Source organism: Pipistrellus hanaki (assembly GCF_964339955.1).
Source record: "Pipistrellus hanaki genome assembly, chromosome: 7".
NCBI classification, from domain to species: domain Eukaryota; kingdom Metazoa; phylum Chordata; class Mammalia; order Chiroptera; family Vespertilionidae; genus Pipistrellus; species Pipistrellus hanaki.
In genome coordinates this window covers 74,459,389-75,606,105 of record NC_140509.1, presented here as the reverse complement: position 1 = coordinate 75,606,105, position 1,146,717 = coordinate 74,459,389, and the positions used below count along the sequence as shown (strand labels likewise).

The 1,146,717-nt window shown below is 37.2% G+C and overlaps 2 protein-coding genes, 1 long non-coding RNA gene and 1 pseudogene across 22 annotated transcripts; 2 read left to right on the top strand and 2 right to left on the bottom strand.

Moving 5' to 3' along the window:
• Window positions 1–35,443: 35,443 nt before the first annotated feature.
• TRDN (triadin) lies at window positions 35,444–276,542 on the bottom strand. Of its 14 annotated transcripts, XM_084889625.1 has the most exons (37): window positions 275,962–276,542; window positions 240,130–240,339; window positions 227,275–227,439; window positions 226,219–226,251; window positions 215,856–215,915; window positions 204,599–204,652; window positions 202,473–202,532; window positions 197,804–197,986; window positions 191,248–191,307; window positions 169,546–169,623; window positions 154,837–154,896; window positions 153,955–154,014; window positions 123,536–123,589; window positions 121,326–121,355; window positions 114,802–114,831; window positions 114,063–114,080; window positions 111,715–111,747; window positions 111,560–111,586; window positions 109,289–109,315; window positions 106,287–106,334; window positions 100,115–100,162; window positions 87,340–87,390; window positions 81,459–81,509; window positions 72,781–72,819; window positions 64,057–64,083; window positions 63,212–63,241; window positions 60,078–60,107; window positions 58,380–58,427; window positions 56,581–56,628; window positions 55,375–55,392; window positions 53,331–53,375; window positions 51,393–51,413; window positions 48,385–48,411; window positions 46,006–46,029; window positions 42,826–42,864; window positions 40,703–40,741; window positions 35,444–37,838 (listed from the first exon to the last, which is right to left on the bottom strand). In XM_084889625.1, exons 1-37 carry the CDS (start codon window positions 275,981–275,983, stop codon window positions 37,699–37,701), a joined length of 2,037 nt encoding a protein of 678 aa, XP_084745751.1. In that variant the 5' UTR covers window positions 275,984–276,542; the 3' UTR covers window positions 35,444–37,698. The 14 variants fall into 14 exon arrangements, 12 of the variants coding, with proteins under 12 accessions (XP_084745751.1, XP_084745755.1, XP_084745757.1 ...); XM_084889629.1 differs by lacking the exon at window positions 114,063–114,080; XM_084889631.1 differs by lacking the exon at window positions 114,063–114,080 and having other exon boundaries at window positions 58,389–58,427.
• Window positions 155,383–191,213, top strand: LOC311625434. 2 transcript variants are annotated; one of them, XR_014795502.1, is made up of 9 exons: window positions 155,383–155,588; window positions 166,404–166,529; window positions 170,471–170,599; window positions 173,901–173,971; window positions 174,134–174,251; window positions 177,707–177,806; window positions 182,172–182,392; window positions 183,783–183,960; window positions 185,210–191,213. It is a non-coding gene; the product is annotated as an uncharacterized lncRNA (long non-coding RNA). The 2 variants fall into 2 exon arrangements; XR_014795501.1 differs by lacking the exon at window positions 182,172–182,392.
• An 87,002-nt stretch (window positions 276,543–363,544) lies between the features above and the next one.
• Window positions 363,545–1,097,674, top strand: NKAIN2 (sodium/potassium transporting ATPase interacting 2; the record flags this gene model as incomplete). Of its 5 annotated transcripts, XM_084889670.1 has the most annotated exons (8): window positions 363,545–363,938; window positions 712,755–712,892; window positions 769,451–769,531; window positions 973,045–973,245; window positions 1,074,288–1,074,348; window positions 1,090,872–1,090,953; window positions 1,091,608–1,091,696; window positions 1,095,124–1,097,674. In XM_084889670.1, exons 1-7 carry the CDS (start codon window positions 363,885–363,887, stop codon window positions 1,091,630–1,091,632), a joined length of 642 nt encoding a protein of 213 aa, XP_084745796.1. In that variant the 5' UTR covers window positions 363,545–363,884. The 5 variants fall into 5 exon arrangements, with proteins under 5 accessions (XP_084745796.1, XP_084745797.1, XP_084745795.1 ...); XM_084889671.1 differs by lacking the exon at window positions 1,091,608–1,091,696; XM_084889669.1 differs by lacking the exons at window positions 1,091,608–1,091,696; window positions 1,095,124–1,097,674 and adding an exon at window positions 1,092,125–1,092,201.
• On the bottom strand, window positions 982,945–986,858 carry LOC311625716 (NADH dehydrogenase [ubiquinone] 1 beta subcomplex subunit 9-like; annotated as a pseudogene). The gene is made up of 2 exons: window positions 986,835–986,858; window positions 982,945–983,509 (listed from the first exon to the last, which is right to left on the bottom strand). The product of its transcript is annotated as an NADH dehydrogenase [ubiquinone] 1 beta subcomplex subunit 9-like (transcript).
• Window positions 1,097,675–1,146,717: the final 49,043 nt, after the last annotated feature.

Genomic DNA, 1,146,717 nt, shown 5'->3' with positions numbered 1-1,146,717 from the left:
ATATTAGCCATATGGCATCTACCCATTGCCCGACAGCAAATAAAAAGAGGAGTTTTGAAATGAAAAAGAAGCAAAAAATAGAAATATGTAAAATGAATTTTGGTTGATTTTTAATTTTTTCCTGAATGTTCTCTCTGGAATGAAATAAAATTACATAGGCATTATATATACTAAATCATTTAATTCTGTCTATAGATAGATAGATGGTATTAGGAGTAGATCAGCTGGGAAACTGCCAAGTGAGATGATATGCATGTGACACCAAAACATTATTGGCATAAAGTGGAAAATTTCAAATTATCCCGATCCTCTTCCAAGTAGTGGAGAGATCGGGGACATTGTCTTTCCTTCCTTCCTTCCTATCTTCCTTCCCTCCTGTCTTCCTTCCCTCCTGTCTTCCTCCTTTTCTCCCTCCCTCCTTCCCTCCTTCCCTTCTTCCCTCCCTCCCTCCCCCTCCCCTCTTTCTTTCTTCCTTTCTTCCTCCCTTCCTTCCTCCCTTCCTTCCTCCCTTCCCCCCTTCCCTTTCCCCCCTCCCCTTCCCCTTCCCCTTTCCCTTCCCCTTCCCCTTCCCCTCCCTTTCCTTCTTTCTTTCTTTCTTTCTTTCTTTCTTTCTTTCTTTCTTTCTTTCTTTCTTTCTTTCTTTCTTTATTGCTATTTATATGACAGAAGAAATTTGGCAGCCAGTCACAGTCAGCTGAAATTCTGAAAATAAAAAATTCACGATGTAGTGCTGTTTATGGAAAATTGATCTGAATTTTATACCATTTACTATATCACGTGATATCTGGATAGAAAAAAAATGCTGAATAGGAAATAGAAACTATAGCACAGTTATTTATTAATATACTTTAGAGTATTAATCCAGCTTTGCTCAATTAAAGTGAATCGGTAAGCGATTTTATTTGATATATAATATTTATAAACAGAAAAGCAAGGCATTCATTTATAACATATTTATAAGCAGAAAAATAACTGGAATGTTCACAATATTTTAAATCATTTTTAATGCATAGCTGAGCAAGCAAGAAAATACGGGAAATATTTAAGATAACAGAGTAAAAGTTTTGAAGCACTTATATTGCTCAGGGAGGTGGGATGGTGAAATGGAGTGGTGAGAGGTTGATAGAGGAGGTTGCTATTCTACTTTTTTTTTTTTTTTTTTTAAAAGTTTCATGAGGATTTGGGTCCAGGAAAGCAATGTGAATTGGAAATAAGATCTTAGACTAAGCTGGGCACCCCCCACGGGCTATTCCATCATAAAAAGAGTAAAATGACAACACCATCAGGAAAACCCACCCTCCTCAGGACCCTGATAGGCATTCGTCTGGACCTTGGTAGAAAAAAATAAGTCTTGAGAATTCATAAGTAGGTGTACTCAGGATGATGAGGTCTGAAAACCACACTCAGAAATGACAATCTAAAAGAAGTCTTAGATAGCAGTATGTGCCCGATGGAACCCAAGCATAGCCATTCTGGAGAAACGTGCCAAATCCACATTTCTTAGGACTTCCACTCACACAGCAATCTTGAGTTTAAGTTTGTAATACAAAATTTTAAATCCATAAGGAACAAATTAAGTTTTAAAGTTATGAGATAAAGTTATCAGATAAAACAAATGGTAGAAAGAATAGCATCTTTCTTAAAATTTCAGATATCAAAACTATCATATAAAGATTATAAAATAAGCATGCCTACCAATCTATTTATTCAGTATTGATAGAGTTACACCATTTTTTTTTTTGCATTAAGTGAATTAGAAAGTTAAGTGTGAAAATACAACTTTAAAATTTCAGAAGAAAATAGAGATGAAGATCATGATGCCAGGATAGGGAAGGCTTTCTTAAATATCTCCCTGAAAATTTTTAAAGAAGAGAGAGAGACATTTGATTATATTCAAATTCTCTGTATAGCAAAAGATAAACTTATTTAACCATAAAGAATAAGCCGATTTATGATGAACCAGCAAAACCTATTTGCAAGTATATATTCATCAAATTACTTGAATATAGAATATATGAATAACTTCTGAACATCAGTAAAAAAAAAAAAAAGCAGATAATATCATAGAAAATTCAACAATGGATTTAAGAGAAAAGGAAGAAAACTGAATTGCTATTAAAAACATAAAAGATACTCTCCAGAGATCAGAGAAATGTGACTTAAAAGTAGCATGATGCTAAATAACCCACAATTTGAGAGAACGAAAAATATTTTATAATACCAGGTTTACCTATAATATAATGCCACTTATGTGAAATTTAACAATTAAAAAGAACAATAATCTATTCATATGAAGCAAAGTATAAAAACATCATACCTGGGTGTGAAAATACAAAGATTATGATTACCCGTAAGGAAGGAAGGAAAGCAATATGACCAAGCAGGGATTCTCAGGGGTTTTGCATATATCTGATATACTTCCATTATATTTCTTTAAAAAGAACTATGCTTCTTTAAAAACAATTATTTTAAAAGAATTTTAAGTTTGATAAAGTTGGGAAAATATGCATTTATTTTATTACGTATAAATTTCTGTATGTTTGAAACAGTTCACCGTAAAAAATAAAAGTATTTTCCATTCCACTCACTAAATAAATATTAGTCTTATCATTAAATAATTTCAGTGAAAAATCTGTATTTCGTTAACCTGCCCAAAGTGCCATTGGGTCTCAGTGTCTTCCAGGCCCTACGCAATCTGATTACATTTGGCCCACGCCCCACCTCAGGGTGAACAGCATACTCCTTGGACACTGCCTGTAGACTGAAGTGTAGCTGTCCCAGTGTTCTCCTAAACAGGATCAGAGAGCTTGACCCTCATCGTATGATTAGTTTGCAAGGCTGTAATGGACTGAACTGCATTCCCCAAATGTCAATATGGTGGAGCCCTAACTTCCACTATAACTGTATTTGGGTATAGGGCTTTTAAAGAATTAATCGAGGTTAATAAGTGGTTATAAGCCTGGGGCCCTGATCCAGTAAGACTGTTGTCCTTGTAAGAAGAGGAAAGAGTGCCAGAGGAAAGGCGACGTGAGGACACAGTGACAAGGAAGCTGTTTGCAAGCCAAGGAGAGAGACCTTATGAGAAACCAGATCTAACAACATCTGTTTTTTCTCTTGATCAATTTTCACCCAAGGATATTTTCCCATTGACTTTTAGAGACAGTGAAAGGGAGGGGGAGAGAGGAGAGAGAGAGAGAGAGAGAGAGAGAGAGAGAGAGAGAGAGAGAGAGAGAGAGAGAGAGAGAGAGAGAGACATCAATATGAGAGAGACATCAATATGAGAGAAACATCAATGTGAGAGAGACACATGGATTGGTTGCCTACTCAAGCAGCCAACCAGGCTGGGGATCGAGTCTGCAACCCAAGTAAATGCCCTTGACGGGAATCAAACCCTTGGCCCTTCAGTCCCTGGGCTGATACTCTCTCTACTGAGCCAAACTAGCTAGGGCCAAACCTACCAACACCTTGATCTTAGACTTCTAGCCTCCAGAACTCTGGGAAAATAAAATTCTGTTAAGTCATCCAACCTGTGGTATTTTGTTATGGTATCCCTAATAAATTAATACAACTATAAAGAAAGCCCAGAAATCATTGAAAGACCAGATGTAGTAAAGGTGTTTAATCAATAAGACTGAGTGGCCCAAAGAACAGCAAATAGAGGCTCTAGCAAACTCATTGCATTGATTAAGACAGAGATCTCTCAGAGGCATCACAGTGAGCCATGGCCTCATTCAAGTAGCAGGAGGTTGACAATATGGCTGAAAACCCACGTGTAAATCCCATCTCCTGGTAGAAATAGACTTTGTTTCAGCTATTGTATGAATAAGGGCTTTCTTTGCTTTGAGTTTTACACTGTATTTGTATTATTTTTAACACCCTGTGAATTCTGCAGATAGATACTCTTATGACTCAGTGCCCAACTAGCCAGTTTCAAGTCCATTCAGATTTTTTAGAAATCACAAAGAATCGAAAATACAAATGAATAAACTAGAATAAGCAAATACCACAACCAGATTTTAGGTAGGTTTTTGGGTTCATTTAATTTTAAATAAGTTAGTGTTCAAGTTTCAAAGTAATATTTGTGTTGTCCAGTACTGCCTTTTCTCGGACATGATAAATTATTTGTCTTTATTCCTTTTTTATGAATATATATATATATATATATATATATATATATATATATATATTTAGCTGAAAGGAAATATATGATGTAAAGGGTGATGTTAAAGAGATTTAAGCCAAGGGAATAACTAAATCAAGAAAAATGATTAAAGGTAGTAACAGCTATAAGAACATCAGATTATTACGGAAAAAGACTATGAATATAATACCCTTAAATAATATTTACTAATTTTTGAACCCCTTTCCTGCACCTGGTTCTATGTTCTGCCTTTTATATATTATATTTACTTTAATCCTTAAAACCACCCTATAGGGTAAATACTTACATTAGTCAAAGTCCTGAGATGAGGAAAGTTTGACTGACATCAAATCATTTGCTCAAGGACACATACTAGTATGTTCAGGCTAATTCATAAACCTAGGTCTTTAGAAACTGCAACATGCTGTGTTACAAAGGACGAACTTTTAAGGCATTACAAAGGTCAATGTGAAGCTTTATATTCTAAATCTCTTCTACATTATCAGTTGTCAGAGAGAACAAAGCTGGAGACCGATTCTGTTTTGTCCCATGTCCTTTCAGGACACTTTGTACTCTGAGTCCAATTTACGGATGATCAGAGTTTGCCCATGATCAGTGGCTGAGCTCTCCATAGCACACCATAGCTGGCCTTCCAGGAAGTGCACACCAATCAGACCCACCCTCAGAGGACTCCATCATCAGGTTTGGAAGGTCTGGGAGGAGGCCAGGCTTGCTCTCCAACAGGAGCGGCTGAGGTTCGGATGTAAATAGAAGAGAAAGCCAGCTGTGGCAGTGGAAAATAACTGTGTAGCCTCGGATTGCCGATTGAGCATAAATGCTGCAATGATTCATCTCCGAGTTGATAAACGGGTTTTTCAAAGTGGGAGGCAGCCAGGATGCAGTTCCCAGCTAGAAGGGCTTCATTATTGAAAGGTTCCTGGAGAGAAACCACTCAACCCACACCCCACCATGCCTGAAAGGAACTGGCGTTAGGGGCACAGTTTTCCCTTTTGATGAAACACAGACAGGGGGAGATTCTAGCAGTTTATTTCCTATAGAAGGATTTGAGGTGAGCCTTTAGCCTTACTTTTCTTGGAGTTCCTGTAACGATCATGTCATATTCAGAGCTCGCACTGATAGTAGGCATGTAGAAAATGCTCACTGACTCATGGACATGGTCACCAATGTATTCCCAACCTTCAGAGAGAAAAATATTTTAGGACCATAGATTCAGAATTCAAAAATAAGGCTGGCATTGCTTACCTAGGCACATAGGCACCTGATAGGTGCATGGAAACTCCCAGACCTCAGTTATAAACATATCAAGTTTATTTCATATGTTATTTTTCACATGTTACTGCAACCCAAGTTCACCACCACTACCACACCCAGGCTTTCAAGAACTGCTTTATATTCACAGGGGCTAAAGAATCTTGTGCTCACTAGTAAACAAATGTCCAAGGTAGAGGAATTATGTTCTGAATTTTATAATTCTACTTTTTCCAGAAATAGTTATTTAGTATCCTATATAATAAAAGGCTAATATGCAAATAGACCAAAAAGCAGAACAATCCGTCATTATGACATGCACTGACCACCAGGGGGCAGATGTTCAATTCAGGAGCTCTCCCCTGGTGGTCAGTGTGCCAGAATCTGGGCTTACAGCTGGCAAGTGCAACAACGGTGGTAGGAGCCTCTCCTGCCTCCAAGGCAGCGCTAAGGATGTCTGACTGCCGGCTTAGGCCCACTCCCCCGAGGGCTCCCAGCTTTAGGCCCTTGGGAAACCCCCAACGGCTCCCGGACTGTGAGAGGGCACAGGCTTGGCTGAGGAACCCCTCTCCCCTCCTTCCCCTTCCCTCCCCTGAGTGCATGAATTTTGTGCACGGAGCCTCTATTTTTTTTTAATTTTTTATAAATAGATAATTATAGATAACTTATAACTCATTAAACGATGATAAAATGGAAAAACCTATGTCCTCTTTTAAAAAATATCTTTGTTGATTTCAGAGAGGGAGAATGAAGGAGAGAGAGATTGAAACATCATTGATGAGAGAGAAACATTGACTGGCTACCTCCTGCATGGCCCGCTCTGGATAGAGACCACAATTCAGACAGAAATGGAACCATGACCTCCTGGCTCCTGGGTCAATGCTCAACCACTGAGCCACACTGGCTGGGACTATGCCCTCCTTTGATATAACAAATACTTAGTTTAAATAACCAGATAAAGTAATATTAACAAAGTGGGGAAAAAAAGCTACAAGAAGTCCTGCGGAAAGATGATTCCAGTATTTTATAAATATCCAGTATTATTTTCGCCTCATTTTAGAGTTTCTATTGCGTTTAGAATGAAAGCTATTTTGTCAGATATCAGAAGGAGATGAGAATGTGCTTGAAGGAATTTGATCCAATTAGCATTACATTGGTGACCTTTAAAAGTAAAGAATACACCAGAAGAATTCAAGAGTAGGATTGCAATAGATTATACATTGCATGTATTCTAAAGGTTCAAAAGTGTGAAAATTTTTACTTTGTGATTACAAGCAAGTGCATTTTAAGATGTTATAATCTGAATTTTCATAGCTGGAGGGCATCATTTCAAACAAACGATTCTTAGGGGAGAAATACAGTCAAATGAAGCTGAACCGTATAACCAAGCTAACAATGTGCACTTGGTAAATTGCTTCCTTCTGAACGTATTAATATCACCAAGGCTGATCTCATCTGCGGAAGCCGTTAAAACCTGGAAGAGTAAATTATTGCCGCAGTTGTCTAATTTGTGTTATTACAAAACTTGTGAAATTATTTTACAGATCACCTCATAAGACATTATCTTTATAGTCATTAAAACTGTTACGTTGCTCTCTGGTGTACTGTCATAAATGGAATTTTAAGTGTAGAAGTAAGCAAAAAAAAAAAAAATTATATCTAGCTGCAAAATAGAACCAAATAAATTGCTGCTTTTTATTTTTCTCTGGATCATGACCATTCAATTGTCACCCCTCGGGAGTCCTGCGCTAGAACTAGGCCAGGAAGAATATTAGTGAGTACATTAAGTAGGACAGATTTGGAATTAAGAGATGCAGACTTTAACACTGGTAGACATTATGTTACATGGTAAATGGGTTTCCAAAATGATATACTCATGCGAACCAAGTAGGGACTGATTTATGCATGCAGTCTAAGTGGTAGCTAAACTTTTATAAGTGAATGATATCGCTTGGGGGATAGTCTTATTCATCCCAGCTCTAAGCGAGCAGCTACAGCGGCCCTGCTTCACTCACAATGGAGATTAGAAAACATATTTGTCCTGGGGAGGAGGAGGGAGCAAGGTGGAGGAGGTACATGGGGGAGGGGGGGGGATATCTGTAATACTTTCAACAATAAAGATAATTTAAAAATAATAAAATAGATTAAAAATATGTTTGGCTGCTATAAACTCACTATTAGGGCCTCAAACTCAGCCGGATAGTTTCTGAAGTAATTTCTGTGGGATGTCATATCTAACCCTCACTGCTGTTTCAGTGGCTTGAAAATCTGACATTTACTAATTCCCCAGGGTCTTTGGATCAGGTTTTTAGAATAAAAAAATAATTATCCCAAATTAGCATATCTTAAAACAAATTCTTAATAATTCCCTTTTAAATGCATTCCTTCTTTATTCTGAAACAGTGGCTTGCAACTGAGGATAATTTCGTCCCTAAGGGGATATTTGACAATGTCTGGAGATATTTTTGCTTGTCACCACTAGGGGATGTATGCGACTGGCATCTATGATCCTGAGGACCGTCTTCCACAACAGAGTCATCGGCTTAAAGTATCAACCTTCATCCTTTTCTTCCACTTGTCCTCTATCCAACACCTCAGTACACCCAGTCAATTCTGCTTGCAAAATATATCTGGAATTTCTCATCAGTTTCAGTGCAGCTTCTCCAGCTTGTGCCACCTTTGCCTCTCACCCGGAATAACTGACCTGTCTCAGCTCATCTCTTTTTTCTACTATTGCATTAGCCATAGGGATGCAAAGACTTCCTATCTAACTCAGAATAAAATCCAAAGCTTTTACTTTCATCCATAGCCTATTTTATATTTGTTTCTTATTTGTCTAATTTTGCTAAAACATCAACTCCAAAGCAGCAGTGACACTGTTTAATGCAGCATTCCGGAGCTTAGGAGACTGTAATGTACATAGTAGATACACAATACCAACTTATGGGTTGAATGAATGACTTCAAGGTTCATTTATCCAAATGCCTGTAAGGATCTTTTAAATACCACATGTGGACAATATTAACTGCAGATCAGGTCATGAAGTTATATCTTAATATACTTTTAAAATATATATTTTCATTGATTTCACAGAGGGAGAGATGAAAACATCAATAATGAAAGAGAATCATTTGGCAGTCTGAGGCTCTAACCACTGAGACACTGATGCAACACACCACTCTTAGGATCTCTGGTTCTGACTTGCTCTCCTTTTCCTTTCATGGCCACAATTTTAAATATTCCAGTGTCACTTCCCCAGTATCCCTCAAACCAAGGCATTCTGACTTTGAACTCTGTGACTGTTAGTATTGTGTGTAAATTTGGCAAGGCCATAGTTTCCAGAAGGATGATAAAACATTATTCTAGTTATTTTCTGTGAAGATATATTTTTTTTAGATGAGAATAACATTTAAATCAATAAACTTTGAATATAGCAAATTATCCTTCATAGTATGGGTGGGCCTTATCCAACCAGTTAAAGGTCTCAATAGTAAACAGATCGACCTTCCAGAGAAAAAAGGGAATTCTGACAGCTCACTGTCTTCACACACAACTACAGCTGTTTCCTGGCTCTCTAACTTGCCAGTTTACCCTGCAGATTCTGAACTTGCTAGCTTCCACAACTACATGAGCCAATTCCTTAAATCAGTCAAAATTCTCTCTCTCTCCTTCCCCCCCATCTTTCTCCCCGTCTCCACATGCATGTGTATATATAAGCATGCACGCATGCACACACACATATCCTATTGTTTCTTTGGAGAACCCTACTACAGTCCACACCTTGCTCCACTATAGCCATCAGTTCCATTAACTCTATCTACTCTTTTCAGATTTTGAACTTCTCTCACCCTTTAAATAAGTCATGTTCTTCTTTGACTTTACATGTTTTCTATCAAGTCTCATGACTTCAACTGCCACATGCATATGGACAGTTTCAAGATCTATTTATCTCTCTCCTCAAACATCTATGTACATTTCCCCCTCTTTTTGTCCTTTCTACTTTAAGAAATGCTGTCACCATCCACTCCAAAATTGAAGTGGGAAACCTGCTAAATACTACAACTCTTCATCAATTTCCATCTCTAAACAGATGTAAAATTCACTCAATTTTTTTTTTTTAGTTTGTGTGTTTATTAGTAGAATTCCAGATTTGCAGATATTGTCTCTTCTCGTCCACTATTTTCCTGGTTCTCATTATCTTGAGAGGGCAATTGGGATTTCATATTATTTCTTTTTTTTCAAATATTTGATAATTCTTGGCTACTTTGAAGGTATTTTTTTTCTTTGCCTTTGGTTTTTAAGCATTTACACTCTAATTCTTTCAAGTATAGGTCCTTTGATTTAAAAAAAAATACTGTACATTTTGGAAAATATGACTTTTTTAAGTGATTTATCTACCCCATTCTCTCTCTCCAACACATTAATGTGTATCCTTGATAGTTTCATGAAGTCCCCTATACCTGTTAGGCTCTTTTGTACAGATTTTCATTGTTTCCTTTGCATGCTTCAGTTCGAATATTTTACATTTTCCTATTTTCCAATTTGTTATTCCATGACTAACAATCTATACAATTTACTCACTTCTTAATTTTTATGTACTGTATATTTTTAGAATTTTATTGCATCTTTTTATAGATTTTAGGTTTCTGATAAAATTTTCCATTTTATCTCCTAGCTACCTGAATATGTTAGCCATATTTATTTCAAAGTTTGTGTCTGATAACTCTAAATATTTATCATTTGTGGTCCTTGTTCTGTTGTCTAGTCTTTTCTCTGTTTTTCTTGACTTGGTTTTCCTGATAAATTTTAATGTTAGTAATTATATATAAAAATTAGGGTTTATGAATGATTTCCAGGTGATTTTATTTTAATTCTGGCACTCAGTGAGGATAGATCACATTAACCCAATCTTAGATTAAATTAATCAAGTTTTAGTCTTTTTTATTTTTAGATAGATCTATTTCTAGTTTGCTCTTGCTCCTATAGTGTATCTTTCTAGGTGATACTACTGATAGTATAAGTTTCATAGTTTACCCCCCAGGAAAATCTCTTATAATTTTTTTTAAAAATAACTCCTTAGAAGAGTGGTAGTAGAAGAAGGCTTTCAGAATAAGTTGAAATTGGCAGTAATGGCTATGAACGCCTTCTCTGAAGAAGACAACAGTGAATGCAAAAAGTAATGTTAGCTAAAAAATTAGAGTTATTAAATCCAAATACTTTTTTAAATTTTCTCCTGAAGGTAAGAAAAGTTATGTGGCATCATGAGCAAAAGAAGACAGACTCAGGGGAAAAGCTTTGATAAAAAATTTAAGTATAGGTTAAAGATAAACTGGACAATCACCGTGTCTTCTCAAGACATCAAGAAGGGAAGAAAACCTCCGAGGAGTTTCCTCTTCCTTTGACACTAGGCATTCCCAGAAAAACAAATCTGCTACATTGCACTATTTCAGAAGCAAAACAGACATATCTCTGGGTCTATAGAGCAAGTGACAGCTTGCGTATAAGGTATTTCTTTGTCTCAAAATGGGCCTCTTACTCTTTGTTTCATAAAAATTGTGTGTGTGTGTGTTATCTGTTTAGGGTGAAAAGTAAGCTAAATATATGAAAAATGATACTGTTAGATTTGGCTTTATCAGTTTAGTGATACTAAAAGTTTCTCTGCTCAAAAATATGTATGTAAGCACTCATGATAATGCTAACTTGCACTTCTAGAAATGTTTTTCTTTGGGAACTGAAGATTCTTTTGGTCAGCAAGAATCCATATAATACTCCTGGGAGATGTTACCATTGAACAGTTGACATTTTGAGGGGAACTATCTTCTTTCTCAATTAGTTGCAAGTTCTCTACTGGGACTGGAAAGAGATATGCCCTCGGTAGGGAGCTAAATTATGAGCAAGGAGGGGAAAATGGCAAAGATAGCTTGATCTATTTCCCAATTTTGCTTAGGGTTGGCTCTGAAAATAGCCTGTCATTGACACACTGTAATTCTTCAACTTCAAACTACAGTTTTGGAGAGAAGACCATCATAGGTGGAGGACAGGTTCTGTCCTTTCTTCCATAATGGGTTATAGCTCCTATCCTTCAATTCCTTGACTCTCTATTACACTTCTCACAACAGGAAATGATTCCATGGCTCAGTGGTTGAGCATCAACCTATGAACCAGGAGGTCACGGTTCAATTCCTGGTCAGGGTCCATGCTCAGGTTGTGGGCTCAATCCCCAGTGTGGGAGATGCAGGAGAAAGTTTATCTCAGATTAAAATGATCTTTTCTGGTAAGATCACATTTTCATATGATCATCTGAAAATAGAAAGCATCAGTGTAACGGGGCACAGGTTAATCACACTTGATCAATGATGGGCACTGAAATTTGTATGATGACTCAGACATCATGAAAATGACTCTAAGGCTAGAAAATTGTTAGTTCCAGAAAAATGCACTATTGAGGAATAGATGTAATATGAAGAGGGTCAAATCTTTGTAGCACTGTGTAAATAAGTCTACTAAATTGAATAAGACCAAAGCACTTCTTCCTACCATCATGAGCTGAAAATTTAATTTAACCCTTTCTGCATTCAGCCAACTTCTTAATATCAACATACTTTGAAATTCTGTAGTCCTTTTTAAACAGAGGATGTTTATATTGATTTGCTTGGATGAATTTTAGAGTTTTACACATATTTATTTTACAGGTCAGTGTCAACTCCAGGGATTTTGCTCTGTTGTGGGATTCAAAATTTGAATTTAGGACCACTGAAAATGGCTAATTATTACCAAGACTGGACTGAATTCCACAAATAATAGGGTTGAATTTGGCCTGTGGCATGACAGATTATTGATTTGTGTAAGGATGAATAGGCTCAGATTCAGAAAAATATCCATATATGACTTTGTAAGTAAGTACCTGCTCTTAAAATTATTGTTGGAATTCAAAGCAGAAAGGTAGGCATCATTGCTGGCTTTAGAATTAACATGTGGCAGGTTAGTCAGTGACTGTGACTGAGGTGTTAAGTCCCTAACCATGGTTAGTGTCCAAGGGATCATGCTGTGTTTCAAGGAGCCATCTGCTGAAGGTCAGAAAAAGACTTAGAGATTCATAAGCAGTTAAGTCAAAGTCTGGACACTTTTTGGCCAGCAAGTTAGAAGTACTAACTACCTCAGTAGCACCAGGAGTCCTTAAACTCTTGTTGTTAATGAAAGTTATTAGTCTTATAACTGAGAGACAGTGATATTATCAGCCATTGGCTAATAAAATCCCATCAAAAAGTTTCAGTGTCTAAGATTTGGTCTTTGATCACTCTGCTTCTTCCTCTTTCCTCCTTTCCCATCAGTGAATATGATAATGTTCACTACTTTAGCTAGATTCTTTTTTTCTTTTTCAATGCTGCAAAATTGAAACAGAAATGGGATAAGGATTCATAACTCTAGAGTAAAGAAAACTAAGAATGACTTAGGCTTAGCAGTTAAAATGGTTTACACAGTACACTGCTGAGAAAAAGAAATTAGAAGAAAAAGGGAAAGTCATGCCTACTGGGTGAGCCCAGGAGACTCTTACACGAGGAATATGGTAGCGGAGCAACTAAAGGACCTGTGAGAAATAGTTGGGACAAGAAAGAGAATATATAATCGTGACAAATCGCATTTTCCAAATATGGCTACAAATTCGCACACCTCACATGCTTTTGTGAAACGTGAACTTGACATTTCCCTTTCAGTAGGGGAGGGCATTTCTCCTGCTCTGGAATATGGACAGGCTCTGGCTGCTGTCGGACCAGCAGAGTACAAGGGAAGAGGTGCTCTGTGACTTCTGAGTCAAGGTCAGAAAAGACAAGGCAGATTCCACCCGTTTCTCTTGGAACATTTGGTTAGAACTCAGGGGCTCTCCTTCAGAACCTGGCTCCCATGTTATGAGAAACCCAAGCACATGGAAAGGGAACAGCTTGGAGCCTCAGTCACCAACCCGAGTGAGGCCCAGACTTTAAGTCGTTTCAGCCCAGGTATAAGATGTAGCATGAAGACGCTACTAGCTCTAAGCCGCTGAAGATCAAGGCCTTGTGGAGCACAGGGAGACAGCCATCTGTACTCTCCCCTGTCTGAAACACTGACCCACAGGTCTGACCGTAATAAAATAATGCTTTTCATGTCATTGATCTTGAGGTGATTTGTTTTGCAACAATGGATAACAGGAACATTAATGCTGTACATGATGATGATGTAGCTTATTTGGCTGTCGATGAAGTTTATTTGGCTGGGAAGTTAACACTTCTAGTTGAGAAAAATGTAAAACCAGCATATTTAAATATTCTAATTCAAATTATGTGTGAATGTTTCGAAGAATTGAAATAAGTATGATCCATTTCTCTCAAGAAAGATTCTATGGAGAAGGTAATACTGGTTAATAAATTGTATATCTAATTATTATTAAAAATGAGCATTTATTAGTTAGAATTAGAATGTAAATTCCATTAAGGCTGTTTTTTTCTCTCTCTTTGTTTTATTTATTACTGTTTCCCAACATCTAAAAGAGTGCCTTGCATAGGTGGTCAATGAGCAAAGGTTTGATAAAGAAATTAAGTTACATAAAACTATGTAAAAATAATGAAACTGTAAAGTAAGGAAGTTTCTAGATGTAAAATTGAATAAAATGACAATAGAAAGTAGGAAAAATAGATAGCCCTGTTAATCTTATTATATTTTAGGCAGACAAAGATAAAAAATACCAGCTGAATAATAAAAGTATAATGATTTGTTTTATTCTTCATAAAATATGCTCCTAAAATAATTTAAAATGACAGAGAATATTATCATTTTAAAAACAAAGTCAGCTCAAAGCAATTCTTAAGGAAGCCATAGCGCACCAGCTATGCCTATGCATTAAAATAATGTTTATCCCTGCACATTCTAAATTAAATTACCTGCTTGCTCTTTTTACAAATAGCATCTGTCTAAGCTGTTAGTTTGCCGAATGAAACATTTCATAATATTGACTATATCCAAAATCAAACCTTCCTGGGAACTTTAAGTCCGTTTTTGTGTCATTAAAAGGAAGTGGTTGAGATTTATTTTCTATATTATTTAATGTTTGGATCAATGATGTTGTGTTGTCTTATGATACAATGAAAAGAAAACAATCAAATTCTAATCTTGAAGGGCTTAGAGATTGTGTACTCCCATCCATTTTTATTTATCTTATAAGTATGAAAGCTAAGGCCTAGAAAAAAAAATGATTAACCGAGACTTTAAAATCCGAAGGACTTGTACTAAAATGAATAAATTTGAAACATTAAGCTTTGGACCCTGAGGAAGTATAAAACCTTGTTAGGCCTCAGTTTTCTCATCTATAAAATGGGTATGATAATAGCTTTCTTTCAGAGTTTTGGATACAATGAGATAATACATGCAGCATAGTTAGCACTATGCTCTAGACATTTACTTCCTCAATAACTACTATACTTAGTGGTAATGTTAATTATTATTGTTAGTAGCACCCATGCTCAGTGACAGACCTTACATAGAGTGACTAGTACAATTTGAGGCTGAGCCCGAGTAGACTCAGCAGACTTAATTCACTCATTGTTTTCATTGATTAATGGCCATAGCAAAGTGTTTATAAGTGGCATAATACATGATAGCATATATTAAGCCAACAAAACATCTAAGTTACTATATAGCACCTACTTACAGAAAAACTAAATAAAATTTTGCTATTGGCTCCCTAAATTTGTGAGCCATACATGTAAGTCTCATTAGTGGACAACAGTTTCTCTCTCTTTTTTTTCATTTTAAAGAAAATTTCTGGCTTATTTTTATTGTCCCAGCAAATTATTAATAATGTCTCCTATTACTCTTAAAAGGTTCCAGATTAAATATTAAGTTATATAGTCATCCTAGGCTTAAAGCAAATATGGGCACTCCAACTGACACACAAAACATTTTTATTGTTTGCTTTTTTAATTCTAACCAGAGACATGTTCCAAAGAAGAAGGTGCATTAATATGGCCTTAGGACGAGAGACCAAACTTTAGCTATTATGTTAGCCCACTTTAGAGGCCAAAGCTCCATGGAATGAATAAAGTCTAAGAAAGAGAATGTAACAAGTCATCTATAATAAATGGGAGATTTATAAATTACAGAACACCCTGAACCATCAAAACGTATGTGATAAATATCCTGTATAAAGAGAAATCTTCAAAATCAAATAGCTCATTGGTACGCAGGCATCATGTCCCTGAATGTCAGCTGAAGAAGGATTTTTATTTCCATTTAAAGTGAGAATTTACTGCCTATGTGTTAATATCTTTTGAAAGCTATACAAGTTGCCTACACATACTTTAGGAATAAAAATTATTAAGTGAAGTGCTGTCAAACCGAGATGACATACCTGTCCTCATCAAGTTGTCTTTCTTAAATATTTTGTTGCTTCTAATAAGTTAATGGTCAGGGAGATAGAGCCATTGCTCTGACAGTTTAGAAGCCTGTGTGCTAGCGCCACGTACATTTTTAGCCAAGGACTTGTTTACAATTTTGCACAACTTTTTCCTTTTCTTTTGTATGTGGGAAAGTGAATATATATTTGTTGAAACGCTTTGGGGGAACTTTGTGCTAATAATTATTTTTGTTAGATTTCTAAATGTCTTAAATTATCTGAAAAAAACATTCACCATTAACTTTCAAATAATTCTTTTCTAAAACAACTTTGTCATCATGGATTTTTCTTCTTCATTATCAAGTTCACACTCATATTCAGAGTAATAAATAACAATATTAAAAATAAGTCAAAGAGAAATGAAGACAAGCAGAGGCTCTCAATTTCCCACAGGTTTGATACATGTGAAGTTAGGTGATAGTAGAATAAGCAGTAGAAATACATTTTACATCAGGGAAAAAAAAATAGTCCAGAAAATGGGTGATCTCCCATATCTCTTCTCTTCTCTTCTCTCTCTCTCCATGTGAAGCTCTTTTCTTATCCTCACCTAGACTAAACCTATTTTGTTGCACATAAAAATTCAGCAGCTAAATTTTCAATATCTTTTGCAAAATGTCAAAGCTTTCTATATCTGTAAGTTTTCTATCCACTTCATTTACTTAGGTTTCTATGCCTTCTAGCAGAGCTGTCTGAAGAAGTTAGTTTTTTAAAAGATTACACAGAACAGGGAAAGCAAGAAGCTGGAACAGTCAAATTGCTATCATATTTTATTCAATCACATAAGGGAGTGATATTGTTAAGGATCTTTGAATATGTTGACTAGAAAAAGAGAAAAGCATTAGATTCTGTGGAATAGCTATAAAAATGAGGCTTTCCCCTGTCTCCCAGTTATAAACAATCTTTATAACTGAAGATTGTTTTACAATGACAGGTTTTTTTTTTTTTTTTTAAATAGAAGTATGTAATTAAGTGATGCACATTGTAAAACTAGTGACTGAAATAAGTATGTTTTCCTAATTGGGGAATTCTCTTACTAAACGCTATGTAATATGTGATAACAGTGATCATTGTAGTTGCCTATTTTGTTTTTGTGTTTCTCTCTTAATTTTCTCTCCCCTCTTTGGCATCTCTGTTCATTTTCACAAGTCTTCTCATTTCACTCTGGTTGGAATCATTCCATATTTAGAAAAAGGTCAGCCAGCCCTAGCTGGTTTGGTTCAGTGGATAGAACTGTGGACTGAACGGTCCCAGGTTCAATTCTGGTCAAGGGTACATTCTCCAGGTTGTGGGCTCCATCCCCAGTTGGGGGCTTGATCCCCAGTTGGGAGCATGCAGGAGACAGCTGATCAATGATTCTCTCTCATTATTGATGTTTCTATTTCTCTCTCCCTCTCCCTTCCTCTCTGAAATCAATAAAATATATTTTTAAAAAATAAAAAATAAAAGGTCAGCCAGTCTCAATTCATATTTAAGGGATGTCCTTAAAGTGTCAACTTTCCTAATAAAAAAAGGTTGATAAAGAAGGTTGATGTGAGCATTTTAGCCAAATTTCTCAAGAACAAGTGGCACACAAGCCTCTCCTGTGTGAAGCCTCCCTGTCTCTGAAGGATGACCTAGTAGCCTTTAGGTGACTATTTCTCACGGCTCTCAGGACATATTCTGTCACAGCACTTTCTGCATAATATTGTGATAGTTTGGTTACCCCCCCCCCCCTTCCTATTAGACTTATACTCCATGATATAAGGACCATGTATTTTCTTTATTAGAATATTTAAAATCCTACCACCTATCTGTGCAAACATGTAATAGACCTCTATAAATCCCTGTTGAATGAAGAAATGAAGGTATTGGTTAATTGGCTAATTAATGAATTACTGAAAATGGCATCTCTGGTACCTCTTTCTCTTTTGGAGTATAATTAGGAACCTGCTGAAACTGTTATTAGATGACTTTATTTGTTCACATTGACATTTCAAGGTATGATATTCTATTGCACATTCATAAGAAAAGCTATTTAATGAGTACCTATGTCAGGAACTATTTTAGGTACCAGGGAAAGAATGATTAATAAAGAGACAAAAATCTGTCAAAAAAAAAAGGAGAGATGTACAAAAGAAAATCAGGATAGTGATGTAGAGAATGACAGCATATGTTATTTTGGATTGTGCGTTAAGAGGCAGTATCTCAGAGAAGATAATCACTTGAGCAGAGCCTGAAGTAAAGAGGCAGACTATGTGGACATCTGGAGGGGAGAGGGTTGAGAGCTTTTATTCAGAGAAAGATTGGGAATTGTAGAATTTTGAACTAGACACTACCTTGACATGACTTCCACTTAAAAGGATTTTATGAATGCTGTGGAGGACATGTGATAATGGAGAAAGAATGAGGTCAAGGAGACTATAGAGGGCTAACTAAGAAGCGATGTGATAGTGGCTTAGAGCAAGGTGGTCGTGGTGAGCGTAGCAAAATGTCCATCAGAATTAAAATATGTTTTGAGGACAGAATGAACAGAATGGACTTGATGTGCAGTATGAAAGAAAGGGAAGAGTCAATGATTTCTCTAATTTGTCCCCTCCTCTATCTTGAGCAATTGAGTTAATGGAGGTGGCATTTATTGTGACGGGAAGTGCTGATAAAATAGGAATTTGGTTACATGCTGATTAAGTTTGAAATGTCTATTCAGTATCCTAGTAGAGGTATTGAGTAGGAAGTTGACTATGCAGCTGGAGAGAAAAGTTTAAAAATTCATCCTGTAGATATATTGTAATTCCTGATATCATCAGTATACCCATGCTATTGAACCAGAAAGATCGCCACCTGCAATATTAATATGTGGAAGGAAAAAGTCAAAACACTGATGACTGAAGTATAATTTCTGACATCTTCTTAAACGCTGTTTTGTCTGAAAAAAAAAAAAAAAGTTGTTGGCACTACCCCCCATTCTATATTCTACTTAATTTTGATCACAGCTTAAAGGGCTTTCCCTGACTTTATGGGAAAATCAAACATCATTTCTACAAACTCTAGTATCACTCTTTTATTACTTAGCCCTGTGTAACACTCATCACATATCTATAATTTCATAAATGCTTTTATGTTGTGTGGCCTCTAAGGTCAGGTGTTGTATTTGTCTTATTTTTAGTGTACCCAGGTCCTAATTTACTGCAAGAATATAATGGGTTCTCAATATCTTATTTGTTAAACTCAACTGAATTCTTAACCAGGAGCCAATCTCTTCAGACTTTTAAGTGGTCCATTATGACACTAGATTATCATCAAATAGTAGAATTGCAGAACTAATGTGTGAGTGTTTAACAAGAACTTCAGTTGTCTGTATTCACATTTCCTTTCCATTGCCATTTCATTCCATTGTCCTGATTGAACAGTGCAATTACATAGAGTGTTAATTGTCTGCTAATAGGAGGAATAATGGTAAAATTACATAGTACATTCCTCTAATAACACTCAAATTACTGTTTTAGATTCATTCACAATCTATAACCAAGTTCAGTGATATTGATCCAATTTTTCACAAACACATTAGCAAATAGTGTTAATGCAAAATATTGGATTCAAATTCTGAATTTAAAATATCTCTTGGAATTCAGCACAGTAGCAGAATATAAAGTCAACACACAAAAATCAGTTGCAATACTCAATACTAATAACAAATAATCTGAAAAGGGAAAAAGACCAATTTCACTTACAATAGCATCAAAAAGAATAAAGTACTTTTGAATTAACCAAGGAGGTTAAAGACTTATACAATGAAAACTAAAAGTCATTTCTGAAAGAAATGAAAGAAAATGAATTAATAGGATGCTTTTCATTTCTGAAAGAAATGAAAGAAAATGAATTAATAGGATGCTTTTCATAAAATATGCTTTTCATATATTATTTCTTGAGAGATTACTCAAATTGATGGCTATTATCCTTAAACTTTTTAGATAGTTTCACATACCATTGAAAATAATGGCTTATGTTCAGTTCTTCAATTTTCAGTGATTTTATCAGTTTATGAATAATTTATTTTGGAAACTTTAAACAATAGGCTGTCTAGGATCTTCAGGAAGAAAGGGCCCAGGGAATCTGAGATATTCCTTTTTAGATAGATGGAAAATGAAAGTACACATAGTATTGCATACTGAATGGCAATTAGTTCTTACAAACCTTGGGAGTTATTTTATCAGGTCCTGAGATAAGCCATGGCACTACTCTGTCCAGTTCCATGAGGGTGTGGTAGATAAGGTCATTCCCCTTTCATGGGCCTTGGGGTGAACCACATCTGAGGTCAAGATGTTATCTTTAGTTTGACCTAAAAACACTGTTCTCTTGATCAATAGACCTGAGGCTTTCTTTATTCTTAAGACAGTTTGACCACTGACCAGAACCCAATGTACTAAGGGCTTAATGATTAAGGGAGTGGACATGTAGTGCATCATGGCTATATATAAGATTGGAAAAAGCTAGCTTGAAGGAAAAAATCATAGTAAAGAAATGCAGTTCCTGTAGCTTTAAAATTTCCCCCTTACTTTTTATCACTCCTCATTCTAGAAGAATATAGGGCAACTGGGGTAGAACCATATAAATTTATTATTGAGGCTTTAGTGTTTGTTTTAGGATTTGGTAGGGCTGGTGCCCTTTTATTGGTCTTTGTCTCCCTCCCATCTCCTTCCAGGGCTTCCCTGAGTATTCTAGCACATCCCCCCACCGCACCCCCCAGCTGGAATACAGACTATTTAGCTCCCGGGGAAAATATGATTTTTTGGCACCATATTAAATGTGTATATATTCACGAGGAAAATGAACATCTTTTTTATATGTCTTTTCTAAAACAAGAGATGTCCTTCCATTTACTCAAACCAGTTTTTGTGTCTTCAGGATATTTTAGATTTCCTCACTGAGGATTTTCACATTGACTTCTAGATATTTAGTCTTTGTGGTTAGTTTTGTAAATGGAATTTATTTGCTTTATCTATGAAGACTATTGACACTGGTATGTTATTATTTTCTGCATCTTTTTGCATTATTATATTCTTTGCATTTGAGAGGGCAGGGCGGGGCAAGGATGAGCTCCCGACTCCACCCCGCAGGGCGGAGTTATCCCTGGCCCTCAAAACCCCTGGACTGGGAGAAATTCGCTCTCTTCCGCCATGCTGCTGGCGTTGGTGGGAAGGGCCCATGCTAGCATGGTGCAGGCTCTTTTGTTTATTGCATCGGACTTGGCTCCCTGGTGGTCCTTGGGGGATCACGAAGTCTGGGCATAACATATGGGGGAACTCGTCCGGAATCCCCACCCAGGACCATGAGGGACCCCAATCCGGAGAGTCTGACTGGCCGCGGTAGGTGTGTGAGCGCTCTGGAGGGACGTAAAACCCCTCATGGAATTGGTGCCCGAAAACGCCTGGTGGACGCACCATGAAGGCCACGGGCAGGAGGATCAGAAGACGTTCTGACCTCCCTGGAGGGCCCTAGAGGGACCCTCATGGGGAGAGGAATGAATCCTCTCCAGGACGAGGTGAGCGGCGTGAGCCGTTGCCTCACCTGTGGAAAGTGAGCCTTTCCCAGGTCTGAGTTTGGTATCTGCGGGCGACATGGCGCCCAGGATGGAGCCGGTGAAGTGTGGCCGGCGTGGCGGTGCGGGGCCCCCTGGCGGCGTTGGGTCAGAGGGGGTGCTCCCGCGGGGCTCAGTCTGCGCGGTGGAGCGCAGCTGGGCAGTGGTGGCCTGGCTCGGGGAGCAGGCACCTGGTTAATCTGCTGGCTGCCCGGAGAAGGGGAAGTGGAGCCGGGAAGCCGCTGGGGCGACCCGCGCTTTCTCTCTGGGGGCCGCCTGAGTAGTGTGGCTGGGGCTGCAGTGGCAGCAGCCTCGCTCCGGGGGCCTGGGCTCTGGTGGCCTGGGCCGGCATGGAGGCATCTGGTCCCTGGCGACATCGGGTACTGGAGAAGAGCTCAAGGGCGAATCTCTGTGCTCAGTAAAGTGAAAAGGCCAGTTCAAAACGAGTGCGCATAGTTTTGGGCTGTGCTTAAAACTTTTCTGTGTACAGAGTGAGCTTTAAAAATGGTGAAGATAACCAGGAGATAAATTAAAACTAGTTTCCCAAGTCATTGTAAGCAGCTTTTGAAATTCCCAGCCTTGAGGCAGAAACTATTATAGGTAGTAATGGCTGAGAGTCTTCAGGTAAAGAATGTGTTCATTTGCATTTGAACGCTGCTCCAGCAGCAGGTGATTGGTGGTGAAGCAGCCCACAATGGTTCCTCTTCCTTGTCATTGGTATCAACTAAGCAGAGTCAAATAGCTACTTAAGTATGAATTGTGATTGACCTATGATTTCCTGACATTGTCTTAAATCCTAGTAAACTGCCTCTGGTGTGAAGAGGTCTAGGGGAGGCCGGAGAGCGCAAGACTATTAGCTCTCCTACAAAGAGATTATTCAGTGCTTTGTTTGAACTTCAGAAAAAAAAATTTTGAGATCTGAAAAAACTGTATGATTAGATTTGTTGCTGAAACTTTACCCTAAATAAGCAGGATGTATTAGAAATGTAATGTTATTAATCTAAAAAAATGCCAAATATATTTGACTTGCCAGCTTTAAAAGCTCAAAGTATAAATTGAATTAGGAAAAGTTAATTGCAGTAACTAGATGCCTAGTATATGGCAGACTAAACTGTATTATATGTGTTAAGAATAAGCAGTAATGATCAAAAATCTCAAGGGTTGATTTATTCTCATTTGTCAGATGAAAAAGTATGTAATGCTTACACTTAAAAAATTATTTTAAGTCAGTTTTTCTGAAGTAATGTTTAATGTAACATGAAACTTTTATATTTGATTTGTTTTGTTTTGCTTTTCTCATATGCCATTACTGTTGAATTTGGGCTTGTACCTGCATCTTGTATTTTGTTTAAACTTTGGGAATCGTTTTTAATTTCAATCATGTGTATCTACTTTATAGGTTTGAGTAGACTTCATCACAAAGGTTTATAATTTATTTAGAATTGTGTTAAAACAATTATTTGTATGATTTAACCCCCTGCGACTGCTTGGACAATTTTCACCGATGTTCTGCGGAGGGGGGAAGTAGAGGGGGCTTAGAAATGCAGATAGATCTGTATCTGTAGGAAAAATGTGGCATTTTGAGTTTCAAGAGGCTGGGGGCCTGGGAACAGGTACTGGACCTGCTCCCTCCTCCCTTGCCTTTTCTTTAAAATTTGAGGCATGGTTATGTATTTTTGGAAGATAAGATTTTTATAAAAATTATAAAGATTATGTCCTGGCAGGTTAGCTAGGCGAGGCAAGCCTGTTAGTTTCCTGATGGGCATTGGGGCACCCTATTTAGTCTTGAGAGAGCCAATAGGACCCGTACATCAGCCCAGGAAGCCACCGGACAAATTGCCTGTTTTCCTTGGACATCAAGAAGGACTGTGGTCCTCGGAAGGAACACGTACTGGGGGAATGCAGCTGTTGAACTGGTCCAAAGTGGAACAACGGGTCTTTGAGGAGCTACAGAAGGCTCTCATCTCAGCAGCTACCCTAGCCTTGCTGGACGACGCAGAGCCCTTCCACCTCTACGTGAGTGAGGTAAGAGGCATTGCCAAAGGGGTTCTCATTCAGACTCTAGGTCCCTGGAAGAGACCTGTTGCCTATCTGTCTAAGAGATTGGACCCTGTGGCAGCAGGGTGGCCAGCATGCTCCCAGGCAGTGGCCACCACAGCATTGCTGGTGAAGGAAGGAGGCAGATAAGCGGACTCTGGACCAGGAGCTAACCTGGATGGGTCAGGCTTTTCTCCTGGACCAGCCCTATGTCTGGATTCATAAGACTCTGACCATCAACCCTGCCGGCCTGCTTCCAGATGATGATGAGAGAACCCATTCATGACTGCACAGAGGTAACAGATGACAAGGTACTGTTCATGGATGGGAGCAGTTACGTTCAGGATGGGACCTGATATGCAGGGGCAGTGGTAGTCACCTTGGACCACACCATTTGGGCACAGTTCCAGAACTTTTGGCCTTAATCCAGGCCCTTTGATGGAGACACTGTGCCATCCACAGAGGAAAGAGGGTTACCAACTGCAGCCAGAAGGAATTGGCTGAACAGAAGCAAGCCACTGAAGGACCAGATGGTTGATGGACCCTTCAGATGACAAGACTGTTGGTCCCAGAGGCTCTAGGTCAGAGTTGCCCGGTGACACCAGGTTAAGTGTCACCAACTTCTGAACTTCTGTGAGGCAGAGTTGCTAAAAGTACTGTCTGTGCACAGGTAAATGCTAAGCAAGGTAAGGGGATCCCCCCTGGGAATTCAGGTCCCAGGGAACCTCCCCAGGAGAGCATTGGTAGGTGGATTTCAGAGATTAAACCACCAGCATTAAGGTCTAGTTTTTATAGACACTTCAGATTAGGTTGAGGTGTACCCCACTATCAGATAACAGCCCCACCTTGTTAGCTAAGGTATCTCAGAGTATAGCCCTAGCCTTAGGACAGGTAGGTGCGACTCGGGAGGAAGGGGGTTTAACTAAATGTGTCTTAGAATCGGTGAAAATTGGACCAACCCCCTGTCCTTTGCCCTCTTGAGGGCCAGGTGTACCCCTTACTGGGACAAGGTTCCCCTTTTTGGGAGGGGATCATGTATGGTAACCATTTCCTTGCTCAAGTCCTTACAGGCTCTGCAGTTTGCTTGTTCCAGATGCACTGCCAGTGCCCACCGCAGACCCTGTAGCCCCGGAACTCAATGTGGGTAAAGAAATTTGCTGCCCAAGGACTCAAAGGGATGCTGCACTGTTATCCTGAGCACGCCCACTGCTGTTGAAGTAGATGGCACCCAGACCTGACTACATGACTCCCAGCTGCATGGCCTGGATCCTGGCAACTACAGGCCAGGAAGAGAACTGGTGCCTGCAGGAGGGGAACTGGACTTCAGTGAGGACAATACTGATGGGAACTGTGGTACTAAGGGTCTTGATAACTGTATTTGTTGTTTATGCTGAAAGGAAGTAGGCTGAGTCAATGATTTGACTAGGCACATTAGACAAGGGGGGAATGAGAGGGCAGGGCGGGGCAAGGATGAGCTCCCGACTCCACCCCGCAGGGCGGAGTTATCCCTGGCCCTCAAAACCCCTGGACTGGGAGAAATTCGCTCTCTTCCGCCATGCTGCTGGCGTTGGTGGGAAGGGCCCATGCTAGCATGGTGCAGGCTCTTTTGTTTATTGCATCGGACTTGGCTCCCTGGTGGTCCTTGGGGGATCACGAAGTCTGGGCATAACACATTAATGTTCAAATAGATTACTTCTAGTTTGCCAGTTATATACTAGTAATCTGCAAATATTGATAGTAGTGGTGGTAATAAGTATCCTTGCCTTGTGAGAATTATTCTAGTGTTTCCACACTTAGCAGAATGCTAGCTATAGTATTATACATATAAAACCATGTTAAATATAGACTGATTCCTATTTTAAAGTGTTATTAGAAATGTGTGCTAAATTTTTAAAAATATATTTTTCAAAACCTTTTGAGCATCTGCAGAAGTAATGATATTGTTTTTCTTATTGAATCCATTAATGTAAATAATACAGGGTTGGGTAAAACTCAGAACTGTAAACCTATTTTTGCCCCATGCTGTATTAATAAATATTCCAATATTTAATCATCAAGAATTTCTTGGTAACATCTTATGATATTTTTAATAGATTCTGTTTCAATGTTATGCTTTAATAATTAAAAATGTTAGCAATTCCATTTTTTCTATGATCTGAAACATTATAAACAATTTCTGCAGCATTGTGATTTTCTGATCTTTAATGATATGCTTGAATTCTTCCATAATACCATTTGACCTTTATGTTTTCACATGGAATAATCAAAGATATACTTCTGTTTCTTTTTTGGGCATTGCTCTGGTTAAGGTTTTTTTTAATTCTATGTATGCATATAGAACTTTAATATATTTTATTTTATGTTATTTCCCCTTGGGTATCTTATAATTTGGTCTTTTTTTTCCCCAAAATAATTTTTCTTTGTCCTTCAATTTATTTTATGAGTTTAGTGCGGTTATTATGCTTTACTTTAAAAAATGTATTCTGATACTTGAATTTTTACTTTGAATTTTACATCCCTCCCCTTTATTTTTCAATGCCTACTTAATGGTATTTAATTCAAATTGGAGTGTGCTAATATAGTTTGCATCTACTTTATGATTGTTTTGGGGAAGGAAATTTTCCCCAACAGGAAAATGTTTTGACTTTTAGATAATTTTCTTATAGAAACTTATGAGTGGACTTTCTATGCCATTTCCTGGTCAATTTGAAATTTCTTATATTTTCTTAACAGACGGTGTGCCTAGGAGAGAAGTGTTTGGTTGGCTTACTTGTGCCCTAGTTCATGAGTACATTGAATGTGTATACAGAAGAACATTTCTTTAAATGACAGGCTTGTTTGTTTTGTTCTGTTCGGTTTTTGCAGAGCGAAGGCTTGGCATGCTTTCTAATATTGTGATTCTGGTGTTGTGCCTTAAACCCCACTCTTTGTTTCCTTTCACTGGCAAGCTGCTGAGCCTTCGCCTTCTAACTCACACCTCTTTCCCCCAAGGTGGTGATTTCTTAAGCAGTGCCTTGTCTTGTCCCATAGACTTTTACTCATTTCCTTTCAATTCTCCAGGAGGCTGATATTCTGGTCCACCACCTACCAGGAATGTTCTCAATAGATAAGCTGTGAAGGTAGGAGTGTCTTTTTCTGGCTGATTGATCTGTGTTCATCACCTCTATGGCCCTTTCCTCTGTTTTGTTTTCTCCACAATATTATCCTTACTCCCAACTCTGATGTGATTATGAAACCGCCTCTGCTACTTTCTGATATTTACTGCTAAACATCCACATGATTTGACTTTGTGCCATTTTCTGTCTCCTGGTTATAGCAGGGTGTAAATTAAGCTTGGTTTTATTTCATCTCCTTGTTTATAGTTTCTTTTTTTGGAGGATGTGTTGAGAACCCACTTAGGCTGTTGCCCTTATATTTATAAGGTGCTATTTATGAAATGAGATTTCTAACATTTTAAGACTCATGATAACTTTCCCTCACCTAAAAGAGTCTGAAAACTATAAATCTGGAGAAAGAAAAGAAAGCATACAGATGAGATATTTGCATTTCACTCACTTCTTCATTTCTTTAAGTTTCTTGGGGAAAATAATTTTCATTGGAGATATTAAATTTTTGTGATATGAGAATATCACTGCTGTGCTGAGGCCATGACCTTTCCTCCTGAGATATCAAAAGCTCCCTGTGTCTTCTTTATTAAGCCTCAAATCCTTTTGATACCCTTAGAGTTAAAGGGATTGCAATACAGATGACGAATGGGGGAAGAGGACAGTGTTAATAAGAAACAATTTCTCTAAAGCTAATGAAAAGAAGAGGAACAAACAGCAATACTTATTTAGAACTATTGTGGATAGAATTCCATAATTAACCAGTAAGAGGCAAAATGAAATATCTGTCCCGCATTTTGGAACTTTGCCCACAATTTCATTCATTTTTACTGTATTTGTGAGTATAGGCACTAAGTATCTGCATACAGCTTGCTGGATGGTGCAAAAACAACATATTTCCATAACTTCTAAATTAACTTAAGAAGGTAGTTGATAGTTGAGATAAAAAATGCAAGACAAAAATAACTCTAGATTATAGAGCAAAAATGATTATAAGCAAGAGGTGTAGGCTGGACCAAAGCAATAAAATCTAAGGTTAAATTTCACATGTTAGCTTAAAGAAGCTAAATTACAATTTAAATGGGTAATAGTGTGATAGAACAGGAGAAAAGTTTGGTTGCTAAAATATTATATTAACACCCTCAGTATGCCCAATGAAAGCAGAATAAAGTGCTAATGCTGTCAAATTATCTTAAATAATGTCCTACGTGGCAATTTCTCTCAGAAATTCAAAGATAAATTTTATAAACAAAGATATTATCTATAAACAAGTATGTTGTAGGCGGTGGGAACACCACCAGATGCTAGAGCAGTGAGGTTGGACCAGACCTAGATTCAGCAACCTCAGTACTTGAGTTCTGGCTAAGAAAGAATTCAGAGCCAAGACCCAAACTATAAGAGAACATTCTATATATATAAAAATCTAATACACAAATTGTCCCCTTGGGAGTTTGACAGGAAGACAGGGAGTTTGATCTCTTACTATGACATGCACTGAACACCAGGGGGTGGTGCAGAACAAAGGAAAGCCCCGGCCAGCAGCCAGCAGCTTGGGGGCCCCAGTTGCAGTGGAAGGCCCCAATCAGCCCTGATTGCCAGCCAGGTTAGGGACCCTTCTTGTGCACGAATGGATGTGCCTACAGCCAAGGTACATGCCCCTGACCGGAATTGAACCTGGGACCTTTTTTTTTTTTTTTTCTTTTTTCTTCTCCTCCTTCTTCTTCTTCTTCTTCTTCTTCTTCTTCTTCTTCTTCTTCTTCTTCTTCTTCTTCTTCTTCTTCTTCTTCTTCTTCTTCTAAATATATATTTTATTGATTTTTTTACAGAGAGAGAGGGAGAGGGATATAGAGCTAAAAACATCGATGATGAGAGAAACATCAACCAGCTGCCTCCTGCACAACCCCCACTGGGGATGTGCCTGCAACCAAAGTATATGCCCTTGACCGGAATCGAACCCGGGACCTTTCAGTCCGCAGACCGATGCTCTATCCACTGAGCCAAACCGGTTTCGGCAACCTCTAGATTTTTTTTTTTTTTTTAATAAAACCACAGAGGTACAAGTAATTCCTAGTAATTTCTAGAAGAAATGAGCTAAGGAAATGAGTTACAGAGGTAAAGGAAGGACCGTTGGAGTTTGAGAGTGAGGAGGGTAATGGTAACTTTCCTGGGAAGATGGGAAGAGGGAAGGCAAAGGCTCCAGGTGCTCTCAGAAATTTTCTTTCCCAAGGATTAAAGCTAATAAGATTTTAGGGGAGGTCAGGGGAAGTCTCAATAATCTATTCAGAGGCTTTCCAGGTGTGTTCTTTCAGGCCATGGCCTCCACTGATTGGTCATCAACAGAGCAGCAGGTCATTATTCCATGCAGCTGGTCCTGAGATCAACCTTGGAGTTATCTGTTTTTACTGCTTTTCTAGGCCTGAAGCTGAAATACAACTGAGGCCTAGATGTTAACTCTAGGGAGGGAAGGTCAGAGGGTCATGCTAGGAGAGGTCATCTTGGGGGTGAGGTCCCACCCTACAATAGTCCAGGGCTTTTCTCCCTCTTGACCTTCTGTAGCTGGCCCATCTACCTTGCTCTGTTCCTGCATATCTAACTGCCTACCACCAGTCATCTCCAAAGACTATTTTCTTTGAGACGGGTGAAAAGTAGAGCCTCATTATGTATCAAACTTAGCTCTCTTTGGCTAAAGTAAAAACTAGTTCCTGACTTCAAGTTTCTGTCCTAAGCTTTTTTTTTTGGAAATTTTTGCATCAGGAGCTCCTCAAAACCAACATTTCTTCACTGGTCCAGAAAAGCAGCATTACCACTTCAAAACAAAGTTACCCTATTTCAGTGGTCGGCAAACTGCAGCTCGCGAGCCACGTGCAGCCCTTTGGCTCCTTGAGTGTTCTTACGCCAATTCTTCAAAATAGACTGGCCCAGGCCGAAAACCGACTTCTGTGCATGGACCATGAAGTTTTAATCGCACTGTATGTGCTAGCCCGCATGTGATATTTTGTGGAAGAGCCACACTCAAGGGGCCAAAGAGCCGCATGTGACTCTCGAGCTGCGGTTTGCCGACCAATGCCCTATGACACACGTGTTCTGTAATATTTACCACATAGTGTAGTGGTTATCACGTTCGCCTCACGTATTCTATGATATTGACAGAGAGATATTCAGTTATCGAGATTAATCTACTTGACATGGTTAAAGAAGCAAAGAGGAAACTGCATACAATATCACTAACTGTCCTAAATCTGTATTGGCTTTTTAATGGTGGTTTCCTGGGAGTTGGGGTGGAAAGAGGCAGAAGGAATTTTGTGAGGTGCAGGTTATTGACTATATCACCCTCAGTAAGGATGGACAGTGAGGATGATTTCACAGATATATATGTATGTCAACATTTATCAAATTATGTATTTTATATACGTGTAATTTATTATCTGTCAATGATGTCACAATGAAGCTGTTAAAATGGTTTTATTTCATTAAAAAAAAAAAAAACTTCCGTGATAGGTTTTTTTAAAAAAAAATGCAAATCTAAATGGCTAAGGTAGCACTTTTACCTTTTATCAGTCACTCATTTCTTCAAATAAACGATTAAGAGTTTAACAGCGAATATCAGGTTCCTGGGAATGATACTAAGAAGTCTTTTTCTGAAATTTAGATGGCAACCAATATTTTCCCTGCAGGGGATTTCATACTCAGTCTCCCAAGCAGACACCTTGGCAGCATCTCTGATTGACTGCTTCATGCTTTCCATTTTCTCCCTCCCCACCTCGACTTCCACCCTGTGCTCCTTACTGTTCCTTACAAACATTATTGGGGAGAACTGAGGTGGCGGCCTAGGGAAAGCCCTGTGCTTGCCGCCTCCAACAACCACATCAAAATTACAACTACAATACAGAACCGCCATCATTGCCATCATTCAGAACTGCATGAAAGAAGTCCTGCAACTGGAGAAGCAGGGAAGAAAGAACCTTGAGACAGGAGAGGCAGAGGCGAGGAACGAGCTGGGCCAACACCCATGTGCGGCCTTTTTTTTTTTAGTCCAGAGGAAGATCGTCTCTGCAGAGGTCGCCATGAGGAACAAAGGGTCTCAGCCCCACACCAGACCCCCCAGCCCAGGCTTCCAGAGCTGGGAAGTGAAGTCCCTGAAACTTCAGGCTGTAAAAGCTAGCAGAGATTTTGGCTGAGTGACACAAAAGCTGCTGGAACCCTAGATGTTCCTCTCAAAGGGCTGGCGCACAAACTTACCTGGTCCTGTTTCTTCGGAGCTCCAAGGCCAGGGGACTCAGACACGTACAGGGAGGAACTGGATTGTCTGGCATCACAGCAGAGACTCGGGGGCAGCTTTCTCTCAGACAGCGGTGCTTGCAGGGGGTCATTGTTCCTGTGCTGGGACCTCCTCTATTGTAGGGCTGACTGGCAGCCATATTAGCATGGCCTACACTGTTTTCTCTGCCCTGGGGATTCCCTGAGACCTCACCTCACCCAAGCTGTTTGCAGCAGATTTTCCAAATGAATGGCTTGTTTTGGCTCAGGCTTCAGACTTTCCTAAAAATCTCTCAAACAAGCTTCAGCTGGTGACAGCATGCCCCAAACCTATCAATAAAAGGCCCAAGACCCGGCTCTAGCACCAGGTTTTGCTTCACAGCTGGGCCTCATCTCCTCCACAGCAGCTCTCCCACTGTAGCTGCAGCTCGTCCTTTCAGCCAATTGGCCTGGAGGTCAACTCTTCCCAGAGACACCAACAGCAATCAAGGCTTAACTACAAGACTGTGCACACAGCTTACATTGTGGAGGAAACCTAGAGTGCCCAGCTCGGGAGACTGGGGAGGCTGGGCCCTACAGGACACCTACTACACAAGGCTACTCTACCAATTCCAGGAGACATAGTAGCTCTAATTAATACGTAGGAATAAACAGAGGGAAGCAGCCCAGAGCAGAGACAAATAAACCTGTCACAAATGAAAGAAATAGAAGCAATCAAACTACTGGATACAGAGTTCAAAACCATGGTTATAAGGTTACTCAAGGATTTTCATGAGACTTTCAAGGATCTTAGTAAGAATATCAAAGACATGCAAAAGGACCAATAAGAAATTAAGCATACAATAACTGAAATAAAGAACAATTTACAGGGATTCAACAGTAGAGGATTCTGAGAATCAAATCAATGATTTGAAATATGAGGAAGCAAAAATCATCCAATCAGAAAAGCAAAAAGCAAAAAGAATCCAAAATATGAAGAAAGTGTAAGGATCCTGTTGAACAAGTGTACCAATATTGGCATTATGGGGGTGCCAGGAGGGGAAGAGAGAGACTAAGACATTAAAAACCCATTTGAAGAAATAATAGCAAAAAACTTCCCCTATCTGGTGAAAGAAATAGACTTACAAGTCCAGAAAGCGCAGAGAGTCCCAAAGAATAAGAACCCAAAGAGACCCACACCAAGACACATCATAACTGAAATGACAAGGATTAAATACAAAGAGAGAATCTTAAAAGCAACAAGAGAAAAAACGGTTAATTACCTACAAGGGAGTGCCTGTATGACTGTCAGCTGATTTCTCAACAGAAACTTTGCAGGCCAGAAGGGAATGGCAAGAAATATTCAAAGTGATTGATGGTAAGGACTTACAACCAAGATTATTCTACACAGCAAAGCTCTTATTTAGAATTGAGGGTCAGATAAAGAACTTCACAAACAAGAAAAAGCTAAGGGAGTTCATCATCACCAAACCAGTATTATACAATATGAAATGTTGAAGGGTATTATTGAAGAAGAAGGAGGAAGAAAAGGATGAGGAGGAGGAGGAGGAGGAGGAGGAAGAGGAGAAGAGACAAAAATATGAATAATAAAATGGCAACAAATACATATCTATCAACAATCAAATCTAAAAATCAAAATAAATGAACAAGAAATCTAATGAACAAAATAACCTGGTGAATAAAACAGAACCAGAGGCATGGGATCATGGAACAGACTGATGAATCTCAGAGGGGAGGGGCAGGGCAGGGCAGGAAGAGATTAACCAAATATCTTACCTATGGACACAGACAGTAGGGTGGTGAAAACCTGGAGGAGGATGGGAACTGGGTGGAGGGGGACAATGGTGCAAAAAAAGGGGGAGCACCTGAAATATTCTCAACAATAAAGATTTTTTTAAAAAAAATGTCATTGGACAAGGCCTTCACTGAAACTTTTTCCTTTCTCTAGAATTGCCTTCAAATGCCTTGCCTTCTAGCTTACCATCATGATGTCATTCTTTAAATCTTTACAATCTTTCCTATTATACACATAGGTTAAAATTTAGCACACTTCCCTAGGCTGCCACAACAGAGTGTGTGTGACCATTTTATAGGCTGTATATCATTGTTTTACATGTGTTTACCATCTCTCTTTTCTTGACTTCAGGTGCTTGATAGAAAAAATTTCAGCTTACTCACTGGGGTATCTTCAGCCCCTAGCAACCATGATTTATGTCTAACATACAACTTATGTTCATCAAATGTTTGTAAAATTAATTGATGTACAATTGTTGCCTAAGATTCTTATTGGAAGAACAACATTATAATGTACTAGAGGCCTGGTGCACAAAATTTGTGCATTTAGGGGTAGTCCCTCAGCTTGATTGGGAGAGGGTACAGGCTAGGCTGAGGCATCCTACTGATGCACACAGGAAATTGGCCAGCCAGGAAGGGACTATAGGAGGGGTTCAGGGTATGTCCGGCCCATCTCATTCAGTCCCAATTGGCTGGACCCCAGCAGCAAGCTAACCTCCTAGACAGAGCCAGAGCATCTGCTCATTGGTGGTCAGTGCATATCACAGCAACTGGTCAACCAGTCATCTGTCTGCCCCCTGGTGGTCAGTGCAGTCATAATGAGCGGTTGAGAGGCCTTAGCATATCATTAGCATATTACACTTTGATTGGTTGAACGGACAACCAGACAACCGGAGACTTAGCATATTAGGTTTTTATTATATAGATGCTCTCTGAATTATATTCCATGGACAATGTAAAAAATATAGGAAATATGTAATGATATCTTGATAAAGAGAGCCAATGCTTGGCTTTTATAGGTAAGTGCAATAAGGCATCAATTTTGAGACATAATTCTCATAATTAAAGCCAACAGCCAGGGCTATAACTTTGGAGCACACTCACTGAGAACAGGCTGAATCACAAACTCTTTTATTATGCTAGCATTCAATTTAGGAAGGTTGCCATTAACCAGTCAACCATTAATGCCTTTGGCAAAGAAAGGTTAAAAAAACTCCCACCAACAATAACAAACAAAACAAAACAAAAAATAAAACCAAAACAACCTGGACTTATCTTATCTGTGCTGGTAATGATTTTTCTGGTTAAGTTCAGAATGCTTGCCAGTAATTGGATGTGTTTGCTAATTTAATTTACGTAAACCACTTATCTGTCTCATCACTAGCATAATGGAGTTTCCTCATAGCTCTGTAGAAATCGAACTAAATGGTGGGGAGGTGTTTTTAGGAGGCAGCAGAGGCAATAAATTGCAGGGGAGCCGAAAATTACACATGCTGATTAAATCACATTTTCTTTAAAGAAACATCAGTAAGAAAATGCTTCTTCTTGGCACCTGTTTCTTAGAAAGGGCAGCAGAGACAAAAGAATGTAGCATCTGAAAAAGTTAAAAGAAAAAGCAAGTTAAGGTGCAAAACAGAGATGAATGGGCATGGATTGATTTTTTCAGAGAATTCTTGAGCTGACTGGGATTACTGTCTCTAGCCTAAACCTAAGACAGGTTACTCTACAGTGGTATAAAAGTTAAAGTCTAAGTAAAAAGTAATTAAAGGAATATATTTTGAACTACTTAATCTTTTGAGAAACAATTTTTAAGGCCCAATAAGAATGTGTTTTTGATGCTCTGTCTCCACCCTCCTTTGGTTTTTCATATCAGGCTGTTCTACCTGGCTGCCAAAACAGTGCTCAAGAGAAGGTGGATTCAACAATCACACCCTCAGTGTGAATAAATGATACATCAGGTCATCAGAGCAAATGCTGACAGGGGATAGAAAAGCAGGAAGACGTTGATCAAGTGAGATGGAAGAGACATGAAACACACACACACACACACACACACACACACACACAGGGAGAGCTATGCATTATATACTTAATAAAATAAGTTAAGGACACTTTTTGAATAAAAATGTGTTCTGTGATTTCCGGAAGAACTTTGTTCAGTGTTGATCAATAGACAATTGAAGCCAAAACAGTGATAGGCCCTGGGAAAGTCCAGTTGGAGGGACTCTCAGTTGCCCTCTCATTGGCTAAGAACCACCACTCTATGTTGATGCCCAGGAAGCCCAGGCTTATGTTGCATCATAAGTCAGTGTGATGTTAGCTGTTTTCTTCACTACGTGTATCCAGGAAGGGTCTATATACTTGTACTCACAGCCTTCTGCAGCCTGGAGATGCTGGCCTATGGTCATGTTTGGATTCTGATCCAACAAACACTTGTGGATAGTTGATCAAATCGCCCCTGTCTTTACTCCCAGCACCTTCTGTCTTGATAACTGAATATAACTAACACAATTATTAAATGCTTACATGTTCCTGAGCAACATGACATGACTTATGATGTTTTGACCAACCATTTATCTTTTTCTTTTAAAAAATGTAAACCATAGCCGAAACTGGTTTGGCTCAATGGATAAAACATCGGCTTGGGGACTGAGGGGTCCCAGGTTCGATTCTGGTCAAGGGCATGTACCTTGGTTGCGGGCATATCCCCAGTAGGGGGTTTGCAAGAGGCAGCTGATCGATGACTCTCTCTCATCAATGTTTCTAACTCTCTATCTCTCTCCCTTCCTTTCTGTAAAAAATCAATAAAATATATTTAAAAAATAAATAAATAAAAAATAAAAAATGTAAACCACAAACTTGAAAGAACCAATGATAGTTTATTGGGTGGAACCATACAAACAGATGAGAATTTAGTGAATATTTTTCAAGTGCTATCATCATTGTAACTCTAAGCAGATAAGCCTTAACAATTATTAACAATTAATCATAATGGGTTTGTCTAAATTCTAGTTATAATAAGTTATAATATTTTACTTTTATCAAATAGTTCTCATAATGAAAGTGAAAGAAACAATACTATAATGTAGAAAAGCTCATTTCACTCAAAGGGAAAAACATCCAAAATATTATTTTAAGAATAAATTTTGATGTCATATTCATTATAGGATATTTTATCAGTGTCCACAGTACATCTGTGTATCAGGTTGGTTGTCCTGAAATCCTTACTTTACACATTGGAAGACAAGAATAGTGTTTCATAAATATTCCAAGTCCACACATTGTGTCAGGATAACACAGGTAACAGAATTTATATCTGATATTTTTCTTATATAGCCCAGTGCTCGAGAGACTAAGTACTCAATAAAAAAATAGTCATTGAATATAAGAACTAATGAACAAATCATTATGTTCTATAAAATGAAATAAACTATCATATTTGCTATTTCTTTTACTCACTAAATCAGAGAAGCTGGAGGAGCAGTTGAGCAATAAACTCTATGCATTGTCCTACCACAAGTGTTTATTGCTACATGTAGGGGCTTTGTAAGCTGGTACCATCTGGTCAGTCCTGACAGTACACCTTTCCAGGCCCCCGTAAGGAGTGTCATTAATCTTGGTTCATTGTAATTCGCTTTTGTGGTGTGAGTTAGGTCCACCAGCATGTGGCCAAGACCAACTTCTTTCACAAAAGTCACTGAAAATCCATTATTAATAGTGAAGGTGTTATTGATGTCCTAGCCTAATGATATTTAGGTAAGATGGTATTCTAAATCTTGGAATTAAAGAATTTAGTTGCAGTCCTTGAAAAGAAATCATTTGGCTAGTATCGGCTCTGGCTCCCTCACCATAAGGTAAGTAGAATGCTAGAAAAAAATAACTCAATTTATTTCCTGAGTTAATTTGCCATAAGTTGAGTTGCAACTGTAAACATGAGAAGATCACAGTAGCATGACTTCTATAATTATTAGAAAGATGTGAAAAAGAACACAACTGTGTATATCACTGGGAGACAAAAGATGGCAAAGCCACAACAGTCATGCCCAATGATGTGTCGTCAAGTAAGTTAAAGACTGTCATTCATTTCATGGGTACTGATAACCAATTCCCGAAAAAGCAAGTAAGACATCTCATGAGGCACTTACGTTTAAAATGCATTCCTTCAACTTTGATGACATTCATAGTTTTCCTTTTGGAGAAAGGAAAGCTATTTAACTCCACAGAAGGATCCTATTAAAGTGCCATGAAAAGACTTTTGCATCTGTCATCCAAATGCAGCGATTGATGTAAAATTTCACCCAGGTGCTACTTTCATTAGAGCACATTCTGGAGAAATCTGAAAATTCTACATCTCATTTGCTTGTATTTTACACAAATCATTTACCAGACCTGCCTGCATTTCCACTAGAGTGAATGTCCTAAATACAATTCAAGATAAAGAATGTCCTAATTATAATCTTAGAGATAAAGATTTATCAAACATTTCTATTTCTTCTTGTCATGTCTAAATTTCAGAGACATTCTGAGCTCAAAAAGAGCGTCATAAGAAACTGATAGTATTCTTTGGTGTAACTGTAACCTGGGCTTAGAGCATAGTTACAACTAAAATAGAAACGGACATAAATACAGTGAAACTATTACACATCAACTTCTTGGTAAATTGAGTTTCGATACCCATGATGCAAAGGAGTAGCTTTTATATAAGTTCCTGTACTCCTTAAACTTAAAGCATAGTCTGTGTTTTCACTTAAAAATACCTGCCTAACTGAAGTCAGGAATTTCATTTTTTAACGGTGTCAATTACATTTCAAAGACCATTATTAAGTAAACCTTAAATTAATTTGTGAACAACCCTGGGTGATGGAAGTAGAAAGTAGAAACATATAAGCACCTAGGCCAACAAGAAACACGAATGTCAGATTCTTGAGTGCCAGATTTCACCCCGTGTGCTGATTATTCAATCTTCTCACCCATTTATTTTTCTACACCAGGCAGAAAAGTAAAATAGTTTCAAAGAAATTCCCCGGATTCCTTTATTGCAGTCGCCTGTGCCAGTGTGGACAAATGGAAGATGCTATTCTCAGTCTTAAAGCGCTTGTACTGGCCGCGCACGAGCCTACTGTCCTTGTGGCTTCTGTGCGGGAGAACCCGGAGGCGCAGCGCTCTCTGCAGGGCGCTGGGCAGGAGTGACCGGAAACTGAAATCCATAGCCATTGTAGCCATTCAGGTACACGCACTGGAAGAAGCTGATGGGGCCTGAGGAACAGAGCAGGATAATTAGTTCAAACAAGCAGAACGAAGGTGAGCACAACACGGCACTGTACCATAGTGAGTGTGGACATGGGCCGTGGAGCCAGGCAGCCTTGACCATGACTGGCAAGTTACCAAAACTTGGTGTCTTGGATTCCTCAGGTGTCCAGTTGAGACAGCAGTAAAAACCTCCCAGAAATATGTGGAAATGAATAAGTAATATACATGAAGCACTTGAAATACTTCCTGGCACATAATAAGCCCTTACTGAATGGATAATAAAAATGGTCTAGCATAAACATCCAAGTGCTTACTTCATAGACTGATGTGTACAGCATTCATAAAGATTGTTATGTAGGTTTCAAAACAGGAGCTCATCAATATGCAAAGTAACTGGCTTTTAAAAAGTGTTTTAATAACACCACAGAGAGCCTTGAGGTTCCCAATGTTAGATATTCCACTTGCCTGTACTCATTAGGCAATGCCTCCAGGTAGCAGCTCTGTTGTCAGAGCAGAAAGCAGCCGAGTGAGGTGGTGCAGATAGTACAAGCCTGAGCTCGGGCCCAGGAGGCTGGGGCCCCCAGGCAGCAGCTTGTTCAGAGATGGCGAGGTTCGCCTCTCTTCACAGTCATGCACACCTGCAGAGTCTCCAGTGTTTTCCATCCTGTCCATTTGCAGGCTGACACCCAAGGACAGACTTTTTTGCAGATGGCCAGGGAAGAGAATGACAATGCAAGCTAGTAGTATGGGGAATACCAGGAAGCTGGCCAAATAAAGCAAGTAAAGAATAAATAAAAGCCTGGGTTGAAAAAAAAAAAAAGTGGAGGGAAGCAACAAGAGATTATTCAAGAGATTATTATTCAGGGATTGGTGTCAACTGGCTTCAATCCTGGGTTTTCAATAATGCAAAGAGTTTGGAGAAATCTTGGAAGGGAAAAAAAAAGCCTGCTTCTTTTTTGTTCTAGTACCAAACAGGTGCAGTATCATACCTTGTCCCCTCCCCCAAGGTTGTTGCAGCTTGGGAGAGAGACAGGCTTCTGAGAGGGATGGCATGACAGTTAGGCCTGTGTTACGGAGCAATGCGAGTACTATTGCTAAAAGTAGAAGAGTCCATCAAAGACAGTCCACCTTACAGATGAACCTTATCAGAGGTAAGGTTCTATTCTAACATGATTATTTAATCAGAGTTGAATAGGCTATTAATGAAAACATCACTATAACCTGGCCAGTGTGGCTCAGTGGTTCAGCATCAATCTATGTATGACCAGGAGGCCATGGTTAGATTCTTGGTCAGGGCACATGCCCAGGTTGCAGGCTTGATTCCCAGTGTGGGACTTGCAAGAGGCAGCCAATCGATGATTCTCTCTCATTGTTGAAGTTTCTAGCTCTCTCTCCCTCTCCCTTTCTCTCTGAAATCAATAAAAATACATTAAAAAAACCCCCAATAGGTCACTATAGCTGCAAATTTTAGAGCTTATATAAGTTGTATGAGTATCAGACTATAGGACTACTTCATAGTAAGTTAAAAATAGAAAATACTATTTTGCTATGGTAAGTCTGCCAATTGAATTAAAATATGTAATATCATTTTACTAAAATATTGAATTATTTATATACTTATTTTTCATTAAACTTTTTATTTTGAAATAAAAATTAAAAATAATGCAGAGGGAGCCCATGTACCCTTTACCCAGATTCCCCCAATGGTAACATCTTTGAAAAATTACAGTGCAATATCCCAACCAGGAAATTAACATTGATACCATCCACCTACTTTATTGAATTATGTTTTGAAATTTATTTATGAAATAAGAGATTTTAAGTGTTTATGTGATGTAGCCACAAATTGTTACCAGTAGATAAATAATTAGGAAAGTGTTGCTGTATAAATCAGAAACATGCCCAGATTGAATTTATGGATTTTGCAAAAATATCTAAACATATTAGAGTTGCTTGTTTTCTTGTATTTCTCATGTCCTCATCATTTGAGGGGTTATAATGAGCATCTCTAATAGCTAAACAGAGTTTGGAACACAGTAGGCATTTAAGATTTGTTCGATGAATTACATACTAACAGAGAGTAGGAGGCATTTGCTAATGCAGAGGGCATTTTTATAATTTCCTGCAGAAATACATTTAAGAAGTATTTTAGACCCAGAGCACATTGACATCATTTCTTAGGTAAATGTCTATTCTTTACTTTAAAAACATTATGTAGAACAAATTCCAGTTATACCTATTTTAAAAATTGCTTCTTTTATTCTGCTCAGCAACAATTTTAATGCCTATATGAATCCAAATTGCTATTCAGATGGTATTGCTTTACTAACTGAAGAAAAAATGTCTAATTTGGAAGTAGAGGAATAATGAGGATCATGGGCATTGAATTTTGTAACTGCACATGAATATTGATTGCATTCTAAAATCAACAATCTCCAAAATTGAATATTAAGAGCCTACCATCTACCTAGAAAAATAAAAAAAACCTTTCCATTAATGACTTATAACTACATTTTTTTATATATAAAAATGTTCAGCTTATTACTTCAGCTGCCTTTTTGATAAAGCAGACAGTAACATATCCAAGCACAGACTCAGCCTAAGGGCTCAGGATCAGAGCTGTAGAGAATGGTTGGTGACAAATGCCATGTTGGTCATTATTTTGTAATTCTTCCAAATATGTGCATTTTGCCTAACACAAAAAGTAATGAGCTACTATTTGAAGTATAAATGATCCACACTAATGTTATTCTTCATGTACTAAAAACCTTTTTGTTCTCACATCTGTCTTCAAAGAATTTAGTTTTAATTTATATGTCCCATCTTTACCACAGACCCACATAACAGTTTTAATTTAATTATAAACTTACTTTTTTGCTTCTTTGTGGAAGACACATCTTCAGCTTCTTCTAGAGGATACAAAAATTAAGAACATAAATCACTTTTACGTTCACAGCTGTTATACAACAAATAAGTAGGGTTCTAAAAATGTCTAAACAGGTACATGGTATGAAAGGAACTGGAATTACTTGTCCTCCTCACAATACACTCTAGGTTCTTATTCAGATTCTCTTCAATCTTTCACTATAAAATTTAATAGGTAAGAGCCAGAATAGAAGAGGAGCTGATGAAGGAAAAGAATGTAGCATGCCACAGGCAATTGTTCAGGTAGGAAACTTCCTGCCCTAGCCAGTTTGTCTCAGTGGATAGAGCATTGGCCTGCAGACCACAGGGTCACAGGTTCTGTTCTAGTCAAGGGCACATACCTCCTTTGCAGGCTCATTCCCCTGCCCCTGGTCCGTCAGAGACAACCAATTGATGTGTCTCTCTCACATCGATGTTTCTCTCTCTCTGTGTCTTTCCCCCTCCCTTCCCTCTCTATAAAAATCAATGGAAAAAAATGTCCTTGGGGAAAAATTAATAACCACAACATCCAAAACACAAATAGTAAACCTCCTGATGTGTTGGATTTTGGTGGGTGAGGGTTAGCAGACACACATTACATTCTTAAAAGAAAACATTGATGCTCAGTGTTAAAATAACATTGCCAGGGTAGAATGTGGTTATAAGATGACAATTTCCTGTAAAACCCTTACAATGTTAAGGTGTGAGTATATGTGTGAATGTGTATGTTTCATCAAAAGTTAGGTTTTAGGTTTTATCAAATTCTAAATGAGCTCAAGAACCTTCCTTTTCAAAGTGTGATCTGTGTACCAGTACTTGCCCCATTATTTGGGAAATGGATATAAAGGTAGTTCTTAGGTACCAACCCAGATCTACTTCATTTTGACAAGATTGTCAAGTGATTCATATAGAAAATAGTTTGAGAAGTAATGGTTTAGAAGTCAAAAACATATTGGGTTGTTCTTAATAATTGATTTGTTTAAAAAAATCTAAAAATTCAGTACTCAAAAATGTATCTTAAGACAAGTAAAAATCAGTTTTCAAAAGACTCAGGATATCTAATTCTCTGTGATTTTTCTCAAGGCATTATTTTCTACACTGTTAATTCTGCACACTGCCACAGAACTTACATTTTCATGGTAAGAACAACTCTTAGGCAAACTCTTATTGTCCAGAGGCAAGTTTAAAGAAGTAGAAGAGAAAATATCTGTTCTATAACAAGCCAAATCAAGAAGCCATGAAACTTTAATAAAGTTTAATAAAATAAATAAATAAATAAATAAATAAAATAAAATAAAAAAGAAAAGGGAGGGAGGACATGTTGGGGGAGGGCAATGGTATATATACACAGATAATAATTTAATAAAAATAAATAAATAAAAAGAAGCCAGGAAACCCTTCAGGGGGAAAAAATGCAGCAAATTATTTGAAACCCTTGCAATAAAGATAAACTTTAGTCCTGAGAAGACTTGCTCAGGATCATGCATCTCGTTGAACCAGATTTTTCTAAGGTTTGAGACCTTCTTTTCCCTTCTCTTCCCTTCCCTTCCCTTCCCTTCCCTTCCCTTCCCTTCCCTTCCCTTCCCTTCCCTTCCCTTCCCTTCCCTTCCCTTCCCTTCCCTTTCCTTCCCTTCCTTTCCCTTTCCTTTTTCCTTTCCTTTCCTTTCTTTTTTTCTTTATGCTATTGCTGCTAGTATAGGCAAGTTATCTTAATAAAAATATGTTAAGCTAAGATTTCAACATTTATGTGCTTTTCCTTGCTAAGATCCCCTTAATTCTTGGTTAGATGATAATTTTAAAATATTGCTCTTGCATCTAATAATTATCAATACTTGTAAATAAGTCAGTGTCCAACTAGAAAGATTCTCTCTCTCTCTCTCTCTCTCTCTCTCTCTCTCTCTCTCTCTCTCTCTCTCTCTCTCATATAAAAATAATAGGAAAATATGTTTTTTTAAAAAACACATCTACCATATAAACATTGCTTAGAAAAAGTTAAGGGCGAGGGCAAAAATAGTTAAATAAAATAGGCAGTTGAAATATTATGGTCTTGAGAAAAAGTTCATAAGTGAACTTAAGATAATAAACTCACCTTCAGCTTTCTTTGGAGCTGGGACATCTTTAGAATCTTCTAGGGAGTAAACAAACAAAAAATAGTTTATTTTCTGGATTTCCCAAAGAGAAAGTATTGTATTTAATGGGTTTTAAGAGTCACAGGATCTCTTAACTTATAAACTCAGCATCTAGTTATCTCTACAAACAAGAGCTTCTAGAGAAATAAGGCAACTTCTCCGACTCGGAGAACTGGGGAGAAATGAATGCCATGATGCCAGGATATGGGCAGCAGCAGCCAAGGCTAGCCAAAGCAAGGAGGGCCTGCAGTGACCCTCCCAAATGGGCCCCTCCTCCTCTGGCTCCTAAATTGTCTTTCAAAATCACAATCTCCTTTGGAATCTAGAAAATTTGAGGTAAATGAATCCTCATACACAATGTAGATCAAGAGGAAAATATCCATTCATATATTTTACTAACAAACTGATGTTTGATAATTGTAAAGGCAATTAAAAGACATTAGATGTTGAACTAAAGCCTAAATATATAGAGAATGAATCTTAAGATGCATTATTTTTATTGCTTGGTTTTTGTGTATTCTACTTAAAAGCACATAATAGAATAATGTGGAAATAATTTTGGCACAGATAATTCTAACGCCATATAATTAAATGATCTTTAAATTTTCATATCAACTTTTAGCAGTTGTAATGAGCTGAAAGAAGGTCAATTTTGTATTATTTACTCATGTTTTGCATACCAGCAGTTCACAAATAAAGAGAAAAGAGGTAAAATAGGTCATTAAGCAAATTGTCTCAAACGGGAAAGAAAGGTGACCTTTTCTAAGAAATTTTATTATGTAAAAGGAAAAAATAGGAAGTAGAAACATAATTACTAGCCTTTTTATTTATAGCAAATTAGTGGAGTTTTAACCTGATTAGTTTTCTAAAAGGTTTAAATGCAGGCTTAACTCACCTAAACACTGGATTAAATGCCCATGGTCTTAAACTGTCCAATCGACAGATATAAGTAAAAGTACAGTATAAATGGTTATAGGGTATTTTGAAAGAACTGATACCTATATTTAAAGAATAATGTTAGATAAGTCCAATGATATTTTAACTGTGAAATAAAAATCTGGTAATGTTTATGGAAGATATTTACAAAATTAAAATGACACAAGGTCTTTGTACACAATGAATGTAGACTATTTTATAGATTATAGCACACTTAAAACTAAGACACCTACCCTCTGGATCTATTTGTTACCCCTGGGGAAATAAATGTGGAGAATAAAAACCTTAGCTTCTTCTGTATCCCAAATTCTAGTTGTACAGTCAAAGTGAAAATTCCCCTGGAGTTTTCCTGTAATTTGCTCATATAAGAAACAGTTACTTTTCAGCTATAATAGTTACAATGTGCTCTCTTTCCGGGCCATGTACTCTTTTTTTTTTTTTAATATATGTTATTGATTTTTTTTTACAGAGAGGAAGGGAGAGGGATAGAGAGTTAGAAACATCCATGAGAAACATCGATCAGTTGACTCCTGCACACCCCCTACTGGGGATATGCCCTCAACCAAGGTACATGCCCTTGACCGGAATCGAACTTAGGACCTTTCAGTCTGCAGGCCGAAGCTCTATCCATTGAGCCAAAAACGGTTAGAGCGTCATGTACTCTTTTTGGGTATTTTACATATGTTTCCACTTACGTCTCACAATAGACTTGTAAAGCAGGTAAAATAATCTCCTTTTTTTTTTTTTTTTTTTTTTTAGAAAACAATGAGGTTAAAATAATTTTATTTCAAGCAACACATTTTAAAAAGTGCTAGGAGATAGGAAGCAAATTTTCCTCAATTTTTAGACTTTTGTGATTTTAACTAAACTATTCTAACTCTATATGCAAAGCACTTTGCTATGTGCCCTGAAAGAACCAAAAAGAACCGGAATAGTACCTGAAAGCAATTGGCAGTCAAGTAGAGAAAATGGGCACATATTCAAACAAATATAAGATTCTATAGACTTCAAGGTAGTACGTGACAATTGACAAAATACTAATAAATGAGAAATATTTTCAAGAGTGGAATGGTCACTTCCTCCTATGGAGATCAAGTAAGTGTTTCTGGAATCTATACCATTGGAGATGGACTTTGAAAGTTCATTTAATTAGAGGTGGGAAGAATATTCCAGTAAAACAGAATAACAGGACCAAAGTTTTGGATGCAGGAATGCTGAGAACATGGAAATTTAAATTGGGTTTAAAGTTGTGATAGTATAGAAAATGATTATAGAAAAAAAATATTTAAAATTTGGTTTAAGTCCGGATCATAGAGGCTGTATAGACCCTCAGGTAAAAAATGTAAAATGTATTCTAAATTCACCAAGAATAAATATTGAGCATTTATTATATAATAATTTGAAATATTGGAATAGTTTGAAATATTGGAAAACCTTATCAATAGAAATGAAAAGGAAGAATGAGAGATATTATTGAGAAGGTAGGCTTCAGAACAATTTGAGGTCTTATCCACAAAGGGGTAGATTGCAAGTTTGGATGAGCCCACTGAGGAAGTGCAAAAGGGTAGGATGAGGACAATTATGTGATACCATAATCAATAAAAAAAACGGGAAAAAATGATTATTTCCTAAAGTTTTGGGAACTTATAGAAAAATGTTGAGTTGTATCCTAAACATTAAGACCCCCATCTGTATCTTAATATTTTAGAGAGTGTTTTTGAAGCTATGTATGTTTGTGCTATACAAGATTAGATCCATTCCTGTGCTATTCTCAGGTATGCAATTATTCTTCAGTTCATGAAGACTAGGAAACAACAAAACTAAACCATAATTACTTGACCTCCCATGCTGTATAGCAAATTTTTAATGATGAAAGGTTTAAAATAGAAACAAGATTATTTTCTTTCATTCTACTGCAACCAATGAAAACATTTATTTATTTGAATACAGGTCATTAATCTTCAGACTCAGGAACATGATAAAGTATTTCTGTTACAAGCTGTCATTTCAAATGATGTAGTTTTATGTGTGTTTTTAAGTTTTGGCATAAGTAAGATTAAAAGTTAACAAATTCTTGTCAGAAAATTCAATATAAAAGGATTCAAATTTGAAATACATTAAGAATATAAATATGTTATGAATCTCAGTTTGAAATCCATGCTGTGTACCAAAGAGAATTTTTCATCAACAGAAGCAGTACTTACTTGATACTCTTGCAGGCTTTTCTGCTAAAAAACAAAACAAAAAGAAAACAAGTGAATGCAAATAAATTATATATCAATGAACTATATGAAAGTTTCTAATATCTTTTCACTTTCTCCTTATTGTTAATGAACAAATATAACTCTATTGCCTGAGAACAAGGATCTATGAATCTCTTAATTGCTTTTATGTGAGAAATTAAAAAAGCTATTAATCATTGTAGGTGTCACAACATATTTATGCTTTTTAAACACTCCTCTAAAATCAGCAGAATCTTTTTTAAATTAAGTGTTTTGGCTCAACTATAATTATGCCTGATTTGAGAAAATTACTTTGGATGATATAATTAATCTAAATATTTGATTTAAGTTTCCAAATTTTATAAAAATATATCATTGAAAATTATTTTCCTTTCAAAAGTGAATAAAGACAAATAACTACCAACTGGATTGTAAAATTAAATCTTAAAACCAATATGCAAAGTCAATTTAATTTTTCATAACTATCTACTTATTAGTTTCAATGAGATATAATAATTCTTCAAAATAATAGGGTTTTCCATTAAACTGTATGTAAGTAGGACAAAAATATAAAGTGAGATGAGAGTCTCAAATATTATAGCAGACATTCTAAATTCTTGAAAAAGAAGAGGATTGGTAATACCTGTATTCTACCAACATTTGTCTAATTTAAAATACGAGGCTTATAAATATTCATTTTTAAAGGAATCGGCATTATGTAATTTACTTTGAGACTTGTAGAGTTTATTTAAAAATATATATTTTTATTGATTTCAGAGAGGAAGGGAGAGGGCTTGAGAGACAGAAACATCGATGATGAGAGATAATTATTGATTGGCTGCCTCCTGCATACCCCCAACTGAGGATCCAGCTGCAATCTGGGCATGTGCCCTGACCAGGAATTAAATATTGACCTCCTGGTTCATAGGTCGACGCTCACCCACTGAGCCACCCTGGCTAGGCAAGCCTTGTAGAGTTTCTAATATAGATTTAATTCTGAAGTTTCTAAAAATTACAAATTTATAAAAATTAAGTTAATGCCAAGAGAAAGTGTTTTTAAAAACACTTCACTTGGATCCTATGTTTTCAGTGCTATTATAGCAATACACCTCATTATAAATAGAAAAATAAATAAAATAATACAGGAAAATACTTTTGTAAGGCTAACATGTTATTATTTTTTTTCCCTTAAAAATACTGGGTTTGGCTAAAAAGAAGGGAACTTAGAAAGGAATCAATCATTATTGAGATATAAAAACTCTCTGTTGAATGAAGGAATGAATAGAAAAATGATTTATACTCTCAACTAATTGGGCTTGTTCTAATGTAACAATTCTTTTCTACCATGTGTATTCATAATATAAGGATCATAGAAATGATGCACTCAGAACGAAGTCAGAAAGGAGTATCCCTCCAATGTCTGAGTCCTTTGCTCAGCCCTTGAATCATAGCTTTAATGGACCACCTCATTGGGAATAATGTGAGATCCATTTTATCTTTAGGCTGCTCTAATTGATACAAAGCTCCCCCTTTTATTGTCACAGTGTAATAGGAGAGTAAAATATGGTTGGGGAGGCTTAACTGTTAAGTCTCTGGCATCTTACTGACTTAGAACCAATTCCTGAATCTACCATGTAAACAATCTGAGACATTAGACTTCCTTTCATCACACTTCATCACCTTTCAACGGGGCATGATAATTGGTCCTGTACTAAGGTTTAAATGAACTTATAATAGGAAAGGATATGGCTATGTTTTTGTTTTTTTAAGTAATTCGTTTCTTCTCATTCTTCTTGCCGATTATCTTAAAAGATATTCACATTTTGGGAAAAGTTCCAATATGCAAATTGTGCTCCTATATCTTTCTACAAATTTGTTTTGCTCTCTTATGCTAATTTTACCCCTTCATATTACTGATAATTATGTCTATATTATTAATAATTTTATGTCTGAGTTATATGTCTAGAAACATGCTGCCATTTCAGGTACACATTCTACAACACCAGCAACAGAGAACCAGTAAAAAATAAGACCCCACCTACCACTCTATCCCAACACACACTAGATAGAGATCTATGTTTTACTATGAATGAGAAGACTTGTTCAATCAGACAGGAGTGAGATGGAAACCAATACTTAATGAGTGCCAACCAAGTATGTAATGGAAATGTTACACATGTTATTTCATTTAATACTTACAACAAGCTTTTGGGGAAGCCGTTATGCCTATTCTATAGATGAGGAAACTGGGAATCTGAACAGTTAAGGAATTTTTTCTAATGTTACACAGTTAGCTAGAGATTCAAATTTACATACTATTTCTACAGATCTGTTATCTCCCATGGAAAAGTAAATATTTACCTGCTTCTCTGACTTCTGATGTTTCCTCTTCAGAAAAGAATACAATAGGATAAAAGGGAAGAAAAAGAAAAAATAGTTTTTTTTAAAATTTAAGTACCAATTGAGCATCAACTGCAGATATTGCTGATTAATTTCTAATAGTAATGGCAATAGAGGCATATACTCAAAATGGCAAAGAAACACACTGATAACTAATATTTCTAGGAACTGTAACTAGAAATCTATTTTGGAAATAGAACCACTTTTTGAACAATCTTAAAGAGTCTTTCACATGTGGTAGAATTAATCTATAACAATAAAAGTATAATATGCAAATCGACCAAATGACCGAACAACAGGATGGACATCTGGATAACCTTCTGGATGACCATGCTATGATATGCACTGGTGCCAGGCCAGCCAAGGTGGGTGTGATGCAATTGGTCAGGGGGCCCTGCCATCACTGCATGATTGCCCCACAGAGGGAGGCCAAGGCCACTGGCTGGTGGTGCTGTGATGGGTGTGCAGGGCCTCCTTCTGTGGGGCTGGCCAGTGATCGCCCCTCAGAGGGAGGCTCAGGCCAGCCAAGTGATCATACCCCATGCTTGTCGCTTGCAGAGGGAGGCAACCAGTGGTGGGGAATGGAGGGGTGGGCAGCATTGCATAGATGGCAAACAGTGGCAGCAGAGGGGAAGGAAAGCCCTGATAATACCTATCACCAGCCAGGCCTAGGGACTCCCCCCGAGGGGTCCTGCATTGCGAGAGGGCGCAGGCCAGGCTGAGGGACACCTCACCCTATGCATGAATTTTGTGCATCATGGTCTCTAGTTTATTATAAGTCCTTTGGTTTAAATGACTTAATTATAAACAATTACAAATTATAAATCTCCATTACATAAACTTTTAACTTGATTTTCATATATCAATGTAAGCATACATTCATTGAATATATTTATAAAGCAACTTCATGTATAATATTTACAAAGTGCAATGGGTGGGATTGTGGGATGAGGTTGGAAAATATCACAGAAATAAAATCAACTTATGTGACTACAATTGAAGTAATGAGATAATATAAAATGTTAGTTTTCCTTAGCCTGTTATAATACAGATCAGTCTTTCATTTTGTTTCTTATGCAAATTTATAGCCTAATACTTGAAAAATATTATGTCAGGTTTTTCAAAATATCTTTCCCTACAAATCAGCTGAAGTGATAACACTTTTTGTAAACTTGATAATTTATTATCAATTTTGAATCTATTTTAAAATTCAAGAAGAAATTATTAAATATTTTATAATAATGAGGATAGAAAATAGTTTCATAAATAAAACAGTATTTACAAATGATTATATTTCATATTAGCATTCTAGTTTTGACTTTCAAACTTCAATTATTATTATACTCTTCACATTAGTAGCAATAACACAAACTAGACTAGAGGTTTTCTCCAACTCAAAAGCAACATTCAGTGTTTTGCATAGAGTCAATTCAGAAGAAAATTGTAGCTGTATTTGTAAGAATATTTCATAACATTCAAGTTATTGTTAGTCCTAGTCACTTAAAAACTTTAGATATAACTTCTAGATACACTCTTGATTGAAATGCACATATTTTTACCCCAGGCTAAAGTCTGGGTCACAATTTCACAGTATTAAATAAACATTTCATTTTTATAAGATTGCATGACATTCATACATTTTAAATGGTTGTGTTTTTATTATTGTTTGAAACCAAAATAAAACAGTAATTCTGAAATATTAAAAACAACTTACCTTTCAAATCTGAAAAAAATAAAAATAAAATAAAAGCTAATGTGTTAAAATTAAATAATTGAAGACAGATAATGAGTTCAGCATTTTTCTTAACCCAGTGGTAATCAGCAGAGAGAACTCCACACTGTTCCCTCCATACATCCTAACAAACAACTGAAAGTATATAAAAAAGAGATGTAACCACTTTTTCCTACACACGTATTAGTCATCATGGTAAATGTCTTAATTTCACAGATATTATCATAGGCACCTCTCAACAACACCGGAGAGATGTCACTGGACAGGACAGCCCCCTGAGCCGATGGGAGAGGGCTGTTCCCAGCCTCAATTCTTGTCTTCTCATATAAATGAATTTATGCGAGAGACTTTGACTGTACTGTGCAAAGCCAAGTTATTAAAAACAATTGAAGCATATATCTTTATTGAAAAAAAAAAAAAGCAAAAGCAAAGCAAGCAAACCTATACATCTGGCTTGTGAAGCACAGAAAAGCTCTCAGCTAATCTGAAGAGCAGGTTGGGAGGGAGGTCTGAGGCATTATACACCCTCCTGTTTAGAGGCTTCAAAATTCCTCTGCTGGTTATTTGGGTGCAGATTCATTCTCAAGGTCCTTTTTTTTTTTTTTTTTTTTTACTTTGTTGTGTCCTTCCCAGAATTCATGAGAGGCACCTGCCAACCTAATCTTGCTTAGTGGGCATCTCGATTTAAGGAGTAAAATGGCCCTATTTCCTTTCCCCATTCCCCCTGCCCTTCCTGATTCTCTCATTAGGGAGGTTTTTAACTTATTTGCCTGGGTGTTCGTGCCTGGGGAAGATAATGGTTTGTCAGTTACAAGCTGGCTGCAGATTGCCCACACTGTTTGGCCTTGTTTTAACTTTCCTGTCTGTTTCCCTCTTTGTCTGGCCTGGAATCTTGTAACAGTGTTAGCTGGCTCCAACTGTCACGTCCATATTTCCTCCTCCTTTCACCCCATACTCTATATGCCTACCCCTATTTCTAACTCCTCTCAGTATGAAAACAAAAAAAATCTTTTTAGGCACTCTTTATGGTATCCTGGTATGGTATAATACATCTAATAAGTGCTCAATAAATAGATGTTCAAGGGTTAATAAATACAATACATACAATATTATTTCTCAATCAAAATAACTTATACTGTTAATGCCATAATATACTTTTTGACTGCATGTACAACTCAGATAAGTTACATATTCAAAGTAATAGCAAGTTCTTAAAATTCTAAAATGGTACACTTACTTAGAGTTGGTTTTGGTTTGTCTAAAAAGTAAAAAATAAAAGAAAATTAGTGATAATTTTCTATCTGTAGAAAAAATATCAGCCAGTTTTGTTTCCTATTTCCATTTGTTCAAGTTAAAATAGGCAAAGGCTAAACTTACAATTAAAATGAGCAATAAATGATGCATTTAAAATAATTTGTAATTAATATTTCCAGTGAATTCCCCAAACAAGAAGTTGTAAAGCTGCAAAATATAGATTCTTCATGGTCTCTTATTTTTTTTTAAGTATATTTTTATTGATTTGAGAGAAAAGAGAGAGAAAGATGGAGAAATAGAAACATCAATGATGAGAAAGAATCATTGATTGGCTGCCTCCTGCATGACCCTCAGTGGACTTCAAGCTTGCAACCTGGAAGGTGCCCTTGACTTGAATCAAACCCAGGAACCTTCAGTCTGCAGGCCAATGCTCTAACCATTGAGCAAAACCAGCAAGAGCCATGGACTCTTTTTTATTTTTGTAAAACCTCATCTTTGGTTTGATACAAGATGAATGCTCATGGTAATCTGAATTCCTATTTCCGAATGGCATAAAGTATTTCTTTTATCACTGCCTTTACAAAATACATATTAATTAATATAAACTATTTAAACTCTTCCAATATAGTTTTTAAATAAAGATGCTGACTTTATAAAATTGTAGGAAGAATAAATAAGAGGTAGATGAAAAATGCAAAGCTTCACCTCTTTCTCCAATATAGCTTGTCTTTTGAAGTTATTAATCAAAAGCTTTAATTATTCAGTCTTATATATCAAGATCTATTTATTCATTAAAAAGGAGCCAACATTTGTTCATGATTGTGAAGAACTTGAAGGTTTTAAAATTAGGCCAACTAATTCATTAACACTAGGCAATACGATTGATATAACTTTTTTAGAGAACAATGAAAAAATCTATATAAATTACATTGAATATACCACTTTACTAAAAATAAGTTACTTTAAGAAATTTTACACCAAAGATAAACTCACAGAACTAGACAAGTAGATGTATTTATTACTATAAATCATTAAAGAAAGCTTGTTAGACTACTCAATTATATGTCAGTCAGAGACTAGTTAAGTAAAGTGTGTGTGTACAACTATATAAGGTAATATTATTAATGAGATGGATTTTTATCTACTGATATAAAAATATCTTCAAAATACACTCATGATTAGAAAAATCTCAGAAGATAATTTATACAATTTATACTATGCTGTGATTTGTATAAAAAGTGGGAATATGTATTATTTGTGTATATGATGTGTATGTATATATTGCTAGAAGAATACATTAAGAAAAAACAGTGATCACCTATTTTATATTACTAGAAGATATTTTGGGAATGGGAACTGGTATAATAGGGGGGAAAAAGAAGAGAGAGATATTTTCTCAATCTCCTATTTGCCTTGGTGTTTGAAACATGCCAAATATTATATATTTAAAAAATTATTCTTAAAATAATCAAGCTATGATAGAATGGTATAATTTATATTTAAAGAAAATATATCTTGTTGAAATTCATGATTTGTTTTCAGTGAAGTATGTGCAATTTTATAGGATATTTTATAATACTTTAGATAGTGAATCAATGTCATCAATATGATAAATGACATTAATATTGACAACAGTAAAGTAATATTGAAGGATCTTGTGAATATGAAAGAAAATACTATTGTATTAGTAGTGCTGCATTATAATAGCATGTTTGCCAATTCATATATATTAGTTATAAATTTAGTAAAATGTTTGTCAACAATACCACAGCCCCATGTCAGATAAACTAGATTTTACCACAAAACTAGAAGGTTAAGCACTCCCAGAAAATAAAATAAAAAGCATTTTATACTTTGCTTTAATTTTCAAATTTAATAAAAGCAATGAATTAAAACAATGTAAACCAAAAGACAAAAACACCTGTTTTTATATGTGGAGATTCTTTTTCTTGATGTTCAGCTTTTTCTAGAGAGAAAGAAATAAAAATTAACTGATAATCAGTGGATTGTTTGTGCAGCAAGCTTTTCTTATTTGTATATTTGCAGGCTATCACTGACATGGGAAGCATGCCCCCAAAGTCATTTGCATGTAACTTGGAACACAGAAAGCATATTGCCATGGAAACACATTAAAAACAAGGTCAGGTTCATTCTCAGGGCATCCTGAAAGACAGTTGCAAAGATACTAGCCTCTTGGGGCCAGATGGTTTAAAAAGAAGATAGACTATGACAAAGAGGGGAACAAGAGGATTTTTCTTTCTTTGCTGAAGGTTGAGGCATTCCTTGGGGACACTTTAAAGTAAATGGCATTTGCTCTTGGCAAATTACAAACTCCCTTTTTACCTCTCTGACTCCTTCTAGCTCCCTTCTCGCGGGGTCAGAAGCAATTTGGCACTGGACATATGTTTCTTGTAGAAAAGTTGACCTAGACCTGCCCTGTTTCAGAAAGTACCACGTTTGTATTTGTATTTTCCTGGACCACACACACTCTCTTTACAGGTCCAGTTAGAATTCTCACAGATTAATGTAAGCTACATCTAGGACATGACAAACTGAATCAAAATGTGTAACTAATATCCCTCTTCGTCCTCTGAAAAATATTCAAATAAAAGAAAAAAGAGGTCTCTCTCTCTCTTACATCAAAAGTAGAATTCCAAACAAAGCCATGTAGGGTAGGGTATTTTGAATAAAACAGAATATTCAGAAATAGAGACCATTGCCAAACGTTAGTTCTTTTTAATTCTTTTTTTCTAATCACCTCCAGGGCTGGTCTTCATCAGATATTATCGATATTTACCCATTCTTTGCTTATCTCACTCCTGAGTTTGGAGACTCTCTAAATGTATTGCTATTTATCCCCGACATGGATTCACCAACAGTGAAAGAAGTGGGGAGATGTGGAACCCACACTGTCATAAGATTAAACTGGGTATATGTAAATTAGGGATTGGCAGAATTCAAGAATGAGCTTCAATGAACTTAGTTTGCATAAATATTAATAGTAAATAAGCATGCAAAATAAAAGAAAATTAAGAAGTTAATATTCAAGACTCCTATACTAATAACAACACAATAGCATAAGAAATTATAGTAATAATACTATAAAATGTTCTTTCAAAATGTAAGAGGTTCCAGGATGGGAATATTTAGGCTCCATATGTTTGTAGCATATCTCCTGAACAATTTATACAACCTCCTAATGGGCTTCACCAAATTCATCTTTGGACCTTGTTGATCCATTTTCACACAGGAGCTAGAGAATATTTGACTAATTTATGCCTTCACCCAAGCTTCTGTTTCACAAACATATATAATTCAAGAACCCTCATCACAATTTGATACAATCTTGGACTTATTTATGATTTTTGTAACAATAGGCAAATGTTTATGCCTTCCTGAGTCCAATAGTCAGCTTTTAAACTCCTACAACTGTATTAATCTCTTTATCACTTCTGAGCAATAAAATTACTGATCATTGAAGTCCACACTTATCAGAAAATTCCATGATTTTAATAAATCACAAAATGTTTATAATCTTATGAATTTCTAAATACCAATGAATACCTACGATATAATGAACGCTTCTTAAAACAAACAAATTAAAACTGTATGTGGTTCATAATACTGACAATTATATAGCATTTCCTATTTTTTTTGTTATTTATTTTGTATATTTGAAAGGTGCTCATCTATCTTAACTTCTTAGTGTTATTTTATAGCTGATATGGAATTACTATTTTATCTTAATAATATCAATAAAATTTCCAGATATTTCTTCTGCATAATAAACTATTAATTAGTAGTGAAAGGGAAGGATGTTAAATCAAAGCCATAGCAAGTACATTAATTTGTCACCTATACAGGTGTTTTAGTCGGAGGCAACGTTAAAAATATTTTTTTAAAAAGCACATGGTTAAACTTGAAATAAGCAAGACTTTTCAGGCTTTATTCTTTTCATCTCTTACTTGCTGATTTAGGCTTGACTGTGGAGAATAGAGAAAAATAAATGCCATATTGATGAGTATAAACCATGGGAAAATAATTCTTTAGCATTATATTTTCTTAGTTCTTAGATTTTCTTCTTAAATTTAATCTATTCTCCCTGATAATAAAAAAACTAAGACACACAAAATGTGTGTAAAATTTAAAACAATCCATGCATTGGGCTACTTTCTTTTTAACCCCCAAATACCATATACCAGTAACTAAATAAGATACTCAGGAGGCATATTAACACCTTTCAGTGAAAACTAGGGGCACATTAACTGAAATTATGAGCTTAGGCAATGATCTGAATAGAGTTAAATTGTCATAAGAGGAATATAAAGTGGCCTTATGCATTTATTTCATGAGATAATAGCCTGTAATTTCTCTTAGTATTTCTTTCCTCAGTTCCATTATATTTTCTCTGAGAGGCTGTATTTAAATCTTTATTATCATAATTATCTCAGTTGAAAAGAAATTACTTCACAGACTTTTTCCTTTGGAATTGTTTTTAATAAGAGATGGGACTCTATTGATGTGGAGGATTTCTGTTTTGGAATCAAATGGAGGAGATTCCATGTTTCAAGTTGTCAATAGGACTGAAGACACAGTTTTGTTCATCCTTACAGAAAAGACTTCTAGAACTGCAAAATTGTGTGCTCTTTATTTTTCTCGCATGAAATATAAAAGGATGGACAGTCTTTCCTTTAATATTATATATTCTGCTTATCATTGTTTAGGGCAGATTTTAAAAGTTATACAACCATCTAGCTTTCTGTGGAGTTCTCATGAGAGGAAATTATTCTATACAGTGCATAAATAACAGACAATTATTTTTGTCTTTATATTTTGAGAAAATGTGGTTTGAAGATAATATTAAACACTCACTAATACACAACAATCAATGCATTGCATGGATTTCTTCAAGAATTATTTGTAAACTTAGGTCAATAACATTAAAAAAAAATAAGATTATGTTATTCCAGTTTTCCAGAGTTAATTTTTATTGAGTATAACTTTAGTTATTTACAAGAATTTAGAATCTTAGAATTTATGGCACTGAAAGCGTACAAACTTCAGTAAAGATGTGTGTGTATGTGTGTGTGTGTGTGTGTGTGTGTGTGTGTGTGTGTATACTCATATAACAAAAAACTGGTAAAGAAGAAAAATATAAAATATATATTTACCTGTTTTTTCTACTGTCGTGGCCTTTACCTGCTTGACACCTTTTTCTTCTGTGATGGGAAAAATTTAAAATGTGTCAGTACAAATAATGACATACTTCAACCTTGACATTTTGTATTCTCTTTGAAATAACACCTATACTGAGAAAAACATAGCTGTCTCTGTAACAAATCAGAAAGTGGTGTCTTTATTTACGTTGGATGAAAGCACAAAGAAAACTTGTCCACCTGCAGATGTCCTTTGCCTCTATCTCGCCACGAATTTTCCTACTCAAATCATCCCTCCACCTGCCCACACTCTCCTTATTCCTTGTCTTTACTGTACTTCACTGTATTTGTCTACAAAATGTATTGTTTTATAAATTATGTATCCCCTTTTCATTGAACTGGAATAGAAAGAAGCAATTTTTATCTTTGTCAGGCAAGAGGCCTCCCTGGGAATCGAGGATTAGCTTGGGAACTCAAGGTTTTTTTATTTTTGTTTGTTTTGTTTTTTTGTTTTTGTTTTTTTTTAATGGTGTAGAGCTGGGACCAGACAAAAGAGGTATATTTATAGGAAGTCTTCTGTTCTCTCTGTTTTTATCAACATAGTTAAATATTTGGGTCAAAGTAGAGTGATTATTACAATGATTTTATATAAAATTAAACTTTTCAAGTATTTGACATGGGGGCCAATCAGCTGGTCAAATATCCACAGGGGAAAGCGCTATTGGGAAACAGAACTTAAAGGGTATCATTGTTGTTACTGAAATAAAAGGGGTGAGTTAGAGGATAATGCACTTGCTCACTCAAAGCCTAAAATCTCCCATTCTCTCTGTAATAACACAAAATGACTGACCTCAGAAACAGCGAAGAAAATAACAGATTTTCATTATTGTTTAAAAATTGTTTCTAAGGTTTTGCTTACATTGTTATATAAAGCTATTCTCTCCTTCCCGCACTCCAGTCCTGCTTTCTTTATTCCTATGGGTTCTGTTGTTGATGTCTCATATTTTCATAAACATAAGCAAATAAAAGCATTCTAATTCAAACCCATTGTAAATAATGCTTTAAAGTAAAATCTGAAAAATGTAAGCAAAAGGTTTCCTAGGATATGTTTGGAGAAAGTATGTTTTTGACTTTTAAAAGTTTCTGGACACACAATATTCATAACACTTGGTAAATATTTTAGCATGGAAAGAAGCAAAAAATTCTACAGAATAGCAGCTTAGGGCTGCCTCAAGATGAAATTATTTAATTATCTTAAATTAAAACAAAGTTTCTATTCTTAAGCAAGAACTAATTAATAAACTTATCTTGGTAACTGCTATATTTATCTTTCTGAGCAGAACAGTTTGGATCTACTTTGTCCAAAATGTGAAACCAGAAATAAAAAGAAAGGAAGGGAGATGAAGGTGGAGTAAGGAAGGAAGGAGGAAAGGAATAGGGAGAAATGTCAATTTCCTTTTCTGACTTTGGAGTCTGAGATGATCACATTTGAAAAAGCCAATCTGAATTGCAAACATTTCCTAAGGATGCCTTGCCCCAGACGGAAGTAGTAATATAATGTCTAAAGCCCATTCACCTGAGCGCTGGCTATGGTGTGTTTGTGCTTAGCTAATTCTTTGATGATAAGGAAGATTAGCAGGGATTGGTCAAGTCTTCATTACAAAACACATTGTGATGATGACTAAAATGGAATGTTCCAGAATCTGGATGGCCTGAAACATGGATCTTATCTAATCACTTTAGAATTGACTCTCAGCTCTTCATTCTGCTAGAGGGAAAACAATTCGATACTGCAAATACCACCTGCAAAATACCTGGTTTACCATGAGAAACAGTCTTTTCTGGTTTCACGATGGCTTGTTCTAAAAATAATTAAAAGAAAATATTTTCAGGTGGTTAGCTTTATAAACCAACATACAGTGAATTTTTCTCTGTGACTTAAACAACTGCACCCATGGAAAAAAAAAACTCTTCCTACATTTTCATTCTAGTTTACATGAAAACCTTAAAGATTTTAGCTTTAAAAAAGCCATATACCAAGAATTACTATTTACACTTAAGCACCCGTAATACCCAAAGATCAGGCCGTAATAAAGCATCAATATTAAAACAGAGAGCTTAGACAATGGTTGGAATAGAATACAATGGTAAAGTGAAGTAATGTGAAAATATATATTATTAAACATGTTTTAAAAATGTCTTATAAAAGATTCTATAAGAGTATTATAGATAAAACTCATATATATATGCTGTTTATTTAAGCTTTTTCAGATAAAGCTAAAAAACTTTTATTTATATAAATAAATAATATTAAATGCAAAACTACATTAGTTAACAATAATAAATAAAAATTTTAAATGGTATTAGGCCTAACTAGAAGTTTTAAATGGCTTTAGGCTTCTGGTTTTAAAAAAGAGAGGGAAAGGGAATATGCAAAATATTTCTATCTGGTAATACATATTAATCTGCATAATAAATGTAGTAAGAAAAATAAAATTAGAATACAATAGCTCGGCATCTATAAGCCTTGTTACATTAAATATATGTTGTTTATAAGAGCAACTAGATTCAAGCTTATAATGAGTTGCTAGGTAAGAGCTGGTAAGAATTAAATGGGTAATAATAGTATTGTGTATGGGAGAGAGAGAGAGAGAGAGAGAGACTTGGATTCTTGAATTTGTTGATATTAAAAAATCCTGCTGCGTATTTTTTTTATAATGAAGAAATCACTTCCATAGAGCCTGAGGGTTTTTGTAATGTGCCTCAGGTAAATGGCTAGTTGGTACCAGAGCTAGGACATAACACTAAATATCAATGTAAACTTGGAAAGGTCACCCTGATTTTATATCAATGTTACTTCTAATAAAATGATTGTCAGTCTGAGACAATCTCTTTCTGTGATTTTGAGTAAACCAGACATGGGCAGAATCCTAAATCCAACATTTATTAACTTGAAAATCTGGAAAGAATAACAATTTCTGAACTTGGTCTAATTAACTGTTTTCATAGATAATAAATATGAGCAGTGATTCTCATGTTTCATGTCTCTCACAGTTATACGATGAATATAAAAATTATATGCTATTCCTTGACTCATAGGAAATATTTAATAATGATAATAACATATGTAATAATATTTATATAATAATAACTCATGCTATTTCCCTTTAAATCTCAGTAGTCTTCAACTTCGTAATCTTATGAGTCTGGTGTGTTATCAGAAAAAGCCCACAAATTAAACATTATCATACTTGGTTTTGAAGAACCCCTTAAAAAATACCTTCTAAAAACTGGAGTCTCTGCTGAAACACATTTAAAGCCATATTTTTTATATTTATTTTCAATGGGATATCCCCATTCTCAACTAATCTAGTATTATAAAACCATATTGATCAATGGAGCAGAAAAAAAAGAGGATCAGAGAGACTGTATAAATCTCCACTGGTGGGTGATAAGCCTCTTGTAGTTCTAAAATGAAGCGACTCTATCAATTAAACAATAAAAAATGTTACCTGGTTTTGTCTCCTTTTTCACTTGTGGCTCTGAAGGAAAAACAAAATGCAGAAATTAAAAAAAAAATTTGAAAAAACAAACTAGAGAACAAATTCATTTTTGGAAAATTATTTTACCATAATTGAAAAAGCAAAATCGCTCTAAAAATTATTCCAGTTTCCTGATAGGTTCTCAATGCTAGACTATTAAACACCCAGAAATTAGAATCATGCCATATACTAAGTTGTTGCTACTGCTAATTGATTTTAAGGTGAATTTTGTTTTCTCAAGATGACTGTAGTGAAGACTAGTTCCAATGGCAGCATAAGACAAATGATTAGAGAGTTGGAAGAGTCTTTTTGAAATAGATATAATTGGGTACTTATGTGATTAAGAAGTTTACACAAATAATATTATGGCTTGAATTGTGTCCTGTCAAAAGATATGTTGAGGTTCTAACCCTAGTACCTCAGTACAGGATCTTATCTGGAAATAGGATTATTGCAGATGTGATTAGTTTAGGTAAAACAAAGTCATACTGGAGAAGCATGGACAGTTAACCCAATCTGACTGATGTCCTTAAAAAGAAAAAAAGAAAAGAGAAACAGGGATAGAAACACACAGAAAGGAGATGTCTAAGTGCTGATGGAGGCAGAGATTGGAGTAATGCTTCTACAAGCCAGGGAACAGTGAGGATTTCTGGCAAAGATTCTCCTCGGTAAGCCTTAAAAAAAGGTAATTCTGTTGACATTTTGATTTTGGACTTGTGGCCTCTAGAACTATGTGAGAATAAATTTTCATTGTTTTAACCTATACAGTTTGTGGTACTTTATTCCAGCCTTCCAAAGAAACATGATTTTAGTACTGAGAAGTGGGGTCACAAGTCCCTATAAATACAGAAGTAGCTTTGAAGTTGGGTAATGGGTTGAGGCTTGACAATTTTTGAGGCACTTGATAGAAAAAGCCAGATATATTGAGGTTAAAGTCTATTCTGCTGGGAACTCAGAAAGAGTTGGGGGTGGGGGGGGGGGGGCGGCAGCGGAGCTATAAAGCAAGCCTCTGTTGCTTTGAGAAGACATACGTCATCATGAACAGAATATTATTAGAAATAAGAATGTGAAATTTACTTCTGCTGAGATCTCAGAAGGAAATGAGGAACATGTTAGTGAATACTGGAGGGAGGGTGATGTTGGTGGCAAAAAACTTGCCTGAATTGTGTTCTTCTGTTGGCTGGAAGGTAGAATTTGTAAATGAAGAACATGGATATTTAGTTGAGGAAGGTTCCAAGCAAAGTGTGAAACAGTAAGCCTGATTTCTCCTTGCTGCTCAGAATAAAATGTGAAAGGAAGATAGGTTGAGGAAGGAACTGTTAAGCAAAAAGAACTAGCATTTGAAGATCTGGACAATTTTCAACCTATCTAAATAGCGTGCATGGGGGACAGGGCCACGGGTGTGGATGGACAACATTTTGCTAAAATGGGTAAAGAATAAATGTGTGACTCATGGATCCAACCCGCCATCTCAGCAGAAGGCAGCGATAGCGAAGTGGTGATCCAGGAAAGATCTGTGGAGGGCCTTCCTGTCCAATGGAATGGATCCTCCCCCCCACCCCCCACCCCCCATTAACTAAAAGCAAGACTGGTCATGTTTGTGAGAATATTACATGAAGAGGCAACACAGCATGAATATAAAGGGACAGAGATAGGGTGAAAGAAAGGGATAACAGCTTGAAGGGCAGAACATTGGATTCAAGCCTGGGCTGATGGAACCCCCTCATGCAGCAAGGGCAGCCTGCCACTTAGGTGGCACAAGAGGGCAGAGCCACTCCCCACCCGGCCCAGGGGATAGAGTAGTGAGCCGAAGAGGATTTCTTAGGCTTTGAAATCCGATGGAATTTTTCCTGCTATGTTTTGAATTTACTTGGAACCCATGACTCCCTTTTTTTCTTTCCAATTTCTCCCTTTAGAAATGGAAATGTCTATCCTATTCCTGTCCCACTGTTTTATTTTGGAGGCAGTAATTTGTTTTCTGGTTTTATAGGTTCACATACGGAGAGGAATTGTCTGCAGGAGGAATCATACCCCGAGTTTCACGCATAACTGGTTTACATAATGAGACTTGGGACTTTGAATTGATGAAATTTTGGACTTAGAGTTGATGCTAAAATGGATGAGACTTAAGAACTGTGGAATGGGATGCTTGTATTTTGCATGTGAAGGGCATACATTTGGGGAGGGCAGTGAGCAAACTTCTATGCATTGAATTGTGTCTCTCAAAAAATATGCTGGAATCCTAACATCCATTACTTCAGAATGTGACCTTATTTGTAAGTAGGGTCATTGTAAATATAATGAATTAAGAGTTTCTCATAATAGGAGTGGGGTGTGACTGGTGTCATCAGAAGAGAAGAAAAGGGACAAAGATAGAAACACAAAGAGAGACGATGTCCAAGTGGTGACAGAAGCTGAGATGGGAGTGATGCTTCTTCTATTATACAAGCCAAGGAACACCAAGGATTGCTGACAAACACCAGAAGCCAGAAGATGCAAGGTCTGATTCTTTCCTACAGGTTTCAATTAAAATATGGCCCTGTTGACACCTTGATTTCAGACTTCTAGCTTCTAGAACTATGAGAAAACAAGCTTCTGTTGTTCTGAGTCACCTAGTCTGTATATTTTATTATAGCAGCCATATAACCCTAATCCAGTTATAAACTTGAACCAAAATTTTAACTGTTATGAGGATCAGAATTCCCTTTGTTCATTTAAAATGGTTTCTGCCTGTCCGCTACAGCCCTCAGAAATGTTTATTTCACTCAGGAGCCCCCAGGAGGAGGAGAGTGAGAGCAGCTGTGTTTCTGGTGAAATATTTATGATGCCTATGTCAGCACATAAAATCAGCAAAAATAGTGGTTGTGTAGGATTGAACCCAATTAGTTAATTGTGATTTTTTTTTCCTGAACCATATACATTTTTCAGGAGTTTTCTTTTTCCCTCTAGAAACAAGTATTATGTTTGTTTCATTTTAAAATGTTGGTCAAAGATAAAATGTTGGTATAATATTTACCATAGGACACAACATTTGCAAAAACATGCTATGCTATTCATTATAAACATAGAATGCAAGTATGGATTTATACATAAAATATACATACCTGGCTTCCCTTCTTTTTTTACTTGTGGTTCTGAAAATATAAATGTATAGTAATAACGATGGTTATATAAAATATTTCCTGTGCTCATGCATACAGGGGTGGGCAAAAGTAGGTTTAGAGTTGTTTGCATGGGAAATAATACAATAATAAATTAAAGCTGAAACCGGTTTGGCTCAGTGGATAGAGCGTTGGCCTGCGGACTGAAAGGTCCCAGGTTTGATTCCGGTCAAGGGTATATACCTTGGTTGCAGGCACATCCCCAGTAGGGGGTGTACAAGAGGCAGCTGATCGATGATTCTCTCTCATCGATGTTTCTAGCTCTCTATCCCTCTCTCTTCCTCTCTGTAAAAAATCAATAAAATATATTTAAAAAAGAATAATAATAAATTAAAAATAATGAATAAATTGTTGTGTTCTCACAACTGTAAGCCTACTTTTGTCCACCCTATTTCATTTACATATTATTCAGTTTTTTAGTAGGCCACATTAATTTCATTTTTCTTATAATAATAGCAAATTAACACAAACACAAATAAAGGTTTTTCATTATCAATCACAAGAGTTTTTTTTTTGAGAAAAAATAAAATGTAAACTAAAACTTTTAATGAGGTCAATTAGGGTACTGGTTTTACCGCCAGTGAATAAATGATGAAGGAGAATTTTAGAATAGCATATTCTCAGAAGAACACTCAGGATAATAGGCACATTTTCTTCACAAAATAATTACGTTTTGGATTTAAGCAAAATAGTCAACAATGGAATCGGAAGATGATTAAAAGCATGCAGTTAAGATTTAGTTAGTTAGTTAGTTAGTTAGTTACTATTTAGTCATGCACATAACATACGTGGAGGCCTAGGCTTGACTTCTTTGCCTGGACAAAGTTAAAACAAACATTAAAGACTGAGTCACTCAATTCTTACTGAATAGTCACTGAATATGATGGAACACCACTATACATTTGAAAATTAAACAAAAATCAAAATTTTATTGTTATTCAAGACCCCAGCTATTCTTCTTTACTGAAAATTTATAGGCTATGTAATTTAATGTTCATGCCAAGTTACTATTTTTAAAAAATCATTAAAAAAATAAAACTCTTAGCTTAATTTCATTTCACAATTAAAAATAATTTGTTACATGTTCAATGTAAAACTTTAATTTTATATTAAGGTAAGACAATTTTTGAGACGTTATTTTTAACCCTTAATTATTCAAGATAAAAAAATACCTAAGGCAATTTTTAAAAAATTCTATTAATATCATCTATGTTATCTATCCTAGTATAATACGTTGAAAAATAATTGCTACTGAATTTGGGATTCTTATGACTAGAAATATCGTTTGCTTTTATGGCATGAGGAGCCCTAGGGCAGGGATTGGTAAATTTATTGTGAAAAGTCCGACAGTATATATTTTTGGATTTGGGGCCTTATGATCTCAGTTGCAACTATTCATCTCTGCTGTTGTAGCATGGAAGCAGTCATAAGCAATATGTTACTGAATAGATATGGCTGTGTTACAATAAAATTTTATTTACAGAAACTGGTGGCCAGTGCATAGGCCATTGTTTGCCAACCATTGCACTATCCATAATCAGTTTTAATTTTTTTAAATGTCAACAAAGTTGTGACAATAAAACATACACACACACACAATCTTCCTTTGATTTTGTATTGTTTTATATTTGCCATCCCATCACTGCTCAACTCAGCATGTTAAAATTGCTTTTTGTTCATCTCTTTACCCCCATTTAATTATTAATCCACTATATTCTAGCTTCTATTCCCACCATCTATTTATCAGTTCTTTCTCATCACCAATTCTCCCCAACTTACCAACACCATATGTAAGTAGAGAGATTAAGGTATACCATTGTCAGTTATAAAAACAGCCTTGGGAATGTATAATCAATAATACTGTAATAATCATGTATGGTGCCAAGTGGGTACTAGACTTATTGGGGTGATCACTTTATAAGACACACACACACACACACACACACACACTCACACACATATGTGATGAAAGAAAAGAAATGGAGGAAGTTAGATTAAATGATTTCTAAAATCTCATCCAGGTCTAAAATTATGTATTTATATTAAATATTAATTTAAGACTAAGTAGTAAATAATTTATTAGGGAAACAATATTTAAATAGGAATCAACCTGAAATGTTGCAGGATTCTTTTTGGCTTTATTGCTCTTTAGTAATTTGCTTTACCAAACTCTAGATAAATATTCTGCTGTGGGGGCATGTTTAAGTCCAAAGACAGATTAAAAAACCTTGTTTTTATGGCCAGTATGTTCCAAATATAATATATCTATTTAGTACAGAGCAGATGTTGGCTGTGCTGTAGCTATACACCTTAGCCAGAAAAAACCTAACAGGCACTTTACCTTTTAAATTGACTTGAAGATTAATGTCTAAACTTTGTATTATGTAGTACTAAGCAACCATTTGGAGGAGGCAAAAAATATGATAAGGATTTTTATAGGATGCTTGAATCAGTTCCAAATTCTTATTGCATTTTACTAGATGCCATCATTATTCAGCTACATATTTTATGAGTTTTTCTAATATTTTAATTAAAATGGAAGAAATAGAAATATATAGAATGTGTTATAATACTTCAAAAGAAATGCTTTTTGATCTGTATATGAATTTATGTAAACAAATGTTTCTTTTTCTTCTTTTTTTCTACAGAGGTATTCTCATTTAGGGACAGTCTCATTTATCAAACGAATAGTGTAATGTCACTTGTTTAAAAACAATAATGTAGTGTTATCTAATATTCAGAAATATAATTTTAGAGATTTAATAAAAATTATGTGAAGTTTAGCATTATCTATGTAGTGCTGAAAATAAGGGGAAAGAAATTAAATTAATGCTTACAAATTACCCCTTACTATTCTGAAAGCCATTTAGTAAGCAAAATGTACCTTTGACAATTAGAATTACATTTCTGGAAAACTTTTTATTTTGTTAAGATAGAAATGCTGTCTAGTAGATAAGAAATAAAAGCATTGTTCATGTTTTTCTTTAATTTTAAAAGCAATTGTACTCGACAGAATGATCAGATCATTTTGGGGACGCTCTTTAAGGTCTATTTGTAATGAGGTCTGAGGCTAATGTGGCCTCCTACAAACATAAACCCAGTGAAACTTCTATACAGAAAGGATTCTTTTTCATCCTCATTAGCTTTGTATTGTGGTAAGTTTTCTAGTCACCAAATATTTTGTTAAATTTATTGAAGCTGAACCTGAATGCTAATAAATTCATTGGAATTGTTTTAGTTGTTATTCAAGCATCCTTTGACCGTTCTGTTCTAACAATTCCTCTGATGCAATTATTTTACCTTTTGTCTCAAATGGTAAGTAAACCATTTGGAAGAGGCAAAAAATATAAGAAGGACTTTATAGGATGCTTGAATTGGTGAGGGATCTTTTGGGTCCTACCCTTTGATGTTCAAATGGATTACAAATGATGTACATGAAACTGTTAGAACAGTAAATGTTTGTTTTTATCATAGTCAGCTATGAGATACTGAAAGATTTCGTGTAGATACTAGAGGCCAGAAGCATGAAATTCATGCAAGGGGGCTTTGCCTGCGTGGGCCTGTCTTTGTCCAGAAGGTCATGCTGAAGGACGTCCATAAGGTTGTTCGGCTGTCTGGACTAATTAGCATATTATGCTTTTATTATTATAGAAATAGATTTAAGAGAGGAAGGGAAAGGGAGGGAGAGAGAGAAACATCATGATGAGAGGGAATCATTGACCAGCTGCCTCCTGCACACCCCACACTGGGGATCGAGCCCGTAACCCGGGCATGTGCCCTGACCAGGTATCAAACTGTGACCTCCTGGTTCATAGATTGATGCTCAACCACTGAGCCACACCAGCTGGGCAAGACTGAAAGATTTTAATAGTGAACCAACAGAAAAATAGAGGAGGTTAATCTGAACCATTGCTTTAAAGCCCTTTTTTATATATCGATAGAACTTGATATAGCATTGTGATTATTAAACTATTCAATTATTTATTCAACAAGCATTTACTCAGCACTTAGTTATGCTAAGCACTTCAGTCCCTCAAGAGTAGTTAGCCTATAAGGTTGACCTACTAATTGAAACAATTGCTATGGACGAGTTTATCGATAATTCTGGTAACAGTCATAGTAATTAGATTTGGTTGAAATGCTGTGCTAGGTGCATCTCCTTCATAAAGCATAGGACAGGACGTGAGTTCCAGATATCACAAATATCCTTTGAAAAGTTGGGGAAAAATGGAATATAAAGAGATATATAGGTTTATCTCACTATTTTTAAATATATATATATATATATATATATATATATATATATATATATATATATTATTGATTTTTTACAGAGAGGAAGAGAGAGGGATAGAGAGTTAGAAACATCAATGAGAGAGAAACATCAATCAGCTGCCTCTTGCACACCCTCTACTGGGGATGTGCCCGCAAACAAGGTACATGCCCTTGATCAGAATTGAAACTGGGACCCGTCAGTCCACAGGCCAATGCTCTATCCACTGAGCCAAACCAATTTTGGCTTATCTCACTATTTACCTATATATTTAACTTCCTTTAGAAAAATAAATATACCACAGAAAATTTAAACTTCATAAATTCCAAATTTAACCCATGACCTACTACTATTCTTTTCTCCAAACACATTCCCTGTGCTAAATGTTATCTCAGTCCACCTACGGTTCCAACAAAGAGGCTGGTCATCATCCCACAGTATTCTCCATGCTCTGCCATCTACCAGAGTCCTGCTGATTACATGTCCTTAATGAATCTGGAGTACCTGCACTTTTCCACTTGTACTTTATTTCCTCCTCAGTGTCTAGTTCCATTATTCAGTAAACATTAGTCTGTGATACACATGGTTATTGACCTGTGTCTTATATGTATACATGGTTGTCTATAGGGATACTTATGAAGTCTTTATCACCATTGCTACTTGCTAGCAATTGATCAATTTTCCATGTCAGCATAATTTTAATACTTTCTTTAATCCTGAAAAAGAATGAACACCTTCTCCCCTAAGAATTTATGGTAGAATTTTCTAGGGATTTTTTTTTATTTGTTTCTATGGGGGGAAAAAAAAATAAAATGAAATTTTGAGAAAGCAATGCCTGAGTATAAATTTATTTTATATGTTAGCATAACTTCTTTGTTCTAATTGCAACACAATTGAACATTATTTTCTGTTATTCTCATTTAGATTTTTTAAATATATGTCACTAGTTCTTTAAAAACTCTATTATCTTTGCTCTACTGCTTCCCAAGATCTTTTAAGTAAATGTAAGACAATTTCTCTGTGTGTTCAGCTGAACACTGCTATTATATTACAAAAGAAAGAATATATCATGGTTGAATAACCTTAAGAAATATCGAGTAAAAAATGTTTAGCTGGTTTTTTTTTTTTAACTCTCAAACTTCCCAAATGTGTGTACATATGTGATGAACTCCAAGAGCTTTTCCCAAACTTATGTAACCTTAAAATCTTTCATGTAGCAATTATATAACTAGTCTTCTGTGCAAAACAATTTGCAAATTACAAGTGTAAGAAATAGCTTACTTATACATAGGACCTTCCTCCCTTTTACTGTAAGAAATAAAAACTATATGAATAATACTGCTATTGATTTATATTCATAGTTGAACTATATAAGATTATGTGGTTCTTAAAGGAAGTGCTTAGTTCAAGATTAAGTAGTATATGAACCACTGGAGAAATATTACTCGAGTCAACTGAAATAACAAACAAGGAGATCTTTTTTAACAAAGGAAATGTTTTGCTCTCTGTGACAAACAGACTGAAATAATTTTAGGTGCTAAAAACATAAATCCCTTATCTATCATGTCTTTAAAATGGAATTAGTGTATGCCTATGTTTTTAGCACTTTCCCATGCATTGTTGCCTGTTAGAGATACTGTAACTCTGTAAACTGGTAAAGACAATTGCTGGTATGTCTCCGTTTGACAGACTAGAAATCATTCCACCTACAGTTTCAGGAGGAGGCCGAGAACTGGGGAATGACGCTTCTCCCTCTCTCTTTACTCTGCCAAGCTTTTTTCCCAACTAATGCGTTTTCATTTCTTTTTCAGAAAAGATTTAAAATAGTCTCCAGTTTTATGAAGTATATAAGGTTTCTTTTCTGGCCCCAATTCCTGAGGTCCAATCAAATACCTCAAACTATAGCAAGCATAAAACAAGATGGGTCTTCCAACCACTAGGCTTCATTAAACTACTCATAAGACCATCAATGACTCCGCATTATACATCCCAATGAATACTTTTTAGTCTTATCCTTTCTGTAAATTTGTGCTAAATTTCACACTTCAACCAGCTTCTTCTTCCTTGGTAAGCTTGGGAGTTATTTTATAGGAGAGAAAATAAAAGGAGAGAACAAATTTGGGAGACACATACTTGGCACCTACTTGGCCCCTGGGTTGTGAAAGAGAAGGAAAAACTGTGAATGACTCAGAAGTTTAAGTCAATGTAACTGAATGTTGAGTCATGAATTCTATTTTTTGAGATAAGGAGCAAAAGGAAAAAAAAAAAAAAAACAATGGAAGAGATGTTGAGTTCAATTTTAAACAAAGTGAGGTGTTGGCATTTAACCTTGTGAAGATGTTGACTAGGCAGTTAGAAAGGCAAGTATAGAACTCTGAAAAGTTTATAATTATTAATTTTTTATAAATAAAAAACAAATTATTGCTTGTTACTTACTGTGTCTATTTTTGTTTTAAATTATAGTACTGCTTATAATTAAAGTCATTTGCTTCCCAAAAAGAACACTTAGCTATTCTCCAATTACATAATGAAATGCATATCCTACTTATCATTTTCTTTGGGGGTTGGGGTGTAAAAAAACACACACACAAATGAATTTAGTGGCTAATATGCTATGTCAAAAATAAATAATTATTGTAATGTTGCTCCAGTATTTAAAAACAGTCATCTTTAGTTGTTTTATTTTTAAAAGTATGGATTTCCATGATTTAGTTTTTGCCAAAAACAAAAGAAGAATTTTAATTTTGAGAAATTCTAGATGGTGAATGTATCAAATATTGCCTAAGGGTCAGAATCATATGAGGGAAAAAAAAAAGCATCCTCGAAATTGGGCAACAAACATGTTAGTCATCACCTTTGCAGAAAAGAATTTAGGAGAAAAGACCACTCTTAATTTAACTTACCCTCTCATTATGCCATCAAAGCTCCGGGGAAATTTTCTCTTCATCATAATTAAGCTAATTCCCTCCATCTATAATGTGTATCCCAACACTCTCTCCTAATTAATATCTCTCTCTGGACTCCTTGCTCCTCCTCTCCCCGGACAGCTCCGCCCTGTCACAGCCATGAAAGCAGCAAACATCTCTCATTGGTTACTCTTGCTGGGATAGGATATGTTGCCTTCCTTTAACAACAAACTCCTGAACAAGTTAGTTTCTGCTGCTGATGAGTAAACGCTCTTGTTAATTTCTACAAACTGGTTTCTACTTCCACTACTCTTCTGGAAATGCTCCCCAAACAACACGTTTTTGTCAAGTATAATGGCTTTATCTCAATCACCATGTCTCTTGCCCTTTCTGCACCATTGTTACTGCTGGCTTTTCCGCTTTTTCTCCCAAGGTTCAGCATTGGGATGCTGATACACTGCACTTCCTGATCTTCCAGGCGACACCCTTCCCTTCTCCTCACCGCTTCTTTATTTTTTCCAAGAAGCTGACTTGAACCAAATGGCAGGTATCAACTCTATTTCTTGTAACAACCCTACCTGATGAATATGATGATCTTCATTCAATAAATGAAAAACCTGAAGTTCAGAAATGTTAAGTAATGTAAGGAAAGTCCCATTCCTTTCAAAGGGAGGCAAATGAATGTCTTTCTAGTCTAGAGCATCACTCTTCGTAATGATCTCCCTGATTGAGTTGCTCTTACTCCTTAAATCCTTCTTCTCCTTGCAGTTCTCACTGATTGCCACAGACATATCAATAGAATGGCTCCTTTCTAGAATTCCAATATAATGAATTAGTTTGCAGACATCTTTTAGTAGTTCATGTCTATGTCCTTGATTATACTCTCTTGAATGGAAACCATCTCTTATAACTTGTTTGTAAATTTTGTAATACTAAGCACAATTCTAGACATATAGCAGTGATTTTAGCATAATATATGTTTTCAATAAATTGTTGATTGATTATATCTTGTAATAAAATGTTTTATTAATGCTGACTTTTCTCTAGGAGGCTAAAGATCATTATAATCTCAAAATATACATAAATATTTAATGTAAACTAATAGTAAGAAATTTATAGCACATGTGTCACTTTTTTCATTGTATACCAGAGGTAAAATAAAGCATACACAAGGATATGCTTACTGTAAGGAGCAACATAACTCATCTCTTATCTGACCAGCAAACTTTTACTGAGCCCAGTAAGCGTGCCAAGAACGGAGCAAGCTTTTCTATGTAGTTTTCCCATTTCTGCAGATGTATCTAAAGCTCAATTATAACTTTGATGTATAGCCTCGATATGTCATTTTATCTCTATCATGCATTATTTTTACAGTTTAAAATTGCTGATTTTTTCCATTTATTTTTCATAAAATGTATGCTTTCAAATGATGTAAAGTCACTTAAAATGATTGTTTATTCACTCAAAATAAGGAAATACAATTCCCTTTGCTATGTTGGCAGTACATTGAAGAGCAGTGACAGTAATGATCCAGGTTAACATTTAATAATATATACATGGAAAGACGAAATAAGAGTCACTTAAATATAGGTTAAAATGTGTGGAAATGAGTATATGCAAATACTTTAAGACCGATATTAGGAATGTCTACATGTATGTAATATCACTTTACTATATAGAAAGATAGAGATATAGCTTTCCCTTACATGTATAGATATAGACATAAGTATCTTTATAAAGATATAAAACATTTAGAATAGTGTTAACCCTAGAAAGATTTCAATTAATTGAACATTTTCATAATATTTTTAGTCTCCTTTTTCTGCATTTTCCTATTTTATGATGTTTTTTCTTCTGACTATAACACTTGTCTTAAGAGTACCCAGCTAATCTCTTGACTTCTTCACAGAGCCAGTTTTAGAAAATCTTTAAAAAAAAAAAAGTATTCCAATTTTCAAAGGAATGATCAATAGGCAAAGAATTACCTTTTCAAAAATCTGCATACTTAATTGATGGAAAATAAATGGCTGAATCTTTTAGGTTAAACAATTTGAAACTACTGTTTTTGTGGTAAAAATAATTGAATATAAGGGATTTTTATAAGGCTTGATCAATCCTAAGTTTTAGGCATTTGCCATGATCTGGCTAGAGCCTCTGAAATTTATATTATCCCCAGTAGATAAATAAGGAACACCATATGCTAACAGTTCCAGAACATTGATAAACTTATCCAAAATCCACCAGCAGAAAACATAGCATATATTTTAATTTAACCTACATAGCAGCTTATTGCTTATTGCTGACACCTTGTAAAGCTTACAAAGTGTCCTTACCTGCTTTTGATGGCTTTTCATCTTTTTTAGTTTCAGGATCTGGGATAAAATATAACATACACACACACACATACAAATAAACAAATAAGGAAAAGAAATAATTATTCTATAAAAATAGTACTAAGCAGTTTAATAAGTAGATTTTATAGATTTTTTTTCATCTGTTCTCAATTTCAATTACATTTACATAGTTCCATCAATATAGAATTATTGTGTATTTTTAGTAAATTATAAAGTAACTTAAACAAAAGGACTTTGATTTTAAAGTCATTTCCCAAAAGTTTTATACTAATCAAGTAATTTGATATCTTGTCTTTAATAAGAGTCTGTTCCTTATTCTTCATAAGCTATCTATGTATTTCAATTAAGAAAACTAATAAAAACTACGCAGGAAAAAAATATAACTTTTCTTAATTTAATCAATTTTTTATTTTCAAATTCATGGAGCTCCACCTGGTGGTTTATTTTATTATTTCAAACTGGTATAATTACTATTGTTCCTATTAATATTTGTTATTATTAATTTCATAAAATAAATTGGCTTACATTGAGTATAATGATATAAAATTAATAAAATAAAGTACTTTTTAAGTACTAAGAATGATTTTTTAAATCTAGAAATTCTGTTCTAAGAATGATTTTTTATCTAAAAATTCTGCATTTTAATTTAATATCAATATAGATTAAGTGCATAATTTTATAATCTATACAGATAATGCTCATGACACCATGCCAACCAATGTGATAGATGACTATATTTCTATGTTTTCTAATCATTCCTCTTATTTCATAACTTGCCTGGGCCTTATAATTCTATTTTGACCCAAAAAAATGTTTTGATTAATGGAAGGGTTCTGGTACATTATAAAATTTCTTCCCATCAAATAGCAGAAAAACTGATTTCATAGTTGGGATATTTACTGAGTATAGACTGTGATTCAGGGATTTGGGTTTTAGCCTCGTAGAGTCTCATTTTCTGGAGTTACAAAAATAAAACACTGTAATTAGTTTAACTTCAGAATTTCATGTAATAGAGAATTACATAGCCATTCACACCTACTCCTTTCAATGTGCACCCTGCAGAAAGTGGCATTAGTGCTATTATTGCACTTCAATACTCTCTGGCATATGTACCTCTTGTGTTTTTATTGTATTATTTTCTTTATTTTTTAAAATATATTTTTATTGATTTCAGAGAGGGGGAGAGAGATGGAAACATCACTGATGAGAGAGAATCATTGATTGGCTGCCTCCTGCATGCCCCACCTTGGGGATAGAGCCCACAACCCGGGCATGTGCCCTGACCTTTCGCATGCCGCACTGACTTTTCTGAGCTGTTGATTTTATCTGAAAAGTATATTGCTGATGAGTCTCAGGAGGGTGCTTCATTAATGACAGTTCAATGTCATCAACACTCTGTTATCAAGTACAACAGGCTGACCCAAACTTCAGCATGCTTGTGCTTGAGTAAGAGAGGACTATTTAATATTCCTTCCCTTTTAAAACCATGTTCATGTGTTTTTGAATCATTATGCATTCCTATGTTTCACTTCTTCCTACTTGGGTTTCTAAATCAGTATCATCTTTATGTATAAACTGAGGGATCCTTCTATGCATACTAAAGGAGCAGGGTGATGCTATTGTTATGTGATTAAGTAACCTTATCCAAATTAAGGAGGTGTGTTGTTGTTTGCTTTTGCACTGCAGTTGGAGAAAAACAGACACAAACCAACCCAACAAAATATCCCTCAGTCCAAAATGTGTTTCCTTTATTTATTAGCTAAATGTTCTAATGTGAGGGATTTGAAAGTCTAAATTTCAAATTTTCACCTTATGACATGGGAACAATGATGACTATCTAGCGTATCTGTGGCTAATATTAGATTAAATAATTTCACAAGTAATTTATGAACATTCATGTACTGATTTATATGTATGAAAGCCTAAATGACTTTTACAACCAGTCAACGGGTTGCTATCTGATGCACTGCCCACCAGGCGGCAGACACTCAATGCAGGAGTTGACCTCTTGGGGTCAGTGTGCTCCCACAGCTAGCCAACCTTCCATGGTTCCTCCCCCCCTGCGGGCTGACCTGATTGACCCCAATTGCTGGTCAGGCTGAGGGAGCCCATCCATGCACAAATTTGTGCACTGGGCCACTAGTATATAAATAATAGATATCCACTTATTGGATAAAAAATCCGGTATGCTTGGTCTAAACTTCGCTGTTCCTCTTTCCCAGCTCTTTTTCCAAGTCCTGAGAGATTAGGGAAAATAGGATTTTTGTCTTGTTTATCTTTGTAGTCTTAGTAACTAAAATATCCACAGAATATTCTACCAATACTTAAACTTTTTATTGATGCAAAAACAATTTAAATTGTGGTTTCAAATGCCAGGAAAATCAAATTCAAAAGCTTCACATTTAGGTGGTTTAGACCAAAATGTCAGGTGAAGTTCCTGTTGCATTGAGAGTAAAACCTTACACAAGTGGAAAAGTGCATTAGAACTTACCCACCAGACATTCAACATTGCTGTACATTATCTTCAGGTTTTTATAGTTATTGTTGGGACTATCAATATAAGTTCAGATACAAATACCCAGAGTAGCTAGGTGAATTAACTGGTTTGTAGCTGGTTATTATAAAGCAGAAGCTAGAGCTCAGTGCTTTTTCCATAACACATATGCATGTGAGCCAACACTCCCCACACGTGTGTTCTGGGTCTGTCTCTGTCTCTTCATCTCTGATTCTCATTAGATCAACAAGGAAAAATAATTATGCTGTATAAGCTTCTATAGCTGTGGTTCTAAAATGCCTTTGGACTGTAATGCAAGAGCTTCGTTTGTGACTCAGTCTTTATGCCCAAGTCCTGATTCTGCAGTCCTTCCTTGGTAAGATTCCCGTAGGAGTGTGAGACTCCCAAGGAAAGTCTGCTGAGTGGACAATAAAAACACCAAATGAGCCAGAGGGCATGCTCTCTTTGAGCACAGAATAAATGCATACATTCACTTTCCCTGCCCCGTTCTGCCATCGTTTCATTTCCGTGATCCTTTGTTTTTTTGCATATGCTAAATACAAGGTACCATGGATCTGAGAGTGTCACTCGCCTTTATCTACTCTTTCTTTTATGAATCGCTACATGTGCCTCATTATTCTCTCTCCTTCCCTGAAGCATCCAACATGAAGAGCACCCATGGAAATAAGTAAGAAATAATTGGAGGAGGTTGAACATATTGTAGGTTGCACAAAGAATCGTCAGTCAGCACAAGCTCCTGTGATGTTGTTTGAAGAAGGTAGATAGCTGGTTGGGCATATTTCAGGTAATGAGCCAGTTGACTTTAACCCATTCAATGGGTTCAGGATGCTGTGCAAAAATCATTTGCCAAGGTTATTAGTAAGCACACTTTCTTTGTATTTGTCCTTAACGAGGGAGAGGTACTCTTTAACACGGAGTAGATTCTTACTCCTTGCCCTGCACATCAACACTCATTTTTTTTTTTTTTAGCTTGAAGTGAAAATAATCTATTAAATTAATAAAAGGTCATAGGTTTAAGTAATGATAACCCTATATCTGGTCCAAAGATATAAAAATAATAGGTGACTTTACATGACAAGTAATACATTTACATTTTTTAAGTGAATAGGAACAATAGAAATGCTTTTTACAACATTAAAAAAAAAAATCCTTGCAAGAAGAGAAGCATATGAGAACAGCTCCACAAGATAGCTTGGGATGACAAGGAAAGTGGACATCCAGGTGCCAGTAGCTCATTTTCCCACTCAACTCTCTCTTTTTTAAATGAGAGCTTATCTGGAAAGGATACCAAGGAAGGGAAATTGGGACTTTGTACTTATCACTGTCCATATATTTCAAATACATATAGTTGTGCATATATTATCATTTTCCTTTTTTTTTGAGAACAGAAATAAAAATCCTCAGTGCGCGGGTACATTAATTTTGTAAAGCTAATAACTGTAGAGAAAACTCTGGCAGGCTGAACTACTCTTCTTACCAACACACAAACCCTTTTTATACTGTCAACTTTGCATTTTGGCATGAAGGACACAAAAAAAAGTTTTAGGCTGTAAATTGCTGCTTAGAAGGAAAGGGCTGCTATTACTGATACAATTTTCACTTAAACAGTTCTTTCAGGAAATAGGTAACTATGGATTTGTAAAGGCACATACGAACATTGTATGCTTTTGAATGCTAATCTTTTTCATCAGCAAATTATCTGTAACTTTCCTTCATTTCTATCAAATATAATAAAATTATTATGAAAAAATCATTTGATGTTAGGGTAAGTTTTGCTAATATATTATAGTACTAAAGAAAAAAGGAAAATAATATTATTTTTGGTACTTTTAAATCTGATACTAAGTATGTAATCAAGCATAGGAACTTGGATAATCATTTCATATTTGTGCATCAATTTCTCCATTGTTAACATGACAGTCATAATATTTCCTCCTTAAAATACCTCAAAGCAGAATTAGATCATGTCAAATAACTAGGAACCGGGAGTATACAAAAAAAAAAAAAAAAAAAAACTCCAGAAAAGTTATACAAAACTTAAAAAAAACGATGTCGATTCTTAAATCAAGTATTCTAGATAAAGTATTAGAATTTAAAAACAATGTGGCAAATCTGACTATTTCTTAGAGGATGCGAATGTCATCAGCAAAGATGATAAATGTGTTTTTCAATGTTTTTAGGAAAATGTAAAATATTCAGAATGGTAAATAAATACATATAAATTAACTGCATTTGCTTATAGGAATTCTCAGTTGCGAAAGACAAACTAAATCTCTGTAATATTAGTTTAGAAAATCAGAACACTACATAACATTAAAACTGAAATGCTTTAGAAACCAAAACCTTGATTGCTCTCATGTCAATCATTGGACACCAGAATATTTGTGATTACTCAATATAGCAGCATAGGAACATTGGTTAAGTTCAGACATTAATTTTTCTCATACGATTTAGAATTTGGGGTTATATTTTACCTGTGGGTTGTATTACCCTGGTTGTTGCTTTTTCTTGTTGTTCTCTCTTTCCACTGAATTATGATTGTGCTGTTCCTTTACCTCACCCCATCCTCCCTCTTGATTTCTGGACCAGTTTTTACTTTGGTCACTCAAGCTATCTCCTCAGTGTAAGTGGGGATATTCCTGAACAGTCGCCCACCCAGCAGGGACTTCTCTCAGGGCCCAGATGAGCAGTTGAGCCTATTTCCTCCAATTCTCCTTGTGTATGCAGTTTCCCGGGTCACTGTAGCCCCAAGAATTGTTGGCAGTAACTTGTTTAGTGCCTTTTCTTGAATGGGAGCTCCACTTCAGTGCGTGGTTAATTGCACTGAGACTTGCTTAAAATCTCTGCTTATTGGAATGTGCAGTATTGTTTTAACTAAACTCACAAGCTCGCTGCTTAAACACTTACAGCCCAGCATCCATGCAGCTTCATTCTGGCTAATTGCTTTGTCTTTCTTTTCTGTTTTTCATATATACACACATATACTGTATATGTTCCCTTTGTTTGCACTACCTATGTCATTTTAACATATCCATCTATATTTTATCTTTCATTCTAAGGATTCAGAGAAAAGATGAGGCATCAAAGCATGAATACATAGTTCTATTTTCCCTGCAGAATGAGACTTTGAAAAGCCATTTCTTTCCCTACCACATAATTACTGACTGAGATTTTTTGGTCCTGGGACCTGACTAAAATTTCTTATTTTAACTCAATATGAGACTTTAGTGTATAACCAGATTTAAAAACATAAATTTGAATATTTGTCTACTTTTATTCAATGCACTATAGATATTTGAACTCACAATTTCATACAAAAATGTAAAAATTTAAGGTTTATTTTTATTTTTATTTAAAAGACTGTTTAATTAACCAGATCATTTTTTAATGTGGTGAAAAAATACATGAGATCCACTCTCATAAAAATGTTTAGATGTACATTATTTGTATCTTTAAGCACAATAATGTACAACAAATTCTAGAACTTTATCTTAAATAATAGAAACTTTCTATTAATTGAACAGCTCTCCATTTACCCCTCTCATAGCACTTGGCAAGTATCACTACTTTCTTTTTTAATTTAATTTTATTTATCTTTGCCCAACTGGTGTAGCTCAGTGGTTGAACATCGACCTATGAACCAGGAAGCCACAGTTGGATTCCCAATCAGGACATATGCCTGGGTGCATTTCTGCTGGGGAATTTTTTAAACTAAACTTCCTAATGAAAAATGTGGATGTTTATCATATTCATATCGTTTCCATATATATATGTGTGTGTATTTATATTTATATTTATATTTATATTTATACTTATATTTATATAATTTTTTTAGCATATTAGGTTTTTATTATATAGGATATGCATAACCCATGGACACAGGCAATGGGGGGATGAAGACATGGGGGTAAGATCTGGGAGAATGGGCTGTTCCTTATATTTTATACTTCTGTCTTAGAATGGCAAAGGGATAATAACCTCATAGTTTGATTAAATTAGTTAATGGTATCAAATGATTTCAATTTAGATTGCTGTGTAAACATCCATTCCAATCAACAATTAGATCCTATTAAAGTAATTTAGAGTTTCTTCAAAATAAATTCATGTATCGTCTTCACCATTAATTAATTCTTTGAATACTATAGCAACATTTCTCTACCTATTGGACATTTAACACAACATGTAATAATCCCTTTGTAAGGCAAAACATCCTAATTCACATAACAGGATAACATAAAATTGCCCATAGCATCAAAAAACTGACTATCATTGGTATATGTAAAAGTAAAGTTTTAAATATGACAAAAAATTAATGTTTGAGTGCATTAAAAATAAATGACATATTACTGTGTTGTAAGTAACTGAAAATAAAATATAGATGTAAATGGGAGACATCTGTAATACTATCAACAAAAATAAAAAATAAAAATGTCTTAGTATGTTTGGAGTGCAAGTTGCTTTTTAAAAATTCAAGCACATATGTGGGCTGAGAAAAAAATTTCATGTTGTACATCATTAAGTGGCACTTTTGTGTAACTCAAAATTAACTGCAAAGTTAGGAAAATAGGACTTCAGGGTATGGCTTTCACACATTGCTACCTGAACTAATGGGGACTCTCCATACATCCTTCATTTCTCTGGTTGGTTCCCTGTCAGCTTTCTCATTTCCCTCATATCTCTTGAAACTCCAACATGTTTATGCAGGTTTACCAGAAGTCTAATAAAACAATGCCAATAAGTTGCAATTTTTATCACTAAGTCCCTGTGCGTTAGTGTAGGGAAAAGTCATCAAGATGTTACCACTGGTTTGACCCTGGAGCTCCCCCAGGACAACCGGAAACTCCTCATTCTCTCTCCTGTGCTTAGGAATGTGCTCCTGACTTGCCTTCCCCCAGCTAGGAGCTGTCCAAGGACACAGTCTTAGAATAACAATGTACTGATGAGACATTCTGAACTGGGTTTATGATTAAAGCTTACGAAGGTCTGCTGTACATGTGACTGAACCCTGTTAAGGCTTCTTGTATACATGACTGAGCCTAGTTCTGGCCTCTGTATAGACTTTTAATATTCTGGCAGGCTGGTGGGGAAATCTACTCGTTCTGTGGTCAGCCAAGACAAGCCTTTTAAGTGAGTTCTCTTATTTACTAAACCTGCCACCTACTGATCAGGAGCGGTCTGCCTTTCTTCAGTCTCCCGGGCGCTCCAGTTACAGAGGGCCAATTTCATTTCTGGTACAGGAAGCTCCCAGCCAGGCTTGTGAAGCAACAGAAACTCACACAGACTTCTTTTTAGAGTAAATGTGGAAACAGGTTCTATTTTTGACATTCAATATGGAGCATTTTATGGTTTCATCGGTTCACAAACATGTTCACTCTGACAACCAGGAAGATTAGGCAGTTCTGAGGATGATACTATGCCCATAGAAGGCACTGGGATTAATCTGAAACCAATTGTATGACATTGAACTTAGCATATTTACTTAAGTTTTAGGGGACATAACTTGATGGATGGCATATCAGATCCACATTACTCAGAGACTAGTATAATGGGGAGACAAGGGATGCAATAAGATTCAAGAGAGCAGTGCTTGATTTAGAAGATCAGAATTCTAATGTTGCCTCTGCTGGAAATTACAATAACTTTAAAAGCTTCTTTACTATTCATTTTATGTATTTATAAGATGAGAATATTGGAATACAGTTTATCTCTAAGTTTTTTCGAGCCGTAAGATGTATGATTTTACTCTATTTGAATTTAAAGAATGGCAAAATATCACTGAGAAATTTTAAATATTACTTTTTATATTAAACCCTTGGTTTCCATGGCTATTTCTAATAAGAGTCACCTTGGGATTATAAAAGGTTGATATCCCACCAGAGACATAAAATCAGAAGAGCATATGCATTTTTAAAAGCTTTTCAATATTTCTGACATAGTTGCTCTTCCCTTTGTTATTTCATAGTATAGTTTAGAATTTTATGATAGAAAATAAGTCTTTTGTTCTTCACTCAAAAACATACACAGGCATATGAAAGCTATAGTTTGAGAGCTTTAAAAATAAATGATATATTACTGTGTTGTAAGTAACTGAATATTCAGTGGGCAAGTCAATATGTTTTCATATTTCATTATACAATATTACCTTTTTCCTTTAGGGAAGCTGCCAACTTCACTTCTTTCCCCTTAATAGGCTCTGGAAAGAAACATTGAGCATTTATTTTCAGCCAAGATAAAAAATAATTGAGAACACATAGATGATGAATTCAGTGAGCTATCATTAAAGTGAACTGTATGGCAATAACATAATGTTTTCTTTAAAAATTATTTTAATCATACAGACACAGAGATACAACAGTATAGAGTACAACAAGCCACTCCTTGATTATTTTTGTTTAAAGTAAGTGTAAAATTTTGAATGAGTTATAATCTATTTGTTCATTAAGAGAGTAGGCATTTGGATGGATTAGAAATTATTTCATTTATAATTTTTAAAAACACATAGCTTCAGCATCCAAAATCTCCTCTGTTATAATCAGCACTTTAATAGTGTATTTTTATCAGGCTATGTTTGTTTGTGTTTTTGTTAAAATAAACAAGCAATCAAATAAAAAACTCTGCATATATCATGTAAGTGTGATGGTTTAGTCATTAGATTCAAGTCAAATAAATTTCAAGAATAAGACTAAAATAAAATATGAGAGATTATTCTATAAACTTCCAACATCTTAAAAACCTGGTCCTTGATTAAAGTAAATAAAATATAATTTTATTTATTCTACCATGTTCAAAAACAAAGTAATTCTGATCATACAATGGGTTCCAGACATATATGTGGGCAATATCTTAAAGAACATTATCCATCCTCAACAACCTATAGAAAAAACATAAGCCTATTTTTTTGGCCTTTCAGTATCCATTTTATTGACAAAAGTAGTTTCTAATACAGCGGGAAAGAAAGGAAGAAAAAATATATACCTTCAGCCCTTTTTTCCATTCTCATCTTACGATTTTGGGTGGGAATTCTGGAATAGGGTGGTTGCACCTGTATGGATGTGCCACTCAGTCACTTTGAATTAATTGAATCCAGGTGATCTTGGATGGTGTCAAGAATGAATTCAGGGGTTCTATTGAAAGGGCTGTGTCCCTCAAAGCAAGATTTTCTTGGTAGATAAGCTACAGCTTTAAGTATCCATGTTTGTACAATGTTTAAAAATGGCTTTGATGGAAAAAATGTTTATGTTGCTATTTATTGTGTAAAGTATAAATAAGGCTGTTTCTCCCTATAGTCTAGCATACAAAGATGAAATCAAGAGCTATGGATTGGTTAAACACAAAAAGAAGCTTTATTAACTTTTTTTGTCCAAGTCACTGGGGGTCATTTACTGCTTTTAAATTTCCCAGCTAAACCAAAAGAATTAATAATGTATTGTGAAATGAGATTCCCAGTGGGGTGGGGGAGGGCAATCTCTGAAAGTTCAGGATTCAATATTAAGCATCTATATATATAAAAGCCTAGGTGAGCATTCTACCATTTGATTGGTAGCTAGGATGTACACTGACCACTAGCAGGCAAACGCTCAATGCATAGGCATGGAAACATGGAACAGACTGATGACTCTCAGAGGGAAGTGGGAGAGGAAGGGAAGGAAGAGATTAACCAAAAATCTTATATGCATACTAGAGGCCCAGTGCATAGATTCGTGCACCAGTGGGGTCCCTCAGCCTGGCCTGTGGGAATCGGGCTGAAAGTGGCAGTCCAACATTCCCTGGGGGGTCCTAGATTGTGAGAGAGCATAGGCAAGGACAAGGGACCCCACCAGTGCACAAAACCATGCACCGGGCCTCTAGTGTTTATATAAATGAATGAGTGTTGTGTTGTGAGATGAACACAGTTATAAAATTCAAGACTTGTATGTTATTGTGAGATGAACATCATTATGAAATGCAAGACTTATGAAGATTTGATTTTCTGGAGAAAGAAAGAAGAGGTAAAATAACAGCTGTACTTTTACAGGGTATTTGAAGGTCATAAACCCATCGCCTTAAACTTGGCAAAAATTCTCAGAAAATAGAAGTGACTTTTATTTCCATGTTTGCTAGTAGCAAGATGGCATCTGCTTCCAGGCTGGGCCATCTCCTGCATTGACTCTCTGTCTCCTTTTTGACTTCAAGGCATTTTGACCTGATTTAGCATGTCCACAGGCAGATCTGAGCAGTCTCTAATTAGCCGAGCAGGTGGGGGGAAGGGAGATACCCTGTTTCCCCGAAAATAAGACAGTGTCTTATATTAATTTTTTCTCCTAAAGTTGCGCTAGGTCTTATTTTCAGGGGATGTCTTATCTTTCCATGCGCTAGGTCTTATTTTCGGAGGATGTCTTATTTTCGGGGAAACACGGTAGAAACATTGATGAGAGAGACACATGGATTGGCTGCCTCCTGCATGCCCCCAACAAGGGATCCAGTCTCAAACATAGTTATGTGCCCTGATGGGAAGTCAAACCTGTGACCTTTTGAGTTCATGAGGTGACACTCAATCCACTGAGACACACTGGAACATATTTAAATGTGCTGTGGTATAAAGTGCAACTCTCAAATAATCTGGGCAAGGAGGTTGTGACGGAGAAATGTTCACAAAGGAATAAAAAGATGGTTTCAGGTTTTTCAATTCCATATACTGCCCCCCCTCCCCCGAGAGTCAGGGGGTAATGAACTAGGGTGAAGTACAGATTGTTGGGGATCAGTGTCAAAGTCCTCAGACAGCTTTGCCTATCCTTTTTGATTGATTAGTGGGAATGGCCAGGGAAAGGAACATTGCTGACAAATAAAAGTTGGGGGATCATCAGGTGCATGGCCTTGAACATCAGAATGTTACAAAGATAAGCATTGCTGAGCATCCACTGGTATTAGATCCAAACATACACAGGCCTGTGTCACAAGACTAGACAATAGTTCCAGGGTCTATCATAGTAATCCAATGCCAAAGGAACCTAAGTGTTGCTACTATTGTATTATTAATAAAGGAGGAATTTGATTCATCTCTTTGATGCCTTTTCTGGGTTTGTGTTGCAGTTCCTGGGACCATCGATGATTCTAGGATCCTCTGATAAATCAGACCAGCTGCAAGAAGCAAGTGGTGATATAATATAGGGGTAGATTCCAGAAGGAACATAACCAATATCAGGGGTGACTAGCAGGATTGTCTGGTTTCTGAATGGTCACAGCCACCTAAACAGGACTCTGTCCTTGTAAATGTGTTGCAAGAGCTTATCTGAGTCCCCCATCCAGTAAAGTCAGTAGCTGAACCAGCAGCAAAAGCCAACAAGACATCTTTCTCTTGTTTTTTTTTTTTTTCCTCTCTCTCAAACAATCATCCCTAGACCTTCTCTGCATCACTTTTAATAAAGACACAAACCTAATGATGTTTCTTTAAATGACTAATTTTCTCATGGTTATCACATCTTTGGTCCCAAATGATTTTTGTGTAATAATCCTGGTTTTAGCATTGGAACATTGCTTCAATGCGGGTTCTAATGTTGCACAATGTGGAATCTCTGAGAGACTGGCAAAATTAGGCAACCACTTAGCTGCAGAATATAAATAACTCCCAATATATGATGACTCCAATGCAGTAAGTGGCTTTTTAGTGAACGGAATTGCTGCATTCTTATTCTGCTACAGCTCAGCAGCAGACTTCAAAGACTGCTTCAGAAACAAGAACACTGCAGAGGTTTTTAAAGTTCCTAAAATCTGACAGGTAATCCTACAATAAAAAAATTGTAATAATAAATAATATTCAGAAAATATAAGAAACAGGAAATAAATTTATTCTAAAATAACATCCACCTTAAATATCTGAGGGTATTAATGCAGTTTGAATAAAACAGGTATATTTTAAATAGCTCTAAATCAATAATCATATGCAGTAAAACTTTATATACATGATTTCTGGTGGTTGTGGAAAGAATTTGTAAATAGTAGAGGATTTAATACTGAGAGGGAAAATAGTGTTCACTAAGAAATTACCTATATTACCTATGTTCATTAATAACATCACAACAATTATAGAAATTACAGAAGCCTACTTAGTAAAGTTGTCAGTTTGGATTTAAATTCCTCAAATAATGTTTACCAGGATAGAGTTTAACAACTGCCATTTCCAACTAGTTTAGGCTTTGGCACAAGTGGAATCTTTAAGTAGCAATTTAGATTTTTGATAATTATAGTTGCCTGAAAGTTAGTTTTTAAATTTATGCCCCAACTTTTTTTTAGATGCTTTTATATTGAATAGCAATTATACTATAGTGGAAAGAGGGGAGGTTTATATTTGAATAAATATATATATATTTCTTTTTTTTTTTCTGGTAGTATGTTTCAATGACACCTTTAGTTCTCACACACAATCAAGGACAATGTTCTTGTTAATTGTCAGAAAAAACGAGAGAGAAGGAGGAAGAGTCCCTTACAAAGTGCAAATAACCACTGAAGAAAAATAAACTCCTCTGTGGTGATTAAGAGGGGTCACCCCAATAGCAAAAGTTCTAAGGCTATTTTTTTATACTGCATAGTCAATGTGACTATATCAAATGTGTCTATATCAAATAGATTTTCAAAGTTATGTAGTGAGCTCTACATTCAAAGCAAAGGTTCTTTGAAGAATAAAAGTATAAGAACACTTGCTCCTTTTAAGGAGCAAGCAGTATTTGTGTAAAAATTAAAAGATGGTCTTTAAAATCCAATACACTTGACTTTCATTCTTGCCTTTGCTCTCACTTCACAGTGTACCTGAGTAACTTACTTGATCTATGGCTCAGCTTCCACATTTAAAACATTTGAGATATCCAGCACAACTTGCTGAAACAAAATGTGTAAAGTAGATTTTACCGTGCCTGGCAAAGAGCAGAGGCCCGGCTTCCGTACTTCTCCCAAACAATTCCCTTTTTTTTCCTTTTTGCCTGGCTAACTCCTCATCCTCCTCACTTGACTTTAATATAACTCCTCCAGGAAAGCCTTTTCCGAGTCCCCAGACTTAATTAGAATCTTTATTACACTCTTTTAAAGAACATTGCATATTTACTCTATGATTCTTAAAATTTTAATGAATTATGTCAATACTATAAATATCAAAAGGACACAGACTATGTTTTTCTTATAATCCCAGTATCTAGGGAGTATATGTTCTGATTTCTGTGTACTAGATTTACAAAAAATAATTATTGAATATGGTATTGATTAGTTCACACAAAAATAAGATGACTAACATAGGTCTTGATGCTTAAGTAAGTGGCATTTCAATTAACTAATTAGATAAATAAGATTTTACATAAGTGTATGAATTCAGGAGAGAGGTTTCAGTGAACATTGAGAAAAATTGATGGTTTATATGGACATTATTCTTAGAAAGAGGCCTGCTATTTAGATGGACAGAGAGGAATGTCAGTCCATTCGGAAGAGAAAATCTTAAAATTTAAATGAGAACGTCATGCCTTTTTGTAGCAATAAGGAGCCTGACAAGCCTAAAGCAGACAGAACATGACAAAGAGAGACTTTGAAAGTAGCAGAACTTACAATTCCAATTCTCCATTTTTTCTCCCTATTTCTAGCTTTGTAAACTTTGTTTATCCAGTGGTTAGCGAGTGCGTGGAAGGATTGTGCACCACATATATATTTTATGAGTGGACAGAAAGAAGAGAACCAGAGCACATAAAGCTAAGTCCTTTCTGAATTCTTTACTTCCCTTCTAATTTAAAAAAAACAAAACACCTTTTTATTTTTTAAGAAAAATCCCGTCTCTCTCCTTTTTCCTTAATTTTTGAAATTGTAATTCAGAGCACTTTTTAGGTCATGGTGAACTATAGGAGAGTATTTGAGGGATAGCTAAATAAATACAAAAATTTTAAATATATAGGGGTGACCTATGTAATTTTGTCTCCCACATCTGCAAAGATGATGACTAATGTATTATGGGCCCTTTCAAATATTTTTGCTAATAAATTTCTAGTGTTATGTTACATTGAATCTATTACCTTTATCTTTCAGAACTGAAGAAGTCTTCTCAGATTTTTCTTTTCTAATTTCTGCAAGAAGAATCATGAAAAGAAAATGTTACAAGGAATAGTAGAGATAAAATGGTAAGTTTCTTGATGTGTTTTGCTTATTGAGGCCTAAAAAATCAAAGGGGCTCTGAGATGATATTCAAAATAAAGATATATACTGGAATAGGTTGCTCATAGAAAATAAGTCCATGAATTATTATCACAAGGGGCAAATTATGATAGACACAAAAGAGGTATAAATAAAATGCTATGGGCTTTGGGGAAAGAAGGTATTATAGATAACAATATTAACTAATATTGTCTATTTCCTATGTGTTATAGAAAATGTTTTCTATTGTTTTGTCATTCAATATATACAATAACCCTGTAAAGTAGGCAGATCCCGAGATTATTCTTGATTTTCACATGAAGGAATTAATAACTTTCCCAGATTGTGTAGCTCTTAAATAGGAGACCTGGGATTTAGACTGATGTCTCTCTCAAGTCAACCACAAAGCTACTGGCTCTGATAGCTGACTGATTGGGATCAGAAAGGCTTTGGCTGGTGGTACTGAGGCAGACCTTGAAATATAGAAAGGAATTAGACCAACAGAGATGGAGTGGAAAGGATGACACATTTTAGAAGGACAGAAGAGAGAATAAGGAGGCCTGGGCTGGGCAGTCTGTCCATTTGGCTTTGTGAGTCACTTGTAGGCAACAGACTGCAGGGGAAGTGATGCTGTGTGACTTCCAAGGCTAAAAAGGCAGGGAAGACCATGCAGCTCCCACCTGCTCCTCTGGGAACCTAGTTCCTGGGAAGCTGGTGGTGTATAAGTACTCTAACTGACACCACCATGCAGCAGAGGATACAGATAGGCAGACCAGTCAACAGCCTACCGTAAGCTGAACTTCCAGCTAAGAGCTAGCATCAACTGCCAGCCATCTAAGTGAGCCAACCTGGACATCCAGAAGTTGGTTGCTTTGATGACTATAGCTCAAGCCAACATTTGACGGCAATCATGTGAAATTGTGCCTTTGGTGTTGTATCCAAAAAGTCATTGCCAAACCCAAGACCACCTAGATTTTCTGTTATGTTATCTTCTGGAAGTTTAAGAGCTTTAGGATTAAATTATGTCTATGACCCACTTTGAGTTAATTTTTTGAGAAGAATGCATGGTCTGAGTCTAGATTCTTTTATTATTATTATTATTATTATTATTATTTTTGCTTGTTGATATCAACTTGATTTAGTACCATTTGTTGATAAGACTATTCTTTCTCCATTCAATTGCTTTTGCTCTTCTGTCAAAGATAAATTGACTATATTTTATGGGTCTATTTATGAGCTATTTGTTCTGTCCCATCGATCTATTTATTTGTCTACTAGAGGCCCAGCACCCACAATTGCCGCCCTGCCCACAGCCTCTAGTAGCTTGTGCCCACTGTGAGAGCAGCTGCTTATTTGGTCATGATGGCGTTACGGCGTGATGGCCATGGGCCTTTTATATAAGAGATTCTTTTACCAATATACACTGTTTTGATTGTGTTGATTGCCATAGCTTTGTAGTCTTGAAGTCCAGCAGTATCAGTTCTCTGACTTCATTTTTCTCCTTTAATATTGTCTTGGCTGTTTTGAGTCTTATTTTTTTTTCCATAAAAACTTAAACTCAGTTTGTTGATATGTTTGTTGATATTCACAATATCAGTTTTCCAATAATATTTGGAATTTTTATTGTGATTGCATTGAATCTACACTTTGGGAAGAAATGACATCTTAACAATTGAAAAAGGAGATATATGCACTACTATATGTAATACTTTAAACAATAAAATAAAATGAAATAAAATAAAATAAAATAAAAAACAAGTTGAGTCTACCTACCCAAGAACATGGAATATTTCTCAATTATTCAATTTTTTTATTTTTTCACCAGAGTTTTATAGTTTTCTTCATGTAGATTGTATAGATATTTTGTTAGGTTTATATATAAATATTTCCTTCTCTTGGTTAATGTAAATTGTATTATAATTTTAATTTTGTTCATTCCAATTTTTCATTGCTGGTATACTACAAAACAATTCGCTTTTGCATATTAACCTTGTATCTTACAACCTTGCTATAAACATCGATTAGTTCTAGGCGTTTCTTGATTCCTTAAGATTTTTTTAGATAGAGAATCACATCATTTGTGAACAGTTTTATTTCTTCCTTCACAATTGATATAACTTTTATTTTCTTGTGTTAACCTGTTCTTCTAGTACAATGATGATTAAATGGGATTAGAGGAGATACTCTTGCCTTGTTCTTTATCTTAGTAGAGAAGCTTCCAGTTTCTCTTGATTAAGTATGATGCTCATTGTAGATTTTACTTTAGATGTTCTTTGTCAAGTTGAGAAAGGTCCTTTCATTCCTAGTTTGCTAAAATATTTTATCATGAATGGATATTGGATTTTGTCAAATAATATTCTATATCTACTGACATAGCTTTCATAGTTTTTCTGTGTTTCTTCCTTAGGTTGTTGATGTGATAGATTACATTCAATTTTTTTTCAAATGTTGAGTCAACCTTGCATAATTAAAATTAACCCCACTTGGTCAGGATGTATAATTTTTTATACATTGTTTGAGTTGCTAATATTTTAGGTTTCTGAGAACATTTTTAGCAGTCTCTCTAACAGTACCTTCAACTTTCTGATGGAAAAGTAGATGTAAAAGAAATTTGAAATCTGAGACTCTCAGAAAGATTTTGACTGGAGTAAAACAAAAGCTAATACTCTTTCAAAACAGAGTAATTACTGATGCCAAGAAAGCATCAGCTGCACACAGGGCCCGCTATTTCCGGGCGAACCTCCTCAGTAGGAACAGGCCGTGGGTATCCACTGTGAACGATAAGCTGGAGCCTCAGGAGTGTCTGTGGCATGGCAGAGTAGCCATAATCAGCAAAGTGAGCACCATTACCACGAGGTCGAACTCCACAAAGCAGGGCAAAGACCACCATTTCCCCATCTTCATGAATAAGAAAGAAAACATCTGACATTGCACTGAAACAGAAAGGGTGTCCGGCTTCCCTGTCCACTATACCAATGTCTCCAAAATGAGCCACTTGGGGAGGCAGAGACTCTGGGCCGGTGGTGGAGCAGACAGGTCATCTACCACCTCTTGGCTCCGCTGAAGGAATATGCTTGTATGTAAGGGACATTAGGGCAAAGTGCCGTGGTGACACAAAGTTAAACAAACAAACAAACAAACAAAAAAACACAATAAAACACAAAGAGCAGGAGGATGGAGAGAAGTATTCAGAAGAGAAACAGGAATTTAAAACAAAAACTAGAGGCGGAAATACCGGAGGGCTTTGCCTTATGAAAAGGGTGGACATCATCTCCTCATTTTTCAATGTTCATCTTTAGTCCTTTTTAAAAACAGTATCAGGTTTCCTCTCCCCCTACACTTTTGTTTCCTACTTCTTTGCAGAGGGACTTTCTCTCTGGGGTTTTGTCTCTTGCTGTGACTGAAACAAGAGGATCTATTGCAGCAAAAATCAATTCAGAAAACATAGTAACAATACCTTGCAGAGAAAAGATAAGAGAGAAGGGAAATTCTATAGAAATGTACATATTGGTATTGGATTTTTTTTTTAAAAGAAAAACTATGTATCTTTTTGTTGTTGTCTCCAGCCTGATCAGATAGGAGCACAAGCAGGGGATGGAAAGTACAGAGACACTCAGGAGTCCAAACCCCTCCCAGCCACTGAGCTGTCCTGCCAGCACCATTCCCAGTCACACAAAACAGAACCCAGCTACCAGCAGGGAGACCAAGACTCTTTTATACAGTATTTCAGGTGCCTACCACACAGGAAACCAGTTTCTAGAAGCTGCTGTTACCTCTTGTTTAATATATATATATATATATATATATATATATATATATATATATACACACATACATATATATATATATATATATATACACACACTATATGTATGATAAATATGAGCTATATTTATAAAAGGTACTGTTAATTATTCTAAAACAAAACAAAGAAAACACCCTAAAGAGTGTTCTTCCCATCTTTTAAAAAGACAAACTCAATCTATTCAATAAATATTCAGTGTCTCATTTGTGCTTGGAGCTGGAAGACCAAGATGGTTGCATGAAGTTCAGTCTTTGATGAAATGCATCTGCATCGACAGATTAAGAACAGAGATCGAGACAGAAGCCCAGGGCTCTGGGGCAACAGCAGAAGGATCGACAAATGCTCCCTGTTGGGGTGAGAAAAGACCTCACAGAAGCACTGGCACTTGTGTTGTATTCTGAAACTGGATATAAAATTTTCCATCAAAGAAGAATTGAAAAGGCATCTCCAATATTAGAAACTATAAAAGCAAACCACAAAGTGTGGAATTCATGTGGCTGGGTTGCTGAGTACACAAAATGGGAGAGCAGGGAGCCAAGGCTGTCATGTCACAGTGAGATCAGTGGTGAGGGAACCTGAAGAGAGCGCCATCAATGTAAGGGAGAAACACACATGGGTTGCCTCTTCTAGGCACCCTGATGGGAAATAGACCTCTAACCTTTGGTGTAGAGGAGGACACCCCCTACTGAGCCACACAAGCTAGGGCCTACGTTTTCAAATTTATATTCTTCCAGTGACAAGTAGTCTTTAGAGTCTAAAGGTAATTTTTTTTTCCTGTCATTGTGTTAAGAAAAGTTGGCTCATAAGGGAATATGATGCATACTGAATTGGCTGACAATATATAGAAAGTCATTGTCCTTTTGTTTGGACATAGTCCAAAATTGAAACCACCAGCCCCTCACAGAGGTGTTGTCACATTCTCCTGCTTCCAAAGATAATATCTTATTTCTGTGTGGGTGTCATGGGTATAAGTTCTATATATTGTGTGTCATTATTACTGATTTTTATAATTGAATTACTATTAAGAGTATTTTCATGTCATGTAAATGGACATCCAATAGTATGCTTCATTCCAGAAATGTGCTTTTTGAAATTTAAGAAAATGCTTTAAATATTATAATTAAGTAGATTTAAATAATATTTTAAAATATTTTTATTTTAGAATCTGAATCTTACTTTTCTGCTTATATTTTTGTACAGATTGTACTTGCAATCAGAAAAATAAGTATATTCTTCAGGTTTTGGGGCAAAGTTGAAATGTTGCAGGCATGGAGACACTTATTACAAATGAGAATTGGACAATATTAAGATTCGAAAGTCCTTTAGAGATTCCTTAGTAAAATAAATTTGGTTTATAAAAGAGGCTTTATTGGGCAAGAAATGAGCCTAATTTCACAGAATAATTTTCTGAAAGGACTATATCACACCCTAAGTTTTATTTGAAAAAAACTTTATACTCTATGGTTCAAGCAGGTTTATATTTCTAATCATCATTGGCTTTCATTAGTTATTTCTTGTTCAAGGACCAACAACACAAATGCTATCTGCAAGTTAAAAAGTGTTCACCAGAATTTTCATTGCTAAGACTCTTGATAAGAATATAGATGCTTTGTATAGGTTGTCTGACCTACTATTTCTTTTCTTCACATATAAATCAACTGAAATTAAATCTAGACTTTGCAAATTATAATGAACAATAGATTTTTAAATTTACTTTGCCATTTCATAATTCTAAGAAAATATATTAATTGAATTTTCATTTTTTTAAAGAATTGCTTTTTAATTAGCATATACATCATTCTATGAAAAAAATTGGGGAAATAATAGTCAATAAGGCATAATCAAATTTTATGTATGTTGATAAAATTTTCATGTTTATTTGTGAAATTATCTCACCTACAAATTGTGTGTGTGTGTTTTACAACAGTAAGAATGCAATCATGCTTTTTAAAATGTAGGGCTGGTGATTTCAATGATTTCTGCAAAAAATGGAGGTTAAACTCCAGTAATTTGCTCCAGAATATGACATCAATATTGATTTTAATTAATTTTATTCAATATAATGTAGGCCAAATCTTTTTTTTTCCTAAACAGGCCTTTAGTAGAAAATCAATTTAAAGAAAAATCAATTTAAAGAAAATCAAGTGAAAGGGAAATATCAATAAAAATTTTTCATGAAAAACAATCTCTGTTCTGGCTACTCAGTTTTCTAACCTAGCAGCTTATAATGCAGTTTCTATTGAACATTTTAAATATGGCTTCAGGATAATAACAGGGATGAAAGTAAATAATATAGAAAAAAGCATAATTATGTTTTCTTGGTGAGTTAGATGATAAACACTAAAATGCGTTTCCACAGTCTTTTATATAATGTAGTGTAAAGTTGATTTCTTCTCTAAAGAAAAACATTTTAATCTTCAAATATCTATATCACATAATTGAAAATTATATTCACATTTCAAATTCTGGTAATAGTGGATCAAAATTTACAGGAAGAAAAGTAAGAATTGTAAGTGAATTTTCATTATGTAGAGAATGTAAATGCCCTATTACAGATTTAAGTATGTGTTAAAGAGCCATCACCTAATATTAAGATGTAGATAATAACCAAGAATATACAATTTTCATTGTTTGAAAATTATTAAATTATTTAAGGTATTGCCAAAGAAGTTTGAAGATCACATGACAACTTTCTTCATATTGACAATTAGAAGTGGTTTATAATTGCATTCTACTAGCTTTACATGAAGAATTTTAGAAATTAAATCAAGACAGCTTCAGAATTACAAGACAGGTGAAGCAACAAAGCACATCTGATGTAAAGAAAGTTTGTGGCTTTTAAGAACCTTAAAGATGAGTAAACTTTCCATTAAGAAACTACTTTGATGAATCACAGAAGTGATAGAAGGCAAGCAGAGTATGAGTGGCACATTGCCCCGAGGCCTGCTGTCTGTTCCAGAAATATAAGAACGCTTGAGTTAGCCCATGTGCCAATTGGTTCCTCTGCCCTGAGAGTTAGTAAGGTAAATTTAATGGTAAGAAAAGTGATCCCAGTATGAAGTGCAGGGTGAGGTTCCTGGGGTAATCTTACAGGTTTAGTGTGCCTTTTTTTTTTTTCTCCTATAAAATGCCCAGAATCTCTAAGAAAGAAAGAAAAAAAAAAAAAAGGAAAAATAGATCACATTAAACAGAGTAGTTATTCATTTTCTTGATAATTAAACGACAGAATAATTTTATGGAAACAAGGTTTTGGGTATTACAATGATCTCTGTGTGTGACCTGTATTTGCCTATATTTTGCATAAAATGAGAGTGATCAAGTTACATATTAGCTTATTAGAGAAAATGGATCATTAGTAACAATGAACTTTTTAAACTTTTGAATAATGGTACAGTATGATTGTAGATCTCATTGCATTGTTTCCAAATCTTATCAACATCATTGGCATACATTGCTCCTTTACTGGGCTGAAATTCTCTTTAGCACTGAATGACATTCCTACCTATAAATGTTTGAATCACATGAACCAAATGTTGCATAGTGGGAGGCAGCACACTGCACGTCAATCTAACAACACAAACTTTTTTTTTTTTTTTTTTTTTTTTTAACTATGCTGCTCTGCTGTGATAGATTGCATTTAGACCTGTTTCTGTTGGGATGAGGGGGAGGAGAGAAAGATAGTGAGGAAGAGGGGACTAGGAAGACATTTCCCATGCATGAGATAAATAACTGTGAGAACATTCTAAAAGTATTACATAAAATAAGAGGAAGAAGTGAAATGTGTTACGTGATCAAGTGAGACAGTGGAGTCTGCAAAGGTTCTCTTGAAGACAGAGGTCAACCAAAGGACTTATATGCATGCATATAAGCCTAACCAATGGACACAGACAACAGGGGGGTGAGGGCATGAGTGGAGGATGGAGGTGTGTGGGTAATGGGGCGATAAGGACATATATGTAATACCTTAAAAGAAAAAAAAGTAAAAAACAACATATAAATAAGCAGAGTACACTCGTGTGTACAGGTGTTGCATGGGCTCCTTATGTAGATCATTTCTCTGAAGCTCACTCCGTGCTCTTCACACCCATTCCCCAGCGCCTAGTCTGTTGTGAGCGCTCAATAAATATTAAATAACTAATAAGTATTAAATAACTAATGTGCAAACGATTGTTAAGAAGGCTGGAATTCACAGGAATCAATAGTAAATTGTAATCATTTAACATTTATTGAGAGTCAACAGCATGACTTAGTCCACATGTGCAAATAGGTTATTTTATAATCACATATCAAGCAAATAATTTAATACAACTTGTGTTAACTAGATGTTTCAGTTTTACTCCATTGATAATAATTATAATTTAAAAAAAATAATGTTGACACATCATGAAATAAGGACATTCAGCATTTAAATAAGTAAGTTTCTCTCAGGGAAATCATTACTCTTAGATATTAACACTCACTTGAAAGTATGAGCTAAAATTGCAATAGGTACACATCACAGATTCTACATAGACCCGTACAGATACAAAGAATAAAAGAATCTGGAAAGGTGGATGAGAACAAATTTACAAATCATAGAATAGCATTTGAGTTTCACCTGCTGCTGTGACAATTTAAAACACTAATACAATTATTGAAGGTACTGTTGCTTACAAAATAGCATCAGAGGCAAAGAAAGACAGAAACTCTTTAGATGGACACAAATTAGCAAATTAATGCATTTTGAGACATTTCTTAATTTAAAGCAAAACTGACGTTTTTATTACAGGAAATCACTGGATTTGATACATTTATGATCCACATTCTCCAATTTTACCCCTTACAAAATGATTACTAATTTGTTTAAATTTATTTTTAGGGGGTATTAACAGACACTCAATTCTATTAATGTTTTTCTTTTTTCATAAACATTTTTGTCATGCTTCCACTTAATTGAATTTGAAGTGATTTTTAATTAAGAGGATGGAAACTATACTTAATATTTCTGTAATAAAAGTTTCAGTTTAGTTTTGGGATAATGAAGTATCGATAAGAATTCAAGTTTATAAACTGTGTTTTTCCCTAACATCTTAGAAATGAAAGTCTTTCTAGACCAGTCTTTCCTTAAAGAAGCAAAAAGCTTCTATATTCTGCTATAAGAAACATACTACTTAAAACCTCAGCTGACTAGATAATTTTGAGTTTTGGAAGGAATAAGAGATAATCTAGGCTCAGCTTCATAATGTTTCTATATTTAGGCTCATATATTGCCTTCATTGGGCAATTGTTTTATTTTCTCTTCCACTTTCAGCTTCACAAAATAGTTTATAATAATTTCAATTACTAAAATTTAATATTTTCTATATCTTTAACCAGATTATAACTGCACATGCAGTTTTATTTATGTAAGAGAACTATCTACAAAAATTATCAAATCAATAATGTAGTTAACAATGCATATATATTAATTTTTCTCTACTATTTCCACTTTCAAATGGGAGTAGTTGAAGGATCCCATCATTTGTCTTCTGGTTTCTAAAATATTGGAAATCACATTTTGATTTATTAACACATCCTAAGTGCACAGTATTTATAGAGGCACAGTTCACTAAAGTCTGGATTACCTAATATTTCTTCCTTCAACAATTCCACTCTCATTCATCCCACAACTATTAAACACTTACTACATGCCAGCCCTGTTATAGGCTCTTAGAACAGATTCTCATAGAAGACCTAAAGTGATGCCATACGCAGGCATGAATAAAAGAAAAGGAAAGATGATTTGAGAGTGATTTAATTCATTACTATTTACTTCACCTTTTCACTGTTGAACATAAGTCAATTGGAAGGAAAACATTAAAAGCAAAGAGACTCTGGGACTCCAATCTTTTAAAGTTAATTATCTTGACGGGTCTCCTTCCTTGCCCCATTAAATAGCAAGCCACTTCTTTAGAGTGATTATTTTGCTACTCTGGCTAGGAACTAGCAAATATTATTAAAGATTTTTTTTTCCTCAGAAAAAGTGAGATTGAAAAAGAGAGATTTAGGAGGGTAGGTTGATTTTGAAAAGAAATATCAAATGTACATTAAGTATAAGAAATTAAATAATATACTAAGCTTAATAAATGTGATGTACTCTTTGTAGATATACAAGTATATAATGTTGAATCCTCATACAGTAACATGTGTTGAAATGCTTTATCTTTGGCAGTCCTTAGTTCTTACTAAAAGGATAGTAGCATTTATTGTGGAAAACATTTGCTTCTCCTGATGCTTCTAGGTAACTGCTTTCCAAACAAGGAGAAACAAGAAGAAATAAGGTGGATGTGTGTGACTATTTGGGTGTTCCCCTTTAAGGTGAAGGAACTTAGAGTTTCTTAATACTCAAAATTCTATTCTCATCAATGTCTGATCTTTATGAGAAAAGTAACTAAAAATGATTCATCATGAGTTAAAGATAAAAGTTTTTTTTTTACTTTTGCAGAAATTATACTAATCAAATTTCTACCTCTTATATGACATAATGTCTAATTTGCTAAGTTACATTAACATTAAAGTGTGTTTCCTCTTTCACTATCTGAATTTCCTATCAAGTTTCATTTAATCAACATTTTCACAAGTTTTTCCAATTATAATGCAGACTAAGTCCAGAAGTTCAATATGCACAATTTTACATAGATCAAAAAATGCAGTTGACATCCATAAAGAATTATGAAAACCATATAGTTTTTCCCTTGCACAAATCCATAAGTTCACACTTAAATGAAGTAAAGTAACTCTTTAGTGAATCAATAGCACTTCACTGCATTGAGAACTAGTTTGAGATTATGCATACGTAGGAAGATAGCTGAAAACTACACAAGGATAAAAAGTACACAACAGTTTGAAAGCACCATCTTATGAATAAATATCAGAATATTTATGAAATCTATAGAATGTCATTGATTTATTCTCATATAAACTCCCTGCTTTATTAAAATCACAAATATATATATTTTATACTTATTGCTAGTCATAGATATCCTATAAAAAGTATGCAAGTTATTCAAATACTCTACTTATGATTTTTATAGTTGAATAACATGAAGCCATTGCTTGACAATATTTAAAAAACTGAAATGATTTACTTAATTAATATAAAAAGCCATTGAAATAACCTCTTAGACTTTTTACAGAGTCAAGAACTTAAGGTCTTCATAAGATAAAAGGTATTGTTATTTAAAATATGAATTATGAAATCATATGAATGAGTAAGTTCATTAAATCTCTAAAAGCCATTTTCAGTCTCCTATCAACTTGAGAAAACATGATAGAATCAATGAAAATGACACTAACTTAATTAGAAGAAATAAACAGCCTGTGCTTAAATCAGTTAGCTATCAGGTACTATTATAGTATAGCCATTTTATATTTTAGTCAACCTTCTCTTAATATGCCTTGGCTATCAAAGAAATCTTTAAAAGTCATAAAAGACAAGTAATCAAAGCCTTTACACTATATAGGCAAAATGAATGCAGTTTAATGAAGGCAATTTGATAGCTGATCTCACCCACATTAAAGCTGATATTATAAAAAATATATACTTAAGCAAATACTGAATGTTTATCTAGGAATTTATAACTTTTCAAATCCTTTAATGGACGTTTTCTTATTTGGGCTCTGCATCTTGTCAGGTAAGCAGGTCAGATATAATGAACATCATTTTTAAAGAGAAAGTTTATGCTTCAGAACCTTGTCTAAGTGAACAAGTTGAAATTAGTACTCATACTCCTCCACTTTATATTTCAGAGACTAAAATACTCACTTCAAAAAGAAGTTGACAGAAACATTCTCTCACATTCCTGGTAGTTTTCAGAAGCCAAAATTAACTTGAAAACATTTCCCTAATGTGATTTTTATTTAAAAAAGACCAAAGACATAAATCCCTGAATAATTGTCTTAACTGAATCCTTAACCTTAGTTTATTTGCCTAAAATGTGAGGAACTGAAGAATATTAGAATATGTTTGCATATAAAATATTAAATTTCTGATATTAGAAATTTAACTGCATCTCAAATTTAAGAGGATAAATTATTTTACTTTACTCTTAACAAAATTATTGCTAGTTATGATTTGATTTGTTAATTATAGTAAGTAACAAATAATATGATATTATAACATATAAAATTTGAGTCGGGGCAACTATTAAAATTAGTAGAACTCTGATTTCTAACAAAAAGACCTAACATCATTTTAAATGTTTTAACTCTACTCTGCTATAGCATTTTTCTCAAGCATATTCTGGAGTGACATATGTATTATTTAGCTGCATAAACAAAACTTAAAATGCATTATTTATAATATTATGACAGGTAAAATTAAAAATTCAAACCTCTTGGGGAAATCAGTAGCTGAAGTCATAATAGAAACTCAACTTATTTCTATTGCTGCTTTTTTATCTTTGTTTTAACTGTTACATGTTCTTTAAGCAGTAGAAATTGTTTTTGCATAAATGGAATTGTTTCATATTTATTCTTTGAACTGGTTTTGGTCAGGTGTTGTTAAAACCGCAAATCAAACTGGAAAATGTCTCCCCGTTGCCCCAGAGGATCATTTCCTTATTCCCAACAATCGTCAGTGTTTTTCCTGATGTAATTAAGCAGTCTGCAGAGTTCCCCTGTTCTGAACTTATATTCCAAGTTTAATTATACAAAAGAGCAAAACCCAGATCGCAGCCTCATAGTCTCCCTGGCACAGAAAAACACGGAGGACAGTGAGAGGGAGCAATAGATTTAAAGCTTATTGTCTTCCGCCTGTCTGCATCCAGGGCTTTCCTCCTCATGTTGGTGTCTCTCTAAAGAAGATAATGTCAACCTCCTTCATTTTTTTTTACCTTGCTCCACCGCCTTCGTTGTTTTCTCTTCTTTCTTTCCAGGGACACCTGCAAAGCAGAGATAATGTTTAAGTAAAAGTTCCTGATAGAAATGCTGCTTCTGAACAACAAAAAAACATTTTTACCTCTTCAGTGCCAACTATTTCTCCCAAACATGCTAGTTTTCAAAGCTTTTTCAACATTTCTTATTTCCCAACAATCCAATTGAAACCTATATTAAATCTAATGTTGTAGAATTAGAGGAGAAAAATCACTTGACTTTTTCTGACTATTCTTTCATACTCAGCTTTGATAAACACTAAACATGCTCTACAAAGAATTCCACTTGACAGGACAATGAGCTATTAACTTACATTCAAGGTTATTGCTGGAGTTATTTAGCATCTTAAAAATGTCAATTAGATATGGCTTTAAATTCAAGCATAATAGAGCTGCATCAACTGACAAGACAGTGTGTAGTCATCCTTGAGATTTATTTAAACCTTAACTGAAGTTGCAAGGAACCAAAAGAGAAATAAGATTGCCATGTAGGTGCTGTTTCCTCTGAACTATGCTTTCTCTGAGACTTGTTGGTCTCAGTAGAGTATTCACTACTTACTTATTTATAAGTAAAAATAGTAAAAATGATTCACACAAAATCAGTGTACCACACTGAAATAATTGATTCAAGTAAAAATCTTCAGAAGATAGTACCGACTTTTAGATGAAAATGAGTGAGGAACTGAATATTGTCATTATAGCCAAGTATTACCACACGGAGTGGCAAAGGGGAAATATGCAATTTTGAAATAAAGAAATGTGCTTGTCACCAGTATAATTCATTGATGATACTTGGAACCATCCTATATAATAAAAAGCCGATATGCAAATCAACCAAATGGAGGGATGACCGGTCGCTATGATGCACACTGACCACCAGGGGGCAGGTGCTCAATGCAGGAACTGCCCCCTAGTGGTCAGTGCACTCTCACAGGGGGAGCATCACAGCTAGAAGCCCTGAGCCAGGCTCACAGCTGGCGAGCGCAGTGGCAGTAGCAGAAGCCCCTCTGACCTCTGCAGCAGCACTAAGGATGTCTGACTGATGGCTTAGGACATCCCCTGAGGGGTCCTGGACTGCGAGAGGGTACAGGCTGGGCTAAGGGATTCTCCCTCCCCCACCCACCCCCCCAGTGCACAAATTTTGTGCACTGGGCCTCGTCTATAATAATAAAAGTGTAATATGCCAATTAGACCAGATAGCAGAACAATTTTCTGGACAAAGCCGAAGTATCCAGGGACGAGGCAGAGGTGGTTAGGGGTGATCAGGCAGGCAGGCAAGTGGTTAGGGGCAATCATGCATGCAGGAAGGCAAGTGGGTAGAAGCCTGCGGTCCCAGATTGTGAAAAGGATGTCGAACTGCCAGTTTTGGCCATATCCTGAATACCCGGATAGGGACTAAACCGACCACTGGACATCCTCTGAGGGGTCCCAGGTTGCAAGAGGGTGCAGGCCAGGCTGAGGGACACCCCGCCCCCATGCATGAATTTCATGCACTGGGCCTCTAGTTTATTCATGATAGGACATATTATTTGCTTCCTAATGAAATGAACTGTGATATATATATATATATATATATATATATATATATATATATATATATATAGTATAACATATGGAATATTCTTGACAAAACAACTGGAATCCAGGTAAGCTAAAGATTTAACTTTCTTAATCAAATACAGGATATCGAGAACATTTTAAACAGCATTCTGAAGAAACAATCAGAACAATGAAGATGTATACAATGTAAGTGGCCATGATCTTTTCAAAAATTTAATATGAAGAACCAGATAGATAGAGAATTGCTTTTTACAGAAAACTTGTTAAAACCACTCATTATTTATAATAGTTCATCTGCTCATTCTTTTGAATTTTTCAAGTAGATAATTTCATCTGTGAGTAATGAGTTTTATTCTTACTTTTCTATTCTTGTACCTATTATTCCTTTTTCTCATCTATTGCACTGCTGCAATAGCCAGTACAATTTGTAATAGTGGTGATAGCATACACCTTTGTCTTGTTCTAATTCTTAGGAGAAAACCTTTCCACTTTTCTCCAGTGGGTATATTTGTTTTTTTAAAAAATATATCTTAACAGATTAAGGAAGCTTCTTTCTACTCTAGTGATGAATTGTATCAAATGCATCTACTATGATTTTATTATTCTGGTTAATTACATTGATTTTTTTTTTTAAGTTGCATTCCTGAAGCCTGCCCAGCATGGCCCTGTGGTTGAGCTTCAACCTATGAACCAGCAGATCATGGTTCAATTCCCAGTCAGGGCACATGCCTGGGTTAGAGGCTCAATCCTCAGTGTGGGGCATGCAGGAGGCAACAAATCAATGATTCTCATCATTGATATTTCTTTCTCCTTCTATCTTCCTCTCAGAAATCAATAAAAATATATTTTAAAAATAATAAATAAATTCCATTCCTAAAATAAACCAGTTTGCTTGCATTTTATCTTGCACATATATTTTCAGACTTGATCTGCTCAAGTCTATGCCTTCATATTCACAAAATAAGTTAGTCTTTATATTTTGTTTGTTTTTTTCCAGCTTCTATTAGGTGTTAATATTAAGGTTTGAATGAGTAAATGTTTCTTATTTTCTATATCTGGAAAATTTGGTATAGATTGTTAATATTTCCTTAAACGTTTGAAAGAATTCACCACTGAAGCCATTGGGCTAAATTTTTCTTTGTAGAATTATAATTATGGATTCAAAATATCGGTTTAATTAAAAATTTTCAAATTTATTTTAAAAAGTTTTCCAAAAAAGAAATGGAGAGAACCAAGATGGTGACATAGGCAAATGCCCATACTCCTGCCTCCCACAACTACATCAAAATTACAACCAAAATACAGAACAACCATCAACGAGAACCACCAGAAATCTGGCTGAATGGAAGTCCTACAGCTAGAGAAGTAAAGAAGAAAGCACACTAAGACTAGTAGGAGGTGTGGAGGCACAGAATGGGCTGGCCCGGCATCCATATGGCCGTTTTTTTTTAATCAGGAGGAAGATGGTCTCTGCAGAGGCCACCTGGGAGGAGCAAGGGGTCCCAGACCCACACCAGGGGTCCCAGAGCTGGGAAAAGAAGACCCTGTGGCAGTCAGAACTACAGCTATAAAAACCAGTGCAGATTAGGACTCAGTGACACACAGGCTGCTGGAGACCCAGCTGCTCCTCTTAAAAAGCCAGTACCATGAACTGAATTTACAAGCTCCTGCTTCCTCTGAGCTCCAGCACCAGGGTGAGTCTCTGGGGAATCCGAGGAGAAATTGGACTGTCTGCAATCTGGGCAGAAACTTGGGGATGGCTTTCTTACAGACAGAGGTGTTAGCAGCGGTCATTATTCCCATGCTGGGGACCTCCCCATCACAGGGCTGACTGGCAGACATTTCTGTTTTTTCCAACCTGGTAATTCCTTGAGACCCCACTCCACCTAATTTACAACCCCATCCAAGCTGTGTACAATGGCTTTTGCATATGAATGGCCTGTCCTTGCTCAAGCTAAAATCCTGTCAAACAAGCTTCACCTGGGTCAGGGAGCCCCAAACCTATCAATAAAAGGTCCAAGACCTACATCAGCAGCAGCCTGCCTTGCTTCACAACTGGACCTAGTCTGGGCACCTCCAAACTGATACAAAGAGGAGGAATCTGAAGATCTCTCTGTCGCTCCTGCTGGGTGGCCCCAGGCAGTGGCTGACTTTACACCTCCCTGGAGAACCAAGAGCCAGTGTACCCAGTGGTTAGTGTCAGACCTTACCAGATTACAACTCTTCACATCCAAAGTGACACACTCAAGGAGCAAACTCAGCGAGCACCAAAGCCCCACTGAAGCAAGTCCTGCTCCATAAGAGGAAGTTTAAAAGTGATCTAAGCAACAGATCTTGAGAGACTCTTACATCATTTTAACAAGCTTGGACTTTATTTTATGGGCAACTGTGGAAAAGAGAGTTTTTGTTGTTTAGACATTTTTTCTCTCTCTTTAAAAATATTTTTATTGATGTAGGAGAGAAAGGGAGAAGGAGAGAGAGAGAGTAGCATCAATGAAGAGAGAATCACTGATTGGCTGCCTCTTGCACATTCCTTACTGGGGATTGAGCCAGCAAGCGGCCTGGGTATGTGCCATTGACTGGAATTGAACCTGGAACCCTTCAGTCTGTACACCAATGCTCTATCTAATGAGCCAAACCAGCTAGGGAGAGTGTTTTAAATTAAGAGTGATTTATTCTGTTTTAAGACTTTGATAATTTACTTTTATAGTACTGGGAGTTCTGGTAAGATGAATATTACTGAAATAAAAATAAGGAGATGAGGAATGTGGTGAAATTGTTGTAATGGTTAAACATAAGACAATGAATATTTAAATGCAGATTAAAGGCATGGTTGTGAATAGAAGGAAATATATTCAAGGAATATTTCGGGAATAAAATCAGCAGAATTTGAAGATTCTTTGAATATTAAGTGAAGGAAAGAAAAAGAAAAATGAGTCCCCCGCAGATTTCCAGAAAGGTGGAGAGTGGATTGTGGTTTCACCAGTGATAATGAATTCCAAATTGAGAAGAGAAAATTAGTTTATCCACTCATTTATGGGAGAGCATTATGCTTAGTGAAATCAGCCAGTCAAAGAAAGACAAGTACCATATGTTTTCACTCATATGTGGAATTGAATGAAGTAACTGAACTACCAAGCAAAATAGAGATAGGTTCATAGATAGTGAGAAGGCAAATACTGAATGGATTGAAAAAAAAAAGAAAGAAAGAAAGAAAGAAAAGAAAGGAAAGAGAATAAAAGAGAGAGAGCTCATGGACAAGGACAGCAGATTAAGGGAGGGGGTGGGGATTGGGTGGAAGTGGAACAGGGCATAATGGGGATTAATGATGATGGAAAAATAATATAAAATGAGGCATTTGGTTAAGAAAGGTTGTATTTGCCTGGTTGATGTGGCTCAGTGGTTGAGCATCGACCTATGAACCAGGAGGTCATGGTTCAATTCCTGATCAGGGCACATGCCCTGGTTGGGGGCTCAGTCCAGTGGTATGGGGAAAAGGGCATGAGGGAAGTGGCTGATCAGTGATTCTCTCTCATCATTGATAATTTTATCTGTCTCTCCGTCTCTAAAATCAATAAAATATATTTTAAAAGGTTGAATTTAAAGCTATTTATTGGGCATTTGGACATACAAGGCTGAAATTTTCTTGGAAAAGCATTTTCATGAAGTCATGAAATGACAATGTAGAATTGGTAACAGAGTTTCCTTCAGCCTTGAGAGGGGGCATATTTAACAAAGAGAGGTTGTAGAATGAGAAATCCAGAGGATTAATAATGGAATCTGGAAGCATCAATGATTAAGGTGTAGAAAAGGGCAAAACAGAAGTCAGACAAAAATATCAGGGAATATTAGGAGAACTCAGACTATGTTGGTATGATAACCCAAAAGGGAGAGAAAAAACAAAATGGTAGGTGTAACTGAAAAATCTAGTCATGTGAGCGCTAGAATGGTTTCACTGGTTTGGTAATGATAACCACCAGCATCAGTAAGAGCATTAATGACACAGTAGGAACAGAAGCCACGACCTAATGGGAAATGAGAAGGGACACTGACAAGAAAAATCCATTTGAAAACTTAAATTGCAAACTTTCCAATATGTTTCTTAAATCAAAGTGTTTCCAAGTGAGCATTCCAAGGAACACATTTTAAAATCTGATATTATTCTTCCCCAAAATGTCTGTTGTTCATGTAAGTCAAACTTTCATTTGTTGGGGCTCTAACCACCTCAGGCAGTATTTTGTAGTCCAATGCTCTCTCCAGGTGATTGGGATTCCACTGAACTTGAACGGCTACATTTCTTCAATTTTTCAGAAACTAACTTGAAATTGAGCTGCAATTACTAGTTTTAGTTGATGGCCCCAAGGAATGAAACTATCGGCTTCAGAACACGGAAGACAAAACCTTGTTAATATAGACACTATAAATCTTGTACAAAGTGAGTTTGTTTCCACATCAAGAAATAGTGAAATCAATATAGAGAGCTCTTTAATAAGCGCTAAATGAAACATTAAGTTAGAAACCTGTGCAGAAATAAGTTTTAGTCATGACACCTTTTTCTTTAAGTTGCAGTCACCTTTTTTAGTGGAGGTAGCACCAGCCTCTTCCTTGGCTCGATCAGTTTCTGCAAAATTCAGATATTAAAGAATGAGAAATGCACCTCAGAGATGCCAGGTGGATAGTTACAGTATTGTAAATCAGACAAGGCTAAACTGTCCAAAAGATAAAATGTATGTGGCACCTGAGAGCAAAGAGGCAGCAGAGGAAGTCAGACTATGAAGCACGTGTATTTTTATAAACTTGTGAACTTCTTTAAGTAGCAATACAGACCCTCTCTTCCAGAATTTCACAATGCTATATCAAAATTTTAGCTTATATAAGCAGTGACCATAAAAGCAGGTAGCTTATTCCACAAAATACACTGGAACACTAATTTATTAGTTTATAATTATATCTAAAACGATATGAGTTATAGGAAAAAGGACTTGTGGCCTTTAATTATGATATATCAAGAAGTATTTTACATCAATCAATTAGCTTTGCATTATAAGAGATTAGCCATACTATAACATAACATTTATTTGAATATTGATTCAAATCAATATTTGAGAGAGAGAAAAAATAAGATAAAAAAGGCCAAAATACTTTCTTGGAGCTTCTCTGAATATCTAGTGTGGAAGATAAGAAAGTTGCCTTTTAGACATAATCTAAAATGCTGGCGCCAGTACAAAATGTTGGACCTCAAATCAAGGCTAATTAAAGTTGAAGTTTTCTGTCACCCAAAGGAAAATAATAGATCTCAAGCTTGACTGTGTTCTTCAGTATTTTCCCTACATTGATTTTGGCTTCCTCAGGGCCTAAACAATTTCACACCACAAACTCAATCACCATTCTAGTTATTCCATTGAAGTGAGTGCTAATAATATATGACCTCATACTCTTTCCATGCACTTGCTCTAACCCAGTCAATCTTACCTATCTTTTAAAATTCAATACCATGGAAATGCATCACATACACACTTTATGTTCACTAAACTATGTATCGCACTTAATTATTTTCTTTCAAAATTTAAGATGATGACATTAATATCTTGAATGTTAAAGTTGTATACACAAAACTATGTACACCATAATACATAGGTGATTTAAGAAATTTTAAAAGTATTTGTAATGATATGCAATTTTTACCTTAGTCATTAACTTTACACACAACCTATTGTATATAGTAGCATGTAAAAATAAAAATTCCATAATAAGGTTTTAAGGCCAAACGTTTTTTTCCCAGAGAGGAAATGGGTGGTTACATTGTTAGTAGATAATGAAAAAATTATAAATTATCCCTAATTAATTTTTATCTTGAGAGATAATACCCATGTAAAGACCAAATCTCTCAACAATATAAGGAGTTAAGTATGAATTATTTTGCAACTTTTATATTGGGTTGAAGATGATTTGGTAATTTAATTTTGTGGAAATGATGCTGATATCTTCAAAACTTGATCTGATAGTGTGCTTCATAGATAGCAGAACCTATAATGTTTTTTTTTTATTGCAAATGAATATTTTTATCTACATGTTATGATTTTTATGAAGAAAATGTTCATTTCAGAGTAATCAATCTAAAGTTTTCTACTAAAATTGCAAAGTTATCAGTTCTATTTTATATATATTTCTGGTAATGCATTTCTATAGACCAAATATTAGCATCCTAAAGACTTCATAATATAAAGTTCCAATCAGATTTAATATTAACTAAAATTTTTCATGAAATATAAATGGAACTTAAAGTTCATATAAACCTCTTTTAAAGTTTACTATGACTATATGAACACTTCCATGTGTAATTTTTAAAAGAAATTTTCAATAAGTTACTCAACATTACAATTTCAAATTTTCTCTGATAGATTCATAAATCATATACTATCTCAAAAACCCAGCACTAAATTAAAAAATGAATTTGTTTTATGTATCAGTACTATTTTTAATACTCATGGAGCTACTGAAAACAAAAATATATAAACACATTATGCATACAATTCAGGTTTAACTATAAATTCTTATACAAAAAGCTTAGAGAATCTAAAAGTATATTTTTTCTAAAATTATTATATTCCAATTTTTTTATTGATTAAGGCATTACATTATGTGTCCATATCTCCCCATTGCCCCCACCCCACTCCCATACATGCCCTCCCCCCACATCAGTGTCTTGCTTCCATTGGTTATGCTAATATGCAATTATGCCAAAATTATTTTTATTAGTAACAGTCTGTGAGTTACGGTATGGAATTAAGAAATACTGACAAAATAATTAGCATTTCTCCCTAAGAGTATTTGCTACTATTGAAGCAGATGCCATAGTATGTTATAGTTTTCAGTCAATATTTACAATGCGAGGATACAGACATTAAAAGGAAAACTATGATATTACAACAGTAGTAATTAATAAAATTTGGAGGGCTTCATTTTATTAAAGACAAAATGACTTCACTGGTAGACAAATTACATTGCCTACTGGTTTGATCAAGTAATTAATCGTTAGAAATATAAGTCTGATGTGTTTAAGAGGCTGAAGAGATCAATTAACATTCTGCAGAAAGGGGAAACAAAAATACAAAAAGGGATTATGATCTGGACCAGTGTTTCCCAAAGTGTGGTACGCATACCCCAGGGGTACGGGAAGAGTTTGGTGGGGGTACACGTTGCACCGGAGTTTGGTGGGGATATGCACTGCACCGTGCTGAGTTGTGCCTAATCCTACGTTCTCATGAGTATGAGGGGCACTCAGCGTTACGAAAATTATAGAAGGGGTACACATATGTCAAAAGTTTGGGAAACACTGATCTGGACAAATTAACATTTACAAATGAAAATCTAAGAGACATTTTAATAAGAATGAATTTACAGAAAATATAAAGTTAACTGTTTATGCATGTTATTTCAACAAATTAAATGGACATAGCAAGAAATATTTGGTAAGCCAGCTTTAAAAATCAGCATTAGCATTATCTGTAACAGAAAACTTAAATGAGTAAGCTGCTAAAATAAGCTTATTTTTTAATGTTTTATTCAACATACTTGCTTTTACTTCTTTTTCAGTTGGAGCTGATAAAGATAAGAAATAATGTCTACATTAATTACACATTTATCTGTCTTTAACATATTTTTAAGGTTATTTTCATTTTTTAAATTGAAGCTAATGAAAATAGGTTTGAGGAGGAGAAAATGCAACATTGTGTCATTTCTTTGATGTATTTTATTTAAATATATGCCACAGAGCATAATTCTTTTTTCAAATTTAATTCCTTCTCCCAACATAGAATGCTCATTCATAACTTATTCATTCTGTTTTCCATTCTAAAATATCTAAGAATCTTATTGTTTTCATATACAAGCCAGTTCATTTTTCTTGAAGTCTATAAAATGGTATAAAAAATGAATTGAATTGATAAATTATCCAATGGTTTAAAATTTTAAAATAAAACTATTGTCATTATCATGAACGCCTAGACTGAGCAGGTAATGATTTTAAAGAATTTAAATAATTGTATTTTGTCAAGTTCAGTATGAGACAATAATGTTTAGCTATTAAAATTCTTAAAACTGATTATACTCATAGACATTCTATTGCTTCTCTATGCTTCTGTGTTGGTGCTTTGTTTTAGCTTTATGCGTATGGGTGAATAAGTGAGAATATGTGTTATGGCCCACTTGTGGAAATGTTACCCTTAAACAAACAGTCTGTTTTCTGTGAGATAAACAAAAATATTCCCTTTTAAAGGATAAGTAATACCAATGTTTATATGAAGTGGTTAAATGTGTAATTATTTCATATGGTAAATTAGTTGAAAGTCACTCATATTTAAATGCTTTAAATAAATGTACTTATCCTACTTGATATTTCTCTTTCCATTCAATCAACCATTATCAAGTGTCCACTATATGCTGACTTCAGAATGAGTACTCTGGGAATTGAGGTATAAAAAGGCAATCCTTAACCTCTAAATTATAGTTAAAGTGAAAAAAAAATAAAAGGTAACATGATTATATAAGTGTATTAAGTGTTTTTACAAAAGAAAGAAAACGATACTATGAGAATTAGTTGGAGAGACACATAAATGGATTTGGGTTGTCTGAGGAATATTATGAAGTTCATGAAGATTAAGAATTATGATTTCAAACCTGTGGCAGCTTGTAGTCTCTGGAACAGGTAAGAATATAGCCAAACTATATTTGCATGGTTATTTACATAATATTAAGTGAATGCTATTTTAATTGAAATGCAATAAAATAGCAGGAGCGACTAGTAGGCTCAAGAAAAATCAGTGAAGTTCCTTGAGTAGAAATTTGCCAGGCAAAATCAACAGGTTATGTTTTAAAATGAGGTCAATAAAATTTTTCAGAAATTTGCATATATTTTCATTGAAACCACTAGTAGGGCAAATTCAATGCTAAAACTTTTTAGAAAACCATTTGATATCTATACTAATTGCATTTTTAGTTTTTGTTTGTTTTTATGTTTATTTTTCTGGTTGTCTGATTCCCAATTCAATTTTCTACTATTAGACTATAAATACATTCAGGGAAAAATCTACTCTCCTCTCATTGAAATGCCAGAGTACTTAAGCAATGCCATTAAGTAACATTTGGAATAGGGAGAGAATATTTGCTTAAATGAAATATTTCATATATTTAAAAAATATTTTTATTTATTTCATAAAGTAAGGGAGAAGATAAGAGAGAGATGAAAACATCAATGACGAGAGAGAGTCATTGATTGGCTACTTCCTGCACGCCCTACACTGGGGATGGAGCCTGCAACCCGGGCATGTGCCCTGACTGAGAACTGAACTGAGACCTCCTGGTTGATAGGTTGATGCTCAACCACTGAGCTACACCAGTTGCATTGAATATTTCATATTTTAAAAGCAAAGCATTACCAGACACAATTACAAACAGCATTTGATCTTATTTTATTTTCAATTTTTAAAAAAATATTATACTGTAAACAGTGCTTCTCAGACACTGGGGATCTTAGGAGGTCGCAGATTCTAATTGAGTAGCCTGGAGGGGGACCAGGATTCTGCTTTGCTTGTAAGGTTTCAGGTGGTTCTGATGCTGCTGGTTCACAGCATACATTGAGTAGCAAGAGTGTCATGCAATATTTGCCTTTCATTGTCTAAACCTTTGGTAGTGTTAACTCGATGTGAAGAAGTCGGGGTGGTGGGGAGTGAGATAGAAGAATTTCCTGCCCTCTCCTGTCATGGCCCTCACTGCCCGCCTGAGCTGCAGCATTAATAAACACTGGGCATCTGGTAGAAAGAACCCAGAAACTCTGGCCTGACTCACCTGAATGTTCCTTCTTTGGTGGCTTTGCTATATCAAACAAGACAAGAAAAAAAGTTAACATTTCATGTTATTAGATCACAAATCAGTATTTAACTGCAAATGAAATAATATCTTGAAATTATAATAGAAAGATAGAGGCAATTGAAAACAGTTACCTGGTTCGGTATGTTTTTCTTTCTTTTCCTGTTCTGAAACATATTATTATTATTATTGTTATTATTATTACAATTTTGTGTGTCCAAACTTAATTGTTTTAGCACAAAGAAACGTGTATGTGCTATGCAGGACTGTGGCAAGCAATAACTTCTGTAAAAAAACTAATATTATATATTCAGATCAAGTATTTCCTTCTATTTCCCTTAACAGAGTTCGGTCACAGAACAGCATGAAAATATTTTTGAGTTCTTTTCTTTCTTCTTTTGTTTTTTTTGAAAAAATTGTAAGTCACAGGAATTTACAAAAATATGTACAGGAGGTTCTCATGTGTTCTTCACTTTGTGTCCCCTACCATGACACGATTTATTTTTAAACTAAGACAAAATACAGCCTCTTAAACTGTGTTAACTGGAAAAGTAGGAACAAAATAAGAATATAGGATTGGAGATGTATAATTGATTAATCTTAAAGACAAACAACACCCTAAATCAAATTTAAAAATGTAACAATAACAATAATAAAGATATGTTTTGATGATAAACCAGAACAAATATGTTAATTTGAAAAGAATTAATAGTTGTTTAGAGGAAAGATCTTTTTCTTTTCCTTATTACTGTCCAATTCAAAATCCATAGATCTTTCCAAAGAGGAAAACAGTTGAGATGTAAATGAACTTCTAAGAAGGCTTCTCTATTTATTTACATCAGTGCCCTGAATGGAGATGGCCAAGGATCTTCAGCAAATCTGCAGGAAGTTTTAAATCATATAGACTGCAAAGAAGTGAGGACTTTAAGAATATATATATTATATATAACCCTATATATAAAAATATATAAATATGCATAATTTTAATACCATTTTTTAAATCCCCAGTTATGTCTCATTTCCTGTTGGTGCAATGGTTTATAGAGGGGTTTCTGTATTCCTGTGCCAGCGCTCCTCAGCCGCTTTGCACACACATAAATCACAACCTTCTTTACAGAGAGATTGCTCCCCCTGGCTGAGCCATAGTATAATTTCATGGTTTTCTCCACAGGATATTTGCGAGCATTTTTATGACAGAGATTTTCTCAGCGTCCTGACCTTTTGCAGAACCAAGTCATGCATATATATTAAAAAAAAATGGTGTACATTTTAAAACATGCCTTTCATATTATTGGGGTCTTTAAAATCTTTATAAACCTAGAAATGTGATTTTTAATGCTAATTTAATATGGTCAAGGCTAGGTTATTTCTATTTCTTAATTATGTCCTGTTAGAGGAGAGTGTATGTTTGCAAAGGACATGGCCTCAAGGCTTTACTGAATTGTTAGCAAATAGCTTTAGTACTGTGTGTTAAGGCAACTGCAAGTGCTGCCTAAGATATGGATCCCAAGCAGTGGTATTCCACAGAGCCCAGAATGCACTTGGAGGAAAATTCATGTTATGGACAAAGTGTTATAAATCATGGAAACATGCCAAGGTATTTTGGATTACGAGAAGGAATAAATAGAAGAGAAGTTGTAAAACTAGTCTGTAAAAGAATTTTCTATTCAGTCTTTGCTAAGGACAGAACTAACCAGATTATAGGGACTAAATTACACCCACAGTTATGGTTAATGGATGCAGTTGTAGTGTAGGTTAGAGGCTATGGATAATATTATTAGATGATTTCATGAGTTTAAAAAGGGACTCTAAGAATATAGCATGCCTTGCCATTCACACTGTCCCTCCCCAATCCCAGGTTGTGTATTTTTTCATCTTGATAAAAAACAACAAATAGCCAGGACCGGTTTGGCTCAGTGGATAGAGCGTCGGCATGCGGACTGAAAGGTCCCGGGTTCGATTCTGGTCAAGGGCATGTACGTTGGTTGCGGGCACATCCCCAGTGGGGGCTGTGCAGGAGGCAACTGATCGATGATTCTCTCTCATCGATGTTTCTAACTCTCTGTCCCTCTCAATTCCTCTCTGTGTAAAATCAATAAAAAAAAAATTAAAAAATTAAAAAAAAACAAAACAACAACAAATAGCCGAAACCGGTTTGGCTCAGTGGATAGAGTGTCGGTCTGTGGACTGAAAGGTCCCATGTTCGATTCTGGTCCAGGGCATGTGCATTGGTTGCGGGTGCATCCCCGGCAGGGGGTGTGCAGGAGGCAGCTGGTCAATGTTTCTCTCTCATTGACATTTCTAGCTCTCTATCCCTCTTCCTTCCTCTCTGTGGAAAGTCAATAAAAATGTATTAAAAAAATAATTCACATGCATAAAATGTAGAAAGGGGAAACTGAAAATGGCAACTCTACATGTGTCGGCAGGTAGTTATAGTAGTTCAGAGGAAAACAAACAAATGTATTTTCATGCATTTCCTTACTTTTTCCCTTGGGCTGTTCTGTTGAAAGAAAACCATTGCTCTTAAAACTTTAAAGATAAAGTTCACTTCTCAGACACAATGACTAGACTATAATGTTATCATCTCCTCCCTCACCCTCTTCCCTTAAATTTCACAATGAGTGCTGCTCTGAGGTATTGCTGCTTATTATAGGTTTTTACTTAATTTGATTGTAATATACTCTTCGACAATGAATTAAGCAAGGACCAAATATCTAACCACTTTAAATAATTTATACCTTGCAGTATTCATAAATACATGTGAACACAAAAACACATATGAATAAATACAGAAGAAACTGGTATACTTGCTATGAGTTATGATTCTGTTCAACATAAAACAACTATTTAGTTTCCTATTTAATGCTGGTGTATCAAAGATTAATTGAATTTGTACTTTCCAGTGAAATAAAAGCTTGGTACTAAGCATTGTTCAATTTTTTTTTGTCAAGCAAATATATCTTTGAAAACAATTACTGTGAAAGGTAAACATATACAGTTTTATTTTTTTATTACTGCCAAATATTTCTCAGAGCAGTATTATCAGAAAAGACTCGACTCTTTTTTTTTTTTCTTCTTTCTCTTTTTCCAACTCAATATTTTTCCTCTCTCCTCTTTCCCTTATGTATAGGTTACATAAAATTCTACATTAATCTTTCAAAGAATAAGGCTATTTGGGGGTTCATCAAATATAAGACAGAATCAGAAAATATTTCCAATACCTTGTGCAGATGTTTTTGTTTTCTTGGAATCTGAAAAGACAAAGATAAATTATTGATAAAGCAGATAAGTTCAATCAACAACTGATTAGCTCACAACAAAATGTTCATTCACCTTGAAATCATTTTCAACAAAAGAGATTGGTTAGGTGATATATTTTTAGAACTTAGGGCTTAAAGAGAAATGTTTTAAGAGGTTGAGTCTGAGAATGAGATAGGAAGAGAGAAACTTTTTTAAGTATAAAATATAAAAAAATAAAGTTTGCTGACCACAGGATTAGGCTAAATGTGCTGTCTAAAACACAAGTGCTTTGCAAGCACTTTCCCATTCTTTTCCTTCATGAATAATTATTCTGATCAAGTGGGTACTTTAAACATATAGAAAAATATCATATTAGATAATTTTATATAAGAACATGATATCATCTTTGTCATAAACCTAACTATATATTAACAGTATATAGTGCCTACTTCTGTTTAAAGACATGGATTTCTATAGCACAGCAGCTGCAAGTCTGAAGTGGATGATAGTTCAATGGCCATCATGACTTTTCAATGTGTTTGTCCCCTGTATAATGGAGCAGGTTTTCTGCCTGCCCAAGAGGTCATGTGATCCTCACTGAGTATCTTTTGAGCCCAGAATGCTGCCAACATGGAAAACACAAGCGGATCATGAGGAACCCATCGTTATTTAGGAACACAATAGAAATAAAGCTTGGGAGTAATGTTGAAACAGAGGATAAATATGGCAGATTAGGACAGGTTATTTCCAAAAGCCCCATTCTCCAACTAGATGCTGGCATGAAACAGGTGTGGAAAGCTAACTACAATATGCACATCTGGAAATGTTTGTTGTTTTAAATTTGTTTACTTCCGACTAATAAGAATTGATAATATATTGTACTAAATAGCAATTGTACTAAAATGAAAGAAAAAAATATGCAGTTCAGGGTCAGGTAGAGTATAACACTTATTGAGATAAAAAATATTTCATAAAGTTGAAATGTAAAAAATAACAAGCCATGATCTATCGAACTAGACCTTTAAAAAGTTTGCTATATTTGCATGTAAGAACAGGAAATTATAGTTAAATTAACTTAAAGTGATGCCATTAAAAAATCATCTTTTGGAGACAACAGAGCAGCAGACTTACACAAGTAAAGTACTCAAGCAACCAAAAAAATATAATGCTTGCAATTGAAAGATCACATTCTGACTTTGAAGAGCTATAAGTACTAGCCTTTAATACTCATGCTATTAAACTTCATTATGCCCTCTCAGCACTCTGCCAAAACAGCTAAAAAATATCATAAAGGCTTACTTGGTGACTACACTTCCTTAAAAACCATCTGCCCAACAATCTGAATAAGCCTTTTATTAAGAACATCGAGGCCTGCAGCAGCTTTTATTCAAAAGTAATGATGTGTTTGCAATCTGTCCAATTCATCACTTACTCAACTTTAGTAATGTACCAGGTATGGTCTATTATGTTCGATAAGTGATGCCAGAAGGAAGTGAAATACCAATTGACATTGAAGGGAAAAGTTAACTCTCTGGTAGTCTAATAATGTTGGTAATGAAGTACCCGTCTACTCTGTGAAACTTACCCAACTGACATATGTGTCCAATTCCAAAACCAGATATTTTGCATTGTTTTTTCAGCATGATTCCTCCAGTTCTGAAATGCTGGAGCTTGAGACTAATTCTCACATGAATTTTTGCATTTTACTCTACTTCCTCTTGTTTCGGTTATGGGAAACAATAAATCTAATCTGGCTAGTTCTCAGTGGAGCTGTATCTTTTAAGAAGATAACCTGTTTGGGAATTCATCAAGAAGCCGAAGTTCACTAGATGAGATCTACTGAGATCTGCTAGTGCAACCCAAATAAAAGCTAGTGATCAAATACATCAGAGATGAAATTGCCAACAATTGGCTATACTTTTCCAGCCCTGAAATGCTCACTGGACAATAACTCTCAATAATAAAAGGGAATTTTCTTTGCCTGGATATGAAAATTAAGTGCCTGCTCATAATTCTTTTGGCTATTATATTTATCTTGAGTCCTACATTATTGCTTCACTCACAGAATGAATCTTTGCTGAGTGACGTGTGAAGTGAGGAAATGTTTTAGTCTCTGTGGGGGATAAAAGTGAATTAAACATGGTCCCTTCACTCAAAAGCCTTGAAGTCAATCAGAACTGAAGGAGGATGCCGTGAAGAGCTGCTGTGAGGCCATCTCCCACATGTCTCCCTCTCTCTCCTGGGAGACTGGCATGAGAGTTTTCTTCTCATCACCTCATGGGTTCTCCTTCCTAGATCCGCTTGTAAACAGAGCAGCAGACCTTAAAACCATTTGGCTGTAATATGGAATTTGCCTCCTCTGCAGTGAAGGGTTCCTGGTTTGTGTTGCATTATCTAGCCTAGGGGTGTTGAACTCAATCAGAGAAGGGGCCAAAATCTAAAATCCAGCCTAAATCGCGGGCCGAATGGTTTACTGAACAGTCATAAACTGACAATGTCATAAACTGACAGCGGAGTGCAGTGATGACAGCGCGGTGCGGGCCACATTGCAAGGCCTGGCGGGCTGGATTTGGCCCGCGGGCCTTGTGTTTGACACATGTGATCTAGCCTCTTTTCTTTAGGTATCATCCCGTTTGGTGTGTGGAACAAGGACCATCTGGCACTTTGGCTACTCTTGCTTTGGCTGACCATGATTTTCTCAATCTCAGAAGGGATCACTGTATCTTCACAGGTAGAACTCTTCAGGTCTTGGCTTTGCCTTTGCCTAGATGTGTGCATGACAGGAGGTCAAGAGGCAGACTGTGGGGAGTTTAATTGTAGGTTAAAGCCTTTAGACTATCGTCTGTAAAAAAATAATGAGATGAGTGACTTTGCTTCATAATTTTGCAACTCTCATTAATATGTGGCTTGCTGAGAAGTCAGTTGGACTTACATAACTGCTCTTATATTGAATCTCTTGCAATATCACACATTATGTAATCTCTGGCACACTCCAGTGCACACTCATGGGAGGATGAAATGTAAAAGGGAAATGATGACTTCATGATTTTCATAAAAATAGTTTTAACTTTGCAGATCCACTGAGAGGGTCTCAGTGACCCTCCGAAGTCCTTGACCACACATTGCGAACCTCTAATTTCAGGCATCATTTCCTTGGTTCATATGAGAAGTCCAATATCAGTGAGAGGTCACCGTTAGAGGGCTGGAGGTTGCGAGTGAAGATTAGCTTTCCTAATTATTTTAGGAAGGATTAAACATAGGAGAGTTCAGGCCATTTAAAAATTCCAAGGACTAATTGTCAGAGGCAAAGGTAAAACAGAGGTTAACTCTTATGCCAGAATTTGAGTCTCGGTGTCTATAAAGGCAGCAGGACCATTACATAAGAGGTGATAGAGAATAAGCACATTTTAGAGAGAAAAACACAATTTTATTGGGGCCGATGTCGAGAGCCTAACAGAGAGTAAGGCAGAAGGTTTGCTAATTGATGATGAGGAAAGTGTCTGAATGGGGAGAAGGAGTGGTATCCAGGGGAAACCTCGGTAGAGACAGGCTTGTCAAAGCAGGACCTCAGTTGAACATTTATTCAATAATGCCATTCCACTCAGGCTAAGATATGGTTGTTCTGAGGCCCAAATTCCCCAAAACAGGAACATGGATGGGCAAAGCTCATGCAGCCAAGGTTTCTGCAACGAGCCAGGCTTGGGGTAAAATCTGCACATGAAACTCAAATTTTTCAGAGTTCACTAATGCAAGAAACCCTTCGCGGCCCAAGGAACAGATCACCTTTGATATTAAGAAAGTTGTTATGCACGTTTGTTTCTGTATTTTAAAATTCACCAGCAAAAGAATTTCTCAAGAGCATTCTAAATCAATTCCTAAAATCCTTCTCGTTTTCTCTTTCTCCAGGAAAGTTGTCAGTAATTAGTATCTTTGAAGAATGTCCAAAAAGTCTGAATGTGAATAGAAATAAACTTTGTGTAAAATAAGCTTTGTGTAATGTTGAAAATCCAAATTGTATCTGGTATTTGTTATAAATGTGCCTCATTTGAACAGACATATGTTCCCTGTCCCTGTGGGAAATATATCTGTGATCTTTACTGGGATGATAGAAAGAAACAGGAACTGAGAAGCTGATGTCTATATAGCTTTCCTCTCTATACACGAAACAAAATCTAATGACTGCCTAGAGTAGCTGAACATTAAGCCTATTCTCCTATTATATATTGGGAACAATAAAAATTATTATAGATAGATATTTTTTCTCAAATATAATCATTTCTTGAATGATAATATTAATACATATTCAGGGATATATGTTTTATATGTTTTACTGGATTACATGAATCTCTATAGGTAAATATTCCCAAACTCTTCCAAATATTGCATATTGCACATGGACAATTTCTAAAAAATAAAAAATGTATATAATCCAGAAAAAATATAACAAGAAACATTGAGCATAGCATTGAGAAATATATATAAAAAGATTAAAACGATGCAATTGTACTTTGACTATGGTTTCATATGCCCAAAAGTTTTTAAATACATGTTATTTGCTATGTGTTTATGGGGAAATTAATACCGATTTCAATCTCTGGATAACAAACACCTTAATGTGTCTTAGTTAACCTTATTATGATAATACTAGAGGCCCATTACACAAAATTTGTGCAAGAGTAGGCTTTTGGTCCCCCAGCTGCTGGCACCGGCTTCCCTCTGGCACGCAGGACCCGGGGTTCTCTCACAGGCCCCGCTTCATCTAGAAGGTCATCTGGAAGAATGTCCAGTCTAATTAGCATATTAGGCTTTTACTATTATAAACTAGCGGCCCAATGCATGAAATTCGTGCATGGGGGTTGTGTCCCTCAGCACAGTCTGCACCCTCTCCGATCGGGGACCCTTGGGGGATCGGGCCTAAACTGTCAGTGAACATCCCTCTCGCAATCCAGGACTGCTAGCTCCTAACCACTCACCTGCCTGCCTGCTTGATCTCCCCTAACCACTCTGCCTGATAGCCTGACCACCCCCAACTGTGACTCCCTTGTGGCCTGATCACCCATAAACACCCCACCTGCCAGCCTGCTCACCCCCAACTGTCCTTCCCCACTGCCTGATCAATCCCAACATCCCCGCCCCCCCCCTCCCCTCCGCCACTGCTGGGCCTGATCACTCCCAACTGCCCTCCCCTCTTGGCCTGAATGTCCCTAACCGCCTCTGCCTTGGCCCTGCCACCATGGCTTTGTCCAGAAAGACATCCGGAAGGTCTCCTGGAAGGTCTCCCAGTCTAATTAGCATATTACCCTTTTATTGTGTAGATGGTTTTGTTCTCTTTAAACAAATGATGATCAACTAAAATATTTTCTCCCTCCCATCACTATTGACTCTTAGATCCATGTTTAACAGAAATAGAATGTGACTCCTAAGCCATTATGATTTTATAAAACTATAATGTCACTAAATATAAATATAACACTTGCTTTCTTATTTTTCTCAGATTATCTAAACACTAATCCTGTATAATAAAAGGGTAATATGCAAATTTACCCTAAGGGTGGAACAACTGGTTGCTATGATATGCACTGACCACCAGGGGGCAGATGCTCAAGGAAGGAGCTGCCCCCTGGTGGTCAGTGCGCTCCCATAGGGGTAGCATCGTTTAGCCACAAGCTGGGCTGATGGCTAAGGATGTCTAACTGATGGGGAGTGGGCCTAAGTCACAGTTAGATATCCCCCGAGGCCTCCTGGGCTGCCAAAGGGATGTCTGACTGCCAACTTGGGCCCGATCCCCTGGGGAGCAGGCTTAAGTGGGCAGGTAGACATTCCCCCAGGGTTCTCAGACTACAAGAGGATGTAGGCTGAGGGACACTCCCCTCCCCCAAGTGCACAAATTTTTGTGCCCTGGGCCTCTAGCTAGAATATAGTTGTCATTTTCAAAGTTAAAAATGATTGCTTATATCTACAGGTTATTTTTACTGAGAAAATAAGCTTAGATTTATAAACAGTGGTGATAACCAGAGACCTTATCTAAGTGCTGTCGGGGTGCATTAGAAACATCTCTCTAAATAGAATCCCAGTGGCTGAGATGACCTTAACATTCCCATTAGCTTGACTAAACTAAAATGGGCTTCTTCTTGACTCTAGGCCCCAGACCTTCCTTTTGTTAGCGCATTTACTTTAGAAAGCTTGCATTATAAATTCTTTCTCCGTCCCTTTGAAATATAAATCTTCTACAACCAGAAATGTCTTGCTCAAGACCTATGACACATCCCCTTGAAATGTAATCATCAAAGGAGTTAGTGCCCCTCTATCCCCATCTTTGTGGGAGGGTAAGAAACTTAACTTCAATAAGCAACCATCAGCAGACACAGGCTGTCGAATCACATTGGCCACCCACCCCCTACCTCGCCAACATCCTCCTTATAATACTTTATACTAGCTCACCCCAGAGCCTAAACTGTTAAACTGTTCACACAAAAGGCAGAGTGGAACTTTTCATAAAACATACCTTCCTTCTTTTCATCTTTTTTAGCTGCTGCTGAAATAATAGAAAGAAAATAATGTTAAACATATTAAATGACCATTCCTCAGAATATTCCTGGGAACAAGAGAATCTATTCCACATATTCATAAATTCAATGGATTTAACCCATACAAATCTGAAATAAGAAAATAACCTTAACATTTTATGTTATAAGATGGTGGTTTTTTTAAATTGAGATAAAAACATAATGCAAAAATTAATATAAAATATATTGTCACATAGATAAGAAGTCAAATTAATAAATAGGTGTTTAGCCCTACCTCTTGCCTCTACACTGTACTTAATCAACACTTTCATCTAATTTTCTTAAAAAGGACTAATGTAATAAGCTTTTGAAACTCTAGGTTACTATTCATTCGATAATAAATTATTTATTCTGAAAAAAATAAGTTGATCCTTCCTTGTCCGATGTAGTTGAAATATAAAAGTGAAGAGCCTAGGGTCCAAACTCAAATCTGAAATCAGTTTCCAGATTATCTCTTCAATTTCTTCCCCTTGAGCTCCTCTATGATGAGGCTGAAATAATACTAACTTCCTGCCTCAAGCTATAGTTCCATTTCCACTGTGACCCTCGGAAGCCTCAGTGCAGACAGGTGGTTGTGCTTTTTATAAGAACTATACACCTTAACTGCAATGCTCCCTTGAACTAGTGGTCACTTACTTGAGGAATGCACTCTGAGCTGCATTTTCATGAATATAAAACACAACAGTGATAATATTTGCCCTGCCTTTCTACCTTTCATAACATTTGCTACACTCTCTATCAGAACTCCTGTAAAGAAGAATCAGTTTTCTTGAACAACCTGTTCATCAAAAGGACACTAAAATCCTACATCTCTGCTCTTAACCATTTTATCAAATACAAGAGGCCCAATGCACAAATTCGTGCAGGAGTAAGCCTTCCTTCTCATGCCTGCCAGCATCGGCTTCGCTTTGGCACCCAGGACCAGGGCTTTCCTCTCAGCCCTAGCTTCATCCAGAATGATGTCTGGTATAATTAGCATATCATGCTTTTATTATTATAGACTGCTTATAAAAACATGTTGTATCAAGTGGCAATTAGCCAGCCCATTTTGCCAATATTTACTAGGGTGGTTTTGTATATAGTTGGGCCCAGGATTAAACATAACAGTAAAATTTTGGCCAGATGCAATCACGTCATCTGGTCAGCAGTCTGTTATGAGGGTCTTCTGCCCAGAAACAAATGTGCCATCACCTAAATGTATTTCCTTAAAGGTTCGACATTGTGTAATGCAGCATTTTCCCTCTTTTCCCTAGGTGTGTTCTGTAAAGTTTTCAAAGATGACAAAGGCAGACATTTGTACCCATCCTTGTACTTGCATAATATTACTATTCTTGGTTTGAGCGTCAAGGTCGCAATTCATTGTATTCCATTCTCTTGAGTTGGGACCCTGGAGTTAGAATAGCTTTTTCAAAGAATGTGACTGTAGATGATAGCTAAAAAAATATAACAAAATTATTTTAAAGAAGTACTTTTCCCAAACTGCTGAATTGAAGAATCGATATTTTCCTGAAGGTCTCTTTAAAAACACCAGTCTTATACCCCAAATATATTTGTAAATGGATTTCTCAGGTGGCTCATAAAAACTAGGGTGATTTTTTTGTAATCATATCTAGAATCTGATTTTGCAGTCTTGGTATACAGATGAAGTAATATTAATTTTTAAAAAAATCCTGACAGATTTTCCTAATATGACACAAATTAGAAAGTATATTTGAAAACACTGGACGCTGTATATCATTTATAAATCTCTATATATCATCTATCTATCTATCTATCTATCTATCTATCTATCTATCTACCTATCTACCTACCTACCTACCTACCTACCTACCTACCTACCTACCTATGGTTCATTTTTGAAAATATAAGTAAAAGCTCAATGACTGAAACTTGGAGTCAAGATTTCAACTCCTAGGCCCTTCAGTGGTTCCTCTGCAAATTTGGCGTTTGTCTTAGTCATGCTTTCTCGGGTTACTAAATAAATACTTGAAGAGTGTGCCTTCATGCAACAATGCAATGTTTTCTATAAGAACCCAGCAGATGGTGCTGTTTGGCAATAAACAGCTTTTGCTTCTGTCAATAAAATGGTATGTGAGTGGGGAAAAAAAAAAAAAAAAGCACTTTTAAACTAAAGTGCTTTATTGCTTACCTTGTGCTGCAACTTTTATAGTCCCTTGTTTGGTTTCAGGGGCTTTCCCAGGGTCTTAGAAAGAGAAGGGGTAGATAAGTTAACAGGAAGTACTGTCAGAAATAAATATAACAAAATTTTATAGAGGGAAAATTACAAAATAAAAAATTGAAAATATCTCCCTTAGCACTCAGAATTGTTAAGAACTGAACACAATTATTAGTAGGATCACTGATTCTTAAGCTTACTGAGGCAAAAATAAAATTACTGAACCAAAGAAAAGTATAAAATAAAGCTTCCTCAAAGTTTTTCACCTCCCTGTTAACTGACCATGGAACACCTTGCATTTGTTTAGCATCTAAATTAAAAAATCTTAGATGTCTTTGTAAATTATTTTTGTATTATAAACCCTTTAAAATACATGAAACATTTAGGCATCAAGTGGCTTTCTGAAGGTTCCTGAGAGACTAATAAGAAAATAAAGCACTTAAACCAATTTCCAGCTTGAGTCTTTGACTTAAGATGCCATCCCCTCTACTACTATGTGGCCAGGGCCAACAAAATGTATTGTAAGAGAATGGGCAAGTTCATTTTTAATCTTTCTTCCCTCTTGTCTTAGCTTTTTCATTTCTCCATCTTTTGTTCAAAATTTTCTCTTTAAAGAAACAGAATACAAAAAACAGTTGACAAGCACTTAAATATGTTACTTAATTTTCATAAATAAGAAAATGGGAAATAAAGACTTCAAAAAGTAATGGCTTATTTCACACTTCATTAAGTAGTGATTCCTGATTGTCTTTCTTATGCTTTCAATAATCGAATTAATATTTAATATGGGAAGGAACATTTGGTCATTTGTCTTAGATATTGACCTTGACTTATTCATTCATCACATACTTATTGAGGAGCTATTATGTGTATGTTCTGGGTAGGTATAAATGTAGCAGTTGATACACATATATTCAATCTTATTTGTCATCAAATATTGATTTCATTTAGTTTAATACAAGGTGGAGCAAAATAGGTTTATAGTTGTTTGTATGAAAAAAACAAAACAATAATCTCTATATATAAAAGGCTAATATGCAAAGTGTCCCTTCAGGAGTTTGACTAGGAGATCAGGAGTTCGATTGCTCATTATAACATGCACTGACCACCAGGGGGTGGTGTGGAATGGAGGAAGGTCCTGACTGGCAGCTGGCAACTGGCAGCTGGCAGCTGGGGAAGGAAGGCGCTGGCTGGCCCTGATTGCTGGCTAGGCCTAGGGACCCACATTTTGTGCATTGGGCCTCTAGTAAATAACAATACAAGAATAAAGTCTGTGTTTCACATACTCACACTGTAAACATGCTATTGCCAAACCCTGTATTACAATCTAATTAAAGTTATAAAATAACAAGATCTCATCAAAATAATTTTGCAAAAAAATCATAAGAAAAGATTCTATGTTCTTTTTGGCCTAAGAGTTTCAATTTGGAACTCATTCTTTAGTGTTGTTGGTGAGAGAATTCTTCATTTGTGTCAACTATGATTATGAAAATGCTAATTTTTATTTAGTTTTTATATAAAAATATTATTAGATTCACATATATGATTTCTACTATAACTATGTTTATTTCCCAGAAAAAATGTATTTTGCCAAAATTGTTTTTAGATTCCATTTTATCTATGATCTCTTTATTATTAATTTTTTTTTTTTGAGGAAAATTCCATGTCAACTATCATTCTAGTGTTTCATTTGTCACACCTAATAGATGGTCTCAATAATTAGTCAATATTTACCTATAGATATTAATTTCATAATTAATCTATTTCTAAGCATTGCTTTAACTTTACAAGTACATGGCTAGCACTTAGTAGGCACTTAATAAATAATTGGTGAATAAAAAAGTGGAGTAAAGTATAGATCTAAAATATCATCAAAACTGCCCTAAACTATTCAGGTGTTTTACTCTTTAATATCTCAATATATCAGAAAAATGTAGGGTACTTCTTTATTTAAAAAAATATTTTACAATTAAAATCAATAAAATGCCATTGAATTTTTACACTTGGTTTTCCTCCTATCTTTTCTTTTTCTTTAATGTCTTTTTAGATCACTCATCCTAACTGATTCCTCCACACCTAAGATTCTATTGGACCTCCCAGTACACATAATTGTGAATTATAGAAAGCTTTTCTTAAGGTCATCTTACATTAATCATTTGTTTTCTCTGTCAGTTGCTTTCTCCCTCAGTGATCAGGATTCAGATCATGCCTTTGACTGATCAGCATTCCCTATTTTAGTATCTGGACAGATGACAGATGAGTCATCTCTCAGCAGTCAAAACTTCACTTCTCTCATCTGTATCCCTTTAGCTGTGTGCACTTGAGTGAGCATGTGGACTATTCTATTATTCTATCTGCTATGGCTTAGATTCAAGTTTTCCAAACAAAAACAAACTGACAAAAACAAAAACAAAACAAAACAAACGAACAAACAAAAACCACCCCACCAATCCACTAATGCACACTGTTCCAGGTAAATGGTGCTATTTTAAAGGGTTGATTCTGTAGATAATGTCCATACAAAGGAATGAATTTAATGGAGATAAATCTCAGGATCATAGCAGTAAGATGTTATTTGTCCCTCAAAATTTCATTTATCCTTTCTCTGATCTGAAGCTTTTAAGTCAATTTATATTAATTCACAATGGCATTTTACATGGCCTATTACATTTCTTAATAGAAATGAACAATTTAAAACCAAATGATTTTAAAAAAATGATTCTTTATTGTTTAAAGTATTACATATAGTATTACATATGTCTTCTCCTTCCCCCCGCCCCCATTGACCTCTCCCTGACCACCCCTACCCCCACTCCCCAGAACATGCCCTCATTCCCCTAGTGTCTGTGTCCAGTGGTTATGCTTATATGCATGCATACAAGTCCTTTGGTTGATCTCCCACACCCCACTCCCCCAATCCCCACCACCCTCTCCTGCCTTCCCTTTGAAGTTTGAAGGATTTTTCAATGCTTCTCTGTCTCTGGATCTATTTTTGTTCAGTTTACGTTGTTCATTATATTCCACAAATGAGTGAGATCATGAGATGTTTATCTTTCTCTGACTAGCTTATTTCATTTAGCATAATGCTCTCCAATTCCATCCATGCTGTTGTGAATGGTAAGAGTTCTTTTTACAACAGCATAATATTCCATTGTGTAGATGTAACTCAGTTTTTTAATCCATTCATCTGCTGATGGGCACTTAGTTTGTTTCCAAATCTTAGCTAGTGTAAATTGTGCTGCTATGGACATAGGGTTGCATATATCCTTTCTGATTGGTGTTTCTAATTTCTTGGGATATATTCCTAGAAGTGGGATCACTGGGTCAAATGGGAGTTCCATCTTTAGTTTTTTGAGGAAACTCTATCTGTTCTCCACAGTGGCTGCACCAGTCTGCATTCCCACCAGCAGTGTATGAGGGTTCCTTTTTGTCCACATCCTCGCCAGCACTTGTCCTTTGTCAATTTGTTGATGATAGCCATTCTGACAGGTGTGAGATGGTATCTCATTGTCATTTTGATTTGCATCTCTTGATTAGTGACTTTGAGCATGTTTTCATATGTCTCTTGGCCTTTTGTATGTCCACTTTCAAAAAGTGTCTGTTTAAATCCTTTGCCCATTTTTTGATTGGATTGTTTATCTTCCTTTTGTTAAGATGTATGAGTTCCCTGTAAATTTTGGAGATTAGGCCCTTATCGGACATAACATTGGCAAATATGTTCTCCCATGCCTTGAAATTTCTTGTTTTGTTGATGGTTTCTTTTGCTGTGCAGAAAATTTTTATTTTGATGTAGCACCATTTGCTTATTTTCTCCTTAGTTTCCATTGCCCTAGAAGCTATATTTGTAGATATTGCTACAACTTATGTATGATATTTTGTTGCCTATGTATTCATCTAAAAATTTCATGGTTTCCCATCTTACATGTAAGTCCTTTATCCATCTTGAGTTTATTTTTGTGTAAGGTATAAGTTTGTGGTCTAGTTTCATTTTTTTGCATATATATGTCCAATTTTCCCAACACCATTTATTGAAGAGACTGTCTTGATTCCATTGTATGCTCCTGTCTGTTGGTCAGATATTAATTGAGCATAAGGGCTTGGGTCAATTTCTGGGTTCTCTGTTTTGTTCCATTGGTCTACATGTCTGTTCTTGTGCCAGTACCAGGCAGTTTTGAGAAGAGTGTCTTTGTAATATAGCTTGATATCTGGTATTGTGATCCCTCCAACTTTGTTCTTCTTTCTCAAGATTGCTGTAGCTATTTGGGATATTTTTTTGATTCCATATGAATTTTTTGGAGAGTTTGTTCTAGGTCTGTGAAATATGCCATTGGTATTTTAATGGTAATTGCATTAAATCTATATGTTGTCCTGGGTACAATAGACATTTAAATGAAGTTGATTCTACCAATCCATGAACAAGATATATTCTTCCATTTGTTTATGTCTTCCTCTATCTCTTTTTTCAATGTTCTATAGTTTTTTGAGTACAAGTCTTTTACCTCCTTAATTAAGTTTACTCTTAAGTATCTTAAGTTTTGTTTTGTTGCAATGATAAAAGAGATGGTGGAGCAGGTGGGGTGCCAGTCACTGTCATCAGAATGAGCCTCTGGGTAGTTTCTGAAAATTCTTTGCTCCTACATGCCACAGTCCCTCTAGGTGCTTGCACTTGCTGTCACACCCACCCTGCTTGTACCCACTGCCAGTACCGGCCCAGATCACTTTGCGCCACCAGTGGTGCAAGTGGTGGCTGCCAGCCTCAATCACCCCTCAGGGTTTCTCCACCTCCTCTGCTCCTGAGCGGCAATTGGGGCCAGCAGCTGCCTCTCACACCCACTGCCAGTGATGGCCCTGCTTGCACCCCCAGCTGGCACTGGACCCATCACTCATACCATCTGATCGCACCAGCCCTGCTTGCAACTGCTGCTGGCACCGGCCCCAACTGCTCCATGCCATCAGTAGGTGCAAGAGGGGCTGATGCCATTAGTATGTGGGAGCAGTGGAAGTGGGAGCAGGGCTACCAGCAGAGAGGGGACCAGGGCGTGGCAGGAGAAGCTGGGCAGGAACACAGAGGATGGGCTGAGACCTGCCCCTGTGCCTACCGCAGTCTCCCAGCCCACAGTTCTGTTCAAAGTGCACGAATTTGTGCACAGAGCCCCTAATATATAAATAAAGAAAAAAGTAATAATAAGCTACATGCTATCAATACCCATTCAACATGTCAAGCGATGATTAGTCTTACTTACTCTGCATTACTCACAACCTGCACTGCATGTATCCCAAATGAAAATGTTATTATATCAAATGATTTTTATCTTTTTTCCAAGTTTTCATTTGCTAATTTTTATAGTTATATTTTAAATAAAATGCAGTGATTTAAATAAAAACATAGGGTAACAAAAAATTCAACAAAACTATAATAATTCTGAAGTTGATATATAATATTTTCACCTGCAAAATTAGAAACAGGTTGGACCTAGATTAAAATGACAGCATAATTCATGTAGTCATGTTTAAGCAGGAAATTATCAGAGAAGTTAGTATTTCTAGTTTCTTGAACTATGTTGTATTTATATAAACAAACTGTGGTGAATCATATAAACCAAATGGTTCTGTCTCCTGATTTCATAGGCATGGAACAGTTTCATTTACAAAATCGAGCTTGCAAATATTGTATTTTGTTCAGGAGTCAATTTTTCTGCATAGAGCTTTAAATATTCATTTGCTATCTTAACTTTTCATTTATTAGACTCTGTTTATACTTTTCACGTGAAGTCTAAATTGTTTGAGTTTTCAAATGTAGATTTCACATAACTTCAACAGCAAATGGACTGCTACACTGGGAGCACAGTATTGGTTTTGAGCAAATGGATAGCAGATGAATAATAGTATTGTACAGAATCATACTTACATTTTCAATATTTTCTAAGTAATCCCCTACTTCTCCCAAAAGTAAATTACTGCACTTATTTATTTTTATTTTTTTAGTAAGTTTGGAGAGATCATTTGCAAAAGTAACAATGAACAATCCTTGAATAACATTTGTATCTTTCCTTCAGCAAATAACAGAAAAATAAATAAGAATGATGCCCCGCAGCTAAAGGAGTCCATTAGAGAGAAAAATCTGACAGAGGTAGGTGAATGAAAACTAGCAGGTGGTCAAGTAGGTGATGGCTTCTAATGAAACAATATCCATTATCATTTCACAATACCCAGCCCACTGGACCCGGCAGTACTGATTTCTATTTCAATGTAAAATCATATTTTAATTATTTACTTATGCTACTATAACTTCTACTAATTCATAAACTCCCTGGGATCATTACTGTTATTTATTCAACTTTACAACACTAACATCTAGCAAAATGATGGGGAAATTCTCTTTGATAAACATGTAAGAAACTTATGCCATAAAAACCTAATTATAAAGTGATCATAAATTCAAATGGCCAGTTTGAAATGAGACATTAAATTTAGAAATTTTTTCTTTCATTTTTAAGATAATACAAAACTAATTCAAACTCTCCTTTTCTCTTTGATCACTGATCATGTATTATGCAGAGTTTTAATCTTGAATTTCAGAACTTGATTTTCACTAGAATGCCATGGAACCCTAATTGCATTTGAGAATTTTTGAAGAATTTTGTATTTCAAACACTTTTCCAACTAATTTGCATTGATTAGGAAATATAGAAGTTCTATTTAAGGGTGGGATGTGGACTAATCTAGTTTATAATCATTTTCCAATTAAAAAAATAGAAACATTTTTTAAAAGCCATCTCTTACTAATTCTGCAACAGTACAAGGCAGTTAGACTGTTCTTAGGTCAGAAATCCAAACATAGAAAAGATGAATGCATTTTTAAAATCTAGAAGAGAAATTAATATTTATTGGTTCAGCAGCTAAACTTTGAGCCAGCAATACAAAACCTCCTTGATCCCTCAAAATGTATACAACCTTGCCATCCAAAGAGCTGCTAAATCAAGCTCTAAATTATTGTTTTCTAGTTTTACAAAATCCAATATTATTTTTAGATGTAGATACTCCAAAAATAGAGAGAGGTTAGCATTTAAGCTAAGAGTTACTATATGCTTAAGCGCTCTTAAGCTAAGCCTCTTGTACTTGTAGTTCCAGGAAAGCATATCTCAGGGGCATTGCTTCATTTCAGTATGATAATTACCCTATTGAGATGAAATTAATCATGAAGTAGCCTTGGGCCATCCTGTCTGACCAAGGGGACTGAGCTTGAAAGGAGGGCTTATTTGCTGCCAGATATGCAAATTGCCTAAGGTGCACAATGCAGAAATATGAATAATTTATCAAAATAATCTGTTATTGCTAGAGGTTAAAAAATCTAAATAAACCAGAAGCATCATTTACAATAGGTAGCATAATATTCCCACCGCCCACCCTCTCACACAAAATCTTCATCCCTTAAAAAATGTATTTGTTTTGAAATCTAAGTAGCCTTTAACTTAATTAATATTTTATCATCCTAGAGTTTAATTCAGGAAAAAATTATTCTTTAATGTTTGTTAAAATAGTCTCTTGATTTTTTCTTAATCTTTAATAACATAGATTTTTCTTTCCATTCAAACAATTCCAAGCATTTTTTAAATTTGAAAAAAATTGATATTTTAATTAAATCTAAAAAACTATTACAGCTTCTACATGAAATCGGCTTTTTAAATATTATTCAGAGAGAATTAAGCATAAGAAAAAAATCTGACTGGGAAAACTCAGTGAGAATATTCAAATTATAGTGAAGTACATTTCCCCTTTATGGCCTCATCTAGCTGTCTGGATAGAACGTGAAACAATGCCATGAAGCCATTTAGCAATTTAAAATTTAGATGAAAACCAAAGATTATTGTATTTCAGTTATTTAAACTTGAAAGTTTGAATGATTAAAAGAAGAAAACTTTAAGAAAAAGGAAAGTAATGAATGAGACACAAATAATTTGGCCTTTTACTCTAAATTTCTTTCTTATAATTTTGGTAGCTTACCTTGATAGTATTCCCCTAGCATAAAACAACCACTCCCTTTTATTTGGTAATATTTTTAAAGCAAGCATTCTGACCACCAAATTAGACTGATTCTCATAGAAGAATATATTTCCTTAGATCAACTAGGACTTAAGTAGAAAAATGACACTTTCAATGAAATAAATGTTATAATTTGGAAAAAGTTACTGACTTCCCAATATGGGTGATTTATCAGTTAGAAGTGATTTGGACTCTTAAAGCAAAATTTAAAGAAGTTTTTTAAAGAAAAAAGAGATTATTTGAGAAAATAAGCTATTTCTTCTTCTTCTTTTTTTTTTTAATAAGAAAACAGAATCTGACTAATTAGTCTTATTTCCCAGTTAAAATTTTAGTCTTAAAAATTGAGGTATTGTTGGTAGGCCCCTTAACTCACACCTTACACATGGAGTGGTTTCCTCATTAAAGTTGGAACATCATCACCTAAAACTAGACCTCAAAAACACCAGCCCAAACCTTCTAACAATTATGTTGTTGTTGTTGTTAATTCTCACCTGAGGATATTTTTCCCTGGGAGAGGGAGAGAGAGAGAGCAACATCAATTGAGAAAGACACATCGATTGGTTGCCTTCTATATGCTCCCTGACCAGGGCCCAAGAACCTGAAACCAAAGCACATGCCCTTGACCTAAATCAAACCTGGGACTCTTCAACTCACAGCCCAGCACTCTATCCACTGAGCCAAATCAGCTAGGACTCTTCTAGCAATTAGAACACTGTCTGTGAATATTACCATTCTGTTTTTCACTTTTCTAGACAATAAGAAAGACACATCCCCTTTGTATCTCATTACCCAATTTGGACATGTTATAAGCAAAGCGTAAGTGTAAGTAGAAAATAATAAGAATAATGGAAGGAAAAATTGAGAGCATAGACTAGTTCATTCATATGTATATCCTCAGTCTCTGATACAGTTCTTGGCTCTGAGGTGTCCAGTGAATGTTTTTTGCATGAATAATGAATAATAATTAGGAGAAATGGTGATTGAAATATCACTGCTATATTCCTGAAACCAAGTAGGTAGTAAGTCTCATGAAATTGTTCAGACTCACTAATACCTTTTTTGCTGCATTATACTGCAGATGTTAAAACTGAAAGTTGTTATAGTCAACCTCAAAGAGAATACAAATTTCTTATAAAAATAGCAATGTTTATTAAATGCAGATTTATCACAATAATCAGTGAAAACAATTTCAAAAAAGACTGGAGTAGAAGAATCTCACTGATGCTAATGAGAAATATGAATAACATTTAAAAACTTTTTTAGAGTAATTAAAGGTCAAAATAATTAACCTTGAAATCTGAGCAAATGAAATGTGCTTTTTTTTTTTTTCCATAGAACATTGAAAGCTACTGCATTTTTTCGCAGGAGGATACACAGCAATGTTTTGAAGAGATAAAATTGTCCATGATTGTTAGGAGAAAGCGTTTATCTTGGTATCATAGAAGCCAGGCAAGTTATCACTGAAATACTGTAGTTTTAGATTTGTGTGACATGTACAAAAGAGGGAAGAAAAGGTGTTTATTCAACTAGGACAGGCTAAAGACCTAATAAGCAAAATTTGTTTTAATATAACTTAACTAAAGTTTATAATGTACATTGAGTTTGAGACAATGGTGGAAACTCAAATAAAATATTGAATAGATATTGGGGAAAATATATGCAGATGCTCAAGTCATCCACATGGAGGGGTAAATTAAAATTTGAGCATGTGAGAGGTAACATATTTCCCCCAAAAGACCAACAGAAGGCCTCAGGTTGCCATCCTATAAAAGGATGGAAAATATTAATAGGTATAAGAACAATCCCATTTAAAGCCTCTGTTTAAACTTTTGAGATTTGGTGAGGGTGGTTATGCAAAACGAATCATCCCGCAAGTTGCCCCAGAGAAGACTCATATGTAAAGTCCTTTGCTTATTAAACCTGCCCTCTACCAATCTTCACAATCTTTAGGCTCCTGCCTTTTTCCTTGGTCTCTCTGTGCCTTCCTCCTATGGAGGTCTGTTTCAGATTACATCTGGAAGCTCCCTGGGAAACTGTGACCCAACATATGCAAGTCACTAATTATCTAAGAATATCGGGGATTTTATTTGCTATTTATTTCCCCTAGGATGTGTGGGGAATTATGCACTAGACATTTAAGATAAAATGTCACTGAATGACTGAGTTATAGGTGATGGTCCATATTTATTCCTAATTTCAGAAATTGATGAGCTATTCTTTAACACATATTTGAGTCTTAGCTCTTAAATGATTCAAAATGATTTAATGATCAGTTCACACACTAATGATCTGAATAAATAAATTTGCTTCACAATGTTGACTTCCCAATAACCGTATTTCACTTCTTCATTTTCTCCTTTCCAACAATATTAAAGGAACTTATGTACACAGTTTAGGAAAAGTCTCCAATGTCAGGCATGCAGATTTAAACAAATTTGCATTTAACAGGAAGCTTAGATGTTCTCTTAATAGCAAAATTACAAAGTGAGGTTGTTGAGAGTTGACACTGCTTTTGGAGCCCACATTTTCACATATTGCAGCAAATGTACCCCTTTCCTTAGAGGACCATCCAATGAAGCATAATGGGTTACTTTAGCAGACGGCCCCTCACTGTGAATATTCAAAATCGACACTGATGTGCGCAAACAATAGAGTTAATATCCAATTACTGGAGTAATGTGCATGAAGCATTACTGAATGAGTGAGTAAATGCTAATACATGAAAACAATTTCCCAAATACTTTGGTAAAAGGCAAGGTGCTAGTCTTCTAACAAATGGACTAATTGAAACGTGCCCTCAGAACTATTAAGTTTCCAACTATTGCACGATGGGGAGGGGTTTTGCTCCTCAGCCCAGCCTGCACCCTCTCCAATATGGGACATCCCTCTCATAATCCAGGACTGCTGGCTCCCAACTGCTCATCTGCCTGCCTTCCTTATTGCTTCTAACTGCTTCTGCCTGCCATACTGGTCACCCCCTAACCATTCCCCTGCCTGTCTGATTGATGCCTAACTGCTCCCCTGCCAACCCAATTGCCCCTAACTGCCCTCCCCTGCTGGCCTGGTCCCTCCAACTGCCCTCCCCTGCTGGCCATCTTGTGGGGACCAGTTATCTTTGACCACACGGGGGCAGCCATCTTGTGTGTTGGAGTGATGGTCGATTTGTATATTACTCTTTTATTATATAGGATAATGCAAAAATCTATGTCTTAGAGGAGTAACATAATATTAATAAGTTATTTTGTAACCCATTATATAAATTAATTTCCATACTTTATAATCTCAGAAGTAGCCAACCACACTTTTTATTTGAATTTACATGGTAGAATGCATTTTTAAGAGTAATATACTCTGATGAGAAAAATAATTTTTCAAGTGATTTATCACAGTTTAAAATGGGATCCATAGTATATTAGCCTTGAAATATGCTCTTCTCCACAAAAAGAGTTTTAGGTTCAAAGAATTCTGAGAAACAGTACATACAAAATATTATTTTTCTAGGATTTTACAATGACTTAACATGTTCCAGACTAAAATTCAATATTAAGAAAACTGATCTAAGCTAACTCATTTTTTCTAAACATATTTGATGATAGAATTCTTATTTAATATAACATCCATTAATGAGGAACATATATTGGGTAATACTATTATTCTTGGGAATGGAAAGAATAAATATTTTTTGCTTTTTTTCTAACACTGATTACAATAACAATACTACATAGTCATGCGTTATTCATTCAATAGATATGTATTGAATACCTATAGCTCACTGTAGCTTTATAGAATATTTATAGTTCACAAGTCTCTCTACTATATATTCTTTAATTCAACCAGTAAGATGGAGAGTAGTCAGCAATTCAGTTTTCACAGAGCCTCAAAAGCAATGTGTATTGGTAAAAAAACCATAAATATTGCACTCAAAAAGGTTAAGCTCTCAATCCCAGTTTTGTCATTTACTGTTTTATATCCTTGAGCATGCTCAGGTTTACAAAGGCTCACATTGCTGTGAGGATTAAATGAGGTGACATATGTAAAGTACCGAGTACAATTCTTTGAACATAATAGGCACTTGCAAATGTACGCTTTCTTCCTAGTCACTTTTGAATGCTAGCAGAGAAACAAATTATTCTAGCTATAGTCAGCATTTATTAATTCACCTTAATTTGAACAGAGGCATAATATTCTGTTTGCATTGTACCTAGTGCTGTCAATTAAAACAGAAAAAAATAATTAAACAAACAAAAGAAAACAAAACTGAGATCTGGTGAGAGACAACGAAATACCCAGTATTGTGTGTTATATTCCATTACAGGGGATGAAAGCTTTATTACTGTAACTCATGGAACAGAACACCTATCTATCCAGAGGGGCAGGGATGGGTGAGGTTTTTATGGAAATGATAACTTGATACTTTATATGAATGAAAACCTGGGTTCAGTATTAGCCTGAACTAGAACAGAGGTGGTGCAGACCAAGAGCAATGGACAGGGGTGAGGTATAGACTTGGTAAGACAAGTCTCTATGCCCACATTACGCAGTAAAGGAGAACACTACACATTCCCTCCTCATCAAGCACCTAGTACCTGGGCAATCTTTCTAAATTTCAGAATCCCCCACTTATTGTGGGGTTGTTGCCTGGTTTGGTTGTTAATACCTTTCTTCATCTCTTAATATTTATATCTGCTTATTATCAACTATATCCCTTACCAACAAATTGAACAGTTTTTAGAAGGGTGTAGCCATTGTCTTACAAAATTCTGGCATGTAGCTTTTAATAGCTTTCATGAATGGATATTTTGTAGTAAGAATTTTAGAATTTTAAGTTGAATAATATCAGTAACTTTTTTAAAAAAATAAATAATAAAAAGAAAAAATAAGAAAACTATTTTTATAATGTAGAAAAACCATAAGAAAAAATAAAGAAACAATATAATTGGGATATTAGTGACTAGCTCATTTAAAATTTGACAGATTCCAGTGGGTTGGAATGCAAAAAAATCTAAAATGTTCAGTCACTGAGTTTGAACATAGCACAATATCAATTCACTTGATATATAAGTAATATATAAAAATATGAGGGGAGTTGGGGGATGAAAAATCACATTACATAGTAAATAGCATAGGAAAAAAGGGTCTATAAAAGCAATATAAAAATCAAGAGATAATAAATAGTATTTCATGGTAGAATTTGATTTAAAGAATGAAACTTTTTAGAAAGTTTAGAACCCAAGTAATGAGAGTCTGTCTGACAGTGCTCAGCACATCTTCAGTGCTGAGGACAATGGTGGAGGTAATGGCAATTGGATAAGCATCCCAGGCTGCTGTGGCAGAGGTCATAGAGTCAGACCGGCTGAGGCAGGAAGCAGCGTCTGAGTTGAAGCTTAGACACAGCATCCTATATTTGTTCACAAAAGGGTTTTAAAAAATGTTTCAAGTGCAGAGACCTGTCTGTACCTGTACTTTCTGACATCATATTATGTCTGGAGTAATAACTTGTTGAAGAACCAGACAATATTGATTATAAAATCATCAGGAGAACTTACTTTTTGAGTATAGTACCTGATCCAAAATGACTTAGGTGTAACGATAGTTCTTTTTGGTGGGATTAAATTGATGACTTCACAGCCTAAAGAATAAAGTAAAATCTGCGAGAATAAAGAGGTCATTGAAAGGAAAGCACTCAACCCCAGAGTGGTGCTTGATATGGCCAGCTGGCGAGGAAACAGAGATCCCGGCAAGCATTCTTAAATGTGTTTCTATGTAAAATAGCTATAAATATTACTGACTTTGAAGATGCACTGGTTTATTATGATAGTAAATGTGTCACAAACCGTTGATAAATCATGAAGGGGCTTTCTAAAGATAAAGAAATAGTCAACAGTCCCACAATTCAATCATTTTCTTCAAGGAGGACTTAATCTAGAGATTCTCAGGAAATGGCTCAGCTCTCTTCATGTCATTAGACATCTCTGCCCAGTTGAGAGTTGCCCATTACTAAGTGTTCGTAAATATAGGTGCAAGGGATGAACTACTTGTCCTCAGTCTTCAGCCATTCCCTCCCCTTGAATCACGTATCACAGCACAGCTTTAAAAATGCTTTATTACACACGCACTAAATTCACTAGTCTCCCCATTTACTATCTGATGAAGAATTCAGGTTAATGTCACATACCTGATTTAATTTGGGTGAACTCACGCTGGGTCTTTGTGATTGGCACTTCCCTCAGACCCATAAATAATCCTTCACTAATACTTTCTGAAATATTGACTAAGTTAGTATTAAGATTTCTAGGTCCTTTGTATTCAGAATGTTAAAAACATTTTAGAAACCTATTAAACATAATTAAAACTCGGAATAAGTATGTAAGAAATTATCATATAGGATTACTAGGACTACTTGGAAAAAATACGTGATTGGACAGTAAGAATTTTTATATTGCCATGGTTTTCCTGAGCATCATTGAATCATTGAGGGAGGACTTCCAGGGGGCATATATTGAATATTAGCAAGCAGTCTTATTTGTTAGCTGAGCACTATGTGCTGGCCAAACAACCACATTCCCACAATAACTGTTACAATAAATAGAATAAATAGAATGTGGTCCTTTTCTGGATTTAAGGAGACTGAAGTCAGGCACTTAAGAAAGGTAGATGGTACCTCACTGATAAGTCTACATTAGATTTACTTCAATTGAGCAATAATTTATCTAATACCCACTATATAAATGGAATTATGTACTTGGATAAAATAACTATTTATTGGACTAAAACAAAAAGATTGTACAGAACGCAGAAGAGAACCAGTCAGTATTTTAGCAAATTTTCTCAATATATTCTAGGTTGTATATGTACTCAATAGATACATTTACCCCGGACGATGAGTGTTACTGAAAGGTCCATTACCTTTAAGCCTACATGCTTTCAGTTTTGGAAATAATGCTCAGATATAAAATGGTGTTCATAAGTGTGGCCAGCAGATGGTGGTAGTCTTTTCCTTTTCTGAAGAGAAGAATTTTATATGCAAAATTCAATGACTACTGTGCCACTAAAGGCAAAGGGACAGAGCAAGAGGCAAATCAAACAACTTTTCTAGCCAATAGGGGGCATGGACATATTTTTATCACTTCACTTAGCAATGTCTTAAACTGATCTTCCTCAGACCTCTTGAAAGCTTCCCACCTAACTGGGGACAAAACCCTTTACCACATGGACCTCACTTCTTACCGCTCCCTCCTCCATCACACCATTCCAGCCACACTGCTTCTTTTACTGTCCCTGGACCTTTGGGGTATTCTCATTTCCTCTTTCCTGTGAATGGAACTCTTTCCACTGGGGTGTGCATAGCTCACTCCCTCACTTCATTCAAATCTCTGCTCAGATAGAAACTCTGCAGAGGCCTTCCCAGGCCCCCATACATAAAATAGTAACTCCCTCATCCTCATAATTCGTCATAGCAGCACTTTTAACTCCCAGATAGCATATTACATACTCTTTGTTGTCTGTTTTCACTAGACTGTGAAGTTCCTTAAAGGCCAGGACTTGGTGTTTTTGCAATTATGCCTTAGCACCTAGAAGAGTTAGTCTTACAGTAGGCCTCAATAAGTGAACTAAAAATAAATGAATGAATATATGAACAGGCATCGAGAACTAGAGGAGCACCAATGTCATTTTATTTCTGTTTTGCATTTCCTTTTGGACCTGTTTCATAAATTTATTACATTATAATTTGTAATAAAATTTGAAATTCCCTAAATTAACTGGAGGTAAGCATGTTAAGCATATCTTTCAGATTCAAGTGTTATTGGATTAAACTTCTGTATGTGAAATTATCATTTTATTTTTACACATTTCACTGATATTAATTCTTCTGACACCTATCATCAAACTCACAGAATGCAATTTGATTTTACTTTCAGCTGAGATAGGAATGACTTTTGAAGTTCAGGCCCAGGGATGCAAATTATTCTTTGTATTTTAATGCATGCAGGCTAGGAGCAGTGTATATAAATAACATTGTATGAGAAGTTATTTTTGTGATTGTTTTGAAGATCAGGAATATGGTCATAGGGGCTCCTTTAATGTCTATATAAAGCAGAAGCAGAAAGGTCAACCAATGAGAAGAAAGGAGGTTTTTTTCTCTCGTTCCCCCATGTATCTTTGCCCTTTTATACTGTAAATTGCATGGGATGGCATTTAAATGCACAATGTCAAAGGCAATGAAAGCACTTGGCATTCAACCTATGCTAAAAGACAGCTGGCAAGGGGCACAGAGAAAAAATACTGCCCTCCTGCTTTCCATGCCAAGCTGCCTCTTGCACCTCTCCAGTTTCTCACATTACAGCTTTTGCCCTCTGCACAAAGGAGCACTAACCAGAGAGTCACTTTCCTTCCTTCAGAGCAATAGCTCTGGTTCACCTCGGAGACCCATAACCCGCCTCGCTGCCTTTGTTAAGCAAAGACACCGGGCATGGTGATCTGAACCACTTCAGCCCTGAAAGCACGTTTCTGAGAGCGGCTATTTCTGTCCAGGGCTAATTCAACACTTTGCTTATTTAGCTCTCACAAGTAAAATTACTCATCCAGGACTGGGTAGGTGCAGCACACAGCAGCAGGGGGATTCAGACACTAATAAGGACATGCTGTAATAATTCCTACCAGACGCAGCTCGTCACAATGGGGAGGGGGTGTGTGACAGCCCTTTCCCTGGCTTAGGAATACCTGCCAGCTGGCAGGGAAGGGTGGAGGCTCACACTATTGTTCCCCAGCAACTCAGTAGGAAGGAGACCAAAAAACATCAGTTTGTGCTCCCATCATCGAATGTGCCTTCAGCTGTTGTTTTACATACTGAGTGTGTTTGTGTGGGGAGGGGTGGGGGGAGTGAGGGAGATAGTTAAACTAAGCAGCTGACAGACACATTATTTAATCAAGAAGTTGCTAAATGCAGCTATGAAGTTTATTTATTTATTTATTTATTTATTTATTTTGAGATTTAGAGAGAGAAATGAAGGATCATCTACCAAGTTTTCACCCTCTCTTTTCCCCTGCTCCACCCTAAGGGATGGTGCCGACATTCTCCCGTCACCGACACTGTGGGTCTAACAGCAGAGCTCAACAAGGAGAACCCCTCTTCATCTGTGTCCATTTCCACGGAGATGTTAATGGACTCGCATGTAGTCTGACACAGTCTCCTCTCCCCAGGCCCGAACCGGCTTCAACAGAGACCACTGAGGCTATTGAACTCCCCGGTTTGTAAAGGGAAAGCAGGAGCCTGGAGCATGAGGGACTCGCTCAGTCATGTCGCCAGTGGCAGGATTAGACCTCACTCTCAGGCTTCTGACTCCCCACAGCGGAATCCTTTCACTGGTCAAGGCCACTTCCCTTATAAGCCTTTTGGAGTGCTTTCCATGCACTGAAAGTGTGTGTCTTGCCCCCCCCCCCCCCCCCCCCCTAGCCCAGTTCATAGTTTGAAGGCCCAACACACAATGTGCTGGTCCTTGGAGATGGGCCTTTGGGAGGTAATGAGGGTTTGATGAGGCATGGAGGTGGAAGCCTGGTTTTGTAAGATGAAGTACAGAGAGCGTTCTCTCTCCATGTGCACACACTAAGGACAGGCCATGTGTGCACATGGTGAAATGATGGCCACCGACAAGCCAGGAGGCAAGGCCTCAGAGGGAGTGACACCTCTGTGCTGGGTGCCTGGGTATTGCATCCCATAGCCGACAGAACTGGGAGAAATAACTTTCTGTTGTTAAACCACCCATGCTTCGGTATTTTGTGAAGGCAGTACAGTTTGAGTAATATACCTGGCAGCGCAGAACCACCCAAGGACCATTAAATTTGCAGAAACCGGTTTGGCTCAGTGGATAGAGCGTCGGCCTGCAGACTGAAGGGTCCCGAGTTCGATTCTGGTCAAGGGCGGCTGGTCGATGTCTCTCTCTCATCGATGTTCCTAGCTCTCTATTTCTCTCCCTTCCTCTCTTTAAAAAATCAATAAAATATATTTAAAAAAAGAATAGCATTATGGTTACAATAAAACAAATGATTTCATAAAGCATGGAGGTGACTCTCCTGTCGTGTAATCATGGTAAAGGATGACAGCTCAGAACAAGCATCCACTCAAGTCCTTTTCCTGGTTTTACTGTTTTTGGAAGAGATGCCAGGAATTTTCTAATAGCAAAACTGTCTATTATTTTCTCAAAACAATTAACACAGAAACTTCCGAATTCAGCGAAGGTCAGAGGATTAATAGGTTTTATCTGCAATGTGTTTGAAAAGCTAATTAAGACTCCACATACAGCAGAGTGGACTGGGAATACAATATTTCGTTTTTCTCAGCGTGACCACAGTGAGCGAAAGTGGAGAGAGAAAGGCATCCTGATGGTGGAGAACTCACTGACGGGAGGCAAGCCCTTTTTAAAGGAAACAAAACTGAAAACACTTCTCTTTTGACTGAAAATACTTCCTCTATTAAATGAATATAATCAGCATCTGCTTTATGCTGGCATTATTTCAGGTGCTAGATAACCTCTCACCAGAACTATTTTAATAGACTTAAACTCTATAATATTTATTAAAATAGCTTGCTAATCAGTATTTCTCTTTGTGTTTCTCTGCTGACAAAAATATGGACAGGTTAATATTTTTAAGCATATAATTTATAATAATAAAAGCATAATATGCTAATTAGACTGAATGATCTTTCAGACAACCTTCCGGATGATCTTCAGATGACCATGCCACAACACCCACTGGCGCCAGGCCAGCCAAGGTGGATGTGATGTGATTGGTCGGGGCCTGGCCATCGCCCCATGATAGCCCCACAGAGGGAGGCCCAGGCCAATGACCAGCAGGCTGCAGCAGGTGGGCGGGGACTCCCTCTGTGAGGGAAGCCCACGACCTGGGTGCCAGAGGGAAGCCCATGCCTGTGCCAGGGGAAGTCCTACTCTTGCATGAATTTCATGCATTGGGCCTCTAGTAAATTCATAATCATGTCAACCCATTGCTTTTATACCTTCCATGGTTGTCCACTATGGAATTAAGTGTAAATTACCTAGTTGTGCCCTCAAGGCCAATCATGACCAGCTACCTTTCTAATCAAGACCTAGCTTCCCCATTACTATTCCTCACGCCCCTGATCAGGTTTTTCTTTTCTCCTAAAATATGTTGTTCTTCTAGTTTCAGGAACTAAGCCACTGGAGTGAACAACTTACTCAGTTCGACCTATGATGACCAATCAGAATATTTCCTAGGAATTTTGAGTTACATATTATTTCTTAGGACTCAGTATGCAAAGATAATGTACGATTGAGGCTTATAAAAGTTATCTTGCTACAAGGTATAGAGATTACACAAGATTAAAAACAAGCAGTGAGCTGATGAGAGATAGAAAAAGAGAAATTAAGAAAGCCATGATAACATCTTTTATTTCACCCCTTGAACTCCCAGGGAAAGTAATCCAGTATTAAACCTACATTTTTTTTTTTTTACTAGTTTTAATGAATTCATTATGATAAATCAAAGGCCTAAAATGTTCCTCACACATTACTGGGCTCTCCGAATATTTACAAAATAATCCATGAAATCCTTACATGAGGATTGTATGGGCAAATCCCTATTGCTCATAATATATACAAGTAGTGATTTAAAGTAACATACTTGAACAAAATTGTGCAAGTTTATGTAATAAGACTTAAACCTAAAAAAAGAAGCATTTGATGTCTTAAGTACTTACTACCTAAGGCTAAATTCTAGATTACAAACCCGTCTAATTTATCCTCTGTTTATCTTAATAATGACCATTATTATAGGTTTTAAATCTCTAACAGATACTGCAGATTATAATAGAGAAGATATATGATTGCAAGGGGCTGTTAAGAAAAATAAAGCAAAAAGGTATAACTGGAATAAATTATAGATTAGCATGTAACAAAGGATCCTGGGCTTTTTCTTTTCCTAACTACAATTACTGGAGAAGCTAATAAATGCAACAGCATTATAGGAAGTTGTGTTATCTCTAATTTGTCTTGGGCTGACTCACTGTGTTTATTAATAGTTTGGAGAGATAAGCATGTTGTTAATTTTATACTCCAGCTATAAAATGCCATCTTTTCAAGTTGAAAATTTAACAAAAAGGAGTTTCAACTTTGAATAAAATTAAAAGGGTGATTTTGGTTTTGTTTTTTATTTTACTTATAAAATAAAACAAATGACATTCAACCGTGCATTTAGTCATAACTTTAAAAATTACATAAACATAATGGTTTTTCTTTCTTTCTGGCAAGTAAGCGCTGAATTGACAGAGATACTTTCCTTTCTGAGTATGAATATGTGCATGCGTGTGCATGTGTGGGTTGTGCGCCCACGTGTGTGCGCGTGTGTGTGTTTGTTTGTAAGTGTGTATATATTTCTCTCTCAAAAGTAGGCTACCATATAACAAGCATCTATGAACAAATATGAGATAAAAATTATCTTCTTAGAAGAATTCATGCAGCTAGATGAGATCCATCAAACACAAAATTCTTGATGATTTATCTACCTCCACGATTTAATTGTTTTTAAATTGCTATAACTATTCTAAACCTGTGTGGCGGTTTCATTTGGTGATGAACATTTAGGTTGCAAATGACATAATCTAAGAAAGTATGAACTAATTTTGTCAAACAGAGGAATTAACTAAATGATGCACCTAATGGCAAGAGGTTGGAGGAATGGTGGTTCCAAGGGTATCTGGATCCTCGGCTTGAAATACTCTACCTTCAACCTTTTACCTGCCTCCATGTGTCAAGTATTGAAAGATTGGTGGTCACAGGAAGAGTGTAAATATAACCAATAGCATTCCTGCACTCACAATATCTAATTTACCACCTAAGAAGAAAAAGAGATAATTTTCCTTTTTAAAAAGTCTATGGGGTGACATTGGTTAATAGGATCATATAGGTTTTAGGTGTAGATGTCTATGATATAAAATCTGTATTTTGCATTGTGTGTTCACCACACAAAGGCAAATCATCATATATTTGGTCAATGTCACCCCAAGAAATTTAATTAAAAACATTTAATGATGAAAAGAATTATTTCTAATATCTATATATTTTTTATAAATTAAGATCTCAATATGCTTTGCAACACTATCACTCTTTTTCTCTCTTTTATTCCAAAATACATGTAATTTACCAGATATAGATGGTAATAGGGAAGGAAAACTATCAAATATGCACAGGGAATAAGTACAGCCTTCAAGAAATGAGAAAGTATAACAGAAAATTGATAATGACTACATGTGAGATGTAACTCAAGATATGTATTTTGGGATAATTTTTTTTGTCAACTGATTTTTATAGCATTCCTATTGGTCATAAAAGATGATCAAGAATTAAAATGATCCTTATGAAAAAAAAAAAAAAAGCCCAAGGCTTCAGCCCAACTCTGATCATGTGACCATACTCATGAGTGAAGTGGTGGGTGCAAAAGTGATGATGATTTGAAGCTTCATTTGACCATGTGATTAGAATTAAAGGGGAAAGCCGTTCACCAAATGAGCAGGATGGGAAGAAAAGAGAAGTACCAGAGGAAAAGATTTGAACTGCCTATGGCCATTACAATTGTGCATCAGGCAAAAATATCCAAGTTTTTAATTCATCACATTTATATAATCTACTTAACTTGATTAAAAAGAACACAAGGATACTATATTCTTAGTACTACCCAAATATCAAACTGAATGAAACTTGTTTTTCAAGTTAGTCTTTAACTCTTTCCTGCCTTATTTCCCCTTTCCATTCCTAAATAGTTATTGTGGCCTGTTTTTTTCCTGCTGATGTCCACACAGTCATGCCTTCTTACCAAGGCTAGATCCTTTCATAGGAACCATTTTATAACAAATCTGAAGTATGTCTTTTTAAATACATGCATTATATTTTTTACAGGCTCTCTACACACAAGAAAGAATAACTCATACATTAATTAGCTTTCTGTCTGTGATTTTATTGAAACTACTTGCTACCTAAAGACCTCACACACAGATTATAGTTGTCATTTCAATAAAACTTGAGTGAAGCTCAAATTCAGTTGAAACACAAATTAAAAATTGCATTTACTTGCAAAACGCAAATGCTGAAACTATAGGTCCTATTGGAAATGGAAATTAGAAGTGTCAAGGACATGTGGTAAGAACCTCAGTTAAAGACCTTGCCACACAAGAAATGCTGTCGCAGGGTTATCTTCCCCTATTCGTTCTTGAAGAGCCTCACTTAACTGTGGAGACCTTAGATTTTACTCTGAGTGATATGGAAGCCCCTGGAAAGGTGGAACCAGATGGTGGTTGGTAGGGTCTCTATTGGCCTGAGTACCTGAGAAGCTGTGATGAGTAGAGCCCCTTTCCCAGTGTGTAGCATGAACAAGAATTAAGCTTTGTCAAAGTTTCTGGGATTTTAGGGTTTTGGCTATTGTCATTATCACAGTTATATTATGACCTTACTTGTGGACACAAGAGGTAATGGAGCCCAACCTGGGGTGGTTCTTGAAGATAGTAAGAAAGCATCAACTACTAAACATACTTCAAAGGTGAAGGTGATGTGAGGAAATAAAGAAGCAAAGGGTGACTATGAAGATTTGTCTCTAATTTAAAAAAAAGTGTGATAATTTAATGATAGGAAGAAAAAGGTGAATATGGAAAATATATTCTGGTGTGTGTGTGTGTGTGTGTGTGTGTGTGTGTGTGTGAACATTTGGGGTTTTTTTTTTGTAAACAATATTAATTTGGTAATGCCTAAAATATATTTAAATGAAGACGTAGAATAAGCAAGTGGGTATATGAATGTGAAGTTTAACAAGACATCAGAGCTGTGACAGACATTTGGGACTCGTTATCATAACAAGAGTATTAAAACCATGGGACTGTACTAAGTCACATAAAAATGAGTAAAGAGAAAGAGACATAGACTCAAGCCCTGGGTGTTTACTCTGTTAAATACCAGGATGAAATGGAGGAAACCAGCAAAAATGTCCAATAGAGAGTGAATAGAGAGGTAAAAAAGAAAATGTTGTCCAAGAGTCTGAGTGAAAAAAAAAAAAGGGATTGGCTGTCAAATGCTCTTAAGAATTAAGAATTCACGTTTGGATTTGCTAATGTGGCAGTCAGTAGTGACCTTGACATGGGTTGTGTGGGGTGAAGGCCTGAGTAGAGCAGACATATGAAAGGCTGGAAGAAGAGATTACACAGCTAATGAAGAGCTGAGCTTTAAAAGGCATCTGAGAAATGAATCAGTCACCTGTGAGGGATGCACTCTTGCAGCAGGACTTTGTTTTTAAATATAGAAAATTTATTATAGCACACTGTTTGCTGCTGGGAATACTACCAGAAGTCAAATAAATTTGCAGAGGACAGTATTGCTGGAGAAACAGTCCTGGGTAGAAGACAGGAATAGCATATTTGCACAAGTGTACTAAGTAAGTATAAACAGTGTATTGTATTGTATTGTTGTATTGTATTGTATTGTATTTTGTATTGTATTATATATCCATGAAGGCAGAGGATATAGAAACAAATGAAGAATGTTAGTGGAGTCGGTGGTCAGAGCTCCTGAGAGCTGTCTTCTAACTTTTTATTTTCTAAGGGAACTAAGAAGCAAGGTATTCAGCTGATGAGAAAAAGGGCGGAAAGGTGAATGAAGGAGGATTGAAAAGGGGGAACAGTTTGAGGCAGTAGTCTCAGAAAGGGGAAAATAAACGATTAGGATTCTATTCCTAAAAGGTCATGGTATCACGAGGCAGCGCCATTTCAAAAGCCTCAGCATTTTACGGACAAATGTCCACTGAGCCCATGCTGCATGGAGGCATAGAGCAACAACAATAAGAAACAGTATACATTCATAGAACTTTAGTGAATATACGTATTTTTAGGGAGGGCCAGCCCCAAATTTCATCAGATTCTATTGAGAGACCTGTTTCACATGCTGAGGACCAAGGTGTTATTTTTTCATTGTCATCTGATGTGTTATAACTTGAGTATGCAGCTACCTCTACATCAGCACAATGCCTTTCAGGACAATTGTTTTATCTGCCTCTGCTTCTGCTGTATTTTAGCATAAGCCTTTACATGTGTTCATCTTTTTGACCTTACATTTTGAGGTAAACATAGCTAACAAGATGGAGGCAGTGACTGACCTAATTACTACATTTTTTTTTCCTGAGTGAAATTATTTTTTTTGGGGGGGAAAAAAGTTTATTTTAATTATGTAAGTATTATGTATGATCCTCCATACCTTCTTCAAATACTTTTAACAGACAAACTTTTTAAAACACAATCATAATTCTTTTCCAGCCTGGGCACTTGAGTTGCCTGAAAGTTTTTTTTACCCTATCTTTTGCATCATAACTAATTATTATATTGTCTTTCTTACCTTAAGCTTATTATCATTGGAGTATTTCTAATGAGATATCTCAAAATATTTCTTTATCCTGAGGGCAATTAGTCATTATTCTACACACAGTATGTTATATATCTCATTTCCTCTTTATATAGGGTTCTGGATTTATGCAGACATTAATAAAACACACTCTGATTAGAGTCAGAACAATGTTTTATGCTATAGTAGTCAGACAGGAGAGACATGTTATATACACTGAATATAAACTATGACCTCACTTCGTGGAATCAACTCTTGACCGGATTGTTTTGTTTTCTTTTTAATAACTAATCAGCCAGGTTAATTTGGTGAATGGACAAATTTGAAATCATGATAATAAAATGTTTAATTTAAAAACCTAAAAAAATCCAGACATTTGTTTAATTTAGCCTGATATTTAGTTTTGTAAAAATATAGTCTTGTAAGTCTCCTTAACTTGAATATACTCATTCTTCTTATAGGATTTACTTCTACAAATCCCGGAGAGATACTAACCCTTTTTCTGCTTGAATGCTGCAATGGCAGTCTTCCCTCTCCAATTCTGTATCTCCAATCCAATCTGGCTTTAACCTGCCACCTCAGAGTAACTGCTCTTGTCTTTTTTGCCCTCATGTCATAACTTCTAGATAACATTCACAAAGTTGATAGCTTTTTGATTCTTGAAACATCCATTTCTGAAATGTCTCTAATACCAAACCCTTTTGCTTTTCCTTTAACTTCTCTGGCAATTGCTTTCAGCTTGTCTTGCTTTATTTCCAAATATCTAATCTCTAGATGTTGAAATCCTTCAGGCCTTGACTCAATTCTACTCTCTTTCTCTTTTGACACAATCTCGCTGGGTAATCGCATCCATCCTCAGGGCATTAACCGTGATCTATATGGATTACTGTATTTATAGGTATACTTCAGAATCTCCTATGAGTTCCAGACCCATATATCTAGCTGTTCAGAGTGCATGGGCTGTGGAGCCACACTGTCTTGGTTAAAAGTCTGGCCCTGACTAACAGCTACTAACTGTGTGACCTTAGGCAAGTTACTTAAACTCCTTGTGTTTTAGGCCCCTCAACTTTATGTGAGGATTATAATAGTTCATTTCTTGACCTATTATAAAGACTAGATCTATTTATTATATAGAATAAATGTGTATTTGCAAAGCACCTAAAATAGTACCTGATACAAAATTTAGATGAAACACCACATATACCTGAAACTTAACATACTCAAAAGTAAACTCTCAATTGTTTCCACCAAAACTCTTCCCCATCTCAATAAATTACCTTAGTTATAATTGGCTTGCCTCTTCTCTTCTGCCCTAACCCATAACCCAAATGAGAATATACTTGTATTGAACAAATACCTGAATATTTTTATCCACTGCTAACATCCTTCAAGAATGTCCCATTATACTTCTAATAAATCTAAACACCTGCACATGTCCCTGCATATTCTATATCCTGATCCTTTGTACTTGCTGTCATACAAATTGCACTTATACACATTACAAACCCACACACCGTATTCACACATCACACAAAGAGGCAGACATATATGGCTGCATCCCTCTGACACATCACATTCTAATTTAAATGCCTAGGAGAGGGAGAGATGCCTGCTCCAAAAGCTTATCTACCTATATAGTTCCCTACACTCGCTCACTGTTTGCTACGGTTGCCCCAAATTTGTTTCCTCTATGGCCATTACCCTAAGTTGTATCTACAGACATTATGCCCACTTCCTCACTGAGTGCCTCCCTTAGTAACCGTAAAGTCCATTAAGAAAAGACTTTTGCCCATTTATCCACCTCTGTGGACTCAGCAGCTTGGTGGACAGTAGGCAGTGAATATTTTCCACAAGAATGTATGCAAGACTAAATGAATGAGTGAACTTGTCCTTTTCTAACAGTTTATCTCAGAAAAGTTAGTCTGCTTTGTCAGGATCCTTTTTGAAATTTATGCTTCCATTCAAATAGTTATTTTTACAACTCATGTTATAAAGTGTGATAATGAAATTATCATTTTACACCGTTATCTATCAGTTACTATGTTAAAGTTATCTTTACAATGAATAGGCTTGTAAACATATAGGTTGGCAATAAATTTTAGTGCAAAACACTTTTTAGACTTATTACTCAAATAGGCTAATCTAAGAATAATAAATCATCTTAGTTTTGGCCTTATTTCTATGCTGGCCTATATGGCCTTATTTCCACAGGTAATAACTATTTATTATAAGAAAACACAACTTATTAATCTTTAACCATTATAATCTCATCAAGCACTAAGAAAAATATTTATTCATCAATATCATCTTGTGGAATAACAAGAGGAAGAATATCTATGCTTCCTCTATCTACAGTTCAGCTAAAGGACAACATAAATTACATCAAAGTGTGACTTGAAAGTGCTATCGATTGATACATAAGTAATTGATACATTAAATAAGCATCTGGCATATGGTATGCCTTATAAATTTGCTACTATTTGGGGCTAGAGTAGTAACATCATAAGCTCTGCCATATTTCTCTGTTTTAGAAAGAAATGATATATGGTTCCCCAGCTCTACAAGATTTCAGGTCATCATCATTTCAAGAAATTTTTACTAATTTCATAACAAATTTTGAACTGGCTTCTTTTAAACCATATTGCTCTCACTAAAAATATATAGGTAGAATTATTAAACCCTAAAAATAGATCAAGTTAAAAATTCGCACTAATTAAATGTCTATCACACTCACAATTTTAAGTATTTAGGGGCTAAGATTTTGTAAACAAATGATTAATGCATATTTCCATTAGGAAGCTGAACTGATTTGTAAGAGCTGGTGTTTTGTGTATTCAAAAGTAAAAATGTTAAGGAAACAAAACCAGTTATAAAAAGGACAAGACTACCTGAGCAGCCCTTCCCCATGTGTGCTGAGCAATCACTCAGTTAGGGCTCTGTGTACTAGTCTTGTAGGAAGTGATACTGATATACTCAGTTCTCTGGAGAGTGGCAATTTCACTTTATCCTAACTGCTAGGCTAATAACACAGGGGTATAGAAATATCATATTTACCCATCACTCACTGCATATGAACATGTTTTCCCTTTCCCCTCAAAAGCTAAAACCAAAACAACAGCCCCCTCCACACACACACCATTGAGTTTTGCCAAAAGTTTTGTTGTTTTTTTTTCAGATTGTGCATACATATGACAAATACTTGAAATATTACACACAATTCAAAACTTTCTTGTGAAAATATTTTAGTAAAAATGATGGTCTCAGAAAAATATTGTGTTTCTCCTTAGCACTCAATCATGTAACTGTCAAAGAATCACTAACTCAAGCAACAATGAGTCTCTCAGTGTCATTGGTGCTGTTATAATTAGCTAGTCCTATATAATAAAAGGGTAATATGCATATTGACTGAAAGGCAGAATGACCAGTCCCTATTACACACTCTGACCATGGGGAATGGGCCTAAGTGGCAGCTAGACATCCCCTGAGGGTTCCCAGACTGTGAAAGGGTGCAGGTCAGGCTGAGGGAACCCCCTGAGTGCATGAATCTCATGCAACAGGCCTCTAGTTATTATTAATAGGAAAGGAGCAAAAGGGAGGCCAGACATTATAAGCATGGTCTTTTGGGCAGCTTCACTAAGAAGCTGCAACTTTACACTCCCCAGGGAACCACCAATCCATTCCCTGCTCACCACTGGGAGAAGGGGAAGATGAGTGCATGCACAGTGAGTTAGGACGAGGTAGGAAAGGTGCCTGTCAGTCAAATATGGAACAGAGATCATTGGCCAGAGAGGGTGGGACCACTACCAGCCCATAAAAGTTTGGGAATACACAATCCCAAGACAAAGGGGTTACTCTTTGGCTCTTATCACTCTTGGCTCTTTGTGCTCTTGTGGCTCTTTAGCATTCACTTGTGTTCTCTCCATAGCCATGTGGCCGTGTGGACCACACAGGCAATGGACTGATGAACTGCAGCAGGGGACACAAACCAAGCTAGCTTAATGCTGGACTGGACACTGCTCCAAGATGGAAAGGCAACTCTGGGCAACAGGCTTCATTCCAGCCCTAGTGAAGGCCCAGCTGGACTTCTTCCCCAACAGGATGAAGGGAAATGGGACCTGGGAAACTCAGGTGTAATTCCACAGAAACAAAACTTTCTACAATATTTCACCCTCCCATGCGAGTCTCAGAAAATTCATTTTCTCGTGACATCACAAGAAACACACTTCCACCAGCCACCAGTGGGAGTGAGGAGAGCTCCCCACTATAACATCATCCTATAATCAGAACTGTGTTTTCCTTTCATCAGGGAAATTAAGTTTTTGATAAAACAAAATGAGTAAATGTTCAAGAATGCAATAGATTCTACAATAACATCTTTGATAATAAAAATTCAAATGCAAAGCAAATGTGAATCAATTCCCAGATCTGCAAAACACCTGCCTGTCTCTCACTGGGCTTTTCATGCAGCACACAATCATGCAGCTCATTGTTTTATGGGTTTTTTTTGTTTTGTTTTGTTTTGTTTTTTAATCCCACTGGTAGCATGATGTCAGAGATTTTTTGAAATTCCTATTTGGTACTAATAGACTGACCATTGTCCAGTTTGGCATCTTATAAATCTCCTCCTTCAGGGTCCTTTCCCCCTAGCTTTTTCCTCCACCTATGCCACTGCAATCTAAGAAGTGAAGGGTTTTCACTAGTGCCAGCAGCCTGGCTGCTCTCCCCAGACAATGCCTTCTCTTGAAATTTTCCTTCATAGCTCCCTCATAAAAACTTACCTACTGACTCATTTTCTAGGGCATTGTTTTCCGCTTATTAATATACAGGGAAGATCTGGAAATCTCATTCACTTTAAGTGTTAATAGCAGGGAGAGGAATTAGTCTGTTGTCCCTCTAAGATATTTGCATTTTAATAGAGGACAATTTCTTCATTACTCAAAGGAATGGAAGATCTCCAATGGTGGAATTTCAAGCATCACTGACACTAGTGGAAGAAATATTTGGGGTAAGAACACTTATCATCAAACCATAATACTTGAGATAACTACATTTTTTATTTATTTTTTTTACTATCTAGACTTAAGTTGAACCTGGATAGAAAAAATATTCATGTTTTAACAATAATAAAAGTAGAACTAAATTTAAAGCAAAAATCTGAAGCTGTTGAATGGCCCTATTTTTTAATGGGATGCATTATTATCGTTCAGCTTATTATTTTTTTCTAAGTGGCATCATTATTCTATGCAGCTCTTCTCAATTTCATTATGTCTTCACCAAGGTGGCCTACAGTTCCCCTCAGCTTGAACCTGAAGACAGGCTTGGTCCTGACCTTAGACCGCTGACCTCCCTTGTGTTGGAGCACTTAATGAAGGGAAGTTATACTTTTAAATTCTTTATTTGTTCCTTTGAGATATAAATCTTTTTTAAAAATCACCTTTCCAGTTTTACAACCCAGGAATGATTTTCTCAGGGACCTGAAGTCATTCCCTTGAAATGTAATCATCAAGAAAGATAGCACCTCTATTTCCCAGTTTTGCGGGAGGGTAAGAACCTAACTCTTTTGGGTGCTTTGCTCCTAGTTGTAACACTACATTCCTGTCATGAAGATAAGGGGAAGTTTACTTTTACTTTGAGCAAAGATAATTAGCAAACTCAGATGGCCTTCAGTGACCTCATCCCATTTCAGCTCTCAAAATCTCGCCTGTTTTTTGTTTCAGTGAAATTGAGTTCAGCATAAGATTTGGTCTCTTGCCCCTATTGCCAATAGTTTTGAATAAAGTCTTCCTTGCCTGTATAACTTTGTATAGTGTAATTTTTATCTGTACATGGATAGATTTAAGAATCTATATCCAATTTGCTTACTTTGCCCAAAGATTCAAATATCATGAAGCAAACATCCCTGAACATAATATGAGGAAGGAAACAGAGCAAGTACAATACCTTTTTTTTTCATGTCAATGGCAGTTTCCTTCTCAGTTTTCTTTTTGCCATCTTCTTTGTCTAATAGTAAAATGAGAAAATTAAAAGCCACTTCTTGTATAATTTTTATGTATGGGGGCACACATGACTACCGATAAGGTACATCTCATTCATCTTGTAAGTCAGAGCCATAAGTCATGTCAAATATGAATGAACTGGCATTCTCATAACAGAATAGTGACTTTGGTGTGCTTTCTCTTCAGGAAGGGAGCACATTTTTGCTAAGGTCAACAGAATCTGTCATGACAGTAGAAATATTAAAAAGCATTACTAATTAAAAATATAGTATGCTTCAATAGTTTCCCCAAAGAATTTAAAAAGGGATATACTGAATGTTCCCCGGGCTACCAGGCCCCTGGAAACAGGCCAGAAAGTCAGAAATGGCTGAGGCTCACTTGGGACCTCAGACGCACTATATGAAAACAACCGAAGCAATCTAAAAAGAACAAAACATAGCAAACTAATCAACCAGCATCCTCTTACATGGTCAATAACGTGCTCTTTTGAAAGTCAGTTTCTATTAAACAGAATGGATTAAATAGTAGTCATATTTACATAAAGTATCAGGTAAAAAACTGAATTAGAATTGAATTGTTATTCCTAAGGCAGAGGGTGGGGGAGATCAGTAAGAGTTTTAAAAATGTGTTTAAGTTTAAATTTTCTTTTAAAAAGGTTTATCAATTTCAACTATATTTGGAATATTTAGAAGTCTCAAGTGTGTTTGTTGATAACAAAAATGAAATAATTAAGGAATTTATTTCCTAAAAAAAACACAATAGCTTTGTCAGCGTTATAAATGGATACTAATTGATTTATGTGTTGGACGGTTTTTAAATTTCTTACCTTTCTTTTTTGTTTCAGAAGTCACTTTCTTCTCAGCTTTCTTCTTTTCCCCTTCTTTTTCTAGAGAAGAAATTAAAAATAGTTTCTTTACAACCATTTAGTGCGAGAGAAAAGCTGAGATTGGAATGAAGGATTACTGTTCCGTCAATTCTGCCTCCAGATAGCTTTGTGACTTAGAGCAAGTGATTTAATCTCACTGAGCCTTGTTTTCCTCATTTGTAAGATAACAACACCTTGCTCAAAGTTAGGTAATGTTTACAAAGCACTAGGCGCGGGGCCTGGTTCATAGCAAATGCATAAATCTGCAGGCCGCTAATACTGCTTACAGCTAGCTAATAACAAGATAGCTTGAGCTTCCCGAGGAATCACTTTTGCTGCCTTTTCCTATGCTCAGTTTCATTAGGAAGAATAAACCAAGCCATTAGCGATGCCTCGTTTGGGTTAACTATTTTCCAGATCTGCCTCTTGTCAGTGGCATTTGGAGATGGTGACACTTGTCTGGCAGTGTGCTGGGGACATAACTTCCTCTGCCCTCTCTGGGTAGTTGCATCAGCAAGTGTGCTCAGGCCCTGTTTTGCACCCAGAGGTTGCAGTGAGTGTAGACACTGCATAGAGCAGTATGTGATCCCTGCGGACTTCAAGAAAGATTTCCGTTTCAGAGATCTGAGGTAGCCTTGTTCTGGGGGGCCGATGAAACTTCAAATGCCCAGCCACAGCCACGGGACAACTGGACATCCCTGGACGTTTTCCTGGTAAGTGCACTCATTTCAAATAACAAAGCTCTGCCGCAGTGTCAGAGTTTCGAAAACGGAATACTCCGCTCTCTTAGGTTGGAGGTGGTGCATGTCGGCAAGAAATTGATTTTTATCTTCAATTAGTAGCATGATTCACCTTACGGTTGAAATATTTTTCTCTTTGGCATTTGCCTCTCAAGTACAGATGCTAAGCATCCCAAGGTTTCCAGAACTGGTGTGAGATTATTGCTATGCTGAAGAAATTCCAGGAGCAGTTCTGGCGCGAATGCTTAAGCTGCCTACTAATGAATGCATCTTATTAAACACTGGAATTTTAATTCATTCCCTTTGGTGTCTCTCCCCCACCACCACCCCCCCTTTTTTTTTTTTTTTTACTGAAAAGATCAAAGACACACTTTCTTTCAGTGGAGAAGTATAATTTATAAAGAACATTTCTTGACTCCTACAGACACATGTTCACACTCTGTCCAAGTTGTCAGGGCATCCGATCAGAAGGCGAAAGCCAAGAAGTCAAATTCGGGTAGTTCCAGAGTTAGAAATAAACCAATTAAAATGTACTGCCATTCCTTAGAGCTTCATACATATGAAATATGGAAATGGTGTTTAAAATCCTGAATAAAGATTCTCTTGATTTAAGCAGTATTGCTTTCAGCTTCCCTGGGAAAAAGGTTATGTTGTCAACCCATTTTCCATCTTACTAAAATAAACACAAGTGCCAGATCATCGGACTAGCATTTGCTAAGCACCACCCTCTGATGGCAGGTACCAGAAAAGGGTTAATTAACATACAGAACACTTATCCATATGCTTAGCCTGTATGAAAAACCCGTGCCCTGGTCACCATAACATCACAACTCAGGACCCACATCTCTATGTTTCATCATGTAGATGAATGAATATTCCACCTAAAAGTTTGTGACAATTAGTCATTCTTATAGTGACTTCGGAATAAAAGTAGATGTTTGAGGCCATAAGACGGAAGACATTTTCATTTTTTTTTTTTTTTAAAGAGAATGCTCTTGGGCAATAAACTCTACCTTTAAGTGAATATATCTGGGGTTTTATTGGGGAGACACCGTATTCCTGCCTCAGTTCCTATTGAATTAATGCTTCCATTATGCATTCTGCCTGTGATTATGACCATACACTGTGCGCATCATGAATAAGAGCAGGAGTCCACAAAAAGCAGGTATAAATAATATACTTTAATAACATTTTTATGAAGTAGACCTTTAAGCTGTCATTATGGGATATACTTGATTTACAGCGGATTCATTTAAAACATCAACTTCTGAAGATTCTGCATTTCATCAAGCGCTATTGTCTCTATTCCCTAGGTGGTTTGGCAGCAGTGGAATTTGGTTTTCCATTTATAAGAGACACAGTAATTTAATTATACCCTGCTTGGATATAAAAATAAACCATGTGTCTTTTATGGAACCTCTCTGTCCCCTGACAGTTTTTTTCCCTCGGCAGTGAACTCTTCCCTTTCCATCCACCCATGCACCCGCTCATCAATTTTCTCTCTCCCCTTCCTCCAATTTTTGCTGTTTTGTTTCTAACAAGCTAGAAAAGAGTCAAAACAGTTAACATCATAGGTTTTCAGAGGATGTGCAATTAAGAGTGCCGATAGAATGTGAACTTCTCAGCCTGCTGCCTTTCTTTGGCAAAAAAGTGTCAGAAACCCTGAGATGATGGTTCTAAGGGGCAGGGATGACAGGAAAGCCTGGTCGAGAGAGAAATCTTCTCCAAAATGGGCAGCTCAGAGCCACAAATATGTTATTAGATTCTGCATAAATTAACATCTGATGAAAGAAAAATTAAAAGACTCACTTTTTGCTTTCTAAGCCCTTACAATGGGCTTTTCTCTTGCTTTTAAATGTTTTCTTTTTATGCCATCTTATAGCCAGAGAATGCACAATAGCTAATTATAATTGTAAAGCTTCCTAAGATGCTTGTTCCTAACAAACGGAGAAAAACAAATGCAAATGTCTCATTTTCATATTGTGTTTTGTTCCTCCCTCTTTGCATTTCTGGTGTAGAGATTATCCAAATTTTACATGTCAGATGGGTGCTTTTCTTTTCATCCTCTGTGGCCAGGCTTGATCTATTTTTGGTCCTAATTAAGTGAACAGAGACATATTTCTTTCCTAACAATGCATTCCAACAGACATTGTCACTGTCACCTTGTTTCTCCAGAGTGGCAGAGATTGATTTGGAATCCCACTCACAACCATGGTCATGGAAAATTTCCCATAAACAGATAAGCTGCACTACAGCAGTGGTTGTAGAGTTCCTTCTTGTTATCTACAGAGGGCCATGGCCCTTGTTAGGTTGGGTGTGACCCTGGTCATGTGCTGTGGCACACTGATTTCATTTTCCTCACTTGAACAATGGGCCTACTAAAACCTACCCTGCTAGCTTGTGAAGAATAGAGAAACTGAGCTAAAGTTTCTCCTGGCCCCAAGTGCATGTTCAAACAAAGCAACAATGATAGCTATTACTATATTTTAGAAACAATAAAGATATGACTTCACATATGTAGTTATTTCTTAGGTGTGATACTTACTAAAATGTTGAAATAAATGCATATTAATTTGTATGATATTGTCGGAGGGAAGCTGTGTCTGGAATATTTTGTGTCAAGAAACTTTAGGACAAACAAAAGTACCTATGTAAGAATCAACATATTGAGCTGAAATGAGGAAGTGGATTCCAGACTCAGTTTTACTATAATTAGTAGCCACTGCCTTATACAATTGTTTGTAAATCTTCTGATTTTCCTCATAAAAGGCAGGGGAATGAGTAGAGTGTATGTAAAGCTCTCTTTACCTGTTCATTTATTCACTCTCCAAATGAAACATGTGCTGTTTTACATTTCCTTCCTAATTTTGCTGGGAACAGTTAACTTAAAAATCTTTAGAGTTGTAAATAGTTATTGTATGTTCTCTGCCTGTTATGACTTAAAAACTTTAAAGATAGAGACAAGTCCATTTTTAAGCCTAAAAATGAATATATGTATATGCTCATGTATATTTGAATACATATGCATGTATATATAATGTTAGGTGTGAATAAGGATCAGAAAAAAACTTAAAGCTTGGTTTATAGAATTGGGGCATGAGAAGGTGGGAGGTGATATTGCTTTTTTTTTTTCCATAGAGTTATTTTTAAAATATATTTTTATTGATTTCAAAGAGGAAGGGAGAGATAGAAACATCAATGATGAGAGAGATGGAGTCTACACTGGGGATGGAATCTACACTGGGGATGGAGTCTACAACCCCGGCATATACTCTGTTAAGGAATTGAATCCTGCCCTCTTGGTTCATAGGTCTATGCTCAACCACTGAGCCACACTGATATATTTTTTTTAAGGTGGAACATGGGTAAATATTTCTGAATTTAAAAAGATTTTTGAAAATAAAAAGTAGAAGAACCTATCCTTTGGGGAGAAGAATTTTCTGGCAGAGAAAACAAATATCTGCCAACACCTTGAAATCAGAACATTCTAGATATGTTCAAAGAGGAGCCTGGGGATCATGTGGTTGGAACGAAGGTGCAGAAGGAGAGTGGTAAGAGATGTGGTCAGAGATGGACCAAGGCCAATCCCAGAGAATCATGTTATTCATTTTGTGAATTTTTCATTTTACTGTAAGATAGAAGACCACTGAGAAAGTTCAAGCAAAGAAATTACGTGATGATGAGTTCTATTTTAAGAGGAAATTTAGCTGTTGCTGGGTGGTGGGAAGTGCCCCATTGGATTTTGAGATCGTATTATAAGGAAGGAGACTAAGAAAGCAAAATAATTCAGTACAAACATTCTTTCCCCTTTCCTCTTTCATTCTCTATATTTTATTTGGGACGCCTGAACTATGGAGCGATGGAAGGAGTACTTTCCTTAACTTGCAAGCAGGTTACTATGACAGCAAAGCACTCTAACTTAAGGACTTCACTTGAGTTATCTAGCATAACTAAGCTGGCCTTTCAGAACCCTTTCATTGTCTTTGCCTTGACTTTTCCTTTAGTGATAACTGAATTATTCTAGGAAGCCAGCTCTTTTCACTATTCACTATTTAACAACAAATGTCCTACGACCAGCAATTCTATAACACCTTGAGTGATTACCCAGAGACTTTTACATAAATAGTTTATTTCCTGCATCAATAAATGCTTATTTAGTTTCATGTCCAAACCCTTCCCAGGGTCTCTAGAGTTTAAAAATTTCTTTTAGGAACTCCAGGTAAGAGAATAGGAAGTGAAAAAGTTTACAATTATAATAAGGACTTTGTGTTTAAGGAACCCAATAGAAAGTCCCAAACCAAAGAAGGCCAAGTGAAAGTATGAAAGCTACTCCTAGAGGAAGGACCACAGACAGAGAATGATATAGGCTGAGCCTGGGTATGAAAGCCATGGATTTTTATTATAATTACACTAGGAATTCAAATAATGTCATTTCGTTACATGAAATTTTGTTTTAATATTGATGGGATGTCATAGGACATTAACTCTTGGTTATATCAATAAGCCAATGGTAAAATTGGTTTTGTTATACATTGTTTCACGCAAAGTGACAGAACCTATCAACAATGTTAAGTCAGGATTTATTATATTCCACTGGTAGAGCTGTGTTATCTTAGGCAATTTACTTGGTTCTCTGATCATCTCTGTAAAATGATATAAACCATACTAGCCATCTGGAATTATTCTGAGGGTTAAATGTGATTGTTTAAAAGAAAAGTAGCATACATTTTCCCCATGATCAGAAGCCTCATATGTCTACTTATTTGTCTTATTTTCAAATCCCCAAGTTCCATTTTTCCCCATCCTCCAGCCAACATAATGAGCTTACTGCTCCTCTATTCAATTGTTTTAGCTGCTCTGTGCAATATGTGAGAAGTTATAAGAGATTTAGTTGTATGTATAAGACCCTGCATATGACAATCCTGTATTAAAAATTATATAGAGTTTCACATATACTGACTAATATCATTAATGCAATTACCTTATTACCTTTTATAGGTACAAAGTAAAAACAAACAAAAAATCATAAAAATTAATGGTTTATTATACATAGAGGGGAAATTTTGTGGTAAAAGATGATAATGATAATAACAGTGACTAATGATTGAATGTCTAACTGTGATAGAAAATGTGCCTCCCCTCCCCTCCCCCTATATCCTATATAATAAAAGCTTAACATGCTAAGTATCTGGACATCTGGTTGTCCGTTCAACCAATAAAAGTGTAATATGCTAATGATATGCTAAGGCCACTTAACTGCTTGCCATGACGTGGTCGACCAGTTTCTATGACATGCACTGACCACCAGGAGGCAGACGCTCCAACCGGTAGGTTAGCTTGCTGCTGGGATCTGGCTAATTGAAACTGTAATCCCCCCCTGGCTGGCCAGTTTCTGTCCCCCTCCCCGGCTCCTCATGCACTGGTGGGGTCCCTTGGCCTGGCCTGTGCCCTCTTGCAATCCAGGACCCCTCAGGGGTTATTGGAGAGCCAATTTTGGCCCAATCCTGTAGGAAGGTCAATTTCATTAAAAAATCTCTGACAGATATGAGTTTATTTTACCACAAAACAAAGAAAAATATTATATTGGCTGAAAGTTCAATAAAATTTATTGTGTCATAGAGTTAATGGAATAAGGACTGGGCCAAATTTCTATTTTATTGTTTTATGCCTTTTGCTTCCCAGGATATATCTCACTGAAGAGCTAAGGTGATAAAGTTTGGGGTTTAATAGAATTGTAAATAAAGCATTACTAGCTCCAGCAAAGCATTGTCCTTAGATGCATGCTATGGTAAGAAATTATCTTATAATAAGTTTCTTATAATGCTCCTTTATCCTCTGAACAAATCTTGCCAACATACTCTTTATGGCCCCATGCAGGGCTTATGATTTTATTGCACAGCCTTGCCTTGCTCATATTTCATCTGTCTCTAACTTTGCAGCCTTTATGATCTTACAACTCACTTTTGTACTCCAGTAAATAATGCTTCCTAGTAATACCTACCACAGGGAACATGCTCATTTGCCCCAGGTTTGACATCTCTGGCCATGACGATACACTACACATCTATAGAAGCTATTTAACCACAATGCAAGGCTATGGAGTCTTCATTCTGCTCTTAAGGTAGCTTTTTATCAACCCAGCACCTTGAAAAAGTAAGCTTGAAATCTCTGGGTGTGAAAGCAGATTGAGACTTAACAACCATTTAAGTTCCGTCCTCTATGATTTACAGCTGAATAAATGAAGGTTCAAGGATTCAATTAATTTTTTTCAGGATTATACAACCAGTTAGTGTCACTGCTGGGATTCTAAGCTGGGTTCTTAGTCTTTTCTCTAGGGTTCTTTGCCTACACTTGTGTGATGGCATTTACAGTATTATTTATAATTGCAGTACTAAGTTAATGCCAGTTATACATTTATTAAAGATGATAGGAAACACAGTATTTATTTACCTTACTATATTTGAATTTATTCAGGCATATAGTACATTTGTAATGAAATATTAAATAGTTACTAAATAGGTACTAAATTAAATAAATGTAATTTAAGTATACAATATATACTTAATAAGGGATCACTTAATTTATTTCTTTCACATATTTGCCATAATAGACAAGCTGTGGCAATCTATATTAAATGTGAATGGCAGTCTTCAATTCTTCAGAGATCAGTGGCAATACAAATATGATGTTGGGGGTGGAAAGGCTTTTTTTTTGTTTGTTTGTTTTTTTTTGTTTTTTGAGTAGGGGAAAGACAAAAATCTTGTGGCATTGTTAATTAAATATATGTAATAGGACCATATCTGGTAATTATGCTTATGCAAAGATTTTATAAACCAGTGCTTATTTTTTCTTGGTGTGATTAGGAAAGAGATGGAAAATATTGCTCAAAGCCATCCCATTCAACCACTGAGGATTTTGAGGACAGTAAAAATACAGTTCTGAAAAACATTCGATGATAAAATAGTTCTCATGCTAAGAGTTAAACCCATCCATAATCTATCTATCTATCTATCTATCTATCTATCTATCTATCTATGTGTCTAATATGTTAACTTTCTAACCTTTCAGTTGACCATTTGGTCAACCACTCGACCAGTTGTTATGACACACACTGACCACCAGGAGGCAGACAATCTAACCAGTAGGTTAGCTTGCTGCTGAGGTCCAGCTGATCTGGACTAGGTGAGATGGGCCAGGCATGCCCTGAAGCCAACTTTCCACGGTCCCTCCCCAGCCTCTAAAATATTTCTTCTAATTAATTTTCTTTCAATGTGCACAAATTTGTGCACAGGGCCTCTAGTATTAATATAATTAGGTACCATTTAGTGTGGTGGGGGAGGGTAACTCACATGGATCTGCTCTAATTGTGGAATGAATGAATAACTACTTAGCTTTTTGAACCTGCAGGCCTTTCAGCCCCAATACGAGGTCCCAATAGACGTGGGGATTAATTCTGTCACAAAATTCAATACTTTTTTTTAGCATGAGAATTAATATTATATTGAAGGTCCATATGTTCAAGTTAAGTTAAGCCCACAATGAAATGCAAATAGACAAAAATGACCAAAATGATTGCATGAGGTAGTCATTATATAAAGATCTTTTTAATGTGATGGTAGTATTCTTTCTTTGGCTAAGTATTCTAAAATATTATAGTAGAAGTCAAAGGAAACAACTTATTTAATACACAGTTTGTCCAACGATTCGAAGCAATAATGCTTCATTATGATGTGCAAAGCATGTGATGTGGGAGAGGAGTGAAATCCAAGGAAGGGAGAAACACAACTTCGAGGCGTTGGATAAATGTCCTGACATAAGAAAGGCCCTGATATTTCACAAAATGAAGTGAGTGCTATTGAAAATGTATTTTATTCAGTTCCATGAAAGCATAAAATGATCTTTTAAAACACTACAGATGTGTAAAGTGTTTTCATCCATAACAAGGTCCGTGACATTTTTAGATTTCTACTGATAAATACCTAAATTGTTTCCAATTTCCTGTGAGCAAATTTAATATATAAGCGCTACTTTTAAAACATTAACATGCAAAATATCTTCACACTTCTACATTTTGCCCTGTTAGAACTGTGCTTCTCAAATCAAATAGCGTATTTTAGTGCCACATGGAAGTTCCTTCTCGTGTAATGCATTTTCTTGCAACTTGGTCCTAAGGAAGTTCCAGACAAAAATAGTGCATCAAGACTGTGCATAATTAGCCTCACTAAAAACAGCTTGATTAATACTAAATATGTCCTAGTTCCTAATCAATTATGTAAATGGAGTCGCAGGCAGAACATCTGCAGGCCCCGACAAAGCCTATGATCTCAGCATTGCCTGATAACATGGACTCCTTGGAAAGATGCTCAGGGCCAGCATCCTCAGCACAAAGACTCTACCTCTCTACTAAGTAAAAGTGAATTCTAACAAAAGCCTTGTGATCCTGCAGCATTGCTATTTTGCTAACTTACATGTGGTATTGTGTTCCAGGATAAAATATCAAATCAAATTACTCTTTAAATATAACAGTAGGATCTCAATGTCCTACTTAACAACTGACACACCCCCTTTCCAAGTGACAGACTGAGAGGAAAAACGTGTGCTGCTTTGTCTTTTATGAACTTCTGCTAGGAGATAAACTGGAGTCAAACACTTGAATAATCTGACTTCTAAAATCTGCTTTGGAGAATTGGAGTCCCTTGATTTAATGGCCACCTCAAAACAACAGAATTAGAATCCAATGAAACTTAAGGTGACATTATTATTTATAGGCTATCTGTTGTCATGTGAACATTTGGCAGTGAGATAGTCACTTGTCAGTTTTGTGTCACATTTTCCTGAGTAACATAAGCTATTATAGTCTAAACCAGAGGCTCAGTGCATGAAAATTCATGCACTCAGGGGGTCCCTCAGACCAACCTGCACCCTTTCGCAGTCTGGGACCCCTTGAGGGATTTCCACCTGCTAGCTTAAGTCTGTTCCCTGGAGATCAGGCCTAAGCTGGCAGTCAGACATCCCTCTGGCAGCCCACAAGCCCACAGGGAATGGGCCTAAACTGCAGTCAGAAGTCCTTAGTGCTGTGGAGGAGGTGAAAGAGGCTCCCGCCACCAGTTCTGTGCTTGCAGCCATCAGCCCGGCCTGTGGGAGTGCACTGATCACCAGGGGGAAGCTCTTGCATTGAGCATCTGCCCATGGTGGTCAGTGTGAGTCAAAGTGACCTATTTTTCTCGGTTGTTCGCCATTAGGGTCAATTTGCATATTACTGTTTTATTATATAGGATGTCTAGAAAATATAACTCTTCTCTCTCTTTTTCTCCCTCCTCCCCCCCTCTCTCTGTCTCTCTCTTCTCTCTCTCTCTCTCTCTGACTGTTTAACTTTTTAAATAAATAATTTGCTTACTAGCTAGATAAATGATATACAATAGTAGCCAGAGATAAGCTTACTCAAAGGTTTGTTGTTTTATTACCTTCAGTATAAACTGAGTTATATTTGATTCTAGTTAAAAATATTTTTTAAATAGTTAAGTTCTATCAATTGTAAGCATGTACAGAAGTTTATGCAAGTTCAGAAATTATGCTGTCAGAAAGAAAAAGGCACAATCACTGATTACTCAAAAAATATTTAAACAACTCTAATTGTATGAGGTAAACATTTCAGCAGCTTTACTTATATATTAATTAAGCTTAAAGTTTATCAAGTGCTATTGACTGAATTGGGTTGTCCTCCAAATTCATATCTTGAAGGCCTAACCTCCATGTGACTGTGTGAGAGACAGAACCTTTTGGAGCTGATTAAGATCAAATGAGATCCTAAGGGTGGAGCCCTAATCCTATAGAATCAGTGTCCTCTAGCAAGAGAAGACATCAGAGCTCTTTCTCTCTCTAAAACGTGAGAACACAGCAAGAAGGGCATCTGCCATCCGGGAAGTAGGTTCACTCTAGAGCCCACCATGATGGCTCCCTGACTGCACTCCAGTCCTCTATAACTTCATGAAAACAAATCTCTGTTGTTTAAGCCACCCAGCCCATGGTATTTTGTTATGGTGCCCATGCTTACTAAGACACCAAGGTTGACCAGAAATTTTTAGAAATTATTATATCAAGAGAAAATTGTCTTTACACACACAAAATCTGGAGCCATGTGAGTGAATGGATGAAGGAGGTGTGGAAGCTGATGGAGACAGGGGGAAAAACAATAAGTACGAGACCTGAGGGGACCAAATGAGTTGTGCCTGTAGCCAAATTGAATGGGAGAGAAAAGTTTTGAACCCTGGACTAGATCTGGACGGTTTTCTAAATATTCAAGAAGCATTGCTGATTTGGGGTCTTGGAATGAACCATTACATGAACTGTACATTACATTAAGCTCTTTAATTATCAAGTTATTTTTTTCATATTGGAATTTATATAGTACTGATTTACAAATTGTATGGGGCTTTTATTTAAAATTTATAAATGCTAATTTATTCAATTCATGTAGATGGCCAAATCAAAATATTTTACATACTATTTAATAGGTTGCTATAATTTACAAGTATAATGTAACCTTTCCCCCACTCCCAATGGTATTTCTCTTGCTATCTAGTGAGCCTTTCTAGAATGGCTAGATACTTGGCCTGAAAACTTTGTTTTTCCCTAGACAACTAAGCAGTTAAAATTCATTCACGTATGGCATTCCAGTAAGTCTAAAAAATATTTGGCCAACCATAGGCTATTCAAATAACTAATACTAAGTTAAAAGCATTTTTAGAAATATTAAATTGCTCTCCACCTCTCTCTTAAATACTCTAGGAGTTTGCTACTCAGATGTGGTCCAGAGCCAGTAGCACCAGCAATACTTGGGAGGTTGTTATGAAGAGTCTCAGTCCCCACCCCAGACCTTCCAAAGCAGAATCTGCATTCTTACAAGACCCCCAAGTATTTATGTGCACATGAAATTTTGTGTATTACTAGGGTACTCTTGATTAGCATCAGAACATGATCTTTCTATCACAAAACCATATGAAGTTAAAAGCACAAAACTTTGTCTCCATTTTCCAAACTTGTTGATAACTCAGAAGACATGAACATCTAATCCTCAAGCTTCAATGTCTGCATAGTAATATAATAGAAAGTTCTCTGGGCATAAGGCTTGAATCTTATTCCTGTTATTTATTTATTAATATCGCATAGATAAATAAACAAATCCCATGGCTACATTTGTTCATTTTTGATAATAATGTTTATTTCATAGCATTTCAGAATATCAAATGTAAAATGCATATGGGTATAGCAAACATAATATTCTGAATAAATGTGAGCTGAAGAGAACATGCCCATGAGTTAGGCAAGTCTTCATCAGGATCTGGCCAAATGCATAGAACATGCTGGCATCAGAACATAACCTAGGAAAACTTTACCTGCTCAAATCCTTCCCTGGCTATTGAATATATGAAATGTAAATGTGCAACCAAAAGAAATTCTATTTCAATGGAACCCATCACCTTCCTGCTCCTTATCACTGACTATTTTATTTCAACAGCTTTCCATCTTAGTTAATGGCACTATTGTCCACCCGTATACATAATTTAGAAAGCCTGGAGACATTCTAATTCTTTCTTCTGCCTCAGCACCTGTTTCCAATCTGATACTTAGATCAATCGATATTATTTCCAGATCTCTTGCTGATCCATCTCATTTCTCCACCCCACTACACCACTGTTTAGTTTAGGATTTACAATTTATTTGGACTACTCTTTCCCCAGGCACCTACAATCAATCTTATACCACCAATCTACCTTGTAAGGTGATGGTGGAATTGATCTTTCAAAACAAACATGTCTATTACATTCATGAGAAATTTCCAATTGTTTAGAGACAAAAATAAAAATCTCTTAGCTGAGGAGACAATATATGTGTTTATATATGCACAAACTGTCTCGGGAAGGAACTAACATTGGTTGGCTGATGAATAGGGTCAGGAAGAAAACTTTTCACCCTACATTGTTTTTGCAACTTTTACATTTGGTACCATATAAATGTATCACAATTTTAAAAGAAAAAAAAATTCTTCATCTGGGTAAAACAGCATGATGTTCAAGGATTTGCCAAATACAGTACAATCAGAGTTTTAAAAACAAAAGAATTTAAAAAAAAAGAAAAGAGTCAGAATAAAAAATGTTGGTAAATTTACCTGCAGAATGAGTATATTTGAGATTTGTTTTACTATTTATGTTTTTATAATAAAAAATAAATTCCAATCTTGCCTATACAAGGTAGTTCATGATCTGTCCTCTGCATATCTTTCTAGAAGCTTTCCCAAACTCTCTACATGGCTTCTTTTTTTTCTCTCCATGATGAACTACTTCTATTTCTCAGGACCAAACTCTGCTCTTACTCATCTCCATGCCTTTATTTATACCAGTATTTTTAATGTTAATGCTCTTACCTTCCTTACCTACTGATGAACACCACTTCTTGGGACTTCGATTTCTCAGTCATCTCTACAGAGAAACCTTTCCTGGGGCCCTCCTCCCTGCTTCTGCACAGAGCTATGTCCTCCCTTCTCTAATCCTCCACAGTACTTTTTACTCTCTTACTTTTTGGTTCCTATCACATTGTGGAAATCAGCACCCCTCTTAGAACCAACAAGCAGGCCCCTCTTGGAGTCTCTGTGCTTTAAAGGGCTCTCCGGCCCCTCCAGCGATTCTCTGCCCTGGTCTAAGAATCTGGGGGGACAACAGGCTGTAGCCACCTGGAGTCTCTTCTCTCTTACACTCCAGATCCTGGGACCCTGAATTTTCCCCTCAAAAGCTCATACTCTGATGCCAGTGGCTTTATGGGCTTCTTCCTGAATGAATCCTTATAAGTTTGGTCACCCTAGTTTCAAGGGGTGATCAAAGCCAAAAGGAATCTGTTGGGCAGAGTGGACAGAATTTGGACAAGCAGGTTAGTATCCAGGTGTGTACATGAGTCCCTTTCAATACATGACAGAGCTCGGGCAGAAAGAACACTTTGGTGATCTGGGGGAAACCTCCATTTTTCTCTTGCAAAAAGTTAGTGGTGCACTTGGTTTTAATTACTTGTGATTTATATTGACTCCTCTTTAACTACTTTTAATTTTATATTTGTAAACTAAGTCTTGGTAGGACAGGGACTATTTTCTATTAATGCCTGAATCCTTAGTACTTTGGACAATATCTGACATTATCCCATTGATTGGAATTTATTAAAGAATAGTCAAATAAGTAAATGAAGACTTAAATAAATTATATTAAATTTCTAGCATGTTTGTTTCTGATGTAATATTCCCATACTCTAATTTTGCTTGATTTCATCACATTTCAAAGAATAAATTATTAGTGGTAGTTTGCTAATTTCATAAAGCTCATTCAAACACACACACACACACACACACACACACACACACACACACCACACACAATTTCATCCTCATAATAACTCTATTAGATTAGGGTTATTCTTGTTCCATTTTAGGAATGACAAATCTCATGAACAGTGAATTTAATTAACTTTCCAAATTTGCATGTCTAGTAAGGGGTAGAATTCAGATTCATACCCAGAAACTCTGGCACCAACGTTGTAAGATACTGAACTAATTGAGTTGTGATAAAACTGCAAACAATGAAAGGCATATACCTATTCATTTGTCCCTATACTTTCTGGTTGATTTTTAGGGTAAAAGTTGGTCACCCTTCTAGAAGTTGGGGTTGCAGGATAGAATCTTAAGAGGAAAATTTAGGTTCTCTAGAAAGGAAGAAACGGCAATTTAAGGAAAAATAAACTGTAGCTATGTAGTATATAAACAAAAGAAAAATTACTTGAGAAAACATGAATTTAGTTATTGCTGGTATTATTTTTTTGTTTTGTTTCTCTACATTCTACTTTATCTACAATATAGAAGATGTTTGGAAAAACTAAATAGAATACTTGCCTTCAGGAGCAGGCGAAGCTGGAGTGGTTCTGGAAGCTTGTTCTGTGGGTAGCAGAGGTGGTATGGCTGGGCTTTGTCCTGTGCACACAATCAGAAGTGGGTATTGAAAAAAAAAGTATTAACAGATTTAATATCCACAACTAAAATAGCCTGATCTTCCCCCAGCATGCATAATTCATAAACGGAAATATAAATCCATATTATTATGCAATAGGCAAATTGTTATTAGCTGAGATCTTTAAGTAGATACAGACACAGATGCAGTTATCTTCAGAGCCATTTCTGAATATATTACTTTTCATAAAAGTATACACAATGTTAAATATATTTACTGGACTTCATTAATGAAAATCCTGTATGAAATAAAATAAAGTAATTTATTTTCAATATGCACTTAAATTATAAAATCTAAAATCACAGAAGCTGAGAGGAATCACCATGTTTTCATTTAAGTAAATTTTTTCAAATGATATAAAAGAAGCTTAAAATTCATAGGCCTTTTGATGTTAAACAGGTACATTTTCTCCTGCTAAAATAAATGACCTGAAATAAAGTAAATAATGGGCCAGAGGAAAAATATATTCAGTTTTGTGGAGGCTTGAAATGCTCCCTCAAGTCTCTCGGCTTATTATGAACTGTATAAAAATCTACAATCATTCCTGAATGCTTCCTTATCCCATGCGATTTCTTTAATTAACCAAAACCACCCGGCCCATGAACTGTAAACATTAACTAACATATGACTCCATATGAAATGCTTGCAAGATGTTTTATCATTAATTTTCATTTTATGAACTCCTGCTGTGTGTTACGTTTTCATCCGTGAATCGATGTGGGCATACGCACCTTCTAAAATCTCACTGACAACTAGATATTATCAAATGTCAGCAGACCTGCCTGCTTACTGGAAGTTTTCCTTTTTTAGAATTCATCAAAATGACTTCGCTCTGGTGAATTGTAGATGAGCAAGCGGAGCAATCCGAGTTGCACACACCACACTCTGTTGTGACGAGAAGGGCAGAATTCCAGGCCTAGACCCTCAAGCCAAGGAGAGGTTAGTCTGCTTTCATTACAGGGGCTTCTCCTAGTTATTAGAGCGAATTGGTAGATTCTTGAGCATGTGCAAGCATGTATAAAATCAAAACATATTGTTTCATAACATGTAGGCTGTATACCTAAAAAATATTAACCCATATTATTATTAAATTTACTAGTGCTCCAGTGCACAAAATTCATGCATGGGGGGTGGGGGTGGGGGTGGGGGGGAGAAACCCAGCCTGCATCCTCTCCAATCTGGGACCCCTTGGGATGTCCAATTGCTCCTTGCAATCTGGGACCGCAGGCTCCTAACTGCTCACTTTCCTGATTGCCTGTTTGGCCCTAACCACCTGCCTGCCAGCCTGATTGCCTCCAACTACCCCACCCTGCTGGCCTTCTCCCTGCACTGGCCTGCTTGCCCCAACTATTCCCCGCCACCCGCTGGGCTGCTCACTTTCAACTGCTCCCCCACCTGCCTGCTCGCCCCCCCCTTGCCCGCCCCCTCTGCTGGCCTGTTCACCCCTAACTGCCTTTGCCTTGGCCCCACCACCATGGCTTTGTCTGGAAGAATGTCTGGAAGGTCTTCCAGAAGGTCTCCCGGTCTAATTAGCATATTACCCTTTTATTAGTATAGATTCACTCACCAGCACAAAGATTTGATAGAAACATAATGCAACTAGGAAGTTCTTTTGTTATCAAGCAAAGAAAAGGTAAGGCAGAGCACTGTAAAAAAAAGTTTGCTCCACCTTTCCCTCCCCAGCTAACATTTACAGTGCTTGTTGTGTGCCTGGGACAGTCTCAAAGAGTGGTGGCTTGTCAATCTTCACAAAATTCTTAGGGCATAATTTTCATTTTACAGTTTGAAAATTGAGGCAAACAGGGGTTTAGGACATTCAACTCTTAAGAAGTGGGCCTAGATTTTCATATGCTCTGGATCTGAGGTGTTTAAAGTTGCTTTCTGACTAAGGTGAGCAAAGCATCATCCCATGTTAGGAATCCATGACTGCCCTGGGAAAGGACAGAAGAGTGAGGCTTCTTCCCTTCTGCTCCCACCTTTTTTGTAAGTCACAGGAACGATTTGGTTTTAAATCTTGCTTAAGAGCTGTTTTTGAAAAAACATTACCAAGGTAGAATATCTTTTGAAATTGTTAAAATCTAGGGGAGTCTCGATTTGGGAAAGAGTCAATACATAACTAAAGCTTAAAATACAAGTGGCCATGAGTATAATTCCATTGTTTCTAAATACTAAGGCTTTCAAAAATACTTCCATAAAGTGGTGCTTATTCAACCTAAGTTGTTTTACCTCTATCAGAAGCTTCCATCAGTAGCAGTGAGTATATAATCATAATCTTTTATACTCGCTACAGTCTTTAGAAATTAATTCAAAATATATAAAATTCTTTCTCTGGAAAAGTATTCATATGTATTATAAAATATCCTTGGATTTTCCTGGGGGAAATCTACGTCATTATTTTTGCTTTTTAATTAGCACTTATCACGCATCATCACTGAAGAATCATTAAACACCAATCCTGCCTTAAAGAAGTTCCCATTCTACTGGCCAAAACACTCACAGACACATCCTTATAATGTAGTGTGGGGGAGGGGGCAGGGGAGTGCAGGAGAGGAATGGGCTCCAGACAGTGAGAATCTGGTGATAAAAAAGCCAAAATATGTAGAATTATTAAAACAAACAAAATGGCGATTGCTTTTTTCTGTACATAAAGTACAATATCCCGTTTCCAGTTTCTATCAGAACTTCTCTCCAACGGAAACAAACTATATTACGCTCTCCATATTATTGTGAGGCAGTGGATGCAGTGGGAAGAGGGGTCGCCACGGAAAGAGAAAGGAAAAGGTGGATGACAGTGACAGGCAGCTCTTTAGGGGAATGATTAGCTCCGGACAAGTTCTTGTTGTGCTGCGAGGCACCAAAACAAATCGGGCATGCCCCCTACTTGAGCAAGATGCATGACTTTAATACAGACTTATAGAAAAGTATTTATCTACATTCAAATAATGTCAGAAAATACTATTGGAATTAGAGATCATTTTGCTCTATTAATGAATATGTTACATATAATATACAATAATGTGTAAAATTATATAAATAGAACATTATATGGTTAGAATTTTATAATAAAACAATATTTAGTATAAAATCTTTATGCTTGGAACCAAATGGCTATAAGTGAGCATTTCAGCTCCATCACTTGTAATGTGTGTGAGCTTGAAAATCTCCTAAAGATTCCAAACATCAATTTATGAAATGAGGATCTTTCAGGGCCATTACGGGGATTAAGTGATAAAACAGCCAACACATAATAAATACTCAAAGTACTGTGTTTCCCCGAAAATAAGACATCCTCTAAAAATAAGACCTATTTACAGGTTTCCTTCTGAGTGAAATATAAGGCATCCCCCCCAAAATAAGGCCCCCCCCTAGGCTAAACATGAGAGATTTGGTCCACTGATTCTGAAAGAAATGGAGTCACAAGAAATTCACCAGGAAATTCAGGAATTGGATTGTTATGATGATGTTCCAGAAGATGATGACATGATTGTCATTGAATAAATGAGTAAATTCTTGATACTGTAGGATTCACGGTTTGTCTGGTTTGTGTTGACAACTACCGTACTACCGTACCGTATACAGGTAATAAATTTCCTTTATTTTCATTTAAAAATAAATGTGTACCGTATTCTTCTTCATGGAAAAATAAGACATCCTCTGAAAATAAGACCTAGCGCATCTTTGGGAGCAAAAATTAATATAAGACACTGTCTTATTTTCGGGGAAACAGGGTATTAGTTCTTTTCCCAATGATGTATTTACGGTTTATAGCCCATCTATTTTCACAAGAGGACTTGAAATAAACTGCTGAAGAAAACAAAGACATAACAGAAAAAATTAAAAATGACAAAACAGCACAACTCATTTACAGGAAAGATGATTATAATTTTATCAGGGGTGTGTTCCTTTGGAAATCCTGAGGATTGTTACTCTCTGAAGGAAATATTTACATTGGGACTCTAAAGGAGTCCTTCATTTTACAAGCTATTACCTGGCAATCCCTCTGACATTCAAGCACAGTGATTTGGCTTTATTTTTTGTCCCTTGAATGATTTTTTTGCTGGATTATTTCCATAAACTTGAATGACATGTTTATAAGTAGCCAATATTTTATTGTTCTGAATTCTTTCTGATAGAAGTGAATTTGATTGCTTTGGGGTTTAGTCAAATTTCATGGCGGATAGTTTACAGTATGCATTCCTTCTAATGATCTAAACTACTTGCTATTTCTTTATTTTGCCAGAAATAATGAATGGGATTACTCAGCATCTCAATTCATGTGGGCAGCTGTGAGCTGAATTCAGATTGCATGAGGTAAAAAGAAATGCTATACTAAAGTTTAATTTCTCTAGTTTCTTCAGTAAAGGAGATTCCCAGATTAAATATCATTTCTAGATAACTGAATCAACCCCTTAAATCTTGAAACAAATGTTGAGGATACTTTTTTCCTCTATTGCTCCATATTTCATCCCATAGGTCATCATTGCATTTTTAGAGGTACTGAGTATGTCAGAAGATATAAACTCTTTGAAAGGCCTTCGAACTGCAAGCAATGAATGGAGATGGATCCTGTGATGGACAAGGTGTCTCTCTAGTAAGTGATCATAGAGTTAAAATCCATTTAAATTAAAAAATATATGCAAAGTGTGAAATCACTATAAATTCTTATCTCAATTTTTTCTTTCAGTTTCATAGAAGGCATTTGTAAATCTGTGATTAAAGGTAAAATGGGAAGATGTGAATTTAGTAAGAAGATGATATTGCATTACTTTTATGCATTGGGACAGAATGACTATTTTTATAACATATGGAAAATATTTTTAATATTTAAAATCTAATAAATACCAAAATTAAATGAAAATATGGCTTTATATATTAGGCTGAGACAGGTGATTGTGTTACAATAAGGACACCTTGACTTTTAAGTTTCCTTACCAAGAGTCTTTTTCTCTTGCTTTGTATATTTGGACCAAGTAGAAAATGGAGGGAGGGAATTGAGGTATCAACCACTCCTCCCTATCTTATCCCATTTATCCCAGGTTTGCAAATTTCCATATAAAAGATAATCTTATCTATAAGGAAATATCTGAGGAAGTTCAGGCATTTGTATTAGGTGGGTGTATCAAGGAGGTTTTCTCTGTAAGCATCTTCATCTCTCCCCTTTGTGTGTTGCTAAATTCTACACATGCACTTTGCATTCCTTACACTCAGACAGTAAACAGGAAATTATTACTAAAGTCTCAGCTGTTTCAAGGCAAACTAAGAATAACAGTGTCTGATCCAGCCTCGTGATGGTAAGTGCTATGAACATAGCATTACAAATAAAACCACTGAAGGACCACAGTGAAGATAGAGAAATGCATTGTTACAGAGCTTACAATAGAGATGGAGGAGACAGGTGATGAGCAAGACGGATCATTTTAGACCTCATGCAGGTAGAAACATGAAAGCAGAGTGAAGAAGCAGAGGAGGCTGGGAAGGAAGATCATGCTCTGGATAGAGAAGAGCAGGGCTTCCACAAAGCAGGATGGGACTAAATGCAGGGTGTCCCCAAAGTGTATACACACACTGAATAATTATAAAGGCAGTATTTATTCAAACAGACTTCATTTTCAAAATTGAGCTGCCAGCTGTTAAAGTGGGTATACATTTTTTGGGGGACACCCTGTATACAGAGCTTTGTGAGAATTAGGAAAACACGTCCTCTCTGGGTGTGTGCAGTTCACAGCGGCAATTTTTGACCAGGAGGACTTGCTTGGTGCAAAGCTAAGAGGCAACTCTTTGCCTGGGCAGCTGCTGCCCCAGTCTGAGCAAGCAGACTCCAGGAAAGGAATGGAGTGTGCACCTTTTGTGTAAGCAAGCAAACTGCACAAGAGTGCATAATGTATTAAGGGCCCAGAGCAAACCACAGGACAATCTCTAATAAAAGGATTGCTGACAGGGAAAAGCAAGTCAAAAAGCCTAAACTAGGAACCAGCCCAGCTTGCTTGAAGGTCAGAGGGGCTAGAGACCAGAGATAAGGTCCTATCACAGCATTCCAGGTAGTTCCACTATGTCTGAAACGGCCTTTGGAACAGTGTTCCAAGGCCAACGGTAAGCTTGTAAAGGGTTTAGTATGATCCATGGGCTTTTTAGAAAGATGACTGGCTATTGTGTGAACAAAAATAATGCTTGTAAAAAAAAGGGCATGAGAGCCGAAACCGGTTTGGCTCAATGGATAGAGCATCGGCTTGGGGACTGAAAGGTCCCGGGTTCGAGTCCGGTCAAGGTCATGTACCTCGGTTGCGGGCATATCCCCAGTAGGGGGTGTGCAAGAGGCAGCTGATCGATGACTCTCTCTCATTGATGTTTCTAACTCTCTCTCCCTTCCTCTCTGTACAAAATCAATAAAATATATTTTTTAAAAAAGGGTATGAGAGACAGTAGGATATCAGTTGGAGATTATGGAAATAAACCAGATGAGAAATGATGTGGGCTTTGACTGGATGGGTTTCAGTGGAGATTTAGTCATTCGTGCAATAAATATTTGTAGAGTGCCTGCTAGCACTCGACACTTCCCTAGGACATGGCGTTATTGCTGTGAACGGTACGGACAAAATCATCTTGTTCATAGAGCTGAGATCCTATTAAAAGGGAGAAAACATATCAACTAAATAAGTAAAATGAGAATAAGTATCCTATTTTAAAATGTACCAAGAAAGAGTAATAAGAAATGCTATTCAGAATAATAGGTGGCAATTTTAAATATATGGTCCATGAAAAACATAGAAATCTTAGATAGTTGGATTAATTCAAAGTACATTTTTTACTTAAACCCATTAGGACTTTTAAATGAATTTGATGTGGGAAGAGAGAGAAAGAAATCAAAGATGCACAATTTAACTTGAACATCTGGAAGCAAATGAGAAGTCTATACCCAGATAAGGGCAGAACATTTTTCATTTACCCATCTAGCTACTGGGTATGGACTAATGGCTTTTTGTCACTTGAATTATGAGTTTTCAGGTTTGCCAGAAGATGTATATAGAACATACTGAAGAAGAGGACATAATTACTTCATTGCATTATTCTAATCATATATTTTAATAGTAATTCATTCTCATATTTTTGATGATTTTAGAAAGTTTTAATCAAATGGATTATTTAGTATAAATTGGTTATGTGACCCTACTAAAACACCAAAACTTCAACTTCTTAGATCAAAGACCATCCTCCAGGCCAAAGTGTTTCTACTAGAAAGGTTTCTTTGCTTCCTGTAAAAAGCTTCCCTGATATTTCCATGTGTTATTATATATTTGCATATTCACTTTGATGGAAAGCAAGGACAAGTAGCCAAATACATATTTCATACCTCCTTTTGATTAAAAATGATAAAGGTAACATTTCTGTTTTTTCCCCTTCATCTTCAATTTATAAACTAGAAAAAATTTCATGGAATAGTCAACTCAAAAAAGAAAATATGATTCATTCAAGATCATACCATTGTCCCATTTATTCTTGCACCTCGATTATGACAGAATATCTGATGTTTGGAATTTAACAAAAAATAAATGCATCAAATCCTAATTATAGAGTTTGGGGATGTAGAAGAAACCTTTGAAATCAGTTATTTCAAAGTCCTAATGTTTTAGATGAAAAAGAAAAAAGGTCTCTAGAAAGATAAGTGGCTAACCAATGTTCTGCTTGGAGAACAGAACCAGTTTTGGACTTCATTTGTTTTTCTATCTATTGAATACCTATTTAGAAAGTTAATGTAAATGACAATTATGTTACCTATTATGACAAATGACTCATAATCATTGGAAGATCTGCAAATATTCATTTCCTAATGTACAAAGTTATATAGCTTTCTTCAGTAGTCATGTTTTATTTAACATTAATTAGATGCTGAATTAACTTCAAGCAACCCATCAAAGAGGCTCAGTACACTAAGAAAAATTTCCTTATTAACTGACCTCGTTGTCACAATTCTAAATACACTGTCAACTGGTATTTTTTCAAAACTTTCAGAATTACTAAGTCTTCTTTCCTCAAATATATTTTTTCTAGTTTATCTGAACAATATCTCTTTCAACTCCACACCAAATCATATTTGTACACAGGGTGAGGCCTGGAGGAGACAGTGAAGATGGAATATGCAGACAAATAGGTAATATTAATTCTATATTTTTCTTTTAGTACAAAGGTCAAAGTTGGTAGAAAAAAAAGATTTATAAGACAAATTAGATGGATGAACTTTTCCATTTAAAAAAGAGAAAACTAAAAACTATCTCACGTACTTAAAATGCAGATGTCCTACTTGCCATGGAATCAACCAGGGAAAGGTTAAATATCTGCAGGATTTCACATTCTCATCCTTTGAAAAACAGTGTTGCTTCTTTTTTATATGAGGATCTCATTCATATAAAATAAAATCAATTAGACACTTTTCAGCCACCCATTCAGCTATTTCCACACACCACTCCGGATTGGGCAAAGGAAGGGATTTTGCAACTGCCCTACCCTTTGTTTCCACTGTGGGAAAATTTATTTCCTTTTCCTTTTCTTTTTTTAAAGTTGTCTCTGGTACATGAAAATATTCTCTGTTCATTAGCTACTCAAAAAGACACAAAAAGCCTAAGGAAGAAGCATAGAGCCAATTAATAGGGGACCTTCTGTTTTTTGAAATATACAATACCTCAGGAAGAAAAGAAAAACATGACTTGATGTTTTGTTTTAGAGGGACTTTTATTCTACTGGGTTCTTTAATAAACATGACAAAACTCCTCACCTTTTAAATTACAGGCATAGGACATAAATTTAATATTTCAATGCTTGCACTTAATAGATAAAGGATAAAATGGGAACATGATAATAATTACTATTTAATAGGCTTAAAGCCACAATTAAATTTACAAATATATTCTCACTTGAATGACACATTTGAAAGTCATCCAACTCCGCTTCCTGTCTTAAATTGTATGTAATTAATATTAGTTTGGCATTTAAAACAATACACACTGCTTATCCAGTGCCTGCCAGGAGGCTATTTATAATTATACAAAAAATAATCCTCTGGGAGGAATCATTACTAATATAATTATTGTCACGCGTCACAGAAAATAGAAAAGATTTACATCTTATAAAACTGGCATATAGAGAAAATATTAAATAATCAGTTTTTTTTTCATAGGATGTTTTAATATGACAATTTTGTCCTTTTCCTATTTTCCCTCACTTTCTATGTGAGATTACAATTGTGACAATGACTCATGTCACTAAACACATGCTTATTGCCTAAACACTGTGGACAGTTTCAATAGAAAGTGGTTTGTAAGTGATAATTTTTCCTTCAGGAAAGCAGCATATCAATCATGAAGCAGAGATATTGACGAGTGAGGATGTGAGAGATATAGAAATAATTAAGCATAAATGACAAAGAACAGACATGCAGTATAATGAGGTCCAATTTGAAAGGACACACAGTGGGCTAGATGACATCTATGTTGTGAGATGTTAGTTTATTCAGTTTTTACCATATATTGATTTCTCACTCGGTATTATCATTTAAAATATATTTTTATTGATTTCTGAGAGGAAAAGAGAGGGAGAGAAAGAGAGAAACATCAATGATGAGAGACAATTATTGATTGGCTGCCTCCTGCACATCCCCCACTGGGGATTGAGCCCATAACCTGGGCATGTGCCCTGACTGGGAATCAAATCATGACCTCCTGGTTCATAGGTTGATGCTCAACCACTGAGCAACACTGGCCGGGCTCACTGGTATTATTCATTTTTAAAAAGTGCATCAAATTATATCACTATATACTTTTCTCTGTTGGGGTGAAAAATGGACCACCTAAATAGGAAAAAATGCTGAACTCATTGTAAACGGTGAATAATAACAATCATAAGAAGCTGACGATAAGCATTGAGAAAATACTAGCACTACACCTTTAATGAAGCCTGCCTTGACCTCTGTTCCCCTCTCCTCTCTAGACATATGTCTAGAGTAAAAGTAAAATCTGCATCATATGATTTAGTACTTAATTAGTAACTTCTCCCATTTTCTCCCCTAGTTTCTTTATAATGTTCATTGTTTTATTGTAATCATCTTTGCCTAGATTGTTACCTCATTCTGCTCTGAAATTCATGTTATAACCACTAGCATTGAGTACATACTGGGGATTCAGTGACTGTTAGGAATTAATTAAATGACCTTGAGTATATCAACCTGATGATGATGAAGATATAAATAACAAAAATGTATTGTCTTCGAATGTGATAGAGTTATTATATTATTGCTGCAACATAAAAAGTTTTGGAAAACCAAAATGTGAAATAGATTGGGCTAGAACAGCAGTCATAAAACTGATCAAATTACTGAGCAACTTGTTGAACAGTTTGCAGACGGTAACATTAATGTTAATGTAAAAATTTATTATTGCCATCTTGCGCAAATATCATATACAGGAAAAAAGCTATGGATAAGAAATATTTGTTTATCAAAGAGGTGTCTTTAAAAGCAGTTATACCACACTATTTAGTTTACAATTGGTTATATAAAATAGGCATGAACAGTATTTATTTCCATGTTTATAATAAGGCATTTATTTGAATGGTTAGAAAGTCCTAGAATCTCTGTCCTTTATCTACGAGTTTCAGCCAAATGAACCTTAGAATAGCACTCAGGGAATACATTCACATAATTACTAGAATGCTTTTTAAATCTGCACTCTTGCATACAAAGTGACAGATAAGATTATTATAAGACATAACACATTAATAAATAACACCTAATTAGTTTGATAATTCTTTGATTAAGACAATTTTCCTTGCTTCTCATAAGTAATGCAAATTACCCTGTATTATTTGTTCCTTTTCAGACTATTTCAGAATGTGCTTTGAATAGTCCCAGTAGGTTACCTGAGAAGAAATTTATTCTTGTCGGACAGCAGGCCCATGCCATTGATAGTGACAAGGCTAGACCAAAACAACGCGTTAATGAAAGCCCCATTCCAGCAAAGATGTCCCGTTAGAATCTGACACCTCTTTCAAAAGGGTAGGGGACAAAATCCTGAGAATGCAAGTAAGCAAATGAAACATTGGGTCTTCATTTTGTTTCCTTTAATGGGCACAGAGAAAGTAAAATCATATCAACCTTCTATTACGGGAAGAGAAGTCTTATTTACTAGTTTTCTCCCCAGGCCCCAAACCCTTTATCACATGAAGCATACACAGGGTGGTATCAACACGGGAGGAATCACAGCCACTCAGAAGTGCTTGGATCTATTTCTGTGTATGTTCCAGCTATTTATAGTAACTAGAATGTTTAATGGATTGATTGAGACAAATATGAAAATCAGCTACATTTATCTTGAGCAGCTTTCACAGACTTCCAATAATCAGAAGGCAACTTTCATGGGGGCATGCCAAACCCAGGAACTAGGCTCGCCTGTAACTAAGGGTAGGGTCTCTCTCCTTTTCGCTGTCACTCTGTCTAATTCTGTATGCTGCCTGCAGTGTGTGATGCACACAGCAACCCCAGCTCTGTTAATTCTGAGCCTCTGTCTCTAGAGATAGTGCCAATAACTCCTTTAAGAATCATTATAAAGGGCCTATTTACAATACTTAGAAACATGTCAGCTTTTTAAATAACAAGATTATTTCTAGGAATGAATAAAGAGGGATGCTCTGGGATGATCATCAATACATTGTTTTCTGTGAGATAAATATTATACATCATGAGTTCGATTTAATAAACACGTCATGTATCTGGCAAAGTATGAGTCAGCAGGGATTTAAAAGCAAGTGCTTCTGGAGGGTATGTATAAGGCAGAAAGGCAAAACTTGTTAGGGAGAGAACGATAATGATACACAGTAATTAAGTCAGAAAGATATAGGGCTATGGGTAGGAAAATGACAATTTTGCTATATCTGGGCACCCCACTACCCCATCACCACTATAAACTTAAATAGGACTTAATATGTTTGCCCTAGTCAGGTAGTGTTTTGTGTGTGTGTGTGTGTGTGTGTGTGTGTGTGTGTGTGTCTGTGTCTGTGTGCACATGCACATAAATTAACCCATACATTAACCCTATAAATTAATATCGATTTTCCCATTTTAGAGAAGTCAGTATCATCCCTATTTGCTAATTGCTGTAGCTGTAGAATCTAGCATAGTTCTTAGAACTCACCCAGAATACACATAAACCAAAGTGATTACATGTATGTAATGCAGGATGTTTTTATAAGATCTTCAACATAACATTATAAATAATTTAATTATTATCCAATACTAATAGATGCTAGAAACAAGGCTAAAGGACATCAGGTGGCTAGAATGGGCAAAATTGGCCTGATATATTATTTTTTTTGAGGTGGTTCTAAAAAAATGTTTTCCTCTCCCTAGCAAAGTTCTACTTGCAACAACTCTTGGGTGCTCAATTAGTGCTCAGAGAGCTGTGGATGCTTAAGAGCACTCTGACCACTGGTTTATGGATACTGCAACCTTATTACCCTCATTCCACAGAGGAGGACATGGCCGCCTAAAGAGACTGATTATCTTGACTAAGTCCTGTTCAATCAAGGGCCGGGAGCTCCATCTGAAGCCATGTAGTCCGGATCTGAAGTCTGTGTGCCTCAGCACCTCCTCTCATGGCCTGAAATGTCCATGCATTAGGTGGAAATAAAACAACAGAAACCAGCCAGAGATGGAAAGGCAGCTGTTGCTCTAATTTAGGTTACAAACAGGTCCGATTCTGGCACTTTCCATGTTACACTGTGGTTTTACCAAATTGTCACACATATTTCACTCTTTTCATTTATGTCTAGACCTCTTTTAAACTTCTATTATGTGTGTGAACTTAAAGTGTCGAGGCAGTTTGTAGCATTTTGAGTTGCAACACTAATTTCTTGAGTCATTATAGACCGGTCCCATCACCACCTATGTGAACAATGGCTTTGGAAGCCTGCCTTTCCTTCCCCCACCATGTCTCAGGCTCCTCCGCGTTAGCGATATTTCACAAGCTGTATCCCTTTTCCAATCACCTAAGCAGAGTGTTGCCTGATCACGCTCTCAAATGTTGGTGTCGTGTCTTTGTTCTATTTAAAATCCTTCAGAGACTCTTCCACGCCAAATGCCAGCTTTGCCTGATTGAGCAAGTGTCTGTAATCTGTCACCACTAACTTATCATGTCTCATTTCCCAATGTTTTCTAATCGTAATGCATCCTCTTGCCAGTCTGACATCTTCCCTGTCATGTAAACACATCAGTTTTATATGCACTGCCGTGTCATGTCCCATTCATTTTCTCTTTCACTCATATACAATGCGAGCCCTATACAGTATATTCTTTACCACACAGGCAAATGCTATCCTTCTTTCAAGTTCTAGATGCATGTTATCTCCCCTAATGTCTCTCCTCTGAAACTTGTAACAGTTAGTGTGTGTATTATGCATTCTAACTCAAGTTTAAATGTTTTCTATTATTTACTATTGATAGTTTCTTTTTTCTGTTCAAAAAATCATCCACTCAATTTGTTAAAGTTAAGCGTCATCTTTCAGCATTTTTTTTTTTTTTTTTTTTTTTTACTATACTGAGCCGAGCCTGCGGCCTGTGGCTGCTGAGTGTGAAGATATTCAGTATTTGTACACTGACTTATTTCACTCACTCCTCTGGTCAGCCCATCTTCACCACAAACCTCTCCCTTAAACTCGATTATCTAATCACCTGCTTCAGAGCTTTCTGTGAGAATTAAATGAGTAAGGTGCATGAAAATACCTGGTATCAACCGTGGTATTTAGTTGGTGCTTAAGAAATAATGTTTACATGGGAATCTTCAAAAGTTCCCCTTTGTGAGAAAAAGCCACTATCTGTGGCTTTAAGAATAGGTGATGAGTTCAAAGTCTCCTACTTCTCCAGCCCCACCTAGACCATTGAGTTTGGCCCACTCCTTTCTTCACTCCCTATTTAGGCCAAAAATTTCATTTTACGGGCCAACAATCTCTGAATAATCTTTTACTTTCCTCTCCTTTGGTATCTGTAATAATAAATTTTATGATTCTACCTCTGTGACATATTTGAACGAATCATAATCCTCTCCATCCCACCTCACAAGATCAATTCTGTTTCTCTTTCCAGGTCCTCCGAATGCCAACCAGAGTGAACCACTTGTGGTTTCCCATCGATGGCTGGGAAGCAGGGAGATTTGATCGTATTCCTGAAGACTCTAGAACTGAGCAGGCCTGGGTTTGAATCTCCAGGGTGTGAGGAAACAAACTCTCTATATCTCAATTATCTCTTCTATAAGACAGGCATGGTAATATACCCCTCCCAACATTTTATAAGAATAAAATAAAATTATTTAAGAACCTAGCAGAGTAAACACTCAAAAACCGCTAGTTGCAAAATAACACTTTAAGAGACTGTGATTCTTTGCCTTCATTAATATCTCTTCAGCCCTATATGTTTCTATTTTTAATTTCACATAAGCATATCTTACCAATGTCGCAAGACTCATTTTAATTTTTACGTTTCCCATAACATCTCCTCTGATACTTCACACTAGAAAAACTATAGTTTTGATACCATTGTAATTAGCTGATTATTAATAATAGAAGAGGAACAAAGAGAAGGCCAGATATTATAGGCATGTCATTTGGGCAGCTTCACCAGGAAGCCACAACTTTATTTCTAGAAGGATCCAAGAAAGGGACGATAGACACATAAGGTTGGAGGGGACTAGGAAGGTGCTTGCTGTCAATCACACCTGAGACAGAGATGGTTGCCTAGAATGGGCATGGTCACTGTATGGGTGCGAAGATTTGAGATGTATAACCCTGAACAAAGAAGTGGGCTCTCTTGTGCTCTTGGCTCTCTTGGGACTTGTGGGGCTTTTTTTGTTCCTGCTTCCCTGCATTTGCCCACATGGTCCACAGCCATGGGGACCCCAGATGCAATGGAATAATGGACTGCAACTAGTCTAATGCTGTACTTGACCTTGCTCCAACATGGAATGGAAACTCTGGCCACTGGCTTTGCCCTTAGCTTTACTGAAATCCAAGCTATACTTCTTCTATTACTGAACTAAGGGAAATGGGACTTTGGATGTAATTCCACAGAAATAAAGCTTTCTACCATATCTCATCATCTCTTGGGGGCTCTGGAAATTTTTATTCCAGCGGTACCCCAAGAACCCCAATTTCACTAGCAATGGGGAGAAGATGGGATATGCTTTCTCTGATAACAGTTTTGTAGCAAACTTCCATAGTAAAAGAGAAAGCAAAGAATTGTGGAAGGAGGAATTGTACATATATTATTTTATTTTATAATTTTAAAAACTTTAAGAATTAAACTCTATAAGGAAACGCAGACTCAATGGTTAAAACTAAAAATACACAGACAGAGAATTTAAATCCTGGCCTGTATGACCCCACAGTATGTTCTCCTGGTTTTCAGTATGCTATCAGGGTCCATAGGAACCAATTAGTTTTTTAGTTTCTTTTTTCAAGTAATTGTAATTATTTGTAGAGACTGACATGTCTTATCTTTTTTTTTCTTTCTTATAGGTCTTCCTAGGAACAAAGAAAAACATTACCTATTTTTTAAACATAATAAAATGCATTCTCTCTTGTAATCACCATGCGGCACCATTAAGCAATTTAAAAATCCAGGACCCATTATGAAATTTTCATGATCTATTTTACCTATACCTTGAAATTTTTCTATTTTATAAACTTGGGAATTATTTTATTATTGCATTATTACTCATCAATTCTTCCCAACAATGCCAAAAAAGACTAAAATAATAAAAAAAGAAATAATGATGAATTGTTAAGAAGGATGTTGCAATTGTAAAATAGTTATATAAATCAGTATTATCTCATTTGTTGTCTCACATGTTAAGTATTGCATCATCATTGAAAAAGGCATAACAGAAGTTTGAAGGCATTTATACTTTTAGTTTCATTGAACACAGTTTAGAATTTAAAATTTTTTCCCCATCCATAACCGCAAAGAAAATTGACAGAGGAAGATGTTTCAGTTATTAGATGAATCAGAAAATGAATGCAAAAAAGACTAATAACAGGATGCTAAACTTTAATGATTAGGGAAATTGAAAATGCTCACTCAAGTGAAATCTCATTTCATGAATCTTCAAATGACGATGTATTTTCTCAAATTCAAGAATCAAGTGAGCAATACATTTCAAAGAACAAAACATGAAATATGGCATCTTCATTTGATTAGTCTTTTAATTGGACTTTATCATGCAATATTTTGTGACAAGGATATGAACAATCTAATTTTGTTAAAAGGGTATGTCCAGTGCTCTTTCATCTCTTATAAATTCAGTGTGCCAAAATTTACGATTTTTAAATATACAAATGCTGTAGAAATGTGAAGACAGGTAATAGAAGGCACTTGCTAATGTATAAATAAAAAATCATTGGATTTATCATTCTAATTAATGTTTACAAATTGAAATATGAAAAGTTTGCACATATGAAATAAAAATGACATATTTTTCCAACAAAATAATGAGCCATCAAAGATTTTAAAAATCAACTGTTGCATTTTGATGATGTAATTAATAATATACTAGAACCTAGTAAATATGAGTTTGAAATCTGGAAGTAGTATCTATAAATAAATACAGTGAAATTTTATTCATGATAGCTGATGAGCAGTCAGTTTTTTTTGAAAATGTTTCTAGTTTGGAGTTTATGAACCTTCAATATTAGGAAATTAATGAAATAAACATTTAGCTTTGCTATGCTTAAGTTCTTATGAAAATTTTGCTATTCTTTTATTATTACTTCTGTAACAATTTTCAAATGCTTTAAAATATTTGAAAAACAACAACATTAAGAAGTCCAAGTAGTATTTGAAGATCATTATTTATTCCTAGTATACTGAGATTAATATGTAAATTTTCTGAGCCTCTATTGCATACTTATCAAGTTACCTATAGTTATAAAATTATTTATGACATCATATCTTATTTCTAGACTATCAACTTGCTGAAGAAATTCAACAAATACCAGTGAGTATACTACATAAAAACTCCCAACTCTTTTGTTTTGTGAAAATAAATGGATGTTTGGAACTAAATTGAGTATACATTTATGAGGCAGTCTTTTTTTTTGGAGGAGAGGAAAGTATGGCTGAATTGTACTTAATCTTCTCCACTACAGCCAATTAAGTTTTGAAATTCATTGAATTACACCATTAAATAACAGTTAATATAATGCAATTACATTTGTCCTCTTATCAACAGGATCAAGCCAGAAATTCAGTTATATACCACTGAATTTTAAGAAAAGGATCTTAATAAAATGAGAGCACTAGCATTCCTTGAGGCTCTTTCTAGCTATGGAATTGGAATACAGGCTGCCAACGAATACCTTACTATAGTCAGAGAAAATTTTGAAAAGTGAATACCTTCAACTTTAAGAGGCATAGAAAATGGAATAAATTATCTTGACGTGAATTCTTGGCTCAAGTCAAACTGAGATAGTAGTTAGAATTCCAATGGTGGGGTAACTTCTAAGGAATAAACATTAACTTGTATTGAACTTTAATAATGGTGGTTACAGAGATGAAAAGCTGAATAAAGTGTTAAAAATCACTAAGCCAAAGCACACTAACCCTGGATCTTGTACTCGCCATTTAAATTGATTTATTTATCTAGAGTTAATATAAAGAGTTCTGTGAGCCATGTGATTTCTTACTTATAGAAATTTGTGACTTGGTTGACTCTGTCCAGTGATGCATGCAATTCATTTGAGCCATGTGGAAGTTGATGAATAGGAAATATGAAAATGCCTAGCAACATCGTGATTTTAAAAAAAATAACCTACCTAAATAAAAATGAATTAAAATTAAACAAAAACAAAGAAAAAAAACAAAAAACAAAAACTGTTGATATGGTTGCAACTGTTGTTATAGCTTTCACTTAAGGAAAAAATGTACATAGTGTCAAAAAGAAAATTAGAGTTAGTGGAATGTTATAAAGAAAAATCAACTTTGAAAATCTAAAATAATTTATCTTGACCATCTGTACTATCAATTTCTAAAAACTAAAAAGAAATAAACACACACACACAAAAAAAAACACACACAAACAAACAAACAAAAAAAACACTTATGAACTGAGTCTCAGTATTGTAACTAATGTTTGTCTTGACCAATTTTAATACTTATCTTATAAGATAATGACAACTAGAGTACATTAGGCCTAAGGTAAAAAGTAGGAGTTACCAGCTTCAAAACAGCCACCATATGATGACTGGATCTCTCTCTCTTTCTTGCTCTCTCTTGCTCTTTCTCTCTGGCTCTTGTTCTCTCTCACTCTTGTTCTCTCTAGCTTTCCTTTCCTCTCTCCTCCCTAAGATAGAATATGGACAATTAAAAATAACTCATCATATAACATTGACCAATAGAGGGATTGTTAGGTCATTAAAAGACAGCAAAAAGAGAGTATTTCTGGAGTGGGGATTTCTTCAAGTGTCCACAATATCCCTAAAGTATACATTTAATATATATCTACTCCAATTGCCATATGATCCCACATGAGTAGCATATGCTCACTTTCAAGATTTAAGGCTTCTTTTTCTTTTCTTTTTTCAACTTAATATAGAGTGAGTCAGTACAGGATAATTTTAGAGACAATAAAATGATATGATCCTTATACATTATGTTAGTTTATTAAAATAATCCCTGTAATTGAGATGGGGATTGTTATGATAGAGAATCAGAAAGAACAATTCAGTTCATCTTCAGGTATATAGACAAAAATCTTCGCTAAAAAATAAAATTAACTCTATCATAGAAATATTTTATTTAATAGGATAAAAAGGGTGAAACTTGGGACTTAACATCATGGTGTCAACATACTTCATTAATAAGATTTTGGGTTTTTTTTTAATCCTCACCTAGGGCTATATTTTTTGAGAGAGAGAGAGAGAGAGAGAGAGAGAGAGAGAGAGAGAGAGAGGGAGAGGGAGAGAGAGATATGAAAGATTAACATTGATTGGTTGCCTCCTGACAGAGGAATCAAATCCGTAAGGGAAGATGTTCCAACCAACTGAACCAGCTGGTCAGAGCTTAATAAGGTTTTTCAAATTTGAGCTGTAACTTGGACTGTTTTTGAGGGTGTGACAATATTATGCAAAGGAAATACTGTATCCCGGAGGGAAAAATCAAATTATAGTTTTAAAAACTCATTACCAGTCATTAATAACGAACTCTAGCTAAACAATAACAGGTGTTCCATTAATCCCCAGCAGAAGCAGATGGGAGCACAAATGTTTTCTAAAGAGTGGATACGTGCAGAGCAATAAACTTGGCCGGAATTGTTTTCTTCTCCAATTGTCAGTCAAAGTCAAAGTCTTATCACTTGCATTTTCTCAAATTAATAAGCCCAGATTAAATCTTACTTCTCACTTCTTACTTTTCAAAATACAAGCCATATTTTGTGCTTGCTAACTCTATCTTGTGAATTATATCACCAACAAAGACAATATTATTCATCTTCCTCCTGTACATTTATGAAGATCTATATTATTTGTTACATGAAACAATGGGCGTGCTATACCATACAGGTTTTCCTTCTCCAGATTCTTCCATTCCATGCCTCGCCTCACAAGAAATACTGATTTACATATTCTTTAATTCTGTATACATTACAGCAACAAACCTTCAAAAGTATCAATGTACGTGGATGAAATAAATTAAGAAGGCAATTGGAAAGTCAATGAATGGTTTTTGGAAATCTATAACAATTCAGAATTATTTTCAGGAGTTAGGATATTACATAGTAGTACTATAGATCTGAACTCATGGCTGTTCAGAGAATGTTCACATGTGACTATCCCTATATTGTCCATAACTAAATCCTCCTTAATTTTTGCAGAGATGGTTTTACTGTTCCTTCTAACCCTAATCTGTTGTTAAATTTTCAGAAAGAAATGATTGGCAGCAGGACTATTAAGCTATTAGTATCTCTCACTGAAGTGGGCAGCAAACCTGTCATCTAAAAGTGAATTAATGGTGTTTATAGACCTATACTTGTCAATGTTGAGAAACCCTCTTATTAGGACCCTCACCCCAATAGGCAGAGATAAAATGAATGAATTAAAAGGATACGGTCATAGTAGCATTTTGTTGTACATCTACTAGATGCTTTGTCAACCATTCTGCAAGGTTGTTATTGTGATCACAATTTAAAATGTATGAACACTAAAGATCAGGTGGAATTCAATGATTTGTTCAAGGTCCAATGTTAGAAAAGGAGGGTGTCAAGAATTATGTCTATATTTGTGTCTAAAAGCCTCTGTTTTCACTACATTAAACTATCTTCCTAAATGTTTCCATTTACATTTATTGCAATACAATACACAAATGTTAACATTAATCTTTCTACTGAAAGAGTCAACATATTTTTCAGTATTTTCCCTCTCATTTCAGTTTCTAATTCATTAAGAAAGTAAAGAAAAATAAGAAGATGAAGAGGGAGAGGAGGAGGAAGAGGAAATCTACTTGAATATGTTATTAGAATTAACTAACTTTTCCTGAGAGCCAAAGTATATTTGTTTTAGATATGATGCATCTTTTTGCCAATATATGCATAAATTATGATACATTTTTAGAAAGTTTTCCACAAAAATACTTGAGAAACCAAGATATAGTTTTTTTCTTAAATAGTCTGCTTCCATTACGTTAAGGTATATTAGCGCCTTCCTTAATAATACCAACTTCAGAGAAATGTTTCCCCAAACATTAACATGGTACCCTGGTACCATCAATTTCTAAATCTGCAGAAGGCATAGTACAAGGCAACTCTCCTTTGACTTGGGGTGGTGAAAACACAATACAATGTACAGATGATGTATTATAGAATTGCACACCTGAAACATACACATTTTTAAACCAATGTCACACCAATATATTGAATAAATAAGTTTTAAAAAGACATAGCACAAGCAATCAAGTTATTCCTTCTTAATTAAGATGTTAATAAAGAACCCCTTGTTACATTCTGGGTAACAAGGATAGAAGAGATGATAGGTAAATTTTCTTAAGTAAAATATGTACTTCCTCATCGCATTGACTAATAACTCCAAGGTTGACTTTCTCCTTCAGTAGTTCTCTGGAGCAACTAAGCCAAGTTCACATGTGAGTGAGAAAATCAGTTTTGAAAACAAAGATTAAATATTTAAAATGTGATTGATTTTAATATAACTTTTGTGCGCTACTAAATAAAAATAAATAGTTTCATTGTTGGAGGTCCTTTATTCTAAATTTACCACAAATAAAACAAGATGATTCACCTCTTCCCTCCAAGATATTATTAAAGATATTAGCATTTTTATATGAAGATATTAGTAAATTTTTAGTTTTCAGCTAACTTCATTTATGATAGGCCATGCAGTAATACAAAGTAAAATTAAAGGTCCTAATGCAAGTTATTATTTCTTTTTATACTTTTAGTCTAGATCTACACACGCATTATGCAATATAAAAAATACACTTTAGTACATAAAAAAGCAGACTAGAAACAAAGACTATTAAAACAGACAAGTATAAGATTTGTTTGGAATACCTGGTTTTAAATCCCCATGGACAAACATGTCAATCATATATCGACAGAATGCATACTGATCTGACAAGAGTAGAAAGAAAAAAGAACAATGAAAAAATGTCATCAACACCTTTCTTTTTTCTAGGGAGACATGGTTTAACAAAACAAACAAAATAGCTCAATTCTATTTTAGTTACTACAATTCTGTGAAGGAATAATTTGCACTTATATGAACACACTGGGGGATAAAAAGACATAATAAACATACTGTTCCATTTATTCTATACAAAAAGAATAACTTGAAAAAAAAATTGAAACAGACTAGTTTAGGGTATCATTATAGTGTTGTTTTTAAAAATCAAAACCTCTTTGATCAATTTTATTACAGAAACCATCATATTAAAGCAATTTTTCTCATTGTCCATGTTCTCAAAAATGAAACAGAAGTTTTACAAGAGGAAATTGTTTTCAACTTGGAATGTTTTACCAAATATTCACTCCCAGACAATTCACTTCTGCTAATTGTCTAAATGGAGCAGCAGAGAATTGTCTGGAAAAGGCAAGCAGGAGAACTAACCCCTTTGCAATCTGTGAGGGGTCCTCTGCGTTGAAATGCTCTTAATTTAGGAGCAAATCAGTAAGGGCAGACTTATAGAACCAAATAATATCACTGTTAAGCTAATTAATTCAGTAATTTTTATTACAAGGGCATTTTATAATCTTGAATGGCCTAATAGCCATTCAAGATTATAAATGGAAGAAGTAATAAAGAGAAAAGCATAGGATTTGAGAATTTGGAGCAGGCTTTGTTTAAATGATTTTAGAAGTTTGTTTTCTATTCCTTCTAAATCAAATACATTGCACTGAACTTTAAATTCTCAGGAAAGTTTATTGTAGATTCTGATGAGGTCATTTCCACCCAAATCTCAGTTGATGAATCATTCTACAAGTTTTACCATATCTTCTTTCAAGTTTGCATATTGTGAAATGAATCTTGTTCAAGATGATTTACATTTCATGTTTCTAAACAGGCATCTTATCCAACAAATCCAAAGGCAGCTTTAGGACCAAGAGAGTTTATTGAATATATACAACATGATACATCCTTAAGTGCTCCAAATTATGTATAGTAAGCATGAAATAATAAAACTTGTTACTACAAAAATACACATAGAAGAACTTCTGTAAACCTCATTCTTTTTAAAGTATTATCAGTATTGAGTACTTCATTTTATTATGAATCTAACAAATCTTTGAAAAAATAATAAATGTAATTATTGCAGCTATAGAAATACAAATTTTTGTTAATATCTAAATATGAATAGGCCAAAATTATTAGTTTTCAAAAATTTGCACGTATTTTGACTGTTGTATTGGAGCACACTTTCACACAGGTGAGGTGTGGAGGGGGAGGGAGGCTAGTTGTCAGATCAGCTCAGGAATCTGTTTGCTCCTGGACTCACTGAGAGTAATGGCCAAGCTTTCAGAGCCCGAGACCTGGAAACCCTCTGGTACAGGAGGGAAGTAAGATTAAGGTAGAGAGCATTTCTCTTTTCTGGACATAACTTCTTCCTGAGAAAAATTCCAACATGGGCAATTTGGCTCTAAGATACAGCTAAAGCTTATTTCCTTTAAAGAGTAAATCTGAGGTTGGGCAAGTGTGGGCTTCCTGAAATGATTGCTTTGCCCTTTGTTGCAGTAGCGGAAGTGTCTGGAATCTTTTTAGATGTGTCCTTCCTGCAACTCAGAAGTAGTTCTCTAAGGGCAATATCTATATTGAAAAGATGGAAAATTTGTTCCAATCAGGTTTCTGGGTCCCATCACCCCAAACATTATAATTTCATGGGTCTGGACGCAAGGAACATACATTTTTATTTTAGCAAACCACTCAGAAGAGTTTTATTAGACCACATTTTGAGAATCGCTGATCTAAAATCTCTCTTTTCCACAATGATTTCTAGTGACATTACAGCTTTTGCAACACAATGGAGAGTGCATGTCCTACATTTAGAGTGGAGGAGCTACTTGGGATGTGAAGGATTCAACAGCCCTCATAAATGAAATACTGCTCTCTGCTCCGAGCTGTGGTGGGATATAGAAGAGTGTACTGAAATAAGTCTTTATGCTTCAAAGTTTTCCTTTTGGTGACAGTGTAATGTGAAAAGCCAATGTTAAATTATTACCCAAGTAAAGTGCTTATATAGTATTTATTACACCACATATTTTATGGATCCAAAAGTCATTCATTTAATTAATGCACCAATAGTCCTAGGAGCTTCAAATTTGAAAAAGAAAATCACTTATACATTCTAAGAATTTTTATTTTTTAATAAAGAAAATTATTTGAGTTACAAAACTTAGGCAATTTCTGATATATTTAAAATTTGTTATGATCCTGCCTTCTAATGGCACCAACGTATCAATAGGGGCATGAGAAATATATTTTTAGGATACTTTAAATTAGACATTTTCAATATTTTAAATTCGGATGCCTATTTCCGCCGGTCCTCGGCTTTGAACTTTTTAACAATGAGAATTCTAGGCAATTATATTTGGGGCAGTCCCCTGTGTATCTCTTTCACCTGTCTCAGGATAGAGCAAAACCAGGATCTTTCAACTCTGAAAGATTTATTTTATACAAATGTTTTTAAATACAACTCAAATTTTAAATAGAAAAAAATTTTCCTATAGAAAACCTGAACTGTCTATCATTCATTCAAAGTTAGTCATTAATAATTCACATAAGTTAATTTCCATTTGGTCATTACTTTTTTTTTTTTTCCCCCTCAAATGAATATCCTTCTAGGGATAACACACACTGCCCATTTGTTTCTCTCCTTGATTCTCAGGGTGCAGTGATGGGTGTCACTCAGCTGGTGCCTTGTCAAGTTCCCTGCAGAGTGGCAACTGAGAGAAAATGCATTCTGGGTGCAGAATGTCAGCAGAAAGGAAATTTTTAAAAACTCTAATGAGGATGGGCACCTGTGCTTTGTGCTCTATAGCAGATTCACATTAGCTATACTTTGTCTTCCTGTCACAAATATTTAGATAGTCATTAAAAAAGGAAAGAAGGAAGAAAGGAAGGAAGGGAGAGAGGAAGGGTGAGAGGAGGGAGGGAGGTAGGGAGGGAAGGAGGGAAAGAATGAGCAAACTGTGGGGAGGTTTGATCTTTCCTTCCCAGCGGATTTGCCACAGACTATCAGAAAATCAGGGAGCAATGCCTGCTCATCTCAACCCTTCTTACCCTACTTTAAATAGGTTAAGATTGTACATACAGAGTAGATTATACCACAGTAGTTTGTGGTAGGTATGTACATACTTATGAATCTTATTCCCAATGCTTTAAGTAGGAATATATTGCTTATATATTTAACAATAAGAATAACTACAAATGAATATGCAGGTATATGCATGTATATTATACAGGGGTAGGCAAAGTTAGGTTTATAGTCATGAGTACGCAAAACACAGAGTTTATTCTTGTATTATTTATTATTGTTTTGTTTATTTGTATTGCAACTATAAATCTACTTTTGCCCACCCTGTATAATTAAATAATTGTCAGTAAGTATGTGTACTCCATGTAAAAATATCTTTCCATGAGTAAAAGACCTGTGGGACTTATTTATTAAGAAAGAATTATTTAGAAGTTTGTATGAAAAGAATAACTCAAATTAATTAGGCCTAATTTAAGCTAAGGAAATAAATATCCCCTTGCCCAAAAGAGAACTATCTCAATAATTTCACTAAATCAGCAGGTCCAGAGTCTCAAAATCAAAGCCACCTCACAGATTATTTAAAAAACACTGTCTTTGTTATGTTTACCTGAAATGATTATGTGATTAGTTTTTATAAATAAATACTCGTAAAATTTTGCTTATTTAAAAAACACACATTTATGTGTCTGACCAGGTATTAGAAGTTAAAGTTTTGATGACTTACCTAATGAAACATTTATTTAATTGATGGAAGCAGGTCTCAGTAAGGGGCTTTACTTTAGCAAATGCACTTGTTTAGCTTATAAAATAATATTTGTGGTTTTGCTTCTAACATTAAGTAAAATTTGAATGTCCTTTTAATATTATAGATAAGTAGCTCTTCAATAAAAACAGTAGAATGAGCCCTAATCGGTTTGGCTCAGTGGATAGAGTGTCAGCCTGCAGATTCAAGGGTCCCAGGTTTGATTCCAGTCAAGGGCATGTGTGTTGGTTGCAGGTGAATCCCCTGTGGGGGGTGTGCAGGAGGCACCTAATTGATGTTTCTTCTCATTGATGTTTCTAACTCTAATGTTATATTTAATAATCCTTTTTATTGATGGAAATAAAATACAGGTGACCAGAAAAATATATATTATTTAAAATGTTCTAGGGATATGTCTCCATCAGTAATATAAGCCCCTGCCCTGTTGGCATGGCTCAATGGTTGAGCATTGAACAGGAGGTCACAGTTCAATTCCTGGTCAGGACACATGCCTGGGTTGCGGGCTTGATCCCCAGTAGTGGGGCATGCAGGAGGTAGCCAATCAGTGATTCTCTCTCATCATTGATGTTCCTTTATCTTTTCCCCTCTCCCTTCCTCTCTGAAATCAATAATAATAAATAATAATTCTATATAATAAAAGAATAATATGCAATCAGAGACCCAATCAGAGCAGGCTGGCTGGACCTCACCAATGCATGAATTTGTACACCTGGCCTCTAGTAATAATATATGTTTCATCCAAAACCCAAATATGCTAAACATGAACATTAAAAGTGTATTCATGTTTCTAGTTAAGTTCTCAGCTTGATACTTGGTATGTTTCAGCAGATTATTTTCTTTTTTTAAAGGAAAATTTAAAATTTAAAGTATTTTAGGGGATTGATAATCATTGTAAATAAACATATAATAAATCAGAAGATTAATTTTCCTGTTTTCTATCACAATAAAATAATCTATTCAAAATATTTTATCTCTATTTACTACAAATTTGATTCTGGTCAAGGGCACATGCCCAGGTTGGGAGGTTGGTCCCCAGTAGGGAGAGTGCAGGAGGCAGCCAATCAATGATTTGCTCTCATCCTTGATGTTTCTATCTACCTCCTTCTCTCCTTTACTCTCTGAAGTCAATAAAAATATATATATTTTAAAAATTATGTGGCTAACTAAAAAAATTATTTTTTTAACTTTTACCTTTTATTACTTTCCTTCTTTTTCCCTTTAATTTTTTAATATAAATCAAAGTTTATAAATATTGCTTATAAATTCAGGGGAAATGTGGTTTAAAAGTAAATGTAAAAATAGATTGCAAAAACAAATATCATATATCTCACTTACACGTGGAATCTACAAAAAAAAAGCGTGGAATGCAAATTTTATATCTTACACCTTATAATGGGAAAACAATTTTCAATTTCACCATTCAAATTACAGCGGGGAAAGTAGGGAAGTATGGGGGAGATAAGAGATCAACCTAAGGACTTATATGCATGCATATAAGCATAACCAATGGACGTAAAACTCTAGGGAGGGAGGGCATGAATGGTAGTGGTAAGATATGTACACATATAATACCTTAATAAAAAAATGGGGGAAAAAGTTGTAAAATATTTTAATGAAAATATTCCAGAAGCCACTTCTTAATTTTAGTCCTCAAATAAAATTATTCAAAACTACAGGAGCAGAGAGAAATGTTATTTTGCAATAATCCTGAGAAACCTGTGCAGGAATAGTCCCTACAGAGCAGATCCCACATGCTGGATGGGGAATCTCCGTTGTGTAGCAGATGGAGCCAGAAATGGATTTAGGGAAGGACAGATTCAATAAGGGACAGAAATGTGAGTCAATGGGCCTTCAGCTGCCCTCTTAAAACTCCATTATTTTACCTTTACGTAGCACCTTTCCATAAAGAATTTCAGGTGTATATTTCACCTCCATTTAAATGCTTCACTAGCATTTCTACCAGTAGGGATGTAAGTTTAACTTCAATCTCGCTGAAGAACCATACAATATGCCAGATAAAGAGCTTTTCAAAGTCATACACTTAGTCATAGAAGTTGGCAAAGAACCCTGAGAGTTCTCCCAAACCTTTCTGCCTATAAAATTAAATGATTTTAATAACTTAATGTATATTCTAAATTATATGCTGTTATAGAGGCAAAAGAAATGTATGAATAGTTTTTCTATATAATTGAACATAGACCCCTTAAATTACTCCTTAAGAATTATTATTTTTCTTGGGCTGTTTTTCTTCAAAGAGTAGAGCATCTACAATGTTTGCTCCACATCTTAATAGGACTCTCTTATCTTGAGAATTCAACATGTATCACCAACCTTTAAAGCACTTCACATACTAACTCAAATTCTCTTTTAAAAACACTTCAAAGTGCATCTTTAGATATGTAGACACATTTGGGTATTTCTAGAAATAAATTTTAATCTCCACTTTATTATATTTCTATCCAGGTGTATTTACTTATACAAATCTTTTTCCCCATTTGGTATCTGATCTCAGTCTTTTTCAGATTTTAGTTTCACTGTATCTGCTTCTTGCCCAATACTCTCTTACAACCTCCAGCTGCCATGTCTGAATGTTTACCTTTCTGTTCATGCTTGGGCACAGCTACAGCCTCTTTCTCATCCTTCCCTTTGGGCTTAGGTGATGTTTTCTGTGCTTCTTTTCCTTTCGCAGCTGATTGCTTCACTTTCTCTTGCTTCCCACCTTTCGGTTCCTTTTTAGTCTTTACTTCAGTCTTTTCTTTAGTCTTAGTTTTCTTCTCTTCTGTATAGGTTTTTAAAAAGTTGGTTTATTTTTGTTCACTTACCAACACAGCATTTCATATTTCACTGGTTGTTAAGAACAATTTAAAAAGAAAAAGAAAAGAAAAAACAATAGAAAAATAGTATCTCTGAGATAAATACTTGACACAAATGCCATTATCTGACTTTTACAGCACTTTGGGAGTGCCATGTTAGAGTAATAAGACAAAGGACTCTTTCTTAATTTGCACATGAACACATCTTTTCTAGGTAGTTAGGAACTTAGTATATCAAGGAGGTATTGCAAATATGCAGGGGATGTGTATACAGGTATGTTCCATGAAAGGCAATGTTCAAACCAAAAAGCCCAATAAAAGAGATCATACACAAAAATAACCTCAAAATGGATAAAGGACTTAAATGTAAGACAGGAAATCATAAAAATACTAGAGGAATCCACAAGCAGCAAAATCTCAAATATATGCCGAAGCAATATCTTCACTGATACAGCTCCTAGGGCAACGCAAACTAAAGAGAAAATAAGCAAATAGGACTACATCAAAATAAAAAGCTTCTCTATAGCAAAAGAAACCATGAACAAAACAACAAGAAAGCCAACTGCATGGGAGAACATATTTGCCAATGTTATAATCAATAAGGGTTTAATCTCCAACATTTACAGGGAACTCATACAACTTGACAAAAGAAAGATAAACAACCCAATCAAAAAATGGGCAAAGGACCTAAATAGACACTTTTCAAAATAAGAAGGAAGGAAGGCCAAGAGGCATATGAAAACATGCTGAAAGACACTAATCATCTAAGAGATGCAAATCATCTCATAACCCTCAAAATGGCTATCATCAACAAATGACAAGTGCTAGGGAGGATGAGAATAAAAAGGAACCCTTGTGCACTGCTGGTGGGAAAGCAGCCTGTTGCAGCCACTGTGGAGAACAGTATGGAGTTTCCTCAAAAAACTAAAGATGGAACTCCCATTTAACCCAGTGATCCCACTTCTAGGAATATATCCCAAGAAACTAGAAACTACCAATCAGAAAGGATACATGCACCCCTATGTTCATAGCAGCACAGTTTACAAGAGCTAGGATTTGGAACCAGCCTAAGTGCCCATTGGCAGATGAGTAGATTAAAAAACTTCGGTACATGTACACAATGGAATACTATGCTGCTGTAAAAAGGAAGGAACTCCTACCATTTGCAACAGCATGAATGGAGCTGGAGAGCATTATGGTAAGTGAAATAAGTCAGTTAGAGAAAGGTAAATATCACATGATCTCACTCATTTGTAGATTATAATGAACAACATAAACTGATGAACAAAAACAGATCCAGAGACAGAGAAGCATATGTCAGATGCTCAAACCTCAGAGGGAAGGTAGGGGAGGGTGGGGGTAAGAAGGAGAGATCAACCAAAGGACTTCTATGCATGCATATAAGCATAACCAATGGACACAGACAACAGGGGTTGAGGGTGAGGGCAGGATTGAGGGAGCAATGGGGGGATAAGGACACATTTGTAATACCTTAACCAATAAAGGGAAAAAAAGAGAGATAAGATAATTTTGTTTCACAACTGATTATCTTAACAGTGTTCAAGAGACTGAACTATCCACATAGCATTTTTTAAACGTAAAATTAGTTGCAATGATGATGGCTAAAAGGGATAAAACAATAAAATTCATTAAAGGATGACTCAGATATTCAGTTTTTAGTACCTTGACTTTAAAGAGACATAAAGAGAGCAGAAATTAATATATTGGCTCCTGTAAATCTTAAGTCAGAAATAATAATTATATTGACTTTTAAGCACTTAAATGTATCTCAATAGACAGAAAAGGCTACAAATTAGAATATGTATGAATATGCATTAATTATAATATATACACATATTTTATATACAAACATATTTTTAATGTGCTATTATGAGGAAGAAAACTGGGAATGTGAAATAATCATTCTGTGAATCTTTCAATTATTTTTTAAAGAGCAGTAATAATATAGCACACATTTGTAAAAGATTGTTTATAATAGATACAGCATATTGGACATCATTTATTGTAAGAGATCATACATAATCACTAGACATCAAAATAAGTCTACTGCAATGTAATTTATCAATGTAATGGCTAGCTTTTATTGTCACTCACGTTGAAGAATTTGATGAAAATATTATAATCAAGTTTCTTGACTTTAGTACACTAAACAATGATTTGAAATTAAGACAAAATAATATTGTAAAGTCCAGTGAAGAATAAAGAGAAGAATGAAAATGATAATGCCTGATATTTACAAAACCAGAATGGTTTTGGGTATTTCATTTTCTTAAATGGACCAGCATCTCTCAGAGCTCCATTCCTCAGAAACTTTACAGGAAGATGCTGATACTGTGTTAGGGACAGGGGATATTCCTATGATCAAATAAATTTGCAATCACAAAGTTAAGCCGGTTTCTTTAAAACTTCTCAATGCTGAAGTGTCTTAAGCATCTTCAAGGAAGGGAGTTATACCAAGCTCTCTTTTCCAAGCTACCTGACCTTTAAAAATCTCATTGAAAATCATTCAACTGCCCCACAAACTTCTAATGTCTTTGTGGCTCCTGTGACTATTCAATTGTAGATTTTCTTTTATTCCTTTAAACCATTTCTAAATCTCCTTTGTTAGTTTCTGCTCTTTCCTACCACAGACTCATTTCAGTGACTGAAAGCATCAGCTCTCTGCAAATCACTTTAAATCAAAATCATTCCAGAAGCCCACAACAAGCATTCAGTAGTTTCTGCCTGGGGAGAAAGTTACACTCAGATGGCCAACAGCACGCAAGACATACAACTCATATATATTCACCTAACAAATCCCGCCAGAGAGCTCATTGTGACCTAGGCTCAGAGCTAGTTTCTGGAGCTCTGATGATCAGCAGGATAATCTTATCTGAAACATGTTTAGAAGAGCATTTAAAACCATGCCATATTGAGCCCGATCCTATCTCTCTTTGCATAGCATTTTCCCAACAGTTTCTTCTTCCACTGGACTGCTTTCTTTTTCTTGAATATCTCATGTATTTTCCATGTGTCAAACATTGCTACAAAGCATTCTCTATATTTCCCATGTTTCCCCCATATATGAATTCCTTTGTGTTAAATTCATATACAAGTGGCGTTGCCACTATTTATTAATCATTAGTTCACTTGAGCTTCAACCAAAATGGCATATGCAATAGAGAACCAAAATGAGAATCAGACTTTCTTTCATCCATCTTAACTTCAATAAAATGATGTTTGGTTATCTCATTGAAAAAATTTAGTAAAATATATATCTGTCTCAAATACCTAATTATTGATATTATATAAATAAACACATTAAATTTTGAAAACAGATTACAATTTTCATCTAAATGATTCATTCATCCATTGAAAATGATGCATTGAGATTTCTAAACTATGATGATCACATAAAACCTATATTTTAATAGTTCATATTGAACTATCAATTAAATTTTATATTTTCCTAATATCAAACCACTGGTAGACAAATTTAGCATAGTAAAGTTAATACATACATTCCTCCAAAATAGTTTACATTAATCATGTATTTGCTTTTGGGGAGTTTAGTATTAAGAACTTGGGGCTTCAATGCTTAAAATATTAATAAAAATTTATGATTTACTTTTTCTTCATAAAAAAAATCCTGAATTAAAATCTTCTAAAAAATCAAACTCAATGTGTGTAATACTGGCCAAAAGCTATAAACCTTATTGTCATAGTAACAAATTACCTAAAACATCTAATTGAAACAACATTCATTTAATATCTCCTGGTTTTCATGGTTCAAAAGTATTGGCACCATGTGGCTCAATTACATTCTCTTTTTAGTGTCCACGAGGCCAAAATCAAGTTATTAACAGAGTAGCATCTCTTACAGAGGCTCTGGGAGGAATGGGCTTTCACACTCATTCATTGTGCTGTAGAATTTTTTTCACACTTTCCATGAGGCCTCCTCAATTTTTTTTTTTTTTTATCTAAAGGATGTTTAGGAGAGCAATAAAGGTTAAGTTCTTCTGACACTTCAAATCTTTCTCTTTTGGCCCTTCTCTAATGTTTTTAAAAGTTCATGAAATTACATTGAGGTCAATGGATAATATAGGAAAATTTCTGTATTTTATATGAATTTTAACTACTTCTGCAAACTCCTTTCTGCTATATATTGTAACATAGCCAATGGGATGACATAAGAGATGAAAGGCATGGGGTCCCAAACTCTGCCTACCACATATGGGAAAGTTCTTTATTCTCCTCTCAAAGTTTGAGGTGCTCAATTGTTTTATGTATTCAGTTTTATTACTCTTTAAATATTAAATTTAAAGTGTAAGGCCAAATTAACGTTTTATGTAAAGAAAACTCTGAATGTTTTCAATCATCCAGATGTTACCCAAAATGTAAACTTTAACAGAAAAAGAATTTAGTCATGAAAATAATCAAGAGAAAAGTTACCTTTTGCCATTGTCTTTGTTTCTGGTTTTTCTTTTTTCTCAGCTTTTTCCTTGTGAGTTGCTTAAACAGAAAATTTTATATTAGTACACACTTTTAATATTATAGATTTTAAAACTAAGTTTTCTCTTTATCTCAGACTTATAACCAACAAAATAATGAACTATTTCAAAGATTTATGACTTTAATGAGCTAACTCAGAAATAAAGAGCTACCAATGTAATATTTGAATAGACTCCAATTTTAAAGACTTGGAGTTAAGACTGAGATAGCATTTTGAATGCTAGTCTCAATCTCCTTTTTACTACTCCCAACAGGTAAAGTTTTTAAGACAAACCGACTTTATAAGAATTTGTTGAAAGATGTATAATTTTTCCATGGAGTACTTTTGGAGTAACAAAAAGAAATATTTAAATCAGGACTAGAGCTTTGATTAAGCACAGTATTTCTGGACAAGGCCACCACTGAATAATAGGTTTCACTGCATGCGGCTGTCTTATGCTTTGGCAAGATGTTTAGCTGCTCTGGTCGCTGCTTCCCAAATGCTCTCCACTCCAATGACACTTTGATGACCAAAACTTTTACCAAAAACTATCAAGGGACAGCAACTTTGGTAGATTACTATCCATAAAAATTAATCACATAAAACTACTAAGTACAACTTTTTAATTGAATAGTATTAAACATGATACCTGAAACAGTCCTTCACATTGTCTATGTAATAAATTAAGACAATATGAATTTATATTATTAACATAAATTATACTTGTACAGACAGGTAAAATCTTGTTTCTCACAAAATTTAAGTAAAGGAGTTTTGAGAAGTCCAACAGAATGTGCAAATTATTTTTGTAGTTCAGATACATTAAACTGTATGGTTTGGTAGTTTCCCAAATCACCATAGATTCCTCAATATATACTATATATTGAAGAAAATAATGTGAATTAAGTCTATCATAGAAAATTAAATGATAACATAGATTCCTAAATATCATAAAGGATTCTAGCAAAGGGAATTATCAGATAACAAGATAATTCGGCAATCTATGCATGCTGTGGATCTATAAATCAACTGAAATCTAACCCAAATATTCTAGGCATAATTCACTTTGAAACAATAGCAAAAAAACCCCTATAATTTTCTTTCACATCATACATTAAAATGGATTTTTGATGAATTAAAGTGAAATGTGCAAGTTTTTAAAACTTAGGTAAAATATTATTAACTATTGATTTAATCTGTGGAAAAAGATTTAAAAGCAGAAATACCAAAAGTAATATTAACCTATCCAGCTGCATGCAAATTTAGAAATATAAACACACATATTCACATATCATATCTAGTCCCACAGACAGACACCCTTACATTAACTACAAAACTGGAAAAAAATATTGAAAAGTGACAGACCAAGGATATATACCCAAATGACATGCACACATATTATCAGGAGAAATAGGTAATGAGTACTTGTAGTTACACCAGAAATATAAATTGCTAAAGTTCATACTTAACCCCCTGAATCTATAGATAACAAGCAGTTAACGTGAAAAAAATCTCTATTTAAATGCAGTTTTTTTTTAAGAGAATGAGGAAAGTATCCATTTACTGATATTGAAAGTTCTCTAGATAATATAGATAAATTATAAAAGTCAGAAACGAGGACATGGTAAATTTTGTGTGGAAAATATGGAGAAACAATAAATTATATTGTTTTATAAGTTCATGATGAAGCTCTGGAAGACACACATAAAACTTATGAAAGTATTTTTACTATGTATATGTATAGATAGGACGGAATAGGAACCTGGAGGGTGGGAATAAGGCAGGAAGCTTTTAACAATGTTTCTTTATACATTAAATAATGAATCTACATTGCATATTCTAAACAAATAAGACAAAAAATAAAAATTTAAAAAGTCTGGTCTAATAGGTAATAGAAGTAGCAATAGAGTTCAAGGATCTTAAGCATTTCATTTTCTTCAACCCAGAAATTATTCTTTTTTTGATTCAATTATAATAAAATTATCATAATATAAATAAATTTATGATAATATAAAATCTGATGTAAAGAAGAGGCCAAACAGGAAGGAACCAATGTCTAAAAATAGCAATAAGAAAAACACTATACCTTTCTTTTCAGGTTTTTCTTTTTCTTTTACTTTGTCTTTTTCTCTATGGGTAACTGGAAAGAAACAGACAATACTTTTTATTTAAGTAAACAGAATAAATGATGAGATGATTACATGGCAGTCTTTGATGTCAAAAACTTACTTTCTGCCTTTAGAAATCTTTTTTTAATTGGCATGAAGTTTTATAGAGAGGTTAAACCATTAAGATAATTATAGATTTATTTACTTCTATTTTTACTTTATAACAAAACTAGGTCTAGTTGCAAAGATAAGAATACCACTCAGCTTTCCCAAAATTTCAAGTTTAATTTAATTAAATGAAAAAGTTTTAACATTTCTTATACCATATATCAAAGGAGCCCAGCTCTATACTGGAGAAATGCCAAAAAATATGAGCATAAAAATTCAGGAGATAATATTTTGCAACTGAAGCAAAATATAACCAGCCTAAAGAGTACATGTTAATCTTCTCCAGAAACAATTCACAATGAAAGTTTTTGAAAATATAGTGAAATAAGACTAGGATTACACCGAATCCCTCCAAAGTAAACAAAATGTAATTTAATATGAACTGTGATCCAACTAATTAATATAGTCAGGCTCCAATTTAAGACATAATCTTACCCCACAATGCAATCATACATCTTATTACTGGCACCTCCAATTATTTAAGATAGAAACATGGAACTCACCTAGGATTTGGCTTTTATTTTCCATTTTGTACATTTACCAAACTCTTTCATACCTGTTTAATATTCCTCTTACCCATCTTCTTTTATCCAATATTACATTTTCTTCCAATCATTTATTTACACAGAAATATAGAAAGAGCATCTGCCAAGTACTAAAGACCCTGCTAGACAAGACAGACTCCATGATTTCAACAAGCTAGTGGATGATAGATGCTAAACAAATAATTATACAGCTAGTTAATTGAAGCTAGTATAGCTGCTATGAAGAATATATATTTTCCTGTTGGCATGTCAATGTGCACAATGTGACCCAATCTAGTCTGTGTATTTGGAGAAGGCCCCTTGGTAGGATTGACATCTACAGATACAAAAGATGAGAAAAAATTAAGCTAGTAAGGGAGTAGAAGGAAGAAGAAGAGACAATTTCAAAAGTTGAAGTAGGATATCTTTATATTAGGCTATATAATAAAAGCCTAATATGCTAAGTGTCCAGTCGTCCATTCAACCAATTAAAGCATAATATGCTAATTATATGCTAAGACTGCTTAACCACTTGCTATGACATGCACTGATCACCAGGGAACAGATGCTTTGACCAGTAGGTTAGCTTGTGGCTGGGATCCAGCTGATCCAGACTGAGCAAGATGGGCCAGATATACTCTGGAGCCCTCCTGTGGTCACACTCTTGCCCTGATCATGCACTGGTGGGGTCCCTTGACCTGGCATGCACCCTCTCACAATCTGGGACCCCTCAGGGGATGTCAGAGACTCAGTTTTGGTTCAGTCTTGAAGGCCAGGCTGAGGGACCTCACAGGTGCACAAATTCGTGCACTGGGCCTCTAGTTATTATAATCTCCTGACTAGTTCCTTGAACATTTAGGTTTAGTTTTTTATGTTCTCAGAGTAACCTTGATAACAGGAATATCTGATTATACCATTGACCAGTTAAAATATTGCATCCCTCATTGCTTAGCATGGTATCTGTCACATAGTAGATGCTATATCCCCTTGAACTTTACATCCCATTATAACAAAACAGAGTTCCACAAGCTCACTGCCCGCCCTCTTAATGCCTTTGCATCTCTCAACTGCTCATCTTTTACCTGGAATTTCCACATCCCCATGCCTTCACCTCTACAAAAAGTTTTTTGACCCCTACTTATTTTATGCACCAACTATACCATGTGCATAATTCTATTTTAGCAAGTAAACAATAATACTGCAATTGTTCCTAAATCTGACAACCCAGTAGGTGAAGTCTCTTTAGGGACTACTGTGTATTATTTTATTTTTGCATCTGTGCCTCATCATATGGTGTCTGTCAAATAGTGAACTCCTAATAGATATTTTTGAATAAGTGAAATTCCAAACTATTACAAGAAGAGTTATTTTCATCTTTTACTACAATTCTATTAATAGATGATGTGGTATAGATATAATCAGTACGGTCTGCTTCCATCCGAAACCATTTTTACAACGTGTTAAAATTTTCTGAACTAATTAAAAGCCGGTGAGAAACAAAAGAAAAATACATCCTAGAACATTATTTTTTTTTTTCTTTTCACATTCAATGATTCTTTGAGGTGTTTATGAGTTACTAAATGCAGTATAACTAGCTGACAAAATAAGGAGAGGACATCAGTATTCACACATGACCACAGATAGCTTAGTTCAGTTTCTTTGGATTACTATTAATTAAGCTGAAAAACCAAAATAAAACCTTGGCAAAAACAAAGCCTCTTTTAAAGTTTCTCTAGGGGAAACCTAGTTGGTGTGAGATAAGCTGTGCTTTCGGAACCCTGATTGGCACGGCCCCCAGGAGAACACCTAATCTGCCTCTCTGCCTCTGCAAAGGACCAGACCTCTCCCACCCCGGACAGCTGGCTGTCCACAGCACTAAAGGATTTTCTGGTTGACGTGTGCCCCAGTGCAAATGGGAGCATTCACACCAAATCAGAAGAGCGAGAGAGCTGCATTCAGACTCCAAGCAGCATCTGAATGTCTCTTTTCTCTCGCCCTGTGGGAGAATCTGGTTCCTCGCGGTCTAAGTTTTGATTTGCAGACACATTCCTGCATGCTGGCATTTCGTGAGCCCCTCAGAAATGGCACCGGAAGAGTGTTCTGAAGCAGCTGGATCCTGTGCTCTAGGGGAGCTGTGCAAAATGGCAGACAGCCACTAAATCTTCTTGGACAGAAACTTCACGCTTTGGCAAGACTGAGCTCAAATACCAAGTTTTAAAATGTCTTTCATCGGAACAATGCAATCATCAATGAAACTGCCTTCATGGTGGCTCCAAAATAAACATCATTTGCTCTGGTGATTGCATTTTCTTGTGCATCTCTTTACTTGCAACCCCCAACTAGAAGTTTGCATGGGGAAGGAGAAAAAGGTACTCTCTTTTTCTGTCACCAGATCCGTTTGGCAGGTGACATCTTAGTGAGGCCAGTTTTAGCTCAGGGTAAAATAAGCTGGTTGCACCTGCTGGAGCTTAATTTGTTTGTCATCCTTATTTACAAGAAACAAAAGTCCCTTCAGTAGGCTGATAATTAAAAACAAATGGAGTCCACCAGTTGGAATGGCCCTGATGTTTGGCACCCGAGTTGGCATGGACCTGCTGCTCCTGCGCTTGCCCAGATTCTGACCTTTCCCTGACCAGAACATTCGGCTCAACTCAACTCTGAAGTGTGTCTCTCAAACTTCCCCATATGGTCCCTCTCCAGCACTCTGCAAGCTGTGCTCTGTGCTCTCACAGAGCTTGGCTCGGGCAACCTGCCAGGCAGCCTCCGTGTCCTTTTCTGAAGTGTATCCGAGCTCACAGTGCCCCTGACCTTGAGGCTTTTATCCAGCAAAGCCTTCTTAAGGGGCCCAGCCGTAGGCACTTAGGGCCAGATCGTCAGAGCCCTCTGCTGATCTCTCTGCTCTTTTCAAAAATCAAAAGTTTTGTGTCAAATTTTTTTTAAGTTTTATTTTGTATAGACTACTATATTCTTCAGTGGACAGTTAAAAAATAAATTTAATGAACCAAAATTGGAATTCATACTTTACTTCAGAGCTACTGTATGGGATGAGTTTTGAGTGCTCAAATCAAAACAAATCAGATGGAAAAGCAAGTGATCATTACATCTTCATGTTATAAAAGACTTCGGGGAACGCGGTTAGCTGTAACAGATTTTGCTGATTTTTCTTTTAATTAATTTCACTGCTTCTCAGCTTTCTGGTGTTTATCTTGTGGAAGCTATTAGCACTGAAGTGGTCTACAAATTTTAAGTATGTCAAATTTTCAAACAGCTTCATAACTTTCATATATATCCATGCTTGCATTCATCTTTATTTTAATGAAAGAAGAGCAGGATACAAATTCACTTTAAACCCCTTTAAAAATTCTGCTTTAGCCACCATTAAACAAAAATGCCAGATATACCTTTGGTTAGTGTATATGTCTCTGCATGTGTTTCACATTTTTTTGTAACTAATTAGTACAATTTCCATTCTGTGCTCAGGCAAAATGATCTACACACTTTAAGCAATATGTAATGATGTCTTCCTGAGTATGGAAACTTTTCAAAGATTGCATTATTCATTCCTGCTACGGGAAGGATTTATCATTTTAAATTTAATATAAGCACCCCGCTTTAGAGCTGGTTGGAATGAGGAAGGTCAATTAGCCTGGATCTCTTTGTCCCTGGAGAAGAAAACACAGGCTCCTAAAAGTCCCTTGAAGAATAGACTAGAAATATAGATATCAGAGAGCTAAACCAGATTCTCCCAAAACTTGGCTGCCTTGTATATTCCAGAGTTATAAACTATGTACCAAGTGTGGTGACTGGATTCTCTAAGCATGTAATCTACAGTGTAGCCTATAATACCATACACTACACACATCTTTTCCATAATAAAATAGCATTCATTTACGTATTATTAAAGTGAAGATTAGGCAAATTACCCCAAATTAAAAAGCTCATCTGATACACGTACATTAAATCACAAAACATAACTTTAAATTCCAAAATATGAGATTTACTCTGAAATCTGGTTTAATCGTATGGGTAACTTCCCCTTCACCAAGGGCTACGGAGCCAGTGAGCACCTAATCACTTCCTCCTAAGGGGAACAGTCACCATGGAGGTGACACACAGCTTTGTGTAGTCTTCTGTTCTCATTCCCCAGGCTTATTTTGCACCATTGCCAGAGAGGAAAAGAAAATATATTTTGTACTTTAATGAGCCAATTATATACAGCTGAGAGAAGGCAAAAGGCAAAGTTTATACAAGCTGACTAAACTAATCTGTGGGCTTTGAAAGCATTTTTATAAAGGGCTATATGATGTTTAGGTATATTTTAATGTCCTGTCTTTTTTGGCTTTTGAACCACAATCTTCAGCAAAATCCTATGCCAGCTTATGATTCCTGCCCTGTAATTGATTCCCAGAAACCATCCTAATCCAAGCAGCATTATTTTTACATAAACAACCATTTTTAAAAATGGAACCAGCCTAGCTGATGTGTCTTGGTGGTTGAGTGTCCACCTGTGAATCAGGAGGTGACAGTTCAATTCCTGGTCCACGCACATGCCCAGGTTGTTGGCTTGATCCCTGTGCAGGAGGCAGCTGATCAATGATTCTCTCTCAATAATTCCTCTCTCTCTCTCTCTCTCTCTCTCTCTCTCTCTCTCTCTCTCTCTCTCTCTCCATGTTGCCTCTCTAAAATCAATAAAAATATATACTTTTAAAAAATGGAACCATTCTGTAAAGTACATGATTTTCTAATCACCATGCTATACATCTGAAACTAACACAGAATGTTATTGATTACAAACTACAATTGAAAAATAAATATGTATATGTAAATAAAAATATATAAAATGTTCCTTTGACTTTGTGCATATGGTACTTGCTATGGGTTGAATGTGTCACCTCAAACAGATGTGACCTTAGTCTGTCTTCACAGAGGTAATTAGCTTGAGATGCAGTCACTAGGGTGGGACCTAAGGCATGACTGATGTTCTTATGAAAATGGGAAATGTGGACAGAAACAGATATGTGCAGGGAAGGAGAGACAGATACATGGGGAGACCAGCATTTGGAGATAAAAGCAGAGATCAGAGTGACCCATCTACAAGCCAAAGATTGCCAGCCAACCACCAGAAATCTGGGAGGAGAGTGAAGAGATTCTCCCTTACAGTACCCTGAGAAAATCAGTCCTGCTGAGTCCTCGACTTTGGCTATCGATTGATGGTTTGCAAATTAATTTCATTAAACTCTGTCACTGACAATAAAGTTATATTATTTTAAGCCACTCAGTTTTTTAAAAATATATTTTTTATTTATTTCAGGAAGGGAGAGAGAGAAAGAGAGAAACATCAATGATGAGAGGGAATCATTGATTGGCCTCCTGCATGCCCGATACTGGGGACTGAGCCTGCAACTCCAGCATGTGCCCTTGACTTGAATCAAAACTGGGACCCTATAGTCTGCAGGCTGATGCTCTATCCATTGAGCCATACCAGCGGGGGCTAGCCACTCAGCTTTTGATGCTTTGTTACAACAGCCCTACAAAAGGCCTAAATCTCAACCTACCCATGCCTCTAAGGCCCTACCAGAAAACTACAATCAAACCTATTCTGCAACCAAGGTAGCCAGTTACCTCCTCAACCACAATCTCTCCTCCAGGACATCTCTTTGTGGAATTATACCACCTGCTGGTGTAACTCTGTATTTGCTTTTCTGGATTTCTTATTGAACCGAGTCTGATTACTCTGACTTTTTAGTGCTTGGTGTAATGTCTGGCACAAAGTAAGTGCTGTAAGTAAATTAATGTGTATTATCATGTGATGGCTAAAGCCAGTTTTTCCATGTACAATATGCGCCTTCCAGGGTACCCCTCTTTCCCTTGACTGGCTCACTCTGATGCTGACCACATGTCATCGGTCAGCACACACTTCTGCCATGTGAACTTTCTCACCATTTCTAAGGTCAGTGTGGCACCTGAACATGGGACAATCCAGGTGGTAGAGCAGACACATACTGTTCTGAGTCCTAAAAGGCCCGCCTTTCGTCTAGGAGACATCATGGACAAGGTTCTCTTATCTTGGAATGTGTTTTCCACCAGGTTCTAGTCTTTTTTGGTTTGTTGTGTTCTATGAGTAAGCTGAAATGCCTAATAGTTAAATAGAAGCCTAAATGCTATCTGAAAACAACAAGAAAATTTGCAATTGCAAAGAAACAAAACAATATGCAATTAAAAACACACACAACTAAATGGAGAAAAATAATGTTAGTATTTATCTCTGGATAATTACATTGTGGTTCCTTTTCTTCGTTTTTTTGTTTTGTTTTCAAAATTGTCCAAATTAATCTGTATTACTTTAATCTATATCATTATATTATAACTTTTATTGTGGGTGTTTCCTAATTATATCTTATAGACTGTTTTGTTCTAATACGAAACTCACTATCAAATACTTCAATTGCTGTTGACCACATAAATTTGACATTAGAGTGGTCCAATTAAAGCTGAATAAAAACAGAAATCTCAAAGGAAAATTTGCTCATAGGAATTAAATACAGCTTAACAAAATAGAGAAAATGAATACTTAATTAATTCATTATTTCAACACTAGAGGCCCAGTGCATGACATTTGTGTGGGGGGTGGGGGGGTCCAATTTGCATAGTACTCTTTATTAGATAGGATTACTGAGTGTGTTTCATGTTTTGAGTAGATTGCCATGTGTTAAAAAATTAATTTGATATTAATACACATTCAGAGCTGGTAGGAATCTGAGAGACCACTGAGTCTGAAGTTCTTTGTTCATAGACAAGTAAACAGAATAATAGGAGTAAATGCCAGGGTTGACCTTGAACATATATGAAGACAAACATAGTTTTGCCTTCAGTCAGTTAGGTCAATATGCCCACAATTAAAATTTATGTCAAGCCCTAGCTGGTTTGGCTCAGTGGATAAAGCATTGGCCTGGAGACTAAAGAGTCCTGGGATTTGATTCTCGTTAAGGGCACATTCCCCTTGTTGCAGGATTTATCCCCAGTACAGGGCATGCAGGAGGCAGTTGATCAATGATTTTTCTCTCATCATTGTTGTTTCTATCTCTTTCTCCCTCTCCCTTCTCTCTGAAATCAATTTAAAAAAACATTTAAAATTTTGTGTCAAAATGCTTAAAGGATAAAGGCAGGGGTGTAACAGTAGAAAGGCTCTCTGCCCAATATGAAGGAACAGTAAAGAAGCCTATTAAAGAAACTTACATTCTATCTGAGAACCAAAGAAATGAGCAGAAGCCTGCCAAGTGACTACACAGGAATGGCCAGATGGCCAGAGAGAACTGTGTACAAAAGCCCAGAGTTATGAGACAGCTTAGAGACTGCCCAGCAATTCTTCCTTTCTAAGGCAGAGAGGAAGCCTGTGGTCTGGAGTGGTATGGGGAAGCAAGAGGAGATCTGAGCGTGAAGGGGAGTTGATGAGTAGGTTGCAGAGGAGGGAGGGTATGTGTTTAAGTGCACAAAGCTGGGAATGTGTGGGGCTACCAGTGATCATATGAGAAGGGCTTTATATGTGCCAACAGAATATGTGGCTTTATCTCTAAGTCTCTGTGATGGCAACAGATAGAGTAAGTCTGTGAGTAGCATGAATTGCCTGGATTTTAGGGGTTAATGCAGGGAAATCAGTGAAGAAGTGACTGTAATAATCTGATTGAGAGATTGATTGTTGAGGAGATAGCAGTGGAAGATGAGAAGTAAAAACAGACCATGTTATTAGTTCAACACAAGGTCAAAAGTATATACACTATTCTGATCATAAAGTAAGTTACCACCTTCTTTATGTGGGCAAAAAAAGCCAGGATATGAAAATTAATTAACATCTTAGAGCTTATACCTTAAAGCCCAAAGAGGTACTCATTGCCAGGTTAAAAATTAAAAGGCTTATTCTTGAGCTTCATAAAACTGTTCCTTTTGTTCCCGAACAAAACAAAACAAAAAATATATCAAACAAAATAAATAGATGGACAAAATAGGAATAAAAGTTACCTTGGCCTTATGAATTAAAATCATTTACATAATGTAAATGACTATAAAAATTACCTAATTTTACATGAAAAAGGGTAAGAATTTAAGCATTAATTTTTTGATATTTTAAAAATAAATGAATTAACATATAACATGAAATTTTTTTGGAAATGTACGTTCTCTGGGATTAATATTCTTTTGTTTTTCTGCTTTCCAGTATATGAGTAAATCTCCTAAGTGTAGGATTCATGGTTTTCCCAATAACTTCACACTCTTAAAACCTTTACAATTCTATATAAGTCCCTTGAAGGAGGAAAAAATAGAGACAATAGTCATGTAGCTTCTATCACCAACATTTTTATCTCCCTCCAAAATATACCAGCTTCAGCATAATGGATCTTTATAGACCCAGATATTTGCTGGTTTGTCTATAATCATTGCAGGCTACTAACTACTTGAACATACTGTATCTTTTCTTTCAATCGTTCAAAATGCCTTGATAACAATTAAATTTCTAATGATCTATCACATCTAGCCGTAACTGATATGGAATGTGGCATATATAAAAACATATATTTATCTACTTATGGGAATAGTTATAAAACCACATTTACTTTCTTGCTGACAGCTTGGGAATAATAATAATATAAAAAATCAGGCATTATTCTACGTGGATGAGGAAACTAAGCAGTAAAACAAACTATTGTGTTACTACGCACAAAGAAAATCTGTGGAGGAAAAGAAACTACCTGTGAAGCCCATTTCAGTGTTGAACAGCTGAAGTTTCAGGATATATATTCAGGTATTAATCTCTAGCCAAGCCTTTGAGAAAGTCATTTTAAACCTCAGCCAAATCCACTATTTTAATTATGCAAAACTCTCTCGTTTAATAAACCCACTCTCCAGCCCACTGCTCAAAGTCTTTAACAGCAGGATTCTAATAAAGCCAGGTCCAAAATGGAAATGGTGCCATCTGCATCCCCCCATCCGCTCCAGCAGCACTGCTACTAAATTAATCGTACAGTCTGCAGGATACAACAGCGGAGACCCCACTGGTGTGGAACCAGTGGAGTTTCTGTTTAACCCCCAGCAGATAGAAACGCAGAGCCAGTTCAGTCACGGCTAGTCAATCTGTACCTAAGAGCTGTGTCCAATTTCCCTGACCAATGGAATTAAGAAACAAAAAAGGAAAGGGAAAAGTAAGAAGACATTAGTTCCCTGCCTACAAATATAAATAGGTTTCAACTGAGTAAGCTTCAATGTCCCCGATTGTATAAGAATTGGCTGGCCAATATGAAATGAATTCAAACAATAGGATTACAGATAGACTGTCTGGCAGAATGATTCCAGATCTTCACAAAAGGACGTACATGAAGCATATCTTTTTAAAATGACATTTTAAGTATAGATTCACATATTGGTATAATTTTTGGGTTAGATATTACTTCTATTATTTGAAACTATACTCTTTTGCAACTTTGATATTTTTCTACAGGTAATTTTGCATTATCTAGTTTGGACATAATATATGTTAGACAACATTCCATTTTTATCCCTCCAAACTTCTTTTACTTTCTGTCTGTATCACACCATAATAGTAATTAGGTTTTCTTTTTGCCCTGGCAAAAATTAAAATGGTCAGTTTCACCCAAAACTCATGTGAAACTGACTGTTGAGGAGACCTGGACATATTAAAAACTATGTTTTTAGCTTTCCATGTTTCTTTAAAGTTATATGACTTCATGGGCCACCTCCCCCAAACACACACACACACACACACACACACACACACACAACACACACACACACACACACACACACACAAATTAGGCTTGTAAAATGAGTAAGACAATACTGGTCATGCAACACTGTAGTTACTGGGTTCAGTTCTCTAGAAAGGAATATTAATCATCATGCCTCACCTTCCATCTAGCACTTAAAGCTTTGTAAGAAAGTTGTAAGGCCTTGCAGTACACATTGAGGTAATGTAATGACTGCATTTCTACACCAACTATTTTAAAGGTATTTTATGGAATAAAAAATTCAAGGTTAAGATAAATTGAACCCTCACTTATAGTATACTAGAGGTCCAGTGCATGAATTCATGCACTGGTAAGGTCCAGATGGCCTACACCGATGGCCTACACATATGGCCTACAATAGCAGGCCAACTGGGAGCAAGGCCAGCTGGGGAGAGGGGCTGCAGGCTTTCTGGTCATTCCACCATTCAATTTGCATATTATCCTTTTATTATATAGGATTATTAAAAATGTTGCTAATAAGTCAAAAATATGATATGGTACTATCTTAGTAAATATCAGATGTAAATAATTTAAATATTATTATACCTTTTGAAGTTACTTCTATTTCAGTCATTAAATATTATTTCTATATGTGTGCCTGAAGTTAAATGAGAAGCAAATGTACTTATTTAAACACTATCAAAAATTAGGACAAAGAACACTAAATATGAAAACTTCCCTTTCTCATATAAATGTGTATTATAGGCCAAATAAAAATTAGAATAAACACAAAATTAAACATTTACCTTTAGTTTGAAGTTTCCTTTCAGGTTTCTCCTCTTTTTCAGTTTTTTCTTTGCGTATTTCTAGGGGGAAATAGGATTTATAATTTAAAATGTCTTTTTTGAAAATGTGCAAAATATGTACCATAGTTATGACTACATAGCTATTCACCATTGATGCCTAAATCATTATATCTAATTATAACAAGTTATAGATGCCTAAAAGGATTTTATAACATATTGCTACAAAAAATTACTCATTTATTGAAATAAAGAAAAAAATGCGAATTACCTCAAATTAGAGTTATTTGAAAAAGCTTAAAAACTTACATCAATGGAAATATATTGTCACTGTTTTCAGTGTGAAAATTGATTCCAAAGTATAATTATGTTTCATATCAGTTATTCTTTTTTAAAAATATGTTTTTATTGATTTTAGAAAGGACTGGAGAGGGACCAAGAGATAGAAACATCAATGAGAGAGAATCACTGATTGGCTGTCCCATGGAACACTCACACTAGGATCAAACCTGCAACCCGGGCATGTGCCCTGACTGGGAATTAAACCATGACCTTCTGGTTCATAGGTCGATGTTCAACCACTGTGCTACGCCAGACGGGCTGTTTTATATCAGTTACTCTCCAAACAAATTAAGAATACTTAGTAAGAATGTCATTTAGATTTAGGAAAATTTAGTTTTTACATATTAAATTAAGAATTTGTGAAATGAACTATAACAACTATCTCATAAAATATGTATATATCAGAAGCAGTGACTCTAAGCTATATTTATAATCAGAATTTGGTATTTAATTTAACCAATAATCACTGTAAGCAGATATGACCCATTTCATAAAATGAGTTAGTTGTTACATTTTCTAAACATCAGGTTTTAAGAAATATATATAATTTGCTGCTAACTTCAGTATCTATGCATTGCAAGGTTTAGAAAATGAAGTTAATTCTGAATTTGCAATTAATTTGGATAGATATAATTTAAGATTAGCGTTTGCAAATATGATTACTACCTCTGAAAAGTGACTTAATCTTAAATTCCATGGTTTTTCTTAGGAGAATGTTAATGAGTTTTACTTATTTAATTATCACAACTTTATCCCATAGATGCTCTGACATGGTGTTAATTACTGTATATATTTTAAACTCTCCATTTGTAAATTAGATTTTAAATTTTAGTAAATTTTCTTTAAGTTTAAAATCAAGACTAACCATAAGGAAATCCTGCATATTTTCAGAAAAGACAGTTACTGACTCCTGCACTGTGAAAATTTCCTTTCCTCATTAATTCATCATCAGACTCTACAGGGCCACTGCTCTACCCTCATTCCATCCCTGACTTTGAATATGGCAATAGAGATACAAAAGAGTTAAGATACTCACATCTCTTTAAAAACACAATTCACTAAGGTGCCAGGAAAGATCTCCACAGGGCACAGGAAATGTTCATCTTCTTTGATTTCTCATGGGTTGTTTTTTTTGTTTGTTTGTTTGTTTTTTGTTTTTTTTTGTTTTTTAAATTTCTTCCTTATATGTCTACAGAACCTACTTCAAAGCAGGGTTTGTCATCTTAGCATCATTGACTTCTTGGGTTGAGTGAATCATTATTGGAGTGCAGTGGGTCTATTCTGTGTACTCATGGCATTTAGCAGCATCTCTGGCCTCTATGAATTACATAGCTATAGTTTCATCCCTAGTCATAACCATGAAAAATGTCTTCAGACATTATCAAGTGCCTCTGTAGGGCAAAATGATCCCCAAGAATATGTTGAGATATATATTTTTTTTTTGCTTATCCTTTTGCGTTTGGGTTCTATAGTATTTTCATAATTATGTAACAAAAATAGTGTTGCCCTGTAATATGTCATATAGTGCTACATGTGTGGAAACTTTTGATCATTGTTTTAAGAAATGTATTGTGTTTACAAAGGCATAATAAAATTTCATCTTCCAGATGATAGGCAAAAAAAGCTAACAGTAAACACACACACACACACACACACACACACACACACACACACACACACAACTTGTATCTTCAAACAGTTCTAAGGACACAAGATAACCTGCCTCATTACTATTTATCACCATCCAGACTTACCTTGTCAATGCAGTAACCACTAGACACATGTGCATATTAAGGACATGATACATGGTTAGTCAAAATTGAGATATAATATAAGGATAAGTACACACTGGATTATGAAGACTTACTGCAAAGAAGAATGTAAAATATCTCATTAGTAAGTTTAGATTGTAATGTTATAATTAAGTTAGTAAGTTACAGATTGTAATGATATAATGTTGGGTATAATGAGGCGATGATTTTAAATTAATGTGTCATCTTGGCTAAACTACTATGCCATGTAATTTAAATTAACATTACTTTAAGAGTTGCTGCGAAGGTGTTTTGCCGATGTAATCAAAATCCCTAATCCATTGATGTTAACTAAGAAAATTTTTCTAGATTATCTGGGTGGGCTTGCCTGAAACAGACCCCAAGGTCTCTGAGGGAGAGGGAAGAAATTATTTCTGTGGCTATGGTTTTGGTCCCTGCACGTGGGCTCAAGTTTACCTTCCTAACTTACGTGGCCAGTCCCCACAATCACATAGGACAACTCCTTGTAATGAATGTCTCATTATAAAATATATTAGCAACATTTCCTACTGGTTCTGCTTCTCTGAGAAAGCCCTGATATCCTGATTGGAGTAAATATGTTATTAAAATTAATTTTTATAATTATTTTTACTTTTTCAATGTGGCTCCTTAAAATTTTTAAATTACATATGTGCTCACAATTTATTACTATTGGATGGCATTGGTCTAGTCCTATGAGTAAGCAAATGATCTTTTTAAAAATCTAAAGTCACCTACAGGGTTAAATATCTTACAAGTGAATTGAAAAACTAAACTTGAATGCCCCCTGCCAATACTACCCTGCTTCCATCCTCCTATTCTAACCAACAAGGGCTGTGGAGAAGACTGGCCCCTTAGAGGCAAAAAAAATAAAGCAATATATTGTCAAAGACAAGAGCCAGTGGTCTTTGGACATGCTAAGGGAGTCACCTTAAGAGTTGATTCCTTACTTCCTGTACTGATTAATTTGAATACAGAAAAGGGATGAAATATTGTAAATTAAAATGTTACATGAAACGTTACATTCATTGTAAAATGAGAGGCCTTGAAGCTTGAGTTGCATGAGGAAAACCTATAGTTAATAGAGTAAACACAACCCAGACCAATTTCAAAGATAAAGCCCCATTATTTTTCTGATGATGCACTTTAGCCTAATCCAAATCAGGGCAACCAAATCTGAGCATATCCATTCAGAGTTTTTGCAAGTAGGGGTTATAGATTAACACACACACACACACACACACACACACACACACACATCTCTACAACTGAGAAGGAGCAGAAATATGATGACTTATATTAGCATTTTTTTTTTATTTTGCAAGACCTGATTTTTTAACTGATGATTCTTTGAAAACCCTTAGTACTTCTATGGAGGTAAGTCTAGACAAGCACAGCTAACCTTGTAAAGGCATACACACACCTACATTCTTTCCTCATAAAATAGGAAATAAATTCATTTCTGATGATTCAAACTTAAGGATAAATTAAATGTCTCTGCATCTTGTATTGCCACACTGCATTTTCTTTGCAGGTTGGATTCCATCACTACTGTCACTGTCTGTGGCTCTCAGATGTCTGAGGAATCCAGTAAAGCCGCTACGCAGTGTGCCAGTTCTCTCTCCACACACTTCAGCCAGGAAGTGATGACCATCCAGGCACCTGTCCAAATGAGTACAACATGCTACCAATTTAGACTTCACAGGGTATTTTCCTCACAAAGCAGCTGATGCCTGCTTTTTTACTCTCAATTGATCTTGTCAACTAAGAGCCATTTGTATAAGAGCACAAAATTAAATATCAAAGACTTAAACTGGTAAGATAGACATTATGGCTCTATGGTTTTCAGCAAACTTCAAAGAAAAATAAAATTCCTTATGTTATATTAATACTAGCGTTTAGTTACTGAATAGTATCCATAGACAGATGACTGCTTCCTCTGTGTATAAAATGACAGCAATGTATGACAGCAAAAAACATGCATTTAACATCATGACAGTCTTTAAGAACAGGTCACTTGGACATGAACCAATCCTGGACACAGGGACAAAGAAGAAAGTCAAAGCAGTCTCTACTGATCTCCAGATATGTGCGCTTTGCAATTAGGTTAGAGACCTGTAAGTCTCAGCATCCGGTCCTGGTTAGAATCATAAGCCATTTTGGTACCAGTAAAGCTTCAAGATTGGCCAAAACCGGTTTGGCTCAATGGATAGAGCATCGGCTTGAGGACTGAAAGGTCCCGGGTTTGATTCCGGTCAAGGGCATGTGCCTTCGTTGCGGGCACATCCCCATTAGGGGGTGTGCAAGAGGCAGCTGATCAATGAATCTCTCTCATCGATGTTTCTAGCTCTCTATCCCTCTCCTTTCCTCTCTGTAGAAATCAATAAAATATATTTTTAAAAAAATTTTTAAAAAAGCTTCAAGATTGTTTTGTGGTTTATAAGGTCCAAGATTCCCTTGGTGGCCCAAATGAGTATGCTTAGGTACAATGCAGAATTTTCTGGTCTCCTAGTGAATGCTGCACATTCCACGGGGAACACACAATTACTCCATAGACGGCAAGAATTTTTAAAACATGCAATACTTAACTATTGAATCAGGGGCACTGACCTCTTTTACCTTAGATTGTCAAATAAAAAAAGTGACAACAGCCAACAGAACAATGATGGTCTGGTATGATGTATCAAAATTATACCTTTTTTTGTCAGATCGGCAAAAAATATAATATATTTTTCAGTGTGCAGCAGAATTTTCGTAATTAGTTTATGGGTGCCATGAGATGAGAAAGATTGAAAATCGCTGCAATAGACAAAATCTTTAAAATGTCTCCAAATTAGAAGTGACAATTTGTTTTAGTAGCTTGGTTCTCCTTCATCTTCTTCAGGCATTTAATTCTATTAAAATGTGTTCATCTAAGCTCCCTGTCTCCCCCGATGCCAATAGCAATCAGGGACCAACAGATTTTCCCAAGACTCTCTGAGATCAACTTTTTCACGTGTAACTTGGGAAAACAGGCCATGGGTACTAAAAACAAAAAGAATGCCAGCGATAGCAAACAATGGGACCAAAATTAGTGAAACTAGGTTGCTCTAATGATTCTGAAGAATAATTTTATTTTGTAGTGAAGTCTTTCTGAGTTCTTTTGATATACTACATGCATTTTGCTTGTGATAAGTAGTTTCTACCTACTTATAATCATAACAAAGCTTATTGTTGAGTAGGTAGTTTATAATTTTGTTTAAGATTTACGTGGCCAATTTAAAGCAATTTCCCCCTATCTGGATGATACATTGTTAATAAATAAAAAAAAAATATTAGGAATCAAGAGTTTTAAATGACAGACTCAAGAAGTTGAAGGGGTATTCTCTGTCACCAAGGCAACCATCCTGATTCTTTTAGATGACAACCAAGTTTATTAAATTATTATGAGGGTTGTGAATTTCAAAGAAAGCCTTTTATCATAATGGTTTCTATATATATCTTGCAAGCACCAGACAATATAAAATGCTCAATTACATTTTTCCTAATTTTAATATTAAAAATTCAAATTATTTCTTCATTTAAACATATCTCTATTTGCAAGATTCTGCCAAGTGTGATTAGCATACGAAAGTTAATTACGACAAAGAATCAACCAAACCTTTTCATCTTCTTAGTAACTAATTAGAAAATATTATGGGGATCTTTTTTTGTTAAATTCTCACTATTTTAGATAAATATAACAAAGGATGTATAAGTCTTTGTATTTTTCCATGATTTTCTAATGATTTTTTGTTGGTAAACAAAAATTCTGAGGAAAGTACAACTATTATTGAAGGAAATAAAGAGAAATATTTCTCCCCCTCAAAGCACCTTGTGCTTATAATTCAGTGGACATACATGTCAGATACAGTGATAGAGAAATATTGAGGACAGTTTTCTTCAGTAATGTTGAATGCCATAAACATAAAAATACTTTGGATCTTTATTCTGTTAGGTTTGATTCTTTGGAAAAATGTCATAAAATAAAATAAAAATTTAAGATGAAGATAACACCTATTCCATTTCATTTTTACCATTAATTTAGTCATCTCACACTAATCCATCTTTTCCTTTGAATTTTGTTTTCTCGATTATAAAACGAGGTGTTATTTCCCACATGACCATAAACCAGACAGAGGTGAAAATGATTACATATGATACCGTTTAGGAGATAATCACTAGTGGACTTTACAGATTTGGAAAAGGTTTTGAGAGCTTCATACTGGATGATATACTAGACAGGATTAATGTGGCTGCACATCAGAATCATCTGGGGAGATTTTAAAATCTATTCCTGAGCTGCAGTCCAAACTTAATCAATTATTGTAGTCTCTCATGGTGAGGAACCCTTTAGAGCTCTCCAATTTCAGTCAGCTCTCAGGTGGTTTTAGAACCACAGTCAGAATACTGTCTAGACTGACGTTTCTCAAATTTTAATGTGCATATGAGTCGCCTGGGGAGTCTTCTTAACATGCAGATTCTGATTCGGTTGGTCTAGAAGAAGCCTGGTTCTGCATTTCTAACTCACTCTCAGAAGATGCCAATGCGGCTATTCCATGGAGCACGTTTGACTTGTGATACGAATCAGGGAGAGTCAAATACACTGGTTTTGCTGAAATACTTGGGGAAAAGCATACTCTTCTCTCCTGAGTTGCTAAAGAAAATAAAAGAAAAAAAAAATATATATGTATATATATATATATATATATATATATATATATATATATACACACACACATATATATATATATATATTCTTTTTTTTCTTTTCTTTTCTTTTCTTTTTTTTATATATATATGCCTCAGACTTCTGTTAATTATAATTGCCATGGAGAGGATATCCTGACCGAGAATTAAACAAATAAAACACATGAACAAAGCAAGGTCAGGAGCAAAGAGGGGGGGTACCAATGATGTTAAAAAGCCTATATTTAGATATCTTCTAGCCAGTTTTTTCTTGTATTTTTCACTTATTTGAAGTAATCCTATATAATAATAAAGAGATAATATGCAAATTGACCATCACACCCTCACAAGATGGCTGCCTATGACCAGGCCAGTAGGGCAGTAAGTGAGGGACAACCAAACAACTAAACAAGCAGGCTGTGTGGGGCGACCAGACTAGCAGGGAGGTTAGTGAGGGATGACCAAACAACTGAACAAGCAGGCTGCATGGAATAACCAGGCTGGCGTGGGGGGTGGAGGGGGAGAGACAGTAAGAGGGGACCAGGCCTGTAGGGGAGTTGTGCAGTTGGGAATGACCAGGCTGGCAAGGGAGGCGGTTGGGGGCAACAGGATGGCATGGGAGGAGTTGGGAACGATTAGGCTGGCAGGGGGGGCCAGTGACGGGTGACTAGGCTGGTCGGGGAGGGGAGTTAGGAGAGACAAGGTTAGCAAGAAGGGGGTAGTTGGGAGCAACCTGGCCAGCAGTGGGTTTGGGGGAGGGCAGTTAGGGGTTACCAGGCAGACAGGCAGGTGAGTGATTAGGAGTCAGTGGTCCAGGATTGTGAGAGGGATGTCCAAATGCTGGTTTAGGCCTGATCAGACCTAAACCAGCAGTTAAACACCCCCAAGGGTTCCTGGATTGGAGAGAGTGCAGGCTGGGCGGAGGGGACTCACCCCCCATGCACAAATTTCATGTACCAGGCCTCTAATAAAGTATATTTACCACCAAGCCAGTTTGAAATGCATTTTGTTTTTTTGTGGACAAAATAATTCTAATTAAGACATCACTTGAATTTGATACAGAAGTTGAGAACCACTGATAACTTTTCTGTTTTGATTTTTAAAAATATATTTTTATTGATTTCAGAGAGAGGAAAGGAAAGGGAGAGAGAAATAGAAACAATGCTGAGAGAGAACCATTGATTGGCTGTCTCCTGCATACCCCGTACTGGGGATAGAGGCCAAAACCCAAGCATGTGTCCTGACTGAAAATCAAACCATGACCTCTGGTTCATAGGCCTAAGCTCAACCACTGAGCCACATGGACTGGGCTCTGTTTTGATTTTTTTTTTAAACTTATTTTTCAGCCAGTTTTTCTAAATTAAAATACATAATCTGGAACAGGAATCACATTAAGCCATCTGGATTTAACCTGCACCTTAGTTTATCATGATTTGGGGAAAAAGAAACATACAGAGCTAGAGGGAAAAAGAGTCTGGAATACAGTAAACTTAACAGCTTTCCATTCATACACACCTCAATTACGTGTCCAGTTTTACTTACAGGTAATCTTAGCAGCACTGAGATTATTCTTGTTCTAACAAGAACGACTTAGAATGGTTGGGCCTGTGTGGAGTTGTCTCAGACAGCCTTTTCATTCCCCATGAGGCTGGTGCCAAAATCTGATCTCTTGCTTTCTTTGGCCTGTTCCTTTGGGCTATGGTCTTATCCACTGTTCTTTTCCTCATCCTGGTTCTAGTTTCCTTGCCTTGATGGAGACAAGTAGCAAATGGTACTCAAATTGCCTGCCACGGTGGGTCCAGAACTCACAACACCTGCAACTACTTGAGAAGTGGATTTCTGGGTCATTCACCATATTTCCATTGACTTCTGCTTCCTCAGCCTTTTTCATCCTAATGCACACCTCCAAGCCCACTGTCTGTTCTCCCTGGGCTTGGTTACCCGGTCACCACCGATCTGATTAATACTGAGAAAGACAGAATTTAAAGCACAGAGTTCCGCCTGAGCTGGAGGGCAGTATACAACCGTGCAGCTATGCAATGAGCTCTGATCGAGACTTATTTAAAGAGGACCAAAAATAAATGTACCTTCTTAACAATGTTACTGTGACCTACCTAGTAACCAATATTCTGAGGCTATGAATTTTAACAAGTTTAGTTACCTTTCCATTCTCCCTCCTTTTCTCCCCATATTTTCTCGGGCACTTAATGTCCAGCCTGGTCTAAGTCGCTGAAGCTGCCAGCAAAGATGGATGCAATGAAATCTGTGGCACGGGAACTTGTCCATCTATCTTACTCATGGTGACTCGATGCAATCTTCTCAATGGCCTAATCCTAAAGTCTTGAATATTTATGATGCTCAAATTTCCTGGCTCTTCCTTATTCAACCTGACTGCAAAGAGCTATTGTGGATTTCAATAAAGTGAGAAAAATACACAGTGAAGGAACTGAGTTTAAATTTACTGGGATCTTTTTGACCTGAGAAGCTTTAGGGCAATTTAAAAACACAACTATAAGGAGGATGTAATTTGTTTTGCTCTAAGCAGAGAAGAGACCCTTCCTGTGCCGTTGACATGCATCAGGTACAATCTTACAGAAATATCAGTCATCATATGTGGCCCTGTTCAAACTTAATGGCAGCCCCTTATTTCAAAGAGCAATTACAAATTTAACACTTTAAGTGCATTTAAATAAAAATGCTTCATATAGACACCAGCAATTGAATGAACAACAAAAGCCTGGTCATTTAGTTAATATAACTTAGCTAAATATTATAATATTTAGCTAAGTTATATTAACTAAATATATATAATATAATATTTAGCTAAATATATATAATATAACTTAGCTAAATATATCTGAAAGGGAAAGAATATTAATGAAGATGTTAATAGATAATAATTTAGATGAATAAAGATTAAATGTTTCTGAGACTATCATTCAGATTATAAAATAAAACTGTTAAAGCACAACATTTAAAGCAAGTGTTTCAATCTGTCATTGTTGAGCATGAATTTGGTTGACACTTCTATTATAGAGAAAGGGTGAATAACGATATTAAAATATTTCTTCTAATTAATTTCCTTTCACTGTGCACCAATCCATGCACCAGGACACTAGTAATGAAATAAGAATACAAATTTAGAATCAATAAATCTGGCCATGTGGAGAATAAAGAACATGGAAATCTTATTGGGGCATTTCCAAGACTACAGAATGCAGCCCTCATTCCCACAGTCCCAATGCACATCGGTCTGTGAGTTAGATGGATTCACACATCTATCGAAGAAGGCATCAATTAAATAATCAGCTGAAAAAGAATGGGTTCAGTTTCACCGGAAAGAACTGAGTATTTCTTTATCTAACTATAAATCTTGATCTAATCATTAAATACTCTATATTAAAAATAAATTAAGCCTAAAACTCAAGTAAAATATAGTTAGGTATTGCTGAAGATCAATATTACCACAGAGAAAGATTTTTGCTTCAAAAGAGAAACAAACAAACAAACAAACAAAAAACACCAACCTTTTTTTTTCAAGGGAGGCTCTTCTGTTTCTCCTAAACCAAGACAAAAAGCAAAAAATTAGAAAATCTTTTAACATAGCACAATATTGCTTCTCTATTTTCCCATTTTATTTTTTTGTTTTTTAGAAAAACATCTATCTGTTTTGACAACAAAAATCCTTATATTGTTTTGTTTTCAAAATTCCAGTTTTTAAACATGAACTTTGTTTAGGTACATTTATTAGACATGGTTCTACTTTTATGAGTTCAATAAAATTGTGGCAGTGATCCATATTATACATCATAGTTTGTATATCATGTTAATTTCAGTTCTCTATTGTTCTTCTCCACCTCTCACTGGGGCCAAATACAAATTCAGACAAAGTCATATAAAGGGCTAAAATAATAGGAGCTTTCCTGGTAATCAAGGCTGAATACATGATGACTAAGGTTGTCCTTAAAATTTTACTAAAATGCAGAATCAAAATACTTTGTCTTTTCACATCTATTCAATAGTAACTTATGTGTAATTTGAGTTTATTTATTTTTATTTAATAGTATATGAGTACATATATTAGTTGCATAATTGTCGTAAAATTTAGAATGTGTCCCTCTATTCTATGCCTTCATTTAATTCAATAAATTTACTTTTGATTATGATTTTAATAGGATTTGACTAAGATCATGATTTATGTGCATAAAACATCTATATGTATATTTAGTTTTATAGTTATTTCAGCTTTTCTAAGAATACACTTGTGAAACAGCTATTACTTTCTTCCGAGAAACATGTAAATGTTACTATTGTGGGTTTAAAGTAGCACAAAATAAGAACTTCTTACTATTGACATATTTGCCATAATTGCATATAAACTATAAGGTAAAAATCAAATGAGACACATTTACTGCATTCGGCCTTCTATTGATTCTCTATAAGCACTCAGAAGTACTAGTATATTCATTTTGGTTTAGATAGATTGACCCAAGTTCTCATTTTTGCTTAAATGTAAGCAAACCCCTAGGATGGGTATCTAAAATTGGTCCCAGCAGTTAAATATGTCTCTTTGCTCTTTGTACCTGTATCAGTATCCTCGTCCCCCTCATCTTCTTCTTCTTCATCACCCTCAGACGAGATGATGTCAGACAACAAAGAAAAGAAGCCATAGACCCAGTCAGTAGTCTCCTCCACTGCATGATGCACGAATTTTAGAGGATCTGAGCCAATCTTGGAAATAGAGCTTGCTAAAAGTAATTTTAAAAGAAGAAAATTTTACAGTAATTAAAAAAAATAAATAAGGAAAATTTCCAGATTTGTTCTTTTAACTAAATGAATACATCAATTTTATGAATTTAAACAATATCTTGGCTACATTTTTTTTCTCAGAAATATAAATCACTTTTTTTTTTTTAGTAAGCACATGTATTCAATTAAAAAGAAACATTATTGGGTAACTGTGGTTCAAATACTATGGGGTAGCCAAGAATGCAGCTGCCCTTGAGAAATTTTAATCTAAATAAAAGTTTAACGTGGGAAAAAATTAGAAATATATTAAAATAATGTATAGTTATGTTGTCCAAATTGCAATATATATATTCTAAGATATGGATGGTCAGGAACAGATGAAATCATGGTTGGCCCATATTGTACTGGAAACATCATGGTAAAGGAGACTTTAAATTTTCAGATAAGCTCTAAGTTTCAAGTTGACTTAAGTAGCTGTGACTAAAACTGATAGGTCCATTTATTATCATTTGTGATACAGTAAGAAAAATATGAAATTGTCAAGGTAGTGATCATATTGAGCTCTGGTTAGATTCAATTTGTTTACCCTCGTTAGATATCCCAATACCAAAAAATAAAAAGTCTTTAAACTTCTTATAACTTTAGTGGATAAAATTAGAAAACAAACAAAGTACACAAATGTCTCCTTTTCTTTTATCCCAGGAGATATAAAGCATTTTCAGAATGAGAGGTTACATAATAAAAATGTAAGCCATTAGCCATTTTAGGGATTTTCAAAATATTGTTCTTCTCATTCAAATTATAAGAAAATTTCTCTGAAGGGGTAAGAACAGTGCTTAAGATCTAATTGAAGAGGTGGTCTACCCAGAAACACAGTATACATTATACCTGATTTTTCATCAACCTGTAGTTAAATTTTAGACTTATATTTTCCTTAATTTAAAAATGTGCTTTAGTTTTTCAGACATTATTTTTTTCTCTTTGATATTTTAAGAGACCAGAATTATACCAACATATTATATTATCTGTAGGTTAAATACTTCAACCTTAGTGTTTAACTCTGATTGTGATAGGAAGTCACGGAAAGAGGAATGAAGTGATTTTACTCATGCAATGTCTTTTGCTGTGTTGAGTATTGGAAGAATTCCAGATGGGAAACAGGAAGATCAGAAAGGAGCCAAATGAAGTAATCTAGCAGAAAAATTACCATAATTTCTATCAGGGTCTTAACAGTATGTGGGATGAGATGTGATCAGATTCTGAATGAATTTGAAAGATAGAATTAATCGTATAGACTGACAGTTTGCCTGTAGGGTGTGAAAGAGAAGGGTACAGGATAACTCATTTACTAAAATGGGAAGAACTTGAGAGAAGCAGCAGGGATTTTAGGGGGAATGTATAAATAGTTGAGTTTCAGACTTGTCACACTTAAGTTGCCTTTTACACATCTATATGTCATATTGTATACCTCACTATGATCTACAAAAGGGAAGTCCTCACTGAAGGTAGAAACTTGGGAGTTTGACAGAGAACAGAAGACATGGAAAGACATGACATTGAATGTGATCAACAAGAGAGTATATCCAGGAACACTCCAATGTTTAGAATATAGGAATAAGTCAGAGAAGGAGAGATGAACAGGGAAGGAGGGAGGGAGTAAGAAAGAGGGGGGGGGAGAGAGAGAGAGAGAGAGAGAGAGAGAGAGAGAGAGAGAGAGAGAGAGAGAGAGAGAGAGAATGGGGAATTGAAACATAGACAAAAAAAAGAGCATAATGTACTAGCTGTACTAGATAGATATGAAGTGAAGAATTGTTTTGAGGATGAATGATCACTGACAAATGTAGCTGATAGGTCAAGTGAGAATGACTTTTAGCTTTACTGATGATGTCACTGGCAATCCCAAAAGACAGTTTCAGTGGGATGCATTCAAGACCAAATGGGAAGTGTCTAGAGGCAGTAAGTACATTTTACTGTAAAGTAAATGGCAGAAATTTAAAAATGATTGAAGAAGGACTGGAATCATAATGGGTTTTCTGTTGTTGGTACTGTTAAAGAAGTAAGAAATCTTCTATTTTTTATGCTGATGGGTAAGATTCCAAGAGAAGGGGGAAATGATAGGAGAGAGATTTCTGGGGAAATTTTAAATTTTATGTTCTATTTGAGAAGATTCACAACCCATTCAAGGATGACAAGTTATAAAACACTGGCCACAGAGAAACCTATCTCCAGGATTCAATGTCACTGTAGCTTTACTCTCTGGTCTTTATTTTGCTACATTCTGGACAGTTTTGTGTGAGCAAGGTATAGTAATCTGAATGGATAGATTAAATCTCAGAGAAAGGGAATGAATGGATTTTATCATTGCAATTGAGAATTTTAAAAGAATTATATATATGGAACTGGATTGTACTGACATCATTAAAGACATTTTAGCCCTGGCATATTTTATATCTAATGGAAGAATACTGCAAATGGGGTTTTTATGATCTGAATAGATTGAGACCATTTATCCATTGCTGTTCTTTCTAAGTGTTCACTGAGGATCATAACAATAAAATCCAACAAAATACACATCTGTTTAATTATCCCTATGCTTAAATGTATTATACAAACTCTGCACACACACACACACACACACACACAAAACATATATATATATATGGCATGGGTTTAAAATAGTCAAATCAAGCTACTTTTATGAAGTCAATGTTGCTGGCTTGAGATCAGCTTCTGATTTTTAGCCACTGAGACAACAACTTTAAAAAATGATAGATATGGCCAAAACTGGTTTGGCTCAGTGGATAGAGCCTGTGGACTGAAAGGTGCCAGGTTCAATTCTGGTCAAGGGCATGTACCTTGGTTGCGGGCACATTCCCAGTGGGGTGTGTGCAGGGGACAGCTGATTGATGTTTCTCTCTCATCAATGTTTCTAATTTTCTATCCCTCTCCCTTCTTCTCTGTAAAAAATCAATAAAATATATTTTAAAAATGATAGATATGGACTAGAAATAGATATAGACATAGATATAGATATTGAATAAGATAGCAGTCCTCAAGTAAATCTTTATTCCCTCCATCAGACACCCAAATCATTTCAAAGGGAATAATATACAATGCAACTAAACCTTTTATTAATGTCTTCCTTTTTAAGAGTACTCAGATAACTTTACTTTCTTACCTCTCCTGTTCCCATGAGTTAAATTACATATATCACAGTGAGGATCCTCAGATAACAACAATGGGTAACACTTATAAAGTGCATATTACCTGCAAGATATTATTCTGAAAACTTTACAAATATTAACTCACTTTTTCCTTTCAGTAATCCAATTTGGTAGCTATATTATTTTGTCTCTATATTAAATATAGAAACACTGGGACACAAAGTATTTAAATAATATGGCTAAGGTTTTACAGCTAGTAAATGATGGAGTCCAATTTTGTACCATCCAGAGCATGATTTTTTGCTATTATACTGCTGTCAATTAAGCAATAACATGAATTCACAATTGTTTCTGGAATAAGATGTTGGATGGGAGATTCCTGGAGTGGTTTTCTTGCTGTTAAAAGCAGGAAAATTGTGGCATGGAGTCAGAGAACCTGGAGCTGCTGTAGCCACCTTATACCCACACGAGCTGTGGCTGGGTCACTAAGAAAGGCAAAGGTTAAAAATGAAAGAACTTGAGTGCATGACATTGCTGAGGCATTGAATTGTCCAATGTTGGAATAATCACCTGCTTCCAGCACTCCTATTATATGCGATAAGAAATGTTCCTCAGTGTTCAAGTACTCTTAATATTGTAGTATCTTCTTCTATTTCTTACAGAAATGTATACCACCAGATGCAGGAGAAACTGCTTTAGGCTCCTTAAGATCAGTAATTGGATTCTTGACACTCATAAAAGAGTGCCAAGAGAAGCAAGAAAAAGTTTAAAGTTAAATAAGGTTTTTATTTGTTCTCTGTCCTTGAAGACACACTTTATAGATTCTTAAGTTTCTAAATATACTAGGGAAATTAAATTAGTCATTTTTTCTACTTTCCTCCTAAGGAACCAATTCCATGGTTTCACCATTATCTTTGACCATCAGTCTTATGTTCTTTAAGCTATATTTGACTCTTCTTTATCTCTCGTATCTGGAGAAGCATCAGCAAATGATGGTTACAAGAATGGGCTCTAAACTCAAATTGATAGCATTCAAGCTCAAGGCCCCCTCCTTGGGCCGTGCCAAACCATATTGGAACCAGAAACAAAATGAAAAATTGGTAAAAATGATCCTGTCTTCATTTAAAATTTTTGATATTTTATAATCATAGTTGCTTGAATTAATTTTGAATTGTTAAATATGGCATTAAAATATCATTTATTTTAATTGATAAATTTTCTAGAACTCTTAAATTTTACATGGAAGGTAAGTCCTTTACCCACCTCAGTCTAGTCCTGGTGCTTCTCCAACTAATAGCTGTGTGATGATCAGAAAATCAGCTTTTGCCATGTTTATGCAATTCATGGAGACATCTGCTTTTTCCAAAGTCACTAAGCTAAATCAAGACCACAATGCCTCATGCCAATTATTTCTATATTCTGCCTGCTCATAATCCAATTTATAATATGCTGAATTCTGACAAGCAGTGTTATATAGTGGGGAGGAGGAGGAATCTCAAAGCATGCTGTGCTTCAATAAGAGTAATAATATCTCACAAGGCATTATGAGTATTATATGAAATAATACATATAAATCACATACCATAGTGCCTGGGAATTAATCAATGTCAATGTGAAGAAATAAGCAAGATTGTCTTTGAATCTAGAATAATCCAGAGGCTCTTCAAACTTTGCTAGTCAGGGCTGACAGCTTCCCCTCCCCTCAGCATCAGGCTCCATGTATGATCTCACCTTCTCTCAGTTTCCAAATACTATAGGACTGTATCCTCTTGGGTGTTTGGCACTTTAATTCTGACTGTATGGTATCCATTCTCAAATAAGTTATTCTCCCCCACTCTCCCGCAGCTATAAGGCTGCCCTCCTGCTTTCCTTATCAAACTAAAGAGCAACTAAGAGAAGCATCTCTAGATTTGCCCATCTGCATCTGTCTAAGCCACTACATGGAATGGCAGGAGAACAGGGGTCTCAGTCATCTTGTGATTCTGCTCAGGAGTCTCTGCCTGCACCGGAAGATACTGAGCACAGAGAAGTAAATTCCCACAAGACAATACAGCTACTAAATGGTGGATCCAGTATTCTAACCCACTGTTCTAGCCCCCAGAGCCTGTATTCAACTACAATACTTTGGTTCTTGTCTTGAAAGTCATGTATTTGGTTTTTTTTATTTGTTTGTTTTGTGTTTTGCTCACTTGTTTATTTGTTTTTGATTGCTATATATGCTTAGCAACTACTTTTTGTTTAGATCATACAAATTCTATTGAATGATATGTGTCAGGCAGTGAGCAGGGAGATAGATATATTGAAATGAATAAGACTATTTTACCTTTGTGATACTTGTGGCCTAATCAGGGAGACAGAAGTTTAAAAGGTATCATAAATGTAAAGCCTATCACTATCAATGTCATCATAAACTGATATTTTATGAAGAAATGCTTTGCACATTACTCAACATTCAGAGTGTAAAATGATTCTACCACCCTTTCCTTTATTTAATTGTTTATGCATCATTATTTCATGTTAATATTGATTCAAATGTTTATTGAGCTCTTATGTATAAGCAGTAGAAAAAAATCAAGTGAATGAAATATATAAAGCTATTCACTATATATATATATATATATATTTTACAAACCTAGCAGGTCAGTTAAGAAAGATACTAAATAAATAATCTGACCCAATTAAATATATACAATTTAGAATAAATGCTTAGAGTAAAGAGTAAAAAATATGAGGAATTATTATAGAGTGACGTGATTTTTATTGAAAGTTCAGGAATGATTCTTTTTAAGGAAATGAATTTAAGCATAGCACTGAAAGATGTATAATAGCTGGTCTATCAAGAAGTGAGTATTCACATATGCTATGATTTATAATTGTGGATATAGATGGATATAATTATAAATCCCAATGTAAGCTCTCATTTGCTAAGGTTTATGCAAGTGATCTAGAGCATTGGTATCATACCTTTAGACTTTTTGACCTCAAATTGACAACCAGTAAAAACCTGGGGTCCAACACAGAATTATTGGCTTTTGATTTTATAAACGAACAAACAAATAAATAATATTAAAAAACAGTGACAGAAACAATATTTTTAATTTTATCATAATTTCAAAAGAGACTTTTAAGACCAGAATGCATGGGCAATAGAATTAATAACGTTCCTTTAAGATGAAAAAATTCTTTTCTTTTCCTCCTCTCTTGTTTCATGAAGAATCAACCAATTTTGATTAAGGTCTGGGAATCATTGGACTACAGAGCCTCCTGCTTCCCTGAGATATTTATAAACAGATTGGAATTGTGTATGAAGTGCATTTCTTTAAGTTTAGTGACCAAAAGGACCAAACAGTCCTGGAACAGTGAACAGAAAATGTGGAATATGAGATAAGACTTAAATCAGAATGAGTAGTACACTAAACGTTAAATATTCTTGAAAACTCAGTATACATGAGAACTGATAAAGTCTAAAATAGTGCATGTGGTGTCTCAGTATTCCAAGTCTCCTGAAATGTAACAATGTATTCATACATATACAGTCACACAGACATCTCTATAAACACAAAGACACACAGATACCTATAAAAAATACATATATGCATACCTGTTAAATGTTCAATTTACACATTGTGATTGACTTTGGGTCTTACCTGAATTATTTTGCCCCTCTAAACTTAGTCTGACAAGCAGTGCACCTGCTTAACTGGGCTAAGTGCCAGGGGGAAAGAATCAGGAAAATTAATTTCCAAGAGCAGTAGATAAATGGCACACCTCATTAGAAAATCTATTTAAAAGGCACATCAGGAGCTGTCTGCTAGAGTTTCATAAGAAATTGATGCTTCCTACCATCATGTCCTTGCTGGCTCTCTTCTCAAATTACTGATCTTACTTCCTGGTAATAAGATTCAAATTCCAGTTACATTTAATGAGTGCCTCCTATGTGCCAGGCACATATGTTTTACATAGATTAGCTTATCTAATTCCTACGGAATTGTTTGAAATAAGTATGTTTTGTGCAATGCATGCAAAAATTATCAAATGTTGTTTGAGACCACCTGGTATTGCCATATAATTATTTTTCCCCTTCTTATGAATGAGGATGCTAATAAATTATGACCCTCATTCTTAGGCAAAAAGAGCCAAGAGTTACTACTTATTTTTCTTGCACATTCTGACCTAGAGGGAAATCAGAACATCCACTAATGCCTACATTTATGATCATCTCTTTTGAAATCCTATTTGTTTGTATGTGTTGCTTAGAGAAAAAGTTGTCTCTGTATATATGAAGCAAAGAAGTTGTAAGGAATTTCAACCAAATCCCACAAATTTTGGTCCTCAAAGAGTTATTGAATTATTGGGGCACCCCTGTGATTTCCGGAAGGGCTTCCTGGCTAGTTTGCAGAATTTGGGGCCAACACCTCTGGCAACCTTTGTGACCCCCTAGCCTCAATTACTAAAAAGTAAGGTTGTCCTTCCTCTTCCCTCCACACCTCCTATCACCCTTAACTTGGAGTTTCTGAAGACATTCATCTTCCAGGAGAGAACAAAAATGCAGGGTGGATAATATCTGGGCAATCAGGCATCTTGCTTTGTGCCTGTGGTCCTATAATAAATATTAATAGCTATTCATTTCACTTTCATGGGCATCCCTGTCTTAGATGATAAATTATAGTCATCCTAAATGGTAGCTTTGCATGCTGTCAAATCACTAAGCTGGAACTACATGTCCCAGAATTCCTTTACAAGTACTTTCCAGGTAAGTAGGGCACAAGAAAAAATTGTATGAGTTTTGGGAGGTAAAAAGGAAGTGCTAAGCCATTGTTTATTCTCTGAAGGTTGATGTAGGGCAGGTGCTGTTGCAGCTCAAGCACATTATCTCCCATATGCTGGCTGACCCTGACATGTGGCAATAGACCTCAGTGTGTCTGCCAGTTGTTACTGGACCGCCTCCTTTGGCATTTCCAAATCCTGGCCAGGTGTTTGTGCAGATTCCTTGGTGAAGGCACCAATTTATCCTGCAGCTCACCCACATCATCATGATTTGAGGTGACGTGAGTCAAACAAGGGTTCCATTTTGTCCTTGTCAGTTCCAGTTTGTTCATAGCTGTCCCTATTCTATTTCTACTTTTGCCCTTCCCAATGACGGGGTTCAGCACACCATATCCTAAAATTTGGCATCTTGGCATACTGAATTTATTCAACTGAAGGAATTTGAGGAATGGCAGATATTATAAGGACTTTCTGATCTTCTCCTAAAACAAATCATAAACCTGCTTTATGGAAAGGAGCATCCTTACTTCCCAAAACTAGAGGAATCAAATGAACAGGCCTTGGTATTTGCCCCAATTCATAACACGTAGCTCGTAACTCTTTTGCCCTATCACATTTTTCCACCACTTTTCACTCTTCATCAAACTTAGGATATAAATGTTTAGGTTCAACTGCTTCTTAAGTCCTTTCTTTCCTTATGAAGGCCCCAGCATCACATAAAACATATGTCAAATAAATTGGAATGCATTTTCTCTTTTGTTATCGGGACCCCAGCCCAAAATTTAGAAGGATAGAAGAAAAAAATATTCTTCCTTCCTACACCAATTTGCTCCTTGCTGACTTCTGACCCAGCCCGGACACATTACAAAGGCCTTCAAAAGTCATATAACAAGTCCCTTACTCTGTATTACACATAGTGATTCTATTTAGAGCAAACTCTGACAATTATACCACATATTTGTGGCCTCATGAGTCATCTTACCACATCACCTGTCTGTTTGAACCTATCATAATTACATTCCCAAATTACTGACCCACAGAATCATTCATTCTGGATGAAGCAGCTGCTATATTGTGAGGACACACGAGCATTAATGGGCAGCCATGGGGTGCATCTTGCCAATGGCTGTAAAACCCCAGAAATCATTCAGCCCCAGCAAATATCTTCACTGAAACCTCAAGGCATACCCTAAGCTAGAACCACCTTGCTAAGCCATTCCCAAATCCATAACACACAGAAAGAATGTAAAATAAATAGCAGTTATTGTTTTATTCCATTTACTTTTGAGGTAATTTATCATGTCACTATAGATAACATTACAAAACATAACCAACAGCATTTCATCTAATAAGCATTTTATTATTTTTACAATTTAATTTCGTTAAACTTACCAATTTTTAAAGTTGTTCAAAACTGTCTGGCTGAAATGAAGTTTTTATGGCATATTGTTTCTTATAATATAAAAAGTTGTTTCAAAATCCAAATGTCAATATCATTCTTTCCTTTAAGCAACTGTAGCAGACCACCTACTACAATATGTGACAGGCGCTCATATACAGAGATATATAAGACCATCTCTTCCTTGGGTAGGTTTACGCTTCTGTGAGACAGGTAAGAGAATAGATCCCTATAATACAATGTGTTAACTGATTTAAAACAAGTGCCCATAAGGTATGAAGAAATGAAAACATGGTACGGAGGATTCTTCTTAGGATGTCTGAGAATTTTTTACACAAAAAAGGTTGAATAGAATTTTTCTAGATAGAAGATTGAGGAATGAGTCTTTACTAGTGATATTCATATTTATACAGTGTTTGTGATAAACTAAGTTTTGTTCTAAGTACTTTAAGTATATTCACTTATATGCTTTTCTTAATCTTTTTACACAGGTACCATTATAATCCCTGCTTTATAGGTGATGAAACTGAGACAGAGTGAGGCTGAGAGACTTTTCCAGTATCCCACAGCTAGAAAAGTGGTAAGGTCTGGATTTAATACCAGGGAAATCCAACACCAGGGTTCACATTCTTAACTATTTTAACACACTTTCAGCTGTCTCAGCGGGCCTGGGAGAGAGGAACAGTATAAACAGAGACACTGAGCAGTGAGAGAACATTTTTCTAGAAAAAGTAGTGATATGATTGGAAAATAAGATGCATGAGCTGAAGCACAGAAAGAAAATGAAGAACTAAGCCAAGGACTTAGTCAATATCATGGCAAGGAACTTGCACGTAGGCAATAGGAAATAGTTGATGAAACTTGTGTTATGCAGATACCTTTGGAGCAATGTTAAAGGGGAGAGACTGGATGAAGGAGACAAGAAGAAACTGCATAAACACCCCGAAAAGAGAACCGAGGTCTGAAGTGTGGAAAAGGAGAAGGGAGAAAATGAGCATGGAGGAGCTGCCATGGAGCATGCTGACTAATCGGATGCCATGCAGATTTAAGAGATGACGTCCAGGTTTCTTTTTACAGGGAATGGATAGTGGGTTAGGTCATTAATAAATATAGAAAGCTGGAGGGGGGATCTCAGATAGGAGATGTGCTTAACAAACACTTCTTAAAAGAAGAAATGAAGTCGCAGTAATACAGAGGCTGTTTTTTCTCTATCACATGAAATGCCAATCACATAGGCATTATCCATAGCACCTAATTGCAGTGGTCCAAGGGACTTCTACTGTGGATTACAGTGTGTTTTTTCAGTTAAGTAATGTAACCTGGAAGACTAATAAGTAGCTGCTCATTCTATGTAATTAAGAACAAATTGCATTCAACAGAAATTTCTGTAATAACACTTTTAAATTATTAACTTTACAAATATTAGATTCACACGCAGTTCTTAACGTGTATTGTAAGCATTAAAGAACTATATTTTATGATCATATTTGGTTCTAAAATTTAAATGAATGAAAGCTTAAGAAAGGAAAGAAAAGATGAAATGTTGCAGTCAATATAGGCTCAAGGGACGTAAAATCTTCTAGAGTAATGTAATTAATTGTTTTTCATTTAAAATTCTAGGCCAGAATTTTATATTATGGGCAGTTTCAGTGTGTATTCTTTCAAGAGTTTACATTCCACAATATAACAAAATTACAGCCCACTTAGAGCAGGGGTTCATGGCTCTGGGTGAATAGCCTTTTTGCTCAGGTTGACCGCAGGGACATATCTCTAGCTGTTAGCTGATGCTCACTTTAGTCCAGCTACCAATATTGCAGGTGGGCAGGGTCATCTCAGTCACACCTCCACACCAATAAACCCAAATGACAGGATTTTACAACTTTGCAAATGTATATTTGTATTTCTTTTACAGCCATTTTCTGGCACATATAGTAAATTCTTAATAAGTAATTGTTTAATGCATAAAAGACTATAACGAAAAATAGAGGGTCTTTGAAGATATAGAATGCAACTTACAGAGATTATGGCTTCTGAGTCCTACTGATTCATCTACTACTAAGGAAGGGAAAATGGGGATGAGGATGGACAGTACAAATATGAAGAAGTACTCTAATAGATTAATGAAATGTTTTTCCTTGTGGTAAAAAGTGATAAGCAAAAACTCATTCACTTATTTATTGATTATTTATCGAATGCCTGAGTCATTCCTTCATCAAGGAATGCACTGTCAATATAGTGTATCAATGAGAAAATAATAAAATTTAAAAAATATAAAAGACTTTTAACAAAGAGATGAATGATATACTCAGAGATTGAATTGTCATAATGAAAATTTATCTTTACTTGTATTTTTTCTATCTTACTGCAAAACACATGGACATTCAAGATATAATATCTCATTATAAGCCATTCTGGGAAAACCCTTTTAACACTTTATTTTTAAGAACTCAAAATAGGATGGCAGGAGCAAAGAGTATGTCTGAAAAGGAAGCTTGAAGCCCCATGGTGGAAGGGGAGGCTTAAAAATACTTTACACTCTTTTCCATTTCTCCAAAAGCTTTTCATTTTTGCCCAGCTGTTGTTCAGTGGTCAACCCATGAGCTAAGAGGTTTGTGGTTTGATTCCTGGTCAGTGTATATGCCCAGATTGTGGGCTCTATCCCCAGTGAGGGGGGTAGTGCAGGAGGCAACAATTGATATTTCTCTCCCATACGTGTTACTATCTCTCTATACCTCTCCCTTCTTCTCTCTCTAAAATCAACAAAAGCTCTTCATTTTGTTTTATATTACCTACTGTAAAATCCACTAGCTATCTTTTATTAATGGTTGATAAAGTTCTAGTTCCAAAACTAAGCACACCCAACCTTTTTTTAAAAATATATTTTATTGATTTTTTACAGAGAGGAAGGGAGAGATATAGAGAGCTAGAAATGTCGATGAGAGAGAAACATCGACCAGTTGCCTCTTGTACACCCCTACTGGGGATGTGCCCACAACTCGGGTACATGCCCTTGACCGGAATCGAACCTGGTACCTTTCAGTCCACAGACCGACGCTCTACCACTGAGCCAAACCAGTGTCGGCACACCCAACCTTTTAAATCATTATATTCATGAGATTGTAATATTCAGCCTTTGTTCAGCTCTACAAATAAGAAAAATTATTTAATTTGTAATCAATGAGTACACCAGTCAAAGGAAAATAGAAGGAAAAAATAAATAAATTATACTTTGGTGACCTAAAAGCACATTTTTGTGGGGTGCTTTATTTATCACATTAAGATGGGGTGAAGAGAAACAAAGCCAGAACTGGTGAGGACATTGTTTCCATTCGTTAAAAAGCAAAATTTCATGATCTTACCTGAAAAGTTTTTGTAATCCACTAAATCAAACATCACAACGGCCACAGCTGACCAGGTGACGATCAGAGCAATGACCAGCAGCCAGGCTGCCGGGGAGCTGAAGGTGGTCACTATGTCTTCCGTGACTGTCCTCTTCAGTACTTTTCCAGGGGACTTGGGCACGGATCCATTCTTGTTGTCGATGACAGTTGTAGTGGTGGATGCATTTCCTAAGCAAGCATTCAGAAAGGAGAATTACAATTTAAAAATTCTCATCAAATGTTAGTAACCAAAAACAACAACATAGGCTACTCAATTACAGTATATGTAAGTGGTTTATACCATTTTCTCTAGCAGAACACACCTCTTTAGTGGCAGGACCATACCTCGCTGCCCACTGTCACATCACCTCTTCCTTGGCATTCACCTTCCTGCCTGAAACCCATATGCCCTTAGAATCGGCATGCCTTGTCTCCCAAGTTCCATAAATCCTGCCACCAAGGTCACAGACCTTACCATCACCTTGAATTCATTTTTGCTTTTTCCTTATCACCTCCAACACCACTACATTGTGAGCAATGGGCTTTTTTTAGTCAAGCTGCTTTTTAAAACCCTTTTTCTTTATTTAGGCTCCTATGCCATTTCTGAATCCAAGCAAAAGCATCTCCTCCGGGAGAGAAACAAAATCTGTAATAAAATAGCTTAAATGGATGAAATTCCTTCTAGATACCCTGGTTTAACTGCCTACCTGACCCTTTTATTGAGGCCATTCATTTTTATTTGCAAAGGGGCACCGGAAATCTAAGAGAACATTGTGGGAAAATCTTAAATATAGTAACCTTTTTATTCCTGCTTTCAAGAGTCCATATGTTTGTGAGAAAAATTTTTAAAAATATAAAAAATAGATAAGTAGGTAAATAAGTAGCCAATCCTTTATAATCTCCCCACCCAGGAACAAGCAATACAACTATCCTATCTAATAAAAAAGCAATATGCAAATTAACCATCAGTCCATAGCCATAAGTTGATGGCGCCCAGTCTTCTCAGCCCCACCAGAGTCCCCTAGTCCTGGGGGTTGCGGGGGAGTGGCCACTGAGAGCAGGCAGCATTCTACCTCTGGCTGTGGATGGGCCTCTGGGCAGCAGGTGCAGAGTCGCCAGGCCCCCAGAGAGCTATTGGCACACGGATTCATGTACAGGACTACTAGTTTTTAGATAAAATGATAAATCTAAGTCCATGTTTTTAAAATATTAAAAGGCTGATGTGGAACATCAGTATTAAAATTATTTAAGATTTTATAATGACTTTAGGTGAAAATTTGCAATCGCGACAATGAAACTCCTTTCTTTCCTGAAAAACTATGTGAACATATATCCCAAGTTCATGAACTCAATTTGGTTGAAGTGACAGCAGGATGGAAAAATACCTTTGAAAACAGATTTCACAGACCATACTGGAGATGGGGCTCCAAGAAGGAAAAATTAGAAAGCACTCATATCATATCCTCTCATTGATTTTTGTGCCAAATTCCCATCACTTCTAATGGCAGCTCTGAAAATGGATGAATGATAGGAGTGCTTTGAAATGTGATTTAAGACCCAAGTGGGGCTGCAAGTGAATCAAACCTTTGCGATAGTGATTTGCAAGAGAATAAGTGAATTATAAGTGTTTAAGAGAGGCCCACCTGAAAGTTGATATGTTGCTAACTAATCTCCAGTTTTTTAACTTCTGGAAGGCCTCCTACTACCTCTGTATGGAGAACACTGGGAGAACTGATTTTGCACTTCAGATTCACTTCAGTGCACTATGCATTTGAGAGTCTTTCTGCACACAATATGATACCTGCTTGGTATCTTCAAACTGAAAGAATAAATTTTACAGAGATTTGATAGAAATGAGCTGAATCCTTGTCACATTTTCAAAAATCAGAAAAAATTTACATAGTATATATTTATACATATGTATATGAATTTCAAATTTTAATTTACCTTATAATCCTGCCAAAACAACTGTTACAATATTTTGAATAAATTAAAATAATATGGTAAATTATTTTTTTATTTTTTATATCTTCTTTGTCTTCACATCCTCATAATTTCTACTTAGGAATGAATGAATGCTCAAAGGTTACAAAAGTATATTTTGAGTATCAAATGCAACACCACAAGCACTGTGAAAGTTGTCTTGCTTAAAGAAAATATGTGTTGCCTTTGTTATGAAAACACACGAAGTTGTGCTTTTCATGTTCCATTCAAATTTACTACAGAAGCCACAGAGCCAAGAGGAATAAAATCGAGGAGACATACACTGTCTTCTCTGACAGCTGGTCAAGATAAATGCAAAGAACAGTGTGCAATCTGAGATTACTTAATGTTTGAGAAGCCCTTTGAAGATGACAAGAGCTAGTTATAGATTTGGCGGGAAATACACAGGAGGTAAATACTACTACTGAGCAATTTGACATGGACCTCGCTTCTTGAAAGTTGGTGTCTCCGAACAGGAGTAGAGCAGCTAGGCTATGTAACGGTACTTTCCATCCTTGCTTTTTAATCCCATTGCTTTGCATTTTATACAAATAATTTTGATTGCCAGGAAGCCAGAATCAGCTTCAAAAGAAGTGGGGATCTGCCTGCAAGGCCTCATGACTCCATCCATAAAGGACAGTGGAGGGCTCGCGCAGTGGTTCCAAAGACCAGCTTCACAGTCCCCTTATGCCTGGAAGAATAAATCATATGCCTCCTGGAAGAAGCCACTTAACCTCATCATGCCTTGTTAATCAGAGGAGGAAACACCAAGTGCATTTGCCCATTATCATTCCTATGGGATACTGGCAACACAATGTCTTCCAGGATGTTCAAGGAGAACACTTATGTTCTGGAATGGTATAAATAAAGTACTCTATCCTCACTGCACAAAAGCATTAATTCTGAAGTGTGTGTTTCACTAGGTGATGTGGTTTCTGGAACACTTAACCAGTATATTTTTTCTCTCCAACAATTAGAGAACAAAGGAGAGATTATAAAATTATATTGTACTTTAAAACTGTGTTAAGAATCTAATTCCCAATTATAAGTGAGAATAATATTTGATATCTTTTTAAAGTATGCCAAAAATGTGTGTGTAAAATAAAAATGTTGGAGAAACTATTTCAAAGATCTTTTGGCAAATGTAGTTGAAAAGTAAAAAAAAAAAAATCTATCTTTTAACTTATGTATTTGATCATCCTAGTTCTTGCAGAATGTGTACATATCATGTACATATATTTGTTACAATTAAATTGTTTTTTCTACAAGTGTATATAAACTGAATAAAAACAGATTTCGAGGAGCAAGGAATACCATAGTAATTTATAAAAATAAATAATCCTACATATTCTATAGATAGATGAGAGATAGATAGATAGATAGATAGAATGTGAAAATAACCTAGAGTAATTTTTAGAAAAATACTGATTCGAGGCACATAAAAGCAAAACAGAACAACCAAAACACTACTCACTTTCAAGGTAAAAAGTGCTTTGTCTCAAAGCAGAAACTGGTCTCTTGCCAATTTTAATAAAAGCTCTAAATTGTCATCTTTTCTTCCCGATTCTGTGGGATGTGATCATTGTAATATTTCATAGAATGATTTGGACACCTACCCCACCTGCTGAGGGGAAGAGTTATAGAGTGATTTTGTGCACTAAAGGCCCAGTGCATAAATTCATAAATGGGTGGGGTCCGGCCGGCCTGCCCCAATTGGGCCCATCAAGCTGGGCCAGCAGCAGGGGAAGAGGAACTGTGGTCAGTTGGCCATTTGGCCCTGCCCCCAATCAGGGTGTTGGGGCCAATCAGGAGCTTGGCTAGCTAGGGGGTGGGGTGGGGAAGTAGGAGGGAGTGGGGGAAATGATCAGGGCTCAGATCAGGCCAGTTGGCTGCTACAGTGCATGTCATAGCCACCAGTCATTCTGGTCATTCTGGTCATTCCACCATTCTGGTCACTGGGCTTTTAAATATATAGATTATTTAGCACTCCTTTCTCTGTCCACCCACTCCCTGCACTCTTCCAGTATGTGTTTTATTTTGTTATCTAGTGATGAGACTAGAAAATGAAAATACTGCCCTAACCCCCAGCCACAGGAATGAGTGTTTATACCAAATCACTCACATCACTCCCTCTTGTCTATGACAATGAAGTCCAGGAAAATCCGAGACCACCACGTTTTTTGCGGAAGTATTGGAGGACACTCTCTTTCTACAAGGGTCGCTAAGCTGGTGGGGTCCTCCAGGGCCCCTCTAGCCCACCAGCTGGATAGTGTGCTGCAGCACAGAAAGCAGCAGGGTCCAGATATCGCTGGATAGGTCCATGGAACCAGCTGTGTTTAGTCAAGTTTATTTCTGGACTTTCCAATTATATGAGAGTACATCAACTGCTTTGATTTGGCTGTACTTGCATTACCAGCCATCAAAAGTTCTGAGTGACCCTCTTGCTCCTGCACAGAAGGAAAATAATTATTTTACTTCATCTGTTGTATCATAAGGAGTAATCGGCCAGAATGATTAAAATATACAGCTTCTTTTGAAAATTATTTTCATTTTAGAAAGAAAATATCAAATCTCACTTTTTTAAAAAAAATATATTTTATTGATTTTTCACAGAGAGGAAGAGAGAGGGATAGAGAGCTAGAAACTCGATGAGAGAGAATCATCGATCAGCTGCCTCTTGCACACCCCCTACTGGAGATGTGCCCGCAACCAAGGTACATGCCCTTGCCTGGAATCGAACCTGGGACCTTTTAGTCCACAGGCCAACGCTCTATCCACTGAGCCAACTGGTCCTGGCTCAAATCTCACTCTTGTTTCTTTAGTGGCTGCATTGACATGGTTCTACATGAAAGCTGTTTGGGGTAGGCATGGTGAGTTGCCAACATTGAGGTGCTGTTACGAGGAAGAACTTGCTCTTGCTGGGGTGAATGAGAGGCAGGTCTCCCTCTCTGGGCAGTGGTCCCTCTGACTGCTAGCTCACTCTCCAATAGTCCTCACTGCAAAGCAGTGGATGTCCTTTCTTGTATTTGTGCCTGTAAGCCCAGTTTCCCAGACATTTTGAACTCATTCTCCACTAAGTAGCTATTCCCCATTTAGATACCAGTTTTCCAACAAATAGCAAATGCATTTAAGGCTCAAAAGCAATCATGAGTGCATAATCGAGGACAGTAGAATTAATTTTTGAAAGAAAATGTATTGAATTTCTAACGTATTACAAGTAAGATGTATTGCTTTACCAATCTAAACTGGGCACGTATTTCTGATGATTTTTTTTCTCTATTATAAAGATAGTTTTATTAAAACTCCATTGTTACAAGCCAACTCCTCTTTCAAAAATCACCTCAAATGTCAACTTCATAATGCTATTTACTTGATATTTTAATTTTTAATTTTGATTTTGATAATTCTTTATTGTTTAAAGTATTACATATGTCCTCTTTTGCCCTCCTATTGACTCCCTCCCTCCTCACTCCAGGCCTTCAGCACCCTATTGTCTGTGTCCATGGGCTATACATATATGAATACAATGTCTTTGGTTATTATCTCCCAACCCACCCTCCCCCCACCTTCCCTGCGATTCTTTTTTAAATGAACACTATTGTTCTTACCCGTAACATTTTTTGATAATACAATGGTACTGATAAAATGATTCTGACTTTCATGCAGCCCTTTGTTTGGTTTTCAATAATGTTCCATGTTGGAAGCAAGTCATCTATTCTTTGATAGCATTTAGCAAAATAAACACTTATTTTACACGCTGAAGCCAAAGAAACACTTATTGTATATTATAATGTGAAAAACTCCTAAGTTTTATTAAAAGAAATCAATTTTTTTTCACAAAGTGTTGTGTTGAATGACCTAAATATTTCTGCATATAGAAGGGTCTACCTAGTAACATTTATCCAGAGAGAAAAATGAAATGTAAGAAAAAGTATATTTTTCTGACATGAGAAAATGTTGAGATGAGAGCTATGTTACTGATGTAAAAGCATATCTGTTCAAGTACAACTATAAGTAGTGGGAAGTTTAACTGGTCAAAATAAGGCCACAACAGAGTAGGGAAGAGAAAAAGATATGCAATCTCTTGACTGAAAAAAAAAGCATATATTTGCTAAATAATGTCAATAATTTAGCTGAGACATTTATTTCTAATGAAACAGTTAGAACTAGCATCTCAGATGTTATTTAGGTTGTTTAATCTCTAAACGTTTAAAAAAATCTCTGACTAGGAGAGGTTTCTACAACCAGATTAGACTGAGTAAATGTATAGATGGATAAGAGTGCTGACAATAAACTTACAAATGCGTGATGGTGCATTGTCTTAGTCTACTGGACCTGCCATAATAATATACCACCGGCTAGGGGTCTCCGATGACAGACATTTATTTCTTCATAATTCTGGAGGCTGGAAGTCTCACGTCAGAGTGCCAGCATGCTGGATTCTGGTAAGGACTCTCTCAATTGCAGATGGTTACCTTCTCATTGTGTCCACACATGGCAAAGAGACAGAAAACTAGCAAGCTTCCTGCATCTCAGTTTACCTTCATGACCTCATTTAAACTTAATTATCTCCCAAAGTTCCTATTTCACAAATACTATCACAATTGGAATTAGGGTTTTAACATATGAAATTGGGAGGACATAGTTCTATTCATAGAATGCATATTTATATTGGATTATTTTAAAAGGGTTCAAAACAATATGAATGTATTAAACTGAAAAATCACAACTGTTAATACAGTTATATCTTTCATGTTAAAAAAAATTCATGTAAACCATGACCATGGTCCCTTTTTAGTACATATAGTTTATGGAAGGACATTAATCAACAAGACCCATGAGATGACTCTTCTGTGACACTGATTTTGACAGATTCAATTTTTTTTTTTTAAGGAAAATTATCCATGCTCACGGCATGAACCCAGGAAGACTCATGCAAGAAAATAAGCCACTTTAGGGTCTGTCTGATTTTTGTTACATTGAAGTTTGGAGATGGAATCTACAGAAAACCTCTCAACGTCTATGAAGATTCAGATTCAGGCAAATAGAAGTTAGATTCTGCTTCCTAGCAAATATAATACATATAGGACAGACATAGGATTCATGAACTATTTTTAGTATCTTTGAAAATTAGTTTTCTAGTATTTTTGTATGGGTTGATACATTTTTGTCTGGACCAAATATGCCGGCATGAAATCTTTCACCTAGCCCCAGTGGTCCTCCTACTAAATTTCCCATTGACACTGATTCACAAACCACTGAAATAGAAAAGACTTGAGTAATGACATGTTATTTCTTTTGGGGAAATAATACTACACTGATTACTTCAATATCATTAGATTTCCATGATTTGTTGATTCTAATGGGTTTTTTTTTCACTTTCTTCCTTAAGAATTAATCATCTCCTGCTTCTTTACCCCACAAGGAGTCATAATCCTATTATTGTGGTATCAATATAGTTTCTACTTTATTTTCATTAAGAAAGCATGAGAGTCCACCCCCCAAAAACACACACAACATATACCTACATTTTCATGTAAATGGATTCAGCAATAATAAGGACTTCATGTAAAGCATCTGATTAAATTTCTACTTATAAAATGATGGGTTTCTCACATTGCCATTGGCAACTTCCAGGAAATTTAAGAAAATGCAGGAACTAAAACCTAATTTTTTTTTTATTTTAATTTGCTCTCTGGATAACTTTTTGGGTAAATGTTCTACAAATCAACCTAGTTTTAAAATATGTTTTAGTATAGAGAAAACTAGCTCTGCATTTTCTTTTTATAAGGAAATTTCCACTCATTTGTTGGGAAAACTGTGGTGATTCAAATATTTAATATTTTTCAAATGTACATGGACATGAACAAGGAAGTTTGAGAGTGCCTAACTGTAAAGAAGTAACAGAGGACTAATTTTATTGAATATTCCAGGGACGTTTGAAATAAAATTACAATGAAATATTCTATTTTTGTGCTCCTTTAATTATTAGTGATATGAATTGACACTTTATATAGTTACTCCAGAATTAATGTTATTGTCATCACTGGATTGAAACAGATCCATTAATGTTTTATATCTAATAAAGTAAAATATTTAAGCATTTTAGTAAGGAAAAAATAAGTATTCAGAATTGGAAACCATTGTAATAGGACATTGTTATATTTTGTTTAACTTGAACCAACCAAAATCTTCATTAAGCTATTTGTTTGAAACAGATCAAAATAGTATAGAACAAAGCTTCATCTTTCTAAATTGAGTTCACATATCCCAGGAAGAGAATACATACATTGCATGAAGAAAATGCAGCCAGAAATGCAGGGAGAGAGAGAAGATTTCCTGTGGGGTTTATAAAAATCATTTATCCTATACAGAAAAGGACAGCTTCCTGTACCTTTTAAAGGACTTTTAAATGAGCATGAAGCTCTTTTAGCATTTCAGAAAAGAACTTTAAGGAATCCATGCCCACATTTTAAAAATGCAAGCAATTAGGTAAACACAAATAATACTTTATACAAATCTTTCTTTCGAAGGAGCTCAGAGAGTTTTAGAAACAGCTGAGAAAGCAGCACACATCAACAGCGCCAGGGAGTATTCTATTCCTCTTTGATATCAAATGAGGAGTTGAAGAGAACAGTTTTCTGTAGTCTACTCATTATGAGAGTTTTCAAAGTATTGTGTATTGCTTAGTTGCTAACATTTTCATTCTCTGAATTGTTTATCTAACTAGACCTACAGGTGGCCTTACATTTTATGTGAGAAAGATGCCACTCATTGGCAACTAATAAAAGGAACTGATTTTCCACTTATTCCTCACTCCTTGAGGTGTTGAGTATATTCTTTCATCTCCAGAATACTCAATAAAATGACTGCTCTTCTGCCCAGTAAAAATTGCCTAGTGAAGGGGCTAGATGAGAAAAGCTTGCTCATCATATCTTTTTTGTTTATATCTTTGCTTTTTTTTTTTTTTTTTTAAATGTTCAGTATCAGAACTGTAATTGTCCAGAGAAAAAGACTTTTACTACTTGGCATTTATTGGGAGGTGAACTCAACTTTGATGTTCCTGCTACAGACAGGGAGATAGGAGCCAAGTCCCTCAGAGGCGGCACAGGGTCGTCTCTAGGAGTTGGGATGGTCAGTATTACAGGGAACAGTGAAATCCCCTATCATTTCAAAGAGCGTCTATGAATAGGATCTTACCATTGATGGGCCCACGTTTCTGACATTTAGATTGCTCAGAACAGCTATTTCTATGGAGTGAGCATTTTCATAAGCTTTATTTGATTAAGCTTATTCAAGCATTACAACTGCATTAGCATCACCAAGCCACAGCAGATTCTGTAAAATAAGCTTTATAAAATCGCGGTTGTCCTAAAGCATGTGTTTTTAGAGACTACTAAGCAGCCTTCCCTTGAGTAACATAGCTCTATGGTTACACTCTGTAAGATGTTCGCCACCCAATATCTATTCCTGTCTTAGAAGAAAAATGAGAAACGTTTTAGGAATCATTTTTCTTGCATTAAAAATCACTTTCCTTTTTCATTTGAAACAAAAGGGGAATACATTAAATATTCAAATTTGTATGTTAAACTCTTTGGTTCGATATTAGAGGAGGTTCTTTAAAGATATCATCAATTCTTTTCCACGTCTGAGTTCTGATTAAATATGTCTCTTGTAAAAGATTCCACATATCAGAAGAAGAATCAGATCATTAAAAAAAAGTTGAAGGCAGTTTTCAAAAGAAAATTGTAATTGTTACTATCCTAGACTCCAAAATGATCATGATTATATTGCTTTAGGCTTACATGGTATCTCTGCTCCAGGGTAACTAAAAATTATCACATGAGCCATAAATATGCTTATAAAGGAATATGTCTTGTAGCAAAAGTCTAGGTGTAAATTTTATATTAATATATCTATATCTATATCTATATCTATATCTATATCTATATATATGGATGTGTGTGCATTTTAAAGTACATATGTGCACATAAGCACACAAACAGTAGGTTAGTGAGGCACATGTCACAACCTATTTTCATGAAATAATAGAATACCAACATTTAAAGTAACTGCAATTAGGTCAGATATTTAACACAGCTACTGGTCCAAATTATTCATTCTTTCACTAAATTGGATTATCATATTCTTTTAACCAGGAATTCAACATTTAAATAATCCTATTTTGTGGCCTTATTAATTTATAAACTATAATGTAAAGACCACATTTTTTTTTTTTTGCCAAAGGTATCAACATTTATGAATGTTTTGTTTTCAGAGAAAATTTTATTACAGGTTGTAGCTTTTGTATGATTTAATTACATGTCATAAAAAACTGAAGATTGCTAAATTTAAATATTTACAATAATCACCAGTTTCTAAAAGAAATCTGCTTCCTTCACTTATCCCAGAAACATAAAATTTTCCTGTGAAAGTTAAGAAATGCCTAAAATATGAATGTAATTAAGCAGAATGAAATCCTGGCTGTAGTATTTGTTGACTGACCCTAATAAAACATATACAACAAAATCTTCTATCCTCAGCACTTATAATGCAGGGATCATTTTACAGCTAATGTGAAATATCAAGATTTGAATATATATTTTAATATTTAGATAATATATATTTAGTATTAAAATAATCAAGCATTTGACTTTTTTAATCAAACCTAGAGAATTCTCAGTTGCCAAGTGATCAAATCTTATTCTCTAGCAAGAAGGCCTGATAGATGAAATAAAAATAAACAAACAAAATGAAGCCCAGAAGATGGATCAAGCCAAAAATATGCCTCTGTGATATAGAAACATTAGGCTAGACCAGTGGTGAGCAAACTCGTTAGTCAACAGAGCCAAATATCAACGTACAACGATTGACATTTCTTTTGAGAGCCAAATTTTTTAAACTTAAACTTCTTCTAAAGCCACTTCTTCAAAATAGATTCGCCCAGACTGTGGTATTTTGTGGAAGAGCCACACTCAAGGGGCCAAAGAGCCGCATGTTTGCCAACCATGGGGTTAGACTACCTGTATCAACTGCAATTTCTTATCCATAAAATAATAACCATGTTTGAATTTGTGGACTCCATAGTACCAATGTATGGTATAGCAACACAGCAACTTTTCTTGGTGTCCTACAAATTGTTTCACGTGAAACTGAGAGTAATTTATGAAATCTAAGTCTTAATTATGAACATTTTTAAAATATATATTTTATTGATATTTTACAGAGAGGAAGAGAGAGGGATAGAGAGTTAGAAACATCGATGAGGGAGAATCATTGATCAGCTGCCTCTTGCACACCCCCTACCGGGGATGTGCCCACAACCAAGTACATGCCCTTGACTGAAATCAAACCTGGGACCTTTCAGTCCGAAGGCCAACACTCTATCCACTGAGCCAAACTGGTTTCAGCAACTATAACATTTTTAAAAATCACATTAATTTATCCCATTGTTTATTTGTACTTTCCATAGATCTTCTGAATAAAAGCTTCTTTAAAAAACTCATTATTCTTGTAGTGTCCCCTACTAAGACGTATTTTATTATTTTTCATATGGTACTTTCTAGACTCACATCCTCCTCAGATTCTGTGACCTAGAGCAAGCTATTAGTGAATGCGACAAAACTAATTTACCCTGCAATGGATCTTGATGAAAGCCTGAATAACTTCTAACTGAACTTTCCATAAATAGATTTGCAAACCTAAATGAGAAATTAAAAAGTAGTCAAGTATTTTTTATCTTCTCTTAAAGGTGGCTTTGGTTCTTCTGAAGGAAAGAGTAATCAGAAAAGGTCTTGCCAGATCATTTTAAAGACATTAAGAATATGTCACAGGTTAATAGCAAAAATTGGGGAGTAGAGAGGCACACTGGAAACTGGAGGAGGGCTGGTTGACAGACTTCATGGGTGTCACTTGATCTGTTTTTAAGCCAATCCAACTCTGGAAATGTAAATCAGGATTGCCCCACCCTCCTACAAAGACCAAGAGCAAGTGAATGTGAAAGCATGTGATATTCTTCATGGAAAACTATTGTGCTCACTAAGCACCAGTAAGGGACTCAATCCACCTGCCAGCACAGACCTGAGTGCGGAATGCAGGTGACACAAAACCAACTAGTCTTTTAACTGTTACCTCCACCTTTAAGGCTCTGTTATCTACCAAGACTCAACTGTAGCCGTGACAACCACCACCAGCATAAAGTTTGCCAAGTCTTAGGCAACTCCGACTTTCCTCACTCATCCCTCCAAATGAGATAATCCAGTAAACCCCAACTCTCTGTTAGACCGGGGACCCATTGTGTCCTCTTACTCCTCTGTGAGTTGTACGCAGCCTAATTCTGAAACAATTTGAACACACTGTCCATCTAGCTCCTTACTCCCTCTTAAGGATTTAGTTTTACGGAAACATAACCAGATCCTTGCGTTTATGTATTGCCTTTTGTCTGCTGTCTATGTTTTCCTGCCACAGTAGCAGAGTTGAGCAGTTGCAACCTAGACCATGGGCCCCACTACATCAAAAGTATTTATTCTCTCTGGTCCTTTACAGAAAATGTTTGCCAATGCTGCTCTTTGAGTCTAGGAGAGTAACCAACAAAGCAGAAATTTATTTATTTATTTATATATTATTTATTAAATTATGTTTAATGTTTATTAAAATGCATGTCATTTTCAAAATTGAGCTATCAGCTATTAAAAAGTATACACATTTATTTTAGACACTATATATATATATGATATGAAAGTAGCATAAGCTAGCATTTTATGAATATTAATTAGGCATAGGGGTGCCATATGGCATGGTGACATAAAACCTTCCATGCTTTCATAATCAATTGGTCTAGATGGGTTTAGAAGGGATAGTCCTGGGAATTAATCCTGGCTTTGTTTCTCATTAGCAACTGTACCTCAATATTCATCTATAAAATCAAAATCATTAAAACTATATTTAGGGTTATTTTGAGGATTGAAGTATTTAGCACAGTTTCAGGCATAACTAATGCCTTTCTCTCTATTGCCAACCTTCCCAGTTTATTGTTAACAGTGATAATATTTTTCTATATGAACATTGCTTATTAAAATGCCTCTCTTAGGGGTGTGTGTGTGTGTGGGGGGTACTTCAGCTCCATTCATTCAATTCTTTTTGTTCTGAACATGGAATTCTGAAGTGAGATTACATCACTTTTTCATGTATATGATAATTGTCTTCATTTCTTTGAAGATGTTTTACATGGCAAAGTACACAGCTGGTATTCAACATAACCACCATTACAAAAAAAAAACAGAGATGTAAACAATTCAGAAATTTTTTTTTCAACCAGTGTTCAGAATTCCTAGTGGGAAAATCATGCATTTTCATTCATATGAAGAACTCATGGTGTTTTTAATGCATTCACCACTAATTACAAAAAGTGTAGTAATGCTATTTTGTTCATCTCTTGTACAATTTAATGCTATTCTTTATTTTAAGCAGGTATTAGGCCCAAAATATTTCTTTTCATAAGGTGGCTATTTGGAGTACAGATGTATTTCTCCATTTTAATTTAAAAATGTTAAGAAGGTTGGTTATGGTCTCAGTATGCCCATCAAAACTTTTTCATATCATGCAGCTGAATTGTTACACAGATAAAACTGTAGAGTTCCCATACTTTATGTGTTTTTATATTATCTCTGCAAGGGACAGGAGCAAGTCCTAGTCAGCTCAAGCCTCAGCCAGCTCTTTCAGGAATCCTTCGATATAAACCACCAGGGTGTTTTAATGTCCCTGCTGGACACTTCCAGATCACCCTCTTTGCATATTTTATCTTGGACCTACCATAGTGTATTACAATTGTTTGTTTATTTCTCTGGGTTTTCCACTAGAATGTAAGCTCTTTGAAGCTTCTCATCCTTATTTGTATGTTTCTAGTGCCCAGCACAATGACTCATCCTAAATAAATGTTATAGAATTGGTGTGCTGACCAGAATTGGTGCTTTTGATGAAGCAGTTATCCCAAATATGTGTGCTGTGCTACACAAAGCACAGAATGAACCTTCCACGCTCTGTGTAGTCTCGGGGAGTTGTTACAAGGACACATTTTTTAAAATAACTTTAATTTTTTTTTTTTCGGAGAGGGAGAGAGTGAAAAAAAACCCTACAAACATCAATGATGAAAGAGAATCATTGATAGGCTGCCTCCTGCACACCCCCTAATAGAGATCAAGCCCAAAATCAAACTGTGACCTCCTGGTTCATAGATCGATGCTCAACCAATGGGCCACACTGGCCCGGCAAAAGGACACATTTTACATCTTCCATTTTATCAGCAGATTATCACAGCATGAGGAGCCTTGCTAGCATGTGAAGCAATAGTGCTCTCCCTCCCTCTCACTCCCCGAAGGTCTGCATGTGGGACACCACTGAATCTCAGCCACTGCCTTCAGCTCCCCTGGAGGAGGGAAGTGGGAATGCTGGTGTGTTCTTCCGGGAATGGCACCTGGACTGAGTATGCAAAGGGAAGGGATTTAGGATGGACAAAACCTAAGTGAGTCAACAATACCATGAATGGCTGAAAGATCCTGGCAGCAGGGGCTACAGAAAGGGGTAGAAGGCTTTACTATGGGAAAATGGGAGAGAGATGGAGACAAAGTTTGGGGTAGCAGGAGTTATGGGAGCTGATTTCAGTTTTTCTCGGTCCTAAGTCTTATTCCAGTAGACATATAGAGGGATGGGGGGGTGGAAATGAGAGCTCTATGTTAAAAATATTATGCAGCCCTAGCCGTTTTGGCTCAGTGGATAGAGCGTTGATCTACAGACTGAAGGGTCCCAGGTTCAACTCCAGTCAAGGGCACGTGACTCAGTTGTAGGCTGGATCCTTGGCCCTGGTTGAGGCTCTTGTGGGAAGCAACCAGTCACTTGGTCTCTCTCACATCAATAGTTCTCTTTCTCTGTCTCTACCACTCCCTTCCACTCTCTCTAAAAATCAATGGGAAAATATCTTTGGTTAGGAATAACTATATATCTATATACCTATATATCTACATATCTATATCTATATCTATATCTATATCTATATCTATATCTATATATTACAATATATATTGCTCTGTTATAGGTGATGGAAGAAGAGAGCTAAGGAAGGAGACAACCACCATCATATTTACAGATAACTATAAGTATTGTTGGGAGGTGTTCCTGGGTACAGGACTAACTTTATTGTCTCTCTTTGCTTTCTAATTTCAACTCTGGAGAGCAGGATTCACAGTTCAGCACACTTGTATCCATTGCATACTACTGTATGTATTTATGGCTCTTTATAAAATTTTTAAAGACTAAAATACTTTATTATTCATCATGTACTTACCAGTTGAATAACTGAACACAAGTGAAAATATTTTTAAATTTAAAAAAGTGCTGTATCAACCTGATTTCTTCACCTTTCCTCACTCCCTCTGCCAACCATATTTGACCATATTTGAATTAGTATACAAAGCTGGCTGAAAAGGATTATGTGAAGTATAGCATGATCAAATTTGAGATGATGAACATTAAATATTTGTAAAGACTGAATATTAAATTGATCAACTCTCATGAAAAACACAATGCTTTACCTTAAAACCGGTTACTGCAACCCATAGTGATATGCCATCATCAACCCTTTTGCTCATCCTGGCTGCTTGTCCATAAACTCAAGAATAAAGTTGCAACCTTTATTGTCACTTGAAAAGCAGGTTTCATGTTTCATGGCAGGAACTATATTTCTTCAACACTGAATCAAGTGTAACCAAGAATCAAAGCATGGGTGGTTTTGGCTAAAGCCCCACCTACACCAAATGCCTGATCTGTGCTCATCAGTAGAAGGGGTCTCTTCTAAGCAATCACAGCAACACCAGAGATCAGGCCTCTTTAACTAAAAACACCCCAGGTTCTGTCTCACCTCCTTGACCAGGCCTCTCTCTTCAGGGCACAATATCTGCAGCCAACCCCATCTTGATCTATGTGGACTGGAAAATGTTAGGTTTGCAGGAAACAATTCAAACATTTTTGTTTTTTCACTAAGCTAACGAACAAATAAAATCACACATTTGTGTAATATTTCAGTGTTTGTAAAACTGAAACTGAAGTTCACATATATTGAATCAAATGACCTTCTGAGGTAGGAGAGGCAGCTAATCCCATTTTCACGTTAGAGAAAACTGATGTTTAAAGAGATTATGGGATAAGTGCTGGGAAATAATCCTGCCAAGACTAAAACCCACAGTGGTAGACTTATCAATTCAATCAGCTGGAACTAGAGCATCAAGAAAAAGGCAAATACCTACTGAGCTATTTACCCTATCTCTATCCAAATACAGGAGAAGGAATAAAGGCTCTGCTGACAACATAGAGAAACTGAGCTCCATACAAATCACAATGTTTACCATAAATCCACTCTTCCCTGCATTTACAAAGTTAAATTTTGGAAAAGCAGTTTTCAAAACAAGACTCTCTGTTCCATATGCCCTATGGATTAGCTACCACAGCCCAGGACAAAATTTCAATAGAGCAACAGAGGCAAAATATAATCATTACTTTATTACTCCATAACAATGACTTCATTTTATTACGTTAGCTAAGGGACAGTGGCTATATTTAAAATAAATATGCAATTTAGATTTATAAAATTATACAGCATTATGAAATTTAAATTTTGACTTTAGGGTATATTATTGAATTTACCATCAGTTCTTATTTAAATTTCAGATATTTAGATCTCAGATCTTTGTTATTCCAAAGGATAATGTATAACAATGGATAGATCATGGGTCTATTGAAATCCAATCATGATTATAATGCTATTCTTTTTGACTTTTTCTTTTTCTTTATGGTGGTTTTTGAACAGACTCAGCACAAAAGAAATATGAACGGCATTATTATAAAGAAGCATGCTTGTGTTTCTGGCCAAGTTTGGTTTTTCATGAATTGTAAACATATTCTAAACTAAGATCACCGACACACAATTGAAATTGGAAATGAGCAGCCTGATTTAGTCTTGTCTGAGATGCCATTAGGACAAATGTAAGCACTTGCTTTTGTCCTTTCAATCAAATTCAATCCGCATCTTATTTTTTTTAAATATTTTTATTGATTTCAGAGAGAAAAGGAGAAATAGAAACATCAATGATGAGAGAAAATCATTGATCGGCTGCCTCCTACATTCCCATACTGGGGATCGAACCCTTAACCTAGGCATGTGTCCTGCTCAGGAATGGAACCATGGCCTCCTGGTTTATATGGTGATGCACCACAACTGAGCCATGCCACATCTTTTTTTTTTTTTTTAAACTTGGACTTCAGTATAATAACATTTTAGAGTTATTTTCATTCCTTTCAGGATTTATTTATCTCTTTATGACTGCTTTCTTTCTGTATTGAGGTTTGCCATAATTTATCAAGCTATCTTACTTTGATATTATATTGGGCTTATTTTACTCCACAGCTGAACATTGTAATATGAGCTCTATTTACTCACTCATATATTCAATTATTTTCCCAATATTTATGAAGTTACTCATTCATCAAATATTTACTGACTATTTATCTTGTTCCAGGCATTGTTCTATGTTATGAGAATGAAAATGATGGAACTAGATTTTGCTCCTCCTAATTTTTAAAGATTTGAGATTCTTTATACTTTTCCTATTACTATTGTCCATTTTCTACAGATCCTGAACCTTTTGTGAGATGGTAACTGGAAATTCTCTTGTATATTTACTTTGTAACATTTTTTTTAAAAAAAATGGATATTTTCAGAAATCTCTACCATAAAGCATGCATTTTTCAAAGTACCATTTTGTTGAACTGAAGTTATCGGCTCAAGTGCACTACTTGTCTCAAGTGCATCAACTGCAATAATGTACATACTCCTACTGACATTCTTCTATATATTGTTAGAAAAATAAGTCTAGAATTGATATTGTTATCAAAAGAAGTAACCCTGCATCTATCTGAAATAAATTGCTGAGTTCTCAGAAGATTGATAAAGCAAAATTCACCACTGAGTGGTTATCAGAATTTTGTCTTTTTTTTATTCATTTCATAAATGTATATTGAACATTTACTGTGACAGTCAAGTGTTAGAGATAAAATCAGATAAGATATGTTTCTAACTTCCAGAAGCTTAGAGACTCTTGAGGAAGACAGACATGGAAACCATAATCGCAGCATAATAGTGTGAAGATGTCCTGCACCTGCCACTGTGAGAACTCAGTGGGAGCAGGACCCCTAAGCCAGGCAGAAGGACAGTAGGTGTAAAAGCTTAGAGCATGAAAGGGGACTATATTCCTTTGCACCGCAGGCAAAGGCACCTGCAGCAAAATGATAGAGATAGCTAGGCAGGAAACACATCTATAATGTCCTTGGCAGCTGAAATGAGAAGTTGGGAATTATAACAAACAACATGGCAAGGCAGAGCTCAATTTTACACAGAAGGAGCTTGATCGTATTTGCATGTTTTAAAGTGTATTTAAATAGAATGGCACAGGAGATGAGAAACTAAATTTAAGAATTCTGTAGGAATCCAAGTTTTTGATAACAAGCTGAACCCTGGGAATGGCATGAAAAATGAAGAAAGGGATAACATGAAGAAATAGTATCTGCAGGTTCTCAATGATCCTATATAATAAAAGGTACTATGCAAATTGACCCTAACAACAAAACAACCAGAACGACTGCTTGACCAGTCACTATGAGGTGCACGGACCAGCTCTTGGTCCCTTTCCCCAGCCAGCAGGCTCCAATTGCCAGATGGTGAATGGGGAACTGGGAGTAGGTGGTGGGTGGTGGGAACAGTGGGACTGGCTGCCAGGCAGCTGGGGAAGATGGCCCTGATTGAATGCCAGACATAGGGACTGTACCTATGCATGAGTTTCATGTGCCAGGCCTCTAGTTTGATGATACTATGGGTGAAATCATGATTAGCTGGTGGGGAAGGTCCTTGATTTGATAGAGTTTTAGCTACAAAAAGTAAATAGATGGTACCATTTACCAAGATAGAACATTAAGAAAAAGAAGCGGGTTTGCTGGGGGAAATAATGCATTTATAGTCACTAAAATGGTTGGGTATTTATTTGGTTTGTTAATTTTTAACATTTACACACACACTTAACCGCAGACATATATTTTCACTGCATGGATAAGGAATGTGACTTGGGTATCATAGTTGACTAGATACATTAAGATGAAGATTTATTAGCCTACCAAATAAATATTTAATCTGAGCAATTAGATGTCATCACAGTGACTCTCATAACAAAGTAACTAGATAGTAAGTAGCTTTCTATTCCAGTTTCATTGGAAATCTGTATTTATCAAAATATAGATTTTAATAATGAAATATATTAAAGCTACATATATACTTGGATAAAACTCAGAATATATTACAGAAGAATAAGGTTATATTTTAGAAAATGGCATAAAGTAATTGATATAATACATTAGACATATAAGACTGTTAATACAATTCAAGACCATTTCACCATTGTTTGAGACTTCATCTTGGTTAATACCTTTTTTGCATATTTGAAAGACCCTAAAGTACAAGGTCCAACTGAGTCATATCCAGACTCCAGATTCACAGAAACTGAGATAATAAATATGTGTTATTTTAAGTGACTTAGTTTGTGGTCATAATGTTGCCTAGCAATAGAAAAATGATACCAGGGTTCCGCTAAGATGAATTAACCCTGGAAAGACCCTATTTACCTTTGCTATTTATATAAGTTCTCTGAGCTGGAAAGAATAATTAAATTGTTTAAGAATTTTAGAATTCTTAATAAATATACAAATGAGATTAGTATGTGAAAAAAAATTGAAAAATAAAAACTCAATGAGTAATAAGGTTTTACTGTAAATTCTAAATCTGAAAAATGCAAATACCAGTAATTTTAAAATAGCCAAGAGAATCAGACTGGATAGAACAAAAGTTACACTCTAGTCACAAAATATAAAAGAGGGGGGGAAAAACAATTGTCCCCACTTACTCTGTGAAAGATAGGAGGACATTGCAATCTTTACTCTCTGAGTAAATAAAAATAAATATTTTATGTATTATTGATTGTATGAATGCATGATTCATACAGGCACCCACAGCAATGGATGATTTTTCAGAGCTCCCATAATGTCATTTGATCAACATAAGAGAAAATAAATAAATGAATATTTATGTTGTCCTAGTATTTGTCAGGCAATTTGGGGCACTTTCAGACATACATACTATGAATTGTGATTATAACCTTTCTATTATAAATAAGGAAACAAGGTTTAAGAAAGTTAATGTGAAAAAGTCACATTTTGATTTTAGGGGAGGGCAGGAGTTCAAATATCTGACTATCTGACCATATATAGTTTTTTCATCAAATGTTCTCAATACACAGAGCTGGTGGTTAGCTAGTAATCACAGGCACAAATGTTCTCAATACACAGAGCTGGTGGTTAGCTAGTAATCACAAAGCTGATATTTTTTCTGATTGGTTTGGGTGGGTTTTTTTGTTTGTTTCTTTTCTGATCAGTCAGTGCCTTCACTTTACTTGTTAATAAATGTTCTAAATATCACATCTACTTCTCAAAATGCATTATTATTTAAAATATCCAGGTTAGAAATTAATACAGTTAAAAGTTTGGAAAAAATAATGTACAGCGTAGGGAAAAACATTTTTTTTCTATGGGTTTTTCAACCTGTTAAGTAAAAAGAAAGGAAGGAGTTAAGATTAGCATTCTAGAAGACAAGTGGTAAAGAGAATGGTGAGTCCTATTTCAAGTTTGAAAATAAAAGTAGAAATTGTGTTAAATATTGATAGGAAAGATTTAAGTAATGACAGATTGACATAAGTATTGTTAAACACATAGTTTTCTAAGAAAAACATTGAGTATATTTGCATGAAAATATTTAACCAAGCATTGTGAATCTTTCACTTTAAAAAGGCTCATATATACTCTTTCAAATATGTCAACTACAAATAATGAAAATTTCTTTCTCCTGATCCTCTCTCAGATATCTTTGTTGGTGAATATTAAAGGGAAATTCTTTTAGAAAGAAAAGCATACAACAGCAGAGCAAAATTATGTGGTGAGAAACCATAAATCTATAACATTTATACAGTATAAATTCATATAAAGTGCACATAACATAAAATATGAATGTAAAGTTTTTTATCTTAATAAATATTGAGTTCATAAAACATCTTTATAAAGCAAAAAAATATTATTAGGTACCTGTATCATAAAAAGTTGCAATTTTATTAGATAGAGATATTTTTTGATAAATGCAGTTAAAATTATTTTTAAGTATTTTAAATATAACCATAGCTTAAGGTCAACAATTAGTAATGGTATTTTATTCTAGAACAATTTTGCAAGTTGTCTTATTTTTTCTAAATTTATACTTCAGATATCTTTGAATTAATATTACAAAGGTCAATATATGTTATCTAAAACATAGCTAACTGTGGTTTCATTGTAACATTCCAATGTTCTTTGAATGGTGGGAAGCTTCAAGCAAGAAGTGACTCATACATACTTAGACCAATGCCTCCCACACTTTGATGTGCATATGAATCACTTGGGAATTTTGTTAAAAGACAGATTCTGATTCAGTGGGTTTGGGGTGATGCCTGAGAATGTGCAGTTGTAACAAGTTCCCAGATGATGAGGATGCTGCTAGTACATGGACCATACTTTGAGCGTAAAGGTCCTAGAGCATTTCAAGGGGTGCTTAGAGGAAAAATTTGCTTTTGCTTTTAGTTTCTAATTTTTAGCAACTCTTGAAATGAATAAACCTCAAACAGATCATGTTTAGCTGACACGACTGTGGCTTTCATGAAATTAATCTCTGACCTGATTTTTTTTTTTTTAACTGCAGTGGTGTCAACTTTTTATTAATAGGCTCTTATCCAGCAGAAAATGTCCATAGCTTCCTGGTGTGTACAAACCTAGGAAGGTGACGGACACCCATTTTAATAAGGGGCAGGTGTCCTGGTAAAAGAATCCTTTTAAGGATGTACATTTTGCTCTAGCCGGTTTAGCTCAGTGGACTGAAGGGTCTCAGGTTCCAGTCTGATCAAGGGCACATACCTAGGTTGCACGCTCCTCCCCAGCCTCACCCTGGTTGGAGCACATGCAGGAAGCAACCAATCGATGTGTTTCTCTCACATTGATATTTCTCTCTGTCTTTCCCTTTCTCTTCCACTGTCTCTAAAAATCAATAGAAAAATATCTTCTGGTGAAGATTTAAAAAAATAAAATAAAATAAAGACATACACTTTATAATCATCTAGACAGTGTGGACAATATGTATTTGATATTATGTGTAGATAACTAAGTATATAATGCAACTGTTATTGATTATAGAACAATTCACAATTTGTGTTTCAGAAATGCTCATAGAAAATAGATTAATCATACTGATAGATATATTAAGAAGGATTAAGTACTGCACAAACTACAGCCTCCTTTTTTAAGATTTGAAATTATCTTTCGGTGGAAATACAAACCAAAATGAAGTGTCTCTCTAAATTTTTCAGTTATCAGGGGTACATGTTACTAGAAAACTCCCTTTATTGGAGGGAAATTCAGCATATAGTTTTACATAGAGAATAACCTTGTCATTAATCCATTACTAATTGTCCCAATAATCAGCTCTATGACCTTGAAAAAGGAACTCCTTTTTAGCCTCAGTTTTCTTATATAGAAGGGAGGCGTACTCATTTTATTTAAAGAGTGATTTATGTAAAAATATTTTGTGGAAAATAAATTTGCAATTCTATGTCAATTTTATATGAGCCTTCTGAAAATTTGTCTCTGGGTTCATAAGAGAGATTTATAGTAACCAGACAGGCCCTGGTATATTAGTTTTCTAATGCTGCCATGACAAATTACCACAAACACAGTGGTTTACAATATCACAAATTTATTTACTATCTTACAGCTCTGTGATTCAGAAATCCAGTATGGGTTTCAAGGAGCTCTAGGGAAGAACTGGTCTCCTTGCTCTTTCCAGCTTCCAGAGGCTACTGTATTATTTAATTCAGGGCCTTTTCTCTGTCATATATATTATTGATTTCAGAAAGGAAGGGAGAAGGAAAGTTAGAAACATCCGTGATGAGAGAGAATAATCAATTGGCTGCCTATTACACGCCCCCTGGGGCTGGGGATGGAGCCAGCAACCTGGGGCATGTCCCAACTGGGAATGGAACCTTGACCTCCTGGTTCATAAGCTGATGATCAACCACTGAGCAATATCGGACAGCCCTTTTCTCCATCTTTAAAGCCAGTAATGGCTGATCAAGTGATATCACATCTTCCTCTAACCACAGTGAGGAAGGTTCTCCACTTTTAAGGACTTCTTTGATTAGAACAGGCCCACTCATATAATACAGGGTAATCTCTCTATCTCCAGGTCCTTAATTTAATCACATCCAAAAATTCCCTTTTGCATTATAAAATATCATATTTATAGGTTCTGGGGATTGATATATGGATATCTTTGGGGGGCCATTATTATGCAAACCAAAACAAATATTTTCATGTCTCTAGGCAAAATATTGTCTAGGCCTATTCAGCAGAACAAAGTACTGTGTGGATACTTACGTATTGAAAGTTGCTTCAATTCGCTGGCCCACAGCCAGGGCATCTTTTAAGAATAGTAATCAAATATAATGTCCACTCACTCTTGGAAAATGTCCAAATGGGGTAGTAATTGAGAATCTCTAATGCCAGGTGTAAACATTAATTTTTGAGCTACTGCCTATAAAGTCTCAGATAAGGGTCACTATATTTTGGGGATTACTTCTTTATCTCTAAGTAGTCCTTATTAGTCATCTCGTCCTGTTCCCTATAATACCCAGTTTATGTACCTCATGGGGCTAGGTGGATTTTTTCTGAAAAAGAAGCTGGGGTATTTCAGTAGATAGCCACTTTTGTCCATGTACAGTTTTGTCCATGCTATCCAATTTGATTGATGCATGTTCTCCATGCTGAATGTACCTTTTTAGCACAGAGCATAGTATCAAAATACACATTGATGATAGAACCATAGAATATTAAATTAAAAGAGGAGGAATGATCATTGCCAATTTTAAAAAACGCAATGATAAATGAATTTTGACGTTCTTACAATGACATACTGTACAAAAAGAAAAATAACAAACTACTGCTACATAAAATGAAATAGGTGAGCCTTATAGAGTATTGAATCAATGCATCAAGGTATAAAATAATTCATACTCTGTGATTTCAGAGAGAGAGAAAGAGAGAGAACAAAATTGGAATAACTAAGCTATATGGTTTATAGATGTGGAAGTCATGAAACTCTAATGCAAAGAAAGAAGACTGTTATCCAAAAAGTCAGAATAATTAGTATTCCCTGTGGGAAAGGTTTTGAGAAGGGGAGTCTGATTAGGAAGCAAAACTGAAGTGAGAGTCAGTTGGTGGATGGGCAGATGGAAATAGGCTCAAAGGTGATGGAAATATTGTTTCCTGATTTGGGTGTGGGTTATGTTTAGTAAATTATATATAAATGTGTGTGATGTATGCAACTTTCATTGCTTTTATTTTATGAAAATAACTTATAGAAAAATTTAAAACATTTCAAAAACTATGATGACTTGCTCTGGCTGGGTAGCTCAGTTGGTTGGAGTGTCATCCTAACACACCAAGGTTGTAGGTTCAATTCCCAGTCAGGGCACATATAAGACTCAGCCAGTGAATGCATAAATAAGTGGAATAACAAATCTCTCTCTCTCTTTCTCTCTCTCTCTTTCTCTCTCTCGTCTTTCCCCTTCTTTCTCTCTCTCTCAAAACTAATAAAACAAAAAACTGTGATGACCCACTATACATTTCTTTTAACACTGAACTGACAAGATGGCTGGTCTCCTGAAAATCAAAAATTGCCATGGTTATCTAATTCATTTTTCATGTGTAAATAGAGACTTGTGGATTTTGGCCTCATAGGTAGGTCGGTGTTATCTAACAACTTAATTTTAAGTGAGCCCCTACATGATTAGCAAACACACTTGTCATTTTGGTGGTGACTCAGAGGATTAAAAAAAAACAAACATTGGAGATGCTCTAAGTGGACATGTAGAGTTCAACATGTCCCAATAAAGGGGGAGTATCAAGTAAAGACATGTAATCCACACTCGAGTTTGTTACTGAGCTTCTATAAAACGAGGTGAGGCAATTTTGCAAAGTCCTGCCTTTCAGTTTACCCATCAGAGCTGCTTCCACCTGTGCCTCTCCTCAAATTATGCTGTCGCGTCAACTTATTAGCACAAGTACACAAAAATAAGCCATCACCTTTAGCTGGTTTTCCTCAAGGGGGAATCACGTCATTTCATTTACTTGTAAATCGCTTTGCCCCAAATTTCCTTAAGATTATTGTCTTTTTTTTTCTTTCAACTATAGAATTATAAATAGAAAATCAAAGTAGCCAAACATAATCACATTTCAGTAAAGATTATATTCGATTCCAGAAAACTCTAATCACTGGACTAGATGGCTATCATTAATATACTGATTCTTAGTTGGTAACTGACAGGAGGGTTTTAAAAACACATTCTCACTTATAGAAATCCCTTATTTTTACTTAAAAAGAATCTTCTGTGTAAGATTAGAAGATAACTAAACCAGGAGTTTCTCAGAGTTGAGCATAGTTGGTCACTAACTGGGATGTAGATTAGCATTCCTTTAGGAAAATGTGTGGGATTGAGGAGTCAGCATTGAGGTGATAGGTGTGCTGCATGTGAATTATACTGCAATGTCTAGAAAGACCTTTCTGACAAATTCTCCTGCCCCAAATGCCAATAAAATGTGTCCCCTCTGCCTCTGATTCCTCAACATAGAGCAAGAGGCCAAAATATAAATTTAGTGAAAACATATCAAATAACTATTTGTTAAATAAATTAACCTAGAACTTCCAGGGTCTCGGGGTGTTGATGAAATTGAATTATCTGCATTTCCTTTCTGTTCCTGTCCTTTTACTTAGAAATATCCTTCAAGTTCTAACTTAAGTTTTTCTTCTTTATGAGAATCACTCATCAACCAAGTTCATCTATTTTAATATTCCTATATTTCTCTGATAATACCTCATAACAGTTTATTTATTTGTTACATATCAGCCCATTCTTTAGTTGTTTCATGTGTGTACATGTCTACTATGCTTGAGTGGTGAGAAACCAAGGATTCTATCTCACAATTTTTAGATATAACTAGAGGCCCAATGCATGAAAATTCATGCAACAACAGGCCTTCCTTCCCCTGGCTGCCAGCACCCAGCACCGGCTTCCTTCCTCAGGCCCTCCCAGCAGGCACCCAGGACCAGGGTCTGCTTCCCTCCAGCCCAGGCTTCATCCAGAATGACTTCTGGAAGGAAGTCCAGAACAATGTATGGTCTAATTAGCATATTACCCTTTTATTATTATAGATTTTAACTGTTACTGCTTTTAAAAAACTTGGAACTTCTTAGGAAACAACCTTGTATCATATAGTTATTCATGCAATTATTTCATCTCTCCTGAAGATTACATTTGTATGTATTTCACATTTCAAGGACATCTTGACAAGACCACTAGTCTGTTACACTGGTTCTCATAGTAAGAACTTAGAACAACACTGACCATAGAGTTAGTTTTTATTTAAAAAACAATTTCTCATTATTAATGTGAATAAGCTTATTTAATGAGTATCTATCTGACTATTATTTTATCATTTCTTATTTTTTGATATTTTTAGTGATTTCAGAGAAGGAGGGAGAGGAAAAAGAGACAGAAATATCAATGATGAGAAAGAATCATTGATTGGCTGCCTCCTGCATGCCCCGCACAGGGGATCAGCCCGCAACCAAGGCATATGCCCTGATCTGGAATGGCACTGTGACCTCCTGCTTCATAGATTGACACTCAACCACTGAGCCATGCCAGCTGGGCTCATTTCTTTATGCATTAGAAGTGGTGCTCCATAAATACAAATTAAGCTTAAAATAGAGTATTTGGGAATAAAAAGCAACAATGGAAATACAGATAATGGGAAAACTATATAGGTGGGGGAAGGAAAAAGCTAAAGATCACAATAAACAACCAATTCAAAATAAATGAAGACTGTTAGACATCCAACCTTTTCGATATTATAGCAATAGGATGCCTTAAAAAGAGTATTTAAACCAGGATTTTTACCCAATTTCATAGCCAGGGAACTCTGTACATTGGTCATTTGAGGGCTTCATCTAGCAGACCTATCCCCTACAACCTCTCTTTTTTCTTCATTTCTACATCGATCCAACCTACCCTTAATCTCCTCATTCTTTGTCCAGCCATTTACCTCCCCAATAATGGCATGTGCAATGCAGATGAACAGAGACAATGATAGGGCATTCTTTATCATCCTAAAACTAGTTCCAGTGAGTTTCAATGTGCTCACTAATTATAAAATTTATGAACGATAGCATGACTTTACTCAACTAAATTAAAGACCCATCATTAATAAATCCAACTGTAGTCATGTTTTAAAATCTGTGCAGTCTTAATTTTCCTGGTCTTTTTTCCCCTTGTTTTTCAACCTACTACATTAGAGTCAGAGACCTTGTGTTATTCATCTTCATGTCCCCATTGTCTGGCACTCAGCCGAGTACATAATAGGTGCTAAAATATTGATTACAACTGAAACTCTGACGTGACCTCCTGCTTTATAAGTCTGTTTATAGGTTGGCAAGTAATACCTTAGAATCTAAAATTGTGTTATATTTCAAATTGACTTATTTTGTTTATTTGCTTTTCCCTGAACGGCAGCATCTAATACTTCTGCAGACTTATATTCACAAACGTGTCTTTCTTTACCATACTAAGATAACTGGAAGATTCTATAGTACACTCTTTTTTCTCCCAGGCCATTGTACGCAAGTCAAACAGGAATAACCAGGGACAAAAATAATAGCTCCAGCACTGAAGGTCAAAGACGCAACACTTGGTATTTACCATTTCTGCCTTGACATTGTATCAAATGTCTACCACAGAAATTCTTTTGATCACATGATGATTTTATTTTAAAAGGTCACAATAATTTTTTTTCCAAGGAAACCTTGCTAAAAATGTATTTTCAAAGTTTAAATAAGTGGGAGCTGATTTTCTCACATTCAATGTGCTAAAAGACCTTTTTTAAAAGTATGTTCTAAATATTAAGTGCTTTTCCTTTCTTCCGTGTGTCTCAACATTTCAGTAAACTGTGGTGGAGAGAACAATGCAGCAAAGGAGTTTCGAAGGTAAAAACCAGTGCATTGCAATGAGCTATAGCCTCCTGCCTTCTGAATAAAACCAGATTCCCCTTATCAAAAGCAGGCTGCTGAATAGAAATGAAGTTTGTTCTTGTAGGTTACAACATTGTATCTTTAACTTTTAAGTGAAGACCACATGCCCCAGCCTCTGTCATAGCTACCAAATTAGAAAATACTTAAGCCATATATATTTAAATGTGGTGTTTAAGTACATTGTGAGGTGGGCTCTGTGGTTTATCAGGAAACAGCTCATTTACATTCCAAAGGATCTCTCAAAATCCTAAATTCTGGGTCCCTTTGACAGCTAGTTTCAGCAAAGAGGTGGGGAAGGTTTGATGTTTAGAGAGCATGATTTGTACAGCGAGAAGGAGAACTTGACTCATTACACATATGCCAACAATATTCTTTTTAACTTCCTTTGAAGATGAAAAAATACTAGATTTTTGTGTTTGAAAGTTCAGCTATCTCTGAATAACCCTCGCTTGGGGCAATACATGTTTATGTGGCACTCAAGCAAACATTTCCTAACAGAAATTGTGCACTTCACTCAGATTATGCACAGAAAATCTGAATTGAGGATAGCAAAGAACTTAACTTTCACAAATCTCCCTAGAATTCAAAGATGAACACAACCTAAACTCTATAAACTTATGGTCATTGTAAGATATTAATGCATAGTTTCCAAATAAAGGTTTTCGCCTCACTTACAGGTTTTAAATTGCGTTTCTAAATATATTCTTTTTTATTTGAAGAAAGAAAAGAAAATACTGTTTAAACTCCATGACTATAAAACCAAAAGCTTAACAGAAAAATCTTAGCCATCTATGCATTCTCTTTTCAAATTGATATATTCAACCCAAAGGTCAATGTAGACGATTTAAAACTTGCTTAGTTGCACCATTTTATGTTTCTCTCATATTAAATATTGTTAACCGATTAAAAATTAATGCAAACAGTATTGGAGGCTTTAAATCTCTAAGTATTCCTATGCCCTTGGAATAACTGAATAGGCTCAATTCATTTTGCATTGTAAAAGTAGCATGATTTTTAAATTATAGTCACTACGATGACCAAAAATAAATAAGACAAAACAAAAAGCACTTAAGGTGGCAAACAGAACATTTTCTTTAGGTACGTGGGGGGGGAGGGAGCTGCGAGGGGGGAAGGCTGCAAGGGGGGGAGGGGGGCAGGGGAGTGGAGAGTCACTATTACAAATAAAAAAAAAAGCTACAACAAAAAGATTCTTAATGGAACCCAGCTAGGAATAACACTAGAAATATATATTTTCTGTTCACTTTCACTGCAGATTTTGCACCACAGACGCTTTGCACAATTAAAACAATGTAAACTTAATTTTACCAACTAGCAAGATCTTATAAAAAGTTGAAAAAAAAAATTATCTGGCCATGTGACACACAATTAACCACGATTCACCCACTAGATTCCAGCCTGGCCCCATGAGGCTCCCCTATCCTCCCCAGACCACATATGGTTAAGTATTGTAGTAGGCTAAATGCTTGAACCCAGATTTTTTACTTGAAACCCCTCTGTCACTCTCCCTTTAATTATTTTAATGCTGCCTTCTTTCAGCTCTGCATTACTTTTTCTCTCTGGTTTCCAATGAACTCTATCGCCCACTGATTTTCACAATCTGCTTTCTTCACTTTTTCTAAATTCAACTTGAACAGTACGGAAGGTCAAGTAGTTTTAAGTCAGACAGATCAGGTTTATGTGATGTCTGCCTTGTAGATTTTCAGAGTTTCTGTGATATTTAAAAGAGACATTGATGTAAGACCTTGGCCCTTAATGCCCTGTCAATAAAGAGATGTTTCGGACCGTAGGGTTTCTGAGAATTGTTTTACTTGCATCATAGTGGCTCCTTAGGTTTTTAAGTCCTTAGATTTTCACATGGACCCTCTCAAAATAACCTGTTACTAATTAATGCCTCTAATTAATGTCACTGATAATTTGGAAAAAAATTATATTAAACTAACCTCCACATTCCCATATTATAATGACTATACTTAAAAGTCAGCATTTCCTTGTCTGCCATTATAAATGTAATGTACATTTCTGGACTCCTCTAATATTAGTATATTTGGTTTTTATTTCAATAACAACAGACTGTTCACTTTAGAGAGTAATTTGTACTTATTAATAAACTAGAGGCCTGGTGCAGGAATTTGTGCACGAGGGCCCTCAGCCTGGCCTGCAGGATTGGGCCGACACCAGCTCTCTGACATCCCTTAGGGGGTCCCAGAATTTGAGAGGGCGCAGGCCAGGCCAAGGACCCCACCTGTGCATGATCACAGCCAGGGAGAGATGCGGGAGGTTGGCCAGCCAGGGAGGGACCACAGGAGGTTTCTAGGGCATGTTCAGCCCATCTCACTCAGTCCCTACTGGCCAGACTCCAAAAGCAAGCTAACCTACCAGTCAGAGCGTCATCCCCCTGGTGGTCAGTGCATGTCATAGTGAGTGGTTGAGCTGCCTTAGCATATCATTAGCATATTATGCTTTGATTGGTTGAATGGATGACCGGATGACTGGACACTTAGCATATTAGGCTTTTATTATATAGGATTTGGTGGTCAGTGAATTCATTTACCAATGTGTGTGTGGTGTGTGTGTGTGTGTGTGTGTGTGTGTGTGTGTTACAAAAATGTATTCCTATTAATTTATTTACTTTACTAAAAGCATTATCTCTGTTTTTCTTTCTAATTCTTTATTAATGGGAGGCTTAAATATTCACAAAAGTAGACAGAATATTGTAATGAAACCCCAAATACCCATCACCAGTCAAAATATAATCAACTCCTGGCTAATTCTATACTCACAATTCTACCTATATTCCTCTCTTGCATATTATATAGAAGTACATTTCAAACATTATATCAGCTTATCAGTATATATTTTAATATGATCTTCAAATATGTATTAAAGCACAACCGGGATATGTTTATTACATTAAAATATAATATATTTACTAATATCTATCTAATATCCAAAGTGTGTCAAATTTACAATTATTTCATTATAATTTTTAAGGTTTTTGAATCCTGACCCAATAAGCATACACATTGTGATCGGTTGCTCTATTTTTAAATCTTTTATGCTATAAGCTTCATTGGCATCTCTTTTTTGTTCCTAATAACTTATTTGAAGGAACTGGGTTGTTTGTACTGTAGAGGTTCCCATACTCTAGATTTTTTTGACTTTATGTTATGGTATGGTTTATAGCATATTCTGCATCTCTCTGTTTCTTGAACATTGAAGGCTATATTTTTTATTGTTCTTTTCTTTTTCTCTCCTTTTTTGATTTTGTTAGTCCGCACTATCATTTTAATGGTTGGTTAGGTTTTGCCCTATATTTTGTTAACAGCTTGCCTTATTGTAGTTTCCAGACTTTTATCCAAAGGCATTTTTCTCTAGTGGTACACAATAGTAAAAGAATTCTAACCTTGCATTTAAATGGCCTATACACACATCTTTTCCTTTAACTGTGCTTCTTACCATCATGATTCTCCTCCAACTATACTGACTTATTAATTTTGACTTTAAAACGTGTTCCTGCATCTAAAAATAATATCCTGTGGTCTATTGCTTTTCATGGAAAGGAGAACATACCGGGAAATAATTAAACTTGAACCTAGTGCTTGATTCTCTTTCTCCTCCTCCCACCCACAAGTCATCTCCACTTAGGCCAGAGTAGCTGCTCTTGGTGTTCGTCAGATAAATACAGATATGTAAGTTGGATCTCTTTCTTCTTTTAATTTTACTATCTGTTGCTGTAAATGATATAACTTCTGTACATAGTTGTTAAGTAGTTTAGCTATGAATTATTTATCTTTTCCTTGAGAGCAACAATGGGTCCTCCTGTGCTACAGGTTCTGTCAAAGCAGTGCATTGTGCAACATAAAAACCCTCTCATAGGTTTGTGCAGTGAAATATGCAGTGAAATACACTTGAACTAATAGTAAGAAAAGAATTGTATACATAGTACAATAGCCTTTCTCCTGAATCCTGAAATTATATAGTAGTTTAGAAGTTGAATGATATAACTTATAACTTTATAAAAAAGAATTTTTCTCAACCAAGTGTTCTAGTAATGTTAAGTTAATTATATATATAGGATTTCTACCAACAGAAATCCATTCTCTAAATATTTTATTTCTTGCTATTTTGGAGGTCTTTAGACCAAACGAACACAATTAGATAAATATTACTGTAAATAATAATTTGTTTATGTATTACTTAACTGGCAATTTGAAAACATTACATATTTTTTCAACTTTTTTTTAAAAATCTCCATCTTTTTAATTTATTAATAATTAAATGTCATTTTATTAACAAAACACTCAAAATATATTTTGCATAGTGATGCATACTGTCAAATAGATGCTGACATTGGTAGATGAAAATTCATATGGACCTCAGAAGGGAAACTAACTTTGGCACTTGTCTAGGAATAAGTGAGCCTCTGCAAACAAGACAGGTTATTTATAGTGTTAAAACTTAGTGTTGTTTGACTCTGATCCAGTCTGTGGCTGGCTCTAACCTACCCAAAGTAGCATTGGCCAAACCAGAACAGGGACCTAGTGTAGGCCCCTATCAACCTCCAAATTAATACCAGGCTAATTATTAGTATTACACAGCAAGAGGAAGCATTCAACATGACTTTGGGATCAGAGATGTGGTTGTGAATTCTAGCTTCATCATATCTCGCTGTATGAATTCAGGCAAATTTCTAACCTCTATAAAACTCAGGTTCCTATTCTATAAATAGCAATAATTAAGTCTCTGTCTCATTTGGTTGTCCTGAGGATTAATTGATCATAAAGTAAGCTTAACACTGTGCTTGACATATCCCTTCTGAATAAATGTGAAGTGTTATCATTGTAATTATAATTATCTTTATTAATTTATCAAGGCCAGAATCAAAAGATGTTGTTTGCCTAAAGTCCTTTGGTGTTCAACTTGGTCCTAGCTCTGGTCACTCTATTGCTCTGTTCCTGAAAGACAATTCCATACCTTGCATTACTTCCTTTCGTTTGTCAGATGAAGTCATCCAGCTTGGAACATGCAGTGGAAATCTACGGGAAGAACTGGGTAAGGTTTAGAGACATGCCCTGCATTATGGTTGAATAAGCTCTGGGCTATGCCAAAGGAGAGAAGTATATCCTCAGACCATGGAGAGTCATATAGCTGTAGGAACCTCAGTTTTTCAAAATTTGAGGTGAGGACAGTGAACTAAAACTCTGTAAGGGGCTACTGAGCTCTGAACTTCTTAAGTACTATGATGTGCTTGCTTTCTCTGTGATAAACAGATCAGAAGAGTAATCAGTAGATGTCATAGGCTACTAATGCGTGTTTACATTTTAGTAATGTGTCCAAAAGTGGTGCAAAAGAAATATAGCAGGTGAGAGGAGAGAATATCTCAGGTTGTACCAAGGCCCTGTAGAAAAGCACACCTCCAAAGAAAGGCTAGATGAGACGCAAAAGGTGAGAATCATGAAGACAAGAAGAAAAGTGTCTGGTAGAAACAGTGTGCAAGAAACTTTAGATCACCACTGAGAACGACCGAAGTGCTAACCTTAAAAGTGAAGCCCTGATTTGGCAGTCTAATTATTATTTGAGAAATATGACTAATAAATCATTCCAGAAAACGATAAGAGCACATAATGGATGTTCAGATGACATAGGTCCTATGAACTGCTAAAGCCGGGGAGTAGGCAATGACCTATCACCCAGGAACTAGGTGACATTTTTGCATTTTTAATTTATTTCTAATTCAATGATTTTTTAATGGGTGACTCCAGGAGGTCTTCCAAGAACACTTTAAACTCTCCCACAGGGAGAACATAGAAAAGTTCTATTTCATCTTGAAGAATTCTCCTGTAAAATGTCTTATCAATTAAGTGCAAAGGTCTACAGAGCATAATCTGCAGACAAGCCAAAAATGTTTTGGCCAAGTGACCTCCTGATTTAGCTGGCAGTCCTGTGCAGAGGTAGAGAAATATATTCATAGGTATCTTAGCAACATGTGCAGGGCTAAGCAAGAAGTTTTTATAGACAGCACTCTTTAAGACAAACCAAAGGCTGTGTGACTCAGAATATGTAAGGAAGAGGAAAAAATGCTGTTTATATATAGTTAGAAAATTCTCAACTAAAATGGGTGAAGTGTAAACCTGATATTCTTTCACAGAAAAGAGAAAACACAAAATAGATTTCAGGGTACAAGCTTCTAATCTTGGCAATACTGTGGTCTAGAAGTCACCAAACATCTGAGCTACCGTTTCTATTTCTGCCAAATGGAGATAATAATGCTGACTTCATTGAGTTGTGTGAGGTTTAAATAAGTTTAAAGCCCTGAGCAATTGTTTTTGTTAATCTGGGGTATCAGACTAAATGTCTCAATGGAAAGTACAGGTAAGATATTTCTCCTTATCAATACAGAAAAATCTCCAACTCTGAAGTCACTATGTGTCCATCGAACTGTCTATCCACAGAGCCAAAACCTCAAGTTTTATTTTTTAGTTGTCTGATTAAAAACAAACCAACACAGCATTAAACTTGGAAGCTTTGAGAGCACCACCTGTCTGATTTTCTTACAGCTGTCAGAAGCAAATTTTAGATCCACCTCCCAAATTTTTACACCAACTAGAACCGGATTGTGTCTGTGTGTTCAACATGCTTTAGTTGTTTTAAAGGGACTTTTTATCTTAAGATATAAAAACACATTTGTATATTTACATCTAAACATACATTTTACATATAATACATATGTAAAACAATTATTAGCATGATAAAATAATTAAACATTATATGCCTTACTTGTAGTATGCACTTTTTCAGAATAAGTATTGAAATGAAATATTTGTTTTAATATAAAGATAGAATTAATCATTCAAGGGGGAAGAAACATAAGTGACTAAAAAGAATCAGAATACAGCCAATTTTTAAATTGCTTTATTTTGGAAATCACATTGATCTATAGTGATTTTCTGTAATTCCAAACCTTGTCTTTAGTAAAATATAAAAAAATTTTGAAGGAAAACGTATGTCTTAAGTAGTATACAAATCTGTATGTATGTGCATTTATATACTGCAGTTAGAAAGGAAAAATAAATTAAGATCTCTATTTTAAAATAGCTGTAAGCAAAATGCTCAAATTCATTTTTCTAAGTTGAAACACAAAATACAATGTTTTAAGTTCATTGTGGTCTCCATGCTTGCAAGCCTTGTATTTTTGCTAGGTGACATATCAGCTATGTTACATGGCCATGGCTATTTATAGAGGTGTGGGTGACACTAGTAACTAGTGGGGCCTTTGGCACAGCAGAAAAGTTTCCACACGCAAAATTCCCGAGAAACCTCTTCCCAGTCCCCCAACACACAGATCTGCCTGCCTCTCAGCTCCCAAATCCACTTCTCCGATCCCGTATTGTGTCACCTGATCAAAACAATAAACTAAAAACAACATTTTAAGTCGGCACATTGACTGTCAATTTCTATTTGGTATTCTAGTTGATACTATTGGAAAATGGTAGCGGTACCTTCGGCAGTGATCTCAGTCATGGTGGTTCCAGAGAGGAGAAGGCAGGCCAAAAGTCCTGGGCTAGTGGCACTTTGCAGAATACTTTCGGATTCAAGAACTCTGCTGGGGGCGTTCTGGGTGAAGAGTGAGGGCTCTTGGTTTTCCTGGCTGTTCCTGCTGCTCCTTTGTTGTCTTCTTGAACTTGTCTCTTCTCTGCAGAGTTCTCCCCCTGGAAACAACCTGAGCCCTTTCCAAGCAGCACTTGTGGCTCAGGCAGGAGTATCAGCTTCGAATAAAAATAGCCTCATCTTCCTAGGACTAGTCAGTACTTTTTTTTTTTTTTTTTTTTTGGCATTGGGAAACACACACAGACACACACACACACACACACACACACACACACACACACACCAGCTCCCAGCCCCAAATAGAGATAGGCAATAAAAAAAAATAATAATAAAGAAATAAGGGAAGAAGGAAAAGGGGACTAAAAGGTATTGCGTAATCCCTCACAGTTTTCCTAAGATAATTACAGTTCTTGGGGTCTACATCTGAAAACATGAAATAAAGAGTTGAACGTAATCTTATCCATGATAACTCAGATTTATTCTTAGTGCCCTTAATGCTCAGAACATTCCTCTTCCCCTTATTTGGTGTGGGGAGGGTCCTGCAATGTCTAGCAGAGGCAAAGGGGAGGGTAGTCTTAAGTCATTTTCTCCACCTGGATTCCCTATTAGTTTAAATCCACTGAGCAAGTGCAGTTATTTATATAGCGCTACACTTAAAGTTGCAACTATTAAATCCTGAAGCTTCCTCGTAGGAGACTAAGACTATCCAAACACTAGTCAATAAGAAATACGTAATATGAACTTATATTAACATCTGAGAACAGATGAATTACTCAATTTTTTTGTTCACTTTAATATTTATTAAAACAAAGTATCTGAACTTATGTATGTAATAAAAGAAAGGGAAGATGACACAAAATTTAGAAATCTATTTAGTAAAATATTTCTGCTTTTCCCTACCTCAACTTCAAGAAAAATAAAATAAATTAATGATCATAGTTGCTAACAATTAGCCAGACTGGCTGATTAATATTTCATCTTTCTACTCCTAGTCCATTGTTAATGAGCAGAGAAATATTAAATGGTTGGTGGTTGGTAGGAGGAGAATCAAAAGGCATTGATAATCACAAATTCTAGGCAAATTTGTGAATAATCAAGGCCTGACTATCCTTATCTTTTATTTTAGTCTTTCAACCTAAGAAATGTTTGTAGTTTAAACTTTTAGCCTTAACTTTCTGCCTTAGGTTGTCAGAATCTCTTGAATTTATATGGTATCTTAAGAGATCATAAGGAAAAGTCACGGGTGTTGTTTTAATATTTGAGATTCCGAAAAGCGCTGCACAAGGTATTTCCATAGACCATGACCTCCTCCATCTATGTCAGCAGATCTATATTTGCTGCCCACTTCCTTGCACACTGGGGAGTGTTCCTATACCGGCCCAAGAAAAACATAACTAAGTACACATTCTCAACTCACAAAAGAGGAAGTCATTCCAGTTACACTCATGATTTTATGTAAGATCCTCCACTCACAACCGGGCTTGGAGGCTTTTGACGCTAAGTCTGACACGTTGCCACGAGGAAAGACTTTATTGCGGACACTGCCATTTGCAGGGGAAAGGGATCCTTACTAATTAGGCCCACCAGGAGCTGAGAAGACACAAGCTCCTTCCAGCACCCTCAGGGAAACATGGGTTGGTGTCCACTTTCTATGGCGGGGAGGATGTAGCCTAAAAGCACAACTCGACTCAGTTGGCCCCCAAGGCCATCTCTATTCATCTCCACAGTGCTTCCATTTTAAGAAAGATAGTGCTTCCATATTCATTTGTCAGAAACTTTCATAGTCTTTCACTGCATTCACTGAAGAGCTAATAAATTCTATGTAACTCATTATGAATTTACATGGGTCAGAGTCTAAATAGAATTAGCTAACTCAGAGGGGGAAACACACACACACACACACACACACACACACACAATCTCAAACTCTTATTTAATCAAAGTTGAAATAAGACTACAGAGCAAGATAACTAAATCCCCAGTATTTGATGGTACTCTTAAATTCCCAATCACTAATTTTATGTTATACATACTAGGGGAAAAAAGAAGAGTAAAAAAGTGTTCTAACCAATTAACATGTTTGCAGGAAAATCAGTTTTATAAAACACACCTGTTGGATGGGTTGAAAATCTTATTAGATGTTAAAAAATCGGTATGTTTCTCATCTTGGAAAGTTATTGGAACTCTTTCAAGTTCTTTTAAACTCAATTCATAAGACATACCTTTGAGTTTCAAATGGAACTCTGTGAAGTTTTTCAAAACCAAGCAATTGACATTCTTCTAAGGATATACACCGCGCTCTTCCACACTCAAAGAATAACACATTAGGAAAAAATACATTTGCCTTTCTTCATTTTTTGTCTATATTTTTAAGAGGTAGTCATTTTGAAGAGACTTTTCCAGTTCATTGCACTCTTTCAACATGACCTGAAAGTAATGCTTATCTCTTTTCAGCTATGATGTACTCTCTTATGTTCCATTTCTGTAAGATTGGCACTGGTAGATTTATATTGGTTTTGCATACAGGAATAACTGTTTGTGAAATTGAGGGTCCTTATGACTAGGATTAAATTTACCATTGAATCCTAGCTCTAGATATCACTATAGATAGATAGATAGATAGATAGATAGATAGATAGATAGATAGACAGATAGATAAATATAGATAGATATTCCTAAGAGATCTAGCCTTTCCCCTAGATAACCAGCAAACTCAGAGGCAGCAGACAATAGCCCGGACCTGACTAATAATCACAAGGACTGAACCTCTGGCAGGCTAAAGATAGCATCTTGACCTAAGTTCTGTTTCAGGTCCTCAGATCTAAGGTGAAGCAACCCCGGGCTACCTCGTCCTGAGACCAGACAAAGGGTTGTAGGACAAGACCTCAGAGCTATCTTCAAGATCTGAAGAAATGAATTACCTTACCTCCCCAATCAGCTTGCAGCAGCACCCTGAAACCCTAAGCCATGGTGTTCTGCAATTCTGCCCTATATAATCTGTTACCTTCTCACCAGCCATCAGGATCTTCCAGCATTGCACATTAGCTTACCATTCATAAGAAGATAGCCAATATCTCTCCACTGCGATTCTCATTGTCTAGTGCTTGGCTCTGCTAGCGCTCGGTGGACGAACTCTCTCTGCTTGGTAACATATGCATACAAACACAACTGTTCCTGCCATTATTAACTGACCGAGTCTGTATAAGCCAATGGTAAATCTTGATTGTTTGTTCTCCTACTAAATGTTTTAAGTCCAGCTCCTTCTCCAACCTGTTTATACTGATCATTACTCCTTGTGAGTTTTACCAGGTGTTCTAAATATTCAAGTTAGTAGACAAAAATATTCATCCTTAGAGCAATTTTATTTTATTTTTTTTATTGATTTTAGAGGGAGAGAGACATTAATGAGAGAGAAAACATTGATTAGTTGCCTTCCTGCTGTACCCCAATGGGAATCTGCCACCATTTGGTGCTCAGGAAAATGCCCCAACCAACTGGGCCACCCGACCAGGAAACGTAAAGCAATTTTTAGTCCTCCGCTCTACCAGCTGAGCTATCAAAGGGAGCACCGTAAAGCAATTTTTAAAAAGCTGGCTACTCTATCAGTTATTACCAGAAACTAACCATTAGAAAAAGGTCTACTGCACTTGGCTATGAGCAGGATACTTCACCCACATTGAATTCAAGAATATAAAAGGTTCAGGAGGCAAGCAGAGAAGTTTTGATGGTTTTTGGTTTTCACTAGAAAATCATAAAATAAAATAATAATTTTTAAAACAATTTTAAGATGGAGTAATGAAAAGGACATACTTCGGAGTAAATAGCTACCTACCATGAGTCTCTGTTTCTCAAGGACTGGAGGTAGCTGAGAGAAAATAAAATTTTAAGATTACTTCTCAAGGTCTTTTGTTTCTCAATGTACAGACACAAACAGCTTACATCTGATTAACTTATACATAAATTGGTGGTAAATAAAGAAATTGAAAAAAACATTTGTATAATATTATACAGTTAGGTTGCAAGTAAATATGTGGATTATCTAATTGGGATAGAAAGTGCTCCTGCCTTGGTCTGTGTGGCTCAGTTGGTTAAGAATTGTCCCATGCACCATAAAGTCATGGGTTCAATTCCCAGTCAGGCAACCAGTGGGTCTCTCTCTCTCTCTCTCTCTCTCTCTCTCTCTCTCTCTCTCTCTCTCTCTCTCTCTCCCTCTTCCTCTAGATTAAAAAAAATCAATAAAAACATTTATCAAAAGTGCTCTTTACTTGGACCTTAAAATAATAATCATCAACTCTTTTGTGAACTTAAGTTTTCAGGTTTATTTTAATGAACACAAAGATAAATAATTAATGGGAATAAACTGGAGAAAAGGTTGGGGACAGAATATTAAAAATATAAGAAAATTTTATATTTGAGCTAACTAAGTATAAGCTACCGTTCCACTGCCTTGGCTGACATAACCTACCAGGAAAGATATAGAAAACAAAAATGCTTTGCTTTTATCCCTGGAGGTGAAGAAAAACTTGGCAAAAACAAATGGATAGAGAAAAAATAATATTGGCTTTTTAAACTCTAGAATGAAGATATTTAGAAGGAAATAGAAACATTGAAAGTGAACCTGGAGGCCATTTGATTGTATTTGCTTTCATCTGACCTGGAAATCTCAACACATGACCTAGAAATTCCTCTGAAGTTTACTTGATAAACTTAGTCTTCAGAATGGCAAGAAAAGCCTCAACTGACCTAATAGTTCATTAATCTCATTTCATCTTGAGTTCATTTTCAATTGTTTTGTGTTCTACTTGTATCCTGGAAAATCTCATTCTGTCCTCATTACTTTAAGTGGCCAGTGCTCATTTCTTTAGCCAAAGGGTGACAGGCCTTCCATAGGTTTGGCTTACCATCTGATTATTTAGAAATTGTGTAATCCAGCTTGTTTCAAATGACAGAGGCATTCCAGTGCAATTAAAAACTTTCCTCTCTTTAACTCTGACTCATGAATACCTGAGTCTCCAATATCAGGCTTCTTTGCTCACACACATTTGGCATTGTCAAACGTTCTCTTAGAAATCTGTCTACGTCAATCCAGTCTTCAGTAACAAAGGCAATGACGCCCCTTCCATTTTAGAGATTCCATTCTCTAAGGAGCTGGCTTCTGTCCACTCCCTCTGTCCTCTTTACGAGGATCTGCAAATCCTGCAGTAGGGGGACCCTGTGGAGTCCACAATTTATATCATTGCTTTCTGCTCTGAAGTCTATCAGATACGAACAGCTGTAGTCCTAGTTGCTATTCCAAAGAAACCTATCATTTATACTTTTTAAAATGTTCTTACAAAAGCATGAAGACTTTTCTTATAAAAATACCTGTCGATAAGTTTTTAGATACAAATTTCTTCTCAAAAAAATAATTTAAATGGGCATTTCTAATGTCCTCGTTTTGCTCTAACATTTTGATATTTAAACTATCAACCATGTAATCTGCTGTATCTCCTGTATCATTTAATGAATACCACCTAGAGTCACTAACTTTGTGAGCTTACTTAAAAATAAGAAAAGAACTTACAATCATTAATTCCAGTGCTCAATAAACATATTAGCTTTTTACTCTGTCCTCACCACCAGGCTACTTTCTAGTGATACCAAAATGAATAAAGATTTTGCCTCCATAGCCTGGTAGGGGAGTAAATACCATATACCAAACACTATAATGCAATAAGATCTGGGGCAGGGTAAACAACATGCACTGGGTGACAGAAAAGGAGATGCAATGCAACAAGAAAAGCTTTAAGAGGAAGAAAATACTGGAGCTTGGTCTTCAAGCATAAGAAGTTATTTAAATAAATACCCCATTGATGGCATACTTCCCAAGTAGAGAAAACAACTCAGAAAAAAAATTTATAGATTTAAACATAATTAACTTGAACTAGTTCAGTGTATTTGGAAGGAAGCCATAGAATAAACAAGAGAATAAATAAGAGCTAGAGATTGAATGAAGCATTATATAAGGCATGCTAAGGTGTTTGGGCTTAACTCTCATAGATAGTAACATCGAAGTGTTTTAACAAAGAACATAAAATGATCAAATTCACCTTTTAGAAATACTGGACTTAGCAAAGTGATCCTCACACTTTCCTTAAGACAATTCAAGGGAGCCTCAGCAATAGAAGCCAGGTTATAGAATGCAGGGTAAATGAGAGATCACAAAATGAAAAGAGTAGTGAAATACACTTTAAGGGAACTTATATGAAAAGCAAAGGAGAATGGATGGAGGATCAGAGGGGGGATGCAGAGTAAAGTAGGAGAATTTTTTAAAGATCAAAGAGTCTTGATCATATTTATACTATAAGGGAAGAAATAAGAACTATAGAGAAAGTTTTAAGCAGATTAAAGGGTGAAATTAAAAATCATGTGAAGTGTACTTTTAAAGACAAAATTCTTAATAAAGTGAAAATAATTTAGATTGAACCCTAGTTGGTTTGGCTCAGTAGATAGAGTGTCAGCCTGCAGACTGTAAGGTCCTGGGTTCAGTTCTGGTCAAGGGCACATGCCCAGGTTGTGGACTCGATCCTTAGTAGGGGGTGTGCTGGAGGCAGCCAATCAATGATATATCTCTCTCCTTCTTCCTCTCTGAAATCAATAAAAGTATACATTTTTTTAAAATGATTTGAACATAGGAATACTTTTTGAGTTGGAAAAGGGTAAAATTAAAGGAATTCATGCCTGATGGCATCATTTTCTCTCTGAGTCAATGTTATCTGCTGAGAAAGGCAGGATTGGAGTCTAGAATGACATCTTGAAAGTTCTGAAGATTTCAAAAAGCTGCAGAGGCAGAGAATGGCAGCTTCTTATGAATTGCAGAATTCCACTGAGGGCCCAGATGGGTTTGGAAACCATATGTTTATAGCCACAAATCTAGACTTACATTAGCTAGGCTAATAAAATTTAAAAAAAGCAAAAACAAAAAGACCTCCAGCAAAATAAAACTTACATCCTTCTCAAGTTTACAATCCACGGAGGTTTCCAGGTTAGTGGGCAGCTAAGCTCCACAGGGTCATTTTGAGTATTTTGTGTGACTTGCAACCTTGTTCTTTTACTGCCACTGCAGCCAGCCAAGGGGGAAAAGGCTTGCAGGCTGTGTGGCTCAGGCCTGGAACTGACATGGAGCACTGCTGCTTCTATTCCATGATGCAATTTTGGCCATGTTCTACTTAACTGCACGGCTATAGAATTGGGGGTACAGTGACATCGTACTAAAACACTATCACTAGGGATGAAATCGCCACAGTTCTCCATAGCCATGTTAATAGATTGAGTATTGGAGCAGAGAAGTAGCTAGCTGAGCCGAAATCTCTGGGCATGTGCAAACTTGAAGAAAAGTTTTAGTTAAAGTTTTAGCAAGGCAAGGGTATAGGGAAAGCAGATCAGAGATGGCAGTTTTGGAGAAAATAGATAATCTAAACACTTTTATTTAAAATACTGTCTTTGCCGAAACCGGTTTGGCTCAGTGGATACAGCCTCAGCCTGCGGACTCAAGGGTCCCTGGTTCGATTCTGGTCAAGGGCATGTACCTTGGTTGCGGGCACATCCCTGGTAAGGGGTGTGCAGGAGGCAGCTGATCGATGACTTTCTCTCATCGATGTTTCTAGCTCTCTATCTCTCTCCCTTCCTCTCTGTAAAAAATCAATAAAACATATTTTAAAAATAAAATACTGTCTATGCATTATAGTTTATATTTATAAACCAATCTTTTTGCATTCAGAATATGGATTACCCTTAACCTCTAAGCACACGATGAGTTATGACATACTCTGAGTATTCATGTGAATGAATAACAAAAATATACCTACCAAGAATTAACTTCAAATGATTGGATATCAGAGCATTTGACTTACATTTGTATAAGCACTTTTAAAGCATTTGTTTACCCAAATCTTCTCTCTCTTTTGCTCTCGGATTATTTAGGGAGGGAAGTGTACTACCTCCTGAATGTAAACCTGCAGAGTATTTCATCAATTCAAATTAAAGATGTATTTTACAGTTGTCACTGATATATGGCTTTGAGAATATGAACTGCTGTATAAATGTTAAATGTTCCCATCCTCATGAAAATCACATTTCACCTCAGAGCCGTATCTGGTTTTGTTATTCATTATTCATTTGAAGTCAGGTTTCTCCATTTTCAATATTATAATTAATTTGAATACTATCAAATGTTGTCACAACTGGCAGATTATCGGCTTTTCCTTAACCTCCTAAGGTATACCCACTCTCATTTTAGATACCTGATTTTTATTCTTAATCTCCTTCAAAACAAAACAGAACCATTTGGTCTATGTCTCTAAAAATGACATTTAACAAAATAGATATGTTCCTCTTTCCTCACTCCTTACCCTTTTGTTTAATAGGAGTTGTTTTCTGCCTTACACACCCCCAAAAGTGCCAGCCTAGCTACCTGAAAGCCAATGCATGTAGGATTTGCATTAGGAAAAAAAAAGTGTTGTGTCAACTTTACATCCTACACAGAAATCATCATCTCTAAGTTTAGAATAGAATTTTAAACCCTTATAAGTGGTATTTTATGCTGGGAACAAATTGAACTTGTGAAAGGCACCAAAGATATGAATTTATGCTGTCTTTGCATGGTCAATAAGTAGAATAGATGGTTGGATTTAAAGAGTAAGTTCCCTCATCCCAAAATGCATCACCCAGTAGAGAAGGATGCTATATACAAATCAAAGGCTCAGTCCTATCATTTAGGAATTGAATGTGAAATTTTTCTATAAAAGGCAAACATCTGGAAGACAAAATCAAGTTCACAATTGACTGGCATATGCCCACTTTTTCAAGGATTGTGTCCTTTGCAGCCACCACTTATTTATCACAGCATCCTCTCCCATGAGCTGGGATACGGTCTAGAAACCCTCTCCAACTCAGCGTTCTGCTCTTTGGGCAATTGCTTCTTGCTCCTCTCATTGTAAAGGCTCCTGTTTGTCCTTTCAGTGGGGTCTCTGCTCTCTCAATCCATCCTCTGACAGCCTTCCCAAGATCATGCAAGTAAATTCATCATCAGGGCCAACTGGAATAGACTTCAGTCTATTCCAGTTGGCCCTGATGATGAATTTACTTGCATGAGAGACCCCACTGATGATGAATTTACTTGCATGAGAGACCCCACTGAAAGGACAAACAGGAGCCTTTACAATGCCAAACTTTGTGGAACTCTAAGTTTGGTGCAGGGGCTGCTGTTTCTCTCTGTACATGAGTGCTCAGCGTTATAATCTGCAGAGACAATCAATTCCGACAATTCACTATTTCATTGAAACTATAAAAATCAGCAGTTACTTCAGCTGGTTCAAATTAGGATATATAATTTGTTTTTCCTTTAGAGATGTTGTGGATTACAGACACTTTTGATTTAGTCTCTGATTACATTTACATTCTACTGGATTACTCTAACAACATCACACTTCTTTTAACTAAAATCTTAAAGCAAAAAGGGGGAAATGTTATTATAAGAGAACAATTATTAAGCACTTATTTAAAGGTGGAGCATTTATTTCAAAGTGAAATTAGTTTAGAAGTGCCTGGAGCATGCATGTGTATAGTTTAAAGATCTGAGAATTAGTTAAAAGATATCATAGAGGAGAGAGCTAAGAATTGAAAAGGCTAACTTGTCCACATTTACATGAATTAATATTGAAGATCTTGAACTAGAAGCCACTTGTCCTGATTCTCAGCCCACTATCCTTGACATTACTCTTTGTTGGGTTATGGTTTTTATCCAATTTATCCAATCCTTAGGGATTTGAAAAAGAACCCTATTTATCACAAACCCCAATTCTCTTCTGTCTATTCTGAATCTTAAACAGAGATGGATAGTTTTACATGTCTTTGAATTCAGGGACACAAACAATACTACCAGTACTTTCTCCATTTTTCAGCTCTTTCTTATCTATATATTGACTTCATTCCCTCCTATTTTATAAAGACATTTTCTATATTGAGGGGCAAGTTATGGGCATGGCTGTAGATAGCCCCAGGTTCATTCTGCTTAATCAAGATTATGACCCCCAGATGAAAGAGAGAATTGTCCTTTCCCAATGACTATATATAAAAATTATAGGGATGGATCCTTATTGGTCTGGCTTAAATCACAAACACATCAATCAATCCTTGTGACTAGGAGAATGAGGCACTTTGGCCCAAGCCAATCTCTTGTGGCCTGAGTGGCTCAGTACAATGACTGGCAGCCTTTCCAGAAGTTTCCACAATAAGGGGCGTTGAGGGGGAACAGAAGAGGAGCAAGAAGCAATTGCCCAAAGAGCAGGATGCTATTTTCACAAAATGACAAAAGGTGTACAAAGCTAACCAAGATATGCTTCCTCTTAACTCTGCATATGAGTGCAAACACTCACACACACACACACACACACACACACACTTTGTATATATAATGTCCTGTCCTACCAGTACACAGTTATCCCACATACACTTAGAAACACACTCATCTCCTCCTTAAAGAAAAAATTATGTCAGTTGATTCATCTCTGAGTGATGAGCAATATTTTTGATCTGGTATATATATATTTTGCATATATATGTTTACATATATATTTTTTTTCTAATTTGAACCTAGAGTTAAATGATAAATTTAAATAATCTATATTCAATATGTAATAATGGGGAGAGACTAATCCCTTTCAAATCAAGAAAAAGAGGTAATATACAGTTTTCCCCAGTCCAGAATATTACACACAGTTGGGAAAGGAACAAGGACTAATTTGTTGTTTCCTTTTTCCTTGAAAACTACACGTGAACAAGGCCTCAGTATCATCTGAAAATTGTAGTCTGTCCTTCGCAAAAAGCTCGAATTCTACTCTATGCTCCTGTCTCTGTTGCACTTTCCTGAGGATTGGCCTTCCCTTGAGGACCCGTTTTCTTACGCAGCCTGTCAGGGAGGGGCGTGGAGGAATCCTTTATGTCCTTCTTACTACTAATTATCTTTTCTAAAGGGACAAATCTTCCTTCTCCATATAGCATGTATTAACTATGTCCTTTCATGAACAAATGATAAAAAGAATCAATAACAAATAGCAAGTATGAAGACATGATCAGTGTGCACCAGGCACTGTTGCATGTGCTATTATGTGTATTAACTGATTTAAACTACATAACATCCTATAGGCGGTATAAGTATCCCTCATTTCACTAATCAGGAACCTGTGGGACAGAAGAATATAGTTGTTGGTAACTGCGAAATGCAACAACGAAATAGATCACAAACGAAAGAAATGGAGGACAAAAAGCAACTGGATATAGAGTTTAAATCTACGCTTATAAGGTTTTTCAAGAATTTCCTAGAAAAGATGGATAAGACCTATGAGGATATGAAAAGAGATCAACTAGAATTAATAAGGAGTCAACAAGAAATGATAAGGGATCAACAAGAAATGATAAGGGATCAACAAGAAATAAAGAATACGATGTCTGAAATAAAAAATACTATACAGAGTCCTAAAAACAGAATGGAAGATCGCAATAATCAAGTCAAAGATTTGGAACATAAAGAACCAGAAGACACTCCTCCACAGAAGCTAGAAAGCAAGAGAATCCAGAAAATTGAAGATAATGTAAGAAACCTCTGGGACAACTTCAAGTGAACCAACATCAGAATTATGGTGGTCCCAGAAGATGAGAGAGAGCAAGATATCGAAAACATACTGAAAGAAATAGTGACAGAAAACTTCCCCCACCTGGTGAAAGAATTAGACTTACAAGTCCAGGAAGCACATAGAACTTCAAACAAAAGGAATCCAAAGAGGACCACACCAAGACACATCATAATTAAAATTCCAAGAGCAAAAGACAAAGAGAGAATATTAAAAGCAGCAAGAGCAAAGAAGGTAGTTACCTATAAAGGAGCACCTATACGATTGTCAGCTGACTTCTCAACAGAAACCATGCAGGCCAGAAGGGAATGGCAAGAAATATTCAAGGTGATGAATAGTAAGAACCTACAGCCAAAGATAATCTATCCAGCAAAGCTATCACTCAGAATCGAAGGTCAGATAAAGAGCTTCACTAATAAAAAAAAGCTAAAGGAGTTCATCAACATCAAACCAGAATTATCAATATATGAATTGCTGAAGGGGGTTCTTTCAGAAGAGAAAGTAAATAAAGATAAAAATTATGAACAACAAATACATAACTATCAACAAGTGAATCTAAAAACCAAGGAAATTAAAAAAATCTGATGAACAATATTAACTGTTGAATATAATAGAATCAGAGGTATGGAAGGGGAGTGAACTGACGATTCTTGGGGAAAAGGGGAGAGGGGGATGTGGGAAGAGACTGAACATAAACTGTGCACCTATGGATGAGGACAATGGGGAGTGGGGAAAGGGCAGAGGGTGGGGTGGGAACCTGGTGGAGGAGAGCAATGGGGGGGGGGGGGAAGAACATTTGTAATAATATGAACAATAAAAACTTATTAAAAAAACAACAAAAGAATGTAGTTGTTTTCCCAAGGTCAGCCAACTGGCCCATGGCATAGTCTGGAGTTCAAACCCAGTTCCCACTGTAAGCCATTCTCCTAGGGGTGGAATGATGCTTCATCTGTCCATTTGGAATAGTAGCAAATGCAGTCAGGTTGTGACAGCCAACCATCTCCCTTGATATTACTCTGATTCCTTCCAGTGTACATCATGTGTTTGTAGTGATTATTGTGTTCAGAGGGGAGATAAAATCAAAAGCATAATAGGGAAACCAATATAATTTGAGATCTCATCAGAGCTTCAAGAAGCCTCTTTTTGGTTAAGTGTGAGTCCCATGGAATATGCTATGTAGCCAAGAAAATCTGCTATTCTCCTGGTCAAATTATTCTGTCTCAGTACCATAATTCATATTACTCTGGCACTTCTCGGAAGGTTAGGCCCCGTAAGTTAATATTTGATATAATTGAGTAAAAAAAAAAATACAGATGTTTTTATTAATTCAAAAATTATATCACAGTATGTTGCTGGATTCTGGATTCTAAAAGCAGCCTAAAAAACTATGAAAAATCTGATGCCCTTTTGTAAGGATGAGGGCTTAGGAAGTGATTATATGGCCTCAATTTTTATTTGCCTTCTGAAATACCAACTCATTCACCAAATGTCATCAATTAGGCTGTTGTCTTCCAATAAAGCAAGTTCAGTCTAAGCCAGAAACACAAGTTAGAGAATCAGTTTGGTAAGAGTGCACAAAGCAGCTTAAATCTCAAAGTTTGGGTCAAAAATTAATGACTCTTAGTTCCCCTAAGGTACAAAGTTTGCTTGGAGAGTAGGAAAAAAACAACACAAAACACAGAAAAAAATTAGAGGAAACTTAATAAGTCCAATGAATATTAATGAGAGATGGGCCCTTTTCAGGCAGAGTTTTGTAGATAGAAATGAAACATTTTGTGAGGAGATGCATTTCAATAAACAGTTATTTATAGACATGGGAAAATGAGTTCTGTTGAATGTCAATCCTTCTTAAACTGTGACAATGTCCATGTTGTGGTTTTTTTGCTTTTTTTTCAGACAAGTCAAACTTTTTGAGAAATAAGACTTGTTATATAGGCTTCCAACAAATCTCACTAGAAGATGAAAATTTTCATTAAACAACCACTTTTGAATATCTTTCCTCAATAGCCAGTTTAATGGCTTCACAGAACTAGTTCCTGAATCTTCAAAATTGCCTTGAAGTACTTAGCCATCCTATTTTCTATTTATATCAAACCATGGCATAAAGTATCACCGGGAAAAATGTATTTTGCAGGAACGCTCTGTAGGTGACAATGACGGGAGTCAAGCTGAGAAAGTAGAACTGAAAAGCTGAGTTGGAACCCTCAGCAATGATCTAGGAGGGTGACAATAGAGTTCAGGTAAGGCTCAGCGTATCAACCACAGTAGGGAAAATTAGACTTCAATGTTTCAAAGAGCCTTTGTGGAAATGCCCCATTTTTTTATTCTAAAGTCACAGTATTTTATTCTAAACTCAAATTAGCAACCTGCGAAGCAAATTTCTCTGAGGCTCATCTTGAAATTTTTAGAATGAAAAGGAATAGACAAATGTCAGGTCCAAATTTTAGAATATTTTTGTGATACTCACTTGGGTCCTTTCAATTCACCTCCTCCTCATTATTAATATTATTTATTTATTTATTTGTAACAAAAGGAGTTATTTTTGACTGTTAGTGTTTCCATGCAACCATCTTTGACGGTTAGAGCCAGAGATGGGTCTGTCAGAGCTGTCAATAGCTCTCTGTGCTTGGGATTTCAGCCGTTCATCTGAACACATAAACGTACAGCTTTTGTGCTTGGCACTCTTGTTTCTTCGTGAGCATAAATGCGAAAGAAACTGAGCTAAGAACGGCAGCTACAACTCTTCTGACAAAATTTTTTTAAAAAAAGTAATGCAGAAAAAGGCCAATGTTTAAAAGAGGGGAAATGTTTGGGGCATTAGAGGTTTTGTGACTCTAGCAATATATTTCTCCCTTCCGAATTGTTACTCATTATTGTCAATCACCTTCCCATCCTTAAAACTCTGGATCCTGTCTTTTGCATTTTCAAATGCAAATGAAAAACAAAAACAAAAACCACATATCCCTTTTCAATCCAGTCTTCAGGTTCATTTTAAATATATATATATATATATATTTTTTTTTTATTGATTTTTTTTTACAGAGAGGAAGGGAGAGAGATAGAGAGCTAGAAACGACGATGAGGGAGAAACATCGATCAGCTGCCTCCTGCACACCCCCTACCGGGGATGTGCCCGCAACCAATGTACATGCCCTTGACCGGAATTGAACCTGGGACCTTTCAGTCTGCAGACTGACGCTCTATCACTGAGCCAAACCTGCTTCATTTTTAATTAATTATTTTCTGCATTGGAATCTAAGTAAATGCAAGCAAGCAATAGGGGGTACTCACCTAGTTGTAGTTCAATGAATGAAAGCTCAAATCTTTCAAGGAGACATGGCAATTTGGCCTGAATGTCAGGAGATTGCAGCGAGCTATAGAGCACTCTTTAAAGGAAATGGGTATGGCCACTGGGGCATACAAGCAGATTCCATCAAGAACCAACCATCCTATGGAGAGAACGATGAAATTCTCCATTCCCTCCATAGATTCTTCTTCCTTCAACCCACGGTAATCGAGTTCTATTCTGGTACTGTACTAGGTCTGGGGATCTACTCATGTGCTGTCCCAGCTTCAAAGAGATTCTGGCCTGTGAAAGAGCACTAGCCTTGTTCATGCCTGGAAGGCAGGGAATCCATTAATATAATCATACAGCAGAATCTGTTTTTGAGAAGCAATTAAAAAAAAAAAAACTGCAAGAAGCTTTGTCTTTTAGCTGCTTTCTTTTGAAGGCTCTCCACTTCCTGGCACTTCACATGCTAATGAAATGAGAGAGGTTAACTTGTGAAAACACATGAGCCCTCTCACCTCCCATAAACTAATGAACCAATGATCAAACCAGATCACTGTCTGGTTCAAACCCCGCAATGAGATTTCACAATTGGAATAAAGTCCAAACGTCTTCCATGCCTACAAGACCCTGTATGACACGGCCCTGAATTCCTCTCCAAACTCCTCTTTTCATCCCGCTGATCAGTGCCGCTGTCAGGAGAGGCTCAGGTCTGCCTTCTAATAGGCCTGGCTTGTTCTCCTGCCAAGATACCGGCATGTTCTTCTGGCTTGGAAATCCCTTTCTCCAGGCCATTGTGCCGCTGCCTTCTCCTGGCCATTCAAGCCTCACTTTGCAATTCTCTAGGAAAGCGATTCCTTCTCCTCCCCTTGCCCTGGATTCGTTAGCCTGTTTTCTTGTTTGACTGCTGCTAGCATTTACCTGGGCCTGAAATTAGGTCCTGTTTGTATGTTTATTTAATATCTCCTGATCCTGTAGGCACTCTGTCTCCTTCTCTTGTTTGTTCATGGATAACAACCGTTCTTTCAGGCTGTGAGAGGTTCTGGTTGCTTTCATCTAAAGGATCCCAGATGGAAACAATTCAACTTTGGAGAAGAAATATTTATTTTAAAGAAATATATTTTTTAAAAAATAAACATAATTTCATTTTGTTAGCAATTTCAAAAATTCTATTTTAAACTCTGTTAACGAAAAATTAAAATAATATACCTGAAGCTAACTTGGGGGCTTGTCTGTTAGCAAGTTCTCATCAAGGGAAGTCCCAGGTACATGTTTTGTGTTTTGTAGCCTTTAATACTCAGCGGCCATCTCCCTTGGTTTAGAAGCAGCAACCCCATTTCATTTAGGAGCCTTTCCCCCAAAGCCATCTGTGCCTGTTCTCTTCTGGCATGGTGGACAGCTAACCAAAGCCGGGACAACTGGCACCTCAGTTCTGGGACTTCAACTCTTGATTGGAGAGACACGGGCATATATATATTCCCAGAAATAGAATTACAATATATATATAAAAGGTTAGAGCAAATTCATTCTAACCACAGTCAGAGTTCATGAGTTTATGCATTGGCATAAAAATGTTAGGGAATTACTGTCAGAATTAATAGACTTTGTGCCACTCTAATGCTGAGCATGTACTCAATGCCTGACCATTAATTAGATAGCCTTCAGGAAAATGAACTGCTCCAAAAAGAAAAATAGTAACAAGACAGAAAAGTGGAGAAATAATTAACAAATCCCAAGTTTCAGGACATTTTAAAGTGTTAAATGTTACCTGCCAATTGACATTTTATTTCAAGAACACTGGAAAAGCCATTATGCAAACAGATGTTCTGATATGGCAAATATATAAAAAGTTATTAGGTAACAAGAGGAAGCTTTTCTCAAACTCGAATACTTGTTAACATTAATGGACAAATTAAAATAATTTATGTGCTACTTTTACAGTTTTTCTTTCTGACATTATTATATTGTTCCTCTTATGCTCATATCCATAGCTTTTTACCTGAGCTATTCTTCTGGTTCTACCCAATGCAAACACAACTATCTCCCGGTTTTGCAACACATAAAGTTATTTCCAAAATTCATAATGCTGTAATGAATATCTTTGAGCAAAATGCATCTGCATTTTAAATTATTCTCCTAGGGGAGATTCCCAGAAATAGAATTACAAGGTCAAATAATGTAAATATTTTATTATTCTTGAAAACTATTGCCAAAAAGTTTTCTGAATGTGTTGTCTTAAATGATGTTCTGATAAGTAGGAGAGGGCTCTATCTCATGATAAATTTGCTGTCATTGAGTTTTCACAATAAAATAAAATAATCATAAGTAACTTGCTTGGAAAAAAATAAAGATAAAAATGTGCTTTAGTTTATATCTTTAAAGAATAATTTGTGATTATTTCTTTCATTATGTAACTGGTTTTCCCCCCCCTCAGATTATCTATTTATGTTTTTTAAGTATGGTTTATTTCTTAATATATTTCTCATTTGGAATAAAATTATCTGAACTCCTAGGAAAATATTTTGTTTGTGTATAATTATTCTTATAATAAGCTAATTAATTTTATTTTCTAGTATTTTATTTAAAAGTTTCTGTATTTGTGGATGCAGTAAATACTCTAGTATGGCACTGAATTTCCTTTTCATATCCCAGCAGCCCATATCAACTAATTCTTCAATATATTAAAACATGATCTGTTCAAAAGCAAAGATTTATAATCAAACTTCTTAGCCTACTTAGTTTGATAAAAGCTAACCATTTATTCTAGTGATTTCTATTCACTTTCACAATTTTACTTACATTTTTTACTTCAAATATTTCAATACTTACTATCAACCTAGCTCATAATTATTATTTTGAGTGGAAAATCTTTCAAAAAGTGAAGTAAACTTTATAAATGCTTGTTTTGTAAATTATTTTGTACATTTATAAGTAAACATTGTATTATTTTTCTGCCAAATTCTGTTTTAGAGAAACTACAGTTATATTTTAAAAAGGTGTTTATGAAGTTTATTTATTTAGGTTTATTTTAAAAGAATATATATTGAAAGATATGCATATTATTTTCTATTGTTTTAAAAAGAATTGTGTCTAAAATTATAACCTTGAATATATTCTATTAAAAAAAACGTTTTTTATGTAAGCTAAGAATCTCTGATGCATGATGAAAATTAAATTGGTCTGGATAGTATATATTAATATATAATTTTATAGTAGATACTAATAGTAGCATGACTTTATTTATTTTGAGGTGGCTATTCTTATGCTGCTAATGAAACAGAATCACATTTAAGTGCATTTTAATCATGTCAGATTCTAGTTTTTTGCTCTTTATCTAATTGGCAAAGAAGTTTTCAAAAAGAAAATTCTGAATCATAGTAAATTGCCTTTAGAAATTTGATTAGTAAAAATATGAGATAATTATATACCATTGTTGACAGATGACAGATTAATAGTTTCCTGGGGTTGTAGTAACAGGTTATTTAAGACAACAGAAATTGATTCTCTCACCATTTTGGGGGAAAAGAGCAAGACATCAGTTTTACTGGACCGAAACAAGTGTCTGGAGGCCGAGGAAGCTTAAAAAAAAACAAAAACAACACTTTCCTTCCCACATTCTAAGTTCTCTAGGTGGGCAAATAATCAAATAAATAGAAGATTCAATTTTCATACATATGAAGGGAAAATTCACATAAGCATGAAAATTTCAAAAACAGTGAGGCAAGAATAGGTATACAAGACATTTTAGACAAAGGAGCAAAGTGGGATTTGGGTCTTAGATTTCAGAAGTGAGAATGGGCAATTTACAGGCAGTTGAGAAAGAGCCAAACAAACATGGCAGGTAAATTTTTATTTCAATGAGACAAAGAGGTGATCTAGCTACCAGGTCCCTGCCTGGAGTCTTCTTTTCTACCATACATAATTCAAATTAGGCTCAAGTGAACATGCTGAAATTTCCCTCCCAGGTCAGGTCTTCCCATCTGAATCTCTTAGGCAGGAAAGGGGGAGGGCCAAATATTTTGAATATTTGGTTTCTTTCTTTCTTTTTCTTTCTTTCTTTTTTTTTTTTAATATTTTATATATTGTTTTACAGAGAGGAAGAGAGGGGTAGAGAGTTAGAAACATCGATGAGAGAGAAACATCGATCAGCTGCCTCCTGCACACCTCCCACTGGGGATGTGCCCGCAACCAAGGCACATGCCCTTGACCGGAATCGAACCTGGGACCTCTCAGTCTGCAGGCCGACACTCTATTCACTGAGCCAATATTTGGTTTCTTAACACCAGTATCTGAAAAGGCAGTTTTGGCTGATCTCTACGCCAAGTGCATTTTGCGAAGCGCCACTTGCACAAGGACATGCTCCAATTTCATTTTATTTTCTCATCTTCCTAGGTATATCTATTCCAGAATTCAAATACACGGACTATATCTGCCTCTTATTGACCTCGACAGAAGCTCTATCTCAAACACAACGGTGATATTTGTGGTTTCAGTGAATATTTGCAAGAAGTGGTAGCAGGGAGAATTGCTTACAAAGTGTGTGAACTCCTTCCTCTAGTTAACTCCAATGTCGCTGCCTCTATCTGTTGTAGCAGGTATCCTCCTCTTAATGCGCACAGTTTTATAACCATCGGAAAACCCCACTGCTGATGTGGAACCCTTCTTGCTACACATAATGCTAGAATTTGTAGTCAAGCTTGTGCCCTGCAATTCATTTACCCTAGAGACATCCTTGCAGCTAGAGGATTTTTCAAATGTCCACATTTTCTCTCGCCTCTGGGGAAGTCTAGTAAATAAACTTTTCTCAACCTCCTTACAAAATAAATAACCATCAGACATGTTGTTTTAGAAAGGTCAGAAAGTTCTTAAATATTTTCAGGAGACCTTATAGATTGTAGACATCCAAAAAATAAAAGAAAATGAGCTAGAGACGGATAATGTGGTGTGAATTAAAATGTTAGTAGATTTTTTTTAATTTATGTAAAAAAAAAAAAAGTGAATGTTAAAAGACCACGAATTTCTGGATTCTGTTACTTTTATCCTGATGGGGGGGAAAAATGCCATTAAATGTGTCACTGTAAATTAAGTAATGAAGTGATTTGGCATGTGCAAGAAAATTTTAAAACAGTAGTTTTTCTTTTAGCTGTCACAACTCATTTAGTTAGCAAGTGTCTATAATTGCAAATCTCTCAATCGAAATGTCAGCAAATGCCTGCCTGTGGGGGGCAAAATATCTCTAAGGTGAATATGAATATTAATTGCCAGAACTGTAACTAGAAAGAAACCCATGATTAGTTTATCCTTTTTATTAGGGTTAAAATTATGCACAGGCATAGGGGAATTTGGCAGAAATAAAGACTGAAATCTAATGCATCCTGCAAAACATTTTAAGTGTAACACTACTGTGAAAAATTTTTCCCTGGTCCGACTATTGCATTTCATATGCCCTATCAATTTTCCCAACACGCTTAGAGTCACTCCCAAAGAGTTGGGAGAAGTGGAGAAAGAGAGGAAGGAATACCCACTTTTTCAAGTTGCCCTGCCTTTGCCAGTGTATCCGTCTTATTATAGCAGACACAGGGTATGAGGTGTTTGAAAATCCCATTTTTTTCCTTTTGACATAGTTTTTGTAGAAGAAAACTTCTGAAGTGTTTGAGAGTATTTCTGAGAAATCTTAAGAAGCTCTTTTGTAACTATGAGTTACAGAGACACCCGAAGGATAGACTGTTTATACAGAGGTACTTAAATTTCTTAATAATAAGAAAAACCACTATAGCTCTTTGAGTTAAATAAATATTTTGGATCCCAGTCACATAAGCACATTCAGTTGCAAGGGAGACTGGGAAGTCTGACCTAATTGTGAGCCTGGTGATTCAGGGAATGGTCAGGGGCTCAAACCGCAGTCTCTGTCTTTATGCTAAACTCTCTTGGGCCTAAAGATCCATCTTGGAATAAACCTCTTTTCTGAGGTGATCTCTTATCTTTGTTCTAAAATTAAGGTCAGGCCATATGGCAGAGGCCATAATTATAAGTTTTCTAAACTCTAAAGATGCTAGGTGGGCTCAACCCTAGGAGTTTTAGTGGAAGTGGAGAAACTCAGAAACTCTATTTACTAAGGTTTTTAGGATTAAAAACACACACACACACCCTCAAACCATATCAAATACTCCAGTCAGAATGAAGCCAGTGCAAGAGGAAAGCAGAGGCCAGTGATGGAGAGACTTGAGTCTTGACGACAATGATTGTGACCCTGGATCCACCCATGCCTGATGTCAGTATATCCTCTGGACTTTTCAATCATGTGAACCAATACTAGTAAATACCCTTTTATGTTTAAGCTTTAAAAAAATGCTGGGTGAGCACAGCATCACATTAACTTAGCAAAAGGCCGATAAGACATCCATCTGATTTTGTTTCTTCAAACACAGGGGCTGGGGTTTTCCGTCAAGTGATGACAGAAGTGTGGCCAGGACATGAGAATCCAGCCTGTTATCTACATCCCTTTTAAGATGTACTGATGAGTGTGACAGAACAAGGGCACATTCTCCAGTCTCCTTGAATTCTCCGTGAGTTTTATTGGCAGAGGAACCACTCTTTGACCAGCCAAGAGTGGAGAACACCATAGGCTGGGCATGTTTTTTCCCAAAACATAAGCTACTAGGAGGTATTTTCACCCAGACAGTGAGTTCAGAGAAAAATCCTTGCCCAGCCACTCAGGAGGAGCACAAGTCAAAAAAAATGTCAAATAAATGCCATGCTTGTTCTATGCCTTCAATAAATATCTGTGCAGCAAAACTTAGTAGGGAAAGTGTACGTTTATTTTTCACTCAGAAAGAGGTTGAAAAGAAAATGTCCCCCAAATTCTTGAGTGTCTGAAGAAGGCAGAATACCTGAACACCACAGAAGTTTATAAGACAGGAGTATTAGAATTTGGAGGACCCCTAAGACTATGGGATTCTAGGTTGATCAATCATTCTGGTTTGTTCCCCAGATCTGAAATTTTAAATTTTATTCTTTTTTTTTTTTGTATACATTTTTTTTTTTTTTTTATTGATTTCAGAGAGGAAGAAAAGGGGAGAGAGATAAAAACATCAATGTGAGAGAGAATCATTGATTGGCTGCCTCTTGCATGCCCCACAATGGGGATCAAACCGGCAACCCAAGCATGTGCCCTGACCTGAACGCACCATGACTTCCTGGTTCACAGGTCAATGTTCAACAACTGTGCCACACTGGCTGGGTGGGGATTTTCAGTTTTAAAACTGGGGTAGTTCCAGGAAAATCAGCATGAGTTGGTCACCTTGGAAACATTTATGGAAACTAAAAGCGAGGTTGAGGTTACTTAATACTTTACATTGTGACCTTCCTTAGTATAATTAGATTCCTGGAAGCAAAAGACAAGGCTGAGTTTTGCATCTTAGATGGTGGAAAGAATGAATCTAGGTGTCTTGTGCAGGCATAGGAAGAAGTCAGGAGGTTTGGTAATGAACATAGTTGTGAAACTGACAAACCTCAACCTCTGAGGACCAGAAAAGTCTCCATAAATACCGTACTTTCACTGCAACTTATACTTTGATAGGTTCCTTTTGCTTCTATTTTATTGCTAAAAGAAAACTATTGTTAAATATTTAAGCAGTTTTAAAGCTGTAATAAGCTATCTTACTTTTAACAATCATAGCCTATCAGTTTCTCATATTCCATTTCCTTTCATAATAAACTGTCAACAAAACAAGAAAATCTATACATAATAAATGAAAGTGAGATGACTATGATAAATGAAAAGTGAAGTAAGATTTCAAACATTCTATGTCTTGCCTCTTTATTTTAGTATACTTTTTTGTTTAGCCATCTGAAAAAAAATGTTTAAACGATTGGTAAAGCTTTAGGATTACAAATAAAAATCAGTATAGCTTTGGGAAAATATAATACCCACCTCTCTATTCATTGGAATTTTTCTACTATGTAAAAAATTAATAAATTTTATTTGCTAGGTTACTAACTACACTTCTTACCATCAAACTTTAATCAATGAAGCTTTATTAATCATCTCAATATGGACTTGTGTAATGTACACACTTTTTGAACTAAAAGCATATCTAGATGTTTTAAAATATGTCATTTTGTGGTTCATTTTATAATATCAAGTATTCACTGGAACTGAATTCTCCTCTCTAAAGGTTTTTAACAGATTACCATGCAAAAGAGTGCCAACATTTTAAGGAAGGTTGTGTCAGTATTTGAAGCTATAAAGTACTAGAAAATGCATGTTGTGTCTCTTGTTTCCAAAATCTCAATATTTTTATTAGTTAACTAACTTTAATTCTATTTTACCTGGTATAACTTTATGAAACAGGAACCTAAATGCACTTTTTTTTTTAAAACACTTGTGATTGCAAGGAATAAGAAATTCTGGAATATTATATGCTAATAAATTATTTCAAAGATTCATGTAAGATTTTATTTAAAAAGAAAATGTATTTGTAGTCATTCCTACAGCAGTTAAAGTTTGACAGCTAAAAATGTTTCCTCTTTAACCACTCTGGGGGAAAAAGGATTCCAAATATTGTATGTTGTTATGTTCTAGATATAAAAGTTAATTTGTAGGTCCATCATCATAATTCACTCTGATCCAGGAAAAAGCATACACTATGTACATCCAATACAAAAGTGCCCAGTGGAGAAATCAAACCATATCTTATTAACATTCAGCCTTTCAAACCATAAAAGCTGCTAAATTTAAGAATTATAGAATGTAAGAACCAATAAAAACAAAGATTTACATGTAAAATATTCTTATACAAAAAGAAATAATGCAGCATTTGGAAACAGAAACAATCATAGACATTCCAAAACATATCAGATGCCTAAGAGCAATAAATTTTAGGAATTTTCATGTTAAAAATAGTTTGTGATAGCCATGTTAAACAAAAGCTTTCACAGTGGAAAGCTTTTCTGAAAGAAAGGATTTACTGAGCAGTATACTAGCCAGAAGAGGTCCAGGCTCTGGGATATGAAGTGGCTTTAATCCTAGCCCTGCTGAAGGCAAGATTGGACTTTTTCCATGGTGGGACAGAGGGAAATGGGACATTCAAAACCCAGGAGTTTAATTCCATGGAAACAGAGATCACTCATCCTCCCACGTGAGTCTCAGGAAATTCCCTTCCTTGCAACTTTGCAAGAATTCAGAGACAGAGAAACATCGATCAGACCATCAAACTTTGGAGAGAAGGTAGGGGAGGGTGGGGGTAAAGGGGAGAGACCAACCAAAGGACTTATATGCATGCATATGGATATATGGACACAGACAGCAGGGGGCACCCTGCTGATTACACTTAGTCCATAAGGAAGAAATATTTACTGATTTGATTGGTGGTGGGCAATAGTCCTGAATATTTATGTATATACAGAATACAAGGTGGTTTTATAGAAGTTGATTCAAAGCTCCAACATTAAGGAATGTAAGCAGTCTACAGTTAGTTGGCCCATGTCTATTAGCTGGCAAAATACTGATAGCTCTTTCTCTCACCCTATACCCACCATAATTAAATTTAGGACATCTCATTCTTCCTGTAAACCAAATCTTTCAGATGTTTCTATCTCCATTAAGCAAAATGCAGATTGATAATACATCTTAGCCCTGGCTGGGTGAAGCATCATCCTTACACCAAAAAGATGCGCTTTGATTCCCAGCCAGGGCACATACCTAGATACCTAAGTTGCAAGTTCCATCCTCAGTCAGGGTATGTATGCATGTTATACTAGTATTTCTGCGATTCTATTATTTTTGCAAAATAATAAGGGTCAATAATATATTAGAATGAGCTGCATTACCAGAGGACCTTTAGAAGCTTTACTTATTACCACTCAATTAGGGTCTTTTGAAAACAAATGCAGAGTTACTAGGTTACTGTTTGCTTATAAAGAAAGAGGGTTGCCATTTCATTTGCTCTATTTGCATTTTTCTTAACATGCATTTGAAATACCCAGAGATGAAAATGCGTTGCTTTTGAATTCAAATAAACAGTTGAGCCATATCTTCCTCATCCAGTATTCATTATATTCCTTTATTGACTCTCCTTTCTAAATAGCAGGTTGAGTTAGTATTTTCTCTTAAACAAAAGAAAGGCATTCCAATGTTAGCAATTTATTGCTGATCCATAACTCCAGAGTCAGAAAACAGAGTCCTGGTGACTCTTAGGAGTTTTACACCTGTCTCTAATTTAATCACCCACTGTGACTGTTGTTCAACACCAAAATAACTCAAGTAGTCTTCATCTGCCAGGAAAAAAAAATAGGATTTTTAAAAAGGAAGCTTACTAAGAGAATTTCAACTACTCTGACACATCTCTAAGAAAAAAAAGTAACTTAAAAGCTGCGTTTCAAGTGATTAACATTGATTAATTCACAACTAAAAGGATTATTTGCATAATTTTTGAATATATAATTAACTCATGATTTATCTGAACACTTCTGACATACAAAGTTTAGTTTTTCGAGGTTTTCTACCCCCGAATCAATTTACTATTTATACCCATACTTAATGTAGCTGAATCAAGGGATGAGCAATGTTGAGTAGAGGGAGCCCAGAAAGTGTGGAGGTTAGATCAGTGTTTTGGGGTTACAATTGTAAGATAAAATGTTGACTCTACCTCCTACTCAAAGACTTTTAACAAGGTATTTATTCTCTCCCAAACTACTTCCTAATCTATAAATAAGGAATAAAATCCCAACCTCACAAGATTTTATAATTATCAGATGACATAATATAGGTAATATATTTAGCCTATAACTTCATCGATAATCAGTTTCTGGTAAAATTATTGTCATGATGTTGCCGGTAGAAATGGGGTTCTTCAACAGAATTGCAAGAAAAGCATTTCAGGGACTCTGCTTGGGAGGATAAGGTGTAGTAGTAAGTTTAATCCGAGTGGAAATAAAGGACTGTCCCCAGGTGTTCGGTGTCTCATCCACAACCAGGTGGCTCAGCTCAGTCCCACTGTGGAAGAAGCCCAGCCTTGTCTTCACAAAGCTCAGAAGAAGGGTTAGGGTCCAGGGATTCTGTGCCACTGGCCTGGCATCCACAGGGTTCCAAAGCTGCCAGAGTTCGGTTTACTCTATGCCAAAGGTTAGTCCAACTCAGTCTCTGTCCTTCTCTGGCTAGCTTCATCTCTGCTCCCAGTTCGCTCTGCAACCAGGCCTGAGCTTGGACCCACACTCTAAAACACAGGGACAACCAGTTTTACAGGCTGCCTGTCACATGGGCGGAACCATCACCACTAAGTTCCAGAATTCCACTCAGCTATCCTGCAAGTGGATTACCTCCTAATTGATTCTCAGAGTCTCAGGTGTCAAATCGTTGATATGCCTTCAGATATCACCTTCCAATCACATTTCAGGCTACCTACTTATATATGCTTTAGGAATCAGTGGACACGCATCAGGATGGTGACAGAGAAAGTCTGAAATCTGTATATTAGGACCAAACTGTGACAAGCTAAAGCATTTAAAACTTGGAACAGAGGAGTCATATTTAGAATTAATTAAAACAAAACAAATTATATACAAACTATATGTGTTTTCCAATCTATAGTGTTACTTTGGCTATTTCTAATTGCCAGTTTTTTTGTTTTGTTTTTTATATTACTTTGTAAAATACTGATTTGGGTAGATGTCTGGATCAGATGGACTTATTCAATTGACCTAGTGAAATCCAGAGTGTAGTAGTCCAAGTGGTAAGACCATCTTGCAGATTTCTGTCTGAAGTAGACTTACCTCCTGTCTAGTTCTAGTCCACCTTCACATTTCACCACTGAAGAATTGTTTTCCCTCTTCAGCTATAGGACACTCATTCTTTTGGGTTAAATTGATTGTCTATATCTTTGGAAGCTTCCATTTTAAGCGGGATTAAATTAACTTATTGGTTTACTATTACTGCAGGGTTTTACTTTTTGCAAAGAAAACACATATACGTATGTGTGCACAAAACAAAAGCCACCAATCAAAGAAAATGCCATAGAACAAAATGATGGGATGAAAGAGCAAAATCAGTCCATGGAAGGAAAAAATGCCCATGAAAGTGGATGAAAAAATAGAAACAAAAAAATAGAACTTCTGGTTAATAAATCTTAAAAGAAAAGTAGAACTTGTATTATTTCTTTAGTTTTCTCTCTTCAAAACAATGATTTCATACTTTCATATTATTTTGTGCTTCGTGGTTTTGTTTTAAATGTATCTTCAAGTTTTCTTATAGTACAAATTAATATAAATGAGAAAAATAAAGAAATAATACTATGCTAACAGGTTTTTAAATATCAAAGTCCTATTGGATTCAAAGCATTACTAAAGTATTATTTTATATCAGTTCAATACATTATCATTTAAGTATGAGATCTGAAACTGGGAAAAAGTGCTTTTGGCTCTTATAATTTACCAATGCATTAAAAATTACATGGGGATTTTATTTTATTTTTTTTTGACCAAACACTATTTTTATTATAGAAATAATGAGCCATAACTATAACCTGCATATGTGATTTAAAAATTTCTAGTAGTTACTTGAAAAAGGAAAAAGAAGCAGAAGAAATTAACTTTAACAATGGTATATTTGACCCAATATATTCAAAATATTATCCTTTATATGTATAATCAATATAAAATTATTAATGAGGTACTTTACATCATTTTTGTTCTAAGTTTTAGAAATCTGAGGTATATGTTATATTCCCAGCACATACCAATTTGGATGAGCCACATTTCAAGTGCTCAAGAGCCATATAGGGCTATGGCTACCATATAGGACAGCACAATTATACTAAGAAAAATGTGCAGGTTTTCTGTATGTCTGTGTGGAGATATGACACGGAAGGGGGAGGTATGGGTGTGTGACATTATTGAGAGTATGAAGCGATGATAGTTGTGGCAAGCAAAGACAGAAGAGTGTGTATGAATTCAATGTCTAGTGGAACTTAGGAGGCAGGGTGGTGTAATAGAAAGAGTATGTCAAAAATTACATGGGGATTTTAACCTGGAATACACTGTCTGTATGACTTGGGCAAGGTCATCATTTCTTAATTCCTATTCATAATACCAGCTTAATAATACTTATGAGTTTTATTATGGATTTTCAAGGTGATAACATACAAAAAGTATACCAGTGTTTCCTTCCATACCAACCTATGTTTTTCAAATATTTGCTGGGGTATTTTCATGCCAGAGAATAATTAATTCATTTTTAAAACATTAGGAAGGTGAGCATGTATGGTTGCCTCGGTTATCCATGATTAGAGGTCAATGAGCATTTGGGCTACTTTCTCTTGCCTCCGAGATTGCGGCTATGTTGCTTCTTTCTTTACCACGAGAGAGGATGCTAAAAATAGTAGCCATTCTTCCATTCTTTCTAAAACTGCACCAAGATGAGAAGGAATACCAACATGCTGGGAAAGTGCACAGCCAAAACTTAATACCAGCTCTTTCATGCATTAATTCTAAGACCTTGATTAAGTTGGTCCACCTCAGTGCTTAGTTTCTCACCTTTAAAATACATCATAGGATTGTTTGGAGTTAAATTAGTTAACATGCATAAAGCATGAGGAACCATGCCAGGCACAGAGCAAGCACTCACAATATAATTGCCATTATTATTTCTCTTGTACTTAGCCTCCAGCCAACAATTAGCTTTCACTTGAAAAAGGAATGTAATATCCTATTTCCATTCTTGTTATTAGACATACACAGGAGATGCTAAGTGTGCAACTGCTTTGTCCTTGAGCTTCATAATTCATTCATTGTGGAAGAAGAGAGGCAAAAAAGGCTTTCACAAAGAAAACATATTGATGAGCACAGATGATTTTCTCTGTCTTGATGGTAGAAAAATATTTTTATTTGTTGTGGGGTTTTTGTTTGTTCTGAATTCTATACTATGATGTCTAAATATAAAAATGTTTTTTAAATAAAGTCCATAGAACGAGTTAGAGAGAAATTAGAAGAAAAAAAATGAGGAGAGAAGGAAGAGTTGCTCCTCTATATTTATAACAAAACAGTATATATATATATATATATATATATATATATATATATATATATATATATAATTGTTTTTTTACAGAGAGGAAGAGAGGGGTAGAGAGTTAGAAACATCGATGAGAGAGAAACATCCATCAGCTGCCTCCTACATACCTCCTACTGGGGATGTGCCCTCAACCAAGGTACATGCCCTTGACTGAAATAGAACCTGGAACCTTTCAGTCCACAGGCCGACGCTCTATCGACTGAGCCAAACCGGTTTTGGCAAACAATATTTTCATAGCAAAGTGGCGTGAATAGTTGGTTATTTTCTCATATAAACTATTTGCTACCCATCAGTATGTCCTGTCAGCTCTTCCTCTAAATATATTCCAAATAAGCAGCTCCTCACTACCTCAGTTAATCTTTTTGTGTTCCAAACCCTCATTATTTCTCCCTGGATTTTCAGTAGCTCCACTTACTTGCTCTTCCTGTCTACATTCCCAGTGCATATCTACCACACAACCACCGGAATGATCTTTCTAAAGTGTAAGTCATATAATGTCACTACCTTTTTAAAACTTCAGCGGCTACCAGTTACCACTAAATACAAACCTGACGTCTGTGTCCTGCCCCACCAGGTCCCCTGTGATCTTCCTGGGGTTGCTTTCCTTGCCTCATGGCCTTGCACCCTCTCCCTTAGCCACTTCTCTCCAGCCACCGGCCTTTCTCCTTGCCTTTGGAACACATTATACTGTTTCCTGGGTCAGGGCTTTTGCACTTGCTGTTCTTCCTACTCAGAAATCCCTGCCCTCCAAGTCTTTACATAACTGCCCCTTTCTCATCATTCAGATCTTAGTGGAATGTACTCAGTCCAAGAGTTCTTTCCAGAACATCATAGGTAGAGGGCCATTCTCTACTATTATTTGTCTTCTTTTGTAACACTTTTTGGTTTCTGAAATCATCTTGTGCATAGTCAGATTCACTTTCCATCCCTCTCAGGTAGTTAAACCATGTGTTTTATTTCTGTATCCCCCAACACCTTGAAATAGCGCATATTTGTAGCCTGACTGACTCATTCCCAGGTCCAGGAGCCCAGACAGCAGCTCTCAAATGCTGACATTACATCACTGGAGGCCAGGCTCCTCCCAGCTTTTCCCAACTCTTCTGCTGTTACCTAAAATTTTTCTTTAAGCAAATAATTAGTTTAAAATGCAAGCTGTATCAATTGTGATGAAAGCGTTATATGTCCTCTTAAAGTTACACAAAAGTCTATAACATAAACCAGGTGGACCTCAATGATTCCATGTTCCTGACCTAACTAGTTACCTCTATTTTTGACTAAAGGTTTATGTATGAAACAACCCTTAGGAAAAAAAAATATATAGGTTAAGCTGATTTTTAGAGATTACAGAAGAGGATATTCATATGGTGTTTCAATTTTCCTAAAACATTTTTATTGCCTCTTTATTAATAAACACCATAAATGTTTTGTCTACCCAGCAAAGCTAGCAAAAAACCGGAAATATTTGTCTAGTTAATATAGATAGATGAAAGATAGATAGATAGCTACAGATAATATTTCTCAGAAAAATCACATAAAATCACCAAGCAGAAAATATATACTGTATATATTTGGAAATGTTAAGAGAAAGACCTATCTATATATTCAAATTGATTAAATTTCCTCTTAAAATTACATCACACAGTGATAATTATCTAGTGATTATAAGACTGGGCCACTCTTGTTAAGCAAATTCTATTTAAAGGCAAAATGGTGTCAGTCCTGTTTCATAAAAACCTATATTAGTACTTGATTTTTCAAAGTAGTCTTTTCAACCATTAAGGTGTACAGTTATTTGTATCTCTTATTCAGAATTTATGAATCTGAATCTCTGACAAGTAAAACTATTAATTGTATCAATTCTGAATATAATTCAGACTTCATTACTATGAAATCACTCCACCATACAGCCAGCCAGGAAATCCTAGACTCACTGCTTTGAGATTAAAGAATGCAATTGCTTCACAATTTTCAGCAAAAAGTAAGGCAGTGCTCTGGGCCATTCCGATCTGTCTCCTGCTTCCACAATGTTTGCATGGAACAGACCCAGGGACGCCCCTCCTCCCAGCCTCTGGCCACCCTCCTGCGTCTTATCCAGAACCACCTCAGGGACCAGCCAACATCCTGGGTTTTGTTTTTGTTTTTCTACCATAACTTTGTTATTGCCGAACAATCATGAGCTCCCAAATTCATCAATTATTCCACATAGGGGGAGGCTGCGCTCAAGCACCTGGCCAGCCTGCCTCTGCAGCCTCCCACACCTACCTCTCTCTGGGCTTCTGTTTCCACCTCCATGATGTGGCTCTGGAGGCCATGGGCTGCTTCTACTGCGAGTTGGCGGAGAAGAAGCCAAGGGCATTGAGCATCTTAAAGAGGCAAAACCAGCGCAGCAGCCGCATTCTCTTCAGGACGAGCTGAAGCCTCCCCAGGAGGAGTGGGCAAAACTCAGGGCACCAGGGGAGCCGCCCTGGCCTTGGAGAGGACCCTGAACCAGGCCCTGGTGGAGCTGCAGCCCCGGGTTCTGCCCGCGCTGGCGCTCAGCTCTGCGACTTCCTGCAGAACCACTTCCGGGGTGAGGAGGTGAAACTCACTTCCGCAGGCTGCTGGCCCAGGCTGGGCAGGCAAGTATCTGTTTGAAAAGCTCACCCTCAAGCCTGACTAGGAGCCTGTGGAGCCCAGAGGCCTTTGAGGGGCCCCTCTGATGCCCCCTGGGGTCTGGCTTTTTCCTGAACCTCTTCCCAAAACTACTAGCCATTCTTTTAGCCACCCTGAAGCCCTCTTTCGTGCATGTGCATTAGACCAAATGAAACAATAAAGTTTTTTGCAGAAAAAAGAAGGAAGGAAGGAAGGAAGGAAGGAAGGAAGGAAGGAAGGAAGGAAGGAAGGAAGGAAGGAAGGAAGGAAGGAAGGGGGAGGGGAGGGAGGGAGGGAGGAAGAAATGCAAGTTTGAATGTCATCTTAAAATGTTAAAAATGGAACTCAAGCATTGACTGTATGAAAATAATTTAGATTGTGTGGGAAAATACACTGTTAGGAAAGAAGAACTTTGATGGGAGGCAGCTGATTTGCAGGAAAGCAGCTGCATTTTCCACCTGCAGCTCCCAAGAGAAAAGGCTCAGTGCACCATAGCAGATTTTTTTTTTACCTCTCCATTGTGAGCACAAGAAAAGCCAATCCTGCGACTGCAGTTGGTTTGCAAGAACCCTTCTTCCTGAGTTTAATGAGAGGGTTTTAGGAAGGATCAGACATTTCACATAATTTGGCACATGGGAGCAAGGATCCCAGGGGGTGGAGAGGTCTTCTGCGCATTCACATTGATGTCAGCCCAGGACAGCAGAGGGGCCTCCCATGGCAGGAATGATTCCAGAATTTTACACACAATTCTTAGAACGAAGCGATGTATGGATATTTCAAGGGCTATATGAATGACACAAATAAAATGGCATAAAATCTGATTCAAGAGAGAGATAAATATAGTATTTGTTTTGCAAATATTATCTAATAGGCTTGTGAAGTAACTGTAGAATTTCTTGGAATTAAAAGTAAACAAAGTAGCTTGGATTATTTAAAACTTTCTTCTTATCTCAAGGATTGTATCATATCTGGGGTAGTGAAACAGTACGTGAAACAAGGTTTCCAGTTTGTGGTCATTAATACCAAATTGATAGGACAGAGTATTATGTTCTGGGTCAAAGTTAAGTGGAAGGAAAGATGTTTAAAAATGTGATGATATAAATGTGACGGGAATGAAACAACAAGGTGATGAAAGACATAAGAATCTCTCTTAATTAACCAGAATTGCCTTACTCTGAAAGAAGAGAAGTTCTAGTAGAAAAATGACATAGCTTATTAAAGATATCTTTCATTTGATGTGTCAGTAGAGATTTCAAACTGTCCAGATAGAATTGGAAATTTGGAAATGAACATACACAGAAAAGATATTGGAAAATAAATATCTACATATATAAAAGGCTAAGTGACCAACCATATGTCTGTCCAACCATCCAACCAACCGGCTGGCTATCACATATAATGTGCACTTGCAATTTAAAAATAAACATTGATTTGAGCATGTGTGGTACATGTAAAGCTCTTGCTGGGACCAAATGCACACGTGTATTTCTGTCATTGTCAATTGTGAATTTTGTTGTTTTTGTTGACATTCTGAAGCTGAAAGAAAGCATCATTAACAGAATATGTCTGAAGACCAACTATTGGCACAACTGTCCCTGTCTGACACTGGCCTCCCATTTAAATTAATTTGAAAACAGTTTCCTGTAATGCAAGCATTTGTGATGACTATTAATAAATACGTAACAAGGACAAACTCTAGACAGAGTAAGAATAATCTTACCTGAACCTGTTTTCATATATGGTCAGTTATATGTGGCTTTCTCTGGAGTATGAAGATCATTTGACATTAAAATTTAAGTTGTAGCAGAAGCCGGTTTGGCTGAATGGATAGAACATTGGCCTGTGGACTGAAAGGTCCCAGGTCCGATTCCGGTCAAAGGCATGTACCTTGGTTGAGGGTACATCCCCAGTGGGGGGTGTGCAGGAGGCAGCTGATCTATGTTACTCTCTCATCAATGTTTCTAACTCTATATCCCTCTCCCTTCCCCTCTGTAAAAAATCAATAAAATATATTTTAAAAAATTTGAAATTGTAAATACTTCATCATAAGTGTAATTAGTCAAGCACTCTGAAAGTGTTTTACTCTTAATGTGGTATACAGGGAGATATTAGAATAAGTTTAATCAATTTATCAGTCATTGTTTTTAATCAATGTTTTTATATCATGTTTTTATATCATGTGTTGTTGTTATATCATGTTATTGTTTAATAATAAAATTCTATATTATTTTAATATACATTTTACTAATTTTCTTTCATCTCTGACACTTCTCTTATAGAGAAAGTGTGAATAGCAAAATTAAAATATTTCTTCTAATTATTTTCCTATGATGTGCATGAATCTGTGCACCAGGCCACAAGTGTTTAATAAAGGTTTTTGGATTGCTTTACCTCTGAAGCATCACATAGCTAACCTATGTGGATATAGTGTAGATTGGAAGCTAATTTCACAGGTATATCTCTTTTATTCATCACAAGCATCCTACCGGTATAATTTATGTATTTACTCATGTCACAGGCAAAACTGAGACAGAGTGAAATGAAGAGTCCTTCCCTAAATCATACAACCAACAAGTAATAGACCTAGAGTTAAAATCAGGTTTTCTCATGCCCATTTTCTACTTCTTTATTTATGCTACAGTTGATCATGGACAAAAAAAAAAGGAAGGGAAAGAAGAAAGGTCAAGGAAAAACAGGCAAAATCATGACTCAGAATTTAGTTAGCATGAATTTTCAGTCAGCATAATTTTGAGAATTTATCCAGCAAAGTCCGTCAACCTGGGAATAAAATCTGAAAAACAGATGGCGGAGTGATTCACTTTTGAAGATTGGCAAGTTGACACGGTGCAAGGTTAAATATGCACAGATATTTTAAGGTGGTAATGAGCACATCACTGGAAAGTTGAGCAGTGTTTGCAGAAAGTGAAGCCAGAAGGTGACTGATAGACTAAGGTAGAAAAAGACCTACCTGCCTCCTTTCTGTCAGAAAATCTCACTTCACGTGTTCATTTCCTCAGCCTCTCTTGATTCTAGAGCACAGGTGCGTTGGATTTAGGGCAATTCTGCAAGCTTCCTAATATCCTCTCAAAAGTTTTCACTTCAGCTCAAATTAATCAGAGGTCTGTGGTTTTTGTTCCTTTTTTTCTAATTGACTAATACAATATTTGATCCATTTTGGTTTCATTTTTCCCTCCTCTTATCCTAATTCTTTAAAATTACAGAAAGCATTTAAAACCAATAAAGGATGTGATCAACATCAAAGCAGTTGAGAGAAACACTTAGAAGAGAAAATAGATGGCACTGGATTGACAAGAGTAGAAAAACACATAAACTCAAAACGAGCTCAAGAGGAAACCATTAGAAAAATTCATAGTAAGATCAGATCCGAAGATGTTCATAGTAAAATGTATCATTGAAAAAGAGAACAGGTGTTCAAGTAGAATCATCTGAGCAATTAATGAACTGCATTACCCATTGCAAAACTGGCAGCCCAGGTAGGATTCTCTCTCCTTCCTCATACATGGAACACTAGTTGGTAGAAGTTGCATTCTTCCTGAGGCTAAACAATCAGACACACTTCCTAAAAAAAGTGAAGCCCCCTCGGGGGAAGGTTTCTCAGGCAATGTGGGGGGCTGGAAGAGGGGCAGAGCAGAGCTCAGCAGAATTTGGGGACTTGGAGGGAGGAATGGATATTAAAGAGTAAAGCTGAAGATAAAGAGGGAATAGTTTTCCCACTTTCTCCACACAGTTCCTTGGAAGAGAAGCTGGACTGTCAACATTCCCCTTTTGAAGATGCAGAGCCCATAGTTCTTCACCTCACCCACAACATCAATCTGGTTACTTGCACTAGTCCATTTTACAAAAAGCATGTTCAGAGATAGCAAAATATGTTTCTATTGTTTGTATGTCCTTACTCTATTATTTGCTTCAAATAAATCATAAAAAATAATCTGGTACCAGTTATCTATACCTCATTATCTACCAAATGAGTGACCCTTTATAAACACATTTCTGGCATTAGAAAACAGACTATTTTAAATGTTCAGAAGTGTCATCTCAATTCTCTGAAATTGCCTTTGGGCTGCCAAAAAGATGGCAGCACCCACAGCCAATAAGGAGGGGATATGCTAATTGACTGCCACACCCTCAAAGATGGCAGAGCCCAGTTCCCTCAACTCCACTGGGGTGGCAGGGGTGTGGCACAGCCAGGCTGCCCCCACGTGGGTCCTGCCACTCCACACACCTGCCTCCGGTGTCCCTCAGCCCTCTCAGCCCCCTAGTCACCCAGGGCTGGCCTGAGGTACAGGCAAGCCTCAGATGGCCACTGCACAGCCACCCATAGCTGGCCCAAGGCTCTGGTAACCAGGGCCAGCCGAGGCTTGTGCTGCCAGCAGTGGCAACAGCAGAGATGTGATGGGGGTGTTGCCTTCCCCTGATCACTGAGTGGCCTCCTGCCCCTGAGGGCTCCCAGATTGTAAGAAGGGGCAGCCCGGGCTGAGGGACTGCCCCCCTCCAGTTCATGAATTTTCATACACCGGGCCTCTAGTATCTAATAATTCATTATCTAGTGATCACCTATGGAACTTGTGGGCACACACACTTCTGAAGACCACTCCAACCTGATGAGAATCAAAATATTTGTTTTGTCCCCATTGAGGGGCTCAGCAATGTAAACATTAAACAAGTGAGCCAGATAATCTTGTGATCTTAAAATTTGGGGGAATATTGCAAAATGTGGTATTATGTACAACCACAAGTACCACTTATCTGCCCCCTACATCCTTACACACATGGCATTTCTGCCTTATTTGAGACCACCCTACAATGAATTTCTTTATGTCCACAGTTTATTACCTGGTAAGTGTTGAAAAAAAGAGTGGTAACTTCTAGTGAGATTTGTTAATTATTTGTTAGGCATTATTAGTGTTCTCAAACTTCAATAGGCATAGGATCATCTAAAAAATGATTAAAGTAGAGAGCCTCGTAGAGTGCCTTTGATACAGTCATTAGGAATGGACAGGAATCTGCATATGTCACAAGCATCCCTAAGTGATGTTAACACTTTCAGAAACACTTGCATCCTCTCTCCTTACTTTCTGTCTCTATGTCTCTCAGCCTCCCAACTTATATTTTTTCCTTATTTTCTTCCCTATTTTTCCTGCCTTACCTAGCTCTCATCCAGTGATAGTGAATATGATGTAATTCATAAGTGTCATATCTGTTTGGGTAGAGATTATCAGTACTGTTTGCAAATGCTATGTGATTTTTGCTACCAGCTAAATAAAAAAAACACTGCAAGGATATACCCATGAGTTTTCTACTTGAAACAGTGAGGTAAGTGAAAACAAATCAGCTAAGAATAAGTAGATCAATGGTCTCATTCCTGACTGCACACTGAAATCACCTGACAAGCTTTTAAATCCACCCCCAGAGGGTCAGATTTATTTTGTGGGCCCTGGCGCCAGAAATTGGTTTGTTCTTTTAAGTCCTGGGGTAATTTCAACGTGCCGGAAGAGTTGACAACTCCCAAAGTAGATTCAGTGGAAGCCGTTACAAAGGTCATGACAAGGAAAGACACACCACTGAGGCGTAAAGACAATGGAGGGACAAAGATACTTTAACAAAAAGAAGGAAGAAAGATAGATAATTACATATAACCGATGGAGGGGAAAATGGAAAGAAAGAATCATTGTTGGGGCAAAGAGAGAAAGAAATCAATGAAAATGAACAGTCCTTCCTCAATACCTGCCAAAAAATAGGAAGCCTTTAAGTGGAATTGAGGGAAAAGTATTTTAGATGGGTTACAAACAGATGCTGTAAAAGGAACAGTCGATGCTTCCCACTCCAAAGATAATGAAAGGATTAGAGTCCATTTCTCTTTCCAGACTAAGCCCCAGGGAGAGAAAGATCAGAAGTCAGAGCATAACAAGAGAGAGTTTTTTGAATGCCCACGGAAAGAGTGAGGGAAAAGTGACTGACAGACGGATGAATACTTTGAAATGATAAACCTTGAGGCTCAGAGCAGGAAAGGACAAACTAAACCAAAGTCAAGAGCACAATTAAAGGTAAGAAAAATCACTGCCAACACTATTAAAGTGAAAGGGTCTCTAGACAAGTCATAAAAGGTTTATAGGAAACACAATCAGAAACAAAAGGAGAAAATGAATAAAATGGTTTGCAATAGCAGAGCTCAGCTTTCCCCCCATTGGAAATAGAATATTCCTATAAAATCGTTCATAAGCTAAAATGGCATAAAACAAAGAAGCAATTATCGTTAATGTATAAGGAAAAATTTTGAGTGTTCCCAGACCCCCTATCAAACCATACCAAATAACACGCTAGGCCTAAAATAACATAAACATATAATAAAACCATAACTAATCTCATTAATACACTGTGTAAAGTAGAATTAATGTATGTGCAATATAGTTCCTTTGATTAAGAAGACTGAGTTCTGCTTGATTATAAGATAACGAAACACCACATCTGTATACCCATCAGCCCACTCAAATAATAGACTTTCCATTGAATCCATTACTGAATATTGATGAAAAAAGCCACTTTGCTACTACTAGAACCAAAAGCAATTTTAGCAGCTTTCACAATTTATTTCTCTCTCATGTAAATAGTATGAATGGTTCACAAAAGCAAATTCAATACACACACATCGTTATGTTTTGTTCATCAGGATTGAAATGCTTAATTATGTCCAGAATTACACTAAGCATACTGCCCTTATGAGCTCTCTGATACTTCAGGACACATCTCGCTAACAAATGCACAACACAAATCAAGATAAAGCACAAATGCTCACAGACACAGTTCAGAGCAATGAGGCTTGATGCTGAGTGTGGTTCCAGGGGAAGCTCTCACTGCTGGTGCCACTGCTTCCAGCACAGCTCGAAGCAAGACTAATGCTGAATGGTAGTGTGTGTGTGTGTGTGTGTGTGTGTGTGTGTGTGTGTGTGTGTTAAGTGAAAAGCCTCTTCAATTTTATTTCAGTTAGCAAAATGGTAACTAATATAGGTCTTTCATAAAAGTGAAGGAGTGTAACACATGTCTTAAAATATGGAAGATACCTTTAATGTGATATTAGAAATTATTGTTTTGAAAGAACATGCAGAAAGGCGATTTCAAAAGACTTTTTTTGTTTTAACTATAGATATGTCTTAATTGGTCAAAGTTATAAAATGGTTGAGAAAGAGAAAATGCTATTTAAAATTTGCAAAAATAAAAAATCCTAAAGCAAAGAAAGCCTCCCTCTTGGAAAAAAAAAAATGCCAAGAAAAAAAGCCATAAATCCAGATAAATTACTTTGTCTTATGTAGGAAGACAAAATGACTAATTTTAAAATTACTCATAAAAATGGACACAGAGGCCAAACATTGACTCCTCAATATTAAAAATTCAATCTTCTAAATAGAATAATTTGAAATGACTCTCCCAGGATAGAATTTTTTAAAATATATTTTTATTTATTTCAGAAGAGAAGGAAGAGGGAGAGTGAGATAGAAACATCAATGATGAGAGAGGATCATGGATTAGCTGCCCTGCATGCCCCCGACTGGGGATAGAGCCCACAACCCAGGCATGTGCCCTTGACCAGAATTGATCCTGAGACCCTTCAGTATAAAGGCTGACGCTCTATCCACTGAGCCAAACTGATTAGAACTAGATTAGAATTTTTAATTATCAATTAATCACACTCTTTAATGCAATGAAATAGTAGTATATGTGTGCCCGTGCGCGCACACTCACACACACACACACACACACACACACACACTCTTTTGGTCTTGGTTAAAATCTTTTTTCCAGTCTTCAAAAACCCCTTCCCATATATTGCGCAGTCTGACATTCTGGAGAGAGAGTGTTTGTAACAGTAAGAAATATAATAAATCATAAATTTGATAAAACATCAAATCAGCTGAATAAATTGTGGTATATAACTTATAGTTCTATTCATTGTGACTTTGTAAAATTTTTCATCAAGTTACAAATATGAGAAAAAATGAGTACCATCTTCTGAAGAAACATACCATTACTACATTCAATTTTATTCTTCCAAATATAATGTTTTTGTTTGAGACATAATATGAGATAAGAAGTATAAATATGTGTGGGAGAGAGCTTGTTTGATTTCACAATCTGTATAATATGCATTCTGTGGCTTTGGTCTGTTTCCTCTGTTGTCTGGGTTAAAAAAAAAATCCATTGGTTTAATTTAAGTTTACCCTTTCTCCACTCAATGACTATTTGACACTATTAACCATTCCATGCTTAAACTCTACTTTCTTGTCTTTCAAGGCAATTCTCTACATTGACACTCATTCTTTTCTCATCATTAGCTTCTGTAAACAATCTCATTTATATCAATAAATCCCAGTACTACTAATGATCATCAAATCTATATCTCCACCCTAAGACTATTCTGATCTTCAGACCCAAATATCCAGCTCATTGTTGAAGAGTACCTGATGGGAAATGCAGTAATATTTCTTTTTAAAAAAATATATTTTATTGATTTTTAACAGAGAGGAAGGGAGAGAGATAGAGAGCTAGAAACGTCGATGAGAGAGAAACATAGACCAGCTGCCTCTTTCACACCCCCTACTGGGGATGTGCCCACAACCAATGTACATGCCCTTGACCGGAATCGAACCTGGGACCTTTCAGTCCCCAGACCGACGCTCTATCCATTGAGCCAAACCGGTTTCAGCCAGTAATATTTCTTAGAGCCTATTATCTTTCCTTCAATATTGACTCCCTTTAAAGCTTATCTCAACCATGTTAATGACTATGCCCTTGTTTCCCAAATTGAAAACCTTGCAGACATTCTCTGCTGAAATTGACAATATAGTTTAATTTTTCATTCAAATGAGACTATGTTTGATAATGAAATGGACACTTAGTATACTGGTCAAATAGAAAATACAGTTACTCTATAATTATCTTTTAAATTTCAACTAATTGTGTGGAAAACGTGTTGACATTTCTCAGTCCTATTTTTAGTTATTTAAATGCTCCTGGTCTTATTCCTAGGATATTTCAGGCCCAACTCATCTTCCTGCTTCTAACGTGTGCCTTTAATACTACTTTTGAAGTTATTTTTTCTAAATCCCAAATCTGATTATGTTATTCCCTTGTTTAAAATCTTATTGTATCTATCTGCCTTTCAGGATAAAATTGAATATCATATACATGTAAGCCCTAAATTATCTAATCCGCAGCTACTTTGGAAGAATACATTCATGAGATGATTAAAAGCAGTCTGGTTTCTGTCTAAGATGTGGAAAGCTGAAATGAGCATTGCTTCTTCTCAATAATAAGAGAAATCTGGATTAACTACAAAGTTAAAGCTTTTATTGAGTTCATCAGTTGGTATTGCAAGGCAATGAAGTAGGCTGAATCCCCAGAAGAAGCAGACCTTTTTAAGGAGGGATGGAGCACAGGGATTTTCTCACAAGGGGAATATCATAGGAAGAAAAAGCACTACCCATCACACGTGGATAAGAATAAATCAAGTAAAATAAAAAAAATGAATTCTTGCCTGGCCAGTGTGGCTTAGTGGTTGTGTGTGACCTATGAGCAGGGATGCAAGGGTGTCAGGGGGGTGTCACAGAGAACTAGTTGCACACATGCCTGGGTTGTGGGCCCAATCCCAGGTGGGGGAGAGAAGGAGACAGCTGATCAGTAATTCTCTCTCATCATTGATCTCCCTCTCCCTTCCTCTCTGAAATCAATAAAAATATATTTTAAAAAATGATTTCTTAATGTCAAGTGTGGACTAGTGTGATTAAATAGTATCTCTGTGAGCCTTAGACCCAAGTGGAATTTGCACATACTCATAATCCTTTTTCAATGAACCTTCCCATTTTGTTCATGAGAAAGATTGGGGGGTAATATGGGAGAGCAGAGAGAGCCCCCAAGGTGGTGTAAACATGGAGGAGATCAGTCACCATGGAGGGGAAGTTACAGAACCCCACACTCCTGCCCTTACCCTTTTCATAGTGTCCATCCAGGTAATGATGTCACATAGCAAAAGCCTAAGGACACTGAGGGAGGAACAGCAAACCCTGTCATCTTCAGGGTAAAAGCAAAGGCACACTGACAGGGCAGGAAAGACAGAAGAGAAGAACCTTCTATCCCAGAAACAGAAGCAGAAAGGGGTTCTGGAACTAGTCTATCCCCAATACAACTAAAAAAGAGGCAGAATGCACTCTTGAATATATGCAAACTGTCTACAATCGAATCCTGACCCTACAATTTATTATCTGTACAACCTTGATCAATTTACTTAGACTCCTCTGCCTGCAATGCCCAGCAGTAGCAAACTTCCCAATCTTAAAGACAGTTTATATGTCTTGCTCTACCATTTTCCATTCCTGTCCAACTAAAGAGAATTTATGGCTAGGCACCTTATACATATCTGTATTTTTGTACCTATCACACAGTTTTGAAATTATTTCTTGAATATGTTTCTATTCTCTCATATCATGACTTTGCATAGAAGCCAGATTGTATTTAATTTTATGTTTCAGATCTTAGTTAATGGTATAACATATGACAAAGAGTCTCAATAAATATCCAAATAAATGAATGGATAAAAAAAAAATCTATTATGGTTCAATTCAGTCCTAGTTACATGATAACCCAGCAGAATGCTCTTGGCTGGTAGCCTATAATGCCAAGACTAAAGGAACATCCTAAGAAAAGGTTATCTGGAGTACCAGCGCATGTAAAGTGAATCAACACAATAGCACATGCTTTCTTTGTTAGAAGGCAGAATATGCAGGAGGCTGGGGGTCCAGAACAATAAGAGATAGGTTAGTGAACATGTAAAGGTCATAGCAGGTAGAAGGAAAGCCTCAATGCAGACTAGTGTAGGCACCTAAGAGAACCTAGTATATCACAATCAGCTTGCATAAAGGCTTTGTGGAGTCTGTGTCCACAGGCCTGCTGAGAAGCAAGCTTCCACACTCATTCGTTTTATTAGCTTGATCTAAGTTAGGTTTGGTCGTCTTAAGACTTGATAGCTTGATTTGCCTCTTTCTTGAAAAATGTTGGTTGTTTCTTATCATTAATCTGCACAGTGCCCAGATCTGCTTTCATTCCCTTGAGGTAACCTTGTTTGAGGTTTCTGTACACTAGGGAGGCTGAGGAAGGTTACTGCCAGTACAACAGTCAGTGATGGGCCATCTGAGGACATGGGGCAATGCTATGATGGAGGTGTAAGGAGAGCTGTGCAATAGTGAAGGGGCAGAGCACTTGCAGAGACAAGTGTTTGCAACATGGATGGATAATTCTGAAAACATGAAATAGGGTGTGTTCGTCGACATGCTCTCAGCAGTTGATAAAATCTAGCAGTGACTCTCAGGGGGTGTTATTCCCAGTGATACCTCTGCTAAGGACAAGCTAAGAATAGTCTTTGCTGGGATGAAGTCAGCAGTTCTCATGGGAACTCCTAAGTATCTCAAGATTCTGATCCTTTCTATCATCATTTTATTTTTCTGTCAAATAATGCAGTCTATAGAAATCTGGAATTGCATTTTTTAACTTGCAGCAGCCCTGCTGTCTTGCAATAGAAGAACAGAGAGTCAATCCCTCATAGTAAGAGTCTCTCACCTGTAGTTACTAGACTAGAAAACCATGCTAAGCTGGCATTTTACAGATATTCGCATCTGGAAGAGACTTTGAGTCTCTGATCCAGGTTAGAGGTCAAACAATTAAGTATTTGGACGGGCAGAATACATATCTAGGAAATAAGGAGCATACAGATTTTAAAATACACACATTTGTATATATACACATTGTAGTCCAAACTTTTGCTATCCAATCTCAGGTACTAATCTACTTGAAAAGAATACGTGTATGCATTATCAGTTTGGACACATTTGTGTAGGTTGATATGCAATTTCTATTTATTCAGTAAAGCATACAGATTTATTTATTTCTTCTTAAGTGTTAGGAATGAAAGACAAGTGACATTTTTTTCTGTCAGTGTTGAGCTTATAGTCTACGTAAAAGGGCTAACTGCCATTATTACTATGCAATAAATGGCATTACATTGTAATATTTAGTTAGGCCTACTTGTAAAATGACTCTGATTTTAAAACAAGTTTATCTTCCAATAAGGATTTTCTTGCTCCAGCTAAATTCATTCGCATATCAATGTGTCTGTGAGCTATGAGCTGTTAGCTACCAGAAATTCTAACAATAAAATCAATATGTCCACAGGGTTTGAGTTACACAGCCAAAGCATTTTTTTCAAAAATTTTCTGGATTAGAATATTCATGATCTAAGCATTCCCTTGTTTATAAATTGTACCCTTTGTACCCCTAAACAATCAAATAGAACATAGAGAATTACTGAACTCTAGTTAATGAGTTCACTGAAGTGGCATGTCTGAAACTAATTTGAAATGCATCAAAAATAACAGATTTTAGATGAATAGCAATATATGTATGTGGTAAATTCAGTATGGTTAACTATCAATCTCAGTGGTATTGCATGTTTGACATTTTTTAAATAAAAATTTGAAGAAGAAAATAAAAGGACTGGCCCAGTCAAAATTGAAAACCAAGGAGAGCTCTTCTAAAATATAGCTCTATAAGTTACTACCAATAAACTGAAGTCAGATACCAGATTGGCCAAGAAATGTTGTTGTATCTATAAGATGAGTGTGAAAATCAAATTCCAAGATAAAATCCGAGTTTGAAGGTAGTAAATTTAAACTAGGATGCAAAGACTGGAGAAGTTCTCAGGAACACTCATGAACAGATGCTACTATTGTAGGTTTCTTTTGTTTTTCCATAGATTTTGTTCCTGAGAGTATGCTTTTGTCATTTTATAATCAATTCAAATATTTATTGAGCAGCTAGGGAGATACAAAGGTGTTTGAAACATGGTTAAAGAGGTGAGGCAAATGAACAAGTAGAAAGAAAAGCTCACTTAATCACAGCAATCAAAAGTGCTGCAGGAGATTAAGAGAGATTCTCCCAGTCTGGAAGGGGGCATGGGTGAATGGCGAATCAGGAAAGGGGACTGAGATTAAAATAGACTTCAGTCTGGATTGTGGGCGACTCTCTGTATGAGCTATACTTATCTCTCTTCTTCTCTGTCTTTGGGCTTAATTTACCAGTAGTGCTCAGGCTTGTTGAATGTGCTTTTCTATACTTGCCTGCATTTTTATTTTAATGTTTTCCACAAAATTAGATCCTTTTAGTGATTTAGGTATTTTTTCCCCTTTTTGTTTGTTTGTTTGTTTGTTTGTTTGAAGGATTCCTAACCTTTTGATCTGGGTGTTAACGGTTTTTAGTCTTTTCCATACTGGATTGATTTCATCATTTTTGGCTGGAGTATCTCATATGGATTTCTTTATTGGGGCTTTTTTTCCTGCTTCCTCATCCTCAAAATCATCAGCATCAGATCAACATCATCAGTATCTTCAGCAGCAGCAAGTTTACATTTTTCTGTGGAAATTTACGGTCACTTTCAGGAAAGAACAATTTCCAGACATACCAAGAAGTTTCACATCCTCCTCCTCTTCATCTTCTGACTCTGCACCTCCCACCACAGCTACTAAGTGCTATCCACTAATATGCAAAGACATGAACCACACTTCAACGGTAAGATCTCAGGTGCTTATTGCAAAGCTACCAAGGCAAAGCATTGACTGTACAGACATTTTCAAGATGCCAGTGCTACTTTACTTGGACTGCCTTCATGATTCATTGCCTCTGCTTCAACAATGGGCAACTCAGCCTTTGCACCAGCCCCTAAACTGACCATTTATACAGATAATGATTACTCATTTTCATCATCGTCCACCTTAAAAGTGATAACTTTTGTCAGCCTTTAGTTCACAACTGAAAAGATAGTTCTGGGGTTCAGAGGGCTCAGGCCCATGCCCTCCAAATCTGCCATGGGTGGCAGCACTCACTTAGGTGAGAGAGAAGGCGGATGGGGATAAAAGACTCTTGTTCCTCAGAACAGACTCAGAGGATGGAACTTCACCAGGACTGCCTTAGTCAGTTTTCCATGCAAGGTCTTCTAAACCTAGCATCTCATGAACACTTGAACAGATTTTTAACTTATTAATATACACTGAGTGGCCAGATTTTTATGATCTCTAAATGCATAATAATCTGGCCACTCAGTGTATATCCTATATTATCCTATATAATAAAAGGCTAGTATGCAAATTGTCCCCTCAACCAGGAGTTCAACCAGCATGCAGGCCAGCCAACCGCCCATGTCCCCTCCCCCTGGCTAGGCTGGCCGGACCCTACCCATGCCCGAATTAATGTACCATATATATGCTGAGTGGCCAGATTATTATGCATTCAGAGATCATAATAACCTGTCCACCCAGTGTATTTTTTTTACTGTATATAAAGCATTAAGGCAAATAATCATGCTTTATGATAAGCTTCCAATTGGATATAGCTCAAAATTACACTATTTCCTTAAAGAATCATTGCAACTGGTAGTAAGTGCTAGCAATAAGCAGTTTTCCATGATTACTGGGGGGGAAAAAAAGAAGTTCTGATTGGAAAAATGTGCTTTCTATAGCATCCTTTGTGTGATAGTTACATAAAAGTTCCTTCATTTTGCATCCATTAATGCACAAAATTGTTAACTTTCTTTCCTTTTTTTTTTTTTTTTTTTTTTTTGTGGTTGCACATCCTTCCCTGAAAGGTCACTTGACCTGGGTAACTCACAGCAAAGGCAGAAACAGGAGTTCTGCTGAAAAGGAGGCAGAATTACTCTCCTTCAGTAGCTCCTAGCTACTGAAAAGCTCTAGACTGTTTTGTATTTAGTACAATGCTAGTTTACTAAGGATAAATCTACATTATATTCATTTCTTCATCTCCATTCCTGGCCTGATACACAGCTGATTTTCAATAAATGTGATTAAAATGAAAGAGTGATATAAGGAGTAATCAGACAATGAAAGCATTTGAAAGGGGAAGAATCCGAATCTGGGAAGAATAGTACTGAGACTGATAAGCATAGATTTGGTAATAGAAATAAAAGGAAACATATGAAAACTATGTGTAAAAAAAAAATGTCTATGGTAAGGTAGGAAAAGAGACCATAAAAACTGAGCAAAGTTTAAGTTTGCTGAAACGCATGTTAAAGATTTAAAAGAGGTGTGTTCAATTTAATAAGGCCATTACCTCTTTTCTCTCCCCAAATGCTGTTACCCACTTCTTCCTCCAAGCATCACATTGAACTGAACAAAGAAATGAGCAAAAATTTAAGATAATTATCTGCAGGAGCAGGGAAAACTAGAAAGGTCTCTTCTACAGGCCTGAAAATTTGATTAATTTCTGGGAGATAGGAGGCTTGTCAGCCTTCGAAGATAAGATTGTTGTGCTGTCAGCTCATTATGAAACACGAGCAAAAGCTGCTTGGTGAAAAGGGGGGCAGGTTCCCCCCAGTCAGTATGGGTGTTAGCTAGCCTGGGCTCTGTGAGAAGCAAGCTGGGAGAGAAATCGGGAGAGAGCCAAGGCTGGGAGGCTGGGAGAGCCATCAACCACCATTCAAATCTGACTCTGAGTGCAGGAGGGAGGACAGAAAGGAAGCAAGGTTGGGTGGACACATCGTTGACTGACGTTCAAAGGGAAGTTTGGCAAGGAGCCAAAATTGCTGCCAGGGGAGTCGAACCCAGGAATAGGCCTACCTCTGAATCTTTGCCACCCTCACCCATTGGCAAGACCAGCCTGTGGGAAGTGTGACCTCCATGAAAAGGTGCCAGTGGACGTCAGAAGACAGCAGCTGGGCTCTCGGTGAACTCTGCTCTCAGCCCTGAGAGGGGGCATCCACATGGCTGGGCAGTCCGCCCTCCGCTCTCTGCCCTCTGCCTCCCCACACACTAAAATAAAGGAAAGTTCTCATTGTTCCCATGGGCTTCTCTTTCTGGGGGAAATGAGGATACTATCAAGAATTCAAATGTTGGGTAGGGAGGCCTGTGAGAACCATAGCAGTTGACCTGGGAGCTGCCATTGTTCCACATTCTCCCTCCTCCACAGTTTGTTTCAGAGTTCCCCTTCTGCTCGCATCTTGACAGGGCATGGTGTTCCACGGTGACATGACTTAAACCTTCATTTCTGAGGGCAGTGAGTTCTTGACACTTACATGCACCCACAGTTGTCAAAGTGGATTCTTCTTTCTGACTACAATTGTCAGAGCAGCCTATCTCCTCCTGAGGGTCGATTTCCCCTACCCTTAAGGTGACTCTTATGCTTGACTGCTGGACCCCAGCAACAAAGATTTCCGAGTGTTCTGGGAGCAGCCACCGCTGGCATGTCAATGGTACACGCGGTGTATGCTTGACATGGCCATGCCTCCGAAGGCACGGCATCTCCTCGGACAGAACCCTTTGCCTCTTGATAAATAAGACAATTTCTGGTGTGATAACAATGATCACTTCTGTGATATGGTTTCTTTTTAATTTGCATCTTAATGCCATAGAATTGCTGTGGAATGAACTCTATCCCTTCCTCCCACTGCACGCTCAGATCGCTGGAAGAAGTAAATAAAATAATGCATGCAAAGGAGATTAGTGCAGGGCACAGAGTAAGAGTAAATAGATATTGAATCTTTATCCAAATCGTTCCCAATGATAAGCTATAATCTACTTATAATGAGCATTTTATTTCATATTGCTATTGTAGCACCTGCTTTTCATTTAATACACAATGGTTGAGGGACACTTTGTTTTGTGTGCAGCACTAGGCATGGGCATGATTAAGATGGGGTTGCTTTTAAGACATTTGGAATGGAGCCCTGTGCTCACCAGTCCCTTTTTTATTTTGTTTATAAAAATGCTACAGGGGCTTATGTCTCACACAAATAACTTAGACCTTACCACCCAACAAAATATTAAAATGTCCTTGAACATTTTAAAGTGCTATAATTAAAATGATGTCATTTGTGTGTGTGTGTGTGTGTGTGTGTGTGTGTGTGTGTGTTTCAGAGAAAATTACAAAAAAAGATGCACTATCCCAGTCATGTTAGTGTATAATTTGTACTTTAGTATGTAGCATAGTTTTCAACTAGTTCATAATAGATGCATGGAGTTTAAATTTGCATCTAAACAGTACTCATATTTCAGGTATTTAGTAAAGCAAATAAGTACTCATCTTCCTGACACTTCCTGAACAAATCTGGGGGCTTTTTGATTTGTTTTTGATGGCTGATTAAAACTTTTCACTTCATATCTTCTGTAGTTTACACTGCCTGATAATAATTAGCAAGAAGAATTTGTTAAGAAATAGTCAATAGTGTATCTCAGTAAAAAATCAGCATCCTGCCAAAACTGGTTTGGCTGAGTGGATAGAACTTCGGTCTGCGGACTGAAGTGTCCCTGGTTCAATTCCAGTCAGAAGCATGTACATTGGTTGCGGGCACATCCCCAGTAGGGGGTGTGCAAGAGGCAGCTGGTTGATGTTTCTCTCTCATCAATGTTTCTAGCTCTCTATCCCTCTCCCTTCCTTTCTATAAAAAAATCAATAAAATATATTTTTTTTAAAATCAGTATCCTCAGTAACACCAAATTTTCATTGTCCAAAGGCAAAAAGAAAAAAAGAAAAACTCCACAACATTATATTCTTTTTTGGTCTCATCTTTTGTCCTGTCACAATATGTTGAACATTTTGCTTTCAATAATGTTCCTATCCTGGTGTGCTGTACAATTACAGTAAAAACCCTACACTTATAAAAAAAAAAAAAAAAAAAAGATCAGCTTTGTAGCAGTGCTTAATTCACTGGAAAAAAATAGACTATTTGAGCAATGAAAAATGCTCTTTAAATAATAAAATACTAGTTGAAGAAAAATAGCGAATATTTTACTCTTTACAGTGAAACAAGTAAAGAGAGTCAGAAGAAGAAAGATAAAAGAATGGGCAAGGGAATAAATGATAAGAAAGTTGAGAATATAATTTTCATGAGGTATACAATACATTTTCAAATATTTTTTATTCCATGGTATAGTTCATTCTTATCATATAGGTAGAAAGTTCCAAATATGAAACTTTAAATCACTTTCCAAATTATTAGAAAGGAGGGAGGAAAAAAAGGAAGGAGGAAAGAAAGATTTGAAGGGATACGATCCTAAGATTGCTCCTACTGACTAAAACATAGAAGAGACCAAGACAAAAGTTTTTGGAGATTAATTAATTATTTTTAAACATTTTTGGTCACTTTTGAAGTTCATAGTTTTCTTTTATCACTATTATAAATAATAAACCATTCTAGTCTTCTAGAAATATTAGAAGAATAAAGTCCTTTTATTTTGTGCATTATTATTAATTTCATGACCACAAAATAAAAATTTTTTTTGGTCATTACACTATCATGGCTTGGGGACGGGGTAAAAAGGCAGTTTTATAAATGACCTAAAGTGAGAGGCTTCAAAATTTTACTAATAATACATTTCCCATGCTGGCTGGATATGGGACCTGAAATTCCCAATCGAATATTGTTAAAATTATATTAATGATTACAGAAGGCCTCTGTGATACTACAAATGTTACACCAGAAGTAAGACAACTAATCTATTATCATTAATTAAAAATATATGATTTTTTTTTAATAACTAACTGCTGCTTCTTCGAGTATGTGAATTTCTGAAAGGATATGACAAAGGAATGCTGAGAGGAGGGAGAAAGGATGTCATGTCAGGTGTGGACTCAGGACTGAAGTTACAAGATGAGCTTCTGAAAATGTGAAAGTGTGCTAAGTAAATGGGTTAGGTATCGTCAGCTTGCACTCAATGAAGTGTTCCAGTTTTTTCCCCTGATTTTATGCTCCTGCCCCCTATATCACAGGGGCTGTGTGGTAATGACTACATATCCCACATGTTCTGTATTACAGGGACTATGTGGTAACGACTACATATCCCACATGTCCTTGCAACTAGTTTCCTGCATGGTATTAGCTTGTACCATTGAGATTCACACATTCATCTCAATGAAAATGTGGACACGGAAGAGCTGAGACTATTTTTGGTTATTTAGTGGAGCAGCCAATCAGCAGGATACAGAAGATGCTCTATGTATTAGAGTCAGCCTGTCTGTCTACACCAGTGAAATGCAGGTGGGTGAATGACAGTAGCATTTCTTGAACTCTGACCTCTCCAGCACAATTTGTAAGCACCTTAATTCTGGTATTGAATTCCTATCTGCTTAAAAATATTGAGTGATTTCTATTCCCTGACATGCATACAGATAAGATCCAAAAATTCAGGAATTAGGAATACTAAAGTGTGGAGAGCACCTGGGAAGGCACATGAGTATTTCTTTAATTATTGCCAGCTGAATCCAGTGGCCTTGGCAAAGCCACATCCTGGAAACATGCTTTGCCAAAAGGCAGACTGTTGTCAGCTTGACCTTCAGCCCAGGTGCCAGGGGGTGGATTTTGTTATTTAAATCCAGCCAAGCACAAGGAATGAATATGACTGGGGCCCACCCAAGAATGCACACCATCTCCTTTGTTTTGACCTTTAGTAAAACTTCCTGTTTTTTTGCTGTATAAAATAAACAGGCTCTGTTGGCTTGGGGTCCCTGTCCCTGTCAGAGGACAGTGGTCCCACCCTGCCCCAGCTTTTTACTTCCATCTCTGTGTCTGTCTCTTTCATTTTCTCAATCTCCGGCCGCCCGTCCTTACTCAGGAACCTAGGTAACTGCTCTCTAGCCGGGCTGGACACAGGAAAGAGAGAAATATCCACACTAAAGAACTAACAAAAGAAGAAGGAAATAGATGCATAGGACCTATAACAATGAAAGAGTTGCTTTCTCTAGGAAATTGATATGTGCTACTTCACAGAAAAGTAGCCAATCACCATGAAATGCAATCTTATCTCCTGAACACAATGAGAGTGTGAGAAGGCAGCTGCAACAACAGGGCATTGGGAAAAGCAGACTATGTTGTCAGTCTGGATGGGAAGTGCTGCCTAAGTGTGCTAGACTGAGGCGGGGCAGAGCAACAGCCTGAGAGGAGGAAAGAACAAGAAGTGTGCAACTCAGTCTCTCCACATAGAGCTTGTGGCTTGCTTACATAATCTATTAACCATTAGTAGAGTCTGGTGTTGGGCAAAATAGTTTTATTCATTTAAGTCTGCTTTGACAATTCAACATTGTATGGCATAGATTCATAGCAGTGACAAGATTATCTTTCAAGTTCATAAATGAGAAGGTTTTTGTCAAGAAAAGAAAGAGGGTAGAAAAACTTGCTAAGAAATTCAGGCCTAAGTGGCTTCTTGTACATCCCTGGTGAGATATGATAAAGCCTTGTAAGATGTTCTGGGGACAATTGTCATTTAGTGTTTCAGTTTAATAGATTTAGTTTAGATTTAGAAAGCCCTCAGTATAAAGTATGTTAGAGATGCTGCTGTTGTTGACGTCATTGATTATAGGACTGGAGGTATGTGGTTCCATTTGATAGAATGTCAGATAATTTGCTATGTTATTGCAACTCAATTAAAATAATTAATCATTTGATTCTATAACGAAGACACGGGACTAGAGAATGAACAACACTCCAGAGTTCTGGCTTCATTCCCAGCTCAATCAATATCCATTACAAATAAATAATGTCACCTGCCCATTTCATTTCCCCATTATAAATCAGAAATGCTTAGAGTTACTTAGTTAAGCCCTCAGAGCAAGTTGCAAAGATAAAGAAGGTAACTATTGTTTGTAAATCCTCAATCATAAATTATTATGCAAGGTTATGACTATGTAGTTACTATTTAAGTAAACAACATAAAATTATACTTAATCTTGGAATAATGGGGCAGGTAGAACTGCTGATATAATGCACACACACAGTGACTATTTATTTGCATATTTCCAAGATATATTTGAAAGACATAATATCACAAAAGGCAATGATTACCATATGCCAATGCAAAGATGAAAATGAGAAACTATCATTTGAAATTTGAGGTCCTTAACTGATGTAAGAAAGCTGTAATCTGACACAAGTCAAAACCAAACAGAATTTAGCATTTGCTTGCAGGACTAATGCTTTAATATCCCACCCCCGCCCCTAAAAAAAACAAAAACAAAAACAAAAAAAACAGTTCTACTTCTCTCAGTTCTGTGAAAAACTTCAATTTTTTTTTAGCAATTATTTTTCCATTCAGGTTCCCAAATATAAAATCCTTGACTTCTTTCACTTCAGGCCCTAAACCAGAATCTTTTTAAATTCTATCGTTTTTTTTCTATGTCATAACTCATTTGATTGGATAAATTTTAGTGATGGGGATGAGGGACAATTTGATTAACGTACATGAAATTTTAAAGTTTAAAGAAAGAATAGCTTTTACAAGTATTAGGAGGTAAGAAATCTTTAGAAACAAAGTAGTGAGAAATGTTTAGTATTTCTATTAAAATATTTAGATAAAATAAATGTTCATGAAGGAGCACTTTTTATAATGTGAAAAATTGCAATAAGTACAAATAGATGACAATGAGTACAAATGAATTATGTTTTAGGCATATAAAGAATTACTGTGCAGCTCTTAATTTATTACTTGTATAACTTTAATATTATGAAAAATGCTTAACGATATTGCTATGTGAAAAAAAAGCTGTAATACAGGGTATTCCATAATTTTTTTTTTAAAATAGTTAAAATGAAAGAGCAACGAGAGGAAAATCCTATATAATAAAAGCCTAATATACTAAGTGTCCAGTTTTCTACTCAACCAATCAAAGCATAATATGTGAATGATATGAATGATATGCTAAGGTCTCTCAACCGCTCACCATGACATGCAATGACCACTACAGGGCAAACCCTGGGACTGATAGGTTAGCTTGCTGCTGGGGTCCAGCAGATTGGGACTGAGCAAGATGGGCTAGACATGCCCTGGCGTTCTCCTGAGGTCCCTCTCTAGATGGCCAACCCTCCGTATCCCTTCCTGGCTCTAATTGTGCACCAGTGGGGTCGTTTGGCCTGGCCTGCACCATCTTGCAATCTGGGCTGAGGGACCCTCCCTCCCTCATGCAAGAATTTCATGCACCAGGCCTCTAGTATTCTGTAATGGTAGTGAAATTGTCAAAGATTTTAATTTTATACATCCTTAGTATTTTTTTTTCAAATGTTCAAACATTCTCCATTTGCTTAAAATCTTAAGAAAAATTGATCAATTTGGGGTAGTGTATTTTAATTAAATATTTCACTTTAATTTTGGGATGCCATTTCAACCATTTGTGTACATTCACTTGAAATGATGTCTTTAGTATTCTATTCACTTAAAAATTTTTAAATACCTCTTCTATGCTTCAAGAAAGATAAGAGTTTTCTAAAATCATTAAAATTAAAATGGAATGTAAAAGCAAGCTATTTTTATTCGTGACATTTATTCTTCTCTCTATTCTCTAACAATTTATAAATGAAATTATTCCAGGAAAATGTATTGCCCTCTAACTACATGCCAGTTGCCACACATCAAAACTAAATTCTTTGCTTGCCTTTAACTTAAAATAACATTGATAATTTATTGTGATTATAACATTGTGATATAATATAATATTGTGATATAACATTGATAATTTATTGTTCTAAAATGTGTTTTTTTTTTAATCTGTGGTGGCAGATATCCAGAGGCTTTTTCGGTCTTTATTCCACTCAGCTTCTATCTGAGGAGATTAGAAAGATAAAAGTTACAGTTTCCATACTTTCAAGGAGCTAAGATTCTACCAATTAGATGCAATTTCACAAAACAGCAAGTACCCTTGGGGCAGAGGTAATCCCGTGACGTCTGGCTCTCACCGACGGTCTGGAAGGTCATGGATGCCCTGTAGTAGTTGCCTCTCTTTATTTTCAAGAAATAGTAGCAGAAGCAGCAATTTGATCTGACCCCTAACCTTTCATTGCTGGCTTCAAGTGTCCATTCTCCAATTGTCTTGTGTCTGGAGACTGTCCTGAGGATGACCGCATCATTAGACTTAGATGGTACAACTGGTGGTGACATGAGATGAAGTAGCCCCAGATGGTCAGTTTTATCATTTTCTTGGAGTCATTCCAAGAGCCTCAAACTAGAAACAGCTGGTTTACCTCATCCAACAATTTTGTTAAGCACTTAAGACCCTATACTAAAATACATCTTGTGTTAAGTATTTAGAGTGTTTTCTATTTCTAACATGAAACCCTGCCTGATTATTTTCTTACACATTTTACCCAAAATACCCACTGAACTATATAACAACAAAACAAGGCAAAAACACTTTAAAAAAGGTTCTCTCCCTCTTCATGGGTAAAGATCTTTACTTCATTAAAATGTCTACTTGAGATAACACAATAAATAAAGGCTATAAGTAGCACTCTCTACACATGGAAATTTAGATGATAAAATTGATGTATGAGGTCAGCAGGCAATAGTGGATTATTTCATAAATCAATTTAGCATAATTTACTGTCATTTAAAAGTAAGGTTAAGTCGTCATTCCTCACCTTTCACCAAAAACAAAGTCCAGATGTATTAAAGACCCTGTTTATTTTTTTAAATCAGTAAATTTATTAGAAGACAATAAAATATCGGTGATAATAGAATGATACAAGGGTGAGAAATAGCTTCCTGTCCTGGATAAAACCAAGTTGTTTGTACTTGACCATGTCAACATGAATGAACTCATCAAGATAATTAGACGGTGCTTACAGCTCAACGCTAATCAAGCCTTCTTCCTGTTAGTGAATGGACACAGCAAGGTGAGTGTGTCCACACCCACATCGGAAGTGTATGAAAGTGAGAAGGACGAGGATGGATTCCTGTATATGGTATACGCCTCTCAGGAGACATTTGGAATGAAATTGTCAGTGTAAGACTAGAAAAATCCATCTGTTGTAGAATTTTTTTTAAACCCTTACCAACGGGGGGGAAAGGATGTTACCAACTGAGATTGGATCCGTTTATCTAAATCACAGATCATCAAAACACTAGTGTCTTGCCTAGGAGTTTTAGAAAGTTGTCTTTGTACTTTAAGCAGAAAAAAACTGAGCTCCAAGCAAGCACATTCAGCTTTGGAAAACTGTATTATTTAACCTAGGCTGTCTTGTTTTAATGTTTAGAAGTTTAAAAATAAATGGTTTGCATTCTAACTTACCAATAAAAAACAAAAAAGATGACAATATTAGGGAATATTGTCTCCAATACAAAATACATAAAAGCAAAATCCATCTTACCCATAAAGGAATAAGGATAATGTGAATTGCCAGTCCATACTCCCTCGTTTGTGTCCTGGTTCTCTGATGCTGATTACCTCCCAAGCCATGCATATGGGCTTGCGAATGGTGATTCTGTTCCGGAGCCAACACTCATCATTCTTTGCTATGCATCCTAAGATAATACAGTTCTATACAGTTCTCTAAACATTAAATTGCCAAAATGGACTTTTTTTTTTTTCCTTTTGACAGAATGAGAAATTTTTAAGAACATTTTATTGATAAGATTCAATGTTATATGCAATATATCTAATATTTAAAACTGTGTTGAAGTGAAATTGTTTTAACAGTTGAAATATGTTGAATTTAAATCACTCAAGATACTAAAAATAATTTTAAGCTCTTGGATTCATTAGCATATGTATGAACTATTATTAATAAATATTATTATTTAATATTCTTCTTGCCTTTCTAACACAAGATCCTTTTTAGTATACCTTTTTTGGCTGTAATTACCTAACAGTTTCAATATTCTAGAACATTCTTTTATAATGCCATTATATATTGCTAAAAACAAAATAAGCAACCAAGTAAGTAAAAATATTCTAATCTTCTAAACTAAAAATGTCTGATAGAGTCTGGAATATTTCCCAGAAAGAATCCATCGAATGCAGGTTACCATGGTGATTAGCACAAATGTGGAATGAAGTTCATTTCATGATAATTGCTACATATTTGCAGCTGAAGTGCATCTTTCGGTTTCACTCTCAGACTTTGAGACCATAATGATAGTTCTGGAATCTGCGTTGTATATTTAAACCTATAATATTGTGCAGGGACATGTCTGATTCTGTGAGGATTCTTTTTTGTTGTTGTTGTTGTGACCAACATGATAATTTTCAAAAGTTTATTTCTATTTATTGGGATTTCTGTGTATAGTTCATTGAGATTATGTTTGATTGATTCCTAAAACACAGAATTTATAATGTCTACAAATTAATTTAAGATAAAATGAAAGAATTTTAGTATAAATTCCTCCCCCTTTAGGAAGAAATTTGAATTTATTTTTAAGGCAGTTGAATGCACATGCTTTGTAATTATTTCTGAAGAAACTCATGGTCTATTGCCAACTTTTGTGAATTAATAAGTTTTGAAAAATGGTGCCAAATTCAGAAAGTTGGTGCTTTTAGAAACTATTTTAACTCCTTGAGGCTAGGTGGAAATTAAACATAAAATGTAACAAAGTTCTAAGGGATTAGTATGTGATGCTATAATTATATAAATAAGCCCAATCCAAGATTCTTAATATTAGAAATAGAGGAGCTATGTTAAATTTACTTAATTATTAAGTGCTCCTTTAATTTTGTGTAATGATTTGATTTTTGGATATTGTTTATGTTTTTTCTTGATTCTTACATCCCCTGAATAAAAATAAAATAAAAAATAGTGACATTCACTGAGTACTTATGTCACAGACATTACATATACTATACTAATTCAGTGTTTATAATTCTAAGAAATGAGTTATTATCTTCATTTTGTGGATGAGGAAGCCAAGGCACCAAGAAATGAAGCAATTTGCCTGACATCACAATTAGTGTAGGGCGGAGCCAGAAATGAAATTCAGAGAGGTTGGCTCCAGTATCCACACTCTCAACCATATAAAGCTGTACTGTTGGGCCGAAGTATTTTTATTCTCAATTACCAGAAACACAACAGAAGGCTCAAAGAGGCCAAGTACCGCCGATGTTGCACAGTTATCAAGTTATAGAAATGAAACTGGTTGGTTTTCTGATTGTAAATCTGGGGAGCACTCCATTACAGCTCATGATCTCCCTGGACTTGAACATAAGTGAGTTTTCTTTCTACCTGGTCAGTTGGAAATAAAACAAAGTTCGTTTAAACTGCTTGTTAGGGTATAGCCTTCTGACTGAATCCTCCAAATCTTTTGTATATTGTATCTGCCCTTTCCACATATCACAGATATAAAAGGGTTACAACCCCAAAAGAGCAGTTTGTCATGAACAACTAGTTTATCAATTAGCGTTTCTATTTTTGTTTATGTTAGTGAAAGAAAAAAAAAAGAATTTTTACTATGAAGAAACCTGTGGAATCAGCCTTTACATGTTATAAGGAATTCTGTCTGATCACAATGACCCTTTTAAAATTGAGTGAAAAGTAAAAGGAAGCATAGCATTGCATAGCTTTTAAGTTCTGAGAGATTAACTTTTCCCCTTGATTAGCAGAAGAGAGAGGAAGAAAGAAGAGTAGAAAACCTAAATTTGATCTCTAATGAACACCAGGGAAGTAAGCCTACCCATGATTAAATGTAGGTTCAAAAGCCTGGCATTTTTTGTGTGTGCTCGTGTATAAAATAAGAGCAATTGAAATTGATGTCCAAAAAATAAAAATAAAAATAAAAATAAAAACAAAAACAAAGACAAACAAACCAAAAAAAAAGAAAATTAAAAGCCCCACCCCTCATCTTAATCTAGCTCGGCAGACTGCCACAGAGAGATACAAAGTGGTTCTGACAGGCAAGGAAAGCACTTAGCAGTAAGAGAACCAGAGAAACTGAATTGCTGGCTTGTGACTCTCCAGACATACTTCATAGAAACAGTTTATTTACTTTTATTTATTGATTTTTAGCTACAGGGAAAGAGGAAGGGAGAGAGAGAAAAATTTGTGGTGCTACTTATTATGCACTCATTGGTTGATTCTTGCATGTGCCCTGACATGGAACAAACCTGCAACCTTGGCGTGTCTGGACCATGCTCTAACCAACTGAGCTACCTGCCAGGGTTTGTAGAAATACTTTAAATAGATATTTAAGGAGATAATTTTCATGTGGCTTTACATATTAGTTTTAAGTCAATAATAAACTAGTACAACTAATATATTGACTCTGCAACATAAATCATGACATAAAATAAATTCTCTTATAAGTGTCTTATCAGTAATGACTTATCCAGCATTTATTTAACAATAACTGTTTACTCTCTCTTTATTACTATACTTGCATATATCTTAGCAGCATAATTATTTGGCAATATCTATGACAAAATTTTGTATATTGGAAAAAAAAACATAATGAATGTCATTTTACTGGTATTAAATATATATATGCCTAAGCAACAAGCAACTGCATACTGACCACCAGGGGCAGACGCTCAATGCAGGAGCAGAAACCACAGGCATGGAAACATGGAAGGGGGAATGCAGGAAAAGATTAACTCCAAAGATCTTACATGCACACTAGAGGCCTGGTGCATGGATTTGTGCACCAGTGGGGTTCCTCTGCCTGGTGGCCTGGCCTGCAGGAATCGGGCTGAAACCAGCTCTCCAACATCCCCCGAGGAATCCCAGATTGTTAGAGGGCACAGGCCAAGCTGAGGAACCCTACCAGTGCACAAATCTATGCATTGGGCCTCTAGTATTTTTTATAAAATTAAATTGTAGAAACCTGCATAACAGTAGTAAATTTTGATAACTAAAATTAAACACTAAGTTTCATATCCTTTATTTTTACAGTAAATTAATGGCAAATGGAAACTCTTTTTAGTGATTGTCTTATCATTAATGAAATAATAGGCCTGCTAGTTACTAATGTTTATGAAACATTTTACAAACTAGTGTAAATGAGAAAATTACACTCATTGCTGACAACTAGTATGCCTCTTAGTATTTTTGTTTGTTTGTTTGTTTGTTTTAAATTTGTTACTTTAAGCCAACACAATCCTTATTGGGTATTACAATTAGTTGAATTATGAAGATTGTTTATAAAGGAATAATTAATATGAAAATGTTTCTTTTTATCTTGCCCAGTTAGCAAGAATATATTGATTCCTTATGGTTTGCAAAGTATAGCATACATGCTACATTGTCTGAGAAAATAATAGACTAATATGACTCTTCAAATTTGCCAATGATATTTTAATACATACTATTCCCTATAAATGATATTTTAATACATACTATTCCCTATAAAAAACACAATGCAATATACAGATGAAGTATCATAGAATTGTACATTTGAGACCTATATACTCTTATTAACCAATGATGCCTTAATAAATTTAATTTAAAAGATTTTAAGATAAAATAAAATAAAACTGTTATTCTTAAAATACACATTAAAATACAACTGAACATGCTAAGAAATGACAGCTGACTCAACAAATTCAGAAGAGCTTATAGTTAAGGTTAATTCCCCTATTAAAATAAAGTAGGCACTATTATATACATCATTCTATTATTAGTATTTCTAGATGAAGTTGCACATTTTTTTCACAGCACAAGTGTTATTGCTGATGCCGCAGATAACAAAGTACAAGGAATCCATGTCAGACTGTGGAGAGTGGGAGGTCACCAGTCTCACCCACTAGCTGTATGAGTCATTCCCACACACTCATCTCGCAGAGCTGTGATTCAAAATGTGCCTCATCAAAATCACAAGTGCGAACATATCACAGGCCTACTATTCACAGGAATAGAAACCCCAAGTGTTAAATTGGTAAATGCCAAGTATATGTTAGCAATTGAGATAGTTTCAAAAGAAAAATGATACCCTTACAGAGCATAAATAATTTAGTTGGCAGACTTTCATGAAGCACTCAAAATAAACAACTTGAAATTACTACAAAAGTATAGTGCATACCAAATGATTATCTTTCTTCTATGACAGTCTTCTTAAAATTCATCTCTTCTGCTAAGTGTCCCTGACTTCTCTAAACAAATTGGCTATTTCTTCCACTCTGAATATGTTTATTAAGTGTTTCCCAGTATCTGTTTCAATGTTGTTGTTTTTCTATTGTGTCTACCCTCAGCCAGAATTTAAGAATGTCAAACAACACAGTACTGTAGTCATATTCGTCTTTGTATTTTCTAATACAGTGCCTCAAATATAGTATTGATTGTCAATTATTTCATTCATCAGAAACTCTACTCGGAATGGATTATTGGGCAAAACTAATCATTCTGCCCCTGTGTGATCCAAGAAGCCACTTAATCGGGTGTGGTCGGTGGATTTGGAGTATGAATAGTGGCACTTAACTACATTCCATGCAAATTTTCACACTCTCTGTACTCCGTGCACACAAATACACAAAAAGAGGACAAGTAGAGGTATTATGACTGGAGAGGCATAAGTTGCTATGACAGTAGCAGATCCTTTCTAGGTGAAAGATTTGCATGTTTACATCTTCACAAAAGGCAAAGAACTATGGCATATTTAACCGGTAGATCTCTGTATTGTATTATATTTTACTTCCTGTCATGGTTCAGACAGTTACATGTTTCTCTTCTGTGACTTGCAAATATTAAGTTGTGGTAGCAGGAAGCATTTTAATTCTCCCCCACCAGGATCCAGCCCCTCCACAGCCAGCTGTTGATTGCCGCGGAAGTGATGGTTTAGATCTGTTGGAGCACACAGGTCAGACACACCCTCTACTACTGAGTCCCTGACACCAGAGATCTTATCACTAAAGATTCATTATCATGATTTAATGATTTCTTCCAGTTTTTAAAAAATAAAACTAGTCATCAAAGAGGAATTCTTACTGTGAATGAATTGATCAGATCACTTCCTTTCTAGAATCTTATAACTTCTTTGAAGTACTTGTCATTAAAGGAATACAGGAATGATGCCTTGTCATCCTGTCCTCATACTAATTAAGTATAGAATTTGGTTTGTTTTTTTAAACACCATTTAGAACAGTGGTCAGCAAACTCATTAGTCAACAGAACCAAATGTCAACAGTACAACGATTGAAATTTCTTTTGAGAGCCAAATTTTTAAAACTTAAACTATATAGGTAGGTACATTGTTATTAACTTAATTAGGGTATTTTATGGTATTTTGTGAAGAACCACACTCAAGGGGCCAATAAGCCGCATGTGGCTGGTGAGCCGCAGTTTTCCTACCACTGGTTTAGAAGATGGTTTCAAGGTGACCTCTTTTTAGTATATTCTTCTTTTATACTTACCATAGGAGGTAACATAGTGTTAAACTAATGAAACATATTTGATAATTACTTTTTCATCCAAAAGTTAATGAAATATTGGCTCTTTCTTTTTCAAATACCGAAGTATTTTGGCTAGAACTGTTATTTTGATAGACATGTAATTCTGAGATTTTTTTTTTTTTTTTAAGAAAGTGATTTCATTAAAAAGACTCCGGAGTTCTGATGCTTCATTTACCAACTGTTCAGAAATCATGCTGAGTTAGCACTTGCTTGGAAGGCTAGATTCAGTGGCACTATTGTAGAACCACTTGGCTCATTTAGAGAGTTGTACAGTCTAATTAAACATGATAGTTAAACAATATAGAGGCTTTTCAGAAAAGGAAAATATGAAGATCTTAATTTGTGTCACACTAAATTATGCCAAACATTGATATAAGGCCACATAAACCAAAAGACTTGCTGCTTTGCTTGTAAACCCTTATGAAAGTCAGTATTCACTGTCCTTTCTCTTCTTTCTTTTTAAAACTATTTTCAACTTATGTTCTTGGCTATGAAATAAAGACTAATGAGCAATTCTTGCTTTCAGAAGTGTGGAAATGTATTCCTTCTCGTTTTGGTTATTTTCAGAAATACTTTCTTAAAGCCTTCCTTTTCTTCAAGATTAGGAGAGAGAGAGAGAGAGAGAGAGAGAGAGAGAGAGAGAGAGAGAGAGAGAGAGAGAGAAAGAGAGAGAGAGAGAGAGAGTTGGACTGATAACATAATTTGCATGGACAGTTGGATTGAAAAATTTATTTCATACCACTATAAAATTTTAAATATTTATGTATTTTTGTTTTTGGTCTTATAAATGTTTCGCCTATTATTGCTTACCTTACTATGCATATGTACTTCAGTAGGTCAGGAACTTATGTTGGTCTATATCTAGGTTCTCTATTCTGTTCCATTCTTCTATATACATGTCTCTCCACTGTTTCTTTGCATAAATTTCTTTTTTTGTCTGTTTGTTTCAGAATACAACTGTAATTCACTTTTGAAACATGTTTATGATGGCTGATTTAAAATCCTTGTCAAATAGTTCCAACAACTGATTCAGCTCAGTGTTTGTGTCATTTGATTATCTTCTCTAATTCACATAGAAATTTTTCTTGTTCTTGGTATGATAGATGGTTTTTAACAACATACTGGGCATTTAGTCTATTATGTGGAGATTCATTATGTGAAGAGGTTCTGGGTCTTATTTTGATCCTTTATTGTCACAGTCACTGTCTTTATGTTGAGCATGCAGGAAATGGTCTACTTTAGTGGGCTGTGGTTACAATGACAGAGACTTGAGAGTTTTATTTTGGTTTTGACAGTTCATGGTTTATCTTCTGGTGCTGGTTTTGGCTGTGGGGGCGGAAGGGATTTCCCTTGGCAAAGCAGCCCGCTGTCTGTTGGTGGGCAAGCGAAATCTGACATCTACTCAAGTGTGGGATATAAACACTTTGTTTGACTCCTGGCGAAGTGCATTAGCATACAGTGCCCTAGGATTACAAGAATATGAGCCTCAAGTTCAATCAGATAGGAGGGTCTTTTCCTCTGAAATCATCTTTTTTCTTATTTTCAATCCATTCCCTTATTCTTTTGATTCTTGTCATTGTTTTATTATTTTTCTTGTGATTTTGCTGCTGGAATGTGTAGGAAAAACTTTAATGAGCCCTGCTCCCTTTTCCACCTGCCCAACCCTCCCAACCACGGAGAGCTACTGACCTGCCACCCCTGTCCAATCCCTCCCCCACACCATAGACAAGGACTGAATAACCTGGGAGGAGCCTAGCGACACTCTATCCACTGAACCAAACTGGCCAGGGTGGGACATTTCTTTAAAGGAGTGGTTCTCAAAGTGTGGTCAGAAGATCCCTGAGCCTCCTTTTATCTATTTATTTTTAAATATATTTTATTGATTTTTACAGAGAGGAAGGGAGAGGGATAGAGAGTAAGAAACATTGATGAGAGAGAAACATCTATCAGCTGCCTCCTACACACCCTCTCCTGGGGATGTGCCCACACCAAGGTACATGCCCTTGACCAGAATTGAGCCTAGGACCCTTGAGTCTGCAGGCTGACTCTATCCACTGAGCCAAATCAGTTAGGGCACCGGGCCTCCTTTTAAGGGTATGCAAGGTCCTCCTTTCCCACCACATGTCTGTATGAGACTGGAACCTCTTCATATACTTCAACCAAAACAATGTGAATGAGAGGAAACTCTGAAGACCCAGCTATCTTCTACTAAGTTCAGACATTAAAGAGATTTGCATAACAATAAAATAATTAATACTGGTAAAATGATGCATCCCATCTCGCTAATATTTTAGTTTGAAAATTGTGGTTATTTTGTGCAACTGTTATTTATGTCAATATGTGAAATGTTAATTACTGATCTTTTAAATGAATTAATAACTGAATCTTTAAAATTCATTGTTTTTTTGTATATAATCCATATAAACAAACTTTCTTTGATGTTCTAATAATAGTTAAAAGTGTAAAGTTGTCCAGAGGTAAAATGTTTGAGAACTGTTAATCTTATAAAAGATTCTTCATTTGGAAACATGAGGAGTGAAAGTAATTGTCCTTTGTTCCTCTAATTCTCAACATAAGGTATTAGATAGTGATGTTTGTTTTCAGACTTTTTTTTTTTTTTTTTTTTTTTTGAGATGTGGATGTATTTACTAAAAGTATAAATATTCAGCCAATTTATTTTTTAACAGAGCTTGGTAGTCTTCAGTGTTAGCTCACCATAGTTAATGACTGAGACTCTCTCCTTAAACATGCCCTGGCCCATGCTTGGGGTGCACTTGAAGCTCGTGTTTGGGCCATGGCTACAATGGAGAGAGCATGAGGGCATGAACAAATGAATGATCAGGCAAAAGCCAACTACCGAGAGAGGCCTTTGTTAAGCTTTGATTATATTTCCTTGGGTTTGGGGAAAAGAGTCTTTAAAAAGATAGCAACCATCATGGGCCGTGTTGTCTAATGGTTAGCATATTAGCCAGCCAACCAAAAGATCTTGGGTTTTATTCCTGGTCAAGAGCACTACCTGGGTTGTAGGTTCCTTCCCCACACAGGTTGAGACGAGTAGAGGAGGCAACCAATCAATGTATCTCTTTCACATCAATGCTTCTCTCTTCCTCTTCCTCCCTCTCTCCCTTCCACTTTCTCTAAAAAGCAATGGGGAAAAAATTTATCTCATGAGGATTAACAACAACAACAAAATCAACAGTTCTCTTTCCTAGCCTTTTGTGGGCTTGTGCATGGCCCTCTCCCTAATCCATCTGGTCTTTTCCCCAGATTAGACACCTCCCCTTATGGTCACCATCTTGGGTTCTACTGTTCATGTGCCTAGCAGAGGAATTTGAGGTACCCGGCTGGTTGTTTTCAGAAATGTTTTTTCCTGCCAGTTTAGGGGATTAGGCTCTGGAGGATGGAGGATGTGGTGGCGTTCCCCTGGGGAGCCTGTGACTGCTGTGGCTTCCTAGTGAATCAGGCTTAATATCGATTCAGCTCCCCACTTTATTAGGTTTAATGTCTGATTCCATTTGCTCCCTTCCCTTATTAGTAACTAACTAGGTTTTTACACTCACAGTTCCTCGTTGCTGGGACCTGAGAGTTATTTCTCCCGAGTCTTCCCCCAGACACCACTATAATGTAATTAAAAAACCCCACAATGTCAATTACCTTTTATATAAAAATTGTTAAAGTTTTCCAGGGAAAACTTTTGCTTCTTTAGCAATTCGTTGTTTCCAGAAGGCTCCTCAGTTCAAGCCCGGTGACACACATTGAAAAAAGCAAGGTCAGCAAATAAAATTTAACGTTTAATCCAGATATTGTAAAAGAAAGAAATCATTCTGACACTTGTTAAAATGATAAGGACGATTTTATTTAAGACTATTGCCATGGAGTTATTACCTAGATGGGGCTCAAGGGCAAATATAACAAGGGCGAGTGGGGATTTATAGGCATGGACCAAGGGATGGGGGTCAACGGGTAGAAAATTACTAAGAGGAGACAGCTAGGTCTGGTTGCTAAACAGGCTTTACAGGATTCTTGCTAAAGGCAGGTCACAAAGACTTACCCAATACAAGTAGGGGATGAGGAGCTTGATCAAACATCATGGATAGGGAGATTCTTGATAAACTGATTTATCAGAGTTCTAATGAAGACTGGACAATGCAGGTCTAGCAAAGACAGGTGGGACACCAGCGTTCACATGTAGTTGGCAGGCATGAGAAGGGCAAGGACACTGCCAAGGTACACAAAGGTCACCAGGGTAAAAAGCCAGAGGTGGCCAGCAATGGGCACAAACGGGAACACAAGGACTTGATCTCCAGGGTTAGCTTTCCTCCCCTAGCATAGCACTAGTCATGTGGATCAGACCCCTGGCCTTTCATAACTCCTGTCATGTCCGTGCAGTTCAGACCCTTCCCTGACCTCTCCTTCCCTGGCACATTGCCAAGCCATTCAGGTTAGACACACACACACCCCCTCCCCCGGGCTTGGGAATAAAAAGGAGGCCTGAGAAGAGATCCTAAGCATGAAACACCCAGAACAATGAAGTTCTGACTGAATCAAATACATTAAGGCCTCAGTTGTATTTTAGCTCCAGGCCCAGAAAAGCAGCAAAACCAGACAAGTGACCCTGTGGCTGCCTCAGGACCAGCTGCACTGACCAATGACCCCCTGTCTTGGCACCAACCAATCAGTGAGACCAGGACCCTGAAAGAGCACACCTGGGAAGCTGATGAATATTCTATTAAGACCCTCCCCCTGAGACTGCCCTAAGATTCCCACCAGCAAGAGAGAGAAAAATACACTCAGGACAAAGGACCCAGTGAGTGCTCTTCCTCCGAGGAGCACGCCCTTCCCATTCCCAACAGGCATGTATCCCCCAACCTCTAGGGACCCCATGGGACTTTCAACCAGGGGAGCAATAGGCAGTGGCACCTCATCTCAGGCTTGCCCCCTGAACCTGTCTCCAAGGCCCCCTTCTATCTGTGTCACCCTTCCCTTCAGGGGTCTTCAAACTACAGCCCGCAGGCCACATGCGGCCCGCAGAGGAGTCTGATCCGGCCCGCCAGGTTTTTTGGGCAGTGAGCGCAGCCAAGGTGTTACAGTAGGAATTAGTAGTTCATATAGTCCGGCCCTCCAGCTCTCTGAGGGACCGTGATCTGGCCCCCACTTTAAAAAGTTTGAGGACCCCTGCCTTTGGATATCCCCATCTTTCATCTTCTTTTCCTTAAATAAATTTGATTTTCTTTAATCACCCTCTGAGATGGCTATTTAGCCTGCCCAAGCACCACTGTACCACCCATGTTAATGTTTCAGGGGCAGCCTTTTACTTCTACTCCAACACATCTTACCACTGCACCTCCTGTCCCATGCCCAGGTCATTGAAAAGTTTTTCTTGTGACTGTGCAGGGGCCCTACTTCCACCAGCAACATAATATTTAATTATTATTATTTTTAAAATATATTTTATTGATTTTTTTTTTTTTTTTTTTTTTTTTTTTTTTTTTTTTTTTTTTTTTACAGAGAGGAAGAGAGAGGGATAGAGAGTTAGAAACATTGATGAGAGAGAAACATCAACCAGCTGCCTCCTGCACACCCCCTACTGGGGATGTGCCCACAACCAAGGAACATTCCCTTGACTGGAATTGAACCCAGGACCTTTCAGTCTGCAGACCAACGCTCTATCCACTGAGCCAAACCAGTTTGGGCAACATTTAATTATTTTAATCCACCTTTTAGACTTTTGTTGGCTGCTAGAAAGTTCAGGCAAAATTAGCAGCCCTACATTAAATGTGCTTCTCAGCATGAGACCATTTTTCAGATGAGTATGCTCATCTAATGCCTACCTTCGGTTTAGCGTCTCCACTCTCATTTTGTTCTCTATTATGTCATTCACTCCCTTACTTACCCCCTTATTTTTCTTGCTTTAGTTTTTTTTTTTTAAGCCATGACAAGTCTTTCCTAGAAATGATCAGAATTTCAAGAAGTGATTCAAAAATAATAAACTGAATAAGCACAAGGGCTGAGAAAGCAGTGGTGTTGAACTCATTCCCTACCTACGCTAAATATTAGTTATTGTTCACCCCATATTTCTGGGTTAGAAAATAAAGAAATGAGAACTGTAAATTTGCAAGGCTAATGCTTTTATACTAATTAAACATGGGGACCTTAGGGTGTTTCCCCATAATTACCCCAGGATGCCTCTGTCATAGAGTGCTGCAACTTTTTCATTTGGGAGTTTTTACAGTTCAGTGATATAAATGCAAATATCAAGGAAAAGACTTAAAAACATCCGAATTCCTGTCTTGACTAATTTACTAAAATATTCTCCCATATTGGCCTTTTTCTCCCTCTACACAAGAGATATTTATTTCTTTATTGAAAAACTCATTACATATGCTTGTGCAATGTCAATTAGCCATGGTGTAACAAGAATTTTATGTTTGAGCTACAGTGAATTTCTAAGGAAATCTATTGTCTCCAAAGCCGAGGCTCCATTGGAAAAGATCCAAATCATTACCTAAATTTACATTCCATTGTTATGCATGAATCTTTTTACAACTTCCTATAGGGGATTTAGAAATAGACAAAAGTTTTGTTTGTTTTATCCTCCTTGTTTCTACTAGTACTGTGCTAATAACTTTTTATATACCTAGCATTGTGGGGTAAATTCTCAATTAGGAAAAATAAAGCAGAAACACTAAGTCTCACAAGAATGTAAGAGAAGAGAGGATTGAAGGAGAGCTCAAAGATCTTTGGCTTAGCAGCTGGAAGATGTCCTTTGTGGAGTGGGATATAGACTGGATAGGCAGAGTTTTGGGTGGGGTACTTGGAAGAAAGGAAATTGGTTAGAATCAGAGTTTCCTTGCATGAGGACCTCAGGGTTTTGGGGTCTGATCCCAGGCCAATGCCTGGCAAATGGCACAAACTTTCTGGACCTTGGCCCTTCCGCAGTTCTCGGCCAGCCCAGGGATTTTGTGAGATGCCCTCCTTCCTTCCCAATGTGGCTATGGATGCTAGTCCAGGGAAAGGTGATAGTGGGACCCTGGTGGTTGACACGGAGTCTGGGCCACCTATTTGTGCAACTTTGTCTTCCGGCCCTGCTCATGCTTGAAACTAGATGTACCATTTCTGTTTTACAGTGGGTTGCTACTGGGCTGGCCTAACATAACTTGATACATCTGACCATATCCAGATAGGTGGGCAGTTCTTGCAGCATTGTCACTTTATGTCCCATGATCTGTGCTCTGTCTTAGGACCTGGCAGCAAACTAGGGCCTCTTTCTGAATGGCATATAATCCTTTTCTCTAGATGGCAGGGCCTTGCTTCAGAACTCTAGTATTTGCATTGTAATTCTTTTACTGGGACTTTCTTTAACCTCCACATGGCATCTTTCCCATCACAGTTACCTTCCAAAAGATAGGTAAGTACTGGTCATGTGGCTCACATGCCAGGTCTGCTCATACTGTTGCCTGGATCTACTACAGGGAATTTTCCTGGTCTGTGCCCCACTGAAAGCTGGCCACCTTTTATGTCATGTGGTAATAAGAGGAGAGAAGAATTCCTAGGTGAGGAATACGCCACCTTCAAATTTAAAGAGGTCTTGTGCTTCCTTCTTACTGGTGGGAGGTGCAGGATGCCATGGTTGGTTCTTTACACTGAGAGTGATGTCTCAGGATGCCCCAGACCATTTCACTGCTAAAATATATCTCTCATGTGGAAGTCCCCTGATTCTTCATAATTTTTATGTCCTAGTCCATTTTTCTCCCTGTACTTACCCTCATGGAAGTCAACTCTGTCAGCCAAACACTCTTAATCACTCCCTTTCTTCTTCTTCTTCTTCTTCTTCTTCTTCTTCTTCTTCTTCTTCTTCTTCTTCTTCTTCTTCTTCTTTTTAAATATATTTTATTGATATTTACACAGAGAGGAATTGAGAGGGATAGAGAGTTAGAAATGTAGATGAAAAAGATACATCGACCAGCTGCCTCTTGCACACCCCCCACTGGGGATGTGCCTGCAACCAAGGTACGTGCCCTTGACTGGAATTGAACCCTGGACCTTTCAGTCTGCAGGCCGATGCTCTATCCACTGAGCCAAACCGGTTTCGGCCTCCCTTTCTTCTTAATAAGTCTTCCTCACCTGGCCTTCAGGACACTCTTAGTCACCTCATAGTTTACAGTTCATTCATTCAATCTGCAGGCCGATGCTCTATCCACTGAGCCAAACCAGTTAGGGCTTACAGTTCATTCCTTAGGAGTCTCTTCTGGATGTTCCTTCTCATAAATCTGGAAACACTGAAAAGCCCCAGGGCTTCCCTCTCAAAACACTGTGCTCTCTAAACTCAGTTCCCAGGTGATCTCCTCTAATCACCTGGGTTTAAATGACATCAATAATTCGATAGCCCTCACATTTTTTAATTCTTTTTGGAAATTCTCCCCTAAAACCCAGCCCAAAATATCCAACTGCCTAGTCCACATGTCTACTTGAATATCTGAAAGACATTTCAATCTCAAAATGCTCAAAACTAAAGTCTTAATTTCCCTCCTCTGTGCTCCCTTCACCCCCACCCAAAAATCTGCCTATCCAGTCTATATCCCACTCCACAAAAGACATCTTCATTCTTTCAGCTGCTAAGCCAAAGATCTTTGAGCTATCCTTCAATCCTCTCTTCTCTTACATTCTACATCCAGTCAGAAGTGTCTTTAAATTCCTGCTTTGAATCATATCTGATATATGGATATTTTATCCCGCTTCTACCACAAATATCCTGGCCAAACGACCACCATCTCTTGCCTGCACTGTAAACTTCCTAATTGGTCTTTCATCTTCTTTTCTCCTGGCCTCCACAGTCCATTATGCAACCCAAAACCAGAGTGAGACTTTTATGATAGAGCCTTAAAGGATTTGGTGCCCCACTATTTCTCTGAAATCATCCCCAAACTCGCTTTACTAGAGCCATAGAATTTCTTGTGCACTCCAAGTCTACTTCTACCACAAAGCCTTGCTTTAACTGTTTCCTCTGCCTGAAAAGGTTTTCCCTAAAACTTCTGAAGTCTTTTTAAGTGTTATTTTGTAAGAGATATCTTTTCTAATCACCTTAGATAAAGTACACCCCATCGTTCTCTGTCCCTCTTACCCTAACTTATTTCTCATCATCCTAACTTATTTCTCACATCATTCCACTGATGTACATTAATTTTTTTCACTTTCTTCTTTCCTTATTTTTTATTGTAAAATAAAAAAACAAACACTAAAAACCTGACCTTCTCTATTCTGTTTACCATAGACTCGACTTGCATGCCAAAAATAGTGCTTGACACATAACAGTATATTAACATGTGTTTGTTGAATTAATAAAAATAAGTATATATGGTAATTAAAATAGTGAACTAAAACTTTCAGGCATAAAAATTAAATGCACAAAATTTTATATAGGTGTATTTTACTATGTTATGACATGTATTTTTATATATTTTTTATTTCTTTAATTCTTACTTTTTTTAAACATCAAGATAATAACTGGACAAAGTCAGAGTATTTTATATATTTTTTATTTTCTTAGTTCTTATCTTTTTAAACATCAAGATAATAACTAGACAAAATTTTTAAAATATTGTCCTTCACAGACAGACTTTTTTTTTTTTTTTTTTTACTATATATTCCTTTATGCAGTAAATGTAATATTAAACTTACTTTGTCTAATTATAATAAGAGGTCTTTCTAGATAACCAGAATTTCAGACTAAATCTCCCTAGCTATTGATATTATCAAAATATACTTTAGTTTCCCGCCAAAACCGGTTTTGCTCAGTGGTAGAGCATCGGTCTGCGGACTGAAAGGTCCTGGGTTCGATTCCGGTCAAGGGCATGTACCTTGGTTGCGGGCACATCCCCAGTAGGGGGTGTGCAGGAAGCAGCTGATCGATGATTCTCTCTCATCGATGTTTCCAACTCTCCATTCCTCTCTCTTCCTCTCTGTAAAAAAAATCAATAAAATATATTTAAAAAATATATATATATACTTTAGTTTCCCAAGGAACAACTAGGTAAGAAGAACATAGTAGCAAGAATTGCTTATGCTACTTAACTGGTGCTTTCTTGGACTAGGGAAAGAATAAAGGAAATAAAGTACAGAAAGACAGAGTATTAGGTTAAAAAGGTAGAAAAGATGGGGAAAATAATGAACTATACATTATAATTCAATTTTAGTGCAAGTATAGAGAAGCAAGAATAATAAATAACAGATAAGTCTAATTAAAAATTATAGCTCAGAATACTGAGTCCTTCCTATGTGCCAAAAAGCTGTGAAATGCTATTTTAATTCAATCATGCTGCTATAACAAATACCACAGACTGGGTGGCTTAAAAACAACAGAAGTTCTCACAGTTCCGGAGAGTGCCAGTCTGATTAGGGTGCCAGCAGGGCAGGTGAGGACCTTTGTTCAGGTTGCAGACTTCTCTGTGTATCTTCACATTGTGGAAGGGGTTAGGGAGCTTTTTTTTAAAAAATATATATATATTTTATTGACTTCTTACAGAGAGAAAGGGAGAGGGAAAGAGAGTTAGAAATATCAATCAGCTGCCTCCTGCTCACTCCCTACTGGGGATGTGCCCACAAGCAAGGTACATGTTCTTGACCGGAATTGAACCTGGGACCTTTCAGTCCGCAGGCCGGTGCTCTAACCACTGAGCTAAACCGGTTTAGGCGGGGAGCTCTTTTATAAGGGCTCCAATGACCTTCATGAAGGCTCCACCCTCGTGACCTATGTACCTCCCAAAGGTCCTACATCCTGATACCATCACATTAAAAATTAGGATTTCAACATAGGAATTTTGAGGAGATGCTCAGACCATTTCCAATGGTATGTATATGTTTTCTAATTTAAGACTCATGATCACTCATCAGGCAGATGCTAATACCCTCTCCCATTTCAGAGATGGGTAGTCTGAGTCTAAGAGAAGATAGTGAATGGCCCCAAACCAAATAAATGTCAGAATTGTCAACCAGATTTTCTTACACCAGACTCATATTTTTTTGTGCTAGGAGATAGAATGAGTAAGTTAGGAGTGGAGTTTTGGGAGCCGTGTTCTGTCACTTTCTGTATATGATGTTACTTGGGAATTTAAATTTAATTGGGCATTTCCTACCTAAGATCGTATTTGGGCAGTTAGATACTTGCCTATGATTGAACTATAGCTGTTCTTTGAAATTGATGATAAATGATATTTACCCTTGATTATAAAGAACAGAGAGCCACAAGTCATTTTATTTTTTCATGCAATGGAATGGTTTGAAACTGTTGGTCTTCTAGCTGATAATGCAGTAAAATACTTGGAGCCAATCACTGAGAGGAGGTCCTGGTTATTACCACAGTTCACTCTGATGAAGAGAACTGCTCAGACAGAAGAGACACGCAGGCATGCCCCTAAAGTTATAAACAGTTGGGAAAATGAAGTTCCAATGGTATCTGTTCCATTTAGGCATTTACATTTCCTAAATTTGTATTTAGGCATTCATTTTTAACAGTTTATCCCAGAACAAGGAGTGTCCCACGCGGTGGGATTCAAACGGCTTTTGAAATGTTTTTTCCATGTGCAAAGACCAGCACTAAGTGCTTTGGGTGACCACAAAGAAGTGAGATTTAATCCCTGGCTCTCAAGACGCCTTCTTCCAAAATATTAACCTTTGAACAATCTCAATGCATTAAAACACATAGCGTGAACCCACACCGGTTCTCAGAAGGGATTGCCTTGTGATTAGAGGCCTTCAGAAAGAAATTATGTTGCACGGCATGGGCAACTCCAATCATCATTCATAATGACATAAACCTTGATGTATAGCCAGACCATTCTTTTGTTGTTCTTAGTCTAATAGTTTCCAACATGAAGTATTAGCCACATGAGGTCACTGTTGTTCATGCATGAATTATAACTACTGCATAAATTTTGATTCTCCCGGTTGAGTGGCTGGGATCTATGACTGGAATAAACTGTGTGTGTGTGGGTAAGGGTAGATAGACTATTGTGCAAAGAATACTTTAGGAACACATTTAACTTAGTTATACTTCTTCAAAATGAAAAAAAATATATTTCATGGGTAAATCAGTTATTATTTTCATTAAGTACAGAATTAAAACATTTTAGGATCCTTTATTCATATGCTCCCTCTCAAATATGAATGAGAAAGAGGATGAATATTGTGATGCTCATTTTTATAAATAGCTCCATTGCATATTTGGGATTTGATTATTTATTTTTAGGATACTTTAAAAAAAACAAAATTATCAACTTGATTCTTTGGAGACATGAATGATAAAATCTCCATTAAGATTAGTTAAAGAAAAAAAGGAAAATTATTTATTTATGAGTACCAATCAGCATTTTAATACTAGTATCATGTGAGATAAAAACTAATAGACATGTTAAATAAAATAAAATGGGTCTGATGCTTCTTCAGGGTATTTTCAATGTTAGAGACTATCTACCTATTCATCCTCTTCTTATGATTAGTAGGCTAATTAATTTTGAAGAGCTATATTTGGCAAGCCTTTATTAAACTAGGATTATGTAGTCTTCATTGTCTCTTTTATGGAACTGGAGATGACTAATGAGAAAAATATACTAACTTCAGATTTTGTTAATTTTTTTTCACCTCATAAGTTCATTCTGGCTGATTAAATTTAAAGATATATTTTAGTCACTAACTTTTCCACTTCCTGTTACTCACTGTAAATTATGAAACTTTGAGCTCCTTATCGCTTGCTACTGTTCCATAAGGTTCATCTTAAACCTGTTTCTATTTACAAGTTTTAAGCATTACATTTTCATCTGATGCAACATACTTTGAAGTCATATCAGGGCACTTGACTATTTTGTGTAAATACGGTACTTGGAATATTGATTGACACTTCTTCGGGTTAAAAATTACAAGGACCTCATCATTGGCTACTATTTTGTGCACTTTTTGGTATCTATAATATTCCTGCATGTAGAATGAAAAATAACATATAATAACTTATTTTTATTTGGAGATAATTTATTCTTTTCCTGTTGGGTAATAAATATACTCTCTTACAAAGAGGAACATTTTTCACCTTTCAAAGCAGTGCTATCAATTAGACACAGAACATAGAACCTACTTGGCATGACAGATAACAGCTGTCCTTCAATGGTATTTTTTCCCCATTATTCTCAGAAATCATTCCTAATCCAACTGACACCCAATTAAAGACACTGGGATGCAGCAAAATGTAGAGTCTTTAGAGATTGTTGATTATTAACATTGTGTGTACGTGTGTGTGTGTGTGTGTGTGTGTGTGTGCGAGTGTGCCAGGGTGTTTTAATATATACACATGTCTGTTCACTGCAGTTAGAAGAAATAAGCAGATGCTATTCTAATAGAGTTATTTTTGCTCTATGATTTCTAGATCAGAGTTGCCTTATTTCTATTTTAGTGCATAATCAAAATTCATATCCTGTGGTTGCTGTGAGATGTATTATACGTGCTGTGGTAAATTCTATTATTCCCTATTTTATGTTGCCCTCCCTGGAAGAGATTATGCTTCCATGCTCTATTGACATTGGTTTGGCCACATGAATTGCTTTGAAAATTATGTTGCCACATCATAGCAAAAGCTCTAACAGCAATCATGTGGTTTTGCTATTGATCTTTTTTTTATTATTATTCCTGCAAGCACACAAAGAGTATTTAACATTAGTGAGCTTTATTTCAATTGAATATTATTGGAATAATAATAATAATAATAATAATCCTACATAATAAAGGTCTAATATGCAAATAGACTGAACGGTGGAACAACCAGTCGCTATGATGCACACTGACCACCAGGGGCAAACGCTCAAGCTGCCCCCTGGTGGTCAGTGCAGGCTGCTCAGCCAGAAGCTGGGCTCATGGTTGGCAAGCACAGTGGTGGTGCTGGGAGCCTCTCCTGCCTCCAGGGCAGTCAGATATTCCCTGAAGGCTCCTGGGCTGCAAGAGGGAGCAGGCCAGGCTGAGGGACCCTCCCCGAAAGTGCACAAATTTTGTGCACTGGGCTCTAGTACAGTAATAATAATATAGTCTATATAGATAGGACCTGGTTCTTCAGCCTGGGTCCCAGGTAGCAGACATGTGAACCAAAGCTGTAGCTGACCTGCAGGTGAGACACAACTAAGAAAATAACCTTCATTGTTGTAAGACACTGAGAGTTTTAGATAATTGTTATCACATCATCAGTTAGTGAAAACTGACTAACACTTGTGCATACAACTTCAGCCTAGTAGCCAGGCCCAATATAAGTGTTACTCTATTACCTCTGCTTAATTTTTATGACAATAAATATGCCATTTAATATATTTTATGATTTCAAATGTTTATTAAAACAGAATGTAGTGAGCTTTGTAGACAAACAGGGACATTTTATAGTTCTTCAGATCCCCTTCCCCATTCATTCAACTGAGAATATTTTTTTTAAAAAAAAGCTTGAATGTTCAAACACTTGCACATAAAATTTTTTTCTTTAATTAGCCTTGCTCGGTTACTTTCCAGCAACACTGCAAATAAGAATGACTTTAAGAGGTATAGATACAAAAGTAGTGTATTATTCTTGATGAGTGGTCTAGAACCTAATTTATAACAATGCTGTAATCTCACTGTATTACAGTGGTACAATGAATACTTTGTTGTTATCAGTGTAATAGGGTTGAGTTTGTATGAGGCAATTCTTATTTTTTTAAAAAAGTGCTATTTAAATACTTGTTAGTTTAAAAAAAATAAGTTCGTTAAAATCCAGGATTATATTTTCCAACCGAGGTATTACACTTTTCACAAAATTATCTTTCTAAATTGTCATTTGGTTTCTGGAATTTGTGGCAGAATGTCTTCAGAGCCCTTTCCCATTGTAGCTGGTGAGACACCATTCAGAGGAAGTCCCTCCCCTCCCTGCAGAGAAGTGCACAGAGGGCGGAGCTAGGCGGCAGCATAATCAGGGAGCTCCCACCAGGGAACAAAGCATGAGGAGTGGTGAAGAAGCACCCTCAGCTCTACCACTAATACTGCATTTTAATAAATGGATCTATTTCTATTAGATTCATGTTCATATCTTTCTTCTTTCTAACTTTAAAAAATTTTTCACTAACGATGAAAGTAAAAGAGATAGACCATACTGTTTACTAGTCTAGACCAAGATGAACTGATCATACCATTAGGGAAGATTAGTGATTTTTAAGAGTAGCTTTTGAAGCTATGATCCTTAGGAATTACCATAATAGGACTAACATTTGAAACGTAGAGAAAATACCCATTTTTATGGAAAAATGATTGCTTATTCTGACTAAATTTGGAAGCTTTATGTTATTTACCCAATGTGATAACAGACATTAAAATGGTCATTACTAAAAGAAGGTCTTGGCTTCAATTTTCTCTCCTCTACATATTACAGAATGTGTTCAACAAGCAGAACTGTTTTGAGCTCAGTGCAAACTTACATTAATAATACTTTTTTTTTCAAGTTTAAAACAAATGGTTTCAAACTATCTTCTGAATTTTACGTTAGTTTTGAGCAGAAAAAAAATAATATTTTGATAATTATAATCACAAATACTTATATTAATCAAAAGTAGGTCAAAATATGTTGTTAGTACATAAATTTTGTTGTAAACTTTATATGAAATAAATATTTGAAATAGTGATTTTTTTTTTGTAGGTAACCTTGAAAAGACTTTGTAATCTGCTGAGAGCTATATATTTGTTCATCACCACCATTGCTCAATTTTACTGAGCACCAATGCCATTCTTCAAGAAGCTTTTTTATCTATAACAATACTGTAAAATTTTTCTTTTTCGACTTGAATATCCAAGGCATTTTACAGCTTGTGATACTTTCACTTTTAGCAAAGAAAAGAATAAAAGTCCAAAATTTGTTATTACTTGGTTAAAATAAAGTTTTACTTTTAAGAGCTCTTTACTAAAATAACTCTGTAGTTAAAAAGATTTAAAGCATAAGACAACATGACAATTTTGTCACTATGCAAAATGTGAAAACTGTAATTAACACAAAGCTTTTCACAAAAGTATGTGACAGTATAAATGTCACTTGGGCAATCAAATGCTGAAATCCTGTAGGAAAAAGAAAAAGAAAGTACTTAGCATTCCATCTTCATAGGAACCATAAGTTTATCATAATTCAGTATTACTATAACCCTGCTAGAGTGAATACAAACAACTCTAAGGACTATAAACTCTCAATATTTTTATTGTATCTTAATTATGCAAAAATGTTTCTGGTTTTGCTTTTTCCCACACAGCATAAACACATTCTCTAGTACATTATTTTAAAATGACACCCTTGAGTCCAACATAGATAGCTAATTTGTCATTCAAATAAACACATTTAATCCCTATCTTTTCATCCAAATAGTCAAATTTTAATGGGAATGCATTAAAAAACACAATAAGTTACATGTACAAGCATATTTACATGTCTTAATTCATATAAATTAAGCATAATGAACTTGAGGCAAAAAAAAAATCTTCCATATTTTATTTAGAAATGAAGCTCATGATATATTTGGATCTGAGCATGGTGATACATATGTGACTATAACAACCACTAAGAAAAGTGTACGCTTTAATTATTAGATTTCAAATATTCAACTGTTTGCCAAAGGATGTTAGATTAAATTCACGATATACGGTTACAATGGCAAGGGTTGAGAAAAACAGAAATAAAATACATGTATCTAATAGATAGCATTAGATTAAAAATACACTTCCAGATGTCTTGGCTTTAGTATACAACATGGAGCAATGATTTCTGGCTCTGGGTTTTGGTGTCTGCCTACTTCTACTCTCCCTTCTTTTCAATCCATTTTATACACAGCTGCTCCATGAGTCTTCCTGAAGAACAGAACTTGCCATTTCTCTGACCAAGAACTATAATGAGTTCCTGATCGCCTAATTAATAAACTCCAAACTCTTCAGACTGGCAGTCAGACCTACCATTCCTACAGCATTGCCCCTTATCCTCCTCCAGTCGCCCTGCATTGCAGCCACACTGACATGCTTGCTGGGTCTGGATCTGGGGTTTTTCTACCTCCAAGATTTGAGCCAGCTTAAAACTCTGTCCCTGATTTACCCACATGGAGAAACTTCCCCCAGTCAGAACTGCCATGGCCCTCAGCCATCACCTCTATGGATATATGGCTCTTATTTTATTTATTTATTTATTTATTTATTTATTTATTTATTTATTTATTTATATTTATTTATTTATTTACTGTGATTATTTTTAGAATTTCTCCCCACCTTCCAAATGTTTGTCCCCAAAGGCAATATCCGTTTGACACTCACCTTGCAGCTATTAACAGGTGTAATAATTGTGTCTCTTTACTGCTGCTGGCTTGGCTACTCTTTCCCTACACCTACCCTCTATTATTATCTTGGAAAAAAGTTATCAATCAGATGAGGGTGCTCTCCAGACAGGGAGAAGAGAGGACAACCCCCATTTTCAGCCACTGGAGGGATGGTGGAGGGTGTCCGAAGTAGGAGGAGCTGACAAAGGGGAAGGTGTTTCATTGTTTCATCTTCCCTTTCCCATCTGCTCTGGTGGAGGTCCAGTTCTTGCATGCTGGGCATCTAAGCCGTTGTTGCTCCATTTCCCAACACAGCCCCAACACAGGACAGTGGCTCAGAGTAACATTGGCAGGGTGATGTGCTTGGATAGAGTTCCTCAGGGTCCTTGGAGTCCTGAGTGATGAGCAGAGAGTCCAGGGGTTTTTCTGTGGCCTTAGAGAGGATTCTTGAGTTCAGCTGGAAGGTTTGGCTGGAGACGTACAATGACCACGCTGTGATGATGCCCAGAGAGTTAGTTATTAGGCTGAACGGAATTATCATGAATGAGAATTTTACTGCAACTCACAGTGAGTGCTCATGTGGTTTTGCCAAAAAGGAGTTAAGTGGAGACGAAAATACTATGGGGAGGGTGGGATCCTGGGTCATGTCCCCATCTCCAAGACCGTATTCAGAAGGTATCAAAGGAGCATCTGTATTTACCACAACGTACCGGAGGAAAGCTTCCTGGAATGCCCCAGTATCACTGTTCTGTTTGGGATGTTCCAGGATTGGCCATGGAGTCTGCACACACCTTCAAGTTCCATATTCCAGCTCAGAGCAAAGAAAGGTAAACCAACATGCCTTTCTCCTTCAGCCACCTTTGGATCGAAAAGGGACAATTCAAGCTCAGAATCCCACTAAAGAATTCCCTCCCTCCCTTTCTAAAAAGCAGAACAAACATTTGATTAGAATACTATGTTTGTGTTCCTGAGCGTCTAGTTATAAAACCAACACAACTGTGTTTAAGGATTTATTTTCCTTCCCTCCAGAAGCTTAAAACATACCACTGTGTAAGGAGTTTGAATTAATCCTATTATAAGTAAGGGCACTACATCTACTTCCCTAGCATTTCTCCTTGTCATGTTCTAATATTCTATTAAATTGGTATTTATTATGGATGTAGAAGGATAAACTGGGGAAAGCACAGCAAATAAAAGAAATTATACAGTAACTACATTATCTGAAAAGATACTTTGAAACTGTGTAATAAATCTTAATTACACAGAAAAAAATGTAGAGTACATATTACATTTGCCTCACTAAAGACTAATCATTTGTTTAGTCCCATTCCATTGAATGGTTTAAATACTCTATTTCTCATCTCGTAATGGTAGGAAATTAATTCCAACTTTTAACTTGGTCTTGAGAATGTGAAGTCATTTGAATGGAGAGAACATATACTCTCTCTATTTGCCTTGTCCACAGTATCTGAATCCCAAAGTCAAATTATTATAAATCAATTCATATTGTGGTTAATGGAGAGCAACACTTTCTTTTATATGTAATCAGCTGGTTCCTCTGGGATGTTAGTATAAAGGGAACTTTTTTATTGTGACACAATAGCGTTAATGTCTAATTTTAATTTTTACTTAATTTCCAGGAAATGGTAACTTTCTTTTAATTATGATGCAGTTAGAACAGAGGTTTGGAAAGATGGCCCACAACTCCTTTGACATTTCTCCATTAATGATGTGCATCTAGGTTTTCCTTCTTCTGAGCAGGGTGGGCTGGTAAGTATAGAACAGTGGTTGGCAAACTCATCAGTCAACAGAGCCAAATATCAACAGAACAAAGATTGAAATTTGTTTTAAGAGTCAAATTTTTTAAACTTAAACTTCTAATGGCACTTCTTCAAAATAGACTCATCCAGTCCATGGTATTTTGTGGAAGAGCCACACTCAAGGGGCCAAAGAGCCAAAGTCCTCTGACCACAGCTATAGAATATGGTTGAAGTGGAGTTTGGTGGCTTTTTAGGCTGGGTGATAAAGGGCAGTGCAGTTTCTGCCTGGTTTGCTGGAACCTTGTTCTCAGAACCCTCAGCTGTGGCAGCTGCTGTGTCAAGAAGGCAGCCAGGCTGTGAAGAAGCCAAGCTTCAAAGGAGAGTAGATCACATGACCACGTCTGTCTTCAAGTTCTTGCAGCCCATGTGCCAGACCTGTGGGTGACTGTATCTTTAGGTCACCCTTGTCCCCAGTCACTAAGCCACCTCCAGCCGTGGAGTCCTCCCGGCTGAAGCTCCAGACAGTGTGAAGCAGAGAACAACTTCCCCTCCTCCTGTGCCATCTTCGAATCCCCGACCCACAGTCACTGTGTCAGCCATGATGTGGCTTTGAAGTCATGAAGTCATATTTGTTTACCAGTTCATGTTTTTTTTTTTTTTAAACACAGCATAACTTAGTGAAAAATAAGATGAAAATATGGCTTTTTAATCTCTGAGAAATGATTTTAATCTGAAAATCACATGTATTATATGAGATAATTCACTAAAATAATATTTAGAACCATCTTACATTCATAAAATAATTGTATTAATATCTCAGGGTATCTCATATTAAATGACTGAAATGTTACAGATATTCAAGTCAATATATGCAGCGGATTGCCAGCAAATAATTACTGAGATGCCAGCACATTCATGGCACTTTGCTTGATTTATATAAACTACAATAATTTAATTTAAAAAGATATAACACAAAATGTAGTGAATATAAAAATATGATTGGCTAGGCATGATCATCACTATAGCTCTAGCCATTACCATGGCATAATCTGCCTTCTTGGTTTATCAACATATCTGCAAAATTTTCTCTGTAACTCCAGCATTTTGGTTAAATAGATAAATGAACTTTTATTGCTAAGGTTTTATGTATGAAACCTGTCACTGGGTAATACTATTAGAAATGGAATTGAACTTTCAAGAGCAGTCATCACAGAAGGTGAGAGACAATGTGATATAGTTAGAGACCACAGTCCATCTCGGCACATTTACTTGGTATTCAAAATAAATAATTATTGTATAAAGGAAACACAACTTAAAATGCAAGGTGGAAACGTTTTTTAAAAAGTTGATTAATATCCATCCTGATGCTGGCACAGGGAAAATGGAAACCACATTCCTAAGTACAGTCTGGTAGAACCCCTCAGAGGAAAACTGCTATTATTTACCAAAAGTATTATAATTTTGCTCATTCTTTGACGCATAAATGCACATCTAGAAATTTATCATAAGAAAATAATCAAAACATAGGCAAAAACATACCTGCAAGATTAAATATTATAAAATGTATAATATGGAAACATTGGTAACAAATAAATTGATGTGTTATTGCTGCTTTAACAAGAGTGCCGCAATTCAGTGGCTTGCAATGAAATACATGAATTCTGTTACAGTTCAGGTCAGAAGTCCGGCCTGGGTCTCAGGGCTACAAACAAGCTGTGGGCACGAATGCATTCTTCCTGAGGCTACAGGGGAGACTGTTCCCCTACCATCTCTGGCTCCCAGGGGTCACCTACCTTCCTTCGCTCAGGGCCTCCTTCCTCCATCTACACATCCAGCAATGGAGGGTCCAAGGTCTTTTCACTTGGCATCTTCCTGGCTCTTCATCCACTTCTCCTGTTATCCTCTTCCCTGACCCCCTCCATTGGAAAAGGTTATCTTTCTAACCGCCCAAGCATTGTTTGTTTGTTTTTGTTTTAAATATATTTTATTGATTTTCCATGAAAGGGAAAGAGTGTTAGAAACATGGATGAGAGAGAAACAGTGATCTGCTGCCTCCTGCACACACCCCTCCACCCCCACTGGGGATGTGCCTGCAGCCAAGGTACATGCCCTTGACTGGAATCGAACCTGGGACCCTTCAGTTCACAGGCTGATGCTCTATCCACTGAGCCAAACCAGTTAGGGCTCCAACTCAAAGTTTTAATCATACAGTCTCTTTTGCCACATGAGGTCCATATTCATAGGTTCCTGGGATTTGGTGTAACCATATTGGAGGGGCCATTATTCTGCTCACCACAGAACCTGTATGTCTAAGAAAAGACTATAATTAAATAATTGTGATACACTTTTACATTGAAAATGTTATATGATAATGAAAGCTGTACTGTATGAAGAATAATGGCAATTAAGTATTTTAAAATGTTAACTGTGCTAAGCATTGTTCTAAAAGCGTTACACATACTGACATTTCCTTAATCCTCTCAACAACCCTAACATATCTGTGTTATTATTCCCAGGACCCCCTCTGTAGATAAGGAAACCAAGGTATAGAGAGCTAAGTAATTTTGCTCAAGGTTACGTGGTTGCTTAATGACAGCTTAGCACATGAAGTTAATTTGGCTGTAGAGTCAATGAGTTTAATAGTTAATGAGTTAAACACATATTATTGATCTATTGTTAAGTGGGGAGAAAAGCAGACTAAAATATGATATAATTCTGTACAATATAATTCTAGTTATGACAAAAAATGGTTTGTGAAAAAATGAGATTATCCCTAGGTGGAACAATTATGAATTCTTATTTTCTTTTTAAAACATATATTGAGCCCTGACTGGTTTGGCTCAGTGGATAGAGTGTTGGCCTGCGGACTGAAAGGTCCCAGGTTCGATTCCAGTCCAGGGCATGTACCTTGGTTGTGGGCACATCCCCAATAGGGGGTGTGCCGAAGGCAGATGACTGATGTTTCTCTCTCATCAGTGTTTCTAACTCTCTATTCCTTTCTCTTCCTCTCTGTAAAAAATCAATAAAATATATTTAAAAAAATTAAAACATATATTGAAAATTATTTTCCACCCCCCAAAAACATTCCAATGAATTAAATGTGTTGGTTTTTGTAACTGTAAAGACAATTGCTGCCTTGACTTTCTTAAAAACGATACCGAACCAAGTAAAACTCAGAGTGAAACGGTCAGTGTGGTTACAAAGCCAGGCTTGAGCCTTGCTGTTGCTGAAATGACTGTGTGAGCAGACAGCTATTCACTCGGCTGTGCACCTACTGCATTCCACGAATTGTTCTGGGAGATACAGCAGGTAATAGGTGTGAAATAACCTTGAAGAGTGCTTTGAAGCAGGATGCTGAGGTCAGCCAGGTGGAGATGTGTGTTATGTGACACATTCTCCCCACAGAAACAAGGTAATTAACAACAGTTAGGTCAACAGACGAGGCAGCTCCAGTCTTATATAACTGAATCGTATATGACTTCTAAATAAAAGCGCAATTGACATTCCAATTTGAGGTCTCTCCTTCGTACACTTCTAAGGGAACGCTGATATTCTCTTTGTCGTCTTTTTCACCAAGACTCCAGGGTCAACAGGAAATGAAACAAGAGGGGTCCAGCCACCTTAAGGAATAGCACTGAATCCCTACCTATGGAACGTATTTATCTAAATCAGGGACTGTTCACTCTTCTGAGACCGCTGTGCCAATGATGCCAGGTCAGGAATAAAAGCCCTTACAGACTGCCTCATGTTGGTTTCTCAAGGAGCAGCCCAGACACAAATATTTGAGTGAAGTGGTTTATTTTGGAGGTGATCCCAGAAAGCACTCGTAGAAGAGAAGGGAAATGAGGCAGGGAAAGAAGGAAACCATTTAAGAGTGCCTGAATGAGCAGGTTATCTATTTGGGCAACTGTAGGCACTACAGACTCAACTGTAGGCACTACTGCTGGGGAAATTCCTGGTGTAGACCAAAGCATGTCTCAGGGGCTCCCATCTCTGGGTTGAGAAGCTGGGGTCTTTATCCACCAACTCCCATCCATTATTGGGTGAGAGTTGTTCTCAGGACTGTAACCTGACTCTTGAATCAAGCACCTCTTGTGGCTAGAAAAAGCCCAGACAGTCCTAAGTGACCTCAGAAAGATTGGTATACGCTGAAAGGTGAGAATCAGGCATAGAGCTAGGGGTGTCGAACTCAATCAGAGAAGGGGCCAAAATCTAAAATCCAGCCTAAATCGCGGGCCGAATGGTTTACTGAACAGTCATAAACTGACAAATGTCATAAACTGACAGCGGAGTGCAGTGATGACAGCGCGGTGCGGGCCACATTGCAAGGCCTGGCGGGCTGGATTTGGCCCGCGGGCCTTGTGTTTGACACATGTGGACTAGGGGCAGGGCCCTGAGAGTCAGCTGTAGGGAGCAGTATGCTGCCCTTTAACCTAAACAGCCTAGGACCACTCAGACTCTTGCTGGGAACAGGGCAACTACTGCAGGATTATTGATGGATCCACTTACACGCATTATTGCAATTATGGATTTTAACAAATAATAGGATGCTTTTCACAATATGGCAACAGCTTCTTTAATATTCAACATCAGTTTGCAGCTTTCTTTTTATTTGGCTCTTAGACCGCTACCGTGTGTAAAGACAGAACAACTAACAGAAACATTAGCCACTAGGTACCTCTGCCTTCACTTCCACCAGGAGTTGTGGAGGCCCTATTACCTACCAGCTCCACAGTGGGTAAGAGCAGGTTTGGCCTTTTGTAATTTCGCTAACATTATAAGATATTTTTTTCAGAGAAGGGTCCGTTTACAGATGGGGTGATTAAAAGTGGGCATTCTTGCCTTAGCCTGTTTGGCTCAGTGGCTAGAGCCTTGGCCTGGGGACTGATTAGGGTTAGATTCCAGTAAAGGAATTGCCTGGGTTAGGAGCTCAGTCCCCGGTGGGGGTGTGTGCAGGAGGCAGCCAATCAATAATTCTCCCTCATCATTGATGTTTTTTTTATCTCCCTCTGAAATCAATAAAAATATATTTTTTAAAAAGAGTGTAAGAATAGGTATTCTCATTATAGTATAAAATATTCGCATTGCAGAAACTTAACAAATCAAATTCCTTTTTGACTCTCTATGGTTGACAAAAAAAAAAAAAAAGGAAAATTCAGTACCCAGCTTCTGGAGACTGGGGTCTTTAAGTCCTAGTCCATTTCTCTGGGTTTGGTTATTCGGATGCACTGTAATATTTATTCAAAGAAAGCAATGCTTTGGGATGTGGGAAGATAATTTGTTAGTTGCCTGAACCTTTCTCCTTTCTCCTTTCTATCGGTCTTGCACCTCATTCCAGTGACTCAGTCAGTCCCCTAGCACATCTTCACTTCCCGGGACAGTTCATCAGGAATGCTGGCTGCCTGGTGCTACCAAGGAAACCAGACCCTGGCATCCTGAAGACTCAGGCCCCAGGGGCCTCCCTCCACCTGGGACAGGCTGCTCCGCTCTTCCGATTCTCGCCCGCAGGTGGCAGCAGCGGGCTCCGGCGCGTCCCCGCAGGTCGTGGGGGCCGCCGCGCGGCTGCGGGCTGGCGCTCACAGCGCGGTTCGCAGCAGCGATCTCCAGGAATCCTCCCCCTCCATCCGGGACGGCCCTCCAGGCCCGGGGCTGGGGTGCGAACAGGGTTTCTGGTCCTTTCCTTTCTCGAGTGCAAACCAACAGCAGTTAGAAGCAGCAACTGCAACTCAGTGCGTCTCCGCTCCCTCCGGTTCCCAGGTTCCCTGACAACTTCCCCAGCAACCGGCTCCCTATGGCAGAGCGGCGCCTGCTCCGCACCGCTGCCCGCACCGGCGCTCGCAGCCCCGGAGCCGGGCCAGGCAGCCGGCAGCGCCCCGCTCCCCCGGGGTCCTCCTGGGCTCGGACTTGCCCCGCGCAGGCTTTCCGGACCCGCGGGATGCTTGACCCGCGGGATGCTTGGGCAGCACCCCCATTCCGTTATCCTGTCCCCCTTGGCTAACCCTTCTCCCCAAACACACACACACACACACACACACACACACACACACACACACACACACTCGCACAGCCCGCTTGCTATGGCGCTCAGGCTGGGTTGCGGGCGCAGGACCGTCCCCAGCCCAGCAAGTCGCGGACACGCCGCCCGGACTCCTCGCCCCTCGGACCCCAGCCGGCCGGTGGGGAGAAGCGGACGCCTTTGGAGGTGGGGCGGGGGGAGATCGCGGGGTGCAGGCTGCAGGATCTGTGCGGGAGGATTAACACATCTGGGCGCGGGGAGGGGCCGAGGCGCGCGGCTGCAGGACGCGGCGCGGACCCCGCATCCCTGCGCGCAGCAGCCGCCGCCGCCGCCGCCGCCGCCGCCGGGACCGCGGAGCCCGGACGCCCCCTCCCGCGCGCGCCGCGCCCCGCGCCCCGCGCCCCCCGCCATCGGCCCCGCGTACCCGGCGCCCCGAGCCGCGCGGCGCAGGGAGGCGGGCGGGCGGGCGGGCGCGCGTCGGGCGCAACTGGGCGGCCAGATGCCCGTGGGCGCGGCGGCGCGGCGAGGCCACCGCTGCTGCCCCCGCGGGCCCCGCGCGCGTGGCCACGTCCACGGGCGGCGCTGCCCGCGGCGCGGCGTGCGCACCCGCGAGTGGAGGTATGCGCGGCGGGCGCGGCCGGAGCCGGAGCCGGAGCTGCCGCCGCCGCGGCGCCCGCGGGTCCTAATGCCTGTCCGCTCCCAGGACGCCGGCAGCGGCAGCCCGGAGCCCCTGAGCCCTCCGCGGCAGGTCTGCCCGTCCTCCCCGGCGCTCTGATTGGATACGGTGGGGGCTCGACGGTGGCCGGCGTGGGACAGCCTGGCGGTGGCAGGGGTCTCGGAAACCATGGGCTATTGCAATGGCAGGTGCACGCTGATCTCTATCTGTGGCATGCAACTGGTAAGTGGCACTTGGGTCCGTGCTCTTCTTGGGTAGCGTGTGCCTCTGAGAGAGTGGGCAAGGGGAGGGGGTGGGTGATCAGATCAGGAAAGGGTCTGCGATGGATGAGGATGGGGGGAAAAAGTAAAAGAGAAAAGGGGACAGATAGGTTGTCTATATTTAAAATGATTTTCAGGGAGACGCACCGTGTGGTAGAAAGGCTGAGCCTTTCAGCCCCCCCACCTATTGCTGTTCCTCTGAAGACAGTTTGGCGGGTGTGGGTTGAACTTGTCTTTAATTTCTTTAAGCAAAGCAAGATGAGCTGTGGTTCTTTTATGCTCTGCATCCCTAGGACTGTAATAAGGTGATCGTCACATATCATTCACCATACAGGTAACAGAGAAATGTGGAACGCATACCTATATATGTATAGGTTTACTTTTCTTCTGTACGCCAATGTTTGCAGTATCTTTGTTTCTTCACTGACGTGTTCTTTCTCATGGAATATGTTATCTTACAGCTAGAATGCTGTCACAGACCACCCTGTAGGGCAGATGGTATCTTTAAAGTGGCGTGGTCTGGAAGCCACCTTGAGTTTTAAAAGTATGTAGATGGAAGAGAAATACTTAGATGAACTTAGCAGCACCATTGCCATGGACGGAACCAGTAGCCTTCAGATCACAGTTATGACAAACAGTTCTAAGGGGAAAAAAATATTCTGTGTTACATTATGCATGTCATTGCTCCTGGAATAGATACTATTGTTTGATCCTATAGGGTAGAGAATTATATGTACTACTTTTTTGAGGAATGTGGTTCGGTTTTAAAGAGGCAAGGAGCCAATAATGGAAGTGTCATGTCTCTGAATTTAAATTTCCTAAGGGCAATAGAAAGAGGGGCTGAAAATACTTTAGAGGTGAAAAATATGCCACTGTAAGTGGTTAATTTGAAGTAGGAGGTGCTTGCTTGCTCCTGTTATAAAATAGCTTTCCCTGGAAAGTATATATTAACCTGAATAGCCACTTACGTTTCGAACAACTGTTTCATAAAGGCGGAAAGGACAAGACTGAAGGGAATTTCTGAGAGTCCAATCAGGGAAGTATTCAGAAGAGCAAAGGCATGCTAAGGAAATGGATAGAATTCCTTAAGTGTTCTTTGTTAGCAGTTGTCATGAGTGGTGGTTACTGTTATTGCTTTGTTTAGTATTTAGCTGAATAGTTTTTTTTTTTTCTTATATGTTATTTCAGGATGTTTATCTTTTCCAGGAAAGTTACCTTATGATGTATATTTTGACCTGTGAATTAAGAAAAAGAAGATACATATCAATATAATTTTAAGAATGCCATATTTTCTTGATGATGTATAAACCACTTTTTTTCCTTCCACACATTAATTTACATTTTGAAATAAAGGATTTTTACTCATAATGATAAAGCTGATCAGAACAATAAGAGAGCTTACTTTGTTAAACTACATTAGGCTAAGTATGCCAAATTGCATAAGCATTTTCAAAACATTTTTATATTCCTATATGAGTTGGAAAAGAATACATTTGCTTATTCATTGTGTAAAAGCATAAAACTGAGGATGAGTGGGTGGGAAATATCATTCTTATACTCTTTTAACTTTAACCATTTAACATAGTAGGGCTTTATTATGGCAAATGTAGGCATTAGATCTATATGGCGTTTTGTGTGAATACAAACTTTCAAGAACTTAAACAATTTAAGGAAAACATCAATATGCAAATAGGGAAGCTGGATACACAAAATAGCAGGATAAGGCTCAAGGTGTGTGTGTGTGTGTGTGTGTGTGTGTGTGTGTGTTATGGTGTATTATATGCATGTCTACATGCCATGGGTTTTAGGAATGGTGTTATATCACCAATGAGACGGAAATTCTTAATCAAAGCTAAGTTCTCTAACAAAATAGAATTTGCTGCAATATAGGAGTGCTCAATCTAAGCAAGTATGCACATTTGAATCCCAGGAAATACTTTATGCTCAATAAGGATCATGATATTTTGTTATCCCATTCAGACATATGTGCTACCAGGATAACATAATTAGCAGCCATGTTCATGCAGATGCAGAACAAAAAACAAAGGAGGAAGAATATCCCACTGGCTTGATAGAGAGGAATGATCACATTTAAAGGGCCTTGGAGATTTCTGGTAATTGTTGCTTATTAGGAATATAGTAGTCCATTTTAAGTAAAAGAATTCTTTTGCAAGTTAATAGTGGCAAAGCCCCAAACAACAAAATAATTTGGGTGGGTGTATATGTTTTCCTTTGATCTTGATAGATCTGTAAAAACTTTTGTATCTCTGAGCTATTATGAGTAAAGATTGTTTTAGAAGTAGTCAGGTTTCCAGAATAAGTTATGACTCCTGTACCACTGATTGACACAAAGTTTACTTAGTTTTATTTACTTCTGAAGTGTGTAGTGTGGGTCCTTATAACATTGGATGTAGTCTTTTTGTAGCTGTACAGAAGAAATTCTAGTTTGTTAAAATTAATTGAAGACCATGATAGTCTAAGATAGAAACTTTATTGACTTTATTTCTTAAGTAAATTTTAAGTTTCTGAAAACATTTACCTCCAACCTTATAAGTAGAGTATATTTTCATTAGACTTAAAGGAATATTTATGTTTACATAAACTTGCAACTATCTTAGAAAACGAGGTAGCTTGGGAACCTCATTGGTCACTTTTTTTTTTTTTTTTAACAACTGAAGGACAGAGACTATTCCCGCAGAGAAGTCTACCTGTCAAGATTCTGTATATGATAGTTGCTTTTATCTTGTTAAACATGTTTTTAAGTTAATGCTGGGTAGAATACAAGTGTGAGTAGATATACATTCTTTTAAAAATCAGGAAATCAGGTTATAAAGCAAGACATTAGAATTTCACACAATAGAGATATAATACAAAATGTTCATTCCATGCCTCTCTGAGCTATAGAGTTACTCCGACGTCAGGTTTCAGGGGGACTCCTCCCCAAAGGGGTGTGACTCTGGAAACCGATTGGCTGCACGTGCAGAATCTGGAGTTTACACTCATAATCTCAAGAAAGTAATTTCCCTCTTATCCTTGCTGTTCTTCCTTCTCAGAAACGGAAGATTTCAGGTAGTCACAAAAATCATGATGGCATTTGAAGGGGTGTATAGAGTGGGTATAGGAAAGAACAATTGAAATTCTTATTTAAAACTTACACCAGTTTGAAAAAGTTGCAGCTTTAAAAAAAATGTTGGGTTGAATGAAAGAGCCCTTTATATAAACATTGAAAAAAAACCACTCAGTCATAATATGGAAGAATATAACTTATTTTAGATGTCAAAGGCAGCTTTGTTTTTCTAGTAAGGAAGTCCACAATCGCCCCCATGTGTGTACATGAGGCTCCTACGTGGCACAAAGCATGAGTCCTCAACTATTGAAAGAAAGCACAGATGTACATTCAACAGATTAGCACTTGGGAATGTCACTCTTGCCTGTGGCCCATGAAATACTGCTAACTTGGAGCAGGTGCAACTAGCAGTTGGGTTGGTACACATGCGTGTGCAGCTGTGTGGAGAAGCACATTGGAAACGTAAGTAAGAAGGATCAGCTGTTTGCTGCTGCAGTTGCTAAGCACTCTCAGAGGCACACATGTATTGGAGAAGGCCATGAGTACGTAGATGGACTAACTGAAAACAAACTTGTTATAACTCTGGAGTACCTTAGTGGTGTCAATCGTGATTTTGTGCCATGGGCACACTTACATGCCTGCTACTTACGTCTTAGAAAATAAAGCAGTACCTTGAAAAGTGCGGGCAGAATGTTATGCTTTTCCTGGGATACTTTGCACAAGTTTGAAAGTTCTCTGGAAGTGCAGAACGTTACCTGTCAGAAACACTCCTGCTCAGAGGATTAAACGTTTCAGATTCCGATATCATTGATAATCCTCCATCTTGAAGTTCTTAATCAATCTGATTCCTGGAGAAGACTAAAACTTTCCAGGTAAAATTTCAGAAATGTATAGTGTAAAATAGATGCTAAGAGTTTGCTAAATTGCACACTTACTTTCTTCTTTTTAGTCATTGTCTACATTTGGACCCCAACATTTTGACACACACACACACACACACACACACACACACACACGCAGATATGTATATGTGTATACATGTATACATGTATGTATGTGTGTATAGATATGTATATTCTCTCATTATAATTCAGCACTACTCTCCTCTAATGTTTACCAAGGAAGATACAGAAACTTAGTCCAGGGTCCTGCTCTCTTCCTTGGTTCACAAACCTGGAGGCAGCTTTTTCCCACATACACCTGAAGTTTCCAATAGCCAATCTGTGCAGAGATATTCCTCTTTGTCAAATAAAATAAAGGGCAGCGTTTCCTGTGCAGAGTGCCAGTCATCTCTGGCAGGGGGCCGTATGTGGGCGGGGGCCCAGACGTGCAAACGGGCACTGCCACCTCCTTTCCCTCGGATGCTGCTCTACTTTGGGGTCAGATTCTCCTCTTGCCAACTCAAGAATTTCAGAATGGCTTTCTCTCTCTCTCTCTCTCTCTCTCTCTCTCTCTCTCTCTCTCTCTCTCTCTCTGACAAAAATAAAATCTGAGACAGAAGCACATTTTAATATTTTCACATTTATACTGTATATAAAAATATTAACATCATGCCATCCATTGCATTAATTATTTATATATACTACTACTGGCTAAAATTCCAAAGGCTGTATTTCAGCTATTTAGTAGAATCTCAAGCAGCTCAGTGTAATTTTTTTTCAAAAGTAGCTTTGAAACTAATATGCCTAATAGTGGAAATTACCCTGTTTCCATTCCTTATAAATGGAATGTCAGAAATCAAACACACATGCAGGAGAAATGTTTCTAGTCTGTTGTGTGTGTTTTTTGTTTGTTTGTTTGTTTTGTTTTTCTTCATCTAGATCAGTGTTTTTCAACCGCTGTTCCGCGGCACACTAGTGTGCCGCGAGATGTTGCCTGGTGTGCCGTAGGTGCAGACAAGACAAGAATTTTATAATTTTTCACTATTTTGTTTACTTAATATTTCATAATAAAGTAATTATAAAATACTTTCTTTGTGTTTATTTGATTCCTATTCAAGAGATTACTTTATATATAGTCAATATAGGCACAGAGTTAAATTTTTTAACATTTTCTAATGGTGGTGTGCCTCGTGATTTTTTTCATGAAACAAGTGTGCCTTTGCCCAAAAAAGGTTGAAAAACACTGATCTAGATAAAGAGCTCTTTAATTTTGGTGTCCTTTCTCTCCCATAGAAACTTATTAGTGTTTATTGTCAATATAATAAAACACATAGGTCACCAAGATATGATGTTTATCTAGGATTCTCCCTCCATAACAACAATAGAAACAAGTACTATGTCTATACATATGTACTTCATTTCACTAGGGTGGGAATAACAGTTTCACCAACCCCAGGAAATGGGAGGGCATTTGAAAGTTATGAAGGCATTTATATTGTTTTCTTTGTCCAGGCGGGTTGAAAAATGAAATTAACAAACTGATTTCTCCTAACAGTTCTGGTGAGTTTGATTGGGAAGCTCTTACTGTGTGAAGGCATTACTAGCGCCATGTTCCTGAAAGCAGAGCAGTGTCATCCTTTTGATTAATCCCTAAAACAGGCACTTGGTTTAATGGACAGAAAGAGTTATAACTTTTCATCTAATGCAAGCCATACACCTATTTTTCAACCTGGAATAGAATTAGAGGGACTTTGGTAATGCTAATAAATTGTACCTTTTAAATTACTTATGGATCACATGCTAAATTTGATCCCTTAAAAACACTTTGAAAAGTTGCAAATCGATTAACTTTTATATGCACTTTGAACAAAAATAGTGTTGTTTTTTTTAATTTTGTATTTTTAAAGCTTGTTATGCTTTAAAAATCCAGTTTTGCAAAGTACTTAATAATGAAAACTGTTGAAATTTATTGGAGGCTTGTTCTGGACTAACTACTACATAGATGTTGTTTTCATTGATTTCTCTCTAATAATCCTATGAGATGGGTAATAGATATCAATACCCCCATCTTACAGAGGAAGAAACAGACGCTCTGGGAGTTTAAGGGACTTTCTTAAGTCACCCTCTTAGTGAGTGAGTGGTAGGGCTTGCGTTTCAATCCACGTCTGTCCGACTTGACACTTAGTTTGTGCCACTGAACTACATGGCATTCTTTCTGTGTAGCATAAGCCTATATCAACTAGCTTCTGTTTGTGTTACTAATAAAGGCAACACATACCTGCTGATTCCTGATGGACACAGTCCTCAGCACAAGCCTATGCAGTGGGGTGGGGTGGAGGCCAGCCTCCTGTCCAACCTGACTGGCCCGTGCACTTGCTGCTGAGGAAGCCAGAGAATGAGAGGAGAGGCCTCCCGAGGCGGAACCAGGGCCTCTGGCTGAGCAAGTGTGCACTATCCTAACAACACTCTTGTGGCTCCACGCTACAGAAATAAGACACTATGGAAATAACCGCTGGGGACAGCTTGTGCTTCTGTTGTGAAGGGTGGGGAAAGGGTACAGCTTCTGTGCATCACTGGCCAGCTGTTGAGAATTAATCACACATTACTTGGGCCATGTAATGGCTTGGATACCTTCTCAGGTATGCTTCTAGAAGATTCTATGGGAAGAAGAAACATTCATTTTTCTCAACTTCCAGTTCTTTATGCAACCATTCCAGGATGAATGGCGAATATAGAGTAATGTCATTTGCCTGTTTGTTTATTTTTTATTTTTATTTTTGTTTTTTTAAACATTTCCCAAATCCTAAATCCTAAATCCACCCAGACTACTACTGGTGAGATTATTAGTTAAATTATTGTTGGAAATGATTTTGAGTAGTAAGTTATTTAAGTGGGTTTTATTTATTTATTTATTTATTTTTAGAGAGAGAGGGAGAGGGAGAGAGAGATGGAAACATTGATGAGAGAGAAACATCAACATAAATCGGCTGCCTCCTGCTTGTTTCGGCCGCCCGCCCGCCCCTCCCGCCCGCCCGCCCGCTCCTCACTGGGGATTGAGCCCATAACCCAGACATGTGCCCTGACCCTGACTGGGAATAGAACCTGTGGCCTCCTGTTGTATGGGTCAGTGTTCAACTACTGAGCTATACCAGCCAGGGTGAGTATTTGTTATTTAAAATATGCATTGAATATCCTGGAGCACTTTTAAAACTTGAGTCTGAAGTCAAAACCATTGGCAGGCCTTTTCTATGCAAACAAGTTGGCCCACGGCAGAGTTCTGGTTCAGAAGGTCTGGGGAGGAACTAGAACTAGGGTTTGCATTTCTAATGAGTTCCCTGAGGACTCTGTTGATTCTTGTCAGGGACCAAACTCTGAGAACACCAGGCCTAGAACACAGATCTTCGTGTAAGAGTGTATGGATGCATGACCTGTTTTTGAAATTCTTCAACCCAGCCAGATAAATAGCTCATTTATTTACCTGTTGATCATGTGAAAGAAAACCATTTTTTTTTTTTTTTTTTTTTTTTTTTTTAGGACCCAGGACGCTTATTTCTGACTTCTAGCTTAGTCCTTATTCTGAAGTTTAAATAAGGCAACTGGAAGGTCTTTTTCACAGCTTTTGCGTCCTTGCAATACGTAGTGATGATATAGAAAAATCTGAAAGAGATTCGTGCCTGGTGATGCTGGAGCAGCATTGGTTTCTGCACCTGCCTCTCTTTCTTCGGAGCCCCTCAGTCTAAATTTCTGGAACAGCTTCTCACTCTGCCTGGGGGAGAGAGAGAGAGAGAGGTGGGAATATGCTGAAGAAGCACTGGGCTTAGTGAGAAGGCAGATTTTTCTCTGCCTGGTCTAGTGCTTTCACCCTGGACAAGTAAATAACTGTGACTTTGCTCAGGCCATTTATATTCCTGAGTGTCATTTCCTCATTTGAAAAGTGGGGCAGGTAATTCATGACCTATTTACCCTATGGAACACCTAGGAGCATCTGGGGAGAAAACGTGCTTAAAGTTTACATGAAAGAGCTTCACAGCCCTGACTGGTTTAGCTCAGTGGATAGAGGGTCGGCCTGTGGACTGAAGGGTCCCAGGTGTGATTCCGGTCAAGGGCATGTACCGTGGTTGTGGGCACATTCCCAGTAGGGGGTGTGCAGGAGGCAGCTGATCGATGTTTCTCTCCTATCAATGTTTCTAGCTTTATATCACTCTCTCTTCCTCTGTAAAAAAAAATCAATATATATATATTGATTTATATATATATATATATATTATATATAATTTATATATAACATATATATAATTTTTTAAAAATAATTATATATAAGGCTTTGTGGTTGTGTTACTTCCAATACCTGGAAAATTTTGGTAATGGTTAATAGTTTGATATTTTAGGACAGTTCCTCTAGCCAGAGTAGGAACAGTTATTGGGATGCTGATACATCATTTGACCTGTGGTCCTCGTTGCCACGACTAGTTTCCTGTAGAAACATGTTTTCTTCACCCGCCATCATTGTTGTCCCATGGGGTGCTACATAAGTAAGGATCTTAACACTAGATGCGGTCGGTTTAAATCGATAGGACAATACTCTACTTATGTGTCTGAGGTGCCTGCTTTAAGCGTCCATTAGGAATTCAACTTGGATTTTGCAAACCAGTCAGCATGCTTTCTCTTCAGGCCTGCAATTCTAAAACTGTGTTCCATGGGACCTAGTTCTGCAAAATGTTCTGCTGAACGTGAGCTCTGAGGTTAAATAAGTTTTGCAACACTGCAGGTTTTATTCCCTCTCCTACCTTATTCTTAAAAGTCACAAAATATACTAGCCATTCCAGGAAGTCCTACACTGAAGAAACCCTTGCTTAAGTCCATTTATCTCTGCGAATACTTGCAAAGTGCTTACAATGAACTCAGGAACCTCTTTCTTTCTGATACCCCTATTAATCTTCTGGGGAACTAGTATTCTCAGAAACACTTTTCAGTGACAAATTTTCTCTAGGCTAATGATACAGTCTAAAAGTTAATACTGCGTTAATCTGAACAATGTTTGAAGGCTAAGAGTTCAGTATGGAAAGTTTTAACCCATTCAACAGATACATGACAAACAGGAACCCATAACGATGTTTAAGAATATTATTATCACATAGTTAAAATATATGAAGGGATCCTTGTTTTCAGCTACGTGGCTGTTACTTTTATGTGTACTTGAGTTTCTTGAAATTATGTTTCAGCCACTAAAATCACAACCCTTAACAGTGATATTGAGTCATGTCCCGTTGCTGATGCAGCAAAGATGATGACATGGTGCAGTAAGTTTCCAAGGATATTTGGGACTTTGGGACACCTGGCAGAGGGCGTCTGAAGAAGCACTTTCTTTGAAAAGCAGCGATGAGGAGCAATGCCTGTATCCTACATTGAAAACCAAACTCCCTCTTCTAGCATCATATCTCAAATCTTTGTGGTGAGGAGTGAGACCTCATACCCTCCTTTGTTTTCTAATCAATGCATACACTCTTAAAACAGTGGTACATTTAAAACCCCAACAATGGGGCATTCTTTGAAAACAAATGGGTCTTAGTTTGGAATGGAGGGATCACATCTCCCCTGTTCACAGAAGGCTTTGTATGCATTTGTAGGATTGATGCTAATCGCACAAAAGAATAAGGGAGGGTTTCAGATCCTTTGACTGACAGCTGTGTGTCAACTGATGGAGAGTCAGTGTGATGTCTAGAATGGTCAGTGGTGGGGAATTCATTGGAGCCTTCTCTGTGTGAGCCATGGGGGATACAGAAGGCAGATCTCTCTCAGTATCACTTGTAGAAAGGACAGTCTCTAATGGCACTGGGAGAAGATGGAGGGGACTTCCCCAGCTCCAGTGAGGAGAGAGCGTCCTAGCCCGGTGGTGTGCTGCTCTCTGTGTTCTGGGCCCCTGGATAAGGGGGTGCTACTTCCTCTTGGCCTTGAGCGTCTCCCTTTGTAAGGCACATGCAGTGGTGGGAGGCAGCTTGCTCCTGGAGGTCAGAATTCATTACTCTTTAGGACCCAGGCATTCTGACTTCATTCTCTTTGTGAGATAAGAACCATAGGCCTTAGAGCAGTGGTCGGCACACTCATTAGTCAACAGAGCCTCAAACCCATGAGTCAACACAGCGACAAACAGAGGCTAGCAAGCCAGAGCCACAGTTTGCTGACCACTTGTGCAAGCATGTCAAACTCCGGGCCCACTGGCCGCAGCCCACAACCATATTTTTGCAGCCTAGCCGATATAAGAGTATGTAGGAAACATTTTAATAAAAATATCGTGACTTAATTTTTACAATACCCTGCTATACATAATTATTAATAAGGAACTACAATGTTCGCTAATGACTGATTACTATAATCGCGTTGTATTCATATCCCTGATGTGCCTTATGCACAGGCGCACCATTTCTCTCCACTAATACCAGCAGTGAATATTTTAGCAGCCCATGGCCACGTCATTAGTCTTGGACTGACTTGTTTGGTGTGTGCCACAGGAAATATTTTGCTTTCAGAGAACAAGAAAAATAGGTTTAATTACATTATGCTTATTAATTTGTGCAGTTATTCAGTGTCTGGTAACTTAATATTCAAGAAAACGTGTTAATTTTTATTAAAATGTTTTATTAGTTTATGTTAATGATTACTCATTTATTGCAGCCCTTTGTATTCAGCATGTCTCTATCGAAATAAACCTACATTTCTATGAAAATTGAAGCTTTTGTGTGTGTGTGTGTGTTTGCAGCCCACATAAACTTAAACCCTGTTTATTTGGCCCTTGTTAGCCTTTGAATTTGACATGCTCGTCCTAGAGCAGTAGTTGGCAAACCCATTAGTCAACAGAGCCAAATATCAACAGTACAATGATTGAAATTTCTTTGGAGAGCCAAATTTTTTAAACTTAAACTTCTAACACTACTTCTTCAAAAGAGACTCGCCCAGGCCGAAAACCGACTTCTGCGCATGGGCCATGAAGTTTCAATCACACTGTATGTGCGCACCCCCATGTGGTATTTTGTGGAAAAGCCACACTCAAGGGGCCAAAGAACCCCATGTGGCTCTCAAGCTGCAGTTTGGTGACCACTGGCCTAGAGTATATGGTGTATGCAGGTGCTATTGCTGCCAATGGAGATTGGGCTCTTTCATGGAATTGAAGAAAGGATTCCAAGGTCCCACCCATGGGAGACTGTGGTGTGGCAAGAGTTATTGGGGTGGAAATAGTACACTGGGTTATCAGTGTCCCATCTCTCCGCCCGCCAATGAAAAAGCCCATTCTTGCCTTCATTAAGGCCCAAAGGAAGGCCAGTGAGCAGAGTTTGTTTCAGATTAAGTTTATCCATTGGAGCCTGCATGGCCGCCACCCCAGTTGGCTGCTAGGCCCTCATGATCCACTGTGCTCTGGCGAGAAAGCTCTTCTCTGTTCCCCTGGGGCCATGACTAGGAGCTTTTAAAAATAACCTGCTTACCAAATGTCCTGGGCTTTGATGGTCCACCCTGACCAATGGTCTCTTTCCCAAGTTAGACTCACAGGCCTCTATGGCCAAGCCCCTGCCCTGTGCCATTGTGACTTCTGTTGGGCATGGGCCTACCTCTGCCCCTCCCCCTGACAGATTGGTGTCTAGGGCAAGATCGTGCTTCTGGGGAGATTTCCTGTCCACTGGGAGGGCTTAGGTCTCCTTGGGGGCCAAGTGCCCTGGGGTCTGTGTGACGCTGCCGCCACCTGGTGAAACACACAGGCTCAGTGTCCGGTTCAGGGCCCCAGCCCATTAGGCTCAACAACGTCCAATTCCCTTTGCTTCCTTCCTTTAATACCTCGCTACCGATGGCAACGCTGCTGGTTCCTTCCACTTGATTACTCCGAGGTGCAGAGGCGAGGTTGGGTCAGTGAATGTGTTTATAGGTATTGGGAGCAGTGAGCGAGCTAACTCTTTGAAAGCTTTAAAAAACTATTATGAATTTGATATTACACAGGTGGTAGAGTGTCCGAGTCTCCTTTTCCCTTCTTTCTTTTTAAATAAAGTTGGCTTGCAAATTTGGTGATAGTGAACCTGTCATGTATGATTTTTCCAAAATATTTGCACTTTGGGTAAGATTTTGTGTTGTTTTTTTTTTTTTTACTCGTGTCAAAAGGAATTAAGTTGTTAAAATAAGTTTTATTTTTGTCCATCTTTCATCAAATATGGTTTCATTTATTCAGTCGAAGGATGGTAGTTAAGTTCTGGCACTTCAGTAGCATATATGAACTTAAGTTTAGCTTTTCTTTTGGCTTTGTATTAAAGCTTCCCTATTTCCCTATAGGACTAGGGGCATGGTGAGGGTCTGGTGAATGTCTAACAATTCAGAAGCAAGTGATGCTACTGTACCTAAAATGATGGATATTTCTTTTAAAGGCTGTTGTAATGAGGACCGTGAAGCTAACCGTGAATTCATTAAGAGTCTGCTTAAGAACGTGTTTCTGGTTTTGTATAAATCACTCATGGGAAGTTCCACATGCTCTTGCATGTATGGGACAGTGCTCTCCCAGTTTACAAACACTTGATAGTCTCAGATTCATTTTGTTTTTGTTACAGAAACAGAAACAGCTGCCCTAAAGATCAGGGAAATGGCATAAGTTCACTCGACATGTAGCAACTGTAAATCTTGTAAGCACAGTATTGTATGCCTCTCTTATTCTAATCCTTAAGGGAAACTATTGGTTTTCACTTCCTTTCACAAGAATGAAGTCCCGATGATGCCCTGTGACTGCACCTGCTTTGATGCTGTGGATTTGTGAACTATCAAAATGGCCTGAAATGCTAGCTTGTCTCTAAAATTGAGAGAATAAACCCCGATGAGTTTTTTGTTGTTGTTTTGTCTCTTTTGAGGTTTATATAGCAATTCAATATACACTTCACACACAGAAGGGTTCTGTGGTATGTTTGCTGTTGCTGGGCCCATCTTTTAATTTAATCTTTCCTAATATGAATAAAAATGTTACATGTTGAACGTAGATAGGAACAGGAATGCATGGGTGATAAATGTTAGCAAAGTTGTTGGCAGAGGCAGGGAATCTCAATTTAGAGAAGGGATGTCAACTTCCTATGTGAAAAGCAATTCTGTGAGATTAAAACATCTTCTGTACAAAACCCTTCTCTCTGAGAGTCTTTCTGATGTGGTTTGGATGCAGCAGGGGATGGGAACATTGCCAGCCACATGCTGAGAGCCAGGCGTGCCCAGGGCCCTGCCTGGAGGTGTTGGGAGATGGAGAAGACCCAGAGCGACTCCAGGAATGAGGGAGGAGTCGATTCCTACCTTGTAGCACTGTTATGATTGTTTCAAAATGAAAGAATGAATGAACAGACAGTGGGAAGAAATTAAGTAATTACTAAATCAGCTTAATCAAGTGAGATTTATGAAATGTCCACCCATGAATAGCATAATGACATGTGCTGAATAAATTAAGTGTATGTTTCCACCCTCTTGTCAATTAGGATATGATCTAACTGGAAGAAATGTCAAGCTGTGTTTCTATCTTAAATTGATCTAATATCTAGTGCTTGTTATAAGTGAAGATGGGTCCAAATTGCAACATGAGGCTTATTATTTATTTATTTACTAGAGGCCCAGTGTACGAATTCATGCACAGGTGGGGTCCGGCCAGCCCAGCCCAGCCCTGATGAAGGCCCATCAGGGCTGGGCTGGCCAGGGAGTGGGGCCCCAGGAGGTTGGCTGCAAGCCCCACCTCTCGGGGGGTGATTGAGGGTAGGGCTGGGGGTAGGGGGCATGGGAGGTTGACCAGCCAGCCCCACCCCCATTGGGATAGGGGGACCTGATCTGGGGTGTGGCTGGCTGGGGGGATGGGGTGCAGGAGGTTGGGGGGGGGGTGAGATCGGGACCCTTATTGGGCCACTGCAGTGAGCATTGTAGCAACTGGTTGTTCCGTCCTTCTGGCTGCTTGGCTTCTATATATATATATATATATATATATATATATATATATATATATATACATTAGCTATATTTTATACTTAAGATGATAGTAGCTAAAATGCTTTACTGTTCTCTGTTCATTATTTAATATAAGATCACACTTGAGCTTAATAAAAATACGATGTGTTGCTGAAAAATGACCGTTTATGTAATCTGGGCCATCATGGTCCAATTAAAAAAAAAAGTTAATTTATGACCCTGGCCAGCGTGGCTCAGATGGTTGAGTGTTATCCTGTTCACTAAAAGGCCTCTGGTTCAATTCCCAGTCATGGCACATACTCAGCTTGTAGGTTCAATCCTCACATCAATGCCTCTCTCCCTCTCCCTTCCTGTCTCTCTAAAAAAATCAATAAAATACATGTTAAAAAAAGAGTGAGATCTTTAAAAATGCTAATTTAAGTTTATTTTAAATTTATATCATCTAGCTTTGTTTAATATAGTTTATACATGTAATTTACATATTGCAAAGATCTGTTAGATCTGAATATAAATACAGGAGCCTGGAATGTAGGTTGACATGTATCAGGCAAGGGGAATGTTGAGTAAGCATTTGCAGGAATATCAACTGGAGAGGCAATGTTGAATCTAGATCAGCGTTTTTCAACCGCTGTTCCGCGGCACACTAGTTGCCTGGTGTGCTGTAGGTGCAGACAAGACAAGAATTTTATAATTTTTCACTATTTTGTTTACTTAATATTTCATAATAAAGTAATTATAAAATACTTTCTTTGTGTTTATTTGATTTCTATTCAAGAGAATTACTTTATATATAGTCAATATAGGCACAGAGTTAAATTTTTTTAACATTTTCTAATGGTGGTGTGCCTCGTGATTTTTTTTATGAAACAAGTGTGCCTTTGCCCAAAAAAGGTTGAAAAACACTGATCTAGATTTATTTAAAAGCTACTTTTTATGGTCAGTTTGTGTTCAGCCAATCCTCTGTATTCTTAGCTGTTTTGCTCACTTTAGTTTGAGCCAGGTGGCTGTTATCTAAGACTTAGTGAATGTCAGCTTTCCTTCGGTACCAGTAAAGACTGTCAGGGAATATCTGACACTTATAATTTGTTCTCTTCCAAGCCCAATAGTCTGCTAAAATGTGCAGTGTGAGTGTGCGTGTGTGGGTAAATGTGTGTATCTTCATGAAATGTCTTAAGAAATATTTCAGATAAGGAATACATATTAATTATGAGATAAACATGTACTTATTTACATGAAAGTGATATGTGTGAAGCTTTGGGTCAAATTCTGAGCTTTTAATCCAATAAAACATTTGGGTAAAAGTTAATATTATGACAGTAAATTAAGAAGTCAACATCTTTTAACACTCTGAAGATTTGGAAACCTTTCCTTAGTCTTATGGAAACACATACACAAATTATAACATTGCTTTTTGGAACTTATTTAAAAAATGCTTAAGTCATATTTTAGGTGATCCCTCAAAAGCAGGAATATTCAACAATATTTTAATATTTGATATCCTGATTCACCAGAAGGCCAAGTTATTGCTATAGAAGTATTGTAAAACAGCAAATATTAATTTTTTAAATTATCCTCTCTTAGACTGTATCATTTCTCTTGGCCCAACTTAATTGCTTGTGGTAACTCCACCTTTTGGTGGGCTTTATTTGCATGCTTTCGGGGAGGGGAGTAAATTATAAGACTTTGTGATGGTTCTTTTAGTTTGATTTTATTATTAGATCTTGCATTTAACAATGCCTTTTTCTGGGAGATTCAGGCTAGAAGGTGCATTTTCAGCTACGTATTTATATAGAAGTCAATTAATATTTTACTTCATGCATTTTTCTTTAACAAAGTACAGGGTAAAATAGCAGTAACAGGCCAAAAGGAAAAACAAACAAACAAATGAACAAACCCACGCACACCTTAATAAGCTTAGAAATGGATGCATACGAAGCTTTTTAAAATTTGCATTTATGTGTAATCCTTCTAAGGCTGTATATAGGGCCAGCTGGACTGGTGTGGCTCAGTGGTTGAGCATTAACTCATGAATCAGGAGATCATGGTTTGATTCCCAGTCAGGGCACATGGCTTGGATACAGGCTTGATCCCCAATCGGGTACGTGCAGGAGGCAGCCCGTCAATGATTCTCTGTCATCATCGATGTTTCTTTCTCTCTCTTCTCCCTTCCTTTCTTGGAAATCAGTAAAAGCATATATTTAAAGATGTATGTGGGCTCTATGAATGTTGAGATGTATGGACGGTGTGTGTGTGTGTGTGTGCTCGCGCGCGCACTAAGGTAGTGGGTGTAGGATGGGAGGAAGGAGAGAAGAAAATTATGCTTTTCGTAGGAATTGACTTAGTCAGGTGTGCTGGCTACCTATGAGGAGAGGACTGTGGGTTTTCTTAGAACACGGGGTACTTCTCAGTACATTGTTTTTCTCGGTGGGGCAGGTTTTCAGCAGGTCTTGTTAACGTGATATCAGTAGTGCTCAGGGTGGAAAACAGGAGCCCTCATAAAGCATCAGTGGAGAATAAATCAGAGACAGAGTGGAGAAGACTGCTGTGTTCCGATGAAACCAGTGGAAGTTTTCCTAGGCCAGATTGCTGTGATCTCCCACTGGAATTCCGCCAAGACACACATTAGTGCCTGCTACTCTCTGTCTAGCCTAATTAAAGGACTGTTGAGAACTAACAAAGTTGGCTGACTTGCAAAAGTCAGCACTTGCTAAAATTTGTAAGTTGTAAGTGCTTAACAGTGTGATCTGATTTTTATACGGGGGTCATCTTATTAATTAAAGCTTTCCGATCGTCTAATTAGAAAATCCAGTATGAGCCGAACTTGGAGGATTCCCAGTCTTACTTCCTGCTTTAAGGGAAAGTAATGCAGTGGAAAGCTAGATGCTGGACATGCCTTTAGAGATGACCCATACCACAGGGATAATCAGTTAGGATGCACTCCCAGTAGAGACATGAGTTAGCTTTTAAATGTAGACATCCCTGCCAGCCCCAGAATTAACTCTTGGAGGAGAGTATGAGTGCACATTGGAACGCTGGAAGGCATAGAAAACACTGCCAATCAAAGCTAAGCTGCTTGCTCAATGACATGATGCCTTATAGTTCAGCTCAAAGAGTTCTTCGTCAAACAGCAGAAAGAGAAGGAAAAATCTGGTATGATTTTAGATGATTACCTGACATTTAAAAACATCACCTCTCAGAAAAAAAAAAAGTAGATAAGGTATTCTGTGTGTTTTCTATATGTAAGGTCTTGTACTAAATTAGATGTCATGCTTAAATCCTTACTAGCCTGGACTTTGGTTGTCATCAGGTTTTTAAAAAAATATATATTCACATCATATTAAGGGCAGTGCTGTATCAAAAAAAGTGTTTCAAAAGTTTTTATTAAACATCTGTCACCTACTGGATTAAACTGAAAGTATTAAAAGAAAAAAAAAATGATGTGACCAATGAAACAGATACAGGGATCAGTGGATGTCTGGCATTTGAGAAATCAGGTTCTCATTCTCCAGTGTAAGTAGCCAAATTGACTCACTGTTTCTCTACAGGCACTAGGAAATGAAATATTGATACAAAGAGTTTTTTTTTTTGTTTTGTTTTTTTTTGTTTTTTTTTTTTAATATAAAGCACTTACTTCTTCATAGCTGACCAGAAAAGAAAGAAGGGGACTTTTAATTTGCATTGGGAATTTTAAAATAAGCTGCCTGTATTCTGAGTAGATGCGATCACTTCTTTAGACATGCTTATAGGTGCCATTTCCCACTGGTGTGGCAGCAGCAGAGTGCCGCCTGTGGGACTCGAACACTGCCAGTGCTTTTCAGGCTGCCCATGCACTTGCTTCACAGCTGGACAAGCCATGCTGGCCTCTCAGTGGCTGTGCCAGACCGGAATCCCCCCAGCTATTGTGCAGATCATGCGTGCAGATCATGGGTTGACCGGAGGCACATTTATTAGTCTTGTCAATGACCTGAATTTTAAAAAGGTATTACTGGCTTTGAAATTAATGGGGTATTATTGCCAACCCTTTGCTATTTAGCCATATACTCCAACCAATTTTTATTATTTAAAGCCTAGAGGAAGATTCTACCTAACTTAATATTTAAAAGTTAAAATGTAACTTAAATCTCTTATATTTTAAGATGTTTTAAAATAATGCATGTTAAATGAAAATTGCAGCTTTAGGCTTCACTCAGAGATGCAAATTAAAATGACAGTGAGGTATCACCATCAATAAATCAACAAACGACAAGTGCTGGCGAGGAGGTGGAGAAAAGGGAACCGTCCTGTACTGCTGGTGGGAATGCAGACTGGTGCAGACACTTCGTAAAATAGTATGGAGTGTCCTCAAAAAATTAAAAATGGAATTGCCCAGCAATTCCACTTCTGGGAAAGTATCATAAGAATCCCGAAACACCAGTCAGAAAGAATGTGTGCACCCCTGTGTCCATAGCAGCAACAGCCAAGACCTGGGAACAGCCCAAGTAGATGAGTGGATAAAAAGTCTGTGGTGCCCAGCTAGCGTGACTCAGTGGTTGACCAGTGACCTATGAACCAAGAGGTCACAGTTCAATTCCCAGTCAAGGCACATGCCCAGGTCGTGAGTTCTATCCCCAGAGAGGGGTGTGTAGAAGGAGGTTGATCAATGATTTTATCTCTCTCTTCCTCTCCTTCCCTTTCTGAAATCAATAAAAATATATTTTCAAAAAAGGTTGTGACACATTTAGCGCAATGGAATGCTATGCAGCTATAACAAAGAAACTCTTACCCTTTGTGACAGTATGGGTGGACCTGGAGATTATTATGCTAAGAAAAATAAGCCACTCAGAGAAAAACAAATACCATGTGACCTCACTTATTTGTGGAATCTAATGAACAAAATAAACCGATGAACAAAATAGAATCAGAGGCATGGATGCATGCAACAGACTGACAGATGTCAGAGGGGAGGAAGATCAGGAGGACTAGATAAAAGAAGGTGAAGAGATTAGGCAAAGAACATATATGCATAGCCCATGGTCACAGACAGACAAGTTTGGTGAAGGCTGCGGGGGGGGGGGGGGGGGAGCTTGGTGGAGGTAGACAAATGGGGGAAATGGGGGGCATCTGTAATAGTGTCAACAGTAAAAAAGGAACTTGTATGGTGTTCCTCCCTGTTTTGCAATAGATAATACTTAACACACAGTGTTTTAAAAAAGTAAAACGGGTTACATGTTACATTTCAGTCACATAGTTCAGTTTTTGATGAAAACAAGTAATTTTCAGCAATAGAAAATTACAAATAGACTCCAGAATATCATCTTTTTGTAAGATAATCATGATCCTTGTTGCAATTAATATCCTTTCTGTATTTTTTCAATTTTCAACGTGTAGTCTAATAAATCTATCTTGATACAGAAAAAGAAGCAAATAGAATGAAACATCATAGTTGTTTCACAGTGATTTGGCCTCAAAAACAAAGCAGCTGATGGTTTATATCAATATTGCTCAGGACTCATTTGGGCTGTTGCTACCCTGTTTCTGATGAGTTATATTTCATGCCAGCGGATCATTGGATCGTTATAGAAATTGACAATTTAGAAGAAAATAAAGAATGCTGTTCAGAAAGTGTAGAGGTGATCCATTTATGTAGCCAGTAGAAACACACACATACAAGTAGATACAAATAATGTTTTAATTGAGAAGTTGAAAATAACCCTTGAATGAAAGATGGCCCCTTCATATTAGTCTTCACTATTTTAGATCCGGTGTCTTATTTTCTGTGGGGAAGTTGAGAGCAGCTGGTGCAGGTCAGGTGCTGATAGCACTAATGTTGATGTAAGGTGCTGCTCAGATGGAAAGTGGGAAGGGAATCATTGTCCCCTGATTTGATCATGCTGGCTCTAAAACTTATTTTTTTTTCATCTGGCATCAGACTTTACATTATATTTAGAGGCTTGGAAAGCCCAAAGCTGTGCAGCTGCAGAGTAGGTGTAGATATAGACCTTGTAACGTTATTTCACACACCCAGTACTCACTGCTAGCAGTCTTTGTAATTGGAAGATTCTGTTGTGTAACAAAAGCTGGTGCTTTTTATTGTAACTAGAGAAGAGGCCTATAGTTTGAACCCACTGTGGATGTGTGAAGGGGATAGCGGGGAGAGGATTGAGGCAAGGGATGGGGTTGTGGGAAGATTAGGGAGCCAGCAAAATAAAAAATATGGTTTTCTTATAAGATCTCCTTGAACTTGGAATGTGTGTATGGATAAAGTGACTTTTAGAATCTGATTCAGATTTTTTAAATCTTGTTCTTAAAGCTGGTAAGAATAAAGGGGCTGAACTATGTGAAAATAGAAGTCAGTTATTATGCATAGAGTTAATTGGATTAGAATACTTTTTTTCTGCCATACTTAAAATTTTGACTTTTTCTGTGTGAATGTATGATTGAAATAAAATAACTATTTACTTAAAATTTTGTTTCAAAATATTATATAGGATTAAAAACACAAAGGTATTGCTTGCAAAGTATTACTTTGCCCCGTTACCAGATTTAATGAGATGCTTTGCCATATTCAGATACTGATTTTCACAAATGCCATAATTCTTTGCAATGCAATGGCTGTGAAAACATTACTTTCGAGCTTCTGACAACTTATTTTTATGCCTCTATTGTCCCCTGATTTCTTGCTTTTTAACTTGGGCATTTCTGAAGGCCTAGATCTCTTTTTTTATTTTCTTTAAGTTTTGCCCCTGGAATTATGCATTTTGGAGTTGATAAATCATTTGGTCAATAAATATTGATTCAGTATATACAATGGAAGTTGTACAGAGCTTGATGTTATAGAATAGGTAGGGGACAAGAAAGATTTTCTCCACACTCTTAACATCCCTGGCTAGGTCTGAAAGTTAAACTGGCAAACACAGATGCAGAGGAGGAAAAAGCATAGCCATTTGTTTCATATCAGTTTCATGTGACACAGGAGCCTTCATAAGGAAATTAAGCCCTGAAGAAACAATTAGATCTGAGTATATTTATGCTAGGTTTGATGAAGAGTGTGCAGTCATGTGGAAATGTGATAGATTAAGGAGTTTGCATTAATGTGGTAAAACTGGGAGAATCTTGGCAATGCCTGTTGGTTAGGATTCTTCTGGGTATCTCTTTGTTTTCAGAGATAAGAATGCTTCTTTCTTGCCATGGCTGGTTTGGCTTAGTGGATGGAGTGTCAGCCTGCAGACTGAAGGGTCCCCAGTTTGGTTCCAGTCAAGGGCACATGACCAGGTTGTGAGCTTGATCCCTAGTGTGGAGTGTGCAGGAGGCAACCAATCAACGATTCTCTCTCATTATTGATGTTTCTGTACAGTATCTCTCTCCCTCTCTTACTCTCTGAAATCATTAAAAAAAAAAAAAAAAAAAAAAGAATGCTCCTTTCTTCCTGGTGTAGGGAGGGTACCTTCCATATGAGTGTGGTCTGGGCTATTTTAGGGAAGAAGGGTGAGGGGAAGGTCAGAGTGACCCTGCTTCTGTTTGTTTCTCAAACTCCTTCCACTTAAAATATTGAACAGGGTGATATCCTTTATTGTGGGGGCAGCGTGTTCTGATCCCCATTGAAGGCAAAGGAGGGAGGTAAGGATATGGAGCCTTCTATCTGGTCAGCCATACTGGAATCGCTAGACTGTATTAGGGAAGGCTCCTTGATGTGCAAGTCTAGTTAGGTGTTGACGTATGGACAAACTGTAGCTGATTTAACAGCAGAGTTAAGAACAGAGGCATGAGACTTGATTGATCGAAGACATGACTCCCCCATTTAGATCGGAATATTTATGTAGGTGGGGTTATGAATGCACAGGTAGATCCTGGATTTTAGAGTAAAATGTAGTTTTGAAGAGCTTAGCCACAGAAAGCAGAATCTCCAATGCTGACTCCATGATATATGTCACCTTGCACAAATTACTGAGCCTGTCTGTGCCTTACCTTCTTGTTCTGTACAGTGAGTATGATAATAGTGTTTACCTCACGCAGGTGTGGGAAGAATTAAAATGCATGGGAAAAGGTTAGAACAGTCACTGGCACCTGTTTAGCATCCAGTAAATGCATCTTTTGTCATGGTTAGAAATGGTTAGAACATTGGTTAGAAATGGTTAGAGATGGCTTTGTCATGATGAAGAATTTTGGAATCTTACAAAAGAATTTAAATTTTATGTGATAAGTAGCATACAGTCGGGATAGCTTCCTTATTATATAGTGACATGTTCCAAGTGACATTTAAGGAAAAATGGAAAATACAGGACCGATTCACCAGAGCAGTGGTTGGCAAATGGAGGCTCATGAGCCACATGTGGCTCTTTGGCCCCTTGAGTGTGGCTCTTCCACAAAATACCACAGCCTGGGCGAGTCTATTTTGAAGAAGTGGCATTAGAAGAAATTTAAGTTTAAAAATTTGGCTCTCAAAAGAAATTTCAATCGTTGTACTGTTGATATTTGGCTCTGTTGGCTAATGAGTTTGCCGACCACTGCACTGGAGGAATGTGCCAGCCAAGAAGACCACGTGCGTTTTTGTTTTTTGTTTTTATTTTACTTTATTTTATTAACCATTTACATTTTAAGCTATAGTAGGAAATATCTGTTTTTTTTTAAGATAATGAGAGCCTAGGATTAAAGTTATAACACAAATTATGCTGACAAAAACAAAAAGCTGTGTTTTCTTTACAAAATACTTTGACCTAACATTATCTGCATTGATACAACAATACCTCTAGTTCAGGTATGAAGAAGTTGAAACTTAGTGTTGGCTTTCATCATGTGGTAAACAGAGGTTAAAAGGCTGCTACCAGAGGGTCTTTAAAGACATGATTGTTGATATGGAATGACAGCGAGGCTAGTTGGAGAGTGTAGTTAAGCAGATGCTAAGTCAAAGTTCTGAGGGAGGGAAGGGATGACATTGTGAGGAGGTAATAAAGTTGGGAGAGAGATCTGATTAAGTGAGAAAGATAGGAGCTTGGTTTCAATGTTATTTCACTAGTGACATTAGTAAACAAAAATCTTCTATGCATACTAGAGGCCCGGTGCACAGATTCATGCACTGGTGGGGTCCCTCGGCCTGGCCTGTGGGGATTGGGCCCAAATCAGCTCCCTGACATCTTCTGAGGGGTCCCAGATTGCAAGAGGACAGTTCTTGAGTGACACACCCCAGAATCGGGCTCTCTCCTCTCAGGTTCTGGGTGCATCACCCAAGAACTGCAGCTTCCAAGTCACCACAGCTTGGCAGCTCCTTCATTGGGTGTCTGCCCCCTGGTGGTCAGTGTGCATCACAGCTACTGGTCAGTGGTAGAATGGTCAGCCTTTGGAACAGTCAGCCATTGAAAAAGTCAGCTGGTCAGCTGATCACAGGCTTTTAGATAGATAGATAGATAGATAGATAGATAGATAGATAGATATGCATTACCTATGGGCACAGACAATAGTGTGGCGAAGGACTGGAGTGATGTGGGAACCTGGTGGAAGGGTACAAGGGACGGGGAATTGAAGAGGGACATCTGTAATAATCTCAACAAGAAAGATTAAAAGAAAAAAATGACAAAAATGTCTCCCAGACAGTTGCAGAATTTATTGAGAGATCAAACATGGTAACTTAGACTTGGGTCTTATCTGACTAGTGGGAAGCAAGAAAAGGGCTGGGGACTGGGGATTTAGAAATGCTACTCATGTGTTTTGAAGAGGAAAATGAGTTATTGAAGAACAGAAGAACATTTTTGTTACTTGGAATAGGTAGACAAGGATCAGGTAGTGTATCATCCAGGGATGGCACAGAACACGGAGAAGGAGCATCCAAAAGGGAAAAACACTGAAGAGAAAATCAAGGAAGAGGCTGGGGTCTCATTTGGGTTCAAAACTCAGAAAATTTTTGATAAAACAGTTTTATTAGGAAGAGGAAAATCAACTTGAAGGCTTTAGAAATAAATAAGTAGTTAGGAAAAGAAGGCAAACTATATAGAGTATTTCTTTAAGAAGTTAAAATATTCTGAACTGGGAGGCAGGATTCTTGGAGTGTAATTCTGAATTTGCCATTAGCTGCATGACCTTTGGCATTTTGTAACGAATAGAATTTATCTGCACATAACTGAAAGTAGTTATTTCCACACTGAGGAAGCACTTTTGACCTTTTTGATAATCTTAATGTGTATAATAATGTAACATAGGATCCCGACAAGGAGGGAGCAAGGCCCCTGCGCAGCCAGGATGACTGATGTCACAGGGTCCGTACGTCAAAGCCCATGCACCCCACAAATGAGCGTCAAACACAGACCCTCACTGGGTTGCCTATGTTCACGATATATGTGAACACAATCATCTGGTACCCCACAGAAGACCGTTTTTAGGGGCAAGGTAAAGAATGGCTTTGTGGCAGTTTCACTAGTGGCAATGAAATTACATTCCATAGTAACATCCTACGGGGGCAAAAGATAAGTCTAGCAATCACAAGAATTAAAAAGTGTAGCACTGTGGGGACATTTGGAGGGAGGGTGAAATCAGCTCTTATTCACCCGTCTGGCCTTTGAAAGGCATTATTGTTGGAGCTGAAGTAGTTGACAATTTACAAGCTACTGTCCCTAACCCAGTTAGCGACAGGAGCGGGTGCCTTTCAGGACTAGATGGGGTTTGGAGGAAAGACAGCAGGCGACTGCCTCTCCCCTTTTCTGCCTGAAGGAAATGGGGGTTCACTGTGCTTTGTTGAAGAAGTCAAGAAAGTGCATGATGTGCTATTTAAAGGCTAAACAAAGTATTTAAGAGATAATCTCTTTCTTTTTCTGTGTCATGGCAACTGTATTCAAACTGTGTTTTTAGGTGAATAGGTTGTTGATACTAGCTAATTGATAAGGTGTATCTAAAATTTTGTTTTCAAAGTAGACCAACTTATTGGCACCTATTTTTACTCAAAAATAGGTAACAGTGTAATGCCCTAATGCTGAAGGATGCTGTGTCTCTCAGCCCCAATCCTGCCAATTATTGCTCACCATTCTCTTTGTTGACAATGGATAATCTTTTTTTTTTTTCCCTTCTACTTTTCTTAGATAGCATTCAAGGGATCTTCAGAGTATTCAGGATGGGGAAAGATGGGTACAGTCTGTTGTCTTACAGTAAACTTTGAAGTTGAGGTTTGTTTGGAAAATCTCTTAAACTGACTTCGTATAGTTCAGTAATATCGAACTACCCTATTTTGCCATCTATTAAAATCTCCCACTGTGTGTTTAAAGATTTCCTTTGCTTTAAAACCAATGATAAAAATTCTTATGCAGCGTTCAGAATGATATGTGTTTTCAAACAGCAGCCCAGCTCATTTCAAGAGATAGAGTAAGTATCATTAAACTGCTAACGCAAATCAAAGCACTTTTCTCTAAGATTTCGATTAAAAGTGACTAAGAGCTGCGGTGGTTTGCCAATAGACACTATTTTGTGTTTCATTAATGTTCTCATTTAAAAAGAGATGACTGCTTTCAGTGCTGCAGGAGAGCCTTCATTGTCCCCGGAAATGCATGGATGGAGTGGGGTGATCCCATTACATGGTATCCTTGGCTTGAAAAGAACAATCCTGATATAAGGTGTCCTAGGAAGGCCGCTCTCTCAGTATCCACAGATCCATGGCAAGGAATGAGGTGAAAGGAGCGATTTATTAGTGTTTGCTTCTCAACTGGCCAGTGGAAATTTGAAGAATAAGAATGTAAAAAGTAGTTGAGCACTTCCCAAATGTCATTTTTTGTTGTTGTTGTTGTTGTTTTTTAAAATATATTTTTATTGATTTCAGAGAGAAGGGAGAGGGAGAAAGAGATAGAAACATCAATGATGAGGAACAATCATTGATTGGCTGCCTCCTGCACTGGGGATGGAGTCCTTAGCCTGGGCATATGCCCTTGGCCAGAATCAAACCTGGAATCCTTCAGTCTGCAGGCTGATGCTCTATCCACTGAGCCGGACTGGCCAGGGCCCTACATGCCGTTTTGAACAGAACTAGTTAGACACTTGGTCTTGAAAAGTGCTAATCATCTTGGCAAGAGATCAGGCCAATTAAACAAATGGATTTTCTGTCCCAGATTTCTGCTTTGCTCCAGAGCAACTCTGGAATGACTTAGCCACTGGAATTCATTTGCTTGACTTAGGCTTTTTCTGTAATAATTTTTACTCCTGTATGTACAGATTATATAAAAAGATAAAGTTCAACTACCTGACATATTTTGTTTTTAGTGATACTAGTGATCAGCCAGCCAGAATTATAAAATTGCCCAGTAGATCAGATAGCTATGTATTATTACTTTGTACATCAGATTTTTTTTTCAATAAATTTGATTTAAATGAATATGGAATATGTGAGATTGAAAAGAACCTTTACTTTTATCTGTACAAAGTATCATTTGTATTTTTTATGAGATGGTGTTATGATTAACATAGTGAAAACTAGAAATACTTAATATTTTCCAAAGTCTTTTATATTTTGAGAGGGCAAAGGCTAAATCTAAAACAAGAAAATAAGAATAAAGGGAGAGAAGAGGGAAAACAAAGCAGCATTGTTGTCTTTAAAAATTTCTGGACTGTAGAGGTAGGCTTTCAAAACATCCCAGGCTAGCAGCCTCGTGCATTTAAATTGCAAAGATCTATTGGAATTGTTACTAGAATGAAGTTTAAAGGGAAAATATTAAATTGCTAACCATTGAAAAGGTTTCTTTATGTGTTAAGATATTGAATAGGTACCACACAGGAGCCTCATGAGTGCCAGCTGGGTTATCCCTAAACGCTGGAGACATGTCTGATGAGGGCAGGAGGCTGCAGCACCAGGCCCACCCTCCCGTTCTGCTCATGTTTTCCTAACACATCCTATATTCTGCTGCCTTCCCAGCAGCGCAGCGGAAGGTGTTGTGGGGCACAGAACTGGTGACATGGAAGATGAGCTGGACATGTTTCATCAGAAATCTTTGGGGCCTGAGAGGAAGGGTCACATTCCAAGGATCCTTCCATCAGCTTTATAGTCTGAACAGATATTGATTCCTTGGCAGTGCTTGGCAATTTGCAAGATATAGGGAAATCTAAGACAAGACAATATCTTTGAAAAAGATACATATTCACTGAACTTGGCAGTATGTCATCTGTAGAAATGCCAGCGGGAGAGGCTTTGGAATGAAAGGGAACTGGCCAGAATGGAGTGCCTGCTCTAGGTCCGGCACCTCACCCAAACTACTGAGAACTTCATGACAGGTATATGAGTAGATATGGTTAACTTTAGTAACTCGTAACTCAATTTACTCTATGTCAATCCTTAACCCCTCCCCACCCCCCCACAAGGACCTATTTGGAAAATGATTCAAGGTTTACTAATTAATATGATAATGGATCCTGATTGTACATAAAAGATCATTCAGACAAACTCTCATTTTATGCTTGAGATTATGGGGGTGTAGAGGGGTGAAGAGACTTCCCCAGACAATCACATTCATTTTGTTCCTTATAATCTTATTCATTAACCAAGTACAGCGACTGAAGTTGAATATAAGGTTGGAGGTTAATTTAAAGGAAGACTGAAACACTGCAGCAAAAAAGCATTTCCCTGTAGATAGCCTTTCGAGGTACAAGGTAACTTATTGCACCCGCACTGATGCTACTCGTGGGAGAAGCCAGCAGGAAGAGGGATATTTCCGCTTCAACTTGATGCTCGATGGCCCAGCCTTTCCATTCCTGTTAGAGGTTTGAGTTTAGAAGACATTAAAAAGCTATCTTCATTTTTAAACTACATATATTATTGAGTTATCACTTGTGGGCTTTACTTCTTTTCTCTGAACACTGGGTGAAAACCCTCTAACGTATGTTTGCACGAGAGTTCTCGCGTTTACCTAACCTAATTTTTAAATTACCAACAGAAGAAGCTCAACATTTTGCTAAATGAAACCTACTCTATCTCTTCATCTGTTGCCTAAAAGGAAAGATTTTATCTAATCTTCTGCAGAGTTTGACATTGAGCTAAATATGGGGCACTAGGGTAAGGAAGGGTGAGAAGATAATTGCGATATACTTCTATGATTTATAATGATGCAAACTGAAAAAAAATCTTGCAACCCTCTTTTTAAAATCTTTTCAAAATGCAGAATGGCTTGATTCCTTTTGTAAGAAATGCTGCTCAGGCAGTCCTAATGCAGCTACCCTCCTGTTTTAAGTAACTACTGGGAGCTTTTTTCTTGCATCTGTAAAACTGAAAGACTCTGAAAAGCAACTGTAACCAATGACCCATAAATATCCTGTTTTCACTAACTTCTAAAGTTTAGAGCAATAGTGATAAAACCATTAGGCTTTTAAAACAATTTAAAATTAAGATCTATTTGAATAGGAGAAAAAAATGTCCTGTTTCTTTTTTTTTTCTTTTTTTAATTTTCTAGCTATCTTCTGAACTTTGCCATGGAACTATAAGGCAGGGATTTGTGAAAAAATTTGTAGCCCTAGAAATAGTCTTTACTATTAAAAACAAAAAACAAAAACAACTTGCTTTGCTGGCTAATCTCCAATGTACCTTGATTGTGTATTTTAGCATATATTAGAATGATACACTTGAATTACTTTAGCCAGTCTCTTAAACAGTTTTCCATTCTTTGAAGTAACTCATGATGTTTTCTACCTTCCTCATTTCTCACTTTTTCTAAGAATCAATGGGTATTTTTCCATTGATTTTTAGAGAGAATGGATGGGATGGGGAGAGAGAGAGAGAGAAACATTGATGTGGGAGACACACATTGATTGGTTGCCTCCGGCTCACATCCCAGCCAGGGTCTGGATCAAGCCTGCAAACAGGATACATGCCCTTGACTGGAATTGAACTAGGGACCCTTTAGTCCTCAGGGCCAATGCTCTACCCACGGAGCCAAACTGGCAAGGGCAGGACCATAGAATTTTAATTCAGTTATAGAAGAGCTTCTACCTTATTACTGTTTCATGGTTGCTATTAGAAGACATAGAGACTCCTGGGTCAGAGACAGGAATTGATTATTCATAGCAACCCAAGCAGCATGAACTTTATTATGAGAACGAGACAATTAGACCCCATTGGCCCCCTCCCCCCTCCCTCACCCAAGTCTTAAGGAGGGGATGGAGGGAGGGATTACTCTACGGACATTTGGGATGCTACAGTAAAACTCCCTTTCCCAGGCTCCCTTTCAGATTGGAGGAGGCCTTGTGCCTTGTGACTAGTTCTGGCCAATGGGTTCGACAGGGAAGTGGTGGGTCTTCTCACCAAGGCAGGGGATGTGATAACAATAGACACCATGGCTTGAGGTGCAAGTGATATGCTAGAGAGAGGTGGGGGGAGGAAATTATTAGGATTTATAATTATTTTAATCATGAAGAATATTTGTTTTGCATGACTTTTATCTTATATACATATATTAGTGAAGTTAATATGGATATAAATAAGCCCATGCACTTATATAAGATGTGAACTTAAGTAGTTTTAATTAATAGGTATGTGCAATAAAAACCATTTTGAAGACAGCTGACTCAAAGGATGTTATTTTGGCACTGATTAGGTGTTTTAGTTACTTCAGTGAACAGAACAATGAGGATTACTGACAACCTTGGTAATGGAACTTACATTCTAATGGGGAAAGGCTGGGGATAAAAAATAAACATATATAAAGTATATATTATGTTAAAATTTAAGTGCTATGCTAGAAAAAGCAGTGCAAGGTAAGGGAGATGAAGTTTGCTAAGTGGGCCATTTTATGAAGGGTTATCAGTATGTAAAATTCTTTGCTTGGCTTGAAAGATCATTCTAGAATCAACCTGTCTATGCAGTGCTTACTTCTGTATGATTGTCATGAAATTTAATTTCTCATTTGATTTTGCTTTTTCCTTGCTTTGGAATGCCACTCTCTCAAGCATGACCTATTAAACTTTGTTTAACCATTGTGGTCTTGCTCAAATATCATCTCTTCCCTGAGGCCTCCATCTTCCCTCTGCACTTATGGAGTACCTAGAACTTGTAACACTGGCTTGTCATTATTTTTTCTCTATCTTCCTCCAAACAGTGAGCTTCTTGAGAGCAGACAACAAGACTCATTTGCGCCTGTATTACCTGGACCATTCAGGTTTGAGTCATTGGTTAAACATAAGTGAGGTGCATAAGGAGGGCTCCAGCATGTGTTGGTGAAGCCCTGTAGAAGCTATAGCGACACTGTGATGCTGGCTGAAAAGTATTTATATGGATACTTTATACATTGCAGTTGAAAATGGGTCTCAGACCCAACTTCAGTGTATGGGGAAACCTTCCCACATCATCAAGTGATTCTTAGAGGATTAAGCTCAATTCTGTTACTGTCTACCCCCAGAAAGAATCCGATTCCACAGGTAAAAGGCTCAAATCCAAAAGCCTGCCCTCCACTCAGACACTAGTCAGAAGCCCAGATTTCTGCCTGCACATCTGACCAACTAGCTGTACATTAGATTTTTCTCAGGACTCCTTCCTCCAGTAATTTGCTCACAGAACCCAAGAAAACCCATTTATTCACTATAGTACCTATTTATTAGTATAAATATCCTTATAGATAAAGGATGTTCAAGGACAGGAATCAGCAGCCAGAAGAGATATGCAAGGTAATGAACAAAGGAGCTACTGGCCTCATGGAGAGTGGGGCCTGACATGGTGGCACCGGACGCATTTAGTGCCCTGGTGTGGGGGCTTTTGGACAAAGGGCCAGCGAAGGAGCTGTCCTCCTGTTTATTTATGGAGGCTTTCTTACATATTCATGATGAGCTAAGTCATTTGCCAATGTCAACTGAACTCAATCTTCAGTCCCTCTCCTCTCCATAGAGATCACTGTGTGTGTGTGTGTGTGTGTGTGTGTGTGTGTGTGTGTGTGTGTGTGTCTGAAAATCCCAAACCTCTAATTATATGGCATCTGGCCCTCACTCTTGAGTGGAGTTCAATAGTCATCTCCTTAACAGAACAAAATACACCTTCATCATTCTGAATACTTAAGAGATTCCAAGGGTTTGGGGAGCTATGATTCCAGGACTGTGGATGAAGACCAAATATCCTCTAAATCACAGTGTAAGAGCAGTGATATTCAAATAACAAAATAAGTTTGAGTTAATAACTTTTAAGAAAGTGTTTGGAACTGTGAAAGAGTTTTTCCTTGGGAGTAAAATATGGTGCTTAGATTGTTAAACAGCTCATAAAGTCCCCTTAAAGTCACAACCACGGAACAAAATTCTGGTGTTACTCTTCTGTGCCTTTCCTCTGCTTAAAATCATCAAATTGTGTTTCATCCATTGTGATAAAGTCAAAAACTCTTATTGTAGAACCTAAGGGTTCCTGAATGATCTGATCCCTACTTAACTTTTGGTCCTCCTTTCTCTGTCTTCACCACATACATTGTCACTCTTTCACTTCCAAAAAGCTTCTTTATACCTCAGGAGCTTCACGCTGTCCCCAGGTCTACCCACCTTCTCACTGAAGCCAGCTTAGCTCCTCCTAAGCTTTTATGCCTCAGCTTAAAAGATTCTCCACAAAACTCTTGCTGACTTTTGGGTCCAGTGCAGTCCACTGTTACAAGTTATCATAGTGATATTTCTTTTATTTTTATTTTTTATTTTATTGACTTTTTACAGAGAGAAAGGGAGAGGGAGAGAGAGTTAGAAACGTCGATGAGAGAGAAACATCGACCAGCTGCCTCTTGCACACCCCCTACTGGGGATGTGCCCACAACCAATGCACATGCCCTTGACCAGAATCGAACCTGGGACCTTTCAGTCCGCAGACCAACCCTCTACCACTGAGCCAAACTGGTTTCGGCTCATAGTGATATTTCTGAGAACTTGATAAACATTCCATCTGTATGCCCCAGTGGTGCTCGACATACAGTAGGTGCTCAATAAATATTCATGGAGTAAAAACAGGAATGCAGGAAGGCTGCTGAACTATCACTGAATAGATGATACTTGGGAATATCAGTGTTGATGTAAGAAATGTGCAAACCTGTAGATAATTTTATGAGTTTATTTGAGCCAAAATGACAACAATTGCCGTAACCAAAATCTCGAGGGATCGAGGAAATGCTCTGGAGAATGGCAGTTTGCATCTTATTTTGTATATTAGAGCAAAAAGGAGAGATAGGGAGGGTTCCATGAAATTACTGGTAGTAGATTAGGGAGATAGGAGAAAGCAAAGCAGGGAAATCTCTGGAATTGGATAAAAAGGCAAAATAGAGAAATACATACTTATTTTACATTGGTGGGTACAAGATGGCTAATAATGAACATTTACTGCACATAGAGATGGTATTCAGGAAACAAGATAGTGATGAGGGGTTCCATGTTCTCTGTTCTGGTATCAGTGGTTGTGCCCTGAAGTCAGAAAAAGGGGGATTATTCTGATATTTCAAAGGCATGTTATCTTAGATGCAAAACGATAGAAGACAAGCTCACCTAAGGTAAAGAGTGACCTTTGTCAAGGAAGCTATAGGCCAAGCACTTGACTACGTGCTATGACGGGTATTAGGAAGTTTTACATTCAGACCATTCTATGTGCTTACTTTTGGTCTCTGTTAAGGCTCACCAAATAGGCTTGCCAGTAACCATCTGCTCTATCTCTTTTCATTCCTTTTCATCCACACCAGTAACCATCTGCTATATCTCTACACCTGTAGGAAAATAACTTTTTATTTCTGTACCTGTAACTTGGAACTGTCTAAGAGTCTCTCCCCTTCTAACTATATTTTCTCCTTAAGCAATCTCATCCACATCAACAGCTTTAATTATCATCATTACCCAGTTGGCTCTAAAATTAAAATCTTCAGCATTCTCCCTTGAGCTCCAGACCTATTTATCTCATCTACCTGACAGTTTCCCATGAATGTCTCAAAGGCACATCAACCTCTATGCACTAGTTAGGGCATTGCTAGCTGTTGTAACAAACATAGTCCACAATTCAGGTGGTGTAGCCTAATAAAACTTGATTTCTTCCTCACGGAACAGCCCGATTCAGGGTTTCTGGTTGGCAGTCGGCCTTTTACATTGTCATTCAGGAAAGCCGACGCCATCCTTCTTGTAGCTTACCCTATTTTATTGCTTATAGATTTTTGTAGGAAGCCAGTGGGTGGGGAAAGAAGAGATGGGAAAAAAAAACACTGCTCACTTCTTAAGCTCCCTGGCCTATATGTTTGTCTGTACTCTATTAGTGAGCTCCAACTACTTGGTCCCAGCTCCATGCAAAGGAGCTGGGTGGCTAGGGAAATACAGTACTTGGTAGATCAGCAAATTTCCACAATAGTTCCCCACTATGAAATGTCAAGTGTGAATCTTTAGCTGACAGCTAGTCATCTCTGACACCTTCAGCATGACCAAAACTCAACTGATTTCCCAAAGTCACCAAAGTAAGCAACCAAACAAGCAAATACTAGTAGACAGATGAACCCTGGACTGTTCCCGCTGTTCCTTATTTCAGAGAATGCCTCATTTCTGCATCAGCTGGAGACATATATATTGCTTCTGACATCCTCTTCCCCTTAATCCTTGCATCAAAGAGATCTATAATTTGCCTGGGGGAAAAACAAACTAATGACCAAAAAATCTGGGGAGAAAGCAAAACAACTTTAAAGGTTTTAGGAAATGGGAGGTCAAAGCCTCAGAAGAGTCATTCCTGATTCTTCCCTCACCCCACGTGCAGTCATTACCTAGCCGTGGTGATGTCACCCCTAAGTATATATATTGACTGGGCGTATGTCCCTCCGCAGCCACCCTTGTCTTCTGCACCAGGAAATATCCTGTTGTCCTCTGGCTCCCCTCTTGTCCTCTGGATGCAGCAGCCAAAGTGAATATTTAAAATGCAGATCTAATCTCATTATCTCCCTGCTGTTACCACTTCAAAGCCATCCTATTGCTGTTGGCATCAAGGCAATGCTCCTTAATAAGATTTACCACACAGGCATAGCCTGGCTCCTACCTGAATCAGCCTCTTTGACTCTTTACTTCTTTTCTGTTTTTCTAGCCACGCTGTCTTTCGGTGTTTTCGATGCTGCCTTCTGACATAGAACGTCATCCTAAAATTATTTTCTCTTTTTCGCACTCAGTTAACACAGATTCCTTGATATCATTGTGAAGTGTCACTTCCTCAGGAGAGCTTTTCCTGATTACTCTCATCAGGTCAAGTTTACCCTTTTAAAGCAACTTCTATTTCTCTTTTATTCTATGTAGGACAGTGAGTATTTTACATTTCTTTGTGTGATTATTGGATTAGTGTCTTGTGTCTGCCAATGGATTTTATTTTCTCAGTGGGCAGGGAATGTGCATTGCTCCATTTTCTCTCTCCAGTTGTCTTTATTACAGTGCCTGACAAATGATCAGTGTTTAATTTTTTTTTTTGAATGATGAGTCAGTGAATGACAAATGAATGAATGATTTTGTGTACCAGGTGTTGTCAACTGATGGATGAATGGCCATTATCTCCACAGGTATATAGAGATATTGATTTAAGAATTTAGACAATCCCTGTTATTTTTGTAGCTGCAGGGTCTCATAACTTGCATATTTCAGATTCTTTATGGAACAATGCAAGTCCCACAAAGGTTAGAGCATAAAGACCAGACATGAATTTGTTCGGCTTAGAGATTTATATTACATTTTTACATGGTTGAAACTTTCATTTTTCTTCTTTTCACTGGGTTTCCTAGCAACATATGTTGCCATTATTGTAGGACATCCTGTAGATAGTGATATCCTTAGTGTCTTTCTGAAGCATTTATCTACCCAGAAATAATATAATTTGCAATTGTATTTCCTCAATATTTATATCTATCTATATGGGTGTATGCATATTTATGATATTTGAGAATAGTATCATATATGCATATTATGCAATATTTAAATCTTTTGTGGTTTCCTTGGCAATAGCATTTATTTTTAATTTCTGAGGAAAGTTGTCTGAATATCTAAATACTTAAATTTAACTTCCTTCTTCTCTTCACTTTTTTGAAGGGAGAGTGTTTGGGAGGGTCAAGATAGCCACACTGTGTTTTAACTGTAATGATTGTGTTAAATTTTCTTCTCAAGTCCTCATCTTACTGGTGGGGAGAGGTCCATGTTCCCACCTATTGCTTGTGGGGGAGGGATTCTTAAGATACCACAAGAAAAAATAATTTTCTGAGACATGCACAGAAGAATGAGTTTATTTTGTGGAATTACAGTATATCCCTGAGTTTCCAAGGCCCCATTTTCCATTGTCCCTCTAAGTGTAGCTGTGGCTTTAATAGGGCTAGAATCAGAGTCAGGGTTCAGAGTTTCCATTCCAGTTCAGCAGAAGGCTAGCTTAGCTTGTGTTCCCTGCTACAGCCCATCACTCCGTGTGGGATCCACAGGGCCACATGGCCATGAAGGAATCACGGGTGAGTGCAAGGAAACAGGAACGAGAGAGCCCAATGAGCCAAAAGCCAAAAACCAAGAGCCCAAAGAGAATTCTTTTGTTTAGGGGATTATGTATTCCAAAGTTTTCACTGGTTTATAGGGGCCACACCCATCCTGGCCAATGACCTCTGCTCCCAGGTGTGACGGACAGAAAACACCTTCCATAGTCATCCCAACTTTAAGGGCATCCCTTTGTCCTGTCCTTTCCCCTGGTGCTTTGCAGGGAACATGGCTATAATATCCGGCCTTCCCTTTGCTCCTTTCCTTTTATTAATAATTAGCCAATTACTTTGGTATCAATACTTTTTGAATAAATGAAAGGTAAATATGTGTTTCATGCTTACTTGATTACCCAGGTGACAGTCTATCTTTAACACAGTATTTTGAGTGATTATATTAGCAAAAAGTATGCATTTCCTCCATTTAAAATTACACTTACTTCTCTTATTACTCAGAAGAACACCAAAGTTCTTACTACACTGCCAGTTTTCTTTCTGAAGTTTCCCTCATTACTATTGTTCATTTTAGTGTTGGATTATTTCTTACTTAGAGAAAACCTGAGATAGTTTTAACCACTGTTCCACTGTGGAACACTCTGTTCAGTGGAAAGTGATGTGAAAACTGCCTTTCAATATGTTCTTTCCCAGAAGTCCTTGTGCATGGAAATAATGGCACTATTTGTGGGCAGCTTTATAGATGGAACTTGGTTTTGATTTGAGAAAGAAGACAAGTTTGAGTGTGTGTGTTTTTTTTTTTTTTAAATTATACAACTATTCCTGGCCAATAGGATCTTAAGAAAGAAGCAAGACTTTGAAACAATGGCATCTAATAGGAAGAAAAGTATTCCCTAAGTCGTATTTTCTGTAAAAGAGTAGAAATCTAATGCCCAAAGTTTATCTTATGAATGCTGAAGTGATTAAGTGAATTTTTACTTTCCCTTTTATCTTACCATACATAGAACTGCATTAAGGTAAATATGATGTCCTGATAAATGGTAAGTTCAAGCTAAAATCCTGGAGTCAAACTTTTTGTTGCTAATACATATGATACATTAACTGAAGTGGGTTTGAATCCTCCTTTACAAACTCTTTTTTTATGAACCTATATTTTCAGCTTTTATTACCTCATAAATTCTGAGGGATGATTTATATAATTTAACAGTGTCCTTGTCCTTTCATTGTTGATCAAGAGAGCACTAAACCCGTGTTTGATATGAAAGTTATCTTATTCATATCTGCTGCCGGCTGAATGAAGGTAGTCATTTTTTTATTTGAGTTATGTCAAAGTTCTACTCTTTGGAAAGTGTTTGATTTTATATTTGAAAAAACACACACACACAACAACACACTGTAAAATGCCATTTGATAAGAAATAACCAATATATTTATTTCATTTCCCACAGAGTAAAAATAAACGTGCCTCAGGCAAAACAGCCTGTCAATAGAGACACAGTAAGCAAACACAGCAGGAGGAGGGATCATTATGTTAAAGCAGTGTTTTTATTACAGTTCTCCTGAATGGAGCTGGCAACCTGGGGATCTTTATTAAAGGGGCAATTTCCGTTTAAATGTACATTGGAAATCAAGTGTCTTTCAAAGAGTGTGCGAGTTCACCCTATGTGCTAGGGAAAGGCTGTTTACCTCTCAAGGTTAGATTAGAGAACTCATTCTGTCTTCCTTTGCACGCATAGGGGTGCTGCTAGCAGTGCGCTTTTTTTGGATGTGGGTGAAGATCCTCTCTCACCATTTAACCTGCAAAATTGCTGCTCATACAGGGATTGCAGTTTCAGCTGTCATCAAGCTTCAAGCTCAGGAACCCAGGACAGCAACCATCCTTCCTGCTCAGGCTCCTCCGCATGTCCCGTTTGCTCAGCTCAAGAGGCTGGCAGGACAGAGCACACCCTCTCATCCTAAACGTGCAGCTGGCAAAGGGTCATGAAAGGTTATAAGAATTCAAAACCTGAATAATCCAAAAAAAAAGAAATCCAAGTGACAATTTCAAAATAATATATCCAAGTTGTGACTTTATAATTACTATAGTGTTATTAGCAATTTAAGAAAAGCACAATGAAGTTATTTTAAGTGCTTTACTGACTCCCATGTGATAATTCTATTTTTATTTTGACTTGATTTAGAGGAATTCTGCATTTATGAAAAGTTGGTAGCAGACAACATTAGGTGCTTAAGTATGTTTAGAGAGATTACACTCCACTCTGGTCCTTCATGTAGGTTACACCTAAACAATGCAAAAATGAGCATACGTGGTTTTTGTTTTATTTTATATTTTAAAAGTTTATACAGTTTATTGTTACCATTAATGGCTCATTGTGTTTCTAACTTTCAAGATTTATTATCATATTGACCGTTAAACCTTTCCTTTACCCTGCTTTTTCCCCCTCTTAGCACTGCTGTTAATAATTATAGTTTTAGTAACTGTATGGTTAAAAGTATTTCCAGTCTTCTTTGTTATTTTGCAAGCTATTTATAGAAAGCTTAATAAGAGATACTAAAGGAATGATTATGAAAGAAGATGTTCCTATGCTCAAATATCGCTTATTAAAATCAGAAGTCCTCTTAAAAGCAAATTTATGAAAAAATGTTTCCTATGTCAAGAAAAAAAAATACTGAGGTCCTGACCAGGTAGCTCAGTTGATTATTGTCCTGATACACCAAGACTGCGGGTTTGATCCTTGGTCAGGTCATATACAAGAATCATGGAATAACAAATCAGTATTTTCTCTCTCTTGCTTTACTCTCTTTTAAGTCAATAAGTAAAAAAAAAAAATTAAAAAGAAAAGAAAAATACTAAGTGTAACCCCCTTACAAATAAATTGACTATTCAAAAATTGTTTAACTGGACATGATTAAAATAAATTGGTTACAATTTTTGTTTTCCGTGTTTTTAATTAAATAGATGTTATTTTTGACATAAAATTGTGGATAACATAATAAACTCTAAATCTTTTCTCTTCCTTAGTTTCTTTATAATCTGTAGAATTCAGTAAATATAGCAGGGACTGTAATTGACAAATACTTTGTGTGCGCCTAAGTATATATGTTTTTGCATGTTTAATTACTGCTATTATCCAAAGAGCACTTAGGCAAATGCTATACTCTTTATATGGGTACATGATGTTACTAAAAATATTTACTTTTTTAAACTCTGAAAGTTGTACTCATAAAATTTGCATATAAATTATATCTCTTGTGCCAAGAAATTATACAACACAGGGGGGGAAATGAAACAGTTTTCTTTTCATTTAGAGATGGATATTCAAGCTTGCACAACTCTAAGCAAAGTCTCACATATTTATGCCACAAGTTATGTTAGATTGAGAGTGAACTTATAATTGTTTTAAGCAAATTACGCTTTTATAATTCCAAGTAACTATTTATATCATATAATAAAAGCCTAATATGCTTGTTGTCTGTTCAACCAATCAAAGCATAATATATACTAATGATATGCTAAGGCTGCTCAAACACTCGCTATGATGTGCACTGACCACCAGGGCCCTATTATGCTCAGTAGGGTCCCTGGCCTGGCCTGCACCCTCTCACAATCTAGGACCCCTTGGGGGATGTCAGAGAGCATGTTTCGGCCCTATCCTGCAGGCCAGGCCAAGGCAACCCACTGTTGTATGAATTCATGCACTTGGCCTCTAGTAATTGATATAAATCTCAAAATAAAGAGCAAAGAAGTCATTGATGTGAAAGATCTAAGATATATTTGAGATATATTTTCCAGTTTTGAAATATACATTATTGAACTTTTGTAGTACTGTGTTTCCCCGAAAATAAGACATCCTCCGAAAATAAGACCTACTTACAGGTTTCCTTCTGAGTGAAATATAAAGCATCCCCCGAAAATAAGCCCCCCCACTCCCCCCCCCCCCCCCCCCCGTAGGCTAAACATGAGAGATTTGATCCACTGATTCTGAAAGAAATGGAGTCACAAGAAATTCACCAGGAAATTCAGGAATCGGATTGTTATGATGATGTTCCAGAAGATGATGACATGATTGACCTTGAATAAATGAGTAAATTTTTGATACTGTAGGATTCACAGGATTCACAGTTTATCTGGTTTGTGTTGACAACTACCCGTACTACCATACCGTATACAGGTAATAAATTTCCTTTATTTTCATTTAACAATAAATGTGTACCATATTCTTCTTCATGGAAAAATAAGACATCCCCTGAAAATAAGACCTAGCGCAACAGTGTCTTATATTAATTTTTTTCTCCCAAAGTTGCGCTAGGTCTTATTTTCAGGGGATGTCTTATCTTTCCATGCGCTAGGTCTTATTTTTGGAGGATGTCTTATTTTCGAGGAGACACGGTAGTAAATGCATTATATAGATATTTTTTAATATCCAAAATTTATCCTGGTTTTGGGTGCCAAAAGGGAAAATAGTGTGCATTAAAACTTTATTTCAGCATCCTGGGATTTGTATGTGGTAGAAAGAACCTCTTCATTACTTTTTTTTTTTTTTGTACTTTAATACTTTATGCACCTCTTTTGAATGTTTACTATAGGGCAGTTAGAAAAATATTTAGAATATATATTTTTAAGCTTGATGCAAAAGAAAAATGAATTATTCTTTTAGAATTATTACTGTTTATTTCATTTTACTATTGGCTGAGGTTGCAAACTTGTAGGACTTTTTCGCTTTGTGTATTTGTGTATGTTTTTTATTTTAGTTTTTGTATTAATTGTGAGAGAGAGAGAGAGAGAGAGAGAAACATCAATTGGCTGCCCCTCTCAAAAACCCTGACTGGGGATAGAACCTGCGTGTTGACTGGGAATTCAACCTTCCATGTTTAGTTCAACTGATAATGCTCAATCAACTGAGCCACACTGGCCAGGGCCCCTTTGTGTGTTTTAAGTGCAATGGCAATTCCAATAAAAATCCTGAAACTCTAAGAAAGTTGCTTAGTCTGAAAGGTATGGGTAGAGCAGTATATGTACATAAGTAAAACTTACATTTCTCCTTTTTATTTTTGGGCCATATCTTTGGGAATTTTCACACAGTACTCTCCTTGGGACCAATTTACCGGTAAGATCATCTCATAAGAAGGTAGTTTAGATATTCTTAATTAAATTCTCTTGGATGGAGTCCAAAATAAACTGACCTCCTACCAAACCCTATCCTATAGTGAATGCTGTGATAGTGAGATGCCGGAGTATAGTGTATGATTTTTTTAGCCATAATAATTAAATATGGACAAATAGGCTGAAGGGAAGGACCTGTTTTATAATGCTATATATGATACAGCACCTCTGGAACCCAGACAGCCTCTGTCTTTACAGCTTCAGGGACTAATAATTCAGTTATGAGGGTAATTCACATCTCAGTAACTTCCTTATATGGCATCCATCCATCCGCAGCAGCAAGGCTGTACGCAGTGTGAAGAGGTTTCCCAGATGGGACATTCTGGGTAGGGCTTCCATCTCCTGAAGACAGTAATGCAATCAAGAACCAAGGGAACCACTTTGCTTCAACAACTGCTGAGACTGTCCTGAAGGACCCTCAACACCCAGGCTGCTGAGGACTTTTAGGACATTTCAATCATTTTCATCAGCAAAAGGAAAAAACAAACAAACCCAGACTAGCAGTAGCAACAGCCAAGGGATCCTCAGTCATCATTAAGATCTTGGCTCAAGCTTTCTTGGATCAGTGATTGGGTAACCTTATCAGCCATGAATTTGTGGGAACAGCTATATCATGACTTTCACAGAATGACAGATGCAAGATGGGCCCAGAAAGCCTCATTGCAAGTTCAGTTGTATTGGCCACTAAGCTGTTGGATGCTGTTCGCAGATCATGGGCAAATTCCGTAGCAGATGAAATGGAAGTGTTAATGAGCTCATTGTGAGTTTAGGAGTACGCTCTGTTTACCGACAGCAGTAGCCATCCAGGTTTGCTCTTTTTCTCTTCCTGCATGGTGGTAATATAATGCTGACAAGGACATATAAACTTTGTTCAATTTATTTTGAGATATTATACACAAAAATTAATTTTGGTATATATATATATATATATATATATATATATATATATTTGGTATATATATATATATTTGGTATATATATATATATATATATATATATATATATATATATATATATGTCTGCTGGGCCGTTGTAACAACAACCGGTATGAGTCGTTAAAATAATTTATTTCTCACTGTTCTGAAGGCTGGAAAGTCCAAGACCAAGATGCACACTGACCCGGTTTGTGGTGAGAGTTCTCTTCTGGAACTGTAAATGCCTCCTTCTCCTTGTGTCCTCACATCACAGAGATAGAGACAGATGAGGTGTCTCTTTCTTTTCCTATGGCACCAGTTCTATCCGGTTAGACCCCTCTCTCTATCCCCCATGACCTCATTTAACCTTTATAACCTCCTTAAAGGTCCTGACTCCAAATACAATCTCATTGGGAATTAGGGGTTTGCCATATGAAGTTTGGGGCGATGTACACTTTCACTCCATAGCAGTGTATAAATAATTAACTATTAGGGACTTTTCAGAAACATCACCACTTTCAGGATCTGGATGTCCTGGGCAATGATGACTAATTTAATTCTCTTCTACAGTTCAAAATTTCATCCCCAGTTACAGGATTAACTCTACTCCATGCTGGAGAATCTTGTTCAGACTAGGGACATTATTCTAGTAGTTTAGTGAATCGTTAAGTGTGTCTACAGTTTTTGCTTGGGCTCCAGTCATGAGCCTCCTTCCTCTTCTCTGGTCTAGTCCTATATCCAAAATCATTTAACAAGGTTCTGGTATTATGTATTCAGTCCTACAATTCATGCCTTAGTTTACTGATTTTCTGGGACACATTTCTTTTTTTTTAAACTTCCTTATTCAGATAACAAATACTTTATTGTTCTCCTATTGGCCAGTCATTGGGCTAGAGGCAAGAACCACAATTGTGAATCAGAAATTCCTCAATATATCTTTCTTGGTGTAACACAAATACCTCATATGTCTGATAGCCAACTAGGTTATTTTATTTTTCTAGATACTGTCTCATGTGGAATAGACCTAAATAAATGGGCAATTTCAATATAGTATTGTATACTAAATGTTAAAATAAAGAGGGGATGTCCTGGCTCGTTTGGCTCAGTGGATAAAGCATCGGCCTGCAGACTCAAGGGTCCCAGGTTCGATTCCGGTCAAGGGCATGTACCTTGGTTGCAGGCACATCCCCAGTAGGAGGTGTGCAGGAGGCAGCTGATCGATGTTTCTCTCTCATCAATGTTTCTAACTCTATTCTTCTCCTTTCCTCTCTGTAAAAAAAAAAAAAAAATCAATAAAATATATTTTTAAAAAATAATGAGGGGGTTATAATATAATATAATATAATATAACAAAATAATAATCGGATAGCCAAACATGACTTGGAGAGTTGGATAATGTTTTTTTTTTTTTTTTTTTTTTTTTTTTTTTTTTTTTTTTTTAAAAACAAATTGATAATATCTTTGAGTCTTGAAGATGAAGAGTTAGTAAAGATGGAGTGATTCTGGCAGAAGGAAGCAGATATACAGGGCATATTGAAGGGCCAAGTGTCTATCTAAAACATTGGTTGTGAGGGAGGAATTATTAGTTCTACCTGGTTTTAACATCTTCAGGATACTGGAATTGTGAGTTTGAACCACCATTTTTGTAGGACTATTTCTCTCCACTCTCTGCAACTGCTGCCCAAATCCCCTTTAGCTGCTGGTCTCTACCCAAACTCGGTTACTTGCCTCCCTTGAACCATTCTGAGGTAGCTAATGCATATGTGAGTTTTCTAAAGAGATAAAATGACTTTCAGGCCATTTAGGCTTAGATTAGCACTAGGACAGATGTATGGAGATAGTAGACAGGATCTAATCATACCTTCTGGACATATTGTTTGATCATGAATGACATTGTCTGAAAAAAGTTACAATCTATATTTGATGTCAAAGCTTATATATTTATCAAAACTATACTAGTGGTATAGAATTAATTAATTCCAACCTTGCTGTATAAGTCTAAAAAGATGTTATAATTTCTAAGGTACAAGTTTGAGTTCTTTCTATATCACCAGATGGCTTCCATATTTATGTAATGTTAGAGATATACACTTCCTCAAGAATCATTTCCAACTTGGAATTATTTGAGGAGATATTTGTTATTGTAGGCAGCCCTGTGGGTAAAAATCAACAAGTGAAGCTGAACTAGATTACTTGGTTTGACTGACAGAGGAATATTAAAAAATTAACATTATTTGAGAAAAAATAACGTTAATTGGAAACAGCTTATTTTTCAATCAAGTAAATACCTTTTGACTTTTGAGAGGGCATTTTAGGCTTTTAAAAAATACCTATATATTTCAATTTAAAAAAAAATTACTGAATTTATTAGGATGACATTGGTTAATAAAATTATATAGATTTCAAGTGTACAATTCTGTAATACATCATCTATATGTTTTATTATGTACTTACCACCTGAACTCAGATCTCTTTCTTTCACCATTGATCCCCTCTTTTCCCTCTCTCTACCTCCCTGCATCTATTTTAGGCTTTTGAGACTAAATAGAGGTGTTGAAGAGACATATTCTGATTAGAGTTGACCCTTGAGCAATGTGGGGATTAGAAACACCAACCGTTGCCCAATTGAAAATCTGTGTACGGCTTTTGCCACCTCAAGAACTTAACTACTAATAGCCCACTGATTGGAAGCCTTACTGATAACATAAAACAGTTAACACATACTTTATACGTTATATGTACCGGTATTACATACCGTACTGTATAATAAATATAATAAATTAAGCTGGAGAAAAATGTTATTAAGAAAATCATAAGGAAGAAAAAGGTACTTTTACAGAAATTATTGAACAAAATATGCATATGAGTGGATTCGCACAAATTCAAACCCTTATTGTTAAAAGGTCAACTGTATAGGTTTACATACTTGGAATAAAATCAATATATGCACTTTATTTCTCTTTGCTGATACTTTGCTATATTTCTGAATTAGGTCTGAATGCAAATACTGTCAAATGTGATATCTTCAATAACATACAACTGAATAATATAAAGAATCTAGTCAGATGTAATGGTTTAGGAAAAGGTATGAAACTCAAAGAATTCAGAAGTCTTTGACAGGAACAAAATGTAATAATTTTTAAACATTTCCTAAGTAGACATGCAGTCATCAAAAAGAATGATAGAAATATGACATGGGAAGTATGAGATTTAACCATTTTTGTCTTGTGATGTATTTTCCTTTTATTGTTGTGCCAAATACTATATTATTTATCTCAAGTGAATTGCACATTTTGTGTTGCTTTTCATTTTCTTGATTTTATTATATAACTCATACTTCTGATAGTTATAGAGAATACACTATATCAGTGATGATAAAAGGCTCTAAATAAAAAGACTGTTTGACAAAATTATATAAAATTTTGATTTTTATGTTTAACTTATATATAAACTAATTTGCTTACTTTTCTCTTCAGTATCTTCAAATACTCCTCTTTCTTTTTCTATGAAAGCTTTACCAAGTCTTTGTGACTCATGCTAATTTCTTTTTTTCATTCTTTCCACTCTACTCTTATAACTGAACTTTTATAATTGCATCTTTACATGAATGTTTTATATGCAGCTTATACTTCGCTAACTACAAAGAAACTCCTCCCCCCCCCCCCCCCTGCCTATTGACGTGTTAAACTTGGAGCAGGACTCAGTGTGTATGTGCTGAGTTGGAGTTAGCCTTTCACTCCTGTCATTTCTAGGTGTATTAAACATAGAAGTGGTAAAAAAAAAAAAGGGCAGGGGAACTGGCTTGAACAAATGGTTTTCCTTGCTTACTTACTTCCTCCTCCTGCCACTATTAAGGCCCTGCTTTTGCCTCACTGCTTAAAAGGTGAGCTCAACCTGCAGAGCTGAGTAGGTGTCACCCATTTCTTGATGAGTTTCACCTCCTCATCCAGGAAGTGGTTCTACATGAAGCCACAGAGATGAGGGTCCGTGCGGGTGGAACTCAGGGTCTGCAGCTCCACAAGGACTTGGTTCAGGCTCCTCTCCAAGGCCTGGGCGGCTTCCGTCTCATCCCGAATGTTACTCCATTCATCTTGGGAAGGCTTCAGCACATCCTGGAAGAGAACTCGGGTACCACACTGGTTTTTCAATTTTAAGAGATGCTCAGCGCCCTAAAAAATAAGTGAGCTCAATACTTCTATTCTTATCAGAACAGGGCCAAGTAATGGAGACACGTATGTAACTATGCTGCTGGTTTTATTTGAAATCTCTACCTCATGGGTTTTTCTTGACATTATCTTGTCTAACTTGTAGACATCTGTTGCACAGGCTTCTAACCCTTTGTGTTCTATATTTTGCCTTGTAGAGGTGATATTATCTCAATTGTTATGAAACAAGTGGGGTGTTAATGGGGATAAAAATGATTTTTATAGCAACTTTGCATCAAAGGAAAATTTGGTTGATACAGGATGTGGGGAGGAGTGGATTCCTTGGAGAAAGAAAGGTAGCAAAGCAATATTTGCATGAACTCGTGGTTTCAATATTCTTCAAAGCCTAACTTCCTGGTGAGGATGCTAATAGAAAACATAGTTAGAAATCTATTTCCTAGAGGCTTTCTCATTCCATCACACACACCTTGCTTATTCTGTCATTCCAAACATCTAGTGTGTGCCCACTCCCTGCCAGACACTGAATTGGAGGTGGGGACACAAGGTTGAATATGCCCTATGAGTTGTTCAGTCTAGACTGTGTAGGGTGGTTAAGAACTGAGGGATATTGTTGACTAGACACACATTCTTTCCCTTGGAGCTCTGTACCTTGGTGAAAAGGCTAATACTTTCCAAACACGCTTGCACCTCTTTCTACATCAGCCTGGGTTACCATTATCAGTGCCTTTGTATCCACCTTGGTGCACAACTATACCCACATAATGAACACGTACAAGGGAAACATAGTCTATAGTCTTGGAAGGTTTTTATCACAAGCTGACTTGGGAGAATTCTCAAGGTATGGATGCCAATTTGCTGAAAGATGGTGGGAAAGGATTAAATTTTACAGTAATAACGATCTCCTTAGCTCACATGAAAGCATTGCAGACCCCTTTGTTTTACGGTTCAACAAAGGGGGTCTGAAGGATGTTATTTTTTCTTTTTCAAGAGACTCAATTTTTTAAAGCAGTTTTAGGTTCACAGCAAAATTGAGAGAAAGGTACAGGGATTGCCCATATACATCCTGCCTGTTATTATTATCCCCCACCAGAGTGGTACATTTATTAGTATTGATGAACCTACATTGACACATCATTAACCCGAAGTCATAGGATCCACTCAGTGTTATACATTCTGTGAGTCTGGACAGCATTTTAATGCCACATATTCCCCAATATAGAATCATAGAGATCAGTGTCACTGTTCTAAAAATCCTCTGTCCTCCACCAATTCGTCTTTTCCTCCCCCTTAGACTGTTATGTTTCCAAGCATCAAACCAGGTGGTGTATTCCTTGATAGATGGACCTCTGTGCTGTTGTATCTTATTCCATTTATTATTCTGCGTCCTTCCATACATCCCATACACATTCTTAGGACTTGTTTTCTTTTTTTTTTAAATGATTAAAATAAATACTATTTTTGTCTCATAGGGATGATATTTGTGATACTTTATAAACTGATAGGAATTATACAAATGTATCATTGTTTTTATTATAGGACCAACTCTCAATTTTAATATTAAAATAGAGTCAGGGGAGAAGGTGGACTCCTGCAATAATGTCAACATTAAAACTGTGTGTTGTTTTTAATAAAGAAAGAAATGGAAAGGATAAAAAAAAACAAAAAACCACGATGTAACTCAGATTCAGACATATCAGCCTAAAGTGTTGGTTGCACTGAGAACCACAGAGAGCTTTTAAAAACCATTGCCAGGTAATAGGATGGGGTGGAGCGTGGGACTCATATTTTCCTTTTTAGACTCCCAGTTGATTCCTCTGTGCAGTCAGGGTGAGGATTGTCGGTTTAAATGTCAAGTCCTTTAAACATGAGGACCTTTATAAATGGTCAGGCAGCAACATTCCAGCCCCTAGAGCACTGAACTCCATCTGTAGGCAAGAAATAAATAGCAAATATCCTTTATCAGAAAGCCATCCTAATGTGGGGGGACTGTTTGCTGAAGGTGGAAATGCCACCTCAAAGAGAATGTCACTGTGGTCATGAAACCATATATGTCAATACCTGGGAACATTTCACTGTTATCCTGTGTTCTAAAGATAAAAGATGCTTTAGAAATGGGTAGCGGAGCATATAACTTGTGTATGATAGCTACATAGAACAAAGGGACACTAAAGAAGTAGATGGGAGTCGTCTGCAGACGAATGTCAACTTGCATATAACTTTGAAGTGTGAGTGTTTGTACGCGGCCACAGTCCCCTTGAGAACAGGTGAGCATTTGGCTGAGAGCAGGGCTCACTTTCAGAGCACACCTGCCTTTCAGAGTAGACAGGTTCTGGCTAGTCGTCAGTATTGCTCCAGTACACTTCAGACCGTATTTGGAGAGAAACGATCACAAAGCACTGCACCTCTGCTAATCTTGAAGAGGTCCCACTTACATTATGTCCATAAAGAACAGAAAAGATGTAGGGCTTTAGCCATAGCTTTACTGCATTATTCAAGCTAAACTTTTAAAGTCAAATGCTATGGCTTCTCCTACTTAAAACCATTCAAATGGGAAAGGACTATCTAACAAATAAGTTACAAGCTTATTGTCTTGACATTCAAGGCCTTTTGAGAAGTTGGCAACTTTATTTCCCTTTAAGTTTCCATACAGCAGGTCTTTGAATAATGTCGTTTTGTTCAGTGTTATTTTGTTATAGTATTGCTGAGATGGTATGTTCGTCCATGTCCATTAGACTATGATAAAATTGGTTTCATTATATGGCATTTTGCCTAAATTTCAAGAACCTATTGATGACATTAAAGGAGGACTTAGTGGGCTTGATCTATGCTTTCTATCGTTTTGTGTAACTTTTAAGAAAATTATTTTTTTGTCTTTGTATTATTTTCAATCACCCTTAGTAATACTATTAATAGTTACCTGTCCCCAGAAGCTCTACCTGAGATGGGATTTATGTGGAGGAGGTTTATTAGGAAGTATTCCTGTCAAAATCCAGGAGCAGGGTTGGGCCGTAGACGGGGAATGGAAGGAAGAGAAGCAAGAATAAGATATCCAGGAAGATCTCATAGGAGGTGGGGGTGGCATAACTCAGTCTTGCAGGACAGATAGCTCTGGAGACATGTGAGGCTCACCACAGCATCGTTCCAATGAGGAGGCAATGGGACTCGAGTATGAACCTGTCTTCATCCCTTTGGTAAGGGCTCAGGGTAGGCAGGTGACATGACTGCCCGGCGCTCACCTGTCTCTGTGGATATAGAAAAGACGTTCTGGCAGTCTGTGGGCTGCCTTCCAATGAGGAACTGCAGGTGCTGGTATTGGGGCTGAGATGCAGGTGGAGCTGGTGTGCTTGTTTATACCTGTGCCGTCCTCAACTTCATGCTGCAGCACTGAGCACCGGGAATGATGCTGGATGCGATGAGGATCTCCTCATGGCTCCCATTGCAGAACGCCTCCCTGGGCTCGGTCACACAGCAACAATGGCAGAAACCCACATTAGCTGCTATTTAGAGGACTCATTTAAGACTCCTCAGAGTAAAAAGGGCAAAAACATCTGCCTACGTAACTGGGAAGGACCAGAGAAAAGTGCAGATAATATCACTTGCAAGTTGCCAATATGATGTCTGTTTTTTTTTTTTTTTTTTTTAGCTCAGAGCCAATGATATGAGTGCCAGTATATAGAAACAAGTACCTTTTTAGATACATATAATTGTTTATTTTTATTTATTTATTTATTTATTTATTTGAAAAAGAGAAATGGAAAGGGAGAGAGAGGTAGAAGCATCAATGTGAGATGAGAGAGAAACATTGATCAACTATCTCCTGCACACCCCCTACCTAGCATGTGCCCTGACCAGGAATCAAAACGGTGACTCTGGTGCATGGGGCAATGCTCAGTCCACTGAGCCATATCAGCTGGGCAAGATATTTGGCATTGAACCCATAGCAATCAAAGAACATTGTGCCCATGCCCACTATGGGAACCTTTTCACTGCTCAGTTGCTCTAACTCCTCTTTGCACGAAACACTCCATTATATTTCAGTAGAATATCCTTTTCCCAAGAGGTGACTGTAAACACTTCTAGTCTCTTTCATACTCCTTGTCGTGGAAAACCCCGTAAGGAATTTTGGGTGTGTGGATTAGAAGTGGTTCTCCAAATGACTCTTTGGAAACATGGAACAAGTCAAGTGTGTGCTAAGATATGGCATTAGTTACATTTTAAAACCAGTTGCACCATCCTTTAGAAACGAGGTGATAACACCAGGCATCTGTAGATTGGTATCATGATAATCATGCTGAGTACCATCATTCATATATCCTAAACGAGCACCATGATTGTTTTGTAGCCCACATTTTTTTATACTGTGTACCACACAGTACAATAAATAGTATTATATATATATATATATATATATATATATATATATATATATATATATATATATATAATTTGGATTACTTTACTACAGTTGTTCTTTTTACTTTTAAAAAAGGTTTCTATTGTGACAGTTGGAATTTAGTAATTACGACTGTGAGAAAATATCTTACCTTAACCTTACTCAACTTGAATGAACATATGCCAAAAATGCCCTTTTTGTACATAATTCACAAATCTACAATGAAAAAAACTCAATGGTGTCTTCAACCTGTGGGCAAAGTATATTGTAAGAAAAGATTTCTGAGGAAGAATTGCTCACAATTTATCAAGCGAAGTGGTCACAAAGAAGAGAGAACTATAGAAAATTTAATATTAATCAGAAGAAAAGCAGAGAATTAGATCTGACATTCCATTCACTCACTCCTCAAACATTTATTATGCTATAATGAAATCTTGATTATTGCATTACCAGATAAGCAGAAGCAAAGTGCTGTTGGAAACACTAGCCTTTCCATTATATTTATGAAAATGTACAGGTGAAACTCAGTTACTTGTAGTAATAACAAAAAAGGAGGAGAGTATTCAGTAAAGAGATATTAGACTCGTAAAATAATTCATTATGTGATCTCTAATGTTTATCTGCAGTTTAACTTGGGGTGGAATGGTGAAGAAGAATTTTCCTTTTATTTTTTCTTCAAGAGCAGGGTAAGGGTTTAAAGGTGAACCATGAGAAAATTTAATTTCAAAGATGTATGGTAATCAGTGCTTTCAAAACAAAATTTGAAATATGCTTCGCCATGCCTTTTATGCTGTACAAAACACATCATTTATAAAGCTACAGATTCTGACAGTGCCTGTCTGCAACACAGGACATAACGCAGAGCAATCAAAAGGCATTTTAATCTTTAAAATGCGCTCGTCTGCTTTTCCATTGCCTTTGGTATCTTCATACAATTTTAGAACATATGCTACATGCCAAGTTGTCTGGCTTTATCTTCTCTATAGAGGAAAAATGTCACCACAGCAATGCTTTACTGTTTGCTGGAAGTGGGGATTATCCCACGGATCAAACTTACGATGACTATTCAAATACTAAGAATTATCATTAAGCCATTAACAGTTATTGCCACAATTAAGCACTTTTTATATGCCAGGCACTGTCACATGCTTTATGTACTTTGTCTCATTTTGTCCTCAAAGCAACATTACGAAGTAATGATCAGTATCCATGTTTTACGCACCAGGAAGGTGAGACGGTACCCACAAATAACTTGTGAGAGGTCCATGATGTGAATGGAGGACAGCTGAAGGTCTAAGCATAGGGGAGAAACTCCATTGCTTGCAGAGGGTGTGTGACATGCCTGAACTTTTCTTAGAGAGAAGCATAAGGTCATTAACTTAAGTAGATCTTCAGGCCTTTCTGAGAAGATGATGGACACGGAGGCAGAACTAAAGCAGCCTTATCTGCTGAACCTTTTCGGACTGGGCCAAACCTCAGTGATTCTTCACCTGCCCTAGACCCGTGGTCGGCAAACTGTGGCTCGCAGGCCACATGCTGCTCTTTGGCCCCTTGAATGTGGCTCTTCCACAAAATACCATGGCCTGGGTGAGTCTATTTTGAAGAAGTGGCCTTAGAAGAAGTTTAAGTTTAAAAAATTTGGCTCTCAAAAGAAATTTCAATCATTGCACTGTTGATATTGGCTCTGTGGACTAATGAGTTTGCCGACCACTGGGCTAGACCTACCCCTGAGGCAGAAACATTCCTTTTCCTGTCCCTGGAGCAGCATTCTTATCTCTACACGGTCCTGGATGGCCTTGCGGTCTAAAATGAAAGTCAGTTTGGTGGAGATGAGTTTGGGAAGTGGTAAAATGAAATGCTATACTAGGAAATAGTATAAACGAATCCTTTCCCATAAGCAAATTTAATACATTATGTGAAATTGGCATTGAATGCAATCCTTATTAATCACTCTGTTGCTGTGGGTTTTCAACTTACTGCATTTATGAGTCTTCCTAATAGTATCTCATTTCTAATTTTGATGAATTAAAATAGTGTGAACAAATATCACCTCCCTTCTCTCATAATACATATGGCTGAGGCAAATGTAGGGGAAAATATTCTTGGATGTTTTGAGTCTGACATTTAGAAACCAGGGGGCACATGCGAAATACTGCCAAGGTGACACCATATTTCCTACCGGTTCTGGAAACCAATTCAAATAGCAAACATTTGAATTTGTATTTTTATATGCATGCTATTTAAGAGGTATTTGACTACTGCAAATGGACCCAGAAGTGGTGTGTGAAGAGCAGTATTATCCAGCACTCACAGCACTCACTCTTTTCTGGTTGGGGGTCTCCACACCTTAAATGCCACCCATTCTTTTTTCTTTTCTTTTTTTTTTAAAATATATATTTATTTTATTTTATTGATTTTTCACAGAGAGGAAGAGAGAGGGATAGAGAGCCAGAAACATTGATGAGAGAGAATCATCGATCAGCTGCCTCCTGCACACCCCCAACTGGGGATGTGCCCGCAACCAAGGTACATGCCCTTGACCGGAATCAAACCCGGGACCTTTCAGTCCGCAGGCCGACGCTCTATCCACTGAGCCAAACCAGTCCCGGCGAATGCCACCCATTCTTGTCAGACTATTGCAGACCAGCCAGGGTGACTCCAGTTCCCTGCCAGACATTGTCCCAGTGCTCTTTGTGCCATGCCTGGGGATGATGGAAATGAGGCAGATAGGCCGGTGTTTTTGAATTCAGGAGGCAGTTCCTGAGTGACAAGATAATTTGTGTACCAAGTACATAAATATTGCCATGAGTTCATATGAATTCACTGTAGAAAATTTGCATGTTAGGTGTATCGGTTAATAATGCCGATTTTGTAATCAAAGAAAACATGATAATTTCAAGAGAAACATCAAAAGTGCTTTATTCAAAGTAATGTCCATTGCTGGCTACACATTTCCTCCATCTTTTAGGTAATTTGTGGGTACCGTTCCAATAGAATTTTTCTTGTTTTGAGGCAAACCATTCAGAGACCCAATTTTCCACTTCTTCATATGTTTTGAAGTGCTGCTCAGAAAGTGCGTGTGCCATCGATCTATGGGAACAAGTGGTCACCTGAAGGAGCAAGGTCTGGTGGATACAGCGGGTGGATTAATACTTCCCAAGCAAAATCTTTTAACATGTCTTTAACTGGCTTTGAAGTGTGTGATGGTGCATCATCATGAAGCAAAATTACTTTGCCATGTCTTCTGGCACATTCTGGTCGCTTCACGATCAAAGCGTGGTTCAAATTGATTATTTGTTGTCGGTAGCAATCAGTTTTAACGGTTTCACCTAGTTTTAGAAGCTCATAATATACCACAGCTTCCTGATCCCACCAAACGCAGAGCATTGTCTTTTTTCTGAAGCAATTTAGCCTTGCAGTTCATGTTGATAGTTGACCAGGATCAACCCATGATTTTGTATGTATGGGATTCTCAATATAAATCCACTTTTCATCACCAGTCACAATTCAATGCAAAGAAGACTTTCTTTCATGCCGTTGATGCAACATTTTACTGAAGACTTTTTGGTTTTCCATTTGTCTTTCCTTCAGTTGATGTGGCACCCATTTTCCTTCCTTTAAAATCTTTCCCATTGCTTGTAAATGATCGGAAATTGTTTGCTGAGCAACTTTTAATCTTTCTGCAAGTTGTTTTTGAGTATGACATGCATCTTCATCCAGTAATGCTTGTAATTGTTGGTTTTCAAACTTGTTCGGTTGATCTGGACTTTCTTTGTCTTTCGCATTAAAATCACCACTTTTAAAGTGTTTAAACCAGAGTTCACAAGTATCTTGAGATGGAGCATGTTCACCATAAGCTTCCCGAAGTACTCAGCAGCACTTTTCTTCAAAATAATGAATTAAAACTTCTGGCAAATGCTCTTTTTTTGGCATGAAATTTGGCATTTTTAAGTGTAAAAATTATCTATGATGTTAACACCTTTAGCAAATTGAAGTTTTGAAGCTTGTTGTCAATACAACAAAATCCCATACATATCAACATATGTGTAACTCATTTTATTGAAAAAAATCTGCATTATTAACTGGTACACCTAGTAAATCCCAGAGAATTAATTGTATTGCTTAGACTTATGGGGAAATTATTAGAATGATGGCTGTATTTTGAGGCATTTTAATTTGGTGTTGTGAGTTGTGTCCTGCAGGGTGTAAAATTTATTTTAGCAGTTATCAGGGTTATATCACTTGAAGTTTTATAAATTAAGTACATTTTATCCTTTCACAATATATTTCAAGATTTTATAGTTACTAATGACCTGTTATAAATTGGAAATAATGTTTAAAAATGTTACCTATATCTCTGATTTCTTTAGATTTCTTACTCTTTCACAAATCATAATGAGCTGTCAAATTTATATGGACTGTTTATTTTAGACCTTGGAATAAAATCTTTTTTTTTTCTAGACATGTAAAGCTAATTGAATATTTGAGAATTAATAAGGGATCTCACAGTTTTTCTGAAAACTTAGTGGTTACATAACCCCAACATTCTCGCGATGTAAAAAATATTCTTGTTAAACGGAGGCATAGTCTGGAATCCTATATAATAAAAGGCTAATATGCAAATTGTCCCCTCTTCTGGGAGTTCTGTTGGAGTTTGACCAGGGGTAAGGACTGGCCAGTCAAACACCCAAGGACCCTTCCTTGGGCCAGTCTTGACCCCCTTGCCCTGGCCAACCCTGCCCTTGATCAGCCCCACTACCTTGATTGGGGGCAAGCTGACTGGCCAACCCCGATCAGGCATGGGACCAGCCAGCCAACCTTCCATGTATCCTACCCCCAGCTGGCCCGGCCTCATTGGCTCTGACTGGGGCGAGCAGGCTGGACCCCCACCCCCATTCACAAATTCCTGCACTGGGACTCTAGTATAAAATAAATTGTATTTATATTTTCACCTTTAGTCTCACATTATATAATATCTAAACTTTGGATCATCTGGTTTTTATTTATTAATCTTTTAGTGATTGATAGTTAATAAAATGACCTTTGAGATTATCCTATATAATAAAAGGTTAATATGCAAATCGACTGAATGGTGGAATGACTGGTCACTATGATGTGCACTGACCACCAGCAGGCAGATGCTCAATGCAGGAGCTATCCCCTGGTGGTCAGTTTGCTCCCATAAGGAAAGCGCTGCTCAGCCAGAAGCTGGGCTCACAGCTGGTGAGCAAAGCAGTGGTGGAGGGAGCCTCTCCACCTCTGTGGCAGTGCTAAGGATGTCCAATTGCCAGACATCTCCTGAGGGCTCCCAGACTGTGAAAGGTTGCAAGCCCCCCGCCCCCCTCTCCCTCCCCACGTCAATTGCATGAATTTTTGTGCATCGGGCCTCTAGTCCTTTGATATTCTGAAAAATATTGAAAGTAGCTTTGGCATGTATGTGTTTATTTTTTATATATTTACTCTCTATTATAGGTTCTATAAGAACTTTGGTTGCTTTTTGGGGGAAAAAAATGCTAACAAACAGAATCTTGCCCCAGGGTGCCTGGTTTACAAATTACAACATAGCACAAATCTTTTAAGGAGAAATTGTTGATAGATTGGAAGGAAAGCCGTGTTTCTCAGCAGGTTTTCTGTTGACTACTTATATCTCCATTATCTCCATCACCCCCTGTGCTTGTTAGGCAGGCAGATTCTGCGGGATCTCCCCAGTGTAAGAAACCCCAGGAAACTGAGCACACTTACATTTGAGAATAGCTGGTGTCTTTCAGTGGCCTTCTCCTCTGATGGAATAAGTCGTATCACACATTGGCACTATAAATAACTGATTTCAGTTCTTAATTTTGACTTTCTGACCACAATTGTTAGATTTAATTCTTTATTTTCTTCCTAATATATTTTTTTTTTTTTGTAGTTGAAGTATGATACTCTTTTATTTATGTTTCGATGGGGCAGTATGATGGATGGTGAGCAGTCTAGGGAAGTTGTGGAACCACTGTCCGGAAAAATGTCTACCACATGTTTTCATACAATATCAGGGTGTACAGAATACTTGGAGCTCACTGATTCCTAAAATAAGAATCTCCACACCAGTAGGGACTTAGCACCTTATAATTAATATAAAACAAGCCTGTAATTTAGAGATTTAATTATTTTGTGTGTGTATATGATAATTGTTGGACAGTGTAACCCAGGGCTTTCCAATGTATATATTACTTATTTATAGCCTGTAATATGTCCTAAGGATCTATAAGCATGTAAGGTTCTAATTATGGAATTAAAAAATCTAGTTTTTTTTCAGATACCACATAAATAGCAATAATCTATAAACATGGAATTATGTTGTTGTTTTTTTTTGTTTTTTTTTAAGATTACATTTATTCAGTCGGCCATGAAAATCTCAAAAATCTGTTTTTTTCAAGTTTGCAGGAAGAACAAACCCAGAGAAAATTTCATATAAAAGCAAAGCACATTGTTAAAATTGATTTGGGTGAACCTTGTAAGACTGTATGATCAATTTTTATATTATAAGACATTTTTTCCAATTCTTTTGGGTATATTCCCAGATTAGGGTTGCTGTTCTGTTTTTAAATTCTTGAGGAATCTCCATACTTATTTCCATAGTAGTGATATCATTCTATATTTTCTACAATTGTGAACAAGAGTTTCACTTTCTCTTGAAGTATCTAAAAGTGTCTTTTAATACATTACTGAATTCAATTTGATAATTAAAAAATTCTGCCTTTATATTCTCTGATTCTACATTTGAGGTTGATATATCTTAATACTCATATTATAATTATCTGGTTTTGTTATATTTGTTTGCCTTGAAAATAATTTGAGGATTAAAAAAAAAAACCATTTTTTTCTCTGGTCTACATAGTTTAAATAATTTTGCAATCATCTGATTTTAATGGGTACAATGGAATTCTGTGAACCAAAAGGACCTTTTTTATATTCAGAAATTAAACATAGGACAAAGTACACATTTAGTATAACTCTTCTGAAGTTTCAACATACTTCATAAAGACTTATTTTCATAACTTTAAAAAAAATATATTTTATTGATATTTTTTACAGAGAGGAAGAGAGAGGGGTAGAGAGTTAGAAACATGGATGAGAGAGAATCATTGATAAGCTGCCTCTTGCACACACCCTACTCGGGATGTACCCGCAACCAAGGTACATGCCTTTGACTAGAATTGAACCTGGGATCTTTCAGTCCACAGGCTGACGCTCTATCCACTGAGCCAAACCGGTTTCAGCTTCATAACTGTTTTTTAGGAAAAATTACCACACATACTGAAGGACAGGGCTAACAGTTCTGTTCATCAGACACACTGTAGGCTGGACGATTAAAGCTTCTCTTTTCATAATTTCAGTTAATGTCTCCAAAACATGGCCAGCTGTCCCATATGTCAATACAATCATGTTTGAAAGGTGAGAATGACACAGATTCATGGACTGACAAGGCTAATCTGCTAAACAAAGATGTATTAGGTTTATCTGATAATTTGCAAAGATAGTGTGAAAGTATTGTTTTTGTCGTTTTGAGAGGGTATTATGGAGATACGAAACTGATCGCTGAAAATGTAGCACTCTTGGGAAGAAAGGAATTTAAATGCGTTTCTATGTATTTTGTACTAAATTGTCCTTTCTAGTATTATCTTTTTAATTCTAAACCTGGTTTATAAATGAGGAAATTGAGGCTAGGAGTATTTAAGGGGAAACATAATTTGCCCAAGTACATGTGTACATTTCAAGGAGAAAACAGCATGGGATTAGAGAAGGAATATAGGCTAGATCTCATTAAAGCATAAACTATACTGCATTTAGAGCCATGCAGATTTTTTTTTTCTTCTTTGGCAGTAGAATTCGAGAACCTAGGCTAATGGACTTCAAGTCAAACTGTGTGGATCAAAATCCAACATATTGGGCCAGTATCAGAAAATAATGAGCAGGAAATGAATTCTATGCACTGTTGAAGACTGAAAGTTGTGTACCCAGCTGAAGTCAGTATCAGGAAATCCGTGGAAACTGTGGGTGATGTGCCAAAAGCTCTAATGGAAATCAGGGCTCTGAGGATCCCAAAAGCTAGATGCACAAACTCATTAAATTTTTTTTTTTATTATGGATTTCACAGAGGAAGGGAGATGTAGAGTGAAATAGAAACATCAATGATGAGAAAGAATCACTGATCGGCTGCCTCCTTTACGCCCCACTCCGGGGACTGAGCCGGAACCCAGGCATGTGCCCTGACTGGGAATCAAATAGTGGCATCTGGTTAATAGGTCAATGCTCAACAACTGAACCACTCTAGCTGGGCCAAACTCATTTTTAAAAGGTATTCTTAACCAAAGGATAACATTTTATTGATGTCTCTTTATAATCACACACACACACACACACACACACACACACACACACACACACATATATATATATATATATATATATATATATATATATATATATGTACACACACACACACACACACACACACACACACACATATATATATATATATATATATATATATATATATATGTACACACACACCCCGTATATGTGTGTGTGTGTGTGTGTGTGTGTGTGTGTGTGTATTCTGTGTATATATAATTACAATTATTTTTAGTTACTAGGATGCTAACTTACTATTTTGAATGAAGAATTACCTCACAGGACATGATTACACAATTTAGTAATAGCTCATTATTGTTGAGCGATGTAAGAAATTAAATTACAGATAGAAGCTTTCTTTTGAATCTCTAAGAATTCACTGTCTATGCAAACAGAAACACCAATTCCATATATCAGTACATTCTCTCTGTATAAATAGAACTACAAGGAGACAGAATTATAGTTTAAAAGTGTTTTGTGATGAGTTGGATGGACCAATTGGGCTGGTCATGACAGAAATACTCCAATATCCCCCTGAGTTCAAAGATACAACAAGCAAAATTTCCCTGGACTCGTCAGTTGCAAGACCTCATTTTAAAGCAACAACCCAATTCAGGACTTGACAGATTTCCCCACATCTTGTCTAGCAGCATTTTCAAGAGCATGTTGCAAAGGAATATTTTAGCAAGTAGTTAACCATTGGTTTTGCTGTCTTCCACCTATTTCATCTTTAACACTCTCATATTCCACCATGCTGTGAGAACAGTGGTCAGCTGTAAGTTTTCCTGTCTCTTATGAGAAGAGTTTACTGGCCAAAATCACCCCTTCTATTTAGTTAGTGAGCTGATTTATCTTTAGGGCTGCATTGAACACCTTTGGACATGATCTCTACTATGGCTCTCCTCACCCATCAGCAGTGCATTATCATGCCCACAAGCAGAAGCCAGAGAGAGATCCATGTGGATAAAAGGATGTGCCCATCTTCTTCTGTAAATGTTTCTCAAAAATGAAAAATAAGCTCGGAGGCATCCCAAAATATATATAACCCCCAGAAAAAGGAAACATAGGGCTGATGATATGGATTTGCTTGAGAACCAACTGCACTAATGTGTTTTATGATTTTTTAATCAGTGGTACGCATAATGATTTCTGCTATTCATCCCAGAGCTTTTAATATATGAAAAATGATCTTTCTCTTTCCTCTCTCTCTCTCTCTCTCTCTCTCTCTCTCTCTCTCTCTCTCTCTCTCTCTCTCTCTCACACACACACACACACACACACACACTTTTCCCCCTTTTGCATCTCTCTCTTTTTTTTAAACTTTGTTTTTATTGATTTCAGAGAGGGAGAGGGAGGTAGAAACATCAATGATGAGAGAAAATTACTCCTGCACACACCACTGCTCAGGGGATTGAGCCCACAACCCCACCACCCAGGCATATATCCTGACCTGGAATCAAACTGTGAACTTATGGTTCACAGGCCAATGCTCAACTGCTGAGCCACTTCTGGTGGGCTACACTTCTCTTCTTTTTTGTTTTCTTTTTTAAAAATATTTTTATTGATTTTACAGAGAGGAAGAGAAACGGATAGAGAGTTAGAAACATTGATGAGAGAGAAACATCGATCAGCTGCCTCCTGCACACCGCCTACTGGGGATGTGCCCCCAACCAAGGTACATGCCCCTGACCGGAATCGAACCTGTGACCTTTTAGTCCACAGACCAACGCTCTATCCACTGAGCCAAACCAGTCTCGGCCTACACTTCTCTTCTTAAGGTAAGGTCTCTTTGCCCCTAATTCAATCCAGCTTGTTTGCCTCTTGAGGAAAGTAAATGTAAACTGAAGTCAGAAACAAATAAGGAGTCCATTTTATTCCAGTAGCATTACTTAGTGGTCAGGAACAGTGTTCTGAATATCTCTTTATTCTGTTGTCTGTGTGTTCATATGAAATCAATTTATAAAAGGTAAGCATGTAAAATGTGTTTCAGGTTAAAATTTAGGATGTGCCATAATGTAATGTCTCATTAGTTTCTAGCCCTGCTGATACACTTATTGGAAGATATTTGGAAGCAATACAATCAGAAAAATATAGGCATATTTCATCATTTCCCTATTGAAATGATAGCCTGAAAGTCACACCATTTCATTGAAATTCTATCTCTAGGTAAGATTAAAATACTTTTGTTTTTTTCTGCCTCAAATTCTGTCATCTGAGGGGAGAACTCTAGAAAATATGTCAAGTAACCTTATAGGTATTTCATTTCATTGTTTTCATTTCTGTAGAAAACACCAGAGTATGAAACATAACTTCTACATTTACCCCTAGATTGTCCTCCTATCTTGATTTTGAGTATTGTTATATTATATATTTCTGATTAAATTTCCCTCTCTTTTTATTTTTCAAAATCTATTTTGATGCCTGATTTGTATCAAAATCTTATTTATACTATAACATTATCAGTTAACTATGTATTATAGAAGTGAGAAAAATTAAATAAATAAGGTTAATAGATTTAAAAATCCATGCATTTGATAATTTGATACCAATTGGAAATATCAGGGAACAACATTGGAGTAAAAAATTTGGTTTTGCTATTAACATTAGTATAACCATGCTTAGCTTCCTAAAAGGTATAATATAATTGAATAGTTTTTAATCCACACCCCAGCTTTGGTACTCACTATAGTATAAATTGTTCATCTTCTCTAAGTCTCAGTTTCCTTGTATGTAAAAAAAAAGGATTGTTCTTCATTTGTTCTATTAATGCATAAATGACATACATAAAGTGCCTAGGAGGGTGTGGAGTACACCTGGTCTCACTGACACTCAGTATTGCAAAATTGTCATTGGTGTGCCCTTCTCTGGTGTCCCTGTAGCCAAACCTTTGCAAATCCAGGTTTCTATTCTATCTTCATTCTATTGCTCCTGCCCATTTTGATTATCATCACTTTATTCAGACTCTTATTGCAGCTTGACTGGGACTATGATGATTGCATCCTAATGAGCCCTCCTATCTCCTCACTCCCCCATCTCAGTTCTTCCTCATTGCTATTAGATTACCATTCATAATAAATAAACACGGGTATACCCTTGCCTAGCTTAGATTCTTTCTAATACTGGCTTTTGCCTATTGAGTTCAAATGGAGCATCGTAACATCCGTGGCCTTCTACAACATGACCTTTCAGTCCTTCTACGGCCACTCTGCTGCACAGACCCTGTGATCTTTACACTGAACTTCTTCCTGTTCCTTCTCATTCTTTCTTCTCCTCTGTAGTTCCTTCTCACTATAACAGCCATTCTTACAGTCCCTTTCTCATATTGGACTCCACAGATACGTGCAATGTCTTCTCTGAACCCTCAGATCCTATGAATTCCCTTCTCTTATGTCACACATCTTATCTCATCCTAGATGCATTATAATCAGACACGTATCGGTCATTTTCCTCCTACTCTATTGTAAAACTTCTTGGATAAAGACTTAGTTACCATTGGGTCCCTGGGATCCTTCAGAGCAGTACACATAGCAGGTGGCTAATGACTAATTGCTTAATGGAATAGCTGTCTCTCGCCCTCCCTTCTCCTATTACCAGTTCTGTCATTTTCCGTAGGTATACAAATCATCATCATCATAACAAAAGCTTTAAACATAGTCATTTTCTAATACTCCTCACGGAATCACAAGGGCAATGACATGAGGTCAGAGTTCTGTAGAGATGAAGCGGGGGACAATTATGTGGAAATAGTTTCTAGGGTGGAAGTGTATATTAAAATTGGGTATTTTTAAACTTTTATTTACTGGCTGCATTGTTATAGTTTGGAGGCTGTCTGCAGCGATTAATGTTTGGCCTAGTTTACAGGGAACTGTAACAATGAACACCATAGTCTCAGCTTTAATTTTGCTTATGTAAACCCCCTCACTTTTTAGGTTTACTTGCAAGTGAACTTTGGTTTGGTACCGCCTTATTTGTACAGACAACACCTATGAATTTTCCACTTGTTCTAGCAAATTGGAGAATTAAGGTGCAGAGGCATGAGAAAGTCTCCTGACCTCTGGTTGGACTTCAGAGTGTATCATTAATTAAGTTGCCATCAAGTGACTTCACTCCTGAAAAGACTGTTCACAGCAACAGCATTAACCTACAGAAAAGCTGATGGGTGTGCAGGTCCTCTCCAGTGTTTCCCAAACTTTTGACACATGTGTACCCCTTCTATAATTTTCGTAACGCTGAGTACCCCTCGTACTCATGAGAACGTAGAATTAGCTGCAGCTAAGCACGGTGCAGTGCATATCCCCACCAAACTCCGGTGCAACGCGTACCCCCACCAAACTCTTCCGGTACCACTTTGGGAAACACTGCTAGGCCAATGGGAAATGCTTGGTATATTCCCTAGCCTTCCTGGCCTGATGTCCCGCCTATGCCTGGGAGAGCATCAGCGCCTGTGCCATGCTCTGTGCTCATGGCTGTAGTGCAGTGTGCTGAAGGTCAGACTCTCTTCTCATCTAACAAACATGTGCCTCCTCTTCCTCTCCTGTTCACCTTGACTTTTTCCATCTCAGCTAGAAAAATGATGCTAATTCGCTAAAGCCCCGTTATTTCTGCCAGAACCAATAATTCTGTGTCATAAGTCAAATCATATAGTTATTATGGGAGGTATACTTAAATGATAAGAAGCAGTTTATGATTGTATTTTGTATAGTAAGTCCTTGGGTTATGTGGGAGATCCATAAGTTGGAACCCACCTACATAAGCACCTATGTCACTCACATGGAGCACGTACACAGCAGTAATGAAGTGAAACAGTAAAAAAAAAAAAAATTAAAAGGAAGGTAATAATTCCTGACCTTGTGGTAAATAAATAAATAAATAAATAAAAACATAAAGCACATATGTTCATTCATCAAAACGAGGGAACTTTTTATTTTTAAATAAATAAATGGGAGATGGTGACATAACCACAAAATGGTGTATGTCAAGTCCGATGTAACCCAAGGACTGCCTGTATACTTTTTTCTTCTTTCAGTTCTTTCAGCTATAAAGATTCAAATATCATAAAACATATTGATAATCGTTTAAGTGCAGGTATTACCTCATCCAGCCTGAGTTTGTGTGTTCGTTTTTGTTGGTGGTTTAGCTTGTTTTTTCTTTTGTTCCTGTTGTTGAAAGCATGAGGAAGCCATAGAATAACATTTTGGTACCAGTCAGTTAGGGTCTCGCAGATCACTACCGCCTGTTTTAAACATTATAACAACTAGTGAGATTATAATTGGTTCCCATATTATGGGCTTTATCGTCTAAATAAATAGGCAGAATGACACGGATAACTTACAGAGTAGATTTCACTGATCCAGATTCATCTGTTTCAAAATCAAATAAATCATCTTTTCAGCTGTGGATTCTTAAATTCATCCATTCATAGATATTTATTGTTTGTCTTCCACATATCAAGTGCTGTAGGAGTTGGAGACAGAGTAGTAAACAAAACTAAGTCCATACTCATAAGGAGCAGTCTTAGTCTGTTTGGGCTGCTATAACAAAAATGCCGAAGTCTGGGTGGCTTATAAACAACAGACATTTACTTCTCATAATTCTGAATGCTAGGAAGTCCAAGTTCAAGGCTTCAGCAGGTTAGAGACCTGGTAAGGGCCTGCTTCCTAGTGCCTTTTTGATGTTGTTTGTTGTTGTTTTCTCACATGGTTGGAAGCCACAGTATTTACCACCAAAATTTAAAAATTGTGCTAGCTGAATTCCAGTTAACCTCCTAAAAATTAATTGGTTATATAGAACAATTAGTAAAAGTATTATATCAACCTTTAATAAACTTATACACAACATTCTACTTAGTTATCTTTGCTTTTGTTGGGGCTTTGTTGCATTTTTATGATAATCTGTGTTCCACCAAAACATTCATTTTTTCCTCTGTTACTTTTAATTAAGTTAAGTGAACTGTCATAGAAGAGACCAAATATTCTTAGGACCATTTTAATCAGAAAAAGAAAAATATTCTTAAGAATTTGTGAAAATTGTCATTGGGTCCAACACAGTTCTTTTGATATGAGCAGTGCATCAGTATTGACAAATTAATATGTAACATGTCCATTGTATCATTTATGAAATCAGTCTCTTGGAAATTTTGGTAATTTAATCCTGATGTTTGTATTTTTTTCAAAGCAATAAATATTGCAAAAGATTGCAGAACATCATTAAATGTTAATAAAAAGCTGCTTCTGATACTATATCAGGATAAGATGTCTTTAATTTCAGTTGATTCTGAAAGTGTCCTGGTGGAAAGAAAACTTTAGAATGACATTTATTTCAGCAAGAAACATTTTTATACTATTTATTAACTTATATGGAAACCTCCCTCCTAACTCTTATAAATATATTTTCATTTGTATGGTTGATTCAAAATAAGAGTTAATCTAGAGATAGATACATTGTATTTTACTTATTTTATTACACACTAGAGTCCTGGTGCATGACATTTGTGAAATTTTCTTTGGGGGGAGTCCCTAAGTCCAGCCTGCACCCTTGGGGGATGTCCAACTGCCGGTTTAGGGGATTGGGCCTAAACTAACAGTCAGACATCCCTCTCAAAATCTGGGATGGTGCATGCACCAGTGACCATACTTCCCATACAGGTGAAAGACATCTTGCTGTTGTATGGGCAGCTACATTTTTTTTTGCCCTGATTATAAAAAGTAGTACATAACACGATTCTTCTGAGGCAGTAGTACCATTTTCTCCATCTTGTGGGTGGAAAAATGAAGCAAAAAGACGTTAAATAATTGGCTTTGTGACAGTTATAAGTGTCAGAAGCAGGGCTGACCACAAAATGTGCAAGCCAGAGTCCATGCATGTCATTGCTGCATTACCCTGTTTTTTTCAGAGTTAGAGTAGCCTTGCAATGTTTTAATTTTTAAATCTAAGAGACTGTTCCCAATATATAGGGTAGGGTCCCTAGGCCTGGCCAACGATCAGGGCCTATCTATGGGGTGATAGGGGGGCCCCCACTGGCACCTGCCTTGGCTGGTCCTGCTCCCTGATTGCTGCCTTTGGTTGCCTTCCTCTTTTGGGGGTCAGACGATCAACTCAGGAGCTGCCTCTGACTGGGGCAGCTCCTGTGTTGAGTATCTGCCCCAGTGGTAAGTGCACATCATAGCAACCAGTCTTACCACAGTTTTGTCAATTTGCATATTAGGGTTTTATTATATAGGACTAGTGGCCTGGTGCGTGAAATTCATGCACATTAAAAGGGAATTATTAATTAGAGGAAATATTTTAATATTGCTATTTGCCCTTTCTCTATAATAGAAGTGTGAGAGATGAAAGAAAATTTGTAGAACGTATATGAAAATCTCCCTCCTGTCAGAGTCTGGGGCGCACCACGGGACACAGCGTCAAGTTCCCGCCCACCCGTGCATGCCTCAAAATCATGCAAGACCCAGACCTGGCTGGCCCTACCCCCATCAAGCCCCACAGGGTGGGGGCGCACAGCCTCATGTCCCCCACCAAACCCCGCCAGTGGGGGGCACAGCCTCAGGTCTCCCATCAAACCCCGCTGGGTGGGTGGGTGCAGCCTCAGGTCCCTTATCAAGCTCTACCAGGTGGGTGGCGCAGCCTCAGGTCCCCCAGCCTGGTGCCAGGCAGGGAGCATGACCTCAGGTCCCCTGGCCCTGGCGTGAGGGTGTAAGGGTGCAAGGGCATGAGGGTGTGATGACCATTTGCATATTAGCTCTTTATTATATAGATTCATGTAAGAATGGGCCTTCCTTCACCTGACTGCTGGCATTGCCTTTGCTCTAGCTAGAGCCATCTTTCCATTCAGGTCCAAAGCCGCCTTTCCGCCTTCCCATGCTGCCCAGCGGCCTGGAGTGGCTGGGTTGGTGTGGAATGCCTACGTTGTTGCCATGGTGACTACACAACTACACAAGCATCTCTGCGCCTCCCCCCCCCCCCCCCCCGCCGCTACTAAGCACCTGTGTATGCAAATTAATCCACCATCTTTGTTGGGCTAATTTGCATACTCCTGATTAGCTGTTGGGTCAGGAAGGTATGGTCAATTTGCATGTTATTCTTTTATTAAGTGGAATGTATTCTATATATAGAATAAAATATTTATAAATTTGAACTTCAATGTAATGATTCCATAATTTGTTTATAAAAAGACTAATAATACCAATACTTTTAGGAATAAACTTCAAAATTTCAAGGAACTTCCCTTCCCTGGGACCTCTCTGGGACCAGGTAGTTTCATGATTCTATGCCGAGCCGTTAGCATACTATCCTGCCAACATCAACAGTGACTGAGACAATGGAACAAAGAGAAGATTGGTTATTTTGAATATTGAGTAAACAAAACAAAATGCATGAATAAATTATGTGAGGGGAATTTTAAAGTGTGCAAATCCCTTAAAAATATAATTATTATGCAAGGCAAAGTTTTCAAAATGTTTAATTGTACAATGTACCAAAGAGCTTTATTTTTTTAATTTAAGCTGTGTTTAGGTAGATAATCTAGCTCTCTGCAAAACAGTAGAAAACAAATAGCTTCCAAGGATTCCTAAGAAGAATTCTGGAGGTGTCTTTGGAGTTTTTCCTCACTAGAAAAACCAACAATATGATTTATTATTTGAGTAAAACTACCTTTCCCTGCGGCAGATATAGCTAGAGGTAAATTTCCTTTGGTCATTTCCCTCAAGGTCTTTGCTTATTCAGTTTCCCTTCTCTCTTGTATCCTCAATTTCCCCCTCATACCGAAACTTTTCTTCTCCCCACAACCTCTGTCCTCATCTGACTTTTATCCTGTCTCTCTCCTACCCTTGGCAGCCAAGTTTCTTAAAAGAATAATTTACACTCATTGTTTCAGTTCATCAACTCTCTTTCCTTGTTCTACCTACTAATCTCTTTCTTCCCAGACTCTACAAAAGGATGGTTCTAAGGAAACAATTAGGACCTTACTTAGCAAACGTGGTACATGCACTTGTGGTGATTGCTTCTCTTCTTGTCTGGGCAGCATTTGGAAATGGACTTCTCACAGTAAACGTTGTTCCTCTCCCACATTTATTATACTTTCTTTTTCTTGTTTGCTCCAGCCTTTCTGGGTTGCTTCCATTTAGCTTAAAAAAATTATTTGTCAGACCCATACATTTGATATTCCTTCAGATTCTACTTCTACCATCCCACCTTTCCTATTTATAAAACTGTCATGCTTTTATGTGGTGATTTTTTTTTATAACTGTTCCTTAATACTGCAAACACATTTCCCTCTAGACTGTTCTTCTGAGCTCTAAAGTACCATCTATTTATTACCCCCAGAACCTAGAGAGACATCTTTGTCTCTCTTATCATCCACCCTAATCAGCTAGGAACTTTACTTTTTTTTTTTTTATTGATTTCAGAGAGAGAAAGGGAGAGGAAAGATAGAAATATCAATGATGAGAGAGAATCATTGATCGGCTGCCTCCTGCATGCTCCCTAATAAAGATCGAGCCTACAACTTGGGCATGTTCCCTGAACAGAATCAAACTGTGACCTTGTAGTTCAAGGATCAGCACTCAACGACTGAGTCACACCAGCCAGGAATGAAGTCTTCTTGATCCTACATTTTGAGATCTCTTGATGTTATGTATTTTTCATCTCCATTTTTTACTGTTGTATCTTTTTGCTCTCACTTAGAATATTACAATAATTTTCTTCAACATATGCACTTCCCCATCTTAAAATTTGTTAATAGCAACTTATGCTGTTAGGAACAAGTCCATACTCCTCAGCAGAATTTTATATCATTATTTTATTATGTCTGTATTCTTTCCTTTAGTCACCTTATTGTTATTAACCGTAAGAAATTCCATTGTATTTATTGATTGGTTAAGAGCAAAAGTTGTGAAATCAAATTACTTGAGTGAAGTCTAAATTTTAAGTGATTGCACAAGTTAGGTAGACCTTTTGAACCTTTGTTAAATTAATGCTTATTGGTATGCCTGGTACATCATAGGTATTCAGTAATGCTATTGTTTGTAGTTTCTAGGTTGCTTTTTACTTTTTCAAATATTTATGCCTTGGATAAACCATTCTCCACTCAAGAATGCATTTTCTTACCTGGACTTTATTCAAAATTTAGCTCAAGCATTTCTCCTTTTCTAAAGCTTATATGAATAACTTTTGTCCCACCCTGTATACTGAGTTCTAATTGTTGGTTTACTCAGTCTGCTTTTTGAGGTTGAGAGCTCCTCAGGGACGGGGTTATGTCATATGAATCTCTTTAGTCTCTAGGTTCGCTCAAAGTCTGTTGATACCGAGAAGGTTCTCAATTTGAAGAAGAAAATGACTGGCTGATGAAACAAATTAATGAAAGTCTGAGATAATATAAAGTTTAGCAGGAACATTTGTTCCTTGTTGGTTTGCCATTAGAAGTATTTTAGTACTTAATAATTGATTTTTTAATTACCAAACTACTTGTGATATTTTTTTCTGAATGTTTTAAAGGAAAGTAAATCTATTTTCCTCAACTATCAATAAGATGTAGCCACGTTTGAAATGTTCCAGTAAAACATGCATAGTTTGCTCATAATCACTGATTTGATTTTAATGAGAACAAATAGAATGGTCCAGAAATTACCAATTTCAAATTCTTTTATAAATCTCCTCCTCTACTTTGTATAAGAATGTAAGTAAATAGAGAAAAGTTGATACAAATGAAATCACTCCATTGGTTTGTTCACTTAAGATCTATCATATTTTATATAGACATAGTTGCTTGAACTTATGTACCCATTATATCTTATACTCATAATTCTGACAAATATTAGAAAAAATAGTAATAATAATAGGGTAATGATAGAAAATATCTGTTCAGCTCTTGTATTTTGAAGGTAGTGAATAGCTAAAAGAACAAAAACAAATAATAAAAATACAGAAATGAAAGAAATATAACTACCTACTAATATAACATAACATTTTAGCTCAGCCAATGCCACTCAGTGGTTTAGTCAGCCAGGAGATTATGGTTCCATTCTGGGTCAGGGCACATGCCTGGATTATGGGTTAGATCTCTAGGAGGGGGCATGCAGGAGGCAGACAATCAATGATTCTTATCATTGATGCTTCTATTTCTTCCCTCTCTGAAATCAATAAAAATATATTAAAAACATATAAAACAGTTTATTAGGAGAAAGTTTCTTGTCCCAAATAAAGTCTGTTATTGATTGTTTTTTATTTATTTTTCAATTACGATTTATATTCAGTAATATTTTATATTCATTTCAGATGTATAGCGTAGTGGTTAGACAATCATATACTTGACAGAATGTTCCCTCTGATACTTTAATACCCATTGCACACCATATATAGTTATTACATTATTATTTACTGTATTTCCTATGCTGAGCTTTACATCCCTGTGACAATTTGTAACAACCTATTTATAGTAATTCACCTTTTTCTCCCAGTCCCCCAATCTTCCTCCCCTCTGACAATCATGTCTGTTCTCTATATATTATTATTTTAAATCCTAAATGTCTAAAGAGCTAGATCTTGAAGAGTTAGTTCATTTTATCTTAAACCCAAAGATCTTTGAAGATTAATAAAAAAAAAAATCTAATAAAGTATGTTATTGATTGTTTTGGAAAAATAAAATTTGCTTTGAGTGGCTTTGTCATTAAACTCAGTAACTGTATCCATTAAGTGCATAGTAAATACTGGATTAGGCCCATGCTTGTACATTCCTACCTCTTAATTTACCTCTTATCAGAAAGTGCTCAGTGTGTTCAAATATGAAAAGGTAATCTCCTGAGGCCAATGCATTGACCATTAGGTATTTACATCTTTTTGTCTAATCAACAACGGAATGTCCTTCTTCAACCCTTACATCCCTTCCAAAATGCTAAGTTCATGCAATTATGAATTGATTTGAAAGCTAAATTATTACATCGTTAAACTTGCATCAATCCTGAGTTGCAGTTTGTACACAAAAGGGGTAGGAGGACCATAATGATGCTCTTGTCATTAAGTGGGAGCTGAGCAAATTGCATAGTTCAACATCCATAGGAACACATTTTAAGTCACTCAACTCAAGTCATACCAATTTCCCGAATGACTGTGCAATTTCAAGTGCTTTCTCTTGGGAAGACTTTGGGAAATAACAGGCTGTTCTGTTTAGTTTACCTACAAAAACTTCTCCCCAACAACAGATTTTTTTTCTCTCTACTATGAGACCCACTTCCCACAACAAAGCATTTGCTGATGATTGATTATCATGAGACGTTAATCATTTGAAAGATTACCCTGGTAAAAGCAAAAGTAAATAAGCTAACATTTGAGACCGTGCTGTAAGCTATTCTTTCGAGTGGGAAGAAGAGGTGATCTCGTTATGGACTAATCATAGGGCCTGGCTTTCCATAAAAGCGTATTCACCCACGTTGCCTTTTTATGATGCATTGAAAGTGTTTTGACATAACTTGATAATCTCCACAGCATTATACAGTGAGTCACTAGAGTTGACAATATCATACGGTGGTGTTAAAGAGCTCAAATTCTAGATTCATGACTTTTCAAGCAAACTCAACATTTTTTTTTTTATTTCTGTTTTGAGCACTGAGGATAACACAGATAAGACAAGAGGCCAAATCCTTGTTCTTATGGACCTTACATTTAATTAATGACATAGATAAAAAAAACAATGTAAATAAATGAATGATGTAGAATGGCAGATGGAGAAATGCTGTGCAGAAAGGAAAGCACCCAGGGATTTGAGAATGCTGGTGCTGGGGTGTGTGTGTGTGTGGGTGAGAGGGCTACGGGTTGCAGGGTGCGTGCTGCAAGAGAGGAAATTGTTTTGTGTTTTTTGTTTTTTTTTGTTTCAAATAAGGTGGTCAGGGAAATCCTCCTAAGATGGTAAGATTTGTACCCAGACCTGCAAGAGGTGGGACAGGGAGTCATGTGGATTTCTGGGGAACAAGCATCCCCATCAGAGAGAAGAGAGGTTTTTTACCAGGATTGCTTTCTAGGTGTGAGATTTTGAGCAAAGATTGACGTTTTCTAAAGTGTAGTTTCTGTTTCCAAAATATGGGGACAGTAGTGTTACCTGCCTCAAAGGAATCCATGAGAATTAAGTACAGTAGGTTCTCTGGTGATGTGGGAGATCCATCCCTACAGCGCTATGTAACACGATTTTCGCCTTAAATGGGGAACCCACCTACGTAAGCACCTATGTCACATGGAGCACATACACAGCAGTAATGCAGTGACACAGTAACAAAAGCTTAAACGAAAGAAAACAACTTCTGACCTTTACTTGTGGTAAATAAGTAATAAAAAAACATAAAGCACATATATACATACGTCGACATGGCAGAACTTTTTTTTTTTTTAATAAATAAATGGGAGATGGCAACGTAACCAAGAAACGATGTATGTGGAATCCCAGGTAACCCGAGGATGGCTTGTAATGGATGCATCACAGATAACGATCACTGGATAAAGGTTAGATATTATTACATTGCTATTTGGAAATCAAGAGTTTCTCTTTTAAGTGACTTTTTTTCAAAGTATTACCTATTAATTAGTGCCCTGTAGGATTCCTTTTTTAAATTAATCAACTATAATAGAAAATATTCTGACTATTTTTCCTCAGTGGATTTAAATAATATTAAATGCTCAAATGTTAGAAGGGAGAGGAATTGCTCAAACTTCATTTTTTCCTTCTTCTTAATATTTCACTTAACCAGTTACATAGTTACATAAACACTTCTTTTTTCTCACTTTTATATCCCCATTTCTCAATATTCACAGCTATTTTCAACTATTTTTAGCTGATCCTTTTGATTTTTGCTTCCATATTTCAATTTCAGGTATTGTCTATTCATTCCTCACTATAATTAATGAGGATTTGGCTCTTTTATGCCATCATATGTACATTTGTGACCCCTCCATATTACCAATATGGTTGTAGCATATTTTTTGCTAGATAAGGATTCGGTGGTGATGATATTTGACTATGAAGTGCTATTCACAGCTGCAAAAAGAAAATGAATGTTTCCTTTCCTTTATCCTTTTTGTTTCCTTTATTAATAATTTTTGAGTGTTTTTTTGTTTTGTTTTGTTTTTTGCTATTGATTTTTCTCATTTTTACCATTTCACCTCCACGTACTCCCTCAGCAATGTAAATGCCCATGCCATATGTTTCAATGCTCCGGGTATATTCTTAGCTTATTCTTCTCAGAGATACTTTGCTGGCATATTCCAACCACCCACAGTCTGGCCTGGCTGCTCTCGAACTTGGTTTTCAAGCCAGGTTTGTAACCATCATCTCCCAGAAACGATGGTTAGTCTCCTCCCTTTAGTTGGATCCTGCGTCTGGAATATCGCAAATTGCTTCTTCTTGGTTTATCCTCACGTTTTAACTGAGTGTGCTCCTACGAGCTTCCTGGGAAAAGGTGCACGAGAAACATTTTTGTCCCGTTTCATGTCTGATTATCTGTCTTACTCACCATGAGTAGTGACCTGAGTATGGAATTATATTGTGGAAACAAACTCTTAGGAATTTGAAGGCATTTCTTTTCTGTCACCTAACTTGTAATGTTGCCGTTCAAATGTCTGAGGCCATTTAGTTTAACAAAATTCATCTGAAAGCAACTTATTAGAAAGTGCTCTTAGGAAAACTGGCAGGAGAGTGAAGAAGTGAGCCTGGGAAGGAAAAGGGACCAAACAGGGGTGTCATATTGAGTGTAGTCCTACTGAGGAAGCTTCACAGAAAGGGTAGCACACACCTTGAGTTTCTCTCGTCAGAGCTGCACCACACCAGATCGCTTCTACCCCTGCACCCTTTAGCCAGTGCTGAAGGAAGGCCCCAGGAGGACGTAAATTCCCAGCCTCTCTGCATGCTGAGGCAAGGTGAGGTTCAGAAGCCTGCAGATAATGCTTCTATGCAAAAGACAAAGTGGTGATGTTGGGACTGAGGGCACTCCAGGAACTGAGGTTCACACAAATGCTGTAGGGATCTGAGGGGACGTGGACAGACTACTGACTGTGTCTCCTGCATTATTGCATAAAAAGTGCCGATGGAAAGCATTGGTCTTGTGACTCCAGAAGTCTGACACAAAGCTGATATTCATTAGTTGTGCTGCAAATGAGATGATGTCAGGTTCAATCAGACATGCATTGTCTTTTAGTCACTTGGCTCTTATATTCAATTTTGGAGGAATACAAAATGTTTCTAAGTGCTGGCTACCTTATTAAAATTGTCTAAAATGTAAACGTGGCTCAGTGGTTGAACATCAACCTATGAACCAGGAGGTTGAGGTTCGATTCCCAGTCAGGGCATACGCTCAGGTTGTGGGCTTGATCCCCATTGTGGGGTGTGCAGGAGGTAGCTCATCATTGATGTTTCTCTCTCTTTCTCTCTCTCTCTCTCTCTCTCTCTCTCTCTCTCTCTCTCTCTCTCTCTCTCTTTCTCTCTCTCTTTCTCTCTCTCTCTCTCTCTCTCTCTCTCTCTCTCTCTCTCTCTCCCCCCCTCTTCCTTCCTCTCTGAAATAAAAAGTATTAAAAAATAAAACACGAGTGTAATTAATTATGGGATTCTATAATATTTTTAACTCTCCAGAAAGTGAACTCTTGTTATACCACCTGGGACTATTATGGGACAGTCGGAAATTCTTCCATCACACAAGTTTTCAGTAACATCTTGTACTCTCAAGTAGTTGCTTAAGACTTACCCTGTGGTAGGCACTAATGTCAGTGCTGGAGTTAATGCTGAACAAGATGGATAAGGGTGTATACATTCATGTGGGGAGAGACAGTGAAAAAATAATGAGTAAAATGAAAACATCAGATAGTGATGAGTACTGTGAAGGAAATAAAATTGAGTGAGGCAATAAAAGGATACCAGAAAGCTAATTAATGTTCAAGAGAGACCCTTCTGAAGAGAAAATAGTTCACCTAAAGCATGAATGATAAGAAGACAAGCATGGAAATGCTGGGGAAAATTTACTCCAGGAAGAAAGGACTCAGCTTGGCTGGTGTTGCTAATGGTTAAGCATCTTCTGATGAATCAGGAGGTCATGGGTTTGATTTTCAGTCAGGGCACATGCCCAGGTTGCAGGCTCCCCTGTGTGGAGTGTGCAGGAGGCAGCTGATTAATGATTATCTGTCATCATTTATGTTTCTCTCTCTCAATCTCTCTCACACCCATTTCTCTCTCAAATCAATTTATATATATATATATATATATATATATATATATATATATATATATATTTATTTATTTATTTAAAGGAACTCAGGTGCACAGGGATTGTGAGCTTGGTGCTAGAGGAACAGATTTTGTGGTTTATCACCTTGTTTTAAAAACCATTGGAGAGTTTTAAGCAGGGCAGTGACATGATCTGCTTTATACTTTTGAGGTTTCCATTGAAAATTTTATGGACAATGAGGGCAAGAGTAGGGAGAGGGAGAATGTGATGGAGGGCACCTCCTTTTCAGTTGTTTAATTCATTTTTATCTTTATTGTTTGCAAGTATTATGGATGTCCCCCTTTTTCCCTGTTGACCACCTCCACTCTGCTCCCATCCCCTTCCCCGGAAGCGTACCTCTTCAGTCTAGACTGAAAGGTGACAATGGAGTTGGAGGAAATAGGCAGCTTCTGATAACTATTTTGGAGTAGAATTGACAAGCATATCGCCTGTGCATAGATATGAGGTTGAGGAAAGGGTGAAGTAAATAATGTCTCCTGGGTGTTTGGCAGGAGAGACAAAGTAGGTGATGGCAGCACCATTTTCTGACCTTTTCTTATGTTTGTGCTTCTCAAGCACAAGTGGTTCTAAGCAATTTTGTTTTACTTTTCATCAGGCTCAGTTTTAACTTTAGGTACATGTATACTTTTCATCCGAATCCTCTTTGTACTTCATGAATGATGATTTAAAAAAATTTTTTTTTCCTAATTTTAAATCTTCTTTGGTTAAAATACATTTTTGACATACAGGGAGACCAAGAAAAATTTTGCTCATATCATGCCATCTGCTCCTTTTTAATTCCTCTCAGGAAAATCCTCCGAGGAAATGCATTGTCTTTTTACGCCAATTTTGTTGTCAGAGAGACTGTTGCAGCCCAGGGTTGGATACCAACTGGCTGTGTGGCCATCAGTGCTGGCTTACTGGGCACTTTCTTCCCCCCATGGTTAACATCTGGCTGTGTATCACACCGGGCCTGGAGGAGGGAGATGCTTTCCCTTCTTCTGCTCATGGGGCTGGATTCCTAAGCCCTAGTTTGTGATACAATTGTACTGTATCCCCAGGTCAGTAGATGTCTAAGCTATTTCTGATTTAAAAATCATATTCCAGACTTTCCAGATGACCCAGTTTACATAAGTAATCTTCTGTCTTTGACTGATGGGCCCTGATTTCAGAATCATGTCCACCTGTTTGCAGTCCTGACCAGTCAATGGCAAGGTTCAGGGAAAGCAGAGATGGTAAACCATCATCACTGAGCACATCTCAGCAGCTTTGTGAATTAGTATAGTCCCTAAGATCGGGCCTGAAGCATTTAGGGTGGCACTACATGAAATAATATTTTAGAAACAAAACTATCAATGAAAATTTAAACTATGACTATTACTGTAGAAATGTTTTTTTCATAATTATTGATTCTCATTAAAATGAAATGCATTACATTGAAAAAGGTTCATAAAAATTGAGTCAATGTATAAAAGTATTTTTATTGTTTTGTTTGATATAAAATGCGTCTACTGTATGAAATTGGAAAAATATATAAAGTTGTGAAGAAAATAAGAACACTTTGTAAACACACTGCCAGAAGACAACTACTGCTGCAATTATTGGTTAATTTTCCAATCTTTTCTCTCTGTCTCTCTGTCTCTCTCTCTCTCTCTCTATTTCTCTCTCTCTCTCTCTCAACTGCCCTCCCCTGCAGGTCTGGGTACCCCCCAACTGCCTTCCCTTGCTGGCCTAGTCTGCCCCAACTGCCCTCCTCTGCTGGCCATCTTGTGGTGGCCATCTTGTGTTCACATGGGGGCAGTCATTTTTGACCACATGGGGGTAGCCATCTTGTGTTTTGGAGTGACAGTCAATTTGCATATCACTCTTTTATTATGTAGGATATATACATTTTAAGATACACACACACACACATAAAACATATTTGCCTTTTCTTTTATAGTTTTATTCCATATTTTTATCTTATGGGACTTTAAGTTATTAGAAGTATTAACTTGACTTCTATAGCTTCATTTAAAAGTTCAATCCATCTAGGATTTATTTGACTTATAATTTTGAAGTTGTAAAAATAAGATTCTATTACTTTGATTAGTAAACTTCCTGGAATAATTTGTTGAACAGTTTAACCTGGTGTGAAATTTCCTTTGTGAAATTGTTTTTATTGTTGTTGCTGTTATTACTATTACTATTATTTCATAGGGAATTTTAACCCCAGGAATTTTCAGGGCAGTTCTGCTATTCTGTTAATTTTCATGTATAATCATATTATCTACAGTGTGTGCATATATACCCTTTTGTCATTTTTATATGTCTAGCTATTTGTTAATTTAGTCTAATAGATTGCTGAGGTTTGTAATTATTTTTGTTACTGGAATTTCATTAGATTTCACTGAAAGTTACAGTTACATTATCAGAATCTGCCCGCTCATATATATTTTTCACCCTCAAATATGGGATATTTTCCCAATATTTCAGAAATTTTTAGTGTACTCTATAAAATCATATTGTATTTCATTATTTATATTATTATTTTTACTAAAAAAATATAGGTTACTTAATGATTTTGTGGTTATTTGCCTTATGAGTTACTTGATTTCTTCTTTAACTATTTACATGTATATAGGATGAGCATTAAGTGTTGTAATTTTAACTTTATCCTGTTTTCTTACTGATTTAAATGTATAATGTTTTTCTTATGTATTTCCTAGCATAAAAATTACCTGAAAGTATCAGGAATGTTAGCATTTCCAATACCTCTTATTTCTGTTTCATGTCTGATAGCATTGGCTAAATGTCTATAAAATTATTAAATAATAATGAGAAAAGTATTATTGGTTCTGAATTTACTAGAAATGTATGTTTTGTTTTCTCTTTTAGTATGCCATTCATATAATATTTAAAATGCAGCAAACCTCATTGTATTGTGCTTGACTTTATTGTTTTGAAGATATTGTATTTTTTACAAATTTATGTTACATGCCAACTCTATGTCAAGCAAGTATATTAGTGCCATTTTCCCAATAGCATTTGCTCACTTTGTATTTGTTACATTTTGGTAATTCTTGCAATAGTTGAAATTCTTTCATTATTATTATACTTATTACTAGAGGCCCAGTGCATGAAACTCATGCACTTGAGGGGGATGTTTCTCAGCCCAGCCTGCACCCTTTCCAATCTGGGACCCTTTGGACATCCCTCTCACAATCCAGGACTGCTGGCTCCCAAATGCTCACCAGCTTGCCTGCATGATTGCCCCTAACCACTTCTGCCTGCCAGCCTGATCACCCCCTAACCACTTCCCTGCCATCCTGATTAACTCCTAATTGCTCCCCTGCTGGCCCGATTGCTCTCAACTGCCCTCCCCTGGTGGCCTGGTTGCCCCTAACTGCCTTCCCCTGCTGGCCATCTTTGACCACATGGGGGTTTTCATCTTGTGCTAGGGAGTAAAGATCAATTTGCATATTACCTCTTTATTATATAGGATTGTGATCCATGGTTCATGATTTTTGATGTTATAATCTGCATACATGTGAAATGGCAAACATAATCAATAAATGTGTGTTCTGACTGCTTCATCTACTGGTCGGTTTCCCATTTCTCTCCCTGTCCTCTGCCTTCTATTCCTAGTGATCCAACAATATTGTAATTAGGCCAGTTGATAACCGTATAATAGCTTCAGAGTGTTCAAAGTGAAAGTAAGAGCCTCACATTTCTCACTTTGATGAAAAAATTAGACATGATTAAGCTTAGTGAAGAAGACATGTCAAAAACTGATAAAGACTGAAAGCTAGGCCTCTTGTGCCAAACAGCTAAGTTGTGAATGCAAAGGAAAAGTCATGGAAGGAAATTAAAGCAATACTCCGGTGTACACTCATATGATAAGATAGCGAAACAGAGTTATTGATGACATGGAGAAAGTTTTAGTGGTCTGGACAGGAAATCATAGCAGCTTCATCATTCCCTTAAGCCAAAGCCTAATCTAGAGCAAGGCCATAACTCTTTTCAATTCTTTTAAGGCAGAGAGAGGTGGGTGTGCTGCAGAAGAAGAGTCTGAGGTTGCTAGCAGAGGTTGGTTCCTAATGTTTAAGTAAAGAAGTGGTTCCATTACATAAAAGTGGAAGTGAAGCAGCAAGTGCTGATGTAGAAGCTGCAGGAAATTATCCAAAAGATCTAGCCTAGCTGCAAAGACTCTCTTGTCAGGAGCTAATGAAGTTGGTGGCTTTAAGTTGAAGCCCATAGACAAGTATTATTCCAAAATTGTCAAATCTACTCTGCCTGTGCTCTATAAATAGAGCAAAAAAAAAAAAAAAGGCTGATGGCAGCACATCTGTTTACATTGTGGTTTACTGAATATTTAAACTCATGTTGAGACCTAGTGCTCAGGAAAAAGAGATTCCTTTCACAGTGGTACTGCTCATTGACAATGCACCTGGTCACCCAAGAGCTCCAGTGGAGATGCACATAAGATTTGTAATTTTTCCTCCCTGCTAACACAGCATTCATTCTGTAGCCCACGTATCAGGGAGTGCTTTCCACTTTTAAGTCTTATTACTTAAGAAATACATTCTGTAAGCGTATCACTGCCATAGGTGGTTCCTCTAATGCAGTCAGTGGTCAGCAAATTGTGGCTCGTGAGCCACATGTGGCTCTGTTGGTCCTTGAGTTTTTAGCAAAGGCCAGCTTAGGAGTACCCTAATTAAGTTAATAATAATGGACCGCCTATATAGTTTAAGTAAAAAAAAAATTGGCCCTCAAAAGAAATTTTAATCGTTGTACTGTTGATATTTGGCTCTGTTGACTAATGAGTTTGCCGACCACTGCTCTAATGGATCTGGACCAAGTAAATTGAAAACCTTCTGGAAGGGATTCACCAATCTAGATGACATTAAGAACATTTGTGATTCGTGGGAAATGTCAAAATATTAACAGAAGTTTGGAAGAAGATGATTCCAACCATCTCGGGCGACTTTGAGGGATTCGTGACTTCAGCGGAGGAAGTACTGCAGATCCTGGTGGAAACAGCAAGAACCTGACTAGAAGTGGAGCCTGAAGATGTGACTGACTTGCTGCAGTCTCATGATCAAACTTTAATGGATGAGGAGTTACCACTTACAGGTGAGCAAAGTAAGTTTTTTCTTGAGATAGAACCTACTTCTGGTGAAGGTACTATGAAAATTGTTGAAATGCCAACAAAAGATTTAGAATGCTACATAAACTTAATTGGTAAAAAATAAAATAAAATAAGGCATCAGAAGGGTTTGAGAGGATTGACTTCAATTTTGAATGCCGTTCTACTGTGGTAAAATGCTATCCAATAGCATGGCATGCTGCGGAGAAATAGTGAAAGGAAGAGTCCATTGAGGAGGCCAACTTCATTGCTATTTTAGGGATTTGCCACATCCATCCCAAACTTCTGCAGCCACCACCCTGATCAGTGGTTATCAGCATCAAGGCAAGACCCTCTACTAACAAAATGTATGACCTGCTGAAGGCTCACATGATGGTTAGCGTTTTTAGCAACACACTGTACACTAAGTAGACTTCTGCTTACCTTTGTTTGAGACCTTAGCATCATCAGAATATGTGCAAGGGGGACTTGACAATATATCCGGGCAGCTGTAGAACCCTTACTAGGCGGGAACAGAATGGAATTTAATGGTCCTCTGGCCCCTCTGCTCCATCACAAATCTCTACATATGCAAGGACGTTTGGGCCTCAGTAAATTGAAAAGAAACCTAAAAAGATGGGACCACAAAAAGTTTATCATTACCTTTATTTTAGAAGTAGCAGTTAGCTAGAACTTATAGTAAAGAAATTATGCTTATGTGATATATTTCATTTTTCTATTAAATTTATTAGGGTGACATTGGTCAACATGAACATAGAGGTTTCAGGTGTGGGTTTCTGTGTTATAATATCTGTATATGACACTATCTGCCCACCCTCCAAAGCCAAATCTTCTCCTGCCACCACATATTCGGACCCCCTTCTATATGATGTATTTCAGTATGCTTTTGTTGAATCACTTGGATATAGTCAAACGTTAAACTCTAGTTTTCAGAAAGTGTAACCTTGGACAATAAAGACATTGATTTTTTTTTCCATGTCATTTTGCATCTTCAATCCCTCTTTTAGTGTAAAAAGTTATCTTTGACAGAACGGTAAATATTTTCTGAGAAACATCTCATGTGAAGTGGGTCTTTAGTCAGCTTTAGTGTGAGTGACAAAAATTGCCAGCTATGATTCTGCAGATTTCCATCAAAGTCACATTAGAGGATGACAAGGCTGTGAGCAAGAAAAAAGCCCAAAAGGGACTGCTAATGGTGTGCGGAGCGGGCGATGGCCAGGGATTTCATTCCACAGAATGAGTCGGAAAAATAGAAACAAGTTTGTATATATGAAGAATGGTTACATCTCTCCTGACCACTGAATGGGAACCCAAGGAGGGCAGAAGAGGAAGTAATAGAGTATGTGAAATGAAATGAGGCCATTTACTGCGAAACCCGGTGTAGTGTATCTAGTGTCATAATTTGGATTGCTCAGTAGGGAACTAGCTTGGCTTTAAGTGCAGGAAGAGATGTTAGCCAACCGATTGCATAGAAAATGTATTATTTTTCTTAAGGAACTTGTTCCAGGATCTGTTTTGTGTGTATGCCCATTTAAAAATATTTCCAATTTGTGAATTTTGTATATAATGCTTCACTTGTGATAATAAGAAAATTGTTCAAAGCATGAAGCCACATTAAGATAGTTCCCTAGTGTCTAATATGACATAAATATGAGAGTAATGTTTTATTTTTCTGTAAACTGCTATCATGATATAGATATCTATGGTATATATATTTCTTTTACATACATCAGTGTATGTAAAAGAAAAGAACACACAAATTATATATACTACTAGACCTTCTATCATACAAAGAGAGCTGGAATGAGCAGGATACTTTTAGATGTATTATGTATTTCTTTAGTTAAGGTTTTGCACTTAAATTCAATATAACTATTACTATTATTATTCATGATATTATTATTAAAATTCCATAGACCAAATTACTAAAGAAAAGAAACCGTTTTTTAAATAGGAGAAGTATTTTTTATTCTGGTTTTCAAGGATTGTCTGTGAATCTTTATGTAAAATTATAGAAGTAAATAATTTGCGGGTGCTGTTAATGAAATTGAATGCAAAATATTTAGTTTATCATTGTGAACTGACTAATAATAATACAGTCATTATTTAAGTGGAATTTATCTTTTACTCAACATTAAGATTGGTGTGTGTGTGTGTGTGTGTGTGTGTGTGTGTGTGTGTTGTCTTTGGAGGGTCATATTATTTTAATGTTAACAAAAATCTTTTCTCCAATAATAAGATCAATTTTCTATCATGTTATTGAAATAATTGTGCAAATACAGATTTGATAAGTGGAATCTTATAACACAAATTTGTTGTTCATTAATCATGCTGACAGGTTTAACATTATTAAAAAAACACCCTGAAGTCTTGTAAATTGAAAATAAAAGAGCCATTATTTAAGGAATAAGAAAATCAAAACAAAATATATTAATGTAGTAGCATTTTGTATGTCTGTGTGTCTCATCATGTTCAGTAAATTTAAAATACACTGAAATTTGTTAAAAATGAATCTGTAAAAACTTTGTGGTCTTTGTTTTGTCTGGATTGTGCCCTTGTGTGTTTGTATAAAAACACAGTGTGCATTCCTTTTTTATTTTATATTTTTTGCTAATCTGCACATGAAGGGAGAGATGGAGAGAGAGAGAGAGAGAGAGAGAGAGAGAGAGAGAGAGAGAGAGAGAGAGAGATGAGAGGTGAGAGAGAATCATAGATTGCTTGCTTCTGCAACTGAGGTTCATGTCCTTGACTGGAATGGAACCCAGGACCCTTCAGTCTGGGGCCAAAACTATGTCCACTGAGTTAAAATGGGTAGGGCGCATGCATTCCTTCCTTTTAAAGAAGCAAACATAGGAATTAAAATTTAAAAACTGAGTGCAGTTAGTGAGAAAATATTTTGCACTAGTTGTGCGTGTGCGTGCGTGTGTGTGTGTGTGTGTGTGTGTGTGTGTGCTATGAACAAACAAATTTTCTGAAAAAATCCCTTATACTTTTGCTTTTAGCTTAATTTGAGCTCTAATAATTTGGCTTGAGTCAGAGAAATTTAGCAAAAAGGTCAATACAATGTTGGTTGGTTGCTATTTCTACATTCCTGTAATTCTGATCATCTGTTCAGATACTTTCTAGTTTAACAAATCACAGACAGTAAAAGTAATTCATTGCAATCAATTCATGACCACTGGTCATGTTAGATTAAAGCATCCACTCAACTCAGTGTAGAGAGCAGTGACTAAGTCTGTGACAAAATGAACACGGTAAGCACTTATGCCTCAGATTACTAAAGATGAGCAACAGGCAATATCCTGATTTTACTGATTATTTCAGTTGTTTTTAACAGTGTCTATATTTCTATATAATTTACATTATATATACAGCTCATTGGTGTTGATTATCCATCCTCATTCTAACTGCGTATTAAGCTTCTCATTATCTCAGGTGCAAAGCTGAGGCAATTTTAACAATTCACAAGGTTTGGTCCAGTTTTAAATGACAGAAGAAAGTTATGGTGTATCTATGAACCATATTTTTAAGTACCTTATTTGATTTTGTGCCTTTCAATAGATTTATTCATGTAGAAATATGTTAGCATTTTTCTCTGCATATTTGCCTTTCTCTCTGAACAATGTCAAGGGGTTCGGGTGTGATTTTGCTTTTTAATCAGGCTGCAAGGACAGTTGGCCTCTGGTAGAATTACAACATAGCTCTGTATCACGTTCGCTTCTGATTAGCAGCTACGCCATTTGGCCACCTACAGCTTTGGTGTCTAACTTTTATCACTTATTCTTTAGCCCCTGTACAATAACAGTATTGTAATTGTTTGCTGCACATTGGTATTGAAAAGGGGGTGGGGGTATGTTTAGATGAAAACTTTTCTTGTTGATCAGATTTGTATGCTTTCATTTTATCAGAAAGTTTTGCTTGGACATAGTTAATATTTAGCTTGAAAAATCTCAAGTATAAATAACTAACAATAGAAAATAATTGTGGCAACATAGTTTTAAAAGCAATTAACAATGAATCTCTCCATTCTGAATTAAATGCAAATACTTTTTCTGTGATACAAGAACAGCCACTGTTCTAAGGAAGTGCAAGAAATATGTTTGGACGGCTGAGCTATATAATATTGTCTTGCATTGGTTTTGCAAAAGTAATATGTCACACACACACACACACACACACACACACACACACGTCCTTGCAAAGGACCAATCAGAGGTCCTTTTTACTTCATTATCACCTCTTATTTTGTATGACTGTTGCATTTTGCATACAAAGACAAGAAAAGCAACCAAAATGGTGCTTTTTAAAAAATATATATTTTATTGATTTTTTACAGAGAGCAAGGGAGAGAGAGGGATAGAGAGCTAGAAACATCGATGAGAGAGAAACATCGACTAGCTGCCTTCTGCACACCCCCTACCGGGGATGTGGTCACAACCAATGTACATGCCCTTGACCAGAATTGAACCTAGGACCTTTCAGTCCGCAGGCCGATGCTCTATCCACTGAGCCAAACTGGTTTTGGCAATGGTGCATTTTTTTTTCTTAACTTTTTCTAGGACAGAGTACTTTCCTAGACTCTTACTTTATAGTGCTTTTTCCACATCAGCCAATGAAGAGTCAAAAATCCAGCTGAGCTGAAACCGGTTTGGCTCAATAGATAGAGCGTCGGCTTGGGGACTGAAAGGTCCTGGGTTCGATTCTGGTCAAGGGCATGTACCTTGGTTGCGGGCATATCCCCGGTGGGGGGTATGCAGGAGGCAGCTGATCGATGACTCTCTCTCATCGGTGTTTCTAACTCTCTATCTCTCTCCCTTCATTTCTGTACAAAATCAATAAAAATATATTTTAAAAAAAAATCCAGCTGAGCTAGAGCAATGATCAAACAAACAAAAAATAAGACTCCTAGTAAGAAAGAAAAATGGCAAAGATATTGGCAGTTCAAAGACACAGTGCAAATGGTTAGTAAGCAGATGAAAATGTTTAAATACACTCATAATAAGACAGGCAGATAAAATCATGTTTACCTATAAATTTAACAAGCACAGAAGCGTACATTTTAGTGATGGTGGAGAACATATATATTAGCTGGTGAAAGGGAATGTCCACACAACCTTTAAGTCGACAATTTGGCAGAAATTAATACAGTCATTAAAGTGTTCATTCTTTTTGATAAAGGGGTTTTATTTTTAAAATCATCTAAAGGAAAAAGTACAGTTAATAACTTGTTGTATATTAATAGAGTATTATGTTACTTCCATGACAACACACACATGACAACATATTTTGCAGTCATTAAAATATTTTTGGAAGAATGGTAATTGGAATATGCTTGGTATATGACGATAAATAAGAAACAACGAGCTGAAACCCATGTGGCTTAGTGTATAGAGCGTCGGCCTACCAACTGAAAGGTCCCAGGTTCCATTCTGGTCAAAGGCATGTACCTTGGTTGCGGGCACATCCCCAGTAGGGGGTGTGCAAGAGGCAGCTGATCAATGATTCTCTCTCATCAATGTTTCTAACTCTCTATCCCTCTCTCTTCCTCTCTGTAAAAAAAATCAATAAAATATAAAAAAAAGAAACAAAGACACCAAATATACATACCTTATTATCTAAGGCCTATAAAATATATGTACACTGGAAAAAGTGCAGAAAGAGAAAAAAGAATGCTGCTAGATGCTGTGTCTGGGATTACAATGAATTTTGTACAACAAATTTGTGTTAATTTCAGTGTTATAATTAAAATTGCATATAAAAAGAAAATTGAAAACTAAAATCAAGCAAATAAATACCTCCTCTTTTTTTTTTAATGGAGAACATGTTTAATAGAAAGATAAAAGTACATAAAGCTAATTCTTGATGGAATTGTCCACAAAAATTGCCAACCAATTTAGTAAAAAGGAAAATCAATCAGTTTGGCTGCCTTTAGAACAGTAAAACATGTTGTCAGTTGCTCCAGTTAAATTATTCCTCAATTGACTTTATTGACTAGCTGTTTTGCAGCTATATAGACATATTTTCAGAGAAAAATGTATTGCTGAAAAAATACTTAGTCAGTGAAATTTAATAAGAGGACACAGTGGGAGATCATTAAAACGAATCATCTTGCTTCACTGAGGCAATGTATTGTAATGCAGATTGTATTGATTTACTGAAATATCTGCATGAAATTAGTGTCCCATTAACCTGAGCCTATATATTAAAATCAGTATTTTATAAAAATCAGAATGCAAGTTTGGTTGATGTTGTTTTAATGAACAACCAAGCTAGTTTAGACTATCACACAGTATTGGATCATCTCTAGATTTCTTAGCAGGACACAGGAATTCATTAAGTAATTACATTCTCTACTTTCTATCCCTAGTGGGCACTTAGAAGAATGAGCAGTTCAGTACTTCTCCACTAAGCTACTTCCAAAGATGATTTTGTAGTTGTCACATTTAGTGGAAATACATTATCTACTAGCACGGTCTACCCTCAGGTACGACATGCCAGAGTTCCCATGGTTAAGAAGAAGCAGCTCACTCTTATCTGCTCTAACTTATGTGTTTGGTTTCTTTACAGTTACCTTTACACTTTTCTGTACACTGAGCAGCCATTGTGAATATTAAAAACAGATGGAAACATCAGGACTAATTAATAGAAAGCGATGACAAAGGACATTCATTCTAAAGCAGGCCGTGCTATATCCTTGTCTATAGAGCCTCAGCACTGTGTGACTGCCGCCTTTACACCCTCAGGTGTTTGGAACTCTGTTGCTGATGTTCTTAATTATTATAAATATACTAAAGGGCAACAGTCCTCTGAATTGTAGAATTTTAGAGAAAGAAGAGATCTTAAAGATATTCTATTTCCTTAATGAGGAATAATTGCTTCAGAGAATTTATGGAAATTGCCTAAGTTCTAATGTAGTTAGTGACAAAAATCAGAATCATACCTATGTTCTGTTGTTCAATTACCCATCATCTCCTTCTTCTTTGAGAGGCTGCAAATGAATCCTCGCAATAGCACGGCAATTAAGACCACGGAATCTGGAGCCAGACTTTCTTGACTTAAATGTTGGCTCTATTCCTTGGTAGCTTTGTGACTTTGGAGAAAATCGTATAATATATGTTTATATGTTACCTTTACTTAATATCTTGATCACATGCATTTTTCAAACATACTGTATTTTGCTGTTGCTTAGAAGTACTGTTCATTTGGGCCTTTTCTAAACTGATAGTTATTTTAAGTTTTATTTTATTTATTGATTTGAGAGAGAGAGAGAGAGAGAGAGAGAAATATCAATCTGTTGTTTCACTTATTTATGCAATGATTGGCTGATTTTTGTATGTGTCCTGACTGGGAATCAAACCCACAACCTTGGGATATCAGGACAATGTTCTAAGCAAGTGAGCTCCTCAGCCACAGCCCGAATTGATAGTTTTTAAAATGTACTTTTTGAAAACAAAGGTAGAATATAAAACCTTTACATATTGTTTTGTTCCTTTGTAAATTAGCATTTGACAACATTGTATTTTTAATTTCCCTTCAATAATCCCTAAGAGACATGTTCTTTTAACTGTATGCAATCAGTATTAAAGTTCTTATAGAATACCTTTAATTTACCTAATAATATTTTTTTGTTCAAATTAAAACACACACATATACACATAACTGGTCTTTGTTTTTTTTGGTTTGAGGATTATATCTTTCTACCTAATTAGAGGCCAAATGACCCCTCTGTATTAACATCCCCCCCCCCCTTTTTTTTTTAATGACCTCTATTTGCAGAGAATATTTTAGAGGGCAGTTTTAACTATTTTTCTTAGGACCTGTCCAAAGTGGAGAAAAATAGCCTCAGACGTAACATTGTCTGTGCATGTTTGAAATGATAACTGCACCATCATGCAGGCTGCACATTCTTGAGCTATTTTCAGCTGTGGCTGCTTTTAAGCCAGAGTGGAGAGTGAAACAGCAGCTACGGAAGGGCGAGCTGGATCGTGCTCTTTCAAGTTTAGACCTGGCCTTCAAGAACAATCCGCTGAATAGTATTGAAAGGATAAGACCCAGAAGAGATATTATTTTCTCTATTTTAATGCTTTCTGAGTGCCTGGCAAGTGATACTTGACCTGTATATCGTACATACAAGCCACAGCATTTTAGAAGAGTCATTTATATCTCAGCTTTTCATGCTTCCATTGCATCCCTGGGTAGTGCCTGTCATTGTATTATTATGTCGGACTAAGTACTTCTTTGGGGGCACTGTGAGTTGACATGTAGAGCTCGTTGATTTGAATGGAATATTCTAAATGAGGTGTACCACTTAAGAGACTAAGAATGTTTTCAGGGTGCCATTATATTCTGCCCTTTTCTACACCAGAATGACCTGAAACAGAAGACAACTGGGCTCATTCTCCTGAGAGTGAACCTCTTACTCAGCCCAAATTTAGGTTTCTTGGCATTTATTCCAAGTGCCAGTAGAGCTGTATAGTTAGTTCATGTGCTAATGGTGACAGGACCAGGCTGTCTCCATGTGAATAAAAGATTGAGAGGCTGTAAGGAAGGAGAAGAGGAAAAACAGAATTTGGGGATGGAGGGAAAATACTCTTATGCATCTTAAATGAATGCCCTACATACCTCAAGTAAAAAGAACTTGAAGGAAAGGCTTATTTCAGCCTACTATTTGAATTACTCGTCTGCACAAAGGAAAATATGGTTAAATATAACAGTGGTTGAGTCATTACGTTTAAAATAAAATTAAATCAACTCAGGAATGTTGTCAATGTATTAGAGGCTAGGGGACATATGATTCACACTGCTAACCTTCATGTTTTCACCTGTTTTAAAAATAATTCTATTTCATCTTGGAATTTTTAATTAAACCCAGGAAATAGACTTAATGTCCTAGATATTTTAGTTTTCTTTTAATTTGGGGGTTGAGTCTTGCTATTTTTTCTCATTTTTACGTCACAAAAATGATATAATGTTTATGTCCTATATGTATGGCTGCCGATCATCTATACCTTTTCGTTGATAAGCATTTGCCATTCCTCTATTCAGCCCATTTTCTAGTCCATATTTACAGTCCCATGCTGTGGTTATGGCTGATCAATTTGGATGCTTTTGGCTTCAGATACCAGAAACCCCTCCTCACAATGGCTTTACCTCATAGTGGCTTTAAAAATAGAGCTGTTTAGCCCTGACCGGTTTGGCTCAGTGGATAGAGCATCGGCCTGCGGACTGAAGGGTTCGCATTCCAGTCAAGGGCATGTACCTTGGTTGCTGATCAATGTTTCTCTTTCATTGATGTTTCTAACTCTCTATTCCTGCAAGAGGCAGCTGATAGATGTTTCTCTCTCATCGACATTTCTCTCTATCCCTCTCTCTTCCTCTCTGTAAAAAAATCAATAAAATATATTTAAAAAATAAAAGTAGAGCAGTTTATTACTTAGAAAGGCACCCACAGTTAGAGTGCATTCTTGGTTGACTGGTTTTTGGCTTGACTCTATTATGGAAGATTCACATTTTTTCCTCTCTTTCTGCACCATCCTCTTTGGAGTTTCAGCTTTGTTCTTAGGCTGGTTGTAGTTATAAGACAACTCCAGGAAAAATTAGGGCAGTGTGTTCTCTAGTCATAGTATTGGGGTGGATGATAAAGTATAAAAAGAGATAGATCGTGGAACATCCTCCAAGCCTCTTTAAAGCCTTTATTTTGTTTGATTGTATCCATCTTGGGCCAGAATCAGTAGTTATAGGAAATGCCATGAGCCAAGTGACAGATTAATCAGTATCACTATCTGGAGCTGGAATTGCAGTTGATACTTTAGTACAGGGGTGGGGAATGTCCAGCCCTCAGGCCACATAAAACCTGGGAAATCATTTGGTCTGGAGGCAACCACAGCCACAGGTGGCACTCAAAATTCAATAAATCTAGGAGTTTTTCATAGCAACAAATGTATATTAAGTTAATTATATTAAAGGAATGATAAAATATATCCAAATGGCCCTGGGCAGGAAAAAGGTTCCCCACCCCCTGCTCTAATATAATGGAATTCATTAGAAGGTGTGGGAATTCATTGTTGGGTAAGTAATTATCAGTGACCATCTTAATCACAAGTCTTATTTAAAAGACAGTATAAACACTTCATACCCATTAGAATGGCTGTTACTAAGACAACAACAATAACAACAACAAAACTTGAAAATAACAAGTGTTGATAAGGATTTGGAGATATTGAAACCTTTATGCATTACTGATGGAAATGTTATACAGAGTAGCCATGTGGAATAGTTTGGCAGTTTCTCAAAATAGTTTAACATAGAATTATCATAATTTCACTTTTAGGTATATACCTAAAAGAACTGAAAGCAGGGACTTAAATAGATACCCATAAAGCCTTGTTCATAGCAGTCTTAGTTACAATAGCTAAAAGGTGTAAATAACATGTGTCCGTTAACACAGCTGAATGGGATGAATTAAAGGTCACACAATGGGTTATTATTCAACTATAAAAGGAATGAAGTTCTGATACATGCTATAACATGGGTGTAACTTGAAAAAAACATGGTAAATGAGATACACCAGGCACAAAACAAATACATGATTATATATTATAAAATCTTAGAGCTCTAGGAGCTGGCATATCTGGGTGATCCACTCATTTTAAAGGATTAGGCAAGTGATGCCTAAAATTTATAAATGATTGTAAGCCCGGTGTTATGTGGCTGCTTAGTAGTAGGGCAATGTCTGGGGTGTGGATTATTTCTCACTTATAATTAGGATTTATTCAAATATTTAAACAAAATGCTATACCGAGACCCTTAGAAATATAGAGCTATTATGTATTAAGATGTTGGGGGGGTCATCAAAGAAATGTGGCCACAGTTGCCCTGTTAGCTAAACTAGGGCAATAACAACCTCCCCAACTCTTTCCTGTCCTTGAAATGTACATCCTGCTTGCCTTCCCCATTTCCAGAGACTACCCTAAGGGCATAGCCTGGAGATAGAAATCTGATGTTGAGACTACATCAATGGTATATGTGGCTGAACCCTGTAAGGCCTCTATTTAAACTTTTAAGACTTGGTGGGAGGGCACAAACATCTACTTGATTTTCGGCCGCTCATGACAAGACTCATGCATAAGTTCCCTTGTTTATTAAAACTGCCGCCCACCAATATGGACTGATCTACCGCTTTCTTGGGTCTTTCCCTGCCCTGGTCTTTCTCTGAGTATGGCACTGATTTCTGATTATACCATGGAGTTGCAAACCAACATAAGACATTTTATGACCCTTGGGTCTCATGTCAGTACCTTCTCTGTAAGACTCTGGCAGTGATTATCCCAGAGGAGGGATGTCCACTTACCCTTCTCAATTCAGAGGAGGCCTGAAATCTCAAATTGAGATGTTTCACCCAATTTCCTCTTGGTAGCAGAAGCATTTTGGCTGATGCTTGTAGGTTGAAAGTGTTAATATGTTAATATAGAATATGTATTTATATTTAGAAACATATGTTTGGGCATTGTTTCCAGTGTTCGATGTCCCAGGTATCTAAACAAAATGGGCATTGCTCAAGTCTCTCTGGAGTCTTCGGCTGTTGGCCATGCCACCCGCATGGCCAGGCTCATGTTGCTCACAATGGGTGGGGGACCAAGTTCAGTCCTGTGATAGCTCTCACTATGGGAATTTCCAGCTGTTCGGACCCTAGCCTTCTGAACCATAACAAGCTTTCAGAGTTTTTAGAACTCAGTAATAACTGAAGAAAATCTAGACACCATTGCCTTGGCAGCTAAAGGGGGAAAGACAACAACTTGAAATGGCAGGGAAGAGCCCAGGTTGCGAAGATTAGAGAAGGCATTACAGATTGGCTGTTAATGTTTTTAAATGATTTAAGGAAAGGGATGAGGCAGAAGATACCAAGAACAGAAAAGCAGAGGAGAACAAGCAGAGGATGAGCGTACCTAAGGAAGAGCAATAGTGTAGAAAAGGAACCAGGGAGAAAGGGACAGCAAAGAGTGGGCTTTCTGAGCAGAGATAACCCAGAACCCCAGGAAGTGAGGCGTTTGTGCTCCAGGGTTCGGTACAGGAAGAGCGTGTCTCTACCATTTGACGTGTGGATGGGGGAGAGGAGCAGGGAAGGGAGGAAGAGAAGCTCCTGAAATTGATCTCTAAATTCAATCCAAACCTATAGCAACTATCGCAATAAAGCACGTTAGACAAGATGAGCTTGACTGAGGCATTATAAGTTATGTTTTAATACCACTGTGATGTATCTTTCAAGCTAAACTGATTGGAAGAAAAAAATAACTTTTTATGTTACCTCAGGATAAGAAAAGGCAGTGTTTTTTAAAGAAAAATGCAGAGTGGGTGTTGAGTTTCAAAAATCCTTGGGGCTCAGGGTATCTTTATAGATTAAAGTGAGCTTCTCTTCTGGTTTCCCCCCCCCCCCTCTCTCTCTCTTTCTCTCTCTCTCTCTCTCTCTAGTTCTGCGCTCTGCTCGTCTGCACATTTGATCCATTCTCTGTTCACTCCCTTGTCCTCTCTGTATCTTTTCTGGCCCCTTCGCACTTTCCATTACATGTGGCGTTGCTTCTCCACTACCTGGCATGGTTTCTTGGTGTTTCCCTTTATATACATTTTTAAAACAAAAGCTCTCAATGGCGTAGCTCACCCTTTCGGATTTGCCAGTAGGCTGTCATATGCTGGAGTGTAAATCAGCTCTCCGTGTACTTGGTGCTGTTTCTCAGGCCACTCACCTGGGGGCAGGGTCAGGGTTAAGGCAGGGTCACAGTTCTATGAAATGTGGATGCTTAGGCAAAAGAGACTGGGATTGGGAGCGATCCTTTGGCATCTCCAGTGCAGGCTTAAGGTCTAAAGCACTGCCAGGTAATGGACGCAAACGCAGTAAACAGAGCTGGGTTGTGCTGTTGTAGAATGCAGTGTGGTACAACACAGATTCCAGACTTCACTTATAAAAGACAAGGCCAGACGCATAGGAAAGTTATGTTAGCTGTAAAAGAACAACAAACGTTGGACTGGAGAGGTTGATGAATCACTGTAACATTTGTTCATCTCCCGTCTATGATATCAAATCTTAGAAAGGCAGCTGTTCACATTTCTTTGGGTGCCTGCTAAATCATCTTAAGCTCCTGCAGATTCAATATCGTGCCTATGACAGAATGAAGCAAGTCAACTGTGTGCTACACGAGTGGCTCATTTTGCCTGATGTTCTATTGCATTTGCAGCTGCATCTGCATACCAGACACGTAACATTAACTGATGTTCGGGGTAATGATAACCCCGAGTCATTAAGGAAATGTTGTTTTATGTCTGGCGCAGTGCACTTGAGAAGCAGAGAGAGACAATGGAGGAAAAGCCTACCACTTACTGAATACCTGCTGAGGTGCAGACATGGAGAGATGGGGTGTTTATGCCGTTTCCCTGAAGCAACAGAACCCTGTGAGGCAGGTACAGTTACACTCACTTTCCAAGTGACAGAACCGGTTCAGGCAGGTTAAGTAAATTGTCAAGTCAGGTCAGGAATCCGGATCCATCTTACTTCAGACATATGCCCTCTCCCTGCAACACAAAGGTTGTTCAGTTATTTTCTTAATAAGAAATTTTCAAGTCGGGATTTGCATGAGTTACTCTTAGTCAGAGTCAGGTCATCAATGCCGCAAACTCAGAATATCCACAAAGAAGGAGAGAACTAACATCTGGGCACATGACAAGGCATGAGGGTTTGTTATCCTGTGAGCAAAGTATGATTATTTCCAAGGTATGAGTTGAAGAAATTGAAGCTCATTGAGGCAAAGTGACTTTCCAAGGTGACATACTTAGAAAGCTGTGGCTGTAGTCACTTTTGAGGGCTTCTCTTTCTCAGTCCACTGCTTAATTGTTAATTTTCTCAAGTGAGTTCTGATCTCCCTCCTTTTTTTTTTATCCTCATTCAATATACTTTTTTAAAACAATTGATTTTTCACAGAGAGGAAGGGAGAGAGATAGAAAGCTAGAAACATCGATGAGAGAGATACATTGAGCAGCTGCCTCTTGCACACCCCCTCCTGGGTATATGCCCACAACCAAGGTACATGCTTTTGACTGGAATTAAACCTGGGACCCTTGAGTCCGCAGGCCACGGCTCTCTCCACTGAGCCTAACCGGTCAGGGCTCAATACACTTTTTAAAGGTAGTCTCAGTTGCGCTGAGTCCAAAATTAACTTTAGACCTCACCTCTCTTTAAGGTTCCCTGCCTAATTTAAATACTTTCTTCTTCATATCTGATGGATGCTCAAACTAAATACATGGAGTTTGTTATTTTCGTTAGTTTCCAAAATGTGCCTTGCACTTTAGATTCCTTGTCTCAGCACATAGCACCAGTGTACCAAGTAAAAAATTATCAATGAATGCTGAACAATTACCTTCTGGTATCTTTTTCATCTTTTCATCCTTGTGCAATTTCTCTAGGGTAGGGCAATCCTACATGGTTGCAATAGCTTTATCATCTGTCTTTCTTAATACCACTAGAGTGATTGTACAATTGAATAATTTTGATTGTGTCACTTTCTTATTCACAGTTCCTCTGTGGCTCCTCAAAGCTCAAAAGATAGCATGCATACTTCTTTGCTTGGTACATACAGTATAAGCCTTCGTTACCTGGATGTTTGCCTTTCTAATCTACCACCTGCCATTCACTCCAACCTTCATGATGGTAGAGTAATTTAAAGATGCTTACGGTTCCCCAGACATAACAAATGTTGTTGCAGTTTTATGACTTCTGATGTTCCCTTCGCTTGCTGGTTCACCTATTTGTCAAGTTTTATCTCAAAGCCATTTGATTTCTAAGCCATTCCATTTTATTTCAGGGCTGCCACTCCTCTTTATTATACTTCCAGGATAGCAGATGTCTTAAGATGCCATAATTACAGGCAGACCTTTGCTCTCTCGGCTGATAATTCTGAACTGAAATGGGGCAGGTACTGGGGTGGCCATACTGCTATTTGGCATTTGTCTTTTAGGATTGATAGGCATTTGTTCTGATTAATCGGTGCTCATGCAAGACAGCTATTAAATATTTTGGACATCCCCTCCAGCTTTCTATCAAGCAGTGTGTGGCATAAAGTGGGTGATCACAATGTCTGTTGATTCTTGAATTATGAATGATTGGGTGCTTGAGTGATGGCTGGATCTCACCCTCTTTCTCTCAGTGCCTTTGGCTGTCCAGTACTGAACCAGACAAATCCTTCTCACATATCCACCTTGGTTAGTTCTGTGCTTTAGCAAAGCAAGTGATTAATGCATTTTATGATGAGCTTTCACTTATTTGAAGAAAGTTTGCATGTCTCCTTGAGGCTTCCTTCTTAAATTAACATACTCACTCCACTCAGTTATTTCTCTAATAGTTTTAAGATCTCACACACTCTCAATAGATTCTGTTTTAATCATCAATATTTCTACTTACAGCATGGAAATGAGAACTAAGAATAATGAATCATAGCAGGTTATCACAACCATATCACATTGAACTCATGATCACTTTTAAAGCCAAGAGTTTTATTTTCATTTTTCTATCTGAGCTGCCATCAGTCAGACTATTTCTGCTCCTATACTTGTTCAATTCATCCTTAGAATCTAAACAAAATCTTTAATTGTGTCCCTGACCATTTAAAAATAATAAGTTTATATGTCTGATGATCATCCTGCATACCCATGTGCTCTCCATCCTAGTTTGGTATTATCTGCAGTGTGACTTCTATATGTTTCTTACAAATCACTGATGGAAATATAGAAACAGCAAAGTAAATCACAAAGCTCTGTTACACCACTTTTTCTCCAGCTTCAGGTCTACTTAATAATGAACATTGTTTGGGTACAAAATGTTTAGGTATAGCTTGCTGATTCTTAGGGTGTTTTTTAAAAAAATTTCCCCCTCCCTTCTTCTCTATCTGGTCCACAATATATAATTAGAGACCTAGTTAAAGGCTTTACTTAGATTAATGAACACCAGGTCTGAAAGTTTAGTTAATCTATTAATTACCTATCTTTATTAGAAAAGCATCATCATCATCATCATCATCATCATCATCATCATCATCATCCATTTTTTGAAATCAGTTCATTTACGTAAAGCCCACTCTTCATTATTAGCTGGACCCCAATCCTGCGTTTCAGAGTAGTTTTTATTTATTTTTAATTTTTTGGTTAATCCTCACCTGATGATATTTTTCTTTTGATTTATTAGAGAGAGTGGAAGGAAGGGGGAGAGACACAGAGAGAAACCTCTATGTGAGAGAGGCACATCAACAATTTGCGTCCTGCACACACCCGGACCAGGGCCAGGGATCCAGCCTGCAACCAAGGTACATGCCCTTGAATGGAATCAAACCTGGGACCCTGCAGCCCGCAGACCGACTCTCTATCCATTGAGCCATACAGGCTGGAGAGAGAATGATTTTTAATTGAGATTAAACTCCTGTTCCGTGACTTGGATGGTGCAAGTTCTCTCCAGGCACTCTCCTGAGTCTCTAAGGAGCTCACTCATCTGGCCTCTTTTGCCTTTGTCTCCTCTCAGCTGCCTTGGAAACTCAGATACAAACTATTTTTAATAGAGAATGTTGTCATTATTCTGAGATTTCTGTCATTGCCAAAAATAATATTCCTTATGGACCAGAGGTAAATGTATAGTAGACATGTCCCTTCCTGATTTTGCTACATATCAGTCATTTTTCTGCAAAGAAAGTGAAATTTATTGAATGGGGAACTAAAACCTCACACAGTTCTTTCTGTAGTGTGGGTGTATTTCAAGTATGTACATGGAGACTTTTGTTCATTCTCATTTGATGAGCAATGAATTGTTACTATAACTGGTCTAAAGCAAGAGTTCCCAATATACAATTGATAATTTTACAGAATTGAAAAAAGAGGATACATTGCTCTCAACTTGGGTACAATCCTTTCTTCACCTTGAGCCTTGAAGAACTTTAAATAAGGAGGTTGACAATGGTTTCCTTCGTATGGTCTTAGTAATATTAAATAACTTTTATTTTAGTGGACCGCTAGATAATTATTAGGAAAATAAAACTGTATAGAATAGTCTTTGTCTTTGTAGAAGCATAGCCTAACCTTTATAGTCTAGATATTTAAAATGTTAGTGGGTATTTCAGTACTGGACGCAATTTATCACATTTACTAAAGACACTAACGATATATACAGGTGGAAACATAAAAGCTGCATTAAGAAACCTTACTGGGAACTAGATGGATTTGCCATCGGACATCAGTGGCTCTTAGGAATAGAAGTTTTTGTGTTTACACTGCCTCTGTGCATTAGAACATGGTCTTACCCAACAAAACCAAAACGAGAAAGGCCATCAAAAATGTTTCATTTTATTTTGCTTTACAACAATAATTCATTCATCAGGGAATGAGCTAGATAACTCAACTGCTTTAATATGTACATTGTTGATATTAATATGTTTCATTATTATTTTTATATAATATGGCATTCTAGATAGTATGATATCCCTAATATAATACTGAAACAGCACTATTTCTAGTTATGTAATTAATCGTCATTAAACATAATTACAAAAATCTTGGTGATCAGTAACTTTTTAGTGCCATTATGAATCTTAACATTGCAGAATTGATTTAACAACCCTGTTAGGGGATAATACATTCCCCAAAGAGATTTAAAGAAGGATCGATTTATTTAACAGGGTTATATCTGCTTCATATGCATTCTTCTATGGTATTCTGAAAACAGCTGTCAGATAAATTATAAAAATACATTATAAACAAAACCAACTAATCTTTTGAATTGATTTTAATCTAGCTTCATCTAGGCAACATAATGCTCTTCATTTATAGTAGGGTAAATAATATGTGTGCAACTGCTTTGCCATTCACCACAAGTTAAAAATACATAGAGCTTTCACCTATTAGTAGTATGATCTAATGTCCAAAGTGGCAGATTATTGATAAGAGCTATTGAAGATCCACTAATAATTAGTCATGCTGCATTGTTCAAGTTTAATTTCAAGAAACAAAGGAGGAGGCTTGATTACTGGTAATAATGGCAGTGACTTATGGGAAATTACAACTGGAAAAATTATTGATTGATGGTGACTGAAAGTCATTATCTTCTGGTGGCTGTTGGAACAGCTAATGCAAAACAATGAGACTGATGTTGGCCATGAAACCCTTGCCATATTAGCTCTTTCCTAATTGTTGTTTCTACTCCTTGCAGCTGAAAATGGAAATTAGATGGAAAAGTTATGACTCTACACTTATTTATTTATCTATATACATTTGTGTGTGTGTGTGTGTGTGTGTGTGTGTGTGTGTGTGTATGTTTTGCTGATGGAAAAAGTACTTTCCCATTTTCAATGCCTGCCAAAATAAGGGGAATAGATTTTATTTAGTTACATGAATAAAATACTAAATATTAAATGGTGAAGAATATCAAGGTTCTGCAGTCTCATGATGTGCTTTGTAATATTCAACAGGCTCTTTTGTATGTTGAGAGTGGCCTATGATATTGTTATGTATCATGTAAAAGGGGAGAAAGTTCATTCTGCCAGCTATTATTATTATTACTTATTTCTCATTCAAACTTAGCCCTCTCTCACTTTATGGCGATTGGCTGGATTTCTCCTGAATTTTCTATTGCTTACAATGAGCTGTCAGGAATACAGGCTTCAGGACTGGATTCATAGGATAGACCCAATTATATTGACATATCAGACACTGGACATTTGACATTTGGGCAGGCTATAATCAAAGTGTAGCAATGTCATTTTATCTAATTTTAAACACGGTTAATAAACACTTGTATTAATGTGATAAAAAGTCATACCTTGAAAATTGTCACCTGATGATTTTTATCATTAAACTGTACAAAGCAATTCTAATTTATTATATGGAATTTTCTATAAAGACAACAAGAAAAAAATGAATTACATTATTTCTGATTCAGAAACTGCATGTTGGCATCTTTTTGTTTTCTAATAGATTTGATATGTAATGAAAGTTTATCAAAATATCAAACAGTTACCAAGATGCAATGGCAGGTTACCTTTGTGTTTCTATCATCTTTAATGTTTATGATCTGCCTGTTTTGTGCACAGAACTTGACTTACATCATGAGTATATTATAGTCAGTACACTTACCTAATAGGTCCAATTGGTTGTTCTTCAGGTTACTCTCCTCATACCTTTGAATTGTTCAGTTTTTCTTTAATTATTCTTATAATCACAGCTACATCTTAAATATGACACTGAGTATTTTTCTCCAAAAGGGTTCTACTGATATGGGAGTGTATGGGGGAAGTGTCTGTAATTGAGTAGTTAATACTCTTTTCACTCAGTGAACATGTCCATGAATCTGATAAGCATTTACTTTCACATGATGTACTAAATGATATGTAAAATTAACTAACTGAACTGGATGGAGATGAGAGGAAGAAAATAGGTTAGTACAGGCTAACTGGTTTGACCTGTTTTGAGGGTTTGTTCTATAACTATCAATCCATCAAAGCTCAAATGGCCAGTGGTTATATTTTTCAGAAATCAATATTTCTTAAATTATTCATATTATTTGTATATTTACAAGTAATTACTGAAGAGACCAATTCCTATTTTATAACCTTAAAAAATAGAAAATGAAAAAAAATGTTAGGGAAATTAATTCATTCTTTTTATGAGAAATGTTTGGGTTCCTGTCAAGAATGTGAAGGGCCTGAGAATGTATCCTACTTTCAGGCCAGTATTTAGTCTGCAAGCTTCATGGCGGATTCTGGAAAGTCACAAGATACTCTTGGATCAGAGACAAAGACTTTATTACTCACAGCACCGCTAGTAGCATGGCTTTTATATCCCTCCATGTGCTTTGGGGAGGTCATGGAGGGGACTGGGAGGGGTTCTGGGTTATACAGTGGGTTCTTGTCACAGCTGAGGAGCCTTGTGTTTAAGAAACCTGGATCTTTTATAATGGTCACCATGCAAACCTGCCTGACCTTCGCTCTGGAAAGAGCCAGCATCTTGAGTGTACTGGACAGTAAACAAATCTGCCCCTAGTTCCCAGGGGAAACACAATCTTGCAACGCAGTTTACTCTTGGGCAATTAGTATCCTCTGCTATCAGCATGTTAAGAAATAGGAGACACCCATGGAGACCCCCAATGTATCTCCTATGCACCAGAGATGGTGCTAGCTTAAGGTAGGATGTGAGCTTGCCTATGGTATACATTTCTGATTCAGATAAAATACAGAGAATACATGTAGATTAAAGTGAGATAGTTTTACCAATAAGTTTTTCTAAATAGTATACTTACTAGTAGGACAGGTATATCTTTAACTCCAGATTGAATTAATACGCACTGTTATACATCAAATTGAATGATATCAATCTTTGATTATCTATTTGAATCTATATTTTTATATCATATTGTTATTTTAGCATGTATGTCTCATTTATAACAAATTAAGGTTGGTTTTGGGATAGTGTTTTTCTTTTCAAATGATACAACTTTTAAAAAAATTACCTGCTACACAGGGTTTAGATTTTTTTTTTTCAACAGTCCATGTTAAAACTAAGTACTGAAATTGACAACCCATTATGAGAAAAAAATTAGTCTAAACTATTTCTTCAATTATATAGTAATAATTATATCTGCATAACATTTCCCTTGATCTCATTTTTTTCCAGATTACTTTAAAAATTGTTTGGCCTTCTATACCTTTGTGTAACCTTCCATTGGCTTTGGTAAATTATATCTTAGTGAAATTATTCACCTTAATTATCACCAATTTCTAAGCTCAAATGAAAAAGCTTAGCTTCACTGGAAATATCTCCATTACCACATTCTTTTAACCTCATCAGACTTTTATCACCTCCCATAGTAACTGTCTTTGTTAAATGAGATTTAATGCAAATTTGATACATGCCCTTTGGTAGGTTATTATTTAAATTTTTAACTGATAATAAGGTTTTATATCAAAGTACTTTATAATAATTTCTCATTTATTTAAAATTACTGACTATAGTATTCAGGTTAAATAAGCTGAAAATCATTAACACATATATAGCACAACATTTACTAGTAAAATATAACCAATTTTTAAGGGTCCAAAGCCAAGTATGTCTTAACAATTTCATTAATGGTACTCCTGCCCAAACCATGAATCCATCACATCTGTCTCTCACTGCTTAGAAACATTTTATCATCTATTCTGAAGGATTGGGCACGTTTATCTTTTTTTAAACTCCACTGAATGGCATGTGAGACAGCTTTAAAACAAAATAATATCTAACAGAATATAATAGCTTCATATAATTATGGATATGTTTCTTGTGTTTTGTAGAGCACGTGTTTGTTGTTTTGCAGAAAATCAGAAGTTGTAGTCAACCTCTGATGAAGAATGTTTTATGAAGGCCAAATTTATGTCCTGTCATTTGTTGCCATGCATTTCAGGATAAACAATAAATTTGCTTGTGATAAATCATGATGAGAATATTTTGAAGATATCGAAACAGCAGTTCAATGAAACATGTATTGTACCAACATTCTCACCTGGCTCAGTCAGAAGAAGACAGTTTGCATTGCACAAGAGCAGATAATAGTAACCATGTAATGACCAACTCTTGTGTTTGTCTTCCCAGCATTAAAAGACAATACCTACTGTAAAAGGCATCTTGATTTCAGAGATGTTAAAATAGTAATAATAATAATAAAGTCAGTCTCAGAATTGGTGGAATTTGATATCTCCTGAAGATTTGCTAGAAGTATGCCTCTGAAAATTGCTTCTTGAATATTATTTTTGTAGGATCCTATGATTATTTACTTATAAGAGATTTTTTCTCATTACTGTATCCAAATATCTATGGCTTTTGTTTCCAATGTAGCCCATTATATTTTTATATTTGGCCAAATCTAATAGGTTGCTTAGTAAATGTTCCTTATACACATGTCCAAAGGTCTACCTTTTGCTTGGCAGGATACTCTTGCTTTAGAAAACTTATTTACATGTAGTGAATGTCCTGAGTGACTGTACATTTTTAAAATTGAGGGTGTTTTGTTCTTCATTATTCTTCGAAATGGAGAAATATTTCAAGTGAACATGATTTCAAAATCATTAAAATACTCAAAGCATTTCCCGGTTATATACTGTTTATCTGAATCATGTTATTGAATAGTCATTAATAAAGAGTTTGATTAATGTTTTTTATTTTAATACCTTGGTTTGAAATATACTGAGTCTATATAGAAGACAGGAATTTAATTTCAAGTAAGTTTTCAGACTGTTTCTAGCTCACCAAGTCATAATTACTATTTTGACAATTATGTCTCAAAGACATTTATTTTAATTGCATATGTTAGCAATTCATTTTAGCATGACAGTCAATGCCATTGTTGTGTTGCTGAATTATGCTTACAGAAACTATGTCAGAAATTCAACATGTGGAGAACAGTAATTAACCTGACTCATCAATTGGCTTTTGTGAATACAGATGTCCTAAGAATACACTCTGGTGTGTGTGTGTGTGTGTTTTTCTTTTTAATTTAAGTAAAATCTCACTAATCCTGACACTCTCTTCTCACCCCCTATTTCTAAACCAACACTAAGTCTTCTTGATTTCTTTCCTAAATATGTTTTGGGCCTGCTCTCTTTTATTTCTATCATCATTTCCTTCATATATCTTAACATTAGCTCTCATATGAGTTCTGCTTGTAACTACTGTCTTCACACACCCACCCTTGCTCTTTCCAATCCATTCTACACCTTGAAAAGAGATAAATATTCATAAGACCGGTTTTGCAACTTTCTATAAAGTTGTTTAAGAGAGAAATTCTTTTAGTACATTTAATGAAGGCAAGTGAGCTTGAATTTCATCCCATCTTCCATTAGCATAAATATAATATATTCGCAAAATTCATGTGTGCCTTAGGTTGTGATTATAATGCTTATATTCTCTGTAGGCTAATATAATGATTTTGAATTAGATATAAAGCCTATATCCTAAGCAAACATTTCTCAAATTTGAGCTTGAAATTACAAACCATTCATAGAATGTGTGCTTATAGGCAAAAAATCTAAATTTGAATTCTGTATAAAAATTTAGAGTAAACTAATAAGCAATTGAAATTCCTCACTATTTGCATTTATGTCCTAGCAATATATAACCATACAATGTATGAAAGCCAATCCTAACCTAAATGTTCAGTTTGGCATATTTCGTGCCTGTGAGAGTCTCTTTGTGGGTCTCTTTCCTTTTCCACTTGTATTTTTCTTTTCTATATTCCTTCCCACGTCAGCTCCCTATCACTGCTCATCAAAGCTGGCCCTCAGGAAAGGAGCAGATAGGTGAGTTCATTATGATTGTTAATAACTGATAAGGCTGAACACATTGCAGGAGCAGTTCATTATATTTTATTAATGTGAATCCTTGATTCCAAGTGGATGAAATTCTCTTTTTAAAATTTCATTCCCCAGCAATAACTTGGAAAGGTAAAGCTGCGGTAACTTCCTGGAGCCAGTTGATACCAGCTCACAAAAAAATGCTTTATTAATTTTTTAGGAACTGCTGTGAGCTGCTTGTTAATATAGCTCTTATAAAAATTAAATTATATGAACTAACAATTAAGTAAATCTTATTTTTTTTCTTTCTTCTTATTAATAATTTATTGGGTTGACATTGCCCTAGCCAGTTTGGCTCAGGGGATAGAGTCAGCCTGCTGACCAAAAGGTCCTGGGGTTGATTACAGTCAAAGGCACATACCTTGGTTGCAGGCTCTTCCCTAGCCTGGCCCCTGGTCAAGGCACTTGTAGGAGGCAACCAGTTGATATATTTCTCTCACATTGATGTTTTATTTCTGTCTTTCCCTCTCTTTTCCACTCTCCCTAAAGTCAATGGGAAAATATCTTCTAGTGAGGATTAACAACGATGACCAAAAAGATTATATGGTTTCTAAGTGTACCTTTCCATGATGCATGGTCTTCATGTTGCATTGTGAGCCCAAAGTCAAATGATCTTCCATTACCATGTATTTGGTCCCATTTAGCTTTTGCTATTGCTCCACCTCACTTCCCTCTGCTAACTCACCATACTATTGTCTACGTCTATGAGTTTTTTTGTTTTCCTCGTTTATTCATTTGTTGTTTTCAGTTCTGTATCCCAACGATGAGTGAAATAATATAGCTCTTAACTTCTCTGTCTGACTTACTTTGCTTAACCTGCTGTTCTCAAGGTCCGTCCATGTTGTTGCAAATCACAGCATTTCATCTTTTCTAATGGCTGAGCAGTATTCCATTATGTGTGTGTACCACATCTTCTTTATCCATTCTATCGAGGGACACTAATTGTTTCCATGTCTTAAACACTGCAAATAATGCTGCAAGGGTGCATATGTCTTTGTGAATAAATGTTTTTTAAAATTTTGGGTAGATACCCAGAAAAGGAGTGTTATTAAAAGCAGAGATTCTACTAGAAGATTTTTTATGTGCTAATGATAATACTACCTTTTAAAATTATCTATGCTCTTGAGGATAGATTCTCTATTGGGTCAGTGGGTTCTGTCACTGCATGCTATTCTTCCCCAACTTTGGTCAAGCGACACTATATTAGTAGCTTGAAATTGGCCATGGTAAATGTATTTACACTATAGAAATTAAAAAAAATACTCCAAATCAGAATTTGGTTTATTGTTTTGCTAATTATCTAGAGTTAAGAAAGTCCTGGAGAAAATGTAAATTATACACATTAAACTAAAAGGTGTGCTAGAGCTGAAGGTTTCACATTATTTAATAGCACAGACATTGATAAAATATTATTTTTGTATTTATAAACTCATTCAATCCAGCGAAAAAATCACTTACGTTATTCTGAAACAAATTTTCTCCATTTCACTTTCTTAGTATGTATTAAAATAAGGGAAAATATTAGCCCACATTCATGATGAAAAAGCCCTGTATCTCCATTGCAATCATAGGTTGGATATTGCCGTGGTTAATTTCATTTGTCAAATAGGCTAGATCATGGTACCCAGATATTTTGTCAAACATTATTCTAAGTGCTTCTGTGTAGTTATTCTTTAGGTTAAATTAACATTTAAATGAGCATATTTTGAATAAAGCAGATTGCCCTTAATATTGTGAGGGGAAGCACATTCAACCAGATGAAGGCCCGCTATTAAAAGACTGACCTTTTGAAAGAAGAGGGATACTGCCTGCAGATTGAGTTGAGCCTGCAGCCTCATTTCTTCCCTGAATTTCCAGCCTGCTGGCCTACCTTGTAGATTTTGGATTTGCCAGCTAGCATAATTGTGTGAGCCAATTATTTAATCTCCCCCCCTCTCTCTTTCTCTCCCTCCCTCCCTCCCTCTCTCCCTCCCTCCCTCCCTCCCTCCCTCCCTCCCTCCCTCCCTCCCTCCCTTTCTCTTTTTCTCACACACACACACACACACACACACACACACACACACCCCTCATTTGTATTCTGTATAATAAAAGGGTAATATGCAAATTGACCAAATAGTGAAACGACTGGTCACTGATGTGCACTGACCACTAGGTGGCAGACGCTCAATGCAGGAGCTGCCCTCTGGTGCTCAGTGCACTCCCACAGGGGGAGCACTGCTCCCCTTGGCCAGAAGCCAGGCTGATGGCTGGCCCCAGCAGCACTAAGGATGTCTGACTGCCGGCCTAGGCCCACTCCTGGGTTCTCTTAATCAGATTATCTGTGTATGTGAGACTTACTAAAATTTAGAGTTTCTTAATTTCTAGTTTCTCCCAATATTTAACAAACATATTTAATAGAGGGAAAGATAACCATTCCTATCCATTATTAACATTAATTGAAAGATATGAAATTTGTGTTTTCTAGATGCGGCACAGCTAATATTAACTATATTGTCTCTTTTAATGCAAAACTGCAAAAAAAAATTAGCTGGTTTAAGAAGTATAATATTTTCACAGACAATGCTATTGGGATGGGTCACTTTTGCAAAGACAAAGTTCATGTGTGAATAACTGCAGGTATTCCATTTTCCAAGCCCCCAAAAACACTTAAACACCAAAGCCTACATGGCATTTTATCCAGGAAGAGAGATATAGTTTGAGTGGATTCCAAAGTTGTTTGAAGTATGCAGTTTCATAATGCCTCAGAATTTCACATTCAAGATTTAATAATCTCTCACCTGCCAAATCATCAAATGCCCTTTCATAACAAGATACTGCAATACTATTCATTTCAATGGCAGTCACAGGATAACATGGTCTCAAGCCATTGATATTGATAAAGAACCCACAGAGCATTGCGGGGTTGGGGGGAGGTTGGAGAAAGAAAAATCCAGTCTAATATGCTTTTGCTCCTTCAAATGGCAGGAGAATATTAACTTTTATTTATTCGATTATACATTTCCCCTCCAATATGTAGAGTTACCAAATGTGGAAAAGAAAAAGAATAGGTATGCAAAGTAGTAGTAATCCCTTTGTATGAACAGTGCTTTCTTAATTTTTAGTCATCGATTTTCTTTGCGTGACTTGACTTTGCAATGAATATGAATGGAAAGCCAAAATCAATGTGAAATATAATTTACATAAGAGCTCTTTTTTGGGGTTTTTTTGGTGCGCGCGCGTGCGTGTGTGTGTGTGTGTGTGTGTGTGTGTTACAGATTTCATACATTTCCAGAATATCTACCTTTGTCTTTGCAAAGCAGTTTAAAAAGAAGCACATGAGGTCAGCAGCCATAACAATATGACAGAGTAAGTGCTTTAGTTTGAGAATGGTGGTAATAGAATCCTGCTTTATAATTGCCTCTTTCTGGCATTGACAGGTTTTTCATCGTGCAGATTTGGGGCCCTTACCCCTTTAACTACTAAAGGACTTTACCCCCATTCTTAGGGCCAGTGCTACCTGATATTTGCATATTGGAGTATGAACAAGATGTATTCACTTTAGATGCACAAAAACCTGCGATGCGGAAGAGGACAGAGCTGCACCATTCCCTGTCTCATGTGTGAGAATCTGCCTGCAGTGACGGAATGTCAGGTCTGAAACCGAGGTTTCTTCATTCTGTCTCTTACCTCAGCCACCCAGCACACACCGTCCTCGTTTGCTCCACTACATCCCATCCAAGAATAAGGAGGAACATTTGGATTCTTTAAATCTTCATGTCATATCCACATTCAGATTTTGGCTCTCTCTCTTCAGTTGTGACAGATTCACATAGGAGAGTGCTGTTTAGCTTCACCAACCCCTGCTGTCTGTCAAGATGACTTTAATGAACAAGAGCAGAAAATGAGCCACATCTGTATCATTACTCAAATTATCATCTTTGGAAGCCGTAAAAATAAATGTGTCAATATCCCTGCAAAGCACACCAGAAGAGAAAAAGTTATATGTATGGATGGCGTTCAGAATCTAAAAGCACTGTGGCTCTTTCCACCCCTGCTCCCCAGGACCTGCCGTGTGACTGTGGTGGAGCAGTAAGAATAAATGAATGAGAAGCTGAGGATTTATTCTGTTTGAATAGGGCTTGCTCATACACGAGGATAGAAATAAGAATGGATTTTCAGGGAAGAGAGAAAGCACCAGAAATTATTAGTGTAAATGAGAAATGAGAGCACACAACAGCAACAAAATGCAAAGAGAAGGCGAAAAATCACAGCATCATAGAGATTTTTAGCCCTGGCCTGGCATGGCTCAGTGGTTGAGCTTCGACCTATAAACCAAGAAGTCATGGTTCCATTCCAATGACTTGATCCCCAGTGGGGGTATGCAGGAGGCAACTGATCAATGACTTTCTCTCATCATTGATGTTTCCATCTCTCTCCCCCTTTCCCATCCTCTCTGAAATCAATAAAAATACATTTTTTTAAAAAGTCAGCCAGACCGAATGCCCATTTGTGCAGCACTCCTGAGGGAAATGGGCATAGCTTGGGGTACACTCTATCTTTAGAGACAGCCTGTTACATTGACGGACAGCTATAATTTATAATTTTATAATACATTAAAGCAAAACTTTGCCTTCCTATAGCTGTACCTAATTCTGTGATTTGAGAGTAATTTCCTGGTTCTGGAAAAAATCACTAAAAGACGTATATTAATTGATTTATCCCCTCAGTCACAGAGTAGATATTTAATGAGCATCAATAACATGTAAGGCATTATGCCAGTTGCTGAATGTAGCTAGCCCTTGTTGAAAGTTCTAATGCCTTGAAAATATGTATTTGTTTATTTTATTTCTTCAGTAGCATAATTCTGTCTTTCACCCTTCTGATCTCTCTCATTTGCTTACATCCAGTTTGTCACATGGAAAAATGGGAAGCTGATGACTGGGTGTATCTAATAAGATGGAGAATTTTCTTATCTCATAAGCTGTCGTGTATCTTCTTATTGCAGGCCATCACAGAGTTTGTGTCACATATGAGAAATCAAATCCCGGTATTGTCTGTCACTTTGTGACCATTATTCTATTGGTTTGTTCTACAATTGCCTAACTTCATGAATTTTAGTAGTTTATAAATTAGTGAGTGCTTTTGTTTCGTGGTGTGTGACTACTATTATGCAGTGGCCATTAATTTTCTTAGGGTTTCCAACCTTCAATCTTCATAACAGAGACATCTGCCTAAATGCTTTCTCTTTAAAAGAAGAAAAATTAGAATGAACTTGTCCAGCACTTAGTTCTCTTTCATTTCTCAAGAGGTTGCCTATTTGAATCATTGGAATACTCTTAGTTGATAGACAGCTTAGATAGTTAAACAAGTTTCCAAACTTCTCAGTTATTATTATTTTACTTTAACTTCATTCTATGTAGATTCTAAGGAAAAACCTATCTATGGAAATGAGAAATGAGAAATGGAGAGGTTAGAGGCAGGCTATGAAAATAAATCCTTACTTGGATTAAGTATCTTCCGTGTGTGTTGTAAATTGTTAGAGAGTTGACTGTGTTATGTATGACAATTCTGTTGGGCTTTGGGAGCTTCTTAATGCATATTGATTTTTGTAGAACTCTGTCTGGACCTGAAAGCCCTCTAGATAGTAAACTGTTAATATTATAAATTTCTTACACTTTTTCAGTCTTTTTCTTACCGAGTGCCTAGTTCTAGCATTTCTCTGTGGACAGCTTTTGGTTACTTTTGGGAACGGGGAAGAGCAATCTAGATTTAGAAAAATATACTATAGTTGTAATAAATAGGGTCTGACTATTGCTAGGATTGATGGGGATCACTTTTCTCAATGTGCGTGGATTATAGTGCATAGGAATCCAATCTATGTTTGTTCTGTAATGTTTTTCAGTCATTGTATTGATAGAAGTGGTAGTTAGGTGATAATTAGAAAACTAATATTTTACTGAATCAGTTTCTTCTTACTTTATCAAAATATGAACCGTAAGTTACTTCTAAATATTTTAGTTTTTAATATTGAGTGAATTTACAGTACTACAGTTAGAAGTCGACTAGTTTACCATCCACTTCTGAATAAATATTGTACAGTTATTTTTTTGTTTTGGTACTACATTGATTGTATGTTGATTTTTTTCTTAGCTCATGCTTATTAGTTTCTTTCTGTAGGCAGTGTCTAACTAGTAAGAAAGGAAGAAGTATAGCATTAGGGCTAATACGAGGGCTCCAGAGCCAGACTACTTGAGGGTCTTCTCTCCCAGATGACCCAGTCAAGGTTAATGCCTTTGTATTTCATTTTCCTCTTCTGCTAATTGGGTCTATAAAAGTAATTCGTGAGGTTAATGAGTTATTGATGGGGCTAACCGATATCATACATATCATTAGCCATGTTAATGTTAGCTGCCAATATTACGTTGAGAAAACAACTTATTAAATTTGCCCACTTAATTTTGGTTCTGGGAAAAACAAACAGGGTAGGTAATTATGACAATTAAATAAAGACTTTGGATGTTTTGGTTTGTATTACAGTTGACAACTGTAACTTTTCACTATGAGCCTTTAAGATTTTTTTCCCCCTAAAAGATTCAAAGATGTTACTTGCTTGCTTCATAGGAAATAAGTCCTTTTTTAAAAAATGGTTTTCATCATACTAGAAGCCTGATGCACAAAATTCGTACACTCGAGGGGTGAGTCCCTCAGCCCAGGCTGAGCCCTCTTGCGGTCCAGAGACTTCAGGGGATGTCCATCTGATGGCTTAGTCCCATCAGTTGGATATCCTTAGCACTGCTGCATAGGCAGGAGAGGCTACTGCCACTGCCAGTGCATTCACCAGCCATGGGCCTGGCTTCTGGCTATGTGGTGCTCCCCCTACAGAAGTGCACTGACCATTAGGGGGCAGCTCCAGGTTGTGTTGGGCCCATCTCTCTCAGTCCCAATTGGTCAGACCCCAGCATCAAGCTAACCATTTGTTGAAGCGTCTGCCCCCTCGTGGTCAGTGCACATCATAGCAGCTGGTTGACTGTCTGCACCCTGGTGGTCAATACAGGTCATTGCAAGTGGTTAGTATGTCATTAGCATATTACACTTTGGTTGAATGGATGACAGGATGACAGTTCACTTAGCATATTAGGCTTTTATTATATAGGATTACTTGTCTGAATGCATTGGCATATTTAACAGAGAGATAAGATTTTTAATGTCCATTTATAAGAGATAGACATCACCATGTGAACCTGACCATATCTGAAAAAAATAATTTGCCAAAGTAGGCAACATATTGATTTTCAATATCAAGGGACTTTTCAAATAGGAACCTTGTTTTAATGTTTTAAAATATATATAAATGCTTAAGATTAATTGGAGTTTTGACAATTTACCATTTTCTGGTCATGTGTCTTTCTATTTGTTTACAATTGGAATGAAAACATATAGTTGACGATTTGGGCTATTGGGTTGATGCAGGCATGACCTGTGCGAGCAATTTGAAAGCAATTTAAACTTATTTTGTAAAATTACATCCGGGAGGCAGTATTGTTAAGCCTTTGCTCTCTGACCTGATATAACATCCATAGTTTGGTGATATAAACAGTCATTTTATATTTAATCTTATGTATATGTGTGCAAAATATCAGAAGGAATGCTAACTTCACTATCTAATGTGACTTTGAGTAAATCACTTAACCATTCTGATCTGTGAAAAGTAAGTAATCTTACTGTTATCACATCAGATATATGTATTTTATAGTAGGGACTGGACATTTATAATTTATAAAGAGTGATAGGTTTATTAAATGATGCTGTTCTATAAGCATTGTAATCTGTGGAATTCATTTATTGCCCAAGAATTTTTTTTCCGTCTTTTTTCGCTAATGGGGTATAGCATACAGTAAAAAGAAAATAGAGATGAGATTTGGTAGGTCTGGGACATTTAGTTAAGCTTTGTATCTCTATTTCTTCACCCCTCTAATGAGTGGATTAGACCTGATGATGTCTAAAGATTGCATTTTCCTTTAAATTTTAACTGATTTCACAGTATCTTCCTAATTTTCTCAAGGAATTGTTTTCTTTTGAAAAATTACAAAATGAAAGAAATGCTTTTGCTCTTTGTACATACTTCAGAAAATAATGAAACTAGGAGATAATGTGTTATACTGAACAGTAATTTTATGTATATGCATATGTAAAACTACGTAATATATATGTCTATTAATATATATGAATAAGCCTGAATAAGTAAATTTGATTGATAAGCAAAATATTATAATTATTATTTTATCATTTTAAAAGGTGTGCCTAAACCTAAAAGAAAATAGGTTTATGAAGAGACTATAAAATTTTCAAGTATATTTCCTTAGGTTTAGAATTTTCTGAATATAGAGTTATTTGTCTAAATGACCATAATTTTTTATTGGTGCTACAATGGGTGTTTTATTTAAAGTAATATATATATATATATATATATATATATATATATATATATATACACACATATTTATTTCAGAGAGGAATGGAAAGGGAGAGAGAGAGAGAGAAAAAACATCAGTGATGAAAATCATTGATCAGCTGCCTCTGACACACCCCACACAGGGGATCTAGTCTGAAACTTAAGCATGTGCCCTAACCAGGAATGGAACTCTGATTTCTTGGTTTATGATACTCAACCTCTGAGCCATGCCAGCTGGGCATAATGATGTCTATTTTTTAACAGAAAATTATTTGAGCTGAAGAAGAAAGAAGTCAGTTGGTTTATGTTTTTAATGTGAATTTTGAATGTGAAACATTGTGTTGTAAATAATTTGTATTCAAGAAAAGGAGTTTAGGATTAAGACCCAAATAAAAAGACTCTGGATCCAGAAACACTGGCAATGTTTTAGAAACATCTAAAAGCTAGACAACAAAGTGGGCTTGACTAGAACTGTTTTCCATTTGCACTAGGTATCTGTTCAAACCTGTTTATGAATAGGCTCCGACTGATTTGTGAAGGGGATTTGCTTTTTGTTTAGAGCAGTCAGAAGCATTCTTGTGTACGCCACTCCACTTCACTGTTTTATTATCTATTTACTAGAGGCCCAGTGCATGACATTCAAGCACTGGGTGGTAGGGGGTGACCCCGTCAACCCGGCCTGTGCCCTTTCACAATTGGACATCCTTAGTGCTGCTGTGGAGACGGAGAGGCGCCTGCCACCACCGCTGCTACTTGCCAGCCTTCAGCCTGTCTTCTGGCTGAGCCATGCTCCCCCTGTGGAAGCACACTGACCACCAGGGAAAAGCTCCTGCTTTGAACATCTGCCCCCTGGTGGTCAGTGTGCATCATAGCAACCAGTTGTTCTGCCATTTGGTCGATATGCATTACCCTTTTATTATATAGGATTGCACTGCAAGTTGTTTTTTTCTGTAATTTTTTTAAGTCATAAAAGTAAAATGTGAACATATTTGTTGCTTTGGTTAGATTTGTATAAGATATAGTTCTGAAGTCATTCTTCTGACTGCATTAGTGAGGATTTAGGGGCCGTTTTTGGTGAACTTCATTCTGCTCATAGCACTTCTATGTTCTCTTCAAAACTATCTAACTTATTTTTTAGTTTTGTTCACTGATTATTTTTTTTTCTGTCCTCCAAGCACTGGCATTTCGCATACTACTTATTCTTCATTCTCATTGCTTCCTGCGCTATTCTGCTCCTAGTGGAAGACACAGCTGTGTGAAATACTAGCTCCTTTATGGAAAGGCAGGAACAAATTTACAACTCTTTGGAACATTTCTATGTAAATGATCCACAATTATGTGTATCCAGCCTATCTTTAAACCTGACTCTCTCTTCACTCCCCCAAATTCGTGCTGCAGTGCTTTCTATTTTGGTTTCCTAAGCTCAAACCTTGAGTGAGCTTCACTACTTCCCTCTCTCCCTAACCCCAATCCACACTTTTTTAGAGATATTGCCCACGTTTTGGCCCTCATCTTTATTTCCAAGGACATTGCTTTGCTCTGGACTATGTAAATGCTTTCTTTATCTAAAATAGTGGTCTCCCATGTTATCATTGATGTTTCTCTCTCCCTCTCCCTTTCTTCCTGAAATCCATTAAAATAGTGGCCTCTCAAAAGCTTTCCTTACTTCCAATTCATCTCCAGTCAACCTTTGGACATACAGTACAATGAGATCAGTTATTATCTCATTGCTTTAAATGTTTGTTTTGTTACTTAGTCTTTCAGGTTCTTCATACCGTCATCTTTAAGATTATAGTTTGATCCACATTTATATTTTTATGTTTATTCCCCCTTCTCCTTGATCTCTCATTTATCCTAATGTGGAAGAAGCTGCTGGGGGTCTACCCTGTTCTTTCTGCAAGTGCAAGACCTGCAGCATCTTTGCAGTTAAGATGTGACAGTGTGATTAAGTTCCCAGTAATGAAATGAGAACACAAGTGACATGTAATACCTCTGGATTTATACTCTAAGACATTGTATACTGTCTCCTTTTCCTTCCCACTGACTGGATTCTGAGGCAATTCTGAGGCCGCTGAGAAGATGCCAAATGGAAGGAACCTAATTTACCCCAATGCTTTCTTGGAACTCTGCTGCCTCTATCAACCTTGACTCTCTACTTTGGATGTCTGTATGGAAGTGGAATAAACTCTTTTTCTTTTGGCCATTAAGTCCTTTGTAGTCGGAGGCTTCTAATTAGTATTTTGTGGTTTTTCATGGAAGCATTCTGTTCTGTCCCTGGGAATTCCAAATCTTTGCAGAATGGAGTATACTCAAAAACCTCATATTAGTCAATGAAGCTGTCTCCAAAAATAGCAAATATACTTTGTAGATATGCTTACCTTATATTCCAATATAAGGAATTATCTCTATTTGTATGAGAATAGAAGCTATAACCTGGCCCCTGGGTCCCTGAACTATTTTAGACGTCTCCATTTCTAGCTTCCAGGTGTTAGGATATCATTTTCTTATATATGCTGAAGCAAGCACATTAGGATATTAAGTTATTTTAACAAGCCAAAAGAGAACATGGTTTAAGCAAGAGGGAGGCTTATTTCTAGAATAAAGGTCTAAAATAATATACAATAAATATATAGGAAGTGATTCCCTTTTCAGTTAATGAGAAGGGAAGAGGCCCAACCAATGTTACTAAGACCATGACCTGTGGCTTCCAGAATAATTTCTGTCCAAATCCCCTTGTTCAGAACTTAATCACATGGCCACACCTCCCTGCTGGGAAATGTAATCTTTAATTCCAAGACCTTGAGGCCAGTTTAAACTTTGTTCAGTTCATTACTGAAACAAAAATTAAAAATGTGATGATGGGTATTTGAAAAAAAAAAACCCTAAGGCTGACACACTGCATGGCTATATAAAAGCTTTAATATTACCTGCTAGATTGCTGCAAATGGAAAATTTTTTCTTCTTCTTCTAACTCCCCTTTCCGATTATATTTTTGATCTTGGCAAGCAGCACCAACAAAGTCATCAACAAAATAAAAAGCCCTGAATACTTCCTTATTTCTTATATCCACATCTAATCCATGGTATGTCCTATTGATTCTATCTCATCATGTTGACATCATGTTTACTCTTTTTCTTTCTTCTGCAAAGATTGCAGTATAAACCATGATCACCATCTTGCTCTTTGACTATTGTAGTGGATCTATAAATAGGGTTTGGGCTTTTACTAACTCTAACCCAGGGGTGGGGAACATCTGATCTGCGGACCGTATAAGGCCAGCAAAATCATTTGGTCTGGACCTGCCAAGGCATTAGGGTTGAGTTAATTAAATGTTTGACCAAATATAGCAGGCCAAGGGAATTGGTACAACCAATTTTTAAAACAGTCTGGCAGTGTTTCCTTAAGTAGAACATAGTCTACTGTATAAGCCAGTAATTTCATTTCTCCTCATATGCCCAATATAAATGCTTTAACATGTATGCCAAGAGACATGAACAAAGATGGCCATAGCAACTTTGCTCCTTATAGCTGAAAAGTGGGGACTAATGCCAGATGTCTGTCATCTATACTAATAAAAGGGTAACATGCAAATTGGTCAGGATGCCCTCACAGTAATGACCGAACAGTAGAGGGCGACAGGGGGGTGAGTGAGGAACGACCAAACAACTGAACAAAAGGCTGCATGGGGCGACCAGGCCAGCAGGGGGGTTAGTGAGGGAAGACCAGACAACTGAACAGCAGGCTGTGTAGGGCAACCAGGTCAGTGTGGGGAGGGGTAGTTGGGGGCGACCAGGCTGGCAGGGGCGGGGGGCAGTTAGGGGTGATCAGGCTGGCAAGCAGGTGAGCAGTTAAGAGCCAGCAGTCCCGGACTGTGAGTTGGACATCCCCTGAGGAGTATTGGATTGGAGAGGGTGCAGGCTGGGCTGAGGGTACCCACCCCCATGCACAAATTTCATGTACTGGGCCTCTAGTTATTATATAAAGATATTGTGGTATAGATATACAATAGGATTTTATACAACAAATAAACTATAGATATATGCAGTACTTTGGGTGGTTTTTCCAAACAACAAAAAAAGCAGAAAAAAAGCCTACATTGTATGATCCCATTGGTGTAAAATTACAAAATAGAGACTACAGTGTTTGATTCAAGAGGGTATTTCTTTGGGAGATAAAGTCAGTATTAACAAAGAAGGGACATGAAGATGAGGTTCTGTTTTACTGCAATGTTTCATATCCTGACCTGGAAATTTGTTGCCTGTTCAGTTTGTGGTAATTGGTTGAACTGTGTTTTATACTTCAGAAAAAAATGCTAAAAAATAAATGATTGAACAGTTGGTATGCTAGAGTGAGAAAGGACCCAGAATGGCTGACATATAATTTGTTGCCATGTCTTTTCAAATGGGTGTGCTGGGAAGTCCCTCTGAGCATCACCTTCACTCGCAGAGGATAAAGAAGATTGATCTGTGGTCCCCAATGTCATTCCAGCTCTGGCATTTTATGCAGAAATTAGAGATGAAAGGCCCTATTTCATGTCTTTTCTGAGACTGCCTATTATGTCAGGCCAAATTAAAAGAATTCCAGCTTTTTGCTGTGTTCAAGTCAGAGCAGAGCTGTTCTCAGATACTTTGCTTAAAGGCAGCTGAAAAAAATAAATCCATTATAAAGCATTTACACTACTATTCTGTTGATTATATTGCAGATCAGATAAATTTCCCAGTTGACATAGTAAAAATCCCTCACCGTTTGTATGTAGAACTTACATTGTGTAGATCTTTATCACTTGTAATTTATAAGTGATATTGCAGGGGGTTGTATAGTGAAAATCTACTATAAATAGTATTCATCAAACTCAGTGTTTTCAGTCCATCTAAAATTTAAAACCAAGATCAATGTACAAACTCTCCAAAATTCAAACGAAAGTGAAATAATTGTCATATGAATCTGGGGAATGGTGACAATCAACATAGTTAAGTCATTTCCAAGTATCATTTCATACTTTAAAATAAAATGCAAACTGAAATAATTTTACTAATTAAGGAAACCCTCTCAGTCATTGGATACTTTAAAAAATCGTTTTTGTCCAAAATTATGTATATTATATAATACTTTTATTCATAATACTTTTAATTGTAGAGTTATCCAGAACATATTTTGGTTTGAGTTATCCAGATTACATGGTTATTTAATCTACTTTCTTTTTCCTCCTTTTATTGATTAAGGTATTACAAATGTGTGCTTATCCACCCATTGCCCCTCCAATCCCCAATCCTACCCTCACCCTCACCCGCTGTTGTCTGCATCCATTGGTTATGCTTATATGCATGCATACAAGTTCTTTGGTAGATCTCTTCCCTTTTCTCCCACCCTCCCCGGCCTTCCCTCAGAGATCCATGTTTCTCTGTCTTTGAATCTGTTTTTGTTCATTGGTTTATGTTCTTCATTATAATCCATAAATGAGTGAGATCATGTGATATTTACCTTTCTCTGACTGACTTCACTTCGCATAATTGTCACCAGCTTCATCTATGCTGTTGCAAATGTTTTTTAATCTACTTTCTAATTTTTTTTTTCTTCGTCCTCATGGTAGAATTGGGGATAGAATGTGTAATAATTAAGCTTTTTTAAAAATTGTACTTTATACTCAGTGATTAGATCTGTCTCTGCTCCTCTAATCTAGAATATATCTTAAAGGAAATTTTTCTTCAAATGCTTAAAAACTGGTGAGGTGAAAAACTACTCTAACTATGAAGTCTGTATTTTTGAATTCTACAAACATTGTTTCTGTGGTATCTTGTTTTCTACAAGTCTTGTGTTAGACACACAATTTAATATATTAAATCTTCTAGAAGAATAGAGGAGAGAGGAATCTCTCTTTCTATATGTTTATAACACTTTCCCTTCGCTTTTAGTCAGTTAGAAAATATTTGTTGTAAGACCACTTTGCTGATACTTGTAAGGACACAGATTAAGAATAAGGTATGGTACCCTGACCAGTTTGGCTCAGTGGATAGAGTGTTGGCCTATGGACTGAAAGGTCCCAGGTTCGATTCCAGTTAAGGGCATGTACCTTGGTTGTGGGCACATCCCCAATAGGAAGTGTGCAGGAGGCAACTGAATCAATGTTTCTCTCTCATTGATGTTTCTAACTTTCTATCCCTCTCATCCCTTGTAAAAAAAAAATCAATAAAATATATTTAAAAAGTAAGGTATGGCCCTGGCCAATTTGCCCCAGTGGATAGAGCATTGGCCTGTGGACTCAGGTTCTATTCCAGTCAGGGACATGTATTTTGGTTGCAGGCACATCCCTGGTAGGGGGTGTGCAGGAGGCAACCGATTGATGTTTCTCATCAATGTTTATGGCTCTTTATCCCTCTCCCTTCCTCTATGTAAAAAAATCAATAAAATATGTATTTTTAAAAAGAATAAGGTATGTCTTTCTGTCTTTCTGGACCTCTAGTGAGGCACAGATAAAACTCAGAAAACAACAACAAATAACAAAAAACAACAACACACAAACAAACAAGATAACTTAGTAGAAGAGTGCATAGTAACATGTGGAACCAACTATAAGGATGACAGTAATTTAGGGAGAAAGATAATTATTGTGTACAGTTGCAGTTTTAAGTGATTTCAAGAGGAAAATGGGCTTTAAAAATAACTAGGTATATTTGTCCTGAGAGAAGGGGTGTGGAAGTTCCAGGCAGAGTGAATACACAAAGTCCGAAGTCCTATTGATCTTTTCTTTATAGAGGCTCTCACAGATGTTTTTACCTTCTCTCTCAGCCGGCGAGGTTACCTCTTAACTCACTGAGACCATAAAAGCTTTGTGGCCTGAGTTTTCTCATATAAACCAATTCAATATAGCTTCTTCTCATTATACCACTCTGTAGTTGCACATGTCCTTTTCTCCTTCCTGCTGAAGAAGTGTTAGTATTTTCATTCTTGGTCCTTTTCCTTCCCCTTCTAACTATCCTTGAATAACCTTTTCAGATTCTTCCATTTCTCACTCTCCACGTAAATATTTATATGACCCTTTGGGATAAAAAATAATTTGCTTATTTATCTCTTCCTTTTGTTATGACCTTTGTTAGATTCTGCTCTGGTATTTAGCTAACCATGGAATTGTAAACATATCTCCTATATACATTTTTTTTTCCTGAGGGCAGCCCATATACTTTCATTCTTGTTTTCCCACATGGTACCTTGCATACAACAGATACATATTGCTGGGTAAATAAGAGACTACATATTTGTTTATGCTTTATCACATTTCTCTTTTAGCTTTTCTTTTAGTCATCCATCTGTCTCTTGATTACTCAAAGGACTGTAGGTAGTCTATAAAATGATACAAACATTAAATCAATGGTAAAAACATTCCCATTAATAAATACATATTTAAAATGATTTTTCATTTACCTTGGAACTTTTTAAAAATATATATATATATATATATATTTTATTGAGTTTTTACAGAGAGGAAGGGAGAGGATAGAGAGTTAGAAACATCGATCAGCTTCCTCCTGCACACCTCCTACTGAGGATGTGCCCACAACCAAGGTACATGCCTTTGACCGGAATCGAACCTGGGACCTTTCAGTCTGCAGGCTGACACTCTATCCACTGAGCTAAACCAGTTTCGGCAACCTTGAAACTTTTTTTTTTTTCATTTTATTCTACTTCAATGCCTCTCTTCCACTCTGCTAACCTGTCTTCTATTTAACTTTATTCTTATAAAACATATCTTAAAGATCTTACAAATGAGCAATCCAGGAAAAGTAAAAGATGGTACTGATTTTACTTTTGCCATGGATACAAGAACTATACATAGACCTGTAGAGCAATTCCTCCTGAAGAATCACTCTTGTGCAGTGAATGAGAGCTGGACCACACAGAGCAGAGGAGGAGTTTGGAGAGGAGGTGGCAGCAGGAACTCTGGAGTAGGTGGGGATATCAGGGAAGGCCCACGCAGCACGTTTGCTTGCTCTGGGCACAGAGATAAAACAGCTTGGTTTCTCTACACGTTGCTGTCCTAGCACTCCTCACAGTCACTAGTGACTGCTCCATCTCTGTCTCAAATGCAGGCTGCTGGTTTCTTCTTGCTTCCTAAGCGGTGGTTTCATATAAGGTTTTGGCATCTGTGACTTGCCTTCTCCCGATACAGTCTTTCCTTCAACAGTTTAATGTAACACTATAGAGAACCTGTATGTCCATAATGGTCGTCAGGTTTCCTTCAGTTCAGTCGCACTGTCCAACATGGCAATGGACAATTACTCTTCGATGCCTCTCTCCCACTTAAACGTAAATGGGTATGAAGTGGAGACTTTTTTTTTTTTATGATGTCGTCTTTCTTCATCGTTATTGTTGGGAGTATTACAGATCCTCCCCTTTTCTTCCTCCAACTCCTTGCCTTTTGATTCATTTCTTTTGAAAGCACTGTTGTTATCTACTCACTGAGGTCCCAACATTTGGCGATGATTTTTTATTTCTCCCTTTCCTTTTATTGCCATATTGAGTCACCAGTGCTTCCTTTGGATTATTTTTCCTTTAATTGCTTTCTTCTCTCTTTCTTTTGTATTCACTTTAGGTCTTTATTCCTCATTATTTTGTTATAACATCTCAGATGAGTTTTTGTACATTTATTTCTCTTACTTCAATCAGGACTCCACAGGTTAAAACTCATGAAATACCTCCCTTTTCAAAATTCTTTACTGTCTCCATTCCCTCCACCCGTAGCCTTGATCATCACAATAATTGCTGCAGGGCCTATTTCATAATTTCTAGGACCCAGTACAAAATGAAAATGTGGGGCTCTAGCCAGTTTTGCTCAGTGGTTAGAGCATAGGCCTGCAGACTGAGAGGTCCCAGGTTTGACTCAGGTCAAGGGCACATGCCCAGGTTGCAGGCTCGATCCCTATTAGGGGGCTTGCAGGAGGCAGCCGATCATGATTCTCTCTCATCATTTATGTTTCTATCTCATCTTTTTCCCTCTCCTTTCCTCACTGAAATCAATAATATATCTCAATATATATATGAAAATGTGGGGCTCCTTGTTCAAAATTTTTAAAAAGTGCCACTTAGGGAACTAGGCCATAACATTTTTCTAATCTTCCAAGGTTTTCTAAACTTGTCATGTTTCATTTTTTAAAATTTCTATTTAATGTTGCGCTTAATAAAGAAAAATAGAAAATTTAAATTACTAGCATGGATTTTACTGTTTGTATTTATGTTGTACAGTGACAGCTTTAAATAAAATATCAGACCATTTCACTTATATGCAGAAACATTGATGATACACAATTTGTATTTTGTAGTTTGTATATATATGTTTCTTTCTTACCAGAACCATGAAAACGCTACCCAGAATGAACGGAAATGCTTTTATTTAACTTTTTGATACATTTACATTTTAGTAGCATCCTCATTTGCTCACAAATGAAGAAGGAAGAACTGAAAGTCAAAGAAACTATGGTTACCCTATCTTTTTCTTCCATTCTGTGTCATCTTGGATGCAAATGGTTGGTTAATATGGAAAGGTAGTTCAAGCAAGAAAGGCTGTATTTCAGGGTACCTTGGCCATTTCTATTGCTTAGAGTGTGATTGCTTTTTTCCAGCCTTCAGCACAGATGTTGGTTTGAGCAGAAAGCATGGCCTTTTTTGGTCTGTCAGCACTCCCCATTTATTCATCAGTAGATGTAGTAAGCTTATCTTGCATTAACTTTGGCTCTTACTGACCCCCCTTTCCCCCCCACACATACAGACATTTTGGGTCTACTGTTACTCTGTGCTCATGGGCCATTGTAAACACTTTATATGAATGGAGTGACATGGAATGACAGCAGACAAAAGATTAATGGTAATATTATTAAGAATTTTATCATGCCCACAGCAGAATAGTCAAGTAAGTTCATGGCCCTTATTCCCATGGAGCCCTGCGAGACTACACAGGTTGCCTGCTCATAATGCTGGCCCTGCATCTGTGGGTGCTTTTAAAAAGAGTCACAGATCCCAGCCTCTGGGAATCAGAGTCTCCAGAGTGGGTCCTAGATGTGTATTTAAAGTGAACAACACCCAGCACAACAAAAGCAACAATTTAAGTGATTGTGTGAGTTCATATAACAGTCTGTATTTCCTTAGGCTAGCATTGAAAAATCTTTATAATCAATTCGTTAACCACTTAGTTAATTTTATAACACCGCTCTTTACCTTGAGCTCCTGTCTGCGACACAATAGGACTATTGGATGTTTCTGGTTCCATTTCCTGTTTTGATTCACCCTGTATGGCTCACATCATTAGCCCCGATTCTGGTCCTCACTCTGCTGATGGGAACTGTGCCATCTTTTTTTCTCAAACTCATTATCAGAGCCTGACTTCTCCAGACCATGCCGAAGCCTCCTTTAACTCAGGTTTTACAGACCTTACGTTCGAGGCCATTTATTTAATGGGCACTATTCTTACAGTGTGCCATTACTTACCCCTTTATGTCCTTTTTCCCTCACGAGATTCAATGTGTCCGGACGACCTGGTCTTCCAAGGAGGTTTAAAATGGCCATGATAATGTCAAAGAATTAGGATTGTTCCTAGAAAATCTTAAAGAATAAGCTGATTTCTGTTTCTAAATTTAACCAAACTAGAGCGCTCTTCAGAAAGGAATTTCTTTCCAGAATTTATTTTTGTCAGTCACCATGACAGCGCTTTTAAATTAATTATTTTCTGTAATTTAAATAGAAATCATTGAAACTCATCTGAAATGCGATGTCTTAGCTATGCTATCACAAGTAACTACAAGAGTTGTTAAATCTGGTTTCTATAATTTCCCGCCTCCAAATGACACATGAGCAGTTGTCCTAAAATTGTTCTCAAACAAAATTAAGGAGCTCTTTTCAATGAATTTAAAAGGTAACTTTACCAGCCTTGTGTCTTCAAACTTGAAGACACAAGGCTGGTAAAGAGATAATTGGAGTAATAGTTTTCTCTTATCTTGTTCTCTGAAAATAATTGTCAGTATCGAGGAATCTTATGCAGTGATGTCTTTCCTCGGGGAGAAGTGTGAAGTTCTGAGGCTGTGTACACGTGGTTGGCTTGTAAGTTCTGTAATTATTACTATTTTATAAAGTGCATTTTAATATTAAGGTATTTCTCCCAAATAAACACACACAGGCATGCATGTGGAATTCTTATGATAAATTAATTAAAATCCTCTCCATTTTTTATAAATATCAGTATATCTAAATACTTCCTATGTATTTTATGATTCTGTGTTTTGGTATGTGTAAGAGGTTTTGAAAGCTTACTCCTAATGAAAATCTTATACATCATTAGAAGAAAGTATTTTAAATATAAATATATCCCAACAATATATCAAATTAGAAAAAAAATAAATTATATGTTTACATGTCAGTTACCTCTTATCATTTACTCATATAAATAAAATACCTCTGATTTATAGCAGAGTTAAATACAGATTCCTCTTCTAATTCAAATACAATTTAATTGCCTACCCATGTAAGTTGTGCTACATTTACAATCATCAGAAATATTCTGTAAGTTCTTCTGTGCTTTATTCGTAGGCCATTTAGGGAGACTGGTGGATAGCCGCATTTTCTATGTCTATAGGCTTTCTGTCATCCTCCCTAAGGGGAGGAAATAGACTAGGAAAAGAATAAAAGAAATTCATCTTTGCCAAGGCATTTCATGACATTTCTGCATTTGAACATCTGGAAAGCCTAGAGTGACAGTGACAGCCACATTGACAAAGCTGCTGACTACTTCCAAATATCACACACAAAACGATATACAGGCCCTAAAAGCACCACTTTAGTTCTGAAAAGCTCAATACAGTGTCTCCGCATTTTGGCCTTGAAGACAGAAAGAGCAGCCACAGTTATTCTGAAGATGCATCCTGAGTATTGTATGTCATGCACATTGGAAAACAACAGATCCGAAGAAAGGAACATGCATCGGAGAAGGGAAGGGAGCAGCTGCAGAAGGCGCTCTAATTGCAGATCCTGGATGGATTAGATAATCAAATGACTACTCTGCATAAACTAGGAGTGAACTAGCAAAACATTGATTACTCCTATTATTGCTATTAGATACTGAGATGTGGCACACAATAACTGCAGAAAACATTTTAAGAACAAACATCTAAAGGGGAATAAAATTTCCATATTGAAATGTCTGCAGTGGTGATGAAAAGATGTTACAGGAATAAATGAGTCCTAAAACAAAATACCGACAGAAATAAAATGAAAGTTATATATCTACAAAATGTTATCACTTAAATAAGTTACCAAATGAGGGGATAAACTAATCTAAAACTAATATATTAAACGGAGACAGCATTTACAGTGTATCTTAGCCTGTTTAGGCTGCTATTAAAAAAAAAAATAACACAAACTTGGTAGTTTATAAACAATAGACATATAGTTCTTCCAGCTCTACAAACTGGGAAGCCCAAGGTCAGAGTGTCAGCTTGGCTACCTTCTGGTGGGGACCCTCTTCCAGTTCATAGCTGGCATCTTTTGTCCTCAGCTGGTGGAAGGGACTAGGAAGGCATGTCTTCTATAAGAGGGCTAATCCCATTCATGAGTTTTCCACCATCAGGATCCAACAAACACCACCAACAGCCTCACTTTCTAGAACTAAACATTACATTGGGCATTCACATTCCAACCTGTGAATTTCGGTGGTGGGAGTTGGCATAGGCACAAGCATTCTGATCACAACACAGTGAAATTCTGTGGTTAATTGGCAGGGATGAGGCAAGACTTCTGTGGTGTTAAGGCTAATTATGCTGAACTATTATTATTTGTGTGCCAATACGTTTTATGTTTTACTTCGATAAACAGTGCCTGAAATTAAAAGAGCTATGATTCAGTAAGCAATGAATTAATGAATATACAATTAATTGATATAGAATACTATCTTTAATATTATTATTCTAGAGGAAATAACTCCTTGACTCACCAGGTTTTTTGAGATTAAAATATCTTCCTTAAAAATGCACATTCTTGCCGAAACCGGTTTGGCTCAGTGGTAGAGCGTCGGTCTGCGGACTGAAAGGTCCCGGGTTCGATTATGGTCAAGGGCATGTATGTTGGTTGCGGGCACATCCCCGGTGGGGGTTGTGCAAGAGGCAGCCGGTCAATGTTTCTCTCTCATCGACGTTTCTAGCTCTCTATCTCTCTCCCTTCCTCTCTGTAAAAAAATCAATAAAATATATTTTTTAAAAAATGCACATTCTCCTACTGTAGCTAGAATCTGGAGGTGAGTTTCCAGTTAAGTTCTAGAGAAATTGCAACAAGCTTAGTGCCTCCCACACACTGCTACCACCCCTATAAGCAGCCAGTTCACCACCACGATCACAGCCACAAAAGACTGCTATTCTGACCTAGTTGTTTTTCAGTAGGGGTGTTTTGATATAATGGCTGTATGGAAGCCACAAGTCTACTCCTTGTCCTGTACCTAAGGAATCACCTCTTAAACTGTTCTAGAAAGTTAAAATCATTCTTTGAACTAGAGAACATTTATCATGAAATCTAACTGAGCTCTCATTGGAACTGTTTTGTTTCCATAAAATGTTTGGAATTCAAGAAACAGTTTTGATTTTGTTTAGGGTTTCTCTGTTGATATGAGGCACAATTATATCTTCAACCTAGGTATTCCAATACCAATATTTCATGTACTATTCTGGTTATTTAAACACTATTTTTTTTAATAACTAGTGATATAGACTGCTCTAGGAGAATTAGTTGTTCCGGTTTCTATAATAAAAACATTGAGGGTATACCATTACATATGAAAACAAGGATGGCATTTTCTAAAAATTGCTTAGTCAATGCCTAAGGACTAAGAAATGTTTGGTGGTTCTTACATTTCACATTATAAAGACTCAACTGTTCTTGAATAAAGACAGAAAGAAACTGCATTCTTTGACCCATTGACTTTGTAGCTGGAGGTAGCAGGAGGTCAGCTCTGTTAATTGCTAACCTTATACTCATTTCCACTGTCATCATTCTTAATAGAACCCAATTAATAATTTGGATTGTAGTAGCACAAGCGATATATTCTTATTTGCTTCCATTAATCTTGGAAAAAAAATTTTCTAGTTTGTATAGCCTTATTTGCTGCTGCAAGTGTCCCTGTGACCAGTCTGGTTGCTTAATGGTTCCTTAAAAAGTGCTTGTTTTCTAGATAAAAGGGGTCAGATGTGGTTGGCAGTGTCCTTTCTGCTCCTTCATCTTGTGCCTTGAGCATGCACTGAGCTTCATAATGAAACTAGCATTGGGAAAGGTCGAGATAATACCAGAAATTTCAGCCCTGATATTTTTTAGTTCCTGAACTATTAACAGCAGCCATCTACCTACCTAGTCTTCTGTGAGAAAAATATGCCCTTATTTGTTTAAGCTATGGTTAGTTGGGTTTTATGTTGCTTATAGCCAAAAGCATTCCTAACTAAAATCACATGTCTGGGAATTGAATAAGCTCATTTCTAACACCAGGGGAAGAGATAAAAGGGAAAAGATAAATGCCTGGGAAACACACTCCAGAAATTGTTTTGATTTCTTAGAAGTTTATTTGAGCATTTTGTGCTTCACTGTGACCGCCTTTACAATTCTTCGGTCAAATGCCCAGAGATGGAGCAATCGCAGTTGCCATAAAACCAGAACTCATTTACAAGGTCAGTTCTTAAAACATAATAGTATTCATTTTTTAAGGCAGACTCGAAGGATGACATGCATTTACTGAGTATTGTAGGCCTACCTGCTACCAAGAAAATCGATAGATTCATGTAAAGATCGGATGGAAGTTGTTTAAACTCAGGTTCTGACATATATTCAGACACACTCGTTTGTAAAATTAGCAAAGAAAGAGTGAGCATTGGCTGTGAAGCACTGACTTATCTGGAGGGTTAGGTCTTGGAGGAACTCCACAGATCCCCCAAAATATCCAAAGAACATGGGAAGGCCCAGCCTTGTCTTCCAGAAAATTTTGGTGACTAGGATAAGTGCCCTAGAAGTGGGCAACGGTTCTAGAGGGCAGGTGGGCATTGTAACTGTCGTTCATTTTCAGAACAAATCATCAGGCAGACTTTGAACATTTTAACAAAAGGTTCTCTGTGATGGGAGGAAGTGTCTGGGAAAGTCTAGGCAGAATGCTAGGACTTGAACCAAGAGAGTTTGGGATCTTTATACGTTTCCAATCTTGATGGAGTCATGGAGTGCCTCTCAGGAACCTGAGCCAGAGCTCCAAGATATAGTTAGCTGAGGAGAGTGGTGGTGGTGTAGGTGCATGGCACTTAGCACTAAAACAGAAGGTATTAGTATATAGAGGCAAACGAATTCCTTACCATGCTCACTGCTCAAGCTGAGCTTTGTAACAGCGAGGTTGTTTCTGTATTCTCAGAGCCCATTTTCTGTGGGCAATGCATTTCATAGAATGGAGACACTAACTAAGCATTGCTTTGTGGTAGTTTCGGTTTAGGCTATTGGCTTCCATACATTTTAAAATGTGACCTATGGCTAGACATTATATGACATAACCAGATACACATTAGAAATGAGAGAAAAATGGTATGGCCAATAGTTCATTTTGCTGTGAACGACACACTGTGCTCTTTTCATTTTATGTAAATGTGTCACATTATTGCATGAAAATAAAAAGACCTTGATCTGCAGACTGATTTCATGACCCCATAATAGATCAGGTCCTGTAGTTTGAAAATTCTGGCTTAGTTCCCAGAAAGATTTTCTCTGAACATCTGATTTTGGTGTTCTTCAGTTCCTCCAGCGAGGTTTCCTCCAGCAGCAGTTAATTCCAGGGACCACGGCTGCAAGTGTCCCAGCCTTCTAGACTCCAGTGGAGTTGTCAGCAAGTGGTCAAGGGGGTCTCTGGCCTGAGATAAGCTCTAGCTAGAGACAGTACTCTGTGCCCCTACTTATCGCCTTGCTTGTAGGAGTGAGTTCAAATAAGAGACAACAAATGTCAGCAAAACCAGGCATGGATTTATTTGTAGGAAAGAAATACACTCAGAAAGGACCTGAGTGGGAAACTCAGCTAGCCGAGACTGAACTGAATGATCCGATGTTGGGGCGTGTAGAGGATTTATAACCCTAGCTGGAACACTCCTAGAGAAGGAGCAAGTCACCCCCTCCCTTATGTCTCAAAATAAAAGATGTTAAAGCCATAAGGCTCCTTCACCAAAGTGTTATGCCACCAGTTAGACCACATCCCGGAGGGTCTCTGAATTGTTCCTGCCCACATAGGAGCCTGCCACCTCCATTATCTACTTTCAGTCTGTCACCTCTCACATTTATGTCCTTTAAGCCCAGCTGCCTCTCTCAGCCCCTCCCAGCCCCTCCCTCTCATATCTTTCTATCTGCCTACTCTCACAGAATCAGTGGTGCCTTGTGTGATACAAGATACTTGCACCAGTCCCGAACATCCTGAAGATCTTTATCTTATGTTTCCCTTCACCATTTTCTGGAAGGACCTGGAGCCATCATAGGGCAGGTGTATTGACAGCCAGTGCTATGCATTTTCTTGTTCTCTGCTAGAAAGTCCAGCCAAATTTGTCAGTCATTAAGGGGTGGACCTGCTTACCAGCACTCAAAATAAACAGCATAAAAGGACACACTAGTGAGAGAAACATACACTGATGAAATAGTTCACCTGGGGTAACGTTGTAGAGAGGGTCAGCAGTCTGGTGCTCAGAGGCCCAAAGTTCCAGTCTCATCAGGTTCATCACCATTGGCTGAAACCATGCAAGCTGTGAACTGCATGATTGCATTGAATATATATATATATATATATATATATATATATATATATATATAATTTTAATTTTTAGGAGGGTATTTCAGAGACAAATATCATTAAAATCAGCACAGCAGCATTAAGCAGAATGTTTACTTGATCTGCTCTGCTGTCACATAACTTCTGGGAGCAACATCTCCAGGCATTTCTTGCTCTGCTTCAGAGGTCAGAAAGGAGTCTGTATAAGCAGATACTTTGAGCCATTCCCTTGTGATTTCTGCTCTCTGTCATGTTGTGGACATGTGCAGTGTCGCTGTGTGCCACCTCCTTTGCACATGCTTAAGCCCTCCTTTGCAGATTCTGTCTTTGGGCTGTGGCTTCAGTTGGCTTCGCTTGACTCTGTAGTTCTACAAGCCAGCCCCAAAGTATCAGAGCAAGATGCAGCCATAGTTGATGTTTGCTAACATCCTTTTAAAGGTGTGTATAAAATTAGATCACTTCATTTTTTACATCTTACCAATGAGCTCCTAAAACATTTACCCCTATGGTTTCGCTGAAACTTGTTGCTGATTAGCACATGAGAAATTGTTTTTTTTGTTTATGAAATGAAATGAAAACAGCATATTGGAACAGCATGTTCATTTACCTTCTAAATCAGTGCATTAGCAATAACCAAATAATGACTAATATTACTAGAAAAATACATAATATTAATGAGATTGAATAACAGAGTGAAAACCATTGATCTACCTATACAGTCATTCCAGACAGTGAAAAATTCCTTTATCAGCATGATAAAGTAAGATTAAAGTAAATATTGTAAAAGTATTTGTCCCTGGAGAAAGTCTGAATTATGCTAATGAGATACTGTTTAGGGATTTCATATTCTAAGTGAGATTCTTTGATTTTTACTGTGACACAAAACTAAATTTTACCCTGGAGCTCAGTATTATTTTCTGCCATGTGTTAATTTCTTGCATGAATGCCTTATTTACCTTCATTTAGATTAGGCTGCAGGTGGAATGTGAGCAGTACTTATTGCTGGTGTTTGTGTTGGCCAAACTGAAGGACAGCTCAGGGTCTTGCACAGCTCTAGGGATTTATGCCTCTGAAGATGATTTTGAGGTGTGATTTGTCATCGAGGAAGAAGATTGGTTTCTTAAATATTATCCTTTGAGCCAGGATTTAAATTAATGCATTTTCTCAATAGCTGCAGAACATTTGGTCTATGTTTTCTTCTTCTTCTTCTTTTTTTTTTTTTTTGTCTATGTTTTCAATACCCCACTTTTCATTTAAGACTTCATTGCAACAACAATTGAGTTCATTCCTGTAGGAGAGCTTATTTATATCATGATTAAGTCAAGTACTCTAGTAAACTATTGTTAGGTTTTAGCTGCTATGTTAGAAGCTATTTTTTCTTTCTTAAAGCAGCCAAATTATTACATGTTATTCAATCCCATGTGCATTACAAAACATATGGCCTTAAATATTGTAATGTGGTTTGCTTTGCTTTGGTTGCATTTACTTTAGTAGTTTTAATAGTTGCACATTTCCATCAGGGGTAGCTGGAAAAGAATACAGTTGACAAGCTATTATAATATGTTGACATCTACTGGGCTTTTAAAAGAACCTATTAGTTATATCTGAGCTAAAATTAATAAGTGTGTACAATACATCTAGATCTTTCAGAGGTTCTTAACACCTATTAAATATGACTATTATTCTTTTCTTAATAACTTGTCAATCAGGATATATTTACAGAGATTGTGTTCACGCTATGTACTAAATCAGTGCTTAACAAGGCATTTTTATATGACAGGAACAATATTGAGACAAATACATGATTAATCCATGTGGAAGAATTCTAGTATTCCTCTGGAAGTGCATTTTACCTTGTCTTCATGCTTTGGAGTCCGCAATCTTGGGCTCAGTTCTTTGAATCTCCTAGCTTTATTGATATGTAATAAATATATGACATAGTGTAAGTTTAAGGTTTTGATTTGATATATGTACATATTGCAAAATTATTACCAACATATGTGAGTTATTACCTGCATTCTGTCATATAGTTACCATTTCTTTTATATGCTGAGGACATTTAAGATCTACTTTCTCATGGCATTATTAACTATAATCACTGTGCTATTATATCCCCCAAACTTGTTAATCTTATAACTGGAAGTTTGTACTCTTTGATCAATATCTCCCTATTTCCCACACCTTGCAGCCCCCACCATTACTGTACTCTCTGTTTCTGTGAGTTGGGCTTAGTTTCCACATGTAAGTGAGAACATTCAATATTTGTCTCTCTCTGAATTGTTTTAGTTAGCATGAAGTCCTCAAGGTCATCCAAATTGTAGGATTTTCTTCTTTTTCTTGGCTGAATAATAGCCCGTTGTATACATATACCACATTTCCTTTTTTCATCTTTGATAGATACTTAGGTTGCTTCAATATCTTAGGCATTGTGAAAAATGGTGTAGTGAACATGGGGGTGCAGATATCTCTATGAGATCCTGATTTCAATTGCTTTTGGATATGTGTTTCGCTCAATTCTGACTATGCCTCTAAACTCAGCCTAAGTAGTCCAATTTGTAAAATGGAAATAATGTCCACCACATTGGGTTGTTGGGAAGAGTTTAGGGGAAAAATACATGAAATATCTGGCTCACAAGTAGGCAAGCTAGAATTATTAGTCTTTCCCAGGAACAGAATCAATATGACTTTAATAACCATCTCCATTAAAAATTAGACTCTAATGTAACTTAGCCTCATTAGTTATTCCATTGTTCTAGGTATTCAGCTGAACTGAATAGCTGGAAGAGCAATTTCTGGAGGTCAGACCATTTTAGCTCGATAATACCATTTTCATTCATTTGTCATATGCTTAGTGATGTAGTTTCTTTAGAAAGAACACAAACATATGCTTTGTTCATGGGGCTGTGTTATTGGACCTTACTGAATGCAAGTATTTACCTGTCAAATATCTCTGAGTGACTTCTTAGTTAAATATTTGTAGGCACTAATTGATCCCAAAGGGATTCTTTGAAGTTTGCTCTATAGTCCTATGGGTCTTTCAAAATTTGCTGGGCCTGAAGCAAAAAAAAAAAAAAAAAAGGCAAGTGCCAGCCTGATTTTCTTTACTCATACTTCCTATCTTCCTCTCATTTTTCCTAGTTTCCCACACAAGCAGTAAATAGCCAGCCTATCACTAGCCCCCTTTCCAGTTCGTCTCCATTCTGGTAGGATTTAGAATTAAATTATTCTTCCAGATAGTAGATCTTGTGGTTTGGGCTATGATATTTATGAGATTGCCATTTTAATATTTAATCAGATTTTAGACCTTGACCCTCTATCCCAAAGGATAACCTCCAAGTCAATTTTTTTCTTAAGTCCCAGCTCTGTCCTGTTGACACTCCCCCACCCCATCATGTAGCTTTATGTTTTGGTTTCTAATTCCTCCGCTAGTTGAGGAAGTTACCTAGAATCATGTCTTCATGGTCACAAAGCCTTACAGACCAGCCCTCCTTGTGGCTACCATCACCCCCATCGTTGAAGCCATATCCCATGTCCTCCTCTTATTCATGCCTAATAAGAAACATAAGCATATCCTACTTCTGTCCAGTCTCAGTTGCAAACACTTTGATTAGGGAAAACATAAACCTTGATAAATTAGTCTCTTGTTTAATAAGATGATTTACTCTGGGATGAAGTGAAACTATAAAGCAATAAGTTGGATTTGCTGCTATGTAGATAGAGTGCAGTAGATTGCAGTTTCTCAGGATTATTTACTAAACTTCGGTATCACCAAATTCCCTAACGTAAAGTCATATTTTATGATTTGGATAGAATTTTCATTTATTTTATTGGGTTTATGTTTATATTTCTTTCACCTTGGTGAGTGCAGCAACAGGGCTGGGAGCCGCTCCTGCCTCCGTGGCAGTACTAAGAACCCTTGAGGGATGTCCACCTGCAAGCCTAGGCCTGCTTTCTGAGAGGGTACCCGCCGGCCTGTACCACCTCCCCCCCAGTGCATAAATGTCGTGCACCAGGCCTCTAGTCTAAGGAATAAGAGTAAGCAGTTGTGCTGTAAGGACTGTCAAATCGCACACGAAACACACACACACACACACACACACACACACACACACACACTGACACATACATTTTGTACATGGAAAACTCAAGATTTATAGACCTAAATTTGTGCAAAGTTATTAAGGAAGGGTAAATAAAGGTGGTTCATAAATTAACAATTTGTAAATGCTTAAAATGATAAAGCACTCAGATTGAGTATATGTTTCTTTTTTTAATTCACTTATTTTGTCCTTGGTCAGCATAACTGCTTATATGTGACAAAGCAGTTACTATGTTAAAATCCTCAGCTCTTATGATTTGTACTATTAAACTTACTAATGTTGGTATTTATGACAATATCCTAAAGCTAACACAGTCTAGAACTTTATCTCCAATATCTGCATTAAAAAAAAATTCTTTTTGTTTTGTTTTGTTTTGTTTTGTTTCTCAGCTTACCAGGGCATGCATCTCTGAGATCAAAAGTGGTCCAGCTACTCTCATTGTTGAGACTCATGGTTCATTAGAAAATAAAGAAATATCTCATGTCTAAGATCATCTAAAATGTCTAATATACTGATAATTTTAATTGAACGAACATCTTTTTCATTCAAACATTTCAGTGTATCTCAAATAGGCAACTTCTAAGTCTAAATCTGAGGTCCATTGAGAAGGTGAAGTCCAGACTCAGTGCCCCTTTTTGTCCCTCCGTGTTGGGTCTGAGCTGCTCCCCCAGTGATTGTGTGACTGTGAATATGCACCTGTTAGTCTCTGCCACTTTCTCCAAGTCTTGTGGCTCTGTGGTCAGGTTGCCAACCAGTTTCATTGTGTTACACTAACTCCCTTATTTTTCCCCTCCTTGTGCTTAGCAAGTAAATCTTTGTACTTAACTTGCGTTGCCATGAATTATCCTGGTAAGTGGAGTATTTCTATTCACCAATTGAATTTCTGAGCAAATTAATCAATTTTGTCAAATTAATCATGTAGAATTGAAGCAAGGTGAACTATATTTAGAATGTTTAGCCCTGGTTCCTGTTGGGTAAGTATAAAAGAAATCCACTGTGGATGACTAAGCCTTCAGCACAATTTCACCCTTTGATTATTAGACTGTAATTTGTGGTAATGTCTGTTTCTGATACCATATCATTCCCTTAAATTGCATATTTTCCTTATGTCAGTATCAGGTTCATTCAATTTTTATTATGGCTTTGGAGAATAATGTATAATTAGTAACAGTTATTTCAAAATCTGTAACCACCTGTATAGTCTCATTTGCATAATAAAAGGGAGGGTAATCAGCTGCACAACAAGGAAGCTGTACTCTGTGAGGTGAATGGGGAATTCAGTTAGTGAGCAGAGAAAAGTAAATCTCTTGGAATTAAAAAACAAAACACAAAACACCTTATGTTTAAGTAATTATTTTAAGAATGAACACCTATAATTTCAGTGACACACATCATTAATTTCCCTGAGATTGTATTTATTTACTGTATTTCCCCCATTAATGTTGATTTCCTAAAATAGTATTAAATTATGTTTCTTAGGAATACATCGCTCTGATATGCGTGTTAAGGTGGATGTGCCTTAAATGAAATTTACACTTTAATTTTTAAATCTAATTTACATGGGGTTTCAAAACTCTCACTGCGTTAATAAAATTATCACCGTGGAAATTTTATGTTTCCCTTAAGGAACTTGAAGGCTTTTCTTTATTTTCAGAGGATTTGCCTTAAAAATTAATCATGTTACATTATGTCTGATGATTGTGTCATTGGTTGTATTGTACAAAGGGAAAACAATGGGAATTGGGGCAACCTGCTGAACAGCTAGCTTTAAAGAATTAGCTGACTCTGATAGAGTAAAACCTATGCATTCTACAAGGCAAAGTATTTAGATTCCCCCAAATCTCTATATTGATTTTCTCTCCCTCCCCCTTCCTTGGTGTGTATCAAAGTGAGAGTCCTTGCATCAATGGGAGGCATTGATTGGCAGTCCCTCCGTATTGAGAACCTATGATTCAGGTGCTTTCCTTGGGGGGTTTTAGATGTTATTATACCCAGGAAAGAAGACCTTTCCCGCTGGAGTTCACTAATCTGTCATATGTCTGGTCTTATCAACCTTGTCTTCCTACACTAACCAGCAGGATGCAATATCAGGCATGGGTGTCACCTTCACCTGAACCACAGTGCCATTAGGGGTCAGTGCCCCAGTTGATGTGAAAAAGTGGTATAGCTGCATAACTCAGTTATTCTAGCTCTTCATCCGCTTTGTCAGAACTTTGACCAAGAAAGCATGTTATAGCAAATGTATACCAAGTTTTACACAACTCGTGTACTTTTTGTTGAGCTAACAATGAGCCTAACTAACTTAAACTGAACTGAGCATGTGTGTCTATGTTTTCCCATGAAAATTCAGGTTATGGATTTTGGCATTTGGGAAAGAGATGATAGCATTTTACATACTGCATTTGTGAAAATTAGCTTGTGTTCATTCCTCTCAAATACTCTTTTATATTAATTTCCTCCTCTCTCCCCTTTGAACACCACCAGAATATTACTTAAATTACGTGGTGCAGAAAGCTTTCATTCAAGACACGATTCAGGACTCCAGAGCATATGCCTGACATTGTACACTTTTTCTTAGCCATACCTGTGATCCAGGGCATGGGTCACTCAGGCTTTAAGAGTTCTTCATCCACTCCTGCTCATTCCTCTTCCTTATCCCCCACACCTGCCTCAGCCCCAGGACATCACAGCTGTTGAGTGCAGGGTCTTGGGGCCATCTCTCTGGCTTGTCTTCTTTGTTGGGTATCACACTTCCTAGTCCTTTTAGAAATTCCGTACATTCCACCTCAGCATTTGAGCCCTTGGCTACACAAGAGCTGACCTTTCTGGAGGGAATGGGGAGCAGGAGATGCCTTAAGAGCATGTCCAGTAAAAGAGGCTGGAAGCAGAGAAGAAAACAGTGATTTGGGGAAGGCCCATTCAGGACCTGTGATCTGTGATCTGTGGAGATGTACTTAGGGGAAGAGGTGCAGAAAAAAATAGGGAGAAGAGGAGGGGGAAGAGAGAGAGAAAGAGAGAGAAAAAGAGGGGGGGGTGGGGAGGAGAGGAAGACATATATAGAGCTGATTAAACATACCATTCAGCATTTTATTATTTTTTATTTATTATATATATATATATATATATATATATATATATATATATATATATATATGTTTATTGATTTTTTACAGAGAGGAAGGGAGAGAGATAGAAAGTTAAATAGAAACATCGATGAGAGAGAGTCATCAGTCAGCTGCCTCTTGTAGGCTCCCAACTGGGGATGTGCTGCAACCAAAGTACATGCACTTGACCAGAATCGAACCTGGGAACCTTCAGTTCGCAGGCTGATGCTCTATCCACTGAGCCAAACCGGTTTTGGCCCATTCAGCATTTTAAATCAAACATTTATTATATGACACATTTGGGACTATAGGGTATAACTGTATATAGCTGACTCTTAAGGAGACATTTAGGAACTGGGGAAAAAGAAAAGCCAAACCTTCAGTTGGCTATGTAAATGTAGAGCTGATTCTATTAATTAATGAATTTATTTATTATTTGTGGCTAATTGTCATGACACCGACTAATGATTATGGATATCATGATGAACTTATTAGACTATTATACTAAACTGCTCATATATATGTAATCTACTTAAACATTCATGTTGACTGCTCAGAACACAGATGAGTAGGGCATTTTGCAGGAGCACTATTCATTCTTCACACTCTTCATTACTGAAATAACTAGGTAAAGAGCACCAATGAAAGCTTCCAAGAACCAATATGTATCATAATGATTCCCTTAAAATCACTTTGGGGTTAACCATTTATATTTAATGGTATTATTTTATTTATAAAATTGGTTGTAGTTAAATATAAAATGGTGTATGTATTTCTTTAAATTTACTTGGATGCTTGACTTGGAAAGAAGGAAGGAAAAACAGTTATTTGGTTCTTATTTCACAAGTACCAACATCTGTCTGGAAGATTGGTGAGTTTTAGCCTGGGAATATCCACTCACTTATTCCCTCTTCATTTCAGTGTAGAACCATCTGATTCTCAGAACTTCTGGGAGTAGACATGTTCCTAACACTTCAAAGCAAGTCACAAGTTGAATCAGGAGAAAGAAAACACAGCACTTCATATCTGATATGCCGTTTGTCAGTGCTTTACTCAAGAGATAAAGCTACCCTCTGTAGGTCAATGTTGAAAGAATAAAAACAGATTTAGCTAAAGACTGCTATGATTCTCTTGTCAAATATCTGTTTAAAATCAATTATTTTTAACATATACAACTTGGGATTAATATTAGCTATGGAAGCATGGCATTCCATGAATTATTACCCTATAGAAAAAATAACATAGCCCTGGCTGGTTTGGCTCAGTGGATAGACTTTCAGACTGAATGGTCCTGGGCTGTATTTGGGTTAAGGGCACAAGCCTGAATTGCAGGCTTGATCCCAAGAAGGGGGCATGCAGGAGGCAGCCAATCAATGATTTTCTTTCATCATTTATGTTTCTATCACTCCCTCCCTTCCTCTCTGAAATAGATTAAAATATATTTTTAAAAGAAAAATAATGTAATTTTAAACACCCCATCAGTACTCAATTTAAACATAGATATCAGCAAGTGAATCATCACTTTCTTTATATTTCCAAAACATGTCACAATAGAACTTTGGGGCATGTGTGAGGCTTTTTATATCATCAGTATCTATCACAGTGCTGGTTACATCATGAGAACTGAAGAAAAGTACATTTAATAAATGAATGTAATAACATGGTATATATTTATGTTTTTCCACAAACAATGTATTTTTACATAATGTTATGTTTAACATAACTAGATCAAATTAATTAGTTTTTGAAAAATTCTTTAAATATAAGTGGTGATTATACACACACACACACACACACACACACACACACATATATATATATATATAGCCACTTAGTGTGTGTGTATATGTATATATATATATATATATATATATATATATATATATATATATATCTCAGTGGCCAGATTATTATGGCCACTCCATCAATACTTCGTTGGGCCACCCTTTGCCTTCAATACTGTGGCAGTTCTTCTGGCATTGACATTGACTCCACGAGATGTTGAAAGGTGATGCGAGGAATCTGACACCATGCCTGATGAATAGCACTGTCCAGTTCTGTGAGATTTGATGGTTGTGGAACCAGCTGCCTGATGGCTCTTTTAACTTCCTCCCACAAATACTCAATTGGATTGAGATCTGCATAATACGAGCAACGTGGCATGGGACATTGTCTTGTTGGAAGAAGCCATATCCATTGGGATACTCCATCAATATGACAGGATGAATTTGATCAACAAGGATACTTAGGTATGTTGTGCTATTCACATAAATTAAAGGGCCCAAATCATGCCAGAAAAACATGCCCCAAACCATTACACTTTTCCCACCATCTTGAAGGGTTGAACTCAAGTATGTGGGGTGCATGCTTTTATGCTGTTTCTGCGAATTTCTCACTCTGCCATCAGCATGATGCAACTGGAAATGTGATTCATTGGACCACATGACTTTTTCCAATGCTCGACTGTCCAACCCTTGTGTTCCTGTGCAAATTGGAGACGTTTTATTTTGGTAACTGCAGACAGAAAAGGTGTTTGAATAGGCCTTTGGCTTCCATATCCCATACGATGCAGTGTACAGCTAATTTGCCTACAAATGTCAGGTGGTCATAATAATCTGGCCACACTTATATACATATAATTATTATCAAGGATCTCAATTCAAGCATTAGTTCTTATTTTCTTGATATATTTTTTATTTTAGTTTACATGATTACAAGTGTGTACATGTAGTATGGACTTAAGTTATACAATGGAAGTATCTACTTTATGATATAATTTATTCTTAGAAGAATTATATCTTTACAATTGTTTATGTTAATATACTACTGAAAAAGACAACTCATTTATTAATATAATTGATAAGGTCAGAGGTTAAAAGGGAATTTAAAAATTATTTTTTTACGTTCATCTTTCGTATTTTTATTACATCATTTTTCTTCTTACTGACATTCTAGTCCAGTGGTAGGCAAACCTTGGCTCACTAGCCACATGTGGCTCTCAAGCCGTGGTTTGCTGCTCTGTTAACTAATGAGTTTGCCCACCATTGTTCTAGTCATTTAAAATATCAGTGTGGGCATGATGATGTTGTGGTTAAGTTGGATAACTGTGTTTTATAGAAGGAAAATACATAGGTAATATTTGCTCAATATAATGTACCATGATACTGGTAATGTTTTTAGGAGTGGAAGGGATATTTGCTCCTAGTATGTCTTCCTTTAATCATAACTATTGTCTTTTTAAACTTGTGACCCTGAAAAGGCTGAAAGAAGAGAGGATTTAGGATCTAGTTTTGCAGTAGCTTGGAAACTGGGCAGTGTAGGGATATAGGCTCCAGCAATGCTGTTCCTGTGACCTGGGAAGTTAAAAGAGCTTTTGTAGGATACAGATACTTGGCAATTCATTAGAAATAAAGAGAAGAGGAAATTGGATTATTAAATCTAGAACCTTATGCTGCCCATCTATTGTCCTCATCCCTATGAAAGCTGTGGCACCTCCAGTGAGGGAAAATGCAACAGTATTTTATCTCCTCTGGTCACCTGTCTCTACCAGGAGCCACCTGCCACTCCCTGGCCATTATTGCCCAGGCGAGTCTCCCTGAACTTTAGACTTAAAGTTCCTCAAATCAGATATAGAGTTGTTTCACACTAGCTTCTTTGTTTCACAGTAGCTTCTTTCCAGTTATCTTTCTCTTCAGGGCAGCTGATGCAAGTCATGGCAGATTTAAAATTGGCCCCATTGAAATTAGATTAAATTTGCATTTTTACCATGGCTTGTGAGTCTTTACTTGGCTGATTTTGCCCACAAGCTCTTAGAATATCAATAAATATATTACGTTGTATAAATTTATTTAATGATAACTCTAAACTCCATTTATCTATCGATTATTGTACTGGGATCTATCCTGGGAGTATTTTCTTGATTGTACTGCTGCTTTCCATATGCACGGCACTAATCTTGGTCCTAGCCATCTTGTCTCACTCCTAGACTTCTGCAGTAACCATTCTTTTCACTGTATTCTACAATATAGAAAGAGTAATCTTCCAGAAACATAGTTGGATCATGCCATGCATTCAATGAGAATCTTTTGGTGGCCTATAATGACACATAACTTTTCTCTGTAGCTACAAAATCTTAGAAGACTTTGCTTCTGGTCTGAACTCACTTCATAGCACTCCCTGCCACTCACTCCTTGCCAGCCAGGTGGTCTTGGCCATTCTTGCTATAGGAACTTTCTAATTATTGTTCATCTCAACTAGAATATTCTTAATCTAGATATTTACCTTAATTCTATTCTCTCCTCAAATGTCTTCTCCTGTAAAAGACTTCCCAAACCACTTTATCTCAGTAGCATCTGTACTGCCTACTCTCTTTCACTTTCACTGACACTGTATTTCTTCATCTCTGTAATTGTCTCAAATATAAATTTCAGGAAAGCAGGGGTTGGCTGGATCATTTATTTTATTCTCAAAGTTTACAGGAGTGCTGATCATGTAATTAGCATTTTAATAAATATTTGTGGCATGAATGAATGCTGCTTCTTCATAAAGTAGAAGCAATCTTTACAAATGAGAAAAGAAATTCCAAATGGCCAATAATTTCCTTAGCAATTATTGTTTATTGATCTTGGATATGAAGTTTATATTAATGAGGGATTTTTCCTCGATACCAACTCCAGTGAAGCTTTTACTCTTAGGTAGTTGAAAGGTTTACTCAATTTGTCAGTGTGTGTATTTAGTGGCTAGGGACTGGGAGGAGGACATGATATAGGAAAGAAAAGGTTTATGAGAGGGAGTTTATATATACAGTAGGTCAATGGGTCTAGAAAATGAGCCATGTTTTGCCAAGTCTATATGACAGTAGAATGAGATAGCAAATAGCAGGCTCCCTTTGGGACCATTTAATACATTGATGTGGTAAGGCCCCGAGTTTGCTGTGGCCTCAGGAGTGAACCTGTCTCTATAAATGCCTCCTTTAAATGACTGAGACCTCATTGAGCTGGCTGCCCTGTAGCTCACAGTGGAGGCAGAAGGCACTGAGCCAAAGGCTGTGTCTTCCTGCATGTGGCAGGCCTGCCCTGTCAGGAGCCCTTTAGGTGAGTGGGGGTGGGGGGAAGGAAGACAAATGAGAAACATAGATCTAATATTGGCAACCACTGTACTCACTTCACAGGGTTTATTTTGAGAAAGTGGTTGTTGTAAACATTTTTTTATACATCCTTGAACATGACATTCCTTCCGTTTCTATTGCGATTGCCGAATGGATTTATTTTTATTCCTTTTAAATGCAGGAAAACATTCTCCAGCTCAAATTGGGTTTTGTGTTTCTTAAACCTATTGATATCATGCATAGGGCAGAAATATGTTACTTGAATAATAATTAAAAAACAAAAAAAACCACTTGCTAACTTGTTGGGTAACTCAGGTTCCAAATGACTAGAGTGGCTAGGGCAATGAAACCCCCTGCCCCCAAAAGATATTGCTTTACTTCAGGCTGCTATAATCAATATCCTAAACTGGGTGGCTTATAAACAACAGAATTTAGTTCTCAAAGTTCTGGAGGCTGGGAAGTCCAAGGTCAAGATGTAGTGCTACTTTCTGGGTCACAGATGGCTGTTTTCTTGCTGTGCCCTCTCTTGGTGGAAGGGGCCAGGAAGCTCTCTGAGGCCTCCTTTCTAAGGGTACTAATCTCACTCAAGAGGGCTCCACCCACATGAGCTAATTACTTTCCCAAGGCCCCACCCCCTAATACTATCACATTGAAGATTAGGATTTGTGTGTGTGTGTGTGTGTGTGTGTGTGTGTGTGTGTATGTGGGGGGATGAGGATGCGGGGACACACAGATATTTAGTTTATAGCCCATATTTCTCTTGATCTGTTTTTTTCTTTCTCTTTTCCTTTTTATATTACAGACATGAACAAAGCATCATTTATAGTCAGGAGTTATGGAAATGTAGGAACTGAGAACATGTACCTTTCTAAAGAGATAAACACTATGAGCCCCAGCTGATTAGTGCCATGTGGGTTTGCTATAATGCAAGAGTATATAATTTTTACAATAAACTGTGAATATTACATAAAAAATTATTTATTTTAATATTGCCTTCTGATTTACTTTTTAATAAAATATTTGCAGGTCAACATGAAGCAGCACACCATGTTAAAGATACTGATGAGTTGCAGTTGTCTATGGCCAGCATTTGTTTTCTCTAATTGAAATCTAATGGCATCCACCTCACATGTTGGTCCCATCCACACCCCCCACCACTGCACATGTGCTCAACATCCCTTGCTATTGCCATTCACCTTTTGAAGGACCACTCTCCTCCCCGCCCCTGATTTCCTTTATTCTTTCTCCCTGATGCAGTCAGCAGGGTGTGTATCATAGGAAGACTTTACTAGGAAGTTCTGCCTTTCCACCCAGAGAGCTTCTCCTCCTCTGGGATGCTTATCTGGATCTGGTGAGCAGAGGTGGAGGCCCTGCCTCAGGTATGTACCTCCCTGACCATTCTTGGCATGAGGCTTCATGTAATTTCAACCCCCAGGTCTTCCTTGTGAATAGCTCTTCTCCCTTTCTACCATCACCCCGAATGTGCTCTCCCCTGCTCCGAAACCTGGGCCACAGGCATGTGGCACGTTTTCTATGGTTGGATCATGACCCAACCTTTCAAGATGAAAACTCCCATATTGAGAGAGGCCCACAGTGCTCTAGACCCACTTACTATACAAGCATGTCTAAGACTCTCACTCTAGATGAATGAGAGCCCTATTAATGGACCCCTCTGATAAGTGGGGGAAAGTGGGGCTTATTGTAGCCCTTGTGTTTTTTTGTCTTTCCTTTCAGGATTTATCAAACTAGGCAATAGTGTCAAGGTTTCATTTTGAACTCAAGGTAGAAAGAAATGTCTTCAACTCATTCATATTTAAAAAAATTTAAAAAATAGTTGTGAGTGGCATTTCTGCTTGCTGATCTTTTCCCAACCCTGCACTGGAGGTGTCAGAAACACATGCAATGGCCGATGCAAAGCAGGAATGAGAGTGTCATTCCCTCAGTGTGATTGCAAACCATCCTCTTGTCTATCCTTATCTCCCCCGCCCCCTACAGGGCTGCAGCCTGCAATAGTGGCTGTTGCATGTCAGTGGTCAGCAAACTGTGGCTCTCAAGCCATGGTTTGCTGCTCTGTTGACTGAGTTTGCCGACTACTGAACTAGGTGATCAGAAATGAAGACTGTTGACTCTAAATCTGGAAGTAACATTTAGTAAAGGAGGCAAAGCAGAAGGAAAAATAAAAACATAAAAAAAACACAGTGTCATAAATGCAGTAAGTTCCCTCCTGTGTCCCATTTTCTACAACAACAACACCGAAATAAGTCTTAAAACTGTACATAAAGCCTTTCTGGTCATACACAACTATTATTCTTGATTCATTAACTACTTCTGCGGATGTAATCAAACTTGTTTAAAGCTCACGTGCTCATGGACTAGAAAAACACTTTAGAAGAAATGTGAACAATTATAGCACAATTGCCAGCATATTATTATTTGTTATTTTTCAGCATAATGCATTTCTATTCTAGTCTACTCCTCTTTCGGAACATTTTATGTTTGCAGGCATAAGAAAATGCAAATCTTTAATAGAATTCTTATTATGTCAGCACTCGGGCTATATTTACTTGCCAGAATATTCATAATAGACAGTGCCTTGTAAACCCTTTTTATTTTATGTCTGAGATTATATCGGAGAGATGATGGTGTGAACCAAGAATGGCCACTGCTACTTGCCATTTGTGGGAATCTATTTTCTCTCTGTTAGATAATAGATAAGGATGCATCTTTAACATCTGGAAATGAAGTTTTTTCCCTTTCTACAACTTCTCAAAGTATAGTGTTAATGTTGCTAAGTGTTAGTATTGAACTACTGTAGTTAAAGGTTGACATAATATTTTACAAGCTTTAGCTTTACACTAACCTGATTATCTGGCAAAGTGAGTATGATGGCAAACCACCATCTTGTCTATCCTTATCTCATGGTATCCTATCCTGTCCTGTTCTCTTCCATTCTCTGCATGCACACATGGACACATGTGCACACACGTGCACACACACATACACATGCACACACCAGAGGGTGGACTTTAGAAAACGCTGTTTGAATAAAATTTCTACAAGAAGACTTGTTCAAGAAGAAATTGGTTCTTAAACCTTTACTTTAAACCAGGGACCCCATTTCAGTATATACAGGGTAAGTCAAAAGTAGCTTTGGAGTAATGCTAGTTCAATAATAGTATCTTTATGTTTTGCTGAGTTACATATATACATTATGTGTGCATTCTCACATATGCATCACATGCACATACATGCGTATCCTATCTAATGAAAGGATAATATGCAAATTAATCATCACTTCATCACAAAGATGGTGGCACCCATAGCCACAAGATGGCAGTGCCCAGTTCCCTCAGCCCCGCTGGAGTCCACCATTCCTGGGAGGGTGGCCACTGAAAGTGGGCAGTGTGTGCAGCCTGGCTGAATGCTTGCTTTGTCACCACAGCAACGAGACAAGAGTCCTGACCGGACTGCGAAGAGCCTCTGGGCTGTGGAGAGCCTCTAGGCAGCGGGTGTGGAGCAGCCAGGCTCCACAGAGAGCAGAGAACCACAGGGAGTGGGCCTAAGCCTTCAGGGATCCCTGATTGGAGAGGGCTCCCCTGAGGAATCCCAGATTGGAGAGAGTGCAGCTTGGGCTGAGGGAACCCCCCCTCCCGCTTGTGCACAAATTTTGTGCACCGAGCCACTAGTTAGATATAATAAGGCTTTGTGATTGTATACAGTCATATTGAATAGAAAAATAAAAATGTAAAATAGCCTATGGGCCCCAAATCTTGTAGAGGTAAAGAAGGCTGAGCAAGTTGGTCGGTGAGAGCACATTTTCTTATATCCCTTTCAGATATATACATCCCTTACCATAAGCTTGGTGGTTTAAGCTTACAGGGGTGTGTCAAGACGTTGCTTCATTCAGGAAGAGATTGTTTGCACAGTGGGGAGGACATGGTGCAGGGGAGGAAAAAGAATGATTTGATGGCAGTTGGCAAGCCCACGAAGCTCACATGCTTACCCCAGCACCATCCTCATCAGAGCTGCTTAACTATACACACTTTTTAAGTTGCCTTTTTTTGTGACCTCCTTTTACCTTTCACGAAATAGTTAATGTTTTTGGAGTGAGGAAATTAAAGGGGAAGAGGTGAACTAGAGAGTGGAAGTAAAACTCTTCCCTTCAAATCCTCACAAGGAAAGTTGAAGTGACTTTCTGAAATGAGAAAACTCAGCTTTGAACATGGACCAGGTGTCGTTGGAATGCCTCTGCTTGTTACAGAGAAGTTTTGAGAGAAAAGGCGCTTATCTAGAGAGGTGGTGCATTGTAGTAGTTTGAGTCCTGGTTTCAAAACCTGGCTCTATCCCTATTGCTGTGTGACTTTGGGCAAGTGGCCTCACCTCTCTGAGCTATAAAATGAGGGCAATAATTGCACCAGTATCAGTGTTGTGATGAGGATGACATAAATTAGTACCTAGAAAATATCTACTAGTAGTTTACACCATAGCGAACATTACAGATAGAGAGATAGATAGATATGAATAGAAAATTTAAAAAGAAAGCAAATATTCAAGGAAACTTGTATCATACCCATTTCAAGTTCCAATACCAGCCTTCCAAAATAGTCTAACTGAATTATAAGAAGGCACTCAATATTGTTGATTAAATATTTAAGTTTTATCTATTATAACTATATTTATTTAGAGATAGGTAAAATTTGTGAGTCAGCTAAGTTGTAATATGTATGATATGTGCAGTTTTATGGTGCATTGGGTTTTTTGTATAAGCAACATATACATTGATGTCCATTTTATTAGGACTAGGAATATATTGATGATATTTAAATTATTATCCAGGCCTAATATTGTTATACCTTTGCTATTATAACATATTGTTGATCATATCTCTGATTTTTTTTTTGAAAAGAGAATCATTGTTCAGGAACAAAATATGCAATTGTAAAATGACTCCTCTGGGAAAATACAAGCTGGTTTATGGCATGATTTCTGAGAATGCATCATGGTGTAAAATACAAATCAGCTACATCAGTTATTTATTTATTTATTTGAAAACCATCTCTGCCTTCGAGTTTCACCTCCTTTGTTCTAATAACCTAGAATTTGGTAAGTCAGCATTTCAAGGTTCGTATACAAGTGCTTATTCATCCCTTGATCCTCCCATTGCCTTTTCTTGAACCTTCTCTACTTTCCTTAGATTTAATTAGTATCCACTTTCTGTGTCAGCAACATTGGATTGCTTTATAAGGCTGTCTGAATGGCCTCTGATGCTTTTAATGTAAATCCTAGTCATGCCAGCTCAGAGGTAGAAGAGCTGTTTAAAAGGGTCTCTGCCTTAACTACATAATTCCCCTCTCATCTCTGTGTCAGATCTCAGCTCCCTCATCGCATTACAGAAAGGACATGGGGATGTCGAAAGGGCATATATAAAAGTTCCAAAAATGATTAGAGGTCTGAAAAGGAATTCTTAAGCGAAAATGTCAAATGGATTTTGGAGTGCTGCCCAGCACTCTCCCCAACCCACATCCATCCAGGCTCCCTCTAGTTTCCCTTACCCCATCTGGAGGCTCAGCTCCACTCCTGTTGCTGGCACCAGCCCAGCCCACATTGCAAACTCCGTGAGCCCTGCACCCATGGCTTACCTCACAGACTCCAGCCAACCTCGCTCCCTAGTCCTATTACTTGGGCTCCTTATTGGGCTGTCTTATTACTTTGCTCATGGTCTCACCTTGTACTGAACACTCGTCTCCCATCTTCTCATCTAAGTTTGAGTCTGTCTGTGCTTAAATGTATTGACCAGGCAACCATTTTCCCTTAGGCTTTATTGCTTGTTGCTACGGAGCCCCTGTTTTCTATGCCTGTTTTCCTTGTATGCAGACTATCTGTGTATTTAGCTTTCACTTCCTCAGGACTTGCTAGCACATGTGACCTTTTTTTGAGCAATATGCCCACCTCATGCCACTGGAAATCCCATAAGTGACATCCTCCTCAGTCCTATCCTGGCCACCTCTGTAGTTACTGAATCCAGAAACTTCCTAAAATAGCCAGAGATGGGGGTTGGGGGGGAAGCTGCACTATGATAACTTGGACTTGGTTATCAAGAAGGGGAGATAGCTGAAACAGGTTTGGCTTAGTGGATAGAGCGTAGGCCTGTGGACTCAAGGGTCCTGGGTTCGATTCCGGTCAAGGGCATGTACCTTGGTTGTGGGCACATCCCCAGTAGGGGGTGTGCAAGAGGCAGCTGATCTATGACTCTCTCGCTCATCGATGTTTCTAACTCTCTATTTCTCTCCCTTTCTCTCTGTAAGAAATCAATAAAATATATATTTCTTAAAAAGAAGGGGAGATAATAAATGTGTCAGTAATAGGTGACTTATAGTTTACAATGAAAGGCAAGATTAGAAATATTCTGACAACATTGGGGATTAGCGTGCTAGAACTGGAAGTTTGGTTTGGGGATGATCACATGTAGCCTATCATGTTAAAGCCCCTTACTCTAGGTCCAGAAGTGTCTGTTGTCTCCCAGTGCTGCCCACATTTTGCTCAAACTTTTTATCAGATTATTCAAGACCCTGTAATCGGCATCCATTCCTTTAAATCGCCTGTTCTGAACTCCCTTACTCATGTCCTATGATTTAATAAAACGGAACTACTGCTTTATTTCCAAACTTCCTCACAGTAAGCACCCTGGTGCTTTTGTTCATTTTGTTGTAATTACTTTCTCATTTCCATCTATCAGAATACTATCTAGCTTTTGAAGGCAGATTTGAAATGCCACCATGTCTGTGATTCATTTCCTCTTTTCTCCAATCAGATACGAGCTTTTTCTTCTTTGAATTCACATAATGATTTGTTTTGGCATCTCTTATTGAATTATTCTTAAATTTTGTCTTGTATTATTGATGTACAATAAAGTGCAGTCTAATTAATGTTCTTAAACGCTAAAATGCTCAGTATGTTAGCGCACCTTATTGAGAGATTAATACAATAAGTATAGTAGTTAGTTGGCTTGTAACTCTCAAGATAGGGCTGACTGCTAAAACCACCCCATCCTGCCCTAACCGGTTTGGCTCAGTGGATAGAGCATTGGCTTGGGGACTCAAGGGTCCCAGGTTGGATTTCAGTCAAGGGCATGTATTATACCTTGGTTGCGGGCACATACCCAGAAAGGAGTGTGCAGGAGGCAGCTGATCATTCATTGATATTTCTAACTCTCTATCCCTCTCCCTTCCTCTCTGTATATATATAAAAAAATCAATAAAATATATTTAAAATAAATAAATACCGTATTTCTGGTGTATAAGACGACCCCCTAATTTTACAGTTAAAACATAGGTTTAGGCCTATATGCGCTGTATAAGACTACCCTCCACTTCCGATGCAACCCCAGTTCTTTTTTTAATAGACCGCCTCTCTGACTCTGGCCAACTTGAGCAGGCTTTTTTTTTCATTTCAAAAGTCGTCTTATACGCCGGAAAATACGGTAAATAAAACTACCCCATCCTGATCTGGGCTGTTGTTTGACTCCATCTGCTGGTCAGGGACCATAAAAGCTTGAGTATCATTGGTGATGATTCTGGGCCCTGTGGTTGGCTGAAACTTCTAGAACAAGGGCGGGCCTTTTCAGGAATCTTTCCTTTGGTTAATGCCCCATTTATTAGTCTGACCCAGGGAATTCTGGCTGGGAGAATACCAGAAATGCAGGGGCACTTCGCTGCTTTCTTGTTTTCTGAAACTCAGAAAACATCCAAAGTACCTTTTCATAGATTTGACTACCTGTGTATTGTATTCTTCACCAGGACAATGATTGCCTTTGTAATGCATCAGCAGAGAGCACAGTGTGGTGGTACACTTTGAGCACAATAGTTTGTTGCTTGGATTGAAGCTGTTCCTGGCTCAGCTTTCCCAGCAAGAGAGTTTGTAGATGGCGGATTTTCTTAGGAAAAGTTGGTCACGGCAAAAGAAGCAAGGCACCCTGGTTCATGTGTTTGTGTAGCAAAAGCACCCAACATAGTTGATCACACAACTTTGAGCCTTGAGATCATCATCTTTAAAATGCTAATATCAACGCCTACCACAGAAGGCTATTTTCACTTAAAAATATTGATTGGTGCAAAGTATTAGGAATAGTTCAGTGAAAATCCCAGGCATGGTTCTAGATCTCATGGCATGCTTTCATTTGAAATAGGATTATTTATTGCTTGAATTATTAAAATAATAAAGGCAAGGTTTACATAAGTATTATAAAAACCAATCTAGTCCTATAGAATAACAAAAAGAAAAACGTCATCTGGCTTTCGAGAAGTTTCGACATAGAGGCATCAACACTTATATTCCCTTGCAGTAAGCCTGAAAATATTTGTCCATCTGGAAAAAACACACAAAGCTGCTCTTATGCGAAACTGGAATAGGCAAATTTTTGTTATATGTTTTGAAAAGTATTAGGGTAGCTCCCTCATAATTTTCTTCAAAAACAGCCATATCTACCCATTCAAAGTTCACGCTCAGAAATACATTGTGTGTGCACATGTACAGGTGTATATTTTAAGTCACTTTAACTCTGAGAGTTTCCTTTGATATGGAAAGTGCTCTGTAGGAAATACAAATTATGTTATAAATATAATGTTTCTCTGATTCTTCTCTTTATGGTACCTACCTGAGATCCCTGGGAAGCCAGCTAGTAATGCATTAACTAAGCCCCAAGGCAGGCAGCATTTCTGTTCTTAAGAAACTTAAAAGGTATCCTCTACTATATTACCTTGTCCTCTCTGTTATTTCAGCTTTTTATGTCCTCATTGATATTTGAAGTACACTTGGTCAGAAATGGTGCTGGGAAAATCTTAATTGTGGCTTTTCACCTCCACCTATGGGAGGAGGTCTGTGTAGAACACAGAAGTTTAACATGGCCAATAATGTTTCATCACTTGAAATAAAATCTTCATATATGTATTAGAGGCCCCTTGCAGGAAGATTCCTGCAATAGGGTTTTCTGCTGTGGTCTCCGCTGCCCCGCCTGCTTCCATCCCTTCTCTCCTGCCCCACCTGCTTCCCTTCCTTCTCTGCAGCCCCACTTCCCTACTTGCTTGCTTTTCCAAAGCTTTGCTCTGTCCTGGATATGAAAATTAACCACCATCTTGGTTGAGTTAATTTGCATACTCGCCCTGATTGCCTGGTGGGCGTGGCTTGTGGGTATAGCGAAGGTAGGGTCAATTTGCATGTTTCTCTTATTAGAGGGGATATACCAGTTTATATATTTATGCATGTGCAACATATTTATTTATACATGAGTATATGCGTGTATGTGTAATATGTATGCATACACACAGAGAGAATATTAGTTCTTAGCACATACTTTCTTCTTAGAAGCAAAATATAGGTTTGCAAGTTGTTCTCTCTTTTATTGAGCCAACTCTCTGAATATGAAGAAACCAACCTTGAGATATTGAAAATGCTTTGAGGAACTGGCGTGCTTGATCTCCATGGCATCGCAGCACTTAACTAATTGTGCCTATAAAGTAACACTCCGAGGGCTCCTTCACAAGAGGAGAAAAGGGTTCAGGTGCCTCTCAGGATGTAAAATGATGAATTCTGGATGCACATTTTCAACAGATGGACACGGCATTAAGAAGGCAGCCAGGAAAGGCAGCAGGTGGAGGAGGCAGCGGGAAAGCAATGCCACTTGCAGGAGCACTTGACATTAATTACACCTGTTGGAATTCTTGCCCAACCTTTTGTTTTCAAATGTGTGCTCAATATAATCACTGTGAGGAGTGAGGGCAGAGAAAAGAAGTTGAGAATTGCAAAAGGATATGGAGCACTTGGGCTGTTAAAACTAGGAATACAGGGAGTAGACGGGGGCTTCTCTGGCTTAGGTCCTCCAATTATTCACGGCAACAAAGCGAGAAGCCAGGGACATGATTATTTATAGTGGCCCAGTGTTCCATCTTGGAGCTGAGCAGGACAATTTAGAAACTAAATGTTTAAAACTTGATGCCGGGACCGGTTTGGCTCAATGGATAGAGCGTCGGCTTGGGGACTGAAGGGTCCCGGGTTCGATTCCAGTCAAGGGCATGTACCTTGGTTGCGGGCATGTCTCCAGTAAGGGGTGTGCAAGAGGCAGCTGATCGATGACTCTCTCTCATCGATGTTTCTAACTCTCTATCTCTCTCCCTTCCTTTCTGTATAAAATCAATAAAATATATTTAAAAAATAAAATAAAATAAAACTCGAGTGTACATTTAATCCTCCAAAAATTAAACAAGTTCCTTTGTGTCTGAAGAGATTAAATATATACATTCTTTATTTTGGATCATCTCAACACATCTAAAAACACTTCCTTCTATTTGATTTTTTTTTTTTAATGTTTAAGTTTCATCACTCATTTGTAACTTTGGAATTGGATCCTGATTTCCTGAGGCTGAGCCCTTGCCAACCAGCACAGCCTGTGTCACCTGTTACACTATGGCTCATACTGAGATTCCATTCACAATAGACTTTGGCCATTTGTGGGGAGCCAGCAGGGCCATGGCATACTCAGCCCCAGGACACCTTATGTGCCATGCCAGCTCAGCCAGGTTCAGTGACACCCAGAGGGGGCGGCTGAAAGGCTTAGAAAAGACAGACAAGAGGATGAAAGCTGGGACTCGGTGGGATGCTGCTTCCCTGATGGGGACCCAGCAGCAGCCAACACCCACAAGCCATGTCTTTATTTTACAGCCAGATGCCTCAAGGCAAAGTAAGGGCATGGTCAAGATGTTTACAACATTCTCCTGAGTTTAGATGCTACTCAATTACATGCATCTGATCAAGCTTTGTTTACTTGCAGCCTATATCACTCAGGCACATGGGGCCACGTGTTTGGACCATAGGCTCAAGCTTACAGCTACAGCTGTTGGCTATAATTGTTCTGAGAGGGCTCTGCCCTCCAAGCTGGGAACTGCACATGGCCACGAGCCGACTGTGCCCTCTCCTCAGTCCAAGGCTTGAACTTGTCCAAACTCTGTAGCTGAGCCCCACAGCCATTGACTGAAACTCCCTGGGTCCTTCTTGTCTTTGTTCATAGTCACTGGAATGCCTTCATCTGCCTTTCAAATCTCTGCTCCTTATTAAACATCAAGGGTTCAGTCTGTAGCGAAGATTTCAGTGATTGTCCCAGGTAGACCCAAGCCGTCTATCCTCCCCAAAGTCATAGAAGTTGCACATTTATCTGTGGAGGGTGTGACCCTGACAGGGTGCTGGGGCTGTCTCCCTCTCTCCCCCCGGGCTGTGAACTCCATGAGAGAATCCCATTTCTACCCTCCTGTGTGCCTCCTCCCTTCCTTCTAGCTCCGAATCAGCCCTTAATTTACTTTCTGAACATTTTCTTTTTGGACCTTCATTTTCTCATTTGAGAGATGAGGATTTCATCTTAGATTTATTTTGCATCCATTATTTAACCATATTAGTTATTTCATAATAAGACAGTGTTTAAAACTGCTTGGATAATAAGCTATGGTGATCATGTGTTTTATAAAGTATCAAAATTATTCACTCATTTAATTTATATTCATTAAATATCTACTATATGCCAGAAGCTGTTTCAGTCTTGGGAATATGGTATACAAGAAAAAGTGCTTATTCTGATGAAGATAATATTCTATTTGGGGGAAATTAGTAATCAGTACTATATGTTGATAGTATACAAGTGGTGATAAAACCGTAAACAAAATGCAGCAGGATTAGAGAGTGCTTAGGGCAGGGTGAGAGTAGATGTAGCGTTACTTTAGGTAGCTAAGGTTTCTCTGACAAGGGAACGTTTAGTGTAGAAAGAACATAAAAGTAATTATTTTAATTATATGTGTTGCATATATTAATTATAATTATTTTAACTGCACTGTATTTTAATGCTGACTTTACATGCTTCAGTGAAGTTTGCTTGTACTATTACTGTCCTGTCAAGATGGACACTTTCTCTGCTTTCTAGTCAATCTCGTTGTGTTGATTTGGATGGAACCCGGCACCTTTAACCTTCTAGGCTGCTGCTCCTGAAGTATTCTGGTAAAAGTGTGTCCTTTAGGCAAGGTGATTACCCCCATCACATCTGTATTAAGCAGTTATTAGCTACAGTGTTGGCTGGCATTGGGAGGGTTTGAAAAATGTTCTTACCAGTTCTCTCCTGCCTCCTGGACAAGTGAAATGTAGTGAGATCTAGACAGGTTATATATCCATTTCCCACTCGAGAGTTTAGCTCTGGTGTATGCAGGTCCATATATTAAAAGTTGACACAGTCCTAACAAGGCTTTAAAAAGTTGAAACTAGGGCTTTAAAATTTACTTGTATGCTGGACGATCTGTACAACATATATAACTTATTATTCAGATGTGATAAATGTGAATTTTTAATATGTCTTTGATTTAGGTCATGAAAGAACTCAAGGGGTTCTGGTGACAAATAGCACAGTGGAAGGTTAATTGCAAAATGCAAATGTCTTTAATATACTGTGAAAATTGACAATAGGTGCTAACATTTCAGTAACTGAAAATACTGCCAGTGTCTGAAACATTATTGGGTGATTGAAAGAAAAACAAACAAAAAAAAACCCATAATTGAACTGTGGGACTTTTGGGTGTTGTAGAAAGCTCTATAAGACAGCGGAGCACTGTGTCAGCTTGGAGTAAGTCCCTGTTGACCCATTACTAGCAGCATGTAATTGTTCCTACCATTGCTAAAACCCACAAACATTTTCATAAGCTTATAATATTTTTTCTACTTTTGGCCCTCCATCATTTACTCTCTGACTAACAGATACAGACCCTATTCCCTGCTGTGTAGATCATAGGGCTGTTGATTTTGGCCTGTCATAGATAGATATAGTACAGCAGTCATATGCTCTACATAGATGATAGAAAACACATATTGTGCTTAGAAAGTATCTGACACATGGTAAGCACATAGCATTTCTAAATTTAATATTATTAACTAAATAAAGCAGGAACTCAATACTCTCAAATCAGAGAGGAATATATTTTAAAAACTTTATATTTGCTGCCAGATATTCTTTGTTCTTCAGATACCAAAATAAACATTGTGTGTTTGAAAAAAATCTAACATTTAAACAATTGATCCAGGAGAGTTCTGGCTTCATCTCTAAGCAGTCTTCTCTGTGCTGTAGTGTCATCTGGGGATAGGGTTGTTAACTTCCAAATACATTATTCCTGCTAGAAACCATGAAGTCTAATTTCATCATCAGAGCTTATTGTTTTATGACTCCGCATGCTCAAGCTATATGTACACCTTAAGGCTAACAGCTTCTTATTGACGGCTAAAAACACCAAATTAAATAAAACATTCCCAAAGAATAATATATGGGCTAGGGTTTGAGGTATGAAGTGAATTTGGAGAGGGGAAGAAATTGGGGAAGGCACCAGGAGAGAGGGAAGAGACACTCAAAGGGCAGGGAAAGGCATATGTCCTTGTGTAGCCTATCTCTTTCTTGTGTATAGAAGAGAGGTTACTGGATAGCAGTAGATGATTTAAATTGAAGATTCCTAGACTTCACATTTAATGGTAAGAATCAGAGTTTATCACCATAGCAGGACCAAGTTTGCTTTCTGGGTTTCTCTCCATAATTCCAGGTTCACAGATTTTATTCATGAAATATTATGAGCTATTTTACCATATTTATGAATCCTGCTATTCTGTTGGATACTTGGCCAAAATGTTTGAGGGCAGAACTCTTCTTATAGAAGGCAGAACTCAATGTTGTGATAATTACACAGCCCTAAAAATAAAGTAAAGCTATTTATTCAAGATAAATCCCATAGTTTTTTTGTGTTTTTTTTTTTTTTTAATAAAGCACAATAGTTAGGAAAGAACAACATTTCCTAGAAAATTTTGATATTATGACTAAAAGTCATAAAACTTTTTTGTTGTAAAAAAAAAATAGAAAGAAAAGTGAAAGTAGAAGTGCTTTCATACAAATGAGGAAAATGAAACTTGAATACCTATCCATTCATCTATAGAGAATGTTATTAGATCAGAATGAGAACATCCTAATAAAGAGAGGAAATTGAATAGGTACGTTATGCAGCATTACAGGATGCACAAAGAATGCTTTGCATCTTCTAGAGCTGCCTGAGGTGAGTGCCATTGTGTCTCCCAATATTAGCAAAACTGTAATTCTTCTAAAAAAGCTATTTTCTCTGAAAGAGGAGAACAAGTCAAGAAATAAGGTCTTTTTTCCCTGATGAACTTTGAAGTGAGGACTGCAGCAGGCTTGATCGGTTCCTGCTGTGTTTCTGTTTCCTTTATATTAAAACTAAGTGTGTTCAAGGGGAAATGACTGTATCAGTTAAAATAAAAATTAACATGATTCTTGCAAGCATCTCTTTTAGTGGCTTTGACAGAGGCCGTGACATTTTCAATGGAGATCACAGACTGTGCATATACATATAGTACCTGAATTCTGTGAATAATTGGAGACAAAAACAGTGTCAAAATATAAGCCTACTGCATTGGCATTTTGGTTTGAGAGTTTCCAGTTCGTGCAGGCAAAAGGTTGACCATTGAATCGGGGAATGTACTTTTCGGTATAATCAGTTCTCTAGGGAAAGGTCAGCTGACTCAGAAGCAAGATTATGCAACTGAGTTGGAGCAGGGCCGTGAGGATCATTGAAATGGAACTGATATTAAAGCAGACAGTATCTTCTATTTTTTTTTTAAGTCCTAACAGAAAATTTAATAGATCTTAGAGAAGTCTTAAGATATTGCCTGTACACCACTTGTTAACATTTTGTCTTGTTCTTGAGAGAGTGTGTCTTGCAGAAGGTAAGAGAAGATAAAGCACTTGTCATGCTTATAATAATGAAATGTTAGTGTACTTGACTTCTGCAGCTACCCCTCATTAAAGAATTAATTTTCTGGACCTGAATCCATTTATTTCCTCATTTTAGCTTATATTTAGTTATTAAGTGGAAGGAGAGGGAAACTTTAAAAATCAAAGCAGAAAAATAAAGTCATTAACCTGTCTTGCCAACAACCCATTATAAGTAATAGGGAAATATTGAACTACTTGTTAGGCATTCTTTCTATAAGGTTAAGTGGATAAAATAAAATAATACGGTCTAAGAAGTAACAAATGATGACTAAACTGGGTTTGAAGAAATGCTATAATACATGTTTAAAGGGAATGGAAATGCTCAGGGAATCCACTACTCAATTTCTGTTTCCCCTTTTCCACCTGAATATATAAAAAATAAAGTACAGAATTTTCTTATTTCCATGTGGGTAAGAAACTGCATAAGTGAATCAGGCCACAACTAAAATATTCTCATGTACAAGGAGAGCTTTCTGAAGTACAACTCAATTATGGATAAAAAATTCCTTTATGGAAATAATTTCTGCAACTTACTGGTCTTGACAACATTTATTAGTAAGGTTTCTCCAGATATTAAGAACCAATAGGCCGCATGTCTGATACATATATATATATATAATATATATATATATATATATATATATATATATATATATATATATATGAGAGAGAGAGAGAGAGAGAGAGAGAGAGAGAGAGAGAGAGAGAGGGAGAGAGAGTCGGATTTGGTGCATGTGACTGTGGAGGCTGGTGAGTTCTAAGTCTGCAGTGTGGTCTGGCAGGCTCAAGACCAGGATAGCCAGTAGTGGAGTTATAGTCTGCGGTTTGCTAGAGATTCTCTCTTCCTCTGGGAAGCCAGTCTATTTGTCCTACTCAGGTTTTCACCTCATTGGATGAGGCCGTTCCACACGTCAATCCTCCAAGTTGACACTTAAAATTAACCATCACCTATCATCCTATATAATAAAAGGGAAATATGCAAATTGACCTTAAGGGCAAAATGACTGGGAATGACCCGTTGCTATGACATGCACTGACCACCAGAGGGCAGGCACTCAGTGCACAAGCTGCCCCCTGGTGGTCAGTGCACTTCCACAGGGGGAGCACTGCTCCCCTGGAAGCCGGATCGTGGCTGCCCAGTGCAGTGGCGGCAGTGGTGGGAGCTTCTTCTGCTTCTGCTGTAGCGCTAAGGATGTCCCAATAACAGCTTAGGCCTGCTCTCTGCCTGCCAGAGGGCTCCCAGGCTCCCAGAGGTACGTCTGACTGCCAGCTCCAGGGAGCAGGCCTAAACCAACAGTTGGACATTCCCCAAGGGGCTTGGACTGCAATAGGGCACAGGTCCGGCGGAGGGGATCCCCCTCCCCCTCCTGAGTGCATGAATATTCATGCACTGGGCCTCTAGTACAGTGTTTCCCAACCTTCTCTCATGATGAGAATCACCTGGTGGAGTTGTTAAAACACAGATTCCTGAATCCCAACTAAGAAGTGCTAAACTAGAATTTTTGAGAACATATAGGTAAAATTGCATACCTAACTTAGTGCTCTGTATATAACATCTGTCTTAGAGCACTAGTTAAGTATACAATTTTACCTATATGTTCCCAAAAATTCTAGTTTAGCACTTCTTAGTTGGGATTCAGGAATCTGTGTTTTAACAACTCCACCAGGTGATTCTCATCATGAGAGAAGGTTGGGAAACACTGATTTAGGGTATACTACCTGGATACTTAGCTATATTGGAAGCAACATTTTTTTTTTTTTACAAGAGAATGAGTTGAAAATCAAAGCATACAAATTATATAGAGCTGTGAAAAATGTCCCCTTCCATCATTTCAGTGTTATTGTTACTGCAATTCAATTTCTACGGATTTAGAACAGATAAGACATGCAGCACATTGGCAATGTTCACTCTCCTCTACCCACCTGACTGTTTTGGTCTGACATTCTTCAGTTTAGAACAATCTGAAAAGAGATGTGGGATATTAACCTCCCCTTCATAAATGCATTTTAACATTAATGTTGACATTAACTTAAAATCAGAAAATCCGGTTTCTATTAGGGATTTAAAAATTGAAAACAGAAAACCAGTTCAGGGTGATAAGAATTGTATATATATATAAGGGTTTCCTTTTAGTTGAATGATTCTCTATCAAGAAGATGGCTCTAGCTCAGTAGTGATTATAGGATATATCTCATTTAGGAAAAATATGCTAACTAACATGTAAGACAGATTTTCTTGCTAATTACTTATATCTTATCAAAGCCCTTTCTCCAACAGTTAGTTTAATGAATGCAGAGAGTCTTTCTTCTGTAATCTTGGCCATGTTTGCACTTCAGATATCCTTGGACAGTTGGCATAGGAATAACAATGGGTTATGCAGATATATTTTCTAAATTCAGAATGTAGCGTACAGGCCGTGCATACAAAAAAAGTGTATTACTCATACTTTTCTGTTAAGCAGTTGATTCATTTTTTTTTCTTTTATCTTAATTCCCTTTGGATGAAAGCATGTATTTATATACAAATTTATTTGAACAAACTCTCCAATATGTTGGATGACACATGTATTTTGAGGAAGAATGTATGATACTAGATGGGCATGATAAGCAGTTCAAACACATGTGTATCAATTTAAAATATTAGAATGCTGCTTTTCACTCACAAATATTCATCCTTTTCTGTATTATCATTAAAAACAATTCTTCCCTTTACTTAAATTTCCACTATACATTAATTTAAAAATGTATCTTGTAAGAATTACGCTTGCTTGTGTTTTTGTTAGATACATATCAAATTAGATCTTGAATGTTCTTATTCAATTGCAATTGGTCTCTATTGGTTTTCTCATATTATATTTAGGTCAATAAAGTGAAGAGCCCCAGAGGCCTGTAGGACTCCACATAAATGGTGGTTAAAATACAAATTAAACAAATTATAAATATATGTACCATTTTTCCTCTTGAATTGTGAGTCTGTAAATGCATTAAAATTTGTAACATTAGATCATTTTAGAGTTGTCAATTGAACTTCATACTTTCAGGCAAAATGTAAATAGAGTTAGGCTATTAACTGTTATTACTATGATACAATGCAAATTTAAGCATCAAACAGTGAATGTTCATTCTAACCATCTGTGTTGATGTATAGTATCAAATATGTAACTTGGCTTTATCATAGTCTCCCAGAAAATGAATGCATTACAGAGCAACTTAATTAAAAACAACAACAAAGGTAACACTCAGGGTTTTTATTTGTTTTTTATTTGTATGGTTTTTAGTTTATAAAGCTCAAATATTCATGTGTTTGTGTGAATAAGTTAACACACACACATATTACACATAAACATATATATTCATTAAGGTTTATTCTCAACTGATTGACTTGTTAGTACAGGGCAGAATATATTGTCAATACATTCAATAATTCAATATGTATTAGGACAATTACCTTCGTGGTTAAATAGCTATGGACTCACTGCCTTCTCAATCAAGGATGACACATTTTTATTTTTTAAACGTCATACCAAAGTATATGAATGTAACTGACTTATCCTATAGATATGGAAATCATGGCATTGAATCAAGGGTTTGAATATCGACTGAATCCCACACTTTCCTTAGGAGGAATACTAAGATGAAAGAGATACTGTATAATTATTTATCACTTGCAGGAATAAATCCTGAGCAATTATGCTTGTGACTGTTGCCCGGTGATATTGTATAAAAATTTATTTTATGTTCTTCTCTCTCTCAGGACCAAACATCAATTCTGATTTGAGCTGGGCAATGCCTAACTCTCAGACAAGCTTGTGTATTTTTAAAATATTTTATTTCAATAGCTTGTCATTGGAAAATAATAAATTTAAATTATGCTTTCTAGATGCTGACAAGGTGATAGAATTTATTATCAAGTGATTGAGCTGCAGTCTTTCCGAATAGTATTTATGTGAGGTATGGCATCCATGTGTGTGCAAAAACATAACACATGTCTGGCCTAAATTATCCACTGCACTACCAGACGGTCACCAAGACTTCTTGGGGTTCACCAGTATTCTGACGCGTTTGAAAATCTTGAGATCTTAGTCACCAAATGATGTCCGAGCCCACATCCTTTGTAAGTGCAATAGTTTGTGCCATCCAGCACTGAGGAGAATGACCTCTCTGGCTAGTTCTTTGATTTCCACTTAAGAAGGCCCACCTACCCAACTAGGACCAGGAAAGATTATTATGAAAAACTAAAATCCCATTGCACCGCATGCACAGCATATTTTGCTCTTCATCTTTACTGTGGGTTGACATGTGGTCCTTGTTGCCCCATGCCATTTGGGAAGTTCAGTAAACTCTAAGAGATGCTCTATGGAATGAGATTATATTTTTCTTTATATCCTTGTCACCCTTGTGAGCGCACCCTGGTTTAAATGAGTAATAAAGACAAGGCCATGAAGCCCCAGTAAAGGATACAGCTCTCGCTTGTGTTTGTCTTTCTCTTTCTCTGTAACTTAAATGTCATCCAATATCTCCGGCAACTGTCTACCGAATTGCTAGTCAACATTAGGATACAGGTACTAGGCAGTCACTTGTGAACGTTTGCATTTTCAGAGAGCTCTTGATAAATTGGAAATATTTTTGAATTTGATGTTCATGTAGACATGTTGGATCTTTGGGGATGCTTTGATAATTGCTATTGAGTCTTTGACATGTTTCATTATAGAAGCCAGAATACTTCTTGCTAATAACATATAGGTAAATATTATTCTAGTGACACCTCCAAGAGGAAAGCGGATTTTCTAGGCATCTGAAATAAATGTCTTTTGAAGATTAGAGGCTGTGAAGCTGCTAATGAGATATGGAAGGGGCATTTGTAAAAGTGACAAGTTATTTTAATAAAAAAGGTCACGCATGTCAGATAGCATTATAGTTTCCTAAAGTGGTTTGACTTTGCCTAAGTCAGTGAGAATTAAGATTTCAATTATGCATCACTAATGGTTAGGACAGAGGGTGAGTGAGGTAGAGGTTTAAAACCTATGTGTTGCCGAAATGTCATCTTGATTTACTGGTATCACTGCTAAGTACTCTGTAAATGCCAGCAGTTTATACCATGTCGCTAATGCCCAAGAGTAACGCCATATTAGAACTATGAATGTTAGGCATTCTGCAGTTTGGGCAGCAGAGTTAACTTCCAAACCAGGTCTGAATACTAAAATGAGTGCCATCTTTGAGAAGGAAAAGCTTTGGAGTGATTACTAAGTCAGTTCTGTTTAATTATTTAGGTGAGTCTTAGGGGACACTTACTCTCTGTAGAACTTCTGATCCCTTAGTGGACTTTCATAATGCTGACTCACGATCCAAGAAGAATGGAATAAAAGAGAGATCTGAGATTAAGTGGGGGTGTTCTGTGCTACTTGAAGTTATCTTTCTTTGTCTGCTAATCCTTCCGTGCCTTGTGGACAGGGTAGTCTTTAATGGTGACTATCTCTTTATCACATGAGCCCAAAAATATGTATGTAAATGTACTAATTTACATAGCCAATGCAAGCAGTGCTGAAGGAATGGTGTCATCTAGTTGTGGGCTTTATGCCTAGACCAGAATAGTCCTGATCAGTTAGAGCCTTTCTGACCAGGGAAAACAAGATATTTTCCAGGTGGGCTCATGTGTGTCGGCTTGCTCCACAATGCTGATTTCTGGCTTAGCAAACGTCTTCTGTAAAGGCAGGCCATCCTATTGGCCACTCTCTGGTCCTCTTACTTTGGGAGCAGAAAATATGGAAATCAAACTTAATGCCCTCAGGAGAGGGAGAACATGGGTAGTTTTCTATACAGCCCACAGAGTTTTATTTCTCTTACTAGAGACCCAGTGCATGGATTCATGCACCGGTGGGGTCACTTGGCATGGCCTGCAGGGATCGGGCTGAAACTGGCAGTCTGACATCCCCCAAGGGGTCCATAGGGTGAGAGGGCACTTTGCAAAGTTGCTGTCCCTCGGCAGCTCCTGCATTGAGCTTCTGCCCCCTGGTGGTCAGTGCACGTCATAGCTACCAGCCAGTTGGCCAGTCACTTAGACTTTTATACATATAGATAGGATCAGGCTGGTTGCTCTTCTAATGGCAGAGAGAGAGAGAGAGAGGTATCAAACAGACAGATGGAACAGAAGGTATGGGGATGTTTTGTTGGGTCCAGATCAGTATGTCTTACTATGTTAGTATTTATAAAGATTGGTCAGTATCAGAGTGAACTGGGGGTGGGGGTGGGGAGGGTTGCTGATTACAACTGAGGTGAAGATTCCTGGAACACTGCAATGCTGTGTGGAGAGTAAAGTTAAAACTATATGCCCATTTCCATAAGCTTAAACACTTCCTTTAGGTCCATCAAAAATGTGACTGCCATGTGACTTAATTTTTGATCTATTGTAGAAAAGAATTCCCAGGTAACTAAGTAGTATGATATTTGCAGAACTGTTGTTAGCTCTGATTTGGGTGCTGCACGTGTCAAGGTCAATCTTCAGAGGAGCTGACACCCCAGGGAATCCCAGAATATACAATCATGTGCTAGCATTAGTTATGTCCCGATTAAAATGGATACGTCATAGACCTAAACTTTTATAGACACACCAAGTGGGTGGTACTTCTTAATTCTGAAAGTGTCAAAGAAACATTTAGAGAAGTAACTCTGAGGTTGACTGCTGAGGAGAGATTTAACCACACAGGGTTTACTTGGGAAGGAATAAGGATTTCCACTTGTGAACACAGAAGGAAGAATGTGGCAACAGCTCCGGGTCCAAGTCCCAAGTGCCTCTGCGTGACTTTGGTGTCTATTGGAGTAGGAAATGGTTTGGGTTTTGGGATGCTAGAGATGGAATTATAAAAGCACACTAAGAATAGGACTTTAAGGGCCTATGGTAAGCTAAGGAGTTTGAATAGATTCATAAATAGTGGGACCTATTAAGTATATTTTTAAACCAGAGGTGACCATTACTATAAAAGACACTGTCCAAGAATGATAAATTTAATGGCAGGATAGCAGTTCTGAGAGATGAATGGTGGACAGGTGGCAGGAGACAAGTCAAAAGGCTATTGCAATAATCAAATAAAAAATAGCAAGTGCCTGTCCAAGGGTCGTCATGTGGAAATGCAATATAAATGTGCAATCTAACCCCCAAATGGAAAGAAACTCCCCTTCATCTTTCCTTTTTTCTCTCTATCTCCCCTGTTCTTTCCCTTCTCTCCTCCCTTCATTTTTTCTCCCCTCCCCCTTTTTTCATTTACATAATGTTATTCTGTTCCTGCTGTGTGCCAGGCTGTGGGATTGGGGATCTGAGTGGATCAAAGAAAATGCCAGAAGGTCTAGCTTGGTAAAGTAGGAGGGCTGTTAACTATGACAGGGAACATTTAGGAAAGGAAACAGTCTCACAGCAGGGAATAAAATGACTTTGAATTTGGACAGATTGATTTGGAAATGCCTGTGGGACTTTCTAGTTGAGATGCCCAGCAAAGAGCTGAACTAGCTCCCTGACATTACTGAGACTGTGTGGAATGAGGTCTGCCTGGTGAGCCTTGAGCTCCTGTCCCCAGGCAGGGACTTGGCTTGGTCTGGGGGCCTTGGTTCTGATGTATTACTTGGAAGTCGGATGTGGGATTACCAGTGTACTTGAATCAAAAGAGATACAATGTCCTAACCATACGAGTCTGTAAATCTGCAGAATAACATGTGGGTACCTATCTACCTACTAAGGATATTCTAATTCTCCCTATTTTCCCTTACCCACTGCTTGTCTAATCAGCAGATATTCATGGTGTTTGCTGTGACCTAAATATCATTTGGTAGTTCTGATTTGCAACCAAATCAGGGTCAATGGTTGAGGATATATTTTCTCTTCACAGTATTAAGTGTTAGGATATTCTATTATAAATTGAAATGGAAAATTTTATGGAGTGTGTTTCTTTATGATTTTCCTTTGTTTGCTAAATTTTAGTAAATAAAGGTGGACCAATATTTTGTCAGAGACTCTCCATTCTTTAAAGTGAAAGCTCAGGTGGTATTATTATTATTATTTTATTATTATTTATTGTTGTTACTTCTCTTACTTATTTAATTTTACTTAACTTATTACATAATTTTACTTAATTTTTTTACATATACTTTTATGAATTTCCAAGGCTTTGGAAAATGTGTGAGATGGTATGCTATTCATAACTTCAACATATGTAAAAATACAATTCATATCTCACGTAAGAATCTAAAATGTGAATATTGACCTACACTGCAATATCAAAACTTAAAAATAATATTGTATCTACTACTATGTTATTCTCAATTGGTGCATGTACTCCTGAAACTGTTTGTCTCCTATTCATGAGTTAGATATCTCTCTCTCTCTCTCTCTCTCTCTCTCTCTCTCTCTCTCTCTTGAAAACTTGGAAACATTCATACATCCTATTGAACAAAAATGGAACACAACATAGATGGTGTGATTCAATTTATAAACATTTTTACCTGCATTCACAATCTGGAAAGATGCACACCACACTGTTAGCATTGTTTCATTCACATAACTATGTAGTGAGTAGGGGAGGCCGGGTGAAGGTCACTGGGGAAAAAGAAAAGATATGTACTACCAGTACTATTTGTAATACTTTAAACAATAAAATAAAAAAAGTTAAAGAAATAAAAATAAGTAAATAAATATGTAGTGAGCCTCATTATGCACTAAGCACCTAACAAGTAGCAAAGTGCATAGTGAAGTTCACTTATATTTCAGAGGCTCAATAAATAGAATAAGAAATAGGAAAGTAGAGAAACATCTCTTTCATATCTGATTTGTGAGATGTGTCATAGCTTCAACTCTTGGTTACCATCATGTGTATTTTCCTTAGTGAACACCCGTGGGCTTTTGTCCCAAGTATACCGCCCAAAACAGTAGATAAACAGACATTGTATATTACTATATACAGGGGTGGGCAAAAGTAGGTTTACAGCTGTTCATACAGAAAATAATAAAATAAGTAACAAATAATAATACAAGAATAGCCGAAACTGGTTTGGCTCAGTGGTGGAGCGTCAGTCTGCGGACTGAAAGGTCCCGGGTTCGATTCCGGTCAGGGGCATGTACGTTGGCTGCGGGCACATCCCCAGTGGTGGATATGCAGGAGGTGGCTGGTCGATGCTTCTCTCTCATCGATGTTTCTGGCTCTCTATCTCTCTCCCTTCCTCTCTGTAAAAAAAATCAATAAAATATATTAAAAAAATACAAGAATAAACTCTGTTTTGCATACTCACAACTGTATACCTACTTTTGCTCACCCTTTATTTTCAAGGACAGGGAAGGAGTAGTGCCCTTTTAGGCATTTTAAAGATATTTACATTTCCCTGATAATCCATTTGTGGAATGCATATATATGCAGGATGTCCTCCCAAAAATGTACACACACTCTGAATGATTATAAAGTCAGTGTTTCTTAACATACAGTTCCTTTTCAAAATTTAAAAGCATCTACCGAAATGAATACTTGATTTTGTCTGTGCCTGTTTTCGAACTGAAGACTGTTCTGGCTCAGGCACTGCCAATTAGGTGGAGCCATGGAATCACGAACATCAAGAATCATTTCCTTCGGTATTTATGCACCCTCAATTCGTCGACTATTGCCAGTTTTGTACCCTAAACTTGTATCGTTTATGTATCCCCATTAAAAAGAAGTCTAGTGGCACTTTAGGATAAGTTTTCTTTGCTCAACGCTTAGTGGGGCCTCACCCATTATTTCCAATCAGTTAAACCTGAACAGGAGTGAGCATTAAGTGAGCTATCACTGTTAAAGTGTGCACACCTTTTCTGGGACACCTACTTAGCTTTCTGTTGCTATATGGCAAGTTACCACGCTGTCTGCTACAGGAGGTCATCCAGAAGATGTGACCGCTGGTTGACCTCCAGCTGACCTCCAGCTGGCTCCTTACCCTTCCTCTGTCCTTGAATATGTGATCTGTCCAGCTTCCCACAGAGAACGCTGTTCCAAGGAGATAGCCCGCAAAGCGGGAGGTGGTGGGAGCATCCCAATGGTCCATGCGATGTGACTGCTCTGAGTTAAGCCTCTGAAAACTTCTAAGATTCTGGCGGGCAGGGACAGAGATGGAGTCCTCCTGAGGCCAAGACAAGCTTCATACATAATTCCCCTTGCCGGTGAAAACGGCCATCTCCCCCTCATTCTTAGGTCTCTTCTTGCCCTGCGGGTATAGGGGCCAGTTTGCAAACCAGCAGTGCCTTCAAACACCTGTTTCTTAGCTCCCGGGGGGGACTAAACTGATGAGGCTGGTTCCTCGGCTTAGGTTCTCACGGGCTGCAATCAAGGTGGCAGCTGAACTGTGTTAGCATCTGCAACGCGGGGTATCCGTGCAGGCTCACGTGCTGGCTTTCTTTCTGGCTATTAGCCAGGGCTGTTCTCAGCTTTTAGAGGCAACCGGCGCTCCTTGTCAGTGACAAGGAATTTCCCGCTCACGCTTCCCATCTCTGCCCTCTCTCTCGCTCTCTGATGTCTGCCTCAGATGGAAAGCGCTCTTGTGATTGGACAAGGCCTACTGGCGACGCTTGTGCTTTCTTCAAACCAGTTGCACCAAACAACCTAATCAGGGAGGGAGGGCCCAGGATGTTCACAGTATCTCTCCTACCGAAGACGAGATGATTATGGGAGGGTGTGGGTCATTGAGGATCAACACAGAAGTCTGCCTGCCCCTGCACCGAAAAAGGGTGCATGGATGGTGTCCCCTGCTAGAGCGATTTTACAGCAAAGAATGAGAAGGTCACTACTTCACTCTATCGGTGAGTACCCATTTCATTCAGAATGGCATAGAGAGGTATTGTGGGAGAGGGGCGATCAGCCTCAATTGAATTTCTACAGGAAAAATAGGAGGAGGGAGGGAGCACACAGAAGACTATCCATTTATAAATTTGAATATGAACTTTTACATGATGGTTTTCATGCTCTCTTATTATTGTCTTCCTTTTCATTTTTTTTAATAATTGTTTTAGCTTTATTCTGCAGCCCACATGACAGCCCCAAGCCAACACTTAAATATTTGTCTTCTGAATTGGTTGTTTCTTCAGATGTATGTCAGCAGAGACCATATCTCTCAGTAGCATATGCAGACTGACCCTCCTGTGGCGTGGATCGGGGGTGGGGTAGAGGGGGTCATGGGGGCACAAACACCCTGGCTCGCCCACCCGCATGACTCAGAGGTGGAGTGTGGGCCTAGCCTTCTGTTTCCCTTGTGCCAGTCCGTCCCCTGGGTGGGAGGCTGCTCGTCTGACTGACGCTGGGAATGCCAGAGTGCTCTGGGAGTGTTCCAGGTGTCTGTGCAAGTCCTCCACTCTCTGCTTGTGGATCTCGGAGGCTTTCTTCAGGATCCTTTCCATTTGCTGCTTTTCCTGCCTCCTACTCCTCCCTTTCTGCTCTTTCCCAGGCCTGCCTTGTCTTTGTGCTTCTTTTTCTGCTTGGTCCCGCTGAGCTCTGTGACACCTTTCAGCTTCAAGTGTCCCTTTTGGACCTGCCTGTAGGCTGCCCTGGGACCTGCCCCTTCCTTTTCATTGTTAAGTAATATTTCTCAGACAACTGAATCCCATGACAAATGTATGCTGAAAATGCAAGCCAAAAAGGAGCCACGTTCCACAGAAAAATACTGACACCTGGTAGTTTTTGATTTGTTTTGTGGGTTTTTTTTTTTTGTTTTGTTTTTTTGAGGTTGTGGTGTTTGATATAAGAAACCCACCATTGTGGATGGATGGAATGTGTGTGGTTGTGCGAGTTTCATGGAATTACCACAGAACAAGGAAAGACTAAGACTGTAAAACTGCTCAGCACTTGCACCAGGTACTTAGCTGCTTTCTTAATAATTCCCTGTGAACGGAATGATGGTGTTCACAGGAAACATAGTTTTGGTTTGAGCCAACTTTCTCTTTCTCAGAACCTAACTAAGGAAATACATCTTCTAGTGGGTTTCCCATCAAATGAATGGGTTTTACTAGAAATGCAATGTCTTGTTTGGCTAATACAATCTTGCTGAAGGAAATAAAACAAGTCCTGACATTTGGGGGAATATTTTTGGATAATTTATAATAAACCTGAATACATTCCCATAAATATTTGAACCATTAATGTATGTGTGTACCTAGAAAATGTGTGTATATGTATAATTGCTGATGATAATAAGATCCTTGGAGATCTTCAAAGTATTTGATTCAGATGTACTCTGTGCTCTATTTTTATTCACTGGTTTTCTCTTAGGAGAAGTGAATGTGTCTAAATGTAATACACATTACCATCATGCTATTGCTTGGTGGACTTTAAACTGGAGTGTACATAACCCTCTGGATGTATGAGGGTTTTTTTCCATTGGGATATAGACCCAGAGAGCTTTGAGGGCAGACCAGAAGGAAAGAAACCAGAAAGCAAAGAGAGAGAGGAGATGAACAGAGCAGAGAAAGATAGTGTGTTGTAACACTGGCAGGTGAAATAGCTCTGATGAGTGGGTAACAACTCTATTTGCAAGTCGGGTGGTTTACAGTCCTTCCCTTTAAGCAAGGTTGCAGAAAGGCCTGATTGAGTTGTCAGCCCATACATGATTAAAATAATTTTTGATGAAAGATGACTGACTTTTGGCATATAACTGAGAAGGAGCTCAAGGAATTGAATGACATTGCTATAATGGAAGGAGTTTCTTACATTTCCATCTTTTTATTTTTGTGAACAAAGAATTTTCACAGTGATAGTAATATAAACATAAACTTTAGAAAAAGGGAAGGAATGAAGGAAGGAAGGAAAAAATAAACAAAGAAAACAGATTCTGGGCCCTGTCTTCCTTTAGTGATAAAGAGTAATCACTATGGGATACATGAAAAAAAGAAAGAAAAAAAAGGAAAAAAAGCCAAGTACATCCACCTCAGTATTCGATTCATGTCCAGTAATTATTGATCTTTGTTTAATAATTACTTATCACAATTTTAATAATTGTTTTCATAATTATGCTATTCAAATAATTTTAATTAAGAGTCAACCTGGAAGAAATTTTAATTTTACCTATAGGAGTCACATAGTCAGAGAAAATGCTTTACAAGCCATTTTTAAATATATATTTTTGTTGCAGCTAAATATCAATAAAAAGACTTTCAGGCATAAAACTTACTACATTAGGATACAATTCAGTGGCCATGGAAATGTGAATTCAAAAAGATAGGAATGAAGCAATATGTCCAACTGTAAAAAAGGTCATTTTCATGCAATTCCCTTGAGTATTTCCATTACTCTGGCTTCATTAAAAATCATGTGTTTTATTTCAAAACATCAACATTTTAATATTCATCGGCTTATATACTTTGCTATTTAACCTTATGAAAAAAATATCAACTTCAAATGGTGTGGAGGGTATGGTTTTATAAGATTATTTGGAAGGGTTGATTGAGGATTAGTGCTGCTGTGAAAGGGCTATCTGTGTGCTTTCTCAGTGCTGCAATAAGGGGTTTGGTACCTGGGCTAAGGCCCCAGCCAGTGGTATTCCCATAACTCTCCTTTCTCTGAACACCTGTGGCCCGCACAGATCACCTCCAACACGTGATGCTTATGTTTCTGATGTTGTTGACTCAAAGTATGACTAGTAGTCCTATGGTAGGTTGGATATTGGCTGTATTTGGGGAAAGCTCTTTTTTAAAATTTTATTTTTTTAAATTTATATTGATTGTTGAAAGTATTACAGATGTCCCCTTTCTCCCCCCATTGATTCCCTCCACCCCGTATCCCCTCCCCCACCCCTACCACACTGTTGTCTGTGTACACAATCAAAACAGTGTCACAATTGGTTTCAATTAAATGATTAACCAGTTGGCTTTCAAATAGTAAAATAAAATTTCATTAAATGTTATTACTATCTTCTAAGTCATAAAACTAAGCTAATGATAATATATGTCCGGAATGATTTTATGAATGTACATATTGTAGGTTTTAATAAGAGTGGAAATAGAAGGTAAAAATACTAGTAGTGTCTTCATTTTTTCTGAAATAAAGCAAGTGTCTTCATTTTTCTAAAGAGATAAAATATTAATTTGAGCCAATGTTTATTTGTGGAATGTCAGTTTGTCTTATTTAATGTAGTTTAAAAGCCCACAATCACAATTTTGATTAACAAATGCATAATGAGCACTTAACTACTTGATCTGTGTTCCTGGAAGGGCTCTGCCCTTTACCATCGTCAGTGCTACTATTTGAAGTCAATGGCATAGAGATGGCATTGGAAGTCATTGGCAGGAAGGAGAGGGGGTAAGCAGAAATGTACTGTGAGACTAGAAACAAGGTCCTATTTTTAAAGCATGGTGATGTGAGGCTTAGAAGGATCCTGAGAAGTATAGTTAGGGAACAGAACTTAAAGTGTGTGGGGATTCCAAGATGCAGGAAGAAAGAGTGCCATGGAATGCTTAGCAGTTAATGTGAAAAGTGAATGAATTATTTTTACTGGATTGTTTTAACTGCAAATATTTTCAAGGACATAAAAAAATGCAAAGGGTGAGGGGAAAGCTTTATTTTCTGTAGTTTAGATATATTTTAAAAACAAACAATAAAAACAAAACACACACACCAAACAAACAGTGGGCCCTAGCCAGTTTAGCTCAGTGGATAGAGCATCTGCCCATATACTAAAGGATCCCTGGTTTGACTCCAATCAAGGGCACTTGCCTCCATTGCAAGCTCAGTCCCAGCTCCAGTCAGGGTATGTGTGGGAGGCAACTAGTTTATATGTCTCATATCAATGTTTCTCTCTCTGTGTGTGTGTCTCTCTCTCAAAATAAATAAATATTTTTAAAAAGAAAAATAACTTGGGGTGGTCTTTTGTGGTCAGTTTTGTCCTTTCATGTCATACTTCTAGTGAGAAAGAAGCAAAATACTAGTACTTTTAAAAATAATAGTACTTTTAAAAATATTTAAAAATACATTGATTTCATATTGATTATATATATATATATATTGAAATCAATGTTTCAGAGAGGAAGGGAGAAGGAGAGAGAGAAAAAAAAAATCAATGATGAGAGAGAATCATTGATTGGCTGCCTCCTGCACATCCCCCACTAGGGACTAGGGATCAACTCCACAACCCCTGGCATGGACCCTGACTGGGAATTGAAGTGTGACCGCCTGGTCCATAGTTTGATGCTCAACCACGGAGCCACACCAGCCCCAGCCGGGCAATAAGTTGTTTTTAATGGTCTGGTCTGAGCAGCATCTCTGGGCTGAAGGAATGGTGGAGGTGAAAGAAAGGTCTGGGTTGGAGGGGAGATAGGTAGAGGTTGAGATCTCCTCCTCTGGTCTTGTTTCTGTTTCCTTTCGTTTTCTTCTTTCTTCTCCTAAGGGAAAAAAAATTGTGTTCATGAGAGAGAAGAGGAAGTAGGTTATCCATAGTCAGAGGAATCACAATTACAAATCCTCGCAGATGGAAGGGTGAAGTAACTTCTGCTGAAAACGAAGGGGCGTTGGGGGAGGCCAGTCTTAATTGTCAGAGGCTGAAGATAGTAGAACATTTTGGAGAACAAGTGCAGAGTGGGAGAATGAAATGCTCATGAACTATAGCAAGGCTTCTGGACTTCATGGATGAAAATATTAAAACATTAACCCAAATCTTGAGTCTTCCTTGAGGAGGAAGTAAATTAACATAAAGGTATATATGAATATTCAATTAAATCTGAACAACAAGTATTTGAGTTTAAGACATATGGAATGCAATGATTTGAAGGGACAAGATATAAACCTATGAAAAGGTACATGATGGAAAAGACAAATATTGCCTTTATGAACAGAAATCACTTAAAGCAAATGGACCACAAAACACTCAACACCAGGCAAATCTGGGACTGGAAGAACAAAAGGTGGGATGATCTTTATCAAAAAAAGGTCAAATGTCCAAAGTGATCTTTGTTATGGGAGTTAGGCAGAGTCACTTCAAGATATAGTCACTGTTCCTTTTTTTTTTTTTTTGTCATTCTCTTGTGATACCTAAATGAGGTCCTCTTGCTTCTGTGTGCCTCTAAAATAAGCTATATAGGAAAATTATTATGAGCCCATAATCTTAGTCATAGAACCAGGGTTTGAAGACCAGCCCTACTACTCACCAGTTCTGAGAACCCAAACAAATTATATAAATACTCTAAGCCTTCCTCTCCCCCCAGTTAATAAAATAGATAATAATACACCTATCTCAGAGGTGTGTTGTGGAGATTAAATTGGATAAATCGCCCAACAAGTCTAGTTTATTCCATTGTGTAAGAAAACTTAATACTTGTTAGCATATTATCATTATTAACGTTCTTAATAGGGCTCTTAAGGCACAAAGGTATTCACCTATCTCTATCCATATATTTTCTGTCGTTGTGCTAATTAATCTAATTCATTTGATTATGATCAATAAGTGATAATACAATTGGGGTATGAAAAATTCATTTTGATAATTATAAAGGATTCAGTATAACAGCTATTCAGGTTAGCAGTCTGACCAGCATTAGATAAAGATCAACAGTAGACTATAAAGTTTAAAACTTGATAAAGCTCATATGAAGTGCTTTTTAAAAATATATTGAAAAGGACACTATCTTCTTGTGTTTCAAGATACATATGGGTACTAGACATAAAATGTCTTTCATTGGCATCCAATTTTCTGACTTACTATTCGTAAGTAAAACATTTAAATGTTGAATCTTGCTGTTGACAGTGCCAATACCACAGATGAAAAAAAAGGTAAGTAGGTAGTTATTGTGACAACTGAGTGCTTCTAGGGCAGTGTTTTTCAACCTTTTTTGGGCAAAGGCACACTTGTTTCATGAAAAAAATCACGAGGTACACCACCATTAGAAAATGTTAAAAAATTTAACTCTGTGCCTATATTGACTATATATAAAGTAATTCTCTTGAATAGGAATCAAATAAACACAAAGAAAGTATTTTATAATTACTTTATTATGAAATATTAAGTAAACAAAATAGTGAAAAATTATAAAATTCTTGTCTTGTCTGCACCTACGGCACACCAGGCAACATCTCGCGGCACACTAGTGTGCCGCGGAACAGCGGATGAAAAACGCTGTTCTAGGGTTACCCACGTCAAGTTTGCATTGTCCCTAGAGTTCCATTGCTTGTAGATTTTATGATTTATATAAGGTTTATGTTTCATATTCTACCAAAGGAAATCCTTGATGTCCAGGTGCCTGCCCTCAGTTATATCGGTAACTGTCCATTTTGTATTAAGGATCACATTGAAAGTAGTTTTTATGATGTTTCTGAATTATGAAAGAATTTTATTCCTTTTCCAATAGGACTGTGCCGCAGCTGACATATATTATGGCTGCGTACTAAGCTAATTGTAGAAAACATCATAATTTGGGTGGCCTTCCGTGGTCCTGGCATGGCTACTAAAACTCACTTTGTCTTGGCTACTCGCAGGTTTCAGTTATAGAGCCAGATTGCCCACAGTCATCAGTGCTACATCCCCAGAGAGAGTTCAACTTGTTGGAAAATTTTCTATTGAGACTAGAATGTTTGTCCTTGGGCAATAGAAGCTATAAATTTTCTTGTTTTGCCCACAGGGCTCACTGAAATAAATCTCAGTTTGGAGAAGGGAGAGGGACAAAGAAATTAAGATTTATTTCCCCCCCCAGATTCTGTGATCGCATCCACCAACCTGCTCAGCATATCTCTGGGGACCTTGAAGAGTGCACAGAAAGGCTGTTTTGTTTTCATTTGTTTTAAAAATCAATCCGCTCCTAAACTTCTTCAAATATTTACTACTGTGGGTGGAAGGAATACATGTTTCCCCTCTGCATTTTGCCACGGGGAGAAAACATCCCTGTGCTCTCCCTAGTCCAAAAGGGAGAGTAGGATTAGAGTGTCTGATCTAAGACATAATTACCACTTTATTTTAGGTTATGTTCAACTGCTGCATAAGCAAATAGTACTGCTCCCAGGGCATTTTCCCCAGAGGTCAGTAGACTCTCCATTTATACCAGCGAGGAAAACATCCATTTACAACTGCTGTCCTTTCACAACCTCCCCACCCCGCCACCCATAAGCTGCCCCCAAGCAAACTCCAGGTGTCATTCTCCTTCCCCATCTGGCTTGTGGCTTTAATTAAAAATAGCATGTTGGGGGCTGTTTTTTAAGCATTAACATTTGAGTTACTGCTCAATGTGATCTCCCTCTCTGTCTATTAGAGATCCACACACCTTTGTGTACCTGTGCTAGAGCTGTAGAAATTATTTAACACCGGTGAACTACATTGGTCTGCTTTGCTATTAGAAAGTCACAAGAAACTTTATACTCTGCCATTACTTTATATTATGTCACATTTGTGGGAGGGCTAAGTGTGATGCTCCCTTTTTGAGATGAAAGTCCAACATAATTAAGGGCCAACTTGATAAAGAGAGTTCAAATTCTGATTTCTTTTGAGCTCTCTAAATACAAAGCACAAGATAGCTGAGCCTGGTTCATTCTGTTAGCATTTGCTGAATGCTCACAATGAGCCAGGCACTGTTGGCAAGCCTGGGAACCCAAAGGAAAGAGAATCATGCGTCCTGTCCACAAGCCCTCACTTGGCAGGAGGATGAGATCTAAAGTTCCAACAAATGACATGATTGAAGTAGGCTTCATGGATGCCAACAATACAAGGGAACCAGCCAGGTGACAGAAAATGACAGAACAGTTCCAGGCAAAATATTTGGAAATGAGAGAAGATAACTCAAAAAACCCTCACCTTCAGAAACAGAATCCCCCCCCCATGATTGAATTCTGTGAGCATGTTTCCTGAAAAGTAAAAATAGAGTTAATAATTCTTGCCTACAAAGGGGTTTCGGGGGGGATAAATCAAATAATTTATGTAAGGCACCAAGCCAGGTATGTGGAATTGCCCCCCAAAAGTAAATTCCCTTTTACTCTCTTACTTGAGGCCTGGTGCATGAAATTCATACACAGGGGGAGGGGGTGTCCCTCATCCCAGCCTGGTCCCTCTCCAATCAGGGACCCCTTGAGAGATGTCCGACTACAGTTAGACATCCCTCTAACAATCCAGGACAGCTGGCTTCCAACTGCTCACCTGTTTGCCTTTCTGATTGCCCCTAGCCACTCTGCTTGCCAGCCTGATCACCCCTAACCACTTCCCTAATAGCCTGATTGATTCCTAACTGCTCCCTTGCCAGCCTGATTGCCCCTAACTGCCCTCCCCTGTCTGCTTGTTTCCCCCTCCCCCAACTGCTCTCCCCTGCAGTCCTGGGTCACCCTCAACTGCCCTTCCCTGCAGGCCTGGTCGCCCTTAACTTCCTTCCTCTGCTGGCCTGATCACCCCTAACTGCCCTCCCCTGCAGGCTTGATCACCCCCAAATGCCCTCCCTTTCCGCCCTGGTCCCTCTCAACTGCCCTCCCCTGCTCACCATCTTGTGGGGGCCATCTTGTATCTACATGGGGCAGCCATCTTGTGTGTTGGAGTGACAGTCAAATTGCATATTACTCTTTTATTAGATAGGATACAACCTCAATAGTGACCTCACTAGTTTAAAGATGATACATTTAAATGTGATAAAAAGCAACAACAACCACAACAAGTGAGTAGTCAGATGAATTGGCACTTTTTCTGATGAAGTAAACTCCATCAGCTAGAAGTCCTAAATAGCCACCTTTGTTATAAAGGTAAGATATCAGAGCAATACTACTCTTTTGTAAATTTACATTAAAATGTTATGTCTCTCTTGAAGATTCTGTTGGTAGATACTTTAATAGTTATTCAATAATCAATTTTGGGTTAGCTATAATTTTTTTAAAGTCTCCAGTATGATCAGTTGGCTGAGTTCACATTATATCTGCCACTTATTGTTATTTTGTCAAATATAACTAAAATTTATGGTTGGAGTCAAAATCAAACATACTAAAATGAATTTATTTTGATTTTTCAACAAACTAGCTTGTAATCTTGATAAATGGGAAGGTTTCACTTTTAATTACAATCTTCATGAATCAGTGAGATCTATGCATAAATACTAAAAGCTAGCATCTTAACAATATTTAAATCAATGGAAGGATGTATGAGAAGGGGGGGAAATCAACATATATAGATGATACCTTTCCTTAAATGTTGTTACTTTGAAGCCATCCTTCCTTTCTCTTTTCTTCCTTCCCTCTTTAGTTTTTCCCTCCCTCATTTTTTATTTTCCTCATTGATTTGTATTCTTTTCTACTGAAATATAGAATATATGTCAGGCCTATTAATAAAAGTAAACTGTGAACAATGCTTTTCCCCCCCTAGTAACACCACAGGACTTGCTCATTAATATTAACAGTGGCTTACTATTATCAGAAAATTTCAAGAAAAGATTATGCCATTGTACTAAGAAAATTGTTTCCTTGGCAGTTGGAAATTGGAAGTTGGCTAACAAGCTATAATGTCTCATATTAGTGTTGATATGCAAAGAGGGGAAAATGATGACCATCTTTATATTTAAATTTGAATGTTTGAAGTTCAAAAGTAGCATTTCCTTAAATAATTTTTAAACGGTTAACTATTAATCAAAGTCTTAAATGTAATTTTTCTCATATTTTAGAGATAAATGTCTTGCCTTATTTACATCTGGGGCATCTGAAAATGCTTTACTCTTATTGACATTGCAGAGTATAGATTATTTCTCTTTAAACCTAAACTTATTTTGATTAGCCCATGTGAGATTTTTCTTAGTATGTAGATCTTGCCAAATCTTGGAAAATTTATGTGCAGAGTAAACATCTTTCAAGAAAACAGTTGTGTGTGCAGATCTCCTAATCCCGTGGTTGGCAAACTGTGGCTCCCAAGCCACATGCAGCTCTTTGGCCAGTTGAGTGTGGCTCTTCCACAAAACACCACAGCCTGGGCAAGTCTATTTTGAAGAAGTGGCATTAGAAGAAGTTTAAGTTTTAAAAATTTGGCTCTCAAAAAAATTTTCAATCCTTGTACTGTTGATATTTGGCTCTGTTGACTAATGAGTTTGCCAATCACTGTCCTAGTCCTTCATCCCAGTCCCTTTGAGCTTCATTTCAGCACATGCCCACTTAGTGACAGATAATTTCACCTTATTAAAATAATAAAATACAATAGAACCTTTTATGAATGGAACCAGAACATTTCAGTTGTGAATACCTTCATTTTGATACCGTCATTTGAAAGACTTGTTTAGAAATACAGACCTGTATTTTGTTTCAAATTATAAATCTTTTTTTCTTAAAAGAATAATAGAGATTTGATATAATTGAGCTATGCCTATCTGATGGGTAGCACCTTTCAGCACACAGCAACCATTGTCAATTATCAGTAAATCTATAATGTGTGATCAGAAGATAAAAGGATTCTATTAAGGCATTTACATAAACTTCTATTTATTTAGTGTTTTTAATAACACACTCTAATTTTCATAGATATCATGCATTAAATACAATCTATTTCAAGCATTTTCTCATGCAATATTCCTGTGCCTGTTCTCTATAAGCATAGCTAAATGGAACCAGCCATAAAACCTGTTTCATCAAATTCACTTCTATGCATTTATGGCTGTACCATGTGGTAGGAATCCAGAAACATCAGGTCTGGCATTCTTATAACATTCAAGTGGCCTCCAGGTGATAGACTTGGCCAACTGTCTTGGTCCAGTGCCAGTTCACAATGGTACTACCAACCAGCACCACTTAGCAAATCACTTGGAGGCACTGAATGATTTTATGCGGAACAATAAAGGATTTTGCAAAGTGGATATTTTTAAGCTCTTTTATCTGTGAATGAGGATGTGCCACTAGCTGGAATCTGTTGTTTTCTTTGAAAGAATAATTTGCTTTTTGGCTTCTCCAGGTTTTTTTCAAGTGGAATGCTGGAAACAGTTGTGTGCAGATTTCTTATTCCTTCCTCCCAGTTCCCTCTACCTTCCACACCAGTGCAGTTTCTTTTTCCTTGCCTGCATTTATTCTTGATCAAGAACATTTTAGTTCGTTAAAATTACGGGTTTCACTTCTTAAATAACTTACATTGGTTTGGCTTTGGTTCTTTGTCATAACAAAGACAGAAGTAAAAAGTCAACTTACAAAAAATAGTTATTGGTATAAACAGAGATTATTAATATTGGATTTCTCAATTATATATTCTCCTTTTATTTAGAATAAATTCCACAAGGAAGAACTCGTGTCTATGTATTCTTTTTTTTTTCTTCAAATGTTTTTATTCTTTTTCTATTTGTTCTCCTTCTAAGACTCATTACACATATGTCTTTTTATGTATATTGTCCCACGTGTCTCTGATATTGGGTTCATTTTACTTCCAATACTTTTTCTCTATTCTTCTGTTTGAATAATGTCCATTTATTTATCTTTAAGCTGATTCATTCTTTTGTCATCTCAAGTTTGCTGTTTTGCCTCTCTAGTAAATTTTTTTTTTTGTTTAAATTTCTTTATTGATTAAGGTATCACATATTTGTCCTCATCCCCCTATTTCCATCCCACACCCCTCCCCACACATACCTCCACCCCCTGTCTATGTATTCTGATTGAGACACAATATGTGTTATATTGACTAATAAAGATTAATAAGCATATGTAGGCAATGTCAAATCTAACAATGAAGGCTATGTTCTCTTTTTGTGGTGAAGTTTGGCTCTTGTCAGTTTGGCTACCCGAAGCAATGAAAACCAGAGAAAGCTATGCTGTGTTGCGTGTTGTAAAATGTAAAACCTGAAAAAATAGAAACCTCAACAACTTCAGAATTAAAAGGCAAATCGAGACCCGAAATCAAAGGTTCTTATAGGTCCTGGTAGTGGCATTTATTGGTAGATATTTTAAAAAGACATGGTCAAATTAGGCAGTTCTTGTCTTTGAAAAATTTATAGACAAAATACATAAAAACATGTAATCAGGACCATAAGAATGGTAACATGTATCATCACTAGTAAAACACAGTTTTAAAGAAAAAAGTTCAGTTACTGCTGGATCCTGTGAATTGCCATTATTCCTATTTGATGTGTGTTGATACTAGATGGCCCCTTGAAACTCCATGGGGGTATAAGAATCAAACTATATTTTGGAGTGGGTGGAGTGGTGATGACATCACAAAAAGTGAAATGAATGTTCCTTAATTAGCACTTCTCATCTTAAGCTTCATTTTAGTTCACATTTTGCAACATTAAATACTATCTGTTTTTATACTGTCATTATTTAAGACTTCGTAGCTTTAATTTTATTTTAATGAACTTAAGCATTCGCTTGACTTTTTAGGAACCAGGCAAAGGCTCCTAAAATAAATAGTTCATTAATTTTTATGGCATCCTTGGTGTTATTTACATGCATACAAATGAAACTAAACTACCCCAGGGAACTTGTCGAGGGTCAGTTTCAAACCCATGACTGAATGCAAATGGTAAGGTAACACCATTTGGGTATAAGCTGTAAGCTTTGGAGAATGGAGAATAAGCAATCAAGGTAAAATAGCCCCACAGCCTGCATTATTTATGAAAGCGAGATCCTGGCATTTATATTCTAATGTGCTGTTATAGGAGGCAGAGTGGCCTGTTTGTGCAGGTGCAGGACAGAGGTCACCATGACACGGGAGCAGGGAAACCAGGGTGCTGCGTCTTTATTCACAGGAAACCCGCAGGGTCTTTATTTGACCTACTAATTCCGATAGTCATTGCTACCCGTGAAATCCCTACAGGGGGAGAGCAATTATATTTCATCCACTCCAAGGGTCATCAATTCAAAGATGCATTATGTTCGGTGCACCACCAAGAAAGAAAAAGTACTTCCAATTAAAGCATGACTTATGATAAAGGGAAGATTCATCTCTTTTTCAACCCTGTGAACATATAAAAAATAGAAACTTGCCCTAGAATTGTTGAAATACATTACTGCATTTATTTTGTCACATGTGCCTTCTAGCTCGGAGGTGGAGATCAAACGTTAGTTCCAAGGGTCTGCCTCGGTCAGACACAAATACTCCCTGCAAGGAATGAGAGGTCAGTCACTGCATCTCCCCCATTAGCACATTAGAGAGAGAAATGTGGGGATGTTAGGGTTTTATCTGATAGAATGCTTTCGATCTCTGCCTCTTTATAGATGTCTTCTACCTCACTGGTGCCAGTGCGTTTTAGTATGACATACATAGGCGTATGAAAACTTCAGCAAGTGTTTCACATATCGTTGCTCTATTAATACAATTTAATTATAAATTTTCTCAAATTAAAAGAAAGCAGGCAGACATTCTTAGTAGAGTGCCATCATAAGATGCATTTCTAATAACTTGGTTAATAAAACAAGCAAAATCCCTATCTCCTGGACATCTCATTCTACCTCAAAAAGCCACTTTCTTAGCAACATCAAAGTGACAAATGATGGCTTGAGAGGACATAGTGACAAGGAATGACTTCTCTGTTCTTAAGAGACTCAGAATTTCAATTCTGGGACACATACATGTATTTTATTAATTAAATCCACAAGTCCACAGGCAGAATGTAATGTCCAGAACTTGACTTTTAATAAATGCAAATGAGCCCAAGGTGAGAATAATCATCTGAAGTTCCAGGATAAAAATAGTTGTATTTACCTTGGCATTCATCAACTGCTATTCAGAAGCCTCAGGAGTGAAGATAGAAGAGATGGAATTATTTCAGGAATTTGGCAACTCAGAAATATAGGTCATAAGTACTTAGGATTTCAGTCTGGGGAAAACAATATACATTCCGTGAAGCCAGATGAAGAAAATGGACAGCCATCTTTTTTCATTTTATATCCGTTCCATGGATACTGCCCCCTCCCTCCAATATGTTTAGGAATGTGGGTTCTTAAATTAACCCAAACATCCCTGAACTATCAGTATATTTTTCTGTATTCATAGGCTAAATCTTATTGTTTTTGCTGTTCATTAGGAAAGTAGTTCAAAATGCAGCCAAAGACAGTACAATTATTGTTAGTGGCATGACTGTGAGGTGTCCCTTCTAGTTTTATGAAACTAAAAATCTATAAAGGTAAACTAGTTGTTTATCATTGATGTAAATACAAAATCCCCAGCATTTAGCCTAGAGCCTGGCGCATAGGTGAACAAAATATTAAAATATCACATGCCCATCATCTATCTTTTTAAAAGATATATATTTTATTGATTTCGGAGAGAAGAAGGGAGAGGGAAAGAGAGAAACCTCAATCTTAAGAGAGAATCTTTGATAGGCTGCCTCCTGCACGCCCCCTAGTGGGGTGGGGGGGATCAAGCCCGCAGAAAGCCAGGCATGTGCCTTGACTCAAACCTGGGATCTTCAATCCACAGGCCAATGCTCTATCCCAGGGGTGTCGAACTCAATCAGAGAAGGGGCCAAAATCTAAAATCCAGCCTAAATCGCGGGCCGAATGGTTTACTGAACAGTCATAAACTGACAATGTCATAAACTGACAGCGGAGTGCAGTGATGACAGCGCGGTGCGGGCCACATTGCAAGGCCTGGCGGGCTGGATTTGGCCCGCGGGCCCTGTGTTTGACACATGTGCTCTATCCACTGAGCAAAACCAACTAGGCCCATCCAACTTTTCAGAATGATCTAGATCAGGACAAATTGGAGATGCTATCTAGTGATGCTGAGAAACTCTCATTATAATCTCGCTCTCTCTCTCTCTCTCTCTCTCTCTTTCTCTTTTCATTGCTTTTGGAGTAACTTTGTTTTGGAAATTTTATTTTTCCTTGTTTCCATTCACTGAAGGGAATGGCTTTGAGTGTCAGATTATAAATTAGACTATTTAAAGAACTATTCAGTTCTGAAAACTGTGACTGACTGGAGCTACATCTACAAAGAAAGAAAAAGGAGATGAGCAATTTTGCGGATCTGAGCTAATAAGATCAATTACATGAAAAACGCAGATCTCCAGAACTATTAAGATAATTGATTTAGCTCCTCATTTTCATATGAATACTTTCAAGAATAGCAAGTTGGACAAAGTAACATTATTTCTTAAATTGACATCTGCCTACACAGCAGAATCTCATACATGGCTTTTCATTTGTAAACATCTTGCTTTTTGTACAAAAATATAATAATGAATCAATGTATTTTCTAAAAATATTCCACTAATGTTATAACTGAATGTACATATATACACAAAAGTGTGTATATATGAAAATACAGAATGTCAACTCTTTTTAAAAAATATATTTTATTGATTTTTTACGGAGAGGAAGGGAGAGGAGTAGAGAGTTAGAAACATTGATCAGCTGCCTCCTGCACATCCCCAGTAGGTACATGCCCTTGACTGGAATCGGACCTGGGACCCTTCAGTCCACAGGCTGACACTCCATCCACTGAGCCAAACTGGTTAGGGACATAATGTCAACTCTTTTGGAAAGAATGAAAATTTGTGTTAAAGTGACATATTTTATGGAATTGTTGCTTAAAAAGGTGATCAATGAGTTATGCAAATAAAATTAAAGTCAATTCTATAAGGAATGAGTGGTATAAGCCAGTATTTATGCCACTTTCTAAATAGAATGCGTAAGAGGTTCTCTTAGTTCTGATTGTATATATTATACAAGCATAAATGTACTGCAAAAAGGGGTTAGTCAAAGGAAAATCATTTGCCTAGTATTGTGATCATGTTGGTATTTCTTCATTGAATCATGGTCACTGTTTGTTTGAGTACAATTTTATGCAATTTGTTCGTTGAAAAACATTTATTGAACCCAGGACTGCTTCACGACAGTGATACAGAGACAAAGTCACTTTTGAAAGATTCTCATTTAAAGAAAAATGTTTCCTATTTTACTTCCAAAAAGTGTAAACCTTTAACAATGATAAAGTTTTTATTTATCACAACTTGTACCTTCTGCTTCTAATAGTAGAAAAAACTAGTTTTCTTTTTTTTTTTTTAAACACAAGTTTTTGGATGCCCTCTAAGTGAGTTAAATGATACACGTATATCTGATGCTTAAATATTAGGAACATACAAGGTCAAAATCTGATTGAGAATAGAGAACAAACACTGAAAAACATAACACTTATCCTCAGGTCCTTTCCCTGTGTTCAGTTACAATCTAGCAGGGTCTGACAATATCATCTATATTATACAAGGCCTGTGGCCGTAACGCTGTATCGACCAGTGCATTGTTCGGTTTCATAGCACAGTAGGTCTGGGGTCCCACGCGATTTTGCACGCTGGGCTTCTAGTATATAATAAAAGCCTAATACGGAAATTGGCTGAACTGGGAAATGACCAGCAGAATGACTGGTCATTATGATGCACACTGGCCACTAGGGGCAGATGCTCAACACAGGAGCTGCCCCAGCCTGCAGGCCCCAGGCCAGCCAGGCAGGTACAAGTGGGGGAGGCCCCCGAATTGCCCCTCCTGTAGCCTGCAGAGGGATACAACCAGAGGCGGAGGTGGGGGCGTGGGGCTGGCGATTGTGGCACCAGGTTGGCCAACACAGGTGCCAGCAGGGGCCCTCCGATCGCCCTGCCAGTTGCCCCACAGATAAGCCCTGATTGCCAGCTAGGCCTAATATGTACTCAACAGACCCTGCCTGTGCCTAATTTTCATGCACCATACCTCTAGTTAAATATAAAATTCTAGAATTCAGTTTATAAGTTATAAATTGCACACCATTTGAGTAGTAGTATGGTGAAAAGTTGCAATGTGCCACTTCATCCTGCCCAGAGTGAATCACCCTTTGTTGAGCATATACTACTGGCCTGTTAGTTACTTAGTACCCATCTTGGGTATCAGATCAACTGTCCTGGTATAGCAGTGCTTGTATTCAAGTAACCAGTGGCTTGAAGCTACATCACAATGCCTTTGTCATTCACCTCACTTCATCTCATCACATAAGCATTGCTCACCTCACATCATTATCAGTCATTACGATCCTAAGAAGGGTCATTTCAGTATATGATATTTTGAGAGACAGACCACATTCATATAACTTTTATTACAGTATATTGCCATAATTATTCTATTTTATTATTATCATTGTTAATGTCTTACTTTGCCTACTTTATAAATTAAACTTTATGATAAGTATGTACCATGTTTCCCCCAAAATAAGACATCCTCCGAAAATAAGACCTACTTACAGGTTTCCTTCTGAGTGAAATATAAGGCATCCCCCTGAAAATAAGGCCCCCCCCCCCAGACTAAACATGAGAAATTTGGTCCACTGATTCTGAAAGAAATGGAGTCACAAGAAATTCACCAGGAAATTCAGGAATTGGATTGTTATGATGATGTTCCAGAAGATGATGACATGATTGTCATTGAATAAATGAGTAAATTCTTGATACTGTAGGATTCACAGTTTGTCTGGTTTGTGTTGACAACTACCGTACTACCGTACCGTATACAGGTAATAAATTTCCTTTATTTTCATTTAACAATAAACGTATACCGTATTCTTCTTCATGGAAAAATAAGACATCCCCTGAAAATAAGACCTACCGCATCTTTGGGAGCAAAAATTAATATAAGACACTGTCTTATTTTTGGGGAAACAGAGTATGTGTATATAGGTTTAGGTTTTGTCTGGGGTTTTAGGCATCCACTTGGTGGGGGGGAGGGGCTTGAAATATATCCTCCAGGGATAAGGGGGGTACGGTATAGTATAAGGTAGCGTAATTTGAGTTAAATGAATAATCTATGAAGAAATAGAAAAGCCTGTGCTATTGATGGATCACTGAAGAAATGACAGAGAATGAAGCATTCCTGTTTATTTTTAAATTTACTTTTTAAATTAATTTTATTTGGGACATTGATTAATAAAATTATATAGGTATCAAGTGTACAATTCCATGGTCATCTGTGTATTGCATTGTGTGCTTACCACCCAAAGTTGAATCTTCTTTCATCACCATATATTTGATCCCCTTTACCCTTGACTGTGCCTGGATCCCTTCCTCTAGTCACCACCATACAGTTGTGTGTGTATTGAGTTTTCCTGTCTGCCCCCTTCCTCTTCTTTCTCCTTACCTTGCACCTAATTCAGACTTTTATTTTCTTCCTGAACTATTTTTAAAAATGATTATCCTAATCCATCATCCACCTTGCATGTCATCACCCAATTAGTCCTTCATGAATCAGCTTTGCCTCTAGAGCATAAGCTTTACCTGCTTAATTTTGGCATTTAAAGCCGTTAAAAACTTGGCCTGGCTGTCGTGCTCATTTCCATTTACCTTGGCTCTATCCAGAAGAAAATGCTAAATTTCTTCTTATTACAAAAATGGAAGAGTGATCATGAAAACAATTTAGTGAGAAAGAATTGACAACCTTTTCAGCACTATGCTGTATTTGAATTTTCAAATCTACTGAGAATGAGAAAGGGCTCAGTATGGATTATAAAAAGACTGTGGCAAGCTTTGAACTGTCCACACCATCCTAAGCTTTGAGCAAAGCTCTGCTAGTATGCTGAACCAACTTAAGCTCTGATGTGAGTTATAAAGAAACAAGGATGAGTGGCTCTATTTGGAGCATCATGTCAGCCAAGTAGGCAAAATGAATTCATAACTGGGCTTTCTTTGCTCCTCCTTTTTACTCCTCAGAGGATAGTTATTATATTTCTTCATGACTCTAAGCAGATACATTTCACTATTTATGAAAATGATGCTTTATTATTTTAGAAAAACAATATGAAGTACCAAGATTTATTTCATTGTCAATCATCTATCAAAAAGTAGTAACTTCAGCTTGGCCAGTGTGGTTCAGTGGTTGAACAATGACCTATGAACCAGGAGGCTGTGGTTTGATTCCTGGTCAGGACACATGCCCAGGTTGTGGATTTGATATCCAGTGTAGGGCATGCTGGAGGCAGCCAAACAATGATTCTCTCTCATCATTGATGTGTCTGTCTTTTTCTCCCTCTCCCTTCTTTCCTGAAATCAATAAAAAATATTTTTTAAAAGGGATGTCAGACTGCCAGGCCTATAAATAGAGTTCCATAATTACATTTTAATAGACTTACTAATTGATGAAATATATTTGCTATATTTGCTCATTTACATGTCTTATGTTTTTCTAAAAAAAAAAAAAAAAAAAAAAAAAAAGTCATGTTAATGTGGGATGATCTTATATATCCTAAATTAATATTATACTCTTACCATGACAACATACACATAAAGATCATGTTAATATGTACTCAACATTAAAGAGTCCAAATATCACCAAATTGGATATTACCATCATCTTTGGTCCAACCATACTTGCTCATAACCTTCTAATGGAATGCAGCTGTTCACCAAATATTCTCTATGGAGTAATTAATATGTCAGGAATTGTTTTTCTAACTGGTTATCCTATCTCTGGAGACATTGGTAAAACATGGGATTTTTGTATACAGAGCAGGTGAGTGGGAGTGACCCACAATACACCCTGAAGGGCTAAGCAGATTTGACTGCATTGGTCCTTCCTGCCGGTTGCACAGGTACAGATAGTGACTTAGACACGGCAGAGGGCACAGCCTTCTCAGAGCAGCAGCACAGCTGCAGGGGCTCCAGATGAGGCAGCAGGGACACCGTGGGTGAATGGAGCTCAGCAACAGAAATGCAGTGTTAGATGCTTAGTATCAAGGCAGCAGGCAATCGCCATCAGGTTTTGGCTAGTGCTCCAGACTTCAAAGAAAGCATGCAGAAACTGGACTAGAAATTGAGGATGTTTTAACACTAGAGGTGGAAATGCGTGCAGGAAGTAGATTTGTGTGTGCCAGTCTATAACTTGTATGGACTAAAATACTAAGCTAATTCCAAAGCAGGTATTATCATCTGCTAATTATTTTGTTAGTGACTAACTTTTGCAGATAAATGATTTTCCAAACTGGGGACATGAGTCACTTTTAATACATTCAGGAAATTATTTGGATGCTCCAGGGAAGGGAGAAGAGGGGGTGGGAAAGAGATTAACCAAATAACTTATCCTATATAATAAAGAGGTAATATGCAAATTAACCCTCATGCCATAACAAGATGGTGGCATGCACAGCGGGAGCAGGGCCAGCTGCAGCCAGAGTTCCCTCAGGTCCTCCAGGGGGCAGGCCCCCACTGCTGTTCCATGCAGCTTCCCCAGAGTTCCTTCAGTCCCGCCTGGTGGCAGGTCCTGGCTGCTGCTTTGTGTGGCTTCCACTGGAGCTCCCTCAGCCACACAGGGGGCTGGTCTCAGCTGCTGCTTCGTGTGGCTTCCACTGGGGTAACCAGGATGGCAGGGGAGGGAAGTTGGGGGTGACTGGGCCAGCAGGGGAGTGATTAGGGGATGATCAGGCTGGCTGGCAGAAGCAGTTAGGGCAATCATGCAGGAAGGCAGGCGAGCAGTAGGAGCCAACAGTCCTGGGTTGTGATAGGATGTCCGACTGCCGGTTCAGGGTCTAAACTAGCAGTTGGACATCCCCCAAGGGGTCCCAGATAGGAGAGGGTAGAGGCTGGGCTCAGAGACACCCCCCCTTCTGCCCCCAGTGCACAAATTTTGTGCACCAGGCCTCTAGAATGCATATATGCATTGCCCATGGACACAGGTAATAAGATAGTGAAGGCCTAGGGGGGAAGGGGAGACGCACAAGAGGGAAAAAGGAGGGCATCTGTAATACTTTCACCAATAAAAATTCAAAAAAGTAAAAATAATAAATGTCATTGTTAGCTTTAAAGAATTATTTGGATGCTCTTCACATCTCAAATCTCCTTGGTTGGGGGAGAGGCTATCGTAGCATCTAGATAGTATAGTTGTGGTATTGTTCAGTTGAAAGAAGAACCAATCAATCACAATCATATTCTTTTATTCTAAAATATCTGTTTCTGTGATTGATCTTCAGTGAAAAGAAATAAAGCCTGAGAGCACTCAGATACACATTTGTGAGAAATAAAAGAACTTATTGAGTAACCACTTGCCAGAAATATAATTTTCAGAAAGAGGGTAGTTCAAAAGAAAAAAGACAATGGAAAAAGAAATGGAAGGGAAGGTAGAAAAGGGAGAGGAAATGAAAGAACTAAAATTAATCAACCACAGGTTTTGAAAAGAAAATTTAAAAATCGAACAAATGTTCAAGAAAATAAACCCATTTCCACTTCTTACCTAATTCAGAAATACAAATTATTTTCTAATTTTTCATTAATGCCAGAAAAATCCATGGACAACTACAAATATTTTCAAATATCTAAATCATACTGCTATAAATGTGTGTTTTTAGAAACCAATTTAACACATTAAAATTCTATTTAAATATATATATATATATATATATATATATATATATATATATAATTGCATTTTTAGATATGTCATAGTCATTTAATAGAGTATGCACCCTAGGTTTGAAATACTTTATATCTGTGTTCATTTTTCAAATAGTATTGCGAATTTTATTATCATTATTAGTTTTGTACCAATTCTGGCAAAGTGCTTACTTTACTTGGAGATCCTGTAGGCATTTAAATATAAAAATAAAACCACATTTCTATTGCCAACTCCATCCATTTGTTTCCTAAAATAATTTAATTCTGATGGTCTGTTATGATTATGGCAGAGAGATAATCAAACATGATTTAGAAGGCCTCATTTCTGTTACTATATCTTTATTAAGCCATTTCAACCACCAATATCACAAACCCCCCTCCTCCCAAACGTAGAACTGTTTCTTCTTTTCATCCCTCCTGGTCCTCTTTGAGGTGGGGCTTTTCCTCTCACTGTGCGATTTCAGTGATAGACTCCTACCCATTCCTCCGCATCGCTTTCTTTCCCTGCCCATCCACCCCTATCCTCCAACAAGCTTAATCTGTTCAAAACACTGCTATTTTATATATATTGTTTGTGTAGAATTTTAAATAGTCCTTCCGTCTGTATACCACAAAGACTCACAGTGTTTAAGGAGGACACTCTGAGGTGTGCCTAGAGGAGGGATGGGTAGGAAGGATTTAAAAAGGACATATTAGCCTAACCAGTGGTCAAGGACAATGGGGGGTAAGGGGTGGGGGCATGAGTGGGGAGGGGTGGGGGATTGGAATGGGGGGTTGAGGACAAATATGTGATACCTTAATAAAGAAAGAAATAAAATAATAAAATAAAATAAAGTAAAATAAAATAAAATAAAATAAAATAAAAAGGACCTACACTTTCTGCAGCGGCACATTTAAGAACCAGTAGAATTTACACAGAGAAACTTATTCCAGGGAAAAGCAATGTCACGAGCACGGTTTCAACACTCCTGGCTTTTTCCAGCAGTGGTGAGTAAAATGAGATTGAGGTCACAGCATTTGGGGGAGATCAAGTGGTCCAGTGGCTCAAATCCAGACTGTGCCCGGATGGCATTGCCACGCCAAATGGGAATTTCACTTGAGAAGCCTTAGGGAGCAGAGCTCAGAAAGGCTGCATTAGTTGGTGCTCTTTAGGTTTCCAGTGATAGGAACTCAAATCTAGCTTAAGATGTAAAAGGGGGGAATTTTCTCGTCTCTCGTAACTGACAAGTTTAAGGGCAATATTGGTATTAGTTCCGTTAGAGCCACAGGCTACACATTGGAAATCAAGCATTAGAATATTAGAAATAAAACTCTCCAATTTTTTTTACTCCTCTGCCCTCTGTGACCTAGCAGAGTTATACCTTTATGTTAGCAAATCCAACGTAATTGTTTTCTCTTTTTCCTAGAAAAAACTCAGAGAGTTGTCTCTAATTGAACCTGTAAGGATGTGGGGCTCCTAGGGATCTATGCACAAACCTATATAGCAAATGTGCGAATGTGACATACATTGTTGTCTTTTGTTCCCTAAGAAATCGGTGTAGTCCGGGGGGGGGGGGGGGGGGGGGAGGAGGGGGGGGCTGGGGTAGGAGGGGAAATGACATGTGTGAAGCAGTTCCAGGGAATCAGAACAAATCCCATTATGAGGCCTTAGAGAAGCCCGGCCGAAGTTAGCGGTTTAGAAGTAGCAGGGACTGTGGCAAAGTGCATTTGCTTGGCTGAGTGTTTATGAAAACGTGTGCGGATCCCCTGGATTCTAAAGGAGACATTCAGTAACTCGAAATTGGGTCAAGCTTTAAATCTCATGTTTGCCAGCCTAGAAAGTGACCCTGATAGCCCTAGCTGGTTGGCTCAGTGGATAGAGCATTGGCCTGCAGACCAAAAAGGTCCCAGGTTCTATTCCAGTCAAGGGCACCTACCTTGGTTGCAGGCTCCTTCCTGGCCTGGGCCCTAGTTGAGGCGTGTGCAAGAGGCAATCAATCGATGTGTTTTTCTCATATCGACGTTTCTCTCTGTCTTTCTCTCTCTCTTCCACTCTCTCTAAAAATCAATGTAAAAATATCCCCGGGTGAGGATTAACAAAACAACAAAAAAGTGACCTTGATAAATGGCTGTGTTGGCAACAGAGGACATGTTAAAACTGACACTGGACCGGCAGAGCAGGTAAACTTAATGCAGCCCAGGTGAGCTGTAGCCTTGTGGATGTCTAGGCAGACCCTCTGAGGGCTGATATGTGCACCTGTGAATACATTGGCATGTTGTCAATCACTGTGGCTGCTCTTGGACAAAAGTGATAAGCCTCTCATGAGATGTGGGCATGTGCTTTTAAAGATGGTTTTCCATAGTTCTGTACATGAAAGAAAAGTTTATATTAAAATTAAAAAGACAAAAGAGATTACTGGGCTCTACAGTATTCAGTATGTCAAAATTAATATTGACCATCACAAATTTACCCTGAAGAGGAGTAGTCTTGAAACACAAAGCTTCCTTCTGTCACTTCTCTGGTAGTTTGAAGTGACTGTTCCTCATATCCACTTCTCTCTCCTGTCTCTGTCCCCCTTGCTTTCTCTCTGCCAGTCTTCATCAGTCTGGATCTCTTTGTCTCTCTCTCCTTTAAAAAAAAAAATAAAAAAATATATATATATATATATATATATATATATATATATATATATATATATATATATATATATATATTTTATTGATTTCAGAGAGGAAGGGAGAGGGAAAAAGAGAAACATCAGTGATGAGAGAGAATCATTGACCAGCTGTATCCTGCACGCCCCCTACTGGGGATCGAGCCTGCAACCTGGGCATGTGCCCTGACAGGGAATTGAACCGAGACCTCTTGGTTTACAGGTAGATGCTACCAGGGGTCTTCAAACTACGGCCCGCGGGCCACATGCGGCCCGCAGAGGAGTCTGATCCGGCCCGCCAGGTCTTTTGGGCAGTGAGCGCAGCCGAGGTGTTACAGTAGGAATTAGTAGTTCATATAGTCCGGCCCTCCAGCTCTCTGAGGGACCGTGATCTGGCCCCCACTTTAAAAAGTTTGAGGACCCCTGTGCTAGACCTTTGAGCCACAGCAGCTGGGCTGTCTCTGTCGTCTTTCAATGTGTCTCTTGTCTCTGTCTCTCTGTCCCTGCCTCTTTCTTTTTTCTCTCCATCTCTCTGAAGCAGACTGGCCAGTCTGCATATTTATCTAGCTGTCTTATATTTTCCATTGATCCTGAGGGCACATGTTTTGTAAGCATGATGGTAAGAAGTAATCACAGCTGATTGTTGCATTCTCAGGAAGGTCTAAGTCTTGAGGAGTCTGCTTTATTGCTTGCTTTACTGAGAATGGGGTGCTCCTTTTACAGAAGCACAGAAGGAATGCTGGGTGGCAGCTTCAGAGGGAGGCTGCTGCTGACACTCCACACCCTGCAGCGTCCTGTCCCCTTTCCTCAACATTCAGACCTGCAGATGCTTCTCTTGCCAAATGGATACTTCTGACTTGTACTGCTTGTATTTCCACACTTGCCTTCATACATCCGGAAAAAGGAACTAACTTCTGGTTAGGTGTAAGTCATTTTATGTGCAGACTTTTTTTTTTTTAGTATATTTTATTGATTTTGTACAGAGAGGAAGGGAGAGAGATAGAGAGTTAGAAACATCGATGAGAGAGAGTCATCGATCAGCTGACTCCTGCACACCCTCTACTGGGGATATGCCCTCAACCAAGATACATGCCCTTGACCGGAATCGAACCCAGGACCCTTCAGTCCCCAAGCCAACGCTCTATCCATTGAGCCAAACCAGTTTTGGCTATGTGCAGACTTTTATAATTCTGAAGTTATTTTGGTTTCATGGTGTTCCTGTTATAAAGCAAATAATAAGAGCATCATGAGTGAACCAGGGCAATGCATGGCACTGAGTAGGCTTTAAACATTTTTCCATTGCCCTGACCAGTTTGGCTCAGTGGATAGAGCGTCGGCTTGCAGACTGAAGGGTCCCAGGTTCGATTCCAGTCAAGGGCATGTACCTTGGTTGTGGGCATATCACCAGTGGGAGGTGTGCAGGAGGCAGGTGATCGATGATTCACTCTCATTGATGTTTCTAACTCTCTATCCCTCTCCCTTCCTCTCTGTAAAAAATCAATAAAATATATTTAAAACAAAACTTTTTTCACTAGTTTTTGGAAAGTGTCGGTTTAGTTTGTGGCATCTCCCCCTTCGGTTCCCCCCACCCCCTGTCTTTCTCATACTCTCTTATGTTCACTCAGGGAGTGTTTGTCTACAAGTCTGAAACTCTGTTTTTGCCAACAACAGTCCTAACAGGCATGTATAATTTCAAGAGGGTGATAGGCCTTTTCTTCTCAATATTTAAGGATTTAAGATTGGAATATTGATAGTGCTGAATATTAATTTACTTGTAAATTATTGGCTAATGGAATCTCTTAAAATATGCTTTGCAGATCTTTCAAGGAGCCAGAAAACCAAAATATTTTTTCTAATAACACTAAGACATTGTTTACCTTATTCACCTCCTTAACACTTACACTGGTGGTGCAAAAGCTAATGACATTAGAGTCACCTTGGCATGAATCCAGGTGGCACCAAAATGTAGTGGTCATTGTTAGTGTAAAACAAGCAAGCAAGCAAACAATAAAACCCTTCACATCCTTCATGAAGCAGTAAAAAGTATGAATTTTGTTAATTCTTTTTTTAAAATATATTTTTTATTGATTTTTTACAGAGAGAAAGAGAAAGATAGAGAGTTAGAAACATCAATGAAAGAGAAACATCAATCAGCTGCCTCCTGCACACCAGCCACTGGGGATGTGCCTGCAACCAAGGTACATGCCCATGACTGGAATCAAACCTGGGACCTTTCAATCTGCAGGCCAACACTCTATCCACTGAGCCAAACCGGTTTCAGCGAATTTTGTTAATTCTTAACCTTGAGTAAACATCTCCATGTTTCCTGTGGCAAAATGGGAAGTGTGCAGAAAGCACTTTGCTGCATGCTGAATGGTGGCTGCTGCCTGGAGGAAGAGCCCTGGCAGTTGAGTTGGGAGCTAAACTAGATGCCCTTTTCCATGCTCAGCAATTGACAGACAAACTGTGATTATTTAGACAAGTCTTTTCAGACATTTTCTTGAAAATGGACAAAGTGAGCTTGTCACTTCGAGGAAGACAACTGACAGTAGTTTTGTTATTGCTAAAATTTGAGTTTTTATATTTTCAGTTTTGGAAAACTTGTCTCTTGTCATTGTGAGCTTATCAGCTTCCTAATACTTGAAGACTTTTCTTCAGTAATGGGTGGTTGATATTGATGAATATGACTCTAAATGTTATTTAATGAAATTAATTAACATTTGGAAAATCTGATTAATCAACAAACCATTATTTTCAAATAACCAATGCAGGATATTACAAAATTTACTCATGGGCAAAGAATCCATTCCAAGTGCAAAATATACCATTTTATTTTAATGATAAAAATATGAAATTTTTATTGATAAAGTGTCAGATTGCAACTTAACTTTTAAAAACTGATTTTCAACTTCTGGTGTAGCATCAAATAATTCTGAAAGGCTATTTGTTTTATTACTCCTCCCTTTTCTAGCTACATATCTATATGAAATTAGATGATCTGTGTATCCTTCATTCAAAATGGCATATGCAAGGGAGAACTAAAATGGGAATCAGATTTTCTTTCATTAAAGTCTGCTATTTTAAGATACATAAAAAATATAAAAATAATACTTTTTACTTTTGTAAATGTTATTTTTCATAAATATTTATTTAAACTGTAATGGGTTTATGATGTTATTTAAAAATAAATACATTTTTAAATTTTGCTAACTTCTGATATGGTAAATTTGCTCGCCCAATGAGATGTGTAATTTGAGGGACTGGGATTCCAGATTGTCTTTGAGGCAACTTTAATGCAGATCACGAATAGCCGAAGCTGAGTGGCATATGCCCTTTGCCTGATTAGAGGCTCTTCTCCCATTTCCTTTGCCTATAGAACATAGTGTATTTGGGTTCCGACAGCTCAGAGAGAAGAATGTTTTTCCTTTCTTGAGGGTAAACTCTGATTGGTATAAAGCCAACCATGATTATTCACCTTCCCTTAGTCAGTGAAATTTTTTAGCAATAGGACTATAACCCAATTTTGGCCAATATCTTTTTAAGAAAAAGGTTTCTTTGCTCTTAAAAAGAGATACAGTCAAACCCTAGCCAATTTGTCTTAGTGGGTAGAGCATTGACCTGCAGACAGAAGGGTCCCGGGTTCCATTCCAGTCAATGACACGTACTTGGGTTGCAGGCTCCTACCCAACACAGGCCAGCGCCTGGTAAGGGCTCATGCAGGAGGCAACCAGTAGATGTGTTTCTCTCACATCAATATTCTCTGTTTTTCCCTCTCTTTTCCACTCTCTATAAAATCAATGGAAACATATACATAGGTGAGGATTAAAAAGAAAAAGATATATATATATATATATATATATATATATATATATATATATATACAGTCAAGTCTTCTTTCTTTAAATTATGTTTGTTAATATTTCTGATAGTTTGGGTAGGGTCTTAAATTTTGATTCCTTATTTATTTAAATTTTCAAATTGAGTCCTGGCTTCTTAAATCCCATCACCATGAAGGAAGTCACACAGTGTGCCTTATGCTTGAGAGAATCTTATTGGATCATTTCATAGTTCATTAAAATAACCACATTTTAAATGACTCAGCTGAGAATAAAAACCACCATGAGGTGCCGCAAAGCTGTTCTCTAAGTTTAACATAACTACTCAGATCTCTGGTTAGCCATAAAATCATTAGCTGTGACTGGGTCATTAGTAAAGATAAATCTTCTTTTATATATACACTAGAGGCCCAGTGAAGGAAAATTTGTGCACTCAGGGAGATCCCTCAGCCCAGCCTGTGCCCTCTTGCAGTTCCGGACCCCTCGGGGGATGTCCACCTGCCACCTTAGGCCCAGCTGACAGTCAGACATCCCTCTGGCAGCCTGGGAACCCTCAGGGGATGTGCAATTGACAGTTTAGGCCAACTTCCTACTGGGGGGCTGGCCTAAGCCAATAGCTGGACATCCTTAACGCTGCCCTGGAGGCAGGAGAGGCTTCTGCCACCACCATTGCACTGGCCAGCAATAAGCCAGCTTCTGGCTGAGCAGTGCTCCCCCTGGGGAAGCGCACTGACCACCAGAGGGCAGCTCTTGCATTGAGCATCTGCTCCTGGTGGTCAGTGTGTGTATAGCGACCATTCATTCCTAGTCATTCCTCCATTAGGGTAAATTTGCATATTACTCTTTAATTATATAGATTATTATCTTGGATTGGTCCAAAGAAGTTCTGTTCATTTTATGCATCTTCTCTGAGTCAATATTTATATGTTCTTCTCTTGAGAAAATACTATTCTAAGCAGTGATCAAATTTTAATCATTCCCTAAGTACACTGGAAAATATTCCACCATCTATAATGACAAGCATTATGATCTGGTATGATTACTGGACTTCTGTCCTGGAACACGTATCTCTTCCTCCCCCTCTCCATGTCCATGTGCAGTTTACCTGCACTGCTGAAATTTCTGTAGTCCACATTTTGTATCTTTTTTAGTTTATAAATGTAAGATTTTTTTTCTTTCTATCAAATATTTTCCATTGTGATCTGTGAACTCAGTGATCATTTTATAGAACAAGTTTCACATTTCAAAAAAATTTCATGAAAATTATTTGGATCTTTTTCTATTTTTACACTTTAAATTTTATGCCAAAAAAATTAAAGCAACGGTATTACTTACCAATTAACATATAAAGTAAAAACTACCAATATTAGATCTCTCTTGGCAAAGGTTATGTGTGCAAAAGAAACCAAATATTTCTTTTTCATTATTAATGAAGGCCAAGGAATCATGGTCAGGCTTCCTTGTAAAACTTGCAAGTTTAGCTAGGAGGGAATTTGCTAAAGCTGCAAGAAAGTGTACTGTCACAAACTGGTTTATCACAAATATAATAATCTGACTTGCTAGATATGAAAAATGAGTTTGCATTTATATGCACTGCGTGATGCACCTTGATTAACTTGGCAGTTTAACGCATGCTTTCCCTGAAAGCAGTGATCAGTTTTGGCTCTAAATAGATTGAACTGCTGTATGAATTCATGCCACAGTCCACAATGTTAATCAGTTTTGAAGAAGCAGAAATTACATTTGTAGTTGGCTTTGAAATAAAATTCCATTGCTCAGCTTTGGTCCCTCACATAGTTTCACTTTCTCTGAGGCTCCTCTGGACCACGGGCCTCTTCTCTCAGTACATAAATTACCCATCCCAAGAGCAGCATCAACCATCCCTCAACTCTAGACAACTTCTTCATTCGTCACCCATTTTGCTCCTTGCACAGTTTTGAATTCTTTCACATACTTTTTTTCTCTTAAAGCCTTCATTATTTCTGTCTTACAAATTAAGAGAAAATAACCAAAGACCCAAGTGTTTAGAGAATTTGCTCGCCCAGTGTTTGAATCCAGGTGTGCTCTGCTACAGATGTCTAATGCTTGTATTAGAGTGAGGTGACACCCCAGACTGTCAGCAGGCCTATCCGCACATCACACCGACCCACTCGGGGGCAGTTTCTCACCATAATATGTAACCAGTTAGCTGCCTGTGCTGTTTTTCTTAACATTCCCCCTTAATGTGCAGCCCTGAAGGTGTATTCATTTCAAGTGATATTGCCTTGATTTCTTTATAGCATGATTTCTGCCCCCTCACTATGGTGATGAGAAGAAAGCATACTAAAGTAAATTAATATATCTTAAGGCATTTAAAGTTTTCTTGTTTAAAGGTCTTTGATCTTATTAAGGTTTAATTTAAATTGTCAATTTTTCTAAATCCTTATTCTAAGTATTTTCTAGAGTAATAAATTTTTCTTGGTCACCTGTACCTAATGTCATAATCTTTGTTGGGAAGAAAAAAGTATCTTAGTAAAAACTTAATGAATATCATGGTTCATCTTATAGAAAAGAAACAGATTTTTATTTTTTTATTTTTTTATTTTTTTATTATTTTTAAAAATATATATTTTATTGATTTTTCACAGAGAGGAAGAGAGAGGGATAGAGAGTTAGAAACATAGACGAGAGAGAATCATCGATCAGCTGCCTCTTGCACACCCCCTACTGGGGATGTGCCCGCAACCAAGGTACATGCCCTTGCTCGGAATCGAACCCAGGACCTTTCAGTCCGCAGGCCGACGCTCTATCAAACCGATCCCGGCAAGAAACAGATTTTTAGATCAATTTCAATATAAGGGTATCTGTTTGAATGGACATGTACATCTCAGGCATGAAAATCTTATTGTTTTATCATCTGCATTTAAATAAATTAATGCATTAACATTTCAGAAACTGTACAAAATTCTTGGCATGATCAGTTAAAAATCATCACCACCATCCCTCCCCCTCCCCCCCCCGACACACACACACACACATACCTGGGTTGGACATAACCACTTTTTCCATTATAATTGAAGACTGTACTATTATATTTTTTAATATTAAAGGCATTGCATCTAGAAACTGATGAGAAACAGTGCTCAATGGAAGCTATTAAAATGTAATTTATTGCTGTTTATTTTTTTTAGTAAACTTGAATAGCTTAGGGGCTGTCAAAGATAGGTACTTTATTGCTCATCTATTTATTCTTTTTAATACCATTGTTCACTTCAACCCAAAATAACATTACTTTGAGTGACCTCTCTATTCTGCATCATAATGTTTGAACAGAGAAGGTAGCAGGAAGCAGGAAGGAATTCACCCCTGTGATCCTGTGAAATGCATAGTTATACCTGTGCTGTCTGTGCTTATTATTTGTATTTCAAACTGTATAGTTTATACAATATTTCCCATGTTACATCTCTGAATATTCAATATTATATGCCATGGATACTGTTCTCCAAAATCATTAGAAATTTTCTCTTCTAAAAGTGACTCAGAAAGAAAGCCAAGCTTTATACTATTATGGGGTTTGAAATCACATATGAAGTTTATTTTAAAAAGAAAAAAACCAATTTTTAAATTTTATTTGCTTTATAGGTTTGCTGGGTAGGCATATATGTTGTATGCCTTTGCTGGAAAATTTATTCAGGAATTTTCAAACCCCATATTTAATTGCATTATCTACATCTGCATAGATTTCTTTGAAAATTAATTAAACACATGTTCAATCCAGTCATTTTATGATCATACCCTTTTCTTGGGTGGATATAAAAAACTGACTTCTGCCAAAACCGGTTTGGCTCAGTGGATAGTGTCAGCCTGGGAACTGAAGGGTCCCGGGTTTGATTCCGGTCAAGGGCATGTACCTTGGTTGTGGGCACATCCCCAGTAGGGGGTGTGCAAGAGGCAGCTGATCAATGATTCTCTCTCATCGATGTTTCTAACTCTCTATCCCTTTCTCTTCCTCTCTGTAAAAAATCAATAAAATATATAAAAAACAAAAACAAAAAAACCTGACTTCCAATTCTAGTGGGCCTAGATATTTTTGACCATTATTTACTTCTGAAATAAAATAAAAGGAGAGTAAATGACAACTTATTCCATTCCTTTCCAGTTATAAGCAAGGATTAGAAGAGCCAAGTTCAGCAGCTAAAGATGAGTTATCTACAAATGAGCCTACTTGGAAATAGATTAGCAATTTAAATGACCAAGTTAATAACTTCCAATTATAGCTAATTTGCCCAACCTTTGTTTCCTTTGCCCTCCCACAGGCTTCAGAGAACAAGTATAATATCCTTAAGAATTGTTAGGAAACAAAATGTGTTTGTTATTAAAAAATTTAAAAAATGGGATTATGGGTAAAACTAGGTTTTTGTTTTTTTTTAATGGGATAGTGATGCTTTGTCAAGGAGAGAAACTATACCCTGCTTTCAAATAGTGTCCACATGACTTTTGGTACAAGTAGAGAATTTAAAATTTTCTGATTTCTATTTAGCATGATGTATCATTTGTTTCTCTCAATAGGTTTTATTCCCCCGATTTAGGAAGTATTAAACATATTATTTAATATATGTATTAAATCAAACTATCAGCTTAGTCCTCAAAAAGTTTGCTAGCTATAATGGTTTATACATCTAGATCACTAATATTTTGGCATTATTGAGTAGCATTTATAAAATGGTATATAATTAATTTGAATAAACAGAACATGGATTGTAGGACAGTCACTTGCTGAATATGGGCATCTTTCACTGCATTGCATAGTCAAAGCAAGTCCTCCCACACTGGAGACTACAGCTTTTAAAAATAAGCAAGGGGAACAATTAAAATTAATAGCCCAACCAGTGTGGCTCAGTGATTGAGCATCATCCTGTAAACCAGAGGGCCAAGGTTCAATTCCTGGTCAGGAAACATGGCTGGGTTTCTGGCTCAATCCCCCAGGGTGCAGGCGGGGGAGAGGAGGGGGATGGGACACGGACATGTAGGAGACAGCCACTCTCATGATTCTCTCTCATCATTGATATTTCTCTCTCTCTCTCCCTCTCCCTCCCTGAAATCAAATTTTTTATATATATAAAAGGTTAATATATAAAGTGTCCCCATGGGAGTTTGACCTAGAGACCTGGAGTTCTATCACTTTCTATGACATGTGCTGACCACCAAGGTGTGGTACCGAACAAGGAGAGGCCTCAGCTGGCAGCTGGCAGCCAGAAGGCCCCGTTGGCCCTGATTACCAGCCAGGCCTAGGGACCCTACCTGTGCACAAATTTTGTGCACTGCACCTCTAGTTAAAAAAAAATTATATATATATCTCACACAAAAAGAGTGAATGTCATAAATGAATGACAGTGTCTTCTTTCTTTCCTTTTTCACCTTTTTAAAAAAGTCCTTCAAACACATTGTTAATTGGGGAAATTAAATGCCTCGCTGTTCATATTTGTGTTTCTCTGATATTCTAGTAACCAATTGAGCAGATCCTAAGGAAGCCTGTTTCTATAGTAGCTCAGTTGATTGCTCCTAGTAACTCCCTGATTACCTTGCTCTTCAGTTGTCCTTTTCTTTTATACCAGGAAGCTGCAATGTTTCCCAGCATGTCCAATATGCACCTCCTCTCCTGTGTGAATAACCCTGCCTGAGACAGACACTCATCAGCAATCACTGCTTCTTCTGTACCCCACTCAACTGTACAGATGCCACAGTGTTCTTGACCTATGTTCAGACAAACCACCACTGATCAATGTTAGAAGGAAAAAACACACAGAGAAAAACAAGAAATCTCATTTCATATCTGTCCCTGAAAGTAAATGTTCCCATCCTAAAACAAAACCAAGCGCTCTAGTTGCTCTTACTCTCACCTTTCCTTACCTAAACTTCTTGAAAAAGGGTCTACACCAGCTCCCTCATCTCACATGCACTGCTCAGCCGATTGTGGCCTGCCTTCTCTGTCCATTGAATCCATTGGCAAGGCTCAGGTTAGTCTGAGACTGCACTGTCATTCAGCTCTCATCCTCCTGCTGCTCACGAACTCTCTCTACCTCACTTCCCTCCTCCTGCCCCTTGTGTCTCTCTCCCTGCCTTATCATAACTTATAAGCTGCCCATCGCTTAACAGTTGTTTTCCCTGGGATGTCCTTGACCCACTGTGGATCTCATTCTCTACATGTCCTCTGAGAGTTTTAATTATTTTACTTTTAGTTTGAGGACTCTTGAGTATATATTCCCTGCCTTAGCCAGTTTCCTGATATTTAGTCTTGTATATGCCAAATTTTCTGGTAGCTATCTGTTCTCAGCACACAGAAAGCCCACATGCAACATTTGCACCTGCTGGACTCTCCTTTCCAAGGATACCTTCATCATCTAGTCCAGTAGGGCACAGGCTTTCGACGTCACTCACCTCAACTTCACCTTGACTGAATCCACTGCCAGGTTTCAGATGAACTCCTAATAGTTCTTCATTCTGTTCCTCCTCTCCATTTCTTGTCATCACTGCACTAAGTCAAGGTTTATCACCTCCTAACTAGTGCTTTTACTTTGCATTCTATTGCCCCTTTACTCTTTACTGAAGGTAAAGAAAAATAAATATATCTTCAATGAAAATCCAACCATTCCATTCACACAATGAAAATCATTAAGTGTCTCTATAATATCTACATAATAAATGCCAATATCTTTAACATATACCATTTAGGCCTCCATGATCCAGCCCTTAGCTAACTACACCTTTGGGTCTCAGACTGCAATGGCACTGGACGGTGTGGTGTTCTCTCCACAGTCCATGGTGCCTCATGACATTATAACTTTACCCTTAGCACTACCTGGAATCCCCTCTCCTTTCTTTGCTGGTCTATTTTACACATCCTTTAAGATTCTACACATGTTCCATTCACTCTATAAAGCCTTCACTGAAGTCTCAATCTAACCTAATTTTTTTCTTCTCTCAATTGCATTAGCATTTTTTTAAACAGGCAGTTATACTTAAGGTGTCAATTTTAGAATCTCACTCCCTCTAAGGAATGACACAGGACTTGACCTATAGCAGCCAGTGTTCAGAGCCTGAGAGTGATGGTTATTAAGTGGAGCCACAGTGACACCAGTTTGGAAAGACAAAGAAGCACATGGCCCGTTTTCACTATATTTTTCAAACTCAGATCTGATAAAGATTTAGATCAAATCCAGCAAACAACAATTGGCAACGATTATGTCCTATTTAAGTTAGATGCTTTTAAATAAATATCATGTTTGAAATCTCATAAAAACAAAATCATTCTTTTGTTTAAGGAAGTGAGGTTCAATATTAAAATAGAATTGAGTAAAGATGTGGGTAAGCAGGGATTCTTTAAAGTTCCCCACCATGTCCTTATTCACTTAAAAATTCAATAATTATGAACAGAAAACGTTGACTATCTAGTCATTTCCACAAAACTTGTTTTTTATTCTTCCTTGAGTTTTGCTCAGCAGTTTTGACAATGCTCAATGCAAAAGCATGAGGATGGTGATCATGTATAAAATGCTGTATACAGGATTTCATGGATGATTTAAGGAACTTTACAAGGATAATTTTGTCTGTATGTACCAAACGTGCTTTCTTTAGAAACTAATCTCACTTAAGATGAGATTTCAACCATGACATAACTCTGTCTTTGGAATGCATGAAACTATTTTGTATTTCCGTATCCAGCGTAGTGCCTGGAATGTATGAGTGCCCAATAAATCTGTTCAACTGGACTAACCTGGAGGTCAGTGCTACTGGTACCTCAAATGGAAGGGAGCCACCGGCTCCCTTTTAGTGACTGTTCACCACACAAAGATGCTTATGCTGTTTCTAGTTGGGTGGCTCTTACTTCTCAAGATTCTCTGGTGTGTGTAGTGACAGACCTCGCAGAGGGTCAGAGGGAAAGAATCATCACTTTTAAAATCATTTCCTGGAAGAAAGCAAAAATGAAAGACATAGCTGAAATGTAGATGAGTTAGGGGCAGGTGGGTTTAAAGAAAGTATAAATGATGAAACACCAATATAATGCCAAACACTGAGAATTCTAAATTGCCAGTGTTACTGCTAGTATACTGATATGTATATTTCAGTACACCAAGAGATGGCCAGAAAGTAATCTTTCCACTCTGATCTTCACAAACCTGTCTCTGAAGTGTTGAGCCCATCTTTTGAAAAGTCTTTAAGGAGAAATCAATGATTATCTGCCTGTGGAGTTTTAGAACTTCATCTAGTGAAAATAATACCTTCCTGTGTACCTTTCAGTTTCTTGTTGTTGTCGTTGTTATTCTTACTCTTAGATAAAAGTAGATAGGTAGGTAGGTAACTCACTCATATTGGAACGTTTATTAAAAGCCTAGGGGGAAAGGCACTGTTACTTTAAAAAAAAATTTTTTTAAAAAATATATTTTATTGATTTTGTACAGAGAGGAAGGGAGAGAGATAGAGAGTTAGAAACATCGATAAGAGATAGACATCGATCAGCTGCCTCTTGCACACCCCATACTGGGGATATGCGTGCAACCAAGGTACATGCCCTTTACCGGAATCAAACCCGGGACCTTTCAGTCCCCAAGCCGACGCTCTATCCATTGAGCCAAACCGGTCTTGGCGGCACTGTTACTTTTAAGGGCAGGAACTACAAAGCAATGTCAGAAATGATTAGGATTGTCATGTTAGTAGAATAATAAAATAATAACGTTTTTAACATCATTGATTTTTCCCAATTAAAAACAATAAAACATTTTTTTAAAAAAGGGCATTCAAATGTAAGATTTCCCCCCCTGAAAAATATGTTTAGCTATTCCTTCATTTTATTGCCATGGCTGCAAACAAGGGAAGGTTAAATGGCTCGGGTATAACATTATTTCCTTCCAGGTAATGCCTTTTTGCCCGGTGCCCTATTTTTGTCTATAATGCTTTGTGTTGGTTTGTTCTCTAGGAAAAAAAAAAAATCAATAAAATGCCATTGATTAACAACACACAGCCTACATGTTTGAGTAAACTGAACAACTTTGCCTATTGCTGGCGTGATAGACACTCTTTAATGTAAAATTCTGAGCCAGAGGAAAACAAGCGTGTTTCTCTTTCTTTTAGAAGAAACATAGAGTGCATAGAGGCAAGCGATTCAAAATATAAAAAGTTTTTTTTTTAAATCATTGAAAATCACTTCATGCATTAGCCACTTACAAATATGTAGGGGCAGTGTATTGTCTGATTCTCTGGACTTGAAAAAGGATGAATATTAGTATTCTATTGTGTAAAGTTACATGTATTGCATTAATGCCTTGAAATAACTTGGGTGATTATGTAAAAACCTGTTCCGTTTTTAAATACCTGTTAGAAGACATTTCAATGAATATTATTTCGCCCTTCTTGTACTGGTTGTACAAGTTAAGAAATATTTTAAATAAATTAGGGATATACCAGATAGATAGAAGAAAGCCAGCCATTGTGTGTTAAGCAGCTGCTTCTTCAGAGTCCTTGGACATCAATTGCATCATGGTTACATGGATGCTTTCTAAGTAGCATCCAGTGTACCATTATATGAAAACTGGTTAACAAAGGTTAAGTCACAGTTGGGGCATTGAAAGAACATTGATGAACAGATTGTTGATGAGTGAGTCCATTCTCTCTAAGAGAACATCCCAGCAAAAGAAAGAGAGCCCTTTGCATTACTTAAAGCTTGTCCTATGACACTATTGGGGATTTGGTTAGGTCATGAGTGCTGGCAGGTTGTCAGGGAAACAGGAATAACACAATCAAATGCAAAGTCTTCTTGCAAAATGGTTTTATCATTGCTACTCTGGATTGTCTAATGGTTGATCTGGAATTTCTAAAAGTAACTTAATGGAGATAAACATATTTTCTATGTTTATCTCCATTAAGTTACATATGTAAGTACATATACCTCTCTATTGATACAGTAGTAATAAAAATATTTCTCCAGGTATAGCGAATTATGCTTATAATCCAAAAGGAAACTATTTTCTCACAACTACAGTTTGAAATCAAGTAGTGATTATGTTTTTGTTTTGTTTTTTTAGCAGTGATGTGAGGGTATGTGTTAAAATCAGCCCCATTCATATTCTCATAACTCTTTTTCTAACCCCTGCTGTTTAAAAAGAGGCATTGAGTGTCTATATCCCGTGTATATTCTCGGAGAAAAGCAGACTTTTTGATAGTTTGATTGGAACCCCAAAAGTAACCACAAATACACGGAGACAAATATCTAATGCTTTATCACCAATGTTTATAATGATTCAAATATACAGAAATGAAAGAAAATAAAATGGACCTCTCCTGTAAAACCTGAAGTGGAAAAGGGCTGTCAACTGATTGTTTATTAATTAGGGTTTGATTTTTCCAAAACAAAACCAATAATTAGCCATAATTAGATGTTTATATTATAGGTATAAGACCATTGCTCATGAGCTTAGTTCACGTAGATGTTAAATTAGAGCACATTTTGTGATAAAACAAGTTTACCTTGAGGAATACCTTTTTTCTCAGCTTGCTTAAAACCACCTTTAATATCTCTTTAATAGTTGTAGAATAAAAGTATTTGCATCATCTTATCCCGGTATGGTATTCAGGGCGCTGCATCATCTCCCCTCAAAATCACTCCCAGTTATCCTCCTCTGGTTCTTTATTTCTTCAGATGTAAGTAATTCAAAGTAATTCACTGGTCTTTCCCAGTGACCTCACCTACTACGTGATGCTGTGCCAGTTATTTCTTCATCACATCCCTTTGTTTTGTCTATGACTTGGCCTAAATAGCAGTGGCTGATACACAAAGGTGCTTAATGGCTATGGGCAGTGTCTTCCTTAGCATTCCCAACTATGTGATTGAATCCTGCTGCTTCTGCTCAAAATGCTTCACGTCCCTTCCACCACCATTCAAACCCTCCCATGCTTTTAAGTAATAGCGGGGTACTTTCATATTGTGCAAAAGAAATTTAAGACACTGTCACTGTCCTGCTTGTGAGTTGGATATAACGTGTGTGTGGGGTTCCCTTGGGATAGTAGAGAGGGCAGGCCAAGTGCCCCAAAGGAACTTTTCAGCCCGAGTACCTGATGGAAATACTGGAAGGAAAACAACCAAGATGCTTGAAAGGTGCTTTGGAAAGCTTGCCACTGTGATAAGCTAAAAACAGCTTAGAATTATGAGATATTAAAATAGTAAGTAATAGACATTATCTCTTCCTTCAGATTGATATCCCATGGAGACTGTGTAATTAGGAACTCTATTACATATCGGCCCATTTGTTATTCCCATATCATTGACCTGATAGACACAAAACCCACATTGTACTTGGCAGGTAGGACTTTTCTCAAAGCCAGATCTTGGGGTAGGGAATGTTTTAGAGTGTTGGTGTTGGGGGGATGATCTTCATTATTCCTATTTTTCTCTTTACTAACTTGACTGGTGTTTGAATTATGTGTTTTGGTTTGCTACACACACAGTTTTTCTGTTAGACTCAGTTTATAGTATCTTCGCTTGTTTCCTTCCTCTCCTCCTTTCCTTGCTGACGATTGGGACTGCCATTCCCATTGCTACTTCTCTGTAGTCTTGTCCAAATTATTTGTATACTGTGTTTGTTTAAAAGTGAAAATGGTGACTTTACACCAAGCCTAAGGGGACAGTTTCTTGAGAAAGAAGAACTTTCCATCTCCCCTTTCACTGTGAATATAAAAGACACTTGTCTTTTATTGAGGGAACTAAATGAACAGTTCACCAGCTAATCACTCACTTACATATCTATTTTGGTTCCTTTACAAACAACATTATTTTACAAGCCCAACAGCAGTTAAAGAAATTCCTGACCTTGCCTATTTGTTTAAAGACTAGGAAGTTAAACTACATCCCATAGCATCAGATGTCAGAATCACTTCTTTTTAAACTGCTAATGAAAGCATTACAAAGATTAGCTTTTGAAGTTGCGAGCAGCTTTCATTTATTTTCCTTCTGGTATTCCCCCTGCCTGCCTCCAGCTAAAATTTAGAACCTTAAAAACGTTGCTCTTTGTTGCTAAATTCAGTTGATGTCCTATCAAAGTGCATTCGGATTATATAAAGCTTTGTTCTTATCTTGCAGCCAAGTATTCCTGAGAGAACACTAGTCAGGTTAGAATTGACAGGCCCTTACCTGATACTTGCAAACTAGAAAGCCTCCTTTCCTTACATTGGTTACCTCTGTCTCCACTTGCCTGCAGGGGGATGGGTGCCCACAGTGGGATGGTAAAGGAGGCAGCATTCCCTGGCAAAAGGTCTTTGAGGCTGTGGATCACACCCTGCTTCTCTCTCTGGGCCATTCCAGCAGCCATGGTAGCTTCTGATCAGTCCTGCCTCTCTCTTCCCCTGAGAGGTCAACACTTCAGCCCACTCTCCAATCCCCACCTTCCAGAGTTTACTGCGCGTGCAGCCTGACATTAAGGAGAGCCTTCAGTCATTACGGACCCTGAGTTTTTATATATTAGGATTATTATTGTTGTTACTATTGCCAGACACCATTCCTAGTTTGCTATATTTGCTATGTTTGTTTATTCAATAAATAGCTCTTTTTTAGTTGATTACATTATTTGCAATAATAAATAAGGTACCCATGCCTTTTCTCACTTGGACAAACTAAAAAAATGTATATTATTGCTACTTCTCAGTTTTAAAGGAACTTGGATAAACGAATAGATTCCTTTGTTTACCCAGTTTTAGTCCACAGAAATCTTAACAGATAAATTGCACACTCAATTTTCTAAAATCTTAAACTTTTAAAACACTTGAGAATCAAATATTTTTAAATGAACTGAAACACATACAGTGTCCAAGTAGAAGCTAGAAAAAATATATATTTTGAAAAAAAAATTGCAGTCATATCTAATAGCTATTTCTTCTGAGGAAAAAAAAATTGTCATAGTCTGGATAAATAGAAAATGCCTGTGAAAAGAAGTTAATTCCAAATAAAATGGCTGGGTTTGACATATTTGGCACATGTAATGCTTATTATTATTTTGATGGAGAATTAAACATTTTTAATATAAAATCAGTTTTACCCCTACACCTACTAAAATATTAGGCAAATTGCTCAAGACTATTTGTTTGAAAGGGTGCTAATTTAAACTGTCCCCATTGTGCACCATCAAAGTTCTAACCTACATGATAGCAACCAATATAAATTTTTATTTTATACTGATATCAAAGCTCTTTTAAAAGGGACGAGAAACTCAATTTTATTTATAAACCCACAAGAGACAAAATACCCTGTAATCATTTGGCAATCAAAATCCATTTTGAGAACATTTAAGGTAATACCTCTTTAAACAGAACATGAGCATTAACACAGAACTTACTAAAACACCTGTCAGACCAAACAACCAGATGGTAGCTAAGTTCATATGTCTTTAGATGATAGCTTTTAAATATTTTGGAGTTTGGAGAAGATTTTTAACAGATTATCTTATATTCCTTGAATGTTCAACTCTCAGACAAATGTATTTTGAGTAGCAAGGATACATAGGGCATCCTGTTAGGCATGATGACATGGACATGGGGTGATCTTGCTTGAAGACCATGTATTTGTACAAATAAGGATCATATACATTAAACACTGACTTCCCTGGTGAATGGACAACAAGAAGCCTATAGTTACTTTGAGAGGCAGGAAGTGTAACTCGTTCCTGCTCATTTGTACCTGGACAATTGTTCTGCACATAAACTCCAGTGAGTTGCAATGGCATGGTGGGAAGAAGCATGAATTGGCACTCAAGACTCTGCTTTCAGTCCTTGATTTTCCACTTGTGATATTTAGCAAATCATTTAATATTTTAAAGCCTTGGTATCTTACATTACAAAGGAATAAGTTAGTATCTCTAGGGCTCCTGTAAGACATTCTGGTTCTTATGTTATTGTTATTATTTTAAGCTTATCATTTTATTAGTCAGCAGAGTAATAACTCCTTATTACACTAGAGGCCCCATGCACGGATTCATGCACCATGGAGTCCCTTGGCCTGGACTGGTGGGGATCGGGCTGAAACCAGCTCTCCAACATCCCCTGAGGGGTTCCGGATTGCAAGAGGGCAGTTCTCGGGTGACACACCCCGGAATCAGGCTCCTTCCTCACTGGTTCCAGTTGCACCACCTGGGAACCACAGCTGCCAAGTCATAGCAGCTTGGCATCTCCTGTATTGGGTGTCAGCCCTCTGGTGGTCAGTGCTCATCATAGCTATTGGTCGGATACGGATAGTCAGATGGTTGCTTAGGCTTTTATATATATACAATAGTTGGGCATTTACAAGATGGTTCAGGCACTTTAAGGAGTCACCATTTATGATGAAATTAGTTTTAAATCAAAATAATAATTTTCAACTGTAAAAAAGTTTTAAGGCTTCTGAAAGGAAGTGTAATAAAAGTCCCCAAACATAAAAACTATAGAAACGGTTTCCACATACATCAGCTCTGAACTACTCTGAACTGATCCCTCATTGTTCTCCCATTTCGGAAAATGTCCAGTTTACCAGTGAACTGCCTTTTAAAGTAGTATTGCCTCAATAACGGTTGCCAGTTACATATGGATATGTTTCTTTGAGCAGGGGAACTCTGGGTAATCAGTCCTCAAGAGCGGAAGTCCCTCTGAGTGCTGGGCTCATTCATCTCACTTCTCTGTCCAGTGCACATCTGCTGATTCCACACACACACTGCTGGGCCCCAGACCCCTTTAGGGGACTCTCCATACTCTTTCCTCAATCTCTGCATTTAACAAGGTTATTCACCTACATGGAATTTAAATGGCATTTTTTGACCTCCTCCTTCACAGGTCAATTGCTTTGGCAGAATACTAACCTTTCTCCTCAGTGCCGATCAGTTATCTGTATTTTTTTGCAGCATCCTCAAATTATCATTGAAAGATGTTAAGGGTGGAATTTTCTTACCAGCAAAGAGACACATAATCAGAAGAAACCTTCTTTTTGATGGGTAGAACTGACCTTGACTACACAGAATCACTGTACAGAAAAGAAGTAAGCCTTTTACTTGTCACCCCATCTTGACACCCTCAAGCACCTAAATTTGGGTTTTCTGATTTTTTAGAAGAGCAGCTTAGAATTATCCAACTGAGATAATTTTGTGGGCTCATCAGAAAGCTGTTTCTTCATTTATGAAGCTCTCTTTTTTATGGCACCATTCAGCTTTCTATATTGTTATTTCTTTATAAGTCAAAACCATCCTGATACAAAATATATTATATCATTATAGTGTGATTCTGGGTTTTTGTTTGTTTGTTTGTTTGCTTTGTGTTTTTGTTTTTTGTTTTTTGTTTTGTTCTCTAGTTTCATTTAATCTCACATATCATTGGAGCTGAGTAAATACAAGTTGAATGGATGAATGAATGAATGAAAGAATGCCTGTCTCTTTGCAATGGAAAAATAAAAAGATTTTGTGTAATTTATGTAATGGGATAAAAATATAAAATAAAGGGATAAAAATTTTTTAGTTTTACACTTATAATTATATTTAAGCACATTTATAAGGACTGAGGAAATGTTTACCTATGTGGTTTTAAATATAGTTTTGACTTTCTTGTTTAGAAAACAATTTGTGCCTGCCCTTGTATAAGAGGTTTCTGAAGTCCTCAAAATTAAGTACTTAACGCCCATCAAATAGAAGACAAGGACCATAACCTAGTAGCCTTTGTCTGCATCGGAGGATTAGAAATGAGCCTAAGTGGAGTTTCGTGAAGATGATGATTATGTGTTTCAGCTCATGTCAATGTATAAATGACATTTAAACCGTGTTCTATAATTTGAAATTGATATATTACAACTTTAAAAGGTTACTCATAGTAATCCCTATCAATCTCTGACCCTTTCAGTGCACAACCAATGTTTAACCTAATAGCTTAATGATCTTTTGATATAGTATTACAGACATGTAGAAGTTTAAATTGAAACAATTATAAAATTCACAAATTTGATTTAGGAATTGAGGCTGGCTGGAAATGAAAACTTGTAAGTCTTTTGTGAATTTTGTTTTAGCCATCAAGTTTAAAATAAATTAACAGACATTTTAATAATACTACTCAGTTTAACGATGGAAAAAGAAAAATGTATTTTGCATCGCTTTTTTCCCCCAGACAGGTTTTGAATTTGGATTCAATAAAAGGTCAAATAAAACCTGATTTCCACTGTGGGCTTAAATATATTGGAGTGAGTTATCTTTAAACTAATCAACCTTTTTATACATATACATATATATATATATATATATATATATATATATATATATATATATTATATACAGCATCCTAGTATACAAATGATGCTTTTCTATTTGAAGTGATCTAATAGAAAAAATGTTCCTAAATAATTTAGGTCACTCAGATGGTATCTGAGTCCTTCGGAAATGACTGTATCACACAAACAAAAATGACTGTATCACAAGACACTAGCATTCCACCAGGAAGTAATTCCATAATGAAACACAGTCTATAAAAAATACTCTTATTGTTAGTAGCTGGACAGTCACAATCCACATTAGCTTACTTAACACACTGAGGAATTTTCCAAGAAAGAAACGTCCACTTTGCTTTACATGGAGTTTCCCAGGCTCTTTTGACCACTTGACCATTCTTGATTTTGTGTTAAGTCCTTCTGACTCTCCTTATGGAAGTAGATTTCAGAGGAGGAGCCTGAAATTAAACATTGAAGAGCTCCTCGTACACACTTGCTAGTTTGTTCTTTTCTACACATTTGATAGAGAAAAGCATTCTCTTCAAAAATTATAAGGGTATTTTTGTTTTAGAGACTATTTTTTAAAGCAGTTTTAAGTTTACAGCAAAATTGAGAAGAAGGTACAGAGTTCCCCATACACTCCCTACCTCCTCCCCATGTGCACAGCCTCCCCCATTATCAACATGCCTCCCCAGTATGTACAGTTTTTATAAGGGATGCGCCTGCATGGACATATTGTGATCATCCAAACTCCATAGTTTACATGAGGGTTCACTCTTTGTGTTGTACATTTTTGGGGTTTGGACATATGTATTGTATAATATCATATACCCATTATTACAGCACACAGCATATTTTCACTGCTTTGAGTGAAATTCAACTCTGTGCCATGAACACAGCTTCTAAAAATGTGTTTTGTGGAAAGGGAGAGAACGAGGAAAAAGGAGAGGGAGAAATGGAGGTAAAGGTAGCGTAGTACCCATGTAGGTCAGATGGTCATTGATTCTGTCTATCGCAATGCTTCTCGTGATCTGATTCCTGGACTAGCAGCATGAGAATCACCTGACATCTTGTTAAAAATGCAAAACCCAGACCTGCTGAGTCATACACTCTGGAGGTGGTGACCAGCAGGCTGGGTTTTAATAGTTGCCAGGTTATCCTGATGCATGCTAAGTGTTGGAGACCACTCTTCCCGTGGGAATGCTCTGAGGAAAGGCTCTGCTACCTGAGCCTAGGATGCAAACACTGAGCTCTCAGGTTTCTCCATGAGATCGATCAGTGGGCTCTACAACATATGTCTGAAGTGTTTGCCGGAAAGCTGACAAAGAGTAGAGTAGCACAGTTCTGTGATGTCTGTTATGATAACAGAGCATGTATCAAGCTATTCAAAATGCCATTCCTGATTTACAAAAACAAATTCTGTATGTCAGACAAGGCAGAGCTCACGTGAGCCATGTTAGATTTGGAGCAAAAGGCCAATGCCTGTCCTTTTTCTTATTTCTTCAAGAGATAATTTGTGGTTAACCCTTTCTAGCCTGATTACTGTCATGAAAAATGTTCAGAAAGACCAATTTATGAAGTATTAGGTCTTATCATTTGCCGTGTGACATTTTTCTGGCAGAACTGTGAATGTAATGCTCAATGTGGAGTGTCTCAAATAGCTGACTGTTCCTAAAAACATCCTGTATTTGCAACTAGTGACTATATGATCTACAAATCCCATGTATTGGACACTTTGTTAAAAGTCAATCTGGGCTTGCTGTTCGTGTATCTCTAATTATCTGGGGAGAGTATAATATAGAGTAGAATAAAGAAATAGGGACATTTTATTCTTATAAATGTGTAATTAAAGAGTTAGCTGCATGATCTTAATGAAGTGAGAGTGTTGTCATGGGCCACTCAGTATCACACTGAGTAAAACAATTCAGGGAATGAAGTGCTTCCTCTGGCTTCCAAGCTGCCTTTTAAAAGGCTCTGCGTACATCCAGGAAACCCAGTTGTCATCTACCTGACAGCTCAGTGAGTGATATCAGCTCTGGATCCCAAGATGTTTTGGATAGTGATCAATTCCTCCTTTAAGCAGAGAGCAGGAGCAATTTGAATAATGCCCAGTTAGTTCTTGGCACTGATTTTAACAAGGATAAAGAGAGAGCGGTGGGCTTTGATTAGCCTATCCCTTGTTATGCAGCTATATTTACTTTATTGTGATATAAGTAAACAAAGCAGTGGCTTGGCAATGAAGAGGAGTGGCTTCTTTTCTTTTCTTTTTCTTTTTTCTTTTTGGTAGACCCCAAACCATTTCCCACAGATCTCAGGATCCCAGGCATGTGAATCAAATACTAACCAGGTCCATCTGGATGTAGCTTTGTGCTTTGGGTGTACTAGAGCACTATCTGGATGATATTGCCATAAATATTGTTGTCAATTATAATTCTTTAGTCTTGAGCCTTCTTGTGTCTTTGTAGAATTGAACATCAGACTTTCTGACACACTTTTTTCAATAGATTCCAGTGTGTTTTCTAGCCCTCCCGACCCCACCAGTGCACCTCCACCTCATCTATCTGTGAATGCTTTGTTCTTACTTCTGAATGGGGATATTTAATACCCAAAAGAACTTTAAGTCACACATTAACTGCCTCTTTTATTTTTATAAATAAACCCGATGCACAAATCACTTTTTTTGTAGACTTAAAGAAAATTTTCTTGCCTGTTTTTCCATTGCCCAGAAATTACTACTATTCAGTCTATATTTCTTTCCTTTTTCTATGTACACACAAACATACACATACACACACACACACACACACACACACACACACTTTACATGTTCAATATTCAGATTGTCATTCTACTCATTTTGCTTAATAGAATGCCTTGTATATTTTTCTCATATATTAAAAGTCTTGGTGAACAGATTTTTAAAGTCTGTCAGCCCCACCATATGGATGCATTTCACTGTTAATGGTTGTTCTTAATGATGCCTGTGAAGTTCTGTGTGATTCAAAAGAATCTGGTGAATCATCACATAAAGACTGTTGGTAATGTTGCTATCTCTTTGCTATCTTTGCTATCTCTTTCTTTTTAATTTATCAATTTATACATGGAATGTAAGTCATTTTAAATATTCTAAATACAATGTTTTATAACTAAATAATACAACCATATATTATTAGAGACTTGGTAAAATTAGTAGTTTCTGTCAGTGCTCAAGGCATATTGTGGATTTGTGCAGGCTTGATGACTGCTTAGAATATGTTTTAAAAGTAAAAATTTTAAAGTAATAATAAATCTGTTTGTTTAAGACTAGAGGCTCAGTGCATGAATTCATACACAGGTGGGGTCTGGCTGGCTCCATCTCCGATTTTTTTTGGGCGGGGGAGGCAATCAGAGGAGGGGCCACCTGGCCAGACTTCCTGGTTGAACTCCTGGTTAAACTCTCGGTCAAATTCCAGGTCGAGGAGACAATTTGCATATTAGCCTTTTATTAAATAGCATAGCATTAGGCATAGTTTTGAAATTTTGTATTTCCAGAAAATAAAGTTATTTTTATTAAAGAAACACATCTAAGATTGATTAGAAATATTTCAAACAGACTTTACAAAGCTAGTTTTTGCAGATTGACATAGACCATCTAGAACTGTGGTACTTATTTCACTGTTACTTTGCAGAAAAAAACAGAAGCAACTAAGTGTATACAATTAGATATAGTTGTCTACTAATTACTTAAATCCTCAACAAAAGTAATGAATATTCTTTATTTCATAAAGACAAGAATAAATTGAAATATAACATATTTAGGTTGTAGTAGGAACACCAAGACTATTAGTTGACATGAGCAATATTCAGATTAGACTTCTGTGTCCTGTAGCTGAAGAATACATATTCTTATGATTTTCTAACCTGACATTTCTAAATCCAGGAAAATATATTGGAATGGTCATTCAGAAATACTTTTTAAGGATAATAATTTGAGAACTTAAATTTTTGATTAAAAAAATGGATTGTCCCTTTCATTACCCCTTACACATTTAAAAAAATATATATTTTATTGATTTTTTACAGAGAGGAAGGAAGAGGGATAGAGAGCTAGAAACATCGACCAGCTGCCTCCTGCACGCCTCCTACCTGGGATGTACCCGCAACCAATGTACATGCTCTTGACCGGAATAGAACTTTGGACCTTCCAGTCCGCAGACCAATGCTCCATCCACTGAGCCAAACCGGTTTCGGCCCTTACACATTTTTATAATTCTAATAGTCCCAACTTCCATTATAATTATGTCTTCAAGCCCTTTTACTTTATGGCGCTTTAAAATTCACTGAGGAAGGTTGAGAGTATGTGAAAAGATCCAGGAGGAAAGGGAGGAAATAGTACAGTGCAGGATATATCTTCTCAGATGAAGGAAAGTGAAACTGAAGGATAAAGAAAGCCCTGAAGCAGGATATACAATGAATGAAAACACTGTAGTACCTTCACAAAGACATAGAAAAGGAAAAAAAATGTCTATTTGAATTACGGGTTCCATTTTGATGTGTTTGCCAGTTACATGGGTTGGGAGAAGACATTATGACAGGAGATGGAGTAATGCATTAGAAAAGCAGAGACATGAGTTGCCTGTGATCTACAGAAATTGAAGCAGTTTGAGTAACTAACATAGGGAATATAAAGTATGCACAGTGGTTATACGACAAAACATTCTGAGCTCAGATTATAAAGGTTTTTGTGTAATATGGAGCTTGGACTTTCTAGTATTTAGTGGGGAGCTACTATAGGATTTTGAATAGGGAAAACGTGATCAATACTTACATTTGAGAAATGTCACTCTGATAGAATTATATTGGGTGGGGAAAGGGATTTGGGCTACACTTACAGCATAATCATTAGCTAATTGGGTGACTGAGATAGTTCCATGAATGTACTAACTTAGAAGAGAGACAGAGCCCTGAAGACTACCTACTTTGTGGGTACACAATTAAACAGGCTTCTTTATAACTGATATAAAATGATTGGAGATTTAAATATTCCAGGAAGAATTTTCTGAAATGACTACTGTGAATACACTATCAGTAAACATTCAGTTCTGACTAGTCGATCTTTCCTTCTAGTAGTGGAAAATATGCCAGCACCTACAGAAGACTGACAGTTACTTTGAGACAGCTCAAGAGAGAGAGAGGGGAAAAAAAAAAAGCCTTCTGGGCTCTGAATTCTTGGGGATATTTTTGAGTTCCTCAGATGTTTATCAATTAATTGAAAGCTATTTTTATTTTTTATGTAAGAACTATTAGAAAATTGAGCTGACAATAGGACAGTAAACAAAGGAAAGCCAATGGTTTGTTCAAACACACAGCAAACTACTTAGTATTGTTAATGGTAATTTTTCTAAGTGTATCTCTCAATGACATTAGTTCTGTATTCTGGACTCATTGATCATTAAAGGCTGGAAGACAATTGAATATGAATTTATCAAATGTTCTTGAAGAAAATTTGTAGGCTTTATTTGAAAACATTGTTTATTGTGCTTATTCTGCAAAATCTATTTCTATTTATAAGATCACATAATTTCTAAAGCATACTTTATTATAGTCAATACTAGAGGCCTGGTGCATGAATTCATGCATGGGTGGGGTCCCTTGGTCTGGCCAGTGATCAGGGCCAATTGGGGCTGTCTCACCCAGCCCCTATCAGGGCCAATGGAGGCTGGCTGCCCTGGGGAAGAACTGCAGGAGGTTGGCCAGCTGGCAGGGAGGGATTGAAGGAGGCCTCTAGGGCATGTCTGGCCCATCTTGCCCAATCCCAATTGGCTGGACCCTAGCAGCAAGCTAGCCTACTAGTTGGAGAATCTGCCCCCCGGTGGTCAATGCGTCTCATAGCACTGGTCGAGAGGTCAACCAAATGTCGACCAATTGTTTGTACACTTAGCATTTTAATTGGGCATATATATATATATATATATATATATATTCATATATATATGACTGACTTATAAGTTGTCATGGCCTTGAACATTTTTGAGTCAATTCTATTTTATTTTTATAAATATAAAAATGTCAATATTAAAATGATGAAGAAGGAATTTAATGCCTAGCTCTTTTTAAGCCATAAGCTTGTTTGCACTTGGCTTAGCATAGTTTTTCGCGTGTAATAGGTCTCAAAAATTGAATACTACATGATTATGAAAAGTAGGGTCTTTTACACTCTCAACTGAAAATAATGTGTGGAAATATTCTTTAGCATATACACTAAAATGCCAGGGAGGCTCTTGAAGTTCCTGTGACCCCTTCTCTCTAATTCTTCCGGATCTCCCTACCATTTCAGAGCTCCATCTGGTCTCTAAAGTGTACCTGGCGGCAAATTCATTAAATGTAGTTACTTTGTCTATCCTCCATCTACTCCTCATTCAGAATGTATTAAATCCTGTGTCAAACAGTGTGCTAATTGAGGACTGAAGAGTAAAATGTTTCTTTGATGGTGTTTATAGTTTTGTGGAGCATTCATGCATTGAAGCAGTATGAATGATGGGCTTTGCCAAAAAGAAATCCTTGGTAGTAATTTACTAAAGGAACATATGACAAGGGGATTTCATTTAGTCTAGCTGATCAGAGTATGGGACGAGGGCTCTACAGATGAAGTAAAATACATAAGCTTGCATTCAGTGAAGTTAATGAAGTTAACTGGGTCCCATTCTCTAGTTGCATAATAAGCAGGGTCAATATCTGTATCACTCTTCCTAAGTCTTAATATACTTGTTACATTACTGAGAAAGAATGAATCAGTGGATTCACTACCACACAAAGAATTTGGTGAATAAAATTCTTTTTGTGTTCTTAACTCTACAAGTAATTGTGGGTAATGAAGTTAAATTATGGTCAACACAAAGTGGGAAAACTATATTTATATTTTACAATTAACTTTGTTTCTTAATTTAAGCAGGGTTTTTCATCCAATTAAATCTAATAATTCTTAAATATAATCCATTCAAGAGTATTTTAATTTTTCCTGTATTTCTGAAACTTGAATATTTCAATTTATATAAAAACCTAAAGTAAGGACCAGGACTGTGTAAAATCAATTGTACCTATTGAATCAGGCAAAGGTTTTGGGAATTACTTAGAAGATTAAGATGTTTAAATACTTATTCTTTTGTCCTTTTGTAGGGGGAAAGAGGAATACATGTGAGTCAAAATAACTTAAATATCAACCCTATGCCTTAAAATATCTGTTTTAAAGGGTTAAATAGCATATAGTATTTGTGAATAGAAATTGATTTTATTTTACAAGCTATTTAAATTATTTTAAATGGATTCCTGTGGCTAAAGGCTTGTGTGGTGTTCATGTGTTTGAACAGATAATATTTTAATGGTAGTCATGGTGAACTTTATAGACATTTTTCTCTTCCTAAACTCCCTCTCAGAGTCTCTCTATGTGCATTAGGATTAATTAGATAATGCCTCCCAGGTGCTGAGAGCTTTTTGGGAGAAAGGGAATGAAGCATTGTGTTAAAATGCTATTACTGATTTCAACACCAGTTATATGAGTGTACGGAAAGTACAATGTTTATTACTAGTGACTCATCATATAGCATTGTATGATGTTACAAATGGTCACTTAGTCTGCTAAGAGGTCAGTCATCTTCTTTTCTTTATTAGATATCTTGGGGAATAAAGTAGGAGTCTGTGATACCAAGAATACAGGATGGGATGCAATGAAGGAAACCAAAATGATTTGATCACAATTGTTGTTCATTTATGGGAATGGAATGATTTTAGCCTTGGCCTCTCTGGAAGCATTAGTTTATTAGTATTCAATATAAGGCCAAAAGCCCATAAAGCTTACAGCATTTTGCTTCTTACAAGGTGTAGGGGGAGTGGAAGTGGTATCACTTAAGGAAGAAGCTCAAAGCAGTTAAAATTGGCCCATAGCAAGAAGTCACACCCAACTCCTGACTAACTGGGGGAGTGGAGAGGGGTGGAGTACCAATTGGATGGTAGATTGTAGTCCATATCTCTCAAGGCATATTTAAAATGTGGCAATAATGACAATTACAATAATAACTTTCTTTGTGTAGCATTTTGAATTTTATAGGACCTTCACATACATATTATTTGTGAGTTGGGTAATGTTATGTCCATTTTAATGATGAACAATCTGAGGCGCATAATTTATTGATCTCTTTAGATTTATGCAATCTGAAAGAGACATAGGTAGGATTGGAACCCAGTTTTCCTGATAGCAGGTGCAAGCTACCACAAAATGTAAGGCTGTGCAGCTATATAGTTGACTTAGTGATGTAGCCATATCAATTACGTATCTGTTTATCATCACTATTGTGTGTCTATTTATGGTATTATTTAACTTGAAGATATTGTTATGGGAATTGTCTAATCCCATTCATCACATATGCTAACTGATTTATATATCTTCCCTGGTAGAAGATGCAATTCTCTTTGAGGTAACTGCCAAGTTTTACAATCCCTTATCAATAAAAATTATAGTTTCACTCACTCATATATATTCAGTTTCTAAATCCTTTAAATACCAGGTATATATTAATAATGGACAAAATGGTATATTCTTATTTTTAAAGCTTAATTTGTTTGGATATATAGCCCTTTAGAGCATCAAGTGTTGCAAGGAAGATGACCTTTCCAAATAAAAATATGTTAAAAAAAAGGAAAGCTGAATAAAATTTCCAAAGAAAACAATATACAAAAAGAAACTTATGCCATAGATGTTCACCTCAGTATTGTCTGTAATGTGAAACTTCAATCTCTGTGTCCATCAATTAGTGAATGGATAGGTGAAATCACACAAAATAACTGCAAGAGTAAATAGGGGATTAATGACATCCATATTTTATCATCATGGATGTTATATAAATAAGTTTGAGTAAAAACAGTAAAGTTCACAAGAATACAGGAACTGCTAAATTTCATAGTTTCAAAGGTATACTATACAAAACAAACTTACAAACCAAATTTACGGACACAAAAATACCATATGCACAACACAATAATATACTTATTTTTCACAGGTAGATACAAGTACACAAAGAAGGTTGTTTGGGGAGGATATATATTAAATACATATAGTAACATGTGCAGAATGCAGAATTGATTTTAAGAGCAACATACGGACAAGTCTGTATTTTAACATACGATATATTATTGTGTCACTAACCAAGGCTTATGCTTGATTGAATCGATACACTCCTGTGTACATAATTTGTGGGCAATACTCAAAATTTGAAAATGGATATTTGATTCACACTGTAAAGCTGTGTCTATGGAACCATGTTAATAATAGCTTGGACCACTGTTTTCATCATCTTTTAAAACAACAGGACCTAACCAGAATGTCAGGAGTCATGGGTATATTGATCTCAGTAAAAAAGGATTAGAATTACATGCTAATATTTTTTGCCTAACCCCAAAAGGCTATTTTATTTGTGATGTCTGCAGTCAGATGCCATAAATCAATGCTCTTTTGCAAGTATTTCACAAATGCGGAAAAGCATGGTCTACTAAGAAAACATTGTCAAGGAGCATATATTTTATACATAGCACACACACTTATGTGTATTTCTAAGCCTTTTACCTGAATGATCTTTCAAGTTTTCTATTAGCAAGCAAAAGTTCCTGGAGAATAGAAATTAAATTTATATTGATTTTTATTAAATGAATTACAAATGAAATTACAATTATTGATAAAGAACAGTCTCATCCAAAAGTTACAAAAATAATTAAAAATACAAGTTAATAAAATGCTTTTGCCCCAAAATATAACAATGTAGACTTTGTAAAACAAACTGTACAAAAATGATAAGCTAGCTTGGCTGGTGTGGCTCACTGGTTGAGCATTGACCTATGAAGCAGAAGGTCATGGTTTGATTTCTGGACAGGGCACATGCCTGGGTTACAGACTCGATCCCCAGTAGGGGGCATGCAGGAGGCAGCCAGTTAGTTATTCTCTCTCATTGATATTTCTATCTCTCCTTTTCCCTTCCTCTCTGAAATTAATAAAAAATATAAAATTTTTAAAAAGAAGATAAGCTAGCCCTGGCCAGATCAGAGTTTAGAGAGAATGTTGGCCCGGATCAATTCTCCATCAAGGGCACATATATGGGTTGCAGGTTTGATCCCAAGGCCCAGTTGGGGCACATGTGTGGGAGGCAACCAATCTATATTTCTCTCTAAGATTGGTGTTTCTCTCTCTCTCTCTCTCTCTCTCTCTCTCTCTCTCTCTCTCTCTCTCTCTCTCTCTTTCTCCCTCTCTCTCCCTGTCTCCCCCCCTTCCCTCCCACCCCCTCTCCCACTTCCTTTGAAAATCAGTAGAAATAATATTTATAGGTAAGGATTAACAAAAAACAAACAAACAAAAAAAGACAAGCTATTTGTATGCAGGACAGTAACAGATGGGAGCATATGGTAAGTGCCCCAAATTATCTACCAAAAAAATATTTATAGGTATTAACAGAATGGTAAAGTGCATGATTAGTTACCAGGAGGAGGAGGAAAATCAAGAACTATCTGTCTTATAATAGTAGGCATGAGTGAGATAAGTCTTTATGTATGAGGCTTAAATGTATTGATTCATCTCTGACTCCAGTGATCTGAATGTATAAATAGAAAAGAATAAAGAAGTGAAGACTCAGAAATTAGCATGGAGGCCATCTGGAAAGAAAGGGGTCATTGGGGTAGGAGAAGGGATGGCGATGAGGGATGAAGGAAGTAAGGGAGTGGCAGAGGGGAAGTGGAGAGGAGTGAGACACAGAGGGAGAATTTGATTGAATGATGTGGGGAAAGGAGGAAAAATGATTGACTTCTTAAATGTAACATCCAGGGCACTGGCCAGCCTGCATATGACCTACAATAAGCAGGGGGAAAAATACCAAGCCAGAGGAGAAACCACCAATTCACAATGACAGGTGGAATAATGACTGCAAGCAAGAGACAGAATATTTTTAGTTATACCTTTTTTCTTTTTCTCTGAAGTCACTGGTCATTAAACACCTCCCATTCTAGACCATAACACTTGGCAATGAGTTGTTGCCTCTACCTGGATAGATGTAGGCAGAGTCATTGCATTACTAACTTCCTGATGTCCTTGACAAAGAATTTATGATCCCAGCAATTTCCCAAGGAGAGGCCATGGTGTTACCTTGTTGAAACAATTCTTCCTGCTTGATCTTTTGTATGCTCCTAATACACAGTGAAGACCGGTTTTCCAATAAGTGGATTCAGTTCACTGAATCGCTAGATTACTTGTCATTCTCCTCTCTGTGGTAAGGTTTGAAATGGGTGCAGGGAGGAGCACATACGTGTATCTAAAGCGTTTGAAGAAAAAACTGTATCCAAGAACCGTACAATTTTAAATCTGAATTAGTACGGCAGTTATGCAATTCTAGAAATGATGAGTTTAGTGTGTTAGATTTGTTATCCTTTCAGATTTCAAAGTCCCTGTGGATGGAGAAAACAGTAAGAAGATTGATGCTTACAAATGTAAGGGTATTGGAAGACAGTAGAGTTCATTTATAAGGAAGAAAGAGAAATTAGTATAATTAATTAATGGCATAAATAGAAAACAATTACTATTTATATTTGGTAGAACATTTTAGATGTACTATCTAGGATGTCTTCACGAGAGCACTCCAAAGAGAGGTCAAGCTAAGAAAATCATTGGGATTTGAATAACATCACATCAGATAAAGGTAGGGAGATAGGTTTCAAGACACCAGTCTTCACTAGAGCCTTGTTTTTCCTGTACCTTCACATTGCCTCTTAAGGCAAAGTTACTGACAGAACACAGATGGGAGATCAAGTCAGAAATGTCTGCTCCATCACTGGACTGCTAGACTAATAGAAGAGTCCCGGGTGTAAGACAGGATAGAGCTAGATAAAAATAAGTGGTTACAAATAGTAAGATTTGTGCCTAAGGTTATGATCACAGAGGATGTTTGAAAAGCCCATTAAATTTAGACAAAAGGGCCTTGTCTGGTGTAGCACAATGGTTAGAGTGTCTCCCCCAGCACCAAAGGGTCATGGGTTGGATTCCTGGTGAAGGGTTGCAGGTTCAATCCTGGGCCCCATGCTGGAGGCAATCAATTGAAGTGTGTCTCTCACGTTGATGTTCCGTTCCTCTTCTCTCTCTCTCTCTCTCTCTCTCTCTCTCTCTCTCTCTCTCTCTCTCTCTCTCTCTCTCTCTCCTCTCTCTTCCCCCCCCCTCCCTCTCTCTCCTCTCCCTTCCCCCTCAACCTCTTCCATACTCTCTAAAAAATCAATGCAAAGAATATCCTTGGGTGAGGATGAGTTATAAGTTTCACTCAGACAGAAACCTATGAAAAGAATGGGTGAGTATATTACAAGAGTATTTGAGGTTTCTAATCATTTTCATCTGTTGTAATAGATAATCAAGCTAGAAGAGTTGGTCTAGAAATAGCAGAAACCATTGGTAACATTCAACAAACCTGTCAGATAGTGCTTTTCTCTGCCCAGGACTTCTGGGAATAGCACCGCCCTCCTTCACCCCAACTAAAGGGTCAGAATGGGAGGTTTTGTCTCTGCAAACCTGATATCCTGTGACCCGGATTTGCTGTTCACAGTGATTAGGAAGGAATGGGCTTTTTATCTACAAGATTGGAGATGAGGGGAAGGGATCCTAACCATATTCAGGTTCTAGGTTCTTGGTTTCAGTAGGCTGACTCCATCACTGTTCTTCCTGTGGCTAGATTGAAGTGTTTTTTGTTGAATTTCTGTCACTTGTGATTTAAAGTGCCCTAAGATAATGACCAAAGGATTTTCTTGAAGGAATGTTATGTCAATATAATTCAAATGTGAATAATCCTTATTAGTTTGTCATTTGGATATTAGTTTTCAGTTAGAACTAATAATTTACACATTGGGCTTAAATTTAGTTGAAATATATTTGAAATACTATTTTAACTACTTTTTCATATCTATTGCTCATTTAAAAAATAAATCCTGCCACCTGAACAGAATTATAGTTTTTTTATTCATCATAGAGAGGTGATAGAAACAATTCATATTCTCAATTCCACAAAGTTTTAAGTACCCCCTTTCTCCTAAATCATCACCGCATTTAATTCCTTTCTCATGAAATAACAAAAGGCAGCACAAAGAGAATGCATGATTTATAATATAATCACATTATGGCATTATTGAATGAGTAATATTTTCTTTTCTTATACTAGTGCCTTGGGAATCTTTTAGATAAGAAAAACAATAATTATGTCATAGACTGAAAAACTCTATTAATTTTACAAGATTGAAGTTAAAACGGGCAGGCAAATTGAGAATTAGGTGGATGTTTAGTTGTTGCTTGTTTTCTTTTGTTTTGCTTTTTTCCCTACTTATCCACTGCTTTTTTAAACTCAGCACAACAGTACTGTTGAATGAGGTCCTCTTTCACTCTGAGACTAAACCTTTAGGAAAACTGGGCACAGGTGTTTTCCTAGTCAAGTCATGCAGCTCTGGGTGGAATGCCTGACTACCAGGTAATTGTGCAAGTCTAGACTAACACAACACAGCTAATCACCGTGATCTTTAGGCCCAGGCAGAATCGGAAAATTTTAGCCAAATATGGGTTATGTTTTCTCATCTAGACCGACTTTTAAAGACTCACTTTGCTATTCTCTCATTTGTTGAAATTAACAAAAATGTGCATCATTTTTTATGTATTTTAGAATATAATGGACAGGAACTGTGATATTCAAAAATGAACTGCCATGGGTTTAGCTTCCAATACCTTAAACTAGATGACCTAATATGTCCAGATTTACCTATTATGGTTACAATTGGCTTTCATTTTTCTATCAACTCCTTCCCTGGTTGATCCCTTTGCTCTGTGCAGAGAACAGGGTGAGCTGACCCATTGCCCACATTTCTCCAAGTGCACCACACGTCCTGTGCTGGAACACAACTTCACAGTAGACTTGGCTGAGCAATGCAGGGTAATAAAAGTAATGAGGCCATTGGAATCCCGTTAACTTTGTGCCAATGCCTGGAAACTGTCATTTATTTTGCAGTGCCTTTAATTGAGAAGGTTTTTATTTTATTTTTTAATCTCACACGGTAATTGGTACTACAAATTTTTTCCTCATATTAAAGAACAATAAAACTATGTATCTTGTTTCTTAATTCTTAACAAACGTTGGTTGTGATTTACATAACATTTTATTTTTAGCCATACCTTTTGGCATTATTGTCACAGAAAACTTGAAGGCCCTCTTTGAGACAGGCGAGGAAGGGAGAAAGGCCAGTCCTTGTGAAATGTAGACGCGTGCAAGATTGAGAACTCACCTTCTTCCACTGTTTCTTTCCCCCCTTTGCAGTGCTCCATCCAGACTCTCTAAATATAGGTGAATAATAAATGGGCATCATTAATAATGAACAGCATGGTAACAAAACACAGTGTCAGCATAATCTTCTAAGACACTGACGGGTTCACGTTGCCACTTTAAACAATGGCATGAAAGGCAATGGGGCTCTCCAATATGGATTTGCCAAGAGTAAATGAGCTCGTGTTACTGTATACATTGTGTTCTACACACCTAGTTATCAATAATCATCTCCATGCCTCTCAAAGGGCAGCACAAGCAGCAAAAGAATAATTGCCGCTCTTCGTGAAGCCAGCTTATTGATGAGGTGGACACAAGCAATATTTTTAGCCTGCTGGCTGTCCATCTGTAAGCAGATTCCTGGAGCTGTCACTTCTCCTCTCTCTGGAAACTGTTATGGCTTTGTCCGCCCAAGAAAAATAATGAGATCCATCTATCAAGGAGAAAAATAAACAATCAGCCCTATACCTTCCAATTAATTTGTTTTCACCTATGTTTACCTATGTGCATTCCGTTAACTATCCATCATGTTCTCTGTGTTTTTCTAAAGGTTGAATTCATTAACCTCCTTTCTAACTAAATATGTAGGTACCCCCTTCCAGCTAAATCAGGGACTTGTAAAAATCAATTCTTTCACAGAGCTCATAAACACTCGCTCTCTTTCCCTTGCATGCTCAGTGTTGATAAATCTTCAAGCTTAATATAAGCCAAACAGGCTGTTCTCAGTCATCCTTCCAAACTATGAGCATGCTTCTCCTTAAATGCATCTTTGATTTTAATGCCACCCTAACATTTTCAGAAATTGGTATGGAATGAGCACCTTAAATCAGCAGCTTCAACTTGATTTTTTATTTTATTTGTTAACAAGAATTTAGTGGAAAATGGAAGCATATAGTAACATTAAAATTGAATCTTTTTTCTTCTCCCTTAAAGAGTATATATATATTTTCCAAATAAAAGACGCTTAAAATTTGACTTGGGCAGTAATTTGTTGATAGAGTTTTGCTGACACTTATAAACTATTGGATCTTTACTGCTGCTATATTGTTGGCTTCAACAATGAAAGTGATTCTAGTATCCTGCTCTTTTTTTTAATCCATTTGTATTATCAAAATAGCCACCATCACAGAAACACTTATCATATGCTTTAAGATCGTAAAGCATTGTGGCAGAGAATACTGAAAGCCCCCAAATTAAAAGCAACCTATGTTCTAAGAATTCATTTTAAAGAGAGTTGTTTGAAATATAGAGCCTATAATACTCAATCTGAGGTTAAAATCTCCAGTTTAATGCACAAGGACTACAGGGTATCATATATTTAAGAATGTGCAGTAACTTACTCAAATCTTGTTTCACTTGACAGCATTTCATTATAGATATAAGGAAAGAGAGCTAGAATAAGAGATCTGCTCACAACACAATTGCAAGGAAAACAACTGTTATCATACTGGTTGTTAAAAGAGAAATGCAGTGGATGTAGAAAATAGGCATATTTCTACCTAGAAAACTAGTTCTTATGGACAAAGCAGGTTTCATTTGAAGAATATGACGGGAATGATTCTGTTTAGAAATTCTAAAACACAAAGGTTTTGTGATTAGGTGAGTTGAAAGCACTGGCTCTTTATTCTGTGCAGTTTAATTTTTGGTTTCTGGTGTTAGAAATGTAACTTGGTTATCAATATAATTTCAATAGAGGATGAGAAAGGGGTATGAAAAAGGGAGCAAGAAGGAGTAATGAAGAAAAAGGGACAAAAATATGCAAGATTTAGGGGGAAAATAAGACAGAAGAATGTCCATCAGGAGGGTGAGAATGAAAGTGTATCTGATATACTTCATAATGTAGTTAAGAACGTGGCTCTACAACTAAATTGTCTGCATGGAGACATGCTTGGGTGAGTTCCTTAGACTTGACTCTGTTTATGCCTCTCTTTCTTCATTGCAAAACACATATAAAACCGGCATTCACCGCATAGGCATGTTATGAAGATTGCCGACACATAGTAAGCCCTCAATAAATGTTAGTTACTATAAGGGTCACTACCTAATTTACCATCTATTGATACATTGTTGATCATCAAGCTACAACCCATAAACAAAATCCAGTCACTTATTTTTGTATGGCCTGGGAGGTTAGAATAATTTCGATGTTTTTAAATGATTGGGGGGAAATAAACAGCATGATATATTGTGACACATTAAAATGATCTGACCTTCCATTTTGGTATCCATAAATAAAGTTTGACTGGGCTGCACTTGAGTTTACATATTATCTGTGGCTGCTTTTGTGCTATGATGGCCGAGTTGAGTTGTTATCCAACCTGCACAGCCCCAAATACTTGCTTTTTGGCCCTTGACAGAACAAGCTTGGCTATCCTAGGCTACACCAGTACATATTTGAGAGTGAATAAAGGTCTAATCTTAATAATAATATGGGACAATGAAAGGGTGCACACTGAGAATATCCTGAGCAAACCAGAAAGTACTGTTACCTTCAATACATTGTTATGCTGTAAATCCAGTACCTAGAACAGTAAGGAATGAATAAATATTTTTTTTTGTATGAAACCCTTACTTAATCATTTAGTAATGTTTAGCAGATAGTGTAGGTAACAAGTAAAATTTCATCTTTAATGTTTAATTACAAATATATTTAAGGCAGAACTTTAAAAGAATATGAAGTTTAACAACAGAAGAATGAAATTGTCCAATCTATGAGGGGAGCTGAGGGGTGAGGGGGTAAGAGATCAACCAAAGGACTTGTATGCATTCATGTGAGCATAACCAGTAGACACATATTGGAGGGTGGGTGTGAGGGCATGTGCTGGGGGTGGGGGTGGTTGGGGAGAGGTCAATGGGGGGGGGGAAAGTAGACTTGTGTAGTACATTAAAAAGAATTTAAATAAATAAAAGCATGTGTGCTCGCACACGCACACACACATGCAACATGAGGTTCTATCTGGAATGTTGTCAAATGCTTTGGCATGAAAATATTCATCCACTACAACAAAAATATCATCTAGCAATGGAAAAATACTGCAAAATAAAAAAAAATGCCTGAAAAAAGAGCATTGCTATAATGATTAGTGAAAATATGGATTTTTATTGTAAGTACATACAATTTAGGAGAAAGCTTTCAGAATATATAAAACATGTTGAAAATAAAAGTTCACGTGATTTGATCAAAAAGCTCCAACCTTTGAAAGATAGTACATAATATAGCATTGAGGAAATTGCTTTAAATATTTATTTCTCTGATTGGCTAAGATTGCTCACAAATTGCTGCACATTACAGGTATTGAAAAACAAGTCTGAATAGCACATGCATCTTGATAAGTAGGAATCCGGCACCATTTTTATGCTAAGAGATGAGGGAAATACTCTTCAGAGTAATGACATTCTCCTAGGGGTTTATAATGTTTTTCATTAACCTTCATAGCTATTTTATGGGGAAGATAGAAGCAAGGCATTTTTCAACTTAATCAAAAAGTCTTTAATCTTTCTTTTCTCCTTTTGTCAAAAATTAGATAAACCCATGGGATTCTATAGTGGGGAGTCCATTAACTAAGACGTAATTTAAGTGATGAAAAACTTCTTACGCGATTAATGTCTTTTATAAAAAGGTAAGCAAGCTTGGTATTCAAAGAAAAGAAATGGAGAATTGTTCAATATTCTTTTCCCTCCTACTCTTTGGATTCTTTCATGTTTTTCTAGTAGTTGTTTTTTCTTTAAATATTGGGAAATATAATTTTAAATATTGGGAGATATGTTATTCCTAAACACTATCTACAAACTATTCATATTGCTCACACGATTTAGCAACCTTAGAAAAGGAGCTGTTTCCCAAGAAAATATTCATTACAAAAACCTCAGAAGTGAATTCACAAATATACAATATCAAACATTATTTTCAGATCTTCTGTAAATAATGTTGTCAAGAAAAAATTAGAAATGATGTCTGTAGTTAAGCTAAGCCTTTTCAAAAAATGTTCTTTGTTGGTTTATCAGGATTAAGCTGAGTGAAGTGGAACTAGAGACAAAAGAATAAGGAAAATAACAAAGTGTCTGCCATTCACCTAGCAAACACTAATGTTTGCTGTTTGTATTATTGTTTTCAATATTAGCACTAAGATCTTAAAATAGTTCCCAATGTTGGCACCCAAGGAAGAAAAATCTCTATTATCTGATTTATCACATTTTCTCCACCCTCTTTCTCTCCCTCTCCTTTCCTGTAACATAGGATGGTTTTCATGATGTCACACTGGGAAGTTTAGTTGTTCATATTCCATTATCTTCCTGCTTTTGACCATTTGGCTTTCTCTGGGCATCAGTATGGAAGTTATTCCATAGCTTCCTGCTTAGTAGTTCCTGGTCCTGAGTCAGTCATTCCTTTCAATGACCAGAAAAGTGAGACAGTTTTCAAAAATGAACCATGGAAATGCCACAGATTTACTGTTATGTGTTTTGATTTTCTGTCTTCTCTTAAACACTTACAGTGTTACAGGAAGTACAGCCACAATTTTTTTTTTTTTTACAAAAGTAACGATTTTCACAGAACGTCCTTTAACTTTTTAATCTTTCTTCCACCTGCTTTTTAAGTTCACATAACTTTAAAAAGCTTCCACCTGCTTTTTAAGTTCACATTAATATAACAACATGAGTGTGTATACATCTATATGGGATATACATGAAAACATATCTATATGGCTATAACTGCATACATGTAACTTCCAGCATGTGTGACAGTGAGAGTGTGATTGAATATCTAGATGGGAGGAATGCAGTGGAGGAAATGAGGAAGAACAGAACATAACTTAGGTTTCATAGAACTTGCACCCTCTTAACTTTTTCACTCCTTGTCCAGGTCTCGGTACCAAGGAGCATGAACTATTTGCCTTGCTGAGGACGATGCAGAAAGCTATGACCTCTTACTCTATCTTTGTCACTTTAGTAGAATGTTGTTGTTGTTTTTGAATTATAGGAATATCTACGGCTTATAGAAAATTATTTTTACCTCCCTGTGTCCTGAGCCCAGTTATCAATGTGGCGCTCTTTTGCTCTCTGCCATCACCGTGCCCTGACCCCTCCCTGTTTGGCTGTGGCTCCTGATGGCACTGGGAGGAAAAGGCGTGGCTCTTGCTAGTTAATTGCTTTGGCAGAGCAGTACAGTGTATTTACCTAGAGTGCACTTCCAGCAGGTGCTGCAGAGTTATTTTTAAAAGTTATGGATCTTGATTCATAGCTCCTGTATGCATACACACACTAGAATGACAATTGAGTCTTTATTAATAGTGTACTAATGACCTCTCTGAGCAATCACAGGTCTAAGACCATTATACATTTGAGAAGTAGAAGCAGCAGAGCTTAGTTTTTTAAAATAATCTTGTAACATCTGATCTAGCAGGGTGTGTTTATATGTAAAAAGCTTGTTATTTAGAATAGGTCTCCTTGTGCTTCTGCAACCACTTTAATAAGCAGGAAAGCATATAATCATTTGAGTGCAGAGCATATTGTCAGGGTCCTATTTCAGAACGCATGGATGCAACTTGAAAGTGTATTTCGGCGGCGCTGCCTTATTGTTTGTGTTAAAAGCAGCACATACCCACGCTCCCAGCCTGAGCATATCTTAAACGCAACACGCCCTTTATCTGTCAATCTGCGTCGGCTCCCTCTTTGGCTGGTTTGTGAGATGTGACAGAGGCATCTTGTAATGGACGTTTTCCAGGGGCATCGCATGGCAGGTTTCTCCCGATGTTTTTAATCAGTTTTCTTGTCAGCTACTCCGCTCCTTTCAGCCTCTCCCAAGTTCTTCTCTCTGGAATCAGAGGCAGGCCGGCAGAGCAGGTTGGACTTCAGGGTGACAGACCCAGCATGGATGACATTATTTTCCGAATCACATCTCTCTCCACTGAACCCTCTCTGTGGAAAACGTGGGTGTGGGGAGCATGGAGTCGCACCATTTTACGAAGACCGTTCTCCTGAGCCTGTCTGTATTTTTGTCTTCTTTTGTTCCTGCCCTTCCTTTTCACGCCATAGTCTCGCCTTTTTTTTTTTTTTTTTCAACCACAGGCCATTATGAGAAACCCTGGTTCTCCCTGTATTTCGCTTGGATGTGCTCATTATAGCAACAGAACAAATGCTGGAAATAGAAGTCTGAGGATGAGCTACCTAATTACCGAGTGACAATGAGAACCTCTGAAATGAAACAGAACACTGAAAAACACACATACTTTGTACTGGATGGTATTTCTTGGACATTATCCCAAGTGACGCTTTCATGCAGTTGTTTCTCAATAGCAGGTCCTTACATCATTATACCCAATTTCTCTGTGATGAGGTGCAGTGGGAAGGCATGGACCGTTGATGTCAAGCCTCCTTTCTGCCACTAACTAGCTGCATTTCTTTATTTTTGACATGCAACTTTGTATTAGTTTAAGGTGTACAACATCATGCTTCAATATATGTGTACTAGAGGTCCAGTGCATGAAATTCATGCAAGAGTAGGCCTTCCTTCCCCTGGTTGCCAAGTGCTTCCCTCTGGCACCCGGGACCCAGGCTTCCCTCACAGCTCTGGCTTAATCTGGTCTAATTAGCATATTACACTTTTATTATTATAAATATTGTGAAGTGATTACCACAATAAATTTAGTTAATATCCATCTTACATAGTTACTGAAATTTTTCTTGGGGTAAGAACTTTTAAGATTTACCATCTTAACAACTTTCACTTGTATTATATAATACAGCCTTATTAACTACAGTCGCCATACTATACAGTACATTCCCAGAACTGGCTTATAGCTGGAAGCTTGTACTTTTTGACCACCTTCACCCCTTCCCCCACCTCCCACCCCTGCCTCTGGTAACCAACAACCTGCTGTTTCTGAGTTGTGTTTTTTGTTTGTTTGTTTGTTTGTTTGTTTGTTTTTTTGAGGTACCCCACATAAATGAATTAACACAATATTTGTCTTTTTGTGTTTGACATGTCACTTAGCATAAAGCCTTCAAAGTCCACCCAAGTTGTCACAGATGTCAGTTTTTCCTTATGTATGGCTGAGTGATATGTCCTTGTATCACAGTTATGTACAATAGTTTCCATGTCTTGGTATTGGTAAATAATGATGCAATGGATATGGGTATAACTAGCTCTTTGAGGTAGTGATTTCGTTTCCTTCAGACATATTCCTAGAAGGGAAATTACTAGGTCATATGGTAATTGTGTTTTTAACTTGTTGAGGAACCTCTATACTGTTTTCCGTTTGTCTTTATTCTTGAAGATGCAAACTCCTCAGTTATAATCTAAAAACAATGACAATGATATCTACCTTACAGGGCTGGTGTGCAGATTACATTAAATCCATCATCTTACCCAGATATTTGCTGGTTCCTGTTTGGTGGCAGGCAGATAAAAGCCAGAGGTAACAGTCAGTGACAAAACAAAATCTAGTTGAGGAAATGGACATCTAAAGAGGGACTATTAGCAGGTGTGCCACATACTGCTCTTAAATCTTTATAATAATTTGTACAATTTATAATACAGCTTTATGGAATGGGTACTATTTTTATTCTCAATTTATATGTGGGAAAACGGAGGCATATGAAATTTCAGTGACTACTCAAAGTTATGTAGTTAGCAAGTACTCTTAAACACTCTAGTAGCAATAATTATAGTACAACAAAATGAATGAATAAGTCAGAGAAATGCAGTTTCTTACGATAGCATTTGAGTGAGAGAGGATGATACCATTTGCAAGATACAGAGTAGTGTTAAATACATGCTCCTCTCTTTTCCTGACGAGTGATAGCTGGAGTTTGAAAATACATGCAGCATTTGGTATGTCAGTGAAATCAGACTTAAAATAATTTTGCCAACTCTTTCTCAGCCAACGATTATAAAAGACTTCTCCATAAACTTGGCTTTCACTCTTTCCAACATACGCTCAGCTATATTGCACATTTCAGTAGCGTCCTCCAGGCATGTGGATGTTCCATTGTGTTGGAGCGCGAGGGTGGGAGAGCCTGGTTATGGGGAGCAGGGCCATTAGTTGGTACATGTGTGCACTGTTCAATAATATTTTTTTTCAGCCTAAAGAAAAAGGGGATGTTTCTTGCCCAGCTGAGCTTTTGAACTTACTTGAAGGTTACATTAATGATAAATTTTGGGGAAGTGGACCAACATAATCGAGGCATTTATTATTGTTTTCTGAGGGGCAATACGGCTGGGAAGCTAAGTGGGAAGAAAGGAGGAAGCATTTAGTGAGAAAGGTCCTTTTAAGAGAGGAGCAGTGGAGGGTGGGTACTCTAACTCAAGCCGTCTCATCCCATGGACCTGGTGGAGTGACACAACTTGGAATACCATGGTGTAGCATCATTAGTACCTTAGTCATGCTCTGCTATTGCAGGGACTCCTCAGAATCATTTTAGCTCCTGTCCACAGGGACCACAGCTCTTTCCTCTGTCTCCTTTTAAACTCCTGCTATCCAGCTGTTTTGATTTCCTGGTTGGAAATCTGCCTTTATGGAGAGCTAACTTAAGTTATACATGGTTTTTCGACTATGTGGGTGGTCGGCTCCTGTAACCCCTGTGTTATTGTGGCCCCACTTGTACACAGGGATCGCTCTACATTTAGAAAGCACTCTTGTCTGTTTCTTACATTTCAGGGATTCTGAATTAACCATTGTGCAAACACAGGTGACCACCGCATCACCCATATCCGTTTCAGTGCATACAGAATTTCATCTTTATCGCTCAGGTTTTATTGCATTCTCTTGCCTCTCTTCAACATTTTCTCTTAGAAATTGTTCACAGTCTGCTCAGTTCCACAGAGCAATGACCTAGCAACATTTTCAGTATGAACCCATCTTCGTTAGGATTGCTGGCTGAAAACCGCCGGGCGTCAGGAGAATGTTGAGTGAGGGGCTGTGCTCCTGGCTGCCTCAGTTACGAGAGTCATCTATTTGGGACCACTGGCCAGACAGCAGGCTGCTGCAGTCATTGTACTCAAGGGCATGCACAATAAACCCAGAGTCGAGTCATTCAGTAGAGCAACTCCATGCCGTGTTTATAACTGGGCGTGAATTTTCAGCTGAGCACAGGGTAGACCTTCTAGCACAGAAGTAGTTCCTGGATGTCTAAATAGGGGACCTGCTGCACATCCAGCCTGTGTGTGTGGCCCGCTCAGTCCCAGCCTTCCTGTGGAGATGCGGCTCAAATGCTGGGGGATGGATGAGAGCCATGCTTACAGGTGGCATTGCTATTTTTACTCTCTGAGTTGCCACTGCCTCAACCAAGAGCATCACTGATGGCTTTGCTCGCTCAGCAATCAGCCAGCAGGTATCCGTCCCCTTCTGGCACTCGTAGAAAATTCCAGATGGTCCTCTTGTGACACTGACCTCTGAGTCCAGGCTGGGGTAAGCTGTGACCATTGTTGTGTGGGTCATTTTTGACATTTTCTACATGCTTGTAAATGTCCTGGTATAAAGTGGCATTGAGGACAGTCACTGATTTATTCTTGTAACCTAACATATCAGTATCTACGTTACTTACATTTTGCTCTTGGCCACACCGCTCACTGTCAGCAAGTCTCTCCTTTGAGGCTAAAAGCCTATAGGTCTCATTTATATCTTCTCACCTGTGGTAGCCACAATGCTCACTGCTTTCTTGCAGCGCGGCTCCTCGTGAGCTCTCTTCCTATTGATTGTGTACCTGTTTGAGATAACTAATGGACTTGCTTTTGTCCAGAGCATGACTTGCAGGCCTTCATCCCTTTCTAATTCTCCCAACCTGTCACCTCCATTCTGGCTACGCGCAGCCTGTGAACATGAGCCAGAGGCTATATATAACCAGTTCACCGTGCACTGACTTCCAGCCTGCGCTAATCTTCTTGAGCTTGTGTTCTCTCCTGCTTTTTGTTCCTCAAACCTAGTTGCATTTCTTCATTCTGGATCTGTGCTCTGATAAAACATTACTCTGATAAAATAACCAAGATACGGGTTGGTCTTCTCCCATTCCTCACCCTACCTTGTTGGCTGTACTAAGAGCCATCCTTTCTTGAGTTGCAGTCCTGGAGTGGATTAGACCTAGAGCAGGCTCTGGAGCACATTGCTGAGGTGTGGCTTCCTGCTTTGTCCACTGTTCCAAGCCCAACCTGAATATATCACACCTACAGTGGGACCTCAGTTCCCTAACTTGTTCTACAAGGCATTTTGAGAAGCGATTTAAATATATATATATATATATATATATATATATATATATATATATATATATATTTTATTGATTTTACACAGAGAGGAATTGAGACGGACAGAGAGTTAGAAACATCGATTAGAGAGAATCATTGATCAGCTGCCTCTTGCACACCCCCTACTGGGGATGTGCCCCACCAAGTTACATGCCCTTGACCGGAATCGAACCCGGGACCTTTCAGTCCGCAGGCCGACGCTCTATCCCCTGAGCCAAACAGGTCCTGGTTGAGAAGCGATTTTATTTGAAAACTGAATCCTTGTTTCCCATTAGAAATAGTGTAAATTGAATGAATCTGTTCCAGACTTCCAAATGATTCTCTGTTTTAGCCTTTCTTGTATGCAATGCATGTCTAATGTACTGTTTAATTTATAAATAAACATGTCTTTTCTTAAATTTATCAAACCACCTTCTCCTAGATTTAAAGGAATCACTCTTGGCATTTGGTCCAGGGATGTCTTCCATGTCAGCATGTAGTATCTTTGCTTGTTCAGATAGCACTGCTTCCAAAATGCTGTCTCTGGCTAACTGCTTTTCCTTTATCCAAATCCACAACAGTTTTTTCTACCTCTCCCATTATCTTCAATCATTGTTTCTTTCACAACCTTAGCAACATCAACACTCTTGATGGCCTCTTTATGTTTTAAAATTGTGCTAACCCCCCATTTTGCTAGCACCAAAAGCATTCTCTTCTTCTTTGCCTGAGAGGTGCTTTTTGTGATGCCTAGGTATCAGCTTGAAAGGGTGGTCAGTTTGAAAACTGAAGTTTGATTCCACAACAGAGACATTTTTTTTTCCTGTGAACAACTTGGTTGAGAACTGAATTGTTCGAGATGGGACATGTTCGAGAAATGAGGTTTGACTGTATGTTCAAACACCTATGAATGACTGCCATATCCTCTTAGAAAATTCATCTTCCGGTAGCTTTCAGGAGCCTCTTTGGCCATTACCTTCTTTCCAGGACATAGATGCCATTTCTTCCCTCCATCTGCACCTCTAGGCCATTCTCAATGGCAGGAAAGACCTCTGAGCCATTCTCTTCCTTCCCACTGTTCTCCCCGTCTGCAGGGCAAAGGCTCACTCTATAAAAATACTCTATAGAAATGTCAGTAATTTGTAGATTTTCAAAGAATATTGCAAAAGTCCCTTCTCTAGGAAACATCTTTTTATTAACCAAACCAAGTTTTATTTCTTTTTCTTTATAACTGTGTACCCCAGTGTCCTTTGTGGATTATTATTCATTCATTGTTTTTATTGATCCCTAGTTTCATAGAATGAACATTCTTGCCCTATCTTGATTCCCAATGACTTTGTAGGATCTTTATTGTGGTGACTTTAGTTAATAAGATTATAAGTGTACAATTCTATGAGACATCATCTTGGTATTGATTGCATTGTGTGTCAGCCAGCCAAAGTCAAAGCTTCTGTATTTGACCCCCATTACCCTTTACCGCCACCCGCCCCCTTTCTTCTGGTAGCCACCATACTGTTGTCATACCTCTCCAACTTAATGTCTAGTTACACATGCCCCTGTCACTGCTGTTTCCACCCTCCCCAGCCAGCAGAGGGTCCAGATTTTGTGGAGCTAAAAGGCTAGACAATTTGGGACTCCTCTTTAAGAAAAGGCATGCAAAACTATTTTAGTTTTGAACATCTTATAAAACATATTGTGTTGCAGGTCTTCAGGAACTCCCAGATTAGATAGTATGTTAAGTAGACTCAGGGAACGTAGCATGTAATTGCACTGCCATTATAATAATAATGGTTCAATATGATAAAAAGAGCTGAAACTGGTTTGGCTCAGTGGATAGAGCGTCGGTCTGTGGACTGAAAGGTCCCAGGTTCAATTCTGGTCAAGGGCATGTACATTGGTTGCTGGCACATCCTCAGTGGTGTGTGCAGGAGGCAGCTGGTCTATATTTCTTTCTCTTCAATGTTTCTAACTCTCTTTCCCTCTCCCTTCCACTCTGTAAAAAATCAATAAAATATATGTTAAAAACTATATATATATATGATAAAAAAGATACCAGGCAAAATCAGCAAAGGGAAAAGGTTCATTGGGCAAAAGCCAGGGGAAATCAGGTACAAATTTATAGGAGTCTTTTCCAGTGGTGTCACACAGGACATGCCTAATTTTTCAGCGTATGGTGATGTGTGAAATGTTGCCCACCAGAAAAACTCGCTAGAGAAGCAGTGCCCAGGAGTTTTGTATTGAATCCTGGTTGTGTAGCCACCCTTGCATATACCCATATTCCAAAGTCCCAACAGAAATACAAGTATTTAGCATAAACAGGTTTGCTTGTACAAATGAGACATTTTTATCATTTATGGGATGGTGGGAACCCTCCTGAAATCTAAGTTCCAAGCGGACAACCAAGAGCCAGCTTTGTAAGCATGTTTTTCCAAGGATGGCAGTCTCAGGTCTGAGAGGAAAACTCTTTCCTGCACACATATAACCATTTGAACCCATTGCTATGGCTCCTCCAAGGCCTTGAAGGGGGCTAGAGCCAACTAGGGGACCCGCCAATGCAGATTAATTTAAATATTTGAGTTAGATTTTGACACATGCTAAGTAGCTGTATCAAAAGTGTAATGATATCACAGAAAACCTGCTGCTGCTATCCTCTTAGCTCTACACTATTGGAAAACCTCTAGGCAGTTTCCCTTAGCAGCAAACATTTGATTAAAAAATACACAACAGTAACCCACATAGACTTCTAATGAAAAGCTTGTATAGATTTTCATGCAACTATGCACGCCACAAGAAAAACAAGCTGTTTGATGTTTCTCTTTTTGTAACATTTGTTTTTCATGTCTGCATAGAAGCATGGTATCTTAATTGACCTAACGCGGAGTTCGATGAATTTTGTTAAATTTTCAGGAAGCTCTGAAACCTGTTATTAAAATAGGGATTATTAACTTTGTTGTCATCATTTATGCATTTCAAGATCAGCTCTAACTCCACTGGACCTACTGAGAGGTCTCTGACTCAGAGCTGTGTTATGCATCGCCTCTATAAAACTCGAGGAAGTGTAGCACCTTAAAAGCACCACTCCTGGCACACAACACAAAGACATATTCATCATTCACTCGTATATGCACAGGATAGGCATGGAGAGAGGGACCATCTGTTTCCTGTGTACCCCACAGGCAGGCTGTCCATGGGATGGCCATTCAAACTGCTGCATGAAGTTGCAGGTGGGTGGTGTCTTTGCTCCCAGCGTTGGCTGCCAGAAAACATTGGAGCTGAAACATAGTTCTTGAATCCAGTGCTCATCGTTTGGCTAGAAATAGTTTAGTCTCAAAGGACTTATAACTGGAGGAGATGATAAGAGGATGAGGATTTATCAGCAACAGCAAGAAAGTTTCCCAGGGGTAAGAGTATTAAAAAGTTGAAGCATATATTAGCCATCAGAGCTGAAAATAGGGGCTCAGTAAAGGGTCGAAAAGACATTTGGCTGAAGAGGGATGGGAAAGAGTCCAGTACTGACATCCCCAAGGGCCCTCTTTCCATGGGTTGGTTTCCTGATGGCAGGGATGACTACTGGATGGAGGGTCTCTGTGTTGCTAGGCTGTTTCTGAGCTGACTACTAAACAGGAGAGAAAGTCAAGAGGAGGTGAAGGGAAGTAAGTCCACCTTATGCTGCTATGTGTATACTACATGCTTTAGTCAGAACGGTTGAAGGTGAAGATGGATTATGTAATAGAGTCAATGTTTATAATATAGAAATAACAAGTTTTCCCTTTATAAATGTTTTTTAAATGTATTAAAACCTCACTATGTGGAGATATTCTTATATGTGAGGTAGTTATAAAGAAAACAGCCTTCGGGTCCTGCCAATGTGGATCACCTGGTGAGCATCAACCCAGGAACCAAGAGGTCACAGTTTGATTCCAGGTCAGGGCACATGACCTACTAGTTGCAGGCTTGATCCCCAATAGGGGGCATGCAGGAGGCAGCCCATCAATGATTCTTTCTCATCATTGATGTTTCTCTCTCTCTCTCTCCCTCTACCTTTCTCTTTCTCTCAAAATCAATAAAAACATTTAAAAACACACATCACACAGCCCTCTGCATTTAGGCTTAACCCAGAGAATCTTTGTAAATGTGAGCATAAATCTGGAGCATACTCTGGTTTCACTAGCAGCTCTGTGACCTCACAGAGGTTAATATTCCTTCACCCTTGGTTATCATTATCTCCTTCATAAATCCTATCTCAGATATGACAGTGGAAAATGGTCTTAGTAGGCATCTTGTAATTATTTAATAAATGAACGTATATGAAGCACTACCACCTACAGCACTTAGCAAGTACTAAATAACACCAAGTTATTGCCTGGCTTGTTAAATATGCTTGATACATTTTAATTCCACGCCATCATCCGGGGCATCAGTCACTGTTTTGTGCTTCAACACGGTCACAGCCTCCTGGACTGGACTGCCAGAATACGTTAGGACAATTTGTGTGTAAGCCTGTGCACATGCCCACACATTCCCAATGGAGTTTTGAATCTTTAAATTTTTTTCTGTGATTATTTTTTCACACACATGCATTTCACTTCTGCCCATTGTTCTATATCCATCTTCTCCTTCTTCTATTGTGGTGCTCACAAGTTGTGTCAGTTTGGAAACCATGTAAGAGACTTCATAGGACTATGGATAAGCTCAGAATGAGCAATCTCACAGGAAGGGCGTGGTAATTCTGACTCAGGTGGGTGAGGTTTTGTGCATGGTCCATAAGATATCTACTTGATCTTCCCTGTGGTCTTTTTAATATGAACTGATTCCCTGGTTCAAAACATGTCATCAGCACAGCAGCCAAATGAAGTAAATTAGAAAGTTCGGTTTCCTCATTGCAGGAGGAATGACTGTAATATGACACATTTTCAAATTTAATTACATTTCATGATGGAAAACTGAAAATTTAGTTATGGAAAATATCTTAGCATCGAGGTTAATATTTATTTTATTTTGCATTTTACTATAATTCCATTTTGCCTCAATCCTGTTAATTTTATTTTCATTTAGGATATGTATTGTGAGAATAGAATATATACCGCTCCATGTCAGTTTTTTGGAATGGTAACTTTTTAAGCAGGGCTGAGTGCTGGACCTTGAAGATGTGAATCAATCAAGTATTGCCACAGAAAGCTAATCATTTTAGTGGGATTTTTCTGTATGAGAGGACTGTTATATTGGCTTCTACATTTACTGCTTTTTATTTATTATAGCCTAGATGAAAATAATCTCTTAAGGATTCATTGTGGAGTAGTGGATATTTATTTATTTAATATTTATTGTTGAAAGTATTACAGATGTCCCCCACATTCCCCCATTGACCCTCTCTACCCTGCACCTGCCCCCCCATGCAAGTCAATTTTAAATCAACAAATATTAAGATATTAAAATGCCAACTATGACCCTGGCCAGAGACAGGCGATCAGTGTTTGGGTCTCACATAGATGTTTCTGTGTCTTGTTCACTCTCCTTTTCCCTTCTTTTCCTTCTGAAAATTATTTTTTTTAAATGCCAAATATGTGCCAGTCATATCATTAATACTTTACAAAACATTAACTAATTAATTATTACAACAATCCTTTGAAATAGTTAATATTATGAAGTCCATTTTACAGATGAGGACACTGTATCACAGAGAGGTTAGGCAACTTGTCCAGGATCACACAGCTGATAAATGGCAAAAACAGGTTTGAACCCAAGTGGTCTATCACCATAGTCCACACATCTAATCAAACCTCAGAATTATCTGCATGAAAAACAAATTAGAGAACTCTCGTCTTTGTCTAAAGAGGTTCTCTTGATTATTTTATTAAATTAATTTCTATGATGTTAAATATTTTCACCAGTTTTAAAATTAGGGAATTTTTTAAACCTATGAAACATTAAGTGAACAAAACAAAGATAACTACATGTTATCTGTATGTACAAGTAAAAATAAACCAAGTAAAACTCAATTATAAACCAAGTTAAACAGATTTTTAAGTAGTAGATTAGAGGTTTAAATATTATTTTCCTAACATAATTATTTTATCATTTCTGAAATAATGAAAATGGTGAGTTTATTCACATTGGCTATTTTAACAAAAAGGTATCTTGGATATTTTCCTGCTTTCCCTTCCATTCTGTGGTCTCTTTCTCACTGTTGGTATATCTTTGCCTGACACAGACAGTGTGAGTTAAGAAAGTGGTCAAACTTCAAATGAGTCCATTTAGACCAAAACTTAGTGGAACTGGGGAAAGATTCTTCAGTATGAGGTGAAACTCACTAATAAAAATATAGTTTTAAGTTTGAATTCTATTTTATCTTCCATGTAAAAGCATACATGAGAGTTTTCCCCTCTATGTTTGTATGTGAGTCCCGTGAAATCATTTGGTCTGCTCTGCCAAGGCATTAGGGGTGAGTTAATTAAATGGTTCACCAAATATAGCAGGCTAATTTTTTAACTTGGTAATTTTGTATGGCCCTCAGGTGATGTATGAATATCCTTGGCAGAAAAAAGTTCCCTACCCACCATTATATAATAATGTGCTCACGTGAAACCTTTAATAGTGTCCTAATTTTTCACATAGCTGAAGCAAGATATGGTTTACTGACTTGTAACTATCCTCCTTTCCCCCTTCTTCTTGCTTAGCAATTCCACTGAGTCAACGTGCAAATAAACAGCAGGCTATGTCAGTTCAAAACTTTTTGTGCCAGGAATGCCATTAATTTTTCTAAGCCTATAGCACTGAAGAGTATAATTTACCCTAAAGTGACAGTCTCCTGAGACACAGGAACCCTGTCCTTCTCCTGTCGATGAGAGGAAAAGAAAAATCCACAAGGCAAAATTAAAGGCAGTGGACAGAGGGGAAAGAATTGCTATTCAGATGAAAAGAACAAAAACAAACAAAACAGCAAAGAACATTGTCCCCAGAGAGAAATTGTGGTAGGAATGGGATTCTAGACCTAGAAGGGAAAGGAAGCTTTGGTATCAAAGAATTAAAGAAGTATAAAATATAGATTAAGGCCCGTAGGGAGCCTGGGGTTTGCTCAGCAGTCTTCTGAGGCTCAGGCCCCAGGGTAGGTCCCTGCACTAGGCAGCTTATCTGAGTCAACCTTGGCTGATTTATTTTCCTATTCTCCCTTGGGCCTCTTCATCTGTAAATTGAAGATACTGTATGATTTGCCACAGATATTTGCTAACCTCTCTAAGACCTTACTTGAAAGACTTTCCAGTTCCTTGGAGGTTAGAACTGGTTTAGTTGGTCTCTTGCAGTTTCTTCTAGATCAGTCTAAATCTACCCGAATTATGCTCCTCACTAAAGTTTTTACTTAACCATTTCTAGTGTCAGTAATATTTTTAAAAATTTGAACATCATTGAAACCATGGGTTTCAAGTGACAATAATGTGTCAGTGTAGCTTCAGCAATTACAATAAATGGCCCACTCTGGTGGAAGACATCAATTAGGGGGAAGTATTGGGGTACAGTAAGGATATGGGAACTCTATTTCAATCAGTTTTGCTGTGAACATAAAACTGCTCTAAAAATAGTCCACAGCGCGGCCAGTGTTGCTCAGGGGTTGCACATTACCATGAAACAAAAAGTCGCTGGTTGGATTACCTGTCAAGGCACATGCTGGTATTGCAGGCTCTATCCCCAGTAGGGGGCGTGCAGGAGGCAGCCGATCAATGATGTTTCTCTCTCATAGATGTTTCTCTCTATTTTTCACCTTTACCCTCTTTTTAGAAAGCAATAAGAACATATTTTTTAGAAAATTATCTATTAAAAAACAAGAAAGAAAGAAAACAATGCTTATGAGAAAGGAGTGAAACAGTTCCACATATAAAGCTTGTATTCACATTGAATATCTTAACCAAAGTGGCATACCTTATTTGCAATGCTAGACCTGGGTACTGGGCATGTAACTTCCTTTGGGGAAAGATGTTCTGGCTATTCTCCAAGAGTATACACAGCTGAGAATGTTAGTTAACATTCTTTGACGATTTTATTACAGTGGAATCCACTTCATTTGCATATCCCAGTGGAATCCAAAACTGCGCAGTTTAAGTATTTACCACAATTATTTGAGAGTTGTTTATGTTACATGCATTCTCCTTTCCTCCTATGGGATTTCTTTCAGAATAAGTAGTATATGTTAGAGTTACATATCCTTAAAAGCAATTGTAATAAAGCAGGTGCATAACAAAGTTGCCAAAGTTATGTATGGCACAGAAATGTGTTTTGAAGAAAAAATAAATGCAATTATTTGCAGAAGACAGTCTTTCAGATGTCTCCGCCACAGAAGTAGCAATTCAAAACACTGACAAGTTTCTCAACTTGGGAAGATGGAAAATTGATGTTGATCTTAGAAGTATCGTTACTTCCGACTTATCAATTTGGTTACTAAAATGTTTTTATTGCTCTTAAAAAACAGTTTAACTTTAACCTGCTCAAAACGGTTATCTCAGGTATCATTGCTTTCTGCAGCAAGTAATGGAACTTTATCAAAAACAGAAATCCAGAAAACGTCACTGCATTGAAGCAGAGGCCATGGGGAGAAAATGTTGTTGTATTGGTTGACTGCATAAAGTGGTTGGTTGATTTACATATGGTATGTTATTTACTACCATTGGTTTGTGTTTAGCAAAGGAAATTGTAGTATTTATGTGCTAAATCTTCTGAACTCATGTATAATCCACTTAAGTTTATTATTTGACTATTTTGTACATTTCCATTAAATACTTTGACTTCCACCAAACTTTGCCTTCATTTTTATATGCCTTCATCATAGTATAATAGTGGAAAATGTTGCTGTAGATATTACCTGTAGGAACTTTGAAAATCCTTTAAAATTGAAAAAAAATTACCTTCTATGTAAAATTATGTAAAATTACCTTCTATGTAAAATAACCTTCTGTGTAAAATTATGCTGGAAATGGTTCAAGTTAACTATGATATGATCATTTTGATTGAATATTAAAAAAAAGTCAGTCAATCACCATTGACTGAATTGATATATATCATCTATACCGGCACTAATTTATTTTAAAATTGGATCCTCACGTTACTCTCAATTTAATTGGTAATGTGCTCTACACTTGATTAAATCAAATGAAATTCATGGTTGTAGCTACCCTTTGAAATGGGCTATATAAGGGTATGAATTACCTGAAGTCATCATTGATTATCCATGCTAATGCAGACAGAATTACTTTAAGACAGAATGTATTATTTGGAAATAAAGGGTATGCTTTTTATGTTGAATTTTAGAAGTAGTGTTTGCTTTCCTATTTGTGTGGAAAAGTTGAAATGAAAGCTACCTGCAAGCATTCATGAGATATGTGCGAACTCTCTCATGCTTCAAATGGAGAGTATTTAAAAAATGCTCAGGAAATAATCTAGGTTAATTTAATACAAGTGTTAATTTATGTTCTATGTGATCAAACCTCAGAGTATAAAAAAAGAAGGCTAACCAAAGGAATGTGAACTAAACATTAAATTGATGTGAAACCTGAGCAACGCATTGTGCAGTCTAAGGAAGTTGTCTGTTACATAACATGTTGAAACCACATTGCAATCCCCCACTGCAAAGGAGTAAGTTAGGAAGGTTATTAAAGTAGGGACATAAACACTTGAGTTCTTACCTGAAAAATAAGAGATTTGATGGCAAGATTTTTTTTTAAAATATATATTTTATTGATTTTTTACAGAGAGGAAGGGAGAGGGAGAGAGAGTCAGAAACGTCGATGAGAGAGCAACATCGACCAGCCGCCTCTTGCGCACCCCACACCGGGGATGTGCCCGCAGTCTATGTACATGCCCTTGACCGGAATCGAACCTGGGACCTTTCAGTCCGCAGACAAACGCTCTACCACTGAGCCAAACCGGCTTCGGCTGATGGCAAGAATTTTTCTTTAAGTATATATCCTACTTTATCAACATGTTTTTGTCTATATGTTTTTTATCAAAGAATGTGAATGTTTCAGAGAGAAGATTTGAAGAACTAAAACATAATTATCGCCATAACTACTTATATAGATAATTGGAAAATAGTTCCTTATAGATACAGACTGTCATGTCGGTTTTCCAGCAGACTGTGGTAAATATGAAAATACTATTTTCCAACAAATGGCTGGATGTTTAGACTAGAGCCGTGGTCAGCAAACTGTGGCTTGAGAGCCACATGCGGCTTCTTGGCCCCTTGAGTGTGGCTCTTCCACAAAATACCACACCCTGGGCGAGTCTATTTTGAAGAAGTGGTGTTAGAAGAAGTTTAAGTTTAAAAAATTTGACTTTCAAAAGAAATTTCAGTCGTTGTATTGTTGATATTTGGTTCTACTGACTAATGAGGTTGCCGACCACGGGACTTTTATTATCAAATTTGGACTTATTTACTGCAAGCCAGTCACCTTGCTGCCTTACAGAGGAGCGCCTGCTCAGGGTCTCCCACACATGATCCTCACTTCTGGAACTCATTTAATACCAGGTTGCTGCTTCTCACAAATAATGTTTAGTTCACGCTGTTTACGTTTACTGGTTCTCTTTTTCATGTGCTTTGAAGTCCATATTTTCTACCTTCTGTACTCTCACCCCCTGAGTCTTTCTTTCCCAAATACAGCCTAATCTTTCATTCTTTTCACCTTGAACTTTCTTCTTCCGTCAACTATTTTGCATGCAAACTCATTCATAGCATCTCACTCCCTTCCACCTCACACTGGAAAGTCTTTACATTTTAATTTTCATACTATTGTGTGTTTTGTTAGTCTCACATTTCATCCTTTTTTTGCTTTTTGAATAGTTCAGTATTCCTTAGGTCTACATGTCATGTGTTTTTTTCACCCCAAGAACTTTTCGAAGAAGTCAAAATTTCAAACTTAATATTTTGATTGTCCATATTTTATATTTTAGGTCTTGCCTAAGGTATGAGAAATTGAGAGGAATATCTTGTAGTTGGGTTCATTTCCAGATGTAGTAAGATTATGCAGAAATTATCAGAATTTAGAAAATATATAAGGAATACTTTTCTGTAAAATTATGTTAATGATTATTATAATTTACCATCTTTTATCATCTTTTGCTGCTGATTTTTAAAAGGTTTAAAGGCCATCTTAAAGAGATTTCCTTTATGGAACACTATTAGTTAGATTTTTAAAATTATTTCACTATGGACCCTGCCAATACATAACTATCTTATTCAAGCTTGCATTAATCAACTTTAGAGTGACCTCAAGTAAGTTTAATTAACCTCTTTTGGTCTCAATTTTTCCTGATAGGGTTGAGTGATATCTAAATTTCTTTCTAGCTCTCAAATTTTGAGGCTATTTAAAGAAAATTTTGCATTTAGAGTTCATATCAGTCCTACCAGTATATGTATTATTGACTTACCAGAGTGAGATATTAAGAGCTGGAAGGACTGAAAAAATTCACCAGAATAGGCTGATCTCAGTAGAGAAGGACTGAAAAAATTCACCGGAATAGGCTGATCTCAGTAGATATAAAACTATTAACCATTTCCACATCATCAGTCTCTATTGTCTTTAGCATTAGACTTGATTAAAGATCCCACACACATACTGATTTTTCTCTCTATTTAATCCACTTAAATTTGCATCATTTTGTTTTCTTTTACCATAATTGCTTTAGGCTTCCTGCCAGTATGAATTTGAAAATCTTATAGTCTCTAATTCTCATCTGCTTAAATATTATAAATGTACAGATCTGAGCTGCATGATTCCCTCTAGGCATTTTTAAAAATAAAGCTTACTTAAGACTATTGAACTACCCCTTCAAATATACACATTTAAGTATATGTGTCTATGGAAACATCTATTTATATGAAAGCCTAAGTGACTGTTTGACTGTTTGACCAATAGCTATGATGTGCGCACTGACTACCAGGGGACAGACATGGAAACATGGAACAGACTGATAAATCTCAGAGAGAAGGTGGGAAGGGGGAGGGCAGGAAGAAATTAGCCAAATATCTTTGACCATATAGGGGCAGCCATCTTGTGTGTTGGGATAATAGTAAACTTGGATATTACTCTTAGATAGGACAGAGGCCTGGTGCACAGGTGGGGCCCAGCTGGTTTGCCCTAAAGCAGGGGTCTTCAAACTATGGCCCACGGGCCACATGCGGCCCGCAGAGGAGTCTGATCCGGCCCGCCAGGTTTTTTGGGCAGTGAGCGCAGCCGAGGTGTTACAGTAGGAATTAGTAGTTCATATAGTCCGGCCCTCCAGCTCTCTGAGGGACCGTGATCTGGCCCCCACTTTAAAAAGTTTGAGGACCCCTGCCCTAAAGGATGTCCCAGATCAGGGTGGGGATTCCCTTGGGGCATGGGGCAGCCTGGGCAAGGGGCCTATGGTGGTTTGCAGGCCAGCCACACCCCTGGCAACCCAAGCAGAGGCCTTGGTATCTGGGATTTATTTATCTTCTATAATTGACACTTTGTAGCCTTGAGCAGAGGCCAGGGCTGGCCAGAGCAGGTGGAAAGCTTGTCTTCCTCCATTGTCCGGGAAACTCAAACTTCCTGCTCACTCTGTGGCTGTAGCCATCTTGATTGGGTTTAATTAGCATACTTGCTCCTGACTGGCTGGTGGGCGTGTCTTGTGGCAGTAGCAGGGGTAATGGACAATTTGCATATTGCCCTTTTATTAGATAGGATGCTGCCAAGATAATTGGGGTAAATATAATACAGTGTATGAGTTCTAAAGCCACACTTCCTAGGTCCATGTCCAGGACCCCTGTTTACTAGCTGTGTGATGTTGAGCAAGATGCTTAACCTCTGAGCTCATGGGATTGTTATGAAGGTTAAAGTGATAGATGTTGGAGCACCTAGTAGCAGATAGTAGCACCTTGTTCATAGTTGACCTTCAACACGTTATTATTGTTAACATATTCAAATATATTTTTAATGTAATACTTTCAGTTCTTGAGGGAAGGGGAGAGGGCATAGCATTCTTACTCTTACACGATTCAGAAATATGTATACATACTTTGGTATTCTTGTTTAATGCATGAGTTTAAGTCATTGAGGTTTCATGTAAAAACTATGGTTCTAGCGAAATGTGTAAAATGGGAATATTGATTGTATTCCTTCTCTTTGTCTGTAAGCACCCTGAAGAAGAGGGGCATGCAGAACTATAGAGATAAGGTTGTTACAGTTGTGACGATGAGAACTGCAGCCTCACTGCATAAGGCATCATCCTACTTCATTGCAAAAGGCATCATCTCATGGAACATAGCAAGAGTAAAGAACATCAAGGAAAAGGATTGTTTTTAGCATCATCTGTTTTCTTGTCTAAAAGAAAGGATTTGAAATGCCAAAATCAATGTTTACGTGATTTTAGGGCCCTGACTTTAACTGACAAGGAAGTCACTTGATAAATGGCACTGAGTTTTCATGTTTCTCCTGCTCTCCTCTGTCTGGACAGAGCTGCAGATGACCTCAGCTTATTCAGACACTCCATGATACATGTCTGCCATGTGGCCCCACTCCCAGCACAGCCCTAAAAAATACGTACCTTCTCCTGTGAATATTTACAGAACTTTTTTTTTCTACTAATGACTTTTTTTTTTATTTCTACAAATGTTCTAGCACCTAACACTCTTAGAGTTTTATTTTCTAGTTGTTTCAGGTAATTAAGCTTTATTTCCTCATACAGATGAAAAAGTATTTGAAGATCAGAGCCTTATATTTTATCTGCTTTATGCTTCTCATTTCTAATCCCAGTTCTGGAATATTTTTAGGTAATATTTGATGTAAACCATTGACCTAGTAATTGTGACTTTAATGTTTCTTACTCTCTATAAATTGTCTTTGCATTGGTCCTTAGAACAATTGTTGGATTAAGAAATATACAGGATTCTATATGTTGAGTGCTTTTCCTTTCTCTTTTATTTTCTCCTCCTCCTCCCTTTGCTTCTCCCCCTCTTCCTCTCCTTCCTCCTCTTCCTCCTCTTCCCCTTCTTCCTCCTCTTTCTTCTCCTCCTCCTCCTTTTTTTTTTTTTAAATGAAAACTGAAAATGAGGCCAAGAGGGTTAAAAAGATCACAGGTCAAATTTGAGAGCTTTCTTAGAATTTGAGTTTTAACTGTGCAGAAACTGGCCACATTTCCAATCACATAGTTACAAGTCTCATCTGTCATTGTTTTGCCTTTATTTCTTCAGGCACCATAACTCAAAAGAATTGACTGATGCTTATGAGCACCCAGCCTGTATATTAAAATATTGTTTACATCATGATACAATTAGGAGCTCATTTCTGGAATCAAGCAGATCTCATTCAAAGTTTTATACCTTCTTACACTCTTCAGTAGATAAACTAGCTCATTCCTCTATTACATAGTGATCTTCTTTACCTGCTATACAATTATGAGGCATATCTTCATTTTATAATAAATTGTATATTTACATTTTGTTGCATATAGGTAGAATTACTGAGTTCCAGGCTCTTGTCTCCATTTACTATCCTTATAACTATGAACAAGGTACTTCATTGCCTTCAATTTCAATTTACTACTGTGTAGAATTTAGACATTAAAATCCTACTTATAGCTGCCTTATTCAGTGCAGGCTGCTATAACAGAATGGAATAGAATAATTGGCTTAAACAAGAAACACTTATTTTTTTTATAGAAGAAGCTAGAACTCCAAGATCAGGGTGTCAGGATGTTCAAGGTCTTAGTAGGGTCTTTATTTCTGGTTCATAGACAGCTGCTTTCTTGCTCTATCACATGATGGAGAGAGGGGAAGAGAGAGATCTTTCTTCTGTCTTTTCTCTGTGGTCCCTTCATCCCATTATAGGGATACAAATCTCATCTGATTTATATACAAGTACCTTCCAAAAGCCCCCAAGTCAAATGTCATCATATGGGGATTAGGGCTTTAACATACACATTTTAGGGTGTCACAAACAGTCCATAGCAATAGAGTTATTATAACAAGTATGGTGAAGAATTCAGAGATTCCTCCCCAGGAGTAGTCAGTGTGGTGGGAAAACTACTGACCTGGATGATGTCATGCCAATCCAACAGTCACATGAGTAACAGTCATTGTAAAATAAACAAAAACATGTTGGCTAGATGATTTTGAGTTTCTTTAATCTTCTTCAGATAATGTTCAAACCAACCAATTTATTTCATCTAGTTCTGTTAATATTGGGTGTTTTTCTTATGATTAAGACCTGGGCAGGAAGCCCACATACAATCTTGTGATGTATTCTGAATTTACATAAGACTTATAGTCTAACTTAAAAATGTCTATATAACTGAAATATACTTAATTTTAATTAAATGTTAGCTTAATTGTATCATTTAAACAATCTATACCCCCTTTCAAAAGTATACATGTTATAGAATTATTTTTAGCAGAATGTGGATTTTTGCTCTCCTTGGCAGCTTAATTTTAATATATGTATTCAAGTTATACTCAAGTGTATTTCACATTCTACATCATTTTGATGGAAATACTAGGCCTAGTATTTTTATACTACTGTATTCCACTTACCTTAGTAAGTATACATTCCCCTATAGATAAACCTTATGAATATACAGTAAATACCTCCCTACGGCCTCCTTTTGTATTTTATTGCTTTGTAATATAATATGAAGTGATCCTGTTTTTCAGCGAACTGGTTTGCATTAAGCATCTAGCTCACTCACTCCCCTGGGTGCTATTAGACATACTGTTATGACAGCTGGACTAATGGTTGAAAATCAAAATTTAAAGTTGCATTGTCTTTGCATCTGGGTATGCATGTGACAGGGTGTATGTGGATATCCCCAGACCCAGCAATCTCTTTGCTGTGACTGATTTTGTAGAATTTCTAATTAATCTAAGACCATGGTCGGCAAACTGTGACTCTCGAGCCACATGTAGCTCTTTGGCCCCTTGAATGTGGCTCTTCCACAAAATACAACGGCCTGGGAGAGTCTATTTTGAAGAAGTAGCATTAGAAAAAGTTTAAGTTTAAAAAATTTGGCTCTCAAAAGAAATTTCAATCGTTGTACTGTTGATATTTGGCTCTGTTGACTAATGCGTTTGCTGACTACTGATCTAGGTAGATCAGGCAAATGATTCCTCTGTGGGCAGGGAGAAAAGTGTGGAAAGCTAAATTGTAGGAAAACCTTGGATAAAGAAAACTTCGATCTAGTAAAACTAATAGTAGTTTTTATATGAATAAGTAATTGTAGCATCTGCTTGCCACTGTTTGATTGCAACTACCGGATTTCCTTGCATTTTTATAATATTTTGCAATATTCTCCAAAACAGTATAGGACAGCCTAACATTAACAAAAAAAAAAATGACAATTCCTAATGAAATTGTCAAATAACAGCCATTTCCTTCTCTTCCTGTAGCATGCTGAAATATGTCTGGTTTGTCTGTGGCTTAATTGGAAAAGTTTTCTCCCAAAGTGATACACATCTGAAATCATGGCTGCTTTGATGTTATAATGAAGGAGTCCTTGCATTGCTCTACAGACCTCTTTGTTCTGGGATCCCCACTCTTTCACTTAGGATCTCCTAATTCTACACTGTTTTTTCATTGCACCATAGTCTTCTACAACTTTGATCCTATTATTTCTGAAAATTCTTCTTCTGAGAAATTCTTGCTCATCCTTTAAGATTTATACCATATTCATCTTTCCCCAGAGTCCTTCACTGAACTCCAGACTGGCTGCAGAGGAATTTTTTTGTTCTTTACATTTTATTTATATTATTAATATGATCTATCGTTGTGTGTTTGCTTTCCTCACTAGGCTTTTTTGCCAAGTGCCTAAAGCAGTTTCTTATTCATAGTAAGACTTTGTTGAACTGAATGTGATTTAGGAAAACCGATGAAATCCCTGACAACTAAACAAGGAAGCATGTTTTGTTTTATTGATAACTATATTTGAGATTATTGAAACCTCCAAGATAAAGGACAACACAAGATATTTCAGTAAAGTTATATTTTTTCCCATCTAGAATATAAGCAATGACTTAAGCTGAAATGTCAATTTTATTTTTAGATAACTAACTAAGGAGTTCTCCAGATTAGATAGAACTATAAATAGATAAAAACTAGCCTTTCAATTTTGCTTTTGCTGGCGTTTAAATTCATTCTTAAGTGACCAGGCTACTCAGTTATTTGTGTACAATTGGCGAGTGTATCTCATTAAACCAGAATTGTGGACAATAATGCTAGGTGAGGTCAGCAGCCTGACAAAACTTGAAACAAATGAGAAGTTAATAATTCTACACCTGGAAATGCTGACCCATAAATAAGCCCATAGCCATGTGCTTCAGACACTATTTTTTTCCTAAACATTAACGTACATTTGTGCAAATGTAAACAGGAAAACTATAGAGTGAAAGACCTTACTGTAGGATGTTGGAAGATCCGAAGGAGTGCCTTCTACAGCTAACATTTAAGCTGAGGCCTGCTTTCCTGGATATTATTTGGCAGTTTCTCAATCTGCCTGAGTGATCGACTGTACCTTTTTCTTCTGGATTGGTCACTTGGAAATGAAGAATGATTAGCTGGTTACATGAGTGACTGGGTGAAGTGAGACTAATGGGCTTCTGGACCAATTAGCCCAGGGAAGAAGAAGGGGGGTGCTTAATCGAGTTGGGGAGGTCATGCATCCTGGGAAAGATGACCAGGTTCTCTATATGAAATCGGACAACCCTTGGGTCCAGGCTGCCTGTCACTTCTTGAGCCAATTAAGCCATAAGAAGATTGAAGCATATATGAGTGTTTGTTTTAATAATGCATCAGTATGGGAGAGCAGCAGGTCATCCAGGAAAATCTGCTCTGCACTCCCCATAAGCCAGCTGCTTATATTGGCAGAAGAACGAAGATTACATGGGGAAGTGGGCAAAAGGAATCAGAATGCGTATTATAGTTACAGGTAATAGGCCATGCAGGCTGGGGTAAGCAACTGGATTGTTAATCTTTCTATAATAGACAGTTCTTGGATAAGGAGAATGGACCACATTTCAGATTTACTTCTATGCCCCAGGGCATATAACCCTCAGGCAAGTTAGAATTGTTCTCTAATCACAACAGAACAATCACAGTTAACAAAGCATGATTAATATTTTTGCCACTAACGTATAATGATGTTGCTTTGGTTAATTATTTTCTGACAATTGTATGCATTTATTACAGTTTCACTTTTGAAATGCTAAGTAAGAATTACAAAGCATAATGTTCATATTACTTTATGTGCAGTATATGTACCACCCTTGAGGGCAAGTATCAGCCTTATTTGAATTTCTTCTATATGAGGAATGCTGCAACAGATTTAAGTTTATACAAATAGAGTGCGTCCAATGTGATTCCTGTTGAAGTGTAATATTAATAATATATCCAACTCATATTAATACCTAATATATTGAACTCTATATCTAGTTAATTCCAGGAGTATGCATTGCATTGGTTTCAAGCAACTGCCTAGGAAAAATTGATCTCAGGATGATTTTGTAAGAAATGACAGCCTAATTAATCCTTTAGTGAGATTTAAAAAAGTTATTTCAACAGAAAAATACATAAAATGTATTTTCCCTTTATTATTATGTCTGGAAGGAATACAGCCAGATTCTTATACATGAGAGTGAAATAATAGCTAAAATTATGTTTATGCTATTGCCTTGGTTCATCATAAAAGCAAATTTAATAAATGTAAATTTCACTTTCTAGGGAACCAGGGAATATTCCAAATGATTTAATTCTAGTTTAATTATTAAAAAGCCAACAAATATGCTATTTCAAAGATAAAACAGAACACATATAATAAATGATATTTTTATATTTTTATGATTATAAGCATGAAATAATAGTCTAATATGTACATGCCCTTTAGGAATGTTATCCCATTCAATTCCTACAATTATGCAAAGTGGTGATATTATTGTCTGCATTTTGTTGTTGTTGTTATTTTAATCCTTATCCAAAGCTATTTTTCCATTGATTTTCAGAGAGAAATATCAATGTGAGAGAAACATCGATTGGTTGCCTCCTGGATGTGCCCTAACCAGGGCCTGGGCCAGGGAGGAGCCTGCAAATGAAATACCTGCCTTTGATCAGAATCAATCCCAGGACCTTTTGGTCCACAGGTTGATGCTCTATCCACAGAGCCAGGTCGGCTAGGGCAGCGGTTGGCAAACTCATTAGTCAGCAGATTCAAATATCAACAGTACAGTGATTGAAATTTCTTTTAAGAGCCAAATTTTTTAAACTTAAACTTCTTCTAATGCCACTTCTTCAAAATAGACTTGCCCAGGCCATGGTATTTTGTGGAAGAGCCACACTCAAGGGGCCAAAGAGCTGCATGTAACTCACGAGCTGAGTTTGCCAACCAAGGGGCTAGGGCATTATCTGAGGTTATTAAGATGAAGACTAGAGGTGTAAGGAATTTAAATAACTTAATCACAATTTCAAAGCCTCTAAATATTAAATTGTGAAATTTGAGAATATAGTTTGGTAGACCCCACAATGCAGATGTTGCTTTAATCAACAAATCACACTCTCTCTAGATCAGAAGGACCGCAGATAACACCCAGGGCATTACATTTGACACTTTTCTTAGTTATAGATACCACTATAAAGACATTGTTTTGCCTCTGCACTTTTTTATTTTTATAAACATTAAAAGTAAAATCTTTCTTGCTCAATAAATAGCAATATGAAAGAAATGCCATTGAGAAGGAAGCCAGAAGGAAATGAGATTAATAAGATTTGAACAGTGGTCCTGGGGTGGGGGAGGGCAGAGGGGAGGGCATTTTGCCTCCAGGGGACATATGGCAGGTTTGGAGACTTCATTGACTGTCACAGTACTTGTGAGGGTGGGGGAGAGAGGAGAGGAAGCTGGGAAGAAGAGGTCCTACTGGCATCTGGTGGGTAGATCCCAGGGATGTTATTATTGTTGGGATCACAGAAGGAAGAGTGCACCAGGCCGAAAGGGGCCAAGCATTATGAATTGGTTAGGTCATCTGGAAATCCAGATGGGCTGAGCCCCAAAATGGCACCAGCACGAAGAGATGGCGAGTCAGAGATTTTAAAGGACTCTGGGTGGGCTTTTACTGGGTGGAGAATTCTCTGGGCAGGTCCTAAGGGGAAAGATAATGGTTCTAGCAAGTGGAATGTGGTCTAAGCAAAAGGAAATGTTGGTTGTGAAGTGGTCTAAAGGTCAGTTCCCAGGGGAGGGGGCACCCGTTCAATTATTTGATCAGACCTAACTGTTATACACCCCATAAGGCAGAGGAGGCTACAATAAGAAAGGATTATCCAACCCAAATGTCACTAGTGCTGACACTGAAAACTGGGTTAAAGTATGGAGCCTACACATTGCTGGATTCCTCTTCCAGAGGCAGTTTCTCACTTTGATTTTGATTTTCTGAATTTGATGTGAATTTCAGTTGGGTTAAAAGACTGGATCAAAACTACTGCCAGTATTGCTGCCTTCTAGGATACTGACCATCTTCTAGAAGAGATATCTTAATTTTTAAAGACCTTTATTCTAGTGTTTGGATTGTAAGTCACGGGCAAGTTAAAAAAATGTCCTTTTACATGTTAAAATTGAACATGGCTTATTCTTTACTGCAAGAGGTTTCTCTCTCATTCACTACCTGACAAAGCTTATTGTTTCTCATAAGATTTCCTGATCCTTGAGACATAAAGGAATGCTTGAGTGCTTCCTTTGAATTAGAAGATTTTTTGAGAGTTGTATGCAGGGCAAGTAATGAAGTTAGAAAGTAATTTAAATGTTAAAAGAACACTATTAGTGAAGTTTATGTGGAAGAAGACCGGCTTGGAAGGTACTATTCTTTAGAAAAATAGTTTTATCATGTTTGAAAAGTAGATACAGATATATAACATTTACTTTTGCTTCTCAAATATATGTATAATTTCTATTATAAATATGTATTGAATTTAACACTGATTTAGTGCCAATTGTTTACAAAGAGCCAACTGGACACACATTTCTTAACATCTTCAAGTGGCAAAATATTCAGCAGCAAATAGAATAGTTTATGTTAATATTAATGTAAATCCATAAATAGAGACACAAATCTTTTTAAGCTATGCTTGTATCAATGTAAGGACAAAAGAAAACAAGTATTCTGTCATGCATTTATCTCATACGCTGCTTCTAAAAAAACACACACACATATATAAATCTCTTTCTGCTATGTGGATGTTGATATCACATTGTGACAATTTAAATTAGACAGTTTTGCTGTCTCTAATTCCCCTAATTAATATCATTCCAACACACACACACACACACACACACACACACACACACACAGAATGCACGCATATGCACACACTCTATTCTCTGGCAAATTGATTGAATCAAGGGAGCACAAAGAGGCTGACTGGCACCTTGATATTTGGAGTGGCTACAAAATCCAGGAAGATCACAGATTTGTAACAGACAGATTTGTCCTGAGGTATGTAATATGGTTACTGGCATAGTAGAATTGCTTAATTTTTACATCAGTTTTCCCCCCATTGATATAATAATTCTGACACCATTTGATTATTGTATAATACCTTCTAAATTGGTAGGAATGCCACAGGTACATAATTCAGAAAGCAATGAGTAGACAAAGCCAAGGTGAAGGAGAACTGACCTCACAGACTTTAAGGTTGACATTTTAGGTTCCTGGAGATGGCCACCTGGACACTAAAGTATACAGGAGTGATGCAGCCATCTGGATGTCTGAAAAAAAAAATGGATGGTTTTCTCTCAAAGTCAGTGATCTCTGAAGACCTGCCAGATGCCTGAGAAAGAGTTCTGGGAGAATCTGGCCTCAAACTTAGACCCAGCCAGGTGTATCAGCCACCATTCCATTTTAGGGCAAATACTACAATTAGGGATAATGGCTCCAAGAGTCAGTCCTCAATCCTCCCATAAATCACAAATATCCAGCTAGCTAGATTATTACTGGGCACAGAATGGCAGAAGTCATCATTTCTATTACTTTCTTTTATGCTTCTTGACAAAGCATTATTATTTTTTCTATCCACTTTACTTCATTGGGACTAAAGAACCAACCTGCCATTCAGTTTGTCATGACATAGCTAAAATGTCTTTGAGTGTCATGAGATTAGAGCATTTGGGATGGGATGTAAACAAAGATATAATTTAGTAGTCTGGGCAATAACTCACCCAGTGCTGCACATAGGTCCATATAAATAAAGTAAGTGACCAACTGCCTGGCCAGTGTGGTTCAGTGGTTGAGCAGGAGATCACGGTTTCATTCCCAGTCAGGGCACATGCCCAGGTTACCAGGTCGATTCCCAATATATGGCATGTAGGAGGTCCCAATCCATGATTCTCTCTCATCATTGATGTTTCTATATCTCTCTTTCCCCCTTCCTTTCTCAAATCAATAATTAAAAAAATAATAATAAAGTGACCAACTTAAGGGGAGTCAAGCTGACCTGGGTATGGTCTGGTGAGCCCTCATGCACAGGCCCCAAATGTGCACAGTAGGCAAGATGAGGACTAAAGAAACATGAGCTGGCCACAGACACAGCCTCCAGGTTGACTTGAAATGGGTTCCACAGGCAAAACTTCTTGAGTCCCAATTCCTGCATGGCTCCAGATCTGGAAACAGGCCAAGTGCCTATCAGTAGATGAATGGATTAAAACAAAAAACACAAAAAAACAAAAAAACTGTGGTGGATTTACACCATGGAATACTACACAGACAAAAATAAAAAATAAAATAAAAAACAAATCTTACCTTTTGCAAAAGCATGGGTGGACCTGTAGATTCTTGTGCTAAAGACAAATATCATATGATCTTTTTTATATGTGGAATCTAATGAACAAAATAAATCAACAAACAAAATAGGTCCAGAGATAGATACCTGGAGCAGACTGACAGCTAGATGTCAGAGGAAAGGGTGATGGGGGACTGGATGAAAGAAGGTGAAAATATGAGCATATACACATAACAACAGTATGGTGATAGTCATACAGAAAGGGAGTGGGGCCTAGCTGGAGCTGGGCAAAGGGGGTGGAATGGGGACACAAAGATACTTTGGGATGATGAGCGCATGATGCAGTGTGCAGATGTTTTATGGAATTGTACACTTGAAGGTTTTTGTGAACCAATGTCACCCCCATAAATTAAAAAAAAAAAAGGATGGGCTCAGCACTCAGGACATGAGCAGGTAATAAAACTTATACCAGGAACCTTGACAGCTTTAGTGTAGCATCCAAATTCAGGAAAGAAAGCTGGCATATGCTAGACTGACACTCACCTGGGAGGAGGTACTAGGAGAGTGGGAAAGGAAGTGAGCTCTCAGAACCTTGGAAATGGAGCTGCTCTGGCACAGAATCAGAAACACCCAACAAGGTGCGTTGGAGTGCGGCCACATAGGTGATACAGGATGTGTGGGTCACCAGCTTTCATGGTCCTCTGGCCATGAAGAAGCCGAGGCCTATGCTTTCTGACAGTTGTTATGGCTGAGAACCTTGTGCCTGGGTCTGGAAACCTCAGTTCATTCCAGGCTCCAGCTCCCATCAGAAGGGCCAATGGTTCGGATGTGGAGAATTTCAGCAGGTGGCTTTTCTTAGAAACTGGGAACATTATGATCCAAGAGGTGAATTAATGTGAGGTGCTAAGAAAGATAGAGCCTGGAGGTGGGTGACTCTGGGTGAACAGTGGCCCAGTGCCCCAAGAAGGAAGACTGTGATTACAACACAAAACACTTTATTAAGCGAGTTGGTGGGCTTATGTTTCTGTGTTAGATTCATCTGCATTGATCTATGGTGATACTTAAATGAAGCATGTGGCTTTGTGCACAGGGCAATTCCCTGGAGCATGTCCTTTTTGGTAAATGTGTTGTGATTCTTTAAAGAGCCTTTTATAACTCTCATCACATGGATTGCTCCTTTCAAAATACCCTGCAATGCAGCTGGAAAAATGTAACTGAGCATTCAAATAGTTTTTGCTTCATAGGCTCTAATTGTTTCAAGTATGGAACTCTTGTTTTTCTAGACCATTGTTAGGGAGGGCTATCCTGTTGCTTTTGTTTTCCCCGTGAAAGAGCTAACACAGTGCTAGTCTAAGCCTTATCAAAACATCCTTTTTTTGTTGTTTTGTTTTGTTACTCAATATCTGCAGAATTGTGCACATTGCCTGAAAACACTATTGTGTTACATTGTGCTACATAAACAATAGTTTGGAAACCTGTGGACTTAAGTTCTAATCATGAAAGTGTAAATTTTCACATGACCAAATTATTATTATTAGATTATATATAAAATAAAAATGCTGCAATCTGTTAGTGATCAAAATCGTTTATATATGTGAAGGGGAGCACAATGCACCATCCCAAACTAAGCTGTGTTGGCAGGTTGGTCGTTTGAAATTGAAGTTACTTATAAGACAGCCCCTGCAAGGACATTTGGCCCTTCTCTGTCTCTCTGAAAACAGGAAATACATGTCTCATGTGAGGCATCCTCTGTTTACCAGGAGGATGGAAGTCATTCTTGTTTCCATAGAGAGGGAATTCAAGGCAGAGAAAGGTGTATACATGAACTTGGTTACTACTAACCCATTCATTTGCCACTCCAAGCCCAAACCTCTTTGTTTTGTCAAAAGATAGAAAAGCAGCCTGCTTTGGTCACATCCTTGAGACTCATATATTTAGGGCTCCTGTACATGCAATGTTAAATTTGTTTTTCTGCTGTTTACTTGTTTTATGTCAGTGGAATTATTAGGCCAGGAAAAGAACCTCGAGAGGAAAAAGTTTTCTTCCCTTCCACATGGAAGGAACTTATTCAGGCATGTAGATAGACTGAACTGAAAGGAAACCAGACTTTGCTCCGGTCCACTTTGAGAAATGTTATGTAATGCAGTCTACTCTACCCAAAAATTGGATTACATGAAAAATGTATTGTGAATCAAAATATAGGATTTTTCTAAATATTACCAACATATAGAATTTTTTTGAGTTTTTGCACACACATTCATTTGTCCTGGAAAACCAATGAAAGAGTGAATTATGTAGCCATCTCGTGTAGTATAAATGAGTATAGCTGCATTGTCTTCTAGGATCTATTAATTTAATGCTTCACAGCATCTTACTAGCAGTGTCTTTAGTAATATAAGTTCATTAGAACTATCTAGGAAGTGTGATCATAGAGCTAATGAATGGGTGACCCTGTAATTCATGGAATTATTTTTCTAATAATGACTTCAAACTTATTTGAATGGCAGCTATTATATGGAATGATGGTAGATGTATAGAAATCAGTACATTACAAGTATTCATTGACTATGAGGCATACTTTTTTTCTTATTTTTAAAATGGAATAGTAAAGTAGAAGTGACCTAAGCCACTTTCTTCCTATTTATTCATATCGTGATTTCAAATATATATATATATATATATATATATATATATATATATATACACTCTGTAATTTACCTGTTCATTCTCTCAGTCTCCTCTCTTCTTTGATAAGTAATATGAAGTATGAAAGAATGCTTTCAAACTTGCCTACATTTATCTTCATGGAAAGACTTGGAATTATGCATGAACTCTGCTACAGTCACTTCATATAGCCTGTGGTTTTGAGGAAAGCTCTCTTTGTGTTACTCAGGTTGTTGTTGATGATGATAATGATATTTTGGTTCTATAAGAGTTAAAATTAAATGCTCATTTGATTTTTTTCCTCAGAAAGACTGCCATGTGGTTATGTTTGTATATTTTTCATCTAAAGTTTAGAATGTGATATCTTGCCAAAACCGGTGTGGCTCAGTGGATAGAGCATCGGCCTGCAGATTGAAAGGACCCAGGTTCGATTCTGATCAAGGACATGTACCTTGGTTGCAGACACATCCCCAGTAGGGGTTGTGCAAGAGGTAGCTGATGGATGATTCTCTCTCATTCCTGTTTGTAACTCTCTGTCCCTCTCTCTTCCTCTCTGTAAAAAAAAATCAATAAAATATATTTTTTAAAAAGAAGAAAAAAGAATGTGATATCTTTGTCAATTAATTATATATGAATTAGAAAATTATTAGTATTTTACATTTTCTTCTTAATATTTATTATTATTTTCTAAAATTTTACAATTCACATCTATGTCTGTCTGTATGTGATATTGATATATTTAATTAATATTAAGAAAATATAACTTTATTTAAAAAAAAACTTGTCAAAAATAAAGGGAAGAACACACAGTATTTGAGATTTGTGAATAAATACAGTGCTCACACTAATGATAAACCTGAGAGACTAATTTTCTTCTAAATGAGATTATTTTTTATCTCAGCTAAGTTTTATAATTATTGCACAGCATTAATTTATAATAGCCAAGGGATGCCACTAGCATTTTTCTGTTGTAACAGGGTATCCCGCTGGCCCCGAGCGGTGACATGCAGCTAGTGTGTAAGGATAAGCAATGCTTCCTTCTCAGAATCCTCTTAGATGCCCTGTTTCACGCGGAGACTGAGCCACCTCTGGCAGCGGAGGAACATGGCTTGTGTCTGAAGTTCAAGTTTGGGTCTATACAAACATCTTTGGTGCACTGTGGTTGTGATGCATTGTGGGAAAATCAAGGTTGCAGACAGAGAAACATTCTCTGTAAAGAATGAAGTCTGACACAATGAGCAGGATGGAGTAGCTGGTGTGTATCCACAGGTATAGCAACCTAGGCAGGTCTCAGTGTGTAAGCAAGAAAACTCTGTCTGGGTATGGGCTCAAGCAAACCCGTGTAATCCTGGCACAGTGGCAGGAAGTGATTGTCTTTCTGAGGAGCTCTTGTGGCAGAGGATTGGTTGACAGCAGTGTTTGGTCTAATTTGTAGAAATCTGCTGAGCCACTGGGGCCAGTGAGGGTGTCCTGGCTTGGTTATTAGGGGATAAAGGTAGCATGGAGTGTTTTTATATTAACAATGATGGAAGCCCAAAAGGGACAAGGGCCAATGCATCTATGTTTCTCTGTCATTGTGGCTGTCAGAGAATGAGCAACACAACTCTAGTGAAGACTGTAGAGTGCCCAGTGTAGTTGGGCATATAGAAACATATGGAAGAGATTTGTATACTAAAGCCATGGTGTTTAATGACATCACTTAAGGACTAAGTGGAAGTGGAAAAGAGATAAATTCTAAGTATTAAGCTTCAAAGTCCTCCACAATTGGATTTATTAAAAGGAACCAGGGAAGACTGAGAGGAAGCAGCCAGAGAGAATAGAGGAAACCAATGATGGAAGGTGTGGCTCTCCAAGACCCATGGTCAGCAAACTGCATCTCGCAAGCCACATCCGACTCTTTGGCCCCTTGAGTGTGGCTCTTCCACAAAATACCATGGTCTGGACGAGTCTATTGAAGAATAATGTCTATCTCGCATTAGAAGAAGTTTAAGTTTTAAAAACTTAGCTCTCAAAAGAAATTCCAATTGTTGTACTGTTGATCTTTGGCTCTGTTGACTAATGAGTTTGCCAACCAATGTCCTAGACCAAGACTGGAGTTTTCAGTAGAGCGTGGTGAACTGTGCTCAGCATTGCTTAGAGGAATTATTGTTGCAGCTGAGGTGTTAGGGGTATGGGATGTGTGGTTCTGAGAGTGTGATGCTTGAAACTGATTGTATATAGGTTTCCAGTTATTAGTAACCTGGGGAATGACCATTTAGACCATGCCATATTAGGATAAAGGGTCACATCACAGGATTAAAAGAGTTTAAGCGACAAAATACCCAGTGTGTTTGGAAACATGTTGAAACAAATGAGTCACTATTTGGAAAAGTTAAATACAAGTATATTAAATGCACTGGGAAAATAATGATTTAACAGTAAGCCAGATATATGTAACATAATGGATTTAGTTGACTACATACTTAGTAAAGGGTTTTCCAATTAGATGATCAATAATATTTATCAATAAAGTTTCCCAGAAACAATTTTCTAAAAACGTAATTAACTTTAATCAGCATTAAGAAAGACTGATCTACTTTAGCATAGGTAAGCAACATCAAAATAGTGACTTCTTTCATATATTCTTCATACAACTATCAAGGGAAGAGAGACCAGGATTATAAGAGAATTTCAAACCATGTCACATGATTTTAGTGTTGACAAACAGATGTTTTCATATATTTCCTTTAAGAAAAAGAAAAGATTTAGGGGAAATCAAATGAGTGGCATTTAATATTCCTCTGTAGTTACAAGTAAATGTAGAGGTACCCTTTCTGTCAGCAGTAAAAATGTTTCTATTTTAACCATTCATACCACTGCTCCATTGGCATTGTAATCTTGAAAATTTTTGAAAATGAAGAAACTGGAGTTAACTTCATGGTATAATATGGATTTGAAGACTCTATAGATAGATAGATAGATAGATAGATAGATAGATAAATAGATAGATGAAATATGCAAATTAGGCCAGGAGTCCATAACAGGTCATGACCAGACAGAAGGAGTTTGTGTGCGCATGTGAGGCCCAGAGCAGAGACAGAGAAGGAGACAGAGGCAAGGGGAATTGCCCAAGCTAGCATGATGGCTTGGGCAGCCCTGGAGCAGACACGGGTCCTGGCCCCGCTCAACCCTGGAGTGAACAAGGGCAGGAAGGCCAGGGGATGCTGTGAGTCCAATGTGGGTCCCAGCTTCCTATGGCACCAGTTAGGCCTCCCGTGGCACCAATCCAGCCTGACTCCTATGGCAGCTGGCGCAGCCCAAGTCAGGCTTGTTTCCTGGTGCCCCACAGTGCCTGTCTGGCCTGATTCCTACAGCAGCTGGTGTTGCACAAGTTAGGCATGGGTCCTGGCCCTCTGAGGGGTGCCTCCTCCCATTGAAGAAGATGGGGCAATCATTCACTGGGCCTCTTGTCAATTATACTAGAAGCCCTATGCACAAAATTCATGCACTGGGTGGGTATTCCTCAGACCAGCCTGCACCCTCTCCAATCTGTGGCCTCTTGATGGATGTCCCATAGGGATTGGGCTTAAACTGGCAGTCAGACATCCCTCTTATAATCAAAGACTGCTGACTCCTAACCACTCACCTGCCTGCCTGCCTGATTGCCCCTAACCACTTCTGCCTGCCAGACTGATCACCCCCTAACACACACAAAAAAAACAACAACAACAAAAACAACAACAACAATAAAAAACACATCTCATAGAACAATTCTCCATGAAACTACAGGGGAAAAGCTAATATCAATGTATTTGCATTCATAGTAAGGCTTACTGAAAGAGTTCAGCAGTACCAATCATTGGTATGCACGCTAAAATCAAAGCAGTTTCTCCCAGGTGATCTCTCTGAGGCATTTGATAGCATCTCTCTCAACACTTTGGATTGTCCAGGAAGCAAATGGCAGGGCAGAATGATCAGCAGCTTCTATGTGTTTTTTTATTTGGTCCTCAGAGCGTCGACCTGAACATCTGCTTGTGTTCTATTTGATTCTGATTTTAGTAGCATCAATATAATGCTATGCTGGCATCACCTCCACCCCCTTCAACTTTATGTTGCATTGCCATATAAAGCTGCTGTCACAGCATGTACTCTGCCCTAAATCTCATTGGCTCTCTATAAAAGTCCTTAAAACTACGAGGGCAAGATGAGCATAGGCAGGAGGAGTTCTAACTAGCTAAGGGAAGGCAGGTCTCTTTTTCCTCAAGACACAGACCTGCAACGCTGCAGATCTTTTTCAACTGAGGTCTTTGTAGGGTCAGAGTATTTTCTTTCCTTCCTATTTCCTGGAGGTTTAAACTGAACCCTGGGGATAGGGCCCAATGCAATCACAGGAGCAGATTACCGTGACAAGGGCAGAAGGTGCACGCATCTTTCCTTTCAGGTCATTTTCTACATAGCTCATGCCATCATTTATTTATGTCCAATCTCAATTTAAAAAGATGAGGTATAGCTGAAGTAATGAGCGCTTTGCGATAGCATGAAGTGAATGAAGAAGTCAAGGCAACAACACAAGGAAGCTAACGTGAAACCCAGGGTAAGTTTAGCAAGCTGAAAGGTGGACTCAGCAATGTAAGAATGCTGCAGTGTTAGCTTTAAAATTTATAGTGTCTAAAGGAAAGAGAAAACAGATTATTTACAAGATTTGGAGTGGCTATTAATGATAATTCCCCATGGGGACAAAAAGAAGAAAATTCTACTCCTATTATAGATGTATTATTCTCATGGGGAATGCCATGAGGAGGTTAACATCCTCAACGAATACGGTAACAGTTATTGTAGGCATTTGTCTTGTCTAAATTTTATCTGCATTTATTGTGAGCCTTTGGGTGAGAGAAACAGGGAACTCAATAAAAAGCAATTGTCTGAGGGTCTGTAAAGAATGCTCTCCAAGGACCGAGGACTATAAATGTCTGATTTTGTTGTTAGGATAAAAAATAAAAATTAGAATATCAAGGGCAGAAGTTGGCTAACTTGTCCTATACAAGCCAGAGTAGTAAATACTTTTGTTCATGTAGGTCATGTGGTCTTAATTCAGGAACCATTTAACTTTGCTCTGGAAGCATAAAGCAACCATAGATAATATGTAAGCAAACAGGTGTGGCTGTGTATCAGTAAAGCTTGATCTACAAAATCAGGCAGTGAGCCAGATTTGGTTTATGAACCATTTTGCCAACTCTTGATTTAGAGAAATAAAGACTCTTTTCACTTTAGAGTTTCCTCTGTATCTGTATTTTGTCAGGACAAAATTTTAATAATCATTAAAAAACAAGGATTTGAAGACATGAGAAAAAATCTATTATCACATAAGGTAATATCTGATACAATTCCTCAAATAGGTTGTTGACATCTTTATTTGAAAAGTAAATCTTTTAACAGGAGCCACATCATCTCTGAATAAGGGAGATTGAAAGGGAGATTGAACGAGTGAATGCAATCTGTGCTAATGTCCACCCCCTGTCCCACTCTACCCTCCACATACAAAGGAAGCTAAATGTATGCTCACCTGTGGGGCATGGAAGGTTTCATAAAAATCGTGCACCCTGGGATGGCCAGGTGTGGGTCCTGGTTCTTCCACCTGCCAGATCTCTGAACTTGACCAAGTTATCTCACCCACCTCTAAATTGATCTCCTGATCAGGAAACTGGGCATATTAATTCCTTCTTCACAGGGTTGCTCTGGGTTTGGGCCTTGAAGTCTATACTAGATGTGTCAAATTGTTGTCCAGGGGTCTGTATTTAACATATAGATATGTTTAGTACACCTTGCAAAGCATGGGTTACATAAGCAACTAGATTACAAATAAGAAAAAAGGAAAGATGTGACTGTACATGAAAATATGGATTTTTTTTTTAGGGGAGAAAAAACAAGTAGAAGGTCGGGTTACCTTAGACCTGCAGTATTGAATGGAAGTGATCATCGGTCCGTGTTAGCAGGGCATGTGGCCTTGGGTTTGCACAGCTCCCACCAGCACACCTTGTCTTCCTGATGCTCGGGCGGGGCTCTCTGCCATTCATAATCCTGCTTGCCTGCTGCTTTCCATACGTAGTTATAGGAAGAAATGGAAATCCTTCTTCATACCTTATATTTTCCCTTTCTACACCTGGTCTGCTTCATATTTACATGACTGGCATGGTTCTCATTAGAACCCCAGGGAGTAATATCTTTGAGAATATGTAAATCAAGAAGTTAATATGGCCGAGACCGGTTTGGCTCAGTGGATAGAGCGTTGGGCTGCGGACTGAAAGGTCCCGGGTTCAATTCCGGTCAGGGGCACGTACCTTGGTTGCAGGCACATCCCCAGTGGGGGTTCTGCAAGAGGCAGCTGGTCGATGTTTCTCTCTCATCGACGTTTCTAACACTCTATCCCTCTCAATTCCTCTCTGTGTAAAATCAATAAAATATATATTTTAAAAAAGTTAATATGAATTCTGTGATAAAGGAATTCTATAGCAACACATGCTTAGGGCTGCTCAGAGAAACCAGATGTCTTTCCTGTGGGCCTCTTGTTATCCCTTAATATATTGATGTAAAGTTCCAGTCTCCAGGACAGGAGTGCACTCTATAGCTTTCTCTATTTTAACCAAGAAAAAAGCAACAACCACCACTAAGCAATCATTGTTTAGTTTTAGTGCCCTCTGCAGGTGTGGGCACTTAGCCACTGGCCACATTTTCCCCATAGAAAACTATTTGGGAAGCATTGCCTTTACCATTCCAGAAATTCCCACAGGTCTTGTAATTTTAAGACAAACATTCTAGATATATTTGTTGCAAATTATCCACTCTACTTATTCGGGTAATTGTATCCACTGATTATTTGATGATTGAACCTACTTTATAACATTGCTGAATAACAACAGCATAAAGACCAACATAACTAAGATTCATAGTACTTGTAGGCAGTGCAATGTACTTGGCTGAATTATCTCTTTTAATCCTCACAAAATTCTGGCGAAGTAGTTTGCCTTATCCTTGACCCACAAGGCATGAAAATGAGGTGCAGAGAGTCTAAATAATTTGATGAAAGTTACACAGCTGCTAAGTAAAGCAATCAAGGACCTTGGATCTCACTCTTGCTGCTGGACTTCACTATCTTGGATAAATGCATTGACAGAAGATATCTGCCCCGAATTATATCTAAATTAGTGTGATCTTGGACAGGTTTCTTTCACTCAGCAAATATATGTAAGCCTCCTATTGAAAATCACTCTACCTTTTAAGTATAAACTTTAGCAGAAATAGACACTATATGTTATCTTTATTTTCCCCTTTTCCAGGACATGTGTCTGGCTAATTCAATACACCTAATTGCAGTAAAATGTAAAAAGAAGAGGTCATGACACATCACTACTCTGCAGTTTTAAAATGTTATGTGATCCAAGGACATTGTTTCTAAAGACAGCCCTATTTCTTATATCAGCCCTTGAAGGTACTGATTAGCCCCTAACTGCTCCCTATTTTGAAGCAATAAAGGCCAAGAAAGACCAATAAATGCTACACATAATCTAATGTTTCTGAAATCTCCATTCTTCTGAAATCTTATCTGTAAGGTGGTAGAAATTTAGCAGTGTTAAAGAAATAGATATGCCTCAATTCCCCCTTTCTCCATGCCCTGACCATTCACCTCTCGTCTTGTGCATAGTTGTTTGTTTGTTTGTTTTTCCCCTAGAAGGTACACACTTCCAATAATTTAGGGGAAAAATGAGGCAATGTTGGGAACATGTTCATTGAGGTCCAACAATGGTCAATAAGTTAGAAGATGTTCATTATCAGTAGATTGGTGGAGAACAAATACAAAAAATATTTATAATAAATATTATCACCCATAACTAACTGTTAGTTCTGAGTGTGTAGATAAATACACCAACATAAATATATACATGTTTACATGCTACTTTCCATTGATACCAGGATGATATTAATTAAAATTTACACCATTGATGGAATCAAATTTTTTTTTTACAATATATTTTTATTGATTTCAGAGAGGAAGGGAGAAGAAGAGAGAGATAAAACATTAATGATGAGAGAGAATTATTGATCGGCTGCCTCCTGCATGCCCATACTGGGGATCCAGCCTGCAACCTGGGCATGTGCCTTGACCAGGAATTGAACCCTGACTTCCTGGTTCAGAGGTCAATGCTCCACAACTGAGCCACACAAGCTGGGCTAATCAAAGCTTTTAACAAAATAAGCATTATATAAAAAATGCCAATTTTTATAAGATGCATTCATATTTCAGGAACCATAAGAATTTAAATATATTTTATGATGGTGTCTAGTGAAATGGAATTGATGGATGTTGACTGGTAGGATGTGGTGATGGCCACCAACATGAAAGAAAAGGAGAAGTTGAGGTCAGTCCCAGGTGGCTGGGTGAAAAGCAGCGATTGGTGGATCTGGGAAGCAAATTGAGATTGCAGCATGCTTCGAAGCTTATTTATGATATTCATTAAAAGTATCAAGTTCAAAGCCTTGTTGAGTTACTTGGGGTTGCCTTTAAATGGGTCAACCTCTAATCATGCCTTATTCGTCCCTCTGGTGTACTTACAGGTACTGAAGATGGATGGGCATCATTAGGTATCTCTTAATATATTGTCCCACAAATATCTTCACCGTGAGTTTTTCAGAGTAACATTTTTCATTTATGTACAGGGTGATATCTATTTGAAGAATTCATGGTCACGCCTAAATGTTCATGTTTCATTGATATTGTTACATTAAATCAGGACATGATTTTCTTTCAGGGAAAAAAGTGTGTGTGTGTGTTTTTAAACAACATGTATTTTTGTTGCTGTTCTGAAAATGATTCATGGTAATTGAAAACAATTTGGGAAATGTTAGTATAAAAGAGGTGATTTAAGTCATCTAGAATTGCACACTTATCTATGACTAGTTACTAGGCAGTGCTAATCTTGTTTTCCTTGATGAAATTTTTCATATAAAATTAAGATCATGCAGTATAGTTTTATTTCTTTCCCATTAAAATGAACACTATGAACATGTCACTATTTTAAGAACAACAATTTTTAGCCTGGATAGATAAGAAATCACCTATTTAATAGTTTAAATAAATAAAATAATAATTATTTCATACAACTTAGACTTATGTTTATCCATGTTATTAGACTCATTTCACAGATAAGAGCTTTATAACCTATAGTTTAAAAAATATTACTATATAGGACTTTAAATCAAGTAGAAAGAGGTCCTAATTATTATACCTCTAGCCTGCCACTGTATTTTTAATATGATAATACCACGATCTGAGGTAAATTTGAACAAGGTAAATCATAGAAATTACATTGACAATAACACTTAAAAATTCCTGAAAATAACTAGTAATCCAGGTCTGCAGGGTTTGGGCCAAAAACTGCAATCTGACATCCCCTGAGGAGTCCTGGATTGTGAGAGGGCGAAGGCCAGGCTGAGGGATCCCAACGGTGCACAAATCCATGCACCTGGCCTCTGGTTCCCTATCATTTCAAATCATTTTCAGAAACCTCCTTAAACTTATGTTTTCTAGCCCATCTTTGGTTTTTAATCATCAATAAGAATATTACAAATTGATAAAACTCTTTAAGTCATAAATCTCTGACCTTGATTGAAAAGTTTTTATAGCATCATAATTTGCTATTCTAGTACCAAAACTAATTGACATCCACATTGGTGTTAAAGAAAACAAAGGAATTGCATGGAACTTTTAGAAACTGATTTAATTAACGTGGCTTATAGTGCTTATTTTATAGGTACGTGATTTTAAACTCATTTTGATAAATACCAGGGAACATATTTCAAAATAAGCCACCTTTTCTTTTTGAGCTGAACCATTTAGAGCTATACCAATAAGTGCAAACTGTTGTCCACTGGCTTGCGCAGAATGCCTTGAAATCCACTGCCTTCCACCATCACATTAACATGTTAAAGGTCACCTTAAAATGTGTGCTGCTGGGCAAATAGTAGGTATAGAATGCAGGGAAGCTTACCTGCTGGGAAGCTACTGTGATAGGCTCTGAAAATAAAGGACAGTGCAGACTATGGGAGGGTAGAAACATGGAGGGCTCTTAGGGCAACACAGTTATGTTGGTGAGAGAAAAAGCAGCTGAGTAAGAACTAGGGAGAATTAAAAAGGAGCAAGAAATGCATTCCGGTATGTGAAAACCAATGATTGCGTGTGATTTTTCCTACAGAACATACTTTTAAAATACTCTTTTCTTGTGATTTTTTTTTTAATTTCCTGATATTATATCTTAGACATATAATGAGAATAAAGAGATTTTTTTGCATGCATGTGCATTTGCGGTACATTTATAACAAAATCTGCTAAGACTGTCCTTTTGAAGATTATGTATCTGTCATGAAGCAATTGATGAGGAAAACTATCTAGGATCTATGCCTGCGATTGGAGGGACACATATTAAAGGCAGTATCATTTTATGTTAGTTGTGATAGTGACTTTGTGGTCCTAGTTATCAGTAAAAGTTGATCTCTTGGATCTTGCACTACCTAAATAGCAGGGACTGGGCCCTTTAGCCTGTGTTGTGTTTTCCTGTAGATAGTTGATGAATCAAAAACCGCTCAAAACTGCAAGGAGATTCCATTGCATTTGAAGCCCAAATTGATCGCCTAATCAATGTTAAGAGATGGTGAGAGAGAGAAATCCGAGCCTGGACTCTGGTTAATTGGATTGTCTACTTGTTCTCAGGAGGCAGGATACTGCTTCATCAATATCACTGGCCACTTAGGATAAACCGTCAGAGCCCTCCCGGAATTACTTTATTATTGCCTTCCACATTTGGAGGGTGCAGCCATATGCTGTCATATTTCTTTTATGATTTATTGATTGAAAAAAAATAAGGGAATCTATAAAACACATTTTATTTATTTCTAATGGCAAACATGATTAAAATATTGCACAGGAAAAGGTGCTTTACTATGTTTATAGTTGGGAAAGAAATATTTTGCAATATCTTCATCTATCAATATATGCAGTTTTCTGGTCTTTTCTTTATTTCAATAGTTACATCAATAAGTCACTAATGTTAATGTCACTTATAAAGATTATATAAATTACTACATTTCCAGTTATTATACAAGAATTTTAAAATGCAAAATCTGTAATTTTCCATGAAAACAAATTCCACATTTTAATGTAGCTACATTAAAAAATATATTTTATAAGTTTTTATTGACTTCAGAGAGAGGAAAAAAGAGAGAGAGATAGAAATATCAATGATAAGACAGAATTATTGATCAATTGCCTCCTGCAGAGTTGAGCCCACAACCCAGGCATGTGTCCTGCCTGGGAATCAAGCAGTGACCTCCTGGTTCAACCACTGAACCACATCAGCCAAACACTACATTTTTTCCCCCAAATGTAATCATTCAGCCCAATTCTTTGCATAGTGCAAGAGATAAATATTATCTAAGAGAAGAATGTGAATATTCAGATTCCTTCTACTCAGTTCTGCATATAGGTTCATTCCTCAACTTGTGTCTATCTTTTGTTTTTTTCTTCTTCAGTTACCTTATGCATTCCTGCATGAGTTAGTAAATATTGTTTTTCTGAGTCAAAACATGCTGGTGATATTTGCTTTGGAAGTATGGAGGAGGAGTCTGAGCTTTTTAATCTTTGTCTCCAATTTGCTATTCTTGTTGGTGTCACTATCATCTTTTCCCCTGTGTACCTCAAGCATCAATAGAGCTAATATCATAGAGTCAATGACGCTATTCAAATAACAGATGTGAGGCACCTAGTATTTATTCTATTGTTATATCAAAACACTCTTTTTCACTGAAACTCATCTTTGAGGCTAGGATTCTGTACTTATTTGAATAGCTCCTATAAGTGAAATTATTTCACTGTTTAGCTTTAACAATATTCTGTTTATTACATTGCCCATATTTTAAACCTTCAATGGCTATATAAGACATGAAAAAAAGTCCTTGCCTTCAAGTGACAAATTATGTGTATAAATATATTTGGTTATTTTATGAGTGTTTTATAACAGCTTCTTGTGATTGAGTCATAAGTCAGTTGTCTGTGTGTGGGATGGACACATACATGCATCCAAGTGTATGGAGTATTTCATTTTGCCAGCACAATAGCATTTCCTTCAGTGGCCCCTTCTCTGTTCCTCTTTGTGCTCTTCTGTGGATCTCAACTTACTCTTTAATAATGTTTATGAGCTATCAATTTTTATTTCCTCCATATTTTCAGAAGAGAAACACAGTTAAGTCAAGATGACTAATGGGATGGTGGGGAGAAGTATGGGCTGATAGAAATTAAATAGGGAACAAATGAGTCCCATTCAGAGCCATTCTTATAAAATAGCTGGTTATTATGAACTTTAAAAAAAGCATTACTAAATATTTCTTTTAATTAAATTTTATAATGAAAGTTTTTCATCCTTCCACTTTCTAAGTAACAGATTCTATAGTATGTTTCACAGGCATTAACAATTTGGGAGAACATTTGAGTTGTGGAACTTTTACAGAAAGGTAGGAGTCTTATTTCACATGCTGTAAAGTGCTAGATATCACTTATTTTTGTGTGTATTTTTTAACCAGGAACACAAAAGACAATTATTAGCAAAGCTATATATCTTTACCCTCTTATGGGTATATTCTTTCACCTTCCTACTCTCCTCCATCAAGACTGAACCCAGTTGTACATGGTGGCTCTTTTCTCTGGCTCTGCTCATACTCCTGGCATCAGGTTGGGGTAGTTGTACTCCTTATCCTTCACTGCCATTGCCTCTACCAGACATTTCTCCCTTCCTCTTCCTTCTCCCTTCCACAAAAGCACACAGCTGTAGGTTAGATACGGTCATTTTAAATGAACCATTATATTTATTTGTCAAACACAGGACACAATCCCAGGTAGACCAATGCCAGAGTTTAACTGGTGGCTCACTGTATGCTACTCTTGCCCTAGTTATTGGTGATTTTTAACAATCAAATAGATGGTCTACCCAATGGTCAAGCTTCACAGATAGGCCTCATTGACCCCATCTCCTCCAGTAATCATGGCTTTATCCTTTTCCTAACCTGCATGCTCTTTCCACGGTCACATCCCACAATCCCTCCACATTCTCAATTCTAACCTAATTTCCAACCACCATACTATTCCTCCACCTTGATTCCTCTAGCACTTCATCTCCAGAATGATTCAATTACACAGGAATCTGAACCTCCCAAATTTTCTCTTCTCTTATCTTTCCCTGTCTTTATACCATTCTACTTACTCCTTTTTCAAAATACTTAATTTCTTTCTGAGTTTATTCAAACTCAACCATCTCTTCCTCCATCTACCCTCTCATCTGGCTAACATGGTCCTTGCCTCACCGAGAAAAGTGGGGCTATCACAATCTTCCACAAGCTTCCATAATCACACATAAACAACTCTCTGTGATTAAAGTTTATCTACAGTTGATGAATGGTCCTTGCCTACTCAAGGACACTGCTCTGAACAATTTATTATTGCCCAGTTCTCCATTACAATAGACAAGTGCAGTACAATATTATTTTTCAAAAATCAATATTAGCTTTCCTACTGTAAATAATGATATATGATATGTTTTTTAATTAGAGGAGTATGCATGCCATATAGAGAGAGGAATATATATATATATATATATATATATATATATATATATATATATATATATTTATTTATTTATTTATTCTGAATTATGTGTTGAAGACATAATTTTCAGCATATTCATACATGGCTTCAAAAAGCTAAGATTTGAGCTGAGTATTTGTGGATGAAGAGATTGGGAGGATTGCAGAGGTAATTAAAGCAGCCATTCCAGGCAGGACACACAGCATGAGCAAACGTGCAGAGGTGTGAATGAGCATGGTGTAGTCATGGCTCAGAAAAGAAGCCTGGCTAACTAGAATAGAGGCTGCATGAAAGAGCTCAGAAAAGGATGATATTAATGGAAGCATGAAGCCTGCTTAATGATGGCCTTGAGTTCTAGGGTGAATTAAATATGAGTTGATAGTAGAATGTCTACATGCAAATATCTACTAATGAATTTTGTGACTTTTGAGATGAGATTGGATAATAGGCTACACTTAGATTTATGTCTCCTTTGGTATTCGGTTTAATACTTTCCAAACTGAGCTCGTGTAACACAGGTCAAGATTAAGGAGAAAGACTCATTTTACCCCATTGTGGTTTGGTTAACACTGGGAAGAAGCCTGGGCACTTCAAAGTTATACTCATTAACTGAGGTACATAAGGGTCAGACCTGGGTACCATAGGAGGTTCTCCCAGTGAATAGGCCCAAGTTCAATTTGAGTTTATATTTCCTCCTACCTGGGATTCAGGGTCCCAGGAGGAGACAGCAGGCCCCATGAGAAGGAACAAGGTCTTTAAACTGAAGAGGTTGGTGGTTTCTGTTTCATGTGTTGACAGCATGGAGACCTGAATCATTTTTTACATAACAAACCACTTTCTGTGACCCTCACATTAGTGGAAAACAATCTTACAGCCTGGAACATTGTTGTCCATTAGCGCTTTTTCTGATAATGAAAATGTTCTATAATCTATATGGATATTGAGTACTTGAAATTTAGTTAATGAAACATTTTATGTTATTTAAATTAAAATCTAAATTGTGACATGTAGATATTGGTTATTGAATATGTCAAGATAACTATAGAACTAAACTCTAGCTAACATTTAATGAGCAGGTATCATGTGCCTGGCCTATACTAAGAACTTTACATGTGCTAACTTATTTCATCCCCACAAGAATCATAAAGAGTAGGCATTCTTATTTTCCCTATAATAGAAATGAGTGAGTTGGGGCAGAAATTCACTCATTTCTATTTAGCATAGGCTTATTTCATATGCAAATCACTGCATAGCTTCCTGACCCTTATGCCACTGCGCCAATGCAGTGCTTATGACACTAGTGTGCAACAGAATCATCTGGAATTAGGTGTTGTTTCCAATGTGGGAGGTTCCAGATAGGACCTGAGAATTAGTACTTCTAAGAAGTCCCTGGGTGATGCCTATATTGCCTGCTGGCCTGGTGACCAGACTTGGAGACACATTGCCCTGAATCACAGGGTAATTCTGCAGCCAGGGTAATTGGCTTTGAAATAGAATTGTGAATACTTCTCAAATCCTGCCTCTCCTAGACCTTCACCACTCTACTGTCTGTGTCCATGGGCTATGCATATATGTATATACATTCCCTGGTTAATCTCTCCCCATCCGCCACCCACCCCCACCTTTCCTCTGAAATTTATCAGTCTGTTCCATGCTTCTGTGTCTCCAGAGACATCTGTAATACTTTCAACAATAAAGATAAATTATATATTTTCTCATTGCAATTGATAAAAAGTTCAAAATTAAAGTTAATTGGATGGGGTGGTAATGGGGAGATAAGGACACATTGTAATAACTTAATTAAGAAATTAAAATAATAAAGCTAATGCATAAATAAAATTAGTATATTACTTTGATACTTATGTATAAAATAGCTGTTATGATTTTTTATAAACCATTTTTTCTGAAAATTACATTGAATCATTTTTATCTCATTCTTTCTTAAATAGACAAGAATGAAGAAAAAAAGTAGAGAGCCATAATACCTAGGAGAATCAGGGAATTTCCATTCCCTCCTCCTTCATGCATAATCCAAGTTGAGGCTTCAGGTAACATTTATTAAGTTGTAATTTTTACAGCCAAAACATATGGCTGAATGTTAAGATCTGTGTCTCATAAGAAAATACAAAAAGGTCCCAATAATTTCCTTTTCTTCTGGAAAACAACATTGGAGAATATTGGCTGTGAACTGAAGCCAGCATTTCTAGTTGATATCAGAAGTACATATTATTGAAATAAAAAGTAGAAACTTCAGAAGGAAACGGGCAACACCAAAATTCTTTAAACTAAAACTAGGTATATTAAAATATTGGAATGATGAAACACAAGAAAGCATCACAACTTACTATTAGACATCAATCTTTGCCCTCAACATCTTTATTTTGCATAATCTAAAATGTTGCTATGGTTACAAGTATAATATCTTTATTTTGGCACCAAGAATAATGCAAAATACACAGTATGTAGGTTGTAAAGCTAATGAGAGTTCTCAGAATGACTGAAAAGCATGAATTCATGATGCACATCATACTTATTCATCAGTTGAAGAGTTGTTGACAATTCTGTTGGTGTGAGACAATTTGCTATCCATTACCAGGTGTAGATAAAAACATTAACAAGACATTATCTATATAGTCAGTTTTATAAGCTCAGTTATTTAGGTGTTGCCTTCCTTTTCTGGAATGATCCAGAAAGTATGCTGCTCTTTTCACTCCACTAGTTCCTCCCTAAAGAAGGTTAATGTTAAGAATATTTGGGAATGGCTGCCATCTTTTTCACTGAGTAACCATGTGACTTTGGGCCAGGATGCTCTCAAGACCTTATTCAATTGATCTCTAAAATGAGGCATTTGAACTAGCTGATTATTAAGTTCTTATCCTGTTCTATTAAAGGGTGTTTATTTTTATATTATATTTTTATTACCCAACTAATGCACATTTAATTGCAGAATTTGTTTCAATTACAAAAAAAAAAAAACCACAAAAAACCACACACGCACAAAAGTTTTAAAAGAGATGGGTATCTATAGTTCCTTTCTATAATATAAAGTGTTTTGATTTTATCATAATCCTCTAGCTTGAGCCTAACCATCAAGCATTCCCATAATGAAATCATTTCTACAAACCAGAAATGCATCTCTAGTCATTAATAATATTTCTAATAGTATGGAGACATGATTATGGCAGTTCAACCTGAGTCCCTCAGCCTTCATAGTCTTTCCTACAGAAAATAATAAGACTTCAGGTCGGACCATATTTGCAGTGACCATTACCATGTGAGATTGCTGCCAATATTCCACTGAGTTGGCTGAGTAAGAGATCATTGGAAATTAAACCTCTAGGGAAACGGTCCCGGGCATTTATCATTCAAAAATATCAGGAGCCACTTCCCTTTATTGAGTCAGAAATAGAGGGAAAACATCAAAATGTATGACCTTAGTGTCCTGGGAATAGTGAAGATTGCTATGCTTATTTCAGGGGGATTTACAAAGAAAAGAAAGTATTGTCTGCTCTAAATTTTGTGGACTGTTCACTTAAAATGTGTCAGCCAGTCTAGCCCAAGCAAAACAAACAATCTTCATAAAAGTTTATTTTATTTTGTGGTGGAATTGCATTTTCTACAGTTATAAAATAATAAGTATAAAAATAAATTGTTAAGTGTCAGAAAGTTCAGTTTCGCTTGAGTCTGCTTTTCTATCTTTGGAGGAAAGCTTAGTCTTCCATTGATGGTTGCCTGGTTGCTTCTAGGCGTAAATTCAGCTGTGGATTGACAGGGTCAGCTCATAGTCTGCTCTGTTACCTGTTCCTCCCCCTGGCCCCCCAGAAGCTTCTGGGTTCAGGGGAGTTTTACGAAACAGTGTAGACATAGGAACTGGGTTTGCAGTTGAGTTTTTAGTAATCTCTCATTGCTGACTCCTGTTGAAGTGGATTTATCCTATTAGATCAGAAAGGGCTCCTTCTGTTCCTGATGCACCTACTGATTCCCAGCATGACTCAATTCTCGGGTCTATATGCACTTTGCCTTCTAGGACTCAACCTCAATGTTTCCTCAGATCATTCTCATACCTCAACCATTTCACAACTCTCCTGAAGTTTCAAAATCCTCAGCATAACTCCCTGTAGTGTGTCTGCTTGTGAAGGATGTTGTGTGGCTGTGTCCAGGCCCTGTTTAGGAATGCTCCACAGACAATGGCATTTCACCTTGTAGGTGTCATGTAAGCTGTAAATTTTCTGTTAGTCTTACATTACCTCACTGACTGAGATTACCCCAAAACTGACTGCGATCTATACTGGACTTTTGGTCATCCTGCCTCATCTTCGCATTTGAGATTCTACAGTGGGAGGGGCCCTAGGAGTCACCCCCAGAAATCTGTAGATACCACTACTCTTTCTCTGCCCAGCAGTGAAATTCTTTTCATCTTTTGATGAGAAAACATCTCTTAGATAAGCATGATTTTTTTTTTACTATCTTTTAAGTCTTAAGACTCAGAAATGAAGCAAAAATGAAAGTTTTCTCAAGTTATTTTTTTATAATTGAAGGTCATGAAATTTAAGAATATTTGTTGCTTCTATTAGATACTCTTCCAAGTCCTTTAAAGAATAGAAAAGCTGAGTGTGATTATTGTTCTCACTTTATCAGCTCTTCCTGAATGAAGTGTATTTATTGGTAGAACATGAGGGAAGGGAAAAATTAACTAGAAAAACACACACAGTTGGATATCAAAACACTATGCTGCTGTACTTAAATTTGCATATTAAATAAATGTTTGAAATAACATTTTTGCATTTTAATTTTCTTTATTTTCATAAAGAACCTAGATTTTATGATTTTTATTTTCAAGAACAGAAACCCAATTTATTATGTTGTGCCTAAAGGAAGAAAGAAAAATAATTAGATCATAAATTAGGGAATGCCTATATTCTAATTATAGCAAATTTAATCATATACACAGTGTTCATTTTTTCTCAATTACTATTTTTACATTTTATATGCATCATTCTAACAACATTAAAGTAGATAAACTATATATTTTATTTTTAATATATTTTATTGATTTCTTCAGAGAGGAAGGGAGAGGGCTAGAGAGTAGAATCATCAATGAGAGAGAAACATTCATCAGCTGCCTCTTGCATGCCCCCCACTGGGGATATGCCCGCAATCACTGTACATGCCCTTGACTGGAATTGAACCTGGGACCTTTCACTCAGCAGGCCAACGCTCCATCCATTGAGCCAAAACAGTTAGGGATAAACTATATATTTTTAATTATATAAATGAAAAATGAGGGGTAAATGAAAAATGAGGGGGAAACAGAGTTAGTCAAAATGAATCAAAAACTAATGGGAAAAGAAGGATCCAGATTCAGGTGTCTTGATTCCAAAATGCCTGTACTAAATTATTCTATATACTGAGAAAATGACTTAACCTCTTAATTTTATTTAATTACAAACTTCCCATGAATTTTAGGAGCACAGAGGACAATTTACAACTTTAAAAACTCCAGAACACTTATCAAAGTCCTAAGCGGATATGGAATGCAAATATATTTGTAGGTGATTACAGTAAAGTGATATTTTTAATTTAAAGCATCAACAGCCAGTTGTGATTAAAATAAGTTATTCCATTAAAGTAAATATACTCACATCTACACAGATGCATCTCATGGAAGGAATACTGAGCAAAAATACAGATCAGCCCTGGCCAGGTTGCTTAGTTGATTGGAACATGAACCCATACAATAAAGTTTGGGGTTCAGTTCCCTATCAGGGAACATAACTAGGTTGCAGGTTCAATCTCCTTTTGGGGGGTGTAAGGCAGGCAATGGATCAATGGTTCTCTCTCGCATTGATGTTCCTCTCTCCCTCTCTCTTTTCCCCATTCTCTCTAAAATCAATGTAGAAAAATATCCTCTGGTGAAGATTAAACAAATACAGATAAAAATGCATTATGATTCCATTTTAAAAAGTTCAAAACTGGCAAAACGGGACATATGTTATTTAGAAATACATAGAGAAAAGAAAATTATTGAGGAAAGGAAATAATTATTAATATCAGGAATATGCCATGGAAGAAGGAAAATATGATTAGGTAGTTGAGTAAGCAGGATTCTAAGGTATTGTTAATGATCCTTTTCTTCAGTTGGATGATTGTTACAGTGGTATCAGCTATATTTCCATCTTTATGTCAGAAATATATCACATCTCTTCCTTTGCATGAATGATACAGTTCACAATATAAAGTACCATTGCCACCCAGTTACATCTTTACTAAACATGTCTTCCAAGATTTTATAGAGTGGTAATTGCACTTTGGATGCTCTTTGTACTTTAAATTGGGATTTCCCCCACCTCGATGCTACTGGTATTTGGAGCTGGGTATTTTCCTGTTGTGGGAGGTGATCCTGTGCATTGCAGGATGGTTAGTAGCACCTTTAACCCAGTAGATGTTACCAGCACATCCCTCCCAAGTCTTGCAAACCCAAACTGCAGACTTTGGCAAATATGCTTGTGTGGAAGGGGTGGAGATGGGACGCAGATTTATCTCTGGTTTAGAACTGCTGCTTCAGAGTCTTGTCTTTCCTGGTACTACCTGTGTTTTCACTGATTTCAGCATATTTGTGCTTTATGTTTCACCCCCTTCATTGCATGATACCTACTTAGCAGCACAGGATGGAGCAGGCTGGGGGCTTTTCGAAAGCATTCCCCCAGCCTTTTCTAGCACATTGAGCATTCATTCCAGATGCACTGCAGAGCGTGGCATGTGGATCCATCATTCTGAGTGTCCAGGTCATCCTCACTAACCTCAAGACAGTAAACAACAGCAGGGACTGCTTTTCAGGTGGCTGCAGTGTCACTTATGACCCGTGGTGGTGACGGGTCACTTCTAGAGAACAAGCTGCATGTCCACGAGCAAGCTGCATATACAGGAGTGGAAGCAAAAAAAAAAAAAAAAAAAAAAAAAAAAAAAAAAAAAAAAAAAAAAAAAAAAACCTGCACAGAGCAGTGGTAAGATGCGGTTCTTTTCCAGAACAAAGAGATAAAAAGGCTGAAATAAATGCTCTCATGAGAGGCTTACTTTTCCAACAAGATTCTTGGAAGATCCTTGAGAGTTGATTATATATATCAGAGAGAGAGAGAGAGAGGAGAGAGAGAGAGAGAGAGAGAGAGAGAGAGAGAGAGAGAGAGAGAGAGAGAGAGAGAGAGAGAGAGAGAGAGAGAGAGAGAGAGAGAGAGAGAGAGAGAGAAAGATTTAATTAGGTAATGTCTGGAGGAAAATAAATAAACAAACAACTAAATAAAGCTGAGCTCCTCCAAGAAAGATGCAATCAAAGTGACTTTTTTATTAACTCGGGTAGTTTTGAAACATCTCCAGCTGATGCATGTTTGCTGTCTGAAGCTTGTTCATTTTGCCTCCACAAGCTAGTCCTTGTAAGCCGTCTGTTTACTTGGCCATTACTTGAACTAGCAAAGCTATCAGTAGGAAGATATCTTGAAGTAATGCAATACTTAAATTTCAGTTTTGTTTCTTTTTCATATAAAGGGCCATGCATATTTACATATGTTAAAAAATCTTCATTCTACCTCATAGCCCCATAACTACCCTGGACATGATTTCTCTCCTCTCTGTATTTTCTGTTATAGCTCACCTTATATTAGCTAAGGTCCTGATGTTTGAAATAGATATTCTAGAATTATTCATTTTCAATTTTTAAAAACAATTTCTGCTATCTGAATACGGGTCCTTTTGCCAGTATGTATTTGAGTAAAGGCCTGCATGTGTTCATTCATTTAAGTCCTTTAAACAAAGTCAGGAAACCTCTTTCATACCTGACATCTCTGTGAAGGGCTGATGACCCCTGACATGTGTTTGAGTTTATTAAATATTATCTCAGGGGTTCTTAATCATGCATGAATGTCTTGCACACTTTTCTTTTTTATTATTATTATTTTTTTTAAATAATTTTTTATTGTTCATATTATTACAAATGTTCCTTTCCCCCCACCCCCCTCCATTGCTCTCCTCCACCAGGTTCCCATCCCACCCTCTGCCCTTTCCCCACCCCCCATTGTCCTCATCCATAGGTTGCACACTTTTCTTATTAGTGGCTCTAAAACACCATCTCTTGAGCTATTTTATTTTTTACTAGAGGCTCAGTGCATGAAATTCATGCATGGATAGGGTCCTTATGGGCTGCTGGCTGTCTGCTGGGGCCTCTCTTCCCCTGGCTGCCTGCTTCCATAGTCGCAGCCAGGACAAGGTCAGCCAGGGGAAGGGGCCTCAGGCAGTTGGCCACCCTGCCCTGGCCCCCAGTGGAACAACTGTTGAACTCCTCATCAAGGGGACAATTTGCATATTAAGCTTTTATTATATAGAATTTTTAACAAGCTAGCTAAGATTGTTGTTCTCTCAGATTGTTTAGTCTCCTCTCTTTCACATCAAGCTCTAAGAGTAGCAATCTATTCTCAATGCCACTCTCATGCTCAAGCCAAGACCCAATCACTCCCAAGTGCACTTGAGTATTGCAAGTTATCAAGTGGGTATAAGAGTAATTCTACCAGTAAAATATATTCAAGTTTTCTTTTGGAACCACTATATTTGGGAACAACTGTACTTCCCACATTAAATATATGAATGGCTATATGTTACATACTATATACATTTATATTAGATTTAATTTAAAACACATGTCTGATTTGTGGACAAGATAAATGTTCATTTAAAACCAATGGTTTTGCATGCATCCCAGTTACTAGAATGACTGGATTTGATTAGTTAAAACAAATATAGAAATTTTATTATGTTTATCCTAACGTACCAGATCTAGAGATTTCAGATCCAGGAGAAGGGTGATATAGGGTAAGAATGTCTGTGAAAGTTTTTATATATTTTGGGGGATATCTGAAATCCCAAATTAATAATCAAGAGTCAGTTAAAATTTTAGTTTTATATATGAGGTTTCTGCTTTCCCATAGGAGTATCTCATGAAAAGTTAGAGTTTTTTCTCTCATTTTTATTTGTTTATTTTTATTTTCATTGCAAGGCAAAATTATTCTCTGGTAAAATTACTCAACAAGAACTTTTTTAGATATGCAATTTCGTGGTATTGATGAACTATTTTTATTTGCATTTTTAACTGACACTAAATGAAATTGTCTTTGAAAGGAGTGTTGAAAATTGTCCCTATTAAATAACAATTATCACACTAATAGAAAATATTCGAAAGCAAACTCAGTTTATCTTTTAAATCTTCTGCAGTGCTTTTTATTGATAATAATGATGCCACTGGAAATAGCAAGGGCATCAATGTTTCCCCTTTGTAAATTGACACCTAAAGTTTATAATGATTGAAATGTTAAAAGTAAGCTTTCATAGGACATATTATATGGGAACAGCAACTTTCAGGACATTTCACAGTGTTTAAACTTCTTTGAAATTTAACAGGGACTCCAAGTTTGCTGTAATAGCCTTAGAAAATAAAATTTAAAAAATAGATTATATTTTAAAATTATTTGTTGGGGAGGTCAGAAATATCTGACATTAAATCCCAGTTGTACCTTTACAACAAGGATGTCAAACTCAAAGGCTAACACAAGCCAAATAGGCAAGGTTTAAATATATGTGCCCCCCCCCACTCCAATAAAAATATAAAAAAAAAACCACACAAGCTTCATTTTTCATAGAAACGTAGGTTTATTTTGAAAAGTATAGTATAAAATAGAACAAGAGCAATGATAACATTAATGTTTTCTTACATATTGGTTGGGCTGCAGAAATATTGTTGTGGGCCACAGGTGGGCCGCAGTTCGAGAGTTTGATATGCTTGCATTACATGGTTTCAATCAGGTCCGATGATTGTTTAAGCATCAGTGTCCTTGATGAACTAGTGACATTAGTATAAATCTCAGAGGGTTGTGTTGGGATTAATTGGATCATATATGTTAGTACTGATGCACTTCATAAACATTCAATAGGAATGAGGACAGATAGGACGATGGGATTATTTATCTGATTTGTCATCCACTTATAATCTAATTTTCTCTGGATATTTTTGTGTCATAAAGATAACCTTTTGAATGAGATAGTATTAAGCTTGAATGGATTTTTTTTATCCCATTAAAGAGAAGAAATTGCTGCAGATATGGTACAATGCAGAGGAATTGGACTATGCATGTCTATAACAGAGGAAGGAGTAGAAATTTTGTTGCCAGCTGCAAATAAAATCTTACTATTCCACAATGCTCAGCCATTCCAGTTCCAGAATGTTTATGGTACTTGGAAGTGTAGTCTTCATTTCAAGAAGCAATAATGGATACTAATCACAAACTCAAAATTGCATGAGCCAGGAAGGTCACAAACAGAAGAGAAGGAAACTTAGGGAAAGAAACCATGGTGGGTGAAGGGCAAGCACTGAGGGCCCGACATTGTGGCCTGGGTGTAGCATTCAGGGATATTAATAGTGAGGTAACTATTTTAGAATTCCTTGTGTTTAAACATTTAATACAATAATACAGTCCTTGCAGATAAAGTTCTAATGCATATGGCTTTACTATTTATTTGTTTATTATTTTTAAAGTTTTTTTGTTGAAAGGGTTACATAATGTTCTTTGTTACCCCCATTGACTCCCTGTAGCCTGCCCCACCCCCTGCTCCAGGTCTTCACCGTCCTATTGTCTGTGTCCATGGGTTTTGCATAAATGCATACAAGTTGATCTCTTCCCACTGATTACTATTTAAATAGTAATATTCTTAATCTAATAGAAATAAAATTTGCTATCCAAGACTTTGTTGCAAAAGCACACTGTTTAGCTTGCAGCATCCTGCTTTTTTTATACTACCTTGGTTATACCATTGCTTTCTAAAACGTTGATCACATTTATATATCAAGCAAAGTACATTGCCTTTGACCTTTGCACTGTTAATATTGATGATGCATCTACATTTGTTGATGCTTCAAAATCACATACAAAGTACTCACTAATCTATGTGAATTGGAATAAGTTCAAAATTTGATTCCTAAATATATTTATTTTTTTGAAAAGTAGATGATTCCTTTTCTTCTTCCCTGATTAAAGAAATCTACTGTAGTTAGAAAACATTCAAGTGTACGAGTTCATGGTGAACATGCTTGAAGTATAAGGAATAGTGCAGCTTGATATTTGTTTGTGAATCTAAAGTGTGTTCATAAGAAAACTATTAAAGAGGGAAGGTCAGTTTTGAAAGAGGCCAACAAGAATCTCTCACTGACATTCTTTTTATTGATATACTAGTCGCCTAGTGCACAAAATTTGTGCACTCTGGCAGTGTTCCTCAGCCCAGCCTGCACCCTCTCCAATCTGGGACCCCTCGGGGGATGTCTCACTGCCAGTTTCCATCCCTGTCAGACATCCTCTCACAATCCGGGACCACTGGCTTCTCACCTGCCTGCCTGCCTGATCACCCCTAACCACTCTGCCTGCTGTCCAGCTTGCCCTCAACAGCCTCTTCCCACTCCCCCACCCCCTGCCAGCCTGCTCTCCCCAACTGCCTCCCCTGCCTGCTTGCTTACCCCCAACTGCCCCTCCCTGCTGGCCTGCTCGCCCCCAACTGCTCTCCCCTCCTGGCCTGATAGCCCCTAACCGTCTCTGCCTTGGCCCTGCCACCATGGCTTTGTCCAAAAGGATGCCAGGAAGGTCTCCCAGTCTAATTCGCATATTACACTTTTATTTGTATAGATATTTGGAGACGTTTCATATTAATTAGCATTAAGATCTTACAAAATCTATTGTAAGTTCTTCATGAAGGGCAAGAATTTAGGACAGGGATCTCATTAGTGAAAAAGAATACTTCAGTAATAGCTGCCTGTGTCCTGTGTCCATGGTTTATATTTTGATGTAAAAAAAATATATGGTTTTAGCTATTATAATTCTTTCACATCTAAATTGGAATGCCCCTTGAGGAAAAACTAGAATCATTAATTACAGGCTCAATAACATGTTGCTAATGGTCAGAAAAATTTAACTCTGAATTGAAACCCTCAGTACTAAGAAAATATGAAAGGATGCAATTCTGAAGTTTATTCAGTTTTCTCTTTTGTTCCATATCCCCAATGCGCCGGGTGATTGAAAATGCTTTGTTAGTGAAATGTAGCCTCCAACTCTTGAAGTCAGTCCATGTGTTTTGACTTCAATGATGCATCACAGATTCATTTATTTTCATTTAATTAGTTGGCCCTTTCAATTTGAGTCCCCAAACATTGCAGTGTCATGTTTACCAGAGTGAATGTGACCATGGAGATGTGCTCTTAACCATTCCCATCTCTTTGGAGAATCCCCCTGGTGCTCATGGGAAAGTCAAGCATTTAATCCTGCCTCGGTGCCAAATGACTTGTCATTACATTTGAAGCAGCGCTGAAGAGTTTGAAGCAAAATGTAATTAGTGTCTGTCCTGCCTCATAATATTTCTGCGAATTCAACATTTGCATTTTAAAATAATAATGCCTAAGATCATATTGCATCATTGTCAGTGTGAGTTATTATTGCCCTATAGGCTGGCCCTAACTCTGTAAAGCCTGACAGGAACACTGGGACTAATGGCCTGAAGTAGGTCACATGCGGCTGACCAGTACAAATGCTGTCAGAGCAATCCGACTTTAAATTTCTCAAAAGGGTTTGGTATTTGTGATGGCAATTGGATTATTTTAACTCTCCTTTGTTATAGCTTAAATTATGTTTAAGAATTATATGACAGTGTAGGAAGGATACTGTTGTATGTATACTGAATTTTATAGGGAACTTTTTTGGCTGTCCATGGGATATTAAAAACTGTTAAATCACCTAGGAGTTACAGATAATTTCCCCTTATGTAAGAAAATAAATAATAAAGAATGTACGTGCCGAAACCGGATTGGCTCAGTGGTAGAGCGTTGGTCTGCGGACTGAAAAGTCCCGGGTTCGATTCCAGTCAAGGGCATGTACCTTGGTTGCGGGCACATCCCCGGTAGGGGGTGTGCAAGAGGCAGCTGGTCAATGTTTCTCTCTCATCCACATTTCTAGCTCTCTATCTCTCTCCCTTCCTCTCTGTAAAATATCAATAAAATATATTTTTTTAAAAAGAATGTATGTAACAGGAGTAAAAATCTGTTTTTTTGCTTTTATTCTCTCTCTTTTAAAAATGTTTGTTAGTACACTAGGAATAAATATCTACTTACCATAAACCATTCTTTGAAAAATATTAATTTGTTAACCAATTAGAGTTATATGTATTTAGGTTTTGTGAAATTAGCCCTGGTACCAACATTTTATCTTGAAAAGAGAATCAAGCAGAGTACTGTAATTATAATGAGTAGCAACAACCTCTTTTAAATGTTATCAATGGTTTATAATTTCCTTAGTAGGTGTGGGAGTACAAAAAATAACTTTCTTCCACCTTCTAAGTTCTTCTGACTGGGCTAATAATCCAATTAAAATGAGATAGATTAACAGGGGGAAGTACCCAAAATGTATTATGGGTGTACATGCCAGAGTGCCATAAGATATATTCAAGAATCATTTTCTATTGTTAAATACATAGTATGAGAATAATTCAGATACGATAAAAGTTGGCTGAACCCTTGAATCCTTATGTTATACCACACATACTTTTGAAGTTACATCCATGTACTCTCAAAACTTTTTATTTACCAGTAAATGGCTATGTGACAATTATGTTAGCTCAAAGCAGTGTATTTTATAACCAAAGAGGAATATGATTATCTGGACTTATCTAACATCTCTTCTAAAGCTCTCTCAGTTTACATTTTTTTCAGTCTACTCCACAAAATGGTATATTTCCTATTATCTAATTGTATGATGTTAAATGCATACACAATGATATTAGGAAGTGCTCTCATTTTTATAAAAGCATGACAAATCTTTAAATATAGATTAAAAGTGACTGCGTTAATTCTTCACATGCCTTAATATCAGCATTTTTCTATGCATTCATTTAAACATACATTAACATAACACTCACAGCATTTAATTAACATGCACTTGACATGTAACATATGTATTAGCATATATAGCATGCATTATGTATGTTACTTTTCATATGTGACGGGATTTTACTGGAAGTGCTGTTGTCTTTCACTGTCTAGCAATGGTAAGCTAATATTCTAGTTGCAGTTATAAACTAAGCTAACTTATCCCTACCCCAAAACTCCAAAGATTAAGTGTCATAAAAAATTGATCCTTAAAGAAGCAACAAAAAAGTTATGTATACAAATACTAAGTTGATTCTTAGCAAAATATTCATCAGCCCTTTTCAGAGATTTTGAATAGAAAGCTGCAAAGGCCAAAAAGAAGGGATATATCTTGATAACAGTGCTACAAAATCAACTCTCTTTAAAGGTATACTTAAAGTTGAATTTAAGTAAATGATGATAACAGGCCCCATTTTATCTTCTTTATTCTGAAAGTATGGGGTAAGTGAAATGATTTCTATGTTTTCCCTCCTAAGGATATGATAATTATTATTTTAGTATTTCAAGGTTAAAGCAGTAAATCAATATATATTGGCATCATAATTAATAAATGGTTCCCATACCTCAGTTCTTTAAAGGTCACCTGACAGTGGTTTCTTGATAATCAATTATTGGTTTCTAAGATGATTGCTGTTTGAAAGTAAGGGATTAATACTTTCAGGCTGAAGTTTATTATTCTGCTTACATTTATTTCTAGTTTGTTTATTAAGTCATTTTAAGGGAAGAAGGGATATTATGTTGAAGTATCTATTTCCTATTTCTACATTCTAATATTATTATAGCCCTCTCTGTATTAAACAAGGAAATTTAGTTTGGGAATTTATAAGACGTAAAGAAATATTTTCTTTGTGCACAATGATATCTATACTGAATAAATAAAGTATGCTTAGGAAAGTTTCCATAAAACAGCTCCCTCTCCCCCTAAAATATATATATATAGAATAGAATAATTAGAATCCTCAACTCATGGAATATCACAGAATCTTGGGTTTGGAAGGAAACTGAGACATTTCCCATCCCAACTTCATAGCAAAAGCAGATTTTGGCTCAAAGGATTAGTCTTCACTTAAAAAAATACATATAGTATATATTTATTGATATCAGAGAGGAAGGGAGAGGGAGTCAGAGATAGAAACATCAGTGATGAGAGAGAATCACTGATCGACTGCCTTATGTATGCCCCTTACTGGGGATCGAGCCCACAATCCAGGCATGTGCCCTTGACTGGAATCGAATCTGGGACCCTTCAGTTCACAGGCTGATATGCCATCCACTGAGCCAAACCAGTGAGGCCTAGTCATCATTTTAAATCAAACTTTACCCAGTGCCTCCTTAAATCCAGGGCACATTTCTAGATTCAGGGAAAAGAAAGTGAAAAAATACACCCTTAAACTTGCAGTGGTGAATTGGTCAGGACCAGCTAACTATTATAAAAGGCAACCCCTTAATTTTAGAGGCTTAACGCAATGTTTATTTTGTGGAGTAGCTAGGGCACTGTTATCCGCAGAGTTGCTCTGGGACCTAGCGTCTTTTTTCCTATCCACAAAACTCTTATCTAATTTTTGTAAGTCCTGTCTATTCAACTACGGAAAGGACAAAGAGAATGAGGGGAGGATTGAATAAGGAAATGTTTATGGGCCAGGCCTAAAGTTAGTACCACTTCTGTTCATATTTGATTATTATCATACTAGTGACCCAGTGCATGAATTCATACACCTTGAATGGATCGGTGAGCTGTGATACTGCGGTAGGCACAGTGGCAGGTCTCAGCCCATCCTCCAGGCCTCCCCTACCCCTCCCACCGCACCCCCGCTCCTTGGTCCCCTGTTTACTGGAAGCAGGGCTCTCTCTGCTGCCACTCTCACCTGCTGACAGCATGGAGCAGTTGGGGCCAGCACCAGCAGCGGGTGCAAGTGGAACCAGCACTATCAGTGGGTGCAAGCAGCAGCTGCCGCCCCAGTCACCCCTCAGGAGCAGTGGATGGTGGAGAAGCCCTCAGGGGCGAACAGGGCTGGCAGCCACCACTCGTACCCACTAATTGTGTTGAGTGATCAGACCAGTACTGGGCACCGGCAGCGGGTACAAGCAGTGGCTCTGGCGCTGGCAGTGGGTGCAAGCGGGTGGGCACCAGCAGCAGGTGTGAGCACTAGGTGGGACTGCAGCACATAGGAGCAAAGAATTTCAGTAATCACCAGACGCTCACCCCAATGACAGTGAGCGGCACCTTTTCTTGGTATGGAGCCCCCGCTCACCTGCTCCACCATCCCACTGTGGCCTATGCCTGCCATGTTCTGCACATGCCCCCCGTTGGTCAACACACATTATAGCGACCAGTTGTTCGGTTGTTCAGTTGATCCGGTTGTTCTGCTGTTCGGTCAATTTGCATATTAGCTTTTTCTTATATAGGATGATCATACCAAGTAACAAGGAAAGCTGATAAATGTAGCTAAGCTTGGTGCCCTGGAGGAAGGCAAAATGACTAATTAGTCTCTCCTACAAGGTCCCTGCAGTTTATTAGTATTACTGAGACATTATCCCTCTAGCGCCTTTTTGACCACTTACATGTCACCACTTAAGTAAGAGTGAAAAGCCATGTATGTATGAATTTGCAATTAAATCCTGGGATTTTAATAATAACTCAAATTAGTAAAATGATTCCTCTCTTTGCAAGTACCTGGACCTGACTTATTAAAATGGGCCATTTTAAGTTGGAGGAGTAAATGGGAAACTTTGTATGTGTCATTTTAACTTAGGTTATTAAAATGCACGTGCTGGATGGTATGAACACAATTGATTTTCTTTGCACTTAGAATTCTATTAAGAAGCAGTTATTATATGGCTCTCATCTAACAGACAAGTGGGAAGTGCTTGTAGAAATCTTCCGTTCAACCTGGGTGACAGCTGCACACTCACGTAATGGACAGTACATCTATAAAGAGGCATTGCCATTTGTAGAAAAACAGCAGTATAATGCTTCATACAAGGAATGTTATAATAGCCTAAGTCAATATTAAAACAGTTGAGATTAAAGATGTGCTTAATTCATCTGCAATAAACTCAAATGATTGAACTCTCCAAAGATATTTAAAAGTTAAAACAAGTGCTTAAACTATATGCCTGGAGCACCACATAATACAGACTGGCTATGGCTAAAGGAAAAATGAGAATTACATACATCCAGATCTGATCAATTCACACAGTTCATTTACCACCCACTTACTAGGTACATGTTTTGTTTATATATCATTCACTTCATACAACTGGAAGTTAATAAAGAAGTATGCCCATGCCTCCAATCTTTCATGTTTACTTAAGTTGACAATGAACTCCAAACTCTAGTTTGTCATTCCAGACTTTTTTTTTCAGGGTGGCCTCACTGGTTTTCAACATTATTTTTCAATCTGTTAAATAAACCAAACTTGTTACTCTGCAAGAATATTTCTCCCCAGTAATTCTCTCTTTCTTACTATCTCTCTCATCACAAGTGCAGATTAATGTTATCATAATCTGCTTTTTCCTTTTTTTTTTTTTTTTTTTTTTTAAAGTATTGAGTCTACTGCTTCATGCTCCTCTCTCACCAGAGTAGGCTACAGTTTGGATTTCAGGACTAACCAATCATTAACAATTGGATTAACTGTATTTTGTGGATTCTTTGGGATTTACTATGTATAGGATCATGTCTTCTAAAAACAAACAAAAAAAATGACTTTTTTTTTTTACCTCTTTATTTCTAAATTGGATACATTTTATTCCTTTTTCTCGCTTCATTGTTTTGACTACCTCTTCCTTTTATGTATGTATTCTTCCATTATTTTCTCACTTGTATATTTGTATATGTTTATATTTTGCCTTTTAAAATAATATGAAAGTTTTAATATTAAAGCTATTACCTTTTGTCTATCTTGTATCTTATAAAAGTATTTTCTAGTATGCTAGATGTTTTAGTTTTTTATTATATATCTAGAGATCCGGTGCACGAATTTGTACACGGGTGGGGTCTGGCCAGCCCTCCCTGATCGGGGCTGATTGGGCTGGGCCATCCAAGGGGAGGGGCCACAGGCAGTTGGCCATCTGGCCCTGCCCCCTGGTCAATACCCCAGTTGAAGGTACAATTTGCATATTAGCCTTTTGTTGTATAGGATGCTTTTCTATATGGTTTTTAAACTTGGTGGCATAAAATGTATACTTTATTTTATTGTTTCAGCTTCACACCTGTTTAAAAGTTTTATCTTGGTAAAATAAAACATGTAATATCAAGATGCTCCCCAAAATACTTTTGAAAACTTTTTAAATGTCAATGAAAGAGAATTTTAAACTAATTGCAAGTCATAAATTGTCAGTAACATAAAAAATCTGAACAACTTGGTGATCCTTGGAGGTAAGTGAATTCAAGAAGACTAGATGGAAGCAATATAAATTATAAGTTTTGGATATTTCTTTATAAGGGAAATGTAGAAACAGTTGGGCACGACCTGCTACAATGTGAGTTTAGATTACAGCAGTTCCTGACTCAAGTGATTTCCTTCAGAATGACACTTCTGTTGTAATCCTGCTGCAATTCTGGACATTACTTCTCTTGGCATCCTTCTTTGTGGCTCAGATAATGATTATCAGAAAATAATATCCTGAGAAAATGGAATATATAATAAAAGCTAATTATTTTGTAGAGATTGTTGATACCAGATATGATTTTAAGTGTTCTACATATATTAACTTAAAAAAATTTGTCCTTGCCGAAAACGGTTTGGCTCAATGGATAGAGCGTCGGCTTGGGGACTGAAGGGTCCCGGGTTCGATTCCGGTCAAGGGCATGTACCTTGGTTGCGGGCATATCCCCAGTAGGGGGTGTGCAAGAGGCAGCTGATCGATGACTCTCTCTCGTCGATGTTTCTAACTTGCTATCTCTCTCCCTTCCTCTCTGTACAAAATCAATAAAATATATTTAAGAACTTGTCTTTATTTATTAAGGTATTACATATGTGTCCTTATCACTCCAGTGCCCCTCCAAACCCCTACTCATACCCTCATCCCCCTGCTGTCTGTGTCCTGTGGTTAGGCTTAAATGCATGAATACAAGTCCTTTGGTTGATCTCTCCCTCTTACCCCAACCCTCTCCTACATTCCCTCTGAGGTTTGATGGTCTGATCAATTAACTTTTTAATTGTTATATCATTCTTATGAAGCAGATACTATTAAATAGCCCCCATGTATTGAATAAGGAAACTAAGGCATCATGTGGTTAGGTAACTTTCTCAAGGTCACAGACCTCGTCCATTAGAGAGCCAGTGTTCATACCTGGCCAGTTATGCTCCCTATATGACTGTCTAATTTGGATATGGAGAGTAATTCTGGAATTATTTTGAACACAATGTGCTCAAAAAGAAGAGATCAAATTCTGAATACAAAGAATGGATTCATATTTTTGAATATGGTACAAAACCAAGACCCTTAAGTAACCTGCACCCGATATAGTACTGTGTTGAGGGAAGATGCATTTGCCTCAGACTTCAGTCATTGACCTAACACAGTCGGTATAACACATAAGTACTACAACATGATTAACAATGGCAAAGACTATTATAGCATTGCCTTCCAAATAAAAATAAAATTTTTAGATCATAATTTCAAAACACAGGTGAGTAATTAAGATACTAAGTTGTCAGCTGTATGGAAGAGTTGTGCCAAACTATTATCAGACCTAAGCACAACTTAGTAAAAACCAATGAATTTCAGACTTGGGCATATCAGGAGGTGGGTGGGGAAAACCATTAATTTAGGGTATGCAGACCTTTCCTGTCTCATTTGAAACTGAACATTTTATCCATTTATCTCACATGCAAACAGTGAGGGATTTAGAATTAAAAAGAGATGAACTCAAATACAATGACTTTAAGTTAGAACCTGTGGGGGCACATAATAAAGACATGAGAAAACAATTGATAGAAACATACAGCTTAATGCAGTTTCAATTACTTGTATAATTAAAATTTAAATTGAGGACCAGAGAAGTTATAAGATTACTGTTGAGGGGGAAGGGGAGGAAGCAAGGAAGAAAGGCAGTGAATAGAAAACAGAAGAATCCTAAAGGAGAGTGATATGGTACTGAAAGTATAATTTCTCCATGTCACCAATTACCTACAAGTAGGTTGGATATTGGGTCTTTTATTCACAATATGACTTTCTGAGGGTGATTGTTACTGCTATTGGTTTCTTTTCCTGGGAAGCAATATGCAAACATTAAACACGGTTTTTATTAGAATTAAAGTACTCTTCATTTGGAAATGTTAAATAATGTATGACACTTTAGGATGTTGATTGTCATTTTAAATAATTAGTTATGTCTAATTTTGGTAGTAACTGAACTTTTATTTTCTGTGAGAGCTTGACACTACTTGATTTAGAGGAGCAAGATATTTAACCCTTTGCACTCCGCTGTCCCCTCTCAGGGGACATCGGAATTCTAGCATATCACTCAGATGTCCCCTCTCAGGTGGGACATTGCAGTTTATTAGTGATTACTGGGAATTGAGTTAATTCAACGCACGTTTGCGCCACAAAGTAGCATCGAGTAGCTGGTAGCCAATGTCCAGAATGGTTCGGAGTGCAAAGGGTTAAATATTGCAGAACTTAGAGCCAAAAATTATGAATAAACTTCCTACTGCCCTGAATGAATGACACATTTTTCCCCTCAAGTTGTTTCTCTCTCTCTCTCTCTCTCTTTCTCTCTCTCTCTCTCTCTCTCTCTCTCTCTATATATATATATATATATATATATATATACTATAGATAGATAGATAAATAAGTAGATAGGTAGGAGAGTAGATTGATTTATATAGAGAGCAATCTAAGTAAAATATGAAAATCCAATTTAGTTTATTGTAATGAATCGCTATATAATTTTAAGTATTTAAAAAAATCACTATTTTATTATGAATTAAGACAGCCTATAATTGTTACTATACTATACCATAGAAAGGGACCTCATCTTTTCAGCTAAGTATTACTTAAAGCTACCAATAAAATATTTTGAACATAGGGGTCTTCAATAAATATTTGCTGAATTGAATTGATATTTTTTACTATGAATATTCAAGGGATATTTTATAAAAATAAATTTACTTACATATTATATTTGGAAATTTTTAATTCCAGGTTTGGCTTTATAAGAAGACAATAAATTCCTCAACTTTTCTTCCTGTAAGATTGGAAAGGAGATTTGTCTATGAACACATTTTAGTATTTTGGACTTCATACTAATAGGCCTGCTTGAGACAGTAATTCAGATGGCAGATGGTTATTATATTGTGTTTAACAAGCATTTAAAATGGCATCTATTCCAGGCGCTGCTCTGAGCCCTTTAAAAATTATAGGGAAAATGTAGATCAGGCAGATACCAGTAGGAAAACATTCATTTAATGAGAAGTCTGAAAATATACTCTATTATCTTAGTGTTTACAAAATATACCCATCAGTAGATTCTGTGGTATTTATTATAAATATGAAACCTAGACATAACTGGAATCAAAATGTTGAATATGTGAAAGAGATATTTTTTTCAAGATTAGGAATTATTTTATTTTAGCACCAATTCACTTATTCCCGACCTTTATAAGTCTTTGGAGAATGTAGATTGAGAGTTATGACTGTCTACCTTCTGAGGCATGCCAAGGTAGAGAGCTCCTGAGGAACTTTTCACTGCAGTTGAGCAATCAGAAATCCTGCTTTATTTAGGTCTTGGCATAAAACAGGCTGAATAGGTATAAAATAATGTAAGGAGAAAATAGTCATGAGAACTTGCAATTCTAAGCAAATTGTGAATTAAGGGGAGAGTAGTAATTATACCACCATTATCTTTGTTTAAATACACATCCACAAATATAAATATGATTGTTTATTAATAATTTAGTACATATTTTATTTATTCTACAATTATTTTATTACAAATAAAATATAGCAACAAGTTGATATAAATTATGTTAATAAGCTTCAGACATAAAACTAGTTGAGTATAGCTCTGTGTGAAGCATATTACATTTGAAAATGTTATCACTCAATGTTTCTTGCATGGCATAATTAACTGTTTGTACAAAATAGTCTTATGATTCTCCAAAGATATAAGTTTATACTTAGTAAATGGTGTATAATAATACGTTTTCATGCTGATGTTTGTTTAAAATCTCCCCTAAAGTTTTTTCTTAAACACTGTTTTTCTCTGAAACTGTAGATTACTGATGTAGCATTAATTCATGGTTTTTAATAGTTCATTTTATATCCTTTCTAATTAACTAAGATGGCTGGATTTCATCTAGGAATTTCATGTTCTCCAACTTTTTACACATAACTATAAAATATCAGAATGTGATAGATTATTTCATTTGCAGATGCATGTATCTCATTAGAAAACCCTGTTACTTTTTCGAGATTGAAATTTTACACTGTCACCTTCAGTACAGAAAATGGTTTAAAAAATGCACGTTTGATTGTCATGTAAAGCTGTAGCAATAGTGATGAATAGAGACATCTGCCACCACACATACAGATTGATAATGACTTTATTTGTACTTTGGCCTGATGCATATCCTGTCAGCTCATCAAAACAAGAAAAGGAAGATCTCATCAGATACTAAGAAATAGCCTGATGCTCATGGAATGATGACAAGTCATTGTCTCTTGGGAGAAAATGTTCAAATTATGCAAAGAAGACACTGTTTTATTATAGATTTCAAAATGAATCTAACTTTATCAAACTGCTACTTTAGGGATAGGCCAAGCATCCTGGTCTTAAAATGTTTCCTTCTCTTCAGCTTCCATGTTCAGCTTTTCCTTTTACTGTCAGACTTTCAGCAAACTAGATGATATCTCAATCTTGGAAGCTTAAACATTTCAAAGACTCCCAAATCATTCCTTAGCCATTTCCCTACCATTTATTTTATAACCATGCTTACAAATTGCTTCATAACTGATTGGTTTAAGCCTGAGGGGAGAAACAACCTGTACAGGTTTATAATGTTTACAGTAAGGCCTAAAGAGATGTCCATTTAATATTGGGGGGAAATCTAAACACAAACAACATTTTTGTTTAGTACTAAAATGAAAGGGCTAGAAAAAAACTAAAGTAAATCTGTTAAATATAAACTTACACATTATATTACTTCAACAACTATTAACCACTAGGATTTTAATGGACAGAGCAGTTGACTGGGGACAAGAGAATTAATTACTAGAAAATCGAGTTAATTATTACACAATGTACATCTATTTCTGTCATTGGTTGGATGAACAAATGAAAGCATTCTCTTCATATTAAAATTTATGACATACTAATTCCCATATCTTCAAATACATCATTTACTCTGTTTGTGCTCATTAGCTTCCAATATCGCAATGTAAATGTAAAACATATTTACCGTATATTTGGGCTATTCCAGGGCCATTTTGACTTTGGAAATGAAATTCATGGCAAAATGTTACTGTTTTTAATATCTTCAACTTGAAGTGAACTCGTCCACATTATGGAACTCGCAGATGCCATCTGACAGTAGTTTTGTGTCAGTAAATTATTCATTTCATTAGTACTGTTATCTAAAACAAACCTTTCAATTTTCACTTAATGCAGTTTAAAATGATGAGTTCTAGTTCTCTGAGGAATTGTTCAAATGGTAGATGTCACAGAAGTGTAATGTGTCAGGTTCAAAACCCTCCCTCGGGATCCTAACAGAAAAGAACATCTCCAATCCAATCATAAAAATTAAATAAATAAATAAATAAATAATAAAAAAATGCTGATACAAAGAATATCCTTTATGTTCAAAGAAAAATTAACTTTTTATAATGAACATTAAAAGATTACATCTACAGTCTGTGTTATTTTTCTGGACTAATAGCTTTTATAACATCTAAAAGTCTAATTTGTATGCAATTTCAATGAACACATTTACTTAACATATTGAGGATGGTTCAAGAGAATTCTCACTTCATATTACACAGTGTTTTACAAAATATACTTTAAAAAGATATTAGCTTGTAAGAACATGTAATAAATAACTTCAAAATACAATGGGTGTTTAATTTTAAAGCATGCCTTTAACATTGATGTAAAAGAATTTTTGTACTCTTTCAATAGAAACTTATCTGGCCACTGGGTAAAGCTAGCAATAAAACTATTGGCCCGCAGTGTGTTAAGAAGTTATTCTGGAAATTCAGGATTGTAGCAGTTTTTCTCTCTTCATATATTTAAAAAAATAGGCATTTTGAGTGTATAAATATACTTGTTAGTTGTTTACAGTATATGAAAGCTCTTAAAATAGTTTCAAAGTTGTCCAGCTTCTTTATGTGGTTAAACATAGCTATTTATTTTTTATTGTTGTTGTTTTTTAAAGGCCCAGCCAGTGTGTCTCAGTGGTTGAGTATCAACCTATGAACCAGGAGGGCATGGTTTGAATCTCGATCAGGGGTCAGGGAATGCGCTGGGATTGGGGGCTGAATCCCTAGTGTGGGGCATGCAGGAGTCTCTCTTATCATTAACTAGAGGCTGTTGCATGAAATTCGTGTGGGGTGGGAGGACCCTGAGCCCAGCCTGCAAACTCTCCAATCTGGGACCTCTCAAGGGATGTCTGACTGCCCCGTTAGGCCCAATCCCAGTAGGATTGGCTCCCAACTGCTGGCTCCCAACTGCTTGCCTACCTGCCTCCCTGATTGCCCCTATCCGCTTCTGCCTGCCAGCCTGATCACCCCCTAACCACTCCCCTGCCAGCCTGATGGATGTCTAACTGTTCTCCTGTTAGCTTCTTTGCCCCTAACTGCCCTCCCCTGAAGGTCTGGTCACCACTAACTTCCCTCCCCTGCTGCCCTTCCGTGCCCCCAACTTCCCTCCTCTGCTGGCCTGGTCACCCCTAACTGTCCTTCCCTGCAGACTTAATTGCCCACAGGTTGTGAAAAAGAGTTACCTAAGACCACCAGAAAACACAGATATTTACATTACGATTCATAACAGTAGCAAAATTACAGTTATGAAGTAGTAATGAAAATAATTTTATGGTTGGGGTCACCACAATATGAGGAACTATATTAAAGGGTTGCAGCATTAGAAAGGTTGAGAATCACTGCCTAACTCTTTTGATTGTTATAACTGCCTTAATCTAAATGGGTAGACTGTATTTATGATGAGACGACAAAGTATATTTCTAGGAAAGGAAAGTGAAAATAATGACCAAGAGCAATAGCACTTCTAGGAATAAAATTGTCAAAAAATTAGTGCAATTTGCAAGTTTTTTCTTGTAACTTGAATATAAAACCAGAGGCTAAGATGCTGTGATACTTCGAGTATAATCACTGTACCGCTTGCATCAGAATCACCAATGATATTTGCTTAAAAATAGAATTTCTTTGGTCCACTACAGACAGTCTGAATCAGAATTTATGAAGGCCAAATCATCTTTCTCATCTTTCTCCTCTTGACTCTCCTAAAAATTGTTACTGATCCATTTTGAACCCTGCTCTGTCAAGGAATATCCACATGTTCTTAACTATAACCTAGATTGTTTTAGTTACTTCCTTTACTTCACCAAGACATTATTCACTATAAACGACACCATTTGCTCTGAAATATGAAAATGAAATTGCGTATGCATACCTATTCCTGTGTCTAGAACCAGGGATAAAGATGTGTATGGCTTTCCAGTCTTCTCACCAAAGTTTCAATACCATATTATTTTACTTTATTTCAAGTGACATACAAGTAATATGAAACCATTTTAGAAAACAAAAATGCCCCATAATTCTAAAGCTAATAGCTAAAAGCATGATAAAACTCATTGACTCTTATACTTTGCCTGAATTTTAGTCCTAGAGCCATGTGTTAGTATTCAACCAGAGAAGTAAACCCAGTAGGAGATGTATTGCAAAAAAATAGCTCACTTGATTATGGAGGATGGTTAAGTAAGTCTGAAATCTATGGGGTGTGCTGTCAGGAAGGGCAGACTGGAACTTTCAGGCATTGGCTGGAACTTCTGTCCACAGGGGGGATTTATTTTCTCAGGGAGTCTTTGGTGATGCTGTTCAATTGATTGAATTGGTCCTATCAGATTGTTGAAAATAATTTCCCTAGCCACAGTAACTGCTTATGGACTTTAATTACATCTACACAATACCTTCCTGGCAACACCTACATTAGTATTTGATTAAGTGGGGATTGTAATTTAGCCAATTTAATACATTACAAAACCATCACAAGCAACATATGGATTTTTATTTATTTTACCTAGCACTTTCTGTATTGGCATTTGTAGTAAATTATTCCCTAAAGAGAAGATGTTATGCATTTGAGATACTTAAGTTTATCCTTTTTTCTGGAAACTAGGACCACCCAGAATACTGTAAGCTTAAGATATGCCGGGAAGCCGATTGGTCAATAGTTTGATAAAATTTATAGCTGTGTTTCCAAGTCTTTTAATGGCTCACTCAAAGTCCTCAAAATCCATACTTAAATGCCAGGTTCAATATAATTAAATATTTAACAGTTATAGAAAATCTTTCAACTTTTGTCCTGATTCCTCCCCTAACAGCTTGAGGAGGGGAAACACAGCTACTTACAGAGCTCCATACAAATTTTGACAAGCATTACTTCTGAAGTATTTATAATAATTTGGAGAAACATTTTAAGTAAACATCAGATTTCTTAGTATCTCATTTTTTGCAGGACAAACACATCATCATTTTTGTTGCCAACTAAAAATACACACCTTTAGGAATTCTTTTGCATTGAAGTACTTACATGAAGAAGAGAGAGAGAGAAAAATGTATGCTATTAGAAATCACCCAAGAAACAAACATGAGATTGCTGAGAATATAATAAACCACTCATATATATTTCATAATTCTGGTGTGAAAATAGGAGTAGTTTTTGAAGGGTTTGTGCTCTGAACCAGCTGTGTCCATTGACAATGTAAATAGGTAGAAATGCAACTCCCTATTAGACCAAGATTCTTTTTGCTGGTAATACTGCAAAAACAATCGCTAACTGTGCAGAAGTGGTCATACCTATTAAAAAAGAAAACAAAACACTTGATAGAAAACTGTCCTTGGACAAATTAATAATGGCAAAGTGCCAGAAACAAGCACGTCTGTCCTCTTCTGTGGAAATGACTGCCCTCTGGAAGGTTGCACACAGAGGGGAGGAAAGCTTTCATCATTGTTCTCCCAGCTCAGATGCAGTACAACAGAATGTCAGGAACACAATGAGCCTTCACATTACGGACATGCGGTACTTTGATGTCTGTATTATCTTTTGTCGATTTCTTCTCTTACTGAAAACAGTGACTCAGAGGCAGGTTTCCTAAAAGTGCTCCTTATGCTAAGTTTATTCACTATTGTCTCCTTTTTTTTCCCTTCAAAATCCCCTTCACATGCACACAGACACATAAACGTGTGTCTTTGGTGGAAATAGTAAACAAATTGAGACTTTGGCCTCTAGCCTCGATGTGGGCTGTCCCTCTGGTGGCTTGTTCTTCAAGGAGCCCATCTCCATTCAGGGATGTTCTGTGGAGTTAGCTATTGGTTCCAAACTTCAGTTTCTTCACTTAGGAGAGAGGCTTAATTGTTAGATATTTCCAGGTTATCCCGAGGCTCAGATGAGATGAGGTGGGTGAAGCATTATGTGAATTATAGAGCACAGACAAATGTGGAGTGATTATGTTAGATGGTTTTAACCACTCAGATGAGAAGTAAGTCATTCAGTCTTGTATGTAGATGTTTGGCAGTGTGTAGAAGAACAATTTGAATGATTGGATTTCTTAGTTGACTTTGAAAACTTCACATCACGTAGCTGTTTGGAACATACTGGGACATATTTTGTTTTTAAAATAGTAACGAGTCTGGCAGGTTGTTTGTTGAAGACATTTGTTGGAAGAATACATTCTTTTTACAGTGGCTCTATAATTGACAATTTTGAATTTCCTCTTGCGTTAAATATTTTTAGTATGGCAATGTGTTTGGAGCGGCAAATTGTTAATAAGCACATACACCCAGATTGTTAATGAGCATAGACAGTGGTAAGAGATGCAGTATAAAATTCAACCAGAAAAGACCCACTTCTGAGATGACAGGGCGTCAGACAAGAAAAATTACATGTAAGATCAGGACAAGAAGGGTGTTAATTTCTGATAACTCCTACCCTGACAAACTCAGGTGCCTCTATTTCTTAGATATGTGGTCAGTTTTTGAAATTCTTTTTAAAATGGACTTTACTAGATTTAGGTTCACAGCAAAATTGAGCAGAGAATAGAGTGAGAGATCCCATATACCTACCCTCCTCACCCTTCACACAAACAGCTTCCTCCACCATCAGCATCCCACACCAGAGTGGTACATTTTTGTTACAGCGGATGAACCAACACTGATACATCATCATCCAATGTCCATAGTTTACTCTGGTGTTAGGGGGGATGGGGTTGAGTCACTCTGGTCAGGAGTGACTGAGTTTGGGTTTTAACATTGCTGTTCCTGGGTGGCACACTGCAAGTTTGAAATTCCTCTGGAATTTACCACCTTTACTTTGTGTATAAGCGGGGATGATGGAGGGTTTTTTTTGGTTGGTTTGTTTGTTTTGTTTTTTGGGGTTTTTGTTGTTGTTGTGTTTTCAATACTAATCCTTCTGCCTTCAACTTGCTACCATCCCTGCAGATCTATACCACCAGGGGCTAGGGAGGACCTGTGAGTATTCTTCCCTTCTCCAGTGGTAGGTTGCTATTGCTTGGTATCACATACTAGGCCTGATTGGGGAAATAGGGGGTCTCTATTGTCCTGGCCAAGCCACAGTTTTGAGAAAGACTTGTATTCTGGGATCTGGGTGGAAAGTTCTAAGCATGCCTGCTACTCCTCTGTGTGGGTGTCCTTGCCTTCTGTCTGTTGTTGGCCTTGACCTTGCATGTGAGTTTTTGTTTCTCCCCCAGGGATAGATTGAGGTTTTGAGTAAGTATAAGATCTTAGATCCAGGGTGGTTTTCTGTGCTTCCCATGAACCTAGAAGTTTTCTTGTGTTGTTATTTTCCTCCCATACCTCCCCCACCACCACCCTTCCCTCAGCTACATTGCTTCTTACCATCTCTCTCCTATGTCTTAGGGTTTTTGCTTTGCGTGAGCACCACTGAAAGAAGCATGCAAAGGACTTTTCATGAAATCTGATTTTTTACCTACAAACACATTCTAAACAACCAAGTTTTATAATAATGCAGTGGGGTACCCACAATTTCTTTCATCAACGTGCTGTTTTTGGTTTTACTTCTCAAAGCCACCTACTAAAATGTTAGTCAGATGTCAGGATTGTACTTTGCACAAAGAGTAACAATGACAATTCATTTCCTAAAATGTGGCTGAAAATAATCATTGTGAACTGAAAGAAAAAAAAAAAGAAAGGAAAAGAAAGGCTGGGGAGAAGGAAAAGTAATATCCATTCCATCAGTACTAGGTTTCCTTCCAAAAGGGTTGGTGTGGTGTGATCCTTTAAAAAATTATGAAAGGTAAATGTAAGACCTGGCTGTGGTCCCATGTCCTTGCCCCCTGCAGTGGACTTCTTGTCTAGAATGCACATTACGTTTTCTGCTTCAAGGATGGCAGGTGCTCAGCGCTCACATTCATTCTCACTCCTAAATTATGTGATGCTTCCTCTCCTCGTTTGACATCCTCAAAGTGAAAAGTGCCATTGCCAGGGAAGCATGAAAATATAGTCAGTCCCAATGACAGTTCCAGAAAACCTACAGAAAGGTCAGTCTGGTCTTATCAGAGTAAAAAATAAATGAAAGAGAAATAGTAGCCATATACATTCCTACTAAGGAATCTAATTTTCTTAATTGTTTTAAGGTCACACATAATACATTTATATAATATGGAATGCCCCTGTAGCATTTGAATGAGATAACTAGAAAATCAATGATCTGAAAATCAACTTGGTGCTTTCAATAGTGAAGTAATAGTTCTTTTAGGTTTAATTGCTCAGACATTATTTTGGCAATAGTGCACCAAAGCATATTTCATAATATTAGGGACGACTCAATCTCAACTTGGGTAAACCAAACAAACACATTTTCAAGGAGAACTGCAGTTTTGAAATACTAATTTTGAAGCATATAAATACTATTTTTGATGTTCTGACACCCGCTTTTAAGGGATTTTTAAAATTGGATTAGTGATAGAAGATAGTAGGAAAGTTCACTAAAAAAGAAAGAAGAGACCCTATTCACAAATGACCAAGATTTAAATGTTGCCTATTTTATATAAGCATTGCCAGGTTTTCATTATCGACATCCATATGGCATTGAAATAAGGTGAATTATAAAATAACTTTCCGATGAACATTTACCAACTTCTTATTTACTTTTACTTGCTTAGGGCAATCTATAGCTCAGGAGAAGACTTCTGAACCCATGCCTACAGTCATTTCCTTAAACTGAGGAATATATTTTATAAGGACATAAATATTTAAACTTTTCATAGCCATCCTGGGTTTTAGGGCATATCATGTCTATGTTGGGTATGGGGTAAGAAACAGAGAATGTATTGCTCTAGGCTAGCAATTTCAGCTCTGTTTGGTTCAGTATCAAACCACGCTGCATGTATGTCACCAGCCAATTCATAAGTCTCTCAGATAAATTTCACATGTATATTTTCTTTTCCAAGAAATACGAATTGAATTAGAATGGCACAATAAATTATGCCTCGTCTTTTCTCAATGAAGCTTGTCCAATTATTTGAGTGCACTGTACTTTGAAGTTCATCGTCATTACCTTCTTTTTTTTTTTATTCTAACTTTCAAAAGTGAGGGCCTGATTATTGCCATAAGACTTGTGCAAATATTCCACTTTGCAATATGTGCTGCATATAAATGTGCGGTTGGTAGGGTAGGGGGTAACACGGACAGCCTCCCTGCCATCTGTGTGCTAATTAACCAGTGTCGAGCATGGTCTTGTCATAGGAGAAAGTCATCTCCATTGCTACAGGGTGCAAATTATGTTGCCAAGAAGATCACAAGGACAGGGTCAAAGTTGGCTGTCAGCAGTGGCACTTGGTTGAGTTTGTGCTTTGAAAAGTTACAGGAATTTTTGAATAGAACAAAGACGAAACTGTACTTACCTATCTAATTTGTATACTTACATAATGGAATTTTCAGCATAAAACAAAATAAAAAATAACTAACTTTTTCATATATTAAGACATTTGTAACTAGATCCTTTTTTTGGTATCTTATTTGCTCTAAGATATATACTTGCAGGAAGCTTGAATTATTAGATTCAATATACATGGAAACATAATTAAAATAAAGCTACATTAATAGTTCAGTTGCTTTTCAACACTGAAAAATATTTGAACCAAATGCTCAATCAAATAAAGTTTACCTTAAAAAAAACCAAGGTATTTGTCATTTTAAATATAGTGACCCATGAGTTACCTTTTGAGTAATATAAAGAATCAAACAGCCTTGCTAGTGTGGCTGAATTGGCTGGGCGGCTTACCATGCGCTGAGAGGTTGATAGCTGGTTGCAGGATTGTGGGGTTGCAGGCTCGTTCCCTAGTAGGGGGGCATGCAGGCTGCAGCCTATAGATGTTTTGCCTTCACATCCATGTTTCTCTCTCTCTTCCTTTCCCTTTCTGTCTCTTTAAAAATCAATAAAATATTTTTAAGAGTAAAAAAAATTAAGACATATACTAGTTTTAAAATTCAAGTCAATTCCAATAATTATAATTAGTAAGAATCCTAACAGAAGGATAAATTAAGGGAAATGAATTACCTATAGTTGTTAAATATAATTTAAAAATTCAAAGAGAGGAGGTAGAGGGAGGAAAAGGAGGCTATAAGCATAGATAAAAGGCATTGGAAGGAGACTTGACTTGGGGTGATGGACACACAACACAATATTCAGATACTGTATCATAAAATTGTCTTCCTGAAACCTGTGTAATTTTATTATTCAATGTCACACCTATAAATTCAATTTAAAAAATCAGTAATGTTTAACAATGGATTGTAAGCAAACATAAACATATTCACATCTGTAACTTGTGTCCTACTCTGCCAATACTACTAAATAATTTTTAAAAAAATGTAATATCACACCATTTCACACATTATGTCAACATAATGACTCTCATAATTAAAATCTTGTAAAAGCAGAAAGATAACATTTTATTCCTGTGGGCATACATAGAGGTATAATATTCTTTCTCACTTTCTTTCAAACATGTGCTACAAAGATGGGGAAAAAAAAAAAGAATAATCATCTAATGGAAGCTAAGTGGCCTGCCTATATTCTTAAGTTATTTCTTTTAATCAAAATGTTTTACATTTGGCCCTGGCTAGTATGACTTAGTTGGTTGGAGCATCATCCCATACAATGAAAGGTTGACAGTTCAGTTCCCAGTCAGGGCACATACCAAGGTTGCTGCAACCAATATCTCTCCCTCCCTCTCTCCCTCATCCTCTCCCTCTTCCACTCTCTCTAAAATTAGTAGAATGTATTAAAAACATGTTCTCTGAGGATTAAAAACATGTTCTCCAGTTGGAACTAAAAGTATGGTGCCTTATTCTTTATAAATGTGACGGAAAAATTACTTCACTCTACAGATAATTTTTCTGCATAGCAATTTTTCTTTGGTACTGTTTTCTGGAGCATTTGAGTTTTTAAAAGCACATTTTACATGTGGTCATATTTTATCAACAAATGTGTTTAGCTATCATTTTCATACTACCTATAGAAAATTTTCAAGGCTATTTTTACTTACTAGCAGAATGGCAGTGGTATGATGGAAGAAGCACTGAAAGATATATATTCCTAAAAAATGTGATCTTTCTAACTTATAAGGTAAATATTTTGTCTTAAGAGGTACTAGAATGTCTCTAAACAAGAATAATGTGATTATTTCCTAAGATTACATATTAATCCTTTACGTCAATTGCACCCATCAATATACAGTGTTATTCTGTGAGCCACTTGAGATATCAGCTCATCTGTGAAACTTTCCTTCTTCCCAAGAACCAGCTAAGTGATACCCTTCAAGTTTCCATAGCAATTAGACTATAGTCCTTAGAGGTTAGAGACTAGGTCCAATTCTCTTTGTAAACCTGGTAGACCAGCACTTTTAAGTATTCAGCACTAGAGGCAGGATGCACAAAGATTTGTGCAAGAACGGGCCTTCCTTCCCCTGGCTGTAGGCACCGCCTTCACTCCAGCCTGGAGTTGCCTTTCCACTCTGTGCCATGTTGTAAAAGTTTCACCTTCCCATGCAGTCCAGAGGCCCAGAGCAGCTGGGGTGTTGTGGAACACCTGTGCCATCACCATGGTGATGATACAAGCATCGCACCCCACCCCCAGGCACTCAGTACCTGTGTATGCAAATTAACCCACCATCTTTGTTGGGTTTATTTGAATACTCACTCTTGATTGGCTGGTGGGCATCACAAAGGTATGGCCAATTAGCATGTTACTCTTTTATTAGATAGATTGTTGATTGAGCGAATAAAGGAACAGATAATACATGAATTATGCCTGCTATCAAGAGTGGGCAAGCATCTTCTGCAAAGTTCATAGTGAGAATTTGTGAGAAGATAGAATGTGAAGTCTTAGCAAATTACAACCACTCACAATATTACACATTCCTTTTTTAAAAAAATAAGCTTTATTGATTTCAGAGAAGAAGGAAAGGGGGAAGAAAGAAACATCAATGGTGAGATAGAATCATTAATTGGCTGCCTCTTGCATGCCTCAGGCTAGGTATCAAACCCCCAAACAGATGTGCTTGACCAGGAATCAAACCATGACCTCCTGGTTCCTGGGTTGACACTCAATCACTGAGCAACACCAGCGGGGCTCTTTCTAAAACATTTTTTTTAAGTACCAGTTTCATAGGTTTAAGCACCATGAAACATGGGATATCCAAAAAGTGATAAAATGAGCCCATTTTTAAGACAGTAATCTGAACATTTAATAGAGGAGTAGAACTGCTAAATGATTTAGCAGAAGGATTGCCTCACTTCTGAGTTAATCGTAGATCATAAGAAAGCATTCAGCAGGAGATCAATATAGTTTTGTGTTGTGCATACTACTCAGCATCCATTTTAATAGAAAGATAAATTCAGTGCAAACATCTATTTCACTTTTTAGGTTGGCGTCCTTATCCCTCTGCTCTTATTGTACCAAAAATACAGACTTCAACAATCTTATGTCTGTTTGAAGAAAAATCTGTTGCTGATGCACACATTATCTATATTTGTCTCAAGACAAATGAGAGCATACGACTGAAACCCAAGTACTAAAGTAAGAGACATTCTGCATGTTGTAAAAGTTCACTGTAGTAAATCACTGAAAGTTAGTAGAGGGGAAAAATTAGGAAAGACAGATAATGAACAATGTTAGTTACACATACATGTTCTGAAAAGGATACCAAGATTTTTTTTTCACTTGTAAGTGGTCATATAAGAAATGGAGCAAGTATACTAATAATGGGATGTGATAAAGCTGTTGAATGTTATTAATTAGGAAGAGTATCCTATTAAATGTGACTCCGAAATTATTCATGATTAGATTGCCAGCATATTCCAGTTACAAAAATGAAATTTTTCTTGGACAAGAATGTCCTGGAAATCATGATATTTAAATCCAAATTTTATCCTAAGCTTACCAGGTGCAACTAACATGGAATAGTTATTTTTGGAAAGTAGAGTTATCTAGCCTAACAGTACAAGCTCACACACTGCTCGTTAAACTATAGGAAACACTATGGAAAAAATGTTTTATGTCATTATACTTATTTATCATACACATCCAGCACTTATCCTCCTCCCTAAAATAAAAAGAAAACAAAAAATAACTATACATCAAATTTTAGGACTTTAATGAAATTATTATCATAGTATTGATTCACTGTAGACAATAAAAATAAAAAAGAAACAGCCTAGGTAACAATTTTATAATTATGCATTGTATTTTATCAGTCAATTTATCTGATATGTCCCAGAAGACATATTGAGTATAGATCATAAGCCAGATACCATATTAAGTGAAGGTAATTATGAATTTAATATATGGACAATATTTATAGAGAAGGCCATAGTTTATCTGGATATATTCAATGATTTGTTTTACAGAAAATTTTTAAATTGTAGCTGGTTTTTCAAATATTGGAAAGCAATTATAGGATACTCTGGATTATTCTGCACTGTCCTGGATGCTAAGAAAGATCCTTTCATTGGCATCTCATTGGCAAAGTCTTATATGATTCTTATATAATGCTTTGACAAATCTCTGTCTGATCTTTATGTGTGAACTCATGCATTTCAGAATCCTATTATGCTTAGAATCCAAGCCACTCACTTCATGCTTATCTCTCTAAAAAAGTATTTAAAGAATTTGATTTTTTTTCACTAATCCTTCCATGTCCTTTAACCTAGTCATCAAAATAAACTGTGCCTATCAATTTATAGTCTTTATATAAACCTGCATGCCAAGTTGTTGACATTCTTGTTCACATTGAGTAACCAGTGTCTTCAATTGAGTTTTCTAAAGATATTTACATTTAATGAGGTTTCTTTATGACATCATATGTTAACTCAAGTGCATGGATCTCACAACATAAAGTAAAGAAGAATATAAAATAAAGATTAAGCATACAAAACAATCTTGAAGTAGTTTCTTAGGAAATACAAATACTTTTAAAATTCAGAAAGCTTTTAAGATTGGAATAAACCAAGTCTCAAGAATGACAAATATTGCTGAAACCGGTTTGGCTCAGTGGATAGAGCGTCAGCCTGAGGACTGAAAGGTCCCAGGTTTGATTCTGGTCAAGGGCGTGTACCTTGGTTGTGGGCACATCCCCAGTAGGGGGTGTGCAGGAGGCAGCTGATCCCTGTTCTCTCTCATCATTGTTTCTGACTCTCTGTCCCTCTCTCTTTCTTTCTGTAAAAAATCAATTTTATATATATATATATATATGAATGACAAATGTTAAGAGATTGTTCAATATAAAAGGCTCTGCCTATGTATAGAATTATTGTATTGTAGGTTTCTACTATACTTAGAAAAAAGGTAAATACTTCTTTTTGAGTCCTATATTGTTTTTCTCTTTCGTTTTATTATTATAACTCTTTTTTACTGAACTTGAATCATCATTCACATATCAGAAATATATTATTAACATGGAACTATATCTCCTATCTTTTTTATTCAGGGTCATATTGCTATTTTTGCTCAAAATTCATATTTAATAAATTTTCATGCCCTTTTTCTAACATATCCTTTTAAATATTATCTTAAAGGAGCTAAATTTAAATTATGGGAAATAGAAATGGTCCATAAAAATAATATTAGCCCCGTGATTAACAATCAGTTGGTCAGATTGGCTTCTGATTTCAAAAATAATAGATTGGATCTCTGCTTACATAATATGATGATAATATTTCCTTTAGGCTCAGAATATAGGGTTAACATTTAACATCTTCTCTCTCCATTAAGAAAAAAATGTGAATGTGGGACTAATACTCATGGATTGGTCAAATATGTGTGGTCAGGGAGCATATTTCTCATTAAACAAAATATGTTAACTTATACATATAATCTAGCTCACATCAATGTCCAAAAAAACTGCTCTCTGAATAAATGAATAAGCACATATCACTTTAAAACCATCTGAAATTTTATTTTAAATCTACTAAAGGCACTCTAGTAAGGTGTTTTCATCTCAATCTCTTCTTAATTTTAAGGATATCTGAACTTTGATAGTTTAAAGAATCTACACTTTATTTAAAAAGTGGTAACCTTTTCAGTGAGTAAATAAAATGTATGTTTCTAAACAATTTCATTCAGTTTCACTATGTGCTATTAGTTACATCCTTCTCAGTGTTGCCACATAATTTTTATATATTTACCATAGCCCTCATTTCATTGTTCCATTTATTTTCTTAAGAGTACTTTTCCTGTCAAGGGCTTTATTTATTATGTTTCTTTTTTATGCCTTGCATAGTGCTTGAATCATAACTGTACTCAACAAATATTTTAGGGAAGAATGACTAAATGAATTTAAAAATTGATTTTTCTTAATTGCATAATTTATCATTTTTGAAAGACAGAGGTCAAAGAACTATTTGTTTTACACTACATAAAAGAAACCCTATTTTGTTTTTGATTGCAGTAGAGTCTATAAATGTTTGTTTGTTACCAGGATAGCAATGCAAGCAACAAATATAGAACACAGTGCAAATAATCTGCATATTACTTGCCCAAGTTCAATGGTAAACAATGAAATATTAATCATATTAAATATAACAATTGTGTTCCATGTATTATAATTCCATACTGACTCACTGGATAACAAGGATTACACTTGCCTTGGATACTTACTTTGGAGTAATTTAATTAATTTATAGTAAAAATACCAGAAACAAATCTTTGTAATACTTTGTCTTATTCCTATGTTAACTGTGGAGTACAGTGTGGAGAACAGGAGCTCAAGTTGTAGATTTAAAAAGACTTCATTCAAATTCTTGCTCTATTACAAGCCTGTTTGCTGTGTGAACTTGAGTAGTTTACTTAGCATTGCAGACTCAATTGCTTGGTCTGTCAAATTTTCATATTAATAATACGTACTTTATAATGTACTTGTGTGGGTTCAAGATTTAGTCCAGTCCCGCCTTATACTAAGTACCTGATGTAGTTCAGCTAGTAGTTGTAGTTTTGGTTGTTAATGCATTAAAATGTATTAGCAAACAAATACCCCACATTCTTCAACAGAAATTTAGGTTGTGTGATGCCTACTGATATGGTGAGATCTAAACAATGAAATATAAGGTTGTATTTATGTACCAGAAAAATGAATCATTCAAACTTAAATAGTCTTTATATACAGGGTGGGGCAAAAGTAGTTTTACAGTAGTGAGTTCATGAAAGAGTTCATTCATATATTATTCCTTATTAATTATTGTATTATCTCCACAGGAAAAACTGTAAATCTACTTTTGTCCAACTCTATATTTATTTGTTTGCTTGTAATTTTTTCTGAGATTTCAACAAGCTTTTTCAATGACTCAGTGATACATGTATTTACATTTTATTTGAAGTTTATAAATTTTAGTTAGTAGATAAATTTCAACAACCCCAAAAGCATTATGTCATATATAGTGTGTTTATCTTATCCTATACTCTATTTTATCCTGTACACAATTTTATTAAAATCTCTTTATATATTTTGTGACTTTTCTGAAGATTGTATTTGAATGGAAAATATGACATATAATACTATCCTGAATATATTGTGAAAATAATGTAGACTATGATTACAATGTGACACCTTGCTAAATATTAGTGGAACCTGATTAATATTTATTGAATTTTCCTTGACTCTTCTCATTAAAAAAACACATATTTTTGCTGATGAAATTACTTGGTTTCTCACAGGATATAATATCCTCACTTAGGGGAAATATATTTTAAAAGAACTTTGAACAGAATAAGTATTCAGAAAATGATACAGAACTAAAATATGTTTGATCCTTTAAGTCATGACAATATCTCCTAACAAATTCGTGTTTTTCTGACCCTACATAATTCTGTTCTGGGATCATAGAAATGATTGGCAATTCAGAGCACTTTCTATTTCCTGGACACTATCACACACTGAGTTGGGTAGTGATGAGATAAGAGTTTATTTTAAATGAATTCCTTTTAAGTTTTGGTGGGATGGTCCTACTAGATCATGGGAACCTCTAGGATTTCTTTGCCCTCTGCACACATGCCAGGGCTTCATTGAGGTCTTGGTGCATACAGTAGCCTGCTGCCAACAGGATGATTTGACAGCAAGTAGTTAACATTTGAATCTAGATAGAAAATCTAATTCATCTTTGGATTTCTGTTTGTGTGGGGACAAAATATTTTTGCATAAACTATACTAAAATTAGTTGTGTGTTTTGCTTAAATAATGTCCAAGACACAAATGTTTCACCATTCCCAAATAGCAGTTTGATATATACGCCTTTCTTTGGATGAATGGTATTGTTCTTCTACAGTGTTAGTCATGCTTGAAACTGTTGGCATAATGGGCTTTATTTTATTATGAAACTAGAGGCCTGGTGCACGAAATTCATGAATGGGGGGTTCCCTTAGCCCAGCCTGCACCCTCTTCAATCCGGGACCCCTTAGGGGATATCCAAATGCCCATTTAGGCTCGATGCAGTGCAGATCGGGACTAAACCAGCAGTCGGACATCCCTCTCACAATCTGGGACCACTGGCTCCTAACTGCTTATCTGCCTGCCTGTCTGATCACAACTAACTGCTCCCCCACTGGCCTGGTCACCCCAACTGCCTCCCCCTGCAGACATAGTCACCCCCATTGCTCCACTGGCCTGGTCACCCCTCATTGTCCTCTTTTGCTGGCTGGTCAACCCTCACTGCCCCCCCCTTGCTGGTCTGCTCACCTCCTACTGCCCCCCTTGCAGGCCTGGTAGCCCCACACAGCCTGCTGCTCGGTCATTTGGTTGCACCTCACTAATCCCCCTGCCAGTCTACTTGCCCCATGCAGTCTGTTGAGTTATTTGTTCGGTTGTTTCGGATGCGATGGTTGCTTAGCCTTTTATATATATAGATGGTTTTTGTTAGATTAATCTGGTTTTATAAAATTTATAGTTTATAGAATGGGATTTTTTTATAACCTATGAAAAATAATGGAAATACGATACATTGCTTTTAAAAAGTAAATGTAAAATCATATTTTATACTATTTAAAAATATATATATATTATTGATTTTTTACAGAGAGGGTGGGAGAGGAGAGAGATAGCTAGAAACATCGATGAGAAAGAGACATTGACCTGCTGCCTCCTGCACAACCCACACCAGGGATGTGCCTGCAATCAATGTACATGCCCTTGACCGGAATCGAACCTGGGACTTTTCAGTCCTTAGACAGATGCTCTATCCACTGAGCCAAACCAATTTCGGCCTTTTATACTATTTTAAAAATATATATTTTTATTGACATCAGAAATTGTGTGTGTGTGTGTGTGTGTGTGTGTGTGTGTGTGTGTTTGTGGACAATGAATTATATGCCCTTCCAGTGTTAAAAGTTATATTCAATTTTCTTTAGAGCAGTAAAGACTTCAGAACCGACATTCCTGAATCATCAAGGAAAGGAGAGTATAAATTCCATTTAATAGCTCTCCTCTAAGCACATTCATGAAGGATGTTGAACTGCTCAACATTTAATTCATTAGATAACTTTGCATATTTCTCTGCCTTTATTCAAGTGGATTTAAGCAATAATGCTTTCTGCCTGTGGGTCTTCTCCCTCCATATCCAAGTCCTACCTATCTTTCCAAATTTAGATCTTATATCACATCATCCTTAATGAGATGTTTAATGATCCTCCAGCTGTCAATAACCACCTTTTCTGAGCTTCTCATGGCACAGTGTCTGTAGCTCTTATGGCATGTATCACTTTTTACCTTTCATTAGAGTAATTTGCATACTCCAGTCCTTTCCTATTTTGTATTACTTGAGGGCAGATTCTTTGTTTTACAGATCTACTTTGGGTATTCAATTAAGATCTGTCAAGTAACTGAATGAATGAATGAGGTATGTTAAAATTAAACTAGTTATAGGATTCTTAGTTAAATCTAGCTCTGAGCAAATATTTTTATTTTTATCATCCCTCACCAATCTCCACTAAAATTAAAGAAATAAGAACCCTAACATTAACACCACATCCACTTAGTGTTCTAGTGACTAGAACAAAGAGAATAAATACTAGTAAGAAGTGAAAGTAGATAAGAGAGAGAAACACATTTTTGAACATAGGGTTTATAAAAATTACAACATTATCAAAGGAAGAAAGCTTTAAAGTTCCTGTAATACTGCCAAATAGTTAATAGCTAGCTCTCTAAAGATTTATACATGTGTATGTGTACTTAAGTTTATTATCAAAACAATTTACGAATATATAATAATAAAATTTGTAATATTATTTTTGTAAAATCTATATAGTAATTTGATTCTTAGAGATGTTATTGTTGATGTTTGCAAATTTGAGTATCTTTAGGCAGTCTGTTGTTGCTAGTGATGCAATGGTGTATTTCTGACATGAATGGGATTGACATTTACATTTACATGAATAAGATGAAAGTTAAATAGTGATTGTGTATACACATATGGGAACTTAAATGTTTGAACAATAATGTGACTGAGTTCTTTGTTAAATTGGATAATAGCCTTTTTTAGATAAAAAACAAAACAAAACTAAATTTTGGGGGATGACATTGGTTAGTAAGATTATATAGTTTCAAATGTACATTTCTATGACACGTGATCAGTACACTGCATGATGTTTTTAAATGGCAGACTAATGCTTCCTCAGTTTGTTATACGATTCACAGTGCAATGCTACAGAGATGCTAATTTTGATTTTGGCATTATTAACATTTCTCCATTTCATTGTTATATCCAGATGATAAAAAAAAATCAAGCCCTGCTTTATAGAATTTGCCAAGTTCCATGTGTACATCCAACTATCATGGCTAATTTCAAGCTATTGGTGTGATATCAGTGAATATGAATTTGATAAGAAGTATAAAATGTAAAGTAGCTCACCATAATGTAGCATTATCCACCACACTGATACATGGATGTATCAATAAATGATTTTATAATTTCTATACATTTTGTTTGTAATTTCACTGTTTCAAATGAGCTAAAATTATAGAGTTGAAGTGCTGTTGAGTATTCCAAAGTGCAAAAAGGCTGAGGTGGGCCTCAGAGGGAATATGGTGGTGTTGGATACTATTCTTTGGAACATAAGCTGTAAGTGCTGACTTTAATGTTAATGATTCAACATTATTAAATAGGTGTCTTTAGAAATACATAAAAGAACTTTTTTATTTGTTAATTGATGAATATGCTATGACAAGCAGCTTACAATGGTCTATATTTACTAATTCAGTTTTGCAGCTACTTTATAGAATATAACTATTGTTAATAATAAGAATTGACTGTGTATTGCTTCATTTGGCCTGGTAAGTAGGCACTTATAACATAAAATTTATAAAGTTAATATTAAGATATCAAAAATGTGTTATTTAGCCATACTAAGAAAATGGTAGCAAGGGAAGCAAAGAAGTGATGAAATAATAGACTTTGTCTAAAGTTAATATCAGGAAATTCTAGTGTGTGTCCATTCTTTATAAGTTTGTAGTTATATCAGGAGAAAAAAGCACTTGAAAGTGTTGGTTTATGGAAGCAGATTAGGAATTGAGAAGGAGTGATTTAGGAGAATGTTGTCTATAGCATATGTTTTAATAGTACCTGTGGTTTTAAATTATGATTAAGTATTTACTTGAGGGAAATAAATTAACATTTAAAAATAAAAATGAAAACAGTTTTGATAATGAGTATAATTAAAACTTAAAGCATAACCACATAGTTAAAACACTTTAGATTTTAAAATAACAGAGTTGGTTTTTTTTGCATTATTTGTTTGTTGTTTTCATTCATGGTAGAAAAAATTGTGTAGGGCTTTTTTTGGTGACAGTGAAAACCATCTGTAAGATGTTACATGATTTTATGTTTATTTTATTGGAAGTTAAACACTGATAAAAATACACATTTCTAAATTTCTTACATTTGTTTTGTGTGTTTACCCAAAATTATTTAGACATTTGGTTCTATTTAAGCATGAGTAGCTAGACCACTTTCTTATCTTAGAATTCCAATTTATAGTCTCAACTGCATGAGTAAATGATTCTACTGTATTTAGTCTACCATTGTGTCATGTATGAAAAGGCTATATTGCAATGTTGGCAAAAAATCTGACAGATACATATATAAAGCTCATATTTACACTAAGTTATTCTTCATACCAATAGTTTAAAAGATATACATAAAATTAAATTAATTGCATTTCATATAATACCATTTCCATGGGATAAGAATAGACTAATAGCTTAGTTGAAACTTCAGAAAGCTACATTTTCAGGGAAACAAAAGGAAAAAAGAGGAACTCTTATAGTAAAATATAATTGGCAGAATGATATATAAAAAGCATTATGGACTTGCAGAACATTCTAAATATACCTCACTTAATAAGCACATCTTGCTAGTTGACACACAATTATGTTAATGCAGTAAGAGTTGAAGAGTAATTTAAATATAATTAGGGCTTAAAAATAAATGGCACTGCACATGGAACTTGTTTTTCTGTTTGTGGAGTGTTATTTTGTTTTTACAGAAATGAAAAATAGAAATATAAGTAATCTGTAAATGAAAATCCTTAACATATTTTCAATTGAGTTTGAGTTTACAATTGCATGGCTGATAAAGATGATGAAACAAGTGAGCTTTTTAATGTACATTCATTTTTATGCAATGTCCAGAGCAACATCCATAAAACAACCAAATAACTTATTAAATAAAGAGAAATTTAGTCTACTGATCACTAATAGAGGATAGAAAGGAGGGAATTGGAGAGAGTGAATATAGATGATTATGAGAAGTATAGCTCTAGAGAGAAAGAGAATAATGGTGTTGTAATTGGAAGGGGAAATGGGAACAAAAGTGGGCTTTTTTGTGGTTGTTCTTGTTCCTTTTGGGGGGAGAAATAGGGTCATGTTTGTATGCTAATGGGCAAAATCTAGTAAAGAGGAAAACAATTGGTGATGCTGGAGACACAAGAGGAAATGCTAAAGCAAACTCAGAAAAAGCTAATGGGAATAGAATCTAGGATGCAAATCTTTCTACCAGTTGGACATCCTTTTGCCACCCTTGCTGCACTCCTTGTTTTTGTCCTACATGAGTTATTTTTGTTATAAACACACAAGAGGCCTGGTGCACAAAAATTTGTGCACTGGGATTGGGAGGTCCTCCCAGCACCACCTGCCCCCTCTCACAGTCCAGGACCCCTCAGGGAATGCCCTACTGGTGTCCTTTGCAGGAGGTGATCTGGTTCAGGAAGGTGCTGCCCACATCACCTGGCTATTGCTGCCCCTGCTGGCCTCTGTGGCTGCCTGCGCTTGGCCCTTGCAGCCACCATAGCTTTGTCTGGTAGGACATCCTGAAGGACATTCAGCTGTCCATTCTAATTAGCATATTATGCTTTTATTATTATAAATGTGCAGTAATTTTATTAGGCTTTTTCTTGGTAATTTAATTCAACTTAGGACTTGATATTGACAGATAAAGGGGCTTAAACAGTTTTCTATTTGTTATTTTAAATGTGTTTTTATTGATTTTTAGAGAGAGAGGAAGGAGGTAGGATAGAGAAATATAAACATTAATGAGAGAGGACACATTGATGAGAGATAGAAATATTGGTGACATCATTCATGCCCCTGCATGCCACCCCCCTCCCCCACTGGGGATCAAACCCACAACCCAGTCACGTGCCCTGACCAAGAATCAAACCAGATTCCTCAGTCAATGCTCAACTGCTGAGCACACTGGGCAACAGTTTTCTATTTGGACCAATTTGAAGAATCTATACAAAATACTTACAAAGTTAACATCAGTTATTTGTCTTGTTTCCTTTAGCAATTTGCATGGACAAATTTAACTCATTATTGTATGATTTTCATATGACTCATTTAGACATTCTTCCTACTGAGATTTGCTTAGAACATTTGCTAACAGTGAATCATCTGCTGATGTATGATAGTTACCACCTATCATTAGCTGACAAAGACATTGAACTGATTGAGATCTGTAGAGTAACAAGTGAATGAGAGTATTACAGCCTGAGGATATTTAAGTCCAGATAAGAATGCAGAGGGAAAATGTTTAAAATGAGATAGTACATGCGGAGGATATAGTCTTGTTAGTCTAATTTGGGTGTAAAACTGTAATTTTAGCAATATAGGATTTTGGGGTTTATTTTTTATTGATACCCCAATCTGTCATAATCAAGAATAAGAGATTGTTGAAAGGCTAACACCTCTATCTATGTTTTTGTGTGTTTACATATGCACACACACATACCTACATACATGCATAAACATATGTACATAAATTCATGTGTGTATGCACATGTGTATATACATATTTGTATTTATATTTTGAATAAAGTATTCCTAAATATTGTTTTTCCTTGAACTAATTAACTATGGTCCTTTGATATCTCTTAGTACCATAAATGAAGTTGGTAATATATTGAATATATCAATTGTACCAAAACATAGCCATAACTCAAATCATTTGACCCAAATCTACTATGACAATGGTTTAGCTAACATATATGATAAACATATATTAAAGAAGGATGTTCTTATATCTTTTTGAAACATTAGTTTATGTAGCTTAAGACAATAAAACCCTCTGCCTGACAATACATATTTTCTCATTTTTGTGTTATTTCTGAGGGCTAGTAAGCAATCTGTAACTCCCAGAAGTACTAGTAGACTATATACATTTACTTGGGAGTTGTTTTTCTGGAGGAAAAAAATGTTGCAATTCTAATTAGTGACCAGCATAGGAATTTCAAATTCCTCCCGTTCAGCTAAGAATAAACACATCTAGAAAATTATTTTTAATTGCTTTTCTGTCCAAATGTTTTAGGAATCCGGGTCTTTTCACATTATATAGAAATTGTTTCCCAAATGCATGGATCATTGGCATTAAAGATGGTCTCTCTCCCACTTTTCTCAAATCTCTATAAGCCTTGAAATTTTTTCTCAGTGTTTAGGTTTGAACAGCTCCTCTTAGTGTATGTGACTAGTGGGTATGGTATTTTAGGATGCTGCCATTTCTTGGATAGGAATAAAGGTTTACTTGGGAGTACAAGCTATTTTTCTCATTATACTCAGTTAAATATTACCATCAAGTAGTATAGTGGACCTTGAGTTAAGTAAGTAAATAAAAACATACCCTATATGTTAATATGTATATCCAATAGCTACAGCAATCTAATTATTCATCCAGTCTTTCATTCTATATATGTTTATTGGGCATTCAATATTGTTTGATTTGGGTTAAGGGAAGATTATTCACAAAAAAGTGGAGATAGATTATAAGGAATTTAACTAAAATTTTCAAATTTTTGTTTTGATCAGTTTTCTCTTAATTGAATTTATAATTTAAATACTTCTAATTTATTTTTAGGAAATCAGACTTTCTCAAGGAAGAATTTAAAAATTTACTTTAATGATACTATATCTTTTTAAGGGTGGTATAAAGTGGAAGCAAAATTAATACAATTTCTTATATTTATCTGTTATAATATCAATGCAGTAGTTTCATATTAAACTCTTCTTTCTGATTAAACTATATCCTACTTGATTATTACCATCAATGTACATTTTCTAAAATAATCAATTTTAAAGTTAATTTTCATCTCTCTAAGATATCCCTGCCACTCAGAAAATATTTTGGAATTATTTTTAATTTTATCTTGGCTTAAGGGTCCAAAAGTAAATTATTTCTCTTTATAAATTCTAATCTAGAACCTTTATGACATCACAAAGCATCTGCTATGTCAGGCCTCATAGTAATCTTTTGAAATAAAATGTGATATGTAAGATATGCATGTAAATATATAAAATTTAACATAATCTTATTTTTATTAGTTACTTAAAATATATATCATATCCCTATAAAATACAAGTATCTACTATTTTGTAGAAAAATTTCTGCATTTTGATTAAAGAATTTCTGTCCAGATGTACAAATTCCTCTGAGACACAGGCAGGGTTTTGTCACACTGTCTAGAAAATTCTTATCAAAACAAAGATCTTTCTCTGGTGGCATGAGGTATATGGTATGATGAGTGATTCTGTCTAGCTATTTATACACTGGTCATTCTAGCAGATGCCATTTATGAAGGAAACAGATGGGGAAACATCAGTTACATTCTGTACCTTCTGTTTACTATAAAATGTTGGGTGACTTGGAAAGCAGAACTATGGAAACTGAAGGCATCAAAGAGTAAGTCAGGTATGAGAGGAGAGAATGGATAGTGTCAATTTCAGCAGAAATGAAATATTGTTATTGTGCAAAGCTTTGGAATAACTGATATTTTTATGTAAGCTACTAGGTCAGTGAATATTTTGTGAGGTTTTTTAAAAGTTAATTTTACATGAGTTTGACAGTTAACAGTCTTCTGGGAACTGTTGAATATATTGAAAGTTTGTAAAAGAACCCCAGCTACTTTGAGTAATAAGTCAGTTGAATTTTACATCCTTTACAATCAGAATTTTTTGTTGTTACTCATAACAGTTTATATAATATACAAATTCCCAAGAAGTGCAGTTTCTTTTATATATATATATATATATATATATATATATATATATATATATATATTATTGATTTTGTACAGAGAGGAAGGGAGAGAGATAGCGAGTCAGAAACATCGATGAGAGAGAGTCATTGATCAGCTGCCTCTTGCACACCTCCCACCGGAGATGTGCCCTCAACCAAGGTACGTGCCCTTGACCGGAATCGAACCCGGGACCCTTCAGTCCCCAAGCCGACGCTCTATCCATTGAGCCAAACATGTTTCGGCAGAAGTGCAGTTTCTTCAAACGAAGTCTCTTAACTGCAAAAGCGTTCCAAAATATTTTTATTTTATTATTATTTTACTTGAAGTTTTCCTTCATATCCTTATTTGAGAAATAGTGTCAGAGTGAGGACTTGGGTCAGTCACAGGGACAAACTCTTTCCTTTGTTGACCAAGAAAATATGTAGTGTCCACTTTTAACAAATAAGAATTATTTTTCAGTAATGCTACTAAATCTGCCAGGTAAGGTTTTAGGAGGTATTTTCATTTTATTTATTGTGTTATTACTTATGATGGATTTAGCTCTTACGCACAAGTGTCTTTTTGTAAGAAGCACTGTACAAATATCTTCGAGTTCTCCCAATGACCCTGTAAGAAATAGAAATAGAGTATTTATAACCTCCATTTCACAGGTGAAGCTGCTGAAACCACACATTTTTATTCTGATATGTTTAGCTCTTTGAGAGAAATGGCTCTTCAAGTTTGGAAAGCTCACCATTGCTACTCTCCCAAAGGCCAAAAAACACAGTCTAATAATATTCCGCATATCATGGCCTGAAGCAGACATTCTTATCAAGTGTGTTGATGGCACTTAGAGGAACTTGATTACACATTTCTATTTGGATCCTTTTTTATGTTGATTACAGCCTGACTTTCTCTGCATTTTAGTTCCTGTGTAGCTGAGCCTTTTTTCAGTGAGATGGTTCATGCATTTGACTTAAAAGAAAGTAGAGTTATAACTTTGCTGTTTTGCAAAATCATCTAATATTGAAGCTGGCATTTGCATTTACATTCATTTCTCTGAGGATTTCAGTGCTGTGCTTTTGTAAGCTTTGTGACTATTTAATCTTTTAATCTGTTTTTTATTGTAAAACATTTAGAATGTTTGCAGATCTGAACACCCTTAAATTAAAGGAGTGGTATTAATATTAATGTGATAAACTTGGGCTTAGAGACCATTCTTAAACTGTCATAATCCACACAATTTTTTGAAGGTATAACATATTTTATTTATATCTGTTTTTTGTTGATGACTTGTGTTTTGGGTAGACTTCTTGTCCCACGTACCTTCCCCAGTCCATCCCTGTAGTGGCCAACTCAGGCTCAGTGGTGACTTCTTAAATCATGGAAAGTAATGCTCAGAGTTGAAGGAAGGTGGGCTTTCTGGGCCAACGTGGAACACACGTAATCCTGTGGTGGAGACAAATAAATGGACCTAAGAAATATATGAGACTTAGGTAGTGGAGAATTACCTGGCTTCCATTTGTTTCAATCTGCACTCTAGTCTTTATATGTTGCTATCTATAATAATAAAAGCATAATATTCTCATTAGACTGGACAGCTGAATGACCTTCCAGATGTCCTTCTGGAGATCAAGGCAGAGGCAGTTAGGGATGATCAGGCAGGCAGGTGAGCAGTTAGAGGCAACCAGGCAGGGATGCAGAATGATTAGGGGTGATCAGGCAGGCAGGCAGGCAAGCAGTTAGGAGCCAGCAGTCCCTGATTGTGAGAGGATTCAGGCTGGGCTGAGGGACTCCCCCTCCCATGCACAAATTTTGTGCACCAGGCCTCTAGTGTACTTATAGTACTATTATGTGTGTGTACCTGCATTCTAGAAATCAATTCTCCTATCCACTTGCCTGTGTGTTTACATGGGTCTATTGCCAGTCCTTACACTATTTAACTGAAATTGATCTTCACTATGCAGCAAAGTTTTAACATTAAACGATATTTTAAAACTATTCACCAAAGCAAATTAATATATAGTGGAGAGAAATACATAGTATCTATTGTCTAATGTCATACATTCTAACGTGTAACTTTTTTCACAAAAATATAGGAAAAGGCATTCTAATAAGCAAAGCCTTACATTACAAGTTAAGTAATGATATTATAAACAGAGCAGAATTCAAGGTGTGTTTCTTAAGTCATACTGGGCACAGAGTTGGGAGAAAATATGTAGTCATAAGGAGGTATCCAGAACATTTCAAACTATTTTCCACACTAGCCTCGTTCAGATGAGATAACTTAAAGATAGGAATCTTCTGACTGGCAGAGAAGATGGAAGAAAAGTAACAAAAAGTAAAAAAATGGGGGAATGCCAACATGACACAACTTAATAACTAGTGAGTGAAGATAGATTTATATGACTATAGCAGTATCAGGTAAGTTCAAAGAAATTGAAAGTTCACTTACCTAGTCTTCATAGTATAAGGACTACATGTAGGACAATTTCAAGTCTGGGCCTTAAAAAATATGTCACAGCCGAATCCGGTTTGGCTCAGTGGATAGAGCATCAGCCTGCAGACTCAAGGGTCCCAGGTTCAATTCAGGTCAAGGGCATGTACCTCGGTTGCGGGCACATCCCCAGTAGGGGGTGTGCAAGAAGCAGCTGAGCAATGATTCTCTCTCAATGATATTTCTAACTCTCTATCCCTCTCTCTTCCTCTCTGTAAAAAATCAATAAAATATATTTTTAAAAAATAAATAAATTAAAAAAATAAAAATATGTCACAAAAAATGATGTATCATAATGTATAAAATCATACCATGTGTTTTCTAATAGTATATTATCTTCACATTACTTCCAAGTATTTTCAGATACATATGTATAAATAAACATGTATCTGGAAAGAATATCCAAAAATACATAAATAAAAGACACATTCATTTCTTAAGCCCTACCATTTTTGCCTTTCCTGTTTAACCTCCATAACTAGTTACAATATAACATTTTGATACCAAAACTCCTCAACTCCATTTTTAGGTATATATGATCTAGACAAGAGCTTCTAATCTTCTTTAAACCTATGAGCATTCAAATGTTTGATTCCCTTTCCTGCCTAATTTCTCAACTTAATATTAGACATGCCAACCATGGGGTCATCCATTTTCCAGCCTCTTCTAGAAGGCTAGTAACCCAACTCTTTCTCTGAGTATAACTGACTAGACTTCACTGACAAATACCTCAAGGGTATTTCATCCATAGGTTGTTCAGTGAACTATAAAATGGCCTGATCTGAAAAGATTTGTTGAATGAACTAGAAAATGTCAAGGGATTGAAATGGTAATTAGTGGGTACTGATGTTTGAAAGGAAATATTGAGAGAAGAGATATTAAAGACCATTAGTCACAAAAAATCATGACAAGCCTTAGTACTAAGAAAGACAGAACTATAAATAAACACAATATTTGAGGTAAAGAAAAAATTATTATATAAACTCAAGTAGAAAGTATAACTCAATTAAAATGAGAACTGATCAAATACTTAGAAATCAGACATAATAAAAAAAAATACACAAAAGAGACACTGATCCTTAATCCAAGTTTATGTATCTCCTTACATAGATAGCTCTCTAAGTCTAAATATTTGCAAGTCTATATTTCTTCCTTTCCTGGTTAAATCTATCTTTTTTTTTTCCCCCGCTGAAATTTACTTATAGAAAATATTCTCTAATTATCACTGCTTCTAATTGAAATATTTCATGACTTTTAAGGGGGGAAATTCTGTTATGAGAAGATGAACTACTATCTTTCAGTATGTTCTAGTGCTCATACTGTCCTTCCCTCAGTTTATTTATTGCACAAATTAAGAATCCACACAGACCGCTCCCACCTTGTAACTACATTATGACAGTTTATCTTATTTGGTAGAAATGGGAAGGTTACAGTTCTTCTATAATGATTGTTTACAGTAGGAAAACACAAAAAATATAGACTGAGTGGCAGCTTTAAATAGGAAAGGAAAGAAGTAGAGTTGCAGTGGTACTTTGGAAGCCAGTCTGGAACTGAGAAAGAGCTGTTTGGTCTTAACAGTTGGAAGACTTATGACCTCCTATAGTGTTAGCACCTGTCTTCAAAATGTTTATTGCACTTTGCCTCTTGGGCTGTAGTGTTGGCCTTATAAATTATCCTTCTTGAGCTAATCTTGGAGGGGGAAAAATGCCTTCTTAGGAGAAAACATAATGCATTCTCTTCATATCCATGTTTTAATTTTGAGAACTCTGCACAAACCATCATATTAGGTCCCATCATGACATTTTCTGCCCCAGCATTGAAGCACAATTGGCTGAATTCATTGCCTCCTTGACAAGACAATGGATTTTGCTCTCTCCCACCTGGGTATCCAGGTGTCCCATTCTGCTGTTCTGTTTCCTACAGTGAGTCCTGATGGCGACTGTGACACTGCCAAGGCAAGATGAGTAAAATCTTGCCTGTGACCCATCTTTCCATTCCAAGACTTTGGAAGAGAGCTAGGGATATGCTTGGTTTTTTTTTTTTTTTTTTTTCACTCTTTTCTCAGAGTTCACACTTATATACTAGGTGTACCGGTTAATTATGCGGATTTTGTAATCAAAGAAAACACAAGAATTTCAAGAGAAACATCAAAATTACTTTATTCAAAGTAATATCCATCACTAGTTACACATTTCCCCATCTTTCAGGGAATTTATGGATACTGCCCAAATAGAACTATTGTTTTGATGAAAACCATTCAGAGACCCAATTTCCCACTTCTTTGTATGCTTTGAAGTGCTGCTGAGAAATTGTGTGTGCCATTGATTGGAACAAGTGGTAATCTGAAAGAGCAAGGTTTGGTGAATACAGTGGATGGGTTAATACTGTGCAGGCAAGATCTTTTAATGTGTCTTTAACTGCTTTGAAGTGTGTGATGGTGCATCAGCATGAAGCAAAATTACTTTGTCATGTCTTTGGGCACATTCTGATTGTTTCATGATCAAAGCATGGTTCGAATTGATTATTTGTTGTAGGTAGCAATCAGTATTAACAATTTCACCTGGTTTTAGAAGCTCATAATACACCATACCTTTCTGATCCCACCAAATGCAAAGCATTGTCTTCTTTCCGAAGCGACTTGGCCTTGCAGTTGATGTTGATGATTAACCTGGATCAACCCATCATTCTGTGTATTTGAGATTCTCAAAATAAATCCAGTTTTCATCACCAGTCACAGTTCAATGCAAAAAAGACTTTCTTTTATGCCGTTAAAGCAACATGTTACTGATGACTTTTTGGTTTTTCATTTTTCTTTTGTTCAGTTGATATGGCACCCATTTTCCTTCCTGTGAATCTTTCCCATTGCTTGTAAATAATCAGAAAATATATTTGGAGCAATGTTTAATCTTTCTGCAAGTTGTTTTTGAGTTTGGCATGCATTTTCATCCAATAATGCTTGTAATTGTTGGTCTTCAAACTTTTTCGGTTGACCTGGATATTCTTTGTCTTTCACATCAAAATCATCACTTTTACAACGTTTAAACCAGTGTTGACAAGTATTTTGAGATGCAGCATGTTCACCATAAGCTTCCCAAAGTATTCAGTACCACTTTTCTTGAAAATAAAGTGATGAATTAAAACTTCCTACAAATGCTCTTTTTTTGCATGAAATTCGACATTTTTAGGTGTAAAAATATCTATGATGATAACACCTTCAGAAAAGTTGACATATAAAGTTTTGAATGTTGTTGTCAATACAAGAAAATAGCATACATATCAAATTGCATGTATATCAACATATGTGTAGCTCCATCTATTGAAAAAAAATCTGCATTATTAACTGCTATACCTAGTATAGTAAAACAGTGAAAATAGGTCTAAACAAGTCATCTTTACTGTCTTTAAATTTAAGATATGCCATATTTTGACTCTGTATAGATTTGATTCTCTATGCCCCTAAGACCTTTGTAATGTATTACCTTGTTATTTTTATGTGATATCTAGTCTAAAAACCCAGGAAGAATATAGGGATTTTCAAAAATTCTGAAATAAACTATATATAAAACCTATTTATATGCTTTCTCACTATAGTATATGAACATACCCAAATCTTTCAGGTATCATTACCCAACACAAATTTGCCCTGGATTGTCAGTTCTTAATATCATTTACGTTTTCCTCTATACCTTAGGCTTTATAAATCATTGCCTTCTTCATTATCCTGGACTTTAGATCATGTTTGTATGTACTCCGAACTTCCATCAAGTCAACCTTCTCCTGAACTTCCATCAAGTAATTTTCTTACTTTCTCTAGCTCTTCCTTTTGTCTGGTATTTTCATCTCAGGAGTCTTTGCAGTCTGACTTTTCAGAATCACCTTTGTCTAACCATTTCTGACTTTAAAGTGTCATTGAATTTGATGCTCCAGTGATATAGTTACCAAATCCTAGTTCTTTTTCTCTTTATGTAAATCTTATCTAAACTGCTATTCTAGTCACAGTCCTATTTTAGTTAAATAAGAATTTACTTCAACATAATTTTAGTAATCATCTGTTTGGATTCAGCACAATGATAGCTACACCCTTGAAATCATCACTATGCCTTTATTAACTAGGAGATCTGGCCCTAGCCAGTTTTTCTCAGGGAATAAATGCTCAGCCTGCAGACCAAAGGGTCCCAGATTTGATTCTAGTCAAGGGCATGTACCTTGGCTGCTGGCTTCTCCCTGGCCTGGGTCCTTGTTGGGGCTCATACAGGAGGCAACCAATTAATATTTTTTTTCTACTCAGTGTTTCTCTCTGTCTTTCCATCTCTCTTGTATTCTGGTCAAAAATCAATGGAAATATATCCTTGGGTGAGAATTAACAAAAAATAAAATAACCTGGAGATCTAGTAAGTAAAAAGGAATAATTCTAAGTAAAACAACTAGAAAGTTCAAAACAAAGGTACATTATCAAGTACTAAATTCTGTGAATTTTACACTGGGTGGCCAGATTATTATGATATCTGAACACATGATAATCTGGCCACTCAGTGTGTGTGTGTGTGTGTGTGTCTGTGTGTATGTATTAGAGGACCAGTGCATGAATTTGTGCATGGGTGGGGTCCAGCTAGCCTGACCAGGGGGAGGAGACATGGGCTATTGGCCGGCCTGCCTGCTGGTCGACTCCTGGTCAAAGAGATAATTTGCATATTAGCCTTTTATTATATAGGATATACACTTGAGTGGCCAGATTATTATGCTTTCAGATATCATAATATCTGGCCACTCACTGTATCTATTCCTTAGAAAGGTGAGTTCTATACTTTCTTTCAATTGTCCATCATGACTCTAATCTTATAGCCACTATACAATATGGTTGTATTACTTGTTTCTGTATGTACTGGATAATATGTTAGCCATTCACATCCTGTTCAATTTTGTTGCACATTTTCTTTCACCTTCAATCAATGCTGTCTGCTTGAGGTAATAAACTTATATGGAATCTGGCTTTGTAATCTTTACTAACTGTACATGTAGCTGAGTGGCCACTATAAATTATAAATCATATTCAATAACTAACAAAAATGTTATAAATGTTTCATATTGTATTGAGTAAATGAAGAATGCTGGATTGCCAAGTTTTCATTACAAGTGCAATCTATATTTTTATACTTATTATAAGCTTTAAGTATCATTAACTTCAAAAATAGTGGTTCCCCAGCAGTGCCATTTTCCCATCATGCGACTTAATAAGGTAGAGCTGTAATACTGGCTAGCATTCAGCTGGTGACAGGTGGCAAAGAAAGCACACAATGGAATTTTCCATCTGTTCTCTACTTTCTATCCAAGGCATAAAGGGTAGAGTGCATTTTGTTATATTCTTCAAACACTTTTTTCCATCTAAACACTATTTTAAAAATAAATTTGTACTTTTGCTTACAGGAGGCTTATAATCTTGAAGGTCAGAATCACGTGCTCAAGTCTCCTCACCTTTGTTGAGAAAGCACACTGGTTTATTCCTTCTGAATAGCACAATTCTGGCTGAGCTTTTATACTTAATCTATGGAAAATACCTCACAGCTCCAAAAAATATCTATCAGCTTAAAAAGGCAGAATGTGTATATATTATATATGATTGGTAGATTTCATATGTATCAGAATGTTAGGTCCATTAAATGTATCAGAATGTTAGGTCCACTAATGGTGTTGCAAAGTTTAGATATTGATAGTACTTATTATGGTAGCAAGATTATAATACTAATAAAGAAATAACTTACAATACATGGAGGGCTAGCTCAGCCAGCGTGGCTCAGTGGCTGAGCATTGTTCTGTGAACCAGTCAGGACACATGCCCAGGTTGTGAACACGATCCCCAGTATGGGGCGTACAGGAGACAGCCTATCGATGATTCTCTCTCATCATTGATGTTTCTATCTCTCTCTCTACCTCTCCATTCCTCTCTGAAAATGACAGGGCTGTCAGTTTTCAACTTCATATCCAAGGTAAAATAGAGTATATTTTGAATGGAAGTGTTGAGTTTTAAATTAAAGCTTTAGTGTTTTTTCCCCCTATTTTTTTCTATGAGTAATTTTTATATAGCCTGCTCTGTGTAATTATAATTAACCATAAAAGAGGCAGAATATATGTAGTTATGTAGGGTAGTTGTCCTCTTTTCACTGAGTGCTTGAGAAGTATTACTGAATGGCAAGTTGGAGAAATTATATTTTAATATGTTCAATTGTAGGTGACTTTATCTTAGTAAATGGGTTAAATCTAGTAATTCCATTTTTCTTTAATGATTATTACATATATAATATATACAGGGCACACCTAGGGTAGTTGATTAGTTTGGAGGTTGTTTTAACCCCTCCTTAATCCAATAGTACCCTTCTTATGGTGAGGTATGTGTGTGTGTGTGTGTGTGTGTGTGTGTGTGTGTATTCAAATCATTACTATTATTTACTCTGAAAGTCAGAAGTCAGCCTTCTTTGCTACCTAATACCATTTATAAAATTTGCATGATGAGCTGTAGACGGTACTGGAAAGAATGCAGTAGCTTACCTGTTTTCTGCTAGTATTTGATAAGTTACTCTGTGACTCTGAAATGCCTTTCTATATCCTTTTCTTTAATATTTGTTTTTATGTGCAGCTGTTATTTTATTAAGTGCTGTATTTTCCATTGAAGCAATTTTCACAATCTAGCCAATTCCCACTCTTGTTCTGCTTTATGTAGCTAATGTGTAAAGGCTTCCCTGGGAGACAAACATATGCCAAATATTGTACTTTGTTTTATGAAGAGACTGCTTTTTGGGAATGGTGAATTGCGTTCTTTTTTTTTTTTTTTTTTTTTTTTTTTTTTTTAAAGAACTAGGGAGTGTAGCAGTGCTGTATATATTGATTTGTACTTCCTTTCTTCTGTGGTGGGTTCATTTGTTTCATTGTAAAAGCCAAACTAATGGGAGCTTTCAAAAAATGAAAGGCTCTATGTATGACTATGGTGCCACCCTAAATAATTATTTTGAACATGAAGAAGACCTGCATGATGGACTTGGAATTCCTATAACATTATTTCATCGTTAAAAAGATGCTACCATTTGATGCAGTTTTTGGCTAAGCTCTGCTTCTCCATCCTTAACCTTAAATGCTGATATTAAAAAGAAGAGTAGATACTGAAATGCTTTAACAAGAAACGCATTACCAACCAAAGTGCAACCTAGCACACGCCTTATCTCCTCATGAGACTCTCTAATTATTACTCTAATGTTAGTCTCTTCTGTTTATAGCCAGCTTTTTATAGCGCATAATAGGCTTTCCCGTTCAGTCCTCCAACTGCTGTAGTCCTTGCACTGAATGGAAAGCTCCTAAAATCGAGGCCAGGTGACGAATGAGGCCCCTTGGCTCTGATAGTGACTGAGTAGAGTCCGGTTGTCTAAATAGCTATTCCTGTTCAATTGCATCATTGTGTTTCCCTCCAGAGTGATAATTGCCCAGACCACATTGCGGCTTATTTCTTTATAATGCCTCTAACAGTGCTTTTGCAGGGGAAGGAATTGGATATTTTAGTGCTGTGATAAAATGCAAGAAGGCTTACTGCTCTAATGTGGTTGGCCCCATCTTGTGTACAGCTATGAACATTCGTATTTATGACAGCCATTTCACACTGGCATATTTGGGAAGTGGTGAAATGTTTATGTGCTCATAGACCAGTATTTGTGAATTTTTCATATTCTGCTAAGGATAAAGAATGCTTGTCTTATTTCAAACATTTGTTAGAACAATGTCAACGTGGCCAGGGAAGGGAGGCAAAGTTGTTGTCTAATGCCTTCTTCTGTAACAAAATGTGCATGTTAAGTCATGCTGATATTTTTAATGAGGTGCGGCTGCTGGATAACCATGTGACTATTCTATCTCTCAGAGGATGCTGTCTTTTTGTAGATAGATAGATAGATAGATAGATAGATAGATAGATAGATAGATAGACAGACATCATAGAAGAAGAGAGAGGGAGAGAGAGATAAAACCATCAATGATGAGGATCATTAATCAGTTGCTACCTGTTCACACCTGCCTGGAGATTGAGCCTGCAACCCAGGCACTACTCTGACTGGGAATCAAACTGTGGCCTCCTGGTTCATAGGTACTGCAGCCAGGCGAGGGTGCCATCTTTTCATGTAGCCAGTCACGGAGCAATAGAAGAAAAGCTTCCATTTTGTAAATTTGTTGTGAATAGAAAATAAGAGAAAGGGAATAATAAATGAGAGAAAGCCCATCACCATCAGTATTGCTCATGGATATTCCACCCCCCCCCCAAACACACACACACACACACACACACACACACACACACAGACACACACGAGCTCTGTTTGCTCAAACCATTATTGAAAACATCATCTGAGCCATAGTCAGTTTTAAGATGTTTGCATTAAACATATTCTTTCTTGTTCTTTGATTTAGAATTACTAAGCTCAGTGAAATTAGCCAGTCAGAGAAAGACAAATACCATCTGATCTCACCTATATGTGAAATCTAATGAACAAAATAAACGGATGGACAAAATAGAACTAGAGACATGGATCACAGGGGCAGATGTTAGAAGGAAGTGATAGTGTTGGGGGGTGGGAGGACACGAGATGAAAGAAGGTGAAGAGACCAGCAAAAAGTTATATATGGCCGAAACTGGTTTGGCTCAATGGATAGAGCGTCGGCTTGGGGACTGAAAGGTCCCGGGTTCGATTCCGGTCAAGGGCATGTACCTTGGTTGTGGGCATATCCCCAGTAGGGGATGTGCAAGAGGCAGCTGATCGATGACTCTCTCTCATCAATGTTTCTAACTCTCTATCCCTCTCCCTTCCTCTCTGTACAAAATCAATATATATATATATATATATATATATATATATATATATATATATATATATATATGTATATATTTTTTTAAAGTCATGTATGTATATCCCATGGACACAGACAACAGTGTAGTGAAGGCCAGAGGAAGTGGGGGCCAGGGACTGAGTGAATATGGGCAAAGCATGGGATAGGGGAACATCTATAATGGTTAGGACAGTGAAAAAAAAAGGTTTTTTTAAAAAAGAAACCCCATAGATTTTGTTCTGTTTTTCCTTTTCCCATGTTATAGACACTCAGCAGTGCTGGTATCTCCTGGGCATCATTTCCTTGCTCAGTCTGCTGCTCTTCAAAACCTTCAATAATCATAAAGGAGCAGGATCGCATCTTTGTGAAGCTCCTGCCCATGGAACAAACGGATGTGGAATAGAAAGTTCATGTTAGGCATCTCATTAAATCACCTTTAACAAGGCTAATTACCCCTGTGGTATTGACATGGTATTTTATTCTCAGCCGGTCATTTGACAGACAGGAATATTCAGTTCTTGGGCTCTGAGAAAATAATTTGATGGTCGGAATATTTTACTGCAGTAAAAACCCAAAAGGTCTTCACCCAGAGATACCGGTCACAGGTATATCTAAGGAAAGCAGCATTGGTTTCTGATGAAGGGTACTGTTCTTTCACATATTTCTGTGAAAAATGAGATCTTACAAAGAGTCCCTGCAAGCCTATGTATAATTCATGGCCTTGTTGAAGAATGTGAGGCGGTCTGATTAATCTTAAATGTAACCACACCTTGGCCATTTCAGAGCCCACAGAAAGGTAACTCAGGAACTAGATGGAAACAGACAATCCTTAAATTTCTATGTAACAATGTCACTGCCAGAAAATGAGAAAACATACAATCATACATTTTACAGCTCCATACCAAAAATTATTTTTCCTAATAGTTTAGCACTGTGGTTCTCAACCTTTTTTTTTTTTTGAGTTTTTTAAAATTTATTTATTGATTAAGGTATTACATATTTGTCCTTATCTCCCCCATTCCCATCCCAAACCCCTCCCCACACATGCCCCACCTCCTTTTTGTCCTTGATCACTGGTTAGGCTCATATGCATGCGTTCCTTGATTAAAAAAAAATAGATAAGAAATGATACATGGCAACATACAAAAGCAATGCATTCTTTTAGAATTGATAAATAAAATCTTCTGCCTGAGATTGTCAATGCCTTTCTCCTAGGCTATGTCACTGAATGGATTTAGAGGATCAATTTCCCCATCCCTCATCATATTGGTCATCCAAAAACCACTCCATTGTCAAGAAGGATGAAAGCATAAGAGTAACAAAATTTGAAATTTAAGCTAACATATTTTTATCGCCCTCATTATGCTATTGTCAACTAACCAGAGGGTGAAACACTCTTTGCAAATCTCTGCCCTGAAGACTTGGTTGCTCTTGCATGATCTTTTTGAAATGCTCCATGGACAGAACCCCTCACTGCTGGATCCAGGTTCCAGGTCTGTGGTTTCAGATTTGCTTCAGGGATCAGGCTGCCCAAACCTCTCACAGCTCTCTGGACTCAGAGAATGCAATTTGCCCTGCACATCACCTGGAAATAATTTATTCACCCTCTATTTTCAGAACAGTGCATGTTCTCTTGGAATTTACACTATTTAATTGGAGTCTTCATGATTTTAAATTTAAAATTATTAACTCCTTAATTTTCCTTAATCATTTATGAAAGTGCATTTGAAACACATGAAAATTCTATCCTTATTTCCCAGATATGAGAGAAAAATGCCAATTTGAAATAATACCTGCTTTAAAACCTAGATATTCTTTTAAAGCACTCACTACCCCATGGACATAGTACATGGCAGTTGCCAGCACTTCTCCATGCAACTGCCATGTACTAACATGTTTAATTATCAAATAGTAATATGAGGGGGCATGTCTCTCTCCAAGAGAGAGGGCAGTGTCCCACCGAGACCCAGCTTTCTTCTCTCATCTGTCTTTTCTCAATCCTTCACTGCCTTTTCTCAGGGTCACTGAAAAAACACACACACACGGTAATATAAGGTAAGTGCTACCGTGATATTCTTTTTAAAGATTAAAAGAAATGACCAACAAACCAATCCAATTGGTCTGATTCACATAGTTACTAAGCAGCAAAGGTGGGTTTGGAATTCAGACGCTTTAAAGACAGAGTTTGCCCTCACAGAATGGTGCATTTGCATCTTTGCCTTATTTGATTGTTTCATTATGGCCTATTTCAAAGGGAAATGAGGACCAGAAATTGCATCATGGGAGATTTGTATGAGTTTAATTTATTCATTCTTTTATTTTTGGTGCATTAGGTCCGTGTAAAAAAATAATTCACTGATTAAAGTTCTAATTTTGCAAAAGGATTTTTTCCCCCTCACCTTTGTATTTCATTACATCCAAGAAATCTTGGGAGGCAACATGGGAACTCAAAACAATATAATATGTAATAGTATCATATTGGCTAAACTTGAAACTGTATGATGCAGTGATAAAGAAGATTGGAAGGAGTCATAGTTTCAGATTAGCTAGTAAACTCTCTGGGCACTAATTTTTTCCCAACTGTAAATGAGGAAAAATAGTTTCTCCTACATGGAATTGTTTAAAAGTCAAAATAGTGGACATGTAGCAGATATGAATATCAGGTGGGCTGAGGATACACTCTTTACTTCCTACCCCAAAAGAGCATGAATTTCTGTTTTAAACTTTCATTCTTCTTTGCTGGTGAAAAATTGAACTTTAGTCATTTTGGGAGTTCTCTCCTCTGTGCACTCAGGGCAACGTTGCAGTAAGTTGTTTACTGCTAAGGCAATGGGATAGCAGTGGAAGTTCCTCTAATGATATTTATGAGAAGATTGGGATAATTGGATAATTTACATTTTCTCAATTATTCATAAAGTACTTTGCAAGCCTAGATTAAAGATCACACATGCCTGAGGTGGGATGTTTCCTCTGGACACTTCGTCTTCTTTTCATATTTCCTCAAGCTTATACACAAAAATAAAGTTGTGTGGGTTCATTCTGCAGATAAGACATCCTAAAGGATTTGTGTCTTCTAGCCAAGTATAAAATAGATAAGATTAATGATTAATATTATTTATTGATTCTCATTTGTAGTGATTTTTGCTAAAGATAATGAGTGAACCAGTTTTGCCCAAACCGGTTTGGCTCAGTGGTAGAGCGTCTGTCTGTGGACTGAAAGGTCCCAGGTTCAATTCCGGTCAAGGGCATGTACATTGGTTACGGGCATATCCCCAGTAGGGGGTGTGCAAGAGGCAACTGGTCGATGTTTCTTTCTCATCAACGTTTCTAGCTCTCTATCTCTCTCCCTTCCTCTCTGTAAAAAAAAAATCAATAAAATATATTAAAAAATAAAATTTAAAAAAAGATAATGAGTGAACCAGTTTTAGTCATGATTATACAACTAGTTAAAGTTAGAATAGTATCTATAAGTCACTACAGTAGCAAGCTAGTACTCTTCCTAATTTTTAACACTTTATTTTAAAAAATATTTCATACCATTACTGAGATTCATTCAGTCTTTCAGCAATATATATAGCTCTTGCACTAGGACATGCACTATTCTAGACACCCGGTATACACTGAGTGGCCAAATTATTATAATTACAGAACGCATAATAATCTGGCCACTTGGTATATATCCTATATAATAAAAGGCTAATGTGCAAATTGTCCCCTTGCCCAGGAGTTTGACCAGCAGACAGGCAGGCCAATCACCCATGTCCCGTCCCCCTGGCCAGACTGGCCAGACCCCACCCAATGCATGAATTGCACCAGGCCTAATATATATATTAGTGGCCAGACTATTATGTGTTCAGAGATCATCATAATCTTGCAACTCAGTGTAAACCAAAGAAAAAGTTCCCAGACCATGTGAACTTCACAGTTTGGTGGGTAAGACAGGAAATAAGTAAGAAAAGAAGGTAACATTCATAACATGTTAGAGAATGGTAGCTACTAGGGAAAAATAATAAAGCAAAATGGGAGGTTTGAAACAGGTGGTTACTGTGAGATATCAAATTTAGATAAGGTGATCAGAAAGGTCTCAAAGAAAAGATGAATTTTGAGTAAATAACTAAAAGAAATGAGGGAGTAAGCCACATAGGTAGCCGGGAAAAGAATTTTCTAGGCAGATAAGGAGAACCTGTAAAAAGCATTAAGACAGGAGAAGGCAGCTGTGTTCAAGAATCAGCAAAGAGCCCAGTGTGCTTGTAGTGGAAAGAGTTCAGGGAGAGTCACATAAGAGGAAGTCAAAGAGGTGAAAAGCAGATAATGGAAGGACTCAATCCATTATTTTATTTTGAGATGCAAAGCCATTGGAGAAATTTGAGCAGAGAGGTGACAAGATCTGGGATTGTTTTAAGAGGATCACACTGGCTTTTGTCTTGAAAATAGATTGCAAGGGAACAAGGGCACATAGAAATTCTCTAATTTATGAGCTATTATAGTGAACATTTTAATGTAGTCAAGACCCATTGAATTCTAATCCTATAAATTCTCCTTTTATTTAATGCAATCTAAGAACTGTGAGGTGAAATTGTAACTTTTACATTTGTAATTATTTCTATTCAACCCTTAGTAATTGTGATGAGGATAATAAGTGCAAGATATAGTTCTTGGCATGAAGAGCAATACCCTAAAACAGTGGTCGGCAAACTGTGACTCAAGAGTTTTTAACAAAGGCCAGCTTAGGTGTACCCTAATTAAGTTAATAACAATGTACCTATTTATATAGTTTAAGTTTAAAAAATTTGGCTCTCAGCAGAAATTTTAATCATTGTACTGTTGATATTTTGCTCTGTTGACTAATGAGTTTGCTCACCATTGCCCTAAAGAACCAGAGAGTCTAGCTGGTTTGGTCCAGCGGAGAGCATCAGCCTATAGACTGAAGGGTCCAGGGTTAGATCCCAGTCATGGTTTACAGATTCCATCCCAGCCCTAGTTGGGGTGAGTACAAGAGGCAACCAATGAATGTGTGTCTCTTCCCCTCCCTCCACTCTCTCTAAAAATTAATGGGAAAAAATATCCTCAGGTGAGGATTAACAACAACAACAAAAAGAACCAAAGAGAACTGCTTTCAAGAAATTCATGTTTCAAAAGCCAAGATAGAACATGTAAATATGTAGACATTAGGACATTGACGGAGAAGGAACACAAAGAATCAACGCTGATGTTGTGGTTGTTCAACTCTCAAGACAAATTGTCATCTACAAATATTTCAGAAATAACCAATAAATCTATAGTCCAATAGGGTTTGTTTAATATATCTTTTTTTCCTTTTTTCTTTTTTTTTATTACAAGGAGAAACTAAACATGTTGACAGTATTAATTGATGAGTTTGCCAAATCACAATATGTGCAAACAACTAGCCATTTTCCATTTTGGATTATCAGAGAATGAGCACTCCAGCAGGACTATTACAGCAGCTTTACCTCTTTGGATTCCTCAGGTCATAATGGAGCTACCTAAGTAACAACTTAGCTCACTATCATAGTTATCAAGATGTGGGTGAATACAGCTGCTAAATGGAAAGAATTAGTAATGGAGGTTTAAATGATTAGTAATGGAAATTTGGGAGACTACAGCCTTAATATCCATGCTCTCTCCTCTCCTCACCAAGCACCCCACACATGTTAGTGGAATGTGTCAAGTTAACTGGGAATATGCCAGAGCCACTCTGGTACCACTCATGGTTCACACCTGCTTATACCCACCAAGTGCCTTACAGATGTTAGTGTCCCATACATGTTTATTGAATTAAACTTTTGAACTTGTTGCTCATATGGGACTTAAATGATTTTCATATGAAAAACAAGTAGACATTGATAAATGCTGCTGAGGGCCAACTATTTGCCCAGTAGCTTGCATTTATCACCCAAGGCTACATCAAACTCCATTCTCATCCTGGAGGAGCTCCGAGTCCAGTGAAGGAGAAAGACCTGAAAACGAATACTGGTGATGCAATAGGAAGTGACTGTAACAAGTTGATCTGAGAGGTAAGAAGCCCCAAGGAGGCTGCTTCACTGTCTTTCAAAGCCATTAGAAGGTTCACTGGGGAAGTTTGATCAGGATCTTGAACAGTGGATATTGTTCGTCTGGTGAAGAGTAGGAAGTTTGTTCCAGGAAGTGTGCACTGGGTATAGAATGGTGTAGAAGTGTGCGAAGAAATGTGTTGCAATTTTAAGACAAAGTTTAGTCTGTGTTTGAGAGCATATTGGGTGAGTGGAATGAAAACTTCAGTCAGAAGCTAAAGGGTATTTTCGGGTGTGAGAATGAATTTGAACATATGGATTTAATGAAAACACCATGAAAGTAATAAAGAAATAACGGGTTAGGATTACATTTTAGAAAGGCAGTTTTGGAGGCATAGGGAGGATGGATTAGAAAAGGAAAAGGCCAAAGAATAGGAGACTAATAACAGGCTGTGGTGGGATGTCATATGGTGCACTGTTTTGATAGGAAATGTGGACTCTGGATCCAGGCTGTGTGGACTTGACTTATATTCTTCATGACCTTGTCAAAGTTAATGAACCACTCAGTGCTTCAGCGTCCTCATCTGTAAAATGGATGTAATTATGAAACTTACATATAGGTGTGTTATAAGTATTAAGTAATGCATATAAAATTCATGATACATAGCAATCACTTAATAAGGGTTGTCATTACTATCTCATTCAAACAGCATAAAATCTGTGATGGAGATGAAATGTTTACAGCCATTTGTAGATAAAAATACTAACCACTGCGTTGTGTATATTTGCACATTTAGTACACATTCAACAGATCTTAAGACAGTGGGTGGAATAAGGACTATCTACTAATACCTATTATTGGTGTTAGAACATGCTGGACTTGATTAAATCATGTTAATTATGAGGCTCCCATTTTTTTTAGTTTTATTATGAATTCAGATTGTGATGTAACTGAAGAAACCAAATGGCATATATGTAGAAAATAAAATTTGGCACTATATAGTATAGGCTGCGAATTACAGCGTTTTTTCCACTGGTCTTGCTCTGCAGAGAACCCTGCCGGACTCCATACCTATATTTCACCTGTCAACTGTAGAGGCACTTTGTAGAATCTGAGTTTCACAATGTGGCCATGCTCCTACATTTTACAAGTTGCATTTCTTGTCAAGAAGAAAATAAAATTCATCATGCAGTTAATTCCTAGCCTTCTATCAAGCAGTCCAGATAAGGTCAACATTACAACTGGTTTATAAATCATATCATCTACCCTGCAATGCCTGTTTACTTTTTCATTTGTTTATAATAACAGGTGACAACACCATCTGCCAGCTTATCAAATGTTGTATGTCTCCATGGTTCTTTAAGACATGTAGCTCTTTGATATATTCCCCCTCAGATGTCCACAATATCACCTGGCCAGTAATGAATTCAAATTTGAGAAGCATCTATGCTTTATCAAATGATTCATGGTGGGTGAGGAGTATCGTGTCTAATGTGCATGCCATGGCAATTTTGAAGCAGCTACCAGGTGCATTTTTAGGAATGTTAAGAAGGAGCTGATAAAAGTCTGTCTTCCCTGTAGAGGGTGAAGGAAATTGATTACCCTGTGGATAGGATCTAACTACCTCTTAATATTTCTCCTCGCCTTTGACGTTTTTTCTAAGTTTAATACAGTGTATTTCCTCAGCTCATATGGGTTCAAGGCAGAATAGCTTCACAGAATAAAAAAATGTATATTAATTTTCAGGATATCAATTTATGTTGATAGCAGGGGAAGTGGACCGAGAAACTATTCTGAATTGAAGGATTGTATTAAAAAGTTCACATTCAAATTTTATTTAAGAGCAACTTATTGAAATGCCTCTTCCATAGCATAAACTTAAGAGCTTCTAGTACACAGACACCTCATCTCAGCAACCCCTGCCTTCTGTCAAGGTGCAATCTAGAGTCAAATTATTCAAGTCAAACTCTAAACATTACCTGGAAGTGTGGAGAACAATAAGCCATGGTGGGAAAATAAGCATCAAACTTCTAATATTGATTAAAGACTATTAACTTTTTTATATACATTTCCAAATCTTAGTTTGATTTGTGAGGGCAAGCATAAGTTACCTTTCTCATTAAAAATAAGTCTGGTATAGAAAAAATTTATAGTTATTCCAACTAGCTGGTTACTTCTGATGAAATTGCTCTATAAAATGAATATAGAACCTCCTATATCACTAAGTATCAATCACACTGTGAAATGTGAAAGTTGACATCACTCAGTAATCTTAAAATGAGACTGAACCTCCTAGGAGAACAGACACTCAGTAGCCTGTTGGAATGACTTATTATTTTTGTACCTTTTCAGTATTGGAAAATTATTTTTAATTTTGTTCTAGATATATTGAGGTATGATTTGCAAAAAGCACATCATTAAAGTGAACAGTGTTATATGTTATATAAGTATGCCTGTGCAGTGATTACCTCAAAGTAATGAACTTCTCCATTGCCTCACATTGTTACCACTTGGTAATTCTTGAATAGGTCCAGCATCAAAGAATAGTCCTCATTTTTCAATTGGTATGTAAAAATCTATACCTTCTATAGTGTTGGTTAATAATATAAATATTGTTTAAATTTTTGTATGCCAGCTACTTAAAACACTATTCCAATCTTTAATATTTTAGAGTCTACATATAAATTGTGTCATTATGCATAAATTGTAGGTTGATAAAAGTCAGTGCATAAACATTACAGTTTTATATAAGACAAGTCCACATCTTAAATATGTAGACATATAAATTATATGTAAGTTACATATATGGATAGATGTAAACATAGACATAGATACTGACATGTAGATAATATAGCTCTATATATATACATATAAATTTCTGTAATTCATAGAAACCCATTGTGTTTAGTTCCTTTCTAGTACCAAAATATGTGAAAATTAATAGAAAGATATGTAATTTTCATTGTTAGTTAAACTTCATATCTATGTTGTAGGTGCGGTTTGTAATTTTCATTAAATAACTTGACCTATGATTATTTCCAAAAACACACACAAAAAAACCTGTGAAACACTATTAGTTTAAGATTATGTTAGCCCTAAACATATTAAAATAGAAATATATTATGTTCTGGTCTATTTTCAATACTATTATGTAAAATATCAGTTAATTAAAATGAACTTAATGCAGGACTCCTAGCACATATCATTATTGTAAAATATACCTGATTTCAAATAATAATTTAGAACTTTGAGAATGGATACTTTGAAGCAACCTAAATTGCCACCTTATTTTAAAATGAGATAACATAAGGGAGATGAGGTAATTTTGTTTGCTTTTTATCAAGACTCATGATTATTTTCTTCCAGGAAAACCATCAGTGCAAATAATTAGTAATTGTGCTTACTGACCAGGCTGATTTCTAATTCCCACCATGACACTGCTTGATTCTCTATGCATTTACAGGACTATAATTTCAAATGAGGGCTTAGATGTTGCTTGACCAGCAAGACTGGTCAACCCTCTTGGAGCAACTGGAAATGGGAGAGAGGCAGGGAGTGCCACACGTGGTGATGACAAGCCAATTAAGCTGCCTGACTAATGGTGGACCTGGCAGAGCTCAAACGGAGCCTGGGGGTTGAGGTCTGAGACTGGCATTGTTTCCTTCAAAGCAAAATGTGAACTGTGATTATCAGTGAAGCAAATAAAGCCAGTTCAACTAGAAATAAATAGATAAAATAATAAACAGCAGCAACAACAAAGGCAAAGCAGGAAATACCATTTTGTGACTATTTAAAAAAATCTGGATGGCAAGTTTAATTTTGTTGACTTGATTGTTCCCATGTGAAACAAAATATGTTCTACATGATTTAATGTAATGTCTTTTATGAATCTAAGTCAAATTATGTGACCCCTAATATAAGGCTCACAATGACATTTTATATAAAGAAATGGTTTAAAGATTTTTGACAAATTATTCCTCATAATTTATCTCTAACATTTTGAATGATCTGTTAGGTGAACCTCTATGTATATATGGCTGGAATGTGGCTGGCTTCTCACTGCCTTCATGTGAGGGATACTCTCTATATCTCTATATCTGTATTTCTATCCATATAGATATCCATATATCTCTATACATGTGCATACACACACACTTATTTTTACTTACCCTGTGTTTTGCAAACTCAGTTAAATTTGATGGATAGCTTTAGATTGTTTTTCAAGTGTTTAAAATATACAAGAAATTTAATTGAATGTTTTATCAATGATATTTTACTACTTTTTAAAATTGATTTTTTTTTTTTTTAGGGAGAGAGAGAAGAAGATAGAAACATCAATGAGGGAGATGCATTGATTGGCTGCCTCCTACAGGATGCCCAATTGGGATTAAGCCTGCAAGCCAGGTATGTGTCCTGACAGAATCAAACCTGGGACTTCTTGGTTCATGGGTCAACACTCAACCACTGAGCCACACACGCCGGGCAATATTTTACTACTTTTAACTTGGAGGTGATATGATTATGGTTCAAAGCTTGGATTCTAGGTAAATCATTTTCACCAATTAACAGTCTGGACCAATTAACCTCTCTGCCTTAATTTTCTCATCTTTAAAATGGAAATGATACTTTATGTTTCATTAAATAAGCTTTTATCTGTAAAATGCTTGGAATAGTGCTCTGAATAGCACTAGTGTATATAAAATGGGTGTGCATGCAAACAGAGAAACCAGGTGTATGATTTATGAGTACTTGCAATGCTTCGGATTGTCAAGCATAAGGTATGAAATACATTTCATAGCTTGACAGGATGCATCGTTTTGAGCCTGTTCCAGTTATCCATGCCACATAATGGAGTCTATGGTAGAACCCCTAAAGCTGATAGTGAACATCATCTCTTATTTCATTCACTCACGGACAGCCACAGGTGCCTTTTGTCAACAGGAAAACAAGTGTGATGACTGCTTCTTTTCAAAACAGAATCTCCATATTGGTGTTCAATTCAACAAGTGGGCTACTTTAAAGGGCACAGAAGACATGGTATTTACAGTGCCCAAAATAGTGCACCTCAGGACAAAAGCTAACAGGTTTCTCGAGGCATCTAGACGACTATTCTTTTGTGTTCCTAGTTGCAATGCCTGATATAACCCCGCTGCCACAGTGACTGCCAGTGCATGGTCTTGATCTTGATAACATTCGTGCTTTCATTTCAACTTTTGATTGCCCTTTAGCAGTCAGTAAGTGAGGCTGTCACTCTATCTCCCATCCTTATAACATTGAATTTTATGAAAGAGACATAGCCTGGAGTTTGAGATGTTTGATTGACATATTCCACATGGCTGCCTTCCTTCAGTCACATAAACAGTGGACTGGAAGGGCTGATATCTTCCTTGAAGCAGGGGAAGAGCAGATAGGAGAGAAAGAAGACAGGGAAAAGCCCAGACACAGAAGTCTATGGCATCCACTTCTGATCCCTGAGATACTATGCATGCCCCCTCCCCCCCCACTAGATATATAGCATTTGCTAAACAGGGAACATTGATGACAGTAATTACATTGTTAACCCATTGCTTCAAATGGGGAGAGGACAGGAGTATTGGAAGGGCATTTTACCTCATTGTGTTTTGTGTTTTTTTTAAATATATTTTATTGATTTTTCACAGAGAGGAAGAGAGAGAGATAGTTTTAAATATTGATCACCTGCCTCCTGTACACCCCCCACAGGAAATGTGCCCACAACCAAGGTACATGCCCTTGACCAGAATCAAACCCTGGACCTTTCAGTCCGCAGGCTGATGCTCTATCCACTGAGCCAAACCAGTTTCGACTTACCTCGTTTTGAATTCACAGAATAAAAATCCATACAAAGATATACAAGTATTTATTAAGACCCAAGCTGAGAGCTACCTAGCCATCGCTTCTCTGATAATGATAGATGAGGCATGTTTTGGGACTCGTTATCAGCTTTTCAGGAAAAAATATATATCTGCAATTTTACGTAGTTGACAAATTTCAAATTCTCCAGATGGCAGCTTTAATATGTTTAATATGATTGTGCTGTTCAAAAATAGCAATAGAGTTATCTCTAGAGAAAGTCATTTGCTTATGAGAAGGCAATACACTACGAAAGTAAGAACATTGCAAGCTATTTTTGCTACTTGGCTTTCACTGAGCTCTTGATGAATAAAAAGTCAGTATTGAACAAATAGCCAATGCTAATGATGAATTTAGCAACTGATTCTACCTAATTCCTAAAGTCCCTTATTAAATATAGTCAACAGAGTTTCTCATATGCGTTTCTGTGTGCTGGTAATGTTAGCCACATCGGGATGTTTTTGATTGTATGTACTTGCCACATGAATAGACTTGGAAGTGGATCCGAACCAAATGCATAGACTAGAGTTAGGATGTCATTTGAACAGCTACACCTGGTCCCTCTTGAGAGTTTTGAGAATTTCTGCCTTAAGAACCATTTCAGATATTAGCATATCTCATAATATAAGACTGATTCTGGAAGATAACATAAAAATTGTCTGATTCATCTCATTACATATTCCCAGTCCCACACACTCACTAATACCTTAGGTATGCTTTTTGTTGCTCATTACTTATAAAACATCATCAAAAGTCATATCTGAACATGACAAAAATGGATAATAAAGTCAGTCACATTAATGATCTAAAAGAAGAGTATAAAGCAAATATCTTTATAGATGCAGAAATAATTGATAAAGATCAGCCCCTATTTATATTTAAAAGTAAAAAACCTCCTAAGTAATAGTAATGGAAGGGAACAGAATTCTTTGTGTAAAGCACCAAGTTATCTATCATAATAAAAGCATAATATGCTAATTAGACCAGACATCCTTCTTGACGACCTTCCGGGCGATGCCAGGGCTGCGAGGGAAGCCCGGGTCCAGAGTGCCAGAGAGAAGCAGGGGCCAGCAGCTGGGGGAAGAAAGGCCCATTTTTGCATGAATTTCCTGCATTGGACCTCTAGTGCATTTATAATGGGTTAGAGTTCAGAAACCAAACACAAAAATCCCCTCAATTTATAGAGTAAAATAGACAAGCATGAAAGAAACTTAACCCATAAGATTTTTAATATAAAAATTGCACACTCAGCAGCAGCATATATTTTCCAAGGCATATACATATATTTGTAAGTCAGGTGATTGAAAGAATATAAAATTCATATATATATATATATATATATATATATATATATATATATATATGTAAAACCAAGGGTTCAATGAGAGAAAGGGGGATAACACTGAGAACATGGGTTGAAAGAGGCAAGGAAGAAAGTAAAATGAGCAAAGGAAAAAAAGGTTTGCCTTGACCCATGATGATATAATGTCATGATCTGACATGTGTGATCAGACATTCTCTGGACTAAATAAAAAAAAGTAAAAATGTAGTGTGTCATGTAACAAGCAGAGGTCAGAAACATAAACTGTGAAAGCATTTTGTTTTTAAACTAGGTGTGCCTGGAGTCCACACAGTAGGGGCAGACAGAGGAACCATGCACAGAAACCGACATTTCTGTCCTAACACTTACCACTTCTCAGACCTCAGCAGATCACTTAGCCACACCGCCTCTTAGATTACTAATCTGAAAAATAGGACAATCATAGTTATCTCCCTGGTGTTTGTGCAGAATCAAGGAGACAACACATGACGTGGAATAGTATGAATGTCCAGCAGAAATGTAATTTAGTGAATATGTTTTCTCTTTACCCCAACCCCTCACCCTTCCCAGTAATTTTATAGTTGCAACACATCCTATTGGAAGAGATTCTTGGAAAAAACTGAAGCTACTTCTCTAAGTGATTACTATGATACTCACTGATTTTTTTTTTTTAGCAAATATTCTATTTTTCAGACCTAGCTCTAAATTACACAACCCATGATAAAGCTACTTATGATGGCTAATAGGGCCAATCAAAAAAAAAAGAGGAAATGGCAGAAATGTTATAAGTGAAGAACTGCACATTAACTTATTCAGTCCGCATAACCTTGTAAATAATACTTGATGACACTATTAGTTCTGTCATGAAAAAAAAGGCTGATAAATGTTGATGTGACTTTATTTTAGCTTTGCAGTCAGAGCAAGTATATTATCATCTATATATTCTTTATAATTAACGACGGAACTGCTATTTTCTTCCATAATTCAAGCACTAATGGGATTACCCGCTGTTTGACTGATGTGCTTCATCATCTATACTTTTTCCCTGTTGCGTCCCCACAGTTATGATGCTCAAAATTTATAGTTTACATTCTTCTTGCTGCTGTTTTTCATCCCTGCTCACTATTTATTCATATGCTATGGATAAGAGAGATCTCTGTACGAATGGGCTTTTACACAGATGATTAGCCATGGTGCTCTGAGAACCACCACCTATTTTTACACTATTGATGCATTCCAACAAGACACATACAACGCCACCTGACCTCACAGTGGGTCTTCTTCATAGGAAGTATTAACTGCATGCTCACAGGTGAAGGACTGTTTCATCAGAAGGCAGTTCAAGGTTATGAGTCTGGGGTCACGTGCACGTTCCATGCCAGTCTGGTTATGAGTGAGAACATGACTTTCCACTGATGAGGCTCTGTTGGCATTTGTGGATTTACAATACATTCAGGCTGGAACAGACATAGCTGCCCTTTTCGTAAGCATTGCCATGACCAAGTGAAAATGACCAGGCAGGGCTGTTATGTTGCAAACACGACAGTGGTACCCAGTGTGCCTGAGGAAACACAGGTGCTGTGCAAACAGTTGCCATGGGCTTATTTTCTCTTCCACTGCCTGATGGGAGCATGTGCTGCTCAGCTAAAGAAGTTCAGTGGCAACGATGATCATTCAAGTGGTCTTCAAACTAAGCTACGTGTATTTCCTTTAAAGGTTTCAAGAGTTAGGATGTCCTTCTGACAAGAATTAAGTTTAAAGCGAAATGATGTTGGTAACATGGGGTTTTTACAGATAATTTTCCTTCACAGCCTGAGTTAAAAAGTTTTGTTGAATCTTTGTTAGGAACATCAGGTCCTTTCACAGTGTTTTAACTCCAAGAGAATGTTTATTGTCAACCTGGGGCAGGCAGGCAGGAAAAGAAAGCTGGGTTTAAGACACCCCTCCCCTCTTGCTTCATGAGATCTGAAGAGAGACTTGCCATCTGTCCAGGTTTCACTTTTCAGTATAAAATGCCACTTCAGTATAAAAAGAGCCAATCTTAGTTTTTATTTTATTTTTTAGTTTTTGGTGGTTTGGTTGCTTGGTTGGTTGGTTTGCTTTCCCCGCTGACTGCACATTTACATATGTCTTCATTGTAAAACTATAAGCACAGAAGAACATAGGGGAGTTTGAAATGACTTCCTTGCTTTTTTAATAACAGGGATGCTTTATTTTTGTTTCCATTGGAATAGAAAATTAATTCCATTATTTAGTTTTCTTTTAGAGCCCTCCTTTTACTTGGTTATGGTACTCACAGGGTATGACAAAAAGCCATGTTTGATTTACAATCCAATACTCTTAGGGTTAGAAGAACCCTAGATATTAGTTGGAGTCCTGCATTTTGCAGATGAGGAATCAGACCCCTGGAGAAGGGAAATGACTTTCTGGGGGCTGATACAGAAGAAAAAGAACTGAGTAAGTCAAGAGGCCTGAATTCCACACGCAGATTTGCATGTAAAATTCAGGCCTCATGACTTAGTAGTTCTTTTTCTTCTGTATCAGCCCCTTTTGTTCTCCTCCCTTGTGTAAGGACATTGAGCAGATGCTAACCACAAGCCCTTCCTGTGGATTCCCCGAAGAACTTTCAGGTTGATGAGCTCAAGTGCTTGACAGTGACTATGGCGCTATAATTTATCCTGCGACTGCACGGGAGACATCCTGTGAATAATGCCGGAAGCCTCCACAAACTTGACCCTGAGAGGATTGTTAGTGTCTATGGATCCACAGCTCCCAGAGTTTTCATTTGAAATAGACCTGAAAATGTCATTCTTACTGTTAGACTAATGCCAGATATGGGTACCACGTTATAATTGCTAATCAGGTGTCAGTGAGATCCAGTGTTTTCTTTCATCAGTGTGCTCACCTGTGTATCCCGTTTTGCTCTTCCAGGTTTGTGTGCTGGAGAGGCAAATATTTGACTTCCTTGGATATCAGTGGGCACCTATCCTGGCAAATTTTGTACATATTATTATCGTCATTCTTGGTTTATTTGGAACTATTCAATATAGACCTCGTTACATAAAAGGAGTAAGTATCCTTCCTACCTTTTTCAAATGTTACTGAAATAGAGAAATGTATGAAAATGCCTTCAGATTTATATGCATAACCTCTCCTTAAAGTAAATGTTTGTTTTTATAGTTTCAAATGGCATCTACAATAGCTGAAAATGTCAAGTTTAAAGCATATGACAGTGAATACAATCCAATTGGTTTCATAAAGTGTACTTACATCAAATTTTCTTTTGTAATTAAAAGCAGAATTATGTCCCTATGTTTACAAAGTATAAAGTCATAGCCTCTGACATAATAGATTTAATGGGAATTTTCCCACTTTAAATAATCATATTTTTAAAAATTGAATAAAGATAGTTTAAATTTATACAAATGAATTTATAGTTTCAGTGTGAACATATTACTACATATTAGGGTTAAAAATTGACATGTTTAAAGCCAGAGGAGTCTGGACCATATCTCTGTGTTTTCCATGATTTCCTTTCTGGCTCAGAGAAAGTATTTTGCATTCCCACTCAAGTTAAGCTTACTTAACATAAAAGTGAAATCCAACTGTGTTGCAGTTGCTATGGGAACCATACTTAGGATTTTTTTACTTTTGTATGTGCCTCAGATCTCAGCTATAGCTCTTCATTAATGTCTTTTTTTCTGTCTCATCATTTTTCCCCTCTGTCTTCTATTTTAACAAAGGAAAAGTCTATAGGCATTTATTTAAAATTATAAAGTGAGTTTGTGGTAAAAGTAGACGTAGAAGATAGCACAGGTGAAGCGCTGCCTTATTCAGCACAAGCCAGCAGGTTGCCTGGGTTTCAGGAAGCCCTCCCTCACATAAAAGATGCCTCCTATGACCTGCCCTCTTTGTCATCTGGAACCCAGATAATGCTCCTTGGTTCAGAAATAGGCAATACGATAGCAAGTGGGGCCCAGGCATTCACTCTCTGGTTAAAGATGAGCAAAAAGTTCATAGTCTTTTCAGAGTGCACACCCAGAAATGGAGTGCATGTAAATATATGCTATATATCCATGTAAATCTCATAAAAAGACAGATGTGTTCTATTGCAGAGTGTTCTAAGGCTATATATCCATGTAAATCTCATAAAAAGACAGATGTGTTCTATTGCAGAGTGAAGTTTTTCACTGCACAGGATATTAATAGTACAGTTCATTTTTTAAAATATAAATTGTACTTTGATCCGATATAGACACACTCTTACAGGGTTTGGGAGTGAAGTCATAATACCTGGGTTGAAATCTTGCATCTGCCAAACTCTGTGCGACTTTAATATTTTTGCTTATTGATTGAGTTTAGAATGAGAGAGGAAAGAAGAGAGAGACAAAGAGAGAGAGAGAGAGAGAGAGAGAGAGAGAGAGAGAGAGAGAGACTGACCTTGATTTGTTGTTTTACTTATGTATGCACTCATTGGCTGATTCTTGTGTGTGCCCTGACCCAGGATCAACCCCGCCAATTTGGCCTATTGGGATGATGCTCTAACCCAGTGGGCGGCAAATTCATTAGTCAACAGAGCCAAATATCAACAGTACAAGGATTGAAATTTATTTTGAAAGCCACAGTTTTTAAACTTAAACTTCTTCTAACACCACTTCTTCAGAATAGACTCGCCCAGGCCATCGTATTTTTGTGAAAGAGCCATATTCAAGGTGCCAAAGAGCCTCATTTGGCTCACGAGCCACAGTTTGCAGACCAGTGCTTTAACCGACTGAGCTAAACTTTGTGTGACCTTAGAGAGCATAACCTCACTGATTCTCAATGTTCCTATCTTTTAAATGAAAGCAATAATTATATTAATTCATATGCTTTAATTAGTTGATGAATTATTAGCCATTATATAAAATATTCTTAACTTTTCTTTTATTAATAAAAGACCTGGAGGTTTATCCATGATTTTATCCTTACAAATCATGCCACTCTGATCATTATACATATAGATATGTCACCTCCATTTCTGATGAGGTTCTTGGGACAAAAATCTAGGTGTGGATCAAAATGTACAGTTTAAAAACTCAGAGGTTTGTTTTGAGGGATAAATGAGAGATTCTATAAAATATCCTTAGCACAAAACTTGGTGTTTAAAAATTTGTCAATAACTGTTAGCTATAACAGTTTGCTCTTTATTGTTATTACTTTAAAATAATACTAAACTATATAGATTAACAATAGGCTGGCAGGCACTTTAAAATAGAGTAAGGTGTTCCAAGCTGTTAGTGGAGCTATTTCTGTTCCTTTTAGTCCAAGCTGCTACGACTCTGAAATGTGGTACGTGATTTCTATGTATCAAATTATAATCTCATCCCTGTAGATAAAATACATACCCACAAATCTTTTCAAGACAGGCTGCTCTCTCTGGCATAGAAGGTAAAGCAGGAAGCCGTGGGACATCTTTAAGATTGTTAGAACTTTTGTGTAGAAAGTCTGAAACCTTTCTGCGGTCTTAACAAGGTGTCTTAGAGCTACATCTGTGATTTGATCTTGACTAGCAGACAGCATTTAGAATTTGATCTTTTCTTTGAGACATTGTCTTACTTGGAAAGTCTCTTGACAACTGGAGATGCTGTAAATGTGAAACTTTTATTTTCTAAATCAGCAATTCCTGAATTGGAAATATATCCTGTAAATAATTCTTGAGAAATGAATTTTTTTTTTGCTCATTTTTCTCTTAAATATCATGTTATATGTGTTTAAAAAATGACAAGTAACATGGTCAATTCTTTGCTTGAAACCCCCTTCACCTGGTCCACAAGTGTATAAGTAGACTAGAGGCCCAATGCATGAAATTCATGCAAGGGACTCGGCCCTCACAGCCCTGGCTTCATCCTGAAAGGACATCCTGAAGATTGGTTGGCTGACCGGTCTAATTAGCATATTGCACTTTTATTATTATAGATTCTCTGTCTTCCTAGTTCCTGCAAGCTCTGGTCAGGCTAACTGTCCTGACAATTATCTTCATGAGTCCTCTTGTCTCTGGCCCTCTAAAACAGCTTCCTGGTGTTCTTCCTGTCTCCACCGAGGGTCTCCTTGCTGCCCTTCTGGCCTCCACCTGCCTTCTTGTCTCCAAATTAATGCTGACAAGCATTATTGGGTTTATGTTACAGTACCACTCAAATTTTAGTACCAAGTGCTGTTCTAGTTACCTATTTTTTGTATAATTTCTGTATAACAATCCATTTCTGTATAATTCATGGAATCTGATGGCTGTGAAACCATATTGGAAGTCAAAAGTGCAATCAGGAAAATAGATATGAAATTAAGATTTTTCAGTTTCCTTTAAGTGGAAAAAAACAACTACTGCTACAATTAAAAGACACTTCAATGGCATCATAGATGACAAAAATTTGGTCAATGAAGGAACTGGTTTTAGCCTCTTATCAAACAATTTGAAACTTATATGACCAATTCATTGTTCATTCTACCAATTATACTAATGTTATATGTTATACTATTATATATATATATATAATATAATATAAAATACAGTTGCTGTTCTTGTATATATTATGCTATTTCCATATAATTATTATAAAAAAATCCCTAGTATCTCCACAAAAATTCCTCATCTTTATTTGTAATCTAATTCCTTAGGAGGAATTTCCTAGATATAATGAAATAATATGAATAATTTTAAGGCTCTTAATATATAACTGAGAATTGCCTATCCCTAATTATTTTACTAAATTTTCCTCCAACCATTGTACAGCAGAGTCTATTTCACTGCACTCCGGCTAACCCTGAATATTATCTGTTCTCACTTTTGTTAATCTGATAGGAGAAGAAAATATATTTTAAATTGCATTTCTTATTTTTCAGAGTTGGGCTTTTTCATATGTTCATTAACCATTTTTATTTCCTTTTGGGGAGGTTATCTTTTTGTGTTCACTGTTCATTTTCCCCCCTGGAGTCTTAGTGTTTATCTATCTATGGATCACATAGAAAACATATTTAATCTTTAAATATTATAAATTTTCATTTGATGTTTATTATTTTTTCTCTTATTAAAATTAACTTTCTTTCTCTTTGAGATATCTTGCATTGCTTTAAACATTATAAAATGCACATGTTATTTGAAAAGTGTAATGTTAAGGCTTCAGTATCTTTAGGTCTAAATTTACTAAAACAAAAAGTCAGATATCCTGAAATGGAGTCAAAGAAATGTGTCCCTTTCCACATTTGCTGTTTGTAAAGATTTTTATTTATTGATGCTACATTTTACTCTATCTGACTGAAAAAAAAAAAGCCCCCAAAAAGCATGTTGGCATCATCTGAAACACGGAACACATTATCAACAAATAAAATGTAGAGAGTATGGTATATTTAAGACTAGAGAAGACATTTAAAAAATTAAAGCAGTTAATTGGCACAAGAAGCTATTACAGTAGTATTCTTTGAGGGCACCTGGCTTTCAAGGAGTATAATATACTGAAGGAAAATGAAATTGATTATTTCAGTTCCAAGCAAAGGAAACATAGAGCCAGAATTCATAAAAAGCATCTAAATTGTGTAATCTCAATAGTATCACTCCCCATCCCCTTGGGGGGGGAAAAAAAGCCCCAATTAACTTTGGTGAAATAACCCATGAATAAACACATACATAACTCCCATGAGAGCATTACCTTTTGTCATAAGTCATTTCTTTACTTCTTTCTATTTAATGAAGTTAATTTGATAGAATAAAAATACCTTATACAGTTTGGATCCATTGGCTTGATCAAAGAAACCCAGTCTCAAAACTAGATATGAATTAAAAATAGCTAAACATGTATTGCTCAAATTTCATAAGAATATAGAAGAATACAGCATACCAAAATCAAGGTAAAATTTGTAAGAATCATATATTTTATTCTTGCCACTTTTGTTACCCTCCATCTTGATACCTTTCTCTACAAATCCTATAAACCTCACCTGAAATTCACAGCACTTTTGCCTTAGTCCATATGACTAGAAACTGGTAGAGTTAGGATGTGCACCCAGGTCCTCCTAATTGGCGAACCCATGCTCTTAATCACTGTATTGAACTGTCTCCTAGGAGCACAGCTGAGAGGGCCATGACCTAGCTGAAAAGTTTCATTAAGTTGTTGGCAAGTTTAAAATTCATTATGGAATTTTCAATTGGAAGAGCATTTAGATTTCAAATTGTGGTCGGCCATCTCTATATCAAGGATTACATTTTTAACTCCGTATTTAATGAAGAAAAGACCTCATCTCTCTATATATAATAAAAGCCTAAATGACCATTATGACTAGACAGCTGGCTGGTAGCTAAGATGTTGACTGACTAACCAGGGGGTGGATGCTCAATGTAGGAACAGCCCCCGGGTAGTCAGTGCACTTCCACAGTCAACCTTCTGCAACCAGCCAACCTCCTATGGTCCTTCCCCCTGCCCTACTGGCCTGCCCTGATCAGCCAGGCCAAGGGACCCCACTGTGCATGAATTCCTGCACTGGACCTCTAGTGTGTTAAGAATTAAGAACAGAAAGCCCTTAGTGATAGATACGTTAGCCTTGGGGAAGAACAGTATCACAGGGTATCCTTAATTTCCAGAAATTAATGTTACCCTGTTTCCCCGAAAATAAGACAGTGTCATATATTAATTTTTGCCCCAAATATGTGCTAGGTCTTATTTTCAGGGGATGTCTTATTTTTCCATGAAGAAGAATACGGTACACATTTATTGTTAAATGAAAATAAAGGAAATTTATTACCTGTATATGGTACAGTAGTACGATAGTTGTCAACACAAACCAGACAAATTGTGAATCTTACAGTATCAAGAATTTACTTGTTATTCAATGACAATCATGTCATCATCTTCTGGAATATCATCATAACAATCCAATTCCTGAATTTCCTGGTGAATTTCTTGTGACTCCATTTCTTTCAGAATCAGTGGACCAAATCTCTCATGTTTAGCCTAGGGGGGCCTTATTTTCGGGGTGGGGGGGATGCCTTATATTTCACTCAGAAGGAAACCTGTACATAGGTGTTATTTTTGGAGCATGTCTTATTTTCAGGGAAACACGGTAGAATTATATTTTTATAGCAATAAACATTTTAATGTTGACAATGCTTATGTAAACATATATGCATATATTATATAATTTGTATATGATGTATAATTATATATTAAGGATGAAATATCTCCACACTTGTTATTTGAAAAGAGCTTCAAATAATTGATGGGAGAATTTGTTTCTATGTAATTGAAAAAATTGCCCATAATATATACCAAAAATATGTATGTATATTACCTATCTAATGAATATTCTTCTCGGGACATCAGTAACTAATCCTAAAATCAAATGAATGGGGAAGATTAGATTGTTGTTTTGCTTTGTTTTGTTACTGAAAGCCAAGAGATTAAAATAATATGGTTATGGCTAATTCGATAAAGCAGAGCTGTGATGATTAAAAAGACAAGCCCATCTTCATGAATTTTCATTCCTTGTGTTTTAAGAGTAATAAACTGTTAGGCTATGCATATTATTATGTCCCTATTGATTCTTCCAAAATAATTAAAAGAACTGAATATTCCTTTTAGTTCATGTATTAAAGTTTTAAATGGTAATGTCTGCTTATTTCTTAGTACTAAACTCGGTTCCTTAATTTAGGCCACAGTGGTGTTTTGTCTTCTTTGTTTTTGTTTCTGTTTTTTCACCTCACAGTATCTTTTAAGGCGTTGCATGTGCTTGTCGATGAGTTCTCTCCCTTGAGGGAGGGTGCAGAATAGGAAGACAACAGTGAGGCATTTTCAGACAAGGCTTCACTTGCTCTGACTTCCTTCACTGTGCCTTCCTGGAGCCAGAGTGCTAAAGGAGAGGATCCTCACCATCCTGAGCAAGGCTTGTAGGCCGCCTGTGACTGGGATACAAAGAGAAGGCCTAGTTTGTAAAAAAAAAATTCTAATATGGCAATGTGGGAAATGTATAGACACCTCAGAGCAAAATAGTAAAAGCAAATAGTCAGATACTTAATGTATATTATAAAAGAAAACCTTTCTAAATTTCTGGACTCGACTCTTTACTGATGATCAGCCATGATTTGAATTCAGTTGTTCATGGAGCTCCGATCTCCATGTACCTATATAACCTATAGAAATAAATGGGGTGCACTTTCTTTTCTTTCTTTTTTAAAAAAATACATTTTATTGATTTTTTACAGAGACAAAGGGAGAGGGATAGAGTGCTAGAAACATCTATGATGAGAGAAACATCGACCAGCTGCCTCCTGCACATCCCCCACCGGGGATGTGTCCACAACCAATGTACATGCCCTTGACTGGAATCAAACCCGGGACCTTTCAGTCTGCAGACCAAAGCTCTATCCACTGAGCCAAACCGGTTTTGGCATGGGGTGCACTTTCTAAGTCCTATTTCTAGGTCATATGCTTCTTTCACTCTAATAATGTTACCTCCCTAAAAATATATGCACTATTGCAGTCATTTTTAAGTTGTTTGTCTATATTCAAATAGTTGTTTTGCCTCTTCTATTTAATTTTTCGAGGAGAAAAAGAAACCTCCAAAAGAAAAGTCACTGCAGCTAAAGCATTAAAAATGTGCATTTCCTGTGTTCAGGACAGAAAATCAATGTAGATTAGCAGTAAAGAGACTTGGAATAGTAGTAAATTAACAGTGACTACTGTTAATGACTTAGACTAGTTTTGAAAATAAGTCTTTTCCCATAAGCCTAGAAGAAGAAAAAACCCATCATCATTACAAGTTTTACAAATGCAGCCTTCTCTAAAATAAATGTCATAATGAGACATGGTGAATGCAATTTATTCTCCAAAGGATGTTTTCCCTCTGGGAACTATGGGCCATTTATTCTATAAGAAGAAACTGGATGCTCACATTCTGATGTTAGGCTGTGACTAAAGATTTTCAGAACATGGTAAATATAAGTCGCTGCATTTTGACCAACTAAATTCATGTTTGAAAAACATCAAATACATTTTTTAAAAAATGTTTAAAGGAACATATTGTGATATATGTGCATGTATTCATTTCTTTTCTAAAATAAAAAAATCAAATTAACTCATGTAGATATTTTTAAACTAAAAAGTAAAATTTGACATAAAATAAAAGTCCTTTTCCTTACCCCTCTCCAGTTGATCTTAATGTATTTGTAATTTTTCTAGAATATATACCTCAGATGCCTGTAAAAGCAAAATCATTGTAGTCTAATATATTTTTAATTACATTTATATTTTATAGTCCCTTTCTCCCTCCACTGGACTTTTGGTTGCCTTTCTTTATTCTTATGAGGGAAAAAAAAACTTTTTTGAAATCTCTATTGTTGAAAGTATTACTATGTCCTCTACCCCTGCTTCTAACACACCCTTACCCCCCTACCCTAGGCCTTCACCACCCTATTGTCCATGGGTTATGTATATATATGCACACAAGTTCTCTAGTTGCTCTCTTCCCACCAACCCCTTAAAAATGTTTTTTTTTTCTCTAAATATATTTCTAATTTGTCTTCATTCAATCTATGACTTGGTATTTATTTTTCTTCTTATTTTCGAAACTCATTACTTTCCTCTTTGAATTTAGACCATGAATTTAGGCAATTTCTTTATATGTGACCATGATTTCATCTGTAGCTTTTTGTTTTAATGGTGACTCTTATTCCCTAGAGATTTATTCCTCACATAGTATTTTGTCCATTTGCTCCTAACAGAATTGATTGTTCTCTATGTTTGGTAAACATTTGTCTTCCTGTTCTATTCTCCCGAGTTAGATTCATGCTAGCTTAGATCCTGTGTATTTTCTCTCTGATATTCTTCACAAAATTTCCTGAAAAGGTGAGATAACATGTCTGAATTTATTCTTCCTTTGTACACTGGAGAAATAGTTTTGCTAGATGCAGAATTTATGATAAAAATTATTTTTTCTTAGAATACTAAACTATTGCTCAGATGATTCCAGGAAGCAGTGTGAGTGATGGGAAGTCTGATATCAGTCTGTTCTTCATTTGTAAATAACTTTTAAAATTTTCTTGAAATAATCACTTTATACTTGTTTCAACATTTTAAAATAGAGTGTCTAAGCATGGACCTAATTAAAAAATTTGTAGGCTCTTTTGATTTGAAACTATGAATGCCTTCTAGTCTTGACTGTAAACATATTATATTAATGATTCTCTATGTTTTTGAACATTTGCCTTGGTTTTCTCTAGATAATTTTTATTTAGCAGGTATATAAACATTAGAGGCCTGGTGCATGAATTTGTGCATGGGTGGGGTCCCTTGGCCTAGCCAGCAATCAGGGCCGATTGGAGCTAATTGGGACCAGCCAGCCTGGGGGAGGGATGAGGGAGGTTGGCCAATTGGGTGGAGGGATGCTGGAGGTTGGCTGGCCATGGAGGTTGGATGTGGGCACACACTGACCACCAGGGGGCAGCTCGTGCATTGAGCATCTGCTCCCTGGTGGTCAGTGAGTCCTCATAGCAACTAGTCAACCAGTCATTCAATCAATAACTCATAACAGTTTTTTAGGTATATATATATATATATATATATATATATATAATCTCGGGTCTAGTAATAATTAATGTCGTTTTCAACATTCATTTAAAATCTTGCTTGGCGTTGACTTGTATTGACATAACCTTCAAACACGTGGTATCTACAGAACGTGTGAAGTGCAATTAAAAAGTTTTGCTTGAAAAAGTTTGTGTTTGGTTTGGTTTTTGTTGCAAAACTAGGGCTAAGAAGATGGCGGATGAAGAGCATATTCGGCAATGCATGCTTTACGAGTTCCAATTAGGAAGAAAAGCAAGTGAGGCTGCAAAAAACATCTGTAGTGCTCTTGGTTAAGATGCAGTTAGCGCCAGAAAATGCCAGCATTGGTTTGAGAAATTTCGCGAGGGAAATTTTTCGTTAGATGACAAGAGTGGTCGAGGCCGTGTGTCCAATTTTGATCAAGAAGCTCTTCAAGCTCTTTTGGTGCAAAATCCTCAAATTACCCAACAAGAGCTTGCGACAACTTTAAATTGTTCACAAAAAACAATTTCCAATCAATTGCGTGCACTTGGCAAAGTCCAAAAGTTTGGAAAATGGGTTCCTCATGAGTTGACCGACAACAACCGTAATCAAAGAGTCACAATTTGCAGTTCGCTCCTCTCTCGTCAAAACCGTTTGCCGTTTTTAGAGCAAATTGTTACCGGAGATGAACAATGGGTGCTGTATGTTAATTTGAAAAGGTGGCCTCAATGGTTGGACAAAAATGAGGCTCCGCAGCCCACGCCAAAACCTGACTTGCATGCGAAAAAAGTGATGTTGTGTGTTTGGTGGAATTTTAAAGGAATTCTTCATTATGAACTTTTACCATCTACCCAAACCATTACAAGTGCAGTGTATAGTGCCCAATTGGAAAGGTTAGCCCAAGCTTTAAGAGAAAAAGAACCCGCGCTGATTAATCGGAAGGGCGTAATTCTTCACCACGATAACGCACGACCGCATACTGCAAGAATCACTGCTGAAAAACTGCGCCAGTTGGAATGGGAAGTTCTCCCTCAACCTGCATATTCTCCTGATATTGCCCCTTCCGATTACCATTTGTTTCGTTCTTTGCAAAACTTTCTTCTTGGAAAAAAATTTAATAATGAAGAATGCCTCAAAAATGCATTGACCGAATTTTTTGCATCAAAATCACAAGAATTTTACAACAGAGGGATTAAAATGCTTCCTGAGCGTTGGGCACAAGTAGTAGAAAACAACGGCAACTATATTGTTGATTAAATTTTGTTGTATTGTTTAAATAAATTCGATTTTAAAAAGTATTAGAAAACGGCATTAATTATTACTAGACCTAATATACACACACACACACACACACACACACACGCATACACAATAGAGGCCCTATGCATGAAATTCATGCAAGGAGCTTGGCCCTCACAGCCCCAGCTTCATTGGAAGGCATTTTGGAAGGATATCCAGATAGTCATTCAGCTGCCCAGTCTAATTAGCATATTACACTTTTATGATTATATATATTCTAGAGGCCCAGGGCAGGAAATTTCATGCACGGCAGGGGGAGCGGGGGTTGGCGTCCCTCAGCCCAGCCTGCAGCTTCTCCATTCTTGGACCCGTCGGACATGCCTCTTGCAATCCTGGACCCAGGCGGCATTGCCCAGGCCACAGCTGCAGGTGCCCAGGACCAGGACTGGGATTGGGGTGGGGGGGGTGGGGGCAGGGTGGCTTTGTCAGGGCAGTAGCTACAGATGCCTAAGACCTGGACAAAACCGCCCCGGCCACAGTCTCAGGCAACCTGGACCAGGACAGGGACAAGAAGTGGGGCAGCTTCACCAGGGCCCGGCTTTGTCAGGAAGGACATTCAAAAGGTCATCTGGAAGACATCTGGTCTAATTAGCATATTAACCTTTTATTAGTGTGTGTATGTGTGTATATATACACACATACACACACACATGATAGCTGTTTGTTTATTTACTCACATAATTTTTAACTTACTTATTATAATATGTCTTATGCCCTGACCAGTGTTGCTCAGTGGATAGAGCATCAGCCTGCGGACTCAGTGGTCCCAGGTTACATTCTGGTCAGGGGCATGTACCTTGGTTGCGGGCACATACCCAGTGGGGAGTGTGCAGGAGGCAGCTGATCAATGTTTCTCTCTCATCAATGTTTCTAGCTCTCTATCCCTTTCCCTTCCTCTCTGTAAAAATATGTGTGTGTGTGTGTGTGTGTGTGTGTGTGTGTGTGTGTGTTGTAAAAATATGTGTGTGTGTGTGTGTGTGTGTATTTTTAAGTCTCTTTTTTTTTTCTCCAGAGATTTAAATGCTTGGCAGGTTCTAAAAGTTGTGGAGGGAATATCACTGTTTTCCAGTCCTGTTTTTATGCTCACTTTTGTTCCCATGTTTCTTCCTCAAGTCACCAGAGAATACAGAACTCTGCCTCACAGTTCAGCTTCCTTTGTATCTGTTGCCCCCCTGCACATATTGTAAACTGCCAATCATTCCAGCCTACTTATTAATCAATATTTACATGTGTGATCTTCCTCTTCCAGCAGCTGACTAAAATGTCTCTGCTGTTAATGTTTTACTGCTCATTGTTGTAGGGCTGTGTGCAGCTTGCTCAGTTTGTCTTTTTCAATCAGAAGTGGAACATTAACTGTTGAAGCTCATTAAGCATGTTTTACTTTAGAGTCATTTCCTTTTTTTTCAATGAGATCTGAACAAATGACAATGTCCTTATTAGATATTTGGTGTGCTAAGTAGCCAGTACCAAAAATATAATAACATAGGGGTGACGCCTCCAATCATTTCACTAGCCTCTATTTAATCACCTGTGCAAGTTACATAATGCAATCACTTGGGTGTGTATTGTGCCACCAGTATATGTTATAAAGTACTCGGGGAACTGTCTTGAAATTATCATTTTTTAATTACTCCTGGAGGTTGAATACCTGCGCCCAAAACAGTCCTTTAGTTTACAATCAATTGCAGCTTAATTTAATGGTGTAGATTTTGTGGGACATAGGTTGCCCCTCTGTCCATGAAGGCTAACCCTGTATTTTCTCTGAATAAGAACTATGATCCTACTGCTGAGCCTCATTACCGGCCTGTGTGCCAAGGTGGGTGGTTTTCATTGTCAGGTACAAACCTTATCTGACTTCTCAGCTCTATGGTATCTTTCCAACCGCCAGTCAACTGCCAGTTGAAGCTCTTGGGCCTTCAGTTAACCAGTCTTAGAGACTAGTACCTTTTTTAGTAAAACCTTAAAATCAACACTTCTCAACACACATCAAAGTTCCATTAAGAAATATTATATTTTTGCAGAATTGGCTAAAGGATAACGGGTCCATATATTCTCTCACAGCCTCGGTAATCTATTCTACACCAACAGCACTTCATACCTGTATTGTATCACTTTAGTCCTTTCAGGACATTTTTACTTCAGAATTTCATTTTAGCGATATGTCAGTTAACCTACATGTAAATGATTTTATCAGAAATAAACTGATGACATTTTCATTACAAAATTTAGTTGAAAACATTGCTTTAAATACTCATAAGAAAAATATATATTGTCTCTCATTCCTGGAAATCACAATGCTTTTCTTATGCATTAGGTTGTTTTACCTAAAAGGCCTGGTGAATGTACAAAAGAAAAAAGAAAAAAAGCTTTGTAGATTTGTTTTCTGGTAAAAGTAATACTTAATTTTTTATACAAATATTTCGCACTTACTGTGCACTGGATATTCTCCTAAGCGCTGTGATTTCAGCATTTAAAGAACCAAAGCCCAAGCTGTTAAGGAGATGATGGTACATAGGGAATAAGTATTTAATAGGTCTCAGGGATAATTGTGCAACATAAAAGTTGTGTGTGTGTGTGTGTGTGTGTGTGTGTGTGTGTGTGTGCATTATGTCTTTGATACTTTACATGTGTAGTAAGTTAGTAGATTCCCTTTAGCTAGCTCATAATTATTCTACTTTTATATTTGAACTAAAGGCCCAATGCACAAAATTCATGCAAGAGTAGCCTCTGCAGCCATGCTGCCTGGATCTTTCCCTCCAGCCATGGTGGCTGCCTGGATCCCACAGCTGCAGCCCCCGCTTCTTCCTGGAAGGACATCGGGAAGGATGCTTGGTCTAATTAGCATATTACACTTTTCTTATTATAGATAATGACAACTGATTGAATATTATTGAATATAATGACAACTGAAGAAGATTGAGGAAAGATAAGGGTAATTAAGTCCAGAAAAAAAAATTAGAAAGGTATAAAAATTAAAATAAAACATTAAAATCCCTGGTAACCATAAAGAATTGCATTGTTATAATTGTTAAAAAAAAAAATACATTTTCTATTTTTAATATCCACATGCATACTTTTTTATTTTAAAAAATAGTATTTATCCATGTCACTTGTTTCCTGTTTTATACTTACCAGGAACTTCATACATTTAATGTTATATTATTCAATTGTTCTTTAAAGATGTCAAATTAATTCACAATTTGTAAAATGTCCAAATCTTTGCCCATTTTTTTGTGTTTATTTTTTCTTGTTAGCTTGTATTTATAGCTAATTAACCTGTTTTAATATTATAGATATTAACCTGATATTCTTCAATATGTACTGAAAATCTCCAGATCTCTTTTATATTATGTTTTTATTTTTGGTCACTTTGGTCAAGTAATTTTTATTTTTATTTTTGTTAAATAAAATATTTATAGTTTCTTAGTTTCTTGTATATATTTAATCTCCCGCATTTTTTCTTAAGATACTTATTATTTAATCATTTTTAGAAAAATTTTAACTCATCTGGAATATATTTTAGTACCAACTGGGACACCAACACTATTTTCTTTTGTATAGATAATCATTTGGACCAGCATTTATTTTCTCAAATAATATAAATATCATATTTGTTTGTATTAAATTTTCATAAGTAGTTTTCCCTAATTAGCTATTCTGTTCCACTAATTCATTTGTATCCTATGTCACTACCTACATGGTGATTGCAATGGGTTTATAATATGTTCTGACAGATGATAAAACAAATCTACTCAATATTTCTCTTGTTCATAGTTTTCTTGTTTTTTCTCTAGCATTAGTTTTTAATGGTAAATTTAAAATCATTAATTCGATTAACAACATATAGAGTTTGTACTTTTCTTTTTATATTTGTTTTTATGTAGTTTGTAAGTTTTATAACATTGTGAATGGACAGTTTTCCTCTTTGTAGGTGCTTATTTTAAAATAGGAGAAATATGTTGTTTAGGAACATTTCCCATATCAGAATATCAGAATCCTCTTATGAAATTTTTCTAGTATTTCTTTGGTTTTTATAGGTGCTATCTTGAGACACAAACTTTGTCTTTTTTTAAAAAACTATATTTTATTGATTTTTTACAGAGAAGAAGGGAGAGGGATAGAAAGTTAGAAACATGGATGAGAGAAGAATATCGATCAGCTGCCTCCTGCACATCCCCCACTGGGGATGTGCCCACAACCAAGGTACATGCCCTTGACCAGAATCGAACCCAGGACCTTTGAGTCTGCAGGCTGACACACAATCCATTGAGCCAAACTGGTTTCAGCAAACTTTGACATTTTTGTTTGATGTTTATAGTATTTATTTTACATTTTAGTGTATACTAGACTCTCTAAGCAAACGTTAAATATAAATGGCAATAACAAAACTATCATTCAATTTTCTGAATTTAAATGTAAAGATTTCATTAATTTGTAATTTATTGTGTAATTGCTGTTAGTATTCAGTAAGTAGTTTTACCTCGTTTAAGTTATTTCCTTCCCTTTCAGAAATGGCAGTGTGTTTTATTAAATATTTTGAACCTATATTAGTATGATAATATGATTTCTTTTAAAAATCCTGGATATATTTAATAAATATTCTGCCATTAACCCAAACTTCCTTTACTAAACTATACCTTATTTTTTTTTCCAATATACCATTTTTTTGCTTCAATTACTACATTCTTTTTTCAATATTTTTATTTCCATTCTATATATTTATTTAAATATCATATTTATTTATAGTTTTACTTGTAATACAAGGTGGGGCAAAAGTAGGTTTATAGTTGTGAGTATGCAAAGCATTGAGTTTATTCTTATATTATTATTTATGAATTATTGCATTGTTTCTCATACAAACAGCTGTAAACCTACTTTGCACACCTTGTACTTTTCAAATTGTACAAGCTTCATAAAATAAATTGAGGAGATTTCCTTCTGTGATTAAATACACTTTAAATAGGTCGGGCTATTAATATTTCCTAGAACTCATCTCTGAAATCACCTAATCCTAGTATTTCATGAAGGTTGCTGTTTAATCATTTTTTTAATCCATCCTACAGTAATTGGTCTTTTCAAGTTTTCTGTTTCTTGCATTATTTTGGTAATATACATTTTGACAGAGCATCTGTTTCTGGAGCTGTGGTTTTATGTTAATGTCATAGAGTTCCAGTATTATTTGATTTCTTCCTTTTTAAAATCTCTTCTTTATACCTAATTTGGTTTCTTTTCTCATTCCTTTTTCCACCTCCTTCTATGGACATGAAGTTATCATTTCTGCATTTGCCCTCCTCCCTCATTCTACAATAATAGGAAGAAGCAGGATCTTGATATACCATGGACACCACCCCCAGTATTAGCAGTATATTTGCTAATTTTTATAGCAATGGGTGTGGCAAATTGATGATGTAGACTTATGACTTTTCTTGATTTGGATTTTTTAGCACAGTTGGTGTGTCACATAACAATTACAAACACTTGTTTTAAAAGAAATAAAGGTTTTGCCGAAACCAGTTTGGCTCAGTGGATAGAGTGTTGGCATGCGGACTGAAAGGCCCTAGGTTTGATTCCGGTCAAGGGCATGTACCTTGTTTGTGGGCACATCCCCAGTAGAGGGTGTGCAAGAGGCAGCTGATTGATGATTCTCTCTCATCGATGTTTCTAACTCTCTATTCCTCTCTCTAAAAAATCAATAAAATATATTTTTTTAAAAGAAATAAAAGTTTTGACTGAACAAACAATTTCACCTTCAAGTTATTTAATTCTGAAATTTATTAACACTCTTTATTTTACAACAGCCAAAATTGACACTAAATGAAGAATGGTCTTTGGGAGTAGCAGCTACTACAAAACCACTTTATTAAAACATTATCTGTACTATGTATTTCAAAACAAATCCTTCTTTGTAACAATATCACAAAATACCCTGATTTTGACTCTTCAAATGACTTGTGAACAGTTTCATTGCAAGATGTCTTTTGATTGCCCAGCTGACTCCTTAATGGGATAGTTGTCATTTTCCTGGTCATTTCTGTGTTTATTTGTAGACATCTTGTCAGTGGCTTTTGGAAATGTTGGCTCATCTGGGAACTCCAGGCACAAGAACATGTTATCTAACTTCCACAGTAAATCTGCCTGCCTAGACCTGTCATATCCTGGAGCAAAATGGAATCAAGTTTTTTTCTTTCTCCCCCCTTTTTTTTTTTTTTTTTTTAGAGGTGCCACTTATGCTTAAAGAATTTTGTAAACAGAAATGTTTTACTGTGTGAACTTAACACAGTTAGCCTAGAATTTTTTTTTATTTTTTATTGGGGTGTCAAGGAATGCAAAATTGGTGTGTGTGTGCAGAAAAAAGTGTCCCTTGGAAATGAACTGCTATTTTCTAAATAATTTCATTTATAGTGTAGTAAAGTTGGCACCAGGAGATGTCTTATTTTAATTCTCTTGTCACTAGTTTTTGATGGAGGGCTTAAATGTTTACTGCATTTATGAGAGTCAAAGAAGTAACCCAAGCAGGCAGCTTTTAGACAAATCAATAAGACAAAAAGATTGGGCTTGAGGTGGTAAATTAGTAAAGTAATAGCGTTCATTTATACAATCTTCTTGGCCTTGACTTCCCTGTGTCTGGTGATAAGAATGTCTCTTTACCTTCCAGTACAGCATCCTTACACTGGCTATTTCTTAAGAAACTTTAATTCAAAATAATCAATATGCGAAAGTGGCACATTTTTGGTGCAGCCTACACTGAATCCCATCAATCTGTAAATGTCTTGCCTATGTAAATGTTTATGTTTATCTGCATAACCAAATTTCAGGTGAATATGCCAACAATTTCCTGGGGTGAGAAGTTGAAAATTTATAGTTAAATGTCCAGGCAAAGAATCATTTTAAACTCCCTCTATTGTTTTGCATTTATATTTAAAATGCAAGTTAGGGATTCTTAAAACATTATTTTCTTCAGTGTATTACCTTGTATCCAGGATTGTTTCCTGCACTTCAGCCACTTTGTTCTACTATTGCCACATTTCCATTTTCTATTCAAGTTGAAGGGCTATAAGGCCCAGTATGATATAAAAGATTTGAGTGTTGATTATATTATAACGGTCATATACCATTTACCCCTTATATTTCTATTCTGTGAATAGCTTATTCTTCTCCTACTAATGCTCTTCATTTATATCACACTCATATATTTGATTTCACAATTTATTTTATTGCTCCTTCAGCCTGTTGTTAATAATTGGAAAGTTATAGGATTTTGTAATTATATCCTTACCTCAAGAAGAATAATTTTTAAAAGCACATCTTGCAAGTTCTTTTAATAGAGGTATGTAGAAATATAAGTATCACATTCATCAAATGTATTCAAGAATTGGGAAAAGAATTACATTGATACTAAAGTGGCTATGGATTCACATATCAGCATAATTATAGGTCCGATATCTGTACAAAGAAAGCCATAATAAAAAGAATAAAGTAATGGAGATTCTTTGTAGAGGAGTCAGGCTAGATGAGTGACCTTTAATACATTATGTATAGCACATTTTTCTTCTTGTATCAGTGGCTATGCATCTTTTTTCAAAAAAGCATTCAGTGGATGTATTTTTCAAAGTTTGTCTTGACAAGGGGTTGTGGAATAATAAGAGTTAGGGTCGTCGCTTTTGTAAAAAGTGAAATCAGATTGATTGCTGAGCTATACACATTTTAAAATTATTTTTAAGTAAAAAGTATATATTATATATCTTGTTTAATATAGTAAAGTTTCGATATTTAGAAGTTTATATGAAAGCTACTATTTAGATTATTTTTCATAGTGTAAAGTTTTGTTTATGTGATGTTGATAACCAGTTCATTGATGAGAATGTGAAAGCATGCCTGGATCCATACTACTTTTTTTTTTAATTGTCTCTTTAATAATGAGCAGTCCAGGAGACCCTGAGCTTTCTCTCATTATATTTATATTTTTATCTAGCTAGCCTCTGTTTCATACATTTGTCACTGTGATGTGTAGTGAATATAAACTTTTAATTTTCATTCAATCTCATATTCCAGGATAGTCAAGTAAAAATATACATTTCTTGGAAGAGATTGTCTATGCATGCATCACCAGGAAAATACTAAAACTTTTGTTCTTCCTAATTATATCCCCCTTCCTTCTCTAAAGATACCGACCAAGCCTTTCCTTAATCCTCATGCTCATGCCATTATCTAGTGTAGGGGTGTCGAACTCAATCAGAGAAGGGGCCAAAATCTAAAATCCAGCCTAAATCGCGAGCCGAATGGTTTACTGAACAGTCATAAACTGACAATGTCATAAACTGACAGCGGAGTGCAGTGATGACAGCGTGGTGCGGGCCACATTGCAAGGCCTGGCGGGCTGGATTTGGCCCGCGGGCCTTGTGTTTGACACATGTGATCTAGTGGGTCCTTATAACCACAGTACCCAGTTTAATTTCCGAGGAGTGAATCTCCTAGGCAAGGATGTTCCTATTGTTTTCAGGGCTCTTGTACTTGCTTCCTTCTTAGGCTTTGGAAGGTCTAGGTCTATGTCTTTCCTAAGATTTTGATGAAACAGAGGATGGGAAATTTGTGGTGCAGAAAAGAAATGCAAATAAATGAATGACATTTTTTTTTATTTAAGGAAAATTTACCTTTTTTTAGCAAGATGATTTAATAGTAAATGTTTTTTCTATCTCTATCGATTCATTTGTTTTAAATATCGAATTTCTTCCAATTCCAGCATTGTTTTTATATTTATTTATGTATCTCTAAGTTTCATTATTTGTACCCTTACTCTGTTCCAAAATTAATTAAGTGATCTTTCCATGGACAAACCAATCTTTCCAATGAAGTTGTCCTTTCTGAATCCTTGTGAGAATGGGAACATGTGTAGACCATGAAAGAAGGAGCTCTCTAAAGCAAGTGGCTTTAGGCATGCAGCCTGAGATGACTCAGTCTATGAGTTTTTCTAACATATTTTATTCTAACTCTTAAAAATTGCTGGACAGGATTATCATTTCTCAAACAAAAGATTCAAGACTCCTTAAGGCCGTGATAGTCAAAGTATCCCCTGGCAATGTTCAAAATGCAAATTATCTATGTGCTCCACCCATAGGAGCTGCCAGTGGGGCCTGCCATCACTTTGGAAACACACCCTGGGAAAGTCTGATGGGTGGGGACTTGTGACATACTTTTTGCGAGATATCTTACAAGAGGTTTTTGTTTGCTTTCTTTCCTTTGCTTTGTTTTGTTTCCTTGCAGTGTAATTCAGGAAAATAGGCGTTTTAAAATCTGTAAACTATTCTTTCATTTGGTTATCTTCAATGATGGTATGTAACTGGCCAACTAAGAAGTTTGGTTTGCCTGTCACTACTTGAGCAAGTTAAGCAGAGATAGGGTTAAATCATGTATGAGTGTTTATTTCAATAATGCTGCCAGTATGGGAGAACAGCAGGTCATCCACAAAAATCGGCTCTACCTCTCCCCATAAGCCAGCTGCTTATATTGGGTAGAAGGGTAACTATTATGTGGAAAGTGGGAATTATAGGCATGGGAAAGTAGGCGAGGTATAATGGTTACAGGCAATAGGACTGGGGGCTGCAAAGGGCACATGCCTCTGGGACTAGATTGTTTCAGCCAGGAGGCTGTAAATCATTCCATGCTGATAGGCAGTTCTCAGAAAAGGAGGATGGACTGCATTCCTGAGTTAGCTCCCTTGTCCCAGGGTTAGACACAACTCCCAGCCAGGTTAGAATGTGCTTTCTCTAATCAGAACAGAACCATCATGGTGAACAGAGCATGATTAATATTTCTTATAATTGTTGCTTGTCACCACTATTCTATTTCTGTCCCCAGCAATTATGCTCTTTTTAGGTGTATTGGGGAAAAGCAAGGTTCTTGGCTTTTCTATAATTCACACACTGAGTACGGTACTTTCTTTGCTAATGAGGGAGAACAGGGGAGGGGTTTGCTGTTATCACCTGGGAGCATCCCTTTAGGCCAGTAGTCAGCAAACTGAGGCTCTGGAGCCACATGTGGCTCTTTGGCCCCTTGAGTCTGGTTCTTCCACAAAAAACCATGTGCGGGCGCATATGTACAGTGAGATTGAAACTTTGTGCCCATGCCCATAAGTCGGTTTTCGGCTCTCAAAAGAAATTTCAATCGTTGTACTATTGATATTTGGCTCTGTTGACTAATGAGTTTACCGACCACTGCTTTAGGCTCATAGTCTTAGGAGGTGGGCTATTAGACCTGAAAACAGCTAACTTGGATTATATTTGATTTTGCTATTTAAATATTTTGTGTCATCACATACAAATATTCAGTACTGGAAAAACAAATTATATAAAAACTAAGATGATCTTGATAATTGTGGAAGGCAGTGATACTCACTAATATGCCACCAACACACAGATCTTGGTAACCTTGAGGGCCGAAAAGGAGAACAGGCCTTCAGATTTGCTACTAACCTAGAAGCTTCAAAGTCTTCCTGTGTTTTTCTCATAGTCCCTTAAGCCTGTGGGCTGCCCAGGTCCTAATGATAAGCTCCGCACGTGCTTCCCCCCCCTAATTTAGAATTTCAGTTACAATTTACCTAAATTCATTAAATCATGGTTACCTTGGCTTTGATGATTTACTTTCTACCTGTGTTTTTTTAAGAGCAACACACTCCCATCAGAGACAGATCCTCTAATTCCTACTCCATAGTCAGTGTGGGGAGCTGCTACAGAATTTGGACAGGTTCAAGGCTTGGACAGATGAGAGGGCACAGTCCTTTCATGGCCACATGCAAGTCCTAACTTGGAGAGCAGAGCCCTCCCAGCACAATTATAACCAACAGCTATAGTTGTAAGCTGGAACCTATGGTCCAAACACGTGGCCCCATGTGCCTAAGTGATATAGGCTACAAATAAACAATGCTTGATCAGGTGCATGTAATTGAGTAGGATTGAAACCCATCAGAATGTTGACCACGCCCTTACTTTGCCTCATGGCATCTGGCTATAAAATAAAGACATGGCTTGTAGTCCTTGGCACTGAATCTTCATCCGGGAGCAGCATCCTACCCAGACTCAGCTTTTATTCTCTTGTCTGTCTTTTCTCAATCCTTCACTGGCCCCTCTTAGGGTCATTGAATGTGGCTGAGCTGGTGTTGCACAGAAGGTGCCCTGGGGCTGAGTATGCAATGGCTGTGGGGGCTCACCACAGTCAGGTAATGTATTTTTTGTTTTAGGGGAAATGGAAGGCAACATTTAAGTATTATGACTATTAATATTTCCAAAGCAAAAGTACAATGTTTGTTTTATTATTTAAATTGACACCTTTTGATATTTTGATTTTCTCTTTTATCACTAGGGTTTGTAATGTAAATCAGACAGTGAATATTCTCAGAAATAGATAGTTTTCTAGGTCACTAGATATTGAAAGGCAAGTCTCCATGGCTTTGCTCTTCACATTTGGAACAGAATTTTAGAGGAATAATTTATTGAGACATTCAAATATCAAAAAAAAAAAAATCTATGTAAAAGTTTACTTAAAAATATTCACTGCATTTGGTTATGTCCCTAACCTTGATCCAGGTTGTGGGATGTAACTAAATAGGAAGGTGAAAATCTGTCTTGAATTCTCTCTAGTGATCTCATTTCTAAAATGTTAGCCATGAACGTTAGAGGTACACCTCTAGTGATGTTTTCAACTTGCATTGAAAATAAATTCCTGGTACTCATTCCTTGCACTCAAAATAAATTGTGCTGAACTAAGTCTTGTTATAACAATGCAGCTTGGTAGGGTTAAGTCATGATCCTTTAAAAGTGGAATGCTCCTGGTATCTCTGGCACCTGACAATGAACAGAATTGTCATAGCTTCACATGTTCTTACTGGGAATTGGAATTTATAAGTCCCTATATCTCATTAGCTGGCAACAAAAGTATAGGTCCTTTAAGATCCAAATTAAAGACTCCCAAGTTCACATCTTCCCAGATTAGCATAAAGTGGAATTCCTCTTGCTCTTTCACCCTCTTGAATGTTATGTTCTAGCATGTCCAGGGCTGCTTATTCATGTCCAATAAATTAGTCCTGATTATTTTACCTTATTGATAAAATCTGTACTCAGATATATAATACTTCCACATGAAGGGACCACACAGTACTTACCAAAAATGCTGGGTACTCCATAAAATGACACCTCGTCCTGCAGGTTAATGACCACACACAGATAGTCCACTTAATTTGCCCTTTTCCACTTCTGCTGCTGCCATAGCTACTAGGGGTCAGAGATTAGTGTCCCCAATGCCTTCTGTCACAGCATCACTCCAAGTCTCCACAGACTCTAGTCTTTGCTGACTGGTTTAGGCTTTGATGGCAACTGATCCTTAAAGACCCCCTTCCAGCTCTGTCATGCCCAGTCTGTGCTGGAAAGAGCACAAGCCTTCTCCCAGTGTTGAAACAGCTGCCATTCATTCTGCTCCCTATAGCTCCTGTAGGGTGCCTGGTTTAGTAGGGTTAGGACATCAATTATACATTTTTCTTACACCCAGGAGTCAGATTTAGTCTAACAATGTTGATTCTCAAATGGAAAAGAAATGAGTTTCAATTTCCCTTATCCCAGGAATTGTTTTAGTCTATGTCAGTGGTTGGCAAACTGCGGATAGGGGCCTAATCACAAGGAACAACAATAACCTGTAATTATGGGACTGGAGAGTCTAGGTCATTGGTTGGCAAACTCATTAGTCAACAGAGTGGCAAACCACGGCTCGAGAGCCGCATGTGGCTCACAAGCTCTATGTCAATGAAGAGATTCTTACAGATTCCTAGGTGAGGCAAATTAAGAAATTTGCATGCTAGTCAGCAACATGTAAGTTCTTGCCCTTGCCTGAGCAAACTAGATCATCTTGTTATAGTGGTTCTATCTCCACTAACTAGGTGAGCTTAAATGGGTGCTTGCCTTATATAAGTAAAAGGCTGCATTAGCAGACCCAATGGAGTGTCTGCACCAGTGGTGTGAGCAAAGATCTCCCCTGCATGCAAATAGCAATTTTTATTCTTTATCAATTGTAATACCTAGGCTCCCTGGGAAGTCTCCACACAGTGAAGAGATGCACCGGACTTATCTGAACTCTAACCTCGTACCTACTGAAAAGAGTTTTATTGATGGGTGATTTTTAAAGCCATGGCTCGATCCCCACTGTTACACAAGACAACTTGAATAGTTGTCTGGAAATTGACAGTTGCAAATAAGTTAATATAACTTTTCCCTAAAAATCATAACATTCATTAATAGCCAAGGTTCTGGGATCTAAGGATAAGGATCTTATTCTATTACTTTTGAAATGTATTGACCTGTTCACTCTTATTCAAGTCAAATAAACTCTTTAAGCTTTGGTTTTATCTTCACAGCAGTTATCAGTTGTTGCAAGTATAAAATGAAAGATTAATATAAAATATTGAGCATATACCTGACATAACTAGGCTCTCAAATGCTCATATGTTACATTAAAATTTCACTTCTTTGTCGATTTCAACATCATTCTTGGTCATGCTTTATCTAGGCTTAGTAGCAGAGACACATCATCTAACAGAAAAAATAGTTTCTGAACTGAGAGATAATAAAAAGTATGTAAGTCCTCTTTTGAATAGGATTCCAGTGCTCTTCTATCAGAACTTTATTTAAAAATAACTTTATTTAAAAATGTTCTTTATGTATTTCTTTGTCACAATTCTATACCTAAATGTTGAGTAGCACCAGACCTGCTTTTCTTCTCTCTGTCCATTTTTAGTGTTTCCATTATAATATCCAACTTTTAGGGATCAGCAGAAAAAAAGGCCACTACTTTTTCAAACCTTGTTCATTGTCACGAGAACCATTACCAGGAATGAAACATTTTCGATTTGACACTAAAAAGCAAAATAAATAACATGTATAGTGGTAAGCTTCTGCACTAAAGATGTTCCAAAATTTCCATTGCTCACTATTCCTATAATTCACCTGACAACAGCTCTATTTATTTGAAGACTATTTGGATGGGTTATTGTCTATCTGCAGGCATAAATGATAAGGCCATCCACATTCATCTATGATAAACCGAACTATACATTACATATAATTTTAAATGTAAAATGATAAAGATCCCAGAAAAGCAGCTTTTCATTTTTTGTGAACTCAGCAGATAATGAATGAATTGGTAAGGCATGGAAGTTTCCAAGACCATGCTACAGTGTACCTGTTATTAGTCGAGATGCTGTCATTAAACCATTTTAGAATGGTTGGGCAAACGATTTCCTAGAATGCTGTAATAAGGGCTGCCACAGGAGTTTTGTGGAGTCCTCGGAGAGTATATGGTTTTATCACGTCCAGGGCTAATGATGCATCCAGGGTGTATCCAGAGTAATCATCTGTGGTACCTTATGAATAGGCCTGGTAATCAGTAAAGAAATAATCTTCCTGGTTGCTAAATTCAAGGAATAAACATCTTAACCCACTTAAATGTTTTAGATTTAATTGATTCTGAAGATGTGGCAGTCCACTGCTCTACCAGGCACACAGAAGTATGGGCACTCTGTTCCTTTGAGGAAATGCCTACGGAGAGACATTTGGAGAACACAGGGCATTTTTGTGAAGCATGTTGATTACAGTAATAGTAATAACCATAAAGTAAGAGACCTCTGAATAGCAGTCCCTAGAAGAATTGGTTATTAATTTATATTTAAAACATATGAGTGAATAAATTACATATATTAACAAGGATATATGTATACACATAGTAACATACATGTGTATATATGTCAAACTTTTGCTGCTAAATTTAATTGAATCTAATCTTTGTATTTACTTAGAATATAAAAATCAATAATTCATATTTTGTTTCAAAAGATCAAACAGAACACCTCTATATGAAATTGTTTTTCTGATTAAATTCAGAAAATATATATAAATATACTGGTTAATATGAATAAGATTATTCTTCTGATAGCAAGTTACATAACAGGAGAAAGGACAAATGAGTAAGGTCTGTCTATACTTATTGTAAGGCAGTCAGCAGATATTTTTGCAATTCACTAGCAAAATAAAACTATAAAATGTTCTTGCTTTAAAAAGGTAAAGAACGAAGTAATTTATTTAACAGCCCAGTTGTATATGGATATGTAAAGTAATTCATGTATGCTTCAATTTTTGTTTATCAGTTCATTTCTTATTCCACAATGTACTATTTTGAGAAACCTCTAAGAAAGAGTGGTAGGCGGGTGAATGGGAGTGGATTGTTGTTAATGGTTGTTTAACAGTTTGAAGGTTTGATGAGCAAATGTTGAAATATTTATATTTACTGGAGAAGAAACCATTAATCTATCCTGTACAAATAACTTACAATCAATAGCCATGTGTATCCTATGGTATTCTCTGATGGAAGTGGAAAGCTTTTAATATACATAACAGTTGACAGTTGCAATTGAATTCTTGCTGTTTATCCACGTTATCCATAGGAAAATATCATCTTAAAGCAATGTAAATTACTATATCTTGGAATTATTTATTAAAGCATGTTGGTTTTGTTGTACTTTTAAAAATGAATGCCTTAGATAAATTATTTGAAATAAGCATTTTGTATTAGAATTTAACAAATTTAAGGAGTCTATTGGAACCAAATATATATTTTTCTAAAATCTATAATAGTAAAGGTATAATATGCTAATTGGACTGGATGTCCTTCCGAATGACCTTCTGGATGAAGCCGGGGCTGTGAGGGAAGCCTGGGTCCAGGTGCTGGCAGCTGGGGGAAGGAAGGCCTACCTTTGCACAAATTTCGTGCATTAGGCTTCTAGTATAATAATAAATTGCCAGTATTTGTCATTTAAACATATGAAATGTGAAGTATATAGAAAATGTATTTGTAACTCTTAAATGAAAACAGTAAGCAACTTAGTCACTGTAACTAAATTGTTAGTTAGACACCATGGTATATTTCTTGATGGAGGATTGACCAAACCTCATAACCACAATTTTTATGTCTATTGTTATTTTTTATCAGCTAAAAATACATCAAGTTTACATGTGATCTAAATATAATCAAAATTAACATTTAGTAAACAGATATAAAAGTTCACGGCTGAAATATTTCCTGAATAATTAATTACCTGAGTTTTTCCTTCCAACAGTAAACATTGGAGTGAAAAATGAAGTGTTGTTCTACTTTAGAAAGATATTTAGATCCAATTATTTAATCTCAGCTCTCTCTTGCCTACTTTAAGTACTTCTTAAATGTTTTCAACTATATTATGGTCATGGCTGGGCATTAAAGTAATCTATCACCTATTTAATTTGTACATTTAAATTAATATTCAATATATGGTTTAGATGGCTAAAAAAATAATTTAGAGCCCAAATCTTCTAACAATGAAAGGACCACACTTGAATTTTCCATACAAATCACAAGGGATTTAACATGTGGTACAGTCGAACCCAGTATATTAACAAAAACTTTTATTTGTAGAGTTGAACAGAAAACTAGTACAGAATAATAATACCTTGGACTTGAAAAATGGATAAGATTGGAGAAACTGATATGAGAACCATTATATTTTGGCTTTGAAAATTGGTTCTTGTTTCTGGGATAAAAATAAAAATACTAAATTTGGAAGAACCTGAAGCTTACTAACATAGTAATTTAATTTATAGTAACTTGGGATAAACGAGAATTTAGGTATCCTCAAATTGAAACTAATAATTTTAAATGAATTACTGGAATCTGAGAAAGAGTTAATCATTTGCTGAAAGCTATTATAGATCTCGTAAAAGGCTCAAGCCTAGAATTAGGTATTTGGTAGCTTTTCAATCACACCCTGGTATTTGAAGTTGTAAGTCATGCCAAGAGCATTTTCTAATTTAAAAATCTGTTTTGGCTAATTTATTATCTTGAAGTAATAGTATGCTTAACTCTGAGATCAAGTTGACATTCTAATGAGTGATGAAATTATAACTTTATGTTGTAGTAGACATTTCTCTTATTGAAGTTTTAAATAGCTACTCATTTTTTATGTCACGATTTTCTAATATCATCCCGACAACTTACTTTTATACATTTATTTAAATAATTCACTTTTCTTGCAACTCCTCTCTTTGTATTTCTTGATTTTTCATTCAGAAACTCTGGACTAGACACTAAGAGTTTAGTTTCCAGCTCTGCTATTTAATGACTGTGACCTCAGGCAAGGGTCCTCTTCTCAGGGACTTTGTTCTCTCAATTGTGAACAGATTGAATTGGACAGTATGATCCTATAGACTCATTGCAGTCACAATATTCTACATAATATTCTATCATTGTTTGGCAATTTTATTGTACTAATGGCATGCACCAATCTTCCTTGATCTATACATATTACTCAGAATGGTAATTAAAAAAAAATCTATTTTTTTCTGACTGTATTTTGGGTCCCTGCTTCTTTATATATATATTGACTTCAGAAAGAAAGAAAGAGGAAGAGAGAGATAGAAATATCAATGATGAGAGAGAATCATTGATTGATTGCCTCCAGCACGCCCCCCATCCCCCACTGGGAATTGAGCCCACAACCCCTGGCATGTGCCCCAACTGGGAATTGAATAGAAACCTCCTGGTGCATTAGGTAGATGCTCAACCACTGAGCCATACTGGCCACACTCCCCTCCTCCCCCCCCCCCCCCACTATTGACTTTATTTTGGTCCTCTTCTCTCCTTCATTCTCACTCTTGGGATTTACAATTTCAAATAATAGTAAGAGAGGTCAATCTACTTAGTTAAGCTTATTATGTGCCAAACTTAAAATTCATGTGCTTCATAGAAACCTAAGTTCTTTCAGATAAATAAGGCTTGGTGGAGAGAGATGGTCCCAAAGTGTTCATTACAGAAGGATGCAACTGATTAAACACTAAAATGCATTCAAACAATTAAACCAAATGAAGAAAGATGCATTGAAAGGCACATAGCTGTTTCACTAGGGTTAACATGGGATTAGAATGTGATTTACATAGTGAAGTTAGCGCTTTCACTTATGTAGACAATTTTGTTGCGATTTTAATCTTATTATTTGTGCAGCTGCGTTGGAAGTGCCTTGAATTGCCATCCCTGCTTATAATGGTATTGCTGACACATCACTAGTGATGAGACTTAAATTGCATAAGATAAATATTTTATACTCTGTCTGAAATTGTGATTAGAAAGTTAATATTTGAAACACATTTGGTGTCTTAACAAGCTGAATTTTGGCTATAGGTTTTTTGGGTTTTTATCTACAACTCACAAAATCACTATATCTATGTATTTCCCTAAGTTATAATTTATAGGAATGACTGAAAATATTGTATTTTAGAAGATATTGTGAACTTACTGTACAACTGGAATGTAGTCATAGAATTCTCACAGGATGAGTGGGTTCATTAGAAAATTGACTGAGACTGAAAGCAGCTATTCTACCAAATATAACCAAATATAACCAAAATCTCCACTGAGATCAGAGGTGATGTTATTCAGCAACTGTGATCTTGACTCCTAGATTTTATAGCCACACCTCTCTCGATTATTTTGGCCAGGAATATTATGAAACCCAGGCCTTAAAAGTTTGTTAGTGAGACTAACAAAGAAGTTAGCAGCAAAATGTGGGCAGTGTGGTATGTTAAAAGGCACTGAACTGAGATTGAAACGCCTTCAGCCTGATGTTGGTTACATCACAATGTTTGGAACTGAATTCTTTGAACAAATCACTGACTCATAATCAAGCAAAAACTCAATTTGTTTTCTCATTCCTAAAATAAAATTGTAAGATATTACCACTTTCAAATTTCTTCCTGTAAAAGTTTGAACCTTGATTCCTTTTTTCATCAAACTTATTGAAAGTGGTTTTAATAGGGAGAGAGACAAAGGAAGTGGAGATACCCAAGTGAAAGCTGAGGGAGACCACAAGAGCCCACTCTATCTATGGTTGTGACCAACCCTTATGCCACCCAGTCCAGAGCTGTAACATAGCATAGCACCTCTGCAGATTCTCAGAATACTGGGAAGCCCCCATTTGGGGCAAGATCCCATGTTAACATGCACAGACTGACAAAATTGTATCCTGCTTGAAAAATATATAGAAAGTAAAAGGATACATTAGAAAGCCATTTTAATAAGATTAAGGACCCACCAAAGAGATTCCCCATGTGCACATTCATTCTGCTTCCACTTTGTGCCCACATCCTTCTAATGTGAATACATGTCTGGACTGACCTGGGAGTGTTTCTATAACCACTGCCTGCATGCAAAATCACAGATTCTTCTTTTATGTTTTAAATATAGGGATTCAGAAATTAGCCAATGCAGAAACCGGTATGGCTCGGTGGATAGAGCATCCGCCTGCGGACTGAAAGGTCCCAGGTTTGATTCTGGTCCAGGGCAATTACCTTGGTTGCGGTCACATCCCCAGTAGGGGGTGTGCAAGAGGCAGCTGATCAATGATTCTCCCTTATTGATGTTTCTAACTCTATCCCTCTCTCTTCCTCTCTGTAAAAAATCAATAAAATATATTTTTAAAAAGAAATTAGCCAGTGTCCAAACACCACATCTACAACATTAACTTATGTGAAAACAAATGTAAACAGGAGGCAAGAAGCAAATAGGAATGAACATGGACCACTATGGAGTTAATAAACTGTCTAGCATGGTTTCTTATTGGATTTTCATTTATATGCTCAATGAGTCCATTCTTAATTGGTATCTTTAGCAATTATAAAGTCATGAAACGTTCACTAATCTCTGAAGAGACCTGCATGCAGAAGAGTCCTCTGCCTGACTAATTAATTCAGACTTTTGACTTTATTTTCCTACCATATATTTATTTTCCTACCATATATATATTTTTTTATTGTTTGTGTATATATATATTTGGTCTCACTTCCCTCCCCAGTAATCCTAGTAACCACTGTTAATCACTGCTAATCTCTAATTTTAAACTTCAGAAAGAAAAACGCTATGTAAATATAGAAAACATATATAAAAATGCACTTTTTATTTGCATACACCAGGACCAAGTGCATACATAATTGTGCACTTTTTATTTGTGTAAGTGGAGTCATCATTTCTCTGTGGACTTTAACTCAAGATTATGCTATTATCATACTTTTTTTTCGTGCGAGCATATGAAAATTTGAAAATAAAAGTAAAGACACATACCTGAAAATTTATTTAGCAAACAGAAATTGGTCCTTCTGTTAGTGTATTTTGTCAAATAGTCAGTAAACTTTTAAATGAAGGCAGTCATCGCCAATGTAGTTGGCTAACATTTCTCCCATATTGACAGAAATGAAATATAACTAGTTCCTGAACATTTTTACTAAGGAGGTGGACACATTGTTTCTCCAATCATTACCTTTTACTGTGCTATGTCTGAACCCTACTTCCTATTATTTTAAAACCTCTTAGGCAGATTTCATAGATTCCTAAGCTCTTTAAGATATTAGTACTACAGTTCACACAGTATAAAGCTTTAGACACTTATCCAATTCATCACGAATCCTCCCCATTAGCCTCCCTCCCTGACTCATGTACTTGCACTAGGTAGAGACCATGGCTTACTTTTATATGCTTCCTCCATGCTTCTGTTCTCTTGGGTATTCTTTCTTCAGTATGTTGGTGTTCAGAGGAGAATTGGGGCGGGAGGGGGGAATAGGAGGGGAGGCAGGGGAGGAGGTAGCTATCTATTACTTAATTGATGGTGTTAAAGTTCTTTTGTGTTGATTATTGAAATTTTTCCAATTTTCCTGTCTGTGTGGCTGCTGTCCCCCTGCTGGCTTTTTAAAAGAGTATGTGTCATTTCCCTCAGCAGTCTCTTCATGACAAAATCAGTCTTCAATACAGAAAATCCCTTCTGACTCAACTTCTGTTAACCTCTCCCACCCCTCCTTCCACTTCAAGGCATTGAAGGCCCAGCAGCAGGCTTATCACCAAAATGTCCTGTTGAATGAGAATCCAACCTCTTCTCTTTGATCATTGCAAGGGGTTCTCTTGGAGCTCCAGGGGAGATGGAAGTTTGGGGAAAGCTATGGCAGTCTCTCACTAAACCAAAGCTTGCCATTCCTATCTTTCAGTTTCTGCTTAAAAGGCTAGAATGGAGGGCTGAGAGGAAAGATGAGGGAGCTGAGGTAGGTGAGCTGCCATGGGTGTAGACACCCATTGCTTTTACTCTTAGAATGTCAGGTGCCTTCTTTGTGTCTTTGTACCAGCCTCGGACAATTAAACTATTGAAAAAGTCTTCTCAACATCCATTAGTAAACTTAAAGAAAAATAACTAACGGATTAGCCTTACCTTTTACATGATAAAAATCATTAATGGAAAAGGAACAAAACATGTTTGGCGCTTTGTGTTTGGTGTTGTCTTTGAACTAATTTCTTAATGAGTACTCCCTATAAAGTGTTGCAAACAAAAAGGTTTATAAATTTTCTTCTCTTGGGTTGTATGGCAGTACCTCGTGAGATACACAGTGAGGTAACTAATTGGGAAGTTCTCACCCACAGGGCAGTGAGGGAGGCTGGATAGGGCAGAGAAAAAGGCTAATGAAGCCTCAGCTCAGCCTACAGGGATTTCTGGAGCAGGCATAGCCTTCTGAGTTGTTCCAGACAAGGCTGTGGCTGGGCATTTCTCTCCCACTTTAGCAGGTCGCTAGCTGAATCATGTCCTCTGGAAAGGGGTGCAGCCCTGGGCAGGGAGTTCCTTGAAGTCAGGAACAATTTCCAGTGAGGAAGCTGTGAGCCCTCAATAAAGAGAGGGTATGGAAAAGCACCACCACAGTATCCATTACAGAAACCATATGGATTCATTCTAATATTCCATTAGAATAAGTTGCTCCTGTTTGAACATATATTAATCAGATATTCTCTCTCATGAGGGCCTAACACATAGTATGAATATTTCCATTTATATAAGGACCTGCCTCAGTTTCTCTCAGTGTAAAATGAAAATCCTAATGTGGAATATCCTATCTAACAAAAGAGTAACATGCTGCCATAAAAAAGAAGGAATTCTCATAATTTGCAGCAACCTGGATGGAATTGGAGAACATCATGCTGAGTGAAATAAGCCAGTCAATGAAAGAGAAACACCACATGACCTCACTCATTTATGGATAATAAAGAACATTATAAACTGATGAACCAAAAGATAGATATAGAGACAGTAAAGCAACAAGCAGACTGTCAAATTACAGGAGATAGGGTAGGGAGATCTGGGGGAGATAATAGATCAACCGAAGGACTTGTATACATGCATATAAGTACAACCAATGGACACAAAACTCTGGGGAGGGAGGGTATGTATGGGAAGGGGGGGGCAATGTTAAAATATGTACACAGATAATAATTTAATTTAAAAAATGTAAAAAAAAAAGAGTAACATGCAAATTGACTGTACCTCTGCTATTCCCACAAGCCACACCCACCAGCCAATCAGGAGTGAGTATGCAAATTAAACCAACCAAGATGGCTGTGGCCATGGAGCAAGCTGGAGGCTGGGTTTCTCCCACAATGGCGGAAGCCAAGCTCCCATAGCCCTGGTCTCTGCTCAAGGCTACAAAGTTTCAATTATTGAAGATAAATAAATCCCAGATACTAGGGCCTCCCCTTGGGTAGTTGGGGGGCATGGTTTGCCTGCAAACCACCACAGGCCCCTGGCCCAGGCTGCCCCATGCCCCAAGGGAACATCCACCCTGATCTGGGACACCCTTCAGGGCAAACCAGCTGTCCCCCACCCATACACCAGACCTCTATCCTATCTAATGAAAGAGTAATATGCAAATTGACCATCACTCCAACCCACAAGATGACTGCCCCCAAGTGGACACAGGATTGCTTCCACAAGATGGTCAGCAGGGGAGGTCAGTTGGGAGGGACCAAGTCTGCAAATGAGGGCAGTTGTGGGTGATCAGGCCTGCAAGGGAGGGCAGTCGGGGGTGATCAAGTCTGCAGGGGAGGGCAGTTAGGGGCAATCAGTCTGGCAGGGGAGCAGTTAGGCATCAATCAGGCTGGCAGGGGAGTGGTTAGGGGGTGATCAGGGTGGCAGGCAAAAGTGGTTAGGGGAAATTAGAAAGGTAGGCAGGTGAGCAGTTGGGATCCAGCAGCCCTGGATTATGAGAGGATGCAGACTGGGCTGAGGAACCCCCACTCCCCCCACTATGTATAAATTTCATGCATCGGGCCTCCAGTTTAATATAATAATTATATAAGTTCTCAATGTAGTATATAATTAATATAAGCCTGAAATGGTAGTGTATTTATATATGAGTTTCAGTATATTTTCATTAATGAAAATCCATAAGTAGATGTATGTACATTTATAAGAACTTTAGCACATCCAGAATCAACTTGTCTGGCATCTTGTGAACTAATCAACAAAGCCATCCTAATTTCCCAGGCACACGGCTACCAACTGGCAGGACTTCAGAGATAAGCTATGGATTTTTTTTCTCCCCAATAGGATATTCTAAAAAGCAAATGAGCAGATATCATTTACAGAAAGAAATATTTACAGTGTCAGGGAAGGTAATGAAAGCACTAAAAATGATTTCTCTCAGGACAGCAGCACAAAAATAAAACCTCATAAAACTGAAGAAACTCTTACAATTTTGGAAGCAATTGGCATGTATAAGATTATTCATGGATCAAAAGTTGCTTAGAGCCTGAAATCTTCTCTAGTTTCTAGAGAATCAACATACTGAAGGCATGACTTTAATTGTAAAGACTTAGCAAATGACTAGAATTGGCAGAGGATTAATGTTCCAAAGTGTTGAATCTCCAAATACAAATTATATTGTATTGGCTCTTTGTTCACTGAGCACAGTGGAGAAAAGATACAGTCCTGCTAGATATCCTTGTTTTTGTCTCCAAACATGCACATTTAGAGCAATGTCCACATTTTTTTTAGTATTCCAGTGAGAAATGAAAAAATGTGCAGATATGTTATTAATTCATGTTTGCTTATATTTCTTATTAAAAACATAGATTATTTTTCTGTTAAAATAAAAATAGCTATTAGAAACTCAGGGAATATTTCTATTATTGTAATATTCCTATTACAAAATGGCTGAATTTGTTTTCTAGAACTTTGTATCTAGGAGGCTCAAAATCATGGAAGAAATATCAGCAGAGTGAATTATAATCCAATAGTCATTAAATTTTATATTCACTCTCATAACTATGTATTTCTGTGTGAGACAGAAATGAACATCAACATGTATAAAAAGATGATTGATGGATGGATAGACTCAGTGTAATCAGTGTAAATAAAACAAGCTATAATATATGCCATCTGTCTCATTAAAATATACAATGATTTCCATAGTTACATTTTATATACTAAGTCGGAAAATATCAAGGATAGAAAATTAATTTTACAATATAATATTGATGAAAATTATAAAAATAAATGAAAATGGAAATAGGATATTAATGAGTTTTATTATAATTATAAAGAAAGGTAAGAAAAAAAGTTATGAATTTGCTAACCAAGGCCAGCTATTGTTAGTGCCAGGCCATAGGCCACTTAATAAGAGGTAAGGGTATTCAAAAGCCATATGCTGCTTGTTTGAGAGATTTTAGAAAAGTCTGAAGCATGAGACAAGAGAGGTAATCTGTATGGAAAAGCCACTGTAAAAGGCAAAGGCAGGCCTCAAGTTGAGTGGATTAGGGTCTCAGAGAATTACCAGGGTGAGGTGAACAGTGTTAGCCAGGGTTGGTGATGACTCACATGTGGTGCCCACCTGCTGGTTCTGTGGGAGTGGCTCAGCAAAGGAACAATGGCCTGTGTCAGCACTCTGTCTGGGAGAAAGCTGCCCCTCCAGATCTTGCCAGGAAATTCAGTTCCACCTCTTATGACCCTGGTGCCTTTGGAACATTTGTCTCAGTGCTGGAGCTCAGAAGGAGTGAGTCCAAGGAAGTCTGTCCATGGACCTTTTAAGAGGAATTACCATGGACTCCAGCAACCCTCCATCTCACTCAGCCACAATCCCTGCTGGTTTTTACAGGCAGAAGTAATGGAGACTTCTCTTCCCAGTTTCAGAATTCTGGGCTGGGGGTTCTGAGGTGGGGTTAGGACCCCTCATTTCTTAAGGGGGACCTCTGTAGCTGAGATATCCCTCCTGATTTTTAACCGCCATATATGAGTGTGGGAATAGCCCATTCAGCTTTCCAGCCCCTGCCACAAGTCTCAATCAGGTGGTTATGATGGTGGGTCCTTAATTTTTTTTTATATATAATTTTGATATGGTTGTGGAAGGTTCCAAATACCATGTTTATCTACACAGCCATCTTGACCAGAACCTGAGTAATTTTCTTAAATTACAGCTCTTTAAAATATATTTCTTCATACTCAGAAAAAGACTAGAGAAAAATGGTATTTCAATTACTTTAATCATCAAACTACTGGTATGTGGAAATTTAGTTGAAGAGTTTTCCAACATTCTGCTAACAATTAGATTCAGTATGTTTATAACTCTACCAAATATTCCTAATACGTAGACCCTTTTCATATAACACTAGTCAAAAGTGCCTTTTACTTTTCCTGTAACTTTCTTGGCTAATGAAGCTCGCTGGTTGGATTTGTTCTGATCATCCTTAAATCCTTCCATGCTGACAGTTTTAATTAAAGAAAAAATTCCAATCATTTCTCTAATGCCAGAGAAATGCTAAGTATAAATCATTTCTATTCAGAATTTCAACACCATCTCCTCTGCCTCATGAAATAGTTTTGGCATTTATAGAGTTTTTCATAGACTGCATAGTAAATTTTGAGCAATACTACTTTACTTCTTGTAAAAAAAAAAAAAAAAAAAAAATTATGCAGGACCAGCATAAAGAGATGACAAATGTAGAGATGACAGATGTAGTATAAATTTGCACTCAAATATTGCTGTTTTATTTTTATTATTGTTTTAGATCACCCCTCCCCATTTTGAAATTTTGTCAGATTTGCCATGCTTTACCCTAACAACTCAAATAATTCTTTATCTTCTTATTTTCTCTTGTTTGTTTTTTTTCTAGTTTAATTATTGTTTCTAGCCTTCAATTCAAATTATCTTTGGAGAGAGTGAAGCAAATTATGTATTTTTGTTTTAGCAACATTTTCCTCATCTACCAATAAATAATTATTATTGTTAATTCTTAAGATAAGAATAACCTCTTGGTAGATTTTGTTTTTGTTTTGTTTTTTTACATTCTGATGCTATCTCTTTTTGTAAAGTGTTTTGTTTTGTTTTTTAATAGTTTATTGATTCCAGAGAGGAAGGGAGAGGGAGATAGAAACATCAATCATGAGGGAGAATCATTAATTGCCTGCCTCCTGCATGCCCCCTACTGGGAACAGAGACCACAACCCAGGCATTTGCCCTGACTTGTTTTGTTTTTCTAATATATTTTTATTGATTTCAGAGAGGAAGGGAGAGGGAGAGAGAAATAGAAACATTGATAGTGGGAGAGAATCATTGACCAGCTACAAACCACATAAATGGGGATCAAGCCATAACTGGAGCATGTGTCCTAACCAGGAACCGAACCTTGATCTCCTGGTTCATAGGTCAATGCTCAACCACTGAGCCACATTGGAAACACACTCTGATATTATCTTAACATTATTATCTTTTGGTGTCGTTGATATTTTTTTAAATTACCTCCTGTTCTTTTCACATTTATTTTTTCTTTCCTCTACTTAATTTTCTATTTATTTTCTTTCTTCTACTTACTTTTCTTTGACTTACAACTTTTCAACTTAACTGAGAATATGAATGCCCAAATATATATAGATATAGATAGATATAGATATAGATATAGATATAGATATAGATATAGATATAGATATAGATATAGATAGATATAGATATATAGACACACACACACACACACACACACACACACACTTCTGAGCCAGATAAGGAATTTATGCTGATACTAAAATGACAGAATCATAATGCTAAATATAGAAACATAGGGTTAAGTTTAACCCAATCAGTGGAGCAAGTATAATAGTTCAGTCCTGTATGACCAGTCTTGTAAAATAACAAGGCGAATTTTTTTTTCTCATGATCCATCTAAGTTATTTTTCTAAGCCACCTCCCGTTATGAGCATAGGGATGGAAGGACCTGTGTAGTGGACCAGGTTCTCTTTATTCATCTTCACAGCTGGTTGGAAGCCCATTCCCTTGAGCACTATGAAACAGAGTTTGATTACCGTCTCCCCAGGGAAACGGCTTGGACATGATGTGGAGATGGGAGTAAATGACGAACTTGGGTCTCTCATGCTCTTGGTGGGACACATTCAGCATGCTCACTCCCTCCTTGGGGAGATGCAGAAGTTGGCCAAGGCCTTCTACATGTGAGCTGAACTCTCCTTGTCATGGGTGCCACTAAACATAGGTCGAGCCAGCTGTGGCCAGTCCAACCTAGCAGCCCAGAAACTCCAGTCCCAGTAGCTGCCACCGTAATTGACCAGGACCACAAGACAGATAATTGACTTTCATTCTCAGACCCCAAAAGAAAGGGATTCTAAAGCTCATTGAGTAGACAGCTCTGGAGCTTACACTGAACCAAGAGGCATCTGTGAACATTTCCCTCCTTAAAGTTTCTTCTCATTTACTAACAGTTATATGTGTTTAATACAGAATTGTATATAGGTGTTTTGCTTGTGTACTTTGAGCAATGTTGTGTTACCCAGGTTGTTAGTGGGCTGTAGGAATGAGTTAGCATATGAAGATTAACTTGTGGCCAGCCTGCCCAGTGCCTAGAAAGGAAGTGATAAGCTTCAATAAACCATTTTACAAGTAGGAAAACTGCTACCCAGAGAATTTGTGACTAACCAAAGAATTGTGAAAATAGCACATGGAAGAGAACATATTTAAATCAAGATCTAACTTTAAGCCTTATTTCTATTTTCAGCCATAACTACAATAATATTTCACATTTCAAGTGGAATCATGCAATCGATGATTCTATATCTTCTTTCTCCTCCCTCCCCAATTATAGAGATATATTTATTCAGTTAACAAATTAGAGATGTCCAGTTACCTCTTTAGTCAGCACTAGAAATTTCTGAAGGCTTCAAAGACATGTAAAGAACCCTTACAACATTTAATTATGGTAATAGGATGTGATAGGATGACTTTTGTCAGAATTTATTTAATACTCTTTGAAGTACAACAATAAAATCATGCTATTATCTTGGCTATAAATGTTCTCATTACTTAGAAAATAATTCTGTTCTTTTTCAATCCCAGGTGTTTTTATTTGTTTTCCATGACCTCTAATTCCTGAGGGTGCAAAAATGTCATTATGCATGCTGGGCAAATAAATATGCCCATTCATTTTAAGAATCTTGCCCTTTAATTTCATTGAGTTTGTCCCCTCAATCTCTTATTATGCATCAAGGTATAAGGGCAGAACGAATTCATTTTTATTCTGCCCTTTGTTATTTTGAAAAATCAAAGTCAACTCTTTTATTTTCTATTTTTCTAGATTGATAATTCTATATTTTTAATTTAATTATAAGTTTTTAATTAGTAACAGCTAGATCATCAGATAGAGAAGTGAGTAACCATAAATTTAAAAAATCCACAATGTTTAAATAGGCTTTAAAATATATGTTGAAAGTTGACCAGATGGAATATGTCACACTTTCACTGTGGACTTCATGCAAAATCCTTTTGGCTCATGATCCTTCTGCCCTTGAATTGAAACCTGGGTCAATTGGGGCAAAGCTGAACTTGTTCTTTTATGAAATGTGGGGAGAACTACTTCTCTCTTAATTCCTAAAATCATCAGTGCTGTCTTACCATTTGGATATATTCCCATTTTATTTAAAGTATTAGCTGTTAATTCATATGTTTAATAGCCTCTTGCTCTACTAGTTATTTATTTATTTATTTAAATGTTCATCAAAAATGACATTTGTCTCTAAAGTTATAAGAAATACATTCTTGTAACTACAATAGTCTATTTCCATAAAACCAAGTGCCTAGCTCAAAAGAGGAAATTTTAAAATTGTGTTTCTTCTTCAGAAAGTCTTTGAACTAAAAAAGCAGTTGTTGAATAATGACATTTTGCTACCCTCTGACAATTTCCAAGGATAAGATTCATCCTGAACAGAGAGCTCTCCCCTAAATTCTCCACACCGTTTCCACGTGTGAAAATCATTCTTTCCCTTCCCCATCTCCCCCAGTTAGACCGAGATCTTTAAAGACAAACTGCTGATCATTTATTGCTATATCTGCGGCTCCCAGCCTAGTTTATGGGCTCCATAAACCTTTGTTATGAGAATAAATATTTAGCCGGAATGGTGAGAATGTAGTGAAAGTAGTTGACCATTTTGATTTAAAACATTTCGTCCATAATATTCAATAAATATCCTGAGGTACAATGACTGCCTTAGCCTTTGTTTGAAGTGCTGAACTTGATGGAACTATGAAGACTGTTAGGGTGCGTGCGGGTTTTAAACACCTAATAGTTTCTTCTATAAAGCTTAACTGTTTTCATACAGAGGATGACAAATGAAGACATTAAAGTGAGCCTTAGCTAGGAAATACTACATAGAAATTGGTTAGCTGGCTGATTTTTGAGGCAATCCGGTTCTTTCCTGGCACAGCAAGGCTAAGTTAGGGCCATGAGGAGTGTTCCTAGTGCCCCTGAGCATATTTCATCGCACAAATTAAAACATTCATACTAATTGCTAAATAATCTGTAACCAGCCATCATTTGCATGTCTTTTGTTGACTGTGAGCCAATGAGAAGAGGCAACTCGTGGGGTTTCATCTCAAAGTTAGTACCTCTCAGAGTGCCTCACACAGCTAAGTGTTCAAGAATTCATTATTTCTTGGGCATTTCATGAAGCACGCAGTGGTTGGAATAGATCTTTTCACTGAAATCATCCAAACCATGTCAACCTTGCCTTCCTTCTATCACGTTTCATCTCTCTTTTCCCGGCTTACTTTAAATTTTCCATGACCCTTTTACTGTTTTCCTAAGAAACCCATAAAGCTTCTTTGCTACTCTCATAAACATTGGGATAAATAATTGTACCTAAAACAGTTTTGTTCAAATAATAAAGCATCCCACTTACAAGGTAAGTAGTTAATGGAGGAACCTCTTGGATAGTTAATTTTACAGAGGGATGCGATTCTACACTATCCCAGTGCTTTGACGGATATCATTTATTTTTACAACAAACATCACCCAGGAGCCAGGATAGAGTGTGTGATGTTGCCTTCACACTATAAAGGACCAACCTGAGCTTCAGTTGCTAAGTGATTCACTGACAGGCACACAGTCAGCACTGGGCTGCAGAACCATTCCCTAGGCAGTCTGTGGGGCAGCCACTCGGAGTGATGGAAATGTTGGCATGGCTGTTCGACAAACGTTGGGCTGCAGTTGTACGAGCAAATCAGTTTCTCTGGTGTTATCCATACGCACTTGATGTTTGAACAACTACTGGCTGTGATGAAAACAAACAGAAAATGTGTAGGAATAAAACACCTTTTGCTTTTAAATGATGGCTTTAATATTTACTTGTACATTCTGGGAACATTGTAATTTGTAACACATGAAGTTCTACAATGATCTAGCCAGCTCACGATAAAATAGTTTTTCATATGGAGCTACATGTTAATAATTCCAACCAAGAGATAAGTGCCTTATACATAAACAGAGATAGATTGCCCTACAAAACCTTGTAAATCAGTTTTATTAGAATACTCTTGTCTCTTTGCTTAATAACATGAAAAAGTTTATTTAAAAACAAAATTATAAAGCCTTACATTTGGAGGTGATCATCTTTAAAAAGTAATTCTAGCTATAATGAGTAAGCATCAATTATTTTCTAAAAATATAATAAAGTAGATTTAACTTTAGATTTTGGATAGTTATAGATTCCAGCAAGTTACTAAGATAGTCTAGGATTCCCTTACAGCCTTCACCAAGTTCCCACTAATGGTTACAGCCTACAATACTATAGTACAATATAAAAAACAAGAAACTGACGTTGACACAATGAGTGGAGTTTTATGCTATTTTACTACATATGCAGGTTTGTGTAACCTCCACAGTAATCAAGATACAGAACCATTCGTTCATCATCATCCCTAGTACTCCCCCTTATAGGCATGCCTAGTGGCTTGTCTCCATCATGCCTTAGCCGCCAGCAATCACTATTGATCACTAATTTGATCTTCATCTCTCTAATTGTGTCATTTCTAGAGTGTTGTATTATTAGAGTAAAAAAATTGTCACCTTTTGATATTGACTGTTTTTTTTTTCTCTTTACATTCTGCATAATGCCTTTAAGATCTTCTTCCTACCTGGTTTAGCTCAGTGGATAGAGCATCAGCCTGCAGACTGAAGGGTCCAGGGTTCGATTCAAGTCAAGGGCACATGCCCAGGTTGCAGGCTTGATCCCCAGTAGGGTGTGTGCAAGAGGCAGCCAATCAATGATTCTCTCTCATCATTGATGTTTGTATCTCTCTCCCTCCCTCCCCTTCCTCTCTGAAGTCAATAAAAAAATATGTATTTTTTAAAAAGATCTATCCAAGTAGTTGTGATTATCAACAATTTGTTCTTTTACATTGTTAAGTAATATTTCATGGTATGCATGCACCACAGTTTGTTTAACCATTCACCTGTCATAGGACATTAAGGTTGGTTCCAGTTTCAGGCTATTAGAAATTAAGTTGCTATGAATAATCACTTATAGGTTTTGGGTGGACATAATTATCTCTCTGGGATAAAAATCCAGGAGTGTGATTGTTGTATAATATGGTAACCAGATTTTATGCTTTGTTTTTTTTTCTTCTGTTTTTTAAGAAATTAACAAGTTACTTTTCATAGGGGTTATACAATCTTACATCCCCACCAGCAGTGTGAGAGATCTGTTTTTTCTGCTTCCTCACTAGCATTTGTTGTGGCCATGATTTCTTTTCTTTTTAGCTGTTCTAATAGGTATGTAGTGATACTGCATGATGTTCTTAGTTTATAGTTCCCTATTGTCTGTTGATGTTGGAAATTTTTCTCATGTGCTTATTTGCTATCTGTATATTCTCTTTGATAAATTATAACTTCATAACTTTGCCCATTTACTCATTGTATTGCTAGCTTTCTTTTTTAATCTTGCATTTTGAGAATTGTTTGTATGCCCTAAACACACACACACACACACACACACATATATATAATATATTGTATTTCTGCGCATATATATATATATATATATATATATATATATATATATATATATTCTTGTAGTATTTTCTTGAATCCATTTTACATTTTTTCTTATTTCTGTATTACTCTTTATACTTTTCTATACTGCCAAAACCAGTTTGGCTCAGTGGATAGAGCATCGGCCTGTGGACCAAAAGGTCCTGGGTTCGATTCCGGTCAAGGGCATGTACCTTGGTTGCAGGCACATACCCAGTAGGGGTTGTGCAAGAGGCAGCTGATCGATGATTCTCTCTCATCGATGTTTCTAACTATCTATCCTTCTCCCTTCCTCTCTGTAAAAAATCAATAAAATATATTTTATATACTTTTCTATACAGCATTTATTCACCTACATTTTAGCTTGCTTTGGAATTGCACATTTTAATTTAATAATAATTTCTGCATATTTTTTCTCCATCTTCCTTGAGAACTGTCAGTTCAGTTTCACATCTTTGCATTGTCTAATCATCTATTTTCTGAACTTTTCTAATTCTATTTTGTTATTCTTTCTGTGGCCTGCTGTCTTAATTTCCTTTAGCTTATTTTGAAATATTAAAGTTTAATTTTCATCTTTTGTGGCCACATTTTTTGTGGTGACTTTATTTTTATCTCTTCCCCCCCCCCCCCACCTAGTTTTAATAAATTAGAATTCTCAGAACTTTTAGGAAGATTTTTTTTGAGAAAGTATAAATGAATCAAAATAGCTTTTACCACATCACCTCTCCAGGGTGCCTTCCCTCCTGTTACATGAGTGACTCAATAAATGGTCTTTCTGTGTAGCCATGTCTGCCTCTCAGACCTTAGCCTTATTTAGTAAGCCTCCTTGAGTCTTGTGTTTCAAGACAGTGGTCTCATATTTAGAAGATATACTTTGCTGTTACAGGACTTTCTGGGATTTGTTGTCTCTGGACCCATTCCCTCTAGTATTTATCTTTTCCTTACCCACAGTATTCTTGCTCTGTTCATTTTTGTTTGACTTCAAGTAGTGTTCCTGCAGCGTGAGGCTCTATACCTCCAGATATTTCTGAGATCCTATAGAGTTGCCAGATAAAACATAGAGGCTTAGAATAATTTGATTTTTCAATAAACATTTAGTATAATGTGTCCCAAAGAATATTTTTATTTGCTGAATTGGGTGCTCCTATCCAGAAGTTGTGTATGATCACAAGTGTCCATATTCTCTAGCTGCTCCCCCATCCCACTTAGTGACCTCAGCCACTTAGTTTTTGCACACACACATGACTGTGCTACTTTTATTGTCTTTCCTAACAATCTGAAGTTCAGAGTTCTATTCACTGGGAGGTCCTGGCTTTTCGGAGGTGATTTAGATGTAGATGTTTTGTGGTTCAGAGGACTTATAAATGTCTGTTTTTTTCTATTTTAATTCTCTTTATTATTGAAAATATTGCAGATGTCCCCCTTTTTTCTCCTCCCTTTCCTTTCATTTCCTGAAACTTCATTTGCTAAGATGTGTTGGGGGTTTGGCCACATCCACCCATATTCTAGGGCTTATATGGTGATCCTTTATCAATAGGTATTATTGAAGAGCCTTTTGTATTTTCTTTGCCTACGTTGGTTGTGTGTTTGGTTTCTAAGAAGCTTTGGAGGGAAGTAAAATGTGCATAACTACATCTCAAGTGGAAGCCAGAGCCCCCAAACCAATAGCCTTTAAAATGATGTTTTCTTGCTATTTCTCCTTGTGCATAGGAATACAATTGATCTTATGTATTGACCATCCTTTATTGTTGAGCTCTTAATTAATTCTATTAATTTGTCTGCCAATTCTCTTTAAAATAATTACATCATCTATGAATAATGGAAGTTCAGTTTCTTTCCAAGCTTTATTTATTTATTTTTACATTCTCCTCAGCTGCTTAGGATGCCAAGTTAGTGTTGAATAGAAGAGAGAATAGCAAGCATTTCTAGTCTTGTGTTTATTTGTCCAATTTTATATTGGGGATAACAATATCTACTTGATAGGATTGTTTGAGGATACAATGAGGCAATCATGTAACACTATTTTAGCAAATTTTACTACGTATCAAATTGGTAATAAGTGCCAACAATTATTATTTTTAAAGGTCAATAAAACCATTCCATGCTATATTCGTAGGAGTATGGAATGGTACAAATAAGTGAAAGAGCAAAGGAACGATCATTAGAATATGAATATTCACAAATAATTACATAATTTGGGCTAGTCTGCAAAAGGAAGAAAATGTGTTGGAATAAAAATATTGATACATAATGTTTTCTCTAATGAACTCATTTTTCTCTATCCTCTTCAAAAATAAAAAGCTAGTCACATTTAAATATTTAACATCATCGCCATTCATTCTATGTTCTATGGACCCTTAGTTATCTCTCCAGGTGGCTTACTTACTGAGATAATCCAGACCCTCAAACTTGAGGGTGTAAATCACCATTCACCTGCTTGTTTAGTGAGGTTGTTGCTCCAATGCATTGCCATTAAAACTGGGTAGGGAATTAGCACGAGTTTCCCCAGTGTTTCCCCTGGATGCCAAACATATTCTTCCTGATCTCACTGACAGGCAGGCTTTATCACCCCAGCCAGGAGCGTGACTCCCTTTCCTCACTGTTAGCCTCTTGCAGCATAGCTAAACATGAGTGGGATTCTTGCTTTATCCCCTAATAGAAGCATTTCCCTCTGAAACCAGAGCAGCCGGATACACAGAGCCCAACGTATAGGGTCAGGAAGAACAAACTCTCCAAATACATCACTGGGAGTGATGGTTAGCAGAGCTACTCCTGCCTCCACTGCTCCACTCCCAGACCCATGTATGTATTCTACCTATTAGAGGCCTAGGACCTGTAATAGACACTCATGATGGGCACATTCCGCATCCTGGAAAAAGACGCTAACCCTAGCCTAGTATCATCTCCAAGTTAGCAAGTCATCTGCACGTTTGAAAGCCAAATGAGTGTGTCAGATGGACAGCTTCTGAGTGCCTAGAACTGACAGATCCTCTAGGCCAGTGGTCAGCAAACGCATTAGTCCACAGAGCCAAATATCAACAGTACAGTGATTGAAATTTCTTTTGAGAGCCAAATATTTTAAACTTAAACTTCTTCTAACACTTCTTCGAAATAGACTAGCCCAGCCTGTGGTATTTTGTGGAAGAGCCGCACTCAAGGGGCCAAAGAGCCTCAGTTTGCCAACCAGGGCCCTAGGCATTTGTTAACTCTCCTTCCTTAACTATCTTACCAATGCAGGCTTTATGGAATGCTGTGTTGGTGATCAAACATACTTTCAGCCCTCAGTTAGTTGTTCTTTTAAAGCCTATAAACAGGAAAGGCAATCCATATTCAGAATGTTTCAGTTTCTGCTCAGATGAATTTCTCGCATTTAGTGTTAAGTGGGCCCAATGTAATTATCTATGGATGTTGGTTTTCCAAGGAATAGTTCCATATTGAGGACTCACTGTTACTTGTTGCCAGCAGGTTAATCAGCTTTGGTTAAATAGCCATCCTAGTTCAGCACCAGTAAAAATATTAGTAGTTTCAAAGCTCCTGCATGTCAACATTTATTCCAATGATGAGGCCCTCCTTAGCAGCCATTATGAAGTGATCCAGATCTAAAACCCCACTTTGACATTTGCTTTCTAGGACCGCTCCTATTTTTTAAAAATATAGTTTTATTGATTTCAGAGAGGACGTGATAGGGAGAGACAGAAACATTAATGATGAGAGACAATTATTGACCAACTGCCTCCTGCACACCCCACACTGAGGATCGAGCCTACAACCCAGGCATGTGCCCTGCCTGGGAATCAAACCATGACCTCCTGGTTCACACATCAACATTCAACCACTGAGCCCCTTCGGCTGGGCAGGACACTCCTATTTCTAATGATTATCAGGTTCCTCTGGCAATGAACTCTAAGATTAACATGCAGGTAATTTGTGAGACTCTTATCAGGAACAGTATTTGTAATGGAGTGTGGTTGAGGTCAGTGAGAATGGTCAGAAGTTGAACTGTACCAGAAGCTTCAACTGATGCCATGCAGGGTTCTGAAACTGGGCTGGGCTTCATGTATGTCCCAAATTGAAAATAGGACCTGGGAGCCTTGTACTTCAGCGTCAACCAGTCATGAGATGAGGGTTGCTCCTGGTGGTGAACATAATCATAAGCAAGACAGGTCACTGTGGCCGAGGGTAATTCCAATGAGGGACTTGGCTGTGAGCTACCAACAGGCAACACTACTGGCAGCTGGATAATGATCAGTGTCTCAGTCCTAACCGGGCACCTGGGCAGTGTCTCCACAGCATTCGCTACAGCCTGACTTCTAGAATGCTTTATTTGAGTCCTATTTACTCCAAATGCATGTTTGTCACCCTGAAATTGTGTATAGAAATATGTTTGTACCAAAATAAATGTAGAATCTTTTCCAATTTACACATAGGATTGATATAAAAAAATATGATTGCCACATGAAGGCGACATTATTAATGCACCAAAAATAAACATGATTTCATGAGTTGTGATGGATTTTTACCATTCTTCATAATTACTTACCTCATAATACCTTATAACCTTGTATTTGCAAGGCATGTCTCTGCTAAGACTTATCTTCTGTAGTCAATGAGCAGGAAAAACCCTCAGGAGTAAATATGGGTGTCCAATCCAAGACCATGGCTTCATTAGTCCTCTAAATACCTGGGCTAAATAGTCACAGGTATGCATAGTAATTTAATGAAGATACAATAACTATTTGGTGAAGATACAATATACAATCCAAATATAAAACTTCATTTCCTATGTTGATTTGAGCTAAATGCAATTTTACTCTTAAATACCATAAGAGGAAACATTTTTAAGAGAAAGATAATTTTTAAACTTTTTAAATCCTGGAATGCTAAATTTTAAGCTAAGCATTAGTAATTTTAGCCTTAGAGTGATTAAAAAATAGAATAAACTAATATGTGTAATGAAACATAACTATCATCAGTGCTTGCAGATCATTACTTGACTTTTTATTTCATCTTTGGAAAAGTTAATACAAATTAAGCTCTCATTCAAATGTTATTTTAATACTATTTATCAATTTGGGGGCATAATTTTAACATATTCTCCAAGGCCCGGTCTCCTGACAACACCACATTTGATCAAATAGTGTCAGTCTTGCAAATAATGTGACTACATAATGGCCATTACAAGACCTGATGGATTTTCTCAAGATATATTTCTTTAAAAGCAATGAATACATTCTTTAAGTGTTCTTGTATAATAATACAAAAAGTGATTACCAGTGCTAATACTTTTGGCTGAAATCACTCTGTAATCATTACTTCCAATAAAAATGATTGACTAAGTGGCTGACAGGAGGAGTGAAATACTCTGTTTATTTCTATCACCATTGTTGGACTAGCCCATGGGCACTGCAGCCAAGGCTTGTAATGTGAGAAAGGTTATTCTTCTCCAGAAAAATAACAATAAACTCCCCTTCCATTCACCCAGGAATGTTAGTTTCAAAAGTAGACAGGAATACCAATATTTTTCAGAATATAGAGGTAGATTTATTAAGGAGTCAGGATTTAAACCCAGGTCTCCTAACTTCTAGATGTATCTTTCTATTATATAATCAATTTATAGAAATCTGCATAGGCAAATTAAGGTTACATATCAAAATGTCTTAGAATTCAAAAGAACATACATATGCCCAAAGTGAGCCTGAAAGACTTTCGAATTCAGTCTACTCATATACTTGGTCTCTTTTGAAAAATTCCTTGATAGTTGAAAATCTTTTATAAAAAATTGAAAACTTCCATATCAATGTATTAATTTTATACTGTTGTATAACAAGTTACCACAAGCTTAGGAGCTTAAAATAACTCCCATTAATTCTCTCATAATTCTGAATGTCAAAAATCCAAGTAGGCTTGGCTGAGTACTGTGCTTAGGGTCTAATGAGACAAAAAATCAAGATAGTGACTGTGCTCTTGTCTGAGGCCCAGGGTGGGTAGGGGAGAACCATGGACTGCCAGCTCATTCAGGCAGAACTCAGTTCCATTTGATTGTAGCACTGAGGTCCTCATTCCCTTGCTGTCTGCTGGCTTGGGATGGTGTTCAGCCTTTGGCTCTTCATTTAACATATCTGAATGGTTAGCAAAGCACTCAGGGACGTCTGATCCTCTCTCAGGTCCAGGGGAAGAAATACAGTTGGTTTACAACAACCAGGATAATCCTAATCCTTTTTGCCATTAATTGGGTTCAGGAAAGTAGGCATGAGGTTCACTTTTACCTAATGAGATGAAAGAAGTCTTCCAAGTGCCTCTGGGTTGTTTTTCCTCCTGAAAGAATGAAGTGTTGCAGAAGGAAGGGATTTTTCTCTGACTGCGAAGGATAACTGTGTGAGGATTTGAAAGAAAATCCCATAGGTATAGGTCAAGAGCCATGGCAGCATGGAGCCATTGAGCCAACAATAGCTCACTTCCAGATTCATGTATGAGAAAAGATTTTTTAAAATTCTGTATGTAAACTTCCCGAAGTTCAATACATGTTACTTGCAGCCAAAAACATTTCTAAACTGAAAACGTTGCTTTTTTTACTTGCTTTAATTTTTATCCAGTTTACAAAAAAAAAAAAAAGAAAAAGGAAAAAAAAAATCCTTAAGCTAGTAGATCTGAGCCCTGCTTTTGAAATAGTAAATGGCAAGCTGTTTAGTAAATTGATGGGGGGAAATGCTTTTTAGATAAGGGAAAAAAAAACTATATAGTTTTCATTCATTACTAAACATTAACAGATGTATTAGCATCTCCAAATGAAGAGTTGTGATCTACAAAGTACTCCAAGCATCTAGTTTATTTTTAAAAATATTTTTATTAATTTTAGAGAAGGGAGAGAGAAATAAAAACATCAATGATGAGAAAGGATCACTGATTGGCTGCCTCCTGCCTTCCCCTTACTGGGATCAAGCCCACAGCCCAGGCTTGTGCCCTTGACCAGAATCAAACCCAGGACCCTTCAGTCTGCAGATGCTTTATCCACTGAGCCAACCTGGCTAGGGCTCAAGCACCTTGTTTATAATACGTTAGGAAAAATACACATTTATGTTTTCATGTGGCCGCTGAGTTGAACTTTGCTTCATGGATTTATTCATATTAGCCAAAACTGCTCTTTTTGTTGGGATTCCCCCAGGGTTAGGGTTGTAGGACTATAAATACTTTGGTATAAACTATTTTCTCATTTTAAAAGAAAGAAATTAGTCATATACAGGTGTCTACATGCTGAATGAGTGTTATTGTTTTTTCAAAGGGAATTATGTTTCACTTTGTGTTTCAAACGGAAAGAATGCCTTTGGGGATAGTGTTTTTATTTGGAGTTGCATAAAATTTAATAGCCATGTTTAAATGTTCATTAAAAGCATGCCGTTGGATATTCTAACATTTATAGTCTGTCTCAGAAATACTATTTTAAGCAAACTATATTAAAGTATCACTTAATATGTCAAACTAAACATTTTTAAACATAATCCAAATATCTAGGAATTGATCAAAATAGAACAATAAAAAACACATAAAAGATAAATAATATAATTCATTGAATAGCTCATGGTGAATCATTGAATTGATATATATGTTGCAGAATACTTAAGGAGACTTTTTAATCAGTAAAAAATAGATAACAAAATATGATCAAGATTTGTATTTAATGTATACACATAATTGAAATCTATTTTTATAGAAAAAGCAATGAAAAGATGTGCACTAAAATAATATTGATGATTTTAGTTAAGTATTGTAAATTTTAAGTGTTTTTATAATGGGACATTCCTGTAATTGGGAGAAAACGTAAAACTGATTTTAAAATGAACTAGAAGTTAATGAAATTTTTACAATGTCTAAGTAAATATAAAAGTACAAGATGCTCGGGCATATCATGGCAGCATTGATAAAAATTAGAAAGTAGAAATAGGCCTTACTCTGTGACCAGAAGCACAATCTATGATTAGATTCTGACTGATTACCTAATCAGATCATCCCTCATCAAACTAGGAGTTGTCATAGTGTATTTTTATAGACATTTCTCCAAAAGTAATTTTTCATTTTTATTTATTTTTATGTTTTTTAGTTAATTTCAGAGAGTGGAAGGGAGAGGGAGAGAGGAATAGAAACACCAATGATGAGAGAGAAGCATAGATCTGCTGCCTTCTGCACCCCCCTACTGGGGATTGAGCCTACAATCCAGGCATGTGACCTGAGCAGGAACCAAATCGTTACCTCCTAGTTCCTGGATAGATGCTCAACCACTGAGCCACACGGATTGGGCAAGGGACACATTCTTATAGCATGAAGAACACATAACAGGATTTATGAAATAGAAGAAAGAATTTAAATCTTTAGGCAGACTGTCATAAAATGATCAAAAATTGGGAAATGAGATGTTTTATTTGGGCCACTATTGCTCTATTTTCTCATAACAATGTATGAGAAACTTATGAGAATGCCTAAGCAGATTAAATGATACTGCTGTTGCAGTTGAGAAAATTGAGCTAAAATATAATTAACTTTCAGCAAAAGATTAATATATTCCAATCATTTTAACCAGGGATATTTGTTTTATGGGTATACATTTATATCTATTAAAATACCTCTATTGTTAATATTAAAACACCTGATTGTTAATCACTTTAAACTGTTGCTTCAAGAAGTTGTTTTAAGACATGACTTGCTAATCCAATGCTTTTTAGGAATGCTTCTATCACAGTTCATTAAAACTGATTACATTATTTTTTAAATTAGAGGTATATCAATGATATTGCTCCCTAGTTAAAAAATCACACCTGAACACATTTCAATACATTGCATTGATTGCATATTAATGATTAATATAAATCATTTTAGGGAATAGGTATACCCTGTAATGTTTTTTTTTTGCAGCATCTGTTATAGTCACTTGCTTCCTGCTGGTGATTAATAAATGTAAAGTGATTAACTGGCCCATCTCTTTTCTAATTAAGCACTTATGGAATCCTGTGGCCAGTGTTTCATTTTCTAATAATTATGGTAATATGATTGAATAATGGTTTTCTAAATTGTGGTTGTTTTTAAGAATAATTCACTAAAATGACTCAGATCACTTGTTTTTCCCCCCTGAAATTGCTTTTAGAATCATTGTGAATAGTGAAAAAAATAGGAAAAATCACTTGTCTTAAATGTTAGCTTCCCTTGCTGAAACGGGTTTGGCTCAGTGGATAAAGTGTCAGCCTGAGGACTGAAGGGTCCCGGGTTCAATTCCGATCAAGGGCATGTACCTTGGTTGCGGGCACATCCCCAGTAGGGGGCGTGCAAGAGCAGCTGATCGATGACTCTCTCATCAATGTTTCTAACTTTCTATTTCTCTGTCTTCTTCTCTGAAAATAAATCAATAAAGTATATATTTTTAAAAACAAAACAAACAAACAAAAAATGTTAGCTTCCCTTTTATTAGAATTTTCCCACAATAAATTACTTTGTTAATACAATGCCATTGAGTTTGGAGTTTCCCCCCAAGTTAATTTATGAATTGAATGTAATTCAAATAAAAATGAAAATTTGTGTCTGTATATGAAAACCTGAAAAACTGACGTTCATCAGCTTTGTCTATGTCATCTATTCTTTAAAATTTTTAAAAATATATAGACTTCCATTTTAGGAAGCTTTATTGTAAGAGAAAGAAGTAGAAACACTGGCAGTGCTCTTAAGGTGTGATTCATTATTTTTCAGGCAGATGTTTATTGGCCTTTTGTCTGAGTTACTATCATCCTAGTTATTATAGAAGCACAACATGCAACATCACTGTGGCTCTGGATCTGGCCAGTATTTTGGCCTATCATGATTGACAGCCTTATCTAATTTTAATCATGCACAGCTAATTAGATTTCATCATTACAGCCCCAAATACAATATGGAACCCATGATGATTCAATTACGGTGTGTTTGTTTTTTTTCTTCAGTTGATAATGTTGACTATTTAGCTGGAGACTCAAGTCAAATCCATCTCTCAAATGGTCCTCTTAGACCTGCAGAATTCAAAGCTTATAGAATGGGTTTTATCCTGATGGAATTTGTCCATCATTACAGATAATCTCATCATTGGTACCTTAAACATAAAATATGAGATTTTTTTTTCACCAGAAAAGATGAGGATAAAGAAAAATTGTAGCAGAAACTATAAGTCAGGTGCTATCTGGCAAGCTTGAGACTTTGTTATCTTGTTAGGCCATCTCCTGGGCAGTCCATCATTTTCAATTACATTCAAACTGAACGATTGTCAATTATATCACATCAACTCACTGTAGCAACTGGGAAGAAGTTAGTACACATTTTTACACCCTTAAATAATTATGATGAGTAATATTTTAAACAGTGTGAACCATAGGATTTATTGACAAAAATCATTCATTGGCCAAATTACAAGGGAACACATAATCTTCACTATTAAAGAATTATGTAAAATCCAGTTAGGGTAGATTTGATTTAGATAAATGCCAGTTCTTAAAATGAGGAAAGTAAGCACAAAAGAGAATTTTCTTTTTCAAAAAAAGAGGAGAATGAAGGAAGACTGTTTAAGAAGTTAAATGAGAGAAAGTTGATGAGTTAAGATAAATGAGATACAGGGAAATTAGATAAAGGCCTGCCTTTGGATGGTGGTGCAAATGAAAGGTCACCCTCTGTAGCAATGTGAGTTCCTCTGTTTATTAAAGTTGCCACATCACTAAAGGTGACAATTCTGTAATAAACCTTTAATGAAAAAGAGTGCAGGTGAACTAACTGGTTTATAATAAAGGCAATAAAATGAAAATACCTTTTTGGATGACTGTGATCAGAAAGGAATAAAAAAAAGAACAAGAGTGCTGGCTGGATAGTTCAGTTGGTTAGTGTTCTGATGTGCTCAGGTTTTGGATTCAATGCCTCATCAGGGCACATACAATAGGGAGCCAACGAATACATAAATAAGTGGAACATCAATCAATATTTCTCTTTCTCTCTAAAAATCAATAATTTTAAATAGTGTGATTTGAAAAAAACAGCATTACTAATTAACGCTATAAAAGAGCAACTCACAAAATACAATATAGAAAAATGTTTTATGATTTTATAGCATGGCAAATTAGAAATAACAAATTACCACTTAATGAAATCAAATGGAGAAATGTTTGCTTTATAAAACACCATCTGTCACTTTTGTCATGCAGGTTTCAAAAAAGCAAATTTATTCTCCAGAGAAGAACATGTTGCATTAGTGAAACAAAGAAAACAAGTCTAGACTGCAAGTTCAATTAGTGGAAGAAAGTTCTAAGTTTATGTAGAAAGTGTTTTTGTTTTGCATCCTAAGTAAAGTTTGAAGATAGTGCTTATTTTACTGACCATTATTAGTAAGGGAGGGAGAGGGTGTCACCATGAGCAAAGGACATGATGAAACACTTTGTTCATTCTTTGATTTTTTTTCTGAGTCACTTAAACCAAGGCACAGGAACCCTCAGGCACTTTTTACTTTTTTCTTACACTGTTACCCTTAAAATAGGACCCAGCATTTCACCATATTTCTAAAACTAAAATTTAGATCTTCAAAGCAGTTGAATAATTTAGATTTTAGTTGTGTGTGTGTGTTTTTAAATGAGAGAATTCATACTTCCCAGTACTAAGCAAACTTAGATGTTTCCTTAGCTGTCTGCTAGAACTGAGATCTTTGCTGCAGACAGCTCAGCTTCTTTGCCTATTTCTAGCCCTGAGCCTTCAAGTAAAACAGCCTCTCCAGTTCTTTTTTTTTTCTTAGACCATTTAGTTTTGCCCTTACTTTAGTGTCACTAACATTGCACCCAGCCAGCAGTTTGACGAACCCATCATCTGGAAAACAGCTGAGTCATTTTTATGTGTTACATCCACTCATCATATAGGGATCTTAGTCTTCACACTACATGAGTGATCATAGTTCACTCATCGAAACCAGGTCTAGGAGGGGAGAAGAGGTTATACGACTGAAAATGCCAAGATTTTTTCCATATTGCTGCTCATCTATCAATTTACAAAATATTTTATTAGTGCTTATTTTGTGTAAAACACTAAGTTAACAAATTAAAGACATAAACAAATTTTAAATAAACCATATTCTCAAGGAGCATATGCAAATTGATATAAGACATTTGGAATGAAATTAGGACAAGCAAGGTCTTACTAGAGCCCTAAGCAGGATTAAGCCAATACCAATTAGATATCATTTAGGAAGTAATATTTAAATTGACCTTTAAAGAAAAATAAAATATTGATAGGTGGTAAGAGGAATACCCAAGGGATAAAGAAAAAAGTATTGGAGAATAAAAGAATAACATTTAAAAAGTCACAGAGGTGGCAAATAACTACCTATGTACATGGAATTGCAAGTAATTCACTATGTTTGAAATCCATGATGAAAGATTAAATGAAATGCATCTAGAAAATATAACAGGGTACAAGATTATGGAGGTCCTTGAATGATAAAATAATGATTTTAGAACTCATTTTATAAATAATGAGAACCATTGGTGTTTACTTATCAGAGAAATTGAAATCCTCTCATCCCACTTTTTAAAATTCCCATCCATTGTTTTCTTTGTTTATGGCACCCTTCCCCCAGAGTCCTTCAACTCCCCACGATTTGGGGTAAAGTTTATGTTTGTTTGATTCACTACTTATGGAAAGTGTTTCACCTCTCATGTTAAGCTTTATCGGACTAGTTTTTCTCAGAATAAGCTCACACTTCTCCTATCTTCCTTGCTTATACTCAGATTATTTTAATAATTTTTATATAATTCTACCCTCACCACTTGACTCGCTTTCAAGGAGAATTTATCATTGGTCTTTGATTCCTCAATATCTTTCCAGCATGTTTTCTAGGTGCTTAAACAATTATAGTTGACTGACTTATCAGAACTATGTCTTGGTAAAAAAAAAAAATAAATAAAATAAAAATCCTCAGGGAAGAAGACAAAATAAATAGAAAACAGAATAAAATTCAGGGTAATAGCTACATGATCAGTGTAACAGCAGATTGTGAGAGGATAAAATAAGAAGGTAAAGAGGGAAATGAAAAGAAGACCATAGAAAGAGAAAGCTGATTAGATGGGACAGAAATAGAAGGATTATTTGTGGACGAACCTATATAATTTGGAGAAAATTTGTATTATAATGTTTTGATTTTTGCCAAAAAATATATATATATGAGTTCCCTTTGATGGGTTGTATTTAATATTTCTTTGGAGCTCCCAATTCTTTGTATATCTAGAAGTCATAATCACTGTCCCTTAAAACAGAACGTGGGCTAGTATTTCTTTTGTCTTAACTCTTAAAAATTATTCTTAATCAAGTTTGGGCTAGAATACTAGAGTCCATAACAGTGAGAAACATATCAACAGAGATAAATGTGCATCCTATCCTGTTCCCTAGAAAGAAGCAATATCTAATATTCCCCACTAATCTTATGATTTGCGTACAAAAGTTCAAGTTCTATTTAAATCTTATTCAGCTGATTCAAAATTAATTATATGGTATTTCTCTCTTGCTTTTCCACAGTATGCTGTCTGGCTAGTCCTCTGGGTTACGTGGAATGTGTTTGTTATCTGCTTCTATTTGGAGGCTGGGGACCTCTCAAAGGTAATTTGCCATCTGATTTGCCTGAGTCATCAATAACGTGTTACTAAGTCTCTTCCTAAGTAAGGCAGAGTCTCGCCCTGCCCTTGGCACTTAGATGCACCTAGAATGAAGGTAAATTGAAAGGTGTCCTCATATATAACCCTGCATTTCTACCATAGAAGATATGCTTTAGTGTGTCACAAAATGTATTTTTATTTTTAAGCAAAACTAATGTGAAATATTGATTATTATAGTGACCGTGCTGTAGACTTTTAAAACGTTGACTGATGAGGGGTTTCTGAAGCAGAATAGAAATTTCTTTAGAGATAAAATCTTGAAGATTAAGTCTCCTAGTTGCTTATTGCTCTACTAAAGATTTTCCTGACTGGCCCAAATAGCAATGAAATGATTTGAACAATTAATGGGTTTTAATTGAGTACAATTGTTACCAGAGGTATATAATTTATTATTTAGATTAAAAATTAAACACTTTATTCTAAAATAGTCTATGAAAGACTTATAATACTTGCTTTTTTTTATTAGGTTTCTTTATTTCTACTGTTCGTAGGTATATGTATTCTTGTTTTTGAGCATGTGGACTAACTATATTTCTAACACAAATGCCTTTACTATTGAAATGATGTAGTTTTTAAATCTCTAAAACCAGCATCCTTCTTCTTTTGGAATGCAGTTAACACAAGGTAAGTCAAATAATCCATTCAGGGAAGTAGCGTTCTGGCTTGAGATGCTTAAGAGGTTGCAAACCTGCATTTCTTAATATTAACTTTAAAAGACAGATGGTAAAATATTCTTCTACCTATCCCTGCTTAGAACAGAAAGACCCTGCAGAGACATTGACATTTTAAAACCCCAGAGATGATAACCTGCTTTAAAAGGCAAAATAACTGAGCTATAAAGTCACCAGGAATTACGTTGGCAGAGCTATATATTTTAGGGGTTGAGTGATGGGGTTAGTAGTAATACACATTTATAATCTGCCATACAGGAGTTTTTCAAAGTGCTCTGTGCATTTGCAAGGATGCTTATCTGACTTGACAGAGGCATTTCTATGATCCTTTAGTGCATGGTCCTCCACATTCTGGGAAGCAGGCAGTCCTTCCTGAAGATGATGTGACCAATGAAAAGGGCTTGTTCAGGTAGCTCTTGGAAGGACACAGCCAGGACTGCTGTGTGTTCGTGTCAGAAAAGCAATACACACTTTGCAAGGATTTGAATTCCTTACCCAATGTACATCCCGCTGTTTTATAATCCACTTTATTCAAAGGAAGTCCACACTGGAATGACTCTTAATGATACTTTTAATTTTAAATAATCACCTTAAAATTGGAAGGCATTTATTCAGGCATATTAGCTGTGTAAAATAATCTAGCAGACCAGTTTGTTTAATATACTAGTAAAAGGAGAGAAGGAGAGAAAGAGGAGATTTGAGCCAAACAGGCTGCACAAATATTCTCTAATGTGTTCACTGCTCCATGTGCTAACTGCAGGCTCAAAATAAAGCTTGTGATCTTCATGGCCTTGGACATGGGCATGGAAACCCCAGCAAGGGTACATCATGGAACATTACAGTTCAAGACAGTTGCAACCCAAATGACTAAGAATTCTTCTAATGCACACAGGCAGGTAATGACTATCGGTTGGCAGTGCAGCAGTTAATACCATTTCTTTTCTTTTCATCTTATAAACCAGGCTAGGCTCTGCAGAGCATATGAAAATTTAATATTTTTAACAAATACTCTAAAAGAAAACCATAAAGGGCAAAGTTATAATAGTTACCTGCACCAGGTTTTTTGTCCCCTTCCTCCCCAAAGGGTTTGAGAAAGGAGTGTATATGCCATTTAATTCTTTAGCTTCTGTAACTGCCTCACATCCTTCAAGCAATGCAGTGACAGGAGGAAGCAATGATGATTGAAAAATGTACAGATATATGAAAACTCAAAAATGGGACTTCTGAAACTGCTGACAATGCTTAGATTGCAGAGTATAAACAATCTTTTCTCAGCCCACCAAAAATAAAATAGTTTGACCATACAAATGGGTCTGTTCGTTTGTGGCTGAGGGAGAAATACTGGGCATTTGAATCAGGGAGGACATTCTATGGTCCTATATATGTGAGAGAAGTGTGTTTACTTTCATAAAATACTTTGTAAATCACAATTCCTTTACACAGTGAATATTGGCAAGGTTGTTAAAGCAATTTTTAGTTATCTACTGGAGTTTAGAATGTTGTGGGGTCATTTTGCATGTCTCTTCTATTTGTGTTTTTCTCTAAACTATTTTCCCTTTACTAATGAGCAAAACAGATTACAGTCATTAACCCACCCAGTGTGTACATTCAGTAATGGAATGGCTTAATTACAAAAATATGGTACACCACACTGACCTGTTTGATCTTCAGTTTTCTCTGTACCCATAGCTGTATTGCTCATGTATTTCCTTCATTAGAAAATCTGTGTAAATCAATGATTATTCTTAAAATATCAATGGATAAATTTTAATTAGTATCCCCATAGCATTTAATTGATCTAACAGATAAATCTGTTCAAAATAATCATAGCAACAATGTAACACATTATGCATGCTTTATATATATATATATATATATATATATATATATATGCACATACATATATGTGCATGCATATAAATATACATACATGTATATGCATAGATATACTTGTGCATGCTTATATATAACTAAAATATTGTAAATAACAGCAATGGTATAAGGGATTAAAGGGAGAAATTAGAATTACTTTGTTAATATAGGAAACACACAGTACATGCAGTAGTATAGTACTCATTGAAAATGAACTTGGATTACTTATAAATGTTAATTGCAAACTTTAGGGAAACCACTAAATTTTTTTCTTTTAATTGATTGTGCTGACATTGATTAATACAATTATATATGTTTCAGATGTACAATTTTATAATGCATCACCTGTATATTGCATTATGTGTTCACCATTCAAATTCAAGTCTCCTTCCATTACCATTTAAACCCTTTATACCCTCCTCGACCTACCCTCAGCCCTTTTCCCTCTGGTAATCACCATAATGTGGCCTGTGTCTATGAATTTTGTTTTGTTTATTTATTGGTTTTGCTTAATCCCTTCACTCTTTTCACCCAGGCCCCAACGGCATCCGCCCCTCCACCCCCAACAGCTATCATTCTATTCTCTTTATGAGTCTGTTTATATTTTGTTTATTAGTTTCTTTTGTTCATTAGATTTCACATATATGTGCAATCATATGGAACTTGTCTTTCTCTGACTGCCTTATTTCGCTTAATATAATACTCTCCAGGTCTATCAAATGCTATTGCAGAAGATAAGATTTCCTTTTTTTCTACTGTTGAGTAGTATTCCAATGTATATATGTACCAGTTGTTTGTTTGTTTTAATCTACTAATCTACTTATGGGCAATTAGTCAAAGCTAGTATTTCTGATGTGGACTTTGAGCATCTCTTGGAAGTCAAAATATTAAGCACTAAACATTTCTTTCTTTTGCCTTCCTACTAAAGCAGTGGTAATTCTCCTTGAGGTAGTGAAGATGTCACTGACTCACTAGGGAAAGTTTGCAAAATATAAGTATGAAAAGTAGATGTACAGAGATTGATATTCTAAGACAGTATGCTGCTGGAAATAAAAATAAAGCAGATATAAACATGGCCTAAGCAATTGCCAGCCTCATTTGTATCTAAATCCCAGTTTACAGGGATCATTGTAGAACAGGAAATTTTATTCTATCCCCCAAATTTAAACACTATATTTTTGTACCTTTATTGTTACAGAGCTAGGTAAAAATATAAGAATATGTTTGAATTAAGTATCCCATAGCTTTACATTTAGTATAATTTAATTGTTAAAAAATTGAAAGCTTACAGTTTTTTTTAAAATCTTGGAATATTTGGTGCACATTAAATGATCTTGTGTGAAGTAGGTCGTTAGATGTTGCAATAGCTGCAGAACTGAGTTGGGAATTATGTCCGATTCAGCATGTCCCCAAGCTCCTAGTGTGCTCTCGGTCAGGGCTAACCCTCTCAAAATCACCCCCTTCCTGTGAACCACCACCTTAACGTGACCCCTGGAACTCATTTTAGAACTGAATTGGAATTGGCAGTTGCCAAATTAGCTTTGGAGGGCAAAATGTCAGTTTCTATGTCTGTGGTTGTACTCAGGGACAATTGATGCCTTGATGAACTATGGGAAATACAAAAATACAATCCAAAGAATATTTAAAAGTGAAATAAATCCATTCCATTCTTTTTTCCTGCTTCTAGCATCTAGGCTCACTTAGGCAGAAAGAACAAATAAGTGACTATTTTCTTTGCCTTTTCTATGATGAAAGAACAACTCTAATTCTGTACTGTACTTAAAGCTTACATTGAAAATACAGTTGCACTTCGGATTAGAAGCTCAGTATACTATAGGTAACCAGGGAACAATGTTCAGTAAATGCTGGCATTAGATGCAAAGCAGTGCAAAGAAAATGAAACTGTGTAACTCTCTTTCCTGATTGAGAATTATATGGAGCGATTTTGAAATATGTAAACTGATTTGCATACCAACATTGCACTTAAGGTGTTACTTTGCCTCCTCCTCTTTAAAGATTTATTTTTGATGATTTATAAAGCAAAATGTGTATTCCGCCTGATGCAACCAGCAAAGCAGCTTACAAGGTTAAAAGGAAAAAGATGACTCATTAATAAACAGCTATTTAGAGAATTATAATTAGGGTTTTTTTCCCCCCTTCATTAGCGCATGTAGCCTGCTGGAGGAATGAGTCTAATGGCAATTGCAGGACTCCAGAGTCGCACACTCTTAGGTAGAATAATATAGAAAACCAAAGTAATTAAGTGGTTTTTCAAAAAAAAAGTCATCTTTTTTTCCTAGTGTAAAAAACGAGGCATTTTGCAGGGAAGTGGCTGCATTGACACCATGGGGACACTGTCCCTTTCCAGTCTAACAGAACAATCCCTAGTGACAGATCCTCCAATCTTATTTGAATCGAAAGTGAGAATGAGCTTAGTGATCTCAATTAGTCCCAAGGGGGCGGGGGGGGGGGGCTAATATCACACAATCGGGCACACTCTGCAATTGCTCCCGAAGAGATCTGTCGCTCGCCAGACACCCAGAAGAGCTGTGACCCTCCTGGGGTACATCTGATACACAGGCTTCCTCAGCAGCCTGCACAGCCGATGGACTCCAGCTTTTGCACTCGGATTTTACGAGCGCTGAAATTAATCCATTAAGCATTTTGTATACCCAGACCCCCCACTACTTACTTTTTAACGCATTTATATAGTAAGTTAACGGTGGCATCATGGTGTGCAGCATAATGAGTTCCATTCTTCTTGTCTCTTTGCTTCCTGTTTCCTTCTTCTCAATGAGGGGAAAGAAAACACAACAACACAAAACAAAACCAAGATAGCTTAAGTTTAATATTGCCAAATAGCCAAATAATTAGTGCTGCCAGATATTTTTTTCCTCTTTAAAGTTCCCACAGAAAATTTAAGGCCACAAGCACAGTCTTGAAAACAAAGGCAGCAGAATAGTATCTAATAGAAAGAATGGATGTGACTGCACAGTGCACAAACCATAAAGAATTAATTGGTTATAAAATAATGAGAAAAGAGTATTTCACTGCAGTCTTCTAACGTGGGAAAGGTGGGCCCTCGGTCTGTGACTAATTCCAACGTTTATTACGAAGGCAAGTTGTAGCAGCTTTAGGGGTTTCTTTTAGAAAAGTGAAAAAAAAAAAAAAAAAACACACTATAAATGTGATTTTAAGGGTTATAACATTTCCCAGGTTTCTGTCACTTCCTTTGTGATAAGCATGTTATTTTCTGAATAATTCCATTCTCCTGAGTATTTCATAAGAGCAAAAATCTCTCTAAGGGGCACAACTGACATGATCTCATTTGGAAAAACGTTATGGAAGAGTCAAGCTGAAATGCAAATGAGATACAAACCCTAGTATTTTCCTTGACAACTGTGGAATTACTAAGTCTGAAGGCATATGAAGATTGAAAAAGGAGGAGAATAAAATAATTGCATATTCAGAGAAAAGGAGAAACCGGTATGGTTTTGATGATAGCTTTCTTGGCACAACAACAAAGCTCTCGTCACAAATTAAAGTAGTCATGCAAAGTATTATTGATGGAAGAAGTATGGCTTCAGAACTACATATTCTCACAGGATACTTTGAAATCTAAATCACTGCTTGACCATGTTTGGGGCCAAAGTTCAAGTTCTGTTTGCCCCAGAATGTGTTAAAGGCAAAATCAACACGAGAAGACGGTACTTGGAGTAGCACATCCCGCGTGCTGACTGTGACATCTATCACCCCTCCAGTCCCGAGGGTCTGTTCGATCTGTTTATCTTCCCAGAAGCTGTCCACTGGCTTGAGAAGGTGCCTTTCCCAGAGAGAGCAGAGCCAGCCTTTCAAATGCGATAGAATTGCTGTCCTCGGGATTTTTAATGATTTTTGTTTGCTTGCTTATCTTAATTGATAAACTGCCTTATAAGAGAGAAACTCAAGTTTACTTTAAGCTGAAATGTTCTCTTTAGAAGTTGATACTTACATATCTGGGTAAATGGGGAAAAAACAAAAACGTTAACATGAATTTTTAAAAATCACTATGTGATGACTTTATATTGGTTTTTTGTGTGTTTTCATAGTATAACCTTTGTTTATGTGTCAAAATTTATATATATATGTGTATATATATATATATATATATATATATATATATATATATATAATTGGCAAATACCATCATCATCATTCAAATTATTGGTCAGTTTTTCTTCTCTATTATTAATATAATTTACAAAAAAACTAAATAATATATCATTGTTTAAAATATTTGAATATTATAGGTTAATTTTCAAGTTGCAATTAACTTAAAACAATGTAAAACAACTCCTAATTTTCCTCAGCTTTCTAAAAAATGCCTGGAGTTTAGCCATAATTTTAAGTCGGGTAAGAATAAGATGAGCTATTTATAAAATTCTACTTACAAAATACTGCCATGACTGTTGTGAAAATATTCCAGCGGGAAGGCAAGAGTAGTAAGAGGAAACATAGTTTGCATACTTCCAAGTTATAGATGCTTTTGGCTTCGATTGAGGAGACAGCAGGGGAGACAGTAAAAGTTATGTCATTCAAGATCATATCTAGTTAAATTCTCAATACTGGGTGAGGTTAGGGCAACAGGATGCAGGGTGTAGGAATAGAATGATCAGAGTTGACTTATAGACTTGTAGCCCTAAGCCATTAGGAGAATTAGGTGTTTTCATTTATTGAGCTGGAAGCAGACAAGACAGATATCGGAAAGGAGGAAGAATGTGTGTGCAGAACCAGTTGCTCTGTTTGACCTCATTCTATCTGAGCTGCCCATTAGACATCCCAAGCAGGGTTGTCAAGGAAACAAAAGTATACATGAATCCTGCATTTAATAGAGGTTTTGAATGGGAAACATAAATGTGAGACATCAGTATATAAATGGAAGTGAAAGGCACACACAAAAAATAAGCTCTTGTAGGGCAGCACATAGAGAAAGGAGGAGGTTAAGGACTGTGCTTTGGGATCTAAGACTTTATTTCTCAGGAAGAGGAGGCCCCAGTGAAGGAAACTAGGCAGAGTGGACAGGAAAGGAAGAAGAAAGGAAGGAGATGAGGGTTAGAACAAAACAAATAAGATGGAGAGATGATAAATTGTAACAAGAATGAGGATTGAAAATAATACCAAATACAACAAGGTGGATATTATTGCTGACCTTGAAAAAAAAAAGTAATTTCAATAGAGAAATAATAAAGTTTTATTAAATGAGCTGAGATGAGAAAATTGAGAGTGAATAAGGTCAGCTTCTTTAAGGACTGTTGCTATAAGAAGCACAGAAATAGGAGGGCCTTAAGGCAGTCTAGGGAGGTTTGTGTGCTTTTATATATTTTTGTTAAATGCATATACTGGAGCATATGTTTATGCTGAGAAGGAAATCTAGTGAGAGGAAGAAATTGATGGAGCAGAAGCAAAGTTCTTGAATAGCTGAGAGGAGATGGGATTCAGGCTGAACAACGATGAGGCATCAATAACAAGAAGGAAAAAAATGCAGAGCCCATGAGTGTAGATGCAGGTCAGTTGCTGGATGGAGTAGTGAGACAATAAAGACATTCTCCTGTAATTGCTTCGCTGTGCTTCTGTTGAGTCAGGGGCAAGAATCATAAGTTTAAGTAAGGATTCAGGGTTTTGAGAAATGGAAAATTGTGTTTGAATAGAGTCAACCATGAGATTAGACTTAACATTGGTTTTTCTAAATAATAATGATAAACAAGTACTGAGTCATCAGCATGGTTGCCAAGTGTTACTTCTGAACTATGAAACTCATGGATGCTGTAAGCCAACACAGCCTTTGCCTACAACTGTTACAGCATTAGCATCATGCTCTTTTGAATTCATTGAACAAATTAGATTCAGAGAACTGACAAGTGAATAAGCTTCAGTATCAATGTCCTGTATTAGTTGCTGACCAGTGGGCATTGACTGGACTCATGCTGGGCTATCCTGATAAGTCTCCTGCCATTCAGTCTCTGGAACTTGGAATAGGACCCTGGGATATTAGTGCTCTGCACTGAATCTCAAGAGGGCGGACCCATTCAGGTTCTGTGTTCATCTGGCTTCTCTCTAAATTTAGTCAATGACAGAGCTTCTCTCTACATGTAGTCAATGACAGGTACTGTCCAGATTGGTAGAAAATTGGCAAAAAGGAATAAGCCAGCTATTTCTTTTCCTCTCCCTGTGTGCCAGGGGTCCCACCATGACTACACCTCCTCTGGGTCCTGCTGGCCGTACACCTGTTGTGGTTCCAGTTCTAACAGTGGCCTCCAGGCATGGGTTCCAGTAGCTCCTGTTCCATTCCCCATCCCCAGCCTAGGATTGAATAATCCTATATTCAATCAACACATTATTTTAGGATTAAAGGTAGCTCTCACCTGCTGTTATTCTCATTTTTTTCCTCAATATTCTCATGTCGCCTCCTCAGCTCTTTCATCATGGATGTAATCAATTCCCTGCCTTATTAATTCAGTTTCCACTTCCTAAAGTGCTTTCTATGTTTCTTATTGGGCCCTAACTGATACAAGTTTTATGTATGGTAAAGATAATGGCACAACAGTTCTATCTAGGCAAAAGGCAAGATAAGCAGGCTTGGAGAAAGTCTAGGAGTATAGAAATAATTCTCTGATTGCAGAGTAGGTAACAACACTCGATTTTCTTTTTAAAATGAGAAAATACCTCTAACAGAAGAGACTATGTCATATATCTTCATGAAAATTTCATCAAGATGTCCAATATTACAGCCACAATGTCAATTGTACATCAGTAAAGACATTATGAAAGCAGCTTGGCTTATTTTTGCAAAATATTATTGTAGTCCATTTATCCTGTATGTGTTTACCAAGTGGAAGAGCAGGGGATCTGGTACTGAAATGGAGGGAGAGTTTTACTTTTTAATTTTTATGTCTTTTGAAACTATTCTCAGACATTTTAACTACCTGCAGTTATGACTCACCTAATAAAGTTGCAAGATAGAGACCCTAAGAAACCTGTCCCATTGTTGGGTGATTAATGCAAAGAGGAACAGAAACAATGTGCAGCTACTATAGCTAGTTGGGTCCCAGTGATTTGGTGATGCAGGGAATTATGGCTACATCCCATTTGTGAGGACCTGAGTTTTCTTTTTTCACCCATGATTGGAACTTCCTTAAAAAGTGTCTTTGGTCTTGTCAAGCAGCTGCAGTTGAAAGATATACCCCATGGGCTATGTTTCTGCTCCCCTCTCTTGCAGCTAGATGTGAGCATCTAAATAGTTTACAGTAATGGAATACAAACAGAAATATGTGTATAGTCTCAGGGAAATGAATTTTAAGTATCAAGTGTGATATTTAGCCTCTTTCCCCTTCTACTGGCTGGATGTGGACACAGTGAGGAGGTCTTAAGGAGGTTAGCGGGACCACAAGAGGGAAAAAGCCAGGGTTTCTGAATCACTGTATGGAGCAGAGGTACCGTAAGCATCATTGGGACTCCTAAGAGTCCCAGAAACTCTTTCACAAGGTCTGAAACTATTTTTGTAACAACACTGAAGAAAACATTAGTGATATTAGTAAGTGTGACTTTTTTATATTGCATAATGAAATTAGATAATATTTGGGAAAACTGCATAATTCAACAAACCAATAATTTGCAAATGACTCACACATGTTACAAATCATTCAGGGGTAAAAAAAAAAGAAATCCATTCCAAGTGCAAGACATACAAATGGATTTTAATATAAAAGGTATAAAAATTCACTGATATGGTCCAGATTCCACATCACAACTTTTTTTAAAAAATGACCACTTGTTGAGTTTGGGTGTAGTATCAAAGACTAACCATTATTATTTGAAATGCTTATAAATATCTGAAAGGACAATGAAGTTGCTTTTTCCCTTGTTTACTACATTTCATCACGAGACTATATATTTTTTAAGTATATTTTAACCAAAACAACATGTCACAAGAAATTAAATAAGGAAGCAGGTATGGAGTCCTTATGTTGTCCATTAAGCCAAACATTACAGAGAGTCACAAAAATATAAAATTATCTTATTCTTCTCTCTAAATATTTGTTTAGGAAATGTTTATTTTTCATAAAAATGTATTATTTATGGTAACATGCAGTGGGTTTATTACTTAAAATTAATGCATATATATAATTTCTCACTATTAATTTTTACAACTGTAAGTATTAATATATATAAAATAACCTGTGGAAACAAAAGGTCATTAATATTTAAGCACGCTGAAAACTCTTTGGCTCAATGGATAGAGCATTGGCCTGCGGACTGAAAGGTCCCAGGTTCGATTCCGGTCAAGGGCATGTACCTTGGTTGCGGGCACATCCCTGGTGGGGGGTGTGCAGGAGGCAGCTGGTCAATGATTCTCTCTCTTTGATGTCTCTAACTCTCTATCCCTCTCTCTTCCTCTCTGTAAAAAATCAATAAAATATATTTAAAAAATAAATAGATAAATAAAAATATTTGAGCATGTAAATAGATCTTAAGACAAAAATTTTTGCAAACTGCTCTTGTGGAAGAAAGCTACCTGATGATCAGGAACTGTTATGGTGCAAGAAATAAACTCTATTGAGCTTGAGGCATTATGTATTTAAGGTCTACATGTTAACTAGAGTCTAACTAATGTACACCCTTAAGATATCTACCCCACACCCAAGAATGAGATATCATATATTTAACTGAACTTCTCTGTAGCCCTGAGTTGATAGAACTTGAATATCTGCACATCTACCATTAAGGTGGGTAGGTTGATGGTTGGCAAATAATAAAGATCAGCCAAATAGAAAAGTTTTGGAAAGCTTTTAAAGATGCTAGCTGCTTATATTCTTTAGGGACAAAAATAATTGAAGGTCTCCTTAACATTGGTCAGGAATCTTCATCTGTAAATGTTACTTTTAAGCCACAGATGAGTATTTGCATAAGTTAACATTTGCATTATTATATTTGACTCTAAGCTTCTCAGTGCTTTAATATGAAAGCACACATTTTGTGCTTATCAACCCAACTGTAAGGGTATCAAAATGACTTCTGTTTTCAGACACATCAAATTAATCAATCACTTTATTTACAATAACAAACAGTTCAACTGAAACGGTGTATTTGTTTTTAGAGGACTTGGACTGCAGATAGTTTTGGGGAATAGTAATTCTTTTTATCTATTTGTCAGATTTATGATTGAGGTAATACAGTTACCTAATTCTCTTTGTATTCATATAAAAGGTATAAGACAAATGCTTTACTGTAATCTTATATTCAATCAATACATTATTTCAAAGTCTACTGACTGTGGAAAGAAAAAAAAGTGCAGTGTATATTGTTGATATCTATGATGCATGCTTCCTGTCCAAGAGGGAAAGAAGGAAAATTAATTTATAGGCACTCTATATTTTTATTCATTTTCCAACTTTTCTCTTTCTATCAGATGTAACTGATATCATCAGGAGACAGGCACCTAGCCAAATGCAAACAAATGTGGGCTCAAAGCCTGCTCTGTCTGAGCGGCCCAGCCCCAATCTGGGACAGTTCTGTGTACTATGCTCACGACTTAGAGGATTTATCCTGAAGATATTCCTTGATAAGTCTTTTCAAGACTGTTCAAGCTACAAAGCATTGAGGCAGTTCATGTCATGTGATTCTCTGTGAGAAGCTCATAGCTAATGGCAGTGAATGTAAAACAGGGAAGCTTGGTGGATCTGTGGGATTTCTCTGTCCTCAATTATACCCACATACAGAGTAAACAGAAGAAAACATTGCCCCAATCTATGACAGGGACTAGAAAAGTCCCATCTCGTGCAATGTCCCAAGGAGAACAACATGTATTTCCTGTCACCAATGTCAGATTTCTCTGTTGGCATTCATATTGCCAATGTCCATGCATTTGGAGTGATGACACAATGATGACTGTATTCCACTTAAACCATTGTGAAAGAATGAGAGCGAGCAACAAAATTATGTGTGATCTGTTGCTCTTGGCATTGAAATAGCTAATGGTTTTCTGGTATGTGTTCAGAATTGTCCGAAAGGACTTAGGTTTTTTGTAATTTATTAATCCTCACCACAGTCAGTGAGGTAAAAGCTATTTCCTCTGGATAATGTGGATGAGGAAACTGAAAAGTAGCAGTTAGCAATTTGCCTGATCTCCTTCTCCCAATTCTGTTGTTCCTCAAACAGAATTGCCATTCAGCCACGTACTTCAAGCCAGAAACTGGGGGATTTGCTTTCACTTCTCTCCCGAGCTTTCTCTCAATTTACAATAACCAAGTCATATTAATTTCACCCCCTAATTCCATTTCTAGAGATAATGTCCATCCCACAGTCACTGGCTGACATCAATCATCAACTGACTGACCCACAGATAAACTCTCCCAATTGCTTTCTTGGCTGCCTGTCTGACCCTCTCCAATCCATTTTCAGCACTGGCAACAGGGCATCTTTCTAAAAGGGCAAACCGTCTAAGGTCATACCTGCTTGAAACACTTCAGTGGCTCCCTGTTAGCTACAGAATAAAATCAAACTCTCCAGTGTGATATACAAGGCCCTCCACAATTTGACCTCTGCCTAGCTCTACTTTTATTACTCCCCACCCTCCCCCACCGTCCGCAGCTCCCTGTATTTGCACTCCTCTTGCACTGGATCCGATGGGCATGTCTTTGCTACTCCCTCTGCCTTCATGCCCCTTTATTTTTACTTCTTTTGGCTAAACTCTATTTAACCAGACACATGGCTCACTGACAATCTCAAAGAAGGCTTTCTGATCCTTCTTTCTTATGTTCCCACACCTATCCACTTGGATACTTCTAGTACATATCACACACCTATCTTTTTTTAAAATATGGTTTTTTATTGATTTTTTACAGAGAGGGAGGGAGAGGGATAGAGAGCTAGAAACATCGATGAGAGAGAATCATCGACCAGCTGCCTCCTGCACACCCCCCACTGGGAATGTGCCCGCAACCAGTGTATATGTCCTTGACCGGAATTGAACCTGGGATTTCAGTCCACAGACCAACGCTCTATCCACTGAGCCAAACAGATTTTGGCCACACACCTATCTCTTAGGTGTATTGTCTTCTTCTCTATCCATGAACTTGCATGATAAGCCTGGACCATCAACTAGCTTGACTCTAAATCTTCCCTTCCCCTCATTACCTAAACGATTTGAAGAAGCAATTTATTGCATTTATCTGGTTTTTAGTCTTCCCATTAGTAAAATAGGAATATTAAACTAATGTTAGAAGTTAGTGTGTATATGAGATGATTTGATAGAAGTAACACCCTTAGTTTTGGACTCATACAGTGAAATTATTAAATAAACACAAATGATCAATATTAGCAATTCCCTGGAAACATAATATAAATGCTTTCCCCCCCCCCCCCATTGAATTATCTTCATATAACTTGACCATTCTCTGAAATTATCTTGTTTATATATGTTAAATATCTGTCTTCTAAGAGGTGGAAATGAAAATTCATGAGAACAGTGAACTTGGCAAACTTGTTCACTATTGTAATTTTATTGCTAGCATGTCATCGGCAGTCAATATATATTATTTGAATAAATGAAAAGAATAAATAGAATATGATGCAACCTAGAAAAGCTGGCATGTGTAAGGAATTGAGAAGTATTCAACTAGAATTAACGGCACATTCAGATATTGCACAGAGTTACTCTGGATCACCTTCCCCGAGAATCAATGGCGCTCTACAAAACTATATAAGATTATATTGATAATTTGATGTCACTTAATTAAATCGTGTGCCTTTTTATCAAGATATATTTGATACTCTCTGTTAATCACAAAAATTATTGAGATGGACAAGGGCTCATGGGTGAGGGTAGCATTTGCTTTGTGATACATAGCTGCTGACAGTGATTTGATTCTTTCACTCACTTGTTAAATCCTCCTTAACTTGATTTCTAGCTGTAAGCCACTGTTGTTACTAAATGGCCAAGACTGAGTCATTAAACTTTTGTTGATCATTTAAAATTACTATCCCTGAAATTGTAAGAATAGAGTCCAGAAGAGACAACTGCTGATGTTATAGGACATAACATCATGGTGCCAAATATCTGGTCAAGTGAGAAAAGGCTCACCCAGTGGAAAAGGCTTGGCACCCGAATATGTTTTCTTGTAGCCAGCTAGGAGGTGTAAAAAGTTCTGTTGCACATTTTTACTGGTCGGCTGTAGAGAAGTCCATCAGTGGAACTGGTCATGCCAGGGAGATGGATGAGGTACTCTGAGAAGCTGTGAAAGAAAATATAAGAGTTTCTTAGCCACTGACAGCACTCTCACAATTCCTTGAGGCTATTATTGACCTGCTGGGATGCTTCCTCCCTCTAATACTGCTCTGCACCCATGCAGCCAGTCTCTGTCTCAACAATGCATGATTGTAACCGCTCTTGTATATTTTTAAACATAAAGATCCCCTGGCTTCTGGCCAGACTGATTGCATCACTGCTTCCTAACACTGTAAATTTTAATTTTCTATATCTAATGGGATCATAAGTCCAGATCAGTCTTTATATTCCTTTGTTCTTCTACTATAATTGATCCTTCTACTATACTTGATCTTAGCCAAAAGGCCAAGAACTGATACTATTGTTGTTCACTCTAAAAGTATGCTAGTTTGGACAATGCATTTTATGTACATAGAGTGAACATAGGGTAATTCTCTGGAGAGTCCAACATCAAGATTTCCTTTCAACTACTGTTTCTTCTATACTAGTATATATCTACATATGGAGCTCTCACTAAGCTTCCTTTGATATATATACATTTATGCATGTGTATGGATGTATGTATGCATGTACAGGGTGTGGCAGGAGTAGGTTTATAGTTATGAGTACACAAAACAGTTTATTGCTGTATTGTTATTTAATTATTGCATTGTTTTCCATATGAACAACTGTAAACCTATTTTTGCCCCACTCTGTGCATACATACATTTTTTTTTTTTTAAGATTTTGATTTCACAGCAGTAACATCTAGGGACCTCTGTCTTCTGTAAAATAAAGTTGTGGCATAATTAAAGTTTTCTTTGATCACTGCATTCTCTCAGAGTATATGAAATGACTCGCCTGCCGCTTGCATAAAACTGAAAGCATGAACTGAAGTGCTTCAGAATGTGTATCGCCTGCCCCTTGTCATTTAACAAGCATCAGAGCCAGAGGTAAAGGAATCGTATGCCAGTGTCTGCCTGATTACCTCCATTTCTATTTACCCACTGCTTTGTGCTCAGTGGTGACAAGCATTCATTGAAGCTGAGACAACAAACGAACCACACAAAAGCCAAAGTGTTTCAGTAGCAGAGGTCCAGTCTAACATTTGTGGAGCTCCCTGGTTTTAAAATTGGATTCTTCTCACATCCATAATGTCAACAAGTAAATCTATCGGTCGATGGCTTAAATCTATATAAAATCAGAATCAGAACGCTTGTTCCCACCTTTTAAAGATGGGTTAGTTGATTTCTAAATGTAAGACCTCGGAAAAAGTCAGCATAACCTGTACCTTGTTCATTTCTGCCTCTCCATCTCAAGCCCAGACTGAGACCTAATTGGTGGTTAATAAATACTAACTGAAGTAAGCTGAATAAACTAATAAACAGACCACTACTAAAATAACACTGCTCTAGGTCAGTAGTTGTCAACCAGGATCAATTTTGCCTACCAGGGGATATGTGGTAATATCTGAAGACATTTGTCATTGTCACAGTGAAGGAGAGGTGTGACTGGAATCTAGCGGGTGAAGTCCTGGGATGCTGGTAAATATTCCACAATACACACAGCACCTCTAACAACACAAGAAGTTCCAGCCTAAGATGCCAGTAGTGCCAAGGTTGAGAGATCATGCGCTGGGCCTTTAAACCTACCTTACTTATTCATTTTACAAACTTGTTTTCCTCCTGTAAAGCCAAAAAAATTGCCTTCATAATTTTGGATGAAGATCAATTTTATTGACTTGGCCATTAGGACACTGACAAATTATATTTTTTCCTACCTACTTACTACCTACCTATGCTTGTTTCCAATCATCACTATGTGACTGAACTATTGACATCAGTGGTTCTCTATATCGCAGTCACCTGGATGGCTTGTTGAGTCCCTTTTCCAGAGATTTAGATTTAGCAAGTCTGGGGTTGGGTCCAAGAACTTGCATTTCTCACCTGTCTACTGGTTGTGCTGCAACATGATCTATTTCTGTACAAATCTCCCAAATGACTATGCTCTTTCCCTCTTCCAGGTCATTTTTGGTAAAGACCTTCTGCTCTCTAGATAGATAGATGATAGATAGATAGATAGATAGATAGATATAATAGATGATAGATAGATAGAATCAATATCATTATTCATGGGTTCCATATGTGCAAATTTTCCTATCTGCTAAAACTTCATTTATAACCCCAAAATTAATGCTCACAGTGCTTTCATGATAATTCATGCACATGTGCAGAGCAGCAAAATATGTGAATCACACACCCAAATGCACATGTTCTTAGCTGAGGCTAAACAAGGGGATGCTCTGCCCTCTTGTTTCAGCTCTTACACTGTAAACAAGTGCCCTTTCCCTAGTCAATTTATTGCCACATTCCTGTATGTGTCTGTTTTGTTTTATTTTTATTGCTGATTTCGCTGGTCAAAATGGCCCCCAAACATACTGCTGAAATGCTGACTAGTGTTCCTAAGCACCAGAAGACTGTGATGCACCTTCTGGAGAAAATGTGTTTGTTATGTAAGCTTCCTTCAGGCATGAGTTTTAGTGCTATACACTGTGAGTTCAATGTTAATGGGCAAACATATATATTACATAAGGTGTTCTAAAAGGGAGATACTTGTCAAATGGATTACTTTTTAACCAGAAGTTCAGATGAACTTAATCTTATTTTTCCTATAGAAGTAATAATTCTATACTTACTAACTTGTATTTGCAGCAACTTTATAGCACATACTTATCGCAAGTAACAGGAATCCACTGTGAACAAATTTTTCTCACCATCTTCCCCACCAATGTTCCCAACTGCCCTGTGAGCTTAGAGCTTCCTTTCTCTGCATTCAAATAGCTCTTCCTATCTGCAAAACACTTTGAGCAATAAGATAGCATGCTGCAAAAATACTGCTGTGACTTTATAGTGCCCTACTTGGCTGGGTTTGTATTTTATATTCTTTCTGTTTTTCCTTTGTTAAGCATAGTGCTGGGTACTTAATGTGTGTTTACTAAATATTACTAAATAAATTAATTCAAATGTGAATATGTCATCTCTGTGGAGGGACATTACAATGTTACCATGGACTAATTTTCTTATTCTCTGAAACCTAATAACTCCCTGAGGAAAGAGACCACCTCACAAGTCAGCATAAAGAAAAGATAAGTTGCAGAATGACTTTCTGAGGGAGAAAATTTCAAATCCTTTACATCGTATTTTGCTGTGTGCATGTATGTCTATGGATCTGAATCCATTATTATGGTTCAACTGAATTAAGTGTTTTTGAACAAGTGAACCTAAGAAGGAAAGTAAAAGCCCAGTTATTCGCATGTCAGAAAATAAGGGAGGGAAAAAAATGTCATAACACTCACTCATTATAAAACAAGGCATCCACTTTCTTTTCTTTTTCTTTTTTTTAAATATATTTTATTGATTTTTTTACAGAGAGGAAGAGAGAGAGATAGAGAATTAGGAACATCGATGAGAGAGAAGCATCGATCAGCTGCCTCTTGTACACCCCCTACTGGGGATGTGCCCGCAACCAAGGTACATGCCCTTGACTGGAATCAAACCTGGGACATTTCAGTCCGCAGACTCTATCCACTGAGCCAAACCGGTTTCGGCAACGCATCCACTTTCATTCCCTGTCCATTTCTAGATCATGGACTCTTCTGGAAACTCATTTTTGACACCAAAGTAGAAAACTCTCACAGGTGGATATTGCTTACAGGGTCAGAGTAATGGATATTCCCAGACTCAAGACAAGCCACCTGCCGGTCCGCATCTTTCACCCCCTGAAGGCATTTGAAGGCATAGGTTATCATAGCACCGGCCTGGGAGGATAGATATAAGGCCGATTGCAGTAGACCTGGAAGACAGCCCAAAGCTCTATAAATGTTTAATGTTCTTTCATGTTTGCCACCAGTGCAAAATTGTTTTTTGTGTGTGGTGTATGTTTTTTATGTTGTTGTTGTTTTTTTTTCCTGGTCCTTTTCCCTAAAGGCTTTCATACAAAAAACTCAGAGGTGAATGGGTAGGGAGTTATCTTGCGTTAGCTGATTCTCATCTAACGCTACAGCAACATTTTATGCATCTTCCTTATTAGAAATGGAGTTGGGCCAAAACACAGAACCATGGGTGTGGCTTGAGCACAAACCAGTCAGAATTGAAGCCAACCATAGGGTGAGCAGAGTCCCAGAAGCCCTCTGTGTGCCACATGGGAAGTGGGAGTTGTGGGTCTTCAGCAGGATGGGGTGGGGCCTTCCTGGAAGGGGAGCCAGAGAGCTTGGTGCAGTGCTGTGTACTAACTGTTTGGAAGTATTTAAATATCCTAGCAATCAGACAGGGCTAAAGCTAACAGTCTGGAGTTCAACTATGAAGGCAAATTCCTAAATGAGAACTTTATTCTGAGAAGTGCTAACCAGTAGAAGGCTGATTTTTATTTATTTTTATTTTTTTAAATATATTTTATTGATTTTTTTTTACCGAGAGGAAGAGAGTTAGAAACATCGATGAGAGAGAACCATCGATCAGCTGCCTCTTGCACACCCCCCACCGGGGATGTGCCAGCAACCAAGGTACATGCCCTTGACCGGAATCGAACCCGGGACGTTTCAGTCCGCAGACCCAAGCTCCATCCACTGAGCCAAACCGGTTTCGGCTGGTTTTTATTTTTAAAAAATATACTTTTATTGATTTCAGAGAGGAAGGGAGAGGGAGACAGAGATAGAATCAATAATAATGAGAGAGAACCACTGATCAGTTGCCTCCCTCACACCCTCCACTGGAAATCAATCCTGCAACCCAAACATGTGCCCTGACTGAGAATGGAACTGTGACCTTCTGGTTCACAGGTTGATGCTCAACCACTGAGAACACCAGCCGAGTGACTTTTTTTTGAGATGCTATTTGAACACTCTTTGGCTTCTGTCTTTCCCAAAGGGAGAAATAGCATCTGCAGCTGAAAGTTTTCTAATAGGGGCAGAAACCTATTTTACATTTCCTATCCCATCCCAAGGTTAGATATTCATGAACAGAACTTCAGAAACATTCACTACAGAATAGATCAGAGAAGGCCCAGTACTGTAATTTTTAAGGAAGGTGAACATATTGGAGCTTTTTCATCTTACCTTCACCAGAAGATGATGATGTGTTCTCTCTCTCTCTCTCTCTCTCTCTCTCTCTCTCTCTCTCTCTCTCTCTCTCTCTTCCTCCCTCCCTCCCTCCCTCCCTCCCTCCTTCCCTCTTTTCTCTCTTTCCCCTCCTTTTCATGGCCAGTGAGCTAGTGGGAGGGACCATATCCACAGACAAGGGAGCTCAAGAAGGCATGAGAGCACCAAATCCAGAATTTAATTAAGCCTGTAAAGGAAGGGAAGGACTAGTCTGCCCTGGGTCTGGGAAGCCCGGCATGTGGCGAAGGCTGTTGCAAGTACTAAGAGGAATTAAGAAAAGAGAAATAAAGAAACATATGAAAAAAAATTTTAAGGCCATACTTCTGGGACTGCTTGGGTATTTTGATGGAAACTTCTTAGTTTTTTACAATATATTTCAATAAAAATTTTCGTTTCCTTGTCCTAGTTTCCATGAAATGAATGACTATATTGCAGTAACCCAGCATTGTGCAGTGCAAGGTGTAGTGATCATTAAATACACATTGAGTGACTAAACCCTTGCTAACCAGGTTAAGAAACCCAAACAGGAATGCTTACTGCGTAGATTCCGTTAAATCTTTAAGTTAGAAATGGACCGCAATGAGGGTTGATATTCTGAATGTTATTCTTGTCACAAACATACCTGTCAGCTGATGATGTGATGTTTATATGTGTGGGCAAAGGGGGTTAGCAGGTATCTGTAATCATTCTGTCCTTTGGACCTATTGTTTTCTTAACCTGTCAATGGCAATTTGGCGTGGTATGACCTTTTGAAATCCGGAACTGTGCCTGTCTTGTTCACCCGTGCCTGACACGGAGCAGCTACTCGATAAATATTTGTTCAATGAATGAGGAGCCCTTTAACAGTTGGGAGCATAAACCTCTGCAGAGCAACAGACTAAGCCCATTCTGCAAATTCTTCTGCTTTTTCGCCTCTTCACATTCAAGAGTCAGAGCACACAGAAGGGGACTCTCCATCGAGTGAAAACCTCCCAGCGACTGCAAGTCTACGTTTAAATATAATTTTTTCAAGCTGTCTTCCAGGATTCAGTGTGCTTAGTTTAAACTCAGTGTTCCCAGAGGAAGTTCAAAGAGCAGGCAAAAACATGAAAAGGCCGAGTCTATTTATAAATTACTTTTGGTGCTGTACAGAGTATGGTCAAAACTTGAACTCCTTGTGATCTTATGAACCCTCCAGCCTCCCTGTCCTCAAACTCGCTACCCTCCTTCCTACCTCAGTCAGGGAGAGGATTTCATGGGTTCTGTTGGTTACTAATCTCTATTTAGCAATCCTGCGCTTGTGGTTATTTTTCTGAAACAAGAACCTCCAGGTAAAAAAGTGATTTATCTGGTTCCTTGATGCCAAACGACCACTTCACCTCATACATACAGTTCACTGAACATCCGTGCTTCTTTATATAGGCAGTGTGTTTATTATAGAAAAGGTACTTAGGTCACCTTTTCTAATACAACTGTTCCTTTTCTTTTCCGAATTGAAAATTAAAATAAAAACTAGAAAATACACTTTGGCATCTTCTAAATTTCCAATTGTTTTCAAAATAGTCTTCAGGGCAACTGAATTCTTAGAAGGACAGGTCACGCTTTTGTGGCACCCCTGTTCTTTTGATTTATCACAGTATCCTACATCTAATACAATGCTGTGTGCACAGTAGATACTCAATCAATGCTTGATCAATCAGCAAAGTAATGTCCTTTATGCTTTTTTTTCCTTCAATTGCTTTTTAGCTATAGACACAGAAGACTGAATTGGCCAGAAATAACCTTTAAAGTTTTGAAATCACAAGCAAAGCAGATTGATTTTTCAGTCCTAGAAAGATCAGATGAAGACTTTTCCAGCAGAGGGCATCTTGGGAAGCACTACTTCATTTGCCCTGGCCTGAAGAATTTTAGAGCTGTGCTTGATGGTAGCCATCACCATTGAAAAAACTGTCAAGGCATGCTAGTTGATTTCATGCCTTAGTTCTTATCACATAGAAAATGAGTATTTATGATGGAGGAGGATATGATTCTTCCTTCTATTGATTTTTTTAAAGGTGGAACAATTTAAAAGATGCTTCATTTGACAGAAATGTCAGAAACTTAGCAGAATTTTCAACTTAATGAAAACCTGGACGTTTCATCTCATGCAAAATAGGTTCTCTGGTCTATGCTTAATCGCCCAAGAACTGTGCTCCTAGTCTTCCCTTATTTCCTCCTTCTCTAAAAAGTTTGCTCTATGTCTCATCTTTTAGACCTTATGTCCTGCCAGATTGCCAATAAGATATAAAACAAAAAAAGTTTAAAACAGCTGTGGCATAGTAGAATGTCATTAGGGCTAAAATTAATGAAATCCAGGTTTAATTTGACTCTCACTTGAGCAGTAGGAAAAACTTAAGTAAGTTAAGGCATGTGAAATTAACATATACCTTTAAATTACCTTGTACCCATAAAGTACTACTCAGGTATTTATTAGCATCACTGCTACATAGTGGCTCAATACACGAAATACAACTATGAAGTGATGAGAGTAACTCTTCATGTCACTCATAGAAATACGGTTTATTTCTTTTAGAAATATCTCCTGTGATTGCTTTTAATTGATGCTTATCCTATATTATAAAAGGCTAATATGCAAATCAACTGAAGGGTGGAACAACCAGTTGTTATGATGCACACTGACCACCAGGGGGCAGACGCTTAACGCAGGACCTGCCCCCTGGTATTCAGTGTGCTCCCACTGGGGGAGCGCCACTCAGCCAGAAGCCAGATTCATGGTGGGTGAGAGCAGTGGAAGCACTAAGAATGTCTGACATGGGAAGTGGGCCTAAGCTATCAGTCAAATGTGCCCTGAGGCCTCTTGGGCTGTGAGAGGGCGCAGGTTGGGCTGAAGGACCCCCTGAGGACACGAATTTCATGCACCGGGCCACTAGTATATTAATAAGACTGTGGGTAGTTGAAAGAATTAAAATTAGAAAAACTGGTTTCTAATCTTGACTATACCTTTTGCTAGGTTTATGATATGGACAAGTCATTTTTCTTTCTAAAGATACAGACTCTTTTATAAAATTAAGGCAAAATAATACTCATAGCACTGCTGAAATTTCAAATATGAAACTGAGTAATCGTTGAAAAGAATTATATTACTATAAAAAATTAAAGGGATGAGTCATAATAAAATGCCATGTACTCACAGAGACTGGTGAGAAGTCAAGTCTCCAGCCTCCCCCCACGGGATACCCAGCAAGTAGCTCCTGTGAGTTCCATCCCGAGCTCAGTGTTAGTCACACGTACATAATGGCTTACAAATATAGTTGTATAACAACAACAAGGACCGTGTTTTATGCGCCATTATATGCTACTCAGTGAGAATTTTATATTTTATTTCATTTAATTCTCAAAACACTCCCCTTAAGTATATGTCAATTCCCACCTTTTAAAAGAAAAACAATGAAGGCCAAAAGAGGTAAAGTCAGTTTACTAAGGTTAGACAGTGTTTAGGCAGCAGAGAAAAAAAATGAAGCCCAGGATTGTTAAATCTAAGTCTGTGATGTTACCTAGTACATTCAAGCTTACACACCTAAATGTGCCTATAAATACATAGATATTATGACCTGGCCACAACACTTGTATTACCAAATATTTCAAGAGCTATATATATTTTGAATGTATAGATTTCTTCTTTACTTTGACTTTATTATAATGATTTATTACTCTGCACATTGTCTTTGAACAAGTCATATTGGTAAGGGAATTTGATAAGCACACATTATCAGTCTCTTTACTCTTTTACTTGGCTTCCTTTAACAAAATTATGTCATAGAGAAAAAAAAAAGTAAAATATGATCTCTGAAAAATAAATGTCCCCTGAATAAGTAAGGATTCTCCTAAGGAACAGAACTAATAGGAGATATACCTTTATGCATTTAGCTAACACTGTAGGTAGCTATATCTCTATAACCACCCATTTATCTACCTAAAAAGAAATTTATTATAAAGAAATCGGCACATGCAATTTTGGGGTCCAAAGTCCAGGATGTGCATTTGGCTAACTGGAGACGCAGGAGATGTGATGAGTAGTTCCGGTTTGCGTCTGGAGGCCTGAGGACCAGGAGGGTTTATGGTGTAAATTCCAGGGCAAACACCAGTGGGCTTGAAACCCAAGAGGAGCCAAAGTTTCTATTTAAGTCCAAAGACCATAAACCACCAATGTTGCAGCCCAGTAGTCAGGCCGGAGGAGTTGCCTCCAACTCACCTTTGTTATTACTTAGCTCTTCAGTGGCTCAGAGGAAGCCCAGCCATCATAAGGAGGGCAATTCTCTTTACTCGGCCTTCTGTTTAAGATGTTAACATCATCCAGAAACACCCTCACAGGCACATCAGATTAATGTTTGGCCAAAGATCTGGACACCTTGTTGCTCAGTCAAGTTGACACACAATTCACCATCACTGCTCAGGATGTAGTGCTTGATTGCTCAGAGGAGCTCTCTCTGTCCAAGGCTTCGAGCCATCAGGAAGAAGTGTGTCAGTATACCAATAGGTTTGAACTTCTTGGACACCAGAATGATCTCTCCAATCTCTCTCCAGACTCCAAAATAAGAGTGTTAAGGGAACCAATGCTAAAGGCAATTTATAACTCCTCTTTGGCATGTAATTACAAATAAAATCAACGCTAAACCATAAAGTTTGAAGAAATTATAAGAAATCTGATATTCTCAGGAAGATCATTCCGTTGCTTAAAATCTGAGGGTGCCCCATTTGGATGATGTTTCAGCATGCTTGGCATGTTCATTTGGTAGCCAACATTTACCTCTGTTCCCAAGAATGACCACCCAGATCCAATTCAGTTCATAGGTGATTGAAGATAGAAATCCTGCCCTAGCCCATTTGGCTCAGTGAACTGAATCCCAGGTTTGATTCCAGTCAAGGGCACATGCTCAGTCACAGGCGGGAGCTAATTAATGATTCTCTCTCATCATTGATGTTTCTATCTCTGTTTCCCTTTCCCTCCCTCTCTGAAATCAATATTTAAAAAAAAATAGAAATCTTTGTGAAACACTTTAATCTGCTACTTGTAGAATTTTGCAATTCTTATGAAAAATATTCCTCTTTTTAACAAATAGTGAATGCTTTATTTGAGGTTAAAAATTGATATATCTACAATTCTTTATTGCTAGTAAGTTCCTAACAACCTTAAAATCCATTATTTCACCAGATGTAGTGAACACATAATGTTTCATTCTAATATTCTAAATAAGTTTTTTTTTTAAAAAAATAATAAGATCATGATGCTCATAGATGTCTCTAATTCAATCCAACCTAGCACGATAAATATCTTGGCCATAAGGGATACTTGGCATGTGACTTATAGAAATGTAGAATCAAATCTCTCTTTCAAACCCTTAAGGTAATTATCCTCATTCCATGTCTAGGTAAAGCAACATCAGTGACTTTTTTCATTTGATTATTTTTTGATTACCGCCAATTTGGGGTCCCTCCAAAAGTCATATGTTGAAATCTAATCCCCATGGAATGCTATTCGGTAGTGGAGCCGGTGGGAGGTGATAAGACCATGAGGTCAGAGATATTAGTGCTTTTATAAAAAAGACCCCAAATAACCCTCTTGTCCCCTTTCACTGTGTAAGGACACAGCAAAATATCAGCTTTCTGTGAGCCAGAAAGTGGATCTTCCCCAGAAATCAAATCTATCAGAGCCTTGCTCTTAGACTTCCCAGCCTTTAGAACTACAATATTTGAAATACATTTCTGTTGCATATAAGCCACCCAAACTATGGTATTCTGTTAGATTAACTCAAGCCAACTATAATAGTTACTTTCATAGGTAGAATGATATAATAAATGTAGAACTCTTTGGATAAGCAGTTGCTAAACTTGCATCATAGAAAAATAAACATGGTTTTCATGCTGAAAATATTTTTTTATGCTCTATATAGACTCTGCATAGTATGGATCAATCTTATGGAGTTATACTAGTTGATTTATTCATTCAGTGTGTTCAACAAATATTTATTGAGTGACTACTATATGCTAAGCCTCTAGGCTCTGCAGCTATAACAGTGAACAAAGCAGGCAAAACTTCTGCCCCTCAGAAGCTTATGTTCATGGTTCTTTTTATTTACATGCACCTCCAAGTGCTCCCAGTTCAAACAGAAGACACTACTAGTTTCCTGCTCTCTAGAAATGTATCTTCTTAAGCATAAGAGGTTAGAGGTACTTTATCATTCCAAAGAAAACAATGTATATCTCACAATACTCTGTAAGATATGCCATATGCACCATGTAGGGGGCTAGAGGAACATTAAAAATAAATTATGAGTACTGGGATGGAATGTGAAAAGGGAAAGATAATACTAAGATAGGAAGAATGTTTTTCAAGCAAGGAGAATGGCTGGGGAATGAGAAAGAAACTGGAGGGGGGAAATGGTGCAATGAAATGCAATGAGCTTTGGATAAGGTTTGTTATCTGAATTGGGTGGAAGGGCTTGGCTGACTAATGGAGAGATTTTTAGGGGAATTGTTGAAATGAAATAAAATAGTGAGTCAGAAATGTGATTTCAATCATGTTACTTGGGCTTAATTAGAAGGGAGAAGATTTAGCAGCAGAGCTGCTGATAAGAAATATGGTTCAGTGATTCAGGCCAGAGATTGTTAAGAACATATAGAGATGGAAAGGGAGAAATAACTATTAGAGATATTGTCGAAATAGAATTACATGTGGGAGGAGTATGAGAACCCACGGATAACTTAGAAAGTTGCTCGATTCAGGGACATGATAGATGGTTGCATCTCCCACAATGATAGAAATGTTACGTAGAAAAAGAGAGGAATTTTAATTTTTTGAAATTTATGTGTAAGACAGGCATCATTTAGGCGTTTTTTTATGGGAAAGTATTAATTGTCATTAGATCTTTCTATTTTTTTCTATAAGTTGTAGTGAAAATACTAAAGTACATTATACAATAATTTCATTACTTATATATAGACTAACAGGAGCTGTTGACCATAACAGTGGATAACTCAGTAGGTGAAATAACATTCATTTATCTGGGATAATTATATGACATTTCCCTCAATGTAATTCTAAAAAAGCACAATAAGGGTGGCTGTGTGATGGTTTTGACCTTTATAACATAGTATTCCTTCTTTGGAATTCTCTTCAAGGGAATTAACTTAGAAATATTATAATTTAAATTATGTGAAGTGTTATAATAGTAATTTTTCAGCAACTAATAATGAGTATTTACTTTTTTCTAAAGTACTTACAATATAATTCAAACATTATTCAGTGCTTTCTAAGAATAATTAGCTCCAAAAGCAGCAATGGCAAAGAATGGCTCTGAATAATAACTAACAAATGTTAAGCATTGCTTATGTACCTGTCATTGGAATACGTGCTTGGTCCCATTTAGTAATAGATACCATTATTGTCCCTGTTGTATGGATTCTGGTAGTGAGGCATAGACAGGTTATTTGGGGTGACTATGTTTGCATTACAACCAGCTTTTGAACCCAAAGACTTAAATCATGATGTTATAGAATACTAGACCAAGTGCTGAAATGGGTGACAAATGAAAAGAAGAACTAGAGTTGTATACATTTCTACTTGTTTTCTCAGGGAAATATTTTTATTGATCAATATAACAAGTATGTCAACTAGACAGGTGTTATTACCACTCTTTCAAGTCAGAAAACTTGGCTCAGGAAGATTCATGAATTGTTTAAATCAAAACTGTCTTTTTAGTGTCAGAGTCAGAATGTAAGCACTCTTCGTTTTATTTTTTAATTTTTTAAATACTTGATTAGCTTTATTGGAAGAAGAAAGACCTGAACTACTCCTGAAGCCAGGTTCTCGGAATCCATTGTGCTTAAAAATTACCTGGAAAACTTTTTTAAATAAAGGGACCCAAGTTCAAATCCCAGAATCCCAAGTCCCAAGGTTATTTTGATGACAGGGGGTCTCCATCTAGCTTTTGCCAGAATAGCACCTTAACGTTGGAACTTACTAGGCTAAGGGAAGGGAAGGAGTATTTTCACTAAGGGATTTAGTATTTTCACTACAACTTATAGAAGGTATGTGGTTGATGGACAGAGGTGAAGGAGAGGTGAAAAAGAAAGATAAGGTGGGAAATAAACTGGGAGGAGTTTATGCAGATCCAGATTGCAAGCTTATATTCCTATCTTAAAGTGCCACCCTGATGTCCCAATTCCTGGCGGAGCGCAGCAGGGGCCCTGCCCCCACAGCACACTCTTGGGCAGAGGCTGCGTAAAGTGGCTGCCTGGACCCCCACACCCCCTCAGGGCCTTGAAGCATCTGCCAGCCCCGCCCCCACTGTGTGCACCATCACGATTATGGCATGAGGCATGAGGATCAATTTGCATATTACCTCTTTATTATATAGGATCATATGTACTTTGTTATAATCAAGTGCCCACATATACAAAATTTCCTGGATTACCATGTTATTGCATGGGTCTATTTGTCGATCCTTGTATCCGAATGACTTGTTTTAAATATTACAGCTTTATATAAAGCCCTGACATAGTAGGACATTTAATTTCAATATGTTCTTCCTCTTCAAGCATTTATTTAACATATTTCCATTTTTATACCTTTCTTTTGAGTAGTCTACACATCTATTTTTACATTTTTACAGGTATTTTACAATTGTATGTTATTCTACCTTTTAAATTTCTATTTCCTAATTATTTCTAGAGTAAAATATAAATTTAATTTTAAAATATAAATTTAAATCCATCAACTTTCTAAATTCCCTTAGGGATTGTAATAATTTATATGTAGACCATTTTATATATCTTCCATTCACAATCATAGTACCTTTGACTAGCAACAGTGGTGAGTTGATCTCTCTCTCTCTCCCCCTCCCTTCCTTCCTCCCTCTCTTTGTCCCTCAACCCCTTCCTCTCTCCCTCCCTCACTAATTCTAATGCGTTTCACTTTCTTTTTCTCCTTTTCTTTACAGAATCATTCTAAAAAATTACTTTAGCATATTATCAGCATACACTGCCAAAGATATTGAGGTTTTAATTTTTATACAAATCAAAATTTAACAAATATTTCTTTTATCCAGCCATTTTTTAAATAAGTGGCCAGTATGAACTAAGAAATTCTAGTAGGTATCAGTGAAACTATATTGCACAAGACATGATCCTGGGACTCAGTGTTGACATTATAGTCAGAGGGGTAAGACTAAAAACAAATAGGAAAACAAAATGCATCTTCCTGTATACTAGTATAGTTTGTGTTTTCGATTTTATTTTACTATCATTTTCATTGTATGTCATCTGTTCTAAAACATTCTTTGAGTTTTTAAGTTTGGTGCCTGTAATTTTCAGTTTTAGAATTTGGTTATTTTTATATCTATTATGTCATTCCTGTTATACTTTCCATTTCCTTATAAAATTCATAATCTTATGTTTTACTTCTTGTATTCTTTTAAAGTATTTGTAAATTTATTCTAATATCTAGGGCAACTATGGGTTGATTTTATTTCCTATTATTTTATTAATTCATGTTTGCCTCCTTATATATTTGTGTGAGTTTTTTAAAACTTCTTTATTTACACTTTATCTTTTTAGAGAAGTTTTAGTTTTACAATAAAATTAAAGAGAAAATACAGGCAATTCGCATATACCTTTTATTCCCTAAACTTTCCCCCATTATCAACTGTTCCCACTCTTCCTTTCAACAATAAAGATAAATTTTAAAAAAAAACAGTCCCAGAAAATTAATTCCATAATTTAGATTATGCTTCATGCTTTGTGTACATACTACGGGTTCAGATAAATGTATAATGACATGTACCCTTCAATGTGATACCACATCTGGTTGTTTTTTAATATGTACCAGACATTGTATCTGGAAATATTTTGTAGAAATAAGTTAAGGTATTTAATGATTTTATCATTCTTCATAGAAATTTACCTTCTGATAATCACTTGGGCACTCGTAATCCTATATCACCTTTATCAATTTATGGGAACAGAGATAAAGGGAAGGGAAGTTGCTATACTTGGGAGGATTTCTTTCCTTTTGGTTAACTTTTATCCCCGGACAGGAGTCCCTTTAGGGCCTAATCCAAAGAGTAGAGGGTTCACCAGGGAACTCTTCTAGGTATCTCCTGAGCATCATTCACTGAATCCCAAAAATTGTCCTTAGTCGCCCTCTCAGGAATCAGCTCATAGCACTACAGGAATAGTGGCACCACCTCCCTGAGTCTTTTTTCTTCTGCAAATACTGACCCAGTAATTGCTCCCTTTTTGGTCAGATTTCTAATTCCTCCAGATGTTTTTCCAATTCGTTCCACTAGTCTTGATATACTCAGTAGGAGAATTGGTTGGAATTACTTAGTTGACCGTTATTGGATGGAAAATCTTCAAGGATTATTTGTTTATCTAAAAAACTAAAGCGATGGACTTAAAATTTCTGAAAAAAGTTATTTTGTGGATATTTTATGTATACATTTAAAATGTTTGAAATTATTTACATATATATTTTAACCTTGCTAAATTTACAAGGACTTAAATTTTAATTTAAGATACATTTACTTTACTATATAATTAAAATGTAAATCCTGAGTCTTTAATTTATTAAAAGAGTCTTTTTATTAATTTTATTCCCAAAGGAAATATATTTAGTGCAGGAAAATTATTATTTAGTCTCTATCCTTCAATTGCAATGTTAATGCCATGAAGCCCAAGATCACATCTTTGTTTTGATCCTTGTACCCCAATACCTAGTAAAATGCCTGGTCCACATTGGAAATGCAAATCAAAATTTGTTGAATAAATGAATGCTGTGTTCCAACTATTTGTTTCTATAATCATGCCCACTGCAATACTTTTGACAGGTTGTATACCCAATAAAAATGGTTGATGATCATCCTGGAAGAATTTTCTGACATAAATTATAGGTGTGGTTGAGTAGAAGGCCATTTTTTATTATTTATTGGCTTCTAAATTTATGTAAATAATTTTTAGCCTAAGTTTTACAAAGTATAGTAAAAACCACAGGTAACCTTAATGATATTTGGATTATATTAGTAGAAAATAATAAAAATGTTTCCATAAAATTTATGGATACTTATCATGAATCTAAGGAACCTGGGGGAATGGTACACAGTTTTGTGGGACAATTTTCAGATCATGAAACATATTCTCTTCTTCATCCAGATATACAGGAAGGAATATTTATTTTTAAAGCCTCAATATAGAAGCTGTTTTTGTTGGGTGGTATTTTGAAATCACACTATCAAGATAAATAGGAAACTCAAGCTAATTATCACACTAGTGAAATAGTATAAAAATCTCTCTTTAAATTCAAACATAAATGTTAATACATTTTACAGTGCCAAGACTGAGGATTCTAAGCTTACAAAGTAAAACAAAACAACATCAGATAAAAACGAAGTAACATTACTTCCTTGTTAAAGCTTTTAATGAAATTCTAGCTGTCTAAAATTAGTATTTTTTCTTGTTAAATTTAAAGTTGGCCAGCCTTAAACTAGCTGAATTCATTGTAAACCTGTACTCTTTACCTTGGTATCACTCATTACTGACAGTGTGTGTGTGTGTGTGTGTGTGTGTGTGTGTGCCTGTGTGTGTACTTCTGTATAAACATATTAGATTTTTATTAAAGATTGAGGCATAATTAACATGTAATAAACTGCCATATTGAAAGTGTACAATTTGATAAGTTTTGACGTATGTATAGACCTTAGACACCATCACCACAATCAAGATAATAAATACATCCATCACCACTGAAAAGCTCCCACATGCCCTTTTGTGATCCTTCACTCTTGTTCCTTCCCACACCACCTGAGCTGTCCCAGAGTAATCATTAATCTTTTCTTGTCACTAGAAATTAGTTTGCATTTTGCATAATGTTATGTAAATTAAATCACATGGTATGTACTCTTTTCGTTTTCCTAACTTCCTTGATTCAGCATATTTATTTTGAGACTTACCCATGTTGAAGTACTTGCCAATCTTTTTCTTCTTTATTTCTCTCTAGATTCCCATTGTATGGATAAGAAACAATTTGTTTATCCATTCGTCTATTAATGGGATTTTGCCTGGTCTCCATGTAGAAAGCATTAGTCCATACAAAGACTTCAATATGAATTTGCTAAAAATATGTATGTGCACAGGTCTTTGTATGGACATATGCTTCCATTTATTTTCATTATTAGGGATGAAATAGTTGGATTATATGAATCATTGTATGTCAAACAGTTTTGCAAAATCAGTTATACCATTTTACATTCCCACAGTAGGGTATAAGAATTACATTTCCTCTTCTTCTTTTCTTCTGCCATACTTGTTTTAGATTTTACAGTAGTTTACTAACTTTCATTTTCATTTTATGTAATCTGTTCTTAAACATTTTCTTTAAAAATGTTATTAAGTTTGGTACCTATAATTTTCAGTTTTAGAAGTTGAATTAGGTTATTTTCAAGTCTATTCTGTCATTTCTATTATACTTTTCATTTCCTTACAGAATTCTTAATCCTGTATTTTTCTTCTTGAATTATTTTAAAATATACTTAAATTTATTCTAATATCTAACACACTATGTGTGTGATTTTTATACCCCAATACTTTGGGATTCTGAGGATAATGGAGCATTTTGTTAGAGTAACTGAAACCATTACTACAGTTTTGCCATTTTCATAAAGTAACTTTTAAATAGAAAATATATAAATTTCTATATAGTTAACTTGGACACAAAATGTACAAAAACTAGAAATACTATGTAGTTTATGCCAATATTAACTGTGCTTTCTCCTCATTCAGAAACTGAAAATATATATCCTTGTGTCCAAGACAATAAGGTGTCTCCTTCTTTGAACTCTTCCTAGTGTGTTATCCCCAGACCTGATCATTGATATGCCCTTTGAACTCTTCTCCCATTTTGTCCTGGGCTAGAATGATGAGTTATTTGATTTGTTTCTCCTACTGGTGCTTAATCTTTGCATATGTGAATGACTCACATTATACATACCGGTAGTCTACCTCAAATTGTTTCTATTGTTTCTGAGGAAGCTTTATATATATTTCTTATATGCTATGCAAAATTCTTCCTCAGTGTTTTTGTTTTAACCAAGGAATGATTCTCTCTGAAATGAGAATTTATTATCTGTGTCTACTTTCCATTCTGTGATTCACATTCACTCTGTCCATTTATAACCAATCTGCACTCACTTTCTCTCTCTCTCTCTCCTCAGCTTTTCTCTGTGCATCTACTATATTCATTGTCTCTGTGCATACTCCAAAATTCATTGCTCTGTATTGTTTTTCAAGTTTCAGCTATTAGAAAAACTGCTGGTATATAAACAATGACATTGAACTTACATTTCATCACCTGCCATAGTATTTTATGTCTTTAATACCAGCTCAATGCCAGAAGGAAAAGCTCTGTCTCTCCACTTTCATATTCTGACTGAGGGGGCATGCAGATTAAACTAATGAAAGACCTTAACATGAATAAGGGCAGACAATTGTTATTAATATTTAAATGCAATATAAGGGCTATTTTAATTGGTTACGTTTATGCAAACTCATCTTTCCGTCAACTCCCTCTCTGCAATAAAAGTCACCCTTATCTCCATGGTACAATCAGAGCATCTTCTTCGAAGGGAAATGCAAACCTTGCTTTGGGTAGATAATGGGAGAGTGGATAATCCTTCCTGCATCTGTTGATTCACAGTTGCCTTCAGCTTAATACTATCCTTATGTCAAAGTGGTACCTTTTGAGGATAGCATATCCCGATCCCCTTCTCAGTCACGGCAAGTTTCCTAAAATTTCAGTGTGAAATGAAGCTCAGAACCTAAGGGACTTTGTTATTGCAGTTTGGTTAGAAGCAAGGTGCGCCAAATGCAGAGTGTGAGAACTGTGTCTGGTCCAGGTAAACACACACTAAACATTGCAGACACAGAGTTGCTTAAGGGTAAAGCAACTAAATTCCAAATTTTACGCCAGAAAAATATGCACATATAGTTTGGATAATGATACTTCTATCTCTTTCTATGATCCAGGTGAACTGTTATTATAACTCAGAAAGCAACAAGGTCATAGTCCTAAAATGACCCATTCATTCAGCAACAGTAGAGAACATAAGATGACAGCTTATTGCAAATAGTGATCTATGATCCCTATTTATTCCTTCCTGAATTACTTCCACTTCTTGCAATGCCTTAACCTTTCTGTGGAACAAGTTCATTTTTAAAAGTCCAACACCTCACTAGGGAGAGAAGCAAAACATGACTTTAATTATGGTCTCCTTGTATCCATAGCTTCTCTAACTACAAATACAAGATTTGAGGGCATTGCTGATAGTGGGAGGTTGCACACTGTCTTCTCAGTGAGATCTCTCCCTCCGTTCTGATAATTCTGGAATATTATTATCTGAACAGAGTGTTCTTATAAAGGGAAGATGAACTGAAAAAGGAGAAATAGAAAAATACTACTATTAATTTAGCCAGGGTGAATTAAAGATCATTAAAATTGGCAGTACACTATTTAAAAAAAGGGGGGGGGGGAGAAAAATCAAACAATAACTTCAGAGAAATAGTTATTTGAAAAGACAGGCTTTTGATGACAGCTTATAAAAAAATTAAATCAAATCACTAGTTCTGTGGCCATTAATGCATTATGAAGGAACCCTTTTGTCTGACAGTTGAAGTAGGTTCCCATTTCCTTTGTCTCAGCCTTAGTCTCAGCATCATTGCCTGGAAACCCAGTGTCCTAGAGGCATATGCCATTAAAGTGCAGTTAAGGTAGCACATTTGGTTTTTCAAATGGAAATGATTAGAAAGGAGTGGAGTGAAGATAGATTAAGCAAAAATGAGAATTTTTGTTTACGTGTAGACAGAGTTTAAAATTACAGTAGCTGAATATAAATACAGAAGAATAGAGTAGAATTGCAGAGAAGAATAGAGCAATAGGGTTAATTTATTTAATACAACAAAAATATGTTTCTCGGTAGTGAAGATTGTAAAAAGAACCATGTGTAAAGTCTCATCATGTGCACAGTAAAACAATTAACAATTGACAGTGTGCCAAGCACTTTCCCTTTGAATTTTCCAACATGGATACTTCACACCCTTTCCCATTCCCTTCCCTGTGCTTCCATCCGGCTGTTCCTGCATCCAGCTATTGGAGTAAGAACATCCACATCTGCCTCTCTCCTTCCTTACACACCCACTCCCTTAATCATTTAGCCCTCAGGACCATTAGGTTCTGGTTAGCATTGGTCTTAGGAACAAAACCTCCAGACTTAACAACATGACCATTTATCTTTTTGTATTTTTTGCAACTTTCCCAAGTTTCCAGAAATATGGGATTTGTTTATTTCTTTTTTTAAAAAAAATGTATTATCTTTTAAAAAAAATACATATTTTTAAATATGTATTTTTATTGTTGATAGTATTATAGATGTATCCCATTACCCCCCTCCCTTACCCTTCCTCCTCCCAGCCTCTACCTACCCCCCAGGTCTTCACCCATGGGCCATGCATATAAGTATATTAGTTCTTTAGTTTATCTCTTCTTGTCATCCCAATCCTCACACTGAGGTATGTCAGTATGTTCCCTGCCACCAGGCTTCAGATCTCATTATGTTGGTCAATTCATTTTGTTCACTAGATTCCATAAAAAAGTGAGATCTTGTGATATTTTTCTTTCTCCGATTTGCTTATTTCTTGTTCAGTGATTCTAATCTGACATCATGTAGACAGAATCACAGCATTTTTCTTAATTCATGCAAAACCAGTTTAGAAGTTGCCTGTTTCTTTCAAATGACTCTAATGCTCTCTGGTTAACAATGAATCAAGGGCATTTTCAACCATTCGTTCCTTTACACAATTGAAATACTTTATTGATGGCAGTGCAATAGCCAGATGAAGAGATTCATAGAGCAGGGGTCTTAAACAATGAGCTTCTGTTGTCTTGGAGTTGGGGCCTTGCATGCTGGCATGCAAAAGCATTCTGATTTTTTCTCATAATTTTTTATTGTTTCCCTGAATAAGTTTGACTATAACAGCAAATAGGAATTATAAATTAGCTATAACAAAAGTGGCATTGACAATGAAAAATATATTTCTGTTGAATTGAACTACATTTATCACAATTACTCTCACAAGGACTTAACAATAGTATTTTTCATAGATGCAGCAGTAAATGGGTTGCTGTTTTCTTCTGTTCATTGTTATATACTAGTAGGGGTAATCACTTATGATTCTGTGGTGTAATGCAAGTCAGGCTTCACAATGAAGTGTGAACATACAACATGAGTTCGCTTAATATGGGCTATCATTTGTCATCCTTTACATAGATCTCTTTTATTTTGTGATATGTAGTCTTAGCTAGCATCCCTTGTCTGATATACTCAACAATGAATAATTGAGTAAATGCATGCAACTCAGAAGACATTTCCCCCTAATCACAGTGATGGAATTGGTAGATCTAAAGATATGCTAGCAATAGTCAAACTGGATCGTTTACTACATAATGGGAATTGTGGATTATAATTAATACAATGCCTGGCACTTCATAGTCAATTATTTTAAATAAATGAATGAATTCCTATAGGGACATTGAAGCAAGGTGCAAATGAAATAACCTGTAGAGCAACAGGAAAAACAAAAGTATGATTTGATGTAGTAGGATTAAATTATTCTATTATATCAAATATTAGGTAATATTGTGATTTGTTATTAACTTAGTTTTCTTCAATTCTGTTTTTTGACCCAGGGCACTCGTTTAAATTAAACTTTTCACATAATGGCAGCTGAATAGGACATACTGATGATTGGCTATTTGGGGAGCCATCTTAAACGTATTTTACCAAATTTAAAAGATAACACTGAATAGTTCACACACGTGTAAGGTCTAAAATAGAAGGGTTATGAAAATGTGGAATGTATTTCTAACGATAGAATACACATTGTGATAACCCTGTATATCGTTGCCAAAGTAGCTTGTTTAGCAACAATTTTCAAATTTTTGCTATGTGCTAGCTCAGAAACACTACTTTTCTTTTCTTAGTCTTTGATTTGATTTTATAAGTGAGATTAGCACACTCAAAGTTGGCTTACTAGGTTATCCATGTTTAACTAATGAATTAACTGGATTTGGCCTTTGCCTGCAGAGAAAAAACAAAAATAAGTAAAAATAAGATAAATACAATGATAAACAACAATAAGGATAATAAAGCAGCTCTCGTGAAGCCTGGATCAAATATCCTCTTTATTTTTCTATTCTCAGCAGGGCTGGAATTGCACTGAGCCGAGACACAGCAGTGACTTGTTGAAGTTGTTTGTCTTTTAAGGTTCAATGAACACCCTGCGAGGTTCTGACCTTTCTTATGGCTAGTGTGTGTTTAGGGCTGTTTCAGTGTTTGCTATGTGTTCTTCAGGATCCTATTATAAGTGCTTGAATGAATCCATAAACCTTCAACTTTATAACATACAAAACAAAATTATTTTCAAAATGATATAAAATCCCCAAGGTAAACATAATAAAACACACATTTTAGCAAAAGGGTCAAGAAAAATAGTTGAATGTAAATGCATTTTTGACAGATCTAAATAGTTACATGATTCTGTTGCTGATATTGATGGTCTAGTGAAAATGCACACCCATATACTCTTTTCTGTGAGCGTTCAGAATGATGAAGTGGTGCTGGAAATGGAATTTTTTTACTTTTTTACTTTTTAGTGACTAAGTTTGTTAGTAGTTTGGATAGACTATTAATATGAATATTAGTTGATAAGTAATAAAGAGAGGGAGAATGTGCAAGCATTGATCTTACAGGAAGCTCTGTTGTCAAAACACCTAGACTTTGAAATGAGCTCAGTTATTAGTTGTGTGAATTTGGCCAATATATGTAACCTTTGTGGAACTCATATTCCATATGTAAAATGTACAAAATAAAACTTTCAAAGAAAGTCATATACAACTGCCTAATACAAGATAGGGCCTCAAAAATGTTATTTATTTTAATATTACAATACAGACAAAAAATTAAACTCTGTAATAAGTATTATTCTATTGTAAACATGTTTTTACCTATTTACAACATTGTCCTCATGATTTTATAATTTTTGTTTTTACATAATTTATTTTTAATATATTTATTAATTTTAGAGAGGAAGGGAGAGGGAGAGAGAGAGAAACATCAATGATGAGAGAGAATCATTGATCAACTGCCTCTTGCATGCCCCACACAGGGGATTGAGCCCATAATCTAGGCATGTGCCCTGACTGGGAATCGAACCATAGGATCTTGGTTTATAGGTTGATGCTCAACAACTGAGCCACACTGGCCAGGCTTTTGTGTTTTACTTTTATTTACATACTTCTATAACTAACAAAGACAATTAGAATTGTTCAGATGAAAAATGCCAGGAACGCTTAATGGCCAAACACAATTATCAGTTTTTAATGCTCATCTAACCTAGGATCTCTATAATAATTAGCATTTGTGACTTTTTCCTTTTTCTTTTTAAACCTATCTTCTTCCTTTGGATTACAAGGCAGATTGTATTTTCCAAAATCATTGCAACAATAGCTTCCATCCCTCATGCCTTTTTTATACCATGGCTTTATATTTGTGCCATTGCTCTATGGAATAAGTGATCTTAAAGCTATCAGCCAAGATTTATGCCAGGATTTATCTCAAACTGTCATGCTATACAGAAGCTCAAATGAGCTCATGTAGAGAAACTATATGGAGAGGATCTGAAATTAGTTGAAAAGAGAGTCTCAGCGAGCCCCAGCTACTTCAATCCCTAGCCATGCCAGCTCCAGCTACTGTCTGATGGCAGCCCCATGAGAGATGCTAGCCCTGAATTCTTGAACCATGGAAACTAACCTAAGAGCTTGTAAAATAATGCTGTTGCTGTAAGCCACTCAGTTATGTGGAATGATTTTTTTTGCAAAACTGTATAACCAGAACAGATGATGTGCTATAGGAGTTCTTGGTATCCCTTTTCTCTGGCATTCCTTCTTCATGATCATCACAAGCTCCATTTCCCCCTGCTGCCCATTGTAATATCGTTGCCCATTGTGTTTTTATTCTCAACCATTATCTCTCTGCTTTACACATAGTCTGCAGATATTTTGTTTGCTGTCATGCAAATTATTACCTTGATTGTGTTGAATGACACAAGAAGAGGAGAAAGGTCAGTCAAAAAATTATTTAAATAAATCATGGCAGAAACATTTTCAACTTTGATGAAAACTATTAAGTCCACAGATCCACAACATTCAATAACATTGAAACATAAAGCAAAGAAACATGAATAAAATTAAGCCAAAAAAAATAATAAAATTGCATAAAATCAGTGGCTAAAAGAAAAATCTTAAAAGTAGCCACAGACAAAAGACACTTTAGACCCGGAGAAACAAAAGTAAGCATGAGAGTCGATTCCTGATGGGAAACAATTCGGTGAGAGGTGGAGCCATCTTTAAAGTGCAGAAAGAAAATAACCCCTCAACCTAGATTCTCCACCCAGTGAAAACGTCTTTCAAAACCAACAGCAAAGGAAGTATTAAGAAATTAGAAAGTTAAAGAATTAATTACTTAGCATGACTACTCTGCAAGAAATGTCAGACGAAGCCCTTCAGGACAAACTAAAATTATTTCAGATGGAAATCTGGATCTACACAAAGGACCACAGAGAACCGGCTATGTTTCACTCCATGGCTACTTGTAAAATAATGTGTTCCTAATTTTTCAAATCCCTTTAAAAAATAATTGATTGATTAAAACACAAATGGTACCAATATATTGTGGAGTTTGTGGCATATTTGAAACAAAATGACAGTTCTAGCATGAAGGGTGGGTGGGAGCTACCCCTGTATTATGTGCAGTTCTGTTAGCATATGTGAAGTGCACAATATCACATGGACAGAATGTGATGTGTACAGATGCATGCTGTAAGCCCATAAGAAGGCTTTCTTAATATTTACCAAAATTTATTTCAGAGCAAAATATAATATTACCAGGAATAAAAAGGGTCATTTCATAATGATAAAGGGGTCAATTCACCAAGATAATCTAAAAATCATGAATATTTATAGATTTAATAGCAAAATTTCAAAATACATGAAGCAAAAACCAATAAAACTGAAAGGAGAAAAATACAAGTTCGCAAATTAGTCTGAGATTTCAACAGCCATCTTTTAGTATAGTATAAAGGACATCAGTAATGATATAGACTTACCCCCATAGAACATTTCACCTCATTGATATTTATGTAAATACCAACCAGAAATATCAAGAAACAAATTATTTTTTATGTATACGTGGATATTTATTAAAACAGACCATTTATGGACCATGAAACATCTTAATAAATTTAAAAACTTTCAATCATATAAAGTATTTTCAAGGATTCTGGGTACAATGGATTCAATTATATATAAATATCAGAAAGATCTTTGGGAAAAATTCAAATATTTGAAACCTAAATAATGTGCTTCAGGAATATATAAAGATTATGAAAAAACTTCTATAGCTAATTGCATATTTATTATGAAACTTTGATTGCTTTCTCACTAAAATCAAGAACAAGGCATTGATGTCTGGTTTTACACATCTAATCAATATGGAACTAGACATTCAAGGTAGTACAATCCATTTTTTTCCTTATCTATAAATTAGGATAACTATAATGTCAACTACATAGCTTGCTGTATGTGTTAGTGTTTATTACATGTAGGAATTAGTTACTAACTATGCTTAATATGTTGGAAGAGGTAACAGGTTCCTTACTGATCTCATGGACCATGCCTGATATAATGGAAGTATATTGCTTCCTCCAATCCCACACAATGAAAAAAGGGATCATCTTGGGCTACCAGAATTGGTACCTGGCCTAGCTACAGGCTTACATTTTAAGAAATTGTTTACAATTACATAGTATTTAGGTTTCACCTTAAGAAAATGGAATGTTAAGGGCAGATTTTTCCAATCCTTCTAAAGACATTTTCTAAATTTTCTCACTTCCTACCTAGATTCTGTGCCAGTATAGTACTTTTTAGCTCAGCTATTGCCTTCTCTATGTCCCTACAAATAGTAGATCCAGCAGTTTTTCCTCTGCTGGTTTTTACTCAGCAATTTCATTGTTTTTAAGAATCTTTCATTCTGCAATTCCTGCCACTCCTACCATCTCCTAAGTTTGTAAACATAAATTTCCTTGGAGTAAGTTTTTCTTACAACACAGAATATACCATCAGAGAGCTGTAGGCATGTTTAACCTCAAACCCAGACTGCTGGCAATACCTAGGGTTCCTCCACACCATACTGGTACACATCTCTTTATTAACACTGCCGTGGGGTTGAGCTACCGAGCTGAGCAGCAGAGCTAAGTATGCTTGGTTTTTTATTTACTCAGACTGAAAGCAGCTGCATTTCTGTTTGAATTGCTCCCTGAGCTCTCCTGCAAATATATAAGAGGATGTTATAAATAAGTTAGGGGCTGATGATTCTCATTTGTCAGTGAGGGCAGCCTAAGTGGAAAGCTGCAGCCGGGAAGAATGGAGGCAAAATGCTAGGAAATCCTTCATAATTGTGGAGGGAGTTAATCCTTCAGAGGGTATTCTCAGGGAACCTGAGGAAATATTTAAGGCGGAGAATCATATCTCTTCTTTGGGAGAGGGAGAAGGAAGGAGATACATCTCTTCCAAGATGAGGTATGGGATTTTATAACTCGAATATCTGGTATTACTAAATCAATTTTAACACTAAATGACACTCAAGCCTGAAAACATGTGTATCAGTGAGTTGCATGTGTGTATCCACTTGCCCATGCGGGGTTGTAGATTATCCAAGAATAGAGAATGTGCATTACATGGAAGGCCTTTACTATTCAGCTCTTACCTGTCCTTCCAGTGTATGTCTCAATCTGCCAATTCCCTGGACCCCTCCGTAGCCCTTCAATTTCATCAGAATCAACTACCATCTATTTCCTGCACATGAACCTTGATATCTGTCTTGTTCTGCATGTGAACTCATACTCCCTTTATTTTTTTTTTTCTTTAATTATCAGTTCCAGTGTTTTATTATCTGAGACATCTCCAATCTTCCTAGGCTGTCCCTTAGGACCTGACTTTTCATTAGAATCACTGGCTCTTTGCAGAAGGAAGCTCTTGAAGACATGGGTCACATTTTATTTTTCTTTACATCACTTGTGCTAAGCCAGTGTTTGGGTTTGTAGTTGGTGCTCTTTATAGGCTTGTGGGATGAATGACTAAAGTACATAAATGACGAGTCTGGGACCTCAAGAGGCAGAGGACAAGGGCAGGCACCCTGTAGGTAGCTTCAGTGAGCTGGCAGTGGTACTGGTGACCGGTTGAGTCTCGTAGCCTGGTCTCTGGCAGCTGCTACCAGTCTGGCTGCCAGGGCTCCTTGTGTCCCTCGGCCAGCCCTGAATTACTTGGGGAGTCTGGTTGGGTAAGCATTTGAAAATGCTAAAAATAATTACTCCTTGCTAGAAAGAATCAGAAACAGGAACTATGCTGAACAAAAGATGATTTACATGGTCAAAGAAATATTAAAATCAGGTGGATGAAATAAGACAATGGAAAAGTCAAAAAGAAAAATGCAGAAGATTTCAAAAGAAAAGACTGCAATAAAGACAAAACATTTCAAGATTTTGGAATACCCAAGAGATATAATATATAATGTGAGTTACTGAGTTCAGTTATTTTAAAGCAGTAATTTTCAACCTTTTTCATCTCATGGAATACATAACCTTATTACTAAATTCTGCAGCACAACAAATAATATATATTTTTTATCAGATAAAAAAAAGGGTATAACTTTGACTCATTCACACTGGATGACTATTGTGTTGGCTGTTGTCATTTTTTTTTTTTTTTTGGCCTGACAATCTAAGAAAAATAGTCAGTGCTTCTGATTAATTAGGTATTACATGTTTTAAAAAATCTTGTGGCAAACCAGTTAAAAATCAGTTTATTTTTTTTTTCTTTATTGATTAAGGTATTACATATGTATCCTTATTGGCCCATTTCCCCCCACTCCAAACCCCCCACTCATGACCTCACACCTCTTGTGTCCGTGTCCATTGGTTAGACTTATATGCATGCATATAGGACTGTAGTTGACGTATCTTCACCTTCCCATACCTTTCCTCTGAGGTTTGACAGTCTGATCAATGCTTCTCTGTCTTGGATCTGTTTTTGTTCATCAGTTTATGTTCTTCATTATATTCCATAAATGAGTGAGATCATGTGATATTTATCTTTCTCTGACTGGCTTATTTCACTCAGCATAATGGATGGAATTGGAAAATCACTATTTTAAGGGATAACAAACTATTAGTATAATTCTCTGATGAAATTTACTATATAGGTAATTCATTTATTCCAGTTAAAAATCCTTTTATATTCTGAAAAGAGTCTGTTATTTTTAAAATATATATTTTTATTGAATTCAGAGAGGAAGGGAAAGGGAGAGAGAAAAAGAAACATCAATGATGAGAGAAATTCACTGTGTGCCCCCTGCATGCCCCCTAATGAGGATCAAGCCTGCAACCCCAGGCATGTGTCCTGATCATGACTCAAACCATGACCTCCTGGTTCATAGGTTGATGCTTAACCACGGAGTCACACTGGCCGGGCAGTCTTAAGTTATTTTGAAGAATAAAAGTTTCTCTGAAAATACATGAGCATGATCAAATCATTCTCACTTGATATGTGAACCAAATGTTCCCATTATCTATTGCTATATATCAAATGATCCAAAGTTTTAATGACACAGTGATTTAGAAAACAAGTTATTTTATCATTATCATTATCATTATCATTATCATTATCTCTTATGGAAGTTGTCTGGACTCAGACTATTCTCTCTGTGGCCTTTTTTTTTGTGGATACAGTCACAGGGTGGCTGCAGTGTTCTAAGGCACACTCACTCAGTCACATCTGTCACTTGTGCTAGTAAGTCACAGATAGCTTGAGCCTTCTTGTATCTCTTTTTGTCTGTGTAGTATTTCCATCATGGTGGCTTCTTACGTGGTAGCTCAGAGCTCCACCAATATGCATCCCAAAAAACTTGCAAACACAATTCCTTTGTGACTTTAGAATTCAGGCAATACCACTTCCACTACATTTATCAAGACCATCACAAAGACTCTCAGCCTGTAAGGGGAAGTGACATAGATTCCACCCTTTGATAGGGGGATGTTTTAAGCCATCATTCAAATTTTTAAGTACAGATTATCACCCCCACACATGCACACAAATACCCCCCACCCCAATTCTTTACAAGCTTTCCATCACTTGGGTGCATTGAAATTCAGTGTGCTCTCAGAACCGCTCACATCTCCCTAACACGCATGAGATCCATAGACAAATGTAAATGGAACTTTATTGAGTGAAATGGCAATAAATTAGAATGAGATAATAACTTCTTCATTGCCTATTTTTAGAGAGACTAATTCCTAGAGAGATTTTATACAGTGCATACAATTGCAATGGGATTGAGATGCTCATTCTGATACTCTATTGCAGGCAGAGGTTGCTTGGGAAACAGAAACTGCCAACTGTCCCGCATCCAGGGGCTTGCTTGATGGGATAACTGATTTTTCTTGCTCCCTGTTCTCTACTTACTCACTGCAATATCTCTGGCTACATTCCCACATGTAGATTTCCTGTTTGTGCTTTATTTTGGGTTCTCTTCAGAAAAATGACTAAATGAAAATGGTATAGTTACTTATGTGCTTCATGTGTTCCAACCATGCTATCCATAGTCATGAGGATCTGTCTTCCAGGTCAAAGAGTTTCCAGGTCAGAATATTCATGATGTACTGTTCGCAAAGGAGAGTTTAGCCTAGATGTTCCCTCTCCGACAAGGAATGTGAGTTCTAACGTGATTGTCAAAACACATAAATGTTTTCTGTCCCATAGGTATGGTGTGTTGATTTATGATATTATTAATCCTTGATCTATAAATATATGCATGTTCAATCTTAGGTTTCCTGACCATTTTTGGAGGGACCTATTTTAAATGATAAAGTTTGAGTCTAGCTGGTTTAGCTCAGTGGTTGAGCATTGAGTCAGGATCCAAGAGGTGACCAGTTTGATTCCAAGTCAGGGCACATACCTGAATTATGACCCAATTCCCTGTGACTGGTGTGCAGGAGGCAGCCGATCAATGAAGTTTCTCTCCCATCCATGTTTCTATCTCTCTATCTCTCTCCCTCCCTCTCTCTCTAACAAATAAAATAAAGTTTGAATGAACCATTCAATAGAGAAAGACACGTTTAGGGTGAAATAAACTAACTAGTCTTTCAGACTCTCTGGCCACCACTAGGCAAGTAACTGGTCCACTTGGTGGAAACACTGAATTATGAATAGATTAAACTTCATTGTTATCCCCTCTGAGTGGTCTTTCCTGATCCCTCCCTATTTCACCCCAACAATTGTCCTCTCCCTCCTCTGTGTCTCACATGTGCCAATGTCCTGTGGATGTGGCTCCTGTAGGAACCATCTGCCTTACAGGCATCCCCTAACACATATGAAATTGGGAGCCCCTAATTTCTCCAGTTATCTCAGTTGTTTTGTATCCCTAGTTTGCTGCAGAGTGATACACTTGCAAAATATTTTGGAAGAAAAGCAAGGCATACTGACAGGTTATTCTAAACTAGTTTAACAGGTTTTCTTCAGACCAAACTTGGCAGGGCCTCAATATCAGCTCCTGGCACTGACCATTCTCACTCAGAAGGTACCAGCACAGAAATTATGTGGTAGAAGCAGTAAAGTGGACAGGACCACTTTTCATTGCTTGTTAGAACAAAGACGTAACTGAAATCTATAACTCCCCTCTCCCTGTCTTTGTCATGCAGAAAACTCCAGAGAAGAGAAAGCTGATGCAATGTCTGTCAGAGGGGAGAGAATTTGTATTTAGTTGAGTCCCAGTTGTAGCTTTATGGTTGTATTGATGGCTTTGGAGGGGCAGTCTTGCTCAGCTACAGGATAGAACTTGTCTCATCTTCTATAGCCAGCCCCTATCACTTCACATAGAATTCCAGAATTCTGATAAACTGTCATGTGGAAAAAATGATAAAGTGATTTATGCTCAATTTTTGCTGGAAGGGAGAAATGCAAGGGCTGTCAGTCTTGAGTCTTGAGAACAAATGAGTTACAGTTCACGAGGCAGCTCAATAAGGCTATCATTTCCCATCAGCTCCCATCACTGACAGCCAAGATTTACTGGCCGGAGAATGGGAAGGGGGCTGCGATTTGGTGCCAGGTGAATCGGCACTATTATTCTATCAACCGGCCTCGTATAGACAGGAGGCTACCATGAATATTTGATGGTATGTCTTCCCAGAAATGCTAGTGAAACATTGCATTACTTTTCTTCCATTTTCTGGGAGCCTCTCCACTCTATTCACATGCATGTGCATCTCTTTGAAAAATGACCACTTAGCCACAGAGGCACTGGCATTGTTTGTTTTTGCTGCTCCATCTGGTGGCATGTTCCTCTTGGCAGTCAGGGCATGCAGTATACTAATTCATTGTCCTGCCTCCTCACAGGATGCACTGGAAAAATCCCTCATCTACTGAGATGTTCCATTCATTGCATCTATCATTATCCATCTGACACAGTGGCTGAGAGAGGACAACATCAGGCCCACTGTGTGCTCATAGGAATCAGACTTGAATCTGTGGCATTTGCTGTGTTCTCTAGGCAAATAAAAGGCGGAGAGGCAGGGGTGGATTCAGAGTAGACCGAAAAACAATTCTTGTTGATTTTCTTTGAAGTAGAACTACATGGCTTTGTAGAATCTAAACTATAACAGGCCTCTTTTCCTTGAGGCATTCGTTTTCGGTGGGAGGGTCCTTACCTCAATACATTAGGTATGGGTTGGGTTTGTTTTCATAGAAAGTGCATTGTAACCTTTGCTCTCTGGAGCCAGGGAAGTATCTTTCTCAAATCTCTGTTAGGAAGGTTAGTATTCAGAATCAATGCAGGATGGTTTCAGCATGTCCCAATGTAATTTTCAGAGTAGTAGTTCAAAACAGTAATAAGTGTTTTGTGATCATATGGAGAATTGGGGGCATACAAGGGGGAGGTTTTTGAGTTGCTGAATATTTTGCTTGCCTTTTTACTGGCACTACATAAGCAGATTGCTTCACTGAATCATGAAACTTTAACGTCTCTCAAGAAAGTATTTTAACATTCAGTCAAGCAAAAAATATTGAATAAAATATGTTCCTCTATATCAGTGATTTTCAACCGGTGTGCCACAATAATTTTAAAACATTCAATGCCTGATTATTTAATCAGTGGCTCTGACCTTTTTCCCCCTTAGATTGTTAAATAAAAAATAAGGACAAAAGCCAACACAATAGTCATCCATTACGAATGAATAAAAATTATACCTATATTTTTGGACAGATCAGCAAAACATATATCTTTCGGTGTGCTGGATAATTTTCATAATTAGTTTTATGTAACGAGATGAAAAGGGTTCACTCTCCATATGAATATGATTCCGGTTACTGAGCACAGTCATTCCTGCTCTGTGAGTTGTTGACATAAGTCTTCAAATCTGTAGAGAATTTTTATAAGAATTTATTTGAGCTAAGCTGATGACATATGCCAGGGAGCAAGATTTCAAATGCCCAGAAGGATAGTCATTTTGCAGCTTCTTTTATGTTTTTGAAATTAACAAGAGAACATAAGAAAGATTACATGGAGGTGGGAGAAAGCAAGGCAGGACTGGATTACAGGATAGTTAACAAGATTATGTGCTCTCTTCACGATGGTCCTTGCTTATTTCAGAAGGATATGACTTGTTTAAGGCAAACATTTTACTAAAAACTTATATGTCTGGAGCATGACTCCCTGCCATGAGCTGCCCAATTAGGAATTTATGATCAGATCATCCTGTGAGGTTACATTCCACAGAACACCACTATTTATTATTATTATTATTATTATTGTAGTATTATTATTTTGTAATCTCTTAGCAATATAGGTTTGAAGCTTTGGGAGCCAAGGCTTCTGTAGTGCAGGGTTTGAGTCTCTGTGAGACAGCATGCTAAAGTGGACAGAAACTTCAAATCAAAGAGATTAAAATGTTGAGTTTTAATTTCTCAGCAAATATTATATGCAGGCACTGTTCTTACTACTTAAATTGAGTTTTGAGTTCCTTAGCTTGTAAATTAATGAGGAGAGATAGAAATAAAACAAATTATCAAGAAAAGTTTCAGAAAGTCACAAATTTTTGAGAGAACTACTGAGGGTTTTTTTGTTGTTGTTATTATTATCATTATTTTTTTAAGAGTGACACTGATTTTAGTTTGGGAGCCAAGAACATTTCTCTGAGGCAATGACTTTTAAGGTGAGATATGCATGACTAGAAGGAATATGGTGCACCTGCCCCCCTACCCCCCTCCCAAGTCTCAAGGAGGAGCATTCTCTGGGTAAGAAATACCTAGTACAGTAGCCCTAGGATAGGAACTGATTAGCATGCTTGAGAAATTAAAAGAAAGCCAGAGGGCAGACCACAGAGGTCTTGGTAAGCCACTAAGTTGGTCTCCCTTAAATTCTCTTTCTGGCCTCAGGGAATCAAATACACTTAATAGGGTATTTTTAAAATAGGAGAATAAATATTCTGTTCATGAATATTCTTAGCAGCCATTATAGCTAATGTTAAATGGCTACCAGTATTTTTATTTATTCTCTTGCTATTGTTCAAAAACAAAATTCAATGAAGCATATTTGGAGTTCATTAAGCTCTTCAAGAATCTGTCATTCTACCTAGCAACCAGCAGGAAGGTTTGTATAGGAAGAAGGGTGGGATAAGGGAGCTAATAACAAAAGAAAGGATTGTTTAGGGCTGGAAAAAGGGCCAGGCTTTATCATGCAGATTGCCTCTTCTTTACTGGTCTGTGGAGGACCCTTGTGACTGACTACCTTACTTGTGCTTGACTAGAAAAATTCCAGACTAGTTATTATTACATTTCCGGGGGAGATTAAATCTAGGTTTGGTTTCATGGCCTTTTAGTTTGAGTGATGACATTGAGGCCTATGGTTTTCTCTTTAAAGCTCACTGCACAAGAAGAAACCCTGTCAGTTGTTCCTGCCCATAGGAGTAGTACGGAGACTTTCTCAGCCCCTTCCAAAGCTCAAGGAAGAAACACCAGCAAGAAGGAATTTTGTAGTTAAAGTATTTCAAGCTCACAAGTGATTATTTTCCTACCATTACACTATTATACAATACAGGACATTTTTTATTCATTGAATTTAGTACTGATCTCATTTATAGTAGTCAGTAGGGAGGAACAAAAGAGATTTTAGGTTTGTGTTCATTCATATAAACATATGACTGCTTTTTTGAAACAGAAATGTATCTGAATAAAACTTTCACCCACAGAATGGGGATTCAGTAGGAGAGCTATTTCCCTTGGTTCCTCTTCCTCCCACACCTGATCTGCCTTCAGGATACATAGTATGAATTGACTGAATTATTGACCATATTTTTGACTGAATGAACCGTTTCCTTATTTGAAATATTCTACTTTTTTGCCAGATTCATATTTAGCTAGCTTCAGTAGCTCAAAACCACTGTATGTGCCTAACTGAGATGGTTGTATCATAGTGGTTGAGGCCTTTAAGCCTTTAGCCATAAGATACCAATATAAGAACATTTAAGGGAAATTGAAGTAACCATGTTACTTATGCTGTGAAATGACTTATGAGGTCAGAATATTCATTTTAATTCAATAATATCTATTTTAATATAAACTACCAAACTTTTCTTATATTAAACATTATACTTTTGAATTAGATTCTCATTTTATATCAGCAAATTTCAACCTTTTTTATCTTGTGATATATATAAACTAATGCTGTGGCACACCAAAAAATACATTTTTTTTCTTGTCTGACCAAAAAAATAGGTATGATTTTGATTCATTTACACTGGATGACTATTGTGTTGACTATTATCATTTTTTTCATTTGACAGCCTAAGGGAAAAGAGGTCAGTGCTCCTGACAAAATAATCAGATATTGCATGTTTTAAAAATTCTTGAGTGACCCCAGTTGAAAATCGCTGTTTTTTACAGCCATCTCTAAATATTCATGGATAATTGGTTCCAGAACCTCCCACAAATATCAAAATCCAACTTTTTTGGAGGGATCTCTTATATAAAATGAGGTAGTATTTGCATATAGTCTATGCACATTTTCCCGTGTATTTTAAATCATCTGCATATTATTTGTAATACCTAATACAATGTGAATGCTATGAAAATAATCATTAAAATGTTTGCTTAGGGAATACTGTGATGACAAGAAAAGGTCTGTACATGTTCAGGACAGATGTAGCCATCATGGTCCTAACTATGTGACACATGTCAAAACAACATAACTTTTCCTGTTTCTAATACTTTTTATCTGTGTTTGGTTGAACTGGTAGATACAGAACCTATGGATTCAGAGAGCCAACTGTATGTGATATATTTATCCTATATAATAAAGAGCACTAGGCCTCTAATGCTATATCAAGTTTTAAAATATATTAAATGCATTTCTGTTTCCTAACATTTTTGTTTCTCAATAGAATTTCAAGCTAAAAATTAGATAAAAAAGAATACTCTCTCATTGAGAGACTACACCATCTGTATATTCCATTATTTGCTCACCACCAAAGTCTAGTCTCCTTACATCATGATATATATTTTCTCTCTTTTTTGATTAAGGTATTACATATGTGTCTTTATCCACCCCCCATTGCTCCCACACCCCCCACTCATGTTCTCACCCCTCCTCCCCCATGTCTGTGTACATTAGTTAGGCTTATATGCATTAGTATAAGTCCATTGGTTGATCTCTCCTCCTTAACCCTACCCTCTCTTGCCTTCCCTCTGAGCTTTGATGGTCTGATCAATGCTTCTCTGTGTATGCCCTCCTCATTGCCTTTGTAAAAAATGTATATGATTGCCAGTGGCTAATGCCTGCTATCCATATAAATCTATTGTTTTATTTGGTAAGATCTTATCAAAATAAAAACAAAGAAGTTCCATTTTTACTGAATTTTACATGCATTTAAGATGAGGTAGAAAACGAAACCTGGCTCAGCAGACCCGTTTACCTAATTGCGGAGTAACTGCGCAGCATTGGTCCTGCTGGGGGTCTTGCTCTGCTAGGGATGCTGCTCACTGAGCCGTGGCAGGACGCGCATCTTGTTTATTATTTTACTCCCATTGTCCTGAAAGCAATCACTGCGCTATTCTTCTCTTCTGTGTGTTTTTTGCCTCTCCATGTTGCCTCTAAAAGGGTGTTGCATGCATGAGAAATATTCAGTAATGAGAACTATTTCGAGTGGTTCATGTTAGTTTAGGTCTTACAGGGGTCTTCAAACTACGGCCCGCGGGCCACATGCGGCCCGCAGAGGAGTCTGATCCGGCCCGCCAGGTTTTTTGGGCAGTGAGCGCAGCCGAGGTGTTACAGTAGGAATTAGTAGTTCATATAGTCCGGCCCTCCAGCTCTCTGAGGGACCGTGATCTGGCCCCCACTTTAAAAAGTTTGAGGACCCCTGGTAGGTCCCCTTTGAAAAGGGCAGAGCTTAAGCCTCTTTTGAAAACTGCATGTAATCAAAACATAAAAATTTTGTAAAATTTTGTAAATTGTCACACATACACACACACACACTGAGCAGCCAGATTGTTATCTCTCTGAACACATAAGAGTCCTGGTGCATGAATTCGTGCATGTGTGGGGTCCGGCCAGCCTGGCCAAGAGGAGGGGACATGGGCAACTGGGCGATCTGCCTGCTGGTCAAACTCCTGGTCGAGGGGATAATTTGCATATTGGCCACTCAGTGTATATGCCTCATATGCAAAGTGTCCCCTTGGGAGTTCCACCATCTGGGAGTTTGATCACTTGCTATGATGTGCACTGACCACCAGGGGGTGCCGCAGAACGAAGGGAAGGAAGGCCTCCGCCAGCAGCTGGCAGCCAATGAAGGGAGGCCCTAGCTAGCAGCTAGCAGCTGCTAGGGACTCTACTTGTGCACATACTTCGTACACTGGACCTCCTTAAAGGCAATGGGATCTCTGTGTCATCTTGCCATCTCATTTACTGTGTTTGGGATCACAAAAATTCTTTTGCATGGCACATGCAACCTTAGTGATTTAGCTTCTCCCAAAGACCCAGTGGTTTTTCAGCTAAGGTTTATTCCGCCCAGGAGGAGACCTATGCAGAGGTCTGGGGACATATTTGACATATTTCTTCTCAGGACTATGGTGGTGGTAGTGTGTGCTACTCTCATCTACTATGTGGCCGCCAGGGATTCTGCCAAACAGTGTGCAAAAGTGCACAGGACAGTCTCAACAACAAGTTTTCAGGTCTGAATGTCAGTAGTACCAGGGTTGAGATATCTTGGACTACTTATAACTCCTGCTACATGGCACATCTCATTCAATCCCTTTCCTATACAAAACCACTTGCCATTCCCATGAAAATGTCCCCTTCCTACAACGCCCTTTCCCTTTGGTCACTTATGTTTAAAGTATTTACTTTGGGGTGACTCCTTGTCAGGTTTTGCAGAAAACACTGCTGTGAGTTTCTCCATTGTATTAGTTTATTTCTTTTTAATAAATGTTTGTCGTTGAGTGAAGGCACACATAATGTGAGTGCTATCCTTTTCCCCTTTGAGGGACTCTGTGTACTCAGGTGAATTCGCACTCCTTTAGTACTCCTACCAAGAGACTGTGTGTGTGTGTATATATATATATATATATATATATATATATATATATATATATATATATATATATATATATAAACCTGGGCTAACAAAACCTCAGTGCCTGATACATGCTAGCCATTCAATACTATCAGTTGAATGCTTGCTGGATCAAGACAAACTTTTAAAGATTAAAATATATTTGCATTTTAGTTGATGTTTTCATGACAGAAGGATGAAAATGCCTTAAGCCAGTTGTAATGGCTGCAGGAGGTTGACTGTTGTGGAAATGGAGGGGAAATAAAATTTCAATCACAACAAAAGTTTGCGAGTTAAGTCAGAACTGCGAGCTGCAGGTGTTTTCACTATGCAGAGATGTAAAATATAGTGATTGAACGGTGCTTTAGAAGCGCAGAGATGATACAAGTCATAGAATCTTAATTGCCTTCACGTCTTTTAAGCATTCTACTACTTGTAGTCATAGCAGCCTGGCTTCTACTTAATTGTCTCCCATCTCTACAAGGCACAGTAACCCTGAGAGCTTCTGTAGGACTGAAAGTTTCTGAATTCCAGTGAGTTGGAGGTGGTCTAATTGAAACTCATTTTCTCTGTTCTTAACCCTCACCCCCAAGCAGCGACACCATGATCCTCAGCTCCTGCATTGCTATGTGAAGGGCCATCGCATCTTCAAGCCATTCCGTTGCCCTTAGCTTTAGAGGAAAATCACTCGTGTGATGTGTGAAGTGATTCAGTACAACAAACCCTCCAGTTTCTCTGGTTCGAGGATCTATTTTCAGTCCCCATTGTTATACTGTGTGCATTGGGCTTGTCAGAAAGCTTGTCTGAGTCCAGGCTTAGCTGTTTGTCACCTGAATGGCTCTTTGCTTATTATTTGCTACCAAGGGCTCCAGTTTCTCTCGGTGTAAAGTGAGGCATTGGGATAAATGATCGTTAAGGTTCCTCTAAAGGTCTAGCCTTCTTTAACTCTGTGATTGGTGTTGACAGAGGAAACCTCTGCTCAGATTTTGCATGTGTGCATAAGGGTTTGATCATGGCAGACGCTAAGCCTTGTTGATCTTCAGACAGCTCATCCTTAGACCTTTCTGCAAACGAGGCTAATTTCTTTTTAATAAATGTTTGTCGTTGAGTGAAGGCACACATAATGTGAGTGCTATCCTTTTCCCCTTTGAGGGACTCTGTGTACTCAGGTGAATTCGCACTCCTTTAGTACTCCTACCAAGAGACTGTTGTCAGTTACCATTGATAAACAATCAAAAAGCGCCTTTCCTTTGCCCTGTATATAGTCCTTACAATCCACATTCAGGGAAACTGCCCACCATTGCCTGACAGGTTAATAAATTCAATTACCCTATAGCCTATTCTGCACTTTAGTTATACTTCTACAGCACAGGGCTAGGAAATATTAAGCTCAACGCATAGAAAGCTACACATTTTCTATATTAGGATATTAGTAATCCATCATTAACCATTCAGTCTCTGATGGCTGCCCTGACTTAAGATAATAATAAACTCTGAGAGCAGAATTGGAGCTCCTTGGCATAGATTCTAACCTGAGGTTAATTTTTTTTAGAAAGCAAATGCCTGTCAATTGTCCTTGTTATATAGAATTCATGATCGGAATTTAAAACATCCATCCTTGTCCCTACCTGCTCTATTGACTTGTATAAAAAGACATTTGGCCTCTTTAAATTTAAAGATTAATTAATGGTGTATCCCTTAAATCATGCCTGGTCAAGCTTTCCATATACATGTATAACCACTTTTGAAGGAGAAGGAATTATTAATGAAATAACTTCTTAAATGATTTAACGTAGGTACATAAGGCTATCTTACTGAATGTGCTCCATAATATGTATTCAAAGGCAGCCACATAAATATTTAACAATCTCTTTTAAAGAATATTATTACATTTAGGTTTGGCTCCTTAAAAGTCTCCTAAGAACTCAGGCAAGAGACCTTGTTTTAATATGAGAAATATTTGAGTGTTTGTTAGGAGTAACTTGTCATTTTATAAAGTAGCTATCTGCAAAAGACATACTTTTCAATATTATTTCTCGGAAAATGTCATTTAGTAGGATGTCAATATTTTCCCATTTTTATAATGGCTGTCTCTTATAAAAGACATAATTGAGACATAAAGCCAAGCAGGAATTAGGAGGCATCTTTAGGGCTGTGCCTGTGTACCACCCAGAGCCCAGGATATCTACCCGTGTTTCCCCGAAAATAAGACATCCTCCGAAAATAAGACCTAGTGCATGGCAAAATAAGACATCCCCTGAAATAAGATCTAGCGCATCTTTGGGAGCAAAAATTAACATAAGACACTGTCTTATTTTCGGGGAAACAGGGTATCAGCCAATATTGTGAATAAGTAGAAAGTAAGAGGGAACATGCATCATTGTTACACATGACCGAAAATAGAGATAAATGGCAAATCTGGATATCAAAAAGTCACCAGGTCATCTTTCAAGCCAGGACAAGAATGCACACAAATTAGTGCTGGGGAAGGTTGAGCAGTGTGAGGATAGGAAGGACGTTATGCTCAGGCCTTGTGACCATGCATACCTCAACTTCAAGAAGATTTTACATGCATACTCACACATCACATTTTAATATCATGAATCATTATGAACTTCCATTGAGGATATCCATTATTCTGTAAGTGAAATAGCTGTTGGTATAGCCATGGTAGTTTAGAATACTTCTATGTGGAGCTGTATAGCAAATCCAGAAATGCTATTTGGATCTGGGCTGTATGTTGTCCAGAAGTGCCAGATTGGTAACATGGTATTACCTTTTGTTTAGATGTTTTATTTGCTTTGTGTGTTTTTTTTATTTGGTATAGACAAAGACTGAAGTGAATGAAATAATAAATTTGACTTTAACTAGATACAATGAGCAAATAGTAACCTCCAGAATGAATCTTTAGCTTGTAATGCTAATGTCAGTGTTGTTGTTGTTTTATTATAACTAAAGGGAAGAATTGCATCTTTAAATAGGAAGAAACAGATATTTCCATATGTCAACTTTATGGTTAGTTGTCATTGTTTTCTTCCTTTTTTGTTTATCCTTATTATCACATTCTCAAAATTAGACATTTTGTTTATATGATCTACTGAACCAGATACAAATATTAATAAAATAAATTTATGATGCAATTTTGTCTTATATAATAAAGGCTAATATGCAAATCAACCAAACTGCAGACGGATGAGTTACTATGACACGCACTGACCACCAAGGGGCAGACGCTCAGTGCAGGAGTTGCACCCTGTTGGTCAATGCCCTCTACACTGGGAGCACCACTCAGTCAGAAGCTCTGAGCTGCTCTCATGGCTGGCAAGCACAGTGGCAATGGCAGGAGACTCTCCCTCCTCCTCCATGGCAGCGCTAAGGATGTCCGACTGTTGGCTTAGGCCTGGTAGCGGGCAAATCAACCAAACTGCACACGGATGAGTCACTATGACAGGCACTGACCACCAAGGGGCAGACTCTCAATGCAAGAGTTGCACCCTGTTGGTCAGTGCCCTGAGGACTATGTTAGACATCCCCTGAGGGCTCTGAAGGCATAGGCTGAACTCAGGGGGATTTCCCCCCCTCCCAGAGTCTTGTGTACTGGGCCTCTAGTTTTCTATATTATCCTATTATATACCACATGGAAAACTTGTGTGTGTGTGTGTGTGTGTGTGTGTGTGTGTGTGTATAATGTTGTGTTTTCTAAGTGTTAGAAGTAGTGCATTTGCAATTCCTAAAACTTTGCTTAATTTGAAAATTTCCTTCTTATGTGTGTATAGTGAGTATGATAAATTTTTGATATCCAAGTTTTGTATGATTAAATGTATAGTAATCATTAATTGATTGACTAAATCTTAATCACATCAGCACTGCCATATAACAAGACATACTTATTAATAATTTAAACCTACATTTATAATTTTTATTCAATTTTGTAAGGATGATTATTTTTTTCATAATGAAAATAAATTCTTCACAATTGAAAGGAAAAGAATAGACAATTTTATTTATTAGACTCGGCATATTTTGATGATCAAACATTTAAAAACAGTGGAAATATAAATCTATAAATTTACTCCTCACATCAGAACCCAATATTGTTAGATGATTATCTTTTTTTGCAAAGCATAATTTTAAGTTAATTTTGACCAAAATAACATTATTACTGAAGGAATGATTTTTTTTGTTGTTTGAATTCTACCAGTGCCTTACCTCCATGTAGTTTTAAAATTTAAGCATATATTATTCTAATTGTTCAAGGTTACACTGTTACCTAGGAGATAATGTAAAAATCAGTAATGAGGCATAAAAAAATACTTAACCCAGCTATGCAGGAATACAAAAAATGGCTCCAACATACATCAGTGAAACTAGAAATGGAAAGAATCAGTTAAAATAATAGAACCTTTTAGCTCATGCACACTTTCTATAAAGTAATTTTATCATGATTATTCTAGGTCCCTCCACATGAAATAACTTATCTATATTCATTGAAAGAAAAGCCAACTGCATTATCTGTAGGGCCCTAGTGGATTCATATTTACTTTTCCATTTTAGTTTAGGTCCATTGATCTTCTTGTTCTTTGCAAATGTGTGTGTGTGTGTGTGTGTGTGTGTGTTTAAATAACATAGCACAGCAGATGTTTGAAATGCAATGTTATGGTATTATAAATTTTCTGTTTGGCTTTAAAACTCATGGAGACAAATAATTATAGCTCTCAAAGAAGAGCTATTTCTTTACTTTAACTATATAAAATGGGTTATTGATCAATGGGAGGTTATACTCCTTCTCCAATTCCAGAGTGGTAAGACCCTACCTAGAGTGCTGCTTGCATTTCTTGGGTTCCCATTTTCAGGTGAACATTCATAGCTAGTGCTGCTCAGACTGAAATGGGAAAGAACACAGCTGTGGCTTAGAAAACATACTTCATAAAGGATGATTGAAGCAAGTAAATAGGTGTAACTTGGAGACAGGATCAATAAGAGGAGCCTTAGGTAAGTTTGTTCAAATATGAGGAAGGCTACTATGGGAAAGACCTAACCTGTGATGCCTAAATGGACATAGATCAGTAAAATGATGAACCTTCCAGCAGTGGTGTCTAAGAAGAAGGGTGCTACACGGGAAGGGAGGGATTTCTTTTGTTTGTTTATGTTTTCCCCCAGCTTATGTCTTTTCACAATGTATATCTGTATACATAGCAAAATGATTACACCACCAACCAAGTCAATTAACATATCTCTCATCTCAAATAGTTATCTTGTGTGTGTGTGTGTGTGTGTGTGTGTATTGAGAACATTTAATTTACTTTCATAGCAAATTTAAATATGAGTATTTCTTGGATGAACCCTTAAATATTTTCCAGCCCTTAATTTTATACATCTGGAATTATATTGAGATTTTAAAAATTAGTGTGTGCTGAATTGCTCCTTTTGCAAGCTTCAATTTGTTGACCAGAGCATTGGATTTACAAAGAGGAGTGAGCCCACCCCATGGGGTATGCAATACAACCCTTTGGGATAGAGCATGAAAGCATTAGCACTTCTATTGGTGTTTGTTTTACCTACTTTTATACTTTCATATATTTTAATAATCAATATAATATTAGCTCATTTATACATGGTTATAATTTACAAATAAATGTTTAAAATGTATAAATATCAAATATAAAATGTTTTTATTGATAACAATGTGATATAAAAGAAAACATTTGGAACCACTTACAGGTATGGAATGAAGGAAAGTTAGTTTAGAATAACTACACTGGAGTTTCATGTCTATGACAGAAATAGAGTTCAACTCAAAGACAACATTTAATATTTTTATGTTTTCCAAAAAAGGCTATGCTCAGATTAAAAACTGAGAATATGTTGGAAAGTCAGGGCTTGTTATCCATATTAATGTTAATAAGTTTATATATTGTCACAAAATTAATTATATATGAAAATTGGGATGCAGTGATAATGACATCTTGCATGAAACTCTACCCTCTCACATGTAGAGTCATTCTACATTTACCCAAGGTTTTAACCACAATCATTTTAAGCAGCAGTTCTTCATTAGAATGAATATGAAGTACATAATTTATCACAATTAGGCTTAATTGGCTATCTTAGTCTCTGTTCACTAGATGCCAAAAACAGAGACAGCCTGGACAATAATTCTCACCTCGGTACCCAAACAGGACAGTTTTTTTTATTATTTCCTGCCAAGTTTTGTAACAGATGTGATTTAATTTCACTCTTGAGTACTCAAGTAAGGGGTATCCACACCTTTAAATACCATATTTTACTTTGTCTAACTTAGAGTTATTTACTTTTTCTAACAGCTCTGTCAAGAGCACTTAATATTGAAAACTTAAAATGATTGGGGGTTTTTCTCTCTTAATAGTATCTGGATGAAGAATATAAATATTGGAGAGCATATTTTTTGGAACATTTAGCTAACATTGTTCATTACTTTTAAATCTTATTCATACAGAAATTCTTTCAGTCTCCAATATAAAGGCAGGAGTGACATTTATTTGTGTATTACACTGTTCCAGTCACATTCCTTTTTGTATATTCACTGCTTGATTGGAGTCTCCTGATTGACATCAGAAATTGTGTGTGTGTGTGTGTGTGTGTGTGTGTGAAAGAGAGAGGGGGGGGGAAGGGAGAGAGGTGAATTAGGAGGGGGGACAGAGAGAATGGTACTGGATGGAGAAGGATAAGGGAGAAAAGCTGGGGTAAGAAAAAGTACTATGACCTACAGTGAAAATGATACTGAAATTTTATATCTTCTTTATGATTACCAAGTGTTCTGAAGAAACTTAAAATCAAGAGAAAAACAGCAAAACAAATTATTGGATGAGAGAAGTGGATTTTCCTTATCCACAGGGAAACATATTTTTAAGCCATTCATTGATTAATAGATCCACCAGGATCATAGTTGAAGAAAATGTTGATTTTCTTTGGGCATCCATGAAAAAAAAAGCTAACATTAAATGCATAAAAGTAAATTTATTAAGAATAAGCTGAGAAAAAAGGGGGGAAAATAACTTCAAAACCAGAAAACCAAGATCAATACCACTGAATAGTTATCCAGTGGCTATGACCAAGATTGTCCCTAAACCACAGGATTATCTTAAAATACTTAGCTCTCTGATATGGTATTATTTTTTTTTTACTGGTTTATGTGTTGACTTTCGTGGGTACATGTGGACAAAACTGTGATATAGAACTAGATTATACTGAGATCTGGGTGTAGTAAGGATGGGTGGTGATTATATTCAGAGGCTATTTGTATCTAGTTTTTGTATCAGAAACATAATTTTTATTCACTTGTGGTCTTAATTTAGACTTAAATTCTCTGACTATAAAAATGACAGTAATATAAATAAAATTATAGAGCATGAAATGAATTGGCAAATGCAATGTCATATACAGAGATTATTATTGCAAGTACTAAGTTTTCCTGTGACTGTGCTATAAAATATAAGCACATAAGAGTCTTGATTTAATTTATGAGTGATAATTCTTACATAACTTAAAGTAAATGATATTATGTAGGTAAACAAATGATATTACGATTTTTGGTGATAACTTAAAAGCTGAAACTCTATTCATGTAGTCTAAAATGAATGATCTCCTTTTTTAAAACTGAAAATCTTATGAATGGCAATACATTTTTCTATTAGGTAAAAACAAGTGTAGTGAGGACCTTATTTTCTGAAAACATGCTCAGATAATTAGTATTAGATTATTGTTATTGAGTTATTCTTCTAACAGGATCAATGAGCACATGATTGGAAGGAGAGGGTATCTTGTCAGGAATAGGAATGTATGAATAAAACCAATACTTTTACTCCCACTCAGTGTATTTCAAAGCTACTTAATAGCACTTAAAACGACTGGTATTCTAATTATTGGATATGGCATTAAAGTATCTCTATAAATAAAATTACTCCACTTGACAAGCCACAAGTTACATAGAAACATAGGCAAGCCAATTTTGTCTATGTATCAATATATCTTTGCCTACCAACCTGTAACTATTTAGATGGTTATTTTTTTTAATTTTTTAGAAACTTTATTGTTGAAAGTATTACATATATCCTGCCTTTTCCCCCATTAACTTCTTCTAGCCTGCCCCCTACCCCTACCCCAGGCTTTCACTATCCTATTACATTGTTGTCAACATTAAAATCTAACATATATGATTATCTCAGTACTATCATGTATGTTGAAATGAGGTTTATAAAGTTTTGAACTTTACCTCTGCAGGTTACTCAGTCATGTTCTGAAACACAAATATGATATTCATGTTGCTCATCATTGAGAAACAATGAATATTTCATTTTAATAACTAGGAATGTCCTTATTGCCTGGAAATAACCACTCTACAGATGTTGAGTGCCTGCAAATAGGCTTGATCTTCAGTAGGAGCTGGCTGGCCATTCACATATGTGTACAGGCACTTGTCAGTTAAAAAGAGAATTTAGGATGAAACGCTTGAAACAGAGGTACTACCAGCTGAAGTGTAAACACATTTAGGAAATACAAATAGTGTTGTTCTAGTTTTTAAAGTGATATTGAGCACTTAGAAAAAATGAGTAAATGGAAAATGATAGTTTGTACTTCAGAGAAGCCCTGACAATTTTTGGTTTATTATTTTAGAAATTAGCAATGCTTCTTTTACTAACAAAGCAACGCTGACTATCAAAATGGAACAAGAAAAAAGGTACCTATATCTATATAAATATATGCAAAACATATAGACAAACATGTAGTGTAACACAAATCTCTTCCACCTAGTAGACACCTTGGCTGAAAGCCTTTTGAGATCACCTTCATAATCTAAAAATAAAGTTAAAGCCCCATGCCCTACAGTGCAGTCTGCTGGGCAGACTACTCGCCAGATTGTTTTTAAATATATTTTTATTGATTTCAGAGATGGAGGGAGCGAGGGATGGAGGGATGGAGGGAGGGAGGGAGGGAGGGAGAGGGAGAGAGAGAGAGAGAGAGAGAGAGAGAGAGAGAGAGAGAGAGAGAGAGAGAAACAGAGAGAGAGAGAGACAGAGACAGGAGGAGGAGGAGGAGGAGGAAGAGGAGGGGGAGGGGGAGGGGGAGGGGGAGGAGGAGGAGGAGGAGGAGGAGGAGGAGGAGGAGGAGGGGGGGGAGGGGGAGGGGAAGGAGGAGGAGGAGGAGGAGGAGGAGGAGGAGGAGGAGGAGGAGGAGGAGAAGAAGAAGAAGAAGAAGAAGAAGAAGAAGAAGAAGAAGAAGAAGAAGAAGAAGAAGAAGAAGAAGAAAAGAGAGAGAGAAACATCAGTAATCAGAGAGAATCATTGATCAGCTGCTTCCTACACGCCCCACACTGGGGATTGAGTCCATAACCCAGGCATATGCTCTGACCAGGAATGGAACGGTGACCTCCTAGTCATAGGTCGATGCTCAATCACTGAACCACACCAGCTGGGTGACCTAGTACCTTTTTTTTCAAGCTCCTAGTAACCCTACAATGAGTGGAGATCACATTCATTTGTTAATTTTAGAACCAACACCACTTTGTTGAATCAGTTATTCAGTAACTTGTGTTCATGAAAGGTGCATAATTTTTTATTATTGCAAGATGCTCAAGAGATCAAGTGTGTTGCTTTTTAGAAAATTACTTTTTTGCAACATAAGAAGTATTTATGCTTTTGATAGCCTTTAAATTGGGGCATAAGTTGATTCTGTGTCATATTTGCTTGAAAGAATTATATATTCGAAGCTCTGTATTTAGTATTGGCTTATATAGATTTATTGCATACATTTCTAAGGGAATTTATTGGGAAAATAAAGCGTGGGATTTATTGAAATATTACAGTCATTTAAAAAGTAAGCCATATGACCAAAGAACCATTCTATAGTGCTATTCTGTGACTTAAGTATTTTAAGGTAGAATATATATGCCTAAGCGACTGTTAAGACTGAACGGCTGAAACAACCAGAATGACCGGCTGACCAGCTGAAAGCTATGATGAGCACTGAACCAGACCTTGCTGCTGGGGCCCTGACAGCCCCAAATCTGGATCACCTGCACCCTGGCCCCAGACAGGAGGGAGGAGGGTGCCTGATGTCTGGTGGAATCAGTTATGCCTTCTCTTGCTGCTAGGGCCCTGACAGCCCTGAATCTGGGTCACCCACAGCCCAGACCCAGACAGGAGGGAGGGGTAGGAAGGAGCCTGATTTCTCATGGAATCAGCTATTGGTTAGCTTGCTGCTGGCGCCCTGACAGACCCAAATCTGGTTCACCCACCCCCAGACCCAGAATAGAAGAAGGAGAGAGGAGGGAGCCCAATTCCTTGTGGAATTGGCCGTGCCTTAGCTTGCTGCTGGGCCAACCTCCTGTGGTCTCTCCTCGTGACAGGCTGGCCCCCCATCAGCCCTGATCACCAACCAGCCAAGCCAAGGGATCCCACCCGTGCACGATTGGTACACTAGACCTCTAGTATAAAATAACCAAAACAAATCTAAATAAATGGGTTCAGCAGGTTTAACACTTTGTTGTTGGTGGTAAAATGCTAGCAGGTTACTTAAAGTTGTAGGAGCTGAAAAACATACCGTTGCTTTGTGCATTGTCAAAGGAAGCTGGACCAGTGGGTTGCATAGAAGGCACAGCTGTAGGACTGCAGCTCTTAATCTGCCTTGGAGTCTGTGTATCATTAACTGAAAACCACATGAGCCATTGTGAGAATTCCATACATGTCTGTACTATCCTATTATTAAAGAGACTTACATGTGCTTAATTTAAAATTACCTACCCTGTAAGAAGAAACATGAAAATAAATAGAAAAAAAGAAATACAATTTAGAATCCTGACATTGTGTTCACATAGCATGAGAAAAACTATAGAACTGTAATGTTTAGCATGATCTCCTTTTAATACTATATCTAGACATCACAATTAAATCTCTAAAACTGTGATTTGCATGGGACCCGACCATACCACTCTTAAAGCTGAGGACTAGAAGCAATGTGTAAACTTAACCCTCAGTGCTGCCTATGAGAAATATGTTTTGAAATCTGAGCATAGTTTCAAGTGAGCAAATGCAGAAGGGCCAAGCAGAGCCTCCATTCTTACCCTAAGTTTCCCACCATTGCAGGAACTGAATGAGTCCTTCTATAAGCGCTTGTGACTTCAGACCTCTGGAGTCTCTGCGATTTAATGATCTGTAGTAAATTTTGACGGAATTTCTAGGTTGTTTTTTGTTAATTACCAAAAGCAAGTGTAATATGCAAAAATTAATATTCCCTTGATAATATATGTTTAAAATTATTCTATGCTGCTTTATAGGCCACTGAAATGAAAGGAGAAGGAGTTGGCAAAGGGAAATAAAGTATAAATTAATCTAGACCTTGGTGGGCAGGTTGGTTCAAATAGTGACTTCAGTGGTCTGAACAAAGCCCACAAAATATCCAGTGCCTGATTCTGTGTCTTAATATGTCCTTGAACAAAGCAACTGGCTTTGTTGCACTGTAAGGTAGATGGCATTAGCACATTTACAATAAAACATGACATGAGATTGCAAATCTTTGTCATACTATCTGGGATAAAAACTGGGGATAAGTGTCATGTTATAAATCTAGTTCTGTCATGATTATAAGTACAGTAATAATTGCAAATGACAGCTTAAAGAGAATAGAAAAACTATCTTGACATGCAAATGATGATAATGTTATCTATATTCTGAGTAATTTTACTTCAGGTATTGCTCTGTAATTTTTTTATGATCCATGTTTTCATTATGAAGAGAAAAGAGCATTCAAATTAAATTTTATGCTCCTCAAAATTTATTTACCCTAATGTTAATATTGCTTAATCAGCTTTTATACAATTTGTATATTATGACTTATTTTCTTTTCTTTAATGTAAAATCCCCTAGGTCATTTTGCTAAAGTATATCTTCTACAAATAGTATGTAGCTGGATTTTATATTATTACTTTGAAGATTTTCCATCTTTCAAGAGGCAAGTTTAGAAGCTCTGTATTCTTTTTCTAGTCTTTCCAGGTATACTATTAACATGTTGACTTCATAGAGTTGTGGTAAGCCAATATCACTGTGTTTCTACCAAATATTATGAGAAACGTAGAATTTTCTAACCTTAATTTTCACACATCCAGTTGTAAGTATGCAAAACACAGAGTTTATTCTTGTTTTACTATTTTTTAATCATTGAATTATTTTCCATATAAACAACTGTAAACCTACTTTTGCCCCATTCTGTAAATGTCATAAGAGAAATCAATATACTGTTCAAAAGACTAACGCAACATAATTGCAAAACACTGTCATTTAATCGTTTAAGTTTAATCTGTGGGTAATTTGTTTGATTTTTGAACCAGTAGACTTACTTATTTAAATGTTAGTACTTAGCAAATAAATACTTAATAAGCTAGACCCATTTACTTCAAGGTATAAACCTCACCCTTTTCCCAAGTACAAACCTTCCCCATAGTACAAAATGTATCACATTCCTCATGTAAGATCCCTAATTGCATGTTCACACCTTTATATTATAGCTTTCAAATCTAAAAAGTTACAAACATACAACAGGGAACACCGGTTTTATATAACTCAGGTGGACCAAGTCCAGTAATCTAGAATAAGCAGCCTGACATACCAATTTTCAAAGTATTTCTTTGACTTTGTACTACTGCATGCTTATTTAGGACTCTAGAGAAGAAGACTTCATTTACAAAACATTTCTTAATAAATGTTTGCCATATTTAAATATGTGCATCCACATATCCATCTATGTACTAGTATATCTCTAATGGGTAGTACACCTGAGAGAAATATAGAATATGAATTTTATGACATCCATGGGTCACAAAATACTCTGACAGGATTGAAATTCGCCTAAACAGAAGTAAAGTGAGCCTTAAGAAGAAAATCTTGACTATCTATTCCACAACTCTGTAAAAACAGTTCCATGCTGAACCTCTGAGCCAGAAATGTGAGAAAATCAAGTAATTGAGGCCTGTTAGAAAAGAAAATCAGCCAGTGAAGAGTCCCCACACAAGATAACTAAGACAAGTATACAGACTGGATTAAACCTAAATTAGTTACCATTTAAAAGGATGGAATGTTTAAATAAAGCTTAAATATAAATGAATAAAATAAAAATATCTAGTGTGTGCTCATGTCCCATTTACTTACCCAATAACCTAAGTTTAAAGAATACCTCATTATTGACTAACATAAAATAAGCCAGTAATGTACAAAAAGAGTGTTTCATTAGTCCCACTATCATGTAGAAATGTTTCCATTTATGTCTACCAATATATATATATAAATTGTTGTTGTAACACACAAGGTCTAGCTTTTCTTTGGATCCTCTAATACTTCCAAGATAACTTTTAACCCTCTTAACCTGGAAAAAAAAAAGTTGTCCTATTGGTCCTGTTTTCCATCTGGTCCTATTACATTGCTCCCACCTTATCTCCTACTTATTTTCTACCACATAAAACCTGTCTAGACACCATCTTCCCATTCTCTCCCTTAAAATGTCTACCATCTTCTATCTCCAGGTGCTTATAAACTCCTGCATCCTCCCTCCATTATCTCTGACAATGCCTTCCTCCTTATCATTTATCTGAGTCTTTCCAATTCTGTTAAGAGAATCTTGTGTTATATCACACTGCCACAATGTCTTTCTTAACATGTTCTGTCCAAAATTAGCAACCCTTTTTACAAATTCCCACTGCAATTAGTTATATATGTGCATAGAGGGTGGGGGAAAAGTAGGTCTACAGCTGTTCATAGGGGAAATAAAACATATATATATATATATATATATATATATATATATATATATATATATATAAAAGCCTAAGTGACCAGCCAACCCACCAACTAGCCGGTAGCTATGACATGCACAGACCACCAGGGGTCAGACGCTCAATGTAGGAGCGGAAACCACAGGCATGGAAATGTGGAACCAATTGATGAATCTCGGAAAGGGGGAGGGTGGAGGGTGGGAAGAGATTAACCAAAAACCTAATATGCATACTGTAGTCCCAGTGCATGGATTTGTGCACTGGTGGGGTCACTTGGCCTGGCCTGTGGGGATCTGGCCAATACCGGCTGCTGACATCTCCCAAGGGGTCCCAGATTGTGAGAGGGAGCAGTGCTGACCAGGCTGAGGGACACTAATGCACTGGGCCTCTAGTAATAAACAAATAGTATAGCAAGAATAAACTCTCTGCTTCTTGTATTCATGATCTACTTTTGTCCCACCATGTATATGGAGCTATTATTAAATGCAGTTTTTAAGAACTACTTTGTGATTCAGTTGCTATTCAAAATGGTATGGCATTTCTAAGTCATTTAAACATTGTAATTATTTTTATTGTGCTTAAATCCTGAAAGGATTTTATTCAAAATGCAAAATTTAGAAATGTATGAAACATCTATTTAGCAATTTGTAACCTCTAAATATAGTAAGGTTAGTGCAGGAAATTATTTCAATGATAACTTTAACTGGACAATCTCAGAGACCTTAATGAAATCTCACATTCTTTATTATATATCTAGAATGGTGTTAAGAAGTTATATCACCATTCTTTTACTTTCATGGCAAAATATCAATGAACTATAAGCTTTTTTGAAAATCTCAGCCTTTGCTTAGGGAAAGTACAAATAATGATTCTCAACTTAGTACTTCTCTCTTCCAACATTATCCAAAATTGGTTTAATGTCCTTTGTATACATTTTATCTTTAGATTACTAGAGGCCCAGGGGCGAGGGAGGGGGAGGTCCTTCAGCCAGGCCTGTGCCCTCTAGTAGTCCAGGACTCCTCGAGGAATGCCCACTTGCCACTGCCATGCTCAATGGCCATGCGCCCAGCTTCTGGTTGAGCAGTGTTCTCCCTGTGGGAGAGCACTGACCACTAGAGGGCAGATCCTGTGTTGAGTGCCTGCCCCCTGGTGGTCAGTGTGTATCATAGCAACCAGCCATTCTGCCATTCAGCCGATTTGCATATTAGCCTTTTATTATATAGGATTAATTTACTAGAGGCCTGGTACACGGATTTGAGCACTGGTGGGGTCCCTTAGCCTGGGCCTCTCCCCTCTCCCAATCTGGGACCACTCAGGGGATGTCTGACTGCCAGTTTTGGCTAGCTCCACTGCAGTCCTATATCCCCCAAAGGATATAGTAGTGCACTCCCACTTATCCCAACCCCACTGCGCCTGTCACTGCCGCTGCTCAGTAGCACTGCCGTGGAGGTAGAAGAGGCTCATGCCGCTGCAGCTGCACTTGCCAGCCGTGAGCCTGGTGTCATCTGGCCCCATCGGGCAGCTGAGCAGCCCGCCCCCTGTGGGAGTGCACTGACCACCAGGAGGCAGCTCCTGCACTGAGCATCTGCCCCTTGGGGTCAGTGCGTGTCATAGCGACCGATCATTTGGTTGTTTGGTCACTTAAACTTTTATATCTATAGATGTAAGTTACTTTTAGGAAGCAGTTGCAAGGAACTTGAAAAATGATTCAGTAATTCAGCTTTAAGATCATAGTGTTCAGTTGTTTAAAGGTCACCTGCCCTTGGCCTCGTTTCAACTTAATTGGGACAGGTTAATCTTCTTTTCTGTTTTTCTTTCACTTTGGAATGAAACTGGGATCTATGTTAGTACTTCTCATCCATCAAATCCTGTGACCTTGAAAGGAGACGGCAGCTCTCCTTCTCAGGAGAGAGTCTGAAAATGAGAATTAAAATAGGTCTTCTCAGTGGAGACCCACAGCAACATGTAATAAGACATGTAAAAAAAGACCCTTTCACTGCAGGCATTCTGTAATATTTGTCTAAGTAGCATATGGAGTCACAAAGAGAATTCATTTAAGCTCAAAATTAAGAGGAAAAAAAGAAATTAGTAAAAGATGTTAAATCTCCTAAAACTCATCTGTGAAAAGTTTAATGGAAGTCAACGATTTTATAACTTGTTTCTATGCCATGCTAGTGGAAAGCTCATCACTTCAAAATATGAATCACTTTTCACTGTGACTTTCTAAAAGACGCCCCCCAAATAAGAGTAGTAATAGTAATTGCAAAAGCTATTGGTAATAATGTAAATTTTTATTAGTATAAAAATAATCTTTTTCTTTTAAAAAGTGACAGTACATTTTTAAGCAAGCACAAGATGGGTTGCTTTTATGATAAACACAAAATTAAGATGAATATATAATGAACACTAGCAGCAATATTCATCATCTGAGAGTCAACATTACTTCGCTAATTTCAGTGTATTGAGGAACATTTTCAGGATCCCAGACCACTGTGAAAAGTTTGTGGAAGGCATTGCAGACACTGCCTGACCAGCCATGGTGAACCCCACCGTGTTCTTGGATATGTGGACAGCTAGCCCTTGGGCCACATCTTCTTCCAGCTGTTTGCAGACTAAGTTCCAAAGACAGCGGGAAAACTCCCGTGCTCTGAGCCTTGGAGAGAAGAATTTGGTAATGAAGTTTCCTGCTTCCACAGAATTATTCCTGGATTTATGTGCCAGGATGGTGACTTCACACACCATCATACACAGGGGGCAATGCCATCTATGGGGAGAAATTTGAGGATGAGCATTTTTTTTTACCTTAACGATTGCTTGCAATTTAAACTCTTCAGATATTTTGTTCTGTGGGTGTACTTCTCTAAATACATGGGGGGAAAATGGTTTTAAAAAACCCACAGAGAACATCTTTTCTCAACCCTCTTTTCTGTCTATATTTGCAGGATACATGTATATTTAGACTTTTGCTCCACTGTCTTCATAAGTTGAAAGAGATAAAAAACATGATAGCTCCATTAATTATTTACGTTCTGCATTGAGTTCTACCAGAGGCTGAAAGACCATGAGAGACACTGATCAATGGCACTGATGTGGGCGGGGCTGCTGTTGGAGAGTGGAGCTTTCATCTTGAGGCAGAGAATACAACTGTCCTGTAGCAAATACGTACACTTGCATTATAAACAAAATGAAAAATGAAACCAGACAATATTACGACAAAGGAGCAGATAGCTTTAGTAAAGTTCCTGGGAAAGGTGGCTGATTTTTCTCTCAATAACTTAGTATTCACCTTGTAATTATATAAACGTTCAAGATAAATCTCTGTTTTATTCTACCACGTGATGACCTAACTTATTAATAACAATTCTGCCCTTCAAGGATACCCACCTTGGGTGGGACCAATATTCTCAGATTATACCATGAGAAGGTGGGCCTAGAATCCCTCAATGTAGCAGCCCCGTTGGGGTCTGGGATCACTGAGTATGTGATTGAATGGCTTCCATAAAGTGTAGTTGTTTCTCACTTTGAACATTGCTTACAAACCATCCCCTCACATGATTTTTTCTCTCTCTATTATTTACTTTTCTGATGGAGTAGTGTATAAAGTTATGGGGTTACAAAGTTGTAAATTTTGGCAATGAATTTTAGGGCAAAAAGATAAAATAACATAAAACGCAACTAGCCTATGAAAACTAATTCTTCTCAGCAAGGTTTTCTTTTTCAAGATATCCAGGATCTTGATGGAATTGATATATTAATAGACCACAGTGGATATAATTACATGGCACTTTAAAGAAACCAACTTATCTCTTCCAGTTCATTTTAATTGATCCATACATTTTTCTTCTTGCATGTTTGGACACTTTACATAAAGACCAGATGGTGAACTTTGCAATGCCAAAAGATGAAGAGTGTGTGTGTGTGTGTGTGTGTGTGTGTGTGTGTGTGTGTGTGTATAAATATATCCAATCTATAAATATTCAGGAAATGAGACTTAATCTCTAGTTATAATCCATGCCAGTTTTATACAGTGTTATCTTGATAATCAGTGCATATTACAAAGGCCTATTATGGCTTGTTTTTATATTTTGGCTTATGTAAATAATGGTAATATAATGCTATATACCTACTTATAAATGTGTTTTAAAATGAGCATATTTTGCCCTAACCAGTGTAGGTCAGTGGATAGAGCATCAACCTGTGGACTCAAGGGTCCCAGGTTCAATTCAGGTCAAGGGCATGTATCTTGGTTGCAGGCACATCCCCACTAGAGGGTGTGCAGGAGGCAGCTGATTGTTGTTTCTTTTTCATCAATGTTTCTAACTCTCCCTCTCCCTTCCTTTCTGTAAAAAAATCAATAAAATATGTTCTTTTTAAATGATCATATTTCATTTAAAGACAAAAAAAATCACACTCCATTTAATCTCCCTACAGAGCCCTCTTTATAGATCTTATTTTGTTAGGTTTTATAATTAAATTTGGGTAACATTGGTTAATAACATTATATAAGTTTACAGTGTACAGTTCTAAAGTACACAATCTGTATATTGCATTGTGTGTTTACTACTCAAAGTCTGGTCTCCTTTCTTCATCATGTATTTGACCACTTTATTTTCTTTATTCTCCCTCTGATAACCGCTATACTGTTGTAGTATTCCATGGAATGTTTGTGCCACATGTTTATCCAATCATCTTGAGGAATACTTAGGTTGTTTCTATGTCTTGGCCAATGGGAATAGTGCTACAGTGACCATAGGAGCATGTGTATTTTTACAAATAAATTATTTCAAGTTTTTTGGGTAGATATGCAGAAAAGAGAATGCTGGATCATATGGTAGTTTTATTCTTAATTATCTGAGGAACTGCCATAATGTTTTTCATAGGGGCTGTACTATTTATATTGTACAGCAGTGTACAAGAGTTTTTGTTTTGTTTTTTCTCCACATTCTCTGTAACACTTATTTCATGTTTTATAAATAATAACATTTAACATGTGTAAGATGAAATGTCAATGTGGTTTTGATTTCTCTTATAGCTGGTGAAGTTGAGCATCTTTTCATAAGTATGTTGGCCATTTGTATGGCTTCTTGGGGAAAGGGTTGGTTCAGGTCCTCTGCCCATTTTTTAATTGGATTGTATATTTTTTGTTGCTGCATTCTTTATATATTTTGTATGTGCTCTTTATATATTTTGGATATTAGCCCCTTATTGGATGTATCATTTGCAAAAATTCATTGCTGCCAATGGGGCATTTAGACCCTGATCTATAATTGGATTTTTGTCCATTTCCAACTTTAAGGTCTGTTAGAATTGTTTTATACGTGTTGGTACTCTCAGGTTGGGTGCATATGTATTGATGTGTTATGTATTATTGACAAGAGATAATGGGAGTGAAAAAAGTCAGAGCTCTTTAGGAAGTAAATCAACAAGAAGACTGGACTGCATAAGAAGGGTGAGGGAAGTGTCAAGAATAACTTCCAGGTTTTATGGTCATTGCAATTAAGAGAGATAATTGGGTCGATATATTGAGCTCACATATACATAGGATAACAGAAATTATTTTTCCTCTGGTTAAAAAACAGTTATCCTGGTGATCATATAAGTAATTAAGATCTGGGCAAGTCTCAAAGTTTAAAGAAAGTGAGGATATTATACCCACTACATAGCAAGTATTCTGATAATTTTAAGTGTTTATGTTAATATTAGTCCAAAAAAGAAATATCCTTCAATTTAAGCTCCCTCATTTAGCTCATATATATGTTTTCTATCTTGTTTTTTTGTGTTATATTTTCACTCAATTACTTTTGTAAGTCATTCGTAAGTTTCTAGGGGAAAGTAATCAAAATGAAACAATATTTTACATTTTTGAGAATTTTAATGGACATGTTTAGTTTTTATTTTTCAATTATTATTTCTACCTAGGATTTTATTAATGATCAAATAGCTTATAAAGTAAATTTTACTATGTAGAATGATCTATAGGCAGCAGCAGAGATTGCTTCTTTTCATCATATTGATATATTTAGAGCATCTAAGTGAATAGGAAATTAGAAAAGCATTTTCTTATATAAATGCTCTACAGCAACAAATATACTAACATTTCCATATTTTATTAATTTATACTACACATAATTTATAATAACAAGCCAAAATGTCTACAACAGATAACTAAGACTTGCTTAAGCTCTAAAAATAAAAGATTTTCTGAGAAGATGCATTAAACCAATCTTGGTAAAAGAAAAACTTGAAAGAATTTATTCATTCACAAATGATTTGTTTAGCACCTAATTTGAATAAGGCATAGTAATGATATCCATGATATTAAAATACAAAGATATAATCTTGTCCTTAAGTATATAGAGACTGAATAACTTGGACTTAAGAAATAGTTGTAGGATGAACACAAACAATTATATCATAGTGTAAAGCAGTGGTCAGCAAACCACGGCTCGCGAGCCACATGTGGCTCTTTAGCCCCTTGAGTATGGCTCTTCCACAAAATACCACATACCCTAATTAAGTTAATAACAGTGTACTTGCCTATATAATGGCTCTCAAAAGAAATTTCAATCGTTGTACTGTTGATATTTGGCTCTGTTGACTAATGAATTTTCTGGCCACTGGTATAAAGAATGTGACAAATCATCTATACACAAGCTATCTGCCTACAGTTGCTTGCTTTGGGAGCAGAGACAAGGAGCATAAACAGAAAAGAATTCTTGGAATGGAGACTTGGTGGGTCAGAGGAAGGTTTCCAATCAAACAAGGATTGGGATCAAGAATAAGGAATAGCATGATCAGTGATACAGGCCTGAGAAAGCATAAGAGGATTTGGAAAATAGCCTTTAGTCTATTAGGATTATTGTTGGAGAGGATGAGGAAGAAGAGGATGGGTAGGTAAAAAAAAAAAAAAAGACTAGATTATGAAGCACCTTTTAGTATTTTCAACAGATTAAATAGTTTTAGGTTATTTTAATTTTTAGATTGCATTGAGTCTAATGAATACATATATATACTACTTATAATATAGACACACATCCAGGTATCCAAAAAGAATGTATACACACTTTAACAGCTGATAGCTCAACTTTGAAAATGAAATCTATTTTTATTTAATTTTTATTGATTTCAGAGAGGAAGGAAGAGGGAAAGGGAGAGGGAGAGGGAGGAGGAGAGGGAGAGGGAGAGGGAGAGAGAAACATCAAGGATGAAAGAGAATCATTGATCAGCTGCCTCCTGCAGGCCCCACACTGTGTAACAAGCCCGAAACCCGGGCATGTGCCCTGATCAGGAATTGAACTGTGACCAGCTCAACCACTGAGCCATGTATTTTAATAAACACTGTCTTTATAAGTATTCAGTGTGTGTGTATATACCTTTTGGAGGGCATCATATATATCTGGATGCACAAATGACAATAATTTTAAGTGGAGTTATGCTGTAAATTGGGAGAGTTGGGCTTGGAATTCCATATCTTCTGCCTCCTCTCCCTGTTTCAGCCCTTTTGAGCAAACAACAGAACTCATCAGGGATGCTCCTATATACACCCAGCAACAAGATTTGGATTCTGAAAAACAGGTATTAGTGAACCTACCAAATGAAACACTCAGTTTAAAAATTATGCTATCAAAATAATTTCGGTCAGCACAGGATTTGTACTAAATTTGTAAAGCAATTTGTACTAAAAAGCCAGTGATTATTGGCTAATTTCATGACTGTTTAGCTTATTTTTGCAGGCATCTTTGTAAAACACTAACACTGTACTTTAGAGGTGCTCATTAGAATTCTTGGGTTTAATAATAAAAGTGATGGCAAATGACCAGGAAGAGGAGAGCATGAAGTGGGTAGGCTTCCACTAGAGCAGCTTTCACAGGCAAAACAGTAAAGTAGGTTTTTTTGTAAGGTTTACTCTGAAATAAAATACTCATTTAAAATTTGAAAAGCACGGTGCTGTTTAATAACATATGCATATTGTAGTCTTAAATGCAAGAACATTGGCTTTGGAATTCATTTCATTCATTGACGTAACCAGGCATCTGGGGAGAAAGGGGAGTTGAGATTTATGCAGGCAACGTCTTATAAGAGTAAATTCTCATATTTGTTGGAAGATTTCTAGTATAAGATCACCCCTTATATAAATGCTCCACAAATATATTAGACTAAATAAAACCCATGAAAGACTGCTGGAAATGTCCCCTGACAATTTCATGATCTTCTTTTGCTCTATTGCTGAAGAATTAGATGACTCTTCCTGAAAAAAAGAGTCTCTCTGAACCACCTGCCATCACCCCAATGTCCAACCACTCATGTGGAACTCACTGCATGCACTGGTTCCATTGCAGTTCTGCTAAACCATGTGTCAAAACCTGGGGACAATAAGATAAAACCAAAACTCCTCAGGACACGGTGTGCAAATAGAGCCATGACAAGTAGCAATTATAGCCACAAGTAAAAAATACAATCTTCAGGTACTCACCAACAATAGTTCCTTTCAACTGTTCACATAAATATGAGAACACATTAAAGTCAGCATTATCATTTTCTAATACAAATCACTGTTGCATATCAGTAGGAGGCAAAGTATAATATCAAGAAATATCAATGCTTAAGATTTTTGTAAAGTTGTATTTAAAGGGGGAAAAATGTCTACTTTTTTTAAGATAGAAGATGGTATCTGCCGAATTTTATCATGTAAAGGTGCCCCTTCCCCCTTCGTGAGCTATTTTTAAGATTTTTATTGCAAAGAAGGAAAAGGAAATAAACAAAAATTGGGCAAAATCATCACAGCCTAAACTAAAACAAACATGCTCTGAGCTTGCTTCAACCAGGATTCAGATAAGCTCTCCATGAACATGCCATGCACACTGATGGATGCATCGCTTGTCCCATTTGAGAAAACAAAAGTAGTAATTCTTCAAAAATGCCTCTAATAATTGTGCTCAGGATGTTTGTTCTAGCGTGTGTGTGATTGTGAATGTGTGTATGTATATATGCATGCAAACACTCTTCAAATATACGCATATACTTTTAGTTAAAAATGAAGCAAACTAAAATTTAAAGAGGGCAAAAAGGATATCATGTCAAGCACATGCTAAGTATTAAATATCTGATAAATGTTGTAAGTCAGGAAAATTTTCTTCGGCATAACGTTTGTCAATACCCATGCCTACAAATTATAAGCAGTAGAGCTAGTTTGTGGTCTCTCTGTATATGTATTTCCCACACCTACCTGGGATATTTTAATACCCCTGCACATATGTATAATTTGCTTACAATTAGTTCTGTGGCTCTTTTGATTTATATGGACTTCAGTATTATATTGGTCTGCAATAGAACATTCTAGAGCCATTCTGGTAACGTTCTTGAAAAGTTTGTGGACAGACTTCTCAAGCCTTAAGTGGGTATTAAACATGCAACTCAACTGACATTGATGTGACCAGAAATGATCCAAATTGGAAGATGTAATTCAGTTTACATGTACACCTTTCTATGTAGGCTCAAACAGGGTGGGATCAGCTTATCTGTCTCTAATTATGAGTTGTTTCAGAACCAAGCATTTTAGAACATGTATCTCCAGTTTCTGCTAAAATCAGTTAAGACTTTGGTACTTATGCTCTAGCATAGTATCATTTCGTACAACCGCATAACATTTTTAAGCTGAGCGAAAATGGTTTAGCTTGAAAAATCTAACAAAACCTAAAGATAGAACATGTAAAAGACCTTTGGGTTTTATTCCATAAGTGGCTGTAAATGCTAATGAAATGTTCCCCAAAACACATTTAAATTAAACCATGAGCTTCCTTCAGTGGTTTCATGAAGGTTCAAGAGGGATGGCAAATGTAACTGCCATTATGATAAGAGCACTGATGTGCTGAAGGGCCGCATTCCCACCACCATAGCTAGGCTGAAGGTAGTCTTCCTTTTCCTGCATATTAATAATGACAGGTGGTGCCAGAGATAATTTTAACCAGATTATGGTATGAACTGTAGTTCTGACTGAAAGACTTTTTTCGCTGCTTTGCTTGAATAGAGTGTGACTAAACACACTTTAAAATTCATTTTTTCTGCAAAGCATTTGATGATTTTTGTGAGAGGACTGATGAAACACTTGCTATGTTTTTAAATAAGTAAATAAATAAATAAATTTCTGGAGGGAAAAACGTAAAGCACTGATTTTTAAAGGGCTTCTCAGACATTTGTATGAGGATGGCTTTTTCCCCATTTCTGAATATGAAGATGCCTGTTCGCAGAGCTTCCAAATGTGGAAGTGTGTGTATAAAGAATGCACAGAGAGAGAATTTATCCTCCTTGGAGATATATATTTGGTGTTTATATTTGAAAGAATGTTTCCTAAGTAAGCTAAGTTTTTACTAGAATTTGCCTTTGGGTCAAATTCTGGGGCATTTGGATCTCATAAAAAGGTTTGAGGAAATTTTCAATCAATCAAAAGTGTTTCTTTTACTGAATTCACGTGTGTGTGTGTGTGTGTGTGTGTGTGTGTGTGTGTTTGAGAACATAAACAAAAATATATATTCTCCTGTGCTTTGACAGGCATGTTTAAAAGATACTAAAGTAATCACAAGCAAAATATCAAAATAATCACATTTCTCAACTATCAAGTTTAGTAACCAATTAAATGTGGTCAGTATAAAGACTTTACTTAGCCAAGAGTTTCCTTTTCTAAAGCAATGCTATATGCATTGTGATGACAAAGAAAGCATATCTGAAGATAGCACCAACTCATAGCACAAATAACTTATTGTTATTTATCAATCACTGATATCATGCTTACTATATTATACCTCTTTGCAAATATGAACTAACTTTGTGGCCTTAATAACACTATGAACTATGAATCTGTGTACTTACCCAACTGTGTTCAGCAGCCTTAATCAGAGTATCACCCTTAGAATGGAAAGCACTTTATAAATATTTGGTCTTGGACTTCCAACCACAATTGGATAACCCTGCAGAAGAAAGGAGAAAGCTATACCACTTTGCATTATTTTTTTTTCTGTCAGATATCCCAAGTACTTAAAAGACATCCTATATAATAAAAGCCTGATATGTAAATTGTCTCCTCAGGAGTTCAACCGGGAGTTCAACTCTCACTGTGACATGCATTGACCACCATGGGACAGCAAGAAACATGGCAGGTGTGGGCAATGTGGTGCTGGCAACAGGCGGCAGTGGAGGTGCTGCCGGCCCAGATGGGCCCTGATGAATGTGGGACCATGGTGGGATACTGGAGCAGGTGAGAAGCTGGCACCAGGCCAAGGCAGGTGCAAGCAGGGGCCCTATCACCCTGGTAATTGCCCTGCAGATGGTGACCAATGACAGCGGAGAGGGGCAGGGCTGCCACCTGGCTCCCAGGTGATGAGGGAGTCAGGCAAGGGACCTGGTTCCCATTGATCATCTTGCGGGCAGAATGATGGAGCAGATGAGGGTGCAGTACCAGGCCACTGTGGGGTGACAGGTTGGGCTTCAGGGCTGGGGATGCAAGCTGGGGCTGTGAGCCTGGGGCACAAGCTGGGGCCCAGTTCCCATAGTCCGCCCCAGGGATCCCACTTGTCACGAATTTGTGCACCGAGCTTCTAGTCTGTTATAAAGCTTTTCAGAGGGTGTTGGATTTGCTCTAATCTTTCTCCAGAGAAAGGAGAATATGAAGGAGAGTGGATATGAGTCTTAGTCCACGATGCAAATGAACTAGAAATGTGCTTTAGTACTCTTCTGTTCCATTCAATTTGCAATTCTTAACCTCTCTTTATGGCTTCACACCATGTGTCTGCTCTATCTCCTCTTCCAGTGTCAGGATTTGGGAGTGGAGGGGCGATGGGCCATCTGTGCTAATCAGTGGCACACACAGGCTACCAATAAGATGACTATTTTCCCGGTTCTGAAGGCCTCTTCAAATCCTGTCAGTGTTCCATGCTCGCCAAGCATCTTTTGCAGGTCTGCATCTAATCCTGTCTGCTTAGATCCTCTTGTCTGGAGCTTCTACAAAACTGCTATCCCTGCCTAATCCTCTGAAATAACCTTTCTCTCTCTCCTTCTCGCTATATAGGAGTGAATCACAGGCTTTTCTCTCATGATCTGCTCAAAACTCCCTGTAAATTTCAATAAATACACTCTTACAAAGTACTTCAGTGCTTTGAGCACAAACCCAGGGAGACCAGCAGGGTATCTGGGTTTTTACCCTGCTGCATTTCTCCCTTAGACAATGAACACAAAGCCAATGATCTGCTAGTGTGGGTAAAGGGTAAAGAAGAAAATTCTAAACCAGATGCATAAGTTTCCTCTTATGAACATTGTGCTCAGCTCAGAATGATTGCCCATTCAGGCGTTAAGTTGAATGCATTACACAACTTAAGGCATTAACAGGTTTAAGTTAAGGGCTTTTAAAAGAAAAATATCTGTCTATATATTAATTGTGATGTCAAATCAGAAAATACTATTTAAAGGCACTCTGTATTTATCAAGTAAAAGTTAACTGGCATATTTGGCATGCAGATCTATCTTTTTAAAATGCCATTCTCAAATAATTTAAAATAAAAAACAAACAAAAAAAACAGGTTCCTTAAAGAAATGACTGATTCAGGGGCTGCAGTAGGCAATATACAAGATGAGCTGGGTAGACCTGGTAGCATCTAAAATTAAGGATGTAAAAAAACACACATACATAATGATGGTGGGATGTCAAAGGGACATTGGAGCCAACAAAAAGAGCTCCAAATGGCAAAAGCTGGAACAATTTGAACAAGATAAATTACATAGTATTGGCTTATAATCCAAAGTGGGAAGTAAATACCTATGATTTTATACTGATGGACAAAAATGATTAATGGCTTGGAAAGAATAGACACATCTATGCAGAAGGATGCCAAGTACCATTTGTAGATACTCTGCCCTCAAGTAGGTGGAGTATAGCTATCCATTCCATAAGTGTAGGTGCCCATAGCAACTTCCCACCAGAGAATACAGTGTGGAAACGGGGAAAGTAACTTTACAGTAGAGAACCTGACATGCACCGTCTCAGTCAGGTGATCAGGATTAACATCAGCAGTGGTCTATCATGTTGGTAGCATGCACCCTTCATGTGATATGATGAGAATGACACTTTTCTCCACCTTTCTCTCAAAAATGTTGCCCCAATCTAATCATAAGGGAACTAGAAAAACTCATTCTATAAAATGCACTCCTCAAAAATCTCAAGGTCATCAAAAGCAAGGGATGTCTGAGAAACTGTCCCAGTTTTAGTCCAAATTAAATGTAATGTGGTCCCTTGTATGGGATCCTGGAACAGAAAAAGGATATTAGATAAATACCAAGGATATCTAAGTAAAGTACGGATGTTAATTAATAATAAGCTATCAATATCCATTCATTCAGTGTAAGAGCTAAAAGAAGCTCATAAATATATATTCTCTGGGAAGAAGGGATGCAGTGAATCATTTGCCACGGAGCGGTTAACTGTTATGTTAATTAGTATGCATCATGCTAATGGGAAATGTTAACAACAGGGGAACTAGTTGTGGGTATATAAAAACTCTGTACTAGCTTCACAACCTTTCTGTAAATCGAAAACATTTCTTAAATAGCAAGCTCATGTTAAGAATTCAAATGGGAATCAAACCATTTATGGAATGGTACGAGCCACCCCATTGAGCTTTCCCTGCCTGTTTTCTCAGCAAACACAAGCCCCCTCCACAGGCCTTTACATAGTGGGGGGACTTTGGTCAGTGGCAAACATTATCACATAGGGGAGGGTTAGGAGTTGAAAGCTTAAAATGTTCAAGTTTCTTATGGAATAACTTGTTTGCTTCAATCAATATATGGGACGAATTTTTTTTTTTAAATCCAGAAGCAGCATATTTTCTTAAACTGTAATTTTGCTCTCCGTTTTTGTTTGTTTGAGAGTCTGTGGTAAAATACAATTTGAGAGCTTATGGAGAAGTTGTAACTACAGTTAATGTCTTTTTCTCTTTGATTCAGAGATCTAAAGAGACACTAGTTATTTTTTTGGGGGGGGAAGAGAAAAATCAGGAGCAGATTAAATTTAGGTAAAGGACATTAGAAAGAACATTAAAAAAGAAAGAAAGAAATACATAAGGGAAAGCATTGCTCTCCTTAGATGGAGTCACAGCTGTACCATGCTGAGACACTAATGCATTCTGCAGCAAACAGATTGCATAGGAAAAGACACTCTTATTTTAGATGCAATTCAGATTTTGGCACCATCTCCCAGTTTCTGAGGTCATTTGCTTTTCCCTTCATTGTAATGCATAGACATTGCTCAGACCTTGTTAAATGCAGATTCGGTGCATCAGTATAAGTGAGGTAATGAAGTGGTTTTTGTGTGTTTTTTTCCCTTAATGTCTGTACAGCATATTGAAAGGCTTTTCATTTCAGGGATTAAAATTTTAAGTGAGCAGGTGGCTGACTGCCAGCTACAACTTGCCACCCATCAGCTGTAAAAGAGGAGGAAAAACTAAAGAGTTTACTATCAGTTACTCTTTATCCCCTACAGGTCAAGGTTGGTAGGTTTGCAAGAACATCAGGAAAATCCTATCGTTAATGAAAAGAGTATGTGATACATGAAGACGTAGATATATTAAAGCTATATGGATGCCACTGTTCGACTTTTTAGCTTATAACTTGTATTGATTGCAAGTTCTTATCATAATTGACACTGGACACTTAGAAGATGCCATCCTCATCCTGAAAACATAGGTCTAGATTTCTGAATTTCACATTAAGTTCTATTCCATGACGTATTGAGCAACCAAGTTCAAGGAACTAGGGGAAACTACCATTTATTAGTGGTTTATTTCCTGGAAGGTTAGAGTTGCTGATTTTTTTTTTTTTCCTAGAGCGGGCCACCCCCAAAGAAAAGAAACTGTCTTAAGACTTTTGGCAAATATTCTGTGATAGGAACAAGAGCATACTATTATTCTCAAATTTGAGCTGCCATTAAATAATCCTTGGATCTTGGATCCTACATCATTTTTAAAAAGAATTGGGGAGCAATTTCTTCCAGCTTTAAAATTATCTTATCCTATAAACCCAGATATTCTTAACCCCCATCAAATAACCAATACTATATATCCTTTTGTAAAAGCCTGTCAAGGAATAATTTAATCATCCTCTGTCACTACCAAATAGAAAATTACAATTCACTTTTATCTGTGGCAGTATTATCATAATCAGCCTGCTAATATGCCAGTTGTTCTTACTTCTATTTTCCAAATCTTTGATGCAGACTTTTATCATGTACAAAGTATTTTCTCCTTTAAAATTTAATGAAATATTATTTTAAAAGTTATTGTACCAGTATTTTATATCAAAGCAAGTCATAACTGAACTTTCATTCTTATATAATAAGTCTCACTTTGAGAACTTTCTTTACATGTTCCTTAATAAATAGAGAATTCTTAAAAATCTAAGGATCCCAAGAAACCTATAGTTTCATGCATGTTCAATGGGTATGTTATTTTTCTGCCAAAGGAGCAAAAATTGTTTTTGCAGGGAAGATGAAAAAATAGCTATGATAGCCGAAACCGGTTTGGCTCAATGGATAGAGCGTCGGCTTGGGGACTGAAGGGTCCTGGGTTCGATTCCGGTCAAGGGCATGTACCTTGGTTGCGGGCATATCCCCAGTAGGGGGTGTGCAAGAGGCAGCTGATTGATGACTCTCTCTCATCGATGTTTCTAACTCTCTATCTCTCTCCCTTCCTCTCTGTAAAAAATCAATAAAATATTTTTTTTAAAGAAAAAGAAAAAATAGCTATGATAATGGTTTGTGGCCTTCCAAAGAGCCTTTGTACATAAACAGATGTATCAGTGGTATTAAAATCCCATGGGGAGTGAATAGGAAAAAATGTCCAGAATAGTTTTCCTTAGAGGCAGTAATAAGGAAAAGATAAAATCATTGAAACGTCACCGAAACCAGTTTGGCTCAATGGATAGAGCGTCAGCCTGTGGACTGAAAGGTCCTGGGTTCGATTCCAGTCAAGGGCATGTACCTTGGTTGTAGGCACATCTCCAATAGGGGGTCTGCAAAAGGCAGCTGATCAATGATTCTTTCTCATCGATGTTTCTAACTCTCTATCCCTCTCTCTTCCTCTCTATAAAAAAAATCAATATATTGAAAAAAAAGATTCTCTTTTTAAAAATATCATTGAAAAGTCAAAGCAGTTTAAATGTGTATATTTTTAAATTCTCAAAATTTTATCTGGGGTTAGAAAGCAAAGTGCCAAGTCTCTTCCCAAAGCAAATTAAACTGGCTGAGTTACAAACCTTTCAGAAATTAGACTAATAATGAGTGTGCAGACAGATTTTTAACTACAGCAATTCTTTCAAAGACTGAGCTACCCTAGCATCCTTCATAAGCCTAATTGAAACTGATTATGGTTGGCACCTCATAATACACTTCAGTTTAAAAGATTTTTGGGGCTCTAAAAACACTTTTGTTCCCATGTATTTCTAAAATGTTCAATGAAATTCCTTTGTAGTTTAATAAAGATAGGATGTCTAAAATATTGACTTCCTAAAAATATGTCTAACTGCTTTTTAAAATACAAACATGAATTAATTATAGGCCAGAAGAGCCATGCTTCTTCATATTCACTTCGTTAGTGTGGACGAGTGAGCACCTCCCAGGAGTTCTTACTGACAAGCTAAGCCATTGAGAGGATCTTCTTAAGCAAAATGTAGGGGAAGTATCAGTTGCCATCTTCAGAACTGATTTTATTTTTTAAGTACGTTCAAGAAAATTAAGAATTTTCCTCTAAGTAAAAACTGGCTTCTGAGATTTATAGTTACCAAGGAAGAGGCACACCATGGATATAATACTTGATTCTGTTGAAAATATGTGTGTGTGTGTGTGTGTGTGTGTGTGTGTGTGTGTGTGGTATATGATCATCTAGTTTCAGATGGCAGCAGTTTACCTCTATGTTATTTAACATTTTTGCTAATAACACTGATAATCACTCTATAAGAAATGCAGAATGCAAATTATAATATCAGTTATACTAACAAAGTAGAAATTCCAACTGCATAATTGCATAATGCTTTCACGGCAGTAGATCTGTCAAGTTTTGATCATGTAATTCTTGGCCAGCATCACTTCATATGCCATAACCACAAAAGAACAAAAGGAAAGAAAATACGTTTTGCATCCTTTGTCATACATTTCACTAAATGATAATCACATCCAAGGAATATGGGAATGGAGTCACAAAACAGTAAGTGCAGGTAATAAAGCAAAGCAAAGCAGAAAAAGAAATGTGGAAATAGTATTGGAGATTATCTTTCCAATTCTATGCATTAGGACATATTTTAACACTCATATTTTTAATTTAAGTGGAGGTAAATATAGGTTAATCTTCTGACTTCTTAATTCAGATCTTAAAAAAAGAGTAACCTATTCAGTCTTTGCTCGTGCCCCTGAGATCTCAATTTGCTTTCGCTTGAGTCCTCCTGTAATAAAGCAGGTCAAGTTATTCAAATTCCCAACTACAGAGTGAGGCATTTGGGTTTCAGGCCAACATCAAGAAAGACAATGGAACCTCAGCAAGATCATGGTCTTGTATCCTCTGAGCTGTACAGGCAACTAGGTTTATGTTAGGAAGACCCACAAGAGACATATTTACTTGGAGGATGACTTTGACTCCAACTCTTAGAAGTATGGATTTTTTACCTAAAGCTGAATGTGGAAGAGTGTGCCTTAGTTATTGACTCTGCCCCGCCTTCCACCTTAACAAGCTAACTTGAAAGATTGCCAAAGCTCCATTGTCTTTCCTGATGTTGGCCCTAAATCCAGGATTTTCTCATGCATCCCTTATACTTTATAAGAAACAGAGAATAATAAGAGGGCATAGATTTCAATAATACAAAGTGAAACAGGTTGCCTGGCTGATGGGGCTTAGTGGTTGAGCATCGACCTATGAACCAGGAGGTCAGGTTCAATTCCCAGTCATGGAATATGCCCGGGTTGCAGCTCTATCCCCAGTAGGAAGTGTGCAGGGGGCAGCCCATCAATGATTCTCTCTCCTCATTGATGTTTCTATCTCTCCCTCTCTCTTCCTCTCTGAAATCAGTAAAACTATATTTTTTAAAAATTAAATAGATTTAAACATAGTGTGCTAAATAGTTTCTAAAACTCTTTTGCTAGTCAACTGAAGGAAATATGAAACATCAGAATGTTGCATACCACAATTTCATAAGAACTCATTTATGAAACATTTTGCATAATGTAAAGGGATAGTTTATAAACTAGAAATGGAGATTGGAAGTAGATAAATATCTCCAAGAGGAAAATAATGAAAAAACGTATTACTCTTTATTTTGAATGTGTGCAATGTATGTGTTTTGTTTGTTTTTTATTTATTTATTTTGGTTTTATTTGTTTTAGATTTTTTAAAACTTATTCATTCCTCTCCTGTATGTTTAAATATCGGTCTTAGCTTTACCAATTTCCTTTACTGCTTTATTCCAAAAATAATATTTTAAAGCCAGGCAATACAATGATATGAGCTACAAATCTATAGGTTTAATGTGGCCATTCTAAATAGTATCTAACATTCCAGAAATTTCTGATGCTTTTTATTGCTATACTCAGTAACCTTCTATTTGAAAGTATTTGAAGACCTGTGATTTATGGATTGTAAAAAGGAAAGTTTATTCATAGCTTCATTAACTCTCCTATTGCCCTGTGTACCCATCTCCTTTATATTCTTGCTGAGTTCCTCAGAGAACCAATTGCAATAACTCACTGGATATGGTCTTCAAGTCCAAGCCTTGCTTTGCCCGCTATCCGAAGCTACCATGTTCTTATATTGTGTGTATTTCTTCACAAAACATATTATCTGACCATTATAATAACTTAATTTAATATAAGATCAGTTTTCCTACAGTGATAGATAGGTCTTTTGTAAATTAAATGTTAGGTCAGCTCAAGACTTGAATCAATGTAAGCGTAAACAGGGGGAGGGGATGGAGGTAATTGGGAGATAAGGACACATATGTAATACCTGCATCAATAAATAATTTAAAAAAAAAAAACAGGTTTATGGGGCAAACCAACCTTGGAGTCAGAGTCGATGCTAAATTATTTGTTAAAATAAATCATTATAGAAAAATTTAACCTTCCTTCCCATTAATACACAGTGTTATTGGTCAATGTGTCCAGAGATGTGTAAATTTCTTACTTAGATTCTTGACATATTTTGATGCTCTGTTTCCAATGAATCTGTTCACTCAGGATCTCTACTACAGTTGCTGATAGTCTTATTACCTAGATCTCTTGGATGCATGAAAGCCATCACGCCATGCAAGAAGCTGAGATTCTTATTTTATTAGTATAGCCTTTATCTAATATGGAGATTCCACCATTTGTTCAAGAAAATTCTTCTAGAAAATCTCTAAACTATGCAAGTATTTCCACTCTTAATAGTCCACCAGCTTCATTTACTAAGATCTTTGATATGTTAATATTTCCAAGTGGCATGGCCTTTTAACAAAGAATTTCAAAGGAGTAACTAATATGGGAATTGCAGACCATGTTGCAAGTCCATGAGGAACATTTATTTAAACAGTTGCTTGATTTCCAACACTCACAGCAGTGATTGTTAGAACTTTAATATACCTTTTTATAAAAGAGAAATAGCAGCCCCCTTGTCTATCAGAGATCATACTTTTCTCACCCTTATATTTGTATTTCATAATTAGAAGTGAGAGATACCTCCATAGCATTTGGATTAATAAGACAGAGAACTTTGAGAATATCTGTTCCAAGACTATTAAGTCCTAGAAAGTGTACTTGCCCAAGGTAACAGGGGAAATTAAGACTATGCTTACTTAGGATCTCTCACTATGTTCAGTTCTCTCTTCTTTACAAACATGAAACCTTCCATGTTTTATTGCACAAAACTGTAAAGCCAAGTGATTTTGTTTTCCTGTCCTTCCAAGAGTTATTCAAAGCGATGTTTGTTTATATTCTTGGTGTTAATGACAATGTCAGCTAATACACTGGAAATTTCCTCACGTAACATGGCAACCTTATATGTGGCATTATACATCACATAAATTGAGAGGAAAGCATGACTAATGCTAGCAGGCATCAAAATTAGTTCTGTCATGAACTACTCTGTATGAGTCAGAGAAGCCACAACACTGTATTTAGAATAATAAGACAAGGAATAATGGCACCCTAAAATTTAATGAGGTAGTTTAGTTTAAATGTACATTGTTGGTTTGTGTCAACCTACTGTCCATAGCAGGCAGCACATTTTTTTAACAACCTTGTGCAATGGGGCTGTAAATTACTATAATTAAATTAAGCCATAACCTTATCCAGGCAATATGAGGTATTAGTACTTTGTCAGTATAATCATATTATCTGCTCAGAACAGAAACCACGGGGGGGGGGGGGGGGGGAACACATCAAACAGCACAATCAATCATGTCACTTGTAAGTTTCCAAATGGAAAATAAAGCTATTTGGGATTATCTACCCATTTTCCAGACATGTTCATCACACATTCCTTGACTTAAGTAATTACCATTTAAGGCATCTCTGTTAACTGGTTGGAAATTTAAAAGCAGAGTACAGTGTAGGATTAAAAATAAAAAGGTTGCCTTAAATAAGCATATCTCCCTGTGTTTAGATTTGTTTCCAACCTCATTTTAAGATGCTAGGAAGAACAGATTACTAAATTGATTTTATGGGATGGTAGAAATTCTAATACCGACCACCAGGTATCTTGGAAGCAATATAATGAAATTACCTTTGGGTGGTTATTTATTATATTTTCATAAAATTTGCATTGTTCTGGGATTATTTTGTGTGGATTATTTTTTAAATATATTTTTATTAATTTCAGAGAAGAACTGAGAGGGAGAGATAAATAGAAACATCAATGATGAGGGAGAATCATGGATTGGCTGCCTCCTGCATACCCCACACTAGGGATCAAGCCCGCAACCCGAACATGTTCCCTGACCGAGAATTGAACATGACCTCTGGTTCATAGATCGGTGCTCAACCACTGAGCCACACAGGCAGGCTGACTTTACATTTCTTTATCGTGGAATACTATGGTGCTTTCCTTACTGTGTTCCTGATAATCTCTGAGAGACATCAAAGGGGGGCCCAGGTCAGGTCTTTCATGACCTCACCTTCATTGTACATCACCCTTTAATGCTACAAGTAGTGTTATATACATTTAGGAACTGTAACTGGCAAAATAAAATAGGAGAAATAGATGTTTCTAGAAAGATATTACAGTGTGTGTAAGGAATTGTGAGGTTTTTGTAATCCATTCATATATACTGCTCTCAAGGCCAAGATTAGATTGGCTTTGTTGCTTGGCCCTGGCTCTTCATTTTGACCTGGCTCAATAGAACTGAAAATAATGTTGGTTGTAGAAGAAAAAGAAGAAAAAGAAAGGAGGAGGAGGAAAAGGAGGAGGGGGAGGAGGAGGAGGAGAAGGAAGAGGAGGAGGAGGAGGAGGAGGAGGAGGAGGAGGAGGAGGAGGAGGAGGAGGAGGAGGAGGAAAGAAGAAGGAAGAAGAAGGGCAGTAGCCAGAGTATAAGTCAGTCAAGTCAAATTTCTTGGAACATTGTGGGGGGAAAGAAAGAAAAAAAGAAGACAACCTAGTTCCCAGTACAGTATAAGTCGATATGTCTTCTCCTTCATCATTACCAGAGAAATAGAATGAAGCCAAGTGAGTACTGTGTTGCAGGGATTGTGAAATTCACCTCATAGGGAAAAGAAACTACACAATCGCAGATTTGTTTTTGTTTTGTTTTAAAAACAAATTTTCTTATGGTTCTCTTTCCTTGATTTTACATTAATAATTAAAGGTTTAAAATGTGGAAAAGTGCATTTAAACACAAATATTCAAGTATCCAGTAGTGAAGTTATGTTGCTCTATGCATTATCCTCCTAGGTGATAAAAGAGAAAGTAGTAACACCATTAATTTTAGTCATGTGAGTTTAAATGAATCATGATGTATTATTTATTTATCTTGTTACTGAGTATTCAGGCAGGAGGCTAATTTGCTTGAAAATTTTATTTAGTATACTTTATACTTTAAATCTCTAAGCTTGGAAATTTAGTAAAAGTGAACAAAGTGCAACCAATTTCTTTCTCTTTTTTTTAAATATGGCCTGATAGTTATCTATAATAATAAAAGGGTAATATGCTAATTACACTGGACATCATTCCAGACATCCTTCCAGATGAAGCTGGGGCCAGAGAGAAGCCCAGGTCCCAGGTGCCAGTGGGCAGCCAGGGGAAAGCCAACCTGGGACCCATGCCAGAGGGAAGCCAGTGCCGGCAGCTAGGGGAAGGAAGGCCTACTCTTGCATGAATTTTGTGCATTAGGCCTCTAGTCTTTCTATAACTAAGAGTAAAGAACTAGAGTCCATTTTGTCTCCTTGTTGCATTATTCAAGATAGATGTTTTCTTAAGACCTGAAGATGATATCAAGTATTTAGCTGAAGCTCTAGGATGGAAGATATTTTCTGGAAAGAACTCACTTCAGGAGCAATTTACTTACTTTCCTATTGTTATCATTGGTTAAATGCCAAGTTGCAATACATAATTGTGTATATTTAGAAATTTCTGATTGCAATGTTTAGATTAAAATTCTTTCAAATTAGTATTAGAGAAAATAAATATCAATTTCTAGAAAATGATGAACCCTTGTTAGTAAATCAAGCACTTGATAAATGCTATACATGTGTTAATATTTCATTTTTTAAAATAACATAGAAATAGTTAACATTATGCATATTTTCTGGATGAGGAGATTTGAATTACATGCCAGTAAGTGGTAGGGAAGAAATTAGAACTCAGCATGACTCAAGAACTTGAGCTGTGCTATATTATACTATAATTTAGCCCTGGGTTTTTGTTTTGTTCCCAAATAGTCTACCAATTTATTCACTGAACAATAATTAATATTTATGACTTTAAATTATCTTAATGATAATAATGATAATTTAAGTCTTACCACTTCAGAAAATAAATGCTATTAAGCATTGGTGAGAATACAGTGAGAAAGGTATTTATGATGTGTTACTACATTTGGAGTACAAATGGGCACAGTCTCTAAAAATCAATTTGGAAATATGAATCAAAGGCCTTAACTATTTTTGGACCCTTTTCTACCTTGTGCTTTTATAGCTAGTAATTTATTGAAAAGGAATAATCAGAGATGTGGATAATGATTTGTGTCTACCCTATAACCATCTTTGAAGAGAATGTTGAATAATACTAACAAATTTAAAATTTGCAAATTACAGGATAAGTTAATAAAGAAAGAATGTTCTCAATTCCGAACATGCAAGTGATAATGTCTCTAATTGAGGTTAGTGACAACATATGAAAGTCAAAAAGCATTGAATATTTTGGTTGGTTGTATCCAGTAAAATGAAATGTTACTTTAAAGAACAAAATAGTCCTGTCTGGTTTGGCTCAGTGGTTAGAGCATTAGTCCAAGACTGATGGGGTTCTGGGTTTGATTCCTGATCAAGGGCATGTACCTTGGTTGCAAGTTGGATTCTCAGGCTACATGGGGGAGGCAACCTGTCAAGTGTCTTTCTTATATGGATGTTTCTCTCTTTCCCCCTCCTCCCTCCCTTCTATTCTCTCTAAAGATCAATGGGGAAAAGTATCCTCAGGTGAAGATTAAAAAGAATAATAATAATAAATAACAAAAATAAAAGAGTGGCATCTGCATTAATACATGCTTATGTTTGCCTGAGAAAATCCTGTAGAAATTAGCCTAAGTTTACAACAGAGAAGAAACAGAGAGTCATGGTGTCTAGAGTCCATAGAAACCAATGATGATGATAGATTTTTTTTTTTAAATGGACATTTTATCTAACTTTAGTAAGTTAGATAAAATGTCTTTAACATAAAAGCCACCGTTTTAGAGTATACAAGCAATTCAGTATCATTTCTTATATTGACACTCTATATAGTTCCAAAATATCTCCACATGCCCACATGAACAAACCTCACAGTCATTAAGCTGCTCTCAGTCTCAATGGATTTGCCCACGTTGGCTATTTCATATGAGTAGAATTATATCATATATAAAATATACAATAATCAAAAGATAGAAATAACCCAAATGTTCATCAGCGGGAGAAAGGATAAACAAAATGCTGTCTATCCACACAATGAAATATTATCCAGCCTTAAAAAGGAATGAAGCACAGATGCATGCCACAACCCCTGGATGAACCTCAAAAAACACTACACCAAGTGAAAGAGACAGATGATAGATTTCCTTAAAAGGATGAGTCACATCATTATAAAAAAAAAAATGTGAAGGCAAAGGAAAGCCCTTTGGGTGTTATCATAATAGCTAGTCTGTTATGACATATAGTTTACAGAACATTTTAAAATATTTTCATGATCTTTAGACAGCATTGTCATTTAAGTATTATTTCTAAGAGAATAGTTTCATTAAAGCATTTGGGACAGAAGTCAGATTTTTAAAAATTAGATCATTTTAATTGGCAAATAGTACATTAGTTAGCATGTCTTGCTATTATGCTTTAGTCTACATCATAGATTTTAAATGAATTTACTATATGCAATTTTTTATCCTTATAACCTATGTGATATTTAATGTAAAATAACTTTGTTTTACAAATGCCATATATTGTATAATACACCATTGTGGTCAAAAGGCAGAATTGCACTTCAGGACTTCAGACAAAATGCTAGCCTTTGTAAGCATATTTCTTCAACAATAAAATGGAGTTAATTGCGTACCTATATAGGATTATACAGTGATTAAGTTAGAAAATAAATGCAAGTATTTAGCACTTTGCCTAGCACACAGTGAGAACACTAAGAAAAATAATAAAAACTATTATTATTATTATTATTATTATTATTATTGAGATGTGTGAGGGAGAATTGAATCGATCACATATCATTTTATTACAGTGGGGATTTATTAAAGCGTAATGAGCTAAATTAGAAATACATAAAAGCATATTTAGCCTAAGTATAATTGGTGGTGCATATTCAGCCTTCAAATGAATTAACTCAGTGAATATGACAATTTTAACCCATAGGAATGTCTTAGAATTATTTCTGCATTATAGAAATGATAACAAGAAGAAATACACTGAGCATTATCTCAGTTGGGAAATACTTCTGTGGGTTCTGAGTAATATAAATTGAAATAAATTTTGTCATGAACATCCAAACCATATTAGGTGTGCTGTCATATAAATGACTGATAATGATCAAGAAGCGTGTCCTTTGGGTTTAGCCTGCTAACATTACCTGAACTAATTTCTATAGTTAGCCGCTAATCGTCACTTGGAACAATCTTTTCTCTGTACTTCTTGGAAATCCCTTGGCCATTACATATAGGGACTATTATTTCGTATCTCTACATCTCTCCACCTTATATATTGCCTATGCTGTGTGTAGCTTCTCTCCGCCCCCTCCCCCCCATATACTTCAATATTACCAATCCTGTGCATATTTCTGGAGGCAACCTTGCTACCTCCACCCCCAACCCCACAAGCACCTTGCTTCAAAGGGAACCAACACAAGAGCCTCCCCTGAGTTCAGGCTGAACTTTTTCTTCATCCGGGACCCTAACCACATTGAGAGTGACTCCCTCTTCCTCTGATTTTCCCGGTCCCCTTCCCCTGAGAACACTCTTTCCAGAAACCACTTTCTCAAGAAACCCTGTCTCAAGCTTTGCTTCCGGGACATCCAACCCATGACACTTGCCTGATTTCTCCAGACTGCTCCTCAGAGAGCAACCTGCATCATGAACATGCCTGTTCCACGACCTCTATTATAATGCAGGATGCATGTATGGCGTTCATTTAGCTGTCTTTCTTCCCTACAAGACTGATCTTGGTGAGAGAAGAAACATTGTCTTGCTGTCTTTAGATTCTTAAAACTTTGCATGGTGCCTGGTACATATTAGTGGCTAAATAAATGCATTGAGTGAATAATAAAATATGCTCCTTTGTATTGATGCTAAGATTGAATATTTTACAAATTTAATCAAATGCACAAGAATATTTACAGGAAAGTGCCTCTAATATAAGCAGCACTATTTTAAATATAACAAAATTCTAAGCTTCCCAAAAACATTTTAAACTGCATCTTAAAATCAGAACATTTGGTTTCATTCATCCTGTTATGTTAAATAAGAATTCTCATGAACTTAGTAGGATTCTTAAAGTAAGACTACAACAAATGCAAATTGATAAACTGTAACATGTAAAACTCTGTAAATTATTCTAAAATAACGACAGATAAGCCATAGTGAAGTGAATTATGAATATCACCTAAGTCCAAATATAGCCAATAAACCAAAATATATTTAATTTTTATTTCAACTTTAAGCAACACAATGTCAGTATCCAAAAGTCATTTGATTGTCACTTTTGAAGATTTTAAGTGGATGCATATTTATTTTTATGAGTGTTGCTTTGATTGAGAGAAACCTGATTTTTAATACATATTTAAACTTTTTTCAGAAAAAAATAAAAACAAGCATTAGTGTTGCTAAAAAGGGAAAGCAGAGAACTCATCATCTGAATTTTTCCAAAGCCGTTTCGTTCTTACTAATATTATGAAAAACACTGTATTTAGGGGTATAAATATTTCTCTATAATTGCAATGAAATTAATATTCTGTAAATCTTAGTTAAATCTATGCTTTATGATAATGTTATAAAAATGCCTATTAACTATAATTGATTAGCAACGAGCAGGCAACCAGCATGTCATGACTAATTTGGGGTATTGAGCAAGTGCTTATATATTTTTAGTGATTCTGAATCCAGATGACAATTTTTTGGAAAGGTAATGAAGTACATCGGTTATCACAAGCAATATTTTAGGGTACGGAGTTTATTTCCTGAGTTTTAAAAGGTATTTTTAAGTTAAAAATATTAGGTGAATTGGATTTGAAATCTTACTTCTATAATTTTAAACCTTTTCTAATCACAATAAGGTACAAAAATAATTGGATTTTGTCTTGACCTTAGAGCTGCTCCTCCCAAAATGTGATGGGAGTAAGAATCACATAGGATTTTGTTAAAATGCAGTCTCTCACTGAGAGAGTCTACATTTTTTTTTTTTTAATTTCAGAGAAGAAGGGAGAAGGAGAGAGAGGTAGAAACATCAATGATGGGAGGAAAAAATAGTTGATCAGCTGCCTCCTGCATACCCCACACTGGGGATCAAGCCCACAACCAAGCATATGCTTTGCCTGGTAATCGAACCGTGACATCTTGGTTCATAGGTTGATGCTCAACCACTGGGCCACACTGGCCGGGCAGAGTCTGCATTTCTAAGTAGCCCCAGTAATGTCAAGGTTGCTGGTCTGCAATCCAAACTTTGAGAAGCAAGGTCTGGCTTGCTCTTTTTTTTCTAGTCCCAGACTTAGTCTTTATTTTAATTCTTTCCTAATAAAGGAAGTTGTGAATGATTCCCAGACTGCAGAGTTACTTGCTTGGACCTTTATTCCAGACTAGAGGACGGATGCATGATATTTGTGCACTCAGGAGGGGTCCTTTAGCCTCGCTTGAGCCTTTTCACAGTTCAGGAGACCTTGGGGATGTCTGACTGATGGCTTAGGCCCGCTCCCTGTAGGGATGTCCATCAGACATCACTAGTGCTGCCCAGGGAGGCGGGAGAGGCTCCTGCCACCTCAGCGGTGCTTGCCAGCTGTGAGCCCACCTCAGGGCTTCTGGCTGAGCAGCGCCTGCCCCCTGCTGGTCAGTATACATCATAGTGACTAGTCTTTCTGCCGTTTGGTCAATTTGCATATTAGCCTTTTATTATATAGGATGGTCAGCACCAGCACTTCCGAACTCATCTCTGATTCCTTTGACTTACCCCAAGGAAAGGTGCCCAAGCCATAGATGACTTCAGCAGAGATGCTCTAACACAGTGGTCGGCAAACTCATTAGTCCACCGAGCCAAATATCAACAGTACAACGATTGAAATTTCTTTTGAGAGCCAGTTTTTTTAAACTTAAACTTCTTCTAATGCCACTTCTTCAAAATAGACTCATCCAGGTCATGGTGTTTTGTGAAAAAGCCACACTCAAGGGGCCAAAGAGCCACATGCGGCTCACGAGCCGCTATTTGCCAACCACGGCTCTAACACATTGGCACACAGCAGGACTTATCAAACTTTGGTGAAAGTTTTGCGGTTCCAAGAAAGTGGAGTTGGCACAACATACAGAAAGTTTGCTATGACGAGAAGGCAAGATAGTTGGTGGCAGTTTGACAAGTCTCACTGCATGAAAACAAATTCAGATGCCTTGACAGCTCGGAGAAAGCTGTTCTCTTTGGCATTTTACTTCTTCCACTGTTCTCCAGGCATGTTATCTCAATTTCTTGTGAAACTACACTTATGGCCCAGGAAGTTCTTTAGTAGCCAAGTCACACCTCCGAGTTCTGTCAGTTGTGAATAACCCGCGAGGATTTTTATTCTCTTGTCAATGTGCGTGGATACTTTCCAGCCATCCATCCCTGCATTTCAATAAGACTTTTACTTTCCCGAGGCTTCCCCAAGATCTCTGATCTTATAGCATCCCATATTCCTACCGAATAAAATAGTATAGATAACCTTTGTTTCATATTCATTGACACAATAAACATTAATTAAATTCCTGCTGCAGGCAAGGCTATGGTAGGTACCAAGGGAAGAAGTAAAGATTAATGAGTCACGGTACTGCCCTCAGAGAACCTGGAATGTAACAGAGAGATAAAAACATGTGCTTGAATTGGAAGGTAGAGTGGGCTGAGGGCTTCGGTGAGTTGTAGATCACATGCTGGGAGAATTTATCAAAGCACAGGCTGATTCCCATCCCAGGGCACTGTGTGAGGGCTTCCGGTGGCTTCTCAGCACAGTAGCTTCAAAGCTGGCCTTGGAAACTGAGATGGGGGGGTGGGCAGGAGCTATTGCAACACATGATTACAGGGCTGGGGAAGTAGAGATGCTGCTTGGGGAACAGATAGTATATGATCACTTTGTTTTGGTTGGGACCAGTCTGGGTAAAGTATGATTGACAATAGAATACAGAAGGTTTCTATTGGAAAGATGGGGACTTAGACTTACACTCCCATTCCCCTCAGAAGTCGTCTTTACAGCTGAATAAAATGAGGTATAGGGTGAGGAGATGACTAGGTAGAGTCATAAAGCTGGGAAATGGCAGGTCTGTGTTTTCAACCCCCTATCTGGGCTCCATTTTCTATCCTAAAGGTTATTGGCATGTTGAATCCCAGCCCCAACCCTAGCTACCACAAGGGCCCTAGCTACCCCTGTGGCTTCAAGGGAGGGAGAGAGAATCATAGCCCAGCAATAACAGGGTAATTGGCAACAGGCTTTATTTGAAAAACAGATGAGAGAGGTAATTTTGCTTTTGCTTTAGCACTTTTTTTGTACTAAAATATCTGCTTTTTATGCAACACTTTTTTGATGTATTGGTATTGGTATTTTATTTTATTTTTTTTAAGCCACAAACTATTTTCCCTCTCCTCATGCTTCAGGTGCCTTCCTTTTTACAAGATCTATGACTTGCCACTAGAAAACACAAATGGGTAAATTGCATTTGGCTAGCCATCGTATTTAATTTTTTTTCTTAAACTGTGTTATTACCTCCTAGGCACTTTCTGCAGCACATTTGTTCAAAATAGATAATACATCATCATGGCTTTTCACAGAAAAGAAGGGGATTTTAATGAAAATGCCACTTTTAATAAGAAACCTCAATAATATGTGGTCATGGTTGTTCCAGCAGAAATATAATGTCTAACACTTTTTTCAACAATTTAGTAACAAAAAAAAGGTGTAAGTTTGTTTTGAAATGCAATTCTAAAGCTGTTGGAAAAATAATTATCTTGAGATAGGACACATCCTATATAATAAACAGGTAATATGCAAATTGACCCTCATGCCCTGGCACAAGATGGCCTCCCCCACGTGGTCAAAGATGGCCAGCAGACAATCATGCCAGCAGGGGAGAGCAGTTGGGGGGAACCAGGTCTGCAGGGGAGGGCAGTTGAAGGGGACCAGGCCTGCAGGGGAGGGCAGTTAGTGGTGACTGGGCCAGCAGGGGAGGGCTATTGGGGGTGATTGGACCATAAGGGGAGGACAGTTGGGGGCAATTGATTGGGCAGGGGAGCAGTTAGGTGTCGAGCAGGCTGGCAGGGAGTGGTTAGAGGGCAATCAACCTGGTAGTCAGGCAAGCAGTTGGAAACCACCAGTCCTTGATTGTGAGAGGGATGTCCGACTGCCGTTTTAGATCTGATGGATTGGGCCTAAACTGGCAGTCGGACATCCCCTGAGAGGTTCCAGATTGGAGAGGGTACAGGCTGGGCTGAGGGACACTGCCCCTAGTGCATGAATTTTGTGCACCTGGCCTCTAATAATATATATTAAGTAAAATTCTCAAAATTTACTGCATGATATAATACTATTTATTTCTAGTGCTTTAATTTATTATCAAAAGAAAGAAGAAATAAAAAGTAATAATTAAGGCAGGCAAATTTTATTGAGTATATTTCTACTTTTTAAAATTTCATTGATTTGTTTCTAGAAAAGGAGACCAATATAGACAAAAGACTTAAAATGTCCGTGTTTGTTCCCATGCTAAGGGAAACTTGAGCGTCTTTTAATTTACATATAAGAAATTCTCAAACTGTATATTTCTATAATCTGTCCTCTCTAACTCACAAACTGATGATATTAACTATTTAGGAAGAGTGTATTCAGTTGAGAAGGACAGGATGGGTAGCATACCTTTCCATTTTTAAAAAGTCTAACCAAGGAAGAAAAGCAAGAAAGTTTGAAGTGGAGGGAAGTTAAAAAAAAAAAAAAAAAAAAAAAATTCATGTATTTATTCTTGTCATATTGATGAATTGAGGAGCCATACTGTGTCAACCCATATGTGGCAAGTGGACGAGGTGGGAAGATTGTCAGAGGCCATGCATTAGGGTCCTTGTGGCCACACAAGCAGATTAAACTGTATTCTCAGTCTGGAGCATTCAGAGTACACAAATGCCCTTGGTTATCTGTGAAGGAAAGGAACCTGAAGCAAAGAATGGAGCAGATGGGAATGTGGACATGCTGTAGAAACTAATAAAACTTAAGCATGGGGCTCAGGGGGTGTGTACCATGCTATTCGTTGGGCTATAGAAAGATTGTGAGTTTCACGACATAGAGGCTATGTCTGTTTTACTTACTGTTATTCTATTCCCTATTCCCTGAAGCACATGGAGATCTGAGATTCAATAGGCACCCTTTACTTACTGATTGCCCCAAACCTCAACTTTATAATTGACTAATAATCACCCTGAAGCTTTTTATAAACTTTTTACACAAACTTGTTAAATTCCTTGTTAAACTGAGTTTGTGCTACAATTGTAAATGAGTTATACTAACTACTGAGTTATACCCCTTAAAACATATAAGATTAATACACAGGCAATTCTTTTAAAATAAGAAAGCAAGTAGTACTACTTCCATAAAAGTCACATATCATAAATTCTCAAAAACATTCCTCGTCTAGGAGAGTCAGGAGTAGGATTGTTTTAAATGATTGAAATTATAAGGATCTCAACATAATGACCCAGAATAGGGAATAATTATATTGGTTGGAATATGATAGAACCCTCAAAAGTGTATTGAACCACATACATACAATGTGAAACTTAGATCACTATTATATTAAGGCTGTGATACTGAAAACATACATTTTTCATTAAGATGAAAATCAAAGAAAATCTGAATGTCTTCTTAGGAAAAGATTTGCCTATCATCAATTCTTATTACTCTCTTTTTCACCATATGTTGGCGGTATTACACATGGTCAGAGAACCTAGTATTTTACATGCTGTGAATAGTACTTGAGACAGATTTGGTAATTAGTATATATTTTAAAATAATTTCTTCACCAGTTAAAGTAAAGTGAGTAACCATACTATGTAAACCCATGGCAAGAGGGTGAGGTGGGAAGATGATTTATATCATATCAATAATTCCTTTTACATGTAACACTTTTGTAATCCTAGTCATGAATATATTTGCTATCGCTCTCAACTCTTAGAATTTTTGGCTTTTCAGTTTTGTGAGTAGATCTATGTCCATAAAGCTTATGTGTAGGCCTTACTGGAAACCATGAATCTTGTAGCCCATGCAAAGATAAATCAGAAATTTTAAAAATTTACAAGTTTAGAGAGTTACATATCCTAAATAGCCTTCCTAGGCTCACCCAAAGTCAAAAGTTGACAAATTATTAAATTACCAAGTCACCAAAATGGTTTTTATCTTGTCATTATCCCAGTTACATGATTTCTCGTGTTTCTGGCTGCAGACCACATTGCCTTCTGGACAGCTCAAATAAGAATCATAGGCTGACTCCTACCTATTAGAGACAAGTGTTGTGTCTGCCAGTGAAAGGTGAACAACTCAGCTAAAGCCCAAAGAAAGCCTTTGTGCCCTTCATAAGGGTGTGAGATCCTCGAGGATAAAGAAGGTTAAAAATGGAAGCACCCTTGGTCTCGGTTAGACTTAAGAATCTTTGTGATCAGATCCAAAGCTCAGTGAAGGATTTCTATAGCATTACATCTATGGAAGAAAGGAAGACTCTCTGGGCCAAGAATTCCCCATACTTAAATCTGTTTTAAAATATAATCTGCTTTAAAGTTCAGGGCATTCATGATTTTTCACATCTACTTACTTGGACGTGGACAGAAAAGGAATATGCAAATAGAAATCAAAATCTGAGTGTCTTTACAAATGTATCTGGGTAGACTTTTCCAAGCTATCTTTCTGAAAACAGTAGTATTCCAAGAGATGTAAACAGTACTGAATAAGATGATTTATGACAAAGGCTTAATACAGTATCAGAAATACAGTCTATGTGCAATAAATGTTATTAATCTTTATTGTGATTATTATATTGTGGCTTTAAAAAGGCGAGACAGTGCCCTCGCTGGTTTGGTTCAGTGGATAGAGCATCCGCCTGTAGACTGAAGGGTCCCTAGTTTGATTCCAGTAAAGGGCACATGCTGGGTTGCAGGCTCTATCCCCAGAAGGGGGTGTTCAGGAGCAACCAATCAATGATTCTCTCTCATCGTTGATATTTCTATCTCTCCCTTCCTCTCTGAAATCCATAAAAATATATTTTTTTAAAAGTAGAAATTAAAAATTTATAAAAAGGCAAGGAAGCTTTGTGGTGAAACCAAGTCTAACACCCATGTTTTGGTTAAAGTTTTGAAAAACCTGTTTGAATTTTTTTCCCCAATTGTAAACAGACCTTTTTTATGGAATGAGTTGGGAATCAAGTTTGGGAAATACCAGTCTAACCATAGTTTATGAGTAATAATATTTCAGTTAACTGAATATATACTGACTTCCTAATGCATGTCCAGTGTCCCTATTGCACTAAGGGCTGCAGCAAATACACAGAAATGAGACAGAGATGCTAATTGAGTGCTGACCTATGAAACAGGAGGTCATAGTTTGATTCCCAGTCAGGGTACATGCCTGGTTCACACTCCACTTCCTTCAAGCACTGCATGAACTTGGGTATGTTGGTGGATCTTCAAAGACAGTTTACCATCCATCAAATGGAGCTAGAAATGTTATTTATGCCATGAGGTGATTTCATGGTATAAGTGAAATGCATGAAACTATATTAGAACAGTATGTGCCATATAATTAGTGTGCTGTAAATTAGTTCTAATTAGCTGTGACAGAAGGGAAAGAAAGGAAAAAACGTTTCAAGGTGTTAATTAAACACTCTGTAACCTGTTGCAGTGTCAGAGATCCAGTCCACCATCTAGCAGCCCCTCACCACCTCTGATGCTGCAACCTCCCTCACCCTCTCCATACAATCAGTTTTGGGGTGCCATGAGCTCCCTCCTCCGGGATAGCTCACATGCAGGAATATCCTTCTCTTCTTGTCTGGTTGCACATACTAGCATAGGGCATGTAATATAAATTTAGAGTGTGGGAACCTTTGTAGTCATGTGTGAAGACAAGAAGAGGCGGCTTGAAAGAGGGTGGTGCATAGCAACATGCCAAAAAGAAAGTTATTTTTCAGACCTTGGTTGTCTTGGTTACGGGCACATTAAAGGTGCAGTCATTGCAGGTTATTTCAGGGTTGTGTGTGCATTTTTCCTTATGTTACATTCTTTATTGTGATTATTTTAAATAAGTGATATATCGAAAGAATCAATGGCTGTATAGTGAAAAGTCTTCCCGCCAGCTGTTGGGTGTTCTGCAGCCACTGACTATCAGTTTATTATTAATTCTTCCAGATATATTCTGTGCATTTTGAGAGAAGTATATGCAAATGTACCACTTACAGAAATATGAAATGTGTGGCTCTATCAAATTTGTCAGTGTTTTCTAAGTTATATTTTATGTTTGGTCTTTACTTACTGCAGGATATAGAAGAAACAAATTATATATACTCTTTCAACATCATAGTAGAATGTTCTGGCTGAGGAAAATTTGATACTCCAAAAAGGAAGATAATTTTTTTTGATTTATTATTTACTACTGATTAATCAGGGCACAGACTCTATAAATTACACATTAATTTGAGATGATTGATAAATAGTGATTTCTAAAAAAATCACAGAGGTTATACTGTTATTGCTCTGTAAAATATTAACCTATTTTATATTGAATGTATCAACATAAGTTATATTTAACTTATCAACATAAGCATTCTTTATTTCCATTCAATATATACAATTACAGTATATAAACAGAAGATATATTTTATATAAATATGTATTCATTTATATATAAATATATGCATATAAGCAATATATACCAGTATATGAGCCATTGCCAGCTTCTCCTATCTCCCTTTTAGCCAGCTTTATCATTCTGCTATTTCTCTCATTAATAAACTAGATAATCTTTGATGTGTTCTCACTATATTTGTTCATAGGAATGATATTTTTAACTTTATTAAAATTATATTTTTATAATATCAATAAAGCCTTGTATATTTTTCCTTTGGGTACTTGGTCTAATTTCTATTGCCATTGTGATAGGATGCTGTCACTTTATTTGAAAAAAAATTGACTTTAAATTTTGCTTTATAATGATTATAAATTCATTTAAAATTCTTTTGCTGCTTTTGAATGCAAATAGTAAAGAAATAACTCATTAACAGCATACTTAATATTATTGTTTCTCAAGTGCCGAGTTCTCAGTTTTCATGCAAGAACATTTAAAATTTGTTAGCACAAGCTAGTCATTTTTTAAATAATCAACTATCCCTCATCATATTAGAATCAGAAAAACAGAACTGAAGTGAATAGAATTGAAAATATCAGCAAGCATTACCCACAGAAGAATAAGGATATATATCTACAGTGTGCATTAGATATTTTATACTCGGGTTGCAATCCAAAGAGTTGTAAAAGCCACAGTGGTTTAAATATCCTGTGTTCCAGGCTCTTGCAAGATCATATGAATGGGCTCTGGAAAGTATGAACTAAATGGTCTTGCCTGGTATTCAGAGGAACCAGATATGTGAAATAGCAGGTGAGGCCGTTGTACTGTTGCCTACCTCCTTGTGTATCCTCTATGTGAACATAGTTCAGTACAGGATGAATGCTGCTGATGGATGTGCCCACAAACCCAGCTCTCCACCTCTGGTAGTTATGATGCATTGATTATGGAAATGGAAGGAAAGATTTATAAATCCATCTCTAAACTATATAATTAGGTGTCAGAATACAATGCATATAACATGACAATTAGATCTCAACTGATAGTGAAACCTATGCCGAAGGGTTCTGAAATATGCATTAGAGGAATATAAACTAAAGAAATCCAGTTTCGTGTTTGAGATGAAAAATTGCTTATTCTTACCTATACGGTGTAGTGTTGGGTACTCTGCTATATTTCATTTTCTTAATGTATCCTTGAAGTTTGAGTGACATTTGCCCCTCTTCAGTAGAGAGAGCTCTGTGTAGCTGGTTTAAGGAATTCAGTGTATTTAAATAAAAATATACAGCCAAGCTGGATGAAGACATCAAACATATTTTAAGATTAAAAAAAATTCCTTCATCAAATTGCCATTCATAATTATGACATAGAATTTTATTCTGGTGTCGAGAGAAGAAGCTTTTGCTGCAATAATTTCATGCTGAGACAGGACTTTAATTGGGGTTTCTACTAAACCTAGACAAAGTCTTCAAAGGCCAGGACAAGTTTCAGGATGGTAAAAGACCTATTTTTCTGTGATTAAGTTCTCTCACCATATTGAATCTGTCAAATACCTTTAAATCTAAAAAAGAAAGGCAAAAGTGTGGATATTCTACTCACACAAAATGCAGTTTTCTTTGGGTTGTCACTCTCTGGAATAGTGACTTGAGACCCACAGGGAAGCATTGTGGGTGCAAGTGGATGGAGCACATGTCCAAATCTCCTGATGCTTTTTTAAAAACTCTTTGGCCTTCCTCAAGAGCGTCTGCAGGCTCTTCCTTTAGCTGTCAGGGCCTGACACTCAACACCTCTAGGGAACGCCTTAGTGAGCCACAGTGGAGGTTGTTATCCTCAGATATGTTTAGGGATAAAATGGCCAAAACCGTTTATTCCTGTAGCTTGGAGAGTGTTGTATTCAAAAATTACTCTTGTTTTTGTTTTTGTTTTTGTTTTGTTTTGTTTTGTTTTTTGGGGGGGGGGGTTAATATATTGCTTTATATCTGAACTACATCCTTTTCAAGTTCAATTTTGGAGGTGGTCAGAGAAAGTGTTCTATGAAGCTTTGCTGTTAAAAGTGCAGAGCAGTAAGGGATGACCAGGTGTACCTTAATGTGCAGTCTCTCCTCAGGAGCCATCGTGAACTTGGCTTATCCCAAAGGGTCAGCAAATTGAAGGGCTATTAAATCTGCCGGAATGGCCCCAGTTGAGCTTTTCATACCTTTCTCCTCTCTCAGACAGCCGAGTTTAACTCAGTGATAGGAGCCAGGTTTAAGAATGTTTTTAGGGCAATTGCAAGCAGAAAACTTTCCCAGGGCAAAGAAATAATGAGCTCTAAAGCCCAAGAGATATTGTTTTAGTGGAGCTATTTTCTCTGTAAACTACTGATATTGGAGTTTCATGTAAGAGGAAGAAAGAGAGAAAAGGTTAAGAAATAAATGTACTTCACTAGCCTCTTAGATTTCATGTGTGTGTGTGTGTGTGTGTGTGTGTGTGTGTGTGTGTGTGTGTGTTTAAAGATGTAACTTGGCCAAATAAACTCACTACAGACCGATTCATTTGCCTCTCAGCATAACCATTATTGCTTATCTCATTTTCGGTTCTTATAAGTGTATTTCTAGTAGCATATGATCTCACTCATCTAGGAAAAATGATGAACAACATAGACTGATGAACAAGAACAGACCCAGAGTCAAGGAAGCATAGATCAGACTGTCAGGCCTCATAGGAAAGGTAGGGGAGGGTGGAGATAAGAGGGAGAGATCAACCAAAGAATTTATGTGCATACATATGACCCTAACCAATGGTCATGGGGCATGCGTGGGGAGGGGTTTGGGATGGGAATGAGGGGATGAGGTATCACAAAAATGTGATACCTTAATCAATAAAGAAATTTAAACAAACAAAAGATGTAACTGGCCTTTCAGGCTATTTTTGGTAATTATCCAAACTGCATTGCTGTTCAAGATGTACCTCCTCATCCCTGCCTAAAATCATAGGCTGATATCTCTTGGGAGCTAGGCAGAGATGGAGCATCTCAGGCCCCACCTCAGGGTTCCTGAAATAGGATCTGCAGTCTTAACAAGATCTCCAGGTGACTTGTGTGCACATTAATCAGGGAAACTATGGCTGAAGGGGCAATGTTTTTCTCTTACTAGAATTCTCACTAAAGTTCATACCCCAAATATATAATTGAAGAAGAAAAGGTAAGCATTTCAAAAGTGCTTGACACATTTCTGGATTGTACCCCAGGAAGGTCTTATTAATTTTTATTTGCACCGGAAAGATGTGAGTGGGTCTGTTCAGTTACAGCCTTTCCATTATTGGGCATTATTATGATTCTTTAAATTGTGAAATTTGCATATTTATTTCATAGGATTGGTATGAGGTAAGGATCTAGTTTTCATAATTCTTAAGTAGTCTACCAGTTTTCCCAGAGTTAATAATTGAATAAGTCTCTCTTAATGTGTTGAATTGAAATGCTGCTTTTATTTTATATTTCTATTACAGAGCTTTTAAATTTTCCTCTGATCTATGAGCTTTTCTCTTTCCTTCTGGTTGTAGAATTTCCACTCAGCCAGCTTTCCTTTGGTTTTGGATGATGTCTGTCCTATCTTTTAGTTGTTGTTTTGAAATGATTGTGCAAGGCATCAGTTTAGGAGCTTACCTGGGCTGCCATCTTGGTTTCTTTCTAAAATTTTGTAGTTTTTCCATGGCTATGCCTTTCTTTGTGACATCAGTACCATGATATTTTAATGATAGTGGTTTTATGCCAGGTTTAAATATATTATTTTGGCAATAATTGTATCTATCTTGAACTGTGTCTAAGCATTTCTCTATATAATATAAATCCCTACAGCATTCTATGCATTTTTCATAATAAATATAGCTATAAAAGAGATTCAGCTTTTCCTATTGCTTATTTTTTAGACATATAGTAAAGAAAGAGAACTTGATCTTAACACTTAAGATAGCAGCATTTTTCTGTCATTCTGCCATAAGCTGATTTCTCTTTACCAAATTTTATAATATGAGGTTTATTAATACAACAAAATTTATAAATTTGCTTTCAGCATGGTACCTAGCCATGCTAAAAAGGGGTTCAAAGTGAGGAACAAGTAAGGAAATAGAATTCATGGGCATCACTCTTAGGGAGACTGCAATATAACTGAGAATTTAAGTTAGGTTTAAAACAGACTCAGATACATGTAAAAGTTACCAATTAGAGAAAATTAAATAAACTTTAATTAGTTTTCTAGAGATTTGGTAACAAAGAATCAAAAACTTAAACAACAGAAAATTATTTTTGCATGGTTCTAGAAATTAGAAATCTGGAATCAAGGTGTTGGGTAAGGCATTTTCTCTCTTAGCTTCTGGGTGTTACTGGCAGCCCTGGTGTTCTTGGCTTGAAGCTGCAAACTCCAGTCTCTGCCTCCATAATCGCATGACTGTCTTCTCTCTGCATGCCCATGTCTTCAAGTGGTGTGCTCTCTGTGTCTCTTCTCTTTTTAGGACATCAGCCTTGTTTGATTAAGGGTCCACTCTGCTCAAGTATAACCTTATCTAAACTAATTACATCTGCAATGACTATGTTTCTAAATAAGGTTACATTCTCAGGTACTGGTTGTTTTAATATCCTATCCAATAAAGAGGGCATATGCTAATTGACCCTCACACCATCACAAATATGGCAGCACCCACAGCCAATAAGGAGGGAATATGCTAATTGACCGCCACACCCTCAAATATGCAGCACCCATAGCCACAAGATGGCAGTGCCCAGTTCCCTCTACCCCGCCAGGGGGACAGACACGCAGCAAGGCCAAGCCTATGCCCAGGCAAGCTCAGCCACTCCAAGCTGCCTCCAGAGTCCCCCAGTCTCCTCAGCCTCCCAGCTGCCCAGGACTAGCCTGAGACACAGGCAAGCCTCAGATGGAGGCTTCCCAACTGCCCAGGGTCACCCGAGGCTCAGGTAACCAGGGCTGGCCAACGCTTGTGCTGCATGCAGTGGCAGCAGCAGAGGTGTGATGGAGGAGTTGCCTTCCCCTGATTGCCGGATCACCTCCCACCGCTGAGGGCTCCCGGACTGTGAGAGGGGGCAGGCTAGGCTGAGGGACTCCCCCTCCAGTGCATCAATTTTCATGCACCAGACCTCTAGAGAGATAGGGGGGGGGGGGGGAGAGAGGGAGTGTGTGTGTGTGTGTGTGTGTGTGTGTGTGTGTGTGTGTATCTATGATTTATTTATTTAAATTTTTATTGTTGAAAGTACTACATATGCTCCCCTTTTTTCCCCATTGACCCCTTCCACCCCAGGCCTTCACTGTTGTCTGTGCCCTTGGATTACAATTCAACACATAACAGAGCTCTTTAAAGCAAAGGGATGGCTCAGATAGGATTGAAGTTGATTGCCTTAACAGGAAAATCACACACCCTTACTATTGGTAAATAACAATGAAAACCACATAAGGATTTTCACACGCTTCCCCACCCCAGCAGATAAGTACACCTTCAACTTAAGGACAAGTTACCTTCCACTGGGTGATCAGCTTGGAGACAGTTCCATTGGTGATTTAGGAATGACTGAAAAATTTTATGATCCTAGAAAACTGAAAGGATAGAATGCCAACTATATGGATGAGTAGAAAACGTTACCCAAGACTTTGTTGGATATGTTTTGTTTTATTTTCCCATCAATATAATCAACAGACTGTGTTATTATAGGTCATTGCTAAGCTACTGTTAATTATTTTTCCTGTGGCTTATCTTGCTAGTTAAAACTCTATTTTGTTCTAGTACAGCACTCACATTTCTAAACAAAAGAGTTTTCTGAGCCCGTGACTCGTCTAACCATCTGCCACTCACTCAGGAAATGATTGCATTTACACTAAGCCCACTCAGTAATTTGTGAGCAAGAAGCCAAGGTGTTTGATTAAAGTAATTAATTTTCTCACATCATCCTTAAAATGAGCAAGATGCAGAGCCAGGTGGTTTGGCTGATGTCTTCCAAGTCTGCCTTTACTTATTTTGATTGAACACAATTCCATAAGGCAGCATTTGAGAAAAGCTACGCCATAAAAAAGGGGGAGGAGGGGAGGACTTTGGGAGGATATAATAAAAAAAAAAAAAAACATAAGTTTTATGCTCATTTCAAAATAAATGAAGATCTAAGTAAATGGAGACTTGGGATTTGAAATCTTCCTTTAGAACAAATGTCAAAGGAAACATTGCCTAACTCCTGAAACATACACAAAGGAATGTTATTGTAAATGTATTCAAATCAAAGCCTCTTTTATCACATGAACAATTCACTTACCGTATTTTCTGGCGTATAAGACGACCCCCTAATTTTACAGTTAAAACACAGGTTTATGCCTATATTCGCTGTATAAGACTACCCCCCACTTCCGAGGCAACACCAGTTCTTTTTTTAATAGACCGCCTCTCTGACTCTGGCCAATCTGAGCAGGCTTTTTACTAGGACACAGTGTAGCTTTGCCTCGGAAGTGGGGGGTAGTCTTATACAGCGAATATAGGCATAAACCTATGTTTTAACTATAAAATTAGGGGGTCGTTTTATACGCTGGAAAATACGGTAATCTCTATCATTTTCCAGTTGTTCCCTAACTAGGGACAATGTCCTCAGAAGAATAATTGCTCTAGTTATTAAAATTTGCTAAAATCCTTGATACTTTGGTGAAATAAGTTATAATATTTTAATTGTATGGAATGTTGCATCTCATAGAACTTTAGAAATGACCAAGTCTAGCCCATTTTCAAATTGTGGGACAAAGTTCCTTCAATTTATCTTAAAAATATAATTTCTCTTGTTTTCTAGGGAAATTTGAAAAGGATCTTGTTTGCAATGCTATGTTAAATTACTTTGAGGAGTCATTTGAGTCTTTTCCTTAACCAAAACCTTTAACATCTTGATAGAATCTGATATGTGACATTTTCACATCTATATAATTGATCACGAGGGGTCCAGTGTAATGCCTAAATGCATGTTTCCTCATAAATATTAGTAAGTGACTTAATTTTTCCAAATGTTAGAGTCTGCATGCTGCTATCTTTATAAAGTTAAAAGATTCATGCTGTTCTTTATGCATTTGATATTTACAGTTGAAAGGCCTATATCTTAAGTAATCTGGTTCACAGTTAGGTGTCAAACTTGACATTTTATAAAGCATGGACATTTGAGTTCTTTCAGCTTGTTTTGAGCTAATGGTGAATTAAATGGTGGTGTGGAAGCTATGCGTAATATTTTAATTAATTGCCCTTGTCTGACCACTCAAACATACATTTTTTGAACATTTATGTTTTTACCCATATCTAGAAAATAGTTCAGGTAATTTCTTTCCATGAAATATTGAAGGAAAAGTTGAGCTACAGTTTTTCAGTATTACCTATTAGTAAACATATATAAGATGTGTTTCAAAAAATGACTTTTTTTTTTGTTTGATGATAAAGCAATAACTTCACCTCAACATACACACAAGTGATTTTGGAAGACCTGAAAGCAAATCGCTGAATATATCCTGATCACTTTATGCTGCCGAAGACAGAACTGACAGAACTATTTTCAAATGAGTCACACCAGCTTTAATAAGATTGAAAATAACAGGGACCAATTACACATCCTCAATCCTCAGCGAGAAAGATGTGGTTGACTTATGAGTAATTTCAAACCAGAGATTGGTTTTTAAATTCTTCAAATTTATATTTATTACATATCTTGAGTAACTTAGTTCAAAGATTATAAACACTGTTTAAGATCAAATAGAAAAACTGGCTAAAGCCATTTTTTAATCTTAAATCTAGTAAAAACATGATGAGTTCTACCCTAGAGCAGTTCTGAGAGCTGACTGTGCCCTGAGTTCAGAATGTTTTTCTTCAAATAGGATAGAAAATCATAGGTCACTTTGTGCCTTCTTACAGAGACTGCCCACACATGAGCGCCCAAGGCAATTAAAAATAGAAAACAATTTCCTCATCCAGTTTGTGTGCCTTTCACTCAATTTCACCTTTTTGCAGATAGCTAACCCTTCCCCAGTCAAACCTGAATTTATATTTTCTTTAGTCACTATCTTTCTGAAAACTGTTTTCAGAAAATATCTGATAAAAATAATTGAAAACTGATAATAATACCATCAACCACTAATTAAGTAAAAATAAAGTAATATGTAAATGAGTCATCACTTTTATAGAATAAGAGTAAATCCTCTGGGTATTAAGAGATTTTCAGGCATTAGCATCCCAATAGAGAAAATATTGGCAGTAATTAGGGGTTTATCCCAGGGTTTGGGCCTAGATCCCACTAAAATAAGTTACTCATGAAAAAAAATGCAACAAGCAAGGAATTGGGTCACCAAATCTCACCTTGCTGCACCCTCTTTCCAAGCTTCTGTCCCTCATACACAACTACCAAATATGATTAAAGGTGAAAAATAATGTCCTCATTTGACAAACATGGTATGTTACCACATGTACGTTTGCTGACCCTCAAAAAGGTTCACCACTTTTGAAATAATTCTCAAAATAATTTATAAATGTGTTAATAAGATAAATTTCATTTATATGAAAAAGCAGTAGTGTTCAAAAATAATTTATCTTTACTTCCACCACTGAGTGTATTCTTGAGTTTGCTCCAGAGATGATATATGCCCACTTCTACTTTAATTTAAATGTACCCTAGGGACCCCTTGGCAGACACAGCTACATGAAAGCATTTTGTATGCAGATCCATTACTGTAGTCATCTTTTGGAGAATAATGGCAAGGATATAGATTTGACAACATCCTTAAGTCCTGCCACATATTACGGCTACACAGGATGTAGAATTGCCCCCAAACACATCATGGGGTGATGATCTTCCTATTTCATCTCTCCAAGAGGCTCCACTTGCTTCCACAGATTTTTCACAAAAATCTCTGTTTCTTGTTGGCAAAATAGAGAAGAATGTAACCAAAAGTGCATGTCCCTTATGTTCCTCTGAGACTAAAAGTAAAGGTACATAGATGAGAGGCTCACACTCAATGACTCCCAGTTGCTTAAATTATGGGAATGTTTGAGAGTAGTCAGAAAGAACAGGAAGCCAACCATGAGTCACAGAGAAGTGGCCATGAAGAAAATTAAAATAGGTTTAAGAACAGAACCAGTAGGAGAACATCCTCCCAGCGAGTACCAGGTGAAGGACTCAACACAGAGCCGTCAGCCTGTTGCCATATGACCTGTCTGACTGGCAGCCCTTGATACACACAGTTCACAGCCACCACAGCCGCCTGCATCTGGCCCTAAAAGGAAATGAGGCTTACGTCTCATTTTGGTAGGAGCTTGGTGAAAATCGGGGGGAGGACTGTCAACAAAGAGATGAAAGTTGGTAAGAATTTTGCTGCAGTTTGTATGTTGATGTTACTGGTAGGAGGAACAGTTAGTTAGAAGATAAGCAGTCGTTCCAGACTTGTATATCTATTAATATATGTTTTTAAAAATCGAGATGTCATAAAATAAAGAAATATAATATTTATGGCTTCCTGAGTCTGTTAGGAAAATGGGCAAAATGTCAGGTGTTGGTTCAGCCAGGGTTCATCACCTGAGAATGCAGAAACATCCCCCAGGAGATAAGAGCAACATGAATTAGTGATGCAGAATTGAGATTCTTTATGTTGGTGTTGGGGCCACATCCACGTTTTGTCAGTAACCAAAGTATTTTGTAAAATGTTAAATGGCAATGTTGTGAAGTGTTTTTCATATATGACTAAAGGTATGTTGGTTCACATTTATAGAGATAGATGGCATCAGAAAGTGGTTCACAATCTTTTCCCACTAATAGTGTAAGGGTTGCATAGCATTTGTGAGACTGTTATATAGAAAGAAGGGTATTTTTATAGAATCTTACTCTAGATAAAGATTCGACTTGGGGTGGTAAACACATAATACAGTGTACAGATGATGTGTTGTAGAATTGTACACCTGAAACCTGTATAATTCTGTTAACCAGTGTCAACTCAGTAAATTAAATTAAAAAATAATCTTACTCTATTAAAACAGAGTAGGATAGATATTTCAGGCAGATTAAGGGTCAGAATCTAGGCTCATTATCACATCATATTCAATTATATCAGAACCTTAAAGCATCTAATTGAACTGTTCATTTTTCTTCAGGACATTCCTACTTTCCTTTTCTTCACCTTTCCCCTTAATAATTTTCTCCCATTTTCCAACCCCTAATTGTTTCCTAATTTAATCTTAGCCACCACAAAATTATTTCTTTGAGTCCTCAGTAGTTAATTATGGCAATTTTAAATATTTACCGAGAAATTATTTGGGGAGTCCTGGCAATTTTCATAATTATGCGATGCTTACCTCACATTTTTTTTCAAAAACTTTTATTGCATTCATACTACATTTTAGGTACTGTTCTAAATATTTTGGATGCATCAGGAAATGAAATATCCAAAAATCTTACCTTTGAGAGATCTAGTGGACCAAGCAGCAAACAATAAACAATAAACTTGACAGTATATGGCATGCTACAAAGTATGGACTATGATAAGTGATATCAAAAGATAAGAACAGCCAAAACCGGTTTGGCTCAGTGGATAGAGTGTCAGCCCACGGACTGAAAGGTCCCTGGTTCGATTCCGGTCAATGGGGATGGTTGCAGGCACATCCCCATTAGGGGGTGTGCAAGAGGCAGCTGATCGATGATTCTCTCTCATCAGTGTTTCTAACTCTCTATCCCTCTCTCTTCCTCTCCGTAAAAAATCAATAAAATATATATATTTTTAAAAAGATAAGGAACAGAGTAAGGGAATTTTATAATGCAGGGTGGGAGATAGCCATTTTAAACAGGGTAGTTATGGAAGTTTTATAGGGAGACCTAATATATTATATATCGACTATGATGAAATAAAAAACTTGAAAAAAGTTCAATTATATGAGAGAACATATCAGGCAAAATGTTTCATAAAATATTGGACAACACATTTTTTTAAAAGATTTGCTTTTGTTTTTATAGTAATAAAAAAAAGGGGGCAATTCTTCCCTAATCACCCTGGACTTCTCTTCTTCCATCTATCAACCTGTTCTGTGCTAATAGATGTTTTAAGCTAAGGATTAATTCCTGCCTTTGGATATTCATTTTTGTTCATCTCCCATGAAGCATTATGAATCACAAAGTTCACACGGTTCTATTGTGTTGTCATTGGCAGTATCTTGACAGGCATTTACCTTTGCCTTTGGTAAACACATTTATATTTTCCAGCATCCCAAGGTGCTGTGTATTTGTGTGTGTGTGTGTGTGTGTGTGTGTGTGTTTTAGTCACACACACTGATGTATATCCTAATGAGACCTGTATGACCACCAATTAGACTGGCAACACAGTTGCACTATGCCCCCAAATGCTCTTTTCCTCTGCTCATTACACAGTGCAAACCAAATCACCTTACATCTAGTCAATGGAGTGTTTCACTAGACTCTCACAGTTACAAGGGGGATTTATATTTGGACTTTAAACAATTTTTATAAATATTGGGTACATAGAAATATCTTCAAATAAAATTTATTGAGACTACTCTGTGAGGGGCATTTTGCTATTTTTTGCCAACACAGAGGATACAATCTGTGTTAGAGTTACTTTACATGTACTTTGAAGAACAGCCTCCACCCTCGCTTGATTTTAGAGGTATCTTGGGAGGCTTCTGGGGATTAGATTTTCACATTAGTTTTGTCTGGTAATTATATGTTAAAACCCTTAAATTCAAGTAAAATTCATAGAAATCACAGGTGATGTAACCAAATTATTGGTCATGCATGTGTATGTAACATTCAACATAAATCTTGTTATGTCTTCAGTAATTAAAAGTGGCCCTTTAGGGAGTCACTCCCAAACTAAAGAGGGAGCAATAATATAAAATCAACTTGCAAATTAAAACCACATGAGATATAACCTCACACCTGTCAGAATGCTATCACTAACAAATTCTCAAATAACGAGTGTTAGTGAGGATGTGGAGAAAAAAGAACCCTTGTGCACTGTTGGTGGGAATACAGATTGGTGCAGCCACGATGGAAGCTGTATGGAATTACTTCAAAAATTTTTTAAAAAATGGAATATTCTTGTGACCCAGCCACTCCATTACTGGAAACATATTTTAAGAAACCCTAAACACTAATTCAAAAGAATATATGCACCCCTACCATATGTTCATTGCAGTGTTATTTACAATAGCCAAGATTTGCAAGCAGCCCAAGTGCTCATCGATAGGTAAGTAAATAAGAAGAAAAAAAAAGTTGTGGTACATTTACACAATGAAATACTACCTGGCCCCCCCAAAAAAAGAATTCTTGTCCTTTGGAACAGCATGGATGGACCCAGAGAGCATTATGTTAAGTGAAATAAGCCAGTCAGAGGAAGACAAGTACCATATGACTTCACTCATATGTGGAATTTAATGAACAAAATGAACTAACAAGCAAAAGAGAGACAGACTCATAGATGGAGAGCAGGCTGACAGCTGTCAGGGGAGGCTATCTGGTTGGAGGGGGGAGGTGGAGAGAAAAGCTCACAGATACAGACAACAGAGTGGTGATTGCTAGGAGATTGGTGTGATTTTCTCTTTATAATCTAGAAATCAAGACTAGGCAAATATTTTGTACAGGGGCCTAATTCTCCCCTGAAAATATTTAGTTATAATAGATGAATCATGGATACTGTATGTGTGCCATATTAAAATCCACACAAGCATCCTATATAATAAAGGGTGATATGCAAATCAACCCTAAGAGCAGGCGGAAAGACAAGTTGCTATGATGTGCACTGATGCAGGAGCTGCCCCCTGGTGGTCAGTGCACTCCCACAGAGGGAGCGCCATTCAGCCACAAGCTGGGCTGATGGTGGCTGTGGTGGGAGTCTCGCCTGCCTCCTTAGCACACTAAGGATGTCCGACTGCAGCTTAGGCCCACGCCCCGGAGAGTGGGCCTAAACCAGTAGGTGGACATCCCTCAAGGGGGCCCAGGCTGCAAAAGAGCACAGTCCTGGCTGAGGGACAGCCCCCCCCCCCCCCCACCACCACCACCACCACCACTGAGTGCACAAATTTTCATGCACCAGGTCTCCTTTTAGCAAATGAATTATTTATAAGTATGTGTGTATATGTCTCAATATGTACATATACATTTTTCTATCCTTAAAAACGTGTTTACCCTCTTCAGTGAACTACCTTCAGTTTAGTTTCCAGATCATTAATAGAAACTGAAAATATATCTTACTTAGCATTCCTCTCTTAATACTAATCTCACCAGGTATTTCAGCTGCTTCTTGATTTTCTGCTCTCTCTGATTTTCCCTCTCCCACACAACTCATGTGCTTATTATGACAGCTTTTACTAGGAATAATAGGTTATTTTGTACACTTGCTATAAACCATTAAACAATACTTTTCTGACCCAGAGTTCATTGCATTAAGTCAGTATTCAATATAATGGAGTGTCTATGAAGTCATGTTATAGTCTCTAGTAAGAAAGAAGCTAAAGTAATGCAAAACTGCTCCCATATAATATAGAATGTAAGATATTTATACTCCATCACATATATGTTCTTCATTATACACAGCATGACATTTAGTATTGATCCAAGGGTTTTCATTGGATGATTTGGAGAAATATATAACCTAAAATGCTGAGCATTCTTTCATGGGTACATGTATTGATATTAGTAATACAGTTTTGGAGGAGTCTGTGCATGCGAATAAATGTAAAAGGCTTTGGTGAATGGAGTGTCACCATTGAGTTTGCTCTCCAGCTGGGTACTATGATTTTCTTGTCAGCTTATAGTGTCACCTGCTTAAGTGATAGAAAACCTGTGGTTCCCTCTTATTTTCTATTACAAATAGAAACCTAGAAAAACACACACTATCCAGAGATTTTTATCTTGTGTGTGAATTTGCCATTCTATAGGAGTTCTATGGGTGATCATTATATGAAGTCCCCTCTTAGTTTAATTAGTTTAAAATAAATGCTTCTGTTTAAATCAATATGGAATATCTACACTGATAAAAAGTTTTCTGTTACTATTTCAGAAGGAAAATAACGTAGTTCTATGAGGTATTTTTTTGTAGGTTATCAAAAATGATTTTTAAGTGAACATTTGTTCTTTACTATCTCACTATATCCATCCTCCTCTCTTTCCTCCTAGGAAAAACCAGCTTCTATATCACAAAACAAGTTCAGGATTATGTTCATATATTTTACCCACCCCACAGAAATGAGTGGCATGGTTTCTCCTATATTGTCTGGCGCATGAAGATCATTATCATTATACTCCTTTGTGTGTGAAACCATGATTTTTTGGCAATACCATTGGCTTTAGGAAGAGCCATGTTGCGTGTGGCTATACTTATCTGGGATTTTTCTGTGAAATGTTTCATTTCCATATGTTTCTTAAGGATTCCCTGGTAATGCGAAGCAAATGTGAGTCATAACAGAAAGTTGGAAAGTAAATGAAATAAATATGGTGAACATAATGTTGGCACTTAATCACCTTATCAATGAAATTTGCTTCTAGTGATTTGGAATTTGGCAGAATTAAAAACACTTTAATCAAACTTTCTCATTTTGATGCATAAAAGAGAGACTGCTGTGAGGATGTGCATGGAGAGGAGGAACTATGCGTTTGTTCTGTCATCACAAGTTCTGGTCAGAAAGGACAAGATAGTAAGCAGGTGAAACCAGTGTTCCTAAGGTTTTAAGCATAGGTTATGGAGAGATTGTCCTGATTAGAAGGTCTTCATAAAAGACACAAATCTTCATTCATTGCTTGTGTCTAAGAAACTTCTAATGTAGTGTGTCTGTAATATTGTAAATTCTAGCAGGCAGTAGTCTGGTTATTTGTGGATTAATTCTCAGCTGCATAATTAACTGTCCAGAATAAGTGGAACAAATAGAATTGTACTAGTATGTATTGAAAGTCTGGGAGTGGCATGTTTTGTTTCCAATGTTACATAAATGACTACTCATTTAAAAGAACTTGGTAATATTTTTTAACATGTTTTTTTTTAATATATTTTATTGATTTTTTACAGAGAGGAAGAGAGAGGGACAGAGAGTTCAGAGAGTTAGAAACATCGATGAGAGAGAATCATCTATCAGCTGCCTCTTGCACACCCCCTTACTGGGGATGTGCCCACAACCAAGTACATGCCCTTGACCAGAATCGAACCTGGGACCTTTCAGTCCATAGGCTGACGCTCTATCGACTGAGCCAAACCGGTTTCAGCGAGCTTGGTAATATTTTTCAACTCAGTAGTTACTATTTTTTTTTTCCAGATGTTGTGTGTGGAAGAACTGAAAGTCTGTCTTGAAAATGTGTTATTGATCTGTATGAAACAAGATCAATAGATATAGTCGCTCAGGAAACAAAATTTTGGAATATCTTACTGGTAAATACACACAAATTTTATAAGAAATGCTCAAGTTTGTTTATATATTATTGTGTTTTTATTGTTTCTTCACAAATACAAATAAGCCTTTCCTAATGTTGTAAACTTTATTTAGTTATCAAATGCTACAATTATGCATTTGTTTGGAGAAGCTTTACTGTTCCACACAAGACAGTTTATATAATTATTATACTGTAACTTACCACTGTTTCACTTACCAAAGTTCACTGTCATTTAAGCAAAAATAATGAAAATAGTAATGTATTAATACTACCTTTCTAGGTAAAACCCCCTATAAATACATGTTTCTATCTACAGATATATGTTTTTTCTGATAATTTATATGTATTGATTTGTATCCCAGAAAAAAAAAAAACTTCAAGAAAAAGATAGTGCATGTGTATTCATCTTGTGTGATAAGTAAATTTGAGTGACAAAAATTCAAGGGACTTTCCTCAAAGTGACAGAGCCCATTCATAACAGAAGTTGACTTCTGATTTAATTTGTTGAATTTGCATAGGCTGTCAGACTCAATAGCTTTTAATGTATCCCATTTACCTCAGTTGGTTCTCTGTGCTAAATTGAATAAGTATACCTCTTTCTCATAGCAGTGATGACTATAGGAAATTTTGACATTATTGCAGGTGATCTGTAATGTAAGATGCGAAGGAACTGGAGGCTGAGGCTCTAACACTGAAACTTCCAAAGGTATTTTACCAACCCCCAATCCATACATATTCCGTACACGGATGTCAAGTAAAATCCCCATGGAAATGGGACTGTCTAGTGTAGGGGTGTCGAACTCAATCAGAGAAGGGGCCAAAATCTAAAATCCAGCCTAAATCGCGGGCTGAATGGTTTACTGAACAGTCATAAACTGACAATGTCATAAACTGACAGCGGAGTGCAGTGATGACAGCGCGGTGCGGGCCACATTGCAAGGCCTGGCGGGCTGGATTTGGCCCGCGGGCCTTGTGTTTGACACATGTGGTCTAGTGAATACCAGCACAGCTAGCCAACGTTTTTCAGAGTGGAATTACAAGCTTTCTATACTTTGAAGATGAGAACTGTAGTTAAGTGACACAATTGGTTTCTGAAGAAAAAGGCTGAGCTAGTTTTATAGCCCAGCCATTGACAGAAAATGTGACATCTTAAAGAGAGATGGGAAGGAGAATGTGAAGGGGATATTTGAAAGGTCACCAACAGGATCTTATATTCTGTATGTGTGGCTCTCTGGACTCAGAATTTTTTTTTTTTTCATTAATTAGAATTATCTATCTCACATCAGCAATAAAAGTTTAACCTTTTTATCTTATATGATATAAAATAATTCCAAATGAGGTATTTTCTGATAAACTTAGTATCTATTATTAATGGTACAAAAGGTTTTTGAATTTGTTTGTTTTGCATATCTACACTAATAAAAGAGAAAGATGTAAATTGACTGTACCTTCATGACGCCCACCAGCCAATCAGGAGTGAGTATGCACATTAACCCAACAAAGATGGCAGGTTAATTTGCATACACAGGCGCCCCAGGCCCTTAGGGCCTCTCAAACCATGGGAAGACAAGGCTGTAGTGGGAAGGCTAGGCCAGAGTGGAAAGGCGGTGCCAGCAGCCAGGGAAAGGAAAGCCCATTCTTGCATAAATCTTCATGTAACAAATAATCTTCTAGTAACAAATAAGACTAGAATCTGGCCAGGAAATATAATTGGCTCTGTGTACAACTTTTAATTTCATGATTCTAGCAACTTCATATGAGTCATAATTTGGTGTGAACCACAAAGACCAATCAATGGAAAGTGTCTCACGTGGCTCAGGACATTCTCCTTTACATCATACAGTTTTTACAACATGAGTTAGGATATTATCTTTTGTTAAAAAGATGAATAACTGCCGTTAATTTTAATTTACTCACCATATGTAGAGGTAGAGAAGGTATATGACTCAGAGTTTTTATTGCTGTTTTGTTTTAAAGTATTTATATATGCAAATATATGAATATCAGGGTTAAGAGTGAGGACTTTAGCAAACACTATATTATTGGTGGTGCTTTGTGAGTGAAAGATGATAAGAATCTGGAATATGTAGTTGTAAACTTAAGGAGCTTTTGAACCAGGTATATTGGTGAGAGAAAATAAATTTAAAAAAAATAAAATAAAAACGACATAAGAAAATTTACCAGGTTTTTTTTTTTTAATATATTTTATTGATTTTTTATAGAGAGGAAGGGAGAAGGATAGAGAGCTAGAAACATCGATGAGAAAGAAACATCGGCCAGCTGCCTCCTGCACACCTCCCACCAGGGATGTGCCCGCAACCACTGTACATGACCTTGACCGGAATCGAACCCCGGGACCCTTCAGTCCACAGGCCAACGCTCTATCCACTGAGCCAAACCGGCTCGGCAAGAAAATTTACCAGGTTTTATATCAAATACAAGTCAACATAGCACAAAATGAGTTCCAGAGTCCTTAGACCTGAGGATACAGCAGTTTAAAAAGAAACATGATTGATGATAAGGCAGATCAGGCTTACTAAAGAGGTAAATTCCAATTCAAATTTTGAAGTAGGTGATGCATATTCAGTAGAATGTATTGTATAAAGGTGCAAAAGTGGGACATAGTAAGGAACGTGATTGAGATAATCAAAAGAAGCTGGGATAGCCCTCACTGGGTTGGCTCAGTGGATAGAGCATTACCCTGCAGACTGAAGGTTCGCTGTTTGAGTTCCAACTAAGGGCACATGCCTGGGTTGTAGGCTCGATCCCCAATAGGCAGCTGATCAATGATTACCTCTCATTATTGATGTTTCTATCTCTCTACCCCTCTCCATTCCTCTCTGAAATCAATAAAAACATATTTAATTTAAAAAAGAGAGGAAAGAAGCTGGGATAGAGGAGTGGTTCTGAGAAAGAGGTTAAAAATCCATAGAGCAAAGGTATTTAGAAGGGCGGGATATGAGAAGAATAACAGCAGACAATACTGGAGCTTTGGTAAGGAGTTTAGAGTTAATGTGGTAGGCTAAAGGGAGCCCTGGAAAGGTCTTGAATGTGACAATTCCTTAAAAGTCCAAGGAAACTGAGGACCACAAGGTTATTTCTTTCTGAGAAATGGAAGAGATAAATGTCTGCAGACCTTTTATATAATAACTAGTGGCCCAGTGCACAGATTTGTGCACATTGTAAGGAAAGTAATTTGAATTTCTGGGACTGTAAAGTGGCTCAAAGAGTGTCTGTGGAGTGAGGGGGCGAGAGGAGAAAGAAAACTCACACTCAGATCTTCCAGCTCAAGGCACTGGCTCCTGTGCAGGTCCTGGGTGGTGGCCTACAGCATGGGACTGGGCAGAGTGGGCTGGACACGCCCTGGAGCCAACCTCTCAAGGTCCCTCCCTGGCTTATGCAGAGTGAGCAAGATCCCTCTAGCAGGTGGGGTCCCTGGGCCTGGCTTGCAGGGATCAGGCTGAAACTGGCTCTAATACATCTCTCAAGGGATCCTGGAATGCAAGAGGGCACTGTGCAAAGTTGCTGTTTTAAAGGGTGTAGAACATAAATGCAAATGTGCAGTAAACCAAATTCAGGCCGACAGTGCCCCAGCAACAACATAGCCCGCAGTCAAAGGTGGAATCTCACAGCCCTCGAGGAATCAGGCTCCCTCCTCTCTGGTTCAGGGATGTATCACCAGAGAACCACCGCTGCCAAGTCACCGCAGCTCAGCAGCTCCTATATTGAGTGTATCTCCTCTGGTGGTCAGTGTGCATCATAGGTACCAGAAAATTTGAAGGTTGGATGGGGTCACTTAGCCTTTAGCCTTTTATCGATTAGATATAGATATAGATATAGATATAGATATAGATATAGATATAGATATAGATATAGATATAGATATAGATATAGATATAGATATAGATAGATTGCTGATGAGATATAAAATGGCTCAAAAGAAATAGAAAGAGATGTATTACAGAGGCATTCCCAGGAAAAAGATAATAGAATCTAATAATGGGTTATCTCTGATGGAGTCAGAAAAGAAACAGTTAAAAAAAAAATGAATCTATAATTTTTGAGCCCAGAGAACTAGGAGAAAGCTGCAACTGGAAATGACTCTCAACTAATCAGTTTTTGTTGGGCATCATCTTGTAGAAGGCACAGTTCTAATCATTAGCATGAGTCAAAGAAAGATAAGGGCTAGTCCCATTTTATTGAATGACTGTTGGGTCAGTGGGAGAAGGGTTGTGTGTGTGATGAGTCTATATATTAATATGTTATAGTAATCTCTCAGTACCATAGCCAAAAAAAAGTTCATTTCCAGGACTACTCTTCTCATCTGATTTCCCCCCTTATTAATTTTAACTCTTATAGGAATAGATTTTGTACTATGCATCTTGCATTTAACTACCACATAACTACCACGTTACCTAGAAATGTGGAAACTATTGTTATTGCATGCCTTCCTTTAGAAAACTAGAAATAAGTACCCTTCCCAGAGTTATTATCTAACCTACACTTTCATGTAATTAGAACAAATAGGCAAATCAATACAAGGTCTTTTATTTACAAAATCACTACATGCATAGTCAATATGGTTCCATGTGGAATAAAGAACAGACCACAAGGACTTTTTAGTTGGATTTTTATTGTAACTGGACTTATTATACTTTTGTGCTCACTGTGGCAAAAACATTACATAACATTTAAGGATGTCATAAAGAAATATATGATTTTCCCCTTGCCATGTGTTCCTATTCTCGGCCCTGTTCAAAACAAATGCTCTGAAACAACTGAAGTGTCTACGGTGGTAGTAGCTCTACTTTCAGCAGCCTGGTATACTTTTCCTGAAAATCCCTAAGGGGCAAACATTTCTGAAGGCATATTATTAAGAATAAAAGTTGCCGAAACTTTACACTCTGTGGATAGAGCATCGGCCTGCAGACTGAAAGGTCCCAGGTTTGATTCTGGTCAAGGGCATGTTCCTTGGTTGCAAGCACATCCACAGTAGGAGGTCTGCAAGAGGCAGCTAATCAATGTTTTCTAACATCGATGTTTCTAACTCTCTATCCCTCTCTCTTCCTCTCTGTAAATAATCAATAAAATATATTTTTGTAAAAAAGGATAAAAATTTTCCTGACTTTTGTTTCACATTGTATACTTTTCCATTGTGAGGGTCAAAATGAAGGGTCAAGCCGAAACCAGTTTGGCTCGGTGGATAGAGTGTCAGCCTGCAGACTGAAAATTCGCAGGTTCGATTCTGGTCAAGGGCATGTACCTTGGTTACAATCAGGCAGCTGATTGATGATTCTCTCCCATCGATGTTTCTAATTCTCTATCCCTCTCTCTTCCTCTCTTTAAAAAAAAAAAATCAATAAAATATATGTAATAAAAAAATGAAGGGTCAAAATTTTTGCACTCATCTGCACTATGAACGACTTTCTAGATAAAAATAAAACTATCCATTTACTCATAAATTTAGCTAATGTCTTTGAGCACATATAATACACAGCCATGTGGTCATTTGGGAAAGGTACACATGATAGAGCATGATTACTATTATGATTTGGATCAATAGAAAGCTATCAGGGCACTACCAGAGATGCAGATAACCCAGTGGGAGTGTTGCAGGTGGGCAGGAATATGCCAGGAAAGGCCTAATACATCCCTGAACTTGGTCTTGCAGGGTGAGTAGAGGTTGCACCATGGAAGGGAGTTGGAAAGCTTTACAGGCAAATAGTAAAGTTGGAGAGTTCAACAGCCACCATATTAACCACATGGCATCTCTTGGTAAGGAGGGGTATGATATGATTAGCTTCACACTAGCGAAGATCAGCAGTGATGGAGATTCTATGAAGGGAATAAAGGCTGGAGGTGTGAGATCCAGTAAGAGGCTGTTAAAGCAACCAAAGAGCTGCTGATAGTACCAAAGATGAACAGAGTTGGTACCAAAGGATGGAGGCAGAAAGATGCATTAAACAGCTGGAAAGAAATGGGAACCAAAGGGAATCTAGATGTCTCTGTTATGAAAAGCATTAGGTTCTTCATTTTATCTCGGCATTTCCTTTTGCCCTCTATTTACTTGGCATTCTTTTATATATGCTGATGGACATATTTTCTGTTTTCATTACACAATAGGTCAAATACGGCACTATAGTATTTTGCCTTTTAAGTAAACATCCACAAGGGATTTGACACCTTGCACAAGTGTGTTAAGTATTTCCTTATCCAAGGGAATTTCTTAAATATAACTGACTGTCACTGGATCATTGTTGTCCATTCTTCTAAAAATACTGCTACTCTGTAATAGTTTCAATAACTGCGATTACCACTGATCGAGAAATATTATCAAGTTCTGGCCTAGTAATTTTCTGCAAAATCAGTGCCTAGGGGAATATGAAACTATCTAATCTTTCGGAGGATTAATAACTTTCTTTCTCCTTTAAAGAAACCAAGTATGTAGAAATCCTCAAAGGGAAACAATACATTAGAAAGAATGTCTTTTCAACTACACCTACTTCTTAATCGAGTAAAAAGATAAGCTATTCTTCAATATGCAGAGGCTAGCAATAAAAATCAACAGCCAGCAAAGATTATTTTTAAAGCAATTAAGAGATACGATGGAGAATAAACTAAGATTAAAGATTTATAGAATTTTAAAGTTAAAAGGGATGACCAGAATCAAGTTTCCAGATAGAAATATGGGTATATAGTTAGGAATAAAGCTAGACCTTGCTTGAATTTAAAGTCCCAGCCAACTCTGAAAGCCTTCTATGCTCAAGAATGTGCTCATGCTTGACTCAATATAAATAATTGATTTTCATGGCAATAGTGAATTGCATGTTCCTCTCTTACACCTTGACTAACCTTATTTCCTAGGCATCCTCTTCTGCCTTAACATTTGCTATTAATGTATATGTAATAGAAACAATCTTGGGTGAACAATGAAACAAAATTAGGGGCAGTGGGATGGAGGTCATGCTTCTGCTATTGAAAAGTCCAGGGACCAACTGAATCCAGGGGCCGAAATAATGTCACCAAGATCCACCTCTCTTCTCTTTATCTTTCTGCATTGACTTCACTCCCAGGCAGGTTTTCCATCTAGTCAATCAGCTCAATATGACAGCAAATAAAAACCAGAAACAAGCTTCTCTTGCCCCAGAGTGACAGATAATACTCAGAATTTGGTATCATTGGACTACTTGAGGCCACTAGAGTTAGATTTAGTATTCCTTTAGCCCAGTGGTTTTGAACCTTTCTAATGCCTGGATCCTTTAATACAGTTCCTCATGTTGTGGTAATCCCCAACCATAAAATTATTTTCATGACCGACAGGTTAAGAACCGCTGCTGTAGAGCCTAAGACCATCGGAAAACACAGATATTTACATTACGATTCATTAACAGTAGCCAAATTACGGTTATGAAGTAGCAATGAAAATATTTTATGGTTGGGGGTCACCACTGTATTAAAGGGTCGCAGCATTAGAAAGGTTGAGAACCACTGTCTTAGAGGTTTGCTGGCTTTGTAAGAAAGTAAGCAGGGATAAGTGAAGAATGTCTATAAGATGGAAAATTTGGAATCAATGGTCAGTACTTCTGTGATGCATGTGTGTTTTTGTTTTGTCCAACTAATGATCTTGAAAGTAACCCTGTGCTTCACGGAGTTCAATAGCTGATTACTGAATGCATGTGATATCAAAAGTTGATAGCTATTATTGAGAAAGACAGGTAGTTGGTTTAGGTTTTAGGATACCTTAGTGTTTTATCCAAGGAAGCAAAGGTGGGACTATGTAAGAAAAATGCTTGTACTGGATCCACATTGTCACTTCTTCCCAGGATCCCCTGCCTTCTCTCCTTGACCTGTCCCATTGCACCAGTCCTGTGGTCATTGCCTCCCTCAGGAAGCTTTCTCCTTCCCCAGCCCATTATATTTCTCAGCTCTTACTGCATTTGAAAATCTTACCTTGCATTTAGCTCCTACCTTTTTCTCTAAGGCTTTACCTGTACTAATTGTACCATCCCAACTAGATTTTAAGCTGCCTCAGGGTAAGGACCACATCCAGCCCATTCTTTATCTAGGACAGTAGTTAGCATACTTCTGAGTTCACAGGAGGCTCTGAAAAAAGGCTTGGTTGATTGGTTTGCTAATTGAGTCACATTGAATTTCTAATTTCTACTTCACTTTACTAGTTTATTCCTAGTCAGAAGTTATTTGTTGCAATGCTATACCACTGGCCTTTAAAGCATAACAGTTATGTTACCGAATGTCAGCTGAGGTGTGGGAATCTCTGAATTGTTTGTTGGGATGAAAAAGTAAACAAAGCCAACAGTTCCTTTAATTAGAAAAGATCACTATGTTGCCCTTAAGAAATACTGGATTTTTTTTTTATGTTTAAATGCTCCAAAACCAATACTTCATTAGATTTACTGTCACTTCCATGTGCCTGTTTACACTGAAAAATCCGATGATAACACCAGTGACCTGAAGTAATTGCTCTGTAACTTTGCTTCCCATCAAAGTTCAATTTCTGCTGAAAGATGCCTGGAGCTCAAATTGCTGCACTGACAGCTGCCTGCAAGTTTCTCTTTTTCTAGGCTAGTCAAGGGCAGGAGCAGTTCCAGAAGGAGGGCCTGTGAATTCCCTCCCTTCCTCCTCACTGCTCCCCCTCAGGCCTGAAGCAACAGTTGGGGCTTAACAAATAAATGAATCACTATTTTATGACCTTGATAAGGAATAAGAAGCCGGCTCTCCACCTACTGATGGGCAGCTGCTCGGGGGCAGGTCAGAGAGTAGGCCTGAGGAGACTGCCCTTCCATGGAGCCATGCAGCACAGGGCAATGCTCGACTTTGCAAGTGGACGAGAACTACTGAACTAGAAATCACTCAATAAAAATTTCAAACTTCCAATAATGACTGTTGAACTCAAGAAACACATAAGAAACAAGGGACATGAGAAAGAATCATAAAACTGCAGACATGAAATGGCTTCTCTTTAGTAAGGCTTCTTAGATATTTTCTGCCTGGAGCTCTTTGCAACTGCATCTTACCGCATGGGATGTATTTGTTTGTTTGTACCGTCAGCAGGCCAGCCCTGGGCAAAAGTCATCACCTCTCTGTCTCCCCACACCCACAATATGAGCTCATCATAAGTCTCCTTGGTGGCCTCTGCTGCCCATTGAATGGGCAAGTGCTGCCTGGGAATGTGCCTCCATGTGCCAGGTATCTCACAGGCTGAACCCTTCCTGCCTCCTGATCTCTTACAAGCAAGTCAACGCCTTTCTTTCTGCTTCAGTTGGTTAGAACTCTCTCAGTTGCTACTAACAGAAAAATGCATGAGCCTGCCTACCCAAAAGGAGAATTTCTCCTAAGGATGCAGGTGTGTTTCATGCACTTCAAGGGCAGGGAAGCTGCTAGGTTTCAAAGGCTGGAATTGCAGATTATCGGGCTCTCATCTTTGCAGCTCCTCATGGTTGTTTTGTGTGTGTGTGTGTGTTTTTTCTCCTCTATCTCTATGAAATATTTTCCTCTATGGGATCCATATGGCAAACACACAATTAAACGGGCAAAATAAATGTGAAACTGAAGGAAGTAAACATGACTCACAGTAAAGTGTGCATTACATAGCTAGCAATGGGGGAGTGGAGATTCACTCATTTTAAACTTCAGCCTTATGAAAAAAGACTGCTCTTCAGGCAAGCTTCCCTCAGAATGGCTGCCTCTGCCCCAACAGGTAAACACAGCTGCCACCTCTGTGACCATGAGGAGGGGGAGAAGCAGTTCCTACCGTGTTTCCCCGAAAATAAGACATCCTCTGAAAATAAGACCTACTTACAGGTTTCCTTCTGAGTGAAATATAAGGCATCCCCCCAAAAATAAGCCCCCCGCCCCAGGCTAAACATGAGAGATTTGGTCCACTGATTCTGAAAGAAATGGAGTCACAAGAAATTCACCAGGAAATTCAGGAATTAGATTGTTATGATGATGTTCCAGAAGATAATGACATGATTGTCATTGAATAAATGAGTAAATTCTTGATACTGTAGGATTCACAGTTTGTCTGGTTTGTGTTGACAACTACTGTACTGCCGTACCGTATACAGGAAATAAATTTCCTTTATTTTCATTTAAGAATAAATGTGTACCGTATTCTTCTTCGTGGAAAAATAAGACATCCCCTGAAAATAAGACCTAGCGCATCTTTGGGAGCAAAAATTAATATAAGACACTGTCTTATTTTCGGGGAAATAGGATATCAAATGGGGCAAAAAGCCAATAGGTTTGCACCTTTTATACCTTTATCTGCAAAGCTACCTCGCTGCTCTCTTCCATGCGTGGACTTGGCGCACTGCTGCTTCCTTCTTATAAACAAACCGTCTCTCAGAAGAAACTTGGAAATATATGCTACTGAGACTTAGAGCTGGTGGAAGAGGAAATCAAAGTTTCTCAGATCATAGCAAATAGATGAAGTGTTCATCTGTCGGCCTTGGTGGTTCTCCATGTGATAAAATTGATTAAAGTAATAAACATCCACAATTCATTATCGGCCTCTCCTTGGTCAAATCTGGTCTTAGTAAGCCTTGTTACAACCCCACAAGTTTTGTTTTTACCACGAACTCTGTTATAAAGAGTTAATTTGCTTTAGTAAATGTTTGATTTATACCTTTAAAAATACAGAGTTTCACTTTATCAGGTGTAATAGTTTTATTCATGCGTGCATGTAGTTCTTTCATTCACTTTTAGGATTCTCCTTTTGCAAGTATGCTAATTAATTATCTGAAATAAATCTTCCACACTGGATCATATTTTACAACTTGATTTAAATCTAAATAATGTGTTCATTACTTTAAAATGAATATCTTGTTAAAATTCAACAAGAAAATGGTTGATTATATTTTAATTAATTTATTGTTGTTTTAATAAATATTTTAATAGGAAATAAAATGGCAAGACCCATTATATATTTTCAGGCCATATTCTAGTCAATCTTCAATTTGTTATTTAAACAACGAGATTTTAAAATGTTTATGTCTTAAATATGCTTGCTCGGTGTCTTCTGTAGCAGAAAGGATGTGGATTTTATATTTGATTTCTAAGCAAATTAATGATGTAGTTGGGAAGCATAGCAGGATATAGTGGGCTATAAAGAAACCAATTTAAGTAATTTGTGCAAATACTTAAAAGTTTTATGGATTAAATCACAGACAAATTTCCTATGACAAGGCAACTTCCTCATAGAGTACAGCTTCAGTCATATTGATGTACAGATAGGCAATTAAGAAATTCAAATTAAGGCTCATGGGTCTAAGTCAGCTGATTTTATAATTTACTTTTTTCTTCGAAAACAGTTTCCTTCAATTAAATATGCCAGCAATTAATAAAGCTGTCTTTCTCTCTCCATGTTATTACCAAAAAATTTTGCACATCTGTAATGATCCATGTTGCTTTTCTTTTAAGGAAAAATAGCTCACTTGAGTGCTTAAGAACAAAAGTATTTAAGCCAGCAGCCCTAGGTTTCAATCCTAGCTTAGCTGTGTACTGGTTATGCAGCAGCATGTAATTATACTGCTTCTTTAAGCCTGTTTACAGGTCTGCGATAGTGGGATAAGAATATATACTCCATAATGTCTTTATGAAGAGAAAATGAGATTTTGTGTTATAAAATATTTAGTACTTGCTAAATATTACTAGCTCTTCCTAGACTTATTTCCACTTTTACACACACACATAGACAACTTGTATCAACCTACACTAGTATTTCTAAAGTATGTATATTGTTACTAATGATTATTTAAAATGCATTGTTTCCCTGACTCATTAAAATCCTCCCCAGAGGAGAACTAAGCAGTATTTCACATGGTAGGCAATATATTATAGATGTTAACATTTCGATTATTTCAGTCAGACAAATAAAGCTAACAGGCAGCATGAGCAACTAACTTGTCTAAGTCCCAATTTCCTCATTCTTACAATGAAAAGATAATGGAGCTATATAAGTTGCTGAGTGGATTAATTTATATAAAGGGCTAGCCCAGTGTGTGGAACATATTAACTACTCAGTTAACATAATCTTCTATAATTATAACCATTACTATAAAATATACTTTGGGAAATGTACATAGAAAGATGCCTTTGTGAGAAAGTATGTGCTTTCCTTGGTATTAGAGCTAATACATTGGCAAATGTCTTTAACACTGAGACATTCAACTGTGAAAACCAATTATTACACAATTAGAAGCCTCTTCAATTAGGGAAAGATTAGGTCATGTTTTTAAAACACCCACCAATATTTTCTGCCAATCCCATCTGCGACACAAATTAAAGAGACCCCAGTTAGTAGTTGCTTAAGTCATTTTCCTAAAATTGGCATCCGTCTCCTTGGAGACATCCATGAGATTGGTGTTAACATCTTTTAAGTTGCATCTGGATAGGACTAATGTGTGATTAGCCTCTCACTACATTTCATTGACAGACAATACAACATATGCTTTTTATTCTATTTTTATGCTTGTTTGCAATAAATAACCGATTCATGAGACATATGCCCATCTTTTAAAATGATATAACCACAAAGTCAGAGCATGTTGATTTTCTAGAAAGGAGACCATTATATATATATTTAGCAATTTGTCTTCTGGGTATAAGAAATTTGTTGAAAAATTAAATTTTAGATATAAACAAAAGTGACTATGAACTTTAAAAAAAATAAGGAAAATAGATAAATGTTCGGATGTAAATTGAAAGGAAAATAGAATGCTTTTTAAAAATATTACCTGTTTTTAAGGGGCAGACTTATTTTCAAAATTTAAATATATAGCATGTTGTAACTATACTATTGATTTTGGGTTAAATTAAACTGAGATTTAAAAGTCAAAATACTCTAAAATTGCCAGTTGTCTTTTAGGTTCAAGGAAGAGAAGGTGTAGTGATATGAGAGGCAAAACTAAAAATACTTAACATTGATATGCAATTTTGTAGTTTGTTGTTTTTTTTTTAATAATGTCCTGCCTATGAAAATTTGGTATTTTTAGCATCATTTAAATGAAGAAAGAGAGGCTCAGATAGGTGTCCTTGGCCAACTGGTAAAAGATAGAGCAGAAACACAACCTAGGTCTTTTAATTCCAAGTTGTTTTATAATTGCCTAGCAGAAAATGAAAAGTAAAATGCAGACTATGAATTTAGATTAAATAAAGGCACTTCTCAGTCTTAAAATCCTTAATGCAATAACAAGATTTCTTGTATAACAAGCCAAAGGCAGTCAAAGAGATTGGATAATCACAAAAAGGTCTTTATAGTAGTCCCTTAGCTTCAACTTTATCATAAGTCCATGGTCATTATTATATATTAGGTCTAGTAATAATGTCGTTTTCTAATACTTTTTAAAATCGAATTTATTTAAACAATACAACAAAATTTAATCAACAATATAGTTGCCGTTGTTTTCTACTACTTGTACCCAACGCTCAGGAAGCATTTTAATCCCTCTGTTGTAAAATTCTTGTGATTTTGATGCAAAAAATTCGGTCAATGCATTTTCGAGGCATTCTTCATTATTAAATTTTTTTCCAAGAAGAAAGTTTTGCAAAGAACGAAACAAATGGTAATCGGAAGGGGCAATATCAGGAGAATATGCAGGTTGAGGGAGAACTTCCCATTCCAACTGGCGCAGTTTTTCAGCAGTGATTCTTGCAGTATGCGGTCGTTCATTATCGTGGTGAAGAATTACGCCCTTCCGATTAATCAGCGCGGGTTCTTTTTCTCTTAAAGCTTGGGCTAACCTTTCCAATTGGGCACTATACACTGCACTTGTAATGGTTTGGTTAGATGGTAAAAGTTCATAATGAAAAATTCCTTTAAAATTCCACCAAACACACAACATCACTTTTTTCGCATGCAAGTCAGGTTTTGGCGTGGGCTGCGGAGCCTCATTTTTGTCCAACCATTGAGGCCGCCTTTTCAAATTAACATACAGCACCCATTCTTCATCTCTGGTAACAATTTGCTCTAAAAACGGCAAACGGTTTTGACGAGAGAGGAGCGAACTGCAAATTGTGACTCTTTGATTACGGTTGTTGTCGGTCAACTCATGAGGAACCCATTTTCCAAACTTTTGGACTTTGCCAAGTGCACGCAATTGATTGGAAATTGTTTTTTGTGAACAATTTAAAGTTGTCGCAAGCTCTTGTTGGGTAATTTGAGGATTTTGCACCAAAAGAGCTTGAAGAGCTTCTTGATCAAAATTGGACACACGGCCTCGACCACTCTTGTCATCTAACGAAAAATTTCCCTCGCGAAATTTCTCAAACCAACGCTGGCATTTTCTGGCGCTAACTGCATCTTGACCAAGAGCACTACAGATGTTTTTTGCAGCCTCACTTGCTTTTCTTCCTAATTGGAACTCGTAAAGCATGCAGTGCCGAATATGCTCTTCATCTGCCATCTTCTTAGCCCTAGTTTTGCAACAAAAACCAAACACAAACTTTTTCAAGCAAAACTTGTTAATTGCACTTCACACGTTCTGTAGATACCACGTGTTTGAAGGTTATGTCAATACAAGTCAACGCCAAGCAAGATTTTAAACGAATGTTTAAAAACGACATTACTTATTACTAGACCCGTAGGGCTCAGTGCATGAATTCTTGCACGTTGAATGGAACTATGGGCTGCAAGGCTTTGGTGGGCACAGGGCCGGGTCTCAGCTCATCCTCCTTGTCCCCATCTAATCTCCCCCACCACAACCCCCGGTCCTCTGTCTGCCTGCAGACCCTCTCTGCCACCACGCCCATGCACTGACAACATGGAGCAATTGGGGCTGGCACCAGCAGCAGGTGCAAGTGGGGCCGGGCACTATCAGCAGGTGTGAGCAGTGGCTGCTGCCCCGATCGCCCCTCAGGAGCAGGGGGAGGTGGAGAAGCCCTGAGGGCTGATCGGGGCCAACGGCTGCCACTCATACCCACTGACAGCACTGAGCAATCGGGACTAGCACCGGGCGCAGGCAGTGGGTGGGAGCAGTGGCTCCAGCACCAGCTATGGGTATAAGAAGGGCTGGTGCTGGCAGTGGGTGCGAGTAAGGCTGATGCCAACAGCAGGTGCAAGAGCCTGGTAGGACCATGGTGTGCAGGAGCAAATAATTTTCAGTAACCACCAGAGGTTTGCCCCAATGACAGCAACCAGCACCCCACTTTTGTCTGACACACCCCCTTACCTGCTCTACTATCCCCCATGGCCAATGCCTGCCATGTTCCACGCTCTGCCACCTGCTTCCAACGCCTGCCATGTTCTGCACAAGCCCTCTGGTGATCAGCACGCATCATAGCAAACAGTTGTTCAATTGTTTGGTTCCCCCATTTGCCATTTGGTCTATTTACATATTGGGGTTTTATATATAGAGATAAATCATCAATAAACTAAATAAATGTAGGCTGTAAAATCATCATGTTCATAATTTCCTAACTTTTAAAAGAAGAATTAAATAAGAACTAATAAAAAAGGAAAACCTGTGTTCTGCAAACATTTTGATGAGCAGATAGTCTTAATTTCTAAATACAATAATACTAGATTTTCCCCCTTTTTCTAAGTACTTCATAGCACTTGATAAACATTAAATTAGATCTTTGCTCAGCATGGCTGTTTAATGAATATTAAATAATAATAAAAATAATCAAAGCACCACAGTGAAGTCAAAGGAATATTTCTTTTTACTATATTTCCTCCATGTTTACAACTTTGATATAATTTAAATGCTATACACCGTACATACCAACTGTTCTAAAAATTAAGAAATGTGGTTGATGTTTTATCATCTTAATCACAGTTCACATTCCATTTACCTTGGAAAACTCTACATGCTGTTATATAACTAATCCTTTCAATACCTAACCAAATAATTAATATCTTTACAAGCACATCATAAAATATAGATTAGTAAATAACTCATTATGCACTTAATTTCAATACTAATTGCCTACTGGCTTAATGAGCTATCATTGTAATAAGAAAACTGATGTTAATTGTTATTAGATGTAACTTCAAAACAAAACATACTTTACCACTCTATGACCCAATTTGGTATTTATTAAAAATCCTTAGGGAAAGACTTGCCATTTACTTGTGTTAGGTGATTTTTAAATAAATATTTTGTAATAGAGTGTTAAACTAGAAATTTTGACTTATGCACCAAAAGATGCTGATTTCTAAAATGCTACAAGACTATATGTAGAATTTATAAAAGTAGTACAAAATCTCTAGTCCACATTAAATGGATAGAGAATGAGATTATGGGAATTGAGAGGAGACAATAAAGAGGATTCTAACCGAGGACTAAGGTAGGAGGAAATTCCCACCTCCCCAAGGGAAAGGGTGTTGTTCTCCTGAAGATAGGAAGTCCCTTCAACTGGAGCATGAACTATCAGCTCTGAGCTCTGCAGTTAGTGGGCACCAGGAACTAGTATTTGACCCCTGCCTGGATATCTGTAAGGTAAAGACAAGCTAGGTAGTGCCGAACAAAGACTGAGAAAAGTTGCTACCTCATTGGGATCAGTCTGTTCCCAGTGTTTAGTGAAGTAAAAATGCATGCTTGTTTTCCCAGGAGTAGATGCGGGCCAACCCTAAGATGGAGAGCCCCCAGACTCAGAGTCACATTTGATTCTATCAAATGAGGCCTCATGAGGTTAATAATTCTTGGCAGAGAAGGACCTGCAAGTAGGCCGCTAGAATCCAGGGGTGCAATAGAGTGCATTTGCACTGCTCAGGTAAACTGCATTGTGAGAGAACCACTGGGGATCAGGGCCTTGCAGAAAACCTGGAGACTCATTCAGCTCCAAATAGCTACTAAGCGAGTCAAGTAAGAACTTTTCAGCTTTCCCTACTTCTCATTCCACCCCTCAACTTCCAACTAGGCACCCAACCTCAGAGGGGTCAGAAATATCTGTTGAAAATAGAGGATAAGGACCTGTGAAGTAGAGAATGACCAGTCCTCACCCTCCATTTTAACAGCTCTGGGTTCTCTCCTTTAGCAGGTACAGTTGTGCAATGTGTAAGCAACAGCACTATTAGATACATATGAAGCTTCTGAAAATTCTATGACACTGTGCCTTCTAATTACAGAATTTCATTTGTGTTTTACCCCTTAAAGTAAGCTCTTCATAAATAGCAGAAAGCTGAAATGCCACAGAACAACTTGTGTTCTGATCCAGGGGTAGGGGTTGTTTTCTTTGCCTTGATAAATTTGAAATGACAGTAGAAGGGGGGGGGAGGGGAAACTAGTCGGTATCTGATTAAATTCAGTGACCGACCTACCAGTCACAGTTGTTATATTGAAATTAAAAATGGGTTACTAATAACTTCAAAACATCTTGAAACTCATGATCCCTATGTTTTAAATTAAACATTGTAAGGTTTTTAAGAGTTTAAATCCAATACACTCCAACAGTTCTTTGTTTATATCTAGATAAAAATGAAAAGAATTTGAGGACAAAGAATTGCATGGGTAGATCCCTTTAAATCTGTAATTGATAAGTTGAGCAAAGCATGGAAGAATCAATAATTCTCCTCTGGGCAGTGACTTAAAACTCTTCTATTAGGATAAGGTAAGGCCTTCTCACTTCATTTAAAAAGGAGAGGGAAAGTATTCCAATTTTACATCAACTGTATTGACACCAGAGGTTTGGGACTGAATTCCATTTAAAAAGGCACATCTTTGTGTGTGCAAAATTGTATCAATGCCTGGCCTGAAGATTGCTTAATTTTGAGTCACTTGTTCTTTCAATGGAAGCTGGAAGCTGTCAGACTTGAAAATAATCACAAAGGCTTACGAAGGAGAGCTAGCTTCCTTTCATTGGAAACAATGAACAATAATTTGAGAATGCCTTCCTCTCCTCACTGCTAAAACGATAATTCCTTCCAATAAAGATAAGCGATGGGTTAAATCCGTGCAAGAAGTAAGGTCATTGGTGGGATAGCATCAAATACATGTCAGCAGCACAGCTAGTTTATATCAGCTAAATCTTATGGTGAGAGTCCTGAGATGACTGACTCAATTTGTAGTACAAGTTATTTTGTTCTTTCTAAGCATTTGGTACTTGGAAAACATAATTTTAAATTAACTTACTTATCTATTATTTTCTTCATTTCAAAGCTTACAATAATCTGGAAAAAGTATATCTCTAGAATACATATATATGAATATATACATGCACATATATACATACATATACTGTAGATAATAAAATGTTTTTATTATTATAGTTGATTTCCTCCATTTGTGTGTCCTGTGCACCCATCAAATGCTAACTACTTTACTTGATGGCACTGATATAGTTGTTTATGTGCAATGTACTAAATGATGGTAATATAATTGATAAAATTGGCTTTCACTTACCCGCAAAACAGCTACAAAATGAAATGACACAAACATTAGTCTCAGGAATTCTGCCATGAAATTTGATTATTTGATTCTGTGTTAGTGACAGATACTGTATACTCTAATGACACATTAGAAGTAAATAGCAACCATTCAATGACTGCTATCTTCTCTTCAATATTTTCCATGTTCTATTTTGAACAAGCTCTCCCAGGGCAAAAAAAAAAAAAAAGAACAGTGAAGAAAAATACCAATTCATTGCTTTCTGATTCTTTTTAATCCTCATTTCTGATCAAAGTCCCAATGTTGTATTTACAAATGAAAGAATAGTACAGATAAAAGATAATATATGGACCAAGCTGCCAATGATAGTGTTAAATTCATAAACACTTGCATCCAATTTCTATTTTATGGAGACAAAAATGCAGAACTTAATAGAAGCAAGGTTAATAGAGCAGGAGCAGAAAAGTACTGCATGGTTTTTGTTCCCTCAGTTTGCTCCCTTAGTGCCATAGTGTGGTTCCTTAGTTCCCAAACATAGCACGCAGTGTTCTGTAGTTACTGGTGACAGTGTTTATGTAGACATTGTCCTCCCAAAGTTAAAAAAAAATTGCTGAGAACTTGTTGAATGTCTGCTTTTCATATATCCTCTGTAAAGCCATGTCTTCACACAAAGCTAGTACTCAGGTATTTCTGAATAGCATCCGAAGTTATCTAGAAGATATGTATATATTCAGATATATTCATCTCATCTCATTCAATAAAACCTGAGTTTGTCTTTATTTATTGGATCTCTTGGGAGACTACAAAGTTGTAACAGAAGTGTAGATATGATTTTATCCTGTTTTATCTCAGGCTGCTGTAACAAATATACCACAGACTGGATGGTTTAAAAAACAAACAGCTCTAGCCAGTTTGACTCAGTGGCTAGAAGTCAGCCTGTGGACTGAAGGGTCCCAGATGCAATTCCCAGTCAAGGGCACATACCTCAGCCTGATTGGGGCATGTGTGGGAGGCAACCAGTTGATGCGTCTCTCTCTTCTGTCTTTCCCCTCTCTTTCACTTTCTCTAAAAAACTCAATGGAAAAATACCCTTAGGTGAGGATTAACAATAAAACAATTTATATCTCATAGTTATATAATTATGACCTCTTGAGTATGTATTGTATTATTTTTCTTATTAGCCAATATTATCATTATTTATTCTGTTGCTCAGGATTTTTAAAATGTAGCCACTGGAGGCTTTTTTAGATTGCCTCCTATGACCTATTTGTATGTTCCAACATTTCATTTTTATTTTTATAAGTTTCTTTTATTTTCTCTGTGTGTCTGTGTGTATTTCTATATTTGTATATTTCCTTACTTTCTGGCACCCCTAGATGCTTCTTACATATTTTCCCCAACTCAGCCTTGTTACTTTTATTGGAGAACTAGAGGCCCGGTGCACGAAATCTGTGTGCTGTGGTGGGGGCGGGGGGTCACCTCAGCCAGGCCTGTGCCCTCTTGTAGTCCAGGAGCCCCGCAATAGATCACACTGCAGAGGGAGGCCCCACCCACCCGCTGAAGCACTGCCAGCGGGTAGCTTGTCCTCCCTCTTTGGGATGATTGTATTTACAAATGAAAGAATAGTACAGTATGATCCATTGCCCGGCAGAATGAGGCCCTGCCCACCTGCCGCAGCACTGCTGGCCAGGGAGCCTGGGAATACCTCTTTGGGGTGATCGATTGTGGGGCTCTGATCGATAGCCCCGCAGGCCCCACCCACCTGCAGCAGCTGCTGGTCAGTGGCCTGGGCCTCCCTCCTTGGGGTGATCTATCACAGAGCTCTCCAATCGATCACCCTACAAAGGGTGGCCTGGGCCTCCTCCTTTGGGGCAATCCCAGACCACCCCCTCTCCCCTGCAATTGGTCACCCTGGCCAGCAGGGCAATCGTGGGGCGATAGTGGGGCCCACTGACCAATCATATCACACCTGCCTTGGCTGGCCTGGCACCAGTGCTTGTCATATCGTGGTCATCTGGACAGTCGTTCTGTTGTTTGGCTGTTCAGTCGATTTGCATATTATACTTTTATTATTATAAGATGGTATTTAAAAACTGTCATCTGGCCCTAAGTATGCTTATGTTACCATAGTGCCATTGCTTCTAGCCTCTATAGGATGACTTTTAGGATGAAAGATAAAAGATTTGCTATATGTATCTTTTTTGATCCAAAAGAAAGTCAGAAACTGATTATGCAGAGCAGGAGTAGTACTATTTTTTGGAACAAATCCCTTGAGCAGGGAATAGTGATGAGCTACAAGTGGAGGGATGGGCTTTAATTAAAAAAAAAACACACACACACACACAAAAAAAAACTGGGACTTATTTATTATAAAAGAATAAAAGAGAGAATGTGGGTTCAGGTGAAAACAGATTTTTATTTTGGTAGAAAATTTCTATTAATTTTTTTTCTAGTATTACTAATGTATAAGGAAAAATCATTAGCTAAGAGTGAAGGAGAAAAGTGTTGGAATTTTGAGGAGAAAGAAAGTGTTGCAAAGCATGAAACCTAATATATTAAGGAATTAAGTAGAATTGTGATTATTATGGAGTGCCATTTTGGGATGTGTGGTCATGAATACAAAATAACACATCGTGGTTGTTTGATGTAGGCATGGAGTATGCAGATAAATTTGATTAACCTAAAATTGAGTTTTTTCCTGGTGACTGTAATTGAAAAGGAATTGGGCAAGGGAGGTAAAGGTATTTGTAAGTCAGCTTTTCAGTGTTGTAATGGTTAGCCATGAAATTAAAATGGATAAGGGATTAAAGTGATAAAACAGCCTGATGTCACAGGAAAAACATTTGGTTTTGTTTGTAGCTATAAATTATTTTACATAATTTAGTTGAGGACTGTGTAACTCAATTGAGAAGTGTAGAAAATTTCTACCAAGTTCTTCCATTTCCCTTTAAATGGAGTTCACACCAGCAGTGCTACCATCTCCCCTAAGTTTTTATTCCTTGACCTTGTTCGTTGACCTCCTATCTCTTACATGTCTTAGTCTCTGACACGCCTTTCTCTCATCACCAATTTCTACCAAATCTCAATTATTTCAGCAGCATTTCTCAAGTGAGAACACAATTATTTTCTAAGCAGTTGAAGGAATAAAATAATGATAATAATAATAATAATAATAATAATAATAATAGAGGAAATACTACTGTTTCCAAAGTCACAGACATCTCACCCAAGCTTTTGTCAGGGAAAGGTGATATCTAGTTTGGGGGATGGGGTTGAGGGAGGGGGGTTATGGTGAGCTTCTACTAGGTCACTAGAATTACAAATTTGAGAACCACTGGCAGCATCATCACCAACATTCTATCTGAAAACATTTCCTCTATCCCGATCAAGGTCATATAAATGAAGCCAAAAGAGTAAAAACGAAACCTATTCCGTAGGAGGCTCAATTAACTGATCTGAGCACAAATTGATGAGAGGATGTGGTTTAATTTTTCACTGGTCAGAGTCATTACTTTGTGAGACATGTTTGGTCACCTTTGATGTGTCAGCTAAATGGCTGTTTCTAAAATTACCTTGACCATTATTCATGAGAGTGTCAGTAATTACTCAGTGGTTAATGAAGTTGGTTTCCAGTTGATGATCGTTAGAAATTGAGTGTGACCCTTTGCACAACAGCATACTGAGCAAAAGTCTCAGATTTACCCACCCTGTGCCCGCTGGACTTGTTTCTGACACGCAAACACCCTTCATAGCTCTGAAAAGAAAAGTTTCTAAAAGAAATGTTCCTTGACATCTACCCCAATTTCTATTATCTACTAGTGATACCACTGGTAATATTCTTTAGTGTGCATATTAGTTTTTCAGGATTTTTTTAAAATCCTCATTCAAGGATATGTTTTCATTGATTTGAGAGAGAGGAATGGAGAGGGAGAAAGAGTGAGAGAAACATTGATGAGAGAGAAACATTAATCCGTTACCTCCCATACACACCCTGGACTGGGGATCGAACCCACAAACTGAGTATGTACTCTGATCAGGAAAGGAACTGAGACCCTTCAGTGCACATGTTGATGCTACAACCAACTGAGCAACACAGGCCATGGCTATATGTATTAGTTTTATGTCTGCCTCTCTCAACTAAACATCAAATTCCATAAAGGTGGAGTATGTTTGCCTTCAATTCCCAGAGTCTGGCAAACACTGGATGCATAGGGGGCACTTCAGTCAGAATGAGTCTGGCAATCACTTCTCTGATATCCAAAGTTAGAGACCTTGCAGCAGTCTTTTAGCTCATGTCCTTTTTAATCTAAGTCACCAAATCAGACTGTTTCTTCATACACACAGACAGGTCTACAAAGATTCATAGTATTTTAGATGAGAAAGAAACATTGAAGCCATGTCATCTGGCATATTCTTTTATATAAAGGAATAAAACTTTATCCAAAAGGGTTAAATGAATTCTCCAATAAAACACAGCCAGTGTAGCCAAGCCAGTGAAGCCACTTAGTTGAATATTTAGGCGGGGGGGGGGGGGGGGGGGGAGATCTTCCTAATGCTCACTTGGCCATCAGAAGGGAAAAGGATCTCAGAATCAGGTTCTATGGCTCAAGCCACTTGCTTACTGAAAAAAAACAAAAACAGAAACAAAATTAATCATTCATTTCTCAACCATTTCCCATTTATTTCCTTCATCAGAGCCTGAACATCTTAATGGCTTGTCTAGGCATAATACTCGGTCTCTAAATGTACTTATGCAACTAGAAACTTATAAAAATTCAAAAGAAATACTGTTTTGGTGCCATTACTTGAATAATTTAATATTTCACTGTCATTTACTTCAAACAGCTCAATTAAAGACTACTCTAGAAGGCAAACAGAAGGACTTTTCAATTCGTCTCCTTGGTTGAAAGACAAACGCAAAAAACTCCTCTCTGAAATTATTTAGAAAACAGAAATACCTGTAGGTTGCCTAGTCCTTTCTGTCAGACAAGAAATATTTAATAACAAGTAGAGGAGAAATTGTAAAATTAGAGCTCATTTGGAAAAATGTTTTGAAATTCAGCAATGAATCCTTATTGGGCAAAGTCTCAAACAATGTCAGATTTGTGGTCAGAATTTTGGTCAGGCTTATGTTATGATCCTTAGGTTATGAGGGGGAGAAAACTAACATGTATTGAACATCTACTATTTGCCAAATACTTATGGGTTTTATGGACTTATCTCATTTGATCTTCACAGAAACCCAAAGAAGTGTACATTTATGGAGCATTAGCTCCAATTTTCTGCTACATTTACATTAGAGAAATAGCTTGACCAATGTCATACAACAGGATTTAACTCAGTCTCTAATCTGCTCAACTCTAAAGGTTTTACCTGCCTCTGATAAAAAAAAATATTTAGATTTAGCAAACCTGTTTTCCTAGAGTTGAGAGGGGGCAGATCTTGATAGATACTTCCTAAAACATTATTCCATTGAATCATCTGAAGTACATCTTCTCTTTATCACACAGTTAATAGATAAACTGGTATCTTTTTTAGAATATATTTTTATTGATTTCAGAGAGGAAGGAAGAGGAAGAGAGAGATAGAAACATCAGTGATGAGAGAGAAACATTGATCCCACTGGGGATCGAGCCCAAAACCCAGGCATATGGCTTTGACCAGAATTCCCCCTGATGGGAATGGAACTCAGGACCCTCCAGTCTGCAGGCCAGCACTCTATCCACTGAGCAAAATCAGCTAGGGTGGTAAACTGGTATTTTTTTCTGAGGCTGGAGTGTGCCTTTCTACAAGAGGAAAATGGGAAGATCTGTGTTCTCCATATGCCAGTGACAAAATCTGATGACTATAAACCAGAACACTCCAGAGGCAGTTGATCTTGATAAGTCGCTACAGACAGAAATGATAGCTCAACTTTAGTTACATCAAAACTAAAATGATTGTTTTTGCTAAATTCTCTTCAAAACTCAGTTGATCAGTTTCAGTCCCAAATAACTCTATCACGCAGGTGAATGTATTCCCTTTCCTGGGGGTACGTTTCACAGCTCACTGCTCCTGGCAGGCACACTGAGCATCAATGCTGCTCCAAACCAGCTTCTCGGCTGCAGGAGGGGACTGTTCTCCCAGTGGAAAGTGGTTTTCAGACAAAAACCATTCTGCTGTGTTCTCTGGTATGAGCATAGAGCTACCAGGAGCCTGAACTGATCTAAACTTGCTCATGGAGAAGGACCCTGAGCCGCCTCGGAGTAGCCAGATTGGAGCACCACAATCCAGAACCACCGCTTCATCGTCTTGAGTTGTCCGAGTCCATTTTTTGATACACACAGCTCATATATTATAAGCAAATGGAAACTCATTTTTTTCCATAACTGATGCTACTTTCTCCTAACGAGCCCCAACCCTATGGGAAGGAAAGTCACTTAATTTAAAATTACGAGTTAGGGTGTCTATTTGGGTTTAAAGTCGTTTAGATTTGGTACAATTTCTGTCGATTCACACTTCAACTCAGGATGAGCACTGTTTCTCCTTTCTTCTTTCTCCTTCCCGAGATGGTTTCTGAGCTATAGGAAAGGACCCTGCAAGCTCCTCAGGCACGCAGGCAGCCCTTGGGAGTCTGGTTTTGCACCAGTCCACGTGCTGGTCTCATCTCCTGGGCAAGGCGAGGTCTTTCTGCACATCCCACTGACTGCTGCTGCTGGATCCCTCCGCTGGGGTAACACAGAGGGTAGTCTCTGCTTTCAGGGAGTTTCAGATGCAACTGCCTTTTGATGCTCCTGGGTCTGATTATGATCAGGCCCCTTAGACAGCTCACGGTGAGACCTTCAGACCCAGTCCTACCTCTCCTTTGGAGCTTCAACACATTTCCCACCTGGAATCCCAGCTTCTTCCTGGGCCCCTCTTGGGTTACAGAGGAAGCTCTCGATCACTTCCGTGCTGGGCTGTTGGTGCATGGTTAGCCAGGAGGGTGGTATTTACCCATGGATGCCAAACAGAGAACATGGCAAAAGTCGTCCTGCTTTTAGCTTTAAAGCATATATTTAATATTGAAAGTATGACATAATGTCCCCTTTACCCCCCCCCCATTGACCCCATTCTAGCCTACCCCAACCCTTCGCCCCAGACCCTAACCACCCTATTGTCTGTGTCCATGGGTTATGCATATGCATACAAGTTCTTTGGTTGATCTCTTCCCGCCCAGCCCTGCCTTCCCGCTGAGATTCGACAGTCTGTCCCATGCTTCTAAGTCTCTTGATCTATTTTGTCCATCGGTTTATTTTGTTTATTAAATTCCACATATGAGTGAGATCATGTGATACTCATCTTTCTCTGACTGGCTTATTTCCCTTAGCATAATACTCTCCATGTCCCTTCATGCTATCTCGTAGGCTTCTATTAAGCCTATCAAACACCTATCACCTCTGGGACATTGGATATGATGACAGCCTGTCTTCTCCTGCCTGTGCTTCACAATCCCCAGAGCTGAAGAAGTGGACTCTATCCCCTACACTAGGTGACAAGGACTTATCAAAATTCTCTTTTCTTCTGACAGGTAGTAAAATCTATGAAGTAGTCTCTACTTCTGCCATGTAAAAGTCTATGATGTGCCTGGTCAGGACTGACTCTTACTAGAGAAAAAAGTGATATTTAAAAAAAATTACATTCACTTTCCCTAAGTCAGGGGTTTCAAAACTATGAATTCCTGTGACTCAAGAATTCTCTTTTGTATCAAACTCTTATTTCTACCTCTTTGTTTTTCTCTGTACTTCTGCTTAAAGTACCTTAATTTTTCCAAAGGTAAATGGGTAATGCTGTTTGAATAGAAGGCCAATGAGTCAAAAGACAAAAAATAAAATAAAATAAGAAGTTTAACAAGTATTATACTTCATAATCTAGACAACCCTATCTAACCTGGTTTCCAAATTATACTAATTATATGAACCAGTCTGCTCTCACTAAGAAACAAAAGGAAATAAAGGAACAGAATTATCCTCTATTTAGCTGCTGTCAAAGTCAGACTGAGAAAGGAGCTCTTTATCAAAGTTACCTGAAGGTTTTTGTCACCATGCCTCTACTCTTCTCTCTGCATTCAATTAAATCACCAGCAGGCTGAAATAGTTTGACCTTCAGTGAGTTGTTTAAATGGTGCATGCTCTTGTCTTTTATCAATAGGAAAGTCATATAAAACCTTCTTCTAATTTTCTATCAATTATTTGCCCGTTACGTTATTGACTTTTCTGTGTGAAAATACAGATCCCAATAACAGGAAAATATCTGTACTGTTACCTTACTTCCTCTTTGTTCTGTTAGTCTGTGTATTTCTTCCCATTTCCACTGTTATCCTCATTTGAAGGAAGCTCAAAGACCACTGTGCTACTTAATCATTTCCACCTTTCTTTCTTAGGAAGAACTTTTAATATTATTCTACCAATGTCCCTCTGAGCACTGTAAGTTCTTGAGGTAAAGATAGGGTATAATTAATATGAACCTCCACAAATGTCCATGAATTAGGTATTATATGTTTTACAGATGAGAAAACTAAAATTTACAAAGTTTTATCATTTGTTAAGTTTCTATAGCTGATAATTTGTAAGGATGGGTTTAAGAATCTAGCTTTCTGTTCTAACCGGTTTGGCCCAGTGGATAGAGCATCAGCCCGTGGACTGAAGGGTCCCAGGTTCGATTCTGGTCAAGGGCATGTACCTCGGTTACTGTCATATCCCCAGTAGGGGGTGTGCAGGAGGCAGCTGATCAATGTTTCTCTCTCATTGATGTTTCTAACTTTCTTTCCCTCTCTTTTCCTCTCTGTAAAAAATCAATAAATTATTTTTTTTAAGAATCCAGCTTTATCAAGGGACTCTTTCAACTCCATAAGAATATTTTCATTTAAAAATAAACACAATACCCTATTTAATGACCCAAACCTTAGCTGTTCTATTTGTAATATAAAAATATATGATTGAGAAATTGTTTTGAATATATGCTATTATATATGATTGAAATATCACATTCATTTTTCCTTCAGTGCATTTCACATTATATCAGACTCTAAACCAATGTATTGGTTAACAATTAGCTTTGATAAATGCCAGAACAAAGCTCTGGCCACTATTGCTTCAGACATTGATACCACATGCTTATTATTGCACAATAAGAAGCAGAAGATTCACCCCATTCTATTAACATTGGCAAGTATTGATGACTTTTTGGCTGCTCTAATAGATTAGCTTCAATAAATCATGGTGAGAATAGTCCTATTATGGAGAAATGTCTCTACACCTTGGTTCATCAAACAGTACATAGTGGAAATGGATTTTAACATTTAAGAATTTAATACTCAGACTACAAAGAACTAGAGATTTCTCTCAAGGTGGCTTGCCTTTTTATAGGAAAAATAAATAAACCTCTGGGTTACATTCTGAAAGGCACATTTGTCTTTTTTCAAGATAATCCTACTTTTTCAATTGTGTTTGTGGACTAAAGCTCCCTTTTGAATCAAGTAACTATGCTGATTAAGAAAAAAAAAAAAATAGAACCAAACAAAAGCCCCAACCTTGTATAACTGAGTTTTTAACAAATTAGTACTGTCCCTGTAGATAACAGGAATCCTGAGAGGAAAGCAAAGAGGAATTAAGGAGCACTATCAGTGGCTTTTTCCCACCGTGGGACTTTCTGCAGGATTCGGTGTAATCCGAGCTTTTTAATGTTTATTTTGCTTCTCCTCTGAGATAATCCTGCTCTATTTGAGGTCTGGCATGGAGCATAACTTAGGATGCCTGACTGCTTTACAAACACTAGAGGCTTCCTATATCATTCATTTATGTATGATTGGCTTACAGAAATGCTTTCTTATTAGAGAAGCTTCTTTCCCTGTTACATAATTTACAGGTGACCAGAAAATACACAGGAGTACCCAGAGATATAGGAGAAACTCATTTATTTTCAGGTGTTTCGCATGTACTAGTACAGTGACTCAGAAGAGACTGTCTCCAAATCCTGAGCAAACCAATATGGAGGAAGCTCTCCCTTTATACCCTTTGGTTTCTTTGTCCCCCAAATATGGATGGGACTTCCCGACTTTTCAAGGGCTTTGCAAAAAGCCCTGTGCGTTGGAATGGGGGCCCTGAGACCACACCTAAAGGCCTGGCCTGGTGCCAGAGCTGATAACCTTCTCCAGGTCTTGTGTATTGTTCATGGTTTATGGCCTCTGTAAAATGGGAGTACTTAGGTAAAGAGTTCTTGCAAGACCAAATTGTGGAGAAAATGGAAGTGACTTAATTATAGGCTATCAAGAATGTATATTAAGTTACTGGCACAGATTCAGATTGCTAGCCGCCCAAAAAAAGTCTTATTTTTCCCATCATCCCTATTATTTATATATATATATATATATATATATATATATATATATATATATATATATATATTAATTGACATCAGAGAGGAAGGGAAGGGAGAGAGAGTTAGAAATGTCAATGATGAGAGAGAATTATTGATTGGCTGCTTCCTGTACACCCCCTGCTGGGGATTGAGTCTGCAACCCAGGCAGGTGCCCTTGACCAGAATTTACCCTGAGACCCTTCAGTCCAATAGCCTATGCTCTATCCACTGAGCCAAACCAGAGAGGACTTCCCTATTATTAAGAGAGTATCACTTTGGCTTAATACTCTTGGATTCCTAAAGTAACTCATTCTGATGAAATTGAAGGTGCTGTGATTTTAAATTATCATAGAAATATGAGTTTAAATATTAGCAGTTACCCCCAAGTTTGCACATAACCTTGTAGCCCATGTATTATACGACATAAAATGCATTGCTTTTTAGATCAAACAAAAAACACATTGTGTTATTCTTTGTGCTACAAAATCCATTAACTTTTCTTTCCCAGGAAAACATAGTCTAAATCTGAACCTTTCTCTGTTCAATTTGTGATGGTGATGGGGCTGGATGGGAGAAAAGCAGCAGGTAATGGTGCTATTGAAAGAAGGCCAGACATAATGCTTTTGTTTGTTTTTGCATGGGTTCATACTTGTTCCTGATTTATGTGTACTTTCATTGTTCTCATGAAGGTATTCAGACCAGTATATTTATGAAATCGGGGGGGGGGGGGAGGAAGGAATGCTATATATACACAGATAATAATTTAATAATAAAAAAGTAAAAAAAAAAAAAAGACATAATGGAAGATCCTTGGTTGAATAGGTGACTATAAACTGAGGCTTATGACAGCACTTATAAATTCCAAAACAGTCACCTCACCTCCAGGGTCTCCTTTCTGTTCCTTCCCCCCCCCCCCCCCCCCCCCGTCATTGGCCTTCTGTTCCCTTAAAGAAATCAGCCTTCTGACTTTCTTAGTCTCTCTCCCTATCACCAGGAAAAGAATCACTTTGATTGTAAGTCATATTAATAAGGTAACTCTCCCAGATAGTTAGTTGCATCTTTATCTCTATTTGTGGAATGAAAACCCTGGTCTCTTGTTCAAGACACCCCAAGGGCTAGTGAGAAGGAAGGAAAGAGCCTTCTCTTTGCCTCAAAAATTATACTAGAGTTTAGACTGGCTGACTGGTCTGTTTAATCCTACGAGATACTCCAGTGAAACTGGCTCAAAAAAGTCAGTGTGTGCTTGTATAGATTCTTTTTCCTGTTTCCTCTTCCTGACTTAATGCATTATTGCTTTGATAAATATCTATTGGGGCGATTTGAATCTTGAAGTATAGGGTAGGGTGGAGAATGACTGGATACAGCAATGAGCAATACAAATTTATTATCTGCCTATAGGGAGCTTATATAAAATTTCATGCAGAAGAGAATAAGTAATGACAAATACAATGAGCAATATTAAAGAGGAAGCCATTGTTCAGAGAGTGTATATATAGCAGGACTTTTAGCCTAAGTTGAGTAGGCTTAAAAGTTGTCCCAAAGAAGTTTCAAGCTGAGACTAAGATGACTCTCAGGTGTCATAGATGAATGACCCCAGCCCTTGGTGAGACACTAACTCTTGCTGTCTCAACGTAAGTTTTCCTCCTCAGCATGGTGACTCTACTATCATAGTATTTAGGACTGTCAGTATGTATCCCAGCTTTATCTCTTCTGGGCACATAGGTGATTATACTTTCCGCTCAGAGTTAAAAGGTAGGAGGGGTGCAGTGCAATTCTCTGAGGTCAATGAAATGTGAGGGGAAATGACATACATCACCTCTAGGCAGAAGCTTTACTGGTTGGCAATTGTTTTGTCACAGTCTCTCTTCCCCCAGCAGTACTACATTGGAATGAATAGCAAGTCTTGAGTCAACTGGAGCTTTGGTGTGAGGACAATGGCAATGTGGAGTAGAGCCCTCAGCTAGCCTATGTTGGACACGGAGCATGAGAAAGAAACAATAAAGATTTGTTTCTTTAAGCCATCAAGAGAACGGGCTGTTTGTTACCACTGAGTAACCTAGTCTATTCTGACCGATACATCTGCCTACACTTCAGTTTGTGCAGTCTCGAGTCCTCTAGCACAATATTAGTATTCATCCAAAAACCTTTAGGTCATAAAATGAGATCAGTGACTATTATTATTTATTGGCAATGAAGTATGGCATCATAATTAAAAGCGTGTACTCTTTGCCAGCTTGAGCTTAAATCCAGAATCTCAAACTTATTAGTATGTGGCCTTGGCAAAATTATTCACTACCTCTGTATCTCAGTTTCCTCGTGTTTAAAATAAATATAGCAATGAAGCTACCCCATGTGTTTGTTATATGGATTAAATGAGAAGTGTCTGGCACGTAGTAACACTAGATAAGGATTTGCTACTGTAACACTAAATTTGGCATAGAGAAATTCCACCTTGAAACTAATAACTAAAATATAGCAGTGATTTTTTTTTACATTTTACTAATTTACTTTTTAAAAATTTCTTTATTGATGAAATTATCACATATTTGTCCTTGTCCCCCATTCCCATCCCAAATCCCTCCCCATGCATGCCCCCACCCCCCTGTTGTCCATGACCACTGGTTAGGCTTATATGCATGCATACAACAAAGAACTGTTGGCCCAGATAGCAGTGATTATTGTTGCTTATTTTACCTCAGAGGGGGCAAATAGAGTATATTCTCAATATTGTTCTTTGTTTAAATCAAGAACTGAAAAATGACGAGTGAGTTTATCATTTACTGCCAAGATCATTTGAATACTTCCACATCTCATTGTAACTACCCTTGAGAAGACACTTCAAAAGCAGGCAGAGAATTAAGGCATCAGGCTTTTTAACCAGGCCCAGTAACTTTCTAGACTCAAAGGTGATAGGAAAGCAAGAATTTCTGGGCATGCCACCTAGAAACAGAAAGCTAAGCCCTATACAGTGCCCTCCTCAGCCTTGATGTGATGCATTATCTTGCTTCAGGGCACAGAGCAAAGTAGATACAAGCACAGTGATCACTGGAGAAAAGCGTGGAATAAGAGAAACCAGAGAAACCACTGGAGAAAAGCGTGGAATAAGAGAAAAGCGTGGAATAAGAGAAATCCCTAGGAAACCTTAAGATTCCAGATGCCTACTGTACAGAAATCCACGTTCGGTCCAAATCTGTAGCTGAAATAATTGGTTTTAACATATCCTTCAAGCAGTTTAGCCAACATATCTAAATAGTGCAGATAAATATCCCACAGCCATTCATCATCTCTTTCCTGTGACATTTGCAATCTTATGTTATATGCAGCCAACTATTATGTTAAACCTGGCCAATTTTGCATTTCAGTGGCATTATGAAGTGAAATAGCATTTGATAGAATGGCAAGGTTGTAAATTGCAATCTGGTCTGTGGAAAAAAAATACTTAAAAAACATTAAATTTGTTTTTGTTGCTTAAATCATTCTCTCTCTCCCTCCCTCTCTCTCTCTCTCTCTCTCTCTCTCTCTCTCTCTCTCTCTCTCTCTCTCTCTCTCTCTCCCTTCCTCATTCCTTCCCTCCCTCCCCCCTCCCTCTCTTTCTCCCTCTCCCTCTCTCTGAATACCATTCTCTATATAGCAAGATTTAATGAGAATGGTTTAAATGTATTGCTTTTGCTTTGTATTTTCTTAATCTCTAACTGGAAAAGAAGAGTAGCAGATTTACCCTACAAACTGGGACTGGTGGGAGACAAGTTTTTGTGTGCGGCTGTGTATATAATTCCATTGCATTATTTTAATGGTAAATATATCCTAAAAGGAGATATCTTAGGCTGTTTTCTGCTGGAATAGCACATGTTTTTAAAATAAATGGATGCTTCCTTTGCACTTTGGGTTGTTAGCAGCAAGAAGATCCATCTGCAGCTGTCAGCTCTTCGGATAGTAGTCAACAAATGCATGGCCATGAATTCTTCACATAAGTCAAGAGCATTGCACACAGTGCCTTGCATTCAGGTGAACTGACTTCAGACTGGGCAGATCTCATATTTTATCGCTGCACTGTCTTGGTGTCTGTCATTGTGGAGAAATTTACCATTAAGATTTAAGTCTCTGGAATCTGGTGCCTTTGTAAGTTTTCTGAAAGCTTAGTTCATAGTCATGCAAATGCGTAGTGAATTTTCAAGTTAGTTCTGAGGGTCTAACAATCAACATAAATTCTTTTCAATCTCAGCACTTGAAAATTCACATAATACTGTGGAATGGATGCTGGATATGCCAAGTCATCAAAAAGAGAAATTTGCCATTGTAGAACGACTAAAAAGGTTTTTGCCTCCATACTGCTGCCATTGAGACATACCATCTTATTCAAATAAAAAATGTCGTGCAAATTCACCAGTTCCATTAGACCCTCTTAGATCAACAGTCTCCGCCCACAATAACCTAGGCTCACACATGAAGCTTATTTTTTCCACGGTTTAGTTTATTTCAGGTAGAAAATAAATCAAATAACTGGGTAGTGTCAAATACTGAGAGCTGTATTTGACTGGACTAGAGGTTCTCAAACTATCAATACTTTGATCTCAAGACTTCTTTATTCTCTTAAAAATTATTGAGGACCTCGAAAAGCTTTATATAAATGTTAATGACCACATTGACAGTTGAAATTTAAAATGTTTTAAATTTTTATCTATTAATTTGTTTGAAAAGAGCATAAATAAAACCATTATAGAGTTTACTCTAAAACATATTTTCATAATAATTATAATAATTTTAAAATACAAAGCAATTATGAAAAAAGTGGCATTGTTTTACCTCATAAGTTTCTTTTTTTAATATATTTTATTGATTTTCACAGAAAAGAAGGAAGAGGGTTAGAGAGTTAGAAACATCAATGAGAGCAAAACATTGATCAGCAGCCTCCTGCACACCCCCTATTGGGGATATGCCCACAACCAAGGCATGCCCTTGACCAAAATTAAACCTGGGACCTTTTAGTTGCAGGCCAACACTCTATCCACTGAGCCAAACCAGTTAGGGCAATAAGTTTTTTTACTATCTAGTTCATAGAAGGTTGTTGATTTTTTTAAAAAATATTTTTCATTGATTTCAGAGAGGAAGGGAGAGGGAGAGATAGAAACAACAATGATGAGAATCATTGATTGGCTGCCTCCTGTATGCCCCCTATTGGGCATTGAAACTGCAACTCAGGCATGTGCCCTTGATCAGAATTGAATTCACAGGCCCGGCTCTATCCACTAAGCCAAACAAGCTATGGCCAATTGTTGATTTTTAATGTCAGCTGCATTTTTCTGTTCTCAGAAGAGATCAACAACAAAAAAGGCAAATGAAGCCTTGTATTATTATGACAATAGATATTCAGAAAGGGTTCTTGGATTACACATTGAGACCTCTGCACTAGACTCTATAGAGATTTCCAAAAGTAGTTGAACCCTGGGTAATTTATGAACATTAGTATTATTTTGATTAATTATAAATTGAAACCTAAAGCAACAGTAGCACTAACCAAGTTCCTTTAAATACTTTATTTCAAGGTAATATTTTTAAAATAAATTTACATTAAAACTTCCACAGCTACTTTCCTTGTATGTCACCTCTCTAAACCTCCTCTCATTTCCATCCTCACCCTTTTCAGGATGAAATTAAATTGGTGGGTTTACAAATACCAAAATAGTTGCAAAAAAGGCAAGACATGAATCTTCTTACAGACTGATTCTGCACTTTAAATATATGTGAAGTAAATAGGACCCAATATTTTCACTCCAGTTACTGCTTTCCACCGAGTTTTCTCAGACTGTTTTTATTGCTTAGTGGATTATACAAACTTCTCACATTTCACTACCCAAATATCACCAATCTCTAAAAAAAACCTTCTATGTTTCCAGTCTTTCCACTCTTGCTATCAGAGCAAGAGCTTTGTCTGGGATTGGGGGCTGGGAGAGTCTCACAGGGCAGTGGAGGGACCGTAGCCAAGGTTCTGACCTCCATCTCACATGTGCAAAAACTCAATTCTTTGAGTGCAGGGAGAATTGACCAGATTCAGTGAAATATTTGATATTAACCTCCTCAAAGAGATTGAACATAAACCAAAATGCCAATGTGTAACATTTTACTGAGTAATATGACTTCCAAAGAGACTTGAATAATTGTATTAACTGGGTCATACGTTTTGTTCGCTTTAATAAAGTGTGTATGAGAAGTCAACATATAATCAAAGCAAAGAAAATCAGTAGGATTGTCTAACTGGGTGTTTTATTGGGCTACTGTAACCTGATGTGTCTGTTACCATTCTTAAAAGATATTTATTTCAATATGTGATTAAGACCCCATTTTCCCTGGGGTCTTAAGTGCTATAGACTTAATCTCTCCCTCTCTCCTAGTAGACTCACTTCCTCCTTCATTCTCTGTAAAACCACTTAGGGTTTCTTGCATTTATTTCTGCATCTTTACAGAATATATTGGGCACTGATCCCACATGATTTGGTCGGGTCTAAGTTTATTTGGGGTGGGTTTGGGTAGTGTATAAAAAAATCTGAGGTGAGTGAGACAGGAAATCTTTGTAACAATGGCTGGATATAGGATTCCGATGGGAGGGGGTTGTCACCTTAATTCCAAAGGGTAAATGCTTCAGATCTTACAAAAGGATGAGGAATGTCTGCAAATATTGAGTACTGTTCATCTCACCAATGAGAACCGTCTGTCACGTTCTTCATAAACAAATAAAAACCACTCAATTCTACAGTAAAAACATAATTGCTGTGCCAAGCAGTAGGGCCTACTATCTTGAGCAAGAGCTGAATAATGGAGGACTTTTAGTAGCACCTCTAGAGTGTGACCTTACTAATGAGGTGCTAGCCACCACAGGAGTGAGGATGCTCACCAGTCCTAACTGCCCCCATTATTGAAACCAACTAGCAGTTAGTATCCTTGTCTGTGTTCAGGTATTTTAAAGAAAATTACACATTTGGCTGCCCAATTAAAGTTTTAAATCCTCCTAAAGCCATTTTCTTATCCTTTCAGCCCCACCCCTACCCCTAATACCAAGTCCAGTAGAGACCCTAGTCCTTTTCCCGGAGAGAATCCAGCATAAGTCTAAATTAGTATTTACATTCCACATTGCAATTCTTCATTTTGTTAGTTTGTGTCTCTGTCAAGTTCTCTGCCTCGCCACTTAAATTGTGCGTAAAGGCAATGTTGCATTCCTTTTGTTCTATGGTGACTGTTAGTTACCAGAGGCCATGAAATTGTCCAATGTGTGACTCAGTGACTGAATTGCTCTGGGGTTCCTCTTTTTGACTCCATGAATCCTCTTTTCCTTGTGTTGACATACTATTTTCTCAGATACATTAATACAATTGATTAGCTGACACCATTGTTTACCTAAACTGTTTTCCTCTGCAGGATATTAATGGACATTAAGCAATAAAAGATTTGGGTAAGCAAAAAAGTCTGTGAAATGCTGAGTTAAACAAAGTTTTGCAAGACTCTTTACTGCAGGACTTCCTAGAATTAACATACAAATATGTATTTTAAATCTCCAAGAATTAAACTAGGGTAAACTCTAGTTTAGGGAGGCATATTGAATAGAAAGAAAGCACTAATTTAGTATTTCACACATAAAAATTTTCCAATAAATATTGTCATGTAATTTTCAGGAAGGAAAGAGAGAATAAAAGAGGAAGGGAAGAAGGAAGGATAAAGGATGGAAGCATGGGAGAGAAGAAGTAAGAAAGGGAGAGTGAGGAAGAGAAAGAGTGAGAGAGAGGGAGGGAGAGAAGGGAGGAAAAGGAAGGAGAGTTCCCATAACTAAGTAAGTTTGTATAACATGTGTTTCACAGTCATTAATCCAAACATGATCTGACTATAAAATTTTGTTTTTGGGCTTCATTGTAAGCCACAGTCGTGGTCATGTAACTTGTTCTCTAAATTCTTCAGGACCTTAAAGCCATGACCTCTTAACATTTTCCCAATCCACCAACCCTCTCTTGAGGTTCAGATTTCACTCTCATTTCAGTAGCTCTTGACAATACACAAAGTTCTCATAGCTTCTGGTTGTGTTATCACACTCTGGTTGTAAATCCCAATCCTAGAGAAAACCAATAATGTGCCCTAAACTATCCACCTTCTCCTACCAAACAGCTTACACAATAATGGGATACAGGACAGATGGGTGTCACTCTAAATTCATAATCATCAATTAGTTGGCCTTTAATGCTAATCAGCAACCCTACTATGCATTTCTAATCATTTTACTCTCGGTTTCTTTCCTTTGTGACTATTTCAGATACCCACATTCCATTTTCCAATCTCCAATGCATCTCCTATAGCTCAGTTCATAATATCTATCAGATTTTGTGTTGTGTCTTTGTTCTTATCATCATTTAATAGCTCTGTCTCCCTAACAAAAATGTGAGCTCCATGAGGATAGGCACCATGTATGTTTTCGTGTCTATCACTTAGCTTGGTCACAGTAGTGCTGCAGAGCAATGACAAGCCCTTACTTTTCTCATGACTGGATTTTGCCCTTGACCAGCTCTCCTGATCTCAATGGGATCACTCATGGTTTTCTGTATGGCTGGATGTTGGTGACCTTGAACCATGGTAGGCAAACTGCAACTCACGAGCCACATGTGGCCCTGTGGCCCCTTGAGTGTAGCTCTTCCACAAAATACCACGGCCTGAACGAGTCTATTTTGAAGAAGTGGCATTAGAAGAAGTTTAAATTAAAATATTTGGCTATCAAAAGAAATTTCAATCATTGTACTACTGATATTTGGCTCTGTTGACTAATGTGTTTGCCGACCACTGACCTAGACCAAGGGTCAGCAAATATTTTTTTAGAGGTTAGATAGTAAACATGTCAGATTTTATAAACCATATGTCATTTCTGTGACATTTTTAAAGGAACTCTTTAAAAATACAATAACCATTCTTAGCTTTTGAGCCATACAAAAACAAGCCGCAGGCAGCATTTGACCCCAGTAACTTGGCTTGCATCCCCTGATTTAGAGGTTTGACTGGGCACCTCTAGTTCACACTGTGAATCTAGTTGAGCTTGACTGTTTGCTGCAGGTGGGCTCTGGTCTGCTTCATAGGTGTAAAGGCCCACGGGATACTCATTCTCACAGTCATGTTAAAAGCAGAAGTGAGCAAGTAAAAATACATGATACCTATTAAGTAAGGCTTAGGCTTGGAACTGGCTCACTGGGACATCAGCCCACATTCTGTTAGCCAAAGCTAGCACTTGTTTGAGCCCAAAGTCTCAGCATGGGAGATTCACTTTGCCTTTATTAGAAGGACAGGAAAATGCATAGCAAAAGTTAGAGATACAGAAAGAGCTAAGGAATTGAAGGAAAATAATTAAATCCCCACATAACTGTATATTGGGTACTTAGAATAATGATTGACACACGTAGTAGGTCCTTAACAAGTATTTAGCAAATGAAGGAATGAATTCTATTATAAATACTAAATGACCTATGAGCAAGATATGGAGAACTTGTACTTAGTACCAGGAGCTATTTTAAACATTTTGCATATATTAACTTTTTCGATTTGTATTATAACTGTTAGGAATAGCTAATATTATTTCCAATTACAAACTGAAAAAAAAATTGATTCTCAGACAGGTTAATTAAATTTCCAGGGATCAATTAACTTAGATTCTGTTCACGTTCCAAAATCTGGGTTTTGTTATTCTATACCTTGATATACTGAATTTATATTATCAACACATATTGGTTATCACTTCTATTGAAATCAATTTGTATGGCACATTACAAATGCAGGTGGTCATTTAGTGGTGAAAGAGAGCCTTTAGGCCAGCGGTCGCCAAACTTTCAGACCTCATGGACCAGTGGTCCTTGGACCACCTATTGGCGACTGCTGCTCTAGGCTATTTACTAACAAAAAAGACAACAAAAAGATGGAGGAAAATATTTTTGTTTAATTTTTGCTTTCTAGTATTGCCAAAAATGTATTGTGGCAAAAAGGGAGGAATTGTCTTGAAAGTCCTCATTAAAATACGTCCATAAATATTTGTTTATTCAATACCCATCACTCAGTATTTTTTATCACATGCTCTTAATCTTTTCTCTCTTCCATTTCCTAACATTTATGCAATTTTCTATTTTGGCCTTGCTCCCATCTCTGTCGTGTCTGAAATCCTGGCTCAATCCTGTCAATGCTTTCCTCACTTGCAGTCTAGATTCCCACAATCATCTGATTATCCACATCAGTACATACTATACTACCCGAATAACAAAAAGTGTTGGAGAATGACCATAAATCATATTTGGGACCACAAATAATTCATACTACTTACTTTGGTCCTCATTGCTGGTTTTTATCTTATACTTGTTTTCTCGTTGATTTTTTATAACACTTCCTTTCTGCTGTTTTAAACTCTATTCCTCAGCCTGCAGTGGCACTCCAACAATTTCACGTTAGGGGATGGCTTTACTCTTGATTTATTGAAATATATGCCATTTCTCACAGATTTCTTTCTAATTAAAGGCCAAACGAAAGTTCTTACATCCCTATTTATCTTTATTGACATTTTAAAAAATCTCTCCCTCTTCCCTATCAAAATATAATGTGTCCTCCTTCCATTTTCTGTTCTCCCTTTCCTCTCTTTTATGTAATCTTTCCTCCTCTCCAGATCTACTACTTTCTATCCACTACCCATTTTTCTCATGTCCCGTTCTCTTTCTACTTTAGCTCTTTTCTTTTGCCTGAAAATAATACACATGCATCCTTCACCTAGAATAGAACAATTCCCAACCTTTTAACTCCCACAAGCTGACTCAGAATTTCTCTCCTACCCTACATGTTTCTCAAAGATATTGACTCCTTGTTTCTCCTCGCCTCCCACTCACTCTGCCCTTGCAATTTGGTTCCTGTCTCCATGATTCTATTTGATCTGCTGCTTTGAAAGCAATTAGTGATCATCCCACTACCAAGTCCAGTGACATTTTCCTAGTCCTTATCCTCCTACAACACTCATTATTTCACCCTGTTGATTTTCAATTCATACCCTTTTCATCTCTTGATTTTTGCACTATGCTAGATTTTCTATCACCTTTCAGATTCTGCTCTGTCCCTCTTCTTCCTCCTAATGTGCAAGCATTCCCTCCTGTCTTGTCTCTGTGCACTTTCTCTCGGTAATACACAGTGGTTTTAAATACAGCACCATTTGTTGAGGACCCACTTTGTGCTAGCCACCAGATTACCCCAATCCTGGCAAATTCCCTGTCTGGCAGAAGTGACAGAAAAGGAAACAATTACTGAATTCTACTTGGTAACTGCAGTAAAAGTATATGTAACCCACAAAATTTGGAGAAGTACAAACAAGTATGTAGGGGATGGGAGTAACAGAGATAGGAAAAGAGCAATTTGAAGTGAAAATGTCCAGGGAAAGTTTCCTAAGAAACGGGTCAAAGGTATAAGACTCAATGATGTGACTGTGCAGAATAAGTGGATTCTAAAAGACAGCTGTATTTGTCCTGCCCCGTTGCAGAGTCTTGAGAGATAATCAGTCATTCCTTTCCCAAGTATGTCCCAGATAGAGGCATTCCCAGCTGAGGTACCTACCCAATAAAATTCTCCTCCTCATTTATCCTCGTTGCCTGAACTTTCTGACTCAGAGGTCTCCTCATTTTGGCAGTCCACTCAGCTTCTCTGTTCTGGATTGCCTTCCTGCCCTGCTGCAAGGTCACTGGTTCAGGGGGACTCCTGCAGCTGCTCCTGGGAATCCCCGCTTCTGCCAGCCCAAACCAGGCAAGCCTTTCACCTTTCACAGTCTCCCATCCGCCTCACCTGGATGATACGTGAGAACCAGATTCCACATGAGTGAGGCAACTCTGGATCTCACAAAGACTAAATGATTGCTTGGACCATGAAACCAAAAGTAGGCAAAGAAATCTAGAATGTGAAATTTAATTTTTAAATGGAGTTCCTGATCCCAAAACAAATACGGAAATGGAATACAGAAGGCAAAATAGTTGAACTCTTCATCTTCCATAAATGAAATGCTTGTTATTGTTTGTTTTCAAAAAATAAGTATTGATTTACTGAGCTGTATTAACATAATAAGTTAGCATCTAATAATTTTTTAAAATACTAATTTTCAAATCATTGCAGAACAAAAGAGAAATAATATTAGTTAAACTTTTATTTTTATTTAAAGCATAAAACAAAGATGGAGAAGTCAGATCAGTGAATGTAAGCAATTTAAACTTCCCTATCAAGGAGTAGAAAATTTTTTGGAGTTAATTTGATCTGTTCTTTACAAGAGATATAATTAATAAAAGCGCATTAAAATGCTATAAACAACCTAAGAGATTGCCTTGCAATTAAATAGGGTCAATAAGGAAAAATGCTAGCAATAGTCTTCTCAAACACATAAAAATTTAAAAAGAACTGGGTATTTTAAAATCAAAGGATATAATTTTATGAGATATAAATTTATAAAATTAATATAAGAGGAAGTAGAATGAATTACAATTAAGTAAGAAATCTAGAAAGTAACTTAAGAAATACTTCTCAAAACGCATTGGGTCCCAGATAATCTTACTGGTACATTCTTCTTATTTTCAAAGGGCAGCTAATCCTAATTTCTTTTACAAAGAGAGTTTAAATACCCAAAGTGACAAAAATGGCACACACACAAAAGAGAGTCTGCCTCACTTACGAATAGTTATATTTTAAAATGTCTAAAAAGCCCTACCCAATGTAACCTAATTATATTAAAAGAATTACATAATTTATCATGACTTTGTAAGGTTTCTCTCAGGAATGTAAGGTTAGATAAATATCATGATATTATATGAGCTTCAATTAGATCATTATATCAATTAATTCTACAAAAGTATTTGTGAAGATTTAATATCCATTTCTGCAAATAGCTCTTTTAAACTATGACTAGGAAGCACATTTATTCAATGCTGGTCACTGGCCCCAGGAACACATGCATTGCATGTGATTTTACTGTTACGTACATATTTGGGATGTTCTGGCTTCAGCACATGTCCTTCCTTCCATGTTTCCTTTTTGGGGTTGGTAGATCCAAGAGCGAAAAGACCAGGAAATCTTATTCAACTATTTCTTCCATATATTATGTGCTGAAACCTGTTCCTCCCCTGTCCTCACTGTCTCACTATTCATTTCCCTCTCCTGCCTTCTTGTGGAACTGTTAAAACTGACTCATCGTAACTGACCTCTTTTTCTGGGCTTTTAAAATGGTCTTCTTGCCAGTAACCATATGCCTCTCTAATTATTATTTCAAATCCTTGACAAAATGATATTTCTAATATGTGGACCTGCTCATTTTTTTTCTTCCTATTTTTAATCTATAACATCATACACAAAAATTTTTGAAGGTTTATTTTAGGCCAGCGTGATTCCCCCCCTCTCAGATCTGAAGCTGAGTCCTGGCATAATATGTGGAACACAGAGCATAATATAATATATACTGAATATATGGGTAAAATGCAGCCCAGCATGTGACCTGTAGAAGGGGGTGCACTCATGTTAAATTCTCCTGGTAGGTAAAACGCTCCACTCAAATCCTTCTGACAGGGCAACTAATCTTATTGAGAGCCAAGCAGGGCGGAAAAGCCACTGTGTGTTCCAGTTTGGATAACAAAGGGTAGAGGCTTATGTGTCTGTGAACGGCAGCTTTTCCACTCATAGGCAGCCAGAGCTACAAAAGGTGGATCTAACCAGAAGCAGTTCCTTCAGCTTGGGTATTAATTAGAAAAGCTCCGTGCATTGGAATGAACAATCTTAGGCACTGGGGGGCAATTTAAGAAAAGAGAGAAAGAGAGAGAGATGCACAAAAGCAAGTAGCAGATGTTGAACTAGAGACAGCATGTAGCATTGCAGCTGCAGGGCAGCTGATTTCTATGTGGAGTGCCCTTTGGAAGTGCTTTTTTCAGACATTTGATTGGAGTTTCATGGACATTGATGCTATATGAGGAGCTTTAACATTTTAGTGTTCTACTTAAAGTTTCTTTTCTTTTGTCTTGTTTCTTAATGTATTTTTATTGATTTCAGAGAAGAAGGGAGAGAGGGATAGAGACCTCAATGATGAGAGAGAATCATTGATCTGCTACCTTCTGCACACCCCACATTGGGGATCAAGCCCGCAATTCAGGCATGTGCCCTGACTAGGAATTGAACCATGACCTCTTAGTTTCTAGGTCAACATTCAACCACTGAGCCATGCTGGCCGGGCAAAGTTTTCTCTTTTCTTTAAATTTCTGCAAAAACAAATAAAAATTGTTGAAAAGTATTGGTGGAATGGAAAGTCTAGGTGACCTGTAGTATGTCTGAAAGACCTGGGTTCAATTCCAGGCTCAATGGCCAGTGCCATCTTGGGCTATTTCAACTCTCTAAGCCTGAGTTTCCTCATCTACAAAATTCAACACTTCTCTCATGGGGTTCCCAAAGTTATTAACTAAAAAAAAAAAAAAAAAAAAAAAACACAGAATGCCTAGTACCTAGTGAAGGGGAGATATATGCTCATTTTCACTGCTGCTCAGTCTGTCACCCTTATAAGACACGCAGTTACAAATTAATTCAGAATGTCTCTCCAGGGCAGAAGAATGGGGTTTCTTCTGTGAACGCCACAGTATGGGAGTCCCTCAAATTAACGGATAAAAATCATCTTCAGGTCTACATTAGAGTCACAGGAGGAAAATGGCAAAATATTTGCATGCTTAAATCATCTGGAGTTAAACTGCAGAGTTATTTTTCTGAAAAGAATGAAGGCAAACAACTCCTTTTTGTAAGCTTGATGTTTAAACTGGACTCCTGAACCTTAGGGAAGATGGCAGCACTGGAGACCTCATGGTACCCCAACCCTTCCATTATGTGCTTTCTTAGATCTCTGAAAATTCCATCATGCTTTCAATGTTTGTTATTTCAGGTGTGCACACTTATTATACCTTGAAAAAAAAAAGTATAATTCATCTATGAAAACGGTCTCCTCTCTTAGGATAACTTTTGCAATATTGCCACCTTGTTTCAATGTTTAGAAACCTCAGACCCCTTCTGGGATGTTTTTGTGTCTCCTGAAACCTCCTGACTCTCTGTTTTCCCCTAAAGCAATGACTTCCAGGCACTCTGCTCCTGCACTGTGTGTGGTCTGTATAGTAATACAGCTCTGCTGTCTGCAAGCAGGCATCTTTAGCCCTGTGCCTCCTGACCTGCTTCCCATGTCCCCTGTTAGGGAATTGCCCCTGCCTGTGGAAGCTGCCTTCTAAGGAATGTTTTTAGGTTCTTTCTTCATCTATGTGTGGTTTAGTAGCATCCTGAATGAAGTTTCAGTTGATGTTTCTAAAACAGTTGCTACTTCTCTCTTAATTTCCTCACCTTTTCAATATCCTAGGACAGTGGTTCTCAAAGTGCGGTCTGGGAACCCCTGGGAGTCCCTGCGACACTTTGAAGGGTCCGTGAAGTAAAAAACATTTTCTTCATATGCTAATTGCTGCTACTTAGCTTTTTTCAGTGTAGACAGGTGTGTTGAAGGTGCAAAAGCAATGGTAAATCAAACTGCTGGCACCTTAGCACAAATACAGTAGCACTGAACTGTACCAGGGGAAATTGTGTTCTTTACCAACATGCATTCCCAGAAAGAATAGAAAGCAAATTTCACTTTGTAATATTCTCAATCACATAGTAAAATATCACATAGTAAAAAGGATTACATTTTAACCCATGATGGCACTGCCTTTTCTTTTTTCTTTTTTCTTTTTTCTTTTTTTCTTTTTTTTTTTTTGGGGGGGGGGTCACTGCTTTTTAATATCCTTAGTGACAAAATGGAAAGAAGGTATAAAACACTTGTATTGCACACTGAAGTATGATGGTTGTCTGGAAGGAAAAGTATCGTGTGATTGAGTTGCAAACTGAACTAGCCATTTTTTTATAGAAAATGGTATTTACTTTTAAGAACAACTGAGAGACAAAATATGATTATACAAACTTTGATATTTGGCAGCAAATGTTTTTGTGAAAATGAACAAATACACCCTAATTTGAACTTTCAGGCATAAATTAGAATTTTTGAGATTTATATCAATTACAGAGAGCTTAACAGCTTGCAAATATAAAAAGACATTTTTTATTAGATTCTTGGTAACGTTAAGGGGTGTGTGTTTTTATATTTTATAATGAGTTGTGTCAACATTTGGAAAATCTAACTCAGTGAGCAAATATTTTCCAAATGAGCAATATATGATTTCATAAAATCATGCATATGTAAAAGCTTCATGTAAGGTATAAGATATACCAATAAATTTTATTGTGAGGAACAATGAAAGGTTAATTGATTGGGTTGCAAAAGTTTGTACATTGAAAATAACTTTTGAGAAGCTATAGAGTTTAATATTAAGTCAAAGAAGATCCATTCCTCAAAACATATAAAAAGATTAAATAAAAATCATAGCCCTAACCAGTTTGGCTCAGTGAATAGAGCTTCAGTCTGTGGACTGAAAGGTCCCAGGTTTGATTCCAGTCAAGGGCATGTACCTTGGTTGCGGGCAAATCCCCAGTAGAGGGTGTTGCAAGAGGCAGCTGATCGATGTTTCCCTCTCATCAATGTTTCTAACTCTTTATCCCTCTCCCTTCCTCTCTGTAAAACGTCAATAAAATATATTTTAAAAAATGGATCACAGACCTAAATGTAAAACCTAAAGTTATAAAACTGCTAGGAGAAAACAAAGATGAAAAGTTTGATGATCTTTTATTAGGCTAAGATTTCTTAGATAAGGCACCAAAAGCCCAATCCATAAGAGAAAACTATGATAAATTGAATTTTGTCAAAATTTAAACCTCTGTTCTTCTGCAAACATGAGTAAACAAAAACAAAAAATATTTTCAAGTCATATATCTGATAAAGTACTTATAGCCAACCTAGGTCAAGAATTCTCAAAACTTAAAAAAAAAATAGCAAGTTTAAAAAAATGAGCAAAATATTTCATTGGAAACTTAATCAAAGCAGATATACATGTGGCAAATTAGCATATGAAATATGTCCAAAATGATAAATCATTAGGAAACATTCATTAACAACACAGTGTTTTAATAAAACACATTTTTATTAAAATGGCTAAAATGTTTAAAATGAGGAAGAAAATAAAATATATTAAATATAAATATGAATTCTCTTATATTGCTGGTCAGAATGCAAATTGGTACAGCCACTTTGGAACACAGTTTGGCAATTTCTAATAAAGTTCAATGTACAGTTTAAATCCCAGCAATCCCACTCATAGCTATTCTGAGTGAAATAAAAACTTATGGTTATACAAAAATCTGTATACAAGTGTTTTAACACCTTTATTCATACTATAATTATCAAAAGCTGGAAAAACCCAAGTTTTCTCTAGTTAATGAATAGATAAATTGTGATACTGCCATAAAATGGAATACTACTCAGTAATAAAATGGGACAAAGTACTGGTATGTGCAACAACATGGGTGACTCTCAAGTGTATTTTGCCAAGTGAAAGAAACCAAACTAAAAATATACAATTTTATTGATATGATTCCAGTTATATGAAATTCTGGCAAAAGTACAACTAAAAAGGCAGAAAGCAGATCCTTGGTTTCTATCAACTAGGGACAGAGGAGTGGATGACAAAGGGCACAGGAGAATTTTGGCAGGTGCTGAAACTCTTCTATCTGTTGACTAGACTACTGCATGCACTTTTCATAAAATGCATCTCAATAAAAATGTAGCTCACTGAATTCTGCAAAACTCACAGAACAGTAAATTTTTAAAAAGGGGAAATTTTTAAGTATGTATGTACATATGTGTCTCAATTTTGCCATTATCATCATCATCATCATCATCATCATCATCATCATAAAAGGGAACACAAAGTTAAAAAGGTGATGGGTGTATCAGAGATATTCCCCACCCCAATTCCTCCTTTATTACCGCTAAAGCTGATAACAGAAAATGTAGTGTTCATCAGTGGGCAAGTTACTGAAGTCACAGGCTAAGGCCAATATGAGCAGGTTTACACCAGGGCCCAGCCAACAAGCTAAGCTCACTGAATGGCCGGCCAGTCAGAACACATGTGCTCTCTCCAGGTACATCCCAAAGAGAAGGGGGAGTGGAGGCTGGGCCTCAGGTGCCTTTGTCCTCTCCCAGCCTCCACCAGGCGACTTATCCCACCTCCATTGGAAGACCGGGGGGCAGATTGGTTCATAAAAAATCTCCCCTCATAGAAAACAGACATGGGAAAAAGAAATTGTTCGGCTCATATTGCCCATCGACTTTTCTTTTATGAAAACATTTAAACATATTGGAACCTAACAAAGCATAACCAGCAGGGTGTTTAGAAAGAGCATTTTAACAGCAAGTTCCCAATCCTCCTAATAGCACTGTCTCTAGAAAACTCCTTTTCTTGTAAGAAATCACTCAACGAGCATGCTCCATTGCTTATACATGGCCCTAGTAAATGATGTGGGTTCCACTGCAATATCCACTTCACTACATGTCATTCGAGTCTCAGTGATTTCTCATAGGTACAAATATCATGGCAGCCAAGAATCATGTCTGTTTAATTACCGATGAATTGTGCCTAACACAGTAACATGGAGAGATAATTAATTAAAAATTACTTCCATTAAAATTATGATGTGTACTAGAGCTGTACGTATGAATTTCCTGTAATTTGTTTTCTTTACCCATCATATCTATCTTGCTTCCAAAAATTTGAAAAGATGCTTTACCAAGAATATCATGATTTGAGAAAAAATCTTTTATTTTAAAAATATTTATGGCCAATTATAACTTGGAAAAAATTGATCATAAGTATTTTAAAATCCCTGGCTTATATTAATAATTGTCATAGTAATCACCATACACATCTTCACTGAACATATTATGTTTTCTTTGGATTTACTTTTTTTTTGCCACCAATTTACTGATATATCACATTCTAAAATGAACCTGTAGGATGGATCAGGTCAATAAATGAAATTCACTTTCAATTATGTATACTAATAATTGGGTGAGCTAAAGTAAGTTATTTGGGACTTTTGGCCCATATATTTTTCTCAAGAAATTGAACTCAGAGATACTCAGAAATGCTACCAATTTGGGATTGTAATGGAGCTCTTGATTCTATTACAAGCATCACAGACTTTCTAGTGTAACCCCAGCTGAAAGCTCCTTTAAAATAAGCCTCGGGGACCATGGACAGATTGATCATTTATCTGAAATAATGTTATTACTGTGGTTCAGTCTGTTTGTTCAACCTCTGGAAAATATTTCCTATCTTGAATTATAATTTTAAAAAGTACGGTTCACAATTGGAAGAATCTCCTTCAGTGACCTATTTGGGTCTTTTCTCATTATGGGAAATAATTTTATTATACTTTTTAATGTCTTATAATGATGCTGTGTTTCTTATAGGATCACATAAAAACAAAAGGCAAAAGATAAACTTGTAAATCAGAGAAATATATATTTATGTAGTTAAATATAGCATGCCAATCTTTTATAAATCAATATGAAAGAGACAGAAATTGTGCAAAAAATGTTTTAACAGAATATAGGTCGTTTTGCAGTGTTTTCTCTTGTAGGAAGAGAACAAATGCTGAAGTACTAGATTTTTTTCAGGAAAAAGATCATTTTTTTCTGCTGTTGCTAGAGAATCCAATAAGTGAATTTTTCAGATAAAAAAAAACTATAATTTCAACTATCTTCAATACTACATATTTAATCTCATTCCCCCTGTGGGAGATACTCAAATATTTATTAAATATTTTATGATTTTTTTAACTTAATACACTTTCAATAAAATTTAAACTTTTCTTGATAATTTAGGGTCACTATTATATACTATACTTCCTTTTTGTGACTGCAAAAACAACTCTTCTAGGAAGAACAAAGTAAATATTAAATATGCTCATTGATAAGATACATGCATGTCAATTTAAAAACATTAAAACATGTGAGAGTAAAGAATATCTTTAATTGCAGAAACTGTGCAGTAATTCTTAAAGTGTTTTCCAATATGCAGCAAAATACTCTTGCTTTTAGTCCTCTCTTTTCTATTCACCAGATTCTGTCATTTCTCAGCTGTATTACCTTCAGTATAAACTCATGTTAACTCTCTTCTATTTTGCTTTTGCCCTAGCTGTTGGCTGTGAGTCAGGAAACTCAGACAGCAAACTAATAAATAATTATGTGCTAAATAGTAGCAGTCAATTTCTTCCCTGAGACCCTAAGGCCATACTTCAATGTTGACTTTTTCTGACAATTGCTTCTGTGCTCAGAGATTTTGGCATCACATTCAGTGTCAGGACTGTGTTCGAACAAACTAGAATTTCCAAGAACTTGCATTTTGAGTGAACGGCATGTTTACTGCACTAGGAATTTTGTAGGCATTTATGTAGAAGCCTGCACAATCCTGTGCTCTCATTTTTTGGGGAAAAAAATATATCTGAAATGTTGATACTATATATCTTCATTTCAGAATTGAGTATCAGGAGATACACTGGGATCTCAGGTACTAGACATGTGGGAGATAAGAACTTGGGAGCAGGGAAGGGTGCTACATGCACCTTGCTCTCAGGACCTATAGCCTTGAGTCTCCTGGCACAGTGCCCCATATCTGTTGCAAGCATAATGGAGGTATTTCCAAGGGATGGGAGAAAATTAAGTTGGGGAGGGGGTCGGGCACCAAATCTTGAGTGACTCACAAAGTCATGAAGAAAGTATCAGCATGCGTCTTTCATAACATGACTTTTCAGGTGCTTCACAGAAGTTTTAAGAAAGAAGGGAACCACTTCCCAGCCCCAGGGAAGTAGAGAACAAAGCCAGGTCTTTAAGCTCCAGAGAAGCAGACTGGGTTCTACTGAGGTGGCAAGGTTCTAAGTGACAATTGGAGTGTCTGAAATCTTCGAAAGACCCAATTGGATCTACAAGATAAGAGTAGAAAATACAATTACTCAAGGAGTACATGGTGTTTGGATTTTTCCCTTCTAGGAGAGGTTCACCAGGTATATCAGCAAAATAGAGCAATCCCAGCCATCACTAATAAGGGGAAGAAGGTGTTGGATCCCCAATTTGTTTTTTTAAGGATCTGGTGAGTTTGAGCCTGATGTTCATGGACACTTGTGCCCTGCCCTTGTGAAAATTTGGAAAATTCTATTGAAGTCAAGAAATGACAAGCACGTGATTGTTTTCAAAATTTGTGTCAGAAAATTGGAATATACCATCCAATTTGTAAGGAAAAAATAAAATTTAGCTAAAAGTATCTTTATAAGTCAACTAGAGGCCCAGTGCATGACATTCGTGCACTGAGAGGCAGGGGCAGGGGACTTGGGGGGAGGGGGGGTCCTCAGGCTGGCCTGTGCCCTTTAGCAGTTGGGAGCCCTCAGGGGATGTCCAACTGCGGCTCAGGCCCATTCCCCTCTGGAAGCAGGCCTAAACCACAGTTGGACATCCTTAGTGCTGCCACAGAGGCGTGGAGGCTTGTGGCTGAGCAGCACTCTCCCTGTCAGAGTGCACTGACCACCTTGGGGCAGCTCCCACATTGAGAGTCTGCTCCCTGGTGGTCATTGCTTGACATAGTGACTACTCATTCCACTGTTCGGTTGATTTGCATATTACCCTTTTATTATATAAGATTTTTTTACAGCAATAGACTCTTTTGGCTTGGGGAGAGAAACTCTTGAGAGAAGTAGAACAGAAATGTGACAGAAGAGAAAAAGAACTAATCTGCTTGGGTGTGAGGAGTGGAGAAGAAAACTTTTAGGGGAAGTATAACATTAAAGGAGAGGACAGGAAGTTGAAGGAATGAAGAACTTTGGGAGCCAAACTTTCAAGCCAATATGTTCTTTTAGGGATATTTCATTGCCTTGAACCATTTCTACCTCCACTCTGCCTTTTCTTCCACCTAGTTTGTTATCTGCTCCCTTTCCCTGGTAATATTCACTACTGCCCATCGTGCATACATTTTTCTGCCTCTCTTCTGTTACCAAAACAATTTGAAAAAGTATTGTTGTTCTTGTTGCTTTTGGTACTGTCGTGTTAAGGGAATAATAAAAATAATAGTGAGCCTGATATATAATACATATTTCTTCTTTATCCCCCCTCCCCCCCCCCCGTCGCTGTCTATCTCATTCCTATTTCATATATTCTGAGAATAAGGAACTCTGCCAACCTCTGAGGCTGAAAAAAAGAAAAATAATTTCAGTGTCCTCTTGGAGCATACAGTCTAGAGGAGAAACGTGCACTGAATCACAATGAAAATGCATAGCTGTTACAATATTAAGCATGTTTCAAGGTCTCCAGAAATCTCTAAGACAGAGCACTGGTCAAAGACGGAACCAACCAGCCAAATGTTCACAGGAAAGGAAATTCGTAACTGAAAAACAAAACAAAAATGCCCACCACCACCATCACCATGGCGAACCACAAAACAAGAGTGGAAGGGCAGCAGGTGTCTTCAGTGGAAGTCCTTCGAAGTAGAGTTTTGGACAAGGATGGAGTGTGGGCTGTATGGGGGAGTTCCCTGCGAGAAAACCTGCCACAAAGCAAGAGAAGCAGGAGCAGCCAGGGCACAGAACAGAGCACGAATGTGGTTTCAGGTACATTTCTAAGCACTTCAGAGATGGCAGCTTTGTATTTCAGTGAGTTTCCCCAGGTCACAGAGTTAATAAAGAAGGAAGATAAGGTTAAACCTTGATGAGTAAAAAAATCTATACAGTTGTCACTATACCAACCATTCTTCTATGGGAATTATACCCAAAGAGTCATGACATTATGCTTGCTCAATTCTGACAAGAATAAAGAAAGGCCATTCTAATGAAAATGCCCTTGGCTAGAGAATTTGAGCTACTACATTTGGAGTCTGACACAGGTTATATTCATTAGCCTAGAGAGCAAAACAAAACAAAACAACAAAAGTGCTTTCTAGTTGTGCTAACATTACAGGAACTGACTTCTGAACCACCTGACATTCTGGCAACTGAAAAAAAAAAAAAAAAAAAAAAGGCTCTTCCTCAGTACCTAGGCCTCCAGCCTAACTCTTCCTGAGGATCTAAAATAACAACCATTTTATGAGCAAACGATTCAACTCTGGATCTTTGAAAGGTGTCCTTAGATATCTCATGGAACTTCTTGGAATTATTTTCCTCCAACTCTATATTAAATGCACTTTCACATGTACACTTTGGGAAATGGGAAGGGTGTAAGTTCCGGTCCAAGCCCAGGATTGGTGATCCGGCTTAGAGACAGTCAGGTACAGAAGAGCAAATGCTCCCTCACTCAGTCTTTGCTTCTATTCAGGCTTTCAACAGATTGAATGAGGCCCGAACACAATAAGGAGGGCAATCTTCTTGACCCAATGTACTGATTCCAATGTTAATCTCATCCAGAAACACTCTCACAGAGAAACCCAGAGTAATGTTCAACCAAATAGCTGGGAACCTTGTGACCCAGTCAAGGTGACACATAAAACTAACCATCCTGCCATTTCAATATGAGAAGTTTAAAAATGAACAGACTGTGTCTTCATATTTAGATTAATCACACCAAGATATTAAGGGAGCCGTGCAACATTTAGGACATACTTAACACTAAAATGTTATTTATGATTTCCCTAAATGTCAAATTTAAATAGGCATCCTCTATTTTATCTGGCAGCACTACTACCATTCCCTATACCTAAATGAGTAATAATCTAGACAGGCATGCTCATTTTATTCATTTGACACTATTTAAAAAAATAAATGGTACTTGTTTGGTTTGTTGCAATAGAAATACATTAGGAATAGCAACCAATAATGCATCTTGTTAATGTGTTAACATTTGAAAAGGAAGTTATAAGATTATTTAATTTTCCACCTCAGAGTCACCCCAGAATTTTAAGGGGCTTTTGATATTCAGATTTCAGTTAATAGTGAAATAACAGAAATTCTAGTTTCCTGTAACCCTGAAAAAAAAAAAAAAAGCTGCTTTGAGTTCATAAAATCACAGTGTTTTAGAGCTGTAAAGGATATTAGGGATCATCATTTGATTAAAACTACTCTTATGCTTTTAAATGAAAATTTCTGGTTTTAAGGAAGAGAAGTTATTCGGATGATCTCTCAGCTAAGCTGCCTGACATTCAATAAAGCAGAACATCTAAGTCTTACAATCAAACAGCTATAACCCTGCTGTCAAGTACGACTTTTTCAACCTGTCAAACAGTCATTAATTCTCACTTCTTTAAACATCTAACTTTGAAGCTGTCTAACCTTTTCTGAGAAAATTCAAAGCATACAGTTATTTTATGAAAAATTACCTAGGTGACTTCTGCCTCAAAAATGTACTTCTGAAAAACTATAATTGAACATTTTAATTATTAACATTTCAAGGAAAAACTAGTGGTGAGTCTTGCTGATTGGAATGCCTCAAAGTTTATTAGTTATATCTCCCCAAATAATTGAATGTTTTATTATAATCAACCTCTCTTTCATGAAGAATCAAAAGCATACAACTTCTTTGGGTTTATCATGATCTATAGAAAGGGCAGGTCTATATCACTTCATTAATGAATACATGCCCAAACTACCAGTAGGTTTAAAACTCATTAAACAAATGGGCTTTGTTGGCATCTTTTCTCTTCATAGTTAACATCCCTTTACAGTCATGTAGGGTTGCTGATGCAAAGGAAGAGGGAGTAATGGCAGAACCAAGTGAAGGGTCTTAAAGTTTCTGCTTAGATGCGGTGTATGTCTCATCCCATTGCGCTAAGCAAGTTCACAGCCAAGCCTGACATCAATGCAGTTGAAAGTATACTCCTTCCAAAAGGAGAAGCACCAAGGAGGGCCCTGTGATGATGAACCCAATAGAGAGGTGTAGTGACTATTTGGGATCTGGAGGGCAGGGGAAGAATACAGGGAACTCAACCCAAAGCAGTTCAGAGACTAAGCCACAGGACACATAGTTCACGAGTTGGTGATTAATACAGCCATGGTTGGAATTCAGCCTCCTAATGAACAGTTCATAGATTTGTTTGATCATTTGTATCTAGGCCCCCGCTTATGGATCTATGTACATATGCTCCTAAGTCTAGGGGAAATAAAGAACAACATAAATTGATGAAACAGACCTGGAGACAGGAGCAATCAGACTGTCAAACCTCAGAGGGAAGGTAGGGGAGGGTGGGGGCAAGGTGGAGAGATCAATCAAAGGACTTGTGTGCATGCATATAAGCCTAACCAGTGGTCATGGACAATGGGTGGGGGGGCCGGAGGGAGGGAGAGATGCAATACGTGGGGAGGGATTTGAGATGGGAATGGGGGAATAAGAACAATTATATGATATCATAATCAATAAAGAAATTTTAAAAAAATAATAATTCTTAAGTTCTTTCTCAGAGATTTTACCTTCCTCTATGTGCACAAAGAAAGCCAATTGAATATTTCTAGAATCACTTTAAGGGGACTAATATTCAGATTCATAGACAAGTAAAGAAAATAAGTTACACAGATCTGTTTCCTCGCTTACAACCTAATATCCCACTGTAGTTCCTTCAAGAGCCTAAAATCTCATCAGAGTGCAAGCAGCTTCTTGCCAACCAGTGATCTCTTCTTGGAGAAACTTAATAATTACTTCCTATGTTTGCCTCCCACTAAACCCCTACAGGTTTGGAAGTTTCATCTTATATGTGTTATCTTAACGCAGATAATATTGAAAAATAATAACTTGAGAGAAAAAAAGGTGATGAGCTAAAGGAAAAACAAAGATAAATCAGGTAAAATAAACTGGTGTATGAAAGATAAGAACTGATTTTGAAACATGGAGGTTCTTTGTATGGAAAAAAAATGATCTGTTTATAGCTTGAAGTTAATGTGGATTTTTTACCAAAAACATTTTTGTTGGAAGCAAGACATCGGAGTTCCAAAGAGTCTTTTCTCTTACCTTCGCTGTGAAGGCCCACAGAGAAATCGCCTGCTGAAAAAGAGCACAACACTGCAGCTCCAATTCATCAGAAATGACTTTTAATCCATGTGTGAGGGCAGAGACACAGCCAGAACTTGTATTCTGTGTGCCCTTCAAAACTGAGCATCTCTTAAAATGGTGGGTACTTCTTGAATGGGGGCTAGAAATAAGAAAAGACAGAGTTGTTGAAATGTCATTTTTGTGAAAGGTGCTCTTTGCTCTTCATTGAAGATCACTGAGTGGCTAAGAAATGGTCCACAGTGTGTCAAGGAGCTTTCTTTTGCAGCCGAAAGGGAGCCAGCTATGAATGGCAGAGCACGTCTACCTCTCCTGTTCTTTCAGCTCTGCATGGCCAAGGGAGAGGATACGTGACATCCTTGGGGTGTGATGAAATAGAACGCAAGTTTCTGTAATATATGAGGCACATTCTGTGTCAGAGGCTCTATGGAAATGAAAGGTAGTGCAGAGCTACAAAATCACCCTGAAGGGATCTGGCAGCATGGCTTTGCGAGTCTGTGCTGGTTAAAGTTTCCAAGCTCCTAAAAAATATTTTCATTATCTGGGAAATATATATGAAAGGAGAAAGACCGGCCCATTCTTTGAGTGAGAACCGTGTTACAGTGAGGAAAGTAGAGTGTTAATATTCACTTCGGCAAACCAAGCAGCTGTGAAGTGACTGCACACCATCACTGTTGTTTATAGGAGGAGGAAATAAGTGACTGTTTATGGACACCCACACATATATTGAACATTCAGAGGTTAGCATTCGGCTAAGTTCCAAATGCCATCCGTATATGTAGCTTTTTCAAGTGGAAACAACTATTTTTCACAGCAAGCCATAAAAGCATCTGAAACCAATGGCATATTTACTAGTATGTGCTCTTTATGCTATAAAAGAAGTCAAATTGATTGAAACTAAATTTTACTTTTACAAAGGAAATTTAGTTTTGAATCCTGATTTATGTCATGCTAGAGGCCTAGTGCACAAATCCAGGCATGGGGCAGAAACCATCTCTTCGACATCCCCGGAGGGGTCCAAGATTATGAGAGGGTGCAGGCCAGGCCCACTGGTGCACAGGCCTCTGGTATGCATATAAGATCTTTGGTTAATCTCTTCCCACCCTCCTCTCTCCCAATTTCCCGCTAAGATTCACCAGTCTGTTCCATGTTTCTATGCCTTGCTTTTACCTTCTGTCCACTGGTGGTCATTGTGTGTTATAGCTACTAGCCAGTTGGCCAGTCACTTAGGCTTTGATATAGATAGATTCAACATTTCCTAAGACTATGGGCTGACCCAGAATCCTACTAAAATATTTATTTTCAGGAATCCATGTTTATAATTTATTTTTACATTTTCATTTTTATATTCAGTTTTTTATAAGGGTACAATTTACTTTGAAATTATTTTAGTATTTGAGGGATCTATGGGTAGCAGCAAATAGAATCAAAGAGTTCAATTTATCTAGCATATACCTGATATTTTATTTTTACAATTGCAGAATATTTTTATTAACTCCATTTATTTTAATTTGTCACAGAAAAAAATTAGGTAAGCCCCCTGTGCATAATAATTTAGTTAAACTTTTTAGAGCACAAACATTTTTATAGGTGGAGGAGTAGGAGGTATTTTCTCCATTTTGACCAGAAATATTTTTCAATAAATAACAATATGCTACATTTAGTAGACCTTTTCTATATTTTCCTTAAATTAATGAACAAGAACCATCTGACAAAATGACCATCTAAATAAAATCCCCCAATGGTATATAAATCATACATTGAAAGTAATGACCTCCTGCTTCCAGTGGTATGTTTTTGAGTCCCGAGTAAGTTCCATTTTGAAAGTCTAAACCATTATCAATCATATAGGTAGGGAGGATAATAAGTACTCAGTTTACACAAGGGGGAAGAGAAGAAATTTAAGTCCCTCTGATCAATTCAAGCTCTGTGCATAATGCTCTGTCAATAGACACACTGTGAGGCATCTCCAGTTGAAAGCTAATCCTTCCATTTTTAAAAAGGTTACATAGCATGTTAGCTTCATGACTTCCATTAGAACCAATGGGAGCTATGCCATTATCATGCTTTGGAAAGAATGCCCTCTAATGCTATTGATTTTGATCTTTTGAACTCAAGCTCTGATGCCTGTGTCCACTGACAACTACCCTGCATAGTTTTTACAGAAGTCTGTGCTACCAAAATCTGGATTAGCAAGTAAGCTCCTTTTTCAAATTAATCAGCTTGTCTATCTGAGACAAATGTTTTTATCTTAATACTCTTAGAAATGCCACATATTGAGCTTATTTCCAATGGTTAAGAGTACAGAAGTGCCAACGATGGATTTTATAGCAGGTAACAGAAAACCCGGCCTGGGAAGAGGAGAGCCATTGTGATATGGTCATACTTTTATTAATGTAGGAAATGCAGTGTTTTCATAGCAGCTATTTGAGTAGGAATATAGTTGACAGGGCAAGACAGAAAGCAGAGGTACCAGTTAGGAGGTTGCTGAAGATATCCAGCCTGCAGATAGTGACAGTCTGGACTAGGGTATGGACAGTGGAGATGTAGAGGAAATGAAGGACTACCAGTGATAATTAGGTTGGACAATTGATGGGCCAGACTTGCAAAGCAAGAGTCAAAAGAGTGTCATTAACAGTCATTTAGATAATGTGGATTGGTTGGCTAAATAGCAAATGGAAGAACCCAACCAATGGGGACAGCAGTGACTCAGATGAATTAATACATTCCCCAGCAGGAGTTTAAGACTAGTGCTGCCAATCCTCCCAATTAAAAAAAAGAGAAGTATATTTTTATATTGATGCGAAGCTCTAGATTTTTAGTTAGTAAAACCACTATGCAGGCACCATGGACCTATCTGTGAGCTGCCATTAGGGGGCCTCTATTTTTCCCCCTAGCACATAATTGGGGCTCAATAATTCTGAATCTACATGGAGGATCAAGATGAGAGCTTTCACCCAAGGATTAAATCAGAGCAAAGGAGCAAGCAGTCTTTCTTGTAGTTCTCATATCTAAGAACCCCTAGATGATTTCCAGACCTCACCCAGGTCCCCTGAATGAGCAATTTCAGTACAAGGCTCAAAAACATGAAATTTAAACCAAATCCATGAATGATTTATATTCACACTACATTTTGAGAATCACTGATTTAAATTAAATACAAACACTAAAATAATGTGATATAATTCCAAACTTCCACTACTTCCTTCACCCTTTCCTGGGCTTATCTTAACAACTGTCAAAACCCGCTACCAATTTGCATTTTATCCATAAATTTCTGTTGAATTTTCAGGCTTTCAAAATTTTTTCCCAATGTCTCTGTCTCTCCCTATTTTTTCTGTTTTCCTTTTATTTATTTTTCTGTCTTCTTCCTCTTCTCATAGAAGTAGATGAATCATCATTATATATTTTTCTCCATGTCTAATAATTTTTCTCAGTATCATCACCAAAAAATATATGTTTTAGTTAATGTTAATATTTAATAATTTTAATAAAAATGTAAAATGGAAATTTGACAGTACCTATTCCTTTCTCAACAACTAAAAAGTACTCCTTAGGCATTTTATCTGAGTTGAAAAATGGAATCTCCTGTCCTAGTTACTTTACTCATTTGCATGTAATGTTGTAGGAAATCTGTCTATTACAGATTTCTGGACTCTAGGCTCAGTGGCCTTACCAGCTGGCTTTGACAGTATTTCTTACAACAAAGTATCATAAGACTTGAGGGCAAGGTCTCTGCTGATTCGTGGTTGTATCCAGAATAGCGGCTAGTAGAAAGTCTTGTATTGGGAAGACACCCATTAATATTTGTCAAATGAATAGACAGAGGAAAAGAAAAACCTGGCATCCTCTGAGCTTGTCACACGGGGCTCGTGAGTGAATCAAACACCCTTTCATGGTATAAATGAAAATAATAACCCCTGCTCTGTGTGGCTTTGTAACAATATTTTAACAACTAAATTCAGTCTTGTTGGTGTTATGACTGATAAAAAGGGAATGTTTTGTAGGATATTGCTAGGAAACGTATAGGCTGGTTGCGGTTACTTTAATTCCCTGAGTTGTGAGAATGTTGGTGGTATAGTTAGGGAGCTTTCAGAGGCATGACTAACACATAGCTGATTTAAAGTATATGATGGTTTTACTTTCTCTGTTGCACCAAACCTTGATGGAAGGCAAGGTATTCAAAGCACAATTAAAGAATAATCCAGGACTGTGTACAACAAAGTGCTAAATTGGATATAATTAAGCACATTTTTTTTCATGAATAATTCCAAACTACTAGAAGTCAGAGGTGGGGGAGGAGATTGATGTTGGCTGCCAGTATAATGAAACATGCCAAAAATGAACTTAAGCTGGAATACACAGGATTTCAAATTATTTTACGGGGAATTTCATGGGGATATTTTCCCAATAAATTTTGTAGCTCAAATTTCCCATATAAAATGAGTAAAAAAACTTCTTTTTCTCAGAATTTTTTCTTTTTAGATTATTTTTTAAAATATATTTTTATTAATTTCAGAGAGGAAGGGAGAAGGGTAGACAGAGAGCAACATCAATGGTGAGAGAATCATTGATTAGCTGCCTCCCGCATGTCCCACACTGGAATCGAGCCCACAACTCAGGCATGTGCCCTGACTGGTAATGGAACCATGACCTCCTGGTTCATAGGTCAACCCTCAACCACTGAGCCACACCAGCCAAGCCATAGATTATTTTGAAGAACCCTCTATCTCATGAATTTAGGATAAGCTATCATAGCTACTGAAAGAGAAAAAATAAACTTTGTATTTGCAACAGATTTCTTTTAAAATATTTGTTTTCTGACAATGTTTGTACTGAATCCCTTTAATGTACAGATAGTATAGAACAGGGGACAATCTTCTTAGTGGAGTTGCTATAACAGGAAGTGCTGGACGACCGGAGCCTCCAGTGATTTTGTTTGAGTTCTACATTCTTAATGTCCATGTAGTTCCCTGAGATAGACTCTATTGACATACAAAGGTTTTTGAAAGACAATACTTTAGCCTTTAAGACATACTTTTTAAAAATATATACTTTTATAAGTTTGAGAGAGGAAAGGAGAGGGAGAAAGAGACAGAAACATTAATGATGAGAGAGAATCATTGATGAACCTCCTGCACACTCCACACTAGGGATCAAACCCACAACCCAGGCAGGTGCCCTGACTGGGAATCAAACCATGACCTCCGAGTGCATAGGTCAAGGCTCAACCCCTGAGCCACACCAGCATGGCAGGACATACTTTTTTAAAAAAGAAAGATCTCATGGTAGGTTGGTGCTGTTTTTTTTTTTTTTTCATCATTTAAGTTTGATACAGATGTGAATTTTCCATTTGGCCTCAATTTTAAATCCTCCCAAAGCAGTAGTGCAGCTCCTCAACCTCCCACAAGTCCGGATTCATAAATATTCTATTTCTTGGAAATACCTTGATCTCAAAGCAAAGAAAAGTAAATAGCATCCCAGAGCTAACTTTCCCCAGAAGACTTCTACTTTTTAAATTTTGTTATTTTCATGCCAACCTCATTTTCTGTTCAAGGTAGAGTCATTTTTTTTACAGGGGGGAAGAGCAGAACAAAGGGTAGAATAAATTCAAAATCACACCTCTGTTTGCTCTTTGCGATTAGTAATATCTCAATGCTATAGTTTTCAACACTATAGATTTTTAAAAATCTATAGTTTTGCACTGAAGTATAGAACAATGTTTTTAAAGCACTGCCCCTGACAAACAGACAATTTCTGTGGCTCACGTTCAGCCCTGGGCTGACAGTTTTTGACCTCTCGTAGGGAAATGGAAAGGGTCAACATGTTCATTAGGCAGTACTGCTGGCCACAGGCAAGTGTCTATAGACTGTAATTCTTCACCTCATTGTCACCTGTCTACAGGGTAGTGGTGTTAATGAGATTTGAGCCAGGAAATACATATGTCCATAAAGATTTGTCAATCACTAGTATATTCTCATAATGACTGGAAATCAGCTGTCTTATTTGTTGTTATGCTTTGTCTAGCAAAACTCTGGTTTTAGAGCTTGGAAACCTTAATGTAAGCGAACACAGGAATTGTTCAGGGAGGAGATAGGTGAGTGGGCAGGAAACCAGGATGCCACCTCTAATTCTCGTTGTTGCCCTGGACACAAACAATGCTCCTCGTTACCTGACCAACATTTCCCCTCGATTTAAATGATTTGATGAAGAAAAATAAATCCTGTTTCTCACAGCTCCAAGAAAAGGCAAAACTCCTCTCGTGGGTGTGTTTTGGAATGCAAAGTAAAAAAGAAAGAAAAGAAGGACAGCCAAAAGTAATCATTACAAACCTTGAGGCCAAAGTCACTTCTACTTTATTCTTTCATCATTCACCCTACAATGGCTTTATAGGATGTTGAGAAAGGTTCTAAGATAAAGAGAAATCTTAGAAGTGCCAGACGTTACAAATTGTTTAATAGGATATTTCTAAAACTCATTCGGTCCTTGGCCCCCAAGAAGTCATGATAGATGGGAAATTCAAAAAGATATCTGGACCCTTGTCATGAGGCATGGGAGGATGAGTCTCCAGTTCTGTGCCTATCATATGGGAGAGGTATTAAAAAAAAAAAAAAAAAAAAAAACAGAAAACACATAAATATTCAAAAGATGGCATTACCACCCTAAGAATACAAGGGAAATCTCTGTGGAAATCTAATTCTTGAAGTGTTATGCCCCCTCAGAAAGCAGCAAATAGGGGAGGCTGAAAATCAGTGGATACTGACTTTAGCTTCCACTATGTACAACTTACATATTCTATGGCCTAAAAATCGCTGAAGCAGCATTTTCCTCTCCTACAAAGAGAAGCTATTCATTGAGATGATCTCTAAGGCCACTTTTAAGTTTTATAAACATATGGATCAAAAGAAAGAAAAAAAAACCCTCCAGGAAACATATAATCACAATGCCCCCAAAATACATAGAAATCTTAAAGGGCACATAGCATCAAATTATTCCCAACTATGTAATAACTGTGATGATGATTACCAATGTGATTATTACCTATTACTGGCATGGCAGAGTATGGAGGAACATCTGACTTTTGGAGAACCAAGTACAAAAATGAAGGAAATAAGATCATCTTTTGGGAATGACACTGTCAAATAAACGTGGTCAAGAGGCAAGAAATACAGTCACCCGAAAGAGAGCAGGTGGCTGTCTTGTCAACAGGACTGGAATGTAACTATTTGAATGTTTCAGTATGTCCAAAGCATGAATGTGCCGTAGTGGAATTAATCAGCTATGGAAGAATAGAAAAAGGAGAGTTAGTGCACAATGGTGGCAGGGCCCAAGCGTTCATAAACCAGTGGGAAGTGAGGATGTGTGCTTTAAGCAGTTCTGTGTTAATAGCAAGCCCATTATGAGATGAATACACCAGGTAGTCTTACAGTGATGCTATTAGACCTTTCATTTATTCGACTCCCCTTGTTCTCACCAAGCTAACTTCTGGTTATAATCTAGCATTTCATGGAAGTCTGTCTATTGGAAGAAAGTGCACTGAGGATACACACTTTAAGTATGTTCTGTCCCTATCACGGTGATTTTTTTGTGAAAACTTAAGATGCATTTCTGATTATGATTTGGCTTTCTACATGTTTGATCATAGGGTGGAGATCATGTCAGTGTGACTAATCTAGTCTATATATGTATATTCGTCTTTATAAGTGACTAAATAAGCACTACTCTAATCTTACACGATATGTAGTTAACATAAATTGACATGCAGGGTGTGAAAAGCTTTGGGTGCCAAAAATGCCTTGTCATTCAAGGCAGGGGGCCAGATTTTCAGATGAGGCAATTAATCAAGGCACTACCCAGAGTTCTTTAGTAACACTCTATTCATCAACCTACTTCTAAATGAAGAGAGATTCCACCAAGAGAATCTAAATAATCTTGCTTTATATATGTCAGTGTTCAGTTAATTTTAGAAAGATGCTCCAATATAATGGCACATGAAGTATCTTTTAAGCAAAACTGACCCAGAATATGTAAGGGCTTCAAGTGGAATTACTAAATAATAAGTATTCCGTTTCTTTTTTTCTTTTCCTCATAAGAATGTAAAACTCAAAAAGGCAAAAAACTTGGTTTTGTTCATCACTCCTTGTCAAGGACTTGGTAAAGTGCCTAAAATATAGAAGATACCCTGAAATGCATTCTGAACAAATAAATGGGACTTATTCACACATGGTACCACTTCAGTTTTCAACTTCATTACTGTGCTGATTTTAAGAAGAAATCTCAGTTCCATTGTTTCTGTTGCAAAGTATGTCATGAGAAGTCTTTTTAGCTTTGCATTTTATCTACAAGTGCCTATATATGTTTTTTTTCTACTATTTATCCTGCTTGAATTTATATGTCTTTCCCTAGATTTGGGAAATATTCATCTATAATTTCTTCAAATGGTTTTTCTGACACCCTCTTTTTTTCTTCTTCTTTTGGAATTGCCCTTATATGGATATTACCTTTTTATTTTGTAATACAAATTTATACGAGTCTGGTCATTTTTCTATTCCAATTATTTCTGTTCAAATTAGATACATTTTATTGCTCTGTCTGCATATTCACTGACTCAATCTTCTGCCATATTCAGTCTGCTATATTAAGCCCATCCTGTGGGTCATTTCCCCCCCACACACACACACACACATATTATATATTTTGGTTCTAGAATTTCATTTTGGAAATTTCTTTTACATATGTAGTTTCTGCTTCTCTATTGAGATTTCCTATTTTTCATTCATTATGAACATATTTTTGTTTCAATTATTAATCATGGTTATAGCAGCTACTTTAAAGTCCTGTCTGTTGGTTCCAATATCTGAGTTATTCAGGGTTGATCTTAGTTTATTAATTTTCTCTTTAGCGGGAATATTTTTCTGGATCTACATTATGTGAGTTTATTATGCACTTTAACCTGGATATTGTCATTTTTTACTTTGTGTAGACTCAGGATTCTGTTAATCTCACTCTGAAAAGTGTTGATTTCCTATTTATTTATTAGTTAGTAGGCAACTCACTTGGTTGGATTCCAACTGTAAACCAGATCCTGTCTCTTGAGCAATAGCTCATATTTCCATGTGGTTCTTCAGTTCTTCATCTTAATGTTTGAGTCTGCCCTGTGCATATGTGGCTCAGTGCACAGCCAGAGAATTGGGCAGATTTATACACAAAGTTTGGGACTATTCTTCTCTGACTATCTTAATTTTTCTATTTTCTTCTTATTTCCAAACGTCTACAGTTGCCCTGAACTCTGTCCTCTGGCTCTTCTGGCCAGAAACTCTGTGAGTTTTTATTCGAATTCTATATACTGCATGCAGTATTCCATTCCCTTCTTCAAGGTGTCAACTCTTCACTACTTTTGACTACAGTTTTCAGTCTCCATTGCCTTTGGGCTTTTTTGCATTTAGCCTCCAGTTTATAGTTGTTACTTGCAGGAGTGTTGGTCTGGCAGGAGCTAACTTGGCTATATCAGAAACAAAAATCTATGTTATATTAATGGAAAGCATTCAATGCGTAAGTGATCTTTCTTTCTTGTAAATCTGTTTACCATAATTTTATATTTCCTATGTACCTATAAGGTTCTAGCTAATATAGTACTTCATAAGCATATATTAGCTGGCTTATTTGCTGAATGATCAGCTCATAAGGTGCAAGGACTCACTCATAGGCAGTATGTTTGCTAGATGATTAAACAAAGAGGATATATGCTGCTTATAAAAATCATGACTAGGATTTTGAATTCTAAAACTATATTGTTGTCACACAAATAGGAATTATGCTCTCTATGGTTCAAGTGCCATGTATTAGAATAATTTTATTGAGGAGACATATTTCTAAATATGGGATTAATAAAAGATTATAGTTTCTTCATATTTATAACTGTATATGAATGATTTAAATAGCCAGCTAAACCTAGATATTCCAATGGAAAATTTTAAGGGATACTTGGATTTAAAGAACAGGTCATTAAAATAATGCTGGTGTGGGGAAGGCAAAGGATAAAGGATTTGCTTTTTGCAGTTTACAAATGAAGAAAAGGCAAATATTTTATTCAAAATATTGTGCAGACAAGAGCTAATAAATCTGAAATCCTCTTAATAATGAATGTAAATTTTGAAAGGAACAATACATACCGTAATTGCAAAGACAAAGATTTTTAAAAGAAGGGGACATGATAGTATAAAAAGCAATTCATTGACTTTTTTAATGCTCATGAGTGGGGAGAAAAAACAGCTAATGAGAAGATAGTTTGGAGACTATGGCATGTCAAGATTATAGGTCCACTAAATATTAAGGAATCAGAGATGAAAGTGGTTTATATATTATTATATATGCATAACCCATTTCTTCTGAACAGTTTGTTGTGACATTGTTGATATGTTAAGCATCTTCATGGCCAGGTATTTCTACATAAATGAGTTTTTAAAATAAAAAAAATTAGTGTCCTTTGGATGAATTTAAAATAAGAAGGCTATAGCTATTATTTCTACAATTTTTAAAAAAAGAAATTTCATCTACTTCCAAAGGTTCCTGGAAAGGTTTCCACAATAATCATTTCACTAAATGAAGATAATTCTATTGCATACTTAGAACTTGAAGATTAAATTATTTTCAATTTTGATTTATTACCTGAAGATCAAATAGACCCTGAGTTAGGGCCCAGTGAATGGACATTTCCTTTGGTTTGCAAAGACTCTCAGCCTGTGCTTTGTTGGCATTATCATTCTATTCCCATCAAAATGGAAGAAGATGTTTTTACCAAATTGATTATTTTTCTAAACTTTGGGGCTTGTGGATAAATAAATTATTTTATATATGTTTTTCCATTTCTGCAAATTTCTATGCCTCAGATACCTTGTGTGAGTGTGTGTGTGTGTGTGTGTGTGTGTGTGTGTGTGTGCGAAACTGAGATAATAAAATAGTTCATTTTCACAGTATGGTATCTAAACAAATTTAATAGATATTGAAAGCATTCAGTTCTTTGACCAGCTAATTCCACTTCACATGACAGGGGGTGGGGAGTGTTGGATATCCAAAATTCCTAAAAGAAATATTTATACTCAGAAATTAGAATGTATTCATTTTGTAAAATGTTCTTTTACAGAGGCCAGTGTCTCTGATAAGTGCTACTACTGTACATTGCTGATAAGAGCATCCAAGCAAAAGATACTAAGGCAACAGACTAAAATCTGTCAAGTGATTTGTTAGGGGAACCAGGAATCTTCATCAGCCCATTTCCTACATTGAACTCAGCCTTCCAAGTTTGCAGTATAAAATAATTGGTAGGAAAAGGGTGTGTGATAATTGTCAGTGTTTTTTATTCCTTTTTAGATGAAAAACTGCCTTTCTGTTAGACCTGGAAATCAGTGTAAATCATGGCATACAATTGGCTATGGAGTTAGACCTAATTTTTCATTCCAGTTCTGCCATTTATTTGCAATATAACCTTAAATTTCTTATCATCCATAGGCCTTGGGTTCTTCAACTGCTTGTTGTGATTAAATGAGACAGTACCTGATACATACCAGGTACTCAACTGAATATTGTTAAATTAATATACAATGTTTTAAAACTGCCTGGCTCATAGTAGGTGCCTACAAATATCAGAGAGTTTTTCCTTTGATGTAACTGACATTCAAAAGAAACAAATGACACAATACTACAAGACCAGGATGATTTCTACAGGGTTCCAATACTTCTCTGATCAGTGACGCACAGCTATTTTGAATAAGTATCATATTAGTATTTATTGAAATATCTTTATTTTTCAAATAATACAGGTAAAACTCACATGTAGAATAACCCTATGTTTCCAAAAACTCTAACTTATATTTTATCCTTATTTTTATTTACAAACCTTATCCATGCAAATAACTGTAATTTATTTAACTGTAAGATTTACAGGTGAAATATTATTCACATCATTTTTAAAATGAGAAAAAAATTGAAACTCAGAAAGGCAAATCAGCTTCTCACTGGTAAGATTTGATTTATGACTTAAAAATCCAGTGCTCTTGGTTTTACCACATGCTAACTTCAAAATCCCACTGTTCTAGAAGTTTCCCACTGTTCTAGAAGTTTCCAATGTTTATCACAAGTGATGTTCAGTGTCATGTGCTTACAGAGGCTGGAACCTAAAAAATCGATAATGTGCACACAATTTCACATCAGTATTATAATACTAATACCTTTCATAAGTGAAGCTGAAGGGTTTAAAGATAACACAGCCTATCAGGTTGTCTCATGTGGAACACTAAGCTTTGGAGTAGTCTGTATGGTCAAGTGAAATTCATTGCTTCCTAATAAAATAACCAGCTCTAAAACTTGGAGGGATTTTCATAGAATAAAAATAAATGAGCAGAGCCTAGTGAGGCTAAAAAGATATTCTCTTAACTCCTGCTAAAGTAACCAGCGACAATTTCCCAGAGAGAACACAAACAGGATTACAAGCTGCCTCCACAGAGGCAGTGAACTTCAAACTCTTGACACAATAAATAGGCAATACTTAGGGTTGCCTTTTAAAGTAAAAGCCTTCTTTTCCCTCTCTCCCCTCCCCAACTCCACTTTCTTACAAATCCTATTTGTGAGTTAGTCATAAAACAGCGGTTCTCAGTTTTGACTGCCCCATGAAAATCACCTGGGAAGCTTTAAGAACACAGTGAGGCCCAGGTGTCACTCCCAGAGACACAGATTTAATGGGTATGGAGCACTGCTGGGCAAAGGGACATTTTAAAAGCTGTTCGGGTGATCCGAATGGGCAGCCCAGGATGAAAAATCACTACTCCTAGGCAATTTCTTTGAATGGAATTCCAGGCTAATAGTTTTTATAATGTATATTTTACATTTCAGAAATTATATTAAGTGGCTTTACATAGTATTTCAACACGCTTTGCATTAAGCGTCTTGGACGAAAGGTAATTTATTGGGTATTGTAACTAAAAAGTCTGGGGGATACAGCAGAGCTGAATTTGAAACCTTAAATCATATAACCATGCCTCACTTCTCTCCCAATCTCGGTTTCCATTTTTCTGGTTGGCTCCATGCTAAGACTAGATGTCCCTTCAGAGTCAGAAGATAAATCAGCAACACTCGGCACTACATTGTCCTCACATTTGAATCTCTAAGAGGGAACAAGGGCTTCTTTCTCAGACTTTGATCAGAAGTCTCATTTACTCTGATGGGATCAGAGACTGCTCAAGATCCCCAATCTGAGGCTGAAGCTGTAATTTGCACTCAGACCTGTCTTATGACAACTTCATGCACCTTTCTCTCTCTCTCTCTCTCTCTCTATATATATATATATATATATATATATCACTGCCTCAAGAAAATATTACCAGTTTCATTGGAAGAAAATGTTTTTTGCTTAATGAAGAATTTGAGAAATAAAGGAATCCCTAAATAAGACTGCTTATATATGAAAACTTCCCCCAGTTCTGTGGCAGGAAGCTCTTCTTTCTCCTCTCTTCTTTGCATCCACTTGTCTTTCCCTTTTTTATTTCTACAGCCAATTCTCTCCAAGGGCAGGCCAAGGCTGTGTCCCTGTATATTCACTGGTTCTGAAATAATTGATTTTCACATTTATTTTTTATAATGCCTCTATTTGTTTCCTGTGGCTGCAAAAAAAAATAAAATAAAATAAAAATATTACCACAAACAACAGAAATGGATTCTCTCACAGGTCAGAAGTCTGAAATCAAAGTATAGGCATGGTCATGCTCCTCTGGGGCACCAAGCAAGAATCCTTCCTTTCTTGTTCCAGCCCCCATGGCTCCAGGCATCCCTTGGCTTTTGAGGCAAAATTTCAATTTCTGTCTCATCTTCACATGTCTTCTCCTCTGTCTTCTTCTCTTCTGACTCTTCTGAAGATATTTGTTATCAGATTAAAGAGGGCCCCAATATCAGAATAACCTCATCTTGAGGTCCTTCATTATATCTGCAAAAATCCTTTTTTTCCAAATAAAGCCCCATTCACAAGTTCTGGGAGTTCAGTCATGGATATATTTGGAGTGGAGGAAGGGGTACCACTACGATGCTCATGGCCATTTTTTCTGGGAAGTAAAACATGATTTAGGTTTTCACTTTGGAGCTTTCCTTTAACTAGTCACATGCAGGAGTGGGCTGCAAAGGAAATGCTGGGAAGGCACGCCGTTGTGGAGAAAGGGAGCATGCATTGTGAGAATAGCAAGCACCCTAAGCATGTACAGCTATCAGCGGGAGACTAAAAATAATTCCTCAGGGCACAACACACATTACTGAACTTTAAAATGTAAGTAGAAAAGGAAACACAAAATAGGGTGGGTTTTTTTTTTATATCTTAAAGTTGTAAAGAATAACAAGTACACTTAGCTGTGGAAAATTTGAGGATACAAATAAAGAATAATATCGTATTAAAACTCTTTAAATGCAAGCGACAGGAACCCAAACAAAGCTAGTTTAAGAGGGGAAAAAAAGAGTGAAGGTTTTGACTCCTGAACTGGAAAGTCTAGGAAGGTGGTAAAAACTTCAGGTTCATAGAATCCAAGAGATGTGAATCTATAAGAAACTTGTCCTTTTTCATTGTTATTATCTGTTCTTTTCTGTGTTGTTGATTCACCCTCAGACATGCTTTCAAATGTGGTAGAAGAGAGATGGCTTTCCTTCATTTAGCAAAAAACCATTTTCTTCCAAGCAAACTAGTAATATTTTCTTGAGGCAGGATTATATATAGAGTAAAAGGCGCATGAAGCTGCAATAAGACAGGTCTGGGTGCAAATTACAGCTTCAGCCTCAGATTGGGGATCTCTGATCCCATCAGAGTAAATGAGACTTCTGATCAAAGTCTGAGGAAGGCTGTTGGGGGAAACCTTCAAAAGTCTAAATTCAGGATCAACTTCAAAGAACCTTATTCAAATTCATAAGAGCTTCAATAGGAGATATGTACAAACACAGTCAAAGAAGCTGCTTGCTGGCCAGGAATTATCCACACACCTCCCAGGTCAGGGTCTCTTTTGATAGGAGGTTAATAGTAAAACCACATGGTGAGTGGGGATGTAGACCACCAGAAAGAAGAATGCATTCCTCAGTGAACAGATTACATCAGGCAGTTATCATACTCTGGACACTGTCAACCTCCTTCCTGGGGGCATGGTGTTTATCTTTGGGCTTCATGCTGCATTCCAACTTTCTGGGTAGTTAGCCAAGCATGAGGCTACGGGGAGTTCAACAGTCACTGAAGGTTAAACAGAGAATCCAACGTTTCCTGGATGCCTTTGCTACCTGAGCCATATTGCATCTCACTGAGTTCCCCCACACAGGCTTTCTCAGCCTTTAGCATAGTCATTTTTCACAAAGAGACTCTTTCAAGGTCCTTCTTGGTCCCCAAATGGACTCTTGAGTGTTCCTACTTGAAACAGGGATTTTCCCTTTTACAAATCAGTGTGTTTGGGAGGATTAAATGCTAAGATGGATCAGTTTAACATCCTGTGGAATAGCATTTCCCAAAACAAAAGAGTGCTCCTGTTATAAGAAGAAGGAAAAAAGGGTGCCAAGCAGATAATAACGACCCATCGGCAGTTACATGCTCTCGAGGAAAGAAAACCACCTGGACTCTTAGGTTAAGTGAAGAAATCAGTCTATGGGGTCAATAGTAATTGGTGAGTGTACTTACAGATGGCAAATTCCAGGTGTTGAAGAAAGGAATAGGAAATACAGAGCATTTGCTTGAATAATGATCTCTGTAAAGTCAATAGGATAAGAATGCATAATTTGTTCAATCTAGAAAAATAAAAGTGTGAAAATGAACATTAGAATGAGATTTGGGACTTCCATCTGGCCCTGCTATTTAAAAATAATGTGGTTTCTGCAGAGATTTTTTGTGCTTTTAACACTGTAAAAATTACACAAACCAAGAGAAGAAGGAAATTAACTGAGTGCAGTTCTAATGCTTAAGTACCAATTTTCTTATCCTTTCATGAGAAAGTGGGATGGTTTGAAGTGAAAGAGTAGGAATTTAGTAAAAGACATTCTCATAGGCATATCTCCATTTTTATTTTCAGAATTCCAATTCTGAGCCTTATAAGTTATATCTGGAATAGTATTTATTTCCTGTGCTTTCCCAAAAGCAGAGAACAGAATTACACTTTTTAAGATAAGACCTGTAATTCTGGCAATGTGTTATCCTTAAGGAGTTTGAGTCTATTTGTAGTATGTGTTTGTTAAAACGAGAGGTTTGGGTCTGAAAATATCACTATAGCAAATGGTTATGTTATTTAAATTTAAAAAAAAAAAAAAGAAATCCATCCTAGGATCTGCTTGTTAGTTATTTTAAATAGATGAAAGTGGTTCATTTGTAGTGCTTAATGTCTTAAAAATTTCCATCTTAAATTACAGTTTTCTCAGTCCAGTTTTTCTATATTTATTTTGTTCTAAACTAAGAAAATCCAATCACTAAGATGCATCATTCGTATATCAAAAATCCCAAGTAGGCAGAAAAGTCATTTCCTTGAACATCCTCCACAATATTGATTTGTGTTTGCCTCCTCTATCTTCCTGACACTAGAGTTTCCTTCATTCCACTTAACGCACTCCATACAATGATCAGAGAGCTACACAAATTGCAAAGCCATAGTTGAGTATAATTTCTTTCTTTCCCTGGGACATGCCTTCTCTTAAAAATCTAATTTTTAAACCCCACAGGCAGCTGTTGGAAGGGACACTTGACTGCATGTCAGTTTCTCCAGTAGAGTTTCCTTCTATGTCACCGCAGGGAGCCAGGTCCAGAGCAGATGCTGCTCTTTGGTAAGGCTGTGGGCCTAGTGACCCAGGAAGGAAACCATTAGATCTTCTAATTCTGGAACATGAGATTACAGTCCTTTGGTTTTATTTTACTACCTAGTGAGAAGTAGTTTCTTGAAATGTTAGCAAGCAGGAAATAACTGGTTAGTTTGCTAATACCAAGTAGCTGGATATGAACCAGTGGTACAGCAAAAATATTTTTCAAAAATCTTAAATATTGTAGCTTTTCTCACTTTTTACAACTTGAAGTTATTATGAAAGAAGGAAAGAATTTTCATGGAAAGCTTACTTTGTGCTGCAGAGGCTCTTTTTTTTTTTGTCTCACAGAAAAACTTAAAAGTATTATCTACATTTTAAAGAAGAGGGCAGGAAGGTTAATTAACTTGGATAAGGTTACACAGTTAGAAACTATAAAATGCCAGATTCAAAGTGTGTCTTTTTTCAAAGTCCCTACTCTTTCTGCTAGCATACATTGTTTTATTTTTTAAAAAATAACTCAATTTACTTAATGTGTGTTACCACTTGAAAATGGGAAGAAAAAAAAAGAAAAAAAAAGAATATTCTTTGTTTTTGCATAAATTCAAGTGGAAGTAATTGCCAGGATCTGCACTAAGTAGGAATACAGTGAATGGGGTATTAAGAGTTGAAAGCAGGGGTGAGAGGCCGGATTCCAAAGTCCCATTCAAAAAGCTCTCTCCTGAGTTTGTGGGAATCAGCTCTGAAGTGATGAAATTTTGAAACTTCTGAAAAATAGACAGTAAATGAATCATGGAGTCAAGATATAACTCTATTTCAGGGGCAGTCCTAGGATACATGTTCCCTTATCATCAACTTTATGGAGATTCATGAACCAAAGAAGTAGAATTTACATATCCAAGTGTGTAAATCCATCTATTTAACACGCATTTAAAGATGCATTAAACATCCAGGAAATCCATTCTGTGAAATGACTCATGCCTCATTAAATGCCTTCCATCCGTAAGTTGTAGGCTGAAGAGGAATTCACAGATATCAAGACAACTGACAGCCCCCTTCTTATTCTGTGAAATGCCCTATTTCCAAAAGCCTGCTAAACTATATAAGGAGGTACATAGCCAGGCAAGGTTTTTTGTTTTTTTACAGTTTAATAGGTATACTCAGGGCCACCACATAATACTCTGCAGGTTTTGCCCTGCTCCAGGACATCTTCCTAAAGGGTAAGTGGAGGCTTAATTTGTATTAGAAAAGCATAACCAGCGCATCAAAGTAATATTAATTTTCTTTTCAAAATAAAGTTATAAATTACAAGAACAATACTAAGAAACCAGTGCAGTGGTAGTAAGTCAAACCAAGGAAGATTATGCAAATAATTAAAATTTAGAAATCAGTGAAATTTGAGGGAAACTATGAGCTGTGGAGTAAGACAAATTTATGAGTTCAGGCCAGGTCCTAGCTGTCCTTTAGCAAGTCACTTAATGACTCGGCACCAGTTTTCTCTATGGAAGATTACTCTCTCCAAAGGTCTATAGTGAGAATGAAATGAGATAATGTCTATAAAGTATCAACATATGTTAGTTTACACCATTGCTTTTCTTATGCAATGCAACTCTACATCCTTAGTCATCCACGCTGGCTTCCTAGATTGTATGAACTCAAAGGTCTGAGTATTTGTGGATATCACACTCAAAAAGATGCTCCATTGGTTCCAAGGTACTCAGTAATCTTAGCTGTTTGCTTTAGTGCCCCATGGTTCTCAAATCGCCAACGTACACCCTACTTGTTACTTCCCTTCCCCTCAGTGACTGTCCTGGGACATGTACATACACATACTCACACTCATATGCACACCCTCACTCACACACGTACAGTGTACACATTCATGCTCATGCACCTTGAAATACTCATGCTGTTCACACACACACACACACACACACACACACACACATTTATACACTTGTGCTGACACAAACTCACCTACTCACTCATACCCATTCACATATACATACACATGTATGAAAGCAAACCACTGTAGTCCCATAGACCAAATAATTTCTTGAGTATTTTTTTTTCTAAATTATGTAGCTCACTTTTTACCTTTGTCCACATTTCCCTCTTAAATCTCTCCCTACTTAACTTTTCTTTGTTCTTTAAAGCCTAGTTAAAATAGCCACTCTACTGTTAAGTCTTTCATGATAACTCAAGCAGATGTGACCTTTTACTTCAAAAGTTTCTTTTTTATATTTCTTAAGGTTATAGCCATGTTTTACCTTATGATGTAATTACACATGTTGTTTGACAGTTTATCAGATTGTATAGTCTTTGAAGGCTAAACCATGTCTTATTTATATTTTGTCCTCCACAGTTATGGTCTTCATTGTCTTGAAGAATTAGAATCTTAGTTAATTTTCATTAAATAGGCCCTTTCAAGTTCCCGTTTCAGGTTTTAAATCAAGACGTGTTTAGAATACCTGAAATGACTGAGGGAAGGATGTTTTAATGATATGCAGCTAATTTTATCAGAATGTATTATATTCAACCTAACTGGTTCTATTAATCTTTGTCTGTATAAAGTTTACATTCGTTATCCAATTAGCTGTGTGGAAAAATATTGGGTCACCGACTCAATATTCCTCAAAAGTGGACTGAGGGTATGTAGGGCCCTGTGGATAATACCAACTTGTCTCCCAGTACTTCCCTTGGGCCTTCAGTTTCCATGCCCATTCTCTAGTTCAGTATCATTCAGCTTCTGGGTAAACATTCAGTTGAGCTACGTATTTTTATGAATGATAACCATAAATATATAAATACTAGAGACCCAGCATGCGATTGAAATCTCGTGAGGAGTCACCTGCCTCTAGCCTACAAGGAGGCACCCCGCGGGGGGCTGGGACCCATGTCTGACCCAGGCAGCACTGGCCACCGCTAGAATCAGGCCAGACTGGCACTGCAGGGGTCTGGGACCCAAGGCTGCCTCGAGAGTCAGGCCAGACCAGCACCACAAGGGGCGGGGCACACACATAACTCACAGCATACCCTGGCCCCCCTGCCTGTGTCCACTCCAGGACTGCCTCTGTCTCCATCTCTACTCCGGCCCCACCTGCCCCATCTACTCTGGGCCCCACACGTTACAGAGTCCGACCTAATTTGCATATTACCTCTCTCTCTCTCTCTCTCTCTCTCTCTCTCTCTCTCTCTCTATATATATATATATATATATATATATATATATATATATATATTAGAAAGATAGATAGATATCTTTATATAGTACCCATATGAATATATCTTTATAAAATATCTATATGAATATCACTACAAAGAACATATATCACATGCCTGTGATTTCACCCTATGGAGTTACAAAGATGGTGTGCATTGTGCAGATAAGCAGTCTCCAAATAAAAGGAGAGTTCTGGCTGAGCTGAGCAGGCTCACTCCCGTTTCGAAACTTATCCATCAAATACGTTGCTCTTCATGGAGATGGTGGGGCTAAAAGATAGAAAAAGACATGGGAGATATATCTCTCCCATCCTTTTCCCTGAGGAGAAATGAAATATAGATTGCTTTTCATCTCTGAAAACCTGAAGAGTGGGAAATAAGTACTTTTTCTTTTTCTCCTAATCTACTTAGTCTAAGAAGTAAGCTCCAGAGATATGCAGAGGGGAGAGGACCAGAAGTCAACCAGAGCAGTCCTCCCACTTTCACGGACTTTTGCCCCCAAAACTAAATGTTGAAATTTCAGGCATTTGCCTCAGACACTAATAGCCAGTTTATCTTTTGCCTGTAGAAGGCTCTGAAATAATTTCTCTCAGATTAGCCGCAAATATCATATTCAATTCTATTTCCTATCTCAAATTATGCCCCCCAAAAAGATAGTGTATCGTGATTTTTTAAATTTATTTTGGCCCCTGGGAAGGAATAACTCACCCGGTACACAAGAGAAATATTGTTTTCTGTTTACATTGTGTGGAAGAAAATAAGTACCCTGGGGTTTAAGAGAAGCAAAGCAATACCTACTATGATCATTAATCTAATTGAACACACGTTTCTTATTCATTTCCTTTAGCTTTTTTGTTTATGGTTTAAATCTGATAAACATCAAAACCTTTTCCAACATAAGATATTGAAACAAAATGATTTACTTCCCAGAAATCCATTTTAGTCAAAAAAGAAAGGTTAAAGCAAGTTATAAAGAGACAGACAGTACATTCATTTTAAGTACATGCAACCTATTGACTAAATAAATGTCAGTTCAAAAGCTATCCCAGACACTTGTCATATCCAAGGGATTCGTATGCCAGTAATTAGTGAGTATATTTAGACTCTAGGTTCTATGTTGATGTGCCTTATGTCTTAGAAAGCAGTCAGGTACTGTAAGGCCCAGGTTCTGAGTTCAAAGCATGCTGGCAGGAAGTTATAGGCAGGAATATGGCTAGCTTAGGAAGGTTTCACATAGTTACTGCAGTTTCATGTAGAATTTGAAGTGTAAGGTTAGAATGGGGAGATGAAGGTTTAGAGCAAAATAGGTAAACCAGTATTGTGTTTAGAAATATACACAGGTGGATGTAGGCTTCCTACACTTCGGCAGAGGTCATGATGGGCAGTGGGAAGAAGTGCTGTGGACAAAGTGACAAAGTGGAGTAGCCAGATCATCGGGTCTGGCCACTGTTACCCTGAAAGCATGCCAAGACTGTCCTTTGCTAGAGCGGGAAGTGTCTTAAAGTGATATGAACAGGTTCTCAGCCATGTGCTCATCTCCAGCTAAAGGTAGGATTCTTTGGATGAAAATGGTTAATTATTACAAATTATCAGAAATCTCTTTATGTCCGTATCTCACAGAGCTTTACCACTAAGACCAAATTCATCCTCATTCAATGAAACGTTTCCCATTATAGTTCTCTGGTACTCAATTACCTGGAAAGGGAAGGTCATTAGCTCCTCTGCATTACAGAATGAGAAAGCTATATGGAGAATGATGCCTGTAGTCATGAGCTCAAGTCTTCTCTTTCACAGAGTTTTACTTTTCCCACCAGCCCTACTGGCTTAGTTTCCACTGGTAAGCAGAGCAGAGAAATGGCATAATTACCTGGATAATTTAGACCTGAAAAATAAAAATGATTGCGATGCATTCCATGAGCTCTTTCAAAATTTCCCTGAACATGAAATATTTTTACTCTTCCCTTTTATTCTCAGAAATCTCACACAGGCACACACATCTCTCTTTATGGAGAATGATTAACATGGACTCAACTAGGGAGAAATCAAATTATGCAGTTAATAAAAACTAAAGCTTCATTCCCTGCTAAGTGGCAATGTAGCACCAGGGAAAATGAATAACTATGCTTTAGAGGGGAAGGAGTCGAATGTCAGGTTTGAATTTAGTTAGCTTTGGGATCTACAATAAGTTTCAGTTCTTTTGTGACTGAATTTTTTAAAGAAAAGCCAGGTACTACAGAGCCATATTCTGGTCAACAGCTGGCCAAATATACAACGGTGGTCCCATAATATTATCATGGAGATGAAAGCTTCCTATCACCTAGTGACATCGTATCTGTTGTAATGCCATGGCAAACTACAGTACTTAAGTGTTTACACTGATGCTGCTGTGACCAAACCCCTTGCACTACCAGTCATATAAAAGTACTAGAGGCCTGGTGCACAAAATTTGTGCACTGGGGGGGAGGAGGGGGAATCCCTCAGCCCTGATTGTGAGAGGGTACGGGCCAGGCCGAGAGACCCCAACAGTGCACGATTGGGGCCAAGGAGGGACACTGAAGGTTGGCCAGCCAGGGAGGAACCACAGGAGGGCTCCAGGGCATGTCCAGCCTGTCCTGGTCAGCCGGACCCCAGCAGCAAGGTAATCTACCGGTTGTAGTATCTGCCCCCTGGTGGTCAGTGCACATCATAGAGGTTGACCGACCTTGGCATATTGTTAGCATATTACACTTTTGATTGGTTGAACAGATGACCGAACAAGTGGACACTTCGCATATTAGGCTTTTATTATATACTAGGATGGCACATACAATTACATACAGTGCTTATGCTCGATAATGATAATAAAGGACTATGTTACTGATTTTAACTATGTGATACCTTTTATTCCTATTTTAGAGTGTACTTTTTCAAAAAAGTTTGCTGTTAAACAGTATGTGTACTATGCTGGCAGCAAGCATCCTCATAGTACATCTCCTGTTTACTTCATCTCTTGATTGCATCATTTTCTCTTGTACTCAATTTAATCTCTTGTTGTTTTATACATGCTATTGAGGCTTGTAGCCTAGGAGCAATAGGCTATACCAGACAGCCTACGTGTATAGTAGGCTAGACCTTCGGGGTTTGTTCAAGTACACTCTATGTTGTTCCCACAAGGACGAAATTGCCTAAGAATACATTTCTCAGTGTATTCTCATCATTGAAAGATGCCTGTTGTGTACAAAGTTACTAAAAACCATACTCTATAACAGTAAGTAACATTTAATATTCTAACTAGATTAAATTCTTAAATTGCTTGATTTTTTTTGGGGGGGAGGGTATCTTTTCAGATTCATTGTGTAAATTCAGGTTCTTTCCTTGGCTCTAGCTGCAAATAAACAGTGATTGGTGAAAATTTATTAAAATTGCTCCTTTTCACAAGAGCATTAAAATGATTTTGATACTTCAAAAGAGATTCTCTGAGTGTCCTGATGCTGAGAATTTATATATAATCATTATCAAATACAGAATAGTATGTAATAGATAAAATAAGTAGTCAGTGGAGGCAGGCTATTAACATAAACTAGCCATTTTGAGGGAAGAGACTGCACAAGTTTTGAGTGCAGTCTTCACTCTTTATATATATATTTTTTTAAATTTATTTTTTACAGAGAGGGATAGTTAGAAACATCGATGAGAGGGAATCATCGATCAGCTGCCTCTTGCACACCCCCTACTGGGGATGTGCCCGCAAGCAAGGTACATGCCCTTGACCGGAATCGAACCTGGGACCTTTCAGTCCGCAGGCTGATGCTCTATCCACTGAGCCAAACTGGTTTTGGCCAGTCTTCACTCTTAAATGACCACCCAACCTTTGAATCCGCCTAGCTATAGGCATTCATTATTCAGGATACCACCCATTCCTTTTGAGAGCAATTCTAATCCTTTGGTCTGCCTTACCTTCCAGATAGCTTCATCAGCTTGAATCTTTGCCTGCCTTTCTGGGGCTAACTGTAAATAATGTAATAACTGTAATCCCTCTGGATTTGGATACTTCTTTAAATATTTAAAGGCAATTGTGAGGATCCTTCTGATTCCTTTCTTTTACAGACAATTCAACCTAAATTCTTTCACAGCTCCTCATTTGACATCATTTTAAAACCCCATAACCACCCTGGACACAGGATGCAATTTTATCAGTGTGTTACACACCAAACCAAACAGTCTGACAGAAGTCTGTAAGGTATATGAGAAGGTTATATGCCACACAGTTCCTATGTTCGCTGCAGGAAAAGAGCTGTTTATTATTCCTTTATTGAAGTAGCTTCACAAAATCTACCTATAACTTAAAACCATACCACCATGTTTTTCTCTATGTGATTTCCAATCTCCCATTGGATGTGCTAACACGTGTGGTATACATTCAAGTGGTTCCTTGGCTTGTGGCTATGGATAACCACTTTGATGATGACTATTTCTCTGTTTATTAATGTTTTTTTCTAGACAGTGACCTCCAGTCGCCTCTTGGCCTTGTGTGTAACAAAAGCTACAAATAGCTCTTTGGAAACAACCCAAATGAAATAGATACATATACTTAAAGGTGTTGTATTTAGACTTAAAGGTTTATTTATATTTGCCTCCACAAATCTTAAGCAGTATTGATCCATGTACTTGCCAGGATAAAAATAAGGCAGGAGACAAATCTTACCACTTAAAAAAAAATTATCTCGTGAGAATAAAGTACAACTAAAATATCTTTAAAAGCTTCTTCATCCAAATGCATAGCAAATACAACTATTGTAACTACAGGGTGCAATGAATTTTGTATTAGTGTTGGCAAGCTACCTAAGAGGACATGTCAAGGTCTTTTATAATGCTGAGTAGGTTTCTGTACTGCACCTGGAAATTTTTGAAATAAATTGTATGGATTCTGTGTCCAACCACATCTTTTTATTTTAGTACATTGTCCTAAAAAAAAGACTAAATATGGTATTTTGCAATGATTGATTGGCCAAGATAACTTCTGTAAAAGGCAACAAGGTCCAGTAGGAAAGCATGAGTCAGAAAAAAAATAAGTTTGAAGCCTAGCTTCGTCCTTAATAAAAATAACTTTTGCAGATACATATACATGCTCAGTCTCATTTTTTTTTCCTATTAAATAAGATAGTGATCCCTACTTCTAAATGTTGTAGCATTTACTAGGCAATGAATACACAAACTTCATTTCCTTTTTTTTTTGTAATACAGATTGCCTCAAATTTATTAATAAGCTGCAAAACTGCACTTATTCAAAATTAAAGGTTTATAAAGATTTTACAGAGAAATTTTTTGTTAATTAGCATTTCACTTCATACCCAGTATTGGGCGTTCTCAATAACTAAAAAAAATGACTATGAAGTCCATCAGTAACATTAACACTTGGATCATCTCTGTTTTTCTACCATTTTTTTGGTCATTTCTCCAGGGAACGTTCTTGCCCAGAGAATGAATGAAGAAAGAAAGGACATATAACTTCATTAGGATCTCTCATAACAAATTAACCAATATACATTTTCAACTATGGATTCAAATTATAATAGATTGGGCTCCCAATTCAATTCTTTTGACAAGTTAAAAAGTCCTTGCTGAAACCGGTTTGGCTCAGTGGTAGAGAGTCAGTCTGCAGACTGAAGGGTCCCGGGTTCAATTCTGGTCAAGGGCATGTACATTGGCTGCAGGCACATTCCCAGTGGGGGGTGTGCAGGAGGCAGTTGGTCAATGTTTCTTTCTCATCAATGTTTTTAGCTCTCTATCCTTCTCCCTTCCTCTCTGTTAAAAAAATCAATAAAATATTTTTTTAAGTCTTCGGTGGCAAGCCCAGATGCTGTCTAAATCAGAGTTTCTGAAATGACATCAGTACCAGAGGTGGGTTGCACATGTAGGTGAGTTTATGACTGGTAACAAACGTGTGGGACTATTCGGGAGGACGTTGCTGTGTTCCTTCAGTGTCTCCAAGCCTTCAGGATCATCTGATCCTCTGTTCCTCCATGGCAATTAAAAACCCACATAAATGCACTTTGAAAACAAATGACCCGGTTGGCTTTCGGTGAGTGCTCAAATGGCAGTAACATCTCTTAAAATAGCTAACATGTTCTTTGCCTCCCTAACTCCCTAGAGTGAATGCAGATCACTTTTCAAAGCCCTAAGACAGGAAAGGAAGGCTCACAAGATGGAAAACATTCCTGCAGGGAGGGAACAAACAGGAAGGTGAGAAATAAGCAGGAAAAGCTGCCTGAAGGGGGTTCCATAAATGGAATGGAAACCGATAAAGTCGGTGAGAAGTTGATCTTTCATCATAGTAACCAGCTGAGAAAATTCTGCCTTGAGCATCTGCTTGTGAGGGTGTGAAAGAGAGGAGAACGGACTCATTTTGCCAAACTTAGATCCCACTCAGCAGATGGGTCCTAACATTAGGAGTTAAAAAAAAAAAAAAAGAAAGAAAAAAAGGACTTTTGAGCCTGGAGGTTCAATTAACTTGAATATAGCATGGAGGCTTCTTTATTGAATTCTTTTTTATTTTATTTTCCTTTTATTAGCTCTCCTTCCAGTCCTTCCTGCTTTTCATTTTTCTCTTTTAGACCATTGCAAGGATCATCTTAAAACAACTTTTTTTTTTTTTTTTTTTTTTTTTTTTTTTACATTCCAGATGCAGACTTTCTTCACCAGCTCAGAGTTAATATACATTTCTTGAGCAGGAAAGGTGACTATATTGGGGCTTAACATTTCTTTTTATCCATAAAAAGAAAGCAATTGACCAAGATAATATTGCTCTTGAAGTGCTAGGTATAACATTATAATGCTAAATAAAGAATGGGGTTAATCAGAGAAAGCTTCTTAGAAGGAGTAGCCCAAAGTATTCATTCTAATGCAGAGAGAGATATACAGGATGTCAATAGGAGGTGTTGGGGAGAATTTCATAAGAAAGCGACCTTCAGCAACAATATTCTGGATGCAGACAGTGCATACCAACTGTGCAAAAATATAGAACATTTGTCTCAACTAAGAAGTCGGTCAGTATAAGATTTAGAAAAGTGACACACTGGCCTTTTGAGGAAACACAGACCAGAGAAACCCACTTCAGGCTAGAAACAATGAAAACATAGTGTCAATGAACTTTAAATGTTCAGTGAACCTTTCTACCTAATGGGAAGAGACACATTTTGACTTAAGAAGTCTGGCTTTTAGAAATCTATATACCATCGGACTTCTCTCATCTGATTTAGAGCAATGGTTGTAATGTTCACCATTTTCTTAAATCTTTTCTTGAATAACTAATGACAGAAACAAGGCACTGGAATCAATATTAGTGATGGTGTCGTACTGAGTTTATGACCCATGATCAGCCAAATCTCAGTTACGCATAGTTGAATATTCTAGAAGAAAGGAGGGCACAAATGTATTCTTTATGGTCCATCTACCTCTCATTAATTCATCATATAGTAGCATGACTCACATCTTTGGATTTTAGAGCTGGTAGATATGAACTTCTTTATGTTCTGGGTTACATTCCTATACAGGTAACATTTATCCAACCTGTTAAAGTGTACTTGTGATTTTGCTTATCTTTTTAAAACCATATTTTCTCAGCTCCTTCTTTCTGGCATCTTGAACAACATGATTTGCTTTCACTGATTCATACGATACCAGGATAAATTTAGCATTGGGGTTTTTATATGTCTAAGCAGGTTTGCATAGATCTATGAATTTGTTGATAGAAAAAAAAACAGGCCAGCTGTATTTAGGATTAGAATATTAAGTTCGCCAGCAAGAAATAAGCCATGAATGATGATGCTTTTTAAGAATTTTTCAGGGTTTCCTATGAATTAATATCCACATGTAGATATTAGCAATGAAATATAACACAATGCTTTCTGGTGATACTTTAAACTTTAGCCCATTGTATATGGATTGTAAATAAATAAGAGTTTATTGGAAAAAAAGTGATTTTTGGTGTATGGCAGTAACATCTCTTAAAATAGCTAACATGTTCTTTGCCTCCCTAACTCCCTAGAGTGCCTCCCTAACTCCCACAAGTACACTTTAACAGGTTGGATAAATGTTACCTGTATAGGAATGTAACCCTTCCTCACTCTCCAAACTCCTGCCTCCTTAGCTGATTACAGAACATCATTCAATCTGAGAATTTCCTAACTATTAATTCTCAGTCCTGATAACCATATAATATAGCTTTTTTTTTAATGTAAGTATTTAAACCTCCCGGAGTATTGTTGTTGGTAAAAGTTGGTTCTTTCGATTAAATGTGTTTTCTTGGCATTCCTCTAGTGTCATCAACAGATGTATGTTTTAAGGTAAGGTGAATGCTCACTTGTTCCCATTCCTATTCTGAGAAGGTTGAAAGCATTGATCTTCATCTGAGCCTCCCTGGACCATTATAGAACTCAGCAGAAGAGACTGGGTGACAGAGGTCAAGCCTTCAGCTCTTACAGCATTTGTGTCATCACTTCCATAATGACTGTTGTTTAATTCAGCATCTGCCCTGGACCCCTCATGTTTCCTGCACTGTCTGCTGCCATACTACAGGAGACTTGATTATGTCTATTGTAATTTCTCTTGTTTCCTGGTTGACGTGCCTGTATCCTGTCACTGATCAAACATCCTTCAATAAGATAGGTGTTTGATTTAACATTTAGGTCTCTCCCAGTATAACCCCAGCTTATCGTTCCAATGCTATTTTATACTCATCTTTCTTACAAACTCTCATCTCATAAAATAAAGGCTATTTATAGGTCCATAAATCTACATTAATAAAAGAGAAAGATGCAAATTGACCGTCCCTCCGTGACACCCACCAGCCAATCAGGAGTGAGTATGCAAATTAACCCACCAAAGCTGGTGGGTTAATTTGCATACACTGGCACCCAGGGGACAGGGTGGGACAATTTGCATCATTGCCAGGGTGATGACACAGGCATTTTGCACCACCCCAGCTGCTCAGGGCCTTTGGGAAGCATGGGAAGGCAGGAAGGCAGCTCCAGGCCAGAGCAAAGACTGTGCTGGCAGCCAGGGTAAGGAAGGCCCATTCTGCATGAATCTTTGTGCATCAGGCATCTAGTATTATATAATATAAGGAGTCTTAGCTCTACAATTTGTTTTATTTGGTCCATTCTACTTAAATGTTTCCCCTCCCCAGGCTGATAGCCTATACAAGCCTGGCCCTTTTTTTGGCCCCAGCTAGAGTTTCTATTTCCAGGGGCTGTGTCACCTGCATTCACAGGCGCCATGCCCTCCCAGGACCTGTGCACAGATTGCCATACCTCTCATTACATATTTAACCAACGCTTTCTCATATGGTTACATTTTATCTTTGAATCTTGTCCTCCAGAGAGACACTAAGCCTGTGATATTAGTGATAGCATTTTCTATCTGTTCACATCATTACAATCTGGTAGAGTGTTTTGCATATGGCATATGAATAATTAATATTTGTTAGTAACTATGATGATGACTAAAACCTAATTGCCATTTACATAGAAGTGCAATTTCTATCCTTTTAGATAGTAACTAAGCAGCCTAAAAATGGGACTGTATCAATTTTCAATAGTATTATTCCAAAAGAATAACTAAGTAGTAGACCACACCCAAAATCTAAGAAAATATTTCAGATTTTTAAAACTGGCAACTCAAAACTTCTCACTCTCACCCTCCACCTTCTAAACTCTGCAGTACAGCCTCCACTGCTTACTATCAGAACAGATATATGTATGCGTGCTCTTCTTCAAATGCCATAACCTGTGAAAGTAAATTTTAACTTTTTATTGAAATTCTGAGGTGTTATTAGTATGATTTTCTCATTAACTTGTCAATTTTTTTTTATCAAATGCATATTATTTGTTGAGCAATTAGGCTTCTTGTGTTGACCTGAATACATATAGCCCTCTTCAGAAACCACATTTTAGTGCTAATAACAACTTTCATGTGACACATCAGACCCTGTTATTTTGAAAAATGACATGACCAAAAATGGGGTCCTTTAATCTGAACTTTTGAAGGCTTACTAAAAGAGATGAATAAATATATTGACACGACAATTTTTTGTCACCTTACTAATCTGAACAAATAATTATGGAATTTTTATTAATATATGAAAGTTTTTGAATCTTACATTTCTGAGTCCATTTGGTGTGTTTTCCAATATAAATCTACCCAGAATATACAAGATTTGGTTTGTGATTTTATGCCTTGTTTTGTACTGTTGAGATTAGTGAATTGTCTCAAAAGCCCTTACTATTTTGAAATCAAAATTATAAATATGTGGGAATTAAATAATGTATTGGTTACACATGGAGCAGATCACACTCAGGAATTTCTATTGAATTTAATAGTGGACATCCAGGAGATCTTTTTATTGTCTGTTTTACAACCAAGAATTTCTATTTTGTGGTTAAAATAAGATACACCTTGTTAACTGATAGTCATTGGTGCCAATTTAATACCAACAGGAATCCCCAGTTTGGGATGTGGTGAAGAAGGAAACTTTATGTAGTGCTAACAGCTCACTCTAGTTAGTTAGAGTGGCTGTGAACCATCACTGCTGTGGGTGAGCTCTTCAGTGGTCCAGCCAGGAAACACAATCTTCAGTGTCCCATAGAAAGTATGCTCTCCTTCTTAGAGGAGAACTGGGTTATATAGACAGAAATCCCTGCTCCTGATCCCTGATTGGTCAGAGCTGCAGAGCTCTGATTGGATGGGGAAAGCCTCAGTCCTATTGGTTACAATAGGAACACAATAGCTACTTTATAAGGGCTGGTTCCAGGGACAGAAACACAGTACAGGCCGGCAGTTTGTTGGCCCAGAGGAAGGCAGTCTAGTGGTGCAGAGATGCAGAGCTGCTCTGCGAAGTGTGGTTCACCTGAGGGACAGAAATGGCTGCTAGGTTCTGCTCTATGTTTTTGTTTTTATTTGAGCCCAGGTAGCCACTAGGAGCCCTTCTTAGTCCTCAGGGTTCACAACACGCACGTACACGCAGACTTTTGTTTAAACGTCTTCAAGAAGTAAGTGAGAATATAAGATTATATCATCTAATTAATGATTGATAGTTGAAGATTTGCATTTACTTTTGTACACTTCTTAATAAACAAACCTTTCTAGAATATGTTTGAACTCTAACACTGTTCATTTTATTATGAATTTTTTGACTTGTTGAGTAGTAAATTGTATTTGATGCATTCCTTTTCCCCATTTTCTTTCTAGAAGACATTGGTCCATGTGCTATTGATAGTTCATTTTGTATATGTGATTATAAGCTTTCTAAGTACAAAATCTATGCCTTTCATTGCATTTATAGCTAAACATGTACATGCTGAACTTTGTCTAATGAATTGTTGACTTATTTTCTCCGCCATGCAAGAGTTTGCTAATTATATTTCTTAAGAAATGTTATGGCTAATTTTATAGTTCAAGTAGACAAGATTGAAAAGACCCTGAGAAAATTTGCTAAAATAGTAGGAATGGACAGGGGGGAGAGGGGTAGTATTAGGTTTTATTAAGTAAAGGTCTTACAAATGTTAGTATTGGTGACGTTATATTAACTTTTGCTAAATTGAAGTACAACTTTAATATTTAAATTGGGCAAAAGGTGAATATTCTGAGGGAGAGGAAACTAGATTTAAAATAAGATGATCTTTAAAAAAGTGAACAAAAAAGATGATCTTCACTTAATAAAAGAGTTAAAATTACAACCTTTGTAATACTTACAAGTTGTAAGAGGTAAGGACTCTTCAGTTTTAAAAGTAATGTAAGTCACTGATCATTTTAATAATTTTTTGTAGCGTAGTCAGGTTAACTTTCATAAGTAGAATTCATAGGTACATCATTTTCAGGGAGTACTGATAGTTTTCCTTTAGATGATTTTTTTCTACCTACAAAATACATTAAGGATAGGGAGAAAACCCACATTTCCAAATGGGAAACTCAGAACAAGTCAGTCCAAATAAGCTAGCTAACACTTATGAAGTAATTCTCATCCTTATAAATTGCCTTCTTGCAGGAAACAGACCTTATCCTGACTTTTAATATTTCAATGCACCGATCTTGGTGGATGGAGAATGGACCAGGATGTACGGTGACCTCAGTGACACCTGCCCCAGACTGGGCCCCAGAAGACCATCGCTACATCACGGTCTCAGGGTGTTTTCTGGAGTACCAGTACATAGAAGTGGCTCATAGTTCCCTCCAGATTGTCCTCGCAGTAAGTGTTGACAGACAACCATTCTTTTTAGTGCTTCCGGAATTTGTTTTATTTCTATGCGATCTCGGTGCACTACAAATGGACTATGCAGGAAACACCTGGCTATTTGCTTTTTCCCAATTAATGCCACTTTTAATAGGGATTTTGAGGTTAAGTCTTGCCCTGGACTGAGTATGCTGATTCTTTTCAGCAGTAAATAGATGTGGCATCTTGAGCATTTCACATAAGAAATCCAGCCAGTTTAGGTTTATTTGGCTTTTGGTAGACTGTTCCAAAGATTCTGAAGGGAAGATCAGAGAGTTTTCACTATGAAAATGCTACATACCCAAATTTATAAGATTTTAGAAGGTGTTCTTCCTCTCAGCCTGGGCTTCTTTCTCTGTGTACTGTTAGACCCAAAACAACTTCTCCATTTGCCCTATCTTCTTCCTAGATTTCCCCCAAACACCATCCATCACCTTTCATCCCTCCCCCACGTTCAAAACAATTCAGCTTTTTTAAAATTGAATTCTAGTTCTCAGACAATCAGGCTCCCCTTTTTACAGTATTATACTGGTAAAGAACTCTCCTAAGTCCTTTCTATTGTGTATTTGTAGAACATACTTGCATAACACATACCTATGTTACCTAAAGCATATTATTTTATATTGTATCATTATGACAAAGAGATAAATAAGATAAATAACATGCACTGTTCTCAGGAAAAACTTTTGCTAAGGCTAAATGAATAATTTGTGGGGTTTATAAAGTTTAAGTCAACTGTATTATACATGTCTCCATTTATTTATTACATATCTATAGGTGCTGATCCACATATTTTTCTCGGATTTCATGAATGATAATTATCTCACAATTCTTAACAAGACAGAGTTCTGGGTAGAATGGTATCAATTAGTTTACATAAAATTCTTCTGGAATTTAAAAAAGCCATGTGAGCATGTGCATATTCATTTATACAGCTAACATATAGATGTGTGTATATAGATAGATAGATAATACATACATGCATATATATAACTAATCAAATTATATAGCTAGTATATTCACTTAATAGATTTTTAAAATGAGGCATATACATATATACAAAATACACATATATTTTCATTTGTATATGTGTTATTATATATTAATTTAATTTTTCGATATATTATTATTTATTTTTTACAGAGAGAAAGGGAGAGGGATAGAGAGAGCTAGAAACATTGATGAGAGAGAAACATCCATCAGCTGCCTCCTGCTCACCTCCTACTGGGGATGTGCCCGCAACCAAAGTACATATCTTTGACCAGAATCAAACCTGGGACCCTTCAGTCCGCAGGCCGACGCTCTATCCACTGAGCCAAACCAGTTAGGGCTATATATTTGAATAGGCTAAGTATGCTGTGCTAATCAGCACTTTCCAAATCTCTTATGACTAAAAACCACAACAGTTTACTCTTCTGAGTCAGCAGGAGGTTCTACCATTACCATCACTAAGGAAAGGAGGCGGTGGAGCAGCCGCCATGCATCATCATAGGTTGCAAGCTAGATCTGGAGCCAGAGAAGGCTCCTCTTTGGGAGGAGAGGCTCATTGTTCACAGTCCCACCCAGTCACAAAATGGCCAGGAAGAAGGGAGAACTAGAAATACTTAGTTAAGTATAACTGAGTATAAATCATGTCCACATTTTGAATTATGTTCTCAGCTAATATGTTTGAATTCCCTGGAAAAGTCCAAACTGAGTCACTTCTTAATAAGCAAACCTTTCTGGAATATGTTTGAACCCTAACACCGTTCACTTTGATCATCTTGAAATAAAGATTAGTTAGATTGGATGGGACGGAAGTAGTCATTTCGTTACTTAAAACCCATTCAAATGAAGTATTCATTTTCACATGGGATAAGTAAGATGTTTCTGGTTTCAGGAGACAGATAAAACACCTTCATAAACGTGTTGGAGAGAGGTTGTACATAAAATATTCCTTCAGCTGGAAGTCCCTTTTGTTCTGTACCCAAGCATTTTGGAAAGCTTCCATGTATGTGTCAAGGATGCTATAAAGACAGAGTTTATATGCATGGATAGTTATATTTTAGAGAGTTAGTTGAAATAATGCGTGTGTGTATAGTTCACAGATTTATTAAACCGCACGTAAAATTTTGGCAGACGTGTAATTTTCTAAAAAATACACTTGGACATGGGAGCATATATTGAGGTTGACATACTGCGCCAAGAAAAAGTATTTTTACCATAAGTAAAAACCATCTGTGCAGGCAAAGTGGCTACAGTACAAAGACGATGGATGGAGTGTCCCTAAGAGCAGATATAACTGATGGTTCAAGCTACTGGCTCCGAATTCTGTCTACGTTGCCCCCAACAGAGTGGAGACATCATTTGAACAAGCCATCCCAGGATGTGTCATTTTCACCTCTCTCCTTCCCCAGTCTTCTTCTGTCTCGGGGGCATCTTCTTTTGCAATGCCAGCTGTGGGTCACCTGAGAGCAATTTAGTAACAGCATACCCAAGCCAAGTGCTTGGAGATGCTTCAACAACCTTTCTGTCTCTGGGCTTGCTTTTGTCTAGTCAGCCTTGGGCTGAAAGTGTCTGTTGTGCAGAAAACTTAGCAGATCATCATTCGTTTTAGAATGCTAATCAAAATGGAGCTTATCTTGAACAATTTGCTCGGCCTAGTTAATGGATTCCAGCTACAGTTTCCTATATTCCTTCTGATCACTCTGCTGTTCTGATTAAGAAAGGAAATGATTTGTGTTACCTAAATCATCCCCCTGACAACCTACCGTTCCGTTCAGGCCAGTCCAGAGAACACAGTCTGAGTGCTCAGCCTCTGCCGGTACCCAGAAAAACAAATGACAGGATCCCTGACTCTGAGGGTGTCACAGTCAAAAGCGGGGTGAGGTTCCAAGGCTTCAAACCAGGTGCACTGTTCAAGGATGTGATAGGCAGAAAATACAGTTTGCACGTTTGTGTGGCGTAATCCTGCGTTCCAGCATGCTTTTTTGTAAAGTCAGCTAAACTCTCACTCTTCTCATTGTTTTCACACCAGCCTTTGAACCTGCTGTCTCTTCCAGGATAGCTGGCTTAGATCTGCTTTCATAGAACGCTGCTCCTCCAGCGATTGCTCTTGATTAACTCCAAGTCTCTCCAGTGGCTTTTCTCCACCTTCGCTAAGCCTTTCTTTCACAGGCTCCTGACCCCTGGCACGCCTGTCACCCCGGGGTTCAGTTTTCTGCCAATCAGCGCCTAGCTGATTCTGAAATTAGCATTCACAAAGCCCACAATTTGCATCGCACATACATAAGGTATTTCTTGTCTACAGCCAGAGGAAGAGGAGTTATCCGCATAATTGGGAAGAGGGGTTATTAATCACACAGCTTCCAGCGGAGCAGAAAGGGCTGCCAGACACCGAAATGACAAGCCAGGTGTGAGGCTGGGCGCTCTCTCTTCCCCCAGCAGCATTGTCTTCTACATAGCATCAGACATCACTGTCAAAAGGGGTGCAGGTGTGCACGGTTCCAATAAAGCCAAAAAATATAAAAGCAACCCACACTTATAAAATAGATCAACTCAATATGTACGGGGAGAGCCAGGGCGGAAATCGACTAGAAGGATGGCAGCGTGCACCCTACAGCAAATGAAGCCCATTTCTTCAAGTGTGTGACTGCAACTGCATGGTTCACCAAACGTGCTCGGAGGAATTGAGTCCTTGAACGTGAAACAGTCCTGTGAGGGCAGCGGAACAGGTGAAAGGCCTTTCCCAAGATTTCTTAGCTAGTAAATGGGGAGGATGGACATGCTGACCTAGGTTTTTCTCTGCCACCAACAAGAGGAAATGGTTCAACCTGTATGCCAGCACCAGCTGATGCGCAATGGATCCCTGAAGCCGCCCAAATTCTAGCTCTTTAGTGGCGAAGCATGACGTGATTGATTAGCTATGTCTGCTGTGAGTGAGGGGAGTGGAGGTGTCTGTGCCTTATACTTGGTATGCACACATTAGACCTCACTTCCTATAACCAACACAAGGAAAGAGGGAGGGTGTTTTAAACGTAGTCAATGAAGCTTTCACACAAAAACATTTATTACAGTAACTGAAGTTATTTTATATTTTAAAATATATGTTAAGATTCCAAAGAATTTATTAGGGGGAAAAAATGCTCAGTCCCTCTTCTCTCTAGCTACCTTCTCAGGACCAATACCTCTACAATGGCATTGAACATAAACTTCTCCAACCAAAATTGCTGGAGGCATTTCCCTTTACTTCCTTGATTTCTTTAACTTCTGACACATTTCTACATTCTTATTGTTTTATCAGGTTGATTATTTTTAATATATTTTATTGACTTTAGAGAAAAAGGGAGAGGGAGAGAGAGATGGAAACATCAATGATGTGAGAAAATCATTAATTGGCTGCCTCTTGCACGCTCCGTACTGGGGATGGAGCCCACAACTCAGGTATGTGTCCTTGGCTGGAATCAAACCTGGGACCCTTCAGTCCCCAGCCCATGCTCTATCCATTGAGCAAAACCGGCTAGGGCTGATCAGATTGATTATTAATAGTTTTAGGAGATGAGCAGAGGATATTGATAAAAATATAAATAAGATCACTCTTTCCCACAGATATTAAACTTGGCTTAGAAACCATATACAAATTAGCAGGGAAGTCAGAGAAGACTTTAGAATAGGTTCTAATACCTGGTGCTGTCCACAAGTTCACTGTCAGGTTCATCCTTTAGTAATATCTATTCCCTATTCAGAAAAATGGGTTCCTTGTAGTGTTTATAAAATTGTGGAAATTCTTGTTCAACAGATTGTGGTAAAAAAAAATTTAAAGATAAAATATGTATCTTCAAATGGATGGAGTCACTGATGTTTCCAATTATTTCCAGTTCCTGATAAATATTTGCCGTTCAGTTTGCTGAGACTTACTAAGAATAGCATTGGTAAAGAAATGTTCAAAGCTTGGAATGCCTTTATCCAAGTGGATTTGGGGTTGTAGTTGGGAATGGCACATGAATATATCTTTGGATATAGCTGATGTGTGTGGTATGAATGAGAGGGGATGGCCTTCTTGCTCACATTTCACTATGAGCAATCTGGAAATGCTTTATTCACAAAGATTGGATTATCAAATATTTGGGTACCAATTTCCATGTAGCTTAGGATATTGCTATTAGAGCAGTAAATAGTAAATTGATGTTGTGAACTTGCATTGTTTTAAAGGGTTAAGTGAGGAAATGGCATGAGCTGATACCCAGCCATTTTGCAGCATTCTGAAGAGAAGTGGTTGTCATGTGGATATTTGAATCAAAAAATTAAGACAGATTTCTTAAAAAACAAAATAATTTTGATTTGGTTGATTTTTTTTTCACAGTGAAAAATAATTTAAAGTTAAAAAAAATGATAAGTTATTGGTTTTGCCATCTTTAAAAAAAATTTAGCCCTATCTGCAGCTGTACAATTTGATAAAATACACTCAAATCACAAGATTTTGTAAAAATTTACCAAAATATTACATCAACAAATATACTGAAATTAAATAATATTTTAATATTCCCAGCACATTTTATATAAAAGAGATTAATCTAGGTGCCTTTAAGAGAAAGAGTTAAGAACATAATTATTGGTTGTTGGTTATGTTCTGGTAGTGATTTTAGTCTATTTCCAAGAGATTACTGTTGCAAATTGGGCAATTTTCAATTCTTTGCTTTTTGTTAAAATTGGGGGAAAAAACTAATAGATCTATCAGTTGGTATATTCTTTGAATTGTTGTTTAGGTAATTATGTAAATTGTGGCACACAAATTAGAATTTGCAGGAGGTATGTGACAGCATAAAAAAAAGTCTCTAATAGTTCTCTATAACAACATTTTCCTGTGCTTAAGCCTAAAAACAAACAAACAAAAAAGAATAGAATTCATGCTGAACTCTGATTCAGACTAGTATTAACAAGTAATACATTTCAAAAACATTATGTTTACACCTAATGATTTTGATCAACATTTGTGAAAGACTTTTTTGATCAATTGTGTGAAATCATAATTGTGACAACCCAAATAATAACATATTTTTATTTTCTCACCAAAAAGATAAATATGTGAGGTGATGGATGTGTTAGTTAACTATTAATTTTGCAATCTATCTTTAGAGTGGATCGCCGTGAGGTACACTTTAAATACAATTTTGTTTTTCAATTATACCACAATAAAGCTGAAAAATATTTTAAATGTCAAAAAAGAATATATTTTAACAAATATTTTATGGACTAGGAAAGAAAACTTATCCTTAAGTTTATACATCTTTAATTTAACACACACACACAAACACACACACACACACATATAGTTGTTGCAAACAAGTATGATAGAATGATTGGTAAAACTTTCAAGCAAATAAACATTTTAGGAAAAACTTCTGTGGAAGTAGTGGAATGGAAATATGGGTTCAAAAAGAAAAGGAACAAAAGGACAAGCACCTGGCTTCTCCCCTCGGTCCTGTGATGGTTCAATAGCTTTGCTCCTCTATAAAATTTATGATTATAAAAGAATATATACGTGAGTTTTTAAATGAAATAAGGTGAATTTTAAATCACAGTGACATTCAAATTTCATTAGATATATTTAAAAGATTAATATCTCTTGAAAAGTATCCCATATAATAAAAGCCTAATATGCTAAGTGTCCAGCTGTCCAGTTGTCCATTTAGCCAATCAAAGCATAATATGCTAATGATATGCTAAGGCCACTCAACCACTCACTATGATGTGCACCCACCACCAGGGGGCAGATACTCCAACTGATAGGTTAGTTTGCTGCTGTGGTCTGGCTGATCAGGACTGAATGTGATGGGCCAGACACACCCTGGAGCCCCCCCGACCCCTCCCCAGCTCTCCAACTTCCTGAGTCCCTCCCAGGCCTCGATAATGCACTGGTGGGGTCCCTCGGCCTGGCCTGCACCCTCTCGTAATCTGAGACCCCTCAAGGGATGTCAGAGAGATGGTTTCAGCCTGATCCCACAGGCCAGGCCTAGGGTCCCCACTGGTGCACAACTTCATGCACCAGGCTTCTATTATAGTTAATATTTTTAATGTGCCAAAATAAATGGCCATTTTGCAGACACTTAAACGAAGGATGAAAAATCTTCAAACATCAATTTTAAATGTACACAGTTTACAAGTGAATTTTAAAAATTCTTTCAGAACATATGGGACTAAAAATGTTTAAAGATCACTACTCTAGTCCTTAGTGCTGGCTAAGAATAGAAAGTAATTGCCTTTTTAAAGGATTACCATAAACATGACCTGCTTCTGGAAATTTTGTTTCCTTAGACCTGAGGTTGATGTAATTTTCAAATTTTTCACCAGAAATATTAGTGTCTTCCCTTTTTTTAAAGTACTGCTATCTCTGTTGTCCTGAATTGCTCAGAAACACATACTGCCTGGTCAAGATGATACTATAATACTAAAAATGGTACCACAGCTCTAGTTGCTCCATCAGTTCCTTTCTGGGCCTGAGAGTCATTTCCCTTACAGTTCTACAGGATCCAGCCAATCACATAACTAGCCCGCCATCAAACACTGAGTCTCTGTTTTTCTCCTGTGTCTACTATCTATCCACACTAAAGAGTGAGGTGGTTCAGAGCTGCAACTGAAAAACTTGAGTCTTCTCATGCCTAGTTCCGTGGCCAGACTGTGCAACAAGTTTCTTCCTAGGACAAAACTACTTTTCTGCCTGTGATGGAAATGGGCAAAAGGACAAGCACCTGGCTTCTCCCCTCGGTCCTGTGATGGTTCAATAGCTTTGCTCCTTAGTTTCAAATATTGCACACACTGCACCTACTCTAGGTTTCCTGGGTACGGAGGTACACCGACATTGTCAAAAGGTCATAACCCAATAAATGCAATAAATGTGACTTGTCTTTCCATAACATCAGAATCATTTATATAAATATTCACAAAAATATGGGAAGAACCAAAACACAATTGTGAACAGGAGGTTTTTCCAGTGACAAAGTTACTGAAATAGGACAATGAGGATGGTAAATAGAAACAGGAAAGTATTTTTTTTTTTTTTTTGGCACAATTGAATACCACAGAGCATATAAACTGTGTTCCACAAGTTAATTTTAGAACCGCAACTGCATTTATCCCTAATTAGTAAGAAGTAATCAAGATCCATTGGTACTTCTAAAATAGGTACATGCTTAACTTTATAACCATTTTCAATTTCTCTAGATAATGACAAAGTCATTGGAACACCAAGTCTTATTCACAGATGTCAATTAAGTTTTGGCAAAAGTAAACCCTGAACAATCAGTTATCATGTCCTTTATTTTATTTTGCTTTATTCCTGAAATGTGCCTTATGGATTGGTGACTATTTCTGTGAGTTCACGAGCAAGTAAGCAGGATGCAAGAACTTGAACAGTCTCTAAAGATAAATTAAGTTGAAGAATTTTTTCCTTAATGGTCTATGTATTCCCTACATGCAACTTCAGAAATATAAGGTAAAATATTCACAGTCAGGGAGTAACAGTCCGTAAATCTTACACTCAGTGTATAATAAACTATTTTGTAATTATGAACTAAATGAGATAATGTTTAAGAAATTACCTTGAAAACAATAAAGGTGGCATTGCTGGAGGCATATTTATTTTCTTCTTAACTCAATTTCTTCTACTGCTCAATGAGAATACTATTTTATGTTTCAGGCTAATTCACAGTGCTGTGCAAAAATGAACTAAATCCTGCTAACTTTACTTACTCCCCAGTTAAAACTATGATTCCCAGAGTCAATGTGATACTATTTAGTCTACCAACACACTAGCCTACACAGGGGACGTATATCCCACATCTATTATGCATCAGTGGGCAGTGTCTGCTTATGTTGTATGTACTGTTTAAAGCGCTTGCTTACCCCCAAAGCATAATATCGCTTGATCCATGAGAATGCCTGGAAATATCATGGAATAAAAACACCAATACATTTAAGGTGGTGGTGAGGATTATAGGCTACAAGAGATCACTAATAATTAGGTTTGTCTTTATTAATGTGAGATTTAAGTGGAAGTTCTCTGCATAGACTATTGTTCAGTGAACCATGCACAATTCCATTTCTTATATTTAATTCGGTAATTATGAATTTGTTTCAGAATAAAATAGTAAAGTGTATTAAATTAGTTATTTCAGAAAGGAAGAAATCCTATATAATAAAAGGCTAATATGCAAATTGTCCCCTTGACCAGAAGTTCAACCAGGGGATGGGGCCACCTGGTCAACCACCTGCAGCCCCTCCCCCCAGCTGGCCCAGCCCCATCAGCCCCGATTGGGGCAGGCTGGCCGGACCCCACCCATGCATGAATTCATGCACTAGGCCTCTAGTTATATATAAATATACTAAAAACGAGCTCTTAGCTTTGAACAAAAAGATTACCAACTTCCTCTTTTAGTACATAATATATCTTGTATTTTGGGATATCTTTTTTGTCACAATCAATTTTATATATATATATTTCCATCTATATATATAAATATATATATTTACATATATATATTTACATTTCACACACTTTTCTTCATCTGCACAACTGGTAAGAAACATGGCAAGACAGTGGCATAGTCACCTGGCATCATGTTACTCCTTAGACAGAGCACAACAGACATACCTTGTTATTATTTTTAGGACAAGTGTGCATATTTTCTGTAACTTATGTCACTGAACCAATGAGATATCTTCTCTCCCCCCCCCTCTCTCCCCCTGATGTTCCTGGGGCCTGGTCGCAATATGCCTCCACAGTGGGCGCAAATCACCTTCCTATCCGCCAGCCATGGGAGGGAGGGTGCAAAGCTTCAGTGTAGGGACCACCAACCATGGTCTCCAGGGGTGGGCAGAGGAGAAGGATGGGCTTTTCCTCTGGAGCTGCTGCTCAACCTCTCGCTCCCAGCTCTCCCTCTGCAGTTTCCTCCAGTGCTCTCTCTTGGCAAAGTAATCAGGATCATGGCCCTCTCAGAAGGATGCCAGTCACCTAAGCACAAGTCAGGAACCTTGTAGCACTCGCATCTCTCATAGCAGGGGCCCCCAGGAGAGTCAGGAAGGATGTATGGCTGAGGATGCTGATGGGGCCAGAATTCATCCTCTGCCTCCCTTTACCATATCCTTTTCATTCCTATGGTCTTCAAACTGAGCTCTCATCAAGCAAGCAAAGTACTGCTCTGTCCCTGTGGATGCACCGTGACTCCAGGTGGCACAGAGCTTGCTTATTAAGCCGTGGCACCTTCTACTAGTGGCTCAGGTAGACCTCTGGCTCTGAAAATGCCAGAACTGCCCGATCACCTTCACCGCTGCAGCTCCCAGGAGACAGAAGGCCCAGGTCAAAACATTTTCTAAAAAATAAATATTTGTTGGCAACTTTCTCTTTATAGGAACTTCTAAACACAGTGGTAGTTACAATAATGGTAGAATGGGATCGCATTTTCAAATAATAAGGCATTCTCAAAGGAAGGATGTAAAGATGATTTATAATGACAGCTATAATAAAGGAATAATATATTGTGTAGCATGTTATACTTCAGTGGAAAAGACTAACAATATGTGCAAACATACTTAAGCTAAATAGTTTTTACACAGTAGAAGAAGAGCCATCTGTAATATTCCTTCTGTACCTTTTGCTTGTATCACTCCTATGAATAGGATGTTTAACTCTACTACTCTCAACCCACACATTCTTCTACAAAACTCGGTTTATGATTCCTAGCCTCATTATTCTCTTGCCTATCCCTGTCTCTGTGGCATCATGGCTGTGTTTGTCCGGACTCTGTCATTCATTCTTCTGATTTTTGTCCTGATTCCCACACATCCTTAAATTCCTCTCAAGCAGTAACCCTGAGAGTCAAGGCTACCTCATTTTACCCTCATATGTTTATCACTTATAACCTTCTCTGAACTTCTCTGAATACAATATTATATTTTCTTATACTTGAATGAGTCAGCTCTTGGTCACATGATTATTTTGGTTAACACTAATTGCAAATATGGCTCCAAAGTCAAGCATTAGAGAGTGTCATAGGTCCAAAAATATTTTGAGTTTCCTTATGTCTTTTTTTATTCTGAAATGTCTGCAATGCTCTACTTTCCTTATTGATTTTCAATCTCTCCACCTCTTAAATTTGATCTGCGTCTTATCAGCAATTTTATAAATGCCAAGCATTACTTTTACCACTCACTATCCAATGTCATCCAGTTTCTCATCTTTCCTTTTCTTATATATTTTCCATACTTTGTTGATTTCTTCATCATAAAATTGTAGATAAATTTTCTCTTTCTTAAGTTTCTATATTTTACAAATAATATTTGCTGTATTTCATGTTATTCTAGTGATCATATTAGTCACATGCCGCATTTAGGTTGGTTTAGTCCTAGTATACTATTGTAGGTTGCAATGAAAATCAATTTTAATAGAAATTATACTGTGAGATATGGTAACGTTTCATATCAGTGATTCAATAGTTGTTCATGGATTTATTTCGGCAATGTGCTTATTTCACAAACTTAGCAAAGTCTGTGTTGCTTACAAATTAACAGATTAGAGAAATGTTACTAAAGGATTTAAATGTTATTAAATTCTGCCCTAGCCAGTTTGATTCGGTAGATAGAGCATTGGCCTGTGGACTAAAGGGTCCAGGGTTCGTTTCTGGTTAAGGGCACATGCCCAGGTTTCAAACTCAATCCCCAGTAAGGGGCATGCAGAAGGCAGCTGATCAATGATTCTTTCTCATCATTGATGTTTCTCTTCCTCTCTCTTCCTCTCTGAAATCAATAAAAATATTTTTTTAAAGAGGATGAATTCTGAAAAGATGGTAAAGCAGTGGTCAAAATCAATGAGAAAATGTTTGGGCACTTAATAACAAGTCTGAGATCTGAATTTGAATGATATAGTCATGTGGTGCCCACACTTTCTTTGATACAAACATGTCTTAAAACTTCAGGGTGCCTATGGTACTTCATCTGGAACTAAATAAGAGACCATATCACAAAAGTGGAATTGATTTATCTCCTGGCAAAATATTACAACTATTTAATAGGCTACCCATCACTTATTGCCAGGATAGCATGTGAAGTAACGGGTCAGAATTGCTGTCTTCTTGTGCATTCAGGAGCCTCGTTAGCAACTGGATTTAGGGGGATTGACAGACCTGAGCAAAGACAATTGGCTAGTCATTCTACATGTTCGTAAAATTCTATCTCCTTCCTTGTAGATGAAACTGAGCTGTATGCAGAACACACCCTTCTTCAGTTATTAACCTTGCACACATGTTTCACTTATATAGAATTACCACATAGACCTGTGCCCATAGAGAAGGTTAATTTCTTTTTCTTATTTCAATTCATCACCTATTGGGCTCTGCATTGCAGGCGAAGGAGCCCTCCTTGGACCTACTGCTTTTGGGAGAGAGGCCAAATTGGAATGAAACAAAGCCAAACTAATCATTCAGTTAAAAATACAATCAGTGATTCAGTTAAATCTGTTAGACACCATCACTTACCAGTGGGTGGAAGTTTGCAGTTTTTAAATGGTAGCTTAAGGTTGTATTGATTCAATCTAAAGATTAAAATGTAAAGCAATTTTATTTCTCCATACTGTTTAACTGCTTGCAGTCAGTCACTAAACAAGTATTTGCTGAAAGCCTCTTTCTGCTCTCATGGAATGTAAATTTTTATGAAAAGATATATCTATATCTATCTCTCTATCATCTATACCTATATATATCTACTGTGTCCCACATAACTGCTCTACTACAGAATAAAGGAAGACAAGACTACCATAGCGTGATCAAGGAAGGCAACTGATAGGTAATTTTTGAACCAAGTTCTGAGTATAATGAGAGCTAGGCCATGAACAATATGGGGGGAAAGAACATTCTAGGTAATGGATAGTAAGGGCAGTGAGCTCTATCATTCTAGGTAATGAATAATAAGGGTGGATCTTCAGCTCTGACCATGTGCTATATGGTCACCAGACTGCAGCCAATAAATACAGGTCACCGTTCTCAAGAGCAAGTCAGCTTGCCTCTTCCTCTCTCTGCCTTCAGTCTATTTAAATCCTCCTCTTTCTTTAAATACTCAACACGTTCCTTCAGAATCTTGTCATTCTCCCACTCTTTATTTCCCACATTTGAATCAGCCTTAAATTTATTTTTTAAACTTTGAAATTCACTTTGCCTTATTCCATTTATCTGTTTCTGTCCACCTGTCACACCAGATGGTGGGCTTCCTGCTCCCCTCCTCAGGCCTGTGCCTTCCTCTCCTTTTCTCCACCGCTGTTCTGATGAAGAGCGTCATTCCCATTTCTGAAGGTTGAAATCATAGCATCATCTTTACTATTCTGGTGCCACCTCTCCTCCCATACAAATCATCCAAATGCATCTCTATGACACTAAATCTTAGGGAAGCATTAGTTATTTGCTGGCTAGAGGCCAATATTTTTCAAGGTTTCTTTAGAAGATTCTTCCAAGTGTTAAATTTTACTTATTTATATATTGGGTTATAATCTATCACAATTTCAGTGAAATTAAATAAGGTTTTTACAGTAAGTTATGCCTTACCAAAGGTTGATTGGCATGATTCATTATCATCAATGATCCACCCCAGTACCAATTAGTTCAGATTAACCTTGCAATTTGGGGGAGTGTTTTCTTAAAGCTTCATTCAATGAGAAAAGTCTAGAATAATAATAATGAAAATATAATTTTGTATGTAATTATTTTAACTATAGTATAGACAATTTCACACATAGTTATTGTGCTGTATTCCACAACTCTTTCAAATGAGGGCCCTATGGGTTTGGCTGGAAAATTATTATATCATTTAAGACATTTTTTTTAAAATCATTGAAAGCTCTACTTAAATAGATCTGCATCAACATTTACCTGAGATTAATCTTCACTTTTATTTTCTCTTTGTGATCCCATGTTGGGTTCTTTTTTCCTCTTAACCCCATATGCTTACAGATGTTTCTCTCCAGAGAAGCATAACAATTCCCCCAACAAAGGCAGTTTGCTGCTTGGCTTTGCCTTTGCTGAAACCCAGTCAGAGGCTCTGATGACAGATAGTCTGCTTGTCAGCTTTGCCTCATGAATCCGAAGAAAATGGAACGTATCGGGAGCCGAGCCTCAAGCACTACCTGTGCCTCTCATTTGGGCCATTTCCTGCCAGGTTTGGCGGAGGTCTTAGTCTTCCATCATTTAGTTCGCTGACAGAGAAAGAAGGGAGCCTCAAGTTGCACTGTGAGGTACCACCCTGCAGACTGCTATGCTGCAAAATAAACAAACACTATATTTTTAGGGCACCACCTGCAGCAAGCAGCTGTACCAAACAGAGCAGAACCACGAAGGATGTGATTTGTTCCATTTAACATGAAGCCTTGAGGTCTGAGAAGAGAGGGAGGAGGAGGTTCTATGTATACAGCCCACACGCCTGCAATTTAAACAGAAGCCGATTTCCTTTCAGATCGGCATTGAGGTATCATTATATCTCTCCTCCTTCCCCACCCTGCAACCCCTGATTGAAAACAATTCTATTATTGGGGTTATAACTGTTAACTGAGAAAATCATTTTCCTCTACCAATAAACTTCCTTTTCCATTCAAGGGCAATTTTCTCTCGTAGCAACCTATATTTAAATGCCAACATCTGCTAGATCTAAGCTGCATATAAAATGGTGGCTGGCATTTACATGATGCCAATGGCATGATCAAAGAAACTCATATACTTGGCTTACATAGAATTTTCTCCTATTTTATAGCTTTCATCTATTTCGGTCCGCTTCAGGATCTGTCTGCCTGCCTCTAAATGTGCCACCCAAGTCCAAAAGACTCTGAAAGCTGAACTTTGAGCTCTTACTCTGATTCACCATCAGTTCTTACATTAATGCCTACCTTTCCAGATGCTAAATAAGTGAAATGCATCAGGATAAAATCCACCAAATGTGTATTGTCTGAATACCTAGAATTGTGAGGTTGATATGAGGGATATTTTAAGAACTTGCTTTCCCCCCTAGATTTAAAAAATCTCATTCTCTTAATGGCTATTGATTCTGACCTCACAAACCAACGCCACCATTTCATTTTGGGTTCTTCCAGGTGAGCTGGGATAAACATAATTAAATTATAGATAACTCGGGGCCAATCAAGTAGTTACAAATTGAGATCATTTTAAGTACAGAGAGGGACAGTTACCTTTAATATTCGATTGACCTCCAAGAACCATATAATATTTTGCTCTTCCTTGACAATGAACACTTTTTTAAAAGAAAAGAATGGTTTAAATATTTGAGAGATATCCCGAAAATCTTTCTGAATGCCTGTACCACTGCCTAGATTTTTAATCTGAAGGAGGGAAGTTCTTCGACCTTCTTTTTGTGCCTCATTAACACGTTTGCTCTCTGACTCAGAGAGGTGTGATGCAGGAATTACAAATCTGCAGTGATGCATGGCTCCAGCTAATAGAGGAAATCAAATCATTGGAGCCAAGAAACCAAGTTTCCTCCGTTATTTTTACTTTAATCATTAAGATGATGGTTTCTACGATATTGGGCACAAAATAAACCCCTGCCAAAATAGTCTCTAGGAGTACTGAGTGTGAGAATTGCTTTCGTCTCTTTTGCCTTTATCACTTTTTTAAAGAAATTTTCTGGGGGGGAAAGTTTTCAGACTTGGTTTTGCTAAGTTATGTCTGTTTCTGGTCCTTTGTCAATCAATCAAGTTTCTACTTTACGACTATGGGACAATGCTGTTTAACTGCATGGCATTGGAACTTTGGAAGAAGGGGAATCTCTTTAGTTCCAAATAACAAAAGAGGATCTTTTGTCAGAGTATGTTCCAAAAGAATGAGTCTGTTAGAGATGGATCTTTAGTGGCTAATTATAGTACAGTATACCAAATGTTCTTCAGGACTCTCTGGGAACTATTAAAAGAAGAGCATGAGTCTGTCCATTAGTGAGTGTGGAATAAGCCAGAGGGCTGATTGAAGTAGGTATAACTGGACACTAAAGGAAAGGGTGACAAAGGAGCAGATTCACCCTTTCAGATGATTGAAACAGTGTGTGAAGGCTACAGAGACAAAAGTTCAGCATCTTCTCTCAGCCTCAGTTTCCTCACCTTCAATTGGCATAACAATAGTATTCACTCACTTTTGTGTGTGGCAAAAACATGTAATGTGAAATCTACCTTCTTAATAACCTTTTAGTTGTACAACACAATGCTGAAACTGTATGTACTTGGTCGGTTGTACAGCATCTCTTGGAACTCTTTCATCTTGCTGGATGGAAAGTCGGTACCTAGAATAGAGACTTCCAATTTCTCCCTCCCCCATGCCCTTGACTACACCCTTCTTCTTTCTCCTTCTGCAAGTGTGACTGTTCTAGATACCTCAAACGAGGAAGTCAACTAGCATTTGTCTTTCTGTGACCATTATTCATATCATTTAGCATAATGTCCTAATGGCTTATTCATGTTGTCACAAATGAAAGGATTTTCATCTTTTTAAGGATGAGTAATATTCCTCAGTAGATATATACAATATTTTCTTAATTCATGCATCTATCAATGGGAATTTATGTTGTTTTACACTTTTTGACTGTTGTGAACATAGAATGACAAATATATTTTAGAAATCATGTTTTAAATTCTTTGGAGTAAACAGGCAAAAGTGGAATTTCTGGGTTATGTAGTTCTATTTTTAATTTTTCAAGAAGCTTCCATTATGGCTGTACCATTTTATATTTTCAGTGACAAAACACAAGGGTTCCAATTTATCTACCTCCTTACCAACACTTTATTTTTAAGATTTGTTTATATTTTTATATTAATAATAGCCACATCGACAGTGAGGTGATATTTTACTTTGGTTTAAATGTGTAGTTCCTTAATGATTAGTGACACTAAGCATTTTTTCATATTCCTCTTAGTCATTTGTATACCTTCTTTAGAGAAATGTCGAATATTTTACTCTTTTTTTTTTCTATTAAGTTGTAGGTGTTCCTCGTGTGCTTCAGAAAGTAACTCCTTATCAGATATATGGTTTGCAAATGTTTTCTCTCGTTATGTGAATTGCTTTATTTTTACTCCATTAATGGCTTCCTTTGCTGTACAGAAGCTTTTTCGTTGGATATAGTTCTGCTTGTCTATATTTGACTTTGTGGCCTGTGTTTTGGTGTCATTTCCAAGAAATCATGCCAAGATCAATGTTATAAAGTGTTCCCTTTATGTTTTCTTTTAGGAGTTTTATAGTTTCAGATCATATGTTTAAGTTTTTAATCTGCTTTGAGGTGTTTTCTGTTGCTATTGTTTTTACTTTTTAAACTTTCTTATTTTGAATTTCTTGAATTTTAAAGTAATTTTTATTCTGTAATCTTAGGAAGTCATATTTTCTATTATGCTTTTATTAGTGGTTAGCACTGCATTCTGTCCTTGATTCTTACCAAAGATATATATAATAAGTATGTGTAACATTGTCCTGAATAATGCAAGACACTTATAATGCTGTAAGTTCCCCAAAACACCCTAATTTTTGTATTTCATGATTGGCTTGCTAGGATTTTATGTCTACTTTAATTTTATCACTCTCTTAATTTACTATTGTTTTTCTTATTTTTAACTAGAGGCCTGGTGCATGAAAATTCATGCACTTCGGGGGGGGGGGTCCCTTAGCCTGACCTGCCCCCTCTCATAGACCAGGAGCCCTCAAGGGCAGGAGGCAACCCAGTGATCAGGGGAAGGCAATGCCCCCATCACACCTCTGCTTCTGCCACTGTTGGCAGCGCAAGCCTTGGCCAGCCCTGGTTACCTGAGCCTTGGGCAGTCCTGGGTGGCTGGGCAGCCACCATCCAAAGCTTGCCTGTGCCTTGAGTCAGCCCTTGTCAGCTGGGAAGCCAACATCCAACGTTTACCTGTGCCTCAGGCCAGCCCTAGGCGGCTGGGCAGCAAACATCCGATGCTATTACTATTACTTTTCTTATTTTTAATTCTTTATGTTTTCCACCATGTTTTGAAGAACTCTTTGTCTTCTATGACTTCTTAGTATCCCATTCTAGAACCCGGTCCTATTCCATAGCCCTATATTCTTTTCAAATCTTTGTTAACACTATAAGAAATATTACCTAGAGCTTTATTTATTTTCTAGGCCAACTATAAAGAAGTAGAAATTAGTTTTAATTAAGGTCCTCTTTTCATTCTTTCTTCCATTAAACTGAGAATACTATCTTGTTTGATATAGGTCATGGCACTTAACTGTCTTCTAATTCCTTTTGGGGGAGAAATGTTATTTAAAAAATAAATAACACCTCTTTTGGAATATTGCATTGATACTTCTTTTTTTTTCAGATAACTCTCTTTGTGGTCTTTGGCTTATGCTTGCTATAGAATGATACAGTTTTCAAAGAGTGTAATTCTGATTAGTTTGTATCTGGCCAAAGAAAATGCATAATGTATGTTCTCTGTTGCAATTGATAGGAATAGAATATAGATTGGGATAGATGGGGGCAGAGAAAATGAATGCCTGGAAATCTATAATTGGATATAATTTAGGATCTTTCTAGTCTCTTTTACATATGAGAAAAATCTTCTGTGTTTCTTGTAATTCTATCCTTCTAAGCACCTTCACCTATAAGCAGGTGAGAAACCAGAAATAGAAATGAAAGCTACAGAGATCATTGAAATTCAGACTTTGAATTGTGAGCACCAGTGAAGCAGACAAACTTACAGGAAAGAGAGACCAGTGAAAGGAAGGAAAAGAGGCAGGAGGATAATGACATAGGAAAGGCAGGAGAAATGTCAGAGATATGTAAAGAGAGCAAATACTGGAAAGGAATGTTAATATGCATTTCCCTCAAGAAAGCTAAGATTTACTTCAAGTTGCAAATACATATACATAATCAGTGGCAGTAAATATATATAGTCAGTGACACACCTAAATGGAATGGTGCACGGATTCAGAGAACAAATTATTATGGAATAGCTAATCATTAAAGAGCCAGAGAGCTGTGGTGATTGGTATCATTAAGGAGCCAGACACTTAATGACTAGCATCCTGTGCAAGATGGAAAACATTGTAGTCATAAGTCAGAAAACTTCAAGAAGACTATTTGAAAGACGCACTTGAAACTGGTCACTGTTTTAATTTGTTTATGATGTAGATCCACAAAAAGGCCCCTATGTTAGACGAGGGGCATAAATATTAAAAATCTTTTATTAGCTAAAATTTCAACTTTTTGATTATGTGATATGAAGTTCTTATAACAGAGGCCAATATCATTTTAAGAACTCATGACTATTGGATATAATTAGGTTGACTTAGTACTAAGTCTCAAGAAGAACTGTGTAAGCAAAATCGTATTGAAAGTCACGGCGGTCCAGAGAGAAAAATACTCTCAATACCTGTGATAAAATACAAACTAAATTTGCTGACTTGGATAACATTTTGCTTCTTGATATACATTTTAAGGCCAGAGTAAATAATGTTCTGTAATATATATTCTAACTTAAAATCGTGACCACCAGGACCATGAACTGAATAGAACAATGCTTTTCTTAACATTTTTATGAGGCGAGATTAATGCAAATCTCCCCATCACTGCACACAGGGAAGGTGCAACCGAAAAGGTTCCCTCTGCTTCACTCGGGTCCCGCACTTGACGTATCAAACCAGCATCTACCGAGGAAGCGGCTCCCACAGAGCTATCCTGTCGAGCTTCCAAAGTTGTGGGTGTTGATAAGTTTTGACTGTGCAGCCAGCATATGTCATGATAAATTTTCAACTCTCTAAGTAAAGAGAATACACCCTGTTCTCTGATCAAGATCAGGCTGGATTTCCCTCCCACCCTCTTCTTCAAACACATTTTGGAACAAACATGAGTAAATACTTGCCAGGTGTGATATCACTGGTGTCATTCGCTGAAAGAGAATGAACCTTAAGTAGAAAGTGTTAATTCACTACCGCAGTCACATCCTATTAGCAGAAGAAAGGTTTCACCTGCTCCCATCCCTTTCAACTTAGACACAGAGAAAGGGAACTCCTGTTACCGAGGGCAACTAGAAACGCCCAGATATTTCCATGTGGGCCCAAAGGGGCCTTTTTAATGAGACTTCTCTACCTCTCCCTGTGCTCCCTATAGGCTGTGTTTAACGCAATTATCTCTTTCTCAAGTCTTGAATCCTTTTGTCATTTCTGTGCTGCCCACACATCATTATCTCCTTCTCTCAGAGAAGCTACTCTTCTTGCATCGAGTTTACTGGAAGAGGGGAGTTTGGTCATGCATCATCCAAGCAGACTCCACGTGAAGGGCTCAGAGACAGGGACCCCTTAGGGAACAGTCAGTGGGGGCTGAGCAGTGTGCACACACCAAGTGGATCCCCCTCCTGCTTTAAGCACATGAAAAGCCAACACCAAACTTGATGCAGTCACTTGAGCATACACATAGCTTCAGAGGCAGAGACGAATGGGCAGCTGTTCTTGTTCACAGCAAGTGGGCAAAAGCACGAGGCAGAGGGATCAGACCCAGGGCTTGGCAGTCAGTGGTGAAGCCCAGATGGTTCTGGCTGGTGTGCGGGGGACTCAGAGTGCGGTGGACTGTCACAGCTCCCTGGAACCCAATAAAAATCACTGTGTTTTTAAAGGACAATGGGTTCTTTACAGGTGAGTCCATGTTAGAAACTGGTAAGTTCCAAAACCATAAAAACTTAAAGCCTAACAAATTAGCAGTGAGCATTTATACCATAAAATATTTTCCTCTCTTGAGTATTAACTTAAAGGTTTGTTGCCTTAGTGATGTAAAGTGATTCAAGTTTCAGGAATGTACCAATTCCATAAAATTGGTTACCCCTGCAATCTGATAGCATCGCAGGTGATAAGAACTATATCTCTGCTTGGAATTTTGTTTGCACGAATCCGTTGAAAAGATTTCACATTTTTTAAACTATAAAGTAGCAGTCAGCAGCCTAACTTCATGTAGTGGAGATCCCTCAGCAGCACTGGGTTTCTCACAGTCTGGTCCCTGCACCTGGGCCATCAGCACCCTCTGGGAACTTATCACAGATGCAAGTTCTCAGGCCCTGCCAGAAAGTTTGTGATGGGACCCAGTAATCTGATGCCCAATGGTTCTGATGAACAATGAAATTTAACAACCACTGCCTTCCTTAGCCAAAGTACATTTTTATAACAGGTTCCATAAAATATTACTTTAAAATATTTGAGGAGAGGATAAATAAAGAGAAATTTCATAAAACAAATCAAGAAATGTTGAAGAGAATCTGGAATGAAAATCTGACATATCTAATCATTTCAATGGGTTACTTTCAGCCAAGAGGTTGAAAATATAAGTTCCTTAATCTATAATAATATGGAGGGAAGGAAGGAAGGAAGGAAGGAAGGAAGGAAGGAAGGAAGGAAGGAAGGAAGGAAGAAAGGAAGGAAGGAAGGGAGGGAGGGAGGGAGGGAGGAAGGAAGGAAGGAAGGGGATGCAAGAAAAGCAGTAAGTTAAACTGCAACTTTTTTATATTTCTCTTTAAATCCCCCCCCTTTCTAAATTTCAATATAGAAAACTTTACTTTTATCCCAAGCATGGAATTAAGCTTGTCTTTATATCCACGTTGTCTCCTGCTATATTTAGATTGTTCAAAAACCTGGATTACTTCTACCCACAGGTCTCTAGACATCACCTCTCCATCCCCATTGACCAGATGGTGATCTCTGCTCTCATCACTACACTCCTGGACACTTCAGCTTCATTTCCATTTAACCTCACTGCTCTCCATCCATCTCCTTTCCAATCAACACACAACACTCCTGCCAAAACCAGCATTACTGCCTGCCAGTTCCCTAAACTCTGGATTTGCTCCTGTCACTCCAGTGTAAAATTAAAATTCTTCATAATTGGATTTTCTGGCCCTTCAGATGAACATTCAGACAAATAGAGTGCATGGCCTCTGATTGTGTTTCCACCTTTGTCCCTTCAGGTTGCACAGCCACCGGTTCCTATGTCAATTCATAGCTTTGCATTTCTCACTTCTGCATGATCCAAGCTTGCTTTCCCTGTTTACCCCTCAGGAAGTTCATCTGCCAAACAAGGATGAGAAAAGCCATACACAGGCAATAAGAAATTGCCTTTAACACAAACCCAGCATTCCCCAGAGAAAAGTTTGACCTATTTGGTTTTTCAGCTCCAAGACATTTGCCCCATTGATAACAAATGAGACCTTCCTCATGTAACACAGAACAAGCACAGTTAGAAAACACACTATGGGAAAAAAGCACATAGTAACAAATTCAAGTGCTTTATAGTTTAACTTTTAAATATAGGTCTTAAAGGACTTAGATCACTGCTTCCCCTATGTCTGATTTACTATGCCTCGTCATCAGATGATCAAAATGCAGTTAGTTATATCTTGACACTTAATGGCACATGATAAAAATCTGGAATTTGATATTGGGATAAAATTGAGCATTTTCCTGTCATTCCTTAAAGAGACCAAAAGCCACCTCTATTATAAGAGGTACTACTACATTTACTAATAGATTTTTGCCTTTCTTTGAAATACTGCCTTAACTCATCTTGTGACAAGTAAGTTATAATTCACTGATGAGCAGAGAAGTATGTTCCTGGTTACTTTTTCTTTTATTATTTTCATGAGGCATGAAAGTAGGATGCAAGGAATAAATAAAAATATCTTCGTTGTTTTTCTCAGAGCTTTATATAAATGACTTAAGGTTTGTAAATGACAATAATTACTGAGTTAAAATATTCCTACTCTCATAAGATGTTATTTGTGCCTCCCCCATATCATAGCATAAAAATAAACATAAAGCTAAGTGGGATGAGCATTGAAATATTTTTTAAGAACTAAGGTGGTTATTTAGCTCAGAGAAGCCAATATTTTTATTATTATTATTATTATGGATATTCTTGGAATCCCACATGCTACAATCACTTACCATAAAAAAGTCAGTTGTGTGGCGCAGCCTCCAGTATTCACACAAGATAAACTATGGTTTTAATATGGAAACCATGTTGCTATTTGGTTTTTTAATACCCAACCTATTTGTTGGGAGTAATCAATAGCATTTGAACTCATTACAATGGGTGGCCCATGTCACAGTGCAGGTGTTAGGGACGGATGGCCTAGCTTATACTTTACACTAGAATACATGTCATATCTCTCAAGTCACACTCTTAGAAAAGTGTCCGTTTGTAAGTCTTCTAAGTCAGAGCAGCATCACTTTACATTCAGATTTTCTGCTCTCGGGAGTATATTCCAGGTTGAAGACAAATAGATATTGCAAGGTGATGTGATGAATAGTATTATAGAAAAAAAAAGACAAATAATAGGAGAACTCGGGTAAGGAACACTTAACCCACCTGGGGAGATTAGGAAGGCAGGGGTAGCGATGAGGTACCCAGCTCAGTCTTGAAAGATGAGGCGTTATCCAGGAGCAGCAGGTGAGAGGAGGAGGGAAAGGGCAGGCATTTGCATGGCTGGAAAAAGACAAGGAGGTTCAGAGCGAGATCTGGACCCATGAGTCTTCCCTTCTTATAGCCCCCATCAATTATACACTTCCTGTCTACTGGCCTCTGGGGAAAGGACCCTGCATCTCTTTAAGACCTACATAGTTACTTGCAAACCAAGAAAAATTAAGGTACATTTTTATGAAACAATTCTAAGACTTTAAAAAAAAAAAGGGAAAGCAGACTCTATCACCATAAAATCAATAACCTGAAGCAATTATCATAAATCTGCATCTCACACCATTCCATTAAGTGTTTTAGGTATGTGCCCAAAAGCACTTCTGTTTACATATATTTACACTGCATATAGAGTATGTGGTTTAAACAAGCATATATCTATGTGTGTATATATACACTGACTGGCCAGATTATTATGATCTCTGAATGCATAATAATCTGGCCACTCAGTGTATATTCTGTACAATAAAAGGCTAATATGCAAATTGTCCCCTTGACCAGGAATTCAACCAGCAGACAGGCCAGCTAACAGCTCATGTCCCCTTCTCCTGTCCAGGCTGGCCAGACCCCACCTATGCACGAATACATGCACCAGGCCTCTACTATATATACTGAGTGGCCAGATTATTAAGCATTCAGAGATCATCATAATCTGGCCACTCAGTGTATATATAAAGAGCCAGGGTCCATAACATCCACAACTACGGAAGGCTCGGCCTAACACACAGGCTGCACATGCAGCAGGGTCTGGTGGGTGGAGACTTGTGGCAGCAGCGGGGGCGGGGCCAGTGGAGGCAGGACCCGCACACTCACTCACAACCCCACACATGCACAGACACACACAGCACCCACCAGCTCACAGCCTTTTCTCCCTTTCTTTCCCCCTCTCCCAGCCTCTCTCAGAGCCTCTCTCGGAATGAGGCCCAGGGCGGGCAGAGGATGGAGCTTCCCCCACTGGCCCCATCCCTTTCCAGCTGGGAGAGAGGGAGAGGGAGAGAGGGAGGCAGGGAGGCCTGGAGGACTGATGAGAAAAACAAAGAGAGACAGGGACTGGGAGAGACTGGGATGGAGAGATGGAAACAATGTGTGCTCTTAATGAAATTCAAGAGGCCTTCATATTGCATGGAATGGAATGTTCACATTTCAGACTTCCAGGCTATCCTTTATTAACAGATAGATACAAATACATGTAATGAATCCTGGAGTGACAACAGGCAGAGGCTTTGATAAATTCTCTGAAGGATGAACAGTTGGCAGCCTTTCAGACTATAACACTGTACACCCCAAATGCTTTTTCTTGGATGGTCCAGGTGGTAGTGGAAAAACATATCTTTCTAAAGTTTTAATGCATTATATTAGAGGTCGTGGTGGCACTGTTTTACCCACAGCATCTACAGGAATTGCTGCAAATTTACTTCTCAGTGGAAAAACATTTCATTCCCAAAATAAATTACCAATTCCATTAAATGAAACTTCAATTTCTAGATTCAATATAAAGAGTGAATTTGCAAAACCATTAAAAAGGTCCAACTTCTAATTATTGATGAATGCATCATGGCATCTAAGTCATACTATAAATGCCATAGTCAGATTACTAAGAGAAATTATGAATCTGAATGTTGCATTTGGTGGGAAAGTTCTCCTCGGAGGGGATTTTCGACAATGTCTCAGTTTTGTACCGCGTGCTATGTGATTAGCTATAGTACAAACGAGTTTAAAGTACTGTGATGTTTGGGGATGTTTCAGAAAGTTGTCTCTTAAAACAAATATGAGATCAGAGGATTCTGCTTATCGTGAGTAGTTAGTAAAATTTGGAGATGGCCAACTGGATAGCAGTTTTCATTTAGGAATGGATATTATTGAACTCCCCTGTGAAATGATTCGTATGGACCTATTATTAAAGCTACATTTAGAAATACTATATAGATAATATTAGAAATATCTAAACATGAGATTCTTTGTCCTAAAAATGAACACGTTCATAAATTAAATGGAGAAACCTTGGATATACTCAATGGACATTTTCACACATATTTGAGTGATAGTTCCATTGATTCAATGGGATGATGCTGAGAAGGAAAATATTTCCATCAAATTTCTTAATAGTATTACTTCTTCAGGAATGCCCTGTCATAAATTAAAATTGAAACTGGATGCAATCATCATGCTACTGAGAAATCTTAATAGTAAATGGGGTCTTTGTAATAGTACTAGATTTATTATCAAAAGATTGTGACCTAGCATTATCAAAGCTGAACTATTAACAGGATCTGCAGAAGGAGAGGTTGTCCTTATTCCGAGAATTGATTTGTCCCCATCTGACACTGGCCTTCCATTTAAATTAACTCAAAGACAGTTTCCCGTGATGCCAGCATTTGCAATGACTATTAATAAATCACAAAGACAAACTCTATACAGAGTAGGAATAGTCCTACCTGAACCCATTTTCACACATGGTCAGTTATATGTTGCTTTTTCTTGAGTTCAAAGAGTGTGTGACATTAAAGTTAAAGTTGTAAATACTTTATTCCAAGGGAAATTAGTCAAACACTCTGAAAATGTTTTCACTCTTAATGTGGTATACAGGGAGATAGAATAAGTTTAATCAATTTATCAGTCATTGTTTTCATCAGTGTTATTTTTACATCAAATTTTTATATTGTACCATGTTTTTGTTATATCATGTGATTGTTTTTATTTAAAATGTGTAAATTATTTTCATATGCATTTTACTAATTTTCTTTCATCTCTGACACTATATTGTAGAGAAAAGGCAAATAGCAATATTAAAATATTTCCTCTAATTAATTCCCTTTTAATGTGCATGAATTTCTTGCACCAGGCCACTAGTGTGTGTGTGTGTGTGGGGGGGGGGGGGAAGGGTGTATCTTTATTGAGTATTATCTTTAGCAAAAAATAATGGAATGTTTTGCCCCCAACATCCACAAATATGCTGTCCTGACACATATGGTGAATAGGAATAGGAGTCAAGGCTTCCCCATGCAATCTTTTTAATGGAAAACCATTAAAAAAAAACAAACAAACAAAAAAAAAACATCGCTACCAGGCACTCTGCAGGGCAGTATTCTAGTCTGTCCGTAAATACCTCTCCCATCCCTTTAAACGCTGCATAAATTGCTTAGGTAGTGTTAGTTACCAATTGGAACTGGCAGCTTGAATTAGCACCTGCTGATTACTAGGCGTTTGCCCAGTGAACTTTATGTTCCCCCATTGAATCCGTTCATTGTAGCCGTTCCTGCTTTGGAACATGACTTCCCTGGAAAGCACTTCTTCACTCAGCCTCTGTGCTGGAAGCAGACAACAGCTGTAAGCCAGCAGCTGCTCTTGAACAAAGCAGGTAGAGAGGTAAGAAAAGCTACCGAAACCATGACAGTAAGCACATCATGACATAATTACAGTGAATCTCCAGAGTGACCTGTGCATACTTAATACCATATGGTTATTTTTGGTGCTGGGAGCGTGTAGTTGAGAGCCATAGTTTAATCTAGCAGCTTTCCACAGTACTCCTGCTAGCATGAAATTGATTTTTTTATCCAGAAAATTAACATGAATATTTATTGACAGAAGTGAAGACTATATTTGTACAGGCAGCTAAGTGAGCCAGTAGATTTAATAAAAATATTTGAATTTGTCTCACCTGAAATATATGAATAGGTAAATAGAATTTTTGTTCTATTTGTGTGTGCATTGTTGTTTTTATTTTTTACTCTTAGTAATACTTTTATAATATACAATCACAGCCCTTCAACCTCCACTCCTCCAGCCCATTTTTGGACACTGTTTTTTTAGGGATGCGTGGGGGGACTGTTCTCTGTTTCTCTTAAATGTGTTCATTTGACTTTGACCAGGTTAGTAGGATTTACTGCTACTATCGCCTGCCCAGGAAAAACAGATTGTCAATATGGACAACACCTTGTGATCTATTGGGAATTAGTAAATTGCCCTCTCTGTCCCTGCTTCTGAAAATAATTTGTTCTCAGAAGGTTTAGCTACATACACCTATCAGAGGGGTGGACCAGCCCAGCCCAGACTCCCAGCCTTCTAAATTCACTGAAGGGTTTCTAGAGACAAGTCTAGTCTTACCCGAACAATGAAATGAGTCTCAGATAAATATAAATATTCCATCGCCATCTTGTAAATACTTTTGATGCAATTCACTTGCTGTTTAAGAGGGTTAAACATGGTTCGGGGCATTCACTAGAACCTTCATGATAGCAGGAACTAGTTGTTTATCCTAAACCAGTGGTCAGCAAACTCATTAGTCAACAGAGCCAAATATCAACAGTATAAAGACTGAAATTTGTTTTGAGAGCCAAATTTTTTAAACTTAAACTTCTTCTAACGCCACTTCTTCAAAAATAGACTCGCCCAGGCCATAGTATTTTGTGGAAGAGCCACACTCAAGGGGCCAAAGAGCCGCATGTGGCTCGTGAGCCGCAGAAGTTTAAGTTTAAAAAACTTGGCTCTCAAAAGAAATTTCAATTGATGTACTATTGATATTTGCTCTGTTGACTAATGAGTTTGCCTACCATTGGTGTAGGGGATTCTAGGCAGTCTTTCTTGTAACTCAAGAGAAAATAGATTTCCAGAAGACAACATTTTTTTAAAAAATCCATGTTAGAATTACATTATAGGAAAAATAAAATGGGAACCAATTCTGCTATAGTGAAAAGGTTCATAGAACATACAAACATATGGGGTTATATAGGATTGGGGGCCAAATACAAAGTGGTTTCACTTCAGACTCTCCCCATGGCCTATGTCCTAGTCATAAGCTACCTCCAGTTCCATGAGACCTGTGGGATTGAACATGTGCCCCATCCATGCTGTCTTCTGGGGTAGATAATGAGAGAGTTATATAGATAGCAAGCCTTTCTGATGCCCCTGTCACATGAATCCAAATAAATCCCTAGGAACAGAAATAAACATTCAATTCTCTGTGTCACCCCAACAAGTAAGTTGCTGAAACTATAACCACTTTTAGTTCTCTTCTCGAGACTCAAAGAAATTGTCTATAAACTCATGTTGCTTCATGCATTTGATTGTATATATGTACAAAAAGGTAAAAGCTATTTTATGCAGGAAAATAGCCAGCAGTGGCGGTATAAGTCAAGATTAAAATAACAGAATTCAGAAGCCGGTTCAGCAGGGGGCACTACCAGACTTATTGAGGCCATTGTGATTTCTTTGTCACTTTCATGAATGTGGGTTCCAAATGAGCTCGCTTGGGACTTAGTACATAAGTGCCTCAGTAAGCAGCAAAGAAGTTTTAAAACAACAGATAAAAAAGGAATCTTTTCTATTGACTCACTGCATGACCTTTAATGACTTCTTTTCCTATCACCTCTGTCACCTTTGTTATAAGCTAGAAATCATAATATTAATCAGTTTTCTCCCAGGGTATTCTTAAGTCTTGAAAAAATGTTTAAAGTGCAGTAAAATCACTAAAAGACTAATGGTCAAAACACATATCCTAGGCTTCTTAGAATCCCTAGGTCTTCCAGTAGCCAAAAAAAATTAATTAGATTTTCAGAATGCAAAGGTAACTGGTCAAAAGCAATAAATCTAGTAAAAATAATGGCGGAATGATTTGTGGGAATCAGATGAAAAATAAGGAACAAATGTTTTATATGGATAAGTATACTTCCATGAATTAAATGGTAGTATTTCTGGCTGAATCCTTGGTTACTCAATAGACTTTTAATCTAGTGGCTCATTAAACCTCTAATACCTAGCACAGATCCTGAGTTTTTAGCTCATACTTTGTTGCTTCATATGAAATATTTATTTTTATACTGCAGTCTATAAGTACACTTTTGTGTCTTTATTACCGTAGAGCTCTCCTCAATGATAATGAACATGGCACTATGATACTCTGCATGTGCCATGTCTTTATGAACTCCAGCAGAAACCAAGGCAGGATTTCACGTCTGCAAAATATATGCAGGTTGACTAGCATTTGTTACTTATATCAACTATGTAAACTTTTCCTACCTATATTGTTTCTACCCCAAATAACTAACTTTCCTTATTCCTACAAAGCACACAGATAGTACTATTTCTGTTATACACTAACAGAGATCAGTAAAGGACTATTTTTTAAAGTATTTCCTCTGGGAAGAACCCAGGCCTTCATGGAGTCCTGCCCTTAACATTTCTGTATCTCACTTACTGGCAGAACATGCACTTGTGACCCGTCTCCCCAGTTGGTCAGTCTCAATGACCTGGAAATGATATGTGTATGTACTCCCCTCAGAAGTCTTAGTTCGATGGGGCTGCACCACCTCTAACTTGATTGAAAGTACACCTGTGACCAAACAGGTAAAGAAACACGAAGCAAATACACAGAGATAGGTGGACTAAGACTGTCATAAATGTAGATTTACTCAGTTATAATTTTCACAAGCCCCAGGTGATTTCCGATGGTTGTTTTTGTTTTGTTTTGTTTTGTTTTGTTTTGTTTTTGGGAGTTTTGTGGGTTGTTTTTTTGTTTGTTTGTTTGTTTGCTTTTTTGTATGTGTGTGTTTATTTTGTTTTTGTAGCTTCACTCACCTCAGGAAGTGCCGGGGGACCTTGAGACAGAAGGGAGAGATGCATCTAGCTTTTGTGGAGGCCAGTTTGCTTTGCGGGCACTTTGGAGATTTGTGCTATGAGAAAGCAATTAGCTTCTTGAGTCGAGGGTGCTATTTAGAATATCTAAACTACTGTGCTTCATCATGAAATTGACCTTTTTAATTTTTTATGTCGGAAATTTTCACTAAAAGTGTGAGCATAAAAAGTGTAGCTCCAGGGAAAATATGAAAGACATGCAAAGGAGTCATGAAAGGCTGTGTTGCCCTGAAGAGAAGTTGAATTCATCTCCACTTGGATGTAATAAATACCATGTCATGGGGTACCCTGTGCTTAATTTTTAAATAATTGGTATCATTAAGTAACATAACAATGACATAGCAACACCAGATCTGGGTAAGAAGTAGGCAGGCAGTGAATCTCAGATTTACAGCCAACTTACAATCATGCCAGGTAATTGCTTTGCTCTCTAAAAAAAGAGGTTCTTTTCTCATTATTTTTGACTGTCATCCCTATGTTGTAATCATCTTAATGTGATAGTAATATATGGGCTGTATTTTTCAAAGCTGTATCAGATGTGCCATTTTAATTTCCCTGTCCAACTGCAATGTTTCAGCAGAGATTTAAAAATATTGTTTTCAATAGGGGGGGGAAAGGGACGGGAAGTTAGAAACAGAAGAATTGAATTGCCATAGGAGATCGTCAGAGTCATCCATGCAGTCCACAGTTATGTCACTGCCAGTAACCACGTAGCGTGTTTTTTAGGGGAGTGCAGGATAAAGGTTGAGCATTAAATTACCTATGTTCCAGTCCCTGTAATTTCATTTATTAGCTGTATGACATCAGGCAACTTTTTTAACCTTTTGATGCTTTTCACATCCCTATCTATAAAATGGGAATGCAATCTAGTTAGGTATAGTTGTGTATTGACCCAAAACTTGGTGGCTTAATGTGATAACTTATCTCTCAGGGGTTTTTGGGTTGACTAGTTTGGCCTAGAAGGTTCTTCTATCATCTGCTCAATCAGATGATGGTAGGGCCTGGGGCTGCAGTCATCTGGACTGGGTAGCCAAGGGGGCTCATGCAGATGAGTGGCAGTTAGTGCCAGCTGCCACTGGGGATTCAGCTGGGAGGTTAACCAGAGTGCCTAGCTATAGCTTCTCCATGTACCTTGGACATCTCATAGCTTAGCAGCTTAGTTTGGAAGGGAAGAGTGCCGGAAGCCAATTCCAGCATGTCATAATTACAAGAGTTTCATCAAAAGGTTGATGACACTTAGGGGCTCAACAAGGACTGAGTCACATATCTAATCATCTGTTGGAATGGCTGAAAGGCACTTCCCCCAAACCTGAATAGGATGATTGTTTGCTGCCAGGCAGCTCAGGGCATCTCAATATACATGTTATTGCCTCCTGTGGGCCAAACACCTGAACAGCTGTAAGCTATTCCCCAATCTGACAATGCTTCTGTATCCCTACCCTTTGAAGTGTATTATCTCCACTTTGCCTTAGGACAAATTGTGTTAATAAAAAGCGAGGGTCCTGAGACAAGGAAAATGAAAAACAAAAAAAACTTGGATCTTGACTCCTTTAGCTGAAGCTCCTCTGATCCCCAATGCCTTTCAAAATTATGTTTCATCTCTGGACTCTTATTTAATCTATGCACAGCCTTTCTCCAGATTGCTGAACCCTTCTTAATGCTGAGACAAGAACACCAACAGGAGAGTATTCCTAGAGAGGCTTCTTAGAGACCCAAGAGGAAATGTTAAGATTTTTGTGACCTAGGCTTGGAAGTCTCACATTCATGAGGCAAAGAACTAGACTCTACCTCCTGAGGGAGCAGGGAAAGGGGGGGGGTGCAGTATGAGACAAGACCATGTTGTAGAAGGACAGGCAGGATAGTAGAGATCATTGTAAACATAATTGGAAAATAAATCTCCCCTAGGCTAACAATTATAGTTTCTACCTCATAAGGTTTGGGGGAGAAGTATATGAGTTAGTAATAATAGACACATATTTAGAACAGTGTCTGGCAAATGTTGAGCTCTCAGTAAGTGTTGGATATTAATATTGTCCTCCAGAACCTGGAATATTCTTCACCTTGTTCAGACCTTTTCATTGTCTCTGCTATTTGTAACTGGGATCTTTTTTTGTTTGTTTGTTTTCTGTTTTGTTTTTTTGCTTCAGTGTTTCAAAATTAACATTTCAACCTGTATCTATTCTTGCAGATAGGGAAAAGGAAACATTTGCTGATTTTTCATGCTTGGATGAATATGTAATTATTCACTCTGTTCATGTTCTGATTTGATCAGTTCTAGAATTTTTCATCTTCAGGAGCAGCTTTCCATATTGCTGCATCCCAATATATTCCTCTGTGCCCTTCCTGCTCTACACCATTGCCTCTCCCTGTGATGACTAGTTCTGACACGTAAAATCTCCAGTTGGTAATGGGTCAGTTCCAGTGGTATATAAAATCTTGCGTAGTGATGAAAAATGATCACATTCTAGAAAATTAAAGTAGTTCTTAGGCCAAAGCATCTTGAACTTTACAGTGCTAGAGAAAATAACTCAATTTAATATACAAAATCTTATTCTTCCAACCAAAAATGCTGCACAAAATTAATCAAGATCAACAATGTTGATAAAGTACAGTTTTTATTCATATTATATCTAAAAATAAATGGAACAAAAATTGCCTTCTATTTTTTTGCATTGTGCAAGTTAAGGAGGCTTTAGAATCTAACAATTCTTTGCTCATAGAAAATTCTAAAAGAAATATGTGTTTATAAAGATGATTCATTGATATATTTTTAATTTCACATTTTGATGACTTCCAACACACCTCATTACTAATATTCAAAATAACTTATTTTCACTCTTTAAGAGAGTGACTCTACTCATTGTTCTACAGATTAATATTACGGGAATTAGATGAAAAATCAGGCAAAATCACAAGGGAAAATAACCCATGCATTAAATATTTTAATAGGATCTCACCAAGATGTGGGAAAGAACATTTAAAAATATACTTTATTCTGAATTGATTAGTATTACGTTTGTTCACTCGGAATCTCACTAATAAAACACAAGGTATTGAGTTCCATTAGTAGCTCTCTGCTAAAAGCAAGAGGTTCATCACAACTGAAAAATTAAATGATAATCACAAGGCGGAAGACTTTATGTCCCAAACACAGCGCAGCCCCTGGTGAATTCCTATGTCTGACTACCTCCGTTTGCAAATGGATAGCGTAATTTTATTTTTACCCGGCTTCTTCAAAGATGACCCAGTAATTAAACTAAATGATAGCAGCCATAACTGACCAAAGATGGCAAAAGTGTGCCCCCAAAAACCAATTACAAGTCAGCTCAGTGACGTTAACCTAGAAACTGGCTCGTAGGTATTTGGGGCAAGCAAAACATAAAATACCTGACAGAAACAAAATAAGAGAGAAAAATGCACCTAAAAACTGGGTGTCCTAACACAGAGCTCATTTTTCATCCTCAGACAACAGAATATGAGAGTGCTTGCCTTATGTCCCCTGCAGAAAGGAGTATACCTCAGCTCTTCCTGTGAAATGCTCTCTTCCCTGATATATAAATACTGATATTAGAACATCTATAATAATAAAAGCATAATATGCTAATGATCCTTCCCAACGAAGCCGGGTCCCAGGTGACAGAGGGAAGCCAGTGCCAGCAGCCAGGGGAAGGAAGGCCTACTCTTGCACGAATTTCATCCATTGAGCCTCTCCTACAAAAATAATGCGTTTGAATTTTGGAACTGTGGAGACTAAGTCCTATAAAGCTTTCAAAATTAAACTTATTGTAGCCCTAGCTGGTTTGCTCCGTAGTGAGAGCACTGGACTGAAGGATTAGAGGTTCAATTCCCAGTCAAGGACACATACTTCGGTTGCAGGTTTATCCCCAACCAATGTATCTCTTTCATCATGATGTACCTCTCTTTCTCTCTCTCTCTCTCTCTCTCTCTCTCTCTCCCTCCCACCCCTTCCCTCTCCCTCTCTTTCTTCCTCTCCCTCCTTTGCCTCTACCCTCTCTTTCACTCTCTCTAATAAAAAATCATTGGAAAAAATATCTTGGTGAGGCAAAAAGAAACTAAGCTTATTTTAAATTATTTTATTTATTCATGTGGTACTGTCATCTAAAATTTTTAGCATAAGAAAATAAAAACTTGTTTGATGGAACAAATGATATATAAACTGGACTATATACATACTGGGGGGGAAACTAGGCCACAAGTTTGGAATTTTTGTTTGATTTTAAATTTATCTTTATTGTTGAAAAGATTACAGGTATCCTATTTCTTTTCCCATTTGCCCCTCCTCCCCACACTCACCCCCTGTGTTTGTTTTTTATATAATGCCTTATCATTTTTTTCTTTGATTGAAATACTTAACTATGAGAAAGGACATTAAGTTATGTGATCTTATGAGCTCTTAGGAACAACTCATCGATCTAAGGTGTTTGAGGTGCTTAATCTCAAATATCTGTCCATATAATTTCTTATACATAGTGTTGAAAAATAGATTAGTTATGCATGTAATTATGATATTTCTCTGACTAATAAGAACTTGAGAAAACTTTAGGAGATAAACATAATAATGAAATAAAAATAAACAGAAAAACAACATATTTAAGGAATTAGAAAAGTAAGGAGATGCAATCAAGTTAAGTAGGACCTATTGCTTATAACATTGAATAATAATAGTTTCTCAGGGCAAAGAAATACCCCATGATAACAAATATAAACAAAATTATCTTATTCAGAACAATAGGAACATATATTTACATACGTTGCTTTTCTTTGTGTCTTTACCAAATATGAGTTTTGTATTTTTCATAGTAAGAATCCAGAAGCTTTGCAATTGCCTTTGGCCATACAAAAGCCATAAGGACCAATCACTTACTAGTAGTTCTGTGTATTTATCAGAATTGTTGGATAAATCAACAGTATGTCTTTAAAAAAAAATGTCACATGGTTTTAGGATTTAGAAAGGGACTTGTACTGACCTCTGGACTTACAATGAGCCCACACTGGACATCTATGGAAACTCAGAAACCTTGGGCATACAATTTTATCCATTTGTTGTTGTTGTGATTGGAAAACTGCCTTTTTTAAAAATCCTATCCCAGGAATATTTTTTCATTGATTTTTAGAGAGAGAGGAAGGGAAGGGAAGAAAGAGCGCGAGAGCGAGAGCAAGAGATATTGATCAATTGGTTGCCTTCCACGCGCCCCCGAGCAGGGCTGGTAATGGAGCCTGCACACAAGGTACAGGGTATGTGTCCTTGACTAGAATCAAGCCCAGGACCTTTCAGTCTTTGAGCTGATGCTCTATCCATTGAGCAATATTCTTTAGAACTCCATTTGTAGTTTTCAAACATTCCTCTTCAGAGAATAGTTTAAAATTAGAATACATTTAACTGACAGACACAAATAAATAAATCCAAGTACTGCTATAGGTACAGGTTTGCCTATAAACTAAGTATACGTTATGAAAATTGCATAAATATTAAAATCAGACCCACAAAGTATTCTAACCTGTTTTTGAATCCCTTCTGAATATTTAATATTCATTTTCTGTATATCATGTTTTGAATTTTATGAAAATCTGTGCTTTACAACTCATAGATATAACTGAGTTTAAGTAAAGTGTCAGAATAAGGCAATTTGTAGCCACACACACACAAAAAAAAAAAAAAAAATGTGAAGGAGGGGGCAAAAAATAGCTCATGATGCTTTTCTCCAGCTTCGTTATTCATCGAGCTCCTACCTTGATGCTGGCACTGCCCTTTTCCTGTTAAATCGACAGTGCTCATTAGCTCTCTGGGAGCAGCAGAACGTAAAATTTTAAAAGCTAAAGTGACAGCACAAATGCCTTGCCATTGGGCATTGTATGTCTGTGCCCCAAAGACTGTCAGAGTCTCTTTAGTCATTAAAAATGCAAACATGGCAATTGAAAATACAGTGAGATTATCTCAACGCTATGTGGGTAATTTTCCAAATCAAACACATTCCTTAAATGTACGGTTTCATAAAGTTAACTTTGGCTCACTGCTTTACTTACATGATAACGTTTTTATTTAAAAACGAATTAAGAATCATTCGTTTTTACTGTCTGTGGGCTTAGAAGTCATGTTGAGCTCCTGTGCTCAGGAGAGTAAATGTTGCATGCAAGAAAGGGGCATTACTGCTTGTTTACATCATTCTGCTGGTGCATTTCAATTCCGATGCAGCCAGCTCTGTGTCTTTCAGGAAAGTATAAACCTTTCACAAATGTACGGTCTCCAGAAGACAAAGACTGTGATCTGGAAAAAAAGCAATGATCCTTGAAGACTGCCTCTGTCAGGTTGACTGTGGAAATCTTCAAAGGTAGATAAAACACTCTCCAAAGAGGGGGGAGGGTGACTGGGGGGGGAAAAAGAAAAAGAAAAAGAAAAAGAAAAAGAAAACAATTACTTATTGGGAAAATTCCTCTCAGGCCTCAAGAAATCAGATCTTAAAAAAATCAGCATAATCATTGAACCTCCAGCACTGATGAATTCTCCCCATCCTTTCTTTTCTTGGGGAACTTTGGATGTTGTTTGTCTATATTTTGTTGAGTTGTTTAACTTACATATTTCTTTAATTTTTATATGGTACTTTAATAACTGAATGAATTCATGTATTCAACTGTATTATGTGATACTATAAGCAAGAGGAAAATAATTAAATGATCTTACAATGTAAAAACTGGCAACTTTGAGAAGTATATGGAAAGTCTTTGCTCTGGTAGCACAAGAATAGTTATCGAGTTAGTGCATTTAGCTGAGGAGTAAGGAAGTGAGCCTACTGCTCTGATATGTCTGTTAGGAGATAAGCTACCTTGCCAGACACAATTGAGAACCTGACAAGAAGCATAACATTCACTAACAAATATTTACTCCTGATAGTTTGTGGGTGAATCTGGCCAGGAAAGATTTAGATAGATGTTTAGTACATTCCATGAGCTTTGGAGCACACGTGCAATTTTTATCTCTACCGTTTGAAAATCGTATCTCTGAACTAAATAAATAAGTAAAGAAAGAAAGAAATATAAAGAACTGACTCTGTATGTGGTGCTAGAAAGCAGTATTTGTTTCTCTAGACTATGATTGCACAAAGCAAAATGAATGTTCCTGGAAAATATGGGTGTACACATGAGGATGGCCCTAAAGGCATTCATAATGACAAAGGAAATGTTGTGAGATGAGCCTCACTAAAACATTGAAAAGAATTTGAGAGAAGAAAACCGCACTCCCTCCCTGAAGTGAAACCAGAGAGAAGAAGGTGTCAGAGACTGAAGCATAAGAATTAACCATAATAATATATTCATTTAAACATTTACAAAAATAATCCTGTATAACAGACACTGCATTAGGAACTTTCTAGAAAAAAATGAGTAAAAATAATGTAGAAAGAAGAAATTAAGAACATTGGTCATAAATATTATGTCTACAATATCTATATTCCGATTCATAGAAATGAACTAAATAATATGAATTAAAATTTAAATAGAGGGTTACAAATATAACCTTTTAGGTATACCCAAGGTTGATTAGAATGACTAACAATTTATGGCAATGAAAGACTAATTTAATTCCCCAAAAGAAATTATAATGGAGAAGTAAAAAATTATATAGTTATAAATCTTCCTGTGGGTAGAATAATGGACTGCATGTTTGAACAAAAGGTGAAAGAGAGAAATAGAGGAAATAGTGATCCCATGTTGGAAGTATATTACAGTTTTCGTCATTAGATGGCAAGATTCTACTGATATCAGTTATAAGAAAAAAATATCTTAATTCTTTCATTTTTTGTAACTATGGCTTCTAATAAAATTTCAGCTTAGGAGGAAGGAAAAGGAAGCAAAGGTATTAGCTGCACTTAATTCTGACCACCCAAGAAGAACCAATTAACAATAAAATGGAAGCAAGAAACTCTCTGTGAATATGATAATATTATCTTAATATTTATAATAGCCATGGGAAGACATGCTTGATTTAGTCACAAATATAACCTCTGCTCTTAAAAAGTTTTCTGCTGAAAGATATGAGCCAATGGCCCAAAGCCCTTAAAAGGAGTATTTGCTCAGAAAGAAACTAGATGCTCCCCAGAACAAAACCCTGATCATACCAAGACAAACTTGGCAAATGGTAGCAAGTGTTAACTAAGTAGAAGAATGAAGCTGGATGCAGAGTTTTTTGAGCTCTCATTGAAAAGGAATACATAGAAAAGATTGGAAGTCCTTCAATTATTATTAAGTAGAGCAAACTGAGGCCTTTGAAAAATAAATAGAATAATAAAAATGATTTTTTTCCCCTGGTATGTTCAGAGCAAGATACAAATATGAGAGAATGAATCAGCTGATAAGATAGTTGACAATGGTATCAGATGACTTGATAAATGCAGAAATTCCCAACTGTTTTCTTGTTATCTTTTTTATTTTGTCACAAATTTATGTGAGAAAAGAGAACATTGGTAAGAGAGAATTTAATCCTAAGTGGAGGGAAAAGGAGTACCCAGAAATTCTACATGGATTTGAATCTCTTGCTTAGTAAAGATTGCATCCCAGGGTATTGAAAAAATTTGTGAATAAGATTGCTGAGATCTTATCAGTAGCATTTGGGGAATTATAAAGACAGTCATTGGGAGACTATAAATAGGCAAATTATCTACTGATTTTTGAAAGCTAAAAAAAGAAGATTTCTTAAGGGGGAAAAAGAAATGAGCTTTTCAAAGTTATAACATGTACCATTAAACCCAGAACTTTGACCACCTAATGGAGACGGTGATTACTAAAGCTCAAAATAGTAAGGGTTAGAGTGAAGTTTATGGGGGGAAAAACTAATTAAACATATATAATAAGGAAAATATCAAAGAAATAGCATTTAAAATTGTGAAGCAGCTTGGAGAGAATTGGGACTCAGTAAATTAAAGCACCTACAGATTCTCCCAGAAGTACCATTGTTGATCTGTGAATTGTTAGAGTGATGGGGACAGCAAACACAAGACAATAATGACCATGACAATGATGATGATGATGGTGATAATGATAGCGATAATGGTGATGATGGTAGGGCCACTGATCCATAATCTCCTGAGGGCAGAAACTATTTTTGTTTTGTCCATGGTGTGGCCCAGTATGCAGTACCTAAGGGGACATGAATATGTTTGGATTGAATTAGGTAATAGCTAATAATAACTCTGATCAAGAACTGTTTAAACATCTTTCAATGCCTTATTTCACTCTATCATCACAACAAGCCTATAAGATCCATGTGATATCCCCTGTATTATAGAAATAGGGCTTATGTAGATCCTTAGCCAAGGTCACCCCTAAAAAGTGGGGAAGTTCTCATTCAAAACCAAGGCTGTCTGATTTAAAGATTAAGCTCTTAAAGATTCATATTATACCTTATAGTACAACTAGGGGCCTGGTGCACAAAATTCATGCACCTGGGAGGGGGGGACTGTGCCCTCTTGCAGTCCAGGAGCCCTCAGGGGATGTCCAACTGCCAGCTTAGACCCACATGCCATAGGGGGCAGGCCTAAGCTGGCAGTTGAAAATCCTCAGCACTGCCACAGAAGCGAGAAAGGCTCCTGCCACCACTGCTGCAATCACCAGCCTTAAGCCTGGCTTCTGGCTGAGTGGCATTCTTCCTATGGGAGCACACTTACCACCAGAGGGCAGCTCCTGCATTGAGTATCCTCCCCCTGGTGGTCAGTGCACATCATATAGATAGGTTGTTCCACTGTTGGGCCAAAACCAGCTCTCTGACATCCCTGGAGTAGTCCCAGATTGCAAGAGGACACAATCTACTCCAAGGGACCCCATTGGTGCATGATTGGGACCAGAGAGGGACATAGTAGGTTGGCCAGCCAGGAGGGACCATGGAAGGGCTCCAGGGCATATATGGCCCATCTTGCTCAGTCCCAATTAGTCAGGCTCCAGCAACAAGTTAACCTACTGGTTAGAGCATCTGCCCCTGGTGGTCAGTGCACCTCATAGCAACTGGTCGGCTGGTCAACTATCTTGGTCAACTGCCTGCTCCCTGGTGGTCAGTGCATGTCATAGCAAGCAGTTAAGCAGCCTTAGCATATCATTAGCATATTGTGCTTTGATTGGTTGAATGGCCGACCGAATGACCCGACATTTAGCATATTGGGCTTTTATTATATAGGACAGAATTATTCCTGACTGAAGCCTACGCTATAGCAGCTTAGACACTTGTCTTTATTTCATGGAGGTTCTTCACTAGTGGCAGGAAGTCAAAGCAGAGAAATTAAAAAATGTGGAAATCCTAGAGAACAAAGTGAATGGAACTGACAAGTTCAAAGGAATTCAGCCTGGAAAAGCTGGCTACAAGAATAGGGGCTAGTAGAAGCAAGGAGAAAGGTGTCAATCTAAACAAATGGCTGAAAAGAGCATCAATCAACACAATCAATGTGGCTATACAACAACATGATCTAGCACTTTACCCTGGGACACAAGGAGTGTCTAGCTGAAAAAAATAAATTATATTACATTTTTCTAAATATGTCCTTTCTAGCAAGGTAACATCTTCCCCTGAGGAATGTAAACCTGACCTTGACTCGTTGTTTCTAGCCGATTTAAGTGTCTGCATTATGAGCCCCTTCTATTGCTGTGGTGGCTCTAGCTTCAAGAGATTGAGAAGTAACCTATGTATCTACTGAAACTGGGGGAATCTAAATTTAGTGAAAGCCTCCAGGTTGCCTTTAAAAAGCAGGCCAGACTTCTGAATAGAGCCATAAGCACAGTCATGAGTTATTCAACCAGAGGTAGCTCTTTGATTGATAAATCAATTTGCGGGAATATATTAAATGATTAATAAGTCTGTCATATCAACTGGGACACTTGCTAATTGTTTTTCAAGGTTCCAATAAAGGTAATGGCATTTCATTGCACCTGCTATAATCCACTTCAGGCTTGCCGATGACGTGGAAGTTTAACTTTCATTTTTTCACCGGTGAAAAGCCTTTTGTCTATTCTGGGGCTTTCTCCACGCCTGCCTGGTAGAGGAAAACAATATTTGTGCTGAGCACAGTCCTGCTTATTAATGGCTATAAATTTAAAGCCTTTGCAGCCCTCTCTACTAACAAAGGTGAGAAGTTTTGCAAGCCGCCCAGAGAAGAAAGTGGTGTACTTACAAATCTAATTTTCATCTGACTATATAGTATATCGTGGTTCCCTGAGGCAAGCCTTGATATCACAAAAGCAATTTCTGGCAGATTGGAAGGACTATTCCCTCTGGGTTTCCGGCATCTGACAGGAGATCGGAGTGGGGGGTCCCACTCTCAGGGGGCTGGCAGCTTCATGAAGAAGGTGGAACCTGACAGGCTATTTCCAAGAAATGGGGGCTCTCAAGCAGGACGCAGGTATGCCTCCCTGAGTGATGGGAGTCTCCTCGTGGAAGCCGGAGAGGCAGAGCTCAGTGGTGGCAGACAGCACTTCTCACGTCAGAGAAGCATTGCCAGCCATGTCAGGTACCAGTAGAAGACAGACAGACTCGGAATCCATTATGCAGTTTAACACCATTAATGCCTTCCATGTCCTGAGAATTCTGGGATAAAGTAGATTTTGTTTTATTACACTTCGTGGCTCTTCACGCCACCGTCCTCAAGAGGATGGGCATTTTCCATTTTCTCTTCCCCTGGGCAGGTCACACTCACTGCTTTCCCAATTCGGAGCTGCTGAGAATGACAATCTGACAATCAGCTGTTCAGTCTCCCTCCACTGCCCAGAACAAGGTGTGACAAAGCTTAGGGGTGGGGTCCAGTGGCTGCCACCCAAACATGGATGCTTGTCCTCCTCTTTGTGAGAGGGGGGTGGGGCAGATGAAGGGGAAAGGGCTTGTCCACCACCTAGTTGCCCTCTCTCTCTCTGCCCTTTTATCTTCATATCCACTTTCCTTCCCCCTCTCTGTCCTGCCAGAGCTGGAGGGACCATAGCCATGAGCTCACAACATCACTTCCAATTACTCTGTAGGCAGATCTAGAAAAAATCCAGAAGAATCCTGTGTGTAGGGCTTTGCCTGTTTCCCCTCTAATGCAGTCTATTTTTACACCACTGCACAATCCCACCCAAGGCAGCCAGCAGGATGAGCAGGTAGGAGTGACTGAGGGGGACCAGTTGGAAGAATCAAGTCACAATGTGTATTCAGTGCCCTAGGCAGACCACAGGTCATTCTCTTGTCACTGCTTCCACCAAACAGCACAAACCTGACACCTGGTACCCTTTCCACCCTCTCTTCTGACTTCCTCACACTTCCTCCCTCACTCACATACACAAACCCAAAGGAAAACATAACATCTAGATTCTGCTGAAGCTCTTGTTCTAGGGCTACATGTTAGACCAGGTTTGAGGAAGAGCGGTTGTTGGAAGTGTGCCCTGAAATAATCCCACCACACGTTTTCCCCTAAAATAAGAGCCATGTCTTTCATCCACTTAAATCCTAGAAGAAAACATAGGCAGTGAAATCTCATACATTTCTCCTAGCAATGTTGTTGGTTTGTTTTGTTTTTTGGTTTGTTTTTCTCTGATGTATTTCCTTGGGTGAGGGAAACAAAAGAAATAATAATAATAATAATAATAATAATAATAATAATAATAATAAATGTGATTATATCAAATTAAAAAGTTTTTGCACAGCAAATGTGTCACATTTGTTTATCCAATCATCAACTGATGGATATTTGGATGTTTCCTCTCTTCCGTACTATGAATAACGTGACTGTAAACATTTATTTACAACTTTTTTCTCACTGCCTTTTAATGTATTAAGTACACAATCTTCACAACTCCTCAATCTAGCATCGAACTTGCTGTGTGTTTCACTTCTCTGAGCCTCTGTTTTCTAATCTGCAACATGTCTTGGCAGAAAGCAAGTACTCAAAAGGAATATTGTACAGGAAACTCAAAAAACATCCAAACATTCTCTTCTGGTCGGTCTTTACAACTACTTTATAAGGTCTTAAGTAGTCAAAATTTTGCAGGTAAATTTTGAGGAATAAGAAATAAGCTGCAATCTATAACATTTGTTAAGAAAATATAAACTCAATTGACTGACTAGTTAAGAAGATTTAAATAATACTTATGAATTGAAATGTTATTTTGTTGACCTTTTTATGTGTGCCAATTTGTTGATACACAGTAAAAGGAGAAAAGAAGAAATAGTAGTATGCTTTATCATCTATCATTAGTCAAGACTTTTTTTCAATAGCATTCTTAGTATAAATTATTCATTTCCATTTTCTATAAAAAATAAATATTTGTGTAATAGTCTTGATCTCAACCTATTCCATAAAACTGGAATTTACTGTATTCAAATGTTGACAATGAATCAAACTTTAATAGGCTAATATATAGAGAGTATTTCTTCTCTTTCTCCCTCTCTCCCTCTCTCCCTCTCTCCCTCTCTCCCTCTCTCCCCCCTCTTCTTTTCTCTTCTCTTCTCTTCTCTTCTCTTCTCTTCTCTTCTCTTCTCTTCTCTTCTCTTCTCTTCTCTTCTTCTCTTCTCTTCTCTTCTGACTATGGTACACTAAGTCTCCACAAGGGGCAAATGTTTAGCAACATGTTACTTATCATTATGTGACTGTATTAGAATCTAACTCATAAATGTCGTTTGCAATCAGCAATGGCTTCATCCTAAACTGCACCTACCAGGTGGTCAGGAGCAAATTCAGTACCTTTAGAGACAATAAGTAGACAGATAGTTATCTTGATTTAAGGTTTGTTTTATTAGGTAAAACCAGCCCAAGAGGACTTTTATTATTTTTCCAAGGTCATCGTCATTTTTTCCTCCTTTATACCCTGTCTCTTCCTAGGAAGTAAACATCATAGTTGACCTATAACCAGGTATTTCTGTTTTTTAAAACCTGCCAATCCAGAGAAATAAGGATTGGTGGGCAGAGGCATGGCATTAATGGTGGGACTGATTTCTGCTGGTACGCATTGTAATGAAATGTTCCCCCTAAGGTTCATTCATCACTTAAAAAAATTAAGCCAATTTAGAAATATAATTTGAATGTATAATTGAATTTGTCAGTTGATCTTAGCCTTCACAAGTTAATCAAATAACGGAGACTTAAGGAGGTTTCCCACACATGCTCCTGTTATGGGCAGCCAAGCATCCCCAGAAGAGAATGTCAGGTTCTTTGAGGAGTTTTGTTGATTAGATCCTCATTCTTTCTTTAGAGGACTGAGTCTTTTTTTTCCCTAGCAATCATGATTCATGCTATTAGTCAAATTGAAAGGAAGAAAATGGCATATAATTTTAGCTAAAATACGAAAAATGACAAATAAGTGAAATATGTTAACTGGAGTGGAAAAGAAACGTGTAATTAAGCAGCACAAGGACCATATGTCAACTTCTTCTATCATAATAGATGGGAGGAGAGTTTGGACTTTCTACAAAGACCAACATTGCTGTCAGGAGATGTTAGTCCTCTTTGTGATGCACGGACTCACTGGGGACATCTCACTTCAAACAACAATGACAAGTTAGTTTGTTTTTGTTTCTGTTTCATTGAGTATAGGCGGGTAGATCAATTACGTGGAAGCTGTGACAGACTAAGTGAAGCAAATTATAATGGGAAAGGATAGATGCATGGCTTAAGTAATTTAAGGACATGCAAAAATAGGTTGATTTGGAATCTTGACATATCTGAATTGCCACCTTTCAAATCCCCTGAGCCCCGTGTCAAGCATGTTTTGAAATTTTTAGTGAAAATAGATGCCACACATAAAATAGCGTATGAATTGCAGGGTTCCAGTGATGCTCTAGGCACTACACCCTCTTTACATTTTTCTCTAAAAACCTAGGAGCTGGACATTCATGTTACTAACAGGATGTTGTGGTCCTGCATTGTGTGGGCAGAGTGGCATCTCAGCACCAGGTGATCTCACCTCCCCCCCCCCCCCACCCCAAAGCCCAGAGAAGCACACAAGCTAGAGTGTTCCATTTGGAGAGAAGAAATGGCAGGATCTATAAGGTCCAATATGCAAATACTTCTAAACTCTGAAGGAGACATAATGAAATGAAGTTCTCAATATTGGCATTCATATTCTTTATCCTCAGCATTGAGAGCAATTGCCAAGATTATTATGCTTTTACATACTAGTTTGTTTATAGAATCAGTATCATTAACTCATTTTATGAATAGGCGTATGCAGTACAAGAACAATGAGGTGAACCCTCTGCTACATTTGGCATTTCTGAATCTGATAATAAAACATTCAACATTTCAGTGCTGGTCTGGTTCCAGTTGGATAAGTAAGAAAGACTTTTAACCAGGATACCTACCTACTTTCACTTACTTCTTGGAAATATGGAAAGTTTGAGTCCCTGAGGCATTTTACCTAATTCACTCTCTTATGTAAAGTATACATGGAAGGACTGAGGATATTGAGATTCTACTAGGTGTCAAGTTTTCATTGTGAATTACAAATATATTTCACACTGGGGGTCCAGTGCATGAAATTCGTGCACTGGGGAGGGCTCCCTCAGCCCAGCCTGTCCCCTCTCACATACTGGGAGCCCTCGGGGAAATGTCCTACTGATGGTTTAGGCCCACTCCCCATTAGGAGGAGACTTAAGCTGTAGTCTGGCCTTCCTTTGTGGGAGGCCACCAGGCTGATCAGTGGAAGGTACCAGCCCCATCACCTCGCTGCTGCAGCCACTGCCAGTCACCGCAGTTGCCAAGGTATTTTCATCTACACAGAGTCCAGTTCCTTTACCATAAAAATATGACAACTTTCTTTAGGCATTTTCAAGATATGTCTTTCATAGGATGTGACATTTCTTTCTTTATTTTTCTTTTTATCCTTACCTGAGGATATATTTCCATTGACTTTTCCCCTTCCCTCTGATCCCAGGCTCGGCCCCTTCCCAAGCCTAAAGCCTCCACCCCATCCCCCCACCCCCCAAATGGCCAGCTGAGAGTCACCTGGGTGCCGAGGAGATTCTCAGGACCCAGGTATGTATGCAAATTAACCGCCATCTTTGTTGGGTTAATTGGCATACTCACTCTGATTGGCTGTGGGTATAATGGAGGTACAGTCAATTTACATGTTTCTCTGTTATTAGGTAAGATATATTGAATTCCCTTGTATCACCAACATTTCTCTATTCATTGAGTTTTTCCCTTCAGTTTACAGTCTTGTTTGAGAATCTTCCATTAAGAAAAAAAAAAAAAAAAGCATTTTTATCTTTGTTCTCCTTCAAACTGCTGCCCATTTTGCTTTTTCTCCAAAATCAGTGTAACATAAAATTCACTGTCTTAACCACTACATCTCAGTAGTGTTAAATACATTCAGACTGCCATGCAACCAATCTCCAAAACTCTTTTCAGCTATAAAACTGAAACTCTATTTTCAATAAACAACATCCCATTCCCCTCCCAATCATCCCCTGGTAACCACCATTCTACTTTCTGTGTCTTTGAATTTGACTACTCTGAGAGCCACAAAGAAGTATAGTGGAATCATATTTGCCTATTTGTGTGGCTTATTTAACTTAGCGTCATGTCTTCAAGGTTCATGCATGTTGTAGCATATGCCAGAATTTCCTTTCTTTTTAGTACTGAATAATATCCCATTGGATGTATATACTACAGTTTGCTTATACATTCATCCATCTCATCAGAGATGGACATTGGGGTTGCTTTCACCATTTGCCTTTTGTAAATAATGCTGCTATGAACATGTGTGTACAGAAATCTCTTCAAGATATGCTGTCAATCCTTATCAATATACACCTTAAAGTATAACAGCGAGACCATAAAGTAGTTCTATTTTTAAATTTGTAAGGAACCACCACATTGTTTTCCATACCAGCTGTACCATTTTGCATTCTCACCAACAGTGTTCAGGGGTTTCGGTTTCTCCACATCCTTACCAACACTTATTTTTATTCTTTTTTACACCCTAATGGGTATGAAACAACAACTCACATTTAGACCTTAAATCCTTAAATTTTATTGTGTTTTTAAATGTTTTATTTTTTTATTGATAGACCTAAAATTTTAGACAGTCTTTCAAAGTCAGGGTTGTAGATGACATATATTAAAATAATTTATTTATCATGAGAGAAGATCTTAAGGACCAAAATGAAATTGTGTCCAAGTGACAATAGGAAGGAACATGAGCTGAAGAAGACTAAAATTAGTTTTTGCTGCAAGTGAAGAATGAGTTAAAAGGTGCTTAATGTCAAGGTTTGAGCTAAGAAGCTTTAATTTATGCCAAAGAATTTTTTAAATTTTGAACTACTTGTATGGCTTTTGCATCAAGAAAATTACATTTATAAAATCATGTATAAGCAGACCCTTCACTTCCAAAATACTGGGCATCTTTCCAAACACAGACTTCAGATTGATTGTGTTTTCTTGATTTCTGTACTGGCACTTTTGTGCTTCTGAAACCCTGTCTGCATTCAGCAATTAATAAAAATATTATGGGTTTTGATTTGCATCGCTGCAGCACATGAACTAAATTGCTTTTCATTGGCAGGTTTAAAGCAGAATGAAAGTCTTCGTGATAAAGTTTCATACTGTTCAAATGTGAGTCGCTGAACCATGGAATCCAATGATCCAATACCAAGGCAGCCGGGAAGAGTGGCTGCATTTTGCCCAGTTTATATCATTCCAGCTAAATAGTCTGCTGTTCTGGGAGGTTTGAAACGCTCAGCCTCCACGTGGCTTTCAAATATTGATGAATACGTTTCTGACCAAAGCAACCACTGAACTAAACCAGAGCGCAGAATCAAACGGACCCTAACTTGTCCATCATGGCTTAACAATTGCAGTCAGTAATTTAGTGCAGAAAACTTTGCACTTGGAGGCATTTAAAGAACAGGTATTAAAAGCGATTATATTTTTCCTAGAATATATTTGACGTGCACTATTCAGTGCCTCCACCCAAGGGAAAAATCAAAGTGATTTCTCTTTCTACTGATTACTCTGTGGGTACTCGCCATCTTTCATTGCTGCTTCCCTTTTCTCTAGTTCAGTCCACTGTGTAAAAAGTATAGCTGATGCAGGTAGTGTACTCAATTATTTTTTTTACCATAATGTAAAGAAATTTACATATATATGCATATATATATATATATATATATATACACACATACATACATACATACACATGGTGGGGTAAAAGTAGGTTCATAGTTGTTTATATAGAGAATAACTTCTAGTTGTTTATATAGAGAAAAACTTCTAGTTTTCTCGATATTTTCCTGGATACCATATGGCCAAATTGTTTTCCTTTATTACTCACACCTGGCTATGACATTTCCTTTAAAACAAGAGTGTTCCGATGGGCACAATGGGGTTGTATTCTGGAAATTTAATCACTTGTTCATTTTTAAATTTTTATTTTTTAATTATAGTTGACATATTATATTAGTTTCAAGTACACAACATAATGATTAGACATTTATAAGATTTACTAAGTGATGACCGTAATAAGTTTAATACCCAGCTGACACCATACATAGTTATTATGATATTATTGACTATATTCCCTCTGCTCTGCTTTATATCCCCACGATTATTTTTATAGCTGAAAATTTATACATCTTACTCCTTTTTCATCCATTCCCAAACCCCCTCACACACACCAGTCTGGCAACCATCAAAATATTCTCTGTATCTATAAGTTTGTTTCTGCCTTTTTTTTTTTTTTTTTTACATTTCACACATAAGAATTATATGGTATTTTTTTTCTGTGCCTGAATTATTTCACTTAGCATATTACCCTCAGGGTTCATTCATCTTGTTGCAATTGGCACATTTCATTTTTTGAGGCTAAGTAATAGTCCATTGTATATATGTACCATTTCTTCTTTATCTTGGCCTAGAAGCCAGCATTTGCTAACTACTTCTCACCCTAATCACTGATTTCTAATCTGTGTAGAAATATATTGCCACTCTTTTCCCTGGCCAGCGTGGCTCAGTTAGTTGAGCATCGTCTCATCCTCTTTTCTTATGAAGAAAAAAAGATTTCTTGTGATTTCCTTGATGATAACTTACCATTCTGGTCCTAATACCTGTATAGGCACTTCCTCATCTCATTTAATGGTTTTATTCCCTCCACATGCATCCAAAATATGAATATACCATAGCAGTAGTGTGTTGGAACCAGTTTATAACAGCTCACAGTCAATTATTAAGTTCTCATTAATTTTCAAGCCAGTGACATCATGCAGCTAGCTTGAAATTAGCCATGATAGAAATATTTATACTGTGAAAATCAGCCAATGTCACAAATTAGGGATTTTTAATGTTTTTTCTTGGAGAGTGTTGTTAAACATTTATTAGCACACCACTACACAAGCCTTGACTCTGGTTCTATCTAAGTGCCTTCCTTCAGAATTCATACATTCTTATTCTCTCACTTAGATTTCTCCCACATTTCAAACTAAACATATAAAGAACTCATGTAACTCAGTAGCAAAATAATCATAATAAATATAACCCAATTTAAAATGTACCAAGGATCTGAATAAACATTTCTCTAAAGAAGATGTGCAAACAGTGAAAAGGCATGCAAAAAGGTGCTTAGCATCACTAATCATCAAGGAATGCAAATCTGAACCACAATGAGATAAGCCATCATCTATGAAGATGGCTTTATTAATTTAAATATATATATATTGGCAAGGATGTGGAGTAAAGGGAACCCTTGTGTTCTGTTGGAGGAAATGTTAAGTGGTGCAGCCATTATGGAAAAAAGTCTGGAGGTTCCTTTAAAAATAAAATGATCATATGATCCAGTAATCCCACTCCTGGGTACACCTCTAAAGGAATTGAAATTAAGATCTCAAAGAGATACCTGCACACCCATGTTCATTGCAATGTTATTCACAATAGCTACAGAGTCAAACAATCTAAATGCCCATCAATGGAAGAATGAAGAAAAATGGGGTGTATACATACAATGAGATATCATTTATCCTTTAAAAGGGGAAGTTTTGACATTTGCAACAACATGGATAGACCTGGAGGACACTGTGCTAAGTTAGCCAGACACAGAAAGACAAACACTGCATGATCTCATTTATATATGAAATCTAAAATTGTCAAATTCAGAGAAGCACAGACTAGAATAATAGTTACCGGAGACCAAAGGGAAGGGGGAAATTGTATGATGAAGATCAAAGGTACAGAGTTTCAGTCATGCAAAATAAATATAAAGTAATAGTGCCTATAGCTTGCAATAGTATATTGTATACTTAAAATTTTCAAAGAGGGCGAATCTTATGTTAAGTGTTCTTACCATATATACATGCACAAAAGAAAATTAATAATAATAGAAGTGGGAGAAAACTTTGGGAAGTGATGGATATGTCTATGGCCTTGATGGTCTGTGTCAATCATGTAGTAGTTTTTTAAAGAATCTAGACTTAAACCCACTTCTTATCCCATTATTATTGCTAATTACCTGGTAAATATTTCCATATAAGCATCCTGCTATGATCTCAATATTACTGTACTAGAAGCCCGATGCACAAAGATTTGTGCAAGAATGGGCCTTCCTTTCCCTAGCTGCCAGCACCACCTTCACTCTGACTGGAGCCACCTTTCCACCTTCCCATGCTGCCCAGAGGCCCAGACTGGCCAGGGGTGGTACAGAATGCTGGGTCATCGCCATGGTGACGATGCAAGCATCCCACCCACCTCTGGCCAGTCGGCACTTGTGTGTGCAAATTAATCAACCATCTTTGTTGGGTTTATTTGCATACTCACTCCTGATTGGCTGGTGGGTGTCACTGAGGTACAATCAATTAGCATGTTACTCTTTGTTAGGCAGTTGGGTTTCTTAGGGCTGCTGTAACACAGTGCACAAACTGGGATGGCTTAAAACAACAATGGAAAGTTTATTCCCTCTCAGTTCTAGAGACCAGCCTCTGAAATCAAGGGGTCAGCAGAGCTGCGCTCCCTCTGAAATCTCTAGGGGAAAACCTTCCCTTCCCTCTTCCTAGGTTCTGATGGTAGTTGTCAATTCCTTGCATTCCTTGGCTTGAAGCTGCATCACTCTGATCTCTGCTTCTTCATTACATAGTGTTCTCATCTCTGTGTCCAAATGTTCTTCTTCTTTTAAGGACACCCTTATTGGCTTATGACCCACCCTAGTGGCCTCACCTTGACTTGATTACATCTGCAAAACCTATTTCCTAATAAGATTTTGAATATGTGTAACTCTTGTTTTCCAATCCATTCACTTGGCTCATGTAACATACTATACAATTCCCTCATGCAAAACTATAGTTGCTTTAAGGAGAGGACTTTGTTCCTCTCCCCTGGCATATTTCCTCGCTCTTGATAAAAATTTCATAGACGTGTATTGATTCTGGTTTCAAGATTTTGTCAAAGAAGATGTCAGTGGGAGATTAAAGAGGTGATATTAAGATCAAAAAGTTAAGTGACCTTATGGGACATCATAACTAGTTTAAAATGACAAGTCTACTTATTACTAAAATGCAGTAATGTAAGTAATTTTTTAAAAGGTAAGGTTAAGTAGCTAATCAAAGCTAATAATTCATCATTCCTTCCCTATGGTAAAGCTTTATTTTTTCTTGCCATGTGCCTGGTACAACATTAAATGACAGAAATAGTACACGTATCTTTCCCTCAATTATCTCTCTATTGAGAAGAAATTCATATGCATATATATGTATATATGTATGTTTATATATTTTATATGTGTACATATTTATGTATGTGTGTATATGTACATATGTATATGTATGTATATATAGGTAAGATCTATAAATACACACACAGAAGGAAAGAGAGATTTTGTTATTAATTTTTAAAGGAAGAGAAATAGATATATTTATCTCCCTTATGTAATCAATGCAGTTGCTATCTAACACTCTTTGGAATATATGCAAATAAATTTATACAAAGTATTCAATCAGATAGAAGCTTCACTGTTGAGCAAACTCTTAAAATTTATACTCTGTTTGTTCCCCTCTCTGGTAAAATACACAAACATTTTATTGTACTTCAGAGAAAAACACCCCATTTATGAGGAAAATGGTTTAAATTCACAAGCAAAATGAAAATAAAGCATGAGATTCCCTTGTAATAGGCCAAGAAAAACTCTTAAAGCACAATAGTACCATATTTTAAAGTGCATAATTCAGGACAGAACTGTAGAGAGGTTATTAAAAGGGAACAAAAATATTACAAAGGTGCAAATGTACTGTACAGGAAGTATTCACAGAGCATAAAACATACATTGCTACAGAAACTTAACAACTGTATAAATGTGGAAGTTTTAGAGTCCATTATACTTAAGAAAAATCCTAGTAGCATGAAGTCAAAACAGAAAATCCAGTCTACAACATACCACCTTCTAACAACCATTGGCTCCGTATATAAATTCAAGGAGCACTCTGGCCAGCACTGTGGGAAACATGAGCCCAGGGGCCAAAGGTCATATTATTTTACTACCAGACAAAGTTAGGCAGGTTGGCCTCAAGCTGACAGCTGTTTGTACCCCCTGCAGTGAAATTCTGATTTTTAACAGTACCCACGTTTTGAAAGAGACTAGATTACTAATATATTCTTTTCTTCAGCCAAAAAAAGAAACGCCACAAACCTTACATATATAAAGAACCTGACATATCTACTTTAATTAACTCACAATAAAGCTGAGGAAACCAAAGCCAAGGAAAGTCAGGTGACTTGTCTAAAATCACAGAGCTATTAGTCACATAGCTCAAAGGATGTGAAGACTGAATCCACTCTGTGACATGAGACAGGGAGCTAGAGAGGGAGGGGGATAGGAAGGGGAAAGGGAGGGAAATAGGGGGAGGGAGAAGGAGAGGGAGATGGGAAGGGAGAGGGGGAGAGAGAGGGAGAGAACTATATTACCTTTTAATAAAATATATATATATATATATATATATATATATATATATATATATATATATATATTTTACAAGTATATGAGAAAATGAATGTAAAAAACACAAAGAGTTAGTATACAATTATACAATTTAGTTTAAATGCTTTACTCAGAAAAATATACTGATGATATACACTGAGTGGCCAGATTATTATGCATTCAGAGATCATAATAATCTGGCCACTCAGTGTATATTATGTCTAAATAATCATCTTTTTTTTACTTATCCTTGTTTATAATAATCCCCTCACTTATCCTTGTTGTCCTATCTGTGTACATATTGTATCATCCTGCATTAAAATAATTTCTTGAAACTTGGATTTTATTTTAATTGCCCAGCAAATCTGCCCTGCCTTCTGCCTTGGCTCAGAGTTGGAGGCATAAAGTACATACAGGGTCTTCGCCAATGATATTTCAGTAATTCTGGTTATCCCTTCCCACGAACCCTGCCAGGGTTGTGCAGATGCCAGACGCCTGTTTGAGTCTGGGCAGCCTTCTCGAGGTCATCTGTGTCTGCTCTCTATGCTCGTTCATCTCTTTTCAGTCTCACTCTGACCCTCGAGAGGGACCCGCTACCTAATTTGTGGGGCCCTGTGCACAAAGCAAAGAGATCTCCTTGTTCAAAAATGATTAATCCTTCCAAGATGGAGTCAGCAGTCCATGGAGCCAAGTCCTGGACCCTTCTGAGCAGGAGGCCCTGTGTGACTGCACAGATCTCATACCCACGAAGCCAGCCCTGCCTGCGAGGGGGAGTGGGAGGATTTGAGTGCTGTTGTGGCTCTTGGTAGGAATAGAACTGCTTCCAAGCTAAATACAGCCTACTGTGCAGAAGTCATTAACCGAATGATGCTTCTTGTCTCGCCCTATTGCACATCCCCCCTGGCTGCCCTGCCATCTGGGTATTTTGCTCTTTAACTGTTTCCTGTGCATATTTCCACATAAGCTTCTCAGGGACTAGAACTGGGGTGACCAGAATAATTCTATGTGCTTCTCGATTGTATTAGCTTCCTCCTCTATTGTTGTTTTTTTTCTTGACCTTGAGATAACATCTACAAATGTCTCCACCAGTCCTTGGAATGGAATAGACACTGTATGATATTTTTACCAAAATACAGACTCATATACAGAACTCAAAGGGACCTAAACCATCCTTGACATTTTCCAGAAGAACAGAAATGAATCACAGATACTAGTAAAAGTGGCTCAATATCACTAAGAGTTCCTGGCACAGCCCCCCCAGTTGTCTTTTCTTTTGCCAAATACCCACCTTCTGGGAATTTTTTCCTGCTTGATGCTATGATGAGATTTCTTATCCAAATTATTAGTCCATTCTGTTTTGAAGCATAAGATGCTTATTTTCTTTTCCATTATTACTTGACTCTCCTAAACATAAGAAGCAAACTATGGTTTTATTTAGCCAACTAGTGGTCACTGAGCAATTACTAAGCATTATGCTAGCAGTGGTTCTCAACCTTTCTGATGCCGTGACCCTTTAATACAGTTCCTCATGTTATGGTAACTCCCAACCATAAAATTATTTTCGTTGCTACTTCATAACTGTAATTTTGCTACTGTTATGAATTGTAATGTAAATATCTGTGTTTTCTAATGGTCTTAGGCTCTACAGCAGTGGTTCTCAACATATGGGTGGTATGGGATAGCATGAGCACATGAGAAATATAAGAAAGGGCTCATGAGCATTATCTAAACATGAAGCATAATCTAAACATGAAGGCAGGTGACACTTGCATGCCAAAGGACCTTTTAGAGAAAATTATAAGGATCCTTTAAGTGGGGAGAACAGATGAGGTAAGGACCTAATAGAATCACCCAAACTAAGAAGTACAGGTCAAGAGAAGAAAAGAGGTGCTAGTTACATTACTAGGGGCCTGAAGACCAGATGTAGCATGATTTTTCCCATTGACAGTGAAACGTTTTAGTATTTTTCTCCCATTACGCTTAACTGTACTTTGCAAAGAAGGATAGTGAAGCATTGAAATAACTCAAAATCTTTTGAAGAAAGCAGAATTATAAAGCATTCACTACTAAAAGGACTCTAAAGATATGCTTCTAATTTCTAAGTCCTAGGAAATTGCTACCTGCCAGGCTTGATGAAAGTTAACCAGACACATCATTAACCTTGGTGTGAAGCATCCAAAACTGTATACCAGCACTTCTACAACTGTCTTTCCTCAAAAATTCAAGTATAGTTAGAAGTCTGTGAAAATATATAAAGAAAAGCGGGTAAGAGGGGCCCTCCTGAGAAAAGAATCCTTATTTTCACCCATAACCTACATTTATAACAGCAGCAAGCCAGTTGTTTGAGCTTAACAGCACGGCACATTCTCAGTTATAGTTATCCACAAACATCAGCCAATGATAGTTTCTCTGTCAGATAGTATCTTCCAATCTAGATTAGCTAGAAAGCGATTATAATGTATCTTCTTGTCATGGTTAAAAATAAACCCTTGGAATTTGGAACTTCATACAGTTTGTCAGATATATTTAATTGAGTTAAAAAAGCCATTCCACTGATCAAATCCCAGTGGCATTATAATAACATAATAAGAAACAATGTGTACAAACATAGAGGAAGTGCGGAATAATAGACATATATGAAGTCATAAATACTTCAAGAGAAAATAGTAACAATAAAATAAAATGTGATTTAAGGTCCAAATGGTCTCTGAGGTCAAATGAATGTTAAACAAATGTGGTCTAATTCTGAGCTTGGCTCCTGTAGAAGAATAATCCTGGACCATATTTATCTCCATCATTATCCTATTTGATATTGGCATTAGATCGCTTACCATCAAACTTTGAATATTAAAAAATTAGCAATAATAGTGGCTATAATAAACAGCCAACCCAACCATATTTTATGTTTCCTATGTTTGGCTAACTGCCTGCCATTTAAAAAGTTATCAGAAAAACAATCAAATACAATAATCCAGGGTATTAAGAACATAGTTCTTTTTCTTGGATAATAAAATATAACAAGAAAAATATTAAAAAACACTTTTAAAATAAAATGATTTTTAAATTCTAAGGAGTAGTTCAATAATCTTTAGCTCTTTTAAATGTTTTCCTGATTTTTAAAAATATTTTTATTGATTTTAGTGAAGGAGAGGGAGAGAGAGATTGAAACATTATTGATGGGAGAAAATCATTGATTGGCTGCCTCCTGCATACCCTTTACTGGGGATCAAGCCTGCAACCCAGGTATGTGACCTGAACTGAAATTAAACCGTGGACCCCTGGTTCATAGGTCAACACTGGCCGGGCTATGTTTTCTTATTTTTATTCCACAAAACAAAATTATAGTACTACCTTATAAATGTAATATTTTTTATATCTGTAAGTGGCAAAACAATGGAAATCACTTTATACCACATAGCAATATGTTATACTGTCTGTAATTATCAATCATGAATTGTTAAGAATGCATGCAACTTCGCTTCACCTAGAATGTGCATCTATAAGAGCATTTTCCAAAAGACCTCGGTTGGTGTCCTGATTCTGAAAGTCATCAATGACAATCTCTTTTGATCTCATTTTCTTCATCACAAAATAGAGCTCAACATCTCTCTTACATAGCAATGACAGTGAAAAGATAAATTGAATGAGAACACTATTTGCAACTTGCAATGTATCTTACACATTAGTGATTATTATATTTCTTTGTTTTTAATGGATTATTTCTCCAATATTCCCAATGAGTTTTAACTCAAAGGTATGTTTATTAATTCCAGTTTGTCTATGTAGTTAACTTATTACATCCCTTTAAATTTTTATTTTTTACCTAGTACTTACAATGATCAAAAATAATTACTGAAAAATATGTGCAAAGAACCATTGCAATCTCTCCAGACTTTGATTCTTGAGGCAACGGCAAGATCAGTGTAGGCAAAATTTAATCAAAGGCATTTTAAAGGCTCTGTTTTCTTCCCTGTGTGTGTGTGTGTGTGGTAGTGAGTGCGTGTCTATGTACCATTCTTCACACAGAATTACGGTGGTAGCTTATGTAGTATTGTGGCTCTTCCATCCTATGGTGATAAAGAAACATTACTGGGAATTGTTGGAACCAGCTCAGGATTACACATTCCGTTGTCATCATCACATAGTCTCTGGGGAGGGATGTGGCTTAGTTGACAGTGTTGAAAGCATGGAAAGGAATAAAGAGGCACCATACATGCCTTGACAATGTGTTGAGCTTATGACCTTTTCAACCAGGTTATTAATGAAATCAAAGGGTGTCTACTTCAAGTGGTCTGATGTCTAATTTTGTATGTGGGCTGCAGGAGCATGCAGGCTCTCTTTTGAGTCATGATGATTCAAAAGAAAGCCTGTGTGTTCCTGCAGCCCACATACAAAATGGCTACATCTCCTAAAGAGGCCTCAGGATGTGTGAGTAGCTCCCTCACAATCAGTGCTCTGGCAGGGGAAAGGTGGAAAGGCTATAGACTGTCAAGTTCTAGGTGGCAAGGGAAGGTATGGGTGCTCGGTGGTTTGGGGGCTGCTCCTCCAAATACGTTTTGTTCAAGACAAAGGGACCTAGAGAGACATTCAATGCCCAATGCTTCTGTTTGTGCAGGGAAGTCAGTTGCATTCTCTCTAGTCTTCCCTCAAAAGCTCCCATCAGAAATGAACAAAGGTTGATTACCTTTCTTTTTCCTTTCCATCATGTCATTATTATGACTAAAATGTATAGTGTAAGTATTATAACAACTAGAGAAAAAAGAGCAATGATATGCAGCCAATAGTGAAGACGTGGTTAACTCATAAAATATACCCAGAGCCGAAACCGGTTTGGCTCAGTGGATAGAGTGTTGGCTTGGGGACTGAAGGGTCCCGGGTTCAATTCCAGTCAAGGGCATGTACCTTGGTTGCAGACACATCCCCAGTAGGGGGTGTGCAAGAGGCAGCTGATCGATGACTCTCTCTCATCAATGTTTCTAACTCGCTATCTCTCTCCCTTCCTCTCTGTACAAAATCAATAAAATATATATATTATATATACATATATATATATATATATATATATATATATACACCCAGAGAATTTATATATGTATTTATTTATTTCAACAAATATTTGCTGAGTGTCTAATAAGTGTCAGTCACTGCTTGAGGCCCAGAGAATGCATTAAAGAACAAGACAACCCTAACTGGTTTGGCTCAGCGGATAGAGTGTTAGCCTGCGGACAAAAAGGTCCAGGGTTCAATTCCAGTCAAGGGCATGTACCTTGGTTGTGGGCACATTCCCTGTAGGAGGTGTGCAGGAGGCAGCTGATCAATATTTCTCTGTCATAAATGTTTCTAATTAGCTATCCCTCTCCCTTTCTCTCTGTAAAAAAAAAATCAATTAAATTAAATTTTTAAAAAACAGACAAAGATCCTACCTTCCTGGAGCTAACATTCCAATGTAGTAGACAGAAAATGAGTATATTCATAATGTAATAGCAAGTAGTGGAAAGTTATTTGAAGAAAAACAGAGCAATGTACAGATACAGAGGGAAAATGGTAGGAGAGGTTATTTAGACCTGAAAGGGCAGGGATAGCATGTCTGAGGATATTTGAATGAGGACTTGAATGAAGTGAGACAGTAAACCATGTTAACATGTGTAGAAGGAAAATTCCAAGCTAATGGAATGCAAGAGTACAGTCCTAATGTGGCAGTGATTGCCATCCTCAAAGAACTGCAAGATAGCCAGTGTCTGTGGAGAGGCATGAGTGAGAAGGAGCTTAGGAGAAGATAAATTTGGAGAAGAAGCCAGATCAAGTGGGACAGTGAAGGCTGTGATAAAAATTTTGGATGTGATATATTATAAGTTTTATAAATATTTTGAACCACAGTGCAAAGAATTGGTTATCTAAAGTCAAGTGCAATTCCATAGAAATTCCATGCAATTTAACTACTTTCGCTGCTGAAACCGGTTTAACTCAGTGGATAGAGCATCGGCCTGCGGACTGAAAGTTCCTGGGTTTGATTCCAGTCAGGGCATGGACACTGGTTGCGGGCACATCCCAGTAGGGGGTGTGCAGGAGGCAGCTGATCGATGTTTCTCTCTCATCGATGTTTCTAGCTCTCTATCCCTCTGTCTTCCTCTCTGTAAAAAAAAAAAAAAAAAAAAATCAATAAAATATATTTTTAAAAATAAATAAATAAAGTACTTTAGCTAAGAGATGGTGAATTAGATCAGGATGGGAGAAAAGAGGAGGTAACAAAAAAAAAAATCAGATTCTGGCTAGATTTTGGGATCTGACCAAAATCACATGAGAGAAATTACAAATAACTCCTATATGGGCAACACTTGAAAAGTGATGCTATTTACTGAGATGAAGAAGATGTAAAGGAGTCAAAAAAATAAAATAATGATTCTGTATTGAACATATCAAGCTCGAGATCTGTACAAATAAGCAGCGATGCTGAGCAGGCAGGTGGGTCTATTCACCTGAGCATAATGGAGAAGTCAGTGCTGGAAATAGAAATTTGGGATTTATCAGTATTTAGATGTTACTTAGATCTATGAGATTGAATATTAAGATAATGATTCATTTTTTCATTAAAATTAACTTGAAAGTATAAACCTAGTAGAAATTGTTCTCTGATTTTACAGGAACAACAACTAATGATTTTTAGGTATCGAAGATGAATGCTGAAAGTAATACCAGTGTGAATCACAAATATAACATTATGCAGGTTCTGACTAATCCACTCTCAGAATGCTCAGCCCCTCAGAACACAATGTTTGCTTATCTCTCAACAGAAACACTAAGTCAGGTGAGAGTAGAAAATTAGGAGCTGAACTTCTACTGAACCTCAAGGCAAAAGCAGCTGAAGACTGCTATTGTTATTATTTATTGGGATTATGATTCTGTATTGTACCCTCATTTTGCAATTTGTGAAGGCAAAATGCTTTATAATTGATTTTACTAATCCATCACAGCCTACTATTTATTTGCCTTTGGTCTTTTTTATTATCTTAATTCACGTGTATTTTAACATGAAAGCCACTTTGATCCTCCTTAGAATACAAATCATAAAAATACAAATGTTTTTAATAAGCAAGTTCAGTTAGTTAATAGGTAAACGGTACAAGTTCAACTTGATCAGTGAGGAACAGAGGCCTAGAGATATTTATTGACTTATTCTGTATTACCCAGCAAGTTAACAACAAAAGTAGAGTGCTCATATTTTAGCAGGGTCAACGTTAAGGCTGAAATATGGCCCTCATTGACTTCTCAGGTCTCATACCTCAAGCTATCACTGCCCTATAAAATGCAATCCTTTTTTAAAGAATCGCATGTGTCTCTCATTCTGATTTTATCATTTTGGTACGTTGCCTTAATTTGACTATCACAAACTCACTGTCTTCAGGAAACATTCCCTCACTAGCACGCACTGAAGATCCCTGATGCGTGCCTTTTTTATCCACTCCATCACACACCTTCACCTCTCTCTCTCTCTCTCTCTCTCTCTCTCTCTCTCTCTCTCTCTCTCTCTCTCTCTCTCTCAAAATCAATAGAAATCTTTTTTTTTTAATAAACCACTACACAAATAAAATTTAGAATTGAATAAGCCCTCAATATTTTTTAGGTATTGATGATGATTTATTTAAGAATTAAGCATGTTATGTGTGTGATGAGTAAAAGTCCATGCCTCCGCATGTATCCCTTCTGCCTTCTTTCCTGTTTCTCCCATTTTGTGAAGTCCAGGACCCTTAGAGGCAATGTTGAAGTTAGAAAAGTTCAAGGTATTTTTGGTGAGTTCACTGCCCACTCCCAACGCAAACAAGGGGATCTCAGCTGTTATCATCACTGTTCACTATTTATCTCAGGCCTCAAGGTTCCAGACATTCTAGTTTGCCAGAGGAAATCAGTGTCAGGGAACTCATTAAATTCATTGATATAGACCATAGCCGAAGAGGTTACTGTAGAACCAATAGTAACATATTAATTTATAAAAATGTTAATAATGACCAATATATTAATTTGTAATGAAAAATAAAACTACCCAGCAGGAAAGATCATGATCATCCAATTTTATTAGAAAAAAAAAATGGGAAAATCAATATTAAAAAGCAAGTAATAGCAAGAACAAATTTGTTTCCCCCCCTCCCTCCCCAGTGTTGTTTTCTTTGAGTAGATTGGAAACAGAGTAACATGGTTACTTTGATTAATGGCTTATGGAATTAAAACAGGGTAGCCGGCTAAGGATAAATAAGAATAGTATTTTTGGTCCCCTGCACATACATTTACTTGGTTTGTGTACAAGGGGATATAGACAAATCCTATTCTCTGACCTTTATTTTTATTTATTTTGTGAGAAGAGGGGCAGATCTCTAAGACCATCTAAGTCACTGGTGATGTGATTATGTGTAACATTTCTAGTTGTTCACATTTCATCTAAATGACTTTGATTGAACTTGTGACTTCCCAAATTCCCTCTGCTACTCTGTTAAAAAAAAAAAAAGTTAGTAGGTCTGCATCTATACATTATTTTTCTCTTTGTTCCTCAAACTTTGGGATGGGCCCTTACTTAATATCCACATAGTAATCATCAGACATTTCCAGAAAGCTTATAACTTAGAAATTAATTCCCAACCACTTAGAAAGCAAGTAACATTACATCTGTTCTACTTTGTGCATTTGGGGTCACATAGGGGCCCCATCAACTGATTAAATGATGATGTAAACCCTTTCTACTAAGTTAGCAGTGGTCACGGTTGTGGAATATGCTGATTTTTGCAGAGATGTTTGCCAACACATCTCTCTATCAGCACTAAAGAGGTAGACACTGTCCATTTAGAACCATAAAACTAAAATGATTTCCAAGAAATGTCCTTAAGATGGTCAAGTTCAAACAGGGATATGTCATCCTTGGCTACATGTTAACTCCATTTTCCAGTAAAGGCCAAATGTCTCACACAATTAACAAAGATCCCATCAGCCCGTAAATTGCCTGACTTGAATACCAAACCACTTTCGTATTACTGGGAGATCTTTGGATTCCTTTCTGATTTTCTTCCCCAATCCCCCTGAGTAATTTTCTTCAGACACCTAATACTATAGTGGAGAAGATAAATTAGTCTAATGCAGGATACTGTAAAACATTCAGTTACTGCAAAAGATATGTCTAGTTCCCAAAGGAGGATTTTAATTGAAATGAGGTCAAAATGGGGGGGTTGGGGGAAGTAGTGATTTATGTATGTTTAGTATATGTACTACTATACTAATAAATCTTGATTTTGTCACTTATTAGCTAATTGGTCTTATGTTAGTTTCTTAACCTATCTGTACTTCAGCTCCCTGATCCTTTAAATAAGGATGCTAGTACTAGTCTATGTATAGTGGGTGTTAAAGAAGTTAAAATAATATACGTGAAGCATTAAAATCACTAGTTGGTACACATTAAAATATATAATGTGCAAGATATAATTATTATTATTGTGTCTATTATAGAACACCCAAAAATAGAATTAAAGAAAATAAAAATTATGATTTTAAAAAATGGGAAAGTGAATGACAGAATATGTAACTATTCTTACATACTTAAAATTAAAGATGATTTTACAGAAAGACCTTTTAAATTAATATATGAGAGTAGATGTGTAAACACTGCCAGGCATTCAATTTGTCCATCACTGGGTGGGATTTTAACATTTCAGCTGAAAGAATTTTGTAGAGAAATTAAAAAAAAAAATTTTAAATAAATTCAGGATAATTCTAAGTAGTGAAAATTTTATAGGTATCAAAATTTTCTAAAAATCTTCTTATAATTAGAAATATGAATCTGTAATAATGTTTAAATTGTGGGTTTTTTTCAAAAAATATTATGAAATAGTAGTGTGATATAACATTACAAGTTTTTAATTTATTTTATACATCCTTTTTTAGATATCATTTTTTAAAATTTTACTGAGATCTATTACTAAATATCAAATTTAGAATAATCATGGATACTGAAATAAGGAAAACTTCATATCTCCAAAAGGATATCAATGGTTCTGTTATTTTTCTATTGTGTTTCTGTATATTCTTTATCTAGACATTGCTGTTTTCCAAAAATAAGACAAGTATCTACATACACAAGTCCATGTAAATATTCTCTTTCTATAAGATTGCCCAATTATTAAAATAATAAGTATTAATTAAGTTGGTCATTAATCTTGAGACAGCCTATGCGTATGTAAAAAAGAAAAGTTGAGTTATTAACTGAATCTCAAGATTTAGTAGTATGAGGATGTTTGAGTTACAGGTTTCAAAAAGAACCAAAATGAAAAGTAAAAAATATAGGATATTAATTTTGTTAGTTACTTCTTGTCAGTATAGTTTGCTAGTTGTATTGTAAAACTCTCTTTAGCTGTCTAGAAATTTGGGTATATGTCTACTTTTTAGATCTTGGCCATACAGAAAAGCAGTGTGGTGTAGTTAGAAAGAGTTTGGTATGTCATGCTTGTCAATGTCAGGTCTGTCTCTAACAGCTGTGTGATCTCAGATAGTTAACCCATAATTCAATCCATGGTAAGAGCTGAAATTCAAAAGCATGTCCCTGAATCATAATAAACATTAAAATATTCTAATACTCTATGAAGAAAGGAGATAGAATTAGTGTCCTTAATAGATAATGAACATTTATAAATCACTGAAACTGATATGATCAAAAATAGAGAAAATAGACAAAAGATTAAAAAAACAAACAAACACAAGTTGATAAAAGTTTTCCCTTCACCAATGGCCACAGTTATTTGTACTTACTGTACCATACTGATAAATTTAGTTATTAAAAACACAGCCTAGAGAATTTTTTGATGGCAACAAAAATATTTTTGACATATTAATGTTGAATGAAAGAGAAGGATATGAATCTATACAAATAAATCTCAACATCAGAGGGAAAATGTTTATCTATACCTGCATACAATGAGAAATTATTGAGAATTCTTACCTCTGAATTATGGGATTATACAGGATTTTAATTCCTTTATACCTTCTGTGTGTCCCAAGTTTTCTCCAGTGAGTATTTATTACTTTTATAACCACACAAATAAAATTTTCAAGGCCAAGAAATAGGAAAACTTTTAGACTTGGTTCAACCATTAATAAGCCAAGTGACCTAGAATAAATCATTTAATATAATTGAGTTTGTTTTCTTGTTCATAAGATTTTCTCATTGTAAAATGAAAAGTTGAACTGGATCACATCCCAAGGTCACTTTCACTTCAATAACTCTATGAACTCATAATATATTACTAACTCTCTGATACCTCAAATAAACAAAGACTTATTGAAATGTGGGTAGCAAGAAAAGTTGTTATATATGCCTTAACCCTAATGGGCATTTGCAGCAAACTACAACTCGTGGTTATTTCCTTCTATGACTACTACTGTAGATGAGTTCATAGTAATATTAAATTTCTAAAACAATTTCAAAGATCATATTTAATATTTTAATAGTCCCATAAGATTTGTAAGACTAGGCCCTTGGAGTGGAGAGATACTGCATAAGGTCAGAGCTCAAAGGACACATGTTCCCTGACCTCTGACCCCCCATCAGGCCTTTCTCACTTCTTAAAATCACATCAGGTTGGGTATTAGGTTTTCACTGTGCCATTTTCATTACCAGTTCATCACAAAACATTGTTTTGTAATGATTTGGGGTATTCTTCTAGAAATGACTTTACAGTCATAATTAAGCCTCCTGTCAATTAACTGATGTGAAAACCTGACTGATCCAGAGAGCAATGGAGTTCACCAGCTGTACCTTCCAGTGAAGAGCTTGGTGTGGAGGAGAGAGGGTACGCTGAAGCCAGAGCTGTACGGTCCCAGGAAAGTTAGCCCAAGCTCCTTGCACAGAGAACGAAGAAGAGGAAACCGTGTTCAAACCGTTGAGAATGATATCACAATCTTCAGTTGTTGGGATGGACAGTTGTATAAAGGTTTGCTATCTGAAACTTTCTACCTAGACATGCGCCAGCAGGAGAAGTGGAGGAGGGGGGCTGTGTGCAGACAGAGGAGGGGCATTCCTTCCGCATAAATATTTTTTTTATCTTCTATAATGTGGCCTGATGAAGGTATTTTAAAAACTCGGACACCCTTGACTTGAGCTACCTTCCCTCTATGTGTACCCCATCTAGTCTTGACAGCTCTTTTAAGTTCTAGATCAATAAACTCTCTAGGGTTGTTTTGTTTTTTTTCTCTCTCCAGTTCATCACAGTGGGTGTTTTATAGAGTATAGGAAAAGTATATTATCACAAAAATGCATTTAAAACATGAAAATAGCCCTATTTTTATGATTAGATTCAACAGACATAAAAATCTGTCCATTTGCTATAAAGTTTCTTCACCTTTCACTCTGCACATTGTCATCACAGGCTAATGGCACACAGGTCCTGGACAGGTACTTGGGAGAAGCCCTGTGGTCAGCAATTAGCCTGTAAGCACGTATATCAGCTTTTCCAACACTGCAACTGTTTATAGTTCTTTCCATCCCCATTTAACGAGGAGTTCTGTAGGGGGACATCCAGCGCCTAACTGACCCTCAGAGCTGCTCAGCAAGTGTTTGAGCATGAATGAGTGAATAAATTAATGAAGCACAAAGGAACGTAAGCATTTCTGCTAACATCTACAGGCATCCTTTTAACACCTAGAGCCACGACCATGCTCTCTTCACTTCTTTTAAAATATTCCAGGGTGAAACATAAAATTTCTGGGATCCTGTATCCTTATATTGGGGGTTTCTCTATTTTCTCCATTTAGTGTACTGTCCTTGTGTGAAAATATGTTTTAATCCTTCATTGGAGCCAATTGCTGCTTCCTCCAGCTCTGACATTAGTGTGCAAGTGTATTCATTTGCTATTACAGCTGTAACAGATTACCATATGCTGAGCTGTTTAAAACAACAAAAGGTATTATCTCACAACTCTGTAGGTCAGAAGTCCAGCATAGTCTCACTGAGCTGAAATCCATGTCATCTGGGCGGCATTCTTTTCTCGGGCCTCGAAGGGAGACTTTATGCCTTTTATCACTCAAGTTGTTTGGAAGAATTTAGTTCTTTTAGGTTGCCTGACTGAGGTCCCCATTTCCTTGTTCCCAGCTTATAAAGGCCTCCAGTTCCATTGACTTGTACTCTCCTTCCTCCATCTTCAAGGCCAGCGATAGGCGAGTGGCATTCACAGCATGCCAAAATGCTTGCAAATGTGTGTGCCATTTTGTGCTTCTCTTTGCACATGCTCTTTCTGCCTGGATGGGACTTCCTCTTCCCTTCTCTTCAGATGCATGTGGTGCAGCAGAAATAGAATAAGCTTGGAAGCCACTTTGATTTGCATTTGAACTAGTCATTCTGCTACTTACTAAACCACAAGATGCCTCACTGGCCTGGAAGTCAAATAAGATTATTAAAACCTACTTTTGCAGGGATGTTTTGAGGCTTTGAAGTAATATACCTAAAAGCATATAACACACTGTTATATACTGGCAATAGACCTTAACTAAATTACATTCTTTGCCCTAGAAAAACTAGTTTTTCCTTCAGGCCTCAGTTCACCACCTCTCCTCTCAAGTTATCCCTAGCCTGACAGCTATAGTTAGTTAATCTCAAGCCTTGGTATTTAGTATTTAGTACATGGTAGGGATAATGCGTACACCTATCTGTGCCCTCTAGTGCATTATGAAATTCTTGAGTACAAGAATGTCTTATCATTTTTCTATACCACTTAACAAAAGACACAAATTACTCGCTTATAAAAATCTTGGATGGATAGATGGATGGATGGATGGATGGATGGATGGATGGATGGATGGATGTGAAGCGGGATTTTTGGACTGGAACACAAGGTGTTCTCCCTGGGCAGAATGGTTCCCGGGTTCTTTGTGGGAATCAAAGAGTGAAAACCAAGGACGGAAGGTGGTAGAGCAAAGGTGAAAATTTATTGAAGAACAAGTACTGACTCCCACGTGGGGAAGGGGGAAGGATCCCACGGCACAGACTCCCATGTGAGTTGAGGGAAAGAGTCCCCCTGAGTCCCTGTTCCCATGGTTTATAAAGGCTGTAGATCTTTGTGCCTTGATATCCCCTCCGATTGGTCACTTTCCTTTTAGACTGGTTACTATAGTAACTTCTGAGCTCAAAGGTCAAACCTCACATGGGACCTGTGAGGTTTTCCTCCCCTCCTTTCTTTTATTTTGTAACTAGACCTTTTGCTGTTCCCAGCTCCGTCATTCTATGGAAATGTACTTGTTGCAGCTATTCAGCTCCCCTATTCTATGGAAATGTACCTTCTGTTGCTCTGCAGCCCTGTGCTTCTTCCCTGGTCCCCTTAATTTTTAAAATTTCTAAAATTTCCTAAACCTGTCTTTTTTCACCTCTAGAAATTCCTGTTTTGGATGGATGGATGGATTAATGGAGAACCTAGCATAGTAACTAACACATAGTACATAAATATAGGGTGTCCCAAAAATGTTTACACACTTTGAATAATTATTAATTCCAATGAGTTAAATCTGAAAAGAAAGAAACATCAATTGAGCTATCTGCTTTAAACTGTGAATACAGTTTTTAGGATGCCCTATATATGCTGTATTGAGACTAAATATATTTATCTTGTAAGTATACCATTCTGACTATGTGATAATTTATCTTTTTTTATCTCTTTAGTGGTCTTGCCACTAAATGGCAATGTCTGTATTTGCATCTTTATCTCTATAACCATAGTGAATTCCTGCAAGGCTGTTCCTTCCATTTCCTTGTTACCTTTATTCAAGCAGGGCTCTGTGTTTTGTACATAGTGAGTGCTCAGTGCAGTTTGACAGAATGTTCAAAAAGATACTATAATTTTAAGAAAACTAATATTTTGGGTTTCTACATGGACAGTCACTGTTTCTTAGAGAGCCAATCAATTTAATAATAGTAAAAATGAAAGCCAAATGTGTATGCAGGAAAGTTTCAACAGCTGACTTATTCACAATAAGACATATTTGTTGATTCCCTAATGTCAAAGCTACCTGTTTACTCATTGGCCCTGCCCAAAGCAAAAGTGAACTTTCTAGTATCTACATGACAGGTGAATTACAATCTGGAAGAGGATGCCCAATGAAGTTAAGCTCCTATTCTCCCACAGAAGCTAAGAGAGTGTGGTGCTCTCTTTTTGATGCTTAGATGTTAAAGGGATGCCCCCAGACCCAGAGTAAGATATCCCTGGGTTGTAAAACCGGCAAGAAGTTTTTAAATAGATTGACATCCGTTGTGATATCCATTTATTTGTATAAAATGGAATCACACAATATGTGGCCTTTTGTGTCTGGCTTCTTTTGCTTGAACTTAGGGTCATGTTTTCAAGGTTCATCCATTGTAGCACATGTTAGTACTTTATTCCTTTTTATGGTTGAATAATATCCCCTCTTTGATGATGGACATTTAGGGTTTCTTTTTGGAGTGATGAAGATACTCTAGAATTAAATAGTTCTAATGGCTGCACAGCTTTCTGAAGGTACTAAAAACCACTGAACTGTATACATTAAAAAGGCAAATGGAATCATCTGTGAATTACACCTCAATTTTTAAAAAAGCATATATTTACAAATGAGTAAAAAAGTAAGTTTAAGTGGATGTATATTAGGTCAACATTTACACATTTGATAGTACACTGTTTGCAGTTAACCATATCAAGAATTCTACCATTAAATAATTTAGAGGTACTTCTTAACCTCAAATGCGACAAGAATCAGACATATATCTTTCTAAGGATACTTTGCTATGAAAATGACACAATATATAAATTCTAAGTTTAAAAAAAAAAAAGATTTACATCCCAAATGGGCAGAGAAAGAATTTACAGATAACCACTTTCTAAAGTAAGTGCTCTAAGAAAAGCAAGGTCAGGGGCAGAGTCTGGAAAAGGTATGTCTAAAGTTTAGTCAAGCCGTGGGGAACTTTAAGCCCTCCTGATCAGTGGGAAGCTAACTGTGTGTTTCAGGAGGGATGAGTTAGAAATGACCCCTGAAGAGCAGGACAGGCATGAGCGAATAAATTCCTTAATGGGATCTATCAATCATGCTGCGCCTCAGCAGTCTACAGACGTGCAGAGTGAACCTAGCGAGCCCTTGCTGTGGTAAAGTAGGTGCATGGCCAAAGCCTAGGTGGAAAGGCATACTTGGGTTAAAAAGTAGAGATTTAATGTGTCTTCGTATGACATATATGTATAATAGAAATGTCCATATTTCAGAAAAATTATTACTTAGAAAACGCTGTAGCCCTAACTGGTTTGGCTCAATGGATAGAGCATCAGCCTGCAGACTGAAGGGTCCCAGGTTCGATTCCAGTCAAGTACACATCCCCAGTAGGGGGTGTGCAGGAGGCAGCTGGTCCCCAGTAGGGGGTATGCAGGAGGCAGCTGATCGATGTTTCTAACTCTCTATCCCTCTCCCTTCCTCTCTGTAAAAAAAAAAAAAATCAATTATACATACATATATATATATATATATATATATATATATATATATATATATATATAATGTTGTATAGCTCTGATTTTCAAATCCCATTTATTCAATTAAAGGCAGAGGGGCTAACAACCCCACTACAGGATCCAAATCCAGTGGAGCAGAAGAGGTGATGTAGAAGGGGAGACTCACATATTTCTCTTGGGAGAGAATTGTGATAACCTCAGGTATCTTCCAGAAGAATTTTTAAATCCTAATATTTGTAGCATATTTTTGCCTTTCTCTTTACATTTATCCAAAGCTCTTGATTCTTCAATTCCCTAAACATACTCCAGACATCACACAAGCAGTGGGGAGTAATGGTAGAAAAGTTATTTGCTTCTCTTCCTAGTGTATCCCTTTTCTTTTCTTTTTCTTGTTTGCTTTTACTTTTCTCTCCTTTCTCACTCCTGTCTACTCCTTGTTATATCTTCCATTCTGAAGATGATCAAACTTTATGGTTATCAAAATTGTATATTGATCTTGTGTGTGCATGTGTGTGTGTGTGTGTGTGTGTGTGTGTGTGTGTGCGCCTGTATGTTTGGAGAGTGTGAAAGTTTATAATAACCAACCAATTGTATCCCACAATTATTTGGCAGAGCTGTGCTGGAGTTCTGGTTAGGTCAGTGGAGCTCATATACACATTCATATATAATACTAATGATATAACAGGTTAAGAATGTATATCTAAGCACACATTCAATGAAGGTTAATATGGAGTCTGCTTATGAAATGGACTGTATTTATTAAATAAATTATATTTATCAAATCAAATTTACGGAATGAATTCTGACATATATGCTAAGATATGTTAAGTATTTCATAGATCATGCATAAGCAAAAAAAGTAAAATATTTCCATTTTAGATGACTGTTAGTTCAATTTCTTGTCCTCTTGGCTCTTAATGCTCACAGTCAGGCATAATTTTTAAACACTTCTTTTGACCAGTATTTAACTAAAGAGGTCAGATCAGGTTAGGGCCTTTCCAGTGAGTCGTACTTATCTGTGTGAAATTCTGTCATCCTTGTCATTTCTCAGCTAATTAAGTGGATATCTCCTAAGGAGATCTTTCGTATATGAAAGTGGCAACTGGCTTCATGTCAGTGATTGTACCAAAGTGGGCTCTAGAGTGTAAAAGTCTCTAATCCTCTTTTAAAGGGGCGAGTGTTTTATGTCACCTTGTCTGCAAAGCAAAATTCACTTTCTGAATGAAGGATGCAGCTTTGCTAAACTGCACAGCCTGATGATAAATCAGCCGGTACAATAACAGCACGGCAGACACAGCCTCCTAAGATAATCTCTTTAGCACAAAATTGTATTCAGAAAGATGAAAATCCTAACAGGAATGTGATTTCTGTCCTTTTAGCTTTTCATGCATTCCATTTACACTAAGAATTTTTTTTTCATACTCCTGTTACGAATTCAACCTGGAGAGAAACCATTTATTATATCATCAGAGTTCATATGCATGGACCACAATGGGTATGAAGCATATGAGAATTTATATCAAGAGTCAAAATTCGCAGAGATTAGAGGGCATTCAAAGAAAGGAAATAAAGGTGATGAGAAGGCCATGATTGGCTGGTGAGAGAGTAAAGGAACTGTGGTGCACAGCTGGAGTACATATAGTATATCACACCAGGAAGGAATGAGTAGTCTCTGAAGAGTACAGCCTTAAAGAAGACGCTGAAATTGTTTATAGTTGCCCCAGGGAGGTGTAATTGGGGTTAATGGGATGGAATTAAGCAAAGAAAAATTCAGGATGTATATCAAGAAACATCTTAATAACGAGGTCTTTTATAATATTGTCCCAATGGAAGTATTAGAAACCCTTTTGTTTGAGTCATTCAAACTTCAAGTAGGAAAATATATGGGAAAATGGGCTGCAAAAGACAATCTTAGACCAGTCCTCGAGGGATGAATTACATAGCGCAATCAGATCTTTCTCAACTCTAATTTCCATGACTCTTTCAGTTACTTCCTCAAAGGCTTAATTTTCAAAACGCTTGTTTAATTGTTTCCACTATACACCTGCATCAGTAGCAGGTTGCAATTAACTGAGCTTGCAATTGTGTGCTGCAGCTATTGAGAGGTTTGCCTGAAAACCTTGGAAATGTGGAGTCATTTGGGATGATCTTAGTCAATGTTTATGGTTGTGAATGTAGCTAATAGAACATTCAGTACAATAATGTTCTGAAGAGTGCTACCAGCAAACTGTACTAATTGCTACACTGAATTCCTTGTCTCATTTGATTTCTCATCACATTCTTTAACTCATTAAATTAGAATTTATACAAAATCTCCTATGTCCTGGTCACTGAATAAATGCTGGGGATAAAAAAATGAAGCTCTTATTCTCCATCCTCTTTGAAGTACATTCTGCTCTGATACCTAAGCCAATGTCAGGCATTCATATATTTATTGAATGAATTAATGAACAAATGAACATCCACACTTGAGACTAACATATGTGATAGATTCTATTAGTTTCCATAAGTTCACTCTGTGCTGTTGTTTCATGTATTTATCACAAAAGTATATATTTTAAATAAAATCATATTGATTGATTGATTGATTGATTGATGATTGATAAGCAAGCAAGCAAAAGAAGTGGTAGTGTAGGCATGTTACCAAAGAACTTGTATTCCAGAGGTTCTGGATTTTAAAAAAAAAAATAACTAAAAACCAAGGCTGGTTGCCTAAGATCACTTCTTCATTCTTAAATGTGAGACTGAGACAGTAATTTGAGGAAAGCTTCCTTCTTGTATTTTTAATGAAGCTGGAATAAACCCATTAGTGTTTTCCTTGTGACAGAAGAGAAAGATTACATTAAGACATTCCCTACCCTGCCACTAAAACCGGCTTCAGCAAATGCCCAAACTCAAGAGTGCAGGTTCTCTATACCAGTGGATACTAAAAGAATGTTTGAATGGAGAAAAGGCATCTTATATATCAAAGAAAATCAAGAGGTAGGATGCTGGCCCAGCCAGTGTCCCATTTTTCAGTGGTTGAGTGTTGACCTATGAACCCGGAGGTCATGGTTCTATTCCAGAGGGCACATACCCAAATTGCAGGCTTAATCTATTGTGTAGGGTGAGCAGCAGGCAACCAATCAATTATTCTCTCTCATCATTGATGTTTCCATTTCTTTCCCCCTCTACCTTTCTCTCTGAAATCAATAAAAATACATATTTTTTAAAAAGAGGTAGGATGATAAAATTTGTAGTAGACTTTATTGACATTGTTAGAACTATATGTATTCATTTGTAGCATTTGTGTGTTGTTGTTTTGTATTCCTTCTGCCCTCCCTCTTTTTTATTAGCAAATAACAACTCTTCTGATAATTAACTGGAATCTTATATTAGAGGTCATTTCATCCTTTGCTATCTTTAAAATATGTATTTGAAACATTTATTTATCTGGCTTCTAATGCAATTTCCTCTCATTTTCCACATTCATTGTTACCGAATTTCATTTTGTTATGCAGAGTACAGATTTGTTTGGTCATTTAGATGCCTCATTTGCCATGCCTCATTCATTTATTCTGCATATCAAATTCCTGTCACTACCATATATTTATTCATAATGTTATCTTCTGAGATCTCTGTTCTCATTTTCTCCCATACATCCAGGATGCATGTGCCACAGGAAGAATTCACAAGATCGCATTTACATTTTATTCAACTAAACATGATCAGAAATCAAACCAGATACATCTACTTATAAAAATGTAGCTCATCTGACAAGAGTGAGCTTGACAGTGATGGGATGTTTCATCTAAGTTTAGACCAACCTACATACTGACGCATGTCTGTGGAATTAAAACAGGCTTCTCTGGGATACATGTTACATTTTCCAAAGCAATAAAGCATGACAGGGTGTAGTCATTAAAAGGTAATCGTTCCTGTGGAGGTGGAGCATCCTGGGGCATACAATTTTATCTAAGATTATCCAGAAGTGAGCTAATCTAATGAGGAGTGACTTGTTATATTGGAAATATAAAATATGCCAGCACACTAAATTAAATAGACCCAGATAGTTTTAAAGAGCATGAGCTCAAAGTGAGATTAAGCCTGAAATAACCCACACTTCAATATCAGTGCCAAAGCATATTTATTATTCTTAACAAATGAGATATTGTTGTTTTAAGACATTCTCTTTTTTAAGGGAAAATAGAAAAATAGTAAGGAGAACAAAGTGTTCTCTACAACCTCTGAATTCCTTATTGTTGTAGGCATTCCATCCAGTTCAGTGAGTTAAATTGGTAAAGGAACATTAGGGCAATACCCGAAAATTTTATTTGTCGTGTTACCAGTGTGTTATAGAGGGCTCAATATATGTTTTTAAATATTTTTTAAAAGAGACTCAGCTTCAGACTCCAGTTCTAACTGCTGAGTATTCAGTTGTCTAGCAGCAACTCCTCCAACACATGCCCCCTTCCCACCAATGCACACTGGCCTACCTTTTGACTGTGCTGTTACCCACAAGCCATTCCTGGAGCTACCCCTTGATTAGGCCCCAGTACCTGCCTCACCCAATGGGAGAGGCTCACTGTTTAATCTCTGTTCCTTGCAGCAGCCAACCTGCCAAAGAATTCTGCTTAAATTACAGCTCAGTTGACTTATTTCCCCTCTCTTCAAAAATGTTGAATAGCTCCCCATTTCTGTTGAATTAACTACAAATTCCTCAACCCAGAATTTAAAGCCTTATTTAGTATGGCTCCAATGCATCTTCTTGGTTTATCACTTTCCACTCTCTGATTCAAACCCTCTATTTCACTAGAATCGAACATGTTGTATTTTCTCATATTTGTATTTTCTCTTCTCCTGGGCACTATTTTTATTTTCCTATGTCAGGAGAGTATCCATAATATGATTTTAAATAGTATCTACTGTGAAAACAACTTTTCTAACTTTTGAACCATGTATTATATTTCACTTCCTTAACACACCAGTCATATTTTCCCCTCTCCCATTGTACCTTTATCATGGTTGGGGTTTTTTTTATTTGCCACATCCCTGGTGTTAGCCTTTTCATTATGGCAGAGCAGGTACAGCATCTAACTCATGGAAGACATCTCCTGCAGCAACCAGGGCAGAGCCATGCACACAGTGGCTGATCACTTATTTAATCATGTATTTACTGAAGGCTTATCAAGTATTCAATATGTGGCAGATGTAATGCTCTTGATGATACAGTAGTTTCATAAGTAAGGTAAAAAAAAAATTCTTCAATCTCATAACATGCTGGGGATAAAACTTTTTCTACATTACCAATTGTTACTAAGCATTTATAAAATTATTTTAGTTTAATGAAATTCACTAAAAACTAGTCTGTACTATATAAGATACTATTAATTTAATAGTATTTCTACTGATCTATGCCTGGGATGGTAATCCTTTGCATAGAAATTTCTTGGTTCTCTCTTCACTTCCTTCAGGTCTTCACCCAAATGACCCTTTCTCAATGAGGTCTGCTCTGGCTACCCTATCTAATAGTTCAACACACACACACACACACACACACACACACACAAACACACACAGGACACACAGATGTCCTATATCCCTTTCCTGCTTTATTTTCCTCCTTAGTATTTGTCACTACTTAACATATAAATATTTTACTTACGTATGTGTTCATTGTCTATTTCCCACACCAGAATGTAAATTCTATGAGAGTGGTTTTATATGAACAGTATATGAATATTTAGACAAATAGTGCACCCCAGTAAATGTAAAATGGTGTTTTTTAAAGAGATTTACAAACAGATAAATGGCAGAGCACACAGGATCCCTCATGAACCCTAAGGGGTAAGTGAACCTGGACTGGATGCCTGGTATCTCAAGGAACACTGTCCTCGAGCCAGAGCCGTCCATATGTATAACATGTATAAAAGGCTATTAATATGCTAAGTGTCCAACCATCCAACAATCGCTTGACAGGCACTGACCACTAGGGGGCAGATGCTCAACACAGGAATTGCTATGATGCACACCGGCCATTTACAGAGAAAAACGGCAATGCACGCCTGGTGCCCACAAAGCAACACTCAGCTTCCCCCAATTGGGACGCAGGCCCCACCACCACCCCAGAGCAACACCCCACCAAATTACAGCATTGTGCTAGGACAGTGGTCAGCAAAACACAGCTCGCAAGCCTCATGTGGCAGTTTGGCCCCTTGAGTGTGGCTCTTCCACAAAATACCATGACCTGGATGAGTCTATTTTGAAGATGTGTTGTTAGAAGAAGTTTAAGTTTAAAAAATTTGGCTCTCAAAAGAAATTTCAATTGTTGTACTGTTGATATTTGGCTCTGTTGATTAATGTGTTGGCTTATCACTGTGCTGGAAAACTGTGATAACTCTACCATCACTAGATGATAGGCATTTTTCAGCTTTAATTTCTCTTATTGGACCATCATCATAAATGCAGTTCATCATGGACCAAAAAGTTATGATGCTGTGTATGACTGTACTGGCCAAAAAAAAAAAAAAAAAAAAGTTGATATTTATACATAAAATTACAATGATTATGAAAATCTTAAATATATTTTAAACTCATCTAATTCAAAATTACAGATGTCATCAAACTGATACAGGATTTTATTACTTACTAGAGACCTGGTGCACAAATTCATGTACCAGTTGGTCCCTCGGCCTTGCCTATGGGATCAGGCCAAAACCAGCTCTCCAACATCCCCTGAGGGGTCCCAGATTGCAAGAGGGCACAGGCCAGGCCGAGAGATCCCACCAGTGCACAATCCAGGCCAGAGAGGGACACTGGAGGTTGTCCAGCCAGGAAGGGACCACAGGAGGGCTCCAGGGCGTGTCTGGCCTGTCTCACTCAATCCTGATCGGCCAGACACCAGCAGCAACCTAACCTATCAGTCAGAGGGTCTGTCCTCTGGTGGTCAGTGCATGTCATAGTGAGCGATTAAGCAGCCTTAGCATATCATTAGCATATTACACTTTGATTGGTTGAACAGCTGACTGGACTACCAGACATTTAGCATATTAGCCTTTCATTATATAGGATTGTGTTAATAAAGATGCACCTATTTAAACATAGGATTTTTTAAACATTTTAATTACTATAATTGTGTATAACTGATTTTTGCAGTAAGCCTTTGAGTTTAATTTTTAGACATTTAAAGACATTATTCTGGGGGGGGGGGGGGGGGGTCTAAAAGCTACACCAAACTATCCAAGTTGTCTATGCCATAAAAATGGTTAAAAATCCATGCTTCAGAAGAAGTCTATATATTACTCAAATATGGGAAGCACTACCTTGTATTATTGCTCCTCCTTGCTGTAAGAAACCTGAATTTAGGTCTTTGCTTTGACTACTAAACCATCTATTTCTGTATTTATCAGGCTTCTTTGAGTCAATACCTCTGAGCCTCCCTAGACAGCTTCTTATCGCTTGCAAGTTGACTGTAAATGGATTCTTTCATTTCGTTTACCCTGGAGTCAGAACAGGCAGGGAGAAATCAGGTGGAAAGGAGTCAAGCATACTAAGGAAAATCCTATCAATTAAGTGTTGATGCAAAAAGACAACAACAACTTTATTCTCTTGATTTGTATGACTTTAGGGTGAAATTCAGCATATGGAATGAACTTATCACAAGGTTGCCTAAATGCTTGCAACTTTTTGGCACATTGTTTCACCAAGTTCTACTCGGAATAAAACGTAGATAGATAGTTTAGATAGTTTCCCCTTTAACCAACTTCCCGATAAAATTGTAAAGGGTCATGAAGTCATGTCTGAGCTCCTCAGACAGAAGCTGCTGGATCAGTACAAACCACAGTCCTTATTATTTTTATACATAGTATTTGAATATTCAGATCTCACAGAAACGTTGAACATTTCTTTTCAAAGAGCCTGCGCTTAGGAAAACGCAATCAAAGCATGTTGCACAGAAATACCGGCTCCTTTCTATGAGAGGGGCTGGACGCTCAGTGAATAGCTTGCTGAGATTCCAGTGGCTTTATCAAATGAGACCATGGCCAGATTCGCCCAACCCTATTTAGAAACCTCCCTTCGTGAATTCAGCGCATTGACAGCGAGACCTCCAGGACTGAGAAGGAAATGTGTGTTTTGCTGTTTCTTGGCTCACACCAGCGCCGGGTTTTATCAAGCGGCTGCACAGCACTTCTGCGCTGAAAGACGTCTGTGTGGCTTGGACACCGCTTCACAGGGCCACACTGGATCCTCTTATGTCTCGCCAATTAAATTATCTTCTCCGGCCTTTTTCCCTGCCAAAGAGGTTCATGCTGAGATTCGGTCGCACTCCTCTTGTGTCGCTCTTTGAAATGGTGTGGAAGGCCCTCGTGGAGAAGCTGAGCAGGCACTAGCATCAATGCCGAGACTGCCCAGACTCCAGGGCTATCAGTGGACACTTAGGTTACTTCCACATCTTGGCTATTGTACGTATTGCTACAGTGAACATAAGGATACATATATCTTTTCAAATTAGTGTTTTGAGTTTTTTTCTGATAAATTCCCAGAAGTGGAATTGTGGGGTCCTTCTTTGTCTCTCGTTATAGTCTTGTTGTAATGTCTATTTTGCCTGATGTAAGTATTGCTGCCCAGCTTTTTAAAGAATTTTCATTTTCATAAGGTATCTTCTTCCACCCTTTTACTTTCATTCTGTGTGTGTCTTTAATCTGAAGTGAGTCTCTTGTAGGCAGCATACGTATGGGTCTCCTTTTCTTATCCATTCAACCACCTGATGTCTTTTGATTGGAACACTTAATTCGCTTGTATTTAGAGAATCATTGACAACTATGTAGCTATTGCCACTTTATTATTCATATTTCTAAACTAACAGTAAAATAAATAGAATGTTTTTGTCCCCATACTACTTATAGGGGAAAAGTCCAGAACATTTTAAATAAAAATTTCATTTAAATTTAAGAGAATATCTTAAAAAACTAACAAAAACTATGTGCATTTATATTATTTTTAGATGGTGTGTTACTATAATGTGTGGAAATCCTATATGATAAAAGCATAATATCCTAAGTGTCTGACCAACACTTAGTGGTGATGCGCACTAACCACAGAGGGCAGACACTCCAACCTCTAGGTTAGCTTGCTGCTGGGGTCTGGCCAATCCAGACTGGGCAAGAGGGCAGACATGCCCTAGAGCCCTCCCATGGTCTCTTCCTGGCTGGCCAGCCCCCATTGGTCCGGATAGGACTGGGGTAGACAGCCTGGATCACTGGCCGGGCCAAGGGATCCCACTAGTGGACAAATTCGTGCACTGGGCCTCTAGTATTGAATATAATAGACCAGGATTAAATTAAATGTTTAATAAAGTTCTATAGAAAACCTGTTTGCAAAGTAAAGCATTACAAACTCTACATTTCTGTCAGTGTGAAGAAATAAATCCTCCCCCCCCCCCCCCCGAGAAGGCTGAACAGCCCTCTCTGCTAAGATCTTTCTTTGCTCTCCATCAAGACATCAATCTAATCTGTCATCTCGGCATCTCAGCAGCACTCACAGAACGCTCTGGGAAACATCACTCCATCTTAGCCATTTGAGAGCCCAGACTCTTAACCTACACTATCAGGAAAACAACAAATCAGGCTGTCCTGACCCAACAGTGCTTCTTACACTAAAAAAGCAACATTGAAATCTTCATCACAAAGCTTTTGAGTAACTGTAAACAGATGGCAATCACCAGATACATCTCAAGCATTTTCTAGATAGAGGAATTGTCTAATTACCCATGCTGCAATTTTTTCCCACCTAGAGGGGGGGAAAAAAACAACACAACTTTCTGTTCAATTTTTTTCTCAGCCTTATTCGCAGTATTTTAATAATGGGCATGGTATATGAAATACAAGTTTAAACCTTGTCTCTTACTGGATTGTGCTTGTTTCCAGAGAAGAAATATTAAGGTCAATTCCATTTAAATACCCATTTTCTAGTATCACATTTACAAAGATGTCTTGGGTCACCGCAGTTGTTAGAATTCTCTCACCCCTCAGAAAATATTTCATTTTGTTCACAGCATCACATTTTTCCTCTCATGCAAAGCGAACAATCTATAGTCATATATTGTTTCTTTCTGTAAGCCATAGTTTCTAAATTGAGTGTCTAGCAGTTATAATCAACTGCTTCATTTAATTCAGGTCGATTTTAAATGCTAGGCATTCATTTGGTGGGCTGTGAGTGGCCTGTGGTTTTGTTAGATCTACAGCATGAAGAAATAATTTTTCTTATCCTGATCCTATAGCTGTCTGGGAAGGGTGACACATGGTGAGACATCATGATAAGAAAGGCTATAGAAGCCCTAGGCAGTCAGATACCGGAGCCAGATGATTAAACAATTCTGTAGCATTCCCCAAAGAGAAAGCAGGGGGAAATGTTTAAAATGATGAACACTACAAAGAAAAAATTCCATCCAGAGCAGAGTCTACACTTTCTGTATGTGTTTTTGTCCCTTCAAACCGCACCCTCTGCCTCTATAGTTCCTCCTATTAATAAAGCATTCAGAGAGGCAGGAATGGTCATTTTTTTTAAATGTCTTGGTTATTGATAATCATGTATTGTGTGGAAATATTGGCTAGATTAACTTGAAAAAATTACAAAAAGGCTTAGAATTTTCTCCATCTCTCCATGAGAAAGATTGTTTCCAAACTTCCAAGCAACCAGCCTAAAGGACACTTTCATTTTACTGATCCCACTTACTTACTGTTCTAATTCAGACACATTAAACAGCAAAGGAACAGAAATAGATTCTGGACCGTCGAGGTGGCTAGATTAATTATAAGTGATTGATGGGTTTACCTGGCAACCTCAAGACCTATTTGATTTTCTAAAGCAAAACCATTGATCCTAAATCCCACCTGAAGAGTCATAGTTGAGTAGACCATTTTAGGACCCTGGAACACTCTCTATATATTGACCCTCTTGTTTTAGGTAGAAGAGAGGGGAAGAAGAAAGATTGATGTGCATGGTTTTATACCACACCTTCTGGAAACTCAGGAGTTAACTCCTTTCCTTTATTATCTTCAACTTGGTTGAAGGCAGGTAGCAGCCCTCTCTAGAGACGATTCTGTCAGCACTTCAATAGCTGCCTCAGATGGGAACAGTCACATTCAATAGCAATTAGAGAAAATGGAGGACATATTTGTTTTAACAGCAGAAGAGGAAAACACTAACAAACTAACCATGTTATTTTAAATAAATGAAAGCACCACGTTTTAAAGTTAAAAATGCCTAACCAAATTTTGCAATATGATGTTGTTTATCACCTGTACAGGGGACAAGTCCAGCCCGTCTTCTGCTGGGATCCGCTTCTCTCTTGCCAGAGAGTCTTCCCCTTGGGAATGTCCTGTTCCTGCCTCTCAGTCTCCATTCACACCCTCAGACTCATTTTAGTCTTTCTGAGAAAGGAGGTGATAAAAATTCACTAACCTCTTAGCAGAATTTTAGCTGTGTATCCATGAACAGTGTACTGATAAACACCTTAAAATCCCATCTGTTTTCCCTACAGAATTGCATCTCCTAGAGCAGCGTTTTTCAACCGCTGTTCCGCGGCACACTAGTGATGTTGCCTGGTGTGCCATAGGTGCAGACAAGACAAGAATTTTATAATTTTTCACTATTTTGTTTACTTAATATTTCATAATAAAGTAATTATAAAATACTTTCTTTGTGTTTATTTGATTCCTATTCAAGAGAATTACTTTATATATAGTCAATATAGGCACAGAGTTAAATTTTTTAACATTTTCTAATGGTGGTGTGCCTCGTGATTTTTTTCATGAAACAAGTGTGCCTTTGCCCAAAAAAGGTTGAAAAACACTGACCTAGAGCAAGGTATTAAGGGGTTTGTTTTCATTTTTCAGTAACAATATCTTTTATTTTAACTGCTTCTGTCCGTCATCTGTTGCAAAATTTTGTTATGTAATTTACACATTGTCATTCCTTGCTTCTTTTTCTTTGTCCCCTTTTTTTCTTTATCTTCTATAGTCTGCTGTCTCTTGTTAACGGTTCTCTGAGTCATTATTTTATCTCTTATCATCTGTTTTAAGTCCATAAGAGGTTATTTATAAGACTACTAGCCATCCGGATGTCTGATTGGTACTCTCTTATTAGCTCGGTGATTCTCACTTGCCCCTGGCTTCTTTCTCTGGTACCCTCATTAAGGTTGTTTTAACAGGCATACACTATATTAACCCTATTATTAAAATAATACTAAAGAATTATTTCCAGTTTATCTTCCTTTTTCTACTTCAGAAGCACCATTAAGTTGTGAAAAAGAGAAAACAAGAGGAAATCTAGAAATGACTAAGCTTGCCATCAGTCAATAGCCACTGCTTATTCTAAGTTTCTGGTTTTTAAAACTTCTCAGAAGTCCCTGTGGCTCTCCTGAGGGGTCTGACTCCATGAGCATCTTGGCCAGTCCAACAGCTCTGGCTCCTAATTTAATCAAGACCTAAGAGAAAAATGGGTGTTGTTCAAAGCAAGTTTTTTCACCATAAGGCCTTTCAGAAAAGTATTTTTATATGTTTTATCTGGTTTAAGCTGATTAAAATAGTTTAAAATTGTTTTTAGAAGGATTAAAACAACATTTTACAAAACTAGTAAAATTATTGAAGTGTCCATGCCAACAATTCCATTCTGAATATACCCTAAAGAAATAATTGGATAACTTAACCAACATGTATGTTCTAAAGAATGTCTTTAATAGAAAAAAAAATGAAGCTACCTGAAAATAATAGGGGTTTGAGGGGCATACTGCATCTATGATGGGATATATATATAACCATTTTTAAAAATGACTTATATTCCTGTTTATTATCATTGAAAGATTTTTATGTTTTTGCTGAGGGAAAAGAGTGGATTTCAAACAGAATCTATACTAATAAAAGGGTAATATGCTAATTAGACCAGGAGACCTTCCAGACAAAGCCATGGTGGCAGGGCCAAGGCAGAGGTGGTTAGGGGTGATCAGGCCAGGAGGGGAGGGCAGTTGGGGGTGATCAGGCCAGTGGGGGAGGCAGTTGGGGGTGAGTAGGCCGGTGGGGGGGGAGGCAGCTCTGGAAGAGCAGGTGGGGGGGTAGTTGGAGGCAATCAGACCAGTGGGAGGGCAGTAGGGAGCAAGCAGGCAGGCAGGTGAGCAGTTAGGAGCCAGCGGTTCCAGATTGCAAAATGCCTGTGGGATTGGGCCTAAACCAGCAGTTGGATATCCTCCAAGGGGTCGCAGATTGGAGAGGGTGCAGGCTGGGCTGAGAGACTCCCTCTCTGTGCACAAATTTCGTGCACTGGGCCACTAGTATATAATAAGATGGTATTTAACATTGTTGAATAATTGTGGGTTTATGTATATTCTGTAGATACGTTTTACTAGATATATACATTTTACTATAGATAGATAGATAGATAGATAGATAGATAGATAGATAGATAGATAGATAAGAGTATGTTAACAGAGATTAAGTGGCAGAACTATGAGTAATTTCTGTTTTTCTTTCTAATTTTCTATAAGTGAGTATAGCTTAACTTTGAACTTAATGAAATTTAAATTCAATTTTAGTAAGTAGGGTTTGCCTCAGAGTAACGATCTTAAACAAAGAATGAGGAGGTGACATCTAAGAGAAGTTTAAAAGAAACACAAAGAGTTCTCAAGGTGAATGCCATAGCTCCCTTTCAGGCAGAAAGAACAGTGGGGCTGTTAGATGTTGGGGGACCTGTTAGAGAGGCTGGCATTTATGAACCACTGCAAGGAGTTCTGTGTGGCTGGAACATACAGGGCAGAGGAAATAAAGTTGGTGTGACAGGCAGGAGGCAAATCTTGAAATACCACATACGCCAAGTGAAAGAGTTTGAATTTTGTTCTGAAGGAATGGGAAGGATTTTTTTAAAGAAGACTGACATGATAGGGTTGCATTTTTAGAAAGATCACTCTGGCAGCTTTGTGGAAAATAAATTGGCAACCTATTGCAGTAAACTCTGCAAGAAATAGGAAGGTCCCAGACATAAGCCGTGGCAATATGTTTAGACAAGGGAAAACCAAGTTTACAGACCCCTTCGTAAGAACTAGGGATTCAGTAGGTTGGAGGCAAGGATGCAGGCATCAGTGACAGCCTCTGGGATTTGGGCTAATGCAGCGGAATGGGTAACAGTGCTATTCACTGGCACAGGGGGCAGAAGAGGAGGGCCAGAGGTGAGAATGAAGGGCACTCAGTGCTGAGCAGAGTACAATTGAGAGACCACAGCTCATCCAAGTGATGGTGCCCACAGCAGCTGTGCATTAGAGTCGGTAGTGCTGGAAGGACACCCGGGCTGTGGATGTGAATTTTGGAGTCTTTTTCTCATTTGCAACCAGGTTTTTGAAGGATTTGTCTCTGCTTGCTCTTCGTATGACTTCCAGTCATAGAAAGAAATCTTCGAGGTGATTAGAAAAGAGTGAGCAAATGGGAAAAGAGGAAGGGGTCAGGTTAGCAAGATTAGGTCTCTTTCAAGGGCCATTGTAATAACTTTGGCCTTTATTCTGAAAACCTTAACGGGAGAGCCAAGAGGGTATTGAACAAAATGGTGGATGGTCTGACTTATCCAGTATGCTTAAACAATCACTCTGGCCACTGTGTTGCAGGTTGATTATGGATGGAGGGGAATGATGGGAAACGGGGAGATGAGTTAGGAGGGTTTGCAGCAATCCAGGTGAGAGAAATGAAAACTTGGACCTGGGAGACAGCAGTGGTTAAAAGTGGTCAGATTCTAGATAGACTCTCAAGGCAAATCCTACAGTATTTTGGGATATTAGGTACTCGGTGGGTACCTAATATCCCAAAAGAGTGGTAAAGGCAAGAGCAAGTATTCAGACAATTTTTGAGATGGGCAAAGATGGAACTCAGAAGTGAGTTCTGTGCCTGGCCATTTCCCTGGAGACTAATATGTCCAAGTCATTCTGCATTTTCTTTTACAGTTTGTTGGGATGGAGACAGCTTTTAATCTCCTGAGATGAATTTCTATTTTCAGCTGTCGGGTTAATGATTTTACCTAAAAGGTGATACAGGACAGACTTATTTTAAAACCTACATTATAAATGGAAGTCATCCCCAAACAATGCATACAAGTTCTAAACTACTTAAGAAACTTCCACCACCCAGAAAACATAACATTATTTATGTTTGTTTAATCCCATTTTATCCCCCCCCTCAAAACTCTTTGAACAGAATATAGCTGTATACATGCAAAACCTGCAATCTGTCATGAAAAAGTATAATTCCCTGTGAACATGAAGAGAACATTATTTCTGAGGTGAGAAAATGCCCGTAGTTTCCATCTTTCATTCTACTTGAGCAGCGACCTGCCATCTTATCTACGATAAGCTGTGAGGAACCAAACTGTATTAGTCAGGGTTATTGCGCTGGGCAGCTTCTGAACCCTCTTGACACTGATTTAATTGAAATAAAGATTTTTTTTTCACTTACTATCTCGAACATTTCTGTTCGCTTAGTGAGGTCAGGCTGCTGAAGGACCAATAGCATCCCAAGAGCCAGGGCTCAGGGACCAAACCGGAAATTTGCAGCGGTCCCACCTGGGAGAACTGAGTAATATGAAAGTGCCCCACTTGTGCCAACCTCAATCCTCTGTTCCCTCTGACTGAGGCTGGCATCTCTGGCAGAAAGTGAAACCAGCCCTCGTCCTTCTAAGTCGAGTTACAGTTCGGTTTGGGGGGATTTTTGTGCTGAAACAATGTGCAGAGATATCTGGTCACTCTGTTCACCCTGTGAGAAGTGATTAAACTTAATTTTCCTTGGTCATTCATTAAGTCTCCACAGATGTGTTTACCTAACTACGGACTTTACATTTCTGCCCAAGAGAACAGCATTGGATTTCCTCTGATAATGCCAGAGCCCTTGGGTTTACTATACCCTACACTCGATGTTTACTGAAGGCATCATACTTGAAACTGACATTATTGAGTTTGAAAAAGAAATTCTGGGCTAGAAGAACTGAGAATAGAAGGTGAATCCTTTCACCTCTCTTGTTCATCTGCTCTCCAAACACTCAGTATGCCCCCTGACGGTGGGAAAAGGAATGGTAACCACAAAAATTAGTGAAAAAGTACAGTCACTCTAGTTCTTTATTCCAACTGCTTCAAGTAGTATGTGGAGTGTGTGTGCGTGTGTGTGTGTGTTTCCTTTGCCTCCCAAATTGTGTAAGCTGGGACTATACATTTTATTTCTATGGTAGCCATGTGTTTCTCTTCCCTTCTATTTTAATATAACCCAAGCTATATTATTGTGCATTTTATTTTTATTACACCTTTTTACTATACTATATTTTCTAAGAGGTATTTTTTTTATTTCTCCAACAATAGCTAGATTACCAACCTTCAAGTTATAAGCACTTTATAATGACAATTATTCATGTATTTGTAGACCACTTATTTTTCTCACTTATTTTGCCATTAAGAAAATTAAAAGTTCCTTTTTTCCTATAGCTGGATATCTATATTTTATCTTCCTTATAGATATACAATGTAGGTTAAAGACTGAAGTATTCTATTCGTTGTCACTAATAAATAGAAATAGTTGAAGTGACCCTGAAAATTTCACCTCTGCAAAATGAAATGTAATCAAAGAAATATAGCATCATGTGGTCAAATTTTTTTAATTGCCTAAAGATTTAAATATAAGAGAAGTTATTCTCTATAATTCAGATTTTTAATACATAAGTAATGTTAAAGCCCAGAAGGAAAGGTATGCTTTTTGGTGTTTCTTTATGTTTACTTTCCTTAAAAGCTGCATTTCAAGACAGAACTTTTAGTTCAGGAGGTAAATATTCTAAAGAGCCAAAGTCCCAGGGAGAAAGCAGGTGGATTGTGGGTGGAGGGGAACGGTTGGGAGTGGGCAGTGGGTTAGGGCATTGTGCAGCAATCCAGGTGAGAGAAATGAAGACTCAACCCTGGGTTGAGAGCATAGTGTAGTGGTTGAGAGCATGGAATCTGGAGCTAGGCAGTCTGGGTTATTTCCCAGCAGGTGCCTTCAAGTAAGGCACTGAATTTCTCTATGCTCCAAATTCCCCACCTACAAAGCCAGTATAATTATTATAGCAACCTCATAGAGTGACTGTGAAGAGTAAAAGAATCTGTGTATGAGCAGTGCCTGGCAGAGTGAGTACGTATAAATGTATTGCTCACTAACACTCTCTGATTGAATATGTTCATGGGAGATGAGGAACAGCAAAGTCTCCCTGCTATTCAGGAGACTGCAGTTTGGATATGGCATGAGATACCGATAGTGAAGTTTCAAATTGTCGGGAATTAGAAGAAAGGGGTTTAGAGGAATCGCACTAGGTCACAAACAAATTCTACAGGGAACTCTTGAAGCTGAGGAGGAAGTTAGGCATAGAAAAAAATGTCTCTTAAACTGTCTTAATTTTAGAGGATTGATGTGCAGAAGCAGACCGGAGCTAATTTTAGAAGTCAGTAAAACTTTCATAAAAGAACATGAAAATCACAGAATATCATCTCTTACTACACACACACACACACACACACACACACACACACACAAATGCACACAGGTGCTCGCCAATGACATTCGCTAATGAGGTTTCAACAGTTTTGAAGTCATTAAGGTAAATTGAGGAGTTAGGCCGAAACCGGTTTGGCTCAATGGATAGAGCGTCGGTTTGGGGACTGAGGGGACTCGGGTTCGATTCCAGCCAAGCGCATGTACCATGGTTGCGGGCATATCCCCGGTGGGGGGTGTGCAGGAGGCAGCTGATCGATGATTCTCTCTCATCGATGTTTCTAACTCTCTATCTCTCTCCCTTCCTCTCTGTAAAAAATCAATAAAATATTTTTTTTTTAAATTGAGGAGTTAGATTGTCATCAAGCCTCACTTTTCTGGGAGACAGCATCTTGAAAGAAAAGAAAAAAAATAAATAATGGCCTTCTCTCCCTGTGAGTTCTGATGTTGGGCTATGAAAAATGTGCTCCTTTGTAACTTTTCAAATGTAATAAAATATATATATATATATATATATATATATATATATATATATATATATATATATATATATATATAACAAAATAGAGAACAAAGTTCCCAGGAATTGGGCGGGGCTGCAAGTCAGTGTCAATACTAATACTGATGGTATACTCACTTAAAGAATGAAAACTTGGTTCTTATAGCATCTGGATCATAATTTTATAATAATGAAAAATTAAAAGTTTTTAAATCTTTCAGTCTCTCTCTTTCTCTCTCTTTCTCTATCCCTCTCTCCCCTCTTCTCTCTCTCTCTCTCTTCATATCTTTAAAACCTTATCAAACACTTTTGTTTTCTCCTCCCTTCTCCTTATTTCTTTATTGGAGTCATCAATGTCATACTCTCCTTGATAATTTTTGACAAGTGTATAATGAGAAAACTTTAATGATATAATAATTAGAAGGAGAAAAAAAGAGCAGATAATCTGGACAGAAATAGTCTGGCATAAGTATAGAAAGAATGAGAGTCCAGATATGTGAATAATATGTACTAATAAAGAATATGTACACATGATTTCACTCATTTGTGGAGTATAATGAATAACATAAACTGATGAACAAAAATAGAACTAGAGTCAATAGAAGCATCCACCCTATGAGGGAAGGTGGGGGATGAGGGGATAAGAGATCAACCAAAGGACTTGTATGCATGCATATGAACATAACCAATGGACAAAGACAGTAGATGGATGAGGGTATGGGCTTGGGGTGGGGGGGGCGGGAGGGAAGGCCAGGGAAAGGTCAGTAGGGAGAAAAGGAGACTGATGTAATACTTTAAACGAAGAATTTTAAAAAATAATATGTAAGCCGAAACCGGTTTGGCTCCGTGGATAGAGCGTCGGTCTGCAGACTAAAAGGTCCCGGGTTCAATTCCAGTTAAGGGCATGTACCTTGGTTGCAGGCACATCCCCAGTAGGAGGTGAGCAGGAGGCAGCTGATTGATGATTCTCTCTCATCAATGTTTCTAACTCTCTATCCCTCTCTCTTTCTCTCTGTAAAAAAATCAATAAATTTTTTAAAATAATAATAATAATAATAATAATATGTAAACATTTTTAAAGTACTTTTAAAGTTTGGAGGGCAGGAAACAATTCTGAACCCCATGTTTTTAAACTTTAATTTTAAAAGATGTTTCCATAAAATCATCTCAAAATTAGCTGAAAGTCTTCAACTTCTATACCCTTACAGGAAAAAAATAAAATAAACAGCAACCACTTGAGCCACTCAGTACATGTTGGGGACAAAAAAAGAAATTAAAAACTACCTTCCATCTCATGGGAATAGCTGAATAGTCTGAATCTGATGAACTTTTAGAGAGAAGGAGAATCATTACAATACACAGTGTTTCTCTAAGGAGCTCAAGGTGCATTCACAGTTATAATTTCATTGATCTTCACAATGACCTGTGAACAATATGAAACATACCTTCTGTGTCACTATGTAATCATGAATTCTTAAAGTATAATTATTTAAATGAGTTAACCAAAGATAAAAGATTGAAAGTAGCTGAAAATAGGAACCATTAATCCTTGATAGTCTACAAGGTGTTAGGAATTATTGCTTATTCATTTGCCAGTGAAAGCCTTCAATCTACTGGGATCAATTTCTTCTTTAGGATTAAAAAATTGTAAAATCTCCCATCACATGTACAATGTATTTTGTGCTATTACTGGGAAGTTCTCGGAGCCTTTCTTAAAACCCTTAATTTCATTCTTCCTGTTGAATTCTCTTTTGTCTCTCTTCCTCTCATCTTGTACATTGTCATCTTGATTCTTTCATTTCCCCAAAGTACTACTCATATAAGAAGGCATGGCAAACTTTACTGAAGTTTACAAAGTACTACTCATTTAAGAATGCATGGCAAACAACTGAAGTTGAGGGTATAGAGATGTTGGGAATATGATTACATTGTACAAACATATCAAAAAATTAAAAATTAAATTTGGAATAATAGCAATCTACCTATAGGTCCCCCCCCAAAAAAAATAGGTCTTGCTTGTTCACATTGATGAGGCTTGCTGATTTCCAGGGGAAACTCTGCCTAGATGATTGACAGCCAACCACAGATGCACAAGAGAAGTCAACCATGTCTAGGAAAAGAACTATGCATCTGAACTCAGCCCAAATTACCAACCCACAGAACAATGAGCAAAAAATGAATGGTGTTGTTTCAAACCCTAAATTTTGGGGTGGTTTATTATGTAGCAAAGTTAACTAATAATCTATATTTATACAATGGAATGCCAGTTGAAAATAAAACAGAATAAATTACTGATTCTACATGCAATATTTTGGATTAATCTCAAAAATAGTATATTCAATGAAAGAAGCAAGGCACAAAACATATGACTCCATTTATATAAATTTCAAGAACCAGCAAAATTATTGTATTGTTGTTGAAATCAGAATTGTAATGTGGGGATAGAGTGGAAGGAATAGTGATGGCAAAGGGTCAAGAGGGAATTTTCTGAGATAATGGAAATATTCTTGGAGAGTCTTGAGGATGCTTATAGGCCAGCTTAAAAGTTAATATGGATCACAGTGAAGTGAATTAAGTTGGGTATAATATTATGGGTATTTAATAGGATGCTGTATTCTCATACCACAAATAGTGCATACCTGTGCCTTAGCTTTTAGGAAACACGTTCCTGAGAAGTAGACTTTAAATGGTCCACGTTGCATATACGTAGGTGCTCACAATATGGTATTAAACTTATGTGTTAGATATGGAAATGACATATTCAAAAGCATGAAGGTATCCAACAGTATAGCATGTATGTTAGGGGGAAAGGCCCAGCGATTCAATATGAAAAAAGTAAAGGGGAGCAAAATACTTGGAGCTAGAAGAGTAGGCTTGAAGCAAATCATGTATGTTCTTTCCAGGGACAGAGAAACATTGATCCTCGGAGGGAAGGCAGGAGAGGATGGGGGCAAGGGGGTGAGATCAACCAAAGGACTTGAATGCATGCATATGGGCCTAACCAATGGACACAGACAACAGGGGGGTGAGGGCATGAGTTGGGGATGGGGAGATAGATAATGGGGGAATAAGGACACATATGTAACACCTTAATCAATACATTTTTTAAATCATGTATGTTCTTGAATGCTTTGCTATCAGTCTTCTGAGCAAGAAGAGCCATTGATGAGATTTCCCTGCCCTTAGACCCACACCTCCTCATGTGAGGTTTGCCTTGCTCACCAGCAGTGAACTGACGGTAATTAGTGGCTCACCAATGTATTTCTCATATTAGAAACCCACTGTGGTGTGTAAAAGCGTATATAAACAAATCAGAGGAGGACTATAAAATCATAATGAGTTGGAACCACTGAAAGAGAACTGGAATGGTAATTAAATGAGGGGGAAGAACTCTCCTGTTCTCCCAGATACTCCAGGTTTCCCACGAGTGGCATTAAACTCCTCTGTGGTTTATCTGGTAGCTGAGCCAGGATGTTTCTTGCTGATTTCCAAGCTGTGCTAATCCAAAACTCAGCACTATCATCTGTATCCTAATTTCCAACTTGGACAACTAGGTGAAATTCATTTTAGAAATTTTCTTTTCTGAATTTGAATTTACTCGGATTTTTGCAATCTTATGTTCCCTTCATTTTAGAGTGTGGTTAGTTTTACTTGCTGGATAAGTTAACAATACTGTTAGGAGAGGGGAAAACATAGGGTTTTAGGTTTGTAGACATTGATTCAAGTACTTTCCTAATTATCTCTTAATCTTGGGACATCACTTAATTTCACTAAGCCTCAGTTATCTCACTTATAAATAATAGGTGATGATAGAAATACTCTGGTTCTGGAAAGAATACGTAGAACAATAGTTATAAAGATATTAGCATATGCTCAGAATATAGTGGTCACTCACACAATGCTAGCTATTACCTGAATATTAAACACTAATCCCTAGCTTTTCCTTTTCTACCGTCCAGTCATTGCCAGGGTTAGTTAGGCAATCGGTGTTTTGAGGTTTAAACATTGTGGGGGGAAAAGTAAAGTGCAAATGCAGTTTCATTTTTTCCTAGTTTATATATTCCCAAATGGTAATAATTGTGTCATCAGTAATTAATGAAACCATTTCATTATGAGATAGTTGATACAATGTCTTTTACTCTCATATTGCTGTAAGTTGTGTGGGAAGAAGGTAATCTGGGATTTAGGTTGAAAATAAAGAAGCTTGGGTAGAAAAGAAGAAAGGATTTGTGAAGAACACCAATCATAGCCAAGTTCTGGCTCCAAAATTACTCAATCCAACTAGATTTTATTGCTACACATGGATAGAGTTGACAAGCCTTTTAAGTGACACTTTGATTCGTTTTGTGCCTTTTGAAATTGTTTTGGGAAAAACCTGGTCTTCAAATTTGTGTCATCCCCAATCCATATCTTATTCCCTTTGGGGATTCTTTTTCTTTACTGCCTTCACAACCATTCATCTTCCTCTGCCGCATATTACACCTAGTACTCTGCTTCATAGGTAAGCTTCATTGAATGCTACATGCAATACCTTTTCATGGAGCATAAAGCTATTCCCAAAGATGCCATAGTAAAGCGACCAATTGTTCCAAGATTCCTATTTAACTATATCTAAAGTGTATGATTACATTTTGAAGCAACTTTTCTCTCTAGCTGGTATGTGCTAGTGTTTCCTTTTTATTTCATTTTTTGTTTTTCAAAAAAGAAAAAAAGTGCAGTAAGTTTTTTTTTCTTTTTCAGTATAGTTGTAATGTCTCCTTTTTATTTACTTTTCTCTATTCTTATTGATATCATTTTATATAATGTTAGTAAATTATTTTTTATAATGATGAGTTTATCAAGTATCACCTCTCCTGGCACTCATCAGCCAAAAAAATAAATGTTTTCTTAAGATTCATCAATGTTGGGCAGCATTAACTTTTTCTTATATCCAGTTACATAGCCAATCAACTTAGGCCAAAGATTCTGGACTATGAAAGGATAGCCTGTGTTTCCAAGCGTAGCCTAAACATCTATAAAGCCAGCAAAGAGTTGGAGCTCAATGTGTAGTTAACCTAATGAGATTTTTACGACATGATTTTTTTTTATTAAATTATTATCTGTGACATGATTTTTAGCTGTATTTCTGTCAAGAAACACTTCACTGGAACTTAACTTTTAGTTGAGAAGATGGTAATTGGCCAATTCCAGAAAGGTCTCTAATGGGTTCTAATCTATTTAATATCTTCAGATGAAATAGGAGAAAATGTCTGCTGCCCAAACAGGGATCCTAGAAGACTCCCAGCTCCCCTAGAGATGTGGTAAAACAGAATCTTAGAGACCAAAAATAATGTCTTATTCACCATCCCCTGAATAGTGAGTGGCTTGTTGTATTTCATCACAGTTACTTAAACATGGAAGAATGCAGGATACTCATTAATCTAGCATGGGTTGAGGTACTCACTTTGCCCTTTGACAAATGCTAATTTGACTGCCTATTTACATAGAAAACATCTAAATGGGCTATTTCTAAACAATGATAATTTATTCATTTTTTATATTTAAAATATCTGAGGTGAAGTGATCACATAGGTCATCTGGTTTTCAGTGATGTTCCCAGCAAGCAGATAACCATCAATTTGTATGGGGGAATCTCCTGCATCATCGTTGTTATAGTGGTCATCATCATTGTCATAGTTGTCATCATCATTGTCCTAGTTGTCAGCAACAGCAGCAGCAAAATGTTTATTGAGAACCTTCTATGAGCCAGGAGTTTACTCATCATATCTCATTTCTCTATCTCTCTTCAGTATGGTTACAACTGGGTTTAGGTGTCTCTTTTCATCTGTGGCACTAACACTGAGCACTGTCAGCATTTTGACTGACAAGACCAGATGGAAGCAGGGCTACTCACCTCCATTGTTTAGGTACGGTAATTCTCTGTAGACAGCCTAGGACTACTCTGCTCATTTAGGCATCCTCCACGTAATTATGAAATTTGATACTCAGGCCATTGTTGGTTTTCCTCAGGAAGTTTGAAATGTCATAGAGCAGTGTTTCCCAAAGTGTGGTATGTGTTTCCAGGGGTACCGGAAGAGTTTGGTGGGGGTACGCGTTGCACCGGAGTTTGGTGGGGATATGCACTGCACCATGCTTAGCTGCGCCTAATTCTACGTTCTCATGAGTACGAGGGGTACTCAGTGTTATGAAAATTATAGAAGGGGTACACATATGTCAAAAGTTTGGGAAACACTGTATAGAGAAAGAGGGCTTAAGGTGAAATACCTAAAGCATGCCTATTGAAATGCTCCTCTAATTCTAAACTGATCTCTTCATCATTGCTCTTACCAGAGTTCAGGTCATTAAACAGATAGAGATCCAGTGCATAGTTTCCATGTATATTTTATATATATACATATTCATATACACATACATATTCTGGTGATGTCATCTCACTATGGTTTCTTGAAATATGGTGTGTAGTATGTGCTGCAGACACAGATGAAGTTTATATTCTACATTTTCCTTATTTTCTAATCAAGCACCTCTGAAAAAGAAAAAAAAATGTTAATATAGTTTTAGCGTCTTTTTTTAACATTAGTTATTTTTGGTACTATATTACAATACAACTCTCCTAGTATCTTCATAAAAATGTGACCCTACATTTCCACCATCATCTTTGGAACTGCGCATTCCATACAGTGAAATGCACTGAAATTTTTCATCTTGTCTAATAATGTTGACATACCTAAGAGGTGCCAGTTTACTTTTGCATATGTCTTACTAGTAGAATTAATTTTGCTTTAGTTTCCCTATTATCTCTGAACAAAATTATGTTATTTGTATCATTGGCTCACAAAGGCATTATGTACTTATTTTGTTGAAAATTTCTTCCCAGCAATATTGATTGTTTACATTCAACAGAACATTTTAAAACTGCACTTTCTTTCTCAAATGTATCATTATGTATAAATGAGAATCCCTATTATTTGTGACTTTTATACAATCTTAAATTTAGTTTTACTCCTAAAATGACAGTGTATAATATTTTGATAGATTGGTTTTTACATGTCCTATTTCTTTAATTGAGATACAACTGACATACAGCACTTGTTTTAGGTGTATAACATAATGTCAGTTACTTTCAATAACAGTTTTGATTAAGGAATGCCATTATGGCTCCTAGTTCAAAAACTGAAGGCATCTTGTGACTCTGTTGAACTAGACAAGCTATTTCTTTTTATCACCTCCCAACTTTCATATGTATAGAATGTCTGAATGACTCTCTCAATACAGTTTTTAAAGTTAATGTGATATTTAAACTCTGAGAGAGCTATTAGCCATGATGACAATTGACTTTTATTGGTTGTCTTTCACCCTGCCTGAATATCTTCTGCTCTTCCAACTTTACTAATACGTTAGACTCTTTTGAACTCGGTTAACTTCTTGGTAAGTTTGCCCTGAAAAAAAAAAAAAGAAAAGAAAAAAAAAACTACCAGTTTCCAGAGACCAATTTATAATGGTGAAGCCAGCATTGGCATTTGGTTCAGTCCATTTCCCAGCATTAAGTAGATAATACAGGTTTGCATGTGCATCTACTTTTATTTAACCTTTAAAAAAAAATGTTTAATACAGTCATGCTTGATGATGCGGCACAATACCTAAAGGCTGGCATTAAGATATGTTTCTGATCCTCTGAACAGCTTTTCTGACTCAGTAGGCTGTGAACGTTCACAATAGCCCTAAAGGTAATCCTCCATGAGATATTGTTGATTGATGCCTGCACTTGGATTATTCGTAGGAAAAAAAAAAAAAGGAAAAAAAAAACTTGCAGCTTGCTCCCTAATAGTCCACCCAGTGGAATAGCACGGAATCAGAATAACCTGGTAGACACCAGAGTTGATACATCAACCCCATTAAAAATCGATATGAAAGACCTTCATTAGTAGCACTGATATAATCATATTGGAATCCTTTGCTGAAGCAATGTCAAATTATATAAATGGAATAAGATGTAAAAGAGCACATAAGATATCTACAAGTTAAAAGTATATTCAGTAAGGGCATAATATCCATCTGTTTAAATTCACATTACAAAAAGGATCGGTTTATAGAACCTGAGTTATGAATTCAGAACAAAACTAGATTATTTGATTTCAATGAATTATAGAACTAATATGTTGGAGAATGAGATAATGGTAGATTTAAAAAAAAAATAGTGTTTGCCAGCACCAATTGTTGAATAATGATGATACTGTATCAACATCAAAAACTATTGTGGCCTTCAATTGGGTCTAAGGGCTCAGAATTAAAATATGTCTTTGTAGATAATAAAACAAGGATATCAACCTTGTTTAAATGTATTTAAAATTTTTAAGTTACAATGCAAAAGTGTTGAACATAAATAACAATACACTGAAATGTATAATCTTTAAATTAAACTTTTATCTGAGAAAACTATAAATCAGAAGCAATTGTGCAATGAGATCCTATGTACTCTTTGCCCAGTTTTCCCTCATGGAAACATCTTGCAAAACTATAGCATAGCATCAGTATTAGGATACTGACATTGATGCAGTCGTGTGCAGACAGTTCCATCACCACAAGAATCCCTCAGGTTGCCTTTTTACAGCCAACTTGACTTCCCTCTAATCAACCACCTTTCTTAGTCCCTGATCATAAATCTGTCCCTCATTTCAATAATTTTTTTCATGTCAAAAATATTCTAAAAATATAATCATACAGTATATAAACTTTTGGTAGTCCCTCCTTGGGTTTCAAGATTCCTAGCCAACCTACCTTCTTTCTGCCTTCCAGATTATTCCTACATTTGTTATATACACTGAGTGGCCAGATTATTATGATCTCTGAACGCATAATAATCTGTCCACTAAGTATATATCCTATATAATAAAAGGCTAATATGCAAATTGTCCCCTTGACCAGGAGTTCAACCAGCAGGCAGGCAGGCCAACCACCCATGTCCCCTCCCCCTGGCCAGGCCAACCAGACCCTACCAATGCACGAATTCATGCACCTTTCAGAGATCATAATAATCTGACCACTCAGTGTATATAACGCCCAAGGGTTTTAGTTGTATTTAGTGAGGGAGTTACAGAAAAGTACATTGATTCCAACTTCCTGGAAACAGAAGTCCAAATGATAGAACTTTAGACACTAAGGTTGATATACTTCCAATTACTTTAATTGAATCTTTTAAAATACTTACCAATAGACTTTAATGACTTCTTATCTATTAGCTTCTAAGTGAATTTCTGGGACATACCATCATAATTTGGTTTGTAGATTTTTTTTTAAAGTATTTCAACCTGATTTAGTTATAGAGAGAAAATATATCCTTTCAGCCAGTAATGATATCAAGATAATATGTAATTACCTATCAGGTGAATTAGAAGTGTACAAATCATATTAGATGTATCAAGGTGAACAGATTAATAAAAAAGAAATAGATTTAGGCTTAGCTCAGCTTTGAATGCCAAATGTTAAAACAACTGGAATACTTTGAGTTTTTCAAAGTGAATAATTGTATATTTGCCTAGCACAGTGTCTTTCATTATAATTCTAGCCACCTTTTAAAAAGGAACAAATAAATAATTGTATTTTAACTCCAGGTTCACAGATTTACTACGGCAACATAAACCACTGTTTGCTTTGGGCACCATCAGTACTCTTCACAGCACCCAAACTTCTAGGCACTAGGCCATTTGTTCCTCCCTGAATAATAATTACCACCTTCCCAGAGCTTTTCTGAGATCTGCTTGGAAGATGTCTTCTCCTTTCCTCTCTCAAAGTCCTTCCATCTCTTGAGGTTTATCTCCAAAGTGCCAACCTACACCTTACCCTGATAATTAATTGCCAGCTCTTGGGGGAGACAGCAATTGAATTCAGTCTTAAGGATGAGTTAGAATTGTTCAAAGGTGCAATGCTGGACAGGCAGGGGAAAGAGAAGGCGTAGGGCATTCACATGCTTTGTTGGTAGAATGGGTTAATGAGTTAAAGAACAGAGGAGGAAAACCACCTGATGTATGTCAGCAAACCACCAAACGGCTTACTACAGGCATCAGTTTTGAGACTAGGAGTGGTGAAAAATGAGGCTAGAAGGGGAGTTAAGTATAACATTAGGAAGCATTTGTATTCCATGAAAAAATCACACTTTTTTAGTAATCACTTAGTAGACATTTAATTTTTTTGTTTGTTTGTCACTTAGTAGACATTCAATTTCCTTCCTTCCTTCTGACACTTACCTCAATTTACTTCAAATTACAATTAACCTGAGTATCTTTGCAACACGATTGCAAATTCCTTTAGGATGGGATTGTATCCAAAACAGTGGCTCTAACCGGGGGAAATTTTGCCCTTTAAGGGATATATGGCATTTCTGCTGACATTTTTTATTGTCCCAAATGTCATCTGTCTTGATGGTAGGATATTACCAAACATTCTATAACGCACAAGAGACCTCACAAAATATTGCTTAACCCAAAATATCAATGTTGCTGAGGTTGGAAATCCTGGCTTAGTTCATCCTTGCAGCCCAGGTAGCAAACTAGCAGAGTTGCACATTTTAGGAGACAGAGTTGTCAGAAATGATTTGAAACCCCTCTTCTGTGGGTGAGTTTTATAAATCACCATGCTGGAGTAAAAATTAATTGGAAATTTATATGGTGTAGGAAAATTAGAAGATAACAGAGGTTTATGAATCTTGATTAGTTTGGAAAAAACAAATTTTCATTTGTATTTAGAGGAGACCAATTTAAAAGCTAAAGTTCTCTTAATCAGCAAGCTTTTGTAATGAAATGCAGCAGGATTTACTTTTCTATCAAAGCAGCTCCCTTGATAGTTAAAGAATGCAACCAAATACAATTAAAAGATCACTGGTAAGCAGAATACAGTGCCTTCCCTGAATTCTGGGAGAGTAGTGCAGTTAATAATCTAGGAGCTTAATGGAAATTTAAACTTTTTTGGCCCTGAATCTATCAATGTTGCTTACCTACATTTTTATATCCAAAAGTGATGAAATAGTAAGAATCAAAAGAAAATTTGTGATTTTTGCAAGAAGAAAAAGTTTTATAAATAATTCAAGTAACAAGTATTAAAAACTGAAAAGAGATAAATTATTAATAAATCTGTAGCAATTAGCCATGGATGGTAAGGACTTCATGTGGAGGAAGGGGAGGAGCTATAGACATGACTGGGGCATTTAATCAAACTGTTGCCTCTTTACCTAGCTACAATCATATCCAAGTACCAATGACAGAGTATCATGGGGCCAGGCCACACAATGATGAGAGCATTTTTATGAGTCCTGGTGGATAAAAGATTAAGAAGTGTTAGTATGCCAAAACCGGTTTGGCTCAGTGGATACAGCATCAGCCTGCTGACTGAGGGGTCCCAGGTTCAATTCCTTTCAAGGGCACATACTTTGGTTATGGGCACATCCCCAGTAGGAGATGTGCAGGAGGCAGCTGATTGATGTTTCTCTCTCATCGATGTATCTGGCTCTCTATCTTTCTCCCTTCCTCTCTGTAAAAAAAAAAGAAGAAAAAGAAGAAAAAGAAGAAGAAGAAGAAGAAGAAGAAGAAGAAGAAGAAGAAGAAGAAGAAGAAGAAGTGTTAGTATGTTAGTATAATCTATTTTTCCAGTACCTGTGAAAATGCTTAAATTGCCATGTGATTTTGTTTGGTCAAATCAAAATTTTCGATAAAATCAAATGGGAGACACTGGTTTTTAATAATGCCCTGTACTTGAAAAATCAGTCCCATAAAAGCAATGATCCTGATTATCCTATTACATAAGAAAATAGTTCTTACTATCACTCTTTTATTGCCAATAGCAACATATAATTCAATGAAAAAATGCTGATTGATGATTTTTTTTTTTTTTAAGAAAACTATCTCTGCTAATACAACATCAGTGGTATCCTTATTTAGCTGTTTATTCCGTGCACTGCACTGGTTTAAATACTGCATTTGGGGGTCGCAATGGCGGGGAGAGGAGTACACATTCCCTCTCATCCAGGATCTGCAAACAAAAGCCCTTGAAGAATATATTTCCCAGTCTTCTCTCCCACCCATTCCTCCCGGAGCAGGTCACTGCTTCTGCCCGTTCTCTTTGGAAGAGAGTTTGATACTATCGCATCGTACTTTCTCCTTCAAACCCAAATTAGAGATTTTCTAAAGTTTCCTTTAACTGGATCCCCTTTGTCTCCAAATAGTTCTGTGCTCATTACATAACCATCAGCGTCCCGTCCGTCTTAAAATCCTCCGCTCACATCTTCCAGAAGGAACGCTGCCAGCTAATACGAGATCTTCAGTAGACTTATCACGCAGGACGGCCTGTTCCTCGGCTTCGGATGGGAGGCTGCAGCCTTACCTAGGGTCCGCTCCCTTCCCCGCACCAAATGCTGTCCTGGGGGGTCAGGGCTCAACGCTTCTCTGAAATGCCACGTGAATAATCTTCATCACCGTTCTGAAGACATACCTTTAAAGATTATTAAACTGGATCATTTTGAGTAATCATTTTTTCCACTTAGCAGTTAGGATATTAGTTTGCCTCCTTCCAGCAGTACTCATAAGTTGACAAAATAAATAGACGGAGATGAGGAAATTCAATCTAAGGGAGAGATATCACAGGACTTTGCCATGCTCCTGGGCAGGGACCCATTTCAGTCAGTGAAGACTTGCCTGCCCATGGGGACCTTTGTGTGGTGTGCTTCAGAAAGGACCACGTGATGTGTGAGTCCTCGCATTAGTGCATTAGGATACTCCTTACCCATGGGTGTCCATCTCATCCTAATTATACTTGGTCTGCCCAGTTCCTGGTCGAGGTCTAAATCAGAGGTCTTTTTACTGATAGAGTCTTCATGCAAATCATGGACTCTCCTTACTATTTTTCCCTGAAAACATTTTTATGCTAGTCAGTGACTCATGCAAGTCAATTAGAAGTTGACCGGCACACATGCAAATGTTATTGCATTAATGAGTGGCCATAATTTTTTTTTTCCTTTTCCTGCATCTACAATAACTTGTTTTAGATTGCCTGGCAATTAGCAAGTCTTACCCATAATTGCAGGTCAGAGGAAAATATTTCTTTATCAGGCAGATAGATGTCACTGGCATCAGGAATCCATGCTGGAGTTAGGATCCTGTCGGATGGACCATCTTGGGACACTAGGCCTAGTCATAAACTGCCTGCCTTTGTTTATTTTTTTTAATATATTTTATTGATTTTTTACAGAGAGGAAGAGAGAGGGATAGAGAGTTAGAAACATCAACCAACTGCCTCTTGCACACCCCCCACTGGGGATGTGCCGAAACCAAGGTATATGCCCTTGCCCGGAATCGAACCTGGGACCCTTCAGTCCGCAGGCCGATGCTCTATCCACTGAGCCAAACTGGTTTTGGTAAACTGCCTGCCTTTAAAAGCCACTCCCCCCAGCGTGCTCCAGTCCTGCTGCCTTTGCCTCCTGTCTAAAGCACCTCTGTTTTGTTTCAGCTGGCAGGGTTCATCTACGCCTGTTATGTTGTGAAATGTATAACTGAAGAGGAGGACAGCTGTAAGTACTAAAGCTCTATTCTGTTTCTTTCAAGTTCAAAGCCTCTCCCTTACTGCCTCCTGCCTAGCCTTACTCGTTCTCAGACAATATCCCCCAACACGTCATTAGAACAGGCGATAAGCCTTTTGTATCCACAGGGCTAAAGTGTTTTCATAAAAGTATAGAGGATATCAAAACAATTGGGGAAGGGTTCCTTTTGAAAACATATTTCTTTTTTATTGGAAAGCACTGTTATTTCTTATAACAATTCAGAAAGGAGATAGGAAGGGAAAAACTGGAGATGGAAGTGGTTTCTAAAATTGGTTAACTTGACTGTTCTGTTTTTATAACCCTTTTATCACAATCAACAATAGTTCCTAAAACTCTCACAAGAATTAACTTCGGATTAATTCAAGAAGTTTGTCTTTAGGAAAGGAAATGTTTATATTTCTTTTTTGTTCCTACTCTTGGATGCAAGTGGCTAGAACTCTATGTCTGAGTCTCAGCATGGAGTCCTATTGCTTGGTCCAGAGTTGAGATGGCGGTGCCCTCCTGTAAGCCTCAAGTGGCTCCACTGTCCTCTGCTCTTTCAAAAACAGCAGATGCAAGGTTTCACTCCACCCTTGCCACCTAAGGATCTGAAAGAGGGGGATTGGAAAGACTTTGAGTCTCTCAGAGTGCTATTCTGGACACTTGCCATGCACCTATATTTACTCAGGAAAAATCAAAATTGGGAATCATTCTTTTCGGTATCCAAAAATATTCATAATGATGGTGTTTTGAGACAGAGGGAAAAAAGTGGAGAATTCACTGATCTGTTACAGGATGATTTGAGGAACACACAGTACATAGTTTATATTATTTTATGTATGAAAGGAAATGAATGCCCTTTTGCTAAAAAAGCATTTATAAAACGTTTTTCAGTGTGTCAACTGCTCTGTGAGGCTTTGGAGATTTTACTAGTAAGATTGGTAGCACACAATCTTTTACCTCTAGGAATTTACCATCTGGTAGGAAGGAGCAATTGTGGACAAATAAGTATAAAACCCTCCAAAGTCCTAGTGGGGGGAAATAGGAAAGAGACCAGGATACTCATTATAGAGAAGGATACTCTTACACTCTTGAGCTTGATCTTGAAGATGAGTAGATGAAAGGATGAATAGCGTAGCCAATGTGGGAGTAAGGTGATTCCAGGTAAAAGGTGAGAAAGCACCAAGGCATCTCATAGCTGGTCATGTTGGGAGCACAGAAGCCAGGTTAATATGACTGGGTTGTGTCTTGTGCTAGAGATGGACATCCAGAGTAGATTAGGAAAGAGAGCATGGATGAGACAGTAGAAAAATGGTGTGACAGAGTGAGGAATTTGGACTTTATTTTGTATAGCGTGATGGCAAATCAATTGGCAGGTGACTTATAAAAAAAGAATAATACAGTCACATTTGTACTTTAGGAAAATCATAGCGGTGTCAGTGTGAAGGAAAAACCAGAAGCAGTGGGACAGATTAGAAAAAGGGACACTAGTTAGACTTCATGACAATGACTGAGATACAAGATCATGAGGTCTGGACCATGTTGTAGAGGGACAGCATAAATATGACAGGAGTCATGCTAAATTTAAGTGATTAGTGGGCTGTGTGGTACTGTGTAAGGGACAATGTAGACACTGATAGGTTCCTGGGTTTCTAGTGTAAGAGAATGGGTACATGGAAATGTCACTTGAGGAAAATAGAATGGGAATGTGAAAATGTGTTCCATTTGAACAGTTTGAGATGAAGATGCCTAATGAATATGCAAGAGAAGGCATCTATAAGTACTTGTCTTGCACACAAAAGATGTATTCCAAGTTATTAATGGATTTTTAAATACATGGACCCCACAAACTATGGAAGTGCATTCAGATATTGCTATGCAGTGTTTTTGTGCCAAATCTTTAATGAAAAGAAAGTCTACAGGTTAAATTTCATATGAGAGTTGAGTTCCTTAGGCTATAATGATTGGTTTCATTTCACAATGACACCAGTGCATTTTTTACTTCAGGAAATACTGACATGCCAAGTTGCCTAGACAGATAATCAGTATCTCTCTAGAATAGTATCTCCCAGAGGGGACCCTAGAAATGCTGGTTCATAAGATATACTGCTAAAAAATAGATCCCAAAGCCAAATAAGTTTGACACTGGAAACTTAGAATGTACATTTACATACTCACATCTTTGTGACCGCTGTAATAAAGTAGTATATTCAATTTTTCTTAATCCACAATTGAGCCATATTACATTGGATGACATATAGTGAGGCCAAACACAGATCACAGAGAGAAGCCACAAATAGGTTTGCAGTTTTATTACACTCACTAGAGGACTGGCACATGAAAATTCATGCATTGGAGGGGAGAGGAGTCCCTCAGCCTGACCTGCCCCCTCTCATAGAATGGGAGCCCTCAGGGGTGGGAGGAGACATGGCAATCAAGGGAAGGTGATGCCCCCATCACACCTCTGCTGCTGCCACTGCTGGCAGCACAAGCCTCAGTTGGCCCTTGTTACCTGAACCTCAGGCAGCCCTGGGCAGTTGGGCAGCCGTCATCAGAGGCTTGCCTATGCTTGGGGCCGGCCCTGAGAGGCTGAGGGGCTGAGGGGACTAGGAGACTCTGGAAGTAAAAGCCTTAGAGGGGGTTGAGGTGACTGGGCGCCACCATCTGGTGGCTGTGTGCACCATCATCTTTGAGGGCAGGGCAGTCAATTAGCATATTCCCTCCTTATTGGCTGTGGGGTCTGCCATCTTTGTGATGGTATGAGGGTTAATTAGCATATTCCCTCTTTATTAGATAGAATAGTGTCCTAGGGAGGACACTTCATGCCACATAGGGCCACACAGAAAGTGCCAGGGTAGATCACAAGGCAGAAAGAGAGAGCAAACTGGGCAAGTGCCTTTACTGTTTTGTTTTGTTTTTCTTTTTTCCATCTAAAGAAATGGGCAGGTCAGGCTAAGCAAGTTTAGTACTAGCTAGCTAACTTTAAAAGTAAGTCCTTGTGAAGTGCATTTTCACTTGACTATTAGAGAATATAGTTTGGGGCTACCTAAAGTCTCCAGGTATTTTAGGTGAGCTAGGGCTTACTTGAGATCAGCCAGTGATCATTTCGTAGATGTTAAAACATCAATTTACAAAAATTAAAAGTATAATAATGTCCCAAACAAATGAACACAGAATGCTTTTTCATAAGAAGTCTTAATATTCCAGAGAATTAGAATTCCAGAAAACACGTTTTGCGGAATTCGCCGTAGATCTAGTTTTGGCCAAAACCAAATATGTTTTTGAAAGACCAGGTTTATCTTTCAAGCATCTAATCAACTATTTCCCCAGATACTCTAAAGTCGTGCTTATGTCTTTCTATGTATTTTGACCAAAATACTTTATCTTCCTTTATTACCCCAACTTCTCATAGGCAAGTTTTATAATTTTAGTCTTTTTTGCTCAGTGGACAAGATATAAATTACTTTTCCCATTTTTATATCCAAGCTGAATTGCCTTAGAATTTCACGGGACTAAACAGCCTGCTGGAGATGCTCCTCTGGGCTAGTTTTCTGTCCAGACAGCTATAAGTATTGAGTACAGTGCTTTCATTTAATATTTTCATCTGTTGTCATAGTCTTGGTCATTTCTATGTTCATCTCTAGACACTGCCTAGAACACATGACTTCCAATGCTTAAGAGTAAAGGTTTGAAATTTCTGTCTAATTTTTGGTAATTATGTCACAGAGGAAATTATTTTGATCCTTTAAAAGCCTCCTGGCTTATTGAAACTCTAGCACACACATACACAGGCATGCACGTGTGTGAACTCACAGAAAGTAGGCCCAGATGAATGGGACAGGTTTAATGTCTGAGTCATCAAGGAAGGGCAGGGTCTCTGTGTCTGCTCTTGCCTGCTGTGGATTTGTAAGAAAGCATCCAGATAGGAATGCCATGCAGGAGGAGGTGCTACCTGCCTGCCTAGTCGGTTAAGTTTCCACTCCGCTGAGCCCCGTTATGAACAGAGAGCAGTTTGGGTTCTGTGACTGTGCTGAGTGAGATAACAGCCCAAGTATGGCACCTGGAAGATGACAGTGTTCTTGGTGCAATATGGCCAGCCATGGGCTCAGTTTTGACACCTCAGACCTCAGCAGCAAGTGTGGTGAGGGACCTCAGAGACAGAGACCTCTGGGGGTAATGCAGAGGGTTCAGACTCGAACTTTAGATGCATGAAACAGCAACCAACCCTCATTGAACTAGAAGGAGTGAGACTGTAGGCACATCAAATGCTGAGAATTATGTTTTCCTTATTTCTCCTTTTAAAGGGTATCTCATTTGCTTTTCTAGAGCCCAGTTTGATGAATATTTATATGGACATTTGAATGCAAAGTTATTGATTTTTTCCTATGAAAAAGCCTGGACCTTGAAGCGTACATCTCTTAGCCTTTCATTAGCTAAGCCAGAGCCAGAGCCACAGCCTGCGAGGCAGCTGGCTGTGCGGACTCACAGAACGCCACTGCCATCTGCTGTGCTTCCCGGTTGATAGCAGCCATCCTGGGAGCAGAGATGACAAACAGGAAGATGGGACACTCCAGCCCCCAGATATCCATCACCTGGGGCTGCAGTGGTAAAATACAAGAGCTGGGTGGCTCAGCCAACAGAAATTCATTTTCGCACAGTTCACAAGGCTGCAAGTCCAAGATCGGGTGTTGGCAGATTTGGTTTCTTCTTCTAAAGCCTCTTTCCTTGGCTTCCAGAAGACTAACTTCTTGTTTTGTCCTCACGTGGGCTTTCTTCTCTGTGTGGACATCACCTTGGTTGTCTCTTTTTCTTCTTATAAGATCACCAGACGCATTGAATGAGGGCCCCATACTTATAGCATCATCAACCTTAATTACCTCTTTAAAGACCTCATCAACAAATACAATAACATGGGAGGTAAGGTCTTCAATATATAAATTGGGGAGGAGAAAAGACACAATTCAGTTCATAACACACACACACACACAACACACACACACACACACACACACACACACACACATCATGTGGCTCCCAGATATTTGAAAATACTTATGTGGCACAAAGTTGGGCTACCTTGGCTTACTAGCCCTTTTACTTCCTGTGGGTCAGAGGATCCAGGTTACAGTGCCACCATCTGCCCCAGTTCCATGCTCATTGTCTCCAAGCAGGAGCATTGGGCCAGCACCTCCTGCATGGGTCAGGGTGATCCGCCTTCTAATTAGAAGCTCCTCACCAGGAAACGGAGCTGGGACCCTGCTCCAGAGGGTGCTCCTTGACACATGAACCCTATTTGAGTGGGACAACTATCCCAGCCTATCCTATAATAAAAGGCTAATAGGCAAATTGTCCCCTCAACTGGGAGTTCCACTGAGAGTTTGACCAAGGGGTGGGGTCGGCTGATCAACCTCCCAGGTCTCCTTTCCCTGGCAGACCTGGCCTGATCTGCCCAATCAAGGCAGACCCCACCTGTGCACGAATTCGTGCACTGGGCCTCTAGTTGTTTTATATTTGTTCATGAAAAGGCAGCCGTGTGTTTTAGGGGAAAACGTTTTCTCCAGGAAAGCAGACACCCCTTGCTGGGCCATCTTTGTGTCTGGCTCTGCACCTCACGATCTGGTGCCAGCCATGCTGAGTTTCTCTTATGATCTCTGGTCTTTTTGACCTGTTCTCTTTCACAGTAGTCTGTGGAAGAAATAAGATGTTCTGAGATTCCTGGTCTGATGTGCCTTTTGTTATATACTATGCAGCTCTTCTCTCTCATTTAACCCTCAGTTCTGCCCCACAGTAAGATGCCTACTTCAGTGATAGGACTAAGAACATATGTCTCTGCTTCGTTAGCATCATTAGATAAACATCACTGATCTATAATAGAAAAAAAATCATTTAATTTCTCGATTTTTATTATGTTTTCTTATAAACCTTTTGCTTCATAATTAAGCTAAAACTAAACAGTCCTCTTTTTTAAAAAGGAGTCTATTTTTCTAAGTAGACACTATCTTTTCGAAAAGAGAACTGATGTGTTATTTAATATTCAAATAATCTGGAAAAGGTTATGGCATGTCATTTTAAAAATATATTCTAGGGGACTTATTTTTTGAAAAGTATTGAAAAATGAATTCTAGATGTAGATGCACACACTCAGGAAACAACCAAACCAAACACAAGTCCATAAAAACCTGTCCTGAATTCTTTAAACCCACTGGCCTTGGGATAAAAGTCCCAATCGATTTATAGAATCTTTCACTTGAAAAGCAAACCACGGGAAATTATTCACTTCTCTGAGGCTAATAATTTTCTGCTATTTTTGTTTGATCTTTTTCTTTTAAAGCCTGCTGGCCTGTGCATCTGTGTATTGAACTCCATTCAGTATGTTTTGATCATTTTTCCTGTTTGTCAAGATCATTGAGTTTGGATGCAATTCTTTGAGCACAATTATACACTCTCCCACCTGTGAGGGAGGTTGGGGGAAAGCAGGGAGGGCTACTCCCCTATTTAAAAATAGTTGTTTCTTCCTGATTATAAAGGATTGCATTTTGGCTGCAGAATGTATAGAAAACACAAATATAAAAAATGGAATGAACCCCACAATTCTAAATTGGTTCTCAGCATTTTGGCATATTATATGTCTAATGGTCTTCCTTCTTTCCTCTCTTCTTTCCTTTCTTCCTTCCTTCCTGTCTATCATCTGTCTATCTACCTGGTTGTTAAGGCCACATCATATATCTGTTTGGTAGCCTGTGCTTGCTTTCCTGTTATTTATATATCATTCTATATATATATAAAGGGGCAGGCAATTAGCAGTTTAAAAAAAAAAAAGTGCCAACTTCTTGGGTGTCAGGTTGACAATAGACATTTTCTAAGAAAATGTGTCTATTTTACTTTTCAAGTGTTGTACTCAAGCAACCAAATGAAAGCCTCGAATATTATTGTTTCATCATCTCTTTAGAACATCGTTTTGGAATTCTGAAAGTGACTTGGTGAAATAATATTGCCCATATCTGCCAGCCTCCCTCCCAAACTTTCCCCATCTCTGAACAGAATCACATATTATCTGACACTGGAGCCCCGAACTTTTAATGCTGCTGATCTCTAACCACGCTCTTCTGAACGTAGTGGGACAGGGTAGAAGGTGCCATCTTGCTTCTTCTCCAACTCCCCAAAACACAGGAGCTCTGCGTTCCTTTAATTTCATGACTTTTTATCCTACTTAAGATTTCTTTTGGACTAAAAATACGGCAGGGCTTTAAATGGTGGAAAACTATGGCCTATGGCTCTATTTCAACATTTTAACTTTATAGCTCTATGAGGATTAATTGATGTGTCCAGGCTCACTGAGCCTTGTTGTGAACTTTTGACACCGATACAGCACATATTGACTCCTTCTGAGTAAGAGCGTGTTAGGGATGCCACTGAGGACCACACCTGTGTTGACCACGGCTATCCTCCCAGCATCTAACATATCCCCTACCTAGAGCAAGACTCAGTAAGTATCTGAGAAATGAATGAGTGAATCATTCAGCTCTGCACAAACATTTCCTGGACTATATGGAAACTGCCAAGGAAATGTGACATTTCCTTAGATCCCAGTTTATTCCAATTAAATGAATAACCAATTAGCATAAAGCTCCTTTCGACATTTTCTAAGAGAATAAAAGGAAAAACAAAAACACGCTGTCATATGTAAAAGACTAAAAAAATGACCAACCCCTGAAACAAATGCCCACGTATACATATGCCTCCTGTCAATCACATGCAAGTTTCTGTCAGTGACAACAGCATTCCCCAACAGTGAGACAGAGCAATTTTTACAGTTAACTCTCCCAAAATTTAGCACAGCTCTCTTTTTCAGCTTACTGTTAAATTGCTCCCTCTTGTGGTCAGTGAAGAGAAAAGAGCTCTTGTCTTTCCATTTGGATAGTCAGGTCAAAGTTGAGTCTGATTCTTCCAGTCACTTCTGACTCTCCCCCTTTCTTCACAATGTCTCCTCCGTTATGCTACACTGCTTTTTATACACACTCACGCACACATTCACACATGCACATGTGCACCGTGATCATCTTTAAATAAGGCTTATGTTCCCAATTCAAAAATATGAGGCAAAGAAAGTGATCCATTCTCTATCTTTTGTTTATTCAATACAATGGGACCTTGATTCTAACTTTATGTGTTACAGAAGCAAGCACCAGGCCTTTGTTTTCACAGAATCAATGTTGAGGCCTTTGATTATAAAGAATCAGTGTTGACAATATTCAGACTAGCAGAGGGGTGTGATAGAGGAGGTATTTCATTTAGAACACTCAAGTCATCCAACAGAGGAATCCTACCCAAGTGTGATCCTCAGCCTCGATAAAAAAGAAAGCCAGAGCATGTGAATGGAAGAAGTGGTGACATTTACAGCACGTTCTGATGTTTTGCTGCTTCTTCCCATTTTGCAATGCCCAGCCCTCCTGTGATGGGGGTTCTGTATCTGTTTCCTCACCATCTCTTAAAGCTCCCATTGATAACGACATGAGAAAGGGAGTGGCAGAAAAAAAAAATAGGATGCTTTTAGCACCAGGTGTAGAGCTACGTGCACGAAAAATCAAGTTGCTGTGTCCCTCCAGCCCCTCTCGAAAGAACAAGTGAGAACCAGAACAGACCTCGTGCTGGCACAGGAAGCAGATCTCTGAAAGCCCTGGGGCTGAGAAAGGAGACCGCACTTTAGAAGTTCATCTTGTGATAATGAATGATGCCGGCGGGGGTGCCCACTTCATTATGCCCAGTTGTGCTTGCCTTCTGGAAGAGGCAGCTAATGCAAGCAGGAGGCTAGGCTTCGCTATTTCCTTTTTAACAGCAGGGGAACTGAGCACTGCGTCTCTAAGGAAGACCACCAGGCATGCAGAACTGAAACGTGAGCATAGCACTGAGAGAGCTCCTTGTGGGGAGGTGAGCATAAGGGAAACCCTCAATCCTTTGTGACTTGTAAACAAGGCTGTTCCAGCAGCAGAGAGGCGGCTGGGGAGGCCTGGGCCAGGACTGGGGTGGCCTTCTGTCGCAGGGAGTGAAGAGAAACAAACTAGAAGCTCGCAGGAGGTGAGGTTTGTTTAAATAATAGAAAAGTAATTAGGCCGAAGACAAAAATCAGCCATGGCATTTTATAATTACAATTAATTTAAAGGTTAATTTCCTTTGGTGCTGAAATCTTATTTAAAACATTTACCAGAAAAGGAAATTAGGATGTTACTATCAAGAGGCATAGAGTGCTTCTGGGAACCCGTGCCTATTATCACTTGAAATTAGGTTAGACCCAACGTGGGAATTTCAATTCATTTCCGTGTAATAATAGACGGCGGTCAGGACTCAGAGTCAGCAGGGTTGGCTGGGGCGGGCAGTGCAAAATTTGCATTTTGGGGGTTTGTTGGTTTATGGGATTAATTGCAAGTGTTTCCAACAAAGGAGCTTAGTTTATACATGAACAGTCCTGACACAAAAAGAAAATTGGATATGGATTGCTGCTTTTGTAACTAATGAAGTTGATGTTGAAGAAATTCCCAAGAGCAGTGAGGCGAGAGGAGGCCCATAGTCACACATCCATACACCTACATGGCTGAAATTAACCGAATGGGGCAACAATATTTCTATTGGCTACAGACCTGTCAATCCTATTCCCCTCTCCCAGGCCCCACCTTTCCATCACTCTGTTTTCCAGTTGGGAATTGTCATGCCTCAGGTTTCAAATGCCAAATGTATGTGTATATATATATATATACCCTATTCAGCAGCCCATCTCCCTGGGAACTTGACTAGAAAAAATCAATGCATAATAGTAGCAATAGCCAGAGGGAATTAATCTTTCTGTACTAATTTCCCTGCTTACTATGCCTTGGCAGATTTGCTCTTTGTAAATATTTTATTGGTATCACTGGCATGTAAACCAAGCCCAGCAATATGGAATTGTGCAGAACCATAGAGCTATGAACAACATTAGCAATCACCTACTTTAATCCTCTAATTTTAGAGGAAAGGAGTGTGTCAACCCTTGCTCCAAAACAAATAGTCATTTAGAGGCAGAGCTGGGAGCAGAAGTTAAGTTTCTTGATTCTAATCATATTTTCTACATCCCTTTGCTGTGATCCCTGAGATAGGTTCTTTCAACACATACTTCGAAGAGAACAATCCTGTGCCAGGCTGGGGTTAGTCTACTAGGGATGAGGCAGGAACCAAACAGACACTGTCTTTGCCTTCGTGGTGCTTGCGGTCCACCACACCATTCATATTACACTGAAGTATAATGAGCCGTCAGACAAGGGGAGTAGGGGGTGCAGTGGGAATGTACCCAGAGCACCTGGCCCAAGTAAGGAGACAAGAAATGATTCCCTGAGGAAGCAACATTCACCTGAAGCCTAACAGATAAATCAGAGGGCCGTGTACAATTAGCAAATATAGATGTGCCTTTTTTTAAAGAGGACTACATTTTTTTTAATCTATATTGACCCAATATTCGCCATAATTCACACAGGAGTAATCTCACATGTTTTTAATGAGCTCAATATAGCAAAGTCTAGTTTCGACTTTCCCAACTATCAATAAAAAGGTTAGAGCGCCGACTGGACATTCTCTTTCCTGAAAATGCAGCCGTTGTTCTAAGAAAAAGATGATCCATTGAGGCTCAGGAACTTTGTGAGTTTCCTTTCTGGAGGCTGCAAAGTGACGCACAGATTGTGTTAGCAAAAAAATGCAAGGCAAGAGTATGTCTCTATTGGGTTATTATAGCACGCATGCTTTGTTTTTTACTGCCGTAATAGGCATACATGAATGTGCCCACCCCCAATTAAAGCCACTGTGTCTAAATGGGCTGAGCATACTAAATATATTGTGGAGGTCAGCTAAGAAACATACCCAATCATGTCTAACTAGCTCACCTATAGATAGTAACAACTGCTCTCAATGTCAACTGAAAGGCGTGTCATGTAAAATTGAAAGCAATTCTAACAGGGGAGAACAAAACACTGGTGAATCTAATCTATCCAGACCACATGGCACAAAGCAGGCCAGGCACCTTGAAGATGTGTAGTTCTTGCATCATGTTCTGCACGCTTCTCCACATCTGCCAGAAGTACTGAAGTTATCTGGCTGCATCCTTTTCTGTCTCATCACCACTCACTTCATGGAGCCTCTTGACTTCCTTCCTCAGGGAGGCTCAGTTGGATCATCTTCCTTAGGGAGAACAAAGGGTTCTTCGACATCGCCAATATCAAACTTATCTGCCTGCCTATGAAGCCCTTTTTTATCTCCCACCTTGTTCTCTGGCCTCTCTCCTGGAGATACGTATTAAATCTTTATACAGGGGCTTCTCTCCACTGGAACCATTAACCTTCCTACATCCATGCCTGATGAGGCTTAGACTCAGTTTCTCCACTCCCAGCCCTGGTTGGCTGCACATTGCTGGAGAAAGCAATGAACACGGCTGGATGCTCTCTCCTGCCCAACCGACTCGCAGCAGGACCCAGTCCAAACCTCTCCAGGCCCGGAAGCCTAAGACCAAAACCTGAGGAAATCAACACTATCAAACAAAAAATCCTCGCCTTCCCCAAGGACCTCAACAACACTCCAGACCAGCAATTGTCCTGTTGTCTCCCGCAGCCCTGCCCAAGTCCAAGGGGAGTAGTTAAGCTCTTCCTCTCTAAAGAATCCTTCCACCGAGCCTTGGCCTCATGTCCTCCTCCCCATGCAGGAGCCTGAGCTCCCAGTGTCTTTATTCTTGCTCACTCCATTGGATCGTTCTTTTCCCTGCATTCATGCCTAAGCCTCACAGACCATGGACCAGGTTGGTCCCAGCCTCTCTGTGTCCTGAGGAAAATACACAAAGTGATCACCAAAAATATTTGGACTAATGGAAATTCAGATATATGGAGTTGTCTTATGTAAGATACTGAGAAGAAGTGAAGGCACAAGCTAAGACCAAGTCTTCGACTCCAAAGCTCTTAATCTTTACGCTACTTCAAAGCTTCCCTGTGATGTGTTGTCAAAGCAGTGGCTTTTATTATTAGAAGATTGTTCTATGCAAGATCCTGGACTGAGCAGAAAGCCGGCATGTGTCTCACCTACGGTGTTGCCCTCCCTGAGAACTGGCAGAAAGAGACGAGGGCAAAAACACAAAACAGTTTATCGGGTGGGACTTGTATTTCATTTTTGTAAGTTTTTAGAACCTCAAGCTTACAGTAATTACTCAACTACTTCTCATTAAAGAAATGTTTTAGAAATTTTATCAGCATCTTTTGTGATCTAATCTTCCATACTCTAATTGATTCTCTCTCTCTCTGTCTCTCTCTCTCTCTCTCTTTTTTTTTTACAGTTTATTCAGTAAATGCATACAAGGGTCTTCCATGAGCCAATCTATGTTCTGGGGCCTGAGGCTGTAGGAAACAGTAGTAAACTGTCCATCTTATGCAGTTACATTATAGTGGAGGAATCAACAAATAAACAACTACATTTACTACTTGTCAGGTAGAGATATATTGCGATGAACCAAAATAAAGCCCAGTGAGAAGAAATAAATTCATGATTTATTGGAGGGGAGAGAGACAAGGAATCACCTGAAACTAATATAAAATATTGAATGTCATCTATAATTGAAAAAAAATTTAATGACAGCAAGTCCCCAATTTACTTTGCACCAATTTCAGTTACATTTCCCTCTTTCCAAGCATTTCCTGGTCCTTGCCATTTATATGTGCCCCTTGTAAATTAAATACATTTCCAAATTAAGCCAAACATCAATTTATTCCTGACATTCTTTTTTTGTTCTGGGAAAGGCAGCAACATTCTTCTAGCCAACTAATTTCTAAGAATCAACTTTGAATCTTGCCGTTTGCTTCCCTTCCTTCATATTCAAAACCTTGGCATGTCCTAGGTTTTCTACCCTTTCTCCATTTATCTTGCATTTATTGGTATATGTTTTTCTGGTCCTCCTCATTCTAATTCAGGCCTTCCCTAATTCCTCTGTCTTTCACATTTTATAATAAGCATTGAAATAGCAGAGACAAAACACCAAGTGGCTATAAGGAAAACATCTCTCTTTACTATGAAAAGCATCACTGTAGTCAGAGGTACACAAAATGGGGCTGAGAATATAAATAATTTATGAGTGGAAGGACTGCTTAAATGTTTATATGGTATCTGCACAAGTTATCATACACAAAGGAAATGGATAAGCCTTGAGAGATGCTTGCTGTATCACCTCTTAAAGGTACATCACAGAAAATCCAAACTTATTTTTAACTATCACTGGCAAATCCAGCACAGGTGGGTTTTTGTTTTGATCATGATTCACATCAGAATATTCTGAGAATATTAGATTGGAGTTTGGAAGAAGATGAAGGAGTAAATTTTCTATAAAGAACAGATAAAAGATACTTTAGAAAAAATAACAAAAGTAGACATCTACAACCAATAGAGGACTCTGACCATTAAGAGATTAATGGCAGTGGGTCACTTAGATTCCATTTATTCCTATTCACCTCCCTCAGATATTTAGGAAGACATCCATACAATTAGAATGAATTCATGTGGAAAATGGCCTTACCTCATTCCATTGTCTGTGAACACAGGCCTGTATGTAAAATAAAGTACAGAAAATATGCCCTTTAATTCTGGTTTAAATCTGACACCCCCATCCACCTACCCAATGAATGAAATGGTAAAAACCCATCCTGGTTACATTCAAATCTGCTTTTTTCCTTCATGGCTAATTAGAGTAAGCCCCAGACAACTCAAGCTCCATTTGCAAAGCATGCTGGATATGCCTCATTTTCCCTGTGGCCTTTTCTCATGTCTTAGGAAGGTACATCCCTCTGGGCTCAAGCTTTGTCTTCCATTTTGGATCAAGATTCTAGCCACTGGACTTGAAGATTTATCTTGGTTTCTTCAGGTTATCCCTTGGTTTACACCATGAACTTTGGCTGACAATTACCACCTGCCTTTTTCTACCATTCATCTGAAATCCTGACGGGAGGATAGGGAGCCTAAGGAAATATATAAAAGTAATAACACATGAACCTGAGCTTGATTTGGATCTCAATGCAGGTGGAGGAGACGCACTGTTTACATCTACCCTGATCTTGAGCTACTCTAATACACTCTGTTCTCCCTGATGAGGACCTTCCTACTGAAAGGGAACCTCAGAAAACAAAAACTTTAATGCTGTGAAAATCTCTCAGCAAACTATTGTTCAAGGAAAGTCTTAGTGTTCACAATGGTGAACCCAAATGAAAGAGAATTTGGACTCCATCTGCAGCAAATCCCCAGGCATAGACAATAATTTCTCAAAATACAAACTTTACATGTAGTTGCCATCAAATTGTTATTTAGCTCTTCTGGTTCTGCTTACCTTAGCTAATGTACAAATGAGGGCAATTCAGAAAACAAAAGATGCTCATTCTCTTTTTCTCTCATCTTCTATAAAACACTTGGTACAGTTCCATAGTTGTCCCAAATTAAATAATGTCTGTCTTTCTTTATCATGCACTGCACAGGCTTAGAATGAGTCCTGATTTTTTTCCAGGGGCTTATAATTTTCTTTTTCCAAACCCTGTTTCACCCAGCACTGTATATGCCTTATCTTATTGTATCCTCAAGCTAATTGTATGAATTAATTATTGTAATTACTACTTTTAAAAGCTGTTAAGTGATTTGTCTAAAGTCACACAGCTGGCAGATGGTCAAAGCAATATTTGAACCGTGATGCTTCCAACATCAGGGTCTCTGTTTTTTTCATTATACTATTTTAATTTTGATGAAAAGAGGAATTCTGTCTTTAAAAAAAAAAAGTCACAGTAAGAAATTTTATATAAACCATAAAAAGACATGGAGGCCATTTGACCCAGTAATCCCACTTCTAGGAATATATCCCAAGAAACTAGAAACACCAATCAGAAAGGATATATGCACCCCTATGTTCATAGCAGCACAATCTACAATAGCCAGAATTTGGAAACAGCCTAGGTGCCCGTCAGCAGATGATTGGATCCAAAAACTATGGTACATCTACACAATGGAATACTATGCTGCCATAAAGAAGAAGGAATTCTCATCATTTGCAGCAACCTGGATGGAATTGGAGAGCATCATGCTGAGTGAAATAAGCCAATCAACGAAAGAGAAACACCACATGACCTCACACATCGGTGGATGATAAAGATCTTTATAAACTGATGAACCAAGAGACAGATATAGAGAAAGTAAAGCAACAGGCAGACTGTCAAATTACAGTGGGGAGGGTAGGGATATCAGGGGGAGATAATAGATCAACCGAAGGACTTGTATAAATGCATATAAGTACAACCAATGGACATAAAACTATGGGGAGGGAGGGGATGTGTGGGAGGGAGGGAGGGGGGCAATAAAAAAAATCAAGAAAATATGTAATAAATAAATAAATAAATAAATAATAAAAAAATAAAAAAATTAAAAAAAAATTAAAAAAAAGACATGGAGGCACTTTAAATGCATATTACTAAGTGAAAGAAGCCCGTCGGAAATGGATACACACTGTATGAGTCCAATTACATGGCATTCTATAAGAGAATGTAGACAGAAGATCAGTGGTTGCACATGATCTCACTCACTTGTGGAATATAATAAACAACTGATTAACAAAAAATAGACCCAGAGACACAAAAGCATCTAACAGACTGTCAAACCTCAGAGGGAAGGTGGGGCAGGGGCAGATGGGCGCAGTAAGAGATCAACTAAAGGACTTGTATGCATGCATATACTCATAACCAATGGACAGAGACAATAGGGGGGATGAGGGCATGTGCTGGGAGGTAGGAGTGGTCTGGGAGAGGTCAGTGGGGGAAAAAGAGATATGTAATACTTTAAACAGTAAAGAACTTACATTTTTAAAAAAAAGATCAATGGTTGCTCGAGATTAGGGGAGAGGCAGAGATAAGAAGGCAGAGCACAGAGGATCTCTAAGGCAGTAAAACTGTTCAGTATGATACATATCATTATACATTTGCCAAAACCCATAGGTTATAAAACACCAAGAGTGAACCCCAATGTAAACTCTGGATTCTGCATGGCAATGATGGGTCAATGGAGCTTCATCAATTGTAACAAACGTACCACTCTGGGGAAGGTTGATAGGGAGGTTGTATATCTGTGGGGATAGGATGTATATATGAACTCTGTACTTTCTGCTCAATTTTGCTGCAAACCTAAAACTGCTCTAAAAAAAATCCAATTTAAAAAGATTTCCCCACTAAACAGACAAATAGACATCATAAATTTTATATTACTTCACACCTTGCTCCACTTTCTACCCATAACACTCAAGGCGTTATAAAGAGAACAGGTGAGGGAAGAGTCACTTCCTTGAGGGAACTATCTTTTTTTTTTTCCCTCCACAATTAGTCACTTTTGACTTACTAGATTATTACAAGGTTTATTTGAGGAATCTGTGTGAGACCTTGATCATGAATGGCGATCTCTTCTGAAAAGCTAATTAACGAAGGCTTGTCCCTTTTCAGTTGATTTCATAGGTGGCTTTGATTCTTATGGCTATCAAGGGCCTCAGAAGACGTCTCATTTACAACTACAGCCTATGTACATGTAAGTATTACTCGGGAGGTTTTCATCGGGGGTACCAAAAGATGGTGAAGTGGAATTCTGTGGCACAAAATGATGGCATGCAACTTTCCTTCAGTTACATACTGTAGTACTTCTCTCCTGTTCATCTCATTCTGACTGGGATAATTCTGATACCATGTTCTTCATAATTATTTTAAAATTTAACTTAGAAATGCCACATCTAAAGTTACCTTAAGTCTTATATAAGTATCAACTACATGGCTATAAAAAATAAATAAAAAAAAAACACCTCTAATCATATACTAATTTTTGAATTACCAAAAAATTTTATATATTTAAAATCATATAACTTTGTAGGTAGTTGTATGTGACTAGATATAAACCATATGTTTTGCTTTTTCCCAGGATAGTCTAGATGTGTACAGGTTGTCCTGGTTGTGCTGGTATAATTATTACCAGCACCCCTATTTAGATAGTAAGTATTAAGTTGTCACTCCAGTTAGATATAGTGTTAAAAAAAAAAATCAAAAAAATGAGCAACACTTTATCATTTTTGTGATTTGAAAAGTGAAAATGAATCCAGACTCTTTAACACTGAAACTTATCAGACCCTTAACTCTAGCACTCCAGAGAGCAGATATACGATTAGAGCCTGATTTTTATATCTGTGTTTAGGCAAATTCCCTTGGATAACAACTGATAACAAATTCTATATATCAGCATCAAGTGATATGCTGAGTTGCAAGCGAGGATCAAAATAGAAAGTAAGATTCCAATTCATTTTGAAATGTGAGCTTCTCTCTTTGAAGATATGTGTTTGTTGTCGTTGTCCTCCACCATCAAATCATTTTACCTTTTAATGCCATCAGTGTGTAGGATACCAAATGGGTTTTGGAGGTATTTCTCCAGAGAAATGAACCTGTATGCATACCTTTCCAGCTTCTTTTTAAAAGGGGAATGATCTGTGCAGCATGCCTCCATTTCTCTTTGTGTCCCTTGTAGATCCCTGGAAGCACCTGGTAACACCACTCATAGAAAAGCCTCTAGTGGTTCAATTATCAGGCAACACTATGTGTCATTCAGAGCATTCCTTCTGTAAACAGTACTTCACAGATTCCCACTTTTATATCCCCACAGCACTGTCCTCCTAGCATTCACGGCCTTAAGTTTTCCATTCTCTTTCTTATTTTAGAGCCCCTCCCCCATCGTTCTTGTGGCCTCTAAATGGACCTTCCTAAAGTACCACTCTGATCATGTCACTCCCCATCCAAAAACTATCAATGACTTCCTGCTGCTACCTACCAGCAAAGGCCAAGCTCCTTGTCAAAACCTGGAAATCTACTCCACTCTGGCCGCAAGGTTTTGTGGAAACATCTCTTTTCCTCAACCCTTAATAACATTTAAGTCCCAATGATATGCAGATGATGCTAGAAGATGCTAGGAAAATGTAGCAATGAATAAGAATTGACCCCTATTCTTCCGAAGCTTATAATCTATTGAGGGCATGAATAGTCTGATATCTAGACTTAACCACTTTTTTTTTCCCAGCCAAACCAGAACTTTTGCCTTTTGCAAGTATAATATGTATTTTTCCAGTTGCCCATGCTGTTCTCTTGACACAAACATCTTTTTTTCCAAATTCCACTCTTTGAAATTTCACTGTTAAATTATATATTAATATATACTTCCTTTTTCTCTGTTAATTTTTTTTGCCATCTATAGTTATTTTCTACTTATAGCATACCCTTTCTATTCTTCCAAACATGCTTGATAGCTTAACTAAAAAATAAAATGATAAACCCTCTAAATATTTTACCACTCTTCTCAATATTGTATCATAGCCTTATATAAAGATTCTATTTAAAAATAAAGGCAAAGTAGTAAGGAATAGTGATAAAGATGACCTATTAAAGTCAGGTGGCCTGAAATTGAATTCCCTATGACCTTGGACATATAACTTTACTTGAACAACTTTATTTATTCTCACCAAACCTACCTTCTCTCACCAGAAAAATAGAGACGATAGCATAAATATGACATATAATTGTTCTAAATTTATATGAAATAACTCATAAAAAGCATAGGACATGTCACATAATAAGTACTAAATAAACATAATTCATTATTAGTAAGAATAATATTTATGCTAACCCAGTATTACCCATGGAAAGACTTTATCAAATCACAAATCAATATACACTGTATTTCATTCCCAAAGGATTTCCTCTGTAAACACTGTATCTCATATAACACCAGGCCAAGTAACATGTAACAATATGTGTAACACATAACAATATGTTTGTGCTTAAGAGTAAACCAGGACATCTATAAGGCTTGCAATTGCTTGCTCTGACAATAGCACATAACATTTTTAGCACACAGCATTTCATTGTGTTGGTCAATAGGAATGATCAATAAATGTGATTAAACTACCATAAAGTAGATATAACCACTTATGTAAGGATCCGCTATAATAATAACATAAGAATGCTAATTATACATATTCAAGTATATTATTTCAAATCAAGCATTTATAATTCTAATGTCTTTAATGGGGGGACTTTGCAAATTTTTTTATCCAGCATTAAATTCCTTAAAGACAAACTTCCTGTAATTTTATTAAATAGAATACTTTAAATCCTAAACCAAAAATAATGATTATTCTTCTTTACTTCCAGGGAATAGTAAAAATTATATAAGAGCTTCCAAGTCTCACTGCTCATGAAATAAGTTAAATGTTTAATGGCATTCAAATTTAAGAAGTTGGAAATATTTAAGATATATATAACAACAAAATATGACCACTAGTCCCTCACCACTTAGTATTTGAGTGGCCTCAAATACTAAGATTTTATTTTACAGATGAGGAAACTGAGTCAAGTGGAAGGAAAACAAGGTCACACAACTTGTCAGGTGTGCAGCCCCAATTAGCAGCCAGCTTTCTGGGCTCTTAGTTCAGTGTTCTTTCCAAATTCATAGACAGACCATGCGTCTGCTCTGGCATTACATTCCCTGATTCTTAAAATACGTATTTCTCCTGCTTCACACTCACTTAGCTACCATGCTTCCATTCATGCATTCATGCCTGCACCCCTCCCCACTTTCTGTGTATCTTTGATCCCCTTTTGATTTCACACTAGGTGGTGTTGAATGAAGAAGGGCGTTTTCAACTTGGTGGGCCTCAAAAATCAACCTCCAGAGAGCCACTGTCTACTGAGATCCTGTGACAAAGCAAAACAGATTCACACATAAACCTCCCCCCCCCCCTGCTGAGCAGCACAGACCTGAGCATCTCCTATACTTTTAATCCTCCAGGGGTATCCTCTCTCTACCAGCCATAAATACGTGTCAGACAGTAAGAGTGATTTAACGTCATGGGCCAGGGCAAGCACCCTAACAATCGGATATAGCAACTGAAGTAAGAGGTGTTCCTCAGGGAAGGAAATGCTTAAGAGCAATGTGCCGTTTTAGCTGTTGGACTCCCATGGTCCCCGGCAGATCTTCAGTTTCAGAGGCAGAGCTTTGAAAACACCGTCTCAGCGCCTTCCATCACAGCCGCGTACCCCTTCCTGTAAGCCCGTGAATAGGCAGTCCTCTTTTTATTTTATTTGGTATCTGTAGTACATGTTCTTGGCCTGTAATTCTTCAGATCACATATCTATAATCCACCTAAAAAGGAAAGGTTATCATTAATTTGCTTTTTAGAGTTGGGTAAACCTCTTTGAAACCAACAATAGCTATGAAGTTTCTTCCCCGAAACATTCCCGTGTCCGCAAGCTAATTTTCTAACAAGCGGCTGCCTGGCCACCACTGGCCTAAGTGCCATAACACGCAGAGACGGGTGTGGGCTCCCTGCGGTATAAACTGTGAGAAGTCCCCTGGCCTGTGAGACACATTTGAAAACATCGCATTCTTTCTGGCAGCCTAATTGTACAGCAATACATAGTCATTGTATTTGTCCCCAGAAATGGATTTTAAATTACCATAAGCAGCCTCTCCATCCAGGATATTTCACTGAGAAAAAAGGAAAAGAGAGGAAAAGTGTCTATTTAACACACAATTGGGCTTTGGGGTCTTTTTTTTTTTTTTTTTTTTTTTTTTTTCTTGCTCTTGTACTTAGAGAGTCAAGAAAAGGTGCTAAGCTTTCCCCCTTGCTTAAAAAAACATCTTCTCTCTCTCTCTCTCTCTTAGGTCGAAATAATACATATGGCTTCATAATGTCAGCTCCTGGACCTTACAAAAAAAAAAAAAACACTTGTTTCACAGTGGCCTCCTGCATTTTATGAAGAGCAAGAAGCAACTGAGTTTAAATATACATACGTTTTGACAGAACAAACACCAAGCCTCACACTTCACATACCAAACGCCAAGCCTCACATACACCAGGACACACACACACACACACACACACACACACACACACACTCACACACTGAGACACACACCAGTTCCACTTGGCCTCCTCTTCCTAACTGAAACAGATGAAAATGCAGGACACGCCCAGCTTGGACTTCCTGAAAGCAGGCTTCTTTCTCCCAGGCCTTTGGAAAGTTCAAAAGGAGACGTGTTGGTGCCCTCTGCTGGCCGTCACTAACTCCGCTGCTGCTCAGCCCGTGGGCCTCTGGGAGCTGTCAAGTCATCCAGGGCACAGTAGCTGGAGAGTCCTGTCTTCTGCACTCCAGACATCTTGATAGCACCAAGGCTCTGTAGGCAACAAAATTGCAAACACCAACAAACAAAACATGCCATGATGACCTGGTAACCAAAGTCTGAATTGGCAGGTTGTTTGCCCTAAAGGCTGTCCCGTACATACTTGCCTTAACCCACCTAAGTTGTGCGCCCGAGAATCTCAGTGCAGACATCCCCAAGTCACTTCCTTTAGGCTAACTCACTGCTATTAATTCCGAATGAGTTCGAGTCTGTATGTTTTATGTCAAGAAGCAAGACTGAATAGCCCAGCAGCTCCAGTGTGTCTGTGTACGAGAAAATTGCCAGCTATCAGCAAAGTGCTTTACCATTGAGCCTCCACAGTGGCCAAAAAGAGACAAGTACCAGTAACAACAACAATAATCATCATCTTTATAATTCTTCAGTATGGGCTTCTGATGGGGTTGGGCGGGGGCAAAGTAAGACTTCATCATCTACTAACGTCATTAATCTACTGGAAGCAGAAATGGCATCACTCACTGACTTTATTTATCGCACTCTAGGTGCTTTTCTAAGTATCTACAAATGTCTTTTACTAACACAGAAACAGCTGTGGATTTCTATCAACAGAGGCCAACTGAATATGTATTAGCTATGTTTACTCTTTTATATCTAATTCACATTGAAGACCCTACGTATTATAGGTGAACTTTTTTCCCTAACTTCCAGCGTATGAGATTATTTTTGGGGTGGGTGGGGGAGGGAGCAATAGTTATCTTGGTGACATATTTGAGATCTTCTTGTGGTGATTGGGGGATCCGTTGTGTGGTAGAGTGTATTTGAATCCTCCTGTATTCTTGTGGCAGAAAAAAACTGTGCTGTTAACGTAGTTGGCAACAAGATGCCTTTGGAAACTTAATAGTAGGTCACTGTGTTTATGAAATAATCTGAATTTCTAGGAAATTTTGTTCTATATATTCAAGCATTATTTGGTTTTCATGAGTGGGAAACATAATTAGCTCAGGCTTGTCAGGAAGTCAGATGAGTCATGTTTTTTTTTTCTTGGATCCACCTGAGACATTAAAAACAAAATTTTTAAACAAGTATAGCATGCTTAAGTGCAGCAAAATTCAGACTTGAGACACTATACATTGGCATGAAGCAACTTTTTCTCTTGGTTTCTATGAAGTTTCAGTTCTTGGGTCAACCTACTTTGGACCTTATCCCATCCGGAACTACATAAACCATTCCCATTACTGTGTTGCATGGATATCAGTGATACACTCGCATATCCACTTGAAAATGACAAAGGAACAAAGGTTGCTATTGAAACATAAACTACAAAAAAGGGTTCCAGCACTTGTGCTTGAATTTTCTCAGTGGCTCGTATACGTTTGTCCATATATACATGTAATCAAACAGATGATTATAAACATGTCAGTGAAACCTCACCTAATCATTTTATAGTGACATGCATGTTTACTCTATGAGAAACATATTTACCAATGTACTATCCTTTGAGTCTTAAATTATAAATACTCTACATGCCAGAAACTACTCTAATGGAACTATTCATGTGACAATTTAAAAAATGAGGTTTCACTGTACATTCATGCTGTGATCAGTTTCTACCTTCCAGGACATGTATGTGGACAAGAATTGAAATGCACAGAAAAGCCCTCATCTTCCTGCTTTAAGTTGCAGCCAAGTCACCACCTAACCACTACTATCATCACCACCAAAACTTTTCCAAAACCAGTTGTTGACTACTAAACGTCATCAGTGGACAGGTCGCTGCTGGGAGCAGTGAGCACAGTAGTGTGATTCCATCTGGAAAAAAAACATCCAAGTTGTACAGCTGTATCCTCCTCAAGATCCGGTGAAGAATGCTATTTTTCTAGGCTGAGCTTTTGTTATAAACCTAATACTCAGAAGGCAAGAGTTACAAACCTGATGTGTCCTTTTCTTTTTTTTTTTCTTCTCTTCCTTTTTTGCGTTTATTAATTCTGAATGTATTTTTAACAGAGTGATTTTTTTGACTTACTAGTGTAATTTGCATTTTAAAAAATAAATGGAAAAACAATCTCGTTTTCGAGCCATCCCTGAAAGCCGTGCTCCTTCTCGCCGTGCCCGTGATTGTGTCACTGACAGGAACCCCTGTGAAATTCACAGGAAGGCGGTGCTGACATCCGTCGCATGCCGTGCAGGGATGTGTCAAAGGGAAAGAGAAAATGCCAGGTCACGACACCATTTTAGCTCAGTCATAAAGGTAACTTGTACTTTCATTATCTCCTGTCACTAAGGGTTGTTGTTTTTTTCCACAAGACTGCCTGGAATAGACTTGCTGCCATTTGGAGAGCTTGGCTCCCCACTTCTAGCTGGAATTTAGAGTTAGCATCAAGCTATTGTCTGACAGAGGTGTGAGGGCACTATACTAAAACCCTTGTTTAACATAAGTAGAGTTTTACTTTTTTAGACTCAAATATTAATTTAAAATAACTTAAAAGGCTCCTTTATTGCCTATTTGATGGCATGGTCTTTGATGGCAACTATAAGGAAGCATGTTTGGGTAGGGAAAGCAGTTAGAAAAGATTAATCCCTGGCCCTAAGCAGTTTGGCTCAGTGAATAGAGTGTCGGCCTGCAGATTGAAAGGTTCCAGGTTCGATTCTGGTCAAGGGCATGTACCTTGATCGCGGGCAGTAGGAGGTGTAGGAGGAGGTGTGCAGGAGGCAGTTGATCGATATTTCTCTCTCATCGATGTTTCTAGCTCTCTGACCCTCTCCCTTCCTCTCTGTAAAAAAATCAATGAAATATATTAAAAAAAAAAAAAGATTAACCCCTGGCATTGGTGATTGCCCAACCATAATTTCAGCTGAGGTTACTATGAACTAAAGGGGCAGAAGGCGGCAGACGGGGGCTGCTCATGGGGTGTGGCTGTTCTCTCTCTGTGCACAGACAGGCACAAACCAGCCCAGAAGCCAAAGAACCACAATTGATTGCAAACCAGGAGAGCTTTGAGGTAGCATTCCAAGAAGACAAAGATCAACTGGCCACATGGTGAGAGCCTTGTAAAGACCAAGTCTGCTTGGCTTTTGCTCCCAGTGTGAAAGCATGCTGATGTGGTTCATTGAAATAGATGGGGATGACTGTGAGGTCAATGCACAGGACATCTCAGTTGAAGGTAAAGAGACAAAAGTTAATAAAAAGGAGTTATCAATCAAATAGTGCAAGACTCTTACCAGCTATGTTTTGAATTCAAAGTAATCACACACACACACACATACACACACACACACACACACACACACTAAATAGTGCATGCCTTTGGTAAATAACACTACCAAGGTTTTCATTTTTACTATGACAAGTTGACTACTTAACTCAGAAATACAAATTCATTTTAAGGCTCTCACCATGTGGTCAAATTGTAAAACAAATTTTTGAGAGCCCACCCATCCTATCGAATAAAAGAGTAATATGCAAACTAACTGTCATTCCAAAACAAAAATGGTGGCACCCATAGCTACAAGATGGCGACAGTGCCCAGTCCTCTCAGGCCCCCTGGAATGTCCCAGTCCCAGGGAGGGCTGCCCCTGAGAGCCAGCAGTATAAGCAGCCTCGAAGAATGCTATCCAGAGGCCCTCCTGACACTATTAAAAAAAAAAAAAAAAATTTACTCCTCTTGGAGTGATCCCTCACACACACACCTTCAGCCTAGGATCTTAACCTGGGAGGTGCCCAAACCCCCGCAGAGCGATCCCCTCCCAGCAGCAGCCTGGGGTATCAGCCTGGAAGGTGTCCATACCCCACTGGAGTGATCCCCCATGCACACACCTATAGCATCAGGGTCTCAGCCTCAAAAGCACTTGCGTCTGGGCAAGTGATCCTGCCCCATTGGCAGCCTAGGTGAGTCCACCTTAGAACTCCCCTTACCCCCAGTGGAGTGTTTGGGGGTGGGGGAGTAGTATCTGAGCAACGCAAACCTCTCCCATTGGGTAGAAACTTCTGACCGGGTTAGGGAGGTAAATGGGTTTTATTTAAAATCTTTACAAACCACAAAAGAAATGTCTGAGGTAGGGTTTCACATCAGAAGTAACTTGCAACTAATTTCTGAAGGCAAACTGCGGCATTGCAGTTACATTACTGGAGAATACCCCAGAGGCTAGCTCTGTAATGGTGGTGGCGGGCACTCCCCACTCTGGCTCCTCAGCACCTCAGGCAGGGCTTGAGCCCACCCAGGAAAGCTTTTCCCCTACAGTTTTCACCAGGGCAGGGAGGTTTTGTAGACATGAATAAGAAGTGCCCACACACAAGTCCTGAAGACGCTGGGCGGCAGAAATGACAAACAAACATGGAAAAAAGAGCAAAACCAGAAACACCACCAATCCCAACATAGATCATCTTTTTCTTCATATGATGGTGTGCTTCCCTCTTCTTCGTCTTCTGGAAGCAAGACAGATTCAAGTACTGAGGATTCTACCAATGGAAAAGTTAAGAGAAAGAGAGGACAGAAAAGGAATAAAAGGAGAAAAGAAAGAAAGGACAAAAGATGAAACATCAAGAAAAAGAAAGAAAAAGGAAGAAACAACCACAGGAAATCACCTTTTCAAGGTCTCATGAAATTCCTGTCTAAGGAGTTTATTTTGTGACACTTTTAGTTTGGGTTTACATTTTTACTGGTTTGTTAAGACCATGGCAGGTACACTGTCCAATATGGATTTTTATTAAATATATTTTATCTATGTTTTACAGAGAGAAAGGGAAAGGGATAGAGAGAGAAACATTTATGAGAGAGAAACATTGATCATCTGCCTCCTGCACACTCCCCACTGGGTATGTACCCGCAACCAAGGTACATGCCCTTGACCAAAATCAAACCTGGGACCCTTGAGTTTGCAGGCCAAGGCTCCATCCACTGAGCCAAACCAGTTAGGGCTGTCTAATATGTTAAAGGAAAAAAAAACCCTATCTAATAAAGAGGAATGTGCAGGGGAGAGCAGTTGGGGATGATCGAGCCAGCAGGGGAGTAGTTAGGCGTCTATCAGGCTGACCCTGGACTGTGTAAGTCAGAATGAAACCTGATAAAGAAGACCCTAAGATGGTATAAAATCATCAAATACTTCTAAATTATTGTTTACTAGATTCGGCATAGTCTCAATGTTAAATATGTTCTATTATGTTATAGTTCTTTTAAAAAACCAATAACTCATACTCAATATGTTTTATATTAAGCAACTAATTATGTGCAGTTTCATGGTTAAATTTTTTTTTCTGTTATTTCTTTTACAACAGATTTATGAATAGCTAATACTAGAGACATTGAGGTTACTTACTAGTAAACTGTCCCATCTTGAGTCACTTCCTGTGATTATCAAGATAATCTTCCTTCAGACATTTTATCTGTCTTTGGTAAAATTTTGGCACTCAACACTTGTACTCAGGAAGCTTTGATATCAAGCCTGTGATTATCAAGATAATCTTCCTTCAGACATTTTATCTGTCTTTGGTAAAATTTTGGCACTCAACACTTGTACTCAGGAAGCTTTGATATCAAGATCCTTACATTGAAAAAAAAAATGAAGGCCCAATTATCCTCATCATATATAGGTCTTAGTTTAGGATTCATTTTCAATCCTATCTCCATTGTACAATATCAGCCTTCCACCTGCCTTCAAAAAAGGAAAGAACACTGTCTTGATACATTATGTCCAATTTTAAACTTACTAGTATCTTGAAACAATCACTTTTGAGAGGAAAATCTCTAAGACATTTTTATACTCTATGCCTTTTAACTCAACAAAAATTTGAACTAGGTAATACATCCATGGGTCTCATTTACCACTGAAATCTGCACCAGTGTCACGAGATATGACTGCAGTGCCAACAAAGAAAACCAAGGTGAGTCCCTCCTGAAAGATCTAAGGTTGTTGTTGTCTTTTTCATCCTTAAACATGATGGAATTAAGAAGCAAATAAGCTTAAAGTGTTGATGGTAATGAACGTCGATTTCTGTAAGATAAATTCAGAGAGGGAAATCCTTTTATAAGCCACGTGTGGCTGCTCTGACACAGGCTAAATTGTTATTAAAATTAATGTGAGCCTTCTCTGTAATGAGAGCACAGAATTGTGGCACCTTAAGAATAAAAATAGGTATATTTCTTAACCTCTCGTGAATTTAAGCCATAACAGCAATGGAATAAAACCACTCCCCAAAACATTGCAAATTGATGCTGTCATCCCAAGGATGATGGATTGATTCAATTAATCAGTAAGTCTTTTCTGAGAGTCCTTCGGGGAGTTATTTACCAGAGGCAAACCCGTGTACTCCTCTCCCATGCGCCTGTCATTTTTCTTCATTATTCTTCTCGTTTTCCTCGTTACATCCTTTGGGGATATGCTGATCTCCATGTGCAGAGAGGGTCTGCGCACAGCTGTCTAGACATACAGCTCCCAGGCCTCACACTGAGGCCACCTGAGCACCTGTGCCTCTTGTCATTGTAACCTCAGGCTGGGCGAGACTCTCAGGGTGAGGTCGGGCCAATGGCGCTTGGTTACAAATGGTAAGTCCCTGGGAAAATATCCTATTGAGTGAAGACTCTGAAAAACCCTCCATTGGTCAGGATGTAGCAGCCCGGTGCGGCCACACGCTGTGGAACCAGCCTGCCCACCTCCAAGAGCAGGCAGATAGGGGGGAGTCAGAGGACTGAGCCACTGGAACCTGGGCTTGTGATTATGGGAAAAAGAAAACGTATTTAGTAATTGTGTTGTTGTTGAGTGGTAAAAATCAAATATTCTTTTTTTTAAATATATTTTATTGATTTTTTTTTTTTTTTACAGAGAGGAAGAGAGAGGGATAGAGAGTTAGAAACATGGATGAGAGAGAATCATCAATCAGCTGCCTCTTGCATACCCCCCACTGAGGATGTGCCCACAACCAAGGTATGTGCCCTTGATCAGAATCAAACCTGGGACCTTTCAGTCCGCAGGCCGACGCTCTATCCACTGAGCCAAACTGGTGTCAGCTGAAAATTAAATATTCTTAAGAAACATCTCCATTTTTAAAGACCAATTATCTGTCAGTTCCCATTGTAAAAAGGAAAGATGCAGAAAGACGCCTGGCTCACCTCAGGGAAAGATCTTGCTATCAGGGTTGAGTACCTAGTGTGTGGAGCCCCTTGCAAAATGGCCATGTAAGACCCCTGGCTCAGAGCACCCTTGCTAACTACCACTACTGAAATGTAAAGGTTTTTCCTTTAAAACTATTGGAACTGCAGTCAATAAATTTATAGTGAATGTGCTATCAGTCACTCTTGGCCAATGCAGCACAACTGATTTTTTTGCAATTTTTAATTTCTGTAAGAATCTTCCTGCTGATGCAACTGTTACTGGAGCCATCAAGAATATTGTATAAATGATGACGACACTGGGGTAAGTTTCAGATAAGTTACTTTGAAATATAAAGAATTTTTTCTCCATTTGAGTGAATGGTTCATGAAACAATTCTTCTAAAAATATTTAAATCTTATAAAAGTCTGAATTTAATTTCAAATAAAAATTAGACAGTAGCATTCTAGTGTTTTCCCTGCCATATCCTGTAGAAGTTGTTCAAGAAGCCAAAATGGGTTCTTGACTTCATTATCATTGAAAATGCGTACTTGTGTATTCTATTACTGTATCTTCGATAAGAAAAATAACTTTAAATGTATCTCAATAATTTGTTCCTCTGAAGCATCCTATGAAAACAGAGTTCTTTTCAGTTTACTGCTAATGCTACACTCCTTAAGCTTCATTTCTATGTGGAAGCCCGCGGATATTTGTTTTACAGTGTTGCAGTAGTTTTCAAAACCAGAGACTCTACACTCTTTGAATAATTCTAATAACTCTAATAGCTTGGCTACGCTCTATCGCCATGTCCCTGTGTGCGCTTTTATCTCGTGATAATTTACGGACAGAGTTTGCTGCCTGAGCACCAGCCATTTCCGTCCCAGCACTAAGCCAGAGCTAATGTTTGTGTAGAAGCTTCCGGGCCTGGCCCTCTGGGGGGGTGGGGGGGATGAATAGACAAGCTGGCCTCCCACAGTTCCCAGGGCTGCCCAGGGCCCCTGATCCTGCCGGGGGGCACAGCAGCCACCTCTGCTGCTGTTGCTGCTGTCACTGTCCCCACCGCCGATCTGATCCCTGGTCTCTCCTCAGTCCAGGGGCTCCTCCGACTGCCCTGAGTCAAACCAGGCCAATTGCCCCGCTTGCTGCACCTGTGCCCGGGGGCCTGAGCCATTGTCATTGGTGCGGATGCTCCATCACCAACACCCACATGGGCTGTCACTCCGGGGCATCTCCTCTGCTCCCCTCTTGCTCAAAAGTCATGTGTTAAGAGTGTCATGGAGACCATTACAGAGCATGAAACCAAACATCAGACTCCTCTGTGCAGGGGCCCGTCGTGTGATGGCACAGGCCGCATGCCCGTAAAGCTAGCCCGGCTTGCTACCAAGGCCAAGAGTAAAAAAATCCTCCTGTCTCTACCCCCACTTCAAGCGTGCCCCCATCTTGGTTCCGGAATAAAAATCGCTGCATTGGTGTCCTATGGCTGCTGTAGCAAAAGTACCACCACTGCCGAAGCCAGTTTGGCTCAGTGGTAGAGCGTCGGTCTGCGGACTGAAAGGTCCCAGGTTCGATTCCTGTCAAGGGCATGAACATTGGTTGCGGGCACATCCCCAGTAGGGGGTGTGCAAGAAGCAGCTGATCGATGTTTCTCTCTCATCGACATTTCTAACTCTCTATCTCTCTCCCTTCCTCTCTGTAAAGTAAAAAATCAATAAAATATATTTAAAAAAAAAAAAAAAAAAAAGTACCACCACTTGGTGACCAGGATAACGAAAGGAGATACCTCAATCAGGAGTGTAAAATGGGTGTCAGCAGTTTGTTGTTCCTCTGGAGGCTTGTTTGTGGGCGAACTGGTCTTAGAGGACTGCGAACCAGGGGGAGTATCATTAAAGATGAAAAGAAACGTTCCCTATTTCAAGTATCGGGAAAAATACATTTGTTCCCCCAGTGCGCTGGGGCCCACGTCTGCCTTTCCAGAGCTGCCCCAGGGGTGCAGATGCTGAATGTCCCACCTCCTGTCCGGCACCCAATGCCCCTCAAAGCCTGCTCCCCCTCCGTCTGCTCTCCCAAACCCAGCTGTGTGTGCTTCGGAGGCTGAAGGCCCCCGGGCCCAGGGAAGTCAGCCTCCTTCCAAAGAGGACAAAGAATCCACAGCCCTGCCTGCTCCCTGGGCCAGAAGTGAGCCCAGCGGGTGGGCTGTCCTTTGCCAGCAGGAAGATTCCAGGGGCAGGCGCCAGTGGCAGAGGGGAGACGATGTGGAGTAGTGGATCAGGGCAGCTGGCCCTGTTATGGACCTCAGCCCAGGCTCACACCATCGTCAGCTCTCCCTTCTCTGGCAGGGTTGCGTGAGGCAAAGGAACTCTAACCACCTTCTGTGCAAATGCACTTGAGGGCATCAGGGAAAATCCCTCTTTTAGGCCCTGCGTGCTATGTCACAGTCTTCCACCCCCCAATATCCAGTTTCTGAAAGGACATAGAAACATAGAAATGTCATTTTCCTTTTAAGAACATCCTATCTAATAATCTTATCTAATAAAGAGGGAATATTCTAATTGAATGCCCGTCCCTCAAAGATGGTGGCACCCACAGCCACAAGATGGTGATACTCAGTCCCCTCAGCCCCCCAACCGCCCAGGGCCAGACCAAGGTACAGGCAGGCCTCTGGTGGCAGCTGTCGGGCTGCCTGAGGCTCAGGTAACAAGGCCAGCCGAGGCTTGCACTGCCGGCAGTGGCAGCAGCAGAGGTGAGATGGGGTGTTGCCTTCCCCTGATGAAGGTCTCCTGTTCCAGACCTCCAATCCCAGGACACAGCACTCACTTTACACACCAGATCCATCCTTCACTGGACTGAGTCTAGACTACGATGCACAGCAGGGTACACGTGTGTATTTTTTGTTTAAAAATGTAAGTTAGTAAGAATAGGTTTTGAGAATAATACTTCTGTATCCATATTTTATTGCCCAGGGATGACTATATGGAGCAAGGACTAAAATCCTTAATCTTTACAAATGCTGGGCTTTCCTCCCTTGGTCTCCAGAGAGACCAACAAAGAATGGCTTCTCCGTGGTGCCTGGAGCCTGTGACCTGCCCTGTGGCAGCAGGAATCGGTGTCCTGAGAGCTAAAGGGGAGAGGGGGTTCCTTCACCTGACCTCATCCCCCAATCCTCTCAGTTGTGTGCACTCTGTTCTAGTAACTCTGGCCTCTGTTATTCCTTAAACATGTTAAGCATCTTTTCTCCATTTATCTTGTTTTCGGCCTGGAATGTTCTTCCACATTTCCCCATGGCTGTCTTCCACACTTTCTACATATCTCTACACAAGTCATTTTAGTGGAAGCTTCCTTCAATGTTTCATGTCCCCCTACCTTCTTCATTTTTCTTTTCATCACATACATTAGCATACTGTAGTCCTACTTTTTATCTTGTTTCTTCTCTGTTCCCCCAACTAGAATGTAGACTCCTATAGGGCAGAGATCTTTATTTGTTTTATTACTTTTTTAAAAATTTATCTTTGTTATTGAAAGGATTACAGATGTGCCCTTTTAGAGCCTAGAACAGTAGCCTAGAATGTCATTGGTGTTAAATTAAATGTTAAATGAATGAGCCGAAACCGGTTTGGCTCAGTGGATAGAGCGTCGGCCTGAGGACTGAAGGATCCCGGGTTCAATTCCGGTCAAGGGCATGTACTGTGGTTGCGGGCACATCCCCAGTATGGGGTGTGCAGGAGGCAGCTGATTGATGTTTCTCTCTCATCGATGTTCTAACTCTCTATCCCTCTCTCTTCCTCTCTGTAAAAAAATCAATAAAATATATTTTTTTAAAAATGAATGAACTAACCCTTTATCAATAAATTAATCCTCTTGATTTAATTGTGAATAATATCAATGAAGAGAATATATGTTCTGGAACCTTTATTTCCCTTCAAATATTAAATAAATTTAACATAATTTGAAAAATGTATTGAGGCAGAGACAAGGAAACTAATTAAAATACTAAGTTTCACGCAAATGTGAGGTAATTTCGACTTGGCAAAGAGATTAGAGCAGAAGGGAAGATGTGGTTTCCCTGTGGGAGATGATGAGAGGGCACAAAAGAAGGAAGACAGAGTCAGGACTGAGATAACACTCTGAGTTTTAGTCATTAAGAAAATGACCCAATGAGGAGGTTCCTGAGTGGCAAAGAAATTGAGTTCCCAGCAGGCATTTAAAGTTGTGGAGCTGAAAATAAATAAATATAAATAGTAGAGACATGAAGTTGAGAATTGTTTACATAGGAACACAAACTGAAATCATGGAGGGGGAGAAAAAAGAAAGCTCTCTAGAAATCAGAACAAAGAGAAACAAGACCAGCCATGTGCCTTGTGATATACTTAAACATTCATGAGGAAAGGAGAAGAGGAGAAATGGGACACAGGTAAGACCTTCCATCTCCTTTGTAGATGGAGATGACAACACTCCAATAACAAAGAAGCCAAGAGAATGCTTTAAGAAGGTGGCTATGGTCAGCAGTGATAAAAGGCTTAAGAAGGTGATAAAAAAAAATAAGGTATAAGACAGCTGGTTGGATTTTTCAACTTAATGTTCAGGAGTCCATTTTTAAAGTATTAAGATATATAAAAGGAAACATTCTTTTGATGATAAAATTAGATACACTATAATTTGGTGTCAGCTTTCTTTTTATTGCATTTACAAATGCACATACATTTATAACACACTAGTTCATTAGCACTATAGGGAATGGCATATTTTATGCTAATGTACTAATGGTTTGGCTATTAATACATCACTCTTTTTAGGATGATAATGCAACTTTATTCCTTTGGAACAAATCTAAGTTAAAAAAAAAATGGATTTTGGGCTCTCCTTTCCAATCATCTGGCTACCTAGCTACCTACCACCAAGATTTAGACAAGGGGTCAGCAAAACATTTTTTAAAGGCTAGAGATAATAAATATTTTAGGCTTGTTCACTATATAGTCACAACTACTCAACTTTGCTATTGTAGCTTGAAAACCAGCATAGACGAGGTAAACACAAATGGGCATAGCTGTGTTTCAATAATGCTTCAATGATTTAAAACAACAAAAACCAGCTGGCTGGATTTAGCTCATGGGCTGTGGTTTGCTGACTCCTGATGTAGCCTAAAAGTATGCTAGAAGAGCAAACTGTGACCTTGTAATATTGTCTATATCAAGACAGAACCATGATTTCTTATAAACAGAAAACACCTTCCTTTATTTTCTCCAAGAGTCTCTGGTTGTTGCATGTTTTACTTTAAATATAAGCATCCACATAAGGCCACAATATTAAGATTTCAAATAAACAGGCAGAGAGAAAAAAAAAAATGTACTGTGACCCTCAGATCAAACAGTGTTGATGCATTCTTTAACTTATTTCACATCTACTTGTAGGTTGCCTGTGATGCATAAGTCACTATGCTAAGTATTATAAGAGATGCAAATATGGGAAAGATTTAGACTCTTTCATCAGGAAACTAAGAACCCAATAGGGGAAATATTACATTCATAAATATATATATATATATATATATATATATATATATATATATATATATATATATATATATGACAAGGAAAACAAGGACATGGGTCACAGAAGAAAGAAAGATACATTTTTTTAGGTGAGGGAGAAATTACTCTTGGCTGTCCTAAGGAAATAGGGAGGTCTGGGAAAGAGAACAGAGACCTTTTTGTGAAGGAAATGTTTTACAAACTCAGTCTTAGAGACCTAGGCACGTAGTAATTAGAGAACAACATAAACAAAAGTCCAATAATTTTTAAAAGCATAGACTGTGTGGAATAAAAATGAATAGATACTTTTTATGGGACTACAAGATTAAGGGTTGAATGTAGATAAAGCCAGAGAGTTAACTAGGAGGAAAGTATTGGGTGTGTCACGTCACTGAGTTGATGCCACCCCTGATAACTCTACGAATAAGTGATGTCCACAGTGTCCTCTACTTAACAGCCCTGCTCAGCTCCTGTAGACTCATGACTCTGGCTTCTTTTGTGGAGCTAATTCATCTTCTATTTGATTTTCCTCTTTTCCTGCTGCCTTCTGTTTCCCAGCATTATTGTCTTTTTCCAAAAAACCCTGCCTTCTCATGATGTTCCTGAAGTGGGGCACAAGGCACCAGCAGGAATTAAAAGGAGTTAGAGCAAAGGGGATCCAAGTCCAAATGGGTGGAGTCTGGAGCTTACACAGTTGTTTGGAGCCCGATTTAAGAAAAAGAATACAAAGTTTACATTTGAAAAATTAATATGTATTGGGAATGAGAAAAGGAGTCCCAACAAATGAGATGCTTTTTTTAAAAAATTTATTGATTTTTTACAGAGGAAGAGAGAGGGATAGAGAGTTAGAAACATCGATGAGAGAGAATCATCGATCAGCTGCCTCTTGCACATACCCTACTGGGGATGTGCCCGCAACCAAGGTACATGCCCTTGACCGGAATCGAACCTGGGACCTTTCAGTCCGCAGGCTGATGCTCTATCCACTGAGCCAAACCGGTTTCGGCAACAAATGAGATGCTTTTAAAAGCAGACAAATACTGCAACTATCTCAAGATCCAGAAGCCATAAGAACCCTGGCATCCGTTACTCTCACACTCACAGCTCCCTGTTGACTGGCTACACTCTTCAGTCACGTCTCTATATGACAGGGAAGACAAGTTAGCTCTCTTCTAGCATAACTGATCCAGATTTGTTTTTTTATCAACAGTACACAAAAGTGTCTTTCAGTTTCACAAAATGGTATTGATGATAAGTCAATTTTTAGGACTGCTATCAAATTTAGGAAACCCTTTAAGTTGGGCTATGTCAGGGCATATCAAAAAATTCTGTGCAATGACTAATTATAAATATTTTTTGGATCAATGACAAATCAATCATGAATCATGGATGTCCTCCTGTAGTAACATATCATGAGTTTCATGCTTTCTTTGTAGGAGGAAGTTTCATGTGTCAAGATTTCAAACCTTTTATCAATGTTTTCGTTTGAATCATGTCTCATCATTAATCAAATTATCTAACAGTTCAGGAACCTATTCATTGTTTACTTTTGCAAAGTATTTCTTCCTGTTAGTTAACTTAGAAGGGAGCAACCTCAGATGATGAAGAAGCCTTCAGTAAGGCAATATCTGTGGGTCACTGAAATAACACGTTGAACAATTTTAATTATGAATTATGTATTGCTATAGTTGGGTAATCGTATTACCTATTTCAATAATCAGTTGTATTGGTAGAACTTTAAAAGTTTTAAAAAATAAACAAAGAATCACCATATTATAAGGTCCTAAGATCATTAATGTTTTTTTCCTGATGAATAACAGAATTTATCATGATATATTTATAGTGCCATCTAGTGTTTGAAAGACTTTATAGACAAAATAAATAAACAATTTACTTTTAATTTTTTGTTAGCATATATTCTTTGGCTTTACATCCCAGGAATTCCTTTTAAGATTTTTATATTAAATACTAACAATAAAATGGTTAGACCATTGCAAGACCATATTAACCCCTATAAATTAACTTAATTCTTATGCAATAAGATGAATTAAATTATTCCTTTACTACTCTGACAGGAGATGTCTGGTGGACCTCAGACAAAGAGATTGATTCTCATTAGAATTCACAGTCAGATTTTTTTCAGAGACTTTTAGGTATCAAAGGAGATGTTTTATTCAAACCAAGTTGAATTTAGGTGGTATCTGATAATCTTTAAATACATTTTTATTTTATTACTAACTTTATTTTAAAAATTTATTTAGCAAACCAATAGATTTCTTTATTATTACCAAAAACAGATGTTTTAATTCTTTAATTTTATCAAAATAACAAAGCTTGCTTGGTTTTGCTATTTTTATCCTATAATAAACAGTACTAGGTTAACAAAAGTGTACTTAAATTATGTTATTGTTATGTGTGAAATATAAAACTAAGCGAAAATATTTCTGCAAAGTCAATGTGGAAAATAAGAAGATTTAGGCAACAGACTCGTTCTTTCTCCTCCTTTTACTATAAATGCATTGACTATCAAAGAGTTGAGCTTACATACTACGAAACTCATATATTCAGAGGATTTGAACTGAGAAATAAAGTCAAAACAAATTGCAAGTTTTAAGGAAACACCACACAGTGAAAATACCACCAGACCCTTAAATAACATATTATTTTTACGTGTTTTGATCCTAGGGCCTAGGCTAATATTTTAAAACTCCAAGCAGCAAACTGCACTCCCTTTGGTTCACAAAGGCATTTGTCAGGATGTGGGAATGCCACACGGTGGGGACTCTCACTGGACACTGGTCCTTCTACCTGGAGTTTAGGGGGAGGGGTGTTCACCATTCGGTCCTTAGGATACTCCGCCCCACAGTCACCCACTCTCAGCTTGCCTGTCTCTGCCAGGGCCACCACACACACACACACACACACACACACACACACACACACACCCGCCCCAAGCCTGCTCCGACAATCCAGTCCTATCTGGGCCAGGAGCTCCTACACCAGGCATTCTAGGTCTAAATCATTCTAGTCCACCACGGAATTCTATAAATATAAATAAGTTGTTTCATGAAGTTATCAGACCATAGTTTGGCAACTAAACCCTACACCCGTGGTCGGCAAACTGCAGCTTGAGAGCCACATGCAGCTCTTTGGCCCCTGGAGTATGGCTCTTCCACAAAATACCAAGGCCTGGGCAAGTCTATTTTGAAGAAGTGGCGTTAGAAGAAATATAAGTTTAAAAAATTTGGCTCTCCAAAGAAATGTCAATCGTTGTACTGTTTATATTTGGCTCAGTTGACTAATGAGTTTGCTGATCATTGCCCTAGATCACATGTGTCAAACACAAGGCCCGTGGGCCAAATCCGGCCCGCCAGGCCTTGCAATGTGGCCCGCACCGCTCTGTCATCACTGCACTCCGCTGTCAGTTTATGACATTGTCAGTTTATGACTGTTCAGTAAACCATTCAGCCCGTGATTTAGGCTGGATTTTAGATTTTGGCCCCTTCTCTGATTGAGTTCGACACCCCTACCCTAGATCATCCCAGGCAGGAGAACAGAAAGCCAAGTAAATAGTGGCTGGCTGGCCGTTCCCTTGATCAAAGTGGAACACTGGAGAGCAGCAGTCGCAGTAGGTGTGTATGGGGATGGGGTGGGAAGGGATATATGTGAGAATCTGTGCAACACAGGCAGGCATCTCTGACTAGGAGTCCAATACAGTACACTTTGCTGTGAATTCATCTCCAATCCATAAACATCTATCTTTTCTCTCTGCTATTTTGCTGTACCTTCTAGGTGCTCAGTAGATACACTCTAAGTGGCTTCTCCCTTCAAAAAGAGCTAGTGCAAATGAGAAAACTTTTTGTATATAGAGAAGCAATTTTTACCTCATTCGGTTCTGCTTAATAGAGGCTCCACTAAATTCCACCTGCTAATTAGAGTTGCAATGTTAAAAGAACTCCCCCAAAATATGTCTTGAATTGCTCATTTTTAACCTTAAAATTCATTCTGGTTTTGGTGGATGGTTGAATCTGTGCTGGCAATTCTTACTTATAGTCAATGGAAATACTAGTCCTCAAGCTAAATAGAGAGACAACAAAAAGGAGAAGAATTAGATATTTGAATTGCTGCTGTGTTTTGCTTTAAATATCCCATTAAAAATTGCTTCAAATGTGACATAAGGGTATGATATAACCAAAACTTTTTATCATTGCAACATTTGCAAATCATATATTATATATATTTTTGTTTGTCCAAAACTAAATTTCTAGGAAAGTAACATATAATCTTTTATTTGTGAAAACTCTTTTTATTTAGCCTATCTATTTTATCTTATTTTCCACACCGAATCATAATTAAGTAACCTCAGACAGTTGAAAACAAGTTATTTAAAAGAATTGTCTAAAAAGTCCCAATCACAACTACCTTCATTAATCCGTTTCAATAGTTCACAAATTTCTCTGTACATAAATTCTTTTTAACAAATATAACCATTCTGCGCTTGAATATTATAATTAATACCCAAGATAATTTTCTGAGGTTCCCTGTTCAAAGAAGATCAATATCAGTGCATCACTCCCTTTCATGTGCATGAAAAACATCTTAAAGGATGCCTCCCAAAGCTTTCTCTCGCCCCATCTCCCCCTCCCCACCCCCCCAGGTAAACAATTTCTTTCTTCTAGGTCTTCACTACAAACCCTTAGGGCAAAGGAGTTTATCTACTTATATATTCATTTATTTATAATTCATTTAATACAGAAATCCTTTTCTGATTACAAAGAAAGGCTTGGGGCATTTTACAGATTTAAAGGACAAGTTTTAGAATAAAGTACAAAGGGAGAGAAATCTTTCAGTATTATGTGAACAAGGATCACTGTAAGAGGAAGAGCAAAGACCCCCCACTCTGCTCATCGGCTTTGAAGCTGTAATGCCTCTGACTCTCTCACACTAAGCCTGGATCTTTTTTTTTCCTACTAGTATTCTCCTTATTCCTTCACCCCCTCTTTTTTTTTTTTTTATTTCTCTCTTTTTTTTTTTTTCAATTATGGTTGACATTTAGCATGTGTTTATATTAGTTTCACATGTACATCATAGTGGTCAGGCACATATAATTTGGAAGGGATTTCCCTCCCCCCCCCTCGGTGATTCTAGTATTCACCTGACACTATTAGAATATTATTATTGACTATATCCCCTATGTGGTACTTTACATGCCATGTCCATTTCTTAACTACCAATTTGCACTTCTCAGTCCCTTCACCTTTTTCACCAGTCTCCCCACCACCACCTCCTCTTTCTTAGCTCAGTTAATTTCTACTCATTCTCCAGATCTGCGGTGGGTTGTCTTACAAAAACAGCCACAACCATGCTTCCCCAGAACCTTGCCTTTCTCCCAGGAAAAGGTAGAGTCTATTTCCTCTTCCCATAAACCTGAGTGACCTTTGTGAATGCTCTAGCTTCTGTTTGGCTCTTTCTCTCTCTCTGGATGCTTGGATCTGGAACCTGGCCGTTATGCTGTGAGGAAGTCCAGGCAGTCTGAACAGGCACCTGTGGCTGCTCTGGCCAAGAGTGCCCACGGAGGTCCCAGCCTACTGCCAGCTGCGGGACTGAGCACCCCAGATCCCAGCCTTAGAATGCACTCATCCCACACCTCATTTCTGGGGATCCGAGGTCCTCTAGGCTCAGCTTCTCTGGGTCTCATATGCTTGACATCAAGGGGTTAGCTGGGCTGCATTTCTTTCTGGAGATATGGAGAGAAGCCTGCTTCCAAGTTCATGTAGATTGTGTGACCGAATCCATTCCCAGCTGTAGGACTGGAGTATCTGTTTCCTTGCTGGCTGTCGTCCAAGACCTGTCCTCATCCTCTAGAGCAGGGGTCTTCAAACTACGGCCCGTGGGCCACATGCGGCCCACAGAGGAGTCTGATCCTGCCCGCCAGGTTTTTTGGGCAGTGAGCGCAGCCGAGGTGTTACAGTAGGAATTAGTAGTTCATATAGTCTGGCCCTCCAGCTCTCTGAGGGACCGTGATCTGGCCCCCACTTTAAAAAGTTTGAGGACCCCTGCTCTAGAGGTTTGCCCCCACTTCTCGGCTGACACCAACATCGCATAGAGTTGTTCCCGTACTTTCAGTATCTCTGGCTTTTCCTGCCAAATCTCTAACTAATGTTCCTGCCTCCCTCTTCCACTCTTAATAGCTTATATGATTTCAGTGCCAGGTAATCCAGGACAATCTCCCCATTTTAGGGTCAACTGATTAGTAACCTTAATGACACCTATAGAGCCTCTTCACAGCAACGTTGAGATTAGTGTTTGGTTGAATAATGAGGGAATGAGAATCTTAGGGGGACAGTTTTAGAAATCCTGGCTACAATGTTAAATGCCACGCTGACTGCTCTACCTACATCATGGTATTTAATTATCCTAAAGCAGTGGTCAGCAAGCTGCGGCTCTCAAGCCTCATGCTGCTCTTTGGTCCCTTGAGTGTGGCTCTTCCACAAAATACCACTGCCTGGGCGAGTCTATTTTGAAGAAGTGGTGTTAGAAGAAGTTTAAGTTTAAAAAATTTGGCTCTCAAAAGAAATTTCAGTCGTTGTACTGTTGATATTTGGCTCTATTGACTAATGAATTTGCTGACCACTGTCCTAAAGTAATATAACCAGGGGATAGTACTGTTCCCACAACAACAAAGGCAACAACAAAAATCCCCATATTTTATGAATCCAAACTAGACAACTATAGCTGCCAGGCTACTTTAATAAATCTATAAACAGGATTTTATTTTTTTTTAAGTTACACATAAAAAATACTCTTTAAAGGGCATGTCTGTTGCATAAGCAAGGGACAAATATAACTGAGGTCATTTTGAATCCTTTTCAAGGAAATCTCAGCTTGACTTCTCTCTACATGCATTTCCATAGTGTGCCCCCAATCCTAATGCTGGATCCTTGATCATGGCATTTCCATGGCAACACATCAGGGGGCCTCCAGCTTAGGGCCGTCTTCACTTAACAGTTCACCTGATATGGGCCATGAGGAGGCTAGATACAAGGACATGTGGGTAGGAGAAGAAGGGGAGGTCCCTGTCATGCACCTGGGAATACATTTTGACGATCCCTAACAAGCCGAGATGAGAAAGAAGATGCTGATAAAATGGTAAAGACTTCTTCCTGTTGGATTTTGCTGAAATTGGACAGGTCCTCCGCTAGCTGGCTTTGTAGAAATGCTTTTGAATTATTCAGGATGGTTTTCCTCCATGCAAAGTGAAGATTTAAAAAAATATATATTTTATTGATTTTACACAGAAAGGAATTGAGAGGGACAGAGAGTTAGAAACGTCGATGAGAGAGAAACATCGACCAGCTGCCTCTTGCACACCTCCCACTATGGATGTGCCCGCAACCAAGGTACGTGCCCTTGACCGGAATCGAACCCGGGACCTTTCAGTCCGCAGGCCGACACTTTATCCACTGAGCCAAACCGGTCCTGGCCAAAGTGAAGATTTTGAAATATTTTTCTCTCTTTCGCCCTCATTATACACATTCACACACACACACACACACACACACACACACACACAGCCTTCTCTCACGACATAAAACACAAAAGTGCTTCTCGCACTAAAATGAGAAAGTTTGTCGAAACCAGTTTGGCTCAGTGGATAGAGCGTCGGCCTGCTGACTGAAAGGTCCCAGGTTCGATTCCGGTCAAGGGCATGTACCTTGGCTGGGGACACATCCCCAGTGTGCAAGAGGCAGCTGATTGATGTCTCTCTCTCATCGATGTTTCTAACTCTCTATCACTCTCTCTTCCTCTCTGTAAAAAATCAATAAAATATATTTAAAATAAATAAATAAATAAATAAAATGAGAAAGTTTATGGGGTACCTGTATTATGTACTGCATGTGTTCTTTCAAGCCAAGAGAAAGAAGAAAAGGAGTATATAAGTTTGGTTTTTCTGTCAGGAGCAAAACTCAGAAAGAGAACAGATTTTTAAAATCACCATTAACAATGGTTAAGTCCACCTAAATGCACAGTGCTGTGCTCAGAGGTGCCCAGCCAACTGTCAGGGTAGAGTTGAGACTTTCCAGGCAGACCCCTCACACATACATGGACACGTCCTTATCTCTGCTGTCAACCAATGCTGAGACTTCTGTTTACCATTAAGTGTTTGAAGTTGAAATTTTCCTGGAAAAAGAAATATGTTAAGTCCCATGAAGTCGATGAGTTTTATCAAGTGTAATATCTTACTATCTGGCTGCTCAGAGACCCCGACTATCTCTAAGAAGCAGGGGGTGAGCCCTGGCCAATGTGGCTCAGGTGGCTGAGTGTCATCTGGTGCACAGAAAAGTTTCAGGTTCAGTTCCCCATCAGGGCACATGCCCAGGTTGTGGGCTTGATCCCCAGTAGGCAGGAGGCAGTCAATAGATGTTTCTCTCTCAAATCAATGTTTCTCTCACCCTCTCTCACTCTCCTTTCCTCTCTCTATAAAAATTAATTTTAAAATATATATATATTGCCGAAACTGGTTTGGCTCAGTGGATAGAGCATTGGCCTGCGGACTGGGAGGTCCCAGGTTGGATTCCAGTCCCGGGCATGTACGTTGGTTGCAGGCACATCCCCAGTGGGGTGTGTATAGGAGGCAGCTGATCAATGATTCTCTCTCATCGATGTTTCTGGCTCTCTATCTCTCTCTTCCTCTCTAAAAAAATCAATAAAATATATTTATATATACACCGTATTTTCTGGCGTATAAGACGACCCCTAATTTTACAGTTAAAACATAGGTTTAGGCCTATATTCGCTGTATAAGACTACCCCCCACTTCCGAGGCAAAACCAGTTCTTTTTTTAATAGACCGCCTCTCTGGCTCTGGCCAATCTGAGCAGGCTTTTTACTAGAACACAGTGTAGCTTCGGGTACAGAACATGTACACTGTTCAGGCTTTTTACTAGAACACAGTGTAGCTTCGCGTACAGAACATGAACACTGTGTTCTAGTAAAAAGCCTGCTCAGATTGACCAGAGTCAGAGAGGCGGTCTATTAAAAAAAGAACTGGTGTTGCCTCGGAAGTGAGGGGTAGTCTTATACAGCGAATATAGGCCTAAACCTATGTTTTAACTGTAAGATTAGGGGTAGTCTTATACGCCGGAAAATATGGGGTGTGTGTGTGTGTATGTGTGTGTGTGTGTGTGTGTGTGTGTGTGTGTGTGTGTGAAAAGGGGTGAAACTGATTGCCTTTAGGTACATACCTCCTGGGGCCCTAAGGCTGCCTTTCTGTAAGTTCTTCCCCCAACGTGCCCTCGCTGTGCACCTCATAGTTGGGTACCAGCCCACTTTCCACCCTCCGCCCATGACTCCACGTGCAGGCAGCACGTTTCATCTGGGGACAGCTCTCCTGAGGATGGACTTCAACCACTCACACCTTTGACAAGCCCAGCACTGAAAGTGTTGATATAAAGGATTCTCCCCTCTGACAATGACCCAGTTTTACCAGGAACACATTAGTAAAATTAGTATTCAACAAGGTTAACACTTTGATCAGATAGAAGATCAAAGGGCAGACTATTAAATAAAGATAATTCAGCCTTTCGGCATTATAAGAGCTTTCAGATACGGCCTAGTGAAGCCCTGTATGGTGATCACGCTATAAAGCAACAGCATGAGCAGTGATAAAAGCTGTTAGCATTCACGAGCAGCCGCTTTTGCAAGATCTGTGTTTCATTTTGAAAATGGAATTATATTTTATGAGTAAAATTTAATCACAGTTATGATTTAGCCTACAAAGCCTGTAAGATAAGCAATAAATCAAGTTAGCATGTAATAAACACTAAATAAAAACCAGTGTCTTTCCAGCCTTTCCTTCCCTTTTTTCCCCCATCCTTTGGGGGATAAGAAAAAAAAACATTTTTTTTGTGTTTAAAAAAGAGGGGGGATAAGAAGGATACAATCTGTTACTACTTATCCTATCTAATAAAAGGATAATATGCAAATTAACCATCACTCCATCACGAAGAGGGAGGCACTGCCACAAGATGGTGGTGCCCAATCCTCTCAGCCTTGCCGGAGTCCCCAGTCCTCCTGGGGTGGCAGCCGCTGAGAGCAGGCAGCATGAGTGACCTGGCAGAATGCTTGCTTCTTCGCTGCGACAACGAGGCAAACGTTCCACCCCAGCCACGGAGGGCCTCTGGGCAACAGGCATGGAGTCGCCAGGCCGGGACATGGAACACTTGCATCATCACCCCGGCAACAAGGCAAGTGTTCCGCACCCAGCCACGGATCAGGAACAGGCCTCTGGGCCGCTGAGTCTCTGGGCAGCGGGCACAGAGTGGCCAGGCCCCACAGAGAGCTACTGGCGCAAGGATTTGTGCGCAGGGCTACTAGTTACTGGATAATGAAGAGATTACCTTGCACCTAACAGTATTTATACTCTACCTGCCCACTAAAATGTAATAAGTTAAAATATACCTTATCTTTACAATATATACTCTAAAATCCACAAGTCTAGTCATGCTTGTTAAAGGAGTACTTGGAGACAATGAGTCACAAGTTCTTCTCTGTCATAAATCACTCTCTCTACCTTGTGTTGGTGGAGAGAAGACAGGTGTGGAATGAAGACCTTGGTGCTTAGCCCTGCCAGTTATGTGATCTTGGAAAAGGCACTTACTGGTACACTCTGCACCTCAGTTTCCTTTTTGTTAAACCAGCAAGCACTGGAATCTTTGAGAAGATGGCTAGCAAATCCCTAGTACCTCACTTGACATATAGTAACTACTGAGTAACATCAGTTTGCTTCCTTCTTTCTTCTTTTTCCCTTAAGGTGTTCCCATTCAACCCCTAAGATGCAAGGCATCTTGGGTCCCTGATGTAAGCTCCTTAGAGAGAGGCTCCCACTGCATACAAACGGTTGCTGGTCATCACACGCTGCACTTTATGAACTATAAAATCTAGTGATTTACAGTCACATTTCAGAAATTTAATTATAAAAATGTGGGTAAAAATTCAGACACAAATATTGGAACCCATTGATAAAATTCAGAATTTCTCATACCTACCAGTAACCAGTAGAGGGCGCACTAGGATTAAAATAAAACTCTAGCCTTCTTAGAGCTAAAACTACCAAGCTTTCTTTGTATTCTTTTATTATTAATATATATATTTTTTTTTTCAGAGATGAAGGGAGAGGGGTAGGGAGGGAGGGAGAGAGAGAAAGAGAGAGAAAGAGAGAGAGAGAGAGAGAGAGAGAGAGAGAGAGAGAGAGAGAGAGAGAGGAGAGAGAGAGAGAGAAGCATCAATGATAAGAGATAATCAGTGATTGGCCACCCCCCTGCACAACACTCACAGGAAAACAAGCCTGCAACCTAACCTTGACCTATGAGCCACGGTCAACCACTGAGCCACATAGGCCAGGTTCAAATTTTCAATATAAGCAAACCCTGAACCAAAATTAACTAAATTCAAAAAAAAAATTACCTATATCATAGAATAAATCCAGAAAGTAAGCTAAAAAATTCTGAGTCTTTATCCAGAGATTTGAATATGGAATAATTTTATCTTTTGTTCTAAATACAGTATAAACTCTAATTTCATTAATATGCAATGTTTTCTTTCAATGCATGTTTATAAAATAGCATGTCAACTCATATATGCAAATATATTCAAGTATTTATCAGATTTTCCAATGGGTCATGATATGTCATGTTTTATGTTTAAAAATGGTAGGAAGGGGGGGCTGTTATTTCCCCCTATATCACATTCTTCTTCTAGCTTAATTTCTTCTGGCTGCTAAGATTTAAGGACACATTCCTAAAGTTTTACAAATGCCCAAGTTCTATGAATCTCAGAAACATTAGTCTTTTCTCCATTTATGGTCAAACCTAACTGGCTTTTATTTTTCCTGGTAGCTGCATCTACTGGTATCTTTCCATCTATGTATCTAACTACAATTTTATCAGTCAGACCTTGTAACCTACATCTCAGCAATTTATCAGAGATCAACCAGCAACTATGAAAACCATTATTGCTTCATGACTTCCAGCCTAGTTACATACTCACCGGCGGAAGGAAAGGATCGGGTCACGAACTGCCTCAATCAGTTGAACTGGCTTAATTTCCAAAGGAGGAAAAGTTAATCTCTATTCAGTCAATATTATGGCTTAATCATATTTCCTACGAAGAAGTAAAAAGAAGGGGTTGGGGGATTTGAAGATGTTTCTGCCACTATTTGTATGGCTTCTTTTTTTTTTTTTTTTTTTTTTTTTTAATCTTTATTGTTGGAAGGATTACATATGTCCTTCCTCTTCCCCCTGTTGGCCCCTTCCAGCCTGCCTCCCGCCCCCACCCCTCCCCACGCCAGGCCTTCACCACCCTATTGTCTGTGTCCATGGGTTGCGTATATAACAGTACTTTATGCATATAAGGTCTTTGGTTGATTACCTCCCAGGATTTCTCTTATCTCAAATCTGAAATGGAAAGAATAATTACCATTGTGCAAGGCTGTTGTGCAGACTAAACAAGATAATAGATGTTCAAGTTCCTCATGCGGAGCTTGTAACACAGAAGGTCAATCTAACTGGCTTTCTTCGGGTCTAATTTCACAAGTAGTCCAGCATTCGAGCAAATACAGAAAGCTCCGTTCATCAGATTCCCATGTCAAAGCTTTCTCCTATACAGAAACGATAGTTGATTATGTAATTCTAGTAAAACCGAACACCTTTTTTGAGCAGTTCATCGGCACTGTACATCATTAAGTTGAATTTAATTCGCTCATCAGCATCTTCTGAGCTAGGTCCTCTTACTGTCCTCCTTCTACCCAGGAAGGCTTGTAGAGGCTGCTTATTTGACTCAAAACCACACAACTTGTAGTCAGCAGTCTGACCACAAAAACTGGAATTCTTAACGATTGCCCTTCACTGCTCAAGTATATACTGAAACAGAAAACTTGCTTAACCTTTCTTTGCAGTAGTTTCAGCTCTCAATACATCTTAACAAGTTGGCAAGCAAAGTGTATATATGTGCTGACTCTGCTAATTTGATTAATGAAAATATCACACCTTGCCCACCCCATTTTTTTCAGACAGAGGTTCCTATATCATCATTATAACTTTGCCCTGGAAAGCAGAAAACGTACTAAACAAGTAAATTAGTAGTTAGTTATAAATGTATTGGCACTGACACAGTAGTTTATTATGTATAAATGAGAAAAGACATCTTCTTTATTCATTACTGGTTAAAATTCAGCAGGTATGATCAGCAAAAATAACCCTTTTCTTTAAACAAAACTGAAAGGTGTGTTGAGCAGCAATCACTTGCCTGTGATCAACCATCATTTAACGCACTGATGGTTTCGAGCTCCCTCACCGATGTTTTGGGAAACATTGTTGTTTCATTCAGTTCTCTCCTCTCTCTTTTTCATCTTTATTGTTGAAAATATTACATATATCCCCCCTTTTCCCTCACTGACCTCCGCTAGCCTGCCCCAACCCTCTATGCTTTGACCCAAAGAAATCTCCTTCTGCATTCCTGAAGTGTCCTAAAATGACGGCCAGTCTTAGACCCTCCCCTGCTCCCTCATCATGCTATCCACCTTCATACTTTATATTATTATTTCCCCAACACATATTCATAACACCTGTTATGTGCCAGGCACTATTCTAATCATCCCTTAGCTCATTTAAACCCCCTAGTGACTTCGTGAGGCACGTAGTTTTACTATCCCCATTTTACAGCTGGGAAAACTGAGGCAAGAGTGCATTAACTTGGCCTACACCAGTAAATAACTAATAAAGAGCAGTGGTAAGATTTTAACCCAAATATTCCAGCTTCAGATGTCATCCTTTTAAGCACTGTGTTATCATTCACACTACCTCCCAAGCTGATTTCCTAAAATGCAGCTCGGATTACAGAAAATTAAATCGAATCTCCTGGTTTACCATGGAAGTCCCTTCACAATCTGTCTTTAACAAACTTCCCCCACTTCTTTGACTACTGCTCCCAACCTCCCCTTTATCTGAACCCTCATCAAAGTTTGGGCCCCTCTGAATTTCTATTTTTACAAATACCCCATTCCCCATACTCTCTGCAGATCTGTTCCCACTGACTGAAATGACCCATCTTCTTTTCTTTGCCTGGCACATCAAGGCCAGTCAAAATTCCCATTCTCTGGGAAGTTTTCCTGGAGGCTCCTTGGTGAAGTCAGTCCCTTTGTTCATAGATACTTGGTTCATTGTTATTTTCACACTATCTATCTATTTACTAAGTGCCGGGAGTGCTGCTGCTTGAGTGAGGTCAATATCTTTTCCTTGTTAGTGTCTCTGTCACTGGTGCGGCATAGCCGTTCCACACAATGCTAATATCGATAATTGGCAGCTTTGAGCAGAGTACTCAAGATGTGCAGCAAAGTCAGTTACAGGTAAAGCACAAAGGGCTGGAGATTGTTGGGTAATAGACAGGTCTCCAGTCACCATTTATGGACCTGACTCACAGCCTGAGACACGCAGGGTCGTTTCCTCATTTATAGCTGGTTAGTAAGCATGTGTAAACCTTCAAGTGAGATTTCGTGCATGATGCCTCATGCTCAGAGTTATCACATTATTACCTAGATGGGAACCGGCTTTTGGGATAAGTTTCAAATACCAGAATCCTGCAGAACAACGGCAGCAAGTCTGCGCTTCTAGCAAACCTGAGAGTGTGTGCAAACTGCTGGTGCCTTTGGTTTTCCTGGGGCGGCAGCTGTAGGTGCCCCCAGGGCTGTGGCATCTGAAGTGGCGCCCCCTCCACCTTTGCTTCCCCTGCTGCCATTCGGCAGAGAGATTCCAGAGCCCACAGCCCACCTGCCTTTGGAGGGCAGCTCACAGACATCCTCCCGATGCCTTAACAGGCAAGAGATGAGAAACCTGCCAAACAGAAATGCCTCCTCCTGCACATGGAGATCCAACCAGAGAGAGAGAGAGAGAGAGAGAGAGAGAGAGAGAGAGAGAGAGAGAGAGAGGGAGACACTCCTTACTTTAAATGTCTCTGGGAGTGGGGCAGGGGAAGTTTGAGGAAAGGTAAGCAAACTACATTTTTTTTCCTCCTTTTTCTGCAACTTTTTTCTACACAGGATTTCCTGGTCACATCATGAGGAACTATGTCAACATGCCTGCTTTGACTGAGTGGAAGAATCATTTCCTGTCAGGTTCTTTCAAGGAAGATAAAATATCCCTCCCAAAACAAAACAAAACAAAACAAAACAAAACAAAAAAAAACAAAGAACAGCCAAAAATAGAAAGGTACAAATTGTCATGAAATTCAATCAAGAAATTTTTTTAAAGGGAGATAAGCATTATTCTATAATTCATTCTGTACTTAGTTGCTTTGTTTTGTTTTGTATTCTTTGGGTTAAATACACTACTTACATTGGGAAATACACTGGTATTTCCATTTTGTAAGCATTGCTCAAAATAAATTCACTTCTTGAAAGGTTTAGGCCTTCTAACAAGCCCAGGGTGATTTATTGTTAAAAACATTTCCTTTTTTTTCTCCATTTCGCTCTATCTTTTTTAGTTTATTGTGAAAGCAGAAAATCTTCAGTTTAGTTTAAGAAGCAAAACTATTCTAAAATGGTTTTCCACAGCAGAACAGAAAAATAAATTCATCATAAGTCTAGATGGATCATTTGCCCTCTAATCTAAATCAATTTCTCTCTCTCTCCCTATCTATCTATCATCTATCCATATCTATATCTCTAACTTATCACATTCACCACTTCCACATCAGTGCTATTAAAATCTGTTGAGTAGTGGCTTTTAAGATAGCAGCCATTTCTGCCTATTTAAAATGTTCTTGGAATTTTTTTTTCTAACTCAAAAATTCCTTACAATTGGTCAGTTGTTTACTGCTCGTCTAACTAAGCAAATGGACTCACTCTCTTACACACAATATATCTAGGTGGTACTGTTGTTTAATGAAACACTCGTGGGAAATGCTGTTCTCAAGAGCTTTATATAAATTTAGTTCCCTCCCTAGCCAGTTTGGCTCACTGAACAGAGCATTGGCCATAGGACTCAAGGGTCCCAGGTTTGATTCCGGTCAAGGGCATGTACCTTGGTTGCTGGCATATACCCAGTAGGGAGTGTGCAGGAGGCAGCTGATGAATGTTTCTCTCTCATATATGTTTCTAACTCTCTATTCCTCTCCCTCTCTGTAAAAAAATCAATAAAATATATTATTTGGGGGGAAAAAAATTTAGTCTCATTGACACTGATACTGCACCTAGGGCAATGGAAGCTAAAAAGAAAATTAACAAATGGGACTACATCAAAATAAAAGGCTTTTTCACAGCAAAAGAAACCATCAACAAAACAACAAGAAAGCCCACTGCATGGGAGAACATATTTGCCAATGTTATCACCGATAAGGGCTTAACCTCCAACGTTTACAGGGAACTCATACAACTTAACAAAAGGAAGATAAACAACCCAATCAAAAAAATGGGCAACTGATGTAAATAGATACTTTTCAAAAGAAGACAGAAGGAAGTCCAAGAGACATATGAAAACATGCTCAAAATCACTAATCATCTGAGAGATGCAAATCAAAATGACATCGAGGTACCATCTCACACCTGTCACAATGGCTATCATCAACAAATCAACAAATAACAAGTGCTGGCAAGGATGCGGAGAAAAAGGAACCCTCGTGCACTGCTGGTGGGAATGTAGACTGGTGCAGCCACTGTGAACTGTATGGACTTTCCTCAAAAAACTCAAAATGGAACTTCTGTTTGACCCAGTGATCCCACTTCTAGGAATATAACCCAAGAAACCAGAAACACCAATCAGAAAGGATATATGCACTCCTACGTTCATAGCAGCACAATTTACAATAGCTAAGATTTGGAAACAGCCTAAGTGCCAATCAGCAGATGAGATTAAAAAATGGTGGTACATCTACACAATGGAATATGATGCTGTGGTAAAAAAAAGTTCTTACTATTTGCATGGAACTGGAGAGCATTATGCTAAGTGAAATAAGCCAGTCAGAGAAAGATAAATATCACATAATCCCACTCATTTATGGAATATAATGAACAACATAAACTAATGAACAAAAATAAATCCAGAGACAGAGAAACATCGATTATACCATTAGACCTCAGAGGGAAGGTAGGGGAGGGAAGGTTTAAGGGGGAGAGATCCACCAAAGGACTTGTATACTTGTATGCATGCATATAAGCCTAACCAATGGGTACAGACAATAGGGGGTGAGGGCATGAGTGGGAGGGGGGTAGGGAGGTAATGGGAGAATAAGGATACATATGTAATACCTTAACCAACAAAGACGAAGCTTGGGCTGTGAGGCCAATTCCCATTTGAGTAATAATGGGATAAGTCTGAGCATGAGGCAAGTTGCCACAGCTGCGAGGGCTGAGCCCCTTGCACGAATTTCATGCACCGGGCCTCTAGTTTTGTTATAACAGCCATATAGGCTAAGATTTCAACGGATAGTTAAAGAAAGCTAGAGAGAGAGAGAGAGAGAGAGAGGTCTGTTGTAAAGAAAATGTAAAACAGTATGCTATACACCACATACATGTCTTAGAGATTTTAAATGCATTAAGTATTAGAAAACAGTAGTAAAAAAAAATTTTCTTTTTTTTTAGCCAATGTTTACCAATGAAACTTCAAAAAAAATTAATATTCTACAGTCTGTGTTCCTTTTTTTTTTTTTTGTAAACCTCATCCAAGGATATGTTTTATTGATTTTTAGAGAGAGGAAGAAAGGAGAGAGAGAGAGAGAGAGAGAGAGAGAGAGAGAGAGAGAGAGAGAGAGAGAGAAAGTGAGAGGGAGAGAGAGAGATGAGAAAGAACCTTTTGGTGGACAGGATGATGCTCTAACCAGCCGAATCTCTCAGCCAGGGCAAAGTCTGTGTTCTTTAAAATACCCTTTAGATATCACAAATTTAGAACATATATAAACTGCACTAGAAGAAAACTTCTGGTAAGGTTAAAATAATTTGGCATTAATTCTCAAAATAAGAAATTATGTACCGTATTTTCCGGTGTATAAGATGACCCCCTAATTTTACAGTTAAAACATAGGTTTAGGCCTATATTCGCTGTATAAGACTACCCCCCACTTCCGAGGCAACACCAGTTCTTTTTTTAATAGACTGCCTCTCAGACTCTGGCCAATCTGAGCAGGCTTTTTACTAGAACACAGTGTAGCTTCGGGTACAGAACATGTATAATTTGCATGCATAAAAAGCCTGCTTGGATTGGCTGAGTTAGAGAGGGGGTCTATTAAAAAAAGAACTGGTGTTGCCTCGGAAGTGGGGGGTAGTCTTATACAGCGAATATAGGCCTAAACCTATGTTTTAGCTGTAAAATTAGGGGGTCGTCTTATACACCGGAAAATACGGTATACTTTTCCCCAACTAGCCACTGCATTGGGCTGCTATGCTATCGTTACTATAACACTTGTCACTCCTTTAGATTATATTTTCAAGTTCAACCCAAGAGACTTTATTATTCTTCCACTGAAGTGACTGGATGATTCTACCACCACCATAGGTAACTTCTTCAAGCGACCCAAAACTCAAGGCCTGTGCTTTGTCAGAGAGTGAGACACCTACCGTGTTTCCTCGAAAATAAGACATCCTCCGAAAAGAAGACCTAGCACATGGAAAAATAAGACATCCCCTGAAAATAAGATCTAGCGCATCTTTGGGAGCAAAAATTAATATAAGACATGGTCTTATTTTCGGGGAAACAGGGTAGTAACACCCCACTCAACTCAAACTGTTAAGTCACGCCTCCGTGAGCTATTTTAAAATGGAAACAGAGCAAATTCTCCAGACATCAACATGGCTACCACTTGCTATTTCTTAACCCAACTCACACCTTGCTTAGCCCCTAGTGACTTCACCCAACTCCTATCTCACACACACACAGCCAGAGCTCTGCTTAGTGGGCACCTCGTTTATAACATAAATGCTGTTTGGTATTAAAATATTGTGTGGCTGTCGCTTAACCAGAGCATTGAGGGCAGGACCCTTTGCCTCAATGAGCTCGAAAAAGGGAGCTGAAGAAGTGCATGAACAATGGACTGAACAGAGCAATAAACATCGTATGTACAGACGTACTTCAGAGATATTGCTGGGTTGGTTCGGTTCCAGACAACCGCAATAAAGCGAGCATGGCAACAAGGGGAGTGGTTGTCTTTTTGCTGGTGGAGGGTCTTGCCTTCAATTTGTAAAACAAAAACAAAAACAAAAACACAACAACAACAACAAAAAAAAACAACACACACACATCATCTGTGCAGCACAATCCAGCAAAGCTGGTAACACAAGGCATGCCCGCAGGAGGGTCTCTAGGACTCAGTGTGTGAGCACGATGGGGAGGGACTGACTCAGCACAGAGGAGGAGAATGTGAGGCGGGCCTTGCATACAGAGACGTCCCCTGTTTGTGTATTTGGGGTTTTCTGAGTGGCTGAGATGGGGAGCACAGGTTAAAACTGATAGGAGATGAGACCGGAGAGGCAAGGGAGGGGTCCCACCACCTGGTTTTGTTTTTTGGGGTTTTTTTAACCCACCATCCAATTTTGCTGCATCAGATCTAATTGCCCCAGAACTAGGTGATGCTTTCAAAGTTCACTCTTGACCAGGAAGGAACAGAAAGAAAAGAGTTCTCAAAGGTGCTTTCTCGAGTGCATTTCTCCGCCAAGCTAAGCCGTCCAGACGCTTCCCTGGAGGAGCTAAGAGCCTCGGGACAGCATAGCCTTGATGAGGTGCTGTTTGTCTTCCTTCCCCTGCTCATCAAAGGCGACGAAAGGCTTTCCCTCGGTCTTTACAGAAGCGTAAATCAGATGGGCTGCCTCGGACTCTGACATGCCCTGTGCACAGGGCACAGGGCAGAAACGAAATATTGTAGAAAGCACAAGTGTCTGCTGGCTCCCCGTCTGAGACGGGAGCAACCTGCTCTGTATTAAAGCTCAAGAAGGGCTCACCCATGTGCCTTTACAGAAATAGACTTTCTTTGGCAACCTTTTTTATGTGGAAACAGCAGCAAGGTGTAGCTGTAGCTTTACCCACGTGTAAGATCCTTTCTGATTGGGAAGGCCGCTGCTCTCAGTGAGTCCAAACTCTTCCCCCCTCTTCTCTGAGGAAACAGCCTCGGGAGATCAGAAAGACACAAAGCCTGCACCAGGTGTAAGGAACTGCTAGTAAGTTTCAGCCAAAATATAAAACAGCTTTGTGTACACAGAAATGCACTCGAGAAAGCACCTTTGAAAATGCTTCTCTTTCTGTACCTTCCTGGTCAGGAGTGAACTTTGAAAGCATCCCATAGTGCTGGGGCAGTTAGATTTAAGGCAGCACAATTGGATGGTGGGTTCAAAAAAAAAAGCAGACGGTGGGACCTGGTTATGACTGGCAGGCAGACATTCACAAAGCCATGAAGTGCGGCCTTAGGAATGTGGACAGAGCAGCCCGAGGGCCGCGGGAGATAGACCTGATCATACCAAACAAATGTCACCTTCTTGTCTCAGCTCCTCCATTGTCCACGCATGAAACGGGGCCGGAGGAGGGCCTTCTTCCCAGGATGCATGTGGGGGCTGAGCTGGGGTAATTGCTCACGGAAAGAGTCTGAAAACAACAGTGTTTTCCAAGTCTTGGTTCCTCCTAGTGACTGACGGTATGCATCGTCTCAGCTCTTTCAACACTGGCTTCCAGGACCATATCCCCTCTGCTATTGCCCCATGCACCAGTGTGCATGTCCTCCTTGCAATGAAAAGCCCTGGTTCTAGAATTTTCTGTGGCCCATCATGCCCTGGAACGACGGCATTGTCTTGCCCTCCTATTCAAGGACTAGGAGAAAGGTTCTCTGTGATGTGGTTACGGGGGAAGGTTATTAATTTTCTGGTCTAATCTCCTAGTTTTTCTACCTGTGATTGTGTGTGTTGTTTCTTTTCCTTAAAATCTTCCTGCTGGTGTTCACAACTGTTCCTCTTGTGGACCCTTCACCTTACCAAATGTGTCCTTCTGGCATTGCTTTTCCTTCCTCTCACTGAGCAGAGAGCTCTCCAAACAAGAATTGCTGGTTATTTTCTTCCTTCATTGGAAAGTCCATCTGTTTCAGGTCTTTTGCCATCGTTTTGTGAATGATTTCCCCACCGGCCCCTGACCCCTGACCCCATCAAGGCCCACTCTTCTTCCTGTTTTCTGATGGTGGTACCCTCTGACCACCCTCTCAGCTGAAAAGGATAAACACCAAAGTCCCCATTTCCTCCCAAGACTTGTCCGTTCTTACAGACTGGACCTTCCTAATTGCATGAACTTTTCTCCCCTATCACACTTCATCGGTTGCCAGATTCTGTTGGTATTTCCTCTGTGTTATCTCAGTGATCTGCTCCTTCCTCTCAAGGACAGATATCTGAATCAGATTTGTTCTTGTCTGGCTAAATTGGCTCTCATTGCCCTATGCACCACAGTTCTCGGTGTCAGATTCTTGACTTTGTTTTCATTATCAGTCTATATCATCTTTTCCACCCACTTACGCAGTCACCGTTTTCTCCAGACTTCCTTTTCTTGTTGCTCTCAGTTCTATGCCATTTGTTCTCAATCTGAAGAACTTCACCTAAAACACTCTACAAGCACCATCGCTCTTCTTCACACCCCCTTTCTTCACAACCAAATTGAGAGAACTTGCAATACTTCATAGATAATGTGATATATAGTCTCCAGATAGCAGGGCCTACAGATAGATTGGCTTAGATCAGTACTGTCCAATAAAACTTCTTGATGATGTAGATGTTCTGTGCCTTCCTTCTTTAATGGTGGCCATTAAACAATTGTGATTATTAGTGCCTGAAATGTGGCTAGTGCATCTGAGGGACTGAATTGTAAATGTTACTTCATTTTATTTAATTTTAATTTAAATAGATAAACACATGTGGCTGATGACTACTCTATTGAACAGCACAGTCTAAGTCTAGCTCCTAGACCACATGTGTCAAACACAAGGCCCGCGGGCCAAATCCGGCCGGCCAGGCCTTGCAATGTGGCCCACACCGCGCTGTTATCACTGCACTCCGCTGTCAGTTTATGACATTGTCAGTTTATGACTGTTCAGTAAACCATTCGGCCCGCGATTTAGGCTGGATTTTAGATTTTGGCCCCTTCTCTGATTGAGTTCGACACCCCTATCCTAGACTATCAAATGATACTGAGAGTTCAGGCCATTGAAACACAATAAGCTTTTCAAAAACATGGGGAAATACACAAGACCTGAAAAAAGAAATTACAAAATACCAACAAACTTCAAAATTACATTTAACACATGTTTAAATATTACAAAACACATGTTGTCAGTTTTAAAAATTATTTAAGAATGCAAAAAATTGTTTCCAAATAATTTGTTGTTTATCTTGTTCCTCTTCACAAGAATTTCAAATATAGATAACTAGAGGCCCATTGCAAGACATTCATACACTGGGGTAGGGAGAGAGGGGGGATTCTCAGCCCGGCCTGTGCCCTTTCACAGTCTGGGAGCCCTCAGAGGATGTCTGACTGGCAGCTTAGGCCTGCTGCCTTGGAGGTTGGCTCTATGCTCTCCAGCCATCAGCCCAGCTTGTGGCTGAGCTGCGCTCCCCCCTTTGGGAGTGCACTGACCAACAGGGGTGGGGGAGAAACGCTCCTGCATTGAGCGTCTGCCCCCTGGTGGTCAGTGCACATCATAGCAGCCAGTTATTCCACTGTTGGGTTGATATGCATATTACCCTCTTATTCTATAGATTGGCAAGAAATCAAATCACAGCCAGTTGTAAATGAAATGAGTTCTCATGGATCAATTCCATCAAAAGCAAAAACAAATAAAAAACCTGTGATTTTATAGCAAAAATTAATATTTAAGATGTACATTTTTATATGTTTTATATGACATAAGATAGGTACTCTATAAGACTGCCTAGGCCACATTCAGATATGACCTACTAATCTACCCAGCCAAAAGTTCCGAATCACACTCCCAGTCTCTCTTTCCCTTACTCAGGCCCATCCTTAACATGTACAGGACAAGGTAGAGTATAAATGGAGCTTCCTTCCCATACCCACCTTCCCTTCCATTCCACTTCATCCAAGAAAGACCTCATGCTCTTATCTATAGACATCTCAGTCCAGCCTCGTTGCATCCAGAAATCATCCCAGGAAAGTACACACCTGTGGCTCATCCTTTCCTTTAGAATACAAACAGCATTGGGAAACTCTGGGAGCGGAAAATTCTGGAATTGCTGACTTGGAGTGGCCATGACACTTGTCCCCAGAGACTCCTTGCTTTGTGGACAGAGTGAAGTCTTTTCAAATATGGGGCCTGGGTAGTCCTGCTCTTACCTTTGTTTGTTGTTGCTGTTAATCCTTACCTGAGGATATTTTTCCCCTTGATTTTTAGAGAGAGTGGAAGGAAGAGAGGGGGAGAGACAGAAAGTCAGAGAGAAACATAGGTATGAGAGAGACACACCAATTGGTTGCCTCCTAGGCCATGGCCAGGAATGAAACCTGCAACCAAGGAACATGCCCTTGACCATGAATCAAAACTCTGGATCCTTTGGTGCTTGGGTCAATGCTCTTACCTTTCTATACTCCCCTCAAAGAATTAAAACTGTCTGAAATATTCTTACGTTTGTTTTTAAAGTAATTTTTAAAAATATTACTACCATTAGATTAAGAAAAGACTTTACCTTTTGTGATACCTAGAATAATAGAAATCCTGATGCTAGACTAGATGCTTAGAACAGATACTAAAGAAATATTTGCTGGGAAAATAAACGATTATTGTTTTCACAGAAATTTCCTATTTAAAAAAGGCATTTATATTGCAAAGAATATTGGTTGACTTACATTGAATTCTCTCCCATCCAAGTTTTAACCATGACCTGTTTGAAAGGGATACAACTAAAATCTATTAAATAATATTTCTTTCATTTTCTCCACTTTTCTTTCTTTTTAAAAAATATTTTCTGCCTAGCTGTGTTCTCTATGTCAAATTGTGTTTTGCCACCTGTCAGTGGGCTTTTGTGAGTAACCAAACAATCTAGCAAATCCAGTTCCCAAAATATGATTTGTGGAAACCCAGTTGTACCAAGATATTTTCAGGGAATTCATAAGGTCAAAATTACATTTATAACAATACTAAAATGGGATTTGCAGCACAGTCCATGATGTTTCAAATCACGGTGCAAAAAGGATTAGACTCTTAGCAAAAACCAAGGCAGTAGCACCAAACTTTACTGGTAGCCACTATATTTTTCAATGCAGCACACGCACAGTTTTTAAAAAATGCTAATTTCACTTAGAAATGTCAGTGATGAAACAGTAAAAGTATTCATTTTATTAAATCTCAACATTAAGTATACATCTTTTCAATATTCTCTGAGGCAATCTGGGAATAGCCAAGTAAAATATCTCAAGGGAAATTCTTGTGCAATTGGGTTACAAGATGGACTACATACTTTTTAAATGACATATTATTTTTACTTGAAAGAACACAGAAACTATTGTTATTCATACGAACATACTTTGCCAACAGTCTTGAATATAAATAGCGTAAGGGTATATCATCATTGCCTTGAAAACTGTATCCACCACTATGAGTTTGACAACTTACCAACACTTAATAACTTTTTGGATGATATGGAAGGTGATATTAACAAAAGCAAGTTTTAAAAAAAGTTCATTGATATGTTTTCAGATTTTACCATGCAAGTAACCTTTAATAAACTACCACTCGTTGAATTTTGGTGTCGTAACAAAGAATATCCACCATTACCTGCAAAAGGCTCCTGAAATGTTTCTCCTTTTTCTAACTACATATTTGTGTAAGGGTTTTTTACATAATCTTCAATTAAAACAACATACCTTGCCTGGCCAGTGTGCTAAGTGGCTGAGCATCGAACTATGAACCAGGAGGTCATAGTTCAATTCCCAGTCAAATCACATGCCTGGGTTATGGACTCAATCCCAAGTAGGAGCGTGCAGGAGGCAGCCCATCAATGATTCTCTCCCTCTCACTTCCTCTCTGAAATCAATAAAAAAATATTTTAAAAAACAAGCAAATAAATAAAATATATCTCAACAGACTGATTACAGAAGCAGATAGGAGATCTAGATGTCATACAAAGGGAATTTGCAAAAATGTAAAACAATGTCTCTTTTCACTAACTTTTGTCTGGGTTTTCTTAAGGATATTATTAAAATAAGTTTATGTTAACATAAAATGGGTTTATTACTATCATTTGTAGATAAATATTTTAGTTATCTTTTAAAATTTGGTAAATATCATTTTGTGTAAGCTACGTCAACAAAAGTTTTTTAGGCTTTAATAATTCTAAGAGTATAAAGAGTTCCTGAGACCAAAATGTTTAAGAACCACTGACTTAATAGATTTTTTATCAGAATTTTTAAATGAAATAAAATATAATATTTTTATAATACTAAAGTCATATTTTATATTAATTTTATGTTTTACATGAAATGGGTAGTTTCTTGAAACTTTTGTTTCAGTTACGCTGATATATGTGCATGCAGATTGGGTCACAAGATAAAATTTAAGTTTTACTGTCACAGGGGGAGAAAAATGGAAAAACAATGTACTTGGTCACGTGCTTCTCAAGAGCAGTAACTGCTTTTTTTATCTTTCTAAGCAGCACAATATATTCCCACAGACTGACGCAATAACTATAAAATGGATCTTCTTTATCTCAATTTCTATTTTGTACAGAGCCTGACCGCTGACCACTAAAACCAGGCCACTCTGGTTTCTATGCTGGATTGTTCCACGGGCCTCCCTCCTGTCCACCCTTGACGGAATGCTTTTTGCCTATCATCCATTCTTCACACAAACTCCAGAATAATCTTTTTTCCTGTCTCTGATGCCAACTCCTGTTACTCTTCTCCTTTCCTCCTCCCCCTACTGCTGCCCTGGCCTTCTCTTTGTTCCTAGAACATGCGGTCTATCACTAAGGCTTACATGTCATCATCATAAATGCTCCTTTTGTATCAAGGACAATCAATGAGCACCCCTTCCCACCTGCTTCCCAGCATCACATTTCCCATATTATTGGATGAGTTTTGTCACTATTCTCTGGACCCCTACATTGCCAATTCCACTCACCTCCTTAGTACTTAGTAAATGGTGATGCCCACAGTTTTCATTGAATCACCTTAGCTAAATGCCAATGAATGTTTGGCAGAGAGCATTGGAGACATTAACAGCCTTTGCATCTGGATATTGCCCATAGATGTCAACAGATACTTCAAGGGAAGCTTACGTGAGGGAGTGAGGTAATGTGAAATTCAGTAATAACTCAAATAACATTTTCTGGAATGAAAAGCAGAATTATTCTCATGGACTGGTTCTAAAATAGCTAGTAGGAAAGCTAGAAAACAGAAATGTGAACTTCTATCTTAAGGAAGTAATTTCAGTAAATCGATCCATGCCTGAATGAAGAATTATGAGTTTATTGGTCAAGTGATTCAGAATAAGATGCATGACCAGGGTCACCGAGGTGCTGACTCTACCCTTTCCTCACATCACCCAAATTCTTTACATTCTCCTTATGTTCAATGTAATTCAGAGATTAGATCAACTAGGGTTTAGAAATCTTCTACTTAATTATACGTCTATGTTTTCTGAACATTTATGTGCCCTTCTGTCAAATGTCAATAATAATTTTTCCTAGAAGTGCATATAACCATAAATTTGATTTATGCAATAATTATAATCCCCCTTTTTAGGAAAGTAGCAAGAGAAAGTTTAGGAAAGTAGACATGGTAGTTATTTCCCAGACAGCAGCAAACAAGATGGTTTTTTTCCATATGCGACTAACTACTGGTCCTGATCCATCTAGCTCCAAAATGATTATAAATCACACCAGATTTCTGAAACATTTCTTTCACCAAGCAATTGTGCCTTGTGCATATTCTCATACGGTTTGAGGGGTAGAAAATAATGCCAGCAGAAATGTTTATCTTATTTATAAGAAATCATATAAAATCAACAGCCCTTGCATCTGGATATTGCCCATAAATCAGATGTCAACATACACTCAAAGGGATGCTGAAGTGAGGTAGTGAGGTGAGGTAGAATTGAAAGTGAGGGGCAATAGAAAAAATATCAACAACCAGGCAAATGTAAGTTAATGTTAAAAAGTGTATCAGTTAAAGTGGCTGAAGAAAAAAAGAAAGCATGTTCCTACTAGAAAGAAAAAGAAAAAACCAAAAACAGTTGGCAGCATTTTCAGACTAGTCCTGACAGAAGCCTGACACTCACTGATGTCACCTTAATCCTGTGGCCTAGTCCTGCGAGCTTATAAATGCCTTGTTTCAACTCATTCTTGGATGTCCCCAAGCTGATCCTCTCCCAACTTTAATCCCTGGGATGAGTCAGACTGTTCTTGATCAACACAGGATGCGGGATCATGGCTAGGATTAATCTCTTCCCACAGAACAGAGAGATTGAGCCTGGAGTTTTTAAAAAAATGCCCAGCTCTGTGATATTATTGCCATAACTAATTTTTTAATGAAGGGATTTAATCAAAATAATAGTACATAAAAGATGAATGGGACATACTAGAAAAAAATAACCAAGGCTGTATCAATATTAATGAGCAATGAACAGGCAATGTGTTATTTTTCTATGCATTCTTTTATTCATTTGACCAGTCTGCAATCATCTTTTATGTGCCTGCCTACTGTTTGAGAGGCATAGGAGAGATGATGCTCTTTTCCTTACAAATCTTACAGCCTACTATCTGGCCATACCTACAAACTTCAAGGTACCATAGTGTTTGCCATTTAATACATCTTTCAACTACAATAGATAATATCTAAGAATAATATCTCTTAACTTAATTTTCCAGACAGTTGAGGCAGCAATTTGGTGAACAAAATTTAAAATTAAGAAAGAAAAAAAAAAATGAAGATTATAACACAATCAATTTATAATTTTACATAGCAATTGTGATATCATAGCCATTCTATGAATTTGGGTTGCTGCATTTTTGTAGAATAAAAGAATCAGAAATAATAAGAGAATCTTTCGGAAGAAACTGGGTCTGAAGAAGGAAAATCTAATTGCTTGTAGTTTAGCATAACCCAGAAAATGACTATTATGAGAGCCTTCTGAGATTTCCTAAACTCTTCCTCCTCCTCAGCATAGTATTCTGTTTTTCTGTAGCAAATACCGATAAAACACCTTCAAACGAAAAGGTCCTGCATGCCCCTTCAGTGACGCCTAGGAAAAGGGGACCCAAGAGGGGCCTTTTTGCCTGGCTGGGTGAGGGGAGGGAGGTGCCACAGGGCCTCTTCCCAGTGGGGGCGGGAAGGAATCTGCTGATACCTGAGGTTGACCTGAATTGAAGTTGCCAAAAGAAAAGAAAGATAAGGAGCAGGGTAAAGGAGACCCGTAGGGCTTTCCCAGTGTTCCAACACCTATGTTTCTACATGTTCCCCTTGAAATGAGCCTCAGCTTGACCTTCCAGGGGAAAATATTTCTCATGCTTATGTGCTGATGAATTTATAGGAAGCATGCAAAAAAAGCAACACAACACCCCACCCTTTCCTTATGAAATACGTAAGTTCAGAGTTTATGTACCGAAGGTTAACATGGATAGAGTGTATATTCCATCCCAGACACTCTATGATCTCATAGCAGCTCTATGATGGAGGCCCTTCACACTCAGCCTGCAGCAGAAGGAAGTGAGCAGGTTCGTGTCCTCGGTCATGTGACGCCTAAGTTCTGTGACTGGGGATCAAAGGCTTCTTTCAGCCTTTTCCTTAACCTGTTTTGTTTGTTTGTTTGTTTGTTTGTTTTTCCCAACAGCCGTTACGTTTACCGAGTTTGTTAGCACTTTGTTTTTCTGGCTAATATGGCTTACATCACAAGCCGCGGGCAGCCTGGAGACCTCCTGGCTTCTGTGAAAACTCCAATACCCGTGGACCCAGAGCATCAGAGAACAGTTGTGGTCTCTCCTCAAGTCTCCCCAGATCTCAGCCTCTTTGTCTGGAAAACCCAGGAGATAGATTCAATTGTCTTTGATTTTCCATTTTGGGAAAATTTATAGACATCACAGAAGCCTCCAGAGTATATCTAATTAAATCTCACTGGATCACTTTTGTTCAAGAATCAGATCCAGAAAGAGCCCTGGCGGGTGTTGCTCAGGTGGTGGAGTTTTGTCCTGTGAACTGAAAGGTCACTGGTTCACCAGTTGGTCGGGTAGGGCTAGGGGGTGGAGTGGGGGTGCATTTGGAGGCCACATCTGATGTTTCTCTCTCTCTAAAATCAATACAAATATATTTTGGGGGAAATAAAAGATCCAGAAAGAGACTATTGAATATAAAAATAAGCAGAAAAAGTTATCTTTATTTCTCCTCAAATCTACTTTTTTATCAGCTAGGAAAATAAAAAGGCTGTTTTTAAGTGTATACAGTTTTGTTGCATTTAGTGCATTCACATTGTTGTGTAATCATCACCGCCATAGATCTTCTCTCTTTTCCCTCAGCTGAAACTCTTTACCCATTAAACATTAAACATTAACTCAGTCCTCCTCCCCACATCTCCTGGCAACCATCATTCTACTTACTTTCTCTGAATCTGACTTCCCTAGGAACCTCATATAAGTGAAATCACACAGTGTTCATCTCTTTTGTGATGAACATTTATCATATTTTCAAGGTTCATCCATGTTATAGAATGTCAGAATTTCCTTCCATTTTAAGACTGAACACTATTACCTTGTCATTGTATGTATGTACCACAATTATTAATCCATTCATCTGTTGATGGACACTTAGGTTGCTTCCACTTGTAAAAAAAGATTATTATGAAAAAAATGAGTATATAAATCTACTTTTTTGTCAGCTAGGAAAACAAAAAGGCTGAACAGAAAAATATCAAATGTCTACTACATATGAGAGAGAGAGAAAGAGAGAGAGAGAGAGAAATGTGAGAGAGAAATATACATTGGTTGCTCCTGTAGGTGCCCCAACCAGTATTGCACCAAAACCTAGGTACATGCCCTGACCAGGAATCAAACACAAAACCTTTTGGTGTGTGGGACATCACTTCAACCATCTGAGCAACCTGGCCAGGGCAGCCCTTTGCTTTTCTTAACTTATTGAATTCTAAGCGAACGTCTTTGAAATAGGAATTAACATCCCCATTTTAAAGTTGAGGATACTAAGGCTTGGAGAGGCTAAGTAACTTATCCACATAATTACATAATTTTCAATAAAAGTATTTCTGTCAGATAAATTAAATTATTTTTTTAAAAAATAGTACCCACATGACAGAAAAAAATATATACATAGAAAATGATCCCTATGTACACACAGTAAATATGACTAAAAGAGAAAAAGAAATTATAAAGGTTTACTCCATATTTGTTAGATGTGGTTTGTGGTTTGAATGTTTTCATTACAATGGCCATGCTTTATTTTGTAGCAAAAAAAAAAAAAAGTTCTCTAAGGTCATTCAAGAGTAATTCAAACCCTTAGTTCTCTTATTGCGAATATTATACACTTGGACATCATCTTGTTTTGGATCCCAGTTCCAGTATAAAATGAGTAGAAAAGAAGTCTTTACCCCCTATATCTCCTTTTGACTAATTTATTAGCAAAAGTTCTTGAGCCCCTGAATGACCATAATAAAACCTGTTTAGTGAAAGAAAAGTGCTGCCCATCGTTGTGGCTCAGTGGTTGAGTGTCAACCTATTAACAGGAGGTCATGGTTCAATTCCCAGTCATGGCACATGCCCAGGTTGTGAGCTCAGTCCCTAGTGGGGGACATGCAGGAGGCAGCTGATCAATGATTATCTCTCTCCCTCTCCATTCTTCTTTGAAATCAATAAAACATATTTTTATTTTTTAATATATTTTACTAATTTTTTAACAGAGAGGAATGGAGAGGGATAGAGAGCTAGAAACATCTGTGAGAGAGAAACATCGGCCAGCTGCCTCCTGCACAGCCCCTACCGGGGATGTGCCCGCAACCAATGCCCTTGACCGGAATTGAACCAGGGACCTTTCAATCCGCAGGCCAAAGCTCTAGCCACTGAGCCAAACCGGTTTCGGCAATAAAACATATTTTTAAAGAAAGCAAGCAAAGGACGAGTTTCCTGGCTGTATTAAATCATGTCAAATGCTCCCAAGGAGCCTTCCGAGACAGGTGCCAGCAGCCCCGGGAGCCCTGGGTTGCATGGGAAGATCTTGCCTCGGAAGACGCGGTGGGAAATCGTGCACTGAGAGTACACAGCAGAAGGTCTGCATCGTTCTTTGTTATTTGACTGCTTTGGGTTTTATTTGCTTGACAATTGAAAGCAGTTTGTCTATGTAATTCTCTGAAAATTATTTACAACCATCTCATTAATGAAATTTTAAAAAGACCTAGAAATGTGAAAGCAAATGGGGCAAGTCTTTACAATTGTAGAATTATATTCTCTGTATGAAAACATGAGGCTATTTCTTTTGTCCCCTCCAGCCAAGCTAGGTTAGAATTATCTTCCCTTATAAATCAAATTACTGGCGCGGGGGGGGGTGGGGGGGTGGGTTGGAAGCAGTTGGCATATAATTAAAGAGAAAAATAAATGCATGAATATTAAATTTGGGAAGCCCATTCATTGACTTCACCCATAAAGTCATTCTCTTTCTATATTTAGTTGTCAGAAATGGGGTTTTTATTGGACATACATGTTCCCCCCCAAAAAAATAAATAAATAAAGGCTTTTTAACAGAAAAGGCTAAGCTAGAGGTTCCAGAGAATTGGGATATGAGTCCAATATAGTAGAAATAATAGTTCTTAAATGCTAAGCTTTTTAATACGTTAATGTGCTTAGATTTAGATTATTGAAGTCTAATGGCATGTCCTTGCTCTGCTTAAGTAAAAGACAGCATCACCGGATCCATTTTCTTTCCCCCTGGAGCCTGCCTTCCCTAATTAAAGGAGATAGTGACGGCACTTAGATTTCATCTGATCTGGCTTTAGGTAATTACGGTTCATTGCAGCAATTACAAGTTACATTTACAACGAACGATAAAGGGGAAAACCTTTCAAATTCAGTTTATTAGGCTTTGAAAACCTGCTACAGAATGAGCAAGTCAGGATATATTTACTGGGCAAACAAATTATTTTAGTGAGAACGTCAAATTACATCTGAGGAATTCACGTAATTCCTTGGTCTCTCTTTAAACTATGACTCTAAATCCATTTCCTCCACAATTCTCTTCTAATTTTCCCCAAAATGGCATTGCCATGCAAATGAAAACAAACAAACAAAAAAGCGGGATTAGCTCAATTTTTATTTTAATCAGAGAATATAAACTTTAAAACTAAGGCTATAAAGGACATAATATAATTTTAAAGGAATCAATCCATGAAGAGGATATAACTCTTATAAACATTTATACACCCAATATGAGAGCACCTAAAAGCAGGGTGAGGCAAATGTAGGTTTGTAGTTGTAAGTGAAACAGAGAGTTTATTCTTGTATTATTATTTATTTATCACCAGAGGCTCAGTGCATGAAATTCATGCACTGGTAGGGTCCCTAGTGACTGTGGGCAGGCTGCCACCTGCTACTCCCTTCCTTTTCCCAGCTGCCTGCCATTGCTGCCAGCCAGGGCCTCCCTTCCTTCCCCTGACTGTCCCCCCACTCCCCTTCCTCTCCCCCACTCTTACTCCTCCCCCCCCCCCCCCAATCAAACTTCTTGACTAACTCCTGGTTGGGGGGGAAATTTGCATACGATGCTTCTATCATATAGGATAATTTCCATATGAACAACTGTGAAGCTATTTTTGCCCCACCCTGTATATAAAGCAAATATTAAGAGACCTAAAGGGAGAAATAGCATTACAATGATGGCAGGGGACTTTAATACCCACTTACATCAATGCTAGATCATCCAGACAGAAAATCAATAAGGAAACATTGGCCTTAAATTACACCTTAGACCAGATGGGAAAGGGCTTGATTTCTAATATGAAAGGGACAGCCAAATTAAGTTTGAGGGGTCACTAAACGCAAAGCTCCTGAAGAGTGACAGGAACATGTCTTATCGCATTAAACTCCTGCAATGCAGTAATGGTGGTGATTGTTTGTAAGGGCAGTTGAGATGTGACTCCCATGGGACTCACTAGATAAGCAGATTATGCTAAGGACACAAATAAGTGAATTTAATAAAGAGTACATCTTTCAGAGTTTTTATTTGCTTGTGAACTTTAAGGCTTGAAGCAGTAAAATTACTATAACCAAAACACAAGGGTGGTAATTATGTTCACTCTTCTGCTTTCAAAGAAATAGCATAGTAAATCCTTCCATTTTAGGGTTTCAAGCAATTGTTCCAAGGGACCTAAAAATGTTTCTTCAATAATTATTATTTTGTTTAATAGTGTGAATGGTATTGAGAATCAGGCCTGTAAGGAATGGTCCTACATGGAAGGTCACTAAGTTGAAGGATATGGCTCAGTCTTGACCATTCCATCCCTTTCTTTCTCCCCCAATGCTTCCCATGAATTATGGTCCCCAGAGTAGGCATTAGTCATTCTGTGCTCTCACATGCACCTTGCTGAATATTGGCGCACTCCACTCTGAAAGACAACTCCAGGTTCCATAAAAACCCTCATCTATTGTAACTTAGGACACACTATGTAATATACCTAAATATGCATTTGAACCCATGGACTATATAATTTCATTTAAAAGCAATGGGTCTGAGACCTTTCAAACAAAGTGTGCCCTTAGGAAATGCTGTAGAAATAAATGGGTCCCACACATAAATGACTGCCTGCTGCAATGTAGGATGGTGAAGGAGAGGAGTCCTGGCAATGCTGAGGAATAGCAATGCTCACAGTAGGTTTCTTTGAAAAGGTGTGGGCTACTTTTTGCTCTGCAGAAGGTCAGGACTTAACTTGCCAGCCTTCCATTTCCGGCTAATTTGAAGCTTGCTTCTTATAGTTCTCCCCTCCCCAATATGACAAAATTTAGCCCATGGAGCAGATTTCCACGAGAAAGAGACATCTGTAGTTCTACCATTACGCAGGCATCACCTCAGCATTCCTTTCTACCTACCCAACACTTTTTGAAAAAGGGACTCATTTAATCTCCTTTTTAATGTGACCCAATATGTTTTCACAAATGGGAGATTTTCTCAAATGTGGCATTCATAACAGCCTGCGTGGGTTTATGTGGCATGAGTAAATCAAACAGGGAACCTCACTATTTTGAAAGTCTGACTTAACAGGGCCATTTTAAAGTACTGTGAACAGCAAGAGCAAATACAGACAAGCCAACCACGGAATTTTCAAAGCTGGTCCAATTGAACCGCATGTTCATACACACAGACAACCTCAATCACCTGAAAAGCTGCGAAGTTAATTATATTCCATGTTTTTAGGGGTTTTGTGAGAGATTTGTAAAGACAAGAATTACTCTAAGGCTCATAAAAGGGAATATCTGTGGCTAGCGGAAATGTGCCTACGGGGCCTAGCTCTGTTGTTCACACTCTACTCACTACGTCATCTACTCCCCAACCCCTGAGAGCATGTATGGGCCAGTACTAGACATAATTGTTTGATTAATTTTATAGGAAGCCTGATTCACTGAAGTTAATTTGAGCCGGTCTACACTTAGTTTTATGTTTAAGCACCCAAAGGCAAATAAGCCAGTTGTGTTTCATAGTAGAACCAGTGGCCTGGTGCACGAATTCATGCACATCAAAAGGAAATCAATTAGAAGAAATATTTTAATATCGCTATTCAGCCTTTCTCTAATAAAAATGTCAACCAAGTTCACGATGGACAATAGCAAATCAAAACACGCATGAAATTGGCGCCAAGAAGAGAGATTTATATGTATTGCACATGGATGAGTCAACTTAGCCTTTTATATAGAGAGCATAAACTTACTTAATTAGACCTGATTTCTAATTTAGCTAAACTTTTCCCAGCCCAATTAAACACCCCAACTTCTCTTTCAGGTAATTGTCAGCAACACAGCAGTAAATATCAACATGAAGCAGATTTTTATTGTAGATCATACAGGGAGAACAAAGGGTAAAATATTTAACTGCAGCAGTGTTTGACTATATTCTGTGCAGTGAGTAACTTGAAGTCATTTTCAAGGTCCATCATTTCTTACTTATTTTTAGTCGGGTCAAGTTTTCTGAGCTTTCTAAATCTCTGTTTTCCGGCTAATGAAAAGAAAATAGGATTCCACCAAGTCTCCTATCTACCTTCTCCAGGACTTCTCTGAGGATCAAATGAGATGAGGCATGGGAAAACGCTTCACAGACATTTGGTTAAAATGTAAAATGTTTCCACCTGGCTGTGAAACAAGTCATGTCCCTAGGTTAAAGAAACTGCAAGGAGGGTTGTTGCTAGGGAGAGGAAACCAGGCATTGCTACGTGATGTTATTACCTGGCACCCACAGCGATCGTTTCTGGGATGGGCTGTGCTGTGGGCTGCATTTTGGGCCATGGAGGGTTGGCAGCATCAGCTGCGATTTGGTGGGCTGTCGCTCCAGGATGGTGGCAGAGCCTGTGTCCCACTTGGGGAAAGCCGAGTGTTGCTTTGAGGGCGCAAGGTTTGTGGTGCCATTTCTCTGTGTGCATCACAGCAGCTCCTGCATTGAGCATCTGCTCCTGTTTGAAGGTGGGAAGGATACTCAGCATATTAGCATTTTGTATCTATATTATAAAAGGCCAGTGGCCGTAACGCCTATAATGTCGTAACAACCAAACAACCGGTCACCAGAAGGTGCATTGATAGGTCTCTCGGTGCAGCGGGTCTCAGTCTCACAGTGTGGTGGGAGTCTGTGTAGTGGGAGTCACCTGGGTCCCACCGGCGTGTGACAGGTCTGGGTTTCACCCGATTTTGTGCTCTGGGCCTCTAGTAGATAGATAATTAGCTTGTAATCTGTGCATTTAAACAGCTTTAACAAAGATGTATTCCACCAAAATAGATTCACCTTCTACCCCAGTCCTCTAATTTGGTGACTTTGATAGTTGATACTGTAGTCTTTGTGTTTCCGGGACTTAGTCTTCTGACGAAGTACTCCAGGATAACTGAGAATCCCAAAGGGTTAACCAAGACAACATGCTCGCTCCAGGAAACAGCAACTTCCCAGCTGCTTCGGAAATAAGATAAATTCACTTTTTAAAATATTTATTGATTGTAGAGAGAGAGGAAGGGAGAGGGAGAAGCATCAATGTGAGAAACATTGATCGGTTGCCTCCTGCACACAACCTGACTGACTGAGCTGGAGCCTGCAATCTGGGCATGTGCCCTACTATGAATCGAACCAGTGGTCTTTCGGTGCAGGGAATGCCACTCGATCACCTGAGCCACACTGGCCAGAGAAATAGAAATTATTTTATACCTTCAGCCAGCTTTGAAACTTCATGGTTTATATAAAGGGAAGGATTGGTTCCTGAGCAAGCAAGGGGTCTCTTTGCTGTCTGTAGAGCTATATAGAAGCTCAACCACATAGAAGGACATCTATAACCAAGATGAGTTATGAGAGGACACGCAGATTTATTGTTTTCTCAACTGCACAAAAACACTCACCAAAAGAAAGAAACTTTGTTCAGAAAAAATCAAGTACAGGTTAAAGGAGTAAATAATTTATTTGATAAAGAGGAAGGAAAGAAAAATCCACTCCAGGAATATCTAATATATGAAGAGAGTCTCTTTCTGACATTTTAGGAATTAGCCTCAGTGAAGCAGAAAGCCAAGGCATGAGATCTTAAAACATTGTCCACTTATAACAATCCATAATTCTATATTCAAGCATGATGGTATAATTGACTTGATAATAGCATGAACAATTTTTGTTGCATTTAAGTAAGCAAATATTTTTAAGAGCTTACTAAATGTTTAGTTCTGCTTATCTCAGATGATATAATGCATTTTCAGTGGTCTGTATAAAACTTCTCTTTCTGAGTCTATTTCCTGAGAGTCTCTATACCTGAATTCTGCTTTAGTTTTATCATTTTGTATATATGAGTGATTTTGTCACCTACCTGCCTTGAAACACCATTTCTCTCATTAGTTTTAAGCTCAGGGTTTAAAGTCAAAAAGGTCTAAGGATGAACCTATGTGACTTAAGGCAAAATTTTAGCGTCTACAAGCTTTAGTTTCCCCACCTGTAAACTATGATAATAATAGTATTTTTTCTAATAAGGTTACTATAAAGAGAAAATGAGAAATGTAAAGCACTTTATAATGCAGGGATTAAAGTAAATGCAAAAGAAATTGTACTCTTCTTATAGAAGTAAAAGCATGTTGGTATGTTTTCATAAAGTGTTAGTTTCTGCCTTTATGGAGGTTATATTCCCTTGGGAGAGACAGGCACTAGATAACAAATGCAGGTAGTGATAAGAGCTAGGCAGTTTTAAAAAAAATGGGATAAAGATGTCAGAGTGAGAGAGTTGGGTGAGGAGGCTGTGCTAGAAGAAGTTGGCTTTGCAAGGGCAACGTCTGTGGAGAGATCGAGCTGGCATGCAGAGGTCAGCCACCCTGACATCTGGGGTCAAAGCACAAAGGCAGCAGGAAGAGAGGCAGGGAGGTCCCCAGGAGGTAATGCCTTCGGGGTAAAAGAGCCAAGGTGTCCTTGGTGGAGTAGGAGGAGAGGAAGGACATATCTTAGAGGAAGCAGTCTGCCCTTTAAGGCCAGGATAAGAACTTTTTGTTTTACTTGGCTTCAGAAAGCCAAGGACCAATTTGAGGAAAAGCAAGATTTGATCTAATTTGCCTTTGAAAATCACTCCAGTGGCTTCCTTCAGCTACTCGATTACGGAAGATAACTGTATGGTTTTATTTTTGTTTTCTTTCTTTCTAACTTACCTAGGCTTTTATGCCCCTTTTTTCCAACCACCTATTTTCTTTCCAAAGAGATACCTGTTTGTTTCTCAAAACACTTTCCAAAGAAAATAAATTCATATTTCTGATGAGAAAATAAGGTGAGCTTCATCTTAGGATGAAATATTTTGCAATTAAATATTCTACATTAACATTTTTTACTGTATATAAAAGCCTAAGCAACTGTTACGACCGAACTACCAGAATGACTGGTCGACCAGTCACTATGACGTGCACTGACCACTAGGAGGCAGATGCTCAATGCAGAAGCTGCCCCCTGGTGGTCAGTGAATGCCCACAGCCAACCTCCTGTGGCCGGCTGGCAGTGTCGGCATTCGGCCTGGCGACCATTGCCGTCTCTCCTGACCCTGCTGGGGCCTTTGGGCCCTGGGCTGGGACAGGGAACAGGGGGTGGGTGGCGGCAAACACCGCCACTTTCCCAAGGTGGCTGAGGGCCGGCTCCCAACTTGGGGCCAGTGGCCAACCTCCCACACACTGTCCCTCCCCCCAGCCAGCAGGCCCTGATTGGCCTGGCCCTGATGGCCAGCCAGGCCTAAGGACCCCACCTGTGCACAAATTCTTGTACCTGGTCTTTATTTTTTTTTTAAAAGTGATCATCTTAGTTATGCC

What these genes read in the sequence shown, in the direction of transcription:
- TRDN (XM_084889625.1), bottom strand. Translation starts at nt 275,983, where the DNA reads ATGACTGAGATCACTGCCGAAG. An exon ending in GCCTCCCTTGAAAAAAAAAG is followed by an intron (nt 215,916 to 226,218) that starts GTTGGTGTTTTT and finishes ATTTCCCCCTAG; the next exon opens with AAATACGCAAAGAAAAAACT. An exon ending in AAAAGATGAAAAGAAGGAAG is followed by an intron (nt 114,832 to 121,325) that starts GTATGTTTTATG and finishes TTGTCTTTTCAG; the next exon opens with ATTCCAAGAAAACAAAAACA.